The following is an 810,000-nucleotide window of genomic DNA, read 5'->3' on the forward strand; positions in this document are numbered from 1 at the left end:
CACTAATATATGGTGAAGAGCTCTAAATAGCTGCTTTATCGCATACTGTGAACATGAGCATTTACAGTCTGTGTGTTTGTTAATACATGATTAGTCCTACAAATCCCCCTCTGTGGGCTTCATTTGAGTCTCTCAGACTCAGCTGTGTCTGCAGTTCACTGAAGTGTGTGATTACAGCCAGCCTGTTGTCTTCTGAAAGGGAGAAATGGGTGATATCGTTTTTTCAAAGAACGTATCTGTTGTAAAAATTGAAATGCCCATAGTTGAAGAGTGAGCTGCTGCAGAGGATAAAAGCTCGCGTTGTTGGCTGAGAGCAGGGGGTGGGGGCATAATTAATTCAGGCCACTTTTCTCCTCACAGAAAATGTCTTTGTTTATTGCAAAATTTATTAAACTAAGCATGAAATGTAAGCAGCTTCTGTGCTTAGGAGGCAGAAAGCGAAGAGAAAATCTGGACGTCTGCAAACAAACGAGTTAGATTAAATCACTAAAGCAGTCTAAGCAAAGTATTAAATGAATAAATGCATTATATTCAGCCGTCCTTCGATTTGTCTACATTATGAATTTCTTGATACGCATCTTGTTTCGAGAAGATTTCTTTTTTCATTGACAGACTTGTTTAGAACTCAGGCAGGTACAGTAATCTGAAATGAAGGCTAATTTGTGTTTTTAAAAGGTTTATGTAGCACACAGTTGATATAACACAGCATCTCCTCTGAATCTGGTACGTCATGGATGCGTTGAGTCGTTTTCCACACCAGCTAACCCAACTAAAACGTTCATGTAAAGCTGGCTGCAGGCATAGAGACAGGTATCACATGCAGACATACTTTCATCCTTTTTCTTTTACAACATAAGACTTGAAAACAAAATGATCTGATGCTGCATTTAAATCAGACACATCCTGGTTGCCTTTACTTTAATAGAAACCAGGACAGAACTGGACCTGTTGGTTCTGTAACATAGTATTTCTAGTTTTAACAACAATCAGAGAGGTTGCAACAGTTAAATTACCCAGTTACTGTATCCCTATTAAAGTTTATTTGTATTAACTGAATATGCTTGCAGCCATTTACAGGTAAATTTGTAGGCTAATTTTAAAGCAAAATATCAGCAGGAATGTGATTCTAATTAAATCTGCTGTTAACAGCTGTTGTTTTCTAATAAAGCCAAACTTTTACTCCAAAAACAAACAATTTCATTTTATTTATGTTTTATTTTACAATTAAGTTGTGCCTTTCTTGTATATGATAATAAACATCTGTTAATTTAAAGTTCATGTTGATTTTATCTCTTTTTATCTTTTGTAATTTTAGCTTAAACAATTCAAATGCATGAACCAACTCTGCTGAGAGTCTGATTGTAAAGACATAAAAACAGAGGTTAGAATCTTGTGTCTTAATCACATCTCAATTCCTGCCACCAATGATTATTTACATTCTATTGTTTTTATTTCCATTAATTCAGAGTTTATTTGAGCAAATATTAGGTGGAGAAAGTGTTGTTTGGACTGGAGATTGCAAAGCTCACTGAGAAGAAATTGTAATTCAGTTGTTTAATTCATTATAAACCCAGTTTAGTTAAGTGTCCCTAGATTATATTGTTTCATAGTTATATTTACAAGTCCTTAAAAATAATCCATCTGTTAAGAAATTCAATAAAAAAGCCTGTTATTAAAATTGGTCTTCAGTTTATGTGCCCTTTTAGGATCAACAGTTTCTACTCAGCCTGGAAAAGTCTGTAATTTGACTACAAGTCTGGAAGAATATAGAAAAATAAAGTAGATTGTAGAGACATGTTTGGATTTCCATATTTAATTTCCCTCCATCCATCCATCCCTCCATCCATCCATCCATCCCTCCATCCATCCATCCATCCATCCATCCCTCCATCCATCCATCCCTCCATCCATCCATCCCTCCATCCATCCATCCATCCCTCCATCCATCCATCCATCCATCCATCCATCCATCCATCCATCCATCCCAGTCAGAAATTACAGAAATCTGGAAGATATGGATTTTTGACACAATAAACACAAAGGAACACTTTATAAACCCACAACATAAAACCATGCATTTTGTAAGTTAAATACCGTGTCTGTCATGTTTCTTATTAAATATGAAAAAACGTGTAAAATCTGACATATATTTAAAATTAGACCACATTGCAGATTACAGTCTTCTTTGGATGGAAAGTAAAGGTGCGTAGCTGCAGTTGACTACACAGAGACGTATTTATGACTAAAACACTTCTGTCAACCGGCCTGGTGTTCAGATCAGTTTCTTGTCTGCCTTCAGACACATCTCTCTTCATAATGGTTCATTCATTACCTTCAATAGGTTCTACAGATTTATGCTTTGTCTCAGATTGAGCTGCGACAGCACTCTGCCAGGACGGCAGCAGGTTATATTTCAAGATTTAGACACACTTTACTATTTTTAGGTGATTTAACTTAGTCTTTTTTCTTTTTCTACCTTATAACTGTGCAGATATCTACATGTTTCTGATCGTTTTAGCCCAAGTCAGCCATGATCTACAGGCTAAAATAGTCCATACTGGTTTGAAGTGTCTTGTTTATTATTATCTGTCTTTCAAAGGACGTGACCCTGGAAACCTACTAGATTCAGTGTTAAATTGCTGTCTTTATGTCTGTGCTCTGCTGTCTCTTACATGTCAGCCACTGAACTGGAGTCTTTCTGTGTCCTCAGAGAGACCTGTGTGTATGTTTGTGTGTGTCTGTGTCCTCCATGAAACCCGGCAGGCTGCTTTTCAGATGAAATGGTCCACAATGGTGCCTCTGAGATCACATGCTGCTCACGCTGCCCAGGCGGACCTGGAGACATGAATGGATGGATGGAGGGATGCAGGGAAGAAGTGGATGAGTGGAAGTGAAGGGAACTGATGGGGCTGAAGTTAAAAAACTGAGCTTCTGGGACGCCTTAAAAATACATAAAATCACATATTAACACTAAGTCAAGACTGTGGCGTAACGAAGAAAGATCAGCTAGAATACGAATGGTCTTTATAGGGTTTTGGTGAAGTTTTATGGGCTGTATTTTAAAACAATGCTCTGATCACTGCTTTGCTGAGAGTTTATCGATGTTTGGACCAGATACTGTTTGTTTGTATCCATGATGCTGGACCTGCTTGCACCAGAGAGACTTTATCATGGAGAGTTTGAGGCAGGATCGCAGACTGAATGTTCATTGAGTTATAGTCCAGCATCCCTTCGCAGGCTGGAAAACTGTGAAATTAGATTTTTAGGGATTTTCCAGGTCTGAAGAGGTTTGGGAAGAAAAAGAGTAAAGAAAATTATTAGGATTTCCAGACAGTATTCCCCATCTCATTGTCTAAATGTTGTCATTCCTTCCATCCTTCCTTGTGTCCTTTTTTTCTTGTATACATCTTTGTGTTCAACCTTTCCTTCTTCCATTTACTCCTACTTCTTTCCTTCCTTGTGTCCATCCTCCCTTCTCTTTGTCCTTCCTTGTTTTTCCTTCTTTCCTTCCTACCGCATGTCTGACCTCTTTTTCGTCTTCTCTTCTTCTTTGTGTCGTTTTGTATTTCCTTCTTTCGGTGCTTCCTTCCATCACCGTGTCCTTCTCTCTTCCGTTCCTTCTCTATTCTTTTTGTTTCCTGAATCTCGTATTTATTTTTGTGCAAACCAATCCGGGAGGTCTCCAAAGTGCCTTCTAAAGTCATTGACAGGCTATTTACAGACATGGACGCAGTGTCTGGCTTCCTTCGTATACAGGTGAAAAAAATGCCTGCAGCAAAATCTCCGTCTGATAAAAATCTGTTTTTAATTTAAAGTCATTTATTGGAGGATGGTAAAAAAGAAATCATTGTTTTTAACAAAAAATCTATGGTGTTGCAGCTGTTCGCACCCCTGCTGTTAATACTTTATACAACCAGCAGGACAGCACTTGGTCTTCTCTTCAAGCATTCACTGGTTGAAGCCTGTAGACAGATCTTTGACCATCCCAGAGTCCTGGGTCCTCTCTGATGCATCTCCTCTGTTCAGCAGCCCACAGGTTCTCTGTAGGCTTCAGGTCTGAAGACTGAGATGCTAATGGAAGCTCATTGGTTTTGTGTCTGCTGAAACATTTTGTTTTGACTTGCTCATTTTCAGTTTTGCCGTAAATAAGAGTTTAGGAATCAATGCACTCTATAAAAAAAAAAACATCCTTAACATTCTTCTCATAGCGGGTGGTGGCATAATCTCTGTGTCCCTTCATATTTATTCCCCAGGAAAACAGGAAGTCATGGGTCACAGAATATAAGTTCCTGGAAACTCTCGCCAACTTAGAGTATAATTAAAAACTCAACTTCAACTACAATCATTTTAAATGGATTTCTGGGGGCGCAGGAAACAGATGATTTTCTTTTGAAACATTTTCTAAAGATTTTTTGATCAATCCCAGTAATTAATGTACACAAAATAAGTTATTTTTCCACACTTTGAGATTATGCTGCTTTAATAAAAGATTTATTTCATTTGTATGCTTTTGCACATCTTTACTGGCGGTGCCAATAGTTTTGTCCATAAAATGTTACCATGTCCATAAATTTATAGATATTTGTCTGTCTCAGCATTGACTTTTGTTGCTGTTTGATGTGCAAAAATTCTGTTTCTGTTGAGCTGTATGTAACGCTTAAGTACAACCTCACACATTACTAGAAACTTCAATTAATGTTCGTTCTGCCACCTCAGAAACAGTTAAACAAAGATTAGAGGGATCTCGGCTGCAGCTTTATGCAGAACAGTTCATATTCATGCCTTGTAAATCAAACTCTCCCACTGATTAGCTCTGACATTTATGGCATTATTCATAGTGGCTGACATTTTACTGCTTCTTCTTCTTCAGCCCTCAGTGAGGCAAGTTTCATACTTTAACGCTGCTTTTATGTGGCTCTGACTTTGATCTCTGAAGGAGTTAAAAACTCATTTCTTTTTGTTTGGTTCTGTGTGTGTCGCATGCATGGAAAAAAACTAACTTATTTTGTCCTTTTCTGTTCCTGCAGAGCGTGTTCACTCTTCTGTTGGGGCCTTTCACCTTCTTCAGCGCCCAGAAGACCAAATATCTTCAGATTCTCACCTCACTCATGCGTTGGATTGGTAAGAGGAAGCCACATGTCAGAGGTTTTTCTTTTACATACAACATGTATAGTCATGATGAGAGGTATAAAGGCATTAAAAGAGCAGTTTCTTCAGAAGCGGTCTGTGAAGGACCAAGTCTATCTCTATGGCTTACGTATGAACTAAGATGAAGGCGCGGTCTACCCTGGAATATGTGAATTTACCCTTTACACTGAGGTTCACAGCGCAGTGCATTCATTCACACTTCTGAAGCAGCAGAACAATATTTTCTGTTCGTTTGTTCTTCACACATTTAAATCAAACTACTAGAAATGTCATGAAACATGGCCAATTATCAACAAGTCATATCAAAACCCCAAAGATGTGCAAAGATCATCAGCAGGACAAAGAGACTGAAAACATTTGAATAGTGTTCCTGCAGAGTCATCCAGCCTTTAGAAATAAAGGCTCAACCTTCATGTGTTTTAGCAAAATGGCGTCAGAACATAACGGCAGCTTTCGGGAACCCATTTAACCCGTCTCGTACCAGAACAGACTCAGCATCCTGAGCATTATTCTTCATGGTTGACTGAAACGAATGACAGGCACATTCCTATAATAGATCATATTATATTGATGAAATTAAGCAGGAATCTTTGTTCATATTTGAAGAGAATTTGTTTTTATAAAGCAGGGTTTCTTTACCATCATTTTAAAAACTTGTTCACCTTTATTTTCTGTGGAAGAAACCTGACAGAGTTCAGAGCATTGAACCACATTCATTTCTTAAATTTGATTTGAATGCAATACAAGTTGCTTTTAGGATCACTTTGTCAAAATTTTCACATAAATCTAATGATTAGATACGTTTTAGTTATTAAAAATGTGAAAACATTCATGAAATAAGTGGGAAAAATATACAACAGACCTTCTAGGGTCTTACATGTGTCCCACAGCTCAGGTTTGGGCAAAGACGGGTCAGCAGCAGAATAATACCAAACACAGCAGCAGTTTTACAACTTAATGGCTGTAGTAAATGAATCAAGGTGTTACAACGGCCCGGTCCACTTCAGCCTGATTGAAACGCTGTTGTAGAATCTTCAGGAAAAAGCTGGGCCAGGATTTGTTCAGGCTGAGGGAGTCGGACAGAAGAGTTACTGTTGCTAGAGGTGGTTCTAGTATAGACTTGTAACATCTCAGGTTCTCATTTGAAAATACGTCTGGGACCAGAGGTTTTTTTTCATTTTCAACAAATATTTAAAACTTTTGAACCAAAAATAATCTTTGCTTTCCTGCTTGGCTCTACCCCCCCCTTCTGGCTCATCACACCTGTTTTCCATTTTATCATCTCTCTCTGCCTTTGCCTTTGTGGCCGCTGTGGTCAGGTCCGTCCATCATGGTTCGGTTCTGCTCTGTGTCTTTGATTCCCATCTCCTCTCATTCCTCTGCCTGACAGGCTCGACAGGCCATCAGAAGCTTGATTGGACCGTCACTCTCGGGGCGACGGGTGAAAATAAACCGTCCATCCAGGACCTGCTGTTAAAATCACAACACCGCAGAGTCCCTGCTCTGCCGCACATAAACAACAGAGTAGCATCCATTCACTGTCCACTGTTTGTCTGGCTGGATAGCGGCAGGGTTTTAGCTGCACCTTTCACTCTGCATGCTCTGAGTAATTGATTGTGGTGTCACTTTACAGCATGGTCTTTGCAGCTCAGGCTAACGATTCAAAATGACTCGGCTGGAAAGCTTTGTTTTCTTCATGCGTTGCAACAACATCAGAGGAGGGAAAGCTGAGATAAAATATAAGCTAGAATGGCTCAAATGTGGTGCCTGCTACAGCATGTTTACTTATATTGATGACTGTAGTATAATGCCTGTTTTAGAGAAGATGTAGTGACAACTTGACAGTAAAATGATGTAGTTTGTCGGAACATTTTCATAGTTTCCAATTCTTTGTTTTTGAAACAAGTTATCACGACGTTGTCACCAAGATTATTACGACTATCAATTTTCCCTCATCAAACAGGTACATAAGGTAAATAAGCTTCTTAGAGCAGAGTGAAAACTCTATGCAGTCAGCCAGTTAATATTTCAACTAATGATATCATTTTTAAGACTGTTGCTTAAAGATATTATAAATGAACGTGATCTAGGTAATGTTGGCAGTTTTTAGGTGACCTGAGGTGGAAGACAAACTGCAGCTCTCTGCAAGGTGATTATTAGTATCATTCCACTCATCCTTCACTGACTGATTCCAGCATTTCCACCAGAGAACAAGCAGAGTAGGAGGTGTTTCCACAACATTTCAAGCTCGGTAAGCAGGCGCCGGATGCAGCGAGAGCAGCTAACACACCTCAACCATATGGTTGATATAAACAGAGCGGAGTCGTTTGGATGCCAAGATTCAAATTTAATTATAATAGAGATTGTATCCTTCCTTCCTTCCTTCCTTCCCTTCCATCCCTCCCTTCCTTCCTTCCTTCCATCCCTCCCTTCCTTCCGTCCTTCCTTCCTTCTTTCCTTCCATCCCTCCCTTCCTTCCGTCCTTCCTTTCTCGTTCCCTCCCTTCCTTCCTTCCTTCCATCCCTCCCTTCCTTCCGTCCTTCCTTTCTCGTTCCCTCCCTCCATCCCTCCCTTCCTTCCTGGCTTCCTTCCTTCCGTCCTACCTTCCTTCCTTAATTCCTCTCTCGTTTCCTTCCTTTGTTCCTCCCTCCTGTCCTTCCTTCCTTCTGGTTACATCCTTCCTTACTGTCTTCCATAAACACAGGGGAATGGCCCCTTCTGCTTGGAAGAAGTGGAGATGTTTCGACTTTGGTAAAGCTGGGAATCTGAGTCCTTGTGATCAGTGTTTAGATGTGTTGGCTGTGCTCTGAGAAGGTAAACGAACTGATGGCCTACTTTGTAAATTAAATCTTTAATCTTGACCAGTGGCCTCGGTCCTCTTCTGTCTCAGGTTGTGAGTGTTTGTTTTTAGTGCAGAGGAGGAGTGAACAGACACAGCGAGTTATAGACTGCTGGCATATTTCTGCAGCACCAACTCCTCCAGGATGAGGAAACATTATTTAGTCCCATTTTCAGGTAACTGCAGTTACTCTTCTGTTCTCAGAGGAACAGAAAAGCAAAGAATGTGTTATACATATATTGTTGTGGTTGTTACATTAGTCTCTGTCGTTCATCCGTCATTACTTATGTTAGTTGTTTGGGATCAACTCTGACAAACTGTCTTCTGGCTCCATCTTCATCCTGTATCAGTGGTGTTACTTCATCCCCTTTTTGTAGGTTTGCTGTTTTACAAACGAACAGAAATAAATTAATTGCATAAAAGTTTAAACATTGTTTGCATGTCTTTGGGTAAAATAAGTATTTGATCTCCAAGCAGAACATGAGTTTGACCTTGGGGAAAAAACATTGGTTGACATGCATGGTCACCAGATTTCTAGACATCTCAGGAAGGGTTTTGGTCCTCTCCTCTGAACAGCAACTTTCCAAATTCTTTAGGTTTCTTTGCTGCAACTTGGCAACTTAAAGCTTCAGCTTCGTTTGAGGATTTTCTGTAGGATCGAGGTCTGCAGCCTGGCTCAGGAACTCCACAATCTTAATGTTGAAGCCAGTCTTTGGTTGCCTCAGTTGTATGCCTTGTCTCTGTCACAATGGAAGACCCATCCAGAACTTGTCTGCAGTGTACATGGCTGTGGATATTGGCCAATTGAATTTGTACTGTATTCTTTACAGAAAAAAGGCCCACAGCATAACATTTCCACCTCCGTGCTTGACTCTGTGTCCTCCTCTTCCTCATCCAAACAGTGGATTAAATTACTGTCAAAGTACTTGATTTTGGTCTCTTCTAACCACAGCACTTTCACCCAGACCTTCTCTGTATTATTTCGATGTTCACTGGAAAACTTAAAACAGGGAGGAACATGCGGCCTCTATAGAAAGCAACGTGGCACTGTATTTCATCGAGTTTGATTGATGGTCGTTTTTTCAATTCTTTCATTCCCCAGTAACCCACCAGCAGTTGTCACCTTCTCATCAAGCTTCTTGCTTGTGGTCTTGTAGACCATTCCAGTCTTGTATAACTCTACTACCTTGTCTCTGACGTCCTTTAAAGCTTTTTTTAAATTTGCTCTCAGTTGTGTAGAAGTTAAAATGCAAGAAACTGATTCTTTTCTCTCATCTCAGTGCATCTGCTCCGGCTTTAATCAGTGTAAAGCTTGCAGCTGTTATTGATGTTGCTAAGGCTAAACTGAAGGTTTTCAGTGTTGACTATAAATGTTGATTAAGAAAATATGTTTGATAAGTTAGAAATATTAAAGACACGTTTTTAAGATTACATCAGAGTTAAAACAAGACTTTTTAGTTTCTGTATCTTTAAATATAAACCAAACTCTCTAGGAGCAAAAGCTCATTCATACCATCCATCTAATGTGCTTAGTTTACTACAATATAGGATGGAGAGATTGGAAACTGCCCGCAGGCATGTTAACAGCTACATGGTGGCATTTTAGAAGAATAAGGAAGGGAGACGTTGTTTATGAAGGTCAGGGGGACTCTGGTGGTTTGTTCAATTGGGATTTTAGCAGGCAGCTCACAGGGCGACAGTGAAATATGAGGCATTCTTAATAAACTGTGCTGCAGAATCACAGTTCAGAGGTGCTGAAAATTACGTTTAAAACACATATATTGAGAAACAGGACTTTAGTGTCAGACTCTGCGTGCCAGGACACTGGACCTGCTTGTAAAGCAGCATTTTTTCACTGTTTTTGGTTCATTTTAGTAAATTCAGGCAGATTACCTCTTGTTGGATGGTGAAATTATACAGTAAACCAATAGTGCAGTGGTAGAATTAATTATTTTTATAAACCAATTAAGGCATCCATCATTAATAACACCTGCTAGGTGTGCAACACTCCGCATATTTGTACCAAACCATCACAGTACACACCTCCTAGCTAAACTCAAACAACCAAATCGAATGTCATCCATAGGCAATCACCACTCTGATCCACATAAGGACACTAAAATGCTTTTTCTTTTTGGTTTTTTTTGTTCAGAGGACTGAAAGGAAATGGGCAGATAAGGCTTCTCTCTCACACCAAACTATTCCATAAATGATTAGGTATTAATGATATGAGGTTTAAGCCCCACCTGCTTGTTTTGAAGCATGCAGAGTTTAGGTTTCCAGTGACACAACAGCAGTGGAGAGTGAGACACTTAATGAACAATGTGTCATATAGCCGGTGTTTGATGTTTATTTCTTTTCAATGCCAGCTTTATTAGGTAAACCTTGCCTAAACCGGGCTAGACCGCCTTTTTCATTCAGAACATTCAGACTTAATCCAACAAATTATGTGTAAAGCATCTCTCAGGTTTTTTGGTCCATATTAACATGATGGCATCGGGTGGTTGCTGCAGATTTGTTGGTTGTCCATCCATGATGTGAATCTCCCACTCCACCACATCCCAAAGGAGCTCTGGTGGGTTGAACTCTGGTGGTCAGTGGAGTACAGAGAATGGGCAGCGGGCACATGAAGAAGGTGTTTAATGTGTCCAAACTGGACTATTTCTTCTAGGTGTTTGTTTGCCAATAATTACATTTTTTGAAGAATTTGCTGATTGCGCTGTCAGAGATCACTGAAGGTGTTACGAGGCAGTGTAGACACTTATGACCCAGTCTATCACCAGAATCAGCTTCAGAAACCTGTGAGCTTCAGAGCTGACTGGTTTTATTTGATAATGTTCTACTGCGGTGAGAAATGGAGAAATCTTGGTTAGAACTGGGCAAAGAGCTGCACTTCTAGCCGCCAGTGAGATTATCCAAGAGTGCTCAAGGAGATGCTGAAGGAGTGTCAGTCTTTAATTAATGATGAGATGATGGTCATACCCTAAAACCACTGGAGGGAAGGGTGTATAAGCTATCAGACGTGGTGGGGAAACAGAGCAGCAGTATCAGAACTTAGCAGATGCATAAGACGGTGTTTAAAATCTTGTTTTATGAACATGCTTGTTTTTCTAACTGATGTCTGGTTTAAGAGTCTAAGCTCTGGATTTTGTGAGACCTTCTGTCTTGCAGCCTCTCCAGTTTGTTGCTCATGAGATGGATGGTCTCTCACTCAGCTGCTTTATAAGCATGAAAGAAGTCCAGGATTCCCATCCATTCTGAGAAAGAAGCTGGCCATCTTTTTTGTCTTTGGAGATAGTCAGTGACTCTTTGTGTTTTGTGGCAGAGAAAATAGAGCTGTACGAGTCTCCTCCAGGGTGTCGTTAAGTTGAAGCATTCCTCACAAGGTCATTGACGGTTCTATTCAGGTGATCTAAATCACGTTTTGTGAGATGGACGGGGTCAAGTTACAGGGACATGATTTGTGGACGTCTTACAGCTCTTCAATTTACCTGCCTATTTTCACTGCATGCCAAACAAAGAAGAAAGTACTGTCGGGGGACTGTGAAAGTGCACCTCATCACCATATCCTGACAGATTTCTGCAGATGTAAAAGCTGATTCAGTCTGAATGAATGAGTCCGAGGAAGAATGGGCTACTCTGCCCGGTTTTAACGAACTTTTCTGTGGTTTGCAGAACATTGCATTCCGATGTATTTACACCAGAAAACTTGCCATTGAAATCTGAGGTTGATTAGTTGCTGGTTTTAAAATAATTTGCTCTAATTACTGAAAAATGGGTTTAAATGCTACATAGGCTGATGTGTTATTAATCTCTGAGGATACAACAGATTTATATGTTGATGCTGTCTGTTGATCATTTGGAGCTGTAAAGGTGATCAATCCTAATATTTTTTATTTCATGACTGCATGGTGCCTGAGCATCTAGATTCCAGATTTATGGCCTTAGGTGCAGTGAGCGTGATAAAATCATCTCAGGAAGATGTGATTTACTCTCATCGTAGCGTTATGGAGCTGCGAGTCTGACAAATGAGCACGTTATCAAAACCCATGACAAGCTGTGAACTTAGATTTTCTCGCCCCTTTAAGCAACTTTCAGTTTCTTTAAACAATTTTAAATAAAATCTACACCACCAGTGAAAGGTTTTAGTTACACTTTCTCACTTAATGAGTCTCTTTATTTTCACGACTATTTACATTGTAGATTCTCACCAAAGGCAACAGAAATATGAATGAACACATGGAATTATGTAGTAAACAAAAAGTGTAAAATAACTCTGAACATTTTTATATTTTAGATTCTTCCAAACAGCCTCCCTTTGCTCTGATGACTGCTTTGCTCTCTTAACGTTCTCTCCATGAGCTTCATGAGGTGGTCGCCTGAGATGGTTTCCAGAGAGTCTTGAAAGAACCTCCCAGAGGTTCATTGAGAGACAGACACAGGTTAATATTTCAGTCATCACAGCAAAGGGCGTCTACTTTTTTATTTATTTATTTATTTGTTTTTTAAGATATTTTTTCGGCACTAGTGGCCTTTATTTTGACAGGTAGACAGGAAAGGGGGTAGAGAGAGGGGGAGACATTTAGTAAATGTCGCTGGGTCCGGGACTCGAACCCGTGACAACCGCCTCAAGGACTGTAGCCTCCGTACAAGGTCGCGCGCTTAACCCCTACACCATCAGCACCGTCCCCCGGGGTGGCTACTTCAAGGAATCTAAAATATAAAACATATTCAAAGTTATTTTAAAATGTTTCTTTGTTACATAAATCCATACGTGTTCATTCACAGCTTTGATGCCTTCAGTGAGAATCTACGTACAATGGAAATAGTCATAAACATAAAGAAAACCATTAAATGAGAAAGTCGTTCTAAAACTGTTGACCGATAGTGTACATATCAGCCTCCACCTAGAATCAAAATGTTTGAACGGTCGGTGTAATTTAGATTTTTCTGTTTGATCACATTCTGAATATTCTGAATATCAACTTTCTTTCACATCACATTTCTTTCTCATAGCCTCAATATTAGAATCTTAATCTTGGCCAACCTAAAGATGGGGATTTAAGAAATGCAATAACACCCAGCTCCCCCGAGGCACTCCTAATTAAAAGCTCAGTTCCCTTACGCTTCCTGTGAATACCTCAGTGTTAAAGATGAAGAAGAAAAGCTTCCTTCCTCCTGTCCTGTATCGTTATCTTGCTCTCTGTTGTACACACAACCCCAATTCCAACGAAGTCGGGTTGTTATGTAAAATGTAAATAAAAACAGAATACAGTGATTTACAAATCATGTTCAACCTACATGCAATTGAGTCCGTTACAAAGACAAGATATTTAACGTTCATGCTGATAAACTTTATAGTTTTTTGCAAATATTCACTCATTTTTAATTTGATATTTGCAACACGTTCCAGCAAAGCTGGGCCAGGGGCAACAAAAGTCTGGGGAAGTTAAGGAAAGCTCTAAAAACGCCTGTTTGGATCAGGTGAACTGAAAACAGGTCATGATTGGGTAGAAAAAGAGCAACCCAGAAAGCTAAGTGGTTCACAAGCAAAGATGGAGCGAGGTTAACCACTTTGTGAACAACTGAGTGAGCAAATGGTTCAAGGGAATAAGAACAACATTCCTCAATGAACAACTTCAAGAATTTAGGGATTTCATCATCTACAGTCCATAATATCCTCAAAAGATTAAGAGAATCTGGAGAAATCTCTGCACATAAGCAGCAAAGCTGAAAGCCAACATTGAATTCCCGTGACCTTCGACCCCTTGGGAAGGACTGTATTAATAACAGACACCATTCTGTAACAGATATCACCACGTTTACTCAGGAACACTTCAGAACCATTGTGAGTTAACAGTTCTTCACTACGTCTACAAGTTAAAACTCTACCATGCAAAACCAAAGCTACATATCAACAACAACCAGGAACGGCGCCAGATTTTCTGGACCAGAGCTCATCTGAGGTGGACCGAAGCAAAGTGGGAAACTGAGCTGTGGTCTGACAAGTCCACATTTCAGATTGTTTCTAGAAATCATAGACGTCGTGTCCTTCGGGCCAAAGAGGAAAAGGACCGTCTGGATTGTTATCAGAGCAAAGTTCAAAAGCCAGCAGCTTTGATAGTATGGGTGTGTGTTGGTGCCCATGGCATCATGGGTAACTGGCACATCTGTGAAGGCACCATTAATGCTGAAAGGTACATCAAGGTTTTGAAGCAACATCTGCTGCTGTCCAAACAATGACTTCTTCAGGGACGCCCTGCTTATTTCAGCAAGACAATGCCAAGCCACATTCTGCACGTGTTCCAACAGCGTGGCTTCGTAATAAAGAGTTCTGGTTCTAGATCTTCCTGCAGTCCAGACCTGTCTCCCATTGAAAATGTGTGGCGCATTATGAAGAGCTAAGAGACCCAGGACTGTTGAGCAACTGTTCATCAAACAGGAGTGTTAAAAGGAAAGGTGATGTAACCCAGTGGTGAACATGACCCTGTCCCAGCTGTGTTGAAACATGTTGCAAGAATAAGATTTATCATAACATTTAGCGGTTTGAACATTAAATATCTTGTTTTTGTTGTGGATTCAGTTGGATAGAGGTTGAACAGGATTAGCAGATCATTGTATTCTGTTTTTATTTAGGTTTTACACAACGTCCCAACTTCAATGGAATTGGGTTTCTAGATTAAAAACTGGATTAGAGGAACAAACGGATGACAAGAGTTGTAAAAAAACGGTTGAAAGTGGCTTCAACAAAAGACTGCAACGTCTTTTGGTTTATCAAGACAAGAAGTGGTTTTATGCCTGCAGACAATATAACAAAGAGACTTTTTGTCCTTGAAAGCTGGTCTGTTGCCCACCATCCTGACCTCAGTCTAATAAGAGAGTTAACGTTTAAATTGGGAGTAGCAAAGCTTTCCCTACACCCTGAGATTACATTGGATGGAAGCCAGAGATGCATTAAATATTGAACAATAACACAGCAGGTTTTCCATACTGTGAAAGTGCTGAATTCAAGAAAAGTTGGCAGCAAGGCTGAAGATTGGCGTTACCTCCTTTATTTCAATATTTATTTATGAAAAATGAAACATGTTTTCTAAAGCCTCCAAATCATTGTTCATTCTTATTTATTAAAAAACTTTGAAAGTGAAGCTTCTTTAGTGTCAGATTAGGTAAAAATATTGACCTTCTGATTTTGAAACGGCTTTTCATCATATATATATATATATATATATATACAATGAAACTGAAACACCTGGTTTTAGACCACAATAATTTATTAGTATGGTGTAGGGCCTCCTTTTGCGGCCAATACAGCATCAATTCATCTTGGGAATGACATATACAAGTCCTGCACAGTGGTCAGAGGGATTTTAAGCCATTCTTCTTGCAGGATAGTGGCCAGGTCACTACGTGATACTGGTGGAGGAAAACGTTTCCTGACTCACTCCTCCAAAACACCCCAAAGTGGCTCAATAATATTTAGATCTGGTGACTGTGCAGGCCATGGGAGATGTTCAACTTCACTTTCATGTTCATCAAACCAATCTTTCACCAGTCTTGCTGTGTGTATTGGTGCATTGTCATCCTGATACACGGCACTACCTTCAGGATACAATGTTTGAACCATTGGATGCACATGGTCCTCAAGAATGGTTCGGTAGTCCTTGGCAGTGACGCGCCCATCTAGCACAAGTATTGGGCCAAGGGAATGCCATGATATGGCAGCCCAAACCATCACTGATCCACCCCCATGCTTCACTCTGGGCATGCAACAGTCTGGGTGGTACGCTTCTTTGGGGCTTCTCCACACCGTAACTCTCCCGGATGTGGGGAAAACAGTAAAGGTGGACTCATCAGAGAACAATACATGTTTCACATTGTCCACAGCCCAAGATTTGCGCTCCTTGCACCATTGAAACCGAAGTTTGGCATTGGCATGAGTGATCAAAGGTTTGGCTATAGCAGCCCGGCCGTGTATATTGACCCTGTGGAGCTCCTGACGGACAGTTCTGGTGGAAACAGGAGAGTTGAGGTGCACATTTAATTCTGCCGTGATTTGGGCAGCCGTGGTTTTATGTTTTTTGGATACAATCCAGGTTAGCACCTGAACATCCCTTTCAGACAGCTTCCTCTTGCGTCTACAGTTAATCCTGTTGGATGTAGTTCGTCCTTCTTGGTGGTATGCTGACATTACCATGGATACCGTGGCTCTTGATACATCACAAAGACTTGCTGTCTTGGTCACAGATGCGCCAGCAAGACGTGCACCAACAATTTGTCCTCTTTTGAACTCTGGTATGTCACCCATAATGTTGTGTGCATTTCAATATTTTGAGCAAAACTGTGCTCTTACCCTGCTAATTGAACCTTCACACTCTGCTCTTACTGGTGCAATGTGCAATCAATGAAGACTGGTTACCAGGCTGGTCCAATTTAGCCATGAAACCTCCCACATTAAAATGACAGATGTTTCAGTTTCATTCTCCAACCCCTGTATATGTATGCAAACAAGCATTAGAAGAAGTGATGGAAGAGCAATAAAATATGGAAGTTGTGAATTCGGCTTATAGACGTCGTGTTGTTCTGGTTAAATATTGCCCCTTTTCCGTCGGCTCGGTTTAGGCCGGCTCCACTCAGGTTAAATGATGCCGTCAGCTTATTTCCGACTTGTTTATCTGTTCAGTGTTAAAAGCATCGGAGCGTCCTGGCTGGTTTTATTTATAGCAGATGGGGTTCCTATATGTGCTTGTAGTTGTTTGTTGGTTTGATTTGGCTGAGTTATGAGAAAAAAATCTTTATTTTGGGGTCTTTAGTGGTTGGATTGATTTGTTCCTCTTCTTCCCTTTGTATTTGTATGTCAGTTGCAACTCCCACAAGTTAAACAGGCTACAACCATAAAACCCAACCAAATAAAAAAATAAAATATATATATATATATTTTATTTTGAATGAAGAACATTCTCAGAATTGCTCGTTAAAATGTAAAAAAAACGTAAAAAACATACTTTTTTGCAGTGCTTTTTTTTCCATTTAAATTTTTGACGGCTTATTCAAAAACTAAAGGAGAACAAAACAGAAGCCGAAGTATAGTATACCAGTATAAGTATAGAACTATACTATAAAAATTGACAGTCCATAGAGCACTACGGACTGTCGGTTTTTAGGTGATGATACGCAGCTGCAGTTTTTCTAATCATCCAGAAGGTGGCAGTGTTTGTGTTTCACATCCAGCTCGTGTGCCACTCGGTGTCCTGCAGCCTGGAGTCATTGACCACCTTGTGTCAGGATGAATACGAGGATTTTGTGGAATAAGGAGTTTATAGTTTCATCCTGCATTTACCAGTAGTAGCCACAGACGGCGCTGTTCAGCACGTGTTTTCAGTCTCGGTTGTTTGAAGCTTCACAGCTGTGTGATTAACCTTCAAGCAGGATCTACTCTGTTTAATTTCTTTGTTTGTTTTTGCAGCTTTCACCATGATGATCATATTGGCTCTGATCCGAATTGCCAAAGGAACCGGAGAGGGACACCCTCCTGTCGCCAACCTCTCCGGGGTGCCCAACCTGTTCGGAGTGTGCGTATATTCCTTCATGTGCCAACATTCCCTGCCCTCCCTGGTGACGCCCATCTCGGATAAGAAACGAGTCGGAGCTCTGGTTCTGGCGGACTACGTTCTGATCCTGGGCTTCTACGCCCTCCTCTCGTTTACAGCCATCTTCTGCTTCGACAGCTCGCTGCTGCACGACATGTACACCCTGAACTTCACCGACAACTGCAACGTGTTGGGCATTTCGGTGCTGCGTTACTTCCTGGGCTTGTTCCCAGTTTTTACCATCAGCACCAACTTCCCTATCATTGCCGTTACTCTCCGGAACAACTGGAAGACACTCTTCCACCGGGATGGCGGCACCTACCCATGGGTGGTGGACCGGGTCGTGTTTCCCCTCATAACCCTGGTGCCGCCGATCGTGGTGGCCTTCTGCACGCACAACTTGGAGTCCCTGGTAGGCATCACCGGGTCCTACGCAGGGACAGGGATCCAGTACATCATCCCGGCATGCCTGGTGTTTTTCTCCAGGCGCCACCTGGAGCCGGTGATAGGCAGAGACGCCGTCAACAAGCACCAGTCTCCTTTCCGCCACGCCTTCTGGGTGTGGTTTGTCTTGGTGTGGGCGGCCTCCTGCCTCATATTTGTCACAGCCAACATTATCCTGACTGAGACTAAGAAATGAAAACTGTGTTTATGGAAATCTGCGACTGTTTGGCCAGTTTCTTCGTTCTCGAGGCCTTACCTGCTGCTGGATGGACTGTGTGCCTTTTTTTACCTGACTTTAGTTGCCTAAAATAAACGCAATCAATATTAACTTATGAAATTTGCTAAAAGGGACCAAATGTTTTTTTCCTGATAAGTTCTGGATGTGTGCATGACAGTGATCAAAGGGACATTATTAAAGGTATCTTTAAACATCAAACAGCTAAACGTTTAAGCTTTTCACACCGTTTCCCAGAAATATCTTCCTTCCTTTCTGCAACTCTTGGATGCATACCTTCTCTGACATCCCAGAATCAGATAGATGGCTTGTTACCAGGCCTCTACAGAGGTGAATGATGCTGATGAGGTATGTCAGGTTTGTTAGAGCAGGGATGCATCTAAAAGTTGCAGGACCGTAGCTCTCGAGGTCTGGACTTGATCTAAAGCAACGGTTGAGCTGTCCAAACACTTCAGATCATAGAGGAACGTGTGTTTAATGGTGAAGTTTCAACCTCTTACCTCTAACTTCTGTTGTTGCTATTACAGGTAATAGGAAGAGGCACAAATGTCCCACTCCCTCTCTAGAAAAGCTGTCAAACAAACACGTTGGAGATTCAACAGATCTGTGGGATGAAGCTACAGAAACATATTTCTTACTTTTAATAACCTTCACTAAAATCCCAACTCAGAAAAGGGAATCTGCCGGAGCTTTCCTGCAGAATAGTCCAATAAAACTATATCAAAGCAACAGAAGGAGCAAAGAAAAACTGCCTGTCACAGAACCGCTGCACGACTCCGTAATGAGATTGGAGGATGGGAAGAAGAATGATCATTCTCCGATGTATTTCCCTCCCTCAGCAGGTGGTGTGAGGGCAATGTTCCCGTCCTCCATGTGAACAGTGAAGCTGACGGAGATGCTCCCATCCCTGTCTGGAAAAGTCTGACATGTTGACACGAAAATGTGCAGGAAGCCTGTTATAAATAACTTAAAAATAAGAGTTTATTCCAGTAGAGCAGGATTATAGCAGTTTTCTTTAAAAACATCTAATGTCAGGGTAGATAAATAAGGAAATAACCTCCAGGTACAGTGTGGTGAAGGACTTTGTTGGTTGTTGTGGTTTTGATTATAACTATGAAAGGAAACGGACCAGCAGAGGAGAAGTTACCGAACCAGAAACCTTTTTGAGTCTGCTTCCTCTTTACATGGCATGTTATTAATTGTTAATAAGAGGAAAAAAGATGCTAGCTCCAATCAGATGATAACCAGCACAGTTTACACACTATTTTATTTATTTTTAGTTGGCTATCTTTTCCTTTTTGACAAGCAGCAGGTCTCCTGCTCAGAATGTTCACAGCAAACACAAAGTTCTGCTAATTGTAATAGATTTCTATGTTCCTGCTAAACAATAATGTAATGATTTGTCCTTTTTAGATCATCGTCTTCCTGAACGTGGCTCCAGCTGCAGAGATTTTCTTTGCACTGTGTTATTTTACGGCAGCATTTGGCTGTATAGGTAGCAACGCAGGTGATTAAAACTTTCCTTTGGAAGGTAATGTGCTGCAACTGGAGTGTTTTAAGGCTCTGCAGCTGATTTCTGCTCCCGTGTGGAAGCGTTGGTGACACCTGGGGGGCGCTGTTGGAGGTCAATCTACTCTTGCTTTGTTTAGACCTCTACTACAGGTGATCAGTCATCAGAGCTCTGCGGTGGACCTGCAGCTTCTCAGCTTATTTCCATCTGCAGCAACGTGTCTGAATGAGGAAAACAAACACTTGAACCTGAGTTGGATATTTGTGGGCTTTTCTCTGCTCAGAAACATCTAAAACTATAGGAATCAGTGTGAATTATTTTCATTTTGTTTGCTGTATATTTTTCTTTGATTTTGATCATTTCTTTAGAAATCAAATGTTGACGATCTGTGTGGTGCCAGAAACGTTTATGATCCTTTTTTTTTTTTCTATTTCTCTTCGTTTTATAGTTTAAATGTGGTTTCTGTTTTTATTTTTTTTACTTTTGTGTCATTTTTATTTGTGTATCTGAAATTTGGTTCTTTCTTCTCTATGGATGTTTACAGCTTTTTGTTATCCCGTTTCTCAAGCGAACAAAAATAAAATTTGTCTGAAATCATAATGTGAAGCTTGAACACTGGAGGAGACATCTGTTTGTTGAGGCACCCTGTGAAGGCTGTAGAAGGTGAATTCATATTTTATCAGATAAAGTTCAGCTTTCTGTGGCCTGTTTGAACTTTAAAAGGTGTTCCTACTGTAAGGTGCGGCTGAATTTTAAGCTTCAGAAAACATTGATTTCTGGATGCAACAAAGGAAAGGATGAAACCAACTTGTTCTGAACATCCAGGGAGCCCGCATGGACACCAGCCTCGCCTCCTGCCTCATCATGCAATTCATCTTGGACTCCGTCATGTGGAAAATAGGGTTTAATGGAGCTCAGACCATCTGCTTTTCCTTTTCATGGCTGGAAATCATCTCAGTAACCGTCCCTGTGGTCACCTGTAAGAGCTTCAGGCAAAAGTTCAACACAAGCTTGAATTTAGTGAAAAAGCCTCAGCTTTACCCTGACAAACATTTGCTTTTTATCGTCTTGTTAGAAGTTCTGTAACAACTCAGTAAATCATGTCTGAGTGAATTAAAGTGGAGGAAACAGATGGCAGCTGTCTCCTTATATTCAGAAACAAACATCACCTGAGAGGCAGACACAACAGCAACCTGCTGCAGGAGCTCCGATCCTCCTCTGAGATCCAGACGTCCCTTTAGATGTGGTGACGAGGCTCGTTTTGTGATTACATGAGGTACGAAGCCCTTAAACGCAGCATTGGGAATTTCTTTATTCTCCTAACAAAAATTCCCACTCTGGCTGTTTTCCAAACCAAACAAATTCCCCACATGCTTTTACAGCCATGAATGTCTGAGTCGTGGCCACTGACTGAGTGAATGGATCAGTCTCTGCTGCTGATTCAGTCCCAGAACATTCTGGTGTTCAGCAATGCTTCAACACATTTTCAGATTCCTGCCTGCCAGCGACCTCTCTGCCAGTAATTGGCATCCTTTTTTTTTTCTAAATCTCTTGTTCACCTCAATCTTCCTAGAAGCACCTAGTTGGTGTTTCTTTTTTATTTATAGGTGCGATTGCTGTTTTTATTATCCAACCAAAGCTCCCCCTCTGAATTTCAATCCCAGCAGAGACGCTCCAGCATAATTTAATTTACCTTCTGGCCTTTTTATGTATGTAGGTGGTGTCTGGATGTTTTGGGGCAGAGCTTTAATTGGAAAAGCTTAATTTATTCATAGCTGGATTGTTTATGGGATTTAGGAGCACCGCTTCACGACTGCAAATATTTAATCACCTGGAGGGAAATTTAGGATCCTTTTTTTTAATCAGGTGGCTTCATCAGAACTAATCAGAACTTAAACTGTGGTTCTGGTTGCAGAGAACAGGAGCTGAAACTAACCCAGATTCATAGCAGGTGCAAAGTCATTAGTGAAGCTAATTTAGTTCAGTTTCAAATTGTTTTTTGAGAACTGATTATAGATTCTGAGTGGGGTCCAGGCCCAGAACTTTGATGTTCTGATCTTTGACCCACTTCGTCATCACGTTAGCCTTCCTTCATGATGCTGGAAAATCCACAATCATGACCAAGCTGCTCCTGGGTTGTTTGAAGAAGTTGCTCTTGGAGAACAGTTTGATCCCAGTGTTCCTGGCCAGAACTCTGCAGAAGCTGGGAGCAACCCCACACATGGGTTGGATTGGGATGCTTACAGTTAGAAACACACAGGACTGTTGGACGCTCTCGAGTCTTCTTCTCCAGATGTCCAAAAGGATTCTTTAGAACAGCGCCAGTCTTAGGCTGTCCATCCTTGTACATCCAGAAGATAAATATCAGTCTGTCCCTTTGGTAGGCTTTGGTGCCCTTGTCCAGAAGTCACCTTACTGTGCCAGCAGATGAATATTTACCCACATGGTGCTAAAGTTGAGCAAGCTCTGCACTGGTGGTAGCATAGCTGTCCTCCAGCTTGCTGGCACCTCCTCTGCAGCTCAGCCTTTCCCCTTGATTATTCAAAGACCTTTTTTTCAGCCGCAAATTTCTTTTGCGTTTTTGATGCAAAATGATGACGGCTGCAGGTTTTTTTTTTTTTTTTAAAGAATTTGAAACGATTTCAAGCACATCTAAGAGCCCACAAAGTTTAAAAAGCTTAGAGGAAGAAAAACATTTCTTCCTTTCAGTAACTTATAAGCCACAGTTTTTCTTTAAAGGTAAATATTTAGCTATAACATCAATAAAAGAAATTTGGGTGTCCTGTTTACAACAGCAACCCCAATTTTTTATTTTCAGTCTGAGCACCTCACATTTTCTCAAAGCAGATAAGAAACAATTTTCCAAAAAAGCCTTTGAAGCCACAGCTCTTATAAAAACAGGAACCACCACACATGATGTGTTATCTGCATCCATGGATGATGATGGACTACCATCAGGACACTGACGGTTTTATTGATTTATAAAATCCCCTTTTAGAAGGACCATCTTGAAGAGATGTGAGGATGCTCGCTGGCAACAGAAAAAGATAGTGTGAGCACTTTCACTACAAAGTTCATCTATGTAGGGAATGTGGGTGAGCGCTGTGGAAGTAAATGGGTCAAGAGGACAGATTTCTAGTGGGCTGGCCACAGAGCACCTTTAAAAGCCTCCATAGGGTGCCGGTTTGTTTGGTCTTTAAGCTAGAGCTGCTGAGTTCCTCCTCCTGACTCAATAAATCACCATACAATTCTTCTTATGTGTTGACGCCTTTTTCTTTCCACTGAGCACCTTTTCAGCATGCATTGCCCAGTTCTGCCAACTGGTAACCGAGCAGGTAGGTACATCAATATTATGTTTGGTGACCCAGTTTTGAATCTCGGGTAAAGCATTTGCCTTTTTTGAACTGTTGTTTATAGGGACTGTCATCAGCAGTGTCATTGAGGCCATCTAGTTTAACTGCCTGTTTTCTCCACCTAGTATTTTTGCTACTGGGGAGCTGGTTATTAAATTTGGGGATCTCTCTCTCATAGTTTGTGAAAAACTGATGGTGAATATGGAGGTTCCTCTTCAGTAATTTGTCCCACTGGTGCTGAGGGATCAGGCCCTCTCACGGCTGCAGCAGGAGACTGTGGTTGCCTGCCCCTCCCCCTTACTACAAAAGTGTCATTATCTTCTTCTCTGGTAACTGCTATATAAACCTCCTTGCTCTTTTCATCGTTCCCTGCCTTTCTTTTATAAGCTTCAGCAAGCAAATGTTTTGCCCTTATTAATTCTTGGTTGGTTTTTTTTCCTTTTTCTAAGTTTGTCTTTCTGTTGTAATCTCTGTACCAAATGGGTACAAGCAGGAACCGAAAGATGTCCTTTAAAATCATAATCTTTCCGCCATTTAGCAAGAGTTTTTACTGTATCTGGATCTTTTGAGTGCAGTTCGCCATTTTAAGAGTTTATTTATTTTTTTTTTTTTTTATCTATTAAAAACTTTTAGAACTGAGTTCTACTTCTATTTATATTTGCGCTATTTTATTCTCTGTGCTTTATTATATATACTTTTATCCTATTTACTCTAGTTTATTATTATTCAGACTCTGCTCTTTTTTTATTTTTATATATATATATATATATATATATATATATATATAAACAGAGGTGCGTTTATTATACATATCTTGTACCATCAAATCAAACAAAATTTCTCAACGGGCTCCCAACATCTCCCGGAAAACATACTTCTAGATCAAACATCTAGTTTTGATCCGGTTTTCTGCTTTGAGTCCTACTCTCAGAGAGTGCAGGGGTTTTAGACTGAGATCTGGTGGCACCTAATATCCAAATCAGAATTCCCTACGACACCTCAGCTGTCAACAACTTTATGTTAACACCAGCAAGGTTTCGGGTTGTCTCACTGAGAGTGCTGTATGATTCTGCAGACACACAAACAATTACTTTTAGGCCTAAATCGCCTAGACTAGGTTTTCCGTTTTTTGGGGGGGGTTTTTAGATATTTTTTTGGCACTAGTGGCCTTTATTTTTTTATTTTTTGACAGTAGGCAGACAGGAAAGAGGGGTAGAGAGAGGGGGAGACATTCGGCAAAAGGACTCGAACCCGGGATATGCATATGGTCGCGCGCTTTCGCCCATACACCATCAGCGCCACGCCGGTTTTCCGTTTTTCATGCACTTTTTTTTTTTTAAACTCAGGATTTTTCCGTGGAGTTGGTTGCGTTTGAATCTCCTTAGGGGAAATTACGAGTACCTCTAAACTCAAAACTCTTTATTTTTAGTTATTAAAAACTGCAGTTAAACGCCAAGCATACCGGTTTGCGTATTTTTCTTTATACACTTAGTTGGTTCTGTCTTACCTGTGCGTTCGTTCACACTATCTGTTGAAATGCGTTGATCCACCCTTTTACACACTAAGACCAATCACAGGAATCATCTTAACTAGAGTAGAACTGCAAACATAAACATGGTATAAACAACACTGGCCTACAGCTTTATCACTGGATTTATTTACTCCAACTGGTAGTTTGAGACCTGCTCTGCCCCACAGGTGATCCACAGTGCTGGAGGTGATGATGACTCCATAAAGCAGCTTTATAAAGTGTCAGCTGCATCAGATGAGATGCTGCGGCACAAACAGAGTCCTGTTTAAGGCCTCTGACCCCTCATTAACAGGTCACATGTTTCTGTCTGTCATGCTCTGCAGCCGCTGTGGCTGAAAGGTTTGGTTCACCTTGGCTTGCTAATGGCATCTCACAGAGAGGCAGTAAACAGAGTTGCGACATGATAAGACGGGAATGCATTAAAGCAGAGCCGGAGATTTTTTCCGGACTGTTTGGAGTGAAAAGAGGTGTTAAAAGTAGGAATCCTGCACATGTGCCAGCTTCCTTTGTCTTCACATCATTCACATGTAAGATGTAGCTGCCGGAGGTTTTCTGCACATTTGGAGGTCGTCTCCAGCCAGGTGTCGCCTCATCTTCTCATGACAGATGGCTTTCTTTTAATTTCAGACCAATGCCTCTCGCCTTAATGCCCCCCTCCCACTCTCTTTCATGTGTATCTGCTGTCAGGTTCATTAGCACCAGCAGGGCTTATTAGACATCTTGGGGAGAGATCAGGGTCACAGAAGTGTGCAGACGAAGACCAAATCCAGGCAGTGCTGCTCTGACAGGAAGACAATTTAGAGAAAGTTATTTTACTGCACCGCTAATTAAGATCTGGATTTGTTGCAGTTTGTTGTTTTCCTACAGTCGCATTATGTTCCAGATTGGGTTTTCTCTGTATTGCAATCTTCTCCAGAGAAGCATCAGCAGGACGGTTTGAATATTCTGCCTGAGACGAGTGTCAGAGCATGATTTATAACCATTACTGCCAGCATGCTGATGAACACAGGCGTCGTGTTTACGATCAGTAGGGACACCCATCCATGTTCGACCCAATCATCCTAGCGGTCATTCAGCAATCTGCATCTAAGAGATGAACTTAGTTTAAATTTAATTTCCTTTTTCTTAAAGGGAAAAATTAGACATTTGTTTGGGTGTCACGTGATTGTCTCTCTGAAAGCTGCTTTAGAAGCATTTCCTCCCTGTGGGGAACACTAATCCGTGCTACGTTCACAGCATTTGGTAAAAACTCTAGTCTCTGTATCAGCCTCCAAAATCCCATGTTGGTCTAATCCTAATCCACTCAGTGTTGCATGAATCGAACCTCAGGAGTCAGGCAAGTTCACGTGCTTAATGATGGAAAGAAATGACCAATATTGTGTGGCAAACATGGAAAGATGATTCATTTTCTCTCTGGCAGAGAAGAGTTTTAGCTTCACTGAAAATCCAAAAGGCATCAAATCGATTTTCAGTCTCTGCAGGACCGAGGGGCTGCAGGACGCCACTTTATGCAGCTTAACTGTGCTGTTGGGTCAACAAGTGTCTGACCGCTGCCACCAGAAGGCTTTACATGTTTTTGCTGGAGGTGGACTCTCTGCTGGATGGACGTCCTTTAACTAGACAGATGTCATAGATAAACAGTGATTCCTTGCAGCTTTGTCACTTATATCTGCCCAGGCACTGCTTCAGCCTGAACAAACCACTATTAAAACTCAGGTGTGTTGAATGGATGCATTCATCCAGATCACTGCTTTCTACTTTGGTCCACATTCAGATGAGTTATTTTTTATTTTATTTCTTTTCTGTAACTGATCTGATTTGCAAGGAACCAGCACCTAAGTGGCGATGGTGTTCCCAGGCAGTTACCGAAGCATCCAACATCGTATGTAAAGGTCAGCGGTCACAGAGGATGCCTCATAGATGCATTACCAGCACTAGATGGGTTTTGATAGGTGTTGTCTTCTGGTTTTGCATAAAACCAGGCGGTTGGATCGTGCAGTGTGGGGCGCACAGATTTCACAAGACCAACCACATATGTGGATCTGTGACCCAGTGCAGTTCTGCTGTATGTTGAGGTCTAGCTCCGACAGACTGTGACATCAAATCACCTCTTACATCGAGGGCTGAGAGGGTGCTGCTATGTACTGATGGGATGAGCAGTGTGCCTGTACGTTTGATCTGATGTCAGTGAAAACCGGTCACTTGGCCTTTCAGTACATGCAGTTTTTTATTCCCACCATGCCTGACTCCCTGTCCTGCTTTTCCAAAAGTTCTCTAGTTTTCACGTTACTGAGTCAAGCAGCAGGTTAAACAGGAAGAATAGATCTAAAATGCAAGATGGTGTTGGGTTACATTATAACTATTGGATGGAGCAGTTGCTTTGAGGGGATGTTTAATGGTGAGCCAATAGGAAAAGTAAGTCAGAAAAATATGGGTTTCTTTTTCCAGCTCATTTTATGCCTGATTTTAATGAATTGTGATTTCAGGAGATGCTCCAAGAAAGGTTGGCATCATTAACACTGAAATCACTCTTTGTAGAGTTTCACCAGCTTTTATCTCATGGAGCTGCTCTGACCTGCCTCTGATTATTTCCAGTTAGAATGAACACCAGAGCAGAGCTTTAATGGTTCAAGAAACATCAGTGTAACTGCAGGGTTTGGGTCAGCTTCCTCTCTGTGCTCTGATTGCAGAGGTCCACATTGATGTGCCTGCTCCCCGCCTGTAATTGACCCAGGAATCATCAGAGCTGCTGAGGTTTAAACGATCACGGTGAGCAAACACCTCTGCTGTTGTCTGCATTCCCTCCTTATGCTGACCGTCGCTGTGTGGACAGTCGTCTTTGTGTAGTGACAGGAATGTTGTTTTCCTAGTGATCTTCTCTGGGTGGGACTTGTCACCCTGGAAACCCCTCGGGGTTCATTGTGACACATGAATGTGCTTTGATTTAAACCATCCCGTTAAATTTCTGGCTGTATGTTCAGGGTAGTTGTCCTGCTGGAAGGTGGACATCCACCCCAGTCTCGGGTCTTCTGCAGCCTCCAACAGTGTTTCTTCCAGGATTGTCCTGATTTAGCTCCATCCATCTTCCCATCAAGTCTGACCAGCTTCCCTGTCCCTGGTGACGAAAAGCCTCCCCACAGCATGATGCTGCCACCACCACAACTGTGAGGATGGTGCGTTCAGGGTGATGTGCAGTGATAGTTTTCTTCACCATCTGGTCTTTTGCATTATTTCGGTCTCATCGAGCCAAAGCAGGGAGACTAATGTTTAAAGCAAGCAAAACTGTTATGTGGTAATTTCACTATAAAAGCAACCATTTTTCTTTGTTTTTTCTTACAGGTATCACTATTTTCTGTCAGCAAACAATTTTGTCTGTAAAAGTCAATGATGAGACACAGTGAACCCAACTTCAGACCCAGGATGGAAATTAAGGTCACATAAATGATTGGAAACCCAGATTCTGTCATCCACTGACCTTTTGATGGGTCACAGGGAGACTTCAATGCTTTTAGGTAATTGAGACAAGTTTTAGTACTATAAAATGCACTAGGAGTGGTATCTTCACCAGCTCTCCATTAAAAACCGTTATACATTAACTACACCCCCACCAAGTTATTTGGGAAGCGTCTGAGGAAAGTCTTTTCTGCTCTACCGTCACAAACTTAAACAGGTGGTGTTTGTTAAACTGTACTGGGGCTTTACCTGGAGCTGAGGCTCTGGAGGCCTGGAGATGGAGACCCCTGATCTAGACTGTCAAGATTAACATTGCAAGATCAATCTCTCTGTATCTTTGTTTGCTCAGACCCTGTCCAATGTTATAGAAGACGGAGAACTTTCTTACTTGCAAAATGTCGGGAGCTGCACAGTATCTGCAGTATGAATGTACTGGTAATAATTGACTGTTTTAAAAAATGTGTAATGGTTGTTATTTTTCCAGGGTGAGATTTTTCTGCAGTTTTTTTGTTTTTGTTTATGGGAATGTGCGTAGCATTGCTGGTTGAAGGCATCTATAGGCCTTGTTTCTGTGCAGGCATCATATTGCCTCCTTGTTAACAGTTTTTAAGCGACTGTCCAGCTGAGTTGAAGGATGATGGGTTTTACTTGGTCCACCTGAGCCCATGTGGTTAGACCGATCACAGTGACGTGACAGTTTATCATCCAGCGCCTCCTGAGGGTTTGAAGGTCGTCCAACAGTGGTTTCCATCCTTGGAGTTTGAGACTTTCCCAGATTTCCAAAATCTTCTTTGTTTTGGCCACATGGATAATGGAGGTTCTTTTCAGGTTTGGATTTTGTTTTCATTCAAATTAACTTAATCCAGTTATCTGTCAAACAGAAGAGCCGAGTCTTTTTGTTCTCTTGTAGATGTGTTGTGTATCTGTTGATCTTTAACCTGGATTTGTCCCAAAGAGCTGAACAGAAGCTTTGCCCCGATCAAACCTGTTGTCTCCCTGAAGCAGCCGTACAGAAGCTGTGGTGTTTGTCTTGTTTGCCTCTGGTATCAAAGCAGGTGCCATTGTCCCGGCGTATCAGAGATGAGCTGTAAGCCATGCAGCGAATCCGATCTGAGGGATAAGACTCTCTTTCATCCTCCTGAGCCGGCCTGAGGCCTTCTCGTCCATCAGCCAGAGCTGCCATTTGTTAAAGCACCGACCAGGCAGTCACAATCACAAACAACGATGCTTTAAAGGATGAGCCAGGAATAAAACGTGATTTAAACTGAATTCAAATGTTTTTTGCTGTTTTCATGGAGCCACATTTTACTGAGGACTATTAGAGTGGACAACTTCTGCTCTTTAAACTCTCTGTGGATTCTCCCTAATCCTGTGCATGCTCAGACATGATGCAGTCCAAACTTTCCTGGAACCGACAGGTTACTCTCTCAAAATAAGTGCTTAATTTCTTCAGCTTGTTAATTATTTTGTAAAACATATAAAATAATCTCCAGAACAATTTTGTTAACTTTCCCAGAACTTACATGTTAGTGTCTTGAACTTGCAGGTTACTTTCATGAAAGTTGTAAAGCACTCAATGTAGTTTTTGGGGTTTTCCAGAATGTACAAGATTCTTTCCAGAACTTGTACATTAATCTCCACAATTTGCAGGTTCCTGTCCCCAGACTTTGCAGAATTTACAGGCTACTTTTCTGAGAACAGGAACCGGTTCCTCATCTAAGACTTGCCGGTTATTTTCCCAGAACCTACTAGTTAACTTACAGGGTGCAAAATGGAACCTGTGGGTTACTTTGCCTGAATCTTCAGGAAGCTTTCCTTGAGCCTATTGGTTAGCTTCCATGAATTACCAGTATTTCTAGATTTACTTTACTACTTGTTTTCTTTTAGTTTACTTTCCAGAACCTACAGGCTAATTTGGGTTGGGTTGTGAAGTTGTTATTTTTGAAAAACTACAGCCCCATAGCTTAATCAAACTTGTTGACTATCTTTCAGAACCTGCAGGTGATCATCCAGGAGTTTGCTGGGTTAGTCCGGTTCCCCGAAAGGCTCTTGTTAATTGTATCACAGTAACCTGAAGGTTCTGGAAAGTACACGTTGTCTTTAATAGCTTTTGTAGTAAAACTTGTAGCTGTTATGCGTATTCAACATAAATACTACCAATTAAATGAGTCCAGAAACAGATTTTTGTGACATTACAGTCTAAACGGGAGCATCTCTGCCAAACAGCCGGTGTGCTGGTTAACACCTTCATAGTTTTTAACTTCTTTTCTCACATAAAATTCTTATTTTTCTCACAGACCCCCAGCCTACGTGAGATTGGTTCATGCTTAAAACCCTGACAGGATTCAAAACATGGCTTTTCAAGGTAATTATTTAATCAGCCTCACTGATTTCGTTTGGGTTAGTCTCTGGCATTATTCACATTATAAATCAGCTCATTTAAAATGCTCCTCCACAGCTCATTGGAGTGAAATCAGCAGCACACCTTTGGGAAAAGCTGCAGGTCGGTTAACGAGGTGAAATATTTAACTGCCCTCCAGCGGGGTGATGGAGGGGACCACTGGTCATAATTCCTAATGTTCTGTTCCTAATGAGCGAGTCCAAAAGAAACTGTACCATCTACTCAGTGATTCTTACCTGCCTGTAATTTGGTCATTTTAGGAAATGTCAGTTTTTATATACATATAATTTGATATCTTTGTAATTTTAAGTTGCTGCTATTGTTTTTGTCTTGTTTTTTTGAGGGGGAAAAACAAAGATGCTATTTTTGTTCTTATCACACAAATGTTCATCAAATATTTTGTAAGATGCCAGTACCCCTGCAGTCTGAAAATCCAACATTTACTACCTTTGCTAGGTTAAGATCTTGTCACTTACAGGTGCAGCTCGGTAAACTAGATCAAATGTATTTCATGGATGGAATTTTTTTAACCTTAATTGTAAAGATTAAAAGAAAATCTTATTTGTAGATCAACTGGAAATGGAGGAAAAAAGAGGAACACCCAAACATTTACAGTCTGGATGTTTGTGTTGAGAGAGTTCCTTTATGGCTAGAGTTTTTGTTAAACAGTTTGGGTTTTTTTAATGGAGAAATGTGATTTATTTTTTTTCCATCTTTTTGCACCTTTTTGCCACAACATTAAATTGAAGGTCTGAGGTTTCTATTCCTTGGAAACGACTGCCCTCCTTCCAGAAGAGGCCAGCCCTCCGAGGATCAGGTGACAAAGTGAGGATTGATGCGGTCAGACAGCAGAGCGGAGGCGGTTGCCGAGTCACCTCATTAGGATTCACCACCTGAATACAGAACAGTGGAAACGACAGCAGCTTAAGCTCAACAGAGCGATGAAGCTGAAACGGCCGCGGTGAGACGGCGGGTGGGTTTGACACGAGGCCGTTGTCGTTGATGAGAAACCTCAACATCCCACACTGACATTGACTGTGGGGTTGTTTAACCGAGCTGTTTGCCGTACAATATTAAGTGGCGTCTGGATTTATTACAGTATGCACATCATATTTTCCTTGAATTCGGTGACAACCAGAGCCATGTCTACTGATGTTCAGGAGCAGAAACATGAATTTAGACTCTTGGTGTGGTTATTCTGTCGCTGGGCGAGGGGTGAAGGCTACCTGGACAGGTCATCTCCTTCTATAGTTCTGCTCCTGGAAACACTGAGTGAGCAGATCCCAGACTAACCAAGGGGGTCTACATGTTCAGACCTGACCAGTGCTTTATACACCAGGAGCCTATGCAGCAGTTCAAGGACTGTGATGTGATCCATTGGACAGGGCTCTTCTTCACCATCACAATATCCTCCTGCAAATAGAATAAAAGCATGCAAGAGTCTTTCTGTGCCCTGTTTTGACAGGAAAGCCTTTGTTCTGGTCATGTTTTTGAGGTGGTGGTAGACTAATTTAGTAAAAGACTAAGTGGCTGTTGAGATTTAGGTCTGAGTAGAACAGCCTCCAAACATGACATTCGGGTCCAGTGAAAATGGTTACAGATGCTTCGATGTTACGTGTCATTTAGAACCGTTACTAATGCAGGGTTAGTGCTATGGTGTGGCTCCCTTTACGTCCTTCCTTCCTGTGTCCTCGTACGCCTTCCTTCCCATGGTTTATATTTTGAAGTGAATGTAAAGGGCAATAACCTAATTTGCTTAGTTTTTAACTTGGTAACTCATTACTCTTTAAATGTACAATTCAAACCTAAAGTTAACCAGATGCAGACAGACTTGACTTTCTCTGTGGGGGGTGCAAAACAAATTGTGAAGGTTGTAGCAGGTTATTAATAAGCTTTGATCTCATGAACAATAAATGAAGATGAAGAACGTTTGTGGCAATGTACGAAAAGCCACTTTTTATCTACTGGTATATTATAAATTTCTGCATTATTATGGAACATTCTCCCTTTTGGTTTGGTGGTTTTGCACCATGATTTTCTCAGTTTCCCAGCAGCAGCATCAATTTGTCCTTCATATTTTCCCGCTTTCTCTCTGTTTGCATAATTTAAGATCTGGAGTCATGCTTAAGCCCATCCGTATGCCTGACCGACCTGAGAACATCCCAGAGATCCTGCAGCTTATCCCAGCGTCTGGTTGTTCCTAGAGCAGATAAAGATGCTCTTTGACTGTATGAGTCCAACATATTTTGACTTTCCAGCAGCCTGCTGGTGACCAGTCTTCTCCGCTCAGGAAATCAAATTGGATCTAAGAAGATGGATTTACAAACATGACATGGATGGATTCAGTTTTAAATATAGGACTGACTGGACAGCAGAGAGTAGCTGCTGCTTTAATTAGTCATCATAAGACATAACTACATTCTTCCCTTATCGAACTGCTTGAGTTTTATATATGTACAGAAATCACAGATTATATCTGACAGCAGCCTAAGAAAAGACAAGTTTGTAGCAATTGAAGTTGCATTTGATGCTGCTGTGGATTTGCATGTGTTCCCCCAATTAAAGCCATGTTGAATCCGATTTTTCACCAGGATGACATTCAGTCTGTTGCTGCAGCTTTGAAATTTTTCAGAAGCATCATTTGGGATTCAGATCCTTCCTGCTACATCTTCTGAAACCATCTGTCCCTCTGGTCTCAGTCCTCTGACACCCGTTCCTGCATGGCAGCCCACAGCTTCTAGTCTGTTATTCTAATTTAAAGTTTAGAACAAAAGTTAGGCTGACTATTCAAAATGATTATTACTCTGTTGCATATGATTAACACATTTTATAAGTGAAAAGCCAGTTTAACCAGTTACTGCAGAGCAAATCCCTCCATATCGCTCAAACTTGATGGAACAAGGCTAAAAATGTAAAGTCTGCAAATGTTTGCTGAGGAAAACTAATTTTAAACGCAGCGTTGACATTTCAAGAATAAAACATAAAACCAGACAGTAAAAAAGACCAGCATATTGTTTTTACTATTTTACATTTTATATACAGGGTCACAAAAAGGACTTGATTTCCAGGGTTGTTGAACTATACTTCTCTCTCTGGTTGGTGAAATTAGATGGAAAAAGAGTTCAAAGCTAATTTTACTGAGGATAATAATTCCACAGTGTGGAGAAATAAACTTTAACATCAATATTTTCTTTCTTTTAGCTGGGTTGGGAATGTAGGAGTAAGCTGGATGGACTAAAAACAAGATGCTGAATATAATTATGACGTACAAACCAAAGACCACCAGTTGCAATGGTGATTACATGGGGGGGTGGTGGGCTCATCACACAGGTGACTTGGCTCAGTCACGCGATTTAAGCTTAAATACCAAAATATGAGAGTGTCCTGGCCAAGACAGCAGCACAAAGTTCAACATTTTACAGACAGAAATATCAACACATGAAAAGAGGCTCTCAAAATCAGGCAAACATCTGCAAACAGATGTGTCTGATGCCAGGTCATCCAGCATGTTCTTTAAAGCCTCCAGTGAGACCAGGTCATAAAGTTTCATCCTTCATCACATCTGTGAATGGATGCTTGCTATGCATCAAGCCTGTTTGGGAAGAATGTCACAGTTCCAGCATTTCACCTTTTCTTCAATGTATCATTTAGACTTCTCCCTTTTTATCTCTTTATTTAGACATTATCAACATTTTAACCTCATTCTGCTCATTTCCCTGTTCTCAATGTTTTGACTGTATACTCCATTTTACCTTTAAACTGTAACGTGAATGTCCACCATTTTGTTTTCCTCCAAGTGACCCTATAACGCCGTCATTAAAGCTCCTGGTGGTGTCATGTAGGAGAAATGAGGAAAGAAGTTGTTAGGTGAAATATGAGGGTTTACTGTTGCCTTTGGATAAATTTGGATAAAACAGTGAAGCTGGAATAATAGAAAAGCTTTTAAAGTATCTCTCTAAAGAAGCGGTTTATCCTTTCAGCAGCTGAAGCCAGTCCCTGTTGAACGCCTGTTTCTCTGGTCTCCACAGTTAAGTCCTCGTATCACAGCTCCGTCATTAATTTCCTCCTCGCTGCCTTGTCCTTGGTCGAGGTCAGTACTGCCTGAGCTTGTTCAGTGTCCAAATTGATAATAGGCTTTAGATGTCATTTTTAATTGGTCTCCAGATGCCTTGTTTTTTATCCCAGCCCAGTGTCATCTTTCCATGGCTTCGCTCCTTTACTGCCAGCCTTGGCCTCTGCTTTCGTTCTCGCCAGAACGGGCCGACCGTCGTCGGGCGGACTGGATGTGACTGACAGGTCCAGGGGGGTTTTGATGAACTTGATGGTTTTTATGACTCCTTTTATTAAGTGTTGATGTATTCACTCACTTTCCACCTGTCTAGAGGCAACATGTTACCATAAATGTTATTTAAGAGTTGGTTTTTATTTTTATAAGCTGCTCCTTCAAAAATAAGGCCAGAGCTGCTGGCCTCTGGAATCAAACCAAGAAATTATTTTTTCCATCCAGGCTTCGTCTTTGTTTTAATCAATGAGAACATGATACAAACTCCATCACCTACAGGAAAATGCTGCCAGAAAGTGCTTTAAAAATAAACAGGAAAAAGTGAAATATCGCTTTAATATCCCGTCCATACAGCTCGCCACTCCAACCCCAGCCTCTCGTTTGTCCCTTTGATAAACAGTGATGCCCAGGCCGTCCCAGTAATCGTCTGCAAGCTTTCCAAGGACCAGTAGATGTGTTTATTGCTGGTATTAACGGAGACACGACACAACATCCGTCCTCTTGAGTGTTTGTCCTGCCTCTTGAACTGTCCTAAAATTTACACTCTGTCCTCCTCCTCCTCTGGCTGTCTCATTTCTATCGTACACGAGCAGCACTACTGTCATCCCCGTGAGAGAATTTGGACACAGCGTGCTCAAATCTCTGCTAATGCGTCCTGGCATGTCTGAGACTTTTTTTCTTTGTTTCTGGGCCGTGAGAACGCTGTGGATCGGCTGGATGCTCGACGTCCACTGGAACCACCCGAAGCTTTCTTTACTCCCATGTTGTTTCCTACATGGTGCTGGATGCTGTCTTTGTCTCTGCAGTGGCTGTATGAAGGAGAGAGGTGGCCCTGTGGGTCAGACGGTTGGCAGAGACATGTAGAAACGGGACTCATCAGTGGCTGAGAATCACCAGAACTTGACTTCAGACACAATTTTGCTTCGACTTTACATTTTAGAGATGAATTAAATAAAAACAGAGGGCCAGTACAATGACAGGATTCTGTTTAAACTGAGCGATCCTGTAAGATCAAGATCTAGTAGGAGGAGATAACGAGATGTTAACATGTCACTACAAAGATCTCAAGATCATTTTGGAGAGATAAACATGTCAATCTCATCTAAAGATAAGATGTTTTGGTCCATTTTGTAGTGAAAACAGGTGGATTATGTCACTTTGCTTTCAGTGTTTTTAGTATAATTGATTCATCTTGAGATAACAAGACTTCAGGGTGGTGATAACTATTTGTCATTATTTTAATATGGTTTGTTTTCATTTGAAAAATGTTAGATTTTTCTATTGCCTTTAAGATTTATTTTGATATATAAATCATGACAGTGAAGCTGACAGCTGGTTCTGTTTTTGGTCAAAGCATTACAGGAACTAGTATTTGAACCATAATCAGTCTGTTATCTCAAATAATTACTTTGTTGACATAACGTGCTGGTCAACTCCTGACCCAAAGGAGAATCCCATTCAGATTTACAGAATCAGAGCAGGTTTGTTTTATTTAAATCTAATCTGTATATTTAGCATAAAAATGTTCTGGAAAAGGAGACATAAAATGCTAAAAACAAATGTGATACTGTTGAAGACTGTGGTGTCCCTGAGTCTCTGCTGTAGAGCTCAGTGTAATTTCACTCCCCACAAGTATTAAAGCCTGTTTGTCTCCTTCCTCACTGCTCTGCTTGTGAACAGAATATTAATCCGGATCATCAGGCTGCAAATCTGACGTCCCACACTGTAAATCCACCAACTGGTACTGCCCAATCGCTGGAGGACAAAGGTCGTTAGTGCTGCTCGTTACGGCTCATTGCGCCGCTAAGTGACCAAAGTCATTTAGAAATGATGCTGACTACTTTTCCATTTACTCCTAGCTTAAGGGTGCTGAGGTGAAACCAGCAGAGTAAAGAGAAACATGAAGTTTTAATTTTAGCAGAAAACAGAACTACTGTAACCGACAAACCGCAGCAAGGTCTGTATAAGAAAAACTCCGAACAGACTCCAGAGCGTTTGTAAAATGGATACAGCCTCTGATGCAGAGATTAGCCACTGGTGCTAAGCGGGATTCATTATGTTAGTGTAGGTTATTATTAGCTGGATCAATCAGAGCGGTTTGTGCCATAATAATCGACATAAATCTATGTTTGGAGCCCAGTCAGTGGAGTAATAATGGGATATTTGCATTGGTTGATAGGAATGAGCAGATTACAGCTGGTGTTGTCGCTCTTCTGTTCATCAAAGGCACTCATAGAATAAAACCATCCCTTTTAGCACAGAAATGAACCCGACAATGAATCCTGAGCCCTTCAACTTCTGTGCTCCAGGTCTGTCAAGCACATGCTGTTAAGATGGCTTCAGAGGAAGCATTAGTTACTGCAGAGCACTGACAAGATGTCCCTGATCGGCTGACCAGCGGCTTCAGTCACAGTAACAACCTACCCTCCTCTTCATCATCCACAGTCTTACAACCATAACAGATAAATCAACTCAGAGAAAACATGTTTTTAGAGAAAATCTAAACAATGAAAGCATTTTCCTCAGCCTAAAGCTACAATAGAAGAGATAACTGCTGTTTGTGCAGGAAATTTAATTTTTGATTGGATGAAACTCCCTTTAGATCAAACATAAAGTGATGTAAGAGTCAGTCAAAAATAACAATCCAGCCACTTGAATCACTTTTTTCCCCTCCTGTATGTGTTTTGGGACTTATTTCTGGCCAGACAGACTCTGCAGTTGCTTAGCTTCCCTTCAGCCAGCGTTGGAGGCAAACTCTGCCTTGTGTTTTGGGAGGAAAACAAACCGAGTCGGACGGAGCGAAGAGCAGACAGACGGCAGCTTCGTCCTGTCTAATCTCTACTGGGAATTCTGGCGCTAATTGTGTAGGAAGAAGAAGATTGTTGAAACCATAAGGAAGGGGCTCTTTGTTAACCCTGAGGCCGGACTGCAAATTGGGAATTTGTCTGTTCACTGCTTGCAGAAAAAGTCTTTAAATTATTGATGATGGGGGCCTAAAAAGTCATTCTCAGTTTTTTCACATCTGATCTTAAATTTATCAAGTGTATTGGTGAAAGTGGGAGTTTCAGACTTTAAGCTTCTAAAGATCTGACCTGCAGAATGATGTTTCAGCCATGTGGTGTTAGATCCTGAGAGCACAATATGTGGATAAATTATTATAATACAGAAATGTTTTGTTTTAGCTTACACAGTGATGGGGACGGCTGCTGCCGACAGCGTCCAGCAGTCAGTCACTGACACCCCCCACAAGGAGAAGCCACACAAGGTCATTGTTAAAGAAGCAGGCTGTTTAGAGGGCCGTACTATTATTGGAGAAACTTAGTGGAAGGAAAATGTGTGGAAGGAAAACATTGCACAAGCAACAGGGAGGTTCAGAAGAAGTGGACTGCAGCTGATGTTAAAGCTTTGATCCCTCACACACAGATGTTTCCGACATTTAAAAATCCATCCCATGACGTGCTTTTACTATTGCAAATTATGGTTGCGTTACATATTTAGATTTTGAAGGAATCGTAACAAAACTATACCTGAGCGTGAAAGTTTCACCAGCTGCTTTGTTCATCCTTTTTATCAGTGATTTGTCATTGAACACTAATGGCCTCTCTGACCTTTGATCTGTGGGGGAGCTATGAGTAAACCAACGAGAAATCCTCAGTTGAGGAGATGCTACTGGGAAAGTTTACAGTGTGAAGAAATTAAACTGAAATGGGTCTTTGGGGCTGAGGGAGACCGACTTGTTTTCAGCTGATAAAATGGCCATTTCTCCTCTCCCCCTTTGCTTCTCTTATTTACTGCAAAGCATAAAGCGACTGAAAAATGTGTTTTTCACAAGTGCACTGAGTCACTTTTATTGCCTGCTATTTTAGCAATTAGTTTTTTTTTCTCTTTTACACTTGCTCAGTTTTTTTCTGTCCCTTCAGGGCTGCACAAACTTTCTCTTTAAATATTTCTCACTCCAGAAATTACACAGGATTGATTTTGTTGTTTATCCATCTCCAATTTCTAAGGAGTGGAACTGAGTCGACTTTCTGCGCAGCCGTCCACTCTCTCATCTTGGAGGACCGAATTCACACGGAGACCCATCTCCGTCCAGTCAGGACTATAATCTACTAATGTCCTGCTTCTCTTGTGTGTTGATTAGTTCAGGTCAGAAGTTAAAGAATTTGGTTTGAATAAAGTATAAAAGATAAAACTAAGCAGTTGGATCAAGTTGAACGCAAATGCTTTAGAAACTCTGAAAAGTGAAGCTCTCAAGTCGATAAGATTGATGCTGGATTCCAGAAATGTCACAAAGCCAAAGGTCAAACCTTGTTTCCGCTGGACCCAGCTGAAGTAATTAGGTATTGGAGGCAGAGACGGAGGCTGTGGTTCTTCTCTTTGGTCCATGAAGATGTCATTTACTGAAGGCTGCTTTTCTAATTAGACTTTTCTTCCTGCTTTCTCAGAAAAAACATTGATATGTGTTCTAAATTGTGGTGACTTTGTGTTTGAAATAAAACACTTTGTACTACGTCTGCATGCAATCAGGAACATATTTAATAATGTTATTGCTGAAAATTGCCACAAATGATGGCAATTATAGTTGAACTACATCCTTTCTGTCCCATTTCACAACATTTCCACCACTTTTTATCATCTCAGTCAACACAATGTTCACATCAGGGGAGAGCAAGGAGGGCAGTTAGTCCATATAACTGGCCAAATATACCATCGATATGCAGAATGCAAATGCAGGACACATGAAATATAATATCACACCAAATATTCATTTTATGAAAGCAACAGTCCTTCCCAGAGGATGTTGGATGCCACCAGGGCACCTGTTTGTGGTTTTAATGGACCGGTCCTGGAGAGGATGGTGTCTGGTTTGGGAAACTCTGGGTCTCACTTTTTGTAGATGTTGGGGTTGGCATCTTCAAACCATGGTGCTCGATATAAACTATAGTGTCTTGCAGCTGGAAAAGAGTTGATTCCTTTCATTCTGTAGTCATAGTTCGCAACCAGAAAAGGCTGAGATGTTTCCTCTTGGTCAGCAGGTGGTCTCCTGCTCTTTGTTGAGGAGTTTAAGTATTGTCATCTCGTTCAGGAGTGGCAGGGTTTGGCGAGATATTTGTTTGGTCTGCAGTAATGAGGCAGTTTGATGTGGTGAAAAAGGAGCTGAGCTGAAAGGATGAGCTCTTGATTTACAGGATCTATCTACATTTCCATCCTCAGCTATGGTAATGAGAAATGGGTCAACATCCTGGATACCAGCAGCTGAAATGAGCTTCTCCATTGGGTGGCTTGGTTGTTGATCAGGGGAGGAGCTCCGTCATCAAGGAGTAGGTGGAGCAGAAGGAAATGTACTTGTGAATAGATTTCTCTTTTGTTGGGAAAGGTTCCTTTCCACTGTCACCATGTGCTTGCTGAGGAGACAAGATTACTGCACACTCAATGACTCAAAGCTAGAAGCCATATTTCACTGATTCTGACCATGTTTTGATTGAACATCTTATTCTTGAGATGAATTGGACCTGTTTGTCTTCTGAAGTGCCTTGAAGTGACTGAGAACTGGCACTAAATAAATAAACTTAATTGAATTTAACCGAGGAACAACATTGTGGCTCCCTGCCAATATATCAGCCAGCACCCCAAAAGTGCTTGACAAGACTAGAATCCGGGGAAGTCAGAGACCGAGTCAATACCTCAAACTCATAGTCGTAACTCTCAGAACCACTCCTGAACCATTTTTGCTTTGTGGCAGTGAATATTATCCTGCTGAAAGTGGCTACAGCCATCAGGAAATACAGTCTCCCTAAAAGTACGTGTAAAAGTCAGGATTCCCAGCAACACTTTGCCCATTCCATGCCTTCTTGACTTCTTCCCATAATGCATCCTGGTACCATGTGTTCCCCAGGTAATTGACACTCATGCTAGTGACAAATATAGTTTGTTGGACAACACCACCACCTTCCAGAGCTCTGGTCCAGTTCTGATGTCTTGCATGCTATCAGGTCCAATGTAACCTTTCAGCAATGTGAGCTTCAGTAGCTTGCCAGTTGGATCGGACCACGTGCTCTAGCCTTTACTCCCCATGTGCATCCGTGTTGCTTTTCCCTACTGTTTTTTACTTGAACCAAGTACTCACCACTGCAGACCCAAAACACTCAATTAGAGGTTCTGAGTTTTAGGGATGCTCTAATCCAGGGATGTCCAAGTCCTTCAGAGCTACTATGCTGCAGCATTTAGTTCAATCAAATGAATGACTCGTTGGCAGGCCTCTGCAGATCTGAAGGACTGCTGATGAGGGAATTCAGCCATTTGATTCAGATGTCTTGGAGCAGGGATCCATCTAAAAGCTGCAGGATGATAGCACTCCAGGCCTGGACTTGGGCAACCCCAGCCCAGACGTCTAGCCGTCACAATTTGCTTTTTGTCAAACTCTCAAATATTTACACCGTCCATTTGTCCCACTTACTGCTAGCTTGTGAACATGGAGGACAAAATGGTCACTTGCTGCTTAGTATATCCCATCCACTTACAGGTACCATGATGAAGAGATAATCAGTGTTACTCACTTTATCCCTTAGTAGTCATAATGGAACGCCTGATCGATGTGGTGCACCTGAGCTGCACAGTAAGCTCAAACTGTCCCAAAGGTCTTTTGGGTTTGAAATTCAGGCTTTTACATGATATCAAAGTGTTTATTCCACTAAGTACGCTTTCTTTAAATTTAATCATGTCTTTAGAATCACCTCGTATGAAACTTTAGATCAATAATACATTCTTAATTTGACTCAGAAATGGGAAAATTTCCTTCGCCGGTGTCTGTCCTCTACAGATGACACAACTGTTACTTCACAGGTGGACTTTTGTGAGAGGATAAAACAGCAAACTTGCATTCAGCTTTTAATCAAAGCGACAGCTGTGGTTTGCATGTGGGAGGGGGGGGGTCAGGGTCTGGCCTCCCCTTTGGGTAATAAATTTGCAGAGGCAGATGCTCAGCAGGGTACAAATGTCTGTGGCTTACAGCAGCTGCTCAGTGAAACATGGATCCAGGTAAATTCTCATTCATCCGGCACAGATTTGAGGATACCGGTGGCTAATTTCAAATCATATGTGCTCGAAGATCAAGATGACATTTATTAAACCAATGGACGGCTGCTTGGTTCATTTGTTTACTTATTATAATTTGCAGCTCTGAGCTTGCACCCGTTCTTGTTTCCGACATCCCGTCCTCATGCAGGACCTTCTCTGGTTGTTGGACAGGTGCAGACAGATGGTGTTGCTGGCGCCTATTCAAAAAAACTTTCCTCAATACTGGATGATGATGAATAGAAAATAAAGCATCTGCAGAAGTACAGAAAAAAAACATCATCTCTTCAAAGAGTCGCAGAGGAACAAGGAGTCAGGTTGTTTGAGTAAATAAGCAGATTAAATGTGCAGAAACATTTATCGGCACACAGAGGATCACCTGTATTGGAGAGTGCACCAATCCAGCATTTGAGAAATATCCTCAGGTCCACATTTATGAGACTAAAGAAACATTTTCCAGTGTTTTATTACACCCAGGTTAAAAACAAATATAGGAAAAGGTATCCTGGATGAATCCATCCATTTTCTATAATGTCTTATTCTTGCAGGGTCACAGGGGAAGGTCACTGAGTGAGAAGAAGGGTACACCTTGGACAGAGTCCATCACAGAGCTTTACATACAAGCATGCACACATTTGCTCCTGAGGGCAATTAACAGTAGGGCCCTGCAATTACATTTCTTGTTCACAATTAATTTTGGCTCCAATTGATCACAAAAAACAACGTAATCAACAAAAAGCCATTTACAGCATTGTTTGGTACATTCTGCTTTGCAAGTTTATTCGAATAACTCAAGAGTTTTAGCCCATTTTGCTCTAGCTTTGAAGATGACACGTTGCTCGGTTTCCTTCCACAAAAATCTGGAATATCTATACGGCCTCTCGCCCGTAGATTGCTGGAGATAAGCACCAGCTCCCCCGCGACCCACTATGGAATAAGCGGTAAGAAAATCACTGACAGACTGACTGTTTTAAGATACTCATTTGAATAAAAATCTAAGTAAACTGAGCCATTTTCATCTTTCCCAGGTTGGCACACAGTCTTGCACAGCAGCAGACAGACACTCCACCCCTCCCTTCCCTTAAAGTATCTAATCACAACAATGATGGCGGAAAATCATAGCAACAATCTGCACCTGGAAGTTTGAAACAAGTATGTCTGGAGAAGAGCCTTTTCGCCCCTTCTTGGTCAAACAGGCAAAAGTCTATTTGGTCTATGAGACAGAAATAGTAGAGGAAAGGCTGAAGGATTCCTAAAAGTCATGATGCAAGCTTTCTTTAAGATGCTTCAAGAAACCAACACTGATACTTATGAATAATAATGTCCGTATAAAAGGTGCAGTGGCCCAGTCCAAAACGACCTGGTGACGACCAGCACCGTCCTGTTGCTCATCTTTTCAGTTGTGAAGAAATTTGAAGCCATATCTATGAACAAAATGAGCAACGTTAAAGAATGCATGCTACATATTTAAGCATTAGTAAATTGTGTTCTAGTCCCTAACCATTTTTCCAGGTTAAATAACTGGTTTTGCACTAGTTAGGACAATACAAACTGTCATGCTGTCATATTTTTCTGAACTTTATTAGGAAGAATGCTATTTCTTGTTTTTTGCAGCATTAAAAATGCTAAAAAGTTTTTTTTTCTCATCAGTAGTAGTTTTAAATGTTATGATAACCCTAATACTGACCCCAATCAGTGCTTTTACTGTCACCATTAACAGGCCTCATGTTTATACAGTAATATTTGAAGTGGCTTTTCTAGATGTTGCACATGGCAGAGTTAATTTGAACTGTGCCGATAAATACAGGATAAAGCAGATCAAAGCTTTTGAAGTATTCTATCAAATATTATACAGATCATACTTAAAGGATCCAGGACTGGTACCACTTCAGAAGGATTTCTGTCTGTACAATAACTGTTGTTTAGTGTGACCTCTCTAGGAAGACTGTTTTTCTTTCCCAAGTATTTCCAGGGGCAGAGATGTGATTTAAAGAAACTTTTGACCTTGTTTCACAGCGACTTTGAGATGTTTGTACTTGTATTTTGCAAGAAATAAATAATAAATGAAGGAAAAGAGTCAAGAGGCCAAGCAATGAGGGAACAAATTTGTGTGGAGCAGGACCTGTGGGACTGAGGGTGCAGCTGAGGGCAAAGAGTTGGAACATTCAGCTGCTGTTGTTGAAGAGCATGCACACACGCGTTAAATCTCTGAAATGTCGACCTCACCACATGGAGATTGAAGTCTGTTTTCGTGTTTTTTGTTTAAAACGTGGTGCATTAGCAGCTGTCAGAAGGGTGCAGTGTGGTCACAAAGGGATGGACATATTCAACTACAATACTCAGGTAGACAGTTGGTACTAAAGTCCAGAATGCCCTCAAGCTTGTGGTTAAAGATGCCAACAGAACCTCATCTGCAAAATGCAAAGCTGAGACCCAGAGCTTTCCAAGCCAGACATCAATGCAACCAGATCTGCTGATAGAAACACTGCAGTTACGTGGACTTTATGGGAATTTATGTTCTAACTTCTCTAAAGTTGAGAACCTGATGAATTCACATCTTCTCTCACTTCATAAATCACAGTTATTTGTTACATTTTCTCTTTCTTTTTTAAATTTGCAAAAACAGAATCCATGAACTTTGGATTCATTCCTAGTAATTTCTTTTATTCTGTGTTTTCAATCAGTTTGTTCTGTCTGTGATCATTCTGAAGGACATCATATCATGGATAGGCGTGTGCGTCTAATTTTCACGCTCACATGCTCGCTCTACTTTTTATATCTCTGTCAAAATGTGGGAAATTGAAAGTCTTTACAGGTGGAGGCGTGATGAAGGTCACAGTGGCTCGGCTCCCTGAGATGTGGGGGTTTGTACAGGATAACTTCTTTCCAATAGGGAGGACTGAGCACATAAATGGTTTCTACTTTCTTGCTGATTTCCTCTGGGGAAATTTCCACTTCAGAAAAGAGTGTCTGTAAAGGAGAACGCCTCACTCCCTCCGGCTCTCGTTCTGTAGCTGTCTTCCGTCTGTTGTGTTGCGTGGGTGTCTCTTGTTGTAGTTTTCTTTGTGCTGAAGCTGCTTTTTTGTATTTTATGACTGTTGCTTTTTGACTGTTGCTTTGTTTCTTAAATATATGTCCTATCAGTGCAGACTCTTCAATTTGCAGGGGAGGAGATTAATGTTTGTCCTTGTGGGAGCAGCCCTGCCTGTTTTCATGGTTATCCTTGCAAAATGAAATGAAAACTTCAAAATGATTGTTTATTGCTTTTAAATTGTACAGTCAAGTAGAAATGAACAGCAGCCTTTTAACATCAAAGTGGTCTAAACCAGTCACAGAACAAAACGTATTTCTATGATATTTTACATTTTTTTTCACACCTGAGGTAGAAGAGAAACTAAAGAAATAAAATCAGCAATGATGTGTTTCCTTATCAGGGCTGCACATGCGTTTTTAATTACAATAATACAAATACAAGCAGTTAGAATGTATTAGAAATCTAATCTTACAGGACAGAAACTGACCTGAATGTGAAGATCTCAGTTCTCAGTCCTATATGTTTGTAGGTGTTTAAGTAGCTAGCTTAGAGATGGATGTACAAAGGTTTTTAGCTGTAGCAGAGCTACTTTCTAAGTAGACATATTTCCTGATATTTGGAAAAAAAATGAACTTATCCATACAGATGTGAAAAAAACAGGAAATATCCCAACTGGACCAGGAGGTGGCTGTTATGGCCTTTTTATTAAACGTTAAAATACAAAAAAACAACAATGGGCTTGGTCCATCAAGCAAGTTTAATTTACTGTTCACTATTTTCTCCCACAATAATTCACAGTTTCGGGAAACGGTGGAGGTTTGATGCAAACATGCAGGATACAGCTTCTTCGAAATGATTGTAAAAGCATTGCTGTTTTTGTTCCTTTTACCACATGCATAATAGAGCAATATTAGGCTGTGATGTGATAATTTCCCCAAAGCCCTGGCGTGTTCACAGAAGAGCACTAAAAACAGGTTTTAAAACACTTGAAAAATGTTGCGGTCATGTAAATGATAGGTGCAAATGCAACAACTTGTAATGTCCTATAAATATAACACTCTTATCACTATCTGAAAGTGTTAAGAGGAAGTTCACATATTTTCCTGGTTGCAACCTCCAGCCGATTGTTTGCACCACAGCAGATTTATGTGACAATTTCCCCGTGTCCCGCGATGCGCTACTTTTGGCCTTGTGAAGAAAAATCAATGCCAGAAATGATCAGGAGTCAACCATCTGTAATGTTTGTGGTGGTGAAATCTATAGCAGGGTTTCAGGATGAGTCGATTACTTGTTTCCAGACTCGAGGCTCATTAACTACGAAGAAGAAAACAATTCACGGATCAAACCACACTGATAGGTGTCTTCGTCTTCAGGGAGCGGGAGCAGAGAATATGCTTTATGACACTAATATTGTGACTGCGTCTCCTGGCCTTGAGATGTTCTACGTAGTTTATGTTGTTGATGCAGGACATCTGATTAATATGTGCTTAAACGGTTGGTGTTGATTTTCTTTGAGCTTTATTCATTCAGGAAAGTTTTGCTTAGCAGGAAACTATGAATTTATCCCAGCCACGCTGATGACCTGCCATGTGCCAGTTTTAAACTACACTCACTGACCAGAACAGTTAAACACCAGGAAAGTTTGCAAGTCCAACCACACCATTTTAATCAGGTTTAATTAGGTCTGGACTTTGTGTAGGCCAGTGGCTCTGGAGCTGCATGTGGCTCTTTAATGAAAATGTTAAAGAATTTAGGATTAAATGTAAAGGTAATTTTTTTTTTAAAAGCTAGCTTTTGCAGTTTTTTTGTTCCATTTTTGTGCAATAGATGTATAACATTTCCACAAAAAAATGACACTAACGGTGTAAAGAATATGATTAATAAGTTGGGTTTTTTTGCTTTTACTGAGTCATTCTCTATAAAGAATGAATGTACTAATAAAGAAAATGTATTACAAGAAAAATAAAGCTGTTGCTCTTTAGATATTTTAATTAAACATTTTTTCTTTTGTAGGTATTATAAAAGTAAGAGAAAGGCAGGTTGTCTTTGACCCCCTTGTAGAGCTCTGAAGCAGGAGCTTGGAGTGGTGGCTAATCTTCAACACCCACTTGGAGCTCTGGGATTATAGGTGAGATGGGTGCAGACTTGTGGAGGGGCCAGGGCTATGGAGACTCTGAAGAAGATTGTGGTGCGGAGAATGAAGCCGATAATGACCGCGGTTGCTCTCACATAGTTGACTCTGATAGAGAGGATGATGATTATCGAAGCACATGCGGATGAAGGTGACTGTGCTGGAAACCATAATGCTTGTGGAGACCGGAACAAAGAATGCAAAAGTGAGGAGGATTGTGTAGATGCTGATTATGGAGATGGAGGTGAAGCAGACTCTATGGATGGTGTAATGCCATTTATGCTGCAGCAGTTACTGATCCAACTGAGGAGGATTTTGCAAATATTGATACTAACGGTGGCCCTGGAGAAGATGATGAGAAAGCCGTGGCCAGATCATTAGATTAAGGTGGAGAGATGGAAACAAAAGCCTTGGAGGAAACCAATTGTAGGTTAGGTGACCAGAGTTTGGGAGGAACCTGCATGCTGAGTAGAGGTGAGAGGTACATTGAGCTTACAGAGAGTGGTGTCAAAGGTAATGGCTGAAACTGAAGCAGCATAATAAGGAGTTGATCCAAGTGCTATTTCATGGTCAATTCTAGCAGCTCCCAAAGCCCAATTCACCAGCACATTGGGACGTCACTTCGCCAGCCCATGGAGACACCATCAGACACCATGACCCACTTGAAGGTAGAAACGCAAACATGTTAGTAAATGTTCTTACAACCAGATGCATTTCCTCCCGTGTTCACATTTACATAATTTGCTGACATAGAAATCAACAGAGAAAATAAACTGGTTCTCACATGAAGAATAATGGGACAAACTGATAGGACAATGAAAACCGGGTGCCTATATGGTGTGGTAGTGATTACTGGATGCAAACCAGGTGAGTCTAATAATGTCTGGGCTGCAGCTGTTGGGGAAGGCAGGAAGCTGGAGACAACTAAGGCAAAACTATGAGAGGAATGACTGGTAAACACAGGGAACAATAAATGGAGCATTTCCAAGCACAATAATATTGCATAGCAAGAAAAATCAAGACAAAAACTTCAGGAAAAGATGAAACAATGAAAACAGGAAATAGACAAATTACCAAAATAAAAACACGAAATAGGATCTAAAAAGAAACGGCAGCTAAGAATAAAAGTCTTAACTATACGTTGAAAAGATGAAATGGAAAACAAAACCACAAAATAAACACAAAGCCCAATTCTCAACGATCATGGTGGCTGTACTCTTTGAATAGAGAAGAGTCTTTTCTATTAGCACACTTCATCTATCATTTTCTGAACCTGCTGAACTCTTACAGGCCCGGTGGAGGGCTGGTGCTTATCTTCAGTAGTTCGTGAGAAGCCTTTAACAGGTGGTCAATCTGTCACAGCAGGGTGTACTTGTTCAGCATTTTATTAATTGTCCTGTCATGAACTTCAACATTTAATATCCTGAGGCCTGTGGAGTTTGAGAAGGAGCTCTTTAGTTGTAATTTCTCTGAGCATTGTATGCTGGGATGTCCACTCCTGGGAAGACTGGTAGCTGTCTGAAATGCTTTCCACCTGTGAATGATCCTTACCTCTGTGAAATGATGGACTTCAGATAGTTTGGCAATGATTTTATAACCCTTCTCAGATTGTTCAGCAGCAACAGTTTATACTAAAATCTTTTTTGATGTTTTTTCTCCTTGGCACTGTGCTAACAACACGAACAGTATGCACAAGAGCACCAAACTCCATAAACCCCGACACTTATAGAGGAGCTCTCCTTGATGATGATCTGTTGAGTAATGCCTTCGATCAGCAACACCTCGTTGCTACATTCTCTTTAAATCATATGGAATCAGCAAGGATGGACTTCCTAAAGTCTTCTTATGCCCTGATGAACGCAACTGTACAACGTATTGACAGAGGTGGAAACTCAGAGGTGGAAGTAGTTCTCATTTCCACGATTTATTTCCACATTGGGATGCGTCTGAATTGCAGTCGTCATTATTTTTGCACAGAGACAAATGTTAAGACTCTCTGGTTCACTGATTGATAGGTTGTGTAGAGCTTTTCTTTTACCTGAAAGAGGAGGCTGGGATGAAGGATGTCCATGTTTGTGTTGAGGGGGATGGGTTACAATGGACAAACATGTTGACATTGGAGTTTCTTCCAGCTTGTATTGATTTTCCTTTGATTACTTACAGGCTCCTCACCTTGCATACAAATATAGCTTCCACAATGTTCTTAGGAACTGACTGAAGAGAAGGAAAATGAATGAATGGCAAAATTAATCCTATCCCTTTTTGTAACTTGACCTTGACTGTGTGCTTTTACAATAGGAAAATGCTTTCCGCAATGATCCGGCTTGTCCCTCTTTCAGCTGGTTCTCTTGAAGGTATGGGGAAATGAAATGGAGGAGGAGCTTATTAAAGCACTCTCATTGCCCTTGCACCAGCTGTCACCAGAGATACAAATAAGGATTGAAGATGAGGAGGCATGTGATTGATACTGGATTATAAGAAGGTGAAAACCAGATGAATTCAGAGCTCCATCCCGCTGCTCAGACTTGGGTTTTTCAGGAAAAGCTAATACCGTCTTTTTCTAAATCACTGTAATCACCTTAAATTAGGTGCTAAATATGTTTAAGGTTGTAAAATAACTGCTTCTTCATTTTTGTTTTGCTGAATTTTGCTGAAAGGCACGTTAGTGAATTTTCAAACATGAACAGCCTGTTTAAGGACAAGCCACAAAATCTCAACCAGTTGAATTCCAGACTTTGACTAGGCTACTGCACAACCTTAGTTCAGATTTTTTTATTTTCCTTATTGGAGCATTCAGAGGTTGACTTGTTGGTGTGTTTCAGATCATTGTCTTACTGTTACCATCAAGTCATGAAATGGTCAGACATTTTCTGGTAAAGAACAGAATTCCTGCCCCAGATCATCATACTACCACCACCTTGCTTCACTCAGTAAGATTTTCTTTTCGTTTCAAAAATCTGTGCCAAATGCAACATAAAGCACATCTTCCAAAAAGGTCGACTTCTGTTTCGTTTGTCCACAGAATATTATCCCAAAACTCCTGAGGATCTTTAGGATGTTTTTTGGTAGACGTGAGACCAGCTATTGTGTTCCTTGTCCTCAGCAGTGGTTTTGGCTTTGGTACTCTCCCATGGGGCCAGTCTCTCATTCCATTGTTGAATTGTGAACTCTGACCTTAACTGAGGCAAATGAGGCTTGTAGATCTTTAGATGTTGTTCTGGGTTCTTTTGTGACCTGGATGAATTGGCAATGTCCTCTTGCAGTAAGTTTGGTAGGCCTCATGTGAAGGCCCCCAACTGTTCCATGTTTTCTCCATTTGTGGATAATGGTACTCACTGAAAATTTGCTGGAGTCCCTAACCCTTTCCAGACTGGCAGATAACAGTTACTTTGTTTCTCATCTGTTCTTTAGATCAGGGCACGGTGTGTTGCTTTTTGAGATCTTTTAACCTACTTCATGTTGCCAGAGAAGTTCTGTTTAAGTGATTTCTTGATTCTACAGGTCATGCAGTAATCAAGCCTGGGTGTGACTGCTAAAATTAAACTTTGCTTTTAAAAAAAATATATTTCTTGACTCTGCAGAAACTCCTAACTTGAGTATCAGTGCACAATATCTATCAAGACAAAAGTAGTGATAGCACAGTCCCCTAATTTCTCCTAATTTAATTTCATGAAATGAAGATTTATACGGTGATTGATCTAGTGTGGAGGAGAAAGCCAGAAGAACTTGGAGGCTTACAAAACCTACACCTATGGAGGAAATTAAATCTCTGTGGTTGGCCCCGTCTCTATATAGTTCACAACAGTAGTGAATAAATGCTTGTGAAAAACAAAAATTCTGGAGGCATTAAAGGTAGATATTGCAGTTGGTGGTCTAGTTCTGATCAGCCTGTTACTCCAATGCCCACGGTCATCCGCCCTCCCATACCTTCCAACAACTGTGATATTACCATATGCCATCCAATCATGCAGTGATTTCCCAATTTCTGCTGTTTTCCACATAATCACTCCATCTTTGCACTAAAGTGATTCAGCAGTCAAAATAGTCATTCAATGTGTCACGCCTTCAAACTCCATTGGTCCATCTTCAGTTAGTTTTCTTATACAGCAATATGCTGTTAGGCCCTAAAGAGTCACATCAAGCTAATATCACGTCGGATGGAAGGAAAGTTAAAATATGACCGCTGCAGTCAAACTTTCTCTCTTTCATTTGGCTCAGACACAGAGGAAAAAAAACTTGCATATATAGCTAATTATGAGTAAAAAAAGGATTTTCTTACCTTGTAAACTTCATAGTCATGAAAGCACCTATAGTCGCTTCTGTGGTCTGGTGGTTTATTCCCTGCATGTGCTATCTTCCTACCTGTGGAATAAAATGAGTTGAGTCTGTTCCTCTCAGCTGTGAGTTGTTCCTTCCTTTAAATCCAAGGTACGAATTGGTTCATAACAGTGGTGCAAAGCATGTTTTTAACAGATAAACTGTTTGTGCTAGGTGAATAGAAATCATCTAGCTTTTTCAGTTTTTTACTTCCAGAGAGCCTGCCCATGTTTCTAGAAATGCCCTGTTTAAAATTACTTATTTGCTCTGAAAACCTTTGGAAAGGCAGATCATGATTTATTTGTTTCATATTTTCTAGATTTTTAGGTTTTCTGACTCTAAAGTATAATATCCCCATCACAACTTCTCAAAAAGTGACTCATTTGTTTATCCGAAACATGTACGGGTTGTAATTCAGTTTAATCAACATTATGAATTCAGTTATAGAGCCATTCTGTTGACAGTGAGTGTGTGTCTAATTAAAGGCCTGCTCTCTTTGTTTTATAGATGGATGCTTAAAAAGTGTTGGAGCTCCAATAAAAAAGAAAAAGCAGGGATGTGAAAGTGCTGTTGATGGTGTTCTGCACAGTAGGTAAGCAGCATTGCATGAATAAGTAGAGGTCATAGAATCAACTGTGTGCTTAATGGCATTCATTCATTCATTGTTTTTGTGCCAGCTGATCAAATTGTTCCATAATTAAAGACTACTACTACTACTGTGCTTTTTTTTAAACTTCCTCTGATATGTGCATGTCATTTTCCATGAAACATCCAAACTGATCCAGCAGAGTGGACTTAATTTATCAAATCTTTTAAGGAAGCACGTTCATATTTTTCCCTAGATTTCTGCTTCTTCTAACATGAAAAAATAAAATGTACAGATGGTTTCTAATTTGATTCATTGAGCTAATGGCAAACATCATCAACATCATCACAGTGTGCAGAGGTGTTTTGTGAACAGCAGGTGTCTTGTCTGAGTGCCCGATCCAGATGGCTAAAAGTAATTGGAGATGGTCGGTGTTTAAAGGTCGGTGGCAGAAGTAAAGCCATATTTGTCTGGACTTTTCACACAGAAACATGCAGCAGATCGAAAATTCAGTTTTATACTGGTATATCCCAACACACGCTTTATACCTGCTTCTTTACTCTCACAATCCTGCTGATACAAATTATGGAAATGTAGTACATAACACAAATATTTCCAGTGTTAATTTTTCTCTCTCACATGGTTGATATCAACTTCTGGATGAAATCCTGACAAATTATTGTCTTTGTAGACCATGGGGTAAATAATCTGTTGGCTTTTGGTTCTCCATCTGGTATTTCAGAACTGACCATAGATTTTCAGTTGGCTTCAGATCTCAGAAGTTTCCTCACCAAAGGTCCAGCTTTTTGGTCTTGGAGCACTTTACCACTTTAGCCCTGTGGTACAGTTCTCCATCATGCTGAAAAATCTACTGATCATCTCCAAAGTTTTCCTGTATTTGTGCAAGAAGTTGCCCCGTGGAGGACATCTTGATCCCTGTCCAGACCTGTTATTAATATGTGTCCTAGTTGATCATGATGCAACAACATGATCCAACTGTGACCTTCCACACCTGCCAATAAAATTCATCCTGAACAGAGATAGGACTCGAGTTTGAAACTCTGTGTTATGATTCGTGGGTGTTTTGGGGTTTTGTTGGTCTGTTTCACAGTTAAGGTTTTGAATCATGTTTCTGTTTATTTTTTTGGTCATGTTTTGTCAAGTTTGGTTTTTGGATCTGGTTACTCTTTCGTTTCATGTTTTTCTAGTTCTGTTTCTATTAGTTTGTATGCTTGAATTCCTGTTTTGCTCCAGTCATGTTTGTTCTCTCCTGTCAATTAAGTTTGTTCGGTTCACCTGCACCTAGTTAATCTGTCTTGCTTCACCTGGTTCACACTCCATAAATACACAGCTGTTCAGTCACACATCGCAGAAACATTTTTCAAATCGTGCTCATGTCTAGTTTTCTGGATCATGCTCATGTCCTGTTTTTTATGCCAACCCTGTCTTGCCAGCCTGCCCATGTCTGTTTTTGCCTGTCTTGCCTGCCCGTTTATTGTTTTGGTTCCTGCCTCCTCCTGTGAGTGAGATTTTGTTATTAAATCCTTTTTTTTTTCATTTACTGTCATGGTGCCTGCTAGTCTGCATTCCGGGGTCCTCTATCTCGCAAGCCCTAACAGAATGTTTCCGCCACACATGGACCTCGCGGACAGTAGGCTGGAGCAGCGTTTAAGGTTCTATGCACGCCATATCAAAAGCTTCAGGACGACCAGCCTCATGTTTTCCTCTCCTGAGCTGATTGAGAGGATCAGGCAGATGGAGAGGGATTATGAAACAACAGTAAGGCAGTTTTACTGCCGTCCTCCTTCACCCACACCAAGCCACATGAGCGGTGCTGCAGCTCAGTCCACGTCATGTCTCCAGAACGGTGGTACTGCTACTGCAGAGCAGCCCACGCAAGGACTCCAGGAAGCTGCTACTGCAGAGCAGCCCATGCCAGGACTCCAGAGCACTGCTGCAGAGCAGCCCACATCAGGTCCACAGCCCGACACTCCACAGCCTGACTCAGGGCCTGACCCTAAGTCTGCCTCAACCTCCTCCACACGTCGCAGATGACGTCGTAAGAGGGACGCCTCAGCTCAAGGCATCGGAGGTCCCGGCAACGCCTCAACTCCCGCTCACACCTCTGAGGGTCTCGGCAATGCCTCAGCTCCTGCACACGCCACTGAGGGTCTCGGCGACAGCTCAGCTCCTGCTCACGCCACTGAGGGTCCGGGCGACGCCTGAGCTCCTGTTCACTCCACTGAGGGTCTCGGCGACGCCTCAGCTCCTGTTCACGCCACTGAGGGTTTTGTCCTCGTTCTGGCTTCTGAACCCAGAGACGAGGGGTTCGAGGAGGAAGCGCCGCCGGACCTTGTTCCTGAGGGGTTCAAGGAACAGTTTGTCCTTGTTCTGGCCTCTGAACCCAGAGCCGAGGGTTCGCCTGGCTCTGCTTCAGCCTCTGAGGGTTCGCCAGGCTCTGCTTCTGCCTCTGAGGGTTCGTCAGACTCTGCTTCTCCCTCTGGGGGTTCGCCAGGCTCTGCTTCTGCCTCTGAGGGTTCGTCAGACTCTGCTTCTCCCTCTGAGGGTTCGCCAGGCTCTGCTTCTGCCTCTGAGGGTTCGCCAGGCGATGCTTCTGCCTCTGAGGGTTCGCAAGGCTCAGAGGCAGAAGGTTCTGCCAGGTCTTCGCCGTTGGTCGCCTAGGTCTCTACACCTTTGCCGTCGACTGCCTGAACTCTGTGCCTGCTCGGGACAACCTCCTGGTCGCCCACCTGAACTTTGTTTTTGTTTTTGGGCCTCCTACCGAGCCCCCCACTGCCCGCCCTGGTCAGGTTGTTTTGGTTCCGGCCTCCTCCTGTGAGTGAGTTTTTGTTATTAAATCCTTTTTTTTTTCACTTACCGTCATGCTGCCTGCTAGTCTGCATTCCGGGGTCCTCTAACACGCAAGCCCTAACACTCTGACTCAGCTCACACTTGCATAGCAAAAAAAGACTTCAGACTCAACTCAGACTTGTGCCCTAAAGACTTGACTTGGACTCGTGATCTGAGACTTGAGTCTTAGTTCCTAGTTTTATCTCATGTAATGATGTGTGAAAGGAATATGATCTCCAGAATGCAGCTGCTGCATTTTTTACTGTGAAAGGATAAGCTTGATTATTGGCCAGTGATGTTGGTGGATTATTATGGGATGTTAATGGCTCATAACAATCTGTTCATGTTAGCTGTGGCTTCACAATAATGACCACATGAATGCCTCTCCAACTGAATGCTGTATTAAATGACTTTGGATCATTTAGGAACAAAATAAACATAACTGACCTCCGACATTCTCTTGCTGCTAAGCTAGCAGCAGCATTTCAAACATACTTCCAGGTACAAATATCGAAGTAAAAACACTTCCTGTTCCGTTCTTTCAGAAGTTTAACACTCATTCATTGATTTACTACACTTTGTCTCGTTCAGAAAGATCTCCCTTAAATATCTGAAATTTGAACAAAGGTTTGAAATGGGGATTTAGAAAATGGTTTTCCAATATTATTAAAAGTTCTCCAGCTCAAAGCAAGGAGAAGAAAACCCTACAAACCAGATTTAGTGTAACATCTAATGAAGGAGAGGACAATATGAAAACAGGGACAAACAGCTGTTAACTGAGTTATTACAGAGACAAAAAAACAAAAATTCAATATTAACAGGTTTTGATCTCTTTCTACTATTTGTCTTAGAGCATAAATGGTTTTTTATATTTCTAATAATGTATATATTACATTTGATCGATTTTCAAAATAATATAAATCACCCTTTAACAGATTTTTGAATGGTAAATTAAATGTAAAATTATTAAAGGATAATGGTTACTAAATATTCAAAAAATAATTATTAAATGTTCATGTAAAAATGTTGGTCTAAGGACAAGAGGTACATGTTTGTATTTTCAACATACAGCGATGCAGAGTTGGAGATAACTTAGACGTCATGGATTTGATGAGACATTTTTTTATTTTTAGAGACTTAAGACTTGACTCTGACAAACAAACACAACATCAACAGGTTTATGTTTCTGTTGTCAGTGGTCATTTTCTTTCTCACAACATGACAATAATGTTTTGATCCAAAGGTCGGTTCCCTGTGGGGTTGCAGAATCTGCTGTGGCTGAAAAGCCTTATACTGGAGCGGTAGCAGTGTTATGCCAGTTTATCCTTAATAAGAACTAGTTCTTAACAAAGTTCATCCAGGTTAAAATAAATTGATTCATGTTCATAGTTCAGCATCCAAATATTGGGAAACAAGTTCACAGCTTCAACTTGAACTAGTTCTGGTTCATTTTTCTTAATTGGTCTAAAATAAAGGTTAGATAAAGAGGTTATGATATCTTTCACAAATTAGCATATGAATTATCCAGTTACCTTGAATCAGTACCAATGGCTGATTCAATGGCTGAGTTTCCACAACACCTGCTCTCATTCACATATTCTTATAGTTTCATCAACAGCAAAATTCTTGACTGAACAGGTGTGTTTAGACTACGTTTGCAACTGCGTTTATTTTAACCCACCTTGATATTCCTCTGTAACAAAATCCTGACTCTGTTTAAGCATATTAGCTCTCAAAATCTTCAATCATGTCAAATGAATACATCTCCATTGTTCTTTCAGTTACCTACACACAGGACGGACAGAGAGAGGAGTTTGAAGCTGTAAGCTTGTATGTGCATATTTGTTTCATCTCCCGTCAAACAAAATAAATATTAATTGGGCAGCCAAAAAAAACAAACAAGTGTGACCTGATAGATTTAAAGGTTGGAACCTCAGCTGTCAGTTGATATCCTTATGAACATAGTGAAGCCTCAACCAATTCTGGGTGTGCGCAAAAAGGTACCTGGTGTGTCTTGGGAATTTTGAACAATGCTGTTCATAATTCATTACGGTAAAAAGTGATTGCATAGAACAAAAATCTACAAAAAATTAATTCTAATTCTGTGATGTTGTTATGATTCTGGCACGTCTGCTCTACCCTGGCTGCAATCAGCAGATGAGATGCACCTGGTGGCTGCTGCAGTGTAGTGCAATCTATGGCATGCCAAGCACCTGTGTCTTCCCTGATATATACCGACTCTGACAAGCAGATGGTGCCAGAGTTTTGAAAGCCATTCGTGTGAGTAGATATCCAGCATTCCTTCTTGTCTGATCATTGTTCTTGACCTTGCCTTGCCTTGTGGATTTATGCCTCTCTGCTCCCTGTCGGACTGTTTGGATTTTGGTTGTCGACCTTGTTTCCTGCATCTGGTTTATGCCTCTGCCTGCCCCTTGCCTGACGTCTCTTGTTCCGATCGTTGACCCTGTTTCTGTCCTTGGATTATTGAGCCAGCCTAGCCCTCAGATTATTCAGCCTGCAGTCACTTCTTACCTGTGCTGTGGAGATCACAGTCTGCCGCCCACTGAGGTTTCCCCTCTGGGTTTCAAGTTCCACTCAAGAGAAAAGCAGGTTAGTGGCTTTTCTGATCCCTGCAAAATCTGGAGAGACTACAAGTCACTAATCTCTCTTTCTGCCTCAGTGATTCCTTGAAGCTGTGAGGAGTGTTACCTGTGTGACGTTTTCCTGTGGCTGAATAAACCTTTTAAACTTTCAGTACTGTGTCTGGCTGAATCTTGGGTCCGCCTTTTTCTGATTCATAGATGTACTGACTTCCTGTCCAGGGTGCACCTCACTTCTGGTCCAATGACCACTGGAGATGGGGACCAGCCATACGACCATGCTGGCATAAGAAAGTATAGAAAATGGATAGGTGGATTTAGATCATTATCAAGTCCAACCACCTTATCTGCCAACTTTATTTGCACAAACATTCTCCACATATCCCCTGAGCAGGGCAGGAATGCTTAATTCCTCACTGATTACATATTTTCTGTTTTTCCCATTTTTGCTCTTCTGTCTCTACAAATCAGTCTTACAAATTTTCACTGACCTAATAAATGAGATCATCCCTAACCTAAGATCCTTCGTTTTCTTAAGCAAGCAACAAATCAAATTTTTATATTTCACCAGGCTCTTATCTGGATGGTGAATCCTACCCCACTGGGCATCCCAGACATCTTGATTAGCTGTCAGCACAGGTGTTTAAAAAAGATCTTAAGCGGAGGTTTTCCATTTGCTGAACCTTAAACTGGATCTTCATATTTATCTCACCTCCACATTTGCTGTCACCAAATAAGCTGCTCTGAATAATTATAAAACTAGTCTGCAATAAGAATATTTATGCTTTAACTGAATGTTTTCTTTCTAACCCAACATGTAATCATCTGGAGGATTCTTGAGAAACAAAACAGTTTTAGAGAATAAACCTTAATTAACCTACTGGACCTTCTCAAAATATTAACATATTGTGATAAAGTTCATTATTTTCCATAATGTCATGAAGAAAATTTAACATTCATATATTTTAGATTTATTGCACACTAACTGAAATATTTCAGGTCTTTTATTGTCTTAATACGGATGATTGTGGCATACAGCTCATGAAAACCCAAAATTCCTATCTCACAAAATTAGCATATTTCATCCGACCAATAAAAGAAAAGTGTTTTTAATACAAAAAACGTCAACCTTCAAATAATCATGTACAGTTATGCACTCGATACTTGGTCGGGAATCCTTTTGCAGAAATGACTGCTTCAATGCGGCGTGGCATGGAGGCAATCAGCCTGTGGCACTGCTGAGGTCTTATAGAGGCCCAGGATGCTTCGATAGCGGCCTTTAGCTCATCCAGAGTGTTGGGTCTTGAGTCTCTCAACGTTCTCTTCACAATATCCCACAGATTCTCTATGGGGTTCAGGTCAGGAGAGTTGGCTGGCCAATTGAAGCACAGTGATACCATGGTCAGTAAACCATTTACCAGTGGTTTTGGCACTGTGAGCAGGTGCCAGGTCATGCTGAAAAATGAAATCTTCATCTCCATAAAGCTTTTCAGCAGATGGAAGCATGAAGTGCTCCAAAATCTCCTGATAGCTAGCTGCATTGACCCTGCCCTTGATAAAACACAGTAGACCAACACCAGCAGCTGACACGGCACCCCAGACCATCACTGACTGTGGGTACTTGACACTGGACTTCTGGCATTTTGGCATTTCCTTCTCCCCAGTCTTCCTCCAGACTCTGGCACCTTGATTTCCGAATGACATGCAGAATTTGCTTTCATCCGAAAAAAGTACTTTGGACCACTGAGCAACAGTCCAGTGCTGCTTCTCTGTAGCCCAGGTCAGGCGCTTCTGCCGCTGTTTCTGGTTCAAAGTGGCTTGACCTGGGGAATGCGGCACCTGTTTTTTTCCTGCACACGCCTGTGCACGGTGGCTCTGGATGTTTCTACTCCAGACTCAGTCCACTGCTTCCACAGGTCCCCCAAGGTCTGGAATCGGCCCTTCTCCACAATCTTCCTCAGGGTCCGGTCACCTCTTCTCGTTGTGCAGCGTTTTCTGCCACACTTTTTCCTTCCCACAGACTTCCCACTGAGGTGCCTTGATACAGCACTCTGGGAACAGCCTATTCGTTCAGAAATGTCTTTCTGTGTCTTACCCTCTTGCTTGAGGGTGTCAATAGTGGCCTTCTGGACAGCAGTCAGGTCGGCAGTCTTACCCATGATTGGGGTTTTGAGTGATGAACCAGGCTGGGAGTTTTAAAGGCCTCAGGAATCTTTTGCAGGTGTTTAGAGTTAACTCGTTGATTCAGATGATTAGGTTCATAGCTCGTTTAGAGACCCTTTTAATGATATGCTAATTTTGTGAGATAGGAATTTTGGGTTTTCATGAGCTGTATGCCAAAATCATCTGTATTAAGACAATAAAAGACCTGAAATATTTCAGTTAGTGTGCAATGAATCTAAAATATATGAATGTTAAATTTTCATCATTACATTATGGAAAATAATTAACTTTATCACAATACGCTAATATTTTGAGAAGGACCTGTATAAGTGTCCTACCACTGGTTCTGATCTGGTTGCACCATTATTCCCTCTCTATCCTGGCATCATGGCCGCTCACATGTTCTCCAATCAGCATTTCGTGACAGTGGAGCTCATAGGAACCCCTTACCACCCCCTTTGGGACCCAGATGAGGATAAATGTCCGAAATCCAGCTGGATCAAAGTCCCCAATCTGTTCAACTTAGAGCTCCTGACCCTGCATCCTGTTGTTTGGTCTGCAGCAGAACTGAACTCAGCTTTTGGACCATCTGCCAACAGATTTGTCCCATAGCCAGAAAAACCTGGAGTTTGTATTTCTAAACAGCATGTAAATGTCTCAACTAAGACTGGGTTTGGTGTTGTCTTTGTACAGAAATCACAGTAACAACTAATCTGTATCATTACATTTTCTATCTAGACAGCTTGACCACGTTCTTGAACAACTGTTCTCCAGACAACATGAAGATCAATGTTTTTCATTTTATTTCCTGCGATGTTTCAGAGGATTATATTTTTATTTAAGGAATGTAAGAAAGCGCACATACCTTGGATGTAAACGTTGTCCTTTATGAACAGTTTTTGTTTTGCAGGACAATCTAAATGACCTTGTTGGGCCATAGGTGGCTGAGGATTTAGTGTCCAGTGTTATCTGAAGACCTGAGAGCAAATGTGAAAGTTTCTCTTATACAGTATGTGACTCATAAATTGCTTTATTAAGGTTAACTCTTATTTTATTCATTTAGAAATCCAGTGAGCTTTTAAATAATCGAGAATACAATTTAAATACTGAATATTGATTCTGTGAAATTCGTAAGTGTACCTCCAAGTATGTGATTACATGCTTGGAGTTACGGGATGATGATTAAATGTGAAAACATCAGTCATGATGTTTATTGAGTGATATATTGCTGTATTTTTAATACATTTGTGGACCTTGGAGTTTCTGTTGTCACGATGATAGATGGAAATTAGATCATCCATTCATTTCATTCTTTCAAATTGGCAAAGAACCATTTATTAAATTGAATCCTTTGTTTTTAAGATTTGTTTTGCACCACTAGTGGCCTTTATTTTGTCAATTTTCTTTGAAAGTAGGCAGAAAAGAAATGTGGTTAAGAGAGGGGAAGGCAAGGAGCACAGGTCGTTGTCGCCGGGGCTCGAACCAGGGGACAGCATGAGGGTCAAAGCCTCTCGATATTTGGGAGGCCTGCTCTACAGCTGTGCCAGTGCTGCGCCCAAATTGATCCTTTTTATTATGATACACACCACAATCCAAGGTTCAATATGTTGCATAACTTGGATCAAACACTGAACATTTTTAAGAAAATCATTCCGTTTTTATTGAGTAGCAAGTTAATCACTTGTAGGGACATTCATACATTCATTAATTTAACACTAAGTAACGTGACATTAAATGGAAGATCTGCCATTTTATTAATTAAATGCGATGCTCTTTAATTAAAGCTGTTTACAGCTGTTTTAAATGGAACCAATTAATGTCTGTTGAACACGACAGCAGATATTCTTCATGAAATCTCTTTATTTCAAATGCTATTTTTAGCTGGATAAGCTAAAAATAGATGTTATTTTGTGAATGTGATATTTTTTATAATTTACAAAAAAGGACAAATAATTTGCAAATAAAGCATGTGAATATGAAGCATCTTCTGTTTGACAGTAAAACCATCTGTCAGCTGGTCTATTTAAACAGAGACACTCACTCTGTGCTGGACAGTTTTAATTTAGAGTATTGATCTGGGTTCAGTTTTAAACTTGGCAGCATTTTTTCCAGGGCTTCTTACTGTTAATAAGATCTGCACTGCTTATCTAATTAAATGGGTCCAATTCATCTCTCCAGACTAAACCAACCCTATATATGGCTCAGCTGCATCATTTTGCATAGAGAGTTCTTAGAAATCATTTTAAAGTGACTTGTGTATGTTTTTGACTCTGATCTGATGTGTTGAGACTTTGAAATAGTCCTTTCAAGTGCAGTTTTGCTTATTTCATTCAGCTATTTCCGCATCTGTGCACTTTCATATGGAGAGCTGTCATTCCTGCAGTGAAAGGAGAGTTCAAGGATTCATCAAACAGCTTCTTCTCATCACAACTAAGATAATGTGAGCGACTATACCAACTTGTGGCTCTCTGCTCGTTGTTTCATAAGCTCATCACAAACATGTTAAAAAGATTTTGGAAAAAACTGAAAACTAACTCTCTCACATTATTTCACTTTCACTTTCTTTTAATGCGACCTTAATGCTGGATAATTACAAAGATCTTATAACAATCACATTTTTCTAATTATTTCTTCATGAAGAATTTGCCGCTTATGGTTTAACAATAGAACGTTAAGTTTTCATACAGTAATTGATCATTTGAGGCTTAATTTCTTGTTTGAGTTTTTGTGTGCCGATCTGATTAAAAACAACATTAGTAGTAGTGCTGTGGGCTATACTTCCATATTCCCAGAAAAGGCGGGATTTACCATAGCAACCAGTAACTCAAGGTACCCTCTGTCTCTCGGCTTTATGTCGATTTTACATGTTCTATGCAGTAATTGGAAACGTCTTTAGAAGCCAAGCAGAAATATGAAAAGATTTTTTTAACAAAATACCAGTTATTCCATGCATGTATCTTAATAATTTGATGGATGTGTGTGGTCCAAGGCAATACTGTTTTCCCTTTGTAGTCTTGAATAATGAAAAAAACACCAGTCTCATATTGCTCATTAGAGCTTTTCGACGGCCATCAGCAGCTTATACACCTGCAACCATCTGATTTCAATGTTTTCAATGTTCAGAGCAAATGAAGAGTGAAATTATATTCATAAACTAGCACATTTCTTGTCATTAAATATAATCCCGTCTATTATTTATGTGGTGAAATTGGAAAATCATTCATCTTGCAAGGCTCATCTCTGAATGCACATCATCTGTGAATTCATCCATTTCAACAAGGACTGAGGAGTAATGTGACACATTACAGAGTACGCACATCAGAGAATGTCATTAATTACTGAGTGAATTTAATAAAGATTGGTTTGGTCAAAGAAAAAAGTTCACTTTGCCCGCTGAGAGTTACCTCATGTTTTCAGAAATGAGAGAGTCAGTTCTCACATTCTTTAAATGCTTGTGGCAGTAATCTCTATCTGTTAAATTAGAAGTCACGTTTCTGGATGACAGCTGCAGCGAACGGTGCTCATCAGTCACTGATTTAAGTGAGAACATAGAGTCTATCATGCTCAGATGGAGCTGCACACAGCAGTTAATCCAGAGAGGCCTTGTAAAAATTATAATTGAGTTTTTTTTGCATGAAATAAAGAACTCTTTGCTGAAACTGACTGGTTTTTTTTTTAAACTAGCTACATTGCAGGACAACGACGGTGAAAGAAACTGCGGGTTACTTCTGATTTTGTCTTAAGCTGCAAGTTTTGCAACTATGTACGTAAAAGTAGGTTCACTACATTTTGTGGTGTTCTGAGGCAATAGATATTTATCATTTTAACAGAAGAGAAACATAAGTGCCCTCACAGCAGGCACAAGCTGACATTGGTGAAATAAATTATTTATTTTTGTTTCCATACAAACTTAACAAAAACAAGCTGAGCAGAATGTAAGAAAAAGACACGAGTATGATCTAAAATATCTACACTGCTGTTTTTAATGTACTTATACCCCTATCACACTGGATTAATATTTCACTACACTCCCCATGAACAATCAGAATGTGGCTGGATTGAAGCAAATTTGAGAAATTCTATTAGTTTGAAGGCAATCCTAAAGCTGCTCTTTTATTACTCGCTAAATCCATCCATCCTGCCTTCCGTACAGGGTCACGGGGGAGCTGGTGCTTATCTCCAGCAGTCTACAGGCGAGAGGCGGGGTACACAGTGGACAGGTCGTCGGTCCATCGCAGGGCAACACAGGACAAACAACCATGCACACAACCATTCATACCCAAGGGCAATTTAGAGAGACCAATTAACCTAACAGTCATGTTGTTAAACTGTGGGAGGAAGCTGGAGTAGATCGTTCGTTCGTTCGTCGTCTTCCGCTTATCCAGGACCAGGTCCCGGGGGCAGCAGACTCAGCAGAGACGCCCAGACGTCCCTCTCTCCAGACACCTCCTCCAGCTCCTCCAGGGGGAGCCCAAGGCGTTCCCAGGCCAGCCGAGAGACATAGTCCCTCCAGCGTGTCCTGGGCCATCCCCTGGGCCTGGAACACCTCCCGAGGAAGGCGTCCAGGAGGCATCCGGTATAGATGCCCGAGCCACCTCAACTGGCTCCTCTCAATGTGGAGGAGCAGCGGCTCTACTCCGAGCTCCTCCCGGATGGCCGAGCTCCTCACCCTATCTCTAAGGGAGTGCCCGGCCACCCTACGGAGGAAGCTCATTTCAGCCGCTTGTATCCGTGATCTCGTTCTTTCGGTCATGACCCAAAGTTCATGGCCATAGGTGAGGGTAGGAACGTAGACCGACCAGTAAATTGAGAGCTTTGCTTTTCGGCTCAGCTCTCTCTTCACCACAATGGACCGGCACAGCGCCCCCATTACTGTGGCAGCTGCACCGATCCGTCTGTCGATCTCCCGCTCCATTCTTCCCTCACTCGTGAACAAGACCCCGAGATACTTAAACTCCTCCACTTGAGGCAGGAACTCCCCTCCAACAGGAAGAGGACAAGCCACCCTTTTCCGGTCGAGTACCATGGCCTCGGACTTGGAGGAGCTGATCCTCATCCCAGCCGCTTCACACTCGGCTGCGAACCGCCACAGCACATGCTGTAGGTCTTGGCTAGAGGGGGCCAGCAGGACCACGTCATCCGCAAAAAGAAGAGACGAAATCCACTGGTCCCCAAACCAGACCCCCTCCGGCCCTTGGCTGCGTCTAGAAATCCTCTCCATAAAAGTTATGAACAGGACCGGCGACAAAGGGCAGCCCTGCCGGAGTCCAACATGCACTGGGAACAGGTCCGACTTAGTGCCGGCAATGCGGACCAAACTCCTGCTCCGCTCGTACAGGGACCGGATGGCCCCCAATAAAGGGCCCCCGATTCCATACTCCTGGAGCACCCCCCACAGGGCATCACGAGGGACACAGTCAAATGCCTTCTCCAGGTCCACAAAACACACGTGAACCGGTTGGGCAAACTCCCATGAACCCTCGAGCACCCTGTAGAGGGTATAGAGCTGGTCCAGTGTTCCACAGCTGGGACGAAAACCACACTGTTCCTCCTGAAGCCGAGGTTCGACTATCGGTCGGACTCTCCTCTCCAATACCCTGGCGTAGGCCTTACCAGGGAGGCTGAGGAGTGTGATCCCCCTGTAGTTGGAACACACCCTCCGGTCCCCCTTCTTACAAAGGGGGACCACCACCCCAGTCTGCCAGTCCAGAGGCACTGTCCCCGACCGCCACGCAATGTTGAAGAGGCATGTCAACCATGACAGCCCCACAACATCCAGACACTTGAGGTACTCAGGGCGGATCTCATCCACCCCCGAAGCCTTGCCACCGCGGAGCTTTTTAACCACCTCGGTGACTTCAGCCTGGGTGATGAAAGAGTCCAACCCCGAGTCCCCAGCCTCTGTTTCCACCACGGAATGCGTGATGGCAGGATTGAGGAGATCCTCGAAGTACTCCTTCCACCGCCCGATAATGTCCTCAGTCGAGGTCAGCAGTCTCCCGCCCCCACTATAAACAGTGTTGGCAAAGCACTGCTTCCCCCTCCTGAGGCGCCGGACGGTTTGCCAGAATCGCTTCGAGGCCAACCGGTAGTCCTTCTCCATGGCCTCACCGAACTCTTCCCAGGCCCGAATTTTTGCCTCTGCCACAGCCCGGGCCGCAGCACGCTTGGCCTCACGGTACCCGTCAGCCGCCTCAGGAGTCCCACAAGCCAACCACAGCTGATAGGACTCCTTCTTCAGCTTAACAGCATCCCTTACTGCCGGTGTCCACTATCCAGCACCCCCGACAGGGACGCCAAGAAGGCAGGGTACTCTGCACTACCACTCGGCCCGTAGGCTGAAATGATAGTCAGAGACCTCTCCCCAACCCGAAGGCGCAGGGATACAACCCTCTCATCCACTGGGGTAAACCCCAACATGAGACGGCTGAGCTGGGGGGCAACAAGCAAACCCACACCAGCCCGCCGCCTCTCCCCGTGGGCCACTCCAGAGTAGAAGAGAGTCCAACCCCTCTCAAGGAGATGGGTTCCAGAGCCCAGGCTGTGCGTGGAGGCGAGCCCGACTATTTCTAGTCGATATCTCTCGACCTCCCGCACAAGCTCAGGCTCTTTCCCCCCCAGCGAGGTGACATTCCACGTCCCTAGAGCCAGCCTAAGCATCCGGGGATCGGGCCGTTGAGGTCTCCACCTTTGTCCGCCACCCAATCCTCTTTGCACCGGTCCCTCACGGTTCCCCCTGCGGGTGGTGGGCCCACTGGGGGATGGCCTCGCGTCTCTCGTTCGGGCTTGGCCCGGCCGGGTCCCGCGAGGAGCAACCCGGCCACCAGGCGCTCTCCGACGAGTCCCGACCCCAGGCCTGGCTCCAGGGTGGGACCCCGGCTCCGCCGTACCGGGCGACGTCACGTGCCTCGATATTGTGTTCTTCATGAGGGGTTCTTGAACCATTCTTTGTCTGACCCATCACCTAGAACCTGTTTGCCATGGGAGACCCTACCAGGGGCATTTAGGCCCCAGACAACATAGCCTCTAGGATCATTTGAGCACTCAAACCCCTCCACCACGTTAAGGTGACGGTTCAAGGATGGGTGGAGTAGATCCCATGCATGGAAATTCACAGAGACCCCAGACCAGGATTTGAACTCAGAACCTTATTGCTACAAGGCAACAGTGCTACCAACTGCGGCACCTCGCAGCCTCACTAAATACAGTGAGTTACAGAAATATTTTTTTTTTCCCTTGAACGTTTTCACATTTTGCCAGGTTACAACTCAAACTTTTAGCGTATTTTATTAGGATTTTATGTGATACGCAAACACAAAATAATGCATAATTGGGAAGTACAGGCAAATGATACATAGTTCTCAAAGTGTTTTGCTAACAATCTGAAAAGTGTGACCAAAATGCAGAAAAGTTCAAGAAGTACTAGTTTCCTGACATGCTTTATTGTACCTTTACCACCTTCTATACAAGTAGGTTAACAGCACCTTCTCACTGTGATCCTATTTGTGACAAGGATTGAAATCGGCCATGACCTAGTACAAGAGATATACCTTGCCAGGTCCTTGTCTGCATCCATGCAAGGGGGGTGGTTGGTGCCTATCTCCAGCAGTTATTAGGCAAGAGGCAGGTTATACACTAAAAAGGTCATTTGTCCATTACAGGGCAATACAGAGACACACAGGACAAACAGCCATGCATTAAACACTCATACCTATGGGCAATTTGAAATAACCAGTTAACCTAACAGTGTTTTTGGACTGTGGAAAGAAGCTAGAGAACCCACCCATCCAGGGGTAGAACATCCAAACTCCATACAGAAAGTCTCCAGGCTGGGAAGCAGCCCTATGAAGGGAACCTCAGGAGTTACCATCATGTACTATAAATGCCACACACCCACAAAGGTCAGAAACATGTTGAGGTCCAAAAACCTTTAGTGAGGTTTTCTACATTTTGAAAAATGTGACTAGATATTTCTGACTAATCAAACAGTATGTGAAATGTATGTCTATAGAAAATATATAGGTCACTAACTCGTCACACACAAAGATTGTATTTTCCAGTGTGTTTCCATATTTCCAGACAGATCCAAATAGAGCTGTTATTTATAATTGTGTTAAATTTCCCACCAGTGCGTGGGACAGTAGCAGGACAGCCTTTGAGTGTTGATATTTTGAATGTTGGACAGCAATTTGTTGCTCACATTTTACCAGCATGTGCAAACTCATTTATCATCCTTGCTGCAATCAGCCAGCCTTCCCGTCAGTTCTGCAGGTCTCAGAGAGCAGCACAGAACACATAAGTGTCTCATTGCTAGACCACTGTGTCTGCTGTTTGGGTCTGAGCCAACCTGCATATTCACACCAGCAACAGAGATTTTACAGCAACATAAACCACAACTTACAGCAACTAAACCTTCACCATAAATGTGTTTACATGGCAGTTATGCTATGTTGAGGGATATAAGAAATAATGAATAATTGTTGGGTGCAATGGATTTTTTGTCCTTGTCATGGTTTGTGGTCATTTTTTTCCATTATGTGAGATTTCAATAATTAAAGAGTTCGATTTTTTGCTGGTTAGTTGGTGGAAGGACTTCAATGATTATAAAAGTCTCAATAAAGTGATGAGTTTTAAAGCTGTCTGCATCCATTTCTTCCATCTGAAACACTGGTCTGGATCTATCAAACCAGTGTTCACATTTCCATTGTGTGATGGTGCACATCAGATGCCTCTGAGTCCAAAGACGTGGACACCACCTCTGGAAAAGATTAACATAACACTGTCAACTGTTCTGTAGACCATTACAGTGAAAAAAACAGATTGTTTTTTAATCTTTAATTTTTCAGTCATGCTAATTGATTAATTTAGTATTGTTATATTTTTTTCTGTTTATTTTCTAAACTTTTTTCATTATTATTCAATGCATTATTTTTTCTGTAAAACCTTTTAGCCTATTTTAAATGTAAACATTACATACTTTACAGTATATAGCCTACATTTGTTATTTATAGGTGTCAGTTGCATTTATAAAATTTTTCCTTTTGCATTTGCCCCATTTTTCCCCTTTTACATACCTGTGATTCTGTTTTTTGATCAGTCTGCTGATTAGAAATTATAGGTGACAATACAATAAATAGTGTTACTGCCACTGGTAAATTGTTAGTGTTAAGATTGAGAGGTATAAAACATTTGTCAAGGTAAAAAATGACTCATTTGTTTTTAATTTATTTGTAGGAGTAGTAATATGTTGTTCTATTTACATTTCTCTGTAGTTATCCTGAAATGTACCTGTTTAAAGTCTCCATCCCAGAGTATAACTTGAACCTCATAAGAAACACTTTGCAATATCCAGATTAGAAACATTTATATTTAGGTGTCTAATTACATCATATCATTAAGTCTAAAGGGAAACTCAAAGTGCTTTACACTGGATTAAACAGTAAGCAATAAACAACACAACTGGAAATAATGAGGATAAAAGGCTAAACATAAGCAGAAAACAGAGGTGTTAGGTTATCTGGGTTTGAATGACTGAGGAAACAATTGTGGTGATGATGACAAAGAGGCACCAAAAGTAGAAGGTATAAACTGAATATTTTCTAAAATCCTGAGAAGTGCTACAACTAATACAAATAATATAATAAAATATGTTTGAAAACTAAAATAAGTAAATAAAAAAGAAGGAAGCAAAACATCTACAATCTAATTCGAAGTCAACTTTAAAGATGATTCAGGTTTTTAATTTGAATTTTTCTGGGCCGTTTTATACTATTTATTTCTTGGAAATTGACTCATGACTGTATTGTTGGGGCCCCTGCAAACCTGGGTGGTGGACCCCGAATTTCTGCATCCGTTCGACGTGTCAGTTGATGGACGGTTTGAACTTCGTCACCGGATAGAAAACTAACGGAAGTTAATCTGTTATTTTTGTGGTCAAATGTAAGTTTTTCAGGAGTTTATGAATCTATTTATTTTTGTTATTTAATTGTAACAAAATAAGTACAGACACATAACAAAATCCTAAAGTTTGTTTGCCGCGATGTTCGTGACTTTAGCAGCTGACCAACAGTTAGCTAGCTAGCCTTTACTTCTGAAACGTTGGTCTTTAATTGCTCGTTAACAACGGCCTTACTTGTCTGCATAGTATTTTTGTTTGACGAGATTTTTCTTTTGAATATATCAAACTCGTTTTCTCAACTGCCGTTAAGGACTTACGCTTTCCAGCTACTTCTGTCGGAAAATATTTCATTTGTCGGCGCTTTGAATGTTCAGTACAGGCGCCAGCTGCTCAGGTACCAGTAGCTATTAATGGCTTTTCATTTTGGCTGCCTCTCTGTTAATTAGTAAATCAAAGAAATCTTAACTTATTGCGACAATTCAGTTTAAAAATTGAAGGTCGTTTAAAGATTAATTACACAGAGTGACATATTCGACGTTAATTTTATGGTAATTGCTTATAGTAAATGAAAACAGAAAAATCAGTCTTACCAAAGAGTCAATAATCTCATGACAACAATTTATAAAAAAGATTTTTATTACAGACGTTTTGAGGCCTTCAAAATAACGGGGAAGAGATGAGCAGCAGACACTCGAGGCTTTAACGCTAAAGGTAGGGAGGCTAAAGCCATAAAAGGTGATTGTCAGAGAAACTGGCTGTTTGGAGAGAAAGTTCAATGCAAGGGAAAAGTGTGGTTGGAAAAAAAGACAGGGATAACTGAAACCTTGAGAGGATTGTGAAGCAAAGCCCAGACTTTTGGGGGAGATTCACAAGGCACTTCCACATTCCTTGTGTCAAGCCACTCCTGAACTATAGATGACATCAGAAGTGTCTGCTGATGAGGTGCTGATTTTGTTTTCCAGCACGACACCTGGCAATCTTGCCTAAAGTACTAGAATTTTACCAGGTAGGGCATTAAAAGGCTTCTGAAACAATGCCAACAATGTATATGTAGGTTCAATTTTAAAGTGGAACTTAACCCCAAATCAACTTGTTTTGCAGATAAACTGCGTAAATTGGACCTTAATGGTGCTATCTTTGTCTTATTGTGCATTTTTTGTGTGCAAGTTGTTTAATTCTGTGTCCTAAAACTGTCTCAGTGCTGCCTTCTTTGGGTTAAATGGTAGTTACTGCAGTTAAATTTTCCTATTGGTTCAAACGGTACAGCTTGGTGCATGTCCATGTCACAGCCCTGGTTCGGGTATAAAACCATCTATCTCAAAACACACTACCCGTAACAAGACAGGAGTTGGACCTGCGAGCACTGATCTTAGTGTTTTATATTTTATACCTTCAATCATATCCTCTACTTGAGATAATATGAATCTACATGTACAGGGGTTGGACAATGAAACTGAAACACCTGGTTTTAGACCACAATAATTTATTAGTATGGTGTAGGGCCTCCTTTTGCGGCCAATACAGCGTCAATTCGTCTTGGGAATGACATATACAAGTCCTGCACAGTGGTCAGAGGGATTTTAAGCCATTCTTCTTGCAGGATAGTGGCCAGGTCACTACGTGATACTAGTGGAGGAAAACGTTTCCTGACTCGCTCCTCCAAAACACCCCAAAGTGGCTCAATAATATTTAGATCTGGTGACTGTGCAGGCCATGGGAGATGTTCAACTTCACTTTCATGTTCATCAAACCAATCTTTCACCAGTCTTGCTGTGTGTATTGGTGCATTGTCATCCTGATACACGGCACCGCCTTCAGGATACAATGTTTGAACCATTGGATGCACATGGTCCTCAAGAATGGTTCGGTAGTCCTTGGCAGTGACGCCCATCTAGCACAAGTATTGGGCCAAGGGAATGCCATGATATGACAGCCCAAACCATCACTGATCCACCCCCATGCTTCACTCTGGGCATGCAACAGTCTGGGTGGTACGCTTCTTTGGGGCTTCTCCACACCATAACTCTCCTGGATGTGGGGAGAACAGTAAAGGTGGACTCATCAGAGAACAATACATGTTTCACATTGTCCACAGCCCAAGATTTGCTCTCCTTGCACCATTGAAACCGACGTTTGGCATTGGCATGAGTGACCAAAGGTTTGGCTATAGCAGCCCGGCCGTGTATATTGACCCTGTGGAGCTCCTGACGGACAGTTCTGGTGGAAACAGGAGAGTTGAGGTGCACATTTAATTCTGCCGTGATTTGGGCAGCAGTGGTTTTATGTTTTTTGGATACAATCCGGGTTAGCACCCGAACATCCCTTTCAGACAGCTTCCTCTTGCGTCCACAGTTAATCCTGTTGGATGTGGTTCGTCCTTCTTGGTGGTATGCTGACATTACCCTGGATACCGTGGCTCTTGATACATCACAAAGACTTGCTGTCTTGGTCACAGATGAGCCAGCAAGACGTGCACCAACAATTTGTCCTCTTTTGAACTCTGGTATGTCACCCATAATGTTGTGTGCATTTCAATATTTTGAACAAAACTGTGCTCTTACCCTGATAATTGAACCTTCACACTCTGCTCTTACTGGTGCAATGTGCAATCAATGAAGACTGGCTACCAGGCTGCTCCAATTTAGCCATGAAACCTCCCACACTAAAATGACAGGTGTTTCAGTTTCATTGTCCAACCCCTGTATAGGTAAACTTTCTGAAAGTTTGTTACTGCTTTGAATGTTAGTCCTTGCTAGCATTGATGCTGCTAACATAACTTTTCGACTCAAAGCTGTTCTTCCTTATGCCTCCCTTAACCTCTGGAATTGGGGGAAAGGGGATGCTCCACCTGAAAAGATGTATCCATGGCAAAACTACCAGCATCGCTCAACTCACTCTTGTCTTCCGGACCCCTGCTTATCCTCCTCCGCTCAACCCAACACCTGGCTGTGTGTCTCAGTTTCTCTTGGCACTGCCTACTTTGGTGGCATTTTTCAATATTTGTCTGGGGTTTAGTTCCACTTGGCGCTGCCCCCAAACTTGACAGCACCAAGTGTTAAGACGAGGTCACCGGAGATTAAGAGAGGTTTCACGAAGCCCAGCGGGCCTGAGCAGTTTGAGCCGCGGGCTCAAGGTGCTGACTCAGCGATGCCTGAAGCTGGCACTGCCGAGGCAGCGGAGGACCACTACAGGGGCATGTCTGAGTGAGACGGTTTTATACTGGAACGCAGGGGCTGTGACGTAAGCATGTACCAAACTCTACTGTTTGAATAGGAAGATTCAACTGCAGTAAACACCGTTCATCACCAAAGAGGGCAGCACTAAGTTTACATGACATAGAAAATGCATAGTAAGGTAAAGATGGCACCCTTAAGGTCCAGTTTATACAATTTATTTGCAAAAAACTGGATTTGGGGTTTTGTTCCTCTTTAAGTAAGCTGCAGTGTGTAATATTTTTAAATCATGTGGTAGTTTATGTCCCTCAATTAACTTTGAAAGCTGTGAAGGGTTTTTACCCAAAATAATAAAAATGTTTTTTTCATATATTACAATCAAATGTCCAACAAACTGTCTTTAATGAATGTTCTATTTTTGTCAGTGGTTAGAATAAATGGCAGGTAATGAATAAAAATAATTAATTTCCTTTTATTTAGCAAAAAGCTCATGTTTGTTACTGTCGAATATAATCTTTACCCCATCAAAAAGAGTAACATTGTCCTGCTTTGAAAGTAGATATTCAGCTTACATTATTTTTCAAATTAAATTCGTGTTAAGATAAAATTATTTAAATCTTTCTATTGGCACTGGATATTGCTCATGTATTAATTGATATTTGGTCAATAAATTGTTAAAAACACTACCTCATTTAAAAAAAGAAGTACTTTTTGGTACATTTGGTCAAATCAAACACTGTTTGGTCGCAACGCAATTTAAATATTTTGCCCTGATTTTATCTTTCACTTGTGGAAAAACACAACAAATGATATTTTGGGAATGTTTAGTACTTTGTTGTTTGGAGCAAAAATTGAAGCTGCAGATTCACTGATGGTAACAAACCAATTCCCTTTTCCAATAAATTTATGGTTTTTAAGGAAGTTATGGAGAGGTTCAGCTGAATAAATATACTTGGACTAAACACAGTAAGAACCTGGAATAGAAAATAAAAAGCTGCTATTGTAGGAGTTACAAATTCAGTGATTAAAGCTGAAATGGCAGCCACACACTTTGAATGTAACATACACATTTGTTTTTCCTGCGCTGCATACAAGCTTCAGACCTTGAAATGTTTGGAAAATGTTTGCACCATTATACTTCATTGGTGGTATATGTTACGTTTCATGATGACCTGCTGTTTCCCATTCATTTTTCTTTTCCTAGTAGCACACTAGAGTTTTCATAATGAAACACTCAACTTGGTGAAATAAGCCAAATCAAAATGTGTCTTTTTTTACATACATACAATTATACATTATAATAATTGCTATAATGAAGCAGTTGCATCTTGTTAGCAGAAATTAGTCAATTAAACAAAGCTGAGATATTTGCAACATTGGTGAATGTTTTCGCTCATTGCTAATTTTCTCCACTTTGATCTACAAACATCGGGGCAGCTGGTTCAATTCTACAATTACGTGTTGGTCATGCTATCAAAATGAACAAATATATCATCCAGGCTGGAGGGTTGTGAAACAATGGAAAAAAATACACTTTAAGATCTATTTGAATACATGTTGGTGTTTTTATTTTCTTAACTCTCTTAAATAAACAAAAACCTGGAAAGAAGAATTTGACCAACATTTCCATGCATAGTCCATCAGATTTCAAAGATGTAAATGTATGCAACATAAACTCACACACAATACTAATATATAAAAAATAACGTTTGGAGCTTAGTTTAAGCATGTTAAAATACAATTACTGATGATTTGTTATATTTCTCTGCTTTTGTTTGTAGAACCTTTATTGTTTTAATGGGGAACCAGTTGTTACTTGCTCTGTCAGGTTTAAAGTAACCTTTGTTACTCTGAAAGGCCTGAACCAAGGGAGCATGTATTGTATCCTGTCCACTGTTCAGGATCTATTGTTTTGTTTTAGATCTCCTGGTGATTATATCTTCTGGAACATGGCTTTGTATGCATTTTTTTTCAGCGAACAAGGAAATGAGAAGTGGATTACTTCTTTAAATGACATTTTATTTGATTATTTTTTTGTTTTTTAAATGGCTGTCGTTTTATTATTTTTTAAGAAAAAAGAAAACAGACATTTAAAAAATACAGTCCTTTGTTTCAGGTTTATTATGGTCTTAAATATATCCTACATGAGAGACATTGGATACACAGGAAGGAAAGCAAGTAAAAAGAAAAACTGCTTTTAATGTAGCTTTCATGTGCCATTTCTGCATCTTGTTACAGATGTGTTGGTGTGAAAAATGTTCTACATTGTTTTAATTAAAACTACAGGGAGAGCCTAAATAAGAAAAAAGAGGTATTCATACAAAATTACCTGCATTGTTTAAGAAGTTTGTATCAAGCTGTGGCAAGTTGTAATAAGTTATATAAGTTATGGGCACATTTCTCCCAGTACAACGAGTAGAAACCACTGCTTATCACTGGACATTGTGATGTAGTGTGTAATAAACTGGTGTGAAGGACTTTCAAGAGTATCATACGTAAGGTTAATCCCTGTTCAAGACTCAGATTTTAAACAAATGCATGTTAGATGAGTTTTTGCGTACTTTTTTGTAGATGATATAAGCACAGATATTCACTTTAGGTTTTGGTTTTCTGCAAGACCATTAATTTTTCTGAAATGTCGATGATTAGATTATAGATATGATCATATATCAAGGCCATGTGGTCTGAAGGTATAAAGTGAAACTTTGGATATCATCATGATTCTAAATTACTAGCTATGATAGTTGTGCAGCCTTCCAAGCAAGATGTTACAGAACCTTGTGAAAGTATTCGGCCCCCTTGAACTTTTCAACCTCTTGCTACATTTAAGGCTTCAAACATAAAGATATAAAATTCTCATTTTTTGTGAAGAATCAACAACTGGGACACAATCGTGAAGTGGAATGAAATTTATTGTGTCAAACTTTTTTAACAAAAAACTGAAAAGTGGGGTGTGTAATATTATTTGGCCCCCTTGCATTAATACTTTGTAGCGCCACCCTTTGCTGCAATTACAGCTGCAAGTCTCTTGGGGTTTGTTTCTATCAGTTTTCACATCGAGAGACTGAAATTCTTTCTCATTCTTCCTTGAAAAACAACTCGAGCGTTCCTAAACAACAGTCTTCAGCTCTTTCCACAGATTCTCGATTGGATTCAGGTCTGGACTTTGACTAGGCCATTCCAACACCTGGATATGTTTATTGGTGAACCATTCCATTATAGATTTGGCTTTATGTTTTGGATCATTGTCTTGTTGGAAGATAAATCTCCGTCAGTCTCAGGTCTCTAGGAGACTCCAACAGGTTTTCTTCCAGAATGTTCCTGTATTTGGCCCCATCCATCTTCCCATCAATTTTGACCATCTTCTCTGTCCCTGCTGATGAAAAGCAGGCCCAAACCATGATGCTGCCACCACCATGTTTGACAGTGAGGATGGTGTGTTCAGGGTGATGAGCTGTGTTGCTTTTACGCCAAACATATCTTTTTGCATTGTGGCCAAACAGTTTGATTTTGGTTTCATCTGACCAGAGCACCTTCTTCCACATGTTTGGTGTGTCTCCCAGGTGGCTTGTGGCAAACGTTAAATGAGACTTTTTATGGATATCTTTGAGAAATGGCTTCCTTCTTGCTACTCTTTCATAAAGGCCAGATTTGTACAGTGTATGACTGATTGTTGTCCTATGGACAGACTCTCCCACCTCAGCTGTAGATCTCTGCAGTTCATCCAGAGTGATCATGGGCCTCTTGGCTGCATCTCTGATCAGTCTTCTCCTTGTTCGAGATGAAAGTTTAGAGGGACGGCCGGGTCTTGGTAGATTTGTAGTGGTCTGATATTCCTTCCATTTCAATATGATTGCTTGCACAGTGCTCCTTGGGATGTTTAAAGCTTGGGAAATCTTTTTGTATCCAAATCCAGCTTTAAACTTCTCCACAACAGTATCTCTGACCTGCCTGGTGTGTTCCTTGGTCTTCATAATGCTCTCTGTGCTTTGAACAGAACCCTGAGACTATCACAGAGCAGATGCATTTATACGGAGACTTGATTACACACAGGTGGATTCTATTTATCATCATCAGTCATTTGGGACAACATTGGATCATTCAGAGATCCTCACTGAACTTCTGGAGTCAGTTTGCTGCACTGAAAGTAAAGGGGCTGAATAATATTACACGCCCCACTTTTCATTTTTTTATTTGTTAAAAAAGTTTGACACATCCAACAAATTTCATTCCACTTCACGATTGTGTCCCACTTGTTGTTGATTCTTCACAAAAAATTTGAATTTTATATCTTTATGTTTGAAGCCTGAAATGTGGCAAGAGGTTGAAAAGTTCAAGGGGGCCGAGTACTTTCGCAAGGTACTGTACATTAAGTGTATTACTGCAGACATGCTTAATGATCCGTTTTTTGTTTTGTTTTTGCAGAGGAGGCGAGATGCAGTCGATTCTGTGAAGCAAGATGCACAGAAGATCCTTGGAGATGGAAATAATCTACTAAATGAGGATAACGAGCTCTCTGACAACATCAACAAGGAGCTGGAGGTACTGAATTATCAGGAAAAGCAACACGACTTTTTAAAACTTTTTACTGTTGTGCATTCTGAGTGGGGTCGGTGGGTGGGTTGGTTGGTTGGTTGAGAACATTTATAAAAAAGAAACTTATTTTATCTTGCTAAGTAAATATAAATGTAAGCTTCTGATCTCTATTCGTAGGACGTGGAGGAGATGAAGAGAGAGCTCGGTCGTCTTCATGCTCTGCTGAATGACAAGGTTCAGGGCCTTACCGACGGCTTGAGTGATGGCATGCTAGCTGAACATGTCCACGAAGCAGAGGAACATGCCAAACAGCTAAATGAATCAGCAGCCATTTTAGATGGGTGAATATATCACAAACACATCACTGATTTCACTTTCTAATGTGTGTCTGAGGGCTCATTATATCTAAAAAACATGGTAACAGGTACAAAACAAATGATGGATAATTAAATAAAATTTATTTTTAATCCAACAGTTTAGATTGATAAAAATGTATTTCTATTGAAAGTGTTGTTTTACCCTAAGGCAGGGGTGTCTAATGTCAGTGCGTCAGTCCTGCAGGGTGGGTGTCCTGCATGTTTTAGATGTTTCCCTGCTTCTGCAGACCTGATTTCTGTTGATAGCTGATTAACAGGCTTTTTCTGAGCTCCAATCACCTGAATCAGGTGTGTTAAAGCAGGAAAACATCTAAACCATGCAGGACACCGGCCCTCGAGGACCTGCTTTGGACGCCCTTGTCCTAAGGAGTACAAGGTGGAATGTTTATTTTCTACCTCTTTTGCAATCCAGTTATTATTTTCAAGGTTGACATTTTAAAATTTGACAGAAATGCCAAATTCTTGCCATTAACACAAGGAAAAGTAGTATTTTTGATTGAAAAATACCATAGTATGCAAAGGTGTGCATACAGGTAATTTAATTTGTCATGTTTTTTTCCCCTCACTATTATGCTTCACCTCATAGTATTGGAATTTTATATCTTTATGTTTGAAGCCTGAAATGTGGCAAAAGGTTGAAAAGTTCAAAGGGGGCCGGATACTTTCACAAGGCACTGTACCTACTGAATTAAATTCTCATGTTTCGAGAGCAGTCTTCAGGTGCTCCTGTTTCTTCACTGTACAAATGCATTTAATTTGGTTAGATTAAATGACAAATTTTATGTGTGTAGACCCAGTGTTCTTGTTTCTGTTCCCTGTTGCTCTCATTCTTTTTATGTTCACTGAGCATATTGATTTTTCTCATAGCAATAGTAACTCAAATTCACAAGATCAATTTGTTGGGTGCTTGCTGGCTAACTTAAAATGTCTTGGTTAAAACATAAACTACTGTGAAACAACAGGATTTATAACTTTCGACATCATGCAGGCTTATTTTTTGTGTGTTGCAGAAGTTAATCTGGATGTAAGCCATCACACTTTGCCACAGCTCAGTGTTGTCTCCACTTTATAAGGTGAGTTTTGATGATTTTTAAACCATGCTGTTGTATTAGGAGCCTTCACAAGTCCACCAATACACTTGAATCTCTTGAAACATCAGCCTCATGTAAGGAATTGTCACAACCTAGATCTTAGAAGAGTATTTCAGGGGACATATCTACTCACTTTATTCTTGTTTTTCGATTCTTGTTAAGAACATTTATATTTTATAATATATTTTTAGAACTGTGTTTTGTTTTAGGTGGCTTGTTCGTTTTATCCAAATATGTTTCTGTAAAGTTCTTGATAATATTGGGCATTACTTTGTATGTAAACATTGTTACTTGGGTTTTGATGTAAACATCAGTGTCTAGCACACTGTAAGGATTTTCTCTGTCTTTGCTAAGATTGTGGCCATCTTTTTCAAAACTGAGGACCTGATCATCAATACATTAACTTCACAAGGTAAGTGTATTGCGTCTTTTATTCTATGGTTATAAATTAATGTGACTGTTGTGGGCTTGTAGTTTTGTGCCAATGCTATAGTGGTTTCAAGGAGCCTTTAAAGCTCCTGTAAAACTTACTGAGTTGCACATTTAACATAAAACTAACATAAGTACGTCTGAGTATTGGGTGACAACTAACTTCTAACGAAGCATTTGTCCAAAAAAAAAGATACTTTTCATATAGAATTGGTACAATTCTTGGCTGTAGTCATTGTTTATATGCTTTTCAAAATGGCTGCTGAAGTTACTTGGATTTTGCTATTTTCTCCCTCTGCTGTTATTTTTGCTGAGATTTTCTTTGCTTGTGGATAATCATGTAGGATATACAGACTTTGTTCATGCTGTTGGTTTGTGCTTTTGATCACTTTCAAAAAAATAAATGATGTGTAATGTTTGGATTAGTTTGCATTTTTCCAAGCCTGAAACTGTTTATCAGCTTAACTTGGAACAGTTTTATTGCTTATGTTTATCTGTCTTGAATCTGCTCAGGTATCTGTTAATGTTATTTGACATAATTGTTGAGTCACTTATCTTTAGGTTGCCGAGCCCTTCTGTCATGCTTCTTTGACATGGCTAATGCACTGGGTTGATTTCATTTAGTTGTTTTTGTACTTGAAATGCTGAGTATATTCTTGCTGTTGAGCGCTGTAGTTTTGGGTTTGTAAAACCTAACTTCTCTGTGCAGTTGTTGGACTGTGGAATTGGACAGAAAATACTCTTCAGAACATTTTAGGTACTTTTTTTGTTGGTAAAGGCGTTTGTCTACATTTTTATTTCTCCTGGTTATTTATTCTGTGTGGATATTCTGCTTAAGAAGGTGAAGAAAAGTCCAAATGACTCTTTAATTGCCTTGTTGTTTATTAAAGGGTATGGTAACAATGAAAATACACATGATACTTAATATGCTTTTCCTCGCTTTAAAAGTGCAGCAACATTACATTAATTATCAGAAAGTCTTGGTGCACCCAGTGTTGTAGACTTAGAAAATTTACGGAAGACATATCGGTGCTTAAAAAACAAAATGATCTTTATATTTTGCCATTAGAGATGATGGGTACTGACATGATGTTTGGAAGAAAAATAAAGAAATATCTCATGTCATAATCAGATTGAGAATTTGAGAGGCTATAGTATATCTTCACCCAAAGTATTTCACCTAGTAACATAAATTAAATCTTTTTAAACAACCATCCACAGCTTAAATTCTTATGCATTAAATACTTTTCAATATTTCCATTTTTTTTAGTAATTCAGGATGTCTGCTTTACAAAGTCCCAGCAGTAACTGGCTTTCAAGGGTATATTTTTACTTTTTGCTGCCCAAGATCTTATTGCACTAATAATTGAGAGGAACCTCTCTAAAGTACACTGTTGGTGTAGGGTTTCATTTTTGCTTTGACTGGAAGCTCAAAAAAGAACTTCCAGACATTTCCCTCCTCAGAGCGATGCAAGTCAGTGGGCCTAAAACAGGTCTGATAAGGAGAGTGATTCAGACCTCTGATTCCAGACTGGATACCCTGCCCCAGGGCTTTGGCACATAGGGGCTATTGACTCTTCGTGCCACCAGCACCTGTCTCCGCTCTCGGCTCCCTGAGCCCAAGTCCTCCCTCTTTCCTGGGCCATCATAAGGCCCAAACATGTTATTGTGGTAAACCACCTGTCTGTCACTCATTCTGGGGAGCATTGCTGTGTTGTCTGGGCAGTGGCTGGTACACGGAAACAAGTGGCACATGTCCTTTGAACTGTTGTAGTACTGGGATGGTCCCTGTGTGAGTGGCCCAACATACACTGGCAAGTCTGTGTATGAGTTCAGGTAGGTGGAATAATGTCTGTGCACCACAGTAGAGGAGGAGCGGCGCAGGGCAGCAGCATTCTGCAGAATAGCTTCCCTGTAAGACGGCAGTCGCGTAGAGTCAGCATACTTTATTTTTTCCTTGTAGGGGTAGGAGCCCATATGGGCTGGGTCTAAGTAGGCTGGCTCAGCGGCCAGGGGGTAACAGGAAAGGTTGTGGCCCAAACTGCCGTATAGCTTGTGAGGCTTCGGATTAAGCCCCACCACCTGCGGAAACAAATCAGGCATGTCTGTTTGGGTGGAGGGAGCTGTGGATGTGGAAGGCTTTGTTTCATCTACCTGATGGATTCTCTCATTGCCCCATGTGGCTTTAAGGAATGAGGCTCGTCGATTTAATTTGTCCTTTCCTAAGAGCGGGATGTCATCCATTTCTGGCTCCAGGTAAGACTTCATACAGGAGTTGCAGCTCGCGCTGCCACCGGGGTAGTGTCCTGCAGTGCATGCCATGGCCATACCATCAGGGACCTGGTTTTTTAGGAGGTGGTTGGCTCTCAACTCGGCAAAGCAAGATCGAGGTTCATCATAGTCGACTCTCACTCTTGGTTCTGGTTTATCAAACAGATAGCTGAAAGACCTCCTTCTCCGGCTTACGCAATCTGGGGGATAGCTAAACTTCCTTCTCAGCGGTCCCTTGTGTTCCACATAAATGTCAGGTACCTGGAACTCCCTGTAAGAAACAAAAGGTGATGTTGGGTGCCGGCCCTGGTTTTCCACATACAGCCTGCTGCTGTGGTGGGGATTAGAACTTCCAGAAGGAGTGGGATCTCTGATGGCGATGTGTGGGCTGCTGAGGCTGGAGATTGGCAATGTTCTTTCTAACAGATGCTGACTGCTGCGGGTTGGCAGTGTGTACTGAAGAGGTGTGGGTCGGGTTACCACCCTGGGCTTTTCAAGGAGGGGTTGGCTGGTGGTGTCCCCGTAATGAACTGGGAATGTTGGTGTAATGACCCTCTGGGGATATGGGGAATGATTGTCTGTTATACTTGAAATGTAGGGTAGACGGCTATGGGTCATATCTGTGGTTGTAACTCTAGGAGGCAGGCCAGCTCGCACATTGTCGGCTCCACGTCTGCTCCAGTGTTCTATTGTTTTGGTGGCGCTATCAAGAGAGTTCTCAACTCTGGCAGAGGACACCATGTCCTTGGCTGTCCTCAGCATCTTCAGCATGTTGGCTTGTGTGTAGTTGCTGGTGACGTCTGGACTCTGCAGGCTCCCATTGCGGTCAGTTTGCTCTACTCCATTGAAGCAGCTGTAGATACCCTGTAGACAGATGGAAAGGTAAAATTACAACTTTCATCAGAATAAATCTGCTCTTAATTATGTTGTCACAGATTATTTGCCCATTTAAAAACATCCCCTAACATGCTAAGCCAATGAGGTGAAATCCTTAGAAAGGAAATCCTTGTTGTAGAATATTTATTCTCATTTATTGGGGCCTGCCAAAGCAATGTATGGGAGGCACCTATTGTTATTCACCTCTAAACTGGACTCTTTATTTATTTTTGTACTTTTATGATTCTGTTTCAGTGATAGAAAGGCTCAGTCACTTAGCATTTTAGATTTTTTTATCCCAGCAGATATTTTCTTTCAAACTGTTACTTTGGAATGCAAATTCTCACCCTTGACCACAGCTGACACAGAGATGAAGGTTTTTAATGGGGTGATTTAAGTTCAGTTTCTCAGGTGCATGACCATCGCTTTTCTTTTAGCAAATACCCATGATCTCCTCATTCCACTGGAAGATTACTTTATTTTACTTACTTACTAACCCTAACCCGCCGTTGAATTATTGTAATTTTGGAATAAGTTGGTTAGTTGATGCAGTATTGTTTTATTTGAAATTGTATTGTGGAAAATGCCTTTAGGTGGACCTTTCTACCTGTCAGTGTTGCTGTACTTACTATTTAAAATCTGCATGAAGGCAAGAAATTATAATAGAGACCCACCAAACTGCTGGCTAGAAATTAGAATCTGAGAATTATCCCTTAATTGGTTGTATTAATGATAGGGATGGGTACCGTTTATATTTGAACCGATACGGTACTGATACCGGTACCTAACAGTACCAGTTTTTGGTACTTTTGTGTGTGTTTATGTAGTAATGAATGCCAATCTCTTCAATAGTAAAATCTCAACATTTTTCAATTTAAAATATTTATTTCTCAATATATAAACTTTAATGAATAAATCAAAACAACATGCAGCTGTTTGTATTGCAACATCTCAGTTGTTTCAAACATTTCTTCTCCCATATTGTTGCCTGCAGACAGCGCGTCGCTAACGGATGTACGCATGCTAACGGTGCTGAAAGCAGGAGTTGTAGCTGTAGATCTGAGGCTGAGGAAAATTGTGAACTCTTCAAAGATCTGCTTCTTCACCAAGTGCTTCCTCAGATTAGAAGTATTCCTGCCGCTGGTCTCGCAATTCGCATCACAAATATTGCAGTGAGCGTAATCTGCATCACATTTTGAAAAGTGGAGCCATACTTTCGAGCACTTTCTATCAGCCATGCTTTGTTGAGGGTACCGAAGTCGGTACCCATCCCTAATGAGTGATCTGCAGGTCAAATACTATAATTTATTAAATGCATCAAAACTAAAAAGTCATATATTTTTGTCTGCAAGGACATCAACAAACTGTACTTTGCGCTTCAGTTCTTTAATAATGACAGTCCGGTAATCTTTTCATTTTCTGTTGGATACAAAAGTATTGATCTTCATCCAGAAACCTGCAGATGACGTTTTTTCTTTAACGTGTCCTTAGCGTAAAAACTTTGAGACCGTCAATTCAGCAGGTCAGACTTAAAAGAAAACTGGAAGACGATATTAGCTAGAAAAGCCTGATTGGTGCTTCTCTACCGTATGTTAAAACAACATGATCCATTTTATTTTTATGGCAATCACTTACTCTACTGATAGCTAGGAGAAAGTCCAGCCGCTCCGATTTGTGAACTGAATGCCGAAGTTTCCAGTAGAGCAGATGTTCCCAGGCAAACACCAGTAGGCTTAGGCCCATAGCAACAAGCAGCATGTAAAAGACACCAGCCATGTTGTCAATGTCTAGCTTACTGCTCATGACCTCTTTCTTTTCATTACGACAGATGCCTGTGAGCCAGACGGTTTGCAGCTTTTGTGTGTCACCTGTGGGTAAAAATAACAGGGTAAAGATTGAGGTTACAGGAAATCTCAACTAGCCAACATATGCAACTTTTTTTATTGTGAAAAAGTACTTTTACTGTGAGACTGTATGTCTTTCTCACAAAACAGAGGATTCCTCAGGAGACATAACATTTCTGCTGATGTGAGAAGTCAAGGAACAAGTGCCTGTGGCCTCGAAGCTTGGCATTGTGTTATTATTTCTCTTGCAGTGTGTTATACATTCAACTAAAGGCGAATAGGCTTCAATTATAATTTAACCGAATAAATAAACATCAGCTTTGGTCTTATTGGCATGCATTTGTTGCCAGTCTTGCATTCAGATGAACTTTATCATGGCAATGGTTGTGTTGTTATATATATTCATCCCTCCACATGGTAGCTACTCTCCTCAAAAAGATTAGAAGAACACGTTTTAATCAGAGCACAATTCAAAGTAAGTTAAACATCTGGAACATTGATCTGGTCAGTTCAGTAGTAGAGGGGTCTTTGTAATCAGTGTCGGCTTTATTTGTGTTAATGAAATTAACAACAGGTGCACTGAAGGGGCAACAAGAAGATGATCTCCAAAAACAGGAATGGATTTGCAGGTGGAGGCCACAGACGTTTTTTGAAGGTCTCTAGAGCAGGGAGGAGATTCCAGGAGAAAGGCCGTTTCTCTAGAAGAGCTGGACAGGGCCGTCGGAGGTCCTTAACCTATCCGTAAGACCGGTATGTCCTGGTCACCGGCGTGCCCTGGGTTTGTCAGCAATGCATATGAACACATGGTGGCAATACAAACCGCTGAGGACCTTGTTGAGTTGTTGCAATGACATTTCAGCAAATTGGTCTAGCCGGCCACATCAGTTTTCAGCTTAAATTTCTCAATGACTTTGTATGAAGCCTCTTTGGGTTGATAATTTTCCATTTTCATCAAATGATGTGGCATCCTTTTTTTGCCAACACATTACCCATTCCATATCAGTATGGATATCCAGCATGACTTTTTATCCAATTGAGCGTTGTGATGTGTTTTCAAAGTGTTGCATTCATCTTTTGAGTGGTGAATTACTTTTCTATGAGCACGATTGATTTTACTGCATCATTATAATACATAATGTTTTTTGGTGGTTATACCATCAGCCAGGAACTGCAGCAGGGCCAGGTCGATGGGCCGTTTCCAGCGTGAATCCTTCTGCAGAGCAATGCCATACCCAGTAGTAGCAAACACTTTTCCACTGCCAATGGTTACCAGTTTGCATCCTTCATCTTTGCCAGCCATGTAATTCAGCACAGCAGCGTCATAGATGAAGGCATCCAGTTTCCTAGCATTGTAAAAGAAATAATTTAGCTGTTTGGCTCTGCTTACATTTCCACATTATGTGTGCATATAACTCTTGGCAGACACCTACCCTGTTTTAAGGCTGTTAAGAGCGTCCTCTACTCCTTTTTGGTTGTATTTGACCATGTGGGAGTGCATCTCTGGGTAGTTACTCCTTATGTTGCGCTCTGTGCTGCCATTTGGGACTGTACCAAAGCGGAATGGAGGATACTGCTCCTGTGGCTTTTGAAACTGTTGAAGGATGTGGAATAACATTTTATATTTACAAACGTGTTTCTTGTGCCCATGTAACAAAACAAAAAATGGCTTCATCCATTTACATATTATTCCATGCACATTGTTTGACATATATGCAGGTGATGAAATAGTTTGACCCATTTCAGAGACACACTAACATTAACTGCATTGGCAGTTGTTATTTATGACAGACTGTTTCAGTGTTTTGTATGGTTATCCTGCAGGCTTCTGTGTTTTGTTAATTGGCACATCTAACATCAGTATAATAGAAATGAACTTAAAAGTCCAGGATGTTGTGTCCACAGGGATCCGGACTTCCTTCATCCTTCCGTTGTCTTTTCTAAAAAAGAACTTTCCCTTTCGGCAGTACTATATGCATTTAATTATCACAGAAAGTAGGACGGGTGGGAATACAGGATTTGACTTTTCATTAACCTTAAGCAAATGCTTTCAGAGTCCATATGTTAAATAATTAGTACCTATATAAAAACCCCAAAAATACATCTACGGCTGTGCAGTTCTATAAATATGTTCTGGTAATGTACTTGTAGCAATTACTTAGGCGTGTGGTTTGCCGTATCATGGAATTATCCTTTCAGGTAAATCTGAATACTAGAGTTAGGCCACATTGCAGGTGGCTTTTGGAAATTAATTTGCTTGCATGGAGCTGTTTTTGACATGTTGCAAAAATTCTGGTACATCAACCACACTTGACAAATGTGGTTGATCTCAGTCACTCACTTGTGAGGACATTTCTTGTCAGTTAAGAAGTGTTAATCCAGAAACTGCACATGTCTAACACTGCAGTGTTTACTAGCCAAGGTCACTTTACGTGCCTTTGTGCTGTACCTTATTTCCATATTTCTGCCCTGAGGAGTTTAGCGCAGCTGGTCAAACAGCAGTTCAGTGCTACATTCCTACAGCGTTACCACATACAGAATGATGTTGGATAATCTATGGAGTCACTGTCACAAGAGCTTTGTTTCTTGCACTGCATTGCAGAATTGGTGAATAATGAAAAGAGAATTACTAGTGACTTTCCTAGAATCTTAATGAGCAGTTGGACAGCTTGGTCTTTTCCCCCAAAAGTCTGTTTAATTTCCTTAACTGACTGAAAGCAAAGGGACTACAAATCCCTTTTTGTGCTGACAGTTTAACACAGATTTCCTCATCAATAGCTCTTTATAATATGTCCCCAGGGCGAAACAAATATGGATAATACCAGGGAATTACAACCTGTTTACCAATAAAATTGTATATCTACTAATTTCTGTTAACATCTGATTATAAATAATAATGTAATTTTATGTTTTCACTGTTGGCTCCAGCACATTATTTACAATTTATAACAGCAGCATATATTGTTTACACACTTAAAAATAGACATCCTTATTTTTTAGTTTGCACATCAACAAACAACAACAAGCAGCAATCTATTGCTAAGACAAAAGTCTGTACCTTTTTGTCACTCAGTCCGGAAACGGTGTCGATGTATTGCTCCTGGATCATAAAGGCAGCTAAATTAGCTGTGTAGGAAGCCAGGAAGATGACGGCAAAGAAAGCCCAGACCAACACCATGATCTTACTAGTGGTGCCTTTTGGATTCTCAATAGGAACTGAATTGTTGAAGACAATTCCCCACAGTAGCCAAACTGATTTGCCAATAGTGAATGTGGGGCCTCCGGGATCTAAAGACCAAAGAAGACAAACGTTTAGTGGCAGTTTTAATGGGTTGTCTCCCAAATCAAATGATAATATGAGCAATTTTTCTATTGTCTTTATATGGCAAAAAGTAAGGCTAATTTCTGCTTCGTATTTCTAAAAGGTGATAAAAGATAATGATAATTCTGAAACTGGAATTAAAAAGTGCATTTAAATTCTGGACAATAAAATCTGATGTTTTTTTTTTTATAACTAAGATAAAATAGATAATTGTTAGAGAAATTACTAAAACAATGATTCACTCAATATTTCTTCTGAATGAAACACTAAAGAAGTAAAGAACCCGTAGAGATAAATGATCAAATTCATTTCTCCTGTATCCTTAACTTTTGCACCACATATCAACTAGTAGAGACAATGTCAGACAAGATTAAGTTACCAAACAAAATTGTAAAACACAAATCTGTTTTAAGTCTTTGGTGACTGATGCTATTGTAGTGTTTTATTACATTTAATTTATTTATTTTATAATACAGCAACCTAAAATATGGATATCGTCTGCACTAGCATGTTTTAAGACCAAAGCTGGTGTGTTACATAAAATATTGTGTGAAACGAAAGACCTAACCTATGAAGATCTGTTGGTCAGTCCTGGTTTTGCACTTTTTGCTTCTTTCATCCATTTCTGGGTATTAAAGGACCACATGGCGCTGAAACTTCAGTTTCTCGATTCAACTAGAATTGATTCAAAGTGTGAATGCTGTAAATAGGCTTTCATATTACATTTTCTCTTATAAAGCTCTGGTACCACTCAGAATCCGGTGTAAGGATTACAGAATTATAGCTTTCTATAGGTTCTGGTCTAACAGCATCTGAAATTGATGCTTTTAGTAGCTTTTGTCTGCTTTGCATCACATACAAGCTCTCGTTAGTCTAATAATTATCATTACTCTATTACTAGAATAACACCCATTTATTTATATTTTACATGATAACTGTGTATTTGAAGTTGTGTCATAATTATGCAACCTGGAATGTTTATCTGGAATTTAATTTTCCAAAACCTTGTATTTTACTTGGGCGTTTTGCATTTCACCTGGACAGGGATGCAAACAAAACGCTTTCTGTGTGAATTCTGTCTAAAGTAGCTCACTGGGTTTGTAGGAATGTTGCTGCTTTGCAAACATAACAACCAAAGTCTTGCTTAGCTGCTAAGGGTGCGGGAGACAGAGAGCTCTCGTCAAGAAAATAAAAAGCTGAAATTTTCTGCAATAAAACTGTTAATTGCTGACTGGGCATTGTGATTATTGTAATTTGTATCTTGAAACATAAATGCTGTATAACAGGCAACAGCTTTAATCCCTAAAAACGACTTTGATAGGAGTGTTTTACATTCATCTCACAGAACTTAAATGACAACTAATGCCAATATACCAATCGCCAGGAGAATGCTGCTCAGTCAGCTCAATCTTACTGGTTTTGTGGCTCATACACCCCTCTTTGTCCAGGGAACTGCATTAACATCCTCTTAATTGTTACTGGTTTGTCTCTGTAAATGATATAGCCGTATCCTGGCTAAAGTTCACCTTATTGCTGACTTCTTGCAGAAAGCTATTATGGTGCCGTGTTTATAGCTAAGCTCTCTCTTCCTCCCGTTAAGGCAATGATTGCCTTGTTCTTCACTCCTCTGGTTGTAAAGGGGTAACATAAGATTTACCTTTGGCACTGACCAAGCTGCGGTTATACCCCACTGGACTGCAGTATTCAAAGACAAACACTGTGATGGCCACAACTGTCAGACACATGACGAACATCATGACCCAGACTGCTGGACTGTATGGTTCTGCAAAGACAAACGGCATCATTTGGGCAGGGAAAGCACTCATACTTGCCTTATTTGTAAAGCAGAGCAAGAAGGGGAGATATTAAGTAAAGACAATTTTAAAAAGCTGAACTGAAGCACTTCTAATGCAGGTGACAAGAGTTTTTTTTTACATATATATATGTTTTTGCGGCACTAGAGGCCTTTATTTTTCAATTTTTCCAACAGTAGGCAGACAGGAAATAGGGGGATAGAGAGGGGGAAGACATTCAGCAAAGGTCTCCGGGTCCGGAACTCGAACCCGTGACGGCCGCTTTGAGGACTGTAGCCTCTATGCATGGGTCACGCGCTTAACACCCCCAGCGCCACGCCCGGTAGTTGTTTTTGTAAAACAAAGGTAACATGCTATCAGTTAGTTTCTCACCTAAAAAAGCTGATGGAGAGACAGTCCCGTTACTTCTAGCCACCATCACACTTATTCCCGTCTCAACAAATGGCACCGAAAAATCAATAATCTCTGAACGCTCTTCGTTTATGGTCAGTGAGCCAATAGCCATGTCTGCCCGTTTGTAGAACACCTGTCGACACAAACAAAAACTTTATAGATACATTTTCTTTTTGTGTGAAGTAGGCAGAGGGCATAGCATCAGACATGCTCTGCTGACCTTTTGATATACATAGCATTTATCAGTAAAATGATCACACACAACCTTTTTCCTTTGGGATTGATTTACTCTGCGCTCTACAGCAACCAGGAAGCGGCCGGAAGGAAAAACTTAACACACTAATTGCACTAATTGCCAGGGATCTTGCTGGACGGTGTTGCGTCATCCATGGTTAATAAAAGTGCTCTGTGTTTGTCTGCAATTCACCACAATAGTGAATGAATGCTTGTGATATAACTTAATTTTAAAAGTCTGGCTACTTTCATGTGTAATGAACCGTTACCAGACTGGATCATGAATTACAGAAACTGTTAGCTGTGTGGGTCAAAGTTCTGACTAACGGAGCTACCTCATCATTTTTTCCTACCGTGACGCTTCTCCACAAGCTACACCTGTCACCTATGCAAGTCTGTCATCCACAGAAAGGGCTACAGAAAACTACAGCTTTACCTGTGATTTAGTTATTCTTCGATAAAATTCGATGTTGCAACTCTTTTTATGTAACTAGGTTTAACATGCTTACATTTGAGTTTGTTAACTTTAGGGTGTGTATCCATGTGCTATTTTATCTCACACAAGTCACCTCAGCTGCAGGTAAGGCACAGTGAATGTTGTATTGTTTGCAGTAGTTTGCACTGTGTTTAAGCAGGTAACTGTTGTCCATCTGATGTGTGGCTACGTCAGCTCTCTCTTTCCCTCCAACTGCTGCATATAAACAATTCAGACCTATGGGCCGGCAGTGGACACCTAAGAAATTGCAGCTGCTGAAAATCTCACCTTTTTACTGTTGTTCAGTCCATGCTGTGAAAGTGTATCCGCACAACAGCAGTGATCAGAAAGATATCACTTTTGTTTGGTAAGGAATGGAGAAAACGTTCTCCATACCATTTTTTAAAATTTGTTATTCTTTAGTTTTAGTAGGAATAATTTGGTTAGAATTGACCTTTCCCTTTCTATGTGGTTGTTTCTATAAAACTTATTCACAAGCCATGTTGCTTCATCTTTTTTCCTCATCAGTCTTATCAGCAAAAATAGCCCCTTTAGAAGCTGAATAAAAAGCCCAATGTTTCGGTTTATGGAAGGAAAAACAAATCATTTAAATACAACATTTGCTCTACGTCTTCCTTATAGGTCTTTGTCTCAGCATGTGATAAATTACATTTAAGTTCAGTTTATACCATGTATGTTCCTTTTTTGACCAACTCTTTAATCGGGTTGTGCCTAATTGAAATGCTGACAATTAGCCACAGTGGCTAATAGCCTTTAAGCCTGAGAGGAAACCCTGAATCGTATCTTACTTGTTCATTCCTCAGCATTGATGACGGGCTCAACTAGGGGCATTGGGTTCTCGTGGCTGCCTCGGTTTGTACGATTGTTCTCCTGCTGTTTTTCCATCTAAGAGGAACTTAATTTTTCTGGGTACAAATGTTCACCTGGACTCCTGGATAAGTTTAATGACATTTTTAAATTAAAGGTCTAGGATCCGTTGTTGGAAATTTGGGCCATGAGGTTAGTCAGGACAATATTTCACTATATCTTTTATGTTTGTCCATCTGGATTCCGTGGTTGAGTAAAATTGGAGATCAAGATCATCTTGAAAATATTTCAAAGGCATTAATTTCCATTTTATTAATTCAGTTCATTGCTTTTATAGAGCACCTATTCACAAAGAATGTCTTCTCGCGATGTTTACAAAACGGGTCCGATCAAGTTATATGGAAACATACTGTATAATAGAATCAAATCAGTTATAGTACAGTGCAGTCAGTTTCAGTTTATAATATCTATAGATATCCACTTCGCAGGAGACTTTGCAGCAGTTCCTCATCTTGAGCTCTAATATGGTGGCAGTGAAAAGAAAGAACTTCCAGCAGAACCAGGCTCATGATAAAGGAGCCATTAGGGTTTTTCTTTACATGTTGCAGCAACTTTGTTGTAAAGTTTTATGGGATACACTTTCTGAATATGGCACTTAGTAGGCAACCAGTGTAATGTGGATGTATGAATAATGTGCATTCCCAGGTAATCCAGCTATTATTCAATTCACTTAAATGTTGTAGCTCATCTTATAAAATTTTCTTTAAAGAGCCATTGTAGATCCTTATGGCCAAAAAGACAGTTGCTTTAAGCATAAGACGTACTTTATAAATATCAAGCCCCCCACCACAAAAATAAATATGGTAAGAGGTGGAACTCGAACAAACTTGTTCTTACCAGGGTTGGGTGACTTGAATGTAAAATGATAAGACATTTTGTCTAATTTCTTACAATAACAATAAAAGCGACCAGGAAAAGTATTTAAAGATTTATCAGTTTTAGAGCCACACAAACAGAAATGCTACTTTAAAAATACAACATGCCCATTTAGGTAGAACAGTTTTACAGTTAAACAGCATCCCATTACAGATATATTGGAACTTAATGATGATCCTGTGGAGCCAACCGTAGGAAGAAACCCTCAAACAGCAAAAAATAACATCCCAGCCATATTGCCATTTTCTGAAAAAAAAAAAAAAAAAACGTCAAGTAGAGTTTAGCGCTTCGCTGATAAATCACAGTTCTGGTCACCATATTTTTCTCCCTATTAATGATAAACAATACAATCATTGCCCATTCCTACTTTTGACTAAAGATAGCTTTGGATTTGTGAAAAAGTTAATATTATTGTGTGTCATGTTAGAATTGGAGGCCCACAAATAGGGTTTATCGGTTGCTGATGCAGTTTTAGCGTCCGCCTCGCCTCATAGGAGAGCCATTTTCTGCTTTGTAAAACTTTTCTGCCTCAGTGGCTGTGAGGAAGCTCCCCTACAGTTCCCTCCTTCTGTGCACTAACTTATAAACACCACTTTGGATTATTCACAGCCTGCTGTGCCAGGTGCTTCAAAGCAACTTGTAAACATGACAATGTTGGTGGTTTCTTCAGTATGAAAACACAGTTATTAAAGTCAGCCCTTATAAACTCTTAGATCTTCAGTGATTTATCTCAGAGACTTAATTCTGGTGGGAACTACTGCTCACTAAGCTACACCTTACTAACCGTCAAGTTCGGGTTAAGCTGGATTGGGTTGGGTTGGCACTTGAGGTTCTGTATGTTTTTTTCCCCCACCTCAAAAATAACCCCTAATGACATAAAAATAAAAAGCAGAGCTTATTGATTCAAACATTTTGCAATGTACAGGTTATTTTTCTGCCTTAATGGTAAAAACCTTTATTTAAGAAACTGCGTTTTGTTTTTACTTGTGTTGCCAAGCATGCAAAAAAAAAAAAAAAAAAAAAAAAATCAGGAAGGGGGCAAACACTTTTTTAAAATCATTGTTTGGGAGTTAAACTGGACCAGCATTTGTAACTATTTTTAATCAACGTGTTGTTTTGTAACTTGGCAGTTAGAAAAACAGATTTAATAAAGAACTCAACTCATTTAAATAATATGTGAAATAAGGTCTTTTGTCATTCTTACCTCTCCGATCATTCCGTTCCAAATGCCCCTGACCAGCTTGCCGTGCTTGCCGTTGGTCACCAGGTAAAGGTCATAGGAGAACTTGATGGTGCGTGAGAGTTTCTTCAGAATATCTATGCAGAAGCCTTTACAGCACAGTTTTGTGTATGGCTCAGTGTGACCCACAATACTGAAAAGCAAAAGAACAAAACACAATATTGTTTTTAAGGCAAGATCTTTATACATTTTTAGTAGTTTGTGGTTTTTATGGATTGCTCAATTCAAATCAGTACAGCACAGCGTAATTTTCTTCAATGGATTTACACATTTTGCTCTAAAGAGATCACATCCAATATTATTTTTATACAAGGCTTTAAGCCCCTACTGCTGATGCAGCATCTCTTGGTAATGTATGCATATTAGTTTGGGTTACATGGACATGAAGGCTTTGTTCAACTTATGTTTTCTTCAAGGTTCAACTACAGAGCAAGCAAGATGTGTCGAAACTGGTTCCTCTAAATCAGGACTGAAAACTTTTTATTACAACAGCTTATCAAATCATATTGAATTTAATTATATAGCACATATAAAAACAACTGAGCTGTTTGCCTGTTTCAAGTGTGAGACTCAAGTAAATTTTAAGAGGAAATATATTTAAAATGAAACTTGTCGGATTTCAATTTGCTTCGAAAATCTGTATTTTGACATTTTGATTCTTTGATGCAATACTATATGTTTATGCTTTATTTTTGTCTTTCCTCTGATGTCCTGCCGAGGACATAAATAAATAATAAAGGACACAAATAAATAAATAAACTACCTTGAACGTTCACTGAGAGATAATGGTACAATGTGGAATATCAGCTGGGTTACTAAGGCATAAAGACTTCATTATTTATACAGGAGGAAATGTTTTCAATGGGAACATCATTATATAACATAATAATGAATGCCTAAGCACTAGCCTTATGGGCATAGTGAAAGTAAAGTGCAGAAATACTTTAATGTGTGAGATGTTAAACAGAAACTGAACAAAGAGCAGGAATTAACTCAAGGCACAAACTAAAATCAATAACTGTACTGTGATTTGTAAATGAGAGTAAGGAGATCCACATGAAGATTAAAACACAGACTTAATAATTTTAAATAATAAGACTTTTCATTTAGAAGACTGTCTATATTTAGTTTACAGGAGTTGAATAAAGGGCCTCTCTTTTTTTGTTTCTGTTTTACAAAAACAAAATAAGTTGTATATCTCAATGACCGGACCACCTCACCGCCTTCTAAAACTCTTACATTACATTAAAGAACTGTGTCACCAAATATTACAGGTATAGGGGCCTGAATGCATAGTACTCGAATAATTAGCTAAAATGTTTTGAAGTTTAATCAGTTCATTGTGATATGCTAATTGCTTACACTATTTTTGCGATAAAGACATATTTGTGAGATGTTGTGAGGCCCTAACTTGCATCATCCTTTACCAAAAAAAAAAATTGTTTTGATGGGTTTTAAAGTAAAAACAGTAACCCATTAAACTAGATTTTGTCATCCCACAGCAACAAAATATGGTAGGGATTAATGTTTTCACCATCCAGTTCAAAAAGCAGTAAAAGAGATTTTGAAGTATTTCTTGTTTCCAACCGCATCAAAATATTATATGATATTATTTGTTCCTGATGCCATCTAATCTTTTACCAGCATACAGAGCCTGAATGCATGATACTTAATTAGCGAACAATTGGGATATATGATATAGTCCACTATGTCTTCAGTACATTTACACTTAATTCAGTTTATTATAAATTTGTGCGTTATTTTTTGGTGCATACATAATGTGAGTAATGAGTACTGGGCTCGTTTGCGTTCGGGTCTGGGCCACGGTCATTTGTGTTCGTGCGATGCCAGCAGTAGTCTGGGCTGGAGCTCGGGCGGCCTCCCTGTCTCCAACCCATAATAAAGGGGACCACCTCCTGGGCCTGGGTCCGGGGGGGGCTGCCCCTCTCGGGTATCAGTACTTAGACCTGGGAGCATAGAGTATGTATGGGGAGTGCAGGTGAGTGTACAACATCCATTGATGTGTGTCTTTAGGTTGTGTGTGTGCGAGTGTTTTTATGTGTACGCATGAGGGTGGCAATGTGTGATTGTGACTCTGTGCGCCTGTTTTTGTGTCAGGTTTGGTCTTGGGCTGCTCCCTCTCCTGGATCAGCATAGGCCCCCCATCAAATATGAGGCCTGTTTCCTCCATGCCACACTCCTTGCCTGTGGCTGGTATCTTGGTGGTGTGTTGGTGGTTCTTTGTGTCCAGGGCTGGCTGCTTTGGTGTGTGCCAGCTCACTTTCGGTAGATGCTTGGCAGGGCCTGGGCCCCCTGGCTCTGTCTGGTCTCTGTTAGGGGGTGGTGTGCCCAGGGGTATCGGGTCTCTGGCTGGATCTGCTCCGGCGTAGATGGCTGCTGGCGAGGCCTGTGGGCCGGTTGTGGCAGCCCCCTGGGGCTTCTGCACTCCCAAGGTCCTTTAGAAGACTCCTCCTGGGGTTCCCGTGCTCTGGCGGGCCTTTGGATGTCTGTCTTGGGTCCTAATGGGCAGGTCTGTGGCTCCCCAAACCCGCTATTGCATATTTTTATGGAGAAACCGGTCTTTTGAGCGAACAGGTCATTTGATTCAGGTGTTTACAGACACACAGATGTTATATATTGAGCTGCAGTTGCCACTAAATACATCTTGTATTTATTTGTACTGTGCACTTTTCAGTAACGTTGTTGTTGTTATATTTGTTTCTCCAGGTGTAGAAGCAGACTTCTAGGGTGTTATCTTGTATTATCCTTATTTCTTTCTCTCTATTATTTTCTCCTTCTCTCCCCTTTTCCTTTTTGCCCCACCTATAATGCGGAGCATTCTAGCATTAGCTGTAATTCTCCACTTGTGAAAGTAAATCTGTTGGGCTTCTTCTTGGCATGTAGACAACAATTCCGAGTGCCAGACAGGACACGTTAAAAGAAATTAAAAAAATTTCAAGTATCCCTCATACCGAGTAAGAATGTGGCGACAGTAGAAAAGAAATGACAGCATATTAACTAGACGAGAGCAGAGACACAACAACATAAAAGTGCTGATCAAGGAGTAATTTTATGTTCAAGAAAATATACCACCAACACCAAACATGGTGATGATAGTGTTGTAGTCTGTGGCGGCTTTGCTTCTTCGGAACCTGCATGGCCTGCCATTATTAAGGGATTCGGCTTCCTACTAGAGGATATTTTTGACCTTAAGTCGAATTGCAGCAGAACAGTGATTCAAACCATAGCAGCAAGTCCGCATCTGAATGGCTCAAAAAAAGTTTTTTAATGGCCATGTTAAAATGTGTACTTTAAGTTAAGATGCTGTGGAAGGAAGAAGGAACAGCGGCTTGAAAACCCTCCAGTGCAGCTAAATTAAAACAATTCTACAAAGAGGAGTGGGCCAAAATCCCTCCACAAAAATGAAATCATAATTTAAAAAATGCATTTTGGTATTTTTGTCTGGTATTAAAATTTCTTTGATGGTCTGGTGGGGAAAAAGGCAAAACAGTAAAAATCTGTACGTGGGGAAATACTTTTTCTTAGCATTGCATTTTCTGATAAGTTAATGATTTATAAACATTTTAGGAATTTTAGGAACTATTTAATGAATAACACTCATAAGGAGATTTATCAGTTTTCACAGTGTTTTCCCAAAGATTACAGCTTAATGTAGTTGGCAGTGAATGTTAGTAAAGCGCAAAGTTTTAAAAGACCCTCTTTCTATTTTATCTCATTTTGGATTATGGCTCAACATTAAATGTTTTACTTTTCTTTTGTGAACCCTAATGCACATCCTGCTTGTGATGCACAGTGCGGTGAGTTAGGTAACTAGTAAGCCATGTGTGCAGTGCAGAGAGCTCGAATGGCACATCCCCCCCTAATCTCCCCTAGACCCCTCAGTCTAATGGCCTTTGGAACCACACATCATGAGCCAGGAGGCAATGGCATGAACAGGCGAGGCATCAAGATGGCAGAAAAGAACAAAGAGAAACAAATAAATCCTTCAGAGGAAAATCAACCTGCCACAGCAGACCATAAGTAAACAGAGTGGTGCCAACATGCTGTCTCACCAGCTGCCAGGGTTCATGACTGGGCTGTAACTTACCCATTAGCAATACATTAACTGTTTGGGCATAATTGCAGATGTGTGAGCCTAAATGTCTTTGTAGTGGCTTAAGAAAACTAAAGCTTTTTGCATCATTTAAACCATCTTGTAAATATTTTAAATATAAAGACTAACAATTTATTTCTTGGGGGGGGGGGCGCTAAAGAGAATGTTCTATGTAATGTATAATAACTATCAATATGTGTCAATGTTAGGCTGAAATCATGGAAATTGTTGGCAAAAATTGCACAGCTAGCATAAAAGTTAAAGGCTTGTTTGTTTTGAGTTTGATTCAGAATCAGAGTCAATATCAACTTTATTGGCTAAGTTTCTGTCACGAGCAAGGAATCTGACTTAGGTTTCCACAACCACAACATTTGAAACACTTTAGAGCAGGGGTGGGGAACCAGTTCAGCATTAAGAGCCATATAAAGCCTATCCTGACCTTAAAGAGCCAAACAGCAATTTTAATATTAGTTACATAACACATTGCTTGCTCAAGCTGTTTTTTTTCTTTGTCCTTAGGTCTTTTTCTTAGTCCCTTAGGCATTAGTGGGACACCTGACAGTCTTTATTTTTAACAAGTGTCTTTAAGTTTGGCTTGTACTGTGTTGTGGCTACTCGAAGCAACTCTGTCACATGTGCGTCAGTAAGAACAGAACGATGTTTAGGCTTCACTTGCTTAAGTGTAGAAAAAACTGATTCACAGACATATGTTGATGCAAACATTGACAATAGCTTGAGTGCAGCCTGTTTTATGTTGGGGTATTTGTCTGTGGGCGTAATGTTCCGAAATTCTGTAATTCCTTCTCTCAAAGCACATTTCAGTCTGTCACTCTCACAAAGTTCAATCATCTCTAACTGGGAGGCTGCTTCATCTGTCACCAAGGGGGGCTTTAAACAGTCTGAGTCTGCAGTAAATGGGTTGAAGAGAAATGTCATCTGAGGTCGTTTTTGTTTTAGGTCAAAACCTTTCCTCAGATTTTCAGTCAGTGTTGCGTAGCAGGCTTTTTTCACCTCTGATGATGCAGTTGGATGGAACATGGGTCAGGTCTCCCTTCTGAAGATGGGTAGAGAAGAGCTTGAGTTTGCTGATAAATGTGAATGCACCAGGTCAGGCAGCATTTCTAAGCTTTCCTTAAAGATATAAGTTCAGCTTGTTCAGACGATTCAACATGTCGACTAGAAACCCCAAATCTGAATTCCATTGAGCGTCACGAAGCTCAGCATAGTTCTTCTCTTTCTTCTCAAGGAACAATGTTATTGGTTTCAACAGTTCAAAAAAACGAGAAAGCATGTTGCCTCTTGATAGCCATCTGACGGAGCAGTGGAGATGCAGATCACTGGGAAGGTCTTCATCAAGATCAGCGATTAAGTTTTGGAACTGTCTGTGGTTCAGAGCATGAGTGCGAATAAAATTCACAATTTCCAGCACAGGTTTCATGATATGTTCCATATTCAGCTTCTTAGATACCAGGTGCTCTTGGTGGATGATGCAGTGGAATGTCCAAAAATCTGGGAATCGATCATCAGCTTCGCACAGCCCTACAAGGCCATTTGAACATCTGTGGCTATTGCAGTTAATTTTGATAACTGCAAATTAGCTTTTTCAACAACAGTCACGAGTGTGTCTTTCAGGTCGATGCCCCGGATCCTTTCTTTTAACGGCACAATGTCAAGCAACTCTTCTCTAATTGTCCAATCCTCTAAAACAGTCCTTACAAATACTGCCAACTGTGGCTTGTCTTGAACGTCAGTCGACTCATCTAAAGCGATGCTAAAATATGGAAATTTTTCGAGATCTAATGACGTGTTAATGTCCGATATCCTTTGCTCCACTGTATGTCTTGAAAGCTGCAGGCCTGAAACAGAACGTTTCAGATTCTCATTTTCAGGAGCTAGGATAGCAGTAACATCATTGAGGCACGTCTTCACAAACTCCCCTTCGCTGTATGGCTTCTTAGAGCAAGCAATGTTCCACCCCACCTGATATGATGCTAATGTAACCTCCGAGTGTTTCATACGTTTCTGGAAACATTTTGTCTGCTTCTCTACTTGATTTTTCAAGCAGTTTACCTTGTGTTTACGAATTGTTGAACCTTTGGGGAACTCTTTGGCCGTGTTCGAACGAATAGAGGTGAAATGACGCTCCAGGTTTGATGCTTTAAAGTGAGATATTGAAGTCTGACAAAGTAAGCAAAACGGTCTCCCATTTTCTTCCATAAAAAAATATAACTCTACCCATTCTGGTAGAAATGTTCTGTTCTCCTCTTCATATTTACTCTTTGCTTTTTGTTTTCCCGACTCAGCCATGATGATCCATTCAGTGGTAGCGCTAGCTTAACTGAATTCTACCTGCGCATTATGCACGTTACGCTGCTTTTGCCAGTGCTACCTTTAAGTAGTGTGGGAAATTTCAGTATCGTCACAGAATAATTTTTTTTTATACACCAATTTTTTAAAAAGAAAAAAGAGCCGCAATGGAGCAGCCAAAAGAGCCGCATGCGGCTCAAGAGCCAGTCCTGCTTTTACTCCGGTTGGAGACAAAATGATACAATTAAGTTCAGTTTCTTTTAATTATATTGATTTTCTGCCGTACACAATGGCACATTTTGATGATACACAGGGCAAACGTCTTGACCAAAGTCATATGTAGAAGGAGTTCTACAATGGAAATCAGCACTTTTATTTGTCCAGATTACCTTTTATGAGAGGAAAAACACATTCGGAACAGTTTTGGCACATTCGGCTAAATTGTGCCGAAATCCCAGCTCTGTCTGGCACATTGCCAACATTTGTGGAATGAATATGCTTTATCTGATTCAGTCCAAGTTTGCTGCATTTATAGTCAAGATGTTGATGAATACAACCCGAGGCTTCACCTATGACTTCAAAATGATTTTCATGGTGTTTTGCAATGTTCATTCAGAAAAATTTTGGCGAGGCTCAAAATATTAGATTTTATTTCATTTTTTTTTTTCAGTTTAATCACAAATAAATCAGACATAGTAACAGTTACAGTAGTGGTTCCAGTGAAAAAATATTATTTTATTTCTTAACTTTATACAGGTACCAAAACTTTGCATTTAGACTTTATAATTGTAGAGTTATACTTGATTTATTTCAGGTATGTAATTTCAGGTGGAAATTGCTTCTTAAACCCTGTGGGCTGAAGAGGTTAAGTGTAGAGGTCGACGGATACATCGGTTACATACATTTGCGGGTTTTTGTTGTATCGGCCGATGCCGATACGTGCATGCGTGGTGGGTCTGATCTGAGCAGTACATTGCAATATTACATATTCTTACCGTAATATCTCTCTCTCTCTGTGTGTATTAGTCTTTGACATTTTCCTTAGGCCTATTAGTGTGCTGTCTTCGCATAATAGATGGGATAATAAAACATTGTCAACCATCTGTTTAATATAAAAATTAAATAGAAGATGTAGAACTAGACAAAAAATATACTGATGTTTTTGTTTCTTTTTAAATAAGTTGTTGAAAAATTAAATCCTGTGTGGCAGCACTTCAGGCATTGCTCGGTGCAACACCTGCCATTTGCTGGAAAGCATGGGTGCAGATGCAGGAATAAAGAACAACACTTCAAATATATGGACTCATCTGAAGCGCCTCCACCTTGAGGCATATAACGAACTACAAAAAAGAAAGGAAGATCAAGCAGCTGCTTCTTCTAAAGGCAGTTCAACCCAGCCCACAGTAATGAAGACGTCCAATGCCCAAAGAAAATGGGCAAATTCTGATCCTAGGTCAACAAAAATTGATGCTACCATAACTGTGATGATTGGCACAGACAATCAACCATTTACATTTGTTTCTCATGTTGGTTTTCAACAGTTGGTGGCATTGCTAGAGCCCAGATACACACTCAAAACGGAAAAGTACTATTGTACAGACATCATTGATGATGTTCACACAAAAGTAGAGAACAAAATCAAGGAGCTGGTCAAAATAGACAATGAAGACCCCTATTTCTCATTTACGACTGATTGTTGGTCTGGGGAGACAGAATCCCTAATGAGCCTGACATGTAATTTCATTGACAGTGACTGTTAAAGGAAACAAATCATTCTCAATGTAAAAGCCATACTAAGGCTGTTCCTTAGTTTGCTGAAGCATTGTCACATTGAGACAGAGAGTGTCATGCTTGTGCTTCATGACAGCGGTGGCAACATTGGTGAAAGGGTTTAGGCTCATTGAAATACCTGATCTCAGCTACACTGCCCATACTTTACAGGTTGTTATAAATTAAGGAATCAACAGCTAGCGAGCGGTGGTGGACATTGTAGCAAAGTTAAAGTAATCTGCTTCCCATTTCAGCCACTATGTCCTGGCCAAACAACACCTGATGACGATTCAGAAAGATCTTGACCTCCCCCAGCACAGAATCATCCAAGCCGTACCAACACGTGAACTCAACTCTACATATGTTGGAGAGGATACTGGAGCAGGAATGTGCTTTGAATGTGTATGTAGGTGACGATGGAAAGAGTTATCAGCTGATCAGTGGACTCTTGTTTCCAATTTGATTGCTACACTGAGCCCACTTAAAAATGCTGAGAAGACCAAATGTTTGGTTATGGCGACGCTGCTGGATCCTCAGTATGAGGGTCGAGCCTTAGCACTGGGCACACTGAGCAATGCAGAAGAATGGATAAAAGAAGAGGCTGAGAAACTGGCTGAGGTTAAGAAAAGGACCTCCTTGGAAGGCCCAGATTCAAAACATGTAAGGGTGGAGGAAGAAAGGGTCCATCTGGCCTGCTTGAACAAATGTGTGCAAGCCTTTTGGGGGCTCATGGTGAAACCTCTGAAGCGATAGATGAGCAGCAAATCTTTCAGCAACTGGACCAGTACCTACGGGAGCCATTGATTGACAGACAGACTGGTCAGCCACTGCATTGGTGGAAACAAAACACATCCTGCCTGCACCTTTGGGCACCACTGGCAAGAAAGTTCCTCTTTCCACCTCCCTCCTCTGTTCCCAGTGAGAGAGTATTCAGTGAGATTGGCCAGATTTATGATAAAAAGAGGAACAGGATCACAGGAGTAAATGCTGAGGATCTTGGTTTCCTGCATTATAACCTGCTGTTGTTAAACTTGGACTACTAAAAACCTTTAGTGAGGGTTTGGTGGGGTAAAACATCTCTCAGGTTCAGATGTACACATTTCTTTTGGTTTTTTTTTCTTTTTTGTTTTATTGCTATTTACAAACTTTCTCAGGTCAGTCGCGCAAGGCCTGGTGTAAAAAAAAACAAAAACAAAACTGTTAATTTTTGTTATAATGCTGTGTACAAATGTTCTGAGGAAAGTAATATGCAATACAAAGGCCTCATGCTGCTACAAGTGCACAAACATTTAATTGTTAAGATTGTTTTTATAGTCATATATATTTAAATGTTCTACATTGTTTGCTATATATTGTTAATATATTTTGTTAATGTTTCTTTTTGTTTAAATTGGGACTTGTGTAACATTTGTTGTCATTGTGTCATTTCTATAATGTAAATGGAGGTAGAAAAAGGAATATCGGCCTCCAGAATCAGCCCAAAGAAATCGGCAGCACACATCAGTTATTGGCTTGACTGAAGATCAGCTCCTCAAAGTCTGAGGCCATGGTTCTCGACCGGAAAAGGGTGGCTTGTCCTCCTCGGGTTGGAGGGGAGTTCCTGCCTCAAGTGGAGGAGTTCAAGTATCTCAGGGTCTTGTTCACGAGTGAGGGAAGAATGGAGCAGGAGATCGACAGACGGATCGGTGCGACTGCTGCTGTAATGGGGGCGCTGTGGTGAAGAGGAGCTGGATGAAGTGTTTGAGGAGAGGGAAGTCTGGGGGTCTCTGCTGAGTCTGCTGCCCCCGCGATCCGGTCCCGGATAAAGCGTAAGATCACATGTGCAAGTATTTCTTGCTGTGGAATCTTTAAATTATTTCAAAATTTTACTATTCTTGTGATTCTTGCTCATTATTGAGGTTTAGCAAAGCCAGGATTTAACTGTACACTTGAAACAACTTGTTTTCTGGGGGATATGACTATACAGATCTCTGTATTGATTTACAGTGATGAATAGAAGCCTGGTTTAATCTCCTGACTGAATTTAAAATTACAGTATTTATCAAACATTACTTTACAAAGCTGTCAATATGTGAAGCTGCCCAGGACAGCTTTCTGGCTCTGGCTCTTTGTGATCTTGTTGCTCATCTACTGTTACACTCAGTTAAATCTTTAAATCAACTTATGATCTCACTCCTATTGAACACTGTTAATATATGATTGTCTTTTCAGCTGTCATCCGTCATATGCACATTACCTCTGAATTAATCCTCTGCAGAGTGCTCTAGAGTCCCTGTAGATAACAAGAATAAGACAGCCAGAGATTGCTATGTATTTCTGAAGAACCGTTTTGACTAAAAGAGCTGAAATTGTGTTAGCTGCTGCAAGTCAAAGCCAGCCCTGTTTGTCTGAGAAGGCATGAATGAGGCACACAGATGGCCTGCCTGGCAAGCTGAATGCATAGCCCTGGGGCTGAGGGGTTGAAATGGATAACCTGCATGGCCAGAGGCTCCCTGTTGGAAAATCACTGATGTTGGTCTGAGCAGGGGACACTTTTAGGGCTGGAGGGGAATGTTAGGCCATATGCAGATTCAATTCAATTCAAAAATACTTTATTAATCCCAAAGGGAAATGAAATGTTGTTATAGCTCATATTATGAAGGTTTCTTCAAAGAGCCGTTGTAGATGCTGATGGTTGTGGGCAGGGAGGATCTCCTGTAGCGCTCCGTCTTACAGCAGATCTGAAGAAGCCTCTGACTGAAGACACTCTGTTGTTGTAGGACAGTCTCATGAAGAGGATGCTCAGGGTTCTCCATAATGTTCTTCATTTTATGAAGAATCCATCTTTCCACAATGATCTCCAGAGGTTCCAGAGGAGTCCCCAGAACAGAGCCAGCCTTTTTTATCAGCTTGTTGAGCTTTTTTAAGTCTCTGGCTCTGATGCTGCTTCCCCAGCAGATGATGGCAGAAGAGATCACACTCTCCACAACAGACTTATAGAAGATATGCAGCATCTTGCTGCAAACACCAAAGAACCTAAGCTTCCTCAAGACGTACAGTCTGCTCTGTCACTTCTTGTAGATGGCTTCACAGTTGCATCTCCACTCTAGTCTGTTGTCCAGGTGAACACCGAGGTATTTATACTCCTCCACCACCTCCACTTCTTCTCCCATGATAGAAATAGTTTTTGACTTATCCTTGTTTCTCTTAAAATCTACAATCATCTCCTTTGTTTTAGTCACGTTCAAAATGAGATGATTGTTTCCACACCATGCCACAAAGCGGTCCACCACCTTCCTGTACTCAGCTTCTTGTCCATCTCTGATCCAACCCACAACTGCAGAATCATCCGAGTATTTCTGCAGATGACAGGAGTCTGTCTTGTACTGGAAGTCTGAGGTGTACAGAGTGAAAAGGAATGGTGAGAGTACCGTCCCCTGTGGTGCTCCTGTGCTGCTGACTACCTGGTTAGACTCACAACGCTTCAGTCTCACAAGCTGTGGTCTGTTTGTCAGGTAGTCTTTGATCCAGGAGATTGTTGAGGCCTCCACCTGAGTCTTCTGGAGTTTCTGACAAAGCAAATCAGGTTGGATTGTATTAAATGTTCTGGAGAAATCAAGGAACATGATCCTCACAGTGCTGCTGGCTTTGTCCAGATGACAGTGGGTTTGTTGAAGCAGGTGTATGATGGTTGATTGATTGATTGATTGATTGATTGATTACTTTATTCAACAGACTCATGGTCCACAAGAAAACAACAACACGACATATAAAAAAAAGAAGAGAGAAAAAAAAAATTATAAAAGACTTGCATACCAATGTTTCCACAGAGCCGACTGGTATCTTAGCGCACTAAGAGATGGATGTGAAAACATTACAATAAGACTGTTCAAAGAGCTGCACAAACGACACATAAACTTATATATTAGATTTCTCACAAGTGCCTGGAATGTTCTGACATGTGCATTACAAAACATCTCACTTGCACTGCTGAACCTGGGTTTCTTGAGCAGAATTCTCAAAGAGTCATTATAGGCAACCTTAAGCTTCTGCATACTAGCTTTTTTAAATTTACACCACAAAGGAGCTGTATACAAGGATGTACAGTAAGCTTTAAATTGGCTTATTTTTACCTCATCAGTGCACATATGGAATTTCCTCCCCAGAATGTTTGCCTGGGCGTACAACATGCGACACTGCCGATAAATGTCATCATCATCACAAAGCTGGTCTGTAGTGACCCAGATATTTAGTTTTGGAACAAACATTTAACTTTTGCCCTGACAGAATAAAATCAGGGAAGCAAAGTTGTTTGTCAGCTTTAGTCCTACAAACTAGTACAACAGTTTTCTTAGCATTATACTGCACATCAAAATTCAACCCATAATCAGAGCAGATGATCAGTAACTGCTGAAAACTTGCACTGCTGGGTGAGAGGACAGCCAGGTCATCAGCTTACATGAACTGATTGACCAACGTATCACCAATTATACATCCAGTTTTACAGAGGTTCATTTCTTGTGACAGGTCATCCATATACAAGTTAAACAAGGCAGGCGAAAGAGGTCCACCCTGACGCACACCATTACTCACACCAAAGGAAGCAGAGATGTCATTGCCCCATTTTACGTGCATTTTCTGGTTAGAGTACCAGTAAACTAAAATTCGTGTAATATCTGGAACACCTCTCTGTTTTAATTTGTCAAATAACTTAAAGTGGTTGACACGATCAAAGGCCTTAGAGGCATCAATAAACCCAATTAACACAGATGAATTTTTCCTTAGAATATGCTCTTGCTGCTTCTTTCAGGCCATAAATACAGAAATCAGTTCCCAACTTGGCTTTAAAACCAAATTGATTATCTGTTGTACTAATAAACTGATTGAGCCGACCAAGCAGATATCTAACTTTAGATATCACGCTAGCTAAAGCTATTGGTCTATATTTATTAAGGCTACCAACCTTACTAGCTTTGTCCTTAATTACCGGCACAAGGGTAACAGATAATAAGGAATCAGGCAACTGCCCATGGGTCATAAACCCAGAAAAACACATTGCAAGCAGCACAGCCACTTTTTGGCTAGCATATTTCAGATGTTCTGCTGTAATGCTATCAGAACCTGTTGCCTTATTCTCACACAAATACACTATAGCCTGCTGGACTTCACTAGGGTTTATTATAACCGCATCACTCTCATGGAAAAATGTTCTGCTCACATTTAGAAATGTATCGAATGGCATATTTAAATTTTGCACTGGTGAATTTTTTATAATCTAGGAGAGTCCCTTCTCTTGGTCTACCTGCTTGTACCCACATCTTATATGACTGTTTAGCTTCTGCATGATATCCTGCCACATGTTTATTCCAACCTGGCCTTATGTTATTTGCCCTTCTGCATGTAAGGTATGGTCTTGTACTCTCATACAAAGCATCTACAATGCCATCATACATAGTATGAAGGTCAGTACAGTGAGAAATATCACTGCAATTAACATCTGAGCACATAATAGATTGAAGAGGAAGACTTATTTTACTCAAAAGAAGATCAGTTTTCATATGATATGCTAATAAGTCATCTTTAGATAGTCTGGACCATTTGAACTTAACTGTGGGGGCATCATTTGCCCCCCATATAAACTCTGGAACAGTTTAATATCCAGCATCATTGAAAATGGAACATGATCTGACATAGAATCCTCATATAAGATTTCTATTGATTTTACAACAGCATGGGCATCAGCAGAGCTAATGCAATGGTCAAGCCATGACGTTGTGTGCCAAGCTTCACTTATATAGGTATAGCTTTCTGCAGGTAGCAAGAGCTGACTGGACAATACGAAACTGTTATCACAAAACTGATGCATATGTTTAGCGAATGAAGAATATTCATCAGATATATCTGCATTCATATCACCTACTACGTACACAGAGGTAAAATAATGGTCATCAATAAAAGAGTTCAAAAAAGCAAGTCTATTCAAATAAATGTCTTCATTCTGAGGACATATGGTGATTGGTGTGTAGACATTAATAATGACAAATTCTTCACAGGAATACACCAGTCAACACCAGTTCTGATGACATTTAAAACTGGACCCAGCTTTTTGTGCCATAGAATGGCTACTCCTCCTGCGATTCGCCCCCTCACTATACCCATAGAAAGATCCACAGTAGACTCACCAGCTCCACAGAAATAGTCGTTAATGCAGTTCAGACTTCCCAAATCCTGTTTCGATAAAAAGGTTTCTTGTAAACAAAGAATATCACATTTTTGCAGCAGTCTATCCACAACCAGACGTCGTGCTTTATCTCCAGCTGTTTTACCGACACGCAGTCCCCGGCAATTGTAAGAAATAACACGCATTAATTGGTCTATGAGGAATTCACTGCATCCGTTCCATCAAACCCTCTAGAATCACTGGAGGTGGTCACCCCAGGCCCTTTAGACGTAGATTTATTCCGTGGTTCGTAGTAACGGCGCACCACCGAACCCTCTGGCCACACCTCTGGGTTATACACTTCTTCAACGTTCTCACACTCCACACTGACTTTAAACGAACAATATCTGGTGTTCGCAGTGACAATACGCCGGCACTCAACATCACGCCCAAGTTTTCCTTTAAGATAGTTCGTTAGTGTGTCATCATCGAGATCTGGAAGAAATCTAGTTGCAAAGACAGTTACAAGCTTGGTTCTTACCACTTTTATGGAGCTTTGAGCGCCAGTACCAATAATAGGTGCTGGTCTTTTCCGCTCAAGTTTAGCTTGGCGTTTTAACGGAGCTGGATGGCTCTCGGTTCTCTTACGCCGCCCTTGTTTCACCACCAAGTTCCATGTGGGTGAACTCGTGGGCGCATTTACAGTACAGTTTCTGTTATCACTCACCACGACAGACTCGCCAATAGTCCTGGAGTAGTCAATATAGGTCCCATTCACGGGCGAAGCCGTATTATCAGCGATAACACAGTTTGTTGGAGCAGAATCCATGCATGCCGCCACCTCCTCAGAGACGTTCACAGCCAATGACATGTCACTGGCGTTGGGTATTCCTGGAGCAGGCGTATCCACATTGCTGGATCTGCCACCACCTGTCACGAAATGTCGTTCCATTGCCGCAACTCTGCGGTCAATGGTAGTGGTAACCTCACGTAACTTCTCCTCAACATCCACTTTGCGTGACACTATATGCTTTAGAGCACAGACCTCGCTCTGTAAACGCTCCATCTTGCTAAGTAAGTTGGAGACATCCAGACTATTGAACGTCACAGGCGGCAGCTCATCCAGGAAGTGGGAGACAAAGTGTGGTATAGCTTCCCCGCACTCATTCAGAACTTTTCCCTGACCATCAGCACCGGTTCCCCCCAAGGCTGTGTTCTCTCTCCTCTGCTCTTCTCCCTGTACACCAACAGCTGCACCTCCAGTCACCAGTCTGTCAAGCTTCTGAAGTTTGCGGACGACACCACCCTGATCGGACTCATCTCTGATGGTGATGAGTCTGCGTACAGATGGGAGGTGGACCATCTGTTGGACTGGTGCAGCCAGAACAACCTTGAGCTCAACGCTCTAAAGACAGTGGAGATGGTTGTGAACTTCAGGCAGAACCCAGCCCCACCTGCCCCCATCACCCTCTGTGACTCCACAATTGACACTGTGGAATCTTTCCGCTTCCTGGGAACCATCATCTCCCAGGATCTCAAGTGGGAGCCAAACATCAGCTCCCTCATCAAGAAAGCCCAGCAGAGGATGTTCTTCCTGCGGCAGCTGAAGAAATTCAACCTGCCAAAGACTATGATGGTGCACTTCTACACAGCCATCATTGAGTCCATGCTCACCTCCTCCATCACCATCTGGTACGCCGCTGCTACAGCCAAGGATAAGGGCAGGCTGCAGCGTGTCATTCGGTCTGCTGAGAAGGTGATTGGCTGCAGTCTACTGTTGCTCCAGGAACTGTACACCTCCAGGACCCTGAAGCGGGCAGGGAAGATTCTGGCTGATCCCTCCCACCCCGGTCACAGACTCTTTGAGACTCTCCCCTCTGGCAGGAGGCTGCGGTCCATCCGGACCAAAACCTCACGCCACAAGAACAGTTTTTTCCCATCTGCCACCAGCCTGGTTAACAAAGCCCGGAAACCACCCTGACACTCTCCCTTTCCCCCACACCCCCCCTTTTTTTGCTGACAGGACACTTGTAACCTGTAACTCTATGTGTTACATTAACGCTCAGCATGGACTCCTGCTTTACTTGCACTGCTTTACTTGCACAATGATCACCTGCACTGTTGTATTGCTCTTGCATCTTAAACTGCTCTATATTTACTCTCACTCACTTAAAACTGTGCACTTATATTTATATTATATTGTAGATATGTTTATACTGTTTAATTTGTACTGTATTGCACCGACTACGCCAAAACAAATTCCTTGTATGTCCAAAAACGTACTTGGCAATAAAGCTTTTCTGATTCTGATTCTGATTCTGATTCTGATTTTAAATAGCTTTTAATGGCATTTGCAGCTTTCTGATTTCCTTTGAAGGCCGTGTACCACTGCTTAGAATTGGAACACAGTTCAAACAGGACTTTTCTAGAGGACTCAATCCACTTAAAGTTGAATGCGTTTGATGCAAGCAGCACAAGCTCTTCCTGGCACATAGTCTTGATTTTGACCACAAGAAAATTTTAAAATTCCTCCTCTACTATAAGCTTTCCATCAGTAGTCTTGTAGATTTGTGGTTTAGTTCGGGGTCGACTAGAGAAGGGAACTCCTGTGCCGGAGTCGGCACCATCCGCCATCTTGTATCCAAAATGGCATCTTCAACTCCAACTCCACAGCGATAAGCATAACTGAAGCAAACTGAAGGAGGTCCTGATGGTTTACTGTTTGCTTACTCAGGTGGGCCAACAGGAGTCTCTCTAGGACCTTCATGATGTGAGATGTCAGGGCAACAGGTCTATAGTCATTGAGGACTGATCAGTGAGTTTTCTTTGGTACCGGAACAAGACAGGAGGGTCTTCCACAACATTGGAACCTTCTTCTGGGCCAGGCTAAGGTTGAAGAGGTGCTGCAGAATCCCACAGAGCTGCTCTGCACAGACCTTCAGGACTCTAGGGCTGACATGATCTGGACCTGCAGCCTTATTCCTATTCAGTCTTTCCAGTTGTCTCTTCACCTGACTTCTTGAGACACACAGGTGGAAGGGGGAAGCAAAGGGAGCATCAGCATCTTCTGATATGGTTGAAGGCAAACATGTAGAAGCAGAAGGGTCTAGGGCTGAGGTGGAAGATAAAAAATGTGAGGTGTTACTGGACAGCTGTGGGTCCTGTGGGTCAAAGGAAGGTGGAATGTCTTTTTGGCTGTGAGCAGGAGAGGAGGATGCGAAGCTGGTTTCTGAACTGAACCTATTGAAGAATAAGTTCAGTTCATTGGCTCTGTCCAGACCTTCATCGGTCTGATCATCCTTCTGCTTGAAGCCTGTGATCTTCTTCATCCCTGTTCACACATCTCTGATATTGTTTTGCTGGTGCTTGCTCTCCAGCTTCTTCTTGTACACCTCCTTGCTGTCTCTTATCTTGACTTTATGTTGCTTCTGTAAACTCCTCAATAATTCTCTGTCTCCCTCTCTAAAGGTTCTTTTTTCTTGTTAAGCAGGTCCTTCAGGTCACTGGTGATCCAGGGCTTGTTATTGGGGAAGCATCTCATGGTTCTGGTGGGGATGATGTTATCCACACAGAAGTTTATATAGTTGGTTACACACTCAGTCATGGCATTGGTGTCCTCTCCATGTGGCTGGCACAGTGCATCCCAGTCTGTAGCCTCAAAGCAACCTTGCAGAACTTCTTCAGCTTCTTGTGACCATTTTCTCACAGTCCTCTTTATTACAGGTTGCCTCTGAACAAGGGGCTTATATTTCTGGTAAATAATAGATGGTGATAAATGAAGGTGACCTGTTATCAAAGATTAAGTAAAATACTAAATGCGGTTTTAGAGGCTTTAAAACAGTTAAACCCAAATTTTTTCACACCCCTGGCAGATTTAAAGTAATATTTTAACTTGGGCAACAGTTTACATCATAAAAAAGGGAAATATTTATATGTTTGACTTATATTTTATGTAAAGGAGCATCTCTGAAGTATGTCATACCCATTCCAGATCCTACAAGTCTGTAGGAAAATTCAAGGTTTTAAATTCCAACTAGTTCATCCTGATAGACATCCTAATCCCCTGAAAAACTGGGAACAGCTGTTTTTATCAGCCAACTGGTGAAAAACAGTAGTTCTCTGCAATAGGAGGGATCAGTGAGGGCCCATGGCTGCACACTCAGGAAAGACCTACATTGTGGATTAATAGAATACTGCTGGATTCCATGAATGCAAACCAGGAAGGATGACACTTCTCAGACTAAAGCAAATCAAAGCCTGCTGGTGCTTTGGAAAACTTGATTTGAGCACAGAAAACCTCCGGTTTTGTTTTGTGCTCAGCTGAAACAGAAATTCTTCAGCTTCAGCAAGTAATTTTTTTGTACAATATCCCTGAAGAAAAAAGCTTCTTGGCTGATTAAATAATAGTCTAATTGTGCTAGGGATATGACACATTTTGGCCTTCTCTGTAAAACTTTAACACCCCTGGATATGACGAGCTTTTTTGTCTTTAGGAGCTTTGTTTTTATTTATTTACAGAAGAACTTTTGGGGTTTTTCCACCAGAAAATAAAAATCAACTGTTAATGAATAAATATTAAATGTTGGGTTCGAACAGCTGATTGTTGGCTGTCTTAGGCCAAATCTTTTGTTATGAGAGAAACTCTCTGGTCTTAATCTTAAATAAGCTTATGGGTTGAAGTCGTTCAGTGTAACGGACACCGTCAGCTGATTTAATGTTTTCTCACCAAAGATGACCTATGACACGTACTGTTCTGGGAACAGCTATTTCTGTAACTGCTGTTGCAACAGACATCTGATTATTTCCTCTTTATCCCAGTCATGAGTACTGCTACCACATCCTCATCCTCCTCCCTCTTTTCGGCATCTAACTCATAAGCGAAGGAACACTCAAAACTTGCTTAACCGGGTTTTATATCAAGATAATTTTATGTTATCCATCTTGCACAGTGTGTCAGGCTTTACAAGCAGACTAATGTCTACATTAAGACCTCAGATGGCCAAAACCTTTATCCATGCTAATGAAGTCCAGCTACTTTACCAATAACCTGATTGTTTTGCAGCTGCTTGTCTGTCTTATCATAAATGTATGTGTTGCTTTCTTTTTGCCCTAGATTGAGTGGTGTCATTTTCTCAAACATCATAAATTCTCCCATTCCACTTGTAGCAGTCATGGGTGTTTTCACATGTGCAAGAATATTTGCATGTAAACTGTTTAGGCAGCACTAGAGAACATGTGATGATGAAAATGACACCTTTAGAACATGTTGGACATTGTCAGATCTGTGTATTTTTGCTAAATTCAGTTATCCATTTTTGCCAGCTGGTGACATAGCCTATCTTAAGAAACAAATTAAATTACTTACTACATCAAAATTAATTGTGTATACTATCAAATGTTCACTGTGTAAATCTTTTACACAACTTCAAAATATTAGTTTAGTATTCCTTCTTTTAGGATCACAGCCTTGGAGCATTTGTGTGTGTTGTTTCATAGAAAACAATAGGGATGTATCTTTGACACATGTCTGTAGCTGCCGATGTACAGGTCCTTCTCAAAATATTAGCATATTGTGATAAAGTTCATTATTTTCCATAATGTCATGATGAAAATTTAACATTCATATATTTTAGATTCATTGCACACTAACTGAAATATTTCAGGTCTTTTATTGTCTTAATACGGATGATTTTGGCATACAGCTCATGAAAACCCAAAATTCCTATCTCACAAAATTAGCATATTTCATCCCGACCAATAAAAGAAAAGTGTTTTTAATACAAAAAACGTCAACCTTCAAATAATCATGTACAGTTATGCACTCAATACTTGGTCAGGAATCCTTTTGCAGAAATGACTGCTTCAATGCGGCGTGGCATGGAGGCAATCAGCCTGTGGCACTGCTGAGGTCTTATGGAGGCCCAGGATGCTTCGATAGCGGCCTTTAGCTCATCCAGAGTGTTGGGTCTTGAGTCTCTCAACGTTCTCTTCACAATATCCCACAGATTCTCTATGGGGTTCAGGTCAGGAGAGTTGGCAGGCCAATTGAGCACAGTGATACCATGGTCAGTAAACCATTTACCAGTGGTTTTGGCACTGTGAGCAGGTGCCAGGTCGTGCTGAAAAATGAAATCTTCATCTCCATAAAGCTTTTCAGCAGATGGAAGCATGAAGTGCTCCAAAATCTCCTGATAGCTAGCTGCATTGACCCTGCCCTTGATAAAACACAGTGGACCAACACCAGCAGCTGACACGGCACCCCAGACCATCACTGACTGTGGGTACTTGACACTGGACTTCTGGCATTTTGGCATTTCCTTCTCCCCAGTCTTCCTCCAGACTCTGGCACCTTGATTTCTGAATGACATGCAGAATTTGCTTTCATCTGAAAAAAATACTTTGGACCACTGAGCAACAGTCCAGTGCTGCTTCTCTGTAGCCCAGGTCAGGCGCTTCTGCCGCTGTTTCTGGTTCAAAAGTGGCTTGACCTGGGGAATGCAGCACCTGTAGCCCATTTCCTGCACACGCCTGTGCACGGTGGCTCTGGATGTTTCTACTCCAGACTCAGTCCACTGCTTCGCAGGTCCCCCAAGGTCTGGAATCGGCCCTTCTCCACAATCTTCCTCAGGGTCCGGTCACCTCTTCTCGTTGTGCAGCATTTTCTGCCACACTTTTTCCTTCCCACAGACTTCCCACTGAGGTGCCTTGATACAGCACTCTGGGAACAGCCTATTCGTTCAGAAATTTCTTTGTGTGTCTTACCCTCTTGCTTGAGGGTGTCAATAGTGGCCTTCTGGACAGCAGTCAGGTCTGCAGTCTTACCCATGATTGGGGTTTTGAGTGATGAACCAGGCTGGGAGTTTTAAAGGCCTCAGGAATCTTTTGCAGGTGTTTAGAGTTAACGCGTTGATTCAGATGATTAGGTCCATAGCTCGTTTAGAGACCCTTTTAATGATATGCTAATTTTGTGAGATAGGAATTTTGGGTTTTCATGAGCTGTATGCCAAAATCATCCGTATTAAGACAATAAAAGCCTGAAATATTTCAGTTAGTGTGCAATGAATCTAAAATATATGAATGTTAAATTTTCATCATGACATTATGGAAAATAATGAACTTTATCACAATATGCTAATATTTTGAGAAGGTCCTGTACATTTCCACTAAGGACTCTCAGTATGTTGTTAACCTGTCAGACTTTAAAGTGAAAAAGAGCATATTAAATTTACAGGCTCTCTTGCTTTGATTTATGATTCAATTCTGGATAAAAAACCTCCTTCACAAGTGATCTTTAAACCAAAAATCAGAAAAAGTTATAAGTGATACTCTGATCTGTCATATTATGTTGACAAGTGTACATTCTAGCTTCCGTTTATTTAAAGTTTTATGGGGTTTTAGGACATCTATTGTTTTAAGGTCCATTAACTGGATCCCATCAAAGTTACTGTTTAGTTCCTACTAAAAATCCAGTTCAGTAAAGCTATGTTTGACTAATTATTATGAAATTATATTGTTGTGACTGTGTACATGAATTTCCCAAAAAGTTTAATAAATTTACTGATTTCTATTTTCTATGCAGTACCCACAATCCAACAGTGAAAACCTCGTACACAAAAATATACACCCTCCTGATTCTCCACTCTTCTTGACATTATTGGTTGAAGGCTGACTAGTTCGTTGACCTTCCATTGACTGCTGCTTTTTAAGAATTTTCATGATCTTAATGAAAGGGTAACTTTTTCTGATGGGAATTTTCATTTCTGTAGAGGCTGGAAGAGTCAGTCAGCATGAGTGCTAAAGCACGACTGTGCTTCATAACATTGAAGGGGTGCGATTTTCATCTTCTGTTCCCTTCACCTCGTTAACACCATTGTCAGTAATGGATAATGGCCAGCACTCCTATTGCCTGCTAATGAACACCAATATCAGTCTTTAGGTGTTCAGGATTGATGACATGGCCTAATCGTCCCATCTAATTGATACCCCACCATGCAGCACATATATTTCCCTGATTGGGTCACAGGGTGATCCCTGGGATATTGCACTCTGGCCAAGCAGCCTAATGAGTATTTCACCTCAATGAGTGATAAGAAGCCATGCATGCACTAATGGCAGGGGAAGAGCCTCTTAATCTCATGGCTAATGGCACTCTCAAGTTAGATACAAAATCAATTAAGATGGCTGTGCAAGCACATAAGGGTGTTTGAGGGACTCAACACTGATCAGATGTTGGTTTGTTAAAGGAGTTTGTTTTACTCAAGATGATTGAATGATTCACTCAGAGTCTGCAGACAGAAATAACAGTGGCAGAGTACAACACAGTGTCTGCATAACATCTTCAAGTGCTGGAGCAGTTAAAAGAAGTATTACAGTATTCAGTTTTAGAGGGTTAGTTTACCTAAGGAAACATCTATATATATATAGATGTTGTTTTTCCTCTGCAGAAGTATCTGATCCACATATAATGTTACAAAGTCTTCATAATCTCATACTTTGCATGTGCTGACAGTGTTTACATGTTGGGGGTTGGTGAAGAAGGTTAGGTGGCTTCGTCTCTGTGATTGGCATCAATGTTTGATTGTTTAGGTTCTTATGTTTTTGAATTGTTCCATTCACTTATATGCTGAAAAGTCACGTGGAAATTAAAGATGCTATACCATACATTACAGGGTCTTCAAAAGTCAAGTTTTAAATTTGAAATAATCTAAATTGTAGGCCTTACAAATGTTCAATTCGCACAGGTGTATGTTTTTTTTTTTTTTTAGAACAAACTAAAAAATTCATTCATTCATTCATATGTCTTAGTTCTGGCTGATGAATCTGGGTGTTGTTACCCTGTGACTAGGTCTGAGTGAATGACCTGAAAATAATACCATAATACACTTAGGTTTTATGAAGATACACAAAGTATTTTACGATATTTAATATCTTTTCTAATGGTGAACTCTATAATGCAGTGGCGACAAAACTGCTGCTCTTCTGAAGTACGGATTTCATATAATATTTGTAGAGTTTTTTTTCTCAGTAAGCTTACGCTTCTGTCTTGTTGGACTGTCGTCGGCAAGGTACAGTGTTGCTAACACAAGTACCAGTCACAGGGTCCACTGCTTCTACGATGACAAATGGCCGCTCTTCCAGTGTAGCCACAGTTAGATGTCTGTAATCCGACACCGGCTCAAGATAGGAGCCAAACCGCGGCCACACGGGATATCTCATCTGCAGGATTCCCATCTCATACGTCCCCACCTGCAGGAGTAAAGAGAAGAATGAGGAAGAAATCATGTTCCATCAAACTAGTAATAGTAAAACTGCACAATCCTCTACAATGTTCTTTTTCTGTTTTAAGATTTTTATCCATCCATAGCTGAGCTGTGAGTTGAGCTTTACTTTCCAGAGTCTTTAAGATATTGATTTTAGGTCACATATACAGTATAATTAAACATCTTAATGAAACTCAACTTCTTCTGATTTAACAGTAAGAGGACTTTAATTGGATGTTGAAAGGAATCGAGGATTTATGTAAAAGTCTGATATGTAATCAAGATCTGGAACAAAGTCACTAAGGTTTACTCATTTTAAAGAGCCGTGACCTTGTTAGGAGCTTTTCTTTTAAAGCTGCAGTGGGTAACTTCTGTTAAAATGTATTTTCTTACGTATTTGTTAAAACTGTCACTATGTCCTGACAGAAGGACACGTTGCTCACACTCCTCCCCCGCACAGTGAGTATCGTCTACAGATTGCTGGTGTGCTGCCTCTATGCTAATGGCGGAGAAACAACGTTGTTAGCAATCTCTGGGGGGGCTGATGGGCCAAGTCCACAGTTTTCTCAGAACTCCTACTGCAGTTTTAAGTCCTTTTTCCCACTGTTTCAATTCAGAAATGTATTTAATACTGATTGCTACACATTCTTTTAAAGTAGCTGGTCCATTAAAAGATATGCAGTGAGTGTTTAAATATAAACAGTTAAATATAAAAATAGTAATAAAGTCAACTGAAGAAACAGACCTACTTCATACGTAGATTGTCAAACACATTCTGTCATAATAACCAGCTTTTACACACTCATCTTTGTATGTAGTGGTGGGAAAGAACCTGGGAAATGATCAGTCATAAAAACTGATGCCTGTTTTCTATGTTTCTTTTAAAGAGCTCTAACCCTATATCTACTCCCCACTGTTTATGTTTATATAAGAGCAGTAGATGATAGCAGCAGCTTCTTTCCTAGAAGGCATTTGAACTACTAATCTTATGTTTCACCTTGAGATGTGAGATAATCAGTGCAAATGTGAGCTGATTCTGTTATTTAACATTTAAAACTAAGTGACTGCTTCTTTATATGTCAGTAACTTCCTGCAGATAAACAAAGTGTCTGAACAAATTGTTTTTCTGCCAGCATAATCATAATCTCTGCTGTTTATACAGGGAAAAAAAGCAATCCTATCTGAACACTGCAGTGAGTGTAGCTTGTCACAATGAAATGAAAAATGGAACATGGGGAGAGAAGTGCAAATATCTAATTTCTCCTTGGACTCTACAGTTGTTTTTCTCTGCTGCCAATCATATCGACCATTCTTGCGGCTTAGCTGTTGCTCCACTTCCGGGCATTTTGTCAAGTAAATCTGAATTTCAAATGACTGAAATACTTTAGGGTGAAGAAACAGATTTCCTCTGATCCTCAGACGTATTCATTGTTCATTAAAGCAGTAAAAATATCTTTAATTTCATACAGCACACAGCTTAAAATACTGTTGGTTACTTCCAAAGAACAAAAAACAAATACAATCATACAGACATTTCTAGCATTTCTACCATTAAATTAAAATGGCGAACAAGAGAGATAAGTTGCATAAAAAGTTGATCTTTTCCCACAAAAAAATCCATTTTCAGCAGAGAGACGATAATTTCAGGGTCTGTATTCATTACAGATAACCAGCAGAATAGAAGCAGCTTCTTATTGCCTTGCAGTTTAACCAGTTGCCAGATAACAGCTGCGTCAGGACTAATTCTCCTCCCTCTTTGGGGCCTTTTCAGTCTGTTACATTTTCTTTCTGTTCATCTTCCCAATGGATCTTCACAAGTCAATTTGACCTTTTGAACACTTAAAGCACCTGAATGATTTATAGTGAAAACGTACTTTTTAACAGCAACTGCTAGTGATAAGAACATTGCATTAATGCAGGTGTATTGAGTGAAACAGTGATGCATGCAATGTCTGGTGTATACGTTTTGTTTGGCAAGAGCTGGATTAAAACAGGTGATGTATGAATAGAAGGAGCTGGCTGCACAGCAGCATGTTCAGTGAGACGGCTGGAGAAAAAAGCAATCCAAAGGTTGAATTGATTTTCAGCTTGCAGTGAAAATAGGCTCAAGGCAACAGAAAGTTAAGCACAGAAAATAGAGTGCCTTACACATCTTGGGTGGAATTTAGTGAAATGAGCAAAATGTTGTTCTCTAAAGTAGAGATTTTCTTTTTCTAGCTTGAAATGTTTATGTAAAGGTCAGCGAGTTGGAAAAAACAAGTGGAGAATCAGGGAATGACGGTCCAACTTGTTTAAATCTTGCCAGAATTTTAGGTTGTACTTAATTAATCTATATGGTATACCAAACAAACACTACCTGTTTTTTTTTTTTTGTAATTTTCTTTTTATTTTCCTTGCTGATAGTTTAACATATCAAAGCAAATAGCCCATTCCAACAAACGGAAAAACTTGAAAACACCAATGAGAAAAGAAACAAAAACCACACCAAAAAGAAGAGTGAGTAAATAAAAAATACGTTTAACACTCCTCTCTGCAGCTTCTGTACTGCTACCCACCCATTACCCTATTAAGACAGTGTCTCGCCCACAGCCAAAATTGAATAGATTAAAAAATAATCTAAAAGGAGGAAATCAGGAAAATCTCATAGAAATAAACAAAACCCAGACTAAAAATAAAACAATTAAATGTGGTCTACTGAACATCTGAAGATCTCTCTCTTCAAAGACTTTGCTAGTTAGTGACCTGATTTGTGACAATCAGATTGATTTATTTTGCCTCACAGAAACCTGGCTGCAGCAAGAGGATTATGTTACTATAAATGAGTCAACTCCTACTAATTATTAAAATTTTCACATTCCTCGAAATACTGGGCGAGGAGGAGTAGCAACCATCTTTCAGTCTGATTTATTGATTAGTCCCAGACCAATCAATTGCTACAACTCTTTTGAATATTTATTCCTTAGTTTTCCTCATCCAAATTGCAAAGTATTAAAACCACTTCTGTTTGTTGTTTTGTACCGTCCACCAGGCCCTTACTCTCAATTTTTAGATCAGTTTTCAGACCTTTTATCTGATTTAGTGTTAAATACAGATAAAGTTATTATAGTGGGGGATTTTAACAATCATGTTGACACTGAAAGTGATAGCCTAAATATAGCGTTTAATGCTATCTTAGACTCAATTGGCTTCGCTCAAAACATTAACAAACCTACCCACCTTTGTCTTCATTCTCTGGACCTTGTGCTGACATATGGCATTGAGTGTAAAGACATAACAATATTCTCTCATAACCCTGTCCTGTCTGACCATTTCTTAATAACCATTGAGTTTAATTTAACCGAGTACTCCACACCTGAAAGAAAATTTCATTATAGTAGATCAATATCAGGCAATGCTGTAACAACCTTTAAAGAATCTGTTCCACTTTTAATTTCCTCATTATCACAGTTAAACACAGTAGAGGGCAATAATTTTGTTTCTGCCCCTTCACAAATTGATTCTTTTGTTCATAGTGTTTCTTCATCATTGCCTGATGCATTAGACAATGCAGCCCCCTTGAAAAAGAAGGTAATTATTCATAGGAGGCCAGCTCCTTGGTTTAATTCAAAGCTGCATACTTTAAAGCACAATGTTAGAAAATTGGAGAGTAAATGATGCTCTACACACCTAGAGGATTCCTACTTAATCTGGAAAAATAGCCTACTGTTGTATAAAAAGACACTTCGCCAAGCTAGAACAGCTTATTTCTCATCATTAATAGAAGAGAACAAAAATAATCCTAGGTTTCTCTTTAGTACAGTTGCTAAACTTACACAGAGTCATAGCTCTGTTGAGCCATCCATTCCCTTAGCTCTTAGCAGCCATGACTTTATTGGATTCTTCTTAAATAAAATTGATTCTATTAAAAATAAAATCTTTGACATACTCCTGAAGACGATTACTTCATCCTCATCTAGTGAGACAACATTGGAAATAACTGCAGAACCTGATCTGTGTTTGGACTGTTTTGATCCTGTGAAGCTTCCTGAGTTATCAGAAATATTAGCTTCATCTAAACCTTCAACTTGTATGTTAGACCCAATCCCAACCAAATTATTTAAGGAAGTGTTCCCTCTGATTACCAGCCCCATTTTAGATATGATTAATCTATCTTTAGTAAATGGATCAGAACCACAGGCTTTTAATGTAGCTGTAATTAAACCTTTAGTTAAGAAACCTTCGCTTGATCGAGATGACTTGAAAAATGACAGACCTATATCCAATCTTCCATTCTTATCTAAAATTCTTGAGAAAATTGTTGCTAATCAAATGTGTGAGCATTTACACAACAATGACCTGTTTGAAGAGTTTCAGTCAGGTTTCAGAGCTCATCATAGCACTGAAACAGCTCTGCTGAAAGTCACTAATGATATTCTTAAGGCCTCAGATAATGGACTTGTGTCTGTACTTGTCCTCTTAGATCTCAGTGCTGCATTTGATCCAGTCAACCATAATATTCTCTTAAAAAGGCTGGAATATGCTGTAGGGATCAGGGGAACAGCACTAGGCTGGTTTAAATCTCATCTGTCAGACAGATTCCAGTTTGTTCATGTAAATGATAAATCATCTTTAAACTCCAGGGTTAATTGTGGAGTACCACAGGGTTCAGTACTTGGGCCAATTCTCTTTACTATATATATATGCTTCCAATAGGTCAAATTATCAGGCAGCATAGAATACATTTTCACTTTTACGCTGATGATACTCAGCTTTACTTATCCATAAATCCTGATTAACCCAACCAGTTAGATAGACTACAAGCATGTCTTGAAGATATAAAAACTTGGATGACTTTAAATTTTCTGCTTCTAAATTCAGACAAGACAGAAGTTGTCGTCTTTGGACCGGAGTCTTTAAAAAAGAAACTGCTTAGTCAATCACTTAACCTGGATGGCATTAAATTGACCTCTGATAATAAAGTAAAAAACCTTGGTGTTATTTTTGACCAGGACATGTCATTTAAATCCTATATTAAACAAGTTTCTAGGATTTCCTTCTTTCATCTCCAGAACATTGCCAAAATTAGAAATATCCTATCTAGGAGTGACGCTGAAAAACTAGTCCATGCATTTGTTACTTCAAGGCGGGACTATTGTAATTCTTTACTATCAGGATGTCCACAAAATGCAGTTAAAAGCCTTCAGCTGATTCAAAATGCTGCAGCAAGAGTTCTGATGAAAATTAAAAAGAGAGATAATATTTCTCCTATTTTAGCTTCCCTTCATTGGCTCCCTGTTAAATCCAGAATAGAATTTAAAATTCTCCTCCTCACATATAAAGCCCTTAATGATCTATCTCCATCATACATCAGAGATCTGATTGGTCCATATGTTCCTAACAGAGCACTTTGTTCTCAGACTGCAGGTTTACTGGTGGTTCCTAGAGTCTCTAGAAGTAGAATGGGAGGCAGATCCTTTAGTTATCAGGCTCCTCTCCTGTGGAACCAGCTCCCAGTTTTAGTCCGTGAGGCAGACACCCTGTCTACTTTTAAGGCTAGGCTTAAAACTTTCCTTTTTGATAAAGCTTATAGTTAGAGTGGCTTAGGTTATCCTGAGCTATCTTCCTTATTTTTTACCTCCATCTTCTTCCCTCCCTGTTGGTTGGAGTAAGGGGGAGTCAGGTTTAGCCTAAACCGGCTCAGTTATGGTTGAGGTGCAAACACACCCTCCATTTCTGCTACCTGTGTGACCCCTTCGCTTTTCCAATGGTTATAATCAGTCTGACAGAGGGAGGTATCCCAATCCTTGTGGTTTTTAGTATAACAATGGCCATCAGTGGGCTGTAGATGGACAAACTTTATCAGTTTCTTATTTTATTTAGTGCTTCAACACGTGGCCTGTTCTGGGGTGGCTGGGCTCTGGCACTCGGTGGTTTGGTCTGGCCTCCCCGGCGGCCCCGTGCCATTCCAGACCCTTTGTGGGGTGCCTTGAGACGACATTGTTGTAAATAAGCGCTATAAAATAAATAAACTGAAACGGAAACTATCTTTGTAGTTATGCTGCTCTAGGCTCAGGCTGCTGGAGGACATAACGACCACTTTCACCCTCTTCGCTACATTCTCACACTACTCTCCAATTTCGCATTATTTGCTGTTACTTTATGTTCTCTCTTTTCTCTTCCTAGAAGCTACACCTGGCCTGACTCTGTGTCTACCTGTGACACCTTTCTGGAGAGGGGCATCGTCCGTTCTGCTGGCAACAACTTAATGCTCACCCTCTACAGATGATCCACATAGCCCTGTCTTTTAGTGTTTAACCCTTTCTCTCTCCTAGACATGGCTACTGACTGAGCTTTTACTGTAACTAACTATGTGCTCTCTTTCAGACTCTAACCTTGAAAACTGGCTCAGAGTTTATCTGTTCTTTCTTTCTAGGTAAAATGACTAAAGGAGCTACATCCATTAACATTTACTTTTCCTTCCCATAGAAAGTACTCCTGGATCAGTGCTTCTTTGTTCTTTGTGTCTCTGCTCTGTTCTCTCAAACCTCCAGTCGGTCGTGGCAGATGGCTGCTCACACTGAGCCTGGTTCTGGTTCTGCTGGAGGTTTCTTCCTGTTAAAAGGGAGTTTTTCCTCTCCACTGTCGCTACATGCATGCTCAGTATGAAGGATTGCTGCAAAGTCAACACCAGTGACTGTCCACTGTCTCTACATGCTCATCCAGGAGGAGGGAATGCTGCAAGTCACTGACTGGATGCAATCTGCTGGGTTTCCTTAGATAGAAAAACTTTTTATCCAGTTTGAATAAATAACTGAATCTGACTGAACTGTTCAATGGTTAGGATTAATTGGAATGTATGTGCAACATGTGTTGTGAATTGGCGCTATATAAATAAACTGAATTGGAAAAAACAAAAAACAAAAAAAAAACCATATAAATAAATATATATATATATATATATATATATATATATATAAAAATGGATCAGAAACAATAGAGGCTTAGTTAACAACCAGATACCTTGGTACGAACACTTTACTGTGTCCTAAAATAAGGGTATTAGGTGGGTGGATGTGGTTTTACATGAAGTCCGACCTTACAGGCTTTACATATTCTGACCATTTTGACCAAATCCTATAAAATGTATCTTTTTGTATCCCGAGAGAAAATGTAATATTTTCCTTGATATAAATTTCATGTACAGTAGCAATTCATTCCTCAATGGTAGGTGGTTCCGTTTTCAGCCATCTTCGTGTGATGGCCTTTTTACTGGCTGCAATAAGTAAACCAAATAATTTTTTATCATCTCTATCCAACTTTTGTTGTACATCACCCATATACTATGGAAGCAAATCGTTACCATATTTCAAATGAAAAAGCATTTTCAGAAATGCTTTTTCATTTTAAGAATGTGGCTGCATTATTTGACCCATAAATAAAATTAGTAATCAATCATCCTATTTGCATTTGCATTTTCTTCTTCACGACGGCACATTTTATGCCATAATCAAAAAGAAAACAAAGCAGACATTGCCTTTTCATTTTCGTGGTCTGCCTGCAAAGTACTGCCCAGAACTCAAAATTGCAGCAGAGCTGAGCTCAATTTTTGGCAGTGGCAGGCAGAACTGGTAGTTCCGGTGGCAGGCTGTGGCGGAACTGCCACAACCTGCCACCGAAGCTGCCACCGGAACTACCACAGCCTGCCGCAGGCTGGCAGGGGACTCCACAAGGATGCCAGAAGGTGCCAGACCGGCAATAAAAGCTTGCCAATGCGGTTGCCGCTGTTTTTGTGGAAGCTAATGCTGATTATCGGCAAATGGGATGTCATTATTGTTATAGCTTGTTACCTTTACATAATGATTTCATTATTCATTATTATTTAATAAACAGCTTTAGACCCATAACATAAGGTGATTGTATTTACTTGACATGGAAAATAAATAGCACTATGTGTATGTGTGACGTGTTGAAAGGATGACGAAGATTTATTGCACAAACAGCCGGTATATTATAGAACACGAGCGGCTATTCTGAATTGTCACTCACAGAAAAATATGAATAAATGCTTAAAAACACGCTGGATGTCCCAGGCCATAAAGCTGCTACCGGAACTGCCAGTTCAGCCTGCCACTGCCACAAATGAGCTCGGCCCTGCTGCAATTCAATCAATGTAATGCACTGCAGACGTGCACAGCGCCCCCTACCGAACAAGATGGGTAGCTCGGTCAGCAGGGAGCTGAGGAAGAGCGGCTGCTGACGTCACTCTGCTGCGCCCGCCGCTCGGAATGCTTTTTTGTTTTCGAGTTCTGGGCAGGACTTTGCAGGCGGACCACGAAAACGAAAAAGCAATGTCTGCTTTGTTTTCTTTTTGATTATGGCATAAAATGTGAAGTCATGAAGAAGAAAATGCAAATGCAAATAGGATGATTGATTACTAATTTTATTTATGGGTCAAATAATGCAGCCACATTCTTAAAATGAAAAAGCATTTCTGGAAATGCTTTTTCATTTTCAATTTTTACATTTCAAATTGAAATTTGGTATCTATTTGCTGGGGTACATTTTGAAAAATAAATCTCAAATGTCTTTTTCTTTTTCATTTTAATTAAGTGAAAGAATGAGCAGTCTTGAAGAAGAAAATTACAATGTAAATAGGATGATTGATAACTAATTTCATTTATGAGTCAAACAATGCAGCCACATTCTTAAAATGAAAAAGCATTTCTGAAAATGCTTTTTCATTTGAAATATGGTAAGGATTTGCTTCCATAATATACACAGTGATACATTAAAAGGAATCTTAACTCCAAAAACATGCTGTACATGACAGCGTACCTCCTTCCAGAAGTGTCTAATAACCTGGCAGCCCCAAAACAGATGTTAATGTGTGGCTCCCCCAGTCCCACACAGTCTCCAACATAAATCTCAACTGCCCAGATGTCTTTTCTGGATTGGTGTGATGAAAAACCTCATAATGTTCTTCCAGCAAAACTCCCGCCATACATTTGATGCCGTGAAGGTCCGCTGAAGTTAGCATATGTTTTCCCAAGTGTCAGTTGAGATCAGTTCCTTTAATTCAGCCTCCCACCTCTTCTTGATGTAATCAGTACTCCCTTGTTTTGAAAGCTGAATTCCATTGTACAATCTGGAAATCACTTTTTTACACTGTCCCAGACTCATAAATGATCGGAAGACCTCCAGAAATCCAGCATTGCTATCACTCAAGGGTTGTTTCAGAATTTGGTTAAAATAATGTCTGACTTGAAGGTATCTATAGAAGTCAGCTTTTTCTAAACCATACTCTATTTGTAAAGCTTCAAAACTTTTAAATGACCCTTTGTGAAGAAATGAATTGTAGCACGTGATGCCCCTAAAAGACCACCTCTTAAATCCGTCATCACTTTTGTTGGGTTTAAAATCAGAATCGTAGCCGCACCATCTCAACATTCTGGATGCGACTTCTAGTTAACATATTTTAATTAAGCTTTTTAGGGGGTAAAATAGACAGTCCAATAGGGGGTCTTCTGAAGCCCTCAGTTCACTCTGGAGTTTATCATCTGTCAGGAGGGCCATTATTGGAATACCCCTCACAGTGGTACCTTCCAATTCCTTCCAACCTGATGTATAGGATGCTGAACCAATACAAACTAGTGGCCTCATCTGGGCGGCGTAATAGTAATCCCGTAGACATGGGAGGCCCATGTCTACGGGATTTTCTTTCCTCAACTGTAGTGTTTTGTATTTGATCCTAGCTCTTTTCCCTTGCCATAGATATCTAGAAATTAACCTATCCCAATCCTGAAATTGTTTGGGAGGTATTTCAGTGGAAGGCTTCAGTGGAAGGCATTGAAAATAATAGAGTATGCGTCGGAGAACATTCATTTGAATTGACTCTATCCTAGAGCTCAAGTTCAGAAAGGGAATTATACTTCACCTTTGGAGGTCGGATTTTATGCTTGACATTAGTGGCCGATGGTTAACCTCAAACATCTGAGAATTGTCTTTGTGTAGTTTAATCCCGAAATACCTAATATAGTCACTACTCCATTTCCATTTATATTCATTTTTCAGTTCTTTTGTTGGGTTAAAATTAAATGTTAGCGCCTGAGTTTTATTTATATTAATCTTATGCCCAGAGTACTGACCATACTCTACCAACATATTCATTAGTTTTGGGAGTGTTTGAGCAGGTTGTGTTAAGGCTATTAAAAGATCATCTGCAAACAAGGCTAATTTTTGCTCTCCATTTAAAGTCATTACTCCCTTTATGTCAGGTCCCTGTCGAATCCACTGGGCCAAAGCTTCAATGAATAGGGCGAAGAGGAGTGGCAGCATCCATGTCTTGTTCCTCTATGCAGACAAAAGGAGTCTGTCAAGTCCCAATTGATTTTGATACGGGCTTTTGGTTTATCATATAGTGCTTTTAGCGTATTGATAATGGTATTATGGAAGTTACATTTTTTGAGAACTTTATACAGAAAAAACCATCTCACCGAGTCAAACGCCTTTTCTGCGTCCAAACTGATTATCAAAGAATAGTTTTTTTTGCGTTTTTATCTCCTTCATGATGAGCATTGTTTTCCTAAGATAATATTAGGCTTGTCTTTGTTTAACGAAACCTGTTTGATTGTTGTGTATTAACTTCGGTAATATGTACTCTGGTCTCTTTGATAAAATAGATGTGAATAATTTGTAATTAATGTTTAGAACACTTACAGGTCTGTAGTTTCCACATTTTGATTCATCCTTTCCCTCTTTAGGAATAACAGAAATGATTGCCTCTCTCCATGAGGGGGGAATTTCATTCTTTTCCATCACCCAATTGAACACCCTGACCAGAGTTGGGATTAAGAGGTCTTGCATGGATTTGTACCACTCAGGGGTGAAGCCGTCTGGTCCTGGAGATCCCCCCCCCCAATCTCTTGATTGCTTCTTTTACCTCCTCATAGGTTATCTTGCCTGTTAATTGATTATTCTGGTTATCTGTAACCTTAGGCAGGTGTTTTATCGACTTGTCGATCATCTGCTGCTTGAGTTTGAATGTATAGGTGTTCATAAAACTGTTGGAAACATTGTTTAATTCCTTCAGGACTTGTTTCTAACTGTTTTGTTGAGGGGTTTCGTATTTTATGAACATTTCTGTCTGCCTGTTGCTTTCTTAATTTGTATGCTAGGAGCCTTAGTGATTTCCCACCTGTCTCGTAGTAACGTTGCTTAGTCAATAGAAGCTTTTTTCTGTATTTCAACATTATTTATTTCATCTATTTCTCTTTACATCTAAAATGTTTGTCTTAATTTCTTTTTTCAAAGTTAATGAGTGTTTGTTTTGTAGTTTTTTCAATTCTTCTTCCAGTTCTTTGAACCTCTTCTGTCTAGATTTTTTCTCATAAGAACAAATTGATATCATCCTGCCTCTTGTCACAGCTTTTAACGCATCCCACAGTATTGGTGGTGTCACTTCCCCATTATCATTAAGATCTAAGTAGGATCCAATTTCAAATTGCAGTTTTTCTTTAATTGTACCGTTATTTAGAATATTTGAGTTAATCTTCCAGGAAGTGAATTTCCTTTTGCTCTCTAGGTTAACTGTCAGAATCAAAAGGAAATGGTCTGACAATGTATTAGAACCTACTTCGCATTTTACAAGTCTATGTAAAACTTTCCCAAAGATAAAGAAATAGTCTATCCGAGAATAAACATTGTGGCTTGGTGAATAATGAGTAAAGACCTGTGAACTGGGATTTAACTCCCTCTACACATCTACTATTTCCGCTTCATTCATTAGAGTTTTAATTTTTTTTGCTGTTGTTACTTGTATCAAGTTTACCATTGGATGAATTGTTTTTTGGGTTCAGTCTGATATTAAAATCAACCCCACTTATTAGGAACCCATGGCAATTTGTTATCATCAGTTCACAGATGGATCTATAAAAAATCCAGTTGCTACCCAGAGGAACGTAAACATTTAGCAAATTAACCTCAATATCATCAATTTTGCCTTTAACCAAAACAAATGTACCCTCTTTGTCCTAATGTTTAGAAATATATTCAAAGTTTACTGTTCTAGAAATAAGAATCACCACCCCCCTTCACCTCCCAGAACCATGTGAGGAAAAGTAGACATATTTATTTAGTTTTGCATGCTCAGCATCATCAAGGTGCGTTTTTTGCAAGAAAGCTTTTTGATTTGGTCTCTTTTTAATTTTGATAGTATTTTTCCTCTCTTAATTGGGTTGAGTACCCCATTGATGTTAAAGGAAGCCACTTTAATTGTTCTATTCAGCTTTGTAAACCTACCCACCACTTCACCCCAGATTTGAGTAAGCCTCATGCTAAAAAAAATAATTTAACAAGTAACACATGAACCAACTTCGAACAAAGTATATTCAGTTCAACTCCCAATGTAGGGGTCTGTAAACCTAGACCCTATTGAGCATCCCGGAAGACGCTCTAAGGGAAGATCCCTCTTCATGTCCTTGGTGTGAGGGGCCCTTATTGGATGCGTGATGAAGGTGAACCCAAACCTGACTGCTCAGTAGATCTGTATTTCAGTGGGACATCCGAGGCCTAAAATAAAACTCACCTCTCAGATATGACCATAACCAGTCTGAGGGGGAGGGAGTTAAAACAAAACCCACAAAGTGGAATAACCGCAGATTGGATGGATTGCACAGCTACAGCTTTCCGCATACTGATTTGCAGATGGAGCGGATGGTGGTTGCCTGAAAGCTCTCAACCTCTCCTTATAGCTGTCATCTCGACTGGAGGTTGTTGTTTTCCTCTTTGTGCGCCTATCCGCTTTCCTCCAGGTTAGCCTTCGGATCTGTTCCACCTGCTGTTCTGGGGGCCTGACGATCCTCACCTCGTAGCCTCTGGTCGCCATGTCCTCCGTAGCTTCCTCAATGGAGTCATTGATGTTAGTCTGGCTGGATAGAGCGTGTGGAATAGGACTTTGTTCTCTTTCAGCACTTTGCGGACCTCTGCATATTCTCTCCTCTTCTGAAGGATCAGGTGAAGGTAGTCATGGTCCATCTTAATTAGGTTTTCATTCCATCTAAATCCTTTTCTCTGCCAAGCTTTACGGAGGATTGTTTCTTTCGTTTTAAAACTCAGAAACTTTACTATAATGGAGCGAGGTGGCGTGTTTTTGGGTGGGCGAGGCTCCAGTGAGCGATGCGCTTGTTCAATGTGGAGGTCAGTCATATCGCCGGTGAGTTTCAGCCCATCGTGGAGGAGGCTTTCTATGAACGCCGCCACCGTAGCGCATTCATTCTCGGCTCCCTCTGAAACACAGAAAATCCTTACGTTTTCCCGCCTCGATCGGCTCTCTAACTCCATTAGCTTGTCTTCTAGCTGTATGTTTAGCTTTAACATGTCAGTCAGAACCTCTTCTGTGTTCAGAGTTCTGTCCTCTAGTTTTCCAATACGCTCTTCCGCCTCACTCAGGCTATTGTTTACCTTGGCGATTTCTTCTTTTATCATTCGAAATCCTTTTAGCTCCTTCAGGATCAATTCCAGGTCGCCCATTGCTGCTGCTCTCTTGGTGTTAGCTCGCCTGCTAGTTGTTAGGTTTAGCCTCACTTTCACGACAGTTCCCTCCTGCCTCGTTGTCCAATGGCAAAAACACACGGATATCCAACCAAACGTCTCACCCCACGTCTTTGTCGCTTACAGCTTAAATAAATTGTGCCGTTTTCGGGGGGATTCACATGAAATTACTCTGGTTCTTTCGGGAGCTCTCTCACCACGCAGCCATCGCCATGATGTTCCGACCGGAAGTCAACACTACCAGTTTTAACAATAATGCAGGGCAGCATGATAAACTAAACTCATTAGTTGAACTTTACTCTGCTTCTTATATGACTGATCGTCTGTGATGTTTGATCATCACCATTAGGGATTTTTTCATGCACTGTGGTTTTGTTTAGTGTAGAAAGAAGACCTTTTTTACGCAGATAAAAAATGAATGTTTAAATTCCAACTACATCTATTCAAACATGCACAATGTTTAGTGTCTTACTATGCATCCTAATCTTGCAACATGTTCTGGATTTGAGATTTGGTTTTAGCATTTAGCCAAAATATCGCAGAAATGGTTCAGTTGCATTCAATATCATAAAATGGTGTATTTATAGTAATTGTGTTTTTACATAATTTTATGGTTAATTTATCAATTTTGCACCCCAGTGTGTATTTAAATTTACAAAACTATAATATCTATTTAAATTGCTGTCATGAATATAACCCCATAACAAAAATATTGTTTGCTTTTCTTTGGAGCATCGATTTTCAGACAATGTACCTAGTCTTTGGTGAAAATGTTCTCATTGTGTGGAAGTAGTTTTGTTTTCCATTACAGCTCCATTAGCTCCGAGTCCTAATAACTCATTGATGTTTAATAAGTATTGCACCTTAAATGAACATAATTAGTTTTAAAATGCCTGTGGCTGTTCCTATGAGAATGTTGTTGCAGACTAGAGGAAGAAGTGATTCACATCTCGTTCACCAATTTGCTCATATTTTCGCATCCGTCTTTGAATAAATCAATGAATTGTCGTCACTGAACAGTTGTCTTTCCGTTATTATGTTTTCAGAGCGGAGGCTGGAGTCTTGTCTTCCTGTGTGTGAAATGTGGGGCACTGTGTATGAGCGGGAGATGAGACTTCATTAATTGGGTCATTGGTATCAGTAAAGGTCTAGCTTCTCAAAAATGTTTCTGCTTCAAACCCAATGTACTGCAGCTGCAGAGTACCTCCCTGGTTTCCTGTTTTATGAGCTGAAACCTGTTCGTGATCAGCAGTGATGACTGAAACACATTAAAGAAGTTATTCTGTACAGAAAACTGTGGGAAATGAGCCACCATCAGCCATCTAAGAAACTTACCTTGTCCCACTGTCTCTCTCTGTCCAGAGTGATGACTATCATGGCTGGGTTCACCAGATAGCCATTACTGTTGAAGGAGAAGTCATTGTGCTCCCATGTCACATTCAGCATGTGTCTGAAAGACCAAAACAAACAAAAGAGCAAGCATGTTTGTTATTACAGGCAAAATCTTAAAACTTCAGCTGTAGTGGAGCTAACACTGGCAGGAATCTTGTAATCGTAACGCTACTGCTGAATTTTGTCATGATATCGAAGAAGATTAAACCACAGATTCTTACTCTTTTCCCAGTTTTGTTTAACAAAATGTTTCCACCCCATCTTGGCCACTACAAATATACGTCAATCCTTGAGGGCAGTAAAAGTCTGTCCAACAGGACAACTTATATCATTGACATAAAGAACATGCATGCATGGCACTTGAACTATATTCTTCCAAATACTGTGCCCAAGCTTTCCTCTGCAAATGCTGTATAGCAAACACTTATAATGCATTGAGAATTGCGAATTAATATATAGTGCAGCTATAACCTTATCTGATGTTTTTAGTTTAACTCGGACTGCAGGTTAAAAAGATAAAAGGTGAATTAAAGTGGAGCGGAGAGTTGGACACGTGAGAAGAGGTAGATGGACTAAATTTATATAGCTCCTTTCTAGTCATACCGACCAGCTTCACAACAGGTTCACCAACGCTCACACATTCCTACACAGATCCACTACAGTAACTTCAGCTTGTAATACTTTCAGCAGATTTTCAAATCATGATACTGAAAATCATGATTAAATGCTCAGAAAATAATCATGATAGGAAAATGTTGTTACATCCCTAATTAGTTGAGTCATTGTAGATGGAGCTGTCTTGGTTTGGTTGACGTTTTTATTGCTCTCCAGTTTTTATTCTGCTGAGTTTTTGTGAATTTCACACTTTTGATTTCAAACTCTAGCTTTATGTAGAGCAACATACCTGAATCTACTGATGAATAATATTTGAAGAAACTCCTGGTGAAACATCAGCTACAAGAACCAACAAACAGAAAGTTTGCTCATCAGTATATGATACCCATTATAATTTTACACTTAATGATGGCATATTTGTTTTAGGAGAAATAACTCTGTGATTGTCATAAAAGGTTCAGTTGTTGCCTTGTGACCAAGATGGTTAAATTCTCCCAGATATTTTCAGAAGAAGAATCATGTCTAGTAGCCTCTAGGTCCTAGGGTAAAATAATGGTTTTTACTGGTTTACTAATTCTGGCTTCACTGGGGACTGGAGTGGGTGGGTTGTCGGGTGCTTTGCAGACTTTCGCCAGTCTGCAAGTTTTGGAGTTCATTTGGGGTTCTTCACCCATTTCTGTGTAGGAAAATCATCTCAGTTCCTTGATGCATTTGGCAGCTGCTTTTGATGCTCCTCTTACATCGCTCATCCTCTGTTGCGTTAGACGTTTGGCTCAGAGCTCTCACCTCACACACCACTCCAGCAGAGGTGATGAAAGCCTGGTGGGAGGAGAACAGCCAACAGCCCGGTGTGTGTGAAAAGCGTGTTTAATCTGCTAGTGTGCAATAATCTTATTACCAGGTGAGCTGACTCATTATCAAAAGCCTGTTTGAAAAGATTCTCTCATCCAGCGAGCACCAATCCAGCAACAGAGGAGGCTGTTCACGTTTGATCTGGCTGCAAAGAGACCAGATCTGACGATAAAGCTAATTGAAAGTTCTTTGTTCTGTTTTGCTGACCCAAGTTCCTCATGTTACTGAACGTGTTCCTGCTGGGTATGAATGATACGGTTTGTACTGTATCAAAGACAGTGATTATGTTCAGTTTTTTATAAACGATCTAAGTTTACAGAAGGAGTTTTATCTCCAGACTCTCAACTCTGAAGTGAAAATTTCTTTAATGTCAAGCAGAGAATCTGATGTTTCTAAACAAGAGGCATATTTCTGATTATGCTTGATAGGTGGCCCTCGATGATCGTCAGGTCACATAAACACTAACAGACAGCACCCACTATTCTCCCTGACTAACCTGAGCTTACATGAGTCAAAAGCTGTTGCTTCCAACTTATCTCTTTGCTGATTAAAATATTTTTTCCAGTGAAATAGGATTTGCTCTGTGCTTCATGGCACAGATGGCGTCATATTGCTCTTTTGAGCATGGTTTAACTGACGCTAAACCACACCCTTATCTACTTTCAATGCCCCTCCTCCTTACTGAACCACCTCACAGTCTCCAGGAGAGAGTCATTAGTACAGAGGAGATAAATGGCAGCGGGGCAGAAGACGCCATGAAATATGCTCCACCACAACAAGCAGATGGGAACTCCTAAAACAATAAAGGTTTTTTTTTGTTTTTTAAATAGCAGTGAAATCACTTAAACCTGATGTAGATGACTCCTGTCCCTTGATTTAGATATCTATACATTAAAACATGTCACTTAAAATAATGTTGGCTGTAAAAAGATCAACTGACATAACTTCATGTAAATACTCAGCTTCAAACTATCCTGACATAAGTGTTATTATTCAATAATCATGGAAAGTTTCGTTTGCAAGGTTCAGTTTTCAACTGTCAACCTTGTCTTATTTGGTATTATTGTGCTTCCAACGCTAGTTGTGATATTTAGCATCTTGGCCACTGTAACCACTGTAACATCTGCTGCAGGAAGGCTCCGGAGGGTCCAGGTGGCTGAATATTACATTGGTATGCTGAGTGTGAAATCCTGAAACTTGGCATATCTATTTTGATATTTGTTTCATTCCAATCATTCCCATTTTTGTATCTGTTTTGGGCATCCTGATATTGTGATATGTTCAAAATATATTTTGGCAGCTCAGGTTTCAGTGCAGTGTGAGTTTGATCAGATGTGACTTGTTAACTCAGTTTGATTTAGAGCTGGTGCTTCAGTTATTAACTTTAGGTTTGCTAATATAAAAAAGGCTCCTTCAAAATTTCTTTAAAGAACCTTCAATTTGCCCAGTTTTTCTATACTAGGTCTTAACATTCACTACTGTCTGAAATTTGTACATTCTGTCTTCTTCTATTGACTTAAGTTTTACAGGTCCTTCTCAAAATATTAGCATATTGTGATAAAGTTTATTATTTTCCATAATGTCATGATGAAAATTTAACATTCATATATTTTAGATTCATTGCACATTAACTGAAATATTTCAGATCTTTTATTGTCTTAATACGGATGATTTTGGCATACAGCTCATGAAAACCCAAAATTCCTATCTCACAAAATTAGCATATCATTAAAAGGGTCTCTAAACGAGCTTTGAACCTAATCATCTGAATCAACGCGTTAACTCTAAACACCTGCAAAAGATTCCCGAGGCCTTTAAAACTCCCAGCCTGGTTCATCACTCAAAACCCCAATCATGGGTAAGACTGCCGACCTGACTGCTGTCCAGAAGGCCACTATTGACACCCTCAAGCAAGAGGGTAAGACACAGAAAGAAATTTCTGAACGAATAGGCTGTTCCCAGAGTGCTGTATCAAGGCACCTCAGTGGGTCTGTGGGAAGGAAAAAGTGTGGCAGAAAACGCTGCACAACGAGAAGAGGTGACCGGACCCTGAGGAAGATTGTGGAGAAGGGCCGATTCCAGACCTTGGGGGACCTGCGGAAGCAGTGGACTGAGTCTAGAGTAGAAACATCCAGAGCCACCGTGCACAGGCGTGTGCAGGAAATGGGCTACAGGTGCCGCATTCCCCAGACCTGGGCTACAGAGAAGCAGCACTGGACTGTTGCTCAGTGGTCCAAAGTACTTTTTTCGGATGAAAGCAAATTCTGCATGTCATTCGGAAATCAAGGTGCCAGAGTCTGGAGGAAGACTGGGGAGAAGGAAATGCCAAAATGCCAGAAGTCCAGTATCAAGTACCCACAGTCAGTGATGGTCTGGGGTGCCGTGTCAGCTGCTGGTGTTGGTCCACTGTGTTTTATCAAGGGCAGGGTCAATGCAGCTAGCTATCAGGAGATTTTGGAGCACTTCATGCTTCCATCTGCTGAAAAGCTTTATGGAGATGAAGATTTCATTTTTCAGCACGACCTGGCATCTGCTCACAGTGCTAAAACCACTGGTAAATGGTTTACTGACCATGGTATCACTGTGCTCAATTGGCCTGCCAACTCTCCTGACCTGAACCCCATAGAGAATCTGTGGGATATTGTGAAGAGAACGTTGAGAGACTCAAGACCCAACACTCTGGATGAGCTAAAGGCCGCTATCGAAGCATCCTGGGCCTCCATAAGACCTCAGCAGTGCCACAGGCTGATTGCCTCCATGCCACGCCCCATTGAAGCAGTCATTTCTGCAAAAGGATTCCCGACCAAGTATTGAGTGCATAACTGTACATGATTATTTGAAGGTTGACGTTTTTTGTATAAAAAACACTTTTCTTTTATTGGTCGGATGAAATATGCTAATTTTGTGAGATAGGAATTTTGGGTTTTCATGAGCTGTATGCCAAAATCATCCGTATTAAGACAATAAAAGACCTGAAATATTTCAGTTAGTGTGCAATGAATCTAAAATATATGAATGTTAAATTTTCTTCATGACATTATGGAAAATAATGAACTTTATCACAATATGCTAATATTTTGAGAAGGACCTGTATTTTTGAAGATTTTCGATGGCATGATTGATTGTTCTGATTCCCAGCGTTGGCTGAGGAGCTGGGGTTCTGTTTGCTGTGATTAAACAAGCCCACTGGTGCAGGGTGGGAAGCAGCCCCATCGGAAAAGATTTATCCCTGGAGATTCATCCTTTGGTCACTGAAATCAAAATGTTCTTAAGTTATACTTTACCAACTCATGCGCCATGGAAGAGTGTGTATTTAATGAGGTTAAGCTTGAAAACAAAGAAATTTCTTATATGCCATAAAAAGTCAAGCAACCTGTGTTTAAAAGCTCACTTCACAGCCAGAGATCAATTTAAGTTAACCTGCTGAAGCTATCAGAGATGTACTTTTTAATGTCTTGGGATGATGTTAGTAATTAATGTAATTACCTGACATTATATTATGCATTTCAAATTTTAAATGTAATTAGTGATGATCTTAGAAAGATCATAGACTCTTGCAACTTGTGGAGACCCTGCTAGTCAGCAAGCCAAACACTGTAAATTACACCAAAAATGTACATGATATTTTCGTTTAACCTATAAAGATCAGGGAATGCAGAGTCTGTAATGAGACCTGGTTTCAGAGGCCTCTTGTGTTCAGCCAGAAGGAAACTTTTATCATTTTAGTTTTATATGTATTTAAAAAGTACAGCCATCAAGCATCACACCTAAAGAAATACTCCACATTTCTTGTTATACACAAGTGGGGCTTTTTCCTCACTAGTTATTTACACTTTTTATGTAAATGTGTTAAAGCTCTGGACTGTATATAAATCTTAACACAGCATTTAAACATTATGCTTTGAAAAGTGTCCTCCTTTAATGATGATATGAGAATGAAATGTTTAACACGGTCTCTTACCTGAACAGACTGTCGTTTGTGGCGGATTGTTTGACCGGGTTTTGACAGTCACTGTGACCCTCAGGAATGAAGCCTCTTTGTTTCCTAAAGCTCTGGACACCTTTCACCACAATGGCCACCCCATCTCGCACTCTCTTCCTCAGACTCATCCTCCAACGGTCTGTGATGATGCTGATCAACCCCACAGGGAAGCTGTCCGGTGGCAGGATGTCTGGGTTTCCCACAGCCATGCTGGGGATAATCCAGATGTAGCCTGGTCCTGTAAGGCCAACCTCAGTTGCTAATGAAAAAAGGTACTGTGCCTCTTCATGGGAGCAGTAGACTAGCAGGACCTGGGCATCGATCTGTTGCAGCAGCCTCCGTGCTCGTATGTCGTTCATGGTGTCGGCTGACATGTCGAAGGACAACACGTCCTGCAGGTCCCACATAAAGTAGCTGGTGTCCGTAAAGGACTTGATATAATCCACGTAGGCTTCATAACCCGGGTACAAGCTCGTCATGACCACAAAGCTGTCCCAGTTGTACTCCTCCATCACCTTGAACATGCCGTTGATCTGCTGCTCAATGGAGGACCCCAGCTGGAGGAAGTTGGAACCCTCACCCTTGAGGTAAAGGAGAAAAACATGGCATCATTTTCTTTACTTTAGCTGTTGCAAATCATTTTGTTGTTTTCAAGAAGCTACAGAAATACTGTGGAATAAAACATCTGGAGGACCTATAGGTGTACAACACTACACACATGATTTATACCTAGACAGATCACACATTATGCTGTGTGTTGTCCAACCAATAGGCTTTGTAGAGCTTCTTGAACAGCAGGTAGGCTTTCTTTCTCTCTTTCAGGAGCTGCAGAATCAGTCGCTGCTTAAAACTACATGACTAATTTTTGCTGTGCAAACAAACTGTACCCATATTTAAAATGCAAAGGAGAAACACAATCAAACTGACCAGCTCATGTTGTTTCATCTGTGTTCTGAAAATGTTTTCACCTTGGTAGATGAATGAGTGCTGTTGTTCTGTTCATGCTTTATCAAATGAAGTAGAGATGAGACATAAAGATTTCAGCTCAAGATGTTTTGGGATTTCTTCTCTCTTTAATCCATTTTATGAGTCTCTTTCTGTGGTTCGAACAGTCATCATTCAGATTGATCCATTTATGTTTTATCAGTAAATTGATGTCAGTTTCAGAGTTAAAATTCAAACCAAACTATCTTTTTGCCTCAGAAAATGAGGTTTTGATGTTGGTGTCAAAACCCTGCTGATAGCCCCCTGCTGACCCATTTCCCACTCTGGGGAGAACCCTGTCCACAGCACCAAGCCCTCGGAGCTCAGAAAATGGAGGGGTCAGGTGTCCTGAGACTTCTCGCCAGCCTGTGATCGTATTCTTTCTAACTCCCTGTTGTCCTGGAGAGGCATTAATCTGCCTCGTGATGTATTAGAATCTCACTGTTTCAGACATCGTGGCTAAATCCACTGCCTATGTGCCTCTGACTGTGCCCTGCTCTTATCCATGAAAGCTTTGTTTTCTCATACCTTCACTTGTCTCTATTTCCTCTAACCTGTCCCTAAACAGTTGGGAACAAATGCACCTTTCATGCACAATGCGTTTTCTTTAATAAAGAACTTACACAAACCTACTTCCCTAATAAAAGCAAAATGAGGATTAAAACAGTTTTGGCAGCTATTCTTTTTCATTTTTCATTTCATTAAATTAACCCAAGGCTCATATATTTTCCTTAAAATGTCAGGACTCTATGTATTTGCCTATAGGACATTCAGTTATCAGCATCTTTGGCGAATTGGTTCTGCTTGGTGAACGTGCTCTGAACAAAGATGGATTAGTGTGCACTGGAGGCTGGCTGGCAGCGAACATTTACGTTTGGTGCAGAGATTTCATGCAGGTCAGTCACAGAGGAGCTTTGTACAGCGTGAGCAATCTTCTCCTCCTCTCTTCACGGTCCTGCTGCAGATCTGTCAGTGGTGTTGCCTCAAACAGCCCGTTTCTTCATCTGCAGCACCACTTGGTTCACTGGCAGGTGCTAGGCTGTCAGATAGTGTTCATGAAGATGTCTGTTTACATACTTTATAGTGTGGTTTTGTTTTCCTCAGTGATTTCTTCATGCTTCCTTGCACATGGAAAACAAACTACTTTTAGCTCCTCAGACCTGAACAGCTCAATTAGCAGAGAGCAGACAGGCGGCTCAGTCCAAACGAGCCTGGGGCATTACCGCCGGCACCACTGCAGCTCAAAGCCTCAAGTCACGACTGTCTTGTCAGTGTGCAGAGCAATGTCCACGGTTTGCACTTGTAGAGAATCAAATGATACCAGGAATCATTTACAGAAACCTGAAATTTAATTCTCAATCAGGAATGTTGCTGTGATGTGAAAACAGATGTTAGAGTTGAATAGATGACAGTATTGGATAAGAAACAGTAAAAAAAAAAAAACCTGCTGTTGAAAATAACATACAGTAGATCCTCTGAATACAAATGCAAGACATTCAAACTGAAATTAATCTTGGTTATCTGGATGTGGAAACTATTATTCTCCATTACAAATCAAATAAACAACACTTTGTTTGGGGGTTGATGCTCATAAAAACATTTTCCTCATGTTGTAACGTAGCAAGTAGCACACGTAGAGCAGCAACACATTTGGAAGATGATGACTGAACAAAGCCAGCTTCATGCCAGGCTTGCAGCAGGCTGGTCCATGAATATTCAGGTTCAGGACATTAATGAACTTTATCTTCTGGAAAAAAAATAATTTTCTTCTGTGTTTGCATTCAGAAGTTTTGCTGTCAATTTCTCCAACTCTTGACTATCTTATACCATGGTGCTGGATAAAGTGCAACAGATTTAAACTTTCTAACCTCAGAAGGAACTGAACTTAAATTTCACAGTACGAGTTGTAGAGATTGAAAAATAAATTACATTATTTCCAGTTTTTTAAGTCTGATTGACAAATTGAATAATTCTGTGAAGCAGCAATTTCTTGCTAGTGCTGTATAGTCGGTAAAATTAATAATTCAGATCATAACTGAAGGTTTTGGTCTCAAGCTAGAAAGTATGTAAACTGGTCTTAAAATTCTTCAGGGACATTTTTACTCCTAAAAGATGCAGAGTGCAAGCCTTTGCCCTGCAGTCTGAAAGTGCTCATACTCGTCGTCTTCCGCTTTATCCGGAACCGGGTCGCGGGGGCAGCAGACTCAGCAGAGACACCCACACGTCCCTCTCCCCCAGACACCTTCTCCAGTTCTTCCGGGGGGGAGTCCAAGGCATTCCCTGGGCCATCCCCTGGGCCTCCTCCTGGTGGGATGTGCCTGGAACACCTCCCGAGGAAGACGTCCAGTCTGAAAGTGTTCGCTGCAAAACCTTCATGCATGAATTAGTAAACTGAAATCTTAGCCAGTTTATTAAATTACTCATTGTCATGGGTCCTGCACTGTATTCACAGCAGAGGCAATGTATATCCCCTGTGGTCTCAGTCATCATCCATAGTCCCAAAGAAGATTATACCCACTGAATAAAGAGCTTGGCTTCAAAAGGCTGGGATTAACTATAAAAGTACAGAGCTTATATCTGTTTACAGTTACAGAAATGGTTGTCTTTAACCTTTTAAACCCTTTAACAATTCGTCATCTGTCTGGTTACACACAGGCATTTCAACCTGATGTTAGCTTTTATATATGATTAGCAGCAGAGATTTGGAACTGAAAACAGTGTTTGAGATCTTTGATCACATGATTCAACTACAGCCAATCCCACAGTCACACCACACACCTGTCCCTTATGGAGAGAGTGACTTCTGGTCATGTCTCTTGGTTGTGACATATGTGTGCCTCCGCCACACAGCAGGAAGTGCCCTGGCAGCAGCTTCCTGTGCTGCTGACGTCACATAGGTCCTGCACGATGACAGACCCGGACAGACACATAACCCGCCCGGCATTTCTAACAAAACGTTACCTACATGGTGAATAAATAGGTCATTTTACAGAAGAGTAGGTTTTTTCTACACTAATTAATAATCACTTTAAAACAAAGTTAATGTAATCTGAGTTTAGAAATCATATAGATACTTTAATTTTCTCAGTTTTGGAGCTCTACTGTAATAACAGCTTATTCTGTTTGTGTTCCTAAAATATTCTTAAAAGTTCTTGTTTTGGTTAAAGTCACAGACAGAAAGCTGCTATGCTAAAAAAAACTGCACCGACCTTCACAGTGAGAATTTTATTTTTAGTATTTGTGTCTTTAACCAAAAAGAGGCAACATCTTTTTCAATGCTCTCTAAAATGAAGCATGCAAATGCTGTTACCCTCTGCTCAGGTTTCTCCTAATCACATCCCATCCTTTCACATTTAAATGTCTTCAAAATGAAGTTAGACTACATACGTGTGCATTCTCCTGTGTTCGCAGCAGTGTTGCCTTTAGTTGAGATAAGGTGCGCTGTAACTGTTCAGTCAGATTTAAAAGGCAGGATGAGGCAGTGGTGAGACGTGTTTAAAAAGTAGAGAAGACAGATAGATAAAAAACAGAACTGCTCTAGTTTAGAGAACCGCCTCAGGCTCTTGTTCTTGGAGAGACGATCACAGTTTTGTTCTGTTAAAACTCTGGTTCGCAGGATGGGATCTGTCGGCCTACAGAACGGATACCTAAAAGAGCGCTTTGAAGAGGAGGTCATAATAAGCAATTTTATGATTCAAGGAAGGTTGATATATATAACTACACCTTTGACTGGTAAATTACTTATGAAGCCCACCAAATGTTTGTGTTTGTTCTTAAAATTGGCAAAGATCTTCCCAGTCACATTAGCCCTGTAACATTCACTATGATTCTGACAAAATGAAAGCTTTCTCATCCATCCTAAATTGACATGCAGCTGCCAGCATTGATGAGCTTTACCTGCAAAAGCTAAATGTCTGAGTGTTTAACTCACTATGCCCAACAACCTATAATCTAATGTTGCTACAGAACAAAATAAAATGGCCCAAGAAGATGAATCCATTTAGCCCGATATATCAAGCCATCACTTTTAGGGATCAAACCTTGCTTTTAGTGATGCATGAAAAAAAAAGAGCTCCATTGCTTTAACCGCTCCTCGGAGCGTCACATAAATCAATCAACGAGGGTCCTGTGATTATGAAGACACTGATAGATAAAAGCTGTCAGATAAATGTATTAAGATGAAGAGGTACACTGGAGTTTATTTCTAGTGAAGCACGCTAAAACCCACGACTATTAGCTACCTTCTGATGTTGAATGCAGTTCTTTACATTTAGATATTTATGCTTCATGCTTATAACGTGCTGCAATTGTATAATATTTGCAGTAATTCTAAACATCTGTTTTTTTTGTTCCTGTTATAAAAAGCTGTTTAACATGTACACCTCTCAATTGCGGTGGAACCTGAACCTTCTTCATTCCTCCTAGGTTGTTAAGAATGTAAATATTTTAACTTGTGAAAAATATTTACATTACAAGAGTTTATCTATAGAGAATAAAAACCCAGAGTGCATGTATGAAATGTCGAGTCTTCTCCAGACGCTCTTCTGGGGTAACTGAGTCTGTTAGTACATTGGGAGTCTGTGAGTACAGTGGGAGTCTGTTAGTACATTGGGAGTCTGTGAGTAGAGTGCAAGTCTGTGAGTAGAGTGGGAGTCTAAGTAGAGTGGGAGTCTGTGAGTAGAGTGGGAGTCTGTTAGTACATTGGGAGTCTGTGAGTACATTGGGAGTCTGTGAGTACATTGGGAGTCTGTGAGTACATTGGGAGTCTGTTAGTACATTGGGAGTCTGTTAGTACATTGGGAGTCTGTGAGTACATTGGGAGTCTGTTAGTACATTGGGAGTCTGTGAGTACATTGGGAGTCTGTGAGTAGAGTGCAAGTCTGTGAGTAGAGTGGGAGTCTAAGTAGAGTGGGAGTCTGTGAGTAGAGTGGGAGTCTGTGAGTAGAGTGGGAGTCTGTGAGTAGAGTGGGAGTCTGTGAGTACATTGGGAGTCTGTGAGTAGAGTGGGAGCCTGTGAGTACATTGGGAGTCTGTGAGTACAGTGGGAGTCTGTGAGTACATTGGGAGTCTGTGAGTATAGTGGGAGTCTGTGAGTACAGTGGGAGTCTGTGAGTACAGTGGGAGTCTGTGAGTACAGTGGGAGTCTGTGAGTACAGTGGGAGTCTGTGAGTACAGTGGGAGTCTGTGAGTACAGTGGGAGTCTGTGAGTACAGTGGGAGTCTGTGAGTACAGTGGGAGTCTGTGAGTACATTGGGAGTCTGTGAGTACATTGGGAGTCTGTGAGTACATTGGGAGTCTGTGAGTACAGTGGGAGTCTAAGTAGAGTGGGAGTCTAAGTAGAGTGGGAGTCTAAGTAGAGTGGGAGTCTAAGTAGAGTGGGAGTCTAAGTAGAGTGGGAGTCTAAGTAGAGTGGGAGTCTAAGTAGAGTGGGAGTCTAAGTAGAGTGGGAGTCTAAGTAGAGTGGGAGTCTAAGTAGAGTGGGAGTCTAAGTAGAGTGGGAGTCTAAGTAGAGTGGGAGTCTAAGTAGAGTGGGAGTCTAAGTAGAGTGGGAGTCTAAGTAGAGTGGGAGTCTAAGTAGAGTGGGAGTCTAAGTAGAGTGGGAGTCTGTGAGTACATTGGGAGTCTGTGAGTACAGTGGGAGTCTGTCTCTTCACAACAATGGGCAATTCCAGATAGCTGTTCAAGAATGTCAGGAACAAGATGGTAGGGCAGTACTGCAATGGACTACAGCAAAAAGCTTGGTGAGAAGGCAACAACTGGTTTTAAAATTACTATCAGTCACTCTGTTTGGAGCTCCACGAAGGATCTTCCCTCATCGGGTGAGAATGAACTTAAGAAAAGTCCAAAAATACATAGGGGGATGTAGTTGGGATCACATTCACCAAGAACACCACTGGTAACGTGATAAGTTGTAATAGACTGAAATCTTACAGACTTCAGCTATTGATGGTATATATAACAGCTCAATGATTCAGCGACGGTTTCAGAGAACGTTCTGTGGTCAAATGGGACCAGTATCAAGCTCGTCAACTCAACCCCCCAAGGTTGGAACAAGAAGAATTGGAAATAATTTTAGAGGTGCATGGCTGGAGCCAAGAAATTTAAACAATTTAAAGAGTTTCTCTACATGGAAGTGGTCAAACATACAACCTCAGCTATGTCCAAACTAACTACACACTAACTACACATAGACTAAGTATGAGTGTTATTTTGAGTTGGAATAATGGTATTATTGCTATTTATAACGGGATTTTGAGATAGGTGCATTATTTGATTGAATGTTGATTTGGCTGGCTAACATTATCTTATTAGATTGTTACTCTGTTAGAGTCCGACAGTTTGGACAAATATGAATAGGCAAGTTTATATCAATTTTAACACAAATTAATATCTCTAAAGAATGTCTTCTTTTAGTATTGATTATATCGGAATATTAGTAATTTTGACAACCCTAAGAGCTGCTAGTTCATGTTAAACATTTCTGTTTTAGATTGTAGTTGTAGAAATGAAATTGTGGTTCCGTTTGGCTCATTGTTACAAGAATGTTTTGTTGCATATGTTGACAATATAATAAACAGGCAGTGAAGAGGTGAAAAGTTATGGGGTAAGAACGCTGTCGAAAACAATGTGTATGTAAAGACGGAAATGTGCGCATATTAGTCAATAGCTGTGCATAAGTAAAATCCAAAAGAGGTATTGTATATTTTCTCTATAAGAATACAAAATAAAATGTTACAGCTTCAAGAAATTACAAACACAAAGTTCAAGTTTACAGTTGTGGTTTATTCTTTATGAATACAATATGCTATAAGTTTGTGAATACGATTTATTTTCTTTGAGAATACGAATTTACATCAGCAACTTGGTGTCACGTGATCTCAGGCTGGTTAATGGAGCACAGAGTTAGTCGATTCGCGTTGCGCATGCGCCGTCACACTCAACACCGCCAGTTAATGTAGTGCCAGAATGGGAGATAATTCAGTCTAAAAGGAATATTAGGAACAGAGGAGAGATAGGGAGGAATCAAAAGTATTATAAATTAAGCATTGTTCTTATTTTTATGAAATACAAACTAAAACATAGAATATTGTGGGTGGAGTTATACAATGATGTACAGTAGGTGGCGTTATGCACCTCTGAATTTGTTGCGAACCACCAGAAGATTACGTTCGGTTTCCAACAGGGATCGTCCACATTAATGAAAGATGCAACACGTCTCTGAAAGGCAGCTTAATTGCTTCACTAGACAACATATATTAGCAATTTCAAATCCTTTTACTGTCTAATTAACAGTAAAGAGCAGTGATTTATTTCAACACTTACCATCTTATTTCTTATTACATGTGTTTATTCTGTAAGTGATTATGATTTATTTGCTCTACCTGCCTTTTAGTTAGAATATCTTCAGTGTAAATGAGCAGCAGGAGACATTAACTGACGAGTGAAACCTCTTTCATTACCTGAGAGAGCCATGCTGACGGCTAGATCACACAGCAGGTCTGCTGCTAAAATGGATTTAGCTGACGGGGAAAACATCTAAAAACATGAATTGTGGAAATGTCTAAGATTTTACTGGTGTTTACTTCTTTCTAATTGAACAAGTAATGGGTAAAAAGGTCATTTTACACACTCTTTATGACAATCTAATTATTCTACCTTAAGCAAATGATTTTTGAAATTTTTTTATGATGGTTTATTAAAAAGGGTAATTTGTCATCATGTTATGTTGAACCTAAATATACCTTTGACTAAAAAAGAAAAAAGAAAACTTACTTATATATTTTTTCACTGAAGAATGTTGAAAAATTGTTCATTGTGAGAGCAGTGTGCTTCCACCTTAACCCTTGACCTTGACCATTGACAGTTCGTTGACCTAAGGCAACCCTCCTCCCAAGTAGTGCTGATTCACTACAAAAATCATCTGAATGCTTTTTACAGGACAACATATCTCTCCGCTTAAAACAAGCTTCTCTCTCTCTTTCTCAACTCTTGCTCTGGCATGTGCTCTGGAGGGCAGATTATGGGGAGAAACCAGAAAAAATAAGGATTTAAATGGGTGTGGATTACAACCCGCTGAGGTCTCCACCTTTGTCTGCCGCCCAATCCTCTTTGCACCAGTCCCTCATGGTTCCCTCTAGGAACATTCGGGCACTCAAACCCCTCCACCATGTTAAGATGGCGGACAGAGGTGGTTAAAAAGCTCTGTGGTGGCAGGGCTTCGGGGGTGGATAAGATCCGCCCTGAGTACCTCATGTCTCTGGATGTTGTAGGGCTGTTATGGTTGACACGCCTCTTGAACATTGCGTGGCGGTCGGGGACAGTGCCTCTGGACCGGCATACTGGGGTGGTGGTCCCCCTTCATAAGAAGGGTGACCGGAGGGTGTTCCAACTACAGGGGATCACACTCCTCAGCCTCCTTGGTAAGGCCTACGCTAGGGTATTGGAGAGGAGAGTCTGGCCAATTGTCCAACCTCAGCTTCAGGAGGAGCAGTGTGGTTTTCTTCCCGGCCGTGGAACACTGGACCAGCTCTATACCTTCTACAGGGTACTCGAGGGTTCATGGGAGTTTGCCCAACCGGTCCACATTTGTTTTGTGGACCTGGAGAAAGGTCCGTTGTGGTGAAGAGAGAGCTGAGCCGAAAAGCAAAGCTCTCGATTTACCGGTCAGTCTACGTTCCTACCCTCACCTATGGCCATGAACTTTGGGTCATAACCGAAAGAATGAGATCCCGTATACAAGCGGCCAGGCACTCCCTTAGAGATAGGGTGAGGAGCTCGGCCATCCGGGAGGGGCTCGGAGTAGAGCCGCTGCTCCTCCACATCGAGAGGAGCCAGTTGAGGTGGCTTGGTCATCTATACTGGATGCCTCCTGGACGCCTTCTTCGGGAGGTGTTCCAGGCACGTCCCACCGGGAGGAGGCCCAGGGGACGGCCCAGGACACGCTGGAGGGACCATGTCTCTCGGCTGGCATGGGAACGCCATGGACTCCCCCCGGAGAAATTGGAGGAGGTGTCTGGGGAGAGGGACGTCTGGGCATCTCTGCTGAGTCTGTTGAGTCTGCTGCCCCTGCGACCCGGTCCCGGATAAAGCGGAAGACAACGAGTATGAGTAAACATGCAATATTTCATAAAACACAATATTCAGTATTTGGGCCACATCATTTTATATCTTTTGCACTTACCTGAAGAATAACTTCCATTACAATAAAGCTTAGAGTGTAAATTTGGATATATAACACATGCGTACTATGACTAAAAAGAAGTGCTTTAGAAATTAGGTTTGTTCTTTAGAAACACTCCCCAGGTCGTGTTTTTCTTTTAATGCAAGGAAAACACTTGTTGCTGCCACCTTCCTGCCTCTTTTAAACTATGGGGACATTGTATATATTAATGCCTCTGGACATTCTCTTCAGTTATTAGTGTCTGCTCATCACAGAGCGCTAAGGCTTATTACTGGATATAAACATCTCACCCATTGCATTATGTATTCTGTATTTAAATGGCCGTCTCTTTCCATACGCCGAGATTTCTATTGGTATCATTTTATGTATAAATCAATTCTTGGCTTGTTTCCTTCATATTTATCTTCTTTTATGTCACCCAAACACGCCAGTTACAACATCTGATCCCAGGATATCATTACTCTTTGTGTCCTTCAGTCTGTAGAGAATTAGGGAAGACAGCCTTCTCTTACTCTTTGCTGTTATTGTGGAATCTTCTCCAAAAGAAACTAAAACTTTCAAATCTGATTTCTCTGGGAGAATTTAACATGCAGGTCAAAATTATTGAGAACATGGCTGTAGGCTCCTGCTTTTGATCTTAATAATGTGTTTGTGATCATTTATTATTGTAAACACTCAATGAGTTCTATCCTGTATAAATATTGGTTAAAAAAAGACAAATGAATGAAGGTATGTAAAAATATCAACAATACCCTTAGTCTCTAGTGGATTAATGGTTTTGGTGCTGGTTTTCCATGTTGTATTAGATTAAATCACTTTCAGATGGCTTTTGAAATAGATCTGCATCTCTTCATCGCTTTGTTCGGTACCAGTATACTTTTTTTCCCAAATTTATAAAGTGATGAAGCAACCAGCACCTCATAAAGGGGACGTCTTCTGTTAAGATATGTATGTGAACAGTAAAGTGTCTCCGAATTACATCAGGGTCTTTTTTTATGAACGTCATATTTTTATATATTTGTCCTTTATCTTTACACACAATCTTTTAAAGTAGGTTCCTAACCAGTGTATTATTATTCAACCCTGTAATGCAGTGGTGAACCATGACTCAGACTTTGACCCTTCTTCAAAAACAGCAGGATGAAAACAACTCTTAAAGCTATCCTGCTACATAATCCAAAAGTAGAAATGATGTTTTACCAGCATAACTCCAAAGCAGAGCTTATCCTGCAGTTTGGCTGCTCCATTTTATAAACAACAAATTAGCCTTGAAGAAAAAACTTGCAAAAAAACAACCAATAAGCAAAATCTTGAAAAATACCTATCCCTGTAATCAATAATCTGACCACAGAGAGTGAGTCTACAGACAACTGAGCAGAGCACAAAATTATCAACCACAAAACAGTAAAAAACAACTAAACAGAATATGAGAGACATCAGACCCAATGTTTAGGGACCAGGGGAGCAGCCCTTTGAACTGACTTGTAATATGTTGGAGCAAGAATTTTTTCCCCTCTGGTGTTTTTGGTTGAAAACTATTGCGGGTGATAAACCGAAAATTTACCGACACCTAAATTTACGACAGTGACGGACGTCATATTGGCCATGTCGGTATTTTCGGTGTTTTAAAAAAATGAAGTACTATTTTTCTGTTTTAGCCATGTATAGGTAGGCTATACTCATGTCCTTTTAAGACGCTGTGCTACGTGTACAGTCTGTAGCCACATGACTCCAACCCATCCAGTCTATAATAAGAAGCGAGAAAGATGGTGAGGTAGAGAAAATGGGTCGGGGAGGAGGAGGAGGAGCAGCTCCCCCCCCCAATTTGGCAAAATGTTGGACAAAAAATATATATATATTTACCAAACTGCGTATAAACTGTAGAAATATAAACATAAGGTCGGAAGAATAACTCCCAAACTGGGACCAGGTACTTTGACACCACTTGAATGAGAGCACATCTTATATTTGTAAATAAAAAACATGGTAGCTGTAGTTTGGAACATAATGCGGTGGCCTTGTGTAACAAATGTTTAAAGAACATTTTACGAGGAGGGAAACAAAGCACGATCCTTAACACGTCGAACTTGATCAGTCACCTCAAACAACCATCAATTTGACAGAGTATTATAAACATATGAAGACGCCTGCGCGGCTAAAGACACTGAAGACGTTAGCAAACCAGCCATCCTTCAAGAAGCCATCGGGACTTAAATGTTGAGGCTTTTTGATAAATCAAGAACATTTGCCGAAAGTGACACAAGGGCAGAAGTGATTAAAGATTTAATTATGGAAATGATGGTCCTTGATGACCAACCCTTCACCATTGTTGAAGAAAGAGAATTTTCTAGGCTCATTACCTACCTGGAGCCGCGGTTTACCTTGCAGAGCCCCCGCTACCAACCTGATGTGTGTCTTCCAGCTAAGTATAATGTGATTGCCAAATACATTCACATTGATTGACAGCAACGTAAATGATGAGGTTTCACCATCGATATATGGACATGTGATGTCAGCCCTGTAAGCATGATGAGTCTAATTGTGCAGTGGTTGGGTACAGACATTAAACTATATAGGGCAGTGTTGCATTCCCAGGAGCTAGCCGACTTACACACAGGGACATTGATTCAACAAGATGCTACACCGGTGGAAGTGCCTGGTGGCAGGGTTGCTCCTCACAGGACCCGGCTGGGCCAAGCCTGAACGAGAGACGCGAGGCCATTCCCGAGTGGGCCCACCACCTGCAGGGGGAACCATGAGAGGCCGGTGGAAGGAGGATTGAGGAGCGGACGAAGGTGGAGACCTCAATAGCCCGATCTCCGAATGCTTATGCTGGCTCTAGGGAAGTGGAATGTCACCTCACTGTGGTTGGTGGAACCTGAGCTTGTACGAGGGGGTGAGAGATATTGACTAGAAATAGTCGCCTTACCTCCATGCACATCGTGGGCTCTGGAACCCAGCTCTTCGAGAGAGGCTGAACTCTCTTCTACTGTCGAGTGGCCCGCAATGCGAGTCGGCGAGCTGGTGTGGGCTATCTTGTTGCCCCTCAGCTCAGCTGTCTTGTGTTGGGGTTTACCCCAGTGGATGAGAGGGTCACATCCCTGCGCCTTTGGGTGGGGAACAGGTCTCTGACTGTCGTTTCGGCCTACAGGCCGAGCGGTAGTGTGGAGTACCTGGCCGGCTTGGCGTCCCTGTCGAGGGTGCTGCATAGTGCCCCTCCCAGGGACTCCGTTATTCTGGTGGGAGACCTCAACGCCCATGCGGGAAATGACAGTGACACCTGGAGAGGTGGGAGGAATGGCCTTCCCGATCTGAATCTGAGTGGCGTTTTGCTAGTCACGGATTGTCACGGATTGTCCATTATGAACACCATGTTCAAGCATAAGGGTGTTCATTGGAGGTTGATGATCTACTTCGTTGTCGTGTCTTCTGACCTTCGCCCGCATGTTTTGGACACTCAGGTGAAGAGAGGGGCTGAGCTGTCCGCTGATCACCACCTGGTGGTGAGTTGGATCCGCTGGAAGAGGAGAAAGCCAGACAGACTTGACAGGCTCAAGCGTATAGTGAGGGTCTGCTGGGAACGTCTGGTGGAGCCCTCGGCCAGGGATGTATTCAACTCCCACCTCCGGGAGAGCTTTGACCAGATTCCAGGGGAGATTGGAGACATAAACTCCGAGTGGACCATGTTCTCTGCATCTATTGTCGATGCTGCTGCCCGTAGCTGCAGCCGTTAGGTCTGCGATGCCTGTTGCAGCGGCAATCCCCAAACCCGGTGGTGGACACTGGCAGTAAGGGATGCTTTCATGCTGAGGGAGGAGTCCTATTGGTGTGGTTGGCTTGCGGGACTTCTGAAGCGGCTGATGGGTAACGTGACGCCAAGCGTGCCGCTGCCCGGGCTGTAGCAGAGGCAAAAACTTGGGCCTGGGAGGAGTTCAGTGTTGCCATGGAGAGGTGCATTGCCGGCACTAAGTTGGACCTGTTTGACTGATCGGTGCGGCTGCCGCAGTAATGGGAACGCTGTGCCGGTTTCTTGTGTTGAAGAGAGAGCCGAGCCGAAAAACTAAGCTCTCGATTTACCGGTCGGTCTACGTTCCTACCCTCACCTATGGCCATGAACTTTGGGTCATGACCGAAAGAAAGAGATACAAGTAGAGCCGCTGCTCCTCCACATCGAGAGGAGCCAGTTGAGGTGGGTCGGGCATCTATACCGGATGCCTCCTGGATGCCTCCCTTGGGAGGTGTTCCAGGCACGTCCCACCGGTAGGAGGCCTAGGGGACGGCCCAGGACACGCTGGAGGGACTATGTCTCTCGGCTGGCCTGGGAATGCCTTGCCCCAGAGGAGATGGAGGAGGTGTCCGGGGAGTGGGACGTCTGGGTGTCTCTGGTGAGTCTGCTGCCCGGGCAACCCGGTCCGGGAAGAAGCGGAAGACGACGAGTACAAGTACACACTTTTTCAGTTTGTTTTTACAAAGACAGGTCCAAAGTTGTCATTGGTAAATTATTTTAGTTTCAATATTTGTGAGGAATGTAATTTTTCAGTTTGAATAATTGTTTAAAAGTATATATTAATAATATAATTAAATGAATGTACTTGGAATCTAAATTATGGAGTGCCCTTTTTACTTTGTATTTAATCAGTTCTAGAGGTCTTCATGTTTTTTATGTTAATATGTAATGCGCCTTATTTAAATAGATGTTCATTTGAGAGATGGTTTTGTTCTTATTTATTTTAGTAAATGTTGGCTTGCTAATAGTTTTTCATTTCTAACATTATATTAATTCATTGAGTCAACTGTTTTTGGTAATTATTTGCATATCGATTTCATGATTTTTCCACTCTTGCTTACTGGTCTTATCTCCAGGTATGTTATCGATTTATTATTGTCAATCGGCTTTTGGAAGGAGAAAGATCAGTTATCGGTATTGGTTTAAAAAACAGTTATTGTGCATCTCTACTAATTCCTCACCTTTTTATGGACAGGATAAACAATGACAAAGTTCGTCACTGGACCCAGTTGTCCATTAATGTGTCTTTATACAACTAAAGAGCAACTCTGCTCCATGTTCATCAGCTCAGCTGCTCTGTTTGGTGCCTTGATGTCCCAGTATGTTTCAGTCATGCAGCCTCCAACACCCCACCGAGTTTTCAAACTTGTTTTCACCTCAAGATTATCAGAAAAACTGTTACTATAATATATTATTATTATTATATTATATCAATATATTATTAGCACCTGAAAATGTGGATTAAAGCTGTTTTGTACCAGTGACTCAGCTTCACTAGTTAGAATTCAGTGGAATGATGAGACTTCTTAGCACAAGATGCTTTCCCCTACATAGAGGACTTAATGATATAATTACCTCTTTAAAAAGATTGGTTTAGAACCAGCTCTTACCAGTAAAACCCAAAGGATTATTAATGTTATCTGTATCATTGTAATATTGACCAGAGATTTTTAGATTTCTCAGAAGGATTCATAAATGTTTAGATTTCTTAGCATTTGATTTGTTTTTCTGTGTTCTTTGTGATTGTATTGTAATTGTATGTACAGCGCTTTGAGTGTCTTGTTACTGAAAAGCACTAAATAAATAAACTTACCTTACCTTACCTTACCTTACTAAAAACCAAAGAAAATTTGATGCCGGGGAGCTGAAGAGAAAAAGCTCAGTTTTAAACACCTTCATTCAGATGTTTTTTCATGCGTTCAGCAGCATTAGGGAAGACTAAACTTCCAGTTAATTATATGCAGAAGGCTAAAGATTTCATTGGAAGTTTATAGCGATCACAGAGATGGAGTCATTTGTATACCTTACCGGGCATAAATGTGGATTCTTTTTTTCTCAATATTGATATATCTCCCTACCCTATACTCAAACAGCATGACACACTCTGCCCTAAATCTTTTACGATCATCAGTTTGTAAAAGCATTTCCCTTTGCACCACATTTTTCTGTAATGGTATCTGTAGCAGGAAACAGGTAAAATGTCACCAGGAGACAGCCATTTTGAAAGGATCACGGTCTATCCAGCGGCTGATCCCTTTGTGGAGAGTATTTGTGTCGTCTTGGGGGATGTTTGCTGCTAAACCTCCTAGCTTCAACCCCAACAAAGTTTAAACACTCACATGTGTCGCAAGCATCTCTTGAAGTCTCTACCACGGCTCACTTCTCATAACATGCCAAAGTGCTGAGGGATCATACAGTAAAACACTAGATTCAATTTAACGGATTTAAGTTTGTTGTTTTCATTTCTTGATTTCCAATAATGCATTCATCTGCAGACTGATATTTGATCTTTTTTAATTTAGTTTAGAACAAAATGTGACTTAAATGGTGTTTATTTTTTGTATGGGGAGCATAATTACAATAACGTAGGTGGAAGAATAATTTTTTTTCTTTTTAAGATTTGTTTTGCAGGACTGGTGGCCTTTATTTTGTCATTTTTCTTTGAGGGTAGGCACAGGAAATGGGGTGACGAGAGGGGGGGGCCAACATGTAGCACAGCTCACCGTGACTCGGACTTGAACCAGGGGAAAGCCACATCAAGGGCCGAAGGCTCTTTATACATGTGCTCTACCACTGCACCAGTGCCGCGACTGGGCAGTACACTTTTATTTAAAGTGATCGATTAATATGTTACAACAGACTGGATCTGATCAACAAGTTCTAAATATAATGTTCCCATAAATAATAGTTCTCCTTTTGAGTAGATCTGCAATTTACAGTGTAAACATCAAACAGGTCCTTATTGATCCAGTCCCTTCATTAACTTTGCCCCCAACTGACCTTGTATGGCAGGACCACTGCAGAGCCTCCACTGATGCCCACGATTGGCACGGCTGTCTGTGTGGAGATGAAATCCAGAATTTGTGCCACAGCCTCGGAGCCAACATTGTCCTCAAATACCACACCATGGACCCGGTTAGTTGACAAGGTGTCACAGATCCGGGTGAGCAGAGCTCGTGGGTTGGTGTTGTTGACTAGCACAGTGATGGGGTTCACTTCCAGAGGCAGGTCCATGAAGTTTTCCCGGCTCAAACGCCCCTTTATCTCCGTCTGGTAGGCCGGGCCACTGAATACCACTGCTACGTTTACGGAGGGCACGGGAAACCCAAATGGCCGACCCGAACAGGAGGGGATTATGCAGAACAGCAGCAGCAGCAACAGCGGCAGCGGTGGTGGCCACCACAGGGAGTCACTCCAACAGCCCAGACGAAGGCCCATCTCAGTCACCTACTGCCTGTAGAAAGGATTTAGTAGAGGGAGGGGGATCAACAGAAGGTTAACAGTTTAGATCACTTAACAACTGAATGCCTTCACACAAAGGAAAAAACAACAAACATACTGCCTTTTGTTTTGGCAAGGGACATTTTGGCTTTAATTTTGGACATTGTTGTAGAAACCTGGCTAAAACATCCATTAACAAGGGTCTAGAGTGATACTTTTAGACTACATTCACATACAGGAGAGGGCTATGGCCAGGCTGTGGAGTCTCAGGCCGGCAGCTGCCACCCTGCTGTTGTTGTATTCAGCATGCCAACCCAACAGATGGTGTCCAGTGTTTAATGCAACAAATGGAGAACAAGAGGATTTATAATTTTTGTCTCGTGACATTACTTTTGATGCTGTTACTTCATTTTTCAGCGGTTCCAGGCTTAATTACAGAACGGTTCTTATGCATGCTGTTCAATATCCTGATTTATCGCAATGTCTTCTGTTATGATGGCATTTTATCAGCTTTTTAGAACACTTTTCTTCTTCTGTTTGGACTTAAATCAGTACAAGATGACCATCTGGTTTTACCTGCTTTTTTGATTTGCTCTTTAACCATTTAAATACTATAGAAAAGCTTGCAGTGTGTGTGAGGTTCATGTCGTAACCTATTGTAGCAGTTTGTGTTGAGCTTTCAGACAGGGCTGAGCTCTCTGTCACATCTGTCACAGTAACATTTGTGGCTCTTAGGGAGAACTCTACAATGGTCCCCTGTCACAGGACTCTGATCCACCATGTGATGGAATCCCATTGGGGAGAATATATTGTAATCCCTTGGTAATCCCTGGCAGGCATCATGGCTTGCAGCTTGATTGTAGTGTATAAACTTATCAGGAGATTTGGCCACTGCACAAGGTAAACGGTTTCAGTTTAGTTCTGCTGCATGTCTGGGGTTATACCTATTCCTACATTGTCTTTCATTTATCTCGCATCCTGAAATACAGATAAACAACACGGCCTAAGGCTATAACTGTTATGCACTGCATGAGATTTTCTATGCAGACCCTTATAAATGTTTTAACTTTTCTTAGTATGCACAATGAGAGATGTTTTATATACCTGGGACAACAATAAATTGGCCGAATGTTTTCCATCAGATTGAACATGTACAAAAACTCACAAACACCTAGAACCTAGACCAGTCAAAGCATGCCCAAAAGGAATGTTGTGATTTGGATGTAATTTGATCCAAAGACAGATTATTGAGGACTATGTGAACGATTTAATACACAAGGAACTGGTATGTCTAGAGGGCATTAGTGGTGCGATGGTGGCAGTGAGAATTAAATAAGACCATTTAGGGTGAGGGATAAAATATTAATAAATTGTTTAAAGGTGGTGAAATAAATGGGATTGAATTGATTTACAATTGACAAACTTATTTTATGAAGCACACAAGTGTAGGACCTAGACAGTTTATGCTGAACACAGAGTCCTTAGGAAATGAGCAACTGAATCCTCTTTACTAAAGTGTAGATGTCTTGGACATAAGTTTCACCATATTCAGGCTATTACTAAGTCCAGTCACCACCCATTAAAAGGTTCTGACCCAGCTTGGCTGTCAGAGGTGAAATTATCCTTCTGGATCTATAAGACTGAGCTTGGTAATTAAATACATACATGATAGAGGAAAGAAAGAAAGAATCGCCAGCTCGTCATCCCGTCACCTTGTTCTGCCAAGAGGAACTATAATATAGTTCCTTTTGTTTCTTGTATTGAAAAATATTTCCTTTCAATCTAAAATATCCTGCATATGGCATAGATCTTGTACAAGTGATTGTCTATTTGCATGTAATGTTAACCATATTATCAAAACCCAACACCAATACAGGCAGTTTCCAGAGTACCAGATGGTCAGTTAAAAAGTGAAGGTGAGCAGATTCAGGTGGTCAACGTGTGCAGTTCCCCAGCATGTGTAATGCACGATGGGCCATGATGACAACAATGCTCACTGATAAACTGAACAAGTAGCTGGGATTGTCTGATGCTGCACTGGATTGGCTCAGATCTTTGGCAGAGCAGGACTACTCCGTCACGTGGCAGTTACAGATTACAGCGAATGAAGCTCACATGTAGAGGTTCCTCAAGGTTCCATTCTCATACCACTTTCTAACTCAGATGATGGAGGGCTACATCATCTCTGACCATATGTGTGCTCTGACAGACATTAGCTTTTTTCTTGTACCTTCACATGACCTCCATCCATAAGTCTGAGTTGGTGTTGGATGATGAGTGGATGGGTCAGAATTTTCTCCAACTTAATGCAGAAACTTGGATACAGTTTTTGGTCCAAAAACTGCAGGGTAGGAGATCAGCCCTCAGCTAGACTCAATGAGATTAAAGACCACAGAGCATGCAAGAAACCTTCGTGTTCTTTTGGACCAGACCTTAACAGCCACACTCAGTCTGCGACTTAATCAGCCTGATACAATCTGAAAAGCATTACCAATAACCTAATGTTGTCTCATTATAAAACACTATTTTCTCTACATTGTCTCACACGCTTTAAATACAAATGTTATTGTCTTTATAAAAACCAAACATTAACTATAAAAAACCTTTTAAATAGTCTCCTGACTGCCCTCAGTCACATAGCGTTGTCTCTGTCATAGCAAATCTCAAAAGAAAGCACACCAGATAACTGCTGAGACGTATTTGTGCAAATGAAATCCCCCCAAAAATGAACTACAGTTTGTCTGTTTAGAAGTTGTTTTTCTTTCTACTCTACAAACCTAAGAAAACCTGGCAGTTAGAGAACAGCAGTGTCAAACAAAACAGCTTATTTAGTTGCGTGTTTGCTTTGTCTGTATCAGTCATGCCAAGTCTATGAGAGACAAGTTATCTCTGTAAGCAACATTGAATGAAAACAACAACATGCATCTGCTGTTTCATCTCAAAGTAGTCGCAAGACGGTGGAGAGACCAAGTACAGATTATTTTCTGTCATTTGAAAATGTTTCTAACAGCTATAGCTATACTTCGGCATTACAAATTAACACGTTCATAGATTCACCTTTCTTTTTAATCAAAAGCATCACTGAGTGTAGACAGACACTCTTCATCCTACCTGACTGAACCTGAGCTGTTTTGCTAAGAAGAATATCCAAAACATTTTTCAGATTTGTCTGTTAAAAGCCATCTGGATCCTCCAACAGGAATTTAATGGAGTCATAAAAGAAATCAATGATATGTAGAAGGAAACGTTTTAAATTAATTTATGTATAGACAGATTTTAAACCACTGGAAGAAATTGATTAATTATTTTCATACACAGGATTATAATGAACTTTAACTATGTATAATTTAGGTTTTGTATTAAGGTGATTGTATGAATACTACTGTGCTTTTTTTCTTCTTCTTGTTTCTCTATCTGTTGTGTAAGCAAAGTTTGAAATGATTGTTTTTCTCTTTCCTACACGCTCTTCTACCAGACTGTACATATGTTTTTAGTCTCTGTGTTTGTATTAGTTGGTTTTCTACCTTTTATTCTTTGTAAAAAGAAATTCATAAAAAATCATTTAGAATATCATATTTTTATTACTTCTACTTTATGCTGGCTTATCACATTAAATCCTAATAAATTTGAGGTTGCGGATGTAATGTTCCAACTGTAAAAGTTTAGGGGTTAGAATACTTTTTTCATGCATTGTAAAAAGACGCCTTTATTGTAGAGATTTATGGGTACGTCCGTCTGTATTTTCACAACGCTTTGTCCTGTTGTTAGAATCACAAATAAGAGACAGGTTGTTGCTGTCGTCACAACACTGCTTCAACCTGGGTTCACTATGACTCAGTGTGTTCCTGCTGACGCAGGCTGTGGAACATATTACCCCCCCAAACCCTGCTTTACCACTGAAGTAAAGACTTGCCTGTATCATAAGCTTTGACTGACCTTGTAATATTCATTCATTCATTCATCTATCTTCTATACCGCTTGTTCCATAGTGGGTCACAGGGGAGCTGGTGCCTATCTCCAGCAGTCTATGGGTGGGAGGCGGTGTACAGGTCGCCAATCCATCGCAGGGCAACACAGAGACATACAGGGCAAACAACCATGCACACACTCATTCACACCTAAGGGCAATTTACAGTTGAACTAGTAATAGGAAAACTGCTAGTTCAGACCCTGGTGTGGTTTACAGTCTACACCGCGGTCTGCTCCATAGAAATGTATTCCTCCACAACATTTTGAATGTTCTAGTCTCTGATCTCTAGTTCTGATCATCTCATACCTGATGAAGTTGTCTACCGTCAGACATGTTTCGGTTCAGAACCCACTGAGGAAAGGAGTGCTTTAATGTGGCTTGCAGCAAGTTGCTAATATTTAAACACATGGTGTCATCTTATGCCATCCGGCATGTATACCACTTCTCTGTTATAAATTGATTCTCAGCTCTGGGTGTTCAGGTGAACCACTGTAAAGGAAGGGAAAGGGTTGGTATTTGTGTGTCTGTGTTGCTACTATGTGAAGTTGTGTGCCAACTTGTCCTCATGAAAATGTCTCTGCCTTTATTGATTTTGACACAAATGATAATCTTCACAAAATTGATTTTTTTGGCATAGATTATATCAAAGTTCCTATTATTTGTATTACCCACAAACAGTGCATCACAGTTTAAGTATGGGGTTGCAAAGCTGTAGATCAGTCATTGTAAAAACTATATTTCCTGATAGCTTTGGACGCTTTCAGCAGGATAATCCACCTGGAACCCAAGCAAAAATGACTGAGAAATGGTTTTGGAACCATAAAGATTTTCAGCTGTTGACTCTAAATTCTCCAGGTCTCAATCTTATTGAGCATCTGTGGGATCTGCTTTGCAATTGGGTCCAATCCATGGACCACCAGGAGGGGTGTGGTCATAATGTAATGCCTAATTGCAATTTGTTGGAAAGTTTGAGGTCACAGCAACATGTTTTATATAAAAAGTACAGTTATCTCCTTGTTGAGTAATTTTAAAAGATAGCAGCTAGTGACATGAACATTAGTCAGTGAAAATCATCTAGAGATGGAAAATAAAAAGAAGCAGCAGCTGCATCTTACTAACAATCTGTCCTCTCTGTTCAGCTAGTCAGTCTTGGACTAACAAACATTAAAGATGTGCTTAACCCCCTCTAGTGGGTGACATACAGAGGAAGCATTTTCTTTACAGAATGAGCTCCCAGGATTGACTCTGAGGAGCTGCTGGTGTTTTCTCATGAATTATTTACCAATATCCTTCCCACTGACATCTGGACAGCTTGATAATTCCAGCAGGTGAATGGTTACAGATGTGCAAATTTAGTTCATATACATTTTCTGCGCTTATAAATTGAAAGATTTTGATGAACATCATTTTGTACACTTGGACATGTCTGATATTAGCTTATTCTCAAACCTATTTATTGAATATTGCATTTTTAATAACCAGTCACATTTGCTGCTCATCATAAAATCCATATTTTCTTTTCTCATATCACCATATCCATTGTTTGATTTAAAACAAGGAACCCTGTCCTGTATTTCTTTATTTTGCTGTATTTTATTTTAATGTTGGTTTTCTGTCTTATTTGACCTAAATGTTTAAATTGCTTCTAAATATCTCCTGTAAATCAAGCTGCATCTCTTCTAATGGTGTGACTTTTACCAGATGAGAATTGACTTGTCATATATTAGTGACTCGTGTCATTTTCTCCACGTGACGCCTGCAGCTTATTAGCAAGATCCTGCAGCAGTAAATACATCTGGCTAAGAGGTGGGGTATCATCTGCGCAGTACCTAATGCCTGGCTTTATATTCTGGGCATGACGCCTCTGCATGCACCTGTCCCATCTCTCTGTCATGTGATCAGATTCATTTATTCTGCAGCCTGTTATATCTGTGGTTCACATGCTGACAAAGTCATCCTCAGTGTCGTTTGCAGTAACAATGTGAAGCGGTCAAACAATCCACAGAGTCTGAGGTCATTCCACAACCAATCTGCTGTTGTCATATGATGACCTTTAAAAATCTTATTGAGAAATGGTTTTTGGTTTTCTATAAATTAATCAGCTACAGCCTTGCCTCTTACACTGTTTCATTGTTCTTGAGTTAAAATAGTAAAGTAATGAGAACAGTGAGTTAATTATTTCCTATTTAAATGCAGAAATCGCCTGGATCAACTTTGAGTTTGTTTCTGAAATAATGCTCTTATGTTAAAATGATCTGTTCCTAAACATAGTTATGGTTTTACTACTTGCAGATGTTGGTAAAATTGTGCTGCATCTTCCTCAGCACAGGCATCTACCAGGAACCTTTAGAGAGCTTGATGTTTCCCTCTGCTGAGAAGCTTTATGGAGATGCTGATGTTATTTTCCAGCAGAACTTGGCACCTACTCACACTGCCAAAGGTACCAATACCTGCTTTGTTGGCTATTATATCCCTGTGTTTGATTGGCTAGCTGACTGGCCTGACCTAAACCTGATAGAAAATCTATGGAGTATTGTCAAGAGGTAATTAAGTGCAGCCAGAGCCAACAATGGACACGATCTAAGGGCCAATAAATACCAATGGGGATCTTTAAGCACTTCACAATTTGATTTGTTTACAATTCAGAAGATTACAATGTGATTAAAATCAATTATTGACACAAAAAGGATGTAATGCTCCTCTCATCACCCTCACTACCATACCCCCCACCTCTTCTGTTCACCAAAAAGGGAAGAAAAAAAGTACTATAATATTAAAAGTACAAAATGCGTAACAAGGCTATACCATTAGCTCTGGTAATGGTAATGCGGACCTCTGCACATTCTGAACAAACAGCTGACCTTATTCACAATTAAATATGAGTCGAACATCTCTCACTTCAGCTGTAACTAGAAACTGTTAAATATCTTTGAGAAGAAATCCTACAAAAGGCAGTTGTAAATCCTTTGTTGTAAAAGTGGCATAAACTTTGTAATCTGCGTCACCTTTTTTGAGTAAGGGGGCTTCTTGGACCAGATTTGCTCGATGGTTAATCATACAACCATTTTTCTTCCTGTCAGGGTGGAACCGTGTAATATGGCTCCTCATGCTTGTTGTGTTTTACATAACCTACATATGGTGTGGTTCTGGATTCCCTTTAGTGCCGAGGGTGCTGTCCTTATCCAGGTGGCTTTATGGAAAATAGTGTTAGTTTGTCCAACATTTCGTGTTCTTCAAAACCAGGTCATAAATTAACATCCAGATAATCGAGTTTTGACATTTGCTAATCTATTAGGAATTGTCCCTATCCCCATCCTGATACCTCCACCCCTGCTATCAAAGCAACCCGAGCTTCCTTAGCACCTCGACAGAGCCAGACTAATGGCCTCCATGTCCTTATTGGGGCAGTTATTCATGTAAAAGAAGGTCTGACCATGTATGTGCAGGCTGTACAGTACGTGGACATAGTTTTTATTAGGCTCACATGTCTGAATTTATTTTTTAATTTGTAATAATCTTAATTTTCTAGGAAACACTTACATCAGATTAAACTGCCTGCCATGTTTCACTCTCTAAGGAATCTAAAACATTTCAATCTGGATTTTTTAGCTGATGATTAAATTTACTGAGCTGCGCCTGTTCAAGTCAGGTCTTTGAAAAGGTTTCAGTGCATTTGACCAAGGAAGATTAACCATTGATCATTGTTTACCTGCCAGTAATGAAATGTCTCAGTCACCGACAGTTCTAACATATACTGACTTGTTCAGGGTTGTTGGAGTCTGTAAGCTGTACCACTGTACTAAAGGCACTGTGAAGAGGAAGCAAAGCCCTGAAAAGTAAATAATAATCTACTGCGATGGTTTTATCTGTTAGCAGAATTAACTCAACATCAGGATTTTCTTTGTCATCTGTTTTGAATTATTTGAACATATCATTCTTCGTCCCATAAATCATTGAAAGTGTGTGGTATAACTAATAGTTGGATCGTAATTATAAGAGTAAAAGGATGGTTGAATGTTAGTTGGGAAAAAATCAGCATCCCAAAATATCCAGACTGTCAGAGGTTTTAGGCGATGTGAAATCATTTCATGTACTCAGTTTCTCAAGATGCTGAGTTACACCCAAGATCTCATGAAATCTATCTAAGGTATCTGGTGACCCTTTTCTGATAAACTCCCGAAACCAAATATGTACATATACAGCATTCCTAAACCAGCACTGGTTGTCATAAATCCTCCCTGCAGATACTGACCGGTCAGTTTGTGAATGCCGAATCAGATTATACCCGCTGGACTTAAGCCAGATCATCGGCATCATCATAAAGAAATGCATCTCTGTTATTTCAATTGTCCTCATCTGATCTTGGGAATTTTGTCCTGATCCAAGTCCTGGCCACGCCATGTCAGGTTGAGCTTCAGACCCTTTAAAATGCCTCCTAACTGTGGAGCTACAGCATGGTGGTTCATATAAGCATATATATTTTTAGCTGTGTTGGGATTAAGAAAACAACTGTTCTGTTCTTCTTCATGAGGCTGTGTCTGGCACAATGCTAAACTGCCTGGCGCTGAAGATGATTAACAAGACCAAACCAGTTCTGAAGTGCAGAAGACCAGAAGCCAAAAATTAAACTGCATTCTTTCCACTTATGGAGCGCTTGAGCTGAGCACAGCTTAGCTTACTGCTCAAAATACTCAGTTTTCCATCAGATTTAGATAGATGCTGTATTAGGTGAAGAAAAGCTGATAGAAATTCACCTGAAAGACCTGGTGAGCGAAGGTTTAAGCTAAGCTGACTATGGAGCTAAGGCTGATGAAGAGCAGAAAAACAAAACCAAGAAAACATTTGATGTAAACAGCACTAAAATGTTAGATATGTATGTTTTTAAGTCTTGACTAATCTTCAGTGTGACCACAATAGTTTCTTTGTTTCCGAGACATTTGCAGAAAGTTGTATCCTCTTCTCAATGGAACATGGTCCTCTGTGATGTTTCTGGTGTTCACTGTTTATCTTCAAATTAAATGAGACATCTACACAGAGCCAAGACTCCTAGGAAACAACTACCTAGTCCAACGCTTAATTTAGCACACCTCAGAGGGGCAGCAGAATGGACAAACAAGACTAAATCTGTGCCACTCTGCTGGCATTGTTCTGTACAACATTCTCCACAGATCACCTGCCAAACAGACTAATGTCGCCTCTCTGTTGCATGGAGTGCTTCTCATTTTCTTCTGTTACTGAAACCATTTTCTGTGATCATGTTATTTAGTTATTCCTAATTTATGTTCAGTTAATCCTTCTTTGTTGTGAAAATCTCTTGTAAACATCTGATTGTGTTATAGTTGAATTTCTTTAATCAGTGGAACAATCAATGTATAGTTGATCAGTAACGGTTCATTAAATCTGCTTAACCCGTTTGGTAGCTTCTTCATTGAAATCATAAAAAAGCTAAAATTCATTTAGCTTCATTTGCATCTTGTTTTTCAGAAAAGGACCTTGACATTGACCCAAACACACATAAACACAAACTAACAGTTAAGGCTTTCACTTGCTGGCAGACGTGCTGACACCACAGGTACAAATACAGGTCCTTCTCAAAATGTTAGCATATTGTGATAAAGTTCATTATTTTCCATAATGTCATGATGAAAATTTAACATTCATATATTTTAGATTCATTGCACACTAACTGAAATATTTCAGGTCTTTTATTGTCTTAATACGGATGATTTTGGCATACAGCTCATGAAAACCCAAAATTCCTATCTCACAAAATTAGCATATCATTAAAAGGGTCTCTAAACGAGCTATGAACCTAATCATCTGAATCAACGAGTTAACTCTAAACACCTGCAAAAGATTCCTGAGGCCTTTAAAACTCCCAGCCTGGTTCATCACTCAAAACCCCAATCATGGGTAAGACTGCCGACCTGACTGCTGTCCAGAAGGCCACTATTGACACCCTCAAGCAAGAGGGTAAGACACAGAAAGAAATTTCTGAACGAATAGGTTGTTCCCAGAGTGCTGTATCAAGGCACCTCAGTGGGAAGTCTGAAGGAAGGAAAAAGTGTGGCAGAAAACGCTGCACAACGAGAAGAGGTGACCGGACCCTGAGGAAGATTGTGGAGAAGGGCCAATTCCAGACCTTGGGGGACCTGCGGAAGCAGTGGACTGAGTCTGGAGTAGAAACATCCAGAGCCACCGTGCACAGGCGTGTGCAGGAAATGGGCTACAGGTGCCGCATTCCCCAGGTCAAGCCACTTTTGAACCAGAAACAGCAGCAGAAGCGCCTGACCTGGGCTACAGAGAAGCAGCACTGGACTGTTGCTCAGTGGTCCAAAGTACTTTTTTCGGATGAAAGCAAATTCTGCATGTCATTCGGAAATCAAGGTGCCAGAGTCTGGAGGAAGACTGGGGAGAAGGAAATGCCAAAATGCCAGAAGTCCAGTGTCAAGTACCCACAGTCAGTGATGGTCTGGGGTGCCGTGTCAGCTGCTGGTGTTGGTCCACTGTGTTTTATCAAGGGCAGGGTCAATGCAGCTAGCTATCAGGAGATTTTGGAGCACTTCATGCTTCCATCTGCTGAAAAGCTTTATGGAGATGAAGATTTCATTTTTCAGCACGACCTGGCACCTGCTCACAGTGCCAAAACCACTGGTAAATGGTTTACTGACCATGGTATCACTGTGCTCAATTGGCCTGCCAACTCTCCTGACCTGAACCCCATAGAGAATCTGTGGGATATTGTGAAGAGAACGTTGAGAGACTCAAGACCCAACACTCTGGATGAGCTAAAGGCTGCTATCGAAGCATCCTGGGCCTCCATAAGACCTCAGCAGTGCCACAGGCTGATTGCCTCCATGCCACGCCGCCTTGAAGCAGTCATTTCTGCAAAAGGATTCCCGACCAAGTATTGAGTGCATAACTGTACATGATTATTTGAAGGTTGACGTTTTTTGTATTAAAAACACTTTTCTTTTATTGGTCGGATGAAATATGCTAATTTTGTGAGATAGGAATTTTGGGTTTTCATGAGCTGTATGCCAAAATCATCCGTATTAAGACGATAAAAGACCTGAAATATTTCAGTTAGTGTGCAATGAATCTAAAATATATGAATGTTAGATTTTCATCATGACATTATGGAAAATAATGAACTTTATCACAATATGCTAATATTTTGAGAAGGACCTGTAGGCCGAGACAAATGCTGGACAAGCAGCAAAGTAGCCTGAAATCAAACAGCAAAAAGCCAATCTAGGTCCCATTCTCAGTAGAGCTGCACAATATATGGAATCACTAGTGGCCAATCTAGTATTAATGTGTGCTATATTTTAATTTCAAAGGGATGCAATATTTGGCATATTCTCTGCATGCAAATATTATACTGAAACATTTTATCAGGTTTTCATTGCGATGAAGCCCAAATCTGATATAGATTTCCGTTATGAAAATGCATAAACCCATGGAAAAATGACAAATTGGACAAAGAGAGGAGTGAAAAATGTAGACTAATTGCTACTCATCATTTTGACCAACATTGCCATTACATATATTTTATAGTGTTGCTGTTATTGTGAAGACGTCCTTGTTAGTAATCTAATGTGATGTGTTGTGATTATGAAAAGGAATATGTTATTTAATATTTAATATTAATAATTTAATATTTTATTAAATAATATTTCAGTCTGTTAACAGTTGTCCTGTGAATACCAGCCCAGTAAGACGGTGATATTAGGACAAAATTGAAAGGAGTGAGCCAAGTTCTGGCATTATTGAACAGCAAAACTCTGCACACACACACAATGAATTCACACAATTTCTCAAAATACAAGAATTTATTAATAATAATAACTCACTGAAACACAGACATCCTCTAAGAAATAAAAAAAAAAACCCTCAAAGCTTAGCACAAAGGTTAGATCACAACAATACTGCAGCCATTTTATGAATCGGAAAGACGTCTGTAGAAGTCCTGCTGTTCCCAGCCTGGTCAACTCAAAGTCAAACATACTTCAATCAACAAACTCTTTACTTTGCTAAAACAATCCAACTAAACTACCAAGCAGAATTAAAGAATAATGAAGACTAATGGACTATGTACAATATAAACAAGTTGATTAAAGATGATTGAAACCATGACCTAAAGAGTGATGCAACATTACTATGCAATGTTTATGTTTGAGAACCAAGGATTATCTTGAAGAATCTGGAAATGAAGTTAAGTTAGTCTTGGAACTAACTTAGACAATAATCAGCAAATGTTTAGACAACCCTTCACAATGCAAGATCAGATAAAACATTATTTTAATAAAATAATGTTTTAAAGAATGATCTGCTGAATAAAACCAACCTACTGGATGACTAATTCTTAACGGCGTTTAATTAGCTGCCTTTATTTATTAAAATAATATTTAAGGAAATATTTTGAATAAGAATCAAACCTTTCTGGATATATGGGTCTTAATGGTGTTTAATTAGTTATCACATTTAGTAATATAATATTTAAGGAAATATTACTTCTATAAACTAACAACCTTTCACGTGTTCTTAGCCGTTAGCAGTTGGAGCTAACAAAAGAAGCTTACAGCCTATTATCAGAATCAAACACCTTTAAAATACCACTTATAAAATGTTATGGCCGATCTTCTGTGTTTAAAAATCACCTTTTAAATAAAGTTTGACTTAACTTTAAAAACACAACACATCCTTAGCTGAGTGCTAGTCTGCTAGCACTTAATGTAGCTGAGTTTCTAATCACAAACAAAACAAACGTCATTAAACGAACATTATTTAGCTCAAACTAATCTTCTCTGCCCAAACACTACCTCTTACATAAACCGTGCTGAGGACAATATCATTAATAAAATGAATCCCATTGAATTTATATATTTACAAATAAAAAATAAGATGAGACTGAACTGGAAATTAATCTGATAGGTCTCAGTTCTGTCATAAGTTTAACTTCAAATGATAAAGAATCTGCGTCTATTAAAAACTTTATTTAAAACATTATGGTGACTGTAATTAACAAATTACTTGTATTTATTAACAGTATCTATAGTTATTTATGACTGAGTGGTTTAAATTTGATTCATTTAGATATTAATGTTATCTATGTGATTAAAACGGGGCGAAGTACAAATGATGTCATTGCTGTACAAGATCTGCACAATATCACATACTGACACAATCATCAAATTAATTAAGTGAGTCAGTCAGTGTGTCTTAACTTCATAGAGTGCATTCTTAGGGCCCTGATTTTCATAATACGGAAAAGTTTCAGAATTAGGGAAACAAAATTGAGTCCACTGCAAAATGTGGGACCTCACAGAAGTGACTCATTTGGGCAGGTTTGTAAAGATATATAGTAGTAGTAGTATATTGTAGTTTCTGAAGTATTATGCCCTCTGCAGCTCCCTGTACCTCCCCATACCTGGTTAGGGAGGTCTCAGCTTGGCTTTCCTCTCCACACACACAGAAAAAATAACGGCTGACCATGACAAAAAGGCTCACTGAAACACAGAAATAAAAAAACTCAAAGCTTAGCATAAAGTTTAGATCAGAATATTACTGCAGCCATTTTTATGGATCGGACTTCTGAAGATATCTTGCTGTTCCCAGCCTGGTCCTGGATTTCTTCTCTCTCAAGTATGTTTGGGATCAACTTGGACTGCAACTCGGACCCAGTGCCAGTGTGATGGATCTTAAAGCTCAGTTTATTTAGAGTTTATTTATATAGTGCCAATTCACAACATGTCGTCTCAAGGCACTTTACAAAATCGATTCAGTAGAAATCATCGATTTCAAGTCAAGATCAATTGTAATGTATGTAGCTAATTAGCAAACAGTGCTAAGGGTCGAAGTAGGAATATTAATATTATTCAAATTGGTTAAAAGTTTTTTCTACATAAGTGACTTGTAGCATTCCCTCCTCCTGATTGAGCGTGTAGAGACAGTGGACAATCACTTGCATTGTGTCAATGACTTTGCAGCAATCCCTCATACTGAGCATGCATGTAGCGACAGTGGAGAGGAAAAACTCCCCCATTAACGGCAAGAAACCTTCTACCAGTTAAGGGCTGAGTTGCTACGACAGAGGATGCTCCAGCACTTTGAATATTCTGCATCACATCACTCCTTGTATCCAGACACGAGGGAGTGCTACAGTGTATTGACATGGGACCAACAGTATGCACACAATCTGTTGGATTTTATATTATGTGTATATCAACACGGTCACATTACCTTTAAAAACAAGCAGTTTCATTTCAACCCCGCCTCCCCTGTCTGGGAGCTGAACGTTTAAATTTGCACGTTAAATGACAATAATAACGCTTGAACATCAAAATCTTATCTAAACCATATCAGACCAAAGTGTCTGTTATTGATCATGTTTCAGGATTCCTTCAGCAACTGATTCTTCTCCTGATGGTCAACCTATAAACTGTTAATTTACTGCTCCATTCTTCATGAAACAGTCTTCTTTGAGATGGCCATCTGACAAACGGCAGTCCGTCTAAAGAAACGGCTTAAGACCAAGTCTGTGTCTGGGATTGTCTGTTGGTGAGTTGCTCCCTACGGGAATCTACAATGGAGACAGTAGAATCTGAACCCCTGATGATTTATATCTCCCTGCCGACTCCCAGAGATGGAGGGACATTGATCAGTCTCCATCAGATATTACTTTCTGTCTCATTCTTTACCTTCACTGTTGCCGACAGCACTACAGAAATATTTAAGACATGTACTCCTCTACATGCACTATACATGACTTATGATTGATCTGCCTTTCGATGAGATTCTGGCCAGGTGAAACCTCAGTAAATCCCAGATAAGCGGTACAAATGTCTCCATGGTCTGGATGGATGGGGTGGGGGTGGGAGATGCGGGACCTAAAACTTCTCATAAATCTTTGCATATGACTAGAGGAATCAATCAAACGCCTTGAGGCTTTGGATGGTATCTCTGTGCATCGGGGACGGGGTGTTATCAGCAGGTTTTAAATGCCACAACAGATGGAAAGCTGTCCAGTTGTGTTATATGACCATTTTAACTTTGAGATCTTATGCAAATCTCCCAAATCCACATATGCAACATACCCTTGATCTGCCACCCAGCCTATGAAGTTGTTTTAAATTAATATAACAGAAATGTTTTGCAGTGGGATAAGTTTATTTCTCAAAAACTACAAGCTTCATGTCCTCTGCAGTGCTGTTACTGATGTGTAATCTGTGTGTGTGTGTGTGTGTATATATTTACATGCATGTATGATTTAACACGTTATATTCCATCAGATGTTCCTTGGAATTGCATTTTGCTGTAGAACATGTTTGTTTACCTGAGGCTTTAGGTCCTCAACATGATCTTCTGATATTAATATTCCTACTTCGACCCTCTGGCCTGACCTGAGAGTAAACCTGTCATGCCAGGTGACAAGGAGGTTGGAGCAGGGGTCCTCTGATGCTGTTTGGCGGGTCCTCTGCTGTACAGCCATATGTAAAGCAGGGATCAGTGTAAAACCCTGGTTAAGCTGAAACAGTGCCTACCGGTGCAGAACCTGAACAACCCCCGCCACCTCTGCCACTGATCCAGCTGTCACCAGCCTGCTCTCACAGAACACTCGATGTCTGTCCATGCATGCAGCTGACCTCTGACATGCACACACGCATGCTGTAATCTACATGTAAGCATACCACTTTCTTTATAATCTGCCCTGTGTATGTGTATGGTCTTGTGCTTTCAAGTGCTCTGGTTTTCTCCTTGTTCTGTATTTTATCATTACGTCCACATCACTTTCTGAAATTAACGCACTTTCTTATGTACTACTGATGGTGAATAGGTAACAGGGGACGCGTGGGGACAAGTAACCATACTTTTAATCTCAACATACATTTATGGTGCGAGGTTTTGTCTGACCTGAATGTAGGACGTGATATTATTACAACGTGGTTGAGATGTTTTCAGCCTACTCACGTTAAATAAATACGTTAACATACTTACGACATGAAGTAGACTCTGTTTTGTTTCATCAAACATTATTTAAATTTAAATTGTAAACGACAACACCATGTCAGTGCAGGCTTACTGCATCATAACATACTGCAGGGATTTAACATTATGAACATTTCTATGAATGATTATTGAGTGCAGATTAATCACGGTCATCAGCATAAAATCTATCAACGTTATTTGTGTCATCACTTCATCACCCTTCCTAACATGCACGGTCCTGTCTGTATCACATGGTATCTGTCACGCTGCCTGATCAGAATGTGAACGCATCATTAACACTGTTGTGTTTTCGTGTGGCGAGAGGAATCTGCTTTCAGTTACTTTCAGAATATGGTGAAGTTCAGAGAGCTGAATATGTGCTTAGTGCTGTTATGACAGCTCGGTGGAAGTTGTCCCAGTTCATTCACTACATTGACCCCATAAAATAGACACCTTTCCTTATTGCTTAAGGCAAAGTGTCTCATTATTCCTCTTATGAATAAGTTGGCTGTCCTCCCCAGTATAAGGCTTCAGATTACTCATAGCTCCCACTCTGCTTACTGTCAGACATAAAGTTCGTCAACTACACCTGCCTGCCTGGTAGGATCCATTTGGACTCCCCCCTTATTTCCTAGTGCAGCCCAGATTTTTAAAACTGACCTGGCTAGATCCAATTTCCACAATGAACATACAACCCTTAACCCCCAATTACAAAATCTCCTTGGGTTTTCATGTTCTACAAGTTGATCTGCCGAGATAACAGACCTGTAGTGCTTTTCATATCGTAAAACACTACCTACAGATGCATAAAGGTATGTCGAGCCTTAAGCAGACCCTCAGGTACTATCCTGGTTGTCCAAGAAAACTGACGAGTTTCTAGAGCTGCACATTATATCGAATTGCATTTGTCACCACAGTATCAGCGTGTGCAATATCACAAATGGATGCGATGGGTGATATAAGGTCACAATACATCTTTAATATTGCAATCTTATTTTATTGAAAAACATTGAATAACCGTGAAACAGTACAGACGTGTTTTAACTGCACGAGGCAGTGGTCTCATATTTAAATAAAACATTTAGAGCAGTTCCTTTAGTCTTTCATTTTTCACATTTTAAAAACAAAACAAAAAAACTTGCATAATAGGTTAGACAAGTAGATAAGATCGATGGATAAGATCAGTTTCACATGTAAGTATCGATCAATCGGTGCACCCCTAGTTGTGACTCAGTAGAACGTGTGTGAAGATGATTGAATGCAGAGGTTGTGTTTTTCATCTCTACTATGCTAATTATGCTATTTATTGGACATTTTAACTTTTTGTTTTATAGACAAATAATTCTTAGCAATATATTTCCAATTAAATATTTTCCTGAAACCTTGCTGCTCTAAGAGTTGGTAACAAATTAAACAGAAACCAGAAGATTCTGAGGACCGCAAACATCCGTGTAAAAGTTTAACTCGCTGTGGAAGTTCATCTAGTATGAATCTAAGTATTATGTGAAGTATATTAGTTTAACACAAAGGACTGTTTCTGTTCTCTATTAAATATACATTAAATATCTATGAAAACGAAATTCATAAGTTTACTGTTATTTTTATTAAGCTGTTTTTATTTTATACATGAAACCTTTTCATAGATCTCTTTAGCTGTTTAGAATATGTATTGTTGTAAAACATGAAATTAACAGAGGTTTTCAATCAAAAAACAGCCACTATACAAAATATAAATATAAATAAATACTTTTGCGATAAAATTAATAAGCTGAGAGCTGGAACAAACTAAAATCATAAATACAGAAGTTTTAATAAGGAATAGTATTATGAGAGGACTTTTGATATTTTTAATGTTGCTGTGGACGAAGTAGAGAAATTATCAGAATGCAAAGAGACACCATAAGGTGTGCTGATAATGCTGATTTAAAATTATTGAAAACTGCTGCAAGTATAATTGCGGTTCCTATAGCTCACATTGTAAATGTAAGTTTTCAGCACGGTATCTTTCCACAGGTTTGGAAAGGGGCTAATATTGTGCCATTACTAAAAAGTGCATCTGCACCATTCTGTGGTCTTAACAGTAGACCAATTAGTCTCCTGCCTGCCCTAAGCAAAATTATTGAGAAGGTTGTATCTGAACAAATTCAAAAACATTTTTTAGATAATAACTTTTACACAAATTTTCAACATGCGTATAGAGCAGGTCATTCAACGGCTATGGCCAGGGTGACAAATGATTGGCTGAAGGCATTAGATAACAAAAGGCTAGCAGGAGCCACACTGCTAGATTTTAGCGCAGATCTCATTGATCACAACCTTCTGCTCAGAAAAGTAGCGTTTCGGGTTCACTCCAGCAGCATCACTTTGGTTAAAGACTTATCTTGAAAACAGGAGACAAACTGTCTTTTTTTAATGAAAGTCTATCAGAGGTGAAAACTGTTTGCTGTGGTGTACCACAGGGAAGCTGTTTAGGACCTTTCCTGTTTTCTGTATATACAAATGACTTGCCATTGGTTTTGAAAAAGGCTAAAATAGCAATGTATGCTGATGACTAAACTATTCATCACATGGAATGGTTCAACAACTTGAAAATGTGTTAAATGAAGAATTAAGACGTGTATTCGAATGGATCACAAATGATAAATTACCAGTAAATGTTTGCAAGACAAAAAGTATTGTTTTTGGAACCAGACATATGTTGAGGAATGAACTCAAGCTGAGTCTTACAGTAAAAAGATATAAATGTTCAGCAGGTGAAAGAGGCCAGATTGCTTGGTATTGAGGTTAATGAAGAATTATCATGGTCTAAGCCTATTAGTACAGTAGTGCACAGAATGGCCAGAGGTCTCTCAATGGTTAGAAGATGCTCTTATATGTTACCTCTGAGCACTACTGTGGATGTGATACAAACACCTGTACAGGTCCTTCTCAAAATATTAGCATATTGTGATAAAGTTCATTATTTTCCATAATGTCATGATGAAAATTTAACATTCATATATTTTAGATTTATTGCACACTAACTGAAATATTTCAGGTCTTTTATTGTCTTAATACGGATGATTTTGGCATAATGCTCATGAAAACCCAAAATTCCTATCTCACAAAATTAGCATATTTCATCTGACCAATAAAAGAAAAGTGTTTTTAATACAAAAAACGTCAACCTTCAAATAATCATGTACAGTTATGCACTCAATACTTGGTCGGGAATCCTTTTGCAGAAATGACTGCTTCAATGCGGCGTGGCATGGAGGCAATCAGCCTGTGGCACTGCTGAGGTCTTATGGAGGCCCAGGATGCTTCGATAGCGGCCTTTAGCTCATCCAGAGTGTTGGGTCTTGAGTCTCTCAACGTTCTCTTCACAATATCCCACAGATTCTCTATGGGGTTCAGGTCAGGAGAGTTGGCAGGCCAATTGAGCACAGTGATACCATGGTCAGTAAACCATTTACCAGTGGTTTTGGCACTTGTGAGCAGGTGCCAGGTCGTGCTGAAAAATGAAATCTTCATCTCCATAAAGCTTTTCAGCAGATGGAAGCATGAAGTGCTCCAAAATCTCCTGATAGCTAGCTGCATTGACCCTGCCCTTGATAAAACACAGTGGACCAACACCAGCAGCTGACACGGCACCCCAGACCATCTCTGACTGTGGGTACTTGACACTGGACTTCTGGCATTTTGGCATTTCCTTCTCCCCAGTCTTCCTCCAGACTCTGGCACCTTGATTTCCGAATGACATGCAGAATTTGCTTTCATCCGAAAAAAGTACTTTGGACCACTGAGCAACAGTCCAGTGCTGCTTCTCTGTAGCCCAGGTCAGGCGCTTCTGCCACTGTTTCTGGTTCAAAAGTGGCTTGACCTGGGGAATGCGGCACCTGTAGCCCATTTCCTGCACACGCCTGTGCACGGTGGCTCTGAATGTTTCTACTCCAGACTCAGTCCACTGCTTCCGCAGGTCCCCCAAGGTCTGGAATCGGCCCTTCTCCACAATCTTCCTCAGGGTCCGGTCACCTCTTCTCGTTGTGCAGCGTTTTCTTTTATTATTTCTTTTTCTGTTAAAATTATGTCAATTTCTGTAGAATTGTGAAAGCTGGTGAAGAAACTGTTTTGTGAACACACTGCTTGTTTGACTCCAGGAAGAGTAGCTGTACTTGTTACATCTAATGGAGATCAAAATAAATACACATACAAAAAGGAGAGAAATAAAACTGATGCAATCATGAAAGAGTATAGAACTGTAACAGACAGAATGTGTTTTTACAGTTGATGACACCATCTCTGTACTCTGGCAGATTGCTAACACATTGTAACCCTTCACCATCTATCACTAAATAATTCCACCTCCTGTGAGAAAGAATGAACTCTGGTAACTTCCCAGACTGGTTGGGTCACCAGTTTACTGGAAGTGATTTGGATTCTGTAAAATTGTTTCCCCTCACTGTGTTATTGTTTGGGCTGTCCACATATATTTAGTGATATTTTCCTATATTAAATAGTATACTCTAAAGTAACATAGAAATTACAGAAATAAAACCCACGAGATTCACTCCAGCTATATGTTCCTCAGTTCAACAATAATAAACAATAGAAAACAGTTTTTATGCTTATGTTACTTCCATAAACAGCAGATCATAAGAAAATGTTTAGGGTTTTACATAAGGGTGCACCAATCGATTGGCCCAGATTTCCTTAATTTTGAGAGATCTTGATAGGCCGATACTTACATGTGAAACTGATCTTATCCACCGATCTTATTTACCTGTCTAACATATTATGCAAGTTTGGCTTTTTTTATATGAAAAATGAAAGACTAATGCAACTGCAATGCTCTAAATGTTTTATTTTAATATGAGACCACTGCCTCGTGCAGTTAAAACAAGTTTGTATTGTTTCACGGATATTGTTCAATGTTTTTTAATAAAAAAGATTGTAACTTTGAAGGTGTATTGTGACCTTGTAACACCTGACACTGTCAGTTATTGGCCAAAATCGGTCAGATGAGGATTTTCAAAGATTGGTGATCGGCCAGAAAACTTCAATCGGTGCACCCTTAGTTTTACATGATAATACTCCACATGTCCACATGTAACATCAGTTTCCCTGCCTGTCATCTTGTTTTTCAGAAGAAAACAATTTATAGTTTGTCATTGTTTAAAGCTACAGTTTCTAACAGGGGTCATGTTTTTTTGGACATATTCATTAATGCCATCTTTAAACTGACATAAAGCCCTTTTAATAAAGTTTATCTTGGAAAGCAACAAGAAAATATTTGTTAGTTCAAATTTTTGATCATTTCTACCAGAATTAGGATTTAGGTTTACAGAATCTATAAATAGAAAATATAACACTACCACTATCTGTTTAATTCCTGCTAAACTCTTTAATATCATCAATCAGAGCGGCTCATCTTAATCATTTTAAGCCTATAGCTTTCTGTGGAAATTATGTATTGATTTTGTTGAAATGAACAGCATGTAGAAAAGTTGAAACAGTTCTTCATCTTCTGGGGGATTGTTTAGATGAGGTTCTAGACCCAGACCTGTGCTAAAAGTTTAAAACCATCTTTCAGGCTTTGATAGTCATCTTGGGTGTAATTCTGGAGTGACAATGGTGCATGTGGCGATACTGAAGAAGTGTGTAACAAAGAAAGCCAAATAAAGCCCAATGTACGTCACGATCACAAGTCACCTCTGCCAGCTGAGACACCAGAACATTTTGTGTCACTTTTTGTTGGCCTGATTTCTTCAGATGCATCCTGCAAAGTCGAACGCCTCGTTCTGTTTGAACATTTAATGACGGCGTCCTGTGAGCCCCCCTCACTTTGCCTCTAAGGTTATCATTGTCATCATTCTTCCTCACCGTATCATAGCTCAGGGCTAAATGTGACAAATGAAGCAGCACACATGCAAGAGGGAGCAGAAAGCGACAAGACTAATCAATTTTCTGTGTTACAAATCGCATGTGCACACATGGACCACACATGTTCACTCAGGTTGGATCTGTGAGAGGTAGAGGGATGACAAGTAAAGGGATGCAATGCCCGCCCCACCCCCATCCTTCTTTTCTCAGCCTACAACATGTCAATTTTCCTTCTCAACAGGGACAGGACGGTAGACGGGTGCAAGCGGTGCTGCGCCATGAATATAAATGGACCTGGAGTCTCTGTTGTGCCCGTGAGAGCAGCCGTAAACTTAGGGAAGAGCAACACAGCCTGCTACAATTTGTCTGCCACATATTTAAGGTCTTATCACACAGCTTGCAAAGTGGAAAAGTGCTCTCAGTACCACTGTAACAGCAATAATATGACAGATCAGTGCTGGAGCATACCTCTGGATCTCTACAGTTTGGACACAGATAGATCATGTGATGATGCACCTGATTTGGAGTGGGATTTACAACTCCTCTATTATGACCTTGGGAGGATCGCCCTGATATCCTGCAGCCATCCCTCACCTGCAGTAACAGGTTTACTGTCCTGGATGCTGGCTGCTGGCTGTCAATCAGCTTAAGAAGCAGATATCTGTGCAGGCTCATGTGCTCGTTTGTTTATGCTTGAATTATTCTTTTTGGCTACTTTGTCAGATATTCTTTTTCCACACATGCCCTGTCGGTCCTATCCAATTCTTCTTAGTTTCCAGACAGGGAAGATGGTGTGAGGTATGAAGACACCAGGCATATTACTGGTGCAGCCTCATGAATTACAATACCATTAAAAAGATAATTCATTCCAGTAATTAAAGTGGTGGATAGCTGGTTGCAGGGCCGTTGGCAGTGATGAACTACAGAGTCAACAAGTCAACCAAGCATACAGTTTCTAAAAAGACATTACAAAGATGAACCATTGGAAAGTTTTCTCTTTCAGATGATAAATATAGAAATGTATCGATGAATTGGTTGGTGACAGATGATTTTCAATTTGACTGGCTCTGACATGTAATCGTTGGCTCATGTTTTCCTGATCAGTGAACTCGCTCCAAGAAACCCCAGGTCCCACTAACCCAAACCATCTTCACTGTGAAGTCCTTACAAATTGAAAACAACTCAAAGCTGACTACTTTAGAGGTGTTTTAAAATCAAGTCAGAGAAATTAAATGAGCTGTAATGAGATATTTAAAATGAAACTGATTTGTCTGAGCATATTGCATGTTTGTTCTGGCTGTCTTCACAGAAAGTGAAGCTTAGGTGGGTGTTTGTCATTTCACTCCTTCAACAAGTTGTACTTTTGTAGGTTTTTTTGTTTTTCTACCATGAATTTGTTTTTTAATGTAAATTTCCTTCTCCTCCAAAGAATTTTTCATGAAATTGACAAAAGTGCAAATTGACATGGAGCTGACCAAAATGCCGGAAGGTGTTACAGAAAACATTGCCCTGTTTTATTCTTTTGACCTTTCAGCCTCTCTGTGCCTTAGAACATGCTGGATTTGAAAATGTTATCCTAAAAACGGTTTAAAATATCAAATCCATTAATGTTTTGTCTTTGTTTTAAGGTGGTAAGCCCTGTTTTTCAGCAGCTCTGCTCCTAATATAACTCTGATGAAAACCGCTCATAGCAAAAAGGTTAGGAAAGATTTTTTTAACACTGTTGTAGTTTTTAAACAGTCTTAAATTGGATACAAAAATAAAAAATGTTATTGTGAACTGAATTTCAAGTTCCTCTAGTTGCTCAAAGTTCAGATTCAAGATGGCTGCCACATATATAAAGTCCTGAAGGTTACAGAAATGAACAGTTTACTTGTAATTCTGACCGTTTGTGTCTCATTAAACCAGTGATAAAAATATTTATATATATATAAAAAAAAACAATATTAGTGATAATGTTCTTTGGCATTTAAATGCATGAAATAGGCAGAAACTCATGATTGTATTGCTAATAGTAGTTAGCAGGTCTACCTGGTTTTCTGACTAGCAACTACGTTTACAGATCTGCTGTGATGACATTCCCACATCCAATTTCCAACTGGAAAATAGAGCCCAGGACCAGATGCTGCGTTGAATGTCTCAGGAATATGTCGGCCACGATGCTCAATGATACTGAATGTTGAAGTTACAGCTTTAATCTGATTAAATCGTATAGCTTAAGCTTTTCTATTTTGCTAAAAAAATATATATATATTTTGTTCAAAAACGAATTATCTTTATGGTGTAAGGTCATCTTTCATTACTTTGGAACTTGATTGTGTAGCAGTGAAAACCTCATTTAACCACCTAAATTACAGTCTATTTTTAACAGAAAACTGAGCATAGATCTGTTTTTATTCATGTCTGGAAATGTTTTAAACAGATGATTTACTTTCCCCTCGTTCTTTATAGAAATTTTAGGAATAAATAATAAGATAAAAATATCAAGATATGTAAAGAAAGAAATGATGTCAATGAAGGTAATAATAGGTCCAATAGTCAATATAATAATAAGCTAAAATGGTGATGTTGTACAGTTGAGTTTTAGAAAGAACCATTAATAAAGGTACACAGAAACAATAAGATTGTGTGACTAGTTGATATTTTTGGTGTAATAAAATTCATGATTGCTGGTATTCACATGAAATGAGAATACCATTTCAGCAGGAGACAAATATTTCTTAGAATGTTCAATTAACCATCTAAAGACAGTTACGGTCATAACCCTAATGCAGCACTAAGGTATCTGTTAAAAAATCCCATCAGGAACAAAAATCCATAATCATGCACATATGGTCAGTCATTTTCCTGACTGTTGGTCTATTCAGATATAATGTTTTATGAAATGTAACTTTTTCCTTCTTACCTTTGAATCTTGAGAAGTTCTAACCCTGCCTGTAGGAATGTCTGTGTAGCTTCTGTATTCTGTGCTGAAAAGTTTGTTTTTCCTGTGTAGTTTTATGATAGTTCTGACATTTTGACCTTCCTAATATGGCAGCCTTGTTGACATGCTAAATGTGACATACCTGTGACTCTGGCTTGGTGTAAAGTACCCGACTAACCAAAGAACATGTTGGATAGGAGATGTACCAACTAAAGTGTTGTGACACTTTGGTTAATCTCTGGTTATTATAATCCTCCTTCTGGTTGGATATTTTAGCAACAGTTATTTATTTAATGTTGACAATACAAATGCATTAGCATAAACCAGATACATTTTAAGGGCTGCACGGTGGTGCAGTTGGTAGCACTGTTGCCTTGCAGCAAGAAGGTCCTGGGTTCGATTCCCAGCCATGAGTCTTTCTGCATGGAGTTTGCATGTTCTCCCCGTGCATGCGTGGGTTCTCACCGGGTACTCTGGCTTCCTCCCACAGTCCAAAGACATGCCTGTTAGGTTAATTGGTCTCTCTAAATTGCCCTTAGGTGTATGAATGAGTGTGTGCATGGTTGTTTGTGTGTTGCCCTGCGATGGACTGGCGATCTGTCCAGGGTGTACCCCACCTCCCGCCCATAGACTGCTGGAGATAGGCACCAGCTCCCCCACGACCCACTATGGAATAAGCGGTAGAAAATGACTGACTGATACATTTTTAGGTGTTATAGCAGACATGCTAATTTTCATTCATTCATTACATTTTTCCATGTGAAGAGCTCTGTCCAGCCGTTGCTTTAGGCCTCTATTGAAGTCGTTAATGTCCTTAGTTTTAGGTCAGCAATGAGTTAAATTAAACATTTGAATTAGCAACATGTGCAGTATTTCCTCCATTTAAAACACTGAAGCAAACAGAAGCACATTAACATGTTATCGAGTTTTTGTTAAACTATGCAAGAAGACAGTCTTCAAGTGACTGATGTTGGGAACTGATCAGCCAGAGTTGGTAACCAGGAAACATTTTAACCGACAGCGGAATGAAATCACAGTCATGCAGATAATTCACCAACACTGCACCTCAGACTTATTGTGTTTGGGTTTTTGTGCCAGCTGATCGGTCAGCTCTTAAAGCTGCCGGTTGCTCCTGTGAGCAGGTATGATCTGATCTATGATAAGTTGGCTGTAGACTGCAGCTCAATCAGTTATCAGTAGATCATCTGAACTGGTTCATCCAGTGTTTCCTGTGAAACATCAGAAGGTGGCTGATGAAGAACTAAGATGGATAAAACTGCAGGACATTTGTTTTAGTTCCTCCTGTCTTAGCAACAAATGGAAACATTTAATGATCTGAAAATGATCAACAAAACATGTCAGCACAAGCAGACTGACAGCGCCATGATAAAAAACTACCAGAACATGTGGACAGACTCATGGAAGGAGTGACTGACAGAATGGAGCAGCTTCAGAGCTTTATGATGGGTTTTTCTGCATTTTCTGTTAACAAAGCCATCTGTTGAACCTGATAACTGGTTGCTGATGTGCACATTAAATAAGAGAGTTAATTGCTTTGTGAGTAAAACATGCAGCTTTTACAATGAGGACAGTTTGTTCTGTCCTCACGTCTTTTGTGTGTATTAAATCAATCTGGATTCTTATTTTTGTTAAAGTACAACGAGTTTTTGTGTCAGAGGAGTGAGCACAAGATCGTACAGAATCAGCTGTTTAAAAAAAAATCAAAAACAATTTAATCACAGAATCTATCAGCTGTTATTGATCAGTTTCTGCTTCTGTCTGACATCCAGCGGCAGATTCCTCCATCATGCTTGTTGGTGTGTGGCTCTTTGCAGTGACCGGTTCGGTGTGTCTGTAAGATTTTATTGTGTTCTATCGCATGAGTTTCTTTGCTCTCTTACACACACACACACACATATATATATATATGAGTGTTTGAATTACACTCGCATGCATACACCCAATTATTGAAACCAGGATATGGTTGGCATAACATAATGAAGAGCCATTTTTCAGCAGCCTAACGGGTGTTGCATGTCTCTCTCTCATTCTCCTTTATTGTTCCTTTGAATGATTGGAGGGAAAATTTATTCCACCTGTGGAATAAATTCTTCTCCATTACTAAATGTGGACAGTAGTTGAGTTACTTCTATAGGGGTTGGAAATATCATTAACAATGGAAAACAAAACAATATATATGATTGTGGAGTTGAAATAATGTGGATAAATACCTTAGAGGTAAAAGAGAACATTGCCACCATTTGTAAAATATAGCAGCAAGCCAAAGATGAAATGTATCTATGGTCAACCTTGGGAAATGGAACCTGTATATTTTTCTTCAGAGGTTCAGGTAAATAACTTGCTTCACATCTTCACATTTAAACTGCTGGTTTACATTTTCAAACACTGTGGTGACCCAAGATGAGGAAGAGGGGCACCCAGATCTTAAAGAACCAGATCAGATCTACAGGACTTCACCAGTGATTCCTCATCCTGCTGCATACCTTTCCTTTCTTTCAACAACTCAAACATATGAACTTCTAACCTTTGCTGACCTGTGACCTTAATGTCATTAATGGAAGTAATAATAGAACATGATGCCCTCAGTTGTGGACTATTCAGTGTTTGTTACAGCTGGATTGTACCAGCTTCTCATCGCTGGTACATGGAAAATATTCTGAGGTTCCTGTGGCATTACTATCACCACTGCTTGCTGTCTCTTAGTACATTAACATAAACAGAATCATTTATCTAATTTTGCAAAAATCTTTCATTTTAATTTTCTTTTTCTTTCAATTGTTTTTAGTTCTATGTTTCGAAAATCTTTCTGTTTCCCAGTTGTTTTGGCTGTGAGAACAAATCCCCGATTTATCTGCCATCCTGAAGAGTCGTGCCTTATTGGCAGTTATATTTGCCCTGCAGCAGCATCTCATGTCCAGCGGTCAGATGTAAAATAAACTGTTTACAGAGATGCCTCAAACCACTATGCTTAATCTTCCCAGAGTGGAGGGGCTTAAAGCAACAGTTACAGTCAGCAAACACATTTCCAACTTGTGTAAAAGCCAAAGACAACATTCTGGCTGATGGTCCTGATGTATGATGAGATTCTCTGCGCTCTGATCATTCTCAGGAAGGGGGACAAAACTAACGCACACAGTTAGGAGAGCAGCAGAAGCATTTCTATCCAGCTCTCAGTTTGGACAGTAAGACATTTGATCATACGTTCTACAATCTCCAACAACTCACATCTCAATGAGGTGATAGTGACACATGTAAGCAGCACAAAGTGTTTGATGAAGGTGATCTTTACCTGCGGCGGCAATTCACATCCAGCTCTGGCTCATCACCACTCATCCCGTGTCCTCGGCTTCAGCTGTCCTTTCCCAGTTTTTCTTTTTTCCCCTCCTATCCTTGTTCTTCGTTCTTTTTCCTCCCGTCTGGATCCCCCCCTCTTCTCTTCCTCTCACTCCCTCCTTCCTCCTCCTCCCCCTGCACTTGTTTGAGTCTATTTTAGTAAGAGCAACAGTCGAGCCTGCTGCGACGGTGGCATGGTTTCCAGCACTTTGGCAGAAGGTCACATTATCACTCGCTGGTTAAAGGGGAGGAGGGAAGAAGAGGAGCAGGAAGAGAAAGAGAAAGGAAGAAGTGATGGAGGTGAGCAGGTGTCAGTGGAGGACGAAAAGGAAGGAGTAAGGAGAATTATCAAATTGTGGTTGTCCCCAGTTGCTTTTTGGCTGGTAATTGTTCCAGGATAAAGTTGAGACAGCCACCTAAGAGGAATGTTTTCGGGTTAGTTGTCCCAGAATGCTCTGAGGCGAATTTTGTTAATTTTTAAGATTAAAGGAGTAGTTTTCTAATGTCCTCAGCAGTTAGTTACATCTGGGGAGATGTCTTTTCACTCTTGAGACTTCAGACTGCTGTAATACATCAGCCACATTAAGTTTGAGAAGAATCCTCATGATGCTGACCCATAGTTTCGTTTATCGCTGCCCAGTTCAAAAAGACGCAGATGTACTTCGTCTTTGGGTGAGACAATCCTCCACACTTGGTGCTCCATCTTTCATGGATTCTGCAGGGTGACCCTGGCTTGTGTTTCCCAGCCTCCAGGGTTTCCTGTCCTCTGGTGAAACCAGCCACTCCATCAAATTAAGAGTCTGAGAAATGATCCAGCTGTCCGGGATGAGACTGTCAGCGGCCAGTGACAGATGGTCGGAGCAGGGGTCCAGATGCGAGTCAGCTGCTGGAGTTGGGAAATTATAGGATGCTCTTCTTAAACTCCTTCAAAACACAACTTGGTCTCGTCTTCTTTAAGCTGCATTTGTTGTTCAGTTGTGTTTTTTTGTCTTTCGTCTCATTTTGCCACCTGGATCCCTCCTCCCACTATCAGCAGAGCTCCTGCTCTGACTTTACTAGCCATCTGTAATCCTGACTCCTTCATTCCATGTCACAGGAAGGGCTTGTGAGCTCTAATCATTATGTAGTAAGGATTTATCCTCAACTCTCCCTGCCTCCTCTCTTTCCCTCCCTCCACCCATCCCGTTTATTTTCCTCTCTCTACTGTTGGTGCACCGGCCACCCTACAACTCTCAGCATTTTAAGTACAAAGAGACGTATGTTTTCTGTAGTTGCTTCCTTGTCAACCATTACAGTGTGATCATGCATCACTTCTCCTTTTTTATGCAACATTTCTTCCTCTTCTGCCTTGTTGTGTCTGTCTCAACAGGTTTGTCCTTCAAAAAATCCCTGGGATTTTTTTATGCTTTCTGTCCTTGTGCCCTTTATAAAGTCTGGGTTTTTTCATTCTGTTGTCTGTGAAGTACAGTAAGCAAGCATATACTAGCTTCTTAGTGTATTTTCACCAAGTAAATAAAGAAAATAATTAAAACTCAGTGTAGCTGTGTCATATTTTATCCACCAGAGTGCAGCATAATGATTGTCCTTCTCGGTGTGTCTGAAGACACGCCGTAGTTTCACTGGAGAACCAAATCTTTCAGGATCTGGGCTTTATGACGGATTTTGGAACTTGGCAATGCCTGTTTGCTTTACTTTGGCAACAAGGGACTTACTGAGGCCCAACATTAAACTTGGATTAAAAGTCTGGCTTCGAATGACCTTTTACAAAGATCCATATTAAGTGTAAGGTCTTGGCTTTGTAAAACCACGTGAAGGTCCTCTCGGGAATAAGAAAAGAGGCACACTGGCACATTGATGTTGTCAGATCTGAAATCCTAACCTTTCTTGTTGCAATTGTTCTGCCAATATTAAATGAAGGAAAGCCTTTTTGAATAAATTAAAAGTTAGTGAGAGAGAATCTGTTCAAATGTGGCTCATTTGTCAGATTAAAAGTTTGAAAACAACAATCTTGAAGCAGGTATTAAACATATTTTTCTTTAAACCCACATTTCTATATTAAAAATGTTTTTTAAGGGTCTGATATAATATTCTAATCTTAAATGATTGTTCATTAAGCAGAAAATCAGTTTGATCAATATAATATATTAAATATTACTTCAGATATCTGAATATCTATCTTGTCTAACCCTGTAAGAGGGACTGTTATGGTTTTTGGTGCTTTCAGTCATTGTAATTCAGGTTAAACAAGATAATTGCTGTAATTGGAGCTTGCAACGAAAATATTTTTCACATTTGTTATATTTTAGCAGATTTTTGCCACATTATGCTTCCACGTCTGCTTTACCAAACACTTTCTCCCCTTGCTTTTTGTTTCCTTGCATTCTTTTACTCCAAACTTCTTATCTCTCAGCCAAAACATACAGAAAAGTTGGACCACACTACTTTAAATCAGTGATACTCAAGGATTTCAAGGATGTTTCGTTTTAATTGCTTTTAAGAGAAGGACCAGATGATGCTAGGAGCAGCTGCACCTTTCAGCTCAAGCTAATCTGAAAAAGATGCATCCCTTTTCTACAGACAAACTTCTCATAACAGTGATGAAAATGAATATTTTTCAGCTTGAACTGAATGTGGATGTAAATGCTGGGCATGGTAATGAAACGACACTGCCGATGATTCATAACAATTATAAGACAGACAACTAGCACCACCAAGAAACAGAATATTGCAGTAAATGAGAGTAAACTGACCAAGAGTCCTCACTGGAACTCTCTCGGCCAAACGACTCAACGGGTGGATCAGCGGGTACGGATTCATGAAGCAGCAGCCCAATGTGGAGTCGAGCAGTCGGCCCCACTGACCTGATGAAACAGTAGCCTACAGGTGCTCTACAACGCTGGTGGCAACGTGAGGATCAGCAGCTAGAAGATCCTTCAGATCTGGGAAAGCTGCTAACAGGAAGAACCCTGCACCTAGATGAAACAGATTGGTCACCGAAACAGAAATGTCTCTTCAACCCCAGCAAAAAACAGAAAACAGACTGTTTTCAAAACAAATGATAGGAGCAAACCCACTGAAAACACAGGAATTCCACAGGAAAACAGGTTTGCTCCACTTCTGCAAGACTCTGACCCCCCGAAGAAAAGCGTATCTTTTACCAGCAAGAGGTAAGAGAACAGATTGCATTATAAACAGTTTCCTCCTAAACGACTTCAGAAAGTGCCAGCCACCAGGCAAAAAACCCTAATAGTGAGTGATGGAATAAGATGAAGCACTTTTGCAGCAAGAAAAGCACCAAAGTACTTTGTTGTGTCAATAGCATGGTGCGATTTCATTGTTTGATTTCTCAAAAAAGGACTGAAGAACATGGAAGAGCATCCAAATGTGAAAAACCTCATCATTTACACAGGAGCACTTGATGTTGTGATGCAAAACTCAGAAATTCTGAAAGAGGATTTTATTCAGTTGCTGCACAAAGATCAAGATCTCAATATCAAGGTGTTTCTCAGCAGACCTCTACTGTCAGTTCAGGGTTGACATGAGAGATTCGGTAGACTGCTGATGCTCAACAAATGGCTAAAGAAAGTATCTGCTGCAACATCTGTGAATTGTATCAACAACTTTAATATTTTCACAGAAAGAAGGCATCTTTTAAAGAAAGATAGATTTTGTCTTAATAGGTCTGGAGTACAACTCTTTATTTTCTATTCTTTGAATCAGACATCAACTGCCTCGGTCACAAACAGGAGACAAGAGAGAACAAAACAACTGATAGGACAACTGCTGCCTGCTGAGATAAGGATGAACCATGGAGAAATGAATGACAGACTTCTTCATCACAATAACAAATGAAATATTTCCAGACTGCAGCAGGACAAGTGGAACCCCCCCATAGCCCCAACAAAGGACCCAAAACCTTCTTCCCCCCAAACCCCACCCACCTCTTCCTTATCTCCATTAAGCCCAGACTCCCCTCTCCTGGATTTTACTGACAACATAAAAAACCTTGTCAAGATTGGAATACAACTTACTCTGCCAAAATCCCACATTTTCTCCACAAAACGCCCATCAATGTCCAGCTCATGACGAGCCTGTTTGTGGTCAGGATGTTCCAGAAACATATGTGTGATATGTAAAGGGCGCATATGATAAGACTACCAGCAGTGATTATGTCCAGGAAAATCTTGGGCACCCGATGGTAGAATATTGTAATATTTTTGTGCTAATACCTAACGTAATACGTACATGACAAACAATACGATTAGAAACAATAGACAGAAATTAAACTTAAAATCTGTTCCTTGTTATGCATAACTTAACACAGAAATCTTACCAGCCACTAACTCACTTAAAGTGTGACGCCATTAAGCATTGGATCTTTATCATGATTTATTTAATCAATGAATTTATTACTGAGCATAATCCTGATATGTTTTAACAGAAACATGTTTTCAGTGTTTCGGGGACATCCACATAAATGCAGACTGTGGAAGAACCACAGTGCTGGTAGCATTGAGGTATTATTGTACCTCAGTGCAGCATTCAACACTGTTGATCATGGTATATTCCTAGAGCGACTGGAGAACTGCATCTTAGCCATTAGTCCTGACCCTTTGTGCAGGTGTGAATACACTTAAGCGAACTCAAGTGCAGACCAAACAACCAGACCGAGACCCACTTTTTAAGGTGGTTATGGTCTGCTTCCAAACGAACTCTGGTGCGGTTCGCTTCGATCCGACTCAACTACAGAAAACATACGTCTCTTTGTACTTAAAAAGCCACCATAGCAGTGAACTCTATACTGAAATCTTACCTGGACCGCTCTCTGCTTAGCAATGCTGTTGTCTGCGTGTTTTAGCTCGGTGCAGAGCACGCAGTCTCCTTCACTTGTAGCACATATTCTCTGACGGGGTTCTAAAATTATATATAGAACGTTGCAAAATCTGTGTTAAATAAGCTGCTCTTGACCCTCACATTGATATTACAGCTGTAAACGACACAAATATGCAGAACGGAGGAGCTGCTTGCGGGACTTCCACAATTGTTTTCCTCCATTTCCCAGTCTGTGCTCTGTCATTTCCAATGGGAGCAATGACCGTCACCCAATGTTTACAAGGCAAAGTTAATTTTCCAAAAGTACAAGGTGAAAGTGTTTCCACTGTGAGATCCTTTGCTGCTGTTATGCTGGCAAATAAGAGAAGTACAATTCAGTCATTTATACTTTTTCTTGATTTTAACATTTTCCACAACATTTTCTTTCCATAAAAAGCTAACTGTGACCTTTGTCCATCGTTACGATGTCAGAATGGCTGTGGCAGCCGCTTACAGGTTATTACAACAAGGTACTAAGGTCTCTGAAGGGTAATTGGAGCTGAATAAAAGAATAACCTGAATCTACACCTTTAGCTCACCTAAGTGCAACACGTCCCATGGCAATCTAAAACTTTGTCTGTTTTCCTCTGTCAATTTTTTTGAGGCACTCAATCAGTTTAAAGTCAGGCTAGCGTCTCTCCATAGCCGAGGCATTTTGTGTCTGCCATATTGGAAACAGAATTTAGGGTTGCGTTTATAAGAACGCGTCTCCATAGGACTTAATGTCCTGTCAGTCATGCCTTATATTAGTGGCTAAAGCCCTCTGACTGTTCCACTGGATATTTGGACATGCTAGTTCTAACCATTTATTAGCATTTCCTCAAAACAAAGACCAAAGATCTGGGTTTCGTTGAAAGGAGTCTTTAAAGTTGAGATGGTTTCATGAGTTTCTTGCTAAAAATGTTGCTTAACCACACACTTCATCTCAACTTTCTTTGCCCTATGTCGACGTGTGTGAGAAAACACTTGTTTGGTTTCATCATTTCTCAGAGTTTTCACCCCTTGTTGAAAGCAGGTGTTATGTAGATTTGACTCATGCTACTTAAGTACTCAAAGACTGGTCATCCTCAGCTCACTGTTCTTGGTTTCTCAAAATACAGGTCCTTCTCAAAATATTAGCATATTGTGATAAAGTTCATTATTTTCCATAATGTCATGATGAAAATTTAACATTCATATATTTTAGATTCATTGCACACTAACAGAAATATTTCAGGCTTTTATTGTTTTAATACGGATGATTTTGGCATACAGCTCATGAAAACCCAAAATTCCTATCTCACAAAATTAGCATATCATTAAAAGGGTCTCTAAACGAGCTATGAACCTAATCATCTGAATCAACGAGTTAACTCTAAACACCTGCAAAAGATTCCTGAGGCCTTTAAAACTCCCAGCCTGGTTCATCACTCAAAACCCCAATCATGGGTAAGACTGCCGACCTGACTGCTGTCCAGAAGGCCACTACTGACACCCTCAAGCAAGAGGGTAAGACACAGAAAGACATTTCTGAACGAATAGGCTGTTCCCAGAGTGCTGTATCAAGGCACCTCAGTGGGAAGTCTGTGGGAAGGAAAAAGTGTGGCAGAAGACGCTGCACAACGAGAAGAGGTGACCGGACCCTGAGGAAGATTGTGGAGAAGGGCCGATTCCAGACCTTGGGGGACCTGCGGAAGCAGTGGACTGAGTCTGGAGTAGAAACATCCAGAACCACCGTGCACAGGCGTGTGCAGGAAATGGGCTACAGGTGCCGCATTCCCCAGGTCAAGCCACTTTTGAACCAGAAACAGCGGCAGAAGCGCCTGACCTGGGCTACAGAGAAGCAGCACTGGACTGTTGCTCAGTGGTCCAAAGTACTTTTTTGGATGAAAGCAAATTCTGCATGTCATTCGGAAATCAAGGTGCCAGAGTCTGGAGGAAGACTGGGGAGAAGGAAATGCCAAAATGCCAGAAGTCCAGTGTCAAGTACCCACAGTCAGTGATGGTCTGGGGTGCCGTGTCAGCTGCTGGTGTTGGTCCACTGTGTTTTATCAAGGGCAGGGTCAATGCAGCTAGCTATCAGGAGATTTTGGAGCACTTCATGCTTCCATCTGCTGAAAAGCTTTATGGAGATGAAGATTTCATTTTTCAGCACGACCTGGCACCTGCTCACAGTGCCAAAACCACTGGTAAATGGTTTACTGACCATGGTATCACTGTGCTCAATTGGCCTGCCAACTCTCCTGACCTGAACCCCATAGAGAATCTGTGGGATATTGTGAAGAGAACGTTGAGAGACTCAAAACCCAACACTCTGGATGAGCTAAAGGCCGCTATCGAAGCATCCTGGGCCTCCATAAGACCTCAGCAGTGCCACAGGCTGATTGCCTCCATGCCACGCCGCATTGAAGCAGTCATTTCTGCAACAGGATTCCCGACCAAGTATTGAGTGCATAACTGTACATGATTGTTTGAAGGTTGACGTTTTTTGTATTAAAAACACTTTTCTTTTATTGGTCGGATGAAATATGCTAATTTTGTGAGATAGGAATTTTGGGTTTTCATGAGTTGTATGCCAAAATCATCCGTATTAAGACGATAAAAGACCTGAAATATTTCAGTTAGTGTGCAATGAATCTAAAATATATGAATGTTAAATTTTCATCATTACATTATAGAAAATAATTAACTTTATCACAATATGCTAATATTTTGAGAAGGACCTGTACTGTCCACTACTTTGGACTTCCTATGTAGTTTCCATTTGCAGCCAGGAGTGCTATAAACCTTTACCTACCATCTTTTTGGGTAGCTCTACTGCAAGCATTTACCTAAAGGGAGTAATCAGTTTTTGGTTGACTGTTACCACTGTTACCAACATTCGGAAAACATTCACCTCACTGTTTATTTGCACCTCAGTGCTGATGTTTGTAACCCAGATATCTTTAAAAAGGTCGGGCTGCTATTGAGGAGACACCTGACTTTAACAGCTTGTCTGCTTTTCTATTGACTCATGACAAATTTTTAACCTGAAGGCATTCAAGCCTCCATATAAGGTCAGGAAAGAAAAACCATATCTGTTTTTCTACCATCTCACATTTCTACCTTTTCATTCTGCCTTCTTGTTCACTTTAGTTTAGACCAGAGAATAAATTGGTGCAGTTTTCAAGCCACATTTGCAGGTATGAACCAGGCAGCTTGTAAACAGTATTTTTCTCTCTTTACCTTCCTCTCTTCTAACTGTATTGAGGTGCTCTTGTCAACATTTTATTTTTTCCATATGGATGAATCCCTTGAAAAATAAATCCTTTCTCTCAGGCTGGAGGACTTGTGGGGATTTTATGAGCATGTCAGGGCTGCACTGAAAGATGTGACATTGAGACCATATTTGTTTCTCTGCAGCCGGCGCCGGAGGCGGTGCTTCATGACCTCATCAATCGCCATGCAATAACGATTCCACCTCTTGTGATCAACTGCTTATAAAGTTAGCTTTATAGTAGTCAATAAGGTAAAAATAATCAAGTATTTAATTGCCCCAATGTATCTTTTAAAGAACAGTAGAGAGATGCATCTAAAACGTGTTCATAAAGTCTAGAAATAAGATTTAAATTTTACATAATAAATGAATGAATGAATTTTAGATAATAAGTCATTCCAACTCTGACATCCATAAACTCTCAATATAACAATATATCTATATTTTGAACCTGTTGTAACAGCTATTCTTAAAGTCCAGATCCAATCTGGATCCAAACAAATCAATCTAAGACCACACCTTGCTGTCCGATTACACTCAGCTGAGACCCATCTGACAGCTGACATTAAGTATTACATTCAAATGGAAGGGTTTATTATATAAATCTGAATAACTGTTTAGGTAATTATAATAATTAAAAAAATTATTTATAATGCACTTTTCATTCCAAAGAATCTCAGAGTGCTACAATTAAAACACAAGAACAAAACAACACTAGAGTGCAATAAGTATTTAGCAGTTAAAAGCTTTCCTAATTAAGAGTGTCGTAAGTCCAGACTCTGCACTTCTCTCAGCGCTGGAGGAAGGCTCTACCAGAGAAGTTTAAGTTGGATGCAAAATGAGACTTGGAGCCAGTAGAGGGAGTAAAGGATGGGTGTGATATGCTCGTACTTGCGTACTTGCATGAGGACTCTTGAGGGATTGTTCTGAATATACTGCAAGTTTTGAATGTTTTAAGAAGAGATCCCCATAAAAAGTCCATTGCTGTAATCCAGTCTGGAGGAATCAAACGTATTGATACGTTTTTCTGCGTCAGAGCGGGAAAGAAGTGGGCGGAACTTGGAGATGTTGTGAAGGAGGTGGAACGAGGTCTTTGATACATTCTTTATGTGGTTGTCAAAGGTGAGTTGTTGGTCAAACCTGACACCTAGGTTAGTTATTGAGGGGGAGAGAGTAATGACCTGGCTGTCAAAGGAGAGCTGGGATATTGAAGAGTTGGTGATCTGGTGAGTTGTGCCAACAAGTAGTGCCTCAGTCTTACTGCTGTTGAGGTGAAGAAACTTGCTGTTCATCCAGTCCTTAATCTCCTCAAGAAGCAACATCATCCTATGCTAATACACAATTAAATACTCAAAGATGATGCTAATATTTGATTAAATACACAATAAATTTGGTCAATACACGATTAATTAGAACCACAAAGTCCTGCAGTTTTTGTATGGAAAAAAACTCCAGTAATCCTGTTTTTATCAGTTTGTGTTGAAGTCCAGAGTCAAATGAAGGTTTCACTTTTAGTTCTGTTTGGGACGTTTGGGCTAAATAAAGATCTTTGTTTTTAAGAGACTCTGCAATAAGATGCCATACATAAAACTGCAAGCAGACAACTGTTAGGTATAAAAATAGGGGAAGGTAGTGTTCGATACAGTAGCATTAAAAATACCACTTTCAATTATTTTTAACTGTTTTAGTTATCCCACATATTAAGATTTAAAACAGTATTTAGTTAAACTAATCTAAAACTAAGCTGAATGTCAAATTCAACAGATTGCCTTTTAATGCTCACCAAATGTAGGTCAGCTGCACTTTCTGATTGGATCAGAGTCCACAAATTGCTGACCTGACTACTTATTTAGGAAATAGTCGATGAAAACCTAACAATCTCCATCTTGAACCTAACTTCAGAGTCTTATTCTGGGTTAAAGCTGTTGGCTTCTTTTAGTGTTTAGGAACAGTTGAGCCTTAATGTAAAGTCAAGTTAGTAACGCATTGAAATAGACGTGATTATTCACAGCGTCATGTTTTGCAGCCGTTTCTAAGGATAGAAGAAAACAATCTTGGTGTACATTCAGTGTTGCCTTTACAGACATCATGGAGGGCCTTTGTTTACATCATGATTTGCTGTAAACTGTTAATGAGCTCAGAGCAAAACTATTTGTGGTGTTTACTTGTATTAAATGTGGCTGTGTATGAGAACCCTGAATAGGGTCTGAATAATACCCTAGCAAATATCTCATGGAAGCACTATACCAACCATACAGTCATACTCAATAAATTAGATTAATATTGAAATGTTAATCTATTTCAGTAGCTCAGTTCACTAAATGAAACATTTTATAGATGAAAATCCACTCAGACTGATGTTGTAAACCTTTATTTCTGTTCATTGTGATTTTCTGCTTAATTAAAACACGATGAAAATTTGATTATTACATCAGAGCATTAAAAAACATTTTAATACAGAAATGTTGGCTTAATGAAAAGTGTGTTTGATTACTGCTTAAAGGTTTTTTTCAAAACGTAATTTTAATCTGACAAATGAGCCTCATCAGATGGGATTTTCTAATTTACTGAACACGGTTATATATCCCGCAGAGACCAGCAAAACTGGCACCATCACCACCATCAACTGGTCCAGCACAACAGCAAAGTAATTATGACACAAAGACGGAGGTGCCCCCTAGATATTTATTATAATAGTGCCGTTATAGAGAAGGAAATACACCTCTGGCCATCTGCTTCAAATAACATGCATAACTTATTAAAAAGACCTGAAAGTTGATGTTGCTTTGTTTTAAGAAAACACTTAAGTGTGGGTGAAAAATCCATCTCCATAAAGATGTTTATTGATGTCTAAATGTAGTTTAAAAAGTTGTCTTCAAGCTGGACTGTCAACGGTTTAGTTTTGACTAAATTTGGGTCGCATCTTTTTTCCAAAAGAAGAAAAAAGAAAAAGGGCTGAAAGATCTGCATAGATGTATAACCAAACATTTTCAGTCTCAAATTTGTCTTTTAAATTTACTAAAATGTTAAATCTTAGTAACTGGCCACTGGGAGTCCCTGATCTACACTCATTATGAGATACTATGATCTAACTGAAAGGCTTTGACTAGGCAGGTGGGCTGAGGCGGCAGGAAGAACCACATGCAAGGGTGACAGCAGAGAGAAAGGCTGACATATGCTCCCTCGCTCTGTGGCCTGGCCTTCCTGCTTCATTGCACAATATGGCAGAAACATGCATTTGACTCAAAAAAATATCCTCACAGACGGCTAATCTATCGTCATCTTGGTCGTTCCTGTGGCCTTTATCATCTCCCTTTCCTCTTGTGTAGCTCAGATTGCTCTGAGCTATTTTCAGGAGAGCTTCTGTGTCTGGGCCATGAAAAAACAGCCAGTTAAAAGGCTAAACTGGGCTGTTGTTTATCCCAGTGGGGTGGCTGAATATATCTCAGTTGTCTCAAAGTATCAACCAGTGTTGTTTCAGCTTGCAGTCTGAATCCAGTCTTCTCTATTCCAAACTGGGCTTCTTAGTGCCTGTCTTCATGTAAAGATGTGGAGAAATCTTCTTTGTTACAGATTCAGTTAAAGTTGATCCAGATACTACGTTGTAGTCGTAGTTGCATTTTTGGGATGTTTCTGACAGAAATGTCACAAGTAGCCTTGCAGTTACTGATATCTTAGCTTTTGGCTGGAGGCATGAGGTCTGCAGAACCTTCTATTCAACAGGGCTGCAAAAGGCTTTTGCCTGAAGTAGTTAGACTAACATCTATTTTATAGCATCAGGACACAAGTGACTTGAGAGGCAGCTTCCTCACATGCAGAATGTTTGTTAGGAACTAAGTGCTCAGTGCAATGCTCTGTAGGGCAACTTTAAAAGTAACACCAAAACAAAAGAAGAGGACTCCCAGCTTTCACTGGACTCTGCTATTTGGGAACATTAAGGTTTCTCATGCAGCTACAGTGGTGACAAAAACGGTGGACCAAACCAGAACTTTGTCAGCATACGCATCTTTCAACAGTGATAAGGTATGTAGCTTAGTCTGCACTGATCTGAATTACTCAGCTGAAACAACATCAAGGTTAATGTAAACATCATGAATACTGGAGACAAATCTGCTGAGGTCCGAAAGGCTACCTGTAGCATCCGATGAGCCCAAACGCTGTAATGAGATGAAGGTCAGAGGAATAACAGCTGCAGATGTAAATACAGGAAGCAGATGCTGTGTTCTAAGAATTTCATTAGTGTCTTTCTAGGTACTATTTCATGCAGAATTCTGTGAAAGTATATCGAATGATATTGAGATGAGGACTTGAAAGTTGCTTTAAGCTTTATGCTTTACAAAACAGTCACGCTTCTATTGTTCTATGCATTGCATTGTTTGCATCCCACAATGCAATGCATACCTGGCTGCAGAAGGACACGTGACTCCATCTAACAGGTTCACCTGTGTCGGATCACGTTCACACCATAAAGGATCCACTCAGAGTTCGTTTGGAGACGTACTGAGACCAGCTCCTCCAAGCAGTCTCGGTACAGTTGTTTTGGTCAGCACCTTAGAGCGATTGCTGTGTTCACATCTAAACAAACGGACCGCACCAAGAGGGGAAACCAACCACTGTTTTAAAAAAAAAATTATATATATTTTTTGATATTTTTCCATACATAGGTACAATCTTTATTGTAACAAAGATTGATTTTATAATTTTATGTGTTCATGCATGTATATGTAGTAAGAATGATAACACATTGCTTAAACCATTGGTTTGCAACTTCATGCGTCTTAGGAACTACGTTGATGTTGAATTCATACAAAATAAAACTGAAATAATTTGTTCTTGAAGCTGAGCTCTGTGCTGTAATTAGATCTGTTTTAACCAGACACTATCATCTCAATCTCTGAGTGTCCGCTGGGTGTCCTGAGGCAGGTGTATGTCTCGATCCAGCAGCCTGCAGCAGTTCAGCTCCAGCCTGAAAGCCTGGACCCAACCTGTTCAGTCATTAAGCAGCTGTGCTCTCTGAGAACTCGTGCCAAACTGAGACCTGTTGCCTGATGAATGAGGTGCTCTCTTTTACTGCTTAGGCCTCAATACATTTTCCACGTGTCACAAAAAAGGTGCAAAATAGACCTAAAATTAAGACAAAATGAGGCTTTGGGAATTTAAAATGGCAAGTATGTTGCACAGTGACTTCATCCTATCAGAAACTGTGTAGAACATGCAGGTCAGCATAACTTGTGTTGGGACCACAGCCATGGGTTACAAAAGGCCAGTAATAACTTTTCTGTACTTCCAGCACAGCCAGAAACGGAATAACAGCAGACTTCCCGTGACGTCACTGTCCGAATAAAAACCCCGCTTTTGCAACAAACTGACCTCTTCCACTGCTCCCCAGAGGAACTGGATGGAGGGACAAACCGACTTAACTCTTCAGACTGGATCTAAGAGTGACATGCGATCATGTGCACTAAGTTAAGTAGGAATGAGGTTAGCTGCAAGTTAACCCTTTGTTCACTGTGGATGCTTCTTCGTCGCTCGAACAACTTTTCCTCAGGACGGTTCACGTAAGAGGTTGTGTTTTGGACAGAGAGAAATAGTTTAGAATGAAATAATCTGAACATTTTTCATTTTATGATGTTTGGTTTTGTTTATGTTGAAAACTCAGCTATCTTAGTGCTAGCAGATTATCTGCTCAGCACAAGTGCTCAGTTTATGTTCTGTGTTTGTGTTTTTTTTTAAGTTAAGACAAACTTTATTTAAACACAGAAGATCGGCCATAACGCGCCATCCACGCTTATGCATTTTAACCCTTTTATTAATGGTATTTTAAAGGTATGTGTTTGATTCTGATGGTAAGCTATAAGCTTCTTTTGTTAGCGCCAACCGCTAACAGCTAAGAACACGTGCTTGCCTACTAAAGATCATTTACCCAAAAAGGCTGTTAGTTTTACTTATTTTATTATTTTTACTAAACTTGATAACTAATAATATTTCTTTGACTATTATTTTAATAAATAAAGGCAGCTAATTAAACACCATTGAGAATTAATGACACTACCACCTTACCATCACATTTAAAATATTGCCATGCTGTATTAAAGCAGTGTCACCTCATATATTACAACCATAGAGGATGGATGGTACTTAAATAGTTGATAAACATTTAACCAGACAGTTCTTTGCAATATGCCTGTAACTTAAAGTAATGTTGCAATAACCATGGAGTGCTGTCCTACTGCATATTACCTCAAACACACATACCAACAGGAAAGTTTGGTGGAGGGAACATCATTTTCAGCAAATGCCACTGGGAGAACTCATAATTGTAGGAGGGATGAATGGACGCATGTACTGAGACATTCTTCATGAAAATCTGCTGCCGTCAGAATAATGATAATTATTCTGATTAATAATAGTGATCATAATAATGATGATTAAATGAGGGTGGATCTTTCAGCAAGACAATGATCCCAAAAGCAGCCAAAGTAGGTTTAAGTTAGAATAACATAGAGAGCTGCTTGACTGGCCACTGCTTCCAACAAATTCAATAAGTGTTTACATCCCTGCGGTTATTTGCAGTTTTTCCACTTCTTGTTTCAATTCAATTCAGTTTTATTTATATAGCGCCAATTCACAACACATGTCGTCTCAAGGCACTTCACAACAGTCAGGTTCATACATTCCAATTAATCGTAACCATTGAACAGTTCAGTCAGATTCAGTTATTTATTCAATTGGATAAAATAATTTTCTGTCCAAGGAAACCCAGCAGATTGCATCCAGTCAGTGACTTGCAGCATTCTCTCCTCCTGGATGAGCATGTAGAGACAGTGGACAGTCACTGGCGTTGACTTTGCAGCAATCCCTCATACTGAGCATGCATGTAGCGACAGTGGAGAGGAAAAACTCCCTTTTAACAGGAAGAAACCTCCAGCAGAACCAGAACCAGGCTCAGTGTGAGCGGCCATCTGCCACGACCGACTGGGGGTTTTAGAGAACAGAGCAGAGACACAAAGAGAACAAGGAAGCACTGATCCAGGAGTACTTTCTATGGGAAGGAAAAGTAAATGTTAATGGATGTAGCTCCTTTAGTCGTTTCATCTAGAAAGAAAGAACAGATCAACTCTGAGCCAGTTTTCAAGGTTAGAGTCTGAAAGAGAGAACATAGAGTTAGTCACAGTAGAAGCTCAGTCAGTAGCCATGTCTAGGAGAGAGAAAGGGTTAAACACTAAAAGACAGGGCCATGTGGGTCATCGGTAGAGGGTGAGTATTAAGTTGTTGCCAGCAGAAGCTTGGACGATGCCCCTCTCCAGAAAGGTGTCACAGGTAGACACAGAGTCAGGCCAGGTGTAGCTTCTAGGAAGAGAAAAGAAAGAAAACAAAGTTAAAAGCTGAAATAACAGCAAATAATGCAAAATTGGAGAGTAGTATGAGAATGTAGCAATGAGGGTGAAAGTGGTCATTATGTCCTCCAGCAGTCTAAGCCTATAGCAGCATAACTACACAGATAACTCAGGATAACCTAAGCCACTCTAACTATAAGCTTTATCAAAAAGGAAAGTTTTAAGCCTAGCCTTAAAAGTAGACAGGGTGTCTGCCTCATGGACTAAAACTGGGAGCTGGTTCCACAGGAGAGGAGCCTGATAACTAAAGGATCTGCCTCCCATTCTACTTCTAGAGACTCTAGGAACCACCAGTAAACCTGCAGTCTGAGAACAAAGTGCTCTGTTAGGAACATATGGACCAATCAGATCTCTGATGTATGATGGAGCTAGATCATTAAGGACTTTATATGTGAGGAGGAGAATTTTAAATTCTATTCTGGATTTAACAGGGAGCCAATGAAGGGAAGCTAAAATAGGAGAAATATGATCTCTCTTTTTAATTTTCATTAGAACTCTTGTTGCAGCATTTTGAATCAGCTGAAGGCTTTTAACTGCATTTTGTGGACATCCTGATAGTAAAGAATTACAATAGTCCAGCCTTGAAGTAACAAATGCCTGGACTAGTTTTTCAGCGTCACTCCTAGATAGGATATTTTTAATTTTGGCAATGTTCTGGAGATGAAAGAAGGAAATCCTAGAAACCTGTTTAATATGGGATTTAAATGACATGTCCTGGTCAAAAATAACAACAAGGTTTTTTACTTTATTATCAGAGGTCAATTTAATGCTATCCAGGTTAAGTGATTGACGAAGCAGTTTATTTTTTAAAGACTCCGGTCCAAAGACGACAACTTCTGTCTTGTCTGAATTTAGAAGCAGAAAATTTAAAGTCATCTAAGTTTTTATATCTTCAAGACATGCTTGTAGTCTATCTAACTGGTTGGGTTCATCAGGATTTATGGATAAGTAAAGCTGAGTATCATCAGCGTAACAGTGAAAATTTATTCTATGCTGCCGGATAATTAGACCTATTGGAAGCATATATATAGTAAAGAGAATTGGCCCAAGTACTGAACCCTGTGGTACTCCACAATTAACCCCGGAGTTTAAAGATGATTTATCATTTACATGAACAAACTGGAATCTGTCAGACAAATAAGATTTAAACCAGCCTAGTGCTGTTCCCCTGATCCCTACAGCATATTCCAGCTTTTTAAAGAGAATATTATGGTTGACTGGATCAAATGCAGCACTGAGATCTAACAGAACCAGAACAGACACAAGTCCATTATCTGAGGCCATAAGAATATCATTTCATTGTCCAACCCTTGTATGACTCTGTGTAAGTTTAGCAACTGTACTAAAGAGAAACCTAGGATTATTCTTGTTCTCTTCTATTAATGATGAGAAATAAGCTGTTCTAGCTTGGCGAAGTGTCTTTTTATACAACATTAGGCTATTTTTCCAGATTAAGTAGGAATCCTCTAGGTGTGTAGAGCGCCATTTTCTCTCCAATTTTCTAACATTGTGCTTTAAAGTATGCAGCTCTGAATTAAACCAGGGAGCTAGCCTCCTATGAATAATTACCTTCTTTTTCAAGGGGGCTTCATTGTCTAATGCATCACGCAATGATGAAGTAACACTATGAACAAAAGAATCAATTTGTGAAGGGGCAGAAACACAATTATTGCCCTCCACTGTGCTTTTCAGTGTTAATGAGGAAATTAAAAGTGGAACAGATTCTTTAAAGGTTGTTACAGCATCGCCTGATAATGATCTACTATAATGAAATTTTCTTTCAGGTGTGGAGTACTCAGTTAAATTAAACTCAAAGGTTATTAAAAAATGGTCAGACAGGACAGTGTTATGAGAAAATATTTTACTTTACACTCAATGCCATATGTCATCACAAGGTCCAGAGAATAACATGTCATCACTGGTCAGATCAGGGAGGGGACCAGAGAAAATTACGGAGTCCGACATTGTTTTGGCAAACTTACACACCGAAGCAACACTAACTTTGGTGACGTCCGATTGACGTAACCGGGTGTCATTACCGCCAGCGTGAATAACAATCTTACTGTATTTACGCTGATCCTTAGCCAGCAGTTTCAGGTAGGATTTGATGTCGCCCGTTCTGGCCCCTGTTTCTAGTCTGTTCTTTTCTGCATATCCAGTTTGTACATTTTTTTATTTCTCCCACTCAGTTGCATATTTCTTTGAATCTAAGTTTGCTATTTTTAATAACTGTACAGCATTTATTTTCTTATGTTGTAAATTTGCGCTTACTGCAGTCTCCTATTTCACATTTCATTTTTTAAAATTTTATTTTAATTTCACGTGAGTCTGCATGCCTCCATTTATTTGTCTGTTACTTTGCTGCTAAAACTCCTGAAATCTTCCACTGAATGGTAATAAAGGAGATTTCTTGTTCTTGTTCTGTTCTTCTGTACAAGTGTAGGCTGTCTGAATCTGTAAACTGCATCATTGCCACACTGACCAACCCTGGACTGAACTCACTGTGATACTTTTCTATTTTATGGACTCATTGGCGTTTGAGCCTTTTTAGAAAAGCTTTTTCATTTGCTGTGTTTTTGTAGTCTCAGTCTTTTGGTCTTTTGTATGGACCACATCTTGTGGTCCATACAAAATAAATAATAATAATAATAATAACATTCTTTTCTAAAAATCTATGGAAAAAAATGAATTCATAGAAAGGGCTCACGGAACTTTCAGGATTTGAAGATGGTTTGTGTGGACAAATGGGCCAAAATCACACTTGACACAATATGTCAGCCTTCCTTAAGTTGTCATCACCAACAAAGGCTTTTTGTACAAAGTATGAAACATATTTCAATAAACATGTTCAACACTTTTTCCCAGTGTCATTTCATTCCATGACACAGAACATAATTCATGAACTTTGATGGACCTCTGGTAAGAATGTGTTCAGTACTTATTTTTCCCACTTTACAGGTCCTTCTCAAAATATTAGCATATTGTGATAAAGTTCATTATTTTCCATAATGTCATGATGAAAATTTAACATTCATATATTTTAGATTCATTGCACACTAACTGAAATATTTCAGGTCTTTTATTGTCTTAATACGGATGATTGTGGCATACAGCTCATGAAAACCCAAAATTCCTATCTCACAAAATTAGCATATTTCATCCGACCAATAAAAGAAAAGTGTTTTTAATACAAAAAACGTCAACCTTCAAATAATCATGTACAGTTATGCACTCAATACTTGGTCGGGAATCCTTTGGCAGAAATGACTGCTTCAATGCGGCGTGGCATGGAGGCAATCAGCCTGTGGCACTGCTGAGGTCTTATGGAGGCCCAGGATGCTTCGATAGCGGCCTTTAGCTCATCCAGAGTGTTGGGTCTTGAGTCTCTCAACGTTCTCTTCACAATATCCCACAGATTCTCTATGGGGTTCAGGTCAGGAGAGTTGGCAGGCCAATTGAGCACAGTGATACCATGGTCAGTAAACCATTTACCAGTGGTTTTGGCACTGTGAGCAGGTGCCAGGTCATGTTGAAAAATGAAATCTTCATCTCCATAAAGCTTTTCAGCAAATGGAAGCATGAAGTGCTCCAAAATCTCCTGATAGCTAGCTGCATTGACCCTGCCCTTGATAAAACACAGTGGACCAACACCAGCAGCTGACACGGCACCCCAGACCATCACTGACTGTGGGTACTTGACACTGGACTTCTGGCATTTTGGCATTTCCTTCTCCCCAGTCTTCCTCCAGACTCTGGCACCTTGATTTCCGAATGACATGCAGAATTTGCTTTCATCCAAAAAAAGTACTTTGGACCACTGAGCAACAGTCCAGTGCTGCTTCTCTGTAGACCAGGTCTGGGGAATGCGGCACCTGTAGCCCATTTCCTGCACACGCCTGTGCACGGTGGCTCTGGATGTTTCTACTCCAGACTCAGTCCACTGCTTCGGCAGGTCCCCCAAGGTCTGGAATCGGCCCTTCTCCACAATCTTCCTCAGGGTCTGGTCACCTCTTCTCGTTGTGCAGCGTTTTCTGCCACACTTTTTCCTTCCCACAGACTTCCCACTGAGGTGCCTTGATACAGCACTCTGGGAACAGCCTATTCGTTCAGAAATGTCTTTCTGTGTCTTACCCTCTTGCTTGAGGGTGTCAATAGTGGCCTTCTGGACAGCAGTCAGGTCGGCAGTCTTACCCATGATTGGGGTTTTGAGTGATGAACCAGGCTGGGAGTTTTAAAGGCCTCAGGAATCTTTTGCAGGTGTTTAGAGTTAACTCGTTGATTCAGATGATTAGGTTCATAGCTCGTTTAGAGACCCTTTTAATGATATGCTAATTTTGTGAGATAGGAATGTTGGGTTTTCATGAGCTGTATGCCAAAATCATCCGTATTAAGACAATAAAAGACCTGAAATATTTCAGTTAGTGTGCAATGAATCTAAAATATATGAATGTTAAATTTTCATTATGACGTTATGGAAAATAATGAACTTTATCACAATATGCTAATATTTTGAGAAGGACCTGTATATTAGCGGTTTGATCTTGAAATTAGGGATTTGCGATCCCAGGTATATTTATGTTGTGACCGGTATCAGTAGTCATTGACCAAGCTCCTGTTGCCTGCAGTATGCTCCACCCCCAGCAAGACATGCAGCCCTGTTTTGCAAGGTTAACTTTACTTTTGCAGATCCTGGAGTTTTATGGTTCTTTAATTGATTAAATTTGGATTTGTAGGTCAGATCTGAGCTTTTTTTCTTTTTACTTCTGAAAGTGACTTTCATAGAGAGACTCCTACCACTTCTTTGTCTCGTTGTCTCCACTTCTCTGACCTCAGCTGTTCACAGACGGCCCAGTTGTAGCAGAGAGATGCACACAGAGCAACTTGATGGGAAAATTCACAGGGGTCATTAATTTTTACGGTTTTAAAAGAAAAGTGCTTAGTTTCTAAGAGCAGCTTTTTCTCTAAGTTTTGGTCCACACATGATTAACTGGAACTCCACTGAAACATTTTAAGTGCTGAATTATTTCTGCTCATAAAAGCGAGGAGTAAATTTTCTAACTTGGCTATTCAGCAATATGCCTTGGATGTAAACACTGAAGACCTGGGATGTAAGCTTTATGTTTTCAATCAGGTATTTGATAAGCTAGACGTATTTTTACATTATACTGCCTTTCTTTATCAATGTAACTCTGGTTCAACAGGAGCAGAAACATCCTGAAACAACTTTACCCTCAAATTTTCCTGAAGTCAGCAGATGCAGTTAAGCCCAGAATTATTCATACCCCTGCCAGATTTATATTTAAAGTAATACTTTATTTTTACCAACATGCTTGTTCTTTGTTTTGGAGCGGTTCAGCCAGAGTTCTGACTTTAATCTAATAGTAAAGTTGTGGAGGGAGCAAAACATTAGGGTGGTGGAAAGGAGGCCATCCAACCTCAAATATTTGAACCTCATCACCAAAGAGAAAAAGTCAAAAAACCAGTATAAACATGCAAAGAAGTTTCACCTGTCATTTAACAAAATGTGAAATTAAACGGAACAGAAAAATAATAGTTTTTTTAGTCTTTTTTTTGTTTTGTTTCAGAGAATCATTTGTTTTCTGTCATAAATAATCTTTGGTCTTTGCATAATTCATACCTGACCAGCGACTCTGAGATGTGATTAGATCCGAGACCATTACTAGTAGAGCATTAATAGTGTTTGAGATTCTATCCTTTTACAAACAAGGAGCCTCTGCAGTGATATAAGGACTAAAATTAGCCCTTTTCCATCTTTGTGTTTGGACTCCTTCTCTTGAGTTGTCCTTTTGCGTTGACAGAGTCGACTCGGCATCATTTGTGTGGCAGCATTTTAGCTACAGACAAGATGTGAACGATTATATATCGTCCACCACAACTGGTTTAAAATACTGAAGTTTGGATGTGCTTTGCTGCTTCTTATCGGTCCTAAAATAGAGGACTTGTTCTCAGTTATTATGGAATCCGGATCGCATTTTATCATTTCTAGATCACCTTCTAAATACTTGGACTGATCAAACCTGAACTGGAGGATTTTCCATCTAATAAAAATACTGCTTAAGATTTAATAAACCTTGTCTGGATTTGAGAAAACACCAAAAATTCCCCAAAATAATCCTAAAATATTAATTTGATAAATACTTCTATCCATAAAAAGTGTTACACAGTGTAAACAAACCTAAACATTTTCCAAGCAAATGTTTGTGTGATCAAAAGTAGAACAATCAGAAAAATATTGAGATCAATTTACTGAGAAATTACTAAACATTTTGCCACTGAGCCAGGATCAAGCCAGTAATACTGAATGAAAACCAGCAGCCTAATGTAATACTGCAGGTAACTAATAGTGGTTTGATGTGAAAGAAAATATGTGTTGTTTTCTTATTTCAATCATTCACAATTAAACACTGTGAAGCCTTCAATTAGGCTGCATTTGAAAAGTCTGCAAAAATTAAACCAATAAAAATATAAGGCACAAATAATTTTAGGCACAAAAAAAAAAATGAAAATCATTTCTAACCATTAGGCTTCAAAAATTGATCATAAAATATTACTGAACCATACAGAAAGTCTAGACCCCGTGATTTTTCTTCAACAGTCCGCGTCCACCTGACGGTCCAGCTCTGGGTTGAGACAATCTGCGTTCACTCAGGGTTGCGTTTAACAATGCTTGGGAGGTTTGTTGCGTTGCAGCCTGAAAACCTCCCACCCAAAACATGTTGCCACACAGTCTCTGTGTTTGAGTCTTTTTGGAGCCATGTACGGCCATTGAAAGATGGGTTCAGTAGCTCCTGTTAATATTCATAAATGCACATGGAAGCAAAGGCTTGGTGAATTTGAAGCTTTTTTCCTTCTCTTCTCTTTGAATCACTGATTTTGGATTATCTGCAGGCCAGCTTCACTAGTTAGCACCAACCCTGAGATTTCACACACATGCAGGGGCAGAGAAGCACATCCTCAGCACGCAGCTACTCTCATAACCAGTGTTACAGCGCCCTCTGAAGGCCGGCCAGAGAACAACCAATCGTTTTGTTTTGTCTTCAAATCCTCTCATGTAAAATAATAATTAAAAAAAAGAGTAATTTCATGTATAACATGTAAAGAGTCTTCCTCTCCTTTTGACGCTCTGCCTTCACCTACGTGTGTTTATTTGGCTTTAGTTCCACGAGCAGCTCTGCCAACTCATCGTATAATCCACAGGGTGAATAAAAATGGATTTGGCTGGAGCAGACTCACAGTAAGCTGCCTTAAAGCAAACCAGCAGAACTGTACTCAACCCAGATTCTCTCATGTACATCCTCATTTTTAGTACTGTTTATAAAACCAACTTTACAATTACATATAAATATTTCCCTCAAATAGACTGAAGCCAGAAGTACAAACAGCTCGGATGTTGACCTAAGCATCTTCGTCTCAACCAAACCCCGAAAGTAAAAGATTATTCTCTGTGGTAAAGGTTTCTCCGTAAAGAGCAGCAACATAATTTTACATGGTTCCAGAGAGTGTTAGGGAGGGAGTGTTTCCTGGCACAACGCTCTCGCCTCCCTCCATCTCCAGAGGCCTCACATGACAGACGGGTCGCAGCGAAGCCACAGTTTAAATCCGGTGTGCAGATGGACACCAGTAGTTGTTCTAAATCCTGAGCGCCTTGGCACCAGGCAGACACAGAGAGACAGTAACGTTATTAGGTCAGTGTGGTGGCGTCACTGTGGATCACATGTGGGCCAGACGGAGCAGTGTAGCTCAGGTAACAACAGTCGGATGTTTTTGGGTGAAAAAGCTGTCGTGTTCTCTTGTCATATTTGGACAGGAGTTTCTTTTGGATTGTAAATGAAGACAGATACACTGCTGTGCGAAGATACTCCTTCAACTTCACATCTCATCACTACTACAGACATCAATGCATTTTATTTTAATTTTATGACTTGGAATATAGTGTTTAACTTTTTACAAATAAAAATCTGACAGTGGCATGCATGTGTTTTCAGGCCTCCTGAGCCTCTACATAGTTGAGCCATGTTTTGCTGCAGCTCCTTTGGGCCTTGTCTCTACCAGCTGAACACATGTAGAGATGGGAAACAGCTGGATTTAGATCTGCACTTTGGCTAGGCCATTTTAGTAGATGAATAGGCTTTGATCTAAACCATTGTGTCTCTAGCTGTACCTTTGTTGTTTTGCTGGAAGGTGAACCTCCACCTCAGTCTCAAGTCTTTTGCAGCCTCTTAACAGCTTTTCTTTCAAGATTGTCCTGGATTTAGCTCCATCCTTCTTCTCATCCACTCTGTTTAGCTCCTCTGTCCCTGCAGAAGAAAAGCACCACCACAGTATGATGCTGCCATCATCATGTTGCATTATGGGACAACACTCATTCAAAGCCCGGGATGTTCTTTTAGAACCTAACCCTGCTTTAAACTTCTCCACTACGTTGACCTGACCTGTCTACTGTGGTCCTTGGTCTTCATGATGCTTTAATGTTCTCTAACAAACCTCTGAGACCTTCTAATATATATAAAATTATATTAAATGACAGATGTATGGACTCTGTTTACTAATTCAAGGACTTTTCAGATAATTGGTTGCTCTGGATTTTATGAAGGGAAATCAGATTGAAAATCTTTTTTTTTTTTTTTTGTAAAAACAAAATGCATCATTTACACTACTTTGAGTCCATCACATAAGTCTGAATAAAATACATTTAAAGTTGTGGTTGCAATGTACAAAATGTGAAAAAGTTTAATTGGTATAAATATGTGTGCCAAACGCCGTAGAACCAGAGGACCAGATACATATTTAATTTGAATCTTTCCTTCATTCCTCTCTTCTCCCAGAGTTTATCCGAAAACATCCTAGTTTAGACGTATCCATAGTCATGTTTTTCTTTTCCTTCTTTTAAATAACTGGTCCGGCTTTAAGGTTTTTCCTTCTTTTCTTTTGGACTTATTTTAGAGCCGTTTTAAAACTTTACAAAGCTGCCAGATATCCTCAGGGATTCGAAATGTTTGAGCCAAAACAGTTTGAATTATTTTCGGAGGGGGTTGAAGTAACTTGGAGGCTGGAGGCGACGGTGGAAACGTTCTTCTCAGTTTTAGTTCCTGATGAAGGGGATAAAGAAAAGCGCCATATCACTGAGGAGAGAGAAACGTCTGAGTGTTATAAACAAGATAAAAACTTTCTAACTCAGTCTGATTTTTGTGGGCTTCTATTAAACATATTCCAGTCATTTACACATTACGTGATCAATGAATATTTTCCTGACAGTAAACATTGTTGTCAGTTTTATAAATAAAAATAAAACTGACTATATTTGTCAATAATTTTGATTTGAGAAGATTTTCCTATACACAGAAACCTTTGGGAAAAGAGCTGTGTCCAAACACGGTTTATTTAAAATATTCATTGTTGGTTATGCCTTTAATAATGTTTGCACCAAACTATAAGGATTGATGCAAGTAAAGCACTGATTTCCATGGCTCAGTGGTGGTGTTTCCAGAAAATACGTAACCTGATCCAGAATGGAAATCCTGTTGGCTCCATAATTAGTTTTTTCTTGTTATTTTGTCATCTCAAGCTTATATCCTTGAGGTGCATCTTCTGTTCATCCCAAAGGTGCTCTGTTGGATTGAAATGTGGTAGCTTTGGATGCAACTGGACTGCATGTTCAAAGAACAGTTTGAGATGATCTGACCTTTGGGACATGGTGCATCATCCTGCTGGAAGTAGCCATCAGCAGATGGGTCAGTAACAACAGTCGGGTACGCTGTAGTGTTTAAAGGGCTGGTAGGTTGTTCCAAACATCTTGGAGAACTAACCACAGATCTTCTGTGGATGGAGGCTTTCTCACATCCTTCTGTCTCATCATGTCATCCCAGACACGCTCCATGATGTTGAGATTAGGGCTCTCTGGGGGCCCAGACCATCACTTCCAGTATGTCTTGTTCTTCTTTACACTGAAGATAGTTCTTCATGATTTTGGCTGTATGTTTGGGTTCACTTACTTATTAGCATTTTTGTAAATTGATAAAAGTAAACAATCATCATTTATATTTCTGAAAGCAATCTTTATTTACAGTATTTTCTCACACCTGACTAAAGCTTTTGCATAGTACTGTATATAAATACATATATTTACAATGTATTTATTCATTTCTAATGTCATCCTTTTTAAATCTTACCTCAAATGTAAACAAACACACAACACAAATTCCACACTTATTTTTTTTTTAACAGATTAAACCAAACAGAATTTCTTTATGAAAAGTATGTACACCCATGCAAAAGCCTAGAAGTTAAACGGGGTGTACTTTGATTTTACCTTGACCTTCTGTTTGCAGTTATCTTTGTTATCATGGTGTAAAGTTAAATATCAATGACTGGCTGAATTCTTAAAATGTTCCTTCAGCTACCAGCAGGACTTTCTCACTGATTCATTCTTTCTTTCTTTTTAGTATTTGTCCTTTTTTACATCATTAGGAATATCAACCATTTTTCTTGAAATATGTTATAATTTTGGTGACATCTGGCCGTCCCTCACTGAACACATTTAGGTTAGAAGATCCATGAACTTCCACAAATTATTTTTAATTGATAAAAAAAAAAAATTCCTGTAGTTGGAATAGTGCTACAGTTATGATAAAATGACCTACAACCCCTTTTATTTCTAGGGTTTTCTGTATTTTGTGTCTAAGGCTTTCGTTTTTTTCATTTTGGCTTCATCTTTCTTTAATAAATACAGGTGTCTGTGCAGTGTGGTTTTGTACACATGAGGTAAATAATTTTAAAACCTGATAGAGGCCAGAGCATTTATATGTTATACCCTGGAGTGACAGAGGGTGTATTTTTTCTGTATGTTTGTGTTGGACACACTATGCTCTCCCTAGATAGCCAGACCTGTCATTTTTAGTGGTTTGTCTCCACCATGTGGTTAAACAATGTAACTACAGTTAGTTTTGTTACACAACTATATCTTTGCAGGATTCACATCTAACAGAAGTTCCTAACATCATGTTCAGTGAGTAGAAATCTTTCCTTTCAGCCTGTCAGTTTGTGTGATTGTAGATGTTTAATCTGGACCTTGTTTTGCTCAATCTTTTCTACAGCTAGTCAGAACAATAACTTCTCACAGAGATGTTGGTGAAACTGGCTGCAGATGGCTTCTAGTCAGGCCGAGTGCCGCAGTGTTTGCAGCAGATGGTGGAGTGCTGAGCTGATGGATGCTCTGTCTAAAACTCCAGACAAGAAACCTGCTGCTCCCCTATCATCTGAAAAACTCAGTGGCTGAACAGGCCGAGGCTTGGTAGCTCTCAAACATCCAGACACACAGAGAGTGCTGATAAATGTTTGGTGCCTGATTTATTAGAACCATAATGTTGTTTGTATTCTGCCCCGCTGGACTTGTTATTGTTTGATGGGAAAGAGTCTGTTGAGGACTAGAAAATGGAGCTCTGGTTATAAGCCCGTTCAGATGATAGACAGAAAAATCGAGCAATTTTATATTTGTTTTTTAACAGACAGCACCAATCATTCTCTGATTTAGGGTTGTCATTTTTTATGATTTTAAACGGGAGATTCCTTATATGGGAGTGTCAGTGACAGAAAACAATAAAACCAGAAATACGGTAGCGATGTCAATAATAAATTCTTGATATTGATCATAACAATTGTGCAGTAACTGAGAGTTAAATGGATGGTGAAGTTGAATTTTAATACTGTAACCTTTTGTTGAGTCTTGTTTAGTTTGATAAAAGAGCAGAAACAAAGAAAATGTTCTCATAGGCAGGTTTAGACATATATTTGTTCCTTCATACAATTTAATAAACAGTCCATTAAAAGAAAGTACACTGACTCAAGTCTAGGTTTATAGAAATTAGGGTTATCAAAATTAATACTAGAAAAATCAATTACTCAAATATAATCATTTGTGTCAAAGCAATATAAACTGACCCATTCAGATTTGCCCAAATTGTGGCATTTCTTCCAGCAGCGGTGCTGCAACAACAGAGACACTCAGTCCCTCGACTCCCTAAGCTGCTGTTGGAAGTTAAACCTCGGCTAACTTGGTGAGAACAACCACAAAACAAACATATGCTAAACTCTTCAGCCTCCAGGACAAACACAGAGTGTTGTTCTAGAGGTACTTTCTCTATGGCACAGACACACAGGGACAAAACGAAATGCTGATGGATGCTATATGCTAGCTGTGCTAAAGCTACAAGCTAACACTAAGACACCTGTTGTAATTATTATTATGATTATATTATTTTATATTTAATTAAATAATAATTTGGTCCGTTAAGTGTTGTCCTGTGAATACCCGCCCAATATGGTGGTGGTATAAGGACAATAGAGAAAAGGGTGAACCGTGCTCTGGCATTACTGAACAGCAAAACTCTGCACGCACATGGAATAAATTCATACAATTTCTTAAAATTTATATATTTTTGAATATAATTAACAAGTATAATTCAACTCAAAGTTAAACATATTTCAATAAACAAACTCTTTACTATACTAGAACCAAGCAAACTGAAGGAATAAGAAAACTAATTATAACTATATTTACACATAAAGGAACAAGGGAATCGATAAAAATGGTTAAAACCATGACCAATGAAATGATGCAATATTACCATTTAATGTTATTTATGTTTGAGAACCAAGGATTATCTTGAGGAACCTGGAAATTAGGTTAAATTAGTCTTAGAACTACCTAATAACAATAATTGGTAAACCTTCAAACAACTAATCACAATTGCAAAATCAGAAGAGCAGTTAAAACATTACTTTAATAAAATAACATTTTAAAGAATGATTTTCTGAATAAAAATGACCTTTTGTGTAATTCATTCTCAATGTTGTTTAATTAGCTGTCTTTATTTAGTAAAATAACATTTAAGGAAATATTATTTTCTAGATTGGAAACCAATAACCTTTCCAGACAGTTGATGCTTAATGTATTAACTAGCCACCACATTGGGTAATGGACTACTAAAATGGCGACGAGGAACGTCTGTGGACTCATAAGATGGCGATGAGTCGTGTGTAAACCTCTGACTTCACTGGCGCTAGCATCAGGCGTTGGAGCTAACACGGGAAAGCTTACAACTTTTCTTTAAAGTCAAACATGAACCTTAAAATACCATTAACACAAGTAATAAAATGCATATGAGCATTGACGGCATGTTATGGCCGATCTGTGTTTAAAACAGCTGACTTCTACCCCCCCCCACTGATCACTCCTTTTAAAAATCCATGGAGAGGGCAAAAGGACGCCTTAATCCCGCCTTGAAGTGTTTTGTGGAAGGAGCTTCAGTCAGTCACCATGTTAAAGTTCATGGCAGGATACTTAGAAATCACCAGTAGCCTCCAGCTTGAATAGTGCAATGTCAGGCAAAGCTTTCTACTTTATTTGTTCAGTATATTTTTATAAGTTATGAGTGAGAGATGCTGCACTGCTATAATACTTAAAAGAAAATGAACCATTAATTATAGCTTCCTGCTCCGTGACTGAAAAGATCACGCTGAGATGAAGACACTTTTCTTTCCAAACCAGCCTGTAGCTCACCTCTAACTCAGACGTGAAGGAGGGTGAGATTAAAATACTCCAACAATTTCCAATATTTATTTTTTCTTATTAAAAATGAACAGAGACTCGTACTCGTCGTCGTCCGCTTTCTCCGGGACCGGGTTACTGGGGCAGCAGAGACTTTGTAAATTTAAATGACTGCAGGGATTAATCAGATTGTTGGGGGTCACATTGATGATGATCAGTTTGTAAACTACCTTTAAATAGCTGCACCTGGTTAATCTTACTGGAGCAGCAAGGATGTACTTAGTTTTCACAGACAGCCTTTTCCTTCAAGCTTCTTGCATTTAGTACATGACGATGGGATGGAATCGGTTATTGGTTTTTCTAAACTTTTTAAATAATTTTTTAACCCGGTAAATACATCATTTTTATTATTTCCTGTTATGCCTTGTGACTAGAGCTAATAGGTTGTTTTGGCTTTCTGGATTAGCTGCTTTTATTTCGACGTCTGATATTCGTATGACATTGAATTCATGGAAAGATATTTTTGAACCCGATGTACTTGTGTATGTGTGTTTATATGCACAGACATAACTTGTTACCTGAGAGTAATACAAGTGATTTAGTGGACTAAGCTGTTACCAGGGCACAGCCATCATTTGGCTCATGAATCTAAATGCATCAAAGATGCTCAAAAGATCCCTCTACAGAACTGATGGCACTTACAAATATCTCTGCCGTGTTTTTCTTTGACACCAACAGACTCTTGGTTTTGTCAGCCGCTCTATGTTCCCCTCTGTTAGATGTGCCGTGACTTGATATATTGGCTCTTTTAGCCCCTGCTTTGGCTCAAATCCAAGGCCCATTTGTACAGATGGGATTTTACGTGGGCCATTTTAGCAAAGCACCCTCCCCATAAAGCCAAAGTGTCTCATCACTTCATAATTGTGTGATTATGGTCAATTGCTGTAGTTGGGGTGACAGATTCTATTTGAGCACAACAGATGCTTTTATCATATTTTAGATCCCCATTTGACCTTAATCAAGCGTTGCATGTATGAATAAAACAGGGAGATAATATTTTAGTGATGAGGCGGATCAGGTGTCTGAGAGAGGCTGCAGGGAGACACCGAGGCTCTGAGGAAAGATCAAACACCCGACTTAACACAAACAACAGAGACAGCTGAAGCTGCCGAGTGGAAAATACGACTGATGAATTATGCCACCATGTGGGAGGTAGAATACATTGCAGTTACAGATTATAACTTGTGAAGGAAAAAGAACATCCTGTGACATTTAAACTAGAATAAACCTACATTAAATCAAGCAAGATTTTTAAGTAAACACAAGGTTTAGATATCCTAATGTTAAAATGAACGAATTTTAGGTTTTAATAGTGTTACCCCAACTTATAAAATCCTTTAATATGGATTGAACTTGTTTAAAGACTTGAATTCTGTAGATCTGTAAAGCACCAATCTATAAAGAACATGTGTTAAAACATAAGCACCATCTATTAAAATATATTGCATTGTATCTGTTGCCATGTCAATGAATAGTTGGTGATCCAGTTCTGAAACTCTGTGGCAGAAATGTTTGCCAGAGATTTGTACAAACAAAATATAAACCATAACAGAGCCTTCTTCCCCCCAGACTAAAGGCCTTCTTACACTGTCATTTTATTCCATGTCGCACTACATGATGTGGATCTAATAAACTTCGGTACAACGTCAAGTTTGATGTGTGCACATTGTACGATGACCGTTAAATGATCAATCGTTTACTGCGGCAATCGGCAACGTCATCAGCGTACGCAAACATCTGTGCCACCAGAGACAACCTCAACAAACACACAATGAAGAACACAGCCCTTATTGGCACGGCATTTATGATCCTCGAAATAAATATAAAGAAAAGGACAAGGACGATGTGGACACGGTCGTGGTTGGAGGAAAGAGGCCAAATTGGGATGTCGGTGTTGTGTGAAATTCGGTTCCCCTGAAATAATCTGTTCCCCCTCTGTGACCACCATATCCTTGCCCTTTACACAAATGGATTCTCCTCACCAGTCTGCAATCCACTAACCTCACAGGACTCCTAAACCTAAAGAACTAGATGGTGAAAAACATGTAGCGCCCCCATGGTGTGAGGCTGTGTGACCAGGTGGAACACATTATTACAGGGGAACCGAATTTCACACAACACCGGTTTTATGCTGCAACTCTATTGGTGGATTAGTAGACGTAGGTCGTAGCAGCTGTGACACTGTCATATATTTATCACAGGGTATCTTTGGTCGCAACACACCAACAACAGCTGTCCTTAATTCTCTCGGTGCGACATATGACCAAAGATTTCTCCACAATTTTCTTACAATCCTCGTCCTTTGTCTGTGACAGCCCAAAATGGCACAGTGTATATCAGATTGTTTTCTAGGATATGTTTAGAGTGGTTTAAATCGTAACATAAAGTGTCACGCTTATTGACATAATTGGCAAAGATGTATTACTTACATTAGGATGTTTTATGATGATACTCATCATTGTTTCTTCTCTAGCTTGTTGGTATTTGGAGTCGATTGCAGCATGGTTTGAGATGTCAAGTGTTACCTTGAATGTAAACGATACTGTGTTGATGCCAATATTTTAGGCAGATCAAATTTACTTTAATTTGCCTAAATGTTGGTTTTTGTCTCTTAATTCTTTTGCTTCTTGATCAGAGTTTTTAAATTTTCTGTTACATTAAACCTGTGCAGCAATAGGCTGAATAAGCTGGTTGAAGCAGTAGCTCATTTGTCCTTTTGTAATTTATTAATCAACTGGAGGAGACATTAAAGGTGGGCCTGTCATTTGTCTGATTTTGAGAATTTCTTTGGGTTATTCAGGTGTAGCGAAAACAAACCAATTATTAAGACAAACCTGGAAATTCCCATAGTCTGCCCGAACCACAACCTGTTCTCAGTGTTTGCCATCTGGCAGCATATACAGAAGTAACGGCTGCTGGGAGATCAGAGATCAGAACAGTTTGTTTCCAGGAGCTGAGAATTATGCTTCACAGTGATCACAAACGCTTGACGGCAGCCGTAGCTGCAGAGAGCGGCTCGAACAGTTATTAGGTTTACAGGAGCTTTTTCACACAAGGGCCATGTTGGTTTGGATAGCTTCTTTCTCCTAATCAATGAAATAATCATTTTAAATACTGCTTTTTGTATCTAATGTGGTTAGATTTGATTGATCTAAAACATTTCTGTGATGGCAAAAATGCAAAACCAGAAAAGGTCTACAGGTCCTTCTCAAAATATTAGCATATTGTGATAAAGTTCATTATTTTCTATAATGTCATGATGAAAATTTAACATTCATATATTTTAGATTCATTGCACACTAACTGAAATATTTCAGGTATTTTATTGTCTTAATACGGATGATTTTGGCATACAGCTCATGAAAACCCAAAATTCCTATCTCACAAAATTAGCATATTTCATCCGACCAATAAAAGAAAAGTGTTTTTAATACAAAAAACGTCAACCTTCAAATAATCATGTACAGTTATGCACTCAATACTTGGTCGGGAATCCTTTTGCAGATATGACTGCTTCAATGCGGTGTGGCATGGAGGCAATCAGCCTGTGGCACTGCTGAGGTCTTATGGAGGCCCAGGATGCTTCGATAGCGGCCTTTAGCTCATCCAGAGTGTTGGGTCTTGAGTCTCTCAACGTTCTCTTCACAATATCCCACAGATTCTCTATGGGGTTCAGATCAGGAGAGTTGGCAGGCCAATTGAGCACAGTGATACCATGGTCAGTAAACCATTTACCAGTGGTTTTGGCACTGTGAGCAGATGCCAGGTGGTGCTGAAAAATGAAATCTTCATCTCCATAAAGCTTTTCAGCAGATGGAAGCATGAAGTGCTCCAAAATCTCCTGATAGCTAGCTGCATTGACCCTGCCCTTGATAAAACACAGTGGACCAACACCAGCAGCTGACACGGCACCCCAGACCATCACTGACTGTGGGTACTTGACACTGGACTTCTGGCATTTTGGCATTTCCTTCTCCCCAGTCTTCCTCCAGACTCTGGCACCTTGATTTCCGAATGACATGCAGAATTTGCTTTCATCTGAAAAAAGTACTTTGGACCACTGAGCAACAGTCCAGTGCTGCTTCTCTGTAGCCCAGGTCAGGCGCTTCTGCTGCTGTTTCTGGTTCAAAAGTGGCTTGACCTGGGGAATGCGGCACCTGTAGCCCATTTCCTGCACACGCCTGTGCACGGTGGCTCTGGATGTTTCTACTCCAGACTCAGTCCACTGCTTCCGCAGGTCCCCCAAGGTCTGGAATCGGCCCTTCTCCACAATCTTCCTCAGGGTCCGGTCACCTCTTCTCGTTGTGCAGCGTTTTCTGCCACACTTTTTCCTTCCCACAGACTTCCCACTGAGGTGCCTTGATACAGCACTCTGGGAACAGCCTATTCGTTCAGAAATGTCTTTCTGTGTCTTACCCTCTTGCTTGAGGGTGTCAATAGTGGCCTTCTGGACAGCAGTCAGGTCGGCAGTCTTACCCATGATTGGGGTTTTGAGTGATGAACCAGGCTGGGAGTTTTAAAGGCCTCAGGAATCTTTTGCAGGTGTTTAGAGTTAACTCGTTGATTCAGATGATTAGGTTCATAGCTCGTTTAGAGACCCTTTTAATGATATGCTAATTTTGTGAGATAGAAATTTTAGGTTTTCATGAGCTGTATGCCAAAATCATCTGTATTAAGACAATAAAAGACCTGAAATATTTCAGTTAGTGTGCAATGAATCTAAAATATATGAATGTTAAATTTTCATCATGACATTATGGAAAATAATTAACTTTATCACAATATGCTAATTTTTTGAAAAGGACCTGTAGAGAGGAGCAAATTGTTTCCCCAAAACTGTCTTCCCTAAAGCTGGGGCTCAACAGAGAAATGTTGGACCGAATGATTCACAATGCGGAAAACACTGAGGGGATTTTAAAATTTAAGAAATACAATGAAATCCACAACCAAATGTGGAACTTCACAGAATTCGCCCATAGCTGCCAGTAGAGAGGAATTCAATACTATACAAACAGATTTCATGAGTCCTACATGAGTAGAGTGGGGTAAAAAGATAAAAAATATCAGTTATTCACTTAACCTTCCTCCAGAGAGTTTCTGCTGCCCACTGAGTTTCTATAGGATGGTTGTTTTAAACGTGAATCTGTGAGGGTTGATGGCAAATGAGTGAATTTTCTGCCTTTTGATTGGCTCTGACCACAATGTTCAAAGGAAAAACTTGCATGTTCAACCAAATTGGTTGTGCTCAGAAGCCCTGATTCAGCCCTAAAGAAATGGATTACTGAATGTGTTTGATTTTGGATCGGTTGTTGACAAAAGTACTCATTTAGTACTAGCAGTTACTGTTGCTGGCAAAGATGCAACTTCTGGCCTTTAGAAGAAAATCTGACATTTAAAATAGACACACATAACATGCCTGCTGGAATGAAGCTTTCAGAGGTCTCATTGTGTAAATGTTGATGTGGTGTTGGAGAATCACAAATATCCCTGGATCTCCAATACTGGGATAGAAAATGTCTCATTTCTTGTTGTTTGCAGAGGCTCAGAGGATTATAAAAGCCAACCATGATGGACAGGGACTGATCTTCTATAATATTTACATTTGCTTGTTGTTTTTCTTCTTTGCTTCTGTGTCTGAACCTTCAAAGACCGGCGTCTGTATTTCTCCGCTCACAGGTTTCAGTGGGAGAGTTGGTTAGGTAAATGCCGGCCTCTGCAACCGACCGCTGTTTTCCATCTTGTAGCCCCACAATGGTTTGGTATAAGACAAATGAGTGTAGGAACAGGCCCCGCCCATTTCCACCTGCCTTGTCTCATGCGGCGCCTAGGGTCAGCTGTGCGGTGGGACTCATAGCGTTACCCCGAGTCCCAGTCCACCCCGAGCACACAGCAATCACTCACCACAAACAACCCAGAGACACTGCGGCTGAAGTAGACAAGTTTATTAATGATAATAATGAGGATGATGAGGATGATAATATTAATAATTAGTCATAATTATAATAACGTTAATGTCATAATAAATAGAACTCTTCATCTGAAGCACGTAAAGAGAAGCATACAGAAAGAGAAAAAACAAAAACACAAAGTTCAGAGTACAGAGCCAGAGGAGTGGGCAGGGACTTCTAGAGACATTTTTTAACCTTTCAATATATCCATTTAATTTTTTAACATTATTAAACATTATTTAACTGGAACATTTACAAAAAGGAGAAAGAGATAGATTTAAAAAAATCCCTTATAAATAAATTTTGTCATCATTAGAACAAAATACAAGATTTCGGGAGTCAGAGGATGGTCTTTTTTTTTCTTTTTAATGTATTTTTTTCTTCATTTCCCCCCTGAAAGAACAGCTGAAGGAAGTAAGAGATCAGTTGGGTGAAGGTTATTATGTACAGAACACCAGGAATACAAAAGGGGCCGGTCGACTCACATACTTGAAGGCTGGGGATGGGAGGGTGCTGTGTGGGGTGTGATGGAAGCGAGGGGCATCCTGCGAGTGTCACAGCTCAAGCAGTTGTGCTCAGGAAGATCAGGACCAGTTTTTCAAACTTAAAGGCATCTGAAGGAAGGAAGGGAGGGTTGCTGTAACCCCACCCCCCGCTCCATCCCACCGCTACGGCGCAGGCTGGAGTTTTAGATCAGCCTTTTCTTTTTCTCAAAGGCAGGACTGCAGTTTGGGTTCAGAGTCTTTGCCAGCGAGCAGAGACAAACAACCACAGTGGAAACAAAACGGCCCTAAAAGTTAAAAACAGGATTTTCTCAATGTATACCCCACCAATGCTGCACGTACAGCTGTCAAGACTACTAACATCTAACTACTTCCATTAAAACATTTAAAATCTATTTAGTATTTCTCATATCAACTGGATAAAAATTCTAAGGCAATAAAATTCATCTTTTATACATTTGTTTTCTTGGTTTTCAACTACAGCTCACATGAGGCTGTGGCAGCTACAGACTGTCAGCGACGGTTCATGGGAGCTGTAGTGAGTAAATGGAAAAAATATAACAAAATACCTTCATGCATTAAGAGCTGTAGTACAGGAGCTAGCCTGTAAGCAGGATGGGACTCTGCATGACCACGTCTCTTCAGTTGTTTTTGCTTTTTATTTTATTATTTTCATTTTTTACAAAACCTGCACTTTAAAGTTAGCTGCAAAGCTGCATATACGTTTGAAACAAGTACTGTAGAAGAAGTGACATAAGTGTCATTGGTTCAGTGTTTTTTCTTTGCTTTACCTGTAAACTGTGGATCAAAATGAGCTGTAGGTAAACATCAGGAGAATACTTAGAATGGCAACATTGCACACAGCCCCTATTTCCTAATCCTACATCTACAACAGTTAATACGAGAAACAAATGAAGGTTGTGGCATTTATTTTGCACAATTTACTGCAAATGTTGCTATTCTCAGACCTCAAACCTTTAAAATTAGTTAACCTTTTTTTGGTTTGCATAAACTAAAGCAGAGGCAGCTTCATATCTGACATGCTTTTTTTTTTTTTTTGCATCACTCTTCCAAAGTAATGCTACGTCCTTTAAATTCAAACAAAATGAATAAAGAAAAACTGTTTTAAAAAGGTTGAACCCAAACAGATACACAGAGCTCCATCGTTCCCTAAAGAAAATACATCAACACTGCTGCAGGTGGTGAAATGTTCCTTTATCACATCTGCTGCCACAAATACTCACAACAGCACCTTTTGTGAATTCATCCGCTGCTGAAAATAGTCCCCAAGAAATGCACTTGAGCTTATTTACTATTTGAGTAACATTCGCTAAAGACTACACATTTTTTTTTGCTTTTTTTTAGTTTGTAAAAACAGTGTAACTAAGTCAGAGTACTGAGACAAACACACAATTTTTTCACTTTTTCTTCGATTTGTTGACAAAACTAAAACACGTAATAATACCAGCTTCATCCCGTCAGATTTGATCTGCTAGTAGCTAACTAGAATAAGTACACAACAGTGTTCTTTCAGAAAATGTGCCCATCACACATGACATCAAGTGTTTTTGTTGCAGAATGCATAGATAATTCAGTGGACAAGTTTCAACTATGTGACAAAACCAAAGGAGGAGGAGGAGGAGGAAACAAACTGTGGCTCTTTATCTCTGGCTCCCTGGAAGTTCTCAGCAAACTAAAACTCCAACCCGCTCCTGAGTTTTCTGGCCCTCCTCCAGTCTGTGGAGCTGTAAGTAGGCCAGAACAATCAGTTGACTCTCAGAAACAAACCAACAGGTATGAAGATGCTAAATCTGCAGATGAAAGCTATATGGGAGAGCAAATGACCGACTTTACCCCAATTAGACTTCACAACAGTTAGTTGCCATGATATAGATTCTCTGTAATATATGGGAAGCTGTCTACAGATGAGCAGAGGTCGCGTGGGTAGGAGCCCTGATTCAGAACAAGTCTATATTTTGTTATTTTTAACCTGAAAGAAGATGAAGTTAATCAAGAAGTGTGAGTTGAGATTTACTGTACAGAATATTAACAGTACACTGTGTAGTTTTGTACAGGAAGTCAGGAGTTTAATCTATTCATTCCCTCTTCACAAACCACCACTAACCAAGTAGTGTACCCTGAACTTTCAAACTAAGTTGTGCTTCACCCAAACCTGCTCACCTCTGATTAAAAAGAGTAAAAAGTTTCTCCTCAGGGCCAGCAGGTTATATCCAATATGCAGTAAAACCAACCGCCCGCCTGCCCACCAGGGTCAGCATGAGACTAGTGGTTCGTAAACCGAGGCCGCCACAGGAAGCTGTGAGCCAGGCTTCTTCAGCACAGCTCGTTAAATCAGCTGAAGAGTGAGCTCTTCCTCTGCAGCGATGAGTGAATGAAATCTGGGTCACGTCAATATGCATCCGGCTCCGCCATCATCTCAGAGTCCCGCTGTCTCCTGATCAAAGAGCACTGAGCCTGTGTGTTCAAATCATACTTTGGTTCAAGTAAGAAAGAGAAATCAATATTCATAAACTTTTTATCCGACACCCACAACACCTTACGCTAATTAGGAAGTCTTTGCAGTGCCAGTGAAGGGTCAGAGTTACTGCAGATGTAAACCTTTGTCTCTGAAGGATCAGTTAGAAAGTGGAATATGATGCTTTGCTCTGAATGGGGCAACAATGTTCAGGGCTGTGTCTGAAATCCAGCATGTGTTCATCTGTGAGAATCTACACAGTGCGTGTGTTTGTGGTAGAAGTGGGATTCAGGAGAGATCAGTTCACACTAGCACTGTCACACTTTCAATCATATAGCACATGATCACATGTTACAGTAAATATCAGGGACATATTTAGTTGGAGGAGGTTCTGATAACTATGCTCGGGGGGCCGGAGGCTTTCCTGCCGCCCCCTCTATTCCCTGACATCACCACAGCCCATATAATAGATATGTATATATATTTATATACAGAAAAAAGAATACATACTTATTGGACACCCTAGACATTAAAATACATTCAAAAACTGAACCAACATTCTTGATTAAACACGTTTACAGTGACTCCTGATATAAAGAAATAAGGTTCTGCTTTCACAAAATTAAAACTTTTTTTTTCTGTTCAAAAGTTTTGAGTGCTGAAAAAAACACAAATATTCTCAGAATACATTGACAAAAGAAATCACATATTCAGCCCTCGTTCCTTGATACTGTTGGATGGGCACTACTGTATTTCTATAATGTTTTATCTATATGCCTCAGGCTTGTGTTTTGGTTATGCACCTGCTGATGTAGTACAATGGGATTACTCGATTATAATTCAATTTGTTACATGAATGTTGATGAGTTATTCTCGTCGGATGAAAACGTGCATCCTTGGTAGTTGTACGCACCTAGTTTTCGTGTTGGTCTGACAGTTCATCCGTCGATGCAGAGTGACACAAAGGCTTGGGCTCGGAGTCTGGCAGGTGAATAAAGTCAGTGGCTTCAGCGCCATTTTTCTCTAAGTAGTTCCTTAAGTCAGTGACCTCTGCTGGGGCGTGGAGAGGGGCAGACGGGGAGGCTCGGCTGTATACCGTCTCACCGTCCCGCCGTGGCTCACCCCCCCACTCCCCAAAGCTGTAAACCAGTGATGCTGCCCGTTGGGGAGGGCGGGGATTCCCAATGGTGCTGCCAAAAAGGAAGTGACATCACGACAGTATCCACGGGGGACGCTGCTAACAGTAGGCGCTGCGGGCCGATGATGCCACAACAAGGAGGAAACGGTGGCGTCATCTTCATTGGCCCAAAAAGGAAGGAAGGAAGGAAGAAAGGAAGGAGGTTGGAAGGAAAAAGGCGGAGCTGTGAAACTCCGACCACAGGAAGTACAGCGTAGAAAGTGCATCTGCCTGGATGCCGAGCTCTCCCTGCCACCTTTTTTTTCTTTCTTTTCTGGTTTTTATTTAGTTATTTTTTTTACACGACCTCGGTGACAGAGCAGTGTGCCATAGAGAGAGGAGGCGGGGGTTGGGGGAGGACATCCTCCCTCCTCCTTCCTGCATACCACAGAATCAGCATCAAGGGCCAACTGTTCATCTCCCTTACCAAAAAACATAAAAACAGATTTGTACATATATACTGCTTTGTACACACTTTTTTTTTTTTACCATTGTAAATCACAAAAGTATAGAAAAATAAAATGTTTTATAATAACGGGACACTTCCTTCTCTCTCTGTCTTTTTCTACCCGGCAAAAATGTGGTCCCTGGTGGAAACTGGCTCACTCCATCTGTCAAGTTTGTGGCTGGTTTGACACCACTGCTGCGGCGCCACTTTGTACGCCTCCCGTCTTCCCTCGCCAGCCTCAGTAGAGGGACTCCTTCTCGTCTTCTTCTTCTTGTGTTATTTTCTTAAAGCTAGTTCTCCTCTCTTCGTTGTTTTCATCTGTGATGTCCATCAATACTGAGTACAGATCTTCGTTTTGTATTTACTAGAAACAGGGGAGAGAAGTAGGAAAACTGGTAAATATGCAGGATATGATGTTTTATTTTGATAGATGTGTATATTGAGAGGTTCTGTGGAAAGACTTTTGGACTAAGCATTCATGGTTGTGGAGATTGTCACGGAAAAGACATATGGAGCAAAGCATGCAACAAACAACACGTCTTCTGTGAAGTCCTCCATCCCTGCTTCTTCTCCCATTTATATAATGTACAATTTTACAAGGAGGGATGTTCAAGATGAGGCTTGAGCACAGAATCGTAACACCGGTGAGGAGCTCTGATGCAAAAAGTTTGAAAGCTAAGAGACAACAGCTTCATTCAGTTTTCATCCCACTCTTGTAATGTAGCATAAAAGAAGCCTGAGCAGAGGCCTTCTGCCTGCCAAAACAACACTGCTCCTGCTCTCGCCAGAATAAAGATCAGAGCGAGCTGTAATCATACATGTGGAGATCGGCCCTTTGGCAGAGCACAGTGAAAAGTCTCAGCGTAATGGGGCTGGATGGAAGAGGAGGAGAGAGGGCGTGGTGCGAGGGTTTGGGGGCCAAGCGAGCGTCCCAGGACCCTTGTCATGACAGATGCTCTCTAATTTGCAGTGATCTTCAGCAGCTCTTTGGAGCTTCTGATAAAAAAATAGGCAAATGAAAGAAGATTTCGAAATGGCTTTGTAGTTCAACTTCCAGCCTGGAGAAAAACAGTCAGAGAAGTGGCGTGCTCAGTCATCATCCATCTGCCACTCCATCCAGCCATCCATCTCTTCTCATAGAGGAGAACTGACCTGAGCTTTTCTCCACCTTTCTCCGTTCTATACCTTAGATTTACTGTGTGCTCACTTGGGATCTGCCATACAAAAATATCCACACGCAGTCTTACAACTCAGCAGGGAGGGAGCACAATAGCGCTGGAGCTACATATAGTCCTCGCTGACAGGCAGCCTAGTCCTGGAAGGGCTGCAGACACAAATATATTAATCACTCGCAGACTTGAAGGATTCAGGAGAGGGTTAGTTCAGGTGTTAGAGTCTGTGCTTCTTTATGAAGTCTGCTAAAACCTGGTAGGTCTGAGCCGTCCAGATCTGTTTCTGCAGCCACGTAACCTCAGTGGTTTTTATTTGTTTGATGTTATATTTATGTAATTTATAGTCAATTACACCATTAAAGTGGTAAATATTTATGATTACCGAGTTGTTCGGTAGCTATCACACTTGTTTAATATTATTGAAGCATAAAGGCCTTACACTGCAAAGTTTATTGAAGTTTGTTACATTTTCTTAAATTTGTGTTTTAAGTATAATTTTTATTGTAATTAATAAGCCTGATTATGGTGGAGGGTTAGGAATAGAGAATTCATTCAACAATAGGATTATGGTCCTGTCCAGACTGAGGTTTTTTTTTTTAAAACAAACTCTTGGATGCGTTTGAATTTGGCTCACCTGCTAATGGCTCGAAAACCTAAGCTGTAGAGAAATGATGTAGTGGCCTAGTTCAAGCAGGCCCATTTGCTTTCTTGTACGTGTTCTGCTCATTTTGGTGCCAGACCAAACTCTGGGCACCAACATATTCTAATCTATCTTGAAGATGTTTAGAGCCTCCTGGTGTACATTTCCTACCTGTTTTAGCCCAGACTTCCATTCATTCCTGTATGCTAAAACCTCACAATGTAAAGCTATACATTTTTAATACGTAAACCTTTACATCTGCATGTCTCTTTTTTTGGTTTATTCACTAAAATGACCAACCCATAGAAATTGAAACATCTTCCCCAGGATGTGTGTACGGCACGGTAAAGGTTCTTGGTCGATTCCCTCATCACTTGTTGCCATTTCATCCCAACCTAGCGCTTTGTTTTTTTAATGAATGCCGGGGAAAAATGTCATTAAATGCTTAAATCTCTTGATTTGAACTGATTTTATTATTGTTATTAATTGTGGCTCTGATCCACGTTTGGTTGAGCTGACTTGACCTTTAACCCTAACCCAAATAGCTGAGCGACTTCCAACTCCTCTAGCCACATCCCAAAACAGTAAACTGAATATATTACAGAAATGTAAATCATGGGTTGTTAACGTGGGTCCGTACAAAACATACTATGGCAAACAGCCCACTCGTAACCATAGAAACTGTTCATGTGGACTATGTTTCCATTTTTACTCCGCCACCAGGACACGTCAGATATGTGCTGAAAAAACTTTTGGACTGAGAGGAGATGGTGGTAAATGTCAAAGAAAACACAAGCTACGGTTGTAGTAGGATCTCCAGGCTCTGATGTTCTACTGCTAGTCATATTGGAGTATTATTATGTTTCTGTGAGGATTTCCTCTAATCGGGAAGACTTTATTTTTCAATTAGAGGAAAATGTCCGCCTATCTGGAGTCGTGCAGTCAGGGCTGGGACATTTCCAGCATCCTGTTTATTTCTCTGGTGATCAGAGGATTGTTGTTGATTTGCTGGAGGATGACAAGCTTTTTTTCCACTCAGTTGAGTTTGTTGCATATTATTCAGATGCTGTTGGTGCTGGGTTTGCATCTAATATGATGTAATTCTGTGAAGAACTAAACTTGGTGATTAAAAAAAGCTTATTTCCTCTGTTTTTTGAATAAAGCACCAAAAACTGCCTCCATTAAATGTGGATAAAAAAATTTAATATGAATGTTGTAAAGTCAGATTACTTCGTGTTAACTTTAATTCATTGTGAATTTTAAATCTTTTTACTGATGCTGTTCATAATGACAGTTTAGTCATGAAACATCTCCATAAGTGTAAATGCTAAACTGTTTGATGATTTATCACTATCTGCATCGTCAGACACATCCAGGCATTAATATTTCCCTTTTTTCTGAGAAAAAAACTAAAACAAATAACAGAAAAATACTAAACCAAATCAGGTTTTCTTGCAACAATAGATACCAAACATCCATGTGTGAATGCAGACATAATGTTCTTATAACTGCTTTATTCTGACACCCAGAAAACAATCAGTGGTTACTTATATGTCACATACTGACAACAGAAAGATCTCAAGTAACTAAAAATGTCATAATAGTAAACCTTTTACTTATGAAATGAATTCCAAAGAAAATTACTTTACACCTTTCAGACAATATATTCTCATTATAGAAATTACATAGAGTTCAAGAACAAGTTGAGCTAAATTGAAAATACACATATAACCCCACTTCATATAGGAATACATATAAAACAGTTACTCAGAGAATCATGATATAGTTTGTGTGTGTATATACATTTAAATGTATTTACAGGTGCTGCAACTTTTTTGCTTGGTTTTCTTTTGTACAAATATTTTAGGTGGATTAATAAACTCACCTGCCAGCTTATCAGGGCTTAGTGAATACTCGTAAATATAAATGATGCATAAAGAGTATTTTCTTCTCATATGTAAACATAGCTCAGTACTACTATTAATACGTGTAAACAAGTGGATCAAATAGAAGACTGGTTGCATATTAAGCTGGTTATGAAATACAACAAAAGCAAACAAACCTAAACGTTAGTCTTTGTACTAAAAATTCACATTTGACTTACTGTAAGCATGATAAAATGCATTAGATCTATACACTACAGAATGCTAATTAATATTATAACTATAACATTTAAGCCTTGATAAGCTGACACTGTAACAGCTAATTTGAAGTATTTCTGTAAACTGTTGACAAACCCGTGCAGACTGTTAGGAGCAGTTCCTGACAACAACACTCAGGCTCGTCCCAGAAATAACATCACATCAAGGAAAAAATTCAAGTCACCAGTTTTGCTTGTGGCAAGATGTTTGTCGGGATAACTTACATTCACAAACAGATCTCCATTTCCTCTTAATTGCATCGCAAATGCTAATGCTTTAACATTCAGTGTAATTACCAAAAGCAAATTAGTGTATCACCACACTCTGATGACCATAATGGATTAAAAAGTCCATTTCGGCAGTATGAATCACAAATCATTTGGAGAAACTATTAAAGCCATAATCTATTTACAAAATAAAACATCTCCAAACTAATTACGCTCCTTTTAAATTATCAAAGCAACAAATCCAACAGTTTCCATAAAATTCAACGTGCGCTCTTCAGTATGGCGCAGTCACCGTATCTGAGCGTTTGAACACAGATTTGTGTCCAGAATTAAAATGTGAATGAGTCACTGCAGAAGGAGTAACCTCAATCCTTATTCTGATTTTACATTCTTTTAATATTTGAGTGAAAATTAATACTTAATACTAAATTTGTACTTCTGATGTATAAAAAGTAGTCATTCAAATTAGCTCATGAATGCTTGATAGACAACTTCAATGATTTACAGCCAGTCCTGTGATAAATTCTACCTCCATGTTGGAGATTAGAGTTTGCTTTGATATTAAATTAGGTTTAAAATGTATTCAGTCTCTCCGTACACTCTACACACACTCCCTTTCTTAGTCTTTGTATCAGTCTGACAGGTGCTCTGGTAATTAGATGAATGAGCTCAGATGGATTTAAGTGTTCTACCATAATCTTTCTTAAAGTTTGCATGAAACCGGTGGTTGATGTTCATATATCAATAGAGAAGACTAGCTTGTTGTGAAACAATTACTACCGACATTATTCTTCGCTAAAAAACGTTCTGTGTCTAGAAGGTCCAATTTCAGACAAGCTATACGTATGGTGATGATTTGAAATACAAAGAGCTGGGATGTCTAAAATGGTACTTGTGGGCACCTATTGGAGGTAGAAAGAATTTATGTAGAAAGTACCCCCCACGCCCCCCAACAGAACTCCCGTTCTTAATCCGGTTTGGTTCAGGTGCCTTTGAACTGAAGATTTCTTTCTTAGGGAACCAAGCATACGTCATTAGCAGTGGGCGTTATCAACACGGATGGAAAACGTAGTAGCAAGATGGCGGGGCTTGATGACCCGCAAGGGTTTCTTCTGTGTTTACAGATGTTCCTTTTAATGCAAAAACAGAGCAGCCGAACATCAAAGTTAATACAGAAAAGAATAATTTGCTGCCATACTTGTTACTATCCAGCATTGACCCGCCCACTTGGGATGTCACGGTTCGCACCCTCTTGTGGCCATTCTAGACATACCAGCTCTTTGCAAATAAGGGAGATCCTCATCCCTGGTCTGGTGAGTATAGACTACTTATTGAAACAGTTAGTTTAAAAAACCTGATAATTACTTAAGTAAAACTACATCTGAGCGGTTCCACATGAACAGAATGTTTCAAAGTTAAAACTGTTTAACTCTGTTTCATTTATAGAAAATAAATCTAGATCAAATTTATTAAGGCACCAAGCTGAGAAACACAAGCTACATTTAGCTTCAACGTAGTCGAATTGGGTTGTATAAAAAAAGATGTTTAGAAAGCAACAAATCAGCGCTAGGAAATATTTCTAATGGAGACATCTTACAGTGGAAGCTCTTTGCTCTGAAGCTGCTGAGAAAGTCCAGATACTCTTCAAATACAGATTTACTCAAGACTAAGAGAACTTAATCCTCCCCCCATGTTAACAATGGAAATTATGTTTTTATTCTGTATGGAAAAAAAACTCATTTGATAAGAAATAAACTACAAATGAATAAATAAAAAATATTTTGCAACTTTTAATATTTCCTAAACAGACATAAAGTTTTTAGGGTTTCTGATCAGCAGAAGCTTTTTCATTGAAGGAATAAAGATGAAGTATTTTGTTATTTATAAGAAGAAGAAAAAAACAATAAGGAAACTGTAACCTACAGGTCCTTCTCAAAATATTAGCATATTGTGATAAAGTTCATTATTTTCCATAATGTCATGATGAAAATTTAACATTCATATATTTTAGATTCATTGCACACTAACTGAAATATTTCAGGTCTTTTATTGTCTTAATACGGATTATTTTGGCATACAGCTCATGAAAACCCAAAATTCCTATCTCACAAAATTAGCATATCATTAAAAGGGTCTCTAAACGAGCTATGAACCTAATCATCTGAATCAACGAGTTAACTCTAAACACCTGCAAAAGATTCCTGAGGCCTTTAAAACTCCCAGCCTGGTTCATCACTCAAAACCCCAATCATGGGTAAGACTGCCGACCTGACTGCTGTCCAGAAGGCCACTATTGACACCCTCAAGCAAGAGGGTAAGACACAGAAAGACATTTCTGAACGAATAGGCTGTTCCCAGAGTGCTGTATCAAGGCACCTCAGTGGGAAGTCTGTGGGAAGGAAAAAGTGTGGCAGAAAACGCTGCACAACGAGAATAGGTGACCGGACCCTGAGGAAGATTGTGGAGAAGGGCCGATTCCAGACCTTGGGGGACCTGCGGAAGCAGTGGACTGAGTCTGGAGTAGAAACATCCAGAACCACCGTGCTCAGGCGTGTGCAGGAAATGGGCTACAGGTGCCGCATTCCCCAGGTCAAGCCACTTTTGAACCAGAAACAGAAGCGCCTGACCTGGGCTACAGAGAAGCAGCACTGGACTGTTGCTCAGTGGTCCAAAGTACTTTTTTCAGATGAAAGCAAATTCTGCATGTCATTCGGAAATCAAGGTGCCAGAGTCTGGAGGAAGACTGGGGAGAAGGAAATGCCAAAATGCCAGAAGTCCAGTGTCAAGTACCCACAGTCAGTGATGGTCTGGGGTGCCGTGTCAGCTGCTGGTGTTGGTCCACTGTGTTTTATCAAGGGCAGGGTCAATGCAGCTAGCTATCAGGAGATTTTGGAGCACTTCATGCTTCCATCTGCTGAAAAGCTTTATGGAGATGAAGATTTCATTTTTCAGCACGACCTGGCACCTGCTCACAGTGCCAAAACCACTGGTAAATGGTTTACTGACCATGGTATCACTGTGCTCAATTGGCCTGCCAACTCTCCTGACCTGAACCCCATAGAGAATCTGTGGGATATTGTGAAGAGAACGTTGAGAGACTCAAGACCCAACACTCTGGATGAGCTAAAGGCCGCTATCGAAGCATCCTGGGCCTCCATAAGACCTCAGCAGTGCCACAGGCTGATTGCCTCCATGCCACGCCGCATTGAAGCAGTCATTTCTGCCAAAGGATTCCCGACCAAGTATTGAGTGCATAACTGTACATGATTATTTGAAGGTTGACGTTTTTTGTATTAAAAACACTTTTCTTTTATTGGTCGGATGAAATATGCTAATTTTGTGAGATAGGGATTTTGGGTTTTCATGAGCTGTATGCCAAAATCATCCGTATTAAGACAATAAAATACCTGAAATATTTCAGTTAGTGTGCAATGAATCTAAAATATATGAATGTTAAATTTTCATCATTACATTATGGAAAATAATGAACTTTATCACAATATGCTAATATTTTGAGAAGGACCTGTATATGGTTTATTTCACAGATAAGGTTTGTTTTCCCGGTCTGGAACTATCTGGCCAACATTTATCCCTAAAATGACATAATCAGAGCAGTGGGGGCCATTTTATTCTAAAACCCGCATTTATATTTAAGCATCAAAAAAATGGCGAATCACTAGAGAAATTTTGACATTTGCGTCTGAATCCGGAAACTCAAATGTGACTCTTAGTTGTGCATTATGAAACAGTCGATGGGGGTTTTGTTTGAGCTCAGTGGCAGCGATGCAGTGATGTTATTACGGGGACTCTGAGTGAAGTCATGTTCCCTTCCTGCAGAAAACAGTTTGTTTGCATTTCCTTCTTTCCAGCTTCCATCACAGTCAAACATTCTGATGCATATTTATATATATTTTTATATCTATGTATGTATATAGCACATCGTAGGCACACACATTCAGATCAGAAAAACAAAGAAGTCGGTTTCATTCCAGTCTAGCTTACTAATAGTGGTCACCCAGTCATGTACTCTGCTGCAGAGTTTGTCTGAGAAACTCTCCTGTTTGCAAATGTTAAAAATAACTCTCAAAATTTGTTTTGCTTCTTATAAAACCCCTGAATGATGGGGGGCATTCATACTAGCATAGAAAAGGAAGAACAATGTTTTTTTTTATATCCACATAAAGATTTTCTTTGACTCATTAGATAATGAGCTAACTTTCTTTTTTTCTGATATACAACATTACTCTGTCATTTTAACATTTTGACTAAACATGACTAGCTGTATATGAGAGATTCATAAATATGTTACATCTCAAAGTATTGAAACAAATAAAAAACAAAGTGCAACAGACATTTTTTGAGACCACAAACACTTCTGTGAGTACATGTAAAGTAAATATTATTGGGAATAGCTTAGATTTTTTCCATAGCTGCACTGAAATCAGCTAACAGTAGCTACACAGATGTTCTTTAAATCCAACTCACGTAGCACAAATAGAAGCCAATGCAATGACTGGATGTCGACTAAGAGGCGAGCACTTCGGCTCTCTACACACATCTACGTCTCCCAACGCCTGGGTGCTTTTGGATAATATCTTCCTGTACTCATGTGTTTGTGTATACAGTGTAAAATGTGTTATACAGTATATGTCTATCTATATAATACAGAAGTTGTAGTTCAGCACAGTCTTATTTTATCATTCTCTCCTGGGGTCTCTAACAGAAAATAATATCTCAGCTCCTCTTGTGTTGCAAAGAGGTCGAACGTGCTGGTTGCGTAACAACAGAACTGTCCTGAATGCTGAGGGGTGAGCAGCTCTGGATCCTAGTTTGTAAAGTTTGGTTAGCTTATCCTGAGGTAAAACATTTTGTGCAATGCTTAAAGAAAAGATACCAGTGACTTGTAGAAGGGTTCTCCCTCGTCCGTGCCGTGTCTTTACCTTGTGTGTGTGACTTGATGTTAATGTCCATGTTCAAATTAACTTCCAATGTGTATTGGTGAGGACATGTGGCCAAGTCTGCTGCAAATTCACTCCCCATGCAACTATTTTGCTCTCAGACGCTGATTTAAGGGAAGGTACGCTGCAGACAATCAAACCCCTGCACCCTGTAATGCTAATGCCATTAACCAGTTTACTCATTTAGTCAGTGAAGTGTGAAGAAATAGTAGAGAAGTCTTATCTTGAGTTTCCAGAGTCAAAGGTGACGTCTTCCAACAGCCAGTTTCATTCTAATGAAAATCAAAAGCCAGAGAAGCTCAATATGCAATTACAACACGAAGCAAAGTTTTTAAAGCAACTTGTGTCGATCCACTAATCTAATTTCTCTACAGTAATCCATTACAACAGTCATGTAATAAATCTTATTTACAGGCTACAGTCTCTACTGATTTTCCATGGTTTTTATTTAATAAAACTTAGATTCTGCTCCTCCACACCTTGGTGCCTTCCACTACAACACGTCAACACAAAACCAAGTGCAGGCAGAACCATTCCTCACAAGCTTGTTTCTACGGTTTCTGTGTCTTTAAAACATTCAAGAGAACTCCATCTATCTTGATCTTAAAGTTCAGTTTACTTGACATCAAGGAAGCTTTGACAAGATGGCAAGGATCTGGTGGAGGTTTATGACGTGTAAGAGCTGTTTTCTGATGGTTATCGCCTGAGCTTGGAGACATTTACCAAACAAGGTCAAGTAAAAAGAGAAGCAGCCCTTAAAGCTGTTTTAGGCTGCTTAAAGTGCATCTAAAAAAAATATTAAAAATACCACTGAGCATGAGACAAGATGTGAATAGCGGCTGCTGGTGGGCAAAGCAAATGCTCATCCTTCATATTTACCTTTGGCTGTAACCATATTGTCCCTGAAACCAACCTGCCAGCGTTACATCCCCCTAAAAACACATGCACTGCTGCAGAACAGTTGGATATACGGTGATTTGCAGAAGACAGAGCCACCATGTGAGCGCTGCGAGTCCAAAAACAGAAATCTGACCTTCATGACCCTGAACTCTGCATGCTGTCATACCACATTGTACAGCTTGTAAGGCCTCCACTGCAAGTGCACAACAGTAGGACACTAAATGTTAAAAAAGGAAAAACAAAGCAGTCAGAGCAGTGCTGTCTTTGAACTAAGAATTACCAGGCATGCGTTCACTTAGCTTTATGTCTGTTGATAAAGGGTTTTAACAGCATGTGTTGCCCTGATTCGTGCATGTTTTGGGTGAGTGTGACAAAGAAACAACCCAGTATATTCTTAGTCAGATGACAGCAGCTGCATACACACCTCTGAGCATGCACCATGCTTGCTGCAGTAGGCTCACATTGGTTATGGTGACACAGCACCCATATACTGCAATCAAGATAATGCACATGTGCATAAAAGTTTCCAAAAGAAAACCAGAAGCACAAAATGAATACAAAACAAGAGCAGACCAATGATGACATCAAAGAGGTTGTTGTAGAAATATCTGCTTGAGAGGGTGTCAGGGGAGGGGCTCAGCATGTGGACCTGGAAGCTTTTTGTTTGATTTAGCTCTCCACCAAGGACCGGCTGTTCGCTTGTTACGTGTTTGACTTTTTTTTTTTTCTTCTAAAGATAGTTTTTTGTTTGGGGCAATGTCTCTCTGTCTTTTCTCGCTTTTTTTCTTTCTTTTAGTAGGGAGTGAAGCGACTGTACCCTCCTCTGTACAGGCTAGCCTGCAACATCAAAGATGAAAAAGTACCAATCAGTATTCAGGTGACAGCTTTAGTTGGATTCTCTTTCTCTGCAAATTTCCTTCCTTGAAACTTATTGACTTTCCATGTTGGAACAACTTTCCGGAAAGGAATGGTCAGGAGGCAGATTGATAGTTGATATATTTAAGCCGATAATTGTTTTTGCTGAATTGATTGCCTGGCTGGATACTCTGAGTGTGTGTTAGGAACAGGGTCACCAGGAGCCGATGTAATTTATTAACTGTAGGAGCAAGAAAGAAAAGAGCACTTTCCTAAATGAAAATCATAGAAACACTAATCCCGGACTTAATAGTTACTCTAATTAGAATAAAATAAATAAGTATTTTTCTGCTGGAAAAATCACTCCTTGCAGGGCTTTAAATTAGACATTCACCCGAATGCAGAATAAGTTCAGAGAGCTTTAATCACAGCTCCTTTTCATGTCTGGCAGAGGTGCCTGCACCTTTCTGGAGGGGCAAACCACTACAGGATATTAGCCCTTAGATTTAGCACCATGCTCAGGATATCTAGGGCAGACACACATAAAGCATGCAAGTGGGCCTGTGCATGCACACCTGCACATGCACGCACGCACACAGTCCCTCCTCTCATCTCTATGTGGTTCTGTTGCAATTAGGAATTCAGACAAACTCCAAAGGCTAGTGTGTGTCTTCAAAGGCTAATTTTGCCTAATTTCAGGGAGTTCTCTTGCTTGTGCAAAACTTTTATCCATATTAGATGCGTCTGCAAGCTGGAAATGAGAAAAGAGTTTCCAACCTCAGAGGAAGTCATTATTGTATAGCTTTTAAATGCAAAAACTCTGCTGGAGGAACATTAATCAAATATGATTAAAGAATTAGGAACCAAACGGGTCTCTCCTCTTTAACTCAGGATTGCATTAGATGTTGGCCTCTGTGCAGAGCAGCTCTCCTATTTACACCACACACACGGACACACATGCTCTCTTGGGTCTGTGTTAAGCTTCCCAAGCTCCCAACACACACCAGACATCAGCTCCGATAATTTTAGTGGCCAGATCCCATCGTCTACTTTCAATCGAGAGGAAAAAAGGAAGGAAATTTGGAAAAGAAGAAAGAATAAAAAAAACATTCAAGCACATTTTTTTTTTTAAGTAAATGAAGAGGGAGAAAAATGTCTTAATTAATGAAAGCTTTTAGCTAGCAGCTGCACCGGGGAACTTAAAGCTTTATATATATATATATATATCTTTTTATGCTGTTGAAAATTCGCATGCATGCCGGAAATTTGAGTTATTTCTCAAGGAGAGAGCACGCCTCCAATCAGGCTACTGGGCAGAAGAGGAGGGCGAGGCAACTCCCCACCCCCTTCTATCTTGCTCTCTTGTTTATGTCCCACGGCACGCTGCTGCATGCGTCTGATGGCCCTTAATCTCTGGGTTTGGTCTGCGAGCCCGGTCCCATCCCCTCCTCGCCATAAAACAAACCAAAAAGAAACTGTCAGTTTCAAAAAAAAGGTGAGCTTTTATTTTTTTTTATTTTCATCTTTGATGTTACAGTAGCTGCAAAAGCTAGCTAAAAACAGACATTAACAATTGAACTTCATCCCTTTAGGTAGGTTTGGCTGAATGAAAACAAAAAGATGAGCCAACTCACTCGACGGTGAGTTGAATGAGGTAAAATAAAAATAAAAAAGCTTGAAAATGCAGAGTTTGTCAAATGAAAGCAAAACAAAGCAGTGATCATTACAGGAGGAACTCGTGTCAAATCAAAGATGCATGAGGTGAGCTTGTGTGGCATAACATACGTTTATTGCACTAAATATCTGAGCCAACTTCCACATGCCGGGGGCTTCACAGTAGTGCTCAGTTCCACTAGGGTGTGCCAGAGAGCATGACAAAAACTAAATCAATTAATGAAAAAATAGGTGAATAAAAACCAGTGACCGCTGTAGCCTCTGGTCTTTATTTTACAGCATGTGCTAGCTATTGTCATGATGTTAGAGTCAGGGCGCAGACAGGAAGAGACGGCACTCTCAGAGACTTACCATGGTCCCCACACTGTATGTGGCAGCAGGGCCAATCGTGTGGTGGTAGGGGTCTGCTGTTGCATAGACTCTGCCATAGCTGCATGACAAGAGGCACAGAGAAGACGGTCATTGATCTATCATTGACGAGAGCAGCAGAACAGTTATGCATACTTGTTTAATGCTCAACCCCTCAAGTCGACTCTTTCAAGTTTCTCATACAATCAATTATTTCCCTCCTCGGCCTCATGGGCTTCCTGCATTATACAAGGTGGTTCACAAAGGAAAGTTCAAAGGTTGGTGAATTATACTCGTCTTTTCTCTGTCATCTTGATTAACTGAATGGAATAGGTAAAGAGCAAGCGGGGGGAGATGCGAGGAAGGAAAGTTGGAGCTGGAGGGCTTGGTCTCTTCCCCTGTGCTTGTTTACCCAGGCTGTACACTGGGCTCACGCCCTTGTCTTTTCATTGCTGCTGGTATGGAACTAATCCTTCCAATTTCCTTCTGAGACAGGACAAGATGTGGCTGCCTCATTTATTTATTTATTTGACTTCACATATTCCTCTATTTACTTTCCTTCGGTTTTTTTTTTCTGCGCTTGCTTGCAAATGAGGGTCTGCTCGGAGCAGATAAGGCACACCCAGCCAAGGACTAAGGGCGCCAAATCAACTGGGAATAAAAAAAATAGGGAGAGGAAAAGCCCCTAAAGGAAACAACAAGACATACAGCTTTCATGCCTCTCGCATGAGGTATGTTGAGTTACGTATGATGTAAATATGTTCATTTAAGGTCGGCATGCAGGACATGAAGGCAGAAAGGTTCTGCCAATGAGATGGTCCCTCTGTCTACAAAATGGCTCTCACCAAAGTAGCAATGCTGTGGAGCAGCAGGTCAGACATTCGGTCCAATGTCATGGAGCCCCTCAGTGCTTCAGAGGTAGGCTCCTAACAGGACCTCGCTGAGACACCTCTCTCACTGTTCAGTTACTTATAAGGCTTTGGTGATGCAGCCTGTGAGCACTGTTGGCTTTTCAGATAATAAATGTTTCATATTTTACTGGGCTTTCACACGCCTTCCACAATCCTGGTGACCTTTTTTTATGATTGGCTGATAGCTCCACAGATAAGTCCGATAAGGTATTGCTGAGACAATGCAGACAAACGCCTATTGATCCAATGGGCATGACCGCTTATTCAAACGGAAACAAACACAAAGCAAAACAAACAACCTGGGCGCGAATTACATTAAATCTCAGGGAAAGGTATGGGCAAGAGAAACAGGAATTAAATCACTGAAAGAGAGGAAAAAAGGCTGCTGTCCAATTCTGCTCTCGCCGAGCACGGCTGCTCATAATTCGAACCGCAGCGAGGCCTGATAAATCTTACATTATCGATATGATCTTCAGGCTCTCGGGCAGGGTGTACGTTATCACAAGTGACATGCTCAATCCTTTCCAGATTAGATTCCCAAACCAGCCCAGATCCCGGCTGACAACAGCTTTCAGGGGCACAAATGAATCAGCGAAGCCTCCTCAAACAGAGCACACCTGAACCAGAGTGACATCACTCAGAAGAGATGGAGCTCCTGCTGCTGGTCCATCTCCCCCGCTCCCCTTCACAGACCTGAGGCCATTCATAAATACCGCAGTGATATACCCACTCTCCCATCACAAGCAGAGTCATGACATATATCACTGCTTTTCTCATCGAGTCCAACAAGGTTAGCCTTTTTTCTCTGCATGTTCTTTAGCTCCGAGCTAAAAAAAAGAATATGGCGGCATGCCTAATGGATAAGATAAAATGAGAGTAAGAAAAACCTCAGGAAACCCTAAATAACCTTCACAGAATATTGTAAAATGCTGATGAAGCAGCCACCATTCATCACCGCTATGTTTGGCCTGCAGATATGTTCCTTATTGTTAGGAAAACACTAATTATGTGAAGCTAAAGTCCAACCTCCGCCAGTCCTTCAGTCTTTAACGTTCTCATTACCAAAGATAGCTTGTCGAAAATAGTATAGATGCTCCCATCTGTCAGACCTGCTGCTGATGAAGAAAAAGGCATCTTCTACCAGTCACGATACAATAGTTTTCCGTGTTTTTGTACGAAACAGAAATTAAGGTTGTAGCGAATGTTTGTTTGATTGTGTAATCTGGATGGAGTGTCCCGTTATCTTCAGAACAAGAACATTAGGAAGAGGACTCAGGAGAAACGTAACAAGGTGAGTATTTAAGGATTTGAATACATATTTCTAAAAGTAATCAATGAAACTGAGAGCAGCTGTACCTGCTGTAACAATGTACATTTTAATGGGATTTCTTACTCTTGTTAACATGATGGTGCAGAAATGAGTAGTGCTTGTATAACAGCCTCTTTCATGTTAATAACTTATAGAAGTAAAGCACTGGTCTATTATGAATGTTTTCAGCCTAAACCAGCATCCCTGACCTGAATGTTATGACAGCTGTATTCAAAACTAAGAGCCAGAGATCTATTATTGTAAAATGATAAAACAGTTACTGATAATTATCACGATAGAGTAAGCTTGAAGTGTTGTCTCCATATAATCACACAATGAAACTGTTATTAGATCTTTCCAAGTCAAGATTATGAAATCAATCAAAAAGCAGCATTAAACATTTGTTGTACTTGTAATGATCCAAAAATTGGCTGAGATATTTTTCAATGGAAACTATAGGAACCCCGTCCATGGTTTGGACTTTTTGATCATTCTTTGAGCAGTAAGAAAGTGCAGTGTTTACTGCCTCGGAGGGATTCTCACCTGTCACTGTAAGCAGCGGTGGTGGTGGGTTGGGCAAATCTGTATGCTGCATAGCCGCCCTGTTAAAATACCAAAGTATTAATTAGTGATTAAGCACAACCTGCTCAGAGAAAGGTTAGAACTCAGATACACAAGCAAACAACAATACAGACTCAGAGCTTTAAATGTCACTGCACAGTGTTTTGGTCCTGAGACCACAACTTTGAGATGCAGGTTCCCTTAGAGACACCAGAGGGTGCTGTTTGATATATGGTGCATTCAGCAGGAGGTAGCATTAGGAGAATGAGTGATGTTCTGAGGAAGCAGCACATTTTGGGAGCAACGTATTGTCACACTACAAGCTCATTGGAGCAACAGCATCACAGGAGCCAACTCCCCAAACTCTGCCAATTTTTAGACTTTCTTCAGCTGCATTATAGAAGATCTGCTTTTTCCTTTACACGACCCCCCCGGCTCACAAATGAAGTAAGAAGGCAGAAGACGTTTGGACCATTGGGGAGTCAGGACTGCTGTATTCATTTGCCGGAGTGGGGAAGGAATTAAAGACCTCATTGTGGAATGCTGCTATTACTCTCTTTGAAAAATGAAGCTGTTCTCCCACTGTTTTTCTATTAGTGCCACTGGAGTGTGTGCCCATCTGTGTCCATACGGTGAATAGGTGGCTTTTAATAATGCATGTTTTCATTCATTTTTAAACTCGGGGAAAGTCGTTCGACTGAGAGCTCGCATCTCGATCCACGCATGAAATCAAGACGGAGCCGTGTCGATTCGATCCCAGTTGTCTTCATTGTTTTCCAGGGGGACAGGAAGTCACAGCAGATGACTTCCTGTGGGACAGGCCTACCTTGGGACCGTGCTGATTACGGCAACAGCTCGAACAAACAGGGGCTAATAAATCACCACATTGTCAAATCCTGCACCGAGCAGTGCTGCACATTTGTTATTTTGTCATGGAGAGTATGTGTTAGCGCAATCGTGTGCGTGCGCACCGGCGTGTTTCTACATGGAGGAGCATGCATATGTATTAGCACATGTAATCTTGGTGCTGTATATCATATGTGCAGGCATGGACGTTTTCAGACCTCAGCTGGCTGTTTTTGACAGCGCTCTAGTGTTGGCTGAATGATTGTTCAGAAAACTAAGAGACAGCTTCCCGTTGGTCACTTGAGACCTTCATGCACACTGAGCTTGGCAGTGCACTGGTGATTGCCAACACTAATGGGGAGGGGGGGTATAGATCAACCGCCCAAGCCTTGGTCGGTGTACACGAGTTAGCAAGCTGTGGCTGAACAACATCACTCAGACCACAGCCCAGGTCTCTTCTATGGCGGTGGGTGTCTATGCAATAAAAGCTAGTGAAATACGGCCCTATCATGTGGGCTGGTGTGTAAGTCATATATCACTTGGGTTTAGCATTTCATTCCCAGACACCGGTCTTCGTCGGGCTGAAAGTGAGAAGCAGCTGTCACTGCTGCTGTGCCCACTGTCATCTCGCTGTCTCAGCAGAGAGGGAAAAGAAGGCAGGAAAATCAAAGGGATGAATTACACTCCCCCACACACGTTTGGACTGATGTCAAAGTGGGGCAACGTGGTAATTTCAGCATTATCTCCACAGCTTCCATGCTCTTCTCTGTCAAGGGCGATGTGCAGCGGGGCCAACCTCTGCTGTGACCCTGCCTGCATGGACAGATCCAGAGGGATGGCAGATCCCTTTATCTGCTGCTCCTCTTATCTCCCTCACGGTGATGGCTAGGGGCAACTGGCTCCAATCAGGCCCACGCACACCCCCCTGGGGCAGGCAGGGATATCCCAGCCAAGCCCTCTGAGTGAACACAAAACAGGAGAGAGGAGCGATTGGGGCAGGCTTCAGAAACCCAAACAAATCTAAAGGAGTAAATGACCTAACTTGACCATGGGACACTGAGTCAGGGTCTGCCTCTTTGCCAAAGTCTGAGATCATAGGAAGAAAGAGAGGAGGGCGGAGCTGAGGGGGTTTTAAATTTTGTTGTCGGGTTTCTTGGCACGGCAGACCTAAGCCTAATCGACGCCAGCTTGGCAGCGACGCTGGGTGAGAGCTGGGGGCTGAGGAGATCACGTTTTTGTCTCCAGGGCTGAGCCTTGAGTCTGCTTTACTTCTGTTTCAACCAAGCAGCCAGGAAGGAAAAAAACAACGGTACTTACATAGATCTCTGCACCGTAGAAGCCATCTTGGTACACCACCCTGTGAAGTTGTAGAACAGGAAAGAGGAATTAGTCGACTATGTAACCTGCTGAATCCTCGGCCCTGGCCTTTCTTACTGGTGAGGTCAGACTTTTGGCAGCTTCAGCACACTGTACCACAAATAATGAATGACACACTAAACTGAAAGGTGCAACCATTTCCAATTTTCTGCTCTGGTAAAGTTGTTTGTCTTTCCAGTTGCTGCTGTTGGAGAGAGGAGGGGAGAACAGTAGAAAGCAGTGAAGGCAGCTTTGTCACATGACTCTGCTGTATAAATCAACTAGCTGCCATCAGTACCAAACGTCCTCAAAGTGGGTGGGAAGGAGGGGACTTCAACTTCTGATTTCAGTGTGGAGTCTCTCTGCAGTAAGACGGATCCTGATCTAATCACAGATAGACGACTACACCAGGCTCCTGGCCGTCCTCCTTTAGACGTCTCCCATGGCCACACAGACCTCAAGTGATAAGAGGTGAGTGTGAGGTAGGAGATCAACACTGGGTCTAGTCACAGTCCAGGGAGATCTGCCCACTTGTACACTATGCGAGCTCTCAGCGTGGCATTGTCAAAAACCACATGCCAAGAAGAACGTGGACATGCAGATGTGCAGATTCTGATCTATAGTGATAGAAAACCACCTGAGATATATTAAATACTCCTAAATAAACTTTCTGTTAAATTGCTGTGAACAGCCATTTTTTTTTATTTTGCAATGACCTCCTTTTGGAGGGTGTCAGTCACTGTATGTTGGAGGACAGTCACACCAGCAGTCTTTCCCATGACTATGTAGGCCTTAACCTAACATTTCTGCATAAAAAATCATTTTGTTTATTGGTTTCATGCAACGTACAAATGTTCTGAGAAACTGAATTTTGAGTTTTATTTAGCAGTAACAGGGTGTCCGCTCATCAAAAATCTAAGTTGGCCTTCTAGCTGCTAATATACTCTTGCCAGCAAGATGTTTTGAGTTTATTATGGGTAAGTGCAAATTTATTGCCAGTTGGCTGGACGAAGTTTGTTTTCGCCACTTCGATGCAGAAAACGTTTTAAGATTTGCACTATGGGGGTTAAGGCTGTAGATTAAAGTAATCTTGAAAAAAAATTAAGCACAAAATAAAAACAAATAAACTTTGATCCAATGAAAGTAGTCTGATTACGTGCAGCTTCTCTCTCCTCCTTCAGAAGGTTGTCATGATGTCCTTTTTCTTTTCTTTCAGCCTTCAGGCATGGTTTAGGATTTATAAATAGTAAAATTATATTTCGATTTGACCGGAGTATAAAGTGATAAAAGTACTCTCTGGTTCAATTGTTGTATTCATAAATAGACAAAGACAAAACATGAATGTGTCTTGTGTGACACACATGCTGTGCTTGATTGTAATACAGCAGGATCCCCCAACCATTCCTTATAGTTACTGGTTTTTTGGGGGCTTAAATTTCATTCAAGGTGGCGTTAAAAAGGTCATGAAAAGTCTGAAATTTGATTTGCTGAAACCTGCAGGTATCCTGAGTAAGCCAGAAGAAAGTAAATTCCTCAAAATGTATGCCTCTGTGTTTAATTGATCTATATAGTAGGAATTTAACTTTTGAATTGAATTAATTCAAAACAAATTAGCATTTTTAAAATTGTGACGTTAGATTCATGTGCTGATAGATGTATTCAGAGGTTATAGAGTAAATACTCACGCTCCATAAGCAGGGATTGGTGGAGGTGGTGGAGCTGTGCGGAATGTGTTGTACACAGCTCGTCCCCTTCCCCGCAAGTGAGCACCCCTGTAGGCCACCGTAGCGCCTGTGGCCGGGTAGGGAAACCCTGTTACTGCGGAGAAAAGAGAGAAAATGACTTTCAGAGAACATCCTCGACTAGGCATTGCTTACCTTATGACAGAATACATTAGAGAGAGATGTGTGGCTCTGCTTTCCCTATGACAGAATGCATTATGTGGAAGACAAGGAAACAATAGATTTAATCTTTTCTAGGTGCGCCTCATCGAGCACTCTCCCCTTTCTCTGTCCGCTGCTTTGCGTCGTACTCAGCACAGATCCACATTTGCTGTATGCAGTCTTCCCTGATGCCTGGCGAGGGGCAGACTTGAAGTCCGGGCGGCTAATGGATGCAGTACCACTAGTTTTGCATCATGGCTTTTACACAGTTTGGACCCAATGGGCTGAAATTGAGGCACGCAGATGGTAAAGGCTGATTCTAGGAGCCAAGGACAACCTGACTAGATGTTCAGAAATGACCAAGAATCGGCTGAACTCTGGACCTAATGGGATGCAACTGGAGAGGAAAGGGTTTCTTGGGGTGAAAAGCAAAGGCTGTTGTTACAAAATGGTCACAGCGAGATTAGAAGACAGCTAATGGAAGCTTCAGGTCTCCATTTAACCTTCAATCAGTCCAGTGGCTGTCTGATTACAGACTGCAGAGGTGCATACAAACACTGATCTCCAGACATGATTAAGTTGGTCTCCACTCTTCCTGCAATTGTAATTCCCTCACATCCCCCTTCGCTTCTCTCTCCACCCCCCCTCCACTGAGTCCATCAAAAAACAGTCGACACCATTATTCCTTATCCTCAGCAAACGCCCCTTTGTCACCCTCTCCTCACCTTCTTCTTCTTTACTCATTTCCATGATGTGTTTTGAGTGAATTCAATCAGAGATCGCTCTGTAACACAGAGTTGTCTGATCTCGTTGGGTGGAATAGCGCAGGTTAAAAGCATGAATCCAGTGTAGATGAATGTGCTTGGCGTTTGTGGCGTTAACCCTGCAGCTGGTTGCAACCGTTGAGCATCGTAATGAACAATGCACACTCCAGCCCTGCTGCTTCAATAAACCTGACAGGGAGACAGATTAGTGGTGCTTTTAAAAACACAGAGAGCCAGGTCTAATGTCTTCTACCATTAACATCATGCTCCATTAGTGAGTCCAGACACATATTCAAACTTCTCATCTCATTTGGTCAGGTGACGCCCAACGTACCCCACTGCACCCACCCACTAACATGCGGAGCACTTTGTTTACTGCCGTTGTTCCCAACTAGTGCCCCCTTTCACCCAAAAGTGATTTATAGTTCTGACCTTGACATTTAAATTAGTCTCCTTTTTTTGGAGCAGTGGACGTCGGAAAATGCAGTTGCTAAAGGGCACATACAACCCTCGTTCTAAGGTGTTTTCCCACTACTGTTTGTTACCCCCACCCACCTCCAAAGCAAAATAAATTATGCTTCTTCCTTTCTTTTTTGAAAATTTGTATGCAATCTACATACAGTGATGTATGTGAATGTAAACTCATAATGAGTTGGCGATAGGCTACACTGCTTCAATAATAACCCATAAATCAAAGACACTGTCACACCTTGGTAAGCGCGTGAAAAGTAACAACAGCCGCGGCGTACGAAAGCACAAACCTGGTCGAGCCACCAAAGTCAAACACCTTTTCCAGGAGGGGCGCAGGAGAAAATATGAGTTTTGTGCTGGAGGGCGGCAGGGTCACGCTGCACCTCATATGTCATATGTGTCAACCTGAGAGAAGCTCAATACCTGCAGAGCCAGTTGGACCTGAGGTAATCCAGCTCTGTGCCAGTGATGGGGTCATAACCGGCTCCCATAAAGAAAGATCTGATTTTCCACAAGGTTGATCTCTCTAAAACTTCCTGCTCAAATACTTGAGCATTTAATCCACGCACTAGGGACCAAAAACAGCTTAATCTAATCAAGAGTCTGGAGCTTAATTATCCCCCTAAAGTACACTCCAACAATGAGAGGATCTGTCTACATATATTAAGATGGCAATTAGCCTTTCTTTTCTGTCATTTACACAGCTGGTAGATTTCCATGAGTCCTCAAGAAAACTCCACCTTAGTAAGTGAAAATATGAATTGGTGAGTGAAAAGCCACTCATCTCCTGTCTCTGTTGGAATTAGCTGCAGAGAAGAGCCTCTGAGTGGTAGCCTGAGGGGGTGGCCATATGACGGCAGTTCTAATTGACAGCTGTCTGTGGCGCTGAAAGCCTCCAACGCGAGTAATGAAGAAAAGTTTGCCAATTATATTACAAGGGGCTAAACAGTGCAATGTGCGCTGCATGCAGATCTGCCTCAGAGGAGTTCTCTTATTTATTTTATTCACTCTTTTCCATTTTAATGCAATTCTAACACCTGCATCTGATTTATTTTGATGAATAATAAAATCAAGCCTAATCTAAAACCGTGTATAGCGTATATAATTAATCATTTCCATTAACATAGCCTGAATCAGGGCTCCATTCATCCACTCACATTGGTACCAGTTTCAGCACCACACCCATGTGTTCATGTAGGGCCATTTGAGTCCGTTCTGCATAAATTATTGAGTTTAAAATCACATTAGTGCACATTAAAACAGGAGAAAGGTAAGCACAGTTATTGTTTGCCTACCAGCTACTGCACACCATAATTTGTGCCAGCGCTAACTTTTATTGCCAGCTCTCTTCGTTTAATTGGGAACCCTCAGTTGGGGGAGGATATGGAGCCAGGGACCAGTGCCGTAGACCCCACCAGATCCTCCTGGCTCCCCTCCTCCATCAGGAGGAGGAGCCAATCTTCCCTGGAAGAGGTTAAGAACGGGGAGCCGGCGTGAGGCTCTCATCCGTCATTCTCCTGAATGGGTTTTGAGGACAATAAACCTGTAGCGCCAGGACGAATGGAGACGAAGTGTGCTGTCACCGAGCCAGGATTTATGGCTCCCAATTTCACTGATCTCCTGCACAGAAATGAGGACTGATAAACAGTGATTAATTGCCTTTATATTCCATTTTACTCCCGCCGAAAGTATATTAACTATAACAATTTTGGAAAATTCTGGAACATGATTCTTTTTTTTTTTTTTACATGATAGACCAAAACATTATAAGCCTAGGTTAGGGTTGGCTGTTTTTTTTTTTTTTTTTACAAAAAGGAAGCAGTTTTGTACACATTACGGAGGTTTTGTCTCAAAAATGTATCTCTTATTTATTTTTCCCATCTTCCCAGCTGGCAAGCATATGTTGTCGTTTAGGCTTGGCAAACTCCAGCGCCACGTCAAGACGACTTGAAAAATTAGCAGCCAATAAATCACGCAGCCCCTCCTGCTTCCCCTGCCTGGAGTGGTGGACCACACTCCCTCTGATTTATGAGATGATTTGGGAAGTGTGAGTGTGTGTGTCTGTGTGAGGAAAATAGAGGAAGGGAAGTGTGCATGGAAGAGGAGACACGTATTAGCGTCTGTGTTCTACATAGGTTATCTATTCCTGTATGCTGCTATGCTTTGGTCTGAGTGTAAGAAAACGGAGCAGGTGGTGAAGCTTTGAGCGCACACGTAGGGCGAGAACATGATTGTTCGCGCAAGTTGAGGCTTATACAATATTAGGATCTTTAGTTTGGAGAAAATTCTTCCTGAACGTGTCAAAATGAGTGTGTTTGAGGCTGTAAAAGGAGCTACAGTGGGAAGCGAGCATGTTTGTTTGCATCAATAATTATCAGAGGAAGATGTTGAAACGAAAGGAGTGCTGCTGGGGGGAGGAGGTGAGTGGGAGGCAGGGGAGGAGGCTTGGATGAGGGTGAGGGGTTGGGGCTGAAATAAAAATGATAGATGACTCCTTTCTGTCATGGACAGTTATTTAGAGGTTCGCCGTAAAGCTGTCCGGGGAATGAACAGATTTTAGTCTAATGAGCAGAAAGGAAAGCCGTTAAAGTGGCGCGATGTGCTCAGCACTTCTTCCAAATGAAATAGTACCATTTCCCCCTCATTAAAATGCAAAGGGTTCATATAACATACAGCAATAAAGCTGGCATGTCGAGGCAGAGAGAGATAGGGAAAACCCCACTGAGCTCATCTCGTTCCTCCATTACTGAGACCAGAAGGAATAGCGGCCTTCGTAGGGTGGGTGCCAACAATATCTTTCACTCAATCTCTCTTATTCGGTTAGCTCTGTAAAAGTCAATCTGGTGCACTTGGCAAATCCATCCACAGCAGCAGCCTCCACAATCTGATAACAGTTGCAGGGGCGCTTGCTCTTGAAATCATTTTTTTTTTAAGCTTCACAGTTGCACACTGCGCAAACAATGGCTCAGGCCCCCCTTAGCCACTCAGAGCAGCTTGGATCATCCACTGCTTATCGGAGCCGCTCTCCGATTCACTTTGCTTTATGGGGAATTTCATGTTCAGTTGCTTCAGGATGAACCAGATTGTAGAAATTCAGGGGGTCAGCTTTGGATTGGCTGTGGCTGATAGTGGTCTCAGATATGTGGTGGAAACTGGGAAAAAATAAGAAAACAGTCTTACCAGCATACAGTTCAGGACCATAGACAGCTCCCACTACTGGGTTCAGCTTCCAGCCTGGGAACAAAGAAAAGCTCTGCTTAGAACAAATCAGCTTAACGCGAACTTGATTTGTAGACTGTAGTTAGTTTGGCGCTCACCGTTTGTGTAAGGGTTGGTGACTTTTTTGTTTGTCATCACTCGTGCAGTTGCATTGTTCACCTGTTCAAAGCAGGAGAACACACATTCTGTGATTCCAGACGTTAACAAGACAACCCTAACATTCAGGCCGGGCCACAAGCAAGCAGCAAACCAGGAGGAACTCAAATACATTCTCAAAATAAAGAAAAGGTTGTGCTGCTGCAGATTTCTTCTGTTTGTGATGTTTTTAAATCAGTCCTGTTTCAGATCATCAAACCAATTTTAATATCAAAGATAACCTGAGTAAAAACTAAAAGCAGTTTCCAAATGTCATTTGCTTTTATTAAGGGAAAAAAGCTATCCAAGCTAGGGCTGAAACAGTTAATCGGATTAATTATTGAAATAATCGTCAACTAACATAGTAATCAAATAAGTGTTGACTGGAATATACAGGCTCTAAAACATGTCATTCGCTGAAAGAACAACCTACTCAGAGCAGTATTTAAGACAAAACTGTACAAAAAATATATACCTTTTGTATTTAAGATGAAAAACGTCTCTATCCAGAACTCACCTGGTCCAAATTCTGTAAAGATTCTCCTATTAAGCACTTCAAGCTATCCAATTATTAATCAGTTTAACAAAAGAAGTCAACAGATTAATCAAGAGCATAATAATCATTAGTTGCAGCCCTAATCCAAACCAACCTGGCCCCATGTGGAAAAAGTAATTATTAATTAACAGACAACCAATAAGTCTTTTACATCACTGAGAAGGAATTGTGGCCCACTCTGTTTTGCTAAATTTCTTTTATTCAGTCATATTAAGCTTTTTCAAGTATGATGACTTCTATTTAAGGTCATGACACAGCTTCTGAATTAGATTTAAGTCTGGGCTTTGATTAAACCACTTTAAAATCAGATTTTTTTTATAGTTGGACATTCTTCTTTAGGTAGAGAGCAGAATTCCTGGTTCCATCGATCACAACAGCAGCAAAGCAGCGTCGGACCAGACCGTCACAATACTGCCACCATGTTTAACTGTAAGTACGATTTTCTTTTTTTTTTAATTGTGTGTGAGTTTTTCACCAAATGTGAAAGTAAGGTTCTCCACTGCTTCATGTTTTATCCACGTGTGGTTTTATGCATCCCAGAGGCTTAGAACTGGCTTTATAACCCTCTCCACACTGATGGATGTCAGTGACTTTATTTCTCATCTCTTCTTAACTGTCTTTAGATCAGGACTTGATATTTTGCTTTATGAGATATTTTAACCTACTTCATGTTTTCAGGCAGGTTCTAATTGCTGGATTCTACAGTCAAGCAGTAATCAGGTCTGGGTGTGTCGAATAAAATAGATGTTTGCTTTTCAAAAAATGTGGTTCATCTTATTTAACATGGGGGGGACTTACTTTTCCAAACAGGGCCAAGTTACTATGGATCACTTTTTTCCTCCTAATCAAGGAAAGCATCATTGAAACTGTGAATTTTATTTTAGTCTGATATTAAAGTTGGTTTGATGGTCTGAAGCATTTAGGTGGGAAAAAACAGCAGAAGAAAATATTTTTTCACATGACTGCAAATGTTTTTTTTTCCATCAAAAATAGTTCTACTGCTCTAAAAAAAAGAGATGAGAGCATGCATCATTAACCTACATGTTGGGCAAAAAGGACCATCTTCCAGTTTCAGTAATTGGATGAATAACCAAATATATGCAAAAAAAAGAAACATCAGGCTGTGCTCTGAGTTTTCACCCATCGACCTGATGGGAAGGACTAAACACAACCAGAATTAAAGCAGGCATCCTTAAACGAAGGTGAGTGGGGGAATGCAGGTCTCCTCAGATTTGATAGGAACCCGGAGGATGGCGGCATGCATTCATTCAGCTTTGTCAGGTGATGATGGACAACTGGCTCGTCCAGGTGGACACGTATGGATTCCACATTCTACTGAGAACGAATTACACGCACCATTATGCATGCATGCAACCAGATCCACACACACATACGCAGTAGCCACATGCTTATACTTGGATTAGTCGATAAACTGAGAACACAGCAGGCAGGACAAGAGAAAATGTGTGAAAAGGGGAAAAAATGGAAGCACCTCGATTTTGCGTCCCTCTACGATTGTACCGTTTAGTTTCTCCCGTGCACGATCAGCGTCTGTGCTTGTTTCAAAAGTTACAAACCCAAAGCCCTGAGAGCGCCACGTTAGCCACAGGTAGAGAAAAAAAGGACACACACAAAGGGGAGAAAAGGGAGAAGAAAGGGGAGAAAGAGGTGGGAAGACAGGAGAAGGTGAGCAGCTATGGCGGTGGAGTCGAGTTGTAAGCAGCCAGATTAATTAGAGGCAGTTAGTGAGGCGTCAGGAAACAGCAAACAGAGAGATCCGAGGAAGAGAGGAGAACAGTGACATGACCTCACACAGCAACACCAACAAACCTGCCCGCTTTACCCAATTAAATGGAACAGCTGTGGTGGCATGGGTGAATGTCAGGAAGCACCAAATGCAAAACACTGTTGGCTGCCATTATAGTACCTTAATTATCTGCGCAACTTCAACAGCATGGCTGCTCCTACAGCCTTCCCTTCATTTGAGGATGCAGGAGCAGAACTGAGGAGGATTTCTCCTTAGAAAGACGATAACTTGATTTCCAACTGCTTCTAATTCACCATGCTAATAGGTGAAACATTTTAGCACAAACTACAAATAAAGACTAAAGAAACTATATTGACTTTAGACCCTGACTAAAATATACCCAACCTCTCATTTCCATCCCGTCCCCCACCACACTCCCCTGGGGGGGTTTGTCACTTCGCTGAGTTATGTGGACTGGGATACTGGACCTGAGCTCTGTAGTGGAGCCATTAAAAGATTCTGGCCAAACAAGTCCCATTCCTTTAGTTTCTATATATACGTATAGAGGTATGTGCAGGGGAGCAGGGAGCATGGCCAGTGCTGCCTGATAATTGCTTGAGGATGTAATACATGTGAGAGATGGCGAGCAGTGTGATCTTGCATGCATACACAGGATCCCCAGGCTGCTATTTCTAGCATAAATAACACAGGACCTGTCCATGGGGGAAACGTAGATAAAGAAATAAATTCAAAAAAGGAATTGAGGCCAAAATTAATCCTTTGGACACTCACCCAACTGTGGTCTCTTTTTTTTTTATCATGCACAAATAATTAGCTTACAAGAGGAGAGAGTGGAGGCACCATTTTTCACTGGAGACAAACATATTGAATGCAAATTGCCAAAGCTTCATAGGAAATAGATTATTTATTAATGGCCTGATAGGTTCATTATATAGCACAGAGAGTGCACGAGGGAGAGAGGCATCATGGGTAATGGCTTTGTGGGGCTCAAACAATAAATGCTTGTTACGGCGGAGGAGGCAGGTTTATCCGGTGCTCAATCTTGTCTGGCAGAAGGGGCTGAGAGCAGAAGCAGCAGCACCGGCTGGTTCCTGGACTCCCTGCGTGCCCGTATACCAGCCCAAAAGCACTCCCAGGTATGAATGGGAATCAATAGTATTCATGCCTCAACACCCAGCCAGGGAGCCTGTCGCCTTTATGAATGGAAAGCCATGGAGCTTAGTACACTCTATTAAATGAACAGCTGGATGAGTAGCACTCGGCTGTTCACACCACCGCAGGCTTCACCTGTCCTGCTACGTGGTTAGGAGACTGATACTGCAGCAATGCCTCAATGCTGGGGCCATTTTTCCTCCTGGCTCCAAGCTACTCCTGCTTTTCTGGACTCAAATTGTCTTTCAGATTAATGTAATCCTCGTTGTAGAACATTCAGGGGTTAAATTCAGTCATACGTATTCTAGGTGCTTATTACAGGCGAGTTTTAAAGTAGTAGTAACCTACTGTAAATATTTCCCAACACTTGCACTATTACCTCCTACTATAAGCTTTATTTACTTAAAACTATAGCAGCTTTATGTTTGGGGAAAATGCTGAGCTGCTTCTTATTTAAATAAATCTGCATACTTGTGACCTTTTTACAAAGACTAACAACCTAGGTAGGAACCAGCGAGCTCGGGGCCGAGTGCCGCGTCTGAGGGGAAGTCAGAAAATGCTGAGAAAGGTGGTAGCACATTGTTAGTTTTGGTCTTATTATTGGATATTTTGTATCCAACAAGAAGAAATGCAGAATAAGGCCAACTTCATCCTTCATCTGACTCCTTTAAAATAATTTATTCAACATATAGAAAATGGTGTCCAGTTTGTGAGGAATAGCCTAAATATTTTTAAACTGATGAAGCACGTTTGTTCTGTCCGGTTCATTAATAGTGGAACGAGATCTCACAACGCTAACCGCCATGATTGCTGACTAAGTGAGGTCCATGGTTATCACTTTGACTGCATCTGGAGAAACAAATGTTAGCTGATATTAAAAGTCCTGGATGTGAAGGAGTGCTGTAAGATCCAAACCCCATTCATACAGCTGCATCTGAAGAAATAAAAATTTCATTAAAGCGTCCATTTGTATGTATATTGATTACATAAAGACTGGGATCAAGCATTTATTTTTGTTACTGTGGATGAGTATGGATCACAACCAATGAAAGTCATAATTATCAGAAAATATTACAACAGACCAATAAAAATATGGGCCTACTGAACAGTATGTCCACGTACTGTACAGCATATTTACTCCGTACTTGGTCTGGGCTGCTTGTGCATGAATTACTGCATCAATGCGGCGTGGCATGGAGGCGATCAGCCTGTGGTTCTGATGGGGTGTTCAGGAACAGAGACCTTCAGCTCATCTGCATTGTTGGTTCTGGCTGCTCTCATCTTCCTCTTGGCAATGCCCCATAGATTCTCTATGGGATATAGGTCAGGTAAAGCATGTATTGGTATTTTTGGCAGAGTGGGCCAGAACCAAGTCCAGGCTCTGCTGGACAACTGTCAGGTCAGCAGTCTTCCCAGTGATTGTGTTGGCCTTAACATCTTTGAATTTATTTACTGAAATAAAAATAATTCAATGATATTTAAATGTATTCAGATGCACCTGAATGTTGCAGACTTCTCCTCTGACGGTGGCATTGTCCTACTGTTGATGGATCAGCACTGATGAAACCTTTACTCTGTTTAAACGGTTTATTTAGCAGCATTTTAATTACTCGCTGGATAAAGAAAATGCAATCATTTAAGGTACAAAAAAATTGTAATGGTGAAGTTGACATGTGCCTCCACGCTTCCTGACGGTGTTGAGGTGGGGCTATTTCACCAGTTTTTAATGAGTCATTTCTAGTTCAAAGTCTGAAGGAGCGTTTCCATTACAGGAACCTTTTCCAGGAAGCTAGATGGTTTTCTGGGGCCATTATTACTCCCTCTGCCTGTCCACGGCATTTACCAGTATAAAAACTAATTACCAGGGTAGACATTTACCCCAGAATAACACCCTGGTGAGCAGGTAGTACGTTTTCATGTAGCGGCTTTTCATGTTCAGGTCTCATAGTTCAAACCTGCAGAGTTCTGCACTGAACAAAGTTTTTTTGAAACATAGTTTGTGATTTGTGAAAACACAAAAATGGGTGATCAATAGACTAGTCAAAACCTAAGGTTGGGTTTTTACATTGAATATAGATTCTTTAAAATACTTTTTGTAATTTTGTAATACTTTTTGTAACATAAACAAATATTCTGTATCGTCTTGTCAGCTCATGTGTTGTTAAACCTCTACTTTTCATCACAAAGGTGATAAATCTGAATAATGTAAAACCACCTCAATCAATGCTCAGGTCTGAAACGGGTTCAGGTCCCTGAAGGAGCAGGTTCAATCCCATCTGCTGGAGGACCTGCAGCTTGCTGGTGGATTAGGTGAAATGTGAAACAGCTCAATAATAAATTGATTGACAGGACTAATGATTCACAACTTGTGTGAGAGCTGCAACAAAAACAATAGGGAGGGAGGGAGGGAGGGAGGGAGACGGAGAGCGAGGGGCTGGGTGAATTTAGCTCTCCAGGACCGGGCTTAGAGATGGCTACTCTCCGCCAATGTACACACCTCACTAATGCCATCATTAGGAAACAGAAAAAGTACATGGTAATGAAGCAGCTGGCGTTCTAGTTCACTTACCTTGGATCCTCGCTCATTAAAGATAATCTCCACATCTAAAATCTTTCCAAATTGCTGCAGAGAGAAAAGAAAGACAGAAGAGCAGAGATGGTGTTAGAAAGCTTCAGTGGCTGTGAATTCATGAGGAGGAAGGCTGGAGAGAGAAAAACCATTAATGCAAGATGGAAATGGTGGTCAATTTGCATTTGTTAGCTTAGCAAACAGTTGTTGAAGGTTGTTGGCGTGGTTTAAAAAAGAACTCATCGCTGCTGCTTTAATGCTTCTGGGTTTGTATCAATGAAATGAAATGAAATGACAGTGTTTGTAAAAATTCTTGATCTTTCATTATTTCACAGCATTTCTGATCAGTGTTTGTTTATTTCAGCAGTTAAGAGAAAATCAGCATCATTTTGATGTCATCATCTATGGAAAACTTCCTTCTATCTCTCTGCCTCCTCTCACTTCTGCGTTGTGTTTGTGTGCTTACACGGTCAACAGAACCTAAGGGCCCGTCCCCGGGGGTTAACACGCTCCAGCCTTTCGATTTAACAGGCCTGCCTTTGGATCATTAGAAAACAGGGGAATGAAAGTAAACTGTAAGTTCCTCTAATGAGTGGAGCGAGTGCGACTTTTAATTGCTGTCTGCAATGGCCGTATTATTTCATTAAAAGTAATTACCCTGTCAAGCGGTCCGCATCGCCTTCATTTCAGCACAACATGGAAGAAATGGGCCTTCTATGTGGTCGACCCTCAATGGGAATGGATGGATCGTTTGACTGAGCCACTAATAGGGGTTAGGAGGAGTTGGCTATTATCTGGCTGCTGTGAGTGGAGTGGGCTTGAGAAGCTGAGGGTTAGCAGAAAAACTTATGTTCTTTGCTCCTTTTAAGGGTAATGCAGCCATCTCAGCCCACTAAGAAACAAATGGCTGAGTTATTTACCCCACCCCATCCTCTCCTTCCTCTTGGAAAGAGACTCCATAGATCCTATCCACACATCTGTCTCATATGGCGCTCAGCTCCACTGATTCGAACAGGGAATGCAGGCTCGATCACATGCGCAGGCATTTATATCCCAGCGTGACGGCCCCTTTCTCGCTCGAGAAGACAATGCTTCCCCCACGCAACGTGCAGATGCTAATTGTTTTAACCGAGTGTAATGGGCTTGTGGCGTCGATTAATTAGTTTCAGAGGAAGTCGTCTTTGTGGATTTCCACATGGCGCTGGGGACTGTTCGCTGCTCACCACTGATCTCATGCACTCCTATCCCCCCCCCACTCACTCTCTCACAAACACACACACATAGATAAACAGCTGCATCAGCAGCACCGATAAACAATTGCTTCAATAGGAGGAGTCTCCAGAGGGATAGGCTGATGTCATCTACAGTGTGAGACTGCAGGTCCATCCACATCCATCTCTAAGTTCGGTGACCACACCGGTGGTTTCATATGTTTGCACCCATTTATCACTTAACATCTAAATGCTGATGCATTTTAGTGTTTTCCATTTTTTTTTATATTTTCACTCAACCTCCACAGTCTGCATTACAGAAAATCAGGAAATGGATCACCAAGCTCATGCACACACTTAGAAACCAGAAGCTACCTTGAAGGGCGGAATAAACATCCTGATACTATTCTGTTTTACAGTTCAGGAGCTAAGAGTTGTCAACAAAGTGATGTTTTCCTTCTCAGATGAGGACCTGCAGCCTTTCCCCTGAATAAAATGAAGACAGACTCCTTCTCCTTGGCCTTCAGCTTTCGAGTGTGGAAGTTCCAAACAGGATTGTGTCCCTTGTGCCTTCACCTTTGATTAGCCTGAATATCTTAGCGTTCCTCAGAAACCCATAATTTGGCTGCAGTGGCCTGTGTGTTCAGAGCATGTTGAAGCTCAGTAGTCGGTGTGACAGTGGGACGGTGGTGGTGGGGGTCTGATTGCTCTGGGGAATGCTGTAAGAGCCCTCATATCCACTGAGAGAAGCACTGCTGAAGAATCCAGTCTCGCAAATGAGGGCACCCTCGAGCGGCGCAGCGTGGGCTCCTCGCAGAGCTCACTCGCGCTTGGAGTGTTTTCATTTCCCGTGCACTTACTAGCTCTCAGAGATCACAGTTTCTAATTACTGATTAACGTCCGCTGTGGATGCCCTAATGAGACCTTCATTCAGCGCCTCGTTAAAAGCTCACAGGTCTCCCCACACCCTCAACCCGGCAGCGCGCAGAGGGCATCTCAGGCCCTCCCATCTTCGTTCCTGATTCCTGCTTTCAGCTGGGGCTGAAACTGTTGCTGCAGGTTTCTCTGAGCCTGTGCAGCACCTCCTCCGTCTTCCCGCCTGCATGTCTGTGGGCTTCACTCATGCGTAACAGTAATGGCGTATTGAGCCGGTGGCGCTCCAGAAGCCATTAGAGCTGGAGGAATGAGGCTTTGCACGCACTGATCACACAAAGGTCTCATTGTGGAGGCCATGTCAGAGGGTGGAGCAGACCAGCTATCTCTTTGCCAAGCTCCAACCAGGACAATCAATCCCACAATTCTCCACCTTGCCAACGACCGAGAGCGAGAGTAACGAGAAGGAGCGGGAAACATGTGAGCGAGGAGGGTGATTGAGGGAGACTGTGTGGGCTGCAATCAATTTTCCATCATATATCTGCATGCACCGGCCAGGCACACAAAGCCTCCGAGCTAATTACGGGGGTGATTTGGATTCCATACGACCTGCACCAGAGCTGGGAACAATAAAGCCAACAATCAGAGAGAGAAAGCAGCCATGTTGTGCGCAATTTATAAAGCCACAGCTAGGCCTCTCTGGTAATTAATATCATCAGCTCAATGTTGTCTTCATAACGGCGAAAATTAACGCCTCTGGCTTCTAATGGTCCAATTAGCGCTTAACATTTAAAGTACATTTTTGGCTATCGTCTCCATTCAGATCCATTATTGTTATTGAGTTTGGTTCACTTTGTATTGAAGCTTGTGTGAGACACAAAGGTGAGCCGTTGACCTGCACACTGCATCATTAAATGGCCAGGAAACGCTAGAGATCCCTAAGATCCTGACATATAAACCCAATCGATTGCATCTGATGGTAAAAATCTGTAAAAAATTATTTTTAGCAAAATGTTTGCAAGCTGCTAACAGCTGAAAAAAATGAAAGTTGGCTAAGATCTTATGAAAAGTCAGATGATCACCTGCAGGTTTCATTGCTCAGCTAACTCCTTCCTCATGTCTGACCAGAAGCAGCTCAGAGTTCAAGAGCTGATTGTGACTGATTGAGCTGTTTATCACCTGCGAAATCTTCCAAGCCACTCTTTTCTCCCCAGACAACACAGTAATCAATGCATTAACTAGATGACAGCTGCAGCAATGGCAACACCCGATAAATAAGCAGCTCCAGTTAGTGTTGGTCCTTTCCTATATTTTATAAACACATAATAATTTCCTCTGATCTTAGTGGAGACGTAGCTAACTGGAAAATCTGCTTGAAGAGGCAGTTTGGATTACTTGGAAAAATCTGTGAACAGCTGTTTAAGTCATTGGTGACACTGTGGGAGTGTTGCTGCGGTATGCCTGTAGTAAAACCCTCTTTAAATAAGGTTCTTGAAGCTACTCACCCCAAACATTTGCCTCAAATCTGGGTCCCGGAAGCGGAAGGGAATGTTGGAGACATGTAACCTTTTTGGCTGCTGCTTCTCTGAAGAGTCTGAGTGCTGGAGCTGGAGCTGCTGAGAACCCTCTGTTTGCGTCACGTCATCTGTCTGCCAGAGGGAAACAAACACAGAAAAGACACAAGCTGCTCATTAACTGCTGCTACAGCGTACTGTACCTCCTGGTCCTGCAGTATGAGAGATAGAGAGGGGGTGGGAAGCCTGACTGACTAACTTAACTCCACATCTGCCATTTTTCAATCTACTCAGAAAGCCTGAGCGATAAACAGCCGATGACTTATAGTGTCAAACCTGAGGTTGTGCATTACAAATCCACTTATTAATCTCTTGCACTTAGCTCCTGAGCAACAGGGAAGATTGAAGGCGCTGACAAAAAGGCGTGGATATAGATCCCACAGAGCCCTGACATGTCTAGACTAAAGACACATTATTGGTGACGTTTGCACACAGCCATCAGAGTGCGTGGCTCAGAGCCCTCAGCGTTGTTGTTTCCATCATTATGCGAATGCGACGCTGACATTTCTATATAAATGATGTGTCTGATGTCAGTGACAAATTCCACTTGTTTCTCAGTGTGACACCGGTGATGGATTTCAGCAAGCCTGCTGCTGGCTTGTCTCTTTAGATGGACCTTGTTTTATTTTCTGTGGATAAAAAGCTCATTGGTCAAACACACAGTTTATCCTCTCCCTTATGCAATGTTCTGGCAGAAGTTTTTGTTTTCGGCAATGTTTTTAAGACGTCCTGCCTTTCTGTGGCTAATGTTTTCTATTTATCAGCTAAACCTAAAAGATGGGACTATTTTCTTTCTTTCAGAGAAGTAAATTACAAACGCAAATATCAATACATGAGCTCTAAGTATGGAGCCAAATGGTAATTAGCTTAGTGTGGCATTAAAACTGAAAGCCTAACTCTGTTGTACGGTGGGGAAAACTGCTCACTATTTAAAGGAAAGCAGTGAAAAATACTAGTGTGTATTTTTTGGTGGGTATTTCAGTCCAATTTGAGCCAATTATGACTTTGCTTTTAGTATTTACATCCTGTGCTACTTAAACATTTACTCTGGGCTTTTTAAATTGTAGTTAGTTTTCTTTTTAGTTTAATAAATAAAATACCTTGCAAACATTTCCTCCTTTTGCCAAAAGCACATGTGTCAAAATATTGCTCATCTTTTATGTCTCTACTTGTTTTAAAACTTTATTCAACACAGAAAAGCTAAACCCTATTGGCCCAAAATATCCTTTTTGTTTATAAAAACTGTATAGAAATTAGAGATGCTCCAATCAGGCCGATTTCAGATTTTCCTTCAACGTCTCCAAGCTTATCTAGCATCCTTTACTCTCATAAATCTCTGGTACCAAATGTTTTCCATCCGTCCCTCAGCAATGGATCATGGTGACACACATATATTAAGGTTTTAAATGCGATTACGAAACTGGATCAGTACACTCTGTGAAGGTGTTCTGCTTTGTTTTGGATCTCTGCTCTGGGCTGCTTGCGATGGGGTTTATGTGCATTTTTCTGGTAGGAAAAAGAAATATGACAACTTAACACAAGATTAGAAAACAACAGTAACATGCTGCTTAATGTCATGTTTCAGTGATACTGATACTGTTCATTTACATGTTTAATCTAATCTAGAAATGTTTTTTTTATGGTTTAAATAAACAGCACCTTTCTGATAGCGTTTTATAGGTTATACAAATACTCATGCTTCTTTTTCTTACTCATGCTGGAATTGCTCATATGTATAAGGGTAAAGACATATGCATGAACAGTCGAGTCGATGTGCAGATATAAAAAAAAAAAAACAACTTTTGAAGAGAATTTTTGAAGCTGAACTTCAGAAGAGTTGTGGTTAAAGAAAAAAAACCAGTCAATGTCGGGTAGTTTCTGGAAATAAAACAATCCTCCTCTCCAGTATTTTAACGTCTGGAAACAAAAGTGCTGCACAGTTTTCTACTTTTGAGAGACACAAGTAATTACAATCTTGGCCACAAGAGGTCACTCATCAGGAAAAAATAAAGTTTGTTTTGGGTGTTTGAGCTTGCACCAGTAGCTGTGGTTTTTCCTGACAGGGACAGTTTCAGTTTTACAACTGCAAACAAATGAATAAAAGCAACAGAAATGAAGCCTGATTTAGTGACGCTAAAGAAACAGAGAGTGGAGGGAGGGGGGATGAGAAATGAGGGAGTGGAAGTGGCAGATACTGAGCACAAAAGCTGTTTGAATGTGATATGTAAACTGCAGGGTCTCCTGGGAAGCGCTCTCTGAGCCCGGCACACAAACCTACACACAGACACAATCTTGTAGTTGTAGCGGTGAAAAGAGAGGAGGATGTTGCCGGAGTCCAAACGGTTCAAATGACTCGAAGAGTCTGATAAGCGTCAGCCGCTCCGAGCCCGTTGCATGGCTGCAGGCCTCTCTTAGTGATACATTTCCCACCATTTAGGAAATGGGCTTGGGATTTATTCATTATAATTCATCATCACAGTATTATCATTATCATCATGATCGTAATGATGATCGCCTTTATTATTCTCATTATCATAATCACAATCTCCACTGTAATGGTCGTCATTTATTTGGTTTTTATGGCCCATTCGGAGACGGTGACATACATTTTCAGCGGTGGCAGTTGTTTGATTCAAGGTCCCACTTTGTCTCCCCTGCAGCCATCCAGGTTGTTTCACCTGAGCATGGCAGCGTCCGGACACTGGACCAGGAAAATTCTCCCGCTTTGCAGAGTAAGGAGTGGATTTGTGACAGGGAGAGACGAGGGGAGGGGTTCTAACTTTGCTGTGTCCTCGTGCGCTGGAGGTTAATAGCCTGAGTAGCCATGTTGGGCCCAGGGGTGACACGTTGCAGACAGATGCTGGGACCGTGGAGGGTGACAAGGTACCAGAGCCCCTCAGGTCAATCTGTTTCATCGGTCACACATGACACTTTCGACCTTTAGCGTATGTTGCCAGACTCCCGAGCACCGCTGTCCTCCAGCTCTGTCTGTCGGGCTTTTTATCACGGCAGGCGCGCTCGCGTGTTTGCAGACATCCAGATTAACTTTCACTCGGTGCTCAGACAGACCAGCAGCCCGCTGACATCAGGGCCATGCACACATTCTGAGAACACAAATGCTGAATTGCTGACTCCGAGCACCCCAGACTGCAAACTACTAACTCAATAACTTCGAGTGTCACTGAGATCCGGGAATGCTGCCTGTGCGCTGCTGCTCCCGAGGCTCCAACCTGCCTGCCTGGTTGTGAAATGGTGGTGTAGCAGTGGAAAATAATTACCTCCGTATTACCATAGGAGGCCACCTTCAGTGGCACTTTACTGTCCCGACAGCTGCTGTCACAGGGAGGAGGAGGTGGGATGCAAAACACACCATCACCGCCAAAGCCAGCAAAGCTAAGAGTGAGAGAGCTGTCAACTCCTGCAGCTCTCTGGCTTCCTGTTCAGTCATTTCTCTAAAAGACTCCCTTGCTGTTATTTGCAAATCGCCTGCAAAGTGCTCTGCTCAGCACTTTCTCCCTCCTCACAGAGTGGCATTACAAGAGCATAATTGAAACTATCTGATTGGAATGCTGCCAAGCAGGTAGATTACATCCGATTAAATAGGAGCCGGGGTGGGGGGCTTTAGAGTCTTCGCTCACAAGAATTATAATGTCCAAACCTTAATTCATTACTTTCCTCTTCTGGTGCTCCACGGTTTGTTTTCTTTTTCTAGAGAAGCTGCAAATATAAGCTCTCCATCACCTGAAGGAGTAGCTAGTGATGGCTGGCGGCTCTGACCCAGCTCAGCCCCCTCACTCTTGTAAAGCAGGCAAAGCTTTCAGGAGGGACAGCAAGTGTCCTCCACTGTCGGACCAGACCAAATGGACCTCAGCCATAAAGTGATACATTAAAAAAAAATCATGACCAGGGTTCCTACACATTTCACTAGATGGAACTTGACACTTTCCACACTGAAATTTATGGGTTTTTTGGTCCATTTTTAATAAAATGTGGGACATTTCAGCTAAAGTTAATTAATTAATTCAACAGATCTAATTCAACAGAAGTTTTAAAATGAGATATCTAAATGCAGAGTCTTTGGTCTGTAGATTTTGTATTTTGGTTTCCTTCTGTCCTTCCAAAAAATAGTTTCACTGATCCGTTTGAGATGTAGACCCAGTTTAAGTCCAGTCCTTGTCCAGTTCAACTTGAATTTATCCGGTTTTGGAAAACGGTGAAAGAAAAAGTAAAACTTTTCAACATTGTGTAGGAGCCCTGCATGGATATATCTATATTGTTGTATTACAGGGCAAGAAAACCCTGCAGACAACAGGAAGGGAGGAATTTTTCTTTCCTATGCCTGAGAAATGCTACAGTTTTTATTTATTATTTCACATTCAGAGGCAGCCCTCAATGCACAGACTGGCAAAACGAATGGTGCTCTTGTGAGTTTCAGCCTCCATGCGTGAGACTTTGGTCTGTAAATTTTTGGCTTTAAATTTAGTTTTAGGGCCTGAGTCACTGTTGCAGCCTCGAGCTCAGAAATCATTCAGTAAAAATGGCCGCGTCCTGCCTGGTGCCGTGTTTACATCGCCCCAGACCCAAGGAGCCGTAAAACTCTAAACATCTGACATGGCACCGAGAGCCAATCGATCTCTTGCTTTCGTAATAACAGACACGAGACTGAATATATATCAGAATATTAGCAGGTTTATTTTACAGTTTGGCCTTTAATGATATCTCGTTCATGAAAAATGAAGCTTTAGTCCCTTCTGCGTCTTTCAAGTGTAAGATGTTTCAACTCTTAGTAGGTCTTTTAGGGCTGCATCTCAATAAATAAAAATGTCGGCAGATATATTTATTTCAATTTCTTTTTCAAAAGGTGAAATTCATATGATAGATTATTTAAACAGTGTTTATATCTGTTAATTTAGATAAATATGGCTTCCAGCTCATGAAATCCCACAACTTTCATGAAAATGTGTTTCTCAGAACATTTGAACATCACATAAAAAAACTTTTTTTACCCAGAAATGTTATGTTATGTCTAACACAATCATAGATGTCATTGACACTCTCCACAAGAAAAGGTCAATGCTAAAGAAGCTGACTGCTCACAGAGCGTTGTATTAAAACATATTGAGAGAAAGTTGAGTGGAAGGAAAAAGTGCGGTAGAGAAAGGGGGATGAGTAACATGGATAAGAAAACAACAGGTAAGTAAGAAAACGAACTGGACTTTTGCTCTGTGGTACAAAGCACTTTTTCAGATGAATTATCTGCTAGTTCTGGTCCACTGGGTTTTCTAAAGTCCAGTCATCACAGCCATCTATCAGAACATTTTAAGGCACTTCATGCTTCCCTCTGCTGACCAGCTTCATAGAGATGCTGATTTCATTGTCCAGCAGGACTTGGTACCAGCTCTCACCGATATCTGAATGTACATGGACTCACTTTTCAGTAGGCCCACATTTCTGTATTAAAATGTTTTTTTTTTTTTTTTGGGTCTGATGTAATATTGACATTTTCAGAGGAACTAGAGCCTATGTTTTCATTAGCTGTAAGCCAAAACCAGCAGAACACTAGAAATAAATCACTCTGTGTAATAATTCTTTATACAAGTTTTACTTTTTGAATCGAATCACTAAAACAATTTGCTTTTCAAAAATATCTAAAACTATGCCGTGATTCAACTTTGGTTGATCAAAACGCCATCTTTGTCCTCCAAACTGTTGATGGAGGGGAGATAATTTAAATGTCTGCCCGGTGGATGTGGAAATACGCAGCAGAAAGTTGGCCCTAACAAATCCACTCCACTTCCTGATTTACTGGCACAATCCAACGGTTTGAGAGGTGAAAGCAGATATCTGTGTTCGAAGCAAGTTTACTCACTTGTGGTTAGTTAGAACTAGAATGTTACTCATTGTTAAATCATCCAAGAGTTTCAAACTCCTCCCACGCCCAGAGAACCCAGTCAGCTTCCCTTTAATGGTGGCCTGCATGCCATCAGTACAGCCTCTGAAAGCTACACCCTGCTGGTGTCTCAATCCTTTAAACACAGCTCTCCAGAGATGAGAGAGCATGTGTGAGTGTTTGCATGTGCTCGTCCATGTTTTCTGCATGCTCCTGTGAGTGTGTGAGTGTGTGAGTGTCTATGTTATCACAGTCCCCCAGAATACCCTATGGAAAGTCTTCATGCCGCTGACACTGGCTGTGAAAAATCTGGAAATGAGTGCTGCCCTAATGCCACTGCCTTAATTTGTTATCTGAAAAGAGAATGATTACTCATGAAATTCAACCAAACCTCAGACTATTTGAGCCGAGCCAGATAACGAGCTCGCTCCCCAGCAGCCCTCTGCTACCCTCGTCTCTAAGGATTTGGAGAAAAGTTCAGCGCTGCCTCTCTTCCTCAAGTCGCCTGCTTTCAAGTCAGCTTGTTTGAACACGAAGCAGAGAGTGGTCCCGGAGATCCAGCCGTGGACAGTGCCACCTTCCCAGTATAGACTGGTAGACAAGAGCAGACACAGAGGGAAGGAGTGAGCACTCTCTGCACCTCATTAAAACATACACACTCTGCGCTCTCTTTGGGGAATTGACAGAGAATCCATACGTTTCGCTGAATTTTCACTCACTTGACTCTTTTTAAGTCTTTAAGTCAAGAAGATGTGCAGAGCAAAGCGTCGTCGTGGGGTGGAGGAGCTGAGCATAGCAGAGTCAAACCAGGAGAGAGGGGGGAGATTTACAGTGAGCTGATCTGCTCCTTCAATCTGTATTTCTGCAGGGTGTCCTAATCAAAGGCACCCGGGCCCGTCTGTGGCACCCAGAGCAAACAGGCTGGGCCTGTCATTAAAGGCAGGGAACACAGCAGTGGGCGACACTACACCAGCGGCCCCCGAGGATTAGGCTCTGTGTTTACACCCCACTAATCTCATCCCTCTGTCCTCCCCGAGAAGAGACGGCAAGATGCGGGGAGAGGAGATGGAGGAGAGCAGGGAAAGCCAGGCGAGCTCTCATCTCTCCACGGCGACCATCTCTGGGCTTTTTCTCACAGCGGGTGAAACAGATGAAATGAAATCAAATGTGAAATGGAGAGAGAAGGGAGACAGGGAGCCATCGAGCGAAGGAGTGGTGGGGGGGGGGGACTGAACCGCCTGCCAGCCCCCCCCCCACACACACACACTGTAAACTCTCCTCCATATCAGCCATTACTGTAAGTGCAGGATATAACTGTGGCGCAGTTGGAGAACGTCACACAAATCTTCAAATCAAACATTGCTACATTACAAGGCGATGATAATGCGCTGCTGCTCTGCTTGTGCTGCCTAAGCACTTTTTCTGCTGCCAAATATTCATGGCTGTGCAGTAATTGTGAGGCCGGGAAAATGGAAGTATTAGCAACGTTCTTTATGGGTGACCTGGATCCCTCTCAGGGGGGCTGTGGCCTTGCCGTGACCCCCCTCAGCAGGTGTTTTCATGCAGGAGGAGAACAGACTGTCTGAAGGTCTTTCATCTTTAACAGCATTATCCACCTTTTTAAAACATGGGAGCCACTCCAGTCATCTTCACTTTTATCTCTAACTTTGGATGTAAATCCCTAGTTGAGGGAATTCAAAGTAAAGAAGAAATGTATATTTTGGCCGCTGCCAACACTTGCACTCTCAAGACGAAGTGGAAGACAGCAGGAACACGGCCTTCACGGGCTGACGTTGGTCTTAAACTGATCCCACTGGACAGCAGCTGGAGTAAAAGGCAGAGGGCAGAAAGGGTGAAGGGTGTGTCGGTCTGTCAGAGAGCTGAATCATTCATGTCAAATAAAATCTGGTCACCTCTGCTTGTTCCACAGGGAGACCAACATGCATCTTCAGATATCTCCAGGTTCGGAGCTTCTCTTGGACATTAAAGTCAGCTTCTATTCAGGGAGGTCCCTAATAACTCCCACTATGAGCTCACCTTTATCCACTGAAAAGCATTCACCTCAGCAGAAGAAGAGCTGTGCCAGGGGCACTGCTAAACATAGTCATACTGGGGAACAAGATCTGAATATAAATAAGGCCAAGACCCAGATTTCCATTTTAATTTAGTCATGTGTTCATTCGTTGGTCATATTATTAGATAAGCCAGTTTAATTTACCCAATTCAGCCAATCACATGGCAGAAAGTCGATGCTTTTAGGCAACTAGATGTGCTGAAGATCACTTGCTGTTCTGAGTAGAACTTCTGATCTGCATGGATTTTCCACACACAACCATCTCTCAGGTTTGCAGAGAATAGTCTGAAAAAAAAAACTATTCTGTGGATGAAAATGGTTTAATGATGTCAGACCAGACTGGTCACAGATGGTAGAAAGGCAAGGCAGTGTTTCCCCCCTCCAGAGAGTCAAGTTAATTATTCCAGATTTATTTTCTAAATAACGTGGATCACAACAGAAGCCACTGAAGGTTACCTTTCCTATATAAAACAGGTCATTTTATGAGAGAAACAAAATGATCTTGTCATTTATGGTACTTTGCTCCCTGAATCACTCGCGGTAAAGTTCTGCCCCAACCCACAGACCCGTGGACAGGTCAACACACTCTTTGCCAGTATAAACCAATCAAGCTGGAAAATATGTGACAACCACCTGCATAACAAGCTTAATTATCTGTCATTTATTGGCCCCAAGAGTTGTGAGGATAGCAACACTCACTCTGCTGCCATAACTCTCCTGTTCCGAATCCAACTAAATGCTTGAGGCCCCACCCCTTGCAACCATCAGAAATCCACCCGTCACCAGGGGACAGGTTTTGACCCAACTTGGCTGTCAGGGGGAAAATATCCCTCCTGGCTGATCGTGGTAAGTATGTAATTAAGTATATACAGTATATAACAGATAAGGACGGAGATATGGAGAGAAACAGAAGAACATGGAAAGATGTTTACAAAGAAATATAAATAAATACATGAAGAAGGGATTATTATTAGTTAAAAAAATAAACTATTTTATAGGATTAACTGTTTGTGTTGGTTGGTCTCCAAGATGGCATTTCTAGGGGAAACACTGCAACAGCAGCTCACATAACCCCTGGTTAAAACCAAGGTGTGTGGAACAGCATCCTTTAAGCACATGGAACCTAGAAGCAGCAGACAACCACACAAGGTGTCCCTCCTGTCACCTAAGAACAGGAAAATGAGGCAACATTTCACACAAACTCACCAAAACTTCACAATAACAAATTGGAACAATGTTGCCTGGTCTGATGAATATCTCAGTTTTAGCTGTAGCAATCAGATGGTTGGGTCAGAGTTCGGCCTAACATAAAAGGCTGGAATCCCTTCTGCCTTGAATCAGTGGTTTAGGTTATACCATCTCTGATTAATGTTTCTGACCCCTTATCCGTCATGAAGAACCAGGCAGTTCTTCAGGCAAAAGGGGGTCCAACCTGAGCCAACCAAGGTGTATCTATTAAAATGGACAGTAGGGAGAACATTTAATTGATATGCTGCTGATTTTGCAGGTTCTCCCACTTGCAAAGCATGTAGAAGTCTTTAATTTTTATCATAGCTACTCTTCAACTGTGAGTGACGGAATCTAAAACATAAATCCAGAAAATCACATTGTGTGATTTTAAGTAATTAATTAGCATTTTATTGCACGACATAAGTATTTGATACATCAGAAAACAAAACTTCATGTTTGGTACAGAAACCTTTGTTTGCAATTACAGATGTCAGAGGTTTCCCGTTGTTCTTGACCAGGTTTGCACTCACTGCAGCAGGGATTTTGGACCACTCCTCCATACACTCCTCCAGATCCAGATTTTCGATTGGGTTCAGGTCTGGAGACTGGCTAGGCCACTCCAGGACCTTGAGATGCTTCTTACTGATCCTCTCCTTAGTTGCCCTGGCTGTGTACTTCGGGTCATTCAATGGGTCTTGGCTGGGTCTTCCAATAGGCCACCAATAGGTAGGCATACAGGTCCTTCTCAAAATATTAGCATATTGTGATAAAGTTAATTATTTTCCATAATGTCATGATGAAAATTTAACATTCATATATTTTAGATTCATTGCACAATAACTGAAATATTTCAGGTCTTTTATTGTCTTAATATGGATGATTTTGGCATACAGCTCATGAAAACCCAAAATTCCTATCTCACAAAATTAGCATATCATTAAAAGGGTCTCTAAATGAGCTATGAACCTAATCATCTGAATCAACGAGTTAACTCTAAACACCTGCAAAAGATTCCTGAGGCCTTTAAAACTCCCAGCCTGGTTCATCACTCAAAACCCCAATCATGGGTAAGACTGCCGACCTGACTGCTGTCCAGAAGGCCACTATTGACACCCTCAAGCAAGAAGGTAAGACACAGAAAGAAATTTCTGAACGAATAGGCTGTTCCCAGAGTGCTGTATCAAGGCACCTCAGTGGGAAGTCTGTGGGAAGGAAAAAGTGTGGCAGAAAACGCTGCACAATGAGAAGAGGTGACCGGACCCTGAGGACGATTGTGGAGAAGGGCCGATTCCAGACCTTGGGGGACCTGCGGAAGCAGTGGATTGAGTCTGGAGTAGAAACATTCAGAGCCACCGTGCACAGGCATGTGCAGGAAATGGGCTACAGGTGCCGCATTCCCCAGGTCAAGCCACATTTGAACCAGAAACAGCGGCAGAAGCGCCTGACCTGGGCTACAGAGAAGCAGCACTGGACTGTTGCTCAGTGGTCCAAAGTACTTTTTTCGTTGTCATTCGGAAATCTAGGTGCCAGAGTCTGGAGGAAGACTGGGGAGAAAGAAATGCCAAAATGCCAGAAGTCCAGTGTCAAGTACCCACAGTCAGTGATGGTCTGGGGTGCCGTGTCAGCTGCTGGTGTTGGTCCACTGTGTTTTATCAAGGGCAGGGTCAATGCAGCTAGCTATCAGGAGATTTTGGAGCACTTCATGCTTCCATCTGCTGAAAAGCTTTATGGAGATGAAGATTTCATTTTTCAGCACGACCTGGCACCTGCTCACAGTGCCAAAACCACTGGTAAATGGTTTACTGACCATGGTATCACTGTGCTCAATTGGCCTGCCAACTCTCCTGACCTGAACCCCATAGAGAATCTGTGGGATATTGTGAAGAGAACGTTGAGAGACTCAAGACCCAACACTCTGGATGAGCTAAAGGCCGCTATCGAAGCATCCTGGGCCTCCATAAGACCTCAGCAGTGCCACAGGCTGATTGCCTCCATGCCACGCCGCATTGAAGCAGTCATTTCTGCAAAAGGATTCCCGACCAAGTATTGAGTGCATAACTGTACATGATTATTTGAAGGTTGACGTTTTTTGTATTAAAAACACTTTTCTTTTATTGGGCGGATGAAATATGCTAATTTTGTGAGATAGGAATTTTGGGTTTTCATGAGCTGTATGCCAAAATCATCCGTATTAAGACAATAAAAGACCTGAAATATTTCAGTTAGTGTGCAATGAATCTAAAATATATGAATGTTAAATTTTCATCATGACATTATGGAAAATAATGAACTTTATCACAAAATGCTAATATTTTGAGAAGGACCTGTATGCCCAATGTTGGCTAAGATCTCCTGATATATGGCCCCATCCATCCTCCCCTCTATACGGTGCAGTCCTCCTGTCCTCTTTACAGAAAACCATCCCCAAAGAATGATGTTTCCACCTCCATGCTTCACGGTAGGGATTGTGTTCTTGGGGTTGTACACATCCTTCTTCTTCCTCCAAACACGGCGAGTGAAGTTTAGACCAAAAAGCTCTATTTTTGTCTCATCATCAGACCACGTGACCTTCTCACATCCCTCTGGATCATCCAGATGCTCATTGGCAAACTTCAGACGGGCCTAGACATGTGCTGGCTAGAGCAGGGGGACCTTGTGTGCGCTGCAGGATTTTAATCCATGGCAGCGTAGTGTTACTAATGGTCTTCTTTGAGACCGTGGTCCCAGTTCTCTTCAGGTCATTGACTGGGTCCCGCCATGTAGTTCTGGGATCTCACCATGAGGTGAGATCTTGCATGGAGCCCCAGACCAAGGGAGATTGACCGTCATCTTGAACTTCTTTCATTTTCTTATAATTGCCCCAACAGCTGTTGCCTTCTCACCAAGCTGCTTGGCTGTTTTCCTGTAGCCCATCTCAGCCTGGTGCAGGTCTACTATTTTATCCCTGATGTCCTCACACAGCTCTCTGGTCTTGGCCATTGTGGAGAGGTTGGAGTTTGTTGGATTGAGTGTGTGGACAGGTGTGTTTTATACAGAAAACGAGTTCAAACAGGTGCAGTTAACACAGGTAATGAGTGGAGAACAGGAAGGCTTCTTTAAGAAGAACTAACAGGCCTGAGAGAGCCAGGATTCTTACCGGTTGTTAGGCGATCAAATACTTATGTCATGCAGTAAAATGCTAATTAATTACTTCAAAATCACACAATGTGATTTTCTGGATGTTTCTCATAGATTCAGTCACTCAAAGTTGAAAAATATCAATGATAAAAATTAAAGACATGCTTTGCAAGTGGGAAAAGTTGCAAAGTCAGCAGTGTATCAATGCTTGTTCTCTGCACTGTATATATTTTAACCATATTTTACAAACAAAAAAAGAAACTGGACCACAAATAAACTAGAAAAGAAAATTGTTACAAACAACTATGGCTTAAATTACAGGCTTTGAGTCTTCTTCAGTACGACATGATCTGTTTATAAAACCGTATTGAGCTGAAATGGACATTTCATCTAACTTGTGGCTAAATTTGTTAAATATTAAGAATTTTTACGGTACATTTTTAAATATACTGCGCTTCTGAATGCTATCTCCTCTACACAAATAGTAACGTGCATAAATATTTAGTCTATCCATATTCCTGCATTTTTTCCTTCCAAGCAGCTTTAATACTATAAAGTTCATCATTTTGTTGTTCTGCAGTCATGACAGTTTGCTTGGGAAATCTTACTGGGGCATGTTAGATGCATAAGAAATAAAGGAAAGTACAAAAACCGGCAATTCTCTGAGGCAATGTGCATGACTTCCGTATGCAACTTATGTTGACATAATAAAGCTACAATATGGTGGGCAGTGAAGACAATTAAAAATGCATATTACAGTAGTACAGATGGGGCCACATGTGCATGTTAAATTATGCAGAAAATAATTTTCCTAAGTCTCCTGAAACAATCTGTTTGCACACCTTGTTTAAAATCATGTACAAACACATTATATTATGATGTATGTGATGCATAATTAAAGCTAATGTAAAGCTTGAATACGGGTCATTTTAATGGTGGACTCAGCAAAGTTAAGCATTTCTTCAAAGGTAGAAACCAGACAGAAACCAGCAGAGCTCTGGGGATCCAGGGATTGGCCGCTTGAGTACCAAAGACCCTTTTTAGGGATGATATTTACTGTGTCAAGCTTGTCCAGTACACTGGATTTTCACTTGCTATGCAGCTTTATCAGTAAACCCAATCTGATCTGGGCTTGTTTTGCTAACAACTAAAGACCACTCATTCATTTTTGCTCAGGCTAGAGCATCTTAAATAAATTACAATATCATTGGAAAGTTCATTACTTGTGAAAAATCAGAACCAACAATTCAGATGAGCTGAAGGCTGTTATCAAAGCAGTCTGAACACCAGCAGAACCACAGGCTGATCTCCATGCTACGCTGCATCGATGCAGTAATTCAGCCAAAGGAGCCTAGACCATGCACTGAGTGGATACACTGTACCGTACTTGGACATACTGTATAGCAAGCCCACATTTCTGTAATAAAAATCCTCTCTTTATTGATCTGATATAATATTCTGATTACCTGCTGTAAGCCAGAATCATTAGTCAACTTTAACTAACAGATCACTCTGTAGGTAGAACGTTTTGAACTGGATTCATTTTTCTTCAATGATTTGCTAATTTACTTGGATGCACCTCCACATTTGCAAACCAGAAAGTTTCTGGAACAAAAACTCTTCCTCCTGTCCCTAAAATGTAGAAACTATTTCCATGTTGATAGAGACAGACACTGAAAGATAAAACTGAGTCAGGAGTTTTAACTCTATCCAGCTATTTCTCATCTTATGTTGGTTGCACAAAAAAAACAAAACAATTACAATCAGTTATTTTATGAAAGGTATAAATTGATAAGAAGAATATATTTTACTTGCTGACAGCATGTTGAGAACAGTGTTTGCAGGTGATGAAGGGCACTGACCGGTGCGGTCGTGGTGGCGGTGATGGTGGGCGTGCTGTTGTCAGTGCCAGCCGGCTCGCTGTGCGTCTGTGTGGGCGTGTACAGGGTCATGGCGTGCTCGGGCACCCGGCTCTGCCCGGTGTAGTCCTGCGATGGGAGCGCGTGCGGTGCCGCAAACTCTGCGGGGATGCCATTCTGTGGGGGAGGCGGGTACTGGGCAGGGGTGTAGGGCTGGGCCATCGCTTCAGGAGGGTTGGTGGCCTCTTGGTTACCCTGGGAGAAACACAGTGAGAAGGGAGAGAAAACTCAATCTAAAGTATATTGTTGGGCTTGTATGAGCAGCATTAAAGGGTAACGGTTCCCTCGTGAGACTGAAAGGTCAACTGGGGAGAGCTGTCCTGCAAAGCTTTAGGGCTGATAGGAAACAGCCATCATATCAGGTCTCAGCTTACATTAGAGGAATCCTTGATCCTCGCTAATGAACAAAGTTTACAATGTAGAGCGTGGCTTACAGTTGGAGGGCCAAGAGTCAGGGGAATCTCAAAGCACAAGATCAATTAATTGATCAAATTTTGATTAAGCCCTTTAATTTCAGTGACAGGTCTGTTAAACAACCAGCTGCTCCCTCACTGAGATTCACTTTAATACTTCCAGCAAAAAGCTGCTTCTCGCTCTGCTACCTCTCACTACGCCTGCCCTCGTTTCCGTCTCAGGTTAGCAGTTCAGACTCACAGAAACAAGCTCTAGAGTCAGCTTTTATGCTCCTGTCAGGAAAAAATTATTGTCCTGCTTTTCCAGGAACCGTCTTAAAAATTGGGAAGATGTATGGAATCTAGTTCTATAATTTCCTGGCAGGGCTGTAAATGTTTAGCAGATTTGTATCCAGTTTGATTTTGGCTCCAAACAATAAAGAAAACAATAAAACTAACCCAAAAAAAAAAAAGTAATAAGTGGTTTAGAAACACCCCACACTGCCCACCTTGAAGAAAAACACACATAGGAGGACGGTTAAACATACATAAAATGATTATGGTTTTATAATGGATTAAACTAATAGTGCAGTTGTTTTGCTCTTTAAATGCAAGAATCGGTTCCAGTAATTATGACCACAGGTTTTTGACAGTAAAAAGGTCTCTAAACTAAATGTGGAAACACGGCAAGTTTAAAAATCCAGCGGCGTGTATCAAAGTGGTATTATTTCACATTCGTTTTGGGTTTTTGTGCATATTATTCTTTTATGTTGTTTAAAATTTGCTTTATTGTTTGTGTAGTTATGAACCAGAGTCTGCTTTAAATGTTATTTTTAATCTCGAGTCAGAAACTTATTTTTAAGACAATATTTTGCCCCTGAAGCTGCTGAACTCTTACAGCTGCTCCCATATGCTGCCAGAACTCCCAGTATGGGGAATCTGCACCACATGTTTTTTTTTTCCCGTTTCCATTCCTGACTTTAGTGATAGATGGGCCTTCGCACTGAAGCGGTTTCACAGCCCCTTTGTCTCGTGTGGATGCTTGGGATGATGAGCTGCAGAAATAATGGACTTTTCTGGCTGGTGCACATTGTTAAACTCGGTAATGGCTGGACTACAGAAGTGCGTGTCTTATTGTTGGGAAGCACTAGTCTCTGAGAATCCAGCCTAATGAGCAGAACAGTGAGATCAGTGCTGCTGGAGCGGATATCCATCCCGGCATTAAAAACACTGAGGGAAAAGGTGAGACAATAACACCACAATCCAATAACACCCCCTGCAAATACCCTCAATCAAATTTAAAGATACAGATCATGCGAGTGCGACGCATAACTCTTTTGATAAGAGAGGAGGAGGAAAAGAAGCAGCCAGAAGTGAGGCTTTATGAGTGGCAAAAAAACAATAACGGTAAACAGATAGAGAAGTTTCTGTCTCTTTCTTTACAAGCCGGCTGCGGATGGTGAGATAGTAGATAAATGGGTTTTATTCCTCTCCGTTTTATTTTGCTGCAGTGGTTTTTGGCCTCTGCCTGCAGATTTCCACAGAAAGCTCGATCTGGGCAGGATTCTTTAATGAGACGAAGCTGAGCAACACTCTGCTGTAAATGTAGTGGAAATAATTCTGCTCTGACGTGTTGGCAAACAAAGCTCGCCCTAAACTGTACGCTGCCAATTAATGAATTGCTCCATTATCTAAATGAAAAAAGAGAGAAGCCTTGAGAGGAGCTGACCAGCCTCCTGCCAGGCCTCCAGGCTGCCCCTGCTGGAGGAGCGGACCCTCGCTCCTGCACGACCCAAACCCCCCTCCTGCTACTTTTTATTACTCCATCTCCTCTCTCTCTCTCCCTCAATCCTCCTCCCCCTCCTTCCCTTTTATGCTCATCTCTTGCTCCCTCCTCTCTTTTTATGCAGAAACTTTTTTAATCTCTACCCCTGTGCTCTACTTTTTCTCTGCCTCCAGTCATGGCATTATATAACACACTTGCAGTGCAGGGCATCCTAATTCAAGGAAGCTCTTGATGTTGGCAAATTTCAACTTCTAAGCGCCCATTTTAAAAGGAGAATGGGGTTTGCTACCTCAAAAAAAGGATGCACCTCCCGGTAAATGAGCTCAAAGTACCACTGGATCCTGTGTCCTCCTTTAAAGCGGCCTGCACAAGCCGTCAACACATCACCAGTCCAGCAGACGCAGAGAGCTCAGCAGCCCCGGAAACAAGACAAAGCTGCTGCGTTGGTCCATCAAACACTGTTCACATCATTAAAGAGATCAAAGCTGTAGGCATTTCTTTTATTTAGTCACTGACAACACACCTCTCTATAAATGCTGTTGGTGTTTTTTTACAATTTAAAAAGAAAAAGGGCATACACCTACAGCTGCAAAACGTCTTCACACATCCTAATCTGGTTTCAGGATGCTTCGGGATTCTGGTGGAATAACCTGATTTAATCCTGCATCCAAGAACACGATTCCTACAAGGCCATGCAACGTCATCCTGCCATACGATGCTGCACTGCATGCATGCTGGCGTCCTCTGTGCATTCCTTTGAGGCATGCACCTTCTGATGATGGAGTTGTGGAAGCATGATATTCATCTTCTCATTGATGCTGCTCTGGGTCTGCCAGGCAGACAGGTGAGCTGAACCAACAGCTGATCAATAAAGCAAGAAAAATAATGATCTGAAATTCCAGAAATATTGTTGTTCTTGTCCGCCATTAACAACAATTAGATGCCCGTCAAGCTGAGTGGTGCATGAAGTGAAGTCAGAGACAGAAACCAAATTATTGTCATCTTAAACTGTTTAGATAAGCAGGTTGTATTGAGAATCAAGGCCAGTCTGACCTAAGATGTCTGAATAAACACACTTTGTTGTTGACTGAAAGTTTGTTTTCAGGGAATCCTTCTGTCCAGAACCGAAACTCTTATTTCCTTAAGATCCCGGCGGTTTTTCGGAGCTTTATTCTTTCTTCTTTCATCATGGCGAAGCTTCTAGCTTTGCTTTCTTGTTTCTTATATCCTCACTTTTTTGTTTGAATGCTGGTAAGTTTAGACGAGTCTGTGATGTAGTGTTTGTTTCTCATCATGCTCAGTTCTCCAAATGACATTTTCAACTAAACTTGTTCAAGTATCATCTGCCTTTAAGTGTCCGTGGACGGGTCAGGATTGGACTCATTATACACTCACCAGTCGGGTTCCTAGAAAAGCGTAAAAACGGCCAAGACCAAGTGACACACAAACAGCATCCCTGCTTGCAGCTTCGTATCGGAGGAAGAAAACGACTGAAGTGCTGCAGCACCATGTCGCTTCTGTTTCAAAGGGCAGCAAGGCAAAAGCAAGGAGGCGGAGAGTACAGGCCTCATTAGTGAAACACAAAATAACACTGCCTCTCGTATGATCTTCAACTTCCTCTGATGTATGTGACAAACGAGTTATTCAACTGGAAATGAACTGGGAAAAGAAAAAAGGCCCATGCAAATCAGGCGAGCTGTACTTGTCCCAGTGCGGCCACGAGGCCTTTTCAATGGGTCAGCTCAGCCCCAGCAAACATCGTCAGTTCCTAATGAAAAGCCCTCTGACACAGCAGTCAGGTATGCTCCATGTTTCTTTCTGCTGAAGAGATTCCTCTTTGTTTCACTTGCACTACAAGTCGTTGTTCTGTTGGCAGGGTTTTCCACCTGCAGACCTGTTTATGAGAGAAGAGCAGCTCCCTTTGCGACACTTTAATGCCCTCCTTACATGGCCTGCAGCCATGAGCCGCCTAAACCTCATCTCCACAGGCACAATGACGAAGAGTAAAGGCAAGCAGAGGGAACAGCCCTCATCGATCTGCCATCCTTTCCTTCCCTCAATCTCTCCCTTCACTCCTTCTATTACTGAAGAGCACAATAAAAACACTATCTCTAATCTTAAGCACTCTCCTCGTGTAAAATTGGATTGGAAACCCTTACTTAAGGAGATCACTTCTAGAGTGGAGTTTTTTGATTTTACAGTCTGCACGAGGAGCCAGAGAGGTCAGAGGGGCCTCATGGAGATGCCCGGTGCTGAGGATGCCCGTCTCAGAGACACTCAGACACTTTGACTGGTGTTAACCCCGCTATACATGGTCAAAGCTTTACTCCATCTCAGCAGGTACAACGTCCTGGCTGCTCGCCAGCAATCTGTGATCCTCTTTAGTAGAGCTCCAGAAATACAGGAGCTGTTAGGAGGAACTCATAACAGCAGAGTGCTGCACCGACTCATACGTGCAATGGAGGGTCAAAAGAGTAACGCAAAGGCAAAATAGAGCAGGCGACTAATTGCGTTGCATTGAATCCAGAGGGAAATCACTCAAATGGGAGCGGGTTGATCAATCTTAGTGATAGGAGCCGTGATGGAGTGGGCAGCTTTATAGCTTCAGCACGCTCACAAGCAGCTGGGATCATTTTTCACCAAAGGCCTTTCTACCTTACATGCTTCCTGCTGTACAGCAGTAAACATACATTAAGCAGCTGTGCAGTGTTTGTGGAGGATCTAGACTGAATCGCTGTCAAGTTCATTCTCAGAGAACACGAGTAGGCAACTCACCTCGTCAAATTACATGACACAACATTTTCCTAAATGGACCTTAAGCTGTTCAGCATCTGAAAATCGCTCTTCTCCAAAGGCTTTGTAGAAAAACAGTCATTTTGGTTTTAATGACTGGCTGACAGTGATGGTGGCAAACTTGTGATAAATCCCGCAGGGCCGCCACAGAGCAAACCCGAGCAGGGTTTACTGAGAAAAGCAGCTCAGCAGAGGCCAACGCACAGCTCTCAGTTGATGCAACACAAGCGAAACACTGAGTGGTGTTCAGCCAACTACATGAAAGCCTCTGGTTGTCCCGGTTCTGGTGCTTGGTTAATTGTAGCCCCGCACCCCAACGGTCGGGCTAAAAGACGGCCTGAGATGATTTCTGCAGGCAACTGGCATTCATTTTATCTTGAAGGCGCATAAATAAAAGCCGTCTAGCCGGGTCCATTTTAATTAGGAAAGCCACATGATCTTATTCTAAGTCTCTGTGTTCACACTCACCAGAGGCTGCAGCATGTGTTAATTACAACCACATGCCACACAGTGAGTCCAAGGTGAGCCAGGAGAGGGAGACGAAGAGGAGGTAAACAACAACAACAAAACAAAACAGTTTCAGCAGAGATTCACATGATGAGCCACATATTTGGTGCAGCGGCTATTCCCCTCCTCCAAGTCAACCAATTACAGCAACGCAAGTGAGAATGGAGATGTGGAGAAGCAGCCCAATGTAATGCAGATTGCCCCCCTCCACCAGCAGCAAAACATCCACCGCTCCAACACTGTAGGTTTATGATTTCAAATAGGCTGGGGAGCGGGTTATTGTTTTGTTTCACATTTCCTCCCCTGCAAACTCCCTTCTTTCCATTTTTCCATCTCATTTGAGGAAAAATCAATTCATGAAAATAAACACTGAGTGTCTTCGCAATGCGTCCGAGTCAATTTGGATTTTGTGCATTTCTCTCTGCCGCTTTTCTGAGAGGCTTAATCGTTTTCACGTGTCACATATGTTTCATCCTCTCTAACCTGATTTTTCCTCGTTATTGGGAGCACTTATTTGCTTCACAGTCTCGGATGGAGGTATTAGAAAGAGAGTTCATTTTCCTCAATCCCTTGCTGATTTCTTCATTACACTGCAGCCGAGGCTGCATGCGGAACCTCGCATCGAGATGGGACTGCTCTTAGTGGCGCGAGTGTTACTATACCTTAGAGACGCAGCAGCGCCTCTTAATAAACAGAGCAGACAGAGGATCACTTTGAACTCCGGTGACATGTAATGAACCTGTCTGTCTCAACCACACAGGGCTGTCTGGGCTCCGGTGCCGCGTGGTAAAAATGCAGATAAATAAATAAAGGAAAACAGAACCAAATAAAGCCTACAGGCCCTGTGAAAAAGCCATCAGTTCCACTTGGTTAGACTCACAGCATTTTGCCAACACCATAAGAGGAGATAATTGTCGGTTTCAGTGCTGATGCCTCTTTTGTTGCATAACAGATATTTACATCTGGGACTAATTACTTCACACTGGGTGTCAAAATCTGGATTAACTTGTGGGATGCATCCAGTTTGGTGTTCAGACTTGGAGAGAAAAGACAAGCGCTCTCGTTTGACCTTAGCAGAAACAAACCGCAGAACCTTTTAATCTACTTTTGTTTCTGAGTTCTTCTATAATCAGTCAACACAAAGTTATACAGGCAATAAATGCTATTAAAAACTTCAGAACTCAATGACTGCTTTCAGATTGCTATTGATCCCCTAGATAAAGACCCGGGTAAAAGGAGGGTCTGAACGGTGGGACGCTCGTCATTTTGGCCATATAAACACGTAAAGCTGCTCCACTGTGTTGTCATGTGAGCCCTCAGACTACAGATGAGTCTTCTGAGACCCCTCAGGGGACAAAATGACAACATTTGTTTTAGTACCAGCTGATTGTCATGTTAATTCAGTCCCCCCTCCTCGTGTGCTAAGGTTATGATACGGGGGCCAGAGTTCCTCGTGGGGACAAAATGTCATTACTTAAGCATGCAGGAATCTCAACATGACATTCTTTGACCGCTGTGACAAAGGCAAACATATGCAAATGTAGGAGAGTGCCACTCTCATTATGACCCCTGTCAGGGAGAGTTTGACACCTCCCTGTGGACCCCGAGCATGTTCGGAGAGGAAAGAAGCAGAGAAGTAGCCCTGATAATGACTGAACGCTGGCAGGAAAACAGGTGTAACTCTCCCTTATCTCTTCTATTCGCTTCTTTTGTGTTTGCGTCTCTGTCAGCCTCTGTGGTCTATTTGCCTCATTTTTTTTGCCTTCAGTATGCACTGAAAGGAGAGACGGGTTTACAAGGCAGGAATTCTTTGAAGTAAAGAAGCCAACTACTCGCTGCTGTAGCCAAAGCTCATCTAATCAGGGGCTAATTCCAGTTATTAAGATTTGAGAGATAACTTTGATTCATCACAGTCCATCTACCCCGATCGGTTAATCACTGTCACGCTAAGCTCTTTTTTAGTCATCCTTTTGTTTCCACTCCCTCTGGCATGTAGGGAAAGGGAATAAGAGGGATAGAAGAGAAGGAAAGGGAGAAGATATTAACAATATTAATGACCCGTGATTCTCGTCTCCTTAATGAGAAGGGTTATTAACTGTGATTATCCATGATGAAATGGTGGTAATTCTTGAAAGCTTGAGAAAACTTGTACAATCACTCGTCTGCTGATTCGCTCCTGTGATGTTTAAGAAAGAAGGTGAGTGTTTTGAGAACTAGGAGCGGGAAGCCCAGAGGAAGGCTAAGGCCGTATGCAGTCCCAGTGTTGTTTCAGTTCTGAGAGTTAAAATCTGCCTTCTTCACAGAGAAACAATGTTTCTCTCTCTTTAAAAACCACTCAGCACGGTATCGCCCTCTCCATCTCTTCCTGGTTGGTAACGAGCGGGCCTACATTGACACCCAGTCGCCTATCTGCTGCTTGACACTGCTGAGTGGCTGTTTGAACACCTATGCTGCTTTCACCAGATCCCTGATACAGCATTTCCCCGGATCACCCTTTTTTCATTCCAATTATAGGAAGTTGCATGCCTGTGGAGTCCCTGTCGGCTTCATATGATTCCCTCAACAGAGAGGAGGAGGTGCTGTCTGGTGAATCATTGATGTGCAGTCATACTGTTTCATTGCAGATCTGTGCGTGTGTGTGTGTGTGTGTGTGTGTGTGTGGAAAGAAAGGGGTTAGCAACAGACGGATAACATTCCTGAATTATGCATGTCCATCCCCTGTGAGGAGTTTTGGGTGGGGTAGGTAGGGGCTGGAATGAGCCACACTCTTATCCCCAGAGACAAATTTGGATAGAAAAGACCTCGATGTAGAAGACTCAGGTCCACCTTGAGCATTGCCTGGCTTCTGATGTCTGTCTTTAGCTCCGTGAACTCAAACTGTAATGGTCGCCTCTTCATACAGAACCCTGCAGGTGATCCGCATACCAGTTCATGAGACATCAGCGTATGCGTTTAGGCTGACGCATTTATTTAATGCCATTTTAAAAGCATCTCAGGGAATTTAAAGCATGTGAAAGTCTCTCCTAAAATCACACTTCTGGGCCCATTTGGAATAATAATCCCATTTCTGCATGCCAGTGTAGCTCTTGCTCTGGAGAAATTGGATTGTTTGCATTACTGACCTGTGGAGCAAGGCACTCTGGGAAAAAGCAACAGCCTTGAGGCTTTATTAGATTCAATCAGTCTTTCATAAACAAAAGCTCAATTTTCAAAAGGTATGGAAAATCTTCTAAATGTACGTAAGCTAGCACTTTGTAGACACTCCATTTATTTACCCCAATTAAATCTCTTTAATTGGATTGAGGCCTGGCACCTGGTTTACACTCTGTCAACCACGCATTCCACAATAATTGATGCCGAGCCGGCGTGCGTCCGAACGTGCACGCCCGTGAGATGTGTGGCAAATCAGAGCATGTCTCACTACTCCACAATTTCACTCTGATCAATTTATCAATGGTCGCCTTGCTGTCTTGCAGTGTCCACTGCACCGAGACGGGAAATGCCTCAGCAGGACGGAGATAGGAGCAGGGCATGAGGAAGTACTTTGGGAGAATTAAACTCAAGCTGCAGCAACATGTCTTATCTGAACTTATCAGCAAAATGCATTTTATACTAAGCTACTGGTTAAGTGAAAAATGCTTGATTTAAGTCTTTAATTATTCTGGATTTCTTACTAAGACAGCTAGCTGCATGTAGGGCTGCAGATTTAATTATTTTAAACACAATCGAGTAATTAAATCTTCCATTGTGTGTCAGGAGTTGGTGACATTTTCTGAATTACTATCCCAGGTTTACCAGTGTGTTGGTAAAATGTGATGTGATTAATTTGTATCCAGCAACAAAAAACTATGACATTTCTTTCTTAAATGCTGCAAACGAAGCAGAAGATTAGCACCATTTGAGTTCAAATACTTGAAGCAGAAGATTAAATTGAGCACCTGAATCCTCAGTTGATTACTAGCACGTTCGTATTCAGTTACTTTCCTTCAAAGTCGTAAAAGCACATGCTAATGCTGCAGATTTACATACACAGTTGAGTATTTGCACACCTACAGAACTCTGATCCAGTCCCGAATACAAATGTCGCGTGCCCATACGTGGCAACACGCAGAGATACAAATCCGAGAGATGCATCATGGTGCGCTGACAACACCTTTAAGACACTTTGAGAAACACTCGGCTTCTGAATACCGAGCGCCGCCGCTGCCACCACCGTACAAATGGGGAGAGGCAGAGACAGAGCGAGGGGGAGGCCAAGGGAGATCCGACACAGTAAATAAAAATACAATTTCCTCCAGTGACATGCCCATTCTGTTGGAAGCCTGACTCTAATTATTCTAAGCACTTTGAGGGATGGCTTTTCACGGCATTAATCTACACATCCCACTCGCTATCCACAGCCGATGCACTTTTAACTACCTGAGGACGCCCGGAAAGTCCACGTAAAACCTCAGGAGGAAGAGATTGACTTTGTACAGTTATCAGCTGAAGTGCTCTGCCCGAGTGAATCTTTCTTTAAATCTCACAACACCATGCAACAATTTTCATTTTCAATTTCAAACAGCACATCTCCCCTCTGGAAGGAGGAAAAAAAGAGAATTGTAGGTGTTGTTCTGCAGCTCAAAATAAGTTGCTGAATTCTCATTACAGGGTTTGTGTGCGTGTTTCCCCCTGGGCAGCAAAGCACTCGAAGCTCATTTGGAACCTCGGCAGATCAATAAATCACCAGGGACTATAAATCAATCAATGAGCTTATCGATATTCGCTGGAAGAGGCTCCACCCACCGAAAGAGGAGGCCATCTTTGTTAAGAACATGTCGGGCAAATGGGCTTTTAACATAATAGCTCTGTCCACTTGTGCTGAGTGCAAGATTGATGCCGTGCAATGTTTACATGTTGACAAGCTGTATTAGTGATACACAGCAGGTTCTGTGTGCATGTGGAATAATCAACACACACTTATGATTTCAAAGCCTGCTCACATTCTGCTCATGTTTATCTAAATCCAAACCAGATCAAACCATCTTTAGGTTTTCTGATAGAAAATAGATATTTAGCTTTGCTGCACTGCAACTTCTTATAATCATCTGGAGGGAGGAGGGAAAGCAGAGATCCATCCTTCCTCATTAATCACCACTGTTCTTCAAGTAGAACGTTTGTAGGAACCAGGATTTTAGCTGCTGGACATATTAGCAATGTTCATTATTCTTTCATTGAAAACACATTAAAACTAAACTTTAACAAGACGACACCAAAACAACTCATTTTAATCTTACTTTCATAAAATCACTTTTATATTCATTATCAGTGGTAGCAGAAACCTGATGGTCAGACACATTTTCCCTAATTCCTCAGTCTGTCTTCGAGCTCAGACACAATCCCCCTACAAATTAGCAAGGCACTTTTACCCCACAACCTACCAGCTAACAGACGAAGCTGCTTTTCAGCCACAGGCGTAAAAGTGAGGCTGCGGCTAGAGGCTGAGTGAGAGGACTGCAGGGCGACGCCTGGAAAAGAGGTTGCACACTCAGCAAACATGAGTTGGATGGCGAGAAGAGGGAAAAACGATGGGAGTGAATGAATAAACAAGCAGGCTGGGAAATAAATAAATAAAGTTGTCATGTTTTTATTCAAAGGGAAATTACTACAGTTGAGGACAGTGCAGAGAATTTGTTTCTAAAACTAGTGGCTGGAAAAACATTGATTTGCATTATGGGAAAAGACGCGGCTGCGATCTTTTTCCATTCAGCCACATAATTGAGGATGAGACTTTTAAAGAAAAGGAGCTGCTAGTAAAGAGAGGAGCAAAGACAGTACGGCATTGTAGTATCAGAACGGGACTGACGTGGCGCGCAAGTCAAATGTCCAAACAGTTTGTTGTTGTGTTTCCCGCCTGCAGTGTATTTATAGTTTTCTTCCGTGATCGTGTTCCTCTGATGACAGTCTGACCGTCCTGCTGCAGACACCATGACTGACAAGATAATAGATGCCTGTACATGAGACGCACTGCTGTTGTTTTCTTATTTCTGCATGTTTTAGTTGATGAAAGTGATGCTTCGAAGGGGGTTTTCTTTGTGGTTCTCTAAAGAAATGTATTAAAAAAAGGAAATTCAGATTTATTTAGCAAGTGAAATTTTTGGGATGTTTTGTTTTTATTTGTTTGTAGCAGGACAAGTTGTGCTTGTTGGGATACTGACGAGAAAGGATAATAATCTGCAGAAGAAATCTCTGATAGTAAAAGATCGCCAGTCTGTTGTCGCAGTCCTGAATTGGTCCACAGACACTGCAGGTCACAGGAAGATTTCTATTTAGTTATTTACAGACCCTTGCAAACATGTTGAAACCATAAACATTATCATGTGTTTTGTCATGTTACAACCTCAAACTTCAAAGTGTTTTATGCATATGTATTTTCAGAAATCACCTATTCAGCAACCAGATTCAACCTGTTTGTATTTAATCCCAGCTGTTCTTTCTCTGTTTGTTGGAGAACATTAGAGAAGGACCAGCGTCATGAAGACCGAGGAACACAGCAGACAGGTCAGGTATTAAAGCAGAAACATCCTAAGCTTTGAAGATCTCACAGAGCTCTGTTCAATCCATCACCTGAACATGGAGAGAAGATGGACCAATTGCAGACATACCAAGACATGGAGGTCCATCTAAACTGAGACTGGACAAGGAGAACATTAATCAGAGAAGCAACCAGAAGGACCATGATAACTCTGGAGGAGCTGCAGAGATCCAGAATCTTTAGGTCTCCAGGTCTTTACCTTTGCCGTGTCCTACTAGGGATATGGTCTTAAAATGTCACCCCAATATTTTGTGTTATTTGTTTGCGACAACGAATAATATATATCTTTTTGTTAAACACAGTTTTTTCAGCAAACATCTGTCACTGCATCCATCCAGAGCCCCACAAAAACACAGATAATTATCTAAACACAAAATCAGCTACCTTGGAACACCAGTTTCATACAGTTATGAAATTATACCGCCTCACTGCACACATTGTTTACAACGTTTTATATGAGAGTTTTGTGTCCAAGTACTCAGTTTCTATTTGGACAGAATTGATGGAAATAAATGGTTATAATGTTTGGTATGTAGGCATTAACCGATCTCACCGACTTGCTTCCCTAAAAGTAACACAAACTAAAAAAAAGTGAAGCTGGTCATACTTTATAAAAACATTGTCTTTCAGTGTGGTTATCCCCACAGGCCAATACAGAGAAAATTATATTTGGGCCACATTACCAGATGGCAGAGACAGAAACACTAGCACTGTAATGTTGTTTGTATACTGTAAGTTACAACCTGCAGCCCTACTGGGGCTTGTCAGATATCCAGTAATGATGGGACATGAAATACAAGCCTTTCTAATTGGAGACGATCTGCACCCTGCATCTGGATTCAAACACAAGTGTTAAAAACTCATTTGAATTAATAACCACCAAAGTTTTTTACGATATCACAGCCACTTAGACCAGATTTAGATATTTATTGTAAAGCCTGGTTAACAACCAGAACAGCCTGCTAATTGATCCGGTTCTCTCTGCAGAAACTTCTTGGTCCAGACCCTTATTAATGTTCCTCCAGACAAAACATGCCCGCATCACATCAGAGCAGCATGTCTGGTGACATCCAGCTGTTATTTAAGGATTCTGCCGGATATATTGGTGTAACCTGGCCACACAGACATGCTTGGATGTGTGTGCAACTGTGTTGAAGCTGACACAATGGAAACAGATTGCCATGGTTGCTATGCAGCTCTCCATCACATCTTAGCAGAACGAGAGAATGTGAGGCCTAAGGGTCAACTCCACCACCGCCTGCAGACACACTGTAGCAGGCCCAACCATTACTGTTAGCTAATTGGAGTTTTCCTCGGGGTCAGGCAAGCCATCTGCAGTGCCTTTACCAGCAGAGACCCCCACTCAAACAACCTTGCATTGTTTTTAACACTGTGTCACTGCTTTCTCTCTCTCTCCACCTTTGAAGAAGGAGAGATGTGGTGTTGGTGGTGGGGGTGGGGGGGGGGGGGGGGTGGTTAATAGGAAAAGTCTCTGTCTCCCCTGCGCGCCATTCATCATGTCAAATGTTAATATCTTTAAAGGTCACTGAGAGTCATAAAGAAAAAAGAGCCTTAGCTAAACTTTCCCTGGGATTTCCAGAGGTCTAATCACCAATCGCCAAATCCAATGTGTCTCTTTTGATTGGCTTTTGATGGCCTCATTTCACAGCGATTCATAACACAGAAAGGGACATTTAGAAGAAAACAGCCAGGTAATTTTAACATAATAACATGAAGGGGATTCACTGGAAGGATTTAAAGGAAAAAATTTAAAATGGGGGAAAAAACAGCAGCGGCATGATTTATCCAGCTGACTTCAAGCTGAAAAGCAGCAGGCTGCTGCACAAAAAAGGAGCGTAAAAGCCAGATAAAATAGAGGAAGAAAGGGTTGCGGGAAATAAAGGAGAGGCAGCGGAGCTAAAGACTGCTACTGTCTGACAAGTGTCACACTTGCGCTTCGATCCAGCCTTCCTCATGCGCTAATGACTGTCAACACGACAAGCAGGGCCGTCTGAAGGGGGAGAAAATTACTCGGTGAAAAGCAATTGACTGACCCTCGTCATTTCTCAGGGAACCAGTGACCTGTGAATATTTCATTATGGGGAAAGTCGTGAGGCCCATAGAAATGGGGGGCGGGGACTGTTGATCCGCCGAGCTGTGCCGTCTCAAGCTAAAGAGGGAAACTGGGGGCATTCGGTCTGTAGTGTAGCTATTTCACTGCTCTGCTCCTACAACGAATATATTTTACCCGGCAGCAGAGAGAAAAATCATTGAGAACTAACGCTGGGATCAGCAGAATGGGACAGAAACTGGCATTAAAGAAATATCTGCCCCCCCCCCCCAAAAAACAAACGTTTTCCAAGTGCAGGTCAAAGCATCCTTTACCCTCTGTGCGACATTCGTCTTACAACGAGAAACATCGGAGGCCTCGCAATCAAGAGGGACAGGAAGAGAAAGAGAAGACGAGAAAGATGAAAGAAAATCAATCCCCCCGGCAAGCCTGATTGATCGGTGGAGTTTTGGACAATTTCATCAGGAGACTCCACTAACCAGAGATGACACGACCCATATTGGAGGCAGAACGCATTGTGGAGATTGATACCCGCATTAGAGGCATCAGGTTGGATAAACGCAGGCTCTGGCAGTAAATACACCAGGCCTGTGCCCCCTCAATGACGACTTAATGCCAGAAAAATCCTCGCAGCCCACACTTTACTTTTCAAACTTTGGCTGGACGAGATAATTGAGTCAATTAGGAGCACCGTAATCCGTGGAAAGGATCTTCAAAAGAAAAATATACAGTCAAAGTTTGGGTTCAGACTTAAGGATATAAATAAAGAGAGCTTGGAGATTGTCTCTGTTTATCCAACAATGGAGGGAAAGAGCTGAAGGATTATCTGATCTCATTCAGGAATCTCATGATACATATTGACTTCTACTCTTGGCCATTTTAGTTCAACTTTAATTCTTCTCTTTTTTCAGCAGAATAGCAGATTTTGAAACAGTTTGTCACAGTTATGTTTTAAAAGATATTCCACTTGCCCTGCAACCAGCTCTACAATATCAGGAATAAATTTACTTAGATAGGAGCCGCAGAATGAGGTATAATATCATTTTCTGGTCATCCTGACATTTGTCTTTATTACCCATTACTCCAAGACAAGCTTCAGAGATGGGAGGCGAAGGAAAGTCAATAAGCGCATCATGATTCAAACTTTCAGTGAATCCACCTTGATGAGAAGCGAGTCCTCTGCTCTTCGCCGTGCGTGTCAACCAATGGAGGGAGGAAATGGACGAGGGGAACAAGTGGGAGGTGCAGAGGGACAGAGGGAATAGTGCTGATCAAGCACATCGCCCAAGAAAGCATGAAATACTACATTATGGAGGGAAAAAGGACAAAAGGAGCCACCAGGGTCTGATCATGTAGCCTGACAGGGAAGAAGGGGTAGAAAGTATTCACGGGTCACGCGGGCCACATGACTGATTGCGCTACAACGGGCAACGCGACAATTTCTGCTGCTGGTAAATATTTCAGCAGTCCTCTGTGTTCCTGCGGAGGTCAGGAGAGCTCCATTTTAAAACACAATAGACAGCTGCCTTTAATAAAACATCCCACATAAACACATAAACAGAGAGCTCACACTCAGAAAACGCTCAGTTATTTCCGCTGATGCTTTAAACTTCACCTACGGGCAGAAATGACACTTCTCCTTCCAGCCTTGTGATCACTCAGGCTCAGTTGGAATCTTTATTCTAGATAAATTATTCTCATTCATTCTGCTCCTATTTACAATTACTACATTGTCAGAAGTATAAATTTATATTTGTTTGCAATGCGCAATGATCACCTGCAGTAATTTTATTATTGTAAAACTTTTTCTAGCTGCAGATTAACTCCAGGTTTTCAGTAACTGGCTCATTGAATTAACTAACCAATGAATCAGCCTGTCTCTAATTAAATTGCTTTGATCAAAATTAATGCATCTGTGAAAAACAGGAAAGACAAAACCTGTAAATGTACATCTGCTCAGTCGCATTGCTGATACAATAATAATTTATTGTAAGAATGGGGCAAAATATTGATGATGCAAAATAGTGTCATCCTTCACTGCACGACACAAGCATCAATATGCTAATGCCAAATATCTAAATTATTAAATTAAAGCACTTTCGGGAGATTTTCCTGCATCTCGTGTTGGTATAACTCCTTACAGGAGCGCAGAACACACACGTTTCAGCAAATTATGCCTTGTTTAATCAGAAATGGACATTTGCAAGTTCTATGCAGTTAGATCTTTTAGGGTATCACTTTAAAGTTATAGTATTTAAGGCTGTTTAGTGTTTTACCACCTGCTGGTAAAACAAGAGTTTCATCTGGATATTTCCTCTAAGCAAGGTGAAAATCTCTATTTTAAACATGTCCAGTTATGTAGTTTCTGGGTGGCTCATTGATGTTTTGGTATTTATTTCTCGTCAGCCTTTCATACAGATTATTTTATTTTGCAGATGGCAGAAAGAACATTTATACAATTCTGACAGAAACTAACAATCTAACAAACAGATGCATAAATAAACTGCAGTTAGATTCAATAATTGTTTTTTAAATTGTATTTGTTAAATTACACAAAGAACTGCAACATTAGTAGCTTTGTAGATTTTAAAATGTTTTTAAATGTTTAGCAGAAGAGAGATTGCATAACAGATTTGCATAACTTGCAGATACCCGATTAAGGCAACCTTTGAACCTCTAAAGGTTAAATAATAAACAACACAAATGTTTAATCTGACATTCAAGTAAAAAAAAAAAAAAAAGGTTTGATTTTATAAGGAACCATTTGATTTGAAGATGGAATGATTTACTGGTGGCGTCATGTTCAGTCTCTCTGTGTTCGTCCATCACTGTTTAGACCAGGACAAAACAGGACAGGTCCAAACTACAACAATCAATGAGGTCTACAGAGGATCCTCAGGGCTGACCTTCCCTCCGTCCAGGACTTGTACAGGTCAAAGGTCAGGAAACAGCTAGTTAACATGTCTGCAGACCCCACACATCCTGGACATGCTACAGAGCGCTGTTTGCTACAAGCAGCCGCCACAGAGACAGTTTCTTCCCTAAGGCCTCAGGTCTTTCTGTTGAACACTCAGAGTGCTCAGATTAATACCAGTCTTATTTGCACCACTTCAACCTTGTATTTCTCTTTTGTAAAAACACTGTGCTGTAGATACATATTTACAAGAATATTTATCTTTCCTTTTTTATGTATTTATATATTTCAACTGTCTTCTTTGAGAGCAAGCAGGACCAACTTGAAATTCCTTGTTTGTGTCACAAACTTAGCAAATAAAGTTGATTCTGATTCATAACACATTCCTGTTACCTTTAAGCTGGATTTTATAAAGCTCACAGTAATTTGTCCACAGCACCTTTACTGTTAAATGTTCTCAAACGCTGATTTTAAACGAGTGATAAAACTTAAGCAGGTGCCAGGTACGACCAAGACTCTCACGCACTTTGTCTAGAGAAAGAACCGAACCTTGAAGGACAAGTTGGATTTTGTGTTACTGGTGTTTTGCAGCAAGGGCTAAAAAATAAGTAAAATTCGTCCAAAAAAGAAAAATCTGCCTTGCTTTCAGCTCATCAGGCTGGCATTTCTCCAGAAGAGAGCTGGAGTGTCTTACTGATACGCAGAATCGGTGCCGGTGTGACAGTGCACATGGATCTTGTCCATGTATCATTGGCTGAACATCACTTGCAGCAGCTTCTGGTGACAGATCCAACTCCAACCCTTTGTTGACTACCCAGAGTTTCTCTGCTCGCTTTGTCCGTCAGCACAGGTAGCTCAGTCAAAGCACAGAGACTTGGATCCTGAGCCCGGTCCAGAGGCTTTCTGCTGGGCCCCTCCTTGCCATCTACTGCAAACCTGGCAGCTGATGTCAGAAGCTGCTGAGTGGGGTTGGAAAAGTGTTGTTGCTCCTTTTTGCTCCCATTCTCCGGTAATAAGGCAGCTAAAGAGGAGGTGGTGGAGGGGAAAAAACACGGCTTGTTAGAGCATCAGAGCCGCGATCAGCCTCTCATCCTCTGTTTTACATTACTGCATGTCTGCAGGAAAGTTGATTAAAGCCTGAGTGGAGATGTGAACTCCTCACCTGCCATGCCTTTCATCACCGTTGAAGTGGGGAGGATAGGATGGTGCGTCCTGCTTAGCTCCGCCGTACCGGGTATGCTCTGAGATTACGCCAGCCTCAGAGGGTAATCAGAGGCCCGGGGTGGGTGGGGATAGGCCTGCGTGGATGTGGGTGGCTGCAAAGAGCTGGATGGTGGGTGCTCATTTATCAAACACCTCCAGGATAACCTCAGTCCTCCCATCAAAAATGTGCCGTGCATGAAAAAAGCCTCTCCGCCAGCTTTTCTTTAAGCTTGAACCCATTCTCTCTCATGCTCTGTCGTCCTGCTAATTTAGCCGTTATAATGAGCTGAGATCCAGACCTCAATGCCACCATTAAATAGCACTCTTTGGTCCTGCTTAGACTCTGTGGCAAGTCCAATGGTGTGTTAAAGCAATGAAATGCACGCCTTAGACCCGGAGCTTGTACAGGCTAAACTCCTGACCCCCCTCCGCCCCGCTGTGTTTCCTGGTCCCATTCACTCATTTACCCATTTTGAAACAATGAAATGGTCACAATGACTTCTTGGACTGGACTCAATAGGTACTTGAAGGAAAGCGAAACCTGCTGGGATTGGCTTAAATGATGAAAACTATTGTGCTTCGAAAGAATCAATTGGTGCTTTTCACCGTAATTCGATTCTTCTCACAAAGGGACCTGGAAGGCAATCTTAAAATGGAAATGCCACTTTGCTCCGAGTGGTTGGGGAAGAGGTGGAGAGTAAAAAGGGATAGTTTGCATGGTAAGACACCATCTCCTGCGGACAGTATACCTTTCAATCATGCGTCTTGCAATCCACATTAGAGTTTGTGGTGAGCACAACAGAACCCCACTGAAGTGTGTTTTAGTTTCCTCTCAAATAATTACAGTGTGAAGTGTGGGATGAATCCATCACAAAGATACCCCTTAGCGGATAAGATTCTAAATTGCTCTCGTTTTACATTTTCTGTTAAATGCGCAATATTAGAGTAATTTAAAACACTTGGAAGTTGAGTGCAGATAAGTTCCAGAAGACAAAACAAAACAGCTTTATGAGATTAGGTAGTCACTTCCAAGCCAGACAGCCTCGCAGGTTTTCACTGCAGGGGTCTGTGTTTCATATGGTTGCATAAGATTACCAGTATGATATTCTGAGAGTAACAGCGTCTTGTTATCTAAGAATGGCAGAGCTACAAATTGGTACATGTATCTGCTTTGATAAAGGAAGGCCAGAGGGCAGTGATGGCACAACTTTCAAAAAGCTTTGGTGGTTGATTTTAATCAAAATTGGCACCACTTTTTTCCTGGATAAAAAACACTTTATCTTCAGCTTGAAACAAATGGATGGAAAAACTGCATCAGGTAAAAATAACGAGACAAGTTCAAAAGAAGAGCTGTGATCCGTGTAAAAGCAGAAAGGCAGTCAGTCAGGATGTCGCTTATCTCTCCAGCTAGCAAAATGCGGTCGAGGCATCCTTAACCGCTATCTGTCACTCGACCTCCTTCTATTTCAGCCTCACCTGCCTGAGTCCCCCTGAGCTTCTCTGGGACCAGCTCAGTTTCAGCCTGGCTGTGGTTGGAGACCAACTAGACGAGGAGTTGGACTGCAGGCAAGCTGGGAGTGTTGGGCACACAGAATGGTGAGCACTGGGGCCAGCCAGTTGTTAGAGGCTAACCCACGGGGCTGATCACTTCAGGGGCTCATCTCTTCTCTCTCTCTCTGTCTGTCTTGGCAGAAGAAGAGGCAGTGTCTGCTGTATCATTAATGAAGGCGGTTGACGCCCCGTGCAGCAGTGCCCAGCAGCCAAAGCCTCTGCTGCCTCCACCAGCCTGAGAGCATGAAAGAGAACCGATGTAGTGTATATACGCACTATGGTAATGACAGAGGTAAAGCCAGGCCTCGCTCTGCTTTGGCAGGCCGTCATAGCTGTATAATCAGCTATGACGGATGGAAGACCTCAGGAGATGGAGGTCTGCTGACTGTGGGCTGGACTCCATTGTGAAGTTAGTGAGCAACATAGAGACCGATTCAACAAGCATCCATCACATGAAACTTCTGAACATGAAGGCTGCTGTCTCTATGTGTGATATTTTATCTCAACTGAGCAGCCAAGAACAGTGAACTAATTAAGAGACTTTTTCCTCCTTCAGATTTGATTGAATCCTGGATAACTTGCATCTTAAAGAGACGAAGTTTCTGTCAGACAATGTTTACTGTAAATGCACAATAGATACAGACAGTAGGAAAAAAACATCTCTCCTTTCATCTGCTGTGAAGACAACCATGTCACAGCTGTTTCCTCCTCAGATTTTCTGATCAAAGTACCTCAGTTCAGTTCAGTTCCAAGCCTTCAAATCACCTCCACACTTCATTTTGGGACCTGAACTCTGTGTCGGTGCAATCGATACAGCTTTTTGATTTCACCTGAAAAATTGCCACTTCTCGGAAATCTCAGCAAGCAGGTGACAACCACATATAAAGTATATTTAGAGGCCCAACCTGTAATTCAGAGATAAACACGAGGGTAGCCCCACTGAAGCGTCGGAAGCGAGGGACGGGGCTATAAATCTGCAGCTGAATATGAAACACCCTGGTGACAAAAAGCAAGACTACAAGGTCTGAGTTAAGCTGCAGTTTGTCAACACAGACTAAATTAGTTTGGTTCCAGATGGCCTCTCAGAGCCATAACTAACCGCTTTTTCATTGTTTAAAAGTGAACATGCAAATAAGGGGGCAGGGAATGGGAATGAATGGTGAAATTTTAGGTAGGAGTTAAACACGAGTCCTGTTTTAAAGCTCCTAAGTGCTACATTTTAAACTTTACCTGCAGCTGCTCAGCTCATCTCACCATCATCAGATTCCACTCTGATGAAGACGTGAACATGATTAATAACTTAAGAATCACAATGACTGAAAATCCTTAGTTGTTGTATTAATTAAAGCATTGTTTTTGCATTAAAGCGAGCATGAGATGTGCAGTCCTGATGAGGGTTATACAGAAATTAATTATTGCGTCTTCATGCATGAAGTCGTGTAGGAGTTCAGGGGAACTGATGTCCCCTTAATGTGAAGAGTAACCTGTTGATATAATTTCTTAAGTGTAATTCTGTCACTTGAAGCATCTGTGAAGCGTTCGGTGTTGACATTAATCTGAGCTCAGCAGGGATGGAAGATGCTCTTCTTCTTTGGTTTTCAAATTAATGGTCTTAAAACTAGGCTGAGATGGGTGGAAATATCCATAAAGGAAGCGGATAAATAAGTTTGTTTCACACATGGATGAAAAACACATGAAAGGAAATTAATAATAAAATGTGCGAAGCCATCTTCAAAGCCTACATTGTTGATGTTGACGATCTGTCTGAAAACAGTCAAACCTGTTTCAGTTGGCTGCTGTTGACTTCATGAATAAATACATCTTGGTAGTACGCAGCACTGGTGGGCGGCGTCTGTACATCCCCACCAAACTGTGGCACGCGTTTATTGCTGCGACATATGGACTGGGCTGCACAGGAAACTGAATGCCGTGTGTAGATTTGGAACCGCTGTTAAATATTTTATTCCACACCACCTGTTTTGAGTAGAGAGCGGCTGGGCAGTCAACATGAAGCTGCCGCCCAGAGTCTCAGACGTCCACCTGCTTTGTCGGCCGAGCCAACCAGGGAGTAAAACAGATAAAAACACAATAAGTCAAGTTTTTGTTTAGGGAAAATGTTTAAGAATTCAACACCTCATGGAACACTTGAAGAAAAACTGACAGATTTGAAAAAGTGACATTTGTGCAGTTGACAACAATGTGCTTGCCAGTTCCAGTCATATGTGAGCTTTTATAAGACAGACTCAATGCTAATAGACATCTGAATGAAGGCAGGATTATTCAGGAACTGTACCGCTGTAGCCCCTCCACTCCCAGAATAGCCCCCAGCTTTACTGGATCTTTGTTAGCGCTTTGCCTCGAGTCTCCGCCTGCTGCATTTTTGCACAGGCCGACAACAAAACACTTGTTTTTTAGAGCGAAGAGCCTAAATCTGATTCAACTTCAGAGGATTAGAGCAACAATGGAAAGCTCAAATGTGCATTGACACACACACACACACACACACACAATCATGCAGGATCGGCTTCTGCCCAAGTGGGAATGAACTGCTCCAGAAAGGCCAAGGCCTTGGCAAGGTAATTAACCGAGGGCGCTTGTTTCACATGGCAGAGTCCATTAAGTGCCATGTCACACTGATGTCAGGGTAAAGGTAGCACGCACGCACGCACACACACACTCAGATACACCCTTTTTTTCTTTTCCCCCAAATGGAGGCAGAAGTGTCCGAGGTGAGGAGATAGGGAATGACTGAGGAAAATGAACAGGGTGAAGTGGCTGTGGCTTCTCCAAGCGATCCCTCCCTAATCAAGAAGCTCTCTCCCCCGCCAGGTCCCGCCATCGATCCACAGCTCTACCACCCCAGCGGCATGATGAGGAGGCAGGGGGAGAAGTAGATGTGATACCCCTCCATATACCCTCTAATTGCCCTGCCTGAGCCACCACCCAGCTATCCCAGCGAAATGGCCCCTATAGTAACTGATGGAGCAACAATTTTGCTGGCAAAGCTTGAAAACAGGCCTTGCTGTAAGCCCATTAGGCATGGATGACCACACCAGATGCTCAGGGAGCGGAGGGCAGTGGAATGAGTGGGAGGGGCCGAATTAGCTGAGGGAGGAAGTAGGTACACTAAAACGCAACGGTGAACAAAGCGCGAGTTTATATTTCTGCTTGAACAAACACACAGTGCAGCACAGCAGATCGCTGCTCAGACGGCGGTTTGGTCTCATGTAACCCCCCCCCCACTGAAGAGACTTCCACACAAGCTGTGGTTGATCTGCCATTTAACAGATGAGCCAAAAGAAACAAGAGAGTCACTCAGGGACCGAACGGAGAGAGTCCAGGGGTAGGGGGGGACGAAGAAGACGTGGGGACCGAGAAGGCGAATCAACAACGCACCAAAACAACTGTCAGAATAATAAAGAAGCAGGAGTTCGTTTTAAATGGAGCATATGGGTGTCTGTGTCAGCTTGAGGTGAAACCAGTCAGTGTGTGTAAAGGAAAATATGCTCATCGCAGACGACTTTCTTTAATTGCTTTTAAAATAATGATCACACTGAGCATTATTTTGAACTCAGCTGAATCCAGCGTGTGTGGGTGTGGGTGAGTACGCGCGAGCAGTGGGCCGTGGTGCAGAGCGTTGACGGATGGATGTGCACCCGCAGCCCCACGAGCTGCCGTTACCCTGCCCAGAGCAGCACCGCAATTAAACGAACACAGGCCTGGATGTTGGGACCGGAGGAGATGAAGCCGGAGAGCTTTGGACGCCGAGTGCTCAACTGAACACTGTGCTGATTTGTGCACCGACTATCCTCGAGAATAGGGCCATGTATTTTTAATCAATGTCAAAGTGATGAAGTGTGTGTTTGCCACAAAAAATCCCCTGACAAACAAAATAGAGGAAGACAAACTCCCCAAGGGGCCCCATTGTGCACATACGCAGAGATACAGAGCACCATAGTGCATAGACTGCGCTCCCTCCTTTACTGCCTTATATAAAACCTTCTACCTTTCTGGGTGCAACATAAAAAGCTGCCTCATTTGCAATGCAAGTAAGATTTTTAATAACAATAAATATTGTTCAGATAAGTGCTCAGCCGGCCGATAATTAGAAATTGGTGGATCATGGCCATCCCTCAAGACAGACACATGCTGACGTTACTGCAGGTTATCTGGTATTGGGAATCATTCCTGAAGCATAAACAAGCCAGCGAGATAGGCTGGCTGCCCTCCAACAGCCTGTCTCCTCAATTTTACAGGCCTCTTTTCCCCTTTCAGCCAATTCAGCCCCAAATATCGATCAGCACAGAGAGGGAGAGGGAGGGAGAAATTGAAAGAAGGAGACGGAGGAAGAAAACAGAGAAAGGAGGGAATTGGGGAGAGAGAGAGATAGAGAGAGAGAGTGGAAAAAGCGGAAATGGAGACCAGAGAGGTGAGATTTGTGGGTAAGTTGCTGTACATGGAAAGTTTTTTGATAAACGAAGCCACTAAAAGGAGCAGGAAATCAACAAAAAGGTGTGAAAAGGATAAGGGATCACACTGTCTCAATCGCTTCCAAACAGACATCTGATACTGAAAGCTGTGGCGCCTTAGTCAGATCATTAAACCAAAGACCAGTGACCTCAGAAGATGCTCTGTGATCCCTGCCTGAAACGCAGAGCATTAAGATGGCCTCTGGATGATTGCTGGAGTGCAGAATGTGGCTGGGTGGACCTGTGGGCACAAATGAAGCCACAGCCTCAGTTCAGTGACGCATTATTCTCATAAGGTCTCTCAGCTTTTATTGGACTCTTTACATTCCTCCCTCGCCTTATTTGGACTCCACTGCATGTAATCTGACAGAGGACTTCAGTGGCTTGATTCGATTCTATGAAATGAAATTACAACACATTTAATTCAGCACAGCTCTACTGCCTTTATCAAAGGAACCGAATGGACAGCTACTTAAACAAGTGATGGTATGTCTTGGGAGAAGTGGGATGATCTTTGGGCCCCCAACAACAGGAAGGGGTGGTGCAACAAAAAATGGGCCAGTCTGAAGAGAAGCTGTACATAGTTTTACACACCTTAAAATATTCATTAGCTAAGTGGTACAGCATTTTTCCCCTTTGAGAGGTTCATGCATTGTTTAGGCAGCAAGGAGAGGAAAAGCGGGCCGGATGGTGGTGGAAGAAGTTCTCTGTAATGGGGCCAAACCGGACTGCTGATTTATGTGCACAGTCACGCAGGAAGAAGTGGAAAGAAGAAGTGTTTTCACTGATGCTCTATCTTCAAAAAGCAGTTCACCTCATCTGCAGTTGAGCATGTTTGGCTCAACTATTACAAGACACAAAGTGTTTGTGACACACTGAGGAGCTGCAGGGCAATGGTTCAACTTTGCCTAAATTCTGCCTGCTACATTTTTAATTGACAGCGTTCATTGGGTCGAAAGTTAAACGTGGCCTCTGGGAATATTGTTTTATTTTTTCGGCCACCATCACCCTGTGGATCTGAGGTTGGCTGTTACACCACACAAACCTTTTGGAGAGTCCAACGCCCTCTGCCTTACTTTGTTACCTCACATACAACTGAGCAGTACTGGTCACTGTCAACAGGGTCACTTCAAAATGTTCGTACACCATCAACCCACCCCCCTCACACACATACACACATACACACACTTCTCAGGCACTCCGGTCCTCCACTGCAGTGGCCCCTCCCTGCTTTTCACATCCACAACAACAGCATACACTCATGCTTGGGTCAGAAGTGGTTGCCACATTCCCGGCAAACATAACCCAATCTTTAACCTCTTTACAGTGCGCATGATATACTTTGCAAGCAGGGGCCAAGGGTTTATCCATTATGAATGAGACCCATATTACTCCAGGCATTAGCAATGTATGAGGTGGGCTTTAGAAACACAAGGTCTGGGGTTTTTCTGCCTGCCTTCCTGCCACTCCTCACCATTTTATTCCACTCCCGTCCACGTGCTGCAGCTCTCACACAGCCTCCCGTGGCTGGGCCGACTCCTGCCTGACAGCTCATCTGGCTGTGCCCCGCCTGTCCGATCTCCAGCTCCTTGAATGCAGGACGTCTGCGCCCCAGGCTAATGCCCTCCACTGATCTTAGCTTTGCGCGCTCTCCAGCTAACCACTCATACCCCGGGTGACCCTTGACTCAGCTCTGTCGCTCCTGTGCCTCCCTGCCTTCCTTGGTCTTATCGCAGTGCATCTCCTGCCTTTGTGATCTGATTTCCCAGAGCCAGCCAACTAAAACTTTAATGAAATGCAAGCAAGAAGACAAAACTAAAAACATCAGGACAGAATATACTATTGAGCTATTCTTAAAAGAAACAGCTTGAAGCTTTCGATACATTTTTCATACATCTCTCATTTCACACGGGCTTAATATGGATTGTGTTGTTTGTTTACATGCAAATGTAACGCAGAGCAGAGCTAGAGACGATAACTGTATGTCACAAAATCATCAACGCACAGCCGAAAGAACGGACTCAATTTCATCAGCCGCATTATTTTTCCTTCTCTCTCTCTTTGGATCTAACAAACAAATCGATAAGGGCAGAGTCTGCAAGGGGGGATTGTGATGACTTATGCACCTTTACTGCTTACTTAGAGAATTTTGGGAGTGCAGAGTTTGTTGGGAAGATGGTGCACAGCGTTCCAAGCGGTTCTGCAGCTTCTCGGGGGGATGTAGCCCTCCTTTTCCACCCCCCATATGCATTCCCCACTGTGGGACAACAAGATTACAGAAGCCCCTGGGGAGAAGCCAGCTCCCAGCAGGCGCCAGAGTCTCCTGCTGGTTCGCCTGAGAAAGAGAGCGCACTTCAGCATGGCTCCCTGGGTTTAGCTTGGGTTACACTGATAAAGATTCTCATTTTTAAATAAAAGAAAAATCTATGTGCCAAGCCATTAACCTCTAGTGTAGTCTTGCATCACATTACGAGACAACTGCAATGTAATTACTGGGTAGCATAGCTGGGGCAACGTGGATAAATGTGGTTTCAAATCCCATTAAAGACCCGAAATGTAAAGAACGTTATTAACTACAAGGTAATATACGAGTGCTTGTCCCATGTTGTCCCCATGTAAAAAGGAAATTAACATAGTTTCAGGCGAGTTTCAGCCACAACACATAGCTGAGGACAGGAAGGAGTGTGGTGAGCAGCCGAGTGGCAAGAGGCCTGGACAAGGCCTATTATGACAGGAAGCTCGACTCATCAGCCATTCAGGGCGCTGTAAGAGGAGACATAAATCAATGGTGTGCCAATTATGACACCACACGGAGCTGTGTGAGTGCAGGGAATTAGCTGCACAAATCTCAGTATCAGGTTCAGTTAGATGGGCTGCTCTGCGCTGAGGAGGGAAAGCCAATGAAACACCGCAGGGAGGATAGAAGGGAAACAGGCAAGGGAACAGAGAGATGAACAGAAGTAAACACTGAAATTTGATGAAACTCATTACAGTTGATAGAATATCAGCAAAATGCATTTATGTCTTTTGTTCTTTTTCAGCCCATAAACCCAGGGCATATGTGGAACTCCAAAAAAAACGTCTCGTCGTCAAACATCCACCAAGCATCTCAGGTGAACGCTGCAAGACTTCAGCTGCCACACATCAAGCACAGTTCTCATATTTCTTTCTCACGCTGAGATTTCTCTCCTACCAACATTAAACTTCACCTGACACCTCTCCTTCTACACATCCTAGCTGAGTGCAATCAAGCCGCCGTTTGAGTCTCATCCCTGGGATGCTGGCTTTCAGCTGGGCCTGAACACGATTCCCTGACACCACTGAGCACACAGCTGTATCCCAGAACTTAGATTCTGATTAAATGGAAACAGAACAGCCCATTAAAGTCATTAACATACGTCTCGAGTATGCATGGGGGATGTGCACCAAAGGATGTGCATGCACAGTAATGTAGTGCATACATTAAGAAAAGATCCTCAGATAGGACTTGAAAGAGCACATCTTGCAAAAGCTTATATATATTATTTATTACTCAGACATCAAAAAGGAGACTTTGTAATGACCTTTTTAATTCATATGCAAAGGTAAAGCAGATTCTGTATATGGAAATCCGCCCAAAAGCACAGCACTGGAGGCTATATCCTGACTGTGTTGGCCTGGCAGAGCATGGCTTCCCATTTCACAGCTGCCAGGATCTTTGAATTCATGTTACAGCAGATATGATCCTGGTTTTTATCTCACAGCCAATCATGGAGGACATGTGCTTCTTTTAATTTCTCAGATTAGGATGCGGCAGTAATCCGACCTCAAACCAGACAAAAAAATTACTTTTCCTTAGGATTTTTAATAAAACTCATTGGTCCGATTATTTAAATTTTATTTCTGGAAGATGAAGAAAAGTTTTTTTTATTTTTTTTTTATTTCTTTATATCTAAAATTGTATATATCTTTCTATAAATTCAATATTCTTACACAGTCTAAAAAAATGTGGAAGTTGCTTCAGTGTACCACCATCTGCTTAATATTTGTTGTCATTACAAGTGGCACAGGGGTCGAGTCCAGGCCTGTTGACCTTTGCTGCATGACTTCCCCCTCTCTCTCCACCTGATTTCCTGTCAGTCAACTTACAAAATAAAGGCCACTTGTGCCCCCACACATAAAAAAGTGGCCCAAATGCTGGGTGAAAAATCTTAAGATTTGAGTTTGAAAATAAAAATGTGCAGCAAGCCTGTAAATTACAGTTTATCTAAATATAAATTATTATTATTACTTCAGCCTCATTTTGCAAGCTTGGATCATCCTGAAATGATCTATAACCAGATCAAAACCAGACATCTCAGCATCACTGAAAAGGCCCACTCATTCACCAGAAGAGAATGAGTGGGCCTTTTCTGCCATTAGCTGGCATTTTATTTGGTAGCAGTTTGCTATTCGTGTCACTAGATGTCACTGCATCACACGTTTGGCAAACTCCAGTATTTTGGATTTAGGGTAGAAAAAATAGACATTTTCTAAAAAAGTTCTTTACTACTATTAAAATATTCCAATTTTATGTGGACAGACAGCACAGGAAATTATTTAACTATAATGGTTTCTGAAGATTTCTGGGAAAACTCTGGTAAAGTTTCTGCAGGAAGCTTAAACTGACGTCTCCTCTCATTTAGCTGATGCATGAAAACAAAAAGCCACAGTGGCAGAAACAAAAACATTAGCATATATTGAAATATGGACCGGTTGTGCAACAACAGAATAATCCTGCATGTCTGCCACGTCGTGAAACACAGCGTGTCCTAGGTGAGCCGCTCAGGTCAAAACCTACACGGGCTACACGTTCGAGTCATCACACATCAATCCCTGCTGATTCCGGTTTCTGCTCTTCAGCTGATAAATCGTGAAAGTTTTAATTGTACGCTGACCTTGATGAAACCAACGGACATCATTTATCAATTAGGAGAGCAATGGGGTGATGTGAGGAGAAAGTGTCTGCTGACAGAATTATTTTTCATCTCATCTTTGGCTCAGTCAGCTCTTCATTGTACAACTCTGAACAGCTTCTCAGGTTGAAACAATTTCCATCTAGCACGAAGGAGTTTTTTTTTTGTTGCCCATAAAAGCCGTCCCCTCGGTACAATCCTCAGCTGTTTACCAAGTATATTTCAAAAAGAATGGAAAAAAAAAATCAAAGAAAGGAATGTAAAAACAGAGAGAGCTGGTATGACCAGCCTAATCTGTGCGTGGGCGCTACTGTGTGCTTCGCACAGTATGGCTTTTCATGACATGAGCATCAAATCCCCGGAGAATACAGTTGCCATGATGAGATGTGTTTTTATGGGGATTTAGGCTCTGCAAGAGCGATTTGAGTATTACCTATTGTCAAAAATGTGCAATGCAAGGAGAGTCGCAGCAACGGAGGATGAGGATATTAAACAGGCCTGTTAATGTTTTACACAGTGTTGTTGATGCTCCTGTAGACCCGTAAAGTCTTGACAATAACTCTTACTGTTGAGTGGTGCGCGACACTTATTGAAAGGTTGTGAGTGGGAGGTACACGGAAGAAGATACTTCAGAGGGTTCGAAGCCGCCCTCACCGCCCCTATGAGCCACGTCATTCTGGAAGCAATCTAAAATGTAGGGAACGTCAATTTTCATCCCCTCACAAAAGGCCGAGCGAGCCGCATCTATAAGCGGCTAACAACACACACCAGCTCAGACGCCTGATTGCTGTTGGCAGGTTTCTAACCTGGAGTATGCATCCAGATATGAGTGACAACGAGCCAGAGAAGGCCAGCGCGACCTTTCAGATGGTGGACCTCCGCTCTCACACACTGCGCCACAGATTTACTTTGCCTTCAGCCAGATGAGGGAGTCTGCTCATGTGTGAACAGCTCTGACTACTTCCAAAAGCCCCGCAGGTCTGAGGGAGCATTTTACAGCCTGTTTAACAGTAACTTCAAAAATCCCTCTGTCCCATTTTTTTCCACAAAGAGATTTCTCAGACATCAGGCCTTGGTTGCTGATTGCCTCTGAACGTGCTGTTGATTAAAAAGTCAGCAATGTTCAGGCTTTCTTGTTTTCTCTTTCTTGTGGATCCTGGGAGGACAAACAGCTCAATAGGCTGCGTGTGAAAGTCTTCGGGCCTTGTGTCTGACGAGGGACCCTGGGTGAGAGAGGAAGGGGGCCTGCCTGCCCAGCTTTTGGAATCCAATAAAGTGCTTTATTCCAGGGCTGAGGCCGACGTGAGGCTAATCTTTGATCTGAACTGGAAGCTGAGGGCTCCGGAGCAGGCCACGCCGCCCGATTATTTATGGGAACTTCAAAGGATCCGCTGATCACACTTGTGTCTCTTATCTAGCAAGTGAGAAACAGCCACAACAACAAAAAGTGACTTTGTGAGGAGAGTTAAAATTCAGAGCACGGAGGGAAAGGTGGGGATAAAGGCGGGAGCGCTTGAAATAAAAAGGGGAAGGGGTTTTGGTGGGGAGATCTGCAGATTAGACTGATCAGACCAATGTGTATGGCCCATCTGCCTGGGAATGCACCTCCGACTCAGATTTGGAGACAATTGGACCTGAGGAGGATAAACATAGCTCTTCTTTAAGTTTCTTTTCGCAGAAGAGAAGCAAAAGCCGACAGTGTCTGGGAACCCTGCCACTCGCCCTTCCACTATCACCACCGCCTCCTCCACATCACATCTGAAATGTGACTGGCCTCAAACTGCTGACTTGCTCACAGTCCATTGAGTTTCTTCTCCTTATCAAATTACAGCCACCTCAATAACCCACTCGCTGCAGCACGCCGGAAGAAATGAGGTTTTCTCCACCGCCCGCCCCTGGCACTGCACTCTTCCCTTTGCTTTTTTTCCCCGTCTCACATTTTTCCTTCACAAAGAGCCGACAGGGTGGGGAAGGGGGGACAAGGGCGACTCGTGAATGTTGGGGTATATTTTCAGGTGGGAGCGTATGTTGGAAATGTTTAGTACGATTCATGAGGGGTTGAAGAGGCTCTTTCCTACACAACGTCCAGATGGTAATCGGCTTCAAGGAGTGCTTTCTTTTACTTCCATCCCTAATCCCTCTTGGTCCCAGCAGCCCACCAAGACCCTGTTTACCTCCCAGCATCAGCCATTGCTAGTATGCCAGTAAGTCTTTTTCCCTTGGAAAAATGGGCGCTGTGTCTTCGCCATTTTCTTCCCTTCACCCCTTTAACTACCACCATGTTTCTGCAGTGAAAATGACACGGTCCCATCACCTGTTATACACCTGCAATGAGCGAGCTTTGGGGAACCTACGAAATGGACCCGGCAAGGTCATCTGTCTCATTTTGTGAGTGAAGCTGCTGCTATTACAAAGTCAGAATGAAGAGCCTCATCCTCAGGTCAGCTGTCAGACACATGATGGATGTCATTCAACCTTCCTAGCAGCTGCTTACTGGTTCACTCACCAAAGCAAATAAGGCTGAGGGGAGAAAGTTGTAAATACTTTCTTCCTGATATGACACGGTCGCCTTAGAAAAGTAATTGATTTATTTTCAACAACATCAGCAGCGTAGATGTGTTTTTTAGGTCTTAATTGCTCCAGCTTTAATGCATGCAAATGAGAGTTCGGGATAAATTTACGGGAACTTATGCACCCGCACCCCCCAACACGCACACATAAACACCATTTCACCGATGTGAATTAACATCAATATTTATCTTAGTTCTATTATCCAATTCTTACCTCATTCACATGCTAATTGCTACAATTACCATTAAATAAGGGCCCTGGTTCAGAGGAAATAACCTGCTGTTGAGCACTTGAAGCACTAACTCGTCACCTGTGTGCACACACACCTTTACAGGCAGCATGAGGGGAAAGAAGAAGCAGGAGGTGTGTTAACATCTGCCTCCTGGTGGGGTTTTAGGCCTCAGAACGCCTGACAAAACAACACTGCAGCCACAAGCGGGTACATATTTTTGGAAGCCTCTGCTGTCAGCGGCATCACGGTTGCCTTTCTGAAACAAGACGACAGAAAAAGTAACTGAATTGAAGAGGAGCCCCAAATTGAGAATGAACGCTCATGTTTAATGATTGGATGGAACCCGGGGAGGGTTAACATGAAAGCCCAGCAGAGTGCCAGCCCCAGTTACCTGCAGAGCTGCAGCCAAAGTGCTCTGCCTTCACCTGGTTTATTGGAGACGACGCAGGCACGTCAGTGACAGCCAATGTCCAAGTTGAGTGCGAGTAGATTAGATTAACTCCCCTGTGAAAGAGCCTTGTCTGCTTCCATTGTGCATCCTGTCTAGTTAAAACGACACAGGTATGCTGTGGCAATAAGCAGGTGCGTTGACATCAGAGTCGTGTTAGGAATAGCGGCGCTGATTGGAAACCCCACAGAGGATTCTACAAACACAAACATACGTCTGACGCACAGCTTCTACACCTCTGAGCCAATGGTTTACATGATGATCTGGAGCGTGATTCCTGAGGGCCGCCAGGCTCTGCTTGGCCCCCTAGGGTGTTTCTTCTTGCTAAGACGTCCATTTTGTAAATCAGCTTGGTGGAAGACAGCAGGACATTGACACTGGAAAAGACCAAGTGAGGTTTTACATATAAAGAGCCGCTCAAGTCAAATAAACCCTTAAAATCTAAACTCAGTGCTGAGTTATAAACTTCTGTTGCCACGGGGCCTGCAGCCATCATCTTGAACTAAATACAGCAGGAGGTACACTGACCACTAGATAAATGTCCTTTCGAAGAGGACTGAGAGTCTTGTCAGTGAATTGGTGTGAAGAAGAAGGAGTCATTGTAGTCAAACTAACACCTCGCTGGATGTCTCAAACACATAAAAGTTAAAGCTCAAACCACCAGGTTGTGCTCACAATGATATAAAAACAGTGCAGCAAATGACCACAGTGTTACCTTCTGGTATATCAAGACTTAAAGTTAAGCTTGATGATGGCAGCTTAGTATGAAAGTGCGACTAAGACACAGAAAACAGTTGAAAACTGTTTAGAACAATGTCCAGATCATTTAGGGTTGCACTCACTAGAAGCATATCAGCCCTAAAGATCTGCAGAGTCTTTACTCGAAACAAGAAGTGTGTGCTGTATTAATAAGTTAACGTTTTAATGAATGCTATTTTTTCCTATAGTGTCTGGCATTTGCAGCATACAGACCACAAATCAAAAATGTATGGAAACTTTACTACAAATGTTTAAACTTAAACAAACTACCAAAAATATCAGAACATTTGAATCTGCAAAACTAAGAAAATGAAGAAATCTATATTGAGTTGGAACACGTTAAAAGACAATTTGTCCGTTTATATGAATCATATAATAAATCGACACTAGGATCTGACAAACAGCTTCTTTCTACTTACTTGAAGGTCTCAACAATAAATAAATTATAGATTACATGAAATTAGAATTTAAATCTTGAGCAGTTTAATATCAGTTCAGCTCAGTTTGTTCATATAGGGCCAACTCATCTTATGGGACAACGGAGGTCCAAATCACATACAGTCCAGTTTTGTACCTATACAGTTCAATCTAATACAGATTTATATTAAAATCCAGACACAGAAGTGTACAAATTTTTAATACCACATAAAAATAAGAAAATAAATATAGACAAATTTGGGTGTTCGTTACATTTATACACGATTTGACTTATTGGGGCAGAAACATCCTTGACAGAACACATTTTCCCTTTTCAGATGCAACCAGCAGTGTGTCCGTCACTGTCTTAATCAAATTTTAGGATTTGTTTTCTACTCTTGTACATATTATATTTATTATCCATCTCAGAGTCTGAATTGAAAATCAGGAGGGTTGATGGGTCAGGAGATAATAAATGTAAGCAGGAGTGCTTCTAACTGACCCACAGCACCAGCATGTTTTTCCCAGTTTACAAATTAGAATTAAAAGTCCAGTTCCCACAAACATGGATGTTTGGCCAGACAAATTACCTTTGCTGTGTTTGCATCTCTTGTATCTTATATCCATATTATTAGCCATATGGAAATATAGTTTCATCCAACGTTCCCATGCAACCTTGGAAAGACATTTGTTCTAATTTTTTCCACGTCTGGATAGGCATGGAACAGAAAATATGTATGAAAAAAGCATTTCGGTTTCCTGACTTTATTTACCATCCTATTTTCTAAAAGTCAAGATTAATGAATTAAAAAATGCCCAACACAGGGTCTAGTTTCATTCCACATATTTATAAAACATAGACATAGATCTGGTTTTTATTAATCATTGCATTTTTTGGACTGACTTGTCAATCACAGCTGGGATCACACTCCAGGGAATGAGCAGCTCTACCTATTTTACTCTAATTAGGGACATTGTTTACCTTAATGAATATTATATGTTGTAATCATGAAGCTGAAGAGCTTAAATTCACATAAACAGATAAGAACCCTCCAGAACTTTTGTTACCTGCTTTCTGTCTTCTGTGGACCATCATTAAATGTTCTTCAGGTTGAACCAAAAATTGAGTGGAAACTCCAGGAAATTTAGAGTCTGGAGTTTTAAAATCCAAAGATAATTTGCTGGGTAAAATGAGTTACCACAAGCTGATTTCTTAACAATAAATGAATATAAAAATGAGGCAGACTGTCAATCGACTCTTCTAAAGGAACAAATCCAAACCGTCTGCCGCAGACCCAAACGTCAAGTCAAGAAAGTATTAGCCACCAGGAAAAGTTACATTTTCAGAAGAAACATATAATTGCAAAATGTGATGTGGGAAAATTGGCTGAAAGTCATCTGGTTTCATTCATGCAAAGAGCTGAAGAAGACATATTCATGGAGACTGATCCCTAATCTCTGAGCCCTCTTGCCTCCTGGCCTGGCCTCACACACATAGCTCACAATCAGGGGAGCTGATGACCTTTGCTGATGGCAGAATCCCTCACGGTGTAGGCCTCTCAATCGTAAAGCCGTAGACATGCCGCACAAGATCTATTAGTCTGCTCTTTTATCTGTAATAATCCTGACAGAACAAATAATACCCAGGCATATTCAGAGCAAAAAATAAAAGGTGAGAGGGAAAAAAAAAAATGATCCTAATCATTCAAAGTGATGCTTTGGAAACCAGAGGAACGTAAGAGAAAATAAATCCGATAAATCGAGTGCACTTGCAGGGCTGAAGTGAATGGAGGCTTTGGAGTGGATGGATACCGTGGAGCACTGTCTGTCTTACGCACACAAACCTCCCGTCGTAAATTATCTTGAGCAATGTAGAATTTATGAGGCAGAGATATCTCACTGCTGGCCTATCATTTCCATGGCTCTGTCACCGTAATTCTCCCCCCGAACTGCCCGCATCCATAGATAAAAACGGCCACTGCAGACAGATGAAAAAGTGCAAAGAAGCGAAAACGGACAATGAGCGAGTCTGGAGGAGGAGGAAGAGGCAGCGGGGGTAATTTTCTGACTCAAGTGGCCACTACACGCAGCTAAAAGCACATGCAAATATGTAGAAAGAGGAGTACAAGGAGGGAACAAGTGTGACAGTTAGAATTTGCTCTGTTTTACGTTGTGTGAAATCAAACGTCGAGGGAATTTGGTGAATTGGAAGATGAGTCAAATTTCCAGGCGTTCCCTGCTTACATCTTCACCCCCCTCCTCATCCTCATCTTGGGCCTGACAATCGCTTTTACCTTTTAAAATATGTGTTTGTGTCTCTCTGTGTCGCCAGCAGTGTGTGTGGAGAGATTTGGAGAAGCTTTTAGAGCACTATCACAGAGTAGGTGGAGGACGGTGGAGTGTATCAGAGAGGGCAGTCCACACATGCTGTCCTGTGAGATTGGATTCTCACCCATGAAATGTAAGCACACAGAAAAACGCTTTGCAGCAACAACCTCCAATTTACACAGCAATTTTCCACTCGCTCATGACAGAACCAAATCGCATTTGTCTCCCCCCGCCGTTGGTGCCGTGCTGCCCCAGAATTTCATTCATATCCAGTTAATTAGCACTTTGTTGCCTGGCCTCAGAAAGAGCAATCATTGGGCAAAATGTGCAGAGCAATTTATTACCGTTTATTACAGTTCATTGAGGAAGCCAGAATGTGTTGGATATTAGAACGATTACTTGTGTTTACACACACAAAAAAAAAGTTATTTACCAAAAACAGCTGGATGGATAAATTAGAGCCTTTCTCCACCAGCAGCACCGCTTCAACATCTCTGGGTGAAAAGCAGCGTCTCTCAAGCTTTACTCCCTCCTTTGAAAACCTTAATTGCTATTCATTACTCGCTATTGCTGAATGATAACAACGTTGGAGTTACAATTCTGAGTCATTAAATTAGAAGGAAGGGGATGAATAGAAAGGGTGGGCAATGGAAAATCCTCATCCGCATTGAGCCTCGACTGTGTGTAATGTGTGGCTCATCCAAAGTGGAATTAATATTTTTCTTTTTTTAAGACAATTTTTGTAGTCTCTAACCATGCAGATACTTGCGATACCGATGGTAAATTGACTCAATTGTGCTGAAAAGAAACTGCTCAGAATCTCAAATAGAAACTGGATCAATCTTTGGATTTATTGTGTTGTATTTCTTGTGTCTCTGAGGCAAAAATGTTCTTAAAAACTTGAACAATGAAATTTCAAAGGGAGACAGTTTTACTTACTCAGACATCTGACTTCTCTCTTTGCTTCAATAAATAGCTCTCTGATCAGGAAGCTAAACTTTGTGCTCTGACTGCCAGTTTGGTTTGTTCTAAATGTTGAAAATTCGTAGGACTTCTGCAGTGCAGCTGGACTCTGCAACATTAACATCACTTGACTTTTATCTATAACTTCTGTCTCTTATAAAACATAAATCTCTGTACTAACTGGAGATAATTTCACTGTGCATACACTAAAAAACTGATGCATACTCCAGTCCTGCAGCCTTTCATCGTGTGCTTATGTTTTTTACTTGAGGAACCAGCCTGATAAGGTGAAGAGGAAATGAAAACTAAGGTGACAGCCAATTTTACACAATCTGCATTTCTTATTGCCATTCTAATCTATCTTTTAGTGTTAAAACTATTCATCTTCCACAAACAACATTGTAAATAACTGAGTGGGTGTTCAGTCATATCAGACTTCTTGGTTTCTCTTTTAATTTTCAACATTTGTGGTCTAAACATATTTTTTGTCTTGTGTGGCTCTGAACTCACAGATCAACTTGCTTCCGTTACTTTTTCCATTAATCTTTTTTTGTCCCGTGGTTCCAGAGCCAAACACACCAAAATAAGCTACAATCCCTTTGCAGCACTTCTCCAGCGGGTCTCCGAACGTAACATTTGCTAAAAACAGCTCTCCTCCTTTGCTGAACAGTTCACTGATATTAATAATTGAACTATTATCCAGAGTTCCTGCTGGGTCTTAAATAAGATGGAAAAATGTGAAAGTTTAATTTTACTATTGTAACATTTGGAAAAAACATTTAAGTTTCCAGACTTTAATCTCCACGAATCAAAATTTAAACCTCCAAAATATTTCTGTAAACATTCATTTTTTTTAATGTAAAATCACTCTAGGTAGGCCCTGCAGATGTTTCTATAGTTGTCATGGTTCAAGTAATTGGATCTAAACAGTTTTAAATTGTTTTATAACCTGACCTACATGTGTGTCTTTAGTTAGTAACTATAAAAACCAAGAAAGCCGTTTCTAAATTGGTAAACTCAGACATGATGAAGTAGACGTAGCAATCATTCCTGTATGTAAAACTGTAAGACAAACCTTTGTTAAAAATGTATGTTCATCATCAACAGGACAACAGGACAGGGAATACAGTCTAAATATACATCTACGTCATATTTTTCTCGGCTTATCCTGTCTGGAGAAATATGCAACAAATCCAATTCAGTAGTTAGAACAGAAAATGACTAGAACCAGACCTTTTGAAAACACTGGGCTTAGTTTTTTTGTTCCTCTCCTTTTCTACCAAATGTCAGTTTTTCTCCATGAGGCAGAAACTATCTCCTGGAATTAGCAGCATGCATACAAAAGGCATCAGCCTGGTAGAAATATCCAATTATCTAAAGTAAACTTGACTTGGATTCAACTGAGAAATTTAAAAATTTCATTCTGTGAAGTTATGGATTTTATAAAAACAGAAATGCATTTTTGAAACTCTTTCATATGAAAATTATTCATCCACTAAATTTTTTCTATCCATGTGCAGCTAAAAGTGAGGAGGGTTTCAGGGCTCTACAGACATGCATGTATTTGTCTCATTTATTTTAATGCAGAAAACATTTGCAAGATATTAAGTATTAAAATTAAAAATAATAATACTTTATCCTGTGTAATAGCATTTCTTTGAGCACATGTGGCATGGGAAATATTTTTTACAATAAATCTAGGCCAAAAACAATAAAATTAGGTAAGAAAAAGTAGTGACCCGCCTTTAACAGCAACACCACGGCTGCAGAACTCACGCAGAGCTGCTAGCGCCACCTCTCTGCAATAAGCACATTCCTTCATTTACTGGCCACACATGTCCTCTGCCCCCCACCACACACACACACACACACACACACACACACACACAGAAAGGTGGATGCATGAGCCTGTGGAGGCTGTAATGTGTAATTTGTAAGTTCCATTTGTTTTTAATACACACAAAAGCAGTGGTCCTGTGGGACCTAATAAAACCTCATAAGCACACGGAGAGGAAGCCCGAGGCGCTGCTCTTTCCCACAGATCTCACCTTGATAGATGATTTTAGAAAAACACAGAGGCGTGCTCCACTAACAAACTGCTGCGAGAGAAAGCAGTGATATTTAGACTCTCCATCTGAGCGGAGGAAAAGTGAGGAGGAGGGAGGCAAGGAGGGAGGAGGACGCTGATTTGAGCTAAATTACTTGAGCTTCTTTCCTTTCTTATCCATTTCACAAAGTGAACCTCAGTAATCAGAAGGATACCTGTTTGGCTGCCTGCGAGGACAAAGAGAAAACAAAGTGTGAGCTTCCACTGCATTTTGTTTTTTCATCTGCTTTTGATCATGCAACACGGAGCTAAGATTAACTACGACTGAGGTGCTTTTTTTTTTTTTTTAAGTCCACCCCATAGTCGCTTGTTTCCCAGTTTAAAAGGGAGCAGCCAGTGGAGATGTGAAAGTAACCACAGCTATTACTTTATATTACTGCAGCTTCACCCCCCGACTCTGCAGTCTGAAATAATGATAAAAATAATAACAATAATAAAAGGGCTCATTTAATTTGGAGAAACAAAAATAATTATATGTAGAAGCCTGGTTGGAGGTCATCTGCTCTGCATGGCTCAACCTCATCTCTCAGTTTCATCTCAGAATACCTGTAGACTTTTTCAAGGGGAATTTGAAATCAATTTCAAGCCCCATTTAATTTTATATACCTCTACATGCTGACCCACAACAGCAGAGTTCAAATATTGATCTTCTTCTGAAGGCGACCCAGGGTGCTTCTTAGTAGTCAAACACATATCTCAGATGCTGTTCTTCAAAAAATGATACTAGGATTAGGAAAAGGTGGAGGAAAAGAAACTTCCTCTACTTTTTCATATGAAAAATTATTTCCCCCATCCTGGTTCCCATGCAACGAGCCCCCTGCTCTGATGAAGACAGATAATGACCTTTTGAAAAACAAAACTTCAGTGTTGGCCTGGAGATCCATTTGTCAGCCGCAGCAGAAGCAGCATGCCTTCTGGCAGCGGAGAAAACAGACTTGCAGGAGCACAACTGGAATAATGCTTTGCTGTTCGCCACTGCCATTAAGCTGCTGGTGATAAAAAGGTGCGGTGCTTTTAATGGCCTGCTTTTTTTTTTTTTTTTTTGCTTTCAGTCGTTCGGCCACTCTGTTAACTCAGCACACAGGGTAATACGTCTCATTTGAGAGGATCCCGCTGCGGGAAGAATGCTTGAAGGACAGTATGAGAGTGACACTACATTATAAACATAATAATCACAGCTGGCTAAGATACTGCAGTAAAGGAATAATTGGACTCAAGCTGCTCTGACTGCTTAGGCATTTTAGCGTGCCATTTGTTGAATTAAAAAAACCCTAACCTCAGGTCAGACTAGGTCCTCGCAGGGAAACAAAAAGATGCTGCAGACGGTTTCCACTGCAGGGTTAGCTCTGCTGCATGTGAGTGACGAGTGATGGGGAGTCCATACAGGAAGGGGTTGTTCCCCCTGTCTTTCTGGCCTGAAGCAGCTTTCAGGAGAAGCACATTTCTGAGATGAGCCGGCCCAAGGCAAAGGCAAACTAAGCTGCAGCTTTGGGCCTAAATTTATCAGGACGGAGATATGATTAAACTGCACTACTGTAATTTCTGCTGCTTTGAGTGTGAAGTGATGTGGAGTCCAAATGGAGAGATGATGTTTCTCCACTGTGTGGCATGAAGAAGCTTCCAGGAGAAGCAAGCTTCTGAGAAGACCAGGCCAAAGGTATAAACAAACCAAGCAGCCAGGCCAGCAGGGGGAACCCAAGAGCTTCTCTCATAGAAAATAGATCTCAAAACTTCTGAATCATTGTTAGGTTCATGTAGTAAAGACTATTTTTAAAAATTGCTCTAAAGTTTTTAAATATTAAATTAAAAAGTAATTAAGAATTTTATTAGATTTAAGATCTCTTTAAAATAACAGAAATGTACAAATGTCATGATGATGCAGAAGAAAATCATGATAGTTGGTAGCTGTTTAATTTAATGACATAATTTAATGTCATTAGTTTAATAATTTCTCCTGCTTGTGTGCTGGGTTCATATTTATGCAAACTGCAAATTCAGTTACATCTAGATATAAATAATTTTCTGTGCTTGTAAGCACACGTAAATAACCTTTGACGCTCAATCCTGACTGCTGGATAAATTTATTTAACCAAGATTTCTGTTTTATATTTGCCTGTCCTGGTAGCTCTGGCAGACGGTGTGACGAGTCGGGTTTCCTGACAGTGTCAGGGCAGAGTTTTGATTTCAGGGAATTAACGGCATGATAGTCCACATCTGGTTCAGGCAGTCAAGTGGACAGGCCAAAAAAAATAATAAAAATGTAGCAGTCGTTGTCAGCGTTTATAAACAACTCCTTTTCAGAAATACTCTTTCAGCGTTCATTCAGCCTGGATGAAAATTTGGGGCATTTTGACACTTAGACAAAATTACGAAGCTGTTAATACGGGTCATCAAACAGCCCAGCCAACCCCTGAAAGATGTTCTACTCCTAGAACCTTACCTGGCTTATTGAACTTTCTTTAGAGAATGAAAACACTAAAGATCTTTCTCGTTATCTATTCCCAGCTCTTTGCAATGAAAACGTTAGTATTTAAAAAGGTTTGGATTGGGAACAAAGATTTCAGTAGTTGGTTGAAACCTGTTGACAATAATAGTGATGTAGCTTATTGTGCTTGAAGGTGTTCAGGCTCAGTGTCTTGTTAAAGGACGGGAGTAACTTAAGTCAGTATTATATTTAATTTATATAAGGTAAATTTATGTAAGCTCCTGTGGTAGCCCAAGTCATTTTTGTAATTCGCAAAGATCCAAACATTGACATCATAACAACATTTTGAAAGTCTTTCACTTAACTTACTGAAACTTGTAAGATCCCAGCTAAATTGGTCCTTTTTAAACAAACAAACCATAAACCAGTGGTGTTAAATATCCAACAAAACTATATATGTGCTGTATGATGACCTAATCTGGAAGTAGTCTCCAAATCCAACTCTGGGCCGGTTCTGTTTCTGAGCTAAGGTGGAAGATAAGACCTGAATTTATAACTTGGATCATTTCTTTCCATCAAATAAGCACACAAACATCTCCTGTGGCTTCATCTTTCCTCCGTCCTATGAGGTGTGCAACATTTAATGTTCAGCACTGATGTTAATTAAAAGCTTCATTAGATATTTGCCATGTAAAAAAAACGAAACAGGTTTATAATTATTGCAAGGTGAGGCCATCTGCAACTGCAGCTTTGTTTTCCAGAAGTGGAGTATATTAGCACCAGCAGCTCTGTGAATGCTAATATCCTGACACCACAGGTTCAGAGAATAGACAGGAGCTCTCCAAGCTAACGCTCACCATTAATGACCGGGGGATATTTAGCATTATTGGCAAAATGTAAACACACATCTATTGATGCACCGCACAGCAGGCTGCATACACAAACACCACCTCCAGATGATAAGAATTCCCCACAGGTACCAACATAAATATAGACACGTCAGCTCAAATATGTAGGTGCACATTAAAAGCTCAGTCAGAGCCCCCACCCCCCGGTGGAAAAACCTTTGTTAGCGAGTAAACCTATTGCACCGTTTGTGCCATTCGTCTATACAGGGAACAAATTTAATTTTGTTCCATTTACAAAGGTCTAGTGGAGTAAGACGCTGGGTAGCCTTAAGAAAAAAAACACACACACACACACTAGCAGTCTGTCTGTGAAGTCTCTGTGAAGAACAAGGCGGCACTCGCTCACACACCAAATGAAATTTCAAAATAAACGACTGAGCTGTGATTTACAATTCTCCTCCGGGGCAGAGAAAAGTGAGAAAACATTTCAATCAGTCCCCTCCGCCTTTGTTATGCTGCTATGAATCAGCTGTTTAAGGGACAAAACAGCTGAACAGCGGGCGGGAGAGAGACTCTGAATGATTTCACACCAAAACACACAACATATTGAGAGGGACATTCTGGAGCCCATGAAATTGGGTTTAAAGTTTTGTTGTTTTTTTTATTTATGTCTGATTGAATCTGAGTGAATTGCTCTCAACTAAACAGACTGCAAATAAACAACAAACCCGGTGTTTGTCTCATGATATAATGGGAATATTTCAAACACAGTGTTTATAACAATGCAACAAAAAGGAAATAATCATAAGACCTGGGTTTGACTCTGGTTTATTTTCCTTCATTTTTATTAGAAATAATTCTAAAACTGTATCAAATCCATGTTCCTCTACAGCCTGGAAAAGTCTTGGAAATTAGGGAATTTTTATTAAAGTGTTTTTTTTAGATCTTTTTTATTAAAATCATTTAGATTTTTATTTTCCATTTATCCATCTATTCAGTTTTCTGCCAATAGTTTTCATTTTACATCTATTCTTCCATTAATTACTCTATCATCAATCGATCTATTCTTTTGTCACCATCCACTCATCCATCCACCCACCCATCCATCCACCCATCCATCCATCCATCCACCCACCCACCCATCCATCCATCCATCCATCCATCCATCCATCCATCCACCCACCCATCCATCCATCCACCCACCCATCCATCCATCCACCCACCCATCCACCCACCCATCCATCCATCCATCCATCCACCCACCCATCCATCCACCCATCCATCCATCCACCCACCCATCCATCCACCCACCCATCCATCCATCCACCCACCCATCCATCCACCCATCCATCCACCTACCCACCCATCCATCCATCCACCCACCCATCCATCCATCCACCCACCCATCCATCCATCCATCCATTCACCCACCCACCCATCCATCCACCCATCCATCCATCCATTCACCCACCCACCCATCCACCCATCCATCCACCCATCCATCCATCCATTCACCCACCCATCCATCCACCCATCCATCCATCCATTCACCCACCCATCCATCCACCCATCCATCCATCCATCCATTCACCCACCCATCCATCCATCCATCCATCCATCCATCCCAGATATTTAAAGCCTGACTTCTGTCGAAACATCTACAGTAATTTCATAGAGAACTTCTGTTTATTCTTAAAAATTTGCCACAGGGACTGAGAACTCTGGAAATTTGATTTTGAATTAAAAAATTGGGCGTTTCATCAGTTTTTTCCTGTTTTATCTTTTATTATACTGTTAAAAACTGTAAAATTTGGTGTCATCACAATTTTCCTCCAAGAAAGAGACACACTTATTGTAGTCGTGTTTATTTAAAAGTGATGTCAGACTGAGTGGAAGCCATGTTTATGGTGATGATGCAGCATGGCTGTCAGCGATTAAATAAAGGTTTTAAGTGATTTGGGGTAAAAAAGGAGATCTGTGAATTTCTTTGCACTAATACTAATAAATATTATCAGAGTTGTTTTGTTCAGTTGACAAAATATAAAAGATCAGCAGCCTTAAGTCAACATAGTTTATAGACGATCAACATGAAACAAGAACAAAAGAACCAGAACTATTGATCAGGAGTCCAGGGCCTGAACTTCAGAGCACCCACAGGAGTCTGTGTTTGGCCCAAAACATATTAAGTCTCCCCAGTTAGTGGAAGCATCTCCGTTTACTGCTGCCAATAGTACAACTTCTTCCACAATAATTATCCCCCAGGAAGGATCCAGCTCTACAGGGTTTGTGTTAAGTTGGTCCTCAGGAGGGCTCCAACCTGAACCCTTCAATACCTGAATGGTGGCGCTGTGGGAGGTAGGATCAAGTGTCACAAGTATTCCCAGAACTCCCCTCACTGCAGTCCCTCACCCTTAACCGGATCTATCTGTGTGTGTGTGTGTGTGTGTGTGAGATTGTACCAGTGCAGTTGGAAGAAAGAGATCAGCATGTGTAAAAAGATTCGGAGGAGGAGGAGGTGGATGCTGGTGAAACCAGAGAGTCAGGGCAATTCCTCCCAGGATCCACCGACATGAAGGGATCGCCCCTTCTCAGTGACCTAACCACTTAGGATGACACCGAAGCTGCATGCAGTTGAAAAGAAGGGGGGTGAGGGATTCAAAACAGCCAGACAGAAAAAGCCACAAAAAAAAAAAAAAAAATCAATGGATGCAAGAACAACAATAGACATCGGCAGAGTGGAATGCCACGATAGAAAATCCAATTACGAAGCAAAGGAGGGCAATTTTAGAAAATGTAAGATGTGGAGATAAGTCTGTGGGAAAGACGGAGAGAGAGATGTGGCATGGAGACAATAACAAGACTTAAGTAACACCATGCTTCCCACCCATCAGCATCGTCTTAGATAATAGAGTTACATTTACGAGCCGTGCCATATGCCCACCCAGCGCCTGGTAAATAGAAAATCCATGAGATGCCATGTTTTTATGACTCTGAAGACAGCTACTAACTAGCAGGAGCAAACCTGAGTTACCCCGTCAGCTTCGGCGCATAGCATAAATAAATTTATACTCTAATACAGGCCTACAGCGGGCAGTGAGCAGCGCGTCCCATAAAAGCCTCAGCACACTGTAATTCATAACTCCCTCAATATCCAGCACCATAACTCACGGAACGAGCCTCCACAATCCAAACCGAGGGTTGAAGAAGAGTGACATCATCCTGCAGAGGGATGAGGCTGGCACCCAGAGTGGTGGTTTAACTGAAGGTCCCTTCACGTTTCTTCCCTGGTAATCAGGAGCCCACAATTCTCGCAACAAAAGGCAGCGAGCCGCTCCTCGTGTTAATAAAAACAAACATTTAGGGGAGATATATACGCGCCGCAGTCGACTACAAAGATCATCAAAGTAAACTGGCCGGAAACACACACCCAAACACTGCTGCTCACAAATAAAGCCAAGGTATGCTGTGCTAATCTTTTATGTAATAAAGTCCTTTCTTATTGTGATATCACACTGCACCATGTTGGTACATAATAAGCAAAGCTGTTCGGAGCCCAACTTAATATAGTGTCTTATTTGAAATGCAAACAAACTGTGAGGCAGAGGCTATCACCTCAATCTATTCCCCTTCTGTTCACTGGCTGTCATCTTACATGAGCCGATGCTGCAGTTCTGCACTGTGGCGAGGGGAGGAAGTGGGGGAGGAGGGGGAACACAGGCAGCATGATGGGTGATGCGGGAGGGAAAGGAATAGAGGAGGAGATGGAGGCGGTGGGGAGGGGGAGGAGGAGACGGGACGCTGACCACAGTGTGATTCAGAGGGTTGTTTCCCCTCTCAGCGCTGCAGGGCGAGGATTTACCGGAAAGAAGAAAAAAGATCCATGAGAGGCCAAAGAACAAAAGCTGCTGAGACATGAAAGGGGTCTGAAACAGAAAGGGATGTTTCATGAAAATAGCACACAGGAAGTTTCAATTTCAGCTGTCTCGGTCTTTTAAAGGACTGGATGTAAACACACACACACACACACACACACTGGTGGCATCCTGAGGATTTGGGAGTAACAGGGATGTAGTGGAAGGTAAACCCACCTAAACTCACTCAGTTCATTGCCATTTTTACAGGTAGGTAGGAAGGGGCTTAGGGAGCTTTTACACAAATATCTAACATATAAAAGAAAGGAGCCACAATACACAAGCAGCGTAACTGGTATGTAGGGAGAATCATGAAACGTTTTTAGACATGGAGACAGATTCTTTTAGACAGAAATTCCCAACGCCAACTAACGAGTTTGGAAGCTTCATTTCATTAAGGGACAACAAAACTGTTGAGATGGTTTTGGCTCTTTTACAGTTGGTGGCACCTGGTACTTCCCACATCTCCGCCTGGCCGGCAGGGTGTGCCCGCTCTGGACAGATGGGTGGGAGGGCGTCGAAGCCATTACCATGATGTTGAGGGGGGGGAATGGTTCAAAATGAGGGAAGCAGGAGTTCAATCTGGAGCAGCTTCACCGTTATTTCCCCTTTCAATCACTGCAGCAACACACTGTTTACTGCGACACATGCGGCCGGCAGTAAAACCGGAATTGGACGCTCGACCCCCATCCAGCCACCCTCCCATTATCCCAACACTAACGGCGGTCCCCGTCCCCAACTCGCTGAATTAAAACATGTGAATAATTCAGCAGACAGACAGGCACACGGCCCCGAGGAGTCACCTTGTTGATTTTTTCACCTGCCTTTTGAAAAATTGCAGCCTTTGGGCTTCACAAAATGAGGAGATCAGTGGCAGAATCAATTTCCAAAGGAGGAGAACAAAAAAGATGGAAAAATCAATGTTGGTTTGCACAGATAGATATAATTATTCAAAGTGCTTTCTTGTGGTGGTCACATTCTGGAGGCCTGAAGTTTCAGCTTCAAACAATCAAACAATGTGTCACCTTTTAAAACATGGAATAAGAAAAACATTCACATACATTTGTGTCACAAAAACACTAAACTAAAATGAAAGTGTATGATAACAAAAATCTGCCATCACCAACCGAACAGAAGCATGCAGCACTAGATAGTTTCTGTTTAATACACCGCTGAAGGAAAAGTTGGCAGCCATTTGCACATAAAAGTCAAGATGAGAAAGAATTTTTTAAGGAAATGTTTCACACAGCTAAGTGTAAAAAGTGAGAGCAGCCAAAAGGAGACAGCTCGCAGCAAACTGGCCGAGGAAACGTTTCCCAGCACAATGAGTCATGAAACGAGGGATGTACACAAACACTGCGTGACTCCACGTCACAGTAATTGACCGCTTTAATTTCACTCTAAAAAGGAGGGCAGCGGAGAGAGGAAGAGCCGGATGCTTCAGTGGGGAAAATTAAACACTTTCTAAGCGTCACCCTCCCCCTTTTTCTTCCTTCCACAAAAGGTAGGGTGAGGGTCAAGGGTTACGTGGGAGGGAGGGAGGGGGGAGTAAAAGCACTTTGGGTAACAACACAAAGCGAGAGCGATGCTATCACGTGCTGCCGAGAATCGCACAGAGAAATGAAAGAGGACGGATGGAGAGGAGGAGGAGGAGGGAGAAGCGAGCTTCATTCATTCTTACCTCTGGCAGGTAGAGGAACGCGGGGGGACACTGGAGCGAGTGAGGCAGCATCCCGGAGCTGGAGAGCAGCAGACAGCCTGAGTTGGCCATGGAGCTCAGCGTGGGGTGACGGGATGCTTTGCGCATTTAGCAGGGAGATCCTTTCGCTCTTCGCTCTTTCTTTCCTCTGGCTCCCACTCACTCTCTCTCCTCGGATCACTTCCTTCCCCCTGCCTTCCTCTCGCCTTTTAAAATTCTCCTTTTTTTGCTGGCTTTTGTGTCTCTATTGAAGATGCGGCACGGAGGCGAGCGGCGCGCAGACAATGTTCATGTTCCACCTTTATCGCTGCTGCTCTCTCTCTGCCTCTTTCTCACTATCCCTGCTGCCTCCACTCTGTTTACTTTGTGTGCGATAAAAGCCAACATAAGCATTCAGACACAGAAGGGGAGGTTCTGTGCAAGCCGAGGAGGAGGAGGGGTTGGAGAGACGACTAGGGGTTGGGTAGGTTAGGGTGGGGGTAAGAAAGAGGTGGCGGTAACATGAGGATGGGGGGGGTTGGGGTGCTGATGAAGTCTCCGGTGGATTCATACATCAAACGGGCCGGCTGAATGGTAGAGGGAATGTGAACATTAGAACAGCTGATCCTGGGCATTAGCACCTTGTGGGACACTGCATGCTGCCTTTTAATTGCCCCCCCATACTCAGTGGCCAGCACCACCTCCCACTCCTCACCCTGTGCACTCAAGGACATGCATGTATGGCAGATATGTCCATGAAGGCAGGACTAGATGCATGAAAACAAGAAAGCAGCGCGTTAGGCCTAGTCGTGACATCCCTCTGCATCCACTGAGCTGTAAACACTCAACCAGCTAAACATGCACTGTAGCGCAAGCTTTACCGTATGAGAAAAACAACTTGGAGATTCCTTTTAATGCATTTCCCTGATTAATTCTGTTTGATACAGCTTTAACAGAGGCAGACAAAGAGAGGGCAGAAGACAGCTTCATTACATTGTGCATCAGTTTGGTGACCAGTCTCGGGAGGAGAGGCTTTCCTGAAACTGATCCAACCTGGTTTCATAACCGTGATGTCTCAGCAGAGTCGGGAGAACCACAGGTCACCACCAGGGTACAACAAGGTGTCGCCACCACTGAGCCTGTAATTCTTGTTAATATAGTCGAGACATGTTTAATTCATCAAGGCCAAAATCACAAATATGTCCATGTGGGCTTCAGGAATATGCACAAAGTACAAGGCTCCATCTTTAGATCCCAGAACCAAGAGAAAGGCTTAAAAGGAGGGCTGCAGAGTGAGCCAGTTACTAAGATTTATGTCATTTTTAGGGTGGCGTATTTTTAGCCTCTGAATCACTGTCCACATTTTCTTTCTGGTGTTGCGCTCATTCATCTGAGCTCTGTAGGCTGTGTTTAAACATGGATGTTATCTTTATATGGCACAGCCAGAAGAATGGCTGCACAGAATGGACTATTCTGCACCATCTCTTTGACTCAACTTAAACATGCCTCTGTGCTCTGGATGCTAAAGTGAACATCTGTCAGGATCATTTTTGGTGAAATGCTGCCGTTGTAACATCTTGTTTCACAGCTTTCATCTGCAGTCTCTCTTGTCTTTTTGTTGTTACCTGGACTTTCTACGCTCCAGCGACAGTAATAACAGGGTGTTTCTCATCGGAGAATTGACTTTCCCTGGGACACTCCCTCTGCAGAGTGAACAAGCAGGCAGCAGGGTGACGATTGGACTGTAGTTACTTATTCATTCAAACATTTCTTAAAAAAGTAACCCCATAATAGAACACCATTAACTCAAATAAAAGATCAGCTCACCAGCAGCCGTCTTGCAAGTATACATTCTGGTTGGGAATAATTGGCCTGAATGTTTGATGCAGAAGATCAGTCATCACAGATATCTGATCTGGTTTAGGCTGAGCGCTTTGCCTGCTAAAGATGGGAATCCATCTCCCTGTCTGTCCGTCTGTGTGTTTTTCTGTCTCTCGCTCATTTGCTCCCTTTTTTCCACCACGTCTGTCTTTCTCACCCAGTTAATAATTCAAATGAGCACTGCCAGATCACTCCCTTCAAAGGGAGTTGCTGGAATGTTCTCAACTGTGCCTTTTTCTTTTTGTCATGTGAAATCAAAGCCCTCAAACGCAGCAGAGATATCCTCAGTTAACTCCCCACACTGCAGCTCTGCCAATTAAAGAAAGATGAACAACAACCGCAAACAGCTCACAGTTGATCACTAAAAGAAGGGGTGATCCTTATCATAATTTTTACCATCGTTCTTCATCATCTTCTGTTTCTGGGTGTCGTGCAATCACCACATTGCTGTGTGCAGGCTGGTAATAATCAGCATAATCATTATTACCACAGTCACCATCATCATCACTGTCACCTCGACTGTAGCATGCATTTTCTGAGCACGTGTTAACCGGCCGGCTGCAGAACAGGATTCACCCCCGAGGCAGGGTTGTGTACATGTGTGCACATCTTAGCAGGTGTGTGCACGCTACAAGCTTTTAAATCTGGGTTTAATCTCCTCTCAATTATCCCCCAATGTTTCTGTGTTCAAGACGGAGTTTTAGTGAGACAAGATCCGTTGCTGTGCTCTTCCAAAATCAAAAATCAAAATCAAAAACAGCAGTTTTAGCAGTAAAAAGCCACCACACACCCTGAAAGCAATAATCACAGGCATTACAAGCGGCGACTAATGGGGCCCAAACGATCGGCGGCACATTCCGGTCCTCCTCTGTTCATCGTGTGACCGTTGATCAATACCGGTACACTCAAACTAATCATCAGCAGGGATGACCGTTTATTTTCTTTAACTCTGTAAGCAACATCCCCTCAGCTGCTTCGGGAAAGGTACAAAAACTAACATGATTAGAGGAACGTCAGCTCAGCTGCAAAAATAGTTAAAGTGAATTTGTAAAATTGATTATATTTTTACTGTTCAACTGTGATGTTGATCAGTGATGCTTCATGTGCTGGAAAATAATTAATAACTATTATTACAACAACAAAAATGTCTTCCAGATCTAACAGTTTTATTCAGTAACTCTCTCCTGCAGGTTGATGCCTCCGCCTTCTTTTTAACTATACAAGGTTTTTATTTTTCACATGCTGTTCAGTAGGACCACATTTCTATATTAAAAATCATTTAATCTAATGTAATATTCATGTTTTCTGAGAAACTGTATTTTGGGTTTACATTATCCATAAACCAGAGTCATCAAAATTAACAGAAATTAAACACTTAAAATACATAACCATATGTGCAATGTGTCTGCGTACCGTAAAACGTTTTGAACCGATGACATTCTAATTTATTTAGATGCACATATGTGCCTTGCAAACAAAACAATCAAATATGTTTTTTGAACTCCTGGAAATCTCATGCTAGATACAAATGTTCATGTTCTGTACAGTATCTGCACTGAGTACTTGGTGTGGGCTCATTTTGCATGAATTAGTCCATCATTGCATCGTGGCATGGAGATCAGTGTGTGGTTCTGCTGGTTTAGGTCCCCAACAAACAGATGACATGGCTCCTCTAAATAGTCACTGACTGTGGAAACTTCCCACCTGACCTCAGGCAACTTGTATTCTGTTCATCTCCACTCTTTCCCAATGAAATGCAAACTACTTTTTTTATCTGAAAAGAGGACTTTGGACCACGGAGAAACAGTCCAGTTCTTTTTCTGCTTAGCCCAGGAAAAACTCTTCTGAGTCTCTGGTTTTGGAGTGGCTTAAGACAAGGAGAGTCACAGTTGTAGCTCACATCATGAATATGGGCTGTTTTTGGTGCAGGCCAAGTGTGGCTTGAAGCTCTGACACAAGCTGCAGTCCTTGTTGAACTCTTGAATGGAGTTTCCTTCACAACCCTTTATAGGCTACAGTTATCCCTGTTGCATCTGCACCTTTTTCTACCAGTGTTTTTCCTTCCTCTTAACTTTCTATTTATATCTTTGGATACTGAACAGCCAGCTTCTTCTGCAAAAACCTTTTGTGTAGGATTTTAATGATTATCTGCTGGAAAACAATCAGTGTTCAAGTATATCAAGTTAGTGTTGTATTATGAAGGACAGACATGAATTATTCACACAAATTAACTTTTCATTGATGTTCTATTATAATGAGATGCACCTGAAAAGTCTCTATAACCTTTAGGAAGGAGCAGTTATCTGCCACCATAAACTAAGAAGTTCTGTAGTTTTTAAATCCCACCTCTGTTAAAGACATTTTAACTTTTAACTTGCCAACTTTCTCTGCCGGAAGAGAAATCGTTTCTCAAACGCATGACGACCAGTTCGATCCGAGATGTTGGACATTCTAGACTACAAATTGGTCTGGAAGAATCCAGGGCTGCTCTTAAGATCTTTTTTTTCAATATGTATGAACAACCACAAGCTCGCCAAACTCTTTGAAAACACAAGACTGCAAAGACCTTTATGTTTAAACCAGTCAGAGAATCAAAGCCTTCACAGCCAGGCCACACCCAGAACAGCTTCTGTTAGTATCGATTTTTTACTTGTTAAAAACATTCAACAGACCTGATTTAGTTGGTAGTTCTGCAATAAAAGTTACCAGATCTTTGTTAAACTGAGACTGCTACGTGATAACGGAAACATTTCTCAATATTACTGCAACTTTATTAATGCATCTGTAAGAAAGTTAAGCTACCTTTTCTAAGTGTATAATTTCAGTTTCTTAGTTTTAAAAGTTGTTTCACTTTGGGCTCCGATAGTTTTCCCAATTTTTAACATCAACTTTTTACATAAGCAGCAACATCCTCTTAGGTCCCCTGCTGCGTTGAGTTCTTTTATTTACTTATTTAATATTTTTATTATTGCCCCAGTTTGATCCAGTTTAACAGTAATAAATAAGTTTAATGCACTAAAACATGTAATATTCCTCTGTTGAATGTAGCGGAGTAGAAGCTCCGGCTGGTGAGGATCTTAAGATTGCAGCTCCTTCCCACCTCTGCTCTCTCTGCTTCAACATGGACACAGCTCCCCCATCAGGACGAGCACCAGAGGTTGAACAGCACAACAGAGCAAGGCTGGACATTAAACGGCAACATGCACACATATCGGCCTTGCGCATGCAGTGACTTGCAAAAGTATTTACCCCATGGCATTTTTCATGTGTTGCTGCCTCACATTAAAATGGATTTTTTGAGAGTTTGCACCATCACATTTACAGAAGATGCCTAGAACTTTGAAGATGTAATATTTTTTTATTGTGAAGCAAACAACAAATGGGACAAAATGACAAAATATAAAAGTACATAACTGTTCACCCCCCTAAAGTGAGTGCTTTGTAGAGCCACCTTTTGCAGCAATTCCAGCTGCAAGTGGCTTTAGATAAGCCTGTATATCGTTTCATCCATCTTTCCCTCAACTCGGACCAGTTTCCCAGTCCCTGCTGCTGATAAACATCCCCACAGCATGATGCTGCCACCACCATCCCCACATTACTGTGTTGTTTTTGGGGTCATGGGATATGTTGGGTTTGTACCAGAGAGTTTTCCCCGGTGGCTGATAACTTTAATTTTAGTCTCATTTGATTAGAACTCCTACCTCCATACATTTGCAGAGTCGCCCATGTGTCTTTTGGGAAATTCAAAATGTGCCTTTTTATTTTTAACACCAATTAATGTTTTTTTTTATTTTCTGGCCACTCTTCCATTAAGCCCAGCTCTATGGAGTGGACGACTTGTTGTGGTCCTATGGACAGATACTCCTGCTCTGCTGTTGAACTCTAAAGCTCCTCCAAGGTTACCTTTGGTCTCTGTGGTGCCTCTGATTAATGCCTTCCTTGCCAGTTCTGTGAATTCTGGTGGTGAGTGGTTCGGTCTTGGCAGGTCTATTGTGGTACCATGTGCTTTTCATTTGAAGATGATGGATTTGATGGTGCCCTGGGGAAATATCAAAGATCTGGATATTTTTTATAACCCCACCCTGACTTGTACTTTCCAACAACTTTGTCCCTGACTTGTTTGGAGAGCTCCTTGGTCTTCATGGTGTGATGTCTCCTGCTTTGTGGCCTCTGAGGCCTTTCAGAGAAGGTGTGTTTATACTGACAGATCATGTGACACTTAGATTGCCCACAGGTGGACTTTATTTAACTAATAATGGGACTTTTGAAAGTAAATGGTTGCACCAACTTAGACCATTTTGTGTAGATCCATCACATAAAATAAAACTTAAAAACAGATTTAAAACTCTACCTCTGTACAGGTTGCAATGTAACAAAATAAATAAGAAACCAAGGGGATGTATTTAATTTAGCAAGGCACTGTATAAGTAAGTATATGTGTTCTTAACGAAATCATCCATATGGTTGGTTGGTTGGTTAACAGACTGCAGAGGCAGAAGGGGAGACTCTACCTTGCAGGACGCTCAGCTCAGACCTTTGTACAGAAAACAAAGCTGTAGTGTCTGCTGATGGTGGATTTTGTTAAGAAGCGCCTAGGCCTTTGGAGGGGCACTCTTGAAGTGCCCCTCTGACAGGCTTCCTCATTATCTGGCATCTCCAGAGTGCCAGGCAGCCTTGTTGTAGGACGGGGCGCGAGGATGCCTCCATCAGCCTGCCCTCGGGGTACCCAGAGAGCGAAAGGGTTGTGCTCTCGCTAAAGGTCCGCTGATTATATCTCAGGCCCAGAGCTTCAGGGATCCCCATTAATTAAAGGTTGTGTCATATCTGTTAGAGATAACAAACCGATGTTGCTCATCTTATTTTTTAAAGCCTTACCCTCCAATGTCTGCTCTGAAAAGCATGCTGTGTTGCAGGCTTGGTCTGCATTCAAGGCTGTCCAGCTCTGTGCACCCAGAGGTGGTTGGAGGTGTTGGGTGGGGGTTCTGTTTAACCTGCTCTCACCCATCTCAGCATGCCAGCGGTGTTGTGGATGCATCGGGGATCCTTTGTCTGGAGGCATAATTAAAGCCCTCGTTCATTATTTCTTCACTTTGAGCGCAGATCTGAGTAATTAGGAAGCAGTCCACAGGGGGGCTGCACCTTTCATCCACACACGCACAAACACAATGAAAACTAGCACACAGTCACACATGTGATGCACGAGAACATGAGCGCTCTTCTTCACTCTTTGCACCAAATGAGCTGCATTCATCTCCCACCTATCTTCAGATGCCAATAACTGACACAGAGTGAAGTATTCTTTTTCTCCCCCTGAAGCCGTCAACGTCTAATGCATTGATTAAAATTCTGGATTAAATGGACAGTTAGGAGAGTAGCAGGAAGAGTTTCAGTTGGATGTAAGACCCCAGCTTTTGCCGTGTTTGGAGCTCAGGCTCTTGCCTCTCTAATGTATTTTGAAACAGAGCTTGCCTTTTATATGGTGTCATTCATCCTCATATGTCTTCGCCTGCTACATCTCACAATCACGGCTTCTTTATGGCAAACTAATGCAGCCGGTGCTAAGATCAGCAGGTTGGCTGTGGCCATCACTCACCAACTTCTGGCCAGATATTAGGACATTTCAAAAGCTTCAATTGGAGAGGGCATAGAAGACGGAGGGGCAATGACTGCGCCTCCCACACAGTCATATATCAACCCTCCATGCCACACCAGTTACCCCTAACAAACTCACACACACACACACACACCCAGCCACTGCTACTGCGGCTGCTCCGACAAAACAAAAAGGAGGGGGGTGATGGAGCTTTATAGCAGTGGACAGTCAGTATCAATACATTGAGTGTTTTACCACCCTCTTATCCAAAGGTCCAGCATGCTTGTGGCTACAAAGCATCCAAGCTAAGGTGCGTGTGATCGCCCGAGGTGGTGGGTGGAAGACAGGGAAGAGTGCTGTTGGAGCATGGTGGGGGAACAACAAACGGGGGCGAAGGCTCACGCCCTGTTAGCCCTGCAGGCCAAGCGAGGCTATGAAGGAAAGAGAGCTGACAAGGCAGAGAGACGGCCAAGCATGGAAATCACATCAGATCAATGATGAAAAATTCAGCGGTGGCAAGAGTTGCTTGTGGGGATGATGTCACATGGTGCATGTAAGCGTGTGATTCCTGGGTGTACATGGAGAGTCTAATGTGTTAGCTGGCAAACTTGCATTTACTCATTATGTCTTCAAGGAGTGGAGGAAAGTCAAGACAAGTGAAACAAAAAGCTGCTCTTAAAGAAACATCCTTGTGTATGTGTAATTATCATGATGGTATCTTTAAACCTACAAACACTGTACATAAGAGATGGACACGGTCAGTGCGACATCAACCACATGGTTCTCATCACTTCTGGCCCAGAAAATGATGGGTTCTGAATATAAATACATAAACAATAATACATCTGAGGCTTGATTTCTATTCACAAACTAAATTATAATTAGAAGACCCACCAGTACATTGACTGGGAGACAATCATAGTGTCACTATTTCATTATTGGAAATAAATATTGAGTATTTCACTAGAAGTGTTGATGAATCCAGCCCATTGGCTGTTGCTAGTATGGCTTTACATTTGACATCAGACATGATTTTTTAAAATACAAAAACTGCTTTAAATACTGTAATGAAAAATACACCCATGTACATGTAGGTAAACATATCTTCTATTATTTGCATGAATTAAAGTTAGAATACTCACTCCAGTCTTAGTGCAACCAGTGATTTGTTTGGAATGACAAAGAAGGAGAGAATATCTCAGTGAGCATTATTGTTGGAGAACATATCCTAACATCTAAACTGTCCAGAGAAGTTGTGATAAAATTAGCATTAAAATGAAAGTTTAGAATCAAGTTTTAGAAACTTAAAATGTGTTAAGATGTTTAAGTGTAAACAAGATTGGCAAAAACAGGTCAGGAATTGGAGATTTCTGTGTTGCGAGTTACCTGGCTGAACATCATAATGTTGTGCACTATTGGTGGAACAATTATGATTATTGTTAATTGTTTTTATTCAAAATTAACTTGTTTAAACTCTCCTAGAGACATCTTTTCAACACATTGTTGTTTCTTCAGTTGTGAGCAAACCTGCAACGGGACACTGGTGCCGCCATTGCGTAAGTCTGTAAAAAGTCTTGTTTTAAAAGGTTGGGTCAGAGATTAGATAACATGCTAAATAACTGCCATTATTCCTCTGCAAACCCAAATTAAACTTTGTATCTTATTACACTGCAGATGCATCTTGTTGCCTGTAGATAGCCTGCACAGCTTCATGTTGCTGCAACACTGTAGACAGGAATTTGTGTCATCCCTAACTTACAAATTAAATGTTGACTTCTAATGTGGTTATTTCTTGAAAGTGTAGAACATGTTTTTTCTGATATATTATCCCTAAAACCAGCCTTAGCTCTGAATAAAGTCCAACCCTTAAGGATGTGCACACAGAACTGAAACCTACCAAATAAACTATGTTTTTTCACTTTTAGAAGCCAGGAGCAGAAAGTCCCACACAACCAGCGCTGTAATCATGTCATTGCTAAGTTTAGGACCAATCAATAAGTCAGACCAATGTTCTCCAATCCAATCCTCAGGGTCCTGGGAGCTGCTGCTTCCTTCTTCTGCCACCTAGTTAATTGCATTCACCTGTTGTCTCAGCCCTAAATCAGTCCCCGATTCGGTGGATAGATTGAATACTCCCGGGAAGCTGTGCAAACCAGCAGTCCTTTGGATCCCGGGGACCGAGACGGCAGACAGGATGTGTTGCCTGACGAGCACATTTAAAATATCAGGTGTTCTTTATGGACAAAATGTCCCACAATTCAGATCTGTCCAAAGCAATCATTCTCAGAATCTACCATCCTCATGCATTTCACTTTTCATTGACATTCTGTAAAAAAAAAGCACCCTCAACCATAATGGCTTCAGCCCAACGCCAAGTCAATTACATAGATCGGTGCAGTGACATAAAGTGTATTCCATTTGGGAGCAGATTGGTCATGCCCAGTAATGTTCCCTTCCAGCAGGCATACCTTTGACCATTACTCTAAACAGGCATTTAGGGAACCAGAGACCTATTTCCCACAACTGTGAATGCCGGCGTGTCTCCCAGAGGGGTCAGGGGTTCACGCTGCAGCAACCATGCTCTCATATTTAGCAGCGGCAGGTGAGAAATGGTACATCAATACTGTCAGCCCCACTGGGCCACAGCGGCCTCCTGCACACACATATCATATTAGAACGGAGCGTAACAAACCACAGCCGGGCCGGGAGGTGTCGGGGAATGTGTGAACATGCGTAAGTTTGTGGATCTACAAACAGCAGCGTCTGACGTGCCTCGACTGAGTGTGCTGAATGTGTTTTTGCTGGAAGTTTAAAACATATCGAGGTCTTTAGATTGATGCTCTCACCCTGAAACCTTTAAAAACCCTTTAAAAAACGTATCCGTTCGAAGCTGCTGCTGTTGATGGTTCTTACTGGTTTGCTTTGCCTTTGACATAAACAGAGAGAATATGGTGTTTCAATTATAATTATCCATTAACCTTTATAGCTCAATATTTTTGGTGTGAAATGTTGTGACAGTGAAACCCATTATTTATTAGGTAGACATTTTTTTAAATATTCTAATAAATAATCAGTTAGTTAAAATGTTATCAGCAGATTACCTGAAAAAGCAAAAGGTTGACAGAGTACCCTTGCATGAAGCCAAGATATAACAAATGCTTTTTAAAACCCACATTTCAACACTTTTATGAGCAAAATAAAGACGTTTTATAATCTGGATCTAATCTCTGACTTTTTATATTCATATATATCCAAAACTGTAGTTCTGCCAACTTGTGCATTAAAATTCATGTCTGTAGGCTCCCATGTTTTGGTTTGTGCCCTCAGACAGAAATTTTTGCATTAGCAATGAAGTTTGTAAGCTTACCTTTACAAGCTTTAAGGATAGAAAAACATATCATCGCTGTCAGCCTTGCAGAGTTCACACAAGTTTACAGTTCATGCACAGGACCAAACCGGTCAAACAAGCTTGCTGCAAGAGAAAAAGGTTCTGAAGTAGATCGATAAATGACACATTTCACTGTTGCTGAGACATGGAATTCAGAGCTCCATTTGTGTCTGAATAATTATATGATGTCCAAATGTATCAACATAGATTAAACATTTTTATTTGACAAAAATCAGATTACCGATGAGAGGTTAAATACAACAATGTTTATAATGGTTTTGTTGGAAATAGGTGAAATACCACTATTACTAATAAAGTACTTTTTATGAAGGATTTTTTGAAATTGTCGCATTTTGCTGTTCAGACAGAAATTATAAAAATGTAAGCCTTTCATAATTTCGGTGAATTTTGAATCTAAAACATCTGCCTTATTTCTAAATGATCCATTTAGATCATTTTTTCGATACATGTTTTCAGGTTGTTACTTTCCTTAAAACTGTATGTCCGGCTGTACTGGATGCATGGTGGTACATTCTGGGTTAAGGCATGTATTATACATGTCTTTGGTTGGAAAAATAATTAAAGAATAACCATAAATGTCATATGTATCAATTATTATACAACAAATCTGATTTGTAAAAAGAATAAAAATGGATCATTATTGCAATAACAGTTTAAGTAATATGCATGTTAGGAGGAACTGCTTGGACTTCTATAAGTTTTAGCTAATTGTTCCATTACCGTGCTCAGGCTTTCTATGCCTGTGATATATTTTGTGACATATTTTGTGCTATTTAATGCACCATAAAAAGTTTTAGGAGATAAAGCGATGGTGTTAATTTCTTTAAGGAACTGCAACTAACAAAGAAGCAGGCGTCAGACCATAGCACCTTTATCAATCAAACCTTGTTCTTCAAATGGAAATAATGAATTTCCTTTTTGTTTTTTTCAGTAAAGCAGAAAGACAGTAACGCTTTTTAACTATTTGTTTTATTCCAAGTCATATCCTTCCTGCAACATTGACCATTATTATCACATGTTTTCCTGGTATTGTGCAGCCCTAACCACCATGTAACAAAGCTATGTTAACGCAGATTTCCCTTTGCTCCGGAAGTCAGAACTTGGATGTGGGAATCAGGCCCGACTTCAAGGTGATTCTCAGGATGAGTTGGTATTTGAATTCTTCTGTGGATTTACCCCCGACTCCAGACACAGAAATTCCAATATGAGTAGATGAAACCAGCTGGTGTAGCTCACCTTTAAGGAGGATCTAACATTTTATGGCGATCAATTTTCTCAGTAAATGTCTAAGATAAAACTGGGATACATTTGGTGTAAAATTAAAATGTTTAAAATGACTAAATTCAAATTATATACTTTTATTGGTGATCTAAACATGTGGATGTTTTAACCAAAAAGCATAAAAATGAGATATGCTGAAATCAAACCCAAGACCTCAGATACAAATTTACCATCTTGACAAGCTGAGCCATGCAGCTACTCTCATCGTGTTTTTATCTGTTTTATAACAAATATTAAGACATGGCTGCAGGTGTGGAGAAACCCGACTGGCCTCCACAGAGTCCTGATCTCAACCTTCTTGAACACCTTTGGGACGAATCTTGCTGAGCTGATTACAGACCTGGAGAAAAAATACACGGACTTTTTCATCATAATACTGGAAGATTTTAACAGAGAAAACCTCTCAAATGAACTCCCCAAATACAGACAGCATATTAAGTGTCCCACCAGAGACAAAAACACACTGGACCATTGTTACACAGCTTTAAAGGACTCATATCATGCTGTTACCAGGGCTGCTCTGGGTTTTTCAGATCATGATCTAATCCACCTCATCCCAACCTAAAGACAGAGACTAAGAGCTTCCAAACCCAAGGTTCACACTGTTAAGAAGTGGACTGAGGAATCAAAGCAGACGCTACAGGCCTGCTTTGAATGCACAGACTGGACTGTTTTTGAAACCTCAGCCACTGACTTAAACCAACTAACTGATGTGGTGACATCATACATCAGTTTCTGTGAGGACATGTGTGTGCAGACCAAGACCTTCTGCACCTTTGGGAATAACAAGCCATGGTTTACTCCACACCTCAGGAATCTGCGCAGGGAAAAGGAAGAAGCTCACAGCAGTGGAGATTGGGCGCGGTACAGGCAGGCCAGGAACAAACTAACAAAGGAGATCAAAGCAGCTAAGAGAAGCTACAGTGAGAAACTGAAGAACAACCTTTCTACTGGTGACACTTCAGTTGTATGGACCGGTCTGAGAAACCTGACTGCCTATAGGAGCCCCCCCACCCATCCTGAACAGAGTCGTCTCCTGGCCAACCGTCTGAATGGCTTCTACTTCAGACATGACAAGAAGCTGTTCACACCTCAAACCATCTCCTCCACATCCCATTCAGGAACAAATTTGACCCGTAAAACAACCAACCCCCTACCTTCAGATCCTCTGTCTGCACTAAAGATCTCAGAGGAAGATGTAAACAGGCTCTTTCAGCGCATGAAAACAAAGAAAGCCAGAGGACCTGATAACGTCTCCCCATCATGTCTGAAAGCCTGCGCAAATCAACTCGCTCCAATCTTCACAAGGATCTTCAACATGTCATTGGAGAAATGTGAGGTCCCCTCCTGCCTCAAACGATCCACCATCATCCCGGTTCCCAAGAAACCCACCATTCTAGGATTAAATGACTACAGGCCTGTAGTCCTGACGTCTGTGGTCATGAAATCCTTTGAGCGGCTGGTGTTGAAGCACCTGAAAGACATCACAGGCCCCCTGCTGGACCCCCTGCAGTTTGCTTACCGAGCAAACAGGTCGGCAGATGATGCTGTTAACTTAGGTCTACACTTCATCCTGCAACACCTCGACCACCCAGGGACGTACGCCAGGATCCTGTTTGTAGACTTCAGCTCGGCCTTCAACACCATCATACCAGACATCCTCCACCAGAAGCTCACCCAGCTCAACGTCCCAGCCTCCACCTGTCAGTGGATCAACAGCTTCCTGACGGACCGACAGCAGCAGGTGAGACTGGGGAGCATCTTCTCCTGATCCAGATCAATAAGTACTGGTGCCCCCCAGGGGTGTGTTCTATCCCCACTCCTCTTCTCTCTGTACACAAATGACTGCACCTCATCGGACTCGTCCGTGAAACTCCTTAAGTTTGCAGACGACACCACTGTCATTGGACTGATCCAGGACGGTGATGAGTCTGCATACAGACAGCAGGTGGATCGGCTGGTCCACTGGTGCAGTCAGAACTACCTTGAACTGAACCCACTCAAGACTGTGGAAATGGTGGTGGACTTTCAGAGAACACCACCCCCATACACCCCCTCACCATCCTCAACAACACTGTATCGGCCGTGAACCACTTCAGGTTCTTAGGAACCACCATCTCTGAGGACCTGAGATGGTCTTCACACATAGACACTGTTTGAAAGAAGGCCCAGCAGAGACTGTACTTCCTGAGGCAACTCAAGAAGTTCAACCTTCCACAGGAGCTGTTGGTCATCTTCTACACTGCCATCATTCAGTCTGTCCTGTCTTCATCCATCTCAGTGTGGTTTGGATCATCCACAAAACAGGACAGGTACAGACTGCAATGAATAATCAAGACTACAGAGAGAATAATCAGAGCTGACCTTCCCTCCATCCAGGATTTATACAGGTCTAGAGTCAAGAAAAGAGCTGCCAAAATCTCTGCAGACCCCACACACCCTGCACATAAACTGTTCAGAGTTTACCCTCAGGTGGCGCTACTGAGCACTGTTCACTAAAATCAGCCGCCACAGAGACAGTTTCTTCCCCCAGGCTGTTTCTCTGATGAACATTTAATAGAGTACAGAACAACAGCATACAGATGTTGCAAATGCACCTTTTCTATTAGATATGTGTATATTGTAAATTATAAATATGTTTATTCTGTAATGCAAAAACAGAACAAAAGAGCAAAGTGTACAGGAGTCAAATTCCTTGTTTGTATGTACAAACTTGGCAATAAAGCTGATTCTGATTCTGAATTAAAGCGGAGGCTGGAGTTCTGGTTTTCTCATCCAGCAATAAACACACTCCTAAACCTTGAGGAAGATGTTTACAGACTAGTTCAAGTTGCTACTGCTGGCGACGGTGAGTCCATCTACAAACTGGACATTTTAGTTTAAGAAAAGGATGTCATCAAAGTTGATGTACAGGGGTTGGACAATGAAATTGAAACACCTGGTTTTAGACCACAATAATTTATTAGTATGGTGTAGGGCCTCCTTTTGCGGCCAATACAACGTCAATTCGTCTTGGGAATGACATATACAAGTCCTGCATAGTGGTCAGAGGGATTTTAAGCCATTCTTCTTGCAGGATAGTGGCCAGGTCACTACGTGATACTGGTGGAGGAAAACGTTTCCTGACTCGCTCCTCCAAAACACCTCAAAGTGGCTCAATAATATTTAGATCTGGTGACTGTGCAGGCCATGGGAGATGTTCAACTTCACTTTCATGTTCATCAAACCAATCTTTCACCAGTCTTGCTGTGTGTATCGGTGCATTGTCATCCTGATACACGGCACCACCTTCAGGATACAATGTTTGAACCATTGGATGCACATGGTTCTCAAGAATGGTTCGGTAGTCCTTGGCAGTGACGCCCATCTAGCACAAGTATTGGGCCAAGGGAATGCCATGATATGGCAGCCCAAACCATCACTGATCCATCCCCATGCTTCACTCTGGGCATGCAACAGTCTGGGTGGTACGCTTCTTTGGGGCTTCTCCACACCGTAACTCTCCTGGATGTGGGGAAAACAGTAAAGGTGGACTCATCAGAGAACAATACATGTTTCACATTGTCCACAGCCCAACATTTGCGCTCCTTGCACCATTGAAACCAACGTTTGGCATTGGCATGAGTGACCAAAGGTTTGGCTATAGCAGCCCGGCCGTGTATATTGACCCTGTGGAGCTCCTGATGGACAGTTCTGGTGGAAACAGGAGAGTTGAGGTGAACATTTAATTCTGCCGTGATTTGGGCAGCCGTGGTTTTATGTTTTTTGGATACAATCCGGGTTAGCACCCGAACATCCCTTTCAGACAGCTTCTTCTTGTGTCCACAGTTAATCCTGTTGGATGTGGTTCGTCCTTCTTGGTGGTATGCTGACATTACCCTGGATACCGTGGCTCTTGATACATCACAAAGACTTGCTGTCTTGGTCACAGATGCGCCAGCAAGACGTGCACCAACAATTCATCCTCTTTTGAACTCTGGTATGTCACCCATAATGTTGTGTGCATTTCAATATTTTGAGCAAAGCTGTGTTCTTACCCTGCTAATTGAACCTTCACACTCTGCTCTTACTGGTGCAATGTGCAATCAATGAAGACTGGCTACCAGGCTGGTCCAATTTAGCCATGAAACCTCCCACAGTAAAATGATAGGTGTTTCAGTTTCATTGTCCAACCCCTGTATATGTAGAAGTACACAGACAAATACTTTTGGCAATATAGAGTTTGTACATTTTCTTTCTTCATATTAAAATGTGATTTTCTTCATTTTTTCCCCCTAAAATAAAAATGGATAACCTTTTTCTACACAATTTAATTTTTCTAACCACAAGCCAACAAGTTCAAATTAATAAGTTTGTGTTTTCTGGCATTTCTGCTCAAATTGTAGATTTATTTTGTGGTCCTTATGAATGTTTGATTATTTGGGATGTTTAAATGAAATTAAGGAAAAAACTGATCACTCTGAATGTTGATCAGCTATCTGTGCCTAAAACATATTACCTAGAGATTCAACATTGACCCATGTTTAAATGAGGCCTGGACTCAGGTCTTAAAATCGTAAAATATCTAGAGTTGGACATTTATTGATGTTACTGTTTAGGTCCTTGCTCTAAATTTGGTTTTGTCGATACATCTGTGGTTAAATAAACGCTGTCCTCTGAATCACCTCTTCATCACCATTTTTACCAAAACGCCTTCTCATAAAGGGACTGCTGAGTGTGATATGCAGCACTTTTTAACCATGTGTGTTTTTGTAGAGTTTGGTAAGGTCCTCTTGTGTTTTGGGAACTTAAATAGAAGCTCTAAATATAAAGTCTGAGTGGGTGTTTGCCTCTGCTTCACTGCCAGTGTGTTTCTCTCAGTGTTTGTATCTCTGTTGCTGTGTCTCGGGCTCTAAATGGGTTTTTTGTGGAGATATAAAACTCTCAGTTGTCGAATGAAGCGCCTGCAGCGTCTGCTGTCGTTACCTAACATCCAACCCTGCCCTCTGACCACATCACTTGCAACATGCATAACGTTGACCCCGCCATCCTCTTGCATTCCAGCAATTTTCCCCTGTCATCATGGCTACAGGGAGCCCTTACATTTACAGAGATTTTCCTCGGATATCTTCCCTCTGGGACGATGGCGACTGGAAGAGAAAGAGTTTTAGAAAATCTGCCCAAAGGACGTGGAAGAAATGTGAGTGTAATATCTCTGAGTGGGAATCATGAATGTAATATTATCTGAAACCATAATGCTGCGATTTCTGCTCAATATTTTAAAACATGTCTGGTTTTTATGCTGCCCCGTCGAAGCTATAATACCAATAGTTCAAAGGGAGATGTTAAAGTGTCAGACTCTGCAAGCTGCATATCCAGGAGAGAGAAAATTACAAACATACATATACAGACGTGAAGGTGTCATATAGGTAAATGTTACGCCGCAGCTCTGTCAGCAAGAAGGATTGTTTTTCCTGGTCAAGCATGTCTGCGTTGATCAGTCATGCTCATACTTCCGTATTACTTCCTGTGACGCTCTCTTGCTCTTTCCCTAATGCTTCTTTTTCTCCACTCTCCAAATGCTATCAGTCAGTAGGTGTTGCAGGACTGATAGAGGCTTGTCTTTTGCCTTTCTCATTACAGCGGGGGAGACTAAACCCTGGCGAGCGTAGTAACGTTTCACAGAGACAGAAGAAGGGAGGCATCCACACAGAGCCGGCACCTCTGTCTACTTGACATAACCCTATTACCGCTTCCTTAATTTGTCCCGCCATGACAACTCGCACCCAAAGAAACTGTTAAAAGAATGAGTGAACAAAATCTGCGCTGCATTGTAGGGAGGGGGGGCATAATGAGGAGCCTGAGCTGATGCATCAGCCATATTGGATGATTTCTAAACCAAAGGTGGGCCTTCATATACTCCACTTAACTGATAGCCCTCTGTTTCATCCAAGCTCATCCATGCCTTTGCCTGATCTGAAAAACACTAAGACATGCAGATTTTTTCCTCTTTCTTGTGTCAAAACCATCATTTGAAATATAATAATGCTTCCTTTCTAATTTAATATTTACAAAGAGCATAGTTCTAAAGAAACCTTCATCACGGCGTCTTTGTTTCCTGAACCTGTTTGTACTAAACATGATCAAAGCAACACACAGCGCGTTGTTCGACACGGAAATGACAATGACTAAGAAACAAGTAAACGACTGGCAAAAATAAGTAAGGGCTTCAAAATGGCTGATAATAAGAGCAGCTGAAGAGGGAGCTGGATGAAGGCGCCTGACTCTCAGACAAATGTGACACTAAATCCTGCATTTGGCGCATCCTGAGTAAACAAAAGAGGAGCCACTGCAATCTTCTTTTGTGTGTAAAATCCCACATAACTAATCTGGATCTGAAACTCATCTAACAATACACCGATTTAACCCAAATACAGCTGTACGCTACCAGCCTACGGGTTTAGTTTGCTTGTTCTAATGTTCCTGCTCCAAATAGTTAACTTTCTACACTTCCACCTCCCTTTGAAGCATCAGGATAAACGCACCAGTTAACTCCACTAACCAGAACAGATTGTCCCTTTTTTTATTAAGATACAAAACATAATGCAATCCTCTCTCCTCATCCATTTTTAAATGCCATTGCAATAAAACTTGTAAAATGTTAAGAGGGAAGGTGGGAGAGATTGAATGAAAAAGTCAGTTTATTCATTAGCAAGCTGTAGTTAAGTGCAGCTGCAAATTAGCTCCTCCTAGAGGAGCTCCAACAATATATGAATGCATCAGCAAAAAAGCTAATCCAAATGTAATCACAGGATTCTGGTTTACACTCAGAGCTTTGGAGGAAGACACTCTGATTGTTGTTTCATTTCCTCTTATTAACAAGATGCACATTTTACGCCGTCTAACATTTGTGTAATAGAGGAAGAAGTTTCATCTGTTTTAGGCTCCATCTAATCTGAATAAATTTAACATGATTTCTTGGGAATCCACTTAAAAAAGCTGTAATACCTCTGCTGCACCAACAGGTAGCGATAATGCCAACATTAATAGCATTAAAATTCAAAAGACGATGGATGCAGAGCATGACTAAAGAAATGCTAAGCTAAAGTACCTGCTAAACAACTGCAGCTCATGTTTTCCTCTTGGTCATCAACTTCTTCAGCCCACATTTAAAGTTTAATGGGAGCAGAGTTGGGAAAAATTGAGACGGATGTGAAGGAACCCACCAGATTTTATCCCATCATTGTTATGGTTTCTACCTCTGAAAGCTGGAGTGGACCATCTTCCATCTTGGAGACAGTTCAACAAAACATTTGGTGTGGATGGGCAAATGCAGAAAAAAATTCCTGTTTCATTAAATATTCAGGTTAGAGTTGAAGTAAAAAAAAAAAGAAAATTAAAAGGGCGCAATTTTCTGAAGCGCGATGTGAGGCCATCAGTAGAACAACCCTGATTAGATGGAGGAAATTTACAAGCATCAGTTCATTTTGCACGTTTGCATCATTTACTTCTGACACATTTATTACTTAAATGAATGTCCGCATGAAGATAAAACCATTAAGGTACAACTGTTTATATTTGTGAATAAAGAATGTTAGACTCTTCGGCAACCATTCGTTTTATGAGGAGAACAGCAACAAGAGAAGCAGCTTCACCCCGATCAGCTAATGGATCCCCTTAATAATCCCCGTCTGGTAATGGCCTGTAGGTTGAATATCATCCATCATCTTTCCACGAGCTCTGACCACCCTCCTTGTCCCTGCTAAAGAAAAGCAGCCCCACAGCATGATCCTGCCATCACCGTAATATGACATGAGGATAGATGATTTGCAGTGGTAGTTTTAGTCCTGGTCTCATCTGAGCAGATCACCTTCTTCCACTTGTTTGCTGCCTCTCGTACATGGCCTATAGTAAACTACAAACAGAATGTCTTCTGGCTTTTATAAAGGCCAGATTTGTAGATAGCATTACTAATATCTGTTCTATCAAGATTCCCCCACCTGACCTGTAAATCTCTATGGCTTCTCCAGAGTTAAGGGCCTCTTATCCACTTCCTTGCCCAGACTGTCAGTTTAGGTGGATGTTCATGTCTTGATAGGTCTGCAGTTGGTCCATCCTTTCTCCATGTTCAGATGATGGATTGAACTGAGCTCTGTGAGATGGTCAGAGCTTGAGCTATTGTTTCTCCACAACTTTCTCTCTGACCTCTCTTGCATTCGTGATGCTGGTTGTTCTCTAACAAACCTCTGAGGCCAGCAACAGAGCAGATGGAGCTAGACTAAGATTAAATGACACACAGGTTTACTTATTTACTGGTTTATGAATTAGGTGAGTTCTGATTGCAATTTGCTGCACCGGATTTTATTTAGCATTATTAGATTTGAAGGGGTTTAATAAAAGTGCATGCTGCAGTTTTCAGACTTTTTAAATAATTTAGTTGCACGGCATCTTTCTGTATCTTGTAGTAATTAATCACATTAAGCTGAATCCACACACTAAATTGTACTGATTTCTTGTTGAGACATGATTTTGATAAAGCTGAATATTGAGCTATCAACGAGGAATAACCAAAGTTTTTCTACTTTTGTCTTTTTTCCCCCACTACACAATGTCCTCCTCAGTCTCTTTGAGCTTTAGCTTCATGGTTACTACAATCTACAACTGTTGGCAGAAAAGGATCAATCAAAGTGGCCAAATACTGTATATCGGTGGACATGCAGAGCATGAATGCATCACATTTAAAAGCTGCATCCAAGGAGTTCTCTGCGATATTATAGGTACAATTCTGCAGCTCTTCATTGGATCAGCCCAGTTTTTGTTACTCAGATCATTGGATGCGTGTTGACATGCTGATCGTATCGGTTCTCCTGCTGGAGACATGTTTCAGTTTTTTTCCTGGAAAATAACCCCAACTAACCTACAAAATAAATAAACATGATTCACAGAATTCACACGCCTTATTACAAGGACTGAATGTATTTTTTTTTACATTTTCTCAAACAGCAGCTCACTGTTCAAACAGAGACAAGAGCCTCCTTTTATTGGGGACTATTTTTAATCCACATTTGGTGCTGTTTTCAGTATTTGGGTCAGCGGGCCGATTGTAAAAAGGGACTGACTCATCAGTGGAGATATATAGCACAAAGGAGGACTCGCAGTGTTTTTGTCAGATAGGTTCTTGGAGGTGTTTTGATGTTTCAAAGTCCTCCTGCATTCTCTTAAATAAGAAGACTCCAACAGTTGGCTGGATAACAGCAGCTGCAGATCCTGTGGATTTACGTATTTAAAAGCAAAACGAACACAAGCGATAAAAAGCTTCTTTTGAAATTTCTGGAATGATTTGCCCTCCAATGAGAACCTGTTTTCCTGAACGTTTGCGAGCAGCTTGATGCAGGAACGTGCTCTGCAGTTCAGAGGACACCAGAGAGTTTGTGTCTCCCACCGTCAGCGTGTCCACATCAGGGACCAAAGACCCCCCGGAGGCTGGGGCTGATGGCTCTGCCTCCTCCTGGCCTCTGATCTGTGCTGCAGCAGTGCCAGCCAGGGCTGAGGGTTCAACGCCTGAGCGCGTGAGCTGTCTATGTGGAGAGATTAAAGGGCCCATATCGATCTGTGATCGCTCATGCATTTTGCATGAGGGAGACATTGTCAAAGAGGCATCTCAGATTAAAAAAAAAGAAAACTAGTTGAGGGAGAGTTCTGGCAAATCTGCTGAACTCTGTGAAAAATCTTAATGTTGAAGCGTTATGCATGTAAACCTGCTTTTATATATTGGATTGTCCATGAACTTCCATCGACCCGCGATATTGCTCGTTTTTCATTTCTTCCCCTCCTCAACACGGTGCTGTCTTCTTCTTTTTCTCCACAGCGAGGATGGAAGTCAGAGTGTGGAGGGGAAAACACCCGGAGCCCCCCTGAAATAAGAACAGAAAAACTGGCAGCCAGAGATTGTCTAATGGCGGCAGTGAGTCCGTTGGAGAATTCTCAAGTAGAGTGTGAATTATTTAGGATGTGTGGCGAGTGTGCAGTGCATGAAGCCACCCCGCCTAGCAACCGCCAAGCAGAGCGGCCAAGAAATTTCAGTGTGCAACAAACATTTGCTTGCCTGAGATCTTTATTTCTTCTTCTCCGCATCAGTTTGGTGGAGTGAAAGATCGAGGTTTGGCTTCCAGCAAACAGAGCCAGCAGTGGATTTAGAGAATAGAGCAACATTTCAAGGCTTCTCTCCCTTTTCCCTAAAAAAAGGAATTTGCTTTTCTGTATTTCTAAAAAAATAAAGTGAAGCATTGAGAAGTCGTTTTGACCTATTTACAGCCGCCATGATGCAGCTGATTATTCATCATCAACAATTCATTTGGGTCATCATGCATGTTTAAAACCACACCACCATACTGTACCTCACACACACACAGAGTCTGAGGGGCCTTCAGAGCCTCCTTATCCTACGAGTATGTGTCAATCTCACCTAAACGACCCCGATAACAAGACAAAGACAATCAATCTCCGATATTGGCCGGGTGGGAGAGTCAGGGATAACACCGACGCTATCAGTGAGCGCCAACAAAGACGGAGATTTTCTGCGTGAGGATGATTAGAAAACACGGTGGCTGTGACACGCTGATCTGCAGCGGTTAAACTGAGGCAGCTGTCATCGCTGGCAAATGATGACGCCGAGCTCTGATAGAGGAGATGGGATCTGAGTGTCTGTGTGACAAAGAGAGAATCTACAATGGATGCAAAACACATCAACGCTTTGAACAAACAGAAAACACTTGCACCCTCTACCTTCAGGGTTTGTCTTCTCTAAACATACATTTCAGACACAAACAGTAAAACCAGTGCATCTCAATAAGTTGAAATATAGTCAAACATATTGTGGATTTCAGCCATTAATTTCAAAAACTGAAACCCAGATTTATTACACACATGACAATATATGATATATATAACAGAACATTCCATCAAACCAATAAAGGATTTATATGGTATACACAGTGTAGGGAAAGACTGCTGACTTGACAGATGTCATATAGATAGACATCTATCTATGTCCAGCAGACTGTCATTGACACCCGCCACAAGGAAGGTAAGCCAGAAAAAGGTCACGGCTAAAGAAGCTTGCTGTTCGATGAGTGATTTATCCAAGCGATCTTCATGGAAAGTTAAGTGGAAGGAAAATGTGGAACAAATGAGAAGCAAAGACAAAAGTTGCAAGTATCTTACCAGGGCACAGCAGAAAAATTATGCCTAGTGGTCCAAAGTCCTCTATTCAGGTCAAAGTAAATTTTATTTTATTTGTTAATTTTACTGGGACAAATGCAACAAACATTTCTTCATATGTAGAATACAAAGTAGATGTTTCTAGCTACAGCTAGTATTCAGACACCTGTCTAAGGCTGGGCTTTAGAGATATAAAAATCACTACTGTAAACTATAAATAGAATTACTAAAATACAATATAAAGACCTAAAATAATGATGGATGATTTCTAAAACCAAAGACTAAGCAGGTGCTCACATGCTGAAGTTTTAACCAATATTTTACTATCACCTTAAAAACCCTAAATTCAGAAACAGTTTTAATTTACATTTCATGTGGAAACCATCCTCAGGGAGTCTGGAGGAAGAATGGAGATGAACAGAATCCAAGGTGCTGGAGCTTCAGTGAGAAGTTTCCACAGTGTGATGGTTTGGGTACCTGCTTTAGTGACCACCATGGTGTTACTGGGCTTGATCTGACCCAAGCACACAGAATCAATGGACTGTTGTCAAGAGGAACTGGGCTTTCTGGACACATCAGGAGAACCACAGGCTGATCTTCTCCATGCCACATTTCTGGATTCAAATCCTGTTTTTTTTGTTCTGTTGAAGCATCCTTTTTTTATTATTTTGTTTTTATCTGCTGTAAGCCAAATTCATCTAAATTAATGGGCATAAATATTTAAATATTTCAATGTGTGCAATAAATTTATATGATGTATGAGTTTCCCTTTTTGATTTGAATTACCTTCATGACCGTACCTTCACTTTTAGATATTTTCTAATTGAGATGTATTAATAAATTATTCTTTAATTAAACCTTTAAATACAAAGATTGTTATTTGAATCTATGGGTTTTTAAAAATGAAATGAACTGAGATTTCCACAATAAGATCAATATGTTTCTGTTGCTGACAGAAAAATACTCGCCGATGTTTGAGCATCAAGGTTATCACTGGATGTTTTTTAACTGAATTATTCTTAAAATGTGAGAACGCAGCAGAACGAAGTACAGCACCTGCAGCTGCTTTGAAATTGGTGCTTTTTTATGTCAGTTCACATTTTAAGCTAAAAGAAAAAACTTCAAACCAGATTTCGCTTTTCTAAAAGTGTTCAAAGAATAAATATGCTTCAAAATCGTTGCTAAAGCAGCAAGAAAAGTTCAATTGGGCGTGTCTGAAAAGCCCACGGAGATTCAGTTTTACACTTTCACTGAACAGACGAGACCAAATAAAGATTTCAGCAAATATTTGATATAACTGTGCTTTACTTTGTAGAAATTAGATTTAAATCAGCGTTTCTGCTGGCCACAGTTGTTTTATATTCTTGTAAATTAACATCCATTTTTCTCTTGAATCAAATCAGCCCCAAAATATTTCCATCAAATCTTCAATTTAGTTATTTATTATCAGGAAATAATCATGAAAGCAGAAGGGATTAATCATGCAGCGTTTTCCTGACTGGTTGTTTGTTAAAGATTATTCCCTTTAATGTCCTAATGACCACTGCTGTTGTCGATGCAGCTGGAAAATCTACACCAGTTTTATCCTGCATTACAGAATGGAAACATTTGCTCCACAAAGGCCTCGGATTTAGTTTTAGCTTCTTTTTAAGACATCACCTGGAAAAAACGGCGAGTTAATGTTTCTTTATAGGACCATCAGACAAAAGGCTCCACTGCAGCAACAAAGAGAAGACATTAAAAAGATGTTGAGTCTGCATTTAAGAGACAATAGGAGCAGAAGCAAAACAAGCAGATTGTTTAAACATTTAAGCAGGTTATCTATTTAATGTGGTAATTTATAACAGCAGTGAACTGCATTTCCACTCCACCATGCAAACTCATTGAGAACAAATTGGGGTTCAGTGTCTTGATCAATAAAGCTTCCACACAATTTGTCAAGTCAAACCAAGATTCAAACCTGGAACCTTCGGACTAATGAACTACCTGCTCTGTGCACTCAGTGTGACCACACTTAAAGCTAATTTTAAGAGGAAAAAGTGCCTAAAAAGAGTGGAAAGTGTAGAATTAAACAATTAAAAGTGGTGATGCTGGAGCAGAAATTAAATGGGCCTGTTGCCCCTGGTGCATGCTGGGTGATTTCCCCACATGCCTGCTGTGGCTTTGCAGCAACATGAGCTTATAAAAAGAGGACAAAGGGGACAATTTGAAAGTGCTGTGGTAATAAAGTCAGTAAACTGCAGCTGAGGAAATCAGCAGATCTGCCACATATGAGGAGCCATGATCAGAAGGAGCTCTGCAGGCTGCAGCTCTGTTTAAATTATGATACTGTCAATCAAAAAGTGCTATTGATTAATTCCCCATGCTTCATTTAATCAACTAATCATTTCAACAGTAATCCAAAATATAATGAAATAATATCAGAAGAGCCCTGACAGCTATAAGTGCACGCTCACATGTACGCTCACAGTCCCACTGTCTATTCAGCGTGCACGAGGGAAGTTTTCCAACATTAAAAATCAAAGCATTTAAGTAGATTGTACACAAGCATGTCTTGGAAGCTTGATCTTACTAATCTACAAATGGCTTCTTGTTATTAAACTGCTAATTCAGTGGATTAAAGGATCCATGAAAACACAATCCCCTTTACTTCGTTTCCAGGGTGCGCTGAAGGTGGCTTAAATATTAATTAAGCACACACATATGTCTGCCCATATGCATACACATTCAGCTATACTGGAGCTCAGGAAGGAGGTCGTATATCTTCTGTGTAAAAGTCACAAACAGCCACATCTGACTGATTAGTTCCCTTCAGATGTTGCTTCTCCTTCCATGACCTCCAAAATACGTCATCGTTTAAAACTCATGTAGCAGGTGGACATTTGGACCTAACAACCTTTTCCACGTGTGGAGGTTTAGCTATCAGGACAGAAAAAAATTGAGCTGGTCTTCCCCAGGTTCTAAAATTATTGAAATCTTAACTCAAGTGCACAAAACACACAACTTATTTAATGTCCACACTTATTCCCCGGGCAAATCCAAGATAGAAAAGTCTTGTGAAAAACTAAGTGCTCCCTTGACTGAATGGGGTGTTGATCAACCTCTAGAGGTTGTCACTGTGGAGGAACTCTGTCCCAGTCATTTTAATACGATACTTCCTCATTGCTTGTGTGACCCAGTTTGACCAAGTTTCAGCTGTCGGATACATGGCCTCACGTCCAACACTGACCACACGGTGCACTGGCTTCAAAACTGACCCCAACCATCACCCTTCCACCACCGTGCCTGACTGGTATGAGGTGTTTGCACGTTTATGCTGTGCTTGGTTTTTCTCAAAACGGTGCTGTGCATCACGGCCAAACATCTCCGCTTTGGTCTCATCTGCCCAAAGAACATTGCTCCAGACGTCTTGTGCTTCATTCAGATGTTGTTGAGCAAACCAATGTTGAGCTTCCATGTTACTGAGAAAGTGAGTCTTTCACTTCCAACGTCTCCAAACAAGCCATACTTGTCCAGTCTTTCTCTAATATTTCTCTTATGAACTTTAACCATTAGCATGCTAACTGAGGCATGTGGAGTCTCAGACGAAGTTCTTGGGCATTTGGACTGTAATTTCTCTGATTACTGGCCACTCTGACCTCGGGGTGAATTTGCTTGCAGCCGTTTCAAAGGTTTCCTTCCAGCAAATAATCTGTCTGTAGAATGATGGACTTGATAGTTTTTATATAAGCCTTCCCAGATTGATGGGCAGCAACAAATGCTTCTCTGAGGTCATTGCTGATGTTAACCATCATGGCATTCATGACCACACACCTCTGTGCTCCAGGGCAGACAAATGTCCTACTCGTATCGAGGTGCTCACCCTGATAATGATCAGTTATTCTCTTGGATTTAGTTTAATAACAAATACCAGTTTGGAATCTGTTCTGTGTTTTTCTTCAATTTGTGTTGGATTTAAATAATTTAAAAACCTGGTAAAGATTTTTCTTCTGATCCATAATATGCAAAGAATAAAACTGGGGTGTACTTTTTTTCTTTTCTAGCCTGCTTGTTTTAAAAACACTGCATTCAGATTACAGTTGGCTTCAAACACACATTTAAGCAACATCTTAGGAAAAATAAGATGTATTGCACCGCATCTTTAAAACCTCAAGTTGAATTTTCAGACATCCATCACCCCCTTCTTAAATGTGCTCTAATTTCTTCCTTTCTTCCCCTGATTAATATCTCATTTACACATTTTTCAACCAGCAGAGATCTCCTTTTTGATGGAATCTGTTATATGTGGCACATTATGCATTATATATAGTACATTAAGACTGACACTGATAATACATTTTGACATGCCTGCCTTGCTGAAGCGGCACAAACTGCTGATAACGTGGATTTACAAGGTGTATCAGGGCACCCGCATTAAATGAAAAGTTAAATTATGAACCAATCTATTTCTGATTTTAACAACATCCTCCAACGACACATTATTTTAAGTGTTCCTGTAAAAAAAGCCATTACGCATATAAAACACCTCAAATTATTGTAATATCCCGATGAAAGAGAAAAGTTCATCTTGCTCGGCCACGGCCAGTCTTAAAACCCAGACAGTAAATTGACATCAAGTGTCGAGCATGTAAAAGTCAAAGAGTCAAATCTGCACCATAAGCCCTGCGAATATACCGCGGGCCAGCATGAAAAACTACTCACAGCAGATCGTATTACCTGGCTTTTTCACTGAAATAAGCAGTGTAATTTATCCTGACCTTTTTAGATTACTATGAATGTGCTGTCTGTGTAATTTTAACTGAAGCTCTCAGCAGGTTTGCTGGTCTGGAAACAGCGGCGGTGAAACCCGAGGAGGCGGGCCGCCCACCGATGGGACCGGTGGTCGGATACAGCACCCATACAATCCCAAACAAATACTGAGGGAGCGCCTAACATTCGCACACATCAAGGAGAACAACTTTATTTCATCATGACGAGAGATTCACCTTCAGAATGATGCCTAATAACAGAAGTAGGAGCCCATTTTAGCTGTGACAAGTGTTGCAGGATTAGAATTTCATTCCTAATGAGTTCTCTGGTAACGCTTTAATTCACTACCTATGTGATATCAATTCCATTATAATCTCATTAAGCTATTGCACACTGAGGTGATTTTGAATGAATGTGAGACAGCCAACCGTACGCTCCCCTCTAATTGAGCAATACTTTTTATTCATTATTATTGCCCATTATTAAATTAATGAACTTAATGGACTTATTTTCCAAATTGCAAAGACCCCTGGCAACATGTTTTTTAATTCCATTAGCAGACGCAGCACAAAGAAGAGAAGGAAAAGTGGAGAAAGAGAGATGCATAGGTGTGTGGACAATTAACCCACTGCTGAGACAGATCATCAGAGGCACAGTTTCCCATCGCTCAGTCGCAGGAGTTTGTCCATCCTGTCCTGAATGTCTGGTTGCAAAGCGTTCACCTTCACACATGTTCAGATACCTCATTGTTAAGGTCAACTAAATGTACTGAATAGATTTTGTGAAATAAGATCTTTTTCAGTAACCAGAGGCTGCCACGCAAAATTGCCCAGAAGATGAAAGCAGCAGATCTGCATAACTGAACGGCTGATCAATACTTCTCAAACTAAAATGGCAAGTCTTGATAAGGTTATTGAATTTTCTTTTTAATTAAAAAGCAAACTACTTGGCTCTCTGTCAAATCCTGCAGGGTGGCTCATGCTGATGAGGAGAGGAGAGGAGAGGGCCGTCTATGTTTATATGTTCATCACTGAATAAAAAACACTGCCGTGGACCGTCTGCACATCATCAATCAGATGGAATTTATTTGCTGCGTCTTGTGTCTCGGGATTAAGCCGTCACGAAAACCCCTCAGATCCCAAACGATGACATTCATGTACATATTAATTCTTATTACACGTCATTCATCAGCTCATCAAATGTAATTTTTCACTCATAGCAAAAATTAAAAAAAACTAGATGTTTACTCTCAACATCACTGACATTATAAAAGAGGAAAAACTAAACACTGCATCTGTTATTTAACGTGTGGGTCTGCCATATTCCAGTCATGAAAACGCATGTTTAAAAAGAGCCAAGGCCGAGCTGTTCCTCAGCCTCTGCATCGTATCACTGCGAACATCAGCGGATAGAAAACTCTGCTCCCCGGAGAGGCTGCCATTACATTCAATAGTCAACTGCTGGATAAAACTCATTCCAGTCTGCACAGCGTCTGAATGGCTCCATGCATTCTGCAGAGGGCACGATGTGATAGCGCAGCATGTCAGAGCCACACTAAAGGGCTTTTAGTGCAGGTTAGAGCGCCACACAAAAGCCAGCACACAAAGAGCCCACGGAGCGCCGGGGCAGAACGGTGGAGGCAGTGTCGCCACAGCTGACCGTCCTCACACAGCCTGAAGGACCCTGGGTAAACAAACAGCACAGAGTCACCGCTCTGTGGGACCCCAACGACAACAAGACAATGTCAGCTTCTATTTTCACAAGAATGAAAACATCTTCAGATGAAGAGAGACTAGTTTTTATATAGTTTGATATATAAAATAGTACCGGTTTTCTCCTCATAGACGTAATGAAGAGTTTAAGAGTGTCCGGATACAGATCTCTCAGCTTGGTTTCTCTTTGGGTCAGCGTCTGCAAGTTCAAGTCATTCCTGTCAAATATCATTGGCGCAACAGTGACCCAATGCAGCTTTCTGAACATTTTGTTCCGTTTGGGAGATAATGTACATCCAGTGGTCAGGAGATAGTTTAATTCATGCACCCAGGGTGTCCAAAAATGTAATTAAACTTACACATTTGGGTTTTATTTCTGCAATAAAAACATGTCCGACTTTTTCTCATATAACCTTTAATATGAAGCAGACGAAGAGCTGCAGAAAAGTGTGCATCGTCCTAATTTGTGCAGTTTTTTCCAAGCAGGACACTAACCTCCAGGTAGAACAATATTTCAGTTTTATTTTAGTTTGTTCCAGCCGGGAACACAGGTGGAAAAAAGATGAGAATCCAAGTTTCCGACTGCACAGATAATCAATTGGAAGAAGCTGAAAATGTCTTGAATATTCTGGGTTTCTGAAATGACATAAATATGTTCTTTAAGAACTTTGGGTCAGGTTAATTCTTTATTTATCTGTTCCTGTCTGCAGACCCTGTCCCCCCGTCAAGCTTCAGGGTTCCTAATAATATTCGACGTACAGATTTAGTTTGTGATCAGTGACACTTTCACTTCAAAAAATTATAAGTGAAGACATTTCTTTGTTTTTGGCATCCAACCCAAAGCCAGTTTAAGAACTTTGGGTCCAATTACAAACCTAGAAGTAAAAGGATCTAGAGGAGAAAAGAGTGAAATGATCGAGTTGGAGAAAAACTCAAGTTGTAATGAGCAAAGCAAAAGCTCATTAATATAAACCAGTGTAAAAAGTCCTTTATAATTATTTTATTATTGAAACTCAGATTTTTTTTTTTTGATCTTTTAGGAATTTGACCAAGAAATAAAATCTGGAAACTTTGTTCATATGCAACAAGTCTGGAAAATTTTGAAATTCCAAACATTTCAATACTTTTTAAGGAACCCTGTTCCTCTAAACTGCCTTTGCATGTAAAATAAACCGTTTTCTTTTTCTCCTTCTGATTGGTTCACATCGACCAACCAGTTATACAGCCTGAACTGCACCACCACAACCCAGCAACAATTAACTTGACGCATTACGGCAAACTGAAAAAACAAATCGGCTGAATCTGATCCCCACCCTGGAGATTTAGGAGTAAAAATACTCACATATTCTCTGTACATCTAAACAAAGTAAAACAACGGACTTTTTTTCCTGCCTGTTGGATTTATACACGAGGTGGAGTTTGAAAAAAGTATACAGGTGTGCAGAGTCTAGCAGAATATTCAGATTTTTGGTGCAGTTGACCATTTGGGTTGAAAACATGAACAAACCAACCAATCAAAGCACAGAGAGCTCGCTGTGTTCGGGTTCTTTGGCCACCGTCCTCTCATCCTCTCACCTGTATTCATTGCTGCATACAGAAATATTTTTGGAATAAAATGACAACCCTGTCACATTATGCTGCGTTTTCACTCAGAATTATTTATCAGCCAGAGTTCAGTCATCTTTATGGACCGGCCGTTCGGTTGCTGCTGAATATTTCTGTTTCTAGTTGCAGCTTAAACAGGAGCTTTGACCAGATCTTCCAGGTGTGGAAACAGACACCAGTAGCTACAAATATACTGTTCAGCAGGTTATATAATTATCATGAAAACTGCATGAGAACCAGCCCCCTCTCCCCATTACAAACAAACAGTGGAACATCACACTGACAGCAGGATGCACACAGACACTCACATCCGCTGCAGCTGACACGGTGAGAGGCCAAGCCTGACATGAGGTGAGATGAAGTGGCGTTTCTCATCATCTGCCGAGCCTGCCTGTGTCTGACCCGGAGGATGGAGGTAGGCCTGGGGCATGGCCTCCAGACCCAGGCAGGGTCAGCGAAAGGAGCCTCCGCTGAGACTTATAAGGTCCTGGCTACAATTTACTGGAAAGGCTCAAATTGTGGTGTCCAGTGGCCACAGCGCGGCCCTGCTGTCAGCACCACTCCTATTTGCTTCACTCCTTTTGACACTGCCTCTCGATTAGGGTCATAAATTTCATGAAATCGGTCAATAACCTATAACATTAATGTCACTCTCCTGCCATTAATTTTACAGCCAGAGTGCCACACTGTTTCTTAACCCCCTTTTACGTGACAGCGAGGTTTATACTGGCTGCGATTGATTGAGAAGAGTATATAACAAGCTCTGAATGGAGCCTTTGCACCCGTAAAAAATGAAAATGTATGAAAACAGCTGAGAGGAAGCCGATTGTTGGGGAAAAACTTGGCTTTGGTGGCTCCTGTAACCAAGCTACCATAATAGTATCATATTTCATAATAACTATGTAAGTTTATCTTTGATAAATTAGCCATACTTAATATTTTTACTTGACTCTGGTTAAAACATCCATGTTTCAGTACTGGATTAGTGTTGTACATGTTTATGTGCATTTTTTGCAGCTTCAACTAAGCAGCAGCTTCTTAATTCTGCTTAATAAGGAAAATAATTGTATAAAATTGATAATATATTTTTGAAACTTTTATTACATCAATATATTTCATCAAAGTATTTCATCAATGCAGTTTTTCTGTAGCAAAACATTGCAACCTTTTCTTTCTAAGTGTGTTGAACTGTATAATTTGATTTGTTTGTTACTTTTTATATAAGATATGAATCATTGGTCCAACAATGGATGCATGTGCATGAACCAGCATAAAATATCTTTATTATTTTTCATATATACTGTATATTTTTTTTTTATTAAATTCAGACTTTAATTTCATTTCCTGCACATTTTATTTGTCCATAAAAACCTCTGAAAGCAGTCAAAGCTAAAGCTGCACTGATAAAATGCCACAGTGTGTAAAAACAGCAGAATCAGCAAATGAAACGCACCGTGTGTCGGTATTACATCGTACTGTGGACCGAACAGACTCCGCCTGCTACCAAAAAGCCTCCAGATCAGCCCCACAATGGAACAACACTTATTTTATTTACGTTTCATGAAAGATTGGGACGCAGGTATTGAATCTAATTTGTCCTCACACAGCTTCCCCTAATGTATGCTAATGTGTGCAAATGTAAATGCTTGTATGTGGATAGGAGTTGTGTAAGAACACAGCTGTATACAGAGGCACAGTGAGTGCTCCAATGACGTTTTCATTAAGCCAATTGAGGACATGTTTCTTACCAAAGAAGAGTAACTGATGTTCATGCAGTGATCAGAGCCATTTCACAAAAAACAAATCCTTTAACAAAACCTTCCACCAACAGTTTTTCCTTCTGAATGCAGCAAACCTTCCAGATTCTGTTTGAAGAACTGGGTGTAAAATAGTGGAAAGCACATAAATGACATTTGTTCCTGTGAAAGAGAGGGCAGTGGAGGTTTTTCTTATCATGCATGGCAGGTTGCCAGTGGATATGTTGCTGCCTTCTCTTAGGGACCTCTCCTCCAATTTTTTCCGTATGTGAGAGTTGACACTTTGGGGCATATCTGTGGCACAGGCGTGTTAGCGGTGCACACGCCTTCTGCTGCAACGTGGACGACTAGGATGAAGGACTGCCATGAGAGACTTCTGCTGCAACAGGCCAAACTCAGGAAAGTAAAGGAAGGCTGCAAAACATAATTGCTAGGCATGTAACGCTTCAGTATGGAAAAGCTCATTTACACAGATGCTTCTGTAAGAGGAGAGGAAAAACAACTTCTGATTCGATGCTGAGAGAAGCTATTTGGTCCCTTAGATCAGCTGAATAGAGACGTTTTTAGGCCATGACGTCTAAATTGTTAAGAAAACATTTTTATCTGTTCCTTGCGGACTGAATGACATATGCTGTGATTCTTAAAATGTTCACATAATCTCACTATGAATGTGCAAATTATGTTGTTGCCTATTTTTAGGTTTAAAATTTGGGGCAAAAATCTTTGAACTTTTGCTCCAGTTTTTTTGGCTCTTGATTTGTTGGAGAAGCCATAATTTTAATATTTAATCTTCTGAGTCATTAGGATGTAAAACGTCTGCTTTGCTTTAGTTTAAACCCTTATCCTGCATAATCAAACATCTCGCTGCATGCAGGATTGTTCACTCAGTCGGAGAGAAAAACAGAGCGCTTACACCTCATGTTCTGGCAACTTGGTGGGAACTGGCAAGTCTCCATCTCCTTTGGCTCCATCGTTTTGCTGCTCAGGCTGCACTTCTTTATGCTTCCCTTTAAACGACGAAGCCACAGTTAATCAGGAAATTTTATTTTTGCCTCCTCTGGACTACTCCGAGTTGAATTGACATGGAGCCCCAACAGCAGCAAGGCAAAATGGCCGTTCGTAGTAACAGCTCACAAGCCCCTGGACAACCTGAGGCATGGCCATCCAATCCCACATCATTAAGGCTAGAGTCCTTTATTGTGTTGGAGGCATTAAATGGTGCGCTGGCTATAGCCCTGAAGTCACACTCCACTAGGAGAAAACAGCAGAAAAATAACGGCACAGCTGGATAATGACTTTTCCCTGGGAGGCTGACCATGTGTACAAAAGTGCTAATGATAGCAGGTGCAATAAGCGAGTGCAAGGCTTTTACTGCGGCCGGATTTATTTTCCTCTGCTAAACTCACCCGTGATTTCCCCCGTGTAGGTGTCTTTCTGTAGTTTAAGAACACCTACCACCTCCTGCCGCCTTCCCTCTCTCCCTCCTCTCCTCTATCTAATCTCTCTATCAGCTGTGCAGCTAATATCAAAGAGGACTGTGGTGTGAAAATCCTGCAAGTAAGACCTGCTGTCAGAGTCCTAATCACAATTAGCTGGGCTGTAGACCCATTTGCCACAGGGGGAAGAGACCAAAAGCTGACAGAATTATTGCTGAAGCTACTGATTGCAAATGATCCCACAGAGAACAAAGGGCGGGGCCCTGGTTCCGAATTCATGAATGGAAATAAACCTCTACTACCCTCAAGTTTCCCTGTGAAATGATTCTCAATGAACTCACTTGAAAAATATACAATTTCTTAACCCAGTGAAGTTGCAAAAATCTCTTTGGTATTAGTAGTTAAGGAGATAACAAGTTTCCTGGAAGTAGCAACTCCACCGCTGCTTCCTCGGCTCGGCTTTGTAGTAGAGCTGACGCAACAAAGGCAAGTGTAACCTTCCACATTATAAAACATTCAGCTGGAAGTTAATGACTGATTGCAACAGCTGTTATTCAAACTTGGAAGAGAAGGAGAGCAACCACTGGCAGACAAAACAACGCCACATGACACCCCAGAGTGAATCACCTGCAGTCAGTTGTTCAGAGGGGCTCCTTGCATTTGATGTTAAGCCTCCGAACTGTTCGGTCTGTCGGAGGTCTGGCCGCCAGATAGAAATGTCTGAAGTTATTACAGCAGTCAGGTAAAGTGTGTGGCGCCGTTGTCCTGTAATAGGGGTGGAGAGCCGGCCAGCAGCAGCTAATGAAGGCGTCTCAGGGAGTACTAAAGAGTCTACGTGACACTACTCCTGATTTGCCTGTCTGAGGACACAGATCAATTAATACATTAACAAACCATCGCAAGCAGTTCATCTAGCAATATGAAACCGGCGGCCCGGACTCACTGTCCTGCCATCCAGAATGCCTGATCAGTTCTGTTCGTTATGAATTCTAACAGCCCCAGCCAGAGAGGCTGAAACCTTTCTGAGGTTTTATTCTGCCTCAACACGGCTTAATGCTGCACATATATGGAGCGTGAAATAAAACCACATATGAATTCTTCCAGCTCATCTTGTAAAATACTGTAATGCACCACAGATGACCCAATCACAGCAGCCTGCACCCTCACCGGTGGCCACAGATAAACCATTTCCAGACGTCTGTTATATTCTTCGCCAATAAATAAAAACATTGCATTAATGCAGGTAAAACACATCATGAGAGCAGCCTGCGGCACACTTGACTGCGTTGGATGGGGAAGTCTAACGTAAAGCATTGCCATGCCATATATATCCAGTCTCCCTATTACCACCATCTTTACTCGACAGCAAGGGCCCTGCACTGCTAAATTATTCATCACACTGAGGGGAGGACAGAAGCATGCATGGTTTCTCCACTCCATGCCTCTTCCCTTTTTCTTTCTGTCTCTAATTCAAAGGAACAGACGGCTGAAGAGAATGATATACAGGGAATCTCTCCATCCCTGTGTGGTCATCGCTGGAGATGTCGCCTCCACTTCCTCCAATTACACCAGTGTAGTGGAGACTGGAGTTTTTAGGCTGAGCCCTGCTAAAGGCCAGACGGTCGCCGACTCGCCTGCCGTGCATATGTGGAGGGTGGCACCCAGGGGTCCCATGCATAACCCTGGACGTCTTTGTACACACATTCATCTATATCAGTGGGCAACAGGGAAATGTAAGCCAAAGGTAATTGCCCTGGATAAGAACATCTGCTTGGTGAATAAATATTCTAATGAGGGGAGCTTGCAGGTTCCCCAGACTGATGCACGGCTGACAGGCCTCCAGAGGGACTGCAGGTAATGCTCACCACCTGCAGTTCAAACAGGAGGCAGTCACACCTTCCTCATGGAGCTAAATGCTGGCTGACTAACACACACGCCGACACAGTGGACACCAGATGTGGAAAAGCAGATCACTCACTGATCCCTTTTCTCAAAAGTGATCTTTTAACAGGAGAAAACATCTCAAATTACACATGAAGCAGCAGGAGATGAAGACCACCTGACCTTCTTTTGATGTAAACTGTCTCTGCTGGTGATGTTTGTCACTACTTCTGCTACATGGTTCTTTTTTTAACCTTTTGGACCTTCATTCAACCAGACAAGACAAGCTTGTTAAGTTCAACAAGAACCTGAAGTTCTCTTCAGTGTCCAATCTGGTCTTCCTTGTAGGCCAGCAGGAGACTCGTGGGTAGCAGTTGGATGTCTGTTCTAACCTACAGATCTGGGATTCCACAGGGCCAGACCCTTAAAACCCTCTCACATCTCTGCAACATGCAAGCTTCGGTTTGGTGATCTGCTTTGTCCTCCTGAAAACTCACTTATTTGTATAATTTAATCTTAGAAATTAATTCTTGATCTTCTCATATCTTGACTGTAGATCAATTTTGTACCTTTTTTTGTCAGATTATTGTATATAATTTGTATGCAATATAGTATTAAGTTACTGTCTGTCGTGGCATGGCCTTTTTGTCCCAGGACTTTGTTGTAGTTAAATACATTTTAAATAAAACAAATTGATAAAGTAGGAAACACTCTATGACCAGAAAGCAGCAGCGTTCACTCACACATTTGTCTTTTCTTTTATTGTGTGAATGCATATGAAGACAGGAAGCTGAGAGTGACCTCTCAGTATTTGATTTTTATAGCTTTCTTCAGTTCTTTCAGTGTTTTAAATCACCAGCCTTGATAATGTTGTCATAATTTTACTGTTTGGATCTCCTGCAGAAGATTTGCCACGATGAAGCATCTGATACACGTTTTGTAGTCCATTGTTTGCTAATACTTGTAGTTTTACTGCTGCAGACAGTGTACGAGCATCTTTTTTAGAAACCTTCCGGAGAACACCCCTTTCTTCACTTTTTATCCATCAAATGACTTACATTTTCTGCTTCTAATTTTCATATTTTGTTGGAAGATTTCTCTCCATAGAAACGTTTGTTGTGTTTCACCCAAAACAATTAAAAAACACAAAATAATTAAATGAAAAAAGTTGTAAGAAAGCAGGAAGCAAGTGAACAAAGTAAGAGTTTTATTTAGCATGACGCTAATGGATCCACAGTTAAACATATGGAGAGAGTCGCAGATGCTTCTTTTCTAATGCGATGAGAATAAAGCCACTACAGCGAATGAGGCCCGATGCTCCACTGTTGAAGCTGCAGGGCTGTAAACTGTCAGCATCGCTGCTTCGCTCCACTCAGCCCACATCTGCGTGTGGTCATCACTCTGAGTAGCTGGAGGGGGAATTTGTCATGCAACCGGAGGTGGAGAAAGGTGAGTTACATCCCTTCAGCACACCTTCAAAGAGGCCAGGAGACAGTGATGAGCTCCTTTCAATAAGCAACGACACCCAGGAGAGGCTCAGGGATTAGTATCAAAGAGGCCTCAGCTGCAATGAGGCCTCAGAGCAAGCAACACCACGCGTGGGATTATTATCCTTTAGTTATGACATGATTTGGAAATCATACTCCCTCCCATCATTTCTGGAACTTTACAAAGGCTTCAAATATGAGCTCAGTTCTCTGGTAGACAGTAACTTTGGCCTTAAAACATCCTCTCTACCCAGAAATCTGAGCTTCAGGTCAATACCCACACTGTATACATGACATACTTTAGTTATTCATCCTTTGTTTTTCACTTCCAAGTACAAGAAAATGTTTTAGGTATAAAGTCATTTCTAATGGATTCATCCACGTGAATTAACCCCTCCCCGAAAAAAGATGTTTCTCCCCAGAAATCTGAACTCACGATCAATACTTACACACACACACACACACACACACACACACACACACACACCGTCTGCAGGAGACACATCTATAACCGCATTACAGCTCAGACTGTTTACAGTGGCAACGCTGCAAATATTCATTTACTTTGTGTCTCTGAAGGTACGAACTCCAAGTTAGCAAACCAGTGGAGGATTAAAATGATCTGCAGCGGGCATTAGTGGCATATGGAACAGAAAAAGCAGCGAGGTCTGGGAGGGTATTGTTGTGGTTAGAATATATACCACAGAGGAGACAAAACCAATCTGACTAATCACACATGATCTCAAAGAGAATTAATCAGCAGCTCTGGTTAATCCCTAATCATTCTCATTCTGCGTTTTAATGCCGATTAATTTATGAATTGCTGCCTGACTCGGATGTATAGGAAGCGAAAATAACATGTGAAACCCAATGCAGACGAGGAGATCATAATATGCCCCCAGAAGACCCCCAAGCAGCTCGCTGTGGAGGTTTTCATGTTCAGCCGGCCAACAAATTCCAAGGCGGATGGTTTTCCTGTCACTGGAAGTTGAGGAACAATACTTGTAAAGCGTTGGAGCTGCTAATATTCCCGCTCTAACATCCTCTCCCATTTAGGGGGCTGAATAAAAGTGACACGTAAACACAGGCCTCCATGGCGTCTCGCTGCAGCTCCCAGCATCAATAAAACACATGGAAGTGGAAAACCCATCAGCTCAGCTCGTGCATGTTGGAGGCGCAGCATCACAGACACCAAACAGCTCGGTTGGATAATAGCATCAACTTAAAGGGCTGAATCATGCTGGGAGCTCCAGTACTCACCCAAAAGTACATCATCATGTTCGAAGCGGGACAGGTGTGGGCAGGCGAGGGCAGGAGAGTGGGACCGAGCACCGGGACCAGTCCAGCCAGATTGGGAGTCACAAGGGGTCCGAGTGTTTGGACAGAGAACTCTACTGCTCCTTGTTCCACGGAGGCGGCTCTACTTCTCAACTCTTCAATCAAGCTTGACTTGAGGCTTACCCCTTTCTTCTTCTTCTTCTTTCACTACAAGCAGCTTGTTCTTCAGTTAATTTTTCAAAGCTCCCTTTCTTCCTCTTCTTCCTCTTCTGAGCCAACACGAGAAAGAAGGAGAAAGCAGACGGGGAAAAGGAAAGAGAGCTGGGGAGGTGTTGTAACCTCTTTTTTCTTTTGACACTCTTCCACTCCACTTGCCTCTCCACACCACTCACTTCGAGACTCTCCCTCCCTCTCTTCCTCTCTCTCTCTGTCTTTCTTTCCCTCTCTCTCCCTCTCTCTCTCGCCCCTGCGCCGTCTCTTATTGGTGAATGTGAAATCAGTCGGTACGGCGCCGAGGCTCAACTAGAGCAGCAGGAGCAGCAGCCTGCGCTTGACAGCTGCCTCCAGCGTTCCTCCACCGGAGCCGTGTTGCTCTGCATAGAGGAGTGAGCCACACAATCCAGGATCCTGCAGACGGTACTGTAAAATTCAGCATCCCGGGGAGGGGGGAAGAGGTGAGGGATGGGGAGGTGGGGTCAGGAAGCTGCTGGTGGAAATCTCTGCAGGGGAGGGGGGGGCGGCAGGGTTGAGGATGATACTGGTGATGGTGGAGGACTAACAGATCGCTCCTCTTTCTTCTTCATGCTGTCTGTGACTGAAATGAGTTGTACTGAAGTTGTGGCAGTTTTAGTTCGTTGAAGAGAAGAAGGAGATGCTGAAGAATGAAGAAAAAAATGAAAGGGGGACGTGTCAAAAAACCCCTTAAAAAGTGACACAGGCATCAGGGAGGCGCAGCCTCTTTTCCACTTGTTTTCTACTTTGAGCTGCTGAGCTTCATCACATGCTCTCCTTAACATGTTCCCTTTATTTTTCCTCTGTCGGTGCAAACACATGGGTTAGTGACCAGGAGCGTTTCTGGTTAAAAAAAACCTTTTTCCAGGTGATGTGTTGTGGCAGATCAGAGGCCAGATGAAGTTGGTGTGAAATACCTCTGTGTGCCAAGCTATATTACATTACGTGCTTTAGTGTGTTTTCCATCTGGCGGCTATAAAGGAGAGACGGGCGGTGCTGGAGAATAGGAGGAGGGAGGCTTGGCTATCTTCTAGACAGCACTGCAACAATGAGCCTGCCTCAGCAATTTTCAAAACATATCATCAATACACGACTGGGAGCTCACGCTTTTAAATATTAACCCTGTGGCAACTGAGGCCTTGCTGCAGAGAGCCCAGAGTGGTTTTGCGGCATCCTCTGGTGCAGGATCATCCAATAAAAGGCGTCCTGGGGGATGAGCTAATTTGCCGTAGGATCTTAAAGAACATTTGCCAGCTATAGAGAACATTGCCGTAATGAACTGAGCAGATATACTCAAGTTATGTTACCCATCAGTAATTGCCACATAGGAGGCAGAGCTGGATTTGCAGCTGGCTTTGAGCAAACTGATACACAAGGGGCCTCCTCCATACAGCGCTACTGTCATCTTGAATTTATCACCTGGTTTATTTTTGCTGCTTTCCTCAGTAAAGCACGACATGACATGAAAGTTGTAGGAGATGCAATTGGTAATTTTATTGAAATTCAAATAATAGGTGACTGTAACATGAAAATCCACCGCTTTGCACAAACACAAGTCCTGCATATCCTTCTACATGTCCAGCACAACACCATGGATTTACATTAGCAATCACAGAGTGGATAACCTCCACACTCCTCCATCAATCTGTGATGGCAAATAAAAATGAAATGCACTTCTCAGGCAACTCAGATTAAAGATCACGCTTTTATCAAATACTGAAGTCTATTTCAAGTCCTACTCATAAATAACTGAGGGGGGGGGGGGGGGGGGAGAGACAGAGGGAATGAAGGAAGGTTGAGGGCAGACAGGCAGGGGTGGTGAGGGTGCAGGCAGATAGCATCACGGTCTGCTGCTGAGGGCAGCTGAGGTTAGAGGCAGAAAGGTAGAAAATAAGAGTCAGGTACCATTTATGGCAGAATAATCCCCGCATCTCCGCCCTGCCAACATCCTTCAGTTTTACACATGTAAATGACATTTGTGTGAAGATGGAGTTAATCAGAGTGAAAATGAGATCTTCCTTACTTCCTGTCCCCCCTCTGAGTTGCGCTTTTCCCGCGCTCAACACTACTTACCAGGGATGGAAGCGGCATTCGCAGGCATTTAGATTTCCCACCAACGTCTAGACACTCCCAAGAGATTCTGCCATCCATTATAAAGATAGAGCTTTCAAGGAGAAGAGGAAGCAAAGGCCTCACACAGAGTGCGTTCTGCCTAAAATGTCCGTCTATGTCCGATCTTCACTGACTCCCTATCTGCTTTCTGAATATTTCATGACCATCTCACCTCTACTCTGCAGCATGCTGCTATGTACAGAACAACTTCTGCCAAACTACACCAAGATCCCATCATTAGAAAGAGTCCAGAGGAAACAATCTGCAGATGTTCTTCCCTGTGGAGCACCGGGCCATGCTTATGGCAGGTTCGGCCTTTTTGTTCTCATTCATCAAACTGTGTGTCCCGCTCGGCTGGGTCTCAGCTGGTGGTAGCCCCGGTGGGTCAGCTGGAGCTCAGAGAGGGATGTTGCTGCATTCTGAGTTTCCTAGGTTGGGTTTTCCTCTAATCACACACTTCACTTTATGGAGTGACCGGCTTTACAACCCGGTGAAAAGGATCTGAAGTTCTGCTCGTTTTATCTCTTTATGTGTCTTCATCAGCTCCACAGGTGGGTATCGATGTTTCTATCCCACATACATCACATCAGGAAGGTTCCACAAAGGGAAACAAAAACCCACTTTCACCTCTTTGTTTCTTTCGCCTTTGAAGTTCCAGAAACATTTGGACCACTTGGTCAAAACACATGCAACACATTCTCCTGCAAATTTTTTTTATTATTTATTATTTGTTTGATTTTCTCCAACCTGAAGCTTTCTTGGAATTTTTGACATTTTCTCTAATATAACAGTATTTTATTTTAAACTTTTTTTAATGTATATTATTGACTTTGTGCATCGTTTTGGCATTTTTAAATGGTGTTCTGTGTTAGCAATGTTAGGATAAAACATCTGGAAGTGATTGCAGGTATTCCACTGATGTTAGAATGGGCCGTCACATGTTCAACAGCCTTTATGTTTCTGTTTTTAGGCTTCAAACTATCTGGTTAGGGTTGCAGTTAATTATTTATAATAATAAAATTTATAATCCGGGGCACAGGATCTTTAAAAATCCAGCAGGTGTAAAATACTGTTTTACATCTGCTGCATATCACTTAGTTGCTATTATATTGCTCAAAAATCACAAAGGTGCTCTGTGGTTATCCTCACATTATGATGTTAAAACCTGAATTTGTCTACAATTGCATCCTATTAATACGAGTTATTTGTAAGCTTTTGCTTAATGATCATGAAAAGTCGTGATTGCAAAGAGTGCAGGGCTTTTTTAACTAAATGGTGAAAACTGTACACAACAACTGTACACTATGTGGTGACTGCAGTTGCATTAATTTTCCATAATGTTCTGCAGCAGTGAGCTGCATGAATCAGCTTTAGCTGGCTCTCAAGCTAAATTCTGAAATATTAAAGTTAACCTATATTCTTTAACAAAATATTGTATTCTGGCTGCAGGATCTACAGTTGCAGTCTCTTCCCAGACTTTCTGAATGTTCCTTACAGTAACCAGGGATTAATGGTGGCCACCCAAGTGGTGTCTGTCAGCATGTGGTACAGGAGCAGTGCAATCTGTGAGGCAATATGAGAAAGAATGAGGGAAAGGATCAGTCAAAGTATCAAAATGTCATTCTGAGGAGAAGTTCACCAACACTATCAGCAGCAGGAATGTATATTTCTTTAGAAATCACACACTTTGTTTTAACAATCGACAAACCTCTTGCATAATCCAGCTGAAATGTTGCTTACTCTTCATGTTAGAAATGGTGAAGGTCCTTTAAACTGGTTGGTTTTTCAGAACTGGCTATACATTGCCAGTCTAACTGAGGTTTGGGAAGGCCTTTCCAGATGTTAGCCTGCTTCATCTATTCCAGCAGCTTCATCCATCTAGTTGGTGATTTGTGTGAAGTTAAACAGTTTGGAGCTCCATCCATATTGTTAAAAAAAGACCCTAACCATGGTGCCACCACCTCCATGGCTGACAGTTAGTACATTGTTTTTGGATCTGAAGGCCCTTAGTTGACTCCACCAATACTTCTTGTCATTGTGACCAAGCAGCTCAAACGTCTTCTCATCTAACCCATTAAACCTTCCTCTAGAAGACATTTGGCATCTTTCTTGGTCAGTCCATGGTGGATAGTGTGGACAATGACACTGAGCCTCCTAACCAATTCCCTTTCATTTCAGGATAAGATTGGATCAGATGGTGCTAACCATTGGGTGCAACAGGGAGGTGATCCAGTTTGTGCATTGATAAAGCAATTTAACATTAAGTTTCAGGAACAGAGCTGATATCATTTCTATTGAAATAGTAGGAATTGTGCTTTAGATCCAGTTCTATGCAGGAAACCAACCACTTTAAATGAACTCCATAACAAGGATGCCAGACGCCAGTTGATGGCCATAAAAAGCGTTTCACGTCTGTGCAACCTGATAGGGGGACATTTAACCAAATGCCGCTCTGGTGCATGCATATATCTGAGCCTGAATTTGAGAAAATACATATTAAGTTTATACTTGTGGACAACTTGCTTTTAAAATAGTAAATTCTGTAATCATTCCACCTTGAAAAATAAGAGTGTGGATTAAATAAATCATTAAAAATTAATATAACGTTCTTGCAGATGAGTTGATGTAGCCTCTGACCAAACTGTATACATTTCTGATTCTCCTCCAAAGTTAGATATTAAAACATCTGCACCAGTGCCCAACCTTGCTACATTTAGTTACTATGCAGCTGACTCAATCATGCATTCTTTTATTTTTTTTTTATCCACAACGTTTTACACAAAGCTTTAATTCTTTAAAAAGGCACCTTACAAATATTTTTTATGTTGCTGTTTTTATTCTCCAACTGTGTTTGATTCGTTCACATGGTGTTTAGATCAGTGGTTCAGAAACGTTAGCAGCAGCTCAGACTTATGATTCAAATCATCTATGTAAAAGTTGCTCATGACTCCATTAAACAAGCACAGGATCAGCTATAAATTATCATTATCTGTATGTTATCCATTTATGAGAACTGCTATGTGAAAATGAGCAAATGTTTATATATTCTAAAACCACGTTGGAGTTCAAAGTTCACAGATGATCCCTGTTTTCTCAGACCAGTAGAATCGACCAATCAGAGCAGAATTAGCATTTTTTTATCTAGCTGAAATGTAAATCAGACCAAAAAAAAGCTGTAGTAATTCTTGCATTACCAGAGAAGCTGCAGCAGCGGCAGCATTCCCTTACATGAGTTGAATTTGGGATTAAACATGAGAGGCTTTTAACATTTAAAAAAAAAATCTCTTTGAGCTAGTGATGGGTTAGGCTTTCTGCTCTGACTTACTGCAAAGACAAAAAAGAAACTGGGTTATACCACTGAGGCATCCCGACAGCCAATAACTAAAAAACATGATGCTACCTTATTTTACCTCTACAACTTTCTGACACAGACTGTACATTTAGCCTTGAAAATGGCGATGTTTTGCTTCCATCCCTGGAAGATATCATTAAACATCATTTGCAGGCATACATTACACTACACACTGCAAATCGTCCATCTGGTAATTCTGGAACGCACTGTCTGGGAGACAATAAATTCATTGTATGCCGCTGCACATAAACAATCCCTCTGATGTAATGCCTCCGTGTAGACATACAAAAAGTACGTGCCACCACCATAGCTGTGTGCTCAGACTGTATGTAGTGTTAATAATGCAGTGTTTACATCTTGGCATTGAGCAGTCAGTACTGGCCTAAGGGTACAAACTGGCAGGGCTGTGCAGTAATTAGGGGCTGCGTGTTGGGGCTGTGAAGGCTCGCAGCGTGTCGTGCTGATCCAACTGCTGGGCAGGCCTGGTGTGTCAGAGGCAGGAAAGCTACACAAGGCCGCACCTTCCTGTCGTAGCAAGAAGTCGCACCTTTCACTGAAAGCAGCAATCCTGCAGACTCGGAGCTCAGCCGTTCCTCAGCAGCTGAAGAGACAGGATGCTGAGGACATTAACTCCATGGCAGCAGGAGATAGCTGTCCTTGTAGCAAGATGAACTCATGAGGATGTCTATAGTAAGACCTGTTTACATGTTTTCCAGAAAGGTACAACAAAAAATAATTAGCGTCTGATATTTTTCTCCTGACTCAAACGTTTGTACCTTGTTTGTGTTGGATGCTAATTATGCTTATTTTTGTCTTTGCAAACTCATGTTTGCTCTGAATCCCTGCTGCTCTGCAACCATTACTGTTGGACCTAATAACTCTTTTGATTCTGCAGGCTAAAATTCAGGCTTCATTAGCATCATTTTTTTTTTTTTTTGATTTCTGTCGATTATTTCAAAGGGACCATCTGAGACACTGATTTAGGGATAAAAATCTCTTCTCTGTGTTGCAGCTTGACTGTTTTATGACTCCGAGGGCAGAGAGTGATTTTATGCTAAATGCATAATTCATGGAAAAAGTTTAGAGACACCAGCAGTTTAGCACTGAGTTCCAATAAAGTTGGGTGACTTGCACGGGACAGATTAACGAGGGATAGTAAAATTTAGAAGAAAGAGAAATCTTGAGTTCCAGCTATTACTATGAGCAGAGCTCAATAAACACTGGATCCCACATTTCCCATAATGCAACACAGCAGTGGTTGTCTTTTGGATGTTTGATTTTACGTATGAAGCAGGTTTGCAAATTGTCATCACTTCCTACATTAATATTTGATTGTTTTCACTGCTCTCGGTCCATTTAATCCAGTGGGAGGAAAAACTTTAGCATCATTTCAGATTTATGGTTTTACGTTTCATAAAATACATGAATACATAAAATAAATGTTTTTCTGTTTTTGCCTGCAAATATTCATCTAAGAAAAAAATCAGAGACATACTTCTAAATATTGTTTTCTCAGTGGAGGAGATCAGAAGTTCGAACGGATTTGTAAAGTATTTTTTAACTATAGATGATCTTTGGTTTGGAGACCTTGCATTTACTTGAATTTTCTTCCAAGTAAAAACAAGTTTATTAAACCAAAGGGTTTCAATATTAACTCATTGTTCCTACAAATAAAATATGACAAAGAATAAATCTCAACAACTGTTCATCCAATCTGCTTGGCCTTTTCTGGTTTCATGGAATTAAGGTTGTTGCTTCAAACAAAAACATACATAACTCAATTAGAAATCACAAATATATCATAAAGCTCTTGTTTAAACGTCTTATGAAATGAGAATGAAAATTCAGAAGGATGTGCTGCTGTATGGAGCTCAGCATTGGTCTCCCGCTCTTCCACATGCTGCTGCGAGCTGTCAGTCAGCTGTGAGTGACACCTAAAGGAGGAACATTTCTAACTTTTGCCCTCATGACAAGAAAAGATGAAGTCGACTGCTCTGCTGTCTCTCTGGTGTTTCAGTTTAAACTAACTTCAATCCGCATTTCAGTACCGAGACAAAAGTAGAATCTTGACCTTCAGCTTCAAAATATCTATAGCTGAAGCTGGTTATAAACAACAGACTTAAATTTGTTCTAAAATCTTGTTTCAAACCTGGAATCCTGAGGTATTTTTGTCTTATTTCAATAATTATAATTATTGTTCCTTTGATATTGGAGTCTTTGGACGATGCTGCAAGTGGGACATCTCTTCAAAGTTTTATTGCCTGAAAAGTGAATTTTATTCGACATAAATGTAACTGATGTGGTAAAATAAGCAGAAAAGCTGTTTCCACCAAACCTTTTCTACTTTCCTGTAGTTGTTTAAACTTTGTTCACCTCATCATAATTATTAGAGTAACTGTTCATTGTGGTGTGAATATTTCCACAGTTTTATGTTACAGTGCCAGTCCTTTAATGTTCTATCTTCTGCTGCTGCAGTTTAATGGCACCTGAGTGGATACTTACCAACATCAAGTGTTCATATCGAGGTGGTTAAATTTAATGACCTTTTATCAGTAGGAAGGTTAAAGGTCGAAGTAAAGCCAAAAACCCAAACCCAAATATCTCTGAGCATAATCTGATGCTATCTATATAATAAATGTCACGAAGCCATTACTGCATCCTGTTATTGCACATCTGCACCTGTTGAAGTATATTTTTAACCATTAAATGCCTGATCTTGTCCTCGATACTCAGGTGTTCAGTGCGTTCCTGAGAGATGTTGACATTTCAGAGAACTTTGACTTAAAAGAGGCTGTTTGTTAGCTCACAAACTTAAACAGTGCACAGCCCATTTGGCCACATTAAATGTTATTCTCTGGGGTCATTGATGCTGCAAACAGACATTTAGGGCAGATCTGTTTCATGCATAAAATAATGATTACCCCATCATTTCTGTCAGTGGCAGGAGCTGAGTGTCTTTACAAGCAGACATCAACAGTAGTCACAGATATATATCTTTGTATGAATGTGTTGTTTGCAATATGCATTTCTCTGTGCGAACTTTGAGCTTATTCATATAAACTTCAGTCAGCGGGGAAGGTCCACCAAGTTTTGGCAAAAACAACCTTCTGTCATTGGAGTGGTAGCTATAGCAGAAATAACAGCATAGAGATCCCCTTTAATTTACATGGTTTACAAGGATGTTTGACATAGTTGTGTCTACCCGCAGAGTTCTGTTGCCCCTGTTGGGATTCAGCTACAAACAGGGGATAAATCGAGATTTTAGGAATATTTTCTGTCATGGTCAGATTATGTACTGTTGAAATAAAATGGCAATATTTTAACATATTGGGGGTTTAGTCAGGTGACATGTATAAGTGTAATCTGGATCAAAGTTGTGTCTACACTCCCAGATCTCTTTGTATCCCTTAGAGACCTGCTTCAGAAAGAGCCGGTCAAGCTTTTGGATAAAACTTCCTGTCATACTGAGTTAGTAGAGAAGAGATAGTAAATAGTATAGTTCCCAAACTGGTATGCTACTAGGAAGGCTAGGTTAGCTGAAAGCAGTGAGTTTATCTGAGTTTTTAAGTGGTGGAATATAAACCTTTAATTAATTCAGTCACCATTATCACATGAGACCTGAACAAATACACACCGTTTATGACAAAGCAACAAAAACTAAATCCCAAATAATGGTTTATGGTAAGTCAGCGTGTCCATTCCTCTGGTTTCTACTGAATTTATCAGTACATCTGAGCTATATTTCACTGCACAGTCTGCAGACAGACTTATACAGTCATGAGGAGAAGGTTTATTTTTATTTGCAAGCGCTGCCCTGCACACCACACAAGCAAAACCCAACTGGAATTCAGGGAGCCTCTTGCATCCCTGTTTGACATTAATTGATAATCAAACAAGCCTTCACATCAGACATTTATGAGATCAGCTGAATTATCTATTTAATGTAACCCAATTATATGCAACCCTCGTGCACCAATCAACACTAATTCCTGACTCATAAATGACAGTTACAGCGACAGATTGAATCAATAACAAACATTGATAAAATAAACTAGCAATCCGCTTGGAAAGAGGGTAATTAATGGAAAGAAAACAGGGTATGCTGAATTTATTTTTCTTTAGGAAAATTGCTGTGAGATTCCTCCTGCATTGCAGCAGCTCATATTCCAGCAGTGACAAGCGTGAGGATAAGACATTCAGTTTCTCTTTAATAATCAGAGTTAAGACATTTGTCATTAATTGTTAACTCAAGCTTCAACTGCTCTAGTTCTTCATTAAAACCATGTAATTATTTAACCAAACATCCTGAATTATTTAGTAAACTCCTTTCTCCTTTTTTTGAGCCTCAAAAGAGGTAATCCTATTTAAACAGAACCCTTTTAGGACAGAAAATGTACAGCAGAGGTGTTGCTGTGACGTCCGGCACACAGAATCTAACGTTCACTTACACATGTCAGCAAAACAACCTTCAACAACAGCCCATTACAGGCTTCTGGGAATCCCACACCTGATGTCTGTTGGATTCAGCTTGACTGCATGAAAATCTTTTGACAAAACGAAGGTAAGTGTGCACAGAGGGCCCAGCTGCTCTTACCAGTCTCGTAAAGAGGGGCACTCCCAAATGCCAGAGGTGATCGTTCAGCAGTCCGCTGTACACCACGTTCCCGAAGACGGCAATGCTTCCTGACTTACACAACGTGTTTCCTGCAGGGACACAAAGAAACACAGGCACACGTCATTGAAACGGACAAGTAGCAGCAAGGGGCAACTGCAGACACTCCAGCAACGAAACACTCTGCACGGAGGAGGCAGAAAAACAAGAAGCAAATTAAATCAAAGGAAATCATTGTGCAGGAAGCGAAATAATAGAGAATGCAACATCGATTGTTATAAACATCGATTTAAACTGTTTATGGACCTTATATATAATGACAAATACACATAGATAGCTCTACTAAAATCAATAAAGGTAGCACTGAGACAGACTGAATTACAGTATCAAGACAGACACAAACCCTTTACGGATCATGAGAAATGCCATCACATTAAAACTCTTCCACTTTATTTCTGTAACTTTATCATTTTGAATCAGATCTCCTCTGAGAGGCAACACCTCAGAGTTTGCATCAATGCAGAAAGCAGTCTGAGGGTAGATTCTGGACTTTGAATGAAGATTAAGCCAAAAAAATATATTTTCAGAGTTGTGCTCAAATGAGTGATGGCAATATTAATGTGAAAGTTGAACCTGAGGTAGCTGAACTCGGCACTGCTCAAATTGGAAGCATTAATAATGTTCCATTAAAAAAAAAGAAAAAGGGTATAGATATATAAATCGATATAGATATCTAGATATCTATAACCATAGATATATCTATGTCTATATATATCAGAATCAGAATCAGCTTTATTGCCAAGTTCGTACATACAAACAAGGAATTTGACTTCAGTACACTGTGCTCTTTGGTTTTGTTTTTGTATTACAGAATATACATATTTACAATTTACACATATCTAATAGAAAAGGTGCATTTGCAACATCTGTATGCTGTTGTTTTGTACTCTATTAAATGTTCATCAGAGAAACAGCCTGGGGGAAGAAACTGTCTCTGTGGCGGCTGGTTTTAGTGAACAGTGCTCTGTAGCGCCACCTGAAGGTAAAACTCTGAACAGTTTATGTGCAGGGTGTGTGGGGTCTGCAGAGATTTTGGCAGCTCTTTTTCTGACCCTAGACCTGTATAAGTCCTAGATGGAGGGAAGGTCAGCTCTGATTATTCTCTCTGCAGTCCTGATTATTCGTTGCAGTCTGGACCTGTCCTGTTTTATGGATGATCCAAACCACACTGAGATGGATGAAGACAGGACAGACTGAATGATGGCAGTGTAGAAGATGACCAGCAGCTCCTGTGGAAGGTTGAAGGTTCTTGAGTTGCCTCAGGAAGTACAGTCTCTGCTGGGCCTTCTTTCAAACAGTGTCTATGTGTGAAGACCATCTCAGGTCCTCAGAGATGGTGGTTCCTAAGAACCTGAAGTGGTCCACGGCCGATACAGTGTTGTTGAGGATGGTGAGGGGGGTGTATGGGGGTGGTGTTCTCTGAAAGTCCACCACCATTTCCACAGTCTTGAGTGGGTTCAGTTCAAGGTAGTTCTGACTGCACCAGTGGACCAGCCAATACACCTGCTGTCTGTATGCAGACTCATCACCGTCCTGGATCAGTCCAATGACAGTGGTGTCGTCTGCAAACTTAAGGAGTTTCACGGACGAGTCCGATGAGGTGCAGTCATTTGTGTACAGAGAGAAGAGGAGTGGGAATAGAAGACACCCCTGGGGGGCACCAGTACTTATTGATCTGGATCGGGAGAAGATGCTCCCCAGTCTCACCTGCTGCTGTCGGTCCGTCAGAAAGCTGTTGATCCACTGACAGGTGGAGGCTGGGACGTTGAGCTGGGTGAGCTTCTGGTGGAGGATGTCTGGTATGATGGTGTTGAAGGCCAAGCTGAAGTCTACAAACAGGATCCTGGCGTACGTCCCTGGGTGGTCGAGGTGTTGCAGGATGAAGTGTAGACCTAAGTTAACAGCATCATCTGCCGACCTGTTTGCTCGGTAAGCAAATTGCAGGGGGTCCAGCAGGGGGCCTGTGATGTCTTTCAGGTGCTTCAACGCCAGCCGCTCAAAGGATTTCATGACCACAGACGTCAGGGCTACAGGCCTGTAGTCATTTAATCCTAGGATGGTGGGTTTCTTGGGAACCGGGATGATGGTGGATCGTTTGAGGCAGGAGGGGACCTCACATTTCTCCAGTGACATGTTGAAGATCCTTGTGAAGATCGGAGCAAGTTGATGTGCGCAGGCTTTCAGACATGATGGGGAGACGTTATCAGGTCCTCCAGCTTTCTTTGTTTTCATGTGCTGAAAGAGCCTGTTTACATCTTCCTCTGAGATCTTTAGTGCAGGCAGAGGATCTGAAGGTAGGGGGTTGGTTGCTTTATGGGAGGAATTTGTTCCTGAATGGGATGTGGAGGAGATGATTTGAGGTGTGAACAGTTTCTTGTCATGTCTGAAGTAGAAGTCATTCAGACGGTTGGCCAGGAGACGACTCTGTTCAGGATGGGTGGAGGGGCTCTTGTAGGCAGTCAGGTTTCTCAGACCAGTCCATACAGCTGAAGTGTCACCAGTAGAAAGGTTGTTCTTCAGCTTCTCACTGTAGCTTCTCTTAGCTGCTTTGATCTCCTTTGTTAGTTTGTTCCTGGCCTGCTTGTACCGCGCCCAATCTCCACTGCTGTGAGCTTCTTCCTTTTCCCTGCGCAGATTCCTGAGGTGTGGAGTAAACCATGGCTTATTGTTCCCAAAGGTGCAGAAGGTCTTGGTCTGCACACACATGTCCTCACAGAAACTGATGTATGATGTCACCACATCAGTTAGTTGGTTTAAGTCAGTGGCTGAGGTTTCAAAAACAGTCCAGTCTGTGCATTCAAAGCAGGCCTGTAGCATCTGCTTTGATTCCTCAGTCCACTTCTTAACAGTGTGAACCTTGGGTTTGGAAGCTCTTAGTCTCTGTCTGTAGGTTGGGATGAGGTGGATTAGATAATGATCTGAAAAACCCAGAGCAGCCCTGGTAACAGCATGATATGAGTCCTTTAAAGCTGTGTAACAATGGTCCAGTGTGTTTTTGACTCTGGTGGGACAGTTAATATGCTGTCTGTATTTGGGGAGTTCTTTGGAGAGGTTTTCTCTGTTAAAATCTCCCAGTATTATGATGAAAGAGTCCGTGTATTTTTTCTCCACGTCTGTAATCAGCTCAGCAAGATGTTTTTCAGCAGCAGAAGTGCAGCCATGTGGTGGAAAATATGAGCCGATTATTATAAACGAGGAAAACTCTCTCAGTGAATAAAACGGTTTACAAATGATGGAAAATGACTCCAGATCCGGACTACATGTTTCTCCAGCACTTTTACGTCTCTGCACCAACTTTCATTTATATTAAAGCAGATTCCGCCTCCTCGCTTCTTCCCCGATAGCTCCGCGCTGCGATCCGCTCTGAGCAGCTGGAAGTCCGGCATCAGCAGTGCTCGGTCCGGGATGTTTTCACTCAGCCATGTCTCGGTGAAGCAGAGAACCGCTGATCCGCGGAGGTGTGAGTTTTTACCGGTGAGGAGAAGCAGCTCGTCCATCTTGTTCTTTAGAGAGCGGACGTTTGCCAGGTGGATTGAAGGCAGTGGTGTGTGAAGTCCTCTTTTGCGGAGCTTTACCAGCACGCTTTCCCCTCCGGCGCTTCCTGCGCAGTATCCCATATAGAGCCGCAGCTCCGCTTGCCAGAAGCTCAGTGAACCTCAGATCGATGAAAGATGGTGAAAAAAAACCAAGAGAGGACTCTCTGATGTTGAGGAGTTCCTCTCTACTGAATGAGACCACAGTACTGTGGCTCGAAAAACATAAAAACACACAAAATACAAAAACAAAGAGAGAGCGAAGCTCCGAGGCGGCCATCATTGGCGCCATCTTGTTTATATCTATATGATATATATCTATATTTATATATATAGGCCAAGATAAATAAGTGTTAACAGCAGAACGTGATACAGGAATCTGCTCTGGACTCAAACAACTATTAGTTATTTTGCTCCTCCTCAGTTCCTAATTAAAGTTCACAGTTAGTGTGTGACCCCAGATTTAAATGTGATGATTACACAGAAAATAACAGCCTTAGTATTTGCATCTTGAAGCAGGTGTGAATTAATAGACAGCAAGAAACACAAAAAGGTTTGATTTTTGCTGTAAAGTAATAATAAAGCACAGTTATGGTTGTTCTTCCTTGGTTTTCCACCAAACTGGATTATTTAAACCAACAACAATACTACTACACGGTATTGAAACATTTATATTCAATACATATTTAAATGCTGTATTGAACATGGAGATGGAGTAGCCCTTTTAAAAAAAAAAAAAAGTGTTTCATTAAAACTTTTAGACAATGTTAAGATTGTGAGATTACACAAACAACACAAACAACTTTTTGTTGTAAAAACCCATTGGCCATGATCAAATAAAATCTGTTTTAATCATTTTTATCTTACTCTTTTTCCCTTTAATGCTTATTTTTTTCCATTGCTCTGTTGTAACTTAAAGGCTGCTCCAGAGACTGGAATTTCCTCCAGCTTCAGTTTATTTGCATCAATTTGTAAAAGTGTAAATTTAAGTGCAAAAGGTTCCGAAAGTTTTCTTATTAACATAAAGCTTTGAATTCATTTATATTCAGTTTAATTGTGTATAAATCTCCAGCCTTCAGTGACATAAATGCCTGTATGTGAAACAACGCCACTTTATCAACACTGATGTAATTTAGTGTTATTAAATGTGGGCTGATGACAATTAATGTGCTTACTTGCAAAAATAATGTCTGTCTTATTTTCTGAAGTAAATTAAGTAATTAAGTAATATTTAGCAGTTTAAACAAAAATCAATGAAGACAGTTTGAAGCAAAAGTTTTAATTTTGTCCAAATAAAAGGTCTTTTCTTGGTGTTTTCCCAGTTAAACACTACCAGTTCTGAACCAAAGCTGGTTTTTAGCAGGTTAGGTTTTTGGTCTGGTCTTCTTCAACCACATCATATAATTCTCAAAGTGTTTCACCAGTGGCCACAGCATGTCTGCTTACGTTAAAACAAACTGCAGCTCAGGTTGGTCCTTCTGCTTTAACTTCACAGCAACTTTGCTTTAAAGATCAGTGGTCTCATTATTTGGTCTTGGAGGAAGCAGATAAAACACGTCATTAACAGGAGAAGACTCTATACAGTCTACTACACAGCTTGACCTTATGAGTTTTTTGAAATTTATGCAACATTTAGCTATCCATATTCCCTCCATGTTTATGATGACCGTGCATTTGCATATAAAAAGAATATATATGCATATATTTATATATATGAATCTACCCTGCTGCTCTTCCAGTGTGGTGAGCACCATTTGCACCGTACACAGAAGGTTACAGAACAGGGGACGTGCCTGACTGTCCAAAACAACACAATTCACCTGCTCCTGACAGGGTTTAAATAAGAACTTTTGTTCCAAGACAACATTCACAAGGAAAGAAACCGCAGGCATAAACCAAGTGTAAGGCAGGGCCTACCCACCTTATGGAGGAAGCAATGCCTGCATCACTGCAGACCAAGTCCGGCTCCATCCCACAATCACTTATGATTTCAAAATCCTTTAACTTCTCTGCTTAAGTCAGACACTGACCCCTGATCTGGAGGAAGAACTCTTTTTTCGTCTTTTTCCAGTTGAGGACCATGGCCTCAGGCGGAAAGGAGCTGACTGTATCTGAACAACCCAGGAAGGTTTTCTGGATTCCCAGACTTTAACATAATCTCCACCATTCCTGCAGCTCCCAAAACTGAATCCGGCCAGAAACTGAGGAAACGTCTTTCTGAACACGCTTTCCCACCCAGCCTCATCTTACTTCCCAGGCCATTTTATGTGTAACAGATTTGAAGCTGTTTAGGAAAGTCTGTTAATAGTTGCTGCTGCTTAGTCTTTATAAAACCTTTAAATGTGCATCTCCTGGCATTCACTAGCAAGCTGCAGTCCTACCAGACAGATTCAAGTCATAGACCTTCATAAAAGTTACATGAGCTTGATTTACAGGCGTCCAAACTTTTCCTTAACACAGAAATACTTTCAGATAATATTCTGGACTGAGAGTTTCATCTGGGAGTGGCTAAAATGTACATGAATGGTTTTTACACACATTTCACTCTACAATTAGCACTGCTGACTGAAAGTATCTGCCGGGGCTGCTTTTTAATTTTTGAATGATTTTCGGTGTTATTCAAGATTATCACAGGTATGCGGATCAGACAGTCATTAGTTTGACAGATCCACAACCACCATGAAGTGTGAAGCTCACCGGCAACACGTGAAGAGCATTGAGGCTCCCTTATAAGTCATGTTCACCGCCACCAAACCGCTCAGTTCACCATCACTAAGACACTCTAAATTAGCTCAGTGCCAATGAGGGCCCTTTACAAACACACACACACACATACACACAGGCGTGCTACGTGAGCCCACCCCTTCAGCACACACATACACACACGTCCCCTAAGAATGTGATATAGTGCACATTGATGTCCTCATGTATGTGATGAATGCAGCACAGAAAACACAGGTCTCCATTGTAATTTCTGCACAAAGGAATGCAGCAGAAAGGCACACCAGGGGTGGAGTGGAGCAGTGCTGACAAGAAGCGCATGCATTATTTAAAAACAAAAGTAAAAAATGCCCATTAAAGTGTCAGCGGTGCTTTCGGCAGTGCTGGCTTGGGCGCAGTGTGCGTATTACTGTTATTAATGGGCCAGGCGTGGGGGGCATTGCTTCGGTGTGATTGCTCCGCTGCTGTTGCTATCTGCAGTTCAAGCCCCCCTCCCCACTTTTCCCCTTTTCTTTCCTTCTGGGTGTGTGTGAGTGTGTGTGTGTGTGTGTGTGGAAGAGAAACAGATAAGGAGCAATACAGGCTGAAAAAGACACACCACAAGACCCTGAGAGCACAGTCAATGAGCTCCTACAGCTAATATCATTTCACATTATTGAATGCGTATTAAGCCAGAGAGGCCTTGTCAGATGAATAGGAGCACCAGCACTTATATCAAATTCTGATCTGCCTTCATGGCCACGTCGAAAAAAAAATGCCAAGAATGTAGTCAGCATATTGAAAATAATTGCATACCATTTTTCTTTGCAGTTTAACATCAGGGGCTATACATTACAGAGACTGACACAGCAGAATGAGGTCATTGTGCATGTTGTAATTACAGCTGGGTAAACACTCAGCTCAGTGCTGCAACACCCTGAGACCCGCCCTCCAAAAAAAGACGGCGCAAAACCATCATCTTTGAGCCATGCCGCAAAAAAACTATTGGAAAATATTTAACACATTAGTCAGAATAAGTAAGCTGAGCAAAATGATCACAGTTTGTTGATCAATTTCAGAGTGCTGTGATGCACTGAGATCAATCACTGCAGTGGGTATAACATGAAGCGCAGACAGCGAAGCCTCATCCCTGACCCATTCTTTCTGAACCAGTTTGTTATGGTGTTATTAATGGTGTTTACATGCAGCGAATAGAGCACATAATCAAATTTTCTAGATTTGCATGTAGAAAATGTCACATAAAAGGGACAGCTTAATTTTCCCCCTCACAAACTCTGCAGAACTGTGGGGCCGGTGGGGTTTTCACTTATTTATTTATTTACTTACTCTCGGTTATTAAAAATGCATTCAACTCCTCGTGTTTGTACCACTGGAGGAGCATCTGTATTTTTCTCCCATTTAATAAAATCGAGTACAAATGGTGACATGTTGCTTAGTGGTTCATGATAACGCTTCTTTCGGCTGTTAATCCTGCTTTCTTTACGGCCCTTTCTCAGCAGTTGGGTGTTCCCTCATCTGCAGACTTGACAACATTGAGCCCAGCCTCTGATTAATTATTAATTGTGTGATTAAAGTGTGTGTTGCTCTGGTGTGTGTTTGACAGGGAAGGGTGGAGCAATGCAACCTGCAGTGAATACTTTGCATTATCTACAACTCAGGGTTTTTATTTCAGGACGTTTAACTGGAGGCATTAAGTTATGTACTCCCCAAATGACCAGCCGTGTAAAACACCTGCGAGAGCAGAACCAGGGAAGACGAACGTATTGTTTTATTAAGTGATATCTACTTGAGTCTTGTTCAATTTTCCTTTCGCTGCAAGTCTAGGTTTTTTGTTTTTTGAAATTTTATTTCGTTGCAAACATGTATGAGGAGTTTGGCCCTCACACATTTCAAAATTGCTGCTGCTGCTACCTGTACTTTATGATTGAATCCGCTTATGAATTATTCTACACTTCAACACTCAAGCTTAAACTTCAACATTTTAGAAACTTTTTTGTGAAGAAGGAACATTAAGGCAGATGAAATTAGATTCTGTGCAGCTATTTCTTATGTCTGCATGACTTATGCAATCAAGAAACTGCATCACATTCAATCCATCAGAGATCCTGCATTGATTGCTGCAAAAGTCTTGATCTTGAGTCGGCATCTGACAAAAACTATGAAAAATATACACGCATTTTTAAAATCTTTTTCAAATAAACAGTTCTGCATCTCTAGAGATTTCTCAAAAAATATATAAAAAATTACTATCCTAGCCTAAAAACAATCTATTCTAATAGAAAATCTGATCATGGCATGGACAAACTAAACGATCAACCCGCACTGTAAAAAGATATTTCAGTTTGCTGCATGAAAACAGAGTTAAAAACTTATTTCAGGAAGTTCATTACTTAAATTATTACCAAGCAGATTTTGGTGAAACAGTTTTTGTTTAACATATTTAACATTTGGAAACTAATACCTAAAACTCAGAACTTCAGGAAATCAAAAATTCATGAGTGCCAACATGTTTATATCCTCAGCAAGACCCACTAAGGTTGGAAAGTTGGTTTATTATCAAAACAGTAAAACTCTTTTAGTCATACACAGAGCACTATAAAACCTGATCCTTAGTGTCTACATGCATAAAGATGTTCAATAATACATTGGTATTGGCTTGTATTCCTAACAGTTGTTAGACCAGCGACTGAACACAACAGTTGGCAAATTCCACTGGTTTTTCAGCTTGTAACTGGAACATGGTTAAGCTGGAGGAACATAGTTCAAACTTTCTAGTTAAATGGAATTAATTTGCAGTGAGATCACAGAGAATTTGCTGGATAAATGGGAAAGGCTGCATTCGCTAAGTTTCAATTGAATGACAATTAAATGGGGATCGCCTTTTTTTTCTTTACTGTGTTCACAAATGCATGGCTAATTTTCACATGAACAGCTGGAAACTAGTTTGGGATGCTGTGAAGCAGATATGAGGTCTGATAAGGTGAGGTTCTTTTGGGAGCCTGAATGAGGGAGATTCAGCAGAAAAAAAAAAAAAAAACTTCCTTGTCTGTAAATTGTACATTCCAACATTGTAGCTTATAAAGGTCCTCCTACATATATCAACTTTCTCTTTTGGGTTTTATTGTGAGGCAGACTATGACTTAATATGGAGTTGTCACAGCATGTCTTTACAACATCTGTTCAAATTTATCATCAACTTTGTGTATTTTTTAATACCCCTCACACTACAGCAGCTTTACATTGTTCCAGAATTGCATTCAATGCATCTCTAGCTGTAGCAATACATCATGAGATCTCCAGCCAGTTCATGTTCTCAAGGATGTTTTGGACAGTGTCAAACCTTTCTGAGGTAGCCCAGACACATGCCAATTTTTTTTGCACATGTTACAGCTCTAATTAAGATTCACTCACTTCAGGCATGCCAAATGCTTGACGTGGATTACATGAAAGACCACCTGGAGGTTCCCATAGTTTGTGTGTAGGTTAGTTTTGTTTTACAGGTTTATTGAATCGATGTTAACCTTACAGCGCGGAGACTGTCAAAGCAGCCAGTAAAATAATTGGCATCCATAATGATCCTGAGAGAGGCGCGGGTAACTTTGGCCAGCCCTGATCACCCACTCTTAGTGGAGTTTGTGCTTCTCCCCTCCGAAAGCCAAAACTCATGGGTATACATTTTTGTTTATATCTATGACAATTAAAATGATCAATCTGCACTAGACACTAAACTAATGATAATTTCCCTGCACTGACTGCAGCAATGTTTACCTCATTACATTGATGGTTACTATTGTTGTATATGCTGTCGCCCTACTCTGTGAAACAAATGTCCCTATCTGACTCTGATTATCTGGACTTCCAGCTCAAGTTGGTCAGGAGAAAGAAAAACAAATGAAAATGGGACATCAAGGAAAACAGGTGAGTTTGATAGAAAAAAAGAGATGATTACTGTTTTAAATTCCATTTTTCAGATGACATAGTTAAATAAAAATACGTTTGACTTTTGAGCATATTTATGACCATAATTAATGAAAAAACTTAACTACAAGGAAAAAAAACATACGGCATGGTAATAAATGGAAGAAGAAACGACATGAATTTTTGAAGGAGTGAGGGGACCAGGAGGCGTCCATCTCGATGAAAATAAGCGTTAAAGTGATAAAAATTTAGACTCTGCGGATTCTGGTTACTGTGACAGTGTAAGAGACATTTTGTGCTGTCAAATTACTTATTTTAATTGAACCAGTATTAAGACAAGTTATTGACACAAAAAATAAATATTAGGGTTGGAGTAATGAGTGGATGTTTATGAGTACTCATTACTCAGCAGTAAGACAACTTTCACCATCTTTAAAAACTGGATCTTTGCTTTAATGGTTAGTATTTTATTTTTCTGGGAAAACAAGAATTTACTGGAATGAAGTCACCATAGACAAATCATTTTTAACTGATTCTAAGATTTTGAAATTATAGAATTCAGCATGAATGAAACAATATCTTCTGAATCAACCTTAAACAGAATTTAAACGGTTTTTATTTCCAGGTCAGCAGCGAGGGGGAAACAGTGGAAGTAAGCAGTCTTAGTGAGGTGCTGAAATTCAATGCAACTGGTCATTTAAAAGTGTGTGTGTGTGTGTGTGCTGCCCCCAGCTGATGCACTCCACCCTGCTCTCGTGGCTTTGCTGTTGGAATTTGGTCGCTTTAGGCTTTTCAGCTCCCAAATACGCAGCTCATTTCTAGCAAAGAGGCACATTGCTGCAATGCAATAAGGGAAAACAACACTTTTAATAATTCAGGCCTTGAGACCGTGAGGGGGGCTGAGGTGGTGGTGGGGGGGGGGCGAAGTGGTGGTGGTTGGGGGCGTCTTAAAGTACCGCAGAATGGCTCATTTAGCTGCTGCTACGCATTATTAAAGTTGTATCAAACTCCCACCACCACCACCACCCCCCCGGGTCTTTCCCAAAGTTTTTTTTCTTTCATTTTCCTTTCCTCTTTCCCCTAAAGCCTTCGAGGTAACCAATAACAGCTAGCAACATTTATAAACGACAGAGTACCCTGCACCTTAGAGGAGAGGTAAACAATGGTGTAGCTCTTAATCTCTCTTTCTCCCTGTCCTCCCTGCTCACTAGTCCTCCGGTCCAAAATTTGTCAGTGCTTTATCCTGTTTGAGCTGTAATACAGAACCTCTCGCTGTCCAGATTATTTTCTGCCTGAGCTAAGCTCACAATGCATAAAAAATGTGGGGAATGAACCTTGTATGGAATCAAATTGAGTAATAAAATCGTGCTCACTGTGGCACTGATGGACGCGTGATGGTACCGTTAAGGACATCTTCAGAGGTACCGTAAATTGCCTCTGAGCTTGATGGCCGTTTCCAGAGCAAAGGAAGTGAACATGAATAAAACACGCGGGAAGAAAAACAACTGGAACAAGTTAAAATGCAGATGTGTTTTCTTTTCTCCTAAAGGTGGAAATGGATGAAATTAACTCCTTCACTTGCAGCCTAAGCGTAATTCACATTAAAGGCACTAAAGGTACTAAGTTTAAACTTCTTTACATCCCAATGTGTAGATTTACTGTTAAAATAATCATTTTAATCCTCAGCGACTGTCTGTTACCATTATGCTGTTCCTGCCCTTAATAGCTTTATGATGTTTAAACCGAGTAAAATATTCAACAGTGCCACTTTCAGTTTTTCATGCCTGAGTCATTCCATCAATATAAAGAGGAAACACTTCCAATGTTCTGTGCATTTTTGAAAAAAAAAAAAAAAACTTTCTAAAATTTTTGGACATATCCTTAATTGTAGGAGCTCCACTTGGCTGCAAGGCAGAGTTAAAGTGAATTAAATTCAGCATCATTTACCTAATTTGATGTTCTCACATCCAGAGGTATGCAGGATTTTTGTGAACTCAGAGAAACCAAAGTGCTGTTTATAAAATTTTTATATCTTCACTCATGCAAAGGTCGTCAGCTGTTTTCTTTGTGGAAACTTGACATTTCAGAAAGACGGTGTGAGCTTTTCAGCCAGTAACAACAAATTATAATTACAGTAATTTATGATAACTGCTTACATTGCACAATACAATGAAATAGGAAAAAAGCCTATTAAAATGTCCATTTAAAAAATATACACCATAAAACGCTGCAGAGATCTTAAATCAAAGGCCACTGTGCTGGAAGAGATGGACAAGGCAGAGAGGCAGATAGAAGAGGTTTTCATGTTCAGTTTATTTGGCTTAAAGACTTTTTATACGAACTTAGTGTTTGGCGTATATAGTTTTTATGAGCTTATTTTAACCATAGCTTGCATTTAAGAAAAGGAGGTACGTAGTAGAGGGTGACACGGGAGTGGATTTTCTCTCCTGTCTCATCCCGCTCCCACAAAAAAATGTCTTGTCCCATCCCAATCCCAGGCCAGCATAACAAAAAAAATCCTGTCCCGTCCCACTCCTCGTAAATTGACTCCCACTCCCATTTTTGTTTTCTTCATTTAGTCTTTTGGTAATTTCTTTCTTTGAAGGACCAGTTAGGTCCCTGTTTTTAGCTGTAGTAAAGGCCAGTTAAAGTAAAAAGAATAATAATGAAGAAATAATAAAATATCAAACAAGGAAACAGACCATGCCTATCTTAGCTGAATAAACAAAATGTACATAGTTGTATTTTACTCATTTATTAAGTGATTGTTTCCTTTGAACAATGACATCACTTTTATGTTTCAAGTTGCTGAAACGAAAGAAAAATGCACCTAGTAAGAGAAATGTTCTTGTTGAACAAAAGGACAAAAAGGCATTACCTTCATAATTTAGAAACTGTACCTCAATGGTTCACAGCCCTGGTCCTCTGGGACCTCTTCCCTGCAAGTGTTAGATGTTTGTCTGCTCCAGAACACCTGATTCAAATTCTGACATGACCTCCTATACAGGCATCAAGAATGGAGGGTCAAACTGGCCAAAATTAATACAATAAAATCATCATTAAATAAATAAATGTTGTGAATGTCCCATAAGTGAAGTAAATGTAACATGAAAGAAATGTAACATTAAATGTGCCATTAAATTAAAGGTACCATTTATTTATTTAATACATCATTAGAAACAATAAATGTACCATTATATCATGAAATGGACTATTATGCAATTAAATGTGCCACTGAATAATTACGTATAATTTTAAAGACGACATGACGTAATTAGTGGTACACTTAATATTTAATGATGTATTAAATAAATTGTACATTTAATGGTACATTCAATTTTTTTCTATTTCACAACATATTTATTTAATATCTTCCCTTGATGAAGCCTTTCTACGAGGTCCGCGAGGGGACAAGGGGAATTATTTTCTCTTTTGCGTCCCCACGCAATACTTTTTGCGTTCGCTCGCAATACTTTGTGGGAGACTCGCTTTTGAGATTTATTGAGTTTTATTTTGAAATCTGCCTTAAATAAAATGATCTTCAATCAGACTTAAAGACAGTTTTTATCCACAAGCTGTCAAATTCCTGAACTCTGGACCATAAAACTACACGAAATCACATCTGTGACGCTTTGTTTGCTTATTACTGCTGCATGATGTGTACTTTTTTTTGTACGCCATTAGTGTTTTTGTTTTTATCGTGATTTGAACGGTTCTTCTTATCCTAAGCATTTAATCGCATTGTTTACTGCGTGTTAACCTGCATATGACAAATAAACCATATCAATGACATATCAGTGTTTGTTTTATGAGCAGTTTGTCAAATGTGCTGCTGTTCCAAAATGCACATATTTCTCAAGGTGATTAACAACTTTTGCGAGAGAACGCTAAAGTATTGCGTGAGGACGCAAAAGAAAAAAAATAATTCCCCCAGGTCCCTTGGCGGGCTCCGTACCTTACGCCTCTACGGTGGCAAAGGCTCTTAAATCTTTAGCGCACATGGAACAGTTTTGTTGGTCAGATGAGACTTGACACATGATGGTACTTTTCATTTGATAAATGAAGAGATGCAGGACTGATTCAATCCAGAATCTGCCTTACAAGTGTCCTTTAATCACTGGTGAACTTGATTACGACTAAACACGTTTTACAAGCAGCATACTGCGTGTTAAAACCGCTACATTCAACTCTCCTGAAGTTCGGTAATATTTGCGACTTTTCTGTCAGTTCTATGAGTTTAATAGATAAGTCCTTACTGCTGACTTTACGTTGCAAATCCAATTTTACCACGTCCAGTTCTCCACCTGCGTTTGCTCCCTCCATCCTGAACGCAGGTGGAAAACATCGATCAGAAGCACTGTTGGCTTGTGGGTCGTGTAGTTCGTTTGAGTCGCATTATAGTCGATCCAAGTTTTTTTTTCTTAAAATTTATAACAAAGTCTCAGTTTTACATTTCCAAAGACAATTGATCCTAGTTTCTTTTCCCCCCTATTGGTTAGCTCCCGCTCCCGTCTGCTCCAGTTCATTTTTTATCCTGTCCCAATCACGTGATCTTTACTAATGCTGTCTCCCATCCCATGGGAATACCGTCGGAATCCCGTGATCCGTGGGATTCCCGAAAAAATGTCAGCCTCTAGTACGTACCACACACTCTACCTTAAGAATGTGTGAACATTTCACATTCTGTAAAAATCTGAAACAAAAAAAAAAATTTTAAAGAAGTGGTGGATGTGCTCCTGGACACAAAGCTCTGTTAATACAACATGATGTCCAACAGGTAAAACAGGTACACCTAAGTACATTTCTAAATAATTGAAACCTTCCTTTATTTCAGTAATTCAATTCCAAATATAAAACTTATGGTGCTTTTTTTCTACCACTGTTCATCACTTGGAAAACAGGATGGATTTTTCACATCTGCTAGAATGACTCAGGCATGTACACCTACAATTAGACAGCTGAGTTTTGTTTTTTACGGTATCCATGGCAACATATCCATAGTAACATGTCTGGATAGATGACCAAGCTGTTAGTCTGCTGATGGTGTGGTGAATATCTGAGTTAAACACCAAACGTACAACAGCTGGTTACCATGGAGACTGAGCGAATACTGGTGGAAGGACAGTATTACTGGAGTTACACTGCTTCATCAAGATCCTCCAAACGAAAGGAAGAATATTATGATCCATGATTTATCTTCAATCAAAATCAGAAAGATATATGAAATGACAATAAATTATGTCTTTGCAGTTTTTTCTGCAAACAGATGTCCTAATATTACCAGACTAACCTATAAACATGGTTTTTGAGTAAAAACAGGTGTTTGTGAACATGCTTTAGAATGCTGTCATGCATTTCCAACCTCGTGTCGTCACTGCACTACGCTGTGCTGCAAACTGGAGTTACACCCACAGCTTAGGAGGAAGATTTCTAAACACCAGCTGGTTATAAAGTCCAAACAGTGTTTATAAATGCAGCTAAATAATAATAATGTTGATCAATTCAGCTAATGGTGAATGTTCTGGCCTAACATTTATTCTAAAATGGGTTCTATCAAAGCAAACTTTAAGAGGATGACATAATGAGGTTATTATTCCAGAGCGGATCCAACTTTTTATAAATATTGAAGCTTGATGTTGTTATTGTTTTATCCCAAATTATTTATGGTACAAAGGGAAACTACTTCGGAGGCTTTAGACACAGTGCTTGCAAGATGCTCATTGAATAAATGAATGAATACCTTTTATTGTCACTATACACATGTACAATGAAATTAAAAGTGACTTCTCTCACAGACATATACATAAATATAAGATAGAACAATGTAAAACTATATGATAGAACGCAGGCTGTTGGTCTCTATGAGTTTTTTTTCACTGACTCAGGTAGGAGTTTGAGTCAAAAAAGCACCAATTTGTCTCAAGGTAGTGGTGTTAAGTAAGCTGTAATACCACTTTAGTTTGGAAGAAAAATTATTGGGCTTGATGGTTGCAACCAAGCTACAAACATAGATAAAAGAACAGCAAACTTAGACATTCTAAATAGCAAAATAATCTTAAAAATGATTTAAAAAAAATTGTTGGATTGTGAAAACAAATAATGTTTATAAGCTCATCATTGGCAGGATACTCTGGGCAGGTTCTGGACACAATTGTGCTTCAAAACAGACACCACTTGGTTGAGAAAAGAAGCGACAAAGTAAAAGACTGATGCAAAAACGAGGCGTTAAAATCGTTAACGGGACAGCTATGTTATTACAATAATAGTGTTAAATCTTTGGCTCAAACCAAGCTAGCCCCGAGTTAGCTTGGTTCCCTCAGTTATTCCTTGCTGATTTTTGATCTCTTTTACTAATTGTAGGAAGAACGCTGACTACTCATATGTACTGACAAAAACCCTCTAAAAAAAAAAGACTGATAATTCTTTAAGTTGGGAAGCAAAGAGACATTTAATGTCAAGATAAGCATATTTTAGCTTATCCTTGCATCAGTCCTGCACATATAAGGAAAAGCTGTTTATGGCCTCCAGTTTTCATAAATTGTAATATTTTACTACTGGATGTTTCTAGGGGATTGTAGATCCATGCACAGATTTTGTGGCTTCTTTTCTTTTGCTTTTCACCAATCAGAGAAGTTCAAAGCCTGAGTACAACCTTTATGAATGAGTCTACCTGAGGCATAAGCTTCAAAGGTTATAGAGTTTGGTGGAAGCATGACTATATAACTAGTATGAAAGTCTCTGAATTTTATTCTGTGATGAAGTCATAGGCTGGGGAAGCTCCAGATAACTTTATGAGGTAAGAAAAAGCATAAACTCCAGAGAAAGAAAATAGATACAAAAGGTGAAAAGGTGGCAAAGCTAGGAGCAAAACCAAACTTGTAGGCCATTCAGCAGCTCATACGGCTCTCCATCTCCAAAAAAAAAGACACATTATACCTGTGTATGTTCACAAACCTTTTTAGACAAATTGGATTTGATTCTAGAAGATCCAATAACAGTAGTATATGACCGTAAATTAGACATATCCAGTGAGTAAAGGGTATCTGCCCCTTTTTCACATTATACAACTGCGATACATTTGCCCTAGTTATGCAGCCCTAGCCTTCGGACATTTGGTAAGAACTGGAAGTAGAGCTTCTGCTTGTTCCCATCAAAAGAGGTCATCTGAGGTGGTTCAGTCTTTAACTTAGGATGCCCAGTTAGGACCTCTTTTTGGAGGTTTTCTGGGCATGTCCCACTGGAAAAGAGACCCTAAGGAGACCCAGAACTTTATGGAGGGACTACTTTTCTTTTCTGGCCTGGGAGGCCTTTGGATCCCCTAGAACAAGCTGGACAGTCTTGCTGTGGGTCCTGGATTTTTCCTGATGTTGGATGGATAGACAGATGTATGGATGTTAGGTTTAGTGGATTTAAAAGAAAAATATATTTTTTAAGCATAGTAAAATGTTGCAGTGAAATAAAACATAAAAATGTACTGAAGAATTTGGTTACGAGACTGACCTACATTTTACAACCTCGTCATACATTAATGGCCTAAAAAGCAGATTTGGGTATTTTCCTCCCCAGACACCTTTGATATTTTGGAAAAGCACTTTTTAAACTCAACACAAGCTGACAGCTCCTGCTTCAGTAAGTTCAGCCACCAAAGTATATCGGCACACCTCTATAAACACAATTTGATGAGGCTCCTAGAACATCAAAGAAAAACCAGTGTAGCCAGCCAGCAAGCCTGAACGTCAGAAAAACCAGTCAGTCAGCTGCTTTGTCTCCTGCTGAGTGTCAGACTGACGTTCTGCAGCCATCTAAGCTTACTAAACACAGAGCCCTCTTTCTTCAAAGCTATGCAAATTAGCCACGTTGCTAAGTGGATTCCTCTCATTTTTTTGTGCTGAAGAGCCAGAGGCCCGATTAGGCCTAATTTCTATCTACAGAATGTATACACACTTTCATACAGTAAAGCGCTGTGCTGCATTTCTGCCTGTGGGGATTCTTGGTGGTCTTCTTATAACACAGGCCTGCTTAAATAGCTTGGTTGTTGAATTTAACATGAAAATAATGTCCTTTTTTCCAACCGTAATGAAATCAAAAGAGGCTAAAAATAGATTTGGGAGGAAGCTAATAAAGATCAAACCATAGCTCACACACAAAGAGGCTGTAATCTTTGGCTGCAGAGAACATGACTGCTCTTTGATTGTATTACATCCACTACACGTCTAGAAGTGTGCTGTGATTTCTTTTTTCATCGTTTGGAGTCTAATGAAGGCAAAGTGTGATGCTACACCACATAATATTCACAACACAAGCAGTGTGCAGACCAAGAGAGGGATGAGCCATTCTGATGTTAGAATATCCAAACCAAACCCAGTTGTAGAGATCTTCTTTATTTAAATTTACTACACTTTCTGCTAAAATACCTGAACATTAAAAAGCTCTTTATTTTTAATTGATTCAAACAACATTTAAATAACTTGGACTTGGTTTAAATTTCTGCTGTTTATTTTTTTAGTTAAAGAAAATAAATTAAAGCTGCAAGCAGCCTTGAAGGCCCTCGCACCTCAGCGACCTCGGGAGCCTGCATCGCCCCCTACACGCCACTGACTTTGACACTGCTTAACTTCAACACGTCGCCACTAGGTGGCACTGTGAGCAACATGTCATATGATCTTCGGTCATGCAGAGTTTTGGTCTGGCGAGAATGATTTAAAATTTAGAATAAATCAGACCTTCCAGATGGAAGCTGCACTCACTTGTTTGTTAGTGGGCGGGGCTAAAACAATGTCACAAATTGCCTGTGCCAACATGTTCAGCATTGATCCCTGATGATGTATACTACATTTCAAGTGGATCTGATGATGTATGAGGGAGATAGAGCACTTGAAATATCCTAGGGGGCGCTGTTGATCCAAATTCCAATGTAATCCCATAGAGCTGTTTAGGGGCTGACAAAGATCAACTATATTCAGTTTGGAGCAAATCGGACCTTTCTGGTGGAAGCTACACTCATTTGTTTCTTAGTGGGTGGGGCTAAAGGGATGTCATCAATTGACTGTGTCAACATGTCCATCATTAACTCATGATCATGTATACTACATTTCAAGTGGATCTGATGATGTATGAGGGAGATATAGCCTTCGAAGTGTCCTAGGATGCGCTGTTGATCCAAATTCCAATGTAATCCAATCGAGCTGTTTGGGGGCTGACAAAGATCAACCATATTTATTTTGGAGCAAATTGGACCATGCATGTGTAATTTAGAGCCAAACGTATGGCCCTGGCGTGACATCAGAGTTCGCCACGCCATCATAGTCACACCCTCCAGCTAAAGCAGTTAGTACTGGTGACTGTCTAAGACCATCATGTTATCTGTTACTTGGGACAGTTTCACATTGATTAGGTGAAGAAGATCAAAAATTGACTCTCTAAAGGAAAGCATGACACTTCCTGTTTTCAGGGGGCGGGGCTTTGATGATGTCAGCATCTGATCAGTGAATATTGTTCAGGCTTAGAGGCAGATCAATCCCAGAAGGTTTCAGGTCTCTGTGACTTTCCTTGTAGGAGCTATATCAATTTCGTCTTTCATGGCGAGAAGTCATATTTTGAGGCGTGGCCACGCCCACACGCTTTCATGTATCAAAAAGCTTATGATAACTTTTGATCCCCAATGCCTTAAGAGTATAGTGAGTGATTTTGAAGTCTCTAAGTCAAAAGCTGTAGGAGGAGTTCGCTCAGATATGCGGGCTAGAAAGGGCAAAACCGGGGTCAAAATGGCAACTTCAATCCAAGATGGCCGACTTCCTGTGGGTTTGGATCAACGCTCTTAGATTTTTTACCAAAGCGAAACAAAGAAGATTATTCTACAATAAAATCTTACGAGAAACAAGAACAGATTGCTGACAAATTCATTCAAATGAACCAAAAGATAGATGTAGTTTGGGTTCTGTAGGCTCTTTAATTAAACTGGGTTAGAAGACCAGTGTGTGCTAGCCACCAAGCACTGTGTCGTGTAAGCAGGATAATACTGACAAAAAAATCGGCTTTTATGTCTTTAAAATACATTTAATTTTCTGCCAATAATTGAATATAAAGTACATTATGTATGTAGCTGTTTATATTTGTTGTTGTTAGTTGACTTTAATAACTACAATAATTCTCAAACATACTTACAGCTCATTGATTTCATATGCTTTTGAAAAGGATACTACAGTGGTTTTTGTGGGTAGTTTAGAAGAACTGAAAATATCAAACAAATTACGTGGTACTGCTCACTATAATGGTAAAAAACGTTTAGTGAGAAATGTTTGCTCTTCACTTTTGTATACTGATTAACAATAGTCGACTAGGATAAAAAATTTAATATAAGGGGAAAACTTCAAAAACCCTCTCAAACCCCCAGTCGGTCGTGGCAGATGGCCGCTCACACTGAGCCTGGAGGTTTCTTCCTGTTAAAAGGGAGTTTTTCCTCTCCACTGCCGCTACATACTGTCTCTACATGCTCATCCAGGAGGAGTGACTGCTACAAGTCTCTGACTCGATGCAATCTGCTGGGTTTCCTCATACTCATCGTCTTCTGCTTATCCGGGACCAGGTCGCGGGAGCAGCAGACTCAGCAAAGACACCCAGACGTCCCTCTCCCCAGACACCACCTCCAGCTCCTCCGGGGAGAGCCCAAGGTGTTCCCAGGCCAGCTGAGAGACACAGTCCCTCCAGCGTGTCCTGGGCCATCCCCTGGGCCTCCTCCTGGTGGGACGTGCCTGGAACACTTCCCGAGGAAGGCGTTCAGGAGGCATCCCTCCGGCTCCGGCCCTTGGCTGTGCTGGGGGGCAACAAGCAAACCCACCCCAGCCCTCCGCCTCTCCCCGTGGGCCACTCCAGAGTAGAAGAGAGTCCAGCCCCTCTCAAGGAGATGGGTTCCAGAGCTCACGCTGTGCATGGAGGCGAGCCCGACTATTTCTAGTCGATATCTCTCGACCTCCCGCAACAAGCTCAGGCTCCATCCCCCCTAGTGAGGTGACATTCCATGTCCCTAGAGCCAGCTTAAGCATCCGGGGATTGGGCCGCCGAGGTCTCCACCTTCGTCTGCCGCCCAATCCTCTTTGCACCAGTCCCTCACGGTTCCCCCTGCAGGTGGTGGGCCCACTGGGGGATGGCCTAGCGTCTCTCGTTCCGGCTTGACCCAGCCGGGTCCCGTGAGGAGCAACCCAGCTACCAGGCGCTCTCCGATGAGTCCCGACCCCAGGCCTGGCTCCAGGGTGGGACCCCGGCTCCGCTGTACCGGGCGACGTCACGTGCCTCGATTTAGTAGTCGTCATGAGGGGTTTTGCTGGGTTTCCTTAGATAGAAAAACTTTTTATCCAATTTGAATAAATAACTGAATCTGACTGTACTGTTATATGGTTAGGATTAATTGGAATGAATGTACCTGACTTTTTTGAAGTGCCTTGAGACAACATGTGTCGTGAATTGGCGCTATAAAAATAAATTGCACGGTGGCGCAGTTGGTAGCACTGTTGCCTTGCAGCAAGAAGGTCCTGGGTTCGATTCCCAGCCTGGGGTCTTTCTGCATGGAGTTTGCATGTTCTCCCTGTGCATGCGTGGGTTCTCACCGGGTACTCCGGCTTCCTCCCACAGTCCAAAGACATGCATGTTAGGTTAATTGGTAACTCTAAAATTTCCCTTAGGTGTATGAATGAGTGTGTGCATGGTTGTATGTGTGTTGCCCTGTGATGGACTGGTGACCTGTCCAGGGTGTACCCTGCCTCTCGCCCATAGACTGCTGGAGATAGGCACCAGCTCCCCCGCGACCCACTATGGAATAAGCGGTAGAAATTGACTGACTAAATAAATTTTATTGAATTGAAATTCAAAATAGACAGACAAAATAGACATTTTAAATATATGTTAAGTGAGAAAATATTTACATTTGTGAATGTGTTCCCATGTGTGCTCCTACATTACGGAAACAACTGGGACACCGTACGTTTTAGAAATGTAGGGTTAAGTGTTCAGAATAAGAGGTGAGGAAAAGGTGAAATAAAATTTGGCCTTCAATTCAAACTTGATAGCTATTTACTACTCAGTGCTTATGAGCTGTTCTTGGTGCTGAATCAGAAAAAGACATTTAGAGCGGAGTGAGCTTAACATTAGACTTTTAGACTAACCTCCACACAAAGGTGCAAGTGTATTTAAAGAGCTTAAGGCCTCAAACAAGAGTAAAAAAAAAAAAAACAGACCAGTTTAACTTTAATGGTAAACAGGGTCAATTTAATTCCTATTTAATAAGAAAGATTACTGAACTGGAGAATCACCAATGTAACTGGCTACAGACAAACGTGTCAACAGAACTGAACAGGGTGAAGAGGTAAGGATTAAGATAGCTGGAAGCAATGCTCTGACCCCCTTTTTTCTAATGAGGAGCAGATGAGATGAAAGGGAAAGTAGAGGAGGGGGAGGGTGTAGATTTATTTTGGACTCATTGTTATCATTATAATAATTATTGTTATTGGTGGAAGAAAAACTATTGTTTTTGGAGTCATGCTAAAAACAGAAACCCTATTTGCTGGAGCCATTTCCATCCTTTCTTATCATTATCACTGCATTATCATTATCACTGTTATGATTGGTCATGGAGTTTATATCTTAATTGTCCTCTGCATCATCACAACATACTGGAGCTAATGACAACCTCGAGATGCAAAGAAAAAGGAGGGCTCGTTAATGCAGGAATAAATAATGCAGCTATGAAGAAAACAGTCTGAACTTCCCATCTGGCTTGAAATGTTCTGGAGACACAAGCGAGAGGATAGAAACCAAAAGCTGTTTTGATGTCTCAGTCTGGATGTGCGTTGCCAACAAGCCAGGGCCTCGGGATTCTATCAGATTATTGATTGTACCAACACTCGAGTCCTGCTTTACCACCCTTATAAACAAGCTCCCTGTCAAGCACACTATAGGGCAACAAATGATTTTATTTCATAGATTTCTGGATTTGACTGATGAATTATTCACTGATGTTCTAGCCTTGGTGCAGAGGGGAAGATGGGGGAGGAGGGCAGGTGCTGAAAAGGAAAAGACGAAGAAATTTCAAAATGTATAACACAAGCTTGTGTGCAAGAACATTTTATCTTCCAAAAGATTTTTTTTCTGTTCCATTCTTTGCCCCCATTGTACATCGGCTCTGCTTTGTCAACTTCAGCTGACTGAGAAGTCCCAGGGGCCGACAAATCTCCTGTAATCCGCCAGACCTCCCTCCGTGTCTTCTGTTTACCTGAATCCTTCTAAGTGTTATTGAGTCGGAATAAACTGTTATCAGCTTGGATCCAGTCCAGCACCTGTGAAAAGCACAGGATGCTTGTTTTGTTTCTGTAATTTGCAGACTTTTAGCGCCACACACTCGTGGCCCAGATGTTCTGGATAATGTGACAGTAAAACTGCAAAGAAAGATGGTTACAGGCGGTAAAAAAAAAATCACAGTTTATATTCTGCAATGTTTTCTCCATTGTAAGATGTTTTACCGTGCTTGCTCATTTGTGTGAAGGCAAAGTGATAACTGTGTCTGATGTTTTTTTCCTTTCGAGTCATGGGTAAAAGAAAGTATACCCCTTTTAAATTTCAAGGTTTTATGAATCAAGACATAAAAATAATCAGGTCTTTATCAGGTTAAAAAATTATTTAACTGCAAGTGTAAAAAACAATTATTTATTAAATGAAGGTGAAGCCAAAATGGAAAAGTGCATGGGGTGTATTTAGTAAAAATAAGTACAGCCCATGATTTACTTACTTGACCCACATTTGTTTTTAAGGATAACTCTTAGCGGTGGTTTGTTTCACTCTCTTACATGATGTGGAGGAATTTTGTCCCACTCTTCATTCCAGCTTTGCTTCAATTCATTGACGTTTAAGGATATTTCTTTTGGCACAGCTCCCTAAAGGTCCCCCCACAGGATTCCAATCAGGTTGAGGTCTACATTTTGAAATAGAAAAGAAAGCCTTTGCAATGGCCCAGTCAGCCATTCTGTTGCAGACTGGCTGCTGTGTTTGGGATCATTGTTTTGTTAATGACCCAGTTTGGGTCAAACTTTGGCTGGTTCAAAGATGCACTTAGTGTACTTAGTTTTTTTGAATGCTTTTTTCAGTTTTGGGTTCATCTTTGCTTAATTAAAAAATTTCAGGTCACTTTATTTTGGTATTTGTTCCTAAAACTCAGAGAGGGTGTACTTTCTTCCTGCTATGACTGCAAGATCTCTGGAGGTCCCTAATCACATCATTAATCCTGCACTGGGGAAACACTGGTGCATGCCCCCTTTATACTGGTGGAAATTGAGCGCGGTGTATAAAATATCAAAGCAAATCGATCGGTGACCTCATAGCTTTGCCCTGTTTAATAGTCTGGCAGGGTTAAAGCCAGTCAGGAGAGGAAAACAAACATCACAACAGTGGTTTGCTGATTTCCCAGCGTCTGATGATCAGAGGATATAACTGTGTGGCTTCTTTCTGTGAACAACAGCGGCAGCTGGAGCCTCACTGAAATTAGCTTTAATGCCATTCTCTCTTGTGTGAAAGAGTGGGGCTGAATAATGTAGCAGTGGTTGCTCACTTCCTAAAATAAATAATAAAAAACCTCTCCAGAATCACAGGGGATGATGATTGTTGCATTGCACTTGGCATTTGTCTTGTATCAACTATCGGACCAAGTCGCTCTCAATTGCACCCCAGAGGCTGGAGCTTGCTAACTGAAGAGAAACCAGGTCAACTGATAGGGGAATTGTGTTATTATCTTTATATGTGTGTGCTGCAGATGCAGTGGCACCGCTCTTACTCACAGCTTGCAACATTTTACAAAGCAATCAGGGCCTGTTATCGATGCGCGGGTAGCAAGGCTAAACTCCTGTAATCCACTCCATGTTTACTAATGAATCGCCATTTAGGGACGCAGCTCGGTTCTGAATTAGGCCGAGGGTGAGGCTAATACTTGAGTGGCAGCTTCCCAGACTTGATATCCCATCATTATGAGGCATGAAGGGTAGGGTGGGGGCGCCGGCTGGTCAGCTTGCTGGCAATGCAGAGTCTGTTTGTTGTGCATCCATCAACCCCGGTGTCCTCCCCAGGAGCCGATCGATAGCCAACACAAAAGCTCATTGATGACAGACAGCTCTTGACAAACATATAGCATTTTTTCTGTCTAGTATAGCAATAATCTCCAAGGTCACAGTGAGTCATTCAACGGCAGCCAGGATCCAAGGCGTTATGCCGACTCTTCTGTGTCTTTTCACACACGAGAACAAAAAGCTCTGATGCATTTTAAGTCGCCGCTGAAAGCTCTTGGCACATCGTTAGGCAACTGTACACAAGACGAATGAAAGCACACGTACTTGACAAGCGGTGAAGCTGTCGTGACATGTCACTGATGAACAACCCCCCCCCCCCCCCAGGGACACATAACTAACAAGACACTAAATAAGACAGCAGAAGGACAAATTACGGGACAGTGCCGGTCAGAATCAGTACAAATAAAAACACTGACTTTATGAAAAATTAAATGTTTGTTTATCTCTTGGAAAAAAGTTAGTTTGTGTGACAGCTGAGCGCACACACAGTAACCACAGGTGTGTCAGGGCTTGGTGCTATAATAGGAGGGCCAGGCTCCCCCCGCAGGCCATCCTGCCAGCTGGCCGGAGTGAGCGTGAGTGATGCCCGAGCGAGGCAGCCCCATTAGGGAAGTGCTGGTGGTGAGTGCAGGATAGCTCAAGTAATTAAAGCCAAACCAATGCAGGCAGGCGAGGCAGGGGCTCCCAGATTTATGTGGCTGAGTAATGCACATACAGAAGTGAGCTCGCCATCCAAAGGCCTGCCTTCCTCCTTCACAAACAGTCTCAGGAGGCATTAGCTTCCTCACCACTCTGATGCAGCCTATTACTCTCACTCCCTCCATCTTGTTCCTCATTGCTTCACTGTTCGAGTCAGTTGGAAAAAAACTCAAGATTCTTGACAGTTAAGACTAGATTCAGATCCTTGGAGCCCTTTGATACCTTTGGAGCACTATTGCATCCACAAATATCTGATTTGCAATTAAAATAGTTCTGAAGAATAAAGTAGTAGTAGTAGTAGTAGTGGTAGTAGTAATAAATAACACTTACATATCCATAGTAAAACAATAACAATTAAAATTACAATACCTTAACAATTTAAAGAAGATTCTTAAAAAGCATTTACAATATATATATACTGCATTTCAAACTAGTTTTGTTTGTATTTTGAAATTGTTTAATAGTTTTCACCCAATCATATTCACTATATTGTTCTGTTTTTAATCTAAGAAAGAATGCAAACCTTTATATGTCACTTCCCATTTAGTTCAAATGTAAAATGCTAGAAGCAATAGGCAGAGGAGTAGGAAAATAAAAACCTACCAAGACATGGCTGTCCACCTACACTAATAGCAGTAATCAGAGAAGCAGCTAAGAGCCCTGGTCACTTTGGAGAAGCTGCAGAGATCCTTAACTTTGGTGAGAAAATCTGTTGGGTGGATAAACTGTTAGTTGTTCACTCTACAAATCTGTAGTACTAACTAAGCTGAACACACCATCACCACTGTGACACATGATGTTGGGAGCATCATGCTATGGAAATAAGCTGGTCAGAGTTAATAGGAAGATAGATGGAGCTAAATACAGGACGATCCAGGAAGAAAACCTTTAATAAGTTACAAAAAACTGTAGCGGAGGGCAGAGTTTCACCTTCTAGTAGAAACACGACCCTAAATATGCAGCCAGTAACATTAGTTTACATGAGAACATGTTATGTTACAGCGCCCAAACCCCAGACTGAGTTTGAAAGATTTTACAAAGATATATCGACAAAAATGTAGCTCTTCAGAAAACCATGTATGGTCTTACTAATTATTATTATCCTCTACTTTGTGTTAAAAACTTTAAGTATGAATAAATATAATATAGGTTGTATTTTTGTTGTTGTTTCTATGTGATCCTTCTGGAAAATGTAAAAATGTTGCAAAACCAAAACCAAGAACTCAAAGTGATTTTCTAACATTACCAACGATATTTGAGTGTGTTTTTGATTTTTTTGACCTTCTAACACACATTCTAATCCAAACATCCATAACCATCACAAAGATAGATGTCTGTTGTTATGTTTTGCTTGATGCCTGAAAATATATCATTATACGGTTTGTTGTTACTGTGTGTTCAGCCTCCATTTTGCGTTGTGGCCCAACGAGCTGGGTCATCACAACGCGGAGCAAATTATTACACATTCTGGCTGCAACTGAACTCCTGCTGACAGCACTCATTTGTCCTCATCTCTTCGGTGAACTTCTTGAGTTTCAAGCTCGATCTTTGCTCTCTATTATTGCAACAAAATTCAAAGTGCAGCTAGTTTAAGAGCAGCTATAATGTCAGATGCACCTTGTCACATTTTCCTGACACCCGTTAACATGATGGGGAACATTTTGGAGAAATGTAACAGCATGTTAGAGTGCTAGATACAGTTCTGAAGTTGACGCTGTCGAGAAACTGTCAGAATAAAATCTCAAAGATGAAGCTCTCAGAGGAAAGAAACCACACTCTGCGTTGAGGTTTTGGGTCGATCACAACTGTCAGCCTGTAAATCAGTTACTTATGTGCGTCCTTGTTGGCTGAATGATGATGTATATGGCTACAGACTACCTGCTGGAGTGCATTGGCTCATCTCTGACCAGAACTTAACCCGGCCCTTCTAATCAGATATTCCGCAGAACGGATGCTCAAACAGAGAGCTGTGATCAGGGGTGCATGTAAGATAGCATACAGTAAATCCAACCTCCTGTCAGATCACATTTCATTCCCATCTTCACAGATGGAAGGATGACCGTAGACACACAGACGTATCAGATGGACAATGCTTAGATTGTCAAACAGGAAAACAGATCAGCGAGAAAGAATGAGAGACAGGCAGACGAGTCCTCCAGAGGAAAAGCCAGTGGGAATGAAAAAAAATCCAGATGGGCAGACAGGCATAAAGCAAATCACAGAGAAGCTCCTCAATACCGGAGCAGGATGGAGAATGGCAGCTCAGGTTGAGAAGAGTTAGCCGCAATATGCATCAGCTAGCATTATCAATGCTGACAGGGAAACAACACGTTTATTGGGAAAAGGAAAAAAAACATCAAGGAAAGCCTGCTCTTGTCTATCCCCAATTGAATTACTGCTGTGATCTACAGAGGGGAGGGGCGAGGTGGGCCGGGATAATATTCTTTGACGAGAAGGGCCGCTCCAAATGCGCACAGAAAATGTATATCCGTACTGTGTGTCCCCCAGGGCTCACATCTCACAACTTTGCCCATCTATTTTTATTTGTTCCCCGTGCTTCTTGTAAAGCAGTGCTGCAGCCCACAAAATGGAGAAAGAGTAGGGAAGGGGAGAAGAAGAAAGGAGGGGGGAGACGCACTGCTGGGAGGGAGTGGGCGTAGATTGCATGACCCCTGCAATGCTACTGGAATACTAATGTCACACAAAGTTTCCTGGCAAAAAAGATCCAGAGGAACAAAGTGCATAGGGGAGTGTGGTACAAACACACACACACATAAAACACCATATCCACCACATCCCCCTAACTCATGGAGGCTGGAAAGAACTGTGAAATCTCACAGGGACTTGCATTTCCACCAAATGAGTCACTCTGGATTGTTGTCAAGATGACAGGAGTTTGAACAGAACTTTTGGGTTAGTTCCATCCAGTTCAGCCAAGCATACGGTCGAATCACTAATTTTAAAAAATGCTCACACTGAGCCAAAGTAGCATGATGGAAACTCCTCCAACTCTTGAACCTCGTTTAATGACTGATTTAAATTTAAATTGGTTCTTTATTTGGATAGTTTTAGCCATAATTTCTTACTATTACTCAGTACAAACCACCCCCACTCCCAACAAAGTCATAAGGGACAAAAACCATAAGTTAAACCATATTAATCATCCAGTTTATTTTGAGTTTAGACAGTGTTGGGGGAATTTAACCTCAGGGAGTCTTTGAAGCAAATAAAGATACATAAAGCTGGGTGTGGCACCATGTAGAGCAGCAAAACTAACCCATGTTTTTGGTGTTTTGGCTAGATGCCTTGGTATTACAGACTCTAGGTTGCCAGCTTCATTTGAACAGCGCTTCAGTGCTGTGGTACTTCATAATGATGTTTTTATATTCCCAGTTACATGTTTAATTAAGCACCAGGATACAATGGACTTCACCTAAATCATAGGTAATGAAACGTAAGACAAGCAGGAAGGCAGAACAATGTGGCCCTGCATTAAAGGTGTAATAGAACTCCATGTTTCACAGAACTTTCCTCACATTTAGAGCACACAACAATGATTTTTGATACACTAACACACAAGGCAAGGTAGGAAACAGTTTAACAGCATCTTAAGCCAGGAGCAGACATTGGCTTGTTATAAAAATATAAGATGTTATAAATCAGAACGCATAAAATTATATGAGGTCTTGGTGTTTATGTTTTTGCTTCTGTGATATGTTAAACTGATAAATACAGCACTGTGTTCCCCATTTTCTCTACTTCTACAATTAATTTTATAGAATTTGATCAATGTGGAACATTTAAACAGAAAGGTTTAGAGTTCTGGACTTGTTGTAAAGGAGTATTTTCAGCCTCTCCTTAGAAAGATTGATGTGGCTTTAAACTTCATGCACAACAAACTAACATTATTAGTCCAAAGATGGTTCCTCACAGCTATAGTCACAGAATGGCTTTCATATTTGTGTGTTTTTGTTGGATTTTACAGAAAGTAGCTCTGATGCTTAAACTTAGCAAATACAACTGAACACGCTGCACGGTGGAGCAGTTGGTAGCACTGTTGCCTTGCAGCAAGAAGGTCCTGGGTTCGATTCCCAGCCTGGGGTCTTTCTGCATGGAGTTTGCATGTTCTCCCCGTGCATGCGTGGGTTCTCACCGGGTACTCCGGCTTCCTCCCACAGTCCAAAGACATGCCTGTTAGGTTAATTGGTCTCTCTAAATTGCCCTTAGGTGTATGAATGAGTGTGTGCATGGTTGTTTGTGTGTTGCCCTGTGATGGACTGGCGACCTGTCCAGGGTGTACCCTGCCTCTCGCCCATAGACTGCTGGAGATAGGCACCAGCTTCCCCGCGACCCACTATGGAATAAGCGGTAGAAAATGACTGACTGACAACTGAACACAGAAAACAAAGAGGTAAAAAAAAATATTGAAAAAACGATTTTAAACTGCTTGTGATTGTTAGTTGCAACATTTCCTCTTTATGTTTAGGACTGTTTCCATTGTACGTAGATTCTCACTGAAGGCATCAAAAGTCTGAACACATGCAATCATGTAGCAAAAAAAAAAAATTGTAAAATAACTTTAAATATGTTTATTATTTTAGATTCCTGAAAGTATCCGCCCTTTGCTGTGATGACTGAAATATTAACCTTTGACCTTCTCTCAATGAACCTCTGGGAAGTTTTTTCAAGACTCTTTGGAAAACCATTCCAGGTGACTACCTCATGAAGCTCATGGAGAGAACGCCAAGAGAGCAAAGCAGTCATTACAATTAAATTATGCAGAATACTATAGCTCAACGCACAAGACATTAAACCTTGAAGCAGATGGGCTACAGCAGCAGACGACCACACCAGATACCACTCTTGCTGGTTAACAACAGGAAACTAGTCTATATAGACTCAGCAAATCAGACATCAGGTTGGATAAAAGTTGCGTGTTTTGGTTAGTCTAGATTTCAGCTGCAACATTCAGATTATAGGGAAAGAATCTGGTATAAAGAACATGAAAACATGACTCCACCCTGCTTTGGTTTAACGGGTTAAACTAGTAATGATAGTGTAATATTTGTTTTCCACACGTTCGACCACATAGTACCAATTCAGCAATGTTTAAATCTGCAGCAAATCTGCAGCAACCGAGTGATGCCTTCATAATTTGTGAGGAATGTTTCTGATCTAGGTGTAATCTGTGCCATGAAGGTAGTTCTAAAGACAAATGGTGGTCCAACCTGATAAGAGCAAGATGTACCAAATAAACTGGCTAGTCAGTGTATATCTAGTGTGTCCGAACCATTTGTCATCAGGGACAAAATCATCAAGTTGAAATATTTTTCTAAATAAAAATGTTTCAATAAATTTCTTTTTTATTTTATCTGTTCAATAATAAATATATACACACGATTTTTAAAGCAAACAAAATAGTCCGATTTTTTTTCAAAAACATATACCAGTGGTGTTATTATAAGACAGGCAGACAATTTCCTAACTTTCAAGTGATCGTTTTCTTTGTTAGGATAGAAGAATTTTGGGTCAGTCTTTCTTCTAATGCACTTTCTGTATTAATCAATTGGTGTGAGCACCCAAGTCTGCTTTTCAGTGTAGGCTGATAGATGTTTGTTAGTCTTTTTTTACTTTGAGAAGATTTTGTCCATGAAAATTACCCACTAAAAATCAAATAAAAAGTCTTCATCTGCATCAATCGCCTGTGCTTCCAGGCCAGAACTGTTCTTGAGGGCCGCACAAAATAGCTCAGCCTCAAATGGCCCCTGGGCCACATTTTTAAGTCTAAAAGGGTTAAAACTACAATACCACCTTTATCCGGAAGGCTCAAAAACATCCGACTATAACTAAACAAATCCACTTTAGTTTCATTGCAACATTCAGACAATAACAGTACCGTTGATCCACAGTGTCTGGACAAGAAGCATCAGTTAATGCAAACTGACGCAATGACCACTAACATACATAAACTTGAACCCTTCGCAACAGTCTTCATCACAATCCTGATCATCCACTTCACTAATAAGCGCCACTTTCTACACTTCAGATTGCCTGAAATCCATGTTTTTACTGTAAAAAAAGTTAATGACGAAAGCCGGAACATATGACTGCAGCTGTAATAAAATGGGAGCAAAGTCAGTTTGACTGTAGCGACAGCATTTCTTCTGTAGTTTTGTTTCAGTGTTTAAGTTTCAGAGAGAGTGATGCTCCACCAGAAATTATTGTATTACTGGCTATCCTTTCCCTCAGTCATCAGCGAGCAGGAAATAGGAAATGATGCATAAGTATCAAGGATTTACTGTCACATACAGTACCGCTGTCATCCCACCGAGGTGCATCATGATGATGTACGCCTCCAATCCTCCATTTGGACTCAGTGTCTTTATAACTCTGCATTAACCCAAATCCCCGGCTAGCACTGGGAGGTGTCAGCAGGGGTTTTAAGGTGGGGGCATTTTCTCACTCACACCTGCCTATTATGCTGGCTACTCATCGTAATGGCACTCTCAAGCACCACGAGTGTCTCTATGAAGATCATTTTCTTGACGAAAAGCTCAACTCAGGAAGCTCTTCTGCAATATTTTCAGATCACCTGTGCTGTACATAAGCGTGCTTGGTTGGAAAAATGATGCAAGCGAGAAAAATCTACAGAATGGGTTTCATTATTATCCATTTTATCTCACTCAACACCGCAGAAACCATTGGTAGGAGGCACAGTTTGAAGAGCATAACAATAACTAGGCTGTTTTAAATTGCTAAGGAGATGTGCCGGAACAGTAAGAAAAATGGTAAAATGCAGCTTGCCATCCCATTAATTTATTCTTCACATTTACTCAAATGAGATAAAAGCATGGGACGACCCTGAAGATGTAGGAATGGCCATTAACACAAAGCAAGTAACTCATTAATCGGGACAGACCATTTGGAATGAGCCAATTGAGCACATGCTGCTTAGCCAATCCCACACATTCCTGAATGCAATTGATTTCATTTGACCATTATCATCTGAGGTTGTGACCAAAATTAGATGCAGCCTGGCTAATTATCTGACAGTCGGCAGCTAATTATCTGGCTGTAGTGAGACACAGAGACAAGGGAGACAGGGAGAAACCTCCCACCACCAACTTGCAAACCAGTCAGGACTGCGATGGAGACTGCAGCGAGCGTGGAGATCAGGCTGAGTGATTCCACTTAAGATCTGAGGCAGGTTCCCTGAAAGAAACCGAGCGAAATGAAGACAAATGTAATACCCAGTGAGACTCCAGAAAACTCTGTCCACAGAATTCGCCAGGGGGTCAGAAAAAGAGAAAAATACAAGCTGTGATGCTCGGCCTGATTTTTATCTGATGGAAATTATTTTCATCATTCACCTAACGGCAGGGGGACTCTGCAGACAGAGCTGGCAGACCATAACAAACACTGTGCAGTTATTCATCCAAACAAATGAGTGGAATATCCCGCATAACAGCAAATTAGCACTGGTGCTACTACCCAGGGATTAATCCCTGTTTGGTCTTTTGTTTGGCAGAGATTTATGCGAGGATACCAGCAGTGATGTCAGAGAGCAAGGAATAAGGAGGGGAACTGTAGTGCTGGAGGACAACTCTCCAGGTCAGAGGTCAGATAGATGGACTCGACTCTGATGCACTAATTACCCAAGAGACTAACCTCAGCTGGCTGCTCGCACACGGGGATGAGCTCCATTGAACAAATGACAGGCATACATGAGGACCCGAAAAACTTCCTAACATCTAGAAACTCAGACAGAAAGCTTTAAAGCAAAAGGAAGAAGTGCTTTCAGTTTCAAGATCCTAAACAAAACTTGCTGCTAATTTATTCATCTTATTACACTTCAAAAAATGCCTAATACAATTTTCCTCCAGGGGTAAAATAAAATGTGTTTAATTCACAATTCTATCTACATTTTACAACGTGCATTATTTTATCTGTTCAGGGTCACTGGGAGACAGTGCCTCCAGCAGTCACTGGGCGATAGGCAGGGTCCACTCAGGGGACTACACAGAGCGCGCGCGCACACACACACACACACACACACACACACACACATAGTGTTTTCATATCCTTATAGGGAACTTCCATTGACTTCCATTCATCACTATAACCAAGCCCTGACCCTTACCCTAAACCTAACCTAAACTCCTACCTTATACCTTAGTCCTAAACCATTAACCCACATAACCCATTTCCCTTTGTGTGGACCATGCAAAATGTCCGCACAATGTTATACACACACACACACACACCAGCACACAAATTCACACACTTTAGTTAAAAAAATTAAAATATTACAGGTTGCATTTCTACATATTTAGGACAAGAGTTTATGTTTTTCCTTATTTTTCTTTTTTGCCAAAGGAGTTTAAAAATTCTACCTTCAGTTTAAAATGGATGATTAGAAGAAAATTGCACCATAGTTCTGATATCAGTAATAATTAAATCATCACACACACACAAACCTAAGTGCATATTTTCCCTTCTGTCTGTCACATGGGAAAACATGTTTTTCCTTTACTGATGATGCACAACTCAGTTTTCAGCATGTTTTTATGCATAACTTTTGCTTGGCTCTTTTGATAATTGCGTCAGAACTTCAACAGGCATGGTGTAAGATATAACATGGATGAAATGAAACCTGGATTTTGAGGAAATTCTGAGTCTCTCAGCCAGGATCAGACCGACGAAGGGCCAAAGAGCTTTTCAGAGTAACACCACAACATTTTGGCACCAGGAAAGTAAAAAAGAAAACTTTAATCCATTCCTGACTAAATGCCAGCTGTTGTGCTACAAAATGCCAATGCTGCTTTCTGATAAGAATGACCATAAACAGTTCTCGGGCCTGGATAAAACCTCACCAAACCAGACTAACCATAAAGAATGGCCCTGGGATTTTATGTTACCTTTAAGTAATAATTTGCAACATTTTTGATGGCACTGATAAACAAAGTCCTGCTGATGGGGAGCAGTGAGCTTAAAAATGCTTAGCTCCATAGAGCTGTAATGCATCAATGAATATTTAATGTCCTGCTGCACACTTTACATTTTATTTCTGCTATCTTACATAAATTTCACTGGAGCTCTCACTGAGGATTGGTCCTCGTGTCCTTTTTCCACGCTGCTGTTTTCACAAAAGTAGAGTTTGTATTTTTCTTCTCTTGCTTACAGTCAATAGTTAAAACACAACAGGCATTCTGAAGCTACTGTATGTGTCCAACACCCCCCCCCCCCTTCACCTTCATTCATGACCCCGGAAGTGCATTGACATGAACCCCCCAGCGGGTGCTGGATGCCGACGGGCTGGTCCGCCTGGCTCTTTGTAAACAATCTGCGTGCTTGTGTGAGCGATGGGCGCGTCGTTTGTTTTGCTAATGGGTGTTTTTCTCCTTCACACTCCGCGGGGAGTGCTATCTAATGAGCCGCCCACCCGCACTCTCCCTCCTGCAGCCCTTTCGCCCTGACCGTGTGGCTTTAACCCCGGTCCACAGGAGGATGGATCACAGGGTCTGGGGCTCAAAACACACAGAGTGAAAGGGACACACATGTTTATCTGAACTCGACTACAAATGCATACGGCTTTAAACAGAAGCCACTTGAAAAACACGATTTTCAGCATATGTTATAAGCATTTAATTATTAATAAACATTTACCCATGTGGATATAGTATGTAGCTCTTCCCAGGCTAATGCAGGAAATCTTGGCAAAAACATGTGAACATTTGTGAACTGACAGGAATGCAGTAGTTCAGCTGTATTGCTCCCTAATGCACCACACAGGATGTTAAATATACATGCAAACCTATGAAGCCAGGCCATCAGCTTCATAGTAACATCACACAGGGATGTCAAGCAAAGCGAGTGATGATCAAGGAAACATTGTACAAAGCTTCAGAGCATGGGTACAACATGCATGCATGTTAATTTGGTTTTGCATGTTAGATCCTAGTGTCTGGGCATGGTTTAAAGTTTAGCTGAGGTTGCAAGAATGTATTTTTCAGTCAATATATCAGTTATGAAGGTGCTCTTTCTGGAACCTGTTGTACAAAATAATACATTCAAATTCAAAGATACTTTATTAATCCCCGAGGGAAAATTAGAATTTCAGTACAACCCATCCAAACATACATCATGACACAAGACAATGGGGGGACGGGTCACCGAGGCTTTTCCATTGAAACTCTGGAATTTGTTGCCCAGTTGCTACAGAGTAGCATTACTGAAACGAAAACGTAAACACTATGTTATGGTCAGAACTGTATAGTTAAACTTACTCCTCCTTCTTAAAATCACGTTACATAAAGTTCAACTTCTATAAAACCAAATGCAGTCAGTTGTTCAATTGGTTTTGCATATGTAGGAAACAGTGCATGGGTTTCTGTATAAATATACACCAAAAACCTCAAGGGACCAGTCTGCAAGGAAGACCAATGAGATGGTCGGATTTGATTTTTAAGCAGCAGCTATATATCCTGCTGGTAGGTGCAAACCTTCTGAATCATCAACCACAACTACAAGAACGCTGGTCAAGCAGACTGACTGACAGTGGGTCTAGTCAAACCAGTTAGCCCCACTATGGCTGCACATTAAACATGTTCCAGGCGAGATGTTGCAAACGAAGAATGCAACTCCCCATTCAGTCATTAACAAGTCACAAAAATAAGTCCTCCAATCTGTTTATGCATTTTGTGGCGTGTTTAAATTGCATTAAATTGAGTTTCTATGATTGCTCTACTCACATAACTAGTTAAGATGATACTAGCAAAACATGAGAGGTGAACATTTGCATGAAGCAGTCAAATATAAAGTAGTACAAGTAAGGAAAAACTTACAGCTGGAATTAATTTAGGAAAAACAGCAGAGATGCAGGTTCGATGATCAGATATCCAGTCTATAAAACCAGACACAGCAGTAACCTGAAATAAAATGGGATGCTTTAAAAATGTCATACAGCAGCCAGAGCAAACCACCTGTCCATATCATCGGCCCAAAGTGGCTCGTCTAGCGTTGGGTTTCCAAAATCTAACAAATCACCCTGAAACTTGTTTCCACTACTACTCTCACCTCCTAGTGTCAGTCCTTACTGTGACATCACTACCCAGATGTTCACTTTCACAGAGACCTTTTTAGCATGTGTGTAGAAACTTTACATTATATTTTTCTAAAATCTTATATTAGAAATTCTTTTTTTATCCTGAATTTTTTTCTCATTGGAATTGTACAGTGGATGAGAATAAGATGTACCTCTGGCCCATGCAAAGCAAAAGGAAAATATTAACTGTTTACAAGAGTTTTTTAAGCATTTACACTCAGAATTAAACTATTTGGGCGAATGTTGGTTTGTAATCCAACACCAAGTACCTGGAACATGAGAAAACCTACAACTGTGGTTCAGGAAAGCCTCTCTCTTTCTGGCTGTATGAAATATTTCTCCTTTGTCATTTTTGTGTTTGTTTGTTTCTTGAGGCATCTGTTTTCACAGGCAGGTTAGTTTAGGACCTGAACTTTTTCACTATGGAGCCGTGATGTTGTAATACTTGCAGAATTTGGTTTGTCCTCCTGAAACAAGCTTAGACTTTGCAAACTTTTTTCAGATTTTTTCCTGAGGTTCTAGTGTTAGTTCAACAACAGAATTACGTCTGCTATTAAGGCGACGCAGACACACACTACTTTTCTGGCTGCATCCCATCAACAAGACATTGAACTATTACTATGTTTTCTAATTATTTCAATTGTTCATAACAATAGTAATAATAGTGCATTTCTAAGATAATTTCTCTTTTTTTAATTTACACACATTCAGGCCCATGTAAATAAATCCGTTTAAGTATTACAAAGAATATATAATGAACACATCAAAAATCATAAGCATTACACTGAATAATGCAAAACATCTGATATGACTTCATAGGTCAGCACAGGGCAACAGGCCGTCACAACATTTACAGTCAAATCTGCCAGCCTCCGAGTCGCTTCCTTTCTTTTTTAATTGGTTGAGACAAAGCAGTTCAGAAAGCGACATTTCATTAAAACCACTTTATACCTAATGTTTTTGTGACTTGTTGCCAATTTTTTTAATTAATTGGTAAATGTTTATAAATGCCTGTGTGTTTTTAACTATTTACTAACCTTTTTTCTTTTTAAATTGAATAAAGAGTTGCTGCTGGAAACCACTTCAAAAACTCCTTAAGCCATTAAATTCCCCCAGTTTTCACAGTTTTATTTTGTAATATTTTAAAATAGATGCAATGCCTAAACAATTTGTAAACTATTCCACCTTAAAACATATATTTCTGTAATATTACAAATGCCTTGTAAATAAAAAAAGGCATGTTTAGTCTGATTGTCCTCAGATCTGACCTGAGATGTATCACTATTTGTTCAGATTTTCTGAGCAGAGGTGGTCAGATCTTATGGATTAATACTGTAAATTCACAAGATCACAAGTGCAACAGAGGACTGCGGCTTCCTTTCTTTTATATAAAGGGTTACAGAAGTTCTTGTTTTAGATTACTTCCACTTTACTATATCATTGACATTGTTATTATTTGCATAGTTCATACTTGGAAAAGATGCACAAACAAATATTAAGCATTTGACTAAATTAACCGTATCTTCATCCTAAAACAAAGTTTGAATTATATATTTGTGAAGAATAAGCTTTGGATACTTTAAAATAAGCCTCATCACAAACTAATGTTTCTTTTACCATAGACGTCTGCAGTTTTATACATGCAAACCTACATTTTGCAACTTTAAAAGCAGTATACTTTTAAAGCATATAGCTGTGAACAGAAAAAAGTTAAAATAGCCACTATGTTTAGAAGGAACAACCACAAACAGCTGTGCGGTCATAAGTGTTTAGCTTTGACTGGAGCCACTGTCTTTAAAGGGGGTGAAATTAATCCGGTCAGTGAAAAATAGAGAAAACTAAAAGTCTCCAGAGGAGTGAGTATTGGTAACTCTAAAAATGTTTGTGTCGTGAATTTTCCATGATTTAGTTTGCCTGGTCTAATCCCAAAACATTGGTAATATGGCAAGCTATAGTTTGACTGCAAGTATGTGTTAGCTTCTTAATTACCTCTTCGATGACACAGACTGGCTGCTAGCTTTATCTGGAGTCCCTTTCAGCATGTCACGTAAATAACTTTTATATAACTTCCAACTTCCTTTTCATATTTTAACTCGGCTCCAGGTAACCTTATGAGGTCATTCATATTAGCTTTAAGCTTGACTCAGAGAAGCTGTTAGCTTGACTTTAAATAGCAGTTAGCTTAATTCCTAGTTTTAGACAAACTTGAGGCTTTTAGCTAGACTCAGGATAGCTTTTTTAAGCTGAATTATCTGTTGGCTACTTTCATGTCAACATTTAGTTTGACTCCTAATACCTTTTAGCTTTTGTCGAGAAGCAGCTTTAGCATGAATCTGAGCAGTTGTTAGCTCGATTCCTCCATGAGAACTCCTTCGTGATTCTCCAAACTGAGAAAGTTCTAACCGCTGTCTACAGGAAGAATGATCTTTAAAAACTACCCCTTTAATCCTAACAAACTCCACAGGCCAAAATCTTGCAACGAAATAAGATTATTGTAACCATGTTTCATGTATGATGGCATATGGATGCCGCCATCCCTACCCAAGGCATAGGTTTTGATGTGCATGCTGTGCGATAGTCAGATTAGTGTGACATCATATAAAATGCATTTAGATTTGCTAACCATCTGGAGGCGAGCTGAAACAGGTGTTCCTCCAGAGTGGAGGTGCTCCCTCACCCCAAATCTCTGCATCAACAAGAAAACACATTAATACTGAACAGCACGTTGGAGTGAAACAATCCAAAAATATCCTAGGGAAAAATAATCCATCCATCGCCTCATCTTGCACCAATTTATGGAGGGAAATCCTTTGAGATTTCTTTTCCAATTCAGCTAAATAAAATGGCCCTTTTTAGATTAGTCTTTAAGAAAAACACAGAGACGGCAATAATCTGTTAGAAATGAATCATTTAATTCAAATCAAAGAGTTATTTTGGCTGAGTGGAGTTTATTCATCCTGCTCCTACTCATACATGTGGGATAATAAACATGGCTAAAGCCATCATGGATGAGGTGGCTCAGACAGATAGGGGTTGGGTGCTGTGGGTAAGGAGAATAACAAACAACTTTCCTGGGAGTTCTCAGGGTGTACGGACCCTCTGTAAAACTCTGGTACAAAGGAAGGTAGGAGTCTTTTTTTCCTCTTTTATACCATATGCACCTGTTCCACACAGGAGTTTGCCTGAATGGGATATGAGGTCCAGAGACACTGCCTGTCCAAGCTGAGCAGGTGTGCTGCCGAGACCTTCAATCACACAGATATATACTGCTGTTTACACTCTGCAGAGCCATAATGCAACAACTCTTAATGTAGCAGCTGCCCAGATTGGCCATCTCGAGCTGCGATGCTGCATACTTATACTGTTAAGCATTTTTCAGTCAGTAAAATTAAAGTTTTATGACCATGAGAGAACATCAGTGGAGAAATAGAAAGTGGCTGTCAGTTCAGCTGATTTAATCTGCATTGGTAAGCAAAAAGGTTCATCCTATGACTGCAAGTCCTGACTCCAGGAATGTATGTCGACCATTTGGTCCAGCAGTTTGGTTCTGATCAATCTCTCTTCATCTAATGTTCCTCAGATAGATTTAACGGGACATCTTATAAAATCTTTCACTTTTTCTTAGCTTGGCAGCATATATATTTCAGTAACTAAGGTCAAGATCAAACAGAAAACGACAACCACTACACTTTGTTTGGGACCTTCAAAATGCCTTATTTAGTGAGCACTTCCAGCTGAGACAAGAGGAAATCCAGCCGTATCTCCTCTCATATTCAACTTCAGATTCTGCTGCATTCACTGTAAGCTGATAGCAGGCAGTCAGAAATGTTAACCATTTCTTATGTACCTAGCAATGTTTGCAAAATTATTGATATTTAACTTCAGAAAGATGAGCTACAACTGCTAACCATCATTTTGTCTCCCATACTTGTCTCCACAAAGCTGAATCTCTGAATGAAGCTTGACAGAGGAATTATAATACAGTTGTGAAAGCTGTGACAACTGGCCAGTTATTAAATCCCTCTGTGTATGCTGAGAGCTCCTTTAAAGATCTGGGACAATAACATAAGGACATTTTAACTGCAAAGAGTGGCATAATAGTTCATCGTTTAAAGCTCCCTAATCTTTTGTTTAGAATGAGCAACGGTCCAAAAACTCCAGTGGTGCACAACAATATTTCTATGAAGCTGAACAAGAAAAATGTTCTACCTATGAACCCTTCTGTCCTGCTCATATAATAATTACAAGATATTTTTCTATGTGACTTGTTAAACCAGCCCCCTGATGAGATAGTGACTGTCCCTACAATTGAACAAAACAACCTTTCTTGTCCTGGTAATAAAAAAAAACAACAACATGCAAACTGTATAAGAAATATCTGAAAAACGAATACTCTGGCAAAACGAATACTTTTCATTAGGGCCCTATTTCTGTATAAAAAAGTTTTTTTCTTACTCTCTTGTTATATTCTACTCTTAAATGCAGTGAGCTGAAATTCATCATCATTAAAAGGTAAAGAATTTGGGGATATATGAACTGAAAGTGTTCTGCTTAAATTTGCTATTTCATATTGAGATTTATTGTTACAAATCTTTTAATTTTATTCTTTTCGTCTGTCTAAGCACATCATTTTTCACAAATTAAATCAGATGTTATGATCAGTTACTCAGTACTCCAGCTGCCTTTTTAACAATTTTTTCTACTTCTACTTGAGTAAAAATAATAATAAAATAATGCTATTCTTAACTCGAGTGCAAATTTTGGCTACTCTACTCTAATGTTTAACTTAAAAGGGTCAGTAATTAATGTTATCCACTGGAGATCATACGGTATTGTTTTGAGTATAACATCAATCTTGCTGAGCTCAGTCACACGTGGCTCAAAATATTTCCTTTTCTTTTTCCAATTCATTTTTTGCCTCGTAAATCCCCCTAGGGTGCAATTAAACAATGTTGTGTCCGCTAGAATAACTAAAAAAATATCCCCTGAAATCTTCTACTTTAAACATCATTTTGCACTAGCAGGGTCTAATAATTGTTCAGGGCCCTTGTTTTCCTCCGCTTAACAACAAATTCACAACGACCCGGTGTTGGACTGAAACATCATAGACTCATGTCCAAATCAATGCATTCTGAAAATGATTATTCACCTATCTTTCTGAATGTCCTTTTTATTCCAATTTTTGTGGAGTCTTTGTCTCTCACCATCACATCAAATTATAAATGTGTGCTCAGAATGTAGTCAAAGATTCTGCTGAAAAAGTACCAAAAAGCTGCATGCATTGGAAGGAAAATGTAAGGCAATGAGGGCATAACATAACATCTCCATGCGGCAGTAAGATAATAAATTTGTTTTAAAGTTTCTAATGTGCCTTTTTAAAGAATAAATACAGGAAACACACCGTTCACCTGATAGGTATTGAACCACACTCACTAAAGCACATCCCATTTGCTTAATATCAATCTCACAACAAGATATTACAGCTCTAACTCACTTAGCACCAAGTTAAAATTCAGAGCTAAATTCAATGAAGCAATTTTATCAACCCCATTGACTTTTATGATAAAATTAACACATTATTAAGCAGTGACGATTCATCCAACTGCAACTCCACAAAGCCTGAGTGCACAGCACAGCTTTTCTGAAATACCTTTGGCCAAAGGCACACATTTAACTTGAACCTGCAGGCGCACACACACACACACACACACACATCCATTAATGCATTCTTCCCTTATTTCTACAGAGGCTCCAGTATTAGTGAAACCCCAGTCTCCTGGCAGCCCTATCCATCATCGCACCACCGTTAGACAGACAACAGCGCACACCCTCACGCATCCCACAGTCTCACATTTGCATTTGCCCACCTTCTTAAATTCAGCAAAGGTAAGACTTATTCACATGCTCAGAGGCAACCCGATCTATCCATCAAAACTTTTTACACACGTTGCCCTCAAATAGAAGTTAACTTAAAGGTCATGAGTAGTATGTTAGTTTGGAAATAGAGTTACTTTATTCATTTCTGTTTCTCTACAACAGCTTGGCATCATTCTCAGGATATAGTGTATTTGTAGGAGCACCTAAAGCTACTGTTAGCTTGCGGTTTAACAGGCAAATGGAATGAAAAAAGGAAAAAGCGATTAAAAAGGAAATCCTAAAGGTTCTTTGTAATAATATCAACAAGATACAGCATTAAACTTGTACAATAGTTTTTCCTGCATACAACAAACAGACTATTTTTTAGTACTTTTTATGTATATGGGATATTCCTGATAAACTGAATGCATGTTGAAGCTATGAAGCCAATGCATTATCTTTAAAGAGTAAATAAACCTCAAATGACCTTTTTTCGTACGGAAACTGTATAAATTGGGCCTTAAGGGTGCTATATTTATGTTATTTACATTTTTATGTAAACATGTTTAATTCTGCAACATTTGACCTAAAACTGTCTTATCACTGCCCTCTTTGGGTTGAATGGTTGTTACTTCAATTTAGTGTAAAACCATCTCACTCAAACACACATTCCCAACTGATTAGGCTCAGGCATACTGGGCTCCTTAAAGCTTCCCTCAACCTCCAGTGATGAGGGGGATAAAAAATGCTCCATTTCAAAAGATCTATACATGGTGAAACTACCAGCGCTAACTCTGCTAACTCTTTTTCTATATGTCAAAAACTAGCTATCACTTTGCCTCCTTGTGACCACACCCCCAACTTACCCCCTCCACTCATCCCCACACTTGGCCACGCCCTTGAGTGTATCTTGGCACCGCCCACTTGGGGTGACATTTTATTTGTCTGGGGGCAGAGTTAGTCTTTTACATCAGGTTTAGGTCCACTTAAATTTGCAGGATTTGTACTGGGTTTTGACCGTCACTGGAAGGTTGTCCAGGATTTCAGTGCATTTTGACTTTTCTCAAGCCTAAACAAACATTTTCTGCTTTTATGGCAGATTTTGAATGTTTAACTATACATTTTTCATTTAAAGCCAAAGACATGCCTTCAGGTGATTTAAAACAGTCCTCAATTATCGTTCTAAAACAGTTCAAAATCTGTGAAAACAATAAAAATACCCCAGCAAAAAGGGCCAGATGCTGTGTACTGTAATACATGTGCCATAAAATCAAAACCTAAAAATGTCAACTTTGATTTCATGGGACTATTAAGGGATTTATTTATAACAGCCACAAACTCTAGACTTATTTAAGTGTGACACGAGCATCTAATTATCTGTCATGGTTCCCAACAGTTCATTCTTTTGAAACAAGTAGTGCTGTGGGCAGAATAATTGAGTTTTCACACATAATTACCATTTCATTTCTTTTACAAAAAGACTTTTGCCTGAGGTTAACTCTGAAACCTTTTGCGTCAGAAAAATAATTGACTAAATGTGACAGCAACCACCATGACTTTTTAAAGCTGCCATGAGCTGCCTTCACATAAGCCAGACTGAGCCTGAAACACCATCTTGGCATCTGTCAATAAGACATGGAGGTTGAAGTTAACCCCCAGCTGTTATCAGTCTTAACCAGGACAAGAGTTAGAGAGCTAAGATGGAGAGTATGTGTGAAGTGGGTTGAGGTGCAAGCAGTTCTTCAATGATAACATCATTATGTGGGCATACAGTCAGTCATTTCAAGATAAATGTTAACATACCGATGTCTATTTTTATTTACATTTTTCGTTTGAGCTTTAAGATGTACAGCTTCACCTCAGGTCACCCATGATCATTTCAATGAGATCAAGATCTAGGCTTTGACTAGGCCCCTCATTCACAGTGAAATTTAAGATTTAAAGATGATGAGCTGGCCAGGTCCTTCTGCAGCAAAGCATTCCTAAATCCTAATGCTTCCACCTCCATGCTTCCCTTTTGGTATAAAGTGGTTTTCCTGGAATGCTTTATAGTGGGTTTATGCCAAACATGCATAAACATGCTCTGTTTTAGCATTGGAATAAGTCAAGTTTAGACATGAAAACACAAAACCTTTTACAGAAGTTCTGGTCATAAAGCTATGATTGCTCAGGAGGAGCATCCTCAGAAGACAAATGCAGCTTTATTCAAAGCCGTATATCAGAACAACAGATGCTGAACTTTGGGTCATGACCGAAAGAACAAGATCCCGGATACAAGCGGCTGAAATGAGCTTCCTCCGTAGGGTGGCCGGGCAATCCCTTAGAGATAGGGTGAGGAGCTCGGCCATCCGGGAGGGGCTCGGAGTAGAGCCGCTGCTCCTCCACATCGAGAGGAGCCAGTTGAGGTGGCTCAGGCATCTATACCGAATGCCTCCTGGACGCCTCCTGGAAGTGTTCCAGGCACGTCCCACCAGGGGACGGCCCAGGACACGCTGGAGGGACTATGTCTCTCGGCTGGCCTGGGAACGCCTTGGGCTCCCCACGGAGGAGCTGGAGGAGGTGTCTGGGGAGAGGGAAGTCTGTGCGTCTCTGCTGAGTCTGCTGCCCCCACGACCCGGTCCCGGATAAAGCGGAAGACGACGAGTACGAGATGCTAAACATTATAGAGGATAATAGCGGTTTGCTAACAGATCATGGAAAATAATAATGGACAAACACACCTTTAGCGGTCCGGCTAAACAAAGATCGTCTGCATAAGCTGCACAGACCCAACCGTAACAGTTTCTGCCCTTTCACCTGATCAGACTAATTACCTCGACAAACTGTGTAGACCTTAAAACAAACAAGATGTCCTTTCACAAAACCACACAGTTCCACGGTGTTCACACAGAGTGGAGGAAAACACAGCATAGATCTTCCCCTGTGTATTGTTCCCTGCAGGTAAGAGTTGGTTCCATCAAGCTGCAGTTATTTGTTTTTCTCCTTTATTTGCTCTACAGAACACAGGTGGTAATTTGACATGTCATCACTGAGAAGAAAGGAAAAGCTATAACAAATGCGATAAAATATACTTTAATATTCAACAAACACAAGTTTAAAACAAAGCTGAGATAAATGTATAAAAGTCATAAAAGTAAATGACTATAAAAGAAAAACGTATCTCTTGTGGGCATTATAAAGCATCAAAGAAAAGACAAACATGTTCATACTATAGGCTGTGTCAATCACACAGCTTACTAAGCGCAGAAATAATTTCATTTCCATTCCTCAGGGAAACAGAAATCAAGTTGCTTGCTGACAGTGAGAAGTGACTCAAGCTGTTCAATAACTGTGCACGGGCTCATGGAGCTGCAAGGTTTTCACCGTGACTTCTGTGGACTCAAAACGACACCAGAGGCAGTCAAAATGACAATCAGATAAAGAAAGAGGTAAGAAAAGTTCCTCTGAGCGGAGAAAGCCACAGTTACATTTAGATGTCCTCATCAGGGGCATGAAGCTGAAGCGGTCCCGAGGAGGTTGATTCTTTTATTGATTCTGTCCTCATCTTTGGTAATAAGAGGTCATTGCAGCGGTGATTTTGCACTGGGAGATGTGCAATCAGACCGTGTTTGCTGTGATGTGGTTTTACTGCGATCTGGTGTTGATTTAGTTTTACTTTCTGTTGATGCACTCGGATGTTATCGCCGCTGAGGTTAACGGCTGAATTTCCCTCCTGTTTACTCAGGTGAAAACATCAAACAGCTGATGTTCAGTCAGACATTCCTTTAAGATATTTTTCTTTTTAGTGCTTTAAATTTCAGAGCTTCTATCTTGTGAGAGTTATATTTAGAATCTCACAGTCAATTTGAAAATGCAGAATTAATATCAAGTTCTTATGACATATACAGTCATGTTGAATAAATTAGAATATGGGTTCAGACGAGGCTCATTTGTCGTATGAAAAGCACCCTTTGAAATTAACCATTAAGCAGGTATTAAATATATAGTTCATTAAGCCTATGTTTCTGTATTGAAAATGCATTTTTATTGGTCTAATGTAATATTCTAATCTTAAATGTCGTGTTTTTATTAGCTGCAAACAGAAAATCATAATTAACAGAAATGTCTGTGTGGAATTAATCTAAATGTGTTTCACTAGGTGAATTTAGTTACTGAAATAAATAGACTTTCCAGTAATATTTTAATTTATTGAATATGACTGTATATAAGCTCAAAACAAAAAACTAAGCCAATGTTAGGATCCTTTTTTTTCACTTTTCATTTTTATGACCATCAATGGGTCTGAACCATTTTCCAAACCTCTAAGCTGAGATCCAGACCCTGAGTGAACCAACATGAGTCATCAATCCTCCCGTGGCTGAGCTGGAGTAAAATCCCTGCAGCAGACTCTGAAACATCTGGACAAAAGTCTGAAAGAGGAGCTCCAGCCTCTCAGCTAGTAGCACATATTCAGCTACCACACATAGACCAGGAAGGTTTGGGTGAAACGGGGAGCAGTGCAGCTACATGTAGGGTTGAAGATTTAAATATATTTCCAAAACAAAACTAACAAAATCAAACTCAAATACAAAAAAACAAAACACACACAAAAAAAAAAAAAAAAATTTAACAAAATTAAATTTATTTAAATTAATCCACAACGTACAAACTAACAATGCAAAAAATCAAATGGAAAAAAACTAAATAAAATTACAAAAATTAAATACAAACAAAACAAAAATAATGTAAAATCCTGTGAAATAAAATAAAGTTATATTTGCCACGTTGTGGAAAAACCAGTAGCATGTAATATTTGGAGAGTGCCTGTTATGTTTGAATGCTTGACAATCGTGAAGCTGCAGAATTAGATTTTATATTTTTCAGTACTAAAATAAAATTACTTAGATTTTTTACAGCTTTTATCTGTGTGTGTCTGAGTTTATTTGTGCTAAATAAATAAACTATGCTCATGTGTTTAATTAGACTAATATAGTGAGTAGTTAACGGTTTTAGAAAATGTTTTGATGTGTAAAATGAAACCTTAACTGCACTCAGGAGCAGTCAGTTGGGAACACAATATACAAATATATAAATATCTCATATTTAAATGGGAGACAGAAGTAAAGGGAATAAGACAAGGTCACCGGCTGACTTATCACTTGTCCCATTAGTTAAAACAGCGACCGTCAGCAACTGAGCGCCTTCGTCCTGGTCCACTACGTATCCTTAGCTCCAGCGGAGAGGAAATCAGTGGATTAAGGACTGTTTGCAGTTACCCTGGACAACAGTGACACGTCTGCAGCTGAGCTTAATTAGCGATGAGGAATCAGAACGTTGAAGAACGAGTTTATGAATAACAAAAATACAGAGGAGAATTTGAAAGGACTCATAGAGCAATAAAGACAGGCTTCCTTTGGACAAAGCTGAGGACGCATAGTAGTTTAACGAGTACAAACCACAAGAACCACCAGACACCCAGAAACTTAGCCCTTGGCAACTTATACACCCCTTTTTGAAGAAAGCAGACATGATTTGAACTGAGACCCTGCAGCTTATTGGACGTTTAGAGCAATAAAAGAATAAAAATCCGGGTTTTGCTGGTTTTAGTTGCTCAGATAACATGTAATACATGGCTAACATACAGTAATGGTATGTTATAAAGAAAACTGAAGAAATGGGACAAAGACCGTCACATCAGTCTACCTCTGTTCAAGTGGAGACTTCACCTCAGCATGAAGTGAAATGAAACAGACCTTTAGCCTTTCACTCATTATAGATCAACATCTCATGAATGTAACTAATTCAAAAACACTACTAGAACTATTAGAATTTAGTTTATTATTTTATCTAAATTATTATATCATAATACATGAAGCCACATATGAAGCCTCGGCCCATTTCAGAGAAGACACGGATTTTAGTCCGTTTGCATCTCAATAAATTAGAAAATCATTAAAAGTTTCATTTATTACAGTAAATCAATTCAAAAGGTGACACTATTTGAATATTAAATCAGACCAATAAAAAACATTTTAATGCATAAATATGGACCTACTGAAAGGTATGTACAGTATCTGGACTCAGTACTTGGGCTCCTTTTGCATGAATTCTTGCATTAGTGCAGTGTGGCATTGAGGAGATCAGCCTATGGTTCTCCTCGTGTGTTCAGGAAGTCCAGGTGGCTTCATTAGTGGCCTTCAGCTCATCTACATTGTTAGTTCTGTTGTAAGGTTGGGCGACTGGATGGATTTATTTGTTGGGCGTAGCCTACTTGACTCTGCGGACTCAAAGCGGATGTCCGCTGGACTTTGACGACTGCGTACGCGGTGTCATACAATAAACGGCTTGGCGGAGAAAAAAAAAGTCTCCAATCCCAAATAGGCAACTTTTCTTTTTTTTTTTTACTAGTTGCTCCATTGTTGGACACGTGTTCTAAATGGGCAAATCAGTCCTTGGCTGATTACATTGCTCTGCCCACACAAAAGTCCAAACGTCACCTGCACGAATGTATTGCCCATCGTCACTTGTTGCACTGACGAATATCGGTCAGAAAAATGTTACATATCACCCAACATTATTCTGTTGTCTCATTTTCCTGTTGAAAGCAGTTTATAGATTTTCTATGGCCAGTTTACTGGCCAGGCAAGCTCAGTGATACTGTGCTCAATAAAGCAGGTATTGATACCTTTGGCAGTGTGGCTGGTACCAATTCCTGCTGGAAAATAAAAGCATCTTCATAAAACTTATCAGCAGAGGGAAGCATGCCGAGCTCAAAAAGTTACAGGTAGATGATTGTGTTGACTTTGGATTTGATAAAATCCAGCAGATGACACAGCTCAAATAATCACTGGCTGTTGAAACTTCACTCTGGATTCTGTCCTGCTCTACCTGTCCTCCAGCTGCAGTTATTCCTGCTGCTTGAATGGAAGACTGAACATGGACTGAACTTATATAGTGCCAATCATACAGACCACTCAAAGCGCTTTACACTAGAGCCACATTCACCCTATCGCACTCACTAACTCTCACACATGTATATTGGCAGGCAACTTCAAGTTAAATGCCTTGCCAAGGGGCACATCGACATATGGTAGGAGGAAGCTGGAATCAAACCCACAACCTTCTGATTGCAAAACGACTTCTCTTCCTACTGAGCCACAGTCGTTGCTTGTGCACCTTTTTTCCACAACACTTTTTGTCTCCACCAAACTTTCCATCAACATGCTTAGATACAGATTCTTTGTCATTGATCTCTTGTGGTTTACTCTCAGGGGATCAGTCTACCATGATTGTGTAGACCATAATATGGTCATAAAATATTTGTTCATGAATTAAAAAATGGTTTTCATTAGCTGTTGGCCACCTGTGTAATCAATTAATATAGAAGTCTCAATTTGGAAATGAATTACTGAAATTACTTAACTTGATATGATATTAACATGATATCTTCATTTTTGAGATGCATATGTAACCTTTTCAAACAACAACCAGCCACAATGTCTTAATCATTCAAGTTGTGTGAAAGGATATTTGACAAAACAAACCACTTGGTTACTTCACGGTGTCATAACTCCAAACACTCGAGCAGTTGGATTAAATCCTATTCCAATCACAGCGTTTGCTTTTCACCAAAACATTGCATGGCTGATAACAGCACCTAGTTCTGTGAGAGAAAGAGTCAAAAAACAAAGCGGTTCAAGAGGGACACAGAATGCCAAAGATGGAGAAAATATGATAGCAAAATAAAATCAAGTGAGAGAGTGAGTTGGGAGAGTGAGAAGAAGAAAACACAAAAGTGTCGCCCTCCTGGGTTGGATGCTGACACCAGTGAGGGATTACTGAGGGGAGGAGCGGGGGCCATATGGCTGCATGGCAAAGTGGAACCCACGGGGAGGCAGCGGGCACATTAGCTTGCATGGGGCCCTCCATCGCTTCCTCTGCACTGCGGTTTGCGGGACGCTCAGGAACATTGACAATGACATCAGGCTCTCCCACCTCTGTGATAGCTCCTGGATCCCAGACGACACATCTGGCAAAAGGCCAGGAGGAGGAACGAAAAAAAAAAAAAAAATCACCTGGTCCACCCTGCAGGCAATGAGTTACTTATGCCACCCGATAATGACCCGGGAACGGCAGCAAAAACAACAGCGGTCACGGGGAAAGCCTTAGACGGAAGACGTTGAGCTGCTGCTGCTGCTCGCTGTCCTCTTTCAAAACAACAGAGGAGAGAGTCATAATAGCACCGCGTTTCACACCAAAAGCGCCACTGTCGTTAAATCAATAAGTCATTACCTTTAATGGGATAAGCACTTTGAAAACTAATTGAAAACAGCTCCATTTACTCCAGCCAGCCCCTTAATGCAAACAATACTGTTGTTGCAGCGAAAAAAACAAAGAAAAAAAAAGAAGAAGAGGGAAAAGAAGATGGAGAAAAACACACGCACCACAGCCGGAGATCCAGCGTCTGATCATTTGGTCAACTGTTTTACTTGGTAATGCGCTCCTTCCTGAAGCCGGAGCAGCCATTTACCCTGCATCACATTTCAAACAGGACTATAACTGCAGGGAATTACATGCACACAAAGAGCTCGCACACGTTCAGCTCCAGGTGTTTCTGCGGTTTGAAGGAAAAGGAGAGACATCCAAGTTGATTTCCAAATATTTTGCAAAAAAAAAAAAAAAAAAAAAAAAAATGTATTGGTTGGGTAAATAAAAGTGCCAACTCTTTGTGTCGACTTGTGCACCGAGCATCACGAGACCAATAGTGAGCATCAAAACTGTGTTGTGGCAGATTTGGAGAATATTGATTTATATTAGAGAAAATGACTGTGCATTCAATTCCAATCAAAAGCCTCTGTGGCAGGCAGCCAGTTCTGTTACTGGGTGAAAGGCACTGTATTAAATGTAAGGCAAATTGAATGCGCAAAGCCAAATATAAACCTTGGCACAGGCCCCTTAATCAGAAATGGATTCCTACCAACACAGCTACTAAGTGGGATACATCGTTTTAAAAAAAAAAACAAGGAGATTATAAATATGCTTTTTATGTTTTAACCAAGTAAAATTGTGTTTAGCAACAATAGTCGTTTAAAACAATCAATTAAAAAAGTAAAAAAAAAAAAAAAAAACTTGAAAACTGGCATCTTAACTGAAATTTGCAAGATATTTTGACAAAAGGGGTGCCTTGTTTGGTATACCCACTATGACCGCTAACTTTAATACAGCTCAGCAGAAAGTATTCACACCCTTCCACATTTTTTACATATTTATTCCAAAGCCTCAAAAGTATTTTTTCTACAAATAGTTTCCTAATACGATAATGCAAAAAGGTTTTTATTTTCATTTTTTATTGTTTTACAAAGATCTGTGCATTTGTTTCTTTTTCCAAAATCTTGTTAATCAAGTGTTTCATAAGTATTCACATCCATGATGATGCTGAAGCACCATTTGGCAGCAATGACAGCTTCATGCCTCATTGCAGACCAGCTGAAAGCCTCAGCTGAGCCTGGGACAAGAGCATGTTAGATGGGTCACCATCTATGCTTTTCTGTTACTAGTAGAAAATAAATGAATATTTACCGTTTAAAGAAATGGTTGACAGTACGTCCTCCTTTCCTCCTCCATCTCCTCCCTTACTCTCCTCTTCTATTCTCCCCCCCTCCTATCTTCTTCATAGTTTTCCTCTTCAGAACATTCCTGCCCCAAAATCAATGTTATTAAATACTTTGTTATATGTGATCATTTGAATAAATGTTTTTTAAATATATTTATCAAATAAACCTTGTTTTCAATATATTTTAAAGGTCTGAATGCATTATTTGATAAAGTAATTAAATTGGTGAATCAAATTACAATCTGCATCAAATATATGGTGAAATAGTTGTTAGTTCTTTGTAAATACCTTTTTATCTTGTTGTGTTGTACATCATGAAATAATTTAAATTATGTCCCACTAAATAGACCTTAACATCTGATTGGTTAAACTCCACAGCAACCCAACTGCAGACCAATCACCTCTTCAACAGTTTTAGCCTCACTGAGTGATTTTGGTTTTGTAGGGTGGAGATGGAAAGTAAATTCATGATGTGCTGAAGAACATGAGCATTAAGTAAAATATTTATGAAGTAATTAATAATTTACATTAAAAAGTCATTTCTGCATTTACTTATTTAAGATAAAAACATTGATTTTATTGACACCTTTATCTACAGTTTATTTTTAAAATGTTCTCATTTATATAAATCAATTTTTAGGCTTTTTTATTTATTAATTTATGGTACTTTTGGCTTTCCATACAGACCGAGTGGTCCAAATCGTTTGTATTTTAAACTACGGCTTGTCTTACATGTTTGGATTTGGCATTTAGGGTTCTACAGCAGTACTTTCATCACAGCCGCTCACCTTCAGTCCAGATTCTGCATGCAGGATGCGACTGATAGTAAGGTTAGTATAGAGCAGGTTATGTAACAGTGCATCCATTACTTTACCGTTAACCAGCTTCTAAATGTTATCTACCTATTGTTAGCGCCATTAGAGCAGAGGACACAGAGATGAGAGAGAGGTAGGCTATACCTGCAGCTTGAGGCGTTTTTCCTAGGTGACAGCTGTGGTCGCACGTCTTTATATCAAAGTGATGGAGGCTGCCTGCCCAAGAACGGAGAGACAGCTTCAGGCAGTATATAGTCTTCTCTCTGCCTGTAGCACATAGAGTATTTTTATACTTTACCGAAGCAGCTTAATGAACTTCAAGCCAGAAGTTGTGTCAAAGAACATTTGGGAGGGGGGTCAATTAGAAAGAAAACAGATAAGGCCTACATTTTTCTTCACAAACAGACCAATTTTGAAAAACAAAAACAAAAAACACGTATATTCTTGACCAAAATTAGTTGGTTGGAGGGGTCAGTTCTAGGGTTCTCCCTCTACCCTGGACCCAGCACAACTGACCTGGTCGGCCACCCCCTGTCAGCGGCCATGTGTTGGGGCAGCGTTGGTAGTGAGACATTTTTAGCTGCTTTCAGAGATGTTCTATTGTATTGAAGTCCAGGCTGTGGTTTGGCCACTCCAGAACATTCTCGTTTGGTCCTGATGTTACTTCCCTTGCTAATAATGGCTGTGCTTTGGGTCAATGTCATGTTGAAAGAGAAATCATTGCCTTAGTATGTGATATTAGATTGACACAATGCCGGATTTGCTTATGAGTGAGGTGAAACAGATGGGCTATTACAGTCATACAGACTGAAGCAAATTGAGGTCATCAAGCAGGTCTTGTGAATCGTGTGTTAAAGATGTTGGGCATCGGTGTGGAGCAGGAAGTTTTGTTTAAAGTGGTGTCTTTGTTGCGACTGTATACAGGGAAATGACGGGCCTCCGGGGACAGACAGACATCAACAAAAAGAGTAAACGCTAAGGAGTAATCTGGAACGTCGCCTTGGTGACCATTTGGTTCTTCAGCTGTCTGACTCAGGCTCTTCTTCCCGATTTACCCAGTTTGGTTGGGCAGCCTAGGAGGATCCTCGTAGTTCCAAACATTTTCCTTTCCAAATAATTGGAGACCACAGTGCTTTTTGGGACATTCAATGTGTCCCAAACTCCTTTGACTTCACGGCCTGGTTTCTACTCTGATATTCCGCGTCAAGTTTTAGACTTTATATAAACATATAATTTTCCTTAGCCACCGGAACCTATCACAGGTGGACTCCACACAAGTTGGGGAAGCACCTCAATGATGATAAATAGGAATCAGATGAACCCGAGTTCCATTTAGAGTGTCATAGCAAAGTGTGTGAATGTTTCTCCACCTTGTATTTTTAAATATTTATATTTCTTATGAATCTACAACTTGCTTTCACTGCAAGTTATTTTGTGTGGATTAAAAAAAATACTCAAATGGGTTTTTACAATAAAAGAACAAAAGAAAAAGTGAAGAGGTGTGAATACTTTCTGATGGCACTGTCTGTGGGAACAGCAGATTTTTTTCATACAATGTCTACAGCCATCAGAGGTGTGTCTCATAACTAGGTTAGCCATTAGGCAGCAGGAGCAGGAGATGATCGTGCTGATACACTGAAGCAAAAGATTAGTTAACAGGTGGGAGTTTGAAGGCACCCACAGTTATCCATAGAAACATACACAATCACATGCACACAAACATTCAATCCATCTCAGGCCTTTCTTTTTTTACACTTGGAAGAATGACATGCTCGCATAAATGGGTGAATAAAATAACGGAGGCACCATCTGGTTGAGGTTGATGCTAATGGAGCAGCTCAATTATGCTTTGACTTTCACTGGACCGACCGGGACGGCACACTAATGCTGCCGCGTGCTGTTTATGTTCAGCTTCGGACGCTAAGTGGACACTCTGGGTTTCTGGAAGGCAGAAAGATAACAACTGAAGGCTGCAGTGATGGAGCCAAAAATCTGACTGTGGTGGCCTTCAGTTCAGCTCCTATATCCTGTTCTCCTAATGCTCCTCAGGAAAGCCCTCAAAGCACAAGTTTGTAGTGGTGGTCAACACTTGTTCTATCCTTGAACGAGGTGCTCAAGTTAAATTGGCAAATGGCTAATGTGTATAATGGAATTGAGAGTTGCCCTGCATAAGGGCGTCTGCTAAGCAAATAAATAATTTAATGCAAATCCCAGCATCGTGCCTCCTGCCAATTAAGCTAACCTGTTTTAGCTGTAAGTGATTTTATTACATTAGCATGCCGTAGCTCTGACTGCATTAGGGAGGGTTTAATCAGTCTGTAATCAAATTAGAGCACAAGACAGAAGGAGGAAGTGCCATGGCTCCATAAAGCACCTTGCTGGCGCACCTGCAAGTCTCATCTGAGAAATCTGTATTTAAAATGCTTTTTATACAACTGTAGTATGCAACATTATGCGGCAGAAATTTAAATACTTTACCAAAATGACCAGGGACCTGAGTGCAACATGGGACTATAAATGCTCGCAACCTTAATACTACACGTGTGGTTGCTGATGAGAGGAGTTACTGCACATTTATTATGACAAAATTTAATTCATTCCCAGACAGACTTTAAATATGGAATCTGCAAAAAACTGGAAGGAAGAAAAACAGGGATCGGTTGTTGGGTGGACGGATGGCCGGATGGACAGACCTTTTGCAGAATAGGATTTAGAAGAAATACAAATATTTTCCATACTCTCCAGACTTGGAAAACACCAATAACACCTCCATCATGGTCACCAACTTTAATATGTAGCAGACAATAATCAGTTTTATTTTCCACTCTGTGTACCACTTTGTCCCTGCTGATGTTAGCCGCCAAATATAATAAAGCATCTTCGCCACACAAACTGCATTACTAGCATGATTAACAGGCTAAGGCTAAAAAAGAAAGGGGAGACGTTTAAGGCATGATTCATGGCTGCTCTGAGTTCAGCGGCAGGTAAGTGTTGCACCTAAACTGTCAGACACCAGCTACCTGAAACATGAAGAACCTGCATCCTCAAGAATGAGCGCTCAGAAGGTACTGCCAAAACTGATACTCTCATTGTGGCTTGTTTTTCCTGAGCTTATTGGAAGATTGGGTTTGGTGTGTGTGGGGTGGGAGAAGATGAGGGGTGGCAACATGAGGAATATGTTTGCCTTGAAGGCAAAGTGCAGAGAAGAGACTTTAAAGATTCTTTGTGCTGACAGATGGCTGAGAGACAATGTCTCACATGAGGCAGATCAGCTGGAGACGAGTTCAGACGTGATTACATTCCTTTCCAACATTCTCTGATCAGGATGAATAAATAAGTGAACACACAGCACACTCTAAAACAATTAAACGTGCAAAAACACACACTGAAATAAAATCTCTGTGCAGTTAAAACAGAGGCAAAGAGAGAGCACAGAGAACAGAAATGGGCTTTAAGTGGCCCTCCTTCTCATCCTCCTTATTGCTTGGGTTGATCTTTTCCAGAAAAGAGGGATGTTAAAGGGGGGAGTCACACATCTTGATGTGCTTATCATCTGGTGGCAGGGATATGTGAGTAAAGTTCATCCTTTTGGCCTAATTACCTGATGCCTTCTCAGTCAGCTTACAACAGAACGACCACTAATGAGGATCGTTACAGGTGGAACAATAGAGAGATTTCCTCGCCCTGATGCATCTGATGACATTTCCTTATCTGGTTTGTATTTAAGGAAATCGAGGTGAGCTAAAAAGGAATATGTGAAGGGAGGTAAAAAAACCCATAAATTGGCTTGTTCAGTTTAATATATAAAAAGAGGGATGTGTTAAAAAGCACACCCCAATCAGGGGACGGATGGATGGAAGGATGGATGGACAAACGTTGGGTGTCATCTCTATCATTCAGTTATGTGACCAGTGATGTAACGTGAACTCATATTTATATCCATGCATTAAGCCAAGTCTTCTCTCCACCCCTGCAGCCCTCCTCATGAGTTATGGGTTTGCAGTTTGAAAAGTCATTGATAGGAAGGCTGGACAGGAGTAGAAGAGGAGGTGGAGGGAAGAGAGAAGAGGAAAGGAAAAAAAAAGAAAATCAATCGGAAGCATCTCAATTAATCTGGCGAGTGGTGGATTGATTGGAGCCCTAAACTGGGTAAACAGGATTGTCTATTTAAGGGCCATGATCCCTTAATCATCACTTTAGCTCAAATAGACCAGGATCGCCACATCTGCTGGCCTGGCCTGATGCAGATGCCAGGACCTTGCCTTTCAACTTCAGCCTCATCCCCTTCACCTGCGATGCACGGGCCAGGCGCATGTGGCCTGCAGTGATCGTGTTTCAAATGGCCAACTTGGGACTTCTGGGAATGGTCCGAGCTGAACTCTGACCAGCATGCAAGCTGGGGTCCCCTGGTTTGTGGCCGCAGTGAAATACCAGCTGTCGGAAACGAGTACAAAACACTGCATTACGGCACGCACAGCTCGCCATAAGGACTGTACACCAACGCTGTGAGTGGAGTAGCCTGTACTAAAGCCCAGGCTTCTGTGGCACAGCATGAATTACAAAAGGGGAGGTTTTACCGGGAGATGCAGAAGGGCCTAAGGGCACAGAGCTGCAGTAGATGACTGGAGCCAGATGAATGGTATACCTCACTCTGAGGATAGTCATCACCATACAGGAATATCACTGTATCCCTCCACCCCCTCCCTGTCTCTCTTATTGTCTGGAGTGGCAGAGTTGCCCAGGCTTCATTCTCTAGAGCCTGATTGAAGAGCCACTCCTCTCCTCCTCACCGGTTTGATTTACTTAGGCTATCTGTGGGAATTGGGCTGGAAGCTTCCTTATTAAGAGGAGACTGTCTGAAGGGTTCCACTGACTGATTGGGCAATTGAAGGCAAGGCACGTGAGCGGAGATACAACAACTATTGCCATCTGCAACGACACATACACACAGCTGCATACAAACACCCCAGTGGTTTATGTATGAGGTCTAGAAGGCACATGTCTGTCACAATTCTTGGTAGCTAGCTTCAGCCCAGTAAACCGGACGGATCTATCTCTATAAAAGGCCCTTAAATCGCTCCCTGGTGGTGACTGGCTTGCATTCAGTGGCTGCTCCCACACGCTCCAAGCATGCACCGACACACTTGAAAGAGAAAGCAAAGCTCAGATTAGATCTTGTAACAGCTAAATGACTAAAACCCGACTTGGCTGGATGATGCAAACTGAACTGAACTGCTCATTGTTTTAAACACTGTCACACATGCAGATACATGCTGTAAACAACTACTGTTCTTTTCTTCCCCAACACCTTCACCTGGTGTGCAACTTGTAGGAGGAAACATTTCTGGACATATTCCAGTTTCCCCAAAGTCTACCGGCCCTCCAGTCACACACAAATTTATATGTGCTCATTTCATCCGAGAGACAAAAATGAAGCCAGACAACGAGGAATCTGGTTATGGAGGAGTGATGGGGTGCAGAGTGGGAGCAAATGCATTCATCAGATTATCCCTTCCTGTTGATGACTGTCTGTGCCCGGAGGCCCGTCATTTCCCTGTATACAGTCGCAACAAAGACACCACTTTAAACAAAACTTCCTGCTCCACACCGACGCCCGACGTCTTCAACACACGATTCACGAGACCTGCTTGATGACCTCAATTTGCTTCAGTCTGTATGAATGTAATAGCCCATCTGTTTCACCTCACTCATAAGCAAATCCGGCATTGTGGCAATCAAATATCACAGAACCTATTTTAGACGCTACAGAGAGATGTGAATTGCTGCAGTAATTCTGATTGTATCCTCCATGATTCTGGTAAAGCAATGGAGCCACAAATAAAAATTCAAAGTAGCTCAGAAATGATATTCTTAGCAGATAACAAAATGAAAGTGACACGTTTTCGGGTGCATGAGAGGAAGCAGCGTTCTTGGACAGTGCTGCAGAATTCCTGACTTCATCTGATGTTTCTAAGACGGAAACACCAACTTATCATCCGTCTACCACATGAAGAAGTAGCTCAGCACATTCATATGCAGCTATATGTGCTTGGTAAAGATTAGCCTTCGTCCTAATCAACTCTGTGAATTATTTCATCATTCCAGGGAAATCACATCAATACAGTCAGAATTTATGAATTTTCTACAAGTTGCTCACGACTCTGCATAATGAATGTATGCGTGCCATGAATATTTATATCTGCTGATGAATAATGTCTGTTTATCCCAATGAAAGGACAGTAATGATCAAACAAAATTACCATTTATGACAGTTATGGGTCCCTCCTATGACTGTGTGAATTATTAATGAGCACCATTGATTGGGTGGTCTAAAGAAGGTGAGCTGGGTAATTCCATAAGTGCCACGGTGTGGATTGCTCTGTTTGCTGCATCTCTGCCTCTCTTCCTCACTCCATCTCATCCTCCATTTGTGCTTTTCGTCGGTGCGACCAGGGCAGGATCCTTCCTGTAATTCCATTACTGCTGCTACTATGGCATCCCATCATCCCGTAGGACAACTTAGGGACCACTTAGAGAGTTGTGCACGTTTAGCTGCGTTACAGTAATGCTGCCAACTGGGCAACAAGCACTATCTATCACAATCTAACAAACAGCAGCTCCTGCTCTGGAGTGTAGATGGATCAGTTTAAAAGGCAATAGTGGGACGAAATGGAAAGGAAAATACATCAACGCACAAGAGAGCAAAAGAGAAAAGGATAAAAAGAACAGGACATGAGATTAACAGGCAGTATAACTGTGACAGCAGAACAGCAAAATAAACAAAAAAACAGTGTCAAACGACGACATGCAGAAAGAATCACGGCAGATGTGAAAGCTTTTGGAAGGGGTTGCTCTCTCACAGATGAGTGTTTGAACAGAAATGAGAAGATGATTCCTATTTTCTTTTTTTGTAACAATGTAAAAATGTTTCTGAAGTGATTACACAATAATCTCTTTTCAAACAGAGGATCAGAACATTTAAAAAAATCAAAGATTTTTTTCTGTCTGAAATCAGCATTGATATCTGCAGTTTATCTCTCACTCTGCAGAGAACTTCCCATCGGATCCTACACCGAATCTTCTGAAATGCTTGGTGCAAAGCATGACAATCCTGCTTTGGGGTGGTTTGTACTGGGCAACCAGAACCTTTATCACATATGGGGGTGGCCCCACAACCCCACTGAGTCCAGCATTGGGTCTCTGTGACAGGTTACACCCCACATGCTCGAAAGGCGCACTATACAACTATGAAAACACAAAATGCAACACTTTAAAATCTTTGTCCTGAGTACAGCATGCTCCAGAATTCATCTATAGAGGTATCCTCTGTGTCTGCTGACCTTCACAAACTTGGTTGACTGACTGCTTTGTGCTCTTGCAACTGCCTTTAAACTGGACAGGAATATGTAGCTGTTCATATGGAAAAACCAAATGGCTTCAGGAGAAAAGTTTTATGGTCAAACACGACAACATTTGATCCATTTGGCAACATAGTTGGAGGACTCAATGTGAGACTGGCGACAGCATGATGCTGCATGGCTCTTTTCATGCAATTGGTACATGTGGATTGCAAAAAGGGAATAGAATATTAATGGATTAGATTTTCCTCTCATTCACCTCAGTTCAACAGCTAAAAGGGTTGAAACGTGAACGCAGCTGGACGTGCCCTCAGGACAATGATCCCAAACACACATCCAGACTTCTTAAGGAAAGCATAAACAGGCTAACACATCTGGAAGGGGCTTCCCAAACCTCCCACTTTAACCCTATTGAAAATTTGTGGAATGTCAGGAAACCACTCAGTTTAAATAGAGTTCATCAATTTAGGAGATTGGCCAAACATCCAAAACGTAAAAAATTATGCCAGAGGTTTGTGTGGTCAAAGTGCAACTTGCTAAGATACATTTAACCAAATATCAGTGAGGATGTATGGATTTATTTGAGCCTGTATGTATATTTAGATATTGTGAATTTGAAATAATTCACAGAAGTTGATTAAAAGCCCAAAATAAAAATGAAATTTGTGTCTATGATTAGTGGATGCATAAAATCCTATAATTTGAGCATATTTGTAAAACCTACAAATAAATTCCTTAAAGATCTCATTTTTTAATTTTTACTGTTAAGTAATAGCTTTGAACAAGCAGTTTTGTAACCAATTGGGTTTTGGCTGTTCCACGACAGCCGCAGAGCAAAGCGGCAGCCCTATCTGAGCATAATGGTTTATTTTAGTGCTGTGATGGCTCAGTGGATTAGAGTGTGACCACAGCAGACTCTGTGATGGGCTGGGGAAGTGCTTTTCCCCCACACTGGGCTCACTGCTGTACTCAACAGATTAGCAGCCTTTGTTACACAAGTGGTGTTTTCTGAGAAAGGACAGGGTGTCTGAGAGGCTGGCTGAGGGCTGAGAACAGAGAGTGTGTGTGAACAGCAAAGAAACACACACACTCAGACTCACAAAAAACCTCAAAGGACCAGCCGCAGATCTCATCAACAGCCCACTTTAACGCTCTCCCTCCATCTTGAACACTCACAGCAAGTCCTCCTGAGCTGCTCCACTTTCAGACTTATTCGTCTCCACCTACATCAGCGAGGGTAAACTGGGGCTGCAGGAGGGGGTCAAGCGTGTACTACCCCAATAAAGCAGCCTATCCCCTAATCACCCTTCTCTCACGCCTCCTCTTCATCCTTCCATCTCTGAGCCAGAGTGCATAAATCTGCCCCTCTTGACAGTTGCAATCAACAAGGGCCGTAGTGAACCATGCGTAATGGGCGGTTAAGACAGGGGCGTCGGTGAGCGGCAGAATTTACAGCAACAATTATAGCCCCCATACAACGAGACGCCTGGGGGCGGGGAGCTGCTCAGGATTTTTCAGCAGCACCCAGGTAACCCCACACCCCACCCTACATACAGCCAGCAGCCTCATGGTAATACATTTGGATCTGTAGCAGAGCAGAGCAATAAATTCCCCTGCTATGCATGAGAGCAATTGCCTTGCAGCAAAGCCAGAATCTGCTGTAGCCAGAGCGGCGCAAAAATAATATATAAGAGATAAATGATGACAAGTGAGAGGAGAATACATGGATAATCCTTTTCAGCATGTGTTAAGGCTACACGTCTCTCTTCATCTGCATTGTGTTCCATCTCCAGTTTTGAAGAAAGTATTTAACACCCCCTCATGTGACATGAAAAACAACAAAAAAATCCTAACAGAATGCCACCTACTCTATTATTCCATGTATCCGTGTCCATTTCTGCATCCATCCATGGCAAATAGCAGCATACTTCACTGGACATGCCTCTCGGATATCTATGTGCCTACATATGTGTGTGTGTGTGTGTGTGTGTGTGTGTGTGTGTGTGTGTGTGTGCGCGTGTGTGTATGTCCGTGTGTCACTACTAGATTTAATTCAGTTCAATTCAATTTAGTTGATGCGTTTAATGATCAGTCATTTTAATCAACACGTGACCTTTCAAAGCCATTATGACAAACAGATCAGGCATGAAAGCCATCGACCTGGTGAGTGGCCCCAGGACATTGGGTTACTGCACCCCAACATCAACCAGCAAACCCATTAACAAATAAGGCTCAAAAATGACCCAGCACAGCAGGGAATTCAGTGCAGAAAAAATTCTCTTACACCTCACTGCTGGATGATGAGCTCAACAGAAGTGGAAAAGTTTTAATTTTGAGATGTGGGGCTATTGCTGCTGTGATTGTGTGCAGTGAAAGATTTGTTCTTATTTCTGAAAATTATGAAGCTCATTAGGATTCATATTCTATCGACCAGTAACAAAAATAATTAATTCAGCCACAAAACAAGTCCTAGTTTATAATTTATATCCAGGCACAGATTAGAAGACTTTTCTACTACAACACATTAAAGTTAGACACAAATCTGCTACTGACAAGCTTTCTAGAGAAAAGTTTTGCTGTTAGATTAAATAAAAATTGACGTATTTGGCAACACTGAAAAGAGAAATATTTGGTGGAGTATACTGCACCTTCTGTCAAGCATGGTGGTGGCAGCAACATGGTACAAAGTTTAGGAAATCACAAAGGAGGAGAAGTATCTCCAAATTCTGGCCACTGCACCAATATCTTGGAGCTGAAGGCATCGTTTATTTCCAACATTAATCAGTATGTAAAACATTGGCTTAAGTTTCTCGTAAACTGAAATTTATCTGGAAAATAAACTGCCTAATCTGGCTGTTTTAAAAAAAATGGGGCTTTGATTTGATAGATGTCTGGTTTCTTTAAATGGTTGTAATGTGTCTCCTGACGTGTCTGTCTGGCTTTGCTCATTTGCCTGCTGTTAATTATTTTGCGTTAGACCAAACAGTTTGAGTAAGATTTATAGATTAAAGGTCCAAACATTTCTAACACCCGTCAGATATTTTTGTTTTTCATATTCCACGGACGTTGCACAATGACTTTCTTACTTATGTTTCCAGAATTACATATAAAGGAGAGAGGGTCAAAGGGCCTTGATCACAGAGCGATGGTTCACCACAGCGAAAAATGTGAGATTTGGCGAAAAATGTGCAGGAATTCTGCACACAGCAAAGGCATTTATAATTGTCCACCACATCTGGAACCTGTTCAAACACCACAAATAATGTAATTGGACTTACTGCTATAATACCTCTTATTGCACAGGCGTCAACTTGAGGTACAGTGAAATAAAATACCTTCTAATTAGAGATTCAATGTGCAAATTCATTTAGCTTCAATGAGTGGAAAAACTAACAATATCAAAGCTCAAATTCAAATCTAATTTTTCTGCGCTTCATATTGAATTACCGCACCTCATTGTGGTGGTGGGGATTAAGGTGGTGATGTTGGGGGGGGGGGGGGTGTAAACACTTGGTCATTAGCAATAAACAAGGACTGAGCTTCATTGGGAAAATGGAGTTTAGGTAAACTTTAGGGAGAGAAAAGAGAAATTGTAATTAGACATGAAAAATATTCCCAATAATCAAATCACATTTTGTTCTCGGGGCTTGGAAATTAAATTAACCGAGTTCATATGCTGGTATATCTCTCAGTCACTTTCTTCACTCTGAAATGTGTTGCCGGAACACCAGTCCCCTGAGACCAGATAGGAATCTAATTAACTAAGATCAATATTACTCAGAATTTTCTCTGTCTTTTTAGCTCTTCAGCTACTAGTGTCTCTTTTGTCTGCCAGCATGAAGCTTGGATGTTTCTTTTCTTTTCTACTTCTGTAAAAGTGCTCTACTTGAAAAGGTTAACATGCGAGCCTTTATCTCAATCTGGGGCAAGCAGGCTACAAATGCTGTCCTGCCTGTTTCTCACCAAAAAGCAAGCAGAGATACAAGATGATTTCTGCTTTCGGTTTCCCTTGAAACTGAGCTTTTTTTCTCCGTCTGTGAAGGCAGAAACAGCAGATGGAGTCGCTACAGAATGTTTTGGAGATCATGCCTATCAAACCAGATGTCTAAAGAGGCATATATGATAAAGAGTGATGACTGGAATCTGGCAGCGCAGCCTTGCATAGAGAAGCCAAACATGCTGATTCAGGTGAAAGGAGTGCGATTTGGTGCAGGGAGAATAAGATCCCTCAGCCATATGCCGTGTATAGATCAGTGGTTGGCCTTTTCCTCTCACAACGGTTCAGATTAATTACGATCATCACGTCTTGGGTCTGGCCCTCATAAATCATGCTGACTTTAAAATAATGTTATAAAAAAAAAAGTTCCATATATGGCATCGCAAGTAATTCAACACAATTATCTCCTATCTTCAGAGACGAGTGAAAATTAGATCAAAATTGTGACTTTTTATAAAATCTCTCTATGCTGCAGCCTAAATAACTGCATCCCTAGAAAATGGCTGGAGGTTGGGAGCCACTCAGAGCTGGAAGACAAAGCTGTTTGGGAAATGTAAGTTCAAACAAAGTGTAAAATGGAGAATGCATGGGGTGCGGCTCGCTACCCCCGACAACATTGGCTTCAACACAACATAAATCCACCGAGGAAATCTACAAGGCTGTCGATCAGCAAGATAAGTTTGAGCTGCCTGTACCCCAACTGGACACAAATCCTCCCGGTCATAAATCTGTGCAGGAAGAGAGGGACAGGCGCTCAATGAAGAGTGAGTTCGCATCAACATAGCCCGCCCCCAGAAGCCTCAGGTGAACGCCCCGCTTACATGTACGATTATTACCACCTCAGCAAACACCATGAGGACACAGCCAGCAGCACAGGGAACACAGCTACTGTCCAGTCAGGTCGCTCCACTATGGTTTTACTACAGGATGCAGCAATGTTATTAACCACGTGCCAACACTTCAAAATAACCTCATGGTGAAATTCTCCATTTTCCTTTGTGTCCAATATCACTGCTCGCTAGCTTGCCGCCAAAAGCTTTATAACTCTTTGTCCGCTCAGGAGTTGGGGGAAGTTTTATGATCGGACATCAATGAGTACAAGGGAGCTGCGCCCCCTCCACTCCCCACTCATCCCACACCTCTTTGTCATATTCTCAATTTTGCCATAACTGCTGGTTGATTCAATACACGCCCACTGCTGTTTGCTTTATTTTTGCTTAGTTAAATGTGTTACCCTTGTTATGTAGAATTTTGCATGTTGAGTAGGTGAAGATTAATAAATATTCACATAGATAAAAAGAGAGCGTTTTGTGTTCATTGTGTGCGAAAGTGATTCGTCAGTCAAGATAAGGTTAAAGTTCCACACGTTTCGGCAGAAACGGTCAATTAAACAGTGACATCTCCGGCAATAGTTATTAATTATTACGGAGTATTTAACAGTTGTAATTGTCAGAGGCGTTGAGCCACAATTACAACACCAGAAACATCTCTGGTCTCGATTCATAAATGAGGATTTTGGTTAAGAAATTGATTTTGTCAAATTAGGATTTTATAATTATTGATCAAGATTAATCAATCAATAATCATAACTCCCAACAGGAGCTATTATAGAATGAAATCCACAAGATGTCTCGTTTGCTGCAAGCCAAGTAGGGGGCCCAGCAAACATGGGGAAGAAGATGCTGTGGTAAGATCTAACCAAAGTTAAACTAATTGGCCTGGATGTAAAATGCTTTGTAAGGTGGAAAATTAACGCTGCACTCCACAGCAAAGCATAGTGGTGGAAGCATCATGCTTTGAGGATGCTTTTGTTCAGCAAGGACAAGGAAGGTTGTCAGACTTGGGGAAATGAGAGGAGCCAAATACAGTGGAAGAAAACCTGTTAGAGGCTGCAAAAAACTTGAGACTGGGATGGAGGTTCACCTTCCAGCAGGACAACAACCCTTAATGTACAGGGAGAGCTGCGAAGATCAATGCATATTCATGTGTTAGAATGATTCTGTCAAGTCATTCAAAAAAAATTACCGGCCTTCGGTGGATTGATCGAGTCCCTCTGGGGCTTTTTTTGGGCCATAAATTGGGGACTTGTCTGGGGTATGATCATAGAAAAAAACATAGCACCTAAACTCAAGAGTTTGCAACATCAGTCTGTAGATCTCTGGTGGCATTTAACAAGTAAATATGTAAAATAGCTTCCAGATTATTTTGTTCAAGTTTTCCTGTGCAGATTTCTAATGTTAGTGTAAAATTCTAATGTTTAATGCAACTTTTAGAGAAGCCATAAAATAGAGTTTTTAGTACCCAAATCTAATCAGGTGGTGTTTGTACTGAAACAGAATACAAGTAAAAATTAAGCGTAAAATCAATAAGAAACTACGGGGTGTGACCGAGTTGATTCAGATTTTCTGTTGCCACTGCATGTGGCTAAAAATCTAATAAACTTGTGCTTCTGGAAATTACTCAGCACAATTTTTGAGGCAGTTTCTGCACAATCTATAGTGTATCTATTCTAATAATGTACTGTATTAAAGTAGTTATACTCTATTAATGTACATTAATAGAGTATAACTATATTTCTGCCATGTCAAAATCTATTAGTACTGTTCATTCATAGTTCATTTATTTTACTTGTTATATTCATTAGTTTTATGCACAATGGGATGTATAAAACCATATAGCTCTGTTTTTGGAGCACAATATAACTAATAAGTCACTGTAACACTGCTGTGCAGTGCAGTGGTTGATTAGTCTCCAAAAGCAAAGTTCGCTCAGCACCTTGTTTCTGTTACTCAGTTCTCTTGTCCAGGGCTTTATTCTGTGAGGGTCAACTTTTAAAACATGTTAAAAAAAGAGGATCTTCATCAATCTGGTCACAAAACTCAAATACAGAAATACAGTGTTACTGATAAATTACAGCCGACATTACTGTGAATATATTTTTAGGTGACAAAAAGCATAAAATTGGAATATTCAGACTTTTCATTTACATTCCTTAGTGTCCAGAGCAGCATCATTCCTGTCTACATTGTGATGGAAATTCTCGCAGTAAGCATTCCACAGTGTATGACCTTTGGGTTACCTCACTCCTCTGAACATCTGTGTTAGTGAAGGAAGCTGTAAAAGCCATTATCAGAAGTTTAATGGTTAAAACCCACAGTTAGGATGATGTGTTGGGAAGGACAGATGGGTTCCTAGATAACTTTGTCACCTCTGAACCCGAGAAGGGTCTGGGGTCGTAAAACACAGACTCTTTGAAGTTGAGATAACACTGTCATGTTCTGGTATAAATACTGTGTGTAAATGTTGATCGGGGCTCTGCTCAACTGACTTGCTCGGTGACAGAGTCATTCAAACGCTGAATGCCTTTGAATAAAACTTATAAAGACAAAGTCCGGATTTTCTCTTGTTATGAGTCAACTTCTACCCACTTTGATAAGAAAATTCCACAACAACATCCAGTCCAGTATGTTAACTTTGATTGGTTTGCCACCTACCATCCAAACCAGTAAAAACATCAACATTTACCATTCACATACTGCAAGTTAATTGGTTTCTTCAATGTTTCATTCCTTGACCTTTCACCCTGGCGTTACCATTTTACCCTCACATACTTCCACTTTTGTGTGGTCCATGTGTGCAGCCATCAGTTTATTTCTGTTAGCAGTTAAACATTTTGATGATTCCTGTTTTATATAATAACACATTTTTATCAATTGTAATTCTTGTCCCATTTTGAGTCTGCTGAATCTATTGATATGTGATAGAATATCTATAACTACTCTATAACAAAGAAAAAATAAATTTAAAAATAAACGTGGAAATTCTAACTTTTAATTCGAATACAAATAAAAATAAATTCAGAAATAATTGCTTTTACTGAAATGCTGTAGCTACTCTTGATTGTATAAATAATTTTCTATGAAAAATTATTTTGATGAAAGATTGATGAATTATTCAGCTCATCTGAAAGCATTTAATAATCCACATTCCATTTCCATCACATAGAAATCTATTGAACAGAAGCCCTTTTCTCTTAGCCGGTCTTCAAAATGAGAAAAGAAAATGCCATTTAAGAAAATACAATGTGGGTTGATTTTATTTAAAGCAACACAGTTAGGGTATTTAAAAAATACCCTCACAAACATGAGGTTGGAAGAATGTAGGTTATAATTTCATATTTTTAATGGAACAAGAAATTAACTACCTTCTCACTGATCGAACAACAGACATGCGATCTCATATTTGACAATAGAGGTATCAGGGGGATGTTGTGACATTTTGATGTATTTTTTCAGCCTTATTTTCTAAACCTAAACCTGAATTATGCGGGAAAACACAATCCCGCTTGAAGCAGTAATTTAGATTACAGCATTACGCCTTATTTTTGCTTCAGACTCCAGTAGAGACAGAATAATACATACAGTGTAACAAACAGGGAATGTTGACTGTGTGCTCATTTCAGAGACAACAATGTCACCAGGGGAAAACAAAATGTAAGCCATGTCTGTGCATGTTTGCCTATGCAGTGTAAGCAGGTCTAACACAATATTGTATAATGTTTTTCTTGCAAATAACTCCATTTGAAATGTGATCCACTGCAGTGCACACATGACAGAGCATGCATAAAAATACTAGTGATGGGGAAGGAGATGGTTTATTTCTGTGTCCACTGCAAAAATGGCACACAGAGTTACAAAGTTGGAGGTGCACCATTTTTTAAAATGTTTTTAGGAGGAAAAAGATAAATCATCATGCAGATCATTTTCAGAAGCTTTGATTTGTTCATGTTGTTTTAAGTAAGATCAAGTAAAAATGGAGGCTCTTCCATGTCCTGGACTAATGCACCAGAGGGGCTGTAAAAAACTGATTAGTCATCGTTTCCACCCTGATGTGATTCCATGACTTCATTTGAAGGGAGACGGGAGGAAAAAGTGAAGCAAAACACAAGCTATGTAGATTCATAGCTCCTTTCTGCAGCTCAGCTCTTTAACTTTTTTTTTACCCCCACACCCCTCCGGGATGATGGTTTGGATTTCTGATCCTAAACAGAAATATACAAGAATGTAATTCTGGCTTAAGACCCACATTTTCTCATCGTCTGTAATTCTCAAGCATCACAAACAACAGATAAAAGCAGGAGGCATCAAACATCCCGACAAGGAGCCCATGGCCACGGCCAGGTTTGTTTGAGGCCATTGTTCTGAGAGAAACTATTTCTGGAGAACAATCCTCATCCCTCCCACCATCACCAGCTGCACCCCCGCACCCCACCCAGCACCACCACCTCCGAACCAACTCTCCCTCTTCACAGGGAGTCTGAGCAGTTCTGTTCGTTCAGCACATTTCAGAGCACTGGATATTTGAAATGTCAGGACATTTACTCTGCTTATGTGTGGTAGATCTGAACTTCCATACCACTAGGCACATTCTTGAATTGGCCGCATGTATTATTCATCCCGGGATGTATACAGTGCCGGTGCACTTGACTTTGTCAACGTTCTGTAAACACATGCACTAAATTATTGAGGTGTCCAGGGGAAGTGCCCGTTTCTCACGCTGTTGGGTTTAATGCCATGACAGTTTGGATGGGCAGTAACGAGGGGCTGCGTAAGCACCTGCGGACAACCATTAAAAATGCACAAATCACCATGTCACACTGCGCCTTTGTCCACCAGACAACCGCAACAAGATCCACCTGGCAATTCACTCATGTCACCCATCTGCACTACATCGGCGTCCCCTCCACTACACTTGAGCAGCAGCGACCACCCCTCCATTAGGAGCTGGAAGATCCTGGTACAGCTGGGGGGGCTTGTAAAGAAATACAGATGATATCCACAGGTACAAATTCTCATGGCCTCATGCGATTCACCTAAAGCCTATTTTCCTGTCAAGTGTTTGCTGAAATGCTCTTCAATGTGATTTTTCTAATGGTACAAAATCCAATAGATAGTAATTTCCTGATGGTCTAATTGGTCCCAGGGGGAGTTTTGTCTTTATCTGTTATGAGGAGACCCACAAGACCCTGGCTTTATTAGATTTATGACAGCAGAGAGAGAAAAGATACTAAAGGTATAATTTATTAACAGATTTTTTAATTGAGCTGTGTACTGTAGCTGCTTCCTTGAGGTTTCTTATTTCTGCTGAGAGCCAATCAGGCTCCTTTTGAAGAGGGTCTCAACAGAAACAACCACTAGAAACATGGAAAAGGACAGTTAACCAATTATACTGATGGATTGCAGGCCCTTCTTAAATCACATCTATCCAGATTTCAGTATGTTTTTCTAACTCTGTGGTTGTTTAGAAATCCTGGCAGGAATTCATAGTACATTATATGAATAAAGAAAGATCAGGGGACGCCATAAGTGTTAAAAAGTTTAATCTAAAATAAAAGACTGATTAATTTTAAATTAATCTCAATTTGTAATTTTGAGTATTTTCAACCATTCGTTTTTATATATAAAAGTACTGATTTTATACATCTTTTGAAGTAATACATTTTCATGGGGACTTTTCTGTGAAGATGTCTTTATCCCACTGAATTCCAAGTTTTGAGTTTTAAACCCAACTCATAATTTAGAGTGTCCCACAGCTCTTTACTCCCAGAAGTTGGTATGCCGTCAGTTCTTCATTTTTCCAAGTCCAAGTCAAGTCTCAAGTTTTTCCCCCTAACTTTAAGTCTCTGATGACTGAACCTTCCAAACCTGTACTGTTTGTCTTTAGGCCTAAATTACCACATGGACATTTGACAATTATGTTTAATTTGGTTTAATTTTTACAAAACAGCTATGTGTTAATAATTAATTTAATTCAGCATGCAAAAAACTGCTAAAGGCTGCATTTTATTATTTTGAAAGAAGAAGTGAAGAATATTTAGCCTTTTAGAAAAATAATTAGGCAATTATGCTCTAAACAAATTAAAATAAATAAAATCAGTTGATTTTAAATTTCTGAATGAATCAAACACATTTGCTTTTTTGTCTTGTAATGACAAAGTTAGCAGATGTTTATTCCTGTTATTATATTGTCCATTCCTTCATTATATATTTTATTATATAAATGGTGTTTGGAGGGTTTTCTTCTCCTCACTCTGAGCTGCAGAAGTTTATATATTGGGAAACCATTTTCAAAATCCACATTTAAAACCCTTCCTCTTACTTCTAAATAGTAAAGATGTTTGAATCGAAGGTAGAAATTACAACATAATGAATGAGACAAAGTGTATTAATTAATTATAAGAGTGCTGGACTTATAAATGAATGGAACAGGAAGTGCTTTTATTTTGATATTTCCAACAGGAATGTAGCAGCTAGCTTAGCAGAATGATGGAGGTCAGTTAGGTTTATTTTGTTCTGAAATTATCCAAAGTCATTTTATACAGCATTCTGTTGGAGAGACACTCATGTGGTTATTATTATGAAGCTACAGCTAACATGAAAAGATTGTCATAAGCCATTAATATCCCATAATAATCCACCAACAGCACTGGCTAATAATTAAGCTCATCCTTTTACAGTGAAACATGCAGCAGCTGCATTCTGGAGCTCACATAACGGCTTCCTTTCCCTTTTCATTACATGAGATGGACATGAGTCCAAGTCAAATCACAGGTCTTTAGGGCACAGGTCTAAGCCAAGTCTGAAGTCTTTTAGTTTTGTGCAACTTGAGTCAGAGTCTCAAATTCAATTTGCCATCTGTAGTTTAAAGAGGCATGGCTGTATGTGTGCCCAAGCAGAGATTATTCAGGCTTTACACTGTACGTCACATTTAAACATAAAAGACAAAATACTGACAAAATAAGTTATCCAGGGAGAAGGAAATATCCTACCTAATATGGTACACATGCAGGCCAGGCACTGGTATGTAAATGTTTCGGTTTGTCCAAGGAATCAGCATGTAGGCGATGACATCATGAAAGGGTGACAGTCTTACCAGGCAGCTGGCAAAGCTGTTAGATTTGACTAACTATTGCCAACTCATGCTGACAAATCCACTGTCCTCTGGTATTAACTGGAAAATGAATAATTTAAATACCCATCACTGATCTGAGGGTGTAACCAACCATTCCTTCTTGCTGCAGAACACAAAATGTGTTTTGATCTATTTCTTCCTAATGACAGCTTTTATTTAGCTTTCTAGTAGGTATTAGTTTAAAGTTAATTGTTTTATTAAATTAAATTATATATTTTATCCTTGAATAAATTGATCTATAATTTGATAATTTGTTCTGAATGTTTCTTTTCAATATTTTACAGTATATCATTCTTTAAAATCTAATGAATGAATGAACCAACCCAAATAACTGTAAAGCTTCTACTGCAAAAAATGTCCATAAATGTGCAAAAAAGATTGGATCATGTTTGATTAAATAATAAATGGACCGAACCTTTATAGTGTTTTTTCCAGTCATACAGAAAATTTGTACTTTCTATACAAAAATCCTAACTTCACTTTTAAAAACTTTCCTTCTTGCTATTGCAATAATCTGAATGTGTCAGATGTACAGTATTGTGGTGATAAGGGGGAAGTGGGTCCAAAATTCTTCTTCAGATCAAAAACAATGACAAGATGAGTCAGAAATTCGCAACATATGCCCAGTTCTTAAAAACTTTATACTTGTTCCCTTCCAAAGACGAGCCGTCTACAGCCACTGTAAAATATGAATGATAAAGCCTATTATGTATACGGTACAGGATATTCCCACTATGAATCTCGGGCTTGTGTTAAAGCTTATAAATAAAACAACAGTATATAAGCCGCAGACTACGACTCCACCTCTCTCCCATTGACAATATTTGCAACACAAGCCCAACTCATTTCCCACAAGACTTTTCTGCCTCTGCCTCTCATTGGCCCTTGGTACACATGCCGGAGGACCAACAGTCAGAAGGCAAAAGCCAAAGCAATTAGAAAAGCATCTTCTCCCTCTGAAGATCCAAGGTTGATGTGCAACGCCGCAGCAGGTCCCTGAGGTGCACCATTTAAAGCTGATACCCCATACGCACCGACACAGTTAGGCCCTTGCCATTAAGGCAATCTGTTGTGTAAAAGGACAGCCATCATAATTTATCTGTTTTTAAGCAGCAGTTGAGTACTTTTCCACATCCATCTTGCACACATTAGAATTTCAAAAGCACATGTGAATCAGAGCCATAGACTGGCTGAAATGATTGCAGTGGTTTTCTATAGTCTCCTGTGGTGCTCCCCCTGACCCCCAGTCTGTAATCTATATTTTCAGAATAATAGAAAGAAGCAGGGATGTTCAAGGGCATAACCCTCTAATCTACTCCACTCGCAACCTTCTTTAGATGTCCACAACCACTCTTGAGTGTTGAAAAATAAAAACAGCCCATTATAGAAGGCTTCAGTTTACTCCAGCGCTTCAGGTGTGAAATGAGAATAAGTGTGGTCGGGGGGTGGAAACATGACAGCTGCAAATTTGCTCACCATGATGGCGAGCATACACACATGTTCGTGAGTGCATACCTCGCATGTGACAGGAGCAAACACAAGCCGAGAGACAGACAAACACAGAGCATATGCTCCTTCCACAATGATCAGTGACCTCCCAGGCTCACAACACAGTGCTAAATGAGCAACTTTCCTCTGCGGAGTAGTCAATAACCACATAGCCACAACGATCGTGTCAGCGTCCAGCCCAGCCAACATCCCCCGTAATTAATTAGTTCATGTCTCCTCCGCTCAGAGAGAGGGAGACAGCACAAGGCATATGTACTCATCCATTACATGTGCTATCCAGGGGTCAGTGGCCCTGGCAGGAGCAGTCGGCAAGAAAGCCTGCAGAATTCCACCAGGGTCCATTTAAGAAAATTGCCTTTTGGGTTAAGAATTCGTGGCTCTTGGCTGCTGTGTCAGTCAAAGACAATTTGATTAATATCAATCAGCATTAGAAGAGAGCGGATCTATACAGTGGAGGACAGCCTGTCTAGGCAACACCGGCTGGTCTGAGCAGAGTCTCGGGGAACACAGGATGTATGAAACGAGGCAGAGCTCAGATTCCTTCAGTCTCGAGGAGCAGGCCTCGGCTTTTCCATCTCTGTCTCAGTTTTTCTCTTCTTTCTCAACTCCAATCAGCCCTGCCTATCCCCACATCACCTCGCTGTCATCTTCACCAATACCAATCCCACCAATCCCATCCGCCAGACTTTTTCTGAGTCTCATATCACCCCATGTGAAAAACAAGCCCTATATCTCTGGGTGGGGAGAGAATCAATCTCTTCTCGCTCCGTGGAATCCCTGACGGTCAGATAGGGAGGAGGAAAAGGAGGGAGGAGGGTCGGCTGTTCAGCACATCAGTCTTCCCTTCGGTCACACGCTGCCTTTTTGACTTTGTGCTGAGTCAGGATAAACACTGAAGACAAAAGCTGGCTCTCCTCCGATCACAGAGCATTCCCTGTATTGATTTCCCAACCGCAGCCACCCTCTGTGTCCGAACGGAGTAGAGCAGCACATCACATCTGTATCAATCTGTATATTTCTGTAAGTCTGCACATTGAGCATCTGCGTTGTCTGTGTGGGGTAGCATTTTAATCAAGCCCTACACATCAGATTAATGGAGAAATTTGATAAACGTTTCCTATTCACCAGGGGAATTTCTGCAAACTAAGGACTTCAGCTTGGAGCAATGTAAAATGAAGAATTAGAGCAAAGATTGGAAAAGTGAGATGTTTGAGGTCATCTCTTTAAAAAATGACTTTTAATCAGAATTAAAACTGTATGCAATATCCCAGTGATGATTTCATTACCGGGGAATCAAGATGTCATCCATTCTGAGGACAGGATGTCGGAGGTTTTCAGGCTGGAATGGCAAAAAAATTTGGAGCAGCAGCTGGCAGACCTAGTCACAGTCATCAAGACAGACAAGAAAAGTCTCATGAAATATTCATGCTTAATTTTTTTTCTCCTCTGCAAAGTGAGCCATCATTCATTTAATTTTTAATGAGGATTAAATATCCCCAACTAAAACTAACTGACGTCCCTTTAACTGTCTGGGTTAAATTTATACTCAGCAGCAGAATTCACCTGCGAAAACTGTCGCGAGTCAGGATGAACCTTTGACAATATCCTTATGTGCCAAATGCCCAACAGCAGAGGAAGAAAGATACAAAATCTGCACAATAAAATACATGAAATCAGCAGCAAATATTTCCTCTGTGTATAAAAGCATATCTCCAGTTTTCATTAGGGTTTAAGTGGTTCCACAGAACAACACTGAAAGGATGGCAAACTTTTATAACAGATATAGATTGGATGTTTTCTTGCTCTCTTTTGACATTGTCAAAAAGCCGGTATTTTATTGATGGTGAAATTATTCCATTTATTAAGTAATCTTTGTGAGGCAGGGCTTCAATCACACACTGGTTCCACAAGCAACCACAGTGGCACATTGCGGGCACATTGAACCGTGTCACCACTAAGCAAGGCTGACACATGGGGAGATGAAAGTCTTGTCATTCATTTACCACTGACAACCTGTGTATGCTAATGTCCAAGCATCTTTAGCTCAAGAGGGAAGACAGTTCTGCTCATGTCGGCACACAGCCGGGCCTGCAGGGAGATCTGCAGGGATGCGCAGCTCAGCCTTGCTGGGGAACAATGGAAGACGCTGATGCAGCTTATGGGTCATATTAGTAATGTATGTTGCATTGCTAAACTGCACTGCATCAGGACTTTCACAAATGCAGGAGCAGAGTGTATAGTCGCTGATGCTGCATATCATTTAATTTTCTTTCTTTTACTTTTATTGTCTTTGTTTGGTCTTTTGTTTTTTTCTTTATCTTGTGTTTGTTCAGTTTGGACTAGAAGGAGATGTTACAAAAATGCTAAATCAAGGGGCAACTTTGTAGAGTTTTTGACCTCCTGGAGTGTGATAGATCTGTTTTCTGCTGTAGCTGAGACAGTGCAACACAACTTTGAAGTTCTCCAAGTATTGTTTCAAGTTTTGTTTACTAAAAAACACTTTCTTCCTCCAAAACAGGCCTTAAAGGACCTAAACTTTCTTAAACAAATTAAAGCTAAACATCTAACTCGATGAACACTGACCTCAGCTTCTTGTGTGAGTGCAGATACGTCATGGTAAAAATTATGTTAGCTTCTCTCAATTCAGCGAGGTTAAGTATTAGGACCTATTAAAAATGTTCTGGTCTTTTCCAGGATCTAAAACCTGGTAAAGGACTATCTCGCCCAGCTCCTGTGGCTACAGAACAAGCCCAAAGCATCAGCCCTCCACTGCCATGCTTGGTAGCTGGTTGGAGTTGTTTGTGTCGATAAATTGTTTTTTCTCCAAAGAAGGTGCTGGTCAAACATCTCTACTTTGGTCTCATCTGTTCAATAAACATTGTTTCAGAAGTCTTGTGGCTCATTTAGATGCAACTGATGAAGCTTAAGCTAAGTTATAGTGCACGTGAACACCTCAGATTTAATCTTATCTACAAGAACTATTTTTCTCCAGGTCCATTTAAAATGTCCACACAAGACACTTCAGGTCTAGTCAAAGTACGCTCATTTTCGTCTCAGGTTGCCTCTGGAGGTCTTTAAAATATGGGAAGCACATTAACTTTTTTTCTAAATGCCTATCAATACATGCCGAATCCTTCTTATGAATAGTCTTATTTTGTTTATTCAGAAATTACCACTATCAATGATTTCTCTGTTTTTATGTGACAGAGATCACTCAATGTAAAGGTCATGAATTCATCTTCAGACAGATTTTTGAGAAAATGAGATTGACTGGTTTTTTGGTTTTTGAACCATGATATAATTTACTTCTGCTATATCATGCTGTTATACTCTTCCTACAGAACGTTTTTCCTGTCAACCTGTCAAAATACACCGTACGTGTTCAGTCTTCTAAATGAACTGAGATGGAGCTCTTGGGTTTTCTGCAATTTTCTGTGAGCAATACAAACTCTGACCTCGGGCTGAATTTGCTAGGACATTCACTCCTTTGGAAAATTGGCAACTGCCTCAAATGTTTTCCAACTGTGAATAATCTTTCTCTGTAAAATGATGGACTTTATAATACAACCCTTCCTAGATTGATGGGCAGCAGCTGTTGCTTCTTTATTGTTAGTGTTATTTTCTTTCCACCTTGGCATTGTGTAAACAAACACAGTCTCGTAAAACCCGTGTTTTTAATAGAGGTTTTTACAGGTACATTAAAAAAAAATTAGAATATCAGGAAAAAGTTTACATTTGTTCTTACTCATGTCAGAAAGTGTAACTTATATTATATAGATTCATTACACAAAGAGTGAAATATTTCAAGCCTTCATTGTAATTCTGATGATTGTGGCCTATAAGGAATAAAAACCAAAAGCGCAGTGTCTTGGAAAATTTGAATATTGTGAAAAAGTTAAATATTGGAATCTCATTGTGTCATACCCTAATCAGCTAATTAACTCCAAGCACCTGCAAAGGTTTCCTGAGCCTTTAAATCGTCTCTCACTCTGGGTCTTAGGCTACAAAATCATGGGGGGACCCTGGCTGGACAGATGTCCAGAAGACAGTCATGGACACCCTCCACAAAGAGGGCAAGTCAAAAAAGGTCATAACTAAAGAAGCTGGCTGTTCACAGAGCGGTGTGTCCAAGCATACTCATAGAAAGTAGAGGGGAAGAAAAAAATGTGGTAGGAAAAAGTGCACCAGCCACAGAGATAACTGCATGCTTGAGAGGAGTGTCAAGCAAAATCCATTCAAGACTTTGGGGAGCTTAACAAGGAGTGGACTGAGCCTAGAGTCAGCCACTATGCACAGACAAATCCTACACATGGGCTACAAATAATATATTCCTTATTTCATGCCACTCCTGAACAAGCAATGCCAGAACTGTCTTCCCTGGGCTAAGGAGACAAAGACCTGGACTGTTGCTCAGTGGTCCAAAGTTATTTTTTCAGATGAAAGCATAGTTTGCATTTCATTTGGAGATCAAGGTTCCAGAGTCTGGAGGAAGAGTAGAAAGGCTCAGTATCTACGTTGCTTAAAGTCAAGTATGAGGTTTTCCACAGTCAGTGATGACTTGGGTGACATGTCATCTGCTGGTGGTATAGAGTGCATAGAAATAAATATACTTCTCAGAAGCCTGACATTTCTGTTAATGGAATGTTCATATTTTCTGAGACTCTAAATTTTGTGTTTTTATTGTCTGTAAGTCATAATCATCAATACTACAATAAAGGCTTGAAATATTTCACTATATGTGATGAATGTATATAATGTATGAGTCTCACAGTGAGAAAATGTGTTTCTTTGTATTCTAAATATTTTTTAGATGTACCTATACCACTCAGCATCAGCATCACCTGAGTGGCCAGTATAGCCAAATCAGCTTTAGGTCATGATACAATGTAACAGAGAGGTTTTCTATACTTGCATTAAGATTAGTCTTAAAATATTTAAATTCAAGCCCTCCAGGACACAGATCAAAAAAGAGAGGAGTATTATGTAAGGTCAAGGAGGAATGTGGAAGCCAAAACGCTGCTGATAGTAGGTTATGGTTCTCTGTTTTATTTGTCCATCTGCATCAGGCTGCTATAATTAACACACACACACACACACACACACACACACACACACACACACACACACACACACACACACACACACACACTCTTGTTTTGCTATATGTAGTGAGGACCATGTGTTGACTCCCATTGATTTTCAGTCATTTTCAACCCTTTCTATGCCCTAACCCTAACAATAACCCTAAACCTAACCATTACCAGTGCATGCCTAACCCTAACCTTAACCTAAAGTCAATTCACACCTTAGTCCTAAATCTAACCGTTAGCAAAATAGGTCGTGAGGACCAGCAAAATGTCCTCACTTTGGTACAAACGGTCCTCAATTTGATGGTGAAATTGGGAAAATGGTTCTCACTGTGATGCCAAGACAGGAACACACACACACACACACACACACACACACACACACACACACACACACACACACACACACACACACACACACTAAGGGCATTAGGTTTGTTTTTGTTTCCATTTAATATTTTAGAATTTAAAAATCATCACAGGCTGAGGTGTGCTCCAACCCAACTTTTCAAACTTTACAGTACTTTAAGGAAACCCTGAAACTTCTAACTTAAATGGCCAACCAACATTACCAGCACCTTAATTTAGTCCTGAAAAATATTTGAGTCTTTGAATATGTGATTTTCAGCATTTTTAAAATAATGTATTTAGTTTGTTGTGCATTCTTACCTCTTACTGCTGTAGGGGTTGCATATTTCTGAGCACAGTTGTGTAGTTGGATGTTGGCATCAGCTGTGTAGTTTTTAGCTCTTTAGCTACTTGTTTAAGTTTTTAAATGCTGCAGAAACCAGAATTAACTGTACGCTATTATAGTTTCAATCTTTGTGTAACGCCCCTGCTGTAAAATTGCTGGCTTTGCACAAACTTGCAAACCGTTGCAGATGCTGCAAAGATGTCAGTGTTGTAACTGTAGTCTGTGTTATAGAACGCAGAAGCTGCTATTGGCCTCTTGCACCATTCTAAAATAAATCTTTGGGCACGGCTTAAATTGTTGATGAGAGACATTCAGTGCGGGCTCCTCCAGCTAAGGTCTAGTACCCGTTGCCCTGCAACCGAGCCAAATACTAAATTCTTCAAATGCCGTATGTCAATTGAATCTGCCTTTGAGCAGTATTGACATACAGTTAACTTTTCAAGTATTCACAGGGGCAATAATTACATAGTATGGATCTCTTTCTGTTCAATGACTTCATTGAGTGGATTGATACATTCAATGGGTGGATTGTGTATTTAGTGATTAATGTGAAATCTATTACACCTGCTTTCCACAGAGTCTGGGGTCTTTTTGTGCTGAACAAAAATAGACTTTGGTGGTTTTCTTTTCATCTGAATTTCTCCTGCCTGAATGACAGATTTCCAGTAAAGAAGCATGATTTTTTTAATTTATTATTCATACAGTGTTAGTCAAGTGAAGGATTTTGCATAAAACAACATTGAAATGATCTGGTCTTTACACAAACTTAATCTAAATCTAACAGATGCAAGTTAAGTACATCCTATGGCCCACCATTAGTACCAACAACAGAGGCGTCATATTCTGGCTGATCTGATCAGTGTCTTGGGAAATTTGGTCCACTTGTCTTCTAAATGTTGTGTCAGTTCATTATGGTTGACAGGCATCGATTTCTGCAAAGCACTTTTAAAGTCCCACCACAGGCCTTTCATTCAGATTAGGTCTGGACTTTGACTAGACCATTCCAACACCTTGATTCTCTTGGTTGGGTGTAATTTTTAGATACCAGACAGATGCACCTCATATTTGAATCTAGATTATTTTGGTATACAGAAAAGCTCATAATTGACTTGATGACTGCAAGGTGCCCAAGTCCTGTGGTTCTGTGGCTGCATAAAACCCCAAATCATCAGCCTTCCCCCAAAAGTAAGTGCTGATGTCTTTCCGGCCAGACATTGTGCTAGCACTGGACTGTATACTCTAGACAAACAAACTGTCAAAACTCCTGTTTTTATAGCGGAAGACATGATTGTGTTGATCAGTTGATCAAGTTCATTTGATCAGGACACTTGGCTACAACTTCATTACTTAATGTCAATGATTCCCTTTAAGGGTGTACGTAGTTTTTCCATTTTGGCTTTATCTTGGTTTATTGACAGATTTTACAATGACACCATTTAAGTGTTTTCAACACTTGGGGTTAGATAAAACATATGTTTACAATCTGATGAAGACCAGATCATTTTGACTCTACATTAGACTTCATAAAGTGTGTACCTTCTTTTAATCATGACCGTAGAGGTTGCATGATGCGCGTTTAAGCCAATTTAGCAGTGGATTCTCTGCAAAATGATCAGTGTTTATTTCATCTCTCTGTAACTCAACCATTTAATATATGTTGGTTTTTTTGCCAGAGCAAACACTGGTTGTTTCTCACAAAATAAGCCGTTTCATCTTCCCATTTGTACTCGCAGCTTACACCTAAACAGCACCACAGAGGTGAATTTGCGGGTATGCACATGTTCTTTTATACCACATCAACGCTGCGTCGCTCCAACAGGCACCTCGCTGCAATTACCAGCTTACATCGACCCAGTTAATATAACAGTCCATTTGATCTGGTGAAGCCGCTCATGTTTTGGCTCTGAGTTACGGTGTGTGTTGATGTCGTGATCAGATGTATCGAGGCAGACACCTGACATGCCGGTGTTACTTTCACAGCAGCTGTCACTGCGGTCTGTCAGTGACTTGACTCGCACCAGATTTGCTTTCAGATTAATATTTCATCTCTCACTTAATAGAAAAACAGATGTTCTGCAGCCGTGTACATTGGGAAATAAGCCGGTGGTAATGTATGCATTACTTACAGCCGGCTAACTAAATTTAGAATGAAATATGCATCTGACAGATGCCTCACAATCAAGTTCCAAAAGCCTATAATGGGATATCGACAGATTTCATTTATGCAGGGCAGACTGACCTCATTGGGGGAACTAATAAAACTTTTGGTACATTCAACCGGAAAGATGGCCTGGCTGTATTTCAGTCTTAGGCAGCTCTCTGGGTGCCCTTTAAAGCATTGACCTCTCCACAGAGTGAGGGCTCCTATGTGATTAATACTGCTAGGCATTTATTGGCACGCAAGGCACTTTTACCAATAGGTCACCCGTTTGACCTCAGCATGAGCGCAGAGATCGAAACCAAGTGGACAGGAAGCTATATGACTTAAGGTGGTAACAAGAGGCAAAATAACAACAAAAAAAGGAATCTCAAATTCAACCATCCCACTCATATGAAGCTATTTGGTTGCACACACATCCTTAGTCTCTATCACATTCTCCAAGACCCACCCACACAACACACAGAGCCCGGGGCATAAAAGGTTTCTGCGGCTAGAACACAAACAAACTCATTTGTAACCTGCCACGACACACTCCAACACACACACACATACACACCCAAGAAACACAAAGTAACATTATACCTCTGTGCAGCTAGATGGATCAGAGTGTTTATCAGAGGCTCTCCAAAAGCAAACTGTGAGAAGGATCATAATGTCAGCAATTGATTCCATCACAATCAATACAGATACCTGTTTGGATACCTATTGATGCCATTTAACGGGAATATTAGGCCGCTGCTCAGGTAAATGTCAGCCTTTCCTCTAAACAGTGCTTCTGAGTCAAAAGTGAACAGAGGTGGCATCAAACAGATTTCAGTTAGTGAGCTAAAATGGTGCTCGGTTGACTGTTGTTTATTTATGCTATATGAGGTCAACAAGCTCCTTAAAATAGCATCCAATTTGTCTTACATAAAACAGGATCTGAATAAAAGGAATAACAAGCAGACAGAAAAATGGCGATGCAACACAACAACAAATGCACCCTCTGGTTTATCAGCAGTAAATAGCCAGTACCACGTTTCCATGCTCCTTAATCATACTGATGCACAGACACACACACATTCTTCCGCCCTCTATCTATTGCGAACAGTTGAAATTACGCACGCACGACACACACGCTCTCATTCACACACATTTTTCCGAAGACCAAAGGAAGAGCTGACTGCAACATTTTTCTCCACTTCAAAAAAGTAGCCAGTGTCAAAATGATAAATGAGGGATCATGAGGGAGAGCGTGCATACTTACATTAGACTGCACAAGAGCTTCAAGAGCTGTGTGCGAAGCAGCGGCAGTTTCAGAGCTGCTTTCGGGCTGCTGTTGTTGCACACAAGGAGTCAACGTGCAAATTACGAAGCACGACAGTGATTAGCAGTGTGAAATTAGTACCAACATAACAAAAACATCTCCAGCACAACGGGCGAGGAAGGTGTGTGACCTGACATTATAAGCGGCTGGAAGGTGAGGGTGAGGAGGGGGGAAATGCTGTGCTCCTTATCCAGGTGTTGGCTGGTAAAAGGTTGATTGCTAATTTCCCGGAGGTGAATACAGCTCACATATGGGTGCGCAGAACATCTGATAGGCCTTCAGACTGCTGATGCAGGGCAGCATGTGGATATTTTCAAACATCATTTATTACATCATTTCAGCATCAGTTACAAAGGGGTGGTGGGAAGATTGATGGGGCGGCGAGGGCTGGTTAATATGCGTGATCGGAATGGTACACGGATCACATCGTCTGGTGTTTGGAATGTGACGGCAAAGAAAATAAAAAAAATATAAGAGACCAGATGAACAAGATCAACATTAATTTCAATAAAGAGGGACATGTACTTCCACTCATCATAGGCATGAATGTCATATTAACTTTGGGCTTTTAATGATTCATTTGAATCGTTCTTTTACAAGATGGACTCATTCTCCATCTTCAATCATTAAAACAAAGTTTGAATTGTGGATTTTCTCCAATCACAGGATCTAATAAAGTATATAATTAGACCCCCGTTATTATTTAAATAGATTTGATACTTCAAGTTGCACCTCAACAATATGCTTTTTCAGCAATGGGCATCATTCTGGCTCCATATTGGACCACTCTTCTTGGCAGAATTGGTAGAGGTTATTTTAATTGGTTGACATCCTAACAGAACCGGCTTTTAAGGATAGCCCATAATTTTAACAGAGTTGGGGCCTCGTGATCATCATTCCAAAATGTTTGGGACTATTGTTCTGTTGGAACATTCACTGTGTCATAGATTAAACCATCTAGCTGTTGATATGAAGTGACACTAAAGAATCTGGGGACAGTCCTCTCTCATTCATCATAGCACGTTTACAGAGTAAAAGCCCTAAGGTATGACACTACCACCTCCATGCTTTACAGCTGATTCTTTGATTTTAGGTTTGAAAACCTCACCTTAAGCACTCCAAGCATATTTCTCATCAGTGAATCTGTATGTACAGTACAGACCAAAAGTTTGAACACACCTTCAGATTCAAAGAGTTGTCTTTATTTTCATGACAATGAATATTGTAGATTCACACTGAAGGCATCAAAACTATTAATTAAAACATGTGGAATTATATACTAAACAAAAAAGTATGAAACAACTGAAAATATGTCTTATATTCTAGGTTCTTCAAAGTAGCCACCTTTTGCTTTGATTACTGCTCCGCACACTCTTGGTATTCTGTTGATGAGCTTCAAGAGGTAGTCACCTGAAATTGTTTTCCAACAGTCTTGAAGGAGTTCCCAGAGATGCTTAACACTTGTTGGCCCTTTTACCTTCACTCTGCGGTCCAGCTCACCCCAAACCATCTCGATTGGGTTCAGGTCCAGTGACTGTGGAGGCCAGGTCATCTGGCGCAGCACCCCATCACTCTCCTTCTTGGTCAAATAGCCCTTACACAGCCTGGAGGTGTGTTTGGGGTCATTGTCCTGTTGAAATATAAATGATGGTCCAACTAAACGCAAACCGGATGGAATAGCATGCCGCTGCAAGATGCTGTGGTAGCCATGCTGGTTCAGTATGCCTTCAATTTTGAATAAATCCCCAACAGTGTCACCAGCAAAGCACCCCAAACCATCACACCTCATTCCTCCATGCTTCACGGTGGGAGCCAGGCATGTAGAGTCCATCCGTTCACCTCTTCTGCGCCACACAAAGACACGGTGGTTGGAACCAAAGATCTCAAACTTGGACTCATCAGACCAAAGCACAGATTTCCACAGGTCTAATGTCCATTCCTTGTGTTCTTTAGCACAAACAAGTCTCTTCTGCTTGTTGCTTGTCCTCAGCAGTGGTTTCCTAGCAGCTATTTTACCATGAAGGCCTGATTCACACAGTCTCCTCTTAACAGTTGTTCTAGAGATGTGTCTGCTGCTAGAACTCTGTGTGGCATTGACCTGTTCTCTAATCTGAGTTGCTGTTAACCTGCGATTTCTGAGGCTGGTGACTCGGATGAACTTATCGTCCGCAGCAGAGGTGACTCTTGGTCTTCCTTTTCTGGGGCAGTCCTCATGTGAGCCAGTTTCTTTGTAGCACTTGATGGTTTTTGCGACTGCACTTGGGGACACTTTCAAAGTTTTCCCAATTGTTCGGACCGACCTTCATTTCTTAAAGTAATGATGGCCACTCGTTTTTCTTTACTTATCTGCTTTTTTCTTGCCATAATACAAATTCTGACAGTCTATTCAGTAGGACTATCAGCTGTGTACTGTATCCACCTCCTGCACAACACAACTGATGGTCCCAACCCCATTTATAAGGCTTGAAATCCCACTTATTAAACCTGACAAGGCACACCTGTGAAGTGAAAACCATTTCAGGTGACGACCTCTTGAAGCTCATCAACAGAATACCAAGAGTGTGTGGAGCAGTAATCAAAGCAAAAGGTGGCTACTTTGAAGAACCTAGAATATAAGACATATTTTCAGTTGTTTCACACTTTTTTGTTCAGTATATAATTCCACATGTGTTAATTCATAGTTTTGATGCCTTCAGTGTAAAGCTACAATATTCATAGTCATGAAAATAAAGAAAACTCTTTGAATGAGAAGGTGTGTCCAAACGTTTGGTCTGTAGTTTATGAAAATCTGTCTTTTCTGTATTTTTGTTTGCCTATCTTTGATATCTATTGTCTCAGCTGCCTATGTTCTTTCTGCCCATTTGAAAATGAATTATTAACTAGAGGTTAATGTGTGTGGAAGTTATTTTTTGAAGCAAGACTGATGGGTTTTGAATTCTTACTGACATACATGAGTGTGTATGGTTTTTGCAAACAGCAAATAGGCTTTTTAGTGTGTAAGCCCAGCAGTGTTAGTAGATAAAGCAGCTGATAGTAGTACACATGTTGAACTCATGTCTTGTTGCTTAATTCTTCAAACATATCTTGTGTCTCTGGGTTCTCTCTGAAGCCGAGGACAGATTGCAAGAGTTTCCCACAATTCCAAGTTGGATCAGGTCCGCACAAGTCTGCACTAGTTGGGGACAGTTGGTATTGCAGGTTGGCAGAAGCATTCATTCACTGTGCTTATCTGCAAGTCTATGAAGGGTATCTACATTTTTTGAGTCATATCTGGATGCAATCAGGTTATGCGTACTGATTACTGACGCAACTGCAAACTGGTATGTTTATTCACAATTTTTCCTGCTACAGTTAGCCTGAGGGGAAACCTAACATAGTGGATATCTAAAACGTTCACAGTGCATGGGATTGGAATGTTGTCATCAGATGTGCAATGTTCTTCTTCCCATGAGGACAATTTTGACGGCATAGCTGTCAAATCACCTTAATATGTGCAATAATCATTGTTTAATGTGCTATAACAAATGTTTGCAACCACTGTTAATGTGTAATAACTTTGGGTTTCACACAAAACTTTACTTATGGTTATATTTTTTCTTAATTGTTATATTTATTAATATTTTTTTATTTTAGTTTTTATCTCTTTTTTTTTTTTTTACCTTTAGTCTTTTTCCATTTTCTATATGAAGCCAGACTGAGAGCCTTGCACAGGTAACTCTAATGTACCCAAACTTGTGTTTAAGCATCCTTATCCTTACACTTTTCTCAAGAATGAATTGACTCGCTGAAGAATTTAGTCCAGCTCAAGGTGTCAGTTCTGGAGCAGGGGGTATTGCCTGGGTCAGCACCCTCTCAGTTCACGATGATGTCAAACTGACATTCCTGTGTACAGTGACACTGGTGTTCCAGCCTGATCCTTGGTCGTTGTTTGTGAACATCCTGACTGCATTCCTTTTATCTGAGCGGGACATTTTGGGTCTGCTTCCAGATATTTGCAAAGTACAAACACATCTGAGCAACTTGTACTTACTGTACTTACACTTGTTAAAAAAATGATGATCCAGGACTACGTAGAAAGACCTCGAGAATGTTTTTCCAACTTGTGTAAATCTAGTCCTTTGATCTTCACTGAGTTTCACTTTCCAATTGTTCAATAATAATAATGATAATAATAATATGGACTTTATTGAACTCACAATGGAAAAATTCCCCTCCTTGAACCGTCACCTTAACGTGGTGGAGGGGTTTGAGTGCTCAAATGATCCTAGAGGCTATGTTGTCTGGGGCCTAAATGCCCCTGGTAGGGTCTCCCATGGCAAACAGGTTCTAGGTGATGGGTCAGACAAAGAATGGTTCAAGAACCCCTCATGAAGAACACAATATCGAGGCACGTGACGTCGCCCGGTACGGCGGAGCCGGGGTCCCACCCTGGAGCCAGGCCTGGGGTCGGGACTCGTCGGAGAGCGCCTGGTGGCCGGGTTGCTCCTCGCGGGACCCGGCCGGGCCAAGCCCGAACGAGAGACGCGAGGCCATCCCCCAGTGGGCCCACCACCTGCAGGGGGAACCGTGAGGGACCGGTGCAAAGAGGATTGGGTGGCGGACGAAGGTGGAGACCTCAGCGGCCCGATCCCCGGATGCTTAGGCTGGCTCTAGGGACGTGGAATGTCACCTCGCTGGGGGGGAAGGAGCCTGAGCTTGTGCGGGAGGTCGAGAGATATCGACTAGAAATAGTCGGGCTCGCCTCCACGCACAGCGTGGGCTCTGGAACCCATCTCCTTGAGAGGGGTTGGACTCTCTTCTACTCTGGAGTGGCCCACGGGGAGAGGCGGCGGGCTGGTGTGGGTTTGCTTGTTGCCCCCCAGCTCAGCCGTCTCGTGTTGGGGTTTACCCCAGTGGATGAGAGGGTTGTATCCCTGCGCCTTCGGGTTGGGGAGAGGTCTCTGACTATCATTTCAGCCTACGGGCCGAGTGGTAGTGCAGAGTACCCTGCCTTCTTGGCGTCCCTGTCGGGGGTGCTGGATAGTGCCCCTCCCGGGGACTCCATTATTCTGCTGGGGGACTTCAACGCCCACGTGGGGAACGACAGTGACACCTGGAGAGGTGTGATCGGGAGGAATGGCCTCCCCGATCTGAATCCGAGTGGTGTTTTGTTATTGGACTTCTGTGCTAGTCACGGATTGTCCATAACGAACACCATGTTCAAACATAAGGGTGTCCATCAGTGCACTTGGCACCAGGACACCCTAGGCAGGAGGTCGATGATCGACTTTGTTGTCGTATCATCAGACCTTCGGCCGCATGTTTTGGACACTCGGGTGAAGAGAGGGGCTGAGCTGTCCACTGATCATCACCTGGTGGTGAGTTGGATCCGCTGGAGGAGGAGAAAGCCGGACAGACTCGGCAGGCCCAAGCGCATAGTGAGGGTCTGCTGGGAACGCCTGGCGGAGCCCTCGGCCAGGGATGTATTCAACTCCCACCTCCGGGAGAGCTTCGACCAGATCCCGGGGGATGTTGGAGACATAGAGTCCGAGTGGACCATGTTCTCTGCATCTATTGTCGATGCTGCTGCCCATACCTGCGGCCGTAAGGTCTGCGGTGCCTGTCGTGGCGGCAATCCCAGAACCCGGTGGTGGACACCGGCAGTAAGGGATGCTGTTAAGTTGAAGAAGGAGTCCTATCGGCTGTGGTTGGCTTGTGGGACTCCTGAGGCGGCTGACGGGTACCGTGAGGCCAAGCGTGCTGCGGCCCGGGCTGTGGCAGAGGCAAAAACTCGGGCCTGGGAAGAGTTCGGTGAGGCCATGGAGAAGGACTACCGGTTGGCCTCGAAGCGATTCTGGCAAACCGTCTGGCGCCTCGGGAGGGGGAAGCAGTGCTTTGCCAACACTGTTTATAGTGGGGGCGGGAGACTGCTGACCTCGACTGAGGACATTATCGGGCGGTGGAAGGAGTACTTCGAGGATCTCCTCAATCCTGCCATCACGCATTCCGTGGTGGAAACAGAGGCTGGGGACTCGGGGTTGGATTCTTTCATCACCCAGGCTGAAGTCACCGAGGTGGTTAAAAAGCTCCGCGGTGGCAAGGCTTCGGGGGTGGATGAGATCCGCCCTGAGTACCTCAAGTGTCTGGATGTTGTAGGGCTGTCATGGTTGACACGCCTCTTCAACATTGCGTGGCGGTCGGGGACAGTGCCTCTGGACTGGCAGACTGGGGTGGTGGTCCCCCTTTATAAGAAGGGGGACCGGAGGGTGTGTTCCAACTACAGGGGGATCACACTCCTCAGCCTCCCTGGTAAGGCCTACGCCAGGGTATTGGAGAGGAGAGTCCGACCGATAGTCGAACCTCGGCTTCAGGAGGAACAGTGTGGTTTTCGTCCCAGCCGTGGAACACTGGACCAGCTCTATACCCTCTACAAGGTACTCGAGGGTTCATGGGAGTTTGCCCAACCGGTTCACATGTGTTTTGTGGACCTGGAGAAAGCATTCGACTGTGTCCCTCGTGATGCCCTGTGGGGGGTGCTCCAGGAATATGGAATCGGGGGCCCTTTATTAGGGGCCATCCGGTCCCTGTACGAGCGGAGCAGGAGTTTGGTCCGCATTGCCGGCACTAAGTCGGACCTGTTCCCAGTGCATGTTGGACTCCGGCAGGGCTGCCCTTTGTCGCCGGTCCTGTTCATAACTTTTATGGACAGGATTTCTAGACGCAGCCAAGGGCCGGAGGGGGTCTGGTTTGGGGACCAGTGGATTTCGTCTCTTCTTTTTGCGGATGACGTGGTCCTGCTGGCCCCCTCTAGCCAAGACCTACAGCATGCGCTGTGGCGGTTCGCAGCCGAGTGTGAAGCGGCTGGGATGAGGATCAGCTCCTCCAAGTCCGAGGCCATGGTACTCGACCGGAAAAGGGTGGCTTGTCCTCTTCAGGTTGGAGGGGAGTTCCTGCCTCAAGTGGAGGAGTTTAAGTATCTCGGGGTCTTGTTCACGAGTGAGGGAAGAATGGAGCGGGAGATCGACAGACGGATCGGTGCAGCTGCCACAGTAATGGGGGCGCTGTGCCGGTCCATTGTGGTGAAGAGAGAGCTGAGCCGAAAAGCAAAGCTCTCAATTTACTGGTCGGTCTACGTTCCTACCCTCACCTATGGCCATGAACTTTGGGTCATGACCGAAAGAACGAGATCACGGATACAAGCGGCTGAAATGAGCTTCCTCCGTAGGGTGGCCGGGCACTCCCTTAGAGATAGGGTGAGGAGCTCGGCCATCCGGGAGGAGCTCGGAGTAGAGCCGCTGCTCCTCCACATTGAGAGGAGCCAGTTGAGGTGGCTCGGGCATCTATACCGGATGCCTCCTGGACGCCTTCCTCGGGAGGTGTTTCAGGCACGTCCCACCGGGAGGAGGCCCAGGGGACGGCCCAGGACACGCTGGAGGGACTATGTCTCTCGGCTGGCCTGGGAACGCCTTGGGCTCCCCCTGGAGGAGCTGGAGGAGGTGTCTGGGGAGAGGGACGTCTGGGCGTCTCTGCTGAGTCTGCTGCCCCCGCGACCCGGTCTTGGATAAGCGGAAGACGACGAACGAACAAACAATGGAAAAATTGTCCTCTGCATTTAACCCATCCCTTTGGAGAGCAGTGGGCTGCCATTGCGCGGCGCCCAGGCAGCATTCAGGGGCTCAGGGACCCAGAGTAGCAGGCTGTGGGATTTGACCCAGGGTACTTGTGGCCTCTCTAGGACACAAATGCCCTGCTCTCTAATCACTAAGCCACCACCCACCCAGTTTCCAAGTACTAAAGAAAAACTACCAGCTATTTCTGTTTGGCTACATCATCATCAAACTGAAGTGAAAAGGCCTTGACCATGTCAAGTTAAATCACATTCTTGAAACCTCAGCACCACTTTTAAAAAAACTTAGCTAAATGTGTTTGAATATTTGATGTTGCATAAATACATGTCATAGAAAATACACAATAAATTCTAAACTGTGCCCTTAGTTATTGTTTTGAAAACCATTACACTTCACTGTTGCATAAACAACCCACAAAGGAACAATACAACCTTCAAGTAATTCCCTGAAAGTCCAAAATGAATATTAAACTCAAGCCCATGATGGGTGGATGGAAACTTCTGAGCAAAATCTGCATCAACACACAGAGAGAACATTAATACTTTCCTGTTCTGTTCATATTTTAGTCCAGAAACAGAAGGTTTTCCTATTCCTTGGTTTTCCTGTTTCGGAGGAAAGAAAGGATAGCAAGGTTACTGCCAGGCACACACTCAGATCAATTACAATGTAATTACAATAGCAGACAGAAATACAACCCGGGTCTGTGCTCTGTCTGCACTGATAACTGATAGATAAGCACCTGAGGGATGGCTGAGAGAAGCACCTGACCAGAGACACATCTCAGTGCTGTCAATAAATAACTCTGCTGGGACCGTTTCTTTCCTGGGAGAGGCTACCTAATCGGGTAGACATCGTCCAAATCCCGACCTCCTGTGCAGTTCATCAGGCTGTCCAACAGGAGACACATATAAAGGAGGAAAAACGCATCGATGCTGGATACTGCGGCAGAAATTACACTTGCCTTTCTACCAATGGCCCACCCGCTGTTCTTTTGACTTTCTGCAAATCTATCAAGACTATGATCCACCCCTGGCTTATTGAGATGAGCCCAGAGCCAAAAGTGTGCAACACTGATGCAGATGTGGCCGTGATCTGCAGTCAGAAGTATGAGCAGGAGAGCAAATTTCACTGCAGACTCTACAAAGACAAAGAGATCAGTGATAAGACAGAGAAGTGCACCCATATCGACTGCTGTCAGTTAGGAGCATGTTAAGGAGTGTATTAGGGATTAGAGGGGATTAGTCATATCAGATCACTAGAGGGTTATCAGTGGTCGCAGCTCCACAATGAGGAGCTCCCGGCCACTTTGAAACAAGCACCTCACCATCCTGGTATAAGTCTCAATATTAACCCATTAAGCCGGACGATTTATGAGTTTGGAAAAACAATTAAGCCTGTGATTTTTATTAGGAGCTTGATTGAGTGCCTCCTCCCTGGTGTCTTGACACTACAAAAGTTTGCCCCTTCTGGAGCGCAGGGGACTGCTCCAAATATTACTGTGATTTAAGATGCAAAACCAACACACATTAAAACAGCTCAGAGCTTATTCCACGCGCGCTTCCACACAAAACCAATTTAGTTTCCATTGATCGCTTTTCAAGCAATTAGATTTCCATTGATGGAAAAAGTAGAAGCTGCTTGTATGAGATGGGGAGGGTCAGTGGTTGGGCACTGTGATTTGCACGTTTATTTGGGCCATTTGACCACCTTCTCTAACCTCTGACACATCCCTCGCTCCCTCCCTCTTTCCCCTCTACCCCTTCCTGGTCCCCACCTTCCGGACAATAAATAACCCACCGAGCATGAAAAAAATGCCTGGCGTCAGATTATATATCCGTCTTTATTTCCGATATTGCCTCTTTGTTTCTGCAAACTTGGCTGATTTTCTAAATTGTGGAGTATTGACTGTTTCAGAGCCTGACCAAGCGAGTCTGATGTAACACATTGGAAGTAATGATATCCCAGCGACGGGAGAGGCAGAGGCTGGGGCAGCACTGGACGGTGGCCAGGCCCTGTAACCATTAGTCTCCCTAGAAGCCGGAGTCTGTTCTGTTCCAGCACGGCAAAGCTTCGCCTTCAGCACAAACGGTAACCCAACTCAACCGGTGAAACCACCAGAACTTCTCCCATGTGTCCACCGCCCACAGAGATGCCATCAGGAATCACTTCCTTTGTCTCAGCCAAGGTCATTCCTGATCTAACAGGGGGGAGATCTACAACATGTTTAATCCCAAAGTGGCAGGTTTTAAAAAAGGAATGATTACATATTCAAAATCCATTGAAAAGGTGAAAGGGTGAAAAGTGGATTCAAGGTGTAAAATAGGAACACTGAATGCCATTAATGTGAAAGTAGGGAGTAATTCCCCGCGTGCTCCCAGAGGAAATCCACCTTTCGCCAAAGCCTGAGGATTTTGACAAATGCCTTTCTCAACACCAGCAAAGGAGACAAATGTTACATTTAAACAAAAATACTTAATTTCCGCTTTTGGTGACTTGCAACAGATATCATTAATCAACAGAGGCCTACCACGCTCAGTGAGCCTGCTAAGAACCAGATGATCGCCTTCTTCCACTCAATCCATCAAGTATGATTGGAGAAAGAAAAGGTTCAAAAATTTTGAGTTGCACCCACGCAGGAAGAGTAATTACCCTTGTGCCAGGCGCCGAGGTGTTCCTGTGACACCTCGACCCTCTGTTTATCATGCACCAGATTACTCATGGGGGCGTCACTTGGATGTGACAGAACCAGAACCTCCACCTGGGTTCCCCTCACTCACCGCACTGGAGGGGGACAAATATGACATACGAGCTTCCAGACTTTCTAACTAGCAAACTTACTTTGGGATCCAGGAAACATAATGTCCTCCATGTTGTGAGGAAAGCTGAGGTCAGTGGGGTCCAGAGTTTGAAGGATGGCGTCGCCGCTTCATTTTTAAAGAGCAATCTGTTGATTTTCACACCATGTGTTGAATTACTCACTGCCTCCTTTATGATGGCATGCATTTAAAGAGATATTTAAAGGTACAATGTGTGTTGTTTTGAAGATTAATATGGCATTGTCAAAATAATTGTGATTCATTTGTTTACCAGGTTTGTAAATAAATGAGGCCATCAACAGCTTGTGGCTCATGTTGGTGGCAGAGGTATTAAACATTAGAAATCACAGTGCTCTACCGCTGTTCAGAGGAAGCATGTCTCTCTACAAAAATGCGGAATTTGTTTGAATCAACAAAATATTCCAAAAATTGTGGAAGAAGGAGTTAAAAATCCACAATCAAAAGAAGCAGTTGCCAAAAATATCTGCAGTATGCCAGCTCTTACGGTTTTACAATTAAATAAATTAATACACCAACACCTCAGATTCGACTCTCTGCAACAATAACCGTTTTACTTCAGGTCAACCCGAAACATCCTGCCAGACCTTTTAATCTAAGCAAAATCAACTCTTTTTCCAAGCAGATGACATCCCAGACTCTGCTCAACAGGACTGCTAATGCTAATTCAGAAGTCTAAAAATAGTCCAACTTTAAATATTGGTCAGTTTGCTAAATGTTGAACGAATCTTTTATCCAGCTAAATGAAATGATTGAATGACATTTTTGGTCTAAAAAAATAAAAGTAATCCTTTTATTATTATTGGAAGCCTAATGTGAAATAAATTATTTTATATAAAGCTCCTGCTACAGTTTTCAGTGTTTTCTTCATGTTTTGGATATCTGTTCCACATCACCTAGTCACTTTCTGTAGGTACAATTACCTTCATATCCAACCCAGTTCCAAATGCGATATGAAAACCCACTGAGACATTCTACGACCTAAGCCAGAACCGCAGCTTTTCACTCTGAGTGACCATCTAGCTGAAACAACAGCCACCAAGATTTTCCCCATCAGCCCAGCTGAGAAGCAGGAGTGTAAGCAGAGAAGTCCATTTGGACTGCTGTAAAGTGCTCAGCGCTTTGGAATCTTTAGTGGTGGTTCTGGTGCATAAAGCTGATGGGACGAGATGGTTCTTGTTCCCCTTCCAGGTTAAAACAGAGATTAGGTTTAAAATTAGGCTGTAAAATTAATTTTCGTAAACCCAGGAAAACTCTGCTGTAATTCTGCTGCAGCAAATTCAAGCAGATTCAACCAGAGATTTTCCCTTAATGGTTCTGTTGCAATAAAAGATTCTGGCTAAGACTGACAAGAATCGCTCAGTGTGAACCCAGGTTCAGACTTCTTAGAAAACGTGAAATGTTAGCCCTTTAAATCAGCTTTAATGATGTTCCCTCGTCATAAAACGTCACCCTTTTAGCAGTAGTAGTTTATAGAGTAAAATTAGACTTGCCTTTCTTATTTGAATTGGTTGTGTTTATTTCAGTAAGTACATATTAGTGTGATTAATAACAAATGTAATTCTTGCTTACGTTGTTTGTCATTCCTATTCTATTTTTCTTGATTTCCTATCAATAAAGTCCTCATTTTAGTGTTAATCCCACAGAAATCTTCGACCACTGAAAGTTTTCTTGCTTCTTCAATTCGTTAAAAAACATCCGTCAATAAATAAGAAACTATTAATCATAGATTGATTTTGATAGGTTGTAGGATTAGTAGTAAGTAAATTGTGTAATCTCGACCTTAAATATAGAAGATATTGCATATTTTCATATAAAGGCAGTTAATAAAAGTTCATAGAAGTTTATGTTAGAATCATTCTTATGTGGTCTGTTCGTAATGACCTCCATTTCCCTGAAAAACACTAAAGCCATTTTGTTTTTCTTCCTTTAGATTGGTCTCATGTTATGATTTAGTAAAATGGTTTTGGGCCTTAATAAGCAGAGGTAAGTTCACAAGGTAAAGAAAGGTGCTTAATTTGTGGACAAACACATTTTCAATGATTAAGCACAAGAATGGATCTATCATGCTTTGGGATTATGTTGCAGCTGGTGATGCAAAGAAGATTTCACTAATAGTGGACGTTTGGTTTGTGTCAGTTATAAATCAGCTGAGAAATAAAATTAAAGCTGAACACGTCAACATTAGCAGAAGATACCTCTGGAGATTTAAGCTGAGGTTCTCCCATTGCTTTTAGTCACTAATATCATTTTACCATCATTTACCCAAGATGTGCTAAATACATTATTATGAACTAAAGTGGTATTTCAAACATGCAGAAACTTTGATTAGGAAAATAAATATTTATCTAAATATTAAAATGTGCATTTGCTTTTTCCTCTTTGCCATTTGCTAAAACATGAACTGATATGGAAATAATTATGGTCTTTGGTTATTTTGGTTGCATAAAGCTGTGCAGATCCAGTTATGGAGTTCCATAGATTGGCTGGCCTAGAATTTGCTCTTTTATGTTGTGGTGACTTGCAGCATTTGAGTTTGAAAGCTTTATTATTCTAAGTTATGTACATTTGTTACATATAGATTTAATTAAACACTCCCTAAACCTCCATTGTTTTAACTTAATTGTTGGTTTTATTGTTGGACCGTGTTTTGCTTAGAAGCTGTACTTTGCAACAGTATTTAGTACCTATACTGGTACCCACCTTTTGTTCAAAACTTAAAAGACGAAACTATAAATCTGTTCTTGTGAAAACCCATTACACTTGGTTTAATGTTACTTCCCCGTTTTCCCTGGCTGAGCTGGGTCGTAACATTAACAGTGATTCAACAAGTACCTGCATATTTTACCACAGTATGTACAATTTAAGTACCGATTCCTTTAGCTGATGTAATATAGATTAAAATATAATTCAAATCCCAAGCAGACACTGTTTACGAAACAGTGAATTAAAACAGAATAATAACCTAATGCTTTGGCTAAAAATGGGGACAAAAACTCTGAACGGCTAATTATAAACCTGAGTCCTATTTAGCAGATAATATTCCATAATTAAGCTACATAATTCACAACACAAGGCTGTTTTTTCCATTCATGAAAAAAGAAAGCACACCCTCTTAATTCTCTGGTTTTAGGATCATGGTGTAATGAAACTAATCTGGTCGCTATCAGTTTTTTTTTATCTGACCTACAGAGTAAAAACATATTCCACGTTATCGATGATTAGAGATGAAAACAGGATTGCAAAGCTGTGTGTGGGAAACACTAAGTACACTCTATGACTGAACAGCTTTCAGCAGCAAAATTCTTCTGACTTCATCACTCTCACATGAGGACGAATTTTGGTCCATTCTGCTTTCCGTTGCTCCTTCATTTCATTGAGGATTGCAGACATTCATAACTGCTCAGCTCCTTGAAGCTCTTGTCACAGCATTTCAGGCTGAGCTGTAAACTTTGCGTATCCCTGTGTAACAACACCCTTATTCTTTCCTAAGGATTTCCGTCGTAGATCTGCTGCTGTGTTTGGGATCATTGTCCTGTTAATGACCCAGTTTGGGCCCAGCTTGAGCTGTTTGAGAGATGGCTTCCTATTTGACTTTGGAATATTTTGGTATACAGAGGAACACGTGGTTGACTCAATGACTGCAAGGCATCCAGGTCCTGTGGCTGCATAATAAGCCTGAATCATCAGCACTCTACCAATGTGCTTGACGGCAGGTATGAGGTGTTTCTACTGATCTGGTGCTGCTTATTATGGCCAAATGTCTCTACTTTTCTGTTACGTGTTGAAGGACCTTGTTCCAGCCCAGGTTTTCCTACAACATTCTCTTTATTCCAAACAAATCATACCGGTCGAGTCTTTGTTCCTAATTTCTCTGTCATGAACTTCAACCTTTAAGCTGCCTATTGAGGTCTGAGATGGAGCTCTTGGGTTATACCATTTCTCTGAACATTGCACAGTCTGTGCTTGGGATGAATTTCCTGGGACGTCTGCTCCTGGTAAGACTGGCAGCTGTCTTATATGTTTTCCACCTGAGAATAAACTCTCTGTTTGTAGAATGATGGACTTTAGTTTACAAACGGACTTATAACCTTCCCAGATAGATGGGCAATAACAGTTGCTGCTCTAAGGTCATTGCTGATGTCTTTCTACCTTGGCATTCTGTTAGCCCACACTTGTCAACTCCAAACGCAGCAAACTGACAAAACGTCTGCTTTTAGACATGACGACACAACAAGTTAATTCAAGTTCTGTTTTTAATAACTCTGTTTATTGAATAATGACTGCCAAGAATCTTATGTGCTTTTTAACAGACTTCAAGTCAGATTTACTTTTCCTTTAGGGATGGGGACTACCAGTGAAAACCACCCTGTTGTCTAACTTAGTTACATTTGCATTTAGCTTGTATATTTATTTATTAATGTGCCTGTGTCTGCCCCCTTTTTAAATACATTTAAATTTTAATATAAATAATACGAGAACCTGGTAAAGGTTTGAATAGTTGCTTCTATCCTGTTTTTATAAAAACAGAATTTTGTATGAGTATTTAAAAAAAATGTTTAAATTATGTCAGAAAATTAAAGTCAGTACTGGTGTGTGTAAGAACCTAAAGTGATGTATGCATATGATAAATATTTTTCAAACCTTCTTCATGCAGGGCCTTTCTACAGCAGTAGAGATTATTTCTAAACATGAAAGGTGAACAAACGCAGTGTTGCATTTAAAATGTCGGAACATGAGGCGAGTCAGATGAGGATGGACACACTGAGGCAATAACAGTAAAGCAAACAGGCTACTGGCTCTGCTCCGCTGCTCCTCGCCTCCCTGGTGATACATGCGAGAGATAACAGCTTAATTTCAACCTCAGCATTTTTACTGCACTGTCCAAGGAGCTCACTGCATCAATGTATCAATGTACCACCATGCTAGTCACTCTCCACTGCGACAACTCACAATTTTTGTATGATGGAGGCTTTCAGAGAGGCGCCACGATTTGGCTCACACACAAGCTGCCCTCCTCTGATGGCTTTGGTCTTGGGAGACTCTGCTGGCTGTTTGTTTCTTGGAGAACAGGTCATAGGTCAGGCTTTTGATTGAATCCCCCACACTGTGACAAGTAAAGGGGGAAGGGTGGGATGACGGGGGTGAGGGAAGGGGAGAGATTGGAATCGTTCTGGATTTTGCTGCAGAAGCTCTTCTCTCTGCAAAACATTTCCTCCTTCACTTTGAAAAGGAACTTCAACATCCAGAGAAAATAGAAATATCATAAAATAAAAATAGAGAGTGCAGTAAACCTTGCCAAGAGGAAACTTCAGTTCTCGTTCTCATTTGATGAGCATGCATCACTTACTTTTAACTAAAAATCCATACTAATATTCTCCTGAAAGGTAAAATAAGTTGAATGTTTTCAATTCTGTTCCAAAAATGTTCAAGAAGAAGCTTTCTGTTAAATGTTAGAACAAACTCCTGCAAACTACTAACACACTGGAGTTTTTACTTTTCACTGCTTTAACAGAAGATTTATAAAAAGAATAAACATGGCTCTACAGAGTACCATCATGTCAGCTACCAAATAACATGAATCATAAATATGAGCTTTTGCTAAAATTAATTGTTAAAGGTTTATGTTGTAAACTGCAGCTCCACAAACAGTGCTGGTCTATTCCCACAACAAATAATAGAAGAGAAGAAATGTACTAAAATAAATTACAACCATTTTATATCATCTGTAATACATTTGCATTGTAATGCAGCTGCTGTATCATGAGGCTGTGCAGCAGGCTGGCTGGGATTTCCTCACAAAGCCGGAATCTGCGAAGCGTTGACCCCCGAGTGGCACTGGTGACGTGGCGAGCATCCCAGACTGTTAATAACACTGACGTGAAAGGCTGCCGGACCGCCAAGGCCACGGCGGAACGCGGGCTCCAGAGGAGATCCACCTTGTTGGGGGCGTCATGGTGAGAAAGCAGCCATGTTGCACATCACCCCCCATCTGTAGCGGGTCACCAAGGCCGCCGTTTAAAAGGCCAAACACGAGCTGAATAAAGAGCACGCTCTGCTGTGTTTGTGTCTCTTTCCTTCATTTAAAGAAAAAAAGTAAATATTTTTTGAGATGTAAAACCACAAAGCTGCTTTTGAAACTAGGATGACAAGAACCGATATGCTCTTTTTTGTGTCTCCTCATTTGCCATCCGCCATTACAACAGTGGATCTTCTCACTCATGCATCTTTACGAGTAATGATCTCAGAATGTAAAAATAACAGAGTTATCCCACACCTTTACACAGAGGAGAGCTAGCCGGCTCTTTGCAGCCATCTCTCCAGTTATCCATGGGGAAGGCAAAATGAAATGTGCTTTTTATCATGTGTCATCAACGCTCCTCCCGCCTCCCCTCCCCCATCTTTTTTCATTCATATCCACAATGAACCCCCCACCCCGTCAAAAAAATATTGGCAAATGTAGTAATTACGTGCAGAGTATCAGCGCCTTACATGGCTCCAGGCTTGCAGCAGTCCCAGGCCTGATATTTCAGCTTTATCATATTTTAGTTTTATTTGAGGACGGTGGCAGCACCGCGCCTCCAGTCAGCCATAATTGAAATGAGGGAAGGAAGATGTAGAGGCTGTGTGCCCCACTCCTTGTAATCAAACCCTTAGTCCTGTGTGCTTCACCATTTTTCAGAGTGAAATATCCTCCCAATCTTTATAGTAATACACAGCGGGTCCTCCTTAGCCTGTGGGTAATTAGGCGTGAGCAAGTGGTGTTTTTACATATAGAAGCTATATGTTAGGAATGTTGGGGCTCCACAGTGGGCTTCTGATGCTCCAAGACCACAAGAAGAATTTAATTAACTTCATGATCACATATATTACAACACAAGCCTGCGTTTGTGATTAATTCATCATTGCTGTTGTAGCCGGCATGACATCAGTATTCAGCAAGCAAAGCTATCTGTTTCCCACATTCTCCGTGTGGGTTGCATGTGAGACTCATGTGTGTCGGCAGCCAGAATAGAGAAAAAGTGAAGCCAGGGGGACTGATGGAGAAGTTGATGTATGATCCCTGGTGGCTGAGCTGCTTTGAAGCATGGAGGTGGGCAGGTGATTCCGAGGCGCCGGCTCTTTAAACAGCATAATGAGCCGGGGAGGACGCCACCCTGCTCCAGAACCTCCCCTCTCCCATTCCCACCATCACAAACACAACCAACCCCTCCAACAACTTGGGATTTGACCGACAGGTGTTAACAGAAGCTATTCATAAAAGAAACTGTTCTGTTCGGTTTCATGACTCAGAATGTCCAAACTAACCAACAACAGTGGTTACCTAAAGCTCATTTGATAACGGTCAGCAACTGAAACCAAACTGCATGACATTCAGTTGGTCACTGAAGGCAAAAAGCCCACATCTGTCTTGGTGTTTGCAGCTTGTCAGCCTGGCTCTGCTCCACCTGTTTAAAACAACCTAAAACACTTCGATAGGACTGAAAAATTGAGACAGAATCAACAGATTTTTGCCTGACTTTGACCTGAACTCTGCTCAGATTAACATCAGGAGACATGAAGCTACAATTACTGTTTGATGACAAGGAGTAAGCTTTAGGATTCTTGCCTGGACCTTCTTTAAAGGGGAACATGTCCAGGGATCTTTTCACTAAAAGAGGCCATTTATAAGGGCCAAAAAAAAAAAAAAGAGAATAATGTTCGTTCGGTTCGTCGTCTTCCGCTTTATCCGGGACCGGCTCGCGGGGGCAGCAGACTCAGCAGAGACACCCAGACGTCCCTCTCCCCAGACTCCTCCTCCAGCTCCTCCGGGGGGAGCCCAAGGCGTTCCCGGGCCAGCCGAGAGACATAGTCCCTCCAGCGTGTCCTGGGTCGTCCCATGGGCGTCCTCCCGGTGGGACGTGCCTGGAACACCACCCGAGGAAGGCGTCCAGGAGGCATCCTCCCGGATGGCCGAGCTCCTCACCCTATCTCTAAGGGAGTGCCCGGCCACCCTACGGAGGAAGCTCATTTCAGCCGCTTGTATCCGGGATCTCGTTCTTTCGGTCATGACCCAAAGTTCATGGCCATAGGTGAAGGTAGGAACGTAGACCGACCGGTAAATCGAGAGCTTCGCTTTTCGGCTCAGCTCTCTCTTCACCACAACGGACCGGCACAGCGACCCTTTACTGCAGCAGCCGCACCGATCCGTCTGTCGATCTTCCGCTCCATTCTTCCCTCACTCGTGAACAAGACCCCGAGATACTTAAACTCCTCCACATGAACCAAGAGTAATGTAAGCTTCAATAATTTAACCAAAAATAAATTCAAGAAAAGCTATTTATCACTTTATTTATGATTAGATATGCTTTATTTGGGTTTATCTTGGCTACTAGTGTTGACTAGTGATCAGACGTTGTATTGACTGGCTGATGACAAGCAGGTGTGGTAATGAGCTAATGAGCAGGCGATTTACTTGCACTGACCTTACTTTTCACCAATTCACAAGTAGAAGAACTGCATCTTATTTTTGGCTGATCTGGGACCAGTTTCTCGTTGACGATGAGACGTTTGGTTTGCGTTCTATTGAAGGGTGGTGTGCTACCTCACAGCTGTGATATCCTGAGTGTTTTCTAATGTCATCCAGTCAGAGACAGAACAACCTCTAAAATACAAACTATATAGCAACATCTCTGCACTGATGTTCTGAAGTTCATTAGGAATTTTCTTTTTCTACGAAAAGTGTGAAAACCGAATATTTCTGCCCTCACCAAACGCTGACTGGGATGATATTGTTATGATTTTCTGGTTTGTTGCTTTATTAAGTCAGTAGTGATTGCTGTGTTCTCTCTCTCTGAGTGATTTATGCTGAGAAAAAAAAATATCAGAGTCATGGTGAAAAGAAAGTACACCCTCTATCATTTTAACAAGTTTGAAAAGTTTTTAAATCTAATCTTAAATGTACAGCAAATCGATTCTTCTGTCATTATTCATAAAAAAGCCAAAGTTTAAAAGTATGTGACAAATTAAGTACACCCCTAAAACACAAATACATACAAAATATATAACATTGTAATTGAATCTGAAGTAGATGTACTTTGTTTTGATTTTCCTTAGATTGTGTCAGAAATTAATACTTAATTAAAAAATAAAATAAATATATTTTAGGGGGTTTCACTTTAATGTTTCTTAAAATCATGGTGGATTTTACCGGATCGGGTTAATGGGTCATTTGGTCTTCGATAAATACCACTGCAATTATCAACTTGTGGTTTTCATGTGGAATGGTACAACATAGGATGAGCCTGTAATTCAATTCAATTCAATTCAATTCCATTCAGTTTATTTATATAGCACCAATTCACAACACATGTCGTCTCAAGGCACTTCACAAAAGTTAGGTTCATACATTCCAATTATTCCTAACCATTGAACAGTGCAGTCAGATTCAGTTATTTATTCAAATTGGATAAAACGTTTTTCTATCTAAGGAAACCCAGCAGATTGCATCCAGTCAGTGACTTGCAGCATTCACTCCTCCTGGATGAGCATGTAGAGACAGTGGACAGTCACTGGCGTTGACTTTGCAGCAATCCCTCATACTGAGCATGCATGTAGCGACAGTGGAGAGGAAAAACTCCCTTTTAACAGGAAGAAACCTCCAACAGAACCAGAACCGGGCTCAGTGTGAGCGGCCATCTGCCACGACCGACAGGTCCATCTTTAATTAAAACTAGATCCAGGAGTAGGAGGGACAGGAGCCAAGCGGCAGCCTATCCTGCTAGAACCGGACCCATGCACTAATGTCGGAATGGGTTTTTATAACAATGTGTTGGTCAGAAGTCTGCTCTGTTCTTGGTACACATCAGAGATGCTTGCAAGTCAGTTTATCGTAAGGCCAGGTCAAGTCTCAAATCTCTGCAGGGCAACTCCAAGCCAAGTCTCAAGACCCTTTTGACCAAAGTCTAAATCAAGTCTCAAGTCTTTTGGGGGCTGTGTCCAAACTTTTTCTCCAAATCCAAGTTAAATTCTAAGTCTTTGAGGGGCAAGTCCAAGTAAGATCTTTCACATCAAATTCAAGTCAGGTCAAAATCAATTCTTAAAGTGCCAGGGACATTATGATAAATCTAATTACATTTATGGAAAGGAAACAATGATAAAATATTTAAAAAGTAAAATCATGCCACTGAAAAGAACAGTTGTTAAGACTTATGGTCATAAATTTTACTCAAAAGGCATTTCCACACTATTCCTTTGCGGCTCTGTTATGCTGTTATATGATGTGAAAGGGGAACCCCGGCACTTAAACAGAGCGAGGCTGCAATGGCCAGCAACACAGTAATAAAGAATCGGGTGTTTCTTTAGATATATTTCAGTCACTATGAGAGAGAGATGCAGCAGAGTCAGGAGAAGAAATTCAGCTGTCATCAGATGTGTTGGAGATGCCAGCAGAGCCAATAGCGCCACCTATCAGTGAAACAACCAGAAGCGAAGCGGAGCAGCATGGAGCAGTAGCAGCAGACACAATGGATGATTTAACATTTCAAGACACTACGTGGTGTCATTTTTTTACACTTTATACTAGAATCTTTGGAGAAACATTTAAATATATCGTATGCTAGGGTAATTTATCTTATAATAATAATAATAATAATACTATTTCACATTTGAAATTATTAACAATAACTGCCAATATCTAAATGTACATAGACAACAAGGAAATATTCTTAGCTGCTGAGCCTTGATCCGTTTAGCAACAGCAGCAACAACCTTTTCTCTGGTGATCTTTTCGTGGCTTTAGACTCTGCTTTCAACATTCTCCTTCGTCTCCAAGAAATCCTGACCTCTGCCTTGATTTCTCTCGTGAATTCAGAGGTTTCTTTTCTTTAGACTTACAAATTTCAACAATGAAATATTCCTATTTTGTGTCACAATTGTCTTTTATCACATCTTTAATCCTAATACAATGTCAGTTACAGCCCAATTTGTTTCAATTTTAAGATGTTTTCTTTCAATTTCTTCATTTGTGAGAAAAGGGTGTCAGGCACTTTCAGATTCTGAGGGGAACGTCCAAGTAAGGTCTCAAGTCTTTGAGGGGTAAGTCAAAATCAAGTCTCAAATCTTTAGGCTCGTCCAGGTCAAGAGTTTAAGGACTAGTCAATGAATTACCCATCTTACATCAGATAGATGTCTTCTAGTCGGTCTACAACATGGAATTGTTGTTGGTTATTAATTTAAATCTTTATTCCTAGGCCTCATTTAACACATGAAGAATAAAACTGGGTTAAAACTAGTTGACTGAATCAAACAGGAAGTGCTTTGATCTTGAGAAACATTCCATCTTTGTAATGATGTAGTTAACACATTATCCCCCAAATGGTCCACTTCATGTTAAATATGATTTAGATGCTTTTCTTTTCCATACTCTTTGTCAGGAGATTTGCATATAAGTAAACCATGTATTAAATCTGCATTTAAAAGCTTTGCCGTTATGTCGAACACACAGGTTTCGAGGTTTGTGATAAATTACAAAATAAAGAGTTATGCACATTATAGTGAAATAATATATAACTTCTGAATAAACATAACGGGGTCTTTGTAATGATACAAAGACCTGCCATTAACTCATTTTACTGGCAAGTACGTCAAGAAACATTACAGTACTATAACCATGACAACCAGTCTTTGTGTACACTAAATCAACTCAGAGGGAACAATATTCACCATTTGTTCAAATGATATGCACTTACCAGCTAACTGAATAAGGAAGATTGTTTATGACACTCGAGTCCTACACCTCTGGTCTGAATTGAGTCTCAGACACGAGTCCCCAACTCTGGCAAACTTACTTGGCTATAATGACAGCCAATGCCTGAGGAAAAATAACTATTTTTAATTCTTTTTAAAAAGAAACCCCACAACAACACAGGCAATCAGATCACGTTAGTGTCTGAGCTTTACGATCCCTTCATCATCGTCATGTAGGTTTAACAAGATAAGGACACCAAAGTCTGAGTTTACTCACATAGGGCAATGTTTTGACATATGTTTCAATGTGTTCTGCAAAACAGTCGTTAGTACATAATGAAAAATATTGCAATGTGAAATGTTAGGATTTGGGTACCAAGAACTGAACCCTATTTAACAAAAATCTCTATTTAAAAGCATCTCAACAACTTTACTTCATGCTGTTTGAGGAGGACACATCCCACTCAGTGGTTCTGCAACTGGAAGCTGATTCTCAATTAAAAAAGAATAAAGTGAAGCAAAGTTCAGAACAGGATCAGACCACCCAAAGTGAGAGGATGAATTTCATTTAATTGGATCTAAAAAAATAGCTGTTACCTTTTTGCTGCCAGTTTGTTGCTGAGTTTTTCTCCCAGCGATTGCAACAAACAGTGAAACAATGTGTGCATGCAAAGCCTGATTAACTTAGGTGTGCCTCTTCCTCTGGAGTAATCAGGCAGAGGAAGAGTAATAAATTCTTGACAACTTACAATCCGAATTTATTACTTGTGTTTAATAATCAACAATAGCCCTTAATTTAGGTGGAAAATGGTCAACTTTAAAGTGATTATTATGTCAGAGGAGTTTTGCATATTAATTAAAATAATACCATTGATTGCAGCTGCCACGGCCTCTCACTTCCACATTGCACTGCAGGCTTGCAGAGTCTTGTGACACCTGTCTGTATATTGCCCAGCTCCACCAATATCATGTCTGATGACATTTCAACAGGTCTAGGAAGGAAGTGTGACAAAATGAAAGTTTGCATGCATGGTAAATGTGTTTATAAGAAGGGATGACATGGCGATGTCGGTCCTTGTGTACAATTTACAGGCTTGTGTTTGCAGACATATTTCTCGCAACACAGAAAAAAACCCCAAAAAAACAGCAACTGCAGCTTTGAGGAGGAGACAAAAGACAAGGGGGCACATGGAGGAGAAAGATGGGCAACAAGCCCTCTCTGCAGCGTTTCATTGCTGCTGATAATATATAAATGCATGCACACATGGATGCTGCTCGTAAATGAATAAACACATACATCAATTTCAAAATCCAACACATTTGAATTTCAAATGCAGCTGCGGCTCCCCCTCCCCCTCTCTTCTTTACGATATGTCTCATTTCTCTTGTGGAGATATAAAAAAGAGAGGGCTGAGAGGAAAAATTAGAGGGGTGGAAGAACAAATGCTGTATGGAATTTGAGATTATGTATTTGGTTTGTGTGCTTCTGTCCTGTTTAAATCAAATGTGTGGGGGCCGTATAGCCGTGGGCTTGTTGTTGGTGACAGTTTCAGTGTTTCTAGACTTCTCTCCTCCCCCTTTTCAGCGACAGTCCTGAATTGAGAAGCGGGGTGGAACGGGTTGTGGGCTTCTGGCGGAGGGTGAATTAAATAGTCACTCTCCCTCCCATTTCTCCCTCTCTCTCTCTTGCGCTCTCTTTTTTTCTTCCAATGGCGTTTAAAATCAATTCATTCAGTGGACTGCTGACACAGCCCGGCCCAGAGAGCCCAGGATTTATGGCTCCCTCTAATGGGCATGCTCTGAACCAAAGCCCTGCCGTCAGCACAATCCTGCCAGCTACCCGTCCGCCCCGCTCCCTCACTCCATCTACCTTTTAAAGACGCAGGCATCCTTCCTCCTCTCTCCCTCCGCTCCCCCACCCACCCCCCTGTTTCCCCCTCATCAACCCTGTGCTGGCAGCAGAGACCCAGGAAACATTATCAGGACTAAACAATGTGAAGTTGTAGTCTTCACCAGAGCACCATTAAAAACTAACTGTTTTAATTTGCATTATTATCTTCAATCTTTTGTGTAGAAATGTTTATTTATGTGCTGAAGACATTGATTTCTCTAATGTTATTCATACATATCTATTAGGAAAGAGAAGAGGGATGTTATTTATGTTATTTTCTTTCTTACATGTATGGGAACAACTGATCTTTACATTTAAATAAAACAAATTAAGCATTTGTTTTTGGCAATGTGTTTTGACACCTAGTGCTCCTGGATATGTGGAGGAATATAAAACATCCCTCGTGTTTTTCAAATTTAGTTTCCAACTAAACTTGAAAAATATCGGCGTTGTAATCTGCAGGTTTGCCACTAGGTGCCACTTTAGGCAACATTTGTCTTTAAACTCCAATAAAACCAAATTCAGTGAAGATTATGTCACTCATACATGTCATTCATCTGTGGCTTTTATCAAATAATTTGAGCTATTCTTTTTCCAGGCTGGAACGATTATACAACATACAGCGGCAATTATTTTTAAATGCAAGGATTACGGACAGGTCTGAATTTATGGTGGCCTTTCTCTAGGATTATTCATGGAGGCTCAGATCTATCTATCTATCTATCTATCTATCTATCTATCTATCTATCTATCTATCTATCTATCTATCTATCTATCTATCTATCTATCTATCTATCTATCTATCTATCTATCTATCTATCTATCTATCTATCTATCTATCTATCTATCTATCTATCTATATATAGATGATATATATAGATATTCCTTATTGGGATATTCAGTAAGGAGATTATTTAATTAGGTTTCGTGTTTTCCAAGCGTGGACAATCCTTCAGGCTTCCAGACTTTTTCTTTTGCCATGTCATAACAGATAAAAGTCAGGACTTGTAAAATAAATAGCCAGACAGGCAGAGTGCCTTTCATATTACTTATACATGAAACATGGATATAGTTGTTTTAGCTCACATCATAAAACACTTAAACAGGCTAAGCTTAAAAAAGTTACATAAACACAGACAATCTGCCAACTGTTGCTCAAATGTATAATAATAGTAAGGTAGGTCAGCCCTACAGAACAAACAGCTTGTTCTACTATAATGAAAAAGGTTTTATTAAAATAAATTGTTTGTATTGATGTATTTTTAGTCGTTGACACTAAGAATAATACTAAAAGGAAAATGTATTTTCTTCAGTGTTTTTCATGCCCCAATTTTGAGTATGGAAATGTCTATGAATGATGCATATTTAAACAGCCATAAATAAGCCACCATTGTTGACAGCTATATTTACTTACAGTTTGTACCCCACAGGGGGCATCCACCCCCCCCCATGACTGGTAATTGTTTGGTGTGCAGCTGTTTGTTTTCTTTCCCACCTTGGTGTCCTGTCCTGGACAGAAAGCCATACTGGCCATATCAAAACCAATACAGATGCTAAGAATAGGGTGAGATGAAGGAAGATAATCTACTAGGGTGCCCTCTAAGGCCAGCTGCCAGAACTAAAACAAAAAACAACAAAGAGTTTGAGGAAATATTTTACAGTGTTAAAAGTTTGTATAATTAACAGTTCATGGTGGACCCATGGACTAATAAGTGCACATCTCCTGCTCTACAAATAATATGGTTTGCTCAGATTCAACAAATTTAAGTTGTGCTTTCATTCTACTTTTAGAGAGAAACCGGGATGCTGACTAGAGGGAAGAGTGGCATCATGTTCCTAATGTTTCCCCTTGTGTCAATATAAAAATAACTGCTGTCCACTACAGTATAAAACACTAATTAAATCTGTATCTGATCTTTTATTTATAGTCATTAAAGGTGCTTGTCTCCATTACTTTCTGTGACCAGTAGCACAACCTGGGGTCTTTGGAGTGTATGTTTCTATTCATGAATTCATAACTAAGCTTAGTGTCACCGGATCTGAAACAATTTATGTCACAAGAAGGGGAAAAAAATGAGATTGAAAACACTCGCCTATGAACCCAGACAGCATAAAGATATATATAAAAAGGATCATGGCTTGAATTGCAATGACAACATGAAGTCACTCCCGTGCAACACTTGATTTGAGGGAGTTAGCTTGGCTCTCTGTCTGACTGTGTTTCTAGATTGTATTTATATCTGCTACAGTCTCTGTGAACACAAAATATGCTTCGCTACACTTGACCCTGTTATATCCTCAGGCAAACTGGCAATTTGCAGACAAATACAGACCTTTACTGCAGCCCCAGAGCCTCTAACTTCCATCCTTCTCCATATTCCAGCTGTGCTCTGCAGCCTGTCAAGGCGGCAGGGGCCCTGAATTAGCCTCCCATTACAGCAAGGCTCCGGCTCCCCCTAAAGTTAACCATTACTGACCATTTGGCATGGCTTCATTATAAAGCCATGCATGTAAAATCAAGTCATGGTCCCTGGCCGTCACAATCAATTTCAAAATACAACCCCACCCCACCCTGCCTCTGAATCTACATCTTTCTCTCTTACTTAAGTTCAAGCTTATCCTTGTTTCATAAAATATGATCTGATTAGGAATAGATTACACACCTTGTTAGCAGAGCGTTTCATATTTGATTTAGTGGTGCTTTAAGACAGGCAGCCTCCTTCATGATTCAAAGCGACTGCGGCCTTGTTCTCCGGCCTATTTGTTTAATAAGCTCTGCTACATCAGTGAGCCTTTTAAGTGAACACACTCCCCTGCAGCAAAGGCAAAAGATCAATACCCACACCTGTAAAAAAAATGTAAAAAGCAACCAAGGAATCACGGCCAAGGATTTTCCCCTTCCATGGAATAAGAGGCGAGGTAATCAGAACCAGTTTTGGTGTTTGAAAGAAAATCCACAAACAGGAAACAGCTTTTATGTGCTGACCTGTAGGGAGAGCTACAGGTCCGCAGTGAAATATTCCGCGCCGATTAGTCCATCGCGGAGCTTTTTGAATTTTCCGATTCGTATGCAAATGGAATATAATAAACAGAAGGAAGAAAGGCAGTGTTGGAGGGTAAATGAATTCATTATACTCCTCACCTCATCTACTCACTGATGGAAGACGTCTCGTGTAATCGGTGATGGAGGGGCAAACCTTCCACTGTACTCCGGGTGCTAAGATCTGGGAATAATACTGAATCATATTACCCTAAAATGTGCATAGCACTCCCTAATTTTTTCATAAACAAAGTCAGTGTAAGAGGGGGCACTGTAGTGTGTGTTTGCAGAAAGTAATTATCACTTAGCGAGTCCATGAGCTGGTTGAGAAGGCCTAAACTGTGTGAAAAACTCTTTCCAACCATTTTTATTACATCATGATTATTCAAACATTTTTAACCATTGGCTACACAGCCGCTAATTATTGCAAATCAGCCTACTTTGCTTTGGGTGAGGCAACTGAACATGCAGCAGAACTTCAGATGAGAGTATAAAATCGCTGAGGTTATTTTATTAAACTCAGGAATAAAAATGTTTGATGAGCGCCATCTCTTTTTCCTTCCTTTGGTTGTTCATCCTTCTGTTTTCTCCTCAGTGTAAAGTCCGATCTGTCCGCCTACACCCACCGCAGTCTCAATGGGCGTCGACGGGGGAGACATAACACCCACCAGCCATACATGGAGGTCATGGGAGGTCCATCATTATCAAGGCAAAGTGTTGATCAAGGCAATAATATAGAACTATAACCGAGCAATTAGACTAATGGAAAACGTCCCTATTTCTCCTGGCATGCTGCAGCGAAACACGACACACGCCCCACGGGCCCCCCCTGGAGACGGCGCTGGAGACATGAAGTGGAGAGGAGGTAATGGTGGAGGTCCATTGATCCTCATTGCCACCTGCTCTATGGCTCCGCTGAGGATGGGTGGGGAGGCAGAGGGCTCCATCTGGGGAGAGATCACGCCGACACCCCGACTCTCAGGCATATGGATAAGAGTCTTTTTCTAGTCTTGCACTACTTAACCAGCACACATTAGCACAATATGGTCGGATGGGGGAGATTAAGGCGTGCATACATGCAGACTTTATCACACTGAGAGTGCTTCCACTTCCAAAGGGTGTGAAGTCGTTAACTGGGAGTCTGCAGTGATTGGCTTCTTTAAAGAAGGCCAGGTGAGAAAAAGGACAAACAACGAAGATATGTGATGATATACAGTACAGACCAAAAGTTTGGACACACCTTCTCATTCTAAGAGTTGTCCTTATTTTCATGACTATGAATATTGTAGCTTCACACTGAAGGCATCAAAACAACACATGTGGAATTATATACTGAACAAAAAAGTGTGAAACAACTGAAAATATGTCTTATATTCTAGGTTCTTCAAAGTAGCCACCTTTTGCTTTGATTACTGCTCCACACACTCTTGGTATTCTGTTGATGAGCTTCAAGAGGTCGTCACCTGAAATGGTTTTCCAACAGTCTTGAAGGAGTTCCCAGAGATGCTTAGCACTTGTTGGCCCTTTTGCCTTCACTCTGCGGTCCAACTCACCCCAAACCATCTCGATTGGGTTCAGGTCCGGTGACTGTGGAGGCCAGGTCATCTGGCGCAGCACCCCATCACTCTCCTTCTTGGTCAAATAGCCCTTACACAGCCTGGAGGTGTGTTTGGGGTCATTGTCCTGTTGAAAAATAAATGATGGTCCAACTAAACGCAAACCGGATGGAATAGCATGCCGCTGTAAGATGCTGTGGTAGCCATGCTGGTTCAGTATGCCTTCAATTTTGAATAAATCCCCAACAGTGTCACCAGCAAAGCACCCCCACACCATCACATCTCCTCCTCCATGCTTCATGGTGGGAACCAGGCATGTAGAGTCCATCTGTTCACCTCTTCTGCGCCGCACAAAGACACCGTGGTTGGAACCAAAGATCTCAAACTTGGACTCATCAGACCAAAGCACAGATTTCCACTGGTCTAATGTCCATTCCTTGTGTTCTTTAGCACAAACAAGTCTCTTCTGCTTGTTGCTTGTCCTCAGCAGTGGTTTCCTAGCAGCTATTTTACCATGAAGGCCTGATTCACACAGTCTCCTCTTAACAGTTGTTCTAGAGATGTGTCTGCTGCTAGAACTCTGTGTGGCATTGACCTGTTCTCTAATCTGAGCTGCTGTTAACCTGCGATTTCTGAGGCTGGTGACTCGGATGAACTTATCGTCCGCAGCAGAGGTGACTCTTGGTCTTCCTTTTCTGGGGCGGTCCTCATGTGAGCCAGTTTCTTTGTAGCGCTTGATGGTTTTTGCGACTGCACTTGGGGACACTTTCAAAGTTTTCCCAATTGTTCGGACTGACTGACCTTCATTTCTTAAAGTCATGATGGCCACTCGTTTTTCTTTACTTATCTGCTTTTTTCTTGCCATAATACAAATTCTAACAGTCTATTCAGTAGGACTATCAGCTGTGTACTGTATCCACCTCCTGTACAACACAACTGATGGTCACAACCCCATTTATAAGGCTTGAAATCCCACTTATTAAACCTGACAGGGCACACCTGTGAAGTGAAAACCATTTCAGGTGACTACCTCTTGAAGCTCATCAACAGAATGCCAAGAGTGTGAGGAGCAGTAATCAAAGCAAAAGGTGGCTACTTTGAAGAACCTAGAATATAAGACATATTTTCAGTTGTTTCACACTTTTTTGTTCCACGTGTTAATTCATAGTTTTGATGCCTTCAGTGTGAAGCTACAATATTCATAGTCATGAAAATAAGGAAAACTCTTTGAATGAGAAGGTGTGTCCAAACATTTGGTCTGTACTGTATGAAGCTTTAGAACCAAAAACCTCCATACATAAGCTGACATGGATGAATGAATTACACCCATACAACAAAGCAAACTGCTGTAATTATAATTGTGGCAATCTGGGGTTAATGCACTCATCTTCATCACATACAGCCAAGCTAAAAAAGTCTATTTAAATTAAAGGGTTTTGTATGTCAGGACATATTTAAAAAGATCTGGCATTTACTAGGTTCTAAAATTATTCAAAACTCAAACACAACTGATTCACCTTATTATTTATTGAATGGGGGTGAATATTTACAGGTTTCTGGTATGTTTTTCATTTATGAATAATCTTTCTCTATGTAGAAATGCGACGTTGGCCATATAATCCTCTCCAGATTGATGAGCAGCAACAGTTTCTTCTTTAAGGTCATTGCTTATGCTTTGCCACCCTGGCATTGTAAAGGTTCCTGAGATGAGAACTGACAAACCCTCTGGCTTTCATAGAGGTGTTTAGACTTGATCATCCGGGTGCTTTTGATCGGAAGCACCCGGATGATACATCCCCTCCTACATTCTGTGGAGGCAGCAAGAGTACTGATTTTTTCACAGCTTTTTCATTGTGCCTTCATCTCTGTTTGATAAATAATGGCAGTTGAGAATCTCTGTGTTTGTGTATGCTTGAGGTTCAATTTAACAGCTTTAGAACCTGTTAAAGACTGGATTTGTTTTTATCATGTCCTGATATGTGAAAGCCTGGATGTAGAATAGGATGCCCTTTTTTTTTTTTTTACCATGATCCTCATAAAGATGTGTAAAGAATGCCTTAATTGCTTTATCTAAAATTATAGATAAGCATGTATTATTAAAGAGGGCATTAAACATGAACAGTTTATTTTAACTCGACCATTTTGTGCTTTCAGCTTCTTTAAAAAAGCAAAGCTGTGCACTTCATCACATGTAGAAACCACATGCGATGCACCAGATGTACCGCTGGTCCCAGCGCAGCTAAACACAACAGCAGTTTACATGCTGTCTGTATTTACTTTCTGCTGAAGTCTGAGACTATAGCATTCATATAAAATTCATGTTTCTCCAGTAGGACATGCTACTTCTCCACATATCACTTTTATTTGTCTTTTATAAATCTGTGAAACAGAAGTGCTACATTATACGTTTATTTGAACAACATCTGAATTTTTATGTGGGATTTATAAATAATTCTACCAGCTTTTATGATTCAAGCTCAAATAAAACAACATGTTTGTTACAATGCACATCATTCCAGTGACCCATGTGAGGTCGGCTCAGAGCATTTTTACTGCTGTTCACACCCAGTTCACTCCAGGCAGGAAACATTTTCGCCTTTCTCCAAATTACTTACTGGAGCCCCAAGGACTGTGTTTTTTCTCCTAAAATTGTTTGCAACTGAAGAATAAATGCTAGAAAACAGTTAAAAAGGTTAGAAAAGTTTGAACACAGGAGATCTGAAGGGATAAAAACTGTATGGATGCAAGTAATCGTTTAGTTTTAAGGAGTTAGTGTCTGGTCCAAAGTGGAGGTTGTTAACAGAAAACACAAAAAGCACTAACACTTGTCCACAGTGATTTCAGCAGCATGTCCACAGTGATTTCAATGTTCCGACTCATTATTGTTGAGAAGAGAAGCTACAGATAAATTACATCTATATAAGCTGCACAACACTGACATCTGTCTTTTATGCCTGACTGAGTCTAGCTGCTCTAAAATTTTTAAAGCCTTAAAAGGCTGAAGGACAGAGAAAGCGAAGGAAAAAGAAGACATTAAAACGTTTTTCTTTTTTTCTTTTGCAAACCCAGTAAAACCTGTTTGATTCACCAAACTGAAAGGTCCCTACATCAGTACAGATGCAACTTTAGCACGATCTCGTCCTAATAGTTATTACCTCCTTGTGTTTGGTTGCTGAAACAGGAACAATTTTGTTGTTGCTTAAACCAATATTAAAGTCTAAAATTTGTCCACACAATGCGTCTGCGCTCATATAATGTGAAATAAATGTATAGTTTGACTATCACAGAAATCTCATTATTCTTTAGATGTCAGGTTTATTCTTGACATTTTCATTAGTTTCAATATACTTCAAAACTGCAGAACAGATTAGATTTTATATACATCTAGATATATAGATATATGTCAAGATATATTGTTTTTTAAACCCATACACCTCGTTGTATTAGCTGATTGTGCATCAGAAAATATGTAGCTTTAATACCAAAAACTCTTTTTTTAAACATCATGCCTGAATGTGGGTGTTTTTCTGCATGTTTTTCATCGAAACTGCATGGATTGCTGAACAGGAACACGTTCTCTGAGTCTGACCTGCCCAGCTGGGGGTCTCCATGTACAGGTGAAGCCGGTGGGCCTGGAGCGGGGTCACTTGACTCGCTGCTGCTGCCACAGGTGCTGAAGAACCTGCAAAAAGGGAAAGAGAAGAATCAATAATAACTAATAATAAATTAATCAAAACAGGTACCTCATATCTGCATATGACATAAACAGCCTGTTTGTTAAAACAGCACATATGCACACACGATATGACATGGGGGTGATCCGCCTTTGGTTCTGGTGAGGTGTTCAGGAAGCCCAGGTTGCCTTAATAGTGGGCTTCAGCTCATCTTCATTTTTTGTCTGGTTTCTCTCATTTTCCATTTGATAATAAACCATAAACTCTGGACGGTTTGGATCAGGACAGTTGGCTGGTGATACCATGGGGATTAAAGCAGGTATTGGTAAAGTTGGCACTGTGGGCTGGTAGTTCTAAAACTTCCTGCTCTGAATTTGAATTTGATAAAACACACTGGATCAACACCAGCAAATAGCATGACACCTTGAATCACTATATACTTATATATAGGTTCTTTTTCCATGCATTAATTCATTATGGCTGCCCCATTAACAAAACCTAAATAATTTGACCTATTGAGAAATTATTGAGAGGCAAGACAGCGTTTTAAAACATATGGGTGGTCCCCTGTAGGACCATTAAATGCAGCGAATGATATAGAATGGGTTAAAACATTTTTATACTTTGTCCAGATTACTACTGATAGCAGATGTAACAAGAAAAAAGATTCACTATTGAGAACTTTCACAAAATAGGTTTTGCAGGATCTGCTCAAATTTAAAAAATATTTCCTTAGTTTAAGGGTTTAGGAATTTTGCAGCCCCTACAATCTAACAAGTGAGTAAGCAACGGTTAAAACACTTTTCCACACATTCCCTAGATTTAGCTACACTGTTTTCACATGTGATGAATTAACTGTTGGTGCAAACTTAATTTTTTTTATGTAAGGAGCAGTAAATGAAGTAAAATAATCCCACAAAGCCTAGAGAATAAACTCTGAGTTAAAGACAGGTGAGAACTACTGTTGCAGAGCCTGATATCTTTGATTTGAACCATCGTAAACTTGATTTTAATTGATGAACCTAAGAGCATTCATGTCATTATGCAACACTTCCTTTCTGCAGCACAAATACAAGGTGGAGAAATGCAGACGAGGGGTATGTTGTCTTTGGGGAGTTCTCATATCCAGTTTACCCCTGAGAGCCTCGTTGTTTATCGGAGTACTTCTGCTGTATTCCTTAAGCTCAGCTGACATGTTTCTCTGAATTTAGAGATCTCAGCAGCTATTATTTAATTTGCAACACATTTAAAGTGCTTTTCTTGTCTTTACGTAAGAGCATTTGTAACTGGAGTAACTCCGTCTAAAAATGCATTGAATCTACTGTGTTTGTACTTTATCTTGAGAGCAGACATTACAATCCATGAATGCCGGGAACAGTGCCCTTATAGAAAGCGCATATATCTGAGTGTTATAGCATGTTTTTGCCTCAGTTTGTGACTGTTCCCATAAAACCAGTGCTTTTTTGCTGACTGGTGTATCTTCGCAGGCCTCAGGTTGGCTGTTGCCCAGCAGCCCAGCCGGTGAACCGCAGAGAGAGCACATTGATTTCATCCCAGCAGAAATCCCTGCTCCTGGTTCCCGCCTCCCTACCCCGCCCAGCGCCTGATTAAGCATTCGCAAGGAGCCATGCCAACACAATTTGTCATTTATCAAAAGTAATTAAAAGCAATTTCTTTTCTCTTGTTGATTGGGAATTGACTAATTGTTGAGTCAGTGAAAACAGGGGAATAAATAAAACAGAGAAGGATGAATTTTACATCAACTCAGAGGAAAACATAAATGCTATAAAACAAGGGCCAGACATCTGGCTCTGTGATTTTCCTCTACATGATTATGACTGCAAAACCGAAACAGTTGTTGAGCGCATTCTGATATACAGCCCATAGGCAGTAAATAATATATTAGAAACAGCATATTGACTAGCAGACTTAAAAGGGTATTTTCACTTCAAGTTGTGTGAACACCAGAGTGGGAGGAAAATACAAACACTGGTTGGTTACTTGTTAGAAAAAAAATGGAAAAAAACATAGCTCTTCGTATCTTGCCAAAAGAGATATTTGAGCCAGTTAATACCAATATCTGAGAGTCTGAGAGGAGCGTTAGAAATGAAGGTACAGAGGAGTGAGAAGGCGAAGCCCAAGTCATCCTGCAGCCGGGGTTACAGTCGGTCTGTCCAATGAAACCAAGCAATACCATCTCAACATTATTGGTAACAACCTCTGAATGCACCATTACCTTCTATGAGGGCAGAATGAAATGTCAGAATTGATTTGAGCGAGGAGGGTTGAGATAAAAGCGGGCCAACTGCAGTGGACATTTTGTTTCAGTGGCCCTTTATTTGGCATCCCTGGATCATTAGCAGACAGCAAAGAGGGAACTGGAGGAACATGAAGGAGGTGTGGGCGGCCATCCTGCACGTCTCCAGTGACGAGAATCTCTCACTAACACAGAAAACAAGAATGCAAAATAAAACAGAAGCAGCACAGGAGTCATTTAAATCTCACCCTATGCTGTCAGTCTCTTCAGCTGCATGCATACCTGCCTGCGCTATGAGTGGACAAAGAATTTATCTGACTCTTTGTCAACAAGTTGAGTCACTACTTGAATGAGGCATTATGAATAACCCCTTTAAAGGCTGCAGATGGACACACTGCACCATCATTGCCAGGCAGTACAGAAATAATTGGGCTATTGTGAAAAAGGCCGGCACTCACATCTCAGCTGAGACAGTTCAGAATACCTAATTGAACCTCTTATTCTTCTGCCTTTTGTTTACATTCCCATTCATCATAAAAAAAGCTCACTTATGCTCTCTAACGTGTATGATTATTAATGTTCTAATTATGATTTTCCCTTCCAATCTTTTGCCTTGCAATTTGGATGATGTATGTTTGAACAATGCAGCCAGTCCTGCTGGAAATGAATGCAATAGCACACCTTCTCCAGGGAGCCTTCTGATGGAGAGGGAAAGCTTGTCACCGTTTGTCTATACACAGGGATTTATACCAGCTTGGTGAGCGCCTACGATTATCTTTGTTCATCCTGGATTTTCAAGCACAGCAAACGACAGTCTCCAATGGACGAGGACAAAAACATCCCCAAGTCATCTACATTTGTTAAGATGTTCCTATTTCTCTGAGAGGCTAGGCAGTCATGGTAAAAAGAATAGACCATCTTCAGGACATTATCAAAATGATCGGGTCTTTACCAGTTTCTAAAATATTGTTTTTAACCTCAAGTTAACAAAAACACAACAGACTACACATAATTATTTATTTAACCATTAATGGATTATTTGGTTACATGTAGCCTCTTTTTACATGTTCTTTAATGCTTACTTTTACAAATGTATGCCTGTTGAAAGTTACGGTTACCCTGCTGTAGTTACTAAACAAAGATGTCAAAATTGAAAAGCTGTGGGGTAAAAACCCACATGAGCGAACATCTTGCAGAACTACTTTCAGCAGAAATAACTCTCAGAAGATATTTTCTGTCTGACTTTATCAGTTTCTCACATCGTTGTAGAGGAATCTTGGTCCACTCTTTTTCCCCAACACTGCTACAGTTCACTGAGGTTTACAGATGGTTTCAGCACATCTCTCTTAAGGTCCCACCACAGCATTTCAATTATGTTGATGCCCTGACTTTGACTGGACCACTGCAATACCTATAAATCCTGAATTAGATTTGCTGCTGTGTTTGGGATCATTGTCCTGCTGATGTTACAGTTTTCCCCAAGTTTCAGCTTTTTACACATGAATCTGGAGCTAAATCTAGATTAATAATCACCAATTTTGCATTATTTGCTGTTATTTCAGGTTTTAATTTAATTTCCTCTTGTAGTTTTTTGTCTTCATAACACGCTACATCTGGCCTGATGTTCTGTTCAGCATTGACACCTTCATGGAGGGGGGCATCGGCTGAGCTGCTGCTGTCAGTAACTTCATGTCCTTCTTCATGATACACTTGGACCCGTCTATCAGTGTTCATCCCTCTCTCTGTATGTGCTCTCTTTCATCCTATAGACCTCAAAACTGGCTCAGCTGTTTTCTTCTAGATGAAGCCACTAAAGCCATTAACGTTTTAGTTTTCCTAAACACAGAAAGTACTCCTGGATCAGTGCTTCTTTGTTCTCTTTGTGTCTCTGCTCTGTTCTCTCAAACCCCCAGTCGGTCGTGGCAGATGGCCGCTCACACTGAGCCTGGTTCTGGTTCTGCTGGAGGTTTCTTCCTGTTAAAAGGGAGTTTTTCCTCTCCACTGTCGCTACATGCATGCTCAGTATGAGGGATTGCTGCAAAATCAACGCCAGTGACTGTCCACTGTCTCTACATGCTCATCCAGGAGGAGTGAATGCTGCAAGTCACTGACTGGATGCAATCTGCTGGGTTTCCTTAGATAGAAAAACTTTTTAACCAATTTTAATAATAAACAGAAATGATCTGCATTGTTTCATAACTAGGAGTAAATTGAAATGTGTGTAAATGAATTTTGAATCTGTATGATTGGACTCAACTCCCTTTATTTTTATTTTATTTATATTTGACCGTGTCCTGTCCAGCAGACTAGCACTTAGAATTGTTGTCTGAGTGCCAAGAAAAAGCCCAACAGAATTACTTTCCCTCCCTTTATTTTTAAAACGTGCCCTGAAATGATATCCGTTGTGAATTGGCGCTACAGGTGTTCAGGTCCTTTGGCTGCAGAACAAGCCCACATAATGACTCAACCACCACTGTGCTTGACAGATGAGATGAGGTGTTTTAGCTTATATGCTGTGTTTGATTTTCTCAAAACATGGTGCTGTGTATTATGGCCAGACAAGCAGAGTAATGTGGTTCAGTTAGATGCTGCTTGGAAACCACAAGTCCTGTCATGAACTTCCACATATGACCTGCTAACTGAGGCCTCTTCTGAAGAATGTGAACAGTTTTGAAGGATTTTCACTTTTAAATAATTGTCCCTGCTGGAGAATAAACTTTAAATAGTTTGGAAATTGCCTTTTAACCCATGTTTGGTCCATGGATGGCAACACCTGATTCTATGAGGTCATTGCTAACATATTTTCATCTTGTCATTGTGTTCTCCAACACACCAGCTAAGTGACAAAACTCCTGAGTGCCTCACACTCATGAGTATGAGCTGCACTATAAAGCACTGCCTTGCTGCTACTTTCCATCCAAACAGCAAGGGTGTACTTAGTTTGGCACACAGAGCTTCAGTGTCAGGGTTTGTTGTATTCTGGTAGAGTTGAGGTTAGATTTAAATCCTTTTACAACCTGTTAACAGACAGATCATTATTGTTTGCCATGTAAAACACAAGAGTTTGAACAAAATATACTTTCTTTTTACCATGACTGTAGGTATGATTAGTTAAGTAGGAGATAACAGCAATGAGAGGCTTGAGGAGCTCCTGCAGAGAGGCTGAGAGGGTCCTGTACTGCCTCAAGCAATAAGCCTTCTTCAAGGCTCTTCCTCTGAACACTTTTAAAAGAGCAAAAATTAGGTACGAGGAACGCCTGCGTCGGCGGCACACCCAGCCAGCGAACAAAGAGAGCTGAAAGAAAACAGATAAAAAAGATTTTCCAAAAGGGGGCAGGAACTCGGATGACTGCGAACAAACAGACGGCATCATCAAGGGCTGAAAATAAGCTCTCACTTTCAAACATTTATGGCAGCTCAAAAATCTGATGATACCTCTCATAGCCTTTAATCTTTAATGTGAAAAATTAATCATCCCATTCATTATTTTAATAGCTGTCATTTTTCTCTCCCCAAAGTGATGATTTATAACCATTAAGCCCTGTGTAGGGCTGTGTGAGAGGGATTTATCGTAATGTTTGCACAAGGTAGCCTCCAACCATATTTCATTACTCTGACAAGCCATTAAAATGCCCTGGTGATTAAACAACAGCTCTTGGGTCAGTGTGTAAAGCTGTTTCTTTACCCATGCTGGAGCACAGCAGCGCAGGCAGGGACCGCAAGCCTAACAAAGCCCTTTTCCTGCCCCGGTTCCCTCCAGACTGGCAATCGTAGTTATAGATCTCTATCTGGGCTTGTGTGTGAGCACGACAGGGGCAGAGGAAAATAATGGACATGCACAGAGGCTGTGATGAAATAAAGTTAAGAATGGGGCTATTCTGGCTGTTTTCCTTTGTGGTTTGAGACTGTGATAACTGTGCACTTAGAGGAAAAACTCCACACTAAGATACTCTCATGTCCATCCATCTGCAGAGCTCTCTGTGTTCCAGCCAGCAGCCGTTTTAAAGTCTCATGATCCTCTGCTCTACTTACTCCTCGGTTATTGGTTTCCAACAGATCCCAACATGAAGAGATATCTGGACCATTATTCCTCACTGATCATGTACAGCATTTATTTGCTTAGAAAAACACAGTTAAACAATCCTGAAATTGATGAAAAAGTTAATGGTTTCTGGACAGGAGAACTGTATTACATTTAGTCTTTACACCAACAGTGTCCTCCACCATGTTCTCTTTAGCTCACTTATATTGTTTTGTGTCTGTTTAGAGATACACATTTCACACCATTATTTCCTAAACACAGATGAAGCTAAAATGGAAAGGGTGTGTGTGAAAAAGTAAGTACACCCCTTGAGCAAACAGCCTTTAAAATCACATTGGGCAGCAACAAGTCCGAGCAGTGGTTTTTAGTCTCCAAATTATAGAGAAATTCTAGGCCACTTTGACTAGGCCTTTGCAGCTTTTGTTTCTTCTTTTTTAGTAATTCTTTTAAAAATCTACTGCTATGTTTGGGGTCATTGTTCTGTTGATGACCCTGTCGGCTCCAAGCGTTAACCGATGGTCTCACAATTGACTCTAGATTACTTGGTAAACAGTTCATGGTCGACTCAATAACTCGAGGTCCCACAGTTGTAAAACAAGCCCAAAGAATGACCCATTCACCACCTCGCTTAACAGTTGACAGGAGATGTTTATGATGATTTGCTGTGATGGTTTTCTCCAAACATGGTGCTGTTCTTTATGGCAATCATGTCCAATTTGTTTCTTCTGTTCAAATGACATTGTTCCAGAAGTCTTGTGCTTCATTTAGATGCATCTTTGTTAACTATCATGCTGCTATATTGGTTTTAGAGGGAAGATGCTCTCTCCTTCAACCCTTCAACACCCATATTTGTTTAGATTTTTCCTAATTGTGCTGTCATGAACATTAACATTTAACATGCTAATTGAGGCTTGTGGAGCAGGATGTGGAGCTCTTGGGAGTTTTTGGCCATTTTTCTGAGCATCTCACACCATGACCTTGGGATGAATTTGCCGATACGTCCCCTTGTGGGAAGATTGGTGGCCATCTAAAATATTTTCGGCTGGGGAATAATCCACCTGTCAGGCAAACGACCTTACAAGCATTCCCAGGTTGATGCACAGCAACCACTGCTTCTGTAAGTTTTAGGGATTGTCATCAGCACATGGCTTCTACTTTCCTGAGAATAATCTAAATCCTGAGAAAGCAGCTGGGGTGTACTTGGTTTTCCATACAAAGATTTTTCATGTTAGGCTTCATCTTTGTTCCATGTTAACTAAGTAACAAAGGGGAAGATTAGACCTTGTTGAAGCCCTTGACAAAATGGAAGTTTTGTCCACTGTGACCATCTTTACTACTTGATACTTTGCAGAATTGTTTATTGTGAGTGTGAATGCTAATTTAATTTGATGTTGGGCTTGAAAAGGATGCAGGTCAAATGGTGTGAAAATATCTTTTATGTTTAAAGACACTGGTGAGTAATCTAAAGCAGAAATCAAACCAAATAAAACTAATTAACTGAGTCATACCATCGTACCTGCTAAAAGTGGCACTGGGCATCCAAACGGAAAAGTAAGGGGAATCTAAAGACAAATCTAATTTACTTTTTAAGGCAAATTAAATGCATTGGGTAAATGAGTCAACTTATTTCTGTTACAGAACTAGCAGGATACGTTTTTTAGTCTGCAAAGAAAGCTAACCGATGGCAGAGATTGGAGGCCGGACTCGGCAGAGACGAGTTCAAAACAGAAGCATCAGTGGTTGTAGTAACTTCCTGCTCTGATTAATGTGACAAATGCATTATGGTTATGTCAAAGTCTATTACACTGTGCCAAGTGTAATGGACTCAAGTCCAAGCTCATTTGGTTCTGAGCTTCACCCCCGTGCTGTTTTTGTGTTTTTACACAGAGCTGCTTAACCGGCTGTGCATTACATTAAAACAGCCCCTTACATGATGTATACACAGCTTAAAGTCTTCCAACACCTTCTGTGGCGGCTTTGTCCTCTTTTCTGGTTGATGTTTGTTAGGCCTGTGGAATGAGGTTCCACATTCATAATTAATACTCCGTTATTTGCACAAGCAGCACAAAGCTCATCCACAGACTGGGGATTTACTGTTGTTTGGGATGTATTAGCACGCTGTGGCTCAGGCACAAAGCAAAGACGATGTTCCACAAAAACATCCAATGATGTTGCACTAAAGTGTTTTTTTTCCTCTACTTTCTAAATTTCATACTTTTTATTATACGCCAGAAATATGACTTTACAAAATAGAATAAAAACTATTTTCAACCTAATATTACAGATTTTGGTTCATTAAAACAAACATATGAGAAGTGTTTGCTGCACAGTTAAATGTATGTACTGTGAAAACTTCGTGAATAGGAAGAAGCTCACAGTCTCCTCTTTGAGTTAAGGAAGCTGCATTAACAGCTGCCTTTGGAGCAGGGGGAGGCTTTAACTCCCTTCATATATGTTCATGTCTAATGTCCTGAGCCCAATGAGCTGGATTGATCACTGATGTCACATCTGACAGTGACTGACAGCATCTGTAATTGCTATGTTTGCTGTGGGAGAAGCGCAAACAACCGTGGTGGGACTGTGTGTTTGTAATACACTGGCATTTCTCAATTACCTCAAAATCCAACTCTGTATAATGCATTATTGCACACAATGGCCGTGCTCTGCCTGAATGCCTGAGTGCTGTTAGCTACTTGACTAATGGATGGGATCAGTTCTCTTCATGACGTGATGGTGTCCTGACAAAACAAACACCTGCTCTCGTTTCAGAGTGCCGTTCAAGCATGAGCACTCGTAACTGATACCCAACCTTCAATTCAGCAGTTTTTTCCTCATAATTTAAGTTAATCATCTCATTATGTGATAGCTCAACTTTATTTGGTCTACGATGGCTTCTTTGTTCAACAGAGACTCGTTTGGCACAAATAAAACGATTGCAGTACAATAGAAGTAGGTGAAAATGCAACAAGCAAAAATCCTTTAGAAATTATTCATAGTTAAGATTTTGTATCAGCAGGAAAACTGGACTGCAAACTGAATTATTTTACCAAACATCTAATGATGAATAATTATTATTCCGGTGATTTGTTTGAAAGTGTTTCTGTTTTAGCTTAAACGTTTGGCCTGGTTCAGCGTGACAATTCAATAGAAATCCTGGTTAAACACAGACTTCAACAGTACTATAATACTGGAGAAGTTGTTGGACATTAAGTTTCAGCAATGTTTAATTATTAATTTCAAGCTGTAAGGCAGATGCGATTAAAGGCAAGATAAATATTCTAATATATTCTAGGACTTATAAGAAAGCTTTAACAGCATTTCAAGGACCTAAAAACATCACTGCTGCAAACATATTTGAGAAAAAGTAACTATGCTTTGAAAATAACTAGTACTGTCATCAGTATGCATTCATATTAATCTATTGTGATTTTAGAAGCTGCTCTGTCTAATGTACGTGCTGTTAAGTTTTACTTTTTCAGATTGTACCCTCGTCAACTCAAATGTCAAATCCATGAATAACAGTCAATTTATTATTTAAAGCTTTTCGACTGTGCAAAGAAAAACAGCTTTTGACATTTCTCAAAAGGTTTCAGCTCCTCACATCAGATCATTATCAGGTGTTGTTTTAAAACTTGGGATCGCATTATGCCGGCAGTACCAGGTTAAAACCTTCCTTTTTGGTTATCGCTCTAGTTATGCTGCTGTGTGCATAGGATGATAGAGGACATTTTTCCTCAATCTGTAATTGTCTGTCTTTACTTTCCTTTTCTGCATTATTTGTGAATAATACTGATATTCATTTTGCCTTCCATTGAGTGTATGTCCATATTTGACTGTGTCTCTTTCCTGGGAGGGGCCAGTGATTGAGTTATTGCTGGTATTAACATTGTGTACTCCGTTTGTTTTTATATTAATAGATTGCACTCTTCTGCCAGTAAGTCTTTATTAATTCATCTTTCTTTCCTGGATGACACCATAGAGAGGGGAAGACATGCAGTGAAGGTCAATGGGTCGGGCCTTGAACTTGTGACGGCTGTGTTGAGGACTGTAGCCTCCATATATGGGCCACACCCTTTACCCCTGCGCCATCGCCAACCCCACGTATACACTTTTTGTTTTTCTTTCCCTAACCGAACTTCTATTGCGTCTTTCCAGTCATACTGACCACTCAAAGCATTAGAACCACATTCACCCAATCAAACTCACAAACATGCACACATTCATACACCAATACTCATAGAGGCAAGCAACCTGAGGTTAAGTGCCTTGCCCAGGGCCAGGACCACATTGATATCTGGAAGACGCGACTACTTTTCCCACAGAGCCACACAGTCGCCTCAAGGAGACCACAAAGTAGTCATGGCTCAGGGCTTTGGTGCTTAACTGTGACTTTTCTTACATGGACTCACTGATGGATCCATCGATCACATTAACTTTGTGTTCAGGGATTGTTTTTCTTGCAGTAGAAAGTATTCCTGGGACGGTAAATCAATATTAAGATGCGCCGCTGGTGATTGTCTGTGAAGCTGTGCCTCTGTCCTGGACGATACCATCGATGGGACATTAACCTTGGGTTCTTTGTTTGTGTTTAGCTGTGTCTTTCTCCTAGATGGGCTCATTGACCAAACTATTTCTCTTATTAACTATGGGATGCCTCTTTTAATTTTCTTTCTGTAGTTTGGTTTTCTTTCTCATTGTAAGTACTGTGCGCCCAGTGCTTCAGTGTTTGTCCATGTCTCTTTCCTGTACTCTTACGCTCCTTTTGTTTGAGACAGATGGTCCCTCAATCTTTGGGTCGGTTCTGCTGGAGTGGTCACCCCGTGCTTGCTCAGGATGACGGAGGGCATCGGCGAGAAAATTGGATGCAATCCACTGTAACTGGCTCTGTAATATCTACTGTATGTGACTGTATTTTGTTAAGACTAGACCTTTTATTTTGTGAATTGTCACTAAATAAATAAAACTGACATAGGATATACTAAGATATAAAGTATTTCAGTCACATTTTTTCAAATTTCTGGCATTTTTGACCATTTTATGAACCCCTTACAGGCGTCTGTAGAGAAGACTAGATTATATCATAAAATAAACTTTAAGATGTTTAAACTAGTTGACTGTATTACTTTGTCAGTTTACAGGAAAAGTGTGCCGTCTATTTTAAAATGCACTCATGGCTGCAAGCACTTCAAAAAGTTACTTGAGGACAGAGAAAAGTAAACTTTCCTTTCTGCTGGTCATGAAGGGTGAAAGCATATTAAATAGCAGAAATGTACATAGACAGATAGATGGGATTTCAGCCTGTGTTGTTAACATTTACAGCTCCTGTTCCTGAGGGAGAGGAGTGATCATCAGTGAAATCACCCTCATAGATTTGAAAGCCAGAACTAAAAATTGGAACGTATACCACAGGCAATGATTTCTACCGTTTTATTTCTCCTGAAGCTTGGATGTGCTGTGCACAAATGTTGGAACATCTCGTTTCTGCTCGCTACAACAGTTTAACACTTGTGACAGAGTCAGATGAAACGCAGCATAGGGGGAAAATTAGCATTCTAATGTGTCTACCATCTCATGTTTGTTGTGTCCCCGATGAGAAGCCCAAAAAACATTGCTAATTTGTAATAAATATCAAAATTCCCAGCATTAAAAACTTAATTACAGAAAATACAACAACAATAAATGACTTAAAAGCCATTTCTGCAGACGACTGTCATTTTCCACCAACCAGAAAAGAGCATATTTAGTATCCAGATGTACTTATGAATGGATATGGAGGAGGGGGGAAGATACTTGTAATTCTGAATATTTTTTCCCGCAACTTGGCAAATTTTCATCTATCAGCAAGGCACATTAAATCCCAGCTGGTCAGATGCTAGACTCATGCTCTGCTTTAGACATGAAACAAACGACTGCTGAAATAAAAGTGGTTCTCAGAGCGGCGGAGATTCGGCTCCAATTAAAAATACATGTTTGAAAGAATCTTGGTGGTGATGACAACTTTTAGCAGATTCTTATTGAACTTTTAATGTACCCAGCCCCTACTTCAAAGGGAAAATTAAATATTAAGGCTATTATTTAAGCTGTTCCCAATATTATTCAAGCGTAGGTTATTTATATAGTACAGAAATAACAAAGTTATATAAGCCGGTTTTCCTTTTTCAAACGACATGAGGATCAGGAGGTAGCTAGTTTCTGGTTTTGCAACCTAAAAGGAGTAACCTAATTTATATATTTGCTGCAGTAAACCCAACGAGATCTGCTAGATTTATTACAGCAGTCCGAGCTGAAAATGTAAATATATTTATGATTTATGACTGCGGGGAAATAGATCATGTTTAATACAGTGAATGTAAGGAGTAGCTCAATTTTTGGCAGCGGCTCGTGGACACAACATAATTTGTACATTTGTAGGAAAAACAAACAATAGATTATTATTTGCTCTGATTGAGAAGAATCACAGTAAATCTGGCCGTCCCAGAGTGGATCACCAGTGTTTACCCAGCAGCAAGACGGTAAATACTCTGGCTGACATTTGAGTGAGGTTAGTGTGCTCAGAGAGCAAAACGGAAGTGGAGGCTCATATGAATTTGTCTGACAAATGCTCCTGGAGAATGTGTTGTCGAATGTGCTTTGGCGGGGCCCTGGACTGGGATTTGAGTGCGACTGAAGCCAAGCAAAGCATGCCAGATCACTAATTGCACAATTTAAAACCAAAGTCTCTGGCAGCTTGTCGTTTGAAATGGAGAGAAGAGCCACTGCTTAATCACTGAGCTCAACATAGATCTGCAAGGCTCTCCACCAAGAAGCCCCAGAGGCACGTGGCTGAAGTTCAGTGTCAACAGCCAAAGGAAAGAAAGACGTGATTGGCTTGTTTCTGCCGCAGCTGTAATAGAGAAGGTTTTATGAGGAGATGCGTGCCTGTGATTGGACCGCTGACTGACTTCAAATGTTGCTGCAATGGCAGTGAGTTGGCTTCCATTTAACTGTTCATATGAGCAAGCAACTGTTGCTCACAGTTGCTGGTGAGCTCTAGTTTATTGGGTGAAATGGATCTCTCTCAGAAGTACTGCACAACTCTGGACCTGTTATGCTATTAAGAATGACATTAGTTTGGCTCCTGGTATAATAATTTAAACCTACACACTTTTTATCCTTCATACGCATTCAGTCCAAGAAAATCCATCTGTATTCAGCAGCTTTTCAAATTACGCCCACTTCAGGTCAATCGGTTTAGGAAAATATAGCAGGAAGGAGAATTGTTCCTGCAGCATGCTGATTATTAAAAACAACTGTGCAGATTAGCTAAAACGCTGAGAGAGGAGCAGGCTTCTTTTTGCGCAGCTGATTTCTGAAACAGCAGAAGAAATTCAACATTCATGTATACAACTATTCCCATCATGGCTCCCAGGAAGCTTCAGGTTTGCATCAAACAGCTCATAAAGATGCAAAAGATAAATGACTTGGACTCTGAGATCATCATTTATTCATAAATTCATGATCATTTAGTCTCAGCTACTTTATTTCATGTAAACCTAAGTAGATTAGTGTGACTTCGGTATTAATAGGATGTCTCAGAGAAACAGCTAAAGCTTTATAGAAAATATTCTGCATCTTTCTCATGGAATTTTGACTCCATTGTGCTGAGATACATTTGAAGCTGTTTTAAATTGGAGAAAATATCAGCCACTCACAAAAATGTAAAGAGGGGTCTCCAGGGAGAGTTTCCTCTCCCCTGGGTATTCTGCATCCTTTTAGGAATATCCAGACCATTAAACCAAATGAAAGCACAAACGTGGATAGACACCTGGAACAAGTGATCACACCTGTTGGCAGCAGGGTTTTATGTTTTCATGACAATTTACGTAGAGCTGTCCAATGAACGGTCAGTGACTCTGAAACTGGCTACAGGTACAGAATATATAACCCCAGATTATAATCAGCTTCTTAATAAGAGGACCGCAAATTAAAAGATGGACATTGCCAAAAAAAAAAGTCCAAACGTCTGGAACCTCATCAATCCTTGATCCGTCTATTATTTTAGGAAAATAAGTGGAAACATGTTGACCTCTTTAGAGTCACTTTATGCCAGATCTGTTACTGCTGGTACTGATGCCGTTCAGTCCCTGAAGGATGCGTGGAATCAGAGGACAGGTTAGAAACATATTTACAGATGTTCCCTCCATTTCCAAACACAATAGTTACTATATTGTTATAAGTGTTTATTCGCTAGGAACCAAATATTTTATAAATGGATGAACTTCTGCATAAAGATATCAGCGGGTTCTAAGGTTGCTTTCATTGGCTACAGTCTAAGTTGCTAATTTCTGTCAAAATAAACTGACAAAAGTAAAAAAAAACCAGAAGGAATTTTCCAGTGAAGACATAATTTATTTGGTCCACAAGCAGACAATTGCAGCAGCAGCAGAAGATCACACTAGGTGTCAATCATTTAAGAGGGATTAATCTCAGTTTTAGCTGCAACATTCAAATAGTAGGGTCAGAATTTGGAATAAACAACATGAACGCATGGATCCGTCCTGCAGGATATCAATGGTTCAGGCTGGTGATGGTGGTGTGGTAGATCTTTTCTTGTCTCACATTGGGCCACCATATCACAGGAGATGCAGATCATGAATGTGCAGCTGATGGATCTGAAGCAGCTGTGTGATGCTGCCTGCATGGACCAAAATCTCTGAGGAATCTTTCTGAAACCTTGAATTTACGTCAAAGAATGAAGGCAGAAGAGAGTCCAACCCTGTTCTAGCAAAATGTGCCTAATAAGGTGGCAGATTAGTATATGTAGCAACACTTAGAAACCATGCGAAATCACACAAACTGACCACATATGCATATTTAAATTCCACATTACAAATTTATCAGTATCGGATTTTTACACAGATATTAACCCTCAAAAAAAATGTTATGTATAAAATTAAAGGAGCTACAAGAAGGGAGACATCATTCTGCCTTCATAATATATAATAAAATACATGTTTTACTGCTGGTAGAACGTAACTCTACGGGGCATTAAACTCTCATTTCCTGTTATAGCAGTGTTACAGGTTCAGGCAATTCTCCGCTGGCTATTGGGAGGAGCCGTAAACATTATTACTATTGAGGCCAGATTGTATTTTGGTGAGAACATTAGCAAAGAGGCAACTTACTCATTGCCCCAGCGAAATGAAACTGTAAAGGCTTTTTTTTCCTTTGACTTGGCCGCAACAAGAGAATACACCATCAGCAACACAGCAGCAGAAAGAAGCAAAAGAAAGAAGGTGGAGCTGGTGAGACACACACACAGAGTCACACTGTGGAAGAGGAAAGAAAAAAACACTGCCCTGAAGTCAATTTCACACTCAAGCAACATCCGTCTCTGATCTGGGAGCGTTCTTGCAGCGCCGGCATAACAAGAGTGATGCAGCACTGAGGGCCATGAATTAAAAAGTCAATATGTAAAACCATAGAGGGATGCCATTTTGAAAAAGCGTTCCATCAATGGAAATCATATTAACATGATAAAGGGCAGATTGGGAGACAAGGGCATTGATTCAGATGCTGCTCAAGCGGCCCGCCATGTCCACCTCAAACACGTTAATGAATCGCAGCGCAAAAGCAGAGGTGAGGTGGGGTGGAAGGTGAAGTGTGCTGGTGTTAGGAGGGGGTCAGATGACAGGAACAGACTTGGCTTTAAAGCAACAGGAGGAGGGCAGCACCCAGCGGGGGGCAACTTTGGTGTCGCATCAGGTGACTTCTCCGCCTCACTTTAACTTTTTGTGTTGGTTTGGATTTATTTTGGATCCAATTAGATGGAAGCTTGGGAGAGAGCACTGTAATGCCACAAAGGCTCCCAAAGTGTGACAGCAGAGGACTCCCCCCCTGTTGACCATGACTACAGACACACAGCCTGGGGGAGGGAGCATCCAAGGCCCCTACATATGTGTGCGCACACACACACATGCACAGAGTGACATGAAAGCAGCAAGGCATGGCTGCCAGGCCAAACAGATGAATTACTTATCAAAGACATACACAGCCGACTGGCAACACACACACACACAAATGGGGCATTATCAATTCACCTTCAATTAGCCGTCCTTGGTATCGGCTGCCAACAGGACCCCAAGTACGTCCACATTTATAACTCATAAGCTCATTCCACGACAAAAAGAGGATCAGGTGGATTCTTTTGAGGAATTCAATTAAAACAGTGTTGCAATGTTACAAAAAAAGAGAGCAGCACAGACAATTTCTAAAGAAGGATAAAAGCAAAAGGATTATTTTCAATGCCAAAGAAACAGAAAAGAAAAAAGAGAAGGCCGAGAAAAAAGGGAAAAGGCTTCCTTGGAGTCTGATGGCACAGCACCTTTGTTAAATATGAACTAATTAAGTGGAAAAATGAAAGCGTTTCATCTTCATTAGTATCAGACAATAGGAGTATGAAACATAATTGAGACTAGTCCCACTTTAATAGAATGAACAGAAGTCATTTGGTATTGAAATGTGCAGGGCGATTTAGCCAAAAGAAAGTGTATTATTAGATTTAATAGAACACCTACACATGATCAATGCTCAGAGCACAGGTGGTAGTTTGTCTCTGGTTCTTCAAAATGATTAGGCCGACGAAATAATGGCCAGCCAGATTCATGGTGCTTCTGCATTGATTATGAGCAGCAGCCCATTTTTCATGAATTGGAGTTCTGTGAGCCATTTATTAAGCCTTCAGTCGTGTGACATAACAACCGGTCGGCATGCAACACAGCCGGTGAGCCTGGATTTGGTGAAAACGGGATGCTGTGGGGCAAGGCCTGTCAATGATGATGACAAATGGCTCAAACCAACTTGTAAACACTGAATCCTATAAGACTGTTTTGGTTTATGCTTTCCTAGAAGATGGGTGTTTTTTATTTATTTCTAATACTAACTACTGCAGTTAAGATGGTCACATACTGAGGGAAGTTGCATTTGTATGAGGTTTTTTATATCAAAACTACCATATCATCTATATTCGACATTAATTTTTGACATCCTGGTACCACACTGATTATGAGTCAGAACCAGATACTGATTGAGAACTTAATTTGATATTTATGACTGGTTCCTTCATCAGTCACTCTGGGAGGAGCAACATTAAATAAGCTTATTAGGAAGTCAAAATGCTGTGTTTTAATTTTTTTTAGATTACTCCGTCAATCTGCAAACATGTTGCTATAAACTTTGGTTGCTGAATGAACTGCTGACTAATTTTCCCTACTAAGCTGTTTTCTTGCACATTATTTATGGTTATTGCTACCATACACTTTGTGTTATCTCTCTTGTTTTTTCCACTTATAGAAGGTGCACCTGGCTTCTGTGTTTCTGTGTTGTCTTTTTTTCTGAACAGAGCCACTGATAATGATCTTTTATTGCATTTGACCATTAGGATTAAACAATCATCTTAATTTAACTGTATTATATTTGAGTAATTCATCTAAATTGAGCTGAAATGTGTAAATTAATCTGGATTACACTATACAATTGGACTTTACTGGCATATATCTAAGGTCTTTTTGCGGACAAACAGACATAACTCTTCAAACTGGATCCAAGAGTGTCATACGATCACACGATCATTTGCACTAAGTCAAGTAGGAATGAATTGCTGTTTGTGTATTCAGTATTCATACATGAACGGAGTAATTAAGGTACAAGCGTTGCTTGACTTTTCTCTCTGAGGTCTACAGAAGCAAACTGTGTTCCAGAGAGTTCCCAGCAGAGACCGGGGTCCTGTCCCAATACCCGCACTTCCACCCTTGTGTCCCTGAATTGCACGTTCCCGTTGATGGGTTCGAGTGCGTAGTGTGTCCCAATTCTCCAGAGTGGTCCTTAGCCCCGCCCCATTTGTGGTGCTTCCATCCGCCCTTCGGCGAAGCCCGCATCGAAGCGGACTTCGCCGAAGTATATTACCCACAATTCACGGCTGCAAGTGACGTTCTGAGCAAAAACCAATCACAACCGTCAACGTAACCAGCCATCAAATCAGAATAATAAGAACTGCGTAAACTTTAGACAGCAAGCCGACAAATATATATTTTTACTGGTTTTCCAGCCTCAACATTGTAAGAAACCAGTGGGTTCAGAGTGATTCTGGGCAGTCAGTAGGCCATAAAACTGAAGTTACCTTTCAAACAAACACTGGCGCGGTCAGAGTCTGGTGTATAAACCTCCTTCGCTTCCTGCACTTTCTTCTCCTCAAAACAATTGCTTGTTGCAGTTTTAAATAGTTTTTTTTAACCCTTTGTTCACTGTGGATGCTTCTTCAACTTCATCGCTTCAGACAACTTTTCCTCAGGACGGTTCACGTAAGAGGTTGTGTTTTGGACAGAGAGAAATAGTTTAGAATGAAATAATCTGAAAAATTTTTATTTTATGATGTTTGGTTTTGTTTATGTTGAAAACTCAGCTATTTTAGTGCTAGCAGATTATCTGCTCAGCACAAGTGCTCAGTTTGTGTTCTGTGTTTTTTTTTAAGTTAAGACAAACTTTATTTAAACACAGAAGATCGGCCATAACGCGCCATCCATGCTTATGCATTTTAACCCTTTTATTAACGGTATTTTAAAGGTATGTGTTTGATTCTGATGGTAAGCTATAAGCTTCTTTTGTTAGCGCCAACCGCTAACAGCTAAAAACACGTGCTTGCTGCTAAGATCATTTACCCAAAAAGGTTGTTAGTTTTCAATCTAGTAAAATAATATTTCCCTAAATATTATTTTACTAAACTTGATAACTAAATAACACAATTAAGGCCATTTCTCAAAGATTTGGTTGTTATTCAAAATGATATTTCTTTAAATATTATTTTAATAAATAAAGGTAGCTAATTAGACACCGTTAAGAATTAGTCATCCAGGAGGTTGGTTTTATTCAGCAAATCATTCTTTAAAACATTATTTTATTCAAATAATATTTTATCTGATCTTGCATTGTGAATGGTTGTCTAAACGTTTGCTGATTATTGTCTAAGTTGACTAACTTAACTTCACTTCCAGATTCTTCAAGATAATCCTTGGTTCTCAAATATAAACATTGCATAGTAATGTTGCATCACTCTTTTGGTCATAATTTATAATCATCTTTAATCAACTTGTTTATATTGTACATAGTCCATTAGTCTTCATTATTCTTTAATTCTGCTTGGTAGTTTAGTTGGATTGTTTTAGCAAAGTAAAGAGTTTATTGATTGAAATATGTTTGACTTTGAGTTGACTTATTTTTGTTAATAATTTCTTGTATTTTAAGAAATTGTGTGAATTCATTCTATGTGTGTGCAGAGTTTTGCTGTTCAATAATGTTATGTTTATAACATTCAATAATGTTTATAATATTAAATCAGTATTATGTTTGCTCCAGACGTTAGAGGTAGTTTGTCCCATCACCAATTACATCCTGACTCTAATGATGCTTTTAAGTTACGCAACAGATATAGATGGCTCCAGGTTACTTCACTCCTTTGCCACTTAACTCCCCAAGACATTAGCATTTCATGCCCAATTTACTTACTGCTGAGCAACCGTTTATTTCTAAGGGTAGTTTAGTATTTTGATGAATTGTAAAGAAAAAGAAAAAAATATTTTCTTACCCGATTTCAAATTCAGCTTAACTAAATTTTTTTCTGAAGACAACTAAGTGAAGCATGAACAACCTTCACTATTAGATATCTCTTCAGGTTTTTAACTGATCAACTTTCAAACCATGAAGGAACTTGGAAATGACCCCTTACAGACAGACTTCTTTTCATCCCTACATTAGTCTGGGTATGAGGCGATTAACTTTATTTTTAAAACCTAAAACTGTACCACAAATAATACATTTGGACAAGATCTTATTTAAACATGTTCTAGTTTTAGTAAATATTCATCTTTTTAAATGGCAAAAACAAAAAACGGATCCCACCACATGTATGTTTAATGACAGAACAGCTTGATTTGCCTTAATTGTAGATATTGATTTTACCCAAACTGACTTCAGAACTATTTCAGTTTCAACAACATGCCGACATTTCTGCTAAAGGAATAAAGGCTTTCCGGTGGCAACCAAGGTTTTGGAGATGCTTATTTCAATCTGTTGCACCAATTCTTTTTCGTACCTCTTTAGTTTACTTCCCAGTGTTTTTTAACTAAGCTCCAGGGAATTCTTCATTGTATAATAATAAATATATAAAATTAAGCATCAATACATTAAACAGAAATAAATAAATAGAGTCAGTGACTGAAATCTCAACTTAAAAGAACAATTGACTGACTCAGATTTTTTAATGAGCTCCTAGTGACCATCAACAATTCAGAGAAGCTCACTGTTGGTATTTTTTAGACAGCTGGTGATTCCAGATTTTCTTTGTGATTCTTTCTTGCTACATTGTCTTGCAAACGTATCAAGTATTCTTTAACGTTTTCACATTTGGTCACATTCCAACCACAAACTTTAATCCGTTTTATGTAATAGACCAACACAAAGTGGCACATTCCTTCAACTGGAAGGAAAATGATGTTTCTCAATGTATACACCTAAATGAAATCCAGAACAGCTGTGCATGATTTAATCTCAGTATGAATGTAGCCGTTTAGTTTCTGGCCTCAGAGATTGGTTAGAGAACAAACCGCACCATGGAGACCAAGTAACACAGCAGATAGGTCAGAGAGGAAGCTGTGGAGAAGTTTAAAGCAGGGTTAGGTTCCAAAAGGATACCCCAAAACTGGAACATCCCACAGAGCTCTGTTCAATCTATCATCTGACCACTTAAACTGACAGAAAAACATGTACAATCCTAGTAAATACATCCAAGGCTGCGGCTGTAATGTGACAAAAATTTGAAAAAGGCTATGAATACATTTGACAGCCGCCGTATCGGTAAACTAGGTAGCATAAGCTCCGGGGTTCATGGTAACTTAATATAAACTATAATATTACATATTCTTGTAAACTTGCATCAGAACTTCTACCCAACTCCTATTTTAAGACCAGCATTCCTTTAGTGCAAATTTCATCCAGATTACTAAAGAATTAAGTTGTTTATGTCAAAATGAATTCCCCCGCAGAGAACCTCCACACCACAGTAATTAGAATTCTGAGGCCACAGGGTACGTATAAAGGTACAGGTGCTGGAAAATGTGAAGCTGGGGGCCCCAGCAGGGGCCAAGCTGTGGAGTTTAGCTTCAAGGCTTCCAATGAAGTTAATCTGTCAGTTAGTTGTTGGGAAAAGCTTTGCATTTTGTTTGTCAGGCTACTTCTTATGCACAGGGGCACTGCTGTGTCAAAAAATGTTAGTAAGGGTCTGCTGCTGTAGTTTTGCTGTGCATATGAAGCAGGAGTTCCTCTTTAAAACAATAAAATAAAACTGTTTAGAGTTTAACTCATGCAGCATGGAAAGGAAAGCCATAGTGACAAAAGCAACATGGTCATTTGCAAAAAACATGAGCGCATCACAGAGCTCGGCCACAATGAGACGGCCGTCTCAAGAAACAGAGGGTCTTTTATCACTTCAAAGGCTGACATCCCCCAGGCGTCTCAGGGAAGCCGTGACTGGCACTCGTACAGCCCTCTTTCTGCTGCATTTGTCCAATCTTAGAAAGCCCAGAGTCAGGAAACACAAGGTCTTTTCAAAGTTAGTCAACAGGCCTTTGAAGCGCAGCCAACGGAGTCAGCAACCCAGCGACAAGGTGCCGAGCCATTATCATTCAATAGACAGCCGGGATTTTGCATATTTAACAGGAAATTTCACTTTGCTTTTTTGACACGGGGCATTATGCATCCTCTGTACATAAAATCCATCAGCAACTTGCCAATTTTGTTTGTGCTTTTCCCATTTCACTGGGGAAATGTGTTTCTTTTGCCATGCACGCTACATTCAAAACATGGCCCAGAATTTAATTATATGTCTGTTTGGACAAGCAAATTGGACCAAAGGATCACAGTAAACTATTTTACTTACTCATTTATTTCATGAGATTGTTTGTGCAAGTGCTGATATAAGCTTGTGGGAAGAAAAGCCCTAAATTGTAACATTACTTTTTACTTGTTTGTGACACGGATGCAGGTAAAAATTAAATGTTTGAGTTTTGTTTGCTTTCAAAGCAGACACCAATATGAAGTTATATTTTATATATAAAAGTAAAGCAATACATTTAAAATATCTTATTCTTGTTTTGATGTATCAGTTTGCTGTACTGACCTCACATGAAGTCAAAAAAATCCAAATAATTAATTTCCTTTGTTTAGTTTTGGATGGTAACATTTGCTTTTATTATTTTCTCAATGTTAAAGCAACATTTGCACCAGAGGTAAAGAAATTAGAACCAAATAAGCATTTGAATGAAAATACAAATCAACCAAACTTAACTATGCATTTCTGGTTCAATAGTCGCATCACTGACAGATGGAAAAAATCCTGAATTAGATTGTGGAATATTAGGCCGCTACACCACAGCAATCTGGTTTATTTTATGTTTTTCTTAACATGGCTGCATGCACAGAAATAGAGATAGAAAATGTCTGCAGTTAAAGTGTGCAGGTGGTCACAAAGCAAGAGGAGAGGAGGACACCTCCACCAAGATCAGGAGCTGTACCACCAAAGCCTAACAATCACACTGGTGTCCCCTATATCAAATCATCAGTCACTGTAAGGATTGTGTGCAAAATTAAAAGATAATCTGAAGATATTTAAATCTCGTTATTTATGTGTGTTAAAATATATTAAAATGTTCGTAATAATATATGAGATTTCTTTGGGAATTTCAGTTGAATTATCAAATTCAGATTTAATTTATCTAGACTAGTCAAACCAATCATTTGAACATAATGTATAGAAATGTCATGAAGTCTGATGGACAATTAATATGTGCAAATCTGATCTTCAGTTCTTTGTAATCACACAGCAAAAACAATTTTCCATATGCCACCATTTCCCGCCCCATTCCACAACACACATGACCTAGTTAGGTAGCTGGCTGCAAAGTTTTTAATTAGCAGGGCTTTTATATAAGCAGACAACAACCTCTATGATATTCTAATCTGTTCCTCAAGAGGGCAGTGGCTACATTAGGAGACGGGTTAAGACAAGACAGGACTGAAAAATTACAACAATAACGACACAGACAGTGAAAAGCAGATGATTCTACTGAGACACAACAGCCGAAACATTGTTGATCCAGACAATCAGTTTGGATAATTAGTTTGACAGAATCACAGAGCTGGCCCTTGTTTGTAGACAAACCTAGGTTTAACTGAAGTATAACAGTAATAAGAAAAGTTAATTGTAGTGAACATGCTGTCTCAGTCAGTGTAAAAGACAGCGGATCTTAATGCCGAGCACTGCTGTAAGGGGAGGGTTAAAAAGAGTCCCGGACAAGCCTTACTTCTAATGGGTTTGTTATCAGGCCACATGCCAGAGCCACATGAAGGCTGATATCTCTCCTGTGGGATGTTTTAAAGCCCTGAAATACTCTCAACACCGCTGATTGAACAGCATCTGTTAGGGAGTGAAGAATCTTTTTATGAGCAACTCATTATTTTAACTCTTGAGCACATACCAAACAGCCGGATCAGTCCACAAAAAGCCACCCTTGGCATTTATTATTTGGACCTAAGGGCACCATCTCATCTCTCTGGTGACTTTGCGATCTTTGGAGTCTCTCTGCAGTCTAAGGGTTGCAGCAACAGCTATCTTCTCGCAAATCGCGTTGGGATTCATGCTAACAACCCAGCACCAGTTCCAGAATTCCTAATAAGCGGCAGCCAGTGACCAGCTTTTCCTGTGGCCTGTCAGCTGTCTGTCCCCGGGTAGGAGGGAGAGCACCCAGAAAACCCCTTCAGACCCCCAGAAGGGCAACTTCACAGGATAGGGTCCCACCAGTGAGCTGCTAATGATCCATAAGATGGTGCAGGGCCAGCCATTGTTTGGGCTACATTACCCAGAGACGGACAAACAATCGTTCGCAGTGTCACTTGATAATGGCCCAAAAAGCAAATCTCACAGACCTTCATTCTTCAAAAGGGTAATTAATTCGCTGCTGTGCTGGGATGCTTCGTCTCCTCCAGGTCCTCTCATGCTGCACCCACTATACTCTCCCAAAGATTTCCAATTGTTTAGCAGACAATGGTTTCAGAAGGCAGTAAAAGACCATTGATCTGATGACTATTTGCAAATACCCGTCTCCATACAGAAATGCATCTTACTGTGTTACGTTAAGCAATTCCACATTTTAATGGGTGGACTATTGATGGTTGATGCCAAAAGAGTATGGTATCGATGCACTCGAAGACATCCACAATGAGGTCTAGAGGGGATAACACCAGCTCAGCACAATAAATAAAGGAAGGGGCATCAAACTGTGGTGGAAGGATTGCATACAGCTGCAGAGTCTTCATAAAAAAGTTACTGTAATGTGTGTCATGATTGAGTTTTATGATCAATGCTGCGGTACATCTAAAAGTCCACGGCAGCAGAACTCCCAATAAGCTAGTCAGATCTATACTTCTCTGGCCGGACTACGTAGTAATTACAATGGCCGATTAGCTACACGAGCATTATTGGATGTAATTAGGTGTTGATTAAAATTGGAACATTACTTCTAACAGCTCAAATGAGAGTGATAATAGCATGGCAAAAGATCAGACCTATGTCTTTGTTTATCTTTTTAAAAAATTACAAGATGAGCAACAAAAATCTGCCAATCTCCCTTATTTATGGATTCCCAATCAATCCCGAGCTCTGAGAGAAATGAATGATCTTTCGATGAAGCTGAGACAAGCACAGGACAAGACAAATGTCTGTGCTTACATCAAATGTTCCCAGATACGAAACAATCCAACCACACCAATAAACCAATCAATGCTAACCTAATCTCTGCAGCCTCAGCGGCACTTGCTTGCCATTTCTTAGCCCCAAAATGAAGAAGAAAATAGAGACTGAAAGGCATAAATAAATAAACCTCAAACCACTCATGTTCTGCTGCTGCCACTAAGGATGGACGCGCACAAACAACCTCTGCACATCGACAGTGTATAAAGCTCATTTTGGATTAAATTGGGGTTTTATATGAGAGCAGGGGTGAATCACAGACATTTAATTTTTTTTTTTAAAAGCAAGAGAAGGAAGGCTGAGGATGAGTCACATTTGCCAGTCTGGTTGCCCAGACTCCACATACAGGGGCCAACAGGGTGGGAAGAGCCCTCTCTCTCCTGGGGAGGGGGGGGGGGGGGGGGGGGGGGGGGGGGGGGGGGGATGCAGAAGCTGGCCTAGTCGAAAGGTGCTCTGGGGGGATAAGCTGGGCACTGTGTCTCAAATGGGGACACTCGAATGGGTAAAGCCTGCCTTAAAGAGAGCTGCGCCTTTTTCCTCCCACTGTGACTCTTCATACCTTCATCCAAGCAGAACTAAGGGTGCCGCTCGGAGAGATACAAAAGGGACAAAATCACTCTTTCATACTTTCACATCTCTGCATACCCTCGCTTGTGCATGAGTGTATGTACTGTACAGCACAAACATCCTCTCACACACACAAACACTTCCAGGCACAAGACTGCTCCCTTCTGGTCACACCATGGGGCTACATCTGCGCACCAAGTGCAATAAAAGTGGCTGGATTTTGTCCAGATGTAGTTATAATTTCACTAATGCTCGCTCAAATGTCAATGGGGTCCAGTGACAAAGGATTCTTAATCCCTCATATGAATTTTGCGCCCAGAGGCAGAGAAGAGGCAGTGTGTGTGGCAAATATAAGGAAGCTGCATGAGGGGGAATACATTACAACCGACTAGTCTCTGGCCTTAATGGGAGCGTTCAGTGAATTCAGCCGATATTTAAATTGGCGAGCAAAGAGAGGGGCGACACACCGGTGAGAAGGATGAGCGTGTCGAACTCTTGAACTTTCCTTTGCTCTGCCGGCCGTGCGTACAGACATCCTCTGCAAGTAAACACAGACGAGCGCACCCTATCAGCCAAAGCCACTTAAAAGAGTCAGGAACACAAGAACCCCCCCATCTCTAAGTGAGATGATGTAGTTTCACTCTATTTGCTCAAATTATACTCTGCTGTCGCACAGGCTCTCATCCTGAGGATGTGATGAATCAAAAGTGAAAGGCAAAAAAAAAAGAAAAACTGCTACAATTGGATTTTTTCCTCCCTCCTTGTTGCCATTAAAACCTGAGAAAAGTCGAAACTGTGCTGTGCGACAGTCTGTTCCTCTGCAGGTTTGCTTCTGTGCCCATTGTTCTCTAAAATCCATTAAAAAAAGAAAAAAAACAGCTTGCAGAGCAATGGAGTTGCCTCCACAAATGTAATATACATTGGCAAGAGCAGCAACAGACCCTTATTGTTTTCTCTCTTTTTTTCTTTTACTAAAACATCCATCCCGTAGCCAGATGTTTGCCTAATTGCTGCAGTGTCAATACTCTGATTTTTCTCATATTCCTTATGCAATCCTTCAACTCTGTTCATGTTGATGTTCTCATCAGAAAACAGAAATTAGAACAAAAACAAGTGATTTTCATGTTAACATTTTATGTAGTAAACTGAAATAGAACCTGGATGAGCATATTTTCATTTTCCAAATAAAATCGACACAAATCCATCAGTAAAGAGGAACTAAAACGTAACCCTTTTCTCACTCTGAACTTCTCCACAATGTGCACTCCCAAAGTGTATATTGTGTTCCACCTCGCAGACGTCAGAATAATTCATCATTGTCATCATCATTTTGTGAGTGGGACTGCAGTGAAAACACTCAGAAAGCTTTCAAGACAGGTCTATTCCAAGGGTTTTAGGCTAAGCTGTGACATTGAGTTACATGGCTCTCGGTTTATTATTAGATAGTAGGTTGTAACATTAAAAAAATAAGCTATTCCATCCACAACTTAGGATGACAAAGTATGGTTTGATGTGCACTCACTTTCTATGAAAATATATAAAAGAATTTAACAGAAATGATAGAGCAATACTATGAATCTATACCAAAAACCAATAATAAACTATTTAACCAGTTATCCCCTGAAATAACATTTCTAAAATAAGGGATGACTAAGAACTGTGAGAATGTTATCGAATTACTAAACAGAGTTGACTCCTATAGTTATTTAATATTACTACTAGCACTACTATTACTTATAATAATAAAGATACTCAAGAGTTTCACTTGAACCACTTAAACATAAAAATATAAACTATTTTATTGTAACTTAACCTACATTTGTCAACTAGCATTTCCAAGTGTAAATTGATGTAACTTTAAGTGCATTTGAAGCACATTGTAGTTGGTGGTGGATCTCACTTTTAGTAATCATTATCAGTATTAAATGAATCCAATTTATGTATAAAAACTATTTACCAAAATTAATAATATTAATTAATATTCCTCTTTTTCTGAAAACCCAGTTTCCATTGCGTCACTGTGTTGTTAAGCGGAATATGCCACATCCAATATGGCTGATGCACTGATATACCTGTCTCACTGTGTGATGAAGCCAATGTGGCGTCTACTAGTGGGGGTGCATGTTTTCAACATGGGCTCCAAATGCAAAATAAAAAAAGAAAAGAATAAAAGAAAAACACAATCTGTTTTTAAACCAGCAAAAGTTTAAATGTGTTTTGTTGAAATGTTTTTTTTGTGTGTGAAAAAAATAACCCCCCAAAACTGTGTAGGACTGCACCGGCATGTACAAAAGGAACGGTGCCTCCTACAGATGTGTCTCAGAATGTAATTTCTTGTTTTGGTTTGTTGATGTTTTTATTATTTAAAAAATGAGAAATAAAAACCTAACCAAATTTTCATTTCACCTCATCTGTTTATGACCATGAAAAAGAAGAATGTCTCCTTTAATTTAATATTTTCTATCTTAAATACTTGCTTGTTTTTTTTTCCAAGGGAATCTAATCACTCAAACCGAGTCAAATCCAGAGTATCACTTCAATAATACGAGGTGGTACTGGAGGACAACTGCAACTGACATTCAGTGATTTTCGTTTTGCTTAATTCCTTTGAACATAAAATGTCTTCCTGCTCACTCTGGTCTGAAATCCTGCAGACACCACCCCCTCACACACACACACAGAGACTATTGTTTCCCTCCAGCAGTGGCCCTCATCAGAAGGGACAGCTCCTGCAGTTTCGGCACCAATAATTACTTGACTTCATGTCATAATCAAATCCCTTTAATAATGGGAACAATTCAGAGATTGCCTGGTGTAATCAAATTAGCCCGAGTCTTTTTTGGATTTTCAATTATCTCCAGTCGGTGGAGCACTTTATCCGGGGCGCTGGCTCTGGCTCTGACTCAGAGCTCTGCTTGCTGCACCGGGGCTGACAGCAACAGCCTCACAATTACAATGAGGCCGGGCTAATGTGATGACAAGATCGCCTGGCCGCCTTACTTAGCCTTTCATTTGTGCTGGGTCTCCTCAGCGTCCCCAGCCTTATCATCGAGTCCATGTACCTGCTTTGCACCGAGCAGCCCCTGAACACATGGAGGCTTCTGTTTACCTGCTCTTTATTTAGAGGGGTGAGCAGCATTAAAGCCTTTACTCTCCTACAGCTTCCACTGAAAAAACAGGTCTGCAGCATCATACTATTCATAGAACTCCTCCAATGTACACTTACAGGCTGCAGCATACAAATACAGCATTTTACTGTTCACCACCTGCTTTGAAGCAAAGTCAAGTATTTGACACTAGGAGCCACCACAGGGGCAAACGGAACCAATGAGGAAGGTGGAGATGTGGCTTCTATAGCAAGCAGAAATATGGCAGCTGTGTCAGCTCTTCTTTCATGTTGCAAGAAGGCAACAAAGAGAAATCTGAGCATCCATACACTGCCTATGTTGGTGCGTTTATTGTTGCTCCTCCCAACATTATTAGTCCCATGAACATCTGAGTAAAAAGCTCGTTCAGGCGGTATTTACACTTTTCTTTTTTCTCGGGACACTGGAGTATTAAACAGCTCCCACACCATAATTACAGCTATTTCACTTAATGAGGTTTTTGGAAGGCAGGAAAACAAAGGAATTAGGTTTGGGAAAATGGCATTAAAACATTTTATTTTTCTGTCTAATACATCATCATAGAGGAAAACCAAGTAAATGGCTTGAATGGGTCCATTTGGAAAGATTTATTTACTTCTAAATAATTTAGCTGACATTTTGAGTTAAGGTGTAAATCTGCCTGACATGAAGTTAAACATGTATTTTTATAGCCTAAGCATTTACATACATCCTTAGCTTATTTTTCACTTTAAGTTCAGGGTTGCTATGCAGTCTTATGTAAAGAAAATATGGAATACAAACTTTTTCCCAGGTTTATATATGTATTAAAAAATGAACAAATGTATAGAAGCTATTCTTAATGGAATTTGTTTTAAAATATAAGCATATGGTTTTACAGCCAAAACACTGAGGCATATAACTAAGTGTTCAAAGTTTTCTGGTTTCATTCATCTACATCAAACATAAGTTTATCATTTGAATCAGCTGCCTTTTGGCATCCTGTGGGAGTGTTATCAGGGACAGAAACAGAAAGAACCACAGGTGTAGACAAATCCCAGCTTCCCATTTGTCTATATGCCAAGAATAGGTCTGCAGCACAGCTAGCTCACACAGGAAGGTAGAAATGCAGCAAATTTTAATGTTCTGTGATTCTTTTATGATTAATTCAATTCAATTCAGTTTATTTATATAGCGCCAGTTTACAACACATTGTCTCAAGGCACTTCACAAAAGTTAGGTACATACATTCCAATTAATCGTAACCATTGAACAGTTCAGTCAGATTCAGTTATTTATTTAAATTGGATAAAAAGTTTTTCTATCTAAGGAAACCCAGCAGATTGCATCGAGTCAGAGACTTGCAGCATTCACTCCTCCTGGATGAGCATGTAGAGACAGTGGACAGTCACTGGTGTTGATTAATGTATGGATTTTTGGCATCTGTCTTTTTACCACTTTGTCCATCTAGGTTCAACCCTCACCTATGCAACAGCCACTCATATGCTGACGTATCTATTGAAAAGACGGCAAATCTTAAATGACTTCCAGTGTCAGCACTGCCAATAGTATGCGCCTTTATCATTAACCTTATGTTTATAAAGAATATGCAAAGTTTCCACCAGTTTTAAAACATACAAAACATTTCCTTTGTACATTTTACTTCCAAACCAAAGTAACTTAATTTTCTATTAAAGATCTAGCATGAGGACCATGAACATGTTCAGAAAACTTGTTTCATAAGTTTTTCTATTCCCCAAAACAGATGAAAGAATAACACTATTTTCGCTATTTTAAATTTCACTCTGGAAAAGTACGGAATATAAAAAATGTAGTTTTTGGAACCAAATATGCATCTTTCTGTTGTTCTCCCTTCCTTTGCTCCTTACTCCTTTAAAAAGTGTGCAAAACCAAGCCGCCTCAAGTCAGACTGAATTATTTTATATTATAATGTGGATTTAGTCTCATGAGACAAAAAAAAAAAAAAAAAAAAAATCAGGTTTGCTTTTAATCAAGCTGCAGAGAAGTTCAGGGATATGACTTAATATGCCTTCCTTGACATGAACATCTAGTAATGTGCCAAGAGCTGTTATCAAAGAAAGAAACGTCACTGATGTAACAGTTGACAATATTTCTAGACCCGGTTGAAACTTTTAAAACCATGTTAATGGCAAAAGTTTCTGCATTTACTCAAATTGTTTCCTACTGGTCGACTCAAAATATTTATAAATTAACAAAAAAGTATTCAATCGACAGTCTGTATCTTAAAAAAACATCTGTAGTCCACCGTCTTTCTGCTAAACACTCCTGACCTAAACAGATTTTGATCGTCTTAATTAAGAGAAGAAATTGACTGCAGCAGCACCTTCTGAGCATGCTGAAATCAAGCCAATTAGCTCTCCTTTACACAAAGTCATGTTTGATGTGACCTCCGACCCCCTCGCTGATTTGTCATTAACTGTTAAACTAAGGTACTAAGAGGAAAAGATCAAACCCAGACATCTTAGACGTTGAGTGAGCTCTTCACTGCTGCCTAGTGGAGACCAATTTTATTTTTGATGTTTAACCTATAAACCTTGTTTACCAGAAGTCCATCCTGATCAGTTAGTTAAAGACTGGATGAACTCAAAGAGACGTGCTTAAAAAGTAACATATGATATAAAAATCCCTCAATCATCTCATTTTTGGTGATGAACGTGTTAAATAATGACTATCACAGAGTTTTCAACACTATTTACAATTTTTATCAAAAAACAAAACTACTCTCAGAAATATTAAAAGGTTTTCAGAAAACTAAACCACTGTAAAATCCTTCCACGTTTTTCCACATATAATCTGGAGTCTTCAAAACTGATTAGCATATTAGTTTGTATGAAATAGGACAGACATTGAGCACGACATCAACACAGTTGAAACTCATAGCAGCAGCAGCTTTACCACTTGGTCATTCAAAGTTTACGACATTCTGGGTTAAATCAGATAATAACAGGCCAACGTTAGCCAGAGACACTGTACAGACGGACGGACGGACAGACAGACGGATAGGTACATATGGAAACATTAAGACAAAATGACATGCATTAAAATGTGTGTAGGTGTATCTATACTAATAATCACGTATGTTCATGACATATAGACTGTGATTCAAAGACCAAGATCCTGGACTTAAGTAGCTGAAAAAGACTGACTTTGTAGGGTGGTGGGGTACAACCCTAAGGGAAAGTTGAGAAGCATCCTCATCCAGAGGGACCTGGCAGGAGAGCTGCTGATCTTTCACAATGAAAGGCGTCACCTGAGGAGCTTTGCAGATATGATTAAGAGGCCTCCTTTTCCTCCCCAGAACCCTGTTAAGAGACTACCTGTCTGTTTGGTCCTGGGGACACATTAGGATACCCTAGAATATGCTGGAGAGCTAGTTCAAACATTGATGACACTACCTGAATTAATGAACTGATGGATTGATAGCAGTCATTTTGGGAAATAACTATTGTAATGAGCGTTTTTCATAGTTCATATTTATTGTCCTTGACATGTTGGTTTATTATTAGGTAATATTACCTGAAGTTCATTCAGCCAACAATATCTGCTCAGGAGGAGTTGGTTTTACATTCGTCCAAACAGACATGTGATTGAAACCAGAATGACAGTTTGCAAAGCAGAAATCAACTGGTGAGAACCATGAGATATCTGATGCAGTTACTGACATCAATAGTATGCTGCATATTCCTGGTTAAAAAGTAAAACAAAACATGGCAGGACCCGACCAAAAAGTGACTATCAGGAAAGAAATGGTGGATTTCTTGGGAACAATTTGGTGCTCTAATGAGTATTTCTGGTAGCAGAGCAGTCTAAGTGGGACTGAGTCAAAGTAAACTACAGCGTGTGATCATTCATGGTAATAAAGGAACATGTCACCAGTGCAACAGTCTGGCTCACGATGTGGTTTTAATAGTTTTTGGACAATAATGGAGCTCTGTGGAAAAGAAGAATAAGATACATTAAACACAGAGTGTATAGACTTCCAAACAGCCAAGCCTCTGGGACCCCATTGTGTTTGTTACGATTATTATTATTATTATGAATGCTATAATATTTAATATTATCATGGGTCCAAGCAGTGAAGAAGCAGAAGGCCTATTGTTTTGTTCAGATAGTTTTTCGTCTTTATTTTACTTCCCTCAAAGTGTTTGTGCAGCAAAATAAGAGCAGCGAGCTGAGAGAGCCTATTCTTCTCCAAGGACAACAGTTTACTTTGCAATTTAATAGACGTGATCCTGGTCTACAGTAAAACCTAATGGGGTTCTGTTTGCACATGCTTCAACACTCAGCCTGCTTCATGCACTTTATGCAGAGTCTTTCTCATTACCACAATCCTCAGTCACACCACTCACATGGATGGAAATATTATAGCTGAAAAACATGAATCTTCATTAGCTGCAAAGATCTACCTCACCTACACAAAACTTAGAATCTGTTACTTTTCCTAAATGAGTACAGTTTAGGTGTTCATCCTAACCATGTTTTCAAAATGAATCCATAAATCTAAGAAACTCTTTGTCTTTTCTCCACTAGATGTCTTAAGAGCATTTTTCTAAGAAACATCTGTGATAATCAAAGTGAAAATTATCTTATTTGTTCTTACTTTGAACATATTTAAGGCGCTAAAGAATATTTAAAAAAATGATACTTAAATTAAAAGTTATTTAAAAAAATCTTCTCAGAACTTGTCTGTATTCAGAGAGCCACCATTTGACAGCCTTTTCATCCCAGTCGCTTCAGGAAAATGAAATTCAAACTACACAGTGCATCATTTTCTACAGCAGAGAGTATTTGTTTCTGCTCTACTCATTGTTACTATAGCCAAGAATGGCCATTTGTGAAATTGCAGCTCTATGTGCAGTAATCTATATCCCAAACTGCTGTTGCACCTTTCCATCCCTTCTTGTTTTTGTTCCTTTTAAGTTTGCTTTTAGTTTATTCTTTGTAGTTTGTTCTTACACGATCTCCAGGGAAGCAAATATCTCATTGCATCGGACAACTGTGTGGACTGCAGTGACGAGAAATGTATTCTATCATAAAAGAAAAAAAGGCTATAATTAAAGACGATGTCATTTAAATAAGTCAGCGTTATTAGATCATTTTAAAAAGGGGCAGGAACTTCAAACATTTATGTTAGGGGTTTATCTTTAACATCAAGTCCACACAGCACCTTGCCAAAGTATTCATATCCTATGAATTTCATTTTGTCATGTAAAAATCTAAACCGCAATGGAATCTACCATCTATCATTGGGATTTTTTGTAATGGTTCAACAAAACGTAGAACATTAATGTGAAAAGGAAATTCATACATGGTTTTCACTTTTTTCATAATTAAAACTCAAAGTGTTTATGTATTCACCCACCCTGAGTCACTACTATGTGGAATGACCTTTCTCTGCTGTGACAGCTGCAGGCTTTTTGGGGAATGTCTCCACCACCTTTAAAAATGTAGAGTCTGAAATTTTTGCCACTCTTGGACGGGTAAACAACATCTGAAAACATCAGTTTTCAAGTATTGACACCGATTCTTAGTTGTATTTATGTATGGTCTTTAACTAAGCCTTTTATTGCATCTCTGGGTGTATGTTTAGGGTGGCTATCCTGTTGGAAGGTGAACCTCCACCACGGTCTTCTTCGAGGATTATCGTGTATTTAGCTGCATTCATCTTCACATGACCTCTGACCAGCTTTCCTGACGACGATGAAGAAAAGCATCTTCAAAGCCTGGTGCTGCCACCACTATGTCACCAACATGATGATTCAGCAGATCTGGATCAATACAACCAAAATCAAGTTGCAGTTTCAAGACGTTTAGAGCACCCTTTGCAAGATTGGAGCACAATAATACCATTAAAACTTCATTAAAAATAGTCTTTTCAAGGATTTCGAGCACTTGTACCAACCTTACGTTATAAACCCCAGAACAACCCCCTCATCCCAACAATGTGTAAAAAGCCTTTATCATAACGCAACATAATCTCAAGCTGAACAATTTTAATAGATCCAACCTTAAATTTGAGTAAATTCATGTATAGGAGTAAAAAAAAAAAAGACATCTCACCCTAGAAAACAATGTTCAATCATTTGTGTCACAGTTAACATCATCTTTAACATTTACTTTAAAATAAATCTAACTACAGCGTTTTAATTAGTAATCCATGATTACCCATTTCCCTGGGGTATAAATATGCTGTGGCAGAAAGACCCATTCCATTCAAAAAGCAGAAAAACAAGCGAACACATCGTTTGAGTAAGACGTATGAAAGTATGGCTACAAATGGTTGTTGTCTCATTCTGCCTGCATGTACATTTAGAATAATAAGTAAAAGGTTTAAAACAACTGGATCTGCGACAAACAAGGCTGGGTGGGGGACACTTCACTCAGTGAGGATGGGTCACCAAGTCTCCATAACAACCATCAGACACTATATTTATGCCCACTGGTTGCTTAGGAGACTTGTTAGGAAAGCAAAAAATTTTCTGTCTTACCATCACAAAGATAGACCTCTAAAACTCTACTTGGACTTTAATTAATTACAATACTGAGACAAAGACTGAGCTTTACGGCCACAATCATTACAGGTGGGTCTGGATCGAAACAGATTAGTATGCAGAAAATGTGGATGTGTGATGCTGTGGGCCTGTTCCTCTAAAGTTGAGTGAACCTTGCTGGAGTACATGGCATCATGAGCTCTTTCAAAAACGAAGACACAAAACTCTAAATGGGTTGTCAACAGGTCTTTCAGCAACCTTTACCATCTCAGTCCAAAGACCCAAATCCTACAAAAACCTGTGAGCAGAGCTGAATAGGAGAGGGCATCAGTGAGGACCGAGGACTGTGGACCATCTACAGAGACTGTGCAAAAGGAATGGTCAAACATTTCTCTCTTTGTATGTTTCTGCCTTCTGAAATATTGCATGGAAATAATCAGTTCTGTCTTTTTTAGCAAAAGCAAGTTTTGTAAAGCATAATAAATTTAAAGTTGGGATTTATCTAAAATTAACATTTTACTACAAATATCATTAAGTATAAAGAGTAAGGAAATCAACCTCTAGTTTCTACAATTTTGCCATTTTATAATTAATCATCAATGTTCTCTGAAACCTTTATGTTCCAACCTCCAAACCAGATCAGGACCATTTTCATATTGATTTAAATTCCTTATCCGTCTCTTTATCCACATCCTGAAAGTAACTCATTTATCATTTGTTTGAAAATCAAAGTATTGCGTGAAATGAATTCCTAACGTGTTGCATCTGGCTGTGATGTGCTAAAATGCTTTTTAATGCACAGCGCAAACAACAAAAATGTGTTTAACTGTTTCATTTTTAAAGCTCACTGATTCACAACAAGCTTATAAAACAGAAAGGAGGTCTCCACATTCATTTTCATCAGCTTTTATAGTCTCACCTGAAAGGTTCATGTTTGGTGAATGTTGCTGAATTTAGCTTGTACAACTTTATGATCTTCACTGACTTATTTCAGTTGCAACATAATTACAATATAAACATGATTATAAGATAAACACTTGCTAAAACTCGCATGTTTTTAATGGTGTCAGTTTCTAACTGAAATCCAACCATTTCAGAACCTCATCTGCTCCAATGTCATGTGGAGTTCTGCAGGGCTCAATACTTGGGTCTCAGCTGTCTTTGTATCACCTAATACTAACTTAATCCATGCTTTCAACTTGGCTGGACCATGTTAACTCATCAAATGCTGGTATTAGACACTATTCCTATTTTCATCTATGGCTGATGCAAAACGCTTCTGCATGGCTTTTGAATTGAATCTTGTAAACATATTTCAAAGCACAAGTTGCCAATGCAGAGAGGATGAGAGTTCACTTCAATACTCTACACTTGGTCTCCCCTCCTCGATCACTGAGGTCAGCTGACCACCTGTTGCTGGATGTCCCACTGGACACACTGAGGTGTTCTCAAACAAACCTAAAAAATACATTAAAGCGTACTGAATACAAGTGTTGTCCACACGTAAAATATGAAACCTCGCGGCTTTGCTTTAATTTGTGCTGGACTCTAAGTCAAAGAAAATGGAGGTTGCTGTTGTAACAAGACCAGATGTGGACAAGTTTAAGGTTCAAGAAAATATTTACAAGGTACTGTATTACTGCATGATGAAGATGATTCCTTTTCTTCCTCATCCCATATATTAGACGGTATTTTGCTAGGAACCAAATGATGCCATGAGTTACCATCTCCATCATGCTTTCAACGTCTTGTTGCTCTTCTCAAGGAAGGTCGGTGCTACGCTCATCACCTTCAGGAACCTCCCACAGTAGCCTTATTGTTTCTCCTTTAAACCCTGCCTGTCAGAAGATGTAAAGCAGCTGTTTAAAGACTGTGTCCTATGCAGAAATAACAGGATCAAACATTTCCATAATTTAAACATTACATTTTAATCATGCTGCTTTGTGAGAAGACAAGTGGCTAAGTACAGTCATTTCCCTGTTTGCTGAAAATGTGCCTCCTCTCTTTTTACTCATTGATGGTTTCACTGAAGTGATTATTCAACCATGATTTTTTTTCCTCTTGAATATTCTCTATTTGAATATTATTCCATAATCACCAAAACATGTTGCTGCTTGTCTGTGTTTACATCACTGATTTGCATTCAAATCGTATTTCCTGCTCTTCCCCCCAGCATACTCAAGTGTAGACGTTCCAGAGGTAGCTGGGAAAAAGGTTGTGTTTGCCAAATATACTGTAGGAATAAATAAACACTTTATCAAGCCATGGAAGAGAGGAAAACCTGTGTCATTGGGAGGAGCAGGGATGAAAAAAGGAGGGAAAGGACTCCATTGTCCTCTTTCGAAAGAGCAGTGAGAGAAGTGATAATTAACCGGTAATTAATTTGGTGGTCTTTATCTCAGAGCAATGTGTGCTCTGCACAAGATTACGAGAGCTTTTTAATAAGCGGCATACAGTTTGATTCTGCCTATTTCCGCCTGCAACAAATAAGCCTCTGTTTGTTTATTCCAGGCAGGCAGCTGGCAGAGAGCTGCGGATATGTTCACAGGGAGGCTTTCCCAGTTTATTCTCAGCCTGCTGGTTCTGGTGGAGGCCTGGAAGACCGCTTTGTCCCGTGCACCTCACATCGACAAAATCACCGATAATGGATTTCCTCATCGTCTCCTGGCGCGTCAGACAAAGCAAAGAAACTTCTGTCTTTCTTCTTTAATCAGTTTTTTTGTGTGTATTTTATCCCTGAACAGTCTGGTACATAAATGAGTGAACATGAAGGTCCTGACCTGCAATAGCCAAAAACAATAAATAATTTATCTTTTTAACAAAAAGATACAAAAAAGTAAAACTATAAATATTCAAAAATGTAGAATAACTAACAAAACAAACATGCTGTATAACTCAAGGGTACAAAACCATCATCCAGAAGAGTATTAATTGACCATTGACATTTTGATTATTTCAACTGAATACAGGTTTAGCCTATTTTGTCCACTTTGACCACATATATATATATATATATACATATACATATATATATATATATATGTATATGTATATATATATATATATATATATGTATATGTATATATATATATATATATATATATATATATATATATATATATAAACACTCCTCACCTAAACATATATGTATATATATGTTTAGGTGAGGAGTGTTTATATATATACATATACATATATATATATATATATATATATATGTATATATGTATATATGTATATATATGTATAAATACATTTCTTCTGAATTCTCAATGCATTCTTTGAAGTTTTTTTCTCCAACATAAATTGTTTTAATCATTTTAATTCAATCCGCCACTGGAAGTGGGACTAGTTTCTGCCATGTTTTGATTTACTATTTTAGCTGTTAAAGGGAATCAGTAATGATCCCATGATGATCACATTTAAAAGGAAAAGCAATTTTCTAAAACTTCGCCTACAACGTCCTATCACCACATCCCAATGGTTCTTGTTTTTTAACCGTTATTAAAAATAGATAAAGCAAAGCCACTCTGGCAGTTATTTAGGCAGATATTTAAAGGTAATTTACAGTTTTATTTTATCAGAGCTGCCTTTATTCCAGGTGTATTAGAAGAAGAAGTGTCTAATGGCTCAATCAAACATATGTAGATTTTAATCCACTTGTAAGTTCCAGATTTGGCATTACTTATGGTTTATTGCCCTGCCATTAACGGCAGCCATTGTGATATTCCTATAAAAAACATTTTCTCTCTAGTGGGTATGGACAGTGAGATAATATGAAGCAGGAAGCATCACATTCATTATAATCAACAACACGTTTGTGTATCAGTTTGTCCGAACAATGTGGCTCTTTAATTGGGTAAATGAAAAGTGTCAGTGTGACCGTTATATCTACATGTCAACAACTGAGTAATTTCCTGTGGAAACCTGTTTATGTTTATTATTAATATGAAGGCAAGATAAACACCAGAGGATATGAGATAGGCTTCTGAGGAGCGTTTTCTCCTGTTTTCATGCAATCAGCACGATGTGTATCATGATGAATTATTAAGAATAAATCTAACTCAAGCATGGGAATAAAGACATTTGCAAAATGGTTCATTCCATCGCATAAAAAAGGTTCTACAAGGTAGATTGTTTTAAGGAAAGCTCAAACCAAGGGCACTGCTGCCATCTACTGGCCGAAAAAAAGACAGCAGCGCTGCAGACAGAAGAGGAGGAGGAAGGAAGGATCAGGGCAGCAGTGTTACACAATATCTTCAACAGCAGAGACCGGTCCAGAAAATATAGAAACTACTAACAGTTGTCTGCTGATTTACTTTAAGATGTAAAGCAGTAGTTATGGTTTGTTTCACTAAACCACACCTAATAAATCACACTGTTGTGTTTAGCTTTAACAGATATTTTAAAGTGATTCTGATAGAATGGATCTATGTGAATCAGCAACCTGCTGCAGTACTGCACACATCCACCAGATGTCCCTGTGCAGACAGAAATGCAACTCAGTGCATCCCCTTTGTCCTCATCCGACCCTTCCTTAAAGCTGCAGCCCCCCACCCTTCAAAAGAGCCCTGCGCTCCCTGCCTGCACCCATCAGTGGAGGAGAGCCATCCTGTCACGCCCCCGAACACTGCCAGTGAAACAGATTCAGCTGGTTAAACAGGAGTTAAATCCCCCCGAGAGGCACAAAAATGCTCTCCTGCTTTAAAATTAGGCTGCACACAGTCAGAGGAGGCGGGCCCAGCGAGGAGCCGTGTCCGAAATGTCACACAAACCCACAGCACTTCCTCCTGGACGTCCTTCGCTGGATGACCTAAATCAATTGTCAGCCCACGCGACAGGGTGAGTGAGCCCCCTACTGGAGCTTGACCTTAACACTCCTGTCTGCTGCTCAAAAGGCCCAGTGACAGAAAAACGAAGAAAAAAAAAGATTGAATTAGACTGCTCGCAAACGCAGCCAGCCTGTGAATAATGAATAGGAGATGAACGCTGCTCTAAACAATGGAGGCCCCAGTGGCTGTTGTGCAGCTGTTCGGATAGCTCCCAGCAAGCACTTCACTCCTGGGCAGTCCTCGCCTTTATAGCTCGGACTACAGAGGCCACACCTGCTGTCCCTGCGGCCACCCTGGGCTCTCCAGCACCAACGCCACACAGCCAATAAAAGAAATATGAGCAGGATGTAGCAGGAGGGCAAATACACACACACACACGGCACCTCCACTCTCTGCGAAGAATGAGGATATACGAGCACACAAAACCCAACTCTATTTGTCTCTGCTTCCCCCCCTCCCTCCCTCCATCTCTATCCTTTCCCTCCACACTCTCTCTTCATCTCCCCATGGCAGAAGCGACTAAAAGTAATTATACATGTTTAATAACTTCAAGGACTATAAAAACTGCTGTCGGGGGGCGAGGAGGTCCGTTTTAACGATGCCGATAAAAATGAGGGTAAGGAAGAGGGGACTTGAGGAGGGAGGGGGGTGGACAGTGACGGGAAGAGAGTGAGCCTGTGAGAGGAATCAAGGCCTTGGGTACAGTGGCCCTGAAAGCTCCATACATCCCTGTTAAAACTCAAGGTTTTTGGGGCACACCAATTTGAGGCCAGGAGGATTGTTTTCCTAACATTTTCCACCTTTAATGTGATATTCATCCTGCACAGTTCATCTGTAGAACATGCAAATCTATTCTGCAGATGAACTGTAGTAAAATAAACAGAAACGATGCAAAAACCTGGTTGCATACATATGTGCACAAGCTTCAACAAAAACATTGTAGAACCACATTTTGATTTAATTTCAACATTCCGCCTTCTTTTTGGGAGTTTATCAGCACAAAACATCTTGACATGTCAATATTTGCTCAATCTCCTTTGTAAAATCTTCCCGACTGTGAGGACATCTCTTGTCCCCAGCACCGCGCCAAATGAGTCCCCAGACTTCCTGTCAGAATTAGTTCTGGACTCGATCATTCAAGGACTTTGATTTCCTACAGGTGACATCATTCTTTTTTTGATCTGGAAGTAAGCTTAGCCTGAATGTGATGCTGAAAACTGTAACCCATTTTTATCTTCACCTGTCTATCAGATACCTGAAGAGTTTTGGGCCAGCATTTGGACCCGTTTTCAATTTTATCCAACCTAAGAATAAAAACCCAGTTCCATTGGAAGTAACCCCGGAGCATGATGCACCCACCACTATGTTTTGGGGTGTGCAAAGCGTTCTGTTTGCTAATGTCAACCGTCCTTGTTTTGGCTCCTTAGCCATACCCATATGACTCTACTCCGTAGTCCAGACATATGGAAAATACAGCAGATTGAAACATCTAGAAGACATCCAGAACTTGATACAATTTGCTGGAGCTTCTTGAGAGTTGCTAGCCACCTCTTGGCAGTCTCCCTGATTAGTTTTTGGCTTTGTATCAATTTAGGGAAAATGGTCTTATTTGTTTTTGTTCTCTTTCCCTGACTGGTACCTTGAGACAGTCATTTCTTCCATTATAACCTCTTGGTAAACTGTAGGTTTGGCTAAAGGATACGTATGAGGAAATGTAGGAGGGCTCCTACGACGTCACCTGGACTTCATCTCCGCTCACCCGGGGTCACTGTAATTGATGGCAGGTGTGATGTGCACACCTACTTTGCACCTTTTTTACATTTTTCTTTTAAATTTAAGATTTGTTTGTTGCTCAGCTGAATTGAATAGGATAAATGTCCCATTAATTGAAATGGTTTGCTTTTTAATACTCAACACCTGCAACACCTCAAAGAACCACTGTAAATCCACAGTAACATGCTGCATGAGAAGTAGCTTAGGCCCATTTCAGCACTGAACATAAACTGTATCATCCTTAGATGAGCTGAGCGGTCAGGGAGGTCTGCTGCACATCTACTGTCCTTACCCACAATCCTCCTTGCTCCCATCTGCCACTAAACCCTGGAATACGCCATGCCCGAATTCCTTGGGAGCATCGTCTTTAAAAGTCAAACAGAGAGCGGCGATGAGGGAAAACCTGTTTCAAAGGCACTGAAGTGAAGCAAATCTCTTGTAGCTTGCATCCTGACGAAGTGAGACACTGTGGGCCCAGCTTGTATTAGTTTGAATTCTGGGAGTGTGGGATTGACGAGACAAAGCTACGCTGTCTGCTGCGAAAGAACAGAGAGCGGCGAAGGAGAAATCAAGCTTTTTTTTTTCCTATAGACACAGAGTGATCCCAGGTTTAGTGCTGAATTTCTCTGCCTGTTCTGACTGACTGAGGTTCTGCCTATTTGGTGTGCAGCACAGCATGAAAATCCCTCGAATAACCCCCCAGTTCACTCATTCCTGCTGCAGTCTGAACACGGAGAAGACTGGCCGTGTTTTGGGCCAAGGAAACACATTTCAGAACATGCAGCTCATTTAATTTCACTGACCTTGACTGAGTAAAATTTTTTGGTTTAGTTTATTTTCACTGTAGCCCCTTGATCTTTGAGTTATTGGGAACAAGTCAGGACTTTTCTCCGCCAGTACAGTGGAACTCCTTTTTAGTTCATTGTGAAAAGGAACAGAGGGCCTGCTGGGTTCATGCTGCCTCTGCTCTTCCCTGCCCCGGGCCTGAGCATGTTGCGGTTATGTATTCTTTCCCAACTTCCTGACCTTGTCCAGGTCCAGGTGAGAGTAGAAGGGTTCAGTAGACCCACATGCCCGGCAGGCCTGCCAGGCCCAGGCTGAGCGGAGGTGCCCGTTGCCCCGCTGAGGGCGTGGGCGAGGAGCGAGAGGAACGCTGGGAGAAGGAGGCGGAGGAGGAGAGGACATTCCTTGGCCTCAGGTGAAGCTGGGCGCAGTGCCGCAGTGCCGGGTGCACACTGTGAGCAGGAATATATAAAACACACTGAGCTGCAAGCTGCACCCGCTGGCATCCGCACAAAGTCAGGAAGCACATGCTCAGACGTGCATATGCGCAAGGATGTACACATTTAAATCAGTACAAGAGTTGATGTACACAAACAAAACCAGGTGCAGTGCTTGTCAAGCATAAACACAAACAGCTCAAAATGTATTTATATGACAAATATAACACCAACACAATCTATTACAGCACTCCAGCATCCTCCTGCTGTTACGTCCGGTACCGACAGCCAAGACCGTGGCTATAAAGAAAGAACGGAGCCAAGGATCAAACCTGCAAGCCTGCCAACACAAACCACCAGCACCAGTACCATACTGCCCTTCTAATAAACCCACTCAGCTCCAGCAGCACAGCAAAAAAAGATGTGGGAGGACTGTGGCCGTAGTCCCAAAGCAAAGCAGAGGCACATGCATGACAAAATATTTTGCTGATACAAACACAAGACGAGGAGATGGAGAGGCTGTGGGTGCAGAGATACACGTCAATATCCAATACATGACCCTGCAAAAAGAGGAGCGTTCAATAGTTCCTGCACATTTTCATCCTTGTCAGTGCAGAAAGTTTTCCCATGACATAAAAAGCTCTTACTCAATAATAAAGAAGGCACTGAAGTTCTACTTGTCGGTTATTTTATATGATCCAAATGAATATTTGTGGGTACTACAGTAGCAAGGGCAGGCCCTTGGACAATTTTAAGCCAACTCTGGATCTCTTCACGGCTGTTTCTGTTTATGGCTCACAGAATTTACAGAGCACTGCCCACTTGCTTTGATAAGCCTACACTACCTCCAGAGCACCAAACGTTAAAGTGCAGGTTGGTGAAGAAAATCTTAGATGTGTGGTGCTGGGAGAAAAGGTAGATCTGATGCTCTGGTGTACAGAAGGTAGTGACATCTAGTGGTGTAAACATGTATTTGCAACTAAATGAAAATCTCTTAAATAAAAAGGTAAGCTTGTGGTGACTGCATTGCACACACAACTCTTAAAGCTACTGCAATAAAATGGCTGTGGGGAATGTGACCTGCAGCTATTAGTTGCAAAATTATTACATTTAGTTTGAATGACTGAATTTCATTGACAGTATGAATAATAAGTAACTTGTTGCTTAGAAAGCTTCAGTGCATCAGGTTACTTAAACTTTGATGAGGTATAAATTAATACAATCCTACATCAAACTTTCACAGTCAACAAAATCTTAAAAAGCACTCCTGGCTCAGACCTCTACAGGTTATGTATTTCCTGAAAATAAAGAAAAGTTGCTCCTGGGTACAATAAACAAATGTGGACCAGTACCACAGCTCAGACCAGAGAAGCGTAATGTGTATCACACAGAGATAAGAGGTTTGACAGTGTCTTGCTGAAGTATAAATACACAAACTTTCTCACATTTTGTAACTTTACATCCAGAGACTTTAATTTGTATAAGTTATTTATGTGGTAGACAACACAAATTACCAGATAATTGAAGTGGAAAGAAAATAATACAAGGTTTTAACTTTGGGCTAATTAGTAACCAATATCCGGCTACAGATCCAACTGTAGGTCTTTTGGAGTATGTTTTAAACGGCTTTAAATCTCCAGACAGAACATTTTGCTTATTTAACCTTAGTCAGATTAGATGGGGATCATCTGTGAACATAACCTTTCGAGTCCCACTACAGATTATCAATTGGATTTAGGTCAGCACTTTGACTAGGCCATTCTAACACAAGGATGAGCTTTGATGGGAACCATTCCACTGTATCTCTGGCTGTATGTTTAGGGTTGTTATATTTCTATTGTTCTCTAGCAAACATCTGAGGCCAGAAACGGAACAGGTGGATTCATACTCAGAATAAATTACACACAGGTGGACTCAAGAGTTACATTTAGTCATTTATTAAAGTTTGGCGTTAAATTTCTGTGCATATGCATCTTGAAGATATATATCCTGTTAGGCCACCACCCCTCGTGTGCAATATCCTAAGAAAAATGGGGATGTGTGCAACTGGCCACAATGACAGAACACCTCCTGTCCAAACTGGGTCATGATCATTGTTTTTGCCGCGGGATGCAGATTTTAAGGTGAATAGGGACCATTATATAAACATTACTGGCTGTCTTCATTTAAAGTATAGGAACCTTTAAAAATGACCCCAAAAAGAGCTTCAAATTATTTACTTTTAGTGCATAGTTACAGTTTGAGAAAAAATAAAAATAATTAAATATTTTTTCTTTAGTCACCAACTTTTGCTTTAAATGGGAATATCAACAGCTAATTAATTTCTACAATGAGGGAAACAATTATTTAGAAATCACAGTAAGTTTGGACCAAACTGACTGAATAAGATGTGACTTTTAATAAAAGGCCAGCACTGAACAACAGACAGACAAAACCCCACTGTGGAACAAACACACTCGTCCCTGCAGAGTGACAGAAGAGTGGGATCAGTTGAGGAGACGCTGCCATGGCCTCAGAAGATGGCTTCCCCGCCAGAGCCGCAGGAGACAGGAGACTCAGCGCCGGCTGGCTTCGGGTTAGCTCCATTTGGCAACCAGCGGGCCGAGTTGGCCTCAGCGTGTTCACAAATGAGCGTGGAAGGGAAAGGTGATGATGTGTGTGTGGCAGCAAAGCCAGCGGAGTCATTAAGAGAATCCATCATGACTTATTATCACCACAACTGATCATATCGTACACAAGCTTGGTTGTTCTGTTCTTGGATGACAGCCTCTTATTTTCCCAGCACAAATGCTGATAGAATTGAGAGGCTTGTTGTCGTCGCCGCCCCCGCGGTACCCAACCCTGGCCGGATCATCAGATACATGCAGTAAAACTGCACGCCTGCTCGTTTGATGACAATGACCTCCCCGGCTTCAGCGTTTATTTTCATGGAGCTTTCAGGAAGTGTCTTTCTGACAGGCTGACACGCCGCTGTGCCTCGTTGAGAGAGACAATTCCAATCAGCGCTTCATTCAGATAGCGCCATTCAGAAAACAGAAACAATAGAATAACTGAAGTCTATCATGTTCTCCCATGTAAAACAACCTTTGGGCTAATTGTTCCCAATTAGGTGGTGACACAAAGGGATGCTGACAAGCACACAGGTGCCTGTCTGCTGACTCCGTCTCAGAGGAGTTTATCCTAGCTGAGTTAGCTTTGGTAGCTCCATGCAGTACTCGGAGCCTGAGAGAAAAAAGGGAAGCGGTGTGATTTATAATAAAACAAAAAGACGAGTAGAGGCAGCAAGGCGTTTTTCCTTCCCCCACTTTTTCTTTTTTACCAAAACATGTTGATAGAGCCAAGTGAATTACTCAGGGTGTTAGTCTGGCCCTCGATGGGATACAGCTGAAGTGTGCGGTAGATTTGCTTCAGGGCTTGGCAAAACGTTTGTGGTGTTTTGGACCAGAAGTGGAGGAAGTAACACAGCCTAAAAAAGCCAAATATATCCCTGAAGGACTTATCATCTTGTAGAGTTTTACTTATCATGTACTGACTGGAACTCATGGAGTAGCTGTGTGTACACATAATTCTTGTTTTTAACAGCTGACTTGCATTTATTCACAACTCTCAAACATTCAAATGTCACATTTACAGATCTCACTACATCCATAACTCTGGTGATTAATAAACGGTTCCAGATACAGGTTAAATCCAGCAACAGACAAGCTGCTGTTGAGACAATTTCTGTGTGTCTTTTTTGTTTTTGATTGGTTTAATTTATTTTGGTAAATTTACCACATTAAGGAATAAGACAAGTGAAAAACTCTTATATTTTATATTCTATAAACCAATAATTTAGTAAAAAGGAACAGGCTCAAGCCAAGGCTCATACTTGCCTTTTTCAATCCATAAATCCAGAGACTCAGCGGTTTATAAACACCAAAAAAGAACTACTGTCTATATATACACACACCCACACACACACACACTGCATGCACGTACATACATACATCATTTCACTATGTTTACATCTACAGGGGTTGGACAATGAAACTGAAACACCTGTCATTTTAGTGTGAGAGGTTTCATGGCTAAATTGGACCAGCCTGGTAACCAGACTTCATTGATTGCACATTGCACCAGTAAGAGCAGAGTGTGAAGGTTCTATTAGCAGGGTAAGAGCACAGTTTTGCTCAAAATATTGAAATGCACACAACATTATGGGTGACATACCAGAGTTCAAAAGAGGACAAATTGTTGGTGCACGTCTTGCTGGCGCATCTGTGACCAAGACAGCAATTCTTTGTGATGTATCAAGAGCCACGGTATCCAGGGTAATGTCAGCATACCACCAAGAAGGACGAACCACATCCAACAGGATTAACTGTAGACGCAAGAGGAAGCTGTCTGAAAGGGATGTTCTGGTGCTAACCCGGATTGTATCCAAAAAACATAAAACCACGGCTGCCCAAATCACGGCAGAATTAAATGTGCACCTCAACTCTCCTGTTTCCACCAGAACTGTCCATCAGGAGCTCCACAGGGTCAATATACACGGCCGGGCTGCTATAGCCAAACCTTTGGTCACTCATGCCAATGCCAAACGTTGGTTTCAATGGTGCAAGGAGCGCAAATCTTGGGCTGTGGACAATGTGAAACATGTATTGTTCTCTGATGAGTCCACCTTTACTGTTTTCCCCACATCCGGGAGAGTTACGGTGTGGAGAAGCCCCAAAGAAGCGTACCACCCAGACTGTTGCATGCTCAGAGTGAAGCATGGGGGTGGATCAGTGATGGTTTGGGCTGCCATATCATGGCATTCCCTTGGCCCAATACTTGTGCTAGATGGGCGCGTCACTGCCAAGGACTACCGAACCATTCTTGAGGACCATGTGCATCCAATGGTTCAAACATTGTATCCTGAAGGCGGTGCCGTATATCAGGATGACAATGCACCAATACACACAGCAAGACTGGTGAAAGATTGGTTTGATGAACATGAAAGTGAAGTTGAACATCTCCCATGGCCTGCACAGTCACCATATCTAAATATTATTGAGCCACTTTGGGGTGTTTTGGAGGAGCGAGTCAGGAAACGTTTTCCTCCACCAGTATCACGTAGTGACCTGGCCACTATCCTGCAAGAAGAATGGCTTAAAATCCCTCTGACCACTGTGCAGGACTTGTATATGTCATTCCCAAGATGAATTGACACTGTATTGGCCGCAAAAGGAGGCCCTACACCATACTAATAAATTATTGTGGTCTAAAACCAGGTGTTTCAGTTTCATTGTCCAACCCCTGTACATAGATGTACACATAGATCTACATTAGCTTTTGTAATTTTTCATTTCAAAGCTCTTTTAAAGCTCACCACAGAAGCACATAATTTAAAACCATCATTTACTTCCTTCCATAGATCCACACCAATAACTGAAACATCTAGATTTAAGTTTCATTTTCTCTGTAGCATTTTCAAAAATTAACAGACCTCTTAAATTATATTTACTCTATTAAATAATTTGTGAATTCCAGAAGAAAGACATTTGTTCAATACTTTATGAATTATTTCCAGAATTTCTATATATAAAATATCTAAAAATGTAAAAATATTAATTGGTATGAAAATTTGATTAGTCAGTTCTCAATATCCCACTTTACTAATGAGCCTGATGGCTCTTTTGTAACTTATCCAAACAGTCAATATTGGTTTTAATCGCATTTCCCCATATTTCTGAACTATATGACAAATGGGGCATAACTAGAGAGGAGTATATGATATACAAGCCTTTTACATTTAAAGCATCTTTTTTTTGAAACAATATTCCAATAGATTTAGGAATTTTGTTTCTGATATTCAATCTTCTGCCTAAGTTCACTAAAAGATCCAATTCCAGTTTTACACTTTCAGAGGAAATGGAACATTTCTAATAAACATTCAGTACAAAGTGCAAAAATGCAATTATTGTCTTAACAGACCAACAAAACACAGCTGTCGTTACAAATAGAGCTCAATACACAAACATCTCACAAAATCTTACTTGGTTGCTTCTTCACTGGTCTGGTTAATGTCATAAAATATTTTTTAGGATATGACTGCAACACACCCTCCTCCAATAAAACACAAATCCACTCAGTCACTGAAGAAAATATGTCAGGGAATTTCTTTTATCGAGGTCTGCTCTGTCTTAACTTTTCTGTTGATCTACTATTAATACAGAAAAACTGTCCAGATCAGAGCAGCCAGACACCAGATGTTGTTGTTTCCCTTGTTAATTTGCTATCAGAAGTTCTTGCAAAGAAATCACTTTCTCATTATGCCCCCACCTGCAAAGTACTTTGATCACTAGTCCACACTTCAGTAGCTAATATGAATCATATACTAAGCATGCTTATTCATAACTCCATTTTGGAAATAGCTTTAATTAGATTTCCTTTGGGTAAATGTCTAAACATGCATCATTCTGTTTTTCATCCACCACAAATGGACTCTTTGAGGCTAACATACAAACAAGCTTTTATTGCTTTTGGTTAATTGCCATGAGAGAAATAAATCCAATGAGATACAACCTAAAGAACTCCACACCAAAGCAATGTAAAATTGCCTGGAAACTGCTTTGGAGTGACAGCTGTGTTTGCATGCCATTAGTTTATGTAAGAGAGACTGGGTGGCCCACTTGGGTATATTTGTTTTGTGTTCATCAGTTTAGTGAAGTCAGTAGGGTGACTGTGTGATTGTACAGTCAGTTTACCACAGATCCGCTGCTAACCGAGCGGTAAACTTGGTAAGAAGCCTTAGTTGTCGTGGTGGGAGCTTAAAAGGGTGCAGTTACAACTTTGACCTGTGTTGTGTTTTAAGCTTTGTCAATGTATAATATAGAGTTAATAAAAACGCTGGTGCATACACCCTCTGCATGTTGCTTTTTTTTTATGCTGCTCTACTCTTTAACTGACATGTTTCCAGGCCTGCATTCAACTTATGTGGGGACTCAACTGTAATATACAAAAGAGCTGCTCTGCTTTTCACAAAAAGCTTTATCTGACTAGTAGCTATCAATCCTTCATTAGTTTCTACAGTAAATTTTTGCAGACTGTGCTTGGGGGAGATGCTTTGTTTAAGGGCCAAAGCTACAACATGCATCAGGGTTAATGCTCTTCACTTTCTACAGCAGTATGAAACTGACTCAGGAGATGGCTCTAAGAAATCTTAGCGTTTGTTACTGTTGCTTGTTTCTCAGTCAGAAGTCAGTTTTACATCTATCCTTTATAACTTATTCAGCCTTGCTCATTTCCCTCTGCTTCCACCTGTGCTTCTGTGTGCACACATTCAGGCTTGCGCTTGGTCACACTCATGTGTGCTCTTAAAGAAGCAGCATCCTTTGCCCTGTTGGCTGATAAAATCAGTTTTTGCTTATTGAACTAGGCAGGCCAACGGCCCTCAGACTGAAAGGCTGTTCTGGACTGCTCCAGGACGGACAGATTACCTGTGTCCACCACTACCAACTACAAAACCTCATTAAATATACTCTTTACAATGATGATTGAGCTGATAGTTACTGGGGAGTGATGCATTTTAACAGTGCTTGTTGCTTCCTGCTATCATGGGGATTGTAGTTTTGTCACAGCACAATAACAACCATATTCCACAGACAAAACTACAAATCAAATGCCAAATGAATGCCAAACAGCGCAATTCCCCCCTTCCAAAAAGATATGTAGTATTAAAAACCGAAACCTATTTAGGACTTTTCAAGGCCCTAAAATTAAGATGATTAAATTTAAGAATTTTTATTCCTTTAGGATTTTGCAAATATCCTGTACACATTTGCTTTATTCTTCTTCCTTAAATGAAAACTAAACATCTTGATCTCTTATACGTCCATTCAGAGATTAGCAGTTGGTATGTTTGCAGACCCCAAAGTTTCTAGGACACCTCAAACCTCCGTCTGATTCTTAAAAATAATCAGGCTAAATGACAAACCACTGCCTGATTATTAATCAGGCAGAAGTTAAGGTCATGTAGTAGGAATCTGCACAGTATCTCAAGAAAAGCAACATTTGGTAGACTAGAATTTGACAGCAGCATTAGAGATTTTGTTTCCAGCAGATACTGTTTGCAGCTGTCAACAAAGTGATTAATACCAGTGATACGCTGGAAATGTAGATATTTGAATTAACCATTTAAAGTTTCCAGTGATTCCGATCAGTACCACTGCCTTTCCTTAAAGGAATTTCCATCTCCGGGATCTCACAATCTGAGTGCTGACTTAACCGGATCAGACTTTCCCTTGGAGTCTGCTCAGTAGACACAAACTGGTGTCATTCATCACTAAAGTTAAGATATAAAATGAAGTCTGACATCTAAATGATTCCACAGATTCCCCATATTTCACAGGAGGCCTGCTAATATGAGTGCTGACATTTAAATGAACATTCTCATCTATGGGAAGGTCTAATTTCATCAGGAGAAAAATATCCTCCCAAAATAACATAAAGGGCTTCCTTACTGACACACACACACACACACATATATATATATATATATATATATATATACACACACACACCAGCCACTTTATTAGGTAAACCTTTCTAGTTCCGGGTTGGACCCCTTTTTGCCTTCAGAACTGCCTTAATCCTTGGTGGCATAGATTCAACAAGGCACTGGACACATTCCTCAGAGAGTTTGGTTCACATTTACATGATAGCATCACACAGATGCTGCAGATTTGTCGGCTGAACATCCATGATGAGAATCTCCCGTTCCACCACATCCCAAAGGTGCTCTATTGGATTGAGATCTGGTGATTGTGGAGGCCATTTGAGTAGTGAACTCATTGTCATGTCCAAGAAACCAGTCTGAGATGATTCGTGCTTTATGACATGGTGCGTTATCCTGCTGGAAGTAACCATCAGAAGATGGGTACACTGTGGTCATAAAGGGATGGACATGGTCAGCAACAATACTCAGGTAGGCTGTGGCATTGACACGATGCTCAATTGGTACTAAGAAAATATCCCCCATATCATTACACCTCCATCACCAGCCTGAACCGTTGATACAAGGCAGGATGGATCCATGCTTTCATGTTGTTGACACCAAATTCTGACCCTACCATCCGAATGTTGCAGCAGAAATAGAGACTCATCAGACCAGGCAACGTTTTTCCAATCTTCTATTGTCCAATTTTGGTGAGACTGTGCGAATTGTAGCCTCAGTTTCCTGTTCTTAGCTGACAGGAGTGGCACCCGATGTGGTCATCTGCTGCTGTAGCCCATCTGCCTCAAGGTTCGATGTGTTGTGCATTCAGAGATGCTCTTCTGCATGCCTTGGTTGTAACGAGTTGTTATTTGAGTTACTGTTGCCTTTCTATCAGCTGGAACCAGTCTGGCCATTCTCCTTTGACCTCTGGCATCAACAAGGCATTTGTGCCCACAGAACTGGATCACTTGATATTTGCTCTTTTTCGGACCATTCTCAGTAAACCCTAGAGATGGTAGTGCGTGAAAATCCCAGTAGATCAGCAGTTTCTGAAATACTCAGACCAGCCCGTCTGGCACCAACAACCATGCCACGTTCAAAGTCACATAAATCACCTTTCTTCCCCATTCTGATGCTCGGTTTGACCTGCAGCAGATCGTCTTGACCATGTCTACATGCCTAAATGCACTGAGTTGCTGCCATGTGATTGGCTGATTAGAAATTTGCGTTAATGAGCAGTTGGACAGGTGTACCTAATAAAGCGCCGGTGAGTGATATACAGGGGTTTGACAATGAAACTGAAACACCTGGTTTTAGACCACAATAATTTATTAGTATGGTGTAGGGCCTCCTTTTGCGGCCAATACAGCGTCAGTTCGTCTTGGGAATGACATATACAAGTCCTGCACAGTGGTCAGAGGGATTTTAAGCCATTCTTCTTGCAGGATAGTGGCCAGGTCACTACGTGATACTGGTGGAGGAAAACGTTTCCTGACTCGCTCCTCCAAAACACCCCAAAGTGGCTCAATAATATTTAGATCTGGTGAATGTGCAGGCCATGGGAGATGTTCAACTTCACTTTCATGTTCATCAAACCAATCTTTCACCAGTCTTGCTGTGTGTATTGGAGCATTGTCATCCTGATACATGGCACCGCCTTCAGGATACAATGTTTGAACCATTGGATGCACATGGTCCTCAAGAATGGTTCGGTAGTCCTTGGCAGTGACGCGCCCCTCTAGCACAAGTACTGGGCCAAGGGAATGCCATGATATGGCAGCCCAAACCATCACTGATCCACCCCCATGCTCCACTCTGGACATGCAACAGTCTGGGTGGTACGCTTCTTTGGGGCTTCTCCACACCGTAACTCTCCCGGATGTGGGGAAAACAGTAAAGGTGGACTCATCAGAGAACAATACATGTTTCACATTGTCCACAGCCCAATATTTGCTCTCCTTGCACCATTGAAACCAACGTTTGGCATTGGCATGAGTGACCAAAGGTTTGGCTATAGCAGCCCGTCCGTGTATATTGACCCTGTGGAGCTCCCGACGGACAGTTCTGGTGAAAACAGGAGAGTTGAGGTGCACATTTAATTCTGCCGTGATTTGGGCAGCCGTGGTTTTATGTTTTCTGGATACAATCCGGGTTAGCACCCGAACATCCCTTTCAGACACACCTTCTCATTCAAAGAGTTGTCTTTATTTTCATGACTATGAATATTGTAGCTTCACACCGAAGGCATCAAAACTATGAATTAACACATGTGGAATTATATACTGAACAAAAAAGTGTGAAACAACTGGAAATATGACTTATATTCTAGGTTCTTCAAAGTAGCCACCTTTTGCTTTGATTACTGCTCCGCACACTCTTGGCATTCTGTTGATGAGCTTCAAGAGGTAGTCACCTGAAATGGTTTTCACTTCACAGGTGTGCCCTGTCAGGTTTAATAAGTGGGATTTCAAGCCTTATAAATGGGGTTGGGACCATCAGTTGTGTTGTGCAGGAGGTGGATACAGTACACAGCTGATAGTCCTACTGAATAGACTGTTAGAATTTGTATTATGGAAAGAAAAAAGCAGCTAAGTAAAGAAAAATGAGTGGCCATCATTCCTTTAAGAAATGAAGGTCAGTCAGTCCGAACAATTGGGAAAACTTTGAAAGTGTCCCCAAGTGCAGTCGCAAAAACCATCAAGCGCTACAAAGAAACTGGCTCACATGAGGACCGCCCCAGGAAAGGAAGACCAAGAGTCACCTCTGCTACGGATGATGAGTTCATCCGAGTCACCAGCCTCAGAAATCGCAGGTTAACAGCAGCTCAGATTAGAGAACAGGTCAATGCCACACAGAGTTCTAGCAGCAGACACATCTCTAGAACAACTGTTAAGAGGAGACTGTGTAAATCAGGCCTTCATGGTAAAATAGCTGCTAGGAAACCACTGCTGAGGACAGGCAACAAGCAGAAGAGACTTGTTTGGGCTAAAGAACACAAGGAATGGACATTAGACCAGTGGAAATCTGTGCTTTGGTCTGATGAGTCCAAGTTTGAGATCTTTGGTTCCAACCACGGTGTCTTTGTGCGGCGCAGAAGAGGTGAAAGGATGGACTCTACATGCCTGGTTCCCACTGTGAAGCATGGAGGAGGAGGTGTGATGGTGTGGGGGTGCTTTGCTGGTGACACTGTTGGGGATTTATTCAAAATTGAAGGCATACTGAACCAGCATGGCTACCACAGCATCTTGCAGCGGCATGCTATTCCATCCGGTTTGCGTTTAGTTGGACCATCATTTATTTTTCAACAGGACAATGACCCCAAACACACCTCCAGGCTGTGTAAGGGCTATTTGACCAAGAAGGAGAGTGATGGGGTGCTGCGCCAGATGACCTGGCCTCCACAGTCACTGGACCTGAACCCAATCGAGATGGTTTGGGGTGAGCTGGACCACAGAGTGAAGGTAAAAGGGCCAACAAGTGCTAAGCATCTCTGGGAACTCCTTCAAGACTGTTGGAAAACCATTTCAGGTGACTACCTCTTGAAGCTCATCAACAGAATACCAAGAGTGTGCGGAGCAGTAATCAAAGCAAAAGGTGGCTACTTTGAAGAACCTAGAATATAAGACATATTTTCAGTTGTTTCACACTTTTTTGTTCAGTATATAATTCCACATGTGTTCATTCAAAGTTTTGATGCCTTCAGTGTGAAGCTACAATATTCATAGTCATGAAAATAAAGAAAACTCTTTGAATGAGAAGGTGTGTCCAAACTTTTGGTCTGTACTGTATATATACATATATATATGTATATATATATATATATACATATATATATGTATATATATTTGTATATATATACAAATTTATATACATATATATATATATTTGTATATATATATATATATATATGTATATCTATATGTATATGTATATTTATATATATGTATATCTATATGTATATATATACATATATATATGTATATATATACATATATATATGTATATATATATGTATATATATATATATATATATATATATATGTATATATATACATATATATATATGTATATTTATATATATATGCACACACAGTGATTTGCATGTCCCTGTAAATCTGTCACCTCCATGAAAGAAGACCTCCTGGTGACCTGGCCCCCATAAAGACAAGACAGCGCACAGATTCTCTGCAGGCTTCTTGCATTCGAGTCTCATCCACCACCAACGCCGCTTTCATCCAACATGGCTGCAGGCAGCAGGGAACAAACAGCACAGCAACTTCACAGAGACATGTGATGGCAGACAGAGACAAGTACACAGAGATATAAGCAAAACGCTTTTCATGGCAACCGTGACAGAAAAAACTCAGATAAAGATCCTGCTATTCTGCAATAAATCTCCCTGAAATCTGCAACATTATCTCCACTTTCACAACACACATTTAAAAAGGCGTCCAGTTTTCTTTCACTTCTCTTTCTTGAACACAATTGGTTTCCTAATGGATTTAACATAACTTTCGCCAAGTTTTCCAAACAAGCTCCTAAACAGGAAATTATGAAAATCCTCAACAACTTTGTGATGACCAGAACCGAATTAAATCTAATGGTACCATCTCACACTGAGACTAAATATCACATTCACAGAACATTTAAGTAAGCTTCTGACTCATTGTTTAGTGCAGGATTTAACCCACTAAACAGGGATGTCCAAAATGTGGCCCAGGGGCCGTTTACAGCCCTTTGAAAGATTTTTTGCGGCCCCCAACCCAGGCAAGAAAATGGTACAAAATTTGAATCTAGAAAATGTAACAAAGTATGTTTTGCTTTCATTTCATAATAAGCATAACTAAAAACATCCAGCAAATTATTCATTATTAATAAATAAAAATCAAGCACTTTCAACTCGACTATGCATACAGGCAGTTTATCATTATTAATTCAACTTGACGATATTTGCCTGTGTGGCAAAATATTTGGACACCATTACTTTAAAGAAAAAAATTAAACCTAACTGCACAACGGGTTAAAATGAGCAAGGTCAGGATATACTTTTCTTTTTTTTTTTTCCAGCTGTTTATAGCTGAGAGTAGAACAGTGCTACTCTGCCCCCACCTGTTGCTGCCCCGTCAGGTGCTGAAAGAAGCCTGTAACTATTTATTATTGTGTTAAATGAAAGACAAATTCAGCAGTTTGGAATATATCTGTAGGCTATAAGCAATTAAACCATGAACATTTCTGTTAAAATTTGTTGTGGTGTAAATACAAGGATACTGTGGTGGTTTTATTGAGGTTTTCATATCCAGAGAATCTCATAGTGGCCCATGTCTAGTTTCATGCCTTAACTTACACTGGGTAAGAAGACAAAACACAAAACAAAACAACAATTACAAAAAATGAACCATAAACGGATTAGAAATAAGGTTCGACCAGAGTAAACAAAGTCTTCTGTATTACGATATAAAGCTTTATATCTGACAACTAAGCTGTGGACGTATTCATAGCACGGTGGTTTGAATGATAATTTTAGTGGTCTGTGTAAAGTATTTCAATCCTATAGAGACTCACAATAAGAAATACAAAATGCGATTAGAGAAGTTACACAACAGAAGTTTATTTCTTTGGTGCTCAGACCCCAGAGGAAGACATAAATGCTGAGAATGACATAAACCTGAATGAACGTCTTAGAATTAGAATTAGAGTTGTCTTCCCCCGGGACCCGATACTGGTGATGGAGAGAAAGCCTGACGATAAGGGAACTGGAGGAGCTGAGAATCCGGATGGAGGCAATGGGGTGGAGGATTGTTGAAGCTCGGCTGACAGCTGGGAGATCCATGGATGGGGGACTTTAAATGCGGTGCCCTGAAGGATTATTGGCTGAGGATTACTGCGGACTTGATGCTGATTGGTTGGAGCGGAGACGCATGGAGGAGCCATTGGATGAAGCTGGAGGTGCGGGTGAGTCTCTCAGATTGAATTTTCGTCATAACTCCATTTCTCTTTGTGCTTTAGAACTTAGAGAATAATAATTTAAAGGTTCTCGATAAAATGTGTTTTGCATCAACTACCTAAGTCTTATAACCAAAGATTTATAATTTCATCAAATTACTTATTGTCTTGCTTCTATTTACCAGAAAATAAATATAGTTTTTATAGGGCAACAGTGATGAGGGGTGAGGGATGTGGGCTCTTGCCTGAACTCAAGGTTCCTTTCATGAAGATTTTACAAGCTAGCATGAGACAGTAGTGAGCTCCATGGAGATTTGAAACACATTTTAATTCTCACAACAGGTTCCTGCACCTTCAAATGTCTCTGGCACAGGTGAGTCATAGTGACACACGTCAGGCTTATAAGTCTAAACAGTGTGCACTCACTCTGCAACACAATTTATTGATCGTGCCATGTTTGTCCCTCCCCCCACATGACCAGGCCTTTGTCCAGAATGCTGTTACAGCACTCTTGATAAATTCAATTATGACTGAATGCAAGGCGGTGTGCCAGGTTCTTGTTTCTTTACAACTCAATCCAATTAAACATGCATGAATCCTTAACCAAACAAAAATAATAGCCCTATTGACACTGGGAGCAGAGACACACAGCAAAATCAAGGCCTTTGCATCAAAAGTCCACTCCAACCACTTATACCAAAGCTTTAAAGGCTAAATGTACTAGAAATATATAGACACACATGAGGTGACAGCATCAACAGCGTCTGCGAACACACACTTATGAGAACCTGTCACCTCCTGTAGCACCCGGAGCAGATAACAGTAGGCCGAACCAGAGCCTTTACTTGCCAGGTGGCTTTTATTCGACTTTAATTTAGAGAAATATTAGATTTTATTTCCTTGGAAGACTAAATCCCTCCCCTGGGCTCTCCGATAGCCTCGGCAAAAACTGCACACAGAAGAACGGTCAATAAGTGCCCTGTCCCAAATCTCCTTAAACGCGTCTTTTATTCATGAATGTATGCTAAAACAATCTACGAAAGGGAACAGATCTCTCTTAATCCACAAATTTAAACATCCTCACCACAGTGTTTTAAGCCCAGGAAGAGGAAGGCATCATGTCCCACCACGGAGGCAATTTTTTTTTTACCTCACCAGTGGGTTTTGTTGAAGTAATTAGCTGACCTTCTGTAGGCACAATTACTGCACACCTGGTTCTGCATGATGTTTTCAGAGTATCTCTCTTAACATTTCATTCACATCACAATAAAAAACATAGCTGTTAAAGAGTTTAATTAAAATATTATTCAAGAGAGCTTCTTTTTTCAGGATACATTAGGTGCCGACTATGTGTTGGGCTTAAAATAACTGCACTAATTGTTGATCCGAGGTCAGCTCCAGATACGTTTTCATTTAGGTCAATCTGTAATCATACAGGCTCTTGGTTACTTATATGCATTTACATACACGTTTTCTCTAAAGCAACCTTTGCCAGAGATTTTTTCCTATTGGTATAAAACAACTGAATAATATAAAAAAACAGTGTTTCTCTTTAGATCAGTAGCACACACTCAGTGCTCTACTAACTATGAACACGGACCTGTTAATGTTGAGAAACTACCAGCAGCAGTCAGCTGAGTCACATCGCACAAAACATGAGTTCCACTGGTTCTACATGCAACTGGAACTTAAATTGCGTTTGATGTCAGATCAGAGTTTCGCATTGCCAGGCAAACGAAAGGGAGAAATAGTGATAGAGGCAGACCTACTGGTTTAACTGGGTAATGTATGCGAAAAAAGTAAAGAGCCTAACTGGTAAAATCTGTTATCCAAATGCATTCCTAGTGGTAAAAAGTCAAGATATTTATTACAATGTGTTAACAACCAAAAAAAAAGCAAAATCACACTTTTTGATGCCTCACATTTAGATGAGCTTTCTGGTGAATGGTGGGTATTCAACTATAAACACTTAGTATAAAAGTATTGCACTCAATCGGTGTTACAAATGAAGACATAGGAAGCTACGTCTTTCCAGAATATAATGTAAAAATTATGCTGTTGCTGTAATTAATGCGCATTTCACAAAGAAACACTATTAAAAATGCATACAGCACAGCTCCTGTGTGCTTTTTATCAACCAAAACTAGTTTGCAGATACAAAGGTAAGGTGCAAACCTGACCGAAGGAGTGGAACCTCCCGAATAGCAGTGCAGTAACCTGATCATAGTAAATGTTGCATAGAAACGGCACATCCTGACTACAGTGCATGTTGCAGCACTAATTCATGTTTGATTACCTGTTGGTGAATCTGCAGAGAATAAAAAAAAAAGGGGGGGTCTCTCTCTGCATTAACCCAGGTCTTTATTTCCACTACCGAGACAGTGAACAAGGTCAACAGCATTACGAAAAAAGTTATTCTGCAAATTGGACGCATCCCAGCTTCACATCCAGCTGGCTGAACCCCTCACATTTCTTGCAGTCCTGCCTTATTAAACAGGAAAGAGTGCTAGTAAAGCAGTGGTGCATGCATTACAGAAAAATCTCACATTTGGAATAATTCTTGGAAAGATTTTACAAAAAAAGGAAGGTAGGTATCTACAGCAGCTTTAATGCATCATATTAAAAATGGACATAGTTTTCTGGCTCTTACAGCTCCTGCTTCACCAGTGCCAGAGGCTACAGACTGAATATTTCTCTTTCACAGCAAGTCAGTTTTAAAAAATATCCGTACTTTACTCGTTGGTCAAGTTTCATATTGTCAGGCTAAAATCAATACTTTGCAGCTCTTTTTTTCCCAGCTAATTTCTTATGTAGAAAACTCGCACAAATTAGCAAAACCTACCACAATAACATGCAGAGGAGGCTGCCAATCTTCACAGCAATTTTCCTGTTTTTCCTTTGTTTAATTACAGTACTGTGTCAAAATCCAAGCTGTAATGAGTATTTATGTCAAAATACAGCATGCATTACCTTTTGGTACATTTTTAACAGGCTATTAAAACCAAAAAAGAGGGTTTTTAACTTGTTTATGCTTAATTACAGTGCAGTTAGTGGTATTAAATCATACCAACTTATTTTACACCTGCATTAAGCAGCACTTTATCAGAAAATGTCAGGAAATGGAAAATGGAAAAACCAGATGGTTGCTTGAGGGGAGTTTAGGACACAAATGTCATATTTTACACATCTTTTGACTTGTTCATTAGGAGATATGTAACAGCAGCCAAGACAAAAAAATCAGGAGAATGAGTCAAAGAACCACATTCAGCCATTAGTGTTTCGGTAAAATAATTCAAATTAAAGCACACCGAGGTAAAAGAGGTACCTTTGATCAAAAATTTCAGGTTTCACAGTCCAGCTTCAAATTTATTACACCTAATTTAACATCACTGAATTGATGTTTCTGCACTGTTTAGAAGAAAAAGACACCAAAATATGTTCAAGATTTTAGACATATATCAGTGTGTTGTTAAAAATATCACAACATGCTGTGTGTTCAACAAATCTAATACTATCATTATAAAAAATCCCTCAACTTCAGAGTACATCCTCCTCCAATATGTTTTAATAGATGTTTATAAAGTAAATGTGTCAGGTCAAAATTAACATCTGTCTGTAAGTTAGGAAATATAAACATTAGAACGACTAATTGAAAGTTTCCAGAAAGTAAATCTCATCATGATCTCTAATTCATACCAGAGAACAATTGGGCTGATTTTGTAAATGTGTTCCTGACTGGTAATTCTTTTTAGTCTCCAATAGTACTTCTACATTACCTGATTCCTGGTTTTAGTGCCGACATCCACAGAGTTGGTGTTACATTAAGTCAACAAAGAGTCTATGGAGAAAGGAAACATACTGATTTTTTTCCACACAGCTTAGTTTCTCCTTCTACTCTCCATTATTTGGAATTGCTACTGCCATTAACTTTGTGCTCTCTCTCTCTCAGTTTATTCTTCCCATAGAAAGTATGTCTGGTCCAGTGACTGTGTGGCCGGTACATCGGCCGAGATTTGATGTTTTTTTTTGGTAAATATTGGGAATCTGCCATGCCAGCACAGGCTATACTGATTTTTGAACAAGCAGATCTTTTTGCAGCAAAGTGCTGCTGCTGCTGTTTTTACTGAGTGTGCCAAAGAGCTTCAGATAGAGGTCAATGATCACCACAATGTGTGCCACTTTCTGACATACATACAGAGGTGCATTTAGCTTTGTGCTCTGAGCTTTACTCGTTGGCCAGATCAACGCGAGTCCTAATTAGTGTCATCTCCTCTGTGACATTCTGCTTGTGGTCTGTGTTGTGCAAATATTACAGACTGTCATAATACTATAACACAAAATTGAGACTTAGAAGAAAATATGTAAATATTCTCTTACTAATAACGAAGCACATTTTGTTCTTGGTCTTTTAATTTTATCAAATGTATGCTGGAGAGAAAATACAAATGCATAGCTAAATGAAATATCTCCATTGCCAGATAAATAGATGTAAAGAAGAACCTACTGCTTTAATCAGCTCATGTCAGCTTTCTACTGCATGTTTAATGTAAAAGCAAATTTCCGTTCACAGGTTTCTGCTGGATGTCTGCTAAAAGAGAATCGTTCCTTTCCACCGTCACCACATGCTTGCTCACAAAGCAGACTGCTGCAAAGTTAATGAGTCAATGCAATCGGCTGAGCTTCCTTAGAAAACCATTTGTCAACTGGTATTATATGATCCACTCGATTTGAATACATTATATTTTGATTTTAATCAGACTATATGTAACTGGATCAGAATCTGACTACCTGATTGAATTATACTGGGATGAACCGGGTTGCATTTGGATTGAAGCAGTTTTATCCTTATAACTTCTTTTAAAAAAGGCACACAAACAAGTGAACATATGCAAGAAGCTCAACTAAAGTATGTAAATAATGCAAAAAATGTACAAACCCAAACTAAAACACAGGCTTGTATCATTCACTCAGAACTGCTTCTTTATTTGCCAAATTGTATTAGAAGAGACCAGCTATAACCTCGAGACAGCCACCATGTGTTTCATCAATTCCTGGCAGGTTGCACTAAAACAGCCAAAAAAATCCAAGTGTGGGTAAGGTCCGTCAGCTGTTTGAGTTGGAGATTTATTTAGTCAGATCTCCTTGAAAAATAGCTGAAAGTTTTTCTTTAATAAAGGAACAAAATACCGGAATGATAAATTGATTTTGAGATAGGTTTAATTATCAGGTAATTTATGAAATGTTTTCAGGTGAAAAGGAACACTTTTCCTGATATAGTTTTGTTTACCTTCAGGCGCATGATAACTTTTCACCAGTTCATAGAAGGTTTAGGTTTCTGTTAACTTCTAAACAGAAAATTAGCCTAACAGCAACAGGAGCAGAAACAGATTTTTTTGTACAGCAAGAAAAGGGTATTTGTACTATCAAATTCACTTTGCAACTAAAAATACTTCAAACATTGTCATTTAGTTTGAATTAACTATTATCCACATAATATCAGCAGCACAAAAGGTTTAAGTCTAAAACATATTTATTTTCAGAGAAAAAGACCAAACTGAAAAATAAAAACATGCTGGTTTTCTTAAATTAATTTGGTTTTAACTTCAGGATGAACTGAATGATGTATCCAAATGTTAAAATACATCTTGTTACAACACTAGATGCCACGAACCTTCAACTTGTATGTTAGACCCAATCCCAACCAAATTATTTAAGGAAGTGTTCCCTCTGATTACCAGCCCCATTTTAGATATGATTAATCTATCTTTAGTAAATGGATCAGAACCACAGGCTTTTAAGGTAGCTGTAATTAAACCTTTACTTAAGATCCTTCACTTGATCGAGATGACTTGAAAAATTACAGACCTATATCCAATCTTCCATTCTTATCTAAAATTCTTGAGAAAATAGTCAGTCAGTCATTTTCTACCGCTTATCCCATAGTGGGTCGCGGGGGAGCTGGTGCCTATCTCCAGCAGTCTATGGGCGGGAGGTGGGGTACACCCTGCCCTGGACAGGTTGCCAGTCCATCGCAGGGCAACACACAAACAACCAAGCACACACTCATTCATACACCTAAGGGCAATTTAGAATGACCAATTAACCTAACAGGCATGTCTTTGGACTGTGGGAGGAAGCCGGAGTACCCGGTGAGAACCCACGCATGCACGGGGAGAACATGCAAACTCCATGCAGAAAGACCCCAGGCTGGGAATTGAACCCAGGACCTTCTTGCTGCAAGGCAACAGTGCTACCAACTGTGCCACCGTGCAGCCCAGTTGCTAATCAAATGTGTGAACATTTATACAGCAATGACTGTTTGAAGAGTTTCAATCAGGCTTCAGAGCTCATCATAGCACTGAAACAGCTCTGCTAAAAGTCACTAATGATATTCTTATGGCCTCAGATAATGGACTTGTGTCTGTTCTGGTTCTGTTAGATCTCAGTGCTGCATTTGATCCAGTCGATCACAATATTCTCTTAAAAAGGCTGGAATATGTTGTAGGGATCAGGGGAACAGTGCTAGGCTGGTTTAAATCTTATCTGTCAGACAGATTCCAGTTTGTTCATGTAAATGATAAATCATCTTTAAACTCCAGGGTTAATTGTGGAGTACCACAGGGTTCAGTACTTGGGCCAATTCTCTTTACTATATATATGCTTCCAATAGGTAAAATTATCAGGCAGCATAGAACGGCCCCTGGGCCACATAGAATAGTAGAGCACTTCGTTCTCAGACTGCAGGTTTACTGGTGGTTCCTAGAGTCTCTAGAAGTAGAATGGGAGGCAGATCCTTTAGTTATCAGGCTCCTCTCCTGTGGAACCAGCTCCCAGTTTTAGTCCGTGAGGCAGACACCCTGTCTACTTTTAAGGCTAGGCTTAAAACTTTCCTTTTTGATAAAGCTTATAGTTAGAGTGGCTTAGGTTATCAGGGAGGGAGGAAGGTGGGGAGTCAGGTTTAGCCTAAACCGGCTCAGTTATGGCTGAGGTGCAAACACACCCTCCATTTCTGCTACCTGTATGACCCCTTCTCTTTTCCAATGGTTATAATCAGTTTGACAGAGAGAGGTATCCTGATCCTTGTGGTTTTTAGTATAACAATGACCATCAGTGGGCTGTAGATGGACAAACTTTATCAGTTTATTATTTTACTTAGTGCTCCTACACGTGGCCCGTTCTGGGTTGGCCGGGCTCTGGCACTCGGTGGTTTGGTCTGGCCTCCCCGGCGGCCCCGTGCCATTCCGGACCCTTTGTGGGGTGCCTTGAGACGACATTGTTGTAAATAAGCGCTATAAAATAAATAAACTGAAACTATCTGTGTAGTTATGCTGCTATAGGCTTAGGTTGCTGGAGGACATAACGACCACTTTCACTCTCTTCGCTACATTCTCACACTACTCTCCAATTTTGCATTATTTGCTGCTATTTCAGCTTTTAACTTTGTTCTCTCTTTTCTCTTCCTAGAAGCTACACCTGGCCTGACTCTGTGTCTACCTGTTACACCTTTCTGGAGAGGGGCATCATCCAAGCTTCTGCTGACAACAACTTAATGCTCACCCTCTACCGATGATCCACATAGCCTGGCCCCGTCTTTCAGTGTTTAACCCTTTCTCTCTCCTAGACATGGCAATTGACTGAGCTTCTACTGTGACTAACTCTATGTTCTCTCTTTCAGACTCTAACCTTGAAAACTGGCTCAGAGTTTATCTGTTCTTTCTTTCTAGATGAAACAACTAAAGGAGCTACATCCATTAACATTTACTTTTCCTTCCCATAGAAAGTACTCCTGGATCAGTGCTTCTTTGTTCTCTTTGTGTCTCTGTTCTGTTCTCTCAAACCCCTAGTCGGTCGTGGCAGATGGCTGCTCACACTGAGCCTGGTTCTGGTTCTGCTGGAGGTTTCTTCCTGTTAAAAGGGAGTTTTTCCTCTCCACTGTCGCTACATGCATGCTCAGTATGAGGGATTGCTGCAAAGTCAACGCCAGTGACTGTCCACTGTCTCTACATGCTCATCCAGGAGGAGTGAATGCTGCAAGTCACTGACTGGATGCAATCTGCTGGGTTTCCTTAGATAGAAAACCTTTTTATCCAATTTGAATAAAGAACTGAATCTGACTGCACTGTTCAATGATTAGGATTAATTGGAATGTATGAACCTGACTTTTGTGAAGTTCCTTGAGACAACGTGTTGTGAATTGGCGCTAAATAAATAAACTGAATTGAACTGAATGTACTGGTGTTATTTAGTGCCTATTTAGCTACCATAAAGCCCGCACTTAAATAGAAATAATACACAAATGGCTCGCCATAGCTAGGAGTTGCTAGACACTCTCTCCAATATTTCTGCATGACTGGAAATCAGGAATCAGACTGATTTTAAATTTAAAGCAAGCAGGTGAATCGTTAACATCTTCTGTGTTATTATCAGCTTTAATTGCATTGGTTTGTTGTGGAGTGCCTAAAATGCGTCTTAATTCACAAATTTTCTATCACAGCACTTATCACAGATCAATGAAATCAAATGTAGTTCTTCCTCTGTCGGTGACTAACATGTTCTTCATCTGACTGCATTTACTTGTGACTGACATCAGCATCATGACATGTTTGGTATGAAAATACATGTACCATGTCACATCCCATAATAAGAATCTAGCTTCTGATCGATTCCCAGCAGTTAAACTGAGAAATGCAGAAATGAGGCATGTTTGTCCTTTCATCTGATGGGGAAACACCACAGTCTCAATCTTGAAAAAGCCCTGTTTACATAATTCTTAGCTTCTAAATTTAGTCTGCAGCACTGCTACAGTTATCTCACACATCTCAGAATATTCACTCAAACTAAGATGGACTCTTCAGAACCCAGATGATCTGAAAATACAGTGGCTTTCAAAAGTATTCATACCTGTTAAATGTCTTCAGATTTTATGATGTCACAACAAAACATGAATGTATTTTATTGGGAATTTAAAAAATAAATAGATCAACACAAACTAGAGCATAAATGGAGTTAAAAGGAAATTCTACACGGTTTACAATTTTTTCAAAAAAGTATTTCTAAGTGCCTGAAAATATATTTATTAAAACTCTTTTAGTTCTTTACTCTTAAATAAAATCCAGTGCAACCAATTGATTTCAGAACCCACCTCATTAGTGAACTGAGTCCACCTGTGTGTATTTAATCCCGGTATGAATCCATTCCTTCAGTTTCCGGCTTTAGATGTTTGTTTGAGAACATTAGTTCCAAACAGCATCATAAAGAACAAAGAACCCAGCAGTCAGGTCGGGGAGAATGTTGTGGAGAAGTTTAAAGCATGGGTGAGGTTCTACAACAATATCAAGAGCTGTGAACATCTCACAGAGCTTTGTTCAATCCATCACCTGAACATAAAGAGAGATGAACCAACTGCAGACCTAGCAAGACATGGACGTCCACCTAAACTGACAGTCTGGACAATGAGAGCATTAATCAGAGAGCCATGGTAACTCTGGGTGAGCTGCAGAGATTCACAGCTCAGGTGGAAGAATATTTTTACAAGACAGCTATTAGTAAAGATTCAATACATCCAACCTTTATGGAAGAATGGCAAGAAGAAAACCATTGTTGAAAGAAAGGCAGAAGAAGTCCTATTTTAGGTCTGACCTTGTTTAGGTAGGAACACAGCAAACATCCCCCTTAATATACTATCCTAATATAGTGCTGGCAGCATCACGCTACAGGGATGCTTTTTATCATCAGGAACAGGGAAGCTGGCCAGAGTTGATAGGAAGATGGATGGAGCGAAATTCAGGACAAACCTGGAAGAAATGTCTGAGAAGACTGAAAACAGGAGTAGAGGGTCACCTTTCAGCAGGACAACCACACAAAACATACAGCCAGATATGCATTGGAATGGTTTAGATGAATGCACCTTCATGTGTTACAATGGCCTATTTAAAGTCCAGACCTAAATCTAATTGAGAATTTATGGAAAGGCTTGAAAATTAATGCCCACAGACACTCTCCATCCAGTCTGATAGAGCTTGGGCTATTTTGATTTTGGAAACAAAAAGAGAGGGGCCTAAAGAGACAAAGCCTGAAATAAATGATGCTAAATCTGAAAATGTTTTTGAAACTAAGTTCTTAGGGATCCTAATTAATAAAATTTAAAGAAAGTTTATTATAAAATAACCCAAACAAGATTTCATGCAAAATCAAAGACCCTGCCAGAATGTGTTCAAAAATATTTTGTAATGCAGAAAACTACATAAAATATAACAGATGAATGTAAGTTTATTGTAACTAAGGTTGGAAAAGGGTTAAAACAGAGATGCTTGTCTGTTCTTGGAGCTCAGCTGTGGAATAATGTTAGAAAAGGGATGAAAACATGTAATTCACAATTTCGTTTTAATGATAAAATGTCAATATATTTGAAATAGTTATATGACTAGATGAATATATCGCAAAAAGGTCTTTATTTTTCCTTTTTTGTGTTTTCTTTCCTTATATAAAAGGTTAAAGGCTGTAAATTTAGAGTTAGGCATATAAGCATTCTGCTTCTACCGTTTTGGTCTCACATAGATTGTTCTTGAGTATGTGCACTTACGATGGATTATGTGTGTTGTTTGACAGAAACAAAATAAACTGAACTGAAGAATATACAAAACTTTCAGTGTTCAGGTGTGCAAGCTGGTAGACATGGAGAAAGACACGATAGGAGGCTCTATAAAGTATCCTCTCAGAGGTTTGGTCAGCTAATTATTGCAGTACATTGTGTAATTGGGCCATGCATTCTGATGGGCAAATCCTCACCTTCTCTATGAGGCCCTCAAATGCTTTTCAAAATTTAAAATTAGTGGCTTTGTGAGAAGCTCTCAAGCTGAAACACTAAATTAGGAGTTTTTGTGCAGCTATTGAGGTTTGCTCCTTGTGGTAAGAGATGCTCCTTTAGAGCCAAGAGTGCCATGACACGCCAGGCGACACTTTATCGACCCTTTTCGTTTTGTTTTGAGGAAAACTAATGGTTAGATTTGTTTCACTCATCCTTTGGTACCGCTCCCTTAAATATAGTTGCTATGGTTACCCAGGATTTACACCACAGACCGGCTGGTTTACCTCAAACGGTCTCTCGCCAGCCAATCAGAGATGAATATTTCACTTGGCTGTAGCATGAATCACATGAATTACAGCTGAAACAAAAACCTGTGCCACACTGCAAAACGGCAGCATATGTCATCCTACTAATGGTCTGTTCAGAAGACTTTGTCAAACCTGTCACATGACACACGCGCGGAGCATATAGGGCGCCACGAAGATGAGCATCAGCATTAATTAGGCCTCAGCATGAGCTGCTCCCAGGGTAAATATGCAGCATGTCAGAGGTGTGTGGGAATGTGGTGGGCTTGTTTAAAATCGCTCAACAAAGTGACCCATTTAAATGCATAAATGCACTCATACCCACACATCAGCTCACAGGAATCGGGAGACCTGGTGATTGGACCAAATGGCGCAGATGCCCCGCCCCCTCCCTCTCACCGTTTCCGTCAGCGCATCTTTCCCTGTGTTTTACACTCATAATAAAAAGCTCCATCCTGCTCCTACACACTCCGTCCTCCCCCTCCACACGTTCCCCTAATGAGATAAATTAGCGCCTTGCAACAGATGCATGGAATATACACTAATGGCCACCATCTGTCACTCATCTCTGCAAAACAGAGTGAGAACATGGCGCTAAATCCGATCATGAGCCCCTGGCAGGGCCCCACCATGGTGAGGAGGAGGGAGGAAGACAAAGACGAAGAGATGAAGAGCACACTACAGAGCCAGGAGGGGGTGGAAGCGTGGAGGTTTGGGTGCAGACTGGACCGAGGTACCGTACAGTAAGTGGTGGAGAGGCGTTGGAGCTGCGGTACAGCAGGTTAGACCTGCTGGTGATTCAACAAGCACAACAAGATCTTTAAAAGTGTCAAACAGGTTTTGTGGTTATTTTATATATTTTTAAGTGCCTTTTGAAACTACCTGCAGGAGGAATGTGCTGTTAAAACAGTAAGCTTTAAACAATGTGTGCTTTATGTTGATCTCTGACAACACTAATTTTTCTTTCTGTTTATTTCTGTACTTTTTTAAACGCAGTTTGGGGTGCCTTTTTGTTGCAAAAGACTCACATGTTTAAGCCTAAGCAGAAGCAGTTAGATAAGCTCATCAGGAAGGCCAGCTCTGTCCTAGGATGCCTCCTTGATCCAGTGCAGGTGGTGGGAGACAGAAGAACTCCAGCAAAAATAACATCACTGTTGGACAATGTCTCCCATCCCATGCATAAAGCTACTGCAAAACTGTGGAGCTCCTTTAGTAACAGACCCTGCAACCTAGGTGCACAAAGGAGTTATCACAGATCCTTCCTCCCAGCAGCTGTTGGACTTTATAAGCATCACTGTTCCTAACAAACTTAACCATTTCTTGTCAATCGTTTGTTGTTCAGGGGCATGTGGAGGATACGCCAGTACATACAGCACTGACACAGAAGTTGCTTATTGTTAACATATTGTTTCTCTGGACGTTCTAGCAAATGTTCACCAGAAGAGGCTGTCTCTTGGTCATGTTTTTTTTATTTTTTTATTCAGTTTTTATTTGAGAAAGTACTGAAACAACGGTTACATTTCTCATCATCATCATATCAGCTTTTCCAATTTTATACTGAAAGAGCAAACAAGAAAGAAAGAAGAAAAAAAAAGTTTATTTTTACTGTCTTTTTGTCACTTAATATAATTAAGATGCAAAAAGAAAAAGGCAACAGGAGACTGAGACCTTTTTCAAGAGAAATCCTGTAAGTGATATTACTGTAAAAGCTAAAACCCTATCTAAATGAAAAAATAAATTTATTTTTGGATTAATATGAATTAATAGAGTATTTGAAAACCCAGTCTTTACCACTGCACCTTTCTAGTTTAGGATAGGCATCAGGAGGGATCAGTTACATAGAACATGAAGGTTCAGAGGTCAGTAGTTAAATGTAGGTAACAACTATACTGTTTTTTTTTTTTGTTTAATGTAACATTCATAAGCATTATTTATAAAACTGTTACACACCTATTGCAAAACGTGATGAGATTATGTTAAGATTCCAAACATAAACAGCCATTAAGAATTACAATTCATAGTCGATGCCGACCACAAACATCCCCCACACTTCTCAAAAGCTTGCTACACCACTACTGCTGTTGTTTTTTATGCACGCATATACATGCACATTTTTTACATGTTTTACATTCCCCGACTCAGTTACACATTTCTTTGAATCTGCTCTTGCTATTTTTAATAACTGTACAGTATTTCTTTCTTTTGTTGTAAATTTACCCTTACTGTACATTCTCCTTTTTCTTACGTTCTGTTTTCATATTTTACGTTTGTGTGTATCTGCATGCTTCCATTTGCCTGCCACTTTGCTGCTGGTACACCTGAACTTCCCCACTGAGGGACAGTAAAGGTTGTTTCTTTTCTATTCTATTGAATAATTAAATAGTCTTTCATTTGCTTTCTGTGAAACTATTCACTCTCTTATTTCTAGTATTTGTTGTATTCTTTAACTTAAACTGTGATGCAGTTTTGTAATAGAAGCCTCACATGTTTATGTTGGTAATCTGAAGCTTAATGTTTTATTATTATATGTGATACAACAGAAAGTTTGACACAATCCCTGGTGACTTTAAAATTTGATTTATTTTCTTATTATTAAGGGAAAATTACTAAAGAAATTGAAGCCTCCAAACAAATAAAATGTTTTTTTGAACTGTACAAATGTCACTGTAAAAAAAAAAAAAAGATCAACACTCAGCTGCCTGTTTCTGATTATTATGTAAATTACATTATGAGTCAGTAAAATAGTTCCTCATAGTTTTATAGCGGACATCAGAATCAAAGACCAAATTTGCTAAGAGCCCAACGTTGTTCTAAGCTGATAAGCTAATTTTTACCATCATCAGACCTACTGTACATGAACTATTAGAACATGGCTGGATCAGTGCTAATTTAGAAAATCTCCACCAGTGTGAAGGAAAAATGATTCTGCTGTGCTCCTAGTATACACCAGGCAGGTTTTACATCCCATTTCCACTTTCCACTGGTAAGACCCAATGGGCATTAGGCAGTCATGCCATCAACAGCATTGCAACGACTTATTAGAAGCCCCTGCCAGTGTGGGATGAAGGATTCCTATTAGAGCCGCACAACATATCCAAACAACCTTAAAATCATGGTGCACGGCAACAAATTTCAGGGCTGTAACAAAGTATTTGGTGGGCTGCGATATTTATCAACTACAGTGTAGTTGAGTGGACTCTCGTCACGCTTTATGCCTGAACCTGATATTGATGATAGTGAGCTAGATCCTAAAGCTTGCAGAGAGTGACAGATGACTAAAAATAAAGAAATGTGAGGGAAATATGGGTTATTGGCAACAAACACTGTACAGCTGAAAGGTTTCCTGATATGGTGCAGCCTTGGTCCTAACAAAGTTGTGAAGAATATCGGAAACTATGTTGGACGTTAGTCTAGGTAAGTATGGAAACAAGAGATTTAAGTACAAATAGTTACAAATTAAATTATCCCGTACCAGTTCCTACACCGGTGTGAGCTGGCACCTCCTTTTATCCAGAACCCAGACACAAAGCCAGCATAATGAAACCAGCCCAGCCTCGCTATAAAGTTCTGAGGTTCTCAGAGGTGCAGATAGCCTCACTAAAACCCATCCACATTCTGGCCAACAATTCGCATGCAAAGAGTACGGCTGCTTCACCTGAAAAACATCATGTCAGAAAACCTGAAAATGTGGCTAACCAGTTATAAGAAAGTCTGCTGGTTAGGACATGGAAACGGAAATCTGCCTTCTCAGTTTAGGAAACTGTTTATAGACATCTGATGGGAGACAATCAGAGAGCAATGGACCACTGGACACTGGACTCCGAAAACAAAGCTGTCCCTGAGGTACCATAAAGACGAAAGCTACTGGATAGAGCCCTTCTTTTCATTACATGTGTGTACTCTTTTGTGTTTCCCATAGAAAGTAATCCTGGCCCAGTATTTCACTGTTTATCTGCATCTGTTTCCTAAATAGAAGTGTTGGAGCTTTTGCAGCCATTAAATCTGTGCACTCCTTGTTATAGTCTAGTTACAGTTTTCTTCAAAAACACTTTACCAGAAATGTATTCCTTTAGAGATTTAAAAATTCTGGAATGTTGCTTTTAAAAATGACAAAATGTAAGAAAAACATTGCATAACATTTGAAAAAAAACATTGACATGATCTAATCTCGTCCTGCATGTGACCACTGTAAAAATAACAAGTCTCATTTTAGTAGGTGTGAAAAAAAACTGAAAATTTAATGTAGCTGAATTTTTTAACAATTGCATTTAATCACTTTATATAATGTCAAAAATCATCTCAAGGAACTAAACTTGTTTTGTATTCGCTTTCTAAAACAAAGGTTGCAGAATTCATTCCTAAAACAGCCTATTGGTAATATTACGACCGATGAACCCAGCTGCTTATTTGAATGAGATCTACAAACAGCTCCATGCTTGTGCAACAATTTTAATTTGTTTACTCTGATTAGTGGGTCAGATCTGAGGTCAGATTCGGCAGGGGGGCAGATTTGGCCATAACACTGAGCGAAAACCACCTAGTCTGAAAACAGTTTAGAAGCTGCATGATTAAGAGCAGAGGCAGTGCATCAGGGTCAGTAACCTGGACCATTGTATTGATATGTAGGTTTCCTTGTTGTTCAACTGGTTAAGTTTAAACAAATAGAGCACTCTTAGGCGTTTACTTTAATGTCACATTCCGCCACTTTTTCATCTCCTTCATCCTAAAACAGTTTTTAAAACAAAATAAGACACATAAAGGGACTACATTAAGTCTCCTTTCCCAATATTCCAACATAGTTTACCTTTACACTATCTTTAAATTAGATGTTTTAAAATCCAAGGCCTTAATCCCCTCCTGAGGTGAACTTTTTAGCCTTTCTGTGAGATTTACAACAAATGTTCATCTGATTCCCAGTAGCACAATTTAACATGTTTCAGATCTGTAGTTACTTTAATTGCCGGGTATTATCCAAGTGTTACTGAAATTGAGAGATTAACAGATTTTCTACATCATTGCTAATAAAGTAACCTACATTGCCTTTAGTTATAGTAGAAAGACAGTACTGGAAGCTTTAAATAATGCAAATGACCATTTTGAGCATCTTGCTGGGAGCTGCATGGCTTTGCACTTCAGTTCAATGTCAGAGTGAGCAGGGAGAAAACTGTGTGTGAGAGAAGGCTTAAGCACCTCTGCCAAGGGCTTAAGTAGCAGTCTGAATTGCACCATTTATGCGTAAGGTAGCTAAAAAAAAGCCTCAACGTCAACGCTCACTCTAGGATCCATCACAGATATTCTAATGGAGCTTCCCCTTGACGCCTGGTAATTCCCTCAGCAGTCTCTTGCCATCAGAATGGCGAGCTGTTGCAGAAGCACACAGACACTATGACAACCTGCTCTGGCTCTGCCTGCGCCGAAAAGTTAGCTTTTTATATGTAATGTCACTGTGACACTTCCTCTGTGCAAATAGCCACAAATCCACTTATCCAGTGTAATCAGAAGATGATATATTCCTGCCTCTGGTGTAGCTGCACAGTACATTAGCATGCGGCTTATGATGAAAGTGAAGGGAAACAATGAGGAAACAAAAAGGGAGATGTATAGGTGGAGGAGCCACGCATGTGTGGAAGCAGGAGAAATGAATCACCCAGGGAGCAGCACTGTGCAGCCGCCGTCAGAACAAATGGACTAAAGCCGGCCACAATTAATCACTATTTGCACGGATTTGACCATAATTCCCTTTTTTAACTGCTTCATCTAACGACAACAAGTGGAAATTAATGAGTTGACACAAGTAATTAAAAAGTCAGACTTACTGGACGAATAAAAATTTTGCAGGAGAGACGAGAACGGTGAATGTGACATGGATGCACTGAAATAGTAGATGTTTTGTTTTTGGTAAACAGAAGCTGTGTATTTTGGACGGAGCCAACATCTCTCATAAAATTCACAATCCAGCGATCATATCACATCAACGTTTCAACTGAAGGCTTCACATAAAAAGTAACTGGCCTCATAAAAGCAGTGTCAAATACAGCCAGCCTCTCATAAAGAGCGCTGATGAAATTCTCAGACAAAACTATAACTGGCACCGGCGGCCGAAAAAAATACAATGAAATAAATACTGGCCTTTACAGAGAGGAGCCGGGTTGCTGTAGGAGCGTTCTTACAGGCAGATATGCAGACCCTGTGGCACATTTTTCTCTGCTAGTAGCAGCAACACAAATCCACAGCAGCCTTGAACATCAGAGAGATCCACCGTCCGCAGCCGCAGATCTTCTCTTTAATTTCATACTTCTTCAGTGTGATTTCTTCGTACATTCTGAAGAGTGGAATTTTAGGAAGTGAATAGTGCTGCACATCCTGGAGAAATTAACTGCTGGTGCCACTCTTTGGGGAACAACTGCCACCAAGCATTCCTTTTAACTGACAATGAGTCTTTGACTTCACTGGGGAGGAACCTTTGCCTATTCTTCGTAACAGAAGATACATTGACAGCTTTCCTGCATGAAAAGCATGTTTAAGGTAATGCTACAACATCTCAATTAGATTTAAGTCTAAACTTTGACTAGGCCTTTTGCTTTTTTAGCCATTCTGAACTGGGGTTTTTGGTGTGCCTCCGATCACCTTCCTGCTACATAACGTAAATGACTTTGAGCTTAAGATCACATTCTCCACCAGGATCTTCTTGCTGAGAGCAGAGTTCATAGTTACAAGAAGTCATCCAAGGAGCTGAAAGAGCTGTAGCAGGACCCACAATTTCCAATAAGTTTCACTTTTGTCTCATCTTGCCACAGAATATTTTCTCAAAAGTTTCAGGGATCATCAAGATGTTTTTGGGTAATATAAGATGGACATTTGTATTCTTTTTGAGGCCCTTCAAATGTTACAATATCATCCAGCTCTTTTCTTATTGTCAAGTCTTCAACTCTGACCTTAACTGAGGTAATTGAGGTCTGCAGAGCTTTAGATGATCTGGGCTCTTCTGTGAAATCCTGGATGAGGTTCCGCATGTTTTCTATATTTGTGGAAAATGGTTCTTACTGTGGTTCTCTAGAGTCCCGAAATCTTAGAAAGGCTTTGTAACGTTCTCCAGTCTAATAGATCTCAACTCTGGTCTAAGTTCTACAGATGTAACGTTTTTCTTTTTTTTTTTATTAAAAAAAAAAACTTAAGAAAAAATCAAATCTTTAAGTCTTGCAGCAAATAACTAAAATACTATAAAATGTTTAAAAACAAAAGCATAAAAAAGTAGGTGAAAATATGCACCATCTGTTATCCGTTTACATAAATATTTTATGGGTCTGGATTGAGTAGATATATTGACTTAATAAGTACTTTAAACTGTAAAATATGAAAAACATTTACTATACATTTCAGCCATATTTAGAATTGAATATACTGGAGGAAATATATTAATTTACGTCATTTGTAAGCATACTCAATATGATTTATTAAAATAAGATCTGTAACAATATTGATATTTAGATGTAATTGTTTTTGAAGTTTAGAATTTTGTGATGAATATTTTGTCTTCTATGAGGCTTCAAATGGTTAATAACCAGTTCAAGACATTTTGTTTGACATTTAAATAAATGGGAGCACAGAACATTTATAATTTAAAACAATTTGCTGCAAGAAACAGCAAAGAAAAATTAGAGGAAATGTTTAAAATGTAATTTTTCCACCATTTGCTTTAAAGTAAATAAACCATCTTGCATGAGTTGCACCTCTTGTTCAGATGTAAATGTTTGCAAATGATGTGTATTCATGTAGTCTGGACAAACGGATCTAAAACAATGATGCAGTGGCCTTCTCTCTCATTTTCTGCACCAAAAACCCACAAAAACCTAATAGCCATTTTTAGGATGCTTTCTACGTCCATCTTCCTTTGTCTCACCTCACCATCACACTGCAAGGGAAAGCTGAAAAAATATACAACTTCAAGCAAATATTAAAGAATATGAAAGAAAACTATGTGCACAATTGTTCTGAATTTGGACACATATGAGCAGCTTGAATTAATATGGTTAAATCAAATATATACTGAAATACAATAACTTCATTATTTTCTTTTTGCCAATTTCTTAATTAGTTACAGTAAGTTGAACAAAAGATTCAACCGTCAATATGTCTCATTTTATTATTCTGCCCTTACCAGCAGGGGAGAAGAACCATATTGGTATTTATTATCACATACTTTTTGGAAAAATTGAGTTCAGCCACAGATCTGCCCCTCAACCCGTGCAGCCTTTTGGGAAAATTATTTCTCATCCCTGCCTTACGCGCAGTGCAGATACAGATACAGATACTTTACGTGGGTGCAAACTGGGTTTTGACTGACCAGCATCATTTTTGCCCACTATTCTTCCCAGTACAGTAATAAATCAAACTTTCATGTTGAAGAAACCAAACAAGGACTGAAGAATTAAACATTAGAAATATTTTTTTCTTAACAACTTGCAGCTCATGAATTTGTGCAACAGTAAAAGTTCCTACTGTAACGTTTTGGCTCACAGGCACCTGGTGTTGAACTTCACTTGAACCCTCCAGCCAATATTCCCATTTCCATCACTGCTGCAGGTAAATATGAGACATGAAGATGAAAATGAAATGTGAAAAGTGTTCCACATTTGAATGAAAGGCTGCCGTCACTGAGATTGATTAATCAAATGAATTAAACCATTCTGGGTAGGAGGGGCTTCAGATTGTATTTGCAGAACATATTGTGACTTTCTGCAGAATCTTAGCATTAATTAGGGTTAATGTTATGAAACACTTTCACAGCACATTCAGCGAGCCCGTTTTGAGTGGGTTTGCGGTGTGAGGATTGTTTCAGCAGGAATATATGTTTAAATTTAGTAATGCATAAATCTGGAGCTCTAGTAAAAGCTTCCTTACCATCGAAGCGTTAACTCACAGCTGAAGGTGGGTGAACAATCTGTTACTGTGTATTAATGAAGTAAACTGACCCTGAAGAGAAGCATGGAGCTATTTTATTAAACAGACTCTCCTGAGCCTAATAAAGCATCAGCCTGTCTTCTTCTCAGCCTGATTAGAAGGTTTGGTACACAGCCACGTCTTTTCAACGCACTGTTTCATTTGTGACTCGTCGCTGATTAGTTGGACGTAATTGGATTTCTTCTTTTGTTCGTGTTCTTTTCTCTTTTTAGTTCGGCCTCTTTATAGTCAGCCGAGAGCTGCTTGTGATAAATGGCTGTGAAGATAAAGGACCTTGAACTTTAACTTGAACTTTGTCCGATGCTCTGTCTCTTCCTGTGCCTCCTTCGCTCGGTCTTTCACTCCATCTTGCTCACCCCTCATTTACATGGCCTGAACTGCAGAGCTCCAACAATCCATCACGCTTGGTGAGGATGTTGTAAGAGATTTATGCAAATAAATGTGAAATTACACTATAATCAGTGATGTAAATCGCAGTCGTTCTCAATCTGGGCAGCATTGTCTCAGACAGTGCGTGGGGGGACGGGTGAGGTGTATGCAGAGGGCACGGATTGGGGGGTGTGATAAATAAATGCTTGACAAGGAGGAGGATATGAGAATAAAATACTCAAAAAAGCTTTGATTCCTTATTCAGAGCTGAACTCGTTTTTCCTGTTGGACTCGAATTGAAAAATTTATACAACGATCAAAATTTTTCAGCAGCGTTGAGTCTTCAGGCATAGAGGCTTCCCGCCTTTTCTTTGATGGGGGATGGAGAGAGAGAACGGGAGGGAGGAACAAGTAGGTCTGAGCTTTGTTTGCAACACAGCAGCCTCAGTGCAGCAGGGCAACATGCAGCAGAAAATTACTCAACACGCTTTCAAGTAACTGTGGCAGAAAAGGAGGAAACACTGAGGAAAATTAGGCCAAAATCAAAATTAGAGTATCTGCATTTTGTTTTAAGAAAACATTCCAAAAACAGTCCAAACCCACAGCTGACATATCGAGTAGATCCCACTCCACTCTAGAAATCACACCTCTGATTCTGAAAAACACAGTATATTATATATATTATTAATTCCAGGTCTTAAGCAAAGCTGTAAAAGCCCAGAGCGTATTACATGGCAGTGACATCTGCTTGGATTCAGTCGTAAATAAATCGTACAGAAACACCTCGAGGTATTTCATCAACAGGAGACAACGGCTGAAAATGTTCTGCAGTCGAGTATCAGTGTTTTGAAGTTATGTGTTTTAGAAAGCTGGCTGAGAGAAATGCAAGTTTTATTATTTCATCTATTTACGAAATCTAGAAGTCTGACGGAACAACACAAAAATAGAAAAAGGATTATCCCAGAAACAAAATTAGGAACTAATCACCTTTCATCTGTTTCACAGATGTTATTTATACATCGATTACTTTGCAGTTTTGTTGATGAGCATGTTCTATCTCTCAAGATTAAAAAAATATTCTGTGAAACAGATGGAATATTATTGTTTGCCAAGTGGAAGGTTTAATATTTTGATAATTCAGCTGTGACCGGATTAGGTCTGACATTAACCCTTCATCTAAATATGAATAAAAGCTGCCCTTAAACTTACTTTGTTTTTCCTCAGTATTGCCACATTGTTGGATCAGGATGAACATCAGATTACTGTAAATACATATACGGGAACACAGATTAAAAGCCAAGCAACACAGTTCAACCACTCAGTTCAAATCACAAAAATAAAATACTAATAAAACTGACTCATCATTGCATGTACCCATCATTTAGAGTCAAAACTAAGATATGAGAGTAATGCAGATATTTGCTGCAATAAAGACTCAACACCCAAATCTGTCAAATAAGGACAAAGAGTGCTGGTTCATCCAAAACTCTAGTGGACAAATAAGGAACTTTAGAATCTGAAAAGAAGCATGAAAGAATAAAAAACAGAAAGCAATGATTGAAATAAAAATGACCAAATTATCTTACAGCTTCAGAAGTAACACTATGTTATTTCATGTCTCAAAGCATGTCACAAATGCTGCAAAAGCAAAGCAAAACACATTTAAGCTAAACATGCGTTTCAAATTACTTTCTAAGCTTCTGATCACATCTACACCCATCAAACCACACAGCGTAGTATAAAGCAGGGCACTGAATATGACAAACGTTTAAAAAAGGTTATTCATTTATCCAATAAAAAACTACTTGTACGGAAATTCTTACCTGCGGAACTAAAACTAATAAAAAAAAAAAGACTGAAAAAAGATCAGCTATGCAGTCGTCAATAATCTGAGACCTTTTTTTTTAATTTGATGGTGTTGTGTTTTGTTTATATATTTTGTTTTATATTGATAGGTTCTAATGAGTGTGATGGTTTTTACTCTTAACTTTTATAATTTTATACATTTTTTATTCTTTATGCATTTATTCAACCTAAAGCTAAATAAAATGCAACCAAAACATTTAAAGTTTTTACTTAAAATAACTTAAATTAAATAATATAAGTACAAAAATAATTATGCAAAAACCATAAATATATTACATTTATTTCTACCTAGAAAATTATTAAACATTAATAGTAGTAATCTTAAAATAATTATTTTTGTATTAGTATTAGGGGTGGTATAGATCTTTAATGGCATTTTCCTTCATATATCATTATTTTTAATTTTGTTAGTAGTATTATGACATTGGACAGAAGCAGAACATGATCAATATTTATGATAAAGCGATTTTGGATTATTATTTAGAGATTTTATCTGGACATATTTTTAAACTTATTTATCACTTGTTTTAGATTCACTTGGCAGCATCACATTGAGCTCACAAGCACAGGGGAGTCATATGGAAGTATCTTGAGCTATGAGAAGAACAGAAAGTCCTGAAGCAGATGGTGTGGCTGATCTCAACACCACGGAGTCCGTTCTGGGATTACATGAAGAGACAGAAGCAACTGCAACAGCTCAGATACTCTTCTCTGCTCACTTTACTAATAATGCCAATAAATTGGATAGAAATCCTTGTTAAACAGAAAACTCGGGATGCTGTCTGAAATCACCTCAGCTCCTTCAGGATAAATTAAAAAGAAAGTATTGTTGCACTCAGACTGAGATGCACTTCTAGGTTCAGATTCACACTGTCACCACCTGAGTACCACAACATATCACCCAGCACGTGTGTAGGAGTGCTTGTATATACAGTACATGTGTGAGTGTGTCAGCATATGCATGTCGACAAGCCGGGGAGGTGTGAGGAAGCAAAGCACGACAGGAGCAGCGAGACGGGGAATAAGGATTTTGGCTCAAATACAATCTGTGGAGGAGTCACTCAATGAGCTGACAGCCGTCAGTGAATCCTGGTGGGGAGAGGGCTGAGCCACTGTGGTCAAACACACACACCACACACACACACACACACACACAGAGACCGGGAAGCTCAAACAGACAGATGGGCTAATTCGTGACTTACTGTGTGTTATGAAACATTATCTCTGTGTCAGTGAAATCAAAATAACATTTTCTGTGTAAACGGCAAGCTTGTAGCTGCCAATAGAGCACCACATGGTTGTGATGGATGCATATGGACCCTGATGCATGGCCTCAGAAAGAAAATAATAATAAAAAACTGTTTATGGTGTCATATGAGGTGAAATGCATGCAGCCATGTACGACCGCCAACTGTATCCCACCTGCCAAATTAAGCTATCGAATCAATTTCAAGGGTCTGGAGGAACATGAAGGCTATTATAGGCATTGAATTTTACATTGTCTATTCAAAATTAAAGGCTATTGACAGATGGCTTTGTTTTGTTCTCTCTAAAGCACTCCACCAATGAGAGTGTGGATAGGTGGTTGCGGCTGCATTTTAATGGCCTACCCCTTTAATGGCTGGCTACAGAGCCACTTTATAATCCCCTTCGCTGGGGATTTGTGTATGCAGGGAGTGTATTGTCGCTAACTGCTCTCCGCGGATGTTTTGTTGTCAAATAATGGGAGAGTGATGGGGTCCTACCCCGCTGTGAGCCACCACAAAGATTAGACAGATCTTCACACTGGACGATAGGTGAAATTTATCACTGTCACAGAGTGCCAATCCAGCCCCCGGTCCCTCTCTGCCCACCGCCCCCACCCACACGGTCTGTGATGGTTTCTCATTTGGAACCTGCAAACCAGTTGTCATGTGTACTTTCCACTCCGATAGTGATAGCTTTAAGCAGCGCCTCAAAAACACCCTCTGCTTCATGCTCCATGCACAAATGCTCATCGCGTTCTGTCTGGTGTGCATGGGAAATTTTTCGACGTTCGGGGTTGATTTGTGTCGGGGTTGCGACATCACACAGCGGCAGACAGAATAGAAAAAGGAAAAAAGATGCTGTGTGAAAGATAAACTTGAGTGCTTCTCCACCAGAACACATTCTCTTGTAATTATTATGCATAGTGTGTTTACAGTCATAGAATAAAAGCTTTACATCCGAGTTCCTGGTTTAGAGCCAAATGATGTCCTGTAACACAAGAAAATACCAGAATTTGACTGAAAAGGTTGATTTAAACAATGTGTGCAGCTGTCTGTTATTATGCATATGTGTGCAGGGGAAGCATCGAGGAAGGAGGAGGATTTTTCCATCCCTCAGTTAAGAAGCTACATTTGGCAGCCGGCAGATTTTGATCCCTTTCGAATCGCTGGTAGAATTAGCATGCAGGGGGGAGTGCTGAAAGGTTCTCTGGCCCTTAACTCAATCTATCCCTTTCCACCTCCTTCACCACCACCACCTCCTCCTCCTCTTCAGGTAAGAGTAATGGATTGTAGATGGCTCCAGCTTCACTTCTGTCATGTCACGCCTGCTAGCAGAGCCAGCTAGCCAGGCAGGCAGGAGGTGGTGGAATTGGGGGCAGTAAGAACTGCAGGTTCTGTTATTTAGCCTCTGTTTCTCCACAGTCACACTCGCTAACTCTAAGGCTGGCTGTCCGTGCACACCGGGCCTCAAGCAGGGCGGTGATGCCTTAACTGAGAGGTGACGCCCCCCTCCACGTCCTTTAACAGACAGCCAGCTCAGTCCTGCATGCCTGAAGGCCGGTGGATTATGATAAGAATAAAAAACTCATTACCGCAGCACTGAACAGGGAGAGCGTGAGCAAATAAAGACATGAGAATTATCACAAACAATGAAAGCAGAAACAAGCAAAGCTTTTTCTGAGATATAAGCTACAAACAAATGATTATATATATATATATATATATATATATATATATATATATATAATTACTAATGCACAAATTACAAGATATCAATGACTTATTAAACCAACGTTTCCAAACTAGCAGCCAAGAAATAAACATTTCTGGTTTGCTTTTGTGTTTTTTATGGATCAGGACGTAAAGAAATCTGCCTGGCCTTCCTTTACCATGTTGAAAAATAAGTGTACAAAAACCTAGGGCTGCTAGATTATTGAAAATATAAACATTATTTTATTTAAATCTATATATATCTATATATATAAATATATATATGTAATTTGCTGTTTCAGTTAGTAATAAATCTAAGCTTATTTTTCAGGCGGTAGAATGGATTTGATGTATTTCAGAGTGAAACATGTTGCCCTTCATGTGTTTCTGATTTGCACCTTTGTCTTTAAACCCAAAGTGACAGAGAACAACTGAATAACAGCTGCGGCTTTCACTGCGTATGTTGATCAGACAGACTGGTTTCTTGTACCTTGGCACTTTTGTCCATTTCCCAGGTAGGAAATTGTGTCATTAACTGCAGGATGTTTCGTACCAACCTTGCGTCAGTTTATACCTGCTAGGGTGGCATGATGTGCTCCGCTCCTCCTTCTGCCATCTTTACTTCAGCAAACATTTCCAAACAACACTGCACTAAGCCTTTGAAAGAGACAAAAGTGTGCCTCAGTTTGGAGACATTGCTAAATAAAAGCATACTTGCAAAGCAAAAGACATTTGTTTTAATCAGTATGTTTTAGTGATCATTTGGGGGCCAAATTCTAAATTTAAAGAGAAATTTGACTAACCGGTATGCCTTTAGAAAAACACAGTAGATTTCAGACCGTTGTCTTTAAAGATGAAGACAAAGAAAACAGAAATACACCCTTACAGCTTCCATGGGATTTAACAGAGAAAGTAGAACTCAGGTGCTACTAATCAAATGCATTGATTAAACGATCATCATTGGTTTTGGCAGTTTGCTGCTCTGCAACATTCAGGGTTGTGTTAACACAATGTCAAGGTGGGGGAATGTTAACAATGACGAGAAGAGAGAAGAAGTTTTCGCTCTCCATTAATTTTGCAAGAGTTAAAAGGCCATTTCCAACTATCTGAAGCCCATCATTCTGCAGACAGAAAAATTATTCACAAGTGGAAAACATTTAAGACAATTGTCAATCTGGACAACCCAGCTCATCCCAGTGTCCAATGCTTAGAGAATTGACCAAAAACCCAAGAGAAGAAGTACGAGTTGCTTTTTAAGGGTTTAGGGAGAAAGCATTTCAAAAAGAATATGACTGCATGACTTTGGTTTGCGAAGGTTCTTCTTAATGGAAGACAATACGTCTGGAGGAACGTCTTTTGGACAGAAGATCTGTTTGACCATAATGCACAGCAGAATGTTTGGAGGAAACTAAACGCAGCAAAGCAAGACACACATCTCATACCAACTGACAAGCATAGTGGTGGAGGGTTGATGATTCGGGTTTGCCCTGCAAACGCAGAATCTGGGCATTATGAAGACCTCTGCATACCTAAAGGCTCTAAAGTCAAAATGAGGCCATCTGTCTGACAGCATCTTCTACAAGACAATGATCCTCATCACTGCAACAAATTCCGTAAAGGAAGAACTGGAAGCAAAGAACCAAAGTCCAGACCTTAACCTGATTAAAACGCTCTGGTGGGAACTTCGGAAAGCTGTGCAGAAACAAATGTTAGCAAATTTCAATGAAATAAAGCGACTCATTGAAGAACCAATTTCCTCCACAAAAATGTAAGACTGAAAGTCAGAAAATGAATACGTTTTTACCGCTGAAGGTTCTACACGCTGCTGGTGTGTACTTAGTTTTTCCCTCACGTTTGTCTAAAACTGAAATCTAATGTGTGTCTTGGTACACTTTAGGTTAGATTTCAATCATTTCAGAACCAGACCATTTTATTCACATCTTGATAGGTAAAAGGCCAAACCACGGCGTCCCTTTTGTTGATGAAGAAAAATAATAATTTACCGCAGCTACTTTATTTACATTTGGGGTTATTGATCAAAATGAAGTTCATTGCAAAAAAATATATATGAAAGGCTAAAAACAGATAGACTATTTAAACAGAAGTGCCAGAAGAAAATCTGAAATAAACTGTTGCAGTTGAGAAAGTCATAGCTTATAGACTTTCATCATTTTATTTTGTTTTTACAGTCACTAACATTAAAGAAATTCAGAAACTGCAGTTTTGCAGTAGACTTGTTTCAACTAGATGATGACAACTTGTTTCAGCCTAAGACTGTTCTCACAAACTGCCTTGTTTTAGTCTCTCTCTGCTGGGTGATGTATGGTCTGACATAATCTGACAGCTGATCTTTGCATGGTTGAAATATCCTTTTTAAAATTAGCAACACTGGTTGCTTTTTACCCTGCCACCCTGTGAAAAGAAAAAAACTTTCCAGTCTGCATGCAGTGCGCTCATGTTGTTGCATGTTTTGACCAAATGAGCAGGAAACAATGTGCCAGACAGCTTTTCTCTGCTTACAGCATCAAAACAAGATGTAAGTGATAATGTGCACCACTTAGAAACCAGACTTATAGATTTGCATTTTATACACACAACACATCTGTGCACATAGATTGAAAATCAACATTTTTGCTAAATAATCCAGTCAATATTGCAATATTGCAAAAGTGATGTACTGCAAAAAAGGCTTAAAGGAGTAACAAATAAAAAATAATGCCTGAAATGAATAAAATTAGGTTGCACGGAATAAAACCCATTAAAATTATCATTCTTAGTCAGCTGGTGCTGGATTTCTTTAACGGGATCCTAAACGTTTCGAGATCTGTGCAGTTCTTATATAAAGGAATTATCCCATGAGAAAACAGGAAGAGTGCCGGTGTTTGCAGGATTTCACTGCTGCTGCATCAACGTTGTTGCAGTTTACTGCAGTTTTTCAAATGGCCGCTTGGGGCTGACTCAGAAAATCATTCAATCCTCTGTGGGCGGCCATGTTTAAAACGCCTAAATTAACAACAGAAATACAATACATGTTTATAAAAAACAATAAAATAATCTTGTTCTGCTGATTTCTTCATCCTTAGAAATTGTGCAGAGAGACAATTTTTATGTACGTATTTCAAATGTTTAGAGAATATAAAATGTGCATAAGTCAAGTGTTTCACCAGTTAGGTTTCAAGGCTGTAACCTAATTATAACAGCTTGTCAGCTGAAGTAATGTTATGACAAGATGGTGACACGCTTGGTCTACATGGAAATGCCCGACATTGTTGCTACATTAACATTTTAGGAGAACTTCGAAATGCAAAGAATTTCAGCTCTCACTTCTGATCAACCCATGAAAAGGTGGCAGACATTCAACCAAAAGGCGTTCAGCTGGTAAAGGAAGACTGTTTTCTTTTGTTGGATTGTATAATTCAGGTCATTGGTCACTTTTGTTCCCAGAACTAATATTTTACCTTCCCCAGATTTTGCAACTTACTTCTTTAGGACTTGCAGGTTACTTTCCTGAGGAATAACATGTTAATATCCCTAGAGCATACTGGTTGTTCACCCAGAACTTTGACAAACTGTTTTTTGAACTTGTATGGCACCTTTTGAAACTTACAGGTGTAAGGGAATAAACTTTACTACTGGTTGATTTTTAAGATGTTGAGTAACTCGAAGCTCCAGAAGGTACCGAGATAAGTACTAAGGTTTAATGAAAACTGTAGAACAGTAACCTGCAAGTTTCAGTAAACTGTTGGATACAACACATCCTACATTCTTACAGACATAACACAGCACAGAACACATAAGCACAGCAATTTCTCTATAACTATCCTCTAAAATCCCAGAAAGTACCCCAAGGTCCCAGAAAGTAACCCATAAATTCAGAGTGAGTGACCTGTAAGTACTAGGAATGTAAACTTTAAGTTTAGGAAATATTGCCTCTTTTCAGGCGTTATATGAGTATAAATTAAATAAACAGAAATACGACTACAGTTTAATTAATAAAGTTGTCTTGTGTTTGCTAAATGTTTAAAAATGAATGAGTTTTCTGGTAAAGACCAATTTTACAGCTGTTTAGCAGTCAGCGTTTGATGGAAATATCATCAAGAAATGCCGCCCTTTTTGCAGTTTTATACCAACGTCTTTAACCATCTATTCTCACATTTGCAGAGATTATAGCTGCGTAATCTGCCCTGACTCTCAGGCGAACTGCAACAGTCTTATGTGTTGATGGGTTTGTAAATGTCGAAGGGTGTGTAGGTGTAAAGGAATGTGTGAGAAAATGCTGATTAACAAGCAGTGCTGTCCAGCTGAATGGAACTGACAGCTGTCTGTGGAAGACTAAGCCACTTAATGAATGTGCTGCGCCATCAACTCAGATCTCAAAACACATGAGCTGCACCAACATGAAGCGCACAAGCAGTTTAACTATAATCTACAGGAACACCTCACAGGAAAGGGCCGTTTGGAGTAACTGAGACACTGAGGGGAAATCAGCATAATTTGCATCAGCATAGAGCAATTTTAAAAAGCCTAATATTTTAGAAGGAGAATAGACAGCACCTGCCCAAAGTTTGAAGAACACATGCTGCAACAGAGACGTGAAGTTGTTTACTGTGGATCAGTTGTCAAATAGCGCTAATTGGACTGACAGTTATAATTAAAACACGAGACTTGTGTTGTTTGGGACAGTTTTTACCACGGTCCTTTTCAACGACATAATTAATGTCTTACATTGTTGCTGCTGGATCTGTGTGAAGAATATTGCATGAATAATAAAACCTCTCAGTTAACACTTGGCAAAGAAAATGAGGACGTGTGCTTACATGAATAAAACAACTTAAACATGTTGCACAGGTAGAAAGAATTGAGAAATGGAAATAGCCTGCATGTTTATTCTACCATGCTGTGCTTCTTATAGCCTTTTCTGAACATCAAGAGAGGAATGTCAAAGTGGATCTGTCATGGTGCGGGGCTTTGGATAGTTTCTGACAACCTCTGCATGCACAAAATACTCAAGTTCAATGCATTCTCGACGGTGGCATTTAAGAGGCGTGATTCAGCTATGAAATATGACTGAAATTGACATATAATGTTCCCTTTGTTCACTAACTGTAACTGCTGGGAGCTGTTCCACTTTCACTTGAATCAAACAAACATTCAGTCACTCAAATTTTATTTATATGCCACTTTTTATTCGAAAGACACAACAAAAACCTCCAAAAGCCCAACACACAATCAGATTGGTTCACAGACATGTGTAGAAGCACACTCTAACATCCATCCACTAACCAAAAGGCCAACACATCCCAGCACACAGCCGAGACAAAGCAACACACACCTAAATCCCAACAGATGTACCAGTAGGAGCGGAGCTGGAGTAAAGGACAAACAGCGTCAGCCTGTAAGGAAGCACTGAAGGCTGATTGGTTGAAAACACAGAAACAGACAGGAACATATACCTTCAGCAATGAAAAAGTCCTTTATAACAACTAACAAAGTTATAGAAAAATGATTTATAGAGCGAGAAAAACTCATTTCTGAGAGTCTCAATTTAAAGGTGAGATTATATTTTCAAAAAACTGAAAAACAATAAAATTGTTCTTTGACTAGAGGAAGTAGTTTTAAATCATACAGAAACAGTAAGGATTACATAAATATTCCTAATTACAAGTAAAGCACATCCTTGTGGAGATGATAACCAAAAACAAAACAAACAGAATAAAAACAGGACTTTTGATGCAGTTAATATTCAGGAAGAAATGTGTCTTTTCAGTATTTAACCAGCCAATTGTGGAAAAAATTTGGTGATTTTAATTACTGATGAATGTTTGCATAACTAATTATGATAATCTATAACTTATTCAAAGATGTTTTTGGGTGCCTTTTTTTTTCCGTTTATTTTTACCCAACTAGTCGTACAGACAAGACCACATTTACTGAAAGGCCTGGTAAAGATTTGTAAAAATATCAGCTATATCAAAAGAAAATTTCAAAGTGAAATCAACCTTTAATTTTTGTACATTATGCATTGAGAATAAATTTCATATGCTGTCTGTAGGTAATTGCTCTTGACAAAATCAGTGACACAATAACCAGCACCCCAAACAATCCCTTAATAAATATCACTAAAGTATTTGCTTAACTTTCATTTTCAAGTTAATCAGCATTTACAGGAACTTTTAATTAGTAATCCATAACTTCCTGTTTCCCTGTGGAACAAATATTATATGCCGCCGAGACCGGCGTCTTTGAGCCACTGCTCGGGGAACCAAGCTTGTCTTGGCACCACACAGTGAGCATGATGGTAAGGAAGGTAAAGAAAATCTCCAAACCCTGCTGTCAAACATCTGCAGCTAAGTTGGGCATCTTTGGGTCACGCAATCTCCATAAAAAAGACATTAGACTTAGTTGGGGTTAACTGTGCCAAAAATAAACATAAAATAAATAAAAAAAACAGAGTCTGCTGCCATCAATTTGTCCCTGGAAACCTTAGCTAAGGCCGTGTCCGCAGAATGATACCAAAGAGAAAGCAGAGTGAAACGTAATATTTTTATAGGAAAGAGAAAAATTGTTCTGTTAGAAAAAGGTCATTTTAAATGGGAGTTTGGAAATGGACCCGTTATTGTTAGACTGTAATGTATCCAAGCTACAATTTACTAAACATATTGAATATATTGTAGTGATATTGCATATCTCTACAATATACAATCAAGTCACAAACCTTTAGAACAGCACGGTACAGGTTATCTCTGGGAGAACTGGAGGGCAAACTATCACTGCAGGTTACAAAATGGACAGCTACTTGTGCCGTTTGTCAGATATATAGCTCATCCTGTGTTTGTAGGTTTAAATTTGCCTCAAAAAAAAGAAACAGACCTGATCCAATCCACTATCAGTATCAAACCAAAAATACTGAAATCATTTATTGATTGGATATCGGGATGAAGCCACCAATCCAGATGGTCTTGCGTTGCAGGAGGTCATATTCTAACTCATTTTACTCTGGAAGTTTAAGCTGTCAAACAAAAAAAGTTGCAAACTTAGATGAAAGATAGAGTGATATGAATCATAGATAAGCACATCCTTCAAATATATCAATAAAGGTATGTTTCAGATTTGGCAGGTTGTTTAAAGTTTAAATATACGGACGGGGCTTGAGGAAAAGCTGCTGTCATTTTACAGTCTGCTGCTGCTCTGCAGCATCACCTTCTTCGAGATATTCCAGTGTTAAAAAGCAAAAATATAATACATATTTTTAAGTATTTTGTGGAAATGGTGGAAAATAGAACTCCAAAGGTCAACACTAACTGGAAAGTTGTTTTTTTTATTTTTATTCTATCGCACTTTTAACCTCTCTCAGCAACAAATTTAAAGTATTTGGAAATATCAGCACCATACTGGAAGACTTTGATGACTACCTTGTGTCAATCTAAAGATTAGACAGGGTGAGACTACCGTTAAAGTTTGCATTGCTAATAAAAATTGTTAAAAATCTGTCATATGTTCCTGACTTAGACGGAAATATGAAAAAATCTTATTGGGCCATTTGGTTAAACTTTTCTCCATCTCTTGTACCTGAGGAAGAAGCTTGCTATGAAGCTTTTCAGTCCATCTTACCAACATTTAAATTAACATTTACCTAACAATTAATTAACATTTTATTAGGCTATAGATTGCAGCATACTTTTTAAAACTACTCATGTTCTGAAGTCTGTTGTTTCTCCAGCCCACTCTTGTATTTGCAGTCGTATACAGATTCAGCTGCTCTGCCGAATAATGCTAATATAGGTATGAAAGGATCTTTCTTCGGATTATTATGTTAATAATAGTCTTTTATATGATAACACAATAGAATGTATGAGACAAATTGAGGCAGTAAAGCTTATACTCCAACTACGTTTTCCATAACTGAAGTTGAAACTATATTTTCAAATTTTACAAATGTTGCCTGAAGACTTGAAATAGACACAGATCGATGGAAGGGACAAATTGGAGACCATTAACAGGAAAATGCTGAGTATGCAGGAAAGTTTAACAGAGTGAAAATGTTGAACAGGACTGAGTTTCAGGACATTTCCTCTAAATCTCAACAAATAAAAAACTCCAAGTGATTTAAAGCAGAAATCAATCAAAAACATGCAGTTTAGGCCTACCTATTAGAAATCATCCAAGCAAAATTAAAAACAATACGCATAAATGAGTAAGAGAACAAATAAATATTTAAAAAAAGAGCAGTATTAATGTCGTTAAATTAAAGAGGAGAAGTTTTGAAAAAATTTACTTTGGTGTGGGGAAAACAGAAAATACATCGTGTCCTTAAAACCATTATTTGCTAAATCTGAAGTTAAAGCTGATCATTAAACATCTATCAAGGCATACTGTTTAAGTGTTAGATGTTAACCATGTTGATATAAGATGGATAAATGTGAATGCACAGGAAAACCTTTCTGTCCATAAGTACCCCACAGATCCATTCCATTTTCCTAAGTTCATCTCTGGAGAAGTGAAGTGAAACAAGAAGTGTCGCTGCTCACTTAAGATGACAAACAAAAGCACAGTCCATTTGTAACAGCATGCAGAGACATACTGCAACATTAACAAACACCATGGTGTTGAGCAGCACATGTATTTTTCATTTTTGCCTCATAAGGCTGCAGTCACGCCGCCGCAGTCGTATCATAAGATGAAATGAATCTGAAAAAGTCAATGTGTCTCTGTGCCTTCCTCCTCGCTGGCAGGAGAATTAAAACCCAGAGTGCAGCTCTGGCAAAAGTGAAAATCATCCCCATTAAACGCAATAATAAGCTGTGTGATAAAAACATGTTTGCAGACATTTGCAGTACATGTGTCATTTAACATGATATATTAGTTCAGGTAGTGGTTTCCCTTTGCAAGCTGGTCCTAATGGGTTTTTGGAGCTTTTGACATTTGGAGGCAAATGTGCATTAGAACGAGCTGTATGACTCTGAACTGGGACATAAGTGGGTTTCAATGTTTTCCTGGGCATTAATGGTAAGAGAGAAGCAAAACCCATTATCTGATAAACAGGAAGTGGGTTGCATCTTCGGCTTCTCTGGCTAATTTCCTCCATCTCTGTTACTGTTTGAAGAAATGGTGAGTACCTTTTGACCCTTTAGGCAACAACAACATAAACCTGCTGCATTTAGAAGCTGAAGATTTTCCATGAATGAAAAACCATCACACGGCAACCTCCATGTGCGCTTTTTCTTTTTGTTTCATTTTGAATTGTCCGATACGCACGCAGCAATGACAGTCATCTGAGAATGTCATCCGAGTGAACAATTAACAGAGCAGCAAAAAAGTGAGGTCAGATATAATTAACATATGTGCTGCTCAGCTATAATTGCTCAAGTCTAAAGCAAGTAATTAAATCATTCAAAGTGAACCATGCAAATGTTGACTGGCTAAGGGTTTTTGCACTGTCCCTGAGACCATCACCGCATATTCACTGCACAGAGTTTTGCAAAATGAAGTAGTAATGATGCGCTGCTTGTAATCATCAGGCAGAAATGGCCAACATCGAGGGGTCGCGCCTCAAGGAGAAACAGAAGTCCTCATTCCCGGAAGAGACCCCTCATCTCTTCTTTTATTCTCAGGAGTCAAAGAAGTTCAGTCACATGCTTTAGGTGCTGCTAACTGACAGCGATGGGATCCTCTCATTATGATACATGCGTCGGGCCCGGCCTGTCAGACCCAAAGAGGTAGAGGGGAGCTGCATTAAGCAAGTGGCAGGAGCATTATCAGTCTATATTTCACAAATGTCAGCAGGGACTTGTCCCCGTTTTGTCCTCTGGGTGTCATTTATTAAATGAAGGAATGAAAGGGATGTTTAAGGTAGAAATACAGGCCTGCTTGGACAAGGGATTATACGTTGTCACAGGATAAAAAATTGCATTTGAACCACGGATGCTAAGTCGAGGCCCTGGGGAATTTCATTAATGTATTGTCCTAACAGCTATTCAAAGTCATGTATACTGAGTGTGCTGCTTTAGGTGAAGACGGACCGGCGCTCCGGGCTATTCACAGCACACTGCACAGCACTTCCTTTTTTTGAATACATTAAACACATTTTCATTAGGAAATGCTGCTGCATTTACTCAGCTCCTTCTGCTTTCCCATCGAGGTCGACTCCTGACATGAATCCGTGTGGATCACCAGTTGCACGCCATTTGACACTTCCGACCTTTGAAGGAAGGAACAGAACAAGAGATTCCAATAGATGAATCTATTATTTCAGCTGCTTGGATATCAAACAGCTAAATTAAATGACAAAACATGTTTTTTTTGGGGGTTTTTTTTACTACCCTCTACGTCAACAAAGTGTATGTTCCCTGCTCAGATACAGCTGTGCTTCAGAGGGTCACAGACTTGTAGGCTGGATTTTCCCCCTTCAGTTCTCTGTTTTATAGCTTTTATTTGACCATATAAAGTAATCCTCTGTTCCTGAACTTTCCGAAATACTTTGTTTACTGTGGGGACTTTTCAATATTTTACTAAGTGGCAGAGCGTAAAATATTTGCATAATGTTTTGCTTTTAGCTAATTTGGCAGACAAACAAAGCCTCATTTTTAGCCATTAACGACAATTTCATTCAGAGACGTCTTGTGGGAGGTGGAGCCTAATAAAGCAGGAGCCAACAATGAATGTTTCAGACAAAAACATCTGATACAAAAACAGCATGAGGAGATCAGTGTCTGGCACTTAACCTTTTACTTCCAGCGACATTGTTTTAGACTACGTGATCACTTTGCTCACTGAGAAAACAAAACGTGAATCTTGAAATATGCAAAAATCAAAGTCTGTCAGAGCAGAGTGACAATCAGTTATCTGGCAATAATTTTCAGCAGGATTTTGGAGAAGAAGCCACTGTTGGGTTTGAAAACGCATTTGTACTTGAGCATTCTGTTCATGGAGAGCCAATGAAAACCTGCTCTAAGCTCCCAGGCGGAACATTGACACCGATACCGCTTTCTTGCTGCTCAGAAAAATACTATACACAGCATGATAAAAATCTCACAGAAACATTTCCATGCAGGCCATTTCTGTAGCGATTCGTGGTTTAGGGAAAAACTGTGATTTTTTTTATTCACATGGAACATGTGAAGTTATTCTTTCATAACAAAAACTAGGATTTTGTAAATGTACAGAATGATTGATTCTGGCTTTAGTGTTTCCTTGGGACTAGAATGACTTGAACTTTAACTAGAACATGCTGATTTTGGTCATTTTACTTTGATAGCAATGCACAATACAGCCCAGTATCCACAGAGTACTAATATGGGACATATGGATATTGGCTGACCTGCTGCTCCCAACAACTTAATGTTCTCTGTCTATAGATGACACACCTGACCCTGTCTTTCAGTGTTTAACCCTATCTCTCTCCTAGACATAGCTACTGGCTGAGTGTCTCTTTCATACTTATGACTTAAAAAGTAGCTTAGAGTTTATCTGCTTAGCTGTGTTTCTCCCCTAGAGGAAGTCACTAAAAGACCTACAACTGCCTTTAACATTTTACTTTTCTTTTTTACAGAAAGTACTCCTGGATCTGTGCGGCTGTGTCATTTTGTGTCTCTGCTCTGTTCTCTCAAACCCTCAGTCGGTTGTGGCCACTGAGCCTGGTTCTGGTTCTGATGGAATGTTTCTTCCTGTTAAAGGAGAGTTTTCTCTCTACTGTTGCTACATGCATGCTCAGTATGAGAGATTCCTGTAGATACCATGTAAGAATGCTACAAATTCTGTGCACGTACTTTTTAAAATATCCCATAGGTACCCTGTAGGCACCCCTGTAGGTACCCATTAATAAACAAGAAACTCTGTGGGTACCTAGGTATGTACCCTGTTGTTACTGGGCTGTTATCTGTATTGGTATTAGTGGTGAAGGAAGAGGTAAATTACAAATGAATCCAACTCTGGTCCCAGCATGACTTCATTTAAAAATCATCTAAAATTTAGAGCAAATACTATAGTTCCTGTGTATAGTTCTGTTTTTAGAAAGCTCAAATGCAGCTCATAAAGTAGAAAATATTCCCATTCATGAATTTGCAGAAGTAGGAGTTATCGTGTTGAGGCAGTGAGAGGAAGCAGGGGCATCAGGAGGGTGTAAATCCTCCACAGAGGGAAGGAGCAGTCCTTTCTGAGGATTTGTTTCTGTCATATGAAGAAAGGCGCTGGCATCTTCTGACATTATGTTCCCAGTGGTGCAGGGATGAGGTCAAAGGCAGTACATCATGTTTTCTTCTTAACTTTTCACTGGTGAAACTTAGCTGCAGAGTAAAATGCCTCGTTCCATGTTTCATAATAAAAGAATACGTTTTTAACCTGTGTGACCCAAAGATTGATGGCTTCCAGTGAAAATTCAAAACACTTTGCACATTCTCTGTTCTTGACATTTAAAACCATATGAAAATGAAAATTGACCCCAATTATAGGTGTGGGAAGTATGGGGCCCTCTTGGTTCTCTTAGCAACTCACTGGTTTTAACACCCCCCCTCCCCCCCCCCCCAACAAAACGCCTTGAAAATTGACCTTCTCATTCAGGGAGCGCAGATAAAAGCAGCCTTGAGTGGCCTCGGATCAGGCTATTTTGATCTTCGTCTGAAGGAGGATGAAAATGGGAAAGTAAAAATAAAGGAGGACAAAAGAGAATAATGGCACGACGTGTAACTGCAGAGGCAGTGTGTTGAATTTAATGTCCCACATTCTCTCAATAAAGAAACATGACATTAACTACCAGGTATTAATGTAAATCACAGCAGTGGAGGACAGTAATAGCCACTTTATGACAGGTGATTATTATTGAAGCGACTGTCAGAGGACTGACAGTGCGCTGGATAAAATCTAAAAATATTCAATAATTTGAGTGCATCCCGCAGAGCTGGTGGCAAACAGGCAGCTCTTCTTTAACAGCATAATGTAAAGAGAAGGTGGCACCAATGAGGGATGAAATGAAAGGAAGGAAGGCAAGGGTGTCACCTGTTGAAGAGCATTCATCTGAGCAGGGGAACAAAGGTCAGTGTCCGTGCTGGAGCTTTGACTGGCAGGCGGGGGAGCTCCATGCCCACAGCAGCGGCCCAGTGGAGCAGCCAACGGTGGCGTGTGGTTTGCCTCGGCCACATTTCAGACTCAATGCTGACTAACTGAGTGTGTCTGCTGACAGTGTGTCTGACTGATAGGATCGCCCCGGGAGGCTCTTCCAGGGGCCCTTTACAAAGTGTCTCTGATAGGCCGGGCCCGTAGCCCCGCCGCCAGGGCCTGTCGACAAATTAAATTTAAGTCCCGCTAATACATAGCGTAATCATAGAGTGAGGTGGTGATAAATTTTTCAGAGAGGTTACCATGGGCGCAGCAGAGGAGGAACTCTGCACAGAATCCGAGATTGTGACAGCAGCAGAGGGAAAAATAGCTGAGTGTGACCTCAGCTCTGTGCTGAAGAAAAAAATAAATAAAAACCCTTTGCTCAGACGCCAAGGACTTGTATGAAAGAACAACAATAACACACCATTATGAGATGTAACATTTTTGTGACGACCTGCGTTTCCAGGGGGAAATTTCAAAGAAAAGCAATTTCACATTAAACTATCTGACACAAAGCAGGTCTGCGGATGGAGGATGAGGTGGGGAGGCAGATACCAAGTTCTGTGTATGTGTGTGTATGTGTTGTGAATGGCTAGCGGGGTGCTGGTCGTGGAGCTTCCTAACAGCCATCGGCCAACTGCGAGACACACACATCCCCTCCGCCAAGTTAAAAGGAATGGAGAGGATGAAATTTCAAAGCCTCCCCTGCAGACACACACTCCGCTTTGCACACATCAGCACTGAGATGTTCAAATATTCCACTGTGCTGTTCCAGCTAGGTTTCCTACGCTGCATGCCCCTATCAGACATGCTTCTGTGATTAATGAGAAACCCAAATAAAAGGGCTCTACATGCATGTGTGCGCGGAGGAACAGCCTTCAACCGGCCACCTTTTTCTTCTTCCACCATGCTAAAAACTGTCCTTAATTAAAAACGGTGTCTCTGAGTCATATTTCTCATGATTACTTCCTGCAGGCAGTGCAAGTGAAAGTCACTGTGAGATAAGACGCCAAGTGGCACACATTCACCTATTAAACTCCATTCACTTATTATGGCCAACAATGCCGCTCTGATTAGCTGGAACACTGACAGTATTAGAAGACACATTCCAGAAGCGGAGCACAAAGAGTAACTCTGCTGCCCTTGTACAGACAATGCAGCGCAGAGCCCAGTTCAGCTCCCTCCTCCTCCACTTTCACATCCCTAACATGACACGCTGGATTTGACCCCCTCCTCTGTACGAGGAGAAAACCCAGATGGTGAACATCTCAACAACTGGTGCAGCAAAACTAACTCAACCAAATCTAAAAACTGAACCGTGCAATCATGGGTTTCTTCTTGTTTTCTTTGTTCTTGTTTTTATGATGTCAACATTTTTGTTGCTAAGCAGTCGTTGCTGTGGTGATTTTGCACAGCACTTCCCACTGATCGCAAGTCAGTCAAAGAGTGTGTCCAGCACTCTGACGTCCTCCTAGGATGAAGAGAAACTTTGGCAACACAGACGTGAGATCGTTAGAAGGAAATCGCTCAACTTGGTGACCAAAGATCTCTGACAGAATCGGGCTCACCAATTGACTGGTCTACCACCACCCGTCCCCCAGTCCTTTACTGGTATATGTAGTTAGACACACCTCCAGAATCAGTGTCAGCCTCGCTGAGTAATTACAGCGATTAATGCACAGGCTGCGCTCGCCTCTGGCTCTGGACACTTTATCAAGTCGTGCGTGGTAATAGATGAACGTACTTTCTTAATAGAGAATCCATAGTGTCTCAACTTAAGACAGAAAAAAAGACACATGGCCTTTTTTTTTTTTATTAAGACTTACTTTACCCACAATCCTCCTGGGGAAGATCGTTTACCAGCACAGAAATGAGAGAGAAAGCGGTCAGGTTCGGCTGCCCTTGTCGTCGGGCTCGTGCTGACCTCTAAAAATGGACAACAAAGATCATATCACGAAACCAATACTAGCAGCGACGGCCTCCGCACAAATTGATTTACCCACCCAGAACTCACTCTCTTCTCAATGAGGTGCCAGGATGCTCGCAGCATATATCACTGTCACACAAGCACCCTCTAGTGAAATGTGATTTTTATCTTTATGAGCTTTTTTCCCCCTTCTCGCTGCAGCATGTAGCGGCTTGTGATAAGTGATGAGAAATAAAAGGGTTGGTACGTTTTGTTAATGCAGGTGCTCTTCCTGCACATATGGGTGCCATCACACAGGGAGCACGACGCTGCTGTGGTCCTGCGCGGTTTCAGAAAGCGGCTGGCGAGGCAGCAGGGGGTCTGCGCTATATGGCTCATAGATCACTAATGTGTGGGTGAGAGTTGTCACCAGCCAGCGCCTGCCTGCGAAGCGCAACATAGTTTATGGCACCAAATCTCCAGACATAAACATGAATTGTGGCCCAGGCAACAATGAAGAAAGGCAAACTAAAAATAGATGATAAGCCTTTTCCGCTCGCCCCAGAAACAATGGCTCCTCTTTTTGATTTTTCATGTATTCAAACTGTGGTGGAAAGGATAAAGAAGGCAGTGGATAATGCCTGACTGGCCGTGTAGCAAAGGATCTGGATAAATACAACTGAGAGGCCCACGCTAACCTGAAACACACCCTCACTGAAAGCTGGAGAGACATGATAAACGTTGCACTTTCCAGTGTGTTAAATGCACTAAGATAGTTGGGCCTTTCTTTCTTTCCAACTGACAACCTCTGTTACACAGTTAATTACAGCCAACTGCAACACAGTGCAGTGTCAATTATCATGTGCTTACGCGCTCTCTCTCCCAGTAGATATTTTTACTGCCTGGGCTTCACTGCTAAACTTTCTACCTTCTTTTATTGCTATTCTGCCCAGGTCTCAAGGCTGAATTACATTTTCCAGACAGAGCTGTAAAAACAGAAGGGATTTAAGGATTCAGATTGGTGGAGGGTAACCTAATCTTCCCTAATTGGGGGAATGGTTCTCATTTATTTTTGCCTGCTTGCGAAAGCAAGCTTATTGACAGGCTGCTATCATCTCGGGCATTTTTACTCATGACTTATGACTCATCGTCATAAAAGCCGTGGAGGAGGGAGGTAGGCCGCCACGGCTCCGAACACACATATTAAACCTAATTGACATTAATCAAAGCGCTACTCTAACTTATTAGGCCGTGGAAATGAACACACACGACAGAGTTGCTACACAAAGATTCCCCCATGTGATGGTTTTGTGCCTGGGCCGCAGTGCTGCTGGAGTGCTGTGAAATAACACATTCTGGGCTGAAAATGGAACTAAAATGGTAATCCTCTGCCAGGCGAAGCGTTCTCGCCTCGCCAGATGCTTAGTTCTGAAATTTGCCTAATTGCCATGCTCAGATCAATCCTTTTCACTCTGCCAAATGAAACTGCCAAAGTGTGTTTGTGAGCGTTTTGTTGGGCCAATATGCTTTTTCTTCTTGTAAAAATTTCCAATTTCCAAAAAAAAAAAAAAAATAATCAGTGAGGGACGTGGTGAAGGTTTTGGTCACTGGGACTCACCACAGAACCGGATGTGCTTCAGCCTCTGCTGACCCGAGTCCCCATTAGCCATGGTATTGCAGTCAGGGAGCAGGGCATATCCATCTCACCCCCACCACACACACATACACACACAAAGTACACCCACTCCTCGTGTGGCTCAGACACATGCTGTGGGCGGACTAAATGAGGCTCTTTGATCAAAAGGGAGCAAGCAGGAATGGACACTGACTTTCTGACCTCACACACATACACACTATATATATATATATATATATGTATATATTTATATATATATATATATATACACATATATATATATACACACACACACAAACACAGAGAAAAACATTGAAGTAATTGCTGTCTATATCTGGGAGCTTAAAGATGCACACGTGACAGCAAATGTTGAATGATCTTGCATGTGCAGCTGCAAAGTGTGGTCATTAAAACTCTGCATGCACATTATGAATGGCATACACAAGCTCAGAAGCAACCATCATCTCCCATTTTTACCCGGCAATACATCTCACAGCACCGGCATCATCACCATGATAAACAAGTCGTCAATCCCTAAATAACAAAATGAGGAAAGAAGAGAGAGCCGTGGATTAAATACGGAGAGTGATGGATGAATCAGAAGTTTAGTGAACACGGAGAACCCTGGTTCCAGCAGCCCGGCTGTCTGATGAGCCACTCTTCGCTTGTCAACAACATCCCCTATCATTCTAGCACAGCTATCTACTCACAAAATCAAGACCCGCCCCCCACATCCCTTCAGCAATTCCACCATCCTCCAGGAGAAACACCTCCGAAAGCAGAAAGGGTTGCTCGCAGAGACAGCAGCAACGATCTCTTTTCCTCCTTGTCTCTTTTTACCCCCTCCCCTCTTCTCTCCATTTCTGTGCATGCTCTTTCTCATTCCTTTTTGTCCACACTTCTACCTTCCCGCGCTGCTACTGCTGCCTTTAGCGCGTCGGATGACAACATAAAAGAGGCAAAAAATTAAAAAAAAGAGAGCAAGGGGGAGAAACAGACAAACGGATGTTAAGGGAGGCTGGAGAAGAAGAATTAGCATGAGAATACTCACAGTGATGTTGTTGTTGCAGGAGCGCGAGGATGGGAGCGCAGCACCGGTTCCTCCGTCAGATACAACCTGCACAAGATTGAAGAGGGAGGAAAAAAAGAAAACTAGGCTGTGAGAGCGGCAAAGCGAGAGCGAAGAGGAGGAGGAGGAGAGAAGAGCAGGACAAGGAGGAGGAGGAGAAGAAGAAGAGGGAGGAGGAGGAAGCTGAGCATCTAATGCGTGCACCAACAGGAGTCCACATAAAGAAATAAAGGAATCCTCTAGCAATGTGTTTGGCCAGCGATGGTGTGTTTGTGGGAGCTGGTAAAAAAAAGGGAGGTGGGACGTTTTCGGGAATTTATACAAAACAAAAAAAGGGCACACTGATGCAGGACTCTCAGTCACATTTGACAAGTCGAAACAGTGGTCCACCTACCTCAACCTGTTCTCTCTCACAGTTTTTCTCACTCTCTGCTGCTCACACTGATACCAGAGATTCAGCTGCTACAGGGGAGCTTTCGCCCTCAGCACTGTATGAGAGGGAGGGCACCATCGGATCCCCGTACACCCACGCCACATGGCCCAGCCTCCCAGCTCCTAAAACTCCATCTCTACCTTCAACATATAGTAAGAGAGAAAGCTCTGATTGAATGAAAGTAATCCCACTGGCATTGAGGCAATTATTGAGGTTGCAGGTGCTGTTTTTGGATATTTTTTTTTCTTGTCCTTGCCTCCATTTACCCATTCGTCCCCTCCTGGGATGACAAAGGGACTGTTTTCTCTCTCTTACACTTTTTCTGGACTCCAGACATATGCCACTATTAATGTGACTTCTGTCACTTCAGCTGTTTTAGTCACCTTTATGTCCAAAGTAAATTTTGCATCCTTGTTTCCCTCCCTTAGTCGCTAAAAGACTCCATAAAATCAAACTTTTTAATTCAACATCCTGGAGGTACCACTGTGAGCTGCTAGGGGGGAAAGTATATCACATCGCCCAACCTTATTGGGTCTTGAAATGAGCAGAACACAAATGCCTCTGGGGAAGCTTTAATAACAGTCTTAGATTTCTGCTTTTTTTGATGTACACTTCAGCCGAACATTCCGTCTTCCTACTTTAAAAATCTCACGTCATCAAACATAGAGCTGTAAGCCAAACACCTAAGCCCCTAATCAGGTAACCCTCCCTCCCTTTTCCCTCCATCCCCGCATGCTGCATCCCTGCAGCCACTACTGCACTTTATCTCCCCTCAATTAACATCTTCTGAGCGAGCCTCTATTATCTTAACCACACAGAGCAGAGAGGTCCTCCGAGGAGATGCCGTGGAGGACGGTTGAGCCGTGGACAGAGGGCTCCCAGGCCTAACGCTGCCGCTTCTATACGCAGGCCTAATTAAAGCCCCAGTCAGACATGACAAACTGCAGGCAGAGGTGCTGCAGAACAAACAGGCAGGAGTATTGCCTGTACAGGTGCATGTAGCCTGGAGGATTCTCTTTGTGAGGATTATCTGCCAGAAAACAACCACGTTCATGTCAGCGTCATAACGACATCATCTAAATCTCTTTTGACAGTTTGTTCAGTTTGATTGTGTTTATTTTCTTTGCTGTATAGGCATCACAGTGTCACAGCATCCATGATAAATCATTCTCTGTGTGAAGGAGAGACTCGGTGAGACAATGCCAGCTTCAAACAGCTCAAGGATTCCAATAAAACGCAAAAACTCAGGCCAGTCATGCTTACAGTGTATATAGCCAATTCCTCCTTCTGTGTAATGCCCCCGTCTGGCCTGTTTCATCTGTTTGGTTGCCCTCAACAAGTTCAATTTCACCCTATGAAGCCATCAAACCACCCATTAAGCCATCAAGTTGCCCTCTTTGTCCTTGCTCCCGACTGACATCAACAGTGTGAGCTAGTGCTGTACCCCCTCCCAGCACTCGCGCCATCATCGAACTCTGGCCGTCCCTGCACACCGTGGACTTTTGCTCGGGCCACACTATTAAGAGTATTCTATTACCGTTAGGTTAACCTGTCATGCTTGGATGTGGTTCTGTTTATTGTCTGGCTGCTGTAAAAGGGCAGGGGATAAAACTCAATCAGCAGGACAAACGACCAAGCAGCCATCCATTTGTCAGCACCCTTCCCTTATGGACACCGGCCCCTGCAGCCTGCACTTTTCCTTTAAATGTGAGCTCCCAGGGCCGGTCCACACCTCAGAGGACGGGTTTTTGGTCACACAAGTTTTTTCAACCCTTAATCATGACTTGAAGTAGAGTGGTTCTATCAGGGAGGAAGGAGCTAATGTATCGACTAAGATCAGGTGTCACAGACTATGTGTGGAAGTGATTAAAAGAAGCAGGCTAGTGATCATTGGAGGACAAGGGTCAATCCCCTGCTGGGCAATTTGGTGGGGCCTTAGGCTAGGTACTTAGCCTAACAGCAGCTCGACACTCAGCTGTGAGAGCGTATAAATGTTAAATCCATCTTCACCCTTTGCCAAAGTTTGAAGTCAGATGATGACAGCGAACGGTTTGGTCATTAAAAAACTTCATATCGTAATGAAGCAGCCATGTTCCATCTTCACAAGCCCCCCTAGCAAACACGGTGTTCCTTTTTTCATGCGATCCATCAAGGGAGGGCCACAATTAAGTGACTAATTTGATTAGGAGATAATGTGAGTCCCACTTAATGGAAAGGACAGCCTTCACAACACAGGCTGATTAGTTTGGTGGATGCCTGCTTATTAATTAAGACAGCCCTCCATGCCCATATTAAGTCAAATGCATAGAAGCAGCTTTAATGGGTCAGAAGATGTGCAAGTAAGATAAATTAGCATTTATATATGCAAGACAAAAACTTAACAAAAACATGAATGTGATGACAAAAGCATTTCTAACTGTACTTATTGAAAAACTTTGGCGATATGATTGCAATAATTATCCATTTATGTGCAACAGTTGTTACAACATGTCAGAGCAATCTCACATTTCACAGTGTTGGTGTTTCCACCCTTTGTCATTGCAAAGCACAGCAAGAGAAAGTTTTACTTGTTTAAAGCACCTTCCTAGACGTCAGATTTTATGTCAGATTTTTCATTTCTGGGAGCCTTCAAATCTCTGGCTTTCCTCTTGTGTTATCATCTGGAAGCTGAACGGCTGCTCGACCTGTTTGACAATTTCTAACAAATATGTGATGAATTATTTATTAGGAAGGCATTTATTGCTCAGGTAAAGTTAAAATAAATGGAAATATTTAATCTTTTAATTTTATTGCAGCCATGATAAAAAGAAAGTACACCATCCGTAAATTATAGAGTTTTAGGTATCAGGACATGACAATTATTGCGTTTTTAAAAAGTTCTAAAATTATTCAAATACAAAACTCAAGCTCACAAAAACACAGCTGATTTCTCATTATCATCATTTATAAGGCAAAAATGAAACCGAAATGGAAATTTGTGGGTGTACAACTTAGTGCATCCTCTCTGTTTCCAAAGGATCAAATCAGAATCAGAATCAGAATCAGAAAAGCTTTATTGCCAAGTACGTTTTTGGACATACAAGGAATTTGTTTTGGCATAGTCGGTGCAATACAGTACAAATTAAACAGTATAAACATATCTACAATATAATATAAATATATGTGCACAGTTTTAAGTGAGTGAGAGTAAATATAGAGCAGTATAAGATGCAAGAGCAATACAACAGTGCAGGTGATCATTGTGCAAGTAAAGCAGGAGTCCAAGCTGAGCGTTAATGTAACGCATAGAGTTACAGGTTACAGGTGTCCTGTCAGCAAAAACAGGGTGGGGTGTGGGGGAAAGGGAGAGTGTCAGGGTGGTTTCCGGGCTTTGTTAACCAGGCTGGTGGCAGATGGGAAAAAACTGTTCTTGTGGCGTGAGGTTTTGGTCCGGATGGACCGCAGCCTCCTGCCAGAGGGGAGAGTTTCAAAGAGTCTGTGACCGGGGTGGGAGGGATCAGCCAGAATCTTCCCTGCCCGCTTCAGGGTCCTGGAGGTGTACAGTTCCTGGAGCGACAGTAGACTGCAGCCAATCACCTTCTCAGCAGACCGAATGACACGCTGCAGCCTGTCACTGTGAGCACCACTATAAAAGCTGAAGTTTTGGTAGTTTTCTGAATTGGACTATACAGGTGTGTGCTAACCCAATACCTAGCTGGAAAGACATCAGCAATGACTTGAGAGAAGCAACTGTTGCTGCGCATCAATCGGTAAAGGGATAGAAGGCCAAACTACTTGAAGTACATTAGTCTAAAAATGAAAATATTTAAGACAGAAGCCAATATTCCAAGGAGAGTGCAATGTGCAAGCTGTGCAATGCTCAGAGAAATGACAAAAAAAAAAAATTTAAAAATAAAAAATGAGCTCCATCTCCCACTCTACAGGCCTCAGTTAGCATGTTTTCTAGTCACCCTATCATGAACAAATGTGAAATCAACCAGAACTTAACCTGATTGAAATGTTGCGGTGGGACCTTCAGGGAGTTGTCCAGAAATCAATGTCTGCAAACTTAAACGAACTAAAGCAACGTTGGATACAAGACTGGGCCAAACTCCTCCACAAGACAGATACTAATAAAGTCAGACAAACTCTACCGAGAGTTGTTGCTCCTACAGGAGGTTCTACGAGCTATGAGATTATACAGTAAACTTTGTTTTTCACTGACAGCTTTTTAATAAATAATGACAGAATGGAGTCTGTTGCATGTTTTTCTCCTTCAGCAGTTGCATTATTTTTCAATAGTTTTATGATCTGTTAAAGTTTAGATCGTTTTTATTGTCCTGATACGTACAACCCTCAAAATGAAAATAGGTGCACTTTATTTGTCACTACGACTGTAGTGAATTATTTATTAAGAAACCTTTTATTGTTAAAGTCAAAATAAATGGGAGTATTCTTCTCAAAACTATTAAGTCTGACTGCTTGTCTTGTTTGAGTGGCTTTATAAATGACCTGGCACAAAAAATGGAGTCCCTGAGAAAACAGCTTTTACTTTGTGCCATCTCAAGTGACATTTTTTCTTCCAAAGTTCAACTGATTTGTTTGTAAGTCCTGTCCCATGTGCCCTAACTGTTGCCCGTCGCCCAATAACAATAACCCAGATAGATCTGAGCTGCAACAATTTCTTAGTCCCTGTAGGAAAAAGATAAAAACCACAAACGAAAGCAAGAGAGATTACTGTATTTGCAGCAGTCCTTGAGTTTGCACTCCTGCGTCTGCCTGGCATGCTCAGCCACTACAGTGCTCTGTCATTCTGGGCACACCGCAGACTCCCAAGCGCTCTATTTACGGTGGCCGAATCCCTGCTGCGTGGAGCAGGAAGAGTATAATCTCCCAGTGGTATTCGTGATGGTGAATCTGCCAGTGTTGTCTGTGCATACCAATGGCAACCTCACCTCTGTCTAAGGAGTTATGATGTAGAAAGAAAGAGGAAAAACACTGAGTCAGAGATTGAATGTAGGAAGGGAAATGGTGGCATCTGGAAACCCCCCTCCAGAGAAATACATTCATCCGAATTTCCACTACCACTGCCACTGTTACCACTTTGGCGAGTGCTACTCGTACCACCTGCATCTGCAGCCACACTGCGCTGAATTCAATCAAGCAACCGTTTAAAGCAGCTGCATTTATGTTGTGTTCATGTACGGTGCCACCTGCAGAAGCATATCTCATTCTGAGGGTTATGATCATCTCTGTAAAACAATAATTTTAAGGAATTTAATCTAAAGCGACAAAACATTTCTGCAAACAGAGCTTTAGGAAAAGATGTAGGTTAAACTGCTGGAAGACTTATTGTCTTTGGATTACATGAAGAAGGAACATCCCCACAGGAGAGTACAAACAACTGCATGAATCAGAGTGATGAAGTGTGTGAGTGAGGGCTTTACCAAGCCATGCAAGGGAAAGTGTCTGCAAACTTTGGCTTCCTTTTGGAATGTGTGCAGGTCTCGTTGGTATGTGCTGTATGATAAGGCGCTGGATCCCTCCTGATTATGATGTCTGTTGAGAACAGGGCTAGCCCAGGGTGAGAGCCAAACAGACAAGGCAGCGATGAAGGGAAGATTCGCAGAGCCTCTGTTCTCTCACCAGGGGATCCCCCACATCATTTAGCGCTTCATGCAGATCGCTGCTAGTGGCAACACAGCCCTCTGGGCTCAGGGAATTAATGTAGCAAGCAATGGCAGGAGTGATTTATTAAAATAACACTGCCTGATGAGAGAGGGGCCAGGGTTGCTCCTCCTCAGCTCATCCCCATCTGCCACTGAGGGAGGAAATAGAAGCATATAGATGCTCCACCAAAGAGCAACAGAGGCGAGCCTGAAAAAAAGTGGACGGCCACTACACAAATTGTGCAACAGTCCTCACTGTCATTGCTTATTTATTTACCCTCTTTCCATTTGAGTCGGGCCTTGTATTAAATTGATCCCTCCTGTCGCGTTTTGCCTTGTTGAACAAGCGCAAAGCCCCGTTAAGTGTCTGTGAAAGGCTGGTGATTGTGTTTGCGGTGCCCCGGGTGTGCTGCGGCAGTCCGCTCCCCTCTATCTCCTCCGGACAGACGGGATTAGAGGCTGAAAGAGGGGCTGAATGACCCTCTTGGGTGGGTGGGAGGAGAGCAGGAGACAGGCAAGGAGTGAGCAGCTCACTTTAGAGCTAACACGCAAAAACGCAGTGACAAAGACTAGCCTATGCAGCCTCGTGCACACGCATTCCCCCAGACACACATGCACATAGAATTTAAACTTAGCTTGCCCCTCAACAGATGCACAGCCTTCCACAGACTTGGCCATGGGGGAAACATGCACTGGACCATGAGCTCAATACTGTACACGCAGGAAGCAACTACATGAATCCTCAAACTGCTCCTGATATAAATACCTCAGCTGTGCTGTTAAACATCTGCTGCTGATGATTTTACATTTCAGCTTGGATATTCCTCTTTCATTTAGCTAAATTATAATTTGCGCTGATTGCAGTCCTAATGGTTGCAGAGACACTGAGGAGAGAGGCATTATGCAGACTCAATGACAGGTGTCGATGGTGCTTCCTAATAGAACACCTACAGACAAACTACGGCAGATATGAACATTTTTAGACTGCTTTCACAACAAAAAGTCTGCACGACACAGTGTCTCCTTAATCACCGATAAAACCTGTTTCTAGGACCTTGCTCTTACCTGTTCACAGAACTGCCTAAATTAGGAACATTTTGTCCAAAAGTGAGGCAGGAAAACTTCTCGGCTGGACAACACATCAAATCGGAATAGTTATTACAGTATCAGTTTGTGCAATATTGAAATCACAATGGACTCCTTGCATTCATTATTTGGTAGCAAACTATTTCAACTATCATGAAATGATCTCCTCTATATCAATAACATGTTTGGCCAATTGCATAGACCCTAACCATCCTTAAGGGCCACAGCTGATACATGTTTGTACAAATAAAGCTTAGCTCCTGTGGCAGAGAGCCACGACAGATAAGAGTTTCAATAAGTAGCTTTAGTTTATAGCGTGCCCCATTTAATTGTCAGTAATGGTAACAGCGTTTAAAATGCTAAAAAAGTAATTAATTTGATTACTCATTACTGAAAAAAGTAACCCCGTTAGTAACTTATTTGTAACTGGTCATAATTTATATCAGTGATTTTCTTAAATTGTATTGCAATCACATTTTTCCCAATATTTTACAGCTCTAACAAGGATGTCTGTGAAAGGCTGATCTAAAAGGAGAGATCACATGTCTAACTTTCAATTACCCTCATTTGTTCTCTGTTTTCCATGGCAAGTAGCCCTGACTCAGTATTTCAACATGCGAGTCTTTTTGATGTTCTCTCAGCTCCCAGTCAGTTGAGGTAGATGTCCCCTTATCCAAGTTCTGCTGGAGGTTTCTTCCGGTTAAAAGGGAACAGTTCCTCCCATGCATTGTTACCCCACGCGATTAATCTGTGATTAAATCGAAGTTAAGTTTTGATGCCATCAGCTGGGTTCTTTATGTGACTTTTTACAAACAGCATTCTTATGATCTGCTGAATCTGACCATTTTGAATAAAACTGGACAGAAATAGACTGCGTTGGATGGAATGAATATGGACTGGATGTAACTGGAAATGAACTACCCAACATCAGTCAAGGTTTTGATGTTCTGAAAGACAGACCACTCTACGGGTGGCAAGTCCTCATCAATTGGTCCCGGCCCCCTGAAAGTGTTCCCCAACTTTCCTCCAGTTAGTAAGGTACTCATTCATTTTCATAATGCTGGCTATATTGGTGGTAGGGTGCTCATATTTGAAAATCTGCCAATAAATATAATTTAATTAATATCTCTTCACATTATAATTATTAACCCAAATATATTCCTTCAACTGCAATTTTGAATCTTATTCATCTCCTGCTGGAAAAGGTTGGTTAAAGTTGAACTAAACACATAGAAAAGCATAACTCCGCCCCCAGACAAATTTAGAAAAATGCCACCAATGTGGGCGGTGCCAAGTGTGGGGATGAGCGGAGGGGGCCCCCTTCATCATCAGAGGTTAAGAGAGGCTTTACGAAGTCCAGCGGGCCTGAGCCTCATCAGTTCGAGCCGCTGGCTCAAGGCACTGACTTAAAGATGTCCGAAGCCGACGCTGCCGATTTTTCATATCTGTTAAATGTATTGTATTTAGTTTTGCTGAAATCTCATTTACTTATATCTGGTTCAGTGACTCATAAGTTGCTGCTTGAGGCTGTTTGGTTTTAAAGTTGAAATACATATTACCTTTCTAGTGCATTTGTGTTTTGGTTACTTAAAAGGTCAGCAGTATTCTTCATAAAATATTTAATATACAAGCAATGACAATAGAAACGATCTTTCTGCTGTGTTTCTTGATAAGCCACCACTTTCCCCCTCTGTAGCTTTAAGCCTGACATCCTAAATCTATGTTGGAGAATCTCATTTTGATGTAAGACAGGAAGTAATGTGAGTTGTTGTCCAATTCTTACAATCGAGCAGCCAAATGAAGGCTATTCATCTGACAAGCTGAAAACACAGCGTTACTGAAGAAACAACTACCACCTTTAAATGTGTTTGGTAGCAACATTGAAATCCTTTTAACAGTTTAATCACAGTGAGAATTTAATAAATGGGCTAACATTAAAAACTCCAAGGTTAGCATCTCCTCATACATTCCGTTTGTCAGTAAACTAAAGGGTAATTTCCCTGTTTTTATGGAATCAGGAGGGCTCCAGTTTCTACAAATCTTTTGTTTTATATTAATTTAAGAATTTTTGCACATCTAGTTTAAATTATTTTAAAACAGTTTGAAATTCATGAAACCTTGAACCTGTTGCAGAGCATTTGCAATTCTTTTTTGGTCTTAGAATAGACTTGGAATTAAACAAACAAAAAAAGCAAAATCTCAACTAGTTAAACCTGGACGTAATTATTCTACACTGATTAGAGATTCAATAAAACACAACTTGCAATCAGTAAAACCTTTACTCCATTTGTTAAAGAAAAGGCCACGATTTTCTGCAAAATATTGCTAAGACCTCTTCCTAACATGCATCGTTAAGAAAATAATAATCAATTTCTTTATATTTGTACACGAGACAACAAAGCAACCTGAAGACCTGTTGTTATAATCCTTTAAAATGTGATGTGATACTTGTTCTAAAAAGTTAGAAACCTGTTCTGCCAGTTCTGTAAGAAAAATATTTTAATACAGTACAGATGATCAGAGCACTTGAAATTTTCTGTGTACATAAAAAAATACACATTTCCATAAGACTGTCTTTTCATGTAGACCTAACTTAGCGGAGTAGGAACTCTTTCATATTTTTAATTCTTCATAGTTTTATGCAGACAGCTCTGTAGGAGACCACAGTTCCGGGTTTGGATGCAGTTTCCAAAAAGCTCTCGGTGACCCTCTTCATGTCCTGGCATCATCTACTCCAGTTTCTACGAATCTTTTGTTTTATATTAATTTAAGAATTTTTGCTTATGATTAGACAGTCAAGGTGTCAATTCTCTTTACTGATTATCTGTCGTTTTATTTATTCTAATAAATAAAATTTTCACTAAAGACAATTTTCTGTCTGTGCTGTAGATATCTAACATGAGTTAACCTTATAATAAAAGGAAATTAAGTGGGTTAATCAGTCTTTAGTAATTATTAAAGTAATTATTATAATTATTAAAGGAATCATGCAGTTGTAAAGCAATAACTGGCCAGATGCAGGTTGGTAAATTAAATTAAATGTAAAATGATTTAAACTTTTCCTCCTTATGGATCCAGTGTAACTTGATTAATAATGGAAGGAATTACTCAACTGGCTGGTATAACTGGCTCATCTATAATTTATCAGTTGAAACAAAAAATGATTTATTAGCTAATAGTCTATTAAAGTGTCTGTGACATCACATATTCATGATAAATCCAGTTACATTTATGGAAGGGGAAGACTGATAAAATATTTTAAAAAGTAAATTCATGCCACTGAAATTGTTGAGAGACATATGGTTATAAATTTCACAAAAAACACATTTCCAGATTACTCTTTTGCAATTTTGTTGCATACTTATCTGACATCAGAGGGGAACCCATGATTTTCAAAATAATTCACCAAAGACACACTACATCTCGGTATATTAATAAATACACAAACATATCTACATATGCACATGTATGTTTAAATACACACAAATATTTATATATACACGTGTATATTTTAGCAGTTGTTTACATTAGATCAATTAACTAAGGTATTATAAACCGAGCAATTAAACATTGAATGCACCAAATTAAGTGACCCATTGTAGAAAAAAACATAAAAATATCTAGATTAGCTTAACTGGTTTAACTTCCACAGAATGCCTTGTTTTGGACTTGCTGCTGAATTTATTACTGGCTTTTATTGCGCCTCTGTGTATGGTTCTTGGAGCTCCTCCGGGCTTTGCAGCGGACCGGACCGGAGTAGATACGGTGTAAATCCAGGGTTACCGTAAATGCATGGAGCAGCAGCAGTGACAGGGGATGATTCAAGATCTGAAGACAATACCTGGAGGGTCATTTTTAATTTTTTTTTTACTCTATATCAGAATCTTTAGAGAAACATTAATATATATATATATATATATATATATATATATATATATATAAATGTATTGTATGCGCATGTAATTTATCTTAATTTAACAATAATAATTTTGGATTATCATTATTAATAATAAAAAACAGTTTGTACTGAACATTCTCCTTTGTCTGTCAGATATCTGACCTCTGACATCATTTCTCTGGTGAATTTAGAGGTTTGTTGCTTGAAGCAGTTTGCTGAATAGTCCTCTGATCATCACAGGCTGTGCTTAGTGGGACCAGCCCATCTGTCTCCTCCTCAGTTTTCCAGCTCTGATCCAGGCAGCTCTGATCCTCTTCCCTTCAGGAAAGTAGTGCAGACTAACGGCTGCTGTTGTAGTGTTGCTGCCACCACCAGCAATGCACCGTTTCAACATCTTAAGGCCGTTTTTAACACTATTTGGCTTTTACCAGAACTGTTTATCATTGACGCTCACACAATGAATGACCAGAAACTCCCCTTTTCATGTCATTTCCAGGCAACTTTGGACTAAATAATATCGAAATATGGTTATTTTGTGTTACAATTGTCTAATCACATCTTTAATCCTAGTATCATGTCAATTACTTCCCAGTTCCTTCAGTATATAGATGTTTTCTTTCAATTTCTACATTTGTGGGAAAAGCTTGTCACAGACACTTTAAAGGGACTAAAGGAGTAATGCCACCTGTTGGGCTGAAGTTGTATCACAGTTTTCTTCACAACTTCCCCATATTTCTTTAGGCTGATTTAAATAAATGGTCGGTGGCCATTTAGAGCAATGAAAACAGATGGCACCCAAATCCCCAGGATTCCTTTTACCTGGGTAAAACAAACCCCTTAAATCCTCGGGTTTTTAGTGAAAAAGTTTCTATTGTAGCAATGACCCAATAATAACTTAACTCCAACACATGAAACACTATGCAAACACTGTGTGGGCTAATGAAGACTCCCTTACCTTATGATTCTTGAAATTTAAAGTAAAACTGACCATATGACCCAGTTTTGATTAAGCTAATAATTATGACCACTTGGAGTACACACTGAGCATTGAAATTACGTTCCCAGACAGTTGGTTGATCCTTAAATATGAAGAAAAAAATACAAGATGATGATGCATTTGAACACTGAATTCCACACCCTCGGTCCACAAGCACTACCCAAACCAGGAGCACATGAGAAGAAACAAGCACACTTCAAAGATGTGACAAAACCTGATTTTTCACAAATCCTGCTTCATTATACCTAATACTTACACTGGAATACCATACATTTTTCCATACACCAACATACATGGCAAGATAGGAAACATGGAGACAGCAACTGTAGAGGGGATGTGAAGCTGCAAACACCAACAATGTTCACACTGATTTATAAATCTTTTTACTGTCTTTATATGTTGCAAGAAAGTGGAGTAGATACATCATCTGAGGAGAATTTTGGATCAGCTAAAGATTTTTGTTTTACAGAAAAATAAATCATTCAGAGTCTACATAAGTCAGATTTAAAATACTCAAAGATAACAGGTTTATTTAGACCCTTTTTGTACATGCCAGCTCAACTATTGGTGTCCCAGTGTAGGTATAAATGTTTTCTTTAATAGCCCCATTACCAGGTTCATGCATGCTGTTTTCCCCACCATCAAGTGTTTCTTTTGTTGCATCACGATCAATATATTGACACACCTTTATGGGTTTAGGTCCTTTTGTACTCATGAGCCTGGGTTACATTCTGCCTTTCAGCATTTACATACATTTACATCTTTAACATGAAGCTGACACTTAAAGAGGCTTACTCCACATAGAGTGGACTTATTTTCAACAACTGAATATCAAACACTACAAGCAGCTAAGTGCAAAGGTTAAATTAAAAAGGCTGGAAGGCAGAAAGAAATAGAAAAAGATCGCCGCATATGTTTTTCAAATTCAATGATAAAAGGAATTAAGAGAAACAGGATTTTTGGGGGATCCCTGTAAACTTAGGAACATATTTAGAGCGACTGAAACCAGAATTTGGGATTTGAAGTGCACCTCCTTGTGGGAAAAAATGAATGCCCAGAAAAATAACCTTACATCTCAGCTGAGAATCTGCGGTGCTCATCTCCCAGCATGCTCTATCTGATCCACAGATCTCCCCCCGGGGGATGTAACAGTGCAGCTCCCCCTGTCAAAGCAATGGAGCAGCACTCAGTCGCATAAAGAAGCACGCTTTGAATCAATTCAGATCGGATAATTGCGTAGCCGGGCCCCTTCCTTGGCAGCGCAGATAAGTGGAGGCTCCAGTCAACATTTACATCTAACACACCTCATCAAACTGTTTCTTTGTCGTCATGCGTTACATTTAAATAAAGCCAAGTTAGAATTTTTAAGCAGCGTGAAAATTCATCAAACCTGTCCGTCCAGCGAGGCTCTTGTCTCTCCGAGCAAATAACTCTTGGTTACCTTATTCAAACTGAAAGTGGCAGGACTCAAATCAAATCAAGTCAAATCAAATTGTGCTCGGATGAGGAAGTGAGGAATCGAGAGGGACGGGATAAAGGGCTTGAAAACAGTCACATTTTGTCACAGTTCAGCCGCTTTCTACCCTTTGAGAACTCAGAGAGGCAATTTAAAAAACATAATGCAGATGAATTCACTCAGATCTTTAAATATGCAACTGTTTTACTGAAGTGAAAGTCAAGAACAGATGCAGAAAGTAGAGGCTCAAATAATTTTATTGATCATGATATTGGTTAATATTGTGACTTTGGGTTGGAAAAGTGTGTCATGTAAAGCCCAATAAAGGAAATATGTTACCTGAGTAAATATAGGCAAACCAAAGTTTCAAACATAGCATGACCACAGATATAATTTTACTGATGCAGCTACAATAATTTAACATCATGCATTTAAAATATGTTAAAAAAAAACTAAGAATAACACACATACAGCTTCACATACATACATGGCATTAAATCTATTAAGTGATGCTGATGGCAATATAAGAAGGTTTTAGTTTGACACTAAGTACAGGAAATCTGGAAGAGTCACTACCTAGCAAAAATCTGGAAATGGACCCAAACCACTAAACTCAGATCTTAGGAAATGTGTTATGATGTTCAGAAATAGGCCAGCAACCTTAACCCCACCATTAACTGGGAGCAGTTTGTTACCTATGATTCCATGGCATGGAAGCGACCACTTTAAATTAATTCTACCAATTTAATCCAGTAGGGTGGGTCAAATATCCAACCAGAATTAAGCCACAAGCTAGTTGTTTGCTAGAAAAGCCAATTTGTAAGAGACTGTACTACAGAGGGTGTACATATTAAAATTCAAATTTGTACACTCAATTCTTGTTTTTTAAAAATCATTGCAGTTGTATTTTGTACAGCCATTCCACCCTGGAGCTGTTTAAACCATTAAAAACCCTGAGCCAATATTACATTTATGGCCATGTTGATTGGTTGTAAACTTCAGACTGCAGCAGTACATGTTCCTTTATGTGATTAATGGATGAAGAGCTGAAAGGAGACAAAGATGGACCAAAGAGGCAAGACGGCGAGATACAATTTAAGACGAAAAGACGACCTCGATTTGTGGCAGACTCCTCTTCCTTCAGCTGAACTTATGTAGAAAAGATGAAGTATAATAACAATGGGTTACCATAGCAATAAGAGTGGAGCACATAACTCAGTATCATGAAAGGTGGTGTGTGTATGTGTATGTGTGTGTTCGTTCAGTGGGGTGGGGGTGGGTGTAGGTGGATCCAGCTTTTATCTATCAGCTGCATCGCTCTATCGTCAAAGCTCTTCTCCACTTTCTGGGAAAGTCTGAGAAACACCTGTGGATCATTAGTCTCCAGTGAAGAAGAGTCATTTATCCAAGTTTTTTCTTCTCCTGCTTAAAAGTTGAGAGGTGTGAAAGAAGGGTTTGTAGAAAAGGAGAGAAAAAAGAAAGAAGGGGTAATCTTTTTTCCCCCCAGCAAGTCAATTTCTCTGGACACCAACCCAGCTCCCCTTGGGCAACCTGTGCAGGTATCAAGTCTGCGGTCTGACGGGCTCCTCTCTTTGTGAAGCACTGGCCCTTTGCAACACATCAATACACTGAACCTTTCCTGCCGAGTACCTGAGCTCTCCTGCATGACCTGCTCCTCCTTTATCTATTCTGTTTAAAGATACCGGTAGCAGGAGGAGCCTGATTACCTCCTGGGACGCCCCCCTCCTCTTTAAGTTTGCCAAGTGAGAAAGTCCTCAGAAGTTTGTTGACAGATCTCTGCTGCAGCAGCAGGGAGCGATGGACACGGTAACCTTGGCTCTCCAAAGGACAAATGGAGAGTTTTGAAAAGATCAAGTGAGACGGATTTTGTTTATAGAGGAGACAGGAAGGAACAGGGAACGGAGGTCTGCATTGGACAAGGAAAACAATATATATTCCACAGATAGACCACCACACACAGGACCTCTTTTTACTCGCCGAAGTGTGATAAAGATAAAACATAATCACAAGAATCCTTTTCATGTGACAAGGATGAAAACAAGGAATGAAAGTGTGGAAAGCACAACTAAAGAAATTTAAATACATTAAATGCAAGCTTTCATTGCTTTGCTGTTTTTATATATGAAAAAAACAATGTTGGGATGTGCAGTCCAACAAAGTTGCATAAAAGGTTCAGAAAAACAAAGAGAAACCACGTTATGCAACTGATTGTCACATTGTATTACTGCTGCAAACTATTGGGTTGTGTGAAGGTTCCTTTCCTTTCTATATATTTGTGGTTTCTGGTGTTTGTTGAAGGGATAAAAGGCTTACCTGCACAGCAATGAAAACACTGTGTTACTGGTGTTTATCATTTTGGATTCATGTTAGCTCAATTTGTACTTTTCACACCCTAAAAATGTTTTGTTTTAGCTCCCATTGATAAACACCTGTTTATATTTCATGATCTGGCTGCAGCCAACTTGAAGCTAAACATGGATTATAAGAAATGATTAAAATAAAACTTTAAGAGCAGCTTAAAGCAACCCTCTCTAATGAAAGTGAATTTTCAACATCTAGAGGATGTTGGGCAACCTTCAAAATAAAACTTTTAAATTTTTAAAACTAAAGCATATCATATAGAGCCTGTTTAATTAAAGCTTTCAGTTTACACCCATGCCCAGTTTAGGTGGTGAACCTTTTAGGAAGCTAAAGGTGTGTTTCCAACGCATTAACCTTTTCCATGAATCCATGTCAGTTTCTGAGGGTGTTTTTCTACCCGTTTCCACTGCTGGAACCACAACCAAATGAGAGAAACCAAGCTCAGAATCTACCCCAGCAAACGGTCCTTTAGGTACTTTTTGACTAGAGTCTAAACTAGATGTAGTTTTGTAGAGGAAAGGGGTCTGAACATTTGCTACTTGTTGATTATCACCAGCATTTTTTCCTTCCAGTTTAAGCTCCCCCACAGCTCATATTCTGTCTCAACTTAAAACTATACAACAAAAGTGGCTCTCCAGCCTGCATTTAAATCTAGTGGTTCATGCTGCATATGCGCATGTTTTACAGTCCTTACATTCAAATACATCAGCTGACCTTGGTGAAAGTATTTCTAAAATTAGGTGCAGGCTTCCACTTTCAGCATCTCATGGAGGAGAAGAGAGTTACTTGTTAAATTTATTTTTTTTAAAGGGATTTTTAACCCATTAACATTTTTTAGCATTTCTGTTCCAAAATAAAGATGAACACACAGCTCCTGAGGATTGTGTATTATATGATTGTGAGTGTGAATGGAGCTAACAAAAGCACCTGAATGTGTGTGTGTGTGTGTATGTGGCAAATCTTTATTTCGGACAGACTTTAACTATTAAAAATCTGATCAACATGTTGTAATCCAGACCAGAGCTCTCTTTTGCTCTCCTTCTAAAGACAGTAAACACCTTTCCATCATGTTAGGGGTGGTTCTACACACACAACTTATAAGATGTAAAGGCAGTAAAATAATCATTGGTTATAGTTTGGTTGCTAAATACTTGCCTATTATTTTTGCAACTCTCTGAACTTATTCAGAACTTTCCTCCTTCTTTTGTACACATTTAGGAGTCGGGAGGAGATCAAATCCGATCTTTAACGTTGCATTTTCCGACAAAGTCTGCGGTCTCAGTACTTTGTTTTAAACCATAACCAATTTAAAGAAAAACTTATGGTGCTATTTCACAGTATTTAATCCCATTCTAGACTCTGCTGTTGTGGGGGGTGGAGAGCTGCCTCGCTAGACTGCAGCAGCACTCCTCAGCAGATTTCAATAAACATCTTCGTTTTTAACCCACAATTGAAACACACACAAAAACGGCCTTGGTAGTTTCAGAAAATAAATATTCTCAAAATCATTGTTAAAATGCACCTTATAAAGAAAAATAATCCAATTGGTGGTTGGATTCTGATACATGTCCCTATTTAAAACTCCAAACTCAAAGATTAAGACTTCCTCATAAATCTCTGTTTTTGCAAACAAATATGAAGTGGAGGTGATTGGACCTCTGCAGCTGCTGCTCGTATTCAGTGGAGCAGCTCGCCTCATCATACAGGAACTGCTCAGAGCCTTGAAACCTTTAATAAGCTTATAAAGACTCCCTTTTACTTTGTGGTTTTAACTTGGGTGCAAATTTACATTTCAATTTCCTATTCTTGATGCCCATTTTTATGTCTATGACTATATTTTATTGTGCATTATGTATTATTTTATTACTTTTAATTTTATCTGGTCTTTGCTCTGCAGAACTTTAGTGCAACCTCAGTTTAAGGTGCGATGGGAAGAAAGTTGTCCTTAGATCTGTTTTCTTCAGTTTATGGTCTTCATCACAAGGTTCAAGTCTTCTTCAACTCAACATGATGTTTTTTAAAACTAAGCTTGAAGTGAGATACTCATGGTTTTAGACTGAACTGGGGATGAGTTTGACCGAAACACGTTTTTAGAATTTGTTGGGCTCATCAAGTTGACCAAATGTTTGATTATAACCATGATTAATAAATAACCTATAAAAAATGTTGCCTGTTTATAAAATTCATTTAAAGAAAGCATAAATGATCTATTTTAGCAAAGCTAATCCAACAAAGAGGGAAGTCTGGAAAGTTTTCCATCCCAGTTTTCCTTTTCCACACCGACTCAGATACTGAAAATGATTAAATATGCCGTGCTATGCATAGAAATCTCTCCTGTTTTACACTCACATTTTTCAGGTCATTCAACAAATTTTAATATTGGATAATGATAAACTGAATAAATACAAAAAGTGGTTTTCAAAGGGAAAAAAAGTTATCCAAACCAACCTGGCCCTACATGAAAAAGTAATGTTCCTTTAAACCTAATAGCTAGTTGTGCCAGCCTTAGCTGCACCAACTGCTAAGAGAGAATTGGTAATAACAGGCAATAAGTCTTTAACGTCATCACAGATGAAATTTGACCCAGTCTCCATCCATGCAGGGTGTTCTGGTAGAAAGCAAAGTTCATGATTCTATCAGTTATGGCAGGTTGTCCATGTCTTGAGGAAGCAAAGCAGCCCCAACCCATAGTGTTTGACGATCAGCTTTATGGTTTGTTTCTGCAATGCTGTGTTAGTTTTAGGTCAGATATAACAGATCAGACACCTTCCAAACCATTCCACCTTTTGTCACGTCAGCCCTCAGAATTTTATGTTCTTTTGATCAGCAGAGGTTCGCCCAGTTGCTCTTTTCTGTTGTTAAATCTTGAACTCTGACCTGAACTCAGACAGTGAGGCCTGCAGAGCTGTAGATCTTGTTTTGAGTTCTTTTGTGGCCTCCTTGATGTGTCGTTAAGCTCCTGGAGTATATCTGGTGGATTGGCCTCTCCTGGGAAGGTCTACAACAGCTGCATGTTTTCTTCAGTTGTGGAAAATGGCTTTGTAACCTTTCCCAGAATAATAGATCAAGTCAAGGACTTTGCTTTCTACCATTTTGGAATCTTTGAATGATGACATGTTGATTTTTGAGGCCTTTCAGGTATCAGAGAGGTTGTATTTAAATTATGTCTGCAGATCAGGTAATCATCAGGGCTGGGTGTGGCTTATGAAATTGAGCAATTCAGTGGGGCAAAAAAAGCAAAAACACAAGAAATCTGTAAGGTTCAAATCTGGTATTTTGGCACTAAAGTTGTTTAAACCTTCATAAGAGCCATGTATTGGTTAAATCCACTGTATAAGGCACTGCAATTTACAGGCTTTTCATTTTCATGTGGACTAATATATTTTGGTGTAGTATGAACATATCTGTGTTTTTCTTGTTTTGGACTTGGGGATTTCATTGATGGCTGAAACCTTTTGAACAACTTAAACGTCTTATCCATTTGGGTTAAATAATTCACAAATGGCTCATTCTTCAAAGCTTTGAATGCTGAAGCCGGGTATTTCTGGTTAAATCCATAATTAAAACTGTGCTATATTTTTAATTGAGAAGCTAAATCTAAACACAGTCCTAATGTTTGTGCTGTCATGTGAAAGTAGTGCATCAAGTACAATGAAAATGATTTAAAGCTTTCACAATCTTTTTATTAATGACTTTACTAATCTAATGAATTTACTAATCTTTAAAACCACCTTGTGTTACAGTTAAGACTGAAAATTCTTCCCATTCTACCTTAAGTTCAGTCTATAAACATTATTTTTAAGTCTTACCACAGGTTCTCAGTTGGATTCCAGTCTGGAAGTCGATGGGCCATGCTAACAAATAACGTAACAGGTGTTATATCAAGACTGGTCTGTATTTAGCTCCATCCATCTTTTCATGAATTCTGACCAGCTTCCCAGTCCCTGCTTAGGAAAAGCATCCTAACACCACCATTTTTCACAATAGGGATGATGTGTTTAGGGTGAGCAGTGATTTATGCATGCAAGCCAAAAGTTTTGAATTGATTTCCTCTGATCTGAGCGCATTCTTTGACATGTTGTGGTGAACAAAGACTTAATATAACTGCTCTAAACATCTCCACAAGTTTCTCCCTGACCTGTCTGCTGTCTGTCTTGGTCTTCATGATGCCATTTGTTCTCTGATGTTCTCTTACAAAGCTCTGAGGCCTTCAGAGAACAGAGATTAAACAGGAACGCATTTAATTAGGTGAATTCCGAAGGCAACAGGTTAAATTGGATGTTATTTAGGGATGTTGGAGTTAAGGGGGCTGAATGCAGATTTACGCAAGCATTCAGATTTTTATTCAACGCTTAAAACCATGCATCATTTTCCTTACAGTAAACTCTGCCAAAGCTTAAAGATGACGCCTAGGCGGTAATTCAATTACTGAGCAACTAAATAAGGAAAAAAGAAAATCTGAGAAGACTTAAAAATATCAGTGCATCCTGCAGATAAAAATGCAATATTTTCTGTGTTTACCATTAAGAGCAGTTGGCTAGATAGAAAATATCAAAACTTTTATTACCAATGGGATGTTATCATCCCTGCTGTTCAGATGGAAAGCAGTTCTTGTATTCTCTGTGTGGCGTTTAGTGGATGAGGCATTTAATGAATCCAGCCAGTGTTATAAATGAGATAATCTGATTCATTTGTATTTATTTCTAATGCTGACTGGAGAGGATGTGGACAAGATGATAAATATACTGAACACGTAGTCCTGCCGGTGTAATGGATCCATGCGTCAGGGCGAGACTTGGAGGTGTTTCCTGAGGAGCGCTGTGTGTTTCCAGGCCTTTATGATAGCTAGCTGCTAGTATAAGAGAGAGAGTGAGAGAGTGTGTGTGTGTGTGTGTGCATTTCTTTGTAGCTGCTGGTCTCCACAGGTACACAGGCCATAGATCACATAGTGGGACCATTACACACAGGCAGGAGTGGAGGTGGATAATGCTCCCAACGCTGCCACCAGCGGGGCCTCGACTGCTTGAGGGTCAAGCGTTTGCCTGGCCAACGGTAATCAAGCCGACAGCGGGCTGCCTGTCCGCGTGACAGATAACATCACTGACGCTCATCTGTATGGCACACACCCGCCCGCTCTGCAGCATTTTCTTTGTAAAGCAACAATAGGCGTCTGCAGCAGGCACAGAATTAACTGAGAAAATTTAACATGAACTGGCTTGTTTAACTGCAGTGGGATTGCTGAGAATACCTGCTGACTTTTGCAGGAAAGTTAATGGAAATATTTCAGACTCGGACCGAAAAATCCCAAAAAAAGTGCTATCAAAGGAAAAAAACATGTCTGCATCTGATTGCTGAATGCTACAAGTACCATGAGGATATTTGTATGGGCAAACTAAAGATGTGCTTATATAAATGACCAAGAGAAAGCTCAACAAGGAACCACATTTAGGGAGTAAAGATTCTGTGATCTTGCAGAGCTGCACACATAAGTAGAAGGACTTCTACACCTTCACTACTAGTCAGAAGCAAACTTTATTTTCTGCACATTGTTGGTAAAAATCTCATAAAAATGTCAAAATATTTGCTAAGAATAAGCAACAACAATGCAACAAAAATCCAGCTTCATTCACTGTTATAAATATTTGAAGCCAGCAGCTAATCATTTCACACCATCTGCAGTTTTCATCCTAAACTGTGGGTGTCACTGTGGAGATGATGCATCAAGAATTAACTGTGATTTAAGTCCAGAAATTCATATATAAACTAAATGGCACAATTTTAACTTCTGCTTTATATTTTCTGCAGTTTTTCATGTTTTAAAATGATAATTTTACCTTCTAAAATTGACTTTGCTGTTAAATTTAATATAACTCTGGTTACATATAGCGCCCCCTTTAGAAAAGTAAAGGCCACTGTCTGATTTATGTGTTTTGCTATTTCATTGTAAAACCCTATTTAACTGGATAAAATTAAATAGATTTCTGCATACCATGTACATTACTCAGCTGCTATGCTAATAATTTACTGGCTATTGGTTCAGATCAAACTATGTACAGTTTAAACAACAAAAGTACATTCTTGGCAGCTGTTCATTATAAATGTAAATGAATAAAGAAATGAATAAAAGGGGCACCAAATTCTTCACGTCTTCGCAAAGTTAATTTAAAAAAAACTGAGCAATGATTTCTGTTGCCATTTGGATTAAATTCCCAAACTAAATAATCAACAGTTAGGATAAAATATATATCTAACAATATGCTAAATTGCATTAGGTAAATATATCATGCAAATAAAGAATGTCTGACGAACTACAGTCCAGCTACTTCTTTATTTTTTTTCTGGTTTCTTGCCTTTTTTAAACATTTTCACCTCAAATGGCAACATCTCTGACAGAGTAAAAACAAATTAAATTATCTTACAGATATATAAAACTGAACTTTGCATGTGTTGCATGTAAAGAAACAGATTTAGGATGTTTCCCTTGAATCCAGTCAAAAACTTAATTAGTTGGTGAGAACCTTTCTGGCTTTGCTGATGCACACACTTTTGCAACTGAATGTTTCTTTTGGTTTTCTGTGTAAATCTTTATTGTAATTAGCTTTTTGCATTGAACTGAATTGTGGGTTTTCAGACATTTCGCTCTTTGGAAAAATTATCTTTTTATTTGGAGGGCTTCCGGATTAAATTAAAATGAAATACATGACAAGTGAGGCAAAACCACAGCTCTGGGCTCTCATTTATAAATGTGGCGTATGCATAAAGTGAGGCCTGAAACTGCCATACATCACTTTCCAATATGTGGTCCCTCATGCAAAGTCTGACCCATGCGTACGCTCGTTTTTAGACAGGGCAAACTGGCAAGCAGATGGTGAGGTGGGGAATTGAAGCCACACGGCATCATGATTCCTCTCAGACATTCAAGTTCATTCCAAATCAAACTTCAATCATAGATCAACGTCATCATAAGCATTTATTTATGCTGGCGCTGGTGAGCCATAACTATACATAAGGACCTTTCACATAAATAAAAAAGGCCAATAAGCCAACGTAAATCTGAAATCAAAGTCTGCTAAACATCTCATCAAATTTTTCTCACCATCACATTCCACTCCCCGATGATCACCACGGTGATGTGTACCACAGATTAACACAGAAAGTGTGACAAGGTGTGAGGTAATAACACTGACTGCTGTAAACATTCAAATACCATGGTGACACTCGTGCATTATATTGTGTGATGGAGGCTTTGGAGCTGCTGGAGGACCTTGCAAATGGGAGAATTAGGAGAGAACCAATTTTCAAGGATCACAAAGATTTCCTGGCCCATGATGATGACTGGCTAACATGCCGATTTAGACTCCCTAGAACATTGCTCTTGAATTTATGCGCTGAACTGAGTCCAGTATTGAAGAGACCGGATCACACTGGAACCACATCATCCCTATTCAGTTCCAGGTGTCAACCACTCTAGGGTTTCCCAGCAACTGGCTCTTACCAGTCCGAATTAGCCGACCGGTATGTGTTTAACATAATCAGCAATTAACTCTCTGCCTGAAGCCACATCATCTTCACCACAGCCATGGTCTTCTCTGTCCCACTCAATGAATTAACAGTGTTGTCACTCACAACACTTCCCTTTTATTTGTGGCCACCAAACGTGGTGTTTTTCCGACTCTCCGTCTCACTAAACCAACACCTCGATTTCTGCCTCTGTGAAATTGCAAATCTTTGGTCTTTTCTCCATGGTTGCCACTGTAAACCATGAAATCAAATTGATCAGCTGGTTCATTAAAATACATATTGACCTTCATGATGTGTTTTGCATTGACCATATATGGTTGAATGTGGGCTTATAGAGTCCAGGACATTGAGGAGGAACCTTGTAGCAAACGTTGAGGCGCAGATGTGATTTATAAAGGGGAAACTACTTGCTGGTGTGCATGTGGATGGTTTAATAAGTCTAAATTTTATTTGGCATATGCAACTTTTGGCTTTTGGGTATATGTATACCTTTAATATAGATCCTAAGCAATGTTTATTAAATGAGACCCCTGGACATTTACCCACTCATTTCTATGGGGCATATTTTCCATAAGCAGTCAACTATTTTGGAATTGGCACAGAGACATTACTTAGAAAAGTCACTGGTCATGTTTAAATCATGTTCAAAATAACACAGGGCAGCCAGGCCATGCAACTAAAGGTTTATACACACACAATCTGCCTCAGAAAAAAAGATGAAAAGATGAAATAAATCCATATTTTACTTCCTTCGTAGATATCTTTGAGAGATAAAGTTGCTACATTATCCCATTAAGATCTACATGAAATATTTGTGGAATAATACTTTAACCTAATTAACTTCAAACTTGAAAATGAAGTAAAAACAAGAGGAATATTCCACCTCTGGTTGCAGCAACTGGCTGACGAGTGAAGACTCCAAAATGGGTGAGTTAAATATAAAACTGCTTCTGTTAGCTACCAGCCTCCCGAGAGTCGGCACTGCTCCCGTCAGTGACAGCTCCACCTGTTTAACACCTCCATGGCTCAGAAGGACACCTGAGACCACGAGATGTGTATAAATGCTTAACACAAACCCCTCTGCCTCATTCTGGTGGATAAATCTCAATCAGCAGTTACATACAGGTGTTTTTGTCAACACATAAAACTGACACCAGGAAGGCATCCACTGTCCAATTAAGCTATAAAAAACGGAACAAGTGGGAAAGACAGCAACATACTTTGTTTAATTTCATCCAGACTGTTTGCGCTTAATTTCTAATTTGGTAAAGTGCTGAACATTCATGCAGTATGCTTAAAGTCAAAACATCTGCTTTTTGAGCTTCCAAATGGCAGGTGGAAGAGCGCTCGGAGGGAAGCGGGTGAGCCACAGATGGGGAAGGAGACAGAAAAGGAACGAAGACTGAAATAGAGGAGAGCAGATAAAGAGGGGAGAGGATGTGGTGAGGAAGCAGAGCGTAGTAGAGCCGGCCGCTGGGACTGTGAGGAATGAGCTGGCTGTGCTATAGGAGGCCTTAATGAGCATTCTCTCTAAACCCTGGAGAGTCTCTCTCCTCAGCTTTCAGCCAATCTCGGTCTTTTTTCCCAGCTAGCAATGTACAGCCTCACAAAGCTGCTTGCATGGCGCCGTATGCACAGATGCAGGCAGAACGTAACCAAAGGCAAACATGTACACATCCGACTTTCACTGGAGAGTGTACATTTATAATTCACTGTGTAAAGTTATAATTCACTGTCACCTCTGCAGGGCACACAGTCGTTTAAATCCGCTCTCATAATGAAACAACATTAACAGGCTATGTGACACACTTCTCTATGCTCCTGTAGACAACGCTAATATCTTGCTCTATTTCAATTCCATTGCATTAAATTGGTACAGTGAAGTCAGTGTGGCTCCTAATAAACCAATAAACACCTCGAAACCAAAGGGTGAAGTGTGGCAGCCGTGCTTGGACAACAGCCACTTTATACATTAGCAGAAACTTGTGGTAATAATGGCTGCCTACTGTGGGTCTGTTTGCTCCACCAGAGACCAATGTGCCCTTGATTCTCTCTTGACTTATCACTTCTTGCAGCTGTATTTATGGATGTTGGGCTGCGACAGATGGGTTTCATCCCCTACCCTCCTAAACACTCCATATATTTTTCTCCAGGAAAAGGCTAAATGACAAGGTATCCTGAATTATAGCTCGATGAGTGTAGGCCTGAGAAATGGGAAAATGATGAACAACGAGAGAAAAAACTCAGACGGAAGAAGTAGCAGAGGTGACAGTAGCGGCTGTAAATCGGGTTCTGGGACATGGGCGAGAGATTAGGCAGGGACATAATCACAGAAGCGTGTAGGTGTGTCTTTTTTGTTTGTTTTATGTCCTATTGTGTACATAGCTATCTGCAGAGGAGGAAGAGGAGGAGAGCTTTATTCAACAAAATGATTAGACCTCTGTGTTGGCTCTCAATTCCAGCCTACAGTGGCTCCGAAGCTGCTGTCCCTGAGCAGGCCTGAAGTTGGAAACCATCCAGCGCCTCTGAACGACTCATTCTCATTAACTATTAACCAGTGACTCAGGCCTTAAATCATCTCAGTGGTCCCCAGCCTGCTGACCCTGCTGTGGCTGGTGGGGGCAGCAGCGAAACACCGTTTCATCAGAGCTGGCTCACCGGACACCCTGCTGATTTAATGGGTTACAATTACGCTGCTTCTGACACAATGTACGGCAAACATTTATAGATTTCTCCAGATCCACAGCCAGCAGCAACGTTGCCTTTTCTTCCCACTTTACCAACCTGCTCCTCAAGCAGCGTTCATATGACTAAATTACATGTTGTGAGTTCAGATCAGCAATGAGCTTGCATTGCTACACTACAGATCAAATTGTATCTGCAAGTGTAAAACGTGTGCACGAGACGCAGAGTACTTAAACATTTATAGAGCAAAAAAGGTTTTGTCTATGCTGACAGTTTGCTGATGGAAAAAAACACTGACTGCTGTAAGCTAGATGAAAAAAAGGAGAAAGCTAACAGCAGCATTGCTTGATTAACAAAAATGAGCCGATGATGTCATATGTTGTGATTATGAATCTGAAAATATTATTTAATATTAATATTTTAATATTTTATCAAATAATATGTGGGTCTGTTAAGGGTTGTCCTGTGAATACCAGCCCAGTAAGGTGATGGTATTAGGACAAAATAGAAAGGTGTGAGACGAGCTCTGACGTTATTGAACAGCATAAACTCTGCACATACAGGTCCTTCTCAAAAAATTAGCATATTGTGATAAAGTTCATTATTTTCTATAATGTAATGAGGAAAGTTTAACATTCATATATTTTAGATTCATTGCACACTAACTGAAATATTTCAGGTCTTTTATTGTCTTAATACGGATGATTTTGGCATACAGCTCATGAAAACCCAAAATTCCTATCTCACAAAATTAGCATATTTCATCCGACCAATAAAAGAAAAGTGTTTTTAATACAAAAAACGTCAACCTTCAAATAATCATGTACAGTTATGCACTCAATACTTGGTCGGGAATCCTTTGGCAGAAATGACTGCTTCAATGCGGCGTGGCATGAAGGCAATCAGCCTGTGGCACTGCTGAGGTCTTATGGAGGCCCAGGATGCTTCGATAGCGGCCTTTAGCTCATCCAGAGTGTTGGGTCTTGAGTCTCTCAATGTTCTCTTCACAATATCCCACAGATTCTCTATGGGGTTCAGGTCAGGAGAGTTGGCAGGCCAATTGAGCACAGTGATACCATGGTCAGTAAACCATTTACCAGTGGTTTTGGCACTGTGAGCAGGTGCCAGGTCGTGCTGAAAAATGAAATCTTCATCTCCATAAAGCTTTTCAGCAGATGGAAGCATGAAGTGCTCCAAAATCTCCTGATAGCTAGCTGCATTGACCCTGCCCTTGATAAAACACAGTGGACCAACACCAGCAGCTGACACGGCACCCCAGACCATCACTGACTGTGGGTACTTGACACTGGACTTCTGGCATTTTGGCATTTCCTTCTCCCCAGTCTTCCTCCAGACTCTGGCACCTTGATTTCCGAATGACATGCAGAATTTGTTTTCATCCGAAAAAAGTACTTTGGACCACTGAGCAACAGTCCAGTGCTGCTTCTCTGTAGCCCAGGACTGGGGAATGTGGCACCTGTAGCCCATTTCCTGCACACGCCTGTGCACGGTGGCTCTGGATGTTTCTACTCCAGACTCAGTCCACTGCTTCCGCAGGTCCCCCAAGGTCTGGAATCAGCCCTTCTCCACAATCTTCCTCAGGGTCCGGTGACCTCTTCTCGTTGTGCAGCGTTTTCTGCCACACTTTTTCCTTCCCACAGACTTCCCACTGAGGTGCCTTGATACAGCACTCTGGGAACAGCCTATTCGTTCAGAAATTTCTTTCTGTGTCTTACCCTCTTGCTTGAGGGTGTCAATAGTGGCCTTCTGGACAGCAGTCAGGTCGGCAGTCTTACCCATGATTGGGGTTTTGAGTGATGAACCGGGCTGGGAGTTTTAAAGGCCCCAGGAATCTTTTACAAGTGTTTAGAGTTAACTCGTTGATTCAGATGATTAGGTTCATAGCTCGTTTAGAGACCCTTTTAATGATATGCTAATTTTGTGAGATAGGAATTTTGGGTTTTCATGAGCTGTATGCCAAAATCATCCGTATTAAGACAATAAAAGACCTGAAATATTTCAGTTAGTGTGCAATGAATCTAAAATATATGAATGTTAAATTTTCATCATTACATTATGGAAAATAATGAACTTTATCACAATATGCTAATATTTTGAGAAGGACCTGTATATGGAATTAATTCACACAATTTATTAAAATACAAGAATTTATTAACAAAAATAATTCAACTCAAAGTCAAACATATTTCAATCAACAAACTCTTTACTTTGCTAAAACAATCCAACTAAACTACCAAGCAGAATTAAAGAATAACGAAGACTAATGGGCTATGTACAATATAAACAAGTTGATTAAAGATGATTGAAAATTATGACCAAAAGAGTGATGCAACATTACCATGCAATGTTTGTGTTTGAGAACCAAGGATTATCTTGAAGAATCTGGAAGTGAAGTTAAGTTAGTCTTGGAACCAACTTAGACAATAATCAACAACGTTTAGACAACCATTCACAATGTAAGATCAGATAAAATTTTAAAGAATGATCTGCTGAATAAAACCAACCTTCTGGATGACTAATTATCAACAGTGTCTAATTAGTTGCCTTTATTTATTGAAATAATATTTAAAGAAATATTATTAAGGGGATGGTAAAATATTTAAGGAAATATTTTGGAAAAGAGCCAAATCTTTTTGCAGAAATGGGGCTTAAAGGTGTTTACTTAGTTATCAGATTTAGTAAAATGATGTTTAGGGACTATTATTTACTAGCTTGAAAACTAACAACCTTTCTGGATAAATGTTCTTTAGCAACAAACACGTGTTCTAAGCCTTTAGCAGTTAAAGCTAACCAAGAAGCTGATAGCTTAGCACCAGAATCAAACACACACCTTTAAAAATACCGTTAATAAAAGGGTTACAATGCATAAGCGCAGACGGTGCGTTATGATCAATCTTCTGTGTTTAAAATCACCCTTTAAATAAAGTTTGTCTTAACTTTAAAAACATACAAACACAGAACACAAACAGGGCACGTGTGCAGCAGATCGTCTGCTAGCAACAAGATAGCTGAGTTCAACACAAACAAAACCAAACTTCATAAAATGAAAAACATTTAGATCATTTCATCCTAAATATCTCTGCCCAAACCCTAACCTCGTTTGAATTGTGTTGAGGAGGAGTTGTCGGGGCGACGACGACGTTTGAACAAAGGGTTAGCTTCCAGCTAACCTCCTTAGTTGTGGATGAAAGACGGCTCGTTCTGTCCACCAACCAACTGCACATTACCCTAACCACGGTGATGCGGGGCCGTTGTCCTTCCTTCAGACTCGACTTGTAGAGACAGCGTCTCTGCAGGGAATTCTCTGGAACACAGTTTGCTTTTGCAGGCCTCAGAGAGAGAAAGTCAAGCCAGGCTTGTACCTTAATTCCCGTTCATGAATGAATCTACCGGATACACAGACAGTGATTCATTTGTACTTATCTTAGTTCATAAGATCGATGATCGTATGACACTCTCGGACCCAGTTGAAGAGTTTATGTCTTTTGGCCAGCAAAGAGACATTAGCGCGTTGCCTCTCCGGCCAGCCTCGCACAGAGTCCGGGTGGAAGAGATCGGACCATTGGAAAGGGGGGTGCTTTTATACAGCCAGTGGCATCATGGGAAGTCCGCTGCTACCCAGCCCTTCCTCAGTTGCTGGGAGTCGGTTAAATGCAATTTATTTTCCATGGCTGTGGGTCCCAACACATAGAAGATCAGTGTATTCCCTCATCCAGTAAAGACAAACCTTCTAATTCTGCAGGCATCTAATAGATATTTCACATGTAGACATTAACAAACAGAAGCCCAATAAATTGAAATAGAAACAAAAAATGTATTAGGTGAAAATAACGGGATGTAACTGTTTTTTTCATTCTAATACTAAAAAACAAGTTAGTTTAGTGTTTATTTGTACAAACTGCATCCAATCATTTTATAATCTCATAATCTGATATGTCTGAACTTTATTCAAGGACGTTTATCTTAATGATTAATTATTTCACTGTCTTTTACAATCATCAGCAGCATACATTGATTTATTTTTAAAGGTGATTTTAGGCACCATTTTTTTTCCAAAGTAAGTTGACAAAATAGGGTGGAGGGAGCAGGGGAAGGGTATGCAGTAAACACCAACCAGCTGGGATTCAATCCCACAACAGCCTGCTTCAAGGAATGGGTTGCACGCTTAACACCCTGTGCCACCAGTGCCGCACCCAGCATGCAGTGATTTTTATTCATTATTCTGAGAAGGTTCCTCCAGTCAGATGCTCTTGTAGTTTCTGAGCAATGCCTTGTCCGGTCTGGACCAGGACCTCTCCGATAATTGAAATAATGTCTATAAAAAGGTAAGGCGTTTTCTACATCTCCGCTTCTACTCGGGCTGAAGCTGAACAAAGGACAAGAGACCAAAGGCCACATGGTGCAAACTGCTTCCATCTGCAGCACTTGGGAATGTTTGTGTCTAAATATATTTACCTCAGTTTGCTTTGTGAATCTAGTGCAGGCATAAGGCAAACAGCAAGAGCAAAACTGTTGCAAAAAATATGGGAGATGGCATTGCTTCATTACCCCCCCTCTTCAATGTACAATCAAGCTAGATTTTTTTATTTTTTTTTTAATCCTGTAGGAGGAGGCCTGAAGACAGGTTCTGCATGCAGCTGAAGCAATGAGGAACTGGTGGAACCATATGGCTGACCTGCTATTTATGTACAGCTGGTCTGATTAAGTCAGGTCTGGGTGCCCTGGAGTACAGCACTTAGTTGATGGTGACTGGAATGGGCCACTAGGACGCCAACACACCCAACTGTGTACAATGGAGAAGAATTAGACAACGCTCCCTGGAGGCTTCTGCCTCGTTTCTGTACCTTCGTTAAAGAAGCCACGCTAAAATGTTCTTACTATAGGCGGATCGTAACCGGGATACTTCTAAGGAGCTCTGGGTCTTCATCAATCATTCCTTGGATGTTTATTGATTCTCTCTGGAGTAGTTATGACATCCAATAGGTGCCGTTTGACCTTGCTTGCCTGTACTTCAAAACGTGACTGAGTGGCTTATTTAGATCTCAACTAAAGTTAAAATGAGCATAAAAGACAACAATTCTTCCAGGTACTAATGCCAAATTATTATCCCTGAACTCTGACACCCATCACAACCTGTGTTACTTTAAATATGCTAATCCTGGCATGTCACCAGCTTTTCTTTGAAGGTCAGTTCAATGAAATGAAATTCTCAGGGGGCGAGGCGGCAGACATGAATTTGGCTCATCATCAGTATTTCTTTCAGAGGGAACAGAAGCAGAAGGAGGAAGTAATCAGCCCGATAATGGCCATTTTGTTATGACTCCATGTTCATTGTTGTTGTTATCCGCTCGGGATGGGCTGTTGTTGAAACGGTTGTGCTTCCGAGAAACATTTATCTTAATGATGGCAATACGTACGCTTTTTCTAGCATGACAATTGAGCATGCATGTTGGAAATAAGGCCTGTGGGCATTACACCAGACCTATTTCAATTAATGAAAAAAGCAGAGGTGTGGATGATGGTTCAGAGGTCACAGCCAGGCTAAGAAATAATCCCATTAGCTGAAGGGAGAAAAAAAGCAGAGGCAGAAGCTAGAAACCTCATTTAAAAACGTACCCTTAAGCCCAGGCGGGAATGGAGAAGGAGAAATGAATCCATCTTATAACTTTACATGCTTTTTTGGTGAAAATGGTGAAATCAGGCCTTGCCTATTAAAGTTCACATAAAACTAACCACATTAAACTTGCTGACTTGGGGAAAAGTATGAATTTATTTCCTGAGTGGATTATTATTTTGCAGGTAAAGAAAAATTGGAATCTGTCAGATTACTTTCTGACAAGTCTAGGGAGCAAGCTTAGCAGGCGGAAAAAAGTGAGGCAGAGGGAGCCCAATCTCAGCAACATGAACCGAGCAAATTTCTGACAAAAAGTGACAGTGACCTCTGTGTTCTGCATTAGCCAGATTTATCTCTGACAATGCGGAAAAGCCTCGGCAAGAGTAAATGACTCAGACCAGGATCATTGTGGGAGGAAACCTGCTGAGTAAAAAAAAAAGAAAGAAAGAATCCGGCCTGTAGGAGATGGCCTCCAGGCACGTAGGAGGCCTTTGTGCCAAACAAGGCCTGAATCCACCACCGCACTGTGACAGGAAGAGGGAAGGAGATGAGATGCCAGGCCTGTCCTCCTACTCTGTACTTCCTGAGATGAGTGTGTGCTCACAAATCTGTAAAAAAACACATACAGTATTCGTCTACTGTAAACAGAATGCCCCTGTGCAAACGCAGCGTGTGCATGTGTGGTATGATATTACTCTGAGGGTTGTGTGCTTGCTCTCTGCGCTTTGTTTTGGTGGGCAGTGTAGATGTTTTGGGAGCAAAGTGGTGTGGAGGCAACCATGGAGCCAGTGTGGCCTTTGGACGAGACGTGGAGTGTGGGCCTAATGTACTTCACAGCTCCCCCAGCCACACACACACACACACACACACACACACACACACACCACACACACACACACACACAAACAGCAGAAAAGAGTCCAAGCTGGCCCTTGACTTAGCGCTGTGGGTGGCAGAAGGCAGAAGACAGGCATCTTAAAGGAATAGAAAATGGTCTGACCTGTCTGTCATTTTCTGCCTTACAGATTTTTTTCTTCTCGCTCTACAAACCTTTCAGCTACACTGAGTATGAAACCACTGCAATACATCTTGCAACATATTCTCATTCCCAGCTCATCACACACTGACACTTGGTAAGGAGCCCTTGGCATCAAATTTTAAACACACTGGTTTCCATTTATCAGTTTTTAGCATGCAGACCAGTGATGTACATTCACATTTTTCTGGGTGAAGATCTACACAAAGTACTACAAAATCTCTACATTTAAGGGACTTTTAAAAAGAAGAATATATTTTATCCATATTGGTCCTTTGGACATTTATTATTTAGTTTGGGTTGTAGTCTGTAGTTGCTGATGGCATAAAAAAAACACAACAGCCACACCAAAACATTCCTTAAGAAGCTCCTAAATTATCTTCTACCTATCAGGAATAAAATATTCTCTGTTTGCTTTTTTATAGGTTAGATTTCCCCAAATTCCAATGTTGTAAATCTTGTCACAAATTAATATTTTTCTATATCTATCTATCCATCTATCTCCATTTGCTAATGTATTAAAACACAAATGGCAAATTAGCTAATTACAAGGCAGCAACTTGATGCTTTTAGGCATTTAGATGTGGTGAAGACTTAAGTTTAAACTGAGCATCAAAATGAGGGGAAGAAAGGTGATAAAGTAACGTTGAACGTTGCATGGCTGTTGCTGCCAGACAGGCTGCTCTGAATATTTCAAAAAACAAACTATCGGGTTTTCCTGTACATGCACTGAAATGAGTCAGCTGATAAAGTTTTATTGGCATTTGATCAAGATGCCTCACTTTAGAGGTTTTCAAAGGCATGTTACACTGAGAGGAGGCCCTGGAGCAGACCAAGAACCCCCTCAAAGCAATTATACAACACTTCTGAATGAGCCTGAGAATGTCGCTGGGCAGAGATATGTTTGGATTTCTCTACCAGACTCACCATGACCTGATCTCGCATGGATTGATAGGTGGATATACTTCAAACAGGCTTTTAATAACTTAAAGCAACTAGTTTTTGTCTGCCAGGCACTTGCTCTTCAAGGGTCTGCAAAATTTCAATAAGCAAATACATTATTTATTAACTCAACAAGATGCGCAGAAGAGCTGAACAATGTTGGCACCGACAGCCATGGATTTCAACATGAAAACTCCGGTACAAACTTTTCTGGATCTTTCAAAATAAATTGCATTTAACTGACTTCCAGCACAACTTCAGAAGGGGAAAGGGGGGTAACAGTGGACTTCCCATGATGCCACTGCCCGTATAAAACCCCAACCTTTCCAGTGGTCCTTTCTCTACCACCCAGACTCCATGCGAGGCTGGCCGGGGAGACAGCGCGTTAATGTCTCTTTGCTGGCAAACAGACATAAACTCTTCAAACTGGATCCAAGAGTGTCATAAGATCACACGATCAGTTAAGTGCGGATGAATTACTGTTTGTGTATCCGGTATTCATTCATAAAAAGGAGAAATTAAGGTATAAGCATATTGCTTGACTTTCTCTCTGAGGCCTGCAGAAACAAACTGTGTTCCAGAGAATCCCCTGTAGAGACGCTGTCTCTACGAAGCCGAGTGGAGCGGTTTTCCCAGTCTGAGAGGAGGACAACAGGAGCCGCATCACCGTGGTAACGTGCAGTTTGGTCGGCCCGACAGAGCAGCCCCCCAGTCACTGCTCCGGAGGTTAGCTGGAAGCTAACCCTTTGCTCACAGAGCTTTCTTCAAACGTCGTCGTCGCCCGGACAACTCCTCCTCAACACAATTCAAACGAGGTTAGGGTTTGGGCAGAGATATTTAGGATGAAATGATCTAAATGTTTTTCATTTTATGAAGTTTGGTTTTGTTTGTGTTGAACTCAGCTATCTTGTTGCTAGCAGGCTATCTGCTGCACACGTGTTCAGTTTTGTGCTGTGTTTGTGTATTATTAAAGTTAAGACAAACTTTATTTAAAGGGTGATTTTAAACACAGAAGATTGATCATAATGCGCCGTCCGCTCTTATGCAATGTAACCCTTTTATTGACAGTATTTTAAAGGTGTGTGTTTGATTCTGGTGCTAAGCTACCAGTTGCTTTGTTAGCTTTAACTGCTAACAGCTAAGGACACGTGCTTGCTGCTAAATAATATTTACCCAGAAAGGTTTAGTTTTCAATCCAGTAAATAATATTTTTCTAACATCATTTGACTAAATTTGATAACTAAGTGAACACCATTAAGCCCCATTTCTCCAGAAAGATTTGGCTCTTTTCCAAAATATTTCGTTAACTATTTTATCATTTCCTTAATAATATTTATTTAACTATTATTTTAATAAATAAAGGAAGCTAATTAAAAACCGTTGAGAATTAGTCATCCAGGAGGTTTGTTTTATTCAGCAGATCATTCTTTAAAACATTATTTTATTAAAATAATATTTTATCTGTTCTTGCATTGTGAATGGTTGTCTAAACGTTTGCTGATTATTGTCTAGTTCCAAGACTAACTTAACTTCATTTCCAGATTCTTCAAGATAATCCTTGGTTCTCAAACATAAACATTGCATGGTAATGTTGCATCACTCTTTTGGTCATGATTTCTAATCATCCTTAATCAACTTGTTTATATTGTACATAGTCCATTAGTCTTCATTATTCTTTAATTCTGCTTGGTAGTTTAGTTGGATTGTTTTAGCAAAGTAAAGAGTTTGTTGATTGAAATATGTTTGACTTTGAGTTGACTTATTTTTGTTAATAAATTCTTGTATTTTAAGAAATTGTGTGAATTCATTCCATATACTGGTCCTTCTCAAAATATTAGCATATTGTGATAAAGTTAATTATTTTCCATAATGTCATGATGAAAATTTAACATTCATATATTTTAGATTCATTGCACACTAACTGAAATATTTCAGGTCTTTTATTGTCTTAATACGGATGATTTTGGCATACAGCTCATGAAAACCCAAAATTCCTATCTCACAAAATTAGCATATTTCATCCGACCAATAAAAGAAAAGTGTTTTTAATACAAAAAACGTCAACCTTCAAATAATCATGTACAGTTATGCACTCAATACTTGGTCAGGAATCCTTTGGCAGAAATGACTGCTTCAATGCGGCGTGGCATGGAGGCAATCAGCCTGTGGCACTGCTGAGGTCTTATGGAGGCCCAGGATGCTTCGATAGCGGCCTTTAGCTCATCCAGAGTGTTGGGTCTTGAGTCTCTCAACGTTCTCTTCACAATATCCCACAGATTCTCTATGGGGTTCAGGTCAGGAGAGTTGGCAGGCCAATTGAGCACAGTGATACCATGGTCAGTAAACCATTTACCAGTGGTTTTGGCACTGTGAGCAGGTGCCAGGTCGTGCTGAAAAATGAAATCTTCATCTCCATAAAGCTTTTCAGCAGATGGAAGCATGAAGTGCTCCAAAATCTCCTGATAGCTAGCTGCATTGACCCTGCCCTTGATAAAACACAGTGGACCAACACCAGCAGCTGACACGGCACCCCAGACCATCACTGACTGAGGGTACTTGACAATGGACTTCTGGCATTTTGGCATTTCCTTCTCCCCAGTCTTCCTCCAGACTCTGGCACCTTGATTTCTGAATGACATGCAGAATTTGCTTTCATCCGAAAAAAGTACTTTGGACCACTGAGCAACAGTCCAGTGCTGCTTCTCTGTAGCCCCAGGTCTGGGGAATGCGGCACCTGTAGCCCATTTCCTGCACACGCCTGTGCACGGTGGCTCTGGATGTTTCTACTCCAGACTCAGTCCACTGCTTCCGCAGGTCCCCCAAGGTCTGGAATCGGCCCTTCTCCACAATCTTCCTCAGGGTCCGGTCACCTCTTCTCGTTGTGCAGCGTTTTCTGCCACACTTTTTCCTTCCCACAGACTTCCCACTGAGGTGCCTTGATACAGCACTCTGGGAACAGCCTATTTGTACAGAAATGTCTTTCTGTGTCTTACCCTCTTGCTTGAGGGTGTCAATAGTGGCCTTCTGGACAGCAGTCAGGTCGGCAGTCTTACCCATGATTGGGGTTTTGAGTGATGAACCAGGCTGGGAGTTTTAAAGGCCCCAGGAATCTTTTGCAGGTGTTTAGAGTTAACTCGTTGATTCAGATGATTAGGTTCATAGCTCGTTTAGAGACCCTTTTAATAATATGCTAATTTTGTGAGATAGGAATTTTGGGTTTTCATGAGCTGTATGCCAAAATCATCCGTATTAAGACAATAAAAGACCTGAAATATTTCAGTTAGTGTGCAATGAATCTAAAATATATGAATGTTACATTTTCATCATGACATTATGGAAAATAATGAACTTTATCACAATATGCTAATATTTTGAGAAGGACCTGTATGTGCAGAGTTTATGCTGTTCAATAATGTCAGAGCTCGTCTCACACCTTTCTATTCTGTCCTAATACCATCACCTTACTGGGCTGGTATTCACAGGACAATCCTTAACAGACCCAAATATTATTTGATAAAATATTAATATTAAATATTAAATAGTATTTTCAGATTCATAATCACAACAACAATGTAAGGCTTCCACTAATAACACCAAAATCTCTGAAACAATATGGTGCCATCATCCTAGATGGGGTTTAGTAGAAAACACAGGAAGATTGATCTGACACTTTGTCTGCAGTTCAGATTATACTAAATTAACTGCTTACAGCATAGCTCTCAAACAATCAACAACTATAATCATTGCTAAGGACTCAAGATTTAGGTTGTATGTAAAGATGACCAGGATGACCGCTGGAGATAGGCACCCCCACCCTCAGACCCTGCATGGATAAGTGGGTATAGATGACGAATGGAGGTAAAGAGTCATGTCTTGGATCAGAGTCAGACTGGAAACTAATTTATTTGCTGGGACGTCTTGCAAATATGAGCATCTTCTGAACACATTTACAAAGCAAGCAAAATAAGAAAAAGCAGGATAGCATACACAAATTATTGGAAAGTTACATTTCCAGAACACAGAGCCAGATATTTGGTGGAATTTAAAGTTTCTCTTGCAGCTCAACAGAATATTTTTTCTGTGCCTAGTATATTAAACAGAGTTTTTAGGTCATCTTTGGCTGTGACACTGGATGCCCAGCAAAGATGAAGCATCATTTTCATTCTCAAAATAATGGAAATGAACAGAATAGTGGCAAACTGAGGTGTAACCACATGCAGTGTCACCTGCAAAATTGTCATGTTGTTCACTCTCTGTGGTGACCAACTCTGCTTTTTATACCAACTCTGTCCTCCACCTTTTCACATTGCATCAGAGGACTGTTAATGTGATCACTGCAGGTAACCTAAGTTACCATTTGGCCTTGCAGTGTCATCCGTTAAGCTGCCTCTGGCTATGTTTGTCACCTAAAACGCTCTGCAGCTCCTCAAAATTATTGCTTTTTGTCTTTGATCGTTCATGCTCCTGGAAACAAGAAGAAGGGGACTTGGTGAGGATGTAGCCACTAAAAAGGAAAGTGTCGTTTGGGCAGTGAGTGTCACCAGATAGAGGAAAGCCAATGATCTCCAGTGAATTTGTTTTCTCCTGTTTTTTTTGGTTTTGTTTCATATGACAAGTTCCTTCAGTAGTGAATTGTATGCTACCACTGACAAATGTTGGAAAAGCACAGAGACAGACTACTTGTTCCATCACAAGCACAACGACATGTTTACAAGCAACTATTTGCAGCTTTACTACAGCCCCCCTGGAGGTCCTACATTTGTTTCTCTGTGCAGACCAGTGATGAGTACAGACTCACACAAACAAGGGAAGGCTCATTGTGTCTTCAATAGGGAAATGCATTCCCTATTAAATGCATTTAAGTGCTAATAATGTTTAACACACATATATAGGGCATTCCTGTGACTTACAACTACTGTACTGACTGACTGTCAAATGCTTCTGCAGTTGCCTGATAATACTATTTCCCCACTCCTGATGTAATCTCTTATGGTCCTAGGTGCCTGTTCTAAATATGCTAGCTCCTTGCTAATTAAACAATTTATTCTCACTGGCTATTTTATAAGGTAGTGTTTAAATGCTCGTTAATGCAAATCATGAATGAGATAATTACAAAACAGGGTCTGACTGCATTTAGGTATCTAGGTGTGTCGAAGATGATTTACAAAGGATCAAAGTAAACATGAAAATAGAGAAAAAAGGTGAATTAAGTGACTGTGAACAAGGTATTATTGTTGGAGCCAGACAGGCCAGTCAGGTGTCTTAGAAATTCCTGGTATACTGGGATTCCCCACGCATCCACCTCTCAGGTTTACAGATTATAGTCTGAGAAAGTGAAAAATATCCAGTAAGCACCAGAGGAGAATGGGCAGATTGGTTTGTGATGACGAGTAACAATAGCTTAAAATCCATGCTACAACCAAGGGATGCAAAATGCTATTTCTGAATGCACACTGCATGAAACCTCGATAGGTCCCCATTATTGGTCTGCATGTGTACTAATTCCAACCCTGTCAAACCATTACCCTTGGATTCCTAAGCTCTTTCTATTTCCTGAGTGTGTTTATAAAAAAACAAGTTGCTCACTTAAAGTCTTTTTTCTTCAAATTAATTCTTGACATTTTTTCTTCTACAGATGACCAAGTAAAACCAAATAAACCCTCAATGTTTAAAATGCAAGATGGTGCAGTTGGTCTCACTCTTGCCTTGCAGCAAGAAGGTCCTGCTTTGGAATCCTGGCGTGGGGTCCTTCTGCATGCTCTCCCCATACATACAGGGGTTCTCTCTGGGTACTCTGACTTCCTCCCACAGTCCAAAAATATGACAGGTTAATTGGCCTCTCTAAGTTGCATTTAGGTATGAGTGTGCAACAGGTTATTTGTCCTGTTTGTCTCTGTGTTGCCCTGTGATGGACTGGCAACCAGTCCAAGGTGTACCCTGCCTCTGGCCCAATAAAAACTAGAGATAGTCCATCCACTGCCCATCCCCCTAGGGGCTGGACAATGAATAGAGTGAGGTTTAAAATGTCATATTGTGAAAGATGTGCCGTTTAGTATTGATAAGCATTTTACAAGCAGCTCAGCTATAGGGATTTTAGGGAATTATGTAACTTTGGGAGAAAAACAAGTTGGACTTCTGTTTCCAATCTTAAAATGTTCACTGACATTTGAGCAGATACGCAAACAGAAGCAGTACGTCTCCTATTAAGAATGCACCAACTTTCTCTATCACCTGACATATTGCAGGTGAACAGGCCATGACAACACACACATTCACAAACCATCTGGTGGGACTGCTAGAACCGCCTCCGTTCTTTTCTCCTCCTTCTGACATCTGGCCAGGGAAGAAAATTTGAAGCCTGAATATTAAAGGTTTGGAAACTTACTCTAATCTGATCACCTATTGGCCACAAATCACCAAGGAAACTGTATCGACCCGAGAGATTGGGGTGGGGGGATAAAAATACATTGAGCGCACATCTTTTTGACAAATGCAATGATGAATGGAAGTTCACCAGTGGACAGAAAATAAGTGTAGCTGTCTTTTTTTAGATAGAGGGAAAAAATGTTTCAATGGGTGATATTAACACTATCCATCACTTATGTGTCACCGTTGCTCATGCATGATCCATCAGTCAGATTAGTTATCATGCAGCTTCTATAATAATGTTTACTGATGGTGCTCCCAACAGAAGAAACATATTACTATACTTTATCAAAGGCCTTAAAAAAGTACAGATGCTGAAGAGAAAGAAAAGATGGAGAGATGGTGACTGGATCGGTTTACGCTTTAGCAATACATCCTGCATTGCTGTGATCAATCATCAGCAACATGACATCTGTTTGTGTCATGTATACATTTTCTTTGAATCTGAAAGCTGAACAGAAGCTGCCCTTTTTGGCTACAGATTCAAAGAACTGAGTTATGCAGTCTATTGTTTGAAAAGGAATTTTATGTAAAACATGATGCTGAGGTGTGTTTTGGGTCATTTTAATCCAGTGGTTAGTGCTGTTGCACCATACCAGGAGGGTTCTTAGTTCCAACCTAAATAGGGCCTTTCTGAGTTTGGAAGTTTTGGTGTTACATGCATCAGCATTATCAAGTTTCTCTGGCTTCCAACCAGAGCTTAAAAACATGCATGTTTTACTGATGGTTTAACTGGCATGTACATTATCTCCTGCAAAGATATTAATCTCCCTCTATATGTGCAACATGCAGAGATAAAATAACACTATTTGAATCCTCAGTGCTGTCGCCTCCACTCAATCTGCCTGCTACTTATGACGAATCAGCTAACTTTTTGCTGGATGTTTGTAATTATGAGATTAGTCTGGTTAGTTTGTTTAACTCGGAACGATTTTGTCAGATTTATGGAATGGCCGCACTGAATCTTGGATACTAAAGACATTTTGGGACTAGGACTGCCAAGGTGTTGATTGGACCCTTCTAGTGCTTTCAACTCTTTGCTTCAACTCTGCATTGTTAAAATACTTAATGTTTTCTCTCTAAAAAGGTCTCCTTAATGAATCTTCAATTATGACGTATTTGCAACATAACAGAGTTAGGGCACTGTGTATAAATCACTATGACTTTGACTAACAAAATAAATCTTTGCTTTGCTTTTGGTGTATTGCTTAGATATGAGATAATTCTAAACACAATGATAATATGAACATGTCTAAGCCTTTATCTCCTCCGGGCTGGACTACTGTACCTCCTTCCTGGTATCTCAAAAATCTTTAAAAGCTTTAGTCTATTCAGGAAAGTGCTGCCAGAGTTCTAATAAAAACTAAAAAACATGACCACATTTCCCCTAGTCCTCTGTTTCTTCCATTGGCTTTGTGCCTACTTAAAGAACTGCTCACTCAACCCACAACAGAACCCTTTCTCTGTTCAACAACTTAATCACAACTCCAAATGCCATGGACCAAACTATTGTCTCAGGGAGACTGGGCCTTCTGCACAACTGCACCACACCTGTGGAATTAAATCCCAGAACACCTTCTGGGTGCCACAGACTGTAGAGACCTTCAGAAAAGGAGTAAAGACCCCGCTGTTCAAAAGATTTAACAAGTAATTTTATTAAATTCGGTTTTTATTCTTTTCTACTTTGTTGTTCTTTGGATCTCTACTGGGGCAGAAATTCTGTCTAAGTAACTCAAATGTCTTCTGACTATATTCTGAATCTTGTTAAAGAAGTCAGACATAATTCCAATGTATATAAACGTGAAGTATTTCTTCTAAAGTGCATTTTGATCACCTTCCATGTAGGCTTTATTACAGCTATAATAACAGCAATGTGGGATATTTTAGCAGCATCACTAGAAGTTTTTTCTTTAATGTTTTTAATGCAATGAGCTCATATATAAACACATTTTTGTTAAATTAACCTTTTTCCAAATTAGTTGTAATACTGTAATACATAAAAATACACAATATTTTGCATCATTATTATACAGTCATCATCTCTCCATGTACTTTAGCTTCCTCCCACAGTCCAAAAACATGACTGTTAGGTTAATTGGTCCCTCTAAAATTGCCCGTAGTGCATGGTTGTTTGTCCTGTGTGTCTGTGTTTCTCTGAGTTGGGGTGGTGACCTGTCTGGGTGTACCCCACCTCCAGCCAAATAACCACTGGAGATAGGCACCAGCACACCCGCGAAACTGGGAGGACAAGCAGGAATAGTCAATGGATGAATGGATTATACCAACAGAGTCTAACACCAGCCAGTGTCTAGTCTATTATAACCTGTGTTTCATGCATTTTTGTTTTTGTTTGTGTAGCTTCTGGCTTGAGTGAAAATCGAGTCAGAAGTCATGTCAGAAAAGCCGGGAAATGATGGTGGTCAGATGAAAAGGTAAATCTGCAAACACTCTACAGGTCCTTCTCAAAATATTAGCATATTGTGATAAAGTTCATTATTTTCCATAATGTAATGATGAAAATTTAACATTCATATATTTTAGATTCATTGCACACTAACTGAAATATTTAAGGTCTTTTATTGTCTTAATACGGATGATTTTGGCATACAGCTCATGAAAACCCAAAATTCATATCTCACAAAATTAGCATATTTCATCCGACCAATAAAAGAAAAGTGTTATGTATATGAATGTGAAATTTTCATCATTACATTATGGAAAATAATTAACTTTATCACAATATGCTAATATTTTGAGAAGGACCTGTACATATAGGGAAGGCAGCTGTTTGTTGTAACAGCTGAATGGGACAGGTGTTGTTTTAGTCAGAAAACAGTGGACTGGTCCGAGCGAGGATCTCAGCGCCTGGCGAGATATCAGCCTGTTCCGTAACTCATTAGTCGAGGTACAGAGACGAGCCAAACAGCTGTGGAACATTTTAATTCCAGCCTAAAATCAGAAACTTGGACCTGAGCTGTTGATTTCTATGACCTCCTGCCTGCATCCGCTGAGAGATAACACAACTGTAGCAAATAAATCGCCCGTCCCTTTCCATCTACAGTCACTCTGTAATTCCAGCAGCAGCAGCTACTTCCAAAGCCCGAGGCCACAGTGTTGATATTGCTTACCCAAGTCTCAATGAGCTAATTAAGGGGGCTGTTTCTGAAGTGCTCTTGCATTTTGTTTATTTGTGTATCACCAAAGCCTTGCAAATTACACAGACCAAAGGCTTGTCTGTACTTTTAATCTAATCATGCCTACCGCGAGCCCCTGTTTCCTGGTGTCAGTTTGCCTTAATGAGGCCTGGTCTGAGCCACGGCCATTAGTGGAGCTCAGCGGTGGAACAGCACCACGACGAGACAAGCTCGGTGCGTTTCCTGCCACAGAGTCTAATCCGCCGTCGTTCCCTGCAGACCCGCAGCCAAGAAGCGGGCTGTAAACCCCCCCAGCTGTGCAGAACATGGATGACATTTTAAAAACATACAGTATCTGGGTGGCAAATTAAGAGATGAATGCATTAAAAGCAGCACTTAAAAGACAGAAAAGGAGCAGCAGGTGTGCTGTGAATAGATTATTGAACCATTCTCTGTGACATGAACACTCTGGGTTCAGACAATGTCAGCTGTTAAGTGCACAAACTTTCATGTATAATGGGCATATTAATGTAGCTGTGTTTATTATCACTAACAACATGATGGTTTAATGCTGCATACCTTTTATATCAGCTTGCATTTTTATGAACTGGCAGGGTTTTGCCTTGGACAGCGGCACTAACATCCCCGTCAGTATAATAATCACAAAGAGAGGGTCCCCACTCTATTCATTTTGCATGTAACTTTCATTAATTCAAATTCCGAGAGAATTTAGTGCACTTTCCCCATTTCCAATCTAAAGTGCTTTGAATTCTGCTCACTGCACCCGTTTCTGTGTCATCAGCCCACTCAGAGCCTGAATAATTCATAACAATATTTATTAGCACTCTGAGGTACAATTAGATGAATTGGGATTAAGAATTGGCTCGTCTGTGGAAAGAGAAAGTAGAGCAGCTCTGCCGACGGATTTGGGCAGGCGTAGCTCTAAAACATTATCAAAATAAAGCCAAGCGGATTAATTCCCTTTCTCCACAGTTTTCCCCCCTCTTGTGTTTAAAAGAACATACTTAATATTCTATCTGCAAGAGTAAATCAGAGATGACAAGTTAAAACAATGGCTGTGCAGTGTACTGACATTTAATTCAACAAAATGTCATTTCTTGGGGTCTGAAACCTAGGATGTTTTTAATTAAGGTCTGAATTTGTGTGTTTTTAAAGGAAACAACTGGGACTGTTTCATAGGGTTAAGTATGATGAATATTCTTGTGCATCATAGCAGCAGGTGTTGAGGATGGTTACTTTCTAAAAGGGAAGTTCTGCTGCTCTGTACTTACTACCCTGCTTCATACACTTACCATCAGATCAACAACCTGAATAAATCCAAGCTTGAACAAGTTGAGAGCATATAAGGCATCTAATATGGTAAAAATAATGACATGAAATGTATTTGGTTATGCATAATAAGGAATAAATTAACAAGCAAACAAAAACCTAAAGTGTGTTCCAAATAGTTTTACACAGTACAGTCCCTCCGATCACTGACCCAAAAAGAAGCGGACTGAAGTCCAAATGCTTATTTTCACCTCTCCTATTCAAACATTTAATGTCTCATAACATCAGGAAATTATAACGTTGATTTCCGATTTTAAAGCTTAAAAAAATCTTAATGGTGCTGCACATTTTTAATTCATTAAATAAATTAATTCTTTAATTTAACTCTCCAAACTGAAACATTTGTATTTTACATTAAGTTCTCTCTTTGCATGTTGTAAAATTACAAACCTGTTAAATATTTTCATTCTAATTTAAAAAAAACGCTGACGATGATTAAGATTTTTATATTTAAAATCCCCTAAAAATGACTGAAAATTTGTATGAAGGTGAACTAAAGTCTGTAAATGATACCAAAAATCACAAACTAAAATGATAAAATGATTTTTTAAACAAATTTAAATTGTAACCACCGTTTACTGTATTTGCAGCGGTCAGTTTTCTGCACATACATAAACAGACTTTTCTTCCAGTCTTCTTTGCAAACAGCTGAAGCTCAGTAAGACTGGATAAAGAGCATGCGTGAACATCAGTTTTCAAGTCTCGCCATGAGTGCTCAGTTAGGTCTGGACTTTGACTGGGCCATTGTAGCACATGAATATGCTTTCCAAACCTGCGTGTCAAACTCAAATGCACGTTGGGCCAGAATGAAAGACTTGGATAAAGCTTGCGGGTGAACTTTGGTGTTTATTGAAAAAATATTTTATGTTTAATTCTTTGGTTAGAGCTACATCGGCTCTGCAGACAACACCAATTACCAACTTTACAGAACAACTAATATAATTGTACAGAGATTACATTACACACAATTTGGTAACTGAAAGCAAATAGTTGCTGTCGCCTGTATTTAGAGGTATCAATAAGGAGGCTGTAAATAAATATCACCAGCATGAAAGTTATTTTCTTAAAACAGACATGTCGCTGTACTGTTAACAAAATGCCTCAGGGATATTATAATAATTAATAATAATTGATACTTTATTGATCCCCGAGGGGAAATTAGACCCTCTGCATTTAACCCATCCCTTATAGGGGAGCATTCTGGGGCTAAGGGTCTTGCTCAGGGACCCAGAGTGGCAATCTGTGGGATACGAACCCGGCCCCTTGTGTCCCCTCCGGAACACAAACCTCCTGCTCTAACCACTAGGCCACCACTCCCCATTATAAGGCATATCTCTAACTTTACATTTGTAAAAGAAATGTAAAAACAATATGTTATGATTTTGAGCCACAGTAGACACAGGACTGCTTATCTACTCTGGTACTGTTACTTTGCTTAGTCAGTGGGTTACTGTAATAGAATAGTCAATCTCAGGAGGGATGATTTAGATTGTCTTTACAATGTAACTTTCAAACTAACCAAACTAAGATAATCTGTCACAAATTCAACTGTGTTTCTCTCAAATAGGCATTTCATTACGAATTTTGAACTTTCCCTGTTATTCTGATACCCATTTAGTTTTACTAAAGTAATCACAGCAAAGTGTTTGAGTTCTGATTCTTTTTTGTCTTTAGCCAGTCCAAGGGGAACCACTGACCCATGATACATTCCCACAGCACGTCTTTTGTTATATTAGCTGTTTACAAAGCATTCAAATGAAAAATAAATCATTAATACTGGATTAGAGTGCAAACTCTGGTTTAATTTGATGGGTTTTCAGAGGCTTAAATTCTAATAGACAACTAAGTAAGGCTTTTTAAAATCAACATTTGTAGACTCCATTCCTTTACCGAGTCATAAGATTCAAATATCTGAAGCTGATGCCAGTTTCATTTGGAAGCTGTTTCTCTGACATCACAATGAAAGGTGAATCTCTATGCAAGAGAAACAAGCAAAATCAAAACAAATTCTTCCAAAAAACAGTATGAACAGCAGAAATGACCAAATACAGTCTGTGATGCCTTTAAGGTACAAATAGAGAACAATGTTTATACGATCCAAAGCATTTACACGCCTTAAAAATGGAAATCCACTGACTCAAAGAAAATCAAGCACAAAGTTCAGCAACCAGAGGTAATGATTCAATATGAAGGTAATTTGGCAAACATGCAGACCATAAGGTGGTGTATGTGAAGGAACCCTTTGCACGGGGCAGTCAGGTTTCAAACCGGCAAACAGAGGGTGGGGTATCTGTAGTCAAGCAGTGTGTTATCAGGCAGTTACAGACGCATCCCAAAGTCGGTCAAAAATGTGGCTGAAGGACACTAGACTGAGGATGCCACATAGATGCATTGGACAGCTGTATTGGCAACAGGGGTTACATTTTGGGTTTGTGTGAGAATAGGTTGTCGTATTATGGGTAAGTTTCTCTTAAAGCGCAGTTAACATATCACTGTTGATCAGCATCTTTGTGCTTAAGACAGATTGGTGTATTAAACATGTGCTTGGAACCTCAGCAACACTGCCATCTTCAGATCTTGTCCTGAATCTCTAAGAAACTTCTGATTGTGCATATAAATGTTTACATGTTTTGAGAAAATGCCAGACTATGTCAAAAAAGATAATATACTGTTACTTTAGAAGAGTCACTAGTATGTTTTTTTAATGTAATGTCAACGCTACCAATCTCTACTGTTCCGGATCAGTTATTTCAGCATTTGCTTAAATCTGCTTTTTTTTTTATGATTTTTTTTTAAAAGGTCTGTCTGTAAAATCAGAACTGGTGTCTCAATGATTCTCAGTTGTATAAAAGAAGGCCATGAATGAATAAAAGAAAAAAAATGGTGGCAATACAACAACAAAAAAACAGCAACAGGTTACTTTCTCAACAGTTGAGAAAGTTGACCTCAAACCTTTCTCAGAAGGTAACCACCAAGATCTAGGAAATTTAGTCAAAAGTAGGTTTTGAGAAACTAAACATTCCAGAAAATCTCAATTCAAGTGCTGAAAGTAACCTTTAAGTTTCTGGAAAGTAACCACTAAATTCCTGAAAGTAACCTAAATGTTCCAGAAAATGTCTTTAAGTAAAATCAAAACACCATTTAGCATTTAGAAATGTGGCCTGTAAGTTCTGTTACAGATTAAAAACCTCATGTAAAAATTTGTTAATTTCAGAGGTAAACCATAAACCCAAGCTTATGTTGGATCCAACCCTGAAGAAAGGGGAACAAAGCAGGAAGTGATATAGGTCAAATTCCTAAATTGATGTGACTATTTGGCTTTTGAAGAAAAGAGCCCTTTAGGTTTTAGTCATAATACAGCCATAATGTGGCCCTGTGCCGAAAAATACATCTAAGTTCAGGAGAAACACCCTTTAAATTGTTAGGTTCCAGAAACGTATTGACTGACTGATTAAAATATTCTTTTAGATGACATTTAGGAAAAAAAATAATTGTTCAATTTCATCATGTGCTTTTCCAAAAAAGACTCACACCTAAAATACTTATACTGTACATGTGCTCTTTTAGATAAGATGGCTCTGTAGCTGTGTAATGGCAAGAAATGCTCCTAAAGGACAATACATTTACAAAAGGATCACCAATTACCACAGTCATCTCGTCCATCCTCAGGTCAGATCAACATCCACATTCTTAGCCTGAGTAATTTCCACAGTTCACACATTGTGAAAATATCTTATTTTGAACTGAAGCAGAATTTAAGAATATGAGTAATGGTTCCAACTCTAAAACTCATTATCTCATTGCGCGCAAATGGAAATGAAGCTGTGACAAAGTTAATCACGCTGCGTGAGAGAGAAAGGATCAGAGGTTTCTATGAAAAATGTTGACCTTAATGCGTGACCCATCTATTCAGCTCAATTGTATTTTTTTCTGTCTTTTTCCCCCTCATCCCCAATTAAAAGAGCTTCTGTCTGCCCCTCTCCATAACGGATGGAGCCAGCAGTTCTTGAACTCAGCGTTAATTAAACATAAGTGCATGTCTCACAATGACTTATGGTGGTTCACAGTCCCTCCCCAATCCAGATAATATCCTTAACCCCTCTGGGTCATCACGTATCCACATGTCATGCAAACAAGGACTAATCCCAGAGTGTTTATCTGGGGAAAAAATGCTTTAAGGATGTATCTGGAAGCTCTTACACAACACTCAAAGCTCTACGGAGGCAAGGGCCAATTTATTTGATGCATGATGGTGTGTGAGGGTGTGCGTGGTTTTGCGTGTGAGTATGTGTATGCCTGTGTGCAAGCAACAAGCCGACTATGCTGTCAATTAAACATTCCTGAGTTCAATTTGGGAGTTCAACTCATTAAGATTTATGCAGAGCTAACTTTTATCCCTTATTTTTGAAGACTGGAGATATTAACCTGTGTGCATCAGTGGTGACTATCAGGATCTACTGTAATACATGCATGTAACCATTTAAACACAATGCAGGTGCATTTATCCAGTGGTATAGAAAGCTGAATGTTTTGTGGCAAACTATTAGCAGTGTTTTTTCTTTAAGTATTTACAAGAACAAAATGATATTTAGGAAGCACTGAAATACATTTTATCCATTCAGAGAAGCCTTTAAATAGTCTGTTTCAAATCTCTTTGAGTAACATGGATTTTTTTGAACATTTCAGAGTTTTGGGTGAATATGAAATACAAAAGGATCATAATCATAAAAAGGAACATCAGGGGAACCCCCTAGACCTGGTCTTGTTTTGCCCCATGCATGGGCTAAATGTAAAATGTAATCCTAAATCTAAGAACAACGCTAAAATCACATCATAGGGCGCAAGGATAAAGCGAACGAACCATGTAAAGAGTCTACAGTACAGGTCACAGGTTCGAGCCCTGGCCCATTGACCTTTGCTGCATGTATTACACTATCTCTCCATCCCATTTCCTGTCAGTCAACTTACAAAATAAAGGCTACTAGTGTCACAAAATTAAAAAGGAAAATAAATAAATAAATACAATCACATATTTCGTTATAGGCTTAAAATGTAAATAGTAACTGTGGAATGTTAAGGCTTTTATTTTGAAAATATAAGCTTTGTTTTGAAAAGATAAAGTAGGACCATTTCCATCACCGACTGAAGTCCAGAAGTACTGTACAGGTCCTTCTCAAAAAATTAGCATATTGTGATGAAGTTCATTATTTTCCATAATGTCATGATGAAAATTTAACATTCATATATTTTAGATTCATTGCACACTAACTGAAATATTTCAGGTCTTTTATTGTCTTAATACGGATGATTTTGGCATACAGCTCATGAAAACCCAAAATTCCTATCTCACAAAATTAGCATATCATTAAAAGGGTCTCTAAACGAGCTATGAACCTAATCATCTGAATCAACGAGTTAACTCTAAACACCTGCAAAAGATTCCTGAGGCCTTTAAAACTCCCAGCCTGGTTCATCACTCAAAACCCCAATCATGTGTAAGACTGCCGACCTGACTGCTGTCCAGAAGGCCACTATTGACACCCTCAAGCAAGAGGGTAAGACACAGAAAGAAATTTCTGAACGAATAGGCTGTTCCCAGAGTGCTGTATCAAGGCACCTCAGTGGGAAGTCTGTGGGAAGGAAAAAGTGTGGCAGAAAACGCTGCACAACGAGAAGAGGTGACCGGACCCTGAGGAAGATTGTGGAGAAGGGCCGATTCCAGACCTTGGGGGACCTGCGGAAGCAGTGGACTGAGTCTGGAGTACAAACATCCAGAGCCACCGTGCACAGGCGTGTGCAGGAAATGGGCTACAGGTGCCGCATTCCCCAGACCTAGGCTACAGAGAAGCAGTACTGGACTGTTGCTCAGTGGTCCAAAGTACTTTTTCCGGATGAAAGCAAATTCTGCATGTCATTCGGAAATCAAGATGCCAGAGTCTGGAGGAAGACTGGGGAGAAGGAAATGCCAAAATGCCAGAAGTCCGGTGTCAAGTACCCACAGTCAGTGATGGTCTGGGGTGCCGTGTCAGCTGCTGGTGTTGGTCCACTGTGTTTTATCAAGGGCAGGGTCAATGCAGCTAGCTATCAGGAGATTTTGGAGCACTTCATGCTTCCATCTGCTGAAAAGCTTTATGTAGATGAAGATTTCATTTTTCAGCACGACCTGGCACCTGCTCACAGTGCCAGAACCACTGGTAAATGGTTTACTGACCATGGTATCACTGTGCTCAATTGGCCTGCCAACTCTCCTGACCTGAACCCCATAGAGAATCTGTGGGATATTGTGAAGAGAACGTTGAGAGACTCAAGACCCAACACTCTGGATGAGCTAAAGGCCGCTATTGAAGCATCCTGGGCCTCCATAAGACCTCAGCAGTGCCACAGGCTGATTGCCTCCATGCCACGCCGCATTGAAGCAGTCATTTCTGCCAAAGGATTCCCGACCAAGTATTGAGTGCATAACTGTACATGATTATTTGAAGGTTGACGTTTTTTGTATTAAAAACACTTTTCTTTTATTGGTCGGATGAAATATGCTAATTTTGTGAGATAGGAATTTTGGGTTTTCATGAGCTGTATGCCAAAATCATCCGTATTAAGACAATAAAAGACCTGAAATATTTCAGTTAGTGTGCAATGAATCTAAAATATATGAATGTTAAATTTTCATCATGACATTATGGAAAATAATGAACTTTATCACAATATGCTAATATTTTGAGAAGGACCTGTATGTCCTAATCCTGGAATAAATTGCTTTGTTAACTATGAAGGCTTTTATTTTATAGAGTAAGTTTAGGTTTTATTTTGAAAGTCCCACATGTTAGTGTTTTAAGAACTGGTTTAGTTCCATTAGTCATATTGAATCTGCTTCCTATGGTAAAATCACAGTGTATTTTATTAACAGCCTCAAGTTTAAAAAGAAACTATGGAAAACTAAGGCACACATTTATGAGGTCATAGACTGCTGTTGGACAAGAAGGCCTGGCTCTCAGGCTCCACTCTAATTCATCCCAAAGATGTTCTGTCGGGTTGAGGTCTGAACTCTGTGCAGGCCAGTCCAGCTTATCCACTCCAGACTCTCATCCATGTCTTTATGGATCTTGCTTTGTGCACTGATGCACAGTCGTTACGGATGAGGAAGGGGCCATCTCCAAACTGTTCCCACAAAGTTGGGAACATAGAATTGTCTAAAATCTGTTGGCCTGCTGCAGCATTCAGAGTTCCTTTCCCTGGAACTAAGGGGCCAAGCCCAACACCTGAAAAACACCACAGCACTAACCCCCCTAACCAAACTTTACAGCTGGCACAAGTACTGTTCTCCTGCCAACTGCCAAACCCAGACTCTTCCATCAGATTGCCAGATGGAGAAGAGTGATTCATCAATCCAGACAATGTGCTTTCACTGCTCCAGAGTCCAGTGGCAATGTACTTTACACAACTGCATCCAACGCTTTCCATTGCTCTTGATGATGTATGGCTTGGATGCAGTTGCTTGGCCATGAAACTCATTCCATGAACCTCTCTACACACTAAGTTCTTGAGGTAATCTGAAGGGGTTTGTTTTTGTGAGCGTGCTCCATCTTCTCTAACTTGTTCATGGCAGATGGCTGCTCACACTGAGCCAGGTTCTGGTTCTGCTGGAGGTGTTCTTCCTGTTAAAGGGGAATTTTCCTTTCCACTGTCGCTACATGCCTACCTAGAATGAGGGGTTGCTGAAATCAGTAACTTGATTTAAACAACTGGGATTCCTTAGACAGAAAACTTTTTAACCATTGCAAAAAAATAAACTGAACTTGACTGCTTTGTTAACTAGGATCAATTTGGAATGTATCTGTATGTATGATGTAATCTGTCTGTATGATGCCGAAGTGTTATGAAGTGGCGCTATATAAATAAACTGAACAGAAGTGAATGCAATCCGTCTACACTGAAGGACCACACACTGACAAGAGGTAGCACCCTTCCAGGTGAAAGTTACCTGGATGAATACTGGTTTAAAAAATGGTCAGTAAACAGTGATTTTGGAATTAACATTGCAGCTCATAAAACAGATAAGTGATTTTCAGTTTCACTAAAAACTTGTTAAAAAGGTTTACTTATTGGAACCCTCAATGAAAAAAAAAAAGAAAGACACTATCCCACTAATTCTGATTTTATTGATCAGTGGCTATCAGGACAGCAACTGAACGGCCTGTAGTGGATTCACTTTTATCATTTTTGGAGCTGATTGTGCCGGCTGTGGTCCCTGCACTATAAACTCACTATTATAAATTCACTTAGGTAAAGCACAAGATCTCCCTCTATATGGTGAATGTCCAGTTACTTCTGTGCAGTGTGGCGTGTGTATTACAGGAACAGTGTGCCAGAGAGTAAACAGCTAATTTTGGCTTGGTGTTTATGTTAAAATCTCGTGTCTGTATGCCGACACTGAGCTTTTTTAACCCATGTTTAGGCCCAAGCAGCAAAGCGCTGCAAAGGCTTATTGTAATGCAAATATTATTATTATATTACATATTATTGATATATTATTTTTCTCTGGGCAAATGAATTGGGTTTTTGGAAGCCTAAATATATACGAAAACTCACAGAATTTTGCACAGGTGTCAGTCCTGTTGTAAAATTATGTATTTTAAAAGGGTTTCACAACAGTTGCAATAAAAATAGCTCAACAGCACCCCCTAAAATGAACTATGGTCTACTGGTATATCATACAGATTTTAAATGTGGTACACAGGTAGAACTTTGCAAATCAAGTAAAAAAGTCCCTGGGAGATATTTCCAAAAACCAACAGGAAGTTGGCCATTTTTAACAAACTCCTGCTAGGGATCTGCTTCAAATTTGGTCAATATCCCCTTAAGGAAAGGGGGATTTAAAGTTATCAAAATCATGAGTTTGAATTCTCCCAAAGTAAGACGTTACAAGGAAGTCAAAGAGACACCAAACCTGGGATTGATCCACATCTGGCCCGAACAAAACTCAGTGGTCAAATACTAACATCATCGATGGAAGACTCTCGCGTTCGCTACACAGGCCGAGCAGTGCTAAGCTGCTAAGAGTTTGCAGCCAAAATAACTCCACAAAAAGGAGATGATCCTCATCTGTGTCAGTGTTTTAAATCTGAAGTAAGTGAATACATCTGAAACATCAGCTGACCTGTTGATGTCTTGCTTGTGCCTGATAGCCCAGCTCACAACTGTGTTGCGATTGCTCAGGGCGGAAATTAACAGCAAGAGTAATCTGCTGTTTGACTCGTCTACATGCATTCTGATTAGGCAGATTGAATGTTAACACCAGGTCTGAATGTGGCTTAAGTGTAACTTATTAAACAGTTTTTACCTTTTGGATCTCATCACATTTTAACCAACACTATCTGGACATTTTCCCAGAAACAGTAAACAGTGATACTGAAAAATGCCCAAGAAAGCTATTAACTTGTGTGTTCACACAAGCTGCCCACATGTCAGGTCTGTTTTATGAAAACCCAGAAGACCTCAGGAGCTTATTTGGAGCTTTGGTAGGCCCTCGAGTTATGGGGTTCTTTGTCATCTGTAGAACAGTGGTGGGTAAACACAAGATAAAGAGGCTGACTGAGACTCTGCCATGTCTGTTTTCCCATCTTGTCAATTAGAATGACTCAAGCCATTAAGGCAGTTACCACAACATGCTGACAACATGTACGGATGCCACCTGGACCCAGATGTGCCTCAGCGGTGGGTAAATGGGGAGAATGATGGAGAGGAAGTTTAGCGGCCATGTCTGCGCGAGCATATGCCCCAACCTGTACGTCCTATTACTCTTCCTCTCAGGGTCCCTGATGTGTGACAGAGACAATAAGCTATTGTTATGCTTTATAAAGAGGACACAAAAGCCACAGTAAAATGTAAAAAGTGGAATTGCTGTGAAGTTCTTGGCAACTATGCTACATTTCTTCTACATTGTACCTTATGTGCGAAGCGAATTAAAAAGGCCAAGGTATTGTTGACAATTGCCCTTTCCCATGCCTGAATACAAGAGTACATATTTTCACATAGTGTTCGTAGCTCAATGACAGCAATCACCTGGGAGCAAGGTTTTGTTTCTGCAGACAATCACGGCTTCTGTTTAGAACAGACTGGGGACATTGGGATCATAAAGAACAGACCAGCGATGAGCATAGAGACAACAAAGGCCCATTGCACTCTCATCCCTTTTATTTCAAATAAAACAATGAAGGAACAGGCCGATTGGTGCATCCAGCTGCATCATCTGGAATATCCAACTCCATGTCACTCCATCTCTTCAGTGAATATTACAACTGAGACTCTTTCTCTTGTGCTAAACCTGGAGGGTATCAAGCAATTACAGAGCAAGGTCTATCAGTTGGGGATTCTTTCATCCAGTCAAGTTTTACTACAAAGACTAATTACGACCTTCTTGAGATCAAAGAATTAGCAAAAAAGGGCTTCCAGTCTCTTGTCTAAATGATAGACACCCTTTATTTAACAGGTTTCTGCAAATGCCAGTAATGAATAACATGTGATCTGTAAATTCTGGTAAAATTAACTCAAAACCTGTACTGTGAAGAATTATTTGCATCCTTTATGATAAGTCCTTAGAATAGATTATTCTTTTATTGGCATAGCACAGTCTTACACAGAAGTCTAGAAAAATCCCAGAGTTAATCTGGGTACATTTGTTCAGAAAAAGAAAAACAATTTTGGGATCACAAAGAACCATTTGACATTATATACATGCCAAACGATTGCTTGGGAAAATATCAGGAAAATAACCCTTTCTACCCTAACATCACAACATAAACAGAAAGACTGAGTAATGTCCTATTAGAAAACTAGGTTGTGCAAAGACTGAGTAGCAGGACTGACAAATATACTGTACTGTGGTGTTTTTCCCCAGCTGATTGAATCAAATTAAACGTTTGATTTCTTTAAATGTTCATTTTTAGATCATACTATTGCACTAAAGCTTTTTACACACCTTTAGGGGGATGCCAATAGTTTTATGAGGTACTGTAAGATATTTACAAAAGCTTCTAGAGGAAATCGTCTGTCCTCAGTTTTAAAAGTGATTTCCTTAATTATTTCTAGAAGTAACATGAAGATGTGGTTTAGATCTGAACTTCTCTTGTTGTCCTCAGAGTTCTTATTGCCATTGCTAGAGATATCTACTTCTGACTGTCATGATGCTGCTACACTTAAAAAAGGTTTAGAGAACAAATCAATCGCCAAACTCTGACAAATGAAAAGTATCACAAAGTTCGACTTTTAATCTGCCAAACAATCAGAGCTAGGTCACCTCCCTGATTTGGGGATTTTTTAGATTTTTTATTTTTTTCAATCCACCCAAAAGGCTATTGTTAACACTCAACCCAAACATAAAGCCAGTGGGAGCTTGTTTCCCCAGTATGAGACCACCTTGGGGAAATGTAATTCCCCTCCTCTGGTCGGTCAGCCGGCAGAGTGAGGCCTCATTGAAGCAGGGACGGAGCCTGGCTCCCTGAGTGGGAACTGACGATGCGACTGGCTTCTTGCCAGCGTGGTTTCACACACCAGTGTGCATGTTTAAGGTGATCAGAAAGGCCGCCGCAGCACTCGCGATGCACAACATAAAGCAAAACAAATGAGCAGCTGTGAATCATGAGCAGGGTAGGGCGAGCATCAAACATGCCACCGGCGTGGCACACCTTCCCTCCACTGTGACTTCCTGTTGCAGACTGTGTATAATGAAGAAGGTAGATCAGGGAACAGGGACACTTCTTTGTCCATTGCTCATATAGGTCCTGGTGTTTCCAATCCACGTTCACAATAGGGATTTTGAGTGATCACACACTGAACTGATTATAGTTCTCTGGGAGGGGGGCCTGGCTGGGGGGCAAACTCCTCTGCCATAACCTTTTACTCTACAGCTCCTGTTCCTTCACACTGCAGGAGGACAACACTATTATTGGCTGACTTGTGAATCTTCGGGTGACAAACCTAGCTTTTCTCCATTTCTCTTCTCTGGATCTCCATTTTTGTTATGTCCACAAAAGAATAAGACTTCACCATTACTTTTATAGTTTTGCTCATCACTCCTACTGTTGATACCATACACCACTCCATCGTCTGGCCTGACGTGAGCTTTGGGGTAAAAGTGAAGAATGATGCAGGCCAAAATTACTTTTCTACAATTAGATCTACTCTTGAAAGGTTAGGAGTTCTGATTTTGTGATGATACAACACTCTTTGCACCTAAAGCTACAAGGTGAGGCAACATGGGCATCTGGTTAGAGATCAGTTATGGAGATTCTTGGTACCTTCAAATGCACTATAATGACTCCCCAGCAAAGACAGAGGAAACTCAATAGTAATTATTTTATTTTTATAGCTTGACCAAAATGACTTTAAGACTCCAGCAATTGAAAAGTAGTGTAATAAGTAAGATTATCAGGCTCGTAAAATAAAAATAAATGCATGTATTATTCCAGATCTGGTGCTAAAGTTGCTTCTTAATGAATAGCATTTAAAAATAAGTTAAGAACCAGTGCCACAGTCAGAAAGACAGTTTCATGACATCATTGTGTCACCAATATGTGTGATTCTTCTGCTGTTGTGCTCTGGATTTCTGCAGAAGATCACACTACATGAAGATAGTTTATCTGCATAAAGCATGATTTGTCTCATTATGCCTATAAATAAATCAATTTTACATTATATATATATATATATATATATATATATATATATATACACAAACACAGGGGTTGGACAATGAAACTGGTTTTAGATCACAATAATTTATTAGTATGGTGTAGGGCCTCCTTTTGCGGCCAATACAGCATCAATTCGTCTTGGGAATGACATATACAAGTCCTGCACAGTGGTCAGAGGGATTTTAAGCCATTCTTCTTGCAGGATAGTGGCCAGGTCACTACGTGATACTGGTGGAGGAAAACGTTTCCTGACTCGGTCCTCCAAAACACCCCAAAGTGGCTCAATAATATTTAGATCTGGTGACTGTGCAGGCCATGGGAGATGTTCAACTTCACTTTCATGTTCATCAAACCAATCTTTCACCAGTCTTGCTGTGTGTATTGGTGCATTGTCATCCTGATACACAGCACCGCCTTCAGGATACAATGTTTGAACCATTGGATGCACATGGTCCTCAAGAATGATTCGGTAGTCCTTGGCCATCTAGCACAAGTATTGGGCCAAGGGAATGCCATGATATGGCAGCCCAAACCATCATTGATCCACCCCCATGCTTCACTCTGGGCATGCAACAGTCTGGGTGGTACGCTTCTTTGGTGCTTCTCCACACCGTAACTCTCCTGGATGTGGAGAAAACAGTAAAGGTGGACTCATCAAAGAACAATACATGTTTCACATTGTCCACAGCCCAAGATTTGCACTCCTTGCACCATTGAAACCGACGTTTGGCATTGGCATGAGTGACCAAAGGTTTGGCTATAGCATCCCGGCCGTGTATATTGACCCTGTGGAGCTCCTGATGGACAGTTCTGGTGGAAACAGGAGAGTTGAGGTGCACATTTAATTCTGCCGTGATTTGGGCAGCCATGGTTTTATGTTTTTTGGATACAATCCAGGTTAGCACCCGAACATCCCTTTCAGACAGCTTCCTCTTGCATCCACAGTTAATCCTGTTGGATGTGGTTCGTCCTTCTTGGTGGTATGCTGACATTACCCTGGATACCGTGGCTCTTGGTACATCACAAAGACTTGCTGTCTTGGTCACAGATGCGCCAGCAAGACGTGCACCAACAATTTGTCCTCTTTTGAACTCTGGTATGTCACCCATAATGTTGTGTGCATTTCAATATTTTGAGCAAAACTGTGCTCTTACCCTGCTAATTGAACCTTCACACTCTGCTCTTACTGGTGCAATGTGCAATCAATGAAGACTGGCTACCAGGCTGGTCCAATTTAGCCATGAAACCTCCCACACTAAAATGACAGGTGTTTCAGTTTCATTGTTCAACCCCTGTATATAAATATATATAAATAATTTTTGCACTGCGCTTAACAATGGTAATGGGCACCACTACAACAAACTAAAAGACATGAGATATAAAACCTGTGTTCCTCCAGTGCTAAACAAATAGATTTTACAGATTTGTCTGTATATCCAACTATGAATTATACTGCATACTTCAGACTATATCAAAAGAGGCAGAGAAGAGGAGGTAAACAGTCACACCTCTTTGCACCATATGCAATTTAATTCTCGCTATAACAGTTTACTCAGGTAGGTACCTGTGTCTGGATTGAAAAAAGTTACATTTCCGCTGATAAATGTTTGCGCTGTATGTTTTGGATATAAAAAAGCCATTAGGTAGCATCAACAACTATGTTCTCTTATCTAGCCTCACAATGAACATTTTCTGATCAAACATGGATTAACAAACACATTTCTGGATTAAATCAGTTTTTCAAATAAATAAAATGTTTATATGCTGGTGGGATCACGTCCTCCCATCCTGACAGTCCTGAGGGGATCCCACAAGGCTTCATTCTTGAACTAGTCTTGTTTAACATTAATGATTTAACAGTCAAGTCAGCACAAATTATAAAGTTCAAATTTATGTAGATCAGAGTGATTTTTACACATGCAAACAATATTTAACTGACTTTATAAATCTTGTTTATTATTGAAAAAATCTGAGTATTATGTTTCCTAAAGAACTTGAAGATATGTTGTATTCTCATGTATTTCTGAGGGGTGAGAAGCTCAATATAGAGAGTGAATTTCAATTTCTTGAAGTTATTTTTGATTCAACTGTGCCTTTAGATAGAGACGTCAAAAGAAAAACAAATCTCAGAATGTACATGTTGAGCAGATAAGACCATATTTAATCTGAGCCACAGATTCATCTTTTTCTATGATATTTTCTAATATTGCTAATCTTATCACCACATTGTCTATCTTAAACAGATCAAATCTTTCAACAATATAATAACTTTCTTGGTAAATGACAAACATTACTCAGAGAGGCTGTCATTTTAATTTTATAACAATTATTAGAAGCAATCTATCGAAGTTCGACCATTTTATTAATTTTAAATCGTTTTGCTTTATATCTAAGATTGTGCCTGGACTTTCTTTACCTCCACAAAGATAGAGGTGGCTGAAGCACCACAGAGATACACAACTGTGCTGTTGGTGGTAAATATTTAGTTTACTATGAGTTTTGAGAGTCTTTACCTTCTATACCTAATGCAAATTTTAATATCTGAAGAAAAAAACAAGTCTTTATACACTTAGGTTGTATGTATTTCTACACAAAGGTTTTATGTCCTTCAGGTTTTTATTTTACATAGTGTAGGCAGACAGGAAGTGAGGTGGAGAGAGGGGAAAGACCTGCAGGTCTCCGGGGTCAGGACTGGAACCTGGGATGGCTCTATCAATGACCGAGGCCTCCATATATGGATGGTGTGTCTTTCCGCTACGTTATGCGCCTTTTCGTCTCTGTGGTGTTTAAACTTTAACCTACCTGATATTGCAGATGAAAGTTTGCCTATTAGCTAAATCTGGCAGATTTACAGGGTTTAACATGTTCTTCAGTGCCAGTTTCCCCTTTTTAAATAAATAAAACAAGTTTTGCTTTTTTAGTATGAAATTAAGGAAAATAACTGAAGCATCCCAACAATGAAACTGAAGAGATTTAGATCTGATATTTTCAGTGATTGCTGATTGTTGTGTCCATCTACAGAGGTTTTTTTTCTTCTGATCCAGTAAAGATTGTTGTTCCCTCATACATACTTCCTACAAGTATTATACCATTACTTTATACGAGTTATTTTATCTATTTGGTTTATTTTAATTCAATTCAGTTTTAGCCTAAACCGTCTCAGTTATGGTTGAGGTGCAAACACACCCCCATTTCTGCTACCTGTGCGATACCTTCTCTTTTCCAGTGGTTATTATCAGTCTGACAGGGAGAGGTATCCCCGATCCTTGTGATTTTTAGTATAACAATGACCACCAGTGGGCTCTAGATGGACAAATTGAATTTTATTTATATAGCGCCAATTCACAACACATGTCGTCTCAAGGCTCTTCTTAAAGTCAATTCAATCGAATCTTACAGATTTCAAGTCAGGTTCATACATTTCAGTTTTTCTATCTAGGGAAACAGCCGATTGCGGCGTTCACTCCACCTGGATGGGCATATAGCAACAGTGGACAGTCACTGGCGTTGACTTTGCAGCAATCCCTCATACTGAGCATGCATGTACCGGCAGTGGAGAGTACAGGTCCTTCTCAAAAAATTAGCATATTGTGATAAAGTTCATTATTTTCCATAATGTAATGATGAAAATGTAACATTCATATATTTTAGATTCATTGCACACTAACTGAAATATTTCAGGTCTTTTATTGTCTTAATACGGATGATTTTGGCATACAGCTCATGAAAACCCAAAATTCCTATCTCACAAAATTAGCATATTTCATCCGACCAATAAAAGAAAAGTGTTTTTAATACAAGAAACGTCAACCTTCAAATAATCATGTACAGTTATGCACTCAATACTTGGTCGGGAATCCTTTGGCAGAAATGACTGCTTCAATGCGGCGTGGCATGGAGGCAATCAGCCTGTGGCACTGCTGAGGTCTTATGGAGGCCCAGGATGCTTCGATAGCGGCCTTTAGCTCATCCAGAGTGTTGGGTCTTGAGTCTCTCAACGTTCTCTTCACAATATCCCACAGATTCTCTATGGGGTTCAGGTCAGGAGAGTTGGCAGGCCAATTGAGCACAGTGATACCATGGTCAGTAAACCATTTACCAGTGGTTTTGGCACTGTGAGCAGGTGCCGGGTCGTGCTGAAAAATGAAATCTTCATCTCCATAAAGCTTTTCAGCAGATGGAAGCATGAAGTGCTCCACAATCTCCTGATAGCTAGCTGCATTGACCCTGCCCTTGATAAAATACAGTGGACCAACACCAGCAGCTGACACGCCACCCCAGACCATCACTGACTGTGGATACTTGACACTGGACTTCTGGCATTTTGGCATTTCCTTCTCCCCAGTCTTCCTCCAGACTCTGGCACCTTGATTTCCGAATGACATGCAGAATTTGCTTTCATCCGAAAAAAGTACTTTGGACCACTGAGCAACAGTCCAGTGCTGCTTCTCTGTAGCCCAGGTCAGGCGCTTCTGCCGCTGTTTCTGGTTCAAAAGTGGCTTGACCTGGGGAATGCGGCACCTGTAGCCCATTTCCTGCACACGCCTGTGCACGGTGGCTCTGGATGTTTCTACTCCAGACTCAGTCCACTGCTTCCGCAGGTCCCCCAAGGTCTGGAATCGGCCCTTCTCCACAATCTTCCTCAGGGTCCGGTCACCTCTTCTTGTTGTGCAGCGTTTTCTGCCACACTTTTTTCTTCCCACAGACTTCCCACTGAGGTGCCTTGATACAGCACTCTGGGAACAGCCTATTCGTTCTGAAATTTCTTTCTGTGTCTTACCCTCTTGCTTGAGGGTGTCAATAGTGGCCTTCTGGACAGCAGTCAGGTCGGCAGTCTTACCCATGATTGGGGTTTTGAGTGATGAACCAGGCTGGGAGTTTTAAAGGCCTCAGGAATCTTTTGCAGGTGTTTAGAGTTAACTCGTTGATTCAGATGATTAGGTTCATAGCTCGTTTAGAGACCCTTTTAATGATATGCTAATTTTGTGAGATAGGAATTTTGGGTTTTCATGAGCTGTATGCCAAAATCATCCGTATTAAGACAATAAAAGACCTGAAATATTTCAGTTAGTGTGCAATGAATCTAAAATATATGAATGTTAAATTTTCATCATGACATTATGGAAAATAATGAACTTTATCACAATATGCTAATTTTTTGAGAAGGACCTGTATTTGCAGCCAGAATGTGACTGCAGCAACAGCTTCACCAGGCAGACTTAAGCAACATTCTGATAAAACTATCCTCAACACAGAAAGGGCATGAGTTCTTATGTATACCTACAATTACCTGTACTTAGCCTACAAGTGGTCATGCAATTTAGGCATTTCTAAATGAATGGTTTAGATTGGTTTTTTGACTCTTCGGGCAGCAATTCTGTTATTTCCTTGCAGCACTGAACATAAGATTTCCTTTGTACTTTTAATGTTTTGCCATGTGCAAAAACATTCAAATTACAAGCATAGCAAGAGCTGTTAAGAAGCCCACTCTAGAAAGCATGCAGTGAATGACTGTTTTATTGGCTCTAGGGTTTCAGCTATAATCAATAGTACTGCTGGAAGTTATGGCATATGAATCACAATAAATTATAGCCTAAAGCTACACCCAAACTGTAAAACTTTTTTTTTTCCACAAACTACCTCTGGTTTCTTACCAATGTGTTTTAAAACCATCTTCCCTGTAAGTGAGCATGTCTCTCTGGATGGCAGTCCCTCTGTGAGTCTCTCACCGATTAATCCAGCACATTCTACTTTAATATCCAGTGGCACCAGCACATTTTAATGCAACCTGAGATGCGGAGATGAGACCTGTTCTTAAAAACTCCCTCTCCCTCCAGGCTTAAAGGGATGCCTGTCCTCTTTGGGTGTAATTGAAAAAGATGGATCTCACCAAGTGTTTCACCAACACAGCGGGCAGGAATTGGATTGGGAAATGTGTTCCGTATCATATTGCTATGTATGTGTTCGCCAGAGGCTCACACACAGTTGGTGAGTGCAACATGCTCATGCTGCCCATACTGAAAGGCAAGAAAACAGAAGGGGGACATTTGCAATTTTATTACTACTTTAATGGGTTTCTCCATCACTCAGGAATTGCGCTTTCTAATGCATTGGGCCTATAAATACAAGGTTCAATAGACAGCCGCTCTGCTCTCCTCATTATTCATACATTCATACAAATTAGAACAGAAGGTTGAGTAAAATGTGCTGTCCATTTCCATTGTGACACTATCAGAACTAGATCATGCATACAATCTAATCGGTGGTATAATATTAAACATGTTATCTAAAAGCTGCAAGTGGGATAAATACAGATGTATCTACAAATACTAATCGTGTGAAATGTCACCCAAACATAGCTGAGTGACTGACTGCATGTGTCCCAGGTGAAAATTGAATGGGTTCAATCAAAGACAACCCATGCTACATGCAGCATGAGTAATATCAAAAAGTATAGCTGAGAAATTGTTTTACCACATTATACAGCCAAACTTTTGTCTGAGTTTGTTTTTCTCTTTCAAACAGTGTTTTATTACTGATGATGCCCGACATAAAATCACTTCTATGGAGGAATCAAAGTGCTAAATTTAAAAACATTTTTACAAAGTTAAAAATTACTAAGAAGATATTTCAATACAATATTAAAACCTTAAACCATTATTTCATTTGTATATTTTTTCCTTTCAAAGTTTAGCTTGAATTTCTTCTTTTTACTGTTATTAGCTGACAGCCATGCTGAATAGCTTAACTTGCATCAACATCACAGATCTAACAGTAGTCAACTGTGTAGCCTAGCTACAGTGTCTCACAAAAATAAGTACACACCTTACATTTTTGTAAAGATTATATCTTTTCATTGGACAATACTATCTGGTACAAAGTAGCCAGTAAACAGCTTGTATAACAGTGTAAATTTGCTGCCCCCCTTAAAATAACTCAAAACATTTCCATAATGTCTAAACCACTGGCAACAAATGTAAGTACACTCCCAAATGAAAGTCTCCCAACTGTCCCCAATCAGCCATTTTCCCTCCATGTGACCTATTAGTGTTATAAGGTCTCAGGTGTGAATGGGGAGCAGGTGTGTTAAATCTGGCGATTTCGCTCTCACAATGGTCAATGGAAGTTCAGCAAGGCACCTCATGGCGACGAGATCTCTGAGGAGCTGAAAAAAAGAACTGTTGCTCTGCATAAAGATGGCCTAGGGTATATGAAGATAACCAACACCCTCAAAGTGAGCTAAAGCATGGCGGCCAAGACCATACTGCGGTTTAACAGAACGGGTTCCACTCAGAACAGATCTCACCATGTCAACCAAAGATATTGAGTGAACGTTCTCAACATCATCTCCAAAAAATGGTATGAGTGCTGCAAGCGTTGTTTCAGAGGTTGAAAGGGTGGGGGAGTCAGCCTGTCAGTGTTCGGACCATACGCTGCACATTGCTCCAAACTGAAATGCATGGCTGTCATCCCAGAAGGAAGCATCTTCAAAAGATGATTCTCAAGAAAGCTGCAAACAGTTTGCTGAAGACAAGCAAAAACAGGACATGGATTACTGGAACCATGTCCTGTTTTCTAAATAGACCAACTTATTAGGATCAGATGGTGTCCAGTGTGTATGGCGGCGACCAGCTGTGTCTTGCCTACAGTCAAGGATGGTATCATGATCCCTTGTCTTCAGAAACTGGGCCACAGAGCAGAATTCCAACATAACGACCCCAAACACACGTCCAAGATGACCACTGCCTTGCTAAAGAAACTGAGGGCAAAGATCCTGGACTGGCTGAGTATGTCTTCAGACCTAAACCCTATTGAGCACCAGCGAGTCAACCTCAAACAGAAGGTGGAGGAGCAGAAGGTTTCTAAGATCAACCAGCTCTGTGATGTTGTCATGGAGGAGTGGAAGAAGATTCCAGTGTCTGTGAACCTGGGAAGCTCTAGAGACCTGCATGCCCAAGAGAGTTAAGGCACAGATGGATAATAATGGTGGCCACACAATATATTGACATTTGGGGTCAGTTTGGACATTTTTACTCAAATGTGAGGGTGTACTCACATTTGTGAGATACAGTTTTACTTAAAACATCACACTTACTGTATTCTGTGCAAATGTAAACACAACGCAGCATGTGTTGAATAAAACAGCTCCCGACCCTCTTAATTCTAAATATCTGTACATGTGCATTGCATTAGTTGGCAAAAAAACAGAAAACAAATACATTTAGAAAGTACTGCCTTTAAAAGTCATGATGATAAACTGAACACTAAAAGCTTGGTGAGGGAAGACGTCAGGGCCTTCAAAGCATTGTTAGAATGCCCTAAGTGGTCCCAGAAAAAAAAAAAAAAATCTTATGTCACTAATTAATAACAAATTAAAATGATCAGAGGAACGCTTCCCTTCAATTTAATAATAAGACTGGGTGCTGTAGAGGCTTTCTTCTGGGGTTCAATGTTTTCTAGCTGGCATAGTAAGAGATAGAGATGTGGCTGGTGATAGATGTTTCAGGAGATGACAGTTGCAGGTTATCAATCATTCAAGATGATTAAACCATAAAAAAAAGATATGGGTTATTAAAGTTTGTGTAACACATGCTGTTAGCGATAGGTGCCTGACTATGCAGTAAAATGCGGAAGCATATTAGGGACAATATGCAATATCAACATCCCCAACCTGCCACCAATAAGCCCACCAGCATCAATCCAAAACAAAACCTAATAAAAAAATACTCTGATGTATACATGTACTCTTTATATAAACCACTGATAGTACTCTAAACTATTATAAAAGCCTTGATGATCAGTAGTTGGGTTGTTGATTAAAATACTCTGACACTCTAAAAAGTACACCTTTTTAAAACCTACAAAAATTGAGTACTTTCAACCTCCAAAATTTGGCCCCCGATGAAAAAAGTTTTGACCACTAGTCTAAATGCTCAGTTTGTCTCTTATTTGTAACTTTGAACTCAGACTAACCCTACCTAGTTGTGTTGCCAGAACTCCGAGAGGCTTCTTCCAAATGTCCTCCTAATCATCTAAAATTTTAAAACATAAAGTTGTAGTTAAAAGATGGGTTTTACATTAACTACACAGATTTTTAATAGAACCTAAAGCAATTAACCCAGTAAGATATGTTCCTGTATACAGATGACACTTCAGTGTCAATCAGTTAATATTTTAATTAAGCACACACACCTTATATGGGAACGGTCTTTCTGCAGGGCACTCTTAATGGCCTCATAGAACCATAGGTTTAATCAAAGCAAACTCTTATCCATACAGATCTTGGCCCATAATTGCACAGGTGTACAGCCTCACTGGGTTAATCTAGTGGAGCTTATTATGTCCAACAGTGCACATCAATGTGTCTCTTTCATGAGGCAGAGCAAAGACTTTGTTAGATTAATAATCTTATTGTTCAATTTAAAAATCTAAAAGGCTATGAAGTAGGGCACCAATAATTATAAACTATAAATGATTGGTCGACCTACTCCCACTTTACTCCTTGTGGTCAGCCCAGGAGGTAAAGTCTTCTGTGGAGCAGAGATGCTTAAGTTCATCACACCACATCCCACTAAGCACACACGTCTGGATCAAGAAAAAGAGATGATCCTCCAGTTCTGCCAGTTTGGCTGAATAATTCATGTATTTCTTTTATTCTCAGCATCAAACATTTTGTCTATGCTGTGTAAAGTTTAAGCAAAGCTCTTACAGGACTTTGTTCTCCACCTACTGAGGAGACACATTGAGCTTAACCCACTAAGATGCTTTCAGTGCTTTACTCAGCCGGTTCCATTGTGATCCTAAGTTGGGGTCATCCATATGTCCAACAATCTGTGCCAGACAAAACATCACAGTGCCTTCAACACATGGTCTAACCACAGGCTGATCGAACACCTGTTGTACCCAAGACCCCATCATTCTCCAAGCATAAAGACAGGTCTCCAGAAATGAAGGTCCTCAGAGATGTAATCTGGTGCAGCATGATTTGGACATAAAGTTTGTTCTGCAGTGGGAGTTTTCTGGTGCTGGGAAGGTTGGTTGACCCTCAAGAGGAGCGCTTTGACTTCACTCTTCCCATAATTTTCCCTCTTACATTCAAGTTAGATATTAGAATTTAGAACTAGGCCACAAAATCTTTCCTCTCAACTGCTGAAAACCAGATAAACCCCTGGCAGTTATATATTCTTGTCATTTAATAAATTATTTTTTATAGTGTTTTCATTTCTTAGTTGATGTTTGTTTTGTTTATTTTTTGTAGATAAATCATTGGATATTAAATAATCATTCTTCAGACTGATTTTGAGAAGTTGCAACACTTGCAGAAAGTTTTCAGTTTTTTCAAATTGATTATAATCAATTTGAAAAACAAATCTAATTTCTAAATTAAAGCAGATAGTCATTAAATAAAACCAATTTAAATATAAGATAATACATGTAAGTAAAGATGAGTGAATTTAGTATATAGTTCAAATGAGCTGCTTTGAATATTCTGTTCCTGGACGTCTTATTTGATCACAAATGTTTTTATACTACAGTCGTTTGAAACACAGACCTCTGTCACTAACTTACCCTGCTGGTGTCACCTCTGATTAATTAAGTCATTTTAAAGTGGGTGCAAAACTTATTTTACACTATATATTTTTAATAATTAAGTAAAAGTAGGGAGAATTGGTTTTCTGTTTGACATATATTGTAAAAAAGTCAAACTAAGTTAACCATTTAATAGGGATTGCAGGAAATTGATATATGAACAATAACATTTCATGCAACTTAAGTTCACTAACGTGAACATAGTGGAGATCAGAAGTTGGTCAACAATCTGAACCATAGGCCAGCCTGGGTCCATACATTAGGGAGTCATGCAGAGGTTGTCATCTTTCTCCTTTTCCTCTCAGCATGAATAGATTCAGAGGTGATTCTAATGTGGCAGCTGCATGAATGTTAACACAGATAAATATGACCTAAAAACAATCTATAGGCTGCACCCCCATCTCCTGCCCAATGCAAGCACCGTCTCTAAAAGGATTAAAGGGATAACTAATATTATGGGAATCATGACCTACTTGGAGACACATGAGTATTTCAGTGTGAAGAAGCTGGACTAAGATATTATGTTCAATACACTTCAAAGAGAAATAAGGAATTTTTAATATTAGGACATTTATTAACCAAAAGTGAAAATCTAGTTATATAAAAGAATTGTAAACAATTACTTTTGTTTCCCAAAATGGTCAAGTTTAAATTTAACCCCAAGATGCAGACATGTTATGGTTCATTTTTAGTAGTTAAAGCTACAATTACAGAACTCCCCTGGATTGTGTACTTTCATGCATCCTTATTAAAAGAAATACATTTTTTTCTGGCGTGCAAGCAGGTCCAAAATCTAGTCCAAGTCTTTAGCCTGCATCTATATGAAGGAGACAATTAGGAGCTATTGGCCGACGCTCAGTTACAAGCTGTATAAAAAAGAAAGTCTGACCTGACGGTCAGTGGAGCCCCCCCAGCCCTGAAACCCCAACCTCAGTCTTACCTTTCAAGTCTAAACTGGTTTTATATAAAGCAAAGCATTACGTCCAGCCAACTGGAAGGAAGAGGAATGTCACGAGTAACAAAATAAACATGTGGCGATAAAAGGGAGAAAGATCAAGTGTGGATAAAAGAGATCAGCTCATCCTTCTGACTAAAATCGAGTGACAGTCAAAGACAGAGGATATGAGGAGAGTAAGAGTTAGAAGAAAACAAGATGACTCACAGTAAAAAAAGAACTGAAGGAAAAAGGGAGGATGTATAGATGATAACTAAATGGATGCGTTTGCTGCACAAATACAATATGAAATGTTTTTTTTCAGGTTTCGATGTTATCAGGTTTTTAATTTGCAGGGGAGACCGCAGAGTATTCCATGTATATGATTTTGCAAATTCTTCCTGCGCGTTGAAGATTGAAAAAGCATTATTAGTATGATTGATGAGTCGGGAGACCAGAGCACCGTGTCATTCCCACGTGAATCCACCAGCTCGACGACGTACAACATAAAGCTCAGGTAAAAACTACAGCAGCCACCATCATTAGACAGTGAGTGTCAGAGAGCTTGGAAATGGAGTGCATCTAATCAGGGCAAAGGAAAGAGTCCCTTCCTCCAGCCTCCCGGAGGATGCAGCTGTTCCCAGGCCCTCCACCACTTGTTCATTAATTACTGTGAATTAATGCTTTCCTGCCGCTGAGAATAAATAAAAAGATTGTGGCAAGGCCCCACTAATCAAAAGTGGCTTTTATTAAACACTGTGAAAATGTCAGCTGGTTGTGGCTCGATTGGAAGGGGACAATCTGATCCGGCTCCTGTCCAATCAAACATGTCTCACTGGTCAGACCCAGATTGCCAGCACCTGTTTCATGAGGCTTCAATATGTATTGCCTTTGACCTAAGAGAGTGGAGAGCGCAGGTTTATTTCCACAGGCAGCCTTCACTGAGGCAGCAAGTTAGTTCAGCCTCAAAGGAATCCACATCAAATAAGACTATTGACTTCTAGCACTTCCAATGTTCCACTAGAGGAGCCCTTTGTTTGGCCAGTTTTGTCTGTCTCTGTCTAATCCAAGATGCTGGAGACTCAGTCAACCTGAGGCCCAGCCTATCAATACATCACTATGAAATGTGATTCTGCAAATAGTGATGAGCGAAGCTATTGATCCGTCCTTTGGTTATGTTTGCAATTATATTTAGACTGGACAAAATGAAGAAAAAAAAAAAAACAGTTTCCGAGAATACAAAGGCCTTCATAAAAAGGACCGGTACATTCCAATAATCTTTTTAGCTGAAATTAAGTTTAGATAAAAAGGATCTTGTTCTACTTTACCAACGATTCAGAACCCTGAGATATTAGATTTACAATGTTTCTAAAAACAAAGCAGAGAACTTTGTGCTGCAGATGTTTTAATTGGGTGAAGATTTTTCCTTTTATTTCATAGTTTATTCGCTGTACCTTAAACTAGTCTTATAATGCAACAAATTATTCAAAATTAAAATGATAAAAAAAAAAACAAACGCTGCTATCTGTGTGCAAGTTGACATTAACATAGCCATGTTGCCTCTCATTCTGATGCATGTCTAGTCAGTGCCGTTTTCTCGAAAAGAAATAGATGTCCCTACTAAGAAACTAACAAATTTAGACACGCTGCAGTAAATTTAAAGTTTTATCTTGACTTTTGTACAACACTTAATTCTGCTGTGCCTCTGGTTATACACTGACTGATGGTGTAAAAGAAATGAAATGCTAGCAGATGAGATAAAACAACAAAAATACACTATTTATACACAGATGTTTTAATTTTTCTGGTTATTTTTTTGGTTATTCTCAATGTGGTTTCAAAAGAAAATAGTGGATTTTGTAATGCAATGCTTGATCTAAATATTATGACTTATACAGGTCCTTCTCAAAATATTAGCATATTGTGATAAAGTTCATTATTTTCCATAATGTCATGATGAAAATTTAATATTCATATATTTTAGATTCATTGCACACTAACTGAAATATTTCAGGTCTTTTATTGTCTTAATACGGATGATTTTGGCATACAGCTCATGAAAACCCAAAATTCCTATCTCACAAAATTAGCATATCATTAAAAGGGTCTCTAAACGAGCTATGAACCTAATCATCTGAATCAACGAGTTAACTCTAAACACCTGCAAAAGATTCCTGAGGCCTTTAAAACTCCCAGCCTGGTCCATCACTCAAAACCCCAATCATGGGTAAGACTGCCGACCTGACTGCTGTCCAGAAGGCCACTATTGACACCCTCAAGCAAGAGGGTAAGACACAGAAAGAAATTTCTGAACGAATAGGCTGTTCCCAGAGCGCTGTATCAAGGCACCTCAGTGGGAAGTCTGTGGGAAGGAAAAAGTGTGGCAGAAAACGCTGCACAACGAGAAGAGGTGACCGGACCCTGAGGAAGATTGTGGAGAAGGGCCGATTCCAGACCTTGGGGGACCTGCGGAAGCAGTGGACTGAGTCTGGAGTAGAAACATCCAGAGCCACCGTGCACAGGCGTGTGCAGGAAATGGGCTACAGGTGCCGCATTCCCCAGGTCAAGCCACTTTTGAACCAGAAACAGCAGCAGAAGCGCCTGACCTGGGCTACAGAGAAGCAGCACTGGACTGTTGCTCAGTGGTCCAAAGTACTTTTTTCGGATGAAAGCAAATTCTGCATGTCATTCGGAAATCAAGGTGCCAGAGTCTGGAGGAAGACTGGGGAGAAGGAAATGCCAAAATGCCAGAAGTCCAGTGTCAAGTACCCACAGTCAGTGATGGTCTGGGGTGCCGTGTCAGCTGCTGGTGTTGGTCCACTGTGTTTTATCAAGGGCAGGGTCAATGCAGCTAGCTATCAGGAGATTTTGGAGCACTTCATGCTTCCATCTGCTGAAAAGCTTTATGGAGATGAAGATTTCATTTTTTAGCACGACCTGGCACCTGCTCACAGTGCCAAAACCACTGGTAAATGGTTTACTGACCATGGTATCACTGTGCTCAATTGACCTGCCAACTCTCCTGACCTGAACCCCATAGAGAATCTGTGGGATATTGTGAAGAGAACGTTGAGAGACTCAAGACCCAACACTCTGGATGAGCTAAAGGCCGCTATCGAAGCATCCTGGGCCTCCATAAGACCTCAGCAGTGCCACAGGCTGATTGCCTCCATGCCACGCCGCATTGAAGCAGTCATTTCTGCAAAAGGATTCCTGACCAAGTATTGAGTGCATAACTGTACATGATTATTTGAAGGTTGACGTTTTTTGTATAAAAAACACTTTTCTTTTATTGGTCGGATGAAATATGCTAATTTTGTGAGATAGGAATTTTGGGTTTTCATGAGCTGTATGCCACAATCATCCGTATTAAGACAATGAAAGACCTGAAATATTTCAGTTAGTGTGCAATGAATCTAAAATATATGAATGTTAAATTTTCATCATTACATTATGGAAAATAATGAACTTTATCACAATATGCTAATATTTTGAGAAGGACCTGTATTAGTGTTCCACAAGGCTGAGAATTGGGTCCTATTGTCATTCTCCTGGTTGAGGCATTTGTGTTTTGAGTTTCTTGTCTGTTTTTCTGCACGTCCTTGTTTGGTTGCTGTAATTCTAGTTACTCTTATTAGAATAGGTTTATAGTTCTCTGTGTTCCCACTCATCTGTGTTGATTAGCCTCCCTCCTTCAGTCGCTCTGCATTGTTCCTGCCACCAGGCTCTCCACATTGATCCCGATTAGCCCTTCCAGTTCATTGGTCATTTCTCCACCTTGCCTCTGTATTTAAACCCCGGTTCTCTTTGCTCCCCACTGGATCCTCCTGTTTGTCATGCCTTGTGTGGTTCACCTGCTCCATGTCACTGTTGATTTCCTGCCCCATGCCTGTAACTCAATTCAAGTTTTCCAGTTAATATCAATAAACTATTCAACTCACCATGTGGCTCCCACGCTCCTGTCTGCACTTTGGTCCTGCAAAACACCACCCTACCTATGACACCCATGGTTTTTATTCTCTACATCCTACAGTTGGGTGGTGCCAGGATATACGCTCATGACTAGCAAGTGACCGCGGACCAATCGATGCATGTTTAACTGTACTACAGATAAGTTAAAAATGTCAGATGTTATACAGGTCCTTCTCAAAATATTAGCATATTGTGATAAAGTTCATTATTTTCCATAATGTAATGATGAAAATTTAACATTCATATATTTTAGATTCATTGCACACTAACTGAAATATTTCAGGTCTTTTATTGTCTTAATACGGATGATTTTGGCATACAGCTCATGAAAACCCAAAATTCCTATCTCACAAAATTAGCATATTTCATCCGACCAATAAAAGAAAAGTGTTTTTAATACAAAAAACGTCAACCTTCAAATAATCATGTACAGTTATGCACTCAATACTTGGTCGGGAATACTTTTGCAGAAATGACTGCTTCAATGCGGCGTGGCATGGAGGCAATCAGCCTGTGGCACTGCTGAGGTCTTATGGAGGCCCAGGATGCTTCGATAGCGGCCTTTAGCTCATCCAGAGTGTTGGGTCTTGAGTCTCTCAACGTTCTCTTCACAATATCCCACAGATTCTCTATGGGGTTCAGGTCAGGAGAGTTGGCAGGCCAATTGAGCACAGTGATACCATGGTCAGTAAACCATTTACCAGTGGTTTTGGCACTGTGAGCAGGTGCCAGGTTGTGCTGAAAAATGAAATCTTCATCTCCATAAAGCTTTTCAGCAGATGGAAGCATGAAGTGCTCCAAAATCTCCTGATAGCTAGCTGCATTGACCCTGCCCTTGATAAAACACAGTGGACCAACACCAGCAGCTGACACGGCACCCCAGACCATCACTGACTGTGGGTACTTGACACTGGACTTCTGGCATTTTGGCATTTCCTTCTCCCCAGTCTTCCTCCAGACTCTGGCACCTTGATTTCTGAATGACATGCAGAATTTGCTTTCATCCGAAAAAAGTACTTTGGACCACAGAGCAACAGTCCAGTGCTGCTTCTCTGTAGCTCAGGTCTGGGGAATGCGGCACCTGTAGCCCATTTCCTGCACACACCTGTGCACGGTGGCTCTGGATGTTTCTACTCCACACTCAGTCAACTGCTTCCGCAGGTCCCCCAAGGTCTGGAATCGGCCCTTCTCCACAATCTTCCTCAGGGTCTGGTCACCTCTTCTCGTTGTGCACCGTTTTCTGCCACACTTTTTCCTTCCCACAGACTTCCCACTGAGGTGCCTTGATACAGCACTCTGGGAACAGCCTATTCGTTCAGAAATTTCTTTCTGTGTCTTACCCTCTTGCTTGAGGGTGTCAATAGTGGCCTTCTGGACAGCAGTCAGGTTGGCAGTCTTACCCATGATTGAGGTTTTGAGTGATGAACCAGGCTGGGAGTTTTAAAGGCCCCAGGAATCGTTTGCAGGTATTTAGAGTTAACTTGTTGATTCAGATGATTAGGTTCATAGCTCGTTTAGAGACCCTTTTAATGATATGCTAATTTTGTGAGATAGGAATTTTGGGTTTTCATGAGCTGTATGCCAAAATCATCCGTATTAAGACAATAAAAGACCTGAAATATTTCAGTTAGTGTGCAATGAATCTAAAATATATGAATGTTAAATTTTCATCATGACATTATGGAAAATAATGAACTTTATCACAATATGCTAATATTTTGAGAAGGACCAGTACTTGCTTCAAATCTAAGTTTTCCACAGTACTTAAAAAATGTAAAAAAATGCATTTAATTATTTGGAGAACATGGCCAGAATTTCTCTCACATTCCACTACAGATGCAACAAATCCATGTGTAAGAAAGCTGAGAAGGTGCAGAAAACAAATTCACATAACATGTATTTTAAAATCTTAGCATTGATGCTTTTATTGGCTCTAGTAATGGCCTTCTACCAACCTTTTCCATCTGATTTGCTTTTACCCCACAGGTCTTCTCAGAAAGGTCCTCTGCTCATACCAGGGGCTAAAACTAAAACGCATCATTCATTTATTATCGCCTTCACCTTTGAAACAGAGGTCCTGAACACCTGGGAGCAGCTGTGAATGCTGATGTTATTTATTGTTTTTATTTATTAAAAACATTTTTTAGACTGGCGGTTACTTAACCTTTAGAAGCTTCAACTTATTTTTCTTTCCCATATTTTTCTTTTTTTTAGTTTATCCACATACTCAGTAAATCTTTATGACTTATTGACCTTTTTATGTAGTTTTATTCCCATTTTGAATTTCGGCATAAATGAAATGTCATTTTATGTTGCTGTATTTTATTCTTTATTTGTCTTATGGTAAACGATATTATCTAGAGCACATATTTCATATCCTTCTCTGCATTTTACGCATTACAATAGTTGAGTCAATTATGATTTTATGGTGCTAATGATGTTTACCTGTTTGTACCTTTATTTTGAAATGCTCTTTAAATAAAATCTGACAGATTGATGATATTTTTTGGTATCTATTTCGAGGTTAGTGGTTGTTTCTACTTACTTATAACTATTGATCAAATAAAAGCGGCATTACAGCACAACTTCATAGTTATTTATTTGTACCAACAGGTAGACCACAAAAACATCATATAAAAATCCCCCAAAAAAATCATTAGTGTCATGATTTTTATGTTATAATGTCTAAAACTCTGCACATGCACACAGATTGAACTTTGCCTCCATGTTTCTTGTTTGCAATTTTTTTTTTTTTTCATTTTAAAACTCCAGATTTCCTGATCTTCTCCTTTATATCTGTGTAGACAAATATGTGATGAATTATTAACTAAAAATAAGCAACCCTACACAACACTTTAGTTGTCAACAAAATGAAAGCAGGAAAGCGGCAGCACAACTCCACCAAAAGTCAGACTCTGGAATAAATGTTTCATGTCGCTGTCCAAGTTCTAGAAACACACAATAGAAAGAGACGCATAAGAATTATTTGGGTATAAAATTTAAGTTCAAAACAAAGAGACTCAGGTAAAAAAAAAAACTTATCAAAAACAGCTCACTGACTTAAAAAAGGGGCAGGACGTAAATTATACAGTGGGATTTGAAGCTATTTTTTAACAATGTGAAAGCAGATGCTTACAAAAAAAATCTACTAGGCTTAAAATGATCTAAACTCCTGCCACAGTCATGTTTAAAGTAAACTTCACCAGGTTTCCTCTGACTGGAATTAATAATGTTTTGGAATATATCAACAAGAGTCCCAACCTGAAGCCGACAGGAAATCTGTGGAGGGAGCTAAAGATTGGGGTGATGGCAAGGAGGCCATCCAACCTCAAAGTCCTGGAGCTCATCGCCAAAGATATATCATCAAAATACCACAGGAAACGTGCAGAAAGCTTCTCAGCTATTATTTGAAGGGTTTGATTCCTGCAATGTTGAGAAATATTTTTCCAGTGATTATTAAGAAGAGTATGAATCCTTTGATATGTTTTATTTTCATGGTAGTGGCCTTTACTGTTGGCTAGCCAGACAGGAAATGGACAGAGAGAAAGAGCATGAGTCCTTCTCCAAACATGGTGGGTCGAGCTGTGAAAAGAGATGGATTCTGGTTTCAAATTCAATTCAAATTTAAAAACTACTTTATGAATCCCAAGGGAGAATTTAATTTATGATGGGAGTTAATGGCGGGAGGTTAAAGTAACAGCAGGTTCAGAGTTAGTAGGGTCTGCTTTAGGTGGCTCTGAAATTCTCATACAACATTCATCCACACATATTTAATCCAGATTTATTTAACTAAATGAAAATGTTTAATGTTTTAACTTTTTTAGTGAGATCCAGGTCCTAATTAGGCGCTCAAAGCCCCTTTCCCAGTAATTCACACTGTCAACTGATAGCCTTGCATTGAGCTATGAAATCAACAATGTGTTTAAATGCCTGTCGTCTCAAACTCACATCAAACCAAAACCACAGAACATCGATGAGAACAAGTTTCCTGACAAAGTTTTATAATCTGTTAAGGGAAGCTATTATTTTTTTCATTTCCTTTCAGATGTTTTACTGCAGATTGCATAAAAAAATCTCTCTAAAACCTTCTATTGTCTAATCATCCAATTTAAGACTCCAAACAACTAAAAAAAAAGAGCACGAAGACAAGAGATGGATGAGGATAAATCAGACAGCAGCACAGCTGATGAGAACAAATAAGGAGCCTGGTGATTCAGTCTGAGAATGATATCCAAACACAGTCTAACGCAGAGCTGCTTCAAACAGATGGGAGAGAAAACAGCTGCGACTTTTAATTGGTCACACATGTGATATCAAGCACACAGCCCATCGAAAAACTCCAAGAATGCATCTTTCAGCTCATTTTTCTCCAAAATTACTTGGAAGGATTCTTCAACACAAGGACACAAACAGAACATCACTTGTTTTGTTTTTGATGCTCACTCAGAGAACAGCAACCGCTTTTTGTTTTGCCCCGTTGAATAATCTGCCCTTGTTGCAGGAAAACCGTTGAGCAGATTTAAAAACAACACAGTTGGATGTTATGACAGCAGAGGCTACTGTATTTAAATATAAATACAAATATTTAATGTAAGTAGCATAGCCAACAACTAAAAACAGATAAAGTATTAAAGGAAGCCAATGCAACACATTTTTTTATAAGAATATCAATATTTTTAGGGCAGGATTTATTTTTTTAAAACCCAGACTTTTCTAGAATGGTCATTTCTGCTGTTCTGCTTTACTGACTTGCAACATAAAATCTTGATCCCATCCCATAAAAAGAGCTGGACCTCATATAAGCTTGCCCACTGATACAGGAAAACTGTGTGGTCCTTGGCTACAAAAGGACCACAAAATGAACCCTTTCTCACATGTCTGCACAACGTTACGGCTGACAAAACCACAGAGGGCCAGAGCTGCGGGCCTGCATGAGACCGGCTGGTGGAGAGGAAATGTAGTCAAGCAAACCGGTGTCAATCATTTTATGATTGTGTGTTTTGCAAAAGCAGTAAGAAGACATGCCTGATTCCCCCAGCCAGGTAAGACACACATGAATACTGCCTAGACCTATGACTGGAAAAACACTACAGGACAGGAGCTGGTTTTAGTGGTTCTTCCACTCCAACTGGTCCTGTATGACAGCAGAAATGAAACCGATTTAAAACAACTTAGTTCCACTAAATTAACCAAATCTTTCTTTATTTTCTTACTTATTTCATTGATAATGTGGGTATTTATGTTTAAATATAAACTTACCGCTCCTCTCTCTTGCTGGTGCCTCTCCAGCGGTCACTGAGCGAGAGGAGGGGTATCCTGGACAGGTCTCCAGCCCATCACATCACAGGCCAACACAATGACACACAGGCCAAACAACCATGCACAAACTAACACCTAAGATCAATCTAGAGAGACCAAGTAATCCGACAGTCAGGAAGCTGGAGTACATGGAGAGAACGAACGCATGCACCGGGGGGAACATGTAAACTTCATCAACAAAGACCCCAGACACAATAAGAACAATAACACAGAAAATACACCGAAGAACCATAAAAAGATTAATTGAGAAGTGGGCATAAAACTCAAAGTGCTCAGCTCAGCTCTAACCAAAATCAAGATCAATCAAGATTTAAAGTTAATGAGAGAGTGCAGCTATAAAGTGAAAAGGCTGGTTGCTTCACAGCCTTACATGCCACACCACTGAGACACATCTTCTGTCTTATCTGAACTGCCTGGCCAAAAAAAAAAAGTCACCACCAAATAAAAAAGGTCACACACTCTAATATTCCGTTGAACCGCCTTTAGCTCTGATTACGGCACGCATTCCCAGTGGCATTGTTTTCATAAGCTTCTGCAATGTCACAAGATTTATTTCCACCCGGTGTAGCATTAATTTTTCTCCAAGATCTTGCATTGAAGATGATGAGTCTGACCAATGCGCCAAGCCTTCTCCAGCACATCCCAAAGATTCTCAATGGGGTTAAGGTCTGGACTCTGTGGTGGCCAATCCATGTGTGAAAAGGATTTCTCATGTTCAATTTCACATGTCTGTTAGGTTGTTTTCCTACAAAACTGATGAAAATTTAACACAGAAACTTATGAATCCATTATGCATCAAACAGAAAAAAGCACCTCAATATTGGAAAACATTTTTCTCTCACTACAGTAGGAGTTAAAATGATCCATCTGTTCTACGCAAAACGAAATGCTGAATAAATTAATACGAATGATCCAGTTAAACTGTCTGCAGCCGAGCCAGCAGGAAGTGCAGGAGATGCCAAGTCAACAGGTTTACTTGGACAACATTTGGCAGGTAATTTTTACCCTCAAATTAAGTCAATACTAACTTCATGAAGGCAACGGTAAAAGCCATATAAACAAGAAACTCGGGAGAAAAAGTGGATATATTAAATCAAATGTAGCAGTGTAAAAGTTTTTGTAGCATTTTATTACGTTTTATATATTTAGTGTTTGATTGTAATGCCCATAAATCCTAAAAGCTATTATTGTTTTGAGATAAATGAAATAGATTATTGCAGAATAATTATATATATAAAAATATATATATACACCAGTGATTCAATTCAATTCAATTCAAAAATACTTTATTAATCCCAAAGGGAAATTAAATGTTGTTATAGCTCATATTATGAAGGTTTCTTCAAAGAGCCGCTGTAGATGCTGATGGCTGTGGGCAGGAAGGATCTCCTGTAGCGCTCCGTCTTACAGCGGATCTGAAGAAGCCTCTGACTGAAGACACTCTGTTGTTGTAGGACAGTCTCATGAAGAGGATGCTCAGGGTTCTCCACAATGTTCTTCATTTTATGAAGAATCCTTCTTTACACAATGATTTCCAGAGGTTCCAGAGGAGTCCCCAGAACAGAACCAGCCTTTTTTATCAGCTTGTTGAGCTTTTTTAAGTCCGTGGCTCTGATGCTGCTTCCCCAGCAGATGATGGTAGAAGAGATCACACTCTCCACAACAGACTTATAGAAGATACACTGCCTTGTCCTAGTACTAGACCAACACAAAGTGCAGCCTTACCATGAGGTGGAAGAAAACACAATACATGGTTTTCAACATGTCTACAAATACAAATGAATGCATTTGTATTTAGTCCTCTTTACTATGATACCCCTTGCAGAGTGTCAAGAAGAAAGCCAGTGTTGAAATAACAGACCAAATTTAAATTTGTTGGCCTACTTGCAAAATGAAAGTTGCAGAAAACCAACACATCACTCTGAACACATCCTGCCAATGGTAAAACATGATGGTGGCAGCTTTATGCTGTGGGAATGCTTCTCTTCTGTCGGAATATGTAGACTGGTCAGAGTTGAGTTGGGAAGATGGATAGAGCTTAATTCAGGAAAAATCCTGGAAGAAGAGAGACTGGGGTGGAGGTTCACCTCCCAGCAGGAGAACCACCCTAAACATACAGCCACAGATACAAGGGATGGATCAAAACAATGGTGTCCAATGTCAGTCCTCCAGGGCCGGTGTCCTGCATGTTTTAGATGTTCATATCTAAAACATGCTGCGGAATTAATTCAGCCAACTAAATCAGATGTGTTCGAGTTAAGAGGCCAACCTTTAAGAACTGGCATTTAGCGCCCAGTTCTTACAGGGGGTTGAATACAACTGCCGGCTGCAAGTATCAATTTATTTCCAGTTGATACTGCATATGTGGATTGCTTTGTGTTGATATATTGCATTAAATCTCCATACATAAATATTTGTCATTGGAATAAAACTAAATGTGTTAAGATGTTGCGCTTTTCAAATCATTATTCTGTCTTCTGATATATTTTGTTAATCGACACTCTGCTCTTGATTTTATAAACAAGCTCACTCATCTTCCATCCTTTATGGAGATACCTCAGCAGTAACTAGTGATACTTAGACAAAAATCACTTTGAAGTAGCCTTGGTTACTTTGACAGTTTGGTTGGCTGATGGTAAATTGCTTAAAGCTCTCCGCAAACAAAGCATTATGCAAAATGCATGCAATTAATCATGGAGAGGGCGGTTCATATTTTTTATGATTATTAATGGCCTTTGCCATGCTGTGGGGTCATCTCACCTCACTGAAATATTTACATCATAAACAGCATGAATAATGTGGGTTGCTGGAAGGGCGCTGCTTTAAAATACAGTTTCCTTTATTTTCATCAGCCGGGGCGGTCGGAAGCTAGCCAACCGCAGAGCTCCGGATGGAAATGAGACGCCACCTCAGGTCACGTGACAGCTGAAGGACATTGTTAGGATCTGAATCTGCTGCTGGTCAGCTGGGACAAGTGAAAGAAGTAGCTTCCAGCTCATTAGCCACAGTGTGAGATTGATATTGTAATGTTGCAGAAAGTGAGCGAGATAAAATCCAAACCAAATAGTTTTTACTGAGACATAAATAAATACAATTTCTGGTCACTTCTGACCTTCTGCAGTTTTTCAAACAAGTAAACAACGAAACATTCAGGAAAGTGAAGAAAAAAAATGTCAATCAATGTCAAGAGTTTATGTACTTTCAGGCTATAAGAAGCCCCATAAAAAAGCAACATTTATATTCTCATCTTGGTTTTATTAGGCATCTGGTGCACTTGACTTTAGAGAAAAGTTTATAAATTAGGTTGCAAAGACTATTTCTTCGGTGTTCACACCAAGTGAAGCTGAGTATCTTGTTGCCTTGTTGACAAGTGATGAGCAAAGCACAGATAGACAGATCAGAGTTATCTCTGCAGTAATGAGAGATTTACTCCAGTAAAGAGAAATGGATCACCAACAAGACCGTGGACACAACAGATGCTCCACCTTAGAGAGGGGGTAAGAAGTTCCAACATCTTGAAAGATCTCCAAGTAGAGCCACTGGCCCAACAGATCAGGACAAATCCCGGATGCCTCGCTTTGGAGGTTTTAGAGGCACAACCCACTGGGAGGAGATCCCGAATCTGGAGGGACTATGTCCTTTCATGTCTGGGAACCCTCAGAGCAAGCTGGACAGTGTCATTGAGGAGGGGGATCCTGTTTATCCTTGGATAAGAGGAAGTACATACAATATTAGACATTTCTAGAACTAATTAAACTTGTGTCGTTAAAAGATCAGTTCACTCCAGGAAAGATGACTTGAAAAATACATCAAAGATGATCAGAGGTTTGTAAGAAAATGTGAATTTTTATTTTGTAACTGCAGTACATAAAGGCAGCTGTTTTTCTTCTAATTAAATAATATAGTTTAGAGATTGAGTTTTTGTTTTTAAGTCATAAAATATTGACTCAGTATACACTGAGGAAAATAATTTTATTTGATAGAGACTTATTAAAGGCCACTATATTAGGTACGCCTGTTGAAATGCTTATTAACTCAGTGACTAAATCAGTGTCATGGCAGCAAATCTGTGCATTTAGGTATCTAAAAGTAGTGAAGACTAGTTGCTGAAGTTCAAAATAAGAATAAAAGTATGTAAGAAATGGGAAAAACCCAGTGATCTGATGTGGTATGGACAAAAACTCCTTGTTGATGTTAGAGGTCAGAGGGGAATGAACAGATTTGGTTTGAGGTCACAGCAGGTAAAATATTTGCTCTTTACAACCAGGGTGTGCAGAAACATTGAAGCAGATGAGCTACAGGAGCAGAGGACCGTGCCTGCTTAAAACAGACCAGGAAATGACCGGTTTTCACTTCAAATGATTTTTTTAATCACTCTTTACAAAGATAGTCAGCAAAATGTAATTCATCAATCTCAGGTGCAGCATTAAATAATGCCTCTGTAATACTGTCTCTTCACACTAGCCAAGTATATTTAATGGTATCACAATAAGATATAAGATCTTTAACATATAAGTTATAAGACCTATTATTACAGTTTAATAGTAGAAATTGTGATCCATACAGGTGGTTTTTAAAACCTTTATATAATGTTGGCCTATCAATGATTCTAACACACAATGCCTCCATTTTCTGGTTGGTAATCCATCCACATCCAAATACAAATACATTTTAATTAGTCTGGATGTAATTCTTTACAATATGAATCAAGCAAATCAAACCCGTTCCCTTGGTTGCTTTTTGTTCTATTCTATTCCTTTGGATGGTCTAAACACTGCTGCTGCTGTGTGAAAAAAACAGCAGCCAGTTTTGAGAGAAGGGAAATCGTCCTTGGAGCTGATCATCAGGAGAGAGAAAGAACGAGGTTGCCTCCCTCTGCCCGCTGTTGTTTGTCCGGGATGCCAAGCTCATGCTCAGTATGCCAGGCCCATGCCGGCGCCCAGGCCGGCCGGAAAAGACAGAGCTCTTGGAATACTCGGGTCTGGTCGGAGCCAACATGATGCTGGTGCCAGGCAGAGCAACTGTGGCCAGCGTCTGCTAGTGCATCTCTCTCTTGTACTCATCGGTGTACGACGGACCTCAGGAGAAAGGATGCAACCATCAGGGGACTCCTAGTCCATCCGGGCCGAGCTAGAGGACATACCCCATGTGGTGGCGAGTGGGTGGTTTGGAGCCGTTACTCCAGGAACAGCTATCAGGCCTGGTATCTTGATTCATTTCTCACTGTTGATGCCTGATTTAAGCCAAAGCATCCCCAAGGCCTGTAAAGTGCTATAGTGGGCATTTTTGACTAAAGCACGTCGTGGTAGAGAGCAATTAATTGTACTCTTTGCAGTGCTAGAAAATTAAGGTCACATTTTCTGCAACTCCCAGTGCCTCCTGTCAAGCAAAAGATATTGGTTCTTAAGTTCTCCCTTAGCGAATGCAGTGTTTATGTTTTCATTGACCGAATGAGATGCATTAGATTTGGCACCATCTGCCGATTTCAAGTCAATACTGTAACCTTTAGACATGTCCTGATTATAGCTGTTCAGGTTATGCCAAGCTTAAAGGCTTTCTGCAGCAAATCAGCAGAGGCAGCGTATCAGTATGAGTGTATGCACACCTGATTTCAGGACCTATACAGAAACAATCATCTACCTCTTCAAGATCAGCAGTTCTAACAGAAACAAAAGTAGAATATCAGTTTTGGTTAACTTTGGTGTGAATTGTGTTTAAGTTATTCTAATGAATGGAAGTCAATGAAATATCCTGATAAAAACAATCCCATCTACTGTAATGAGTGGCTGAGGTGATGCATATTTTTTAGTGACCCATCTGATTTATTTGCAAGCATGCTTTTTGTCTAACTTTAAAAAGTTAGGTTGTTAAATTAATAGTTGCATTAAAAGGCATAAATGACTCGAGAGGTCAATTATTTTAAATGATGCTCTTTAAATGTTTTGGTAGTGATTTCTTCAAGACTCAGATTCAGACATGATTTTAGAAACTGAATCTGCCTCTGAGAGGTTGTTGAACAAAAACAAGTCAAATCATTTTTTAAACCAACTAGAAAACGACATCTCAGTTTGTGGGCAGCTTGTAGTCCTTCAGAAAGGTCATTTTTGCTTTAACGTTCAAGCCAGATTAATTCAGACATCCTACATCAGTGAAACATGATCGCTTGTTCTCTATATCCGCCTTCTGTTCTCCTCAGATCTCCAAGACCTTTCCATTTAACCTCACTGCGACCTCACGTTCCCTGCTCTGATTTAAAGAAAAGAAATGGCTTAAACTTTCTCCCGTTCTCCTGACTAACATCAATGATATATTTTTCTACTTGTCTGGGATTTGGGTTGTTTTCTTGGACATTCGGTGTGGCTGAGTTGGTCTCATTCAGCCGCTAACATTCTCACCAGATGGTTATCCATTGTACAAGACGTTAAAAGAAAACTACCAGAAATCATCGAAAAGGCACACCATCCAAATCAGTTTGGAAAACATTCAAAAAATACACTGCAACAGACAACATTTAATGGAAAATTAAAATAAGATGGATGACAAAGCAAAAACTTAGTAACTTACACATTGCAAGAGGCTGCAACCAGAGTAGTGAGATTAATGGAAAGGATTGCAACCTGTAAGTCTGGACAATATACATGCTTGCTACAGAGGTAACAGTTTGGGTGGAAAGAAACATAAAAATCACAGTTCAGTAGAAACATCTGTTTTGGGGGTTAATGTTGGAATAGAGTTTAACAGTAAAGAAGCCTCTCAAAACTAAACCACCAAGCCAGTCAAGAGGCTTTAAAGTTATGTGTCCTACACAGACGTCCACAGTCGTTTTTACTGTGCACCTTTTACCGCATTTACGGTAATTCATTTTAATCTGTGTGGCGTTCCTGCACTTTCTACACTAATCAAGCAGGAGCCAGGAAAGAGGCATCATCCAGCAAATAAACAGCAATGGGTAAGTCTAAAAATAATTCTGAAGGTTCAGAAGAAGCTCAGCATTGGGAGAGAAGAATGGAGAGAACATCTTTTCATTTAAACTGGGCCGACTCCTGCATGTTCTTTCTTTCCATGAAGACTTTCATCTGTTTACAGACAGTGAAGAGCAATAAACTTTGTAATTAGTTACTACAATATTTAAATTATTTGAGGAATCACCCATTCAATGAATGTAGGACTTTTAGCATCGAAACCTTATCAAGGAACCTGGTTTTGTTTGTTAGAATAAAGACAGAATAAAGTCACTGACTGGCCATTAAAAAGCTGAATAAAGACAACAATAAACTACCCAGGTGTTAAAGACTGAACAACTTTCTCCGTCTTTGATGAGATAATGGGTTCCCTACCACCACAACCACCAATGTTCTCCGAGAAGCACAGGCATTGTGGCTTTGCCGTTCATCCACTGCTCATTTTTCACCACCGCCGTAGATCCTCTCTGATTCAAAAAACGTTCAGCATGATTAACAGCCACGCTTGCACTGCTTTGGTATTGGGTGCTTTAGATAGTGGTTTCTTCTACTCAAGTTCCATTGTGGCACCTACTGTAAGTCGCTGAGGCTCAGTGGGAAGAGTAGTTACCAGAAGCTGCAGGTTGTGAGTTTGATTCCTTAAATTCCCTACCGATCCGATTACACCCACTTCCACACTGGCATATGACTGTGGGAGTGATTCTGAGTGTGGCTGGGCAAATGAGACTCGTACAGTAGAAGTGGTATAACTGTTTGAGATGACTAAAAAGTCTTACTACTTAAAAGCAATAATAAACAAAAATAAACAAGTGTCCTTCTTCTGCATCAGGCTTCTAATTGTTGCAGATAATCTTTGTCTGATTGCATGCACCAGAATGTTACATCTGTTCCTTGACATGTGAATACCACTACATAAGTATCCCAAAAAAACCTCAAAATATATTATGCACAACTTTAGATCTTTGTTAGACTTTTTAAGAATGGTTATATTTAACCATGATACAAACCTGCTGTTTCTTTTTTTTTTCTCTGAGTTCTGAATAATAAAACCTGATGATAATTTGAGTTATCAGAGCTTGCATCCAGTCATTATTTCTGTAAGTGGTTGATGCTACAGATAAACATCTCAGCAGAGGCCTGACCACTCCTGACTTAGTCGGACCACAAAGAAACAGGCAGCACACCTCAAGCAAATAGAGAGACAATGATGCAGCTGAGTAAAATTAACCAAGTAATTTTATTTTGCCGTTTCTGCATTTTATTTTAATGCCTCCATGCTGCCAGTCAAATGAGGTGTCTTTGCCTCTGAAACAGTGACAGAACATCCAACACGGATCGGGTTTCCACACTGGTTTTAAATGATAATACTGTGGAATCATGTTCCAGGTTGATTCATTTTCAAAGAAGGGGGAGTATTATTTTTATTGATTGCATTCTCTTTATAAACAAAGATGATATATAGTCCCACTAATAACAGTGTTAAATTACATGGCCTGAAAAAAACCAGATCAATAAAACCAAAGTCATTTGGCTCAATTCAGTTGAATGTGTTTGAGCAATCCTGCGCCGTCTGTGTTTGAGGTAGCAGGTAAGATGAAGTGCAAGAAACGGACCTGAACCTTTGCTCCAGGCTTTCCCTATTTCCACATTTTTACATCAATTTCCCTTCCACACTATCAATGCAATCCAACAGCCAAAGTTCGTGGAGTTTAACCAGTTCACTGAAAACAGCGATGATGCAATAATGTTAGATCAGTCAGACAGTTGCAGCTGTTGATGAAACCCTCACATCATCAAGTTCCAAGAAAGTGGGAGGACTGGAATTAACACAACAGATGAAACAGATTCTCCACACACTAACCAGGTGTGTATGAACACTGCAGGAACGTCGAGCCCTCCTCCCCACCTTCATCAGCACTGCTCAACCAAATGCCGCGACTCTAATTTGGGGTGTTTGTTTGCCTCTGCGAAAAATAATGGCTGCAGGAGCAGGTGGAATATTGCTTCGGCGGCTAACCCATATGGATGTGAAAAGCTGCTTGCCAAGTCCAAACTCCACTTTTACAGGCACATCTGGAGCAGAATCTCCATATTAATTGCCAATTGATGTGTTTACACACAACAAGGATTAATCCCTGAGAGAAGTTGGTTGACCCGGGTCACACAGTCAGTGGGAGGGTTGTGTTTTTGGGTTGAAGAGCAGTGTGGGGAGGAATCAAGCCAAATACGTGCATGGACAAAGGCAAATACAAATTATAATTATATTCCTGCTGAAAGCCATCTGTCATGTAGCATTTCTGCTATGCTGAGAGCATTCAAGTCAATATTCTTTGATGGCTGCAAACAGCTCGGTAGCAGGAAAAAGTTCACAGATTTACTGTGGCTCAATCACATGAGAGACTCTGTGTAACACACCTGCATTTTTACTGTTTATTTTGGATGTTTGGTCGATGCAGAACAAGGGTGGGAGTGTTACCGGATTTATGAGCCCCAGAGCTGAAAAGAGCCAGGACCGTGGCACAGAGGACATATTTATCATGGCAGACCAGACGGCATCTACAGGACATCCTATTTAATGCAGGACATTTACGAGGGACTAGACTCATAAAAATATATAAATGAAATTCTATAAAAACCAATGCATCCATGTGTTAGGAAAAGCTTTTTGAAATTATATTGATCTATTTGTGGCTCTAGAATAAGGTAACAATAAGGGTTTGTAACAAAAACACATAATATTCAATTCAAAATATTATATTCAATAAACTGGTTATCTTGTTTTACTAGTTTGTATACCAAATGAAAACTCCTGAAATGACAATATTTAAAGTTGTTTTATTTGAAGCTTTGTTTTCCTTACTAGTTGAACTTTGTCTATAAATCTCATAACTGTCACGGAGTGACATTTTTGGACTCCGTTTGTGGCTTTGTGTTTGTTTACCTTTTGCTTAGATTTTTCTATTTTGGTTTTTGTATCATGTTTTCTTTTCTCCCTCTTCCGCCTCCTAGTGTTTACGACTTACGTTCTTTTATGGTTGTTTTCTTATTACTTTGTATGGTTTATTATTATTATTATTATTGTAATTATTATAGTTCTTGGTCTTCCCTGGATTCTCTAGTTTTATTTCTCTTTAGTATCTTTATGTTTAATTGTGTTTTATTATTTGTTCCTTTGCACTCTTCTTGTTTACTAGTTTATTTTCTGTTTCCTTTCCAGTTAATTCAGTCAGTGTGGTTAGGTTTGTATTCAGGTTTTCTTTATGGGTTCTTTGTTTGTTCTCAGGTTGTTATTGTTGTTCCCATGTTCCCTCTAGTTTCTCTGTTCATGATTATTCTAGATTTCTTATTCCCCATTTGATTATTCATCTACGTCTATAGTTTTGCTTGGTCTGTGTTTCTGTTTATTGTTTATTAGTTACTTTGCCTATCCTCAGTCTTTGTATTTGTTTCACCTGTTCCTTCTGCCTCCTTGTCACACCTGTTCCCTGTTTTCTCTGATTACCTGCCCTCTGTTATCCCTCAGTATATTAGTTGGTTTTGTGTCATTGTTAGTTGCCGGTTCCTTGTGTTCGTCACACCTCGTCCATGATTATGCTTTGTTTTTTGCCACACCTTGCCTTGGGAAACCTGCAGTGATTTTGCTACGTTTTTTGACCTTATAAATAAATCTTTGAATTACAAAGATGATCCTGCCGAGCTCTTGTCTGCACTTTGGTCCGATCCTAAACCACATCGTGACAATAACATATAGTTTGCCCAAAATATTTTATGGTAAATCATTTAAAAGGGGACATCATGAGAAATCCACTTTTGTAGCCCTTAAATAAATTGTTAAGTACTTTGAGTCTGTAGGAGAACAGAAAAGTTGAATTTAGTCTCTCCAGGTGTTGGGTAGATAAAAAGATCGCTCTATTCTGTTTATTCTGTGATTCTTTAAAGGTAACCAGGTTGGACTCAAGCAATGAGATTTAATTTCAGTTACCAACAATAAATGTATAAATCCTGTTGGGACGAATATACACCTGCTACATCAACTATCTTAACTTCCAAAACAGATCACCAAGCAGACAAGCTTATGATTGTTCCAGTCAAATCAGTTTGTCCCACCCTGCCTCTGCACGAAGCATGATGCGCTATAATCATAACAGAGAGAAAGGTGGATATTTTGAACTCATCATATACAACATTTGATTTCTATGACTTCTGTACTAGCATATCACACAAGCAGCTGAGGCAATACTAGCAGAATGTTTTTACAAATGTGCATAAAGTAATAAAAAAAATACAATTTAGGAATATAAATAGATTTCTTTAAGTGGTCGGAAGACAATTATGCTTCAGTGTCTGCACCTACTTTAACATCCATCACAGGTTATGAATGGTCAAAGTCCTATTCTGGCTCAACTGAACTGCTTGCAGGTAAACTGCTCCTTCCATCTAATCTTTGCTGTATAGACAAGAGTTGTATTCCTGAGGGACAATGTCCGTCTAGGCAAAAATGCTCTAGAATGCACTTCGAAATCTGTTAAGACTCACTTGTCCAACAGAGTAGTTCACTAAAGCCATCAAATCCCTCGGAGAGGTCCTTCTTTATGACTATCTCAATTTACCACTTTTCTCAGTCCTTACGACCCACTGTGAAATCTAAAAAGGTTCTCAGTGCAGAACTACATTGTTTTTTTTAAATCGTGCTCATTCTGTTCTTCAAATTCAGAATTTTATTTTGTTTTGTTTAATCTGACCTATTTAAATGCACTTCTGCCTGTTAGCTTTAAACATGTTAATAATCAAATATAGCCAAGTCCATCAATATTGGGACATCAACTCAGTTCTCATCCTTTTGGTTCTATAAACCACCACAATAGATTTGAATTGAAACAACCAAGATGTGCTTAAACTGCAGACTTTTAGCTTTAATTTGAGAGTATTTACATCCAAATCAGGTGAACAGTGTGGGAATTACAATCGTTTCAATATGTGCCTCCCACTTTTCAAGGGACCAAAAGTAATGAGACAATTGGCTGTTCACCTGTTCCGTGGCCAGTTGTGTGCTTTTCCCCCCATCATCTCATTCATAAGGAGCAGATTAAACGTCCAGAGTTCATTTCAAGTGTGATATTTGCATTTGCATACTGTTGCTGTTAATTCCCAAAATGAGATCCAAAGAGCTATCACTATCAGTGAAGCAAGCCATCATTAGGTTGAGAAATCAAAACAAACCCATCAGAGAGATGGCAAAAATATCAGGCTAGGCCATATCAACAGTTTGGATCATCATCAAAAAGAAAGAACACACCGATGAGGTCAACACCACCCAAAAGACCCGAAGACCACGGAAGACAAATGCGGTGGATGACCGAAGAATCCTTTCCCTGGTGAAGAAAAACCCCTTCACAACAATAGGCCAGGTTAATAACACTCTCTAGTAGGTAGGTGTGTCAAAGTCAACAATAAACAGAAGACTTCAGCAGAGAGGATTCACCACAAGATGGAAATCATTGGTGAACCTTAACAACAGGAAGGCCAGATTAGTTTGCCAAAAAACTGCTAAAAGCCTCTACAGTTCTGGAACAACATCCTATGGACAGATGAGACAAAGGTCAACTTGTACCAGAGTGTTGGGAAGAGAAGAGTATGGAGAAAGAAAGGAAATGTTCATGAGTTGAAACATACGACCTCATCAGTGAAACGTGATGGTAACGTCATGGTAACCTAAGGAAGTGGTTCTCTTGTAAATATTGATGACGTGACGGTGGACCAAAGCATCCAAAAAAAATTGAAAAGGATGAATTCTGAAGTGTTCTGGGTTTTATATTATCTGCTCATATTCAGCCAAATGTCTACGAACTCAGACGCAGCTTCACTGTGCAGATGGACAACGACCCGAAACATACTGTAAAAGCCACCAAAGAGCTTTTTAAATAAGTGGATTGTTATTCAATGGCCAAGTCAATCACCTGACCTGAATCCGACTGCGCATGCATTTCACTTGCTGAAAGCAAAACTGTAGGGAAAAGTGCCCCAAGAAACAGACAGGAACTGAAGTCATTTGCAGTAGAGGCCTGGTAGAGCATCACCAGGGATGAAAACCAGCGTCTGGTGACGTCTGTGCCTCCTAGACTTCAGGCTTTGACATCGAAGGATTTGCAAACAAGTATTGAAAAGGGAAACTTTGATTTATAATTGTTACTTTGTCCCATTACTTTTGGTCCCTTGAAAACTGGGAGGCGCACTTTCAAATGGTAGCAATCCGCACACCGTTCACCTGATTTGGATGTAAATACCCTCAAATTAAAGCTGAAGTCTGCATTTTAAGCACATATTGGTTGTTTCAATTCAAATCTATTGTGGTGGTTTATAGAACCAAAAGAATGAGAACTGAGTTGATGTCCCAATATTTATGGACCTGACTGTAGATAATTCTCTATAGTATAAACAAACAAGCTTAGTTCTTTGTTTTCTGTCCGTGTTCAGTGAAAATATGTCTCAATTTTTTTGTGTTGTCTCCAGGTAGTTTTACCCATTAAACAAAATAATTATTTGGAGCTCTGATAGATCATTTGATTAGCCAATCATGTTTTAATTGTACACTATACTTTTTTCTAACAACCAAGGCTCATTTTCCTTCCATAACAGTATTATGTGCTACTTTGTGTAGGTTTATTACTGAAAATCCTAATAAATAGTTGGTAGTTTGTGGTGAAATGTGTAAATGGGTAAAATGTGAGGTATGAATAGTTTTACACGACAATGTACTATTACACTCTCATGTAAGGGATTTCTCTGACAGTACTTCTTACCTATGGAGGCCTGATTCTGACAGCTGAATCCAGCAACACCTGAGCCATCATCCCTCGCTGCTTCTCCTCTGACAGATAGCCTCGAGTCTCTTTGGGTTTGCTTTAGAGCGACCTCCTAATGAGAGATTTACTGTATGGAGATAATTATGGGGGAAGGCGACATCTCGCTGCGGCCTAATGAGTAAGATAAGAGCACTTCAGTAGATTTTCAAGCAGCACCGTCCTCCTTTCTGTCACCACACTGGGGTTCCAGTGGTTGCAGACAATCAGCTAGAAAAACACTGGGGCCATGCCTATATGCATGGCAAATGTGGGTACTTGTCAACAGAGCAACCCAGGCGCATACATTAGTTTCCAACTCGGTGATGAAAAATGGAAGCAGGAAAGACAAAAAACAAAGCGATGCACTCCTTGGTATCGCTGCCATTTTATAAATCAGCCACCTGGGCGATTAAGGGGAAAATGAGTGAACAGAATCAGAATCGTGTGCTCTTGTTTATTGCTTTAGAGAGTTAGCTGGCAAGGAGGCAGCCATCGTTGTGATGATGAGAGTGGCCCCTCTGGAGACGGCCACTCACACTGGCAGAGGAGCTAATACAGACTTTCATTAGGATGCACACTTCAACACACTGTCATAGTATTTACAGTCTCACACTGGGGAAACAAATAAACTGCGTGATTAACAAGTTTTCCTGATGCCTGGTGCTTCACTGTGTGCGCATTGGAGTGCCACCTCGCCGACTTAATGATTCTTAATGGTTTCTTAATGATTTCTTAATGACTTCATCAGGAAGATCCTGCAACAGCATATTCTGACATGCGGGAGCCTCCCCCTGAGACCCAGGATCACACCATGGCAGTAACCCCTCTTCAGTTTTCTGCTCAAATAACACACACTTTAAATCTGCTTATCTGAGACAGCATCTCTGACTGGGACGCCACAAGCTTTTGATCCGTGGTTAACTGTGGGGATATGTGATGTAATGCGATGTGAAAGCGTGCGAGTCCATGTGTGGAAATGCACTAAAAGGCGGACAGGGATGTCCACCTCATTTGTGGGCAAATGCAGTCACATCAAACTAATCTCAGAACATTGGAGTGACATCTAGTGTTGTGTAACAAGAATTAAACTGCATTGTGTGAGGCTATCTAGAAAAGCCATTCGGTTGTGTTCAGTACAGAGCTGGGGTCGTGATGCAAAGCTGGATGAAGGAGAAGGAAAAACAAAAGAAACATGAAAATCTCTCAGTTACAGTCAGTTGTTGAATTTTATTACAGCAGGAGGGAGAGAAAGACAGACATCCAGCGGCAGATAAAAAGCAGCATGTTGTTGAGGTGGGAACAAAGCTTTTAATGGCATGGAATTTTCTGGGTCACCACAATGTCACTTTCAGCCAAAGAAAAGCGGTTATTTCACTAAATTATCCCCGTGTCACTCAGCTTAAAGCTTGTTGGTTTTTTTCAGTCTCCAATGATTCAAAAGTACTATTTTCTTTAAACAAATATTGAAAAAAGCAAAGTTAATGACCAAAAACCCAAATAAAAGCTGTAGATTTGACAGTCCTTGATAGAAATGTAATAAAAGCACAAATGAAGCACTTTATAAGCCAATCACCGGGCATTCAGGAGCAGAAACACACTCACATGTAACAACTGGTTAACAAATTGTATTAGCAAAGAAGCGTGACTGCACGGCAAATTACACTTTGTCTGATGGATGTCCTCTTTACTGGCTTCTGTGGAAGCAGGCTGGAGAGAGGACGTGGCTTCGGCCAAGCATTCGGAAAATGATGCATCCCCGGCCATGTGTCACGTCCTGGCAGAGGCAGGCGAGTAGGGTGTGTCGCCCTGATATCGACGGCCAAAAATGCAGAGAGACATGTGCTCCACTATATCCCTGGCATTGAGGAAGGAGTGTCATTTAAAATGTCACTTTTCCATGTTTATGGTGCACACGTCAGCACCGTTTAACCACACTGAGTCTTTACTCCCACTTTGTACTTATAGAAATAAGCTTTGGATATACTTGTTAAACTTTCTTAATTAAAGTTTGAATCAACAACACAAACAAGCAAATTAGACAGCTGAGATGGAACCGGACTGAAAATAAAAAGCATATTTAAATGTCCTTGAAAAGAAGTATTTTTATGCAACACAAACACAGTTAATTCCACCACCATTCCATTCGTAAACCAAATTCAAAGACATATTTGTATGAAAGAGTTGCATCTAAAATTGTTGCTCACATAACCTTTTCCATGAATATTTTTTAGGTTTTTTGACAACAAGAAGCAAGGCAGGATTTACTGACTAAAACAACCTCATCACCCTACAAGTCAAATATTTTCTGAACACCAGCTCTCGCTATTAAACTGGTGATGTCATCATTAGTGTTCATTAGGCTCCACCAAGCACATGCAAATTGTGGGAATTATGAAATTTTTGGCTGTCCATACATGTCCATAACAGTTCCCAAAGATCACCAAAAGCCTGTAACCTTTGCTTTAGAATGCTTTACAGAGGTGGGAAGTATCAAAGTACAAATACTTCATTACTGTACTCTAGCAGCTTTTTCAGGTGTCTGTACTTGAGTATTTATTTTTCTGACAATGTTTAACTTTTACTCCCTACCTTTGAGCACAAATATCTGATAACAACATGACGTAAAAGTAATAACTAATCAAGGGGAAAGTCACCTGCGCGGAGAGAAGGCGTCCAGTAGGAACACTGTTTGTAACACAGAGAAAAACAAGAGCCGTATGGATGAAGATGGTCAACCTGCAAACAGACTGTGACAATGGGACAGATTCAGAAAAGCAAGACATTTCCCATCCATGGCCTATTTAAGAAAAAACTCTGCCATGTTTTAGGCTCCAAGAATTATTCAGAGCAAATGTGCTGTGTTCAAAGAATTGTGACATGAATACTTCATATCTAAATAAAAAAACAGAAAAACCACCCCCAGTATTTTCAGGGCAGGTTGTGAGCAAAAGAGCCTAGAACTTTTTTTAGTTTGGTAGAGTTATCAAGAGTTCTATTGTCTCATTTGTCACGTTCTGTGATTTAGAGTGACCAAAGCACAGACAAGAGCTCAGCAGTAGCATGTTTAAAGGAGTCTTCTTACTTTATTTAAAGAATAATCCAAAGGTTTTCCAAACGTTGCAAGAACGTAGCAAAATCACTTCAGATACAAGATATCCAAAAACTTGGATAGTTGATACTGCAGGAACATAGTAGGCAAACTACATAGATGAAGGTAGGTGAACAGAGATATGAACGGGGATTTGAACGGAAGGAACCAGCGAGGAACAAACAAGAACAGAGAGATTATGAACCAATGAGAAGGAGAGAGGAAATCAGGGGAGATGGAATTCAAGTGAGGATCAGGCTGTAGAGAATTGAGGGAAAGTGAATAGTTAAGGTGACAAGGCTAGAAACAAAACGAAACACGAGAGCTAAACCATAATAGAAGTCCAGAGGGGAAAACATGAGGGAAGCGAGACAATAACATAACCAAAGGAACCTGACTCCAAAAACAAAACTATAAATAACAAAACTCAGGGAAAACAGATCAAAGCAAAACTATGGACGAAGATAATAAACCAAAAGAAACATAAGAACCTAGAATAATCATTAACTAAAGCAAACGGAGAAACTAAAGGGAATAGAAGAAACACCAAAACCTAATAATTAACAAAGAACCCATAAAGGAACCCTGACTGTAAATAAACAAAACCTAAACCACAGAAAGGGAACCAGGACGAGGAGGAACAGAGAAAATAAACTGGTAAACAAAGTGAACAAATACCAAAACATAAATAAACACAGATATACTAAAAGGGGAACTAAACTAGAAACTACAAGAAAGACAAGGGAACTGAATACAACGGATATAATAATAGTCATAAGAAAACCATAACAGATAATAGAAAATAAACTACTAAAAGAACTTAGAGAAATTCCAAACCAACAGAAAACACAAGACCACAACAAAACCAAAGATGTCGCTTCACGACATCATTAAAAGACGAAAATGATTTTTTACTTTTGTATTTTTACTTAAAGAAGTTCAATCAGTACTTTTATCAAAGTCTATTTTTTACTCAAGTATCTCTACTTTTACTTAAGAATGTGAGTACTTTTGTCACCTCTGTTTACAAAGGATCTTCTTATTTTTTGTCAAGTTATTGAACATAACTTCTGTTCCTGGATCACAGTGGTGATTGTTGTAATTATGCTTCATCTTCACCCAACTGTGACATCTGAACCTTGACAGTTCGCAGATATACTGCTAAAGCCCTAATTAATATCTCGACAATTGTTAGGGGTGTCCACTGTAATGGACAGAGGTTACTAGTCCTGAACGCTGTCTGGGGTTTGATTCCCGACCTTAGAACCTTTGCTGCATGTCTTCCCCCTTCTCACTGTGCTCATTTCCTGTCTGATTACTATAAATAAAGGTCACTAGTGCCACAAAACCTTAATAAAAATGTGCATGTCATTGTTTTCTCTGTGTCTTTAAACAATATAAAATGATGTAGAAATAGATAATTGTGTGTAGAAGATGAAGGAAGATTTGGATGACATGTCAATGAAATGTTGTAAGAACAGCTGTACTGAGGTCAGATCTGTGACCATTAATGGTTCCGGTTCACTTTTAGTCGGTAACCGATTGTCTCACTTTAAATCGTGCTTTAGACTCTACCACAAAACATTAACTTTTCAAATTTGATTAAATTGTTATTATTTTATTATTCCTGGCCAAGATTTGTGACGATCAAGAAAATGGAGCATGGTAAAGATGAACACTTTATTCTTTACTGACCAATAGATTTATTTTTTTATTGTCATTTACTCAACCTTACAGTCTAACCTAAAGCCTGATCTCTGTATTTCTTTTCTTGCTGTGTTTTTTTTTTTTTAGTTGGAATTTAAGATCAACATCAGTTGACGAAATAAAAATATGGTGACAAGACATCCGGGGAGAAAAAACATCCAGAATGATCAAAATAAATCTCCTCTGGAAAATAATTGTCACTTCACTTATGTGTGGTGACCTTCATCTGGAGACATGGAAAAAATATTCAATATCACTTAGACCACCATGGAGTTAGTCTGGCTGTGGACAGCAGCAGCAAGGAGCCCACGGCAGGCCTCCTCTGTGATGATCGACCACTTTCTCCAAAGCATTCACACAGGATTTTCAGAAAAAAAAAGAGCATCAGAAGCAGGGAAGGAGGGCGGTGGGTTTACTGCCAGTGGGATATACGTCTTGTTCCAATTTGCAGGGGGATTACTCATTTTTTCATCATTCCCATATTTATTTATTCCAATTCCAAATTCATTTCTACTTCACCTGAAGGAAAACAAAATATGACGCCAAAATGCATAAATAGTGTCAGAGTGAATAGATGATGACAGTGGGTCAAGTTGTGAGTGAGTCACGTCTTTGCTCATGGAAGGAAATGATTACTGTAACACAGAGCTGACAATCACGACCCAAGATAATCCCATTTCTCACATGGAGCTCAAATTGTATTATGTCACATTGTATTTCACATATGCTATCAAAAACTGGATTTAGATATGCAAACTATGTGGAAAAAGTGAAATTCAAGAGAAGAAGAGAGGCTTGAAGAAGAAAACATGAAGCTGCAGGGTTGGCATGCAGGCGTGTCACTTTGTCAACCTTCTGAGAGAGCTTGATGGCCTCTAAGGGAGGTGGGAAAAAGTGTCGCAAAGGCATACTCTTCTCCAAGATGAACAGATGGCAGAGCCTAAGTGTAGAGATTTGTTTTATGTCTCCATCCTATGTTGTGGCGCTGGAAAAGCAGGCTCGAGCTTTTATTTAATTTATTTTCCCTTTCTTAAATGTTATTATACAGGATAACGGACACATGCAGTGTCTAAGCTAATGAGGAGTGGGTGTTGCTTTGTTTTATTCTTTATTTTTTCCCCTCTCTTCCACCAACACATCCTCCTGCTTTCCGTTCTCCCTCAAACCCACGCTTGGAGCAGAGACCTATATGCCACACAATTATGCAACACAATTGGGGGTGCTGCTCGCTGCCTGGGTGGCTGTCTGAAAAATAAAATTGACTGCAAAATTCAAGCCAACCTATGATGTGCAGAAAAAGCCAGAAGGAGAAGATCATGAAGCAGCAATCTTCTGAGGTCAGATTCCTGCACAAAAGGAAGTTACAAACAAGAGTTCGGTGGCAGCGTTTAGTGATGAGATTCACCGACCAAATGGAGAACCATCTAAGCTGTCTGATAAAGTCAAAATGCTCATATATCAACTGTTTACGACCATTTGCAGCCTATCTGGATGCCTGAGCAGCAGCCAGGTGACTAAAGTTCACTTTTCACTGACTTCCTCTCCTCCGATTGGCTCAGATTCTCATTGTTACTCAATCACCATCATCACACCAGATCCAGCACTGAACCAGACAAAACTTTATCAAGATAAAACATTAGATGCTGTTCAGTAATTTCAATTCAATTCAATTCAGTTTATTTATATAGCGCAAATTCACAACACATGTTGTCTCAAGGCTCTTCACAACAGTCAGGTTCATACATTCCAATTAATCGTAACCATTGAACAGTGCAGTCAAAGTTAGTTATTTATTCAAATTGGATAAAAAGTTTTTCTATCTAAGGAAACCCAGCAGATTGCATCCAGTCAGTGACTTGCAGCATTCACTCCTCCTGGATGAGCATGTAGAGACAGTGGACAGTCACTGGTATTGACTTTGCAGCAATCCCTCATACTGAGCATGCATGTAGCGACAGTGGAGAGGAAAAACTCCCTTTTAACAGGAAGAAACCTCCAATAATAATTCTTCGTTTTAATAATGATTACAGAATTAATAATCAACTGAGTCAAGATTCTTTTAAGGGATGTGTGACAACCTGAAAATGTACTACAGTTCATTCTACACCAATGCTGCTGCAAATCTTGATTATTTTTATTGAAGAAAAAAAATCTTGAATTTCAGCCCGAGAAGCTGTATATTAATATCACGTATTAATTATGATTATTTGTTGCTTCAGTCTAGAACTGTGACAAAACCGCCTCAAAACTCAGTGGTGTCCAAAAATAATGCTGGGCAGGCCCCAAACAAATGATTTGTGTTAAAAACCGAACAAATTATACTGAAAATAAAGTTCTACCCCTTCAACAATAAACTAACACGCAATATAATTAATTACTAGGATTTTTGTAGAAAATGAATCTGTCTCTGTGACGGAGGAGCCTTGACAAGCTGGGACGTGGCGCTACAGTAAAGTCCGTGCCGACATGCAAGTACACACACATATGCACATCCAACAGAACTTACCTTCTGGTTTCAGTCAAACTGGCGCGGTTCGTTGTGGGTGCACACACGGTGTTCCTGCCTCAGTAGTTATGTCCATTAAAGTTTGTAATCTTAAGTGTTAAACCTTTTTTTGGTTCAGATATTCAAGTTTAGTTATTTCCGGATGAACGCCGCCGGAAGGGAGTCACTAGACGACGCAATGGTGACGTCATCAGGACATTGTATTCATTTAGTTTGTTTTATTAAATGGAGTATATATTTTGGTTACAGGTTTCTTTTTCATTGCATTTATGTTTTGTGTATTTACTTTGAGAAGAGTCTAATTGAGTTAGAAGTAATGGTTTAGGGGTTATTTTTGTTTATGCACCTTGTGGGCTATAAAAGAGGGCTCAGCACCACAAGGAGTCAGTCTGAGTTTAGACTCGTTGCAGGTCACACTGGAGGTGACGAACTCTCTGAGCTGCTATGAAGGTACTGCTGTTTTTGTCTCTATTTCCCTGCTTGGATGTCCACTGTAAATACGTTGCACAGTTGTTTTATTTTTTTCTACTTGAAGTTGAGCACAATAAACATCATCTAAGCGAACTCCGGCATTGGCTTTCATTTTTGCCCGAGTCATAACAGAGCCCCGTCACAGTCTCTCCCACTTTGCTTTTTAAAAGAAAAACATATTTCTGTCAATTGTTTTTTATTTTCTTGGTCCAATATAAAAGGTTCTGGCAATGTTCAGCAAAAAGTAGAAGAAAGGAGTCCCTTTTTCTTTGAAAACCAATTCTGTATTTAGCTAAGTTTAAAAATGGGTGGACCAGGTCTGATATTTAGTGAAAGCTGCTAGATTTTTGTGATCCCATCTTCTATAAACAAACCTGTACGGTTCCTAAACTTTAGTGATGGACTAAACCAGTTTAATGATTTACAACCTGGTATCACAAAAAGCTGTGAGACCCCAAACACTGCTCAATATAATAAATAAATAAAAAACACACTAAAGATTATCAAAAGTCTAGGTGAAATTTAACTGCATCAAATAGTGGTTTTACTTTAAAACTGCCTTTTAAAATTCAGTTGAAGAAGTCTGACATCTACAGTGCCTTGTGAAAGTATTCGGCCCCCTTGAACTTTTCAACCTCTTGCCACATTTCAGGCTTCAAACAAAGATATAAAATTCTATTTTTTTGTGAAGAATCAACAACAAGTGGGACACAATCGTGAAGTGGAATGAAATTTGTTGGATGTGTCAAACTTTTTTAACAAATAAAAAACTGAAAAGTGGGACGTGCAATATTATTCAGCCCCTTTACTTTCAGTGCAGCAAACTCTCTCCAGAAGTTCAGTGAGGATCTCTGAATGATCCAATGTTGTCCCAAATGACTGATGATGATAAATAGAATCCACCTGTGTGTAATCAAGTCTCCGTATAAATGCACCTGATCTGTGATAGTCTCAGGGTTCTGTTCAAAGCGCAGAGAGCATCATGAAGACCAAGGAACACACCAGGCAGGTCCGAGATACTGTTGTGGAGAAGTTTAAAGCTGGATTTGGATACAAAAAGATTTCCCAAGCTTTAAACATCCCAAGGAGCACTGTGCAAGCAATCATATTGAAATGGAAGGAGTATCAGACCACTGCAAATCTACCAAGACCCGGCCGTCCCTCTAAACTTTCATCTTGAACAAGGAGAAGACTGATCAGAGATGCAGCCAAGAGGCCCATGATCACTCTGGATGAACTGCAGAGATCTACAGCTGAGGTGGGAGAGTCTGTCCATAGGACAACAATCAGTCGTATACTGCACAAATCTGGCCTTTATGGAAGAGTGGCAAGAAGAAAGCCATTTCTCAAAGATATCCATAAAAAGTCTCATTTAACGTTTGCCACAAGCCACCTGGGAGAAACACACCAAACATGGAAGAAGGTGCTCTGGTCAGATGAAACCAAAATCAAACTGTTTGGCCTCAATGCAAAACAATATGTTTGGTGTAAAAGCAACACATCTCATCACCCTGAACACACCATCCCCACTGTCAAACATGGTGGTGGCAGCATCATGGTTTGGGCCTGCTTTTCATCAGCAGGGACAGAGAAGATGGTCAAAATTGATTTGAAGATGGATGGGGCCAAATACAGGACCATTCTGGAAGAAAACCTGTTGGAGTCTGCAAGAGACCTGAGACTGGGACGAAGATTTATCTTCCAACAAGACAATGATCCAAAATATAAACCCAAATCTACAATGGAATGGTTCACAAATAAACGTATCCAGGTGTTGGAATGGCCTAGTCAAAGTCCAGACCTGAATCCAATCGAGAATCTGTGGAAAGAGCTGAAGACTGCTGTTCACGAACGCTCTCCGTCCAACCTCACTGAGCTCCAGCTGTTTTTCAAGGAAGAATGAGCAAGAATTTCAGTCTCTCGATGTGAAAACTGATAGAAACAAACCCCAAGAGACTTGCAGCTGTAATTGCAGCAAAGGGTCGAGCTACAAAGCATTAATGCAAGGGGGCCGAATAATATTACACACCCCACTTTTCAGTTTTTTATCTGTTAAAAAAGTTTGACACAATAAATTTCATTCCACTTCACGATTGTGTCCCACTTGTTGTTGATTCTTCACAAAAAAGTTTAATTTTATATCTTTATGTTTGAAGCCTGAAATGTAGCAAGAGGTTGAAAAGTTCAAGGGGGCCGAGTACTTTCACAAGGCTCTGTATTTGTTCGTTCGCTTTTATGTAGCATTTTTCAGCCTGCTTGGGAGGGTTGCAAAATGCATTCACACACACGCCATGCTTATAATAATTACAATTACTTTTGATCAAAGAGAAAATTCATTTGTTAGCGCAGCTGATTAAATATTCAGGAGGATGATGAGAAAAGTTTCTTTGGTCTGGCCGAGCACATCAGTTCATCTTTGACAATCCAGCATGTTAGAGATCAAGCATAGAGCTAAATTAACGAGGTACGCTCTTATCTTTCATGTCCACATGTGCTTACGCACACAACTGCATGTGCAGCAGTGTGTGTTTTGCTGGAGCAAGAATGAGGACTGGCAGAAAAAAACGTTTGGAACTACTAATCCAATGTTCTGTTGCTTTCAGTTTAGGTGATTGAGGTTTTACAGTAACAGGCAGACCATGGGTCAGACTGAAAAGCACAAAAACTATACATTCCCCTTAGAGAACGAACGCCTTGTCAATTAGAACGAATCTCCACTTAAAGCCACATGCTGCTTTATTGTCTATTTAGCCTTAAAAGGGAGCATATTTCACAATTTGGACGTTAGGCTTGGTCAGATGAGACAACAAGGAGTCACTAAAGCCAGAAAATCAGTACAAAACATTTACTAATGTCACAGATAAGCTTAGAACTGGTCCTTTTTGTGCTTTTACGTGTTTTCTTCAACCCCTGCAGATTACGAGAGCAGGTCCTAGTGCAGGTTTACAGAAGATCCACTCTGGTTTCATGGGAGACAAGGTCTTTCATTCTTATTCAGTTTCTACTTTTAACCATTTCTGTTTGAGGAGACTTTGGCTGCTGGAACATCACTATCATGTGAAGAGCACAAGATGCTAAACTAAAATCAAATCTAGGTCGCCTGATAAACTTTTTATTTTTTAGTTGATCTTTACAAACACCAGATTTCTGAGAAAAAGACAAGAGTTTCTGTTGCAGCCGTTCATTTAACTCCAGTAATCTGGTGCCCATTCTGTACTGGTACTGCAAACATGTTGCACACTGCATCTCTGAAAACAGGAGCAAAAGGTGAAAATATGATATCTGAATTATTTCCCTGCTGACATCCACACACACAGACTGTCAAAGCCAACATTTTCAATCGGTCATGACATGTTGACCATAGTAAAACATATAACAAGGAAATTATTAGCAAATTGATCATAATTAAATCATGCCTATACCATCCAGTGTGAAAATAAAAATGATTGATCTCCTGACCAGTGAACTTTTTCCACCATCAGAGTTTGACAACGCAATTTAATGTCAATGACTTTTTAATTTAGCTTCATCTTTTGCCGCAAATATATATCACATATTTCTACATGGAAATGCAAAGTAACATGAACTTTACCATCTTCTGAATTCTGTTAAATATCAGACTTAAACAAATATGCATCGCACCATCAAGCTACAGGCTTGAAAATGACTGTCTTCCAATACTGAATTTCATTTAGAGGCCATAAACCAGGAAAGAGCATCCAGAACATTTCCCCATGATTTATATGGAGTGGAAAGTTAGGCATTATTTTTCCTCCAACAAAGCAGTTGGGTTCCTAAACGGGGCGAGTGCTTGGTTGGCAACTATTCTCTCCTTTAAAGCGCAGCACAGACTCAAGCAATGAAATCTTTTTTTAACACCAACTCATAGCTAGGTTGGGTCAGACTTTACAGCTATTAAAATCCAAAGTAAAAATCACAAAATTAGTTTCATTTTAGTTTAATTTAAAACGTGAGCCTCAAAAGAAACAAGAAAAAAGTTACATTAGCGTTAGACTAGCAGGAACTCTTTGTCTTGGTTCTGTATTTTTTTATTAAATGGAGGCAACTTCCTAAACTGCTGACTTCAGCTGAATTTACAAACTTGTATTGTTATCTGAGCTTTCAATACCACCAGCTGGTGTCTAGAAATCCTGCTTGAAACCATGTGTGTAGCTCCTGTTTCCAGCACTTACACATCCTGGTCAGAGGAGTGTATCCTCATGATTGCTGTTCAGTCACATTAAATGTTACAACAAAAATCAGAAAATACTGTGTGGTCAAAATCTAAATTTTTATATTTTCTGTGATGAAAAATATTAATATTCCTGCCTTATGTGTAGGTTTATTTAGAAGCTGATTTAAATTTTGTAAACATACACTATATTATCAGACGTATTGGGACACAGCACCAAATCTATGAATTCTGGTGTTCCACTCACTTCCATGGCTGCAGGTGTGGAGAAACTTGACTGACCTTCGGAGTCCTGACCTCAACGTTCTTGAACACTGTTGGGATGAATTAGAGCAGAGGTTCCGGTTCTGGTTTTCTCCTCTAACTATGAACACACTCCTAAACCTTGCAAGATGTTTACGGAATGGTGCAAGTTGCTTTTGCTGGCAATGGTGGATTTATCAACAAGAAGGACTTTATAAATTAAGAATAGGATTTCATTAAAGTTCAAGTACATGTAGAAGTAGACAGACAAATACTTTTGGTAATATAGCATATCTTCTGGCCACAGCTGCTGAAAGCAGATGGAAGCCAAAAGGGGATAAGGTGTGCAGGAATGCAAAAAATTGTTCTTGTTCAGAAAAGATTAAATAATAAATGTACATTTTAAATGCTGGCATGTTAACACCCCTTACGGTTGCATTCATTTCACAGCAAAGCTTAGCTTGATGAAAGTTCAGGCAATTCTGACAATCTTTGTTAAGCTCAGCAAGCTGGGTTTGACAAGCAGTAAATGCCCCTCAGACAAAGGATAAACCCTTTTGATTTAGGTAACGGCATGTTTTTCCTCCTTACCCCACTGTTAATAGGGATCAGAGGATTTTAATCCATTTAATCATTTTGTTTAATGAGCACTCTCAGTGCAGGTAAAAGTGACCAAAGCTATCTTTACTTAACATGTTTATGTGCCAATTGACCTTCTGCCTTCATTCTCAGCCTTTCAGGAGTAATCTCCAGGCACACATCAAGGTTGAACCTGAAAAGATTCATGAACTAAAAAAAAAAAAAAATCTGTCCAAAACCTTCCGTCAGCCCCGAGCGTTCACATAGGGAATGTTGGGAGCAATTCAATCAAACTTGAATCCTTCAGTCAGCTTCATTTGGCCAAGAGAGAATGCCAGGAAAACTAAATGAAGAATGCCAGTAACTGCCATCTTATTCCATTTGCAATAAACTTGGAAAATACTGTAGAAACTTTGTTCAGAGTTTATAACAGTTTAGTTTGTCTCCAAAGATGAGTCAAAATCCACGGATGACACTTGGACTCAGCTTCTGCTTTGTGTGTTAAAGATTGTGGAGACAGGCCAGAGCTCAGCACAAACAACACGAGACATTCAGTGTGTTTTGACTCCTCGTCTGCCACCAAAGTCTCTTTCCTGGCAGGATGACAAAACACAGCTTCTCACATATCCAACAGGAAAAATAAATACGTTTAGGGTGTGATGCTCCACATAACTTCCACTTTGATACAGACCCAAGCAGAAAGATGTTCCTTTACCAAAGGAAGACACCAACTAAATGCAGAATATCCTGCAGCCCGGGTCTGCGACCAGGTAAACTTTCCACACTCTTGTTAATGGACGCTGCGGCTGTTGTTTACTGAAGACTCCCTGCAGAGGAGACTACCTGACCCATGTCTGCAACCAGTGAGTGGTACAAATGGCAAACATCTTTTGGAGTCATTATTTATGCAGGAATGCCCTTGGGAGTCTTTGCACTTGTTTACACAGTCACGGCACAGTCCATTCATGACGGCTCCGAGTAAATGAGCCGCTTGCATCCAATTTGTCCTGGACGACGAAGCTTTGGGGCAGTTACTTGGTGTGAATGTGTGGGGGGGGGGGGGGTAAAGAAAAGAGGTTAACGCAGCACTGCAGCAGTGTCAGGAAGCGACCTGGAACTACGGACACACAAGTCCCAAGGGTGTTAGCAGGCACAGTGTCACTTTCGGAAATAAATTAGCACATTTCTTTCCACAAGGAAAGCCACGGACTTTCACCTTTGAAATGGGCTTTTTGTTTGCCCGAGGACGAGGACGGTGGTCAAAGTTACCGAGCGCTGTGTTTCACATACAACCAAACGGACATTTTATGGAGGTTAAAGTGAAAGGCAAAGGGAAGAAGTAGTTCATCTAGCATTTGCACCAATCATTCAGTGTAACTTTAGGGAGACAGCCCTCTGAGGCAACGGTTTAGTCAACTATAACTGAAATTCATGGAAGTTTGATGAAAAAGTTTAAAGTTACTTCTGGAAATCACAGAAAAATTTAACAAACCATGCAAACAATCCAATATTAGTGAAATATATTACAGAAAGGCAGCTACAGAAAGGTGGCAAAGCTAGTAATATTTATTATAAAATGAGTTAAAAATTTAAATACCATCTATGTCTTTCATGTGTCTTGTCATATTTTTCACTTAAAAGATGTTTGGTAAAACCAAAAGAGAAGGCTGTTTGTAGGTTTGCTTACAGTTCAGTTCCTGTGGAATAAGCCGTTTTCCACCAAACTGTGGAAGTTTTAGTGCCAAACTGCTACCGGTGTTAATCAGCACCAGCTCTGTTTTACCCAACAGAAGCTCCAGAACCACCCCCACAAAACCTGCAGTCTCAGTTAGGAGATTGACCTTTCAGGCCCCGTCCACACAAGAAAACTAAGATCCCACTAAGATCCCACCATGGAGCTGTTTGTGATGTGGATTTGACTTACAGAGATTTACATATTTACACATCTGAAACATCTCGCTTTGTCCCAACTCTTTTTTTTTTTTTTTCCAGTGATTCTCAAACATTAGCAGAAAGTGGACAGGGAACAGGGATGTTTTAGGGATGTTTAAAGGAAACAACTTCGCTTGCTTTGGGGGAAGTTCTAATGCAGCACTTCTTTAGCGATGTTCTGAATGTTCTTTTGAATTTTATTGTCATTACTGCTGATGTTGCTGCCATCTACTGGACCAGGCATTACAGAGTTTCTATCAGTTTCTTTTTAATTGGAATACCAGAAACTGTGCAGACAGACACACATATTTTGGTTTGTTTTAACAAAAAAGGGAAAATATCAGAGGTATTAGATGTAGGCTGGGGCCTTAAACTTTTGATTTTGTTTGAATTTTAACTGATTAATTTGAGACAAAAGTCACAATATTAACATTAAATAATAGTTAAATACAAGCTTATTGCATGATTTTCTTGTTGGTTTATTTTACATCATCCACTCTATTGAAGGCTGCTCGATGCATAAAGATGTGTTCACAATTTGTGTTCAGCTGGATTTATAAATGTTTACGACAATTTAGTAAAGACTTTTAGGTCTTTTGACATCATGAGCTGGTCTTCATAGATTCAGCTTGTCTGTAAGTCCTGTTTTATGTCTAAATACAGTAATATGCAGGTCAACATTGTTGCAGTGCTTATAAACAGAGATCTGGCAAATAAGGCATATGCTGCAGCATCTGCCTGCAGGGTACATGAAAAAAAACACCATGTTGAAGAACACACTATTTTAACAAAATACTACGTTTAAGGGACATGACAAAGCTCCAACATGGTTATCCGACTGCGGAAAAACCAAACTGCTTGTTGTGCTTTTTTAAAGGATGCAGAGAATCTGCTGTAGCACCAGCACTGATTTAGCATTTGAACCACTTTGATGAAAAAAACCTTCTGCACTTATGGTCTAAATGTATGTTTATGTCCAGCATGATGCTTTCTTTCATTTCCTTTGCACCTTTACTTCTACACAACAGAGACTGTTTAATAAAGAAAATTACTGAACATTTTGAGCTTAAAAGCTCTTATATTGGCTTATTATGTACTTTACAGCTACTGATACTGGTCAACAAGACCCCAACAACCTTGGATCTATATTAAAAGGAAATGTATGAATACAGACCAATTTCTCTGGAGGCAAAAGCAGCTGCACCAGAAAACCAAATATATGCTCAATAAACAGCATTCTGCTCATCTGTTCATAGTACTTTAAAGAAAAGAAACAACGTTTCCAAACAAACGAGAACGTTTCACTCATTTACAAGACAAGGGGAATTAAAACAAAATGATAAAAGGAAAAACATCTGAGAAACTTCATCCACAAACAAATCAACAGTAGCTGTGGGTGAAGCTGCTCAAACATCTGAATTTATTTAAAAGCTAATTTGACAACAAATACAACAATTTCATTTAGCAAACAGGAGGCATACCGCATTGATAACCCTTCGAGAAACCTTCATATTTAATTAATGCTCTGACTTTTAGTTCCAGGCAGTGCAATTAAACTAAAAATTAAAAGGAAAAAGATTTCAATATAAAAGCATCAAGAGTGTATTTTATTTTCTGGTATTAATTTAAAGGGGGCGCCTTATCTAGTGGTTTATGGCATGTTTTGCATTCCTTTGCATTTAAAATAAGTCTGTAAATGCATTTTCTGTTTAAGTTTTATTTGTTGCACATGTTTATGATTGAAATGGGGTGTAAGCAGCATTGCGGTGGAGGCAGTGGACTTCCTCTTTAATTTTCAGGTTTTGACTAAACAGAGCGGTAAAAAACAGTCAGACATGTGGTTAAAAGAGAGGAAGAGAACAAAGGGTGGAAGGAGCGATGAGATAATTTAACAAGCTCCCTCCTAAAGTACTCGAAAACCTCCAGAGTTTAATTGCTGGAAGGCAGCATTATCCCTAGCAACACTGCTCCGGTCTCTTGGCCGGGATTCGGTGGGTACCTGCAGTATCCACTCCCCACACAATACAGCGCCCACTGAGCCATATAATCCTCTCAGGCCCTCCTCTTCTGGAGAACCACATTCAATCCCTTTGTGACACAAGGAAAAATCTCCTCTCCATTTTTTTTTTGTTGGGGTACGTGCTTCAAATAAGGCCAATCAGCAGGTGCCGTTACGTGCGCTCAATACTACAAGGAGCCATAAACGAAGGGAAAACAGAGAGGAAGAGTTAAATAAAAGGGCGTTTGATTTGTAGCTGTGAAATTTGGGGCTGATTTCCATTCCTCTGCAGAGCTCCCTGGAGCGGCCATATTTCTGTTTATGTTTAAAATGCGAATCCTTCAGATGGGCGGTTAGGTTCTTGCTGAATCATCCCACACTTCCTTCAGAAAGCGCGAGGTTACTTTTGAAGCAGCTGCCTCGTATGAGAAAACAAGAAACTAATGCTACTTTCTTCCCGACTTCTCTTTCAAGTTGCCCTTGAAAAGAAAATTACAACAGTGGCTTTGATGCAAGTCTGACAGACTTCAAGATATTCTCCATAAGTGCAGACACATACTAGATTATCATTCCAACGAGCATGCTCAGACGTCTTCTATCTGTCTGAGCACTGAAACTGTTTTGACGCTCTGCAGAGGGAAGTAGAAACAGTGGCTCATTGCACCAAATGGCAAAAGAAGAAAAATGATGATTTCTTTGTTGTCCAATGGTTTGTAACTTAAGTCAATATAGCATTTAGAACCCTGCTGAGACTTCTTTTAATTAAAAGATGAGTTTAATAATGAGAAATGACAGAGGCGGTGTGCTGAGGAAAATTACTGGGATTTTACGCTTTGTTTGGTTCCCAGTGTGCAAAGGAACTTTCTGCCTCATGTTCTGTATGTAGGAATGAAAATACAAACTGTGCAGATTTTTTTCTTCCTTTGTTTTACACTTTCTTCACAGCTTGCCAATTATATCTGCGACATTGTCTTTTGTGACATTTTGTTGCCAGTAATCTGTTTTGTTCTTCTGTGCATAAATCATTCACTTAACCCTTCGGATTCACAACAGGAGAGTTCATATCCTACCTGGTTCTAGGAGTTGGAAATCAGTTGTCACCACAGAGGTTGGAATCCAGCAAAGGCACAGTAGCTGTAATAAAAACAGGATATGATGTTGAACCCATTAAAAAAAACAAGTTGTTTTTATGACTCAGAGTGATTTTTTATTTCCCAAAATGAAAGAGGACAAAGTGAAAATGTTAGAAAACATTTTTCTGACAGTAAAAAAGAACCAAGTACTGGGTTTAAATGAGTTCAAGTAAATAATTTAAAGTATTTAAAACCAGATTTTTAATTGGTAGGTTAACCACCTCCTTTATTCCAGACTTTGTGTCTTATAAAACCATTTTAAAAAGATTTTGGTATTTCTTCCACATCTTTGGAAAAAGTTAAATATAATAAATGTCGTCGTTTAGCCTGCTCTGAGTTTTTTGCTATTTGTCTCTACCGGCTTTGCATATTTACAGACTGACATTTATCCTCCTCCAGGATGGTTCTACATTTGCCTCCAGCCATCTGTCCATCATCTTCAGTCACCTTAGCATCCCTGCTGAAGAAAAGCATCCCCACAGCATGATGCTGCCACCACCAAGTTTCACCTTGGGGGAATGCTGTTGGCCATATATCATGATATCTGACCGATGGACCTTCTCCGACATGGTTTGTGGTAAAACTGCAAACTGAACTTCTTGTATATGCCATTGTCATATTTGTTTCTCCAATAAGGCAGTGAAAATGATGCCTTTAGCAATATGCTTAACTCGGCACAAAACTTCACGATTTTATCTTTAAACCATCAGTTTTACCTTCCTGAAGAAAAATACCAGGTTGGAACATTCAAGGTTTGATTTTATTTATTGTGGCAGTTCTTAAACTTTTTTAGTTTCATCTAAAACAAACTGAAAACAATGTAAAAGTTTCATGTAATTCCCAATGAAGAGATTATGGGCTTATTTTCAGTCAGGCAGTTTTCTACAAACAAGCATATCCTGTTTTTAAACACAGCTTTGCACCCTTTTCTGGCTGAAGGTTTCTGGAATCAGACGAGTTAGTTCGCAATAAAACATTTACTGAAAGACCAAGCTGTTGTAGCTGGAGAGATGAAATCATTCACTAATGATCTGAACAATTTAAGGCAGCATTTTTATGTTTCCTAATCTGCTAGACTCTGTAAATCACTGATCCTTTTCAAAATTGCAAATAATCACAATACTTGCTTTTCTCAATTTTAATGTGTTTTTGTGGATTTGTATTAAAAAAAAAATTCCCATTAGTTCAGGGAAAACGTTAAAAAAAACGTTATTTTTTAAATCGGTGTAAAGATTCGTTTCTGCTTTTGCTCCTCAGGCCCAAACCTCAAGCTGTAAATCTTTAAGAACTACTGACAAATTTATAGTTTTTCTTTTTAATTATTTCTTAATATTTCTGAGAACTGTTTTTGGATCTATACTGAGGAGGGGGAACATCCACAGCTGTGAAATAATCCACTCCTGGTGCCTCTGAGTTTTCCAGAAGGAGTTAAAATAAACCACAATATGTGTTTAACAGTTTTTGGATAAAAACAAAGCCCAGTGATCCAACAGCATGTAATAGATCCAGTTGAAATCGAAGTTGGTTCTGGTCAGTTTTACTTTGTAGAAAAACTCTCAAAACTCACCAAGTAAATAATGCATTGGGAAGAAAATCATTCGGTGTGGAGAACTTTGAGGCAGCAGAGAGGTTGGTGATGGTGAGACAGAATACCAGCTCAGAGTTCAGCGCTCTTTGATGCAGCTGCTTACATTTTTAAAGAAATCTTTCTGAGCCAACTCTGCTGCAGGAGAGAAGATGGCGAGGTGGAAGGTCGGCTCATAATCCATAACAGATAGTTGAGATTTGCCACGCTGGCATCATAACCTTATAAAAGTTGTAACGGGCCTTGGCACGAGCACAGACGCAAACAAATACAAACTGTGAGGCTTCTGCTCATTTGCAGTCAGGACACCAAGGTCGTTTCTTTTTGGTTAAAATGTGGTCAGCCGCTCAGCCCCCACATGCTGCTTTATGCTGCTGGAGAAATGTTAGCAGGAAGACGGTCACAGCGCATGGCCAAAGTGATCCAAATAACATGAGATTATATAAATCGTCAGTAATGACGCTGCGGGGATGGAATGTGTGACCCTCAGAGGTTGGCCATAAAATCCTTTTTCATAGCCAAAAAGAAAAGCATCATGATTGCAAGTTTACAGCCTGAACATGATCAGGTACATGCAAAGTGACAAGTTAAGGTCTAGGAGGGCACTGGACTCGTTGTAGAGGTCGCACACAAACATAACAATGATGCACAAACAGTGCTGACAGGAGGAAAAGATGGGGACTTCACAAGCACTGTGAAATGTATGAAGAAATAGATGTAAGGGTCATTTTACTGAGCAGCACCATTAACATTGCTGCCCTTGTCTGGAATGAAGCTTGGATCAGTCTCGCTCACACACACAAGAAAATCCTCCTCTTTTTACATTTCTCCTCTTTTTTGCCCTCGGAGACGCAGAGGTCGACATTTTAACTGCAGCAGTGAGGAGATGGCTTCCTTTCACCTTGACGGGCATATAATGAACATTTTTCATTTTGAGCTTAGCTTCACTTACCGAGTCAGTCAGCTATTTTCTCTTTGAACCTTCTTTGCCTCCCTCTCCCCCGTTCTGACATTTCCCTCTGTGGTTTTGCCAGGATGATCTTCACAGTAAATTTGTGCCCCTTTTAAAGAAATAGGTTACATTTGTGTTGATTTTTTTTCAAAGCGCTCATTTCCATAAAAGTAAAGGTCCCCTTCTAACACAAACAGGCCTACGGTGCAGCATGAAACACAAACAATATGCTAATCACACCTGTTTCAATTAAAGCCGGAGTGTCCATGAAATCCATATCATTACTTATTGTTTTGCATTTTGCATGAACAAAGAGAAGATGCACTTTGAAGTAACGGGACAAAATATGTGACGGATGAGTGAAAGAATTTAAACACACATAAAAGGCTGTTAAAATATAATGAAAAAAAATTACAACAAAAATAAAGCTCCAAATTACAAATTTGCACGAATATTATGTTTAGTTACAATTCTTTTTGCAGACACAAATGATTGTGCTCAACATAGACAGCAGCAAAAAGAATTGGTGTTAGCAGAAAAGCAGCCATTGATGGCTGTTGTTGGCAGTGCTGCAGATGTAGGTCAGGAAGGAGGTTACATGAGCTGCAGAACAGTTATGTGGAGACTGACACTTGAGCTAAATCACCAGTTTAAAACATTTTTAAGAGTAAAACACCTGCAACTCAAACATTGTCAGTGCTGCCATTTAAAAACATATTTATGTATAGTGGTTACTTCAGGGACAGCTATTTAAAAGCCATCTCTCTGTATGTCTGTATGGTAATATACAATCATATTCATTAAATGAAAATATCATAAAGTTAATGTATTTCAGTATTTTAATAAATAAATAAAAAACTCAGATCTATTACACAGTGTATTTGTGTTTATTAAATGTGTTTATTTTTACAAGTTCAAAACTGAGCTCCTGAGAAAAATTTTATATTATACAAAACAAAGTATTTTAGTCCAGATTTATGGTCCTACTGAACAGTATCTCCATGCTCTGTACACCATGTGCACCCAGTACTTGGTCTGGGCTCCTTTTGCATTAATCACTGCATCACTGTGGCGTGGCATGGAGAATATCATCCTATGGTTCTGCTGAGGTGTTCAGAAGGCCCAGGTAGTTTTAATAGCAACTTTTAGCTCATCTAGATTTTTGGTTCTAGTGTCTCTCATCTTCCTCTTGTCAACAGTTCAGAGATTCTTTGTGAGGTTTGGATCAGACCGGTTTCCTGGTGTTACCATAGTGATTAAAGCAAGCACTGGTACCTTTGGCAGTATGGGCCAGTACAAAGTCCTGCTGGAAAAATAAATCATCTTCATAAAGCTTGTAAGCAGAAGGTAGCATCATGTGCTCTCAAAGGTCCTGGTAGATGGTTGCATTGACTTTGGACTTGAAAAAACACAGTGGACCAGGACTAGCAGATACCACAAATACTCACTGACTTTTGAAACATTACACTTGACCTAAAGCTGCTTAGATTCTGTCTCTGTCTCTTCCTCCAGACTATTGATCTGCAAATGAAATGCAAAATATACTTTCATCTGAAACAAGAACTTTGAACCACTTCCTTTGTCTCGTTAGGCCAGGTAAGACAAGTCTGTGGTTCAGGAATCGTTTAACACAGGGACTATGACAGCTGTAGTCCATGTCTGCATTATGTATGAGTGGAGGGTCATAAGGCTCAGACTCCAGCAGCAATTTACATCTTGTGGATCTGCTCCAAACTCTCCAAAAGGGGCTTTGCTTAATAATCATCTATATGCTGCAGTTTTCTCTGCTGCTTCTGCACTATTTTCACCACACTTTCTTTCCACTAAACTTTCCCTTGAAAACCACACTCTGTAAACTACCAGCCTCTTTAGCAATGACCTTTTGTGTCTTCCCCTCCTTCTGGAGCATGTCAATTGCCACTTTTCCATTAGTACCTACTCGATTTGGGTCAGGTAGAGTTTGTTTGTTTTCCAATACAACTGGGTACTATCTCAATGTGGGTAGGATTGGCAATAGCAAGACGGCTCGCACAGTCAGAAAAACGTAATGTGGTTTCTAGTGACACAAACCAGAACAACAATGGAGGACCTGCTGCTTGGTCTATACCTGCTGTCAGACTCTGAGTGAAAGAACCAGAGAAGGCTGCGGGCAAGACAAAGGTCTCTGGATCAGTACAAAAGAGAGGGAAGCCATAAAGTGGTACCATCTACAGGACGTGTGAGGGTTAGCCAACGCCACCTAATACTAGCTTCCTACAGTGGTCATATGCACAATAAGCCCAGCATAATATGATTTAACTTATTTAATGTACAGTTTCTGATGTTGTGTTTTCAGCACGACTCGGTACAACTAGAACCACATCCAGCCATGTACTAAAAATAGTAAGGGTTTCACACAACCATTTCAAATGGAAAAGCCTTAAAACCGAGTAGAGCAGCGGTGAGCCATGCTGAGTAGGGACTAGTGGAAAAGGCGCAAATGACTGTCTGCTGAATACCTGTCAAATTAGCAGTCTTCCCCAGGACTGTGTAGGCCATTACATTGTCATAGCATTATTTGTCTGTGTTAAAAACTATTTTTCAGTGGTCTCAAGTAGTTGGGGGAAAATGCGTTCTGAGTTATACATTTCCAGCATTAAACCCTTACATGTGAAAAAACAAGAACTAGCAACTAATTACTTAAAATGTTAAAGTATTAATTGGCTATGTCCACAACATGGTGACCACTAACCGCTGGTCAAAAGTTGTGAGGTCGAAAACTTCCAGGTTAACGTGAGTTATATAAACTAGTTAGCCAAAGAGTGACTGAATTTGTTTAATGCTTACCTTCATAGTTGTTAATGTAATTCGACACATAAAACTTGAAGCCTGTTTCTTTTTTGCAACATGGAGCTGATGATGATGCTCGAATCAAGCGGAGAACATCGCTGACTAAAACTTTTGGGAGGTCCTGAAGGCAGTGGATGTAATACAACGCCATTGTTTTCGGTGGTGAACAACCAAACAGGAAGTACTCGCCCTCACAACTTTCGATTAGCGAATGACGAATAGCCACATCGTGCAACAAGCCAATTTAATGTCATGAGAAAATGCAACTGACCATCTACTAGTTGAAGTGAACTAGAATAATATACCTGAAATTCTGACCAGTAGGGTGTCCAAGAGCATTGGGCGGCAGACGAAGGTGGAGACCTTGGTGGCCCAATCTCCGGACGCTTAGGCTGGCTCTAGGGATGTGGAATGTCACCTCGCTGGTGGGGAAGGAGCCTGAGCTTGTGCGGGAGGTCGAGAGATATCGACTAGAAATAGTCGGGCTCGCCTCCACGCACAGCTTGGGATCTGGAACCCATCTCCTTGAGACAGGCTGTAGTCTCCTACTCTGAAGTGGCCCACGGGGAGAGGCAGCGGGCTGGGGTGGGTTTGCTTGTTGTCCCCCAGGTCAACCGTCTCATGTTGGGGTTTATCCCAGTGGATGAGAGGGTCGCAACCCTGCGCCTTCGGGTTGGGGACAGGTCTGTGACTGTCATTTTGGCCTACAGGCTGAGTGGTAGTGCGGAGTACCCAGCCCTCTTGGCGTCCCTGTCAGGGGTGCCGGATAGTGCCCCTTCTGGGGACTCCGTTATTCTGCTGGCTGACTTCAATGCCCATGTGGGAAACAACAGTGACACCTGGAAAGGCGTAATTGGGAGGAATGACCTCCCCAATCTGAATCCAAGTGGTGTTTCATTATTGGACTTCTGTGCTAGTCATGTATTTTCCATAATGACCACCATGTTCAAGCATAAGGCTGGTCATCAGTGCACTTGGCACCAGGACACTCTAGGCAGGAGGTCGATGATAGACTTTTTTGTCGAGTTGGCAGACCTTCGGCCGCATGTTTTGGACACTCGGGTAAAGAGATGGGCTGAGCTGTCCGGTGATCACCACCTGTTGGTGAGTTGGATCCGCTGTAAGAGAAGAAAGCCGGACAGATTTAGCAGGCTCAAGCGTATAGTGAGGGTCCTCTCAGAACGTCTGGCAGTGCCCTCAGCCAGAGATGTATTCAACTCCCACCTCCGGGAGAGCTTTGACCAGATTCCGGGGGATGTTGGAGACAGTGTCCAATTGGACCATGTTCTCCGCATCTATTGTCGATGCTGCGGCCTTAAAGGCTGTGGTGCCTGTCATGGTGGCAATCCCGGAACCTGGTAGTGGACACCGCAGTAAGGGACGCTTGTCAAGATAAGAAGGAGTCCTATCATCTGTGGTTGGCTTGTGGGACTCCCGAGGCGGCTGACAGGTACCATGAGGCCAAGCGTGCCGCAGTCCGGGCTGTGGCAGAGGCAAAAACTCGGGCCTGGGAGGAGTTTGGTGAGGCCATGGAGAAGGACTACCGGTTGGCCTCGATGTGATTCTGGCAAACCGTCCGGCACCTCAGGAGGGGGAAGCAGTGCTTCGCCAACACTGTTTACAGTGGGGGTGGGAGGCTGCTGACCTTGCCTGGGGACATTATAGAGTGGTAGAAGGAGTACTTTGAGGATTTGCTCAATCCTGCCATCATGCATTCCCTGGTGGAAGCAGAGGCTTGGGACTCGGGGCTGGACGCTTTCATCATCCAGGCTGAAGTCAACAAGGTGGTTAAAAAGCTCCATGGTGGCAGGGCTTTGGGGGTGGATGAGATCTGACCTGAGTACCTCAAGTCTCTGGATGTGGTGGGGGTGTCATGGTTGACATGACAGTCGGGGACAATGCCTCTGGACTGGCAGACAGGGGTGGTGGTCCCCCTTCATAAGAAGGGTGACCAGAGGGTGTGTTCCAACTACAAGGGGATCACACTCCTCAGCCTCCCCGGTAAGGCCTACGCCAGGGTATTGGAGAAGAGAGTCCGGCCGATAGTCGAACCTCAGCTTCAGGAGGAGCAGTGTGGTTTTCGTCCCGGCCGTGGAACACTGGACAAGCTCTATACCCTCTGTGGGGTACTCGAGGGTTCATGGGAGTTTGCCCAACCGGTCCACATGTGTTTTGTGGACCTGGAGAAAGCATTCGACTGTGTCCCTCGTGGTGCCCTGTGGGGGGTGCTCCAGGAGTATGGAATCGGGGACCTTTCATTAGGGGCTATCCGGTCTCTGTACAAGTGGAGCAGGAGTTTGGTCCGCATTGCCGGCACCAAGTAGGACCTGCTCCTGTTGCATGTTGGACTCCAGCAGGGCTGCCCTTTGTCACGGGTCCTATTCATAACTTTTATGGACAGGATTTCTAGACGCAGCCAAGGGCCGGAGGGGGTCTGGTTTGGGGACCAGTGCATTTCATCTCTTCTTTTTGCAGATGACGTGGTCCTGCTGGCCCCTCTAGCCAAGACCTACCGCATGCGCTGGGGTGGTTCGCAGCCGAGTGTAAAGCGGCTGGGATGAAGATCAGATCCTCCAAGTCCGAGGCCATGGCTCTCGACCGGAAAAGGGTGGCTTGTCCTCTTCAGATTGGAGGGGAGTTCCTGCCTCAAGTGGAGAAGTTCAAGTATCTCGTTGGTCTTGTTCACGAGTGAGGGAAGAATGGAGCGGTGAAATCGACAGACGAATCAGTGCGGCTGCCGCAGTAAGGGGGGCGCTGTGCCGGTCCGTTCTGATGAAGAGAGAGCTGAGCCGAAAAGCGAAGCTCGCGATTTACCGGTCAGTCTACGTTCCTACCCTTACCTATGGCCATGACCGAAAGAACGAGATCCCAGATACAAGCGGCTGAAATGAGCTTCCTTCGTAGTGTGGATGGGCACTCCCTCGGAGATAGGGTGAGAAGCTCGGAGTAGAGCCGCTGCTCCTCCACATCGAGAGGAGCCAGATGGCTCGGGCATCTATTCCGGATGCCTCCAGGACGCCTTCCTCGGGAGGTGTTCCAGGCACGTCCCACCGGTCGGAGGCCCAGGGGACGGCCCAGGACATGCTGGAGGGACTATGTCTCTCGGCTGGCCTGGGAACACCTTGGGATCCCCCCGGAGGAGCTGGAGGAGGTGTCTGGGGAGAGGGATGTCTGGGTGTCTCCGCTGAGTCTGCTGCCCCCACGACCCATTCCCACATAAAGACGACGAATACGAGTACGAATAAAGGTGATGTGATTTTATGAGGCTGAAGTACAGTACATGACAGAAAGAGGAACATGCAGGGTGGTGAAACTAATCATTTGACCCCAGTCAAATGATTGTGATTATCGTGATCAGGCTTGCTGACAGCTTTGCCCAGAACAGCACCGCTCTTTAGGTCCATTTCCCCCGGATCTCAGGACAACTGATATCTGTGATGAGCGTTGTCCATCTCCTCCATTTTTAAACACCACCTCAACTCTCCACTCTGAGCCGAGCAGTCCAGAGCCACTTCACTTTCGTCTGCCTCACTCGGACTTTCAGAGCCAGCGCCGATGAATGTCTATTAGAAAAGGAAGGATTGGGATATATACTGGATGCTAAAAGATGCTATAGCTGAAGATGCTTAGGCTCTCAACCTGAACGAACAAGTGTGAGGAGGGGAATACGTTGTTCAAAAGGTTGGGTATGTTTGACAAACTGTATTGGGAAAGCAAACTCTGACCAACAGAATGTGGCAACCCCAGTCAAACAGAGTCCTCAATTAAATGGACCTACCGGAGTCTGAGGGGAAATAAAATGTGTCTTTGTGTACAACACCAATGAATAAAAATCTCTGGTCAGAAACTAAATTTAATCTCAACAGAAACAAGGGAGTCAGATATAACGTCACCCAGTCATTCTTCTCAAAGGACAATGGTGTGAGTTCAAAGCTTCAAATGTTTAGATGTACCTTTGTGACAAAAATTACTCAAACTAAAAACCAAAGTCACTGTTTTTGTCTAAAAAAAAGCCCAAATGTCTGAATCCACTGAGTCTCAGAGGGCTCAATGGTCTGTGCAGCAGACACTTGGAGTCATCATTATTCATTTTTTGGTGTCTGAAACAGTTTTGCTGCTTATGTGGTTGCTTTCCTGCGCTGCAGGTGGGGGTCTGCCACCCCTTTTATCTTCAAATGCTGACGGTAACAACCAGCTGGCAGTTTTATCATCAGAATAAATGTATGAAAACCTCTGCAGTCTGTGCAGCAAAATACCTGCAGGTGAAAAAAAAAACAGGCATAAACAAAATGCCAAAAACAACACAGCTTATATATTATTACTGAGTGTTGAAGAGGATTACATTTTGTTGAGGTTTAGATAAGCACTGTAGGTAGTCTGCCCACTACTGGCAGAGAAAATACTTCTATGTGGGTTTTCTTTACCTCCTGGGACTCTGAGATGCTTTGGTTCAGTGAAATTTTACACATTTTGAAGCGCATCCCCTCCACATCCAACAGCACAAAGAGTACAGCAATGATTAATCAACCTTAAACCCAGAGCTTAACTGTAAACTAACCCCTCCATCCCCAAAACGTTCAATTCATAAAAGAAACCAACGTAAAATGAATGAAATTTCAAAAATGTTTAATTCCCAAAATCCATGACACGTATTCAAAATGCAAAGTAGGACCACATCCGCTGAGAGAAAGGACCATGCCCACATTTGGCCACACAGGGACACAGGGGGGTGTGGCAGTGTGCGTTCCAAGACAGCTGGTGAAATCTGGGTGCGCTCTGGCTGCTAGGAGCAGCAGATTCAGGTGGCATCTGTGCCTCCTGTTGCAGTGCAATAGGAAAAACACTAAAAGTGAATTACAACATTAATGATAGGCCTCTGCAAGCTGTCGTTCCAAATTACGCCTCCATTATTTCTTGCATGGGTACTCAGAGGCATCATGAAGGAATAGCCTTCGCCCCCACCGCCACCCTAAAACAGCCTCCTCAAAAAAAGCCCCCTCGCTGTGGAAAGGATCGTCGGTTTATAGACCAGCATTTTCCACCAGTATACCATGTCACCACATGGTACAGTGCTGCTGACTGGATGACTGATTCCCTCTCTCTTCATTTCCATCCCTCACTGTATCTTTCAAGCAAGCAACCTCCCACCTTTGACCCCCTCCCTCTCCTTCTCCTTGCACTACGGCTGCTTTTCCAAACAGCATTTGTTTGATCTTACCGCTCTCTACAGCTGAATGAAATCAATCTGGCAGAGATGTCATGTGTGAGCAGAGATGATTGGCCGAAAGAATAACATGTATTTGAGAGTGTGGAGCCTGTGCCCTCCGTCTACCGGCCTCACAAACACACCATCAGAGTGACCAGTGCATGCCTGATAGGCATAACACAGACATCTCCGAGCTGTCACCCTTCCCTACACTTTCAATAACTTCAAATCCCCCTGCAAACTTGGAGAATAAAGGCAGAGTCGATCACTCATAGCTCCCTTCACTTGGCTCTTCTCTTCGGGGAAATAACAGCCGAAGGAGAAAAACAAAGTCAGGATCCCATCCTGTTCCGCAGAGAAGCTCTCGCATCCCCGGAGGACAAGCGGAGAACATTTCTTTCATCACTCTGGTTAAACCACAATAACAGAAAAATGTCATTTATGGTGCTGGGACATAAATAGAAGACAGGTATAAACTGAATCTGAAGGAGGATCAATGCTAATCTACAGGGGGATTTTTAGGAATAAAGAGCAAGTGTGCAACAGCCCTGAGGACTACAAGATTGGACAAAAAACAACAACAAATGCAAAAATGCACCGATTTACAACACAGGGAATGCAACAGAAAACAGTGACATTTCTTCCAACATGAGAGAAAAGATGTTTAACTGAGCAACCAAGAAAAAGACAAGAGCCAAATACAAACATAAACAGCAAAAACACAAACTGCACAACAGAAATTACATCACGAAACTTAAAATGGCAACATTTCGAAGAAAATATATTTCACTGATCACAGCTGCAAAGAAATCTAACAAAAATTAGAAATGAATAACAAAATTCAACACTCAATAAAAAAGAAATTGCAGTAAAAAAGGCATCAGGAAATCAAACCATGAAGAGAAGACAACCTGACCACCGAAAAAAGATGGAACAATTAAAACAATATTTCCCGAGGCTGTAGTAACATCGTAAAATTATGCAATGCATAAGGAACGGACTTTATTTGTTGCCTTTTTTTAAATTGTTGTTTCAATTACACGTTTTGTATAAAACTAAGTATGTTTTGTTGATAAGAAATGATTTTTTTCTCCACTCATTTGAGTGTATAAATATTGTTTATGAGTAAATATTGCTGTTATTATCTGCTGTTATGTAAAAAACAAATTGGGTTGCTTACAGATAGAAAATTGAAGTAGAGTGGGACAAACTGGGAGTACAAATGAACGACAAGATGGAAATTCATCCAGAGCCAAGCAGCATCATTTTCTGTTTCTTAAAAATGTTCTGTTTTTTTTCTGTCTTTTGTTTTTCGATGTTTTGTGTTTTTAGGGTTCTGTTTATTTACTTGTTAATGTTCATTTGTGATACTGTTGTTGTATTCTTAGCTTTTTACTGTGTTCCTTTGGGCTTCATTTTGCATAATGTCTTCTGGTTGTCTTTAGTGAAATGTTTTGAATCAAGCACCTTGGCGACAGGAGATCATGCCTACATATTTCTATAGAAGCTGGTGTGTAATTCAGATTTGTGCGATGTTGGGATGCTTTTTTTTTTTTAATCCTTTTTCTGTCTTTTTTTTTAAAAGCAATCCTTCCTCGGTCTCTTTCTCCTCACACATGTCGAGTTGCAGATCTGTGCTGCCAACTGACTGATTTCTTCATTCAGAAGAGAGTGCCACAAAATGTGTCATACTCGAGTGTTTCACAATTACCAGTTGATTGTATCTGCCACATTACCATATTAAAAGAAAGACTACTTGAACACACTGATAATGTAGAAGTGCTGCAAATAACTTCCCCAGTCGTTATCGACGGTAGGCGGCAAAATCAGGGAAAAGAGCATTGATAAATATCCGTAAACATTTAGTGTTAACAACAACAATTACACAAATCAGATCAAGCAGCGCGGCTGAAAAAGGAAATGATTCTAATTAAAAACAAGAAACAATGAAAAACATCACCGTTTTCTATAGGAGACAACTTAGTGTGGCCAAACTCTTCAGAGTGAAAGACTCCAATAAAACAGCATAAATACTTCATTACAACATGACTCTGTTGCAGTGATGTGGGTCCATAATCTCACTGGGATTTCAACCTTTGACCTTTATGCTGAGGCAGGTTGTGGGCTTCTAGACTGACACAACGGGGTGTGATAATCTGGTCCTCTGCAAGTCTTAAATTAGGTAAAAAACATTTAATTTACAAAAATAAAAATAAAAAACAGTAAAAAAATTGTCTAACCTCACTATTAGAATGAAGATATCATGTGGCAGCAGGTGCTATTAATAAAATGAACTAAATAACTGATTATTGGTGTAAACACCTCTTTAAAAGCCAGACTTTTAGCAACAAACAGGTGTGTGTTAACCCTATGTCAAGATGGAAAAATATCAGCACTCTTAGAAAAGCATAGGGTGCTGCTGGTTAGGACTGAACACCTTTTTCTTCTTAAACAGAATATGGCAGCATGATTTAGGTTTGCAAAGTCGCACCTGAATCAACAACAAAACCTCTGGATCGATGTAATCTGGACTCATGAGACCATGATGCATAGCACATAAGCAAAAGCACAAACAATTATCAAGAACGGTGAAGAGTGGTTGATGTTTTTGACTTGCTTTGAAGTCACATGACCTGAGCTCCTCATTGGACCATGAACTCCTCTGTAAACCAAACTATTCCATAATGAAATGTGAAGCAATCTGTCCAACAGCTGAAGCTTGACCCAAACTGGGTCATCAACAGGACAATGATCCAAAAAACAGAAGCTGATCTACAGCTGAATGACTGAAAAAGGACAGAATTAAGGTCAAATCAACCAGACCTCAACTTAATTGAAAATCTGTGGAGGTAAATGTTTCACCAATATAAGTTCTTACTTTTAAAGGCGGGATTAGTAGTTTTTTGTCAGTAGTAGACTGACAGTAGTATTTACCACAAAGTTATATATCTAAAAGTTTCCTCTCTTAATACCCTGACTGTCTATTAGATCTTTTTGAGAATAAAATGAGTTTTTGCAGAATGATCAACTTGTTAAATCACCAGGACTTGTTGAAGGCACCTGGTATTCGAGTAGTTGTGTGTCAGAGAAGCAAGTATCTAGTATAAATAAAACCCTTTGAGGGCAGAAATCTCAGCACTTGGTTTTAAAATGATCAGGAATTAAACATCTATAAGCATCTATCCTGACCCCGCTGTAGATACTTGGTCATTTTCGCACCACTGAAGTGCTGTGATGCCTTCAGGTGCTGTGAAATCATTTGTTTGACAACATTCGGTAGATTTCACCCTTGTTTTCTTCCTTTCTCTTGAATTCCACCACCAGCTCTGTTAATCAATACACACTTTCCCTGCCCTTTTTCTCCTCCGTACACGTATCTCCTCGTCTGACCAAACTGGCAAATTTGTGCTCTTAATCAGCTTGCCTGACTCGTCTCCTCACTCCAGGCTGGCGACACGCTTCCCTTCCCCTTTAATTCCCCCGCTCTCAACAGACAGGCGTGCTGATTAACATGCACGCCCAGGTAGGAGCTCCCTCCAACACAACCCCACTGCCCACCAGGTCTGCACACCATTATCCCCGCTACTCAATGGCACCCATCTCGCCGCACATCTGTCGAACTGCTGCATCCACATTCCTTAATTAGCTTTACAACTTTCCACCACTACTGGGTGGAAAATAAGGGAGAGATTTGTGGTCAGCACACGGACAGGATAAGAAAAAACGAAAAGGGAGTGCGACAAAGAGGGAGGACATGATTGAATGCATAAGCTGAAGGATGAAGGAACTGCGTTTGTGTGTGTTTGAGGATGTGGTGGCGATGGACAAGGGTCACATTATGACCCAGCATCACCAGGAAAGACAATCCTTCCCGGTTCTGTGGCGTAAAGCCCCAGCAGCATGTGTTTTATCTCACAATCCCCTTTACTTTTCTACTCAGTTGCTTGACTACTTCAAAGGTGTCCAGACTTCCTTTTGCTTGTCACCACCTTCCCTCAGAGATGAAGTATTTCTTGTGTTCAGGTCGCTGCTGTGGCTAATCCGCTCCACTCCCCGTTATTCCACCAAAGCACATTTGTCAGCAGCTCCAAAACAAACCGAGAGAGGACTGCGAGAAAGAAGGGGCATCCAATTAATATGAAATTGTCTCCAGAAGTCAATAAGGTTTTAGTTCCACTTGAGTGTGTCTAGATGCGCAGAGTAAGGCTAATTATAATCCCATGGAGTATTTATACTATTTATGCTTTGCTCGTGTCATTACTACAAGCTGTAATCCTGCAGACACGTGTTGTCTGCATGTGCTGATGAAATGAAAAAACTGAAGGCATCCATTTTATGAGGTAACAATACTAAATTCATCACCGTTTCTATGGCGATGAGCATTGAACAAAATCATAATCAGCGCTGCCATCAAGCACTGTAGATTCAAACCAGAGGAGCAAAGGTTGCAGTGGAAGAAAGAACAATTAACTATTTGAGTCCAACTGCTGTTTTACATACATGGCAGCTTCATCAAAACTACCCACTGTGCACATAACCTTCTGTAGGCCTCCAACCAATCGTCTCCCATATTAGAAATACTAATCTCCTATGTGGATTTCACCCTCCATCCATCCTTCCATCCAGCAATTATGCCCCCTGCCATCAAAAGCCATCAAAACAGTAATTTCACTTTCTCACAGCCAGGCTTTTCATATTTCCTTCCAGTGAAAGGCCTGAATCATCCCCTTATCTCCATGGTTATTACACAGTGTGCATGTGAGTGAAAACAATGGGTCCGGCATGATGAGATCACAGCCCTTCTTTTCTCCGAGGCCACTCTGGTAGACACAAAGACAATCTAGCAGCGGCTAGGAGGACAGGGAAAGGCGAGGGCTGCAGGATTTCTCGGTCACTGAGCCCAGGGCTGCGAGGCGGGTCATCCTTGGTAATAAGAGAGGGAAGAAGACTGAGAGAAGGAGGTGATGGCAGCACCGGTGAAGGGTCTCAGCCTCGGTGGAGGCCTTTGAGGAAACCAAGGTCAGTGACTGGAACTCAAACTTGGATCCTTTATTCCTGCTTGTGTACGAAAACCCCTGGAGAATTGAACAGAGCTGTTGCTGTGTGAGCTGAGTGTTGCCTGTGTGTTTGGTCAGTGTCTTGTAGATACAGAGAGAGAAGAAGGAAGTGCTTGACTGAAGAGGATATGGCAGAGTGAAGTGACAGGCTTTGGGAGGAAGAGGCAGAAGCTGCAGAGAGAAACAAGCTCACAAGTCACTAAAACAATGGGTCTGGGATTGAAAGCGTCCTCCTTCACTCCGTTTCTTCTGGATGCAGCCATCTGAGTTTTACCATTCCTCTCAGTCAGTCAGCATTCTGGACTGGATTTTTTTCTTATTTTTAGGACTTCTCCATAAAAACAACTCTGTTAAAGGCAACCGTAAAAAAAAATAAAAACAGTTCTACAGGAACAGAAACTACCCAAGAAACAGTCAGTTGGAAATACCTGCACATTTTTCTGACATTCACACCTCAGATGAGTAAAAAAGAAAAACAGGACGATTAAGAAAAAACAACAACCTTCCATTCAAATTTTTCTGTCTAGATAAAATAAACAAAGTATTGGATTTTTTAAGACAACTATGGGTGTGATGGTACAGGTATTTTTGTTAATCAGAAACCTTTCACAACATACGTGCATACAGTTGTACCTAAGACTATGCAACCCCCCCACTGCAAATAAGGTTTACTGGCAAAACTCAAAATAGTTTTTAGACAAATTGAAATGTTTAAACAAAGTAATATTTTATCCAACTTCAACACTAAAGCCTACTTTTAATGGCAATGCAGTCTCAAAATTCATCAACTACAAAGAATTTATGATAACCGCACACATTTGTGAATTAGGTGAGGTCTCAGGCCGACTTCATGCAACCAATCAAGAGCTTCATTAGCTGCACCATGTGTGCTTAGGATAGAGCACCTCAGGTCCCTAACTGTTCATAGCATGTTAGAAATGTGAATAAATGAAGAGAAATGTCCAAAAGGTTGTAAGGAATGGAATATGGATAATATCTCACCAAAGGTTGCACACAATACAATACGTGGGTATCATCATTCTCATCAGTCTCAATAAATAAAATACAAAATGTCTGAAGGCTAAATAGGCTAATAGAAGTATTCACACTAATTTAATGAAAAGTTAATAAAACATAAAGAAGAACTCTAAACTACTGGGAATTCTACAAGGTCTGGAAAATGAAAGTTGGAAAAATAAATTCACAGCCTAACTTAAGGAAAAGTTTGGAGGAAATTAAATGAGGCACATTATTGGACAGGAAGGACTACCTCCAAGTGGGTCAGACAGTGTTTACTTTCTCAGAACCAGGTTGGTCGTCTGTTTCGGGGAGGTTTAGGCTGGAAGGCTGTTGGTTGTGTGCCTACAAGTTCTTCTCTTGAAATTCAGAACCCAACAAAGAAAATCCATCAAACTTTCTGAAAGACTGAAGAACGTACCAGTGAATAAAACGACGCAACCGAATGTTAACCAAGGTGATCTAGGCTTGGTCAAAATATTGATCAGAACATTTTGCTTCGGTTAGTCCACCATTGTCATCTTCATCTCTCGTCTCATCACTCAGAAGCACACAGAAGTCAGAAGTAGCGTTCTGTCACGTCTGCATAAACAGCTGTACGGAAATATGGATTCTACTATTTTTCTCTTGTTTACCTTTTCAGTTCTGGAGCAGTTTATTCCTTCAAGGTCTGTTACAGACACTAAAATATTCTCTGCAAAGACAAGGTTGGGGTCTGTTGACTGAGCTTTCACCTTAGCAGAAAAAAGATCATTCATACTCATTTACATTTTACTAAATGTTTTCTGTCACAACAGCTTAATAATCTTTGCATTTTGGACAATTTCAGGAGCACAGTCTGTTAAATAGAATATTATTAGCTCAGTGTTTTGTGACCACAAGTTTTTTTTTACAGTTTTGGTCAAAATAGTGAAGCATTTACATCTGGAAATGCATAAGTATGTCCAAGGCCAATTTGTCTGTATGTCTTAATGTTACACAAACAAGGAAATGAGTGCAGAAAGATATTAAAGGCCATGGATGTTCACAGACAGAGTTAACAAGTTAAAAGTTAAAGGAACAGAGGACCTGCAGGAAGATTTGGTGCCAGTAGCTACTAAGGTTTCATTTCCCACAGTAAGGCACACACTAAACATTTAAGGGTTCCATGCCTAAACTCCAAGAGATGCACTGCCTGAGCATCCTGCCTAAAGTGAAACCTAGTGGTGGCTCAGTGATGATGTGGGGCTGCTTCCTCCTGCAGTGCGTTGAGGGCAAGATGGATACAACCAAGTATCAGGAAATCCTGGGAGAAAATATCCTGCTGCCTGTGAGGAAGCTGAAGCTTGGGTATCATTGGACCTTCAATCTGGACAAAGACGACAAAAGATGTGAAAGTAAATAAGAAGCCAGTAAGGCTGGTGTCAGATGTCAAGAAGGTACCAGAGTGGCCATCGTTAGAAGTAGGATTTTGTGTTTGATTAGGAAAAACACACCAATATTAGTATGTGTGTAATTAGAGGTGTCTCTCCTCTTCCTCAACAGCACTCCATAGATTCTGTAGCAGGTTTTAGTTAGGTCAGTTTGCTGCAATAATATGGTGATAAAGGCAAGTATTGGTACTGTTGGCAGTGCGGGCAGGTACCAAGTCCTGCTGGAGAACAGAATCATCTCCATAGAGCTCAATTTTCGTCTTAGCCCAGATAAGAAAGTTCTGACATTGTCTGTTGGTCCAGGGTGGTTAAATGCAACTAAGGGGACAGTTGCAGCCCATGTCCTAGATACTTCTGTGCTTGGTGGCTCAAGCCAAAGTCCATGCCTTATCAACAGTCTGTGCTTTGTAATCCTGTCAAGGCTGCAGTTGGTCCTGATTACTTGTGCACCTTCTACCACACTTTTTCTTTCCTCACAACTTATATTAATCTAGTGTGAGCAGCCAGTTTCTTTTTTTTTGCTTACCTTCTTGTGAAGAATGACAGTCTGCTGGGCAACTGTGGAGTAAGCAGTCTTGCCCGTGATTGTGTAGGCCATACCATAACACTTCAGCATGTAATATTCTACTTTTCTGAGAAACTGAATTTTGGGTTTTCATTAGCTGCATCTCATAGCAGGGGTGTCCAACACCACTTTTAAAGGGCCAGAGTCCTGCATGTTTTAAAAGAGTCTCTGCTTCAACAGAAATGGCTGCAGTACCTCCACAGCATGCTAACAAGTTCTGTAGAGGTCTGGTGATGAGCCTTTCATTTGGTTCGGGTGTGCTGAAAGATCCAAAACATGCAGGACAGCAGCCGTGAGGACTGACTCTGGAGTTAATAGATAAATGGTTGAAACATACAGTTTACTGTATCTGTATTCAAATAAGTTTCTCTTTTTGAATTGAAAATTGTACTTCCCCGTAAATTAACCAAGCGCAAAAATATTTCAGATGTAACAGGATTTTTCTTTTTAATAGTATGGTTATGTGGAGGACTTGTTAGCATTCAGCATGTTGCATGCAGCGAACCTATTTAACACAAACGTCTGACTGCACGATGTTTTAAAGTGTCTTTTATAGTTTTTTTCTTTTTTTTTCCCCCCAGGGATTAATTTAATTCAAACATTTGAATAAGGATAAATTTGAAGCCAAATTAGTGTGATTGCTATGTTGTTTGCAGTCTTTCACAGACTGGTTAACACACACACACACACACACACACTTAGTGGAGCAGGATGGGTAATTTAAACTTCTGAAATTTCTTTCAGAAGTTTCTGAAAACCTTTTTTTTTTTCAAAAGAACTTTGTGTTGAATTACTTGTACTTCAATACTAGTGGTCGCTTGCCAGGTTTGAAGTACACAAATACTCAAACTCTTTTAAATTAAAGTTAATTCTTGTTTCAGAATATAGAGTGACAGTTTCAACTTTTTAATATTTCCTCTTTCGCCAGTGAATCTGATGGACTATCGGCATTCAGCGAGTTGTTGTTAAACTGTATTGATGCTGAGTGGATCATCATGGTGAGTGCTCTCCATTTTCTTTCCCATTAATGCGCATACAATAGTACAATCTATAAGACACTTAATTGGATTGGTAAATATTTACAGCACAGATCAAGTATTTATTCACTGACATGTGAGCTGCAGGATGCTTCTGAGGTCACGGAAATAATGAAATGCACTTTGTTTATATTTCCATACTGTACTATATGTATATATATAAAATAGGGAAACATTCAAGTTTCCTTCTCTCCTGCTCACAGCCAAACAGACATCCCACCCTCCTTTGATCTACAGCTTTCATGTCACACCTCAAATGTTTTATCTTCCACCTCAGCCATGGCCCCTTCTGCTTCTGCATCTTTGCCTTCAACCAAATCAGACGATGCTGATGCTCCATTTGTCTCCACCTTCCACCTGTGTGTCTCAAGTCGTCAGCTGAAGGGACAACTGGAGAGACTGAATCGGGAATCAGGCTACAGGTCCAGATTGTCTCAGTCCTCGAATCCTGAGGGCCTGTGCAGAGAAGCTCTGTGGGATTCTGCAGCACCTCTTCAATCTTAGCCTGGCCCAGAAGAAGGTTCCGGTGTTGTGGAAGACCTCCTGTCTTGTTCCGGTACCAAAGTAAACTCACCCATCAGTCCTCAATGACTATAGACCTGTTGCCCTGACATCTCACATCATGAAGTTCCTAGAGAGACTCCTGTTGGCCCACCTGAGTAAGCAAACAGTAAACCATCAGGACCCCCTTCAGTTTGCTTATTGCTGTGGAGTTGGAGTTGAAGATGCCATCATACACCTGCTTCAATGAACCCAATGTCATCTGGACAAAGCCAGCAGCACTGTGAGGATCATGTTCTTTGATTTCTCCAGAACATTTAATACAATCCAACCTGATTTGCTTTGTCAGAAACTCCAGAAGACTCAGGTGGAGGCCTCAATAATCTCCTGGATCAAAGACTACCTGACAAACAGACCACAGTTCGTGAGACTGAAGGGTTGTGAGTCTAACCAGGTAGTCACTCTGTACACCTCAGACTTCCAGTACAAGACAGACTCCTGTCATCTGCAGAAATACTCGGATGATTCTGCAGTTGTGGGTTGGATCAGAGATGGACAAGAAGCTGAGTACAGGAAGGTGGTGGACCGCTTTGTGGCATGGTCTGGAAACAATGATCTCATTTTGAAGATAAATAAAATAAATGACATCACTGGAGATTTTAAAATAAACTGGAATAGGTCAAACACTATTTCCATCATGGAAGAAGAGGTGAAGGAGGAGTATAAATACCTCCGTGTTCACCTGGACAACAGACTAGAGTGGAGATGCAACTGTGAAGCCATCTACAAGAAGGGACAGAGCAGACTGTACTTCTTGAGGAAGCTCAGGTCCTTTGGTGTTTGCAGCAAGATGCTGCATATCTTCTATAAGTCTGTTGTGGAGAGTGTGATCTCTTCTACCATCATCTGCTGGGGAAGCAGCATCAGAGCCAGGGACTTAAAAAAGCTCAACAAGCTGATAAAGAAGGCTGGTTCTGTTCTGGGGACTCCTCTGGAACCTCTGGAGATCATTGTGGAAAGACGGATTCTTCATAAAATGAAGAACATTATGGAGAACCCTGAGCATCCTCTTCATGAGACTGTCCTACAACAACAGTGTGTCTTCAGTCAGAGGCTTCTTCAGATCTGCTGTAAGACAGAGCGCTACAGGAGACCCTTCCTGCCCACAGCCATCAGCATCTACAGCGGCTCTTTGAGGAAACCTTCATAATGAGCTACAACATTTAACTTCCCTTTGGGATTAATAAATTATTTTTTAATTTGATTGAATTCACGGTTTCGCTGCTTAGTATACATGAAATCTGTAAAGTAGGTGCAGCAGATGAAAATAAGATGTATAACAGTTGAGCACATATTTAAAAACAAGAACCAAAAACCCCAAAATGTTATTTTACGGACAATTTGTAGATATTTGCTGGTCATCTTCTACTGTTGCCCTGCAGTATTTAAACCAAGTGGGTCCCCTTCTTAACATCACCTACTTATGAGGTACACTCTGATTTACTGATGCATCTCCCAGCTCCCACTTCCATTACTGAGCCCTGTTTCTGTGTCTTTAGCTCTACATTTGTCTGTTTATTGCAGCATTTGTAGACACACACACACACACACGCACACGTGCACACTTCCTCCATCTCCCACTCCATCTCTCTTCCTCTTTTTCTCATTGGGAAGGGGGAAGCGGGTAGGGTGGAATGATCGTGTTAGGGGGGTTCAGAGAAGACTGACTGTTTATTATTGTCTTCGGCCCACTTAACTCTGACAGTAACAGAATGAGATGGGGAGAGAAGGGAGTGCCATTAATCACGGTGTCGGGAGGGCCTGAGCTGAGCGGAGACGCATCCATATCGCATGTGCCTGGGAGAGGAACACAAAGTGATTTTCAGGCCAGCCGGCCTCGTAGTGCTGCTGTGCAGCCTCCAAGTTGAGGCTGCTGGCGGATGGAGTTGGGGGAGAGGGGGGTGGTGGTGGGCATCTATTCACACTCAATCTTCTTCAAATGTTCTGACACGCTGCACCTACAGCCACCACTGTTTCTAGCAAACCTAAAAGGAGTCGGTGCTATTAAAAAAAATAAATGAAATACAGTCATTGGAGATAAGAAGGTGCACCCTCTTAAATCCAGATTTTCTGTAGCAGGACATAAAATTATCTAGTTTGTAGCAGAGTGTAAAATGATTTAAATCTATTTAAATCTCAAGTTAGAAAAGAGAAAGGACAACAGATTTAAACCAGTCATTTATTAAATAATGAAGCCAAAATGAAAACATCACGTGCAAAAAGCACTAAGTACACTCCAACATTCACCAGCTTGTAGAACCAGCTTTAGGAGAAATAACTGGTAACATTATATTCTAGATATTGTCTGACCCTTTTCCACCGACTCCATTTGGCCTGGCTCTATTCCACTTAACCATGCTTTGCAAGCATTTCCATGACATTTTTTGGTCCCTGCTCCTGAGTAGGTCCGACCGGGGCTGAGCGAGGACTACATGTGACATGAACAGACTGTTGTTCACTGATTGGCTGTGGGACCAGGTGAAATCAGAAGGTTTTCCAGGAGGTAATGCAGAGTAATACGTCTCTCCTCTCTGCTTCTCCTGCCACCCCCGTCACAACAGAACCCCTGAGCCTTATTTCATAAGTTCTGGCTAGACTGTGGTCCAAATCATAGTGAATCATGTCATATATTTAAAAAATATATATAAATACAAGACATTCTTGAATATATAACACAAGCATTTTTAGTTTATTTAGTTTAGTTTATTTTTATTTTCTATTTATTTGTTTCTATTTTTTTATCATTTCACGCAGATTGCTTTAACGTCACACAGTAGTCATTAGCAGCACAGCGACCTGACGGCTGGAGGCGGGGCTTCAAGCCATAGCTCTAGGTGTCAGTGGTTCCATGGAAACAACAGGTTCTGTGCCGAGTTGAGCGAGACCGAGTGGAGTGGAGGCATGACCCCTAAAAAGAGGATTATATTATTAAGCTACTCAGGTGGCTTAGCTAAAACAAGTCAACAATAACGCTGCAGACAGATAAATTACCTGCAGACATAATGAGTCTTTACTATAGGAGCAACAGGCAGACGCAGCATCCTGAATCATCATGCAGAGACCGGAGTATAGATTGAGTTAGAAGAATATTAAATAAGAGCCTGTAATAATGGGCCCAACAGATGGAACAGTCAGCTCTGAGCATCTTCACACTCAGATTTACAACAACCTCAGACAGGAAATGACGCAGTTTTTCAGTGATTCTTACAAAGTTCTCATATTCATATGAAGGACTCACAGGTTGGTGAACCTCTACATTTACTGTATAACATATCATATGTAAATTTTTATATTTTAGAAGAAACACCGACAACATTTTATGGATCATCAACAGGCATGCTGTTGACTTCGGGACAAACTCTAAACTTATTCAGACTCCAGAACCTGGAAATCAACAAAAGCTTGATGCTCCAGATATCCTGAATATCCATCTCTAGACAAAATACTGTAAGACCAGGGCGACTGTAAGCTCTCTTCAATAAAAAAAAAAATCTCCTAGAAAGAGTTTCTATCATAATAATAACACTGACTGTAAATGGTGTGCATGTGGGCTCCAGTAAAGGTTTGAGGGGTGCTTCTTCTGCATCAAGCTAGAGAATCGCCAGAAGAAGAAAGTTGTTCACTCTTATTAAGTCATAGTAGATTAAATTGGAGTTTAGGGAAGCTGGGTAATGTATTTCTGACTTTGCTGCTGCTGGACGTATTAAGGTGCCAAAAAGAGTGCATACGGCTCAGACATCAATGACAGTCTTAGTCTGTCAGCCGTCAGTCGTCCCACCACAGAGGGACACTATGACGCCTCAGTGCCAATGACACCCAGCTGATTGACAGCTGTGTCTCTTAAGTCTCCTTCCTCCATAGTAACGCCAGCACACACCTTCCCCCGATATCAGTGACACCCAGATGTGCAACAGCAGCTGTCTCCCAGATTATTCCTCCGTGTCTCTGAGCCACCATCCACACAGCCAGCCATCTAAATATTTAATCGTGCCAGAAGGCGCTCCTGCATCGTGCACTCGAGCCGAGCAAGTACAGTTTCTCCCTGTGAAAAGACACTGTGAGAGATGAAAGGCAAGTGTAGAGGAAAAGAGGTGAAGGGCTGGGGTGTGGGGGGGTCAAGACTGGGGCTGACTGAGCCGAGCTGCAGGTAAAAACCAAAGATGACAGTATATGCCACCATTTTTGGTACCAACAACAGCAGTGTAGGGAAGGATGACAGGTTGTTTTTTAGATATCCTGAGGACAACCTCACCAGACATCAAATGTCTAACAAACCAGACAAGACCATTCTGATTTCATGCCATACCTTCAGGGAGAAACATAGGCCCCTCTTAAATGTGACATTGCTAACCATGATGCAAAAATTACATTGTGTAAATGTGGATCTGTCTTCCTGACGTTTCCTTTTGCTGCTTTATTTCCATGTGCATGTTCATCAGAGTGTGTCATCACTGACAGCTGATCAGAAAATACACAGCGCCTGAGGTACTTTCTGTAATTTTGACTTTTTCTCCCCCCACCCCAAGCCTTGGCTCATTCCCAAGCAACAGATTGCTGCTGTCGCTGGAGTTGCACCTCACAGATGGAGCAGCATCACTTCCTGAGGAGCCTGACAGGATCAATCCAGGAGCTCATTCGCTCACAGTCAATTAAGCCATGTTAGTTTTGACAGGAGCCACGGGCAAAATAACAGCCGTCACTGTCTAGATGGAAAATAGTGTGACCACACACACAAACACTCAGGCACAGAAATGCAATTCTTTACTGCAGGGTGGACTGACTGTGCAGAGAACAGGGCTGCAGGCTGCATCGAGCCTCAGCAGGAGCGCCAGCTGATGTGACGAAAAGCAACAGCTAGAGTTTAATTTGCGAGCAAACATAAAAGCGCCCATGGTGATTTAATGAATTCCAAAATGAGGCCTAATCATGACCTTCATTGATTCTGATGGCATATGTGGTCCATCTGTCTCACACCTTCACCTTTCCCTTTCAGCCAATATTTCCTCCTCTGCATGTTTGAATTGCATGAATGTTCCCCAAATACTCCCTCTTGATCCCTAATATTTTCCATTATTTTGCAGTGAATAACAGAATAATGCAGGAAAACTGAAACAAAGCAGAAATCTCTGTGCACCACCCACTGAGAGAAGAGGTGGAGCCAGTCTCTTTGAACCCATTGGAAGGAGAGTGAAGCTCTTTGATTAGGACATGTAGGTAGGTAGCTGTGGGCGATGGACTGAAAACACTTGGCATCTGCTTGCAAGTCTCCACACACCCGAGGTGAGGGACACACACAGCACAGCACACACACACCGTCTCTGGCTGAGCCTGGCTTTACCCTGGGCATCATTACAGACACTACACATCCCTCCTTTGAAGGGTTATCAAGGCTCCTCATTAAAGATGTCCCTGGCTTTCTTAGTGATGTGGGTCTCCACAGGGCGTGATATACCCCCTTTAATTAGTTTGCAAACTCATTAGTGTGTGCTGGGCAATTAAATGTCCTTCCTTCAGAATAGTTTGCAACAGGACAAAGGAATCCCAGGGGCCGTCAGGGAAGTAGGGCTCATATGGGAGACAACTGTCCCCTCTGCAGGGGACCATCATTAGAGAGCTGCATCCCCTCAATCATTCCCAGTCCACTCTGCAGTGATCAGTGACAACCTGCTTCTTCTGTCTGTTTAATGGTGTCAGTTACAGAAACGAGCAATTTGACAGTCCTCGAATAAAAGTTCAAGTTGCGCCATCATTAAAGAGCGCCTAACATTTTCATCAGAACCGTATGTTTCTTTATGGAAACATTTTAAAGTGTGCTAATCCTGTGCTGATGGACCAGTAACCTGTGCAGGTTACTGGTCCTGATGAGACTCACACAGGTGCTCTTATACCAACTTATTTGTGTCAGGACTGAAGTTTGCTGAGATTTGCAGTTTTGCAAAAAGAAAAACTGCCTGAAAAATAACCAAAGAAAAAAAAAAAAAAACTCTTTCTAAAGCGAGAAGATTCTAAGTTCCTTGTATTCACATTGCAAGAAGAAAGACAACAAAACCAGAAGCTCTATCCAAGTCATCGCTCTGCTTCTGACTGATGGATCGCTTCACCAGTTAAAGAGTCCACAGGTCCTAAAGTAAAAAAAAGGGGAGTTCATAAAGAAGCTCACATCATCAGCATTTTAAGGGTTCACCAAATGTGTTTTAGAAAAACCTAGTCCAGGTATGACCCATCCACATTATTTTCAATAAAGCCAATAAGAGTAAAAGTACCTTCGAAAAATAACCTTTAAGCGTGTGTGAAACATAATTTCCATTAAGCCCACATTTCAGGATTAAATATATTTATTGGTGGAATGTAATATTCTAAAATAGGTTAAATACAGAGTCTGTGTAATTCACCTATATAATATGTTTCACAGAGTGAATTAAGTTACTGAAATAAATTAACTTTTCAGTAATACTCTGGAACGCTCTTCCTCCTGACATCCGTAATATTGATTCTCTTCTCTTCTTCAAAACACAATTGAAAACTCATCTGTTCACGTTAGCCTTCTCAATTTAAAACATTTTTATTTTGTGGTTTATGTTTTTATTTTTTATTTTCCCCAATGTTTTAATTGTGTATTTAATGTTGTAAAGTGTCCTTGGGTGGTTTAAAAGGCGCTGTCAAATAAAATGCATTATTATTATTAGGTTTGTGACGAGAATCTAATAAATGTGTAATTTGATGCAGGAATGTTAAATGTTAATGTGAGGGTCATCAGCCAGCCTGATGGGAAGTCAGAGGGTCTGAAAGTGCTGGTAGGTGCAAAAGATTTTCATGAACTTCATTTTACCTTTTATTTGCAAAGTCCTCATGAATAATATGTTATGTTTAATTCACAAATACAGTTAAAAAACTGCAGGTTTTTAAGTAAACCATGGTGAACCAAGGTTAAACTACAGAAGAATCATCATAACAGAAATAATCTGGACAGTTTTGATTTAAATGCAACCTCAACTATAATTTTAAAATTACACTAATTACACATCTTTCTCCTTCTCAGCCTCAGTCTGCTTCATATTTAGCTTTCTTTGAACTGTTTCTTTTTGTCTCTCTTGTCTAATATAACTGTTATATAACCATTATAACTAATGACTCAGAGCAATAAACATAACACAAGTACTAAAACTGAAATAATACCTGCTTTATTTGCATTATGGTTGACAGACCAGCTAAAACAACCATTATAAATAGTTTTCTAAGTGTTTTTCTAAGTGTTTTTCTTCTTTATGCCAATTTTCACAGATCTGGAGATTTATTATCTTCTGCAGTCATGTTGAGCACCTTTATTTTTTCCTCACATTGTCTTTGACATAATCTTCATAATGCAGAACAAATGTTTTAAACTGTCACTCATAACTTGGGGTCTATAATTGCATCAATAAATAGAAGCTTAATGCTAAATCATTTGGTCTCTGATAATTAAGAAGATCTAGTAAACACTGTGACCTGCTAATGAAAACTGAACATCTGCTGTTTGCAAACACATATCTTAAAGCTGAAGGCACTGCCTTCATATGTCTGTAATTTAATCAACTTCCACATGAAAACAGAAAAATAATCTAGGTTTTTATTTGTCTTTAACAAAACATTAGGGTGTGAGAGAGGAGAGATTTAATTAATAGATAAATAAATAAAAACAAATGTATAAAGCACCACAAAGCATCTACTTTACTGCAACAGTCTCGGTTTAGTAGAATTTAAAGTCAAGTTAAAACACAAATTAAGAAATAATAATAATATTGACCAAATAATTCATGATGCTTTTGATGTAACATATTTTATACTTACTATTTACTTTCAGCATGTTAGCTTTTTCATTTTAAGGTATTTGTAGCATTTATTTATTCCAGTTTATCTTTATCCAGATCCTCGGGGCGCTCTGCCCTGCATGTTTTTGACATGCCTCTGCTCCAACATACCCGATTCAAAGAAATGAATTACCTCCTCAGCAGGTCATCCGGTTCTGCAGAAGCTTGTTAATGTCTCATCAATCCAAACCCAGGAAACATCTAAAACATGCAGGGCACCATGCCCCAAAGAACTGGATAGAGAGACGTTGGTCTTTTCATCATGAACTGAGACGGTGTTGGCTGAAGGTGTGCACCTCTGGTTCTGCTGATTTGTCATTACTCTCCTCCAGAATCCCAGCAGTTGAACTCAGCATGTTTTATTAGTTCCAACTATTTCACTGAAAGACCTTATTGATCCCCTATTAATATGCTGTTTTGTCCTAAAATCAAAACCTTTTTAAATGCAGAAACCTGTAAAGGCCAGATATGTTTACCATTTTAAATATTTATAAAAAGATTGAATCATTATCCATAACAGAGGTCAGCTTAACTCCATCACTAGGAGTTTTGGCTTTGAAACATACACGGGCCTTAAAGTAGCATTTACACATAACGTCTACATTTTGTCATATTACAAACGCAAACCTTCTTGTTTTTTATTATGGTTTTACGTGACAGACCAACATAAAGCAATGCATAATGATAAAGTGAAAGGAAAATTGTGCGTTGTGTACAGTGTACTGTAAAGTGTGGCAGGCATTTGTATTTCACTCTGCTGATTTGGCTGCAGCTGCAAGGCTTTACAGGTATGTCTCGACCAGCTTTGAACATCTACAGACTAGAATATTTCTCTATTTTTCTGTAAAATAGCTGAAGGTCAGATGGATTGGATGGTAAACGTCTGTCATCACCAGTTTTCAACAGATTCTCATTTCAATTTAGGTCTGGACTTTTACTAGGCCATTCTACGGCATGAATTATCCAAACCATTCCATTGCACCTGTGGCTGTTGTAAAGTGAACCTCCACCCCAGTCTCAGGTCTTCTGCCAATTAGGTTACTTCTGAAGCCAACTAGTTGCACTGGATTTCATTTAGAGGTATCAGTGTCAAGGGGACTAAATGCAAATTCTACACTTCTCAGATGTTAATTGGTTGAAAATATTTGAAAATCATGCCATCATTGTCCTTCCTCTTATGTCATGCATTACTTTGTGTTGGTCTGTCACGTAAAATCCCAATAAAATACGGTTTGTGTTTGTTAAGTGACAAAACATGAACTGGTGAGATTGATATGAACACTTTCTAAGGCGATGTAGACGGGAAAGCTGAAGAAACCTTTAACTGTTTATTTTACAGATTTCCCTTTAATAACTTTTATTAAGTGGGCAGAGAGATGTTTACCTGTCATTTAGTTAAAGTGAGTCACTGCACCCGTGAAGCCTGTTAACTGTGGCGCCCAATTGGCCGAGACAAAACGCTAATTTAATTTAAAACAGCAGTGTAGAGGCTGATGAGGTGCAAAACATGTCAGTGAGAATAAATAAGGAAAGGACTATGGAACAGACTTGCTTTTCTTGAAGTTAGAGTGGCCTACGTTATATGCTGGGCCAACTCCTATGCTATATGGTTACTGGAGAACATCCTGACAGCGTTTACTCACTCTTCACCTTCATGAATTATTTGCAGTTATTGCTGAGATTAACTTTGTGTTCATTCCTGTAATCCACGCTAAAGAAAGTACACCTAACCCAATGCTTCTAGGTTTTTCTGACTCCAATCTGCCTACCCAGTCAGTCGGGACCGATGGCTGCTCAAACTGAGCTCATTTCTGCTTCTGCTGGGGGTTTCTTCCTGTTTAGAGGTAGTTCTTTCTTCCCATTGTCGCCACACGCTTACTCAGGATGAGAGACTTTAGCAAATTCACAACTACACAATGTGCTGAATTTCTTAGAGAAGCTTTTGCTAATCAGTATTTTATGATGAACTGAATTGGGCTGCATATCATTGGATTGTATTCAAATGAATTTGATTGAATTGGACAACTGAACTGGATTCCCTGTAACTTAATAATTGCACGTGTTTGTCCAGTTTTGCACCTCTGACACCACAGTCTAAAATGTTTCATAGGTAAATTGGAAACTAAACTATTGAAGATAGAGGAGGAATTTTATATAGTTTTTGGAGTACAATTTTTAATCACTAAAAAGTTGCAGCAATGTTGAATACTTGTAATAAAAGCACATAGGATGAACATGGAGGCAGGAAGGTAGGATTCTCCCGTGTGAAAGTCACATTAAAATGATGAGCCACTATTTTGAGGGATGTAAAATATATTTTTTCCCTCTCTTTTTATAGATTTATACTTGGTTTATCATCTGAGGTTCACAGCTCTGCAGCCGCTCTGAGACTGGCCCCGGAGGAGCCCGAGGCACATTTCACTGCACTGTGACTCTCTATAAATCCAGCTAGCATGAAATCTCAAGGAGCCAACGCTGTGAAGAGAGCCAATCTGCCTGTTTACACCATCTCATCTTACACTGAAGCCTTGGCGCCTGCCCTGCCGAAGCCCCCCTCCACTCCAACCCCTACATGTTTGCAGAAGTGTTCATGCTGAACAAAGTGATTGTATCATCTGGGCCCGCTCTTCCATTTGTGTTGCTGCTTCTCCCGAAACCCGTTTCAAGCTGTGTCAACCCCAACACAGGCGAAGTTTGAAAAATGGAAGAAGGGAACCATGCAAAGTGGACACATTCTCCAGCCTGCCGTAAAATAACCAGAGGATGGACCATTAGCCATTTTCTGCTACCAACAGGGCTGCAGATCCTGTATCTGCACAAACAGAAGGTCACATAAAATTTAAGACTGATACACAGAGGAAATGTTGTGTAATTTAAAAAGAGATGGTGAGAACAAACTTTTTCCCCAAATGTTGCTTCAGTAGAATATGACGTCAGTCAAGGACAATACGACTAAACTGCCAGCTCCCACTTCCATATTACAACCCATCATCGGGCAGGAGCGATGTGGACCAGGCATGTTCCTCCACTTTTTCAAGGCAAAAACCAGTCAATTTGTCATCAAGTGATGAGGTTGAATCTTTAATTAATAAGGAGAGCTTCCATCATCAGGGCCCAGCTAAATGCCACATGATAAATAACGGCAGAAGATCTCAAAAGCTCCCTTGAAGTTTGTGTCACTCGAGGGGCAACTGCATATCAATATGTTAAAGAGGCTGTATGGAATAATTTGATTAAATGACCAAGATGCTCACCAGGCCTTGTCTGAGCACTGATTGTTGACCATGTCACATAGGCCTGTTATTAATGGAAATCAAGCAGAGAGAATGCGACAGTGAGTGACATTATTAAGACAGATGATGGGTTTCTGAGCAGATCATTCACTGAAAGCAAATCGATAGCTCTGCGTCCAAATGCTCAGGCAGAATTTACACTTCAAGGCATATTGACAAAGCTAAAATGACACCGCCATGAAATGCATTGCTATGGACACTATTAGAAACGATTGGCTAATTAAATCCATGAGAAATCCCAATTCTTTATTGGTCCTTCAAATATACCGTGAAAACACAGCAGCATGCAGAACCCCTGCAATGATATGTGCATAAATACACTCAATGGCCACTTTATTAGGTACACCATGCATGGATCCCTTTTGGATGGAAATGCACCTAAAGTCCTCATGGCATTGAATCAACAAGGTACCAGAAACATTCTGTTGAGATCTTGGCCCATATTGACTTAATATCACACAGTAGCTGAATATATGTCAGCTGCACATTCATGATGACAATCTGTCATTTCACCATATTCCCAAGATGCTTTGTTGGATTCAGATCTACTGACTGTGGAGGTGACTGGAACGCAGTGAACTCATCGTCATGTTTAAGAAACCATTATGAGAGATCTGATTTTTGTAACATGCTGTATTACTTGCTGCAACAGCCATCAGAAGATGGCTACACTATGGTCATAAAGGAATGAACATGGTCAGCAACAATACTTAGGTAGATTCAAACAATACTTAGTTTGTACTTAAGGGGGCAAGAAATTATCCCCCACACCAGAACACCACCACCAGTGGTATCAACTGTTAATGCGAGGCTGTAGTCAGTTGGATGTATGCCGAGCAACACCACCAGAAAATGATGATGATAAAAGTGGACTTTAACATTAAATAAGACAGACAAATGAGGCAGTACACATTGGGGTCACCATTAAAGCTTTTTTATAAGATGGAGGAGACTGAAACCAGTATTGTAAACTTGATTTTCATTGTTTTATACTGTCACATGTTTGTAGTCAAACAGTAATGGAAATGAGTCTCAAACACTGCTGTATTGCTAGCCAAGAAAGTGTTACTATTTGTTCACTTGTAATCTATAAAGTGCCACAATGCTTAAGAGAAAAGTGTGTTTAAATTATGGTGAATTTCTAAACCCAATGCTATTAGTTAAGATGATTGATTTGATTCTTTCACTGAAATCAGCACTGTCTTGGAAGCTGGACTGTTAATTAGAAACTATTTAGTTGCAGTTATTAAAACAGTTCAATGTAGCAAAGAAAATGTTTGATTTACTTTTTATCCACCTTGCCCAGCTCTGGTTGGAAATTAGTTCAGAGACAATATTCTGCATACCTTAGTTGTAACAAGAGACTATTTGAGGGAATTTTTTATCATCTCAAACCAGGCTGCTCACTCTCCTCTTACATCAACGCAACTGCAGCTCACTGGATATTTTCTTTTGTTGGACCACTCTCTGTAGACCTCAGAGATGGTTGTGCATGAACATCCCACTAGTTTAGCTGGTTCTTAAATGACTCAAACCAGTCATCTTCATTCTGATGCTAGGTTTGAACTCCAGCAAGTCTAGATAAAATTCTAGATTAAAATTCTCCTCCTCACATATAAAGCCCTTAATGATCTAGCTCCATCATACATCAGAGATCTGATTGGTCCATATGTTCCTAACAGAGCACTTTGTTCTCAGACTGCAGGTTTACTGGTGGTTCCTAGAGTCTCTAGAAGTAGAATGGGAGGCAGATCCTTTAGTTATCAGGCTCCTCTCCTGTGGAACCAGCTCCCAGTTTTAGTCCGTGAGGCAGACACCCTGTCTACTTTTAAGGCTAGGCTTAAAACTTTCCTTTTTGATAAAGCTTATAGTTAGAGTGGCTTAGGTTATCCTGAGCTATCTTCCTTATTTTTTACCTCCATCTTCTTCCCTCCCTGTTGGTTGGAGTAAGGGGGAGTCAGGTTTAGCCTAAACCGGCTCAGTTATGGTTGAGGTGCAAACACACCCTCCATTTCTGCTACCTGTATGACCCCTTCTCTTTTCCAATGGTTATAATCAGTCTGACAGAGGGAGGTATCCCAATCCTTGTGGTTTTTAGTATAACAATGACCATCAGTGGGACCCTTTGTGAGGTTCCTTGAGACGACATTGTTGTAAATAAGCACCGTTTAACTAAATAATCTGAACTGAAACCATCTGTGTAATTATGCTGCTATAGGCTTAGGCTGCTGGAGGACATAATGACCACTTTCACTCTCTTCGCTACATTCTCACACTACTCTCCAATTTTGCATTATTTGCTGTTATTTCAGTTTTTAACTTTGTTCTCTCTTTTCTCTTCCTAGAAGCTACACCTGGCCTGACTCTGTGTCTACCTGTGACACCTTTCTGGAGAGGGGAATCGTCCGAGCTTCTGCTGGCAACAACTTAATGATCACCCTCTACCGATGATCCACATGGCCCTGTCTTTCAGTGTTTAACCCTTTCTCTCTCCTAGACATGGCTACTGACTGAGCTTCTACTGTGACTAACTCTATGTGCTCTCTTTCAGACTCTAACCTTGAAAACTGGCTCAGAGTTTATCTGTTCTTTCTTTCTAGGTGAAACGAATAAAGGAGCTACATCCATTAACATTTACTTTTCCTTCCCATAGAAAGTACTCCTGGATCAGTGCTTCTTTGTTGTCTTTGTGTCTCTGCTCTGTTCTCTCAAACCCCCAGTCGGTCGTGGCAGATGGCTGCTCACACTGAGCCTGGTTCTGCTGGAGGTTTCTTCCTGTTAAAAGGGAGTTTTTCCTCTCCACTGTCGCTACATGCATGCTCAGTATGAGGGATTGCTGCAAAGTCAACACCAGTGACTGTCCATTGTCTCTACATGCTCATCCAGGAGGAGTGAATGCTGCAAGTCACTGACTGGATGCAATCTGCTGGGTTTCCTCAGATAGAAAAACGTTTTATCCAATTTGAATAAATAACTGAATCTGACTGCACTGTTCAATGGTTAGGATTAATAGGAATGTACCTGACTGTTGTGAAGTGCCTTGAGACAACATGTGTTGTGAATTGGCGCTATATAAATAAAACTGAACTGAACTAGATGCCTAAATGCACTGGATTGCTGCCATGTGATTGGCTTATTCAATGAACGCATTAACAATCAGTTTCTCTGACTCAAGTGGAGGATTTTCAGTATTTTGTTGTGTTGTTCGCAAACAATAGTGAGAGGCCGTAGGTAGACTGAATGGGGCCTGCACTTCCACAATGCGAGAGCTCCAGTCCTTCATGGTAAACAAAGAGCTTACTTATGGTAAAAAGATATGGACCATGACCAAATGAACCAGAAGTCCGAGACCAGCTGCCAGAATGAGCTTCCTAATTAAGGAGGCTGGGTTCTGCCTTACGGTGATTGGAAAAAATGAACTTCCTTGAAAGAGCACTTTTCTAGTCATACCGACCACTCAAAGCATTTTACACTATAGCCACATTCACCCAAACGTGCGCACACATGCAAATCTGTAAGCAACTTCAGGTACCGGGGCACATCAACATGTGGTACGAGGAAGCTGGAATGGAACCCGCAACCTTCGCATTACAAGAGGACTACTGGTTCTCACTGAGTCACACCCACCACTTGGAGATAAAGCAGTCTAATCATCTAAGCAGGATGCCTCCTGAATGCCTCATTCTGGAGGTTGTCTGGACATGTCCACCTGGAATAATGACCCCAGGCCACACTCAGAATATGCTCGGGGGACCATATATCCCTTCTGGCCTGGGAACACCTTGGGATCGCCCAGATAGAGCTGGAGATCCTGATGTCCGGGTTGCTCAACGGGAACTTTAACCCATGACCCCACAGTGGATGGATGGAAGCAAGTGAACAGGTGTACCTATTAAAGTGGCCTGTGAGTGTACAGCGCTGAAGGCAGTCAATGCGCCTGCCTTTTGTCACATATCAGGTCATTCATCAAACACTCTGACATCCCTGTCATCATACTACACTGCATCAGCACATCTCTTCAGAATTGGTTCATTTCACTCTCCTCATAATCAGACAGCTTAATCTTGACCCTCCAAATCTGGAAAATTATCGCCCTGTCTCTCGTCTCCTCTTCCTCTCAGAAACCCTCCAACATGCTGTCAATTCACTAAATTCCTCATCTTTGTGCACTTGATTCCCTAATCTTGCTTTTGTGTCACTCGATAAAACTCTTCACGGCAACTTGTATTTAAATCACAAAATCCACTACCTGTTCTAATCATGCTGCACTGCTTTGTACAGGAGTTGAAGTGAACTGCAGATTATTGTGAGTCTTTGATCACTTGACAAATGATTTATAGCCAAAATATTGCATGAAATTTGAAATGTCATTCCTTCTGCAGGGCTACACAAGTCATTAATCAATTGAAGCAGGTTTAACAATCACCGTCTTTGAACATGCATAGATGTGCAAATAAAATACATTTTAGTGCCATGAATTGAATGTCATATGTATTTTTCCACCATGTATCTACCAGATTCAGTACTTTACTGTGTTCATTATGTAAATATGTCTGCTAACTTTCTAAGCAGGTTCAGTTTTTGAAAAATGTAAAGCAGCAGAACATTTATTTCACTCACTCAACATCTGCTCATAAAAACTGAGGAATCATTCTTCACTTATTTTAATGTCTCATGGCTGTCAGTTTCAGCAATTCAAAGCTCTTCATTTTGATTAAGGATGGATCTTTATCTTGATTAAGATATTTCAATGTTGATAAAAGTTTGGGTCCAACTTTTGAAAAGTAAAGAAAATGTTGTGTGTGTTGAAAAGTTGGGTTCACTGTAATCAGAAGACACTCATTTAAGAAAATGTAACAAAATGTAGCAGAAAACCACATAAAATGTATTTTCAGGTCATAATTTGAGAATCTGTTCATATTTGACTGTGGAAAGAGAATCGAGTTTCAGTCTTAGAATTTTTACTTTTATTTCTTAATTTTCTGTCCAGTTGTGCTCATTTCAATGCAACCAGAATCTAATCGAGTAAATTAGATTATTACTTTTATTTATGCTCATACATATATAGCTTATGTCTGGTGTGCTTTAAAGTATGAAACACAGATGCCAAAAATAAATCAGCATTTAAAGATAAAAAATATTTGCAGATCTGGTTCAAATGCATTATTGAGGTGCTGAAAAGAGATGCCAAACACACTAAAGCTTTTGATTAAACCGTAACTTAATTGTTATGGTTCAATGCAAAATTAGGTATACAAATGATATTTTAAAATGTACCCAATTTGATACATTCGCAGTATTTAGTGTTGTATTATATACACCAATCAGGCAAAGTATGATCACTGGCAGGTTAAGCTGAATACCTGATTACTTCCCCATCATGGCACCTGTTATGGTCACGATCCATCAGGCAGCACGCCAAAGTTAAAGTGATAAACACAGAAGAAAATGGCAGTAAGGATTTCCAAATTTGAAACAGGCCAAACTAATGGCTGGACCACTGGTTCTCAGTATCTCCAAAACTTCAGCTCTTGCTAAGTGGTCCCAGTCTACATTTCTGTTAACACATTTACATGACATTTTAATTACAATCTCCGCTCATACAGCAACAGTAGAGACCTCAAAATGGTGCCATTCCCTAGTGTAGAATATAAACTATCTATGTGTGTAATGTAGGGAGTTAAGCATAGAGAGTCCAAGGTCATAAATTGGTGGTGAATGACAAGGGATTACCGGATGGGGGTGAAAAAGCCAGGGGAGGACAAGCTTGCTAGAAGAGAATAACCAGAAACACTCCTTATTTGGATATAAGGAACTGTTATATTGTTGCTGGGAGACATCCACAGACAGAATGATTGTGTATGTGTACTGCATAGCAGCGTGGGGTATATAAAGGTATTGTGGCGCACCTCCAAAGGAGACAACACACAGACGTTTCCAGGTACCCGTGTAAGTGTGGTGTCTCCTCTCTGAATTCAGATTGGTTTTAATAAACTTGTGGAAACGTACAAATGATCTCTGACTGAGAATTGTCCTTGGGGAGCCAAATAAAAAGAGTCGATGAGAGGTGTGGAGTAATGTAAGAGTCAACGGATGGCCAGTAAAGTTTTCCTACCTCGACACTAGCCAAGCCGCTAATTCGCGGTATGTTCTTTGAAACTCAACATGCACAAACATTTCCTGCTTACCAAACGGGGGAAAAAAATGAGCACTTTGTTAGAGAACCGTCGTTAGATTCTGAAGAGTTAGCAACACAAGTACTCTGCAATTCGCCATTGTTATTGTTGATATGTTCATCTGTGGGTTTTAAGGGAGTCTGAAGCCATTATGTACTGCACATGAGCCAGGGCTTTCCAATGAGAATGAGGTTTCAAACCCCATGCCTCGACAGGAAAATGTAGTTTTGGTGGCATAAGTGGGACCAACACGCTATTAGCCAAGTGATTATAATGCTATGCCTGATTATTGTACAGTCACTTTAAAGCAAAATTGTATGTCTATTCAAAACAAAAACCTCAAGCTGCATTTAATGGAAAACAAATGTTATAAACAAACATTGATTAGACCACATCACCTTCAAAGGTGACCTGTTGATGGTAAACCTTCACTGCTCACCATTAGAGGTTGACATTTTTTCAGGAATCCCACGTGTCATGTGATTCCCATGGGAATCCAGCGGGATTGGAGACAGCATTAGTAAAGAGCACGTGATTGGGACAGGTTAAAAAAGCAGGAGCTAACCAATAGGAGGGAAAGCCTGGAGGTGTGTTTGGGGTCATTGTCCTGTTGAAAAATAAATGATGGTCCAACTAAACGCAAACCGCATGGAATAAAATGCAACTGCAAGACGCTGTGGTAGCCATGCTGGTTCAGTATGCCTTCAATTTTGAATAAATCCCCAACAGTGTCACCAGCAAAGCACCCCCACACCATCACACCTCCTCCTCCATGCTTCACGGTGGGAACCAGGCATGTAGAGTCCATCCGTTCACCTCTTCTGCGCTGCACAAAGACACGGTGGTTGGAACCAAAGATCTCAAACCTGGACTCATCAGACCAAAGCACAGATTTCCACTGGTCTAATGTCCACTGCTGAGGACAGGCAACAAGCAGAAGAGACTTGTTTGGGCTAAAGAACACAAGGAATGGGGTGACTCTTGGTCTTCCTTTCCTGGGGCGGTCCTCATGTGAGCCAGTTTCTTTGTAGCGCTTGATGGTTTTTGTGACTGCACTTGGGGACACTTTCAAAGTTTTCCCAATTGTTCGGACTGACTGACCTTCCTTTGTTAAAGTAATGATGGCCACTCATTTTTCTTTACCTAGCTGCTTTTTTCTTACCATAATACAAATTCTAACAGTCTATTCAGTAGGACTATCAGCTGTGTACTGTATCCACCTCCTGCACAACACAACTGATGGTCCCAAACCCATTCATAAGGCTTGCAATCCCACTTATTAAACCTGACAGGGCACACCTGTGAAGTGAAAACCATTTCAGGTGACTACCTCTTGAAGCTCATCAACAGAATGCCAAGAGTGTGCGGTGCAGTAATCAAAGCTAAAGGTGGCTACTTTGAAGAACCTAGAATACAGGTCCTTCTCAAAATATTAGCATATTGTGATAAAGTTAATTATTTTCCATAATGTAATGATGAAAATTTAACATTCATATATTTTAGATTGATTGCACACTAACTGAAATATTTCAGGTCTTTTATTGTCTTAATACGGATGATTTTGGCATACAGCTCATGAAAACCCAAAATTCCTATCTCACAAAATTAGCATATTTCATCCGACCAATAAAAGAAAAGTGTTTTTAATACAAAAAACGTCAACCTTCAAATAATCATGTACAGTTATGCACTCAATACTTGGTCGGGAATCCTTTTGCAGAAATGACTGCTTCAATGCGGCGTGGCATGGAGGCAATCAGCCTGTGGCACTGCTGAGGTCTTATGGAGGCCCAGGATGCTTCGATAGCGGCCTTTAGCTCATCCAGAGTGTTGGGTCTTGAGTCTCTCAACGTTCTCTTCACAATATCCCACAGATTCTCTATGGGGTTCAGGTCAGGAGAGTTGGCAGGCCAATTGAGCACAGTGATACCATGGTCAGTAAACCATTTAACAGTGGTTGTGGCACTGTGAGCAGGTGCCAGGTCGTGCTGAAAAATGAAATCTTCATCTCCATAAAGCTTTTCAGCAGATGGAAGCATGAAGTGCTCCAAAATCTCCTGATAGCTAGCTGCATTGACCCTGCCCTTGATAAAACACAGTGGACCAACACCAGCAGCTGACACGGCACCCCAGACCATCACTGACTGTGGGTACTTGACACTGGACTTCTGGCATTTTGGCATTTCCTTCTCCCCAGTCTTCCTCCAGACTCTGGCACCTTGATTTCCGAATGACATGCAGAATTTGCTTTCATCCGAAAAAAGTACTTTGGACCACTGAGCAACAGTCCAGTGCTGCTTCTCTGTAGCCCCGGTCAGGCGCTTCTGCCGCTGTTTCTGGTTCAAAAGCGACACCTGTAGCCCATTTCCTGCACACGCCTGTGCACGGTGGCTCTGGATGTTTCTACTCCAGACTCAGTCCACTGCTTCCGCAGGTCCCCCAAGGTCTGGAATCGGCCCTTCTCCACAATCCTCCTCAGGGTCTGATCACCTCTTCTCGTTGTGCAGCGTTTTCTGCCACACCTTTTCCTTCCCACAGACTTCCCACTGAGGTGCCTTGATACAGCACTCTGGGAACAGCCTATTCGTTCAGAAATTTCTTTCTGTGTCTTACCCTCTTGCTTGAGGGTGTCAATAGTGGCCTTCTGGACAGCAGTCAGGTCGGCAGTCTTACCCATGATTGGGGTTTTGAGTGATGAACCAGGCTGGGAGTTTTAAAGGCCTCAGGAATCTTTTGCAGGTGTTTAGAGTTAACTCGTTGATTCAGATGATTAGGTTCATAGCTCGTTTAGAGACCCTTTTAATGATATGCTAATTTTGTGAGATAGGAATTTTGGGTTTTCATGAGCTGTATGCCAAAATCATCCATATTAAGACAATAAAAGACCTGAAATATTTCAGTTAGTGTGCAATGAATCTAAAATATATGAATGTTACATTTTCATCATGACATTATGGAAAATAATGAACTTTATCACAATATGCTAATATTTTGAGAAGGACCTGTATAAGACATATTTTCAGTTGTTTCCTACTTTTTTGTTCAGTATTTAATTCCACATGTGTTAATTCATAGTTATGATGCCTTCAGTGTGAAGCTACAATATTCATAGTCATGAAAATAAAGAAAACTCTTTGAATGAGAAGTTGTGTCCAAACCTTTGGTCTGTACTGTATATATGCTCACACACACATACACACTCTCTCACACACACACACCGAAAGATAGCTTTGCAGCACCTGGTGAGACTAAATTAAACTTTTCTGCACTCATACAGGCTCCAAATACACAACTGAATGTATTTAGCATCTAAAAAAGTGGATTTTGATTGATATGTTCCCTTTAAAGTCTAGAAAACCCTCAGAAGGTTAATAGAAATCCCCAGTGCTATGCCATACAGTGCACCTTGTAGATCCTTTCCTCTTATACGTTCCAACTCATTCCAATATCCCCTACACATTAAATGTGTCCATGGTTTAGATCACCTGAAACAAATGAGTACTTCATCCTCTGCAGAATGGAGGTACTTCAGCAATTTGATTCAGATGTTGGAGGAGCAGGAACACAACTAAAACATGCAGAACGCCAGCCCTTGAAGACCTGGAGATGGACACCTCTGTATTAACAGAACATGTGATTGAGATATTGTAGAATATTGTAATGACACCATCAGTTTTAATGAACACACATTTCCTCCACTGTTTTAAATTTTCACAATGTCCTCACCACTCTGAGCTTCAGTATCACAGTCACTAAAATCTATAACAGGCATAAGTATCAAAGGCGCTGACAGTCCAGGGGAACCCGGGTCTCACCAAGCAGAGCGTGAATGCAGGACACCTAACATTTAATAGACTGACGAGCATTGCATTCAACTAGTCCTTAGTGAGTTGATTTTCACATAGTCATGAATGCAAATCATGTAACATTTTAACAAAGATTGCATGTAACAAATTATTCCCTATAATCAGTGGAAAACATGTTATTGATATTGCAGCACTAAATAATTTCTTGAAATTGCTGAGCAGCTTTTTGCATTTTTCAACTGATCGTTTATTTTTAGTGATGAGCTCCAAGTCTTTGAGGTTGGAAAGGCTCCTTGCCATCACCATAATCTTTAGCTCCCTCCATAGATTCAGGTCTGGACTCTTGATAGGACCGGCCCAAAGGGTTCTTACTTTCCAGTAAGACGAAATATGTAAATTAAAAGATGACTTAGAACCTAAATCTGCCAGGGGTATAAATGATATTAGGCCCAACTGTAGAACTATCTTGGTAACATCTTGACACTGCTTCTGAATGGCTCTAGGTAACTTTTGCACAATGAATACTACCTTTTTGGTTAAACTGATGTATAAACTGAGGGAAACGTAGTTTCCTTTGAATAGTGGCTGCCTGTATTATTCATCTATTGATACATTTGCACCGACTCCCAAAAATACATACAAGTTTAACAAGGAACAACTCTGCATTTCAAACATTATTATTATACTTAGTATATTATGAATGGTTAGCATCTTCAGAGTAAGCTCAATGTGAATTTTACAGCAACACAAAGTTCTAACAGATCACAGTACAAGTAGTAGCCCTCTGGACCCTCAACAACCTGCGTGACTTTGGGTTCCTGCATTAGGAAAAAAACCAGCAGAAATGTAGCAGAACTAATCAGTTTGTTTCCAGGTACGAGAGAGTGCAGAGCTCCTACAAAGTCACCTTTTAGAGTTGGAGGTTGTTCGGATTAAACAAGAACCTCCCCTGTAATGTTTGGATTTGGAGGTCCAGGCTGGTCCTGTGTACGTACTAGAATCAGGCCTCATTATGATGGAGAGGTAGAAAAGATTACCAATTTTACATCTGGATTAAAGGATCACAAAAAGCAAATGTTGCTGTAAATTATCTTGATAAGACTAACATAATGGAAAGTTTGGATGAAATGTAAGTGGTTTTCTGTCAGATTTGATTATTTCATATTTAATTGCAGATTCCTGAACATATTCCTGTAACGTTACAGGTGAGCTTCACCCACCAAACTACACCGTTTGTCTCAAAGCAGTTACTTCAGGGGCCAACATATAACTGCAAACAAAATAAAAACACAGGTGGTCCTCATGGCAATAAAGGCAATGAAATAAAGTTCATTGCTAGAATAACAAAAACTAAAAAGGTTCTGTGGGTTTTAAAGTACAGCAGGCAGGTAGAGATGTGAAAGACATTACACAACCTCTGTTTTTTCTGTTTCTGTTAACACATCTACATACTTTTAATTATGATCTTCGTGCACATGACACAAGAAACATGAAAACGGTGTAATTGCCCCACCTTGCCACTAGGGTGTGTGTTCTTCTAGACTCGACATGTGCAGAAACGTCCTGCTTAAACAGTAGAAAATAAGCACTTTGTTAGAGAACTGTGGTTCGTTCCAAAACAGCCAGCAGCACACACTACTGTCCAATCCACAATTGTTGTTGTAGATATATTTTTCTGTGTTTTAAACTGGTCGGCAGCCGTTATGGTGTGTGCATGCACCTTAATTTCTACTGATTGCAGCCATATTGCGCATGCACCAGGACTGTCCCATAAAATATTTTTTTTTTCTTTCCACATAAAAACAGAGAGCATAACTTTTACAAATGGGAATCAGAACCAAAACACAAATGGAAATGGGGTATTAGATGCTCAGAAAATTTGAAGATTTTTACGGTTACCTCCTAAATTTAGACTTTGAGTTGGATAAACTACCAAGATAAATAAATTACATGCGGTTATTAAGTAAATTAGTGCAGCCTGTCGTCAAACCAGGCTTACAACTGAAAGTATTAGGCAGCATAAAACAAATCTTATGAGAACATTTTAGTCCATTTCACTGTAGTATCTTAAAAACCAAATGTTTTTTGGAAGAAAAAAAAAAACCCTACAGCCTGAAACAGATGATTCAGGTCTAAGAACTGGGGGAGGGAGGGATGGATGGATGGACATACCATTAAATTTGCTATATTGAGGGTTAGTCAAGATTTTTCTGTTATACATATTTTTTAGGAACTCTTCCCCATCCCAACATTCCTTGCAAGCAAATATGGTGAAATAATACGTCCTTAATTCCTTTAAAGCAACAAAAACTCTTCAAGCTTGATCAAAAAAACTTGGTCTTGACAAACGTTTTTCAGAACATCTGCTGCAGCTGTCCTGTAGATGTGGCGGCTCTGCTGCCATTGCTCTGGGTGACACGAAAAACTCAAACATCTGGACTTGTTAGTAGTAACAGTGACTTGTTTGAAAAGTGAAAAATGTGGAACCCATCTGAAATATTTTGAAGGCTCAAAACGAGAAATAAAAGAGCCAAGATTCTCATTGGCAGCTGTTTCATTTTTGGGAGCATTTTTATTCATTTGCTGCAATAGAATTCCCATGCATCAAGTATGTAAAACTATTTAATTACCTCCTCATCTGTTCTCTTTTCATACAACATGCTAATCAACCGATACAAATAGTGTTAATAATTCAAGCCTCATTGGTGTACTTAATCTACCTCATTTTCTAATCTTCCTAATAATTCATTTGTTCAGTGATTAATTAGACTCATTTATGTCATGTGGAAACAACATTTGTTTTTAATTGTGCATGTCAAAAGAATTTTCCAGTCATCCCATTTAGGCCCGGTGGAGAGCAGTCGGAGCTTTGGCCACCGCAGGGTTTCCAGCGTTCAGTTCTTCTCTTCGACTTCTCTGCATCCGCCAGCGATCAGACTTTCCACCAAGGCGCCATATGTGGCATCACAGTTAATTACTCAAGAGAAATTGGCTGAAGACGAGGCATAACAGCAGGTGAGGCGCTCCAGCCCAGAGCTAAACCAACACTAACTGGTCAAGCTCAGCTGCCCTCACTCCTCCACTGCCTGAGACACGCAGGATGGGCCCATTCATGCTGTTTGGCCTTCATTACAGATCAGGGAAGGTGCAATTAGTGGAAACACCCCCCACCAGTTTCTAATTACCTTAAGACAGCCATTTAAACAGAGAATGTTATAAATCAGTTCCTGTTGCCCGTCGGAGCCCCGAACGGTACATTATACCAACAGATGTCGGATGCAGCCGTGGACAGGCCCCTGGTGGCTGTGACCGCCAACAGCACCGCCGGCTCATCTAATGAAGAACAGCCTTGGAGTTTGTAGGGGTTCTTTGCTTCACACAACATATTAAGTCAAGGGTTTTATAAATCAGGACATAATAAAAACTGATCTGACCTTCGATACTTTCTAAAATGATTCAGGGGTGACCGTGGAACAGTAGGTGAAGTAGTCGTCTTGCAATCAAAAGGTTGTGTGTTCAATTTCAGCATCCAGCCCCTTGGCAAGACACCTAACCACAAGTTGCCAACCGATCTGCATATTGGTGTTTGAATGTGCGCGTTAGTGAGTGCAACTAGATGAATGTGGCTCTAGTGTGAAGCACTTTTAGTGGTTGGCATGACTAGAAAGGTGTTACGTAGATCCAGTCCATTTAAATCTCACCGAGTACATGTCCCCGGAGCTTCCAGATAGAGCCAGGTGGAATCACCCTCATAAAAGCACTGTGATCTGCAAACACATGCATGTTATCACAATGCCAAGGGAGAGAAAAATCAGCAATAACCTTGTTGCTGCCCCTCAATCTCAGAAGGGTTATATGGTCACTATTTTAACTCATGATTATTCTACAGAAAGAATGGTTAGTCTTTCCCGGAGACAATATCCCAGTGAATTCAGCCAAACATCTGACCCAAGGCAAGCAGAAAAAGACTGAAACTGTGTGGCTCGTTTGGGAGGGTTGGAGGAGAAAAACTCTTCTCTTCAAAAAGGAAACAGCAGCATCACTTAACATAAACACCACCTACCCACTGTTATTGCTGCTGGTGTCTTGTTTCTACTGATTTCACCAATGCAAAATGTTTGGCTGTTGCAGATTCAAAGGTTGTTTCTTTGTTTCCCAGAAACCTGCTCTTAGAGGGGACATCAGTGGTTTTTTGGGGGGTTTCAACATGCTGAGACAAAAATATGATTTACAGACAGGGTATCTTTGTTGGACACCTGCGGTTTCTCCGTTATGTTGAAGTATTTTGGGTTTAGGGTGTTAGGGAAAAGAAACACAAAAACAAACAAAGTATCATGCTGACAAATCCTCCAGAAGAGCCCCATAAACAAAGCACAGATTTGGCGTGTTTTCTAAGGGTGAGCTTTTGTTTATCAGCAGCTTTTCCTAACGAGGAAAGAAGATCTTCTGCAACCGAAACGTTGGCTCAGACTATCAGCTTTGTTCCTGCTCCTCTGTGTCGCTCTGTTTGGTATAGCTATCCACTTCTGTAATTAGAGAACAGTTTATAAAAATAACAAAACACCAATTAATTTTATTTAAGCATAGTTGGCTAAAAAATAAAAACCCAGCAAATGTTTATATTTAGAGGCCTGTGAATACAAAAAAAGCCCAACTGACACACCTCATATTGGTGGGAGCCAGAAAACACAGCAAGAGGCATGAATACCAATGATTCATTTAAAATGGGTCTGACAAAGAAATACGAGTCGTGCAGAGATGACATTCCTGTCCCTGAATTTTTAAAAACTCCCTGAATGCCACTGTTGAGACCAACTCTAACCTCATCTCCCTTGCGTTTGCTCCAAGAAAACATATTGCACCTGTATGAGCAGCAGCAGCAGCAGAATAAAGCCTTTCAGACTGGGTGGAAAATCAACACGGGTATAACAACGAATCTCTCCCTCTAAAAATAAACCTGAATGAATCTCTGAGGTTTAATGAACAGCGACCGTGTGGAGGGGATTTATCTTTCTGGAAGAGATGAATACACTTTCGAGGGAGCCACACTGACAAGAAATAAATGTCTTTTCAAACTGAGAACAGGCTTGGTATCTTGCATTCAGAGAAACTTATTAGGAAAAATTTGTTTTGGTGTCTCAGTTTCAGGTTTCAGCACAAGAAGTGGGTTAGAAAAGGAAACAACAACGTCTGCATGAGGATGCACAGCGGGGAGCTCTGCTGCCGAGTTACAGCACAGTGCAAAACTGCTTGTCATTTCTGGACTAGTGACTGATTGTATTTACATTTTTAATACATATTCAGACTCGTTTCAGTGGATTGCAGAAAATCCAGACTTAGAAAAATACAGAAGAAGGATCAAAGCAAGGCAAGAGTTAATATGCAGTACTTTAAAATGTATTCTTGCACAATCTTGGTTTTTTAATATTTACATTAACTCTTTTTTCATTTTTATAGATGAATGTTTCACACAGCTGCAGTAGTGCTTTGGTAGGCTACCTCCCCATTGCTTTCTGCTGACCGCAGAACAAAAATATATGATAGTATTCTAATGTTTAAAAGTCATTTTAGTCACTTTTCTGCAGCAGCTTGAGCTGTTTAAACCTGGAGGAAATTTGGGAGGGAAAAAGAAAGTGAATAAAACTAGATTTAGCCAAAGATCTACATACAAAAAGATACACTTCCCAAAACAATTATAAAATCCATGATATACAGTACAGACCACAAGTTTGGACACACCTTCTCATTCAAAGAGTTGTCTTTATTTTCATGACTATGAATATTGTAGCTTCACAATGAAGCCATCAAAACTATGAATTAACACATGTGGAATCATATACTGAACAAAAACGTGTGAAACAACTGAACATATGTCTTATATTCTAGGTTCTTCAAAGTAGCCACCTTTTGCTTTGATTACTGCTCCACACACTCTTGGCATTCTGTTGATGAGCTTCAAGAGGTAGTCACCTGAAATGGTTTTCACTTCACAGGTGTGCTCTGTCAGGTTTAATAAGTGGGATTTCAAGCCTTATAAATGGGGTTGTGACCATCAGTTGTGTTGTGCAGGAGGTGGATACAGTACACAGCTGATAGTCCTACTGAATAGACTGTCAGAATTTGTATTATGGCAAGAAAAAAGCAGCTAAGTAAAGAAAAATGAGTGGCCATCATTACTCTAAGAAATGAAGGACAGTCAGTCCAAACAATTGGGAAAACTTTGAAAGTGTCCCCAAGTGCAGTCGCAAAAACCATCAAGCGCTACAAAGAAACTGGCTCACATGAGGACCGCCCCAGGAAAGGAAGACCAAGAGTCACCTCTGCTGCGGACGATACGTTCATCCGAGTCACCAGCCTCAGAAATCGCAGGTTAACAGCAGCTCAGATTAGAGAACAGGTCAATGCCACACAGAGTTCTAGCAGCAGACACATCTCTAGAACAACTGTTAAGAGGAGACTGTGTGAATCAGGCCTTCATGGTAAAATAGCTGCTAGGAAACCACTGCTGAGGACAAACAACAAGCAGAAGAGACTTGTTTGGGCTAAAGAACACAAGGAATGGACATTAGACCAGTGGAAATCTGTGCTTTGGTCTGATGAGTCCAAGTTTGAGATCTTTGGTTCCAACCACCGTGTCTTTGTGCGGCGCAGAAGAGGTGAACGGATGGACTCTACATGCCTGGTTCCCACCGTGAAGCATGGAGGAGGAGGTGTGATGGTGTGGGGGTGCTTTGCTGGTGACACTGTTGGGCATTTATTCAAAATTGAAGGCAAACTGAACCAGCATGGCTACCACAGCATCTTGCAGCGACATGCTATTCCATCCAGTTTGCGTTTAGTTGGACCATCATTTATTTTTCAACAGGACAATGACCCCAAACACACCTCCAGGCTGTGTAAGGGCTATTTGACCAAGAAGGAGAGTGATGGGGTGCTGCGCCAGATGACCTGCCCTCCACAGTCACCAGACCTGAACCCAATCGAGATGGTTTGGGGTGAGCTGGACCGCAGAGTGAAGGCAAAAGGGCCAACAAGTGCTAAGCATCTCTGGGAACTCCTTCAAGACTGTTGGAAAACCATTTTAGGTGACTACCTCTTGAAGCTCATCAACAGAATGTCAAGAGTGTGCTGACCAGTAATCAAAGCAAAAGGTGGCTGCTTTGAAGAACCTAGAATATAAGACATATTTTCAGTTTTTTCACACTTTTTTTGTTCAGTATATAACTCCACATGTGTTCATTCATAGTTTTGATGCCTTCAGTGTGTAGCTACAATATTCATAGTCATGAAAATAAAGAAAACTTTGAATGAGAAGGTGTGTCCAAACCTTTGGTCTGTACTGTATTTAAAGACCTAACCTATCAAAGCAGTTAAACTTTGTGAATTTCCTTCCCTCTAGGTTGGATCTGAGCCTCTACCTTAAGTGAAGGAGTTCAGGTATTTGGGTGTCTCCTACTTCTTCACATTTAGAGATCGATCAGGGATTCATCTGCCCAACAGACCAGTGTCTGTTGTAGTACAGAGGGGGATGAGCTAAACGATTTGGTTTGATGGTACCTTCTTAAAAGGACAGAGATGGAAGGAAGGAAGGATCAGGGCGTTGTTTGCATTAATGAGGCTTCACTCGGTGCAGAAGGGTGAGCTGAGTCCATAATTTTCTGGTCCACCTACATTCCAACACTCATTTTTGGTCATGATTATGGACAGAAAAATATTCTAAAGGTTCTTCCGTACAGTGGCCAGCCTCAGCCTCTGATAAAGTGATTAGCTCCGTCATCTTTGAGGAGCACCATCATTTTCAGAGGATTTTGCAGTCAGATCCCTTGATCCAGCAGGGCAGATCCAGAACACACCTGAGGGAATATACATTCCTTTTGGTTTGAGCAACATTTCTCAAGTTCCCAGAGCTCCAGGGCAGATGGAAATCCACAGCCTAATAATCTTCTTGCTCCTCAAAAAGAATCAAGTGGCATTTAGGTTCTGGGTGCTGCTGATAAAAAAAACCCGTAATAGTTATGCTAAAAAAATACCTGGAAAGCTTAGAGTAAGAAGCCAGCAGACATCAAGTTTTAAACCAGCTCTAAGTAAGCATCTGACAGGTTTTAGTTTTAAGCTATGCCAAGGTTTTAAAAACCTAAGACCAGTGACGTTTTTCAGAGTCTAAGCGAGGTTCCAAGTCCATTATATGAGGTACCAGAGAAATGGCTGGAGTTACCAGTGTTTGCTCCAGTTCTCCAGAGTATAGAGTAGTCTTCCCCTCCCCCACATGTTTCTTCAACTTGTCAGTCAGGCCTCATATGACAGTTGAAGCAGGAAAATTACTTAAATCTTTTGGTGAGCCAGCGGTTTGGAAGAAATTCTGGTTGCAAAGAGTCATAGCTCTGTTTTTGCAACAGGCTGCAGTATCCTCCAGTAAAATAATGACCTTCCTGCAGCATGGCTAAAGGGGCAGGTAGTTAGCCAAGGCTTGTGCTTGTATTTGTAGAACTGCACAATATATCAAATTGCAAAAGTCATCGCGATACCAGTGTGTGCAATATTGCAATCACAAAGGACTGATTGAAGGGTATATTTATGGTGTCAGAATTATATTTTACATATCAATACCATATTTTGATGATTGGGTGGACTTAATAACCTTAATGCTCTTACCTGATTAGCGGCTGAGATGTTAAAACTCAGACATTAACATCAGCAAGCGGCAGGAGAATTATGGTAATTGTAATCGATACCAAATGCTCCAGCTATAGTATTGCAATTAAGTATTTCTTGATATCAGGCAGGGTCATGTGTTTGTAAAGGACACTGCAGGTGAGAGAAATAAAGTGAGTAAAACACCTTCAACATGTTGCAAAACACATTTGAATTTTTTATGTCAATACTTAATATTTCTGTCACCACTTGACCATCAATAACTACAGTTAGTGTGTCCAAAACTCCATGAGTTTTTGGGTGAGAAGTTTCTTATGTTTAATGCATAAAAAACAGATGGATTTTGAATTACACTCTATATGAACAGTGCCATACAAATAAACCTGCCTTGCTTTGCATTTAACTGGACTTGGGATCAGCAAAGAAACAGAGTAGTTTTTTTTCCGATTTATTTGTTATAGTTTTTTTTTTTCCTTTTCATCAACCTTACATTCCACTTAGGAGTCTGCAACAAAAACAACGCACCGGGTGCTTCCAGCATGGCTGCAGGGTTGCCCACATAACACTAGTACTTGACAAGTATACAGAGGCCTTCAGTGACTCTTTTAAGAGAGGGGCTAGCAACAAATCCAGCTATTTTTACCATTCTTCTATTAAAGATTTTGGGGTTTTTTGACTCCGCCATGAAAGCATCAAGTATTATTTTTACTCTTCTCAGCGAGTAGCAGGGGTTACTGTGGGGCGCTACCCCTTCCTAAAGCACGTCCGGCTCTTCTGGGTCACTTCTGTTGGCCCCAAGACTGAAAAAGGAACATCATTTATCTCTCTTACTGCGTCCATCACAAGCATGTGGCTAACCATGCAAATTATCTGTTCATGTTTTCTAGAAACTTTTAGGATAGCCATTGCCTTAAGGTTAAAATGTTATCCACATTTACAAAGTATAGAGTAATAATTCCTCTCCTATACCTTCTCTACGAACCAGCAGTCAGGCTAGGTGTGAACAATGACGGAGGAAAATCACTAAACAGTTAAAAAATATTTACCATTAGAAACATTTAGCAAAGTCACATCTTAGATAAAGGAGGCTCATCAATCACTCTAAGGCAACTGTTTCTGCAGCAGGTAAGAGGCTATCGGATCTGCCTCCTGCAGGATGACTACTGGTGAAGATAGTAGCTATCCTGTTGAGTTTCTAGTGGTACTTAAACATTTATTTTCACTTTAGTTTCAATACTGCAGTACTGTGGAAGGTATGATAGTTTTCCTCTAAAGAAATGCAGCCATTCTCACTGCCTATAAGCTCTAACATGGTTGGTTAGGGCCTAAAATTACTGAAACACTAAAATGCAAATAGATCCCGACAGCATGATAAATTGGTATTTTAGTGTTTCTACTAATTACAACAGCCAAGGAAGCAAAACTTAGGACTAATTGTTTTAAAATTACAGATTTTACTGCAAAGAGGAACTAATTGAAAAATAAAACTTCGAAGGATCCTTTTCTTCATTTATCAAACAAATCAAGTGTCCTATAAGGCTACACTTGCAGCAACAGCCCAGGCAGTCTAAATAGAACAGAGGATTATTAAAGAAACCAGCTGTGACTAAATGACAAGCTTCACCCTATTGTTTCTATCCTAGTATTGTATGCAACACCGTTTGCTGTCAACATACTTGTGAGCTTCTCTGAAAAAAGCCATTAATCACCGCACCGTTTGACCCTCCTGTCATCAGATGCGTAAAATCCATCAGCCCGTCGATGCAGAAAAAGAGCGCGATCCTGTCATTTGAACGTCTGCACTGCAGCATCAGGTTTGCCATCCTGCCCACTTCCCTTTCCTTTCAGAGAGCTGTGAGTGATTTCTATCATATATGCTGCTTTGCATCCCTCACAGTAATGACAGAAACATAAACAGCATTTTCTATTCATGGTTTAGCCTCCATCTATGGCTCGTACTTGGCCCTGGTGGCAAATATCTCCCAGATAAATGCTTAGTCAAGAGGACATGCAGTGAGCTCAGTTCAGCTGCTTGGTGAACGCAAACTAAAATATAAAATTGTGCTTGCATTATTATTAATTTACTCTTTCTGCCCTATCAGCTGTCATTGTATAATTATTTAGGGTTAACATGAAGCACTCAACTTCCATTAGCAGGTTTCTCTTTTGACAGGTTAAGATCTGTCAGATAAAATAATGCAATTCAGCAAAGTGATTATCAGATTCAACCTCAGCCTCTCATTAAGCTTCACTGTTTGTACCAATCTGAAATCCTTAATATTTTCACGAGCTTTTCGTGCTTCAAAGAAATGAGTTCAGCTTTAGTCAAGCCTCACTTCCACCTCATATCAACATCATTTGTCATCTCTCCCTTTTTAATAATTCGCTCAATATTAACAAATTAAATGAGTTTTTTCTTCTTTCTTTTCCCCTTGCAAACTTTTCTGAGAAATTATAGGTTTCTATGGTTGACGGGACAAAGCAGGACAAATAAATCAATACGAGGCAAATGAAAGCAAACTGAATCTATTAAAGCAAAATTACTGGGAGAAAAGAAACAAACGCGGTGGAACCCAGAGTCACGGCCGCGGACAATTAATGACAGTGAGAGCAAAAGGTGCTGGCTCATTAAGCCGGGCTGGGCCTGCACGTGGAGACGAGGCCGGCAAACTGATCAAAGCAGACCAGAACAAACTAGTCTGAGATGCAGCTAAACCAAGGAAGAGTTACCTCTGAGCACCACCGCTCTTACCTGCACACTCCCCTCCCATACCTGAGGAATGCCAAGCAGCAGGGTGCAACGGAGGGACCTTCAGATCAATGTGAGCCAGTGAGGGGGCTCTCCTGGGCAGAAATGAGTAATTAGCACTAATTAGTGGCGGTGATTAACCACACAGGGGAATGTGGGGGCCGGAAGGGAGCAGATTAATAGAGCTGGCCCTCCTAACCCTTAGAGGCTCCACTGCATCTTAAGCAGGGGCATTGTGAGGGGTGCATCTGGTTGTGGCTGCCAGCCCGATGCTAAAACGGCCATAAATAAAAAGGTGGAGCCTGCATTGAGAAACCCTTCAAGACATTTTGACAACAAGAGGCTGAGAACTGCTCATACAAATCAAAAGTTGTCAAATGGCAAAGTTGTTCAAATGATGGTGCTGGGATGGACTTGGAATCCCAAGTAATTTCAAGGAGGTAATTTGACCGATACTGAGCAGCTAATTGGAAGAAGAATTGATCTACAGGGGTTGGACAATGAAACTGAAACACCTGGTTTTAGACCACAATAATTTATTAGTATGGTGCAGGGAACTCCTTTTGCGGCCAATACAGCGTCAATTCGTCTTGGGAATGACATATACAAGTCCTGCACAGTGGTAAGAGGGATTTTAAGCCATTCTTCTTGCAGGATAGTGGCCAGGTCACTACGTGATACTGGTGGAGGAAAACGTTTCCTGACTCGCTCCTCCAAAACATCCCAAAGTGGCTCAATAATATTTAGATCTGGTGACTGTGCAGGCCATGGGAGATGTTCAACTTCACTTTCATGTTCATCAAACCAATCTTTCACCAGTCTTGCTGTGTGTATTGGTGCATTGTCATCCTGATACACGGCACCGCCTTCAGGATACAATGTTTGAACCATTGGATGCACATTGTCCTCAAGAATGATTCGGTAGTCCTTGGCAGTGACGCGCCCATCTAGCACAAGTATTGGGCCAAGGGAATGCCATGATATGGCAAACCATACCATCACTGATCCACCCCCATGCTTCACTCTGGGCATGCAACAGTCTGGGTGGTACGCTTCTTTGGGGCTTCTCCACACCGTAACTCTCCAGGATGTGGGGAAAACAGTAAAGGTGGACTCATCAGAGAACAATACATGTTTCACATTGTCCACAGCCCAAGATTTGCGCTCCTTGCACCATTGAAAGTGACGTTTGGCATTGGCATGAGTGACCAAAGGTTTGGCCATAGCAGCCCGGCCGTGTATATTGACCCTGTGGAGCTCACGATCGGACAATTCTGGTGGAAACACGAGATTTGAGGTGCACATTTAATTCTGCCGTGATCTGGGCAGCCGTGGTTTTATGTTTTTTGGATACAATCCGGGTTAGCACCCGAACATCCCTTTCAGACAGCTTCCTCTTGCGTCCACAGTTAATCCTGTTGGATGTGGTTCGTCCTTCTTGGTGGTATGCTGACATTACCCTGGATACCGTGGCTCTTGATACATCACAAATACTTGCTGTCTTGGTCACAGATGCGCCAGCAAGACGTGCACCAACAATTTGTCCTCTTTTGAACTCTGGTATGTCACCCATAATGTTGTGTGCATTTCAATATTTTGAGCAAAACTGTGCTCTTACCCTGCTAATTGAACCTTCACACTCTGCTCTTACTGGTGCAATGTGCAATCAATGAAGACTGGCTACCAGGCTGGTCCAATTTAGCCATGAAACCTCCCACACTAAAATGACAGCTGTTTCAGTTTCATTGTCCAACCCCTGTAGTTATTCAATAGGAAGTGTCCATCCTGTGTACCAATCCCAAATTAAACTGCCTGGTATAAGATATCAGCCTTGTGTCCACCCAACAGAGATCAATGTCAGGGCAGCAGAGTGTGAGAAAACTGGACTCAGGGTTCATACACACCTTTCCAGACTCAAACTTTCATTTTTTTTGCCAAGAATTTCCAATAAATTTATGGCATAAATGTCTACTGTGGTCAAACCTTAAGAGTCCAAGTAGGATGGACTGATGCATGGATGGACAGACAAACAGATGGATACAACTTTTGGACAAATGTACAGTGAATAAAATCTGTAAAGAAAAATATTTTTTTTGTGCTTAATTAATCGTTTCCAACTGCATTATCCAGATCAGAAAGATAAATGAAATGCTAAACATTTTCAGACTGTAGCAACCTTGACAGTTGAGTGCCGAAAGCAAGATAACATTCAGTTAAGATTTTTCAGAAACATTTTTTCTTTCTCAGAAAATTCAATTTATTTGTTTTGCTTCCAAACTCCTGTTTGACTATATTGATGCACACACCACCCTTTCTCCCCAAATTACCTAAATATTGCTTTCTTCAGCTCCACTTTCTTTTACTTGTTTACTATAGGAATGTGTAGGAAACTGAATAGTAATATAGCCTGTCCTGCTCTGCCTCACTGCCTCACAACAGAAACAAGCTCCATTGTTGCTGAAAAATCTATTAAATCTAATCAGTGAACCACGGCGTCCCAAGCTGAGCAACACTCACTCCTCAAGTGAGCTCACCGACCCTCTGACTACCTCGAAGAATTGGGTGGTCCAGGACAAAAAAAGAAGAAGGAGCATAAAGTGAAATCTTGCCTACATGTCTGTACATCGCTACGGCTGAGCAAACTCAGAAGGATGGAGCCACAGGGTGCTTGACCTATCCACAGAAGAAACAGAGCTGAGCGAATAAAGGCCACTCATTACAGTATTTTGAGCAACAGTTTTACTGAAGAAGGACGACAACAGATTGACCTGAAAAGGATCATCGTGTTTCTGTTCAGCTGGGATTTCAGCAACTTATTGCTGCAAACCAACAACTTGATTTGTCAGTATCCTTAAAGCAAGCTCCCAGAGGTGTGTGTCATTTTCAACAAAAAGCTCATCATAATAAAAAAGAAAGAGAACGAAAATGGGTTTCTAAAGCAGGAATTCATAAAAAAAAGCAATTTCTACCCTGTTCCAAGACATTTGTGTCACAGGTGGTAACAACTGACAATAGATGGAGAGAATAGGAATAAACTATAAGGATTAAAACAAACAATTTATATTCAGCACTGTAAAAGTGCAGAAACTGAGCTGAGGACTGCAAACTGAATCAGATGCTTTCTAAATGTTGTTTCGTCTTATTTTAGTAGAAGTTCGGGAACAATTTAAGTGCATCTTGAATAGATTGATCACACACAGTGTGGAATACAGGGGTTGGACAATGAAAGTGAAACACCTGGTTTTAGACCACAATAATTTATTAGTATGGTGTAGGGCCTCCTTTTGCGGCCAATACAGTGTCAATTCGTCTTGGGAATGACATATACAGGTCCTTCTCAAAAAATTAGCATATTGTGATAAAGTTCATTATTTTCCATAATGTAATGATGAAAATTTAACATTCATATATTTTAGATTGATTGCACACTAACTGAAATATTTCAGGTCTTTTATTGTCTTAATACGGATGATTTTGGCATACAGCTCATGAAAACCCAAAATTGCTATCTCACAAAATTAGCATATTTCATCCGACCAATAAAAGAAAAGTGTTTTTAATACAAAAAACGTCAACCTTCAAATAATCATGTACAGTTATGCACTCAATACTTGGTCGGGAATCCTTTGGCAGAAATGACTGCTTCAATGCGGCGTGGCATGGAGGCAATCAGCCTGTGGCACTGCTGAGGTCTTATGGAGGTCCAGGATGCTTCGATAGCGGCCTTTAGGTCATCCAGAGTGTTGGGTCTTGAGTCTCTCAACGTTCTCTTCACAATATCCCACAGATTCTCTATGGGGTTCAGGTCAGGAGAGTTGGCAGGCCAATTGAGCACAGTGATACCATGGTCAGTAAACCATTTACCAGTGGTTTTGGCACTGTGAGCAGGTGCCAGGTCGTACTGAAAAATGAAATCTTCATCTCCATAAAGCTTTTCAGCAGATGGAAGCATGAAGTGCTCCAAAATCTCCTGATAGCTAGCTGCATTGACCCTGCCCTTGATAAAACACAGTGGACCAACACCAGCAGCTGACACGGCACCCCAGACCATCACTGACTGTGGGTACTTGACACTGGACTTCTGGCATTTTGGCATTTCCTTCTCCCCAGTCTTCCTCCAGACTCTGGCACCTTGATTTCCGAATGACATGCAGAATTTGCTTTCATCCGAAAAAAGTACTTTGGACCACTGAGCAACAGTCCAGTGCTGCTTCTCTGGAGCCCAGGTCAGGCGCTTCTGCCGCTGTTTCTGGTTCAAAAGTGGCTTGACCTGGGGAATGCGGTACCTGTAGCCCATTTCCTGCTCACGCCTGTGCACGGTGGCTCTGGATGTTTCTACTCCAGACTCAGTCCACTGCTTCCGCAGGTCCCCCAAGGTCTGGAATCGGCCCTTCTCCACAATCTTCCTCAGGGTCCGGTCACCTCTTCTCGTTGTGCAGCGTTTTCTGCCACACTTTTTCCTTCCCACAGACTTCCCAGCGAGGTGCCTTGATACAGCACTCTGGGAACAGCCTATTCGTTCAGAAATTTATTTCTGTGTCTTACCCTCTTGCTTGAGGGTGTCAATAGTGGCCTTCTGGACAGCAGTCAGGTCAGCAGTCTTACCCATGATTGGGGTTTTGAGTGATAAACCAGGCTGGGAGTTTTAAAGGCCTCAGGAATCTTTTGCAGGTGTTTAGAGTTAACTCGTTGATTCAGATGATTAGGTTCATAGCTCGTTTAGAGACCCTTTTAATGATATGCTAATTTTGTGAGATAGGAATTTTGGGTTTTCATGAGCTGTATGCCAAAATCATCCGTATTAAGACAATAAAAGACCTGAAATATTTCAGTTAGTGTGCAATGAATCTAAAATATATGAATGTTAAATTTTCATCATGACATTATGGAAAATAATGAACTTTATCACAATATGCTAATTTTTTGAGAAGGACCTGTACAAGTCCTGCACAGTGGTCAGAGGGATTTTAAGCCATTCTTCTTGCAGGATAGTGGCCAGGTCACTACGTGATACTGGTGGAGGAAAACGTTTCCTGACTCGCTCCTCCAAAACACCCCAAAGTGGCTCAATAATATTTAGATCTGGTGACTGTGCAGGCCATGGGAGACGTTCAACTTCACTTTCATGTTCATCAAACCAATCTTTCACCAGTCTTGCTGTGTGTATTGGTGCATTGTCATCCTGATACACGGCACCGCCTTCAGGATACAATGTTTGAACCATTGGATGCACATGGTCCTCAAGAATGGTTCGGTAGTCCTTGGCAGTGACGCGCCCATCTAGCACAAGTATTGGGCCAAGGGAATGCCATGATATGGCAGCCCAAACCATCACTGATCCACCCCCATGCTTCACTCTGGGCATGCAACAGTCTGGGTGGTACGCTTCTTTGGGGCTTCTCCACACCGTAACTCTCCCGGATGTGGGGAAAACAGTAAAGGTGGATTCATCAAAGAACAATACATGTTTCACATTGTCCACAGCCCAAGATTTGCACTCCTTGCACCATTGAAACCGACGTTTGGCATTGGCATGAGTGACCAAAGGTTTGGCTATAGCAGCCCGGCCGTGTATATTGACCCTGTGGAGATCCCGACGGACAGTTCTGGTGGAAACAGGAGAGTTGAGGTGCACATTTAATTCTGCCGTGATTTGGGCAGCCATGGTTTTATGTTTTTTGGATACAATCCAGGTTAGCACCCGAACATCCCTTTCAGACAGCTTCCTCTTGCGTCCACAGTTAATCCTGTTGGATGTGGTTCGTCCTTCTTGGTGGTATGCTGACATTTTCCTGGATACCGTGGCTCTTGATACATCACAAAGACTTGCTGTCTTGGTCACAGATGCGCCAGCAAGACGTGCACCAACAATTTGTCCTCTTTTGAACTCTGGTATGTCACCCATAATGTTGTGTGCATTTCAATATTTTGAGTAAAACTGTGCTCTTACCCTGCTAATTGAACCTTCACACTCTGCTCTTACTGGTGCAATGTGCAATCAATGAAGACTGGCTACCAGGCTGGTCCAATTTAGCCATGAAACCTCCCACACTAAAATGACAGGTGTTTACCTGTACTTCAGGTGTTTATTTTCTTTTAACAAAAAAACCTCAAATTTCTCCAACAAGTTGATTACATCAGACAAATAAAAAGTTTCCCAATTAGAAAATGTTCAACTATGGCCAAGGTACGGCTTACACAATCATGGGATAGACTGCTGACTAGTATCCAGCTCTACAGTCGCTTCCATCCTCCATATGGAGCATAAGCTTCTTGCTAATGAAGCTGACTATTTAGAGACTTCTTTATCCAGTCATTTTAATGTAAAGTTTATTGGAGGGAAAAATTGTGGTAGAAAAAGTTGCACTGCAATGTTAACTACAGCCGTGAGAGAATTGTGAACCACACCCCATCTAGGAGTTTGGAGACATGTACAAGATGTGGACTGCAGCTGGTGTCAGAACTTCAAGGTCCACCACACACAGACATGTCCAAAGCATGTAATACAACTGTCCTCGTGTTAAGACCTGACCAAATATTGAGGACAATACTGTGTAATTAATCTAAATAAGAAATTAGTTACATTTTTTGAGATGTACTTGTACAATGACTCAGAAAAACTGCATAATTTATTCATGCAGCATGTATTGCTCCACAGGGCTGGTAACTGAAAACTGTTCCCTCTAGTTTAAATGATAACCAATGGAGGAATGTAAAGACTGGATAAAGAAACATTTCATCGACCACTGTTTGAAGGCCTTTTTTAAAAAAAAGAAGAGGAATCTAATCATTGTCTGTGCCTGGAACTTAAAATAGAGTTGTTCTGCAGCAGGACTCAAGGCGCAGCGGTTTCTGCTTTTATAGTCTGATACACTCTAATGTCTGAGTAACCATGCTTAGGTTGTTGCACTTTTAGCTGCTTTCTTTAAAAATCCAGCACTTTTTCTTTTGCAGAATAGTTCATTCAGGCCTAGGATTTCCATTTTTTGTTGTGCTTTATAAATTTAACCTGACTTTTATGTGCACGGAAGCTGCCATTGATGATAGGAACACAGTTATTAAAGCAGCAGGTTTTGGCTCAGGCCCAATCAATATCAAACGAGGACCGTACCATTGACATCCCACTAAGCACCCATGGCTTCATTTAAACACTAAAGGTAAGACTCTGTGGAGGGAGTTAAAACAGACCCAATAAAGGCAAGTATAGGACCTGCGATGGGCCTCAGTTCCTGCAGTTTGAAAACAGAAATAGGAGTTGGATTGAAGGTCATAAAACAGTGGAAAACATTCAGAAGAACAAAATGCCAGATTATATAATTAAATTAAACTAATGTTTATAGCAGTTAAAGAGGTATTAAGTTTGGATATAACAGCCATTTAAAGTCCTGCCACTGTTATAATCAGCAAATAACTTAAAAAAGGTGGAAAAAATGTTCATCAGTTAAAACATTAGAAGCACCACCAGCTTTTTTTCTTATTATAAAACATCTTATTGTCTGGGTCAATCTATATATAGTTTTAAAAGAAGTGATAGTTAAACATAGTGATAGATCAAATTCAAGAGCAAAGAATGTATGAATGGATGAAAATATGTTCCCAGAACACCCAGAGCTGGCAGTGGTAGAACATCCCGGGACCGTTTAAAAAGTATTACAAGCAGATCACATCTCTGTCACAGTGTGTTAAAATGTCTGAAAGTTACTGTGTACAGGCACATCTAAAAAAATTTAGATATTGTGAAAAACCTCAATATTCATCACTTATCTATTATATAGACTCATTTTACAGTAAAATATTTCAAGCCTTTATTTCTTGTAATTGTGATATTATGGCTTAAGCAAGTGTCTCAAAAAAAGTGAATATTGTGAAAAAGTTTAATATTGGACACTGATGGTGACATACCCTAATTCCAAACTCCTTCAAAGGTTTCCTGAGTCTCTAAATCTGAGGTGAGCAACTCCAGTCCTCGAGGGCTGGTGTCCTGCAACTTTTAGATGTGTCCTTGGTCCAACTCAACCTCCTCAGTATGCAGTCAGGTTCTGCCAAGGCCTGGTAATGAGCCATACATTTGATTCAGGTGTGTTGAAGATTCAGGTGTGTAGAAGTAGAGACGCATCTAAAACTTGCAGGAGACTGGCACTCAAGGACTGGAGTTACCCACTACTGCTCTAAATGGTCTCTCAGTCTGGGTCAGTTGGCAACACAATTAGGGGAAGACAATGACTGCCTTCTTATAATCTGTCCAGTCAGCAGACACCCTCCACAAAGTACAGGAGATCATTGCTAAAGAAGCTGGTTGTTCACAGAGTGCTGCATCCAGGAATATTCACAGAAAGTTGAGTGGTAGGAAAAACTGTGGTAGGAAAAGGTGGAGCAGCAACAGGGATAACCACAGCCTTGAGAGTATTGTCAAGCAAAATCCAATTCAAGAATTTGGGGGAGCTTCACAAAGAGAAGACTAAGGCTGGGGTCAGCATATAAAGAACCACTACACAGACTAATCCTACACATGGGATGCAAACATCTTCCTTGGGCAGAGGAGAAAAGGAACTTGACTGTTCCTCAGTGGTCAAAATTCCTCTTTTCAAATTAAAGTCTGTATTTGATTTGGAAAACAAGGTCCCAGAGCATGGAGGAAGAATGTAGAGGCACATAATCCCTTTTCCTTGAAGTCCAGTGTGAAGGTTCTACAGCCAGTGGTGTTCTGGGATGCCATGTCATCAGCTGGTTCTGGTCTGCTGGGTTTCTGAAGTTCACATTCAACACAGCCATCTACCAGCACATTTTAGAGCAATTCATGCAAAAGTAGCCCAAATCAAATATTGAGTGCATAGAAATGATACTTTTCAGAAACCTGACATTTCTGTTAAAAATATGATTTTTTTATTGATCTTATGTAATATTCCAATTTTCTGAGACACTGACTTTTGGATTTTCATTATCTGTAAATGATAATCATCAAAATTACAAGAAATAAAAGGCTTAACATATTTCCATGTGTTTAATGAAGTTATATAATGAGTTCCCCTTCCTTGAAATGAGGGACAAAAAATGTTAAACTGTCACCATAATTTTTCTAGATGTACTTTAATATCTGCATTCAACCAGTGTTCTGCTCCACACAAGCTCTAACATGTGGACAAAAAAAGCCATTCACATTATATGCTGTTCTTGGCAATATTATTAAAAGTATATAAATCATCCTGCTCAGGTTTTTTTCCATTTGTGTTCTGATGAAGACAGAAAAAATGAAGAAGGTTCTTCACCTTAAATCAGAATAAAAGCTATTCATAAATGTTGCTTTAAAAATAAAGACTTTCCGGCCCCGCAGGCTCAGTCGTTTGACATTTAGGGTTTAAAAAGCACATTTTTTCAAACCCCTCACCTTTAACAACGTAATGCAGGGCTTAAAAGTCACATTTTCTAAGTTATTTAAAATCAACACAATGTAGGAATATATCTTGTTCAGATACTGGTGTGGCTGTCATGTGGTCATTTTAGGTTATTGGAAAATAAAATACTTTAAACATAATGTTGGTCATGTGTTGAAAACTTAAATTTGTGTATAAACAGTGTACTTCAGGTACTACTCCTGCTGCTGTGATGATAAATGGTCTGCCATGATGAAGCTCTAAATCGCTTGCTTGGTTACCATAGTCCTACTACAATCTATTTAATAAAATGTTCCATCAATTATGCAAGTAAAAACAATAAAAACCTCAGCTTGTTACCCTTTGTAATAGAGAAAGGAAGCCAAGAAACCAAGCTAAACCTTGAAAACATACTATGCAGTCTCTTAAAGTCAGAAAAGCAAAGGTGCAAGGGAGCAATGGATACATTAAGGCAGACATGCAACAGCCCTGTGTGTGTTCAGATCAGAGGCAGGTCTTCAGTGAAAAGGATCGAAGTCATTTGAAGAGAAAAACGTTGCATGAGCCAAGCTCCTAAGCTCAGGGTAAAAGTTGACCATACAGGTGTAATGTTAGTCTGTGTTTAAACACACCTCTGGACCAGGTGTTAAGGTGGAAAGCTTGCAGCCCGCAGCATCCCATCAGAACTGAAAGAGAGAGGGGGGGTACACCTTGGAGGTTCATCACAGGGCACCATAATGATTATTTTATTAAAGTTTCACCTTGAAAATTGATGGCAAACAACCTTATTCCCCACATCAGCAAAACTGTTGGCCCAGTTCATATTTCTGTTGTATTTTACACATTTGCATTAGAAATGTGACCAATAAATAATACATTATGCAAACTTTAAATCCTATGATGCTTGTTTCCAACAAATTTCAACAGACTTTTATTTTTATATATATATATATATATATATATATATATATATATATATATATATATATATATATATTATAATCTAAAAAGGAAAGTTTTTTTTCATATTTTAAAACTGTATTGCTGGTTTTCAGTCCACTACAGTAGCAAGAAACTCATGGGAAAAAACCTGTGCCATCAGAAACTGAATATGAATTGCTCTGACTGAATTTGTATTTGTGTAATTTGAAATTAAATGCATTGGTTTGAAAATAAATTTCACTAAACTGAATTTTATGGTTTGAAACTGAATTCATTTGCTTTTAAAATGTATTCCATTGTATTAAAAATTCAGTTTGACTACTTTTACTTTCAGGTCTGTGATTCAATTTCAGTTCCAAAATTCTGTTTTTTGTGTCACAAATCCGGGTCCTTGAGGATAGCCACAGATTAATCAAACACAGATTCATCGATTTACGTTTCACATCAGGTTAAACTTCCTTTACGGCATGTTGAATGAGCTTGGCGGATGTCCATTAGTCAAATGAGCGTCTATAAGAAGCGTCATATAAACAAATGATGATCAAAGAGTAACACTTATGCTACCTGTAGCTATTAGCTAAACATGCCAGATTAGCATAGTGTGCCGCCGGGGTTACGTTGGTCTGCGTTTCCCGCCTTTACTTCAGCGTAACTTCGGTTGCCCAGCAACCGTGTTAGCGTGAAGCGCAGAGCTGTGAAGCCGAGCAAATGGAGCCTGAAGGTTAATACCGTTGTCTCTACTGTGAATAACTTCACGGTTTTTATTTACCCTTTTACATATAGCTGATGGATTATAATGCTGTTTAGTTTTAAAATGTTGTTGTGTTATGATCTTGTTCATTATTCTGCCATTTAAAATGTTGAAAATATTTTTTCTGCTCACAGATATAAAAATTTAACACTAGATAAAATACATTGATGACAAATACCATTTGTTTAATTTATTTGTAAAGCTTTCAACAACTTAAACACTAACATATTAACTTTAGGAACAAAGTTTTAATCAGTTTATTTGCAGAGCATAATAATAATAATTATTATTATTATAATAAATAAACCAAACATTAACATTAGATTTCATCTGACTGTATTATATCTGTTTAACTCTGGGTTTAGCACACCTCAACCACCCGGTCAGCTGACAGCTGGTGAGGCGAGCCGGTTGCTGGGGCAGCGGACGAACACATCGGTGTGTTGGGAGTATGATTACAACCGTTGAATACTCCGTAATAGTTAATAACTATTGCCGGAGATGTCACTGTTTAATCGACCGTTTCTGCCGAAACGTGTGGATCTTGAACCTTATTTTGACTGACACATCACTTTTTGCACACAATGAAACACCAAACGCTCTCTCTTTATCTATGTGAATATTTATTAATTTTCACCTACTCAACATGCAAAATTCTACATACACAGGGGTAACACATCTAAATAAGCAAAATCAACAAACGGTAGTGGGTATGTATGGAGTCAACCAGCAGTTTATGGCACTACAGATGAAGGGAGAGGATATGAAAGGGGGGTGTGGTGATGACTGGTGGGGGGTTGGAGTGCAGCTTAGAGTGTCTTTTATGATCTTCTGATCATAAAACTTCCCCCTTTACTCCTGACCACAAAGGATTGATAACTTTTGGCGGCAAGTTAGCACAGTGAGATTGAAGACAAAGGTAAAATGGATAATTTTACCATGAGGTCGTTTTAACAGTCCAGTTTTGCAACGCACCCGCGTTCAGATAGTAAACACAAACAGCTCTGGGGACACGGGGGGTCCCGATATTACATAACACATCAAAGTTTCAACAAGCAAGGTTACATGCACATATTATTCAGAACACATGAGATCCTAACCAGCGATTCTGATCGCTTCTACAACCTCTGACCCTGCCCAGGCCTTCTGATAAAGAAATAAAAAAGAGAAATGGGTTTTACTTGTGTCGTCTTCTTCCTGAGCGAGGGAATTTGAGCGAGGAAGCGTGGGGTTGAGTTAATTGTGCGTCCACAATTAACTTCAGGGGAACGGTCAGTCTTTGTCCTTCGGTCTTCTTGACAAAAAGGAAAAATATGATCTGACCATCAAAGTCGACTTGAAAATGAAACACGGTAGCGGTTCGTCTCTCCGAAACTCCGTGTCTCCAGTTACGTGTTAACTCACGTCTTCGATCGGCAAAAGTGAAACCTGCGGCCTTCTTAGTCCACAGACTTCAGTTATGAATAGTTCGTTGTCCAACGAGAGAGAATGAATGAAACTCTTCACAGAGTTCTTCTCTTAAAGTGACGCTCTTCAATCACCAGATCTGGTTTCCAGCAGAAGGCGACTTTTCAAACATGAGCGCCTCCTATATAGCATCCTGTGACGTCAGACTGGGGACGCCCAGTCATATCAGTCGCAATGCTCGATGGGATATGTAGGAGCGGGTACAAAATGGCCGATGCCATTGGAGGGGCACAGTGACGTCCAACAACGTGCAGATAATCCAATACTCAGCAAACAAGTGGTCCAACAGGTGCATTTGTGCAATTAAGCGAGATCTTGATCAACTGATTAGATATTTTAGGTTTACACAACTACTTCTCATCTAAAAACATTGTAAAAGTTCATCTGTTTCACAGAATGTGCAGTATATCCAATTTTATTCACAGGTTTTCTCTCTCCTCCGGCCTTTGCTACTTCCGTTTGAACAATCTACTTCGACCTGCAATGAATCATGGGATAAGGTGGGACACGGAGGATACACCGGACCCATCCTTCAAATCTGGGGATAAGAAGGATCCATTTGTTGGAACCTGAATGACATCCGTGAATCAGTAAATCTGTGTTTGATTAATCTGTGGCCTGAATTTTAATACAACGAAAAACATTTTAAAAGCAAATGAATTCATTTTCAAACCAATGTATTTAATTTCAAATTACACAAATAAAGATTCAGTCAGAGCAATTCAAATTCAGTTTCTGATGGCACAAGTTTCTTCCCATAGAAACTGCACTGTTCTACGTGGACTGCCACAAACAGGTTTTCAATACATAAATACTTTGAATTTTTATATACAGGTCCTTCTCAAAAAATTAGCATATTGTGATAAAGTTCATTATTTTCCATAATGTCATGATGAAAATTTAACATTCATATATTTTAGATTCATTGCACACTAACTGAAATATTTCAGGTCTTTTATTGTCTTAATACGGATGATTTTGGCATACAGCTCATGAAAACCCAAAATTCCTATCTCACAAAATTAGCATATCATTAAAAGGGTCTCTAAACGAGCTATGAACCTAATCATCTGAATCAACGAGTTAACTCTAAACACCTGCAAAAGATTCCTGAGGCCTTTAAAACTCCCAGCCTGGTTCATCACTCAAAACCCCAATCATGGGTAAGACTGCCGACCTGACTGCTGTCCAGAAGGCCACTATTGACACCCTCAAGCAAGAGGGTAAGACACAGAAAGACATTTCTGAACGAATAGGCTGTTCCCAGAGTGCTGTATCAAGGCACCTCAGTGGGAAGTCTGTGGGAAGGAAAAAGTGTGGCAGAAAACGCTGCACAACGAGAAGAGGTGACCGGACCCTGAGGAAGATTGTGGAGAAGGGCCGATTCCAGACCTTGGGGGACCTGCGGAGACTGTTGCTCAGTGGTCCAAAGTACCTTTTTCGGATGAAAGCAAATTCTGCATGTCATTCAGAAATCAAGGTGCCAGAGTCTGGAGGAAGACTGGGGAGAAGGAAATGCCAAAATGCCAGAAGTCCAGTGTCAAGTACCCACAGTCAGTGATGGTCTGGGGTGCCGTGTCAGCTGCTGGTGTTGGTCCACTGTGTTTTATCAAGGGCAGGGTCAATGCAGCTAGCTATCAGGAGATTTTGGAGCACTTCATGCTTCCATCTGCTGAAAAGCTTTATGGAGATGAAGATTTCATTTTTCAGCATGACCTGGCAGCTGCTCACAGTGCCAAAACCACTGGTAAATGGTTTACTGACCATGGTATCACTGTGCTCAATTGGCCTGCCAACTCTCCTGACCTGAACCCCATAGAGAATCTGTGGGATATTGTGAAGAGAACGTTGAGAGACTCAAGACCCAACACTCTGGATGAGCTAAAGGCCGCTATCGAAGCATCCTGGGCCTCCATAAGACCTCAGCAGTGCCACAGGCTGATTGCCTCCATGCCACGCCGCATTGAAGCAGTCATTTCTGCCAAAGGATTCCCGACCAAGTATTGAGTGCATAACTGTACATGATTATTTGAAGGTTGATGTTTTTTGTATTAAAAACACTTTTCTTTTATTGGTCGGATGAAATATGCTAATTTTGTGAGATAGGAATTTTGGGTTTTCATGAGCTGTATGCCAAAATCATCCGTATTAAGACAATAAAAGACCTGAAATATTTCTGTTAGTGTGCAATTAATCTAAAATATATGAATGTTAAATTTTCATCATTACATTATAGAAAATAATGAACTTTATCACAATATGCTAATTTTTTGAAAAGGACCTGTACAGATAGGAAATGTCACTTTTCCAACAACATTCATGAGAAAAAATTGAATAAAGCAGAAAGTTTCATTCTGACGCATTGACATTAGTTCTGAGCATTAAAAGTATAAACGAAAATGTCCAATCAGCAAAAACAAGGCTTGTAGAACAGATTAGGTACTGAGAACATGGAACTTCTGGTTTGTGGCTAACTTGTGCAGCTACTTGATAACCAACTGCCAAACTCTTCTTAGCCAAGGCCATTATGTGCCCTCCTGCACCCGATTAGATGTGAAAACTAGTTCCCCGCCTGTCCTCCCTCTGCAAACCACAAATACCTTACACAGCAGCTTCTCTGGCAACACTGTCAAATTACTCACAAGTTATGTGACCAAACAGGCTTCTGATTAAATCTGCTGGACAGACGAGTTAGAGTGGAGGCCAGTGGCTTATGTTGGCTGATTTGTCTGACAATGAGTCAAAATCAGGACAGTGTAAAAGAAGTGAGCAGCTGCAGGAACAAATTCAAAGACCAGATATTCACATTATTCTCTTTGCAGTTTCAGAAACTTTGGTTTTCTCAGTAACATGGTTGAAAATGACAGCGAGGTAAACAACACAAACTGCAACATTAAAAAAACGTATTTAAAAAAAGATTTTACAGAAAAAAGATGTTTTAGTTTTATGTACTTGCATCCATACATTTCAGTTATTAGCCATGGCGGGTCGCTACTTTCCTACAGAACAGGGAAATATGGGCCATCAGTACGTTTCTAAAGGTTACACTAATGATGTTACCTTCTGCCATGCAGCAGGTTTAACTGAAGACTGACTGACCTTTTTATGCTCCTCAAACATCAGGGTCATGGTGCTGTCTGGTTTGGTGGCCACCACTTGTTGGCATCTTTTGGTTCTTCCTGTTTGTCAGCATCATACAAAAAATACCTCCAAAACAATCGTTTTGCTTTTACTTCTGAGACCAAAAAAGGGCCCCAAGGCCTCCTCTTCAGACCTGCCTGGCATCTTCCAGGTGGTTTAAACTTTCAGCACAGGATCACTGTCATGAGTGTCAGAGACCATTGATTGGAAAAGCTGCAACATTTAAGGATCATAACGTTATCTGTTTCCATTTCCTGTTTTTCTTGTGCTCCATTTTAATTTTCATCTTTGTGATTGAGAATATCCATTCTTCACATCAAGCTGCTTCTATGTTCCTATCTGCGTTTTGGTCCGTAGGTGAACAACTGTCTGCAGCACTGCTGTGTAAAAACAGTGCAGATTTGTGGAGATGACAAGTCACTTTTTATTGATTTTGACCCAAGATAGTATCGCAGCTAATCTTCTTACTATAAGTTGTTAAACAATATTAATTATTTTCACAAATCTAAAACTGAAAGTTTAATAATGGCCAAAAAATATTTAAACACACTGATGACAAACAGCTTAAGAGATAAAGACTGCCTGCTTTGAAAATAAATTACCGTATTTTCCGCACTATAAGGCGCACTTAAAAACCTTTAATTTTTTTCAAAAAATGACAGTGCGCCTTGTAATCCGGAGCACCTTATATATGGATCAATTGGTTAATTGGTTGATCCATACTGGTTGTACACGGCGCTCTGTCAAAATGTTTCAGTACGACTGGTAAACTACAAAGCCGCACCGCTTGCAGCATTACGGCTACCGTAGTCAGGGGCGTCGCCGAAGTAATAGCGGTAAACACCTGTACTGTGCTTACTCCTAGTCCAACACCACTTGTGTGTGTATAACGTTTGAATGTACTGTTGCAGGAATTGCCTGAACTATATGTGATTAGAAGCTCAGTGTGTGGGGCGTATGTTTCGTGTGTGTGTATGGAAGATGTTGACATTACTCCTCCGGACAGAGGTGGCGCTGTGTGCTGCCGTAGCTGAGAATCAAGAGTGAAGGAGTGACGTCGGTATTATTATTGTGTGTGTGGGGTGGGTAGAGACGGCGACCGGAACAGCGGTGTATGAGTCTGTAAGCCCTGTGTTTTTACGTGCTGCAAAGTCATTAAAAAGAACCCCGAATCTCGTCAACAACTCAGTGTTTTGATGCTGTTTCTTCATGTTCAACTCAGCAACGTATGAGTGAGGGAGTTAACCCCGAGGAAACTAGTAACTTCGGCCCTGGAGAAAGCGTCTCCCCTGTGTCATCAGACTACGGTCAGGGGACAGAAACAGGAAAGGTTAACAGTACTAACGTTTGATTTAGTGCATCAAACTGTTTCTTTTACGTGTTTACTGAATCAGGGAAAAGTTCCCTTTCACGTTTTAACTAACGTTTGATTTCAACTTCAACTTCATAGACTCCAATGCATTCCTAACGTGCGGTTGGCTCTATTCAATAGATTTCTATGTAGAGGAGACCTTACCATGAGAGTGAATGGAGTTATCAGAACGCTGGTTTGTAGAGTATTAATAAAGTTTGACTGACTGACTTATCTGACTGTTTTGTTGACATTCTCTTTAGCTCCATCTAGTGGATGCATAACACAACCCCAGTCAAACGTTTGACTGCAGTAGCTTCTATTCTCTGCGCCTTATAATCCAGTGCGCCCTATATATGAAAAAAGTTCTAAAATAGGCCATTCATTGAAGGTGCACCTTATAATCCGGTGCGCCTTATAGTGCGGAAAATATGGTATGTTTGGTTTTAAGTCCAAAGTAGGTTTCATATTCTTGACCTGATAAGAACACAGATATTTTCCCTTTTATTATTATTTTTAGTCACATATTTACTACTTGGCCACTGAATCCAGATACTAAATAAATCAGAAACAATACACAGTGTAGAAAGTTTATACCAAACTGAAAATGAACCTTTTCAAGTAAGAATGAATTTTGACACTACAGCCAGTTAAACACGAGATATTTATAAAGACTCAGTTCTTCCATTAGAAAATGAGATTAAATGCAGACTCTGGGTTTGAGCACCACACCCCACCAAAAGCAAATGAAAGCTGAAATAGAAATGTAAAAATCTCAAGTGGAGCTGTGTGCCTGCTGAAGGTGTGTTGTTTTTAATGAAGTGACTCATACATGCTAGGTTCTCCACTAGGCTTGAAAACAAATGTCATGATAACCACACATCGGGACCGGGCTCAGGAGCTTTTGAGCTTTTGTGACAAAACAAGCGGGACGCTTGATTTTAAACATCAATGACTTTAATTAGTGTCATTCCACAATAACCAATAATAGTTGTGAATGTGCGGCTTAGTCTCTGACAGCCGCTGAGATCCGTGGCAAAGCGGGGGGCTCTTAACAAGATAAGCCCTGAAATCAGTGAGCCCGAAGGAACAGCACCTGAACAAGAGTGTTGATGAAAATGACAGCAGTGTCAACCTCCTTGGAAACAACTGGAGTGTTGTTCACACATTTTATCGTAAGATGAGGCAACAACACAAGGAGCACCACAGCACATAATTCCTGTCACTTGTACAACGGAAAAACAGGGATCATCCTTTTGTATGTAAATGATCCGATTGGATCTCTGGGAAAGATTGGGAGAAGAATATTTAAACAACGAAACAGAGGAAACAGGCGAGCCAAAATCTTTTTGTGAACTAAAAGATGTCCATTTGGACCGACCGTTTTCACTGATCTGCACTTCGTCATAGTGAACCATTAGGAATTTTATTTTCCAATGCTGTGAAAATATTTCTCCATCACATAAAAGTTACATTTTACAGTTTTTTTTTCCACTTCATACTTTCTGTAATAATTAGGGCTGTGTTAGAAATTTATGACATTTTAGTGCAGACACTAGACATATATGGTATTAGAGGGCAAGTGCATAACTAATTATCTGAAAGTTCAGTACCAATATGTTAAAATAAATTAAGTTCAGTCCAAATAAGTCAAAACCACATGAAGGCATCACACTCAAGGTTCTATCCTTTGTCCTAACTTATTTATACCGAACATTAATGAAATCTGTCAAATCTTTGGACCGATTCATTTTGTATTATTTGCAAACAACCCCTGTTTTCTTTTTCTGGAAAATCCTTGGAGTGAAAGTTTGTATGCAGCAGAGAGGGGAATAAATATTAAAGGAATGGTTTGACTTTAATAAGAATCAGGATCAGCTTTATTGGCTTTATTGGATTTTTGCTTCGGTTCCACATCAATCAATGTACAAAAATTTTAAATATATGCATTTTTATGTTAATATGTTTATACACAGTGTTTTTATAAATGAAAGACTAGATTTCAATTAGTGCACATATTTATAGCATCAATCTGACAAATAAATTATCACTTGATTTAAGGAAAACCAAGTTTATACTATTTAGTGAACCAAATAAAAAAGCAAATACAAATAATGATGAGTGATGTTGAAAACTGAATAGTTTATGAAAATATATTTCTGGGAATAATAAGTGATAAAATTATGCTGAAAGCCAAAAAAGGTGAAACAAAAATATCTAAAATCTCTCATAGTTTTGCAGATCTAAAACTGTTTGGAGATTTAGGGAAACATAGCACATTAGTAATATACATGCTAGAGAAGAGAGATATAAAATTATACACTGCTCAAAATATTATGAACCAAAATTAAAAAATCCACACTCAATTACTTAGACTGAAATTTCCTTATTTGGTTGATTAAACAATTCTAATAATGTACAAAATGAATAAAACTTAATTGTATTCAGATGTGTTTTAAAGTCCAACAAGTCAGCAGGAATATGGAAAAGTTAAAAAGGAAATCAAAATGAACAAATATAAAACAGATGTGTGTTATAAAAGAAACGGAAGCTCAGTACAGCTATGAGCTTACACCAACAGGATGAGATTCAATGTTTTTGTTTTAATTCGCTGAATTTTGAATACTTTTTTTAATAAATGAAGGGCAGACAGAATAAATAAAGCTTCTACTGACACCTTTTTGGTGTGTGTTTTTTTGCCTGTATCGTATTCATCCTTGAAAATTTGATTTCATATTTTACTTTAAGGTTTTGAGTTCTCTTTACAAAATAATGTTTTACTTACAGACATATAAATACATAGATAAGCTGCTACAAAAACACAGGAAACACTTTGCAGTAAAACAATTTCAGCCCCAGGATGATCTTGTTTGGTAGCTTGAAGAAAATCCACAATTAACTGTTGGGGAATTTTCTAATTAGGTAAATAGATGTATGTTTATGATGGGGAGCATTAGGGAATTTTCCTGTTCAGAGAACTATTTAAAATCACAAATAAAAAAAATAGTAAGTTGAACTACCCATGCGAAAGTGTAAGCTAACAAATCCACACCAAACTTCTGAGGGTTATACAGGTCCTTCTCAAAATATTAGCATATTGTGATAAAGTTCATTATTTTCCATAATGTCATGATGAAAATTTAACATTCATATATTTTAGATTCATTGCACACTAACTGAAATATTTCAGGTCTTTTATTGTCTTAATATGGATGATTTTGGCATACAGCTCATGAAAACCCAAAATTCCTATCTAACAAAATTAGCATATCATTAAAAGGGTCTCTAAACGAGCTATGAACCTAATCATCTGAATCAACGAGTTAACTCTAAACACCTGCAAAAGATTCCTGAGGCCTTTAAAACTCCCAGCCTGGTTCATCACTCAAAACCCCAATCATGGGTAAGACTGCCGACCTGACTGCTGTCCAGAAGGCCACTATTGACACCCTCAAGCAAGAGGGTAAGACACAGAAAGACATTTCTGAACGAATAGGCTGTTCCCAGAGTGCTGTATCAAGGCACCTCAGTGGGAAGTCTGTGGGAAGGAAAAAGTGTGGCAGAAAACGCTGCACAACGAGAAGAGGTGACCGGACCCTGAGGAAGATTGTGGAGAAGGGCCGATTCTAGACCTTGGGGGACCTGCGGAAGCAGTGGACTGAGTCTGGAGTAGAAACATCCAGAGCCACCGTGCACAGGCGTGTGCAGGAAATGGGCTACAGGTGCCGCATTCCCCAGGTCAAGACACTTTTGAACCAGAAACAGCGGCAGAAGCGCCTGACCTGGGCTACAGAGAAGCAGCACTGGACTGTTGCTCAGTGGTCCAAAGTACTTTTTTCAGATGAAAGCAAATTCTGCATGTCATTCGGAAATTAAGGTGCCAGAGTCTGGAGGAAGACTGGGGAGAAGGAAATGCCAAAATGCCAGAAGTCCAGTGTCAAGTACCCACAGTCAGTGATGGTCTGGGGTGCCGTGTCAGCTGCTGGTGTTGGTCCACTGTGTTTTATCAAGGGCAGGGTCAATGCAGCTAGCTATCAGGAGATTTTGGAGCACTTCATGCTTCCATCTGCTGAAAAGCTTTATGGAGATGAAGATTTCATTTTTCAGCATGACCTGGCACCTGCTCACAGTGCCAAAACCACTGGTAAATGGTTTACTGACCATGGTATCACTGTGCTCAATTGGCCTGCCAACTCTCCTGACCTGAACCCCATAGAGAATCTGTGGGATATTGTGAAGAGAACGTTGAGAGACTCAAGACCCAACACTCTGGATGAGCTAAAGGCCGCTATCGAAGCATCCTGGGCCTCCATAAGACCTCAGCAGTGCCACAGGCTGATTGCCTCCATGCCACGCCGCATTGAAGCAGTCATTTCTGCAAAAGGATTCCCGACCAAGTATTGAGTGCATAACTGTACATGATTATTTGAAGGTTGACGTTTCTTGTATTAAAAACACTTTTCTTTTATTGGTCGGATGAAATATGCTAATTTTGTGAGATAGGAATTTTGGGTTTTCATGAGCTGTATGCCAAAATCATCCGTATTAAGACAATAAAAGACCTGAAATATTTCAGTTAGTGTGCAATCAATCTAAAATATATGAATGTTAAATTTTCATCATTACATTATGGAAAATAATTAACTTTATCACAATATGCTAATATTTTGAGAAGGACCTGTATATAAAGCTCCAATTACCACTTTATTTTATAATTTTGCTCTAAAACATGAACAACTTCAGCACTACGTTTAACACTTTCTACACATCAAACATGCTTAACAAGGAAATGAATGGGAGGACAAGGAAAACTGAGAAGTATAGCCATCAGTTTTTATGTTGAGATCATTACCTGCTGGTGCAGAATTGATATATCAGAGTGGGTTCTCTGAACTCACTTGGACAAAGATTTGACATTTTTTTAAATATGCATGGCAGAACATTGGCAGCATTTTCATATGAATGAGAAGTGGAGAAAAAGTTTGTCCTCCAAAAATATCCAGGCTGATCAGAGAGAAACTGACATTTTAAATAAGGTTTCTGACACTCCGGATCTTAGAAAACTTGGCAGGAAATTATAAAGTTAGACGTTAACACCAACCATATTTAGTAAAATGGTTTTATGGTGATGGAAAATGGTGCAGAACTAAAAAGAATTGCATTTAAATGTTAAAATAGTTTCACATGGACTTTAACTTATACCACTGAACACATTCTTGGAAAGAACTGAAGCTCTGAAGGAGGTGAGAAATATCCAAGTGTACAGAAAATGGTTGATAGTTATTGGATTTTTTTTATGGAATTTGTTGACAATAAGAAAAATACAGACTATCACAAGAGTCATCCATAAAAGAGATACTTCAAGCAACACACTGGAATGACCTTGGCTGAAAACCCGCTTTGCGGAGGACAAACAGAATAAATGGAAAGGCATTTGTGTTGGGCTTGCTTTGGAAACAGACGATAGTGTTCCTAGAACGCCTGAAAGACCGACTGGTTTCAATTTCCTCCATCCTAACAGCCCCACAACTTTGAATGAAGGTAGTTTATAGTAGCACAATAGTAACACATTCAGTTTCAGATCATACGTTCCCCTCAAACAGTGATCCTATAAAAACACAAGATAACACCATGTACTGCATTAGAACAATTACCACAAAAAAGGCCTAGAATGAAAGAAACAACAGAAGTTAAGTCAGCCTGGTTAGTATGAGCACATTTGGTGGAATAGATGAAGAAAACGTTCAAGAGCAGTTGTGACACTCATTGAATTATATGTTGACAGCTCTGTGTTAGTGAAGAGATGAAAGCAAAATGAGATTTTCAAACGTGAATATGGGAAATGATGGTATTGCTTTCTCCACATTGTCAAAGCTGACAGTGCTATTACCACCTCTGTAACGTCAGGTGGTGGAATATAGTGTTCAGTTAGAAGGAAATCAGCCAATGTATTTTAAATATTGATTGCGTTTCAGGAAAGAAAAAAGTGAAAGAGGAAATAAAACTGGAATGACAAAGAATGGAAGGAAAGGAGGAAATTTTGAAAACACATAAGATTTTACATTTCAGATTGGTTTAATACACCTGTTCATAATGTTAAGATGAAGTAAAGTAAAGATGCAGGAATAGTGAAGGTCAGAAGATGGATGATGTCTCATGGATGCATTAGACGGTGTTACAAGCAGCTGATGGGGTTACATAAAGGGTGCAATGGGAGTTTGCAAGAGGATTAGTTGTAATATGTTGCTGCTGCATGTGGGAAGTGCAATAGAACACAAATTTTAAAATCAATGCGTACATGATGGCACTAAGAGAGAACACATCAGGAGATGATTGCCAAGTTGCACATCAACCATTACTGAGCCATACATGCCTACAGTCAGGACACAGGTACTGGACAACATGAGGTGTCTCAGCGACTGGCAGTGGCCAATCTATGGCTTCAACATGTCTGACTACCATTAACACAAAAGCAGAGACAACTGTGTTTAGAGAGGTACCATAATGCAGAGGTATGGACTGATTTGAAGTTTTACTGAATCATACAGAGCTGGAATCTCTTCTGAATTTTTGTAGATGACCATTTTCATGCAACCATGGGGTCAGCAAGATGGCAGGACAACTCCTGGAAATATAGTAGAGTGAAACAACATTTCTTCTGTCATCATGATGAAGGGCCTCAAAGGTCCAAATACACGTCACCTCTGGTCCCATTTAGGAGCATCCCAGCTGATTTCAGCAATACAATTTATTTATTTTATTTTTGCCCTCTTACAGAGCTCTTCTTTTTTTGCTGTTGTTGGAACCCATCGGCAGCTATGAAGGACTCTTATGAGACAAAAGTCAATCACATGTATGCTTTTCAAACCTTTGAGTAGGAGATGCATGTATTTAAACTAACCTTAATGCATAAAGCAAATGTTACTGTTTTAGGTCAAGAAAATGCTCTTGAGGTTCTCATCTTTGGAACTATTTGATGTCACAGAATAATTCTTGATGATTGCCTGATTTCAGACTGCTTTTTTTGGATTGGTGGTATAATATGACAACTCCCACATTGATTGTTGCATTTTAAGATCAGTCTAGGCTAAAGTGTAAGACCCAGTTGGGTGTGGTGCTCAAAGCCGACCTCCAAGAAAGTTTATATTGAACAAAGAACCTGAATCCAGCCAAATGGACTAAGAGTGATCACCCGGATGAACTCCGTTTGCACTAAATGTTTGTTTTTCCCCTCGTCTCAGACATGCATTTAAGCCTTGAGAAACCTTTAAATTGAAGCACACATTCTTTTATTAATAGGCCCGGGTGTAATTCCCAAAGTGAGGAGCTTCTGAACATCCAAAACACGAGTACCAGGAAATCCAGACAGCTTTCCAAACCTTTCATCCCATTTATACGTACACACACACTTTCCATCTAGATTTAAAAGCCATTAAACTCCGAGTTAGATAGACCCACAAAATAATATTTCTATTAATATCTGAGACTTAGAAACATAATGTTTAGGGTCTTTAATCATCATAATTTTTATTTTTATATTAAAAAGGTAAACATGAGGTTTTTCTTTTTTCATTCCATGTCACTAGACTGTTTATTAGATCTGTCTTGGTTATTTCTATTAGTTTATTTCCTTTCAATAATCCTAAAAAACTAAACGCCTGCTTTCTTGTACGGATCAACTGTTAAAACTCAACAGAAAGATCTGATTTATGCTTCAGTTCAAGTATTTTATTTTCATTAACTGGGAGACTCATTTAACTTTGGACATTTTAAGAGACTTGGCATTCCTTCTGTTACACAGAAGTATAATTTATTATTATTTTATTACTGGAACAATTATCATTTTTCATTCTCATTTTTGAAAAAGGACAAATGTCATATCATGCCCTTTAAAAATGAATTCAACAATTGCTTTTAATGATTTCCCTATTTTGTATAAGATTTGAATAAATGCTGAAATTGTTTTGTTTTTATCTTTAATGTAAAATGTAAAATAAATATGTCAAACAAAAATGTGATCCTTGTCCTTTAATTTACAAACATAATAAATTGAAAAAACACATAGGTAGCTTAATAGAATAATCTTTAGTGGATGCAGGGAAGCCGAAGGCAGCAAATGAGCTTAATGTGCCTTAAAATGGATTAATCTTCTATAACTAAATGAAAACCAAGAGTACTTCATCATTAATGCATGCAAGGAATAGCAAGTATAAAGAAAACTTATTAAAACTTTAAGCTGAAACTTCTATAAGTGAGTCAATACTTTAAAGAGCAAGAGGGGAAGAAAAGTCAGTCAAGACAAAAAAGACAAATGACAAAGTAGTCTTATTATTCCAGGGCTGTGTGGTAATACATTATCTCTTCATTAAACATTTGAGCTGGATCTCTGCTCTAATTAGTTGGCTTACTTGTCTCTCTACACTGGAAGCTGTGTCACTTCCAGGTAGAGCCGTCAATGAGCCTGAGAGGCCATTTCAGAAAGTATTTGTCGGCGCATTCAGTTCGACATTTTTCTCTTCGCTCACTCAAGACAAGGCATACGGTGGCATCTTTGGCATTTAGGATGCCCAAACTATTCACATTCTGTAATGCCTGCCATCCTGACAAACAGCAGCTCACTCAGCCAATAAAAGGAGCAGAAGAACTGGCTCCTCTGTCGTCTGCCTGACAAATCAGCATATTGAGCATTTCCCGTTCTGCCTTCAATACTCCAAGAAAACAAGGAGGCTGGGAGGAGTTTTCTAAGTTCAGTCATGCAGTTCACTTCCTCTCCCTGGAACTGGGTTTGGGTGGTTTAATAAAACTTTTACTACATTAGCAGTTGAATTCACTGTGTTCAATTTGTGTAGTTGAGCCTTTGTGTTTCGTGTTTAGTTGAAAACAAAAATATGAGGTATAGCAGTACAGAAATCGGCGGACTTCGTGAAATAATTAGTTTCATTGGAACATATTTTGTTCACCCATTGCTGTATTTTATTTGCTCTAAATGGAAAAGTAAACTTTGTAAATAAAATTCGCGCTACCGCTTTCTAAATGGAAGCGTCGTTTCTGAGTATCTTTCATTCATGTAGTCCTCGGGCTACAACATAGACATGGACTGATTACGTTTGAGGAGCGTGAGAGATGGGGTCCTATTAATACCATCTTGACAGCTACATTCCTGTAGAGCGATTAAAACCTCACAAGTAAAACATTAACTGGTTATGTTGAGAATAGAGCGACTTTTTCTAATATAAACCGGTTTTCTAATATAAAGGAAAACTTGGCCTGCCACAAAGCGCTTAAATCCCTGTGTGGGGTGGTGGTTTATTAAGTCTCCAAGCTACTGCTCTCAGACTACAGTTCTCCTGACGCCCACTTCCTCACTGGCTAAATCACCGTGTGAATCTTCACATTATGAATTCAAATTTGGCCTGGAGAATTGGCTCTCACTGCATTTCTGTTGAGTGGTTATTGTGGAATACATTTATGCCCAAGTTGAGCAATCCAAAAGTAACTCTTCATCACTCTTCATCAAGTTGTTTTTCCATCTGCCTTGTGTTTAGTTTTTTTGCCTTTCACATTAAACTTCGTTCCTAATTTCAGACCCAAACATGAATGTAAGCATTATGAGTTGTAAAACCAAGCAATGGAATCAATAATTTAAAGATGAAAAATGCCCCACACAGTTTAATGAAACAATTTAATATTTCTTGAAATAAATTTATAGTATGAATATAATTCTAGTCCCAGCTTTTTCCCAACACACCTTTTTATACAACAACTTGAACATGTTTACTACATGAAGTCTGGATTGCATGACTTGATAAATTCATCACAGCAATTTAAGACAGTCCCACTCAAACTGGAGATGCTCTTTGCACTCAAGGCTTATTTTGAAGGTGATGATTGTCAACTAAGATCCAAATCCTTTTTTGGCACCTTCAAACTTAGCATGATTTTCCTGCCAGCTTCTTATTTATCCCAAGTCGTAGTAATATATGCAACTGTTAGTGTGCTGGAAACAATTCATGGAGCTGTAATAATTAAACTCTCGGTTTCCCTGATAAAGATCTGTCACGGCTGTTGAATCATCAAGCAAAACCAGTGATCAGCTAAATGTCAAAAGAGACTCATGTGTCTATGGACTCCGGGTTAATAACGGATTATCTTGCAAGTATTTGGTCAAGCTAATGTGAGCTGCAGAGGTCTGTGCCTGCCGTAAGGAGGTAAACCAAAGTCAAATTGCCAACATTAGCACAAGAATATCTGCAACAAATTGCTCCTGGCAAGGAGCTCAGTCCCTTATCTGATCAGATTTGACCACACATTTTTCAGTCCAACCAGCTGACAAAAACAGCACAAGTGGGTAATGTGCCAGGCTTGCTGACCTCAGGCTGTCAGACCGAGCAAAGAGGTGTCCAGCACTCGCCGGCTTCTCCTTCCTCCCACTTTGGAGTTCTTAAGTCAGGTTCACAGTGGAGACTTCATGAATAAGCCTTAATGTGACAGAGAAATTGGGGATTGCTTTCTGCCTCTGGCTCCGCCAACAGTATGATGATATCGACAACTAGATGCCGTGAACGCAGAGACTCCAAAGAGCGGATTAGAGAGGGCAGATAAGGCTATCCACTGTAATTAAGCCCTATCTCTGTACAGCAACTGAAGAAAATAAATCACCCTTCAGAGCTTGCCAGTGTTGAAATGCATCAACAATTATTCAGTAATTAATCGTTATACATACAGGCTCCAAACACTAATAGGACATATTTTAACTACAGCCTTACAGTAGTGCTAAATTAAATTAAATCTTACTGCATTTAAGATCAATGTAATAGATCACCTATTTAACCTTCTTTAATCACTCCAATGTAATTGCATTAGCTCTGTTATCCTGCATTTATGATGTCCCCAATGTTAATTTCCAGTTGCAGACATGTATAATTGAAAAAGGAGACTCATAGGGTGTGGAAGCAGACAGACATGTGGGACGATGAAGGGAAAGGTCAGCAGTTTTAACCTGCAGCTTCAACAAGCTCAACATAACGTAGCTGTGATCCAACATGACCATGTTAGGTGTTAAAATTACCAGTTTAGAAAACTTTAAGCAGAACATTTCTCCTGTTAGACATTTCATTAGTGATGGTTTAATTCATAAATAGGTCATTTGTATGAGCATGGATGCAAATGATTTCACAAAAACTCTGGCTAAGTGATGGCTGAGATCAGAAGTTACATACAGCCAAAATATGTATAAATACCATTATTTTTTCGATAAGGGTGAGCCAGGAGCCTTCAGATTAGTGCCAGTATGCCTTATCCATTCCAAAACCAGTTGTGATCCAGGGGTCACCGAGGCCAAAGCCTGCTATGAACTCGAACATGCTGGAGCACCAGTGTCACCGTCCACAGCAGCATCACAGACTGAGAGGGTGCCATCCAAGAAAGAAGTTCCGAAAAACAACACCTTCAAGCTTGATCGAGGACTACAGCCAGGACTCTGGACCAGCTTTGACTTGTAAATGATTTACTATCTGGTCAAAATAAAATTCTTTATTTGAAGCACAGTTCTACAAGAAATCAGTAAAAACAAATTTGAGGAGATTTGAAATTTAAAAACTTCAAAATCTCCAGATAAAACAGAAGTAAAAAGAAAGTGTAAATTAAAAGTGAAAGTGTTTTAAGGGCTTCAAACTGAATAACTCATGGCTCGGCGTCTTATCTTCTGACCTACATTGTTGGCACATGGCCCTCAGACATACAGGTCCTTCTCAAAAAATTAGCATATTGTGATAAAGTTCATTATTTTCCATAATGTCATGATGAAAATTTAACATTCATATATTTTAGATTCATTGCACACTAACTGAAATATTTCAGGTCTTTTATTGTCTTAATACGGATGATTTTGGCATACAGCTCATGAAAACCCAAAATTCCTATCTCACAAAATTAGCATATTTCATCCGACCAATAAAAGAAAAGTGTTTTTAATACAAAAAACGTCAACCTTCAAATAATCATGTACAGTTATACACTCGATACTTGGTCGGGAATCCTTTGGCAGAAATGACTGCTTCAATGCGGCGTGGCATGGAGGCAATCAGCCTGTGGCACTGCTGAGGTCTTATGGAGGCCCAGGATGCTTCGATAGCGGCCTTTAGCTCATCCAGAGTGTTGGGTCTTGAGTCTCTCAACGTTCTCTTCACAATATCCCACAGATTCTCTATGGGGTTCAGGTCAGGAGAGTTGGCAGGCCAATTGAGCACAGTGATACCATGGTCAGTAAACCATTTACCAGTGGTTTTGGCACTGTGAGCAGGTGCCAGGTCGTGCTGAAAAATGAAATCTTCATCTCCATAAAGCTTTTCAGCAGATGGAAGCATGAAGTGCTCCAAAATCTCCTGATAGCTAGCTGCATTGACCCTGCCCTTGATAAAACACAGTGGACCAACACCAGCAGCTGACACGGCACCCCAGACCATCACTGACTGTGGGTACTTGACACTGGACTTCTGGCATTTTGGCATTTCCTTCTCCCCAGTCTTCCTCCAGACTCTGGCACCTTGATTTCCGAATGACATGCAGAATTTGCTTTCATCCGAAAAAAGTACTTTGGACCACTGAGCAACAGTCCAGTGCTGCTTCTCTGTAGCCCAGGTCTGGGGAATGCGGCACCTGTAGCCCATTTCCTGCACACGTCTGTGCACGGTGGCTCTGGATGTTTCTACTCCAGACTCAGTCCACTGCTTCCGCAGGTCCCCCAAGGTCTGGAATCGGCCCTTCTCCACAATCTTCCTCAGGGTCCGGTCACCTCTTCTCGTTGTGCAGCATTTTCTGCCACACTTTTTCCTTCCCACAGACTTCCCACTGAGGTGCCTTGATACAGCACTCTGGGAACAGCCTATTTGTTCAGAAATTTCTTTCTGTGTCTTACCCTCTTGCTTGAGGGTGTCAATAGTGGCCTTCTGGACAGCAGTCAGGTCGGCAGTCTTACCCATGATTGGGGTTTTGAGTGATGAACCAGGCTGGGAGTTTTAAAGGCCTCAGGAATCTTTTGCAGGTGTTTAGAGTTAACTCGTTGATTCAGATGATTAGGTTCATAGCTCGTTTAGAGACCCTTTTAATGATATGCTAATTTTGTGAGATAGGAATTTTGGGTTTTCATGAGCTGTATGCCAAAATCATCCGTATTAAGACAATAAAAGACCTGAAATATTTCAGTTAGTGTGCAATGAATCTAAAATATATGAATGTTAAATTTTCATCATGACATTATGGAAAATAATGAACTTTATCACAATATGCTAATTTTTTGAGAAGGACCTGTACATGCATGCATGCAGAGCGCGCACACACACACACACACACACACACTTCCTGTTCCGTTCTTTAAGAAGTTCAAAACTAATTTACTTGATACGCTTTGCCTACCTGTAATTTATATCTTACACTTGAGTTGAAAACAAATGTTTTAAATGTGGATTTAGAAAATGGTTTCCTAATATCTCTATTATCAGTTTTTTGTAGAGCATAAATGTTTATATTTTTAAATACATTGGTTCAACTTTTAAAATAATATAATAAAAGTCTATCTGCTTTTTGGATGGTAAATTAAATGTTTAATATTTATCAGCAGTAACCTTTTAATCATTTAAGGATTCTGAGATAAATAATAAATGTTGATGTGGTAATTTAGACCAAAGGACAAACGGTACATGTTGGAATCCTAACCTACAGCTATGCAGAGTTAGAGGTGGACTAGATGTCATGGACTTGATGAGAAAATCTTTATTTCAGTCGTTAAGAGTGTTAACTCGGACTTGGAGCGAAACACTTGAAACTTGACTTGCTCCTCAAAGATTTGAGACTTGGCTTTGAAGTAAAATGACTTTAAAACTTTCTGACGTGAAGCAGCAGCATTACGTAACCAGGAGCAACCACTTCCAGCTGTATAATGTCCTCTGTTATTTTTCTAAATATTCAAGCATGTGTGAAAACAGCTGGATTGTAAAACGAACCATCTCTTTCTCCAAGTTCAGATATGAAACCATTCTTCAGGAAAAAAAAGCTACAAATTTTAGAAAAGTAAAAAACTTTAAACTTCTTCCTTTTCCTTGACTACGGCCCCTAACTGGTCCTATTCCAATTAGAAGGCAAATCTAAAAAGGTGCCAAACCTATTAAAATTATTTGTACTTCCTGGGCACCTGGAGGAACAAGCAGAACAGACAAATATTTGATTTTTTACCCTTTAATTTCACACAGGTTTTAGCAGTTTTTGTTTGAATGGTTATTTGATCATTTAGTAGATTTTGTGAGTTCAGATCTTTATCTCATAATAAGGCTTTCCCACACTAATATGCAGTATCTCACAAAAGTTAATACACCCCTCATATTTTTGTAAATACTTTATTATATCTTTTTATTGGACAATCCTGACAATATGACGCGCTGTACAAGTAGCCAGTGTACAGCTTGTACACCAGTGTGTATTTGCTGCCCCCTTAAAATAACTCAACACACCAAACCGCTGGCAACAAAAGTGAGTACACCCTTAAGTGAAAATGTCCAAATTGGGCCCAAAGTGTGAATATTGTGTGTGGCCACCGATTATTTTCTAGCGCTGCCTTAAACCTCTTGGGCCTGGAGCTCTCCAGAACTTGACAGGTTGCGCTGGAATCCTCTTCCACTCCTTTACGACGACATCACAGAGTTGGTGGATCTTAGAAACCTTCTGATTGAGGGTGCCCCACAGGTGCTTAAAAAGGGTTTAGGTCTGGAGACATACTTGGCCAGTCCAGCACCTTTACCCTCCGTTTTCTTCCTCCAAGACAGCAAGGCAGTCCTCTTGGAGGTGTGTTTCGATAGGGTGGGGATCGTAACCTGCTTCAGTGTGTCCCAGTACATGTTGGCATTTATAGTTCTCTCAATGAACTGTAGCTCTCCACAGCCAGCAGCACTGATGCTGCCCCAAACCGTGACACTCCCACCACACCACCATGATTGAATGTAGACAAGACACATTTGTCCTTGTACTCCTCACCTGGTCGCCGCCACATGCTTGACACCTTCTGAACCCAATAAATTGGTCTCATCAGATAACAGAACATGTTTCCAGTAATCCATGTCTGTAGTCTGCTTGTCTTCAGCAAACTGCTGCAGGCTTTCTTGTGTCATGTTCAGAAGATGCTTCCTTATGGGAGGACAGCCATGCAGACCAATTTGATGCAGTGTGCAGCATATGGTCCAAGCACTGACAGGCTGACTCCCCACCCCTTCACCCTCTGCAGCAATGCAGGCAGCACTCACACATCCATTTCCTGGATATGACACTAGGCACATGCACTCAACTTCTCTGGTCCACCATGGCGAGCCTGTTCTGAGTAGAACCTGACCCATTAATGTCTAAACCTCTGGCAACAAAACTGAGTACAGCCCTAAGCAAAAATGCCCAAATTGTTTCCAATTAACAAATTTCCCACCCTGGTGTCGTTTGACTCATTAGCGTTACAAGGTCTCAGGTTTGAATGGGGAACAGGTGTTATAGCACTCACATATTTTTCCAAACATAATCAAATATTTACAGAATGTCAGGAGTGTACCCTCTTTGTTGGATACTGTATCCTGACTTTAAATAAAGGCTAAACATGTAACAGTCAAAGTTAAAATGATGCAGGTTGCTTGTCTTATGTTCAAACATTTACAGTGTATGGTTAACATGACAAAGCTGATTACAATAAGAAAGGGGCAAAATTGTGTCTCTTTTTCTGCACTGAAACTAATTTAAACATTACTGACCAAAACTCTTGACCAAAGCTTGCTAGCCACCTTCCTACCCATTCCATGACAATGTTCCCATATAACATTAGTTAATGATAATAAATTCCTTATAAATGTGGTAAACAGCTCTAACCACAAGTTTCAAAAGGAAAAGAATGTTAATTTTTTTTTTTTTTTAACAGAAGAAATATTTCTCCAGTCACATAATCACTGTGTGGAAATGCAAAGCATGGCAAATAACAGGACTTTTTAATCACAATGAAATAATCTCTTAGGAGGTTGTATCTGGAGAAGCACTGATCAGGTTTCCAGGTTTGAGGTCTGATCTGCAGATTCAGATTTTTCATTCTAAGGACCAATAAAACCAAATGCCATTTCTTGATAGAGGAAATGTTTGATGAGAAAATAAAGGAAATATATGATTAATTCCTTTTATGCATCAAAACATATTTCCTTGTCCATCATGAGATCTTTATTATATTAATGAATGCAATGACTGCTTGGATATAATATTTGGTACCATGCCATTTCAAGTGTTTTTCATTCACATTCTTCATGTCAATGACATGTTCTGCCAGTTAGATGGAAACCAAGTGTCCTTAAAGGCCACACTTGGTCTATAAATTTCCCCGATGTGGAGCAGACATGGTAAAGAAAGAAAAGCCAGAAAACGTGTGTTAATTGTATTTAAAAATAATTACTGAAATGTTCAGCAAGAGAACGGCAGTTATTTATTTTCCCTGAAATCGTGTAGCCCTGCATTGATTGCACAGAAAAAACGTTCTGATCACTAAAAGCCCGATCAAAGAAAAATAGGCCTATTCAGATATCTGGACCACAGATTGGTGAATTTCCACTTGTATATGCAAAGTATTTTGTCACGAAAAAGAAATTAAACGCTCAATGCAACAATTTGTGCAGCTTCCCTCTGAAGCGAGTTCTGCGACATGATAAAGCTCCATCAGCTGCACACTAAGCAGACGGTGCTAAAAGGATAAGAAACAAAGTTCTTTTTGGAACGAGGTGACATTTCCTGAAAGGAAAACACTGCAGTAGTCATCAATGGTTTATTTGAAACTGAGCGCTGAAATCCTGAGCATCACATCAAACACTTCGAATTCTCAGTCATTTGACCAGCTGATGGGTCCTGAGTATTTTTTTAGCCCATGTTACATCACTATGGTCCAAAATATTTGAATTCTCAGATCTTTAATAATCTTGAATGTTTAAGGTTTTTAGGTCAACCTTCAAATGTTTTGCAGAGTGCGTTTCAGATAAGAATAAAGTTGCTTCCTTACAAACAAACAACAAACTCTCAGTAACTAATTAAAAACTAACAATTGTTTGCATGAAGCACATTATAATTCCAGTCATTTAAAATAATTCCAAATCTGCTTTTAAATTCACTTTACATAATAAAAGGATTTAAAAGGAGGCAGTTTTAGACTTAAAATATTCATGGAAAGAAACATTTTAATAGCTACCAGAAGTTCTGTTATGATCACAGGGGTATAAAGTAATTTTTTAAGTAAAGTGTAGAAATCAATTTTGCATTGAAAGCAAAGCCGTGAATTGCATAGAAGAGGTAAAACTGCCTTATATACGTAAATCTATTATAAAATAAAGAGTAATGCTAGTGACTAAATATATTCTGAAATACATTTTATTAAAGATTAAAAACATTAAGGAGAAGGTAGCTGTTTTTTTTTTTATATAAGCATGAGAGGGCTGATGTAATGACTCCGTACAAAAATATTAATATAATAAACAAAATGGACTCCGGTTTGTAGAAGGAGTAAAATTAGCTAATGAGAATATAATGACTTGGGGGGGGAAAGTGTAAAAATGTGCATTACTGCACTAATTATTGTAATTTATGTTTGCATATATTACACATGTTGCACATGAGGGATCAAACACTGTTAAAAAAAAAATAAAATCACAGATATTGCTTTAACATCACCCATATTCCACACTCTGATATTACGATGGAAATTTGATATAATGTGCAGCTCAGATCCTGTTCTAAAACCTAAAACAAGACAGTTTTAGATCATTGAAGCCGTGAAACGTTTCTCCAATGTTCTGGGGAATGTTTGAAGGTAAAGCCACCTCGAGGTTCTTTACAGTTTAAGACTACTTAAAACGAAATAAGAGAAATGACCTCTTTCAGATTCATTTCCCAGCTGCTACAGATTCAGCTGTGAATCACTCTAATGCATGCTTAAGGTCACGTTTGTGGACACCTACTAAACTATCTGCAATAAATTGAGATGAGACGTTGAGGTTCCCTAACCAGACTCCCTGCTGTCCAGGACAACACTTTTGGTTCCTTTCCATGAACACAAACAGGATCAGGCACAACGGGCAGCCCTGAAGAAGTACAAACCACGTTGGGAAGGAGCTCGACTTGCCGAAACGCAAACACAGCTTTGCTTTTGGGTATACAAAGACCAGAGAGTCATTAATAACATTCCTGGCAACATATACTCTTAGATCACCCAGCAGAAAACACCCAGGGCTACAAGCCTTTGCCAGATTCACAAAATATGTGGACTGGAAAACCAAACTCTCATGACCATGTGAGCAGCTCCACAAAGTTAAAGACCTGGTCCACTTTCATCTGCGGCAAGGACGAAAGCCAGACTGCTCGTTGGAGTCCCCTTTCCAGCACTTTATAGGAGGTTTACGGAAGTGTGGCTGTTAACTAAACCTAAACATATTCTCTAGTCTCCTTTCCTAAGACTGGAAGGACCCCTTTGTAGATGCAAGCCAGTGCCATCTGGTTTCGTTTTATTTTAAAAGAGGAACCTTGTGGGCGCGGCGTTGATGGTGTAGGGGTGAAGCGCGCGACCATATACCCGGGTTCGAGTCCCGGGCCCACCGACATTTGCCGAATGTCTCCCCCTCTCTCTACCCCTCTTTCCTGTCTGCCTACTGTTAAAAAATAAAGGCCACTAGCGCTGAAAAAATATCTTAAAAAAAAAAAAAAGAGGAACCTTGTTACTTGGAAGCTGCAGTGTAATTCTAGTCCACGGGTTCTCAGAAAAAGTCAGATACAGGTCCTTCTCAAAAAATTAGCATATTGTGATAAAGTTCATTATTTTCCATAATGTCATGATGAAAATTTAACATTCATATATTTTAGATTCATTGCACACTAACTGAAATATTTCAGGTCTTTTATTGTCTTAATACAGATGATTTTGGCATACAGCTCATGAAAACCCAAAATTCCTATCTCACAAAATTAGCATATCATTAAAAGGGTCTCTAAATGAGCTATGAACCTAATCATCTGAATCAACGAGTTAACTCTAAACACCTGCAAAAGATTCCTGAGGCCTTTAAAACTCCCAGCCTGGTTCATCACTCAAAACCCCAATCATGGGTAAGACTGCCGACGTGACTGCTGTCCAGAAGGCCACCATTGACACCCTCAAGCAAGAGGGTAGGACACAGAAAGAAATTTCTGAACAAATAGGCTGTTCCTAGAGTGCTGTATCAAGGCACCTCAGTGGGAAGTCTGTGGGAAGGAAAAAGTGTGGCAGAAAACGCTGCACAACGAGAAGAGGTGACCGGACCCTGAGGAAGATTGTGGAGAAGGGCCGATTCCAGACCTTGGGGGACCTGCGGAAGCAGTGGACTGAGTCTGGAGTAGAAACATCCAGAGCCACCGTGCACAGGCGTGTGCAGGAAATGGGCTACAGGTGCCGCATTCCCCAGACCTGGGCTACAGAGAAGCAGCACTGGACTGTTGCTCAGTGGTCCAAAGTACTTTTTTCGGATGAAAGCAAATTCTGCATGTCATTCAGAAATCAAGGTGCCAGAGTCTGGAGGAAGACTGGGGAGAAGGAAATGCCAAAATGCCAGAAGTCCAGTGTCAAGTACCCACAGTCAGTGATGGTCTGGGGTGCCGTGTCAGCTGCTGGTGTTGGTCCACTGTGTTTTATCAAGGGCAGGGTCAATGCAGCTAGCTATCAGGAGATTTTGGAGCACTTCATGCTTCCATCTGCTGAAAAGCTTTATGGAGATGAAGATTTCATTTTTCAGCACGACCTGGCACCTGCTCACAGTGCCAAATCCACTGGTAAATGGTTTACTGACCATGGTATCACTGTGCTCAATTGGCCTGCCAACTCTCCTGACCTGAACCCCATAGAGAATCTGTGGGATATTGTGAAGAGAACGTTGAGAGACTCAAGACCCAACACTCTGGATGAGCTAAAGGCCGCTATCGAAGCATCCTGGGCCTCCATAAGACCTCAGCAGTGCCACAGGCTGATTGCCTCCATGCCACGCCACATTGAAGCAGTCATTTCTGCAAAAGGATTCCCGACCAAGTATTGAGTGCATAACTGTACATGATTATTTGAAGGTTGACGTTTTTTGTATTAAAAACACTTTTCTTTTATTGGTCGGATGAAATATGCTAATTTTGTGAGATAGGAATTTTGGGTTTTCATGAGCTGTATGCCAAAATCATCCGTATTAAGACAATAAAAGACCTGAAATATTTCAGTTAGTGTGCAATGAATCTAAAATATATGAATATTAAATTTTCATCATTACATTATAGAAAATAATGAACTTTATCACAATATGCTAATTTTTTGAGAAGGACCTGTATTTACTCTCCATTTGACTCCAACTGCAAACATTCTTTGTTACAAGTTGGACAGAAAAATCTTTTGAAGGTCAGCATGTTACATCTAACTGATGCAAGAAAAGAAAAAAACTGAACTATTCAACAATCTCCTGGCCTTGATTACATTCTCCAACAGCTCAAACACCACTCCCCAACTTTTCCCTTTTTTTTAATTTTGTTTTCACCTTCCTTCCACCTTACCCCGAGGCAGTTGCTGAGTTTGGTAGAAAAAAGGACAGACAAGCATTTTGCCAGGAGCACAGAATCACTAGATTTAAGTCTGTTACTGCTCGACTCCTCTAGAGAATGACAATCACAAGGAAACAAAGACGGCATGATGGTTTGACTGACAGCCTTTTATGTCTGTTCACTACAAGGTCAGATGTATCCCAAATAGAAAATGGATGTGAGTGATCCTGAGTTTCTTCAAAGGATGTCCTTCGTTTGGCTTGGATGTTGTATGTTTTGTTAAAATGAGTGTGGGACTTATGAGTGGCAGTGAGGAGAACCAATCTAAAGTGTTGACATCAAAGAAGAAGCCAAACCGCATCAGAGTCAAATCATCTAAATATAATTTTGTGACTGCCGCTATGTCAACTTCAACCTTGTCTCATAAATGTCATAAGGAGGGAATGTTCTGAGGTTAATTTCATCATATTGTCAAGAGAATAAGGCAATTATTAACAAATGACAAAAAAGGGCAATTGAGAAGCAATTCTGGGGATAACTGACCGCGATATGTCCTCTCGGCAGGTGGCTATTCATAATACAGCAGGTGATTCATATGAATTATTTCCTACCTGTCATTCACTTTGCTCTGCAGCTGAAGTAATTGTAGTCCTGGAGATCTCACTTTGGCACCTACAGCAGGAGTCTTGGCTGACCTTCCTGGGTGATTCTTTCCAAGCAATTATCTGCAGACATTTTGGAGAAGAAAGAGTGTAAATATTCCATAAGGAGCCCAGAAACAAATATCAATACAAAAAGCCTTGTAAAAGCAACAGGAAGCCAAATACGGCTATAGTTGGGAAGACGGGGGAAATCCTCCCAATAAAAACAGCAGGTTTGTAATAAATAAATACATTATCATTAATAATAATAAATTATGTATTTTTATAAGTAAGGAAAAATATAGAAACTGGCATTAAGCTTCACCATTGCCTAGTAGTCAGTTGATATGACCATAAATTGAACGTCATGCCAAAGGTCAAGTGGCAACAAAGTGTGTAAATATTGTAATTAATGCATTTCTCCGCCTTTTTTTAAGAATTTCAGGATGCATGCTGACGTCTTAAAAGCCACCTTTAAGTTGTAGTTTATCCATCATTAATAAGGCTAAACTGCAGCATGTGTCTCACTGAAAACATCTGTACCCACACCCACTCAGGGCAGTGGAAGGGAGAGGGGTGGGTCTGAGGTGCCTATCTGCAGCGGTCAGCCGCCATGAGGCAGTGACACCCTGGACTGGTTGAGCCATTGTTCACAGGGAAAGAGTGACAGAAACATTTAGAGACACCAGTTAACCTAACATAAATGTCTTTTAATTGTGGGAGGAATCCGAAGACCCAGGGAGAACCCATGTTTGCATGGGGAGAACATGCAAACTCCACGCAGAAACCCCGATGGTCAAGTCAACACTTTAATCGAGAAGAGACTACTCTACCCATTTTAGTTTTATTCAGACAAACTTGTTAATATGTAAAAAGGAACATTTAAAATATAATCCATGCAATATTTTGTTGTTTAATATTAGTTTTCTGAAGCACCGTGATCCACAGGCCTCTTGGAAAGTAGATACAGAAATAGCGAGACAGTGTCCTTGTGTAATTATTGCTTTAAGTGTCAAGACAGAAAATGAGGGAAATTTAAGATATTATTTAAAGCACACCAAAGTTTGAATGAATGGCTAGTAATGATGACACAGAAGCTTAAGGACCTTCTGCAGGTTTTTATGTCAGCTGCAGTAAAGTGGCAGAAAAAAAAAAAAGAAAAGTGTATGCACTCATGCCACGTGGGATACTGTTCAGTTCAAACTAGATCAAAACTTCAGAAATGTTTTCATTTTCATGTAAAGTCAACAGAAACCAAATCCTGCCTTGCTGACCATGCGGGCCAAACTCCTGCTCCACTTGTACAGAGACCGGACGCCCCTTAATACAGAGCCCCCGACTCCGTACTCCTGGAGCACCCCCCACAGGGCATCACGAGGGACAAAGTCGAATGTCTTCTCCAGGTCCACAAAACACCTCATTCTCTGTAAATTAATGGAATCAGATTTATTGTGCATTAAAATCAAGCAAAATGCTAACTGAAGTCCATGCTCCCCCTGTTTTTGTATTTACAATTTGCACCCTGAATGTCTGATAATTTGAAGAAACATTTTGCTTTATGACATGTTGTAGTTCAGAGCCAGGATTATTCTTTTTGTAAAATATCACCTTACGGCCAATTACTTGTGGCACCAACATGCTGCCTCTACCTGATAAAATTGTGCAGTTCCTCTAGCATTATACTTCTCCTTATCCCCCTGGCCCCCAAGAAGCGCATAAACACATCAATCTGCTTTTACTCTGAGTGTTACAGTTCCACGTTCTGGTATTTCCCTGCATATGTTTATTCAATATCCAGGCGATAAAAACCAGCAAGACCTCAATTTGCCTTGGAATGTTTAATCTCCAAAAAAAAAACATGTCCACACAAAGCAGAGAGAAGCTAAGTAACGACACAGGGTCATTTCGCACCAATGAAGTCTTGGTAAAAATGGGTTTCCATGGAGACTAATATGCTCTCAGCTGAAGACAGAGTGGTGTTCTGGTGCGACTGAAAGGAGCTGTGGGGCACAAAGATAAGTTCACACAGAGAGACATTATGTCAACACACCTGTAATTAACATGTAGAGTTAAACTCACAGGGTATCTGTAGTAGGAAACATGTTTTATGAAAGTGCTCTTTGAGCTAAAACATGAAACTAACAAATCAAATTCAATATGGAAACATTAAAAGGTGTATTTAGGCTCCCTGCATGTTTGAGAAATCACTAATAAGCCAGAAAAGAAAGTTTAAAGTTTAAGAAAATCGTTTTTATAAAAATAAGCTTAGGTTTCAGTTTTTAAAACTTCCTGCTTTGTTTACCTTTTTCCACACAGAAACATGTTAAGTGTTCTGATGGTTTAGTCCACAGCCCTTATTAAAAACCCACTTTCCTTCTGTTTGGGGTTTTAAGGGAGCCAGTTTATGGCTAATGTTACAAAAAGCCCCAGGACCGTTCATTGGCTTATCCAGTAAAATGAAGCACCTGCTGTTTTGCATAATTAAAAAATTTAAAGAGGTCATAAAGAGATTTTTGTTTTTTCCTCTAGTGCACCATTTAAGTTTTGGGCATACAAAAGTTTTCAATGTTCCACAGCCTCAAGTTTCTACTAAAGTATTTTATTCTCTACAGAACACAGACCAGGATGGATCAGCACAGAGCCGGACATAATTGTAAAATGAAGGGAAATGGATCCATGATTTTCAAAAATCTTTACGAATAAAAAAATATGAACAATGCGGCGACGGGAAATTGGAAAAATTCAGAGAACACTACACCCTCAACTTTTATCTTTACAGAGCTCTCCTTGAATGTGGAGGTCCTCACCAGAACAATGTTTAGTCTGTTATCTGAACACACCTGAATCCATGTTTGTGCTGCATTAAAAACTTCCCATTCTTCTTACAGTAGCATCTAGTTTTCTAACACACACAATGATTCTAATTCCTAAACCTTCCCAGTGAAATTTAAATATTATTACCCTTAAATCCACCATTTCTTTAGACATCCCACACTACATAGTTTACATGCTTCTCCTCTCCAGCAGCCTCAGATCTGATCCATTTATTTGAATTAGGTGTGTTGGAGCAGGGAAACATGTAAAACATGCAGAGCAGGAAGAGGCTCAAGGTCCACGGAACAGAAAATATTCCAGTAATCAAACGCTGAGAGTTGGGACTTATGCTCAAGTTATTTTGGTAAACAGTGAAATACAAAATTGTATGAGTTCCCATATTCACAGTATTTTCACAAGTTGTCAACATCACAGTATTTGTTTACATGCAAATGCACATATCGCATCTTATTATACGAAGAGTATAATATAAAAGGTATAATAATGTTTCAAGAATAAGAGTTTACCTGAAACCTTCCAACGTTACAGGAAACTTGCCTCAGCAAGAAGAGCACCTGAGAGCCCAAAAACAGGTCCTAAATGGTTCCTATGTTCTAAACCAAAAGTTCGAAATTGCATCTTTTTTTCAGTATACCTGAAAATCCTTAATCTTACATATACCCGGAGTTTAAACTACAATAGTTAAATTCTATTCATTCAAAGAAAGGGCTGAAAGTCCTTAACATTCAGATTCTAAGCAGCCCAGTAAAGCAGACACAAAGCCATTAAGTGCTGCTTAGAGGTGACCTTTAATTTGAAAAGCTGACGGAGGGATTTAAAAAGTTGCGAATTTGTCAGTGTCATTGCTTCAGAAATGTATTTGTACAACTCGACCTGCAGGTCAACAGTGTTTCGAGAGCAACAGGAACGACTGTTGGGAAAACAGATGCTGCACACAGCAATAAATGACAAAGCATGCTCTGTGGAAAAAAAGTAACTCCCAGTGAGCTAACAAAACCACTGTCATTGGTTACAAGGTTAGACACCTACGTGCTCCTGAGTAAAGTATTGATGTGATCGGGTTGGGATTTTTGCTTATCACTACAATATCAAGTCACCTTGTTTTTTTTATTTTTTTCCATCTAATCAAATGTCAACAGCAATGCTATCAAACCCTGATATGAAGCCGATTAAATCCTCGCCTCAATCCATGGGGCTGTGGACTGCATTCTAATTTGTTGTCACTTCAGCTGTTAACGTCTCCAAAGAACCTTTTTTAATGTGTCATCAGCTGAATAGGCTCCAAATCTACAACATAACACCCAGCGATGAAAATATGACCATACAGCAAGATTCGGAGGTGCACAACGGCTGAGATTTAGTACCAACAGCCTCTGTTTTATCGCAGGGTTGAAGAGAGGGTGAAGCTATTGACACACAGACGTATGGCTAAGCCACTTCACATCCCAATCGATCACAGGTCCACTCCACTACAAGTGGCATTCCCCTTCTAAACAGAGATTTTCCTGCAGGTGCTCACTTTTAGAAGCTGGACACCTGGCTGGATTCTGGTCCAACAGGAGCTTCAGTGACAGTGCTTTGCAGTCCTTTTGGTCCTCCTTTGTTCCTCGATCCAAACTCAGTTTGAAAATGTTTTGTTGCTCACCGTTTGGCTGCTGCAGAAGCAGGAAACAGATGGCTGGCTATTTATGGATGGTGCTGCAGAATCCAGCTCAAATGAAATGTTCTTTCAAAGGAATTCTGGGTTTTTTTTATGCCTGCTCAGGGAACTTCATGAAGCCCTGGACCGAGAACTTGTAAATGGCCCATGACAAAGAGATTTTAAAAGATAGGCTTTAAAGTATTTGACATCATCAGACTCAATTTGAATGCCTCCCTCTTTTCCATCTTTAACTCCTGCTAATCTCTCCCAGGAGGATGCCTATTAACCTAGACCAACTCTCTGCAGCTCTGGATGAGGGTGGAGCTGAGCCTGGTCCATCTGCACTCCTGATCTCTGTCACTCAAACGATCCCATAATTGCCATGCGCACTCACAGAATACATAGTGGATATTTGCTGCGTTGTAAGCAAACATTTAATAAACAAGGATTTGCACATAGTTAATAAGGCTCCTTTAAAGACTGAGGATTCATCTCTGTGGATGGTTACCATGGAGCCATATTTATGGAGAGGACCTGAATAAACTGGGCTGTTTATGCTGGTGGATGTAAATAAAATCAGGCCATGACGATAAGCTGCTCATGACATCCCATCTGGCAGAAGGTGACAGTTCGAAATTACATTAATCCTTATCTATTCATTATGAAATTTGAGCGTCCGCATGTAGGTGCAGCAACACCTTATCACTGCAAGGAGCCTCAGCTGAATTCAAATTGATTTCCATCTTTGTGGAATCTATTGAAAATTCCTCTCATGGCCAGCAATGCAGAAGGCAGTGACTGCTGCTCACAGGTCAAGTCAGATTAATCTCAGGCTATCTGATCAGCCCATCCCAGAGCAGCGCTATGTGTGAGAAATATAGCACATTTTAGATTACAGCACTACCTCTAAAAGCCTTTAGCTGTAGCATGTCTTTCAATAGTTTGGAACAGAGCGTTCATTTCATCTCTGGGCTCTTCTTTTAAAGACTATCCCACTAGGTGCCATCACTAGGAGGTTCAAGGGCAAAATAAATCAGCGATGACACATCACAATGTTGTTATGTAGGGCACAAAGGTCTCCCGTCTGCATGGAAAAAACGCTCAGGTTGAGAGAACACCTTTGTGTCTGGAGCTGTATCACATTAACAGCCTGACTCATTACATTAATAGCTGTGGCACCACCACAACATGAATAATGCCATTCCTTCTGTGAAGGTGTTGCAGACCAGTCTGACAGCGGGAAAAGCTGCAGACCATGATTAACCATAAATCCATAAATGACACACACACATGTATGGCTGAAAGGGGGTGATGAAGTTACTCCAGCAAACCCATTAACTGCTGATGGAGTACAAAAAAAAATCAACTGTTTGGATTTTGGGACATCTCACAGCAATGTGCAGACCTTTTGGTCCACACTGCTACTTTAGTTCATTAACATTTCTTCATGCATACCTCTCTGAAGGTCCCACCAAAGCATTTGAATCAGGCTGAAGTCTATACTTTGACCGGGTCATTCTGATGTAGGTCTGCTGCTGCATTTGGAATCATTGTCCAGTTAATGACATACGTTAGCCCAAGCTTCAGCTGTCAGAGGGCCTCACATTTCATTACAACTGAAGGATGTCCAGGTCCCAAATCATCTTTCCTCCACCACCATGCTTGACATGAGATGCACCTTTATTTTCCTCCAAACATGGTGCTAAGCATTATGACCCAACATTTCTATTTTGGTCTCATCCACCTAAAGAACATTGTTCCAGAAGTCTTAGCTTTGCTAACCTAAATCACAGTTATTTGATATAAGGAGAAGAGGCTTTTGCCTTTAGGCCTCCCGACTAACAAATCATCTGCTGGTAATGAGACTATTTGCATTTTGTCTCATTTCCTCAATGATAGAAAGTGTATTTTGTTTTTTCTCTGTGACTGTATATCAAAGTCTAAAAGAAAGTTCCACCCAATAAAATGTCCAAGATGGGACTTTTCCAAACACTCGCTTTCTAAAAGTCTGCTAAATTTGCTCTCAAAGCAAAAATGCCCGTAATAATCTTCAGAAACTTTCATGGCTTCAGATGCTTTTCTGCTTCCTTCCTTTATTGTTATGAATCACAGAAGAGTGGATGCTCTCCTGGATCAGCACAATGTGGAAATTCTTCAAAAGCCCAGTCTCTTTCTAACCTCGCCCACCTCCCAAGCACTTTCCACCTTCCCTGGCACCAGGGGATCTGTCACAAATCAAGAATGGGAAGGTCAATAAAAGCAAACCATGCCAGACTCCCTGACTGACACATCAAAAGTTGCCACAGCGGTGCCAAACACGCTGCCTTCTTTCCCATCCGACCAATTTACCAGCGTCCAAGGGGAGCCCACTAATCCATGGCTCTGAAAGTGTGCCTAATCAACCTCTGATTAAGAGCGAGCACGTCAAGGTGTCCGGCAGCATCCTTGCTGCCCTCGCCTGCCCCTGAAGCCAGTCAAAACACAAGGAAATTGGATTTATTAGTCCTCACAGCCCTTCATGGCTCATGCTTCCTCTTGAACGCCTCAAGTCTCCTTAGTCCTGTTTTGGGCCCTTCATTCATTACACACTTGCCAATAGCAAATGCAGAACAAACATTTCATTTTAACATCTTTCTTCACTTTCACTCCCCCTCTCTTCTCTTTTGTCTTCTTTTTTGGTGGTTGTTGTTATGAGTGTACCCCAGGCATCTGGGAATGAATTAAACATCAGTAGGCTGGTAGGAAAGGCACAGCTTTTCCTGAAAGGATTGAATGCAGAGCGCTGTTTGAGGGGAGAGAAACAGTGGAGATGACAGGGGAGGCTGTGCTCAGCACGAGGATGTGGAACCATCAGGGAACCACTTTGACCTCTATCATCAAACCACCTTCATGCATAGTCAGTTCTTACCCTCAAGTCTCTCCAAGTAATTGGGATATCCCAAATTAATGAATAATGTGAATGGTGTTTATCTTTTGGGTTAAAGATCGTTATTCCAAGCTTTATTAACAAAAGTCATTTAGGGGTCACTTGTCTAAACTGGAACAAATTACTAGACTTACTATAACACTAAAAATAGAGGGAATTCGTTAAGGTTTGAGAACTTCTTCAATTACGAGACGACTTAGAACACATAATACCTAATATGTTCCCACGCCCACTATAAGAAACCGTTTACAAGAGGCTGCAGAGGTTGAGATGGAACATTGTAGGTAAGAAATGTCTACAAATCTCAAACTCCTTTAAGAGACTCGAGCACACTAATGGAACTAGGGATTCTGTGGAGAGAATACAAGCAGTTAATAACCTACCTGGAAAAGAGAAAAAAAGTTGGAACCCATTCAAAAAGCTACCGAAGTCAGAGCAGAGCCAGTACCAGAACAGATTACTGCCATGCTACAAACATTATATGAATACTACTTTTTATACCTTTATGTCGCTCTCATTTTCATTAGATTGTTAATTACTGAAGACTCTATATATCTCTATCTCGTCTCAACAGACAGATAATATTTGATCAAAACAGCCTTATTTACTCATTGATATACAACACCAAAATACCAAACAGGTGTATCAATTTTATTGCCATTTAATTTACAATCACATCATCCGGTTGCATACTCCACAGAGGAACCACACCAGGATGCCCATTCTCCCACTTTGTTGTAGCAAAACAAATAATAAGAAAAGGAATTTATGATGCACATATCGAAAATAAAATCAGTTTGTATGCAGATGATATTTTGTTATTCTTACAAAATCAATACAATACTCTTCAGCAAACTTTCAAAATTAACTTTTCCAAAATTTCAGATTGTAATATGAACTGGGAAAAATCCATATTCCTCCCAGTTTCTGACAGGGGAAGGGACTCTGCATGGCAAAAAACTCATCCTACTACTAGAAATATACTGTATGTTGCAATGAAGAATATGAATACATTATTTAATATTAATACTTTAATATTTTCTTAAATGATATTCGGTCTGTTAAGGGTTGTCCTGTGAATACCAGCCCAATAAGGTGGTGGCATTAGGACAAAATTGAAAGGGATGAGACGAGCTCTGACGTTATTGAACAGCAAAACTCTGCACACACATGGAATAAATTCACACAATTTCTTAAAATACAATAATTTATTAACAAAAATAAGTCAACTCAAAGTCAAACATATTTCAATCAACAAACTCTTTACTTTGCTAAAATAATCCAACTAAACTACCAAGCAGAATGAAACAATAAGGAAGACTAATGGACTATGTACAATATAAACAAGTTGATTAAAGATGATTGGAAATCATGACCAAAAGAGTGATGCAACATTACCATGCAATGTTTATAGTTGAGAACCAAGGATTATCTTGAAGAATCTGGAAGTGAAGTTAATTTAGTCTTGGAACTAACTTAGACAATAATCAGCAAACGTTTAGACAACCATTCACAATGCAAGATCAGATAAAATATTTTAATAAAAGAATTTGCTGAATAAATTCTCAACGGTGTTTAATTAGCTGCCTTTATTAAAATAATATTTAAAGAAATATTATTTTGAGTAAGAACCAAATCTTTGGAAAATGGGCTTAATTGTGTTACTTAGTTATCAAGTTTAGTAAAATAATATTTAGGGAAATATTTATTATATTGAAAACTAACAACCTTTTTGGGTAAATGATCTTTAGCAGGCAACCACATGTTCTTAGCCGTTAGCGGTTGGAGCTAACAAAAGAAGCTTATAGCTTATCATCCGAATCAAACACCTTTAAATTACCATTAATAAAAGGGTTAAAATGCATAAGCGTTGATGACTCGTTATGGCCGATCTTCGGTGTTTAAAAATCACCCTTTTGATTAAGTTTGTCTTAGCATAAAAAAATAAATAAAAACACAGAACACAAACTGAGCATATGTGCTGAGCAGATAATCTGCTAGCACTAAAATAGCTGAGTTTTCAACATAAACAAAACCAAAGGTCATAAAATGAAAAATGTTCAGATTATTTCATTCTAAACTCTTTCTCTCTGTCCAAAACACAACCTCTTATGTGAACCGTGCTGAGGAAAAGTTGTTCGAGTGACGAAGTTGAAGAAGCATCCACAGCAGCTAACCTCCGTAGCTGTGGGGGTGGGGTGCCTCGTTCTGTCGGCTGGCCAACTGCACGTTACTGTTGTTGCCACGGTGATGCGGTCCCGTTGTCCTTCCTTCAGACCAGAAAAACTGCTCCACTCAGCGTCGTAGAGACAGGGTCTCTGCTGGGAACTCTCTGGAACACAGTTTGCTTCTGTAGATCTCAGAGAGAAAAGTCAAGCAATGCTTGTACCTTAATTACCCCGTTCATGAATGAATACCGGATACACAAACGGCAATTCATTCCTACTTAACTTAGTGCAAATGATCGTGTGATCGTATGACACTCTTGGATCCAGTTTGAAGAGTTATGTCTGTTTGCCAGCAAAGAGACATTAGCGCGCTGTGTCCCTCCGTCCAGTTCCTCTGGGGACCTGCGTGGAAGAGGTCAGCTTGTTGCAAAAGCGGGGTTTTTATTCGGACAGTGATGTCACGGGAAGTCCACTGTTACCTCTTTTCTTGGCTTTTCCTGGCTGTGCTGGAAGTAGGTTAATGCGATTTATTACGTTCCAGAAAATTAAATATTGTAACCCATGGCTGGGTCCCAACATATACAATATTTAGGAATACATATTTCCCCAAAGCTGTCAGAATTATTTATGACTTACTAGATCCCTAATCTGTAATACACATAAAAGGATAGGATAAGCATGGTTTAAGTGAGATTTAGTGGGATTAATTAAACACAAATACTACACTGCATAGATAATGGACTACACTAGAGTCATTAATTTAATAATCCTTTTGCACATTTTGTCTGTTCACCTCCTTTTAACTGGTCCTGTTTGTCCTATTTAATTCAAAAGATCTCCTATCAACAATAACTTTTAAATTCATTTAACATTAAGACTTTAATTGGCAGATATATCAGCAGCAAGTGTAAGACAGACAACAAGCCAACAAACCTACAGAGTGGAATATGAGAAATGAGCGCTGAAGTTACTTATTCTTAATGTGGATATATTTTGAAATTGAATGGTGCAAAAAACAAGGAGCTCCAGGAAGGAACAGAAGTCTGCACAATTAGGAAGAAAACTTGTCTATTTGTGCCCAGCAGTTTTTTTCAGTGCCGAATCTCTTCTGTATAAAATAGATGAAAATTAAATGAGGAAAACTAATGAAAATACAATATTTAAATGAGTCCAAAACATTCTCCGTTTCACTGACATCAACTCTGTGTCATCTGACTGTCTATAAAATAAAAGCTGGGTAAAAGCTGAGTAGCTTGTTTTCAGTAAGGAGCACTTTTAGAAAGACAATCAGAAACATCTCTGATGCTTTTTATAAAGTTGTCTCAGGGTTGGTGATTATCGTTCTTGAAAGAGGATTCTCCGTTAGGCAGGCAAAACCTGGCAAAAATAAAGCCAATACAATCCATCTGCTATCAGCTCAAACAGTAGGAAACTATGTTTTAATTAATATAAGCTTTGATGTATATTTATTCATTTTCCTGCTGGCACACACAGAGTAGCGTGGATGTTTTGAAGTAGCGCTGCAGACTTTCAGCTTTTATTTAATTTGTTTTCTTTTGGTCCTGCATAATCAGAAGCATGAGCATGGCACAGTTAAAGATCCCGCAGGTAAGTTATAAAGCATGTCAAGGTGAAATATCAGATTTTTTTGCCCCGTAAATTGATTATCACAGAGAAATGAGCCTTACATTTCAAGACAGAGTACAGCAAACTGTGGTCATGTGGTTAATTCTTTTCTCCAAGTCTGTCAAAGAGCTAATGCTTGGAGTTTTGGTTTATAGCATCAGTTTTGTGTGTGTGTGTGTGTGTGTGTTTGGTCAAAACAAGAACAAAAAGTCAAAGGGTTTTCCAGCGCGAGAACAGACTTGGTACAAGTGTGGGTTAAAAAGGGAACATCCATCTCTTTAGTCCAGCTCCTCTGTCAGATATTGCTGCTATTTCTGAGTAACTTTCATCAACAAAGTACTGTTCTCGTCCAAGGCAACACCCACATAAAAACACACAGCTGAGGTTGTGTAATCTCTTTTGCCTTACACATAAGAGACGACTCTTCCACTTCTTTGGCACTCAGCAACAAGAAAATAAAGGCTTCTCATGGTACTGCCCAGAAGAAATGAACCTCTGCAAGATAATGCAGCTTTGCTTTACTAAATTGCTTTAATATGAGCTGGATGCTGAAAATGCACTGAGATGGGAGCTACAACAAACAAAAGCTTCACCAAGAAGACAGCTGCAGCCTGTACACACCTCCACAGTAATTGAAATGGTCTAATTAGCCAAAAATATTAGCACCACCTGAGTGGGGATTGGTACGGCTATGCAAGCTGGATTAAAAGGTCGGTTAATCTCCACCTCCAGTACAGTGAAGCCATTAATGTCTGTTTCCTCTTCCCAACATTTCAAAGTGAGTGCACTGAACATTGTAGTCCCAACAGTGACTGCACTGTTCGATAGTTAGGATTAATCGGAATGTACGTACCCGACTTGAAATCTGTATGATTCAACTGAACTGTTTGCCTTTAGACTACATGGGATGTGAATTGGCGCTATATAAATAAAACTGAATTGAATCGAACATTTCAACACACGTATTATATGCAAGAGAGGCACTTCCTCCAAATCCAAGACTTTAGGACCTACTTCCTAACAGAAAAACAAGTGGACTGCTTTCTCCAGGTCAAAGGTCAATCTTTGCCTCAGGATTCCATCCCCCTCCCCAAAACGTAATCCCCCTGAGACCCTGTTGTCTGTTCTAAAAACACAAGTGGAGAAAGAGAAGCCAACAAACTTGAATAAACTCCACAGTCAAGAAGTCACCAGAGGATTGATCACAAAATGGATCTAGAACTTTCAATTAACTTCAGCTCCGAATTAAATTGTAGGATTTTGATAATAAATAACCCAATAAAAGTCCGTAGGCTCCACAGGTTCTGCAGCTAAAGCCTGTACTGTGTAAGTTAATAAGCTGATCAATACTACAGCCACATCATTACAGCACCAGTGGATCGCAGTATAATTACATCTGGGCTTTTTGTTCAATTAAGTGTGCAGCAGGGAATCTGAGTGAGTTCGAGCCTCATTTCTGAAGCAATCTTGGCCATTTTAAAAGACCTTTCTTCCAAATAAATATACAGAGAGTGATCAGTCATAACATTTTGACCATGTAATGACAGAATAAACATTTACAGTTTATGATTTAAAATTTGTGTTTTTTCAAATGTTCAAAATTAAAACTTTTACTTCCATCTGAAGACAAAAAATATATATCCAACCATCAGTTGAATGAGATCAAGCTTTAATTAAAAATAGAAAGGTTTGTCCAAACATTTGACTTGCACTCTAATTTAAAGTGTCTTTGGGAACTCTATATACATTATAATGAAGCTATAAGGATAATGTTTCACTAAAATGTGATGCTGCTTTCTGTGAAAAGACAGAAAAACATCGTTATTGACAGAAAGTCCATAAATTACGAAAACCAAATCCATCAAAAACATAAAATCGGCTGTCAGAGTAAGAGCAATATGACAGTTCAAGATAACCCCTCCCCCAGAAAAAAATAAAAACAACATTAAGGCAACAATAAAACCACAAATGCCATCAGAGAAAGGCGATGCACTGAATATTGTGGAAAACCTGTGATTCACAAGGATTAACCATAAAAAGATAAAGAACAATTTCAGTCATTTGGTTTGTAATTCTCAAGATATTTCAGTCTTTAATTTTTAAGTCTGACAGAATATTTTAAAATTTTTGCAGTTTTCATCTGTTCCTTTAATTAGCATAGCTAGGCCCTGCAAAAAAAATAAAAAATAAAAAATACAATATTTAATATATAATATTAAATACATTTGTTTCTAAAGAATCAAAAATGTCCCAATAAAAACCACCGAAATGCCTTTTTCTTAATCTACATTTATCTCAACATAAATTAATACATTCTTTTTGTTAAGATTTTAAAATAATGAAATCATTGATTTCCTAATTTGTGGATTTGGTCTCTCCACCAGATGGCTCTGCTGTTTCCCCGTTCTAAGCATGCACCAAAGTGCCACATTTGTGATTTCTTAAAGATTTCCAGGTACTGAAATATGTGGTCTCTATGTATTTTAGGTGTATTGGTGGGGTTGATAAGCAATGGAGATCTACAAACATTCTGGTCTTTGAAGGGTAAAAAAAAAAACCTAAAAATATATTCTCATTTGATATGAATATTTCAGGATGAGGAGGTTTAAAAGATTGCCCCATTTAAAGTGGAAAAAATCTCAGTTTATAACATTTTATATAGATTTTAGGATGCTGAAGATATTTGTCCTTAGGTCCTTACATTTTTCAATTTGACAAACAGAATAATATCGATGCATCAAAACCAATGTTGCTGCTAATCCCTGAGCCATCTCAGGCCACATTTCAACAACTAGTGCTTGAAAATCAATTTTATGCAAATGAGAATAAAATTGTTAGGATTTTTTCCAGATATTTTAAGGGTTGTATGTGATGCCTTTCTTCATTTTTGTGCACTTAGTTTATTCACATCTTCGAGCAAATCTTTAGCTCGAAGGTGGAGAGGAGAATAATGTCTGATCTAAACCCTGGCATTAAAAATGTTTAAGTAAAATGGCTACAATAAGCAACACAAAGTAGAAAAAGAAGAGCTCACTTGTTATTCTGGGAATTCTGTGAAACCATCCAGCACCGGCTTCCATAGGCTACAGTTTGATCTTTAACTGGTCTTCAGCTGGAAACCCTGCAGCCTGATGGATCCCCTGCTCAGACCAGATAAAGCCATGATGCTGGTTAGGTTTACCTCCAATAACATCCTTTAGAAATGGTTCTCTAACATTACTGTAAAGAACTTTCTGTTTGCTTAATTATACATCTGCTACTTAGATTGTTTTGTTTCATAATGCAATTTCACAGAAAAAACAAAACAAAACTGAAAACATTCAAATCTATAGTACACACAATAAGATTTTTTCCCATATCTTTGTGACACTAACAATAGCCGAGCACATGTGCAGTAAAATATAAATCTAAGTCAACAACAAGCAGCCTAGGATAAACATGAGAATAAAACTTACAATTCAAAAGGTACAAAAATATTTCTTTGCTTAGAGGCAAGCACCAAAACCTTGAAACCACAAAGAGCCAGACTGGAGATCTTTAGGGGTAGAAGTGAACCGCTGGTGATTCCAGAAGTCATTTTGTGATTTAGAACCCGGTCAGAACCAGGCTAAGGTTTCTGTTCATGGTAGGTGGTTTACATCAGAGGTTAAATAGGCACAGATCCTACGTTTAAGCTTCCTCACAGCGTTTGCTGAGTAATGAGCAAAGTTCTGAATTACACTACGCCTCAGAGACACTTTGCAGAATTATACCTGGCACTAAATCAGGAAGAACAATCCATGGAGCTCAATTAAAGAACACCTGAGATCCAGGGACGTGCACAGATAGACACTAGGTGGTGCTAGAGCACCTGCTCTTTTATCCTTTGGAGAAAAAAAGTGCCCTCCTGAAATCTTTTTTTTTTTTACAGTGTATATTGTGCAGCCCAATGTAAGATTTCTGAATTTAAAGGGCTTTAATACCACCTCCCCCACCCCCCTTGCCAGCACACATACTTGTCCCGCCTCGTGAGTCTCTCAACGGAGACGGGCTGCATGCAGAACGGAGAGTTGGACCTGCGCTGGTCCAGCTTACCTCTTCTCTCCTCCCCTCTGCCGTCAGATAGAGCCCTGCCCTGCAGACAGGCCAGCTAACCATCCAGGGAACAAACAAAACGAATATACTTGCTTCCTAAACTTCAGATGAAAAAGTTAAAACTTCACCTGCCACCATTTTATCTAAACAGAACAGACCAATCAATGGCATAGCTTTACCCACTATGTCTTCTATGGTCGCCACCAGGCGCCAGGAGAATGTCTACGATATAACTCTTAGATTAAATTAGAAGAAAAAAAATTATTCAAATCTATCTCATAGATGTACGTATTACATTTGCTATAATGGCCCACGATGACTTCTGTTTGACTCATGTTTTTTTTTATTTTATGTTTTTTATTGGAAATACGGCCAAATGAGCTGGTTAACATTACAATTCATACACTGGGCTACTAAAATACCTGTAATAAAGTTCAGTAAATGTGGGGCATGTAGGCTAAGTTATATTTTCTACTTCTGTGTGTAAAAATGATGATGTGATCAGAGTATTTTATTTTCTAAATAGCAGACATCTTATCAGTTCTCAGGACTTGTAATCTCAATTTTTATTCTCCAAGAATAATTTCTGTCATATATTACACTGGCTACATGCAGAAGTATAGATGATTCTTCTTATGATCATATTCTCTGCTGTTGGTTTCATTTTGACTATGAAGATTTTATAATTTATTTTCTGGGTATAGTTGATTTACGCTGTAGAAAGGTCACTGGTTACTGAAGATAACTCATTTAGTGTGACCTACCTGGTAACACTAAATGCTACAATATAAGGTTATTTGGTGCAGAAGACATTTTGTGATAAAAGTACAGAATGATATAGTCAAGACAAACACGCTGTGCTCAGTGTAAAAATAAAAAAAAAAGAAGGATAATGTAAGTTTCAAATTTGACTCAGGAAGTTCAGGTTGTGAATCACTAATCTAACTTTAAATCAATCTATGATCATTTTGTTGCCTTATTAATCTTAAGAATTTTGTCCAATGCATTCTTGTTTTGAGTTTGTTTTTTCCTGGGTGGTCATTTCCCTTCAACCCACAGGACAGTTTGTTTTGGGGGTGCTTAGTAATACATATAAATTATGTTCATGTTGTGCCTGTAATAAATCTCACACTACAAAAGGCAACCGACAGCTCCATGTGCCGCACAAGGTGCCCTTTTTTCCCACTTGAGCACCTGCCCCCCAAAATGTCTGTGCACGCCACTGCTGATATCCCTCTGTCCTGCAGGCTTTATGTGTGCGCAAATCATTTAAACATAGGGAAATCTTGCAGTTTGGTCTGTAGCATTAAGGAAGGCATCACCTCCCACATCTGTTTCAGCCTTTCCGTTCCTCTCATCCCCCCCACCCCATCTCTGCCTTGTATCAATTTGTTTTTTTACATGTCAAGTCTAAAGGAGGTTGTCAGTGGAGACAGCTTGCTTGTCTCACATACACGACTGAGATAGCTGCAATTTATAACAGCAGCCAGAGCGACAGACTTCACTTATCTCAGACCAGCTCCTCTGTTTGTGCCCTTTCACTCTACCAATGAGAATCAAGATTGGGTTATTTTGTCAAAAGCAGAGAAACCATTACAAATCTACAGGATTCATCGTTCTGTAGGGCATGGAGCTGCTCCCCTGTCGCAGAGCTGCTGCAGACCTGACTCTCCTCAAAGCTGCCAGTCTATCTTTTCACGCCCGGGAACCTCACGGAGGGGTTGCTATCACAAAGGGCCAATTTGTTATTCTGGTTTCACTCCTTAACAGGAGGCATTATTTGGGACTTTTATCCATCAAAAAGAAACTGTTAATGTAAGCAGAAAGTGTGTTCTTAGTCATTATGTCATAGAGGCTATTGACTTCTTACAGTGACTGAAGCTGAATAAACCCAAGCACTTTCTGCAGCATCAAAAGACAGCTGCAACGATGTAAACTATGTTGAGCTTTCAATGCATGCTGGTGGAAATGACATGCCTGATGTTTACCTGATGCTTTATTATGTTAAAATACATGGTTTGTGAAAAGGAACATTGCCTATAACAAAACGTCTATATACAATGGGAAATTGACTGAACCTATATAGCGCTTTTCCAGTAAGTAAGCAAATTGAAGTGAAGTGTCTTGCCCAGGGGCACATTGACATGTGGCAGGAAGCTGGATTCAAACCAATAACTTTCAGATTAAAGAAGAACTAGTTCTCTCACTGAACCACAGTCACCTCCCTTCAGTAACAGGTAAGGCCTTAGTCAAGGCAAAGAAAATTATGGGCAGTTCTAGATAGCAGTCAATGTTGAAAAAGGGCCTACAGGACTTTGCTGGAAAGCTAAAAATGAAGAGAACCATCATCTTTCAGAAACTCGTAGCATAAATCCAGATCAACAAAAGACTATTCACCCAAAGAAAATTTGAGTTTAGGAATAACTCAACCAGAACCACGATCTCAACCTTATGTGAAGATCTGCGAGGGGATCTGAAAGGGGCAGTGGTGAGATGTGCAATGTTGACCCTTCTACTGAAAAAAGCTGAGTGCTGTAATTAAATCAAGAGATGCTCAATAAAAGTAACCATTTAAGGGTGTGAATACTTAGAAAACCACATTTAGTTCTTTTTTCTCCTTAAAGAATTTCAGTCTTTTCAATCAAATTGTTCATAGCGATCATATCAAAAGGGAAATTGATTTCCCAGTGTAAAACTCAAGCATTTTATTGTACATATAAATTCCACTAGAGCATAAAACCCTTGCTGGAGGCGTGTCTTCCTCCATGGAGCTGCCCTTCTCAGTCCAGGACGACCAACTATTTTATAAACCTGAGTGCAAAGCTGTGATTTATCGTGTTCACTTATGACTCCAGACACACTGAATGATTGATTGGTTTATCCTGCAAGATAAAGTTGTGTGTGTAAATAAATCAGGTTGGGAAAAATATAATTACTACCTTGGTAGCTGGGAGGGAAGATATTTTCTGGAAGTAAACCTTCCTGCAACGACCTTGTGCCCTCTGCGTCTACATGAATTTGCACTTTGACCATCGTCATCATCATCACACTTCACTGATCTGCCTTTGAAAGCTTCCTCATCTTTCTAAAATCCCAATAACAGTTCCACTTAGAGATTTTCATCCATTCATCATGTGCATAAATGTAATGCATTTCTGATTTAATGGTTTATCTAAACCATTTTTTGCTCTGACTGGAATCGTTCTATTAAAAACAAGACCTTTGCTTCCAGGATTCAACAACCTGACACAGATTGTCCATCTCAGATTAAAGTGATTAGTTTGAATGTTGAGGAACAACAATGCTTAAGTCTATCATGAACTGGATCCTACTGGGAGACCACAGTCAACGTCCGTTATAAAGCGAGTTTTCTGTAACCATAAATAGAAACGAAGCTCCAAACGAAGCATTTAAGCAGGTTTGTGGCTGCCCACCCAGCCAAGATGAACACCTTTTGTATCACATTTTATGGTCAGATGAAAACATGACTAAAGGGTTGGCCACAGGGACATGAAGTATGTCTGAAGGGACCAGGGTGAGGCTCTCAGACCTTTGAATAATGCCAAGCATGGTGGTGGTTACATCATGCTGTGAGGCTGTAAAGCTGCCAGCTGCACAAAGTGGACACAATTAAGACAGAGACTTAAACAGAAATCAACAAGCATACTTAAAGAAAAATTTATTTTTCGGAGCAGTATGTAATTATCATAATGATTACAATTTTATATTTACAGCATTGAATTCCTAATGTCCAATGAATGCTACATTTTAAACAATAACTATGTACGGCTTGGATTACGGATCAATAAATCTATTTCAAAGTTAAGAACAGTCACCAGACGTGTGGTGAGAAAGTTTCTGTGTTGAGTGAGAGGTTTAGTTTGGATCCAGCTTTAACAAGTTTAGCTGAAGCTCCGATATAAAAGTCTAGCTTGTTAGCAAGCTTCATTGCCAGCGTAGAGCATGCCAGCTGTGTTTGTTGGAGAAAGGGTCAAGATTCCAACTTAGAACAGATTTCAAAGTGTTTTGTTTTTTTTGCCATTTTAGTGACATTTTATCACTCACGTCACAGAAATCTTTTGTTTCTTTTTAACATGGAGGATGAACCTCTTGTCCTCTCTACACCAGGAAGGTTCTTGATGATAACTCTACAGCCAAGGAGGACAAAGCAGATGCGTCTGCTGTGATGGACCCAATACAGACAATTCTGTATTAGGTTGATGAAAATTAAAAAGAGAGATTATATTTCTCCTATTTTAGCTTCCCTTCATTGGCTCCCTGTTAAATCCAGAATAGAATTTAAAATTCTCCTCCTCACATATAAAGCCCTTAATGATCTAGCTCCATCATACATCAGAGATCTGATTGGTCCATATGTTCCTAACAGAGCACTTCGTTCTCAGACTGCAGGTTTACTGGTGGTTCCTAGAGTCTCTAGAAGTAGAATGGGAGGCAGATCCTTTAGTATTCAGGCTCCTCTCCTGTGGAACCAGCTCCCAGTTTTAGTCCGTGAGGCAGACACCCTGTCTACTTTTAAGGCTAGGCTTAAAACTTTCCTTTTTGATAAAGCTTATAGTTAGAGTGTCTTAGGTTATCCTGAGCTATCTTCCTTATTTTTTACCTCCATCTTCTTCCCTCCCTGTTGGTTGGAGTAAGGGGGAGTCAGGTTTAGCCTAAACCGGCTCAGTTATGGTTGAGGTGTAAACACACCCTCCATTTCTGCTACCTGTATGACCCCTTCTCTTTTCCAATGGTTATAATCAGTCTGACAGAGGGAGGTATCCCAATCCTTGTGGTTTTTAGTATAACAATGACCATCAGTGGGACCCTTTGTGGGGTTCCTTGAGACGACATTGTTGTAAATAAGCGCCGTTTAACTAAATAATCTGAACTGAAACCATCTGTGTAATTATGCTGCTATAGCCTTAGGCTGCTGGAGGACATAATGACCACTTTCACTCTCTTCGCTACATTCTCATACTACTCTCCAATTTTGCATCATTTGCTGTTATTTCAGCTTTTAACTTTGTTCTCTCTTTTCTCTTCCTAGAAGCTACACCTGGCCTGGCTCTGTGTTTACCTGTGACACCTTTCTGGAGAGGGGCATCGTCCGAGCTTCTGCTGGCAACAACTTAATGCTCACCTTCTACCAATGATCCACATGGCCCTGTCTTTCAGTGTTTAACCCTTTCTCTCTCCTAGACATGGCTACTGACTGAGCTTTTACTGTAACTAACTCTATGTGCTCTCTTTCAACTCTAACCTTGAAAACTGGCTCAGAGTTTATCTGTTCTTTCTTTCTAGGTGAAACGACTGAAGGAGCTACATCCATTAACATTTACTTTTCCTTCCCATAGAAAGTACTTCTGGATCAGTGCTTCTGTGTTCTTTTTGTGTCTCTGCTCTGTTCTCTCAAACCCCCAGTAGGTCGTGGCAGATGGCCGCTCACACTGAGTCTGGTTCTGGTTCTGATGGAGGTTTCTTCCTGTTAAAAGGGAGTTTTTCCTCTCCCCTGTCGCTACATGCATGCTCAGTATGAGGGATTGCTGCAAAGTCAACGCCAGTGACTGTCCACTGTCTCTACATGCTCATCCAGGAGGACTGAATGCTGCAAGTCACTGACTGGATGCAATCTGCTGGGTTTCTTAGATAGAAAACCTTTTTATCCAATTTGAATAAATAACTGAATCTGACTGCACTGTTCAATGGTTACGATTAATTGGAATATATGTACCTGACTGTTGTGAAGAACCTTGAGACAACATGTGTTTGAATTGGCGCTATATAAATAAACTGAATTGAATTCCCTTTAAGTACCAATGACCACAGCTGTGAAACAACACAGCTGAGCTCATGATTTAAAATGTCTGTTAAGAACTTAAAAATATTAATGTGCTTTTATCCTATTTATTAGGACTGTATACACATTTAGTTTTTACATTTTTTAGATAATTACACAAATTATTTGGGCCAATTATGCTTAGAAAAAAACTTACCATTTACATAAGTTTACGCACATTTCAACAGTTGATTGGAATTTAAGTCAACTACATTTCAGCTGTTAAACTTGCTTTATTTCTACTACTTAAAATCTACCCAAACTATATAATTTATTTTGCTTTAAATCAGGATAGATGGTTCGAAGTGTTCCAGCAGGACGCTGACCCCAACCACACCAGAACTGGTTTGGGACTGGATAAAGCGGGCTTCTGGAATTGCATTTCCAAATCCCAGATCACAACCCATCCTAAAATGTACAGACTATGCGTAAAAGCCGTGTTTATGCAGGAAACCAGTTTAAAAGGGAAGTCTACAGTGGTAGACAGTGATCAAATATCCAGCAAGAATGATCCCAGAACGTGTTACATGCTAAATGTTTGTATCAATTTAGATTTAATGTGTTAACACAAATTTAGCTAAATATCAATGGCATTGATAGGGCGATGTCTAGTCAATGAGACTGAATACCCTCCATGCTGTCCACGGGGGGACACTGCTGTATACCACAGATGTTTGATGAGGCGTCAGTTGGTGTCTGATTAACAGCCTATGGTCTGACCAATAAATCAAAGGTTACCTCTGATTAAATTTTACCATCAAGTACACAATTAGAATGATTCGACAGCATCTGTTTCACTCAATACTGAACAAAGATTATTCAAAACAATTTGAAATTTATGAAAGCTAACGTAAATTCATCTTTATAGGTAAATTACAATCCTATTTATTTTAGTTAAGGTTTCCAAAAGGTTATTTGAATGTTTCTTATACACCTGGTTTATAGCTGCACTTTCTGTTCTCTTTAACATCATCTTGGAACAGGCGCCATCATTTTAGTTGGTCCTGAGCATGCCTATTTGGTAACGGTCCACATGCAGCGTGATGCTCGCTGCAGGAAGGCCAGCGTGGTATAGACTCTAAATGCAGAGTCAGTTTTACAAGCACATGCATGGCTGAACAGAGAGAATAATTACTGCTGACTGTTACAAAGACTACAAACGACGACTAAAAAGTCAAACGTATGGGGCCAGATTTTGTAGTTGTTTTGAGAATGCACTTCCTCTGTAGACTCATTTATGGAGTTTGCATCTGCGACGATATTCACTGTTTATAATCAGAACTGCAGTGATAGTCATGTGCCTCAAGCAAAGGTATAAATATATATATCTGAGCAAGTATGCAGAACTTGATCCTTTGTGGTTTACACAAAATATACAATTAATTAAAAGTTTTGCGTCTTAAAAAAAAACACTGAAGCTGTAAAATCTTTCTCCAGTGAAAAAAAACCAGTTCAAATAAATCATAAAAAGCAACAATTGAATGATCTATGTTCCCATGATGAGTGAAGGAAACTGTCAAGGCGTTTGCTCGGAAAACTGAACCAATGACAGAAGGAACACACAGATTAACCAGTGAGGGACATGTTGGTGTAGCAGATTTAAGAAAAAACACATTGCAGGTATTCTTGGGAACACATTTTTTTCATCTAATAAAAAGATTAATTTCTTAAAGAAAATTAAACAAATATTTTCCTTCCTTCTCCAAACAGCCACTAAATGAAATGCCACTGGCATTTACAAGTCCGATATCTGAACTTTTTTCCTCTTGCTGCGTCCTGTGAAACATCTATTTGCCTTCCTGACATCAACTCCTGACATCCCAAAGCTATTCCCAGTCTGGTCCAATCACCTGTCACAGTCTCAGAATGGGCCGCTGGCCCCCTCTCCCCTCATCACAACTCATCATTACAGCACAAGCTGTCAAATTAAAACTTGCAGACTGCGTGAATGCCTCCTCTGAACTTTCCCTTTTTCCCGGCAACATATTGCAGAGATAATTGAGGATATTAGCAGCCAGACTGTTACCAAGAGATGAAAGGCAAGGAGGGAGCGGTGACAGCTCTTCTCGCTTGTGGCGGTAACGAGGGACTGTCAAAAGTCTCTCCGTGTTTATCTCGGATCATCTAGGGGGATTTAAAACCCTTACCTTCACAATTCCATTCTTTATGGCGCGTCCTTTATCCACAGTGATTTACGGGGGCTCAAGCCCTGCGCCGTGTGATGAATGAGTACTCTTCACAAGGTGTCAGGGCCAGGCAGCGGTGGGCGGCAGTGCCCCCTCCTTATGCCCCCCCCCATCTCCCTCCACTACTTCATTTTTCCCTCTCATCCATCCCTCCATTCCCATTTTCAAATTGGACTGATTAGATGGTGACATATTAAGTGGATTTGGCAGAAATGGTATTTGGCAGAAATAGCTTTTCATAGATGACAGGTGGACACTATTTGATTGAAAGGGACAGCAATTCAACATGTTTCAGTTTTGGGATAAAAAAAAAAAAAAGGAACAGATCCTTCTTCAAGATCAAGGAAACAGTTCCACATTTTTGGGAATCTTATTTTAAATTAATTCAAGATTTTCGGGTTATGATTCTATTTTTGACTGAACTGACTGAGCTTCAGCTTTTGTCTTCATTTTACTAATCCTGTGATAAAAAAAACAAAAAAAACAAAGTACAGCATGATAGGCCTGACAACTTCAATGTCTACAGTTTTATCATAAGACAGTAGCTTTAAAAATATATATAAAAACAAAAGCAGAATGCTCAATATGTGCCTTATTTAAAAAGATATGAACAGGAATAGCCGTTATTGTCCCACAGCAGCGAAATTCAGGATATTTGACATTCAATAAATGCCATATTTGCTCTCGTTATTTGCCAAAAATGTCACAATCCAATTAATAGGTTATTGAATGATTACCATAAATTACAAAACAGCTTAGCAGGTAAAGATTAACTTACTAAGTACTGAAATTATTTTAACAATGAATGGAAATGTTATTTATAAAAATATTGGCAGTTTTATCTGACTTATTACAGTTTCATTTAAACTATTAAATGGTACACCCTCTAAAGAGGGTCAGAATACTTTGTTAAATGCAGGGCTTTTACAAACTTCTGTAAGTCTCCTGTAAATGCTCTTTGGTCAGCCTGATATAAAATGAACAAAGTTAGTTTTATGATATGACAAACCATTAATGACTTTAGAAACAAGTTATTTAGCAAAATTAACGTTAAAATTTGTTGCCTTAATTCCAAGCTGAAATCACTCTGCTCTGCTACCATCTACGAACCTCGACTCTACAAAAACTTTCTACCAACTCAGCACCAACGTTCAAATGTTTTAAATGATGTTCATAAAAGTCATCGCATCTATGTCACATTTGGCCCAAACAGTAATGAACTGGGTGTTGCAGTCTCAAGCTTGCAGTCAGTCTTCTGGTCCAATCCAACATGCCCCACCCCCACTGGTTTCTGCTTCGAATTACCTAGAAGTTCCTTAAAAATATATAAAAATCTAAAAGGATCTAAAAACTAGTTTCAAATAAGGAAGGTGTCTTACTATGATTCATAACTA

General features: G+C 40.5%; 3 protein-coding genes and 1 long non-coding RNA gene across 40 annotated transcripts in view; 2 read left to right on the top strand and 2 right to left on the bottom strand.

The window, feature by feature from the left end:
• Window positions 1-20,363, top strand: part of LOC124864884 (transmembrane protein 104-like) — a 70,447-nt gene extending 50,084 nt beyond the window's left edge. Inside the window, exons 9-10 of the mRNA XM_047359845.1 lie at window positions 5,028-5,121; window positions 17,451-20,363. Coding sequence (XP_047215801.1) covers window positions 5,028-5,121; window positions 17,451-18,214 — 858 coding nt within the window. The 3' untranslated portion in view covers window positions 18,215-20,363. The remainder of the gene's footprint in view (window positions 1-5,027; window positions 5,122-17,450) is intronic.
• Window positions 20,364-69,344: 48,981 nt separating this feature from the next.
• On the top strand, window positions 69,345-342,672 carry LOC124864918. 29 transcript variants are annotated; one of them, XR_007037383.1, is made up of 11 exons: window positions 69,345-69,477; window positions 77,035-77,151; window positions 77,323-77,486; window positions 78,533-78,595; window positions 78,968-79,025; window positions 237,482-237,523; window positions 240,504-240,775; window positions 247,672-247,761; window positions 273,511-273,731; window positions 298,011-298,082; window positions 298,207-299,256. It is a non-coding gene; the product is annotated as an uncharacterized LOC124864918 (long non-coding RNA). The 29 variants fall into 29 exon arrangements; XR_007037393.1 differs by lacking the exon at window positions 298,207-299,256 and having other exon boundaries at window positions 240,504-240,616; window positions 240,699-240,775; window positions 298,011-298,190; XR_007037386.1 differs by lacking the exon at window positions 273,511-273,731 and having other exon boundaries at window positions 298,207-299,252.
• LOC124864913 (glutamate receptor ionotropic, NMDA 2C-like) lies at window positions 79,901-183,025 on the bottom strand. The gene is made up of 13 exons (XM_047359864.1): window positions 182,680-183,025; window positions 154,183-154,636; window positions 137,210-137,811; window positions 131,725-131,839; window positions 116,637-116,848; window positions 93,237-93,405; window positions 89,539-89,692; window positions 89,010-89,135; window positions 87,089-87,318; window positions 85,464-85,624; window positions 85,189-85,376; window positions 83,825-84,057; window positions 79,901-82,177 (listed from the first exon to the last, which is right to left on the bottom strand). Exons 2-13 carry the CDS (start codon window positions 154,618-154,620, stop codon window positions 80,555-80,557), a joined length of 4,251 nt encoding a protein of 1,416 aa, XP_047215820.1. The 5' UTR covers window positions 154,621-154,636; window positions 182,680-183,025; the 3' UTR covers window positions 79,901-80,554.
• rbfox3a (RNA binding fox-1 homolog 3a) lies at window positions 217,782-584,971 on the bottom strand. 9 transcript variants are annotated; one of them, XM_047359874.1, is made up of 15 exons: window positions 584,909-584,971; window positions 584,497-584,562; window positions 483,895-483,987; window positions 368,148-368,257; window positions 270,602-270,904; window positions 256,411-256,554; window positions 252,822-252,875; window positions 248,825-248,917; window positions 246,740-246,800; window positions 246,603-246,656; window positions 241,990-242,122; window positions 240,266-240,305; window positions 238,085-238,143; window positions 235,325-235,403; window positions 231,973-233,281 (listed from the first exon to the last, which is right to left on the bottom strand). In XM_047359874.1, the coding sequence occupies exons 3-15, from the start codon at window positions 483,914-483,916 to the stop codon at window positions 233,237-233,239; spliced, it is 1,197 nt and encodes a 398-aa protein (XP_047215830.1). In that variant the 5' UTR covers window positions 483,917-483,987; window positions 584,497-584,562; window positions 584,909-584,971; the 3' UTR covers window positions 231,973-233,236. The 9 variants fall into 9 exon arrangements, with proteins under 9 accessions (XP_047215825.1, XP_047215827.1, XP_047215830.1 ...); XM_047359868.1 differs by lacking the exon at window positions 584,909-584,971 and adding an exon at window positions 563,198-563,250 and having other exon boundaries at window positions 584,497-584,814; XM_047359873.1 differs by lacking the exon at window positions 584,909-584,971 and having other exon boundaries at window positions 584,497-584,814.
• Between the last annotated feature and the right edge of the window lie 225,029 nt (window positions 584,972-810,000).

The sequence above is a fragment of the Girardinichthys multiradiatus genome, chromosome Y (assembly GCF_021462225.1).
Source record: "Girardinichthys multiradiatus isolate DD_20200921_A chromosome Y, DD_fGirMul_XY1, whole genome shotgun sequence".
Taxonomy (NCBI): domain Eukaryota; kingdom Metazoa; phylum Chordata; class Actinopteri; order Cyprinodontiformes; family Goodeidae; genus Girardinichthys; species Girardinichthys multiradiatus.

Bases quoted from the DNA above. Each gene is read 5' to 3' on its own strand.
- LOC124864913 (XM_047359864.1), bottom strand. From the start codon at position 154,620: ATGGGCCTTCGTCTGGGCTGTTGGAGTGACTCCCTGTGGTGGCCACCA. The intron at 131,840-137,209 runs GTAAGAGACCGT...TTGGTCTTTCAG, and splicing joins ACAAACGACAGTCTGTTCAG to ACACATGCTGAATGTGACAT. The intron at 85,625-87,088 runs GTACAGACTTTT...ATCCTTCAACAG, and splicing joins CCGGACTGAGTGACAAAAAG to TTTCAAAAGCCACAGGAGCA.
- rbfox3a (XM_047359868.1), bottom strand. From the start codon at position 563,243: ATGTTCATCCTGATCCAACAATGTGGCAATACTGAGGAAAAACAAA. The intron at 270,905-368,147 runs GTAAGAGCAGCT...TGTTTCTCCCAG, and splicing joins TGCCCCTCTTTACGAGACTG to GGTAACCAAGAGGCCACCAA. The intron at 248,918-252,821 runs GTAAGTGAACTA...TGGCGCTCTCAG, and splicing joins TTAATGAGCGAGGATCCAAG to GGCTTTGGGTTTGTAACTTT.